Consider the following 1,089,058-nt stretch of genomic DNA (forward strand, 5'->3'; position numbering starts at 1 on the left):
CTAGGTCTTAAAAGAGATCTGGTGCCTGGACTTGAATCTATTTCTCCTTTGAAAAAATCTACAGTGATATGTATTGCAGAGTCCCATTTTCTATGCCACGTATCTATTTTATCTCTAATCTTTTTTATTTCTGTGTTCTAGAAGAACATGTCAAATTGTTCTCTCAATCACTGAGTTGACTTTATATAGCTCCAATTTTGCTGTTTATGACCTCAGTTGTGAATTTAAATTGTCCATATTTCATCTTAAGTTTCCTCACATTTTAAATTAGCCTACTTACATGTACTTAGCTATCATTCATGAAATTTTAAATTATTTCACTGCCCCGGTATTGGATCCTGGCCAGTTCTAATTGGCGGATTACATACTTGTGGTAAGCAATTACTTAAAATTTAGTGATGACAAAATGATGTTACTGTGAAAGTTACAACATCTAATTTTCAATGTCTACATGAACAAAAAGAGGTATAATAACTTATACACCTCCTCGAAGTAATGTGATGTTTTTACAATACAAAGATACTGAATGAGATAGAAGAAAATCTCCAAGAACATAGAGAACAAAATATAAAACATACAAAAGACAGTGGTGAGACATGGAAAACCAAATAAGGAGGTCAAATATACATTAAAAAGCACTTTCAGGGAAGAACAAGGGAGACATTAATCAAAGAAATAATATGTATTTACCGGAGATTAGAAAAAACACAAGTCTTAAGGTTAAAACTGTCAAGAAATAGAAGTAAAAAAAGACCCACAGTTAAGAATACAATCCTAATTTTTTTGACATCAGGAATAAAGAGAAGATTCTTAAAATTTACAGAAGGAGAAGAGAATAAAATCAACTACCTGCAGAGAAGTAAGAAATGGAATTACACTTGTTTTTCAACAGCAACACTGAATGATAGAAGACAGTGAGACTTCCTTCATTGAAAAAGTTTTAGAATATTAGGAAAATGAAACCTACATGAGAGTGGGCAATGCCTTACTTAGTTAAGCATCAGCTACAAGGAGATTTTTTTTTTATATTCAGGAAAAAATAAAGCAGCTTTTTTTAGTTGATAAAATAGAAATTAGGCTGTATTAGAAACGGCAAATATATAAACGCAGGCTGCCAAGATGACCGTACTCCTTAATATAGCCAGGAGCACTAAGACTAGTCCAATTTCGACAAAAAGAAAGCTGAAATCATCAGTAACAAACTACACTGTTTTTAATCTTTGAAAAGTGATGTAGCCTAAGTTTACCTTACAATTTTTGTTTTTATTGAGGAAAAAATGCTGACAGCATTTTTACTATGACAGCTATAAAATGTGCAATGAGGGGCACCTTGCTGGCTCAGTCAGTAGAGCATGTGACTCTTGATGTCAGGGTTGTGAGTTTGAGCCCCATATTGTGGGTAGAGATTACTTTTAAAAAAATATTTTAAAAAGATGTGCAGTGAGATTTTCTGGTTAACTGTAAAGCACCCAATAAATACTACTGGATATCAGCCACACTATTCTGCTTTTTAGTCTGAGCTACTGAATTTTATGCAAAGCCTAAGGACATGGCTTGAGTTTCCAACATGGTGTTTTCTGAATTCCCAGGTTCATAGTTTCTGAATTAACGTCCACAAAGGAAAGATATCCATCTATCATTCAGGTGGCAGAGATTAATGGTCCCTCAATTTTGTCCATACATAAATAGAAGATCACTGGGCAATTTTTCCAGCCTCCCAGGCAGAGCCTCCCATGGCCTTTTAATTATGTTCTGGTGATGTAATAGTGATATGCACCATTTCCTCTAATAGTCCTTTCTGCCTTCCTGTTTCCTAGAAAGCAGGCATGATGAAAATGGGTCATTCGGGACTATATGGATGAGGGACATGCCTGGATGGCAGAGCCACATGATAAGAGGAGCCTGGATTGTGCACACCCTGCAGCTGTCTTCTCAGACCCAGCCAGTGTATACCTGGATTATTACAGTTTCTGAAAATTATGTTGAATAATGCACTTCTCTTTTCAAAATTGACAGAATAACAAGGAAATCGCCTTCTCCTGGGATGGCCAGTTTAAATACATATTTAGCACACACTCAAATGCCAATTTCACGTTCTATTCCCTCCCCTGCTGGGAAGCTAGAGCAGTCACTCATTATTTTAAAATCTCATAAACCTCATTATTTAAAAATCAAGACTGGAACTTGAAAACAAAGAGTTTTTTTTTTTTTTTTTCCATTCATGTTTTTTTTCTCTAAGAAAATGCAGCTTAATGTAAACTACCAGTTAAGTTGCTAAGGGTTAGTGAAAAGATAATGTACCCAAATATTCCCTGAAATTAAACATAACCCATTATGACAGTACCCTAGGGCCCACAAGGTTATTATGTTATGGAAGAGTTTAATATCTTTTTGTGAAAATTTTCAATAGAAGCTACAGTCAATAGTCAATGCAGTTATTATCTTATGGAGGGTGAGTTTGTATTTATGTACTGCTTGAGGCACAAAGGGACAATAATGTAAATCAATTAATACAGAATAGGGTATTAAAGCAATATATAAATGATAATAAAATGTAGAATAACATTGCAAGGATCTCTGGTGATAATAAAATACATTGGTACACACAATTATATTAATTTTGCCTTGAAAATATTATACGAATTTTTTTCACAGATACTCACATACTTTAAGAATACAATGATAGTACAAAAGTAGTAACAATGTCTAGTTCCCTCTCAGTTTTTGCACTAATGATGAGTAGATGTGGTAAAGTAAAGCAAAATTTCTGTTTGTCCTTAAATCATTTCTTTTTTTTAAAATTTCTTTTCAATGTAACAGTATTCATTGTTTTTGCACCACACCCAGTGCTCCATGCAATCCGTGCCCTCCCTAGTACCCACCACCTGGTTCCCCCAACCTCCCACCCCCCGCCCCTTCAAAACCCTCAGATTGTTTTTCAGAGTCCGTAGTCTGTCATGGTTCACCTCCCCTTCCGATTTCCCTCAACTCCCTTCTCCTCTCCATCTCCTCCTTATCCTCCATGTTATTTGTTATGCTCCACAAATAAGTGAAACCATATGATAATTGACTCTCTCTGCTTGACTTATTTCACTCAGCATAATCTCTTCCAGTCCCATCCATGTTGCTACAAAAATTGGGTATTCATCCTTTCTGATGGAGGCATAATACTCCATAGTGTATATGGACCACATCTTCCTTATCCATTCATCTGTTGAAGGGCATCTTGGTTCTTTCCACAGTTTGGTGACCGTGGCCATTGCTGCTATAAACATTGGGGTACAGATGGCCCTTCTTTTCACTACATCTGTATCTTTGGGGTAAATACCCAGTAGTGCAATGGCAGGGTCATAGGGAAGCTCTATTTTTAATTTCTTGAGGAATCTCCACACTGTTCTCCAAAGAGGCTGCACCAACTTGCATTCCCACCAACAGTGGAAGAGGGTTCATTTCTAATGGGATGCATTATTTGGTTTGAGAGAAAATATAACAGATTTACCTTCCTAATTATGTTTCTGTGAGACTAATATTAACATTAATTAGCATTCCATTTCCACCCACAAGGAAACTCATTCCAGAATTTAAATTTGCCACAGTTAAGCCATATTCAAATAAAAGAGATTTTTCCTGTGTATATTACTTTCCTTGTGGAAAATTTTAAAATTTCCCAAGTGGGGAAAAAAAAAACTTTCAAAATAACTTACATATGAATAATTTTTTCAACTTTTCACATTATTTCAGAGCCATATAGAAATTTTTCCAAGGTTATACAATTGGTTATAGTTCTTAAGAACCCCTTCAAAAAAATCCAATAATCTTTTCTCTCCACAAAACTGCTACTCAGATATACTAGCCAGTACTAAACCTATATAGCTAAATGATGATTGAATCAGAAATTGCATATGAGATCCCACTCTAAAACCTTGATAGCTATTCATCAAAAGAAATGAAATCTTGCCATTTGCAATGATGTGGATGGAACTAGAGGATATTATGCTTAGTGAAATAAGTCAATCGGAGAAAGACAACTATCATATGATCTCCCTGATATGAGGAAGTAAAGATGCAACGTGGGGGGTTTGGGGGGTAGGAAAAGAATAAATGAAACAAGATGGGATTGGGAGGGAGACAAACCATAAGAGACTCTTAATCTCACAAAACAAACTGAGGGTTGCTGGGGGGAAGGGGGTCAGGAGAGGGTGATAGAGTTATGGACATTGGGGAGGGATGTGCTATGGTGAGTGCTGTGAAGCGTGTAAACCTGGCGATTCACAGACCTGTACCCCTGGGGATAAAAATACATTATATGTTTATTAAAAATTAAAAAAAAATTTAAACAAACAAACAAACAAAAAACGTTGGTGGCTATTATCTGGTGAATTAGCTTGCTAGAGCAGCGTGGCTTAAACAACAGAAGTTTACTTTTCTCACAATTCCAAAGGCTGAAAGTCTGAGACCAAGGTGTTGGTAGGGTTGGTTTTCTTCTAAGGCCTCTCTTCTTAGCTTGATGACCATCTTCTCCCTGTATCTTCACAGGTTCTATTTTTTGTGTGTATCTGTATCCTAATCTTTTCTAATAAGGACATAAATCATACTGGATTAAGGGCTATCCTAATGACATAAAGTCACATTCTGAGTTATGGGGTTGTAATATTTCAACATATGAATTTTGGGAGACATCACGCAGCTCCTAACACCTAGAAGATATAATCTCTGCTTTTTCTTATCACAAAGATCTCAAACATTGTTTCAGTAGATGGAAGGGTACAACCTATCTATTTGATTGGGAACTGAGGACTAGAGAACTAGGTCCCATATCTACATTTGGACTGAATAACACTTCATAAGGTTCTTTTCATACAATATTTCATTTGATCCTCAAAACAAACTTCAAGGTAGATATTGTTATTACATCCATGAAATGGATGAGAAAATTGAGATCATGAGGGTTCAGTGACTTGTACAAGATTGCACAATGATTGACAAAGCCAAAACACAAGCAGAATCATTAGAACATACCACTTGCTTGGAATTAATTCACCAAATTCCTGAAACAAAAGAATCACTTCAAATATTGACATCTCATTTTTCTGTTCTATGAATAAGTTAATAATGAGTTGACATTTAAAGTTAAGTACTCCCTTCCCCATGACAGATAATGTTTCTTTACAAAAACAAGACAAGCAAGCAAAAAACAAACAAACGAAAAGCAAAGTAAACCAACCAACTAAACAAAAATCCCTTTCTCATGACTGTTATCTTAATATGTAAATAAGTCTGTTAATGCCTGTAGTACTTATTTTTTACAGTGTAAAATATTACTCCAAAATTTGGCGGCTTAAGATAACACACATTATCAATTCACAGATCTGGGGGGACCAGAAATCTGGGAGTGGTTTAGCTGGGTGTTTCTGGCTTGGGAGGTCTCATTTTGTAGCTGATGGGACTTAGTGGGAGCTACAGTTATATATGAAGGTTGGTTGTGGATGGAAGATCCATGTCCAAGATGCCTCACCTACTTGGCTATTGGCAGAAGGCCTCGGTTCTTAATTGACTCTTGGCAGGAAGACAAATTCCTTGCTATATGGGCCTCTCCTTATGGCAGGGTAGCCAACTTGCTCCAGACCCAGCATCTAAGAGTAGCAGGAGGTCACAGTGCTTTTTATGACCTACTCTCTTTTTTTTTATTTTTTAAAGATTTTATTTATTCATTTGACGGACAAAGATCACAAGTGGGCACAGAGGCAGGCAGAGAGAAAGAGAGAGAGAGGAGGAAGCAGGCTCCCTGCTGAGCAGAGAGCCTGACATGGGCCTTGATCCCAGGAACCTGGGATCATGACCTGAGCCGAAGGCAGAGGCTTTAACCCACTGAGCCACCCAGGTGCCCCTGACCTACTCTCTTAAGTCACAGACCATCCCTTCTATTATATTCCACTCACTAGGAGTGAGTTACTAAGTCCAAGGAGGGAAATATACCTCTTGAAAGGAGGAACATCAAAGAATTTGTGTACATGTTTTATAATTACCACACTATATATGTGTAGTGTCAAGAAGCACTCAAATGAAAGGTCTATGGCTCTCTAATAGTCATTGAAGTTCAATTATAGGAAATTTTTTTTTTAGATTTTTTATTTATTTATTTGACAGACAGAGATCACAAGTAGGCAGAGAGGCAGGCAGAGAGAGAGGGAGAGGAGGAAGCAGGCTCCCTGAGAGCAGAAAGCCCCATGTGGGGCTCGATCCCAGGACCCTGAGATCATGACCTGAGCCGAAGGCCGAGGCTTTAACCCAGTGAGCCACCCAGGTGCCCCCAATTATAGGAATTTTTAGGCCTTAACCTTGTACATATATGATGGAATCTATTAAGTAGGTTAAATAAGCATTAAACACTTCTGCAAAATAACTTACAAAATGGAACATGCCAGCAGAAAATTACTTTGGCTTACATAAAAGATCAAGACATTTTGGTTCCAACGTGTGTTATTTGTGATACAAGATAAGTCATTCCTTCATGGTTAGCTCACCTGGTAACTATAATATTATAGTTCTATTCGGCTTCTGACTTTATTTAAATCTCAAATAATTGATAACTTCAATAAAATTCAAATAAAATGAGAAGAAATGTATTAGTTTCATGGTGAGTATGACAAATTAGCATGTGACATAAATTTGTCAAACGCCCCTCTTTACCTTCACTCCTATTCTCCAAGGGAGAGCACCAAGAACTGAAGAATAATGTGTTCATTATGAAAGAAAGACTCCGGCAACTTATACCAAGATTGAAAAATGTTTTAAATGATGCTTGCAATATGCCATTGTAGTATTAATGATTATTTTCCTTCTCGTTTAATAAAGATCACATTTCCTTTTACATCACTCATTCGCTACACATTTTAAACTCCATTAAGTGTCACCTTATGTTATATTTGGAGAGAGGAAGCAAATGAGCATGGGAATAGCTGGCCCAGGTCACCCCTGCCAGGTAACCCCCTGGCTGATCATTACTGACAGTGTGGTGGCAAGTAAGGGTTACATGACCCCCATGGAAGCCACAGTCCCAAACTTCAGCGATCTGCTTCTCTCTCTCTTCTTCTCATTCTCTTCTTAAATTTGGCAGATCTCATTTAATTTTTTTGTCATTGTCAATTAGGATTTTTCCTTTGTGGCAGAACTAATTCACATTCAGCTTTGATTTTCTCCCAGTGGTCCTTGGCAGGAAGTTTAGAGTCCCCTCCTTCACCCACATGCTTGCAGCCCCACCAGGTTCCTCCCTGCACCCTCTTCCGGCTTGGATTCCCTAGCCTGACAAGGTGGCTCTCTCAAGTGTGGTGCTGACAAGAACGCCCTAATCCCTGCCACCTTTTCTCCTGTCCCTTGTCCCTTCCTCATCAAATGGTGGGAGAGTAAGCTATTTCACTGCTACCCCTGTCTCAGCCTTACTATTTCTTTACAAGACTTTGAAAACGTCAGAATAAAACTAAAAAGCATGTGCACACCCAAAATACTTTGAATATATCATTTTTATCAGATAAAATTGATAAAATTTTAAAATTGATAAAATTGATCTTATAAGATAAGATCAATGAGATCATTGCATTTCATGAGTCTCTACCAACTGAACCCATACAATGGAAACCTTTTAAATTAAATGCTCTATGTAAGTACAATTTTTTTTAACTGTGAAACAATGTCTTTATTCTTTCTAAGCTTCCCTATATATAATCACCTGCTCTGAAGTTATGAGAATTTTCATATAACTTGTATTTTTTTATTATTTCAACTAAACTGCAACAGACGTATTTAAAGTGGGTACAAGCCAATGGGACATTCAAAAGTGGAGCTGGATGCAGGAAGGATTCTTCATTACGTGTAGAGCTGTCCTATGCACTGCAGAACATGTAGTAATATCTTTGGTCCTTGTCCCTAAATGCCTATAAAGGGCCCAACCCTTTCTGACAACTCGCTTCTCTTGTATGATTTTCAAGTACATCTTGAAATGAGGCATGGCATTCTCCTGAAAAACATGGAATTCTGGGGAGAGTGGAGGTAGTGGGGCTGGTTTGGGGAGGCAGACCCCAACTGCTTACAACAATTCAACTCAGAATATGGAACATAGCAGCTTTTTGGCTTGCTCCTGATAACGCAACCCAGCGGAAAAAAAATCACATTTCCCTACCACTGTAGCTTTATCTAAAGAGGAATGTACTAATTTAGATATTTCTTCTGTCTTGGGTGAGTTGTTTATACATATTTATTTTCACATATCATTCTCTGCCAGTAATTCCTAACAGTTAATTTTAATTCTATAAGAGCTAGACTCTGTAAATTTCTGCCTTCTTAATTATCTGAGGGAGGTTTAACTCTCTATTATTTTTTTCATAAGAATCACAATCAAAATATATTAATTAATAATTCTCCATAAACATTCCTACTGTGTTGACTCATGTATACCCAATTAGGGAGTTTTCACATTGCAAACATTTTATTTTGTAAATTTTCCAAGCTAGGTGGTGGGGATAATATGGAATGTTCTTGGAATTTGAATTCTGGCTGCAGATCAGAGTTCAGGACATCTTCCCCCTTCACCATATTCCTAGGGTTAGGACTACCTTGTCAGATTATTGACAGAAGGTCACCTGCACAGGGTTGAGAAGGGACAGGCACAGAGCTGTAGGAAAGGTGTGGCTATGGTGCCCATGAGCTTCAAGGCACTATATCTATGGTCCTAATATCTGTCTCTCTGACAGATAGAGTCAGATGTTGCATATCTGATTGTGCCCCCACCAGGATGGGAATGGAAATGTTCCCAAGCCAGAAGTAGCATTTACAAAGAAAGATAGATCCTTGTGGATGCCAGGTGCAAAACAAGTAAAAGATATTGATGTTTCTAATATTTTAAACGGTAACTCAGGATGCAAAATGTCAGTTCCCAGTAAAAACAAAGTTAGTTTTATAATGAAAATTTATAGAGTTTCCACAGAGCATATACCATGTACGAACTGATTTCAAAATTATTGTATTATTTCCCCATATCCCAACAGGAAAACATGTTTCCAAACCATCAAAACCAAGAGTTTAGGAGCTACACAATTTTCCCCTGCTTCTTCTTTGTAGAGGTAAGAAAATTCTGGAAATTCACCTTTAGAATATATATTATTTTAAAAATATATATGTCATCTCTTCAAAAATTACTTCATGTATCCTCCTCAATACATTGAAATTAACTGTAGAAATCTGTAATGCCATTGGCTTCTTTTCATCTGAAATGTTTCATGGTCATGGAGATTACGAACATGGGCGCCATATTTGTGTCATACACAAATGCCTTTCTAGATCCAGAGTTAGAGTTTCATTACCTCATCCATGCATCTCCTTTTCTCTGTCCCCATTTTCTAATATCAACCCCACCCCACCACAAACTTTTCCTTATCACAGGATCTCTCAGCCTTGTTCTGGAACTCCATGGTGTTGACTCCACTTGATTGGTTAGTATAGTTTTAATCTGCCCCTAAATTAGCCAGAAAACTCTAAGGTTAATGTCAAGAGTTTCAGGATCTTTTCCCTCTTTCTTGGAATCAGAATTGGCCCCTATTTTGGTTCTTTCACCTTCTTTTATCACCTTCCGCCCAGCCATCTACATTGACAAGACCTCTGAGCTCTCACACTCTTTTCTTTCAGACTCATTAAGGCTATCAGGATTATAAGGAAGTTGAGCTGATGGGAAGTCAGGGTACATTGCTAAGATTTCCATGTCACACATCATGTGCTCCCATGAAAGAGATCTGATGGCATCTGAATGAACCATTATTTATATTGGCCATTTTGAATTGTGTATACATAAATAACATGACTTAGTGCATCAACAATGGTAAAGGGATTCCCAGTAGGAACCTGCTTGGCCCGCCCAAATGGCTACTTTATATTTAATTTTTTTTATTAAGTGTATATACAATATTAGAAATATCACAATTATATTTCACGGTGACTTTGTCTTTATCTCACATATAATTTCCATGTTACAATGAATAAAATTAATATGTTAATTAAGCCAGAAATACTAATTTGGTAATAGCTTCTTCAATGATGACTTTAACAAGATTATGGCTTAGTGCCTAGACATTGCAATTACTTTCTTGGAGTCAGCCTCCTTTTTTATGACTGAAGTGAAGTCTTTTAGTGTTCTTCTATAAATGGTTCAGTGCAATCACATGTTGTGGGAGGCAAGGTTATCCAGATATTAGGGGAGGGAGGATAATGGAATAACCCAGCAAATGGGCTATCAGTCTTTCAGATGTTTCGATCATTTAAAAATATGCTTTAGAACTACAGCAGGTTAATCTCCTTTAAGAAACTAGTTTTTGAAAAAAAAAATCCAGTAAAAATACAAGAGTATGCTGAGATGAACTGTGTTTAGTATTTATGGCAAAGGACTCTAGCCTAAACAAGAACAATATTTATATAAAGATAAAGAAGCTACCAAATATTGAACTAGAGACAATGCTTCCTTTACAGTTGGGTGAGAGATATACAACATGCTATTTCTAGCAATTTCTCTTTCATGATATGGAAAACAAAGATGGCAGTAGGACCAACTGGAAGACTCTGTCAGACTACAAGTAAAACAAGCCGAAGTTCCAACCAAAGTAATGAAATAGGGCTGGTGATGGGAAGTACAGATTGAGTTTTTCACTAAAGTTCTCAAGATTATATAGCACGAGAACACAGGGGCACAGCAGGATAAATGACAGCCTCTGAAGCCAAATCAAGTTGGTCTTCACACTGAAGCAATTCTGCTGTTTGGGGAACAGTGGATGAGCTTTACAAGGATTCCAACAACTGAAAGAACATGCTTTAGGATGAGTCAGGGACACTTGTTGTGTGTAAAGCTGGGGAATAAATCTAGGAAAACAGACAATTAAGCAGAGATAGCAGAGTTGAAGCTGAAAGAGGGAAGCCATGAATAGCAGGTGACTAGATGCTTTCAGTGAACCGTAAATAGTCTTTCGACTAATGTCAGTATGTGAACCAAGATTGTTGGTCTCTCAATATACTCAAGGCAATGTTAACTTGTGCTTCAGCAGAGTAAACTAGAGGTTAGAAAAAGATATTTTGCATAGCATCCATTGATCTACTTGAGTTTGCATAGCTCTGGAAGAGAAGGCCAAGCATGTGTCTCCTTTTCCCATCATCTCGTCAGCTCTGTTCACCCTCTATTGAATTAGGTGGGTCAGAATTGAAAATGATTCTCTGATCTTGGTTCCTTGACCCTTCGATAGCTCAACTCCTGTGCTTTCACAGGCTTGAATGCAGTTTTCGTGGCCCCTGTACTTTGCTTCAGCTCTTTTGATCTCTCAAAGCAGTAAGACAAAACCCCCTCGCCCTGCTTGACTATTCCCTTTACTCGCCTATTTTCTTCTTAGACAGCATTTTTACTTTCTCTTTAAAATGGAAAAGACTTTCTTCTTTTTTCTGAGTATAAGTAATAAATGTTCAATACATTTAAGAAATAGACATTTTTTGCAAAGTTATGAAAATTTTACTTATTCATTTCTGGGTACTGAATTTCTTCTATATAGCAGGCATTGTTTTGTGTTCTGGAGATACAGAAGTGATGAAAACAGATAATATCTCCTTCCTCCTCAGTGTTACATCCTAATAAGCTGGGAACACAACTAAGATATAAGTGAGCAGAATATTTAGATAATCAATTGTGGATAAGTGCTACAGGTACAATGAAAGTAGGGAATGAAGATGGGGTCCGCTGATAGCAGACAACCTCATAATTTTCCTTATAATGTTGCTTTTCATAGACAATATCGGTTAATACTTTAGCATATTGCTTACCATAAATTTTCTTTCTAATTCATTTCACTTTTAATCTATAAATACGAGCACATAATTTAAAAGGTTAAAAAGTTATAACAAAAAATTGCTGTCTAATAGCTGTGTTCCCCTGCCATGAAGTAATTTTTTGTTTCTCCAAATAATACATGTATATTGCTGTGTCTTGATTCATAAATTTTAGATATCATTGATTGACTTCTCCTTAAGGGACTGAAAACTTTAGCTTTTACATTGTCTACTCTTTTCTTTCCCCTTAAATTTTCTTATACTAGATATGTCACAGCTGTTAGCGAAGTCTATTCATAACATTTTCATTATTATTATGGCTATGTAGATTCTATTCAAGTAATGTATTATTATTGGTTCATTTCCTTACTTTCACAACTTTTTGCTTTTTTTAGAAGTTAATAATGACTTCATTATCTTATTTATGTAGTTTTATTTAAATCTTGGCACAGAATAGATTAGCTTTATTAAAAAATGTCTTATTCTGGGTAAACACCCAGTAGTAGAATTACTGGATCATATGATAGTTCTATTTTGAATTTTTTGAGGAATCTCCATACTGTTTTCCACAGTTGGCTGTATCAGTTTGCATTCCTGCCAACAGTGCACAAGGATTCCTTTTTCTCCACATCCTGACCAACACTGGTTTTTTTCTTGTGTTTTTGATTTTAGCCATACTGTCAGGGGTAAGGTGATATTTCATTGTGGTTTTGATTTGGATTTTTCTGAAGCAACCCAAATATCTCTTGATAGAAGAATGGATACAGAAGATGTATATACAAAGATTGCACTATTAGTCATAAAAAAGAATGATGTCTTGCTACTTGCAACAACATGGATGGATCTCAAGAGTAGAATGCTAAATGAAATAAATCAAAGAAACACAAATACCTTATGATTTCACTGCTATGTGGTATGTAAGAAACAAACCAAATGAACAAAAGAAAAAAGAGACAAACCAAGAAACAGACACTTAAGTACAGAGAACAAACTGATGGTTACCAGAGAGAAGGCAGGTAGGGGGATGGGTGAAATAGGTGAAGGGTATTAAGAGTACAGTTATCATGATGAGCACTGAGTAATGTAGAGAACTGTTGAATCACTATATTGTACATCGAAAACTAATATAACACTGTATGTTAACTATGCTGGGACTAAAATTTAAAAAAAATTAAAAAGAACACATAACAAATGTCAAAATCAATGAATTTTTTTAAAGACTTATTTATTCATTTTAGAGAGGGAGAGAGCACACATGAACAAGTAGAGGGAGAGGGTGAAGGAAGGAATCTTTCAAGCAGACTCCACGCTACGTCGAGCCCAAAGTGGGGTTTGATCTCACGACCCTGAGACCATGACCTAATAAAAAACCAAGAATCTGACACTTAACAGACTGAGCCACCCAAGTACCTCTAAAATTAATGGCTATTTTGGTACAAGAAGGAACTAAAAAGTTCCTTTAAAAAGTCTTACTACAATTTTCTACATGACAAAGGGTATCAGATAATCTATCACTTGCCCCCCCCCCCAACCCCAACGTCCTGAATCTCTCCAGGTGTCTTCCATTCTCTTATTTTAAACTCCTCTATTCACTCTCTGGGCCTGGTCTATAGCAGTTGTCTTGAGGTTTCCTTCACCACAATCTTGGGTATTATCTTCCCTTTTTCTCTCCGGTGTTGTAGCAATGCCCATTCGTTGTATCCCAGGTCTCCTCTTCTTGGTTTATTCTGTTTTAATGGAAAACATCTTATAGTACATTCTCCCAAAGAGTATATGTGCCAATTTTCTATTTCCTCTATACTAAATAACTGTCAATTTCATGGCTGAGAGTAACATAACACTTTGTATCTTGCAGTTATGTAGATTAGAGGTCTGACTGACTCAGATCACATTGGGCTAAAATCAAGGTAGGATCAGGGCTGCATTCCTTCCTAGGGATCTAAGGGTGAACCTTTATCTGTTCCAGTTTCTAGGGGCTGCCTGCATTTCTAGGCCTGTGACCCTCTCCATCATCAAAGCTAGAAATGTTGGATTCAGTCTTTCTCCCACTGTATTGCTCTGACCTCCTCTTCTGCCGACCCTTTCCACTTTTAAGGACCATGGTGATTATATTAGACCCATCTGCACAATCTCCCTATGTTAACATTAGCTGATTAGTAAACATATTTCATCCACAAATTTAAATTCCTTTTGTCATATAGGTAACATATTCACAAGTTCAAGGGATTAAGACACGGACACCTTTACGGGATTTATTACCCTGCCTGGCTCAAGATACATGGGAAACACAGCTTAAAGTCTTTGCTGTACATGGACATCTGATTAATAGGTTGGCTAGATGTAGAATTCTAGGTTAAAACGATTCCACTCATAATTTACAAAACATTACTTCATTCTCCTAAAGCTTGCAAATTTCTCTTTAATTCAGATGAGATTCTGAGTTTTTAAAAGCCATAAGGAAATTATTATTATTTATATTACAAAATCATACAGTCATATGTCTTAGTTTTATATATTTTATTTACTGTTCTGGGCACTTGGGCAGAGTCCCTTCACTTTAAAGACACATACCCATCAGTCCCCTTTTTTCCTAATTACTTGAGATGATTGTGTTCTTCCTCATCATTTTTTCTATTTTCTTTATCTGGACCTCTTATGATTTGAATGTTGAACTTCCTGCTTATCATACATACATGAGATGGAGGCAACATCATACATACCAGTACATAAAAGGAGAAAAAAGGGATTATGCTTATATTAAAGACTATAAAATTTAAATTAAATGTATTTACTAATATATATCGAGTAAACATCTATTACGTATGTATAATTTCTCTGTTGTCCTTCTGTTCACTCTTTTATTCTTATTTTCTGGAAGAGTTCTTCAATTTTGTCTCCCAACGTTCTCATTGAATTTGTAAGAAAAAAAGAAAGCTTAAAATTTTTAATTTATAAAAACTAAACTCTCAGGATGCCTGGGTCGCTCAGTGGGTTAAGCTCCTGCTTTCGGCTCAGGTCCTGATCTCAGAGTCCTGGGATCAGAGTCCCACATCCGGCTCCTTCCTCAGCGGGAAGCCTGCTTCTCTCTCTCCCTCTGCCTGCCACTCTACCTGCTTGTGCTCTCTCTCTCTCTCTCTGACAAATAAGTAAATAAATAAATAAATAAATAAAATCTTAAAAAAAAAAAAAAACACAACTAAACTCTCTTAGTCCTACTTTTTTGTCTCTGTTTTTCTGTTTTCTTTTAAAGAATGGTGTATTTGAGGTTTTATTCTTCTTCCTGCATTGCCTCTGCTTTCTCTTAATTCCTTTTATTTCTGAGTGACTTTTTTCTTTCTTTCATGTTTTCCTTTTTTAGTTTTCATCTTTCATATTTTCCTAGGACTTAGTGATATTTGAATATCTACCGCATGTTAAAAAAAGCATAAAACTTTGGAAATATTGCATTTAGTGGTCAGACTTACTGATAATTATGTTAGGGTATACATGAAGAAATAACATTTAGGGATTATTGATTGTAAATGGCTCTGTGGCTGAACTAAATTCATAGTCACAAATACTCACTGGATTCATAACCAATATCTTAAGACTAGAGGTCACATCTCTCCCATCTATTTCATTACAATACTGTAGAACTTTCTTACATTAATCAGTGTACAGGCACACCCTGGAGATATTGCTAGTTTGGTTCCAGACTACCACAATAAAACAATGTCACAATAAAACAAGCCAGATGAGTGTTTTGGTTTCCTAATGCATAAAATAATAGCATCATGTCTTTAAAAACAATGTACATATCTTAATTTAAAAATATTTTCTTGCTAAAAAATGTTAACTGTCATGTGAGCTTTCAGTGAATTGTGATCACTTTGCCGGCCGTGGGTCTTGCCTCAGTGTGATGGCTGCTGACTGATCAGGTTGGTGGCTGCTGAAGGCTGAGGTTGGTTATGGCAATTTCTTAGAATAAGACAACACTGAATTGCTGCATTGATTGACTCCTTCTTTCATGAACAATTTCTCTGTAGTGTGTGATGCTGTTTGAAGCACTTTACCCACAGCAGAACTTCTTTCAAAATTGGAGTCAGTCCTCTCAAATCCTGCTGCTGCTAAGTGTGTGTCATATTCTAAATCTATTCTAAGTCTGTTGTCATTTCAACCGTCTTCACAGCATCTTCACCAGGAGTAGATTCCAGCTCAGGAAACCAATCTCTTTGCTCATTCATAAGAAGCAGCCCCTCAGCCATGAACATTGGATCAGGAGATGGCAGCCATCCAGTCACATGTTCAGGCTCCCCTGCTGCTTCTAATCCTCTCACTGTTTCCACCACATCTGCTGTTCCTGCCTCCACTGGAGTCCTGAACCCTCCAAGTCATCCATGAGGGCTGGGATCAACTTCTTTCAGACTCTTGTTCATGTTGACATTGTGACCTCTTCCTATGGACCATGAATGTTTTTAATGGCATATAAAAAACCAGAAGGTTTTCAATGGACTTTGCCCAGGTCCATCAGAGGAATCAGTATCTATGGCAGCTATAGCTTTATGAATTGGTGCTAAATAAGAAGATTTGAAAGGTGAAATTATATCTTGATCCATGGGCTGCAGAATGCATGTTGCTGTTGTGTTAACAAACATGAAAATAACATAAATCTTGTTGTCAATATCCATCAGAGCTCTTGGGTGACCAGGTGCATCATCAAAGAGCAGTAATTCTGAAAGGATTTTTTTTCTCAGCAGAAGGTCTCAACTGTGGGCTTAAAATATGGAGTAAACTGTGTTACAAGCAGATGTTTATAACATCTGTCCAGACTTCGTTGTTCCATTTAGAGAACACAGGTGGAGTAGATTTAGCAAAATTCTTAAGGGCCCTAGGATTTTCAGAATGGTAAATGAGCACTGGCTTCAAGTTCAAGTCACCAGCTGCATTAGCCCCTAAGAAGAGAGTCAGCTGTCCTTTGACATTTTGAGCCATGCACTGACTTCTTCCTTTTTAACTGTGAAAGTCCCAGATGGCATCTTCTTCCAATATAAAGCTGTTTCTTCTGCACTGCAAATCTGTTGTTTAGTGTAAGTCACCTTCATGAATTATCCTAGCTAGTTTTCTAGATCACTTGATGAGGCTTCCTTATCAGTACTTGCTGCCTCACCTTGCACTTGTATGGCATGCAGATGGCTCCTTTCCTTAAACCTCTGGAACCAACCTCTGTTAGCTTCAGACTTTTCTTCTGTAGTTTCCTCACTTCTCTCAGCCTTCCTTAGAAAGAAGAAAGCTAAGGCCTTCATTGGGATTAGGCTTCTGCTTATCCAGGCCACTAAAACTTTCTTCATATCAGCAGTAGGATTATTTTGCTTTCTTATCATTAGTATGATCACTGGATTAACACTTTGAATTTTCTCCAAGAATTTTTCCTTTGCATTCATAACTTGGTGAGCCTCCTGCTTCAAAGACCTAGCTTTCAGGCTATCTTGGCTTTCAACATGCCTTCCTCACTAAACTAAATCATTTCTATCTTTTGATTAAAGTGAGAAAGGTGTGATTCTTCCTCTCTCTTGAACTCTTAGAGGTCATTGCAGGTTTATTAATTGGCCTAATTTCAATATTGTTTTTTCTCCAGGAGTAGAGAGGCCCCAGGAAAGGGTAAGAGACAGGTGAATGGTTTGTCAATGCAGCATTCAGAACACATTTATCTGTTAAGTATGCCATCTTATAGGGACATGGTTCATGGCACCCCAAAGCAATTACAATAGTAACATCAAAGATTGCTGATCACAGATTAGCAAAACAAATGTAATAGTAATAAAAATGTTTGAAATGTTGTGATAATTACCAAAATATAATTCAAAGAGACATGAATAAATATACATAAAGACACAAAGTAAGCAAATGCTGTTGGGAAAATGGTGAAGGTAGACTTACTCAATGTTGGGTTGACACAACCTTCAATTTGTAAAACAAAACAAAACAAAAACCCCACAGTATTTACACAGTGCAATAAAGTGCAATACAATAAAATGAGTTATGGCTGTACCTGTTACACATTTTTTTGAAATAATGTTTTGTGAGGACAGCTCAAGAACTGGTAACAGTATGGATTCCTTACATCTCCCTTCCTTCTGCCTTCACGACTTAGCGGATATCTGTTTTGTGGCTTTGCAAAGAGAAATTGTCTAAAGGATAAAAATATCAAGAAGCAGAATGAACTTTTTACCTTCCATGTATAGTATTTACAATAAAATATTATGCATTTTATTTTCCTTATAAAGTAGGAAAAATCCTTTTACTGCATCTCAAAACTTACGAAGGTTTTCTTTTTATTGTTTTTTTAATTTTTTTTTTTATAACCATATAATGTATTTTTAGCCCCAGGGGTACAGGTCTGTGAATCGCCCTTTTTATTGTTTTTAAAATAGTTGACCATTTTATTCAAATATTCTTACTCAAGTTTTACTGATTGTGGTCATTAATACTTAAGTAAATATAACTAAGGCTCTGAAAAATATGTTTAGCTAACTGTATTTTATTGAGGACAAGCCAGAAAAAGAAATTCCTCCTCTGCTTTCTCTTGGTCTGTTCTCAAGTATTTGACTCAAACCCAACCCAACCTGACACATAAATCTTGAGAAGTCTGACACATACAGAAGTCATTGTCTTTCTTACACTGAGCATTGTTTAATAAGCAAGTTGCTTATATTATTATGCTTTAAATATGATCATATAAATGTGGAAACTAGGTAAGAAAAGATTGTTTTGTGAAAATGGGCTTTGAGGGGCGCCTGGGTGGCTCAGTGGTTTAAGCCGCTGCCTTCGGCTCAGGTCATGATCTCAGGGTCCTGGGATCGGGTTCCGCATCGGGCTCTCTGCTCAGCAGGGAGCCTGCTTCCCTCTCTCTCTCTCTGCCTGCCTCTCCATCTACTTGTAATTTCTCTCTGTCAAATAAATAAATAAAATCTTTAAAAAAAAAAAAAAAAAAAGAAAATGGGCTTTGAAGCTTAATGAAAAGGTTTTCCTTAAAGGTTCATAGCATCCATTTTGGCAAGAGAGGAAGAAAGATTGTTCTGGCTTAATAAACCACAGTCTGGGTGGCTTATTAAAAATTCCTGTTGAGGAAAAGTGGCTCTTAACATATGATAGGTTACGCAGCTTGAGATCCTATGGTTCTTCACTTCCAGTCTGAAAGACAACAGGAACGATCATAGAATTTTTTTCTTTAATGAAGAAACTCTACGGGTAGGTTTGGGTTTCTTTTTTGTTTTTTTTGTGTTTTTTGTTTTTTTATGGGTAAGTCATTTTTTAACAAACCGGTGGTAGTATTCTAAATATTACACCATCTGTGTGTGTTTTGCTTTGTTTTTTTTGTTTTTTGTTTTTTGTTTTTTGTTTTTTGTTTTTGTTTTTAAGTAATAGCTTGAGACAGGGGGAACCACACTGGAGGATATTTTTTAATTAGGCTTTTGTGGTGACAAAATTCTGAACTTTTTTTTTTTAAGATTTTTATTGATTTATTTGACAGTCAGAGATCACAAGAGAGAGAGATCACAAGTAGGCAGAGAGGCAGGCAGAGAGAGGGGGGAAGCAGGCTCCCTGTTGAGCAGAAAGCCTGATGCGGGGCTCCATCCCAGGACCCTGAGATCATGACCTGAGCCGAAGGCAGAGGCTTTAACCCACTGAGCCACCCAGGTGCCCCAAAATTCTGAACTTTTGAGTGGCACTGAGTATGATGAGGAAATGAGGAATCTAAGAATTTCTAGAGAAACCAATATCCACTCCATGGTTAAATATAGTAAAGAAAGGATGGTGAAGTTAATGATAACTTTTAAAAGGTCAAGTTCAAGAAACTTTAAATAATATCTGTGCTAAGAAATATTTTCAGTATAAGCCCTGAGTGTTTCCTGCTTAAAATTTTAAAATTTTACTTACTCTCTATTTAGAGAGGTATCTCTTTATTTTCTTCATTTTTATAACCAAGCTTCTGACTCCTTCCAGAAAAATATCATGTCTCCAAAGCAATGTTTTAATTAATGACTTCACACTCTGTACATCCATGGAAAAGAAATGCCTATGTAATTTCTATTATTTTCTGGAATTTAAAATTCAACAATGTTGCAGTTATCTAAACCTTATAGCATGGTCTTATCATGCAGTTTAATCCCCCAACTGAGAATATATGTCTTATTATGTAACTTTTATAACTGATAATTTTTTTAAGTTCTTTTTTCCCTCTAATTTTCAACATGGGTAAAATGAATAAATAATACAAAGATTCTTTTATTGACCAAACTCTACCAAGTTTCCCTTGAGATCTTTTACCACCAGGCCTTGACTTCAGGACTTTGGTGTTCATCTCTATACTGTTCAGTCTTAGCAAGAGTTCTGCTAAGTCAGTTTAACAAGAATCACCATCTTCTTTATTTGATCACTTGATATCCAAATAGGTTCTTCCTCCATGTGGTGTCTGATCATCAGGCCTGCTTTCAGTAAGGCTTCTGCTAGGTAGGGGTAGCTGGAATTTACCCTTTAGCCCTAATGTTCTGATGTTTCCTCTTACTAATTTATTTTCTTTCTATTTTTCTTTCTTTCTTTCTTTCTTTCTTTCTCTCTCTCTCTGATTTTGTTTGTTTGTTTTTGGCATTGAGTGGCTTGTATGTGTAATGCCAATTGAATATTACCCCCACCTTAAAAGACCACCAGACACGTGAGTCAAAGCCAATCAGCAAGGGTCGTTTATTGCAGGTTCGAACCTGGACCTCTGCGCCGCTCGTTGCCGATAACGCCAAGAGGTCCAGAGCTGGGTTGGCGCAGGATTTTTATAGACAGATACAAACAAGTTTCGGGTGGGGCTGAGCTGATTGATTGATAGTTTGAACAGGCATACTTGGCGTCAGTGGATTGGGTCAGGGGACCCCGCGCGAAAAGCAGACAAAGCAATCTTAACAGAAGCATAACTGGCCGGTTAGCCCACGCATGCGAAAAAAGCACTACCAGGATATTGGAGGCCTGGTTACTTATCAAGTAAAGACAATTGGGAGTCTCCTGGTGGAATGTCACATTCCTGCTATCAAGCATCCTTGTTAATGAGATTTAGGTTTAGAAGAAATTCAACTTTATTTACTTTTCCTTCTACCTCCGCCTCCTTCCGTTTCTCATGGAGGGGAGGGTGACATTAGGGCTATTGATAAGGTAACTTCTTTGTTCTAAATCTCAAGGACATTTGCAAACCAAAGGAGACTCCTACCTTGCAGGACTGTGATCTCTGCAAGATAACCATTTATTATTTTATGGCAGTCCGGGGTGCCTGAGGAATGCCACACATATGGAGGGGAGCGGATGAAGGGGGGGGTGCAAGGCGCCAGCTTTTGCTTTGTGTCAGCCAGCCTCCTGCTCCTTCATATGTTTATTTTGTAAAATGAAAACAACTTTACTCGAGGTTTTTCTTGGTTATAATGTATTGGGACCAAAACATTAAAAATCATAAAAGAAGTTCTCAAAATTCCCTCCCTCTCCTGAGATGCCATCACTGTTACCCATATCCTTTAAGACAAATGTCTGAATTTTATTGCTTTTATTTTTTATTTTATTGTTTTCCTCTTACTAGTTTTCCATTCGCTGACCCTCCACCCTGCTCCTTGGCCATCAATTCCCACTTGCCTATGCTATATGAGATGTAGAACTCAACCTCTCCCCTACTGTAAGACCCCATGACAGTGGTTCCTATGCCTATTGCAATATTCCCCAGCTTAAATAAAGTCCTCCTTGCCCTCTCCAGCAAGTATCGGGACTAATATTTTTTCCCTACCAAGTCTTATGGCCAAATGTCATTAGCCCCCACATAATTAATACTTATGGAATAAACACCTAAATTTCATGGAAAAATGTAGATTAGTGTAGGATCACCCCAACAATCACCCCACAGCAATGATGAACGTGATCAGAACACCCACTAACCCACACCAGGGCAACAGGTTCTAGGGGTACAAGCAGATGTAAGACCTTTTCATGGCAGGTAAAAGATTATAATTTATTGGAAGGAAAACTATATGCCCCCATTGGCAAATGCTGCCTTAGGTCAATAATTCATTTCATGACTTCTATTAAATTCCAATCTTTTATTTAAAACCTAACTTCAACTAAAATTATCTCTATACATCTACCAGCAAAACCGTACATATCTTAATTCTCCGAAATTGTCAGGACAGAGGAATGTGAAGCAAGTGAAATAAAGGAGGAAATGGTGCAACATTGCCAACAGACTTCTTTCATGTATTTGAATTTGTCTTATTTTTACACAATTTACCAGGTAATGAGAATGCATACTGCCTCAAAAACCACTATGAAAAGTAAATAATGCTTTTATTAGAATTTACTAAAAAACAATAGGAGATTTATCTAATTCACATTCCATCTGACACATTTAAACTCAGCTTTAACATTTTGTGTGGATCCTGCTGATTCTTCTCCTCTCCCTCTCAGGTTTGTTTGTTTGTTTGTTTGTTTATCTTTTGGGATGCAAGTTTTTTTCAAAAGTTACTTCTAGAGGAACAAAGCAGTGCTGTTGTTGTATACAATACTCTCTCCATTAGAGGATTTCAATTACTTTGGTGACCTGGCAACTTAGATTCACTCCCTTCAGGTAACAGTCAGACTCCACATAGGCATCTTTTCCAGCAAGCTGACTGCATTTTTGTTCCCATAGAGCCTTGTGCTGAGACTGCCTCAGATCCAGGCCTTCCACCCAATCACAACTCCTGGACTCAACAATGCCTGCTGTGATTCTCATATGCATTGCAGGACAGCCTGATCATGATCCTTGACACTGCCAACTTTCCACAGGAATAAGAACAGAAATGTTTAGAGGATTTGGCCTTTCAAATTTCCGTAACAAATGTCCAGTGAAAAGCAACTATAGAAAACAGCTTCTGAACAAAAGCTTTTCTTCATACTGATGAAAGGTGCTAACAGTCCACCTTAGGAGAGCTGTTTCACCAAAGAAAGGCAGGCAATCTGTTAAGCCTTGTATAAGTAGCTGGTAAGTAGATATTCTCATGAATGCTTGTTTTTCTCACTAGATTCATTTTTTTTTTTAACAACCAAATACATTTTTATTGAATAGTTCACATACAAAATTAATTGCAGGTATACAACATAGCAATCTGACAATTGTATACATTATAAAATGCTCATCACAGTACCTGTAGTTACCATCTGTCACCATACAAAGGGATTGCAATATTATTGACTATATTCCCTATGCTGTGCTTTTCATCCTCATGATTTATTTTAATTTTTTATAAACATATATTTTTATCCCCAGGGGTACAGGTCTGTGAATCACCAGGTTTACACACTTCACAGCACTCACCAAAGCACATACCCTCCCCAATGTCCATAATCCCACCCCCTTCTCCCAAATCCCCTCCCCCCAGCAACCCTCAGTTTGTTTTGTGAGATTAAGAGATTTTATTTATTTATTTGACAGAGAGAGATCACAAGTAGGCAGAGAGGCAGGTGGGGGAGGGGCCGAAGCAAGCTTCCTGCTGAGCAGAGAGCCCAATGCGGGGCTCAATGCCAGGACCCTAAGATCTTGACCTGAGCCAAAGGCAGAGGCTTAACCCACTGAGCCACCCAGGTGCCCTCACTAGGTTCATTTCTTTTTTAGTTTTTAATTTTTAATTTTATTTTATTAAAAAAATTTTTTTATTTCTTTTCAGTGTACCAGAATTCATTGTTTATGTACCACACCCGGTGTTCCATGCAACACGTGCCCTCCATAATACCCACCACCAGGCTTACCCAACCTCCCACCCCTGGCCTCTTCAAAACCCTCAGATTGTTTTTCAGAGTCCATAGTCTCTCATGGTTCCTCTTCCCTTTCAATTTCCCCCAACTCCCTTCTCCTTTCCATCTCCCTGTGTCCTCTGTGTTATTTCTTATGTTCCACAAATAAGTGAGACCATATGATAATTGACTCTCTCTGCTTGACTCTCTCTGCATAATCTCTTCTAGTCCCATCCATGTTGATACAAAAGTTGGGTATTCATCCTTTCTGATGGAGGCATAATACTCCATAGTGTACATGGACCACATCTTCCTTATCCATTCGTCTGTTGAAAGACATCTTGGCTTTTTCCACAGTTGGTGACCGTGACCATTGCTGTTATGAAGGGGTACAGATGGCCCTTCCTTTTACTACATCTGTATCTTTGGGGTAAGTACCCAGTAGTGCAATTGCAGGGGTCATAGGGAAGTTCTATTTTTAATATTTTAAGGAATCTCCACACTGTTTTCTAAAGGGGCTGTACCAACTTGCATTATATGCCAATAGATTAAGCAACCGAGATGAAATGGATGCATTCCTGGAAAACTACAAACTTCCAAAATTGAACCAGGAAGAAATTGACAACCTGAATAGACTGATATCTAGTAATGAGATTGAAGCAGTGATCAAAAACCCCCCAATAAACAAGAGCCCAGGACCTGATGGATTCCCTGGGGAATTATACCAAACTTTCAAAGAAGAAATAATACCTATTCTCCTGAAGCTGTTTCAAAAAACTAAAGCAGAAGGAAAACTTCCAGACTCTTTTTATGAAGCCAGCATTACCCTGATCCCTAAACCAGGCAAAGACCCCACCAAAAAGGAGGATTTCAGACCAATATGGATGCTAAGATTCTCAACAAGATCCTAGAAAATAGGATCCAACAACACATTAAAAACATTATCCACCATGACCAGGTGGGATTCATCCCTGGTTTGCAAGGATGGTTCAACATTTGCAAATCAATCAATGTGATAGAACAAATTAATAAGAGAAGAGGGAAAAACCATATGGTCCTCTCAATTGATGCAGAAAAAGCATTTGACAAAATCCAGTATCCATTCCTGATTAAAATGCTTCAAAGTATAGAGATAGAGGGAACATTTCTCAACTTCATCAAATCTATCTATGAAAGATCCACAGAAAATATCATCCTCAATGGGGAAAAAGTTCAAAGCCTTCCCGTTGAGATCAGTAACACGACAAGGATGCCCACTATCACCACTCTTGTTCAACATAGTATTAGAAGTCCTAGAAACAACAATCAGACAAGAAAGAGAAATAAAAGGTATTCAAATTGGCAATGAAGAAGTCAAACTCTCTCTCTTCGCAGATGACATGATACTTTATACGGAAAATCCAAAAGACTCCACCCCCAAACTACTAGAGCTCATACAGCAATTCAGTAACGTGGCAGGATACAATGTCAATGTACAGAAATCAGTTGCTTTCTTATACACTAACACTGAAAATACAGAAAGGGAGATTAGAGAATTGATACCATTTACTATAGCACCAAGAACCATAAGATACCTGGGAATAAACCTAACCAAAGAGGTAAAGGATCTGTACTTGAGGAACTACAGAACACTCATGAAAGAAACTGAAGAAGACACAAAAAGTTGGAAGACCATTCCATGCTCATGGATAGGAAAAATAAACATTGTTAAAATGTCTATACTGCCTAGAGCAATCTATACTTTCAATGCCATTCCAATCAAAATTCCACTGGCATTTTTCAAAGAGCTGGAGCAAACAATCCTAAAATTTGAATGGAATTAGAAAAGACCCCGAATAGCTAAGGATGTTAGCAATTGAAATGTTGAAATGAAATGTTGAAAAAGAAAAACAAAACTGAGGGCATCACGTTGCCTGATTTCAAGCTTTACTACAAAGCTGTGATCACCAAGACAGCATGTTACTGGCATAAAAACAGACACATAGACCAGTGGAACAGAGTAGAGAGCCCAGATATGGACCCTCAACTCTATGGTCAAATAATCTTCGACAAAGCAGGAAGAAATATACAGTGGAAAAAAGACCGTCTCTTCACCAGGTTCATTTTTAAGCAGAAAAACAAAGAGTTTACATTGACTGAGTCTACTAAATACTAATACAAATGAACAGATACTGTGGTTGAAAGAAAAGTCAGTCAACTGAGATGATCATGATCCCTGAGAAAATTGGGCCACTGGTGCAGAATAAGTTTTGTTTAGTGGATAACCATGGTTTGGAGTCAAATCCCTGGGATCAAGTTTATTTCTTAATAGAAGGGGAAAGCTTAGGAACTTACTTATGTCTCTCTCTGAGACTCAGTTTCCACATCAATACAATGGAAATGATTAGAGTTTTTATTTCACAGGATTGTTGTGAGAAATAACTAAATGATTTTACATAATCTATGTAGAACAATGTTTAGTACATATTTGGTTCTCAATGGTAGTTGTTAATGTTTTTCATTTATTTAACAAATGTCTATTATGCTGTTTCTACATTCTGATCTTTTTTTGAGTTTTTCAGACTAAGCAATTCCTGCATTCAAGTACCATGCGGCTTAATAAAAGAGATAACCTAATGGTCATGTCATTTAAACCAGCAGGACCCATCCTTGTGAGCCCAAGAAGTTATATTTTTCTCCATAATTTTGCTCTTTTCAACAGGAGATTGTATCCAGAGTTGATATTGATTCAAAATGAATCAGTCAGTTTATGACGTTGGAGAATTTGGAATTTTGATATTAAGAAAGACAAATTAGTCTCTGAAAATTACCTGAGTGGAGGACAAGCATATCTAGAAATTACAAACATCATGGGTGATTATTTACAACACGAGTCCGAGAAACCTGTTAAGGAAAATGATTTTAATCTGAGAGAGGAAAAGACTGAGAGTACAGCTGCCCAGCTTCCTGGTGCTTTTCCAATTTCTGACCCCATTACTTGTAAAAGCAGGCTGGACTTTCTGCCTATGGATTACATAAAAAAATCTATCCATTTTTTCTTTTTGTTTAAATTTGTGGATTACATTTCTGTTACTAATTTGATTTGATATGAAGGAGTGAGCTGATATTTAAAGATCTTAAAACATAGTCAGACCTGATGAAAGTTTTGTTGTCAGTCACAGTAACAAAGAGAAGCAAAGGAAACAGAAGGCTGAATACTGAATTACAACTGAATAGCAAAGGTAAAGCGTGCCTAGGGCCCTAACCTACTTGTATTGAACAACAATAGAGTTTGGTTAGCAGATACATATCCTTAGTCACTCCTTCAAAAATCCGAGCCTGAGATACCTTGAAGAAAGGCATTGTAGGACTTCTAATAAAAGATAATAAACCTAAACGTATAAACTAAAACTAGATTTCTATAAGAAAACAGAAAATCTTAGCAACCTTGGGTTTGGCAGAGATTCTTATAAGACACGAAAAGCACAAAGTTTCTAAGAAGTAAACTGAAATTCATCACAGTTAAAAATATTTGCTCTTCAAGAGTTGCTATTATGAATATGAAAAGACAAGCCACTGACAAGGAGAATATATTTACGAAGATAGATAAGCATATATATGAAGCATTCTCAACTTAATAATGAGAAAGCAACAAAAAAACAACAAAAAACCCAATAACAACAAAAAATAAACAACAAACAAAACAACAAAAATAAACAACAACAAAAAAATAAACAACAACAAAAAAACAACAATTAAAGCCGATTAAAAAAAGAAAAAAAAAAGATTTGAAGAGACATTTCACCAGAGAATATATATGGATGGCTAAGCATCATTAGATATCAGGGAAATGCAAATTAAAACCACAGTAAGTTCCTATTACTTATCCAATAAAATGGCTGAAGACTGACCAAATTAAGTGTTGGCAGAGATACGAAACAATGGATAAATCATTCCAGAAAACAAGTAAACCAAATGTCCCTTAACAAGTGAATGATAAACAAATTGTATATCCATACAATGTTAGGGTCCTCAGCAATAAAAAGGAATAAATTATTTATAAATGTAACAAAACAGACACATTTCAGCTGTGATAAGTGGACGATATTACAGCGAAAAAAAATCTCTTTCCTATATGAATACGTTTATATATATTTCTAGAGTATAAAAAATAATACATATTAAAAAAAATCAGATCAGTTTTTGCTTCAGCATGGGGGGGAGGGGGTGGCAAAGGGAAGAAGTGATTTATAAAGGGCATGAGAAAACTTTTGAACTGATGGATTTGTTCATTATCTGATTACAATGATAGTGGCATGGGTATTTTATTGCCCAAACTTATCAAATTGTGTATTTTATTTTTTTAAAGATTTTATTTATTTATTTGACATAGAGAGAGAGAGATAACAAGTAGGCAGAGAGGCAAGCAGAGAGAGAGGGGGAAGCAGGCTCCCCGCCCAGCAGAGAGTCTGATGCAGGGCTCCATCCCAGGACTCTGAGATCATGACCTGACCCAAAGGCAGAAGCTTTAACCCACTGAGCCACCCAGGCGCCCCCAAATTGTGTATTTTAAATATGTGAAGCTTGTTGTATATGTTGTATGTATATGTATATGCAAAAAATTGTGCGTGTGTGGTAAAGTTGTAGCAATCTTACCTAATAAAACTGAAAAATTACTTTAAAAAAACTTCTGAAATATATTTTAATCATTTTTACATTTTCAAGTAAAGAAAAACAATCTCATCCAATTTATATTAAAACACATATAAAAATTTTATGTGTCTTTAGGTGAAATGGAAATAGTAGTTATGTTATTAATTACGTATCAGTATTGTTTCAGGGTAATAATTATCTCTAGCCCTAAATTACCTACAATATTTACTGCTTAAATCTATGGTTTTTTGCTTCTTTATTATTTCTATATAAAATAGCGTAGTATCTTTCATTAAAACCAATCAAATACAAATCATCATGGAAAAGAAAGTCAAAAGTCAAATGAGCTATCACCTCACCCCTGTTGGAATAGCTAAAATCAAACACACAATTAAAAACAAGCGTTGGCAAGGATGTGGAGACAAAGGAACATTCTTGCACTGCTGATGGGAATGCAAACTGGTGTCAGCCACTGTGGAAAACAGTATGGAGTTAAAATATTAAAAATATAATTAATTTATGAGCCAATAATTCCACTACTGGGTATTTACTTAAAGAAAATGAAAAGTTTAATTCAAAAAGATATAGGCACCCATATGTTTATTGAAGATTATTTACTGTTACCAAATTATGGAAGCAATCCAAGTGTCCATAGATAGATGAATGAAATATGTGTGTGTGTGTGTGTGTGTGTGTATACCATTGTGTCTATCGATCTATCTATCTATATGGAATATTACTTAGGCATAAAACAGAATGAAATGCTGCACTTGCAACAACATGGGTGGGCCTAGAGGGTATAGAAAGATGAATGATTTCACTCATAATGAGTGGAATTTAAGAAGCAATACAAACCAACAAAGAAAGAAAGAAAATGACTTTTAAATACAGAGCACACACAGGTGGTTCCAAAAAGAAGGTGGTAGTTGGAGAGGTGAAATAAAGGTGATCAAGAGTACACCTATCTTGAACACTGAGTAATATGGTGTTGAACAATTGTATTGTCCCCCTGAAATTAATATAATACAGTATGTTAATTATACTTCAATAAAAATAACTGATCCAAATAACCAACTTATTGGATAAAGGCAAAATATATTTTATTAATATGCCATTTAATGATGAGGTTATACATTTCCATATTAGATGTTATAGGCAAAACCTTCTTTTGTCTTTTTCAAACCAAATTAAAACAATCTATTTAATTTTATGAATATTGATCAATGGAGAAATAAAGCATAGTCCATCTCTTTATCATTTTCCATTTAAAACTTTTCTAAGAAATACACAGTACTCACCTCCATAAAATAAACAGGGCTCTGGACATGGACGATCATTTTTTTTCAGATCCTTAATTGAATAACTGTCATGTATCCATACAATAGGATACTGCTCAGCCATAAGAACTATTGATATATACAATAACAAGGATAATTCTCAAAGGCATTATGCTAAGTGAGGACGCTAGTCTCAACAGATTACATATAGTATGATGCCATTTAGATGGCATTCCTAAAAAGGCATAAATATTATTCCATTTATAGGGCATTCTGAAAAAAGATGAACTAGTGGGTCAGAAAACAGATCAGTGGTTACCAGAATTTCGGGAGGGGGAGGTTCTGACTACAAGGGAAATCTCTGGGGTGTTGGAATTGTTCTGCATTTTGTTCATGTTGGCAGAAAGCTTTCTTTTAAAGTTCTTGTATTTTCAATCAATGACTTTGAAAAAATTCTGACAGTTTTATCACTCAATTTATGAATTAAGAGAACCATTTTTCAAGTCAATACACTGCCTCAGAAAACCGTACTTCATTAACAAAGAACTTGCTTTCATGTTGATAGCACAAAAATTTTAGTGATCTATTACAAAAGTCTCCCTTTTGAATTCCACTGCAACTTTTCATAGTGATCACTAAATCTACTGTGTCATTTTATCAACATGTTGCTACTCTGCCTTTTGTGGATAATGCAAATGTTGTGCTCTATCAACCTGTCAATGCATTTGGCTTTTAGAGCTATTACTCAGAGAGATTCATTCCATGTTATCTTGAGGTGCAGTGCTTATAAAAGGTTATCAGTGGTGAAAAAAAAAAAATTCCCTAAAGCCTTAACACCTATCTCTTACAATAAAGTAGCTATCAAAAGAGTAGAGTAAAAGAAAGGGTGATAGTTGATAAATAACAAAACGTGAAATGTAGAACTTTTTAAGACTATAAAAACACATACACATGATCTGAGTGGGTATGTATAGTGTATTATCTCTCAATACAGATGAAGATAAATGCAGGACACTGCATAGAACACGGATCTATTCTCTACAGATATTAAGAAATTTAAGACTTCCTGATCTTGTATTTGAGTATGTATTACGATTTTTAATAATTAATAAAATACAATGAAGCATTTGTTAGTGTTGAAGGTAGCGCAACCGCTTTAACAAGGAGAGAAATCTTGTTAAACAAAATTACCTAAAACGTATTATATAAATACCCAGTACACTACTGAAAACAGGGATTCTTGGCTGTAGTCATTAGTCGGGGTCACTCCAATATATATATATCTATGACATCAAACCCACTTTCCTGGAGAAAGATAGACATTTTATCAAAACAGGTACTTTCACATGAAAAAGAAAATAAATTTCAGCCAACTTGCTATTAGTCTACTGGCTGTCTGGAGCATTGTGGTGACAAGAAATCTAAAGTCAAGATTGGGTTTAATATGAAAGAGCAAGATTTTTTAGATAAGATTTATTTATTTATTCTGGAGAGAGAGAGAGCACACGCACAGGCTTGCAAACAGGGAGAGAGGTAGAGGGAGAGGGATGAAAAGAATCCTCAAGGAGACTCCCTGCTGAGTGTGGAGCCCCATGTGGGACTCTATCTCACTACCCTGAGATCATAACCTGAGCCAAAATCAAGAGTTGGATGCTTAACCCACCGAGCCAACCAGACACCCCAAGCAAGACTTTTTAAAAGTTTTTATTTTAATTCCAGTTAGTTAACGTACAATGTTACATTAGTTTCAGGTATACAACAGAGTGATTCAACATTTCCATACATCAGCCAGTACTCATCACAACAAGAGGCCTCCTCAATCCCCCATCACCTATTTCACCCCCCCCCATCTCCCCTCTGGTAACCATGTTTGTTCTCTATAGTTAAGAACCTGTTTCTTGGTTTATCTCTTTCTCTCTCTTTTTAATTCCCTTTGCCCATTTGTTTTGTTTCTTAAATTCCACATATGAGTGAAATCATGGGGTATTTGTCTTTCTCTGACTGACTTGTTTCACTTAGCATGACACTCGAAAGAGCAAGATTCTTGATTAGCAATGTCTGCACGTCCTCAGCAGGTGAAGTGAAGGTTCATAGACTGTGTATTTGCCAGTCCTGGCCTAACTTTTAAACGATAAAGAGATTCAGATACAATTTTCTAATTCTTCCTCTTGGGAACTGATGAAAATCCTCAAGGGAATTATCTTCAGTCTAAGTTTCTTTTCTTTTAGGTTCTCTTTATCTTTCCTTTTAAAAAGGTATTTTAACTCCTGTCATAATTTCCTTATGTAGGTTTGTGCTGGAATAAAATGTTCTTGCAAAAAATACCTTAGTACTTCTCGCAGACAATTTTTGGTCTTAGGCTCCATATTTGCTTTTTCATACAATAAATTGTTTTTCCTCATATTTTTATTTTCCTGGTATCTGATCTCCTTTCCTATGTTCTGTTAATTCTCTGTGCTACATGTGCCAGTCTTGGTCTTGGTGGTGGTAGGCGGAGCTTGCTTCCCATTTTAGAAGGCTAGTGGCTAGATGCTCATTATCCCAGATTCTTGTAGCATGGGCATGCATAACTGACTAAGGTTCAACTAATCAAACTGTAGGCATTTAAACAGGACTCAGAGTGACCAATAGAGTTAGATAGCATGGGGTTTTTGACAGTGGCAAGATGAGAAGCACCCATCCATTTCCAAGAGCTGCTATGACAGTAGTTGCAGTGACAGTGTCCAGTGTCTGGCACTGGGCTTTTGGGCAGTGGCATCTGTGGTCCATGCTCCAGCATCCGGTACCCAGCGGGGATGGCATGGTGTTCTGTGATACAGTTCTGGCAGGAGTTCTTGCTTGCTACTGCCTAGCTTTCTTCACTTCTGCACATTTTGCAAGCCTATATCCCCAATCTTACCAGAAATTCTGCAGAAAATCCAATATACTTTTAATGTGTACTTTTTCTGCTTAGATGAGAATTGGCTTCTCATGTTTACAGCTAAGATCACTTTATAACAGATTTGTGAAAAGTACTGGTGATAAAACTGGGTGAGTTTTGCCTCTTTTCACTTGGCTTTGTAGATGCTTTGTTACTTGGTGAACCTCAGGGAGTGTTTTTTTGTCTCTCTGTTGAAATTTACTCCTCTCTGTAACCTCTCTGTATGTATCATATACTTGGTTTCTGCCATCCTGAAGCAATAGGACTGATAAATTTTGGACCTGTTGGCAAGAAGAGTTACTACTTTAAAAGTTTGAGCTTAAAGAAGAAAATTGATCTTTGGAAATATGGATACCATGATCTTTTTGGCATAGTTTCTAATGATGACAACAATATATTCCAAATTCAACCAATTCTCACATCTCCACTCTGACATTATCGCCATCATTTCTCCAAGTGTGACTCAATAGCCATATAACTGGTCCACCATTCCGCTCCTGCCCATCTTACCCAACTCCCACATTCACAGGCTATCTTCCAAGCAACTCTTCAGCATAATTTAGGGAAAAAAATCCAGAATCTTCACATGGTTTACAAAGCTCTACATTATTTTGCTCATAGCTACCTCTCTGACTTCATTCCTTACTACTTCCCATCATGCCACCTGGCCCTTTTTGCCTGTTCTTTCCCAAGCCAACAATGCTCTGTCTCAGGATATTTGCATTTCCTATTCTTTCTGACTTGAGGATTCCTTTCTTAGATACACACATAACTCATCCACTCATTTAATTTAGATTTCTATTCCAACACCATTGCTACAGAAAGGACTTTTCTCACCAACCTTTCTGAATGACTACACTTATCATTCCTTTATCCCTATCCTACTCTAGTTGCTCCTCACAATCTTTATTACAGTCTGATAATATAAAATTTTACTGATTTATTGATTTATTTAACTTCCCTCCTGGGAATGTGAACTTCATGAGGGAGGCAGAAACTTTAATATATATAATATATATAGTCAAGTCTTAGATAACCAGTGCCTGGCCAAGTGCCTGACATATATTGTATTTAATGAAGGAATAAACCACAAAAGTTCAGAGTTGGATGTCAAGTGAGTAACAAAAAGTGTTGTGTAGACTTTCAGACTTTCTTTCCTACTGTTGCAATAAGTTGTTTTACTGGAGCCGGACTCAAACATAAAATCTTTTTTTTTTTTTAAAGATTTTATTTATTTGTTAGAGAAAGAGAGAGAGCGAGCACAGGCAGACAGAATGACAGGCAGAGGCAGAGGGAGAAGCAGGCTCCCTGCTGAGCAAGGAACCCGATGTGGGACTCGATCCCAGGACGCTGGGATCATGACCTGAGCCGAAGGCAGCTACTTAACCAACTGAGCCACCCAGGCGTCCCTCAAACATAGAATCTTGGAGGAGAAACATAAGCCAACACATGAAAAACTCTAAAAGTTTTATGCATTAGTGAATGAGTAGCTACATAATTAGTGACAAAAATACTTGATAAAATGGGATCAGGAGGGAGACCAACCGTAAGAGGCTCTTAATCTCACAAAATAAACTGAGAGTTGCCGGGGTGGGAGGGGGGTATGGAGAGAGTGGTGGAATTATGGACATTGGAGAGGGTATGTGCTGTGATGAGTGCTGTAAATATGTAGGCCTGATGATTTGCAGACCTGTACCCCTGGGGCAAATAATACATTATATGTTCATAATTTTTTTTTATTTTAAAAAATGACCAAATGATTAAATAGCTGAGCGATCAGCTATTAATTGGGCAATAAACTTTGAAACCTCACAAACATAAAGAAATGTCTTTGGTGGTCTCATTCTTAAATTCTAGTTTTTTCCAGAATTTTATGTTTTATATTTGTACTGCTGGCTTGATAAATTTTCTTGAGCTTTGAGTTAAATCAGAACAGCATGCACATTTTAAATTATCTTTAAAGCTATAGTTATTGTTTGGCTGGTATGCATGGCTTTTACAGAAATTCAGCTAAGCAATTCATTTGTCATCATATATCATGAGTGTTCAGGTCAATGTTATTTACTCCATTCCAAGAATGTGGCATTATCTAGTGCTTGGTTCATGTCAGTTAAATTCAGAGCACAGTGCTAGGAAATGTGGAGATTCTCCAAAGAAAATGACATATTTCCTGCTTTCAAAGAGTCTGTCAGTTCTAACATTAGTACAAATTGGGTCTCTTTCTGGCTATGACACTTGGTCCGTTTCCAGCTGAGTCAATCTTCCTCTTAGTTTCCCTGGCTGAAAAATAAAGCTAATAATATCACTGATGGAAAAAAAATTGTGGAGAATATTGAGGTGATATTTGGAGTTTGAACTTGTTAGTAAGGTACAAGTTAGGTCAGTCCATTCTAGAATGTTTTGGTTGGTGAAGCAACAAATTAACAAAACAGAGTTTCTCCTACTGTTTATTAGAGTTGGAATCCCAACAATCCCAACAAAAACAACTAACCTAGCATTTTCAAACTTTAAAAAAATTGGAATCGTGTTTAAATGAAGTCTTAAGCTGAGGCATAAGCAAATAAAGTTGTTAAAAGTGGAACTATATACCTACCCATACACGGCTTAATTAGAACTTGACATCACTGAGACCCAGCTCCTAGGACTCTGTCACATGGATACAACAGTCTGACAGTTTTATGGTCACAGGCACTAATTCAGATGCAGTTTCCCCTTTGGCATCATTAGAGAGAGATTACCCATTTCCGGAACAGCAATATAAGTAGTCCCAGTACAGAGAGAGAAGAGCAGGATATTAACCGCTTTGGATATAAGAGCTTTAATCTTCATCTTGGCAATCTTCTCTAGATATTTTGAACTATAACCAGCCCTCCTTAACTCATGGTATCTCATCCTTGTATTTGTGATGTCTCTTGAAAAATTAGGAACCCATCATGCTTAAGACTTTCCTCAGGGATGATTAACTGTCAACCAGATGTGCTTGCACATGCGAGGACGTGCACACACAAACACACAAACACACACACATACAATCTAATCCCATTCAAGTTGTTCGTCACAATCCAAAATGGACTTGCTCGTACCTTTCTACCAAGAGAGTGTGGACAGAGACCCTGTAGATCTCATTCACCATCATCTCCTAAACATCTATCACAGTCTGCATTCATCCACGCATGCGTGTGTTTGTTTATTCGTCGTTCAATTAAGTACATTCATACTTTCTCTGTATCTGACACTCTCCTTACACGGAGAACACAGGTTCCTGCCTTCATGTATCTTACAGTCCTACTTAGAGTTGGTGCTCTATAAATATTTGTTCAATTAATGAAAACAGCTTTATTGCTATCAAATAAAGAAGCAGTCACGACTAGGTTTTTAAAAAAAATATAAACTTTATTTTTTTAAGATTTATTTATTTATTTTGAGAGAGAGAGAGAGAGAGAAAATGTAGAATATGGGGAGGGGCAGAGGGGAAAAAAAAATCTCAAGCAGACTCCCTGTTGAGCACGGAGCCTGATGAGTGGCTCAGTCCCAAGACCATAAGATCATGTCCTGAATTATGACCAAAATCAGGAGTCACATGCTTCACCAACTGAGACACAAGGCAGGGGGAAAAATAACCTTTACTTTTGGAACAGATGTAGGTTCACAGCAAAACTGAGCAGAAAGCACAGAAAGTTCCAATGTACTTCCCGCTCCACCACCCCCACAGCTTCCCCCACTATGAACATCTGTGTATTACATTTGTTATAATTGATGAATATACAGTGACAAATAATTGCCACCCCAAGTCCACAACTTACATTAGGGTTCACTCTAGCTGCTGTATATTCTATGCCTTTAGACAAATGTATAATCTCATGTATCTGCCATTTTAGTGTCATATAGAATAGTTTTGCTGCCTGCAAAATCTGGCTAGACTTTTAAAACTTAATCTCAAAATTTTCTCCGCATCCTCGCCAACATCCGTCATTTCCTGACTTGTTAATTTCAGCGATTCTGACTGGTGTGAGGTGATATCTCATTGTGGTTTTGATTTGTATTTCCCTGATGTGAGGGTTGCTGGGGGGTGGGGGGGTAGGGAGAGGTGGTTGGGTTATGGACATTAGGGAGGGTACGTATGCTGGTGAGTGCTGTGAAATGTGTAAGCCTATGATTCACAGACCTGTACCCATGGGGCAAGTAATACATTGTATGTTAATAGAAATAATTAAAAAAAACTTTTACCTCAAAAGTTACAGAAATTAGATTGAGTAGTATCTGCTTTCAGATTTTCTGGACTAAAGTCCTGGTTTGGATGACATTTGGTTTTTCTGATCACAAACATGTAAAAAATATGCCTTCTCATCCTCTCATAGCAAATTGCTGGAGAAGTCTTAAGCAATGAAGCAGTACATGGAATGAAAAAAAAAAAATCTCTGTCTTTATCATTACTAGGCATGAACATCACTGTGATAGTCTTTAACATTTTTTTCTTCTGGAAAGGAGCCTCAGTTGGCTGATTTTGTTTCCAGAACCCACAAAATCTAGAGGGGCTTCTTTGTAAATTAGAAATTATGTCTAGAAGCACCTGGGTGGCTCAGTGGGTTAAGCCTCTGCCTCCAGCTCAGGTCATGGTCTTAGGGTCCTGGAATCAAGCCCCGCATCATGCTTCCTGCTCAGGGAGCCTGCTTCCCCTTCTCTCTCTGCCTGCCTCTCCGCCTACTTGTGATCTCTTTCTGTCAAAAAATCAAATCTTAAAAAAGAAAAAAGAAAAGAAATTATGTCTAGCATGAACACAGTTACAACAGTCATTAGGCCAAACAGACTTGCCTTCTGTACTTGACCCTCACAAGAGGGCTCTAGACTCAGAGCATAGCATCTCAGACCTCAGAGCAAGATCAATTGAGCACATTACCCCCTGGCTGAGTGATTCCTGGACCACCAACACAACTTGAAAGCCATATTTCCAACACCTTCGTTTTCTAAAAAATATTTTATTTATTTATTTGTCAGAGAGAGAGAGAGAGAGAGCACAAGCAGGCAGAGGCAGAAAGGGAAGTAGCCTCCCTGTTGAGCAAGGACCCTGATGTGGGACTGGATCCCAGGATCCTGGGATCATGGCCTGAGCCGGAGGCAGAGGCTTAACCCACTGAGCCACCCAGGTATCCCACAACCTCCTCATTTTTAAAAAAGCAAAAAGAGATCTACAGAGGCGAAGTTACCTACCTGCTTTAGGTCAGTTAGCTGCGTAGAGGCAAATATTATGCTAGAACAGCAGGATCTGGAAACATATGTTCCAAAATTATTTCCGATGCTGTGTACTAGTGATGTAATTTTGAAGAACTTTCATCAGTCAAAACCAACTAATCAGAAACCAAAATTTAATCAGTTTTCTATAGAGATAACATTCCTGATTCAGTAAAGTATTTTATAGCAAGATTAATCAAAATTTCCCATTGAGAAAATGGTTCTCTGAAAGCAGAAACACAATGCTTGTGAACCTGGAAATATTTTCTTGTCCTAGAAATTTTCGACACATCCATTGGTGACACTGTCCCTTCCTTTCTGAATTCCATGTGTGGGGCGTGAGGAGACATTTGCAGGGCTATGGATTTCTTCAAACTCTATCATTTTGTTTAGTGTGAGTGGTATGCATGTGAGAAACGTGATTCAATTCCATATACATATATGTAAATATACACACATATGGGAATCTGAGTCCATCATTTGAGCTTAAGTATAAATATGACCAACACAACTCTGCAACTGCTATAATCAAAAGGGAAGAATGTCTTAAGCAGCTGAAATCCCTAGGAACCTGAGGTAAGCCAAATAAAATTATCCTCTTGGAAGTTGGCCCTGGCATGAGAATGGCCTCCATCACCTCGGAGAGAATTGCACGACACTTTCATTAAGAGGATATAGTAAAACCTTAGTTTCTCCTTCAGAAAATTATCACATTTAAATCCTTTGAGAATAGTGCAAGAGTTCACCACTACTTGCCTATGAATATAGAATTCCAGAATTTTTCTTTTGAAATAGACAGAAGCTGACAAATGCACTGAGCCAAGGGCTACAGCATCCCTCAGGGTTTCACTGGAACACTCATAACAGATGGATGTCTAGACTGTTTTTGAACACCCCAGGGACAAATTCCACAGTTTTAATTATGAAAACCATTTATATAATGCATTAATGTGCCTGTACATGATTATCCTACTTTATATAGCAATATGAGGATAAAATGAGATAACACATGCAAACGCTGAACACAGAGTCTGAAACATTACAGAATTTAATACATTTTTGCTTTAGCTTCTTTTTCTGCCACTAAAAGTAAACAAAGATAAATAAATTCCAGAGATCATGAGTTAATTGCATGTGCACTTTTCCCCTAATAGATTAGAAGCCCTTAGAGCAAACATTATCCTATTTCTTCCTGCACTTTCTGTGTCTAGCTCAATGCACTGCTCAATAGTAAGAAAGAGTGTGAGGTGAATAGAGAAGGGAGGGGGAATAGAAAGGAAAGGAAAGAGGGAGAGAGGGAGGCAGGAAGGAAGGAGAACAAAAGAGCGTACGGAAGAGCAATATATAAGCTTATATTTCTTCCATTTCTCCAATAATTTCCTGACACTTTCAGGATAGACAGACAACAAACTCTACAGCTTGGTTTCCAAGACAGCTCTTGCTTGCCCTGGGAACCTCTGTAACCTCGATAAACATACCTCATGTTTAGCTTCACACACCCAATTAGCATTTCCTCAAATACACTGGACAGTCACAGCCCTGAGCCTTCATGTACATTACACTTCTAAATGGAATATGTGCCCCCTTTTTTTCTGTCTCCTCATGAGCCTCGCAACATTCCCCTCATCCATTAAACCTCAGCTAAGGGATTTCATATAATCACAGCAAGTAATTCTGTCAATTCTTTCCCCTTCTGTTTCAATAACATGCTATGTCTTTTTTTTTTTTTTCATGTGTTCTTGCATGATAGCATGTTGGCTTTCCCTGAATGTACTCCAAATATTTTTTCATTTCCGATCCTATCCAATTCACTTATACTAAATCCACATATAAACATTTTAACTATAATGTGTGCGACCTTCTTCCTCCTAAATGTTTCTGGTTCCCTTCTGATTATACCTGCTCTGCGTTTAGGAACCAATCTTGCACCCTTCCTCCCTTAAGAAGATAATATCCCTTTGACTTTGAATTCCAGAATACCCTCTAGGAGAATTTTTTTTTTTTTCCAACTCCAGTACTACTTTAAAAATTATACTTTGTAGGGCACCTGGGTGGCTCAGTTGGTTTAGTGACTGCCTCTGGCTCAGGTCATGATCCCAGAGTACCAGGTTTGAGTCCCTCGTTGGGCTCCCAGCTCCACAGAGTCTGCTTCTCTCTCTGACCTTCTTCCCTCTCGTGCTCTCTCTCTCTCTCTTAAATAAACAAATAAAATCTTAAAAAAAAATTAAACTTGGTATTTTACCCAATTGTTGTTAGATATGCAACTGTAAGACACAGTATGAGGAGATACCCAATACCCTTTACCTAGTTTTCTCCAAAAGTAACATCTTTCAAGACTCTAGTACAACATCACAACCAGGATTTTAATATTGATATAGAGAAGGTACAGAACAGTTCCATCACCACAAGGATTCTTTGCGTCGACTTTGATGTTACAACCACTTACAGGTTCCCAACCCTATCTATCCCTGACAGGTGGCAATTACCAATCTGTTCTCCATTTCTTAATTTTGTCATTTCAAGAATGTCATATAAATGAAATCGTATAGTATATGACTTACCAAGATGGGTTTTTTCACTCAGCATAATTCCTTGGGGATTCATCTAGGCTGTTACATATATCAATAGTTCATTCCTTTATATTGCTGTCTACTCTTCCTTGATATGGACATACTATGGTTTGTTTAACCAGTCACCCATTGGAGGACATCTAGGTTGTTTCCAGTTTGGGGCTATAACAAATAAAGCTTCACATTCACATGTAGGTTTTTATTCTATATATGTTTTCATTTTTCTGGAAAAGATGCTCAGGAGTACAAAAACTGGGCCATATGGTTCTCCATGCTTAGTTTTATAATAAACTACCTGTTCCATTTATAGTCACAATGTTACTATCAGCAACCTTTATATTCCCTCCAGCAACAGCATGAGAAATCCAATTTTTCCTGATCTTCACCAGCATTTGGTGTTTTCCTTTAGCCACTTTAATAGGTTCATAGTGATATCTCTTTTTGGTTTTAATTCACATTTTCCTAATGCCCATGATGTTAAATATCTTTCCATATGCGTTTGCCATTTCTTCATTTTGCCACGTGTATATCCTCTTTGGTAAACTGTCTCTTTATACCTTTTGCCTATTTTCTGTTTGGATTTATTTTTTTACTGTTGAGTTTTATGAGTTCATTACTATATTAGTGTTCATCGAAATTAATTTGTAATGGTACTAATATTTTGTTGGTTATGTGGTATGGAAACATTTTCTTCCAGTCTGTATTAACATTTTTATCCTCTTAACAATGTCTTTGGCAGAGCTAAGCTGTTTAATTTTGATGAGGTTCAATTTATCAGATTTTTTTCTTCTATGGGTTATGCTTTTTAAATTATTATTTGAGAGAGAGAGAACACAAAGAGGAAGGAGGGGCAGAGGGAAAGGGAGAAGCAGACCCCCTGCTGAGAAAGGAGCCTTATGGGAAGCTGCAGAGCTTGATCCCAGGACCCTGGGATCATGACCTGAACTGAAGGCAGACACTTAACTGACTGAGCCACCCAGGTGCAGTTGGGTTATATTTTTGGTATAAAGTCTAAGAACTTTCTGTCCCACCTTAGATGTATTACCTCTTAGTTTTTCAGAAAAGCTTTATAGTTTTATGTTTCATGTAAATTCATGATCCATTTTGAGTTAATTTTTGTAAAAGGTGTGAAGGGTAGGCCAAGGTCTTTTTTTTTTTTTTTTTTCTTTTGGCCTATGGATGTCCATTGGCTGCAGGATCATTTGTTAAAAAGACTACCTTTCTTTCACTGAATTATGTTTGAATCTTTGTCAAAAATCAGTTGAGCATATTGTGTGGGTCTGTTTCTGGGTTGTCTGTTGCATTCTATTGATCTATGCGTTTATCCCTTCACCAGCACCATACTTGATTACTATAACTATGAGGCAAACTTTAGTATCAGAGAGAGAAACTGCCTCCACTTTATTGTCCTTTTTCAAGATTATTTTAGCCATTCTAAGATCTGTTCTTTTTTATATAAATTTTAAAATATATTTCTCCGTGTCTACAAAAAGCCTTGCCGGGATTTTAATAGAAACAGCAATAAAACTAAAGGTCAATTTGGAGATAATTGACATCTTTACTATGTTGAATATCCCAATCTATGACCATGATATGTCTAGCTTTCTCTAATTTCTTTTACCAGCATTTTGGAATCTTTAGTGTATAGTTCCTATACATGTTTGGCTACATTCATACTTAAATATCTCATTTTCTTTGAAGAGACTATAAGTGGTATGGTGCTTTTAATTTCAGTTATCACATATTCACTGTTAGTATATAGTAAAGCAATTGATTTGTTTTTCTTACTATATAATTCACATATTATAAAACTCATCATTTTAGAGTGGCATACGTTTCTTTAGGTTTATCTTATTTGGGATGTACTCAGTTTCTTGAATCTGTATTTCTATTTCTTTTGTAAAATTGGAATAATTATTAATCTATTTTTTCTTTGAGTACTTTTCCAGTTCCATTCTCTCTTCCCTCCTTCTAGAATTCGGATGATATAAATATTAGTTCTTTTGTTACTGTGGCATAGGTCTTTAAGACTGTTCATTCTAACTTCATTCTATTTTCTCTCTGTTGTCTGGATTGGATAAATGCTATTAATCTGGCTTCAAGTTTACTGAAACTTCTCTCTCACCTCCATTGTACTATTAAGCCCATCCAAAACTTAAAAATTTGATTATTGCATTTTGTAATCCCACATTTTCATCTGGTTCTAGTTTATGACTTCTATTTCACTTTTGAGATTTGTAATCACTGATTTCAAGCAAAGTAAATAACTAACAAAAATAAGAGAAAGCCATATGCAAAATTTAAAATTTTAAAATCACCCAAAATCCCATCTTAAGGAGTTAGTTGATAAAACCAAATGAATGTTTTTGGCTCCAGTATCATTTTCATATTTGTATTGCCAGAGCTCCCTATGCCTGCTATGGTGATCCATTAAACGATGGAAGATAATGTCCAAAGTTTGCTCCCTAAATTTCTCTTTCTGCATTGTACTTTCCATTCATTCATTTATTTATTCATTCATTCATTTGATCTATATTTGTTGACTGCCTGATATGTAATCCTCAAAACTGGGGACACAAAGTCTAAGATATGTGGTTTTTTTTAAAAGATTTTATTTATCCATTTGACAGAGATCACAAGTAGGCAGAGAGGCAGGGAGGTGGGGGGGAAGGGAAGCAGGCTCCCTGCTGAGCAGACAGCCTGACACAGGGCTCCATCCCAGGACTCTGGGAGGCAAAATTTTGGATATCATCTTTGACTTCTCCCTCTTGATTAACCCCACTTCCATCCAATCCATTAACAAATTCAAAATTTTCCCTCCAAAATAGATCTTTAATTCATCTAATACTCTCCATACTTTCTACCAGTCGAGTCCAAGCCGCCATCATCTTTCTTCTGGGCTATGGACCCACTCTTCAAACTGATCTCTCAGCTTCCTCGCTTACTCAGCAGCCAGCTGATCCTTTAACATGTAAATAGGATTACGCCAGTGTCTTCTTCCAAATCTTCTGATGGCTTCTTATATATGAAAAAAGAAAATGCAAATTCTTCACCAAGGGTTTACCTACTTTTCCACTCCATTTTGTACCACTCTACTTTCTTTCTAATATCTATACTTCTCTCACTTGCTCAAACCCCCAACCTCCTTTCTACCCTGAGTTCTCTGTTCACATAGTTTTCTCAGGCTGAACAACATTAATTTCATCAGCCGTCTCCAGCAAATTCCCATTCAATGTTTTTCAGCTCTTCTAGAATACCCGAATATCAATAACTATTATCCAATTTCTTCATAAGCCCTCCCTTTACTCCCAATCTAAATGTGGGACTCCCAGTTATTCCCTCTTCGTACACTGTGTTATTTTTCTCAGAATTCTTACCTAAATTTGGAGTTACGAATTTGGTTTATGTTGGTTTAATATCTATTTCTTCCGCAAGGACATATGGACCATGAGGGCAGGAGTTATTACTCCATTATTTGTAACTATACAATTAAAAATATCATAATGCTTGGCACACAGTAGGTGTTTAGTACATATTTTCGAATAAGCAGGGAGCACAATCTTGTCTTCAACTTATGATCCAGCTAAAGAGAGATATATACACAAAAACTTAGGTATTCCTCCTTTCTGCCGCATAGGTTTCCTCCTTTCTGCCACATTGATGTTTATCTTGCAAATATATGGAGGAAGGGAAGGTAACAATTGAATAATGCAGTTCCCCCATTCCTTGTGCCTGGTGAGTCCTGTTGCCCAATGTCTCCTTTCAGTCTCTCTGCTCTCACTGCTGCCAACAACCTATCACAGCCCACTCCTCTAGCCTTATTTCCCTGAAATCCCTCAAGGTCTTCCACAGTTTATTTATTGGGCATCTTTATTCAACAGTTATTTATCAAGAACCTCCTCTATGCCAGGCACCATGTTTGGAGTGGGGGGTCAAGCAATAGATAAGATGAAGAGACAGAGTCTTAACTTGTATGGACTCCATAATCTATCAATGAAGACAGACAATAGACATGAAAAAAATTAGTAAGATTTCATAGTGATAAGTACTGCGAAAAATATAAAACAAAGTTACGTGGTAGAAATGTGCTGGTGATATGGGTAAGGTGGGGCTGCTTTTGATTAATATCAATTTGATATATAATCAATTTGATATATATCAATTTGATATATTTGGTATATAATCAATTTGATTAATATTAAGATCAGATATGATCTTTCCAAGGAGACAAGATTTGAACTGAGGTATGAATACTATGAAGGGACCAACCCATATGAACATCCAGAAAGGAAGGGCATTCTGGGCAGAGCAAACAACCATTATAAAGATAGGAGAAAAGTAAGTATGTTTGGGGAGCCAAGGAGAGGCCATTATGAGCTGTGATGATTAACAGTCAAGTTGAGGTGGCAGGCAGAAACTAGATCATGCAAGACTAGTCAGTCCATAATGGGCATTCAGAATTTATTCTGAGTATGAAGTGAAGTCACAGGAGGGGTTTAAAATTAGAGTGAAACAATTAGATTTTTATTTAAAAAGGTCACTCTGGCTTTGATGTGGATAAAAGTTTATAGGCAGGCAAGAACAGAAAGAAGCCGGTTAAAATGTTACCTTTCATAGTCTACACAAAAGGTGGTGACACCTTGGTGGGGAGGAGAGAAGAGGTTTAGTATAGTTTGGAGGTCATGCCAGCACTCCTGAGTTCCCCTCATTCCTCCACCAGTCATCACCCTCTGCCCCATAAGGACACTACTATGCTGATTTTTAACAGCACTGACAGGTGTTAGCTTTGTTTTACAATCTATGTAATTGAAATCATGTAGCATGTACTCTTACATCTTTCACTCACGTTTTTCCACATTGTTGCATGCAGTTGTAGTTTAATCATATTATTGTTTATTTTTCTGCTATGTGATTCTATCAAAATTAATTTATTCGTTTTCCTGCTTATGACATGTGGGTGATTTCCCACATGTGGGGCTGTTATTAATAGTGCTACTATGAACACTGTAGTGCATGACATTTGGTGACTTACTAGGTTATAAGATATACATTTCTAGGTTATAAGATATACATATGTTTGGCTTTAAAAGGTCGTACCAGTTCTCCAAAGCAATTGCACAGATTTACACTCCCACTAGCACTTAATGGCAATTCCAGCTACTTGGTATTTTTTGCGTTTTTTTTTAGCCATTCTGGCAGATGTAAGAGGTATCAATTTTTATTTTCTTTGAAATATTTGTTCTGCATGTTTACTTTTTAAATCTTTTTAGGCCTTTGGCTTTTACTCTATTTCTTTCATGTTTGGATAGTATCTTCCAAATTTGAATACACTTCTTTTCATTGATAGGCTTGTCAGCCTCTGTTAGTCTATGTTGCCAGATGGAAGACACCACTTGCTTTCAGTTTTTGCCTTCATATGCCTACTTATCACTGAGATACACAAATATTTTTAATTTTTAATAATACCACATTGTCATGGAGTGACCATGGACTCTTATCATTATTCTATGAATTCCGTGAGGTGAGTTTCATCAATAGGTGGTTTCAAAGTCTCTTACATCTTCACTATTATTTTATTTTAATAATTTTCATCCTTCATTTTTTCTTTTCTTTTTTTTTTTTTTTTGAGATCCCATCTTCTCTTTGGACCAATCTGTGCTTATTTCTGCCTCCATGGTGTTTGTCCCCTCTCCCTCCACCCACTTTTACCTAGTCTAAGATCCCAAAGCAGCTCTTAGGGTTTATTCTACTTTCATATGCAGTTATAGTTTATACATGAATTTAATTTCCCAGAAATTTTAGAAGAGTTATTTCACTGGGAGAAAAGTGTCATGGAATGACAACCACTTTTAAATGCTTTGAAATAAAGAGGTTTTCAATAACCAAAGAAATTCAAGATTATTTTCACAAATATGGTAGAGTCGTGACAGACTTGATCCTAAAGTAACTTAAGAGTTAAACAAGTCCGTATGCACAGTAGCCAATCAAAGTGGTTAATGTTTCTGGAACTTTGCTAATTGTGGCACCATGTCAAAGGTTAATTAGTTCAACTGAGAGTTATGGTCACAGTAATTTAGGACTGTATCTGCAACTGTGCTTGTGGAAATAGCCATTGACTAGTGGACAATAAGGATCCCCTAGTAGTTCAATTGAATTTCCTCGTACATGTGTCTCTAACATGTTTTGTGTGATATTGACAGAAGATAATGGGATACTGAGGTGCTATCCCCTGAGTCCCTGTTTCTGTGCTCTACTTCAATCTGATAATAAACTTCATAGTGGAATCTCAAATTAAGCTATTAAGTTTTTACAGTCTTCACTAGATCAGCTGAAGTTTCTCAGTGACTGAGAAGCTTTCTGGAAAAGAACATAAACTATATCCATTGCTGAACTTCAAGCATATCTGATCATGCCTGATGAATTGGTGAGTTGGCTCCAAAGAAGTCAAATTATGAGCAGATTAAGAATTGTATAGAAAAGAGTTCATTCCAAAAGTAGAAGAAACCAGGCCAATGGCTTAGGTCTAACAACAAAGGCTTTAGTCATCAGAGGAGGAAGAAGAACTCAGTTTAATATCACAGTCAATACATGATTTCATCCCAGACTCAACCTCAAGAACCTATAAATTAAAACAGAAAGTCTTCTTTTCCTAAATACCAATACCTTGTGGCCTAGACAACACTAATTTTCACCACTGTAACAAATATTTCTTTAAAAATATTCAGAGGGAAATAGGACTACTCCCAAGCCCCTCCACAGACCACACACAGTTTTGTTGTGGCTGAGGGCTCAGAGTAGATTCTCACAGGACTGGGGCACCCAGGAAAGCTACAGGAAAGACTTTCACAACCATTGTACCTTGGGGGGGGGTGTCAGCCACCTCAGCATCCCCAAGAGTGGCAAAGGCTAGTAGTAGGGAACCTGCTGTGTTGGTGGAGAATCATATAGTGTCTATGGAACAGTATGGCTGCTTTATGTTGAGTCTTCTTCCTGACAATTTGTGAGCTACTTTCAGGGGTGAGGAATCTCAGACTTATTTGTGGCCAGGTGTGTGAAGTTGGGAATAGGAAAGGAGGTAGAAAGAATTTTGCAAGAGTTGGATTTTCTTATACTTGGCAGGTCAATGCCAGAGGCAGAATAATTTGTTATAAGATAACAAATTTGAAATCTTTTCTAATTTGAGACTTTTCTCTTCATAAGACCAACCATCCGTCTATATAACCCTGCATTTATGCATTTTATCCATATTCGTTGAATGTCTTTATTTTTTTTCCCCTGCGAAGCCAGAAACATAAAAAAATTTTTTTTCTTTTGTCAGTGTGGTTTGGCTTGTTACAAAATTTCTGTCATTTTTTGGTTCTTTGTCTCTTGTTAATAAACTTAACTTTTAATTTTTTTCTTAGGTTCTTCACTCTCTTTGTTTGAATTTTGAAAATTTTTCTTTGAAAACTGAATTAGCTATGTGAGAAATGTATGAACAGAAACGGACACATTTGTTGAATAAATTGTTAGTTACTAAATGCTCACCATCTTTCCCTCCTGGTTGTAGTTAATGGAGAAATAAAATCAAGGGGTTTAATGAGGAACAAAATTAGGTACCAACTTTGTTACTGGTAGAGCTGGATTGAGAACCCAGCCTGGATTGGAGGCCAGAATGGCACTTCCTATGACCCCTCCTGAACTGACATTCCAGATTCCTGGGGAAGTATTCACTCATACACAGGCAGAGATGCTGGATTAGAGAGAGCAGAGGACAAAGGGACCCACCAATGCACTTTTTGGTTTAGTGACCAAAAGTGTGGTGGGAGCGCAAGGTGGTCAGGCAGTCAGGGTTTGAGGATACGTGGATGATTAGAATTGGTGTGTGTTGGGGGGGATTACTTAACAATGCAAAATTTCAACACAGTGAGCCTGCCTCTCAGTAAATGTGGCCAACAGATGGTAAGCTCTTTTGGAGCTCACCAATCAGATATTTTACCCCTGCTTCTATGTGTGGAGTATGTACAGACTGTCCTTTCTCCAAGGAAAAAGGGAGAAAGATGTCAAGTAATGAGCTTTCCTCCCCCAAACTCCTAAGCTTTGTGCTCACTTAATTGCTTGTGTTTAACAGCCAAGGCTGTGGTCCCCAAAGGTTGTGGCTTCTCTTCTGAAGGAGGGCTAGCAGAGTATCAGAGACATCCCACTCCCCATCACTGTGCCTCTGAGCCTCTTTCTGGGTCAGTAGCTAATAGTTCAGTTTTTGTACTCAGAAAGTTCTGACAAGCTCAGAAATAACCATTAATTGCTGCAACTCACAGGATACAATGTACTCATGGCCCCAAACTCAATGCCCATTCAATTTCCAACCTCAAACTATGCCAGCTTCATTGTCACATATTTCTTATTAGGAACTACACAAAAAAATCCATAGAAAAGCAAAAGTACCTCCAATAATGCAGTATAACTCTATAGTATATCACACACTTGGACAACATGAAATTCCTCCTATTATTACAGTCTCATTAAGAAATTAAAGACTGAAAGAAAAACTTGATTCAAGTTAATTGAACTTCCAGGAAATCAAAAGTCCAAAGTCTTGCCCATTGAATATATTTCTCTTTTTATTTTCATCAAGAAGGATCTCAGGCACATGCAGTCTGGGTTCTTTCAGGAGCGGATTGTCCTTTTTCTATGGGTATAGGTGTAGTCCCTTTGGCATCTTCAAAATTTAATTACTGCAATTTCAAGTCACATTCATGTGTGACATGTTATCAGACAAAGAATCCAGAGAGTCTATAGGACATGTAAAATGATCTCAGCTGCAGCCCTCACTCATACAATTTAGAAGAGACAAGATAATTTCAATCCTCCCACGACAGTCATCCCCATACATAATATAATGTCACAGTACAATAGCTATCATTGAACCACAGCAGAAAAAAATAGAGTAGATTTGACTTTAGTCTTGAATGCCCAGTCAGAATTTGGTCAGAATGCCCGGTAGTCTAGGCCAGTTTATTTTGATTCCTCAAACCATCAGCTTAAATTCAGTTATGAGAATGCTTCCATTAAGAGGTTTATTGTCACATTGTTCCTCACATTTGATATATTTCTGCATTTTGCAAAAATTGTAAATTTGTTGTGATGGCCGCTCCAGCCTCCAGGCCTTATCTGAAGCTCTCTTCTTCCTCTTTATGTACATTTCACCTCTTTTCATTTCTAAATCTCCCCTGAGCTGTACAGTTCTGGCATGATTCTGGCATCTGGATGCTGAGGAGTGAACATGCTGCCTGGGGATACAATCTCCACTTCCTCTTGAGACCTGGGTGACCTACATTTAAAAAAAAAAAAACCAAAAACAAACCAACGCTCCAGAGTTCATTGAACTGCCTTCTCCACAATGTCAATCTCCTCTTTTTTCTGGATTTCTTCAACTTTAGAAATATCTAGAGGCATGTTTAGCCATGTGCCATTTGTTGTTGCTGCCTTTTCTGGAATTCCTTGAGCCTAGGAACCCTATGTATTGAGAGGATCTTTGCTTGGTCTTCACATGGGCCTCAGCTCAAGATTTCCCTTCAATATATTCCTGAGCTGAAGCTGCTATTGATTTTTCCAATGCTTGTGCCCTTAGTGAATTAAGAAAGTATAAATATATCCTTTCCATGTGACTTATCCAATTCTGTATTCCCAGGGTTTTGGGGTTGTGAGCACTTGAATCTCTTATGTTTCCTTCCACAGCATTCCGAACACTCTTCCATGACATCCCTGTCGTGCCATTTTCCATTTGCCTCCAGTACTCTACTCTCATCGTTTCCCTACCCTTTCAGCCAGTCCTGGCTGAGCTTTTAAATTTCTACTCACCTCCTAAACTATTCTCTTTCTTTCTCTAAAGCAACAACCACAATATTAACTATAATAACCAGCATTTATTGAATATTTATCAGGTGCCAGATCCTGTGCCAAGATATTTAAAGAGAGAAAGGAGGAGGAAAACGATGAATTATCCACTGTCAACATTTCAACAGAACATCTCTATGTCTAATAATTGTGCCCCGAGTTCCTCACCTTACTAGTCCATCAATTACTCCTTTTTCAATAGAGAAAAACAAATGAGGGGGTAGAGATTGTCAGGAAATATTTATTCTGGTGCTGGAGAAAGGTAGTGTTTCTTTGCAGTCAAGGGCAGCCCAGGCACCCTAAGTGTATTTCTTCAATTCTCAATCTTGATCCCTTGTGTTTCTAACTTCAACATCTGTATTTCATTTTTTATCCATCCATTCATTCATTCAGTCAGTCAATAAATACTTATTGAGCATTTATTATAGCTCAAGTTATATTATAGGTTCTAGAGATACAGCAATAATAGAAAGAAATTTCTGTCCTCACAACTAATCGATGAAGATTTTGTGATTTGGTAACCTGCCTCAGATATGCTGCAGATTTAATATATCATTCAGATTTTTCCAATTTTCTAACATAGTAGGGTTTCCTGACCCCCTCCAGAGTTGATAGTTCTTTTTTGACTCCTGACTGTCCTAACATGGACAAACCCTCCATGGCCATTGGTATCAAAGACATGTCTACTTTAATAGTGCACTCAATCAGTGTAGATATTTGCAAATGAGTCCTAATTTACATCCACAGAAAATGTGGTTTACTTCCAACAACTGATGATATCCTTCTTTAAAACCATCTTCCTGCTTGCTCTCACCAATAGCGGAGAGCAAAGAAAATATAATTTGGTTTAATCCGGTAATTTATATTAATCCAATAATTAAAACTTTTTCTATAAGTGAGAGTCTTTTTTTTTAAAAAAAAGATTTTATTTATTTATTTGACAGATAGAGATCACAAGTAGGCGGAGAGGCAGCCAGAGAGAGAGGGGGAAGCAGGCTCCCTGCTGAGCAGAGAGCCCAGTGTGGGGCTCCATCCCAGGATGCTGAGATCATGACCTGAGCCAAAGGTAGTGGCTTAACCCACTGAGCTACCCAGGCACCAAGCACCCCTTAAGTGAGAGTCTTATTCAAGTAAATTCTCCATCATTCAGATTTCCTGTCTTTGTCCCAGATATATCCAAGATGGTCTGAAGTTGCAAGATAGGGAGGATTACATAATTAACAGTGATTGACAGGAGGGAAGGGACAGCTCTACATACAGATCCTCATAGCTGCTGTCACAATAGCTAACATTTGTGGTTGTGTAATTTCTTGCATTCTCTTTGTTTTGGTCAGGACTAGAGATTCTCCTCTCCTGACTCAACTTACCTTTACTTCCTGGTGCTAAGAGGTCTTGGGCATGGCTGCCAGCTACTGTAGTTGGCTAAACTGGCCACAGTACACTCAATCCCACCCAGACCTCTGTGGAATTTCTGACAGGTACCACAGCTGGATTCCCTCCCAACTACTATACATCTCCACATCAGCTCCACTGTGAGGGCATGGGTATCTTCCAGATCCTTTCCATGGCACATAGGAGTTAAGAGTGCCTTAGGAATTCTGTCTAAGGCTCTCATTCTGCCTAAAGACTGACAGGAGGGTAGGAGGGCACCCAGCAACTATGTCCTCTTCAGGGTAGACTTGTTCAGACACTCTTGACCCAGGACTCAGGTGCCAGCTGATACATTTCTCCATCTTACTATAATGTTTCCTGTGTGCTTTAGCAGACACGTGTATGTGTGTCAGGTATGGTACAAACACTGTATTTCCAGTTCGTGACAAAAGTGTCTGATTTTCCCTGGGACTTTTCCATTTAAAAATTGACCTAGCTTAGTCAGGTACATAGGATAGATGATCTTAAGTCACAGTCCATAAAGCAGAACTACCACCAACAAGTGGCTATAAAAACATTTGGCTGAAACTGATGGGAGCTTGATACAAAAAGTGTAATGGAGAGATATCCTTTGGCAGGTGAAAAGGTATCTGGTTCAGCATTACAGTATAAATGTTGCCAGTACTCTTTATTTTCTCAAGTCAATTGCAATTTTAGTTTGCACTAAAGCATAATGAAGCCCATGAGATTTTAACATTGTCGGCCCAGTTTTAAAATGTGGTTAACTGACTTGTTAATGTAGTGTGAGTTCTGAGGGCTGCATTAGGTCAATCAGTCTAATTAGGTTGCAAGCCCACTGGGCATGGATTGTGAGGGCTTTACCAAGTTTTTCTTTAAGGCTTGTGGATTTTTTTATCTCAATAAATTTCTTCAGCCTAAATTTCCAAAAGCAGTATGCAAACCACCCCTTAACTATTATAAAAATAAAAACATGATTTCTGGAACTAATACTTGACTCAATTTGAAAAAGGATCTCTAATGTTATGAAAGTGTGTTGGGACCACCGCATAATTTTTTTCAAAACAGTGAAGAGTGAAATCTAGTGACACATATGTACATTATATAGATGTCAGGCTAATGGATCCCTATAGGATTCTATAACTCTATGTGTATACAGAAAATTTTAAAAAATTATTTTTTATTATTTCCATCTAAAGTTTGGTAGAATGATTTATTAGTTGTTCAGTTGTTTAATCAGTAGCTCAGGCTACTTTTAGGAGTTTCTACTCCTTGAATATACTGAACTAATACAACACAGGTCTATGTAAACTTAACTTTTGTGCTTCGTTGATAGTTAACTTTTAAAACTTTATCAGAATGGACGCCTTTTTACTGTCTACAGCTATTTCTATTATATATATACTCAGAGCTAGAATATTTTTCAAGAGAAACTTTCTAACTATATGGCCATATTGTGGTATTGAGACTAGAAGATTCATGAGGGCCCATCCAGGTCTTTTCCCTCTTTGTTTTACAACACAGTCTGGCACATGGCAAGGACACAACCAAATATGAATACATAAATACCTGATTGAAATCCTCTACAATAAGGAACACCCAATCATTTGTTCATTAGCTATCACCTGGGGAAAGAGAAAGAACAGTGATGCTAGGAGACTCTGACCGTGAAGATTCAAGGGACTCCTAAGAACTTCAGTAAGGAAAAAAAACTCACTCAAGATGGAAAGATCTACATAGCCAAATATTTCCCTGCAAATAATATGCCTGTATTTTGCTTTAGTCATTGCAACTTTAACTCTCTTGAGAATACCCTGTAGGTTTCACAGAGTGTCTAAGACCATAGGAAGAGCACAAGTGAGGAAATAAACTCAATATCTTATGAACATTTTACAGCATCAAGGAATCCTAGAGTTGAGAAGAATTTTTGAGGTCATCAGGCTAAGATTCTACCAAAATTTAGGGACTCCTTCCTAGCCATAGAAATCATCCAACCTGAACACTTTCACTAATATAGAAATTAAGTATTTTGTAATTATATACTTACATGTTTGTAATCCAGACTAGACAGATTCAGGTCTTAGAGAAATGAGTGAGCCTGAAGAAAAGAACTATACATGTGGAACAGAATAAATGGTTCCATATAGAACAGAAGAAAATTTACCTAATTAGAAATTAGACGTATACCTGGATCAAAGGTAAACATGTTCTGATAACCAAAATTAATTAAGGAGACCAAAGCTATACATAGGTTGGGGAAATTGTAATTTCAAAGATATAGTATCTTTTAGACTATACCGGAGACTGCTAATTGACACCCTCAACTTATTATTATTTCTCACCCTTATCTGTACCAAGAGTACTTTACCAATAAATATAATAATTTTAAAAGTAAAATAAACCATTCCCTTTTCCAGCCTCTCTTGAATCACAATGTGGCCATGTACCAAGTTCTGGCCCAAAGGACATGAATAGAATTTACATATATAACTTGCAAGTCATATCCTTAGTGGGAAGAGGCGTATCCTCTTTTCCCTCCTTCCTCTTCCATCTGGCTGAGAGGTGAATATGGTGATGAGCCACCTTCCACGTGGATGAGAACACCTCCCAGAAATGGCAGACCAGCGAGATGGAAAGACCTCCATATAGCCCTGGAGTGATTATGTTTAGACTATAACAAAAGAGAGAAAGAAACTTTCCACTTATTTTAGTTTCTTTTATGTTAGGGTCTTACTTAATACACTGCTCTCCAGAGTGACCAGCTGCAAAGTATCAGGATCCAATAATATCGATATAAATTGGTTTAAGTGATATATAAGAAATTTAAGTATCCTACAGCAGATACAATACTTTCTCTTCAAAGCTGATGAAATATTTTCAAATATTATATTGTCACAGAAAACTCTAAGCTTAACAAAAAGCAAAGTTTGTACAGATAGATTTCTATGAATCAAGAAACAGTAACAACAACAAAAAAGGAAAAAGATAATCAAAAACAAAACAAACCATTTGACTACTCAGAAAATTTATAAATATACCTGTTAGGTCAAAGAAGAAATTGAAGTTGTAATTATAGACTATTTAGAAAATAATGACAAGAAGTTTCTTTTAAAAGTCATGGGGGTGCCTGGGTGGCTCAGTGGGTTAAGCCTCTGCCTTCAGCTCAGGTCATGATCTCAGGGTCCTGGGATGGAGCCTAACATCAGGCTCTCTGCTCAACGGGGAGCCTGCTTCCCTCGCTTTCTCTCTGCCTGCCTCTCTGCCTACTTGTAATCTCTGTCAAATAAATAAATAAAATCTTAAAAAAAATTATGAACTATGATCCTAGCACTGTGATTATGGTTTCTAGATGTTACTTTTTACTGAAAGGAACCTGGACTCATGGAAGAAAGCTTATTTTAAGCCTGGGTCAGGAAATGAACAATATGAGTGTAGAATATCTGTCATAACAGAAAGTAAGAAAACTCTCAAAATATACTGGATTCATGTCATAATGAATAAAAAAAATTAGATTTCCACTGGACAAAAATGAACATTTTTGAGCAATAATAAGAATTTTAAAAAATCAAGTATGTTTAAAAAAAAATCAAGTATGTTTAAATCCATGAGTTCATAAGGATAAATGCTTTCCTCACTACCCCATGCCAAATGAAAAAAAAAAAATCTTGGAGACCTACGAAGGTGCTAGGGAACCCACTTAATATTTTTAAAAATGTAAAAAAAGAAAATAATCAATCATTCTACCCTTCCCATAGGAACTATGCCTCAGAAGGACAAAATAATTGATGAATGGAAGTTAGCCTTTATGGAAACTTTGCAGCTACTAATGAAGAAGAAATGAAAAATTTGCAAACCACCGTTCTGCAACCCCTAACATAAACCTGACATGAACAATCTAGGTGATGATCAAGAACAAGTGCTAATATGACAAAGAGACAATAGATAATATGTGTCCCTTGATGGAAATACATAACTTTACCTTTGATTGAGATGAAACCTGCTCTGATAAGGACCGATTTATGGGGAAAATTGGAGACAGAGAACACATGGTAAATGATACCTCACAAAATCTAGACTTCAGAAATTATAGAATAATAGATTTAAAAAGTCAGGTTTCTTCAATAAAAGGAGAGAGAGTCTGTACTTAAAAGACATATCAAGTTACATATGAATACCTACATTTTAGAAGTTCTTATGAATGAAATGATATGATGTCTAAGATTTACTTCAAAACTTCAGGAAGTGAAAGATCTTCTTGGAAGTGGAATATCTTCCAAAATAGTGGAAGATCTTGCTGGAAACCTATAAATGAAAGAAGACCGGCCATCTCTGATACAGTGCAGTTGGATAATAAGCATACATGGGACTTAATTACACTGTTCTACTCCTACATATACTTAAATAGTCCTACAATTAAAAAGTTAAAAAATTATGGAACAGGAACAAAGTATGTCTCAGAGAAAACATCTTAGTCATGGATATATTCATTATTAAACAAAGCATAAACGAATCATTCAGCTTAAGAGCTTCAGAAAGAATAACAAAGCAAACTCAAAGAATATAAGGCAAATTAAAAAATTAAAGCAGATGTTAAGAATTTCAAAAGTATAATGACTCCTAGGTCAAAAATATTCTCCAGTACAATTAATTCTTCATTTCCTTTCTAACTGTGTGAGGGCAATTAAATCAAGCTGTCTTAAAATCTAGCTTAATAAAAAGTCTAATGGAATTCAATCACAACAGCTTCTCCTCTCTCCATCTACACCCCTCATTCCTAAGAATATGTGCACTTCTTGGGAGACCTGGTGTCACAGAATCAATAGAAGTGATGATAATGGCTTCTTGTAAGTCCACATTAGAATCCCAGAGTTTCTGGGACCTCGTAACTATAATCCTAGAACAGTTGCCTCTCCCCTGACTGGAATTCTTCCCAGTCATCCAAGTGATAACCCACTGTAAGGTCTCAAATCACCAAATTCTTTAAGGATTTCTAAACACGCTATATATAGATAACTATTGCCTTCCTTCCCACAGATTGCTTTCCCCCACTAACCCTACCCCTACCCTGCACCAACCTCCTTCCCTTGTGTCTCCATTTTCTACTTCCATAGAGTGTGCAAACATCTGAAAACAAGCTTTTCATTTGATAACATTCTTCTACTCAGTTACTATTGATTCCCAAATCAAAATAATCATACAAACATCAGTGGGTGATAGGCTTTTCCATTTATAAAGGACTCAAGTTCAGGTAGCTAAGTGGCCAATGCTGAAAGTCACTTTATAGCATACTCTATAAGTAAAGAACAAGTATATAGTCACTTTTATGACAAATTTTTTCAGTATGTGGAATCATTTATTTTTCTTTAAAATTTTCTCCCTAAATTTTGGATTGGCTATAGCTCATGTCAGCATTATTTTTTGTATCTATGTATCTAATTATTTGCTCAAGAATCTATGCAATATTGAAAAAATACTTTTTTCTCTGAGCCTGAATTTTTACATTGATGACACTGAGATAGCAACACCTCATATTAGTGTTCTGTGAAGTACATAAGACAACAATTTAAATGTTCAACATAGTGCCTGATCCATTATATACATACTGTATATCTTAGATTTCTCTTAACACATAAAAAAAATACAACATTTAAATACTAAACATATAGTCCTTGTGAGTTGTTTATTACTATGACATTATAGTGCCAATACTAAGACATTCGGGCAATAATTCTTTAGTCATGCCATTCTTGTTCTGCTTTAATCAGAATGTTCATTCATTCTGAAACTCATTGTTTAGAAGAAAATTTTAGAGAAAATTATTTATAAAAAGATACAGTTAAAATTTTTTCTCACAACTTTGTGACAAAGGAATTATGCACTGCTCCCAATAGAAAAAAAAGTCAAACAAAAGAAATCAAAATGAAGCTGTTAATGGTGGCTTATTCATGGGTTATTGATTATGTTCCTTTAATTAACAAAGGTTTAAGATTTTAGAACAAAGGAAGATTGAAAGGACATCAAGTGCAATTCAGGGCATCTCATCCTCTGTAGTTGGGAGTGGTATCCATTTTTAAGGGAAATATACATTCCAACAAAAAAAATAATAAATGTATTTGTCCTCTGTTGAGTCATTTAGGAATAGAAATTTGACTAAGTTCCCGCCTTTATTCCTTTAATTTCTTTAATGGGATAGGTTGAGGGTGGAGTGGTGGGATAGGAAGAGATGAGTAAGAATATAGTTTTAGGGGGTGCCTGGGTAGCTCAGTGGGTTAAGCCTCTGCTTTCAGCTCAGGTCATGATGGTCTCAGGGTCCTGGGATCGAGCCCCGAGTCGGGCTCTCTGCTCGGCAGGGAACCTGCTTCCCCCCTTCTCTTTGCCTGCTGCTCTGTCTACTTGTGATCTCTCTCTCTCTTTCTTTGCCAAATAAATAAATAAAATATTTTTTTTTAAAAAAAGAATATAGTTTCAGGTTCCTGTAAGGTGTAAGCCAGTAGTATTTCTGTCCTCCACAGTATCAAATAGAGAAAGTACAAAAAACACTTATTTAAAAAAAAAAAAAAAGAAAGAAAGAAAGAAAAAAGAAGGGGAAGGAAAATAAACCTGCTAGAATGCATCTTTGGTCACGTAGTTGCCTAATTAATATCATTTTCTACTGATTTATTTTACTTCCTTCCAGGAACTCCCAAAATTACAATCTTGCCCAAACTGAAAAATTTTTTTTTCGATCTTAATTTAGTTCTTAAATTTAGTGCAAGTTTTTCAAACCCAGAAAAATGTTTGACTAATATGTACATAAGAGGTGCACCCAATAGGATTTTCTGTCAGAACAACAGTTTACAATTTTTTCATGTGTTACACAAGACAACAGTTAAATGTCACCAAAATTCATTCCTTCTCAATCAGTACACCTTTTTCTCCCCTCCCTCCTTCTGATTACCACCCATCCCAATACACTCTATTAAAACATTTCTTTATGGTCAATTAGATCCCTCTATTTGACAATCTGTGATTCTTTATCTCCTTAAGATGTGTTGTTCATAATTTCCTTCCATTTGGAGAGATGGTTCAAACATTCTGGTTACTCAAGTTCTATACAAACTCAGTATCCTTGTCAAATCCACCTCCTGCCAAGAAATCAGCTCTGAATTCTCCATTTGGAATTAATATCTCTTCATCGTGATTATTTGTGAAAATCCCAGCCCTGGTTAAACTCCATTTTCTGATTTGTCCTCTCCTGCCCCCAAGCAGCTGAACCTGGAAGAAGAAAGCAGACAGCCATGCTGATCAGTGTAATTTTAAACTGTCCTCAACACTTGCTTCAAGTCACAACCAGTTCCACCACATTTCCTAGGTTAATCACTCTCTTAGATAAAGATTTTACATTCTCTTTTCTCTCATAAAACTCCAACAACCACTTTTCTTCTTTCATTTAATTTCCTTGATTCTTAAGTCACTGAAAAAATATGATCGACAAGAAGAAAATTTCTACATGCTCTTACTACTGAATTTACCAATGTACTCGAATCTGTACTCATAAACAATCTTCCTGCCTCTGGCAATGGTGAACTAATGGTACCTCTATCTGTGAATAAGCCCTTCCTTTGTGCATGGAATTCCATTCTTCTAACTTACTCTAGGCTATTACTCTTGCAACTGGTCCTCTCTCTCAGGCATTTGTCATTTTTCCTCTTTTATTGGAGAATTTTTATCAGCATAAACAGCTACAATCTCTCTCATATCAAGAAAGAGCCATTATTTACCACACATCCCCTTCTAGTTATTACCAGAGTTTTCTGTCCCTCTTTATAGCAAAATCACTTAGGTAAGTTTGTACTTCCTCCCACCCTCCATTTGTCCTTGTAGTCAAGTCCTCTCTTGAAGTCAAAAGTGTCATCAGATGGGCACCTGGGTGACTCAGTTGTTAAGCGTCTGCCTTTGGCTCTAGTCATGATCCCAGGGTTTGGGGCTCTAGCCCCTCATCACATCAGGCTCCCTGCTCAGTAGGAAGCCTGCTTCTCCCTCTCTGATTCTCTCTGATTATGTTCCCTTTCCCACTGTCTCCCTTTGTCAAATAAATAAATAAATAAATTTTTAAAAGTTATCAGTATTTGGGGGGCAAATACTCAGTAGTGCAATTGTAGTGTCATAGGATAGCTCTATTTTTAATTTTTTAAGGAATCTCCACACTGTTTTCCAAAGTGGCTGCATCAGCTTGCATTCTCACCAACAGTGGAAGAGGATTCCCCTTCCTCCACATTCTCTCCAACACTTGTTGTTTCCTGTCTTGTTAATTTTGGCCATTCTATCTGGTGTAAGGTGGTATCTCAGTGTGGTTTTGATTTGAATCTCCCTGATAGCTAACGATGGCTAACATTTTTTCATGTGTCTGTTAGCCATTTGTATGTCTTCTTTGGAGAAGTGTCTGTTCAAGTCTTCAGTCCATTTTTTTACATGATTATATATTTTTTGAGTGTTGAGTTTGAGGAGCTCTTTATAAATCCTGGATATCAGCCCTTTAGTCTGTACTGTCATTTGCAAATATCTTCTCCCATTCTGTGGGTTGCTTCTTTGTTTTGTTGGCTGTTTCCTTTGTTGTGCAGAAGTTTTTGATCTTAATGAAGTCCCAAAAATTCATTTTCGCTTTTGTTTCCTTTGCCTTTGGAGACATGTCCTGAAAGAACTTGCTGTAGCCGATGTCGAAGAGGTTACTGCCTGTATTCTCCTCTAGGATTTTGATAGATTCCTGCCTCACGTTGAGGTCTTTTATCCATTTCCAGTTTATCTTTGTGTATGGTGTAAGAGAATGGTCAAGTTTCATTCTTCTATACATAGCTGTCTAAAAATGTACTGAAAAGAAGGGTCGTATGTACCCCAATGTTCATAGCAGCAATGGCCACAATCGCCAAACTGTGGAAAGAGCCAAGATGTCCTTCAACAGATGAATGAATAAAGAAGATATGGTCTATATATACAATGGAATATTATGCCTCCATCAGATAGGATGGATACCCAACTTTTGTAATAATGTGATGGGACTGGAGGAAATTATGCTAGGTGAAATAGTCAAGCAGAGAAAGTCAATTATCATATGGTTTCATTTACCTGTGGAACATAAGGAATAACATGGAGGACATTAGGAGAAGGAAAGGAAAATTTAATTGGAGGAAATCGGAGGGGGAGAGGAACCATGAGAGACTGTGAACTCTAAGAAACAAACTGAGGGTTTTGGAAGGGAGGGGTGAGCCTGGTAGTGGGTATTAAGGAGGGCATATATTGCATGGAACACTGGATGTGGTGCATAAACAATGAATCTTAGAACACTGAAAAAATAAAATTAAATAAAAAAAAGTCATTAGAAAACTTGCTGGCTTTCCTTTCAAAAGATATCCAAATTTCAACATCTTTCCACTGCCTTCACCCTTTTTGAAAGAACCATCATTGCTTGCCTGAACTAGTAGTGATTCTGCCTCCCCACTATCTTCCTACTTCCTTCTTTGCCCACCCCCCGGCATCCAAGGGATAAATTTAAAACATAGGTTATTTAGATCATGGCACTCTTCTGCCTCAACCCACCAGGGGTTTTGCATTTAGCTTAGAATAAAGTCCAAATCTGCAACATGGTCTGAAAATCTCCCATGGTCTGGCTCTCCACCAAATCCCTGATGTCATCTCCTACACATTTCTCATTCTAACCTCATCTCTTCCCAATCATTCTGCTCCAGCCACGTTGCCCTGCTTGGAAATTCTTGAACACATGGAGCATTCTCCTGCTTCAGAACTTGGCACTTGCTCTTCCCTTGTCTGAGAAGGTTTACCCCCACGTATTTTCCTCTCATTTCCTTTAGTGTCTTTTCAAATACCATTCTTAGCCAGAGAGGCCTTAGCTAACCACTCTAGGTTTCCTCTCTATCCTTCTTTTTGCTTTATTCTTATTTCACTGTTCAAATATTGCAAAGGTATCTGTTTGTCCTTAGTTTTCCCCTACTAGAATATAATCCATGACATTTTTTTGTTCACTTCTCTATTTTCAACATCCAGAATTATAGCTTTCATGTAATTGTGCTTAATAAATATTTTTGGCTAAATAATAATAGCACATGCTTGATCTTCCATTATATAACTTATTATAACTTGTTTGTGCTAGTATATAATACACATATATCCTTTTGTTTCCATATACGTAATATATTTTCAGAGTAACAAATGATGCCTAATACTGCATTTGCATTGTTTTTAAAGATTTATTTATTTACTTGAGAGAGAGAGAGCCTGCATGAGGGTGTGCATGGCAGGAGGGGCAAAGGGAGAAAATCTTCGAGCAGACTCCCAACTGAGTGTGGAGCCCATCTCCAGGTCTCCTCTATTCCAGGTCCCATGAGATCATGACCTGAGTTAAAAACAAGAGTCTGAGGCTCAACCAGGTGAGCCACCCAGGTGGCCCAACCACACTTGCATTTTATGCACATTATGTGTTTTAGTTCTTATGACAACTCTTAAATAAAGATTACATTATCCTTATTTTATAGATATGAAAAAAAATTCCAGAGATGAAAACTGCTGAACATGGTTACCATTCACAAACCCCATCCCCAGTTCCCCAAATTGAAGGCTTTTCCTATTACTTTACATTTGAATTTATCTTTGCAACATTTAGTCCAAATTGTGCTGTTTGCTGAAATTTTAATTCAATTAAGTAATAGGTCGATTAAATGTAAGTATCACTTATATACCTTTGAAAACTGAATCTACAGAATGATGGTTGAATTAACTATTTGACAAGAACGATTTTCCCATTTGCCTTTATTTTCTTCATTCATTAGTGAAGAAACATTTAAGTTCCATGAAATAATGGAATTGCTTAAACCATTGGACATGAAAGGTTGGAAAAACGTGCTATTTCAGCTCAGTAGAACATTGATATTTCTATTTTTAGAAATATTTTTGGAGAGAATAAGGCTTGATGAAGTATATGAGAACTGGAACCTAAATGCTTTATTCATCAATATAAATTTTTAAAAATAAACCAACCTTTAACATTTTTTTCATATTTATTTTTATGCTACTAATTTTCTATTACTTTCAACTCATATTCCCATATCCCCTTCCTTAGGTCTTTATATTTCTAATTCTTTTTTTTTTTTTAAAAAGATTTTATTTATTTATTTGACAAAGAGAGAGATCACAAGTAGTTAGAGAGACAGGCAGAGAGAGATAGAGCAGGGGAAGCAGGCTCCCTGCCGAGCAGAGAGCCCAATGCGGGGCTCGATCCCAGGACCCTGAGATCATAACCTGAGTCAAAGGCAGAGGCTTAACCCACTGAGCCACCCAGGCACCCCTATATTTCTAATTCTTATAGATATAGTATAGGCTGGAATGAATGGAGGGGGAAAAAATAAACATCTGCCTCAATGTAATTTTCTAGGTGTGTTTCCCAGCTCCTAAATTAGCTATAGTTCCAGAAGGGATGCTGCTTAAGCTCCAACATGAATGAATGAAGATGCAGACATTTCAAAGAAGCTGGACTCTACATAGAGTATCTTTTCTGTGCTGCTATGCCTCTCTCTGTCTTGCTCATCTCTGCACATGGTTATGCTACCCACCCAGGGGCATGATGTCTATTTTTACAATGCCAGGAAATCACCTTGGCTGTCTCTTTTCCCTTCCTAGTTTCCTATCCTCCAGATCAAATCCATCATTAAATCCTCTTGACTTTACTAATGTATGAATTTTCTGATGTATGAATTCTATTCCTATTTATTGTCATAATCCTGGTCCAAGCCTCTGGCTTATGGTAACAGCTTTCAAACATGTCTTCCAGCTTTCAAACTCTTTAAATAAACAGCCAGTGTAATCTGTTTTAAACAAAATCAACTCCTATCTATGTCAATGTCTTCCCCTTGCATTTAGAAAAAAAAAATCAGCTCCTTCCTATAAACTACAAGCTCTTTGTGATTCTGCCTGGCTAACGCCACTGTTCCTCTTATATCCACCAACTTGCATATGGAGCTCCATGGGAACTTTACAGACAGTCTTCCCTCTACCTACAATGTTCTTTCCCAGACTCTTCATGGCTGGCTTTCTCTCACTTCCAGAACTCAGTTTAAATGACTTCCTCAGTCAGGCTTTCCCTGACTACCCAAAGTAAAGTAATTGTTCTATTGCATTATCTGTCAAAAAATCATATTCATTTTCTTTTTTACTTTTTGCATTCACAATAATGCATTTACTTGCTGATCACATGTCAGTCTCATTAAATTTGTAAGTTTCATGGGGACAAAGATAAAGTCTATATTGCTCTCCAGTGTACACCCAGGGCCTTGCATGGTGACTAGCATGTTGTAGTTTCTCAATAAATAGTCATTAAATGAATGAATGAATGAATGAATGAATGCTCTACTACTACTTGAATTTTTTGGTAAACTTAGCTAACCAACATTATTTGGTTCAGATTATTTTTCAAGATGTTTAAGCCAAAGAAGCTTAAATAGGTAAAATAAATACATATAGTCATATTTTTATAATAGTGCTTTATATTTTTGTGGTACATGAATAAATTCATCAACAAAGCATTTGTCATCAGACAGACTAAAAACGTTGAACTCCTTAATTAAAAGTGAAGGCTTATCTGACTCAGCATTGTGAGAGCCTTCTCACAATGTCCCTCACGAAAGCATTTCCTTCAGTGTATGCCTCTTGTCCCTCTTCATAGGACTAGGATTTATTTACGTTGTAGTACAGTTCTGGGTAAAGGACACCACACTCCCCACCCCCATTGCCCTCAAACTCTGCCTCATTCCAATCATTTCATGAAAATAGTTGTCTGAGAGCAGTCATGTCTATCTACCAAAACAGCGGATATATGTGTATCTTTGTTCAGGGTCAACCAGATTCCATACGATGTATAAATCTAGATGACACAAAAAAATTTTTTTTAATTTTTAATTTAGTTTTAGTTTTAGTTTTTTAAAAGAATTTTTTTTTTTTTTATGAGTGAAAGAGCACATGCAGAGCAGGGAGATGCAGAGGAGAAGGGGGAAGCAGACTCTTCACTGAACAGGGAGGCTGACATGGGATTTGATCCAAGGACACCAAGATCATGACCTGAGCTGAAGACAGACACTTAACCAACTGAGCCACTCAGGCATGCCTATTTTTTTTTTTAAGGGAAATTATTATTATTTTAAAAAGATTTTATTTATTTCTTTGACAGAGAGAGACAGCGAGGGAGGGAACTCAAGCAGGGGGAGTGGGAGAGGGAGAAGCAGGTCTCCCGCCAAACAGGGAGCCCCATGCAGGGCTTGATCCCAAGACGCTGGGATTACCACTCTGGCCGAAGGCAGATGCTTAATGACTGAGCCACCCAGGAGCCCCTGAAGGGAAATTCTTAAAACTTAAGTTTAGAGCATAGGATACAAAATATTGTAGAAAAGAAATTATAGGAAACTTGACTATAGACATGTAAGTTATATAATAATCTAAGAAAATATATTACAGCAGAAATAAGATAACATTTAGGCTTACCATCTATTCACTTTCCCTAAAACACTGCTGAATTCTAGAAAGAACATATAGAAAATATTAAGTCAAACATTCTTTGAACTCCTTGCTAATGCTAGTTTTCCAGGTATATTATATACAGTAAATCACTTACACATCACACACACACACACACAAAATTCATTGAAGTGGGTAGTATTATTCACCCTATTTTACAGATGAGTAAACATGACACAGAGGTATTTTAGTAACTTGTACAAAGTCACACAGCTACTAAGTGGCATGAATAAGATTTGATTCTAAAAACCACATTCTTAAATATTAGGCAATACTGTCCCTGTTAAATTATATTTCAATCCATTCTTTAAAAAAATGTATATATATATATATATATATATATATATATATTTTTTTTTTTTTTTTTTTTTTTTTTTTTTGACAGAGAAACACAGCGAGAGGTAGCACAATCAGGGAGAGTGGGAAAGGGAGAAGCAGGCTTCCTGCTGAGCAGGGAGCCCGATGCAGAGCTTGATCCCAGGACTCTGGGATCATGACCTGAGCCGAAGGCAGACTCCCAATGACTGAGTCACCCAGGTGCCCCATCTTTCAATCCATTCTTAAAGAACTTACATATTAGTAAAATGAGAAGAAGTATGCAGAAACAAATTAGTAATCCTTTTATACAATTAATATTTACAATTTCTAAAGTAATTTCAATATATTATTACATTGGTTCATATAGGTAAAAAAATTAGCATAATACTTGGCACATTGTATACATTCAAAATATGTTCTTCTTCACAGGATCTTAACCTCAGCTCCGTGAGATAGGAAAATACAGGTGTCAGGATGAGAGAAGCTATTCATGATTACAGATTAACTTTAAAATTCCAGTGACATGGGGCGCCTGGGTGGCTCAGTGGATTAAAGCCTCCACCTTCGTCTCAGGTCATCTCAGGGTTCTGGGATCAAGCCCTGCATCGGGCTCCCTCCTCAGCAGGGAGCTGTTTCCTCCTCTCTCTCCGCCTGCTTCTCTGCCTACTTATGATCTCTGTCTGTCAAATGAATAAATAAAATCTTTAAAACAAAATAAAATAAAATAAAATTCCAGTGACATATTCAAAGTTTATTTCTCATTCATGAAAAGTGCCATGTGGGTCAGCAAAGTCTCTTTCTCAAGCATAAATCAGAGAGATTGAAATTTTTGATCATGGTTATCAGTTATAAACTTCAGTCTTAGCTCCTTCATCCCAACACATGGCTACTGAGGAAGGGATGGGGTACAGCCAAAGAAAAAGGCACAGCAGCTAATAACTCCCTCCCTCTAATTCAACACAAATGTTCACATTTACTTGCCCAGAACCAGTCATGTAACTTGAATGCAACTCCAAGAGAAAGTGGGAAATATTGTTTTCCTGTGGACCCATAAAAAGAAAATAATATAATAAATATTGCTATAAGTGCTAATATTCCTCTTTATCAGATCAGTATAATGAGGTATATAAAGGTATAGTGACCATGGGGGCACCTGCTTGGCTCAGTCATTTGAATATCGGGCTTTTGGTTTTGACTCAGGTCATGATCTTGGGGTCCTGGGATGGAACACTACCACCAGCTCTGGACTCAGCCTGGACTCTGCTTGAGGCTTCCCTCTGCCCCTCCACTTCTGCCCTTTCCTCATGCTGAAAGCATAAGCCCTGTGCACCCCAAGGGCACTCGTGCTCTTTCGTGGTGCTTGCCCTCTTTCAAATGAATAAATAAATCTTTTAAACAAAAAAAGATACAGTGACCTGCTCTTGCCCACATAGTCAGTAAATGTTGAACTAGAGCTTTCAACAGGCTTTACACATTTTAAATTAGTAGTCATTATGTCAACTGTCATAACCAAATAGCTAAAATTTGCGGAAAAAAATAATTCTTTCAGGAGAGATTCATGGAAAGCCTCCATGGAAGAGATGTCATTGAAATTATTAGTAAAGGATAGCTAGAATTTATGTCTGGAAAAATGGGGTAAGAGTGTCCTAGGCAAAGCCACATGAGTAGAGTAGTAAAAGTATATAGAGGAAATAGGAATTAATTCGGTTTGACCGAGTCAGGATTATTATATTAATGTGCATAAGATTATACTAAGTAAGAGATTTCACCTTGGTGTGACTGATACAAAAATTTAATTGCTCAGTTGATAGGCGCATTAAGACAACTTTCAATCTCATAGTTTGATCACTTCTCCTACCTTTGTTTTTAACCTAGACATAGCCTTGTGTTCTGAAATGTAGCTATGATACCTGAAAACTCATAATTTATTTAAAGTTTGCTAGTGGTAAAATACTTCAAAATATTTCCCCGATTTCAAGTACAGTCATCAATGATTAAATATTGGTATATATCTGAAAAAAACAATCTGAAAGATCATATGTAGAAATATTAAATTCAAACAAACGAATTCACATTTATTCACTAACTCATTTGACATTCACTTTTCAAGGAGTTGTGATGTTCCAGACAAAATACTTGATGCTTAGCAAAATAAGTCAAGCAGAGAAAGACAACTATCATATGATCTCCCTGATATGAGGAAGTGGTGATGCAACATGGGGGCTTAAGTGGGTAGGAGAAGAATAAATGAAACAAGATGGGATTGGGAGGGAGACAAACCATAAGTGACTCTTAATCTCACAAAACAAACTGAGGGTTGCTGGGGGGAGGGGGTTTGGGAGAAGGCGGTGGGATTATGGACATTGGGGAGGGTTTGTGCTTTGGTGAGTGCTGTGAAGTGTGTAAACCTGGTGATTCACAGACCTGTACCCCTGGGGATAAAAATATATGTTTATAAAAAATAAAAAATTAAAAAAAAATACTCGATGCAGGTGAGACATAATTGAGATAGGATCACTCACTTTTTTTTTTCCAGAGCATTCAGCATAGAATTAGAAAGAACAAGATTTGCAATAATAAAGACATTTTCCCCCCTTTTAAAATAATTCAAATGTTAAACTAGTAATAAATTTAAACTGGTTATAATTATGCTGACATACAAAAGAACAGACTTTTATTTAATAATACCTGGAAGGATTTAAAGTAAGTAGAACAGAGGTTCAGCTTTTTCTCTCTTTCTGTGTATACTACCCTGAATGAACTTGTGGCAATGAACTTGGCAATGAGCAATGTGGCAATGAACTTGGAAAAGAAGCCTACACCATCTCCCCAGGCACAGTCTTCAAAGGACTGAAACCTTGTGTTTGAATGACCCATCCTATATGTGATATTACTAGAATAAAGTAGCCAAGAGCATAGAAAACAATAAAAGGAATCCAGCTTTCTATTTGTGTGCATCTTGAAAATTAGGCAAAGAGGGATCACTCATGAGCAGATTAGCTGCATAAAACATGGCATGTGTACCCAGTTAGGAAGTACTTTAATGTTCATATTCTTTGGTCTCTGTGGTTACAAAAAGTTAGATTACATGAAGATTGGCTTGCTTTCATCTTTCTCACAAAGTAAAGAGAGGTAGGCAGATATTTGCCCACAGTTTTACCACATGGGGTGTCAGGAACGAGTAGACTGAGTATCAAGGATGACAAAATACCGCCACAAGTTTAAAAGTTTTCAAAAAAACCACAAAATTTATTTTAGGATCTTTGGCATTGGAAGATGGAGGTTTGGGTATGACTTATACAATGTGTTATAATTTAAAACTATCTATGAATTCTAGAAGGCACTGCAGGATTAAAGGAAGGTCCAACCATGCGTAAAGGAAAATAATCTATGTAAATATTGTCTGGGGTTACATTTTTGTAACTTCATTATTTAGCAGAATCTTCTGACGTAGGAAACCAAATTATTCACTGGAGATAGATGGTGATGTATGGAATCTATAAGAAGTAGAACATGTCAAGTGAGGTTTCAAGGTTTAATCAGAACAAGGAGGTCAGCAATCTATAAACCCAAGTCTCCAGATTTTCTGCTTTAAAAACATAAACAAACAAAAAATGTATTCATAGTCAATAAAGGGCTTTTATGTAGCCCTTTTATGAATCCTTCACTAATTCAATGAGGGATATTTAAAAGAGCATGAGAAAAACTTTATGCCTGTTCTCAGGGGACAAAGATCCCATGTGAGGAGCACTGTTGTTTGTCAGTGCCCAACTGGAGTCCTACCAGCAGAAGCAGGACTGGAGACGGACACACAATTAAAAAGTAATGTAAGTTGAGGGGTGCCTGGGTGGCTCAGTGGGTTAAAGCCTCTGCCTTAGGCTCAGGTCATGATCCAAGGGTCCTGGGATTGAGCCCTGCATCAGGTTCTCTGCTCAGTGAGGAGCCTGCCTCCCCTCCTCTCTCTCTGCCTGCCTCTCTGCCTACTTGTGATCTCTGTCTGTCAAATAAATAAATTTTTAAAAAAATATTTAAAAAAAAGTGATGTAATTTGAGCTAGAATAAAAAAGTAAACTTTTGGTTTTCAATCCTCATATTATAGAATTTTGGAGAAAAAGACTCCCACCAAATACAAGGTTACACAGGAAAACTTGAGGAGTGAAGTATGGCTTGAGTTGAAGTTGAAGGGAGGGGAGGAGAAGGAAAGATACTGAAAAGATGAAGGTAGAGAATTCCAGGACAGGGGATCAGCATAAACAAAGACATGGGAAGAAAACGCCAGAACTTGGGAGTCAGCAGCAGGGAGGAGTGGGAAGTTGTTGAGGTAACTTAAGGAGGATCAGACAATAAGATAAAATTTTAGAATTGATATGTTTGGCATAGAATCCATTGGAAGTCATTTTATAAAAAGTGTGATGTGATAATTACGCCCAGTGTCTTCTGACGAGTAGTCTGGAAGGATTAAAAAAAGACACATGAGAGGATGAGAGAGGAAGTCAGGGAGACCACAGATTGTACTAATCCAAGCATAAGGTGATAAGGTGCCAGGAATACTCCACATTATATGAAGGGCAAGGAGTTTCTTCTTTGACTGCTAAAATTAACCCACCTACCAATATCTTCCCTAATTCTCTTCCTGCATTTCTTTTTTCATAGCTTTCCTAACCACTTTATTTTTATTTATTGGCTCTCCCTCTTCCCTAAAATAGGTAAGATTTTTGTTGTTGTTGTTTTGGTTTTCATTCTTGTATTTCCACAGCCTAGAACACTGTTTGACACATGATAGGCATTCAATAAATTTTTTTCTCATTAATTAATGGATAAGTATTATAAAAATGCTAAAGAAATTAATATTTAAGAACAGATTGAATATGAAGAATTAAAAAAAGAAAAAACTGAAGTAATAATTCCAGATAATACTGCCTAAAATGTATATTTTTTTAAAATCACAGGAATAATCAGTTTTTATCCAAGGGGGGAAATTTAGAGTTGATTTTTGATTGAAACCTAAATAATATTAGGAAAGTATTATTTGATTAGCACTATCTTTTCCATACCCAGCTCAATGCCTCCAAGGTTGGTTTTCCATGAATAGGTTTTGAACTAGTAAATGTGTTCTGTTTGGAATTAGAAAGGTAGGGCTGAAGAACAGGAAAATAGAGGAAAGGTAGATTTGAGAAATTCTGAGTTGGAAGCTAGATCATCTGGTATGGCTGAGTTTCCAGAAACTGGAAATGCATAAATAGTTTAACATGTCTATGTTATGTGGTATAAGAATGGGTATTCTCAATTGACTGAAAACATGTCTTAGCAAATTGAGAAATTAATTTGAGGAATTTGCAACCTGGAGGCAGAGCATACAAATGTTAAACTTTTGAATTAGTTTTATGCATACATGTCTTCTATTCATTACATAAATTTCTGAAAAGTTATGTGCAGATCAAATAAGGACAAATCTAATTACATTGACTTGCAGTAGAAGAGCTATTTTATTTGCATTTCTGATTGATTTGTAATTGGCCGTCCTTCATAGCACCGTCACCATTTCTCTGCCCTTCAAGATTCTCTGTGAGTTGGTTGATGGACTGTCAGCACTTACATTCACTAGGGGCTTACTATTTAAAGGGAATTTATAATAAATATTGTAGTTATATAAGAAAAGCGTATTTGGGTACATTGAGTTTTATAAAGGTACATGTATCATAGAATCTTAGAAGAGATTTAGTATAAGAATAAATAAAGCATAGAATATGAGATAGTTGATGTGACTTAGTTTGTTAAAGTGTAATAGCAAGGTATATAATGTTTTATGTTTTCATGGTTTTAAACATGAGTCTGTCAGACCTTAGGCACAAACTCTTTTCAGATATAATCCTCTTCCAAAGCATACATGCACATTTCTCATGTTTTCCTTCACCCTCTCTGTTATTCCTTTTTTTTTTTCTCAACAAAATTCATGATTTTGATGCTGATGGTCTAAATTTCCTTCGCTAGACTTTCCTGCTAAAGATATAGACAGACCCAGCATGATTATCCCACCACATTACTGTTCACCCCTTTGATCTTCCCAAGGATTAAATAATAACTAGAGATGAGCATAAATTATGCAGGGGAAATACCATCATTTAACTCTCACAAAAGAATAGATCCTGATTACTAGTCAAGATAGACTTGAATGGGTTGCAGTAACAAAAATCCTTAAAAATATCAGTGGCTTTCAGCAACAGAAGGTTTGGATTTGGCTTGTTTTCTTGTTTTGTCTTCCTTGCTCCTGGAACATCTCCATCCCAGGTCAATAGTGAGCTCTGTCCTTTGTTGTCTCTGCTTAGGGGTACAAGGTGACATTGTTTCATGGCGGAGGGGAATCAGCACTAGCTCCTAAAAACTTCCACTTGAAGGTGGCATGCTCAGTCTCCCTTCCTGCTGCACTGGCCAAATCATGTCACGTGACTTTGCCTGGCTTCTAGGGGCTAGGAGTGCAGGCCCATCAGGTACCCGAAAGGGAGAAAATCCCAAGTGATCTTCTAACTCCCTCTCCCTGAAATAAATACAAGTTATGTGTATATAACTTATTTTTAAGTATACATGTTCAGTTTAAATTCATTCAAATGCATTTTAGAAAACATAAAATGCAACAGAAATATAGGTGTTATAATTAACACCTATTTAGGTAATATCATCATTAGAATGGAGAATTTGGTAATTATAATAAATAGCTAGTTTTGAGGTATCCCTTGATTTTTTTCCCTTTGCATTCATAAAGAATTTATTGAGTACTTCCTATTTCCCTGATCCTAGGTACACAGAGACAAACTAGACACACAAGGAAATTATAATCCTATAGAAAAGAGTCACTGGTAAATCAGAGTTTTTGATATATTACATTAAATGTGATGGCAGAAACACATACAGGATGCAAAGAGCATACTAAGGGAGAAACTTCACAAAATGAGGTCAGAATGACTTTGTGTACCCACCGAGATTGCAGAGTGGTGACTCTGAGTTAAGTTTTAACTCCTGAATGGAAATTTTTATGAATAAGAATGGTCCAGACAAAGGAATTACCATCTCCCAAAGCACAGGACCATGAGAGTTGGTACGAAGGTGAGAAATTGCAAGGAGTTCTAAGTGGCTGGAGAGTACATTTATGGAGGCAAGGGGTCCACGCAACAAAGTGTAAGGTGAGAGAGGTAAGCAGACATGTGTGTGCCATGCTAAACATAAAAACATCAACTTTATCTAAGAGATAATGGTGAAACACAGGAGTTTTTCTGCTTTAGAAGGAACATTCTGTTGGAAAGTGAAGAATGAATCTTTACTGCATAGTATAATACCTGGTACGCAACTGGTACTCAGGAAAAAAGTGTTGAGGGGAGAGTGAGTAAATGGTGGCATGCATGGTCAGGTGAGATCATCTCACTATGATACATTAAACAATTTCTCTAAAACTTGGAAATATCATGCATTCAAACTATTGGTAATGTGTATAGCCAGTGTTTCTAAACGAAGTAGTGATTCAGAAATGCAACTATTCATTCATTTATACATCCACTGGATTTTTTTCTTTGATCCATTTATGTAACAGATATATCTTCTATGCAAGGCACTATATTAAGTGACATGAGAAGCAAAGATACCTAATATATAGATTTTTTTTCCTGCAAACCCCTGGAATCCAACAAAAGAACTAAGACTCACACTCAAATAATTACTGCAAGGTTGTCTCTGGAAACAGGAAGAAAAGAAAAACAGACTGATGCTTATTTGCGGTTGGAGGTTGTAAATGGTTTCTGGAATTGGTATTATTTCGGCTAGCTTCTTGACATGTAGATTTAGTTTAGACTTTCAGAGACAGTCAAAGTAGAAGTAAAGAAGGTAGGCAGTACACCTATTTCAAACAATTTGTTCAATTTTGTTTTTATTGTTTTTATTGGTTAATCTGTCAAAATTAGGAGGCATTTTTAACTAAGCAGCTGATTCAAGTAAAAGTCAATCAGATAACCCTGAATTTATTTTGCATACAAATGAGCTCTCCATGCATCTGCTATTCATACTGAGTTACCTCTTCTGACTTGTGGAACAAATATTGACAGGCTGTTTTCTAATCACCAGAATTTCCAGAGAATTAAGATCTAGCCACATTCCAGTTTTCAAATGTTATCCTTTAGAAAAGAAGGAGTAACACAGTGATTAAGTGCATGTACATATTTTGCAGAAAATGTTACACTTTATAACCCAGAAGTTGATAAAATGCCTTCATTTTATCATCATTTCATTAATTTACTAACCACGTGAGTATTTATTATGTTCCAGAATGTGTGCCATATGATTAATAATCATATTAGATTCATTAAGCCATCTGATTTGCCAGGCAGCAAACTGTTTTCTTTGCACACCTTATCTTATTTAATCCTCAAATTGACAATATGAGATAAGTATTTATTATCCCCATTTCACAAATGAGAAAATTTAAACGTAGAGAACCTAGGTAACCTGCCCCACATTATATAAAAAAATAACATTACGCTAAGTGAAATAAATTAGATCGGACAGAAAAAGTTAAACGCTATAAGATCCCATGTATATATGGAATCTAAAAAACAAAACAAATCAGAAACAGACTCATAAACACAGAGAACACACAGGTTCAGAGGGGATAGGTTTGTGGGGATGTGTGAAATAGGTAAAGATGATTGAGAGGTACAAGCTTCCAGTTTTAAAATAAATAGGACATGGGGATTAAAAGTACACCATAGAGAATGCGGCCAATAATAATGTAATAACTTTGTATGGTGACAGAGGGGAACTACACTTCCTGTGGGGAGCTCTGAGTAATGTATAGAGCTGTGAATCAGTATGTTGTACACTTGAAACTAATGTAACATTGTATATCAACTGCACTTTAGTTTTCAAAAAGTGGAAATACAAAATTCAACTCAGATCTGTCTTTTCCGAAACCAGTGTTGTTAATTACCATACCTGCTAAACAGAATACGGTTAAGAAAAAAAATCTGATTCGGGGCGCCTGGGTGGCTCAGTGGGTTAAGCCGCTGCCTTCGGCTCCGGTCATGATCTCAGGGTCCTGGGATCAAGCCTCACATCGGGCTCTCTGCTCAGCAGGGAGCCTGCTTCCCACTCTTTCTCTGCCTGCCTCTCTGCCTACTTGTGATCTTTCTCTCTGGCAAGCAAATAAATAAAATCTTTAAAAAAAAAAAAAATCTGATTCAACCTTAATGCCAACCCAGGATAACCAAGATACAACAGAAACAGCAATCATGGGATACAAGTGTGGAAATTGGGACTGGGAGTTCTGAGAGGCAAAAGCTGTCTTTTCCTTCTTGAAATCCCAATGCCACACCTCGTTTGTTGGTGTATGGTAATTGCTTGGAGACATTTGTCGCATGAACAGATAAATGGATGACTATGAAGAGATACAAGGAAAAATTGGAGCAAGAGGAGACATTTTGGTATAAGAAGAGATTGAGAGGTTAAATGTCTACCCCAAGGTCAAACACCGATCTACTCAAAATATCTGGACTTCAACCCACCATTCAGTTCTAACTCTGTTCTTTTCCATAGTATCACAGATGCCTATCTTTGGTCCTGTTTTAGGAAGACGGCACATAGACACAGTGACGATACCTATAATTTACCAAAATGAATTCCTTGAACTCAGGTTTTGCCCTGTTGCTCCTCTGAAGCCTTATTGCTCTACTGTTCGCACTGGGAGCCGGCATGTCGTGGTTGAGACTGCATTCTTGATCAGGCAGACTGGGTTCAAATTTAGGTTCTGGCCTTTATTACTTACTGTGTGTTGCCAGGCAAGTTAAACTTCACTAAACCTCAATGTTATCATTTTTATAATGAACATAATAGTACCCAATCCACAGAACTGTGAGGATGGATTGTGGAAACCCATGAAAAGTGCTTAGCACAACATCTAATGCATTAATCATGTAGCCTGAAAGAACTGGCTATTATTTTGTATCACCGGGGTATTCGTTTCCTAGAGCTGCTATCACAAAGCACACATACACAAAAACAAAAAAATAAAATAAAATAAAATAAAAAACCACAAAAAATGAAACAAAGTGAAACCTGTGTTGCTTTAAACTATTGAAATTTATTCTTTCGTAGTTTTGGAGGCTACAAGTCACCTATCAGGGTGTCAGCAAGGCCATGCTCTGTCTGATAGTTCCAGGGGAGGATCCTCCCTTGTCTTTTTTAGCTTCTGGGGTTTATGGGCTATTTTTGGCATTCTTTGGCTTGTAGTTTTATCACTCTAGTCACATGACCATCTTCTCCCTGTGTGTCTCCACACCATCTCCCCTCTGTCCATGTCTGTTTCTGTATCCAAATTTTTCCCCTTTTTATAAGGGTACCAGTTGTACTAAACCAGAGCCCACTGCAATGACTTTATCTTAAGTAGCTTACCTCTGAACACACCCTATTTCTACATAAGGTTACATTTTGGAGTCTTGGAGGTTAGGACTTCACAACTTTTTGAAGAGGAGATAATTCTAACTATCTATAAGACCTGAAAGGAGCCACGTGAATTGAAAGCCCCTGACCCAGAAGAGCATGAAAAAGCACTTCTCTGAGAGCTGTCCCGTGAGCGTCCTACTTTTCCTCGCGCAGCTTCTCAGCCACCTCCTGACAGCCTCAATTGAGAGTTGCCTCTTGGGTCTGGTTTAACTTTCACTCCTGGTCTAATTAGGGGAGCCACTTGCTGACCTGAAGCTTCCATCCCCAGTAGGCCCCGAGTTCTGCTTTTCCTGCATCAGTACCTGTCTCTGGTGATGGGATGGCCCCCCCTGGAGGCTGACCTTGTCCTCCTTTTACCATCAGTAATCCTCTATTGACAGACGATAGAGGTAACAGTTTCTTGAAAGCTCTTAGGTGCCAGAGGTGATGCCAAACACTTCATAGGCGTTGCATTATTTAATCCCCACATCAGCCCAATAGGGTGTAGGTTGGCCAGTGTGCAGATGAGGGAACTGAGGTTCAGAGAGGTTAAAGTGCATGAAATAAATGAGAAACCATGAGGCTTGGACTAAGTTGGTGGTTGAGGGAACAGAAGAGAGAGAGGCTTTCAGAGAGAGCAGGTATAATCCATTGGACACGACATAATGTGCATATGAAAGAGGGTAAACAATGAAACAACTTCTGGTGTTTGGATGGATGCAAAGTGATACTTTTCACTGGCGTGGCAGGTGGAGAAGGAAAACCAGGTGTGGGAAAGATGGGAGGTGATTGTGACTTTCATTGCAAATGTGTTGTGTGTGACATAGAAGATCATATAGGCAAAGATGAGGCAGTTAGATTTGAGCCCAGAGGTCATGTAGAGAGAATCCCTACAGTCTCTTCCAAACAGGTTTCCCTCCTTCTGCCTCTGCTCTCCCTCATCCTTCCCCAATCTATTTGCTACACAGTTACCTTGAATCACTTCTTCCTTTCCTAACAATGGCTTCCCCTCTCACGAGAAGCAAAACCCAAGGCTTGACAATGACCTACAAAGTGACATAATCTGGTGCCCTGTGGACCTCTCTCTCCCTCTTGCCCTCCTCTTCAGCCAGAACACCCCCTTTGCTTTTTTTCAAGCCAGGTAAGTTTTACATCAGGGCCTTTACACTTCCTATTTCTCCTACCTGCAATGTTTCTTCCCCCAGATATATGTATGGCTGGTGCCCTCACATCCTACAGATCTTCACTCAAAAGTCTCAGTGGGGCGCTCCTTGACCACTGCATCAACTCACACACGCTAACATTTCAAATTCTCTTTCCCAGGCTTTTCCCCCCTCGTTTATACATAGCACTGTTTAACCTACACTAAAGTTTATTTATGTACCTTGTTTGTCTTTTCAAATGCAAACTCCATAGGGGCAAGGGATCTGGCTGCTTTGTTCAATGTTCTATCCCCAGTGTCTAGATGATCACTGGCACACAGTAGGCTGGCAATAAATGTTTGTAAATAAATGATTGTATGGGAAAATCTGATCAAAATACAGATTTCAGGAGTGTCTGGGTGACTGTTAAGTGTCTGCCTTCGGCTCAGGTCATGCTCTCAGGGTCCTGAGACAGAACCCCATATTGAGTTCCCTGTCCAGCAAAGAGCCTGCTTCTTCCTCTCCTCCTTGCTCCTGCTCTCTTGCTATCTCTATCTCTCTATATCCAATAAATAAATAAAATCTTTAAATAGATAGATTGATTGATTGGTTGATTTTCTTCATTCACTCAGAAATTAATTCTTGAATATCTGTATTATGTGCCAAACATTGTTCTAGGTTCTGAAAAATAACAAAGTAGATCATATGTCTACCATCATGAAGCTTACTTCCTAATTAGAAAGAGCAAAAATAAACAGTTACAGTTAATTAAATATACTAGATGCCAGATGGTGACAAGCTCTATGGGGAAAAATAAAATGAGCTAAGGATGGTGGATTTGGGAATCATGAACATAAGATGTCGGATCATACATGGTTTGTGATATGAGGAAACATAAACATTAAAGGGATAAGTAAAAGAAGAAGGGAAGACCATGAAGAAATCTAAGAGGGAAATGACAGAGAAATAGAAGGAAAGTCAGGACAGTGTGGTATTTGGAAAGTCAAGGAAGCAGAGAACTTCAAGAAGGAAGAAATAATCAATAATGTCAAACATCAAATTTGCAGAGGTCAAGTACTATAAGGACAAAATCTATTTGTTAGAATTTAGTATTTAGGTGAATTTATAAAGATTAGTTTCAGTGGAGCAATGAAATAAGTAGTCAGATTACCATGAATTTAAAAGAGAAAAGGATATGAGACTATCAATAGAAGTTGATATGACCCACTCATTTCAAGACACTGCTTTAAATTTTAAAAGGAAAGAAAAGAAAAAAGAATTAAGTTTGCTAGAGGAGCCCATGAAAACTGCAATAGAACTATTTTAGATACAATCAAGAACTTGAAGACAGCTCACTTTCTCTGCCTCTCTGTCTCTGTCTCTTGTCTCTTTCACTCACACAGTCTTCACATATATACCCCCAATATTCCGATTCATTAATAATCTTAATTTTCAAAGAAAATAAAGTTCCCAGAAGCTTGCATATTTATGAAGGTTTGGTCCAGGATTGGTGCTTAGCAAACTTCAATTTGGGTTTTACCCATAGATTTAATGGAAACATAGGTCAATTACAATAAGACCAGTAGCAGCTAAGATGGGTTAATTACCTACTTGGAGTCAAATATTATGACAAGGGTTTCATATTTATTTGTCCTCACTTTTGAGATGTGGAAATGAGGCTCAGAGATGTTAAGTAATTGCTCAAGGTTATGGAGCTTATAAAAGCAGAGCTGAGATTCAAACTCAATCTAACTTTCAACTTTATGATTCCACTACACCAGGCCACCTAAGCTACACAGTGTCTTATGCTAGTCCAACTTGTGGATAATTTACACGTGGCCAGAGACCTAAATGTAAAATACAAAGCCATATTAGTACTAGAATGAATCCATGAGTAAGTTCTTCTATAGCCTCGTAGTAAAAAGCTTCCCTGTTATCCAAATCATAACCTAATTTCAAACTGGGAAAGTACTTAAGTTATAGACAAAGAGAGAGTAACTCTAAAACAGAACATGCTTCTAAAATAGAAAGAAAACTGGGCTAGACATCAACACAAGAACTGCGGTGTATTAGTAATCTTTTGCCAAGTAACAAAGTGCCCCCAAATTTAGCAGCCTAAAATAATGGACATCTAATATCTCTCAGTTTCTGTAGGTCAGGGACTCAGACAGATTAGCTGGGCTCTCCACTCCGGTTCTCACACAAGGTTCATCAAGGTATCAGCTGGGGCTGTTGTCACCTCAAGGTGGGATTGAAAAAGGAGTCTCTTACAGTTTATTTCACAGTTTCTATAATATAAACCAAACCAGAAAGGAAAAAGCAACCTCTAAAACTTCAAAATGAAATGAAAGAACCTAACTAGGTATCAAGGTAGTGGTATAATCATATGGGGAGGAACTATTTTAAATGATTTTTTTTAAGATTTTATCTATTTGAGAAAGAAAGAGAAAGAAGACAGCACAAGCTGGGGGATGGGCAGAGAGAGAAGGAGGAGCAGACGCCCCACTGAGCAGGGATCCCAATGTGGGACTCAATCCCAGGACCCTGGGATCATGACCTGAGCTGAAGGTAGACGCTTAACCGACTGAGCCACCCAGGCGCCCCTAAAATGACTTCAAAACATAGGAATTTTTCTATTATTGGTGGGAAATTCCCTAAAAATAAACAAATACGCAAAAAAACCTGCCCCTACCCTGAAGAAACAAAACAAAACAGAAATGTAACTGTTTTCAGGAATTGTATTATTATTGGTCGTGTTGAAAAGTATGTCCAATTATGTAGGTGTGCTCGTGAAGCAGGATGCTCAGTACTGAAGAGATGGCATACAGATGAAAGACCAAAGAGTTTAAATTTAAATGCTGTATTCCTGACCCAGAATTGGGATCTCAGTATGAATTTAGGGTGTTATTTTCTCTAAAAGAAAAAAAAATTAACTTTATCTATTGAAAAAGCATATAAACAATGACCATCTGGTGGCAATGAAGAAAGCTTCATTGATCTGATTTTGGTCTCTAAATATCATTTCCACCTAAAAGGAACCAAAGTACCTTAGGAAAATAGCTGCTTCTAGGTCTGGGGAAAAACATGTATGAAATGATCCTGGAACAATTTCTCATACCAGAAGTGAGGAAATGAACCATGATAAATAGAGTTACATCAAAAGGATCTGTGAAACTAATGTGAAGACAATCCTGCTGGCCAAACATAAGGTAACTGGAGTGTAAATAAGGATAACAACCGAATGGATTACAGCATCAAATACCTTTAAATCCCTAAGTTTATAATTATATAATTATCTAATATAATATCTATTATATTATTACTGCATTATGTGTAATTGTAATATAATAATATATAATAGTACATGTATAATCTTAACATGTTGTTCTAATATATTAAAATAGTATTGTAGGGGCACCTGAGTGGTTCAGTTCGTTAAGTGTCTGACTCTTGATTTTGGTTCAGGTCATGATCTCAGGGCCACGTTGGACTCTGCTCTGAACTTGGATTCCGCTTAAGATTCTCTTTTTCGTTCCTCTGCCTGTCCTCCCCACTCCTACTCACAGTCTTTCCCTCTCTAGAACAAAAAATAAAAATAAATAAAGTAGTATTTATTAATAATATAGCCAATATATATTAATATTATGTAGGCTATATATATATATATATATATATATATAACTCTCATTTTTCACCTTTGGAATATGTTAAGAAACCAATTCATGTTTTTAAACTGGTAAATAAGGGGAACTAATCAAAAATTTATCCTGCTTTTCCTACACAAATTGTACTATTGAATAATCAAATAGTTGATTAGGTGATGCATCTCTTTATAGAAGTATTAGAGCTAATGACTAAAGATGAAATGATAAAATTAGTATTTTTCAATCTCTCAAAGAATTAAAACAAATCTAGGTAATAATCATCAATGGTTGGTAATAGCACTAACAGAGAAAAACAAAACAAAGCAGATGTCATGTACTTCCTAATGGAAGTACACACTAAAACCCATCAAATATTCTTTTCAGAAAAACCCCAAACTAGATCTACCTTCTACACAAAAATATAGGGTATAAGAGCATGTTAATTGACCCTACAGAGATGTCATTTTCAAAATCTAGACTATAGGGACCCTGCAGAGTTAAATGACTGATTTTTAAAATAAATTCAAGAGAAAAAAAATTAATGGAAAGGAAACTTACAAATTAATATAGAAATAAGAGACATAACAACCAATTGCAAACTTTAAATCTTATTTGCATTTTTATTTGAATAAACTATAAAAATAACGACAGGGTAAATCTGAATACTGAATGGACAGATATTGGATGATATTAAGCAGTTATTAAGTGTGATTATTCTAATTTTGGTTTGTTTTTTTAAAAAGCACATCATTATATGGAGACATATACTGAATTATTTATGGGTAAAATGACATGTTGGGAATTTGCTTCCAAATAAACTAGAGGAATAGAGAATTAGAGTAAAGATAAAACAAGATCATGGAGATAATTATTGAATGTGAGCAATAAGGACAGAGGTTTTATTATACTGTTCTCTTTAATGGTATATACTTGTAAAAGTTTCCATAAAAATTCTTTAACCTGAGTGGTAGTGGGCCCACAGATTTTTTTAGAATATCAATTTTGTACTTTTCTGAATGTTTGAAATGATTCATAATGTAGAAAAAACAGAAAATTTGGGCCCTCACAATATCCTGAAAGTAGCTAGCACCCCTCTAGGACACATTTTATTTATGGTTTTATGTTAAGAAGTTTATTTTCAAATGATACTAACTTGTTGATTCAAGGGAAATCATTGAATTATCTTACTTATTCCTTTTGGTTCCCCCACTTTCCTATGTTTTCAATGGGAACAAATGAAAATTGTTGATTAATAAACTTTATTTTTCTGTGTTTCAATTTCCTTGAATAAAAAAATCATTATTAAAATGGAATAGTTTTATACATGACTAATCCTGACATCTACTACATTACTTTGGTCTTTTGTTTTTAACACAAAATTCTTTTACTGTACATTTTGAAATGTTTTCATCTTTCTCACACAAAAAAGAGGGTAGTATAACATATTACTGATTTTCACTGACAGGTGCTAGACCATGTGAAAAACCTTGTGGGATTAATTTTCTGTTTTTCATTTTTTCCCATGCTATGCTGATTAGACGTGTCCCATGACTTAGCTCAGCCCCAAAACATGGCACCAGATCAATCAGTGGGTTTGGCACAACTTTAGTTACTCTGGTATAGGAGTCATTAAAAAGGAGTCATATTCATAAGATAGTTTAACTGCTAAAAGAGAAAAACTGAAAGTGTTTTGTGTCCTTGATGGTTTTTTCTTCCCGAGGGGAAAGGGAAGAAGGGGTGTTGGGGGAATAGAAAGCATCTAGGAGTGGAAGCCATGTTTCCTGGAACCTTAACGTCTGCCTCTCAACTCCAAGATTAAGCTTTGTTCTCACAGGATTTTGGCTTTCCAAAATGGGATGCCAAGGTCCTTCACACACATATATATCCTTCAAAATCCCTACTTTTCAATTGTGTTCTTATGTTCTATTTTAGAACACTTCTCACTTACTCAATAATCCAAAAGGGAGACTTTGATACCAGAGCTGAACTGAAGAGGAAATGGGGCTTGTTTTCAGATAAAGTGAGAGATACTTTACGAGCCTTCTTGAGAACATTGTATTGTGACTGCTCTACTTTCTCACTAGCTCTTTTTGCTCAGCTTCCTCTTGATAGGGTCTCATCAGGACCTCACCAGGTCCTCACGCCTGTGTTTTAATGGTTGCTGTAGCTACCCTCACCCTCCCATCTCAGTGAAGGAAGATGTCTCCACAAAGGTTGACTCTATTGCCCACCTTGCCTTCTCGCTCCCTGTCTCTTTCAAAATCTACCCCCATGAGTAGGTTCTCCCTGCTCTGGCCTCTTCATTCATTCATTCCTGTGCAGGTTCTTACTCATCAAGTGTACGCACTGATCTTCCCTTGACGTGAAAGCGAAAGAGAACAAAATAGTCTTTACCTGGCGACCTCCTCCAGCTGCTATTCTATTAACATTCATATTACCGATTTTCAAGCTACTACCACAAATAATCTGGACCTGCTGCCTCTGTTTCCCTGCTGCCTTCCCAAATTTGGCTTCATCTTTGACCGTTCGGTGGAGAACAAACTTGTACAGGTGACCAGGTACCTGATCACCCCATGCAGTGGCTCAGACTTTGCCTGATTTCCCTTTGTCTGCTTGGCAGAGTTAACCTGTGCTCATCTTGCATATCCTTTGTGAACATTCCCTCCTTGGTCTCCTTGACACTGGGAGATCCTTGATATCTTCATTTTCAATTATGACCTCTCTGTTTGACTGGTTGCTCTATTATCCTTCCCCTTTCTACTTTCTTTCTTAGCATTTCTTGAATATTAGGGCTCTTAAGGGCTAGTATATAACATCACTTGATCCTACTGCATAATATTGAACCAGTTGGTTCAATAAAAACTGGACTAGGAGATCAGCAAATGGATATTAACTATTTCTATAGATCCATGGCCAGAAAAGGATGCTAATATTCTCTGCCTCTTCACTTATACCAAACTCAGAGATTGAAAGAACCTATTTAAGGAGACAAATTAGACACAAAGAGCCGACTTACCCAGAACTGCTGTTTCCCAAAAAAAGAGAGAGCTGAGTCTCCAGATCTTTTAGCCTTTAAATAGATAAGATTTACCCAATGGAAAAACATGAACCAGTGAATGTCGCTGTCAGTCGAAGTCAGATAAATCACTGCTCTCGCTTGGGGAGAAATGAGTAAGCTACATCACGAGTGTTACTCTAAGCACAGGGAGCTATATATACATAAACAGTGTGGGATATTCTTCATTCTTAATCATCATCTTTATGCAGATAGTTCCCAAATCTGTGTCTCTGAGTCTGATGTATTTCTAACCTTTATAATGTTAACTCTATCTGCTCCCCTCCACCTCCTGTGTCCTTCTGTTATAGTCAATGGCACTACCATTCCCAGTCATCCAAACAAAATGACTAGTCTTTTGATTGGCATCACTCACCTTCGTTCCTATGGGTTCTTCTGTTAAAATGCCTATCCTACTCATCCTTTCTCTTCAATTTGTACCTCTACCACCCTATTCTACTCTGTATTTATCACGTGAGCCTTCAACTGTTACTTATTAAGTGCATACCAGGAGCCACAACATTTTTTAGGCAGTGGAGATATAAAAGAGAGATGAAACATGGATTCAGCCCTTGTGTTGAGAAGAGTGGACAAAGGGCGATCAAATTATAATCTAAGCAAATGTATAACCTCAACACTGCAGACAGTTGCAATATCTGAGGGAAACTTGGTGCTGGTGAGCCTGTGACAGGAGGATATGGGAGATGAGGAACATCATCTCTGGGAGATGACACTCATATTGAAATATGACGTATAAGCAGGAGTTAGTTAGGCAAAGAAGGCAGAGAGGAACATTCCAGGCAGCATTCTGTATGTGCAAATGCCTTATGATTGGAGGTAGCAGGGTGAGTAGAGGTCGCATGGAATAGTGTGCAGATTTAGGGGTCATGTGGTACAGACTAGGGGAGTTGGAAAGGTAGTTAAGGGGTTGTGCCATGTTGGTCTTATACCTCATGTTAAGTAGTATTTGTCTTGAGATCAAAGAAAGTCATCAACGTGTTCAAACAATAGGGATTAGGGATGCTTAGGTAGCTCAGTCAGTTACGTGTCTGCCTTCAGCTCAGGTCATGATCTCAAGGTCCTGGGATCGAGTTCCGCATCGGGCTTCTAGCTCAGCGGAAAGCCTGTTTCTCCCTCTGCTGCTGCTCCCCCTGCTTGTGCTCTCTCTCTCTCTCTCTGACAAATAAAATCTTAAACAAAAAATAAATAAACAACGGGGATTAGCATTGGATTTTTAAAAGACCACTCTTGCATTTTGGATCATTACCTTTACTTCTTAATTGATCATTTGTGTGTCTCCCATTCCTCCACCTTGTGAATTATACAAACCAATGTCCAAATAGTTCTCACTATGTGCTATTTGAACCTTACCTGCTTCCCAATCAAATGGTGTAGGTGATGCCCCATTTTTTTTAAGACAAAGCTCGGACGATTAGATCTGTTTGTTTGCTAGAGCTTGCTACCATCTGGGATCAGTCTCCCTGTCCAAAATAATTTCCCACTTCTCCCCCAATACTGACCCTCTCCTCTAGCTGAGCCAATCTTCCAAACCACACCAGCCTCATTCCTGCCCTCCATTTCTTTGTGAAAGGAATTTTCTTAGAGACTGAAACTCCTGCCAAAATTTTTCCTCTTACTAAAATCCAAACATATTCAAGATACCAGTGAAATTCCACCTCCTCTGTAAAATGATTGCTAACTACTCTGGACCACAGTGTGAGTTCATTCGTGCTAAACCTGACAGTATTTATTAGTATTTCCTTTGTGGGACACGATTCATTTTTCATGTTAGGCATCATCATCTTGCTTGATGTGTCAATCTAGACCTTGATTATAGCCTTTCCAATGTTTTTTTTTTTGTTTCGTTTTTCCATTATAAAGTGATTTTTTTTCTAGAGAAAGATTTAGAGTCAGAGAAAAAGTGGGGCATAATAAAAGAATCTGAATCTAATTCTAACAAAATATTTCCAATGTTCTTAAAAGTTATTTGGTAATGGGGTGCCTGGGTGGCTCAGTGGGTTAAAGCCTCTGCCTTCGGCTCAGGTCATGATCTCAGGGTCCTGGCATCAAGCCCTGCATCGGGCTCTCTGCTCAGCAGGGAGCCTGCTTCCTCCTCTCTCTCTCTCTCTTTCTGCCTGCCTCTCTGCCTACTTGTGATCTCTGTCTGTCAAATAAATAAATAAAATCTTTTTTAAAAAATTGGTAATATTTTTTTGTTCCATGATACACTTACTATGGACTTCCTATTTCTTAATTTACTCAAAAGTGCCCTGTTGCTGGACATTAAAATAGTTCCATTTCATCATGCTTTAAATAATGTGGTTAAAACATTATTTCTATTCTTATGTGCCACTTATTTTCCTAGGATAGATCTTAAAATATGTAATTACTGGGTCAAGGAGCCATTTTTTTGTTACATAGAAGCTAAAAAGCTTCCAATGACCTGTACTATAAGTACTGTATGAGAATGTTTACAACACATTCTTACTAGAATGGGTTTTTATCACTGCCTATATCATTTGTAATTCAATGTTTCAAAAAAACAAAACCAAAACAAAATAAACAACAACAACAAAAAACCCCAGTATGGTGGTGTTTTGATTCGAATAGCTGTCACTAGTGACATTTACCATTTGCCTCTTTGTTACCTGAGGGAGTACCGGGGAAATGACTGCAAAAAGGGTGCAACTGAACCCCAATAGCTGGAAGCCTTTTTAAAAAGATTTTATTCATTTATTTGACACAGAGAGAGAGAGAGAGAGAGAGAGAGAGAGCATGCAAGGTGCACAAGCAGGGGGAGCAACAGGCAGAGGGATAGGGAGAAGTAGGCTCCCTGCTGCACAGAGAGCCCAACTCAGGGCTCAAACCCAGGACCCTGGGGTCAGGGCTGGAGCTGAAGGCAGATGCTTAACCAACTGAGCTACCCAGGTGACCCTGGAAGCCTTTTTGATCTGAGGCTAGATTCTTTCATTTATTCTACAAATATGCATAGAGTGCTTGCCAGTAACAAACACCAACCTTATGTCAGATCGGCCATGAAGAAGTGGTTCCCAAATATTGCTCTTCATTGGAATTACCTAAGGATTATTTAAAAAAATAACTACTGCTTTGCTCCCATCCCCAGACCTTCTGATTTAACCAGTATGAGCCGTGACCTGGGCAGTGAGAGTTGTAAAAGCCTTCTAGGGATTCCACTGTGTGGCAAAGTTTGGGAACTATGTCAGAGTGAAGAAGGATGGAGTCACAGAATACAATATGGTCAGGGATGCAAGTGCTCTGCAGTGTATAAAAAAGACACACACACACACACACACACACACCCTGGTGTTTTGAGGTTTTGAGTCTGGCAGACTTCTTCTGCACTAGGCGACCTCAGACAGTGGTTTTGAACAGTCCTGCTTGAATGACCTCAAAGGGTAAGATTGAACATTGGGCGGAACAAGGCACCGATGATAAAACAAACAGCTATTTACTATCTCAGTCTGAGTTTTAGTTTTCATTAGAGAAACCTGGGAGCCACAGATGAATCAAACGTGACATCCTCACTATCACTGGTGAATCAGTTGGGTCGAAAGGAGCTCTGCCCAGGAAAGTCGCTGTTAAAACAGAGTTCAAGGGGTGCCTGGGTGGCTCAGTGGGTAGAGCTTCTGCCTTTGGCTCAGGTCATGATCCCAGGGTCCTGGGATTGAGCCCTCCATCAGGCTCTCTGCTTGGCAGAGAGCCTGCTTCCTCCTCTCTCTCTGCCTGCCTCTCTGCCTACTGTGATTTCTGTCTATCAAATAAATAAATAAAATCTTAAACAAAAAAAAACAAAAAACAGAGTTCAAACCTGCACCCAGTATGCTTAGAAAAGACATTAGTGTGCTGTTGTAAATACATTTAATATTTTGATATATATGAATTATGTCATTTAAAAATAGCATATACTTCCTCATTTCCTCTCTGAATTGCTCATTAGAGAATATCTGTCTCCTGGAAAATATATGTAAAGTGTGTGCCATGGTTTTTATCCATCTCGTTTTGATTTACTTATCAGAACATACAACATCTGCTAAAGATGAAACCCATAGTCTTAGAAATTCTTCTTTCCTTGTGGTTTCAGTCTGCACATCATTAGTACAATTCAGATGGAAATTCCTAGAGATGCAATATTGCTAACAGATTGTACTTCCCAGGAAAATCTGACCCCCCAAATTTGATTTATTTAGCATATTTGCATTTTAATGGATTTTTCTGAAAAGGTAATCTCATCAGGATGGGCTGCTGTGGTTTTACCGAGTAATTCACAATTTTCAGCTCATTTCTATGTGTTTATTAATGTGCCATATGAATCTTTTCACAATGTGCAAGCACATATGGATTATGTCTACCTGAAATGCATGTTTAAAAATTTGGAAGACTGAGCATTTGGTATTTTGGTTACCTTACAGATTAATCCTCGAGTTTAATATATTCCACTGAATGAGTCTCCCAGCCTCAAGGTTAATAATAACTAGAGCTTCTGTGGTACCCTACAATTTATAGTACTCTTTTCACATACATTAACTCATTTAATAACATGCCCGAAACCTTGGGAAAGCACGGTAACCTTTTGAAGCTACAGAAGAACTGCTTAAAGGGCCAGTTCCCCGCTCCGCAGCCTCCCTAACCTTCAGGCATGCACATTCCTAAGCCAATCCTGACCAAGCTGTTAGTTTTTGGTATAGCAAGCAGGTGTGGTCAGTGGATATGTCCTGAGGATGACGTGCTACCTGATGTGACCACATTAAATTCTGGCACTCTCTCCTTGCACGAGCCCCAGCCTCCTCCCAGATTCCATTTTCTAGGCTTAATTGGCACAGCTGTGTTTTTTCCAATATCTCTTTCAGCGTTCTCTAGATCTCCATAGGAATCAGTATGCTTTCCTCTCATCACTGGGACAGGGTGCCTATTTCTGCCACCAGCTATTGCAGGAAGGGGTTATCCATATGACGGGCTGCCTAGGTGACTCAGTAGGTTAAGTGTCTGCATTTGGCTCAGGTCATGATCCTGGGTTTCCAGGATCTAGCCCCACATCAGGGTCCCTGCTCAGCCGGGACTCTGCTGCTCCCTCTCTTCCCTGCTCATGCTCTCTCTCACTATCTCTGTCACTATCTCTGTCTCCCTCTTTCTCTCAAATAAGTAAAACCTTAAAAGAATAAAAATGAATAAATAAATAAATAATAAAAATTGTTCATACGCTACAATAATAATTTCTTGGGAACCAAGCAGATGTAGATTCAAACATCAGTTCTGCTACTTATTAATCGTGGGCAAGTGAGAAAGTCTCTCTGAGATTCAGATCTGGCAAAGTGGGGGAGGGGTGAATGATACTTATTTCATAAGGTTCGATAGGTAATTAAATAAGACTAAATTAAGTAAGATGAAAGCACGAAAAGTGTTTAGCACTTAATAAATACTCAATCATGTCTGTTTTCACACCCACCTTCCACCCAGTAAGGTAGCACAGAATATATTTTTAGAAACTTCTATTCTTCTGATTTTCAGGTATGGAAACTTGTAATATTGACTTTCATACAATCTATTTTGTAAGTGTATGGGAGACAATCCATTGTACTATGACTGAGTCAGATTTTTGTAGAATGTAAATTCTTCATATGTTTCTAAATAAGTAACAGAACACTAGTTTGCATGTTTTTCTAGAATAAGGTTATTTTATGGGGTGAGTGTCTAGAGGCCAGGAATTTGGGAAACTTGTTTTGAGCAGCACTAGCAGACCTGGGGGGTCCATGTAATCTGATGATGGTATGTGATAGATGCAGATTTCCTCTGGTCCTCATCATGTAGTCAGAGTCAGCTGGAAAGGAGGCAATCCTTAAGCACAAAGAATGCTTAGGAGATTCAGACAGCCCTGGTAAGTCTTCTGATGAAAATGACTCCTAAGCATTCTTATCTCACTTGATACTGGACTCCATTATTTGTCAGTAATTGATTTGTTGCAATTCCTGGAGCGTAGCATTGGGCTTCCTTATCTGTATGAGCAAGAAGAAGCAATTAAATTTCTGACCCAAAGATAAAAAATATGTGTGGGCTTCGCCCAAACTCCCCATATTTTATTCATTTAAAACTTCTGGCTACACAACTGAATAAGACTGTCCTTCAGTTTTAGTACAGTTGTACTGGCCAAGTAAATCATTAAAGTTATGTGCCATTGATTCCATTTTAACTCATGCTTTCTGACTTTTATAATGAGGTAATAAAAATACACTTGGTCTCTAACTTAAGAGAGTTCAACTGGAAATGTGTAAGATTGGCAGGCAAAGATATCATTGAAAAATGAGTAAATATAACTTATTATTTCCTAATGTTATAATTTATGGGATAATCATCTGGATAGTTCAGCAATCAAGTATATTTGTATTTACCTTGCGTAAGTTAATCCACTTGAAGTTGCCAATAATTCAACCATTTTGCATCTGTAAAATGGCAAGTTCATATGGTTCATCCCAATAAAACATTCTAATATATTGAATTGGGACAGCAACAGGATACTGTTCTGGACTGAATTATGTCCCCCCAAAATTTATTATGTTGAAACTCTACCTTTGGATGTGACTGTATTTGGACCTTAAGGGAAGGACATTAAGGGAAGAACTAAGGTTAAATGAGCTCATAAGGGTGAGGCCCAAATCTAATAGGATTGTTATTCTCCTAAGGAGATGAACAGACTGACCAGAGTTCTCTCTCACCATGCAAATACAGAGGAAAGGCCATGTAAGACCACAGTGAGAAAGCAGTCTACAAACCAGAAAGGGAGGTCTCACCAAAAACCAACTCTGATGGCACATTGATTTCAGACTTTTAGGCTCCAGAACTGCAAAAATACAAATTTCTATTGCTTAAGCGATCCAGTCTATGGTATTTTGCTATGGCAGCCCAAGCAGACCAATGTAGGTACCAATCCCCAATCTCCGCTGAATCTTCCATTCCTGGGTCAGTAGCTGAACTGGATTATCAAATGTTAAAGGAAAGTATGGGCATATATTCCTCAAGCCTATGGTCTCATTTCCAGGTCCACTAGACGCCAAAACTGGGTGTCACTCCAGAGCGGCGTCTACTTTATACTGCTATAGAATTACAAATAGGTATCATGAGGAACAAAACCCCAGTTTATTCAAATTGGACTCCATACACACGGAAAGCCTCAATTAATTGGAATAGTTTTGGTGGTAGTACCCACACACGACTTTTTGGAAGATCGGCAAGCTAAGACTGATGTTGTCATACTTCTCATTAGAAAACTGAGGGTAGTTGTGACGATCAAAGGTATGTGAGTAAAACACCTCCCGTTGTTTCTAGCAATAGAGCAGTCACTTAGTAAACAGTTGTGCTGTTTCAATGAAAACAGAACCATGTTTCAAAAAAAACCAGTACAGGGCATGGAGTGTGTCCAAGCAGGCACGGGATTAATTCATAGCCAAGGCTGAGGATAGCTTCCTGCGCTTCCCAACCAGACAGCCTGTTGGGGAAATTGAGACCAGATGGGAGTGGCTCCTCCCTCTCCCAGGCAAGGGAAAGACAACAGAACTCCATTTGTGGAGACACTGTGGGGAGTGTCTTTTGTCCCTGCCTGACCAGTAGGGCTGGAGACAACTACTGGCAGCTGTGTGGCCCAGTGGTGCTCAAGCCAAGAGCCGGGCAGGCAGAGTTGAGAATCTACAAAGCAAAGCCAGTAGTCTGTTCAGTCAGGGAAGATGGGGTGCCAGTCAGCTTGAGTTAAGACAACAAAGAGGTTTACTGGCTTTAGAGCTGCCTCTCTTGCTACACCTGGGCAGGAAATCTAATTTGTAGCCCTGCTCATTGCTGAATACAGCAGTCAGTCCATCCGACCAGAAACCCTAACCTAGAGCACACAGGAAGCTAGTCTATAGGCCTATATACGGCGCCACTTGAACAGAGAGCGTAACCCCTGGCATCCCGCTTACACAGAGTGAAACCTCATCTCAACCATGTAATTAAATTGTGAACAATCAAAGAAAGGTATATATACTATAAAGGTAGAGTCATCAAAACAGTATGGTACTGGCATAAAAACAGACAAATAGACCAATGAAGAAAAGACAGCATCTTCAATAAACGGTACTGGGAAATTAAATATTCACATATAAAACAATGAAACTGAAGCCATATCTTACCCATCACAAAAATGAACTCCAAATGGATTAAAGATTTAACTATAAGGCATGAAACTCCTAGAAGAAAACACAGGGATAAACCTCCCTCATATGCACCTCAGTGATGATTTTTGAACATGATACTTTAAGCATAAACAAGAAAATAAAAAAACAAATGGGACCACATCAAACTAAAAAGCTTTGCACAGCAAAAGAAACCATCAACAAAGTGAAAAGACAACCAGTGGAATGGGAAAAATATTTATAAACCGTATATCTGATAAGGGGTTAATTTTGAAATAATATAAAGAATTCATACAACTCAATAGCAAAATCCCAAACAACCCAATTAAAAATGGGCAAAGGACCTAAATGGACATTTCTCCAAAGAAGATATACAAAAGGCCAAAGGTATAAGAAAAAATCTTTGACATCACAAGCCATTAGGGAAATGTAGATTAAAATCACAATGAGATATCATCTCAGGTGTATTAGAATGGCCACCATCAAAAAGACAAGAAACAACAGAGGCAACAGAGGCATGGATATAGAGAAAAGGGAATCCTTGTGCACTATCGGTGGGATTATAAATTGGTGGAGTCACTGTGGAAAATGGTAAGGGGTATCTTCAAAAATTTAAAACTAGAACCACTATATGATCCAGCAATTCCACTTCTGAGAATATATTCAAAGAAAATATATCCAAAGGTACCGGCTCCCCCATGTTCATAGCAGCATTATTCACAATAGCCAAGACATGGAAACAAATGTCCATTGATGAATGAATGGATAATATTTTATGATAATATATACAGATACAACAGAATATTAATTCAGACATTAAAAAAAAAAGAGGAATCCTACTATTTGCAACAACATGGCTGGATCTTGAAGACATTATACTAAACAAAGGAAAGCACAGAAAGACAAATACTGCATGACCTCACTTACATGTGGAATCTAAAAGCAAGCAAACAAAGACAACAACAAAAAAATCAGTTCACAGAGGAAGAGACCAGACTTAGGGTTACTAGGGGTGGACGGTGTGAGGAGGAGGAATTGGAGGAAGGTAGTCAAAAGGCACAAACTCCCAGGTAGAAGATAAATAATTCCTGGGGATGTAATGTACAGCTGCTAACACTGTTGGGTAAGAGAGTAAATCCTAAGAGTTCTCACCACAAGGAAAAGTTTTTTTCTTTGTTTTCTTTTAATTGTACGTGAGGAGACAGATGTTAGCTCAATCTATTGTAGTGTCATTTCACAATACATGTAAATCAAACCATAATGCTGTATGCCTTAAACTAATACAGGGATGTACCTCAATTACTTCTCAATAAAACTGGGGAAAAACAAGAGTTCTTCCAAAAAGCGTGAAGGCTTTCTATTAATAAAAGCAGTGGTTCCCCAAGATACCCTATTTTATGAGACTTTTATCAAGTTAATTAAGATTTTACTATTCATGTTCCTCTATTTTTATTAGCGATCCATATGAACCAGAAGAGTATTTAAGCAAGTCATCAGTGAGTGGAAAACAAACTAAAATATCTTATTCTTACCCATTACATTAAATTGAAGACATCATCAGATTTGAAGCATTGTTTTTATAATAATAAAATTGATGTTAACAAAGTGTGATTAATCAACACCTGATTTAATACCAAAAAGGGATAATCAGAAGAGTTAACAAGCATAGTGATATGTTTCTCTTCCAAAAACTTGCCCCCAGCTTTCTCTCTGTTACAACATAGAAATACTTGCATTTTAGAGGTGACACTTTCTGCTACTTATTATCTTTCAGTGCAGTAATTAAGATGTTATTTTCTTTCCTTGACCAAAAATTATTTTCCTTGCTTATTGTTATAAACCCATAGGGTGAAAAAAGTCCAGTGATTTTATAATCCATTCAAGTATGATGAAATTTACAGCAGAAATTCATTAAGCCAGAAGCCTTTGTGCCCTCACTAAAATAGCATTCTAAAATTATCCAATTCTAAACTAATAGTTGATTACGGTGCATATAGGAACATAAGGAACCATTTTGAGTGTCTAGTTTTGCTATGTCTTTGTTTCAATCATTATCCAGCACGCTGAAGGACAACCAAACAAATGCTAATTACCATTCACAATCTGTATCATTGACAAAGGACCTGCAGCTGTCATCGGCAGTGTTTGCCCCACATTTTCCAAAACACCTCTAAAGAAGCTCCGTTTCTCATTGTTAGCAGGATTTGTGATTTGTTTAGGACAGTCCTCATTTATCATAGCACGAGTAATGATTTTCAGGTGTCTTCAAGTAACATGAAGTTACATAGACAATTCAGCAAGATTTTATGCAGGCACCTTTCCAAATGGATCAATGAAAGTTTTGCTGATCCAGCAGTAGCAGGATTAATTATACCAGAAGACTTATAATAACTGTGATGATCATTTATTGTCATGAATGGCCTAGGCTCTGTGTTGCATGTTGAGGACATAGGCAGCCTCATCCTCATTTTAGGGTACTATAGACACTAAGAAATTAAAATGACTTCGCCATGTTCCCATAATTATGAATCTACAGTACAAAAATATCTGTTGAGTCCTCATCCTTGGGCTTAAGCACCACTTCACTGACACAATCCTATGTCCTCATCTTTAATGTTTTAAGATATTCTCAGGGAACTTGAATATTTTGAACCCCCCCGCCCCCGCCATGTAATGGATCCACTGACTTACATTTTACCAAGCTTTGTGGTTTTTTTTTTTAATGATTCAAACATATAGTAAATAATCTAATATTCACAGAAGTGGAAACAGACCAGACAGCAAATAATCTGAGTTTTTTGAGTTGGAACTCAGTGCTGAGAAGAAAATTTAGCACTCACTTAGACTAGGCATTTTCTCCTCCTAATTATGATATATTTCCTAGTGCAGAGTTGCCCAATGCTTTGATATTTCCAAAGCATTTTATAGATATAAACCTTTCAATGTCTTTGTAAAGATTCACTAATCCAATTTTACAGATGAGCAAACTGAGATTTAAAGAGGCTGATTGCCATGGCCACACAGTATGATCAGCATGTTTCAATTAACATTAACTATTAATTGCTAACTATAATTTAAAATTTTTATTTTAATACAGGAACGTTAAATTGATAGCGTATTAAATTTTTCTAATCTTTTCCAGCCTTAATGTCTTATAAATTTTAACTCTTTTTACTTGGTCTGTCAATTTCATGCCTACATCTTCAGTGAAATATAACTAGATTTAGGATGTGCTCCAATAAAATGTGTGCTTGGTTTGTGATAACTCTTTTAAAGTTATTATTATTGTAAAACTTTAAAAAAAATACTGGAAATGTAGAAGAATTCAATCAGCTGTAATGCAGTCACAGAGTAAGGCATTTTAATGATATCTCAGAGGTTCTAACTGAAGATAGATACTACTTGTCCAGATCAGAAGTTTCTAGCCTCTGAGATAAACATCCCATTAGAGCTGGAATCTCAAAGACAGACATACACATTACTACTGGCTGTTTTTCCTCTTGATTTTTTGAGAATGAAGCTACATCATATATCAAGTACTGAAGATCTTTATGTGAAGACCCTGGGCACTATGATGTCCATAATAAGAGGTCAAGGTGTAATCCCAAATGTCCCTAGCTCTCTTTAGTTTGCCTTTGAGGATGAACACACCTATATGAACACATTTAAGCACATTTCTCATGTTAACCAGTCTTACAACTTATTCCTTAAGTATCCAGAATGTTCTCCACATCAAATTGTTTGGGAGTCAGTAAACTAGTGTACTTGCTCCTTCTCACAATCCAGTTCAACCTAAAGACCCGTCAAGATATTGCCTTTTGTAGTTCAATAATTATTAGAATGAAGTACCAGATGCCTTTACTTATTCTGAAAGCAATTACCTGGCCTATTAAAAAAAAATCTCTTTCCAAATCTATTCCCATTAGATCGTACACCAGTCTATATGTTAATATTTAAAGCTCCTCATTAGTACAAAGTCATCTAACTTTTCACATTCATGAATCTCCTCAAAGATCTGCAGCTCAAGTTTAGCATTATGAGCATTTTTGTTGCCTTTGTCATCGATTTTGTCATTGCTGTTGTCAAAAGGGGGCCTCTATTCTTTTGGACACATTTCCCTAGTTTGTCTTATGTAAAGCCTTCTGAATCCTTCATACCTCACCATCTCAGCTATGCATTGAAAGTAATGTTATTTTTCTGTTTTTGCACCATAGAAAGAGAAATAGAAAAGAAAAATGCCCTGCCTTACCTCTGAGTTATTTGAAACACATGAAACCCAACACTTAACATTCCATTTCTTCATTATTCCTTAGAAATTCTCACCCATCTTTGCCAAAACCATTCCAGCCTATAAACTAATGAGGGCCAAATCCTTGGACGTTAGTGGAAAAATCTCAGTCTGTCTCTCTTGCTAGTCATAGATTTATTGTACAGGACCCAATTGGTAGTAATGTTGAGGAGCTAAGTACATCTCCAGTTCCCTTCCAGTAAGCACCTTTTATTTTCAAAGTTAAAGAAGGACACATTCATTTACCTAGTTACCCATGGTCAATGCTTGGCTTCCCGGATACTATTCATTCAATTGGTCTTTTGCACTCCTATCAGCATAAAGATCCACCCCAAATTTTCAGACATTTGTTTTCTATTTGTGGATGAAAAAGTTATAAACCATACAGAAAAGGACAACATCTTCTTATGCTGGTCAAGCACTTCACTAGTTCTTATCAGAACATTAGTATTGAAGTGGAAGATGAGAGATGTTGGAATGGATGAATGACCCCCCCAAGATTTGTCTCAGTATTTATCATGGTTCATGTTTTATGGGTGTAGAAGCAGACTGAGATCAGAGTGGTTGTTAAGACATGTGCAAATAAATATAACATGAATTACTGGAAGTTGGAAAATAGAAGTTACAAAGGCCAAATTTTTTGACCTAGATAATCCACCTTGGTTGGAGCTGAGATGGGGAGAATTTGCAGGACAGGACAATGTTTTCAGAAAGATCGACTGCTATGATATATCTGAAAGCACAATGAGGTGCCCAAGAGTTAAATTAAATTAAATTAAGAATTTAGGCAAGGATTCCAAAGGATTAAATATGAGCAGTGCTGTTGTTAATCTAGAAACAATGGAAAGGAAAGTTAAAAATTGAGGTAGGACTCGCAAGGGTTCTTTGAAGTTGAAAAGATACATTTTGGCCAAGAATTAGCTTAAATTATTTATTTATTTATTAAAAGATTTTATTTATTTATTTGACAGAGATCACAAGTAGGCAAAGAGGCAGGCAGAGAGAGAGGAGGAAGCAGGCTCCCCTCTGAGCAGAAAGCTTGAATAGGGCCTGGATCCCAGGACCCTGAGATCATGACCTGAGCCAAAGGCAGAGGCTTTAACCCACTGAGCCACCCAGATGTCCCTAAGTAATTTACAAGAAAATAAAGTGAAAGTAACATTCTAAACAAGTACCTTCTTTGGGCTAGGTACTTTACATGGTCTCATTTAATTGTCAAAATAAGCCCAGAGGTAAGAAAAATTAGTTCATTTTGTCCCCAGAAAAGCTCAGACTCAGGAAAGTAAAGTAACCAGCCTAAGGGCACATAGCTCATGCTCTTTCATCCATTTCACATCATTTCTATGAATAACCAATCTGCTTAAATATTCATGGAAGTTGAACTTAACGTTGGTATCTTTATAATGTGAGTTAAGATTCAGTATTAACTTTGAATTTCAGCATTGGATCATTAATCAACCATGAATCAGTCAACAACGCTATTTGACTGTTTATGTCTAATGTGGACAAATGATGGAGATGTTGAGGAAAATAATATCTTATTTCTGAGATAGATAGTATCTGAAAGAGAAGACAGAACTTGTAGGAAAACTTGTAGGAAAATGTATAAACCTACGGAACTATGGATACACCCAGAATCATTTTGTAGGTCAAAAATTAGAAGGACGTGACTAGTGATAGATGTCGGAGAGACCTGAGTTAAGTTAAGGTAGTCTAGATTTATTTCTGTCTACAAGTCAAATTTTATAAAATTTAAACATGATATAGGTATTCACTATGTGCCAAACATAACTGAGCATCATTAACCCATCAACCTTGTAAAGTAAATACTAATATTATCCTGCTTTTACTGGCAATGAAATTGAAGCAGAAAAAAGTCAAGCACCTTGGTTAGGTTTCCAGAGCTGGTAAGTAGCAGAGCTGGGTTCTGGTAAGTAGCAGAACTGGGATTTGAACCCAAGTAGTACAAGAGTTGCTGCTCTTACATTAACCTTATGCCTTCAATGTCAGTAGGCAATATTTGTTTACCTTAGGACGAAAAGATTATGATTTCCTACCCTTTGACATACATCTTATATGTGAACATACTTCACCATGGTTCTTGGAGGAATAGATTCGTTAGTTTATTCATTGATATTTACTGAATACCTACAATGTGGCATACACTGCTCATGCTGGGGACAGAAAACTGTGAACAGGACAGTCAAGGACCCTGCTTTGTCACACCCACAGTATTACATGTTAATAATGCAGTACATGTATCTTAATTTCAAAAGTAATATATGTTTTCATTGGCTTGGATCAATTACCTACATCACTCTCCTTAATCCAAAGTTACCCTTAAAATCTACCCTTAAAAATTAAGATCATTTTTCCAAAAATCGTATTAAGTAGAAAGGTTTGGGAGATTCCTATGTACAACCAGAGGAGCAGTTTATACTCTCTTACGGTCTTAAAATGATTCTCTGAATGGGGCATTAAATCATGGACCTTTGTAATAGTTACATTTTCATAATATGGTAAGCCACTCTAGTCCATTAAGGAACCCGTTTCCTCCCCCTGCCCCAAATTGCTTATTCTACATATTGTTCAGTGTCTTTTATCTAGTAAGTAGTTATTAAATGATGTTTAATAACACGTGGTGGATAAGGTATCCCTCATTAAAGGCAATTTACACTGCCATTACTTTCCCAAAATACCAGTCAGTTGCCAAATTTAAACGACCTTATTAGCCTACCAATGTTGCTTTTTCCTGATGCTAAGGCCCCACCTCTAAAAATCAAGTACATCCTATTAAAATGAATGAATATTCTAGAAACCTGCTAAAGCAATCTACATTTTAATGAGACAGGAAGTGTTCTAGGAATATTTTCATCCCCTTGTCTCTAACATATGCTTCCTTACCTGCTCTCTAGAGTAAAGGGTGTGAGCAGTGTCAGGCTCTCCTAAGGTCCTCCCCCACCCCACCCCCAAGTTTCCTGCCCAAGCTTGCACACATGGCATCACGAAATGGGTTCTTTACATATAGGCAGCTACTTACAGAGCTATGCACACGCGTGTATGTCCATGTATGGCTGTGCTTCGTACGCATGTGGTGTGTGCCCACGCTGGTTTCCCTCTCCCTTCACCTGACCTGGGGGAATCCCGGCAGTTCCCCAGAACTCGGGGAATAGCGAGAGGAGGCAAACAGCCCTTTTCCCTTCCCTGGTGGCAGGCACCGCTGGGTCCCAGGAATCTGCAGTGCTTCCTCTCACAAGCAGCTAATAAAGGGAGACTGACTGAAGCTGAGCAAGCGGAGAATACAGGACGGAGGAAGGGGCCGTTGTACAAAAGATGATGCTTCTGGAGCTACTGAACTATGGTGGTGTTTCTACATACAAAGCCCTAGGAAGCTAGCGGGGAGGCAGAGAAACTCTGAATCTGAAATGCTCTGAGATGATTTTTCTAACAGTGCCTAGAAACCACCGCTTGGCGCGGGTCCTGCGCGGGGTTAAGGAATCCAAGGGAGCGCCGGCTGAAACTCGCAGCGCGGCATCCCGCACTTTGAGCTTCGGTGGGGTTTGCGCTCCGAAGACGCGTCCACGCACCATTTTCCCAGGCGTTGTGCGGGTTTCTTAAACAGCCCAGCTGCTGCCTCAAAAAGGAGTTTCTAGAAGCTCCTTCTCTGCTGCTTCCCCTCCCCCTACCTCCCCGCCTTTTCTCGGTTTTTACCCCCGCGAGGAGCTTCTCCAGCTCCACTGCGTCTGCCCTCCGAGGGGCACAGGTGCCGCGGTCCCGGCTACTGCCGCCCGGTCCGCCGACGCTGCCTCCTTCGGGCGGGCCCCAGGGGCTTCACCAGGCGCTGCTGCAACGCGAACGGTCTCCCGCTGGGCGCTGCGGCCGCTGCCGGTCGCCCGGGACTCCCCGCCCTCCCGCGCGACCCCGCGCCCGGGCGGGCGGCGCTTGCGGCGGGCGGGGGGCGGGGAGGGGAGCGGGGGCTCGTCTGGGGGTAGCCGCCTCCTCTGCAGCCTGCTGGCGCCTCGAAACCCGGACCTGCCTCCGCCTCTTCCTCCAGCGACTCCATCCCTCCTCCCGCGCCTCGTCGTCCCGCCGCCCCCGCCGACGCGCCCCCGGTGGCTGCCTCGGCGGACCCGGGAGGGGGCCCGCCGCGTCCGCCGCCCGCTCGGCTCGGCCCGGCCCGGGAGGCGTGCATGCCCCTGCTGCCCGCCGCGCTCACCAGCAGCATGCTCTATTTCCAGATGGTGATCATGGCAGGGACGGTGATGCTGGCGTACTACTTCGAGTACACCGACACGTTCACCGTGAACGTGCAGGGCTTCTTCTGCCACGACAGCGCCTACCGCAAGCCCTACCCGGGCCCGGAGGACAGCAGCGCCGTGCCCCCCGTGCTCCTCTACTCGCTGGCCGCCGGGGTCCCCGTGCTCGTGGTAAGTCCGGGGTGCCCGCCCTCGCGTCGGACTCGCTTCGGTCGGCCCTCACCTTCAGGGTGGAGGCCCCGCGGAGGGTCGGGCGCGGCAGCTTTGCTTTCTAAGTTCCTCCAAGTTGTGGGCAGCCCCTTCCCCAGAGGACATTCTTCTAGGGCGCGTCAGGGGTGGATGCGAAGGAAGCCCGCATCTCTCCCCACACGCCACCCCCGCACCCCCTGCGGTGCCTGCGGCGTTAGGGCTACGGGGAGGAGGATGGGAGGGATGGGGGCTGTGGGAGGTGACGGGCGGGGGTCGGGGCCGCGGAGGGGGTGAGCCCTCGGATGAATTTTTACTTCATCCGCTCGGTGGCCTTGCACCGCTGGCCGCCGGCTCTCGGATTGCGCCTGGAAGCTGAGCAGCCGCGGGCGGGCGAGGAGGAGAGGGCAGCAGTCGCTGGGGTGTGGAAGGGACTCCTGCTTCCCGAGTCTGGGCGCGTATGCCCGTTTTACCACCGCCGGCCCTTTCGGATGAAAGTGCCAGTGGGACTAAGCTGACCAGGGAACACATATCTGAAAAAGAATTTTGAAAACTGCTAAAGGAAGAGGCTGCAACAGCAGGGCTTGCTGAAAAGCAGGGGCTTGCCCAAATGATTCATTTAAAGGCTGCTCCACTCTCTGGGCAGCTTAAGTCCTTCCCTCTGATAGCTTCGCTTAGAATGCCTTGTGGGTTTATGGACTGTGTGTGTGTGTGTACAGACACACGCACACATGTACATACGGATATACATATGTAATTATTATGATAGCAATCATGTAATAATTGACATGTGTGAATTCGGTGCAAAGTTACTGGTAGGAAAATTGGTGGTGTTTCTTCAGAAAACATTATGATTCTTCTGTTATTGCCATAGTATTGGAGGTGTCCTTCCAGTGGTAAGGCTTCTCTCTCTTTCAACACTCAACAGATAACAAATAGGAAATTGGGAAATGAAGAGGAAAGGGAAAAGGAAGTTTTATTTTAGTGGTTGAATGTGTAAATTTTAACAAACGAATGTTGAGAATACCAGTGGTATCTGCTGGATTTGGATATTCATGTTTACTTTGATTTTAGGGGAAGTGATTTCATATTTTTCCAAATAATGAGGAGTTCCTAACACACGTAATGGAATTCCAACAAGGAACTTCTGATAACTTCAAAGTAACTTTGTTGATCACAGGTACCATGACAGTTGACTTTGAATTCAGCTCCAGTACACTGGTTTGAAAAGTGTTAGAACTTGCACTAGAAAATGTTTTGTTTTGTTTTGTTTTTAATATTGCAGTTTGCTAAAAAACTCACCTTTGTGTTTGTGTTCTCTCTCTCCCATTTGAAAAGCTGAAAGAGGAAAGAAAATTTAGTCATTTTAGGGAATGCTTTTCCCTTTCTGCAGGTGTTGGGTTTTCCGGCACATGTTTTCTGGGAGACTGAATAGCTGGGGGATTTTTTTTTCTTTTTTTTAAAAAAAAGGCCTGTCACTTTCAGATCACTGGTTTGGTTACACCCATAACCAATAATGTCTGTAACTTGTCCCTTGGTAATTACCATTCTGTGTCTTATTTAAATGAGGTAGCACCCGTTAGATCCTAACCATCCATCGGTGGTGGCAGGTACCAGTTAGAGATGAGAATATATTGGCCCTAATATTGATTATTATTGATTATTATAGTTGATTATTTCCCACTTAGGAGAAAGCTAGGAGGAGAAAGGGAAACAGTCATTATTGAGTGCCTACTGTGTGCTGGGCACACGAGCCATAACTGCATTTATTCTCCAGAGCATTCCCCTCCAGATAACATTTAAGGACAATGAGGATCAGATAATAAAATGAAAACACCTGAAAATAAAAATGGTGGGTGTGGTGTTTGTATGCCCATGGGACTGATGCCACATGCTGTGCTACTTCTACTACTAACGAAGAACGTGCTTTGAGAGAGGATGAGGGCATCTAGAAAAAAAATTGAGGGGTTTTTAAGGGGAGGATCTGACTTGCTTTCCATGTTTTGACTTTCAGTTCTTTAGTTGCAAGAAAAGAATTGGGGCGGGGAGTCCATCTGAAGAGAAGGAAGTGTTGGATTTTAGAGGCTAACTGTGTTGCTCACTCGTTCTTGTTTCCCCTTCTGTTTTTACAATGTGAGAGACTGGGAACAGTAATGGTAGCCCTGCCTTTCCATTCCTCTCAAGAACACTGGCTCAGCACAGCCACTTTGCATGAAAATATTATTATTAGTAATAATAACACTAGTAATGCCCATCATTTGTTGAGTTCTATACCTTACACCCATCTAACATTTGCATTATTTATGAAGGCAATTGTTATTATTGTCACCTAATATTTGCAAAAACTGAGGTTTACAAAAATAAAGTAACTTGCCCAAGGTCTAGGGCTAAAAATGTTATACTCAGAATTTTAACCAGGGACTTTGTCAAATTCCCAGGCTAGAGCCTTTTCTATTATAACGTACAAATGCAGTTCACTGATAAGTCATTCTTCTAAATAAATGCCTCAGTCTCTTCCCCCCATCTCTTACATTTCTTGGACTGTAGTGATAAAGGTTCTTCATGTGGTATATTTTTTAACCTTCAAAGTCATTTTTAAGTCTTTAGATTAATCTGAAAACTAGCTCTCTTCACTATCACAAGCTGTGGTTTTGTTTCATACTTGCTAAATTCATTTATCTAAAAATCAAAAGCAATATATCTTTTCAGTGTTATCACTTTTATGTAGTGTTGATTTGGATCCCAGGTCTGGAATCTAACAAATTTGGATTCAGATCCAAAGTACATCCTGCTGCTATGTTAACAGTTGGGAACTCTACTTGCTGTGTAACCTTGAACAACTTATTTAAGCTTGTTAAGCCTCAATTTCCCAAGTCACAGGATTTTGACTATTCAATTAGATATAATACATAAATGTCATCCTTGGCCCATAGTGGATACTCCATAAGAGATAAGAGAGCAGCAAATCATTAGCATTATTAATGAAATGATAATTCAGTAAATGTTTATTGAATTCCTGTTTTGCAAACATGACATCAGAGTATATAAAGGAAAAAATATGAAGGAAACTTATAAAGGAAACTTCAGGAATAAACCAAATTCCTGAGGCATTACAGCCTAATTTGGAAAATGAAGTAAATATGCCAAGGTCATAATAGAAGTGTGTGTACCGACAGACACAGACACACACACACACACACACACACGCCACAAAGACCTCTGGTGGTTCAGAAGGGGACAAGCTCATTTTTATTTGGAGGGGTGAAGAAAGGCTTCATGAAGAAAATGGTGGCATTTGAGATGTGACTTGAAGAAGAGGCTGGAATGGAGTTTGAATCAGGACATAATAGAAGCAGCTACATGGACAGCCACTTGGTAGCAGAAAATGCAGGCTGTATTCTTGAAACAGCAAGTGGTTTGTCTTGTTTCTAAGAGTGGAGTGTGGGGACCAAAGAGGGTATCCTGCTGAAGAGGAAGATGTGGGCCTCACTGATGAGTCCTGGAATGCCAGGCTGAAAGTTTTTCTCATTTGTTGGGAACTGACTAGGGACATTGTCTGGTAGGTGGTGTTTGAGGACATTTTGGGGACAGTAGCATAGGGCTCTTCTATTATTAAAATACCTATATAAGAATTTTAAACTCTTTATCCTCAAGTATATTTTGTAGTGGGAAATTATCTGTTTCCCGCTATTTCAAGTTTATTTTGTACTTTAATTGTGTTTTCAGAAAATGACCATAACTTGAGCTCATTTATAAAGACAATATTATTTGTTGTCTTGAAAACGTGCTGGTCGGTGTGATCTGTGTAACATTTGCCAAAGCACCACATACATTTAATTAGTGATCTTTGATTTTTCACTGATTAAAAGAACTGGTGATGACGATGTTTCCTACGCCCCAAATTTGGATACAGTGGCCATGAGTAGTTATTGTTCATTAGATAATTAAGCAATACAGGTGATTTGAAGGAGACCAGACCTAGAACATTAGTCTTCATAGAGCCAGAACCAAGGCAGAGAAAAAAACAGCAGTGAGCCAGGCAGATTTGAATGTTAGAGAACATGTCTGATTCTTTATGTCTGTCTCCTCCAGAAACTCCCTCTGGACTCTGAGACTCAGGGACGCAGGTGCTGCTGCTGCTGTCCCAAAGGGGTGGGGTCACTAAATGTGGCAGAGGTAGATGATGACAGAAAGTCATCTCATGTCTAGAGCTCCATCTTGTTAGATCAATGTGCCTGAATCTTCCCCATAGACCTCTTCTTCTGTGAACTCATCTTTAGCGCTCACTTCTGTTTCTACTCCTGGGACACGTACCTGTGCATGGTGAGAAGCACAGACATGGGTGTCAGACCAGCCCGGATGCTTGTCCGCATTTCTCTCACTCAATTCTACGTGGGACCTTGGGCAACATTTTCTTATTCCTAAACTGGAGATAAAAATGCCTACCTCTTAACCTCTAGGTTAAGACTTAACCTCTAGTTTAAGACCCTGGAGTCAGACTGCTTGGGTTTGAAAGCCTAGATCTGCCACTTCCCCACTGTGGGAACCTGAGCCAGTCTTTCAATGCTTTGGTTTCTTCCACTGTAAAATGGAGATAATAGGAGTGTTGGTCTCACAGGATTATTATGAGTAGGAGATGGGTTCCCATATGTGTCAGAGGAGTGCCCAGCTAAATAGGTGTTAGCCATTCTTAGTCCTCCCCAGGTTGGGATGATTAATCAAGTTAATCTCTTTAGGCACCTAGCAAAGTGCATTTGTCAGTGACTTCCAGGGCTGATAAAATATTAGAGGTGGACAGAGACCACCTAGGTCAATCCATGCAACCACAAAAATTGGGTACTCTGAATGGCAAGAAGAGCGAAAATCGGAACTCTGTTATTGGCATCACATCAATGATTCTTAACCTCTGATGATGCCTCTTATTTTTTCAAGGAGACTGACACTAGCTAGTATTTCCTATGCAGCAAACACTGTGTTAGATATATTTAGAGCATTACTTCATTGAATACGCACCATGGTGTTTCTTTCCTTAAGCGTACGTGCTATCATTAAATGCACTTATAGATGAGAAATATGATATTTAGTGAGGCTGCGTGTCAGAGTTGTATTAAATTATTTAAATCCATTAATTAACTTTTACCTTCAGCTTCTGAAGGAAATTTGGATGTGAAGAGGTTGAGGTGCCAACCAGGAGTCCCACATCGACGGTGCTAGAATCATCAAAGCCTGTGCCTCTAGTTCTTCTGCTCTATACCTTGATCCTAACCTGTTCAGGGGATCTTTAGAGATTTTTTTGGTCATAGCTATTCAGTACCAGAGGAGCCCAAAGTTTCTCAAATCTTTTATCCTCCAGTTCAGTTTTTCTGGTTTTTATCAGAAGCTTCGTGCTCCAGTGTAGATAATGGTTTCAATGTGTGGTGTAGAGATTGTTTTGTTTCCTGTTAAGCTTGAAATGTGGTGGAGAGGTGGGTGGTAGCAGAAGGGATTCAGAGATATTTCTGTTATTCTGATGGGAAGTCATGGTTCTTATCTCTGTAGCATACACTGACACAGCACTGCGGGGAGCTGCATCAGTGTGGACCCACCCTCTGGTTCTAGACCTGCACACTACAGTGAGGGGCCTCTTTTTCTAAGGCATGTTCCTTAAAATGGGACCTAGCACTAAATTTGGGGTGTGTATAGATACTATATATATGTATACATACATACGCACACACACACATACTTACGCACACACATGCACACGTTTTTCTAGTAAGAGCTTCCATAGCTTTATTGGGTTGTCACAGATATCCAAGATTCTCTAAAAGTTAGAACCACACTCTGTCCTTATGTCTCTTAAGACCTTGCTTCACTTAGTCTCATTCATATCCACTCATTCATATTTTCCCTCCCTCCCTGCATTTCTTTTTGTCTGTTTTTTTCCAAAGATCCCCTCTACTTTGCATACTGGTAAGGAGATGCTGATGCTGAGGGGAAAGCAGGGGCTGGTCTGAAAACCAGCTAGTGTTCCTCTGCTTCTCCTTCTCTCTCTCTTCCCTTCTTCCTCTGCCTGTTGTCCTCCCCATCCCTTTCTTTTTATCTTTCTGTCTTCTTTGTCCCCTCCAACCCCCATCACTCGGTTATCCCTGCGGCTTTTCTGAGCCAGTTACCTTATCTGAAAAAATGTGGACGGACTTCTTCTACTTTTCAGAGTTGTTGTGATAATCAAATAGGTAGAATATACTTTGGAGACAATATGAAGAAAAATAATGCAAGCAGATTATGTGGGTTATATATCCAACTGGTCATTGGAGATGGTTGTGACCGCTCATGGCGTGACTACATCCCACTCATTTGTATAGTTTGAAACAAAGTACTGTTTCCAAGGAGCAATTATACCATCTGTTACTTATGCATTGCATCATATTAATTTAATTTTAAAATTTGCATTGTTCCAAAGAGACATTATTTGTATAAGTTTTAAATGATGATAATGCATCTACTATGTACTAGGTACAGTGCTATTGCTTGAATTTGTCTAATGAGTAAGGCGTATTCACCGCCCTTCAAGAGTACAGACATTATGCATGAAGTTATAGCTGCAGACCTTCGTTTTCTTGTCTGTAAGTTTGAGGTAATGATACTTAATATGATACCTTATAAGAATTAATATTAGCATGCATCAAGAATTCGATAACTGATAGCCGCTCTTTTGGCATAAATGCCAATAATATTTATTGATAGTGCACAGCAAAATGACACCAGGTGTATGTAGTTAGTTCTGTGGAATGAATGAGACAAACCATTAACTATTCACTCTAACCCTTTTATATAGTATATGCAGTAACTCATCTAGGGAGCTTTTGCAGTTCGCTCAAGCTGGTAAGTGACACATCTAGGATCTGAATCTATTACTTCAAGTCCAGTGTTCTGTTGGCTGCATGCGGATTCCCACTAATTTGATTCCCAACATAAATGGTGACATTCTTAGAAGACAGAAGTGACTTAAAGCATATTGATTATGTATCAATGTGATGTTTACAGTACCCACATATTTGTTAATGTGTAGGCTCAGTTACAACAGACATAACAAGGGGATGTTCAAAGACATGTTCAAAGACAAAACTTCGTTGGCTTTTAAGAACCAGTGGAATGCGCAATAGAACAGCTCAACATTCTCATTCATCAAGTTGAAAGGCAAGTTCTGTTCTCAGAGAACTTCACGGATAGTTAGGAGGATCCTCTTAACAGACTTTGGAAAATCATAAAAATATCATTTAGATGGAAGATATTTTAAAATATGTGAAATGGAGTTCTATATTCAGTACTATTTAAACTATTTCTGAGAATGCCAGTTTTCACTCAGCAGGCTGGTTATTTTTTTAGTCATATTATGACAGATGTAGTTTGAAAATCACTGTCAGTAAAACCACCATTTTGTTGTTGTTGTTGTAAAAAACAGAATATGAAAGATTTTTTCCAGACTAAGTGCATTGAGAACCGTAAAGGTAGTCTTTTGGTGGGCATTTCTCAGTGACTGAAAGTTTGAGTGGATGTGTGCGTGTGTGTGTGTGTGTGTGTGTGCAGTATACATACATGTATGTACATATGTGTGTGTGTATATATATATATATATGGTCTCTAGTAAACTTGGAATTTCTTATACGAATTAATTTTTATCTCCCTTGCTTCTAACCTCTGTAATGCACCCCCATCCATCTCTCCCTCCCCAAAAAACCCCAACTTTCTAGAACATTCTGCCATATTTGTTTAGATTTAGCACCAACTCCTCTGAGGAAATCTCTTGGACTCCCACATTCTCCTCTATGACTCTTTAGCCTCTTTGACAAATTGTGGTATTATTTTAATACCACAATATTGCACTTTATGTTGTATTTATTTTTATTCCTCTTTCCATCACTACACTTGAGCATCTCAAAGTCAGGGTGATGTAATCTGACTAAAGCTGATTTCATCATACCCAACTCTTCAGTTATTTTAGGTAGATAAGTTATCTAGGCACCAACTAAGTTTGTGATGACAAGATTATAATGACCAAATTCTGATAAGCATGCAGTTACTTAATAACCATTTATTAAAACAGGCAAAAAAAAAAAAAAAAAAAGGCCATATGCCCTGTTCTGTAAGCTCAGTGAACTGGCAGCTCTTTATCCTTTGAAGTGTTTTAAGTCTATGAAAGGTTCATCACAGACAAGGTGGGATTCTGTACCTTTGCACTGACATGTTCCTTACAGAACTCCTTCTAAACCAATGTCTGGACCTGAGATCCTTTGAGAATAAGCTATTGGGGTATAGGTTACAGACCTCACTGGAGTCTTAACGGTTTGTTTATTCATTCAAGGATGGAAAGTATCTCCAAACTATTTTTTAATTAATTCACATAGACTGAAAATATTTAATTTCACAGATAAAGATTCTATTTTTAGCATTCATCATGCTAATTAAGTCATTACTTTCATCAATAATTATTTTTATACCCATAATGCTAATTAAGTCAGTTATTAATTAACATACAGGTAGCAAAAAGACTTGTAGCAGCCTCTTTGGATCAGGCTTTTCCTGATAAAATGCTAGTGACTTCCCAGGACTTCCTTCCTCCCTGCCTTCCTCGTTCCTTTTCCCAAACAAATAAATATGCAGTGAGCACCTCCCATGTGTAGCATACCTTGAAAATAAGGCCCAAAGGGCTTACTTGACTTGCTGCAAATTCCAAAACTAGGATTAAACTCATCTTTCCCTTCTTCAAATCTTTCAGAGCAGCATCATGAAACAAAAGACTTATGAAATATAGGTCAGTTAAATACAAATGTAGTCCTGTCATATCTACGTACTACCAAAATAACTTATGGCACTTCCTGTCTAAGGGAAACAGTATTTGTGTTGATAGAACCAGAACCTCTATTCTGAGTAAATTGTGTATTGTGTTTCTTGTGTGATGATCCCCTTTTTTTAGAGTGCTTTCAATAGCTCCAGCAAAGACTGTACTTTTCTATCAAGATTTTTTATTGAGATTTCAGATTTAGCTTTTTCTCACACTGGGGTGCACAGAAGCACTTTTCACACTGAGAAGCATCTTAGATTTCCAGAGATCTCATCAAAGCAGAATGCCAAGTTTTCACAGACACCAAAATTGAGCAGTCTTGGATAGATATAGCGCACCTGGAGCCTCATCTTGTAGTTCAAAATGAATCCCTGAAATTTCCAGTTAAAAAACAAAATAATATCATTGGCTTGGTGACAGTGACCTCTTCCTTCACATGTGCCTTTGAAGTGTTGGGTTCGCTCAGTTACTAAACTGAATGAAGAGACTTAGTCAAAACTATGTGACAACACTTTTGGTCGTTCACAGAGAGACCTTTGTTTCCTCTTCCCTCTAGTTCCTAATCACATGATTATTTGGGGTCCCCTTTTTATTTCTCCTGGGGCTAAGTCTAGAATACAGATATAGCAATCCAGTAGACACTTTCTCCAAGCCACACTATCAGGCCTTTTCTGCCATCCAGTTTTTGGAAAAGATTTGTGAATCCAGTGTCAAGAAGATGCTTCTTTGTAGCTGGGATTTGTTGGTCATGAAAGCAGCCTTAAAAGTCATTTAGTTTCATTTCTTGATTTTCAAATGAATGGCCAGAGAGATTAAGTAACTTGGCCAAGGCCAGGCAACTAATGAGGAATGACACAAGCAGCTGTCGTATGTGGGCACTGAGTACATATCAGGCATTGCAGTACGTATTTTCACATATTAACCAACCGAATCCTCCCATCACTGGAGATAGACACAACTATTCTCTCAATTTACAGATGAGGACACTGAGGCACAAAAAGATGAAGCAAGTAACCCATAACCCCACAGCAAGAAAGTTGACATACCTTGGCAGAATGGCAGATACGTGCTTTTAACACAGGGATGGTGTTTGTTCCCTTACAAAAATTTTTGCCATCTCTTGCTGGGGCTAAGGCCACCTGTAAGGAACTGTTCCACATAGCAGTATTAGTTGGGAGAGAGAGGCAAAGAGTATATGATTATTATGGTAGCTTTTTCACTGTTGACCAAAAAGATTTCACTGAATATTGTATTTACAATGGGCACTGTCCGTGATAGTGAAGAGGTAGTGGCAAATAAGGAAAAAGAACATTTAATTCTCAGTTTGGTTCTAGATGTCTTTTATGCTTCTAACGTCAAATCTTTCTTTTCAGAAAGAAAGTAAAACTACATTTGAAACTTGCCACAAGTAGAGGTAACTAAAACCTACCCATTTTTGATGCACAGATTCCAAATTCTTATAGCAGGATATTAACATAACACATTATAATATAATTGAAACACTATATATAATTAACATGTAGCATATATACTGCACCCACAGCAGAGTCATTATGTTAAGTGTGGCAACTAGTTAGAGGCATGGAAGAAGAAATACTCAGTGATGTATGTGTGCATGTGTCAAGGAAAAGCATAGACATTTATATATTTGTATATTTTGAAGTCTTTTTTTCTTAAGGCTTTATTTATTTATTTGACAGAGAGAGATCACAAGTAGGCAGAAGAGGCAGGCAGAGAGAGACAGAGAAGCAGGCTCCCCGCAGAGCAGAGAGCCCGATGCGGGGCTTGATCCCAGGACCCTGAGATCATGACCTGAGCTAAAGGCAGAGTCTTAACCCATTGAGCCACCCAGGTACCCCTGAAGTTTTTTTTTTTTTTTTTTTTTTTTTTTAAGGGACTTAGGAATACTCTTAAAATGATTGTAGAAATTTTTGGTCCAATCCTGTAGCGCCATTTTCTGCAAAAGAGCAGTGACTTGAGAAATCAGTTCTCTGCTATGCTGTGCTTTATATTATTTTCCCTACTCCTCATTTCCATCTGTTTAAATACTTTCCAGCCTTTACTTGGGGCAACTGCAATCCCACCTCTTTTGTAACTCCTCCTCTGATGCTTATAGTCAACGGTGGTCTACCTTGCCTTTAAAAATCCTTTTTGAATAATAGTCTGTCCTCTTATATACTTTCTATAAAATTGGAGTTGCTGGTGTGGGATGGGGAGCTGGAGAGACAGCGAAACCAAATAAAAGGAACGGTAGCAATCATGTATTACTGTATGGACAGCGAGTGTTATTTATAGGATTGGTAATAAATTTTGAATATACAGGTTTAAAAGAAGATCTGAAATTAAGAGGAGAGAGAGGTTGGAGAGGGAAGGAAGGGAGAAAGGAAGCAGGGAGGGAGGAAAGGGGGGGGGAGCGAAGGGAATGGAAGGGAGATGGAAAGAAAGGAAAGAAAGGGTGACTTACTGGCCTGACAGGCAGTGAGCTTTCCTTATTACTCTGCTGCTTACGGCCTTGGAGACCTTGAGAAAATCCAGTAGCTTTCAGGCCTCTGTGTCATTCGAGATCTGGTTTGGAAGGGTTTGAACTCCACCTGGGACGGAAACTGACTGACTCATGGCTCCTCAGAGAGCCTTTTCTGTGTGTGTGAAACAAGTGTCACTATTAGGACGCTTTACCTTGCAATGAAATAAAATCTCTCTCTCTGATTTGTCTGCTTCCGGGCCTCTCACCATTTGAAACCATGTAGATCACCCTAGATGGTTTACCGATACACGAGGTTAATTTAGTTCTTTGACTCTTCTTCTTTTTATTTTTTAATTTTTTTTTTTTTTTTTTTTTTGAGACTTAGAGTTTTCAGGCTCACAGGGCATGAATTTGGGTCCCTTTTGTCATTCTGGCTCTCACGTCTGACCTCACTTGGGATGTGCTGTTTTTAAGGCATGGCACAGACCCTGAATGATGTCTTGCCAGTGTACTTTCACACCTAGCAAAAACGTCAGAAGTTCTGCACAGTGTTTTCTTTAATGCATTAGCCTTGGGGGTCACCAGAAATTCTTCTTGTGGTTGATTATCTCCTCTGTAAAGGGAGGGGGTTCAACTTTTCTTTGACCCAAACCCGCTGCGTGATCATGTACTCTGTCTCCCTCCCATGACCACAGTAGAGATCACAGAGAGGCTGTGGCATTTTCTTTCGGGTTGAAACTGATGTGGCAGTCCATGAGGCAGAACTCCGGGCAGCATCTTCTAATTGGATTTTCTGTCTTGCAATCAGATGGTTGTTAAAATGCTTCCACTGTATGTCACATATGCAGTGTAGTATACTACGTATTTATGTATTATGGTTAATTACATTATGAGTATTTTGGCCCTCAAAAGATTATACATTCAGCAAATTTTTCTGGTATATCTTTGCCTCTTGCTCAGCACATAATGGCTAATTCAGTGCCTCCAATGGTAGATGTAAGTAATCATTAATGTATTTTAAGAGAACACAATTAGAGAAGCAGGAAATAAAATTATTTGGGGGAACCATTCCTAGATACTTATGTTATAACGTCCAAAGTATTTTTCCAAATCTCAATTCTTAATGCTACTACTCATCCCTGATTTCAGATATTTTCCCCATGTACACTCGTTTTTTAATTTAATCAAAGTTGTCTAAAATATAGTTCAAAATATTTACTTCAAATGGAGACTATTTCAAACACCTATCATTTTGTTTTAAAGATCTTAAACATCATCATATTTTTGTTTCTGTAACCACTATTTCCCCCATGTCTTTAATTGTCCATAGCACAAAATTTTAAAACTTTAAATTGTCACTCAGTAAGCACTTCTGTAGCATATCCTCTTTCTTCATCAGGTGTAGCATATTCTGTATTTCAATACTTCCCCCCCTATTTTTTTAGAACGAATTGGTGGATTTAAAGAGCACATCTTCCATTCTGTCTTGTAAATCAGATAGCCAGTACATTCTACATCAGCAGTTTGTCTGTTTAGTAAGTTAGAAAACTTTTTTTTGATCTTCTGATGAATGATTCAGCTAGCTGACAGTTTCTTTTCTCTTCTCCCCACCCCCCACCAAAGATTTTATTTATTTATTTATTTGAGAGAGAGAGGGAGAGAGAGAGAGCGCATTAGCAGGAAGAGGAGCAGAGGGAGAGAGACAAGAGGGACAAGAGGGACTCTGACCGGAACACAGAACCCAACATGGAGCTCTATGCAGGGACTCGATATTAAGACCCTGAGATCATGACCTGAGCCGAAATCAAGTGTTGGACCCCCAACCTGCTGAGCCACCCAGGCACCTTGCTAGCAGAGTTTCTAAATGAAGTAAGTCATGACTTTATAGTCACTCAGATCTCTGAATCATACTTTGTACATTTTCATTAGTGATCCTAAATTAAGAGTTGAAACATTTGACTCGATACATGGAACTATTTTCCAGAAGAGTTTGTTTCCATAGAGAGTGATAAAAATTAGTGGTACTTTAGAAAATGACATTAATGAGTAGAGAAAGATTTAATGCTGCTTGGGCAGGCAAATCACTTACAACTTCAATTAACTTCGGAAGGAACCAGGAAAACGAAATTAGGGTTTTATTGTTTATGGATTGCTTTTCCTTGAAATTCAGAATTTCCAAGTTAGAGCAAAAAATCAGCCCAGTGCAAATTAGCTCCTCACCTTATCCAGTGGGAGCAAATGAAATAATCTGCTAGCAATCACTTTGAAGTACAATGATGTGGTATTCAGTAATTCATTCCTTCATTTATCCATTACAAAACAGTTACTGAATTCTCCCTGGACAAAGCTTTGTATATGTAATAAATATTCAAAGATGGAAGAAAGGATCCCTGTCCTTAGGGAAGTCAAAGTTCAGTGTCAATGAAGAGTTAAAATATACTAATCCTGAAAACCAGCCTGGGGAAGGAAGGTAGAAGGAATGATGAGAGAGATTTCTGAAAGGAGGGGACCTTACCCAGTCAGAGCAGTGAGGGAAAGGCAAGAGCATACATATAGAGTCATTTAGGCTGGAGAAGCCTTCCCAGGTTGAAGGAACTTTAAGAATGTCTATCATGGAAAGGTGTGTAGCACAGAAGTAATTAGCTTCAGAACATAAGGATGCAAAGTAGAAAATACATTATGGGGTGGCTCAGGTGTTTAAGTGTCTGGCTTCAGCTTAGGTTAGGATCAAGCCCCATTTCAGGCTCTCTGTTCAACTGGAAGCCTGCCACTCTCTCTTCCTCTGCCTGCTCCTCTGCCTGCTTGTGTGCATTCTCTCTCTGTCAAATAAATAAATAAACTCTTTAAAAAGAAAATACATTATAATAATATGCGGGGATTCCCTTACTAGCATGAAGAGGTCAACCTCTGATACGCTTTCTAATCTCTTAGCCTCACTATCTCTGTCTGCAAAATCAGACATCTAAATCTCCTTGTCTTATAAGTAATTCTGTTCCTGTAACTGATTTTAATTTAGTAAACTAAAAGGAAAACACTAGAATATTGTTTTAGACTTTTAAAGAATCTAGGGAAATTGTCATCATATCAGCCTTGGCTGCCAAGTGTGTTCCAGAGTGCTTACATTTTCCTACTTTAAAATAAAAATACTACTATGAAATATACTTTTAATTAGATAGTTATTAAGAAGATAACCCTCTGAAACACTCTGACACACAAATTACATGATTTTCAACCATTATTTGCAACATGGACAATGCTAAAATATCAATTATTAATAAATATGGAAGCTTATGTTGATATATACAATTAAAATTTAAATTGGCAAGGATATTTTTGTTACTGTTGCTGTTTTGCATTTTCTAATTACATAACAGGTGTGCTCACCTGTGTAGTAAATATCTTTAATCTCATTTTAAATTGGAAGGTAAAGTGAAATATATACATCTATATGTTGCTCTAGAAATTTGAGGGCATGATATCCCAGTTGTCTTAGAAAGCACGGACTGAAATATATGTGAAACCCAACAGTATTGTTCTTGGTACATGAAATTCATATTTTCCTATTTATGGTATTAAGGATTAAATGTTCTTGGTTTTCTTGCAAGATGCTCTATCCTTCTAAATTTAGTCATCTAATTAAGATTTCCATTCATGGGAAGTGACTTTAAAGAGCACATAAGACAGGCTTTTATACAAACACGCTTTGATTGGATTAATTGGATTTGCATAAATTTTATGGTGTGACTATGCTAGTGTCTTGGCTTGGTTCACTTACAAGGGAGAACTTAAAGGAATCGGAAAGAGAAAACACATGAAAGCCTGCAAAGGAAGCATGTAAAAGCAGTCAGGTTAAGAACAAACCATAAAGCGCTGAAGCAGTCCAAGCTTTAGCAGTATATAAACTGGTCAAGCCTGGAAAAGCTGAGCATCGGAAAAAAGATATGGGAGATTCAGGCAGACCACAAGATTAGAGTGATTTTTCCCCCCAGAAAATGAGTAGCCTCTGCACCTGACATGGGTCTAATGACAGGGACTCGGGGGCTGGTGGTACATTTAGGACCGAGAAGGCCAAGGCGAGGAGGGCAGCTTGGACAGGCAGGCAGGCTTCTGGGAAGTAGCTCTCATAGAGAGTCACTTGGTCACCAGAGGAGCGTGCTGCCCCAGGGACCGAAGAGATGGTGGCCTGGAGCTGGGACAGGGAAGTAGGGCAGAGGAGGGCCATAGTTAGGAAGCAAAGATGTGACGTGGTATCATGAAGGTGCACTCAAGTAAGGCAGGGTGAGCTAGTGAGAACAGGCAAGACCCAGGAGGAAGCGGGGGCTGAGGGACACAACAGGGTGGTGAGATGAGGCCCCAAGGCCCACGATCCTGGGAGTCAGCAGCACACATTAGGATCCGTAGCAGCCAAGACCAGGAACCCTTCCCAGCAGACAGCCATCAGAGCTCAGAAATAGATTCTGAGCGGAGTCTAAACAGATAAGGGGCAATGGAATTAAGAAAGCATTGGTACAGAACCAAACTTTGGACCTTGCAGCTACTAATGCAGAAGTGACCTGCAGAGCATTCATTCTGATACTCACGCATTCATTAATAATAATGTGACATTGGCAATAACAACATGACCCCTTACATTTGTGTAAAGCTCTGTTGTTCACAGAATGACTCCCAATAATCATGCAACATGGATATTATAATCACATTGAGATGATAAAACCTAGGCTCAAGGAAAATTAGATCTGCTCGCAGTCTTGCAGCCAAAACAGGGGCAGAGCTTAGGTTAGAACATGTCCCTGGTATTTCGAACCGTTGTTTGTAAACTACTTTGCAGTGAATGAAGACAAGGGCAACCGGTGTGAAAATAATAAACACACTCCTGACCTCAGGGGGTTTACAGTCTAGTTAAGGATCAAGGCTCAGGCAGAAATAACCTTCACATTTCAAAAACTTGTCCAAGGACTAAGAGAGTGCCTGAGATTTAGGAGGCTCTCAGTTCCTGTCTGATGTATTAATGAATATCTACTGAAATGCCGTAGGAGCCTAGCAAAGAGAATAAATCAGTTTGGGGTGCCTGTGTGGCTCATTTGGCTAAGTGTCTGCCTTCGGCTTAGGTCATGATCTCAGGGTTCTGGGATCAAGTCTGATGTGGGGCTCCCTGCTCAGTGGAGAGCCTGCTTCTCCCTCTCCCTCTGCCTTCTGCTCCCGTTGCTTATGCTCAAATAAATAAATAAAATTAAAAAAAAATTCAGTTTGGACTCAGGCTATAGAGAAGGCTTCTCTGGGAACATGGCATTTTAGCTACTCAATGATAGGATGCTTCCACGAGGGACGGGTGTGTTTGGGTTTGGTTGGAAGAGAAAGAGAGATAACAGATTTAGCATCAGGCTTTACTTGGGTTTGGATCCTGGATCTGCTACGGACTTGGGAAATAGGGGGCCAGTCGCTTGACCTCGTGGATTCTCAGCTCTCTTGTGGTAGTTGCTTGTTGTATAGAAGTCCGTGCTTTTGCACATGTTAATGTTGGGAGAGGCTAATTTAATTCTCACAGATGTTCTTTCATTTTGTATTATCATCATCCTTTTGCAAAAGAAAAAACTGAGGCTCAAAAAACTCAAAGGTAATTTGCACAAAGTTAAGTAATTTGAAAACAGAAGGGTCTTCTTGGTTCTAAAACCCATTTTTTTTTTTCCTATCACCCTCCAGTGACATGTAAGTGATGTATTGAGGAGATCCAGGAGGAGTTTTTCTTCAATTTAGTCCTTTTGATTGCATAAGGAGTTTGTATGAGGACAGAGTTAGGCACAAGTGAAGAGAGCAATAATTTATGTGTAATTGGAACAAGTCTGAATGCGACAATGAACCATCACTGTTGGAGCAAAGGAACTTAGGGGATGAGATAAAAATCCCATAAGAACATCAAATAGCTGAGAATCCAATTGAAAATGTAGCATTATAAAGTAAGATGAGGTAGTTCTAAAAATATAAACATATTCAGCCAGTGAATCAAGATAATATTGGGTTGAAATAAACAACCGGAAAAATTTATGCCTTATGAGTATTTTGAATTAGACAAAAACAGCTAGACCAGTAAGATTATTGAATAAGGTGGAGGTTAAAAAAAATATTGGGTGTTGTAATATTACCTGGGGTCTATTTGTATTTAACTATCTTTTCATATCTGTTTGTTCAATTCTGCTTTTCCCAAATTATTCTTAATTGATGTGGGATCCCAGATAAACAGGAATGATAAAAATGTAAATGAGAGGGCTGTGGATTCTCATAGTACCATAAAAAAGGATGCTGTCCTGCGACTGGATATAGGATATGAATCAAGATTTTTTAATATATTAAAGTATTAGAGAAATCATAAATTCTGAGCCATCCTGATTGTCTGTATATGAATGTATGGAGGGACAGGGATGCACTGACACCAAGGCATAGCCATGGTGTCAGGTACACAAGTGTCCAGGTCATATCCTACATTTGTCATAGCTAAGACTGTTCATTCAGATGGCAGCTGTGTTCTTTGTCAATCAACCCAGCCATGCCTCTCTTCCTTTCTCCTACTCTTTCTCCTTTCCTCCCTTCCTTCTTCTCTTTTTTCAGCAAACTTTCATGGACGTTCTTCTCTATGCCAAGAAAGTAGGCAAATTCTCGTAATTTAAAAATGAATACAATAGTAAGGAATTCATAGTTGAGACGTGGCCATCGTCGACCTTAGAGGAATTTAAACTCATTTCTGCTTTTCTCCTTTTGTTCTTGATAAACAAAAGTTTGGGGCCGTCAAAGGATCTTACAATTTTTGTTTTAAGTTATATTCATGACCTAGTTTGTAGCCTGTAACGCCAGAGGTAGTTTTGACCGAGTTCTGCATGGGCATTTTGAAAGAACATTCCTGCCCTTCCACCATGTCCTCATCATCTGCTATCTTTGGTTACCGGTTGACAGGACTGATTGACAGATGCTTTCCAAAAGCCCCACCCACTACAGTTTATGTTTCTACTATATATGATGTGAATGTTCTATAAGCACCTTCTCTACATAAGGGGACACTTCCCTGCCAGAGGATAAGCCGCCCCTCCTTGGCAAATTACTTGCGAGCATTAGCCACTTGCAAGGAAACTAACCTGATTAAAAATATATCAGGAAGAAGGTATGCTTAAATAACGTCAAGATGAGGAACTAGATAAAGGAAGGGATTGGCTCACTTAGAAGAGTTTATCGAACTTGCTGCATTTAAATAGCTGGCTCTGTAAAAAGGTTACTGAAGAATCCTAGTTGATCAGCAGAAAATCATGGCCAAGCAAAACCACATGAGAAACTGTACCTGTATTAGTATGTGTCCATAGAAACCATGGTAACATTGCTCTCAGAAAGGAAGGTAGCAAAAAAACCAATCAAGGTACAAATTTTGTGAGTTGATGCCTCTGATCTGTTTGCTTTAATCAGAATTTGTAGGAATAATGGGTAGGGAACGGGTTGTTGCAGTTAGACTTCAGATGGGATTGACATGTCAGAACTCTAATCCAGGAGCATGACAGATGATAGGACAGTTGATCCAAAAACCCATGCAACACATTGGAGTTTCACGTATACTTATTTAATCCATCCACAAATGAATGCTTTGTTGTTTAGTGGAGTCCCTGCCGTAGACCTTTTTAACTTTCAAAGATTAAGACACTATAATAAAGAAACAGGATGGAAGTTTTCTAAAAGCTCTGCTCGTGTCTGATTTTATATTTTTACCCTAGAACACCCTTGGGGAAGTGATGTGGTGATTGCTGTGTATTGTGTAAGGCTGATGAATCGCAGAACTGTACCCCTGAAACAAATAATACATTATATGTTAATGATGAAAAAAAAAGAAGATCAGTCAGTTATGCATACTAAGTAGATACTTAAAAATCTGTACCAATGATACCTCTATAGCTCTTCCCTCTGCTCTGGTTCCTTTGAAAACCCAGGACCTATGGAGCTATCTGCAATAATGATAGGCCAGGGGATGTAAAAATGGAATTTAGCCCCATAAGATCCACTAGAAATATAATGCAAACCATATTTTAAGTTTTATATTAGCCACAATTTTTAATAGTAAAAAATTAAACTCAAGTGAAACTAGACCGCCTGGACGGCTCAGTTGGTTAAGCTTCTGCCTTCAGCTCAGATCATGATCACAGGGCCTTAGGACTGAGCCCCGCATAAGGTTCCCTGCTTAGTGGGAAGCCTGCTTCTCCCTCTCCCTCTGCTCTCCCTCTGCTTATGTGCTCTCTGGCTCTGTCGCAAATAAATAAATAAATAAATTCTTATTAAAATTAAAAAATAAAAGTGAAACTAATTTTAATAATATATATTATTTAACTCTGTATATCCTAAAGAGTATTTCAGCAAGCCATCAACATAAAAATTTACCAGTAAATTATGTCGTATGGCCTTTTGTGCAAAGTCTTTGAAATGCAGTGCCTTTTTTACACTTACGGGCACATCCCAATCTGTACCGGCCAGCTTCTGAGTGATTGACAGCCAAGCACCCAAGGCTCGTGGCAACTGTACTTGCAGGGCAGATCTAGATGTTTATTTTCCCCTGTTACTTTAAAGAAACTTTGTCATTTCCTAGTCTGCTGTTTCTCTAATTGTGGGGAATACTGTCGAGGTGATATGCACCATTTTGATCCGTACTTCAGAAGACACACCTGAATAGATTTTTAAAGATGTTTCCTCAAATTAACAAACACTTGGTTTACTGTAACTGTTTCATATATGATTTTTACAACCCCTTTTTGAATAAAATACTCTTTTTCATCAAGGTTGGGAAAGAGAGGGGGATATGAAAATATTGGAGCAGTTTTGAAACTTAAACTTGGATCGGGGCATTCTACAGATTTCCCTTCCATGTTGTCTTGCTGTGGGAAAGAAAGGTTCATGATTGTGTGGGGATTCTCCCCTTTTGCCAGTTCTCCATATATGTTAGTGACGTTGTGGAGAAGGGTTAATCATGGCACCATTTAGCCAGTTCTCCATATATGTTAGTGACGTTGTGGAGAAGGGTTAATCATGGCACCATTTAGCCAGTTCTCCATATATGTTAGTGACGTTGTGGAGAAGGGTTAATCATGGCACCATTTAGGCATTCTTGCTGTTGCTTTTCTTCAATAATTGAATTATGTCTGATCTCCAGCACACATGGTGGCAGCAAGTACCCTAAAGGCTGCAGTTCAAGCACAGTCATACCTACCTACATTTCCCCTCCCTTTTCCCTCCCTTCCTTCCTTTTGTTCATTCATTCATTCACACAATTTTTAGTGAATATCTGTTACTTGCTAGGCAACTTGCTAGACATGGAAGTTAAACAATAGAAAAGATCCTGTAATGCCGTGGGAGAATTGTATAAGAAAGTGACAAACATTATGATGTCCATTACCATCCTCCAGAAAACATTTTATTCTTTGTTGGTGTGGTAGAGCTTCAGTCCAGGTGTCTTGGAAATGGGGAAGCATTCCTCTCTTGCTTCATTTTATGAAAGGTTCTGATAATGTTACTGTTCCTGGGTTCCAGCCAATCCTTTCCTAAGCAAATACCCCTATTAAGAGAAGCTTCTGTCGGGGCACCTGGGTGGCTCAGTTTGTCAAGTATCCACCTTGGGCTCAGGTCATGATCTTGGAGTCCTGAGACTGAGCCCCATGTTGGGCTCCCTGTTTAGCAGGGGGTCTGCTTCTCTCTCTCTCTTTCTCTCTCTCTCTTCTCCCTCTCCCTCCCCACTGCTCATGCTCACTTTCTCTCTCTCTCCAATAAATAAACAAAATCTTGAAAAAAAAGAGAAAGAGAAAGCTTCTGTCTGCATTTGTGTTCAGTTACTAGAGGCATCAGATCTATTTAGATAGACATCCGGAGAACTTAACACTTTATTGTTTGACATTATGCATGGGCTATTTTTGTACTTTTATTTCAAGTATTGTCATCAAAATATCATCATTGACAACTTTATTCATACTGAAAATATTGGCAACAAATACTCTGCTGCAACCTTCGGGGTATCTGTGTCCCATGGATCAGTGCTTCTCTCAGCTTCCTATATATCTCCAAGTCCATGAATTACAGGCCATGATTTTTGTTAATGGATGAGGATAGTGCAGAATCTTTTTTCTTCTTGTTCCAGTTTACAAGTGCTCCCCTTGCCTGGATGCCTTTTGCAAAGGTGAGATTGGATACTGGAACGTATTACTATGTAACAGGTCAGGCAGAGACCCACTCTGTAACCCAATGGAATGGGTTAAGCCAGGAAGAGCTAGGGGGTGGAAACAATTGAGGAATGGACCGAGAAGGGTAGACTCCCCTAAAGGTGCTCTGGGCATCTGGTCCTGCAGCAGAACATGGGCTGTGAAAGGAAAAGTTACAGAAGACATGGATTCTGGGAAAGTGTGTCAGGGAGACCAGTGGGGAGTAACCACATGTTCTGGCATTGGACATGACATAGCTCCTGGGAATCTGGGAGCTGGTGGTTGTGAGGAAAATCTGTTGCCAAGTAAGAGAATAGGGCATTCACCGCTGTCTAGAGTTAAGCAGAAGAACTCAAGTACCCGGAAGACAAATGGGAACAGATAGTCTCCTTCGGGGGACTGGGGTGCTGACTAGGTGACCAGAGCAGAGCCTCAGGAACTGAGATGAGCTAGCAGAGCTCAGGCACAAAGTTGAAATTGCATATCAGGAGCAATTCATAATTCTCATTATCAAATATGGGCCAGAATGTTCAACTTGAATTAGCACAGAGACTTGACCTTGACTCACAGTCCTTGAGCTGTAGCTGTATAAACCTCTCTCGCTTAAGGTCAGAGTTTTCAAAGATCAGGTAGGCTCGAGCTGAAGGTTTAGGGACCAAAGGGATAGTGCATTTCAGTGACTCTGGCTTTGTGAAGGGGGTCATGACTGAGCTGAAATTGAAGTAGGATGACACACCTGTAATCCATGTCAGAGCCCCACCTTCTACTCACCAAATAAATTTATTTCATTATTTCAGTTGAACTCAGGTCTTTGAAGGTTAGATGGTTTGGGGATTCAAACTGTACTGATTCAACTGACAAGGTTTTCTGAAAGGCAAAGGAAATGTGAAAAATTTTTGTTTTGTCACTCACTGTCAGCCCCTTTCTTGGAGGTCACTGACAACAACCTTCTCACTTGGACGTTCACTTCCTCTACTTCTTTAGGACACTGAAGCACAGATCAAAGACCGCCTCCCCACCCCCTGAGAAATTCTCTCCTCTCCGGGATTCCTTGATGTGATCATTTTCTTTAGACTCCGGACACTCCTGCTTTGTGTCCTTTGTTTACTTCTCTTTTTATTTCCCACTCCCCAGTTGTAGGCAATCTCAAAATTTATTCCTTTTTTTTTTTTTTTAAGATTTTATTTATTTATTTGACAGAGATCACAAGTAGGCAGAGAGGCAGGCAGAGCAGGGGGGAGCAGGGGAAGCAGGCTCTCTGCTCAGCCCGATGTGGGGCTCAATTGGGATCATGACCTGAGCCAAAGGCAGAGGCTTTAACCCACTGAGCCACCCAGGTGCCCTCAAAATGTATTCTTAAGCCTTTCTTTCCTTCTGCTCTCCTGTCCTCATTCTTGGCATGTGCCCCTTCGCTTTCCCAGTGCTGTAAGCCTGCCTCATTACCTGGAAGGATGACCACAGTAGTGACTTACAGGACTTTTACCTCTCTTGCTAGTCTCCTCTGCTTCTAGATTGATTTTTCCAAAGCATAGGTCTGATCACAACACTCCCCTGCCCCGAAATTTCATAGCCTCCCACTGTGAACAAAATGAAGTACCAACTTCTTGCATGAATCTCCAGGCATTTACATCACCGTCCCAAGGTAATCTCCTATCAACCCTCATATCCAGTCTGCATTTCAACCAAACTGGGCCACTTACCGTCTCTCAAGGACATCCTGTAATTTCCCTCCTCCAAGGCTTTATTTAACTTCTCCTTTGCTCTGTAGTTGTGGCAACCGTGTGTGCTGGTTTGCCTGGGTCAGTTCCGGTTTATTCCTGTTGTCTTGATAGCAGTATTACTAAGCTTTCATTTCACACTCCGAAGTGTAATAGTTTGGGTGATAAATTATGTTGTCACCCTACCTGTAAAGCTCTTTTTTCTGTTCCTTCTTTCAGTCTTATTCCCCAGTCTGCAGTCTATATAACTTTGCTTGTGGTAAACATAGCTCTAGCCTTTTAAGCCATGTGCCATATAAAAAAACATCATCGCTCATGAGATTTTCTTTCTACTCTCTACCTTACCATCACTAAGTTCAGGGCCATATTTTTGTATCAATTAGATTGCTTCCATATGTACATAAGAGAGAACTCCAACTTAACCATTTAAACAATAAGGAAAATTATTATGTCATGTAACAGGGAGTGCCATTGGGTTGGCTCAAAATGACTAATTCAGTATCTGAATGACAGATCAAAGATCCATGTTTCTCTTCTCTTTGCACTCTGACATAATATGTGTCTGCTCTGCTCTTGGCTGGCTTCTCTCATGGTGGACCATGACCACCCTTCTTCTGGAATCACATGCGAAGTTGATGTCTAGCAGAAGAATACTTCTTCTTTGAGTTTTTTTTGAAAAGCAAGAACCTCTCTTTGGAAGCACCATCCCTAGCAAAGGTCTCCTCATCCTCCTTGGGTGCAACTCCATCTCATGCCCAGGCCTAAATTAGTCACAGATGGAGCCATCAGGACTTGGTAAATCATTCATCCTTTGAGGCTAAGGATGACCATGACTCCCTGAAGACTGTGACCATAATAGGGAAGGTTGATAACGGAACAAAATCAAGGCTCTGTGAGGCAGATGGCTAGTTAATATTGATTAAACAGACAACGGTGTCTGCTACATGTAAGTTTGGGTTCAATCAATGTTTAGTAAATAGAGGTTTAGTTTTCTTTCAGATATGAAGAATTTTAATTCACTTGAATATTCTAATGCTGTCATGAATTATAAATACTGATATTAAATAAACATTTAAAGTGATCAGCACTGCACATAACAGGTTCATTTCAATACTGTTTTGCTTGCGTTCATATGGAGAGATTATAATTAAGATTTTGAAAGAAAACTTGATTGAGATTTTAATAGCCATCTAAAACTGCCGGCCAGCACACTGTGCTCAGAATTGCTCATTAAGTACGATTGTTTGCCGTTTCTTTTTGAGGGTATGTTTTTCCAAGTATTTGAGTCCTATATTCATTGGACTCCAATCTATATTCATTGAGTCGTTTATTCATAGAACTCAAATATTCACAGGATTTCAGTTACCTGTTACAAGTTTACCTTTTGGTACTGAATTGCAAAATTCTCAAAATGTCTGCCAACTGTGAAATGTGATAAACAGTAGGTCAGTATGATTTTGAAATGTGCTACGGTACCCAGGGGGGCTTGGAAAGAAAGACTGTGAACCGAGGATCCTCTTCTCTCATGCCTGTGACAGGGCTCTCATTCTTCCCACGCAGGGTTTATTCAGGCCCAGTACCTCCTAAGATCTCTGTGGGAAAGTGTGAGTCGGAAGCCAGAGCATCTGGAGGGTGCTACGTGTACTTTGCGTGGTGGTTAGTAGTGTACTGTGCAGGTGGGGGTTTGCTCTACTGTTCAAGTGTTGTCACCAGTCTACAACACATATGGTCCCGATGGCGGGACCACGGGGCGGGGGGGCCCGTGGGTCCACATGAGAAGGAACCAACACTATTAACATGAAGCTATTCCATGCAATGAAAGAATCAGAAAGACTCATTTTGATTCTGAATGAAACAGAACAGACCAGAGAAATACTGTTTCTGAGCCCTTCTCTGGATATCGCTGCTCAGAGTTAGGGACCTCGGTGCCAGAGGGCGTGGAGTTGGCCTTTATATGTTTTCAGCAACTCTTGTTAACTGCTGAGAGGTGATGACTCTAAATATTTTGACAGCCCACAATAGGACTCCATAGAGAAGCAGAATCTAAGATTACGCATGGTTTGGACATTTGAACAAGTGTTCTGAAGGATGAAGGGACTAGGTAAGATTGAACTCCTTCCAAGTGTCAAAGTCAAGGAGTCAGTCTTACCTGAGGGCAGTTGTTTACCTGCATGTTCAAATACCTGTGAAAGCTAATCTGAATCTTGCAAGGAGTGGTGATGAGAAGACTGCATAGAAACTACGTTATATACAATGAATATTTTATCATTATGTTTTTGAGAAATAACATAAATCTTCAACTTTTCTTCAAAATTTTATCTTGCCTAAAATGAAGTTCCTGTTAATATTATCTGAATGTCCCACCAAACTATTCCATCACAGGCTTTCCAAATAACATTTTGAGGTAACAGGCTGCTTCCAAAAATAAGTTGCAGCAGGTTGGGGACACATTTAGAAAATTAATATTCCCAGCCCGACTGCACTCTGCCAACCCATATAAACTCTATCTACTTCTCTTTGTTTGAATAAATGTTACTGTTTGTTGGAATGTCTTATCTATAAGCTTTATTTATCTAGCTGTTTTGTTTTGTTTTTAAAGAACAGATTCCCATATTGATGCTTATGTAGAAAAGCTTGTTGGGGGAAATTATATTCCTTTATGTAGAAAAGCTTGTTGGGGGAAATTATATTCCTTTATGTAGAAAAGCTTGTTGGGGGAAATTGTATTCCTAAGTACGAAGTTCAGATAGAAAGGCTTTAACTGCTTGACTTTTCTTCCTAAAATAAAGCAAACTAATAAAATATTAAAATGTCAAGGTTGACATCGGGTGATAAAGTGAGTTAATATGTGTTTCATAAAGCATTTTGACTCCATTCCTGAACAAATCTTTGATGATGAGTATAATATTCAAGTTGGAGTCACATGGCCTAGGTTTGAATCTCAGGTCTGCCATTTACTAGTTGTGGGAACTTGGGGAAATTACTCAACTTCTTTGTGCCTCAGTTTCCTTATCTGTAAGAAGGAATAGTAATATCTCCCTCGTAAAGCATACACAACAATATTTGTAAAGCATTTAGAACCGTACCTGGTCCATGGTAAGTGCTATGTGTCACTTTTAAAAATGACAACAAAGGCAAAACGTTTATGAATTTATATAATACATTATGTATCATAAGCTTAAATTAAAGGTGTTTAAGTTCATAAGTAATCAGTTTTGTAAAAGATACTTCCTGTTATATATTGGAAACCGTAAATTGGCTTGCTTAATAAATTCAGCTGAACCAGAGCTATTAGGGTTTCACATTCAAATTATAATTATACCTTTTCCTAATACACCAGAAGCAGTAAGCTGGAAAGTTGCACTCATACCAAAAACAAATGAGACCAGACTGCAAAGTGAGTTTGTGTTCCAAGATTCATCTCATTCATTTATTTTTGGGTCTCAATCATGCTTTTCTTTGTGCGTTCTCATCAAACATTTTTAATGGCTTAGTAAAGTATAAGGATTTCCTATGTAATCAACATTTACTCTTTCTGTGAAAGTGTTTTAAAAATAAAGTCCTTCAAATGTCTAGTCATTTTTTTTCCCCCAGTAAAAATGAATGGCCTTAAAAGACATTTGTTCTGTCAGTCTGTTTAAAGATGAGAGAAATGAAAGCCAAGAAAACCGGAAGAAGATGGCCTCCAGGGATAGATCTGTATGATGAATTGGAAATTGCAGGGAACACTATTTCTGCTTTCCCAGGCGGAGCTGTCACCTGAAAAGCCTATTTCCATGAAAAGGAGTGTTACCCGGCCTATCACAGTGTGGTCTGTCGAGTGCACATTCCCTTAATGCAGTGAGGTCCTTGACGGTGACCACTAATAATTCAGTCCTGTTGTACAACGGAGACTTACACTTTGATACAGAAGGAATCTCAACCATACAGCGGTCTAGATTTTCTGAACTCGCAAAAAAAATAAACATTAAAAAAAAAGATAGGGAGAAGAAAAGAAACAGAATTACTATCTGCTACGAGGCAGTTACGAAGATCCACTACACAGGCTCAGGTCCTTTGATAATTCTCCCCAGACTCAACAGCCAGCAGACACCCAAGGAGGTCCAGTGAGGGAAAGTATGACTCTTCAGCACTGTAGGAAAGAAATGTGATTCTCAGATCCGAAAGGTCAGGTAAATCCACCATCGTTCCCAGGCCATTTTCTGCTGCACAAACAACATCTCAAAAGTGCTACTTAAGTGCCTTTTTATTTCCCACCTGTGTCACAGTTTAGAATAATACCTTTCTCTCTCATTGTGTGAATTAATACTTGTTCTCTTTTGTTTGAAGTACTGCTTTCTCCTCTTCCTAATAATCGGGGACGTGGTGAATGTGTTTGTCATCACTTTATAAAGTTAGCCTTTTTCACCTTCCCTTTTTTCCCTGAAGAGCCCAAATTCTTTTATTCAGTTATTTTAAATAACTATACTAACAAATCCTTCCTAAATGTCAATTCCTTTCTCCTAAATAGGAAGACTTGCTTTGATTGGCTTTCCCTAGTGTTTCTGGAATATCAGCTTTACCAAATATTTAGGGTTGTCCCTAGAACATAGGTTTCTAAAATCAAACAAGTTTGGGAAACCGTGGGCAGTAAAGTTAACAGTTTTCTTTAACACACTGTCGTGCTTTTGGTCATATAAGAAAGCTAATTGGGAGGAAATTACCATCTTAAATGCAGAAGTTCAAACCAGAAAGCTTTGATTGCCAGATGTTCCTGAAAATAAACCAAAATTTAAAAACACAGTATAATGTCAAGTTGAACTCCAGAACTGGATGGCATGGAGTTGAATCCAGACTTTCGGACTTAGTAGCTAAATGACCTTAAGTAAGTCATAATAATCTTTCTGTGCCTAGTGTTCTCATCTATAAAATGAAGACAGTGAAGTAATGCCATCAAGGGGCAGCTAGGAAACAGGAGTTTTAACATGCTAATATGCACTCTACATCTCTGGGAAGATTACAGTTTGTAGCTTTTAGCTGATTTTTTTTTTCTTTTTTGACCAGGAACATCTCCCTTCCCCCAAACCCACTTAGCATCCTGCTGAACATAGTTTTGGAAGTAATGACTTAGGGACATTTAATTATTGCCTGTGCTTCAAAGACTTGTGTCTAAAAACCTCATTATCTCAAATTTCCAAAGAATTTTTCAAGTTTTATCATGCTTTTTAAAATTGTTGCTAAAAAACAAGGGGGATTAATTTCAACATGTATTTTAGAAGGGCAGAAAGCAAGCCAAAAAACTGTGTACCAGTTTTTGTTTCTTTTTTTGTTTTTTGTTTGTTTGTTTGTTTTAAATTAGGAATTAGTTCTTTTGAGGAATGACGGGTACATTATAATGGCACTGCCCTATGGTAGATTTGTGAACATGAAGAATTTGACCTTATGTATTAAATTTTTTCTTGAAACTACAAGCATGCAAAATGACTGAATTATAGTGCTCTCATAATTCATTTTTTATAGCTTATGTTCACTACATTTTTGTGAATGGTTGGGCAAATATAAAGATCATGTAAAATTTAATTAACTGGGAAAGTTTTAATGGTTTTCACAAACTTCTCATCATTAAAAAAAAAAAAAAAAAGAATGTGCATAGTGTAAATCTGTGCCTTGTTGTCAGGCATACCATGCTTGCTTTTTCTCTATGATCATGCTACTTGCCACCCCCCACTTACCCCTAGCCACACACACACAGGCACACACTCATGCACTGTGAGATTAGTGTCAGGACTTTCACATGATCCCAACATAGCAAACTGCTCTATTATCTTATTCCAACTATCCCAGATTTCCTTACCATGAGCACTAACCCATCACAGATCTGAGTTGGACAGAACCTTCAAGCTCTTCTAATCATAGCTAAAATTTGGACAGTGCTTACCCTGTGCTAACTCTTACTCTAAGAATTTTGTAACAGTTAACTCATTTAAGTCTTACAACAGCCTATGGTGGCATTATTTTGATTATCCTTATTTTATAGATGCAGACACTGAAGCAAAAGTTCATACTATACTACTTCACAGAGACACGTATGCCTTTCTGGTGCTTAGAGTAAAAATGTTCCAGGTAGTACTTCTCCATGCTGGGCTCCAGCCAGATCCTCAGGCTCTGAAGTGTTTTAATACTGACCACACTGCTTAGATGGGATTGAAGAAGACTGGATCCCTTTCTGTAAGAATGTTCCAGAGAGGAACACCACGTTGGGTCACTTGCGTGTTTAGTCCTCAGGGAGCACGTACTCCTCATCTTGTCTCTTCTTTATTCATTCGCTAGTAGAGCTAGTGCATGTGTTCGTGTTGGCAGCTATGTTGTAAGTTTCTCGGACGCCTCTGGCATTTCAGCCAGAGTGAGAAGTGTGGTAGACTCCAAGCCAGAGGATGAACATGTGTGGGGTGCTGAGCAGTGAGTGGCTTGTCAGGATGCTCCGTCTCTCCAAGTCTCACTTAAAACATGTGAAAAGCGAGAGCTTCGGGTTTCTTTTTATTTTAAGTTTCATTGAACCTTGCCTTGTAGAATCCCACCTAGAATCCCATTCTAGGCACTACAGTGACTAGAATAGCTCTTTGCACAGTACAAATACGTAATCATTATTTGTTCAAATAAATATCTAGAAATTCCTTTAAAGATATCTCTGAAAATTTTAAAACATATGGTAATCAGGACTTTTAGATCCCTCAGAATATCCTTCAGGGAGCTTGGGCGGGCTTATTAAAACACAGGTGGCTGGATCTCCCAGCTAGAGCTCCCGAGACAGTAGGTCTGCTGTGAGGCTTGCCAGTTTGTACTTCCGTCAGGTTCCCAGGTGCTGCTGCTGCTGGGACCACATCTGAAAACCACTGTCCGGAGAGCACTCTGAAAATTGACCTATAACTGTCTTCTACTGGCTCCACAATTAAAAAATGATTTCATGAGCTTGTCCCGCCCATCGGTGGGGATAACATCTTCCCGTGTTTCTTGTGCCCTGCTATGTGCGTGAGCAAGTCTCCTAAAGACTGTGGACCTTCACACAAAGGACCAAATCCAGTCCCTGGCCTCATTTCCTCCTGTGTAAGCTGCCTTCGGACCCACTGCTTCACCAAAACTGTCCTACGCCCTAGGATATGGGGGCTTTCTAGGTGCCACCCACCCACAGTCCTAACCACTGCTACTGCCATGTGCAGATTAAGGGCACGGGTTCAGAGAATGAACTGCCTTGGGTTCAGATGCTGCCTCTTCACTCCACACCCAGCCCCAGGAAGCTCACTTCATCTGTGCCTTATTTTCTTCATCTGGAGCTGGTTTTTAATATCAATACTTACCTCATATGGCTGAGTATTTGCAAAGCACTTAGAACAATCCCTAATACCTAGTAAATGCCATGTAAGTTGGTTTTCTTGTCAGTCTTTTTCTCTCCAGCTTCACAGAGATATAATGGCATATTGCACAAGTTTAAGGTGCACAATGTGTGGATTTGATAGATTTATGTATTCCAAAATGGATTAACACCGTAACACTAGCTAACACCTCTGTCCTCTCCTATGAGGGAGAACATTTAAGATCTACTCTTGTAGCAACATTTAAGTATTCAGCACAGTATTATTAGCTGTGATCGCCATGCTGTACATTAGATCCTCAGAACTTGTTAATCTTACAACTGGAAGTTTGTGGTCTTGGACCAGTATGTATGCATGTTTGTTTGTTTGTTTGTTTGTTTCTTTTTTAAGATTTTATCTATCTATTTGAGAAAGCACAGGAGCCGGGTGTGGGCAGAATGTAGGAGCAGAAGGAGAGGGATAAGCATACTCCCCACTGAGCAGGAAACCTGACTCAGGGCTCCATCCTGGGACCCTTGAGATAATGACCGAGCTGAAATCAAGAGTCATATGCTTAACCGACTGAGCCACCCAGGCGTCCTGACCAATATCTTCCTATTTCCCCCTAACCTCCAACCTGGTAACCACCATTCTTCTCTGTTTCTATGCATTCAGCTTTTCCTTTTCTTTTTCTTTTTAGATCCCACATATAAGTGATACCATGCAATATATGTTTTTCTTGGTCTGATATATTTATTTAGCAAAATGCCTCAAGGTTCATCCAGGTTGTAGCAAACAGCAGGATTTTCTGCTTTCTCATGACTGAATAGTATTCCATTGTATATACCACTTTATGGTATATACCACATATGGTATATATCACTTCTTTATGCATTTATCCATTGACAGACACTTATGTGGTTTCCACTTCATAGCCATTGTGACTAATGCTGCAATGAACATTGGAGCGCAGTTATCTCTTTGAGATCCTAATTTCTGTTCCTTTGGATATATACCCAGAAGCAGGATTGCTGGCTCACAAGGTAGTTTTAGCTTTAATTTTTTGAGGAATCTCCATACAGTTTTCCATAGTGGCTGCACCAGTTTGCATTCCCACCAACAGTGCTCAAGGGTTCCCTTTTCTCCACATCCTCACCAACACATATTATCTCTTGTCTTTTTGATCACAGCCATTTTGACAGGGGTAAAGGTGATATCTCATTGTGGTTTTGATTTGCATTGCCCTCATAATGAGTGATGGTGGGCACCATTTCATGTGACTGTTGGCCATTTGTATGTCTTCTTTAGAAAACTGTCCAGTTGTTTCTTTTGTCCATTTTCAATATTTTTTGTTTTGTTTATTGTTGAGTTATATGAGTTCTTTATATATTTTGGATACTAAACCCTTATCAGACATATGATTTGCATAAATTTTCTCCCATTTGGTAGGTTGCCTTTTCATTTTGTGAGCATATTGGGGTTTTTGCTGTGTAGAAGCTTTAAGTTAGTTGGTTATATGTTAAATATTTCCCAAATTTGCCTCTCAGAGTATCAGCTTCATGATTTCTCTTATAGCCACATACCACCTCAACTATCACTTATTTTATTCTTTAAATCAATCCACTTAACCAACAAAATGTAAAAGAAAACATATCATTACCATAAATGAAATACCAATATCAACTGGCAAAGAGAAGCTAACCATAAAATGAATGTACTGAAAACCAGTGGTTTTGAATCCAACCAGATATTCTCTGCTGAAAATGGAGTGTGAGACTCATTCCCTCTTTAGTCAAAAAAAAAAAAAAAAAAAAGAAGAACGGGCGCCTGGGTGGCTCAGTGGGTTAAGCCGCTGCCTTCGGCTCAGGTCATGATCTCAGGGTCCTGGGATCGAGTCCTGCATCAGGCTCTCTGCTCAACAGGGAGCCTGCTTCCTCCTCTCTCTCTGCCTACTTGTGATCTCTCTCTGTCAAATAAATAAATTAAATCTTTAAAAAAAAAAAAAAAGAAGGAGATTAACAAGTTCTCATTGCTGTGAATGAATAAACCCCCACATCTCACTGGCTTCACATGTTAGAGTTTATCTTCCACTCACGTGACAGTCTAGTGCAGCACTACTGACTGGAGAACTTTGACTCCTTCTGTCTTACGGCACCAACAACTGCTGGGCCTGGAGAGTTCCCTGCTTCCGGGCAGCAGATGGGAAGAAAACATGGAGAATGTACACACGATTTTCCTCCTGGTCTGAAACTGACACACATCATTGATCCTGACGTTCCTTTGGTGTAAGTCACCACCTAGCACCAGGCATGCAGCGAATGCTGGTCTGGACTAGGAAGCCACTTCCCAAGGCAACTTTATAATATGAAAGTGAGGACACAAGTTTTTGTGGTCAAATTAGGAAATATATATACTTAGAGCAAAACATAACCATAGTTTCTTACCTGCTGGGAGGAAATCTGGACCACTAAATCTATTACTATTTATCACTAACTATATTACTTCTTCCGTCATTCTCCTGAATTCATTAAATTCTCTCTCCAACCTCAATTCCACTCAGCAACTATGTTTTAAGAAGTTAGTAACACCAATTACTAACCAGAAGTTAGTAATTCCAGCAAAAATGCTGGAATACATATAGACACTGAAGAAACCTTAATTTCTCATATCATGACACAAAGTTAATGAGACAGTACCCAGTGTAGCTTTTCACTTCTTGGTACAGCTAAGAATTTTCTTTGGCTAGCTTAAAGTTTGTGGAAGGAAATGAGTTCCTTCTTTATCTGTGCCTAAATAACCAAGAATGGACAGTGTGTTTGATAGAAACCTAAATATAGGGGCGCCTGGGTGGCTCAGTGGGTTAAGCCACTGCCTTTGGCTCAGGTCATGATCTCAGGGTCCTGGGATCAAGCTCCGCGTGGGGCTCTCTGCTCAGCAGGGAGCCTACTTTCTCCTCTCTCTGCCTGCCTCTCTGCCTGCTTGTCATCTCTCTCTGTCAAATAAATAAAATCTTTAAAAAAAAAAAAAGAAACCTAAATATAAACCCAATGCCTTCCTGCACTTTAAAATTTAAGTCTCTCTCATGACTATACCTTTATGGATAAAGTTGCTTTTCAGATATTATTTCACATATATCTGAAGTGTATGAGACATGCCAACTACCATCACACTGATGGTGTGACCTCTATTGCTGCGTTACATCTTTACATCGGCACTGGTTTTCTTGTACCAATTTCAAAACAATTATGCATGGATATCTTTGAATCATCAAAAGTTGAAAGAGAGAGCAATTTCTAATCAGGTTTTCATAAATGAAAACATAAGGCTATTTGGAGTTTGTCATTTGATGAAAGTCTACAGTGATTTCATCTTCCTGAGAAAACTTATTTCAGTATTTTGTCATTAAGGAGCATACATACTAGAGGGTCAGCCTCTGGGAACTGAGGCATGAGAACAATGTTATGTGCTTATAACAAACATTTGAGCATTTATATTTGGGGATTAATGATTTGTTCCTGCATCTTTGTAGGTTGCTATTCATTGGAAAGATGGAGCTTTTTACTCACTGCCAAGCAGGGTAATGGATCAGCTATCGGACCACTACCAGTTCTATCCTCAAAGATGGGATAGAGATGGGATAGGTTGTTTAGAAAGGGTGTGTGTGTAGGTCCCACTTCATAAGCAAGGTAGGGCTCAAGAGACTTCATAATGTCAACACTGAGTTCAATAAAGCATAATGGAGTTACTCCATCAGAGGATGGAGTATAACAGGAAACATGGTACTCCAGCTGTGGAATGTAAGGCTTCCATTTACCTGGTGGGTTGAGGCTCAGAAACACATCTCTTGCCTCCAAGCACATAGACTGTCAGGTTGCAGTTAGGAGAGGACTATGACTCAAGGAATAGCATGGTTGCTCAGACACAACTCTGACTGGGTAGGTAAAATGGTGAGCCATTGAGTACCATCTTTGGTACCGGCTCCTGAGCCTTTCACGGGCATCGTCACATTCCATATCAGATTTACATGGACCATGAATAAGACACCACCAACCTTGCACAGGGACTGCTTAAGGGCTTCCTGTAGAACTGAGGATCAGACAAAGGCTTTCTGCTTTACACCTGTAGAAGATAAAGGTTTGGAGAGGGCTGGGCCAGAGAAGGCTGTGAAAGCCCTCAGACGATGATGACCTCTGTGAAAGAGAAGGGGAACCTAGGGGTACAGGGTCGCCAGCCCCTCAGAACACAGCACAGTTTCAAGAAAGAGTTGGACAGGCTGATTGGCAGTTTTCAAATCAAAATTGCCAGTCAGAGGTATCCCACATCTCAGGGCAACAGGCTTTCCTGAGTGCCCCATCATACTTAGTCATTTGCTAGAAGGAGCCTACAAGAAGTGTGGTCCCAGTGGAACAGCAGCTGGATGCGTGAACTGGAAAGCCTCCCTGCAGCAGGCCAATCTGAGTGGTCCGTCTCACTGTGGCCACAGATGCTTCCAGTGACGCAGCAACATTTCTTCCTAAATGTGCTCCTGGTAGTTATTGTCCAAACCAACTAAAACTTAGACTCATACTATTATTCATTATTTTAATTGTGTCCACCCAACTGGGTTATAAAGCTTTCTTTAAACAGCCATGCCTAACATGGAGTCCTTAACTCAGAAGGTATCTAAGTATACATCGTAATAAAAATTGCTTTCTTTTTGTTAGATGAACCTGCTGATAGTAGTAAACAATGGGAGTTTGGACTTAGGAAGTCGGGACAGGTAGAGAGGTTAAGAGAGAGTACGATTTGGCTAAGGAGTTTCACAGCTATCACAGTGGGGGAGGCAGAAGTCGAGCATGTGAAGTAGGTGCAGCCACGAGAGGAGAGCAGACACTAGGATCGAGGCCACTACATTTGATGAGATGAAGTCCCAGGAGGCACACAGAATGCAGTACCCAGAGAACATGGTGGAAAGGGCTAGTCTAGAGAAAGAACTAGCATGGGAGTGGGGAGGTCCAGCAAGATGGGATGGATAAGAGTTGAGGTAGACATCAGTGCAACTCCCTTTTGCTGAGAAATAGGCTTTCTGCCCAGAGAGGCAGTTTCCGTGCACCATGACACACTTTCTTAACTTTGGTGAATTGAACCAGAAGAGAACCTGTCCCCAGTGGAACCCCCTAGGGATTTGGAGTTGGGACACAGTAAATCTAATTGGTTGAACTTTCCCTGAACTGAGCTGATAGGTTCTAAACAGGGCTCTTGACAACTGTTGGGCAATCAAACCAGCAGCAGAACTGGTTTGCAGAAAGACAAGAATGAGTCAGGCATTCAGAGAAGAGCTGAGAGGCAGTGTGACTCCAGAGACAGGGAGTGAGATGGAGAGAGTAGTTGCCTAGATTCCTGAGGAATTTTCATTCCTGGATCTGATCCTGAGTCCCATACCCCGAGTTCTGAGATAACCCTCCAAACCCTAGAATAAATTCCCAATTTTACTTAACCCAGTTTGAGAGAGTTTCTTTTAGTAGCAGCCAAACAGTATTGATGGAGATGGTGTTTTGGCAGATAGGCTGAAGACAAAAATAGGGAATTCAGAAATGTGCAATGTGCTGACATGCACCCAGGCAAGGGGTTAGCATTAGGAAAACCAGGAAGCAGAGCCCTAGGAAGAGGGACCCAGACAAGGCCTGGGTAAGACAAGGTCTTAGCCTGGTAGGAACCTGGTAACCAAACGCGTTATCACGTCAGCGACAAGCATCCAGGATCTGGTTATAGGAAGGGACTAAGGTGTAAGGTAGAGCCTTTATCACAGAAACATGGCAGGAGTTGGTTATTAGGAGTCAGGCAAAAGGTCAGGGGCTGCCTGAGACCTTCAGATCTAATGAGGATGGAATTCACATATGCATTTAATAAGAATTATTGGGTATCTGTTACATTCAGAGGAGTTTTGTGTATCATAGAATACCAGACTGAGTTGAGGGGGTCAGTGTACTCGGGGGTAGAGCCAGGAGGAGGTGGAGAGCCCTGGTACCTGCTCTGGCGGGGAGAGAAGGCTTAAGGGGGCGGAATCAGGCGGGGAGCCAAGACGCTCATGATGTGGAGTAGGTGGTAGACTCTTAGAATTTGGAACACTGTAGGGCAACACAGACCTGGAAGCAGTTGAAACTGAAAATGCAGGAAGTAATTTCTTTCAAAGAGCAGCAGCAGAATGATTCAGAAAGGAAGATGAGGAGATGTGAGGCACACAGCTTGTCTGTTTGTCAGCTTCTCCTAGGGCCCTGCTGGCCGCTGACGAACCTGTGGAAAATACGTCCTGCACCTCTTAAGGCCAGATGAACTGTTTCATCACACACCTCTTCTACTTTACCAAAGTTAAAAATTTCAGGAGGGTTTGGGAGGCTATGAACTCTAGCTTTTCTTAATTCAGCCCAGTCTTACCACCAGATAGGCAAGATTGGACTCCTTTAATGGAATTCAGCTCAACATGTACTGATACAACCTTGAACCCTGACCTCCCTGCAAGAAGAGATATAGTAAGAAAAGAGGAAAAGTTAGAAAGAATAAAAATTGGGGCACCTGGGTGGCTCCATTGGTTAAGTGACTGCCTTTGGCTCAGGTCATGATCCCAGAGTCCTGGGACTGAGTCCTGCATTGGGCTCTCAGCTCCACGGGGAGTCTGCTTCTCGACTCTGACCTTCTCCCCTTTCATGCTCTCTCTCTCTCTCTCTCTAATAAATAAATAAAATTTTTTTAAAAAAGAATAAAAATTAAGAAATGCCCTATAATCTGTTACTTATATTGGAGTAGAACTAGGTCAGACGTTTTATCTCTTATGAAATCCTTCTGTATCTCCCACTTACAATTTTGAATATCCTATAATTACAGGTATTACCTTTCATCAAGACCCCAAAAGCATTTTTCCAGGCCATTTCAGGGACTCTCTGTTTAGGATGTTACTTCACCTAGACAAGATGTACTGAAAACTAGCCTTAATAATGACAAATTAGGCAACATACCATTTGCTCCATTTCTTTTCTCTTAATCTTATTTCTAGTGTTGTTGATCATTATATTAAATAAAGTCCAAAGATCTGAGGCCAAGTCAGCAATTTCTGCTTGCCTTCTGACTGGCTTGATGGGGAACAAATTATTTAACCTCCCTAATCCTTCCTTTCCTCATTCATGGAATGGAATATTAACACATTCTCTAGTACCTAATACCTTGCTGGGTGATTTTAAAAGGCACATATGAAAACCACTGCAAATGGTATTTAACACAAAGGGAAGGTAGGCAGGTCCTTTAGTAAATTAGCATAGTAGAGCAAAGAATCTGTATCCGGATTTTTATTTTTCTCCTTACTGGCTCTGTGGCTTTGGGCAATTCGTTTGAGTTTCAAGTCTTGGTTTTTTTAGTTATAAAAGAAGTATGACAATATTTTTTGTTTCCTTTTTTTATGAAGATGAAAATGACATATATGTACTAAAATATAAAGAACATATTAATGACTATAATTTTTAATACTGTCTCAGAATAGAATAATAAGATTTTGGCAAAGGATGACCTCAAGGCCAAGCACATGTTTGAATTGATTTTGTTTCTTGTTATAAAAGTATTAATGTAATTTGACTTTAGAGTGTCTTTATCTGATCCTTTCAAGAATGTTTTCATAGAAAATTGTTCCGATTTCTGTGGCAGTGTCAAATTTAAGAAAGACGTAATCACTTAAAGAAAAAACATGAAATTCAGTTACATACCAAAAATAAATAAGTGCGTCCTTAAGCAAAGATCCTTTATAAATTTTTTTTAATGAAGTCTTCCAGAAAACAAAAATGATATGGTCCATTTGTATTCACAATTTATCAGTTTAATACTTCCTTGAGTTGAGAGAAATATGGGTTGTATGCATAGGGATAAGGTTCTAAAAAAGGGCTTAGTTAAGCAAATATGATTCAGTTTTATATCGAGATCATTACCACTCAAAGGAGTTACTTTCTTGCATTTTTAAAAAATAAAATTATTCTATATTTATACTGCTTAAATTCTAATGTTCTTTAACCTTTTATTTCCTTGCAAGATAATAGTGGGAGAAACTGCAGTGTTTTGCCTACAACTGGCCACACGGGATTTTGAAAACCAGGAGAAAACTATTTTAACTGGAGATTGTTGCTATATAAACCCACTGGTGCGGCGAACTGTACGATTTCTGGGTATGTGTTCACTGAATTATTTTTATTGTTCTGGAAACCATGTTTATGTATAAGCTAACCCTTAAAATGATCAGCATTTTAAGACTATACAAATATTGGATTATATTTTATTTGAAAGGTCTCAGTTTGGTTTTAAAAATAACATTGCGTACTTTTTCTCATATGGCTCCAGCTCACATGTCATTTCCATATTATTTTAAAGAAAAAAAAAAAAAGAACACCACACTTGGATGTTTAATATTTTTTAAGAAACTAAAAATTATATAATTAAAATAAATGATTTACTGTGTTCATGAAATTTCAAAAACAGTGGGGAGAAATGATAATCTAGTTAGATTGGTGAACATCATGAAAGACAAGAAAAATAGATTGCCCGAGAAAAGATTATGTTGTGTTTGTTAATTATCAGATGTAGCTCTCCATGTGCTGCCTCTAGGGGTTTTTTTAATGTGAACAAAAACAAATTAGTGATTTTATTAGAGGGAAAGACTTACTATCACTATATGAAACTACTATAACATTGTATGTTAACTATACTGGAATTAAATTAATTTTTTTTCAATTTTAGAAAAGAATTTACTGATACTTTAACCTTCAGTCTGAAATTCTAGCACTAATACATATAAACATTGATGAATTATTACAAATCATTTCAAGTCAGTAGAAACTTGGCTAAGACAAATTTTTTAACTGACACAATAAAGTTGAATATAAATGATCATTTCCTGTATTTATCAGATAAAAAAAAGTATGTCTGTATATGCTAAATAAAATTTAAAATAAATTTTTATCTGTATTTAGATTGAGATTAAGGTCCAGTACCCTTCAATATATTTCTCATAGCAGTGGGATTAAGTTGAAGACCTTGGAGATATCATGCATAGATCAGCTAATCTATATGTAAACCCACTTAAAGACTAATCAAATGTCATCTTGCCTTTGAGTCTCTCTAAAGACAAAAGCTCTCCATATCTAAGACTGTTTTTTAAATTGCCATCAAGTTATACCTCAAAGCCCTTATTTATACTGTTGAAGTGATGACAACTCTTATATGAAACTTTAAAAAGCTATTTTTTACATGCATCAATACTTTGTTCTTGACTCATTGATCTTTGCATGAGTCATTTAATAACAAAATAAGCAATAATATACTCAAAACTAAAAATGATGAAATTGACACTTTCCAAAATACTGTTCAAGCAAATTTTATTACGCCTACTTAAGTGGATGTATTTTTGCATTTACACACATATTTCTAAAGAATATATGGCACAAAGTAAAGCATGTTTTAAATCTCTTTGTGTTTCTTATTATATGATTTTATAAAGTATTTAGGAATTCTTGATTTGTTTCTTCTCTCTTGTTCATTATGATTTGGACATTTCAACTTTGTTAAAATGGGAAGTTTATAAGCAAAACATTACTGCATAATAAGGCATCATTCTTTGTAGGGATTTTATCCTGGCGGTCAGCACGGTGGATACACTCATGGGATCTCATTTTAATAAGTATCTTTGTAGCTACAATATTGGCCTTGGGCCTGATGCACTGAATATTTTAACTCAAAAGCACATTTGGGAACTTAACAAACATCAGGAGACATTTCCATATCTTTATCAAATACTTCTCTCTATTTTACACAGCAAAACTTATTACAGCAGATAAAGAGAATGGTTTTGTTAAATAGAATGAGTTACATCTTAGCCTAGATTTCAAGAGAGTAGAGATGAAGACTTGCCATTTAGGTTCTTGTGCTGGGCCATGATGTTTGGAAGGAGAGGTTACCTGCATGAACATTTTCTTAAGCTCCTCCATTCTCTTTCATTTCTCTGCCTCTCCTAAGTTTCTGCTTTTGATAACATTTACTTGTATGACTCATGAAATTCTGGGAAGATATAAAGAAAGAGCTTTTTATGATTTCCTTTTAACATTTTTAGATAAAGAATGAACTAAGGTCTTTGTTTCATTGCCATTGTATGCACACAGAGTTTTGCTATGTGCGGGTTTGTGTGCCTGAGCCTTTTATAATCTTATATAATATTTCAAAAATTAAAAGGATAGCCATGTTCCTGATGCTGGAAAATTACTTGATCCTGCACAACTTCCCTGGTGACTTTCCTATATAACAGCCGACAATTATGTATAAAGGTTTAGCAAACAAACAATCCAGAAATTTATGACTAAGAAATGAAGTGTCTGGTTATTATAATAGCACTATATGACTTTTTAACAAACGAATTGTTTGGGATGTATTCTCCTGGCACAATGTAAAAATACCTAGTGGAATTTTATTTCCCAAAATTAAGAAGAATAGATTTCTTCACATTGGTACCACATTCTCAAAGTTTGTATCTGTCAGTTTAATTGAAAACGGTGATAAGGAATTTATTTTGCCCACTCTACCTAAGAAAAATAAATTTTGGTTTTAATGACCAAAAGCATCAAATTTAGAAATATATATATATATATGTGTATATATATACACACATATATATTTTTTAAAGATTTTATTTTTTTATTTGACAGACAGAGATCACAAGTAGGCAGAGAGGCAGGCAGAGAGAGAGAGGGGGAAGCAGGCTCCCTGCTGAGCGGAGAGCCCGATGTGGGGCTGATCCCAGGACTCTCGGATTATGACCTGAGCCGATGGCAGAGGCTTAACCCACTGAGCAACCCAGGCGCCCCAAGAAATATATATATATTTTTAATTTGAGTAGACTGTCACATTCCTCACAAAAAAGGACAAAAAAAAAATTTGTGTATACTTAATTTTATAAGTATAAAATTCTGGTAATGAAAGCAAACAAATTTTAAGGCTGTGGAGATAATTGAAAAATCATCATTTTGATTGCATTATTTTTTACAAAATTGCCCCAAATTTGATAAATTGAAGTCCAGCCATAAAATATAAAGTGGAACTAAGTTACTAGCTGTTAGTGTGACTTTTTAAAATGTATTCATGAAAGCAGCACAGAAATCAATTTGAACCATTCTGCTTTACTTAAGATTTTCCACGATATTTAAATGAAAACTAATGGCATTGGGTTTTACTGCTAATTGGCACCTCCAGCAGAGTTAATATCAGTCTAAATGGGTTTAAGAGGCATAATCAAAGGGAGACAACTGCTTTACTTTATGTTTGTAAGATGCAAAATATTTTCAAAATAGGGAAAAAAATCAAGATTGCTCACATTGGTAGAAGGTGAGACTGAGTCCTCTCCAGAGAACAGGTCTCCTTTTTAAAAATCGCATTACCCAAACACAGTCTTAGAATATATCTTCCTCTTTTTTCTGATGTCTTATAAACCCACGTTACGTAAAACTGTAGCCAGTGGTAGACGGCTCGATGTGTTAAATAATTTAACACTCCCACCTCTCCAGAAAGCGAAGAATCAGAAGTGAAATGGGGGGGAAACCATATGTATGTATGTATGACTTATTTCATAGTTTCTAAAATATTTCCATGTTGGCTTATGGTCAACCTAAATACAAACAAAACCAAACAGAGTTACGGTGGTTTGCTTTCGTCCTCAGGTATTTATGCGTTTGGGCTCTTTGCTACCGATATTTTTGTAAACGCCGGGCAGGTGGTCACAGGGAATCTGGCTCCACATTTTCTTGCCCTGTGTAAGCCCAACTATACGGCGCTTGGATGTCAGCAGTATACACAGTTCATCAGTGGGGAAGAGGCCTGCACGGGCAACCCAGATCTCATCATGAGAGCCAGGAAGACGTTCCCATCCAAAGAAGCGGCTCTCAGCGTCTATGCAGCCATGTATCTGACAGTAAGTAAGGATTATTGACCAGTCTTAGTCTCTCTGTTCATTCTTCCAGTGTAGACATTCTTTTTCTCTGCCATGATGGAAGTCGCATTAACCGCTTTCTGTAGGCCATTTAATTTACTTTTAATAATGGCTGTTTGGACTGTGGATAAAATTAAGTCAGTTGACTCTCATGAGATTGTGTGGGTAGTTGGTTGTATTAAAAAATAAAGCCATTAGCATTTCTATTTGAGAATATGTTTGTCTTTATGTTAAATAGGGCTTAATGGGAACAAATTTGTCCAGTAGCAGTCCCCCTAATCTTATAATAGCCCCATTAAGAAAGCTATCCAGGCCTCTTAGCTGCCTACTCAAGCTCTGATATTCTCTGGTGGACATCAGGAAAGGGGCACCGTTTTTTTTTTAGAATTTTTGTTTGTTTGTTTGGTTATTGGTAACTATGTCATCATAATATCTCAGCTACTGTTTCAGTATTTTCGCATAGAGCTAGGCAAGATGTCCTATTAAATTATGTAGGGTTTTTTTTTCCCTTTATTCTTGAGTCTTTGCCCTCAAGACTACTTCCCTCTAGGTGGAAGTAAATGGTCATGGTTGAGCACATTACTGATTCACAGGAGTAGAGAGAAGGGCAGCCTTAACAGGCAGCTCTTGGCCCCAGCATTCCTGCTATCAAAGCCCTTCCCTCGCTTACTAGCGTCTGCCTTGTAGCTATGGAGCTGGACTCCCAAAGTGTGCTCTTTAGGCTTTCTAATGGTTACAGTAAAAAGTTCAAAGATTTTAAATGTCTTTTGGGGTTCTCCTTCCCAGTGGTGCCAATAGCTCCTTTCTTCTGATTTTAACTCATTGACAAGAGATCTCAGGACCTATTTGAAACCAAATCAGTTCATTGCCAATGACTTAAAAAAAAAACCCTCAGAATTATTTTTACTCTCAAGGAGCTATTTGATTATGGAAATATTTCTGGTATTCTCAATGCAGTCCTGTCTGCTTATCTCTAAAAGCAGAGAGAATGCACAGTAATACCCTATGACACTTCTACCTGAGATTGGAAACAAAATTACTAAATAAGCGACAATTTAGGAGGGAAAATACAGCACTGTACTTACTGCTCATGATGGCAGAATAATTTTTGGAGGCTGTAAGTACATGCATTTTAACATTTCTAAAGTTTTCAAGCCGAGCTAATTCTAACCCTCACAGCCTGGACTTTTAAAAATCCCATCAAAAAAAAAGTATTTTAGAGTCAAAGATCAAACCCCATCTTACCCATTTTCTCTTCCACTGTCTTCTGGCTTCTGTACGGTTTGTCAGTTACAACTCCCTTCTTTCCCTTTCAGTGTGCTCCTGACTCCACTCCTCCAGTTTCCCCTGATTTCTTTATCCCTTCAGCTTTGCCTTCTGCTTCCCATTCTAAGGCACTGCAGACTTGCTATAAAATCTGTTTATCCATGCATATTCTTTCCTGTTCCTTGAATTGCTTGACTGCATGTCCCACCTCTCTTAGAATATGAAGCATTCAACCTTAAAATGAATGTTTAAAACTTAAGTGAATCAGAAGTGAAAAATACTTCTCTTTCATTGTCATCACATCTAAATCTGACGTTGTTATTTGTATCCGAGTATGAATTGCAAATATCTGCATATACGTACGTGATCAAGCCAATGACTTGAGACGAATTCCAGAATACTCTCTGAACCCAAATCCTGTTACGTGATTATTTTAGCCCTAATAGGTGATTGGTTTTGCTGTATAACCAGGGTTTGCCAATGGTGGTGAATGTGCTAGTATTATAAATACTTGATCTTTTTGTTGTGCCAAAATCGTGTTTTCAAAGGCTCTGCTTTGGGAGAAGGTAGTATGCTTTTAAGTCCTGGAGGAATCTTAATATCTTGTCTTGCCTGTGGTCAGCTGGCCAAGTGTTTTAGCAACCTCTTATAAGTATAATTATAGAATAATTGTAATTACTATGGCAAACATTCATTGAGCATTTACTATGTGTCAAGCACCAAGAGCCTCACTTTTACAAATTATTTATTACTAATTCTTATTGATGTATTAAAATTTATTCCTTGTTGATTGTTATTACTATTTATGTAGTAATTGGTCATTTGTACTAATTCACTGAATCCTCACAAAAAATCCTTAAAGTATGTAGTAGTATTATGCCCATTTTACAGATGAGGACGCTCAGAAAGTGAAGTAACCGGTCCAGATCCATAGAACCACCCACTTTCCTGGCTCCAATAAATCCAAATATTCCAGAGAAGGCATAATAAATCATATTAGTTCTCATGTGTGCATGGCCAGCTAAATTTCCTCCTGCTGCCCCCTAATCTCAGCATCCGTAAAGGTTACGGCAGAGGATTCGGATGGTAGATATGTTTAGAGAAAAAACATTTAATAACACTCCAGCACTCGGAAATCGTCTATCATTACACAGTGGTTCAGACTAAAAGTCAGGATTCCTGCTTGTAATTACATGGCCGGGTACCTCTGTCTTTTCAACAATAGATTCTGTTCTGTGCTAACTGCTTTTCTGTCTTCCCTGCCCCCCCTTTAGCACTGTGTGAGTGTGGGTGGCTGCTATGGTAACCCTGAATATAGCTCCTGCTGCAAATGTAGGCATTACAGGCAGGTTTTGCTGTTATATTTGAACCCATAGACATATATATTTCTTCCCAGCTTCACGAGAGACATCTTGGGAAAACTTTATAATAGAAATGTTGGGGTGTTTCCAACTAATACAGTCCCGTGACATGCTTGTCAGAATTTTGATGAATAAGCAAATAAGAAAACAGCCATTTACTAATTTTTTTCTGTGGAAACAGTCTTATCGCTGTATTTAGGTAGAGATACATTTGCTTACTGTTGTGTCATGTAAATATTTACGTATGCAAATACATAAATAAAAATAAATAAGCTCCACTCTGAAGTATATGAATAAGAACTGAGGTATAGTTTTCTGATATTTCCCTTTGTGGATTAGTCCCCCAAATTAAGGAACTTGAAATCTCCCTTAGCACTTGACTTTAATTAAGGCTTTGGGGATAATTTGATAACAGAGTTGTTCTCTTTTGCTTTACTGAGAACCTTCGGGGGGGAAAAAAATCCCTAAGCCTGTTTTTGCAAATATTGTTGATTTCCCAGGGAAAAATTCCGAAGGTTATTTAACCCTCAACTATTAAATTTATAATTCGGTGTTAAGTCACATTAGAATAAGATTTAAATTTAGCTTTGTGTTATTTGTTTCATATAAAAGGAGCAGTTTTTCTAATTAAAGTCAAATAAACTTCAAAGTTGAGAATGAGAAATAATGTTTCGTGACTTTCCAGTTAACCTCGTAAGTCAGGGAAACAGACATAAAATGATCTCTTTAGGTTACTTCCCATACTGGCCTTAGATGATTTTTCTGAAAATCTTTAGAAACACAAAGAAAGAGAGGAAGAAAGACAAAAAAGGGTCAGCTACGCTTGCTGGCCTTTTTTCATGATCTTTTGCTGTAAACAATGCACCCTAAATGTCAAAACAAGACTTTGCTATCCTCAGAATTCTGTGGGGTGATCTGTGGTTTTTACCTGTAGTCAAACCTTGCTTCTCTCGTGGGTCGTGTTTCACCCTGGCGTAGACGGGCCTGGAACAGGTCGATAGCTGGGCCTCGCTCATTCTCTAGAGATTTCCCGTGAGAGGAGCCTTCCAAGAGAGCAAAGGCTCGAGCTAGAGGGCCTCTTGGAGCGTAGGCTCCAAAACTCATTCACCGTCCCCATCTCTGTGCTCTCTAGGTCCAGTCCAAGCAAATCCCCAAGGCCAGCCCTGATCGAGGGGGGCAGAGGCCCAGACTCCACCTGTAAATGGGAGGCCCAGTACAATCAGATTGTGAAGAAGTGAAAACACCAGGCAAGAAGGGATTTGTGGATATTAAAGGGTTCACTGCAGTCTTTTCCCAGAATATTAGCGGAAGGCTCTGCTGTATCATTCCCTGTCTTGCTGGTGTCCAATCTTTGGCATTATCCTGCTCTTGTTTCCCACCCAGCCATCTTTTATAATCATCTTAGAGGTCCCATGTGCTCATGAGCTGCAAGACAAGGGTTAAATAAACACAACCCATTGGTATCTGTCTGCCCTTCCTTTAGTGACATTTTACTTCATCTCTGTAGGGGCACGTACAGGTCTTCATTCTGGACTACAGGAATTTGGGGGGTGCATGGCAGTTCGGCCGCAGCATGTGAGGTCATGTGGCTGGTCAGGGATTGTGTTTGGTGGAGAAATGTCGACGTGGGTAAGAAGAAAAGCTCTCGGCTACCTTCATGGATTTGTCTGGAGTGCCTGATAAAATCTGGCTGCCATCAGAAAGCCATGCCTCTAAATCTTCCCTGCCCAGAAGTAATTTAATGCTGAAACATGTAAGATCCCGGTGCTCTAGGTTTCAAATGAGCAAATTTGTGTCTACTAGATAATCTATCAAACAGTATTTATTGAGCTCCCACTTATAATGTGACTGCTGTCCTATTTCTCTGACTACTGCTGCCATCACAACTATTATTAGTTGATTGACATTGGTCCTGTCAGCCTTCAACTAAGTGTCACAGGGGGCGGGGAGGTTGCTAAAGACATCTGCAAAGTACCCCTGAATTCCAGTGTTTTCATTACCATGGACCCCTTTTATAACTTACCGTCTCTTGTCCCATACTCTTCTATGAACTTCACATTTCTAAATCTTCTATCTAATAGATAATGCTTTTCCACCCCAGCTTAGACCCAGATATTGAACAGTGACCCATAACAATAAAAATACCATAACACTGTTTTTGAAATGATATACATACAGTTACTAAATTTGCCCACATATAGCTATTAAAGAATAAGCAGCAAATGAGTCCAGACATATGTATGCTCTGCATCTTTACCTTAGTTGTCCCTGGATTCTGTTAAGTGACACTTCTAACTGGGTATTCTGGGATCGATCCATGGCTTTCTAATGGTGCTGATTCTCTAGGCACATCCCAGAAATCACTGTGTCTTCCACAGTGTACCAGAACCACTCAGCAGTGTGAGATCACCAGTGTGGCCAAATGACTTCATAGAGTTCCGGCCAAAGGTAAAGAATAATGACATTTTGGTTAGGGCATGTGGGCTTTTGCAGGTAAATATACTGTTCTATTAAGCTCTTTGAAATACTAAAAGAGATGTCCCAGAATTCGTGAATATGTCTGGAGTTTCTTAGGTGTTAGCGGACTCCAGGTTGGGGACTCCTGGCAGTGCTCACACATTAGAAAAACAGGACTTACTATTTTTTTTTTTAAAGATTTTATTTATTTGACAGAGATCACAAATAGGCAGAGAGGCAGGCAGAGAGAGAGGGAGGAGGAAGCAGGCTCCCTGCTGAGCAGAGAGCCCGATGCAGGGCTCGATCCCAAGACCCTGAGATCATGACCGGAGCCGAAGGCAGCGGCTTAACCCACTGAGCCACCCAGGTGCCCAACAGGACTTACTCTTATAGGACAATATAAGGTATAATAAAATCAAATTTATAAATACCATATATTAAGCATGTTCTTCAACCTAAATCTTCATCTTTCCTTCTGATTTTAAAAGAAATGATGACAGTTTTATTGGCCCCTAGAAGTATCATGGGCCCTCAGTACCATGCCTACTGGATAAGTTTGCCCTGAAGATAGGGCATCATTAAGTTCTCGATGGAATGTGATTGTTAGTCTATTTGGTAATGATAGTGAGGGCCACTCAGTGTCCAGGAGGGAAAGATCACTGTTGCCAAGCACCATGGGAGAGTGCTTCAGAAGTAAGTGGTACTTGGGCTGGGTTTTGAAGATGAACATGATTTGAATAAGTAAAGAAGAGGCATTCCAGGTAAGGGGACAGTGAGAGCAGAGCCAACAAAAAAGGAAAGAAATATTTTAAGGAGATTGTTAAAGAATCTCAGACGTTCGGATTTAGCCATTCCCCTTAAGATTGGGAGCCCTAGTGTTGATGAGACAAGAGTCAGATGAAGTGAAATGAACTGAAATTCCTAGGTTCTGAGAAATGGAATGAACTTGGACTCTATGAGCTGCCAAGAGCCTGAGCCGGGGCAGGGAGAGTACAGATTTGAGCAGCTGGGAATCCCTAAACATTTTCTTGGAGCACAAGAAAGTCTGGCCCAGACCCAGAGCCAGTGCTCCGTTGTGCACTCTGGGGTTCACACACCATCACCACTTCCTTTGATGCAGTGGCTAAACTGAGCCACATCCCTGGGCGGCCTGCTTCTGTATTGCACCCCTCGGTCCCCCAGCTTCCATGTATTCGAAAGTAACAATCTGGCCACAAAAAGGCCTAAGTCTTCACAGGGGGCTGGAAGGAATGTATGGCTCTCTTCACTTTACAGGTAACAAAACTGAAGATACAAGAGGCTAATTAACTTGCCCAAGGTTGTATCACTGGTATTTATTAGAAGTGGAAATATGACGCATGACGCAGGCCAGAGTCACTCAGTCTCGTATGTTGCACTACTTCCTGGCTTGCCCTCCAGCGGAAAGCAGGCCCTCAAAGGCCAAGCAATCAGAGTTCAGGCCCTCACACACAGTAGTGAAGAAAACTAGTCAATGGATTTTAATTGCACGTTGCAAGATATAAATTAAGAAGGTTATTGAAAAAGTGTGCACTCCATAAATTCCGGTCTCATATCTTATTTTCCAGGCAGCCAAGTAGCTCAAACACTAATAGTAATATAGATAGTCACGATGATTGAATTTTATTGTACTTTTTTTAAGTGAATGAGTATTTTATTCTTATGACCCTTAATTTTTAATCTTATGTTCTGCACATTATTTGAGATGTTAACAAACTTTAATTGCTTTTAAAATGACAATTTCTAAGTCACCTGTTACTCCTTTCCCATGTACAGTAATTAGATGCCTAATAACCTAAGTGGTATTGGCAGAGCAGACTGCTTGTGAGACCTCCATGGGACGCACTAGCACTTTGACCAGGTCCAAAAGAACCCAGATCACAGTGGGCAGCTCTAAATGTGTGGTCATTTGATATCCCAGAAGCAAACATTCCCTTTCTTCCATGCCCAGTCGATGAAGTTTTAGAATATAGGTGAGGTTCAGTAGAGTGGAGTCCAGAGCTGATAACCACGAAAGAATTCGTGAGACATCTTTGATGCAAAATGATGGTTTATTAAAGCACAGGGACAGGAACCTCGGGCAGAAAGAGCTGCAGCACCGGGGTGTGAGGGGTGGCTGTCTGTGTACTATGGGGTTGGGGGAGGTAAGGGAAAAGGGAGGTTTCAAAAGAACTTTCATATGCTAAAGAGGACCTACAAGATACCAGAGGCCTTGAGGCCTTGCCATTGCCAAGATTTTTCCCTCTAGCAAGGTATTAACATCAAGATATTTGGGAGTTTCCTAAAGAACGTCACATATATCCCACCCAGGAGTGGAGGTGGGGGAAGGTTGCAGGATGTCAGCCTTTTGCTTTGTGCTCAGCCAGCCGTCTGTTCCCTCATCACAATAACATGCTCAAGTCCATTTTCCCAAAAGATGCACCAAGTTCTGCTACAGGGTCATAGACTTGCTCTTGAATACCAGGAGCTGACACTGATTCTCCCACGAGGGCTGGCCGTGAGCTCCAAACTGTACATTTTCCACCACTGACATCTCAAGCAACACAGTGCCTGGTGCTCCTGTGGCCCAAGTAGCAGGGCTGTTTGCCTGTACTTGCTGTCAGGGGCTTTTCTGCTCCAGGACCCACTTAAAGCTGGCAGCCTTTCATGTCCCCTGATCTACAGGCCAGAGCAGTATCCATAGGTGTGGGATGTGTGTCCCCAAGAACACAAAATGATCTAAAGGTGCTGTGTTTCTTTCTTTGTGGTAGGGGTACAAGATGCAATCATTTGTCTTTTTCTTTAGGGTGATGTGTAGTACGTCCCTGTGATGCAGGAGAGCTAGGTTCTTGTCTCATGGAGTCCAAGAATGAATCTGGCGGATAATGGAGAATGAATAGAGCGACAGAAGTTGATAAAGTGAAAATATAGAAAAAGCTCTCAAGAGCGAGAAAGATCCCCAAAGGGTTACCAGCCAGGGCCTTTAGGGTTTGTCTTTTATAGAAAGCTAATGGGGAACTTAAATCCTTTTAACATCTCTATTGATAACCATTGAGAAAGAACTGGTGATAACACCTCCAGTATTTGCTTCCTTTTTAGGGTCTGGTTATTCTTTGTTGGTCACAGGTGATCATCATAAAAAGACACCCCTGCGTCGCCCCCCCCCCCCCCCCCGCTCCGCCCCCTGCCCCGCCCCAGGCCTACAGCAGTTTGTTCCCTTATCTCTGGTTTTCCCACACCTACACATTTTGGGGATTTTTGTGAGCCTGATCACCCCTATCTATCTCTTCCTATCGAGCCCCACCTGTCCCTTACTCACCTGGTCAATGGATCCTTAAAAACTTGATGTCCCAAGCCCTTGAATCTTATGGGGTTTATCTCCCAAGATCTGCAGTGCCTGTGTCTTACCAAGGCCTCCAGTGTGCTGACCATCTCTTACTTACCTGCTTCATCAGCATGATGTCTTTGACGCAAAGAATCAATATGATGGCAAAGTGCATGAGGGTTAATATAGCACTGACGTAAACTTTGGTGTAAAATTTGCCTATTCCATGTGAATGTGAACTTTTCTCATCTTCTTTCCTGGACAAAATAGAAAAGAATGCATTTGACAAATCAGTGATCACTACTACTTGATTCAAGATTTGGTAGTCTGTAGTCATTCTCCAGGATCTGTCCCTACTGGTGAATTAAATGGAGATAAGATAAGAGCCACCAGCCTTTTTGAGATCCTAAGTGGTAGACAATTCTTCACCATTCCCCCTCCCTTAATGCGATATTGTTTTTGATTTACTATCTTGGCAGGAGTGGGAGGGTATAGTTTCATAAGCTTCCTTTTGAATTCCCTCAGTACTCCACCTGCCAAGGGGTAAATGACCACTGGATGTGTTCCCAGATCTAGTAGACTTCAGCCCATATTCACAACGTAGTCGTCATGTACCCTATACCCTACTCTAGCAGAGGCCATGATGATGCTTTCAGGTCTCTAGGTACGAATGTCCTGTTAGACTCTGTGTCCAATAGTCCTTAAAATATCTGGATATTCTTTTCCCTCTGGGGACCAGCTGCATCTTGAGTTAGTGGGTTTCATTTTGGTTTGGTAACTACACAAAGGATTAAAATGTTTTATTGGGGTACCCACTTGCAACTCTGTATTCCTGTCATCTTGTGGTTATAGTTGCAGTATTCTGCCTGGCTCCTCATCTATTTGCCTTTAGGAAGCTCTGTGTTTTATAAATCCATTCCAAAACTTTCTGCTGGTCTCATCACCTTGGCTGTCATTCAGGTCTTCTGCATTGTTATGATAATACACACACACACACACACACACACACACACACACACACACCTGCTTCTGATGGTTAAGCACTGGTGACCGGCTTCTGTTTCTTCAGGCTCCCCATGATCTACATGGATATAAAGGCCCCAGCTGTGGAGTAACCTACCCTACCATCAATAATGGCCTGCAGAGGAGAGGCATCCCTCAGCTCATATGCCCTGCCAGTGCCCCTCTCACTAGCACATTCCTCTGCCTCCATGAACAGTACATCCCTGAGGTCTCCGGTGCTACATCACCTTCTGTGGGTCCTGAAGTCCATATTATGTGTCCATTCCAGCAATGCCACTTCTCTGAGCCTTTTAATTCCTTCCTCCACCATCTGCCAAAGCAGTTCAGGCATGTCAGCCTCATTGAGAGAAAGTGATCCCTTTTCTTCAGGCTCTGAGGAGCCTGCCCAGCAGGGGGTTTTTACTGTTCCCTGGGGGCCTTGCAGGAGTATTAAATCCCACATCCCCAGGGAGAGTGTCTTCATGTCAACAAACACTCCTTTGTCCTGTTTACATTTCAGCCTCCTTGACAACGCACCCTCAAAATCCAGTCCCACAGGTCTCCCCAGGCTCCAGCTGCCATGGGTCGGCTAATTCTTACAGCAGTTTTGGGGCAGAATCTCTGTCCTCCCTTCTCGGGTTCATCGTTGGCCGGCAGCCAGAAGATGTCGAGTCAGACCTTGAGAGGGCCTCTGATGCCCTGGGGGAAAGAGTCTTCTCACTGCCTGGCTGGAAGGGTATGGGCAGGGCTGGGAGGAGAGCTAACCCTGAAGGGTAGGGGTGGGCTCCGTCTGAAGGCTACGAGGGTTTAGAGGAGTCTAATGAACCGTAATCTTCATGTACATCCACTCAGATGCCCCCTTCCCTTGTGTCAAGATCTTATATTTTTCTAACCAGGGTCCTGTCCTTGGCATAACAGACATACCTTACCTGAGCATTCAGTCATCTTTAAAAGATCCCTGGGCTCTTAGCTAGTAAGTCGTAAGTCTGCCTTTCAGCTTTTTTTTTTACTCTGACATTGCAGAAATAAGGGCTTTTCTATGAGTTCCCAAAGAGGCACTTTGGCCATCACACTCGATTTTCATTTGTTTGTTAATTGTCCTCAGTTTTTCATTTTCCTTCTAGAGGGCACCAACACAGCATAATAAGAGCCAGTCAATTGTATTATCCCTCTTGGCATTGTTTCCATGGACTTAACTTCCCATGTCCCTGGCCTGGTTAGGGTATTCCTCTGACTAGGCTGACTAAAACCATCAGACTTCAGATTTCCAATGCTAAAAATCAAGAAAGTCTAGTGTAAACCAGGTTAGGTTGGTTACCCTATCCCCACCAGAACATTCTCCAAGTCACTACTGGTGGGTTTTAGCAATTGGGTTGCTATCTGGTGGACTATATGTGCCTCATTTCCAGCAAGAACATGTCCCCAGACTCCATCTCACCACCACTTTCCTTAAATTATCCCAGTTCTTTTTGGATCCTCTAAGAAGCGGAAGCTGAGATAGAATGAGGTGGAGGAGTAGAAATAAAATTGGGAAGCTAAGATTGATTGGAGGGCTGGAGGGGTATAATACTTAGGAAAGATAGAAGCAAGATTGGACAGGGAGAGTCTCAGACTGCAGTAGAGATCCAACAGGGTCTCTGCTGATCTTGACCAGAGATCGCCCATTGGAAGAGCCCCACACTGCATAAATAGCCAAGCCCTAGTACCTCTGCTGTGCTCAATCACTGGTTGGGGGCTGAACAGTGGATTGTGGCTTCTGCTCAAACACTAAACCCTACAGGTGGACACTGACTTCATTGCTCTCCCTACAGAATGGCTGACTCTTTCCCGAAGGGACATGACTACAACTTGACCTCGGTAGCCTGCCACGCTGCTTTCATCTAGTTCTTGCTCAGAGAGATCTAGTAAGCTAACGCCCAGCAAGGGGTTAACACGGTGATGTATTACCTTCTGTGGTAACTCCCTGTGTCAAATATACTTGCACTTGGAGTGCCTTCACATATACGAAAAAATCATGGCACTGTAATTTCAGTCATCAGACCCCTCCTAAATTGGGGATATAGTTTAAATCAAGGCGATTTCTTGGCACCTTTCCCACTTTATTACAAAAGAGGTTACCTTCTCCTATGAACACAGTCTGCTTTGAGCCATTTGTTTGTTTATGCCATTTAAAGAAAATCTTGGAACAGGAACAAAAGATTTCAAATAACAGGAAGAAATCCTTCCATAATAATACAGAAATTTAGAGTATAAAAATAATAACTATTATTACTGAGCACTTACGGTGCCAAGCACTTTACATATGGTATATTTGTTGCTTTCTTTCCTTTGTCAAACATATTAATCAGGCATCTTTCTATATATAAGGATTTGTGCTATTGGTTTTTGTATGGTGTAGAGAAATATGATTTCTTTAGATTTGCTAAAATTTCCACTCAAAGAACAAAACCAACAAGCACACAAAAGCCTTCCATTAATTTGAACTACCATTCCCTCTCTGAAAGAAGCTTCTAAGAAAGATTAGTTTATATTTCTTTACCTTATAAACCAGTTACAATGTGGGTTTTGTTCCCCCTCCACCTCCGATCCCAACCACACACACTCTATCAATACTGTTCCTCAGAACTCATCTGCAGTGATCTGATCAAAAGCCTCTTCAGATCCTTGTCTTGCCAGCTGCCTTAACAACACTGAGACTCTTGCTCACGCCCCCCCACCAACGTTTCTCTTTTTAAGAGTTTGAGAACATTGAGTCCAAATGTGCTTCTTTCCTCACTAGGTACTTAATTGCAATGTCAGAAAACTATCTACCAGTGTTTACTAAGTCTCTGTTCTTGATCTTTTCTTCCCTCTATTATCCCTCCCAAGGGTGACCTCATTCATGAACACCTCCATGTCTTCACATGAACTCCAAACTCCTTTGCCAGCCTTACCCTCTCTTCTGAACTTGAGACTGTTCTTAACTTGAACATATCTAATGTGGTGTTCCATCAGCTCTTTGAACTCCACACTTCAAAAATCAAAAGGATGATCTTGCCATTGCTCTAAACGAGCTCCTACTTTTGTCTCTTCTGATGTGATTATTGGCATTCCTATCCTCCCAGTTCCCCAAGCCTGAAATCTCTGAGTCACCCTCAACCCCTCCCACTTCTACACCCCCACATCCAGATGTCTGATTAATTCTGTTGGTTCTACATTTGAAAGATCTCTCAAATCCAGACTCTTTTCCACCCTGTCCCCCATTCTTCTACTGCGAGAATTTGGCTTCTTTGTATCACTTGCCTTGACTACTGTAGGAGCCTCCCAAATAGGCTTCCTGAGAAAATCCTTCCTTCATCCCGTCAGCTCTACTCTGCCACTGGAGTTAACACTCCTAAAGCATGAGTGTGAAGCAAGTCTCTCTTTGCACAAAAGTTTTCCATAGTTTGCCCTCATCAATCCTTCAAGGATCACACTCCTACATGTAGCATATGATGCCCTCTTGGTCCTGGCTAAAACTTGTCTTTTCTTAATGCTGTGGACTGAATTGTGTCCAATTCCCTTCCCTCCCCCTCCAAACCACCACCACCAGCTTCATATGTTGAAGCCCTAACCTCCAATTGATGGTATTTGGGGATGAGGTCTTTGGAAAGTAATTAGGTATCAGTGAGGTATGAGGCTGGTGTCCTTTTGATAGGATTAACGCCCTTAAAAGAAAAGACAGCAGAGAGCACGATCAATCTCTCTCTCTCTCTCTCTCTATCTCTATCTCATCTCTCTCAATCTCTCTCTCTCGGCCCTATAAAGACACAGCAAGAAGGCAGCCATCTGCAAACCAGGAAGAAGGCTCTCACCAGAACCTGACCATGTTGGCTCCTGAGTCAGACTTCTGACCTCCAGAACTGTGAGAAAATAAATGCCTGTTGTTTACACCCCCTAGTCTGGGTATTAGCTGGAGCTCAGACACCTCTCTTCTTTTGTAATGCCCTCTTTCATGAATTCAGTTCTCAGTTCATGGGAACTCTGTTCACAGTGGACCATTACCAACCACAAATCATGTGTTTTCTTCTATTTCAATACTTTTAGTTTTTTTATTCTCTCCATCTGCAGTATCTCTGGTACCTGTAGGTACTAGTCTGGTCCAAATTCTGCTCCCCTTTTATGGATTTGTCAAAGTTCTCTACTATAAATAATAGAAAGTGAGTCTGAGTCTGGACAAAATGAAGTCAAAGGACAGGCTTAGAGCCCAGTTTCAGGGAAAGAGCAGTAGCTGCTGAAGCCCGAGCAGCCACAACTGCCATCGGAATCAGCCTACCAGAGGCTGTGGTGAGGATGCACCGCACCGACTACAGGATCTTGAATGCTGGGGCTGCTGTGGCTCTACATGCTTCAGCAGCATGGCTGCCCCTGGGGCTGCCAGGAGAATAGATTTTTCACTTGATCTACTTTGCATGATTTGCAGACACATCCAGTTGACTGTGGATCATGTTCTAATAGCAGCTTCTTGCCAGGGCTTTGGGGAAGGAGATACCTACCTTTGTGTGGTTTTGGCACTGGGATGGAGTATATGCTTCTCATGTGGGAGGCACACCATGGAGTGTTTCCCAGTTACAATAAGGGATTCAGATACTCTGTAGTAGGAAAAAAATGTTCTTTACCTTTGTGACCCAGATCAAGGTTGATCTTTTTGAAGTTTTGTGCCATCTTTTTTAATGGAAGTTTATTTACCCATCTTCAGTGCACACCTAGTGTATTTGACACCAAAGCAAATAATTTCTTGTATCTTTTCCTCTATTTGGAAAAAGTATTTTCAATGATAGTTATGTGATAACAAGTTATAATCATTATTTTATGGATTCATTTTTCAGTTTTAAAAGAAATAATAGATTTTAATTTTAAAGACATAAATACTTAGAACAATATTTCACATATTTCTAAAATTTGCACTTAGCAACAAAAGTACTAATACATTTATATTATTTCATTAGTTCATGGAATATTTCATTGTTTCATTGTATTATTTCCTTAAGAGTAACATTATATTATTTCCTTAAGAGTAACATGAAAACTCCAAGTAGTCACACAAATTGACAGAATTGAAATAACTCAAGTTCTCTTTCTTCATCTTTATAATTACAATCCTATTGTGGTTTTTTCCCTCTTAAGTCTGTTTAAATATAGCATCAAAGGAGTTGGAGGTACTCTGGGGCCAAAGCATGCTTGACTGGCTCCCAACCTTCTTCACAAATTTACTCTCTTAACAAATATATATACCTGAGTCCACATGCCAGAAGTCAGCTATATAACTGGAGTTCTTCAAATTAACTTCCTTGCACAATAAAATAATACTTATTAGAGATTATGTAATACAATGTGCTGATTTGAAGTTTATATATATGTTATTAGCTCTCAACAGTAACTGCAGCAATTATTTCAACTTAGACCAATGTTCCACTTACTGTTGTTCCGTAACAAATCACTTCAAATGTGGTAACATTAAACGATTTACTATGCTCACAGATGGCAGGTCAGATATTTGAAAAAGACACAGCATGGCTGTCTTGTCTCTGCTCCATGATGTTGTGGCCACAGTTGGGAAGACTCAAAGGCTGACTCAAAGTGTGTCTTGATATCTGAGGCACGGAGTCATCTGGAAGATTGCTCATGCACATGTCCGCATCTGGGCTGGGACTTGAAGACAAGGGCTGCCCACCCATGGCCTTTCCATGTGTCTTGGCTTCCTCCCAGCATGGCAGCCCCAGGTGGTCTGGTTCCTTACAAAACTTGAAGCACAAGTATTCCAGAGAACGAGACAGAAGTTCATGGGCTTATATGAGTTCTAGTGTCACATCTGCTACCTTTTATTGGTAACAAGCAAGTCACAAGTCTGCCCAGAATCAAAGGGAGAAGTTGACTTCAACTCTTCATGGGGATGTGGCAAGGAAGCCAGGTTGAGAGACTGGTGTAGCCAACTTTGAAGGATACTATTAGCTACACCAAAAAAAGATTCTGAGGGGTAGAAGCATGTTACCACTAACACTGTTCAGGATTGCCTGGCAGAGAGACCTTCGATAGGCCTTATTATTGCCTCTTTTTATTGCCTGCTCTTGGGGCCCACTGCTGCCACCATCTCACCCACAGTGAGCCACTGCTCCTCCCCTAGTGAGCTGCTGCACCTGTTGTAATCTGGAAAGGCCTTAGTAATGTTGCATTTAAAATGGGTGAAGATCAGCCTCATTGTTTTATTATTTAAGTATTTCTGCCTCAGTATAGAGTCTACATTCATTGAGGTTAGAGACCATTTCTTTACAGTACCACAGTGCCAGCAATAGCATGAATATAATACAGATTTAGAAATGTGGGTTGATTGATTCAAGCAACTACAACCATATCATAAATGCTCATTATTTGTAACTGGAGATTTAAATAGATTCCTTGCCCTTGTCCCCTAGTAAATCTATAATCTCAGAGTATAGTGATGCAGAAAATGATACTCAGACTGAGAGGCTGTGTCTACTCAAAGCACTGGATCGATTCCTCTGATAAATGGGGCTAATTCCTTAAATAACTTAAGCTTCTGCATTTTCTATGGCAATTTTATTAGAGCCAAGAAAGAAATGAGGACACTGCTTGGCATTTATATAAGGTCCATGGGCCATCCCACTAAGGCTCTTTGCCACTCTGTCCTCAGCTGGGAAAACCTTTAATCACAACTGATCGAAGGTTTTAATCATATAACCTTTATATATGGTTGTATGTAATGATGCCTGGATGGGATCCATGCACATTCTGAGGGTGGACAGGTCCTGCTGCATACCGATAACTGATCCCAGTTCCCGGTAGCCACCCTTGGACATGGAGACGGCTGGACTGGATTCACAGAGATCTGGCTGGTGAGGTCCCTGTCCCTAGCTGCATCCATGGCTGTTCCTGGCCGTATTCTCACCACCCTGCAGAGCTCTCCTTTGGACCCTCCAGCAGACAATTCTAGAATATGCCTTATTCACTCTAAATAGCCCTAAAATCAAAGACCCTTTTGACTTTGATTTTCCCTAAAAAAGGGAACCTGTATTTGTATGAACTGCTGAATAATAAGTAACATCCTTTTACTATGTGTGCCAGTACTGTGCTAAGTACTTTATTTAATCTTGCTCAGTCCTCACGCTTGTACGCCATATGTACTATGATAGTTCATAAATTAAAGATGAGAAAACTGGGGCTCAGAGAAATTTAATAACTTGCTCAGAGTCACACAATATATGCTAGAGCCAGGATCTGAATCCAGAATGCCTCTTGAGTGTGCTTTGAAGTACTGCCTTCCACAGTCTCCCCAGTCACTGAAATATACCCCCAGGAGCTGACAGTGCAGAATTTGAGGTCTCTTAACCTTGGGTCTGCACGGCTAACATCTCTGTAGTTTCCCAGGAGTACAGTTTTGACTCACATCATGGTCCCTTGCCGCTCACATGGCAGTGGCGTAAGCTGTGTTCCAGAGCTATTGGCTTCTTGGAGTGAGCCAGAAATCTCAGTGCATTCATCAGATAAGAAACACTATAGGAAGCCACTACACATAAATCAGACATATTTCTTGTATTTAAGTGCCTTATACATTCATTGCTATCGTTTAACTTACAGTGCTGCCCACTAATTCATCTGGGCCATTTTTTTAACAGGGCCTTTTAACTCACTCTGCAATTGATTTTTCTTATTCCATAAAATGTTCTTATTGGGTACTTTTATTTCTTGGAGCTCTGTGGTGTTGATTATAACTGGAGTCATTTATGAATATAAATAACATAGAGGAAATTAAATAGCAACATTAGACAGTCCTAGGAGGTATTACTTTAGCCTGATCACTTTACTCCCACTTCTGTGAACTTGGTTCAGACTCTCATCATCATCACTTGCTTGGATTATCAATAAAATTTTCCTAATAGCTGTCTTTTTGCCCATTGTAATTCAAGTAACTTTTTTTTTTAATTAATTAATTAATTTATTTTTAATTTCTTTTCAGCATAACAGTATTCATTGTTTTTTGCATCACACCCAGTGCTCCATGCAATCCGTGCCCTCTCTAATACCCACCACCTGGTACCCCCAGCCTCCCACCACCCCCCCTCCGCCCCTTCAGAGCCCTCAGATTGTTTTTCAGAGTCCATAGTCTCTCATGATTCACCTCCCCTTCCAATTTACCCCAACTCCCTTCTCCTCTCTAACTCCCCTTGTCCTCCATGCTATTTGTTATGCTCCACAAATAAGTGAAACCATATGATAATTGACTCTCTCTGCTTGACTTATTTCACTCAGCATAATCTCTTCCAGTCCCATCCATGTTGCTACAAAAGTTGGGTATTCATCCTTTCCGATGGAGGCATAGTACTCCATAACTTTCTAAACTGGGAATCATAACACACAGAGCCAGTTTCATGAGTGTATAACCTGTGTTTTCACGCAGGCCCCATGCTCAGGCGGGTCCCACACTTGATTTAATGCTCAGCTGTCACCATCTCGACATGCTTAATGATTTCCCAACAAGGGGCTTCACATTTGCATTTTACATGGGACTCTGAAAATTAGATAATCAGCCCTGGTAACATCTACTCATGTAATCCACCCTTCTTCCCCACCTCTGTCCTCATAAATGCTCTAGAAACTCCTCTGTGAATTTCCTAAGAATTCATGAAATACAGTTTCGAGGCATCTGTATTTTCTATAAACTTCCTTCTTTTGTAATTCTATAATTGTACGACCTTAAAGTACTTTACAAATATAGTTATTAAGGGATGTCAGAGATCTGATATTTACACAAACACCTCAAAATTTGACCCAATGCTAATAAAAATAAGATGGCCTTAAGTTTTTTTTTTATTTGGTTCAGTCTGTCTACTTTGTTATTTTATCAGACACCTTACAACATTGACTTGTATTGACCTCGTGGTCACACAATTCTCAGGACTTTTTTTTTTTTTTTTTAAATCAGTGACCTTTTATCTTTTCCTTTAAATTCACAGACCTGGATTGAGTGTTTCAGTAATTGTCAATGTCATCAATTATCTTAATGTCTGATAAGAAATGTCCAAAAGGGCTCAGAATAAAAGAACTTTGATTTACTCCATTTTTATCTCAATTTACAATGTGTGTACCACATTTCAAAGAAAAATTTAGATTAAAAACATCAAACTATTAAAAATTGGTTTAATTCCAAAATACTGAAAATAGCCATTCATTCAATTATGTATCTCTCTACTTGGGCACCTCTGGTGTTTTGAAGATTCAGAGACAATGACGCTCAACCCCTGATCTTGGGCCACATGCTAAACTCTTGGATGGGGCTGGAAGGTGAGGGGTTATATTAATCTTCTAGGGCTGCCATAACAAAATACCATAGACTGGATGGCTTAAATGGCAAAAACTTATTTTCTCTGAATTCTAGACACCCAAAGTGCAAGATCAAGGTGCCATCAGGGTTGGTGGCTGGTAAGGCCTCTCTGTGTGGTTTGCAGACAACTACCTCCTTCCTGTGTCCTCATATAGTCTTTTCTCTGTGCTGTGTGAAGGGAGAACTCTCTGGTATCTCTTTCTCTTCTTATAAGGACACCGATCCTGTCAGCTAGGGCCCCATCTTTAAACCTCATTAAATCTTAGTTATCTCCCTAAAGGCCCTATTTCTAAACATCATCACATTGGAGGTTAGGGCTTTAACATAAAAATTTTGAGGGGACACAGTTCAGTTCATAACCAACAGAGTACCCCGTACTACCAATAAAATGTGTACTAAGTGCTTTCATAGAAATGGACCTAGGGTAGTCGGGTGGCCAGAAGGTTTCCAGGTAACAGAAGTGATTTCTCAGGGAAAGAGAGCCAGGCAAGGACAGTAGGTGGTTGAGGAGTGTATTAGTTTCCTATGACTGCCGTATTAAATCTCCACAAACTTGGGGGGTTTAAAACAGCAGAAATCCATTCTCTCACAGTTCTGGCAGCCAGAAGTCTGAAACAAGGTGGTCAGCAGGACCGTGCTCCCTTTGGAGTCTCCGGGGGAGAGTCCTTCCTTGCATCTTCTTGCTTCTGACTCTAGGCTTTTCTTGGCTTGTGACAGCTTACTTCCATCTCTACGGCCATGACCACACGGCCTTTTCCTGTGTTTATCCCTTTCTCATCTACCTGTGTCCGCTCTCCTTATGAAGACGCTGGTCTATCTCAAGACTCTTGACTTAATAACATCTACAAACACCCTCTTTTTTCCAAATAAGGTAACATTCACAGGTTTCAGGGATTAGGACTTGGACGTATCTTTGTAGGGGTCACGATTCAACCCACTGCAAGGACTCAGAGAGATGGAATGGCAGAGCGTATGGTGAGGATTACAAGCAGTTTGTCATGGCGAAAGCACAGCCTCTGGGAAGGGAGGGAGAAGTTGAGGCTGGAGAAACGAGAAAAGGTCATGTTGGAGAGGCCCTTCTGCATCAATAAAAGTTGGAGCTTTATTCTGAGTGCAATGGAGTTAACGACTCGTCTCCACTCTGAGCTTTCCTCACTCTCGCTTGCCCATGTAGGGATATGAACTAGGGGCATGTGACTAGTCCAACTAGCAGATGGATCTGTATCTGTGTAGTGTATTTTTAAAAATGTAATTATTTCCCCCAAATTTTTAGTTGTAGAATTTCCTATCAGAGCAGTACATCTACTTATTTTTGAAGCACTAGTGCTGCGGTAGCTCTGGACTTATATTCACCAATAACAATGACTAGTTGGCACCGAGCATGGCTCCCCACTCTAGAAGACAGGTGTTCTCTTCTGTTGGCCTCGGTCCCTTTGCTTCATTTTCTTCTTAACATACGGCTGAGCCCATTCACCTCAATCTCCCTTGCTGTTGGCTTTTTCTTTACTCATTCATCTTGGCTCATTCATATTACTGAACTTGCTCTTTGGGTAAAGGAACTTGGAACCTTCTCTTTGCAGGATGTATCCTCTCTCTTTCCCTGCCTTAAATTCTCTTCCTCCCCCCTTTCTTCTTCTTTCTTTCAGTATTACAAAAAAGCCCCCACAGGAACCTGCCTGGCTCTTCCCCCAGATCTGGGTTGTTCGTTCAGTTTTCCTCGAGGCAAGCAAAAGGTCTTACGTGTCATTTCATAGTCAGGGCATAGAAAACTCGTGATCAATTCAACTTCTATTTTCTGTTCATTCTTTCTGTGATTTATGCCCCTGTATCCACATCTCAATTATTCTTACGATTGACTTGTCTTATAAGGATCTTTTCACACGTCTCTCTTTTTTCTTGGACTAAGAGTTCCTGAAGAACAACAAGGAAAGCCTTCCCCATCTCTGTAGCCCTAGCCCAAGCACATTGTCAATGATGCAGTAAAGGCACAATAAATGTTAATTGAAAATGAGTAAGGGAAGGGGCTTCTGGGTGGCTCAATCCGTGGATCATCCGATTCGGTTCTAGTTCAGGTTGTGATCTCAGGGTTGTGGGATCAAGCCCCAAGTCCAGCTCTGTGCTCACCCTGGAGTCGGCTCGTCTCTCCCCTTCTGCTCCTCCCCTCGTCTTCTCTCTCTCTCTCTAAAATAAATAAATACAATCTTTAAAAAAGAAAATGAATAAGGGAATAAATGAATGAATTCCATCCACATCTCTTTCCTTCTCTTGAGCCTGACATTATTTTTCAACTTTTACTTAACTTCTTCTGGCATATAGTGTGTTTTTAATAGTATTCTAGGAAATCTTTTCTTGCCTACCCAGGAACATACAACCTGTCTGCCCTTCACTGCCATATTTTTGCCGTGGGGGATAACATGTTTGCCAGGCACCAGCTCCCGTCCATCCAGAAGCACACTCCTGCCTACCTGCCCACTCCTTCCTCTGCCCCTCAGCCATGTCCCGTTGCCACACAAGTTCCAAGCCCCAGCAAACCAAAAGAGTTTAGGAAACATGCCTGTGAAATAATCTCCTGTCTCTCATGCTGCCATTGAGGTTTATCTCCTGAGTATGGTCAGATCTCCATGTCTCCGGTTTCCAGATTTCATGCCCCTTATTCTGCTGAAGTAGCGAGAGCCAAGCATCCCTGCCATCCATCTTCCTTCTTCCCCTGTAGCCTCTGCTGTCCCACCAGCCAAGCGTATCTTCCTCTAGGGCCTTAAGCCCCTGTGGTACCGATCTTCTCTCCTCAGGTTCAGTAACACATTCCTTCACATAGCTTTCAAGGCCAGACTAGTTTTCTCCACATAATTCTTGAACTTAATCCAGATACATCTAATCACTCTTCTGAGAGCAGGCCTTACTCTGTATTCCTTGGTGCCTTCGCTCTCTTCACTGCATGCCTCAAGATGTGTGTTTTTTGGGTGGCTGTGATTTTGTGGTTTATATAGCACGTATATATTTGGTCTTCATGCACAGTTCTAGCCCACAGCTCTGAAAACCCTTGGAATTTCTTGTGAGGAGAGTGATAAACATGTCTTTGTTATGTTAACAAGATGACCCTTGGAAAGCTCCAGGTAACCCAAGGACAAGGGCCGGTTGCCAAGGGAGCAAACTCCATGATCAAAGGATTGAAACTTTCAGTCCCACCCCTGACTTCAGTCTAGTTATTACCCCAGGAGATGATTTATTCATCCATGCCTCTGTAAAGAAACCTACATTAAAAATCCAAAAGGAGCTCCGTGGGCTTCTGGGTTGATGAACGCATGGAGATTGGGGGAGAGAGGTGCACCTGGAGAGGGAATGGAAGCTCCATGCCTTTTCCCATGCTTTGCCCTGTGCAACTCTTCCATCTGGCTGCTATATCCTTTTATAATAAATCAGTGATCTAGCAAGTGAAATGTTTGTCAGTTCTGGGAGCCACTCTAGCAAATGGATCAAACCCAAGAAGGGGGGTGGGGTCATCGGAACCTCCACCCTGCAGCCAGTAGGTCAGAAGCACAGGTTGTAAACGGGGCTGCAATTTGTGTCCCGAAGTGGTGGGGAGAGGCAGTCTTGAGCCCTTAACCTGTGGAATCTGGTGCTATCTTCGGGTAGATAGTGTCAGAATTGAGTTGAGTTCTAGGACACTCGGTGTCTGGGGAATTCTTATGGCTGGTGTGGGAGAATCTCCCTGCTCACTCCCCGTTACTCCCTCATTGGAATTGGTGATCAGACTTGAACCTTTTTAATGGCAAACCTGATCTTCTGTGAATTAATTCAGTGAATTAATGTGAAGCTAACTTATAGGCTTATTTATTCTCCTTGTGTAAGTATCCATATATTTAAATGTAGGAATGTGAGTTTGTTTCATTGTGGCGTGTGGCATTTGAACCGATTGAGGGTGTCCTGTAATGAGGAGTACATGCATCACTTTAACTTTCCAAAATCTGAAAATATTCTGAATTCTGGAATACTTCACAACAATAAAGGATTGCATCGCTACTTTTTACATTTGACCAATGATGAAACTAAGGCTCAGAGGGGATATGTCACCACCAATGTCAGATCTCCAGTCTACTGGACAGTCTTCTAGGACTGGAAGTCAGATGCTCTGAGTCCACCCAAGGCATGACCCCCTCACTAGGGCCACCAAATGCAGATGCTTCCTGCAAGGTGAAGATAGGAAAGAAAGTAGTTTCTTTTACAAGAGCCATTAATTTTTCAGAAAACCGATAGTATTCTGAGAAAGAGCTTCTTAGACATTATTTCTGAAATACAGAAAATGCTACATACTTCAAAAAATAGCTAAAATACATACGCGGTATAAAAGACACAGAGTTAAATTATTTATAGAATCATATTTGTGGAATTTGTATATTTTTTTCTAGTTAGATGTTATCAGTGTAATATAGACACAAATCTAAGTTCAAAAGCAGTATGTTCATTCATTCATTCAGTGCTTCCTATATTCCCAAGTCATCTTGTGTACCCAGCCTCTGTGCTGATGTGCACGTTAGCTGCTGTGTCACACATGGAGTTTCAGTACCTATGTCAGCCTTCAAAAGTCTGTTTAACTCATTAATGTACTTAGCATATAGTGCTAATAGTCTTTAGGACTGCCATGGAGCATCCTTTTCATGAGAAAACAGGTCAAGTATTTTGATTCTTGGTATATATGTGAACATCATTGCCCCTCCAGGTGGGTAGCTAGATTTCCTCACTGGAAACTTTTCTGCCAGCTGTTGAGTCTTGGGACCAGTTATACTTTGTTCCTTACTTACCTTACTTTCCACCACAACCAGTTTCTGTTCAGTTCAGACTCATCCATTCAAATGCATGTGCATGTGCACACACACACACACACACATCTTATTAACTAATGAGTCTTACCAAATCAACTTCCTAATTATTTATCTAATCTGTTCATAGCTGCAGTTCAGGACATGACCACCCAACACCTGGAACCACTTCAGCCAAAGTGACACTTTAAAACTCAAATCTGCTCCTGTCATTTCCTCCTGTCCCCGTAAGGGCTCTCCATTTTCCTTTTCCTAAAAATCCAAACTCCCTCACTTGACCCACAGATCCTTTGGTAACCTGGCCCCTGTTAACCTCTTTATCTTAATTTTCTGCCGCTCCCTTCTCAGCAGTCCCTCCCAGGGCTCCCCAACACCCCCAGCCACACAGCCTTCTGTCTGACACTTGGAGTTATTTTCAGTTCCTCCCGTGTCTCCTTTGTTCACGCCCTCACCTCTGTTCAAAGAACTCCTCGAGCCCCACCTGCCCCCCACAGACTGAGGCAGAGACCTCTCCATTCATACAGTCTGTGGCAGTCAGAGCACGGACTTCATAGTTAGGCTGCTTGAGTTCCTGCTTCATTACTAGTAGCCCTAAGTCCATGGACAAGTTACTTAACCTTCTATGTCTTTCTTACCTGTCCTGTTAAGTTCCCATGCCATGGGATTATTTAGGTTACATAATTACACATATAGCACTTGGCATAGTCTTGGATGCACGGAAAGCACTCAGTTAATTTTAACTTGCATTTTGATTAAGTAGCCATTGAGAGTGAATCATGCCAGCCACTGAGGTGACAAAGAAGAAAAGGCATTTCTATCTTTCATAAACTAGCAAAAGTTGTTTCAAAACAAAAATGATGTCATTTCCCAATACTTATTATGAGACCAAATGCTGAGTAGCAAAATGAACAAGAGATCATTCTCCCAACAACTGGGGTAGAGGTTGAGAATATGATTTGAGATACAGGGCAGGCACCTGGGAGAGAGGATCTTTTGACATCTGGCAACTTGTTTGCCCCAAACCTAGAATGTCTTGGAATGAAGGGTAGAAGCTTGAGGGTGTGAGAGAAAAGGGGCCAAACACCAGGGCTCATGCTTTCCACTTTCCTTCTGCAACTGAGGGGTAGTGAGGTGAAAGCTGAAAATCAGGTTAAAGTACAATGGGGGGGGGGTGAATCTAGACAGTTTTTTTAGTTAAATGAAAATTGAGGGAGTGGGGGAGGGAAATCTCCAACTCTGAAACAGGGGAGAGGAGGGGCCTCCTGAGACCCCCAGATGACCAACCAGGAAGTCTCCCCACCCCTGTGATTTAGTCCCAGATGAGCATTAGGAATGAGGTCAGTGATATCCTATGAGCATGCTGTTCAATACCTCAAAATGTCAAGCTGTGGTTAATATTTATGATGTTTACTGAAATTAGTGTAAAATTGATAAAGTACTTTGCTGCCAGTTGCAAACCTATATGTATGTGGAGGTCTAGAAAATTAAGGCCATCCCACCTCAAGTTTAGCTGATGTGGGAAACAGAGAGAGAAGAAAATCATTAAAATTCCTCACCTATTGACAAGCCCTTGAAACAGACAGAGTGGCTCTCCCCTGGGGCCTTAACTGCCCTCACCTTGAGATTTTGCTAAGGACAATCCTAGCCTGACCGACCCCCTGACAAGTCTGACCAGAATCCTGTAAGTCTACTTTAATAATTCCTTTAGGAAACTTTATCTTTAGGAAACCTCCAAGATAGTGTCGAGAATCATTCCCAAGTATATGACCCACTGATAAACATCTAAAGGGTCTCACAAGAAGACTTTTATTATTGGTAATGAATAACCTTTTCCTCAGACAACAGCTAACCCCTCAAGATCCTGGAGACCTCGCTTCCAAAATTCCTTAGAGACTTACATCATCCATAACCCCCTTTGTCTTCACCCACCTCCGAGTCCACCCCTACTCTGCCTTTAAAAACTCTGACTGTAATCTGGGTCGGGGTCCAAGTCCCTATTTCGCTGTGTCGGGTATACTTGGGCCCAAGCTTAAGCTTGTCAAATAAACCCTCATGTGATTGCATCGGTGCTTGGCTCCTTGGTGGTCTCTCGGATGCGAAAACTCGGGCATAACAATGTATATATATATATATTCTCAGTTCACTTATGGCCACAGTGATTACTACGAGACTCTGTGTGTGTTATGTGTGTTTGCCCTGGGGCACACGTTTCTCTTCCTCGTTTTGATAGGACATTGATCATTTTAAGCTATGAGTTCTTCCTGTTATTGAATAATTTAAGGTGATATCTCAAGATGTGAACCCAGTTCTTAATATTTAAAATCTTTCTAATTCTATATGTTATATGGAGATGTATAGTGCATACCTTACAGAGATCATGTCTGCGATTAATTACATGCTCATTAATTATAGTTTCTTCCCTGAACTGAGGTAAGTCTGAGAGAAAATATGAACCCCCCTTATCCACAAATTCAAGCAGTATTGAGGATTTTAGGCAGAGATAGTTGAAATGTGCTTTTGCCATTTTACCACTGATTTCTTGTCCCTGACATTTAACTTGGGTATTTTAATAGCTTTGCGTGTTGTATTTTCTTCTTTTGCCTCTAAGTTAAACTAAAACTGATTCCTAACTTCATCTAGCAGTCAAATGCACATTTGTGTAGTATTTAAAGATCTCCAGATCCATCTTTTACATATTAATTTTAGTTCTTACTTGTTAATCAGCAAACATTAAATCTTAGATATGACAGAGTTCTTAAAATCATAGGAATCAAGTATCTTTTGCTTGCATGTAACTCTTCAACCAGCGCATAGTTTTTCTTTTCCTTGGATCACATCAGAAAAAAAGATAACCGCTTATCTTTTTTTTTTTTTAATGACAGCCTATCTTTATCTAAATATTATTTTACTTTTTATCTGGTATATGGAAAACAAATGTTAAATGGTGACTGTGTGTAGTTCTTGATTTTAGACCGAGAAAATGTCAAGTCAAAGTGTTTTGATTTTGCTAGCTGAGAGATGAAGGGCCACGCATACAATACATTTCTCGGGATGTGGGGGGAGGGTCACACTGGAGAGAAATGGGCTCCATGTTCAATCAGCCACGGCTGCACTTCAGGGATAAGGTAAATGTGTCAGTGATGAAGGAGCTGTTATTTACAACCAAACCATCAATTGGCCATTGTGCTGAGGGCAGCTGAGTCACTGAGCATATTCAGATCTTAACTGCATGTACCAGCTGGTCCTGAACACTGAGGGTGTTGTTACTCACATCACATTTGTGACTCCCTACTGTTGCCCATTCAAGGACATCAACTACATGATAAATTCTGTGTTCATGATTATGTAATCTTTTGTTAGGGATCCACTAAGTATATTGTAAGGAAATGGATAACTTCCCTTCATTTTTTAGCTACAGTATGCTTAAGGACCTTTATCCCCATACCCACATGCTAGGCAACTGATTTTATTAGTTCTCCCAGAAAATATATAGTTTTAATCTAAATAATCTCTTTTTAATCCCTTAAGTGGATTCAAGTAACAAAATAAACAAAAATCTTCCTGGTGCCAAAATTTGCATTCCTTGTGCAATTTCTTGAGCCAAATCCCACAAACTATTACTGCCATTTTAATTTTTTAAATGTTATAAAAATAAGACGCAGATAAGTAATTTGGCTAAAGTCACAGAACTAATGAAAGCTGGGTTGACATTTTAACCCAAAATATTAAACTCTTATTTTGAGCTTTTCCTCTTGGTTTACAGTAACTACGTGCGGAATCTCCTGAGCACCTAATGACTGTCAGTAAAATACAAAAAAAATGTTTAACTTTGATGAAGTCAAACGTTGAAAAGTAGATGTTATGATCATTAGAACCTGAAAAAAGTAGACTGACTCTGAAAATTCAAAATAAGTCCAAAATATCACTTTATCACATTATGTGTTATTTAAACTGTAATGTGAATAGATGTAAAAGATAAATATAGATATAAAGATATAGATAACTGTTGTCTGATAAAGCCCAGGTACCCCCAAAATGCTTTTAGGTTCAATACCCAACTCCAACCAATATAATAATTAAATTAAAAAATAGCAATAAATGGTGAAATGCATGCAATTTTTTTTTCCGATTAAGTGATATATTTTTCATTCCCTTTCTATCATGATGCTCTTATTTAGGTCAGCATTACCAAATAGATTATTTAGATTATCCAATAGAAACATAAAATGAGCCACATATATGATTTTTAATTTTTCAGTAGTCACATTAAAGAAGCTTAAAAAATGGTGAGATTAATTTTAAAATCTATTTCATATGAGTGAACATATCTAGAATATTACCAATTCAACATGTATCAACATAAAATTATTAATTTTGCATTCCTTTCTTGGCAAAGTTTTTGAAATCCAGTGTGTTTATTTGACACTTGCATTACATCTCAGATGGAAACTAAATTTTCATCTGAAATACTTTATCTGTATTTAGGCTTCATAGAATTCACAGTGTAAAAACTAGACACACATACCTAATTTGTTCCAAACATATTTAAAATGTTTCTAATAATCAAGTCAAACACAAGTTTTGAAATTTGAATTAACTAAAGTTAAATAAAATTAAAAAATTGAATCCCTTGTTTCCACTAACTACATTTCAAATGGTCAGTTGCTGTACTAGCTAGTGGCTACCATTGGACAACATAGCTCTAGGATTTCTCATCTGTTATTCATTTGCCTTAGAGAAGGGTGGTCCATAAAAGAAGGGCTGACATCTCCCCATCTCCCTTTCCCCCAGTTCCTGGCAACTACCACTCTCTATTCTCTGCTTCTATGATTTTGACTATTTTAGATTCCACATAGAGAGATCATGCAGTATTTTCTTTCTGTGCCTGGATATTTCAATTACCATAATTTCCTTTAGGTTCATCCATGTTGTCAAAAATAGTAGGATTTCCTATTTTTTTTAAAGGCAGAATAGTATTCCATTGTATATGTAGTATATTTACCTCGCAGAGATTTAATGTTCCGCAATGTGACTATAGTTAACAATACTGTATTGCATACTTAAAATTTGTTAAGAGAGCAGGTGTATCCTAAATGGTTTCACACACATACACACAAAATGATAACTCTGTGAAGAAATGGATATATTAATTAGTTTGATTGTGGTGATTACTTAACAATATATATACATAACAAAATTATTATTTGCAAATTATACCTCAGTCAAGGGTGGGTAGGAAAGCGATGAGCCAGTATCTATCCAAAAAGAAAACACTATTTAGTTTTAATAATCAAATCTCTTTTGTCAAAAGAGAATGGGAATTTCTAAATCCCAAAACTACCTTTACGTACCAAAAGCAAAAGTTAAAGATTTGACTATCATGAGCCAGTAATACAGAGAACACAAGATCTAATGTAAGAGGTGGAACCGTCAACCTAAGGGAGGAGAAGGTGCATTTCTGGGCCTAGCGAGTGGGAAGATTGGAGGAGAGCAAAGACCAGAATGGCAGATGTGATCATCTGACTGAGCACCCGAGTTAGGATCTCTGAGAAGGAAATTAGTCACCAGATAATAGAAACTGCACAGAAGTTGAAAAGAAAGCAGAAGATAAATGGCCTTTACATCATTTCCATCTTGCAATTGGAAGAATTCAACCTCAGGGCACCCCAAGAGCAGGTAGGGCAGGCAGCAGAGATGAGTGTAATGGGAACCAGGGGACCCTACTGCAGAGCTGGAGAGAACAGGCAGCGCACCTGGAGCTGGCAGGAAGATGTGCGGGAGATTCAGAGGAATTTTATAGCATGTGAGCCTCGATGGAACAAGTCAGCATTGGGTTCACAAGGACATTCAACAGTGATTGTCAGCAGAGCACCCAGGGGAGACCACGTGGGAGAAGCACAGGGCTGTGGAAGCCAGCAAAAATGAAGAGGCCACACTGTAAGACAGACCTGTGGCTGCTCTGAGGTTGCCTCCCCACTTGGGCAGACCGCCAACTGGACTCCAATGCCATTTTGCCAGAAGGGGAAGAGTGAGAAATTAAGAAAACAACTGATGGTTTATTAAACATTCCTCCCTCCCCTATTCTGTTCCTGTTCAGTCTTGGATGGATGCTCATGATGGAGTTTAGATCAGTTATGGAAAATAAAGTAGCTGCGTGCTTTATACAATCTAGATTGCAGTATATAAAAATTATGACTTCAATATACTACTGTTTATTGCACTCCCCTCTCATAGCCCTGAAAGGTCTGAATTATGTGAACACAAATCTGTCTGGTACAAAGTCTATGGTCTTTCCTCTGTTGGATTACCTCCCATCACCATTCTATGACACACCTTATCAGACACCTTTACATTGCTATTTGACAAATCTATGAATGTAAATAAGTATGGATACAACAGTAAGACATTCAGGACACTGTGCAGCTGGCTTAATAAATGAACCTAAAAGATAGTGCTCAGTGTGTCCATACCAACTTGCAAATAAATCTCTACTAGAGTGCCATGAAGTTCTATCTTTGATGCTGTGTAGAGCTAACAAGAAGCTCAGAGAAAGAACAAAGATAATAGATGTCATCATAAAAGTTCAAAATGGCATTGGCAGGGTGAAATATTAATTTGAAAATAATTAAGAAGTTTGACTTTTTGAGTAATCCTGGGAGTCCAAAGTAGGGGAACTTGCTAGGGCATCACTCCATGAGAGGAAGTCACAAACACTCTGACCAGTACTGCTATGTAGTTATTGAAAAACAAAAACCAAAAAACCTATTCCTTTTTTAGGCTGTATTAATCAAAATAGTCAAAACCTGGAAATCAGCTTAAAGATGATCCATTCCTAACCAAATTATAATATACAGATCCATGAGTAAGACCATAAGGTGCAATCCAGAAAAGTAAGTTATACCCTCACCTGGTCAGGAGATATGCACCCCTGACTATATCTCTGTTTTGGACTCTACATTTTGGGAGGAGGACTACAGTACGTCCATACTGATGGGTGGAATTGAGGTCATTTTGTTTATAGGAAAGAAGAGCCAAAGGATAAGAGTAGAGGGCAACAAACAGACTGCAAATAAACAATTAGTGGCTGTATTTAGACAGAGAACTTAGAAGAAAGAAAACAAAAGCTGCAAAATGGCATAAGGAAAAGGTGAAAGGAGCCTAGAAACAAGAGAAGGAACCAAGTTCTCCGCATGCTCGGCCATGACGCCACCACATACCTAATAATCCCCACTCACCAGGCGCCATGTTCATGATCATGCAGCACTGTAGGTCCTGGACTTCCGTGTTCTTCAGCCTGGCGCTGACTTAACCCTTGCAGTTACCAGGCACTTACTGTGAGCCAAGCTCTGTACTGAGAACTTCCCCTATATTGTGTCTTTAGTCCTTCCAGTACTGTGCAATGATGCTTTCGTGATCATTTACATTTTATACATAAGGAGACCGAGGCTTAAATATTGGATAACTTGTCTACATGAGCGGCAGAGCTAAGAACTAAACCAGATCTTACTGATTGCAAAGTGGATGCGCTAATCATTAGGCCACAGTTACCTCCTCCATTGGACCAGTTTTACAAATCCCAGAATGTTTCTTTATTCACACGCTGAGCCCATATTGATTGAAGGTAGTGGTTTTCTTTTAACACCATGACAGATTACCACACACCTGGTGGCTTAAAATTTACGATCTTGCAGTTCTGCTGTTCAGAAATCCAGCATGGGTCTCACTAGGATAAAATCAAGGGTCAGCCCAGTTACCTCCCTCTGGAGGCTCTAGGGGAGAATTCATTCTTGGATTTTCACAGCTTCTAGAGTCTGTGTGAATTCTTTGGCTTGGGGCACTCTTCTTCTGTTTCATAGGATTGGTGCATGGACATCGTTAGGGAGCTGTGTTCTTCCCATCTAGGTGCCTGCCCTGTACCAGGTATTGCTCTAGGCACTGTGAGATAGACACGGAGGAGAAAGACAATATACATATGCCAGACAATTTGTGTGGCAAAAGCTTAAAGCAGTATAATCATCTCAGTAGCCGCAGGAAAAGCATTTGACAGAATTCAGTAGTCATTCCCCCACCACTTCCCTTTGCTGGGAACTCTCAGACTCCTTCTCTTGGATCTCACTTTAGATGTCTCCTCTTAGAGAGACAGTTTCAGGTGTATAGTCAGTGCTTAACAAACACAAATGTTTGTTTTTATTTTTATTTACTTATATAATTAGTGTTTTAAAATCATACGGTGCTTTCTCAACTTAGCCAGCAGATGGATGTTTATTATCACAGGTGAATCAATTCACGCTTCTGAAGAACATGGGCATGGTGATTACACTTTAGTAAAAGCAAACAAATAAGCAAAACCCCTTTAGGTGTATGTTAGTTGCTGTATATATTTGTATAAACAAGGAGAAAAGTGTAAAAGAATATATACCAGACAGTTAGTGGACAGCGGCCGATCAGCTTTGGTTTCTGCATCTTTGTGCTGATAAATGCTCACAGAATGGGTGGACGGGGACCGCTAACAAAGGTTAAATAATGAGAGGGTTCTGGAAGGCAGTGAGCATCCACTGACCCTTGAGGACTGAGTGGATATGATCTTGCTCAAAACATACACTCTTCTGTTTGTTTTATTTTAGCTACATTTTGACATCTGGTTAACCTAGATGGTTTCATAAGTGAATTAAAAACCAAGAGAGCATAAATAATCAATTTCTGTACTGTACCCAACTTGCTTAATAGATTCTTATGCTGTAATTTCCTCTCCTGCAAATTAGGAATAATAGACTTTCTGTAAGAATAACACAATTAGACTGGTTAAAAGGCACTTATATTCATAAAGTACCCAAGAGTTGTCGAGTATAAGTGAAAACTCTCTAATTTTTCTTTTGTGACATCCATGCAACTGATTATGTTCTAGAAAAATATATTACAAAACATGCTATGATCCACCTTAAAATTGAATGTATTTGAACAAATGTCACTCTTTTTCCATAACCCTTAAAATTCAATCATCTTCCTTTCTGGGTCTGGACATTAAGTGGGGATCTGGTGAAGGAAGAGCCAAATCCCAGGCTATTCCTCATACGGAAGCTTTTTCATGAGTCTGCACTGTAGCCAGACTACATCTTTGGAGTCCTTATAACCAATGTTTGGATCATTAGTGCAACTGGAGCAAACATTCAAAAGAAACCTCAGAGTCATCACCCAAGCTTATAGATTACTCTAAGTCTACACAACTGGGACAAGTATCTGAGATGCCCTTTGAGGATGAGGGGGGAATGCTTTCCAAAACCAGATAGATTCTGTGAGAGATTGTCCACACAGAGAGAGACCATACTTCCGTTACTTCTTATTCCTCCCTATTAGCAGAGAATAAATGTGGCTTCACCCTATGATATCACGGCAGCCTTGTTCCTCCTCTGATTTCAACTCTCTTGTATTCGCTGATACGCAGCTTATGTCCATGGGCTGTTTCCTCCTTGCAAGAAATCAGTGAAGAAAGAGAGAGAGATTAAGAGGTGCTTTACTTCTCATTTACATCTTTCCATTTTCAACAGTACCACTCCCAACAGCCAAATTGTGTTTCTTCATAATGAGCTTTACCTTGATTCAGTTTTTTTCATCTACAAAATGAAGGTAATGATGAGATCTGACTTATATGGCTATTTGGAGACTTTAATAAGGTAATTAACATAAGATACTTAGAACATTGCCTTGAACAGCGATCACTCACTAAATCATAGCTGTAATGAATATTAGTAATATTAATACTCTTCAATTATCATCCCACATTTATTTTCTCTTAATAAGGACAGGGTATGTTTAGAGTTCTGACAGATGTGAAGAAATGCAAAAGCCAGAATTAATCAACGTTATAGCTGTGTTAAAGAAAACCTCACAAGCAGCCCCAATTTCACTTCCTATTCATAGGCACTAGTCAGATAAGGAATTACTCCATTACATGCATCCGTGGCAACCTGAAATGGTGTGATATCCCTGCCTTGTTATTCGTGTGGGCAGAGCTCTTTAACACCTTCTCTCAGAATGGCAGAAACAGCATTTTCTCTCTCATCTCTTCTTGTTTCACCCTTATGTCTACTTATCCTTCGTCACTGAAATTATTCAGCTCTGCCACACCCAGACTTAGAGTACCCAGCCCCAGCTCCAAAGGTCACAGGCCAAAGGTGAAACAATTCAGCACCCCACCCCCCCACCTCCCCACCCCCCCTACCCCTGCCACCGCCCTAGATTGTTGGGACAGGAGAGAGATGGCAAAGGGCTAGAACTTGGATAGATAGAAGCTTTGTATCACATGGGCTGTTTAAACATTCATGCATCCTCTTCTGGCAGCTAACAGGGCTGCAAACTTGGCCCAGGAGGAAAAAAGGTGTGTGTGTGGCTGAGGGGAGTGGGGGGGGTGGAGATAATTACTAAATTTCATAGTATTCTGAAATGGCTGCTGTGAAGGAAAAACTTGAGCGCTGATTTTTGGTTTAACCTCTCAGGCAATTTTTTTTTTTTTTTAATTCAACACAGTGCAATAGGCAAGTGATTAAATGCATTTTTAAGTATTTTTTCAGAGCGTGTCATCAACGTTAGATACCCACTGACATTAATACCATAAAAACGTATTGGACTGTCAAAGCCACCTCCTTTATAATTACTTTACTAATGACTTGATATATTAACTGACACATTCCCCTTGCAGTCAACAGCTTTGCTTATGTTGTAACATAAGTTTAAATTATCAACAACTGAGCAATAGAATAAATCAGAGTGGAAGAAAGACCAAATTATTTTTGAGCGTGGTGGCTCCCAGTGTGGGGACATTTCATTTAGGCAGTCAGTTGGCACTATATCCTCTTCATTAGCATGTGTGAAGACACCAAAAATGTAGGTATCTGTTCATTGTTTGTTTTAAGGAGACATTTTCCCTGATTGTCGTTAAGTTTTTTGTTGTCCTAATTCTGGCTGATAAAATTTAATTAAAACAAAGTAATTTCACAATTTCTGAGACAACATAAAAGCAAACCTTGTCACTGCACTCAACCTCTAATTCTTTCTTCAAAGCACTGTCTGTTCAGTGAAAATCAACTTTATTTTATTTTTTACAGCTATAGTCACAAGTTCTGACTTATCAATTCTCCATCCTCCCAATATGGCATACAAAAATGCAAGCATTCAAAATGTGCCTTCATCAGTTTGCCCCTTCTAACAGTAGTGATCTAAGATGTCAATTCAGATAAAGCAATAGGTACATTAATAGTTAAATATTAATAGTTCAATAGGTACATTAAAAGTTAAAAATCAGTTGGAATGTCAGTGCTCAGTGTTTCTAGATGATTCATATTAATAAGAATTGGCCATCAGAAAATATCAGGTAAGTAAAATTAAATAATCACCTTTTTAAAATTCTACTTCTAAGAAAGTTCCTTCAAAAAATTCTTAACTACAGTTAATTATTTGAACCCTGTAGGCATAGATATGTCTATAAATATATGTGTGTACAATATAGAAGTATATCAGATATATATTAAGAAAGTACCTTCATGAAAAGTTGTATTTTTCATTTAATGTTTCAGATGTACATTACCAACACAATCAAAGCCAAAGGAACAAGACTTGCTAAGCCCGTTTTATGTTTGGGCTTAATGTGTTTGGCCTTTCTTACTGGACTCAACAGAGTAGCAGAATATCGAAATCATTGGTCGGATGTGATAGCAGGCTTTCTGGTTGGAATATCTATAGCAGTATTTCTGGTAAGTACAAATTTATCTGGATTTTGCTGCATTTTTAATTAACTTCTATAATCACCGATGAGAATACAAGTGTGAATTGCCAGGTTTCCCTAAATGTGGTGTGTCAAATGATACTATGTACATTTTAAGTCATTCATTTCTTTCACCTTCTTCATTTATTCTGCCTAAAGTCAAATTTGGGGGTGAAAAATATGTAAATTCTACACATAAAGGTGAACAGAATATTTTCATATTAAATGGAAATGGGCAAAACCACTCAGTTTTCCTTGGATGGTTTTTAAGACTGGGTTAGTTGGATATTTTAAAAATTTCCTGGGGTCACTTTTCATCCCAGAGTATCTAGAGCATCCCAGATTATCCCAGTGCCTCAGCGTAATACCCTCCATGAACCGCCATGTCACTGTGCTTTGAGAGATGAACTCGTTCCCTTCAGTAACTAAGACTTCATGGGTGGTTTCCAAGACAATACCACCTCAAGTCAGATTTTGCTAGGAGATGAAGAGCATTCGTAGTGATTTCTAATGAAGTAAGCATGCTATCTCTATCCCTTTTATAAAATATCCTTGGATTATTACTATAGGTTTTGGTTGTTGGAAAATATATTTTAGCCTGGCTTTAGAAATAATCAATCCATTATAAGTATGAGTACATAACATTTAACCCAGATGGAAAATGTGTAAACTATACATCAAAACACATTTTTGCTTTGACACATTATAATAGGAAAAAACACTTTATTTCCATTTTGATTACATTTAAATTGCTTCTCATGCTTAACTTCCCTTCTTCTGCTCCTTTCCCTAGTTCCTAACCAGTGAGCAAAAACTTGCATGAACCTTTCCAGCTAACAATTTGTGTGCTGGGCATTTTAAACAGGCTCTGTTTTGTAGAACCTCTTGTGGTAGGGTGCTGACTATGACCTCATCCCTGCCCCAGGCTCTGTGCTGCTTTTCTTCCTGATGTCACTCCCTCTGGTTTGCTAGATGCCTGGGAGACTTAGGCTCACCCCCACCTCTCTCCCACAGATATCTTATGGCCCCAGGAAAACTGGGGCTCAGACTCGGGCCAGAGCCTCTTCCTTTCTTTCACTCACTGCAGATGAAGCGGATCGAAACATTTAAAACAAAACAAAACAAGACAAACACCTTACATCAACCCTAAGAGAAGAACTCCCAAAAGTTAAAATTTCAAAGCACTAAAAATAACTAACTAAATAAATAAATAAATTTCAAAGCACTAGTGTCAGATGTAACTAGGTTTCAGCTGCATGGGTCCAAAACCTCTTCACTGGCATCTGCCTCATCAGTCTTCCTACTCATCTTCCTGTGGCTGTGGCCGACTTGTCTTCACTTCCCATGAACATCATGACCCCCTGCAAGCCCAAATCTAGCAGGCTAGTTTCCTCCCAGTCACTTCCTCATCTGAGAACCAGGTGGTGAAGGAGCGAGACCGTGGATTCCCCTTGGGCTGGAGCCCCTCTGATTGCATATATTCAGAACACTCCACAGTGGCCCCTCGGACATTCTCATCCACCTGGAAAATGACCTTATGAAAGGTCCCATGAAGATAATGCCTTAACTGTAATAACTCAACAAACATTCGTGCACTCATGCATGACCACTTCTGAGTGTGAGTGCCTGCAGGTTCCGGCACTGTGCCAAGGACTGGGGCTGTGAGGCGGCTCAGATAAACATGATCTGTCTCCTGTGGGAGTTACGCTCCGGTTCAGGGGTCAGACAATAATTGGTTATTCCCTCCACGAGTCCATTCCTCTCTTCTTTCGTAACAGAAACATTTACTGAGCCCCTGTTAGAATCCAGGCACGGTGCTTGGTGCTGGGGATTAAATCAAATGAAAAAGACACACAGTCCATCTACTTAAATAGGTCACAAGATAGAAAGAGTTTTATAGAAGGTTAAATGTAATGATATCAGTTCATAGACTCAGGAGATCCCGTTGGGATTAGGGACAGTCAGAAAGGAGATACGGAAACTTGAAAGGTTTGTAAAGCAGGAAGGTCGAAGGTGGGGGCATAAGGAATGAGGGGCAAAGAGCACAGTGTGCAGAAGCAATATAGAATGCTTCATTAAATTGGCCTTTATGGAGCCCTTAGTGTATTGTAGGCTTGGGCACAGCATGTACACGTGGGGGAGTGGCATTGTGGAACGGCACGAGTCATCCAGCGTGAGTGACAAGAGTGGGAAGTAGAACACAGGGGTAATTATCCTGAATGGCCTTGTAGCTTACAATGATCTGAGCTTTTTTCTTTGCAATGCCGGGGATTTGAGAGCCCTTGTCAGAGTTCGAGTGAGTTAAAACTGGTTGAATCTCAGCTTCTTTATTTACTCAGTGCATGGCATTATGCAGTTTACCTCATTTGGGCCGTTACCAATGTACCTTCCTGAGCCTCAGGTTCTTCCTCATTAAATGAGGCTAATAACAGCCTCCTTAAAGCTTCTAAGGACTTAAAAGTTTAAATGAAATGGTGTATGTTCAACGAATGGACACGTGGAGGACTGAAAGTTTGATTCCTTTCAGCCCCTTTTACTCTATGATACAATCTGTGTTTTGAAAACAGGTTTGCTGGAATGTGAAACTCCAGGTGAAGGTAGAGGGGGCAATTTGTGCAGAACCAGGGAAATAAGATGTCCCAAATGAGGCCTCCATGGGCACAAACAGAAGGGAGGATATCCGGGAGGTTTGTGGAGATGGAAGGTTTGGAGTTTGATGGCACACCGGGGATGACAGGTGAAGGAGAGGGAGCAATCCATGATGGTTCCCGGGCTTCTCATTTGGGCGAGGAGGACATTTATTCTGAGCAGCAACTCCGGCTCTGGCTGGCAATATCCTGGGGTGTCTCCAATTATCTTGCGCCGTGTGCAGAACTCGGAAATGGTTCCAGAATAGAATGAGCACTAACCGACTCCAAGACTCCATGTCTTGGTTGAAGGCATCCACATCCCCCAGTCACCCAGACCCAATGTCTAGCATCTGCCTTTGACTCACTCTTCTTGCTCATCTCCCACACCGGGTGATTCATCTGGTCCCAGTTTATTTCCACTACAAAATGTCTCCTCCACGTTTCATTTCTTGGCCATTCTGACCAACATGTGTACTGTTGGGACTGTACTCCATTTTCGAGATCAGTGCTTTTTCTCTTTCTTCTATCTCTCGGTTCCTAACTGCCTTCTTTCTCACTTCAGACTCTCCTCCAAACACCTCCCATTCTGCCTCTCTCTTCTTTGGAACATAATCCGCTGCTAATAACAAGACAAAACAAAACGAAGTTCATTCCTGCGTGTTAAACCCAAATACATCCACTGGGCTTCTGGGATTGTCAGTAATCTGGCTGCACCTTCCCATCCAAGTGTATTTTGTCTCCTTGCAGAGGAATCCTATACCGCACATCAACCCAATTTCCTTTCCCTCACAGACAGGTTCTGTCCGGACTTCATGCTTGCCCCAGTAGAATGCCCATTCCTCTGTATATTTTTTAGAGCAAAACAGGGGTCTGGGAGCCACATGAACCTAGGTTTGAATCCTGCTTTTACCACATGCTGGGTAGATGACCTTGAAGAGGTCACTTGTCTTCTCATTTTTTCTAACGTAGGGAGGCCTCCCTTACCTGTATTTAATATCCCCCCCCCCCACCAAGGAATCCCTTCCTCATTCCCTATTCACTTTTCTCCATAGAATGTTTCAACTTTTAATATACCACATATGATATTTTTGTTTATATTTATTTATTTATTTATTTATTTATTTATTTATTTATTGCTGTCAAACCCACCAGAATATAAGCTGTGCATGGAGAAGGCATTTATATGTTTTCTTCATGGAATATTCCCAGTACAAAGTACTGGGTCTGGTAGATAGGTGATTCTCGAGAAATACTTGATGGATGGCTGAATGAATGAATGAATGAATGAGTGGGGAACTGTTTTACTACTTCCCAGAGCTCTTTCCAGTTTTAAGTGAAGTCCCATAGGTCGCAAATACAGTTGAGTGTGTGGTGCAGAGAAGGTACTGGATATCGTGGTCCTCACCTTTGACGACTATTCAGATCCTTTTTGCACTTGAGATTTTTCTCAGACAAGTCCCAACTTGCCCAAGAAGTGTTCCTGATTACCTGGTTCTCCCATTTTTCCCGAGTTTCCACTGCCCTCAAAGTTTGGCCCGTTATTTTCTAATGAGGAATTAAATCCTGTCCTGTTTATCACCCTCATCCCATGTACCTTTTCTTTAAAGTCAGAGAACAGAATCCCCATGCTTAAGAAAATACAAACCAAATACTAGTTGAATGATAGTTGTAGATTGGTTAATATTATTCAACAAATATATGCTTAACAAATATATGCTTCAAAGTGTTTCCAAAAAAGATGCCCAGGGTCTAGCCGAGTAGTTCAAGGTTACTGAGCCGTAGCAAGAATTGGTCATGTTATCATATGTAATACAATAACAGTAAGAGTTATTGGAGTAGTGTTTACTATGTTAACTCAGTCCTCACAACAGCATGATGAGTTGTAGTTATTATTGTTCTCATTCTGCAGGTAAAAGAAGCAGGTCTAGTTATACTGAGTTGCTTGCTCAAGCTCCCAGTGAATAAATCAGGGAGCCTGGCATTAAGGCTCAGCCCTGTTTGATCCCCAGAGCCTATGCACTTAACCCCAAACAATACACATGTTTTGCTCGCTACAAGTGAAGAGAGAAAATGACCACAAATAGATTAAATTAATTTATCATCACCACTGGCAAAAGTGCACAAAAATTATACATGTAATGGTGACTTATTAGTGTCATTTTTGTGGGACAGGGTAGAATTATACACATGAAAGTCATTCATGTAAAAATAGAATGTTTCAGAGGCATGTCACTTTAAATTATATAGGAACATCAGAAAATTTGAGAATACTTGGCCTGGACACATGCTCATTCATTAGTCTATCCATTCACTGTGGCACTGGGAATATAATGGTGAGCCAAAAAAAAAAAAAAAAAAGAGAGAGAGAGAGAGAGAAAAAGAGAGAGACAGCATCTCTGCTTTCATAGAGCTTAAAAGGAAGCTCTTTAAGGAAGAGATTCACATCAACCAAAGTATTATGCTAACATATGTGTAATTTCATTAGAAATAGATGTTTTGGTGAATAGCATCGGGGATTGATGTGATCAAACAAAAACAGCCTGGGGTCAGAGAAAGCCAGTGAAGAAGTGATACTGAGATGAGATATCACGGGTGAGGAGGATATATATGGTGCGCAAAGAGAGTGAGTTCACTATTCCAAACAAAAGGCAGAAAAAGGAAAGCACAGAGAAGGAAGGCTGCAAAGGTGGGCAGGGTTTATACTATTAGAGAAAAGGGGAGCCCAGCCACAGTCGTTTGAGGAAGGGTGACATGATCCAATTTGCATTCTTTTTTTTTTTTTTTTAAGATTTTATTTATTTATCTGACAGAGAGAAATCACAAGTAGATGGAGAGGCAGGCAGAGAGAAAGAGAGAGGGAAGCAGGCTCCCTGCTGAGCAGAGAGCCCGATGCGGGACTCGATCCCAGGACCCTGAGATCACGACCTGAGCCGAAGGCAGCGGCTTAACCCACTGAGCCACCCAGGCGCCCCCCAATTTGCATTCTGGAAAGATCATTCTTTCGTCACTATAGAATGGATTGGAGGGAGACTTTAGAGAATGCAGACAAATGGTGGTGATTGCTTAGTCTTTGGAGTTGGTACTAGACATAGAAGAAAGCAGATATGAGAAATCAAAATTTTTAGGAAGAAAAATAGAGCAAATTGAGTGACTGATTGTGTATAGGAAGTATAAAGAATAAATCCAAGTTTTCAGCCTTATGCAATTAGGGGGAGGACATGTGGGAGCTGTTGTCTTGAAAGGATCCAGAAAAAAAACAAACAAACAAACAAGATTTTTAGCGGGATCAGAAGATAGGCAGATCTGGGGTTTCACTTGGAACATTTGTTAAATTTTTCCTACCTTTGACAACCAGAAGAGTGGCCTAACTTGGTAAAATATTGCAACCTCTTCCCTTAAATATTGAGAAAACTCAGACCTGGAGGACAGTCCAAGAACATACACGACTGGGGATCAAAAACCAAGCCTTTTGCTTTTCTATGAACATTTTTCTTTTTTTAAAGTTTTATTTATTTATCTGAGAGAAAGAGCGATTGAGAGAGAGAGAGAGCCAGGGGAGAGACGAGCAGACTGCATGCTAAGCATGGAGCCCAAAGCAGGGCTTGATCCCATGACCCTGAGATCATGACCTGAGCTGAACTCAGGAGTCAGACACTTAACTGGCTGAGCCAGCCAGGCACACCCCCTACCCCCTGCCATGAGCATTTTTCTAATAGGAAATCAGTTCCATACTTATGAATGTTAGCAGGCAAGGCTTGTTTAATATTTGAATATTGTTCTAAGGAAGATTTGGCAATTTTCTCCCTGGTAATTTAAATAATAACAGTAATGAAGAATAATCATTATGCTAATAGATACTATTTAATGAATATCTACTATCTGTTAGGTGTTTAAATAGTTTGCCTATGAATTCTCAACTGCTTCAGTGGTGTTGTCCTAACCCTCAATTAAGGCAAAGAGATAACTGATACAGTCTTTCAGAATCCCATATTAACTCTAGATGAACTCTTTTTCATCTCATGACTTCCATATGTCTATGTACATACATAGGTATTTCATTTCAACAAATTTTACTTCATGAGAATTTGTCACAATTTTTTCATCTGCCTAAACTTTCCTTAATTTATAGTATTAATGAAAAGGGAAATATGTGTGTATACTTCATGAAGTGATCATGGAAACTCTTTACTTGTTATGTTGTTATTGGCTAAAATTCTTGATTATATCCTTTGTACTCTAGGCAGTGGTCAGTTGGCAAACTATAGCCCTTAGGTGAAATTTGGCTTGCTATCTATTTTTTTTTTTAATTTGCATTGGAACACTGACATGCCCGTTCATTTACAAATTGTCTGTGGCTATTTTCACACCAAAATACCAGAATTGAACAGCTGCTGCAGAGATTGTATGCCAGCAAAACCAAAAATATGTACTATCTGCCTCTTATGGCCAAAATTTACTGACCCTTTCTATAGGACAATCACTGTTAGTCTTATATAGGGTTGATGCTAGGCTTATCAAGTACCCATCTCTAAGCCTGTACCATCCCTTACTTTAAAGCTTTTGATGGCAATGATAAAGTTGATGGGTCAAATTATCAGGCTTTGATCTGTGCTTCTGATCTGTAATTACTCATGGAAATGGAAAGATAATAAGTATTCCACGACTAGGGCAATGTTTTCTCTAAGATAAAGTCTCATAGTATGTGTTATTATTTTGCAGATGTATAAATTTTATTTAAAAACTGGAGAATAACCAAGATCTAATTGGCCTTTGAAAATATTCAGTAATGAGCCTTACTAAAGAAAAGGCTTTCCAATGGAGCATTTGTGAAAATCTACAATGTAAATGTGTAATTATATATTAAGCATTTATTCTTTAAAAAAAATGAATGTTAGGTTATAACTGCAAGTAAGTTCTTTATTTTGGCTTGATAATAGACTGTAAATCCAGAAAAAGAAGGCTTAGGAATATCTTCTCCACTGCTTAATATAAGCAAATAATAGCAAGTAATTTTCCTGCGTTGTTTAATGCACTATTTCTTAAAGTAATTATTCACCTGCTTCAGAAGCTTCTGGAATGTATTTCAAGAAAATGTCAGCTTGTAGGCCCCATCCTTCACCCACAAAATCAAAATCGTTAGGGGAGAGCTTAGGAACACGCACTTTCAACAGTGCTGGGCCTTTATTTTTCTGTAACCTGCAGTAGAGAACCTCTGGTTTAGCTCAAATGCTGTCACCTGTGGGATATAATCAATTGAAACAAGGGTCAATTTCCCTTTGTAAAAGGTCTTCTATTTCTCTGGTAGCCCCAGTAAGCTATTGTTGAAATGCCAAGTATACATGGGATACAATAATAAACAACAAACTAGGTTAATTAAAGGGATGCTACTAAATTGGAAAGTGCCAATTGTAGAGGGTTTGATATGAATGTAATGATCTTGAAGCAATGGGAAATAATTAGCATTTAAATTAAGTTGTAGGTTCACCACATTAGAGAAATGTTAGCTTGCTACGAATTGTTATAAGGCTATGATGTTACTTAAGGATTGGTTTGAGCATTGACTACAATCTAATTTAATGAAAATTTTGGAATAATGAAATTGTCATTATTAACTGAGCTACACATTATTTGATACACTTTCTCTGACACATTTGTACCAGAATAACTATTAAAATTTATGTAAGATAAACCTGGATGTCAAGTTACATATGTAATACTTAAGTAATTTTATTTCTGTGATTAGATTTATTAAGCTACTTAAAAGGTCATAGTCACAGGGAGTGTGGCTTTGCTTCAACTGCATTTTTCTCCTGAAATTTTAGGTTGTGTGTGTGGTAAATAATTTCAAAGGAAGACAACCAGAAAATGAACATATACACATGGATAATCTGGCACAGATGCCAATGATCAGCATTCCTCGAGTAGAAAGTCCCTTGGAAAAGGTAACATCTGTACAGGTGATTCATAATTTAAATTCTCAACTGTGATTGTTATCTAGAGCAAATGAATAATCATTCCTCAGAGTTCCTGCACAGTCATGTTTGATTTACTGAAACAAATTTAGAATCTAATGTGGTATTTAGCAAGAATTTAGTCACTAAAGACATCATCTTAGAAAAATGCATATCACATTGAAAATAATTCTTTGAATACCTCATGCTAAAAGCTGAGTATCTATATATGGAATATGTTCTGCACTTTGCCATAACTTTAAGATAAGGAACATAGTGCAATCATGGTCTCACACATGGGTGAAATCATAAGGTAGTCTTATTTGAGAATACATGCATTTTTTTCATATATATTCCACTTTTCCCATCCTCTGTTTATGTGAGAAACTGTTTAGAATAATGCCTCGTACATAATAGGGCTCAATAAATTTTGTTGAATCTCATTATATAAAGATCTGGCAGCATGCTCTCCTAATATAAAGATCATGGCAATCGTGCTCTCCTAATCAGGGAGGTCCTGAGGATCAGGTTGGGCAGAATGGAGCCAGACCAGGTAGCACTCTGAATGGCAGGTCAAGAACTTCATTGGGCATGACAATGAACACACAAGCCAGGTATTTAACAAAAACTTTTCCTGAGATTTTTTTCTCAAACTTATCTTGTGAACTAGAGAGGGTAATGTTTCTTAAATGATGATGCAATAATGCCCATTTGTAATTAGTTCAGTGATTGCTCAGAGGGTTATTAAAGGCTTCTCATCAGGCCTGTCCATACCCACATTTTAATCAATATATTAGATGAAGAGATCAATTACATGCTTATCAGGAGCTTAGATGGTGTGAATTAGTGGGGGATAATTAATACATTGGTTGAAAGAACAAAAGTTCTTGAGAGATTAGACACAATTAACAACTAGAAATAAAGCAAATGTTCTGGGTTTGGATTTAAAAAGAAGTTCATGGAAGAGAGAGTACATTTAGGGTAACTACAGAAATGAAAATGGATCAGAGGATAGAACAGGTTACCATCTGGCATGTGTCAATAGCCTGTTACAACTGCCAAGAGTTATATGATCTTAAGTTCCACTTAGGGAGAATAATATCCTGAATGAGGAGATAGATGGTTTCCTCTGCTCACACTACCTTGGAACACCGTATTCTGCCCTTGGTGACATGGTTTTGAGGTGGGCATCAGTAAAATAGTCAGTACTCAAATATTTGTTAAACGTACAAATGAATGTGCCCAGGACAGGGAGTGGACTGAAAGTCAATAGATTATGAAAAACTGTTGAAGGAATAAAAAATGATAGAGAGAAAGAAAACTCATGGAAGAAGCAATAACGTTCCATACGTATCTGAAGGACTGTTTATGGCAGAGCGATGTGATGTGTTCTAACAGCACCTCGGAGGTTACAATTAGGATGAAAGAAAAGAAGGTGTAAGAGGACAAATAATGTCTAGAAAAAAGGAAAAACTTTCTCAAAATGAGATGCCTTCCTTAGAAACAATGAAATTTCCTTTTTTTTAAAATTAAATCCTTTTATAATAAGGATTCAAGAATAAACTATCACTTAACCATGATACTGTGGAGGGAATTCAAGATTATAGTGAGGAAAGAGGTACTAAATCTTCATCATAATAATAACAATATTAATAACTGCCTTTTAATGTTCATTCAGTATATGTCGAGTGCGATCCAGATTGCTCACATAAATTCCACAAATACACTTCTGTGCTCTGAAAGTGTAACTTTATTCCTTACACCAGTTTTTAAAGCTGGGTGTCATTATAGTGGCAAATGCTGCTCGTAGTCACCCAGTATCCCTTCTCCCCTTCTTCCTTTTAGTAACTGAATCCCCCAGTCCAATTTTAGCTATATCCGCCACTGCCCAGCCATAGTCTGTATCTCCCCGTGACCACTGCAGGTAGGCGTGACCATGCAGCGAAGTTTAGACCAACGGGAGATAAGCAGAAGTGGTCAGTGCAGCCTCTGGTTCATCCCTTGAGGACTCTTGTCTCTCTGTCCGTCCTCACCCTTCTCATCAAGTGGAAAAGGTATGACTGAAAGCAATCTTCAACTTTTTAAGATGACGGATCCACTTTGACAGCCTTAGTTCCTGGATGAGCTCAGGGAGCAGTGCACAGACATGCTCTCGATGGTTCTGAAAAAGAAAGAAACTTCTTTCCTCTCTGAACCATTGGATTGTTTTCATCTCCTTTCCACAGTGGGCTTCGCTGGTGCCAGATTACACGAAGGGTCTCCATCGTACAGTTAAGAAAACTAAACTCCCAAGTAGTTAAGCAATTTGCGAAAGTCCTCATCATCGATTAGCGTCAAAGTTATGCAATGTGGTATTTCCAGTTACATGTATTTTGTTTAAAACTGAATAATATGTACAAAATTAGATCTTTTTTAACTCAAGAAATAATAGAAAGCAACAGAATTTAGGAAGAGGTATTAGACATATTTTGAAGACAGTGGTCAGGGTAGTAATTAGTTCATTTTATGCACCTCTGAGGTTAACTCGAACAATAATCACTGTCCTCTCTTTCTTGACATGTTTATTTGTATAAGCATTCTTTAGTAGCCTCATAGCATCCTGATATACCATTATACCCTTTTATAAATAAAGTGATTATAAATCCCTGTTGTTGAATTTAGGCAAATTTATTCTTATTTACAATGAGTTTTAAAATATGAAAACAAAGATATTCTATTAGAAGCTCTAGAAAATTTCAGTACAACAATTAATTTCATTCATTGTCTTGTTCATGGCAAAATCATGCACTGTTTTTACTTTGGTAGGTAGGGAGTAAAATCTGATTCGGTTCTCCCCTTTGCCCATCGAAGGGCATTGGCACACACCTTGCTGAGTTCCGACTTGGCTCCCTGCTCTTCTCATCCTGTTTTCAGGCAGAACGCTGTCTGCACGGTGCAGGGTCTGCTCCTGCGTCACCCAGACCACACGAAGATCATGAATCGAGCTACTGGGGACGTATCTCAGGCTTCCCTGTGGAGCTCTGTTGCTGAGACGACATGTACTTGTGCTCATCAGCCGGAAAGGGAGGAAGGCCGCCACTTACGGGAAGCCCACAGTGGCTTTCTCTTTCTTTTGTAATGTGGCGTATTTGGAGTAAATACATTGCTTTTCATCAGAGTTCACAATGGGAAACAAGTGAATGCAAAGTTCTTCCCAGTATTTGATCTTAGTAATTGATCATCGGAGAGTGGTGTGAGGTTCTTGAAACTGGCCCTCAGAGGAGGAAAAGGGAGTCCAGTATGAAGGTCTGGTGTGCAGACCTGGACGGCAGTTTGAGCACCGTGATGTATCATGCCAAGCTATCATTTCCTGCTTGCCAGTTTTGTATGGAGAAGGCAGAGGGTTTCTTTTAGAAGTTACATTCTTACATAACCTCCTGTGTTCAAAGTACATGTTTCATAAACTGTAAGCTACAGAGTAAATTACAGCATGCCAGCGTTCTTTATTTTTATGCCAGCAATTTATCCCTTAATTATAGGGAGTTTGTCATATAGTTAATTACCATAGTTTATGAGGAAAAGTCATGATTTTTCTGAAAGCTAAGTAAATCTGAACATTCATTACATTTGGTGTTATGAAAAGAATTAATCATCTATGGAAACTGGCCCATCATATCTCATAGTCCACTAAATATTTAAGTTGTCAATAACTTCATTACAGCTGTTTGTAATATCAAATCATAAAAGTCTAACTGTGTATCAGTAGGGAATGATTAAATAAGTCAATGTTCCATTCCTGTAATGGAAGCCAATAATGCGGTGTGTCAGGCCACAGGTTCTGGAGGTAGACTGGCTGAGAATTTGGGACAATTTTGACCTTGGGCAGCTTATTCAAATACTCTGTGAGTTTTCTCAGTCATAGAATGGACGTTGTGAGAGTTCAATAAGCTGACAGTAAAGCACTCAGAACAGGGTCTGGAACCTGTAAAGCCCTTAAGCGTTGCCAGTCATTATTACCATCAAACCGTTGAAATGGATAGGGTAAATCAAGATATGGAAAGTCTTCTAACACATATTGTAAAGGTTTTTTGTTTGTTTGTCTTCATTTTATTTATTTATTTGGGAACTAGAGAGAGCTCACCCATGTGCCCATGAGCCAGGGGGTGGGGTAGCAGAGGGGGAAGGAGAGGGACAAGTCACAAGCTGACTCTGCACCTGCTGAGCCCTTGAGCTCTTGGATCAAGTCTCGGGACTGGATCCCAGGACCCTGAGATCCTGACCGGAGCCAAAACCAAGAGTCAGGCACTTAACTGCCTGAGCCACCCGGGTGCCCCACAAAGTTGTTGTTGTTTTTGTTTTTGTTTTTGTTTTTTTAAGTTGATATATATATATCGTGTGTGTATGAGGAAGCCAGTTATGCAAATTACCATACAAGATAATTTCTTTCTAGTAAGATAGAAAAGAGCATGTAGATGAGAGAGAAAAAAAGAGAGAGAAATAGATACCAGTTGAAAGCAACGCTTAAACTTAAGAAAACAACTGAGATAATAGACCAGATTTCTTTTCTTTCTTTCCCTTTCTTTGTTCCTTTGTTCTTTTGTTCTTTCCTCTCTTCCTTCTTTTCTTTTTTTCTTCTTTTTAAGATTTTATTTATTTGACAGACAGAGATCACAAGTAGGCAGAGAGGCAGGCAGAGAGAGAGGAGGAAGCAGGCTCCCCGCTGAGCAGAGAGCCTGATGCAGGGCTTGATCCCAGGACCCTGAGATCCTGACCTGAGCCGAAGGCAGAGGCTTTAACCCACTGAGCCACCCAGGCGCCCCCTTCCTTCCTTTCCTCTTTTTTTTTCCCCTTTCTTTTTCTTTCTATAATGAGTAATTCCTGAATAACTGTGTAATTACAATTATGCTCTTAGGAGGTTCTAGTTATGCTTCCTCGTATTGGCTACTGGTATGTTTGGATTTACTAAAGTCCCTTGGGAAGATTCCCTCAGAGTAATGTAAATCCCTGTGCTCCCTCCTTATGAATCACAAGGATTTAAAAGGATCCTTTTAAGCCTGTTTGGTCTATTTTCTGCTGCTGAGCTGAGCATGGGAACCTTTGCTGTGGCTCCCATGCCTTCATGCCCTCACGCCCAGGGTCCAGCTTCCCTGGACCTTCCCTGGCACACCTGCAGCCATCCCCATTCTGGGTCCCATCTGTCCTAAGAACCTGCACACAAGCCTTATGCAGGTGCCTCTTACTTATAGGATCCACAAAGGCCCCAGGGAACCAGCTTTCTTCATAGATTGCACCACTTCCTTTCAGACTCATCCTTTTCTGGCTCCTGCCTTCAAGGACCCATGTATCCCAGACAAAATCTTTAGTGCCACTGGCTTCGGGATGGCTCCAAATACACAAAGATACTATTTACTACTCTTGGGAGTCCAAGAAACAAAAGTCTGACTCTCCTTCTGGGACGTGGAGATGGAGACATTTTCATATTCATTATCTTCAGTTCCTTATATTAGCAAGAGTAAAGTAAGAATTAATATCTTCATGGCTGTGTCATAAAGAGTAAAAACTAGATAGAGTAAAATTTTAGTCATTTCTACTAAATATCATACAAATTGATCCTGTTTGAAAGATGTCACCAAAGGACAATTAAAATGTTTCTTTGCCAATAAAGAAGTTCAAGGTTGCAGAATTAGCTAAAATTCTATAGAATCCCAGTTATAAACCAAAATTTCAAAGAGTAAAAATAGAGTCCTGTGAATTTTGTGGGAGATGTTATTATGTTCCCAAATATTAACCACCTCCTCCTGCTCCAGTTATTTTAGATTTGGTCAATAACATATGAATGAACCTGATTTACGTCCCATCAATCAGAAACTTATAGAGACATCAAGAGTTTTTGCCAGCTTTATTGCTCCTGGGCCATTTTCCAGGAAAAGTCCATGTTCCAAATAGGGGCTGTTCCCTTAGCCTATACCCCAGAATGAGAATACACAGAAAGTGGAAGAGCACTCAGCTAGCAACCTGGAGCAGATCTATAGAACCTGACCACCAACATGTGGTGTGAGAGAGGAATACTTATTTGTTGTGGGAAGCCACTATGCTTTCGAGGTTATAATATGGTATACCTAGTGAAAACTAACACATACACCAAGGCAGAAAACAGGTTACCGATCCAAGACTGACAGCATACTGGCTTCAGACGTCTTTCTCCATAATAGTAGATGCCAGAATAGAAAGGAGTAATGCCTTCAGAGTTTTCAAAGAAAAAGTTTGTTACATAAGAATTTTATTCCCACTGAAAAGGTCATTTATGTATTAAGATAACCATAAAATATCGGGTATCCAAGAATTTAGGAATCATGTTACTCATGAAATATTATCAGAAGATGCTTACCAGCTAACTGAGCAACATACCGTTATCCAGAGCTTTCAAAAGTTTTATTTCTTTGTAAGAGAGAGGCAGCCAGAAGGAGAATCAGGCTCCTCACAAAGCAAGGAGCCCAGTGTGGGACTCGATCCCAGGGCCCTGTGATCATGACCTGAGCCGAAGGCAGACACTTAACCAACGGAATCATCCAAGTACCCCAGTCTGTAGCTTCCAAATTGCCAAAGTCGTGATATGAATGAATTAGCAGAAAGAATGGAAACCACTTACATGAGAATTAATTAGAATTGGCTATGGTAAATATAGTAAGAAAAACAGAAATTATGCAATTTATTTAAAGAGAAGATATATAAGAAAAGAAAATATTGTAACAATGACAAAATGAGACAGACATCTAAGATAATACCAACAAAAGTAAAATTATGATAATTTTCAGATTTTATAAAGGAGGGACTTAATGTCACTGCTTTGTTTTTGACATTGCTAACTAGAAAAATATACATTGAAGCATTTTTTTAAATAACAAAATATAAAATATCAGCAACATGTGTCAAAAGTTTGATGTCTTTAATATAGGAAACACCCTAATTGAAATATGGGCAAAGCTCATAAATACGCAGATTATTAGAGATCAAATGCAAATGGGAATAAATATATGGAAAGTATTCCCTGTCACCTTTTTTCCCTCTTTTTGTTTGTTTTTCCTTTCATTTATGGAGCTAAAATTGACATATATCATTATAGTACATTCAGGTGTAAACACAATGATTCGATACTTGTATATATCCCAAAATGATCACCACAATGCGTTAACACCTGCCACCGTGTAGTTACAATTTTTTTCTTATGATGAACACATTATTTATAGTCATCATACTGTATTTTATGTCCTCATGACTTATTTTATAACTAGAAGTTTGTACCTTTTAACTCCCTTCACCCATTTTGCCCAACCACCACCCCTTGCCTCTGGCACTTACTGATCTGTTCTCTGTGTATATGAGTTTTGTTTTGGTTTTTCAGATCCCACATATAAATGAGATCATATGGTATTTGTTTTTCCTTGTATAACTTACGTTAGTTAACATAGTGCCCTCAAGGTCCATCCATATTGTTGCGAATGGCAAGATTTCTTTCTTATTAATGGTTAAACAATAGTTTGTTGTATATATATTTACCACATCTTCTTTATCCATTCATCTGTCAATGGACACTTCGATTGTTTCCATATCTTTATAAATAATGCAGCAGTGACCATGGGAGTGCATATATCTTTTTGAGTTACACTATTTTAATTTCTTTCAGGTAAATACCTGGAAGGGAAAATGCTGAATCATATGGTAGTTCAATTTTTAAGTTTCTGAGGAACATTCCTACTGTTTTCCGTAGTGGCTGCACCAATTTACATTCCCACCAACAGTGCACAACTGTTCTCTTTTCTCCACATTTTTGTCAACACTTATTATTTCTTGTCTTTTGATAATAGCCATTCTAACAGGTGTGAAGTAATAGTTCAATGTGGTTTTAATTAGAATTTCCCAGATACTTAGTGATGGTGAGCATCTTTTCATGTACTGTTGGCCATCTGTACGTCTTCTTTGAAGAAATAAAATTCAGATTTTCTGCCAATTCTTTCCATCAGATTGTTATTTTTAGTGTTGAGTTGTATGATTTCTTTACAAATTTTGGATATTAACCTCTTATCTGATATATGATTTGCAAATATCTTTTCCCATTCAATAGGTTGCCTTTTTGTTTTGTTGACGGTTTCTTTTGCAGTGCATAACATTTTTAGTTTAATGTCATTCTAGTGATTTATTTTTGCTTTTGTTGGTTTTGCTCTTAGAGTCAGATCCAAAAAATCATCACCAAGATTTGTGTCAAGGAGCTTACTGCCTATATTTTCTTCTAGAAGTTTTATGGTTTCGGGTCTTGCGTTCAACTCTTACATCCATTTTGAGTTAATTTTTGTGTATGGTGTAAGATACTGATCCAGTTTCATTCTTTTACTTTTACGTGTGGCTGCCCAGTTTTTACAACACTATTTCCTGAAGAGACTGTCTTTTCCTTATTGCATGTTCTTGCCTCCTTTATCATAAATGAATTGATCATATGTTCATTAGTTTCTTTTTGGGCTCTCCATACTGTTCTATTGATATATGTATCCATTTCTGTGCTAACACCATACTATTTTGATTACTATAGTTTTGTTTTTTGTTTTTTGGGTGTTTTTATTTTATTTTATTTTATTTATTTATTTGTCAGAAAGGAAGGGAGAGAGAGAGAGAGCACACAAGCAGGCAGAGAGGCAGGCAGAGGCAGAGAGAGAAGCAGGCTCCCTGCTCAGCAAGGAGCCCGTTGCAGGACTCGATCCCAGGACCCTGGGATCATGACCTGAGCCAAAGGCAGCAGCTTAACCCACTGAGCCACCCAGGCGTCCCAATAGTTTTTTTTTAATATAGTTTAAAACCAGACAGTGTGATACCTCTAGCTTTGTTCTTTCTCAAGATTGCTTTGGCTATTCAGAATCTTGTGTTTCCATACAAATTTTGGGATTGTTTGTTCTGTTTCTGTGAAAAATGCCATTGGAATTTTGAGAAGGGGATGCCCGAGTGGTTCAGTCAGTTAAGCAGCTGCCTTATGCGCAGATCATGATCTCAGGGTCTGGGAATTGAGCCTTGTGTCAGGCTCCCTGCTCAGCAGGGAGTCTACCTCTCTCTCTCTTGCTGCCCCCCTCTCTCTCTACTTGTGCTTTCTCTCTCTCAAATAAATAAATATTTTTTTAAATGGAATTTTGATAAGGACTGCACTAAATCTGGAAATTGTTTTGGGTAGTATGGGTATTTTAACAGTATTGATCTTCTAATCCATGAACATGGAATATCCTTTCATTTATTTGTTTCTTCAGTCTTTCATCAGCATCTTGCAGTTTTCAGTGTACAGTTCTTTCCCTCCTTGATCAATTTTAATCCCAACTATTGTATTCTTTTTGATACAATTGTAAGTGTGATTGTTTCTTAATTTTTTTCTAATAGTTTATTATTAGTATATAGAAATGCAATGGATTTTCGTATATCGATTTTGTATCTTGCAATCTTACTGAATTTGTTTATTAGTCCTAAGAGCTTTTGGGGGGATTCTTTGGGTTTTTCTATGTATGACATTATGTCATCTGCAAATAGTGAAAGTTTTACTTCTTCTTTTTCAATTTTGGTTTCTTTTCTTTTCTTTTCTTTTTTAAATTTTCTTCTTCTTGTTCTTTTTTTTTCCCCCCCTAATTGCCCTAGCTAAGACTTCCAATACTATGTTGAATGAAAATGGTCACAGTGGCATCCTTATCTTGTTCCTGATCTTAGAGGAAAAGCTTTTAGCTTTTCTCCATTGAGTATCATGTTAGCTATGGGCTTGTCATATATGGCCTTTATTATATTGAGATGGGTTCACTCTGTACCCACTTTGTTGAGAATTTTTATCATAAATTAATGTTTTATTTTGCCAAATGCTTTTTACATATCTATTGAGATTATGATATGATTTTTATCTTTCATTTTGTTAATGTGGTATATTATACTGATTGACTTGTGGATATCGAACAATCCTTGCATCCCTGAAATAAAGCCAACTTGGTTGTGCTGAATTATCCTTGTAATGTGTTAAAATTGGTTTGCTAAGATTGTGTTGAGGATTTCTGCATCTGCATCCATGTTCATCATCACTAATTTTCTTTGCCTTTGGTATCCTTTTTGGTTTTGGTATCAGAATGTAATGCTGGCCTTGCAAAGTATGTTTGGAAGTGTTCTTCCCTCTTCTATTTTTTTTTTTGAGTTTGAGAAGAATTGGTATTCTTTTTAAAGTGTTGCTAGAATTCACCTGTGAAGCATTCTGGCCCTAAACTTTTTTGTAGGGGAGGTAAGAAGATTACTAATTTAACCTCCTTACTAGTAAGATTTTCTGTTTCTTCTTCATTCAGTCTTGGAAGGTTGTATGCTTCTAGGAGTTTATCCATTTATTTTAGGTTATTCAATTTATTGGTGTTCAGTTGTTCATAGGAGTCCCTTATGATCCATTGTATTTTTGTGGTATCAGTTAAAACATCTCTTTCACTTCTGATTTTATTTATTTGAACCCTCTCTTTTTTTTTCTTGGCAAGTCTAGCTAAAGGTTTGTCAATATTGTTTATCTTTTCAAAGTGTCTGTCGCTTTTGATGAAAATTCATGAAGAGTCTTTTATGGGATGCTTACAAAGTTGGTTCTTACCCTGTAAGCAGTGGGGAGCCATTAAGTAGTTAAAGAAAGTGGAACATTTAGAATAAAGAATGAATTAAAGGAGAATAGCAATGGAGCAAAACAGAAGCCAATCTGCAAGGTTATTGTAAAAATCCAGATAAGTGATAAAGATGGCATAGACTAGATCTCAACAGAGGCATGTCATGTCATTTTGACTGGCCAGGGATCCTTTAGCGAGGTCTGATTCAGTCAGATGCTGATTCTGATTAAAGGAGTTGCCTTAGTCTGTTCAGGCTGCTAAAACAAAGTGCCATAGACTGAGGGGCTAATCAACAATAGAAATTTATTTCTCAAAGATCTAGCATCTGGGAAGTTCAAGATCAAGATGTCAGCAAACTTAGTGCTTGGCGAAGACCCGTTTCCAGTGTTCTCACATGGCAGAAAGAGTGAGGGAGCTCTCTCGGGTCTTTTTTATGAGGCACTAGTCCCATTCATGAGGGCCCCACCCCACCCCCAAAGACCTCACTTCCAAACACCATCACACTGCGGATTAGTTTTCAACATTGAACATTCAGTCTACAGCAGGGGTTATCTAACTATCCCAATGATTCACAGTAGAAAAGGGCTAACTGCTAGCCAGGCTGTCACTAAGAAGACTGTCCCCCTTCCCCCACCCCCAGAAACATGCTGACCTTTCATCTGTGTCATTTCCCTGTTACCTCCTCAGAGATTTCTTTAGTCTATAACTAATGAATAAGGAGTACACTGACATTCCTTCCAGGGATCCTCCTGAGTCAAGTTGCATTCATCACAGCAGCAAAGCACTGAGCACTTTGCCCCTTTTCCTCTCCCTTTCCCCTCTGCTTATTCTCACTCTAAGGAAAACGCTAGCATTCACATTTGCATAGGTAAACATATGCAAATAATCATGTGCGCATATGCATTATTGATTGTAACTGATGCTATAAAGAAAATCTAAGGAAAACTTTAGCAAAAGAACAAAAAAATTCTTAAATAAATACAAAGATAGATGGGATATGATAGAAAAAGTTGTATTTCTGATCTAAGAATTCATATCTACATAGTTTTATTAAGGCAGTTAAGTCACTATAATCACTTACAGCTAATTTGGGATCATTTTGAGAGTTAACTTAGTGAATATAAGCAGCTATAAAAGATGCTTTTTGAGAAAATAATTTTGTTTCTGTCTAAATCTAGGCATTATTTTTTCTTAGGTTAACATCTAATCAAGTGAATCAAAGGGAATTCCCTTCTGCCAACAACACAAAAGGGAAGATAATGGTAGGGATAATTTACAAGATTACAGTTTTGTATTTTAGGTAAGGGACTTTTCACCAACCTGTACTTACCAAGAAGCTGATAGTGTAAAAGCACACCCTGATTAACAGAAGTACCACATAAATGAACGTGGTAAGCAGTGATGACAAGTTCCAAAAATCTAGAGATGTCATAATGAGTGTGTATTATTACAGATGGAAATTACCTTGTTTAATTCCCATGGCTACTGCAAAATAATAGGCATAGGAAAATTCTAAGGGAATTCACAATGACCCAGAGAAATATATGCATTGACCTTTACATTTACTGTTTTGCTGATTATAAAATCACAAGGATCAAGAAGAAGCCCGAGCTGAAATGAAGGCAGAGTTGGGGTGGGGACGATTGGAGAGCCAGGTTTTTGCAGCTGGAAATCCTGAGTTTGAAGCCTATTTTGACAGCATTATAGCTAGGTGGGATTAAACAAATTACTCCTCCTTACCTAAAAACTGGTACAATAATGATTCCTTTGTTGGGTAACTGTTGGGATTAACAGATCACAAATAAACTTCTTGGCTCATTGTAGGTGGTTAACACAAGTTAGTTCCCTCCTGCAACAATAGGATTCCCTTAACAGGATTTTCATCTTATCTCAGACTAGGAAACTCCAATAGATATATTTCATGGACTTAAAAGTTTGTACAGATTGTCGATGTCAAACATAGCACATGTGGCAGAAAATATTATAGTATAAAATATTGCATACATTAGCGTCATAGCAATAATGAAACAATCCAGTGGTTTCTTGCCAAGACAAATATGATTATACATTACTGTGCTCCCTGTGATAAATTCCTTTGAGGTTTCAGAATGCTGTGCATGAATAACTATGGCAATCTATTTAAGATTTAGTTGCTTTTCTATAATGCAAATCTTTGTTTTACAGAACTGCTGAACTGTAATATAAATGTTATATAGGACCTTGTCAAAACAACTTTATTAGTGACCAGATATTGGAATAGTTAGTGAAACTAAATATATTCATATTTTAGGCATTTTTCCCTCAATCTAAGCTTTGAGCACTTATGAAAAATATTTGAAGTAAATGAGTGTCTACATGCTGTACTCTGTTCTCATTTGCTTAATTTAATTTTGCTTAAAAAAAGTCAGTTGAGAATGGAAGCTTAAGAACTCCAACAGGCATCAACATTTTAGGTTAGAAAAACTAGCGAATTCTGTTATTACTTTGCCGTGTCATTTTTCCTATTTATGCTCCCATATATTTAGTGTTTATTTTTCCACACTATTTATAAATCATAATATACTACACAAAGAATAAAAGCCAGATTTTTTTCAATTATCTAAATGACCTTTTATAAAGGCATCTTTCATATTCAAAAGTAAGTTACTTTTGAATATAAACATGCTTCCTCATCTCATTTGTGTGAATAAATATAGGGTTGATGACTGCATCTTTAAATTATGTGATTCCTGCAGTCGTCAGTTAAGAAGAGAATAAAACAATGGTGGATTAAATAATCATTCCTGATGCACACACAATTAGTTATACACGGGAAACTGCTCTCACCCATTCATTCCCCTCTTGTCTCAGATTTGTTCCCGAGTGGTGGGCTGTCCTAGAGATACTTATGGAGGCCTTCAAAATCAATCAGGAGCACCATGACACTATAAACATTTTTTGTAGAGAAAATACAAAATTTTATTTTACTAAAACCAGGAAAATAAACAATGAACTCATTCACAGTCTTATGAAACACCCATGATTTTTCATTGTTTCTATTAAAGGAGTAATTTGTGTATATTGTTTAAAATGTGAAAGTCTGGCAAGCAGAACAGAAGTAGATAGAAAGTATCCATGTCTCACCACAGTAATCACTGGATGCTTTTTCTTTTTCTTCTTTTTTAAAAAAGTCTTGTTTATTTATTTGAGAGAGAGAGGGTACATGCATGAGCAGAGGCAGTGGGGTGGGGGTAGAATCTCCAGCAGACTCTTTGCTGAGCACAGACCCCATTGCCCACCTGCTCAGGTCATGATCTCAGGAGAGATCATGACCTGAAATCAAGAGTTAGACACACAACTGACTGAGCCACCCAGGTGCCCCTGGAAACAAACTAACTTACTTTCTTTCTTTCTTTCTTTCTTTCTTTCTTTCTTTCTTTCTTTCTTTCTTTCTTTCTTCCTTTCTTTCCTTTTTAGGATTTTATTTATTTATTTGACAGAGAGAGACCACAAGTAGGCAGAGAGGCAAGCAGAGAGAGAAGAAAGCAGGCTCCCTGCTGAGCAGAGAGCCCGATGTGGGACTCGATCCCAGGACCCTGAGATCATAACCTGAGCCACACAGGCACCACGGAAACACTTTCTTAAGTAGCTTTGAGGACCCCGTTAGTGTATGTGTGGATTTATATATAGTACAGGATCTTCCTGGATGTTCTCTTCTGTAGCTTTGAGCAATATAATATGTGCTTGAGCAACAGATTATCAAAGATACGGTTATAGACCAATAAATATAATATGCCTATCAAACATAAGAGGAAAAGTTAATCTTTAGGAGAGCTTAATATGTGCCTGCAAAGAACTTCACACATAAAATATCATTTTATTTATGTATTTTTTTTTAAAGATTTTGTTGATTTTTTTTTTTTTTTTTGAGATAGAGAGCAAGAGAGAGTAAGAGCCAGGAGGAGGGGAAGAGGGAGAGAAAGAAGCAAACTCCCTGTGGAGCAGGGAGCTTGATTCCAGTTTAGATCTGAGGACCCTGAGATCATGACCTGAGCCAAAGACAGACACTGAACCGGCTGAGCCATCCAGGGACCCTCATTTTATTTTTTTATAGAAACCATTTGAGTATATCTTACTATTTCTCTTTTACAGAGAAAAAGACATAGAAAGGTTAAGTAACTTGCCCAAGGTCACACACCTGGTCTGTGTTCTGAAGCAAGAATACAGAATTGTCTTTTTCATTTTCCATTTCCATTTCCAAATGTTTTGTATTTATCACTTCAGAGCTAAAACTCAAAATCATTAGGCTATAAGATATTACATAATTACATTGAAAAAATTCTAATTCATATAAATTAGCCATTACCTTTTCAAGGTACAGAGGATTCTTTCCACGTCCAATTTCCCATAATTATAAACAATACAAAGGTAAACATCTCTAAAGCAGGTATCTTTTCAAGTTTCATTATAATTAATTAAGATGTATTCATAGAAGTGGAAATGCTGAAAAAAGAGTGAGTGCTCTTCAGGCTGTTGGTGTGTTTCTTATCTTTATGTCCTCTCCAACAATGGAGGATATTATTTTTAATAATCTTCATCAATTTTATATGTTAAAAATAAATGTAGTACTCCATTTAATTCATATATCTTAAATATCCTCCTATACATTTATATTTTTCCTTTGAAACAATGAAATATCGAAGCAATAATTCAATAATTGACAAACCAAATTCAAGTTCATATTGTAGCTAATGGTCTCAATATTTGGGGGGGTTATTAAAGATATTCTTTACATCCTATAAAATTCTCTTTTTTTTAACATCTAGTTTTACGAGTTTTGTCAAGTACATGTCATCATACAATCATCACCATAATCAAGTTATAGAACATTTCCATCACCCTAAAATGTTCCTTCCTTTTCCTTGGTGGTCGAACCATTCCTTGAACCCTAAGCCACTACAAACACTAATCTGTTTTCTGTTCCTGTGGTTTTGCTTTTCCCAGAATGTTGTATAAATGGACTCCCACAGTATGTAGCCTTTAGGGTCTGACTTCTTCCACTTGGTGTAATGCATTTGAGATTCATTCATATTATAACCTACATCAGTGGGGTTTTTTTTCCCCTTTTTGTTGCTGAGTAGCATTCTGTCATATATGTACCACCATTTTTTAATCCATTCACCAGTTGAAGGACATTTGAGGTTTTCACATTTATGAAAAGCTTATATAAAAATTTAGGTAAAGGCTTTTGTGTACATAATATTTTCCTAAATCTTGGATAAATACCTAGGAATAAGGACAGTGGTTTTATGACAAAGGTGTATCTACCTTTTTTTAAAATTTTTTATTTTTTATAAACATATAATGTACTTTATCCCTAGGGGTACAGGTCTGTGAATCGCCAGGTTTACACACTTCACAGCACTCACCATAGCACATACCCTCCCCAATGTCCATAACCCCACCCCCCTTCTCCCAAGCCCCCCTCCCCCCAGCAACCCTCAGTTTGTTTTGTGAGATTAAGAGTCACTTATGGTTTGTCTCCCTCCCAATCCCATCTTGTTTCATTTATTCTTCTCCTACCCCCTTAACCCCCCATGTTGCATCTCCACTTCCTCATATCAGGGAGATCATAAGATAGTTGTCTTTCTTAAAATGAGGAGTTTTAATCAGCTCCTAAATACAAGTATTTGTCATGCACTTGATCCATTCTTCTGTCCTCTGATTCTTCTGTCAAGTGGCATTGGGGTGTTTAGTTAGCAAATCTAAAGCATTTTAAAAAGTTAAAGAGAAATGTAATAAATAGGAATCTAGTTGGTTGGGTAGATACCAGTATAAAACAACACCTGGGTACAATTTATAGAAGAGTTCCCTTTCTTATCATCATTAGTTATGAAGAGTTAAGTTTTATTTACAATTAGATTTGTAATATATGAGACATGTAACCAATACCAAATACCAAATAAGAAGCACTATGGTACATTTCCCAGAGCTCTTGAGCTTGTAGCCTAGTGGGGATAGCGAAAGTCTTACAAGCCAATATAGAACACGATGGTGATGGCTATGCTGGAGGAGGGCATAAAGGGAGACCTACCCAAACTTAGCAATGCTTGCAGCAGCCTCTAAGCGGACATCCAAAGAACTGTTAGCCAAGTGAGGAGGAGAGAGAAGAATGTTCCAGATGGAGAAAACAACTTTCATGAAGACTTTGTTTGGCAGGAGAGATAAGTGCATGGAGTCAAGAAACTCGGGGGTGCCATTAAAGAGTGTTCGGGTGGGGTCCAGAATGAAGGTAAAAGAAATAGAATCTAGAAGGGGCAAGATGGGCTGGAGCAGACGAAAAGATTAGTGGTTGGGAAATTTCAAAAATGGCCAAAGGAACCTTGAATTACTCAGGAGTTAAATTGGGGTTTTATGCTTCTGATGTGGTTGATGGTTGGGAATGTAGTCTTGAATGTATGCTACAAGTGGGGTGGACAGGTCATTAGAGTTAGGGAAGATAAGAAAATAGAGAACATGGATACCCGCATCTACCAAGTATGTAAGCCCATTAATATTAATAGACTCACATGGAGCTTCATGGTGCTGTGCTGAGTTACAGTAAGACCAGGTCTTTGCTGCGGATCTCAACAACTTGATACACAGTGTCACTCTAAGCAAGGAATATTATGTGCAGTTATTCCAGAAATTTTTGAACACAGTGATTTTATTTTGGGGAGACTCATTCAGGATTACTGCTTTTCAAGGCAGGGCTCTTTCTACCAGAGGAATGGTAGCATTTTTTTTTTAAGATTTTATTTATTTATTCTACAGAGAGAGACACAGGGAGAGAAGAAACACAAGCATGGGGAGTGGGAGAGGGAGAAGCAGGCTTCCCGCTGAGCAGAGAGCCCGATATGGGGCTCCATCCCAGGACCTGGGAATCATGACCTGAGACGAAGGCAGCCGCTTAACGACTGAGCGACCCAGGCACCCTGGGATAGGTAGCATTTTTTAAAAAGAATTTATTTTATATACCTCACAGTGTTTACATTGCTAACCAATTACTCTACTATACTTTCAGGCTGTGGTTCTAAGAGTGGTGTAAAATGGAATCCTTCACTTACAGCATTTGCACAAAGAGCACAATTCTGGGATACATGCCCAGAGATTCCAATCCAGTAGACTTAAGCAAGCTCAGGCCTGGGAATCTGTAGTGTATCAGCCACCTCAGGTGATGTGGATCCAGAGCCAGCAGTTGGCCTGGACCCAGCTGGGCCTGCAGACCTTCTGAAACAGTAGTTTTCAATATTGACTACACATTAGAATCATCTGGAGAGCCTTTAAAACTACCATTGACCAGGCCATGCCTCAGACCAATTAAATCCAAGTCTCTGGTGTTGTGTCAGTATTTTTTTAAAGCCCCCAGGTGACTCGCGCATGCAGCCAAAATAGAGAACTTGTGCTCCTCAACATTCATTGTGAAGAGCCTTATATCCTTGGCTCCTCGGGGCTCGGAAATACTTTATAAGATCTATAGCTAATGCTCCCATAAAAGCATGGTCTGCCTCTAGTTTAATTAGCTTATCAGAGAAAGCCACCTAGAGAGTTCTCCTTTGTCTGGAGACCAACTATACTCTCAGAATGTAGCTTTTAGCCCCTGTCTCCAGAGAGTACAAAAAAGAAATTCCTGAATAGAAACAAAACTGAGCGAATGTAAAACTCTGAACTGATCAGAGAACCACGGTAAAGGAAGAAATGGTTCAAAACAATCTTCTTTCCCAAGAGAACTTTGGTTTTACCACAGATCAGCTTTTATGACTTCATCTCCCCAACTTCTTAAAACATGAAATTGTTGAACATGAATTGTTCAATCTGTTTCACAGCCTAAATTTGAAGTTCTCTAGACTTTCTTCTCAAGCGGACCTAACATTGTTTCTCTTTCACTGAAAACACCAGCTTCACAATCTACCAGGAGGAAAACCGAATGTGACAACATAGTCCTAGAGCACACACTCCAAGCATGACTCTTTTTATTCCTCCTCTCTCTTGAGCACTTTGTCTTCCTCAAAGGACACAGTGAACAAAGGAAGCAACTAGCAATAAAGGGCCAATATTTAGGAGTATGGCCTTCATCTAGCCTCCCCTGATAAAATGTAGGCTGCATCTCTACAGCACCAGAATTGTTGGTTACAATAGGACCCTGATTCCTTATCCCACACCTCGATGCTAGGTTTCTTCAGGCTTCAAAATATTTTATATTTTGGGGGGAAAATACTGCGTATTCTGTTACACAAGCAGGGTCTTGGGCAGCACTTTGTAATCAAAGATGAATGTTTCTCCGGATGACATAGTGTAAATTACCTCACAGCAATTCAGGGTTGGTTTCTCCACTGAATGAGTTTGCACCAATCTTACAAGAAACATTCGGTTTTAAAGTTTGTGCAGATGTTAGAATTGTAGACAATAGCATTGTGAAATTCCAACCAGTTACAAGATACATATATTGCTTTCTTTCTCTTTGTACTTTTTCCTTCTCTTTTTTCTTTTATTTTTTATCTTGTCGACCTACCTTTCGAGACAATTAGAGATGTTTGACTAGAGACAAGGACCTCGGTGCATATAATCTCACTTAATCTCAACAGGAATCCATTCTAATAGATAGTATTATTTCCATTTCACTGATGAGAAAACTGGGTCTCTGAAAGTTTAAATTGCTTGTGAACATTTCGATCGTTATGGAGCCCACCTTTCCACACTGGACATTCATACTACTTGGCAGCAAGTCCACTGTACCACACGGCTTCCTCACCAATAGAGCCCAAGACAGAAATCATTGAACTAAAGGCATTGTATGCACAGATCTCCTTTTATGTTTAGCATTAAAAACCTAAGCCCGGTGCTGGCAACCGCCTATTAAAACACAAAAGCTGTTTATAGTCATCTTGAAAGAAAGAAACTGGAGCAGTATTTAACCTCAGCATTTGGTCTAATAATGTAACAACATAGAACTTGAAGTAAACTAGTACTTTGTCCAAGTCAATAAGTCCGTGTTCAATAAGCATTTAAAATAACGAATAAAACACATTTTGTAGGTGTCCCAAATTCAACTTATTGAGAATGGTCAAGAAGAAAATTCACAGGGAAGGTCCTTTAAAGACTGTCTGGCAAGGCTCTTCAGCTGGATACTGGGACTAAGCCGCTGTGAACATCTTCAATTAAGGCAATAAACGTATGTGCGCTAGAGCGCACTGGTATTGGAGTTGGGCTGCAAAGCCAAGGCAAATACAGAAAATGTCCTTCTGTGCAGGTTTCTATCTCATCCAAAACTCTACCTACCTAACTATTGTTGTTATTGTCATGATTTTACCTTTCAAATTTTTAAAAATTGATTTTTCACTTAATGGGAATTTGGCATTCCCCAACCAGATAGCCCTTAATAATAATGGCTTTTTGTTTTTCTAGCTGAAGTGCTCTTTGTGCATTTCCCCCATATTTTTTTTAAAAGGGACCTGGTGAGTGTCATGGCTTGTCAGGTGACAAGTCACCACCGCCTTGTTGTAAGTTGATGATAGTTTTGTTTTAAATAACATTTTAAAAATGTGAAGTGTGTAAACCTGGTGATTCACAGACCTGTACCCCTGGGGATAAAAATATATGTTTATAAAAAATAAAAAATTAATTAAAAAAAAATAACAATCTAACTTCTACAGAGGGAAGGGTAGAATAAATAATAAAATAATAAAATAGAGACTTTCATGGAGAACTTGAAGCTTCAAAAATTGACATATAGACTTAGAATTTACCAAATTGAAGAATCCAAAACTACTTTTCAGAAACAAATGCTTATTTTTCCATGGGACCTCTGCACTCAAGGACTGGATTTGGTATTTTGCACACCGATTTGCTGTGGACTTGAATGGACACTTTCTAATGGATGCAACACATTTTCATTTTCAACTCTTTGGACTCGAGCTCTGCCATCTCTACGCTCAACCTCTGTGTGTGTAGTTGCAAAAAGCAGTAATAGCACTGATCAGTTATCTGACCACTTTCTTCGTGTGACTCTAAGTTCGACTTTCATGCATGAGTTTTTAGTTTGCCTGCTACATGTTTGCAGTATTATCTACTAAGAGGATTTAGTATTGGCAGATTAAGAATTCAATCCAGGTTAAAAGGAGAAACCTCTGTTACCTGGTTTGCTTCATAAGAAGTCCATTTCTCAAGACAGGTGACCAGAAAATAATAAATGCATTTCTAGCTTTTTATAAATTCAGATTGGAAGTGAGTACTGCCATAACTTTCTACGTAGGAATTATGCCATTTCAAATTATGCATTTACATGTGTTGCTAATGTAATTATTATAACATAGAATCAGAGTGTCTTAGGCATGGTAAGGACCTTAAATAATTACCCTGGTCCTTTCTCTAGATTCCTTCAGGGAAAATCACCCCTAGGCTAGAAGAGAATTAATCTCGGTTTTTAAATCTTCCTGAGATAAGTAATCCATCTCCCTCATTCTGTGGTGTGGGTGTCCCTCATTTGCTCTTAGACAGTAAAATGAATGAACAGATGCCCCCATGCTCTCTGCATACTCTTTTCATGTACTTAAAACCTATTACTAAATTTCCCCTTAACATTCTCTTCCCTTTGTACAGTCATTTTAATGTTTTATTTTCATCTGTTCTCTCTCTCTGCTAATGCCAACCTTAAGTGAGAAGCCCCAAATAGCCTTTCTCTCATTTCAGTCAAATAGGAAAAAAAAAAAATCATCTCAGAAGTTAAAATTTAAGTGTGATGCAAAACTAAAAGGGTGCTAATTGGAAAAAAGTGGGAGACTTGGGATCTAAAAACGGAGTCAGTCTGGAAACTGTAGTTTAACTTGGGAATGACTTAGCGTGATAAAAGGGTAATATTGTTTGGACTCAACGGGTAATGAAAGGAAAATCTAGAGGCCATTGAAACATGACTTTCCATGCCCATACTGGCCCCAGTATTTCCTAGTTCTCCATAACACAATTAGAGTTTTACACCCGAAGCTTTATTTCCAAAGTGTCCTTACGCCCTTATTCAGGACAGTCCCAATATCAGTCTGTTGTCCCCTGTGTATTATGAGCAACCCCCTTTCCCGGGTTGAGATGCTAACTTACAGGTTGTCTTCCAGTCACTGTACCTTCTTGGTCACTCTCCTTAGCTTGTCTCTTGGCTTTTCCTCTGCTTCTGTCCTGCTTTACATCGATTATTAGTCATTTGTTTCCGATACTTTCCCTGTTCTATCAAGGTCTTTTAGAATTTCAGTTCTACCTTCCAAGGTGGTGGTTGTCTCCTGCATTTGGCTCATCTTCAGCAACTTGAATGAGCCATGCGGACACTTGTTTATCTAGGTCAAGGGGACACTGACACTTAGGCCAGTGGCCTTCAGAACACCACCCATTTTCTCTCTTTTGTTTCCTTTCCTGTATGTCCATTATCACTTTTTCACTCCTTCTCTACCCACCACTGCCACTGTCTGATTAATCTTCAATTTCTGTCTTAACATCTTTCCAGAAATCACTATGTGCTAGGTCCTGTTCAGAGGTTTGTACTGAGACACTGTGTGTCAAATTGTTTTTCCTCAGTCCACAGGTGTCAAGTCCCCATGGGGCCCCTGGAAGTAAAACTGTGTTGTACTGTTTCAGCAGTTCTGATGGTTTTTATTCCATCAAAGTGCATTATAAAACTTTGACAATCTTTCTTTTCCTAAAATCATGCTTGTACTTTTGTAAGAGAAAATCAAGAAAACACAGAGATGAGTTGCCAAGTTCCCCAACATTTTCATGAGGCTTTTTTTTTTAAGATTTATTTGTTTATTTGCACAGACAGAGATCACAAGTAGGCAGAGAGGCAGGCAGAGAGAGGGGAAGGAAAGCAGGCTCCCCACTGAGCAGAGAGCCCGTTCATCAGGCATTTTTAAAGTGAGAAATTACAGTTTCTAGGGTGTTCTTGGTAGTTAGCAGAAAATGTTAGCAGCATGTTCTGCTCACCACTGATTCCTTCTGATACTGTTTTTCTCTAGGTTTAAGTGGGTCAGTCCTGGAAAATAATGCCAATAAGCATTAGTCAATGGCATTCTCCTACTTCTGGTTTGATATGCCTAAATTCATTGAAAATGAGTTTTAATTTCTTCACACACATTTTTAAAGTGTTTTAACTAGTTAAGACACTTTAACTTGAAATGACCCACATACACATGGAAGAAATCTCATGGTATGCATTCATTACATGAAATTCTATTTATGATGTCTTTGACTTATGAAGAGTCAATACAGAAACTACTATGAAAAGCACTTGGAGCAGGTAATATAGTAGTAAAACCCTTTTGTGATGCTGCTGTTATTGGTTGGGGCTGTCAAGTATGTTACATCTTGACATAACCCTATATGTAGCATGATTGATTATGTCATATCAATTTTCCACTGCAGTATTTCAGTAGTGCAGCATGGTTTGGCCTGCTGCACTACTAAATCCATTTAAATATTGGCCCTTCCAGAGGGTCATTTTGTACATAACTCTGTTGCTTTAAAGGAGGTGGAGGAGGAGGAGGAGAAAGCCCTATAAGGACTTCTTTGTTCGTCAGATTCCTTATACAACCTACAGAAATTGCAGTCTGTAGTCTAGATTCCTGAATTCAAAACAGACGTGTTTGGAGTGATGTCGCCACGATGAGAACACAGGTTGTTCCTGACTTTGCTCCCCACCACAAGAACAACTAAGACCTGTTTAAGACACCACTGAAAGAAACACAGAACACTGGGGTGGAGCTGGAGCATACCACCCCACCCACTCCCGCCCCTGCCCCCGTGTCCTGGAGATGGAGACAGACTGCATTACGAGAGAAGCCCAGCACCACCGGGAGAGGTCCCCTGAACCTTCGGTTCCTCTAGTGAACCAAGAGAACCCAAAAGAAACACCCAGCTACCCCCACCCCCCGCATTGTGGGTTGTTTGTAGGAGTCCCTGTTCTGATCTCACACCATAGAAATTGCAGGGAAGTCTGCAGACTCAACCCCTGGGAAGCAGGGAGAGGCTTGCAGCAACCAGCACATGGATCTCGGCAGACCAGATTCATACCTGCAGTGCCCAAGTAGTCATCCCAACCAGCAGATTTACAAATCTACAGGACCAAACTAAGGGTGCCCTCTGACTCCAGAACTTGGCAGGGTTTGGATCGGCCTAATTCAGATCCTCAAATGAGTTTTGCCTGGAGCCTGGTTTCCCCAGTCTCCCCTTGGTTCCAAAGGGCTGGCGACGACTCCTGGAAGCAGTGTGGCCCAGCAGTGCTTGAGAGGTAGGCAGACCGACCAGATAGAAAGCCAGTACTGGGCATGGTGTGCTCCTGCACTCTGTACAGGCAGGGGGATTGATTTATAGGTAAGACTAAGGGTAGCCCTGTGCCTCCCAAGCGGAGAACATGTTTGGGAAATTGAGAGTAGCCTTCAGGGCCCCTCCCCCTCCTGCCCAGGCAGAGAAAGAGAGATATAACCTCCCCTGCTGTGGAGAGTGCCATTTGGCGCTCGAAAGAATGTCCATTGGTACAACAGAAGGACTAGAGACACCTGGAAGCTCTGCAGCTCAGTAGTGTCAGAGACAAGAGGCAGGTGGGCAGAGCTGGAAGTCTGCAGAACAAAGCCATTGGCCTGTTAGGTCAGGGAACTTGGGGTCCGGGTAAGCTGAAGTTAAGACAACAAATAGAGCTTTACCAACTTTAGAGCTTCTTCTGCTGTGTTCAGGCAGGAAACCTAATTCATACCCCACTCATCACTGAATACAGCCTCCAGCCTGTCCAGCTGGGAGTGACAGCAGGCTCCACCTGCCCAAAGACTTTAAGACGGGATACCACCAGAAACCCAAACTGAGGTGACTGGTGAAGAACTGTTTCTGCCAGAGCAAACCTGTGGAGTCTGGAAGAGGAGCCAATTATTCAGATGCACGGACCGATGTAAGAATCAAGGATCACAAAAAATTGGCTAAATATGGCACCACCAAAGGAAACGAATAAAGTTCCAATAAGTATCTCCAAAGAAATAGAGATCTAGGAGCTGTCAATTCAGAATAGCCCTTCTAAAGATGCTTAGTGGATTACACATTATAATTAAATATAGTCATAGTTAGATTCTGCAAGGTGGTAATAGTGGCATATAATTCACTTAAACCTCTAGTTTAAAAGTTTTTTTTTAAAAGGACATGATAAAAATAACCATAACTACAATAATCTGCTATTATGCAACATAAAACATATAACTTGTAATAGTAGTAACCTAAAATGTGAAGGAGAGGAAAAAGTAAAAATGTAAAGCTTATCAATTCTATTCAAGTTAAGTTGTTATCAGTTTAAAATAAGTTATAAGTGTAAGCTGTTTTATGTGTGTCTCAAGGTAACCACAAGGGAAAATTGTGTAGAAATTACATAAAGGAACACAAAAAAGAAGTTAAAGCATACTGGTACCAAAAGATATCAAAACACAAAAATGACAGCAAGAAAAAAACAAGGGGCAAGAGATCTATTTAAAAAAAACAACAACACCAAAATGGCAATGGTAAGTTTTCGCATATCAATAAATTACTTTAAAAACAAATGGATTAAGTGGTACAATTATAAGACATAAAATGACTGAGTAGATTAAAAAAAAAATAGATCCAAATAGATGCTGCCTGTAAGACATTCACTTTAGCCTTAAAGACACTGGTAGACTGAGAGTGAAGGAATGGAAAAGGACATTTCAAGCAAATGGTAATTTAGAAAGAGTATAGGTAGCTCTACTTATAGCAGACAAAATAGACTTTAAGCTAAAAATGGTAAAAAAGAGACAAAAAAGGTCATTATATAATGATAAAGAGCCCAACACAGCAATAAGATATGATGATTATATGTATTTATACATCCAAAATTGGAGCACCTAAATACGTAAAGCAAAAACTAAAAGTAAAAATGAACAGCAATACAATAATAGTTGGGGACTTTATTTTTTTTTTTTAAGATTTTATTTATTTGTTAGAGAGAGAGAGAGAGCACAAGCAGGGGGAGCTGCAGGCAGAGGGAGAAGCAGACTCCCTGCTAAGCAGGGAGCCCAATGTGGGACTTGACCCCAGGACCCTGGAATAACTACTCACTGAGCCACCCAGGTGCCCCTAATTGGGGAATTCAATATTCCACTCTCAACAATGGCTAGGTCTTCCAGACGAGAATCATTCAAAAAAACGGCAGATTGTAATAAAAGAGACCAAATGGACCTAACAGATACATGCAGAACATTTTATCTGACAACAGCAGAATATACATTCTTGTGAAATACACATGGCATTTTCTAGGACTGACTGTATGTTTGGCCACAAAACAAGTCTTAGCAAATTCAAGAAGACTGAAATCATACCACGTATCTTCTCTGACCACAGTGGCATGTAACCAGAAATTTATAACAAGAATAAAATTGGATGAACACATGGAAATTAAACAACACACTTCCCCGAACAACAAATGGATCAAAGAAATTTAAGAAATAAAAAAAGTTTCTTGAGATAAAAGAAAATGGAAATGCAACATACCAGAACTTGTGGGATGCAGTAAAAGCATTTCTAAGAGGGAAGTTCACAGCAATAAATGCCTACATAAAGAGACAAGAAAAATCCCAAAATAAGCAACATAACTCTCACTTTAAAGAACGAGAAGAAGAAGAATGAACTGAGCCCAAAGTTACAGAAGATTGGAAATAATAAATATTACTGCTGAAATAAATGAAATAAAGAAGAGAAAAAGAATAGAAAATGTTACCAAATTAAGAGTTGGTTCTTTGAAAAACAAAACAAAATAAAACAAAATTGACAGCACTTAGCTAAACTAAGAGAGGATAAAACAGAAAAGAACCAAATCAACAAAATTACAAATGAACAAGAAGATATTACAATGGCTACTACAGAAACTGAAAGAATCATAAGAGCTACTGTGACTAACTATATGCCAACTTAATAAGACTGAATCAGGGAGAAATAGAAAATCTGAACATACCAATTATTAGTAAAGAGATTGAATCAATAATCAAAAATCTCCAAATGGTGAAAAACCCAGGACCAGATGGTTTCACTGGTGAATTTTACCAAATATGTAAAGAATTAACACTAATCCTCAAATTCTTCCAGAACATTGAAGAGAAAGGAAACATTCTCAAATTCATTTCATAAGGTGAACATTATCCTGATACTAATCAAAAAAAGATTTTCTAGAAAAGAAAACCAAAGGCCAATATCCCTGATGTCTAAACATGCTAAAATTCTCAATAAAACACAGGATTACCTCATTTTATTGTGCTTCTCTTTTTGTAGTTCTCTTTTTGTAGTTAGTCATGGTTACGACTCACTGAAAGCTCAGATGATGGCTAGCATATTTTAGCAATGATGTATTTCTTAATTAAGGTATGTACATTGTTTTTTGTAGACATAATGTTATTACATACTTAACCATGTACAGTATAGTATAAATATAACTTTTATATGAACTGGGAAACCAAAAACATCATTTGACTTGCTTTATTGAGATATTTGTTTTGTTGTGTTGACCAGAACCAAACCTTCAATATCTCCAAGATAACGGTTATGCCAGCAAGCCGAATTCAACAGTGTATTAAAAGGATCATTCACCATGAACAAGTGGAATGCAAGGATGGCTCAACCTATGTAAATCCATCAGTATGATACATCACATTAATAGAATGAGAGAAAAGAATCATAGGATCATTTTAATAGACAGAAAAACATTTGATAAAATTCAACATCCATTCATAATAAAACTCTTAACATATTAGGCATAGAAGGAACATATCTCAACATAATAAAGACCATATATGCCAAGCCCACAGCTAACATCATACTCAATAGTGAAAGGTTGAACACTTTTTTCCTAAGATCAGGAGCAAGACAAGGATGCCTGCTCTCACCACTCCCATTCAACATAGTCCTGTGGAAGTCCCAGCTAGAGCAATTAGGCAAGAAAAAGAAATAAAAGATATCACAATTAGAAAAGAAGTAGTAAAATTAACTCTATTTGCAGATGACATGATTTTATATAGAGAAAACCCTGAAGACACAACCAAAAATTGTTATTAGATCTAAACAATGAGTTTAGTAATGCAGAATTTAGTAATGCAGAACACAAAATTAACATACAAAAATCAGCAACATTTCTACACACTTAACAATGAATTTTCTAAATAAATAAATAAATAAATAAATCCTACTTACAGTAGCATCAAAAACAATAAAATACTTAGGAATCAATTTAACTAAAGAGGTGAAAGATCTCTACTCTGAAAACCATGAGACCTTGAAGAAAAAAATCAAAGAAGACACAAATAAATGGGAAAGTATGCCATGTTCACAGATTGGAAGAATTAACATTATTAAAATGTGAATATTACCTATCAAAAGCCATCCATAGATTCAATGCAACCCCTATCAAGATTCCAAAGGTATTTTTTACAGAGCTAAAATAAATAAATAAATAAAAACACTCCTAGAGGCACCTGGGTGGCTGAGTCGGTTGAGTGGCTGCCTTCGGCTCAGGTCTTGATCCCAGGGTCCTGGGATAGAGCCCTACATCGGGCTTCCTGCTCAGCAGAGAGCCTGCTTCTCCCTCTCCCTCTGCCTGCCACTCTGCATACTTGTCCTCTCTGTCAAATAAATAAATAAAATCTTAAAAAAAAAAACCAAACTCCTAAAGTTTACACAGATCCACAAAGACCCTGAATAACCAAAGAAATCTTGAGAAAGAAGAAAACATGAGGCATCACACTTCCTGATGCTGTACTATAAAACAATAGTTATCAAAAACTAAACAAGTAGTTATCAAAAGCAAATTGTTATCAATAGTTATCAAAATAGTTATCAAGATTCTTATGAAATAGTTATCAAATAGTTATTTATAGTGCTGGCATAAAAACAAATAGACCAAAAGAGCAGAATCAAGAGCTGAGAAATAAACCCATGCACATACAGTTAGCTAATACTTGACAAAGGAGCCAGGAATACTCAATGGAGTAAAGATAGTTTTTTAAATAAATGACGATGTTATAATTGGGTATTTGCATGTAAAAGAACGAAACTGGACCTATACTTAACCAATATAAAAACTCAAAATGGATTAAATACTTAAATACCTGAAGCCATGAAAATCTTAGAAGAAAACATAGGAATAAAGTTCCTTGAGGGGTTTTGGTAATGATTTTTTTTAATATGACACCTAAAGAATAAGCAGAAAAATCAAAAGTAAGTGGGACTACATCAAACTAAAAAGTTTTGCACAGCAAAAGAAACCATCAACAAAGTGAAAAGGACAGCCTATGGAATTGGGAAAAATATTTTCAAACCATATATCTGTTAAGAGGTTGATATCCAGTATATATACATACTACTTAATACAAAACACAAATAACCTAATTTAAAAATGGGCAAAAGACATGAATAGACACTTCTCCAAAAAAGATAAACGGAAGGCCAACAGGTATATGAAAAGATGCTTAACCTCACTAGTCATTAGGGAGATGCAAAATAAAACAACAATGAGATAGCGCCTCGTGCCTTTTGAAACCGCCATCATCAAAAAGACAAGACATAACAGATGCTGGCATGCATGTGGAGAAGCGAGATCCCTTGCACACCATCGGTAGGATTGTAAATTGTTGCAGCCTTTATGGAAAACAGTATGGAGAATCCTCAAAAAATTGAAAATAGAACTATCACATGATCCACCAATTCACTTTTGAGAATATATCCAAAGGAAACAAAAACACTAACTCAAAAAGTTATCTGTACCTCATGTTGATAGCAGCATTATTTACAATAGGCAAAACATGGAAACAACCCAAGTGTCCATTGATGGATGGATGGATGTATAAAGAAGCTATGGGGTGTGTGTGTGTGTGTGTGTGTGTGTGTGTGTATATAATGGAATATTATTCAGCCACAAAAATGAAGAAATCCTACCATTTGTGACAACATGGATAGACCTTGAAGGCATTGTATTAAATAATTCAGATATGGAAAGACAAATGCCATATGATCTCACTTACATGTAGATTCTAAAAAAAATAATTAAAAACCTTAAAATCACAGACAGAAAAAAAAAAAAAAAAAAAAAGGTCAGACTTGGATTGTCCCAGGTGAAGAGTGTGGGGAGCGGGGATTGGAGGAAGGTGGTAAAGAGATTCAAATTTCCGCTGTAGAGTAACTAAGTACCAGGACTGTAATGGACAACATGATGACAATAGCTAACGTTGCTGTATGACATACAGGAAAGTTCTTGAGACAGTAAACCCAAAGAGTTCTCAGCACAAGGGAATTTTTTTCCCATTTTCTCTTTCTTTTAGTTGTATCTCCACAAGCGGATAGATGTCAACTAAACCTATTGTGGTCATCATCTCACAACATGTAAATCAAACCATCACGTTGAAGGCCTTAAAGTTATACAGTGATATATGTCTGTTACTTCTCAATAAAGCTGGAAATAAGTGAAGTGTTTAAGGAGATCTTTGTTAACCAGCAAATGACTTTCAGTCTGAGCATTACACCAACTGGTTGTATGCCATCTATCTCACAGGGAGCAATTAATCTGAACCTTCAACAGTCAACATTAAAATTCCATTAACAGTGAGCAGAATATTAACATGTGTGGGATTGCCATTTTCATCTCTCCAAATTTCAGTGTTAATTGTGACTATTACACCTTAATCTACTTGGTGAATTAAAAATATTGAATAAAGTATATAATTAGCCATTTGGTGTATATAATAATACATAGAACTTAAATGCATGTTTCGGCATCTTAAACATAGATGGGCTACAGATTTCTCCTAAGCTAACAATCCTTTGTAAAAGCACTAAATACCTTCCAAAGCCAATTTCCCCAGGACTCTGATGTTGTAATTCCGTTCTCTTTTTCAGAACCATATCACCGCCTTTGCAGAAGTCACATGATAGTGAAGCAGATGGTTTGTCACTGCATTGGACATCGTCCCTGTTCACCGTCCACTCATAACACCCAAAGTTTGTTTGATTACAACAGAAGTTTATGAAGTTGTCTAATAATTTTTATATTTTAAAATCAGTGTCAACTCATCTGTTTCCCCCACTAGACTGTGAGCTCCTCAAGGGCAGGACTGTGTCTTTCTTCTCTGTATCCCCAGCACCTACAACAAAGCCTCGCACAAAGTAGGTGTTAAATAAAATGTGATGACCCAATGAAAAGATTAATTCTTAAATAAAACACTCATATTAGTCTCTCGCAGAATCACCGATAACTATGTGAAAAGAAATTTACACAAGTCATCTTGTATAAGTAATCCCTCCATTTGGGGCTAGTTAAGTTTTTTAGTTGTTCGTAGATCTATTCAGCAGTATACTACATTTCATTTGAAGTGGACTTTGAAAGTCATGGGGGTTTTATGTTATTATTCAGCATGACATTATTTCCATTCTAACAGATTTCAGTGTGTGAAATTACTTTACTTTTAGAAGGTATGTTCTATACTAAAATAATGTTTGCACATAATATTATGCTATATTTCACTTAAATTACCATTCAGACTATACATTCTAAGACTGGTGCTTCTGCTTTTGAAGGGGAAAATGCCAATTTTTACTGTAATAAGTAATGTATCATAATTAAAAATTATTTATTTGGACTTTTGTTCCTGACAATTGTGGTTTAATTGTTGACTTGTGGATTTGAATGCAGACAGGGCTTAGGGTACTGTAAGTGACAAAATCTAGCAGTGGTCCCTATGTATTGAGCAATTTTCCACTGATAAAAGTGTCTCCAGAGGAGGGAAAGGCTCCATTCTTGGGCTTTTTACTACTCAAGATTCCTCATAATTTAAACAGGAAAGAACCACACTCTGACTCATAAGTTAAAATCTATAAATGCCAGAAATGTGGTTAATGCATTTTACTTTGTAAAGTATTTTGTTTTTTTTGTATAGTACTTTATAGTTTATAAGGTACATTTTCATTTATAATTTTACTTAATCCTTACAGTAACCTTGTGTAATCATTGAAAATGGCTTTAGCTTCTAAATGAGAAAAATAAAGCCAAGGCAAGGTAAATAATGAGCCCAGTGTCATACAACTAACTAGTAGGAGGCAGTTAAAATTTAAATTCAGGTTTTCTGAATTTAAATTTCTGAACTAGTTATTTTCTAATACACCACAGCTATTCTATCATTTTGGACACATTAAAATCTTCCAGAAGTCAGTAGAGTCCTGGACAACTACTTATGATGTTAAAAAAATGAAGAAATACCAAAATAGTTATAAGAGCTATGTTGTATTTGAAATATTTGTGGTTTAAGAATGAACACTTCTCAAATATGCAACTATATGGTAACCTATTTTTAATTTTCTTTAAAAATAATGTCAAGAGTCTAGATGTGAGGTCTTTTGTAAAGTTGAAAACTAAATCAGGTATCTCTCCTGCACTCCACCCTAGTGCTCTAAACTCCAGCCCTCAGGAGAGGCCCCAAAGGACGTACCTCACACTGAGCATCTGAAATTAAGGATGAAACCATGTCAATATAAGGAAGATGGACCTGGGTGTGATTACACCATTAAATGTACTCTTCTACTGTAACTCCACAATTTTTAAAGACACCCTGAGTAGCTTTGTCTAATATGAGCAGTAGTTAGTTGACAGAAATGAATCTTCTCCACCTTGATAGTAATAAAAAATAAACTTCAAATTTTCTCTATAATTTCAACAGAAATCTGCAAATAAATACAACCAAAGACTTGTCCAGTATTCCCCAAATAGATATTACTTGCTCTTTTCCATCACTATGGGAGTTAAAACACTTTTTGTAGGGCCAAAAGCAGAAAATCCAAATTTCTACCAAATTCAGACTTCTACAGCAATTCAACACTGTTGGAAATGTAAAACACAAAAGAGGTTCTAATGCCTTGATCCTCTTTAATGACCTTTTTAGGCAATAACAGTAATAGGAATGGAAGTGAAAAGGATGATTATAATGTCTTCGGGCGCAGGATTACCAGTAAGACTTCTGGAGTTAAATCACTTTTATAGGTTCTAGAATCAGTTTTCCAAGGAGCCAATTTGGAATGTTTTTCTTGTTGGACGCCTTAGCTATACATTCATGTGTAAATGTTGTGTCTTTGCACCTTCTTTAACCAGGTTCAAATGCAGGAGTTACAGACATTCCTCAGAAACCCAGATTTTATCCAGGATTGGCATCCGGTCATCTCTAACGAGAAATGTCATGGGCCCAAGATTGTGCACTAAATGATCCTGCCATGACAGAAATTCAGAAAAAATAAAAAGATACACATGCATAAGGCAAAAAGCCAGCAAAGAGCCCTGAACCGTGATGCTCTAACTGCGAATAATGAAAAACACATTTAAGAAAATATGAACCTGTAAATATGTACATATATAGGTCTAGTAAAAGCAGGCAAACACCTACTTTTCTGATAAAGACATCTTTTTATTCTACTTCCTTGGGGCCCAGGTCAGTATAAATTGGTCAGCCTGAAAATTTTAGTTGTCTCTGTTTGCATGGCAGAAATTCTGCACATGTTTTATCTGACTCCTAAGATTATTTAAAAGGCTCTTTTATGTTAAAAGAGAGGTGAACCTTCTTTGACAGATTTTTTCTTTTCCACTTCTAACTGGGCCTCTCTTTTCTCAGGATCTATCCTAGCCAAATATCACAGTTACATTTACCATACAGTTTCCTTTGTGAAAGAGCAGTAGGGGAGGACATAATTCTCTGCTGTGTATTGTATTTTTCAAATAAAATTTTTAAAATGTAAAAAATTAAGTTTGATTTTTTTTTTTTTTTTTTTTGTAAATCCTTTCTTGGGGTAGACAAAGAACACTTGTGTGATGCAAGTCAGATTGTCAGAATGACTGGAGAATGTTTGCAGAAGGATCACAGTGGTTGACATTAGACCAGTTCTCTGGGCAGCTATATCCCCCAGGCCGGCCTGGGATCTTAGCAACCTCCTTATTTGCAAATCAGAAACCTCTGAAACTATCTGGGACACCAAGCAAGTGTATGATCTACTACATGATCTGCCTCCTCTGGTCCAGCAAGGTGCTAAAGAATGGATGTAAACGATCTCGTTCTTGCCACTAGGGCACCATTTAATAAATTTTGATTGCATGTTTATTTAGTTTTTTAAAGATTTTATTTACTTGACAGAGAGAGACCCAGCGAGAAATGGAACACAAGCAGGGGGAAAGGGAATGGGAGAAACAGGCTTCCCGTGGAACAGGGAGCCTGGTGTGGGGCTCGATCCCAGGACCCCAGGATCAGGACCTGAGCCAAAGGCAGACACTTAAGCCACCCATGCACCCCGATTGCATGTTTAAAAAAGTTTCCCTAGACATATACCAAATGGTTCTCTTTATGCCTTAGAAACACAAATCTTTTTACTATTTGCCAGACATGGGCTTTGAAATAAAGTTTGCAACTTTGGATTCTTTTTAAAATTTCAATTAAGGGCATTTCTTCCAGATTGTTAAGTGAATGAATTCCTTATACAAAGAAAAAAATAAGAGTTTTTATATTCTGCTTCACTATCCCCTTTACTTTAGATTATAGCTGGTTCTTAGGCTGGTAAACCTTGGGACACGGTCGAGGTTTAATGAGAAAAATATGTCACCCCCTCCCCCCACCAAGTTTGTGAGCCATGGATATGCTACAGGATCTAAATTCTAAACTCAGACTGATATTTTCAAATCTGTGACCTTGCTCACAAGGACCTTCAGATAAGAAAACACACAGGAGTGGAAATAGAGCCTCCTTTAGCATTCAGCTAAAAACTCGAAGTCCACGTCTCAAAGGTGGCGTCCTTAACAAGGGTGATCTTAACAAACACCATCCTGGGTCTTTGTTTATCTTCATATTATTGCATTTATAAATGTGGGTCCATATTTCACTTTGCATGGAAACATTATCACTGGTACAAAACAGGAAATTTTTTTTTTTTCTTTCCAGGGGGAAAAAGGTATATTTTTAAATCAATATTAGAAAAAGAAAGAAAAATCTTTCCAAACTTGTGAGATATACTGAGTATTAATCAGTCTTCTCTGGAGTTATTGTTCTTCCTCAAGAAAACCCTTCAGCCTTCTTTCTTTCAGCAAATATTTACTCACTGGTTCTGCATACCAGATACTTCACAATGTGCCAACTTAGCAGTGCTTAGAAAGACAGACACAGTCTCTGCCCTTTCAGATTGGACAGCTCAGCAGCGCCAACACTGATGGTACCCCAAGAGTTCTGTTTAAAGTTAGGGTGGGAGACTTGGCTTGGGGTTAGCCACCTACATACTCTTCAGACTAAGCAAAGCACACATCGATTACAGCAACAGTTAAGGTGAACAAAAAACATTGCCTCCATAAACAAATAATATAATTTGGCTATTGCTGAATTTAAAAAAGCCCCAAAGTGCTATAATAATTCTCACCAATCTGTGGGTCAGTGGAGCCCTTTTTCTAGTCTCAGCTGGGCTCTTTCAAGCACTTGTAATCAGGCTGGTAGCTCTGCTAACCTTGGTTAGACATTCTCACATATATGGGGGTCATCTGGGTGTAGGCTGATCTAAGGTGGCTTTACTTGGGACAACTGAAATTTATATGGTCTCTCAACCTCCCTCTGCTAGCCAAGGTCCTTTCTAGGGGGGCCCAAGACAGAGCAGAAGCAGCCAAGCACTGGCACGTTATCACTTCCATCTTATTTAATTGGCAAAGGCCAAGGCTCAAGGCCAGCGCAGATACAAGGATTGTAGGAGTAGCTGGAAATTTGCATGGCAAAGATGTGGACACAGAGAAGGGTGAAAAATAAGGGCCATTTTGCATTCAATGTATCATAAACTTTTAGTGAACCTAAACCTTAAAAACATTTTCCTCAACTTATTGAGCACAGATTTTTTCTGATCAACACAGGATACACACAGATAACAACAAAAAACAAGCTCGTTGTATTTGCAAAAATGGCCACCCCACCAATCATCAGCCACACCCTAAGAATGTCTTTTAATTAATTAATTAGACAGAGATCACAAGTAGGCAGAGAGGCAGGCAGAGAGAGAAGCAGCAGCAGACTCCCTGCCGAGCAGAGAGCCCGATGTCGGACTCGATCCCAGGACCCTGGGACCAGGACCTGAGCCAAAGACAGAGGCTTTAACCCACTGAGCCACCCAGGCACCCCCCCCCCCAAATGTCTTTGTGATAACTGGCTAGAAAACTGCCCATCTAGCTCTTAACTGAAAGCAGTGAGGAGCTTGCGGAAGCTTTTCTAGGTTTTCCCAGAAAACCTTCCTAGGTCTTCCCCTATAGTAATAAAGGGATTCGTGTTAATTCTATAAGAAAATGAAGAATTTTTTTCAATGTTAATGAAAATGACAGAGAATGAGAAAAGCATCTAAGCAGAAAGAATAGGATGAAATTTGAAGCAAAAGAATAAAACCAGGAAAAAAAATAACTGAAATAGAAAACCAGGTTGTGATGCATTGATTGTGTGTGTGTGTGTGTGTTGTGTGTATGTTGTGTATGTGTCTACTTTGCGAACTTTTTATTTTCACAAATTTCAGTTACCATGGTGCTAGGGAATGAATATTGATATCCCCCAAAATTCCTATGTTGAAGCTTAATCCCCAATGTGATGGTATTTTGAGAGGGGGGAATTTGGATCTTGGGGTTATAGGTCATGAGGGTGGGTCCTCTTGATATCTGTGCCCTTATAAGAAAAGACATGGAAAGACCGTCTTCCTCTCTCTCTGCCCTCTGCCATGTGATATATGAGAAGACAGCCGCCTGCACACCAGAAAGATGGCTTTCCTCAAGCACCAGACCTCCAGCACCTTGATCTTGGCCTTCACAGCTTCTAGAACAATAAATCATTGTTGTTTAAGCCACCCAGTCTATGGTCTTCTGTTACAGCAGCTCAAACCGACTAAGACATGGTGTAGTTAAATAACGCTGCTCCCACAGCCACAGGGTTCACATTTGAGTTACCACAAGTTATCGCATTAAGTACAAACATTGCCACGAATTCATCAGTTCTCAAGTCACTATGTAAATAATGCGGGTTATGATCAGTGACCTCTTACATCACAGCGTGTCAGTGGACACCACATTTGTTATTCAGTTCTCAGTTCATGCACACACAGCAAAGCAGGCAATTGTGTTAACTCTGTGTCTCCCTGTGATCATTCCAAGTGACAATTTTTTAAACACATAATGAAAAGAGAGAACTAGCCAATGAAAATGGAAGTACAGCAAAAAAGAAAAGGTGATAATGCTGAAAATGAAATTCCAATCAAACATACATGTGTTTGTAGAAGACTTAGCTGACCATGAGAACGCCGACACCTCCACCATCAGCAGAGACCATGTCATACCATTTCAGAAGCCTCGACATTTAATCTGAATATTTGGTTTTGATCCCAAAATGCTAAAGACACCCAGACATACTTTGTATATATACAAAACTGCTAATATATATAATATATAAAAGCTTTCTTTTTTTTTTTTTTAGATTTTATATATCTATCTGACAGACAGAGACCACAAGCAGGCAAAGAGGCAGGCAGAGAGAAAGGGGGAAGCAGGCTCCCCACTTAGCAGAGAGCCTGACACGGGGCTTGATCCCAGGATCCCGAGATCACAACCCTAGCCGAAGGCAGAGCCTCTAACCCACTGAGCCACCCAGGCGCCCCTAAAAGCTTTCTTTTTAAAGGAAATCTTCCATATTTTATGTTAATGCACAACATAATTATGTGTGCATTTATATTATATCTATAATATATATTATAGATATTATAGGTCTCTTTTTATTGCAATTATTTGGTCACATATTTTCTATGGCCAAATTAAGAAATATTGGTCTTATAAATGGATAGAAATGTCTTTGTATTAGAGTGCCATCTCAGCTATGCAAACTATTCATTAGAAGGAGTAGAAGGGACATCAGGAAAAGCAATTTTTTTCCCAAATAACAAAGATTAATACTGTAGGTGATCTTTCCAAATTATCTTGCACATATTCTGTCTTAGTACATAAATATGCATAATTTAACCTATTCTACCTTTTGACCTTGAATCATTTTTTGGTGCTCTAATAAATGAAAGCTCTTGGAAGTTACAATGAGTTATGAAGTTATATAGGGGGTTTGTTTCCTTGATCCAAGGGTTATTTATTTGATTTTTTTTTTTTTTTCCTGCTTACCTTCTTAGAGCTTTCTCTGCCCTCTGCTGTTAATTCTTATTATTTCTTGCCTTGAAATCTCTCTTAGCAACCTTCTGACCTGCTTCCAGTATGTTACTCTATTAGTCAGCCCAGGACGCTACAACACAGTGCCACAGGCTGCGTGGCTTCAACCACATTTATTTTCCCACAGTTCTGAGGCCTGAGAGCCCAAGATCAAGGGGGCGTTTGATGAGGATTCTCTCCTCGGGTTGGAGACAACTGCCTTCTCTCTGTGTCTTCACATGGCCTTTCCTTTGTGTTCCTGCAGGCTCCTGCAGGTTCCTCTTGTCAAAAAGACACCAGTTCTCTCAGAATAGGGCCCCCTCTTATGACCTTACTGAACCTTGGTTACCTCCCAAAAGGCTCTGTCACAAAATACAGTCACACAGAGGGTCAAGGCTTCAACATATGAATCTGGAGGGGGATGCAACTCAGTCCGAAACAGCTATGTACTCATTGCCTTGAAATGTCATCTTCTGTAGTGGCAATGTCCTGCCAAGCAACTGAAGGACTCCAGGGGAACACAGGAAACAAGGGTGTTACTATATGTAAAACTCAGTCAGTTAGGATAAGGGGGGCTCTCTGATGAAATAAAATGGATGGGCTTTGTGATAGGTGTTTTCACTGCCTCTACACTGACCTATTCTCTGTGCTACTGATTTCAGATGGCCAGAGTTCAAATTACAGCCATCTGATCCTCAAAGGTGGGGCCGTGGTTATCTTTGTTGTGGGTAAATACAGCCAAGGTGGGGTATTTCTTTCCTGCTACTGAAAATAAGAAAGTGTAACATGAGATTTCAGGTGTTATCTTGAGGCATGATCTGCAAGAACTCAAATAGATGTCAAATAATTATGTTTGCTCTCTTAGAAAATGCCTTTAGCCTATGGTGCAATATTAATACAGTTTTATTATAAATGAAGTTTAAACTTTTGAGGTCCTAAATTGCAATGATTGAATGTAAAACTTCAGTAGTATGAAAATTTCAGCTCTTTTAGATATATTGTTTTCATTGTGATTTGGTGCTTTGTGTTAAGGAAGATAAACTTGTGTATTAGACTAGATAAGCCAAATAATATAGACCTGGTATTTTTGAAGTGAGAAATTCGTAAGACATACGGTGATAGCATCTGGGATCATATCCATACCATTTTAGAAGCTTTTATATTTATTCCGAATACTTGGTCTTAATCTCAAAATCCTAAAGACATATGGACATACCAGCTGGGCCACCATCAATTGAGACTCTAACATTGTTCACTTTAACAATATATATTTTAAAAAGAGAGCATCGCTATTTTTCAACTCCATATTCCCCTCCATTATTGCTGCCTCTTTCTAATACAACAGATTTCCAGGAACACTGTAAGGGTAGCAGAAGCAATAGTGAACTAAATTCTCTTCTATCAAGGTTAATCTAGATGTAGTTACAGAAATGTTATACACTGTTCATACCCTGATACATAAATGGGTGATGGCTATTAAGGAGGACACTTGCGATGAGCACTGGGTGTTGCATATAAGTGATGAGTTGCTAAATTCTGCACCTAAAACTAATATTACACTGTATATGAACTGACTGGAATTTAAATAAAAATTTGGAGAAAGATAAAAAATAATAAAATGTAGGCATTCTTAAATAAATAAATAAACTCATGGTTTATTTATATGACATATATTATATATTACATATTATATTACATATAGTTTATATACATATAAATCATAGCATACATAAAATATTAAGTTTAATAATATTAAATATTATATATCATACATTATAGCTCTATATAACATAAATTATATAATTATATATAATTATATAAATATATAAATCATGTAAGTTTATTATATATTATATATAAATAAATTATATAAATATATAAAGCATCAATAATATTAAATATTATAATAAATACTAATGTTTACATGTAAATACATAAAATATTATATATATATATATAAAAATATATATATATAAAATTTCGTTTTGGGTAATAGACCAAGCAAGTACCTCTATCCCTACTGTTGTTGATTGAATTGTGTCCGTCTAAACTTATTATGCTGAAGTCCTAACCCCAAGTATCTCAGAAGGTATCCTTATTTGGAAATAGAGTAGTTGCAGATACAAATAATGAAGACAAGGTCATCCTGGCATAGAATGCGCCTCTAATCCGACATGATGGGTGTCCTGCGAGAAAGGGGAAATTTGGACACAAATGCACACAAGGAGAATACCATGTGAAGATGAAGACAGAAACTGGGTGGTGCTTCTCCATGCCAGGGAACTCCAAAGTTGCCACCAAGCTGGCAGAGGCTGGCCAGGAGGCATGAAACAGGCCCTCCCTCACCGCTTTTAGAAAGAATCAAGTCTGTTGACTTCTTGATTCAGATTTCTAGCTGCTGGAATTGTGAGATAATAAATATCTCTGAATTATACCCCCCAGTTTGTAGCATACAGCCCTAACAAGCTCATGTAACTATTAACAGCTCAGGGTGCTCTGCAATAGTGCGCAAGACCAAGAAAGAAAGACTTGAATTTTTGGTTTTCCATTGCCGTTCTGTAATTTAGACCATGTTATTTAAACATACTAATCTCTATATCTTCAGGTTACACTTTATTTTACTATAGAAACAGTCAACTCCCAAATCACATCACAAAGTAATTATTGTTTCTTTCTGCTTCACGCATGCCCATGATGGGTCACTTGGAGGCTCTGATCTATTTAATAACACCCTAAAATGAGACCCAGGCTGGTAGAGGAGATGCTATTTGGAACATAGGCATTAACTGTGGCCGAGGGGAAAGAGACCAATGGTAAGTGTGTCTGGCTTTTAAATAGTCTACCCCCAAAAAGATGCACATCACTTCCACTCACTTTTCATTGACCAAAGCAAATCGACCATTGCTTGAATGCAAGAAAGTGCAAAAGTACTTAGAAAAGAGAAACAGCATCAAAAATCTGTAAATAGTCCCAATTGCCATCTGTCAGCATTGATATGATCATAAATTGAGGTTAACTAGTTAAATCCTTCATATTTTCATTCAACAATATTTATCCAGGCCTACTGTGTGTTAGCTACTATCCCAGAGAGCATAAGACAAAATCCCCACCCTCAACAAGTTTTCCTTTTTACTGAAGGAGTTTATAGTGAAAATAAAGAAGAATGTAAATGTGTAATACAATTTCAGTTACGTATAAGTGTTATGAAGAAAAGTGAAACAGGTCAAGGTTCCTGAGAGACACTGGAGTGGGAAGCTAAGGTAGATATTTTTTTTTTATTTTATTTTTTCAGTGTTCCAAGATTCATTATTTATGCACCACACTCAGTGCTGCATGCCTTCCTTAATACCCACCACAGGCTCTCCCAACCCCCGACCACCCTCCCCTCCAAAAAAGGTAGATATTTTAGCAATGAGTACAAATTCCCTAGCATGGTCCATAGTAAGTGTAGGCACCCAAGAAATGCTTTTATTTTCCTCTCCCTCAACACCCTACATCATTGGCATCAACCACAGAAGACTCAAAGTGAATTTTGTGACTATTAAATTATAAAACACAGTAAAAGGATTAAAATGCCCAATTCTGGCAAGGATGTAATGTAACTGAGACAAGCATATATTTCTGCTGGCAGTGTAAATCCCTTTGGAAAGCAATTTGGCAATACATTTCATGATCCACTAAAATGCTCATAACCCTGACTCAGTAATTTCATTCCTATGAATCTGTCTCCAAAAGTAATATAATTTAATAATCACAAAGATGATTATTTCAGTGTTATTTGTGATATCAAAAACAACATGAATATGCAGCAATAGGGAAATGGTTAAATTGATTATGGCTTACTAACTATATAGAATATTATGTAGTAATTAAAATGATAATTACGCACATTATGTAGCAATGGGAAAAATGTTTATGATATAATTTTAATTTTAAAAGATGTAAATTATACCCTATAATTATATGATGTAAAAATCATATATGTAAATGCATGAAATTAAAAGAGAACATGGAAAAGTGAAATCTAGAATGTACAAATTTGTAGTAATTAAAATACATTTTATTCAGTTTGTTACCTTTATCAAATGTTTAACAAGTACTCCCACACTATTGTTTATATAATGGATTCAAAATTATAGTTAAAAGAGCCATGGAGAACAAGGATTCCTTACTCAATGGATTTGATCTTGACCAAAATCTTACTATCTATGTGCTCTAATCCGCTCCAAACTTATCCTATCTTAAACTTATAATCCTCAAATTACAACTTTTGTGATTTCTATATTAAATTGATATTATAAATAATGTACTATATCTTAAACAAATAAATCCTGAAATTTATTAAATGATGCAATCAGCCAGAATTTATTTCTGAGACATTGCAATAGAATGTGGATTTTAAATTTCAAGACATTTGATATCTTCATTGCTGGAATTGGGGGAGGTCAGTATCTGTGCCTTCATTGCTGGAAAGCAGATTATGGACTAAGTCCAGTATTTCTCTAACAGGGCTCAATTTTGTCCCTCAGAGGACATTTAACAGTAATAGAAACCTTGTCACAATCTGGGGGAAGGAACTGTGCTGTGACAACGGGTGGGTAGAGGCCAAAGGATGTGGCTAAACATCTTACAACATACAAGACAGCTACAGGACAGCTCCCACAATGAAGAAGGATCTGGCCCAAAATGCTATTAGTACCTAGCTTGAGAAATCCTAGAATAGGCAGTAGGAAGAATTCAAGCTTGACAATAAAGAAAACCAACTTTTAATTTTATTTTCACTACTAAAATTTTGACCTTGAGCTAGCCACTACATTCTATCCCTCAATTTATTTATTAGCAAAATGAAGGTAAATAATATTTATCCTACCTCAGGGGATGGTTCTGAGAGTAAAATGGAGAAAATGCAATAGTGCTTTAAGAAGTTAAAGTGCACATATAAATACTACCATTATCACTATATCTATTTCAAAAATCTCTTTAATTACAAAAAAAAAAAAGAAAAGAAAGAAAGAAAAGAAAAAAAAAGAAAGAAAAAAGAGAAAACAGAGAACCAGAGAAATAGCTGATTATAGGATTGGGACAGGAAATATGCAAGATGGGCCTGGGGTGTCATGTAGTCCCAAAAAGAAAGGAAGAGATAAAACACACACAAACACACACACACTCGATGATGAGGTATGTTGAAGGAACATAGGGGCCAACTAAAAGAGCTCCCAATGGCCAAATCCAGAGCAATTCAAGTAATAAAATGAATGAAGTCATATTGGATTATAATCCAAGGTATAAAATGAATATGCCAATGGTCCCGTATTGATAAAAATACTGAAGAAATAAATTGGGGAGAATAGGCAATTCTGTGCAGCATAAGTGTAAATAATTTAGGAAAGTACTTCACATCAGGGAAATAGAGCATGACTCCCCACTCCTTAAGTGAAGACTGAGTTGGGTGACTTTTATCCAAATAGAACAGTATGGAAAGAGAGGAAAAAGAGTGACTTTCCACTGAAGAAAATCGACAAATACTACCTCAGCCAGATGATCAAAATTAGCATCCATAGCCATAAATTATGATTATGGTATATACCTTTGATTTGTTACGATGAAAATGTGACTTTAGTTCTGTGGGCTTCCCAAAACCCATTAAGCCAGTCTAACCACGAGAACAATGTCAACAGATCTCCACTGAGGGACATTCTACAAAATACCGTATCAGTACTCCTCAAAGCTGTCAAGATCATCAAAACAAAGTAAGTCTGGAAAATAGTCATAGCCAAGAGGGGTCTGGGGAGGCATGACAGTTCAATGCAATATGGTGTTCTGGAAGAGAACGAGGATGTTAAGTAAGATCTAAGAAAATCAGAATCAAGTATGGACCTTAGTTAACAATGCATTACTATTAGTCCATTAACTGCAAAAATGTCCCTCACTAATGAAAGATGTTAATAATAGGGGAAATAGGGTGTGGGGCGTATGGGTAAATGGGAATAGGTCTTGTACCATCTTCACAGCTCTTCTGTAAGCCTAAATAGTCTGAGATACAGTTTAAGCTTAAAAATAATGTTTTATTTAAACTGTTCCCCGAGGTTCGTCGGTGTAATCTTCTTCTTTGCTGAACCACCTACCCAAAAGTTACAGACAGAAGATGAAGTCCATATTCGTTACTATTTCGACTTTGACTTCATCTATTGCCTCTTACTAGTTATTCATGATATAATTAATGTTTACTTGCAGCCTCTCTGTGTATCATAGTCTACATATCAATAAAGAGCTAGAGGTATTTGATTTTTTTTTTTTTTTAAAGAGGAATATTGAAGGGAAATAAGCCCCGTGCTTCTTTTAAGGAACAAAACTCATTGGGTGGGCTGTGATGGGGTGGATCTGACTGCGGTAGGGAGGCTGGGAGAGCCGGCAAGATGGCCACTGCTTGTCTAAGATAGGAGGCCATTCTGGTAGGCAATAAAACAATCAACTCCCCAAAGTGGGGAAGTAGAAAACAATAAGTAATCTAATATGTTGGGCTGTCTCAGAAGAGCCCGATGTGGAGCAACATGGTTTGAAGGGGCACAGAATAGGATCCGAGAGGAGTTGCTATTGCAGATACCAACCAGCAGTTGCCATCGCAGGATTCAGAGCAATGGTTCAGAAACCACCGAACAAGGGGGCGGGTATTGGAGCTGTGCCTCTGACATCCTTCTCCTTCCCCTGCTGTGCCTCCAAAGAAAAACGTAAGGCAAACCTTAGTCCTGAAATGTGTTTAGTAGGCTTGTTATCACAACAGACATGATAACATGAATATCAAGCTAAGACTTTATTGCCAGTAGAAATACAAGATTAGGATCAGACATTGGGAATGAATGAATGAATGAATGAATGAATGAATGAACGAATGAAGCAGAAACCCAGGTTTATTTAACAAACACTTCTAGAAGACTTACTTACCTGTCAGACTATTCCAAGGCACTTTGAAAGTATCAGCTCATTATATCTTCATAGGAGAAGATAACTTTTCATTACCACTGTATTCTCAAAGCCTATGACAGAGCATGCTTCATAATAGGCCCTTATTAAATGCTTTACATAAAGAAGAAAAGACAGAGAGAGGGAAAGGAACAGTAGGAAGGGAGGAGGGGGAAGAAAAGGGGGCAAGAGTGGGAAGAGGGAGAAGAAAGAGGGATAGGCGGGAAGGGGTGGGGGGAGAGAAGGGAAAGAGAGAGGGAGGAAGGAAGAGATTAGTACCCCTAAAAGTCTGGATTAAATACACTGAAATATCTGTTTGTCCAGATCAGGATTGGTTCTAGGGAATGAAACGGAGCAGAGAATGGAGCTGGTGGGGGGATTAAGAAGGTTACGGCATCTTTGAGGAGGCACGGAGAAGACAAAATGGCCAACACTTATCGACCACTCACTTTGTGCCAACATTATGCATGTATGGTCCCTTCAAATCACTTTTATTATTAATATTCTTATCGCCCATTTTACGTATAAGGAAAGGAACAGATATTTAATCACTTTGTCTAGGTAACGCAGATATGAATGTACCACAATGAAACTCAAACCCTAGTTAGATTCTCTGCTCTCAGCTACTGTGTAAATCCAGGCTAGGATCAGGCAGATCCTCACAGAGTAGACCAAAAAGTGGGCCTGGTTTTGAAGCAATGTGGTTCCTGTTTTAAGCGATCAAGTAGCCATCTATTCTGGGCTAGAAATCACCACTAGAGGAGCAGGAATCTCTAAGTGGGATTTACTCTGACCACATTACATCTGCTATGGGAGGGAAAAACGTAATTCTACAGACGCATGTACCAAAGCCAGTCTATCGGGAGCCATAGCCTGGACTGAAATCCGACAAAATTACCAAGGAGACTAAAATCCAAATTTCTTTTCACATGTCTCCCTAGGGAGGCTGCCTAGGGTCCCTCTCTAGTTCCACCCCAGTTATTGTTTTTCTTTTTTTTTTCCAATGTCTTCCTCCACCTGAACATTTAGTAATGTATTATCTCATTCCTTCAAAACCAAGCTCTTAGCCCGAGTACATTTTAGATATTTAAGAAATGCCGGCTGACTGGCTGACTGACTGGGAGGAAGTGGGAAGGGTCAAGAAAAAAAATGCCCATTAGAAAAAACAAGTTCTTCCCAATCGGTAATGAATCACACTGAATCCTGTGAAGCTTTGTAGCAATACAGGACAGATTGTGACTGCTTGGATCAATCTTCCGTGCAAAATGGGTATGAAATAGTTAAATAGCAAATCCCAGCTAGGTGGCACTGTGTTTTAAGTAAATAATTTTTAACCCAACTGCAACAAGCCTGCTGGGAATTTTGCTATGCCGATAATGGTTTCCAAATAGCGAGGGGCAATTATTCAAGCTATAGAACCTCATGAAAACAAACAGAGCTGTATGGGCATAAGGTTGCCAGATTTAGCAAACTACAATACAGATGTCCGGCTAGCTTGGAATGTGAGACGGATGATGAACACAACTTAGTTTAAGTATGCTCTCTGTCACATTTGGGACATAGTTACAGGAAAAAAAAACCTATTGCGTTTTTGAAATTCAAAGTTAACTGCATTTTATTATTTTGTATTATATATTGTATTGTATTTATAATACAGTTAATTATATTGTATTTATAAACTGTATTTACAGCTATAAAGATGTACCTAATACATCTTGTATTTTATCTGGCAACTCTATAGGAACATCTCTTGTGTATGTAGCATAGCATTAGGCATTACATACACATTTTCCTGTCCCTTAGGCCTTTATTCAGATCCCAGCCCTATACTCTCCAACTGCCAAGTTTCTCTAGAAATCTCCAGCGTCCGTTTCCTATGTGGTAGCTGTTAGTTATTCTCTCATACTGTCTTCTCTCTCTCTCTCTCTCTCTCCATTTCTCTCTCACTTCTTTTCTCTTTTGCCAGGATAGCTGGCCACATCAAGGCAGTAACACCAATACGCCACTCCTGTCCGGTGCCACCACATCTCCCAGGTTCCCCCCGGTCCTTAAGTGGCTCTGGCATCAACAGGTGTCAGCTGAGCCACATCCATCAGGAACCATCTCATCCACTGGGCTTTGCTTCTTTCTCTGGGGAGTGCCCTCTCAGGATGGGTGTGTTGCCACTTAAGTCAAAGCATCAAAGCTGGCCGTGTTCTCTGTAGAAAAAACATAGAGGGACTCTCCAGACCTGTTAGATCTCTACTTTCTCAAAGGGAACCCCCAACACTGTTGCTTCTGTTCTAATGTCTTAAAGAGCTGTGAATGGAAATAGTGGAAGTATATAACACTTTAAACTTGTTGCTTCCAGTTTCCCCTGTTCTACGGCCCTCCACCACCATCATTCCACATGCTTCACCATAGTCAGGAATGAGCTCGATATGGGACTGAACTTGGCTGTCTCCCACTCTGTGCTCGGACATCTCTCCCCTCTCCTATGCAGGAGGCATTTGCTCCTGGGTGAAGTACATGTGCTTTTTCCTTCCCCCAGAATGAGCTTTCTCCCAGGAAGGTCCACAACCAGGCGCAGAAATGTGGACTATTTCTAGAGGTGAATATTTTGTCCTTGATTATATTTAATCCTCATACAACCCAGCGAGAGAGCTGGTATGTCCCTCCTTTTACAATAGGGAATGTGAGATCAGAAGGAACTTACAGATGAGAAGGGCACTACAGTCGTAATCACCTGGAGCTCTTCTCTCCTTTCATTCTGCTTTTAGAACATATCAAGGTCCCTCTTGCCTTTATGTTTGCTGTTTGTATTGTCCAGAAAATGACAAACCCCAGGCTGCCTCCTCAACATCCAGTTTGGTCTGATGTCACCCTCTTAGGAGGTCTTCTGTGACCTGCCTTTCTACAGTAAGTTTTCAGCCATTAACTACTCCTCCTCCGCGCCGCCCTTGGATGCTTCATAGCTCTTACAAATGCAATATCATCTATTTTTGTTTATTTTTATTATTTATTTGTTATTTGTCTTTTCCACCAGAATTTAAGCTCCAAGAAAGAAAGAACCTCCAACCTGTTTTATCTCCAGGAGCTAAATAAATATTTGGTGAAAGAATAAATTAATCTAAACCCCAAGCCTTAGCTAGTACCCCATAATTAAAGCTGGTAATATTTATAAAATTTCATTCTTCTTAGCTACTGAGAAGATATTTTATAAATATAAATATATAAATATACACATGCAAATTTTACAGGAGACATTGTAAAGACTAATCTGGTGATACAGTCCAATGCTGAAGAAAAAGAAAAGGACATTGGGAAAGGTGGCTTTTTGGGCCCCAAATAAAATTTGGTCACTTGGTAATTTTGCCTTAATATAGGTCCTCAATCAGAAAATCTACTTAATCTAATGCAATCGAGGGCCTCTTTTTTACATGAAAGCCTCCATGCTGAAGACATTTCTAGAAACATTTCATTGTAGTTTTCAAAATAAATAATCCTAACTCCTTTAGCCTTCCCTTAGGGGTCCTATTGCTTTTCCTTTATTAGATCTAGATATGAAATACTCTGGCACTTGTGACTTTAGTTGCAACTTAAATTAAGTACTGCAAACTCAAATGCCTACAAGGCCAGGAAGATAATAAAAATGAACGATCCTTTGGTCTTTATGTCAACATGTTCACATTTTATAAATCAGGGATGCGTGCCTAGATAAAGTTGGTGGCTGCAATGTGCAGCTCCCGTCAGTCATTGCCAATGACCTTGAGTCACTGGATCTTCCAATATTTCAAGAGAAGCCAGAGCTCTGGATTTTTATGAGAAAACTTCTAATTTGGGGTTTATAAACCACTTTAGCTATCTATGTATATCTGGGTATCCAATGCTGAGAGTTGGTCTGTGACTCTAAGATGATGATTCCCTAGTAGTTTTTCTCAAGATGCAAGCAGGCTTTGGCTCTCTAAGACCTTTGACTCTCTATGTTAGGACACATTATTCTACCAGACTGTGGGTGAAGTTACATGTCATATGGCACCCTAGATTAATAACGATTATAGTCCTTTCTCTGAGCTCATGTAAATGCCCAGGGCAGTCCTGGCTATCGACAGTACTAAATAATATTAGAATAACCTTGCCCTTTCCTGAGTTATATATTCACTTTTTTATATATTGGGGGTTTTTGTGTTTATTCTTTATTACAGATCTCCTTGCTTTCTTTTTAGCTTATTGAGCCACTAGTAGGGCTTGGTCATATCATCAAATAATGATTTTCAATAACCTATTGTATGGGGTGTTTTGTTTTTTCCTTCAGGGTTCTCCCCTAGTAATCTAGTGTCTTATGTTTACTTTGGCCCATTCAGTGTACTTGAACAGCATGTTATATACTCGATACCTAAACTATGGATTATATGTTAAAATCATCTCATAAGCCCAGCTGGTCCTTTCACCAGATCAGTTCTTGTTAGTTTAATTCCTCTTCTTCCATTATAGTAGGCTGTCCATTATGTCCTGACATTAAGTTTCATGCCCGTTTTGCCAATCATTCACACTGCTGTGCAAATAAATATTCTAAGACTGCGGTTTTACCATAATCAGATAAATATTCGTACCTCATGATCTCTCTCCTTGGATCCTCCCAAACAATCTAATACTCAGTCTCAATTCTGCAAAGACCACTTGCTTTCAATCCTCTCTAGCTTTGCTGGACTCCTTGTACCTTTTGGACTCAGATCAAATGTCTACTGATTTCATGCAAAGCAAACTGAATATAATATATTATGAGGGTCAGAATGATATATGTGGCAACCAAGGGAAAGAAACTAGCCCGTAGAGGAACAGAGGAGAGCTCTATGTTATAAGCAACTTAGCTGCTCAGCCCTCTGGTCATACGCTCTCCCAGAGACCCAACCCCCATAGTAAAGCCTGTGAAAAATGCTCTTAGCCTTGCACTCAGGTGAGAAGAGAGAGAAAGGAAAAGGAAGAGAGAAAATAAAATTCACTACCCTGTAGGGAAAAAAAGATGGAGAAAACACAAGTCTACCATTTCATTCAAAGAGTATTTCTTCAAGGAGAGCATAAAATAGCAGGAAAAAAATCTGGTATTTCTTCAGTCAGCGTCCATCTCCCCGTGCAGTGTGAGCACGAAGCATGATCCAGCGCTTAAAGATGTAAGTTTTCTTAACAACAGCAAACTTCCTCACCAGGTACTCAAAGAAGCTGACTGTCTGTTGGGCTTTCTGAAAGGTGGTATGTACATCTCCATTCTAATGAGTCTTCAATGATAATTTGGAAGATAGGCGGTTGAAGTCTTAAGTGCCAACTTTTTAAAAAACATCTTATTTATTTATTTATTTGATAGAGAGAAAGAGTGAGCAAGAGAGCACAAGGAGGGGGGAGAGGCAGAAGGAGAGGGAGAAGCAGGCTGAACAGGGCACCCGATGTGGGGTTCCATTCCAGGACCCTGAGATCGTGACTTGAGCCAAAGGCTTAACTGACTGAACCACCCAGGCACCCCATTACATGCCAATTTTAGAACTTACGTTCTACACACACACCCACACCGACACTACCACCACCATCAACACTTAAAATGTGATTCGCTCTATTAATTACTCATAATTTCTGTAGCACATTTTTCTTTTTCTTTTTCTTTTTTTTTTTTCAAGATTTTATGTATTTGAGAGAGAGAGAGAGAGAGAGATAGCGAGAGAGATAGCATGAGCAGGAGGGAGAGGGAGAAGCAGACTCCCCGCAGAGTAGGGAGCCTGATGCAGGACTCCATCCTAGGACCCTGGGATCATGACTGGAGCAGAAGGCAGCCACTTAACCGACAGAGTCACCCAGGTGCCCCCTGCAGCACATTTTTCGAAGACTGAAAAAAAGCATGCCATTTAAAAATGTTTTCCTGGGGGGCGCCTGGTGGCTCAGAGGGTTAAGCCTCTGCCTTCAGCTCAGGTCATGATTCTAGGGTCTTGGGATGGAGCCCCACATCGGGCTCTCTGCTCAGCAGGGAGCCTGCTTCCTCCTCTCTCTCTCTGCCTGCCTCTCTGCCTACTTGAGATCTCTGTCTGTCAAATAAATAAATAAAAACTTTTAAAAAATCGAAAATTAGGAAATTAGAGAAAACAATTCTTTAAAAAAACTGATTTCAGACACTGAAACATGGACAGTACAAATCTGTGATCCTTGAAAGAAGGAAGGCTCAAGAGGCCAATTTCCCATTCATGCTGGTGTTCTGTCTGGGAGAGGTTTCCAAGTCATTTCTCAGAAAATTGAAGAAGCAAAGTAGAGCTATATGACTGGATGGAGGAAAAAGTTAAGTGGGTGAAAGAAATGGATATTAGGCTTTGGGGATTCTAAGACATCTGTAATTGTTAGGGCAGGGCCCTGGAGGGAGCAAGGCACTGAGAGGAAGCCTGAGAAATTAGCATAGATCTTCCCCTCAAGTGGTTGGCCAGCTTTTAAATGGTGTCTGCACAGGGCAGGAGTCTGTGAGGATAAGCAAAGAACAGCTGCTGGGGGACTGAGAGGTGAACAGAGATTTCAGAGTCTCAGAGTGCGGGGGAAACATTGGCATGCCCATCCAGCCAGATGGAGAGACGCTGATGAACAACTTGAGCGTTCGGTTGAGAACTCAGAAAGCCCATGCCTTAGGATTTAAGACCGTAGCCGAAGATCCTTCCAACTTATAACAGCAAATGAGAACAAAGTAACCTGGCGTGAATTTAACTATTTGTTTGTCAGGACAAAATTCCCTCTAGAGAGGAAAATAACATCATTCAGAAGCTCTACGAGATATCATTTGTAATGTTCAGTGTACAACTAAATTATCAGATAGTCAAAAAACAAGAGGACACATGACACCCATGTCCACAGAAAATCGGCCAATAAAAGATTTACTAGATGATTCAAATGTTGAAATAATCAGTGAAGGTCTTAGAAGAACTATATAAATATGTTGAAGAATTTAGTAGAAAATATGGGCAAAAGGTATGAAGAGATAAAGAATTTCAGCAAAAAGTTGAAACTCCAGAAGAGGACTGGGTAGAAATTTTTGAAATGAAAAGAAAGTCTCTTCAAAGCAAAAAAAAATTATTGAAATATTTAACAGAGTTGAGAAGAAGACAACTTTTAGTAGTCCCAAAGTCAGTGATCTCAATCGGTAGAAACTATCTAATCTGACCTCCAGAGATGAAATATAAAAGACTGAAAACTGAAGGCCACGGTTTCCAAACATGTGGGCTAATGTCAGATAGTTTAATGTAAATGCAGCTAGAATCCAAATGGAGTAGAATCAGAAAAGAGAGCAGAATAGAAAATGTATGAAAAGATAGGAGCAAAAATTTTCTAAATTTGATTAAAAATATTGATCCACAGATGCAAGAAGTACAGCAGATTCCAAGAGAATGAATAAATATAAAGACCACACTGGGGGACATCAAAGTGAAACCAAAGAAGCAGTGCCTGGGTGACTCAATAGGTTAAGTGGCTGACTCTTGACTTTGGCTCAGGTCATGATCTCAGGGTGGTGGGGTCAGCCCCACATCGGGCTCCACACTGGGCATGGAGCCTGCTTAAGATTCTTTCTCTACCTCTCCCTCTGCTCCTCCCACCCTGCTCTCTCCCCCTCTCTCTCTAAAACAAATAAAAAACAAAAACCAAACAACAAAAACAAAAACAAAGTGAAACTGAAGCACACCAAAGACAAAAAAAATATTAAAGCCAGCAAGGGACAAAGACCACATTATATTCACTACTACAACAATAAAAATGATACTGTCTTCTCATCAGAAAGAAATGGAAACCAAAAGAGAATGTAAAGACATCTTTACTGACATATCCAAGGACCTAGAATCATATATCCAGCAAAAATAGGTATCCAAAAATGGAAGCAAAATAAAAGCGTTTCAGATAAGCAAGTGTCTAATGCGTTCGACCCCAGCAAACCCACGCCACACAAACACAAAGGAAGTTCTCAGGTTAAAGAGAAATATTCCTCGATGAAAGTCTGGACCTACAGGACATAATGAAGATGATTGAAAATGGCAAATATGAGGGTTAATATAAAAGGTTATTTTTAATTTTTTTTTCCAAAGAACAGGTAACACATGGAATGTATATACAAAGTGAGGAGCCAAATAATAAGTTTTAACCCAACCATATCAGTAATTACAATAAATCTAAGTAGATTCAACCACCCTATTTAAAAGACTTGTCAGGGGGCACCTAGGGTGGCTCAGTGGGTTAAAGCCTCTGCCTTCGGCTCAGGTCATGATCCCAGGGTCCTGGGATGGAGCCCTGCATCAGGCTCTCTGCTTGGCGGGGACCCTGCTTCCTTCCCTCTCTCTCTCTCTCTCTCTGCCTTCCTCTCTGCCTACTTGTGATCTCTGTCTGTCAAATAAATAAATAAAATCTTTCAAAAAAATAAATAAATAAAAGACTTGCCGGGTTGGAAATTAAAAAGACTCAACTAAATACTTTTTACAAGGAATCTATTTGTTTATAAGGACACAGATATGTTTAAACAAAAAACAAAACAAAACAAAACAAAACATGCTGTATGATTCAAAGTCAATGAGTATTAACTCAGGGAGAATTCCTAATGATAAAAGTGTCCATTTGTTAAGTAGATACAATGATCTTAAATATATCTAACTGAAAAACAATTTCAAAGTATCTGAAAAAAAAATGAGGAAAAAAGGAAAAGAAAAAAAAATAGGTAAGCCAACGATCCTACTTGGAGATTTTCACATTTTTCTCCCAGTGATTAATACATGAGGCAGACAAGAAATTCAGGAATGATATAGAAGACTGGAAGAACATGACTAACTAACTTGACCTGATGGACAATTACAGTGCACTATGCCCAACAGCTGCAGAAAATGTATTACTTTCAGGTGTACATGGTCCCATTCATCCAAATAGATCATATGCTGGGCTATAAAAATGAGTCTTAATAAATTTAAAAGATTGAGATCACACAGAGTATGTTCCTTAAAAAAAAAAAAAAAGGTAGAAGAATCAATGAAACAAGATGGGATTGGGAGGGAGACAAACCGTAAGTGACTCTTAATCTCACAAAACAAACTGAGGGTTGCTGGGTGGGGGATGGAAGAAGGGGGTGGGATTATGGACATTGGGGAGGGTATGTGCTTTGTGAGTGCTGTGAAGTGTGTAAACCTGGCGATTCACAGACCTGTACCCCTGGGGATAAAAATATATGTTTATAAAAAATAAAAAATAAAAATATATATATAAAAAAAAAAAACCAAGGGGGGGGGAGGAACCAAGGATATAAGAAGTGTGACATTTTCAGGCATATTTCTTTGCATGAAGGAAGTTCAAAATAAAGATGGAAATACACACACACACACACACACACACAAAATGGGATTTAAGCTAGAAATAAATTTGGAAAAGTAGAAAATCTCCTGAGGTATGAAAACTGAATAACCCATGGATCAAAGAATTAATTGTATTAGAAATTGTATTGGAAAATCATAAAACATTTTGAATTCATCTGACGACTAAATAAGAAAATAAGAATGGACAAGAGGGAGAGGGCAAGATCAAACATAAGGAGAGCAGTTAGGTGGTTATTACATGTATCCACGTGAGACACGATGGCATGGCGTGGGTGGTAACAGTGTGAGAATTGGTCATGTTCTGAATATGTATGAATAGAATAGAATTTTCAGATTGATAAATAAATATAAATTATTATGTATGTAAATATGTATGTATTCATATTTATTTACGATTCACGGATTAGTATTTTTAGTATTATTAGTACTTATTTAGTATTAAGTAAACAGAGGTAGCTATGAAGGGAAAAAGAGAAGTCAAGGATTAATATGAGATTTTAGCCTGAGTGTGCAGAAAGATGAAGCTGCCACTAACTGAAATGAGGAAGATTGAAAGAGAAATGAGTTTGAGAGGAAATGGCATGAGCTCAGTTTTGATCACAGATACTAGTTTTAGATGTCTATTATCAATTATGAGGTGTCCAGTAGACAGCTGGGTACATGAGTCTGTTATTCAAGAGAAAGGGTGGATCCAGAATATACATTTTAGAAACATATAAAATAATTTATATCTGAAATAAATTAGATACTCTATGCTTGGATAATAAGATCACTAGTAGAGTTAAAACTTACCCCTGAGGCACCCCAACATTAAGTGTTCAGAGAGATGAAAAAGAAAGAATCATCTAAGGAAACCAAGAGGTGGCCAATAAGGTGGCAGGGAAACCAAGAGTGTGGTGTTCTGGCCTAAGGGCCTACTTAGCCAAAGCGACTCCATCTTGGTTAAGCAGCTACTATAGAGTAAATTATAATTCAATTGGCCACCTGCAGGTGGCCTAACATGACTAAGCCATCCCAGAAAGTACTGTTTGTAACAGTGAAAAGGTCTTGCCACACCAAAAGGACTCCATCTTGGGAAGGACGACCATCTTATTATTCACACTGAATATGTTAGCTGACTAAGCCTTCCCGGAAAGTACTATTTGTAATAGTTCCTGGTATGGGGTAATCTTGAGTAACAAATCACTAGACCAGACGGAACTAGCCAATCAGCAAGAGACACACGAATCCCGTGGGTTGAGATAACAAGATGTGGGTTGCCTTTTCACCCAATAAAAGGTAGCCTGTAAGATTGGGAAGGGTCACTCTCTTTTGAGGCGGCCCTGACCGGTCAGTCAATTCTTGATGCTTGGCATGAATAAAGCTTTGCTTGACTTTCCCTTCATATCGGTATCGTTCCTTTGATAACGGACCCCAACACTAGAAGCCAAGTGAAAGTGTTTCGAGGGAAGAATGATCAGATCTGTTAACTTGTACGTCAAGGAAGATGAGACCTGAGAAGTGATCTTTGATTTAGAACATGCAAGTCAGCTGGTGACCTGAAAAAGACGAGCTGAGGGGGAATGGTGTGGGTGAAAGCCTGCCTAATGAATTCAAGAGGAAATGGACACAGAATAAAATATGGACATAGAGTAATACAGAGTACACAGAATTGGTAAAGATTGGGAGATTCTCTTTTGATTGCTTCATCCAGAGGACGAGGAAGGTGTTGGCGATCCAAAGTGTGAGGAAAGAAGAGGAGATATGAATTAGTTATTGGGGAGAATGGGAAAATGAATGGAGTAGGAAACGTGGTATTATTGGTGAGCACATTAACAGCCAATTAAAGTAATTGACTATGAACTTCAGTCCAGTCAATCATCATGGCATGTGTTTTTCTCCAGACATTTTCATCTGAACGGGTACAGAGATGAGGTAGACAGAGATTTTGTTTTAAGGAGGTTTGGGACTTTGCCAAGTAAATACAAGATATGTAAAGGTGTATTCAAGGAAATGATCACAGTGATTGACAACGGAATCTAAAAAGGGGAGGGAGGACATGAGCATAAGTAAAAAGCTGGTAGAATCAGTGAATTTTAACTATGAAGGGATTGAAAGTATCAGAACAGTAGTATGAGTGAGCAGAAAGGCTAAAGGGATATTGTTCAGAGACTGCAGTGCTTGGATTTAAGATTATGGAGGGATTTCACGATGGGTGCTATCAATGAGAATGAGTGTCTCTGGTGGTTTAGAGGGGAAAAAAACATTGAATGACAGCAGTTAATGAAACTGAAATTTTAGGGGTTTGGGAAAATAAACCAAGTGAATCCTGAAATCGCCCACTGTTGTGACAAGTGTAGTGTTAAAGACCATGACAGGAAGCCAGGGGCTAACATCTTCAAGGAATAAGGGGAGGTTGGTTTTGGCAGATGGGCTGGTAGTTGGACTGCATATGGGCACAGTCTGTTGGCTTAGAAAGGAAAGACAACAGTCTAGAAGGTACAATAGCAAGAAGGATTCTTGCCTCACCCCTAGTGCCTGAGGTACTACAAGAGCAGAAGGGAAGGCAGATAGCCTACCAGATATCCACCCCCCAAAAAAACTTTCCTTAGTGGAGAATCTGGTTTCAAATTTGTTCTTAATGACAGAACAATCCTGGTTTCTAGAAATAGCCCAGGAGAAAGTGACTGTCACTAAAACTGCTTTTCTGGCAGCTGGAGTGTCTGCTCTATCTTGACACTTCCTTCAGTGCCATAAGGAAGTGTTACTGCTGCATCTCTGGCTGTCTCAACCAAGCCCCAAACCACTCACAACTTTGAAGATCTCACACCTTTTGACAAAATTAGTTTCCTTGTGATGAGACAGAGGTTCTCTCTCTCTCTCTCTCTCTCTCTCGTTTTTTGCAGGGCGAGCATAAGCGAAGAGATGATGGGACAGTTTAAAGCACATTTGGCTACTGTTACCAGCAGAAGGTAGGAAAACTATACTGTCAGAAAACACTAAATATAAAACCAAAGTATGCAATTTGCCGATACTCTGTAACACCCTAAATGGGATGTGGTGGATCCTGAGAGCATCAGAAAGTGAGCCTTCTGAAAGGTGAACCCTCCAAGCTAGGAAAATATCAGACAGAAAACTCTGTTAAAGAAGAAAAACAATCAATGGCCAAATGCTCATCTCTCATAATGCTGCATTCATTTCTTCTTTTTAAGTTGTTTTCTCAGCAGAGGGAAACTGTTCTTACAGGTTAACTTCCTAGATAATTAGACTATCGTCAGGAATCAATTCCTAACATCTGATGAATCACAAGAATGCTTATGATGGGGAGGAGAGTCTGAGCTGTTGGAGAAGTCACCACAGAAGCGAAGATTGGAGGGTTGACAAGGAGAGACGCGAGGAATGAAGGCAAACTCTAGAAGCTGGAAAAACAACAACAACAACAACAAAAACCCAAGGAAATCGATTCTCCAGTGACTCCTCTAGAAGCAAACCCCTTCTGGTGACCCCTTGCTTTCCTTCTGCCTCTAGCTTTGTAGGAAGATACATTTGTGTTGTAACAACTTTGTGACGATTTGTTACAGCAGCAATAGAAATCTGAAACAGTAAACTCATATTAGGCCACAAGGAAAGAAAAACAAAAAGGAGTCAAAACCCTGGTGGATTTCACTACTTTATCTTAAAAACCTTTCCTGAGCCCAGTGGAAAATAAAGAGATTCAAAAGACCTTCATTTAATTAGGAAACCCATTTGACAATGCCACACCTTCTGCACTTTCACCCAAAATGCAAATGAAAGAACTGGTTGTTTCCAGCATGAATTCCATAAATAGTTGTTGGCCATGATATAGAGCAAAATTCACAAAGAGCAGTTTTGGCAATAAAGTACCTTTGGGGATCTTTGGGTATTTGTTCTTTCCATAAGTGAATTTTATGCAATCTCACTAATGGCACTGATTTTTTTTTTTTTTTGGAGTACGTATATGGCCTTTAACAAAATGTTTTACATACGGTCTCAGATAATCATCACCACATTCCTAGGAAGTGACTGAGACTTTGTTTTGTATTGTATTATAATTTTATTCATGAAGAGCCGAATGAAGTTTCGAACAAGGTTGACTTCTCAAATGTCATCCAACTATAAATGACAGAGGAACAACAGAAAATCCCTCATTTAATTATAAACACTGAATATCCACATGCCTCTTTATTTTATCCTGCGCTTTTCTGGCATAAATTAAAACAACAACAACAACGACAACCACGAAGTGTTCTTAGCAAAATAACTGGATAAAATATTTATCATTCTAACTTTCTCTTTTGGCACCAGGTCTGCCACTGTGAAAAAGATGAAATCCTTGTGTTCAAGAAGTTCATTGTGTAGTGGAAGAGACACATTGGTAGATCGGTGTTTGCCCTTAAGCCTCGGTGGGGGCCGTGGTAAGGGTGAGCACTGTGTCAAAGGAGCAGAGAGCAAGGGACATTAATATGGGATTGAGGACATCAGGGAGGATTTCTCAAAAGTGATAACTCAAATTTGTCAAGCTGTGAAAATGAGCCCAGCAAATGGGAGATGGGCCTGTGGGAAGGTGTTCCAGGAAGAATGAAGTGAGGTGGAGAGGTTTCCAAGAATGTTTCCATACAGCAGAACTGCCTTCTCCCCCAACACTGTGTTACCCAATGTTCAACATTGGGTAACACAACACTTCAACAATTCAACAACTTCAACACTTCAACAAATGCCACTACCCAGATGCCAGAGACCCAGGGCTGGGTCCTGCTGGTGCACCCAGGAGGCCACCCGAGTAGAAAGGTTTTATTTTTTTCTTTTGTTTTTCTTTTCTCACGAAATTAATAGAGCTGTCTGATATCAAAATGTTAATTGTGCAGTGCACATCTAAAATGGCTGTTTCCTGATCCCTTGTAGGAGAACTCCTAAAACATATCATTTCAGACCCTGTATCGATTCTTGTTAGCTCCTTCTTGTCCATGACGATACCCTTCCCTGAATCTTGCCAGTTTTCCCTACCTTGGAAAGAACAGATGGGGTGAGCCCACCTTAAAATGTCATTATTACACCACTTTGCAAATTGCTTAACTCCAGAAGTATCAGGCCTAGAGTGTATAAGGCATTTTAACAGCTTAGAAATGCAAAATTAATGCAAAGCAGTGTTATGTTACATAACAGTTAATTGGCTTACCAGGTTGTATGCTGTATCATTTAACAAACAGCCCAGATTAATTCACTAAGGGTCATGCTGAGGACTTAAGAAAAACTCAATAGGTTTTCCGACATCCCAAATATATCCCTAGGTGGTATAAATTAATTTGTTAAATACAGTCAAAGAATTTATTTATGATACAGGGTTTAGAAAATGGGAGATATGTATACTCTGTTAGCTGTTTAAAACATGGGATTAAAATGTTAAAATAATCTATCATGAAAATTCATAAGGAGTCCAGTGGGGTAGATTGCACTTTAGCGGAGACAGGGACAGGTGAGACAGCATGCCGTCTCGGAAGGACCTTATATTCTCCATTCACTGCTTACTCCCACGCCACGTACAGCAGTGCCTGGCACCCAGTGGATGCATAGTCGTTACACAGTCACTAAGTGAACATGTGTGAATACCTGTTGCAGTTTAAATTGTGTCTTCTCCCACAATCCATGTATTGAGGTCCTACTCCCAAGTACCTCAGAGTGGGACCTTACATGGTGACAGGCTCTTTAGAAAGCTAATCAAGTTATAATGAGGTCATTAGGGTAGGCTTTAATCCAATACGACAATTTTGATTTTTTTTTAAAGGCAAATTAGGAAGAAAGATCAACACACAAGGAGAACACCATATGTTGATGAAGGCGGAGATCAAGGTGATGTTGCTACGAGCCCAGGAAGAGCAAAAATTGCCAGCCAGCCACCAGAAGCTGGGCAAGAGACACGGAACAGATTTTCTGTCCGAGCCCTCAGAGGATAGGAGCCCGGCTGACATCGTCATCTCAGATTTGTAGCCTGCAGAAGTATGAGACAATAGATTTCTGTTGTTTAAGTCACACGCTTGTCTAAGCCCTAGCAAACTAATATAATATCTTTCTGGTTAAGTCTTGAATATCCAAGTTATAGTCGGTCTTGATTTTAATCTTCTACCCTGACTATGTGAGCCCTTCAGTTGTGTTTCTGTCAGCATTTGACCACCTAACTACTCTGTAAAATAGTCAATAAACCTACGAGCTTTGTATTTCATATATCATAAAACTGCTCACAGTGCAAGTGCTCAAAAAAAATGCTTCAACGTACACAAACTATAAAAGTCTTGTCTCTTCTGGTAAGTGGCTTCTGCATAGGCTTGAAGATTAAATGACATGATTTTTGCAAGATACGTAGATGCCCAGAGAAAGTCCTCAGTAGATGAAACTTGCAAAGATAATAGCTTAATTTAGTGTAAAAGAAATATGTGTTAAATTTAGTTGTTATGCATTTGAACTTCTACTAATGGTGTGACCTTGAGTTAGCTATCCAATCTGTCTGTGTTCTTGGAGAGGTTACATTTCTTTATGCTCTCTTGTAACGATTTTGTGATAGGATGTAAAGATGATTGTGTTAATATATGAACATCTCTTAGCATAGCGATGATCACATAGCAAGAACTCTGTAAGAGATAGTCTTATTGTGACCCACTGAATATAAAAACACTGTGCTAGACACTGAGTAGGAGTTGGGAATATAAGAAGTTTCAAAAGTGAACAAGTCAGTTTTACTTCTTAGTAAACTCAAAAAAGCATATGACAATATAATAGTTAGAAAATGCCAGCCGCTGTAGCAAATCAACCACCCAATTTCCACGGCTTACCCCCATAGTAGTTTCTTCCCTACTCATGCAAATGTCCCAGGTGTCTGTTCTTGTTTGGCAGGTGTGTCTTTCCTTTAGGCAGCAATTCAGGGAAATAGACTCCGTCTGCCTGGGGCTCTGGGTTCCCTTAGGACCTAAGTGTCTTCTGCCTCCAGCCAGCAGAAAGGAAAAGGGAGAGAGATTAGAGAAGCATAACTACTTTTCAAAAACCCAGGTCCAAAAGGGACCTTCCCACCTCAGCTCATGTTTCATCGATGAAAATCATTTGACCTGGATGCAAAAAGTCTGGCCCAGAAGAACTCCCAACAGTAACTCATACTATGAAAGTGGGAGATGATTAGCTTTGCTTTATCTGTCACAGTTATATACCCAGATATATATCTGTACACACACACACACACACACACACACACAGAGAGCGACAAAATGGAGAGAGCCCAGGAAGAGGAGGAAGTATAGAGTATACTCTGGGTGTCATTCTCAAGGCTCTAGATTAGAACTCTGGAGTTGTTTTTTTTTTTTTTTTTTTTAAGATTTTATTTATTTATTTGTCAGACAGAGAGCGAGCGAGAGCGAGCACAGGCAGACAGAGTGGAAGGCAGAGTCAGAGGGAGAAGCAGGCTCCCTGCAGAGCAAGGAGCCCGATGTGGGACTCGATCCCAGGACGCTGGGATCATGACCTGAGCCGAAGGCAGCTGCTTAACCAACTGAGCCACCCAGGCGTCCCAGAACTCTGGAGTTCTGAGCACTTTTAAACCCACTGTCTGCCATATAGTAAACAGTAGAAACTCCTCCTTGGTGGCAGAGGCAGAAATGAAATAGGAGTGAGGGGAAATGCTATTAAACCCTCCTTCAGGAATCTGATTAATAATCCAGGATTCCAGAATTGCATTTTAATGCAAGAATTTAAGTTTATGGTTGAAGACTTTGGACACAGTTTTATTTCCACTCATCCCTGATAGTCTGAAGCTATAGATGAGATAAATATAATAACTCGGTTCAACCATTTTCCAGTAATACATATGAATCCCTGGACTGCATTGGGTCTGACCTTATAAGGTATGAATGAATTTTCTGGTTTTTGTTACTTTGCTTAATAAAAGATGAGTAAAACAAAGGTAGCAGTGATTAGCAGCATTTAGCTTTTCACATCTTTTCCCCAAACTAGCTAGGTCAGTAGCACTACTGTACAATTTTCTACTACACAATGAGAGTTTCCAAATTCCAATGCTGGGAATGCCATACATTGAGAGGCAATGCACAGTATACAGATATGGGAGAAACTTTCCAGGTTGTGAAAGCATTTTCAAAGAACTGATAAACCTAACCAAATGGCCGATGGCTGGTCTCAGGCTTGGGGGGGGGGGGGGAGGTATCCAAAGGGAAATGTGCACTGACTAGCATTAATTTATTTGGGAGCCAATTGTTCCATATTAAAGGCAGTCAACAGAAAATGCTTTCCTAGAGGACTTAAACAGGCTTGGATTCAATTTGAAAGTAATTCATTGTTTTAATTTCTTATTAAAATTATGTCCTTGTGTGGCATCTGGGTGGCTCAGTGGGTTAAAGCCTCTGCCTTTGGCTCAGGTCATGACCCCAGGGTCCTGGGATTGAGCCCCACATTGAGCTCTCTACCTGCCTCTCTGCCTACTTATGATCTCTGTCAAATAAATAAATAAAATCTTTAAAAAAGAAAAATAAAAAAATAAAATAAAATTATGTCCTCGTAACAGAAGAGCAGAGTTTACTCTTATTTCACTAGTAAATTTTTAAAGTTACATAATTTAACAAGGTAGAGTTGTTTCTCTTTAAATATCTATAATTAGTGATGAAATCCCAGTGTGGCATACGTGCTATTTCCTCACTTGTATTCTTTAAGATGTTATTTTCTATGAATAGTAATTTTTTTTAAAAGTCTGTAATTTTATCTGCAAATACTAGGGCTGTGGGTCAAATGATACTGAAGGAACACATGAAATTTCTCTGTGCTGCTTTTGCTTTACAGAATATTTTCATATCTAATGGCAAGTTCTCCTTAAAATATTCAGTATTGATTAAAGTTCTAAAGCTATTTAAATATTCCATTAAAGTTCATCAAATAAAAATATGAGCACTATAATTTAGTACAAAAATGTAGCTACTAATACATAAAAATTGGCAAGTCAAAAATAATGACAGTGATGTGGTTGCTTACAGGAGATAATGTTTTAGAAGTTGCACCAAATAGCTAGCTGTCTTATTTGCTAGGCCAAATGAGACAAATCCAATATATCTAGTACTGTTTGTCTCTTACAGCTAAAGACTTATTTATTAAGTAAGGTATAGGTTTGGGCAATAAAGCAGGGGCCTACCTACATGAGCTCAGACAGTTAGTGAAAGGCTACCATTTCCAAGGCAGGAAAAAGAAGACTTCTTACCAACAGGGAAAATCTACAAGATAATTTATAAATCACAAGGAAGAAAATTTAAGGTCTTAGAATGAATCCTCTGTCCAGTAGTAAAAGCCAAAACAAAACAAATGAAAGAGATTATCACAGTCAGGAGAGCTTTAACCAGTAATTTATCCCAAGAGCTCCAAATATTCGAAATATTTAGTTCCCAGAGACTAGAAACTACAAGGAATAGAAAGAAGACTATTAGAGTTTCATGGTCATCACCCTTTGTAGTGCTGACTTTTCAAATTGCTTTAATTTTTTATTACAGAAAGGCTCAGTGGGAAGGGGATTGGTTGCTGAGTCTGGAGACATATAAGGCATGACTTTGGAAAAATCATTTAGGCGCCCTTGGCCTCTATTGCTTGAGAGGTAAAATAGAGGGTTTTAATGTTCAGTGACTCAAATCTTTCTTTTGCTCTAGGATTCTGAGCCTCTTTATCATTCTAGTATTGGGGCTCCCAGTTCAAGAACATAAAGAGGGAAGAGGCACCTCTTTCAAGCTAGGGTTGGTCCAGCAGGCTGAGCTTCCCCAGACACTCCACATTTATGGTCCAGAAATGGAGAGAAGATGGCAAAATAATGACCGAAGCAGGAACTTTTAAAAGAATATAATACCCCAAACTCGACTTTGAAGACAGAGGAGCAAGGTGACATTATTGTAAGTAATCCCTAGTTCCATATATCATTCTGTAGTTTAGATTCAAGAAAGACTCTTTAGATCCCAGCAAGAAAAATTAACCAAATTCTGAGAGAAACTATTCATTACTGAGAACAGAATTGAAGCTTTACAGAGCTGATTGATTGGCTTACCTGACATCTCATTTACTTTTGTGCACAATCATAACGTAACGGTTTTTCAACACATTGCTGGTGTGTAAGCCATTAGTTTTCAACTAAACCAGGAAACCTGTTTGAAAAATGAGTGTAAGAAGAAACATTTCAGATTATATCATTTTTTTCTTGTGCAGTAGAGTAATATGGCTTCATATTTACCAAACGCAGTATCATGTCAGAGCCAAGAAAACTAACAAATTGTCATTTGACCATAAATTCATCTTGAATGAAGGAATCTGGGAGGTCATAAATAAGCATTTTCCCAGGCTTTATTCCAAAATCAATAATGAAATTTGAGATAAAGACTAAAACTACTAGATACCCTACCTCCTACCTCAATTCAACATGTTTCAAGAGGCTGACGTAAATAAATTTTATGAAATCTACACATCTGTAGTACTCATTGCCTCCACTGGAAGTCAGGCCATGTCCTAGTATGAGATGAGAGAGGTTTCACAGAGTTGAAACAAAATTTGCTAACGTGTCAGGGAGCTCAGCTTTTCCTCTCAAGCATGCCTGGTTGGCACTAAATTATCAGGTCCTTTGTCCCAACACAAGCATCCTTCATGACCACCATTCAGGCCTCAGAGCTGGTTTTCTTCCTGCAAAACAGTCTCAATATCCCTTTCCAGGAACCTCTCACATCAGGGACTTGAAATCAGAATTAGAGTCTGGCCATTCCAGGTTAGGCAACTTCTTCTTGCTCTCTAGAGAAAGGAATGAAAGGTTACTGATAAATGCATGAAATTCATCATGAAAGTATATATGAATGGGTAGAAAATAATCTTCCTGTGTTTGCTTCAGCAGCACATATATTAAAAGTTCAACAATACAAAGATTTGCATGGCCCATACAAGAATAACCTGCAAATTCATGAAGCATTCCATATTTTGGGGTGGTACAGTCTTTCTTTATGGAATGAATAAGTCACAGAAATAAAAAGCACAACACAGGGAATATAGTCAATGATACTGTAGTATCGTTGTATGGTGAAAGATGGGAGCTACATTTGTGATGAGGATAACATAACATACAGAGAAGTTGAACCATTATATCGTATACCTGAAACTAATGTAATGTTGTGTGTCAACTTTCCTCAAAAAGTTAAAAGAAAAGGAATCTTCTTAAATCCTCTCAATTTAGAACCCTCAATGGTTCTATGTTCTTACCCAGTCCTGCTCCTATGTAAACGAACTAATAAGTAATTTAGAGCTCCATCCCTGAGAAGCTGCTGAATCAAAAAGGACATATTTAAACTTCATTGCTCCAAATCCTTACCACCCCACCCCACCCCACCCCAACTGCTCCACTGACGGGGATACTGATTAGGTGAAACTATTGAGAGAGATTATATGGATATAATAACATTGATCTCAATGTCTAGATGAAATTTTAATCTTTTAAAAATATTTTCCATCTGAGGGGTTTGAAGTGGCAGTGGAGGGGAGGTTGGGGTACCAGGTGGTGGGTATTATAGAGGGCACAGATTGCATGGAGCACTGGGTGTGGTGAAAAAATAATGAATACTGTTATGCTGAAAATAAATAAATTAATTAAAAAAATATTTTCCACTCAGGCTAGATCTCAACAGATCTCAACTCTTCAAGTCAAAACAAAAACAAAATTACAATGTTTCATTCATGTATTATCTTTTCCTATGTGGCAGTTAAAAAAAAATGATGGGAAATTCTTTGACACTGCTCCCATGGAGAAGTATGCTCCGTGTCCTCTCTCCTTGAATGTGGGTAAACCAGTGACTCACTTGTGACTGTACATGACACAGGTGACATCCAAGGCTGGATCAGAAAATATAGCACAGCTTCTGTCTTGTTCACAGGTACTCTCATACTTCGGGCTTAGAAATGCCATCTAAGGAGTCCTATTACCCTCAGAGCATTATGCTGGGGAGACCATGTGGAGTCACGTTAGCCAAGAGCTCAGCAGGGGCTCAGCAAACAAGCCAGCAATTCACATGCACTTGAGTAAGCCGTATTGGACATTATGCCCAGTTTGTCCTTCAGATGATAGCAGTCCCAGCAACAGCCAACTGCAACCATGTGAGAGTCCCCAGGCAAGAATTGTCTGACTTGCAAAAAAATTTTGTACCAAAAGAAAATGGTTATTTTAATACGGAAAGTTTTGAAGTATTTTTGCCACGTGACTTCGTAACCAGAAGACATTTTTTCCCAAAAAGATTTAAGGCAATTTACAAATGAATAAAAACAATAGGATGGCATATATTAAAACTTATTTTCATCATACCATGCTTTTCATTTTTGGATTTAATGTTCATATAACTTTTAGAAATGCAGACAAATATTTTACTTGTCACAAGGTATCAATAAAGTAATATATAGTATATAATGTAATTTATCAAGATGCACTTATTGTCTAATTTGTTTGCATATTTATTGGATGACAAATATAAAGATATATTCTTTTAAATTAAACCTTGATCTTCCTATGAATCTTTTATTTTAATTGGGTTAAAATTTACTTACAGTGATTTTATATACAAAATTTGATGAGGTATGACAAATGAGACATCTCCATAATAATAGGCCCACAAAGATATGGAATATTTCAACTACTCCAGAAAGTTGTCTGTGCAGTTTGTCCCCTCTTTTTGGACAAACCCTACCCACCACAGGTAACCAATGTTTTGTCTATTATCATACAGATTGATTTTGTCTATTCTAGAACTTCTATAAGTAGACTCATCCTGTCCATATTACTATAATTCACTAGTATGTGTTCTTAATAGAGGTGTCACCCACAAGGGAGTGAAAACTGGTTCTTGGTAATGGGTGAAAAAAATACTGGATATTACAATGGTGGATGAAATCCTAAATTTCAACCTTACTTGACAAAAATCTTTATTTAAGATGTAGTTTCTCTCATTATGGAGAATTTTAATTTAACTGTCTTCTGAAAGAGGAGAACAATAATGAAACAATTATCGAAAAACACTGATCTATAGTAACCCATGAAGTCATATAGCAGGAGTCTTCCAAATTTGTTCTTTTGCAAGATTCTTTTGGCTATGCTAAGTCCTATTCATCTTCATATAGAATTTAGAATCTCTTCAAATTCTATGGAAAATAATTTTGAGATTTTGTGTGGCATTACAGTGACTCTGTGAATCATCTGGGAGAATTGATATTGAAACGATATTGAGTCTTCTATTCCATGAATACAATCTTTCCAAGTCTTCTCCAATTTCTCACAGCAATGTTTTATAGTTTTCAACATAAAAGACTTGCATTTCTTTTGTCAAAGTTATCCTTATATATTCTACATTGTTAGGTAGTATTGGAAACGGTGTTCTTACATTTCATTTAGTCATTGATTACTGCTAACATACAGGAAGAAAATACATTTTTGTAAATGATGAGTGTGGACTCATTGGTGTGTGTGTGTGTGTGTGTGTGTGTGAAATGCAGTTTACGATTGTTCATATAACCAACCATATTGCCTATAAATAAAGATAGCATTACTTATTTGTTTCCAATCTTTACAGCTGTATTTCTTTTTGGTGCCATATTTCATTGGCTAGGAACCTCTAGTACAATGTTGAGTGAAAGTATTTTGTTCCCAACTTTAGGGGGACAGCATTTTATAGTTCTTTGTTAAATATAACATTAATTATAGAGTGTTTATGGATGACCTTTTTCAGATTGAGAAATTCCCTTCTATTCCTAGCTTGCTGAAAATTTTTTTAAAATCATGGCTAGGTATAAAATCTTTCAAAATTCTTTTCCTGCATCTATTGAAATGATCATAAGATTTTTCTTATTTATTCTGTTAATATGAATTACACTGATTGGCTTTTTGAATGTAATCTAACCTTCTATTCCTGGAATAAACTTCACTTTTCATGATCTATCACCACTTATAAACTTTGATGAATTTAATTTGCTAATTAAGAAGTTTTGTATATATTTCTATGGGGAATATTAAAATAGCTAACTCATAAATTATTTAGAAATTAGTGTTTCAATTTCCAGATATTTAGGGGCTTTTTAGATATCATTGATTTTAATTTAATTCTGTTTAAGTCAGAAAACACATCTAGTAAGAATTAAATAATCTGAACTTTACTTAGACTTATTTTATTCTCCAACACATTATCTATCCTGGTACACATTCCATGTGCATTAAACAAATTGGTTTTCTGCAGTTTGCTGCAATGTTCTAGAAATATTAATTGGTCAATTTGCTAAAGTCTTCTATGTCCTTACTGATTTTTTTGATCTACTTACTCTATTAGTTATTGTTAGAAGAGTATTAGGTCTCCATTTGTAATTGTGATTTGTCTACTTTCAATTTGATCAGCTTTGTTTCATGTACTTTGAGGTTTTATTACTGGGTGTTCTGAAATCCCAGTCCCTCGGACCCAAAATTGGGGGTTGTCCTGGACTAATATCACTACCTCATGCCATACATCTGCCAACCCATATGAAGACGAAACAGAGGCTAGGTCAAAAAGATGAGCTTTTTTGGGAATAGCCAGCTTTAAGAATTTCCTGACCATTTTCTTACACCATACACAAAAATAAACTCGAAAAGGATAAAAAACCTCAATGTGAGGCAGTAATCCATCAGTATCCTAGAGGAGAACATAGGCAGTAACTTCTTCAACATTGGCCACAGCAAATTCTTTCAAGACAGGTCTCCAAAGGCAAAGGAAACAAAAGTGAAAATGAACTTTTGGGGCTTCATCAAGGTCAAAAGCCTCTGCACAGCAAAGGGAACAGTCAACAAAACAAAGAGGCAACACTTGGAATGGGAGAAGATATTCTCAAATGACACTACAGACAAAGAGCTGATATCCAAGATCTGTAAAGAACTCCTCCAACTCAACACACACAAAACAGACAATCACATCAAAAAATGGGCAGAAGACATGAACAGACACCTCTCCAAAGAAGACATACAAATGGCTAACAGACACATGAAAAAAACGTTCATCATCACTAGCCGTCAGGGAGATTCAAATCAAAACTGCATTGAGATACCACTTTACACCAGTTAGAAAGGCCAAAATTAACAAGACAGTAAACAGCATGTGTTGGAGAGGCTGTGGAGAAAGGGGAACCCTCTTCCACTGTTGGTGGGAATGCAAGCTGGTGCAGCCACTTTGGAAAACCAGTGTGGAGATTCCTTAAGAAATTAAAAATAGAGCTATCTTATGACCCTAGCTCTAAAATAGGGTCTAGGGGCACCTGGGTGGCTCAGTGGGTTAAGCCGCTGCCTTTGGCTCAGGTCATGATCTCAGGGTCCTGGGATCGAGTTCCGCATCGGGCTCTCCGCTCAGCAGGGAGCCTGCTTCCCTCTCTCTCTCTCTGCCTGCCTCTCTGCCTACTTGTGATCTTTCTCTGTCAAATAAATAAATAAAAATCTTTAAAAAAATAAATAAAATAAATAAAATAAAATAGGGTCTAAATTTTTAGGGTCTAAAATAGGGTCTAAAATTTTTAGCTCTAAAAATAGAGCTATCAAAAATACAGATGTAGTGAAAAGAAGGGCCATCTGTACCCCAATGTTCATAGCAGCAATGGCCACAGTTGCCAAGCTGTGGATAAAGAAGATATGGTCCATATATACTATGGAGTATTATGTCTCCATCAGAAAGGATGAATATCCAACTTTTGTATCAACATGGACAGGACTGGAAGAGATTATGCCGAGAGAAATAAGTCAAGCAGAGAGAGTTAGTTATCATATGGTTTTGCTTATTTGTGGAGCATAAGGAATAACACAGAGAACATGGGGAAGTGGAGAGAAGTAAGTTGGGGGAAATTGGAGGGGGAGATGAACCATGAAAGACTGTGATCTCTGAGAAACAATCTGAGGGTTTTGGAGGGAGGGGGGTGGGGGCTGGGTGAGCCTGGTGGTGGGTATTATGGAGGGCACATGTTGTATTGAGCACTGGGTGTAATGCATAAACAGTGAATTCTGGAATACTGAAAAGAAAAAACAAAACAAAACAGAAAAAAACCCAACAACTTCCCAAGCAGACAAAACCAGTCCAGTCATACAAACAAATTTCAGCTGGTTTTATGAGACCCACCTGACCTGGGTCATTTCTTTTTCTTGCCTCTGGAAACCATAACCCAAACTTTTCAAGGCTGATATGAGGCAACCCCTAACCTGTTCTCTGTCATTTCAGAAAAGTCCAAATATCATCAGTTTCTGTAAGTCAAGCATTTATGGGATGTCAGTTTCTCACTCCTTAAGTCTTGCTTTTCTGAAAGCACCTCAGAATGAGATTTTCCATTTTCCATCCTCTGGTTCCATTTTAGATCGAAATTTTTTATACATCCAAAAATTGTCAATTCCGCTCTTCTAACCTTAAAATATATTCAGAATCCAATTTTTTCTCACCCTCTTCAGTGTAATCGTTGCAGTTTAAATCATTGTATCCCTCACTCTGATCATTGTGGAGCCTCCTACTGAGCCCTCAGTTTCTGTCTTGGCCACCTTGCCATTTTTTCTATACACAGTGATCTTTTTAAATTGAAACTCAGCCCTTGTTACGCCCCTGCTCAAAATACTCCCAGCTCCAAAATACTCCATATATAAAATCCAAATTTCTTACAATGACCCACAAAGTCCTACATGATCTGTTCCCTATTCCTACTTCATCTCCTATTACTTTTCCTTTCACTAAATCAGCTCCCACCGATGACTCCTTGTTGTTCCTAGAGTACACTGGGCATGATCCAGCTTCAAAGCTTTTATATTTGATTTTTCTCTGTCCAGCAGGCTCTACTCAGAAATATCAGCATGATGCACGCCTTCTCTGTCTTTCTCTGTCTCTCTCTCTTCTCCTTCAGGTCTTTTTTCAAATGTTACCCTATTTTAAATGGCAACATCTCCTTTCCTATTCCCCTCCCTTGATTTTGTTCTGTTTTTCCAGTTTCACTTATCACTGAATTCAGTATGCTATTTGTTAATTATTTGTCTCTCCCACACCAGCATGTAAATACAATGAGGACAGAGATTTTTGTGGTATTTACTGTGACACATTTAGCCCTTAGAACAATTCTCAACATATAATAACCATACAATAAATACTTGTTGAATGAACAAATATACTTTTTTCTTATAGTACAGCAGTTCTCAATGTGGTTCCACATCAAATCGTCTAGGGACCTTTCTAAAAATATTGATTTTCAAACTAAATCTGACTCTGTGGTTAAGGTATTTATGGATAAGCTTTAAAACCTACTCAGTTGATTCTGGTATGTAGCAAAAGTGAAACTACTTACCTAATGCAATGTCTAGCCCATATTAATTGCTCAGTAGACAAATTAAATATGAACCTGAGTCTATACACTGGATCTCCCAGCCAATTTGTTTATAAAGAGTCTGAACCTCACTTTCTCTGCAAAATAAAAACAATGCCTCCTTCCTACCTCAAAGGATTACACAAGATAAAATGAAAAATGTTTTGGGGGTGCCTGGGTGGCTCAGTTGGTTAAACCACTGCCTTCAGCTCAGGTCATGATTTCAGAGTCCCGGGGTCAAGTCCCACACCAGGCTTCCAGCTCCATGGGGAGTCCGCTTCTCCCTCTGACCTTCTCGGGTCTCATGCTCTCTCTCTCAAACGATTAAGTAAAATCTTTTTTAAAAAAATGAAAAATGTTTTGTAAACTATAAGGCATCCCAGAGGGAAAGTTATTTGTTAATTGTCATCTTGTTTTTTAACAAATTTGAAGGGGGTGTCAAGTGAGACCAAGATTTTATTCCTGGTTTTCTGGGTATAAGACTTTGGCCAAATCATTCACATCTCTGGGTCTCTGTTTCTTCACTGGAAAAGATAAGAAAAGAAAAGAAAAGATCTATAAGATACTTCTGGTTTGGATACTCTGTGATTCTATAATATATCAGTTGAGTATTACAGTATTTTATTCTTAAATGTCTCATTTTGGTTGATAAGACTTCACTTAGAATCTTCTAATACTCATCTATAACATCCATGCTGACTCAGACAGTATGAGTGATCTGAGGATGGATAAAGCCAAGAAAAGCAAGGCATCCATGACTCTTTCTCCCCCAAATAATCTGCATGTATTTAAGCATGGTAGTGAGAATCCATCATTTGTTTTCTTATAAAAATCATACACTACATTATTTCAGTAACAATTTTGTCATTCTACTCTCCTTGTAGGCATATCACATTGGACAAAACAAAACCATAAACAACAACAACAACAACAACAACACACACACACACACACACACACACACATATCAGAAAAGAAAAAAAAAACAGCTGAAAAAGAGAGAATAAAGTCCTCAGTTACAAATCTTCAAGTTCTTGTGCATAGTATTATTAAAATACTACTCAAAAATGTTTATAGTTTTTTCAGTGTAATGTTGCAATGATGTGCCTCTCTTCTTACATCATGTAAAAATATACTGCTCTTGTACATAAATTACACCAAATATTTGTTTTGGCACATCATATACTCTTTCAGGCACTGTGAAGAGGAGATCCAATTCGAAGCTGAGAAACATTTGCTCTCATTGATTTCCAAGTCTACAAATTCTAGGTGGAACTCAATTTTGATTAGTAAAGGTCAAAATTTTTGAATACTGGTTGTTCTCAACAGAGCACATCCCTTGCCATGACCTCATTCTCTGAGAAAAAGGGCCAGATAGTATCTGGCTAATATACTTCTCACCTACAATAAGGACACATATTCTTTTATAAACTACCATGATTATTCATTCTCTGTTAAAAAATAATGTTACATTTTTAACCGTATTTTTACTTTGCCACACACTCTCTCATTTGACCTTAAAGGATATTTTAATGACAGTTTTTCATAGCTATGGATTTTAGTCTCCACCTTGTAAACTCAAAAGTTCCAATTTATTATATATGTACCCTTTAAATGTATTAATGCACCCTTGTATTTTAAATCCTATTTATTTCTCCTCTTTTCTGGTCTTAACTGTTTTGTACTCATAAACATTAGTATTTATGATATTCCAATCAACATTTTGCACAAGGGAAACAATTTTAAACATGTTTATGAGGGAAAAAGAGTACAAGCAGGGTGAGTGGCAGAGGGAGAGGAAGAAGCAGGCTCCTCACTGAGCAGGGAGCCTAATGAGGGACTCATAGTATCCTAAGACCCTGGGACCATGACCTGAGCCAAAAGCAGACATTTAACTGACTGAGCCAACCAGGCACTCCAAGAGAAACAATTTTTAAGACTAATGTCTTTTTAATATTGAATTTTTTGGTTGATAAAATAAACTCAGTATTATTAGAAAAATAATATTTGAAGACATAAAGGCATAGAAAAAAGTAAATAAAAAATAATGACCTTATGGAGGCTCACTTTATACACTGTTAGGGAGGAACTATTTCAGTTTTGTTCTTAATCTTATGAGAATCCCTTAGTTCTGGTTATGTTCTTTTCTTCTAATCTGTGATCTCTCTGTAGTTTCAGTGAAACCCAAATGTGTTTAACAAGCCTGTCAGGAACCCTAGGAGGTTCCATCTGGCTCATGGCCTCTAATGAGGGGGCCATTGGCCAGACCCGTGGTCTCATCTGAAGTTTCAACTGGGTTGATGCAGGAATGTCATTCATTTCCAAACTCATTTCTATGAATTTTGTTGATGTTGGTGCCCCATTGCATGGTCCTTCTACCAAAGCTGTCTCATCACATGGCAGCTTGCTTCCCGCAGGGTCATGAATCCAAGGAAGAGTGGGAGTGAGAACTGACTCCCAATACAGAAGACCTAGTTGTTTTATCACTTAATTTTGAAAATGGTATCTCAGAACTCCTGCCATATTCTACCTTAATGATGAGGTCATGAAATCCAGGCCATATTTAAGGAAAAGAGGATTACAGAGGGGAGTGAATACCAGGAGGTGCGAATCTCTAGGGGCCATCTTAAAGATCATCCACCACACATGTAAGTTTTCTAATTAATAAAATGTATAACAACATTTTGTCATTGTGTACCCATTTTTAATTTGTTAGCTTGACACATTCTTCTCCTCACAATAACCTAATCAGGTTGGCAAAACTAGGCTCAGAGAAAAGACAATCAAGACACAGACAGCTGAAGTGACTTGCCAGCTAAAATCGCAACTGTGATCTTCTAAACTCTTTTTCTCATATAATCAGAGGGTAGCACATTCAGAGGGCAAACTCTATCACCTTTTTCAGGTCTCAGCTGAATAATTTTCTCCAGAAAGATTCCCCATTTCACCAAGACTAAATTTGGTATAAACTTCAGGTGCTATGTTAAGTCTCTGTTGTTGGCTTATTACAGTAGTTAATACACTGTACCACAACTGTAACATAATTATCTGAATAATAGCTATAATACAAGCTCTTTGAGGGAAGATCTAGTTCCTTACTCACTGTCATATGTTTTTTTTTTCCCCCCTTAGCAATCTATGAGGAAGAACTCACCTCAAGGTGGGTCAGAAATGTTGATTTCTATATGCCTTAGAGGATATCCTGTCTACTCCTTTAATGTGAAAATAAAAATAATACTGATGTTTGATGAGAAAAGAAGAGAACAGCCAATGAGTGGTATAAAAAGATGAGAGAAAAGAGTAGAAAAAAATTTTTTTGAATGACAGCCTTCTTCTTTGTAACACTCTTGTACCTGATTTGCTCACTCGTTAGTCTAAGGATTATTTTGTATTAAAATATATTTCCAAAATGAAATGGAAATAAGAATGTTAAGAACAGGTTGCACATTAGTGGGGCAGTGAATCAGTGCATGGTGGTCTCTCCTCAGTTACTGGGCCTTCCTGCTGGGGTAACTTGAGAAGTCATGACAGGCATTGTTAGACACTCCAGGAAGGTCATTTTTGACAGTCAGTAGTTAATTTTCTGACTTATAGCACTTGCTTTTTTTTTTTTCCCCCTAAATCTGGAGATGATGATTCTTTTGTATACTTTGGCTTTTCACTCATTAGATTCTCCAGAATTGCCAGAGAGGATTGTAGAGAGTCTTTTGAATGACAACATTTCAGCACTTTTTCTGAACGTTGAGGAATATTGTTGCCGGAGCTTTTGGAGGATAGATTATTTTCTTGGCAGGTAGTATGGCCTCCACAGGGCTCATTAGACTTTCTGTTGGGAAGATCTAAAGTGCACAGTTGAATACTGTCATAAAAAAAGAAGTGGTTTGGGTCTAATTCCTAAAAGAGCTGCAAAGACTACAGCTCGTTTTTGATCTCTGAATTCCAAAGTAAGCCTTTTATAGTTGTCATATTATTGACTGCTCATTCCAGAGCCATGGTTCTTTTTCTTTCTAAATCTTTTATGCTCAGAATGTTATTTTGATGCTTAGTATACATGAGCAGATTTGGCGCCCTTGTGTATTTAATAATATCAACATTTCCTTCTAACTGGTTGTGTGTGTATTTCTCACAAAAGGGCTCTTCTTTGCAGGACCTAGTTTCTCCAGGTTAAGCAGTCATACATCAAACTCAGTTTCTTTTCTCTCTATTCCTTCTGTAAGCTCTCAGTTACAATATCCCTCATTTGATCACTGACATTGAAGTTTTCATCAATTCCGTTCTTTTGGTGTGTGGATGGAAGGAATGGTTTCTCATTTTTGGTATAAAAGTTATTTGCAAATTTTCCCGAAAATGAAAGGTCAGGGCACTTGCGTGTTCTAGGTGATGACAGAGCTGTAGACAAAATGACAAGGTCACTATACATGTAGAACTTTCATTTCTTTCCCATTTACAGCTCTTTCATATTGTTTTAGAAAAGACAGAATTTAAAGAAAAAATGGTTTTATTTCACTCATGAAATAAATCATGTATCCATAAAGAAAAAATGGTTTTATTTCACTCAAATAAATCATGTATCCATTATTAGTTTTTCTTCTCTGTTGCAAATAACCAATAGGTATGCATTGAACCACACAGCATGAGTTCAAGGTTTATAATCACAAAACAGTATTATTTATGTCCAGGTCACAAATTAATAAGTATATGATGAGGGATAACATTTTTAAATGTTAGATTTTAAAATGAAAAATATGGTGTAGGGAAGATTTTTTTAAAATATCAAAATATCATTCAGTATTTACTTGGATTAATAGATCCAATTGTGACTATTTCCTTCTCCTTTTTGTTAATAATTATTTCTCTTTTAGTCCATTCCAGCCTTGTAGTATATCTGAACATCTATAACCTATAGCTCATTTTTGCTTCTTACTGTTAAAAATTAGACTTGCTTGGATTTAACAATTTGTCGTAACATGAATGAATGAAGAATTTTTTTTTAAGAAGAAAATAAAATTAGTCTGAACTGAATGCCCATACAGGGAACACAGAATAGTGTAGCAATTCCAAAGACATCATGTCCACTCCTGTAAAGTAATTTCAAGCTTTGTGTTCACACTTCCAGGATAATCCTTTTGTCTTATAATGGCTCCAGACTATATTATCTATCTTCTCTATTTAAAATAGAGAAACAGGGGTGCCTGGGTGGCTCAGTGGGTTAAGCCTCTGCCATCAGCTCAGGTCATGATCTCAGGGTCTTGGGATAGAGGCTTGCATGAGGCTCTCTGCTCAGAGGGGAGCCTGCTTCCCCCATCTCCACCCCCACCCACCTGCCTCTTTGCCTACTTGTGATCTCTCTCTGTGTCAAATAAATAAATAAAATCTTTTTTTAAAAAAAAAGGAAAATAAAATAGGGAAACAAAGCTACACCAGTTTTGTCATTCTGTAAAAAGAAAAATAGTCATTTATAACCTTAAACCCTAACTAGCTATTGTAATTTTTGCATGTTAGTTTCTAATCTTTATTTCCGTCCTTATTTTCTACATAATATATATTCCACTTAACATCAGATCCTATACACCTCGTGTTTTTGAATAATCTCCATACCTATTTTCACATGAGCATAATTTTTCAAAGGAGACTAGTTTTGTTGATAGCTAAGGAGTTTGTGTTTCTTTTTCTTAAAGAAAATAAAGAAAGGTACAAAGTTAATGTCAATTAGCTACGAAATCACTGATGCAGGGCTGCTGGCATGATGAAGATTAAGGTGGACAGAATTCCAAATTCTGAGTTGGCTGTGCTGAATTGGGACTTTTCTTCAATCAGTACCTGTTACTACAGATGTGACATTCCTATCTTTGTGGGTTCCTAAAAGTAAATATTGCAATGCAAGCTCAGAGTCTGTGGAGATGAAAGGAGATTCTACTACCTGAAGTCTCTTTATAATCTTTAAAAATCTCTGGACATGTTTCGAATTATGGATGATGACTATTAGAATTATTATTTTGTCACTAGCCAAAGTATGAATCAGTAACAACAACAACAACAAAAACACAACATTTGCCTTCAACATATTTCCTTGAGACATGAAGTGAGGAGTCACTTTGAATGACTTAACATGATTAAAAATGTATCTATGCACTTGTTGCAATGAGCACCTGGTGTTGTATGGAAGTGTCCAATCACTATATCCTGCACCTGAAACTAGTATAACACCGTATGTTAATTAATTGGGATTTATTTATTTCTTTAAAGATTTTATTTATTTAATTATTTGGGAGATAGAGACAGAGATAGTGAGCAGGAGCGAGCAGAGAGAGGTAGACTCCCCCAGAGAAGTCTGACGCCGGGCTCAATCCCGGGACCCTGAGATCATGACCTGAGCAGAAGGCAGACGCTTAGCTGACTGAGCCACCCAGGTGCTCCAACTAACTGGAACTTAAAAAAATAAAATGAATAAAATAAAAACGAGGAGCACTGCATAAAGCATAGAGACGAAGAATCGCTATATTGTACACCTGAAATTAATGTAATACTGTGTGTCAACTATACTCAAAGAATTATTTTAAAAAAAATGTATCTATGTGAAAATGTATAATGTTTGTAAGTGACTTTATTATTATTTCATAAGTAAAAAATTTTATTGTACTCTATTGTTAATGAAACTTGTAAACCTAGTCCTAATTAGAAAAAAAAAAACTCATAAAATTAGCTATAGCACTGTCTAGGAGACAAAAAAAGAAAATGGAATCAATGTAACCATTCATTCCTATATTCACTCCATGAATTTTTACTGAACATCTTTTTTTGTGTGTGGTAAGAATATAACAAAGACCAAAACTATGTCGATCTTTGCCCTTATAAGCTCAAATATTCAAAGTGAAACACTTTGGCAATGGAAGCCTATTAGGAATCACATTGTTCTGCTATTTATGATATGATTGATGAGAAAAAGAGAAAGGAATGGAATAAACATTTAATTTCTTTGTTTTCTTGTGCAGAGGATAGTCCTTCTTCTTAAGGCCTGTCTAGAAAATTAAGAGCTCGGGGTGTAAATATGTAAATGGATTATCTTCCTCAGTGGGGTTGGATAATCTTAATTTAACAAGAATTTCAGCTCCGTGGTGGTGCCCAGCTCCCACTGAGACATTCACTTCGTTGCCAGAGTGATCATCTCTAACTACGCCAGCACAACGTGGTTCTGTTTCGGGCAGATGGTGCACATTGCTCGTCTGCAGGTAAAGAGGCCACGCTAACATACCACATGCATTTGTAATTTTAACAAATATCCTTCTACATATATATCAGCACTGATACTCCAAAAACTCCATATCTGCAGTAAAGGTGGCGTCAATAATATCTTCTTTACATGTTGGCCCCCTACACCTTAAGGTCTAAGGATCAGAACAAAGCTTTGTTCTCTTTCTGTATGCGTGTCAAAAAGACACTGTGCTAGCTGCATTGGTTCCTATGACAAACGGTGCCTCGCTAGCTTTCAAATACGGATATCTTTAATCCATCTTTAAAGGATGAGCTTAATTATTTTGAATATTTTTTCCAGCCAGATTAATAGCTTAAAGAGAAAATCACATAGAAATCCTTCTCCAATCAAGATCACTGTGGGGGGTGGGCAGCCCTTCATCCACTTAATCCATATTTTTGTTATTTTTCTTTCCTCTGGTAAGTAAAAACCTTCAACTGTAAATATATTCCAAATCAGCTTTGTAAGATCAGGGAATTACTAAAAAGACAATCTGAGAGATAGTAGATGTGCTTGTTATAATAATGATTTCAAAATTTGTTGTATTTTATGTTATGTTGTACCTAGTTTTTAAATTAAGGTACCTATTGTGTACCTAGAACTCCAGATAGAAATAAAAGGAAGTACAAAATGTGATTCCCCAAAACAATTTGAAATTTTAGGGGGGATGGTAAATACACATCTCTCCAGGTGTCTTCTTTTAAACCCAAACTGGAAGTTTGGTAATTTGCAACCATGGCGGGTTGGAAACCTAGTCGGATGTGTTCCATTGCTGAGTCAGAAACTCCAGGGGAGACAAATTCTAGATGGAGCAGGTAGAAAAAGTCTTGAAAATCCATCTTCTAAGCTTTCTAAGAATATTGATATTACCCTCCGACAGAGGACTATACATTGCTGTTGAGTTTATCATGACAGTTTATCAGCTGATTTCTGTCTCTGGATTCATCCCTTTTCCATCTGAACTGGATCTTTCACAGTGAAGCCAAAACAGTCTTTCTAAAATGTGTCTGATTCTTAAACTGCCCTGCTTAAAAACTTTGATGAATCCCACTGCTCTTATAATAAAGTCAAAACCGTGAGTATCTGAGTGAGGTGTGCACTGCCTGTATCTCAGCTCCTCCCTGCCCATTCCCGCCTCTGGTAGAAATGGCTTACTGAGCGTTCTTTGAATGCACCACGCTCACGGGTGTCCTTCGGCTTTTGGCTTCCCCCGCGCCCTGACACATCGCCCTCAATTCTCCTTCAGCCTCGTGGACCCCCATTAATTCCTGAGACCTAGATTTAGAACCGTCTGATGCACGAAGGATTTGGGTTGGCTGTTCTTTCTCTGTGTGGCTGTAAGGTCCCTAACCAGCATGAACAGCCCATGTGTAATATCCTATTTTAATTTCCAGTTTCCCCGCCTGCTAGTCTTTCAGCTTTGTAAGGATAGTTGCCTTCATGCAATGGCGAACCGGGGACAGTTACTGTACAGGCAGTGTCCTGTGGCTGATGAACTATATGGCTGGCATGAAGGTTTTGGGCAATGAAGACACTTGGAATTCTGTCCTAGAAGAGCTAATTGAAAGAATAGAAAAGGGGCGCCTGGGTGGCTCAGTGGGTTAAAGCCTCTGCCTTTGGCTCAGGTCATGATCCCAGGGTCCTGGGATTGAGTCCCGCATCAGGCTCTCTGCTCAGCGGGGAGCCTGCTTCCTCCTCTCTCTCTGCCTGCCTCTCTGCCTACTTGTAATCTCTTGTCTGTCAAATCAATAAATAAAATCTTGAAAAAAAAATAGAAAAGCAAAGCAATGAATCAAAGGTTCTGGTAAATTCAAGCAATTGAAAAAAATAACCCCACCTGCTCTCCTCTGTCCCCTCAATTTTGCAGAGTCCCCTCCGGGCAGGTTGTGGTCACATGACTAGTTCTGGCCATGGATCCAGCTGCGTGTGTCGCTTCAAGGACTGGGCAGGTAAGAGTAGATTTGCTGTTTCCATCTCTTTTTTTCCTCCATCAAAGTGATCCTGAGGGCCACATATTTCAGAGAGCTTAGTTTACAAGACTCAGGAAGGCATCCTGACCTGCATGAGAAAGAAAGAAGCCTCCATCAGGGTAAACTCCTGAGATTCCAGGGTTCCTCTTATGCGGTCACTAGAGTTAATCACCTTAACACAAGGGATAAGAGTGCCTTCAAGGAGCTGGAGAAGCTAGTCATGTGAAAAAGTAGCAAATCCCTGAGGAATAGAATTAAAACCCAAGACAAAACCTATGCAAACAGGGTGCCTGGGTGGCTCAGTGGGTTAAGGCCTCTGCCTTCAGCTCCGCTCATGATCCCAGGGTCCTGGGATGGAGCCCCATATCGGGCTCTCTGCTCAGCAGGGAGACTGCTTCTCCCTCCTCTCTTTCTCTCTGCCTGCCTCTCTGCCTACTTGTGATCTCTGTCAAATAAGTAAATAAAATCTTAAAAAGAAAAAACAAACTATGCAAACAAATATTTTTAAAAGACAAACCATGTTGTAATCATCCGAACTCAACAAAGATGAATTTGACTCTATTAAAGAAATAAGCACTGCCATTGTTTGGACCCAGTGGAAACACTTCAGAAGGAATAAAAAGCCTTTTGCAGGAGACTGGACGAGCACTCCAACAGAGAAGTGCATCACTATGGAAGAAGCAGTAGGGTTTGGTTTAGTTTTTTAAATATTTTATTTATTTATTTGTCTGAGAGAGAGACAGAGAGAGAGAACACAACCAAGGGGAGTGGCAGAGAGAGAGGGAGAAGCCTCCTCTCTATGGTGTTATGAGTCCAATACGGGACATGATCCCAGGACCCTGAGATCATGACCCCAGGAGATGGCAGACACCCCACCGACTGAGCCACCCAGGCCTCACGAAGCAACAGTTTGTTGTTGTTGTTGTTTTAAAAGATTTTATTTATTTATTTGACAGACAGAGATTACAAATAGGCAGAGAGGCAGTCAGAGAGAGGAGGAAGCAGGCTCCCTGCTGAGTAGAGAGCCTGATGTGGGGCTCCATCTCAAGACCCTGGGATCATGACCTGAGCTGAAGGCAGAGGCTTTAACCCACTGAGCCATCCAGGCGCCCCACTGAAGCAACAGTTTTTAAGAAGAGGAGTGATCCCTAGCAAGTCTGCCTGGGAAAGTCACTGTTATTACTTTCTCCTGGTGGCAAGAATATATATACTAGCTTACCTCTCTGGAAGCTTCTGCTACCCAGCAATTTATCTCTCACCTCACCATGTCCTTTGATGAGCTTAGAAGCTACGTCAGTGCTCAGGTTGTCCCTGCAGTCATCCAGTCATCCCTTCTGACTCTCGTCTCTCTAAGCAGCATCTTTTTCTGCTCATATCTGCACCTTACTTTCTGAAGCCCCTTATCCATTATCTTGGTATACCCCGTCATGAACATGGGACCTTAAGGCAATATGATCTTGTGCCTCCCAGCCTAAAACTCTGATTACCTTGGGTGCTACCTGCCAGAAACAGGAAATGGATGGTTTATTGCTCGGATTTGTTTGTTTTTAACTCACTGTATGCTACAGTGACAAGGAAGACCTGCTCACAGGCAAATTTGCAACTGCCCTTTCTAGGTAACACCCTGTTAGGAAGGTAAGTTCAGTTGTCACCCATTGCATTGATTTTTAACTCAATACACTCTCACATGGATGGACTCAGTAGGCTGCAAGATGACAATCGCTCAATTATTCAAAATGTATTTATTGAGCACCTACTATGTACCAGGTATGCCAGAAGTATACTTGCACAGATGTATTACAGAGTTCCTACCTTCTTAGAACTTGCATTCTAATTGGACTGTAGAAAATAAATAAGGGTGGGGTGGGAATAAAAGATAAGTATTGATGAACTCTATGAAGGAGATATGCACAATGCTACCATAAAATCTGACCGAAGTACCTAATTTATTCTGGGTGAGTTGCTAATATCCCAGTTAGGCTGTTGGATTTAGCCAGGGACCTTAAAAATTAAACTCTTCAGATTGTCCTCAGTCTATCTCACAAGCTGCCATATTTTATCAGACAATTACCACCAAAACCCCAAACAGGGGGATGCATATTTTTGGATAACAATCAACTAGGATAGCAGTCCGGGAAGGAAGAGAAGATGTAGTATCTCTCTTGAAAGAGGAAAGCAGAACTTTTGCCAATGCAATAGTCAAGATTTGAAATTCAAGACATTTTCAGAAAAAGGGCAAAACAGAGCTGTTCAACCATAACAGCTTATCCCAGGCAGAGAAGGGACACAGATGGACAAGGGATTACTGCCATGTGCAGCCCAATGCCACCACTGGGTCAGGGCTCAGCGGTGCTCTGAGCTACCACGCAGGACAACACCCAAACGCCATACGCCATAGGCAGCCATATGCAAGCTCCACTGAAAGGTTGGCTGGTTTTCTCTCTACTTTTTTAAAACTGGCATTTAAAATCACTCTGGCAGATGGAAGAAAAGTATGTAATAAAAGTTGACATTTCATTTTACTCTGTATGTTTGTTAAGTTAATTCTGTTATCATTCACTGGGAGATCAGTACGAATGGTAATCAGATAGTGACAGCTTGGAGCTAATGTAAAGACTATACAGTTTAGAAGGGCCGAATTGTTATTAAATGATAGGCAACAATTAATTACAAGCATGTCATTACCTTAAGAAGTTCCAGGATGACATAAAAGGCAAAAACAAAGGTATAATGGGCTAAATCGATGTCTGGTCATGTATATTTTACAACAGCATTTTCTTTGAGTTGTACCTTTGAAGAGGGGAAGGAAGGGGAGAGAAAGGGAGTGAAAGGACAGTGAATTTCCATTTTTTCATTTGGCCAGAACTCTCGTATCTCTCTTTCTGTAGTAAACCAGCATTCTCTTTCCCAGTACCTTGTCTCTTATTTCAAAAGGCAGTTTTTAAGCAGAGAACCCTTAGCCAAAGTCTGTTGCTTCTAACTCAGAAATGTACCACTTCACACATTCAACTCAGATAATTAAATATGAAATGATTTAAAGTTCTAAATTATATTACTTGACCCCAAAAGTTATGGTAAATGTGGGGTTTTACATCATTCTTAGGAGTTGTAGGAGAATTAATTTTTCCTCCATAAATGGATTTCCTTTTTCTTTTTCTCACTCCATTTATGTTATTCCCTCTTTCTAGTTTTTCTTTTCTTTTTTTCCCTTTATGCAATATGTCACTCTCATAGATGGTGCCAGAGCCCTGCCTCCATTCCTGCACCCGCCACGGAGGTATGCAGTTTCTACACATGCCAATGGCTTCTTCTCTCAAGCTCCTGCATTCAAGGGAGGCTGGACGTTCCAGAGTGTTCATACTCTCAGGAATAACACCCATCCCTGAGGGGCTTGAGCTGATGGCCCGAGACCCCAGCCTCCTTGTCTCTTGGTGGGATTATTCTGAGCTATGTTCTTTATAGCCTTTTAAAGAACCTTGGATAAATTGTGTTCCACTTGTCCACATCGGTAACCTAACTGTAGCACCCTCTTCCCTTGGTCTTGTCCCACTTTCAAACCACCTCTCGCTACTTGTTGGAATCCCTTCCCAAATAAACAACTTAGGCCCACATCCTCTCAGGGACTCCTTTTGGGAGAACCCACACTTAGACTGTCACTGATGAAAATGAGTTCATCACACATTTAAAGCACTGACTACGTGCCAGGTGCTGTCCAATGTTTGCAAATAAGAAATACTGAGATACCTAAATTATAAACATTACCGCTATTTCTGCTTCTGTACCTTCACTTGCTAACCCATGAGGAGATGGAAAAATACCAGCAGACCTTCTATAGACACTCTGTAACCACACATCCCCCACCCAGAATTGAACCTGACAGAATAGCTGCTCCCGGACCCCTCCTCCGGCTCTGGGCCAAGAGATAACAGCCATCTGACGCCAAGAGAAACCCCCACCCGGAATTGGACATGACAGAATGACGGCTCCCAGACCCCCCACCCGGCTCTGGGCCGAGAGATAACCACCATCTGGCACCCCGCGGCTCGACAGGAAGACCCCGGTCAATCCTGAGGTGACACATACCCTAGTGGCGCCAACTAAGCAGTTTGAAGAATGACAGCCCTTTTGACCTAACCAATAATCTGTTCCCAGCCTTTTCCCGCTCTGTAGCACACCAGTCATATTATAGAGTTCCTTTTTGATTTTCCCGCAGTATGTGGCGATTTGTTACAAGATACTATGATGTATGCTAAGTCCCTGCCTCCCTAAAAATAGTGTATAAAAGGTGTTGTGATCCCGAGCTCGGGACCTCTTAGCATCACCGGCAATGAGTGGAGGAGGTACGGGTTCGAACTCGTAATAAACGACCCTTGCTGTTTGGCTTTGACTCTGGACTCTGGTGGTCGTCTTTGGGGGGGTCTCGAAATTTGGGCACAACAGTACATTTTATTTACCTGCTCTTTAAATGCCTCCCCAGAATAAGACTGCTCCCCACACGTTGGGTAGGGGCAAATATAATGTCCTTATTTTTGCTTGACAAATTCTTTCCTCTCTTTTATTGTCAATTTTCCTATGTGTAACAAATGAGAGCCCGGGGGACATGAGTCTGCCCACGCACACTGAGCCACAGCACACTTCTCACACCTGTGCTGGGATGGCTACCCTAGTCTGGCCCACTGAAAATCCATCCAAAAAGAAATGTTCTAGGGGAAAAGAAAACAAAAACAAACAAACAAAAAATTGGCAATGGATATGGTAGATAATAGGTTAGTATTCTCAATATACAAAGCACATATACAAATGACAAAGTCAAATATGAAGATTTTTAAAAGGTAATAAATGACTTGCCAGTGACCCATAAACAGGAAGACTTTTCACCAGTAAAAGTTGTAACAGGCTATTTTGGTCCCCCCGCCCCAAGAATAGCTGTAATAATATCTCCCATTCGACACGTTCTTCCAACAATATAACCTTGGTGTTCCTCAAACAATAGATTTCCAGGGAAGTGATATTATGTGACTTCTGAAGGTAGGTCATAAAAAATGTCATGCACTTCCACCATGCTTTCTCGGAATGCTCAGCCCTGGAAGCCGCCTCCATGCTGGAAGGAAGTCCCAGAAACCCAGAGAGACACCCCCAGGAAGGGAAATTAAGGCTCTTGGCTGACAATTCTGGGTCAATAGCCTTGATTGAGTGAAATATCATGGAAATGGATCCTTCAGGCCACAATCAAGCTGTCCCATTCCATGCTGCCTGGAACAAAGATAAACTGTTCCCATAGAGCCCCACCCAAATAGCAGAGCTGTGAATAAAATAAACAGTTGTTCTTTTAAGCTGCTATTATTTGGAGTAATTTGTTATGTAACAATCAGTAGTCATACCTAATTTGATATCTGGAAATGGGTGTTCCCATTACAAAAACTTAAAATCCAGGGTATTGGCTCGGGGCTGCGGCAGGGGATAAAAGCTAGAAGGAGCTTGAGAAGATTTAGTGAGATCTTAAGGGACTGGGCAAGAGTGTTAACAGGTACATAAAGGACCTCAAAGCCCAAACACTGTCGGTAAGGGTTTAAAGGAAAATAAGAATGTTATGAATGAATAAGAAATGAAATGTTACTGGAAGCTACAGAGATGGGCCCCTTATTATGTAGAGGCAGAAAGCTTGGCAACACTATTGCCCACTATAATGTGAAAAATAGAAAATGTACCCCACTGAACATTGTGCTCTAGCTAAGTGGATTTCCAAGCAAAATATTAAAATCACCACCTGGCTTCTTCTCCTAGCCTTTGATAAAATATAAAAAGAACAAGTTGAGCTAAGGAAAAAAAAAAAACCTGTTAAATATCTAAGATTCAGGACTCGCTGGCCTGGAAAATAAAACTATTTCTCATTCCTAGTCTCCCCAGATGGAAATTATTCTCAAATTAAGTATCACAGGAAAGATCAAATCTTGGATAGGATGAAAAGCTCTTTTGTCGACTTTAGCAAGCTCTAATAAAGTGTCTTATTTTTTTAAAAAATTCAAACAAACAAAAGGCATTTTAATGACCTTAAGAGAGTATCTTGAGATTCCACAAAAAAATAGAGCTTGTAAGAATATAAGTCATTTTTGTCATTTAGCTTCTTTTCAGGGAGCCCAGGGTAGAAAAGAACCAGTCATAAAGTTACTTGTACTTGTGGGTTTTGTGTACAAGAGGTAGTTGTAATAGGATTTATAGAAATACCAAGATTTTTAAAAAGGATTGTTTTGGCACAAGCATTGCCATCATAGATTGAAAGGAGCAGAGACAGTACACGATGAAAAAAACCCTTTGTATCAGCCCCATTTTATAGGCAAGAACAAGCTAAGAAGATAGCTCAGCTGAAGCCACAGGTTTTTTCTTGTGACAAAGGAAGAACTCAAGGAACCAGGACCAAGAGATTGAGAACTTCTATAGAGTAAGATTGAGCCCTAATCAAGGAATTGACAGAATGTTTCCTGTGGGATTTCAGAAGTGCTGTGAGCCAGTGAATACTGTGTACTTTTCATATTCCCACTTTTGAACAATTGTCTTATTCAAGTATCAGAACTGTAGGTTTTGGGGAGGGGGAGCTGGAGGACATCATTCGTCCCTTTTAATTCATAAGTCTTACATAGATTGAAATGTACCAAGTTGCTGTACATGAGTCTAAATGATAAAATACTAGTCTGTGAGCTGATATTGTAATGTAATGGGATAAAATTTTGGAAATTTTGAGGCAGGGGTGGATGTAATTCCCATGTGAAAACTATGTGAATTGTTATGACCAAATGGTAGACTGTGGTAGATTGCATTCGGCAAAGATGGCTATCACTGGTATCTCTTATCCCACTTGGTCTTCTAGGAGTATCATCCTGATGCTCCTCCCCTTGAGCAGTGAGATCTATGTCCCTTCCCAGGGAACAAGGGCAGACCTTTGTGATCGTCTCAACCCATCAAGTACTGTGGTGATATTACATGACTTCCAAATCTGGGTGATATAAATCTTACTGAAGAAAGAATGCATTAAGAGAGATGGAAATATCATCATGGATCATAGGAAAATGGAAGGCAGAAAATGATTTTGGCAATATTTCTCCAGCACTTTCTAAAGAATACAGACCAGAAATCTGACAAATACATTTCTTACTCACTGGAGAAATAGAAGGTATTGTGAAGTAGGGGATGTTTGAAGGGCCTCACCATGGTTCAGTAAAACCATCCATAAAACATTTCACTTTTCTTTCTCTGTTTCTGTGTCTACTGAGAAACATACCAATTGAGTTAATATTTATTATGGTCAAAGAACTGTGATTATGTCATTGATTTCCTGGATCTCAAAGGTGAGAAAAACACTAGAATGTAAAAAAAGCACTTGGGAAGCCCATTCAACAAGGCTTTCTGTCTTCCCTTTCCATCTTTTCATCTGAACATTATTCAGTTTTTAGACTTCATGAAATGGATTTAGAAAATGTAGTGTTTATACAACAGGCTGAGTTGAAATGACAGGCAAGGGTAGATACAGGCCAATTAGTAGGCATTTATGATGTTAGAGACCTTAAATAGTGGTTTAAATATTTTCTCCAAAGGCTTTTGCAATAAAAATAAGCATCTAAGTATGTAAATTGTATTTGTTATTTTAATACATTCATTACCAAAAACCTGTCAGATTTATCACTCCAGTCTCCTTTTGGTTGGACATTTCCTACAGTCTTTGGCAAGTGAAAATTGTCTCTGAACATCTGCTAGAAAAAGAAAATAATTAAATCCATATGGTCTGAAACCCCATGAGAAATTTTAGGATTTAGAAAATAGCACCTAGATCTAGTAAATATATACTCGGTTTTTTTTTCTTTCACATTTTGCGATCTTACTCTTTCCTCTTTGACTTATCTGCCTCCCTCAACTTTTATATAGACAGACATACCTTAGAAAATGACCACTACATGTCTTCAGAAACTTTCCAAATTCAAATCCAGAATCAGATATGGAGATATTTGACAGAAGAAAACCATGAATTTGCACATCAGCAAATGAGAGCTGTATCTCTAGCATCAGCTATGTCCTGCCCTGGGCTGGGTAGTAGGTAGCTACTATATTTACCCAGCACACCACACTGACTTCCTTCTCTGTGCCGGGGAATAGTCTGGCACCTCATAGTCTGCTTGATAAACTTCTGGAGCAGAATGGTTCGGTATGACAGGCACTATTCTTTCAAAAGGAGAGAACCTTAAAAATATTGGGTGGAAAGTTCCCAATTACAGGTTAATACCAGATGTTCTTTTCCTTATCTTCCAAGATGAAACAATATGAACGTCAAGAAATATACAAAGAACTGCCATTCATAGTTCAACTCTATGAAAACATCATGATTCCAGTCCCCAAGTCTCCAGATGACAATGGTTCCTTTTTCACAACCATAGTACCCACCATGCACCCTGAGCACATCCAGAATGTTTCATTACTGTTTGTTAATTCCCTTTGTCTCTTTCAGACTGAGAGTTTCTTGAAGGTAGAAACCATATCTTATTCACTTCTGTTTCCCACAGCCTACAACATACTTGACATTACTGAATATTTTATGAAGGAATGGAAAAGAAGAGAAAGCAGAAAAAGAGCTCAGAGACAGTGGAAACTATTTTATTCTATACTCTATATCCTATATTCCGGCCAATATAAGTAAGTATTGGCTTAGAATTATTTCAGCCTTGAAGGACTATAGAAGACTTAGTCAGTTTCCAGATATGGCCATATCCAGAGAAATGGCCATAATGAATACTGGATGACTTCTGGGTCACTCAGACTCATGTTCATCCTGGGTTAGTTTACAGGTTAGCTCACAGCTTACTTTCAACCTGGACTACGTACTGTGCCTACTCTGAAAACCTCCCAGTGATGAGGATTTCCAATTAAATGTCTGATTTCAGGTGATGTCTTAAGGTGAAAAAATGAATTCATTAATTTAATAAACAATAATTAAGCTTCTACTCTTGGGGAGACATTGAGTCATAACAGAGGCTGAGACAATAAAGAGAAGTCCCAGTCCCTACCCACTCTTGGGCATGGCCTAGGATGGTCTGCTTAGTGAGCAGACTGGAAAGTAAGGAAGAGCTGGCATCGTCGACTCCTTGTCCACTTAGCCCCAAGAGCCCCACTGTAGAAAACTGATAAGTCAGCTGGAAAAGGACCTGTCAGAAGGTCTGGGGTCATCATACAAGGAAAGAATCACCTATGTGCCATTCAAGTTGTCAAACTGAAGGTTATTTACAGAAACCTGTTTTCTGTTATCTAAGCAACAAAAATTAGCCTTCAGCTTTCAAATAACGCAAAAAAATAAATCTGTGTTTGAATGCCTTCAGCATGGATGACAAAGTGCACTGTATTTTCTGATCAAATATGCTTTTCTGGGCATTACACATAAGAAAGCAGAAAGCCCCAGTTTATCATACGTCGCCAGAAAAGAATGTCTCCTAATTCACAAAAGCCCTTCTAAGACCAAGTTTATGTTCAGGAAACTGAAAAGGACTTAAAGGTCAGTCCCTGCGTTTTCCAACTTTCAGTCTGGCATGGAATTTTCTTCCGAGTGGTAAAGAACTTGCTCGTGTCCTAGTTTATGTGTTTAGAGATGAAGAAAACAGATGTACAGGAAATGAGAAAAATGTCCTTTGAAAAAATTTAATATTTCATAAAATATCATCATAGTCCTTAGCACACTGATGAAATTTGCCACGTGTATTTTAATGATTCCTATTGCTTTTATGTCAATTGACCACACTGAGGGCTTTCAGATTTCAGTCAGATGCTGGGCAGTGAAGAAAACAGAACCCTGTATCCTCATCTGTAAAGGGAATATATTTTGACACATTTGGGGTCGGGGCTCCAGCCCCCTAAGCCACGCCCTCCCCCATGAGTTACCCTTAGAGAGCTCCTTAACTCGTGGCCCCATCCCTTGTTCCATTTCATCCATACCGGTCATTTCACTTTCTCTGCTCCTCACTCCCACCCATTCCATTTGCTCGCAGGGATTTTAAATTGGGGTACGAGAGCATCTAGAACTGCCAGAAGTAGAATTCGGGAGAGAAAGCAAGCTGGCAGGGGGGGCGGAGTGGTGGAGGGGACGATTAGCAGGGAGATAGAAAACCCATGCAAAGCCGTAGAAAGAAGCTTGTTCTACCAAGAACTTTCCTCTTTCATTTCAGCATGTTGGGAGTCCTACCCATACCTCCTGGCTTTCAGTTTTGTTAGACTTCCTTTCTCCTTGTAATAAATCTCCCTTTACTTAATCTACTTGAGTAAGTCAGGTCTCTTGTTACCAAATAATCCCTAAATAGGGCAGGATAAAAGGTATCTCTTAAACACAGCTGTAAGACTCAAATAAGGCTTGTTAAAAGATAAGGCACTATGAAAATTGTTATTAAATATTTGTGTTATTAATATTATTAAAGTTTTGTGCTCCTCCATCACCTCGTTTTTTTAAACCTGGGGTGTGGATCTAACTAATTCTAATTCCCATTAGAATTAGCTGGTCCTACCGAGAAGGGTGCATATGTTTTTTTTTTTTTTTAAAGATATTTTTATTTATGTATTTGACAGAGAGAGTGAGCACTGGCAGATAGAGAGGGAGGCAGAGGCAGAGGGAGAAGCAGGCTCCCCGCTGAGCAGGGAGCCTGATGCGGGACTCGATCCCAGGAGGCTGGGATCATGACGTGAGTCGAAGACAGCTGCCCAACCAACTGAGCCACCCAGGCGTCCCAGGGTGCATATGTTTTTAATGATACCCACGCGCTCTCTCTCTCTCTCTCTCTCTATATATATATATATATATATATATATATATATGTATAAATATCTGTAAATACAAACACACACACATACATACATACCGCACACGGTTTATTTTAATCCAGATCACGCCTGGAGCATCCAGGAGAGGAAGTCTTAAAAGTGAGATAATGTCATAAAACTAGAAGTCTGAAACCACATTTAATAGGTCTTTCATATGCTACTCTCTTTTTTTAAGTAAAGCTTCACTTAGCCTATAAAGGAAGTTTTATAGTTTTAAGAATATAGAAATCCCATAATTTCTTTCTTAAGGATCTCCAAAAATGAGGCCTTTATATTCTTCAATAAAGAGTTAAGTTTCTTATATCTGATTAACATTTTTCATCCGCATTTAAAACACTTTTATTTTAGTCAATGCTACCAGATCATGCCTACATTTCTAGTCATTTCTGGGATAGATTGAGTAGAATCAGTCATGGTAATCATGAAAGAGTTGAAATTCAAATGTTAATGTAGGAATGTTCTTTCTTTTGCTCCCTTTTTCTTCTTTTTCCTTCCTTCCTTCTTCTTCTTCCTTGGTGTATTTGGGGGTGTGTGTATGCATGTGTGTGTGTGTATGCATGTGTGTGTGTGTATGCATGTGTGTGTGTGTATGCATGTGTGTGTGTGTGTTAGAGTACTTCACCTTTCATTAAACTCTCCAAATAATTCAAACACTTTACAATTCTCATTCATGAATTCCGTATTTATTTTATGCATGGTGTCATCAAACTGGTCATTATTTCTCAAATCTGTCCTCCTGTTTCAGGCCCAAAGCCAGTGCATCCTTTCGTTTTAGGTCACAAGCAGAATAGAAAACAGGTGTGCCCTTGAAATGGAGCCTGCCACAGGCTCCACAACGTGGGACCAAAGGATACAGCACATAGATTTCGAAAAATAAACTTGCCTTCCACGCAACCCAACAGATGTATCCAGGAGAAGGAGGGATATGGTTACACGGGTGGCCTGAATTGTAGCCACACACTTGGGACAATGAATGAATGTGAACAGAGACCTTCTAAGATGTTAGGAAATTGAAGATGTGCACTTGGGACACTACCTGACACATAAAAGGTGTCCAATACATGTCAGTTGGTAAAGAGAAACATTAAATACTCTCATTTTTCTAAACATATTAAAGGTGCTCATTTTAAATTCTAATTCCGCTCAGCCTTAAATTCTAATTCCGACAGCACTTGCTGTCTTCAGGCCTTTGATTCTGCAGACTCTGGTTTCTGCTCTCTCCCATGGCTGGTGGCTTGTTTCCTCTTGCATTTAGGGGAACTTTACAGTGACAGCACTTTAAGCCTCTTTGCGCAGAGAAAACTTATGTTCATTTCTGCTAAATGCCTGGGGTCCTGCCAATCATGACCACTTTAAAATGATTCTTTGGTGTAGTATTCGGGGAGCCACATAGGGCATTCCATAGTCTGAATCCAGGCTTGTGGGTAAGGATGCCTAATGAAAACTTCTTTTTCTTTTTCAATACACTCGGATATCAAGTTAACTCCCGCATTCAAGACTTTGCAACAGCTATTCCTTTTGCTCTAGATCTTCATAGGTCTGGTGTTTCTTATCTTTCACATCATAGCTCAAATGTCACTGTCACCTCCTTACCGGAGGAGGGGGGTTCTTTTCACCTGATGGAATTTCATTCTTCACATCAGTCACCCCGTGAATCCATAGAAGTGCACAGTGTAGGGACACACAACACATTTGTGTAGTTGGTTAATTAAACCAAATAAAATTAAATTCCTTTCCGTGATTACAACCCTCAAAAAAAGACATGAGGACTTTCACCCCACGTAGAGACAGTGTTAGAGATGACGAATCCACATTTATGGAAAGTGACATATGCAAAACGAACTTTGTGGAGTACAATGTCGCTAACATTTTCACTTCATTTCCCCTTTCCTTTTATCCAGGTTGGATTAGCGGCGTTTCTGTTACTAGATAACTAGAATAGTTTATTTCTTTTCCAATTTAAGAATAAAAGCAGAGACAGTTTATCTAACCCCATAGCAGAATATCATGTACTCCTTGGCAGGGCCACACCTAGACATATGGTAAAATGGACTAGCTAATAATTTCATGCACATTTAAACAAATATTTCAAAAATATCTACCCAATAAGTACTCATTGAAAGAGAAAAGTGCATTGTTATGCCTCTGTCGTTATATTTAAGATAATTCAGTCACATACACCAAGCGCAATGTGATTTTTCTAATTTAATTTGGGATCTTCTTCTGCAGATTTTCCTCATTCCTTGCTTACACGTATAAACATAGAAGTAACTTATAAGGATACATCACAAAATCCTGTTCAGAATATCATTGAAAGTTTTCTCTCTGTTTCTATCCTTCAAGTCAGCAAAAAATATTTTCACCTTCTCATCAGTTCTTTCGTGTTTTAGTTTCTTTTGGAATTTTCTTAGTCAGAAAACACCTCAGCGGGTATACTAAACAGTTTAAAGTTTAGAGGAAAAAATGACTAGGTCTCCATCAGCACAGTATCTCGTGCATTTTTCAAGTTCATCTCTAACTGCTGACCTTAGGCAGCTGTCAATTAGCTGCTCAGAGTGGTTGTCACCTGTTGAAAACATCCTCAACAGAAATCCATCAGTGGTGGCAAGGGAGGTAATTTTACTCCAAGATGCAGTTCAATTGGGCAGATGCTACACTATGAAAGAAGCCAACTCCAAAGGGGAGTTGTGTGCAGAAACCTGAATTAAATGACATGTCGTCTTCCACGCAGTCTAGTTGTTCCAGAGTCTGTTTCATGTTGAGGCCCCAGGCATCTTTATTTGACCCTGACCATCAGCCCTTTCCCTCCATTTGTAAAGGGCCCACATACAACCTTCTAGCCTGGTAATAGGCTCCTGCTTGACTTTCTCCAGAATCTCAATTGTGCATTTAGCCATTGTTGTCTCTTCTCCATCAGCAGTAAAAATACCAAAGCATCAGTGACCAATACAAGGATAACAACTTATATCCACATACATGATACCTGGTTGATTTGGAGTTGAGTCTAGTGGCATAGAGAAGGAGAAATAAGAATGGGCAAAGGGTCTATGCTAAAGGAAGAGAGAAAAGAGGGAATATTTATGCAAATGTTTATAGTCTGCCCTCTAGTAAGTTCAGTTCCAGATCCTAGAGCCAAGCTACATGGGATTATCTCTGATCCCCTGTTTCCTGACCCACCTTTCCACCTTCCTTCCTCCAGCAGTTGGGCTTATTTCTTAAGACCCCACCATGCACCAAGCACTGTGCTTTATCTGTAGGCTTGTTTTACTTTTTAAAAAATTTTAAAAAAAATTTTATGTATTTGAGTAAGAAAGAAAGAGCACAAGGGAGGGGGAGGGGAGAGGGAGAGGGAGAAACAGATTCCCCTCTGAGCAGGGAGCCCAGAATGGAACACAATCCCAGGACCTGGGATCATGACCTGAGCAGAAGGCAGGCCTTAACCGACTGAGCCGCCCAGGCGCCCCTGTAAGCTTATCTTAAAATACAATACCATGAGTTAGTTATTTTTATTCCCATTTTAAGGATAAGAAAATTCATGCTAAAAGAAGCTCTTTCTCAAAATACCACATCTAGCCCATCTTCAAATCTATGTATACTTAGCTACAAGAATGAGACATCTAAGATTAAGAGAATGATGACCATACATCTTGAACCAAAATTCCATAATCTTAAAATGACAGATATAGCTTTATCATCAGACTCAAAGTTGTAAGTAGATGGAGTATGAGTTCAGAGGAAATAGGAAGACCTTCTTGTCAAAAATAAAAAAATCTCTGGGGTCCCTGGGTGCCTCAGTCGGTTGAATGCCCAACTCTTGGTTTTGGCTTAGGTCATGATCTCAGGTCATGAGATTGAGTCCCATGTCAGCCCCCGACCTGGGTGTGGAACCTGCTTGAGATTTTTCTCTCTCCCTCTCCCTCTCCTCCTTCCCTCCTACTCTCTCTCTCTCTCTATCTTAAGAAAAGAAAAGAAAAGAAAAAAATCTCCTATGACCAGTGATGTCCAATATTTGTTTAGTAAACAACACTGAAAATAAAACATAGTAAAAAAGCATAGAAATTAAAAAAAAAAAAAGCATTGGGACTAAGGAATAATAATAGTACCAAAAAAGTATTTAGTCTTGACCATGCACTAGAGACTATGCTAAGTACAGTTTCATGAATTATCTCATCTATAATCCTAGAACAACTATGTGATTAAATTATTATCATTTCATTCATTTAAAGATCGTGAGACTGATATCAGCAAGATAGCCATATAAGATGTCCCTCATGGTATTCCTCCTGAGCAACAACGATCTGGCATCCTCCCATGGACAAAAGTCCATTTGAGGATCTGTGGGATCCAGCACCACCCACCAAGTGGCTGGGTAGCATCTTGCCCACCCCTCCATCTGGTAATATCCATACAGACTTCTGTCCCAGCCGGGACCTGGAAGTGGCCCAAGAACCGCCTCCAAGCCATAGTCTGGGAGCCCCTGGAAAAGGCTGTCTTAGTCACCCACAGACAAAAGAACCTTTGTGGAAGTCCAGCAGAGAAGTTCCAGTATACCAGTGGAGCAACATAACCTGAGACATTGGCATCAAAAGGAATTGTTGGGCCCTCCCAAATCACTCTGCCCCCAATGGTCACACAGTTTAGTACTAAGACAGTGCTTCTCGGACCTCTGCTTTTGCCTTTGAGGAAAAGCGAGAGCATGTGAGGAAACACTTGGCTACCTCAGCTGTTCAGGAGACTATCAAAGAGGTCCATTGGTCTCTTGCCCTATTTCCAGTACTCAGTCATGAGCCACATGATGGGAATAGGGGTGGGGAGCAGTGAACAGGCAGGCAGAGTGGCAGCCAGGGGTCGGAAGGAAAGAATCAATGGGGTGCGGATCCGACTACCACGTTACAGACTTCATCGGGAGGTGTGCTCACAAGCCACTGGATCACCTTCAGATCACCCCAACTGGCCCACCGGCTACCTCTAGAACACCAAAAGCCTATCCCACACACAAGCATGCTCAGAAAGCGGTTCTGATTCTGCAGGCCTGGGAGACAACACAAACCTGAGCATTTAGCACAACCTTGGGAAAGCAAGAGGGAGGCTGGCGGCATTCAGCTCCCTGCTTTACAGGATCCAGAGAAGGCATGAGAGAGGGAGCAAGAAGTGTGGAGCAGGTGTGTCCATTAAAAGGTTTGAAAAAGCCTCAGAATCCCTAGCAGGGCAAATAGAAGAGATTTTTCTCCCGAGGTTCATCAGAAAGACTGGAGGAGGTGACTCTGCTTCAAATGCAAAGATAGCAGTGCAAGACTTCCAGGAATGTGAAAAATCAAGGAAGCTTGACACCACTATAGGATCACAATAATTTTCCAGTGACCAACCCCAAAGACATGGAGATTTGTAATTTATCTGATAAAGAATCCAAAATAGTTGTTTTAAGGAAGCTTAATGAGCTATAAGAAGATGCAGAAAGACAATTCAATGAAATTAGGGAAACAAAAGCAAAATAGGTTTAACAGAGATAAAAATTATAAAATTGGGGTTATTGCAACTCTGTTCACAATAGCCAAGGTGTAGAAACCACCTAAGTGTCCATCTGTGAATGAGTGGATAGAAAAAGGATGCCACAAGACATTATGTGTGTGTGTGTGTGTGTGTGTGTGTATAATATTCCCTTATATATAATATCCCTTATATATAATATATAATATCTCATATATTATATACATCTCATTATATATTATATATAATATTCTATTATACATATATTAAATATATAATACTCTATTATACATGTATTAAGTACATAATATCTTATTATACATATATATGAATAATATTCCTTGGAACATTGGAATATTATACAGCTATGAGAAAGAAGGAAATCCTGCCATTTGCGTGAGCATGAAAGGCCCCTGAGAGCATTTTGTTAAGTGAGATAAGTCATACAGAGAAATAAAAATACTGTATGATCACTTATATGTGGAATCTGAAAAAGCCTAACTCATAAAAATAGAGAGTCGAATAGTGTTTCTCGGGGAATGGGGGATGGGGAGATGGGGGAGATGCTCAAAGGATACAAACTTTTAGGTTTAACCCAGTGCTTCAAGCAATGGAGCTACACTACTTCGAGAAGCAGAGCCCATGACTATGGCATAGGTGACCTAAGATGCTCTCTGCCTGAGCTGGAGGCCCAGGTCCACAGAAGAGGATTCCCAAGAGGAAGTGAACACTCAAGGGATCACATAATAATATCAAAAATAAATACCATTTGTGGAGCACTGTTAACACTATAGCAGACACAAGCTAAACGCTTCATCTGGATTATTTTATGTTTCGCTTACAACAAATCTAAGGGATTGGTATTAATATTATCTTTATACTGAAGTTCAGGAAAAAGAGAAAATCAGTATTTTGCCAGCACTTCTTTCCTAGATGCTAGGAATCCTATATTTTTAATCATTTTTTACAGCCTCAAGTACCTCCATAGAGTGAGAGCTCTAATTCCGCCTTGAACAATACTAAAGCCTTGGTGCCCCAGAACTTGAAGCCTTCAGCTCTTACAACCCCGCCAGTCTCCCCACCCCCCCCCACCCCCCCCCCGCCGGGGTGGGGGGGAGGGTTGAGCAGAGTGGATGGAGTAGCCTCCAGCTCCCCCTAGGGGCTCGAGTGGCCACTAACATTTTCTGAAGGGTTTAAGGGGCGTGCATCAGGGCAAACCAGGAAACATCCGCTTGTGGGTTTGTCTAAGGCCTGGTAGGCACTAAACATCTGCAGTCAAGCCCACCCGGAGCCTCCGAGGCCTCATTAAATGTCTGACATCTGGTAAACACCAGGGGACTTTAGCAAAAGGGGAAGAGCATCACGCAGATTAAAATGATAAAATTACCCCCAAATTAGTTCGGCAGATGTGGAGCAGAGACACCAGGAGTTTTGTTTTTCAGTTTCCTCCTGGCCTTCCACAACAATAAATATCAATGCTTGTTATCCCAGCTAATTACACTGTTCTCCAGCACCAAGGAAACTCCATTTTCCTTTCAGTTCCGACACACAGCATTGAGATCCCTCTCCTCTAATGACCTGCTTCTTCCTCTCTTAAGAACAGAGTGCTACAGCCACCCAACTAGTAATTCAAAACTAAAAGCTATTCCATCCTCCAGCCTGTACTCTTTTCAGGCTTAATTTTTAAGGCATACCCTAATTACAGGAATTTACAGTCTTTAAAAAGTGGCTCTTTTCAGACCTGCTTCCAAGACCACTATCGAAGCATCAGTCAAAACCAGCTTGAACTGATTGCTCCCTTCTCTGGAACAGAACACCGAGCAGCAGAACATCCATTTGTAGCTGGTCCATCTGCCCTGTAATTAAGGCTGCACTGCAGCCCTGCTCCAAACTTATTTCTGCAGGAAAACAGCTGAGATCCCTTAGATAAGATGTCAGAATATGTGCTACCAGAATCACATCCAATTTGTTGGTTAACATTATCAGAGCCAATTTAGGGCTGAATTTAAATCACCAGAAATGTTGGTGACAGGGCAACATATATCCACAGTAGCTTTTGTAAAGTCAATAATCACTGCCTTGCTCTCCCAGGAGCCACTTGAAAATCCTCTTCATAAGACCCATTCAGAACTCAGTGAAGGAAACATATTGCTGTTGAATGAAAAAAAAAAAATGACTCATTATGTACATCAACTCTGTATTGTGCACTTCAAAGCTATAAAAACCAACCTTTCCAAATCACAAGTCATTTTCAACCATGAGTTCATTCCCGTGCCATTACTCACACAGAGAGAAGATGTAAGATGCTTAAAAAAAAAAAAAAAAAAAAACAAGAAATCAAGTTTAGGGCTCAAGCATCTCAAGGATGAGAACAGTGTGGCCCAAAGGATTCTATGTCTCCTCTCAGAATGAAGTGAGAAACTCTTAAGACGAGAACATTAATATCTGGGGCAAATCTTGGAAACAATTTCTTTTTTCATTAAGACAACTTCTATGGAAACAAGCAGCAGGTGTTTTCAGAGCTGGTATATTTATATTATGTAAACCGTATATTGCTAATATAGCTTTATGTGTCCTTTTCTCCCTAAATATAACCATTAAACAGTCCCAAAGAATTCCCCAATGAAAAAATAGAGGATATAATATCAGACTGGCAAAATTTCCTAACAACCTACTATGTGCAAAGCACAGTTTTGCTCTCAGGTAGAGAGTGATATAAAAATTTGGTACCAACCACCTGCCCCCTCCCTCCCTATCTATTTTTAGAAAATTCTCTCCTATAAAATCTGATGCTTCTTCTCTCTTGTGGCTGACAGCCTTACATTATCCCTTACAGCTTTGAGATTTAGAGTCAATTTTTGAAACAACACAATGTTACCGAGGGAGAGGTAGATAAAAAAGATAATCCTGTCTTAACACTGAGAAACATATTGTGTACTCGCCCAAGGGTGTGAACACACACCCATGCACGCACACACACACACACACACACACACACCAGATTTTATGAAATCACTCCAAAAATCCTTAGAATATTCAGATAAATTGGCTTTTCCATTTAGCTCCCTCCCTTGAAAAATATTTTAAGACTCAAGCCCCATGTAAATGCTCTTTGTTTTCTCCCAAATGCAGAACCTGTGAATGAGCATGATTTCAAGTCGAGACATACATAATTTATAAGGGGATTTTTAAAAAATCGTGCATTTCCAAACACAGTCGTTAAGGTTACAGAAAGTAATAAAAATGCAGAGAGCATCTTGCAGTGGAGACAGGCACTGGGAACACCCTACTGGCTTAGCCAGAGGAAAACGACCCCACTGGTTCACTTAGCAGCAGCTGTGGGATCCAGATTACAAATTCCTCCCAAGGCGGTATGAATATGAGCTTTGAAATATTCATCTCTCCTCCCAATACAAATTTGCTGATGCATTGCTGTCTCAATATTTCTAAACTAAAACACCCCACCCTCAGAGCAGAACAAGTTGAATCCTAAATTCTTAGGAAATAAAATGTATGATTCTCAAGAAGGCACATATGAAAAGATTTTCCTTTGGAATCTCAAAATCAGTTGGCAGTGGGTAGCAAGACTGAACACAGAGAGAAAAATCAAAGATTCTATCACTATTTAAGGTTTTGAATCTAAAACGTAAACATGTTTGTGGTTGGATTAATAGTTTCCTTTAGGGAGTCATCTCCAATGAAATGCAGGCACATTGTTACATAATTTAGAAGAATATCTTGTGGGTTGGTTTATAAACATCACTACAGAACTGGACCAAAAAACCCATCCAGCCTAAACTGTATGAAATTCAATTCCCTGTGACTGGAAAATGCCTGACGTAGCTGGAAGGTAAAATTCTGAACTCCTAGCCTTAATTGAAATTGTGATAAAAATCGAAGAAATAGTGAGCCATCCATATTTTTATTCTAATTTCAGTTCAACAAGTATTGGATATATTCTGTGTTCCTGGCAGAATATCAATGCCAGAAATACAAGGATGAAAGACACATGTCCTCTCCTCAGGACGAACACAGTCTAAAGGGACACATACATACAATTGAGTCTATTTTGACTCTAACAAAACAAAAACAAAAAAACAAAACCTGCATATAATAAGGACTCCGAGGCTATAGGGAAAGGAGTTTCACCTGTTATTGCATTAGCCACATTTTTAGAACTAGAGGCTAATTATCAACTTAACTCTCATTTTTGCATTTAATAACCCCACCATTTTATTGACAATGACCTTAACATGAACTATTTTATTTACTCTTCACAACAGTTCTCCTATCAAATTAGCAGGTAATGAAAAAACAGAAACATCTCTGTACCTCAGTTTTGGAAATCCTGTTTAAGAGCTTTAAAGTCCATCTGTTGGTCCTGAACATACATGGTGTTAACATAAGAAGGATTGCGAGCTCATGTTGAAGCCTAATGGGAAAGAAAGCCACAACTAATTGAAAATGTCTTTATTAGGCACTCAGGATAGGAAGTGGTGGCACAAGTCTTATGTTTGCTAATCCTTTCTGTCCTTTTCTCAGCAGCTTTAAAAGTAAGATATCATCTCACACCAGTCAGAATGGCCACAATGAAGAAGACAATAAATAACAAGTGTAAGTGAGGATGTGGAGAAAACCAGACCTGTGTGCACTATTGGTGAGAATGCAAACTGGTGGAACCACTGTGGAAAACAGTGTGGAGTTTCCTCAAAAAAATTAAAACTAGAAATATCATATGATCCATTAATTCCACTACTGGGTATTTACCCAAAGAAAATGAAAACACTAATTTGAAAAGATATATGCACCCCTATGTTAATTGCAGCATTATTTACAATAGCCAAGATGGAAGCAACCCAAGTGTCCATTGACAGGTGATATACACACAATGAGATATTACTCAGCCATAAAAAATAATGAGATCTTGCCATGTGGGACAATGTAAATGGACCTAGAGGATATTATGTTAAGTTAAATAAGTCTGAGAAAAAACAAATACCGTATGATTTCACTTACATGTGAAATCTGAAAAAAAAAAAAAAACAACTGTATATACAAAAAACAAAATCAGACCCATAAATACAAAGAGCAAACTGCTGGTTGCCAGAGGGAAGAGGGGTAGGGAAGGCGCAAAATGGGTGAAGGGGTTTGGGAGATAGAGGCTTCCAGTTGTGAATGAGAAAGTCACAAGGATGAAAGGTACAGCACAGGGAATACAGTCAATGATACGGTGTTTCATGGTGACAGATGGTAGCTACACTTGTGATAAGCATAGGATAACATAGAGACTTGTTGAATTACTGTGTTGTACCTGAAACTAATGTAACATTATGTGCCAATATATAGAAGACAAATAGTATTAATGGCCTCTTACTATGTACCTTTCAGCTGCATTCTGAACACTGAATATTAAGTGGTTTTATGTTTCTCCCACCCAGATTATTCCAAGCCTTTACTCTAGTCCAGTATAAGTTCCAGGATTTTTTCCTTAGCTCCATCCTGTCCACAGTGTTAGCCATTCAAAGTGAATGATCCATCTTTTAAACATTTTTTAAAACATTTCACAGTAGTGAACCGAAGAACGCTCAATTAAAGTTTTATTTGTCTTTTCACTGATATCAATATAACTTTATTACCCATAATGTGTTTGTTCAGTCAGGGTTTTAATTTGCCTCCGGCTACTCTTTTGCTCTCACTTTGATCTTCTGCTAAGTGGTTCCTACTTCTTTACCCATCAACATTAATGATTTCTCAAATATTTCCAACAGCACATTTTCCTGTTAGTTTTTCTTTTTAAAATATCTGAACTTCGTAGAAGAAAATTCCGAACACATTTTAAAAATAAAAAATACCGATACTATTTTTGTTTTATGACATTCTCCTATATATACAGAGAGTAAGACCGAGAGGGAAGGAGGGAGAGCCGGGGGGGGGGGGGGGGAGGCTTTCTCTGCGCACTAAACAAACTCAAATGTTCCATTTGGTTTCATCTCAGAAACCATCATTAAAATCAGAGAGGTAGACATCTAGACATTTCAACACAAGCCTTCCCAAAAGGTGGTTATTATTTAGCTCATGAATGTCTGGTTCGAGTTTAACTGACTGTTTGACCACTACTGAGAAAACATGCAAACCCAGAGCATTTAAGAAGTCCTGCGGGGGGCGCCTGGGTGGCTCAGTGGGTTAAGCCTCTGCCTTCGGCTCAGGTCATGATCCCAGGGGCCTGGGATCGAGTCCCGCATTGGGCTCTCTGCTCAGCAGGGAGCCTGCTTCTCCTCATCTCTCTCTCTGTCTGTCTCTCTGCCTATTTGTGATCTTTCTCTCTGTCAAATAAATAAATAAAATCTTAAAAAAAAAAAAAAAAAAAGAAGTCCTGCGGAAGAACACATACGACACAGACAAGTTAAGTGTCCAGGGAGTAAAAAGCTATACACGGTATTTTGACTCTGCAGGGCTGGCACCGCTAACTCCGGCGTTGTTCAAGGCTCAAGCATAATTCCATTCCAGAAACAATTCTTCAAGAAAATGGTTTTATGTAAAAGGTGAATGCTGCAATACTATTTATAATAGTAAGCCACTTAAGAACTATGTAAATGTCTAACAACAGACGGATGATAAACAGCGGTAAGTCTAAATGACTGAATTTATGATAGTCATTAAAATGAATGTTTAGTACAAAAATGTCTTTTTTAATATCAAGTAGGAAAAAACCGGGATACATGATTTTATATAGTATTATTATAACATGTAAATAGGATTTTTCATTAAACAATGCAGGTGGATTATGCCAAATATTAATAATAGTTGTAACTATATGCACACATAAATGTTCATTTTTTGATATTTTCTAAAATTTTCTCTAGGAAGGATGGATTGCTTTTTTAATGACAAAATCCTTTTCCATAAAAAGGTTTTTTTCTTGGTTTAAAGATTTTATTTATTTATTTTTTTAAATTTTTATTTATTTATTTGAGAGACAGCTTGTGCACCCACGGTGCTGGGAGGGGCAGAGAGAGAGGGAGAAATAGATACCCGCTGAGCAGGGAGCCCAATTCCAGGACCCTAGGATCATGACCTGACCTAAAGGGAGCCACTTAACTGACCAAGCCACCCAGGTGCCCCTAAAGTTTTTTATTTATTTAATTTAGAGAGATCATGCGCACATGAGTGGGGGGAGGAACAGAGGGAGAAGTAGAGACCCTCAAGCGGACTGCCCACTGAGTGCAGAGATGGAGGAGGGGCTCCCTCTCATAACCCTGAGATCGCAACCTGAGCTGAAACCAAGAGTAGGGTACTTAACTGGCTGCACCACCCCGGTGCCCCTCCACAAAAACTTAAACTTCCACAGTTTAAGAATAATTTCTTTGGTAAGAGCATGGATTAAATGATTTCAGTGCTGGAGAGTTAGTTGCACAATGAAATGTCAGTTGGTGAGTCATCACAGGGTGGGTTTTTCTTATGCTGGTTTCTAGGACTGAGATGAGGAGGGACAACATATCTGGTTACTGGCAAAACAGCCCCCAAAGAAATATCCCATTAAAGAGGGTTTCCAATGTTGGCTAATGGAATTTAGATAAAGATAAAAAAATAAATAAAGAGGGCTCCAAAATGAGTAAAATATTTATATGCAAAGATATTTAGTCAATCATTTGTATCAAAGAATAAAATAACAGTAATGTCAATGGAAGATTCATGTATTTTTTACATTTTGCCACTATGAGATGCACTTCACCTTTCAAGGCCACCTCTCCAAGTTAGAGTGTTAACAGGAGTGGCAAGGGACAGAATAAGGTATGCTTTCCTAATTATACTTATTTTTTTAGGCTGTTTTATTGATGTAAAATTAACACACAATAAACGCCACGAATTTAACATGTATAATTTGATGAGTTTTGACATATGTATACACCCATGCAAAATTAATACAATCAAGGTAATGAACATTTTCATCGCTCACAAAGGTTTCCTTGTACCTTTTTATAAATCCTCTCTCTGGCCTTTCCTGATTGCTCCTGTACAGTCTACCTGAATTAGTTTGTCACTACAGAGTACACATTAATCTGTCACTAGGGATTGGTTTATAGATCTTAGAATTTGACAAAATTATATCGAGTACTCTATTTTTACATGCTTCATTCATTCAGCAAAATAACTAGGAGATTAATTCATACTGTGGAATATATAGTTCATTTTTATTGCTAGACAGTATTCCATTATATAAATTTTGCATAGACTAGTTATACTATATACAGGTATAAAATATAACTGTTCGCTTATCTGTTCACCTGTTTATGGGCATTTGATGTGTTCAGATTCTGGCAGTTAATCTTAAAGCTACTTTGAACAGCCCTATACAGGTATTTTTATGGACACAGACTTTTAGTTCTCTTGAGTAAATATCTAGCTGCAGAATGACTGGATCATAGAGGAATGTACAACTTTTTAAGAAACTGCCAAACTTTTTTCAAAGTGGCTGTGTTCTATTCTTTTCATATTCTTTTTTTTTTTTTTTTTTTTTTTTTTTTTAATTCTCATTGGCAAGAAATGAGAGAGGTAGTTCCTTCACATCCCTGTCAATACTTGGGATGTTCACAGCTTTAAATCTTAGCCATTCCAGTAGCAGAGTGGTGGTATTTCATTGTAGTTTTAATCTACATTTCTTTAATGGTAGATGGTGTGGTATATGGCTTCTTTTGCTTATTGGCCATAGTAGTATATATTTTTTGGTCTATTCAAATGTTTTTGCTCATTTTTTAAAATAATGAGTTGTTTTTATTGAGTTTGGGGAGGGTTTTTTTTTTTTAAGATTTTATTTATTTATTAGAGAGAGAGAGAGAGCACAAGCAGGAGGAGTGGCAGAGGGAGAAGCAGGCTCCCCACCGAGCAAGGAGCCCAATATGGAACTTGATCCCAGGACCCTGGGACAATGACCTGAGCCAAAGGCAGACACTTAACCGACTGAGCCACCCAGGCACCTCAGGGAGTTTTTTATGTTCTGGATATTAGTTCGTCATATACATGATTTTAAGAATTTACTCTTTTTAACCAGTCTTTAACAACTGGATCAAGATGAGACTTGTTGACTTCTTATTTCTTGGGCTTGGGATTCACTGAGATCCTTGGATCTGTGGATTCACAGATTATATCGAATTTAAAAACCTTTCAGACTTTCTTTCATTGAATATATTTTTTCTGTCTCCGTCCCCTTCCTTTGTCCACTTGGACTACAAGTATATTCGCCACTTTTCAAGTTCCAGATTTTGTTGTTCCATATCTCATAGATTCTCTGTTCATTTAAAAAAAAAAAAAGTCCTTTATCTCTGTGTCTCATCTTCATAGTTTCTATTCCCAAATCTTCATGCTTACTAATTTTATATCCACAATGTTGCATTTGTCATTAATCTCATCCAGTGTATTATTCATTTCAAACATTTTAGTTTGGATTTATAGAAATGTAATTTTTATCTTTTTATACTTTCCATGTCTGTACTTAATGTTTGAATATAGAGTTATGACAACTATTTTAATATTTTTATTTGCTAATTCTGTCATCTGTTCCAACTCCGGCTTTCAATTGATTGATTTTATTTCCCCTTCATCATGAGTCATATTTTTCTTCTATTTTGCCTAGTTGGCAGAATTACTGATTTTTTTTTAATTGAATACCAGGCATTATGAATTTTACTTTGTTAGATGCTGGATACTTTTGTATCATCATATATATTCTTGAACTTTGTTATGAGTCAGTTAGTTTACTTGGATACTGTGTGAATTTGCCTTTCAGACTTGTTAGGCAAGACGAGAAAAGTGTTTAAAACTAATTATTTCCTATTATTGATAAAGACACTTGAGCGAACTCCAGCTGATGCCCTGTGAATCATGGGGAAGGGGCTATTCTTAGCTCTGTGTCACTGCCAGGCCCTGTCACCTTTACTTCGTTCGGGTGGCCTTGGATAGTTTCCTCACACCACGCACTCATCAACACTATGCTAAAGACATGATTGAGTCCTGCTCCCATCTCTGGTGTTCCCACTCTGTGCAACTGTCTCCTCTTCAGTACCTTGCAGAAGCAAAACTCTAGCATCTTTTGTCCTCAAACCCAGCACTGTCTCTTCAACTCAGGGAGTTGTTCAGACTCTGGCTGGATTCTTCCGTATTCTAGGACCATATTCTACCTCAGTTGGAAGTGGATATACCTAAGTGTGTTCATTTGGATCTTTTTTTTTTTTTAATTTTTATTTATTTATTTTTATTATGTTATGTTAGTCACGATAGAGTACATCATTAATTTTTGATGTAGTGTTCCATGATTCATTGTTTGCCTATAACACCCAGTGCTCCATGCAATCCATGCCCCCCTTAATACCCAAATCCCTGCTAACCCATCCCCACTCCCCCCTCCCCTTTGAAACCCTCAGTTTGTTTCCCAGAGTCCATAGTCTTCCAAGTTTTGTCTCTCCCTCTGATCCCCCCCCCACCTTCAAAATACCAATGCCATTTTTCAAAGTGCTGGAACAAACAATCATTTGGATCTTAAATGACAACCTGCTAGGCTCAGCATTCTGACAAGTGAATAAGCAATTATAATGTCCATACAATCATGGAAACTCAAATATTTCTGTGAAATAATTCATACAAAAGGAAAAAAAAAAAAGATGGCTTTCACCAGAATTGCTATTGTCATTGCATGGGCATAGTTTTTTTGTTTTTTTTGTTTGTTTGTTTGTTTTTAATTTGTGTAGCTGTTTTAATAGTTGAGTTACAGTTTATTCAGAGGGTAAACAAATATATTTATTCAGATTTTTTAATATTATGTCTCTCATGTATAACTTCTTTCTTTATTTTGGCTATTAATTCCTTATTGAATATATCATTTGCAAATATCTTCTCCCACTCAGAAGTTATGTCGATTGTTCCCTTGGCTGTGCAGAAGCTTTTTATCTTGAGAAACAGTAGTTCATTTTTGCTTTTCTTTCCCTTGCCTTAAGAAACCTGTATTGCAGGAAGTTACTGTGGCTGAGGTTGAAGAGGTTGCTGCCTGGGGTTCTCCTCTAGGATTTTGAAGGATTCCTCTCTCCCATTGAGGTATTTCATCCATTTTGGATTTTTTGTTACATGTGGTATAAGAGAATGGACAAATGTCAACCTTCTGCATGTGACTGTCCAATTTTCCCAGCATCATTTATCAAAGACATTGCCTTTTTTTCCATTGGATATTCTTTCCTGCTTTATTTTTTTTATTATTTTTTTTGGTGCATAGTTTTCGGTATATATTTTGTGCTCCATATTTTTCATACTGTTCTTGATTAGCTACAGTTTTTGTTAAAATGCCATGTGTTAACTTTATTTTTCACTGCCAACTTAAAGCTCTTCTCAAAAGATTATAGAGATAAATCTAGAAATTATTCACTTTATACTTCTTTTTTAAAAATTCAGGACCTTTCCATGTAAACTTAATTTTAGAAGAATATACAGGTAAAAACATAGTAAAGCAATGGGAATATTTTATAATAAGGAAAACATAATTTTTGTGTGGATAAAACATACCAATTTATGGAACTTCATATCAATCACTTAGACTATACCTACAGGTAAAATCACTTTAATTGCTTTGCTCGAGTTGATTGCTTGGTTGTTTCAAACTCCCTGGCAATTCAGTTGAATTGGTTGGACTGTTACATAAGATGAAACTGACAGGTTGTTTCACTGCTGACTCACCATGTCAATCAAGAATGGTTGAGTTGGTTGTATTTGGAGCCATAAGACAATCTGGGAATAAGCTGTCTTATGTTGGGTACTGTGGTTTCTGGAGGGCACCAACAAAACACATTTGAATTATTTCTTTTTTTGCAATATTTTTATCAAAGGACTTTCAAGTTACAACAGTATTAAAGCTCCTTACATGTAAGGTGTCTTTGTTATTTGAGGGAAAACAGTAGTGATTACAAATCATCTGGGACATGCACTGTTTGCACAAAAGTATAAAGTGAGAAATCACAAGTAGAACTAGAGTGACCCCCTGTTTGCCTGATAGAATACTCATATTAACTATGTTAAATATACAATACCAAGAAACCGGTCTAGTATTTACCCAATGACCACTGCAAAGCTGACATAGAAACCTCAAATGATACTTAAGAAATAGATTAGTACATTTATGCTGGATTTACAAAGTGTATCACAGCACTTCTTGTCATTAAAATGTTAGTAAGCATTACAGTAACAATAGGCCTTGCTTAAAACTTCTTCCTAATAGCAAGGTTTTTGAGGTTTCTGCTTAGAATGTTATTTTGTGGATTAAGAGACCTCAACAATGATCAAGTTGGAAGAACATCACAGTTTCTTTGAAGTATTTGAAGAATTTGAAAATGGCATTGACACTTGCATATTCGTTCTTCTAATTGGGTCTAGAGTTTGAGTCTGCATGTTTTCATGAAGAAAGAAACAATACATGCTGAACTGAGCATTAGAAGGGAAATAATATGCTCTAAGATGGAAATTGGGGTAAAGGTAAGGTGATCTACAGTCTGAATGCAATGTCTCAAAGACACATCTTTTTAGAGGTAGAAAATACTTTAACAGTCAGCTAATACATTTTTTAATTTTGCAGATGTTCTAGGGAGTGAAATGAATTCACACAGGATAAAGGCCCTTCCACACAGGTCAACTGTTAGTTCTCAAAGTCTTAACTGGTAGATCACCAAATCTGTCCTCTCTGCCACACAGCGGGTTTTTAAAGTGAGACACATTCGCTGTGGCTGACATCTAACATAGTGGGGTTGACATTCTCTCCCTTCTGCAAGGGACTTTACTAGGAGAGCTCCACTGCTCCCACCCCATAGATCTAATGAGTCAGGGAAATGCAAAGTGGTTTGTGCTTATTAAAAATAAGCAGGGCACCTGGGTGGTTCAGTGAGTTGAATGTCAGCTCAAGTCATGGTCTCAGGGTCGTGGGATTGAGCCCCGTATTGGGCTTCACATTTAGCATGGAGTCTGCTTCTGCCTCTCCCTCTGCCTATCCTCCAATCTCTCTCTCTCTCTCTCTCTCAAATAAATAAGTAAATAAAATCTTAAAAAAAAAAAAAAAGCAAAAGCCTGGAGCTTTTAAACAGGGAAGACAGTTTAGGGTAGTAGTTAAGAGCACAGAGCTTTGGTGTGAATCCATGAATTATCATGTGAGCTTGTATGAGCTATTCGACTTCTCCAAGCCTTACTTTCTTATCTGTACAAATTTAGTGATTATTATTGTTTCATAATATCAAGTAAAGACTAATCACATGTAAAGTGTTAGACACAGAATCTATCAAAAAATATTCATTGTTATTATATAGTCAAATAGGATTTTTCATCCCAAACTCTATGCTTCCTTTCCTGGAAGAGCACCATGATCTGGTAGCGCTTTGTTTTACTCAAGATTCACAAGGGGGGGTGGGGGGGAATTGGTATTTTTATAACTTGCAAATTTATTGAGGTAACCATGTTTTCATGTATCAAATATAAATTATTATAAATAAATCATCTCAGAATCAATACCAAATCCTGAACCCAAGTTCCCTTTCAGATTCACCTGGGGGCACAGTTTTCTTAAAGGCTTAGAAACACAGCAGCAATGGAGCTGCAAAGCCAGGGTGCCAATGAGTATTTGGAGTTGGTGAGATCGTTTTTTGTACCTCCTCGACCCCCTTTCCACCCTTTTTTTTTCCTTTCAGGCCAAGCTGAATTTGAAGGACTGGGATCCATGTACCTAGCTTGATAACAGCTTCTGAAAGCTCGAAGTAGTAGTTAAGTCGGGGAAAATGAGGTAGTAAGAGGAAAGTGAGAATCACGGAATCAATTTAATGTCGTGTCTCTTTGCTCTTTGTACTAGAATCGGAGAAAGGTATGTTGAAATAATAGATAAATAAACTGTTTTCCTCTTATTTATTTTAAAAAGCTCTTTTGGTGAATGAATTATTAAGTTGATGAATGAAGGCAAGGAAAGTGGAACGGATTTATTCTTTTCTATAAGTTTTGTTTGGACATGTTGCAAAATGAATGGCTCTCAGCCTTCAGAAAGAGTGTTCTTCCCACACAGTGTGCCTCTTTTACTGCTCTGCCACATGTGACACCAAACACAATTAGCCTTTCAGTTGGGCTTTGCATTTTTCTGATCTTCTAACAACTGGGTGTCAGATATCTCAATGTATAACCACCCACTCACAACAAGATTATACATTAGATTCTTTGTTATCTACTTTTATGAAAGATTTCTGAAAGCTAAAAGGAATAAATTAACTTTACCAAATCTGTGATGAAGTTTCTTTTTCTGATTGTTAATAGTATTTCCATGACTGTACAGTTAACCCCCATCAAAGGCAAGATAGTTACACTATCCTAAAAGGAGGACCCTGAAAGTTACATGGCATACATTTGAGGGGGGCTACATAGTCATATTTGCTCTAGACTAAATATTAACAATAAATAGCAAGCTGTTAAATAGCAATTAGAGCAAATATTTCTTAATGTAATGTAAACATCAATCAAGAATGCAAAACCAAATGTAACACTTCTATTTAAATTTCTCAGATTTTAATGATCTTACACCTAAGTGTTTCCCCAGGTGGAGAGTACAGCATTATTCCTATGTTCATACTTTGTAGAAATGCGTGGTCTGGTGAATGCTTGTGAACAGAGATGATGTTTGTCTTTTTCACCATTAACTTCACAAATAGATACTCAAAAGATACTTATTTATTACTGAGTCAAACAGTACATAAACAAACACGAAACACTGACACTCAGAAAAAGTTAGTAGATATGTCTAAGGTCACACAGATAAAAAATGATTGATTCAAATCCATGTCTTAACTTCAGAGATCTCACTCTTAACCAGTAATTAAGAGAGATTTGGTTCTGTTATCTGCATACCTAGAGGGTGAGGACACCTGAGGTTTTGATCATATGCAGCCCACCAGGTGATCAGTACCTAATAATTGGTGATAAATGTGTTGGTAAATCAAATTTACATCTAGGTAGTACCAGGCCTTAGAGAGAAATATTACTGTAAGTTCAAGGAGAAAAATGAGTATTGACATTTATTTCTTGAGTTATGTAAATATGTAAGAACATTTTTGAGAATTTCTTTTTTTTTAAAGATTTTATTTATTTATTTGACAGAGATCACAAGTAGGCAGAGAGGCAGGCAGAGAGAGAGAGAGGGAGAAGCAGGCTCCCCGCCGAGCAGAGAGCCTGACATGTGGCTTGATCCCAAGACCCAGGGACCACCACCCGAGCCGAAGGCAGAGGCTTTAACACACGGAGCCACCCAGGTGCTCTGTGAATTTCTTTATTATAAGAAAAACCTTAAAAATTTCCAGGGACTTTGTAGTTCAAGCTGACCCATGTGTTGAGACTAAATTTTCCTGCAAGACAACAATGTAAAAAGTGAACACAAACAGACAGATGGATGGATGGATGGGTGGGTGGGTAGATAGCTAGATACATAGACAGACATGCAATGGAATATTATTCAGCCTTACAAAAGAAGGATATCCTGCCATTTGTGACAACATGGATGAACCTGACAGAGAAAGAAAACCACTGCAGGTACTCCACACTTACATGTGGAATCTTGGGAGGGGAAAAAAAAAAAAATGGCCAAACCTTCAGAAATAGTAGAAAAGTTGCCAGGGGTGGGAGGTGGGGGAAATAGGGAGAGGTTCATAAAAAGATACAAACTTTCAGTTCTAAGATGAATAAGGTCTGAGAATATAATGTTTACATGCTGGTTAGTTGATAACATTGTGTTGTATACTTGAAATTTGCTAAGACAGAACTTACACTTTCTTCACCAACAGGAAAAGGAAGGAATAACTGTGAAAGTGGATAGATGTGCTGTTAATTAACTCAGTGAAGGGAATCTTTCACGATGGATACATACATCAAATCATCACATTGTGCACTTCAAATATCTAATAGTTTTGTCAATTATACCTCAATAAGAATTTTTTAAATAAATAAATAAATAAATAAACTCAGCTATAAACTGCCATGGAAGGATAAAGGGAAAAATGACTTGGAGATAATAGAATAATCAACGTTTGGGTAATATTAAGGTCAGTCTTAGAGGATGAGTAGAAGTTTGAGAGGCAGGAGGAAGGAACAAAAAACATGAGCAAAACTGTGGAGGCATGAACACATACTAAGTGGTTGGAGAGCGCCAGTGTGATTGGAACTTAGAGTGGGCGGGGAGAACAGCATGATAGATTATACAGACCAGCAGTCTTCATAGCCTGGGGCTACAGGAGACAAATTTGCAAGAGCTAATCTGGCATAGGTAAACTTTTTAGTAAACAATTTCTAGATATTTAATTCCTAAATATAATGCTTTCTAAAATTACATGAGAATGTCTTTGTTTTCTAGAAGTCATGCCTTATTTTCTTTCTCATCTTCCCTTTTACAACAGACTTTTTTTTTCCCCCATTTTCTGAAAGAGGTCTTTCTCTTATGCAACTTGAATTTTACTGTGCCTAATTGCCCAGGGGTAAAAGATACTGGTCACTAAACAAAGAGACAATGTGTGTGTGTGTGTGTGTAATTGAAAATTCTGCTGGGAATTTGGGCTAGGGTAAGATTACTTAATTTTTATTTAATGACTTCATATTGCCCATCTCAGAAGATCAGAAAAGAATGCATTGCTCCAGTGAGCAATAAATGTCTTTCACGAGCAAAGCTAAGAGACCATATAAGAAAGGCTGGAGGTTCTGATGGTTTTTTATCCAAATGAAAAAGTAGCAGCAGGCCTGATCCATTTATTTATGTATGTACCCATCTTCCCATGTATCTTTTATCTCTCCATGTGACTATTTCAAGATTCTGAAGGGAAATGATTGTCATGAAAATATGAATTTATACGTTTCTTTGAATTGAAAAATAAAGACAGACTTTGGGCTATATGCCACGCATTTTCCACAAACTGAATAATCTAAGTCTATAAATCCAAAGCTTTGACAAAAAATATTTAAAATACATACTGATAAGAAATATACTTAAAATACTTAGGATTAGGAGCACCTGGATGGCTCAGTCTGTTAAGCATCTGACTCTTGATTTTGGCTCAGGTCATGTTTTCAGGGTTGTGAGACTGAGCACCTAAGCCTGTAGGGCTCCACACTCAGTGACGAGTCTCCTGAAGATTCTCTCTCTCCTCTCCCTTACCCTCTTCCCGCCCCACTCCTTCTAACATAAATAAATACATTTTAAAACATACCCAATAGTAAGGCGCTTTATCAAAACTTATTGTAATGGCAACGGTTTACTAAAATTAGCAATATTAGAATTTTCCCAAATGCTTGTTCTGTAGAACAAGTTGCCTCTATGTAAAAGAATAAAAGAAGCAGCAATTGTCATTAAATAAGTTTTGGTAAAATCTTTCTCTACTTCCCAGAAGCCAAGAAGCAAAGACTGTATGACAAACACACACACAGCAGCTAACTGTGTCACCTAGAAAGAGAAAACCTGCCGCGAGAAGTGTGGTCAGCAGGCAGCCTCCAGCCTCCACAGACTGGGATCCACTGTGAAGTTCAAGGGGAGGTCATGCTTTCCCCAGGCTGCTCATAGCCAGTGACTGGGCCTGGTAGAGAGATGACAGCCAGGCCATTTCTGCCAGTGCAGGACTCTTTTAATAGTCATCTTTGCTCTTGGGTTCCCTCCTGGCCCCAGGTCTTTCTCAGGGCTGTGATACTTCCTGAAGCCTTTCCAGCTGAGATCCAGTTTCCTTTCTTTGCACCTCTTCTTTCCCAGGTTCAGATCTGCAGTGCAGGCTTCCTTTCTCTGCTCCTCTCTCCTCTGTCGCTTACAGGTATATCCTACTTGAATCTTTGACATTTTTAATTTTGTCTCCGACTCTGCCTTCTTATCAGACACTTTCTAATACTAGGGTATGACATCTTATCTGATTCTTTGCTTTCAAAAAAATTGAGAAGAATCTTATCAAATGGTCCGGTGCTAACTAATAAAGAAAAACAAATTTTGATAATAAACCAAGGAGTGGGCTAAATGGAGTAAGATAATCTCATTCCCTTGGGGACACCAGGGTGACTCAGCTGGTTAAGCCTTTGTTTGCCTTTGGCTTAGGTCATTATCTCAGGATCCTGGGATTGAGCCCCGTGTTGGGGTCTCTGCTCACTGAGGGGTCTGCTTCTTCCTCTCCCTATGTGCTCTCTTTCTCTCTAACAAAATAAATAAAAATTTTTTAAAAGGTGTAATCTCATTCCCTTTGTTTAAGATTGGTTCAGGAATTCAGGCCTAGACAAAATGTCATACAATAAAATTGTACAGGGATTGGTTCAAGATGGGTATAAACTCCAGTTTGGAGAAATGAGACACAAGGAAAAGTTTACTGGTTATTCTGGAAAAGAGTTTTTCTATTTTTTTTTTTAAGATTTATCAATTTATTTGAGAGAGAGGGAATGAAAGGGAGAGATAGCAAGTGGGGGAAGGGGCAAAGGGAGAGAGAGAATCTCAAGCAGGCTCCCCACTGAGCATGGAGCCAGACCTGGGGCTGGACCCCAGGACCCTGAGATCACAACCTAAGCCAAAATCAGGAGTCGGACACTCAACGGACTGAGCCACCCAGGTTCCCCAAGAGTTTTCATATTCTTAGAAACAGAACCATTGGAAGACAGTTTCTAGCTTCCTGTGAATATTGTGTATGTGAATGTGAATCAAAAGCTGTCGTTTTCATGCTGGGAGGAAAGCAGGCAGAGGACAGGCCAACAAGACACAGTTACAAGAGTCTACAGAGAGGCAGACGTGGAGAAGCCTGGTTAAGCTGATCTGTTAAGTGAGGATGTATTTCCTCCTTGCTTAAACCTAGTAGAGTCAGTTTCCTACTTTTTATAGCCAAATGGATCCTACCTCTTGGCCAGTGTTAGCTTTCCATTCTTCTGCTTACATCGGCACCTGTCTGGCATCCAACATGGGCCAGTCCTCTCCCACATAGAACGGACCCCTGTCCTTCTTACCTCGGCTGCTCTTCTGGAATTGGCACGCAGTTGTTCCTCAGCATGAAGCCTCTAGCTTCTAATACTTCCTCTGTGGAATGGGACCAATTTGGATGTGAATACCAGCCTGAATCAAGTCCACATTGTTGGATTTTCTGCTGCCGAGTTCATTTCCAGAGCGACATCTCTGTCTGCAGCCTCTTTAACTTCCCCATCAGCCAATGCTGAGACTGATGCATGCATTAATTGAGATTTATTCATTAGTTATGCATGATGCCTGTCTCCTCATTAGACTTTTAGCTTACCGAGGGCAGGTCCAGTGTATTTTATTTACCATTACTGTTTACTACAGCACAGATGACGGTGTCTGGCACCTATTAGCAGTGGAATATTTATGGAATTAGTGAATTACTGCACGAATGGATGCATATATGATGATATTTGAATGCAAAGTGTTTCAAAAGATTTTAGAATCTCAGGTTGTTCAAATAAACCACTTAAAAGCAATAATAATTCAATTTTAACATCAGTAATCATAATACTTCAAGTAGGAAGAGAAAATCTTTTATGCGTAATTATCAAATGCCTCATTTAACCAGCTCTGATTAGCTATTTAAATTGCATGTTCTGGGATGATTTCTCTTAAAATGAGAAAGCATTGTTCTTCTGATCTCACCAAAAGATCGCCCTAACTATCATGTTTTAGAAAAAAATACAACCTCTTCAATCTCCACGATTTTACAATAAGAGAAATATAAACAGGAACTGTGGAAGTCCCCACTTTCCTTTTCTGACATACGCAATTATAGCCTTAAAGAATTACACATGCTAATATGGTAGCAAGCACACACAAACAGTTGTCCCATTTTAAAGGATCTCATTGTTCAATAACCTTAAGAACATCAACATAAACACAATTTCAAACCTTGGGGAATAGTAATACATAAAGAAAGGGAGGAAGATAAGCATAGTATGCATGCAATTGGCTTCCAGCTCCAATGATTTTTAATTCATATGTCTCCACTAATTATTCTATATATTCACACAGCACACAAGCATACACACACACACACACACACACTCACGTACATAAATATGAACTTAAATATGTATATCTATATTCACACATAGGCATCACATTCTGAATCTTTTCTACGGTAATATACCTTAGCAACTATGACCATTAGCTTGCCTTATCTCAGGATATTCTAAATTCATGGATGGACTGTAAGTTTTAAGTATTTGGGGGTAACCAGGGGGAAGCTGATATAAAATTTAATACTTTCTTTTTTTAAGAAAGTAGTCAAAGTCAGCTGTGTATAATTTATTCTTGTACTTCCCAGCAATGTAGATCTTGGCAGATTAATTCCCCCTTTCCACAGATGGGGAATTGGGGCCTAGAATACTTAACTAGCAAGCTCAGAATTTTAAATGCTAAAATGCCTTTTTTTCTTTTTTACAGTATGCTCAGAATTTAATTCTACCTCCACCGATCTAAGAGTTTATCTAAAGCCATTATTAAACACACAAGAACATTATTTCTACATTTACAAGCTAGATGTCAGAATTGTGTTGCCAGAAAGAATATTTCTAGATAACCTTTATTTCTCTCTGAATTTAGGTTGCTCATGGATCACATTGCTATAACCCTACATCTGGTTAAAAAACAAAAAGCTTGAAGTGGGGAACCTTTTCTTGATTAGTATAATAACTGTGGGTCTGTCAGCACCTAATAGTTTCATGTTTCTATTTTAGATTATGTAGCAGTGAAATTGATTTTCCTATTTAGGAAGAAGCCTATGCTGTAAGATCGACCGTTCTGGGAAAACAGTTATATCCTCCTAAGACCCTTTTATTTTTTATGCTTAACCTGTGGCCTGAATATATACCAACCTTTCTTTACATACATTATTTTATGCAATGTGATATTAATTAGGTATCATTATTAATCTTTCTATAGAACAGGTAAAGGAAATTAAGTAATTTTCCTAAGGTCACAGAACTGTTAAGTGATAGAGCCAGACAAGTTGACTTTAAGGCTCAAGTAAACAGAGGCTCTTATCTACATCATGTAATACATTCTCATGGTGTGTACCTTTCCAGTAATGATAGAACTTTGACAATTAAAAATGTGATCTTTGGGCTGGTAGCATCAACATCCCCCCTGAGCTTGTTAGAAATACAGACCCCCAAACTCCATTCAGACCCACTGACTCAGAATCTGCATGTTGACAAGATCACCAGGTGATTCTAATATACATTAAAGTTTGAGAAGCAGTGGTATAGGACACAAAGATGTTGAGAGGAGACTGGGTTATCTTTGTTCCATTATGTCCTAACTTGATCATAATGGATAAATTAATTTTTCTAAGATCCAGTCTGCTCCTGAACAATAGAGATCATAGTACCTCTGGATCTGAATTGGTAGGAATGAGAAAATGCAAGGAAATCATAACCAAGCTTGCCTGACACATAAAAGGGACTTAATAACTGGTAACTATTATTAAATATCTCTTAAAATTGCACTTAATTTATGCTTCTGATAGGTTTGGAACACCTGAAAAGATCATAGCTCTTCTTTTAAAATAATTAATCATATAGTGGGACAATATATTGGAATACCAATCAAAATATTTCCTTCTATTGTACTATTTAGAATCTTCTCATCTTCACTTCGACTGTAGAGGCACTGATGGCCACAAGAATGAGATTATATAGTTGGCTAGCAGAGAAAACTCTGAGTGCACAAGGTTGGGCCCTGAGGGGCTTAAGGCAGAAACAATAGACTTAAAGGAAGAGAATCAGATTGACCAAGTAAGGTGGAACACAGCATAGATTCCGGGCTTTTGTACTTCACCAACTAGTGAAAAAAATTTTTTTTAAAGATTTTATTTATTTATTTGACAGACAGAGATCACAAGTAGGCAGAGAGGCAGGCAGGGAGAGAGGAGGAAGCAGGCTCTCCGTGGAGCAGAGAGTCCAACGCAGGGCTCAATCCCAGGACCCTGGGATCATGACCTGAGCCAAAGGCAGAGGCTTTAACCCACCGAGCCACCCAGGCGCCCCAACTAATAAAATTTTTTAATAAAAAATAAGACAAAATGATGGTGCATTAGTCAGGGTTCTCCTGAGAAACAGAACCAATAGCATGTGTGTCTCTATGTGTGTGTGTATGTGTAGAGAAAGAGAAAGAGAGACAGATAGAAAGAGTGCGTGTTATTATAAGGAACTGCCTCATAAATTATGGAAGCTGACAAGTCCCAATCTGCAGTTGGCAAGCTGGAGACCCAGGAAGACCCAATGTTTCAGTTTGAATACAAAGGAATGAAAAAAGCCAATATCCCCATTTGGAGACAGTCAGGCAGCAGGAGTTCTTCCCTTAGTTTTGTTGTTCTATCTAGGCAGTCAACTGATTGGATGAGGACCAAGTTTCTTTAAAGAGGACAATCTGCTTAACTCAGTCTATGGATTTAAACGTTAATCTCATCAAAAACGCTTTCATGGAAACATCTAGAATAATGTTGGATCAACTATCTGGGCACCCTATAGTCCAGTCCAGCTGACAAAGAAATAAATGATTACAGACAGTTAAACTTTATTTTACCAAGTTAAGGATATTGTATTACCAATAACCGCATAAAAGAAGAGGCACATTTATGACTTTAACAAAGACACTGTTTCTAAACAATTCATAAACTGAATTCAGTTTGGCTGTATATAGACTACAGTGCATTGTCCTTAATTTTCTGATTTTAATGTGACCCAAAGAAAACTCTGCCAGGATGAAATGAGTCAGAAAACTATGGTTTGGAGACTATGGGGGAAAGAGCCTGCAAGGGAGTAAAATAGTAAGGGGGGATGCTGCTAAAATCCAGGAATGATGTGACAAAGACCTGATTTTCTGTTAATGAGAGTATGGAAGGAGTGAGGAAAATGTTGACCTTAAAAATAAAACTGCCAATATTTTATCAGAATTTAAAAAAAAATTTATTCAGGAATGGCACAAAATTACACTCTGGGACAAGCAAGTTACAACAACATAGGACATAGGACAGACGGAGAACAAAGGAAAGGAAAACTCCTTTAGAGGAAAAGGGGGAAGTTGGCAAGGCTGTTATAAAGGAAAAGGCCATTGAAGTAGACTGGGAGTGCCAAGGATAGTGACTTTTCACTGGGTAAGTTATAGCAGTCTCATTGCCTGGGCTGTTGCCTGGTTGAGAAGGGAAATCTTTTCTTCCTCTTGCTGGAACAGTAACATTGTCGTAGCTAAAGCACTTTCTACTTGCAAGGTAAGTTGCTTCCTATTGCATTTGCAATAGGAAGTTCTGGCCTCCAGACTTAACCTTAAATGAGGTTTCCTTTTATTAATTTTTACAAAATACAGAGGGCAAGCAACAAGGAGTCATTATGCTCCTTGGAGCTGTTCTTTTCTCATATGAGAAAGGTTGATTGAGATATTATTAAGATCTGGTTGTCAAATGTCATGATTCTAGATGTCCAATTGAAGTACATCGGCCAGATGACAGAAATAAAACAGTATGTCAAAAGCTTAAGCTTCGGGGACCTGATGAATGATGGTGTTATGGGCAGAAAACTGTAGTCATACTATACCTTACAGGTGACTCTGGTCATTCTGCAGTTGTAAGAAATCCACAATTTGTTCCTTTATTTTCAGAAGAGAAACAAAATAGGGCTCAATCTTATCTTTAAAAAAGGCAAAATAAAATAAAACAAAACAGCAAATAAGTCCTTTGCAAAATGTCTGTAGAGAGGGAATAAATGGGCACAATACTACTGCTTTAGCTGTGAAGCTTTTTTTCCCGATACTGTGTACTTGTGCAAGTTCCATTTGAGACATAATGAAGAAATTAGTTGCTTTTTGAATGAACAATCATCCATTCTCTGCCACAGGTTGCCAGAATAAAGCGCAACACTGCTAAAGGGGGTGAAAATATAATATGGTGGTGGAGTCCAGGAACAGACTTATTAAGTGCAAGATCAGTTATAGACATTGTCCCTTACAGTTAAATTAAAGGTGCCTAGCTGCCATTTTTTAGGGGCTAACTTGGTTTAAAAGACCTCATTGTCTCCATATGGAGATTAATTTCATTATTCTTAAATTTCAAATCTTTATGAAATAGTGAGAACACTGGTCTTTAATGAAGTTGGGTGTAGCAGTCCCTCAGTACTCCATTCATGTAAGATGATCGTGTATTTGAACATATTTGTAAAAGAATCACAGCTCAATATATTCTTCACATCAGTGTACTTTGATGGAATCTCAATGCCTATTTCAGCCTAGGAATATACTTTATACACTGGGCTCAATAAAACCTAATCTAAAGGTTGTATTTTCAATGTAGACGAGTACACTAATGACTCCAATTTCACAGTCTTGTGCTATTTCTTAGCCAATAAAATTATGATTGACTTCCTATGTAATTATATGTTCTGGGCTAATGGTTTATTTACACTTGTAATCTCTAATTCATGTTCTTTAAAGAGGTATTTTTACTTTAGTCTTTTCCCATTGAAGAATTTTAGGCATAAGAACAGAATATTGTTAATTATATACAAGTATAGAATTTGAAAAATCATTTCTTCATTTTAAAATGAGAGTATGGATGTAAGGTATTATTTTATCTTCCCTGATACTCTGCTTGTGGTCTGAGTGAAAGCTGCCATCTTCCTTTGGTCATAACCTCCCTGTCTGTTGTTTGTATAAAAGTGAGAAACTGACCTAGGCTGTATTGATTGTAGTATTTCCATTCCTAGGCACAAAAATTGGCCTGGGACAGAGCTAAAGGCGTAGGGGGGCATTGGCTGTATCCCAACCCAAGTTTTCCCTAGGAATTTTCAACTTAATTAAAACTGGAAGGGAAGAGCTCTTCCCTTCCTCATAGTTAGGAAGTTATGATCCAGGAGCTACTAACAGACATTTAATCTAGTCCAGGATCTCTCAACATCAGGAGTCTTGACATTTTGGGTCAGAAAATTTGTTGTGGAAGCTGTCTTGTTCATTGTAGGATGTTTAGTAGCATCCCTGACTTCTGCCAACTAGACGCCAGTAGTACCCTTCTCCCATACTATAGCATCCAAAAATATCTCTAGATATTACGTAATATTATATAATATTATATATTATATTATACCATACTATATTATTAGATTCTGCTAAATATTCCCCAGTTGAGAACCACAGAATGTAGCAACAGGAGTAAACAAAGTTGACCCTTTCAAGAGAAACAAGAAATAAAGACAGAAAGAGAAATACACCTGTTCAGGACCAGTTATACCCAAATATACCATTTTTCTTTTTGGCTATTTAAGTGCATCAATTCCCTGTGATCTAAAGTAGTTTGATTTTTTTTCTTTTGTCAAGTGGAACGATAAAAATTCTGAAACAATAGCAGGAAAAGACAAATTGAGGAACACAGCCAAAGCACAATAAAAAAAAGAGATCAGTCCACAATAGGGCTTGGTCAAGGCACAGATTCAACTGAGTTTTGAAAAAAAGAGAATAACTTACAAACCTGTTTAAAGAAAAGAGAAGATAAAGAAATTGATTATGAAACAGATGGTCAATAGAATAAGTAGACTTATCTTCACTTCAGAGCCTCCTATCTTCAAGGTAATCTTGACATGAGAAAAAGAAAAAAGAAAAAAAGAAGAAGGGAAGGGAAGGGAAAGGACCCAGATTTTCACTTGTATCTTCTTGGAATTATACACATGTCCAGTGATGATTTCCTACTTAAAGTGTGTGTTTGTAGTTCTCTAAAAATGGAGCATATATGTTTCCTATCCAATCAACTGCCAGTAATACAAAAAGAAAAGGAAAAATACAAACTGTGAACCCAACAAGTGGTATCTCCAAATCGGATCTTACACATGAGCCCACTGACTCCAAAACTCACACGAGCCATCCTCTATGATGATGACTTTCACCCAAATACAACCTCATTTCCTTTAAACACAGGAGATAAGTTTCTTTCTCCCTATGATTTCAGGTCAAAATGGTAGATGCAGCATTGATGCTTGTGCTCTGAAGAGCCAGTTGAGGTAAGAAGACTTTTAATTTCCCCCTAGGTAACTGGAATAAAACAGGTAGAGGGAGTGGAATCCTTAGGTGGGGGGTGGGGGGAGAAAAAGAAAAAACAGTAATACCTGGCCACAAGCAATATTACAAGATGGACTTAAATTATATTCAAGACATACTAAGTCTATTACCAATGCTATATAACAGCTACGGTACATCCACTTAAAATCCTTCTTTGTCTTTTTTTGAAAGATTATACGACTCAGAGAAAATTAACTGAAAGCAGGAAATCTGTGTTTTGGAAAGCAGTTATTGAAAGAAGGCTTGTGTTGAATGAAAAATGTATGTAAACTTCAGGGGAAATCCTTCTTTTAAGTAAAAATCAAAAGAGTTATTTTGTTGTTATTAAGAAGCTTTTTATGATGAGGTATCCAATAGTCATATTTCCATATTAATAACAACCATCATAGCACACATCACAACAACCAACTCAAAAGCTATACCAGGTGTCCCACCTCGAGGATGATGACATAAAGAGTCCCAGGGACTTGTTCTCCAGTTGGAAAATTATAAGACAGCCTCTTTAGCAAGTAGTGTTGGGACAACTGGATAGCCTCATATAAAAGGATGAAATTGGGTCTTTCCTTCACATTATACGCAAAAATTAACTCAAAATGAATCAAAGACCTAAATCTAAAATTAAAACTCTTAGATGAAAACATAGGGGTGAATCTGCATAACCTCAGATTTGAAAATGAATTTCTAAAAATGACACCGAAAGCATAAGCAGCAGCAGAAAAAAACAGAAATAATGAACTTCATCAAAATCGAAAACTTCTTTGTTTCAAAGTGCATTATCAAGAAGTGAAAAGAAGTATCTGCAAATCATAATCTGATAAAGGACTTTTATCTAGAATATATAAGTAACTATTTAACTCAATAATAAAAAGACAACCTCACTTTAAAAATTGGCAAAAGACCCGAATGGACATATCTACAAAGAATATATGCAGATAGCCAAAAAACACATGAAAAGATGAAAAAGGAAATACAAATCAAAGGTACAGTAAGATATCACTGCACCCAATAGGGTGGCTACAATACAACAAAAACAAGCAAACAAATAAAACCAGAAACCAATAAGCATTCATGAGGATATGGAGACATCAGAACCCTCATCCACTGCTGGATGAAATGTAAAATGGTGTAGCCAGTTTGGAAAACAATCTGGGAACTCCTTATATGGTTAAGTATAGTTGTGATATGACCCAGAAATCTTACGCCTATGTAAAGAAGAAGAGAAATGAAAATATATGTTCTCACAAAAAATGTATACACCAATTTTATAGCATCATTATTCATAATAGTCAAAATTGAAAATAATCTAAATGTCTATCAATGAAAGAATAAACAAATATAATGGATAAACAAAATGTGGTATATCCATACAATGGAATATCTTTGGCCGTTTTAAAAAAAGAATAAAATACTGACAAATGCTACAATATTTGCTGAAGACATCAGCAAATATCATTAAAGATCACATATTATAGGATTCCACTTTTTTTTTTTTTAAGATTTATTAATTTATTTATTTGACAGAGAGAGAGAGAGAGATCACAAGTGGGCAGAAAGGCAGGAAGAGAGGCAGGGGAAGCAGGCTCCCCACTGAGCAGAAGGCCTGATGTGGGCCTGGATCCCAGGATCCTGAGATCATGATCTGAGCCAAAGGCAGAGGCTCAACCCACTGAGCCACCCAGGCGCCCCTAGGATTCTACTCTTATGAAATAATGAGACTAGGCAAATTTCTAGAGACAGAAAATAGATTAGTGTTTCCTTAGGCCTGGAGATACAGAAGGGGGTGGTGGTTAGAGTGATAGCCAAAATGTATAGGGTTTATTTATTATCTAGATGATAATCTAGAAGCAAAAATAAATAACTATAAACAAGAAATGTCTGCATAAATTACTACATATTCACACCATGGTATATTGTAGACCAATTTAAGAAATGTGTTAGAGCTATTCTTGACTTTGAACATTTCCACAAGGCATTGTTGAGTGACGAAATGAAAGGCAAAATAGTATGTATAATAGGGCTTCATTTTTATAGAGCAAATTTTAAAACCGTGGGAGTGTGTGTGTGTGTATGTATGTATATGTAAGTCTGTATCAAATACTGTAAGAAGATATAAGGAAAGATACATAGTACTTAACAAAAGTTAACTGTGTGGGTATGCATAGTATGTGTGTGGGATGGCAATCATATGGACAGAAAGGAGGAGGGGGGAGACAAGACATGTAAAATTAAAGAGGAAAAAGAAAGGTACTGTACCTAAATATAAAGCATTATTTTTAAAAAAATATAAAGTATTTTTATGTGATTCCCACTTAAATAATTAATGGTCTTAATGGTTACCATTTATCTGGCAGGTATTCTTTCTTTCCCGTTTTATTGAGATATAATTGACATTTAACATTTCTAAGTTTAAGTTGTATAATAATGATTTGATACATGTATTTACTACAGAATGATTATCACAGGAAGATAAGTTAACACTCATCTAATTCCCTCACCCTCTACTTCTGGGTAGGTGTTCTATGTTTACTGTATCATTTTAACAACCTGTGAGTTAAGAGATTACTATCTCCATTGTCTCCAGATAGGGAAAACACAGCTTGGAGTAGTAAAATAGGTTGCATAACAATATGGTTAGGGCCATCCTAATAAAAAGGAAGGATTCTCACCCCAAATTTGTGTTAGATGCCAAGTGTAGTGATGCCAAAAACACCCTTCGAGGGTATGAAAAGGTTTATTACTACATAATGAGGCTTTCTGGGGAGAGTTGGGCTGGCCTCTCAGGCTGTTCTGAAAACAGATTGAGAGAACTGAAGAAGAATGGCTTGGGCTTTTTATGGTGGGTCAGGGGGTGGGTTCCTGCAGGCAGAGAGGGGGCAGATGGTTTGAACCTCATGTCAATGCCAAAGGAGGGAGCATTTGGGCTTTCTTACAGCTTGACCAGATGTGGTAGGAGAGGAAGAGAGAAAGTGTGCTTAAAAGCTACCAGCAGCCTAACATCAAAAAATGGAGTCAGATTATCACAAATGGTTTAAAAATTATACATGCCAATATTTATGAAAAACATTTAGCTTTACATCTGCATTTGTGTATCTATTTGTTTTGATTAAAACAAATGTCTAGGTTGTTTTTGTGACACTTATTTAAGGCTAATACCCAAATGATACTTAATGTCCTGCATGTAATATAACGTGCATAGCCAAATACCTCAAAGTGTAAAGTCTTGAGAAAGATCTATTTTTCAACATATTAGCAAATATTAAATAACCAACATATGTAGTTTCTAAATATAGCCATAAGTTAAATATGAAATCACTTTGTATGGCCACTATTACTTGATTACTAGGTTGCGTAGGATTATTAATAACTCAAAGATTAATGTCAATGTATCTGGGTGATTTTTTTCAATTGCGAAAAACAATTACTTTACTCTTACCAAACCAACTTGTGAACAGTTATCATTAATGTTTAATAATAGTAAATTACTTTTTATATATTTACTTCAAGATCCAAATGTCAAAGTGAATAGTATTTTAGAGAAAATTGTGATGAAATAAAGGTAAATTCATAGTATGCTTGGTAACATGCTGAATCCTTATCAGAATCTGCTTTAGAGGCTGGAGCTACTGGTACAAAAAGAACACACCACAGCCAGTCATTTCATATTAAACTTTTTATTAAAAGTTTATGAGTCTTCATAATATATTTAAAATGAAATGTTCCACAAACAAACATTTGGGCAAAAAAATTCTGTATGTATTTATTGGCACACAAATTTAAAATAAAAACTAAGCTAAATATATAGATAGATAGATACAGATGTCTATCTATTTATCGATCTATCTGTATATATCTATCTATTTATCGATCTATCTGTATATATATATATCTCCAAATTCATATCAATTATCTGGAATACCTGAGTTTCAAGCTGTTGGTTTTCCAGATAGTGTGAAACATTTTTCATCCACTTCATAAAGGACAAAACCCATCCAGAAAGAGTAACTTTGGTTAATAGATGCTGTCTCCCAAAGATCACACGGAAGTCCTCAGTGGGCTTCAGGTTTATCTTCAGAGGTTTCTTCCATGTGGAGGTCAGTCTGTGATGCAAGGAAGGATTCCCATGTGGCAAGGCACTGAATAATGGAAATACACCATGAGGAGATCAACAGTAGTTAACTTTCAGCGGTGAAAGGATTAATAAATCCTTATGTATTTGTTCCTAGAGCAGTCTTCCCTGCTCCTCTCTCCCACCAACAAGAATCCTTGTTGTTTTCAATCTCCCACCAGAATCCTTGTTGTTTTCTACATATTTTAATTTATAATGAGGGATACTATTGATAATAAGAGGAAAACAAAAGGTTAAAAAAATGAGTATGAATTAGTTTGCTAAAATAATCCCATATTACCCCACTGTCAGGAAAGGAAACTGCTAAATTATGGATGAAAAGATGAACCATTTGGATCTGAGGAGGCAGGGGTTAAGCGTCTAGACAGGGAAGTGGGGATATAAGCATGCATCTATCAGATTTGAATCCTACTACAAGTTTGAGTTTGGGCAAGCTGATGAATCTTTATTATAGTTTCTCCAGCTATAAAATTACTACATTAATGAAAATACTGAACCACTAGGGCAAATGTAAAAAATCAAAGTTCCGTAATCTTTATAAATCCCTATGCAGAATGCTTAGCGCAAAGTAAAAATTAGCAGTTACTGTATTATGATGGTCTCTTGGGACTAGATGGTGAAACTTGGTCATTCATGTGCCACAGGAGATGAAAAAGGATCAGACGAGACTGAAGGTGGTGGGGACACGCCAACAGGAATGTGGCCACCTTTGTGATACTGCCTAGTGCTGACCTGCCTAGGCCGAGTCTCAGTTATCTGTATGAAGTTTATCCACAGCATAATTTTAATAGTTTGCACATATTTAGGGTTCTTCTAAAACCTACTCTAACATATATTCAGTATGAGCTAATATTGATTAGGAAAGAAATCATGGGGTTTTTTTGCAAATGTGGATAGATTGCTATATACAAATACATATATATCTTTTTTATATATAATACACTGAAGTTGGACTGATTAACACTGGCTTACTTCTCTAAACTACTTTCATATCACTTCTTTATCCTCTAATCCTTTTATAGGTTTAATATGTCCATATCCAACAAGTACTAAGTGACAACCAGCAATTTGCCAAACACAGTACAAACTCAAAATTTTAAACCTCCCAGGGGCACCTGGGTGGCTCAGTCGGTTAAGCCACTGCCTTTGGCTCAGGTCATGATCTCGGGGTCCTGGGATCGAGTCCTGCATTGGGCTCTCTGCTCAGCAGGAAGCCTGCTTCCCTCTTTCTCTCTCTGCCTAACTCTCTGCCTACTTGTGATCTCTCTCTGTCAAATAAATAAATAAAATCTTTAAAAAAGATTTTTTTAAACTTTCCAAATTATAAATGTGCTGTGTTCCAGAGAGTATGGACTTATGTGTGTGTGTGTGCATGTATGTGTATGCACACACATACACATATATGTACACCTATATGCATATATGTGTGTATATACAACAGTTTTTCAAACTGAAGATTTAGAATATGGGAAACATTTTGCCAAACAAGGTTTTTATAAAGGGTATATGCAGTGATTTGATTCTGAGATAGTTTGAAGAGGAAATGAATAATAAGGCTAGAAAATTATATATTTGCATGAGAACAGTAGAAAATACTGTGGAAGACTTAATTGCCAAATTTAAAAAAAAACTGACTAAATTACTGGGTAAAATGTTGAGTATTTATTTTGTGATATATGTATTTTGGAAGTCAGGCTTGGGATAATATAGGTCTCATAAGAATAATTAAGTCTATCAAGACTTTAAGGGATATTTTTGATTTAAAAATTTTAGCGTACTGGAAGCCAAGTATAAGCCATGAAGCATAATATCAGCTACTGTGATGAATCAGTTCTGGGATTTACCTTTATTCTTTAGTAAGTTACTAAGTCTCTGATTTTCTACTTTGTGTGTACAATAATAATATCTACCTCATTGGGATGAGAAATAACAAACTAAAATAGGGGAAAGGAAAGAGAGGTCAGGGAATAGAGAGAAAGCCAGGCAGCTATGACAGGGGCCACCTGGCAGGCAGAGGGGCCTCCTCTGGCATGGTACTGGAGAAGGAGGAGATATCTTTACATCTCAATGCTTATACCCATGAGAAGGCATTAAAGATAAATACCTCACATTCTATCTCTCTTTCAACTTTTAGATCTATGTCTTTTATAAACACCCAAACTATACATAATTTGAGACGTGGGGGTTGACATAAAATATCTATTCACTCAACAAATATTTTTGAGTTCTTACTAATATCAGGCACTACGGTAGGTTCTGGGGCACAATCCTTGATCTCATAAAAATTGTGATTTAGCAAGGGGACATAAGTAAGCAACTATAATCAACTTCAAGGTCTATGAAGTTGCAGGGTATGATGAAAATAAATATCAGTGGGATCTAAATCAGACTAGAATGAGTTAATGCATGTTTCCTAGTAGGAGTACGCCCGTAAACCTCTGTTCATGTCTGTAGAAGGGCAATGTAAGGAGTCCACTGGTTAAGTGGTTGGGCTTAGGACTTCTGTTGCTAGCCAAAATGGTGTAGTTAGGCCTAGATTTACTCTTCTGCTAAAAAAATATAGATGATAGATAGATAGATAAAGAAAAAATATATGTTCAAAACTACAATGAGATATCACCTCACACCAGTCAGAATGGCTAAAATCAACAAGTCAGGAAATGACAGATGCTGGCGAGCATGCGGAGAAAGGGGAACCCTCCTACACTGTTGGTGGGAATGCAAGCTGGTGCAGCCACTCTGGAAAACAGCATGGAGGTTCCTCAAAATGTTGAAAATAGAACTGCCCTATGACCCAGCAATTGCACTATTGGGTTTTACCCTAAAGATACAAACGTAGTGATCCAAAGGGGCACATGCACCCAAATGTTTATAGCAGCAATGTCCACAATAGCCAAACTATGGAAAGAACCTAGATGTCCATCAACAGATGAATGGATCAAGAAGATGTGGTATATATACACAATGGAATACTATGCAGCCATCAAAAGAAATGAAATCTTGCCATTTGCGACAACATGGATGGAACTAGAGCATATCATGCTTAGCGAAATAAGTCAAGCAGAGAAAGACAACTATCATGTGATCTCCCTGATATGAGGAAGTGGTGATGCAACATGGGGGCTTAAGTGGGTAGGAGAAGAATAAATGAAACAAGATGGGATTGGGAGGGAGACAAACCATAAGTGACTCTTAATCTCACAAAACAAACTGAGGGTTGCTGGGGGGAGGGGGTTTGGGAGAAGGGGGGTGGGGTTATGGACATTGGGGAGGGTATGTGCTTTGGTAAGTGCTGTGAAGTGTGTAAACCTGGTGATTCACAGACCTGTAACCCTGGGGATAAAAATATATGTTTATAAAAAATAAAAAATTTAAAAAAAGTATATGAAATGACAGTTTTTAAGACCCTGAACATCAGGCAACAAAGGACAGCGGTCCCTGAGAGACATGATAAAAACAATCTGAGCTCTATGATTACCCTACGGTTATGGGCAGAACTGAGTCCCCAAAACTCATTTGTTGAAGCCCATTCCAAGATACTTCAAAATTCATCTGTCGAAAACAGGATCATAGGGGAAGAGAGAAAAAATAAAACAAGATGAAACAAGAGAGGGAGGAAAAGCACAAGAGACCTTTAATCACAGGAAACAAACTGCAGGTTGCTGGAGAGGAGGGGAGTGGGGGGATGGGGTAACCGGGTGATGGGCATTAAGGAGGCATGGGAAGTAATGAACACTGGGTGTTACATAAGACTGATGAATCACTGACCTCTACCTCTGAAACCAGTAATACACTCTATGTTAAAAACTGAAGTTAAATTAAAAAAAATAAAATTAATACAATAAAAATTCATTTGTTGAAGTACTTAAGGAATGTGGAAGTATTTGGACATAAGGCCTTTGAAGAGGTGATTCAGTTGAAATAAGGCTGTGAAGATGGGCCCTAATCCAAATTGAGTAGTATTCTTATAAGAGGAAACTGGTTATACGACAGCAGAGAGAAAAGACAATGTGGGGACACTGGGAGAAGACTGCCATCTGCAAAGTCAAGACGAAAAGCCTCCAAAGAAACCAAGTGTGCCAACATCTTGATCTTGCACATTTAAACTCCAGAACTGCAAGAAAATAATTTTTTGTTGTTTAAGCCACTTAGTATTTTAAGCCACGTAGTATTGGTATTTTGTTATGGCAGTCTTAGCACACCAATACACCTATTTATTGCCTTAAGAGCATTTCCAGGCCATGGTGGAAGAAGCTGAACTTAGATGTAACCAGGCAGTTGAAGAGATGGAGTTGAAGAGATGGAGCTAAGAGTCTATGGAAAGGTAATGCAGGAGAGTTCGGAGAGCAGAGTACCAGAGAAGGAGAGCAGAGAGAGCACTCTGGAGATCTCTGGTGGGTCTCCCTTGGGTATTCAGTGGAGTCCTGATAAGTACAAACTACCTGAGGCCTGGAAAAAAAGCCACCAGTGAGGAGTAGAGTGAACAGTGTCCATGTTCTCCCAAGGCCTGGAATAGTACAGGATCTCACTAAAAGAGACTGGAAAATCCCATAATTCATGAGATATCGGGTAGAATATAAAGAAGGGCCTTGCCTCAATATTGGGAAAATAATTTGCCCTATACTAAAAGATGCTCAAGTACCACCTAACAAATCTTAAAAGTAGGACCCTAAAGGATCAAATTCTGTCTAAGCAACTTAAAATTAAGTGCTATAGGAATAGAAAAATATTCAACATGCAACAAAATTCATATCTGGCATCTAACTAAAATTACTAATATAAAAAGAAGGAAGGAAACATAACCCATTATGAGGTGAAAAATCAATTGAAATTTATATACAATGGAATATTACTCAGCCATAAAAAGAGTGAAATCCTGCCATTTGCAACAATGTGGATATAGCTGGACTGTATAATGTTAAGTGAAATAAGTCAATCAGAGAAAGACAAATACCATGTGATTTCACTCATATGTTGAATTTAAGGAACAAAACAAAGGAACATTGAGGGGAGGGGGAAGAGACACAAACTAGAAAAGAGACTCTCCACTACAGAGAACAAATTGAAGGTTCCTAGAGTGGGAAGGTGGAGAGGGGATAGGCTAGATGGGTGATGGGGTTTCAGGAGGGCCCTTGTCATGAGTACTGGGTGTTGTCTGTAAGTCATGAATTACTAAATTCTACACCAGAAACCAATATTACATTGCATGTCAACTAACTGAAATTTAAATAAAAATTTGGAAAAAAAAGAAAAAAGAAACTGACCCAGAATTGAAAAAGATGTTAGATTTAGCAGACAAGGACATTAAATGAGTTATTATAAAAGTGTCCTAGCTGTTCAAAGAGTTAAGTAGAGGTATGGAATAAATGAAGAATAGACACAAACTAGCCTTCCAGAGATGAAAATTACTATGTGTGAGATGAGAAAATATAATGAATGGAATTAATAATGCGTAAGACCAATGCAGAAGACAAAAGTTAGTGTAGGTGAAGGCACAGAAATGGAAAGCATCTGAAAGCAGACCCACAAAGAAAAAAGATCAATGAGAAGAAAGGAAAAGAGCATCAGTGAGCCAGAGGACAGCTTGCAGTAGGATTATATATATGTAATTAGCATTGCTGAGAAGGTGAGGTGCACAAACACTTTTGAAAATATAAATGGCCATTTTTTCCAAATTTGATAAGTACACATCCACAAATTCAAGAAACACAATAAAGTCTAAACATGAGAAACATGAGGAAGAATGCATCAAGCCAATTTCTAACCAAATTGCTCAAAACCAGTGATAAAGACAATCTTTAAAGACAGAGAAAAATGATGTTACATACAAAAGAAGGAAAAATAGGGATAAGTATTTCTCATCCAAGATAATGTAAGTAAGAAGACAGCAGAGTAATATTTTGAAGGTACTGAAAGAAAAAATATTAAAAAAGATATAGGACTGTATGCCTAGCAAAGGTATCCTTCAAAAACAAAGATGGAATAAAGATATTTTCTGACATATAAAAGCTAAGAATTTTACACCAACAGACCATACTACAAGAAATGTTTAAAAAAAAATTTTTATCAGGCAAAAAGAAAATGAGACCGGATAGAAATATGAATCCATTCAAAGGAATGAAGACTACAGAATGACAATTATAGGGAATAAGAAAAATATATTTCTTAAATTTATTTAAAATATAATTGACTACTTGATTATTAATAATAATAGTAACAAGACCTTGTGAGGCTTATAATACATGTACAAATAAAATAAATGACAAAAAGAGCATAAAGGTCAGGAGAAAGAAAATGAGAAATATGATTATAGGTTCTTAAATGACAGGTGAAGTGGTATAATATGACTTGAATATACTTGATGATAAGATTAAGCTATAAACAATAAACCTGAACATAAGCATCAAAAATAAAAAGCATATCTAAAACACCAACAAATGAGCTAAAATGAAATCATACAAAACTGTCTACTATCCAAAAGGAGGCATAGAGAAGAATATGGGAACAAAGAGATGGAGCAAATAAAAAACAAAGAGCATAATAATGGACTCAGATCTAGCCATATCAATAATCAATTTCAGTGTCAATAAGCTAAAATATTCTAGTAAGACACAGATTGTCCTACTAAATAAAAAACAAGACCCACCAATATTCCACTTAGAAGAAAAATATACAAATACATTTAAATTAAAAGGGCAAAAATATATATATATATATACACTATGAAACACATGTCAAAAGAAAGCTAGAGTGGCTATATCAGATAAAATAGGTTTTAGAACAAAGACTATTATCAGAGATAAAGGTTATTTCACAAATGACAAACATCAATTTATCTAGGCATAATTTAAAATATTTATATCTATATAATGGCAGAGTTTTAAAATACATGAAACAAAAACTGATAGAATTGTAAGAAGAAAGACAAATCCACAATTATAATTGATTTTGAGACACCTCTCTCACAAGAACTGATAGAACATGTGGACTGAAAATCAGAAGTGATACGGAAAACTGGAACACTATTATCAATCAAGCTGACCTAACTGACACCTATAGAAAGGAAAATGCGTATTTATTCTTGTGCACATACGACATTTACCAAAACAGACCATATTCTAGGCTACAAAAGAAGTCTCAGTAAATTTAAAGAGTCAAGTCACATGAAGTTTGTTCCCTGGACATAATGGAATTAAATTAGAAATCAGCAATAGAGAGGGAACATCTGAAACATATCCAAATATCTGAAATCTAAACAGGAAACTTACATATATAATAATCCTCTGTCAAAGAAGAATTCAGAAGGAAATATAGACAGAAAGTATTTTGAACTGAATGAAAATAAAAACACAGCATATAAAAAATTCTGCATGTCACTAAAGCTGTACATAGAAATTTATAGCACGAAATATCTATTAGAAAAGAAAGGTTCACCATGAGCACTAGGTGATGCAGGGAAGTGTTGAATCACTATATTGTACACCAGAAACTAGTATTACACTGTATGTTAACCAACTGGAATTAAAATAGAAGCTAAAAAAATAAATAAATAAAAGAAGAAAGGTCTTAAATAAATGATTTATTTCCACACTAAAAACTAATCAATAAACAAATGAACAAGTAAAACAAATTAAACCCAAACTAGGGAGAAAGAAGAATGAAAGAAAAAGAGAGAAAGAAAGAGAGAAGATCAGAGTGGGACTTAATGAAAAAGTAAAAATAAAGAAATATCAATGAAACGAAATGTTGGCTCTTAGAGAAGATTAATAAAAGTGATAGTAATTAACTGGACCTAAAAGAAGAGAGAGGACACAAATTTCCAGCTGTTAGGAATGAGAAAGGTGACATCACTCCAGATTCTACTTTAGAAAATAAAAGAATATTATGAAACACTTTATACATATACACTAACAACGTAAATGGAATGGACCAATTCCCTGAAAGACACAAACTACACAAACTCACACCAGAAAAATAGATAACCCAATGAATCTGAATTTGTTGTGAAATATCTTCCCACAAAGAAAACTCTAGGCCCAATGGCCATCATTAGTGAATTTTATCAAACATTTAAGGAAGGAATCATTAATTCTACACAAACTCTACCAGAAAATTGAATACATAAAATGCTTTCCAATTTATTAAAACCAAAGATACTGTAAGAGAAGAAAATTACAATATCTCTCATAAACATAGAAAAATTCTAAACAAAACTTTGGCAAATACAGCAATCTATAGAAAAGAAGATTTATAGAAAATAGATTACTTTCTATAGAAAATCTATAGAAAGAATTATACATCAGACTGTATGGTGACTAACATAATGAAAGAAAGAAAGAAAGGAAGGAAGAAAGAAAAAGAGAGAGAGAGAAAGGAAGAAAGAAAGAAAAGGAAGAATTATACATCAGGACCAAAAGGAGTTTATCCCAGGATTATAGGACTGGATTAACATTCAAATATTGATCAATATAATTAACTATTAAATGTAATATCATCTCAATGGACACAGAAAAGGCACTTGTCAAATTATAATGTCCATTTCTGATTTTAAAATTCTGTCAGCAAATTAGGAATTGAGAAGAATGTCCACAACCTGAGGAAGAAGACCTGCAAAAACCTTAAAGTTAACATCACAGGCACACATGGGTTAATATTAGTTGTCATTAGTATTTCATTTCTTTTCAATCCCAAGGGAAAAAAGAAAGTAAAACTCAGCTTTACATATACTCAAAAATCTCCTTCACCAAATTCTATATCTAAACAAAGCAGGAAACAGAAAAATACCAAAATACAAATCACTTTAAGTCTCTAGCTACAATATATGTAAAACATGGGGACCGGTGGCACAATAGAGGGCAGACCACATGCTGCCTCTGGGAAAATCCCTGTTTCCCTTGTGAATGTCATTTCTACTAGAGCCCTCTGGCCTCCTCTGCAAATCCATACACAATTCTACTATCTGGTAACCCTGCGGGGCAGCCCAAAGCAATTACTGCTTTCAGGAGATACCACATCTTTCTGATAACTCCTGCCAAACTATCATTTGAATAAACTTCTTAAGTCCTCAAGGTAAAATTCAAAATGTAATTCTGAGCAGTCTGCTCTATTTAGAATTCCTGTCAAATAAGTGATCCAAATTACACCAAAGACGGCATTAATTCTCCCGTGAAGAAACTTTTTTTGTCCTATTCTGCTTCAACTATCCCAGTTTAATAAATGTCTGAGGAAGATATTCAGTAGATAGCCGCACTGATTAGTGTTGTGAATTAACATTTTCATTTCTCAACTAAGTCCTATTTGGGACAGGGAAACTTAGTAAAAAAGACAAGTTAGCTACGGAACTCTTTCTTTACCATCTACCATACCACAGGAAGAAAAACAATTTATGTATTTTGAAATATGAGTTCTAGAATGTTACCACATGTAGAAATAACATGACACAGCAATATGTATCAATGTGAGTCCTTGCTCAGGCATTGCAATGGCTTCCTTATTGCACATTACTTTCATATTACCACCTTACAATGATTGCTACATATCTTATTTCACAGATGAGAAAGCTGAGGCACAAAAGGTTAAGTACATCTGTGATATTACAAATCTGGTAAGTAGTACAGCCAATACTTATTCATCAACAAATGGAAAGTAACTAATCTCCTGAATGACCACCAGGATACATTCAACACGTCACTGGGCCATTAAGATGAGAGATCTTTCTTTTACCTAGTGGAAAAAGGGCAATTCTGGAAGGAGAGATGATTAAGAAAATGCATGAATGCAGGGGGCATTAAGCCAAAAAAATTTTAGGGAAGTGTGTATATGCAGGTGGATTGTGTAGAAATTGATTCCCTCCATACCTCTTGGAAATTCTTTATGTATTTCTAGGAGTACACAAACGCTTTATATTCCTAGAAATACAGGGTAATATTCATTCTCTCTAATCATCTGCATTTACTGAGCACTTAATGTATCCCTACCATGTATTAGATGATTAGAGAGAATGAATGTATTGAACTACATATACAAATACACTGGTTGTCACAAAAACTGCAGTTTTCAACCTGAATATTAATTAATTGACAGTTACCAGACCTCTTTTGGAATTTTGATTTTTTTTTCCCCTAAGTAAATATGTCAACTGTCCCCTCTGCCAATATTTAATATTACCCTGTTAATATGTCCATTTGTACATTTATCCAATTTGTACATTTATCCAATTAATGTATGTTCATCTATTTTAAAATAATATAAGATAATCCCTAAAACTCTTTAAAAAATCTCTTTTCTCTTTCTTGTTTTAAGTGTGAAAAACCAAGCAAAGTCTCAAGAAATGGATTGTTTGTATCATGTAGTTAAGCACTTTAGTTCAGTATCTACTGTGTCCAGGACTGTGATCATTGGAGATTAAGAGTCATCAAAATGACAGCAACATAGTATTCCTATACACACACACACATACACACACATACCCTGATATGAGGAATTTGAGAATCACAGTAGGGAGTTTGGGGGATAGAGAAGGAAAAAATGAAACAAGATGGGATCGGGAGGGAGACAAACCATAAGAGACCCTTAATTTCACAAAATAAACCGAGGGTTGCTGTGAGGAGGGGGGTGGGGAGAGGCTGGTTGGGTTATAGACATTGGGGGGGATATGTGATATGGAGAGTGGTGTGAAGTGAGTAAGCCTGATGATGATTCACAGACCTGTACCTCTTGGGCAAATAATACATTATATGTTAATAAAAATAATTTTAAAAAATACTGAAGTTCTACTGCAAACAAAACAAAACAAAACAAAACAAAAGCAACATAATCTCAAAACCTAGCGTGAGACTTGCTTATAATTGTAAATTGTGTTTTCTTAAAAAGATATTTCTGCTATTTGGCTTCTTATTGCTTTCTAGCAAGGAATTGATTTTTTCCACTTTTAAATCATTACAATTAGTGAAGCAAGCTAATATCTATCAAAATTGGAGTAACAATCAAAAATACCCAGCATCACTGTCGGCCTGACCTTTTAGCAGGACCCAGCAGCTCATTCTAGTTTAAGATTCTCATGTTATCATCAGAGAATCAACAATAGGAATTCCACTGTGAGTTGAGTAGTGTGACCTAATCTTCCACATCATTTTATTTGATACAATAATACTTTGACAAAATCAAGGAATTGCTTCTTACAGTTAAGAAAACTGTACCTATGGATTTCAGTACTTTTCTTCCCACTGCCTCTTGTGCCTCGCTGCAGAAAAAGCAAGCCAATAAATATGCTGTACAGGCTACTGGGCAGGATGGTGGGTGACCAAAAAGTAAAGGTATCACAAATCCTCATTAACTGAGCATGTCTTCCCGAGGTGGTCCCAGTTTGTAGCCACAGGCCCCAAAACTGTAGCTTCTCTTTGAAGGGCAGGACTGGAAAATGAAGCTGTACAGTAAGGAAGGTGAGCCAGAGCTGGGGGAACAGACCCAATAGGTAAACAGAAGCCTTTTTGTTCCTATACACATGCTTAAAAACTTCTCAAACACATGGACAGAAATAAGGAAATAGGAAATAAGTTTTAATTTCCAACACTGGGGTGAAAGTAAATCTGTATGCTACTTCAGCAAAGGTGTTGATGAGAATCTGCCATTATAAAAGAGAAATGTGGGGCCTGGGTAGCTCATTGGGTTAAAGCCTCTGCCTTCGGCTCAGGTCATGATCCCAGGGTCCCGGCATCGAGCCCCATGTTGGGCTCTCTGCTCAGCGAGGAGCCTGCTTCCCCCCTCTCTCTGCCTGCCTCTCTGCCTACTTGTGATCTCTGCCTGTCAGGTAAATTAATAAAATCTTGAAGAAAAAAAAAAAAAGAAAGAAAGAGAAAAGAGAAATGTCTCTTCAGTTCTTATAAATGTGTAATCATCCTACAAGTAGATGTGACCAAGTTTTCCAGAGAATGAATGATGACAAGAATGGTGTTTCTATAGATACAAGGTAGCTTCCAATGAAAGCTGGCATGTTTAAGAATCCATATTTTCTCAGGCTCATGATGTATGAAGGGGTTCTGTCCTGCCGTGTGACTTCAAACAAGTAACTTCACTGCTCTGGGCCTGTTTACCCCTTCATAAAATAAGGGGCTTGGACTGCATAAGTCCATTAATTTTAAGCTCAGAACTGAAAGAGAATGTTTCCAGGGGCTAACCGGAAGAAGTTGGGAAATGATAGCGCACATAATTTATAAAACTGTCTTGCTCTCCTTGGCTTGACACAGTGTGGAAATGCATCGAACATAAAATTTTACCTCTTTCCTCAGTATCTGATATTTACAAGATGATTTTCATTATGTTATATATATTATTTGTATATTAGTTTTATATATTTATATATTATTTCATAATATTCATTATGAATAATTTCCAAAGAGGTGATTCATAAACTAATGAGAAATATTTTCAATGACTACTACTGCCGCTCTATTGGTAATCTACATTTATTGAAATCTATTTTCAATAAGGCCAAGCCAAGGATATTATGTATGTTTTAATCTATCTATCTATCTATCATAATCTATCAGCTTTGAAACATTTCCTATATGACAATTTCAGGCTCAAGTAGAGTAAGTTGTGGCTTAAGGAATAAGCTGCAGGAGACTCCTAGAAGGATGTTTATGACCATAAAAGCTTTAAAATAATTTATTTTTAGTCACTTATAGGGAATACTAAGTTTTGCTTCTAGGAATTTTCTTTTATTTTTCCTATTCCATTCCATACATGCATGCACACATACATACAGATATATTTTAATACCCAAACAAATCTGTGATGGATATACTCTTATTTTTAGCATTTTATAGAGGAGGACACTGATGCTCACTAAGATAAAGTCTTTGAGCTCTCTCAGCTCAAAGTTACAAGCTGTGCCTGTCCACAGCCATGCTCTTGGCCAACATGCAATGTCAATATAAAGTTTGATGTCTCCACCAGTAATGCTACCACCTTGTTTGTGCAACAGCTAATAAAAAATTTAGTTTCACCCAAATTATCACATAAGTCAAAATAATAAAATACTACTTATATATCTCTAAAATACTACTTATATATCTCTATGATAATAAAGTAACTGTAAATCTGTGTAAAACAGTAACAATGAAACCTCTCATTATGAAATGTGATAAAAGTCAAACTTTAACCATTGAAGTTTCCACATTAAGCCAAAAGTTGTTGTGCTTCTAGTTTTTTCCCACTAATCTAAAAATATCTTTTAGGCAGTACCCTGCCTAATTGCTTGTCTTTTAATGAAGTGACAATGAAAAATATGACTGAAAGTCCTCTAAGTATTTTAATGCTATCTCAGATAACCTAGGGCACAAATAACATCACCTACATTTGAGGAAACATTGAAGCTCAAATCGGTAAACAATCTCTGTACTAGGCCAATTTCACTGCGAAATAAATTACATTATAAAAATTGTAGATCATGCCTAAAATGAGGGTAATGGGATGTGTAATATTTCAGTAATTGGTTTTTACCAGCTAAACCTAAGATTCAGAACAGTATTGAAAACTTACAGGATCTGCGTATTTTAAATTGTGAATGTAATCAATCCAGAAAGAAATTAGAAATGATGTTGCTAGAGGAAAGCAACTTCTATTATTTTGTAATAGCTTAAAGTTGCTCATTATATTTCATTTTTGGAAAAATCTAAATTCAGCCTCTAAGAATCATCTGCCAATTTATAATTTTAGAACTATCAACAACTTTGAAATAACAGAATTTGCATATTTTTTCTAAAAATTACTTTTATATATCTCTCAAGAATATAAGTAATAAGCTTGATTTATAAATCTGCAAATACTTACAGTTAATGCAAAAGGACTCATTAGCTACAAACGCCATCTTGTGGTCCAAGTTTTTATTATTTTGTCCTATTAGTCTGGCTTCTCTAACTCAAGATCTGCTAAAGAAAGAAAGAGCCTAACATAACATTAAAAAAAAAAATTATGCTGAAAAAAAATAAAAGAAAGAAGCTTGGATATAATTTATTCCCTTTCTCATTTTTACACATGGGAAAAGTGGAGCTGCAAAATGTCTGATACATCAGAAATCTTTAGCAAAAGAATTAATACAAGAGCCAAAATTTGAAATTTAAATATTTTCAATTCATACTTTCCTATTCCTTATCATCAGTTTTTGACCAATAATATGCATGATGTCCAGTTTAGTTCCAGACATTTCAAACACGAAGTTTATCTGCACTGGTTTAACTTGTTTAACTTGAAAGCACAGCAAACTAAAAAGGAGCACATTTAACTTTGAATTACTGAAAATTTATCAAGGCATAGCTATGATGTTTCAGTGCATTGTTTTATAAAGCATTTCACACATGTGTTCTAATTTTATTCTCCTAAAGATTTATGAGTTCAGTGTGTGGATAGTGGTGGGGAAGGGGCGGATTATTAACACCTCTACTGACAGATTAGAAAACTGGGTTTAGAGAAGACACAATTAAGATTTTACAGTTAGCTAGTAGCAACCATCCTGATACCCAACTTTAATTTTTTTCAATCACCTTCTTTCTTCAAGATGTTTATCATGCAGTGTGTACATGTGCATGTGTGTGTGTCTTAAATCTCCTCCTTTTCTTTAGAGGAATTACATATTATTGGTCTGTAGACTAGGGTCTATCATTTACAAAGCACAATAAGATGAAAGCCCTTGATTCAGAAACTAGATGTTTTTGGAAATTATAAATATGTAATCTTCTATTCAAATCCTTGATTAGCTTAACAAGAGAAAAACTCGTCTAATCTAAAGGATGGGAAAGAGGCACAGATGGTCTATGCTCCAGCATAAATGTCCATTTCACACCTAAACTTAACTTCATTTGTATATATAATTGAGAAATAATATCACAGAATATACGAGATTAATGAGAATATTTTTAAGATAAGTTTTTTAAGAAAGCACAAGCTTGAAATACACAAAAACCTTCAAAACTTACAGAAACCTAACAAAAGATGTCTATGGTTATAAGGTGAAAACCTGAGCTGTAGCTATGGCTTTTGAATGTACAATTCAGAACAGAAATTCTCACTTAATAAAACAACAGAATACAGCTGATTCTTGAACAGTACAGGTTTTAACTACATGAGTCTACTTATCTGCAGAGAGAAAATGTATTTTCTCTTCCTCATGATTTTAATAGCATTTTTTCTTTAGCTTACTTTAGCGTAAGAATACAGAATATACATATTCTGTATATATATTTATAACATATAAATATATATGTTATATATATTCTGTATATATTATTCAGAATAATATATATGACTTACGTAACATGTGTTAATTAACTATTTTACTGGTAAGGCTTCTGGCCAACAGTTGACTATTAGCAATTAAGTTTTGGGGAAGACAAAAGTTGTACACAGATTTTCAGCTGCATGAAGGATTGGCATCCATCACCTCCTGTGTTGTTCAATGATCAACAGTAGTTAGTTACATAATTACTTTAGAATTCTAAAAATGACAATTGATTTTAAGGTTTCTTTAGCATACTTTATGTGCTTACATGGTTTGTGAATCTGGAGATACAATTTCCTTGACTAGATCAGCATTTCTTCTTGAGGGATTAGCATGTCATGGAACACAGCCTGGGAATTACACCCTGTTGCATTTAAACTTAATTCTATAATTGACTGAGTTTTTTTTTAATTGACTGTGTTTTATATGTTTTATATAATACTTGAATATTAAATAAAGTATAAACTTTTAAATGAGCAAGGGCACTATGTTAAGCCTAAGAGATGAGCGGACTCTTAGAAAATAGATGGGACTTCAGAGCAGTGCTTCTCAGACTATCAGTGGTGAAGAACACAACTCTTTCTTTCAATCCCCAAGCTCCATTGAGTGATCCTACTAAGCATGATTAGTCTGCAGTGCCCGCCACATGAGTCACCGTATAAGCCAAATGATATTGGCCAATACTTAATTGGCCAGTACTTAATCAACATAACAAGTCTACTAATCAACTACCTGGATGTCAGGGTGATGTCTAAATGCTGTAGAAGCTTTTAATTGATTAGTTTCAACTTCTGATTGATCTTGTTATGAATCTTTTAAATAAACAACTTATGGACTGTACATCAGTCCACACATTAAGTAGCGTTACTTTAGAGATCAACATAATTATCCCAGGTTTCCCAGGCTGTGTTCCATGACATGCTAATCCCTCAAGAAGAAATGCTGATCTAGTCAAGGAAATTGTATCTCCAGATTCACAAACCATGTAAGCACATAAAGTATGCTAAGAACTTCTTTAGGAAATAAACCTGTTTAACTTCATTTAATCCAAACTTCTTTGACTACAGAACTTTTTCTTTCAAAATTATCACTCATTGGGACACCTGGGTGGCTCAGTGGGTTAAAGCCTCTGCCTTCGGCTCAGGTCATGGTCCCGGGGTCGTGGGATGGAGCCCCACACTGGGCTCTCTGCTCAACTGGGACCCTGCTTCCTCCTCTCTCTTTCTGCCTGCTGCTCTGCCTACTTGTGATCTCTGTCTGTCAAATAAATAAATTAAATCTTTTTTTAAAAAAATTATCACTCATTAACATTACAAAACCCTAATTTTTTTATAAAATGCATTGAGAGACTCAGAGTTACTGATTTACATTACTCAACAATTGTTTAAAAACTCCCAGTGGCAAAGAATTTATTTCTTTAAAATGCAATTTAATATAATTTAGAAAATTGTAACACATAGGAAATAGTTTTGTGTGTGAGTTCAAATTATACAATTTCTAAGAGTTGGTTTTAGATATATTATCTGAAGCAACAATAAAACATGTAATCCTTCTTCCATGACTGCCATCCAAATACCTTTTTTCTTTTCTATTTTTTTGAATGAAGATGCACTTCTAAGACAATTATCACCATAACCTTATTCTGATTACATCTTAGTTTGTCAATGTTACTTTCAAAATGCATCATTAGGACTGAATTCAGTATTTTCAATAGCTAGTGAAAGATGTAGATAATTAGTTTGCTCTATTTTTTTAAGTCAGAAGTGTCTTCTAGCATAAGAAGACCTTAATATGGTTCGCATAAAACTTAAATTTGGAAGAGAGCAAATTTCAGTGTGAACACCAAGATAAAGACTTAGTGAATTAAATGAGTTGTCTTCCACAAAATATACGATTATTTCACATGCTGAAGATGATTTTACTGCAAAATAATTTTGGCTTGAGTAGAAAGACTTCTTTGGAAAAAAACTAGTTAGAGGTAGATTTACAACTTGGAACATGAAAACAGGACCCTGTCATCAATGTAGGGGATAATATTTTGCAATAGTAGGGGAACATTCACCTGTATCACCAAAAACTTGTATCAAATTATTGAGGTATAAGTTCAAAAAGTAGTTGGTAACAATAGAGCAGTCTTTTAAGCCAAATAGAATTGACATTTACTCTAAGAGCTTACAGTTCAGATGGTTTTACGAGTAAAAGTTCTAATGAGCATTAAAAGTTTCACATTTCTGTTAGTTCTCTAAGTCTTTTCTAAAGAATATTTGTTTATTCCATAAATGCTTCTGTGAGCAAATAATCTGAGACATTCAACAAAGGTGAACAGGTTTTTTTCCCAAAGAGTTTCTTGGAAATGTAAATGTGCTAGGGTGCATTGCCAACCTCCCCAATAAAGTGACACTGTATAACCTAGATGGAAGGTGCTCTGCTATTGAACTGTCATACTCAAAGATAGCCAAAGTAAAATCAATGGAAATAAATGACTGTTGATCAATTATCCCCCAAATATACAACAGTTAGAGACCCAAAGAACTATACACAGGGACTTCCTCTATTTGCAACGGTTGATTTTAAAAAGTTATTTATACACCATCTTTTTTTTTAAATTTTTTCAATTTATTTATTTTCAGAAAAACAGTATTCATTATTTTTTCACCACACCCAGTGCTCATGCAATACATGCCCTCTATAATACCCACCACCTGGTACCCCAACCTCGCACCCCCCCGCCACTTCAAACCCCTCAGATTGTTTTTCAGAGTCCATAGTCTCTCGTGATTCACCTCCCCTTCCAAATTCCCCCAACTCCCTTCTCCTCTCTAACACCCCTTGTCCTCCATGATATTTGTTATGCTCCACAAATAAGTATACACCATCTTTAATGTAGTTTTCCCTCAGTTCAGATTCTCACCTCTTCACTTACCCAAGAATCCCAGTATAAACTGAGAAGGCAGCTTCCTGGTATCTGTGGAAGCTCATCTCCAGATATCCTTCCCCACAGACAACTAACAGACAATGCTAATAGCCTTCTATGAACATTCTAAGGTTTTCACAGATGATTTTAGTTCTGTAATCAGTGGTGAAGCCTCTCATCAAACAGGGAGAATACAAAGTTTTAAAATCTTAGGATAACATTGTTAATCATTTCTGTTCTCCTTGCTCTGATCATTTTTACTGTACACCTTTAGATTCCATTTAAAATAGGAACCGAGTGCTCACGAAAAAAAATTTTTTTTCCATGGCCTAGAGAGTAAAGATGAAGACAAGATGACTCATTAAATAATCAGTAGTGTTGGTCTCTACACTAAAAACACAAAGGGAAAGCTCCTAGGTATTCAATGGGTTGCCATTTAATGGCAGTAAGATGAAAACTTGGTGTTTTCTTTTTGGTGAAGATGACCACCCCTAAATGAATTGGATGGTCCATAGAAAAGTGGTGTGATGTAGCCTGAATTAGCTAATCCAGACATTCAGGCCCCCAGTGAGTGACTTCAGGTAAGTAAGAAAGTAGTTAATGTGGACACAAGAATGTAATGTATTGAAAATTTTAACTGGTATAAAAATGGTTAGGCTAATTAGAAATCTAAGCATCTTAGCCTCTCAAGCTGGTGTATTTGCTATCCAGGACATCTAGTCTATGCATAGTAGGAATCTACTTAATCCTGGGATCTATATAATGTAATTCTGAAACGTTCTTCAAAGAGTTTCAAAGATGTAGACTTGTCTGAAGGGCTGTTTTAGCACCATCAAGAAATCTGTCTTCTTGGGTCCTAGGGATCAGGTCAGGTACCAACTTTAGTAAATGGAATGAGGCATGAATATATTTTTTTAAAAAATCCCCTGACATGGATTAAGAAATCCCTGTCTGAGATAACTGAATTAATTCCCAGCTGTAGCCACCTTCTTTGTTCTTATGATTAGGGAGCTGAGATGAGACACATTAACTTTATTATTTTTTAAAGATTTTATGTTTATTTATTTGTCAGAGAGAGAGAGAGGGAGCATGCACAGGCAGGCAGAGAGGCAAGCAGAGGCAGAGGGAGAAGCAGGCTCCCTGACGAGCAAGGAGCCCGATGCGGGACTCGATCCCAGGACACTGGGATCATGATCCGAGCCGAAGGCAGCCGCTTAACTGACTGTGCCACTCAGGCATCCTGAGACACATTAACTTAAAAGAAAGTATCTGTCTACTTGGTTTCATCCTAGAGACTGCCAATATAAAAAATAATTTTTAAATGGTTCAATATAGGCCATTTATTATGCCTCTGTCCCAACATGTCAAAGGAAAGCTCAAAAACTACCTGTCATTCCTTGGGGTCAAAATGATATTAAATAACTCTATGGGAAGAGTCTCTGGCACTGCTGCCCTTCTCTCTACAAGAAAGGCTATTCACAAAGACTTGAGCAGTTATTATGTGATTGTATATGGTATATATCAGAAATTACAGAGGTTAACTACCTTCAAAAGAGGTGTCATTGTTCCAGTATTCCCCAAAACTTTCTCTGAAACTAATTTTAGTATTTACCTAGGAAAGAAAAGCAGTCTGCATTTCTCCTGGGTGAGCAGAAGTCTGTTGAGCTTCCTGACTTCAGTCAGTTTAGAATTATAGGGGCCACAACTAAGGCTCGGTAAGCACTGCTTTTGAGGCTGGTAAAGGAAGGGCTTTTGCATCTTTCACTGGAAAAGAGAATATATCCAGACTTCTCTTTTTGTGGAAATGGAGAGTTGTTGCTTTATTATCTCTTCAAATATACTGGATTTTTGTTAGCTTTGATTTATATTTGCTTTATAAATCTTTCAACTTATACTTTCATCCTCTTTGATGGAGAAAACAGGAATGAAATAGAATTGAAGTAGTTCTGTTTTTCCAGCTTCCATAACATGGTTTCCATTAAAGATTCACTTTACTAATTTTATTACAGCTTACTAATTCCTAGCTTTCTTGCATCCAAAGAGGCTCCTCAACACCCACTTCCACGTGACTTTGATACTCTTTGGAAGTCATTCACTTTTTTCCCCCAAACCTCACTTCTTCCTGAAATGTGCTTCCTGACACTGTTTCCTCTGTCTTCATCTTTGACTACATCCCTTTCCGTCTTTGTCTTTTATAGTCCATGGTCCACGGTATAATCATATCTGATCTTTTAACTGCTTCACTTTTACTTTTTAGAATTGTTCATTCCTCTTATATTCTCTTTTCCAGTCTGTGATTCATAATTACAACTAAACTTTCTATAACTTTTTAAAACCACCTTACTAAATCCTAGGGAATAGCCTGGGTTTCTTTCCTTTGCTCTTGCCTCCCAGAATTTGAAAAGGGTACTTTTCCCCCAGGTTTCTGTCCTGTTACAGAACAGTTCCTCTTTGCTGGATGAAATTAAGTCTAGGGAAGCTATTCCCCCTTAAGGCTTCTTTTAATTCATATAAATGAGCACAGAGGCCATCACTTATCTGATTCCCAGTTCTTTTAAAAGAAGAATGAAATTTTGGCAAAAATCTAAATGCCACGCAGAATCCTGCTTATCTGGCAGTTTTATAATCATTATCAAGACTAACCTCCTTGAGTCACAATGCTTGGGAACTCTTTTTACCTGGGCCAAGGTGTTTTAAATTTATAAAACTTACAATACATTCCAAGCTATGTAGTGCACCCCTGAATTTAAAACAAACAATTCTTTTACTAGAATTTATTTTACCATTCCCCAACATAACAAGGAATACATTTTTAAATAACTACAACTATACTTGAACTTCTAGGACATTCAATGCTCATTACTTACTTTGTAGGACTACTATAACATACCTGTGTGTGTGCGCACGTGTGCACGTGTCTTTTTAAAATTTCTCTAATTCTTAAGTGGCCCATAAATAACTGGACTTGGATTTTAGGAAAACATTAGTTGTATTATTCATCGGGCTAGATGGTATACTCTTGCAATGATGTTTTTCTTCATTTATTTTCCAGAAAATGTCCTATGCTATAATCAGTTTTATTTCTAACACTTCCATATTGACACATACATTTATATTATTCCATGGTGATAGAACCCTTTGATTAAATCTGTTCATTACAATTCAAGTAAATAAAACTAATTTAAATACTCTTCCATTAAAACAAAGTCATAGTAAAAAAAAACAAAAAAAAAACAAAAAAAAAAAACAAAAACAAAGTCATAGTAATCAAGTGAAAAATACATATACTTATTATTCTACCCCAGTAAACTCTAAGGTAATAATGGCAAGATTTAAAGTTTGAAGGTGGATGCTCTGGAGTGTTTAGTACAGGATTTTGATGTTAACAGAATCTTAAATGAATGATTTCACATGAGACACCTGACACTCTTAAATAAAACTGATAGAATTTCAAATGAAATGTCCTTTGACCTGGCTATTTCTTGAAATTCTTATTCAGAGAGTTTTTAAAGTCTAATGTTCATAATTATTTGTAATATTATCTGTGAGAGCAAAAAAATAACCTAAAGTTTCAACTATTCTTTGCTAACGGAAGTATATCATATCAATGTGATTGTATTATGTTAAGAGTCTATGTAACATAGAAAAGTAAACAAATAAGAAATATGGATCTCAAAATAACACATATCCACTGTAATCATCATGACATAAAATAAGTAAGTCATCATGTTTTTATGTTGACTCATTCAGAAAGAGTCATGTTGAAATCTTAAAATATTTTGACCTGAACACAGCAAATTATTTTTCTATGTATTTAGACATGCCACTCTCTCCAGGAGAAAAGGTTACCGGTACTCTTTATTTTTAATTTATATATCAGTGTACCTAGTTTGTTGTCGTTTTGCTTGTTTTTAGTGTACATATATATTAATTTTATAACCACAAAAATAAGACTATGGAACAAGGACTTCCATACATTAATATTATAAAGTAAACTGTGCAAAGGAATAAGTTGTATTACATTCCCTTAAGTTTTATATTCACTTAACCATAAACTGCTTTATTTGGCAAATGTATGGTCTTTTCATTATGATATTAAATTTGAACTTTCAAAGAGTGTATTCTTTCAGTTTGCAATACCTACCAAGGACCACTTCCTTTCAAATCTCTCCACCACCACCATCATCATCATCATTACCATCAGCATAAACAACCACAGAAACAGACACTTCTATGCCTACCAGAGAACAATTAGAAAGTGTCCATGCACTTAATCCTAGCAGATCATCTTTTATGGTTTTAGCATACCTCCGTATTTTATCAGGAAGAAACTTTCCTTGTTTTTTTGGTAACAATATACTTTGAAATTACCCATGTTCAACTGAATTTTTTTTTTGCTTCATTTTTTAATTATGTTCAGGTGGCCAACATAGAGTACATCATTAGTTTTTGATGTAGTGTTCAACTGGAATTTTGTTATAAGGCTTTGTTAATTCTTGTTTTTAGAGATAAGAAATTTATTCTTAATTATTGTTCATATAGGACAAAATGGAATGTCATTTTACTTATTTAGAGTTCACTTGGAGATACCTGTTTTATATTTGGTGTCAACCATCTCCAAGTAAATTCACACATCTAAGTACTACATTTCAATATGAAAATAGCTGGCTTCTGATACAGACCCATGCCTCACATCTATAAGCTGATTTTCCTCTGTCACTTTGATATTTAAATTTTAAGTTAGAAACAAGCTGTGACCATTTCACTTCATAAAACAAGTCCAAAGGCAAATGTTTATACCCCAATTCATCTATCATACTAGAAAAAATCCCCTTTGGGGATTTATATTTGCAAACATTGATGTGAAAAAAAAAGTGTTTCCATAAGAATGTGATTAAATTAAAAGAGGAAATGGAAAGATTCTGGAACAGTTCACTTCTCTGCATATCTAAGATATTCTGAAGTTAACAGATAACAGCAGACGGTTACTGTTTCAGGCCACACAGTCTATGTGCTAATTAGGAAGCCTTGATTATTTAAGGGCTCCAACTTCCTGATTATGCTTGGACTGATATGGCAAATCAGTTAAAAGTTATTCACTCAGAGTAAAAAAAACAACAAATAATTGAAACTGTGGGGTTCTTTTGAATTTAAAGAAAAACAATGATTCCTTCAAAGTTACATGTGTAAGATGTAACTTGATACATTTTAGTAGCACTTAGAAATATAATTCATTTGGGGGAAAGGGTTAAAAAACATACTGATATAAACTTCTGTGAAGAAAAAGAATGGCAATATGGCACAATGATGCTAATTTAACTGTTATTAAGAAAACAGTATTTTATATAAACTGAATTCAGTCTATGAGAATGACAAAAATATGAATTTATATGACAGGTATAGTCAAAACCCAAATATTTCAGTTGGAGTTCAGTGGAATTGCTATGAACATTTTCCCTTAAAAAAAAAATAAAGTCCAAACTTAGAAAAAAACTTTTGCAGATTCTATCATTTAAAGGAAAATACAGTCGGTACATTTGTCATGTGATTTTTATAACCTAATATGCTTACGTTTTATAATCATAATCACTTAGAGTATATTGCATTATTTTAATTTTCAAGGCATTTTCTTATAAATTATTTTGGTTGGTTGTCATAACAATTCTGTAACATCAGAATGGACAGTCCTAATGTAAAGAAGAGGGAAGGCTATTTTTGCGGATTTAAATAGTTAAGTGGTAAGAAAGTCTATGGTGGTCAATGTGCTTTATTCAACAAAATATTTTAAACCATTTCAAAATCTAAGACTTATGTGAAATCCCTTTGAGATACTTGAATTTACTTAAAGTTGTTAAAGTAGAATAAAAAGAAATTAAGGAGAAAGAGAAAATGGTCTTTTCAATCACTTGAGGCTCTAGGCCTCTGCCATGAAATCCCCATGTCAGGTCCCATCTCTGTCTGGCGCGGCAACAGTTCCCTAACAATTAGGTCTCATCAGGTCCAGTTGTGTTGCACTCTGACCCATAAAAGCCAGAGTGACCTTTCTAAAAGGCAAGTCTGATAGATCCTGTCATTTCTCCGCTGAAAAGTCTTCAGTGGCCTTACCTATTTTCCTCAGGATGAAAAATTAAAGACTTATATCATAAGGCCCTCTTCAGCCCAGTGGGGTTCAGGACACATGGCAGCAAAATATTGTACCTGACTGTATTGAATCCTTTAAGCTGAAGGAGCTGGAGAACTATGGCAGAGGCAGGAAAGTCACCTGGACCTTTCACAACCCTCACCCTGTGACGCAGGTGATAAAACCCTCACATGAAAGGTGCTTTCCTTATATCCAGAGGAAAGAAACATCCATATTAAAGGGAAGGAACACAAAGAAGACACCTAACAAACAGGCCTTGTTAAGTTTTCCCTGGTTTATTATACATACCTCATACTCCTAATCTACCATATTTCTACACGACTCTCCACCTTTCAACAAACCTTGCATAAAATACTCAGGTCTGTTTCTTCTAGACTCTGTGTTCTTAGGAAGGCTTACGTGTCTTAGAGAACTTACATTAAATCAATTTGTATTCTCTTCTCCTGTAAATTTATCTTTCTCCTTATAATTTTCAGACCTAGTCAGGAACCCTAAGAGGGTTCAGGAAAACTTTTTCCTTCCCTACAAAAACCTCTTTCTTCAACTGAACATAAAGCCTGCGCTTCACCAACCTCCAAAATAAAAAGAACCTCAGTTATCTGAACATATTCTAGGATTTTCTGCATGTATCTTCTCTGACTGGAACCCTTTCTCACATCTTTGTCTGCCTACCTTATTCATCATTCAGGTCTCAGCTTAAAAACGTCCTCTGCAGAACTTCCCGCATTCCTTCTAGATCAGGTTAGATGCCTTCGCAATGCCTTTCTATGCTAGAATGTCTTATACTTTATTATAATCTTTTGTATTAATTGTCTCTTCCCTTGGTGACTGTGCCTCCATGAGAAAGGCACAGTGTCTGTCTTGCATACTGTCCCTCTAGGGCCCAGCACACTGTCTGCTAGAAGTAGGGGCTTAAGAAACTTGTGTTAAATGAAAATATCATTATCAGTTAGTTCATCTTTCAAAATATACAATATTTTATAGTATTAAACTGACACACACTATAGATGCTAAAGCATAAAATATTCTTAATGTACCAATTTCATATAGTTATTAATCCAGCCAGAGATAAGGTTAAAGATGTGTGTTCAAAATGAACCTTCCAAGAAGAGTATGTTTAGAATATGCTAGATTTTTTTTTTTTAATTAACAAGACAGGAAACAACATGTGTTGGAGGGGATGTGGAGAAAGGGGAACCCTCTTACACTGTTGGTAGGAATGCAGGTTGGTGCAGCTTCTTTGGAGAACAGTGTGAAGATTCCTCAAGAAATTAAAAATAGAACTTCCCTATGACCCTGCAATTGCACTCCTGGGTATTTACCCCAAAGATACAGATGTAGTGAAAAGAAGGGCCATCTGGACCCCAATGTTTATAGCAGCAATGGCCACGGTCGCCAAACTATGGAAAGAACCAAGATGCCCTTCAACAGATGAATGGATAAGGAAGATGTGGTCCATATACACTATGGAGTATTATGCCTCCATCAGAAAGGATGAGTACCCAACTTTTGTAGCAACATGGACGGGACTGGAAGTGATTATGCTGAGTGAAATAAGTCAAGCAGAGAGAGTCTATTATATGGTTTCACTTATTTGTGGAGCCATAACAAATAGCATGGAGGACATGGGGAGTTAGAGAGGAGAAGGGAGTTGGGGGAAATTGGAAGGGGAGGTGAATCATGAGAGACTATGGACTCTGAAAAACATTCTGAGGGGTCTGAAGTGGCAGCGGGGTGGGAGGTTGGGGTACCAGGTGGTGGGTATTATAGAGGGCACGGATTGCATGGAGTACTGGGTGTGGTGAAAAAATAATGAATACTGTTATGCTGAAAATAAATAAATTTAATTTAAAAAAAAGTGATAGTATAAATCATTTAAAATAAAACTACCTTAGAGAACTGTTAGTTGTAAAAAAATAATTAAAAAATAGTCATTTGAGAAGCAAAATGGTGCCTAGGTTCTATCTTGAACTAAAAACGAGACAGAAAGAGAGAGAGAGAGAGAGAGAGAAAAGCTGAACTAAACTAAACTGAACTAAAAAAAAAAAAAATAGAAGCGCATGCTCTTTTGTTGAGGTGTTAAACAGCTACAGAGGTGAGATGGTATCAGCAGGGACACAAGATTTGATTTTCTGTTCCTTCAAACCTCTGGTCCTTTTCTCATGCTGCAAACCCTTCCTACCATAAAAGAGGGAGAAGAGGAGGAAATAAAATAGGAGAATCAGAAGGAAGCATCACCAAGTGGTTTTGAAAAATTCAAAACCTTCCCAAACAAGCAAATGTGGAGAAAACAAATAAAGCAAAAGGGTATCCTATTTCTTTCCCACATCAAGGCTCCAATTAGGCACTCGGGGCATGCTGTGTAAAAGGAAGACTTTCATCCTTCCTCCGCACACACACATTTGTTTCAGTGGGTGGGTTCAGCATTACTCTGCTGGTACCGAGTCACCAAGGAGTCTTTTGAATGTGACCCTTGGTCCCTTAATAGACTCTGTCCACAAAGGACAGATAGAGAGTTAAAGAGAGGGTAACTTCCATAAAATGAAGCAATATCATTTATCACTAATTACCTGTTCATAATAGTGGATATTCTCCTCAGCCGTCTCTGTAAACGCTGACTTGATATCATTTTGCATATTGTGTTTCCATCTTTCCCAGTCTGCTTTCAGGGCATTATTAGCGCATTCCACTTTATCTTCAAGTTTTCCGATCTCTTCTGTAAGCTGAATTAGATCACAACGAGAGATGCATCAATCTACGGATTCTTGTTACTGAAATGAATTCATCGGATCCAAGCCAATCATTCTGTCAAGACAGCTCAAGAATAATTCTTTGTTTGGAAAGTCACCGGCATTCACCCTCTGTACTAACCAGTTACAGAAGAAGACTGGGTACATGTCAGAGATGCTGGGTAGAGTTCTAAGGTCTGCCACCAATTAGCATTTGACCTTGGCTAAGTCCCTCAAGCCTTGGGCTTGGGTTTCACTATTTATAAAACAGAGGAAATTGAACAAGTTACCTCAAAATTCTTTTGCACTAAGTCTCATTACCACTATTGTGTGTGGTGATAATATTTATGTTAAGAGGTATGGTGTCATTCGCCAGCTTCCCATTCCTGGTCCTCATTTTTCAGTTGTTTTTAGAAGGCTCAATTAACTGACATGGTATAACATCCACGAGGATTATGCAGTCCCACCTGGAGACCCATGGGATTAACCTGCCAAATATCATGGAGCTGGTAACAGAAGCAGGTTTGTATCTCTAGATGCCTGCTAGTCCATGTACCATCAGACAGGCTTAGTGTGATATTTACCTCTCATCCACCAACTTCTGAGCATGTAATCCATCAATTTATTGTTTTATATTTGGTGTGTTTACATATTAATACATATACTTATACATACTTTATTTATGTACCCTATTTATTCATATATTCAGCACATGTTAAGCGCCTTCTCTGTATCAGGCATTCTTCTAGGACTTGGAGATTCAGCAGTGAAGACAACAGACAAAAATCCCTGCTTGTACCAGAACTTATACTCAATCGCAGAGACAAACCAAAAGCAAGATAAATGAAACAGGAACTATCAATTGAGAATTAATGCTAAAGAGAAAAAAGGAAGCAGAAAGGTAGATACGAAATGGAGGAGCTCACATAAGATGACAGCTCACATAAGATGACAGGGCAAGCCTCAGTGGGGGTGTGTCATTTGATTAAATATATGGAGTCAGCGTGACGGTGAACCATGAGACTCTCAGGAGGAAAATCATTCCTGGCTGAGGAAACCCCAGGGCAATGGACTGGAAGTGGAAGCATGCCTGGAAGGCCCAATAAGAACAAGGAGACTAGCATGGCTGTGGCATGTAGTGGAGTGAACAACAAAGGGAAGGTTCTAGCAGATGAAGTCACAGAAGGAACGGGTGACCAGATCCTACGGAGCCACGCACTTGGTGGTAAAGTCAATGGATTTTATGCAGTTTGATCCAAGGCCAGGAAACTTCAAGAAGAACTGATAACATCTCTCTCATATTTTCAAAGGGGCATCATACCTTACCACTGTGGTGTACTGAAAAGTATTTGAAAGAGGCCATTACTTAAGAAGATCCCCATTTCGGAGACATTAAAATGTGAAAATGTGTCTTAGAATCAAAATATGTGATTTTGCTTCATGTGCTCATGTGAGTTATTACTCTTTTTCTTTTCATTATCATAATTATTATTTTTGCTATGGAATTTTGCTTTTCTGTCTTTGTTTCATTGCAGCTATATTTGCTTTTATTTCCTAAGAATAGACATTTGGTATTATATAAAATCTTCCATTATCAATGGGAGATCTATGTTAATAGTAAGGTTAACTTACCTGTGTTTTGCGGGGGCAGGAGAAGGAGATATTTTTTTACTCGTTTTGTTTGTGAACTATCTCAGTGAGGCCACTTATTACTTTAGAGTATAGGTATTCTTTGGGGTGATTATTCTACTAAATCTTAGAGACTCTGTCTAAAGAGGTGTTAATGGGCTATATTAAAAGGATGTTCGATGGTGGGCTGTGGATGCGAGGGGAAAGATAAGAGTAAAATTGCTGAAAGTCCAAATATTTCAAACAGGATCTGGGTCTGCTGGAAAAAGCTCAGGGGCAGGTTAGAGAACTTCACTCCTCTGGGTTGTTGGGTGAAATTGTGCTATTTTTCATAACCAGATGGAAATTACCAGCAAAATGCCTCTCCTATGTAGAACCAGGAGGCACCTACACCAGCGGTAAGCTCACTATTACTCTCCTCTCCATAGCTTCTGCACTCTAAAATTGCTATGCACTAGAATGAGATCACTGGCAGACCCTCTCCTAAAATAGGCTTTAGGAAATAGAGTATCTAAGCCATATATATTTTATCTTTCTCCCCTTCCTGACAGTTTAACATGACGTCCCTGCCATAAGGGGTTTACAGGAGTTTTCCCTTTATCAATCCACAACTCCCCTCACAGAAGCCCTTGGAACTGGTGGTCTGGCTGGTTGGTGCTTCTGCTCCAGCTGAGAGTTACAGGAGAAGTCCTGTCCTGTTCTCTGACCTCACTCTCACCTATAGAAAGAAGGGGTACAGACTTATCACCACGGCACTGTGATTAAGGAGACTGAAGCTGGGTTAGACTGATTTCAGTTTAAGTCTCACTTCTGTCTTTATAAACTATGTGGCATTGGGTAACACTAGCTGTTGAAGCCCTAATTTCTTCAACTGTAAAATGGATATAAAAATAACAATACCTACACATAGGGATTTTATTTTATATTTTTTAAAGATTTTATTTATTTATTTGACACAGAGAGAGAGAGATCACAAGTAGGCAGAGAGGCAGGCAGAGAGAGCGGGGAAGCAGGCTCCCTGCTGAGCAGAGAGCCCGATGCCAGGCTCGATCCCAGGACCCTGAGATCATGACCTGAGCCGAAGGCAGAGGCTTAACCCACTGAGCCACCAGGTGCCCCGGGACTTTAAATGCATAAAATAATAAACACTAATTCTTTCACAATGCCTGGAAATTTGTTTATTACATGTTATGTATTACCAGCACCACCTCCACCACTATGACCACTACCATCACCATCATAATCGTCATCAACATCATCAACAGCGGGTGAAACTGAAATCGATTCCCTCTCCTTTTCCAGAATTTTGCTCTCTGGGAGTATTGCATTCTTGTGCCAGGGTCTTGGTCTTAAGTCATTTTCTAGTGCTATTTCTTTATCTTTTCTCACCAGGGTGGAAGATGATGCATATGCTTTAAATCTATATGATCAACTCTTGTCATTTTTTCGTCGCTCTACATGAGTAATTTTTCTTTCTTGGATGATTTCATCATGATTTCAGTTGGAAAAGGAGAAAAGAGACATTAGGTATTTCCCCACACTAAATCATCTTCCCATCATTTCAATTCTAGGAATCTCAAACTGATAATAAGCACAAAGCATCTGGTTCAAATGAAGAGTGAGCTGGACTCTATCTTTCCTAATAATTAACAAAAGCATAGTATGTCCTTTCCCTTAATTGACTTCAATTTTGGCAAGTTCTTTGGTATAAGGAACTGTGCATTTGGATGGTGCCATCCGGGCTTAGAACATATACACTCAACAAAAGATAACCAAAGTGGGAGAGTAAGATGTGCCAGAACCTGGCAGGCCAAGGAAGCCCTTCCTGCCACACAGCAGGTTTCAATAACTCTAAAAGCAGGAAATTCAATTCATATTCACTACTATATAATAGCACAGAAAAGACTGAATTAAAAAGGATTAAAGCTTGAATAATTGTTTTCACAAATCCTGGAAGTGATTTGGCCCTCTGTTAGTGGAAAAACAAAAGAAGCAAGCAACCCTTTTTGCCAGGAAAATGTTATAATACCAGAATAAACAGTACAAGATTGTAAGATAGTGGGAAAAAAAAAAAAGATTTATATTTAACAGCAAGGCTAATGGGTAATTTCTAGCTTCAGTTATATTCAGCTAGAAATTAGCCACACAATTAAATGAAAACCATTAATAGCAGAGCTCAGGCAAACAAAACAAAGTCTTTGTCCAATAGTGACTCCCTACTATAGTACCAGTAACAGCAACTAGAATAATAACCATTTATTGCACTTCTGCCATGGGCCATTGCATTAAGCTATATACTTTACATATATTATTTCATTTAATCTGCATAATAATGTTGCAAATTTGGTATTATTATCTTCTTTTTACACATTAGGAAACTGGGAGAAAAAAATGAAAGAGATCATACAGTTTTTTAATAGCATTATGGAGATTCAAACTACAGTCTACCTAAGTCAAAGCCCATGTTTTTTTTTTTCATATTAACAGCACCAAGCTAGCTTGCCTATGGCTTTCAATGTTGAAATGATTCAGCTTTAACTCACGGAGCTTGTAATCTATTAGAATATATGAAGGCAAAAATGCAATAAAAACCAAAGACTATAATACAAAGCAGAATGTGATATATATACCACAATTGAGGAAAAAATTAAGAATGATATAGGACGACACAGAACGGAGGATTGATTCTGATTGGAGCAGGGGACATTTTAACTGTCAATTCAGAAGGCAGAGACTGGGGAAGAAACACCTGGATGAAGGTAAGGTATCAACAAAACCACAAAGATGGCATGCTACCATGATAATGGAATGGATAAGAGGTAGGTTTGGAGTCTGGAGGTAGACAAGAAGAAACCAGAAACACTGCTGGATAGGCTAATTAAAGTTTCACTGCTTGAAGGTATAAATTATATTGAGCATGAAATGGATTCTTTGGGAAATGGCAAATCACTAAAAGTTTTTGACCAGGACAGAGCTGTATTTCCAAAGTCAGTGATGTACAGGGATGGTTAAAGAAAAAGGGAGGAGAGGAAAAAAGGAAACCAATTAACTGCATTGGCATCATGAAGAAACAATGGTAAGGAGGACCAGCTTCATCCTAGGCACTCCCTCATCCAGTAGTACTCACTCACCATCCATCTAGTCTGTATTAGGAACTAAGATAAAGGGCATCCCAGACTGCAGTGTAGGAAGACCCAGAGCTCACCTCCTCCATGGGCACACCAAATCTATACATATATACAGAGCAATTTTTCCTGAAGAACTGAGGGCTGATTGAACAGCCAGACAAAAATGCCACAAAAATAGAAAATTAGAGGCCAATATCCCTGATGAATATAGATGTAAAAAATCTCAACAAAGTGTTAGTAAAACAAATTCAAAAGTGCATTAAAAGGTCATATACCATGATAAAGTGGGATTTATTTCAGGGATGCAAGAATGTTTCAATATCTACAAATCAATGTGGTACATCACATTAAAGAGACAAAAGATAAAAATCATATGATGATCTCAATAGATGCAGAACAAGCATTTGACAGAAGTTGGCATCCAGTTATAATAAAAACTCTCAACAAATTATATACAGAAGTAGTGTACCTCAACATAATAAAGGCCATATGTGACAAACCCACAGTTAATATAGTTAACACTATATTCAATGATGAAAAGCTGAAAGTTTTTACTTTAAGATCAGGAATAAGACAAAGCTTCCCACTATACAATTTTTATTCAAAATAGTAGTGGAAGTCTTAGCCACTGTAATTAGGACAGAAAAAGTAATAAAAACTATCTACATTGGACATAAGTAAAACTGTCACTATTTGTAGATGACATGATACAATATATAGAAAATTCTAAAGATTCCACAAAAAACTATTAGAACTAATAAATTCAGTAAAGTGTTAGGATACAAAATTAATATACAGAAATCAACTGTGTTTCTATATGCTAATAACAAACTATCAGAAAGGGAAATTTAAAAAATAATCCCATTTATAATTGCATCAAAAGAATAAAATACCTAGGAATAAATTTAACTAAGGAGGTGAAAGACCAGGGCACTGAAAACTGTAAGTCACTTATAAAAGAAATAAACAAATAAATATAGGGATATTCCATGCTCATGGACTGGAAGAATTAATATTTATTAAAATGTCCATACCACCCAAGTCCACAAAATCCCCATCAAAATGCCAAGGGCATTTTTCAAAGAACTAGAACAAATAGTCCTAAAATTTGTATTGAACCACAAAAGTCCGCAAATAGTCAAAGCAATCTTGAAGGAAAACAAACAAAAACAAAGCCAGGGGTGTCATACTCCCTGATTTCAAACTATTCTACAAAGCTACAGCAATCAAAACAGTATGATACTGGCAAAAAAAGATACATAGATCAATGGAATTGAATAGAGAGCCCAGAAATAAACCCACACCTTAGATGGCCAATTAATATACAACAAAGGAGGCAAGAATATACTATAAAAAACTCCTAGCATAAAATAGTAGGCAGTAAACTCTTTAACACTGATCTTAAAGATATTTTTTTGGACCCGTTTCTTCAGGCAAGAGCAACAAATGCTAAAATGAACACATGGAACTCCATCAGACCAGAAGCTTCTGTACAGTGAAGCAAACAATCAACGAAACAAAAAGGCAACCTACTGAATGGGAGAAGATATATGCAAATCATAGACCTATCAAAGGTTTAATACTCAAAATATATAAAGAGCATACACAATTTATATTAAAAAAAACCTGATTAAAAAATGGACAGAGGACTTGGATAGGTATTTTCCAAAAGAAGACATATAGATGGCAACAGGCCCATGAGAAGATGCTCGACATTAGTGGTCACCAGGGAAATTCAAATTAAAACAAGAGGTATGACCTCTCTCATCTTCAGAATAGCTATCACCAAAAAGATAAGAAATAACAAGTGCTGGCCAGGATGTGGAGGAAAGGGAACCCTTGAACACTGTTGGTGGGAATGTAAATTAGTGCACCCACTACGGATCCTCAAACAATTTTTAATTCCTCAAAAAATTAAGAATAGAACTACTGTATAATTCAGCAACTCCACCTCTGGGTATTTATCTGAAGAAAATGAAAATAATTCAAAGAGATATTATGCGCCCCTATGTTCATTTAATTACAGTAGCCAATAAATGGATGCAACCCAAGTGTCCACATATAGATGAATGGATAGAGAAGATGTGGTGTAGATATACAATGGACTATTATTCACCCACAAAAAAGAATGAAATCATGACATCTGTGACAAAATAGATTGACCTAGAAAGTGTTATGCTAAGTGAGGTAAGTCAGAGAATGACAAATACTGATATGTGGAATCTATAAAACAAGACAAACAAACAGAAACAGATTGATAGAAATAGGAAACAAATGGTTGGTTGCCATGGGTGGAGGGGTGGAGGAGATGAGGGTGGGGTGAAATAGTGAAGATGAATAGAATGTACAAACTTGCAGCTATAAAATAAATAAATCATAAGGAATATTGTCAATAATATTGTGATAACTCTGTGTGGTAACAGATGGTAAGTAACTAGATTTATCATGGGGCTTGCTTTGTGGTATATAAAAATACTGAATCACTATGATATACACCTGAAATAAAGAGGATATTGTATGAAGAGTCAAGAAACTGACCTTGTCCTGAGGGACTCATACTCAAAGGGAGGGAAGGGATTAAACAATCAACCAGATAAAGAAATGCCAGATAAAGGCATTTCACGTAAAGCAAATAGCTGTTTACAGCCCTAGAAGCATGTTTACTTGGGAGCATCTGAAAAATTATAGGTGGTTTGTGAAAGTTGGTACCTAGAGCATGAGGAGGGGAATTTAAAAAGATGAGGAAAGGAGAGGCTGGTAGTTTTCAGGTCCTGATGGGTTTCCTTAACAGAAGACAAGTAAAATCACTGAAGGAGGCTGAGGAACCGAAAGGACCCAGGGACAGTAGTAACGATCAGATTCCTGATGCAGGGTCACTGAGAGGAGAAATCTTAAATGCTGGGAGACAGAATCAGTAGGGTTTGTCAACTGACAATATGTGGGCATTGGGAGAAAAGTCTGTTTAGCTGTGAAGATTAACTGGAAGAACAGGTGGGATAGGGCGAGATAGGAAATGAAAGCCTGAAAGTGACAGGTACAGTCTTATAGAAAGAGAGGGACGTACACTTCCATGTAAACATTGAAAACCACTCAGTCGTATGTAGGGCGACAAACAAATTTTGGAGTTCAAGATCACACTCAAGCTCTGAAACTCTGAAAGTGACTTTGCTGTAGTAATTTGGGTGGTTTGGGCAACCAGGGAGGTGATAGGGATATGCTAATTATATGCAAACACAGATGAATATTTTAAATAACAAAAAATGAGAGCTGTATGTTTCTGGAAAACACCCAGAGAAGTGCTCTGCATCTCAGTGCAGCTGATGCACATTGCCTAGCTTCTGGACAAGACAAGACTTCTCTTTATTACCAAGGTTTTTAGTGTAATATGTTAATGATGCTTAATTTGCCTTAGAATTCTTCTAGAACAGAAAACAATGATGCGGTTCATTTGAAAACTATTAAAACACTTGTTCCAATAAAATGAGTGCCTAATCCTCCTCGTTAAATATATGAATATATAAGTCTGGTTCCATTCTTTGGCCATATCTCTTGATTCGATCAATTATTTTATAGCACTATGCTTTCAAGGTCCTCAGAAAACTGTAAAACATTTTACAAGTAATTCAAATGTCATTTACACTGAATATCCTCATTTCCAGAACATTTCTGTATGTCCAGGGATCTGCTGCAAGTGGGAAGCAGGACATGTACCTGGAGTGTGCCTGCCTCGGTGACAAGTTCTCCACATCCTAATGACAAGATGCTTTTGTGACCCAGATTCCACATGTCCCGTCCACTGAGGCAGCTCCACTCTGCAGAAGTAACATTTACTTTTCTTCGTTGCCTTAGGGCATTAATACATTGGTTTGGGCTCCTCCTGTTTTCCCGAGTTTTAAAAATTTCACAATCACACACATGTAGAATAGGCTCCTTAATAGTCACGTTTCCTCCTCTGTAATATGAGGAGAAAGTCCCTACTTAATAGGATTCTTTGAATAATATGTTGGTAAAAACCCTGGAACTAAGCACTTAGTGCACGTTAGGGTTAGAGCGGCACCCCAAAGTGACCATGGAAGGACTGGTGTGTCAGAAATGTCCTGAGTCTGCCAGCTCACTCATTTTTACTATCTTAGAGAATCCTTATGAGAACCTGCATAAAAAAGGAAACAGCAGTCATAAAAGAAACAAAGAGACACTCTATCAATAGCTCAGAAAGCTTCCCCACAAGCCCCAATATACCCGAGAGCGTTGGTATCCAGACTGCACAATGCAGTCACGCCCAGACGTCTATGTAAGGCCATTCCATCAGGAACCCCTCCAAATCAGAAAAAGTCCAGGCATCACCTCCATTTTAAAGAATTAGGTTGCCATGTCATCTTAATAAAGTATCCCACTTTAACCAAGGAACATTCATATTTTGTTAATCACGGAATGATAAAATCCTCAAACAAAAAATGCAAATGGACCTTTTGCTCCCCTGACTCTGAAGGCACTTTAGAGTCTCCTCCTAGTAACTAACAACACCTGATCAGCAACTTAAGAAGACTGCCATATTTCCAAACATTTTCTTCAGCCTTTAGTTTTTCTTATTTATCAGAGATTAGTTATTAGTTCCTAGAAAATACATTAGTTCAGTCAACAGCTACTTGTTGAATTCTAACTGTGCCAAGTGACATGCCAGCACTGGTGCCCCCATGTGAAATACTTTCCTTCTTTTCTCACTCACTTTTTGGCATACTGATTTCATAGAGACAGATTCTTTACCTAATGTCAGAAAATGCTCTCCGTTCAGATACAATTTCATGATGAGATCAATATGGAATGCCTTAATCTATGTCTCTGAAATTGGAATTCCTCTATACACATTAATACTCAGGGATGGCCTGAGTATTAATTATTGCTAATGTCATGAATAAATGTGGCATAATCTTTTATGATATTTTATGTGGATAGATATTTTATGGAGATCATATACAAATAGTTTTAAATTAATACAAACATAAACCTATTATGGAGTAGTGATACTCAAATGAAACTTTAAAATGTCAGAGCTTAAAAAAATGTTCAGCTTCCACACTGGCAATTAATGGGTCCTTCTCAGATGACTGGGGTATACTTTCCAACTTTTCTATATCGAAGAAAGTAAACTCTTAGGGTAAAAATGTTTGAATTACACACTACATTAAAATATGTGTTAGAAGCAAATCTGCTTGACTGCTGAACTATATATTTAATAAATAATTAATATACTTTGGCATGGTAATTCTAGAGGAGTTAATTGCCATGATTACCAACAATTTTGTCAAAGTATCATTTATAAAAATTACAGACTGAGAAAGCAGTTTCCTCACAGTCTATTTCTCTAGGAATAGCTGCCAGGCTGATGGGAGAAAATACCAGTCAAACTTTTTTCAATCACTGTGGTCTATCCCTGCTAAATAGCGGTCTAGGGGCGATTTCACTGACCTCTCCAAGAATTACCCTAGCTGACTATTCAATCATCCATCTTTCATTGCTTATCTCTTACATTATAATCTAGAACTAGTGGCAAGTAAATGCACCTTTCCCTCACCCTGCCTTGTCTCCATTTGCAAGCACAGTAGTAAGACCATACAGGCAGCACAATTAAAATTGAAGAGTCTCTCCAGTATCATGACTAAGTCCCTAACCTAACAATGAAACAGCTTCTTGGGGTCTGCTCCAAAAGCATTATTGGAAGAATTTTTTCTTCATTAACAAGTAATGGCAATATCACAAAACTCAGTCCAACGTGGAACAATTTTTGAGGTTAGAAAGACTTGATACAAAAACTGATACTCCCTCCATAAGCAATAGTAATGACAAGTCATTCTTTTTCTTTCCCCACTTTCACTGAGATGTAATTGACAAGTGAAATTGTGTATGTTTGAAGTGTACAAGATAATGACGAATCATTCTTACTTAGAAATAGAGATATAAAAGTCCTACAACAAAGTCAAACCAAACCCACCGATGGTAAAGTTGAATTTACCTGGGATCCAATGACGGTTAAAGTGAGAAAACCTCTTAGTGTAAATTATCACATGAAGTGCATAATGGAGAAAAATCATACACTTACACGAGTAGATGCAGACAACTATTTAATAAAATTCACCACTCACTTATGAATCAACTTCCTATCGCGGAGAATAGGAACTGTCTAAATCTGATTAAAAATGGGGGGGATAGCAATCATCATTACTAACGAAAAAAATCTTGAAAGCATTTATGGTAGAATCAGGAATAATAGAAGAATGTCCCATCGCTAATAACATTATAATGCATTTTTTAGCCAGCTCAGTAAGAAATGAAATAAAAAAAGAAATATAAAGTATAATGGTTGAATAAATATTAAATACCAAGAAAATAAACAAAACTATCAATATGCACCCATGATAGGAAGGATATTCTACCTAGTAAATCTCAAAGAGTCTACAAAGCATTAAAATTAAAACTGATTTAGAAGATTGCTGGATATAAGATAAATATGCTCAAGTGAATTACATTTCTTTACTCGAGCCAAATACAAAGTTGCAAAATAAAAATTTTTTAGATTTATGATTTAAGATACACACAAAAAATAAGGTTCTTAGGAATAAATTTATCACAAAATGTAGAAGAACTTTTTGGAAAAGACATTTTTGAACTTTATTGAGAGATATACAAAAAGACTTAAATGAATGGTGAGTATCTGACAAATCATTCTATTTTACATCTTCTAGCTAGTTCTCTTTTCTCTAATTTCAGCTTAAATATGTTTCTCAGATAATCTTTTCCAGAAGAATATTTATGTACAAAGTGGCTTCTTTTGCTGCTGTCTATTTCAGACCACTGTTCATTTCCTTAACACTGATTAACAATAGTTAATCTTTTTTTAAAAATTTCCTATGTTGAAATGTAAGTTTGTACCATGAGGACCGTGTGTCTATTTTTTTTACCATTTTACATCCCCCCATGTTTACACTAGGTGGGAATTTGATAATTATTTTTAGACTGGAGGGATGATTTTAGAAAAGTGAAATATTAGTAATGAATCTAGGCCTTTTTCCCTACTGCCTTTCCAATGATTATTTCTTTACACTTCTAAATACCACACAAAATTAAAATGAGCCGGTACCCTAACCCTAAAGTAATAACATCACCAAAATTTTGAACAAAACAATTTGAGAATAATAGCTATTCTTTCTTAAAAATATCTTCATTGTTTTCTTTTTTAAAATGGCTTCTCTATTATTTCCTTTTATGGAAAAAAAAATCAACCATTCAATCTATTTATTCAAATGCTAAAAATTTCTCTTCATCATCAGAAAAGCTGGGAAATTATCATTTCGAAAAGTTCTTAAAAATAATATACCTAAATAAAAAGATTTAGATTGCCACTCCATCAGAAGACAATAGAAAATTCAAAAATCCAATTCTAATCTGACAGCTATGTCTTCTTAACAAGTATTAATTAAATTGCAGGGGAGAGATAAGAGGGCTCTTAACAATAAAATTATATTATTTTCTGATTCGTGAGAGAGGTAAGATGTGTCTGGAGAAATCAGATGCCTGATTATACAATGCTGCTCAGGCATACATATGATTACTAAGTAGTACCTTTTTTGTATACTTTACAATACACACATTTCTTAAAAAGTAGAAACCTTTCTCCCTGAAACCCATTGGTAATTTTATTATCCAAATGGAACATGTTCAGGAAAACACAATGCATTTTTTTAAATGTCAATTTGAATCATAAACACCCACAAATGTAGTTGACACATCACCTTTCAATTCAGCATCTCCAGCACCACTAACATCTCTCAAATAAAGAATATGATTTCCTGTAACACTGGAGGCAACAAAGCCAATTATTTAAAGGGTCCTATTTTTTAAAAAGTAGTGATCTCCTTTGAATCTTCTGTACAACAGAGGTATAGTAAATACATATTGGACTAAAGAGGATTTATCACTTTCTAAGTGTTTCCATGAGTCTTGTTCATAATAAACCTTTTAAAAAGAAATGATGTATCTCCTTAAATATTAAAAAGAAAGTCAAGGGGATACCTGAGTGGCTCAGTGGGTTAAGCCTCTGCCTTTAGCTCAGGTCATGATCTCAGTGTCCTGGGATCAAGCCCCGCATCGGGCTCCCTGCTCAGCGGGGAGCCTGCTTCCCCCTCTCTCTTTGCCTATTTGTGATCTCTCTGTCAAGTAGATAAATAAAAATTAAAAAAAAAATCAAGATCTTTGACCAATGTAATAATTTCCTGTGTTTGTTTCTGAAAAGCATAATCTAAGCTTAGTAAAGCAATATGCTTTATTATCATTAGGTTGTACTGAGATTAAAAGTTATTTCAACGCAAAATCTAAACCTGTCTTTTACAAGCCTTTATAGGCTCTACAATTTTCTGTCAAAAGAGACTTTTATTTTATTCATTGCTTAACCAAACAATACCTCACATATTATCTCATTTAATTCTCACTTATAAAACAAATGTTATTTTTCCCATTTTACCAACAAGAAAAAAGTAAGGCTTCTGAGGTCTCAGTGACTTTTTTTGTAACTTCTTTCTGAAACCTGGGTTCTCTAACTTGTGATCCAACCCTCAAAACACTACTCAACTCCAAAATGGGCCAGTGAACTTCAGTGCACGAGAAAACAGCTCTCAGAGCTACACAAAGGAACTTCCATCTGCATGTAAATCATTTCTTTTTAACTGACATATAACATTATATTAGTTTCAGGTATACAACATAACAACTCAGTATCTGTACATATGTCAAAATAATAACCACAATAAGTCTGGTTAACATCCATCACCACTCAGAGTTACACATTTTTTTTCTTGTGATGAGAACTTTTAAGATCTACTCTCTCAACACAGGCAGCAACTTCTTCGACCTCAGCCGCAGCAACATCTTCCTAGGAACATCGCCAAAGGCAAGGGAAGCAAGGGCAAAAATGAACTATTGGGATTTCATCAAGATCAAAAGCTTTTGCACAGCAAAGGAAACAGTTAACAAAATCAAAAGACAACTGACAGAATGGGAGAAGATATTTGCAAACGACATATCAGATAAAGGACTAGTGTCCAAAATCTATAAAGAACTTAGCAAACTCAACACCCATAGAACAAATAATCCAATCAAGAAATGGGCAGAGGACATGAACAGACATTTCTGCAAAGAAGACATCCAGATGGCCAACAGACACATGAAAAAGTGCTCCATATAACTCGGCATCAGGGAAATACAAATCAAAACCACAATGAGATATCACCTCACACCAGTCAGAATGGCTAAAATCAACAAGTCAGGAAATGAAAGATGCTGGCGAGGATGTGGAGAAAGGGGAACCCTCCTACACTGTTGGTGGGAATGCAAGCTGGTGCAACCACTCTGGAAAACAGCATGGAGGTTCCTCAAAATGTTGAAAATAGAACTGCCCTATGACCCAGCAATTGCACTACTGGGTATTTACCCTAAAGATACAAATGTAGTGATCTGAAGGGGCATGTGCACCCGAATGTTTATAGCAGCAATGTCCACAATAGCCAAACTATGGAAAGAACCTAGATGTCCACCAACAGATGAATGGATCAAGAAGATGTGGTATATGTACATGATGGAATACTATGCAGCCATCAAAAGAAATGAAATCTTGCCATTGTGACAACATGGATGGAACTGGAGCGTATCATGCTTAGTGAAGTAAGTCAAGCAGAGAAAGACAGCTATCATATGATCTCCCTGATATGAGGAAGTGGTGGTGCAACATGGGGGCTTAAGTGTGTAGGAGAAGAATCGATGAAACAAGATGGGATTGGGAGGGAGACAAACCATAAGTGACTCTTAATCTCACAAAACAAACTGAGGGTTGCTGGGGGGAGGGGGTTGGGAGAAGGGGGGTGGGGTTATGGACATTGGGGAGGGTATGTGCTTTGGTGAGTGCTGTGAAGTGTGTAAACCTGGCGATTCACAGACCTGTACCCCTGGGGATAAAAATATATGTTTATAAAAAATAAAAAATTAAAAAAAAAAAAGATGTACTCTCTCAGCACCTTTCAAATATATAACATAGTGTCGTTAACTATAGTTACCATACTGAACATTACATCACCATGACTTTTTTATCTTATAACTGGAAGTATGTATCTCTTGACAACCTTATATTTAATTCTTATTCAATGCTTTTAACTTATTTGCATAGTTTATAATACAAAAAAACACATGAGTCTAGTAGTATGACTTGATAATTTGTGGATTTAAAATGTACATATAATAGGTGGTGTGCTCAGAAATATTTAAGTGATGAAGCATGTGATCAAAAAGTCTAGTGACTACATGTTATCTTGCTAAGTATTGTTACATTACACATTTAGTCAAGTGAATTCTCTTGATGTTTCCTTCAGACATTCATCTCTTTTCCATCTGAATTTCTACCAAACCTAAAACCTACATTAGATATGACCTTCCCTCTTTGACCAAATCAACCAAATTACTATACATAAGAAACAGCTCTTGTAACATATTCTGAAACAGAGTTAGCAAATGGAACTTTCTGTGATGACAGAAATGTTCTATTCTGGAGTGCTCAGAATAGTAGCAATAGCTGTACATGATTCCTGAAATACAGTTAGTTCAATCGAAGAACTGAGTTTTAAATTGTATTTAATTTTAACTAATCCAAATATAATTGTGAATATCCCCATGTGACTAGTGGGTACTATCTTGTTCAGCACAGCTTTGGAAAGCTCTGACTAATATAACTGGAATAACAGATATGCTCAAGTCTATAAGTTAGTTATTCTTTCCTACACAGGTATCCTTTAGTACTGCTCCTGTTTTCCTAAAAAGCGTCTCATATTATTGAATATTTCTAATTAGTTCATTTTTCACTAAAAAAATGAAAAAAATTGGAAGAAATATTAGCCTGAAACAAACTCAGTTAATGGTACTTTTGGATATGTATCCATCCACTAATAGGCCACTAATGGGATTAGGGTTTTTCTTTAATATGACAACACATTAATTATCTCTAGGAAATGACTCATAATTCAAGTGTTTGATCATTGATCATTACAAATAGTATTTTTAAAGTCTACTTTTAAAAACACTGCAAATAGACAAAAAGAGCAACAAGTGGAGATAGACTAGTCCCATAAAATATAAAATACATTCTAAAACCTTCATTATTGAAACAGTACGGTTGTAGGGCTTAACCAACAGGTGGATCAAAGGAATTTATTTTACATAAATTAAAGGTAAATTTAATACAATTAAACATATAAAAATTCTTAATCCCACTCATCATAAGAGAAACACAAATTAAAACTACCACTCTTCACTTACCAGATGGGAGCATTCTAGTTTAACACTGATAAGCCTAGGGTGGAGGGTACAGGAATAAACAGGCAATCAAAAACATTCTTGTGAGAATGTAAACAATTCTCCCCAGGGAAAGCAATTTGGTGGTAATAACAACAACAACAACAACAATAACAGCAACAGCTAATTCTTTTGCACCTTCCTCTGGACCAGACACTATTCTAAGCACCTTGTATATATTAACACATTTGGCCCTGTGAGCTAGGTACTGTTATTTCTATCCTACAAACTATAAACTCAATCAAGGACAAGAAGTTAGCTCCTTTGTCCTTTGTCCAAGATTCCACATTTAGTAAGGAAATTTCAAAATTGAATAGCCTCTGATTCAGCAATTTAACCTCTAGGTATTTATTCTATAGATCCACCGGTGCATTTATAAAACATTTGTATGAGGTTATTCACGGAAAGGTTGTTTATAGCAGCAAAAGATTAGAAGTAAACAGGCGTGAGCAGGAGTTAAGTTAATTTTGATACGTTCATACAATGGAATACCATGTAGCTATAAAAGTCCAGTGACTATAATGCTGTCTAAGACAGTGTATTATATTAATAAAGCAAAGTGCCAAAACTTTATAGCATATTACCACATTCATTAAGAAAAGGGAAATTAGGATGTATATTTGTATTTGTTGTACATCCATGAAGAAACACGGGAGGCCAGAAAAGTAACTAACGACAGCATGCACTTGTAATGTGGGTGGTGGGAACTGACGGACCAAGGATACAGGGATGGGAAGAAGACTTACTAAATGTGAGTTTTAAAATTTATATATTTTGAACCATGTGAAGGTATTACCTATTCAAATCATTTTAGTTTAGTTTAGTTTTTTTTTTTTTTAAACAACATGCTAAGTTCTTACATGAGAGATCAAAAGTATACATGTTTGGGGAGAAATGAAATGTTGAAGTTTCTTAAGTCATCTAAATGAGTACTGATGGTGGAAATAATATCTGTAGGGACATATCACATAAGGATTCAAAAGTAAGGCACAGAAATAAAGAATCTGGACTCCTTTTCCTGATTATTGAACTGTATGAATATATAACCTTCTCCAATGAAAAGAGACTCATGACTCAAAAGAAATGTTGAAGATGCAAGTGAGTGGAAAAAGGTGATACTTCTACACTAATATATTATTTAATTCATTTAATTATTACTAATTCTAATATTACTTAATATTAGAAAACCCCACCTTCATATATACATGCGATCTTAAATGTGTATAACTAAGTCAATCTAAATGTTATAACTAAAAATTTGACATTGGACAAAAACCTTGTCTGTGAGTGATCGTCATTGGGAAACGTGTGTCCTGGGGGGCTCACATTCGCATCTCTCCACGTGATCATGATGACCGTATCTGGTATGTGTCCACGCCCTTTCCACAGCCTCATTTATGGACTCTCCATAACGTGTCCAGCATTTTCCTGGTGTAAGCTCTGCGCCAGCTCTTTTAATACATGAAAGATTTGTTTTGAACGCATTTCTCTCTCTTCTTTCTTACTCATTTTAAATTAAAAGCTTCTAGATCAGAGGGTCTCCTGGCAGGGCAGAACATCTGCATGTTTGTATATTTTGAAAAATGCCCTATTGATCCTGAACTCATACCCCTTCTCAGGCCACATGGCTACTGAGAACCACTGACACACATCAGGGAAGAAATTGTGCCTCTTTAATTCATTTCACACCTTCTTTTTAGTGAGAGATAAGCAAAGCAGGTCAATTTACTCTAAAATTAATGCCGTGAAAACTGCCAGTTCACTGTGACGGAAGATTTCAAAATCACCATTAATGTTCTGCAGCAGAAATGGCAAATAGAATTTATCACACATGCAAACTCTAACTGATTGATATTAGTTACTTGAAGCAATGTTGATAAGCATCTTTTCATGTGTTGCCCTAGAATACAGTTTTATATCTAACCTAATCTAATTGGAATACAGTTTATAGCACACTTTCTGGAGTCCTGCTTCGATAACTCCAACACGTACAACACTGTGTCAGGAACTTTATGCCTTGGTTTTCACATTTGTAAAATGAGGAAGTAAGAGTACCTCCCTCACTATACGGTGTGAGACATGAGATAATACATAGAAAGCACTTAGAAGCACAGAAAGTACTCAAGAAATACTAAGTGTTACCATCATCATCATCATGTTAGTTTTAGCATAACATACTGACCTGGTAAAATAAAATTCTATATCATAATTCCTTAAAAGAAGACAAAAAGAATTTCAAGTTTCTGAGATCATCAACAACTCTATATGTTCCAAAGGGTTTTCAAGTTGCAATTTCCAATGTATCATGATTTCTATATATGATTTTTAGGAGGGGATAAAAGGAGAAAGCACTGAATTCCTAAAATTCCTTTCTGTTTTAATTGTAGTAGAAAATAACTGTTATTTGTCTTCAGATTCTCTTGGCTTCTGGCCCACCCATCAGGAAAAAAAAAATGGTATTTACAAGAGACCTGGGTATGTAGAGCCAGGTTATAGGTCTGGTCTGCTGGTGAACTAGCTGCATTAACTGTGCACAAATCGCTTAACCTTTCATATCAAAATCTCCATGACAACTGTGTTAGTTTATGCCATCATCATCTTCCTATTGTACTGGACTCAGCAGGTCTTTTTGTTTCCCAGGCAGGAAACAGAGTGGGTATCTGAAAACAACTGCAAGTTCTTCCATTTCCCTTTCTCTTCCTGAACAATTCAGTCCTGAAACTTACTTGGTGGGGCAGAGCAAAGCGGCTGTCCATGCTGGTGGAGGAAGAGAGGTAAGGGTGGCCCAAAGCAGGATACCAAAGCATTTGCAAGATGATAAAGTAATCCCTGCAAAAAGTGGTCTGGAATGGAAAATTAAGACCCAGCCTTATTGTGGGGGCTGGGGGGTGGGGGGCTGGCATGGGGAAACAGAATTCTAGAGTGTAAAGATGCTCTTGGATGGGTGTGGCCAAGCTTAGGATACAAAATCCCATGTGGAGTGAGGTAGGTAAGAAGGAAGGTAGGTAGGAAAGAAGAAGGTAGGTAGGAAAGAAGATGACAAGACCCATGTAAGACTGGTTACAAACAAAGGATTGATCAAACAGGATTGATGAAGGATAATGGGCACTGGTTCTCATTGTCAGAAAGGGAACTACAAATAAGCAAATTAAAAATGGAGCAAGGCCTTGTGACACTGAATCTGAATTAGAGACATTGGTATGAATTCTATTTTTAATATATATAATTGGACAAATAAATACAGATATAAATACGCGTGTGTGTGGTTACATACAGATATATTCCCTATCTCTATCCACTCAGGCCTTGGATTTAGTGACACCTCACTAGCAACAAACATACCCAATGCCATGATACCGTATTCTTTTTTTGTTTTTTAAGATTTTATTTATTTATTTGAGAGAGTGAAAGTGAGAGAGATCACAGAGGGAGAGAGAGGGAGAAGCAGACTATCTGCTGAACAGAGAGCCTGAAGCAGGGCTTAATCCCAGGACCCCAAAATCATGAACTGAGTCCAAGGCAGATGCTTAACTGAATGAGCCACCCAAGCGCCCATATGCCAAGATACTGTATTCTAAATATAGTTTTTTCAACTAAAAGTAACCAGGGCTTATTAGAAAAAGGACTGAGGGCAAGAAAAGTACAACAGCCTGGAACATTTTGTTGTATGAGAAACAATGATGGGAGCATGTCAAAAAGGAAAAAAAAAAAAAAAAAGCTTGAAAACTGCCTTATTAGGTAAATTGGGGGCAATTTGCATATCAAAATACATAGGGATAGTAATAGAGCTACTGACTAACAGAAAACCACAACCACATACACAACACACACATACACACATGAATCAATTGGAAGTTTAGAGTATGATTAGTAATGGTGGAATTATATAGTCTCAAAGTAGTCCTGCACAAAGTGTTTATTACCTACAAAGGGAAATGACTGATTTTTACAGCAGAGAAGCTGGGCAGACAACACCTTCGTCAGCTGATCCAAGAGGACAATGTCATTAACTGGCCAAATAAAAATCCTGTGCTACCTGACAGAGATCAATGAGAAGATCATAGCATCACTTGAGCAATATTCCTGTCAAAGATTGATAATTTAAATCTAATCATAAGGAACAGATCAAACAAGCTGGTTTTGGAGGTATTCTGAACAATCACTAGCCTCTACAGTGAAAGGGTCATGAGAGTCAAGGAAAGATGAAAGACCTGTTGCCGACTGAAGAAGACATGTAATTCAATGCTGTCAATAACACTGCAGAACCCTGGCAAAATCCGAATGGGGTCTGAGCATTAGATGAAAGTCATGTTCCAATGATAATTTATTCATACTGCTATTTGTATTATGGCGATGTAGGAGAGTATCCTTGTGTGTAAGAAACGTGCACCATCTAGGAGTCCTAAGTATAGGGATTGTAATTGACTTCCCAATGGTTCAAGGGGGTAAAGAAAAGATCTTTGAACTGTACTTACAATTTTCTATAAGTCAATTAAGATTTAAAAAATACCAGACTTCAAAGCACCCAACATACCACACTGTAAGTCTTCCCCGCTTGGAACTTGTCAGTAGCTCCCCACAGCGACTAGAATAAAACCCAAGACCTACGTGTTCTTATCCTGCTTGCTCGGTCCTCGCCCCCAACCTCTGCCCCTTCGTCTTCTGTACTCCAGCTACACTTGCTGTAACTGAGCTCCCAGAACATGCAGAGCCCATATCCATTTCAGAGCTTTGCATGGATTCTTCTTAGAACACTTGGGTACAGATCTTTGAATGAATGCCCCTTCTCAGCCTTCACCTGTCCTCAATGTTACCTTTTCAGAAAGGCCTTCTCTTCCCTTCCTAGCGTTCTCTATCACATCATCCAGTTTTAGTCTCTTCATTATTTATTAAATTATTTAATTTAATTTTACTATTATTGAATTTTTTTAATCTGTTTATCAAATTATCATAGTCATTTGTTGCTTTTTCCTTTATTTTCAGTATCCCCCAAGTAGACTATAATCACCTTTTAGGAGAGGGGCTTTTTCGGTCCCCATCCCTGCAACTTCCCCATAGCCAAGTGCTTGGACAAGGAGGAAGAAGCTAATAACTTTTGGCTGACTGACAAGCTAGGCCTCGATTTTCTCATCTACAAAATGGGAATAAACTACTACTGACCTCACAGTATTATACATTCAATAATACATGCAAATGATCAGCACAGTGCCTGGCACACAACAGGTACTAAACAGATGCAAAATATGCATATACAATGCAAAGCACTAGTTTGGGTCTAGAACCTCTTTGAAAGTTGAATGGTGCTTTGACAGGTTATCTCCCCCTAAACTTACTGCCCTATTGACTATGATTTAATAGAGGAAAAAATGTTTCCTTTCCAAAACCTAGAAATTTAACAAATCAAAATGCACTTAATTTAGTGATCCAGCACTGTTCTAGAAGAAAAACTACTGAATTTCTTTGTGGCAATACAGTGTTTTTTTTTTTTTAGAAGTCCTATTTAAATGATTCATACTTTAAATAACATGTTTCATGGTACCATTATATCTTCCCTAGCATATTATTCTTTTATACTTTCTTCCTCTAACTTAACCAAAATTTTTACTGACAAAAGCTCTAGATTTATAAACATTAATTCATCTTCAAAAAAATTTTCTTCAAAGTAAGTATTATTTCTGCATGTTCATGGCTAAAGAATAATTAATGTCTGATTAAGGTCACAAGTTAAGTAAAAGTGAATCAAAGCTCTCTCCAGGCTTCAGACTCTCAGTGTGTTATTGCTCTAAGCATAATCAAATATTTATTGAGTGCCCAGGCAGGGCCGGGAGTGAAAGAGATATGGAAGATAGACCCTTAGGACATATTTCTTATTAACAAAAAGTCCAAATTAAAAGGAAATTGAATCTATTTTGAGTTTCTATATGGGACAGCTATCCAAACTATTATATCTACGGTGCGCAGAACTCCACAGACCAAACCACGAATCCACAAGGGCACCATTAGTAGAATTTCTTAAATCCCGAGAAGAAATGGCTAGAATGTTAAACCACTTCTTTCACTTATCCATTTGTTACTTTTTCTGTTGCAGTTAAAACAGTGGGGGGAAAATGTTCCTAGAGAAAGACAGGGAGCTAACAATCTTCCTTTAGAAAATCATCTACCACAATGTTACACTGCCTCTGCTTTTTTACAGTCTTCCATTGTCTCCTCCTTCCTTCTACCCTCACCCACCACAAATGTACACAAGCCTTATTCATCAAGACTGTAGGTTTATGTGTTCTTTTTTTTCAAAACAATAAACGTGAAAATGTAATACATTCCCTAAGAAAATTCCATAGGTAAAAATTTCTGGAAGTAATTCAAGTTTTTCACTTCACCTTCAAATATCTCCTGACTAATTTTCTTGGTAAAAGTTAACATGAGCTATCAAGCGTTCAAAAGATGTGCTAGTGTTCGTCGGTTCCAAAAAAAAAAAAAAAATGGACTAAAACATGCTTCTTGTCACAAATATATTATAAAAAATGTGTTGATCTTTTAGTTGATTTGAAATAGTTTAATTCTTTTTATTGCTGTTTCTCACTTGTTCCATATTAGATTTGAGATGGCCTCAAAAGTTATAATCTACAACTAGCTTAAACCCCGTAAGTTGATAAAGGCACTAGTGCAAAGGGAAAATAAGAGTAGGGAAAAAACACGGTTAAAGCCAGGGGTGAAGGTGACACAAAAAAGACACACTTATTTGCCACATAGAACTGGATCTGAATTGGGGTTCTTAATAGCCTAGGAAGTGATGTAAAGGGTGTGATAGGATCAGGCATAAAACCTGATGTGTATATACTGAAAAAAAAAAAGCTAATGGCTCAGGAGAAATTAGATCCTATTGCTGATGCTGAGACATAAAAATGAAACTTTTCTCAAGAGTCCTCATAAATGAAAAATAAAATGTAGTCAGTGATGTTGATGCTTGTCATAAAGGGATTTATGGTTCCCCTTCTTAAAATGTCCTTCATTATAAATCAATGGCACAATACCAAGTACAGTTTCATTACAATAACCCTATGCAGTCCAAAACACAATTTTTTGATTGTACTAATTCAGATACATTTTAAAGTATCTAGTCAATTACCTAGAGTGACTAGATGAAGTCACTGGGAACAGTCACTTTTCAGCCAAGCTAACTGCTGCCTCTTTTTAAAAAATACATATTTTTTGACATTGTGAAGGTTCAAGAAGTGAAACTATAGCCGTACTTGAACTCTGCTCCAGAATAATGAAACATCCAATACATACTTCAAAGAAAGTTCTTCTAATATTGTTCATAAACATATCTACAGTCTAACACCATTTAGGCACTGGACTAAGAGTTTTCGGATGTTGATTTAACAACACTCTGGGGAAGATACTCCCCACAACTGTTACAGTTGAGGAAATTAAAGAAGGAGGATATAAGCAACTTGCCTAAAATTACAAAGGATCACAGTACTGTGCTTGAAATTACATGCAGCTGTGCAATTGGGTTTGAGACCCTGTGTGAAATACTTTGCAGGGATGGCTCTACTTAGAAGTGCCAGGAACATAAAAATAAATGTTAGAGGGGGAAAGTAATATGGTATAATTTCAGATGGAGATTCCAGACTCAACAGACTCTTACTCATAAGGTAGACATGACATTTACCATTGACTTAAATATCCACTAGCCTCCTTTATAGGATTATATAAATAGGAGTACAGGTTTCCCCCTCTCCCATGCAAATCAATGATGCCCTGAATGAGAGGCCTGCCAGTGAAGGTATAGAGGGAGAGGAATTCTGAGGGGACTCTGTTCTGGGAGGAGAAGCTGCTGAGGGCCATTTTGATTGTAGCCTCCCCCATTCTGCCGCCCCTAACTCCCCCCCAGCTGTGGTATACTACTCCAATACGTGCTACACTGTGTATTTGTGGCACATGTCTATTAGTTGTTCACCCAGAATCCATTCTCCCCTCCCCTTCTTACTACCTGAAAGAGCCCTGGTTTTCTTCTGGCATACGGTTGGCTTATCTAAGTCAATTCTGATGGCCACATTCCCACTCTAAGTAACCGTCTCAATCACGGACTTTTCACAACTCTGGCTTGTGAAAAACAAGGAAAAGTCGGCTGGATGCCTTCTAGAATAAATGGATAAAAGGAAATATGCAAGAAAAAAGTCCCTTTTCCTTCCACTGGCTAGTGTTACATCCTTCACCACTGGATGAGTGTGGTACATGCACATGTGTGTAACTGTGTGTATGTGAGAGACACACACAAAGATGCAAATGGACAAAAACGCAGAGAGAGGAAAACCGATACTAAGAAATGAGGCATACAGGAGGAATACAGGAATGAGGCATATAGGCATAAATTTGTAAAAAGGTCAGGGGAGAGAGGGAAGACAATAAATATCCAAGAAAAGGTAGAAGGGACCTCTGCCCCCTCCCCACCACACAAAAAAAGAAGTTATGTCAATACTCTCATTTCCTAGAAGCTTAGAAGAAAGCCAGTCTTGCTTTGTGCAGCATTTAGTACACTTTTAAGAACACTTGAAGATTAATAGCCGCTCTTTGAGGACAAGAGTAAAATAGTGGTTCAAAAATAGCAAGTCATACAGAGCAAAGACCAGCTTGAATAAATTTGGTATCTGTTTGCATCTACTGAATGTGGCTATATGCAAATCCGGATCATAATGATCTTATGAAAATGCATTTTTTTTTTTTTGCTCACATAAATACACGGCTCAACAGCTATGGCATTATATCTAGATCCAACTCTCAGACTCTATGCACATATTGCTAAATGTCAAATGTATTCATATTCATTTATATTTGAATGCTGCTTTGAGTGGAAAACTATAAATCATCCATTCAAAAATAAAAACAAAAATAAAATGGATATGCAGCATTATTTAGCACAACAGATGAACCTGACTTATCTTGCAGTTAAGCAGCGAAGTGAATAAGCATTCTCCAACAGAAGCTCTGATTCTGAAAACTTAATAACGAAACTGCAAAAACCACAATTCCCTCAAATATCTGAATTTTCCTCATAATCTCAGTTACTATTATACTTTTATTTCCATAGTCAGAAATTCTCTTACTTGGAGCAGTATCTATTTCACTGAGTATCTTCTTTATTGGGGCACATAATACAACCCTCTATTTTTCTCAAAGTACTTCATTATCTCTATTTAACTATTCTGTATCAAGCTGTTTTTATAAATGCCTCGTAATGGAGACGTGGCTAAAAAGTTGAATGACCCTTAATAAATCTGTTGAGTTCATAGTGTTGGTCCAATCATTTACCAGCAGCCAAAGCGTATAAATTTCCTTTCTTTCTCCCCACTGGCTAATCCATCTCTTTTTTTTTTTTTTTAAGATTTTATTTATTTATTCAATGGACAAAGATCACAAGTAGGCAGAGAGGCAAGCAGAGAGAGGAGGAAGCAGGCTCCCTGCGGAGCAGTGAGCCTGATGCAGGGCTCGATCCCAGGACCCTGGGATCATGACCTGAGCCGAAGGCAGAGGCTTTAACCCACTAAGCCACTCAGGAGCCCCCTTCTCTGGTTTTTAATATGGGAATATGCCATGGCTCAGTCCCATTAAGTCCTGGGACCTCTCTTTTTCTCATCTATTAGTGACCTCAGCAAATCTCATGGCTTTATATACTATCTGCTAACTCAATTCAGGCCAATTCCAGTTGCTCAGGCCCAAAACCTTGGAGTCGTCCTTGCCCACTCACAATCCATAGATGTCCAAATAGCAAACAGCTCTACCTTCACAAAAATCTGGAATCTGACCACTTCACACCACTTTCACCCTGGTCCAAGCTTTGATGTCTCAGTGGGATTGTAAGAGCTAGTCTCCAGAGCTGGTGTTTTCCTATCCCATGCACCCAGCACATACGCACCATCTCTCGTCTTCCCCAGGCACAGTAATTGTTTCAGAACTTACATCTCATGGGTGTTACTCCTCTTTCAACTGTTCTCTTCCTATTTCACGCAGACCAGAGTGCATGATCTGACCCTCTGACCTTATTTCCTATAACTCTTCCACTTGCTCATTCCATGCCAGCAACCCTAGTCTCCAGGCTTTTTCTGAACCGCACAGGCATATTTACCCTTTTGTACTTACTGACTCTACTTGAAATGCTCTTCTCCCAGATATTCATGTAGCTCAAGACCTCACCCCTTTCAGGTTTTACTTGATCACCTTCTTGGGAAGACCTTCCCTGACCCCCTATTTTAAACTTCACTGCTCCCCAACACTCCCTCTTCTCCACACTTATCATTATAGGACAATCAACTTGAATTTTAATTCATTAATGTTTATTCTTGTCTCCATCCACAAGAATGAGGGTCTGCTTTTCTTGACTGCCATCTCCCCACTGCTTGCAAGTGTTTCTCTTATGGTAGGTCCTCAAAAACATTTGTCAGCAGGTTTCACTGAATATCTCGACCTTAAAGGTCATCTTATCAGGACATAAAGTTGCACATCTCTCATTTTCTCCTCCATTTTACATGCTACAGTTCAGTCTCTAAAGCCATTCATTATCTGCCCTCCCTGCAAACCAGAGATGCAGAGTCACTAACAACTTGAAACACTGGCTTCCCTTCATTCTTTAAGTGCTACAGATTCTATCTTCCACTTCACAACTCTCTCAGATTTATCCCCCTCTCTCCCTTACTACTTCTTCAGTTCAGGCTCCCACTCGATCCATGCTGCCCAAAGGATCAAGTCCATTGTCCTCATCCTGCCAGACAACAAGGCTCCCTTCCTATCTGACTGTGGCGTATCCTTACAGACGCATCTCCTCAGCTCCCCTATACCTGCTCTCTATACAGCAACCTAGTTTTCTAAGTTTAGCATGCTTTTTGAGATTTTACTTCTTTTCATAATACTGGCTGTACATGTAACATGCTCCCGCTCTTCAAGGAATGATTCTGAAGTCATTTTACATGAGCCACCTCAATTACTTCTATAAAGTCATCAAAAAACCAGCAGCTAACAACTACTGAGTGCTTACTAGGAGTCAAATAACTTACTTCGATTGTATCATTTAACCCTTAAGCAAATCTATTAGAAAGATTTTAATAATTTTCCCCCAAATTATACATGATAAAACAAGGCTAAAAGAAGTGAGGAAACATGCCCTAGGTCACAGACTTAATGAGATGAGCTGGGATTGGATCCTATGTCTCCCTAATTTCAAAGCCTAAATGACAAAACTCTAAATAGACAAACAGCTGAACTGACCTTCAAATGGGTATTCTGAAAGTCTTTGCTGAGTTTAGGTCATTTTAAAACAATTGACTTTATTGTTATGAGATAAGAACTACAAACCACAAGCTCTAAGAAGCTGCCACTTTACAACCACCCAGATAATAAATCAAAGAATTCACTCTAAAGCACTGTTTTAGTTTGCAGGAAAACATATAATTTTTGTAGGCATATTTGTGTGATGAAAGAAAGTAAAAATAATACTATTGTCCATTTACAGAGTTTACAAAATTACAGGCAAGGTAGAAGTCCAGAACCTTGTTTTCGTTTGCCACAAAGCCCACATAATGATCACCTGATACGCCCAAAAGGACCTCTGAAATGTTACAACTCTGCTAATTTCTACCCAATAATTATAACTCTCCAAGTTTTTGCCCTTCTTGGTAAAGCTTAATTTCACAGACCTTTTCATTATGAGTTGCTTTGCTGGGTTTGCATGTAGCATCCCACCCAAAGGTGACTTTGATGGGGCCTCTAAAGGCAGCCTCAGCAGGTCTCCATAGAAATGGCCCCAGGGTTGTCTCCAAAGTGGACCTGCTTGAGTTGCCATGGTAAACAACCAGGCTAGATTGCTATATTCAGTTCTCTGCCAGGGTCGCCATGGTGACTGCAAAGGATGGCTCCTTAGAAGGACCTCACAAGGGCGCGTTTCCATGGTGACCCTATCCTGCATATTTCTAAGCAACTTCCCTCCGGTTGTTCTGTGACCAATCGTGGCAGGTTCATTTTGAGAGTCACCCTGGAAGGTTTCTCCCAAAGATACCGTCATAACACATAGCGATTTGGAAGTAAGGTCTGTAAACAAATAAGCTGCGTGAAAATGTAAACGGTACCATTCATAAATCATTAAATTAGTCCCCATACATTTTAGGAAGGATCTGTTTTGATGGGTATCCAAAAAAAAAAAAAAAAAAAAAAAAACCACCACATTTGCAATGTCTGTTAAATGTGTCTGTTTCAAATCTTAATTTAAAATATCTTACAGAGTATAATGCAGATAATTAAAGTTTCAAATTTCTCCAATCTTACAACATAGCAGATAACTAGGTAAAAAATACTTTATAGTAGATATGACACATACACATAAAATGAAATCATAAATACAGATGGATCATTAGGTTATAATGAGATATCAAGGAAATTTTTATAGAGCAAAAGACAAAATATTTGCAAGTCAAATGAAAAAAAATGTGTTTTTTTAGTTGAGTTGGGAAAGCCTAGCCATATTTGGGCCCAAACTATTTTTTCCTATATCTTTGTGGTTGGAACAATCTCAATTACTCTTCCTTTCACTTTAAAATATGAATATAAACCATTCTGAACAGATGCTTGGTTTTTAAGCCATTTAACTATTCTCCTGAAACTTTAAAATACTGTACTTTATCTAGTATTTAGTCAAGGGCAAATTTTATCTAACTGCTAATTTCAGTATCTTTAAAAATTACTTAACAAATAAAAAGAATCCACAGTTCAAAAGATACAATTATAATTTCTGTACATGTGCTCCCTCTTTTGTTCTTTCCAAGTGACTCTTTAAATCTACACACACACACACACACGCACACACACGCACACACACACACACAAACACACACACATTCCTTGCTGTGAAGAAAAGGTTAACCTTGGGTTTCCTCTTTTTTCTCATCTTGAGGTAATGGCAAAATGATTCCCCATTGAGCATTAGTTCCACTGGCTTTACATTTCCCATTACTTTCTCTCTCAGACGCCATTCTCCTATTCTGTCCACTGCAGTCCACCACTGCCCATTCACTCTCCATCCAGGAGAAAGAACTCGAGTTTGAAAAACAAAAACAGTTTAAGGGAGATGAGGATAATTCATAGTCACTTCTTGGTGAAGTCTCAACGTTCTACACAAAGTCTGAATTTATCGAGACTTCTTGCTTTAAATCTTCAGTATGTTTTTGTGAATCAGAGCTATCACTGCAATTTTCATTCATTCATTTACTCACTAAATATTTATTGAGTGGCTACCACATTTCCAGCACTGTTTTAGGGGCTGAGAACACTTCAGGAATCAAATAAAAAAACTCCTGCCTTTCAGGTGCTTAGATGACAGGTGGGGAGGGAGAGAAAGATTACAAAGAAAACCAGTAAGTATGAAATCATATCTCTTGTTAGATGATTAAAGTCAGGGAGGACATTAAAGCTGAGAAGAGAGAGGCTGACCCCAAACCAGGATGGGATGGGGGCTACGATCCTAGTATTAATGGGGGGTTTCAAGAGCTCCCCACACATCTGCCATAAGCATACTCAATATTGTACTCAATACTAAACAAAATCCTTACATTAAAAAAGGATCAGAGAGAATTCAGTAGAAGTTAACCAAAGCAATTCTCAATTTTTCCCACTTTTATACTTGCTCTCTGGGAGGCAGCACAGTCTGAGGAAGACAAGTGATACCAACATCTCTGAGCCTACTTCTGCTTTGAGAACTATATGAACTTGGGAGAGTCACTCCACCTTCAAAGCCTCTTCTTCAATTTTAAAATGAGAATAATAATTCCAGGCTCAAAATGATACTCTGAAGATATGCAAAGACAATAAAATATAAATAGTAAAATACTGCGGGTGATACTATAATGTCAAATCAGCATGAGAACACTTCAGAAAAAAGGAGGCGAGGAAAGAGACAGATAAAGAAAGGCAGCCAAAATGTTGGAAATTAATGAAGCCCAGTGATGGGTATACGAGTTTGTTATATCACTTTTTTTTTTTTAAAAGAATTTACTTATTTATTGGACAGACGGAGATCACAGGCAGAGAAGCAGGCAGAGAGAGAGGAGGAAGCAGGCTCCCTGCTGAGCAGAGAGCCCGATGCGGGGCTCGATCCCAGGACCCTGGGATCATGACCTGAGCAGAAGGCAGAGGCTTTAACCCACTGAGCCACCCAGGTGCCCCTGTTATATCACTTTTTATGTTTGAAATTTTCCATAAAAATCTTCTGCAAGGAAAGGGTGAAATTTGAAACCAAAGACACTTCCTCTCTAAAATTTTTTACAAGAACTAGGGAAAAGTATATAGGAACACTGACTTATTTTGTACTAACACCTTATAAAATGCGCAAAAAATGGATTTGTCAACCAACCTTCTGGAACAGTGCTAGGTACTTTCCATACCTTCCTCTAACACTCTAATTAAAAAAAAAAATAACTTCGTATTTTACTCATCATAAGAGACAATATAAGATAGAAAAGCAGAAAAGCATCACTGTTTAGCTTACCAACTCAATGGGTACTCAACGTAGAATAGATTTGTAGAAGAAATTTGAGTATCATTTGTTGAATCCTTAAAAACAAGCATGCAATGGAATTCCACACTGCTAATAAAAATTTCAGCCAATGAATTCTATATGACTAATAAGAAGAAACTTCGAAACTTACCAGATCAGCGTCTGCCTTTTTATACGTCAAAGCTTCCACTTTGGAATCCAGTTCTGCTTGGATTTGGTCTCTCCTTTTCATAACACCCTTCATATTAAAACACAAGGATGGAACAAGTTGCACTTAGGTTTAATAATATTTGTATGATAAAAGAATATATACTTTAGAATATAAATAGCATCTATTCCCCAAATCATCAGTCATTTGGGGATACAATGACTTAAAGAAGATTTTTTAATCTCTGAAAGCAAGCATTTAAGAGGGTTTTTTTTTTTCCCATAAATCTTTTATTCGTCTTTCCCAATACACATCTTACTGGGTTAGGTAATTTAGGAACACTCTAGACATACCCAGTTCTCCAAAAAGCAAAAACAAACAAACAAACAAACCAACAAAAATAAAACAAATAATCAAACTAAAAAATCTGTGAGAGCACTGAGAGTATATGCTATGGTGTGAAGTGGCTAGGACAGTCACCTAAAATGTCTATAATAATTGGCAGCCCACTTAACCAATTCCAAAGGCATGGTTAAATCAAATAGGTAATTATAGTGGGGAATCAGAAAACTGAAGTGTACACTCACATTTCGAGACTTTGCTTTAGCATAAAATATATCAATGAGCCAAGCTTTTGATGAGAAATCATAGTCTCCTCTCTGACTGAGAAGAGTTCCATCTTGTTTTCTTGAATAACCATGATGTCATGTTTCTGTGTCCTTACACTTTAAAACACCTTTGTGAAGGAATCTGAGTGCAGAATTCACCTTTAATGCTTGCCAGGCTTTTACAATGTCTTTCCCTGAATGACTCACTTTTCTTTCAAGACATGCTACTTAGGCATTATGGACCCAAGGACACATTTTATTTGTGTTCATCTTTCACTGGTTTTCACAGTATTAGTTTAAATAATAAAATTGTGATAATAAACACAACTGGCCTAAACAGATTAAGGAAAAAATAAAAACAAGCTCCAGGTAAGGAAATAACTCAAACAGAAAGAGTAGAAACACAGGACATACAAGAAAAGAGTTTTAATGAGGCACAGGTCTTTCAGGGGTTTTCAGAAGAAGGGAAGAGCCTACCTACAACGCAGTTAAATGGAGGCCAGACAAGATGACTATTGTATTTGGGAACTGAGAGGCATTAAGGATAAAAAGCATCCTGAAAATTACTCAGTCTAATTTTGTGCCTGGTGGAATCACACTACTTAAAACACTCAAAAGAGATGAACGTTTCTCCTATTTTCAAAGAAATCAATAGAAAATTCAGCTAATTATCACATATCTTTTGTATTTATTTCAATGTTTCATTGCTATTACTATCAGGAACCCTTTCCTCTCTTTAACCCAAATGACATGTACTGCAATTTAGTCTTATTTAGGTAAGGTCTGTTTCTATAAATGCGAAGTACTGGGCTTCACATAGGTAGAAATAGTTGAAGTAAGAGTTTGCTTCAGAAGATAAATAGTAAATTTACACAAATTTAATCCTTTTGTCAAGGCACGCACTTCATTATTTTAGCTCACACTGAAGAAAAACTTCCAGTATAAAACAGACCAGTACTGTAACTAAGTGCTACTGATTATACCCTTGGAGTCTGCAAAATAATATAATCAAATGAGAACCCATAAAATAATTCTTTCTGGTTACTATTATAATTTTTCCACACCTACAATGATACATGACTTAAATTACATAATTTTCATCTTGACATAATAAAGAGAAAAACACATCTAATTAAGGGAGAAGAATATACTATTTTTAATTATACAAATCAGATCTCTTTGAAGAGCCCCACAAGGGGGATATCAATAATGAAGCAAAACAATGAAATGTAGCCAAGGAGATTGATGGAGACAAGGAGGAAACTCCTTCACAGTGAAACATTAGAGGCTTCTGGGAAGTAAGAAGGGTTTGTTGATAGAAGACCCCTAAAAAGGCAAGTAACAGCAGCAACTTGAAATATCTACAGAATATTTAATACTCTGAAAGAAAAACCTAAACGTGATAAACACGAACGGGGCAGACCTTATGCTGAAAGGCTAAGAGACCTTTTCTTACTAAGACAGAGGTGAAATTAAAAACAACCACCACCACCACCACCAAACCAAGAGTACATGAAAACAGGGCTCCAATCAGAAATGGCAGAAGAAATGCAATATATCTGAATGTAAGCAGACTCCCTTCCCCCATGGCCACACTGAAACACCAGAACCCTGAGGTCACCAGTTTGTGCAAGGTACTGGGAGCAGAGGATAATACAGGATGAAAAACATTAGCTCTGCAGATAGAATTGCTAAATCCCAGATATCTGGAGACCTTAGCTGGAATTGAGGAGGTTAAATTTAAAACTCTGATATAAGAGGAAGAAAAGCCTTTGCAACTGGTGAAAGAAAATCATTTTAACTTGAACGATTTCTTTTTAGAAGCATCCAGAAAACAGAACAAACATCAAGATCCACTCAAGTACTTTGTACATAATGATAAATAAATTGCTAAATCAAACGTACCTGTAAGGGGGTAAGCAATTCTGTCATGAAAAGATATTTCTAAAACACTAAAAATTTCACGGTAAAAATTTAAAAGCTTGGAAAAGCTAATCATATTCTCTATGTAAATCTTGACTGAGGATGTTTCAAATCATGTGTAATCTTACACATCATTGTTGCTTTTGAGTATTCTGCCTTTTATTAACATACTCTACTCATCCATTCACTCACATAGTGAACAAATATTTATGGGGTATCTGTATATGCAAAGCATTCTGCTAAGACAGAAGGATAGTGGTGAAACAACAGAAAGAGAAACTGCCTTTGTAACGCTTATAATCAGGTCAGCGACCAAGTTAAAATTACAACGAGGCCTTCTTACCATTAACATTTCACTATAAAGCACATACTCATGTACGACAGGAAGCAGGGCCTCTGAGAGTCCAGACATCCGTTTCTCAGTGGCCTTACAGCATTTATCAATGCAGCTGGCAACCCCTTTCAGAGTATCAGCCAGATCTTCTTCTGATGCTGACCACAGAAGATGAATCGGGCCATATTCTCTCATTTCATCAGAATATTCTAAAAACAAAAAGTAAGTTCTTCAATGGATAGAAGTTTTAAAAGACAGTAAGCAAGTCCCTTTTCTCCTTGTGCTTATGTTCTTCTAAATGAAGAGAAAAAGATGGATATCATCTTTCACTGAGTGGAGAGGTCATTCCCATCTACTCAGGCCAGTTCTTGAATGACTACTGTCCAAGAGTAATCAGTAACAGCATCCTTCTTCATTCCCCAAAGTATCCTGGCTTGGAATATAAATTACATGATCACCATTCCCTATCATGGACCTCTGTCCACCAAAACAACTACACCTCAGTGTCTCATAGGCAACATTACCTAAACGAACTTGTCTTTTCTACCCTTCTCCTGAATACATGTCCTACTTAAAGTTACTGTTTCCAGTGAGCTGAACAAAAAATCCAGGTATCATCCTGTACACATACCTGCACAGAGCTACTCAATCACCAATTCCAATATTTCTTATATCTATCCATCCATCCATTCACCCATCCACCCAGCCATCCATCTACCTATCTATTCTTGCTTCCACTGTCATCAGCTCCTCAGCATCTGTAACTACACGACTGCAAAGGGACTTCTAAATATTCTCCCTCTTTTAATTTTTGTCATCACATATAAACACTGAGGCGTCTTGACTGAATTGGAAAGTCCTTTATGATCAGTCCCTGCGTGGCCTCCCCACGTCCAGCTATTGTGATTCAGGCCAAAATAACTGCTCATTCTTGAATAGCTCATGATTTCTCCTCATTCAGTCATTACGCATATCCCTTTGCCTTGCCCTTTGCCATTCCTACCTTCTGGAAAACTACTTCTAATCCTTTAAATCCTAGCACAAATAAATTCCTTCTGATTCTGTTCCAAAAGACTTGTAGACATTTTGTCCTCAATGAGCCGATCATAATTTTATACTTCTATTAACGCCTATCATAATTTTATGCTTGTATAATCCCATTCTATTGTAATTGCTTGCATAAATCATATGGTCCTAGGCCATATGCTCCTTAAAACAGGGGCTGAGTCTCATTATTTTCTTTTATCTCAAAGCCTGAAACACAGTATATCCAATAAATATTTTCATATTAGAGAGAGAACGAATGAACAACAAGAGATTATTTGGTACCTGACAAGCCATTAACTCAAAAATTTGGAGTTCATTTTAAATTCTGAATATTTTTACATTTTTGCTTTTATACTATCATCTTTCAAGATAGCTTTTTATGGTAGAGAATGTATCAGCAGTGAGCAATTTTTTGTCTAATATCTATTACATACGATGAAATTCTCTATATTTTATCATCTTACTACTCATTAGGGTTAGTTGAAATATGTTATTAAATTAAATTAAATTAAATTAAATGATTAAAATATCAAAAGTTTTAATAAAATATCAAAAGTTTTTATGAATGAGTAAACTGAAAAATATTTTCTAAAAAAAAAATTTAAAAAAAGTGGAAATGTTAGTTGTCACTGAATAAAGGTATTAGTTTCATGACCACTAAGACTTTGCAAATTGCACCCTCCTGATCTAGGCCTACGCTTTGTTTTAAGTAACGGTCATACTAAACTAATATTTCTAGCAAAGAAAAATGTTCTCCTTTATCTCTTTTTCTCAATTTTTGTATACATCAGTGTGTATCATTAAACCTTGCAATATTTATGTTTATACAGAGAGCTTTCCTAAAATTCTACACTGTGCTTACACAGCACTCAGATCACATTTGTAAGCAAACACTTAATGAGTTGCACTGCAATATCTATTAATATATCTGCTTCCCCAACTAGACTCTAAGCTCAAGGACAGGTACCATCCTATTCTACCTTCAGCCTCCAGCACAGAGAAACAGCATGGCATGTGGTCAATACAAAATGGCAAATAAACTGGGGAACACAAAAGAAAATAAGAACAAAGAAAAACTTGTGAATAAAATTTTTTTTTAAAGATTTTATTTATTTCTTCGAGAGAGTGCATGAGCAGGGGTGGGGCAAAAGGCGAGGGAGAAGCAAACTCCTCACTGAGTAGGGAGACTGACCAGGCTCTATCCCAGGACCCTTAGCCAAAGGTAGACACTAAACAGACTGAACCATCCAGGCATCCCAAAACTTGAATTAAAAAAAAAAATTTTTAAAAGAGAAACCACTAGTTATGATCACAAATTTTCATGATCTGAATATGAATGAAATGTCCTACATAGCTTAGGCTCCCAAGGCTACAAATGAAAACAATCCATCACTTTGAATAAAATCTGACAAGTGGGCTTCACACTGGAAAGACTAAGAAATCCCTCAAGTTTGGGCCAGTGGCAATTTACTCCCTGAAAATGAGAACTGATATTTATGAAGTTCACCATAAAATCCAGCTTTCCTTCTGAGCATCTCAGAAAAGAAAAAGAAAAAGACAAATGGTAAATAACAAGGGCAGAGCGAAAAGTCTCAAATTATTAAACTACAGTTAGTTACCATAATGACATCATCAAGTACCAATGCATAGAGAAAAAAAAATGATAAAGTGAAATGTACATTCAGCTATAACAATTTTTTCTATATTTCTTTTAATAACCAATCGATTCTTGATGAAGCAAATTCTCCTACCACCTAATGATACATTAATTCATTTATTTTTTCAATCATTGAACAGGTTTTAGTTGAGTACCTACTATGTGTTAAGTACTGTCTAGATACTAGAAATAAAATAAATCTTTTCCCTTTTTGGTCCTGATGGAATCTACTATTTAATGGGGGACCCAGAAAATAAAAAAAACATAAGCCATCAATCCAGAGATTCTCAAACCAACTGACTAGGTCCCCACAGCAGATACTGAGTAAAAACTACTCCTGCTCCTTGTCGAGGAAAATGAACCCTTTTTGAAATAGCCAGAGCACTCCATTCTTCTCAACAAAGGCCTGCCCTCAGAGGAAATGTGTTAACCAGAAAAAGGGAAATACGCAACTCCAGCCCACTCTGACCGTTCTGTCCCAGCTAAGCAGGGACGGAAAAACTGAAAAAGTCTTGTGAAATTCACAGTTCAGAGGCATAGGCTCTGTAAAAGACTGAGACCTGATCACAAAACTATAGAACCATTCAAGTATAACATCTTTTTCTATAGTGAGAACTACAGAACTCTTCTGTATTTAAAACTACAGGAATTTTCTCCTCCCCCATGCCTTAGTGCATTACTAAGGGCCTATTTATTGCAATTCCTTTTACCCAGTGTCATATCTGGCTATTAAGAAAAAAAAAAATGGGGCGCCTGTGTGGCTCAGTGGGTTGGGCCTCTGCCTTCGGCTCCGGTTGTGGTCTTGGCATCCTGGGGTTGAGTCCCTCATCAGGCTCTCTGCTCAGCAGGGAGCCTGCTTCCCTTTCTCTCTCTGCCTGCCTCTCTGCCTGCTTGTGACTTCTCTCTCTGTCAAATAAATAAAAAAAAAAAAGAAAAGAAAAAAATGGCAAGGCATAGTAAAAGGTGAAAAAGATAATTTAAAGAGAAAGAACAAGCATCAGAATCAGACATGACAGGGACCTTGAAAAGATCAGACCAGGAATTTAATGAACAATGATTAGTATGTGAAAGACCCTAATGGAGAAAACAAAGGGCATGCAAGAAGAGATGAGGGCTGTAAGCAGAGAGATGGAAATCTCAAGAGAGAACCAAAAAGAAATGCTAACATCATGTAGCTTTACTACACCAGCAAATGGGAAGATCCACTGGAAATTAAACAACTTTGTGATCACATCCCCAGGAATGCTACATACCCCTTTCTTCCTTGTAAATTCTCTGAGATATTTTATCTATCAAATTTATTTTCTGGCTAAATATTTCAATAAAGTTATTCATTTCCATGAATTCCTCTGGACGGCTTTTCACTCCCCTCATCGACAGCGCAACGGCTCTGACCGTCTGCCCCATTCTGCTGAGGAATCCAGGCCCTTGCTTCTTATGAGAAGAGAGTTCCTAGAAACAGACAGACAGACAAACAAATGAAATATCCGTGGTGAGGCGAATATTCCAATATTACCAACCAAAGGAAATCTCATTAGAAGAATAGAGAATAAAAATGTTTCATATACTTTTTTTTTATGTAGGTCGAAGCAGCTGAGTTTTATTGGGGTACACTTCTTCCTCTAAGTCTATTCTTCTTGATAATATTCCTTTTCAAAGTATGCAAGTAAAACATGTGTACATGCTTCCTCTCAGCATGGATCTTTAAAAGAACAAGGTTTAACAGAGGGAACTGTGCTTAAAGAGATACTGGAGAAGATAAGGGGACAATAGGAGATGCAATCTATATTTTATAACAGGAATTTAATGGAAAAATGATTGAGAGAAGATTTCTTAGGGTCTCAACTACTCCCTGAAAAAAAAAAATGGAAATTTCATTAATTCTTTGGTTATAATCATAGCTAACATGTATTGAGAGCTTAGGATGTTCCAGGCACTATATTCACATTTTTAAATCTATAACTCACAATAATACGATGAGGTAGGTTCTATTATTATCCTCATTTTACAGAAGAATATACAAGCACAGGAAGGTTAAGGGGCTTGCTTTAAGTCCAAGCTAAGTGCTGGACAAGGCTCAGTCTGATTCCAGAGTCTTCACTGCTAAGCACTGACCAGCTTTGTCTTTGTAATGTAATGTTACAAACAGTAGTTTGTAAATAGATACTCTCTGACCACAGCTCTTCAATCAACTGAAGTTGGGTAAACTGTGACACTATCTCTCCTATCTGGCAGGCTGTAGAGAAAGATTTTTAACAATATATGTAGCTAGCTGCTTCTCAGTTAATCTGGGAGAGAGGGCTACAGATTTGCGAAAAGAAGAAATGCAATAAAAGGAGACACCACACAAAAGTAACCCTTTAGAAGTACAGCATATTAAAAAAGAACACCAGGAAGAAGACGAAGGGATTCTTGTGATGGTTATACCACTTGTAAATGCAGATTTGGGATCAAATAAAAGGTTACCCACAAGAAAAAAAAAATCTATAAATAATAATGCTGACCAGCAAATCCACAGATAAAAATACTGCTATTTATCCAAATGTTGAATAATATATTATCTTTATCCAGATCTTCCTTCCTGAAGGTCTTACACAGAAGAATACATAAAAAGTAAAACTGTTTGCTTCCAAGTCAATATGATTTTCCAGGCATACGACGACAGATGCCACCCTTGACCAGATAACACATCTCTCAGGAGTGCTACAGCGTCACTCGATAAGAGTCAACATTATCAGAGATGGCGCAAGTCACAACTGGCAAACTATTACTGTGAATGGTGACTACAGAGACTGTTTCTAGCAGTTTCTAAGGTTCTGGAGTCAGGCCACAAATTCATTTCACAGAAGTCTCAAAGGGCTTCCAAATAAGTACTATCTGTCAAGACTGAGACGAACCACCTTCTAGCCTCTATCACTTTGGCAACAACTGCGACTCAATATTGGCCAGCAATCATTTAATACTGACCAATTTCCCTAGCCATTATTCTTATTTGTGAGTTATATTTCCATAGGTGAAAAGAAAAAAGAGGATGAATCTATAAATTTCTGCATTAGAAATAGATACAGTCCCCTTCATTAGGTAATTGAAAGAAAAATAAGAAAATCATATTTTCTATATGGCTATCCATCCAACCATCTATCCACTTAACAAAGACTTTTAGCCTAAGTTGAAAAGTCCTAACCAGTTACAAAGGAAACATATTTGCATGTGTTCAGTATTAGCTATATATGCAAGGAGTACCCTGACGTTAAAAAAATCAGCTACCAAGAGAAATATGAATATGTATATGTGAGGAAGATAGAAGATGTCTGTGATGTTTACATGTAAATTTGACACAGGGTTAAATCTGAAGGATATCTCTCTAATGTCTGATAGTCCATCTCAATTCAAGGATGCTGCTGCCTGATTTATAAAAGTAACCAAGAGGAAGCGTACAACCTACTATACACAAAGACACAAAAGGATTATATGAGTATAAATCAAAATTCTTTACCCAAGCTTGTGCAGTAAGAAACACTTTGAAGTCTTCGTTAAATGTTAAAGTTGGATGATCAGCAATTCGGTTCAGGAATTTCTGCAGCGCCTTCCTGCGTGTCTCGATGAAGTCATCATTAAAGCGCTCCACCATTCCTTTCACGATAAACTTCTCAGGCAATGGCTGAGGCAAAAAATTTTTAAGATGTATCTAAGCATTTTGTGGCCTGAGATTATAAGGAATTCTATACTCTTCCTTTCTGGAAGACTATTCGAGCATGTGATGATTCCAAGATTCACAATGCCAGAACCCAAACCTGCAAAATCTTAACATATTTAGAACAGCTTAGAAAAACAAATCTGTACATAGATTGAATGTTTAAGAGCAAACGTTTCTAAGATCAATGATTTTCAGTGAACTCAGAGGTCTGACATTAGCCTTTCGGCATTCTAATGATTCACAAGACAAAATGGTAGCCACCATATGGGGGAAAAAAATGCAGACTTACAGGAATAATCAGAGTGGGGTGTGCTTCTTCAAGTTTTCCTTTCAACCAAAGGAAATCTTGATAACGTCTCCTAACTTCAAATTCACTGGAGTCAAATTCCCCACGAGATGTCTGAACAAAGAAGGAGGAAATAACAGCACACGCAATATAAGACGGGAGACATTTGCCCAATGTTATTTTAGACATTCTGAAATAAATGGGTCTCTAAGAAAAATTAACAAATTCTAATTATTCAGTGTTTGTCAGCCTGTACTTTTTTTGTAATCATCAATTCATGTAGCAGATGAAACAAAGCAAACTTTCCAGTATTTCCAGAAAGAAAGCAAACATCATGCTCAAATTTAAAATCCAAACTGAAAAATCTGTCTTACAGCAGCCATCTGCCTTCCACAAGATTTTAACTATGATTATATTTGGCATGACTTTCTTGTTAACAAGAAAGTGTGTTCTGAATTTAGGTTTCAAATATATTTTTCTCAAGATGATTAGAATTCAGAATTTGAGGAAAGTTCTATTTTTGTAATTTGGAAAATAATAACTGAGAAAAAAATGTTTTCCTGGAATTTTCTCAAATGAATTGCTTTGGTAAAATCTGCTTTTAGTATATGAAAATTCTAACATTTTACAGAGTGATTTTACCACTGTTTAAAAAATGTTATTAATGAGGATTTGATGTGAAAAGAAAATCTTCCTGTCATTTCTCAAGGGATTTTGAGTTATTTGCCTAAAATCCTGAAAATTAAGAAAATAAAATATCTGTTCTCAACAAACCAAAAAACTATGCCAACATATATGACAAGAAGAACGTGGGTACAATATCAACCTCATTTCCACTGCATGAATCCCAAGCCAAATAAAAAATGATTATCTAATGCACACTCACTCATACAATATTGTATTAACTAAACTTTTTGCATATTAAAAATTATATATATTATTATTAAGGTTGAAACTTTCCTGGAGGAGTGGTGATGGAATAACACATTGCATGCATACTTCGCACTCACCAGAAATATCAGTCACCCATATAGAGCAATGCGATGGTAGGATTAAGTAGTTCAAGTCATAGATGCGGTCTTAATTGTCATGAAATAAGGTTCACAAAAGTTAAACTTTCCAAAGTTTACTCCTTTAAAATGAATGTTTAGAATATCATACAATATATTTTATCAAAACATTTCCTTGGGAAAAAGTGGAGGTAAATGAGATGCAGAAGTCTAAGGAACTAAATGTTCACAAAGCACTATGAAATCTTAACTATGGGTACAAGTTATGGAAATGGTAAAAATAGGAAAACTAAATCTAGTAGAAACACAGTTTAACAACATATATACGAGTTGGTATGTGTACATATATATGCAAATACACACATATGCATACATATATACACACACAAAACATGGTTTATAGTCACTCATTAAAAAATACTTATTGAACACCTTCTTGTGCGTGGCACATATGTATAGGTTCACTACCAATTTCCAAAAATATAAATTGGCATAACCAACACTAAAATACTCAAAAATTGGGCAGTTAAGAGCTTTATATGTCCTCAAGAATTTTCAACACTTTAAGTAAACATAGAACAATCTGACATAAATTCTGGCAAGAGGAAGATGCAAAATCAAGTCAAATAATTGGTTGATTCTGTCCCCATCACTCAGTCATTGACTTAGAAGAGTTTTCTAACATACTGCAAAAGCAGAAGAAGAAAACAGAATGTAAGTACAATGTGTTCTTTCATGCTACTTTAAGAATTTATTCTATTCCCAAAGAGTTATAAGAATAAGATATGGAAGGGAAAACAAGTATTCTCAGCTGGACTCAGATCATGGTTTATTTCCCAACAGCAGGGACAAAATCGTTGTTCTATCTAAAGTGGTCAATTTTGGCCACTAGAAGATAGAAAGAAGCTTTCCAACTGTAGGAATAACAGGGTTTGATGACAGATCTCCAATTCAGAAAGAACATGTGTTCCAAAAAGTTAATCTGAAATACAAATAATGTTTCTGATATAGGATACAGTTTTCCACGGAAGCTATATCATAAATGGTGTTTAATTTTTTATATCTGACCTTAAAAGCTTAAGTACTTGAAGATTAGGACTAATGGACTCATGTGATGTATACCCCAAAACGCACTCATTCAACAAACACTGACCTTTGGTCAAGAGCAGTTACTCTAGGCTCTGAGGATACAGAAAATTGTTTTTGTGAGAAAATGAGTCTTAGGATCAGGGATATCCTTCAACACCTACTCCACACTGGTGAGACATTTAGGAGTCTGTCTTCATGATGAGGATGTGAGGGAGAAGACCCTTGTTAAATATCTTTGCTCTTGTTTCTATATGTATTAAAGGAAGGCACGTCTCTTGATCTCCAAAAGAAAAAGTACATTACAGCAGTCACTTTAGATAGTCTAATCTGGAGAAAAAAGGGTAATTTCCCACAAGGAGAACAGATGCCAGGAACGTGGGCTTCCTAAGACTCATCATTATTTATAGCCAGATCATTCTTAAGTACTCCTAAGTGGATACTGTCAGTGTACACAGGTGCCCATGTATGTGTGTTTCACCCTTATAATCTTAATGTCATAAATATAAATTTTCATAAAACTAAAAGTTTCTCAGGGAAGCCACCTCTGAACCTCCAAACTAGACAGGGTCCCTGTGCTCAAAAAATCCTGTATTTTTCTCTCACAGCATTTATGACTATATTAATTAAGCATGTAATTGTTGAATATCCATCACCCCCCTAGGTTGAAAGCTCCACGAAGCCAAGGGGTATGTCTGCCTTGATTGCTGGTGTTGTCTCAATACACAAGCACAGTACCTGGGACATAACTGGCACTCCATAAAACTTCACTGAATATATGAGAAAGTGAATGAATGATAATAAGTGAATAACATAGAAAAGACTATATTTGATAACATGATATTCATCTACTAAATGTTTAGGTATTTGTATCTATAAGGAATATTTTAGCATATATAGATTCAGTCTAAATACTAGGATATAGTAAAAATCAGAAGTAGAACAAAGGGACGTATTGTATAAATGTCTATTTCATAAAAGTGAAATGAAAGATAGTTTGCCATAACAGTGCAGAGATGCACAAAAACAGAACAGAAAACCCATACAGCATGAAAGTAAATGGTCTGAAATTAAAATCCCAGCTCAGGTAATCATTATGGTGTGTAACCTTTGGCAAGTTACTGAGTTTCAGTGTCCTCATGCACAAAATGGGGGTAGCTCACAACATCTAGGTCCTAGGATCGTTGTTAAGCTTTAAATAAGTTAATATGTATAAAGTGGTTAAAACATTGCCCAGCACAAAGTAATCACACAATAAATGTTAGTTAAACGCACTGTGATATTATCAGTATTACTACTACTATAAGAGCAGTACAGGGGCGCCTGGGTGGCTCAGTGGGTTAAGCCGCTGCCTTCGGCTCAGGTCATGATCTCAGGGTCCTGGGATCGAGTCCCGCATCGGGCTCTCTGCTCAGCAGGGAGCCTGCTTCCTCCTCTCTCTCTCTGCCTGCCTCTCTGCCTACTGTGATCTCTCTATGTCAAATAAATAAATAAAATCTTTAAAAAAAAAAAAAAGAGCAGTACATTTAAAGTACGATGTAAGTTTGGATAACTCATCAGAATTATATGTCTCTGATTAGAGTAAAATTCACAGGGTGGCTTATAAAAAAAGTGTCTAAGAGAAACCAATAATGATGGGAAAATAATTCAGCTGCCCAAATTCTTTGCTAGGAAAGAGGATAACAATGGGTGCTTATAATTAAAATAGTAATACCAGTAGAAATCTGGTTCTATACTTAGCAGTATGTCTGTATAAACACATTAAATACTCACAAAGACCCTACAGGGTTAGTACCGTGATCTTATTTACAACTGAGGACACTAAGCATAGAGAGGTTAATTAAATAGCCCAAGACACATAGCAAGAAAGGGGAGTCATCAAGATTCAATTCCGTGCTGTCTTGCTCTGTAGCCTCTTGATACAAGTATGATACCATAAATTTCTTCACTCATCCATGCACCAAAAAGTTAAATTGCTTAGTTACTATATCCAAAAGACTGTGTTTGGAAATATGGAGAACCTAAGATACAATTACCTTCTTTAGAAGCTCACAGACTTGCCTGGAATAAATGCAAGTAACACATAGTGATCTACCCACATACAGATAGGAGAGTAATGAACATTTATTATGTGTCAGGCATTTTGTTAAGTGTTTTACATTGATTACCAATCCTAAATCAATTCTTACAGCAACTCTACAGAACCAGGTTCGATTATCATTTCTGTTTTATAGACTTAACAAAAACCTGAGGCTTAGCAGGATTAAATATAGACCTTTAATTTCTTTGCTATAATGACTCCAATGTTTTACATTCTTTAAGAATTCAATTAGAACAACATGGGAAAACAGGATAAAGAAAGAGGACTTCTTGCCTGCAGGTGCAGGGGGTTGGGGAGTGGAGCAGGCATCATTTTGAGTTGCTGAAAAATAAACAGTTGTTCATTCTTCCTCTAGAAGAGGAAGGACATAGCAAACAAGGAAAAGCATATACAAAGTCATGAGAGTAAGAAATACCCTAGAAGGGTGCCTGGGTGGCTCAGTCAGTTAAGCATCTGCCTTAGGTCATAATCCCAGGATCCTTGGATTGAGTCCCCAGTAGGGCTTCCTGTTTAGTGTAGAGTCATCTTCTGCCTCTGCTCCTCCACTCCACTCCTGCTCTCTCTCTCAAAGAAATAAATAAAATCTTAAAAAAGAAAATACCCTACAGTATTCAGATAACAAAAACAGCTCTAGATGAGTAGAGACCAGGAGTATTAAACATGGGGAGTTAGGAGATGAGTCTTTATATAGTAAGCTGGCATCAGACTAAAAAGCTCTTTATATGTCATTCAAGGGAATTTGCACTTTGTTGTACAGGAGATGAGGAACCAAGGAAGGATTTTAAGAATCTGAGTGAAGAGATCAAATATATACACTTTTACGAAATACTAACTGGCAGCAAGGTGGAGTTTGCATTGGAAGAAGTGATTGCAGGAAGATGGTCCAAACCCTTTTCAGCTACAAAAGAGATTAGGGTGAGGTTTCATAAAGAAAATATTATAGAGGCACCTGGGTGGCTCAGTTGGTGAGTGTCTACGTTGGGCTCAGATCATGATCCCAGAGTGCTGGGATTGAGCCCTGCATCAGGATCCCTACTTGGCAGGAAGTCTGCTTCTGACTCTTTCTCTGTCCCCCACCTCCCGCTCTCTCTCTCTCTCTCTCGAAAATAAACAAAATCTTAAAAAAAAAAAAAGAAAAGAAAATGTTACAACCTATGAATATAATTCTCAAAGGCTGCTATTACATAAAAAAATTTTTTTAATTAAACTGTTTGGTTGTTTAATTCTGTCAGAAGTAAACTGTCTTTTCCACAGCCTTCTCTTAGGATTAAGGAGATTTGGGTTCTAGATTTACTCTGCCTTTTAATTACTGGACAACTAACAGTATCTTACAAAGCAGCCACTTGCTCTTATTTGGAAAACAAATGAAGCTGTATTTTGTAATCCTCAAAAGAAATGCTACAACAAAATACTGTATCATGTTTTCAAAATGTTGTTTATTAGCAAACTGAGACTCTTCTTTTCCAAAGATATTTCTTTACAAAGATATTTCTTTATTATTTTTGAAACTAAAAACTAAATGTTCTTATTTCAAGATGCTCAACTGCTAAAAAGATGAGTGACTGCTGTAATTTGAATTCCACCAATTTCATACAGAACAAGTGAAGGATAGATTAGATGCAATATCTTACCTAAAATGGTTGAAAAAAAAATAAGTCAATTCAGCTAAGATTCTGTACTGTTGAGAGTCATAGTGAACAAAAAGCACTTCCAAAGTTCAGAGAGCAACTGTATTCAAAAAAGTGTTCATTAAAAGTTTACCTTAGTAATAATCCTGTAAGTAATGAAAGTTTCAATCGTAGTAACATGGCTTTCAGGTTCATCAACTGTTATGAAGAGATCTTTCAAATCTGGCTCATCTTCAAACTTGACTTGGTTTATCATTGACAGAGGGGATGTTGGTATCATAGGGCTGAAGGAATTCATGTCCATCAGTGAGGCATCCTGAGGAATAAAACATATTCAAAAATTAACATCTATAGAAGAAATAGATTAAAATCCTCTTTTTCTTAGAAACCATGAATACTAATGAAATATATCAAGAACAAAAAGGATGACTGGACTCCTGGTTAGATCTGCTATATTGAACATGTATTTTTATCTCTTGTTTCCTATTAAAATCCCACTTCAAGTTTACTTTCTGGGTTGTCTCTGAACTCAAGGCTGCCAAACAGAATTGAGGAAGAGATAGCCATGGAAAGTCCTGTAGACTAGACGGGAAGATGGCCAGCCCTCTTCCCTCAGCTGGCCGCAAGGATGCTGGCAGGAATGTGCAAAATTCCACACAGCGATCGGAGGGTTCCTCTCCCTTCACCATTCCAAGAGAAGACTAACTGTTGCAATCCCTGATGCATTAGCCAGGTCTCTGCCTAATCACCCTGCAGTGAAGCCCCTACCGTACATGCTGAGTATCTCCTCCACTTTTTATTACCTGATGTAGAGACTACAAAATATTTAAGTACGCAGAAAGCCTCTGATGTGGAAGACTCACAAACAAACAAAACAAAACAAAAAAAATGCTTACAAAAAATAGATGAAATCATCAGAGATAAGAATGATACCTAATTCATGAATAAAAACAGGAGCTATATTCTTAAAAAATTCAGAGAACAGCAGCAAGACAATTAAAAAGGAGGCTCATGAAAATTGAAATATGATAATAAGATAACAACTCAACAGGAAGTTTGAAAGCTAGAAGTCAAGAACTAAGCTGAATTACAAGAACAAGAGATGGAAAAGGAGAAGGAAGTGTTTTTAAAAATTAAAGGATCCAGGCAGGCAGTGCTTTAATAAAACTAACTCCATAAAATGAAGAAGGAAAAATGGGCTTTGAACTGAAGTGTTTCCAGGCTGACAGGGCCTCTCATACCTCCTCAAAATGAATGGGGCCTTGGTGGGGTAGGATGTGTTGTGCAACCATCTACTACTGTGACATTTCATAGTAGATCTTAGCTTCCAGAGGGAATATAAATAGGTAAAATACAACAGAACTCTCAGGATTGAGAATGGCTCCAGATTTCTGAATGGTACACAGGAAACTAAATGGCAATAAAACGTCTTCCTAATTTTGAGAGAATATCTTCTACCTAGAACTCTATATAGCCAGGCAAATTGTCATTCAAGTATACATAGATTAAAACCATCTCAGATATAAAGGATACCCAAAACTGACTTCCCGTGCACCCATTCTTTGGAAGCTTCTTTAACTTTCTAAAATAAGGGCACAGAGCAAGAAGAAATAGGATCTAGGGGGTGCCTGGGTGGCTCAGTCAGTTGAGCATCTGACTCTTGGTTTTGGCTCAGGTCATGATGTCAGGGTTGTGGGATCAAGCCCAGAATAGGGCTCTGTGCTCAGCAGAGAGTCTGCTTGAGATTCTCTCTCTCCCTCTCCCTTTGCTCCTCCCCTATCCTTCAAATAAATAAATAAATCTTAAAAAGAAGCAGAAGAAGAAGAAGAAGAAGAAGAAGAAGAAGAAACCATCTAAAAACAGCAGACTCAACAGGAAAGAGAACAGAAGAAATTCTTCAAATGAGTGTGAAGGAATGCTCCAGATTGATAGCTTTGCAGCAGAACTAGAGAAATCGTATACAGACCTGGTCAGAAAGACAGTCACCAGGGAGGCAAGGAGAAGAAGAATGGAAAAAGAATGAAGCAAGAGAGGGAAGAAGGAAGGAGGGACAGAAGGAAAGACCAGAGGAGTGATCAAAGGAAGGAAGGAAAAAAAAAAAAAGATGGAAGGAAGAAAAAGGAAGGGAGGGGGGAGGGAGGGAAAAAAAAGAAAAGAGAAAGAAAGGGAGGGAGGAGGAAGGAAAGAGGGAGGTGACAGAATATGTGATATGTTTAAACATAATGAGAGGAAGCATGTCATGTTAGATTCTATAGATGAACTGAGATGGGTGCAGAGAAGCCAGGATGGGCAAAAAGCAAGAGTGTGGGATAAAGAAGGAGAGGAAGTGAATGAATGAAGGAATAAATGAATGATAAACTATCAAGAAAGCAAAAGATGTACAAGAATGAAAATGTAATCCTGGTTCACTATATGGCTTGACTGTGAACACCCACTAATTGTTCTTAATCCTGAATTTAACTAAAAATGGTGATATAATTATACTGATCAGAAGAAAAATACAGGTACTGTGTATGTTTGAGAGGAAGAGACATTGCTTATAAAATAGCTTCAAAAATTCAACTCCTCTGATGGAAAAAAGGAAGATGAGCAACTGTTCCAGACTGAAGAAGACCAAAGATACATAATAGCTAACTACAACATGTGATCTTGAATTGGATTCCATACTAAAGAAGGAGAACCTTTGCTTTCTCTCTCTGATCATGTTATTGGGACAAATGGAGAAATATGAAAGGGTCTGTGGATTAGAATGTAGTATTGTGTCATTATCAGTTTCCTGATTTGTGTATGTATACTGTACTTTGGTAGGAGAGTGTCCCTGTTTTCAAAAAATATGCAGGCCAATTCAGGAGTAATAAAATATCATGTCTTCAATGTATTCAACTAACTCAGAGGGAGAGAGAAAGGAAAATTGTGCAATGGCAGTCATTGGGAAATCTAGGTTCTTTGTGGTATTTCTGCAACTTTTCTCCCAGTTTGAAATTATTTCAAAATAAAAAGTATATGTATAGTTTTAAAAAGTCAAATAATTCTACAAAGCTTAAAATAAGACAAAGCAAATTAAAATTTAAAAGCAGCTTCCCATGCTCCAGAATTGCTATTCCCAGTTCACACTCTTCAGAAGCAAATTCAGAACTCTATTAGCTGTTTTTTTTCCTTGTTACATTCCTTATTTCAAAATAACACATGTATTCCTTTTTTTTTTTTTTCAATTTTGACATTATCACTAGGTTTCTTCCTAAGGAGAATAAAGAGTATTTATTTATTTACTCAATTAACTATATAAGTATAGACTCACAGATTCCTATGTTATTCAATAGGTTATAATCCATTAATGTCATAATTTATTTTGATGTTAAGTGTCCATGACCTGCCTAGTGGAACCCCCTAGGGGCATCTGTGTGTTTTTGATTTGTCTTCATTATTCCTTGAGCACTGTACATAACATAACTTCGCAGAACAAGATGTTTCAGATTTATCTTCTATTTTCCCTGACCCAGCTATGGAATCAGACATTTCTCTAAGAAACTCTGGTTCCTTCTAGAGGAAACTGGAATTTGGAAACCAAGATGTGAATGATAGGAAATATATGTACAATACACATACACATACACACACATGCAATACACATCTGGATCTAGAGATATACAGATAGAAAGTAAATGTTATGAGTTCACACTACCTCCAGTTACAGTTTGACACCATTTGACTGTTCTGGCTTTACCACTTTCCATGTTTGTAACTCTTTTCTCTAGCAGAGAGAAGCCTGGCTTCTCAGTATCCGGAAGATATTTATTAATGCTCAATCCCCCTACATGTAACCAATCTTCCATCCAGGCCAACTGTCTTCTCAGCCCTGACCCCAGGAACCAAAGCAGTCTTGTTCTCATTCACAACCACACTGGTTCCCTCCTCAGGCTCAAAGCCACTGGCTACTTCCTTGGACATACTGCCTCCTCAGGCACTATCAATAGTTTGTTTTTAAAGAAAGGGCTGCATGTTATTTTTTAATAAAAAATTTTAAATGAAACAAAAGGATAACATGCAGTAAATTCTACCAGTAATGTTTTATTCATATGCAAACATAAAACTAACAGTATCAATATGACATTTGAGTTATTTCTTCAGTAGTAAAAATGACATTTTTCCAACTCTCTGCTTTCTCCTTTAGATACTACTTTTTTCCTCCAAAATTAAGAATATGTATGGATGTTAGAATAAAAAATTTTGTCTGTTGTTATGAACAGATTAAATTTAACCAACACACTTAAAGATGAATTCAGCAACAAAGTCTATCATAACTTAGCAACAGAGTTAGCCAGTCATAAATGGAAAAAAAAAAAAATCATTACAGAGGAGGCTCAAACGTGGGTTCTAGTCCTTTCTCTACCACTGACTAAGCAAATAACTTCGAACAATTAATTCAGCCTTTCAAGGTTAAATTGAGGACCTGGAGTTGAAAATTTGCAAAATCTCTCCCACCTCAAAGGCTAAAACAGTGCAACTTCTAAATTTATTAGTATATAAAAATGTAGCAAAACCCCAATATTTTAAGAGAAGGAATGCTTTTGTAGTACTAGGAATAAAAAAAAGACTGAAATCATAATACTGACTTATTTTACCCCTGAAAACAAATCAACTTAAATCCTTTTGAAGCATCAGTAATATCCACAGCACTATTCTTAAGGCTCGTCCCACACAAAAAGTTAGTTCTGTGAACTACAATGCAGCCTTTGGGTAACCCCTCAATGCAATAATACAAGAGATATTATGGTAAGACACACCAGCTGAAGAGGTAAGAACAATAAGGTTTGTTTAAATTTAGAAGGTTCAAGTTGCTGTAATTACAAAATGATTTGTGAAAGGAAAAACACTTAGGCATGATTTAAACCAAGGAATAGACACATAACAGTTGTACTAATGAGACACAAAATAAGAGACAATAAATATCTTGCCATAAAGTTTAGCAAAATAAATTATGGTATTTCCCTATTAATAGGCTAGAATAAAGTCTATCCATGTGATAGAACACAATAAAGTGATTAAAATTATTATTCTAGAAGTAACAGAATACAGTATGTTGGAAAAAGGGTCACAGTATATTATTAAAAGAAAATAACAGGATATAAAATTTGTGTACAATTAGATTCTTGGGTGTGTATGTGTGTTTATGTGCGTTTAAGATGGAGAGGGTAAGAGAAAAAAAGCGTGAGAGACAGAGGATACAACCTTATAAGCTATACCAAAAAAGTTAACAGAAGTTATTTCAGGTGTTGGGATGGTTGTTGAGTTTAGTATTTTTCTATGAGTTTCTGCATTTCCAGATTCTAAAATAAACATTTACTGAGAAAAATATTAAAATTGTTAATGTCAACACTGTCTATATGTTCAAAGGCAGTAAGAATTACTGTAATAAGTTAAAATAATTGTCTAGGGCCATTTGGGCAAATGACCCTGGATAACATTTGATTTTTTTTTCTTAATTGATCAAAGTTGCTTAATTAAATAGGAAATTTTAAAATGCCTGGGATCACATGGAAATTGGATTGTCAAGATAAATTATGGAATGCTAACACAATGGAACACTAAGGAGTCATTAAAAATGTAATTTAGAGGTTCCAAATAAATATGCAGTCAGCAGGTATAAAAATATCTCTGTATAGTATATATTGTATATAAGTACAGCCACTTCACTACATTAAGTATCTGTTTTTGCAATCCAAAGATTTTCATTTTTCTGGAAAATGGTGAAAAGCAAAAATAGTGCTCAGCGAAGGCTCTGCAGCCAACCCTGAGAAAGGCGGGGTGCACCCCACGCAGTAAGAGTGGCGCCACCAAGCTCCTTCCCCAGGAACTACACTCAACATCAGGGCATCAAACGCCACAGCTTGAACTGTGTCTGTGAACATCTGTGCTTTATCTCCATTTATTTTGTGCATCCATTAGCAAAATGCATCTTAAGGTGCCAGAAAAGCCTAAGAGAGGTTGTGTTTTGGGTCTGGGAAGGCTTAAAAATTTTTTCCATATAGATTAATGGTAACTGCTTCTTCACTTTAATCCATTTCAGCTTACAAAAGATTTCCTAGGAATGCTCTACTTTCAGATGGGGGAGGGGTCCTGTAGTAGCTTTTTAAGCTGACAAATTTTAATTTGACAGGCATGCGTACTTTAAATTTCCCTGACACTGCACACAACCATGTGCTTTGGTATTCTTTGTAGTCACCCTCTTAACTCACCACAGCCCACTTCTCATACCTACTACATAATTTAGCATTCTATTTCTTCTGCTTAAAATGCATCCTTTTGTAGAGCGGGAAAGATCTGCATGAATTTACAAAAGCTCACAATTCCAATGAGCATAGTGTGGTGTCAAAAATATGCTTCGATATCGAGCAAAGGAAGAAAATTACAGGCTGAAATTTAGCAACATCCAAGATTCAGTAGAAGGATTTAAATTACTATGAATCACTCAAAAACATTCTTAAAACCTCAATAAAACTGACTATCCAAAGACTTTTATATTCACTTCAAAAAAGGGGAAAGAAAATATAATGACAATGTTTAAAAGATTTACATTTGGACATGAATAAGAGAAGAAAATAAGTGTTTGAGAAGATCCAAAGAAGCAATTAACCAAAAAAGTCCTCCATTTAACCTTTTGTGGTGGATGCTTTTCAGGAGAAATGGATCATTAAAATTTGTTCTTTCCAAACAAAGGTCTCACCTCCACAATAATGTGTGCTTCTTTCTCTCATTAGTTATCTCTCTCTTTTTTCTCTCCCTGCCCGCTTCCCTGAATTTTATTTATAAGTCCATTCATTCTTAGCATTTGGATAGATGTCCATTATCTACTGGTCTTCTAAACAATGAAAGGACACCATTTCATTTTCTTTCTTCAAGAGATTAAAGCAAAAGGGAAATGATCTGTGTGGTAGATCTCTACTTCTTAAATAACATTGAATACCCTCCTTATAGCTAGCATAGTGAAGACACACAGGCACACACACCAAAATCCTGGGATGGTTTCAAGCCCAGATGTGAACATAATATATAATGTGTAACAGTGAAGCCAGATTACTGTAAGAAGTCTTTGTCCTCTACCCTTATTCCAAACCAACACATCCATCAAGAGAGAAACCACTTAAATGACTTTACTTAGTTAAATGGACATTAGAATTGTGTTAGCATGACACTGAAATTTATTGACACAACCAATTACAAATTAAGTGTAAGTTTTCATTGTTGCTACATTTGGTTTAGAATAAGCATTTGTTATGGATTAAATTCTGTCCTTCCAAAATTCATATGTTGAAGAGACCTAACACCTCATACCTCAGAGTGTGACCTTATTTGGAGATAGGGTCTTTACAGAGGTTTATTAAGCCAAAATGTGGCCACTGGGGTGGGTTCTTATGTAACACAACCCACCGGTGTCTTTATAAAAAGAACAAAGTTAGACACAGAGACATGTATAGAGGAAAGACAATGCTGAGAAACATGAGGAGAAGACAGCCATCTACAAGCCAGGTGGAGGGGCCTGGAACAGATTCCTTCCTCACTGCTCTCGGAAAGAACCAACCCCACTGACACATGCACTTCAGACTTCTAGCTCCCAGAGCTGTGAAAAAGATAAATTAATGTCTCTTGTTTCAGACTGCTTATCTACGGTCCTTTGTTACAGTAGCCCTGGCAAACTGACAGCATTTCTTTCTTTTTTTTTTTTTTTAATTTATTTGACAGAAATCACAAGTAAGCAGAGAGACAGGAGAGAAGAGGAAGCAGGCCCCCCGCTGAGCAGAGACCAATGCAGGGACTCGATCCCAAGACGCGGGCATCAGGAACTGAGCTGAAGGCAGAGGCTTTAACCCACTGAGCCACCCAAGCGCCCACCCAGGCACCCACTGAACCACCCAGGCGCCCACTGACAGCATTTCTATACACAGAGTTGCACACAATAAAAATTGAAGGAAGGAAGCAAGGGTGGAAAGGTAGGAAAGGGGGAATGATATGATTACTGCATTGCAACCTTGCTCCTCCATTCCTTCATTTTCTTACAGGTTAACAATCAGCTCCAGTAATTTCTGAGAAATGCTTTTGCCTCCCTCCTTTAATGATCTTGGATGGTTCCAAGGCTCTACGATGGATATAAATAAAAAACATCCCTGAATTTTAAAACAAACAACGGCCTGCCAATATTTGAGTACTCAGGAGATAAACACCAAAAGAAACAGGTTAAAAGGTGAGAGACGACCTTTCTAAAATGTGTCCTTCCTGAATACTTCCCACTAAAAGGCTACTTGGAAACATCTCATAAATATAACATGAATTACTCTTATAATACTAAATCATACCCACCATCTGTGCACAAACAGCTATTTTCTTTTTACAAGTAGAGGGGAAAAAAATCAATGTGAGAAGTGTGATAAATCAGAAGAGTGGCATGAAAAGGCCACGCAAATAAAATTTGCTGATGCGCAAGAAACACACACACCAAGAGACATCTGGTAAAAAAGCAACTTAAAGTGGAAGGAGTTTGAGAAACTGTGTTATGAGGGACACTCATCCTGATGGGCCTAAATTTAGACTTACCAGCTGTGTTTTGGTTTACAGCTCCTTCCAATCTGCCTGCTTATAATAATAATAAAAAATCAGAAAGGCCTTCTGTGGAACACTGTTGAAAATGTGATTGGGGGAAAAGCCAGCCCATGTCATGTTATATAAAGGGGCATACAACACTCTAATCTTATTTGACATAATTTCCAGGGCTATGTAGGATATATCCCCTTGTATGCATATATGATAATTGATTCATCCATTTTTCTGTTTCTAGCATTTCTATTTTCTAACTTTGTTGCCTTGAATGTACTTGGACCTCAGGTTTTGTGAACTATAAAGCTATATACTAATCATGTAATTTTTCACATCATTCTATCTGACAGAAAATTTCCCTCTGTCCACCTCCCACCAAAACATGGTATATTAAAAGAAAAAGTCTCTGTAGTCTGGCAGAAAGGTCAGATCTCACCTTGGATCACAGAGGATTAAGGAGAGGATAAAAAAAAAAAAAGAGGAATAAATGTGATACATACATCATCTGCTTGAAGACTTTGTATGAATATCTTAGGTAAACCTTACCACAACCCTGTTGAGTATTTTCTAATCCCCCCTCCACCTTTTTTTTTTTAAACCAGATAGCAATACTCATGATTTTTGACTTCACAATAGTGAGAAAGTGACACACTTTCAGTAGAAACCATACTTTGATTTTGAATTTTGATCTTTTCTTGGGTCAGCGATACACACGCAACGTAATACTCTTTCATACTGCTGGACAGTAGTGTTCCAGTTAGCCATGAGATCATGAGGGTAAACAGCCAAGACACTTAACACTTAACACATGCTCTACACATAAAATCAATCTGTTTTTCACTTTCAGGACAATATTCAGCAAATTCAGTATCTCAGGTGAATGAGATATTCACCACTTTATTATAAAATAGGCTTTGTGTTAGATGATTTTGCCCAACTGTAGGCTAATGTAAATATTCTGATCATGTTTAAGGTAGGCTAGGCTAGTTACGATGTTTGGTAGGTTAGTTGTATTCAATGTATTTCAACTCACAATATTTTCAATTTACCCCATCATATGATGTAACCTCATCATAAGTGAAGGAAGATCTGTATTTTTTTTGTACGTATGAAAATACTCTAGAGTAAAAAATCACTTAAAAACTTTTGAGGGGGAGCACCTGGGTGGCTCAGTCTGTTAAGTGTTTCTCCTCAGCTCTGGTCATGATCCCAAGGTCCTGGAATGGAGCCTTGTGTCGGGCTCCCTGCTCAGCAAGAAGTATGCTTCTCCCGCTCGCCCATGCCTCCCCCCTTCTCTTGTGCTAGCTTCCTCGCTCACTCTCTCAAATAAATAAATAAAATCTTAACAAAAAAAGTTATAAAAGGTGTGCTCATAGAGGATAAGGTTATATTTTTGGATTACTGAAAACTATCCAGTAATTTTCTTTTAAAGTCTTCTCATAAAACTTAGAAATAAAAATAAAGTTCCGTTGACAGTTTGTAGGTAGGCAAAAGTAAGTAAGTTCTAGATTTTTAGCATTTGTATTCTTTTAAGGGCTTTTTAATACTCAGACACACACACACACACACACATTAATGTTTTTAGTCACCTTAGTAAATATCACTGCATATGTAAGCTATGACAGGTAAATAAAAAGTAAAATGTTAAGGCTAAAAGACAGGTAACGCTCCCACATGGTGTGTCCTCCAAAACACTGGTACAGTTCTATGTATGCTTCACGAATATGTCATGTTACTGCATGCCAAAGATATTTAAAGCCCTCAATGTTAAATCCACAAATGACAAGTCTACTAAACTTGCCTCAAAATGAGTTTGGGGTACTGGAAACACATACTAAACACAGTATCAGCCAGTTCGAACCAGACCAGAATAGGTAGAACATCAATCAGAATAGGTAGAATAACTACCTATTCTAGATTCAGTGACGACTAAGTAGGAGAGGGGCAAACCAGGAAAAAGAATTACTCCGACCAGAATTGAAGAAGTTGAAAATAAGTTCTATGGGCAGACAACACTGCAGACCCAACTTAAGAATGTAATAAAATTAAAAATAAACAAACAAACAAACAAACAAATAAATTAATTAAAATGGTCCCTCAGGAGCACAGCAAACTGACTGTACACTTTAACGGGCATGACTAAAACGGATTCTGACACACAATAAATTTTAACTACCCTCCTTAATCAAAGTTTCATCTTTGTAGATGGTTTCTAGGGAAAAGGTTGAGTTGTCCTGATATCAGCCACACCAACAACATTAAAAGCATTCCTAAGAGCCTTAATATATACTGATAATATATCAAGAAAACTAGTAGATAGTTAAAACAGCTGTACCAGGAATATTCTTTTCCTCTAGCACTTTCAAATAACATGACAAATACTATATATCATGAGTCATTCAACTGGGGAGCTATATCCACACACAAGGCACACTTTAGAGATATAGAGGGTTTGGTTCCAGACAACCCAAATAAAGGGAATATTGCAATAAAGTGACTCAAATAAATTTTCTGGTTTCCCAATACATAGAAAAGTCATGTTTACACTAAACAGTAGTCTACTGAGCGTGCAATAGCATTATGTCTAGAAAATGTACAGTCCATATAGTTTAATTACCAAACACTTCTTTGCTAAAAAATGCTGACCATCACCAGAGTTTTTAGTGAGTTGTAATGTTTTTCCTGGCAGAGGGTTTTGCCTCAATGTTGATGGTTGCTGACTGACCAGGGTGGTGGCAGCTGGAGGCTGGAATGGCTGTGACAATTTCTTAAAATAAGACAACACTGAAATTTACTGAAAATATTGACTCTTCCTTTAACAAACAATTTTTCTGCGGAGTATGATGCTGTTTGAAGCATTTTACACACAGCAGAACTTCTTTCACAATGGGAGTCAGTCCTCTCAAGCCCGCTGCTGCTTTTATCAACTAAGTGTGTGTCGTATTCTAAATCCTCTGTTGTCATTTCAACTGTCTTCACAGCATCTTCACCAGGAGTAGAGTCCAGCTCAGGAAACCACTGTTTGCTCATCCGTAAGAAGCAGCCCCTCAGCTATGAACATTCGATCAGGAGATCGCATCCATCCAGTCACATGTTCAGGCTCCCCTGCTGCTTCTAGTCTCTTGCTGTTTCCACCACATCTGCTGTTCTGCCTCCACTGGAGTCCTGAGACCGCCAAGTCACCCATGAGGGCTGGGATCAACTTCTTCCAGACTCCTGTTCATGTCGACATTGTGACCTCTTCCCATGGACCATGAATGTTCTTAATGGCATTCCATCCCAGAAGGTTTTTGACTTAGTTGGCCCCCAGATCCATCAGAGTCATCACCATGGCAGCTACAGCCTTATGAAATGTATTTCCTAAATAATAAGGCTTAAGGAGTAGAAATCACTCGTTGATCCACAGGCTGCAAGATGGATGTTGTGTTAGCAGGCGTGAGAACAACAGTAATCCCATTATCCATCTCCATCAGAGCTCCTGGGTGACAAGGTACATTGTCAGTGAGCAGTCATATTTTGAAAAGAATATTTTTTCTGAGAAGGAGGTCTCAATAGTGGGCTTAAAATATTGGGTAAACCATGTTGTAAACAGATGTCTCGTCATCCGGGCTCTGTTGTTCCACTTTTGGGGCACAGGCAGATTTGTACAGATTTGTAATTCTTACGGTTTCTAGGATTTTCAGAATGGTAAATGAGCATTGGCTTCGACTTATAAAGTCACCAGCCCCTAACAGCAGAGTCAGCCCGTTCTTTGGATCTTTGAAGCCAGGTGTTGACTTCGGTCTAGCTATGAAAGTCGTAGTAGGATCTTCTTCCAATAGAAAACTGTTTCTTCTGGGGTGCCTGGGTGGCTCAGTTGGTTGAGCGACTGCCTTCAGCTCAGGTCATGATCCTGGAGTCCCGGGATTGAGTCCCACATTGGGCTCCCAGCTCCACGGGGAGTCTGCTTCTCCCTCTGACCTTCTCCTCTCTCATGCTCTCTCTCAAATAAATAAATAAAATCTTTAAAAAAAAAACAAAACAAAAACAATAACAACCTGTTTCTTCTACATTGAAAATAGTTGTCCAGTGTAGCCACCTTTATTAATGAGCTGAGCTAGACCCTGCAGATACCTTGTTGCGGCATCTCCATTAGCACCTGTGGCTTCACCTTGCACGTTTATATGACGGAGATGGTTTCTTTCTTTAAACCTCACTAACCAACCTCTGCTAGGTTCTAGCTTTTCTCCTGCAGCTTCCTCTTCCTCACATCTCTCAGCCTTCAGAGAACTGAAGAGTTAGGGCCTGGCTCTGGCTTAGGCTTGGGGTTAAGGGAATATTGTGGCTGGGTTAATCTCCTCTTTAGACCACTAAAATTCTCTTCATATCAGTAATAAGACTGTTTCATTTTTTATCATTCATGTGTTTATTGGAGTAGGACTTTAAATTTCCTTTAAGAACTTCTCCTTTGCATTCAGAGGTTGGCTGTTTGGTGCAAGAGGCATAGGTTTTGGAATATCTTGACTTTTGACATGCTTCTTTGTTAAGCTTAATCATTTCTAGCTTTTCATTTAAAATGAGAGACATATGCCTCTTCCTTTCACTTTAACACTTAGAGGCTACTGTAGGGCTATTCATTGGCCTAATTTCGATATTGATGCATCTCAGGAAATAGGGGGGCTCAAGGAAAGGGAGAGTGATAGGGGAATGACCAGTCAGTGGAGCAGCCAGAACACGCACAACATTTATGTATTAAGTTCCCCATCTCATACGAGTGTTGTTCCTGGAACCCCAAAACAAATTACAATAATAACATCAAAAATCACTGATGACAGGTTAGTAACAAATATAATAATGCTTAAAAAGTTTGAAATATTGCAAGGATTTTCAAAATGTGACACAGAGGCACAAAGTAAGCAAATACTGTTAGGAAAATGGTGCCAAGAGAGCTGCTTGACACAGGGCTACTACAAATTTTCAATTGGTAAAAAATACAGTATTGGCAAAGCCTGCAATAGAGGAAAGAACAATAAAATGAGCAAGCCTATAATATAGCATTTAAGAGACAATACCCCAATTCTGGTAGCACTCTCTATAATAAGTAAAAACCATATAGTAACAAATATATTTGTGAGTCTCTGACCATCTCATTACAAATTGCAAAATGGATGAGCCTACAACTTAAAAACATTAATCTTAATAATGGCAAATACTGAAATTTTCTAAGGGACAGGGGCTGTGCCTTAGCACCATACACTTACATTACTTCATTTAATCCTGCCAACAACATGATGGGAAATAAGTGCAATCATCATCATCTGTATCTTATAGATAAACTTGTAGCATGGGGATCATAATAATTCTCTGCAAATCACTTATCTCAACTGGTAGAGCCAAGACCCAATCACCACTACCATCACCACCAGCCAATGCACACACAAAAAGCACCCAGTGTAGAAGATTTACTTCATTTTCCAAATGTTCACTGAATGTCAACCATGTGTCAGGCACTGGTTGGGGCTAAACAGCAGCCAAGATGGCAAGCTTCCTGGCTCTTATGAAGCTTATACTTTAGTTAAGTGGGAGGGTTGGAGATAATAAACATGTAAACATAGAGAATGAAGCAGGAAAATCCCAGATTTGAGTAAGTATTAATAAACAAGTTTATAAATTCCAAAATAAAAGTGTGTGTGTTGTGGCGGGGGGGATTCCTGGGATTAAAGGTTAAGGAAGGGAGAAAGAATTGATAAAGCTGTCAGGGAACATGTCTTTCAGGAGGGAATATTGAAAAGGAGGCAGAAGCACCTGAGTGGCTCAGTGGTTAAGCCTCTGCCTTCAGCTCAGGTCCTAGTATCCTAGGGTCCTAGGATCGAGCCCCACATTGGGCTCGCTGCTTAACAGGAAGCCTGCTTCTCCATCTCCCACTCCCCCTGCTTATGTTCCCTTTCTTGTTGTGCCTCTCTCTGTTAAATAAGTTTTTAAAAATCTTACAAAAAAAAAAAAAAAAAAAGAGGAGCCAGTGATGAAAAGACACTGAGAGAAAAGGAATCCAGTCTGGAGAATCAATGAGGCCTATGACAGGAAAGGACTCAGAAAGTTGGAGTGTCCAGAAAGGTGGTAAGTGGTGGGAACAAACACAGGCTTTGGTGAAGGTATAAACAACAAAATACTCACTTTACCATTTACTGTGTCAGAATTTCTCTTAGTTATGCTCCTTACCTAGTGAAAACTTTTCTTTTTTGTATTCAATACCCTATAGGGAAGAAAAAACGTGTTTTTCCTTATTCAGAGAGGTCTACCCTGTCATTTGCCTCTAGCTTTGCCACAAGACCACTGTGGGAGATGGTATGATTATTCCCAGTGGCCCTCTGTCTCCCTAGGAGAGGATTATATCTCCTGGTTAAATGCCAGGTAACTTTCAGTGCCTCCTTCTGGAAGGAAAATAGCTTCCCACCGCAATGGATTTGCTCAGTGACTTAGTTTGGATAATGGCATGTGTCTGGGCAGATTTGGGAGCCATTACCTGTTTTCACCAGTGCTCCTATTTTTTTTCCCTCTGCCAGAGGAATCACACGTCCCAGTTAGGGGTCTTTCCTTCTGTCTTGATCCCAGGATGAAGAAGACATGTGAAAGAGACTCAAAACATGGAACACACTCATAGCTCAGTTACAGCTGACAGATTCATGAAAAAGAAATAAGCCTTTATTGTAGGTAAGTCACTGAGATCTTGTTGCTTATATTACAGCATAATTAGTGAAAGCTGATGAAAATATTATTTGATGTTCAATTAGATTAAATATATATTTATATATGTGTGTACGAACACACACACACACACACACAACTTTCTCAAAGTTAGTGCAGAAGAACAAATTAGGAATTTTTTTCCCCAATTTTGAAGATTCTTATCCAAAGAGTTTACCATTTGTTTTTGATCACGTGTAATAAGGTTTTCATTTCAATATTAAACAGGATTTCTATTCCTAACATTTCATTTCAAATGATTAAGCTCTGTTTTTCATTTCAAAATAAAAACTATTTCTTATACCAAAAAATTAGAGCCATGACTAAAAAATAATAAAATTACAGGAAAAATGAACCTAAAAATATTATGTTAATTAAATGAAAGAAACCAGACACAAAAGACCACATATTGTCTGATTCCATTTATATGAAATTTCCTGAAAAGGCAAATTTGTAGAGACAGAAATAACAGATTAGAGGTTGTCCATGGCTGAGAGTGAAAACAGAGACTAATTATAAATGACGTGATGGATTTTGGGGGGGATATAAAAATGTTCCCAAACTTGTTTACAGGGATGGTTATGCCACTCAGTAAATTTAATTAAAAAAATCACTTCTGGGTGAAGTTTATAGTATATAAATTATATCTCAGTGAAGTTACTTTAAAAAGTAAAAAAGAATATTCCATACCATAGCATTTTCAAAATAAAAAACATATATATAAGCATACATATAATTATTTCAGTTTTAATTTTAAAAACTATTGGTTTTAACTGGCACAGAATCCTCTGTTTTGTGCATTTTACTGATTTTTATGTCAGTATTTGTTACTAAATTTGATTTCCTGACTATCCTTTTTTATTAATATTATAGTTAACAAAACTGTGTTATCTAGCATGATTGGTATATACAGTGTCAGTTAATAAAATATTCCATTTAAAACAGAAAATCCTTCAAGTATATAAATTTTTACTTGTTTACTGAGAAAACTTTAATATACATTCTTAAAATGAGTAACTATGAAAGTTTACTTTAGCTTTTAGTCTTATATCCTGTTTGGAAAGTGTGGGATACAAATAAATATTAAAATAAAATAAATTTTGAACCCTACAACCACACAGCTATTGAATCTGTGTTTCTTTTTGATCACGCTGGCCATTTGTAAAAATGTAGGAGGTTACCAGTTAAGAGTTAATACTAGAGCATTCTATCAGAACCTCAACGATGCAGAAATAAAATTGCAACTTTAAAACTCAATAAAACATTTTTTAGAGTATATTATGTTCAAATCTGGTGCCCTTTGACATCATTTTCCCAAAACATTTTAATAATATTCCCCATTGTCACAGATCAATAAATAAATACCGTTGCCTGCATAAAAAACTTTCGTAAAGGTTCTCATGGATTTTATTTTTCTTTTCACTATACAACAACCAATCCCCTTTCCAAATACAACATTGGCTATAGTTTCTGCTAACGTTTATCCCTTTCTGCCCCTGCCATGTCCAGCCTGCACATCTACTCTGCGAGTACCTAATATGCACCATTTCATTCCTGTCCTGCTGTAATTAGTTTCCATTGCTTGCAACCAAGCTTTTTGATTGAGATAGGTGCTATTAGCTCTAAAAGTTATTTTTATTTTTTCCTAGTAAAAAAGGTTCTTAAGTGATTCCCTTGGGGCTTCGAGGGGGTTTTGTTGTTGTTTTGTTCTTGCTTTGTTTTGGTTTGCTTTGCATTTATTTCTTCTAATAAAATTCAAAAAGGAGATTTTGTCCAGGGTTGACATTCAACATAACCCTGTGTCATCTAGCAATAACATTTACTCACCATTTATTAAGACCAATTTGTTTTAATTCTATTTGGCTTAGTATCCTGATAGGAAGGACCAACACAATACAAATTGAATTTACTGAAAACAGATCATTAGCAAATTACCGTAATAATTGGGTCTATACACAAGAAAAAAATCATAGGCCATATCACTCAATAACACATTTATCCTATAAATATTTAAAGTTCCTACTCCCCTACCATCAAGAAGTTTCCTCTATTGGAGATAGACAAGCAATCAAGATGAGAAATAAACACCTATTCATAAGGTAATATAGTAAGTATTACAAGATTCAGAACAGCATTATGGGAAGCACAGAGTAGAGAAATTAATTCGAGCTGAAGAATGAAGACACTCTTAGGTAAGAGGCAGTTTTACATTAGGCCATAAGGAATAGAAAGGAATTTGCTTTGTCAACCCAACAATAACTACACAGAGGTAGAAAAATTCGAAACAAGCTCACATAGTGGCAAGTGAACCAACCTAGATCAGTACTTCTAGAACGGTACTTCCAAACTGTAAGGTGCAAACAAATCAATGCAGACTCCTGGTAACATACAATACAGATTGATTTATTTGGTCTGGAAAGTGGGTTCTGAGACTGCGTTGCTAGTGAGCTCCCGGGTGATACAACAGACTCACAGACTCGGACTCAGTCGACCAAGGTTGCAGACGACAGAGTGGTGAGGCAGGAGAGCTGCAGGTAGCCTGATCATGCGTCTTGAATGCAAAATGCGACCGTATGATTAGAACTGTGTGCTCTGGAAACGTCAGTGTGGTTGTGACCATATGGGATAGACTAGAGGCAGAAGATAAGAAGACTGAGACTTTATGAGACTATTATGAGACTATTTTAATGGTTCTCAGAAGTAACTGTGTAACAACTTTCTGTTCTGGGAACAGAAAGAAGGCATGGATACTGAAGATACCAAGAAGGTAAACTGATGGGGACTTCTTAGGTATGTCGGACACATGGAGAGTGAGTGGAAGGAATAAACAGAAAGTAACACTAAGCATTTTATCCTGGCTTTCTAAGGAGTTGTCACATCATCAGCAGAGATGTAAACGGAAACCATAACCAATGTGGGAAGAGAAGTATAAAACTAGGGAATGGCAGAAGATAATGTGATTTGGGAATTAAGGTGAAGAGACAAATAGGACCATCTAATTAAGACTTCCCACTACTATTGTAGTTAAATTTAGCGTAAGTTAAAATTCTGCTTGTAACAGCCTCTTAATAGTGCAAAGGGACAGTCCGATCGCCACACCCTTCTCTCCTCTGGGACAGTCAGCCATCCGGCTCGTGCTCAAACATTTTTAGTGACAGAATTCATGACCATGATGAGTAATCCTTTCCCTTTTGGAACCTTCACTTAGAAAATTCTTCCATAAACTGACCCAAAACTTGTCTCCTCATTTTTTTGACCTAGCAATTCTAGTTCCATCCTTCAAAACTACAACCATCTAATCAACCTAGATCATAACAGCTCTTCATAAAGAATTAACCCAAGTCTTTTCTGAGCCAAACTACTTTTTGCGTTTCCCCAGCCTTTCTTCATAGGCCATGGTTGCCAAAACATATCATCAGTGAAACCCCTTTGTTTATTCTCCCTCACAAGGGCAAATGTGTGGCAAGACTGTTTCCAGGGCAGTGTAGATGGATCCAAGCCCTCTTTTTGCTGAGCTCAGACAAGATCTCAGGCTCAATCTCAACACAGCATTCCAAAGAATCAATAACAAGGGACTAGCATTGGCAGATGAGACATCCCTTTGACATTTTCTGATATAATTGATTCCCCTTTAAAATACAGAGGATGCAGGGCGCCTGGGTGGCACAGTGGGTTGGGTTCTAACTCTTGGTTTTGGCTCAGGTCATGGTCTAGGGGGTCATGGGATTGAGCCCCATATCTGGCTCTTTGTTCCCCTCTCCCTCTGCCCCTCCTGCTTGTGCATATATGCTCGCTCTTTCTCTCTCTCTAAAATAAATAAACACATTTTAAAAATAAAATACAGAGAGTTTCATACAGGGATGAAACTTTGGGAGTAGCATGGACAATTCAGAGTACAGTACAATTAATATTTCACATGACCTTGAAAATAGGATGCTTATTTAGATTCAGTATCACGTCATTTGTGTACATTGATCTTTCAGTCCCTGAAAACCGTTAGGAATGTTTATGCATATAATGGTACCATACAAGGTCTCCCTAAACTTACTTTGAAATTTCATTATTTATTTAAATTCTATTGTCAACCATCTATGCTCTCTCATAAGGAGAACTTGAGGATTTTTTATTTTCTTTCTACTTCACTCCACCTCCTCCTCTGGAAGGAATGTAAGAGTACTTAACATATAAGAGGGCTATGATGGTAGATGGTGGAACCTCTAGTGGAAAGAATATAAACGTCCTAGATCAGGCCTACTTTACTTTGCTTTATGGGTTCCACTTTTTTTAACCATCAAAACAAAACCCACTGAGGCAGAATCAGGATATGGATGGGGAAAGGAGAACACATGACCTGACTGCTGGAATCCCACATTCTAGATTTTAAGTGAGTTGGACAGTTGGGCATATACACACAAATATTCACATACATTCATAGATGCTTGCATACTATATACTCACACACAACATATACGTACATACATATTCATACATACACACATTAGACATGTATGTACACACATGTGTGTGCCTATGTCACACTCAAAAGCTTCATGTGGCTAGTGGCTGCTGCAGTAGGCACCTGCGTACAGCTATCAACAGTCAAGAGTGTTTGCTAAAGGCCACCAACTATTCACAAGCTCTTTACATACAGTAACTCATTTAATTCTCATATTTATTATCTGCCCTCATTTTACAGATGAAGAATCTGAGGCATTGAGAAGTTAAGTAATTTGCCCAAGGAAACAAAGCCACAAAGCGGCGGAGCCAGGATTTTAAACAGACATTTCTTACCTATCAGCTCTGAACAGTACAGTGTCCCACTGGGCAAAGCACAGCCTGCACGGTGGCCTTTGATCATCCGGCCCTGGAAGCTGCACTTCCACCAGACTTACTGGTTAGGCAGTCACAACCCCAGCCAGATTCAAGGAGGGGGCAGAGATCCCACCTCTAGTTAGGAAGGCGGCAGGTCACTGTATAGAAGAGCATATGCGACAGGAGATAGAGATTGGGTCTATCTTTATCCAAAGCGACTTGCCACACTTTTGTGCCATGTATTGTGCTAGTTAGTCTTTTTATCCCCAACCTCCCAGCTCCCACCATCTCCTCTCACTGTGGATGACATCACCTGAGCCGCTTTGGGTGGGTGGTTGGGAGGGGGTAACAAGCAGGAGATCCAAGAGCAGCAGAAGAGGAGCTCAGGGAATATACGATTTCTTTCTTACTCTGGCACCATGTTTCTGGCAGGGGTACTCCTCTACAGGCACCTCTCTGTATGTACAGCTCCTGTAGAAGTGCTGGCCCCTTCTCTACAGGTCCAGTTCTCCCTGGATTCCAGCAACACTGTAATACAGTTACACTGTCTTCCCACTAAATTCTGGGTGCCAATGGCTTTTTTGCCTCTGCAAGTTTCTCAGTAGTTCGGTATACCTTGTTTGTTCCTGAACCCTGTCCCAAATCCTGTTAAGAAGTTCTTCATTAAACACTCTTCATTTAAGTCATCAGAGAGAATTCTGATTCTTAACAGGGCCATGACTGATACAGACACACAACAGGAACTCAACAGAGACTGTGAAGAGAACAAATATGAAAAATTAATAACTAAACTTCCAATATCTTCTACTAAGTATCTGACATAATTGTTGAATAGTACAATTATGTCCCTCTATCATAATGTCAAGATTGACAGAGATCAATATATATAAGAGCTGGCTGTCTCAACAACTAAATTCTATTATTCTTTTGAAAATAACCTTTTTCACAAAAATGATTCAAAAGCATTGTTCAAATAAACATACTTGTTGTTATATTTCTGACTGATCACCATAATATTTTCTATCATTGTTACAAAACCAGATTACCTCTTTCTTTTCATAGTGTTTATAAACAAAATACTGAATAGTTTATAGGTTTTATAGTTTTGCTGAAGATTGAAATTAAGCCTGCCTATACCTTCCAGAACTTTTTTGTCCATTATATTAAAAAAAGAATTATTTTTCTTAATTTTGTTGCACCATGCCTACAATCCCTATCCCTTCAAACATGACTAGTGGTGAGGAGGTTAATTATATCTGTAAATCACTTGCTTATACTGGATGATACAGATCTCATTTTATGGTCTCGAATACCTTTTAAAAAGACCAATAACAGGATCTGTCATTTACTCAGTACCAGATAGGTACTGTACTGCTTGACTGTGACCTAGTTACCTTTGCTACGTTTCAGTTGCTACTCCTTCTACACATTACAGTATTTAATAAAAATAAAGACTAGGGTACCTGGGTGGCTCAGTAGGTTAAGCCTCTGCCTTCAGCTCAGGTCATGATCTCAGAGTCCTGGGATCGACTTCCACATTGGGCTCTCTGCTCAGCGGGGAGCCTGCTTCCCCCTCTCTGCCTGCCTCTCTGCCTACTTGTGATCTCTGTCTGTCAAATAAATAAATAAAATATTTTAAAAAAATAAATAAAGACTATTTATTTTATTTTAACATATTATTTTCAAAAAAGAACTTTTTTCCTTTTTTTTTTTTTTATAGAAACCAGACTCTCTTCTCTAAATTTTTTGCAAGCCACACGTCATTTTGGCCCGGTCCTAACACTATTCTTACACTACTGTTATAATTCTTTTCCTTTTTCTTTTTTCTGTTTTTGAATCATTGGTCATGTTCTCCTACCTTCCAACATCTATATTTACTCTTTTAAGTCAATAACCTTTGCATTCCCTACAGTCTCCTGAGATTTGGTATCATTTTCCTCCTACTGAATTACCTGAAAACTCCAAACAATACTTTGTTTTGTTTTGCATCTCTCCTGATTTATATTGCCATTTAGAGTTTCTGTCACATCTTCCACCTGGACTCCAAGATTGACAGCAAGAACTGAATCATGTCTTTTTTTTTTCCAGACACTCAGCGCAGTATCTTACATAAAAGTATTTCACATGTATTTGCCATGCACTTATAAGATACTGTAGGAAGAAAAGAATTAATAATAAGCCAAAGATTCTACTCTTTAAAAAGCTTCTGGAGGGGATTATGATGATAGACATTCAGAAATAATCTAAGGGAATAAGACAAATGTTAGCCTGAATATTAAAGTAGTTGATCTGAAAGTATTAGAGGGTAGCAATAGTATCCTTTAGAAGTAATTGTTTCAGGTACCCCTGGGTAAACCGTGGGTCCGTGGGAGAGTTCTACAGAGCAGCAGGCTAGAAAGGGCGTGGTAGAGAGAGCAGGCCAAATGGAGAGGACTTTCTTAAATCTGCTTGTCTAACTAACTGTGGTTAATAGTTGTAAAATTCAACTTATAAGCAGGCAGCTAACTTAAAATTTTTCCAAGTACTCTTTTCAGACTTAATCAACATTACATATATACCTTAATCTACATGGCCAGTCTCTATAAACGTGGTTCTGAACTTTTTTCCAAGTGTCCAACACAGGTAGGTATAAAGCACGAACAGGTGGGGTAGATCCAGGTGTATGGTGTATGGAGCTGAAGTTGACATACTTTTAAAAAGAATCCAAACTTACAAAACAAAATCAAATAGAAAAACAAATACCAATTTAGAATGAGAAAAGAAATCTCAACAACTCTTCTAAGCCTTGGAGATCTAGATGCCTTTCTTCTGAGATAGCTTTAGGCAATTAACCAGAAATGCTAACTTAGAAATGCTTCTGGTTGGAATCTGCCATTCCCTGCCCACCTAGAACATCCACAATTCCCAGTAACTCTCAACATTTCCAGAGGCCTAAGCCCATAAACATCTGAAGCTCCCATTCCACGAGCTTCATCTTAGATCTGCCTCTGGGCAGGAGCTCATTAAGACCATGATTCTTAAGAGGGGACTGGGACACTTAGAATCTGGGGAAGGACAAAGACGGGACTGGGTTGAAACAATCCTAGATGATTCTGATACACAGCTGCCACTCCCAGACAACCATCTCCCTCCCCCATGCTGGAAGTTTCACAACACAGAACCCTACACTAATATGCAAAGACTAATGGTATCTTAGAAGGCAACGTGAAGGATAGGCCAATTGTCCCGGATCTGAACATAAAGTATGTGTGGAATATAAAACGGCAGTGTTAATTTTTTTACAAGTGAACATAAAATAATTCCATTGTTTAACAATTTAAACACATTGAAAGGTCAAATAACTTTCTCAAGAGCACAAAACTGTTACTCTGTCTGAACATCGAGAATCTGATTGCGCCTACCATTTCGTTTAACCCTAAAGGGAGAAAGGAGTTTTACACACTCCTCTCCGAGGTCACAGTATGCTTGTTCACTTTGTAACTTCAGTTTACTCTCCCAGAAAATAGCACTAGTTAGGAAGATCGCTTTCCCTAACACCTCAAGGTAACATTTAACTACTGCACAGGCTTCTTAGTAACTAATACATTGTTCTCATCTGGAGTGTTCTACCAGCAGCAATGTTAAAAAACTGAGTTGACATTTTAACAGCCCTCTAAGAAAGGTATTTTTCTTTTCCAAAAAGAAATCACAACAACCAGTCTACAGGCACCACAAGTCTACCACTAAACCCGAGTGAATTTCTCTCCAACTCTACTGCAAGTTAGGAGGGCCCTTTGGTCCCGGATTTTCCCGGGGAAAGGAAAACGAAAGCGGCTGGCGGTGGGTTAGGGGCCAATAGATCACTGAAAAAATCCTCAACTCCGCGGCCGAGGAGCTTCCTGCCAGACACAGGACCCGTTTGCTCTTGAAGAGGGGACTCCCTTGCCACCTGGTCTCACTGGGCGCAAGGCTCACCTCCGGTGTCAATCAGTTCAGTCTTAAACCCACAGTCAGTACCACTAAATCAGGAATAATATCTCTAGACTAGGGTGATCTCTCTCCCCGAATTCTGGGCTGGCTGCGTTCGAATAGAAGCGGCTAGGGAGGGGCACTCTCGGGCCACCGCCTCCCGCGCTTGGAAACTGTCCGGATGAGGTGTCCGCGTCAGATAGGAAAGGAGAAAGAGAAAAAAGCGGACAAAATCACAACTTTGCCGACTCCACAAAGCCACGGCCGTGCGAAATGGAAGGTCAAAGTGCAGAGGAGGGCGCGCCCGCGGTTCGCGGCCCGGTCGGGACGCAGCCCGGAGTGCGGCGAGCTGCCTGCCCGGGTTGGGTGGCCGCGGAGACCCCACCCACCTCCAGCTCGGAGCCTCCGCCGGGGCCGGCCGGGCGCGCTGGGGGCGGCCGCCGCACCACGGTGCCAACTCCCGGAGTTGACTTGGAACTTTCCCGGGACGCGCCGCCGCCGCCGCCGCCGCCCTCACCTTACTGAACACCTCCAGGTCGTCCTCGTCCTCGTCCAGATCCAGCACTTCGGCCTGCAGCAGGGCGGAAGAGCCGCTGCCGCCCAGGATGGGGGCGTCGACCCCCGGGCTCTCCCCCGTGGCGCCCCCAGCCGGGAGGCCGGAGGAGCGCGCCTGAGATGCCAGGCGGTCGCCCTCCATCCCGACAGTGCGCGCCCGGCCCGCCGCGGCTGCCAGCCCGGCTCCCCCGAGCGTGCCCATTGGCTCCCGCGCATCCTGCACCTCCCCGGCCGGCCCCGCTCCAGCCCCTCGCCCGCTGCGCAGACGCGGAACTGGCGGGGCCAGCGCGGGGCCGCCTCGTCCCCACCTGGCTCGCGGCCTGCTGGAGACGCGGGGAGTGGGGCTCGTGGGCCCTGGCGAGGGTGGGGAAAGGGCCGCTGTCCGGGGGAGGAAAGCCGAGCGCGCGAAGGTAGGAGGAGGGCGTCCTCTCCTGCCCTGGCTCGGGGACGGCCGAGCGTGGGTTTCCGCGGGGGCGGGGGGTCTGGGCAGAAGCGACTGAGCGAACCGTCAACTTCGGGGGATCCACAAGCAGGCTGGAAGGCAGCCGACCCATCCCGCCGAGAGAAAAAGCCAGTACTGTATTTCCCGTATTTTAAATGGTTGTTTTTCTTCTTGGTTGTGGTTTTGGAGTCCGTCTTTTACCAAGGCTAATGCAAAAATAAAAGACTTGAAAAGCTCCCTTCTGTTTTTGTAATTGATTTTTGACCCAGTGACCGGACTGTGTGGTCATCTCACTGTCAAGCCAAGGAAGTTGTATTTAAAAACTATTTCCAGCCACTTTCAAATGTGCCTTTACTTCTGGACGTCTTCCTCAAGTTAATGAGCAGAAATGTGTCTAAGAGTCGAGGACAGCGAGCAGGACGGGACCTGGCCACCAAGAAATAATCTTCAAACTTTGCACGGCCAGTGCCAAGCTCTAATTAGTTTTTCACTGCTTATTATTTTTTTTTTCAAAAAATAAGTTTAAAAAAGAAAGGAAAATTGAACCCAAATTGATATATTTTGGGACTATCTTCATATTTTATTATTTAACTCCTCTAAGTCCCAGCCAGCTCACTTCTCCATCAGTCCTGGAAAGAATGTCTAGTAAGTTTGCCCGTAGGCAGGGAGGAGGCTAAGTCAGACTTGACTCCTGGCAAAATATTTAACCCAATGTTTAGAGTTCTAATAAAATTGAAAGATAGGTAGATTTAATATTTGGGGAAATAGAGCTTTTCTCTACTTCTGATTAGAGGACATGGCCTTAATATTATGTTACCTCTTAACCATTCAGATGTACCTCCCATTGCTTTCAGTTCACATATGCACTTCATAAGTCAGGCTGGTCAGCTGCCCAGTGAATATAGTCTTCCTATACATTTTGGTTCCCAGAATACCATCTCCTACTCATCCTTCAGGAATTAACAAATAAAGAGTCCCATCTCTTTCTAGAAGACTTTCCAAGTTAACACTGCCTGTTCCCAATTTAGCATTTAATTTTATGTCGTTTTATAGATTGTATTTATTGCATGTAAATGCCTTATATTTCTTAGCAAACTCTCACATTTTAAGGTTGAGGATCACATTATTTATTAATAAGCCACAGTATCAGATATACTTGCTTAAAAAGGCTCTGTGCTAATGTCTAAAAGGAATACAAGTTATTAAAAGACTATTTATTTCCTCTCTAAGCTCATTCTGGCCAGTGAGAGATTCAAGGTTTTTTAACTGCAGTCTGAACCAGGAAATGCTTAAGGATACCATGACTCACACAATTGCCAGAAAGCATAAAGACGGGCTCAGAAAATGGGCAGAACAAACTGGGACTACACAGGTTGGATCACAGCCCAAACTATGCTGCAGAACTCGTGTGCAGACCCTGCTGCCACCGTTGCTGATCCCTGGATGCCACAGAGAAGCACCTCTGCTATTACTTCCACAAAAATGCCCCACAGTCCTCTCTCCAGTGTTAATAGTTCTAGTATCAAAAGCCCGGAGGAAAGATCTGCTTGGTGCACCTGGCCAAATCCCACAGAGATTTCTAAGGCAAAGAATTTTCTAAACATAGAAAGGCCATATTGATGCTGGTCAGAAGGAAAAAAAAAGAACAAAAAAAAATCCCTACCACCAGAATTCACTCCTTTGACTGCCTAACATTAATATCATATTTCTTCATGTACTTTCTCCCCCCACCCATGTCCATTCCCGCAGAATATAGTTCAGTTATGCCTCAAGCACTTGGGAGAATAGTCCTTAACTCCCCAAAGGAAGAAAAACCAAACCTATCCGTGACTGGTACAGCTCCAAGTCTAATATGTCTATTCCTCCTCCAGTTCTATAATCCTGTTGATATTTTGCAACTTACGGACTAAAGTTCTGAATTTAATTACCAGCATGCCATGCCTGCTTATTCAATGGCGTGAAAAATCCCAAACTGCCACACAACAGTCTACACTTCCCATTAAATGGGATCATCACTGGGTTCTTTAGTGGGAGAATTCTTAATTGGGTACCAAAGCCTATCAACCAGCATGCTTCAAAATTTTAAGTACAGGTGTAATATTAAGAGGAAGCCTACCCAGTCCTGTCCCTTGGTTCCTAGACTCTTTTTCTGATCATAGGATAAATAGTATCATATATTAAATTTTGTTTCTTAGAACATACATCTTGTCAAAAACCTTCCTCTCTCTCATCCTTTCCAGTTGGGATCTCCTGAGGCCATAATCAAGTCTTTAATATTACATTCAGCCATCCATAAAGTTAGCTGTTTCTGGTAATGGGATTCATGATACGACAGGTCACCCCTTGGATATTACCCAATGGCTTTGCTTTTTTTGTGGGAAGATAATTTAACTGATTAGAAAAAAAATGTTATGTGTAAAATCTGAGGGGAAAGCAACCAGTTAGTGAGTTCATGCATGATCTTGTTGGGAAAAACTGAGCAGGAAAAGCAAACCCAATGTATCTTTGTCATTAAGGACAAATCATGGCATCCTCCAGATGGGCGGCAGGTGGACCAGAAGTATTTGCAGCTGTGGTGAGATGAACACTTAGCCATGGAAGTAGCCAGTTGTCCTTTAGTGTGTGGGAAAACCATGTTGTTAAGCTGGTGCATAGCAAACACCATCCCCACCGTACTGGCCGTGGAAGAAGCTTAGGAGTGCCTGGGAACAAAATAGTATTAGCATTGACAGAGCAAGAATTCTTATCAAACATACTATCTGATCAGATAAATACATCAAATGGAGTTTTGGGAAAACATTGCCAGGGCTACAAATATGCTTTTATTCTGGGACCATTCCAAGAAGCTACATACACCTTGACTTCTAGAGTCTACCTGTTACCCTCTAAGTCCCATCCAACAACCCTTAGTCTCTGTCATTGGAGCAATAGAGAATCTTAATCCCAGCCTCCCTCCTTTGTAGCATAGTGGGCATTGTTATATACCATGGGGGAGGATGTCTCCATTCCATTGCCCTTTTCACAGAAGTACACTGATTCCAGAAGATGATAAAGGACCATCTGTAATCCAGATTTGAAATTTTTACCCCTAGTTAACTGCTCAAATAGAACTCCCTGTGCGATCCCAACAGTATGCCTGTGGTTGGTAGCAAGAGCCAAATGCTCATGCAATGTATGCTTTTGGGACTAATTTTTATATGTACCATTTCTACATGAGTATGGTTTGCTGAAGGCTTATCTAATTTTATGATTTTTTGTTAATATTTTATAGTGCTTATTTCATGATGAGCTGCTCAAGTCACATACTCACATGATGTCCCATGCTTAGGTATTTAGGTATTTAGTATTTGTCAAAACCCCATAGCAAGCCAAGGGCTCGTTTCCTAAGTGAAAAAAAGGACAACATGTTTTGCCTTAAAACTTGATGGTTTTCTCTTTCAAAGCTTGTCACAGGTTCCAGAGCATCCCGTTTCCAAAAGTTCATTGATAATAGTATCAATAGTAGCTAATTCTTACCTCCTTTGAGTCAGACAATGTTACCTCTGTAACATTACCTCTCTGTAAATAGAGAGCTTTAGTGACTTATCCAAGATAAGTAGTAAGTGGTAAATAATTTGTAGTTCACTGAAAGACAGTGTTGTGTATGTTGCCTTAAAAAAAAAATAGAAAAGAGGGGGCACCTGGGTGGCTTAGTCAGTTGAGCATCTGTCTTTGGCTCAGGTCATGATCCCAGAGTCCTGGGATTGAGCCCCACATCTGGCTCTCTGTTCTAGTAGGAAGCCAACTTCTCCCTCTCCCACTACCCCTGCTTGTGTTCCCTCTCTCGCTGTGTCTCTCTCTGTCAAATAAATTTTAAAAATCTTAAAAAAAAAAAAAAAAACAGAAAAGAGGAATAATAAGGACATTTGGGGATTCTTGGTTCTTGAGAGAATGAGACTGAAATTAGCTGATGCTCTGTCTGTCCCCGGGAGGACTGGCCTCTATAATCTGAAAGTTTGCATTATCATGAAAGAATAAAGGAAGTGAAACTTTGTAAAATATGCACTCAATAACAAAACTTGGGCCTCTTGTGGGAAAGCTATCTCCCCCTCCCCCCAAATTCTAACCAAGGTCCAGGAAGTCACACTTCAGAAAATTCCTAGTGTCTCTGAGTTAATGATATATCTCTGAAAATTCTGGCACAACTGAACACAAACTCTCTCTTCAAAACACTTCTGACAGAGTTTCTACAGATAAAACTCTACTGCAGAGGAGATCACAATGCAAGTTAAAAACGTTCAAGAAAGCCACCTATCATGTGCCAGAATCACCATATAAAACTATTAAGAGGATTACAGCCTAAAGAACTTTAAGCAGTATGCAAAAATATGAATTATTTAATAAATAAAGGGTGAAAATAACTACAAGATGCTATAAAAATAACTAAAAATTGAGAAATGAAAAATAAAGTTATTGTGCTGATGGTTAATATTTTGCCTCTTCGCTCCAGATCAACTCTTGTTGCCTGCTCTAGAATGACGGTATTAGGCCTTGTCAGTATTTCTGTTTTGCCACCTAGCATGATGTCAAGCCTCGTCAGTAGAGGGCCTGGAGGGACACTGGAGGAGAAAGGCTTCTCCTCTTCCTGCTTCTGGTATGCTGTCTTACCAGTGTCCTGTGGAGAGCTGATTTTCCTCCTTCACTCAGACCCTACACAGTTTCTCTAGTGTAAGGTTCCTGCAGGGCATAGCTTTGATGGTGTTTTGCCCACTATCAAACTCATACAGCTGTGGTGGCATGGTCTAGAAACCCAGACATTGTGAGCCTGGCCCCAGGCTAAGTTGTCTCTCCTCAGTCCCAGGCATGGACATACACCAGGGGCACTAGAGGTCTGCCATCCCCTGACCTTTGTCCTGTACCCAGTCCAGAGCTGACCCAGTCTGAACTAAATATGGAAATGCACTAGCCTCCTAAAGAGGGGAATCTCTCAAGTTCCTGACTCCAACAGTATCCAGCAGTCTTTCTTGGTGCCTAACAAGTTCTGAGTCTTAGTACTTCCCAGAGCATGGATTTCCAGCGGGTTCCATTGATGAAGCACTTTGCTGACTTCACTATTCAGGAAGCCATTGTGGTATTCTTTCCACTGATATCTGAATCTTAGCCCTAACAGTGGAGGACAATTTCTTGGGTACTTACCTCAACCCTAAGGGTAGCCGTCACATCTTTATCTGCTATTCTTACTTTAGAATTCTTTGAAACACTCCTTACACCAATCTCTTTCTAATAAAGCTTTATATTAAACTTTCCCTTTTTAAATGATCATGGGGTCCTGTCTCCTGACTAGAGCTTGAACAATACAGAATTTGTACTTGGAATGGTTCTAGGAGATAGACCTACAAAAATGGCATTCTGGGAATCTCCTTACAACCAGTTGACTGAGGAAAAAACAATTCTGAGTCTGGTCTACAGATGAATCTTTGTGATGTGCTAGTATCTAGTAGTACCTCAAAGTAGCAGCTACAACACTATAGCCCCACTCAAGGGTGACCCAAAGAGCACTGGTAGAGGAAAATCCTCCTAGGGATCAGAACTTCAGGTATGAAATGTGGTCATCTGTCATCTACTACATCTGGAATGAGAAATGTCCAGAAATACAAGTCTGTATTAATTCATGGGTAGTTGTAAATGGTTTTGTCAGATGGTTAAGGACTTGGAAAGAATATTAGAAAACTGATGTAAAGGGAGCTTAGGAAAGTCCATGGACTTTCCAAAGGGGCACAGACTATGACAATATTGGTGAATGTGAAATGTGTACCAAAGGACCTCTATTGCAGAGGAGGTTCTTAATGATCAGGTAGAAAAACTATAGACCTTAGGAATGTCAGTCATCCTTTCTCCCTAGCCATCTTACTTAATGGGCCTCTGAACTTAAGTGGCAATGGTGGCAGGAATGGAATCTATGCATAGTTTGATAACGTGGATATAACTTTACCAAAGCTGACCTGACTAGTGTTGCTGATCTGACTAGTGTCTAATCTGCCAAAAGCACAAACCAACATCCAATCCTCAATATGGTACCATTTTGGGGATATGCAATGGCAAGCCAGTCATCTGGTGGTAAGCTGATTACACTGGCTATATGACTTCACAGAGTAGGTGGAGATTCATTCTCATTGAAACAGAAATTCTGGATGAGTTTTCCTTTCCCCCATTGTTTTTACCAATACCATCATTGAGGAGTTCACAAAGTATCTTATTCACCATCATGGCATTCCACATAGCATTTCATCTGATCAAAATGAAAAAACTTATTTTCACAACAAAGGAAATTATAAGCTCATGCACATGGAATCAACTATTCTTACCATGTACCTGTAGGCTTTCCATCCCATCCCTTCTGGTGCAAAAGTGACTTGTATTTCTTTCATTCACAACAAATTGGCCAGAACTGGTCACATGGTTTCATCTAACCCCAAGGGGGTCATGAAGTACAATCATGTGTTCAAGAAGCAGAGGGTCAAAAATAACTTGATGAATAGCCCAAATGACAGTTACAACCTATATGTGGTTAATTCTGGGTAATTAACATGAGGCAAGGACAAGATGATGGAAAGCAATAACCCAAGTCTGTGATTAATACCCATTTATTCTGCAAGTGTACAGTTCTTTAAGGAGAATTCTTTACTGGCTTAAAAAATTCAAGCAAGTATTTTAAATTATTAGCTTCAATTTTCTCATCTACAAAGTGGGGATAATTAGTATATACTTCAAAGGCTACGAGGATCAAAGAAACTAATATATGTGAAATAATTTGTGAAATAAAGACATATACAAATCTTAATTCTTTCATTACTATTAATGTTATTAATGTAAGCAGTAGCATATGATTGCCATATTTTCTTCATAATTTCACTTAGGCATCCAAGTAGTAATGTGTGGATCAGTTCCCATAATGTAACATAATGCTCTGCGGTTTGATTAGAATATATGGGTTTGGTTTTTTATTTTAAGGTTTCCCTTACTTTTAAGGAACACTGGCAATTTCAAGTCCTCTGTCATTTACTGTGGCAAAGAAACAAATAAATATGTTAGAATAGTAAGGCATCATGATATTCAACATCTTTAACTCATCAAAACGTAAAGGACATGGAATATGCATATAATTCCATGACTGATAATGGCCTGCTTTTCTGTTGAATGTAAAGCAATGATCTTCCTATCAGGAAAGGTAGGAATTATTTACATTGAAAACAAGAAGCAAACTTATTAACTCACATAACTAGAATACAGAGGTAAGAGGCATAAGAAGTCAGGCATTGTGAGATAATTGTTCAGTAATTATTACCTAATTAATTGGATGAATGAACTGATTTAGAAAGTAAACTACTGCCAAACTTTTTTTTTTTTTTTTTTTTTTTTTTTTAATTTTGGTGTTTTGAGGAGGCTGGGGGACTCAGTTGGTTAAGTGTCTGACTTTGGCTCAGGTCATGATCTCAAGATCTAGGATTGAGCCCCATGTGGGGCTCCCTGCTCCATCTCTCTTACCATCTCCATCTGCACCCCATCCCTGTCACCACTCCTGCTCATCTCTCTCTCTCTCTCTCTCTCTCTCTCAAATAATTATATAAAATCTTAAAAATAAATAAATAAATAAAATGTAGATGTTTTAATAAATGTTCAGTTCTCAGATCTACCATACTCCTTTTCTATGGACAGACCCATTAGACGGATCATTACTATCTTGGAATTTCATTTAAGGGGTACCTAGCATAATGGGAATTTATCTTCAGTTCATTTCAATTCTAGAAGAAAAGTTCACTTGGAGATTTTCTTTAAGGAAACTTTAGAAAAAATTTTCCAATAGGTCATATGTCCTTGGTAATATATTTTTTTAATTTTTAATTTTTTTTTAAATTTTTTCTTTATTAACACATAATGTATTATTTGCCCCAGGGGTACAGGTCTGGGAATCGTCAGGCAGTAATACTTTTTTTTTAAAAGATTTATTTATTCATTCTAAAAAGAGAGAGAAAGAGATCTTCCTGATAGGAAGATAGGAAGGGAGAGAAAAGAAGAGGAAGGTTAAGTTGGGGGAGAGGCAGAGGGAGAATCTCAAGCAGACTTCCCACTGTGTGCACAGCCCGAGGCAGGGCTTAATCTCAGGGCCCTGAGATCATGACCTCAGTCAAAATCAAGAGTAAGATGCTTAACTGACTGAGCCACCCAGGTGCTCCATGTGCTTGGTAACTCTTAAATGAAGGCGTTATGGAACACAGAGATGCCATATCATACAAGTGAGACTCAGATATTTTTTCTTTTTAAAAAATTAATAGATTTATTGGGATATGATTCATATACCATATAACATACCCATCTAAATTATAAAAATCAATGGCTTTTATATATTCACATTTTGACCATTTCCATCACCCCCAAAAAGATATCCGTACACCCATTAGCAAGCACTTCCATTTATCTCCAGCCCCCAGCCCATGACAATTAATGTACTTTTTTGTCTCTATAAATTTGCCTAGTTCTGTGCATTTCATGTAAGTGGAATCATGTAATAGTATTAAATAGTATTAAATCTATTCATGAACATGGAGTATCCTTCCACTTATTTATTTATTTGTTTATTTATTTATTTTTAGTTTATTTATTTGACAGAGATCACAAGTAGGCAGAGAAGCAGACAGAGAGAAGGGGGGAAGTAGGCTCCCCGCTGAGCAGAGAGCCCGATGTGGGGGTCAATCCCAGGACCATGGGATCATGACCTGAGCTGAAGGCAGAGGCTTTAACCCACTGAGCCACCGAGGTGCCCCTCTTTCCATTTATTTAAGCCTTCTTTAATTTCTTTGAAAATAATTAATAGTTTTTAGCAACAAGTTTTGCATTTCTCTTATTAAATTTACTTGTAGACATTTTATTCTTTGTTATACTATAAATGGAATTATGTTCTTAATTTGATTTGCATATTTTTCGTTGCTATTGTATAGAATAATGATTGAGTTTTTAAATTTATTTATTTTAATTTTCATTTATTTACTTACTTATTTGGGGAGGAAGAGAGAAAATCTTAAGCAGGCTCCATGCTCAGAACAGAACCTGATGCAGGGCTTGATCTCACAACTTTGAGATCATGACCTGAGCCAAAATCAAGAGTCAGATGCTTAACTGAACTACCCAGGCATCCTGAGTTTTTTTTTTTAATCTTGTGCCTTGTAAACTTGATTGACTTGATTATTCAGTTTAATATTTTTTAGTGAATTCTTCAAGATCTCCAATATGCACAATCAAGTAGTCTTCAAATTGAGACTTTTATTTCATTTGCTTACTATATTAGTCAGGGTTCTCCAGAGAAACAGAACCAATGATATAATGAATAATTGCCTCACACAGTTATGGAAGCTGACAAGTCTTGAGATCTGTTATCAGCATGGTGGAGATTCAGAAGAGCCCATGGTATAGTTCCAGTCTGAGGATCAGCTGACTCATGACACAGAAAGAACCAGTGTTCCAGTTCAAGTTCAAAAGCAGGAAAAAGCCAGTGTCCCAGCTGGTGGTCAGGCAGGAGTTCCAGCTTACTCAATTGTTTTTTCTTTAAGTCCCTCAACTGATTGGGTAAAACCCACTCACATTAGGGAGAGCAATCTGCTTTACTCAGTATATAAATTCAAATGTAATCTCATCCAGAAACACCCTCACAGAAACATCTAGAATAATGTTAAAGTTCATATCTGAATACCCCATAGCCCAGTCAATAGGACACATAAAATTAACCATCACACGTTCATTCCTTGCCAATTTAACACCCATTCACATCTGTCTGATGTGAAATTTTTTTTTTAAGATTTTATTTATTTGTTTATTTGAGAGAGAGGGAGAGAGCATGCACAAGTTGGGGGAGAGGGAGAAAGGGAGAGGGAGAAGCAGGCCCACTCAGCAGGGAGCTCAATATGGGCTCAATCCCAGAACCCTGGGATCATGACCAAGCCAAAGGCAGATGCTTCACTGACTGAGCCACCCAGACACGGCCCCATTCACATCTCTTTAAGGCATACTTCATATCCCAATCAAGAAATAACAAGGTTGTAATTCCACCCACCATTTTACAACTGTCTTACATACAACCAAAAATGTCCCTCTCCCAGAAAAAGAGGTAAAGTCTTTGGGTGATGTTTACTCTTTTCTGTGATATTCTATGATGTAAATACTATGATGTAAAATTAATAATGCTTAACTACTATGACATAAAGTCAATACATCTTGTGTTATATAATAAGGAAATAAGAGGAAAGAAATGGCAAACATCTTTATTCTTTTATATATGTATATACATGCACACACATACACACACATATACATATATATCCAAAACAGAACAAGGAATAAGGATGAAATACTCATGTCAGTTAGAATCTTCATTTCTGTAACAGATCGTGTGAGCATAGCTGATACTTAAAACTACTATATTCTGTAACTCATTCTGTATTCCTTTTGCCTTCAACAAGCACCCCAGCTGATCATAGTTCTTTACATGATGGAGTGACCCAAATCCTCATTTCTGAAGAGTTTGGGCCATTACTAGTCCTGCCTCATTTAGGTTGCTGTAGTTGGCCATTGGTCTTAACCACAGAGCATGGCAATGCTGAGAAGTCCTAAGGGATCTCTTGTATTCCACTTACATTCTTCCTTACCTCCATTGTCAGTCCAATTTCTCCTTGGTGACAAGGGTGACTAAAGAAAGAGGCTGACTGGTAACTACAGAATGGTCATTCTTGTTCTTTTGATTGTTAAAACGTCCTCTGCTAAGTCACCGTTTGGTGAGCATTTTAGATGGGACACAAATATCTTTACCTAATTTGCCCATTCAGAGAGGTCTGGTAACGTATCTTCTCTCCAAATTTCTTTGTCATCAGTATTCTAATCAACTTCATTCTAAGTCTCTGACCATTTAAACCACTAGCCAGAGGCAACAAATTGGAATATAATCACATCCCTGGCCATTGCTCCTTTCAGGCAAAATGAATGACCAGCTGCACTGCTTGAAGTTCTGCCCACTGGGAGGATTTCCCTCTTACTTAGTCCTTTGTTCTATTCAAGCCTTCAACTGATCAGATAAGGCCCATCCACATTACAGAGGGCAATCTACTTTACTCAGTCTACCAATTTGAATGTAAATCTCATCCATAAACAACCTCACAGACACACACAGAATAATTTTTGACCAAATAACTGGACACTTCATGGCCCAGCAAGCTGACACATAAAATCATCTGTCACACCTAACTGACTTGGCTAGAAACTGTAGTGTGTTGACTAGACGCAAGACGGCAGACATCCTTGTTGTGTTTCTGATTTTAGAGAGAAGGAATTCAAAATGTACCAATAAGTGTGATGTTAGCTGTGTGGTCTTAATACATGTCCTTTATCAGGCTAAGGTAATATCCTTCTGTTTTTAGTTGGTTGAATTTTTTTTTTTTTTTTTAAATCATGAATGTGTTTTGGATTTCCTCAAATGCTGTTTCTTATGGATTGAAAGAATAATGAGGCCTTTGTCTTCTGAGGGTGAAACTTCTGTCCTATGTCTAAGCCACAGGAGGGTTATCACAGTCCAATATTACTGACCAGCAGAGCCTCCACCCTATGTGTGGGAGCTGGGTGGAGGGAAGGACCCCCATACAATGACTGTACTCTCAGATTTAACCTCTGGAACATGGGCAAGGGGAGGGGCGGAATGGAAATGCTGGTGACCTGTCCTTCACAGGGAGATACTCAAGATCTTAACTGTAGCTGGGGGAAGACAGTCTTCTGAGGTACACGCTCATGCAGAACAGAGCTTCCAACACCATGAGGTGGGAGGGAGAAAACAGAGAGAGAGGAGGTTGTGTCCCAAGTGCAACAGACTCTCACTGTTCTGACAGATTTTAGATTTTCTTGAATAAATGTTTCTGCATTGCCTACATGCCCTTAGGTGAGTTACCATTTAAAGTTGTCTCTCAGGAGTGGGGGAGCAGGTCTGCAGAGCTCATGCAGTTATTCTGGAAGTTGTCTCAAATGCTCACTTTCTATGAATAACAAAAAGTAAAAAAAAGAAAAAAAAAACTGCTCAGAGCAAGAGTAGTTTTCACCCCTTTTCATTATGATGCAGACTTTGGAAGATATGAGTTTTGTAATGTGGCATGATCCCAGGGTAAGCTTCTATTTCTTTGATTTTTCTTAATTAAAATTGTGTTTTTATTTCCAAAAGGAACTTGTCAAGCAATTTCCTGAGTATCGGAACTTAGGATCAACACTTTGGCCTAGAGAAATATTTTAAAAGATCTACATTAGATACTTTAAAAATTTTAAAGTGTTCTTATTTTAAAAAATCAACTCTTTAAAATTCCTACTGGGTTGTAAATAATGATGATGCAAAATAAATATATAAAAGAAAAGAAGTACATTGAAACTCCCACATTTAATATTTTCAGGAAAAACAAAATGTGCAGTTAGTATTTAATATACTTTGAGAACAGAGGCAACAGTTTTAAAGGTTCTTAAACCTGAATTTAAACCTCAGTTAAAACCTCAGCCATCTCCTCTTGAAAACACTGCAGTTGTCATTACAAGACAGAATATTGCTTCCAACATGTTTTATAGAAGTTTGAGCTTACAGAGTAAAACTGTCTTGTTTTATTTTGTTTTAAAAAGATAATGAGAATTTTATATGTAGAAATCTAAAGTGAAAATGCTTCTCTCTCTTTCAAACGGCTACATCCAAAGAATGACAATATCGGTGAACCACCTGACCATGCAGCCTTTGAAGGTAGAAACCCTGGCATACCATCTTTCCTAAGAATCTAAAGAGCATTTGTTCACTATGTGATCTTGCATATCAAACTCCACTGAGGTGTTTGCCATTTGGATACAGCATACTCTCCCCCATTCTTGGTAACACCATCTACTTACTTCTCTATTGCTCCTTTTAATATATAACATTTTTGGCGTCAGGTCCCCTGCCTTTCTTTATACTCAGAATCCTACACTCATCCTGAGTAAATCTATTCCACATGATGACCTATAAGTTCTTTTTCTTCTTCAACTTTAAAGGTTTTCTTGGCCATTTTGACTTAGTCGTTTCTAGTGTCACACACACACAAATATATATATGTATACATATATATATATATTTACACACACATATACACATATATGTAACTTGATTTATATATATATATAATATATACAAAACTTGATTTCAAGCCTATAAAAAGATACTCAAATGCAAAGATAAAAGATATAGATAAAATTTACAGTAAGTTCCAGTTTTTTATTTATATGATTGTGCAGGATCTCAAAGTTTACTTTTTCAAATTTTATTGCTTGGAGAATTTGATAAATTTGGTAAAACTTCTTTGGAGACAAATTTGGTGATATTTCTCAAATAACAATTGTACATAGACGTTATGGCTAAAGTGTGTCCCCACCACCATCCCCTCACCACATGACTATATTTGAAGACAGGGTCTATCAAGATGTAATACAGGTTAAATGAGGTGACAAGTGTGGGGCCCTAATCTGATAAGACTGTTGTCCTTATAACGGGAAGAAAACATCCCAGAGTATTCTCTGTCTCCACATGGGTACAGAGAAAAAGCCACTTAGAAATGAGAAAGATGCACTTTACAAGCCAGGACGAAAAGTCTCACAAGAAACCAAAACCCTGACAGTACCTTAATCTTGGACTCTTGGCCTCAGAACTGTGAGAAAATACACTTCTGTTAGGTCACTCAGTCTGCAGTATCATTTTGGCAGCCTGAGCCAAAAAACATGATACATTTGACTCTTTGACTCAGAAATTCCAGTTATAGGTCTTTTCTTTAGATAGAGACATGGGGACACAATCAGGAATGCTCATTATAGCATTTTTGCAATTGCAAAGAATTGGAAATAATCCCAGTGCCCTTCTTCTGTGTTAGAAACTGTGAATTTGCTCATTCTGGTTTCACTTTACCTCCTCTTCTTCAAGTTTGGAACACTAAGAACTTTATTTCCAGACTCTCTTGCAGCTAGGGCTCTGGGTACAAATTGAGTCAGCCACTTAGATTCACTTGTGTGGCATTTGCATGTGAGGTGGACGCCACCTTCTCGCTTTTACTTGGTAATTTCCAAAGGTTGGCAAGGTGGCAGAAATGCAGTCTTGTTGCTCTTGCTCTGGTTGGTTGGTTGACCTTTCACAGAGCAGCAGCATTCCAGGATCTATTCCGCAGTTTCCTGGGCATCAACGGGAGGTTGTGGCAGAAGCAGCAGAAGCAGGGTTGGCATCCTGATTTTGGTATAACTTCAGAGGAGGTCTCAGAGGTAATAGCTACATTAGTTGATCAATTTCTTCTTTTAAGATTTTATTTATTTATTTGAGAGAGAGAGCACAAGGAAGCACAAGCGGAAGGAGATGCAGAGAGAGAGGGAGAAGCAGGCTCCACGCTGAGCAGGGAGCCTGATGCAGAACTCGTTCCTCGGTCCCTGGGATCATGACCTGAGCTGAAGGCAGATGCTTAAATGACTAAGCCACCCAGACATCCCTAGTCGGTCAATTCTGTACTATTTTGGAAGGTATTCCTGAAGCATCCACTGAGAACCCTTTCATTTTAGTCTTTCTAATGATTTTTGTAAGCCCCAATTCCCTATATGTCATCTCTACCTGCTTAATTTACATACAGCTCTTTTTTCCCCAAACTGAACCCTGACCCATGTACCTCCAATAAGGAAATGACAAAATTAAGTCTAAGATATGCATATATATGACATGCATATAATGAAATGATATATGCATACAATGAAATGATCTGTGTTAGTTAGAGGAATGAACAGCAGCTCCATGTATCAATAAGCCAGATGTGGTTGTTAAATAAAACATCATTACCTGAAAATAAGGGAAGCAGCAGAATGATGTATATATACAACAAATACATAGCCACACAGCTCTATACATACACGCATACGAAAAACATACATTCTTTGTGGCTAGGTATGTTTGTACATAAAATAGACATCAAAATGTCATTGCAGTTTACCTTTGCAGAAAGGGAGAGAGGATGTGGGTAGCCAAAATGCTTTAGGTTTTACTCAAATGCATCAAAGAACTTTGGTTTTTCTCTAACATTTAAAGGGGAATGCATTCATGTTTTCATGCTTTATAAAGAATTAATTTTTAAAAAGCCCCTCTGCCACCAAAACACTAATTCAAGCATTGTGTTTCCCGAGCACAATCTTTTATTATTCTAGCTTATTCTTTCCACTGCTCCCTCTGTGATCGTTCTTGTGTCTCAGTGGGCCCTCCGGTCATTGCTCTTGCTACTTCTATCTAAGACATCACTGTTCAGCTCAGATTTCCTGCTCCTTCATTTCACTCATTCTAGTACTCAGTCCCCTCACCCCTTTTCCTCCTTTGCACTTGCCTCTAATACCCTCAATCTGGATAATTACAACTATTCATTTTCTCAATATTCACACATGAACAGTTGAGTGAGAATTACTGAAGGTGACAGATTGTTCTCAGTGTAACTTCATAATCACCTACCTCAACTAGGTCCTCACCGATACCCAATTATTTTACTGTTTCTTTGTTCAACTCCTATTCTTACTCCCCGTGATGACTATTTCAAAATTTGGATAAAATTCAAAAGTTCAGAGAAGACTCTGAACCTTGCTTGCATAACCTTCCTCCTTACTCTCAGCAGGTGATGTTATCTCCTGCTTTAGAAAGAAAATAGAAGTGTGAAACATACAGACTCACTCACTTCTGCCTGCATGCAATCCTCTTTCCCTCTCCGCTGGAACACTTGCTCCACTTCTGAAGACCTGGAAGTTGTTGATTCTGGATTTGACATCTGGAAATGCTGAGCCCATTTGGGGACTACAGGAGGATTTATTTATCCTGAAAACAAAACCAACACTAAACAGTTAACAGGCAGAAAGGAGAAAATATTTGGATCCGTAAAGACAATATCAAGTATTTATCCAGCAAATCCAGCAGGGTCCTTATCAAAGATTCCATGGTTAGGCATGCAGATTGGAGTGATAGATGTCTTAATTGTTGAAGTTATTAGAGTCACTCTTTTTCTCTACATTCTGAAAAAATACCAACTGTATTTCGAGTTGACTTGAAAATGGCTATGTGGGGATCCCACTTCGGGTCTACTCTTACCCACACAATTATTACAGAATGTGAGAGGAGTGAGATGGGGGCTCTTGTTAAACCTGCCATATTATATAAGATGTGACATTTCTTATCTACTCTTATGAGACTAGAAAGACTAAAATTCTATACTTCTGGATTGCCAAATGTCTTCAAGACAAAAAAGCACATTTCACGTTTCGAATATTTACTTCAGTAGTTTTTTCTGGTAGAGAACCTGAAATACCTAATCTAGTATTACTGGATATACATGCTACCACAGCTTTTAAATTTTGGATCAGTTTTACTGAGGTATAATTTATAGTCAGCAAATTTCACCAAATTTAAATGTACAACTTGATAAAATTTGACAATTATATATAATAACAGTGTAACCACAACCATAATCATGATACAGAATATTTCCATCTATTAAAAGAGTTTGTTGGTCAGGATGCCTGGGTGGCTCAGTGGGTTAAGTCTCTGCCTTCGGCTCAGGTCATGATCCCAGGGTCCTGGGATCGAGCTCTGCATCGGGCTCTCTGCTTAGGGGGGAGCCTGTTTCCCACCCCCGCTGCCTGCCTCTCTGCCTACTTGTGATCTCTGTCTGTCAAATAAATAAGTAAAACCTTATATGTATATATATATATTTTTTAAAAGAGTTTGTTGGTAGCCATTTGTCATATATAAAACCTAGATCCACCAGGTTTGACTTAAAACCATAATACATTCTTCATATGTACCTATTTTTTAAATTTATCATATTTGTGAATAATTGTAAACAAATAATAGATAACAGAAGATTAGACAGAATCCCAGGTGACACTGAAAGGGAGATGGGTGTGCTGTACCTGACTTAACATACCAAAGAAAGCAAGTTTTCAGGACTTGGGGAAAAGTAACCTAATTTCCACTTCATAAACATTTGGGAATTAAAGGACCCAAGGATCTGTGACAGAAAATGTGTGGGCTGAGGAACGGTCAGATATGCAGATCCCTTTCCTCTGCTCTGGAGCCAAGTGACCACAAAAGAAGACTGGAAATTAATCAGACCTAGTGCTGCTGCAGGCACAGGTAGAAACTAGTCTTTTAAATACCAATGGATAGGTAAATTATTGCACCATTTTGTGAAAGCAATCTCATGATATATCCTAAAAATATAAAACATATCTATTGACATGTGTATTAAAATTTAAAAACTGACCTCGGGTCCTCAAAAGCAAGGGAACCAGTCTGCAATAATTTTTAATTTTAGCAGTTTATATAGTGGCTGAAACTAGAAAGGATTTGAATACCTATCTATAAATGATTAGATAAATAAGTTGTGAAATGTATTCTGGAATATTATGCAGCCAGTATAAGAAATGAATTCCAGCCACATATGTTGACTTGGCAGGGTTTTCCAAAGTACTGTTGTGCCTATATTTAAAAATATGACTACAGACAAAATTATGCTTTATTTTATAAAATAATGATTTTTTAAATCTATATTTGTACAGCATATGTATTTATATTTAATATTAATGTTTGGATATGATCATGTGATCTTCAAATGTTTGAAACTGAATTTAGGGAACTAAAGGAACAAAGTGGTCTGCAGAGAAGTGATTGGGAGTTGGTGGAAACAGCTTTGCAGATATGAATAGAGATTTTAAGTGTGTTAGTTACAGGGCTTAGAGTGTCATTCCAAATATTCTGTCAAGATAGAATACGAAGGAAAGAAAAAGCAAGACTTAGTATGCAGGAAATGAAGCGGATAGCTGGAGGCTGAGGGAGCTCCTACAGTCCTGGGAGAGTTGGCAAAATGAGACATCTCAGGGACCCCAACAAAAAATATCCAGCGAGACAGCCCAGCTGGAGACTCCCTGCAGGAGTTTGGTAGGAAACTGCCTGACTTAGTGCTTAAGCTTTAGACTTTAGAGCAGAAAGAGTGATGACAATTTCCAAACTTTGCTATTATTAAGCTGAACAGCTACATTGTCACTGTCCTTAGAAGAAGAAAAGGTAGCTGAAAGTCGCTTGATATGGTTTGATTTAAAGGTCAACATCCTGGACAGATAAAGTGAGCTAATTTTATTCTCATGCCCTTTAAAACCAATTTTAAAGTTTTTCATATCAACACATTCTAAATAGGACAGTTTACATTATGACTATTAAAAAATCATTATCAAAAACATTTTCATGCCTTACATTGTTATTTAATGCAATTATTAGGCATTTGCTTAGATTTCAAAAAGAAATTTTGTATAAATGTTTTATTAGTTTTTTAAAAACATCAATTTAGACTACAAAAGCAGTGACATATTTTTATCTTGATTTTATATGCCAGTTCAGTTGACAACTGAATATCTTTTAAAAAGTAATTAATCTTAGTTCTTTAGGAATTGAAATATTGTGGACAGATCACGTGAAAGAAAGTGGGGTGGCTTTTTCCTTTCAATAGTATCTATAATTGGGGGGAAAAGCAGAATATGAGAGTGGTATAAACTAAATTATAAATATATAACAATATAGATGCCTGAAAAATAGTAGCAGTCTTTTAAACAAGTTTACTTTTGACTATGGTATCATATTTTAAATTCACAAAAGAAAGAAGTTATTTAGAAAATTATGAAAGTTTATGAATCTATCAGTTATTAATATGTAGGCAATTTCAATTTTCCAGTGTAAGTTTGATAATACTTCAATAAAAGTAGTTTCAGTCTAGTGTAGAATCCAATTGTTACCGCCAAATGTATAATGCTCTAACAAATTCACTTTGCTTCAAACTTACAGTGACATGCAAATTATTTCATTCTCTCCATTTTAACTTGTAATGTAAAAATGTTATTTATTCATTCAGACATTTAGGATGAAAATATCCTTCCGCACAAGATAGTTTAAGAATACCTTTTGTTTTCTTTTTTAATGTTTCAAATTTTTATTTAAATTCTAGTTAGTTAACGTATAGTGTTACATCAGTTTCAAGAGTAGAATTCAGTGATTCATCATGTACTTATAACACCCAGCGCTCATCAGAACAAGCGCTCTCCTTCATACCCATCACCCATTCAGCCTATCCCCCAACCCATCTCTCCTCCAGCAATGCTCAGTTTGTTTTCCATAGTTACAAGTCTGTTTTACGGCTTGCCTTGCTCTCTCTTTTTCTTTTCTCTTCTTTCCCCTGCATTCACTCATATGTTCCCCTATGTTCACTCAATTTAAGAAACAAGAATAGTTTTTTACAGGAGACACCAGAGTATAGTGATTAAGCACGTGGGCTCTGGATTCAGAATGCCTGCTATGAAATTCTGACTTTGTCCTGTACCAACTATGCGATAATTATTTAACACCTTCAAGCCCTAGTTTTCTCATCTCTAAAGTGGAGGGATAGTTGTGACAACTGAATGGCATTACCCGTAAGAAAAACTTTGTAAAATGCCTTGCAAATTTTAAGTGCCAAAGAAGTATTATTTCTTATGCCATGCCCATGTTTAGAGGGCCCTTGGGAGCATGCTATGATCTGACAGGGCTATAAACTCTTTTTGCCCCCCAACAGCTTTTGTCTGCAATTAAAGGCCACATGGTGCATGAAGAATACATTGGATTTTACATTAGAATTCAGATCCTAATGGAATCTGTCTCTTATAAGCTATATGACTTCGGGAAACCTATTTAAAATATCTACACAGGTAAATTTACAATGTTATTAAAAATATTAAAGAGGATCATATATGAAAATCACAATGGATTTTATTATTAATAGGACTGAATATAATGGTCACAGACATATTTCCAATCAGGTTCATTCAGATCTTCAGATTAGGGCATTACTTCTCGAACTTTATTTTTTTAGGATGAGGAATTCCTAGTTCCAATGAAGTCCTACAGAACGGCGGTTAGAAGTAGATCACTGTAAGTCATTAGCCACTTGATTCGCTGGTTTAGTTCATTTTTGCTTTTTAAGGTCCATAAAGTTTTCTCTAGCTTTCCTACATATCCTTTAAAAATAATGGGCACCTGGGAGGCGCTCATAAAAGCCTCTGTCTTTGGCTCAGGTCATGATCTCAGGTCCTGGGATCAAGTCCCTCATCGGGCTCCCTGCTCAGCAGGAGCCTGCTTCCCCTTCTCTCTCTGCCTGCCTCGCTGCCTACTTGTGATCTCTCTTTCTGTCAAATGGATGAATATAATCTTCTAATAAATAAATAAATAAATAAATAAAAATTAGCTCCAACATCACTTCTTCTGTAAGGTCTTTTCTATACCATCTCCAGGCAGTACATGTTAGTCACGGGGCCAACCAATAAAAATAAATCCTACTAAATCACCCAACGAAGGTATCTCATAAAGAAGACTTAGCCAAAAGAACTAGTTCCATTGATGTTACAGGGCTGGCAAATCAAAACACAGGCCATGGGTAAGGAAGAAATAACAACTGTGGGAAGCAGTTACCACACAAAGGCTGAGGAACAACGGGAAGAGTTTAGGGTTATCAGATCTAGAAGCTCAGAGGTGAAGTCCTATGAAGCTGAGCTTGAGTCCTTCTAAGGAAGGAAGTCATGGCTGCTAGTAATGGCTCCTATGAAGGACTAAGATAAGGATGGTTCTAGGAGTCTTGAAAGAAGCTGGTAGAAGGAAACCAATGACTTCTGGCTGTTTGATTACTCCATGGCTAAGAAACACTGTCAAGATCAGCAAGCAGAACACAAAGGAGGAAGCCCCTCATCTACCCTCCTCTTGCTTTCCAATCTTTTATTTCTTTTGGCAAAATATACTCCCAGTTCCGGAGTCACAGAAAAAGACATAAAAGATTGAATCTGGATCTGAGAGACAGTAGCTAAAAAAACTTGCGCACAGAATTAGTTCTTTTTTCCTTCTTTATGTGCTAGTACTGCAACACCTTGTTCCTGTCTTGTTAATATTTCTATTTTGCCATAATCTATCTCTGGATATGTTACTCACCTACTAGACTCAGTTCTGTATAGCTTATATAGAGTTCAATCAACACTTGCAGAGTGGCTATTATGTTATACACAGACAAATGAGAGAGATAGAAAGATGAATATGATACAATTCTGTTCTTATAATCTTGGTTTGTAACCTGATATTTTCAATACAATGAAGCAAACCAAATGGGTACTTAGATGCCAGGAAACCCCAAAGAGGAGCAATGAGCTTAATCTTGAAAGATGAAGAGAGATGTAACTGTGAATAGCCTGAGCAATGCGATTTTCATAGAGTAAAAGACATGACCTAAGAAAGACTGAAGAGATAGGCAAAGGATTATGCCTTATTTCCACATGTAACCCCAGTAATTACTGTAACATCAGGCACACAGTGAACACTCAATAAACACTTGATGAACAATAGAATTAATAAAGGATGGTTTATATGATTATTGCTCACCATTAAATATTTAGGGAAGCAGACAACTAAAAAAGTATAGTGGAACCCAAACATAAACTTCAGATATTCTTCTTATAATGAAATTGCATAAGAGATAGCTATGACTAACTTCCAGAGAAGTCAACTAACATCTGGATGGTGATTTAACATTAAACCTATGTGTTCAGAATAGAAAGAATAAATGAGAGAACAAACCGGAAAAGAATATGAGGAAATGCTCTTTGACATTGACTCCAAGCTTGGTTGAGGCTGCAAGTAAAGCCTGGGACAATACCTTAGACTGATGCCCACTAAAGAAGATGAGAGAGGGGCGCCTGGGTGGCTCAGTGGGTTAAGCCTCTGCCTTCAGCTCAGGTCATGATCTCAGGGTCCCGGGATGGAGCCCCACATCAGGCTCTCTTTGCTCAGTGGGGAGCCTGCTTCCCCCGCCCCCCCCGCCCCGCCCCTCGCCTGCCTCTCTGCCTACTTGTGATCTCTCTCTCTATCAAATAAATAAAATATTAAAAAAAGAAGAAGAAGAAGAAGAAGAAAAAGAAGAAGAAGAAGATGGGAGAATAGAGAAGTTAAACTGACCTGCTGCCCCATGAAACCTTGATAGATACATCGGCTTGTATTTGGCTATTTCACATGTAATTCCGATGAAAATGAGAACGAAAATTATTTTAGGAATGTTTCTTTAAAAATTACACACATTTTGAAAATTGCTTGATAATTACGCAGAGATCATGACTTGAGCCAAAGTCAAGAGATGGTCACTTAACTTAAGTACAATTCTGTGGCAAACCATTTGTAACATTTAAATAAAAGACATAGACAAAGGGGCCCCTGGGTGGCGCCATTGGGTAAGCATCCAATTTTCAGCTCGGGTCATTCTCTTAGGGTGCTAAGATCAAGCCCTACATCAGGCTCTGAGCTCAGGGAGGAATTTGCTAAAGTTTCTCTTTCCCGCTGCTCCTCCCCATGCTCTCTCTCTTTCTCTAAAATAAAGAAATAAATCTTAAAAAAAAAAAAAAAAAAAAGATGTGGACAAAGACTGGAAAAAAATGAGAATGTAGTAAATACCTCACATCTCATAAAGGCTCCCCTAATATTTTTATCATGAATGAATAAAAATGGCTAATATTTTGTATTCAACTTGTTTTAGTAACTTTTTCTTTTGGTTCCAGTGCATTTCCTTGTTAATTAAAATTTTATCTCCTGATCAAGTTGCTTAACCTGGTTAGCTGATCAAATGGAATTAAATTTCTCCGACGACTAAAGACAGAAATTTCCTGAAATACATAGTTAGGACATATTCAGGCTAAGAATAAAATCAATATATGAAAGTGAGAAAATTTAATTGCATGTTTTGAAGAGTCAAAAGGAAAAAAACACAAAGATGATAGTATCTTACTATGAAGCCCAGGAATATTTTTAAAGTCAAAGTGGATTGAATCATCAAAGATAGTGCATTTTAATAGAAGTTAAATACAGAGTAATTTTTATGAAGAATTTCTCTAATGCTTATTCCGTTTCCATTTCCAGAAAAGACAATAAGCTTAGGTAAGAAGGAGAGAAATCTTTAATTGTTATCAGGAAAGAAACAGTTATAACATCCTAAATATAAAGAAGATTTGAGTTGTTGGGTTTTCTGAAAAAAAAAATTAAGTTAAGAAAACACATTTTCTGATTTTATATTAATGGCATTAACCCATTTTTCTATCAGATGAGTTGAAGTATTTTTCCAGAATGCAGGTCACTTTTCACTTTTGCTTTTGGTGGTCTCTGGTATAAGATCTTCATTGTTTATAAAGCAAATACCTGTTTTACTCAAAATAGATTATAGTTTCTCTATTGTTTCACTATAATGGTTAAGACACTTCCTAGCTTAGTTCTTCCACTTACTTTCTGTATAAAGTAAATCTCTTTAAAAGCAGGGCAATAACTTACTTTCTAGTGTTGAAATGATTAATTGAAATAAATCCCAATAAATGGAAGAAACTATTAAAATACCCTTAAATATGATTTCAACATTGGGAAGAGTTTCCTTATGTTAACGGTATATGCTTTAGTACATACTTCTCAAAAGCATTTTTTTAAAAGATTTATTTATTTATTTGAGGGGGTGGATGAGGGATAGAGGAAGAGGGAGAGATAGAATCTCAAGCAGACTCCCCAGTGAGCACAGAGCCCCATGTAGGCTCAACTCTTGACCCAGAGATCATGACCTGAGCCCAAATCAAGAGCTGGTTGCTTAACTGACTGAGCTACCCAGGCTTCCCTCAAAAGCATTTTAAAAATAAGCAACGGCTGCTGAGTGGTATTGAATATTTGTTTAAGCACAATCAATTGATTATAGAAAATTTTTATAACAAACTGCTAAATATATTTTTTAAACAATTTAAAATGTGTAAATCTTTATGTAAATGAGGTTGTGTGTATGATTCTTTTCTGCAATCTTTTATTGATTTGGGTTTAGAATTATCCTACATCTGTCAAACTAACTGGGCAGCTCTTTATCATTTTCCTTAGCTTGGAATAAATTATACTAGAATCAGAAAATTTTATTCTTCAAAATATTAAAAACTCATGTTCACAAAACCACATAGCCCAAAACATTCTGGACAGTGACAATGATAATCATTTAATACTTTTCCCTCAAATTTTCCTTAAATAGTATGCTTAATTAATTATTTTTCTTTGTCAATTATTATACTTTTTAAATTTCTACAAAAATATATATTTCATTGAGAGGCACTAGCTTGGATTTGTATATAATATATTTTTTTTAAGATTTTATTTATTTATTTGACAGAGAGAAATCACAAGTAGTCAGAGAGGCAGGCAGAGAGAGAGAGAGGGAAGCAGGCTCTCCGCCGAGCAGAGAGCCCGATGCGGGACTCGATCCCAGGATCCTGAGATCATGACCTGAGCCGAAGGCAGCGGCTTAACCCACTGAGCCACCTAGGCCCCCTGTATACAACATTCTTTTAAATTAAAACAACAATTACCTATTGTTAACTTGCTTTTTTTATATTACTTCTAAATTTCTCATTTTTTATAAGTAGATTTATTTTTTTAGTTCTTTTCCAATATTCTTGTTTTACAGAGTAGTAATTCCAATGTTTTCATGATTTCTAAAATAAATCTTTATTTTTTAAAATTATTTTCCCCAGAGCCTTTTTACATCTTAAGATTGAATATGTCTTCCTAAATATTTATGAATAAATTTTTTCTTTTTTTTTTTTAAGATTTCATTTATTTATTTGTAAGAAAGAGAGCAAAAGCAAGGGGTAGGGCAAGGGAGAGGGAGAAGCAGACACCCCACTGAGCAGGGAGCCTGATTGGTGGGGCTCCATCCCAGGATGCCAGGATCATGACCGAGCGGAAGCAGACAACCAACTGAGCCATCCAGGTTCCCAATTTTTCCTTTGTTAAAAAAGAAAAAGAAAAGAATTGACCCTTATATTTATCCCTATTTCTATATGGTATTTTATAAGGTTTCCGTCTTTGATCTCTTTAGAATTTATTTTGATTTAAGGTATGAATTAAGGATTTTTTTCCCTATTAAGTGCCCAACGGGTTGCAATGCTATTTATTTAATTACTAATTTTCTTCATTGACTTGAAACACCACCTTTATAATAAAATAGTGACATTTACAGTTGTGTAGACTTTGGTGTCTGCTTATAGGCTTTTTAGTTTATCGATATATCTGATGCCTATACCACATAATATTTGTAATATTTGTACCTTAACATCAATATTTGGAACCAATATTGATATCCTTACACATTTCCATTTTTTCTTATCTTATTTAACTTCCCAGGATCAGTCAACAAATTATTCTTAAAAAGAATAATCTTCTTCTTTAACTTTCATTATTTCATGTCCTCTTGGTTTTTTACTTCTGTCCTATGTACTCATTTTTAGTCATCTGCAAATGAAGTCCTCCTATGTCTAACAAATGTATTTTCTATAACAGACATATGTGAAAAAAACCTTTTTGTAATGACAATAGTAAATCAAAAGTTATTCAGAATGGTCACACCTCAGAAATACCTAATTTAGACTTCCACTTTCGGCTATTAGGAGTTAACTTGTATTAGACCAATAGTCCTACAATGGACAACAGTGAATCCTTTTTAGATAAAAAAAAAAAAAAATAAAGACCGTTCATAATCATTGGGGAACAACCGCAGACGGCATTCAGAACCTGAGAGACCAGCATCCCAGAAAGAACGAAAATGCATTGAGCTTAGCCTAACATTTGGTGTCACTATTCCCCTTGAAGTGTTTTTGTTTTTAAGTTGTAGCTAAGAATGAGAAGTCAAGCAGAAAGCAGTAACTAAAAAGTCAAGAAACCTAGCAGAATTTTCAGCGCTTATGGTATGAGGAAGACAAAGGACCTACCAATGATGAATCCCCTGGAAGTTACCTTAGATACTCAGTTGGGATTCCTGAATGGTTACATCCCCTACAAATACACTGATAAGCAGAAAATCCTACAAAGGATAAACAGAAAACAGATTATCCCTCACAAAGATTGAAATTTAATTTTTCAACAGCTCAGTCCACACTGGATTAAGGTGGTGCACTACCATATCAGGCTGACAGCCAGAAACAAATGTAAATCTCTGAAGAAAGAGGACAGCATCTAGCACTTCACTGTGCATACACATCATCTGGCATTAAAAGCAAAATAAAACATAACTCCTGGAGGATGAGATAGTGTATTAAATAATCTGAAAACAAGAGAGAAATAGGCAATAAAAATAGACCCACAGGCGATACATGTATTGGAGTTACTAGACTTAGACTTTAAAATAACTTTAATATATTTTGTAAATATATCACAATATATACTTTCAGTACAGCTGAAACCCATAAATGAGCAAAACGGATATCAATGCACAAATAAGATAACTGAAATTAAGAAAATAATGCATTGATTGACAGCAGATTAAAGACAGTTGAGGAGATCATTAGGGAATTGGGAGAAAAGTCAATATAAGATATCTGGACTAAAGCACGGAGAGGGCAAATAAGATGACAAATTCAGAAAAGAGCCTAAAAGATACATGGAAATGATTTAAAAAAAAAAAAGAAAGAAAACTAAAATACTTGTACTAAAGTCTCCAGGTAGAGGAGAGAATGATAAAGAGCCAATATTTGAAAGAGATAATGGCTAAGGATTTAACAAATTGGAAACTGGAGTCTTCACTGATAGATTCGAGAATTGTTATAAACATCAAGCAAGAAAATGCAAAGGAAATGGCATTGAGGTGTATCAGACAAAGAGAACATTGTAAACTGTCAAGAAGAAATGGAGTCATTACTTTAAAATAGAAAAATAAGAGCTTCAAGACAAGCAAGCCAAAACCTGAAGCAGAGTTTTAAAATGCTGCAAGGAACCCACTGCTAAACAATGAAATTATTTTTCAAAAATGAAGGTGCATTTAAGATTTTTGAACAAACAAAAACAGGAAATTCTTTCCTCATAGATTCACACAAAACTATTAAAGTAAATTCTGTAAGCCAAGGAAAATGCTGCATAAGAAATGTTGAAAAAATTTCTCATTACTACAAACTGTGTCATTACATGGATGAACCATAATTTGTTTGACCATTGCAATGAACTCCATTTTTATGTGTCCCCTTCCCCCCACCCAGTTCACATGTTGAAGCCTTACCCTGCAATATGATGGTGTTTGGAGGTAGAGCCTTTGTGAATTAAGTTTGGGTGAGGTCATGGAGGTGGAGGTAGAGCCACCATGGTGGGACTGGTGTCCTTACAAGGGGATGAAGAAACCCAAACTCTTACTCTCTCTTCCATACATGAGTAAATCTGGAAAAAGGCCCTCACCAAAACCTGACCACAGGGACACCCTGATCTCAGACTTCCTGGCCTCCAGAACAGCGAAAAAAAAAAAGTTTGTTATGTAAGCCACCTAGTCTATGGTATTCCACTTAAAGCAGCCTGAATTGACTAAGGAACCATTGATGGACATTTATATAATCCAGCCTTTTGCTGTTAAAAACAAAAATTCAAAAAACTTGTATACATGTCATTTGGCAATTTTGCCAGTTTATCTCTAAGATATCGCTTTAAGTTGAACTACTAGGTAAAAGAGTGTGTATATTTCTAATTTGGTAGACATTACAAAGTTGATCTCCAAAAAGTTTATGCAATTTATACTCCTATTGGTCATGTCTGAGGATGCATTTTCTCCTATCTGCTCTCCAACAGTGTGAGTTTTCAAAAATCTTTTCATTTCTTAAAATAATAAGTTAAGAAGTGATATCATCACTTTCATCTAGTATAGCTTTATAAGATACAGCAACTTTTAAAAAATATTTAAATGCCTAATGATTTTCAGTTTCTGTGAACTGTCCTTTGCCCATATTTTTTTATTGCTGTTCTTTTTCTTACCAATTTGAAGTGTCTCTACAAAGATGAAAGAAATTAGCCATTTATCAAATGTGTTGCACTTTTTCTTACTCTTTGTCTTAAGACTTTATATATTCTTATGCAGATATTTTGATTTTTATTTGGTCAAATTAATCATTCCTACCCTATGGTGTCTGGGGTTTATGCCTTATAAAGCATTCCTAATTCTAAGATTATTGTGGAAAAATACTCCCATATTTCATTTTAGGTCTTTTATGATTTTACTAAATCACTGCTATTTCAAACATAATTTTATAAAAGGAATGTGGTAGTGCTTATTTAAATCCATCCATCTTTTTTCCACCTTTATTGCATATATTTTTATATAAGCAGAGTTTTAATTGCCGTGACATTATAATGTCGGGTAGGATTAATCTTTCTTTTTTTCCTTTTTCAAAGTTGCTGGCTGTTCTCAGTAACTGGTTTCTTCTCTATAAACTTTAGGATTAGCTTGCCTGGTTTCAAAATTCAAAGAACTGCCATATTTACAATATTGTCTCCTCTTATCCAAGAATATAATAAATCTTGGCATTTATTCAGATCTTTTTTAATGTCCTTTAGTAGCATTTAAATTTTTTTGTTATATAAATATATTACCCTTCTCATTAAGTTTTTTCTATAGTGTCTCACATGGAGTGTTCCTTTTAAATTTAACTTTTATTTCCATTATATTTTCTAACAGGTTGCTGTTTATATACAGAAATGTAATACATTTTTATATATTTAGCATACTTACTGGTTTCTTTGTGTCTAATAACTTGACAGATGATTCTTTTGTTCTTTTTAGAATAGAATAATATACCTGCATTAATGAAAATACTGCATTCTTCCTCTAAATGTTATGTTTCATACTCTTTCTCTTGCTATTTACCTTGGCTAGATCTGCCAAGATAATTAATGATAGTAGCATTTTTGCATTTAATATGAATGCTTCTGTTGTGGAAACATTCAGTCTGATTTTAGCTTTTGGACTGATGTATATACAAACAGACACACACCCATGTTAGTGTTTTACATTATATGTATATATATATATATATATACGTGTGTGTGTGTGTGTGTGTGTATATATATATATACATACACACATTATTTAATGTATACACACACAATATACATGGGGATATATATCTCCATGTATATTTATTCATCATAATAAGTAGATATCTCTTTGTTCTTATTTAATGGGAATCTCTTAAATGGATGTTTTAAATCTTATTTAATAATTTTTAGTCTATTAAGATCATAACTTTCCTCCCCTGGACATACTAAATGGTGGATCCTAATAGATTGCTTTATATTAAATCATCTTTCCACTCCCAGCAAGAGCATATTTAATCACGGCAAATCCATACTTTCAATTCTACTTGCTAATATTTTATTTAGAATTTTTCTTGCATTGCTATCCCATGGTATTATCAGTCCACATACTTACTGTGTCAAACAAACAAAATAGCTTGTTTGAACAATAACAAAAGGAAGCGTTTTCCCTCCCTATTTGCTGTGAGTGGAGCAATACCACTCAGATCAATTTGATATAACTGTTTTTACGTGAGGAAATCTGGTCATCAACCTACTTTTAAAAAGAGTAGGGTAGACGGGGAAGGCCATCTTGCCTCACATAATTTCACCTCCACTCTTCATTCCACTAGCTTATTTTTGATGGAGATGGTGCCTCCTTGCATTTTTTCAATTATGTCAATCTCTCTCACCTCCCTTGATATCAGTTATTTATTTTTGTCATGTGTCTATGATCTCACTTTCTTAAGTGCAGACCTAGCTCTGTTAACCCATTCTCATTCCCTTGTATTATTTCTCTTTCAGCCATATGCCTTTGCACAACTGCCTTGACTTTCAACTGATCCTTGATTACACAGTACATTGTGAAGATGCCTGTTTGAGTTTCAGAAGATATGAAGTATAATTATAACATCTTCTTCTGTTTCCAGTGTTTCACTTTTCTCTTCACTGATTCTTTTCCCTTGGCAGCAAAATGTTTTTCAAAGGTTCCATGTTGTTATTCTTGTTTCTCTTTCTGTATTACTCATTTTCAAGTAGAAGAGATCTATGCAGGTCTTACATTTGTTGTTAGATAAAGTAGATGCAATTTTCTTATAGCCCCTTACATTTCACTTGTTCAGTGACATACTTCACCTTCTTAGATCAAGATCCAGAAACTAGGCTGATTTCCATACACAGTCAGTATTTAGCTGAACTTCTAATGTCAAAAAAGTAGGGGACAGGGGTTATTTGAGTAGCAGACTTTGAGACTCGTAACACTTTCCATTGGAATGTCCTTAAAGACACACACAGACACACACACACATCCCTACCTTGCATGTGTGTTTGAAAAGAAGGAATAAAAATAGACCTTCCATGAAACATTTCTAGTAGCATCATTTTCATTGGGGACCTTTTTTGTAAGAATAAACTAGCAGTCTATATGCCTTTCATTCTGACCCAGAAAAGAATTATTGGTCGAAAGGAGACACATAAAACTTTGACTCATCTCTGGAGAGAGCATCTAACATTTGGTTGCCCAAAGCATTCTATCAGGACATGAGTGAAACTTCATGCATAAACATCAGTGTGCTTTCCTTGCCTTTATTCCTTTGCCACACCAACATCTGGTCTCTTCCCTTGCCTTTCTTCCCTTGCATCTACTCTCTTTCTACAACTATCAGGAGATTATAATTTCCAGGAAGCAAAATGCTGGAAATAGTGGATAATGGGTTGTGTATTGTGTTCTAGAAAATGTAGTCATATTAGGAAAAGTGCTATTGATGGTACAGCAAGAGAGAGAATTCTTGTATCCTCGAGAGATGAGTGGTGCCTATACACACACACAAACATGCACAAACAGAAGTTTGGAACTAGGCTTTCACTTATTAATATGTCCTTACAAAAGTGAGTATTTTTTTCCTATTTGAGTACATACTGTGCCAATGTTAGGAACATCCAGTGTTGAATAGAAAGAGCATATTATACTTCATTAAATTATAATTCAGAAAAAGAAATTGTTAGCTTAGTCTATGAAATCTAAAAATAATAAACTTATCACATCTCCTAATTTTGTGTAAAAAGCTAGACTACTTCATTCAATCTCCAACTTCACATTTTCTTCCAATTAAATGGAGATGATAATATTGAGCTAGATCACTGGCAAGTGAGGAGCCAAAATTTAGAAATAATTGCAAAGTGCCTCAAATATATAACTTTATATAAATGCCATGAGAAGTTGAAAACAATGAATAATCCATAAAGACTATTGGGTTTATACTTCCATTAAAGACTATGTTCCCTCAAGCCTTGAATATTCCATGAACAATTCAATTAATCTTTAATACACAGCAGACACAATAAAAGTCACTGACACATCGTATACAAAGAACTTCATAAAATAAAATTTTTAAAAATTACCCAATTATATCTTAGCTCAATTTTTCATTTCAAAAATCAGATTTTAGCCCACCTTTTCATTTTCAAAAAGTGGTAAGTGCAAAAAATGGATTATTTTTCCATATATTGTAATCTAGTTTTAGTTTTATGTATTTTTAAGGCTTAGTGACAGATGAACTCACTCTAATCTAATATACATCATACTTATCTGTCTTTTATATTGTCATCCAAAAGTAATAGGTAAGTATAAGCTTTTATTTTATAAATTGCACGGGTCATGTCAACAATTTCAGTCACTCTTCTTTCATCTCTTCCTCTTCACTCCAAGTTCTTAATGATCTTCAATCGTAACTTACAGGTGCATTTACTCATTGTCAGGGTTCTTTTAGCCATATGGAAAGAAAAATTCAGTGGTCTGATTTTTATGATGAATTTGAGAATCGAGATTACTGGGAAGACTTCAGGCAATAAAACTGAAAGTTTTCTGCATCAAGGGTGGACATGTTTCTGTTTCTATATTATAAATATTATTATCCATTTACTACATATGGATACATATTGGGGCAGTGGTGCCTAGAGAATCACGAGTCAGTGTGCTTTGATTTAAATGATAAATGATGTCATAAAATAAAGAAACACACACAGAAAAATTAAATTCTACAGAGATGTATTTGATTGCTTTCTATAGAAAAAATAAGTAACAGATACTGAGGACATTTTAATCAACATTTCATGCTAAAAGGAAAATCTATATCACACAAATTTTTTCTTAGATGGCTGAAAGATTGAAAATAGAAATATGAAACTTTTAAACCCTTATAGGATTGATTTCAAGTGATCTTCTGGTAACATTTTGGAAAAGAAAGGCATAGTTAGAATAAATACCATTGGTCAAAGAGTATCTGAAGCAGGTTATATTTAAATCTCATCTACTACTATAAACTTGAGTACTTTAAGTTCTCTTTGCTTCAGCCTCCTCATCTGTAAAATAGAGGCAATAACATTACCTACCTCACAGGTTGTTACAAGGATAGAATTTGTTCAACTATGTAAAGTAATGAGGATATTTGTAACACACCAACGTGCAAGTCAAGTGGGACCCAGACCGAGGGGGGCAGTTTTCACTGACATGGTCTTATTATGGTCAAAAAGGGAAGTACTTGGAAGGACAAGTGGAAACATTGGGATGCCTCTAAAGGCCTAGATACATCATATATTCCACTGGTCAAAACAAGTGCCATGGCTAAGCACAACTTGAACATGTCAGAGAAATAGATGATTCCCATGTAATTATTAGGGTAAAGAAAAATTATTTTGGAAATATCAAACATACTGTACTTGGTGAAACCACCATTTACAAGATTGGTTCTTTGGGTGTGGTGTGGCTGTTTGAATAATAAAGTCAAGATTTTTGTGCATAGGCTTGGTTTGGGATAGTTTAAAAGAAAGAATCATGAAATTGTTTGCCTTTGAGGAAGTGAAGCATGCAAGATTTTAAGAAGTCTGACTTTGATCTACGTGTGCCCTACAGTTTTCAAGAAAGGCAAATAAAAAAGAGTTATTTTGAAAGTATTTTTTGCTTACCATTTCTTTGATTATGCCATTAGTCTGGGCCTGGAATGTATGAACAGTAGCAACCAAGCCACTATAATGCCATAAACTTTTTAAAGGAATTTACAAAGTAATAATTTTAATATCATATTCATTTTGTGATACATATTCATCACATATATGTAACTGCTGGTGACAATTTGACCTATAACCTTGTTAAGTTTTCTCTAATATATACATATAGAGCAAAATATACATAATTTTATAGGAGAAATGTGTACACATTTTTATATATTAGAATGTTATATTTATATATAAATTTATTTTGATGTATGTATATATATAAAGTATTCATTTAACTTAATATGTCATATTTGTGTTTATAGATCATTATGTGTAGACCTACTTAATTCTTTATAATAACTGAATAATATTCCATAAAATGAATGTTCCATAAAATATGTGTGAACTTCCCCTTAGTGGAATTGCTTACATTTTTTGATATCATGCACAATGTTGCAATAAACATTCATGATTCTTTATATGCTATTTCTATAGTTTTTGAAGGGAGAATTCCTCAGAATGGAATTACTAGATTAAATAAATAATTCAATAAATAATTTAATTAGATTGTTACAAGTTTGTTTTCACAGTATTGCACAAAACAATTTTTACAAATTTGCTCTCTTATTAATTGTGTTTCAGATTATATGCTAGCACTGCACATATTCAACTTTTAAAATGTTTTCCAATCTGATAAAAAAAATAGTATCTGGTTTATTTTGCATTCATAATGTTTTCAGATGAAAATGATTGTGGCATTTACTACCATTTTCCCCCATTCTCTTTTATCCTTTACAAACTTAGCCTGCAATTCTGAGAATTATCTTTTCAGAATCCCTTGCCAGAAGCATTCCAGTTAAAACTCTGCCAATTAGAATTGTCTTGCAATATTAGAAAGGTGTAAGGTAAACAGAAGATACTCTTCCTCTGTCAATGATAGGCAAATGAATGAGCTTAAAAATCAAAGTGAGGGGTGGAGTAGTAGGAGGACTCCTTGAACACAGCTAGATAATATCAAATCATTCTGAATACCCAAGAAATCTCTGTGAGGACTGACAGAACAAACTGCACCACTAGAGGGAGAGAAGAGGTCACATCATGGAAGGTAGAAGGGCAGAGATGGGGATAAGGGAGAAACAGATCTCTGGTGTTGCAGAGACAAGGGAGCCCTTGACTCAGACAGAAGCCACAGAGAGAAAGGAATGTACAGGGGATTGTACAAGGAAAACGTGAGGGATCTAATCAAAACAGAGATAAGTAATATGCCTGAGCAGGTTTTAGAGCAATGATCACAAAGGTACGAACTGGGCTTGAGAAAAGCATAGTAGATACCAGGGAGTCCTTAACTGCAAAGATAAAAGAGCTAAAGACTAGTCAGACCAAAGTGAAAAATGTAATAACTGAGATTTAAAACCAATGGATATAAAGATTACAAGGATGGAAGGAGCAGAGGAATGAATAAGTGATATAGAAGATAAAATTATGGAAAATAATGAAGTGGAAAAGAAGAGGGAAAGAAAAATATTGGATCACAAATGTAGACTTAGGGAACTTGGTGACTCCATAAAGCATAATAACATTCATATCACAGGGGTTCCAGAAGAATAAGAGAGAGAAAAGGGGGCAGGAAATTAAGGCTGAAAACTTCCTTAATCTGGAGAAGGAAAACAGACATCCAAATCTAGGAGTCACAGAGAACTTCCAGCAAAATCACACTGTAGTTAAATTTGCAAATTATAGAGATAAAGAAAAAAATCCTGAAAGCAGCAAGACAAAAGGAGTCCCTATTTTATAAGGAAAGACAAATAAATTCAGCAGCTGATCTCTCCACAGAAACTTGGCAGGCCAGAAGAGAGTGATATTCAATGTGCTGATTGGGAAAAATTTGCATCCAAGAATACTCTTTCCAGCAAGGCTATCATTAAGAATAAAAGGAGAGACAAAGAGATTCTTAGACAAACAAAAACTAGAGGATTTGGTGACCACTAAACCAGCCCTGCAAAAAATATTAAAGGGGACTTTTTGAGTGGGAAAGATCAAAAGGGAGAAAGACAAGAAAGGAACAGAGAAAATCTCCAGGAACAATGACAAAAATGTGTAATAAAATAGCACTAAATTAACTAAAAAAAGAAACAAGATCCATCTATATGCTGCCCACAAGGGACTCATTTTATTTTATTTTATTTTTATTTTTTAAAGATTTTATTTATTTATTTGAAAGGCAGAGATCACAAGTAGGCAGAGAGGCAGGCAGAGACAGAGGAGGAAGCAGGCTCCCTGCTGAGCAGAAAGCCAGATTTTGGGGGGGCGGGGGGGCCTATATCCCAGGACCCTGGGATCATGACCTGAGCTGAAAGCAGAGGCTTTAACACACTGAGCCACCCAGGTACCCCAAGGGGACTCATTTTAGATCTAAAGACAACTCCAGGTTGAAAGCAAAGGGATGGAGAAATATTTACCAGGCAAATGGATGTCAAAAGAAAACCAGAGTAGTAATACTTGTATCAGAAAAACTAGATTTTAAACCAGACTGTAACAAGAAACAAAGATAGGTACTATAAAATAACAAAGAGGGCTTATCCAACAAGGAGATCTAACAATTGTAAATATTTATGGCCCCAACATGGGAGCACCCATGTATATATAAGACAATTAATAAAAATATAAAGGAACTCACAGATAATAATACAATAATAGTAGGGGACTTTAACATTTAAGCAGAAAATCAACAAGGGAAACAAGGGCTTTGAAGGACACACTGGATCAGATGGACTTAACAGATATATTCACAATATTTCATCCTAGAGCTGCAGAATACACATTCTTTTCAAGTGCATATGGGACATTCTCTAGAACATATCACACACTAGGTCACAAATCAGGCCTTTATGAGTACAAAAAGATTGAGTTCATAGCATGCATATTTTCTGACCACACTATGAAACTTGAAGTCAACCACAAGAAAAAATCTGGAAAGACCAAAAATATCATGGAAGTTCACAAATATGCTACTAAACAATGAATGGGTCCAAGAAATTAAAGAAGAAATAAAAAATACATAGAAACAAATGAAAATGAAAACACAGCAGTCCCAAACCATTGGAATGCAGTAAAAACAGTAGATAGCAATACAGGCCTACCTCAGGAACAAAAAAAAATCTCACATATACAATCTAACAACCTAACCCTACACCTAAAGGAGATAGAAAAAGAACAAATGAAGTCTAAAGCCAGCAGAAGGAGGGAAATAATAAAGGTTAGAGGAGAATAAGTGACATAGAAATCAAAACCAAAACCAAACAAACCAAACAAACAAACAAACAAAAAAACCCAGTAAAGCAAATTGATCAAACCAGGATCTGGTTCTTTAAAAATTAATAAAATTGATAACTCCCTAGCCAGGCTTATCAAAAGGAAAAAGAATGCCCTCAAATAAATAAAATCACAAATGAGAGAGGAGAAATCACAAGTTACACCACAGAAATACAAATAATTATAAGAGAATCTTATGAAAAATTATATGCCAACAAATTGGGCAATTTGGAAGAAATGGCTAAATTCTTTGAAACATATAAAAGACCAAAACTAAAACAAAAAGAAATAGAAAACTTGAACAAACGGATAATCAGCAAAGTAACTGAATCAACAATGAAAAAAAGACTCCCAACAAACAAAAGTCCAGGGACAAATGGCTTCCCAGAGGCATTCTATGAAACATTTAAAGAAGAGTTAGTACCCATTCTTCTCAAACTATTTCAAAAAATAGAAATGGAAGGAAAACTGTCAAACTCATTCTATGAGACCAGCTTTACCCTGATTCCAAAACCGGACAAAGACCTCACTAAAGAGAACTACAGGCCAATATCCCTGATGAATATGGTTGCAAAAATTCTCAATAAAATTGTAACAAATCGAATCCAACAGTACATTAAAAGAATCATTCATTATGGTCAAGTGGAATTTATTCCTGGGTTGCAAGGGTGGTTCAATATTCACAAATCACGCAATGTGATACACCACATTAATAAAAGAAAGGGTAAGAATCATCTGATCCATCCTCTCAATAGCTGCAGGGAAAAAAAAATTGACAAAGTACAGCATCCATTCTTGATAAAAACCCTCAACAAAGTAGGGATAAAAGGAACATCCTCAACATCACAAAGATTATATATGAGACCCACAGCTAATATTCTCAATGGGGAAAAACTGAGAGCTTTTCCTCTGTGGTCAGGAACAAGACAGAGATGTCCACTCTCACCACTGTTATTTAACATAGTACTGGAAATCTTAGTCTCAGCAATCAGAAACAAAAAGAAATAAAAGGCAAGCAAATTGACAAGGAAAAAGTCAAACTTTGATTATTTGCAGATGACATGGTACCCTGTATAGAAAACCTGAAAGACTCCACCAAAAAATTGCTAGAATTGATAGACAAATTCAAGAAAGTTGCAGGATACAAAATCAACATACAGAAATCTCTTATATTTCTATAACAATAATGAAGCAGCAGAAAGAGAAACCAAAGAATCTATCCCATTTACAATTGCACCAAAAATCACAAGATACTAGGCGATAAGACTAAACAAAGAAGTAAAAGATCTATACTCCAGAAACTATAAAACACTTAAGAAAAAAATTGAAGAAGACCCAGAGAAATGCAAAAACATTCTATGCTCATGGATTGGAATAACAAATATTGTTAAAATGGCTATATTCCCCCAAACAATCTACACATTTAATGCAATCCCTATCAAAATACCATCAACGTTTTTCATAGAGCTAGGACAACCAATCCTAAAATTTGCATGGAACCACAAAAGGCCCTGAATATCCAAAGCAAACTTGAAAAAGAATAGTAAATCTGGAGGCATCACAATTCTAGACTTCAAACCATATTACAAAGCTGTGATCAAGACAGTATGATACTGGCACAAAAATAGACACATAGGTCAATGAAACAGTAGAACACCGAGAAATGGACCCACAACTATATGGTCAACTTATCTTCAAAAAAGTAGGAAAGACTATACAATGGGTGTTGGGGAAACTGGACAGCAACATGCATCAGAATGAAGCAGAACCATTTCCTTACAGCATACACAAAAATAAATTCAGAATGGATGGAAGGCCTAAATGTCAGACAGGAAACCATCAAAATCTCAGAGGAGAACACAAGCAGTAACCTCTTTGACACCAACCATAGCAGCTTCTTACTAGATACATCTCCTGAGACAAGGGAAAGGAAAGGAAAAATAAAACTATTGAGACTTCATGAGGATAAAAAGCTTCTGGACAGTGAAGGAAATAACCAATAAAGTTAAAAGGCAACCTACGGAATGGGAGAAGAAATTTGCAAATGACACATCTATGAAGGGTTAATATCTAAAATATACAAAGAACTTATGGAACTTAATAGCCTAAGAACAAATTATTTAGTTAAAAAATGAGCAGAAGACATGAATAAACATTTTTCCAAAGACAACATATAGATGGCTAACAGACATGAAAGGATGCTCAGCATCATTCATGATCAGGGAAATATAAATAAAAACTACAATGGGATAACACCTCACACCTTTAATATGGCTAAATTAACAACACAGGAAACAATGGGTGTTGGCGAGGATGTGGAGAAAAGGGAACCCTCTTATACTGCTGGTGAGAATACAAACTAGTGCAGCCCCTCTGGAAAATGGTATGGAGGTTTCTCAAAAAGGTTAAAAATAGAGCTACCCTGTAACCCAGAAATTGCACTATTAGGTATTTATCCAAAGGATCCAAAAATATTGATTCAAAGGGATGCATGCACCCTGATGTTTATTGCAGCATACCAACAATAGCCAAATTATAGGAAGAACCCAACTTTCTATCCACTGTTGAATGGAAAAGAAGATGTGGTATGTATGTATGTATATATATATATGTATATATACACACACACACATATATATATATATATATATATGAAATCTTGCCATTTCCAATGATATGGAAGGCGCTAGAGTATTGTGCTAAGTGAATTAAGTCAGTCAGAAAGAGACAAGTACCATATCATTTCACTCATATGTGGAACTTAAGAAATGTAACAGATGAACGTAGAGGGGAAAAAAAAGAGAGGCAAACCATAAAACAGACTCTTAAATACAGAGAACAAACTAAGGGTTGCTGGAGGGGAGATGGGCAGGGTGATGGGTTAAATGGGTGATGGATTTCTTCTTTGATGAGCACTGGGTGCTGTATATAAATAATGAATCAATTCTATACCAGAAACTAATATTATATTGTATGTTAGTTAACTGGAATTTAGATAAAAAATTGAAATATAAATATTTTTTTTAAAAAACCCACCTCCCAAACACACACACACACACACACACACACACACACACACACACACACACACACAAGTAAGGCTTTGCAGCAACCTCTGCAAATCTCTCACGTCTGCCTGTGGCCACTGTGACTATCAGAGATTACCACAGTGCCTGGCTTTGGCAACAGAAACAACTTCCTGGTTCCCTGAAGCCTAGTCGTGAACCTCAGAGCCTTAGTGGCCCTTTCTGACTTCTTCTCAGCTATTTCAATGAGTGGGTGAACACTTGATTTCCTGGAATAAACTCCTTCCTGTTAGAAATGCTTCTAGTGATTTCTGTTTTCACTACCTCATAGATTATTTTCATATGGTGATTGGCCATTTATATTTCAGTGCTCATCAAATGCCTATTCATAATCATTGCCCACTTTTATCTATTGTTCTTTAAAATTAATTTTAGGAATATTAATTCTTCATCTCTTTTGTGTTACTCCTTTTTCCTGTGGTTTTTTTTTTTTTAACTTTAGTAATGTTCTTTTGTCATATGGAAATTTTCATTTTTACATACTTAAGTCAAGTACCATTTCTCTTTATGACTCCATTTCCTCTAATGCTTGGGAAGGTCTTCCTAACTTCAAGTTATAAATATATTTGGCCATATTATTTTTCATGCTTTGTTAATTTATTCTTTATATTTTATTTTTACTAAATTTGAAATTTATTTTTTTAAAAGATTTTACTTATTTATTTGACAGAGAGAAAGATCACAGGTATGCAGAGAAGCAGGCAGAGAGAGAGGGGGAAGCAGTCTCCCTGCTGAGCAGAGAGCCCGATGCAGGGCTCTATCCCAAGACCCTAAGATCATGACCCGAGCCAAAAGCAGAGGCTTAACCCACTGAGCCACCCAGGCGCCCTAGAATTTATTTTTAAGTGTAGTATAAAATTAGGTTATATGTTCATTTTCTTCTGAATTAAGAGCCACTTCCTAAAATATTAATTAAATAACACTTTCTTTTCCCTTTTCACATGTGAACTTTTTAAACATATTCCTAAATCCATTATCAGGACTTCTATTATCTTTCACCAATATTTCTGTGTGTTTTTTTTCACTACTATATTTTTTCATCACCATTGCTTTTTAATAAGATTCATCCTCTGATAAGATGATTTTCTTCAAAATTCTCACACATCTATTTTTTTCTGTGAACTTTAGAATGATTTTTTTCAGTTAAAAAATTTTGTTAAAGGGGCGCCTGGATGGCTCAGTCAGTTAAGCCGCTGCCTTTGGCTCGGGTCATGATCCCAGTGTCCTGGGATTGAGTCCCGCATCGGGCTCTCTGCTCAGCCAGAAGCCTGCTTCTTCCCCCTGTCTCTCTCTGCCTTCCTCTCTGCCTACTTGTAATCTCTGTGTCTGTCAGATAAATAAATAAAATCTTAAAAAAAATTTGTTAAGCATTATATCAAATATAATTTAATTGTATTAAATATACATATATAGACAAGTGCACAAAAATTTGGAAAAGATTACTATTTTGGACTATTGAGGACTATCTAAGATCAAATACTGAAGCATAGAATATTTCTGCATTTATTCAGATCATACTACACAATTTTCAATAAAATTTTATAGTTTTTTTTTCAATAACATAGTTCTCTCATTAAAATACCTATCTTTAGGACAATATATACCATTCAGTTAGATCTTTGCAGTTATTAAAATAGTGAAATCATGCATTCACTTACTCATATATTTCATTGTCTTCTCATATAGTCATTATTGAACCCAATGATTTATTGCTTGAGAAGTTACCATATACTTGTCTGTGACTACATCGATTTCTTTTTTCAGAAGCCATAAGCCAATTTCTCAAGCATCTAAACCAAAAAATTCTGTGACAATAATTTTATAAACATTTTCTATATTATATTAAGATGCAAAATAGCTGACATGTTAGAAGTTACACAGGTAAAATTTGAATATTGAATTATAAAGACCGTATTTATATGTGCTCATAAATATAATAACCTATTTGTTATCTATGTTGACATATTAAATGACTTATATGTTATAAATAATTTATATATGATTTATGTTTTTTTCCCCCATAAGATCATTAGATGCTAGTGCAATAATTGCTTGGCACCATCAAAAGAAAAGAAACTCAGCTGAAGTTTGGCAAAATACACCTCAACGAAGTTATTTCAAAAAAGAATATGGTTTATTGAAGGCATGAAGAGACCTCAGTTTGTCCTTTTCTATTGGATAGCTCTAATTATAGGCAAAGAGAGGCCATATGTTTTCATTTATAGGGAAATGGAACTGTTTTCCCAGAACCGTAGTAACCTGCTATATAAGTTAACTTCAGGACAAATAACAACATAGGTGGGTAACTGTTCTTCTTTGTGTGGGGGGTTTATACATGTGTAGAAGTAAGTGTTGGACAACAAAGGCCAGAAGAGAGAAATGAAAGTATACTTTTTTAAGAGATAGTATTACTGGGGCGCCTGGGTAGCTCAGTGGGTTAAGCCACTGCCTTCAGCTTGGGTCATGATCTCAGGGTCCTGGGATAGAGCCGCATAGGGCTCTCTGCTCAGCAGGGAGCCTGCTTCCTCCTCTCTCTCTGCCTGCCTCTCTGCCTGCTTGTGATCTCTCTCTGTCAAATAAATAAATAAAATCTTAAAAAAAAAAGAGAGAGTATTACTTAGAATTAGAGTGAGATGAGATATAATCTCCAAATGCTAATCCAACCACTAAAATAACAAAAGACAGTATTATAACTAGTAAGTGAACAAAAAAGATGAAATAAAATAATTAAAGATACACAACCCAAAATAGAAGGAAAAAGGAGAAAAAGCTGGTGAAACAAATAGAAAGAAAATAAAGAAGAAAGAAAAAGAACAGATGGAATAAGTAGATAAATAAATAAATAAATACTACTGCTACTCAGAAGTAAGCTGAGGTGGCAATATTAATATCAGAAAAGGCAGATTTAAGACCAATAAAAATTTTGTCATGCATAAAGAAAGTCATTTCATAAAGAAAAAGGGGTAAATTCAAATATACATGTAGCATTTCTAAACACTTCTTCCTTTTTTTAACAAACCCTTGTGTCAGCATTCCTAAATATTTATAAATTTATGAGGAGAATTTGAAAATAATGAGGCATCTGTTCATTTCTTCTGCCCATTTTTTGACTTGATTATTTGTTTTTTTGGGGAGTTGAGTTTGAGAAGTTCTTTATAGATCTTGGATATCCGCCCTTAGTCTGTAGTGTCATTTGTAAATAATATCTTCTCCCACTCCATGGGTTTCCTCTTTGTTTTGTTAACTGTTTCCTTTGCTGTGTAGGAGCTTTTTATCTTGATGAAGTCCCAAAAGTTAATTTTTACTTTTGTTTCCCTTGCCTTTTGTGTCTTAAAAGAATTTGCTGTGGCCGATGTCAAAAAGGTTACTGCCTATGTTCTCCTCTAGGATTCTGATGGATTTCTGTCTCACTGAAGTCTTTCACCCATTTAGAGTTTATCTTTCTGTATGGCGTAAGCAAATGGTTGAGTTTCATTCTTCTGTATATAGTTGTCCAATTTTTCCAGCACCATTTATTGAAGAGACTGTCTTTTTTTCCATTGGATATTTTTTCCTGCTTTGTCAAAGATTATTTGACCATAGTGTAGAGGGTCCATATCCGGGCTCTCTATTCTGTTCCATTGGTCTATGTGTCTGTTTTTGTGCCAGTACTATGCTGTCTCAGTGATCACAGCTTTGTAATACAGCTTGAAATCAGGCAACGTGTTGCCCTCAGCTTTGTTTTTCTTTTTCAACATTTCCTTGATGATTTGGGGTCTTTTTTGGTTCCATATAAATTTTAGGATTGTTTGCTCCAGCACTTTGAAAACTGGCGATGGTATTTTCATTGGGATGGCATTGAAGGTATAGATTGCTCTGGGCAGCATAGACATTTTAACAATGTTTATTCTTCCAATCCATGAGCATGGAAAGGTTTTCTATTTTTTGTGTCTTCTTCAATTTCTTCCATGAATGTTCTATAGTTCTAGAGTATAGATCCTTTACCTCTTTGGTTAGGTTTATTCCAAGGTATCTTATGGTTTTTGGTACTATTGTAATGGAATCAATTCTCTAATTCCTCTTTCTACAGTTTCATTGCTAGTGTATTAGAAAGCAACTGACTTCTGTGCATTGATTTTGTATCCTGCCACATTACTGAATTGTTGTATGAGTTCTAGTAGTTTGGGGGTTGAGCCTTTCAGGTTTTCCATGTAAAGTATCATGTCATCTGCAAAAAGAGAGAATTTGACTTGTTCATTGCTAAAAGACCCGCGGATCCCCTTACCCAAGAATTCAACACTGCCACAGGATGCAAACAGCAAGAGGTTCTTTATTGTAGCGCAGGCGCCTGCGGGTGGTCAGCAGCTCCTGCTAGCTGAGCACACCAGGCTGGGGTGGTGCAGGATTTTTATAGACAGGTACAAACAAGTTTTGGATGGGACGGAGCTGATAGGCTGACAATTTGAACATTTTAAAAAAGGCATACTTGGTGTTAGCGGATTGGCTTTGGAAGACCCACATTCTGGCCAGTCACTGCTCAGATAGTGTACAGTTGAGGGTACGAGTTGATTTGCACGTTTCTAACCTTTATCTATATACGTGCTGAACCGCATGTCTCCAGCTAGCATACGTGCTGAACCGCCTGTCCTCGGCCTTGGTACGGGAGACAACCCTTATCAGCGTATGTGCTGAACCGCATGTCTCCGGCCTTAGTGTGGGGGACTTAGGAGTAGGGGGAATTCTTAACAAGGGAAGGGTATAACTTTATTTGATTACACAGCGAGCGAGGGTTTAAGCAATTTTTCATTTCTTAGCAGAGCATTAGAAGCATTATTATACAGAAGCCAGAAACAGCTGGGTTAAACACAGATTTTTGCTATTTGTTGTCCTGTTATGCTGCTTGCTGACTCCCTTATCTATGGTCAGCTGGCCTCAGTTTCTTAGTTAGCATAAGCTGGTTATAAAAAGAATGTTAAAACTTATAGGCTATAGTATAGTTCTGACCTGGGGTCCTTCAATTGCCAAATTGAATACATTTTATTTCTTTTTGTTGTCTGATTGTTGTTGCTAGGACTTCTAATACTATGTTGAACAAGAGTGGTAGGAGTGGGCATCCTTGTTGTGTTCCTGATCTCAATAGAAAGGCTCTCAGCTTTTCCCAATTGAGAATGATATTCACTGTGGGTTTTTCATAGCTGGATTTTATGAAGTTGAGGAGTGTTCCCTCTGTCCCTATACTCTGAAGAATTTTAATGAGGGAACAGACACTTCTCAAAAAAAGACATACAAATGGCTAACAGACACATGAAAAAATGTTCATCATCATTAGCCATCAGGGAAATTCAAATCTAAACCACATTGAGATACTACCTTACACCAGTTAGAATGGCAAAAATTGACAAGGCAAGAAACAATAAATGTTGGACAGGCTGTGGAGAAAGGGGAACTCTCTTACACTTTTGGTGGGAATGCAAGTTGGTACAGCCACTTTGGAAAACAGTGTGGAGTTTCCTAAAAAATTATAAATAGAGCTATCTTATGACCCAGCAATTGCACTACTGGGTATTTACCCCAAAGATACAGATGTGGTGAAAAGAAGGGCCACAAGCACTCCAATGTTCATAGCAGCAATGTCCACAATAACCAAATTGTGGAAAGAGCCAAGATGCCCTTCAACAGACAAATGGATAAAGAAGATGTGGTCCATATACACAATGCAATATTACTCAGCCTCAAAAAAGATGAATACCAGTTTTGCTTCAACATGGAGAGGACTGGAGGATATTATGTTAAGTGAAGTAAGTCAAGCAGAAAAAGCCAATTATCATATGGTTTCATTTATTTGTGGAACATAAGGAATAGCAAGGAGGACATTAGGAGAAAGAAGGGGAAAATGAAGGGGGAGGGAATCAGAGGGGGAGATGAACCAAGAGAGACTGTGGACTCTGAGAAACAAATTACAGGTTTTAGAAGGGAGAGGGATGGAGAATGGGTGAGCCTGGTGATGGATATTAAGAAGGGCATGTATTGCATGGAGCGCTTGGTGTTATATGCAAACAATGAATCATGGAACACTACATCAAAAACTAATGACGTGGGCACCTGGGTGGCTCAGTTGGTTAAGCGGCTGCCTTCAGCTCAGGTCATGATCCTGGAATCCCGGGATTGGGTCCAGCAGTAGGCTCTCTGCTCGGTCGGGGGTCTGCTTCTCATGCTGACCTCTCTTCTCTCATGTTCTCTCTCTCATTCTCATTCTCTCTCTAATAAATAAAATCTTAAAAAAAAAAAACAACTAATGACGTGCTGTATGGTAACTAACATAACATAAAAGAAAAAAAATAATGATGCAAAAACTGATAGATCTGTAAAGAAAACTAAAAAAAAAAATTCATAATTGCAGTGGGAGATTTCAGTTTCCCTCTTGCAAAATGGACAAAACAAGTATCTTATATAATGGAACACTAAATCAACAAAGGCATAGAAATTTGAATAACACTCTCAAGTAACTTGACCTAATAGACATTTCTGGAACATTTTCTTCAATGACAGCAGATTACACATTGTTTTCAAATGCACACATAACATTTGCCAAGACTGTCATATTTGGGGCAATAAAACAGTTCTCACTAAATTTAAAAGGATTTAAATCATGTAAAATATGTTGTCTGACTACAATGGAACGAATTAGAAACCAAAAATAGAAAGATCTCTGGAAAATCCCCAAATATTTGAAAATTGTTTTAGTCAATTTCTCCAAAGAAATTCTCCAAAATTCTCAAAGAAACAGAACCAATATACTGCATCTACATCTATATCTATCTTTGTATCTATCATCTGTTTGTCTATATCTATTATCTATCTATCTATCATCTAATGTTTATCCATGTTTCCATGTTGTATTATGTGTTAATACTTCATTTTTGCTATTGATTATAACAATGATCCTTGACCTCTATTGGACCTAAGGGGTCCTTTGAGAATATCCTGAAAGTTAAGAATTCCCTCCCCTGCAAACATACGTATATAATAATATATAAATTTTCCTGGATCCCTTGAATCCCAACCAAGAAAGCCATATATATATATATATATATATATATATGTATATATATATATATATATATACACACACACATTTATATATATTTACACTATTTCTCTACAATCTTTTATAGATTTTATATATAAAATAGAGAAAGATTTCAAAGGTTTAGCTTATCAGCTCACGTAATTGTGGGGACAGGCAAATCTGAAATCTGTTTTTCAAGCCAGCAGACTAGAAATTCAGGTAAGAGATGATGTTGCTTTTTTGCATCTAAAAAGGCTGCAAACTCAGGCAGAATTTTTAATGTTGCCATCTGGAGGCAGAATTCCTTTTTTGGGATACCTGTCTTTTCTCTTAAGGCTTTCAACTAATTGTATAAGGTATACCCACATTATGGAGGATAATTTGCTTTACTTTGAGTCAACCGATTGTAAATCTAAATCACACCTAAAAATTACCTTTACAGGAACATCTAAACTAGTGGTTGCCCAACAAACTATGGTCACTATACTCTAGCCCAGTTGACATATAAAATTAACTTTTTTATATAAAAAAGAAAGTAAATTAACAGAAAGTAAATAACATCTAAATTATCCACCATCAAAGAAAAAATCAAAAGGGAAGTTGAAAATATGTTTTTCTCTGAATGAAAATTAAAACACAACGTGCTAAAATTTGAGGGATGAAGCAAAAGCAGTGCTTAAGGGGGAAATTATGCCATTAAACATTTATACTGAGAATGAATGAAGATCCTCTATCAATTGCTTCAGCTTCCAACTTAACAAACTAGAAGAAAAGGAACATATCAAATGAACCTAAAAAAGCAGAAGAAAAGAAATAATAGAGGTCATAGTGAAAATCAATGAAATATAAATCCGACCCAAATGCTAGGCCTGATCCCATAGAAGAAGATCAAGAACATTGATAAACCTCTATTTCGACCAGTCAAGAAAAAGTAGGTGACACAAATTACCAATATTTGGTAATCAATCCGTGCTGTTCCATTGATCTGTGTGTCTGTTCTCTCACCAATACCACAATGTTTTTTCCTTTTTTCATTAATCTAGGTTATACATAGTCCTGAAATTGGGTGCTGGAGTCTTCCACTTCAATCTTTTTCAGAAATGTTTTGATTATTCTGTTTCATTGTATTTCTGCTCATATTTTGGAAGTTGCATGTAAATTAAAAAAAAAAAAAAAGCCTTGGGGTTTTGATTAGAATGTCTTGAATCTATAGATTAAAATGAAGAGAATTTATATCTTAGCAATATTGTGTATTCAAAACATAAACAGTGTATCTCTCCATTTTTTAGGTTTTCTTTCAATTCTTTCACCAATGATTTTTTTTTAGTTTTCTGCATGTAAATTCTGTACAAACTTTGCTAGATTTATTACTAATGGTTTCACATTCAGATTAGCTAGTGTAAATGGTATTTTTAAAATTTAAAATTCCAATTTTGCTAGTAATTAAGATTGTGATTGACTTTATGTATTGATCTTCTTTCATGAGACCATTCTAAAAATGGTTCTTAGTTCCAGAAACTGTTTTACAGACTTTTTTGGTTTTCCTACATACATCATCGTAAATTTGGATATTGCAGCTCTTTGTGTATTACAAAGGTAAGAAACTGTACTATGTCTCCCAAATAACTTATATTTGGAAGAGAGATGATCATCCTCTTTAAAAAAGAAACTAAAATCCATTCAAATTCTAATCATGATAAAACTGTAGCCTAACTGATGTTTTTAAAAATATCTAAAGTAAATGTTAATAGATGTGGGAATTTAGAAAACATAAGCCAAAGGTCAAGGTGTTGACTTTTAGAGACTAGTAATTAAACAATCAGCACATTTCAGGGATGATAGACACTGAGTTTTAAGGAAAATGAATAAAGTTTCTGTTTTAGACAGGAATGATTCATCATATCTGAACATGGCCTGGATGAAATTACCTCCATTTGTCTGATTCCATTTCCTCTCAGCATTATATTGATTATCGTTTGTCTTCAGGCTCTAAAGTCAGAGTGCTTTGGTTCTATCCAGCCCCAGCATTCAATAGTTAGCTGCAGGCTTTTCAATATCTTTAAGCTACATTTCTCTCATTTGCAAAAAGTTAAAAACAGTACCTAACTCATAAGGGTTGTCACAAGAACTAAATAAGATAATATAGACCAAGATGCTAAAACAAGCATCTCATAAGCTACATGGACATGGCAGATACCTGAGTTTCCACGGCTTTTCCTGGTATGCCTCTTAACATGGCCAGATGAGAAAATCCCAGTAACCAGAGGCTATGGAATATACTGTAGCTTCACAAACTCCGGGAGCTTCCATGGTGTCATCTGAAACATGCTCCACAAGGCGAGAAGGAGAGCCAGGAGACACCAAGCAAAGAGGGCACTCCCTATTGGTAGGGAGAAGGTTTAGTAAGTGAGGGAATTTACTTAGTAGGCTTATCTTGGACAGCCAAAAGATGAGATTTCTATACCTGTCTCCCAAATCTTTGTCGAGGCCTTCTATAGAGGCCTTAACTGGATTCAGTTACATATACTATCTGGATAGTCTCAGCAATGTATTGCTCTCTCAAGCCTATGTCCTTGAGAATGGCTCCCACTGTGGGACAGTGTGGAGAGAACCTACATTTCAAGCACTGAGGAGTGGTGAGGAGCCTCTGACTGACTGGGTCCAGTTCTCCAGTTAACGGCCAGTCACATCGCCCAGATGACTTCCTCTAACATGTACCAAAGGCTGTGGGAGCATAGGGGGAGTGGAGATGATGGTGTGTTTTCCATATGAGGAAAGTGAACGGTGGCGGTTAGACTCCTCTCATGGGCTTCCAAATGGCTCAGTGAGAAGCAAACGGGCACCTGCTTGTGCCAAGGACATCGGCAACCAAAAGTAGACTGTAACAGCTAGTATGACCTTCCTTGACTCCCTTCTCTTTAATGCCTCCTTTCTTTTCCCCACCCTGGAGCTGCTTGAAGGAGAGACATTGTGGGGCAAGAGGAATGAAACTGTCAACCACAGGGCACCTGCTTTCCATCTGATATCTTACACACACTGGCAGTGAGAGGGTGAGCACTGAATTATCTATAAGATGTAATCAACTGGATTTTTAACATCTGAAAATGAATGCATGCCTATATATTCTGCCCAAAACGTCTTAAAACACCAAAAAAGGGAAAGTAAATTATTGAAGAAAAAATAAAGCATTATCATATTTGTACTCTGCTGAAAACAGACTGGGCAATTAACAGGTTTTTGTAACTAGAAACAATTTTTTTCCTATTTGGGAACTCTTATTTTTTTTAACTTACTTTTTCATGTCAAGAAAAGTGTTTTATTTTTCCTTTTATCCTATTAATGAAATGTTGAAAAATATATGTAGGATAGGAAGCCTAATAATAAAATTAACAACACAAACCAGCCGCAATATAAGAATTGGAAGGTCACAGATATCTGCTAAGTGCTCTCCCCTATTGCATAAACCTGTTTCTGCCCTACAAGTCATTGCTCTCCTTATTTGTGTTCGCATACCTTTGTGTAGCAGACATTGTCAGTGCCCTACCTACAACCTCTTGGCATTCACCATCACTATAAATGCAGAGTATTAACTCCAAGTGTCTGCAATGCCCTGCCTAGGGGATTTCTCTGGATTGGATAAGGTAGGCTAGGAGTTCCAGAGAACTTGTTTTTAATTCTTCTTCTTCTTCTTTTTGTTTTTGTTTTTAAGATTTTATTTATTTATTTGACAGACAGAGATCTCAAGTAGGCAGAAAGGCAGGCAGAGAGTAGAGGGAAGCAGACTCCCTGCTGAGCAGAGAGCCCAATGCGGGGCTGGATCCTAAGACCCTGGGATCATGACCTGAGGCGAAGGCAGAGGCTTTAGCCCACTAAGCCACCCAGGCACCCACTTTTTCTTCTTGTTTAGTATAATTTAACACACACACATATACACACATCCCTCTACACAATATAATGTTCAGTTTTGTGGTATTATGTATGTGATATCATACAATCTGTAGCTCTCTGGGCTTACTTTTTCCGTTCAACATCAAGTTTCCAAAATTCATCTTTTTTTTTTTTTGTATGTTTGTCATTCATTAATTTTACTACTATGTGTACTCTCTTGTGAATAAAGTTGAGTCAACATAATTTTTTTCATCCTCATTCTTTATTTATTCATTGACTGATATTTGGATTGGTTCCACATGCTTTCTATTATGAACATAGTGCTGCAAAGAAAATAGTTATGTAAGAATCTCAGGGCACCTGTGCAAAAGTTGTATAATAGTACATGAGAATGCTCACTCCAAATTACATTCCAAAGTGGCTGCAGCAATTTACACTCCCTCTGGCATAAAAATTCCCATTGAACCAAATCCTCTGCAACATTTGGTCTTGACAGATTTCTTCATTGTTTTGTAGTGCTGCCTTTATTATACATTAAGTTCTCCTATCTATATAGGTCTGTCTGGACTCATCAGAATAGTCCGTGGTTCATTTATATGTTACTGCACCAATAGCACAGAACATCTATTACTATTTTGTAGAATATCTTAATATATCAGGTAGAACAATCTTACCTTTTTTGTTTTTTTATGTCCTTTGAATTTTAAAGTACATCTGCTTAATTACATTAAAACCATTAATGCAATATCTGCCTCAATAATTTCATTCTGATAATAAAAAAAGATGGTATAATGATGGCTTAAAGCTAGTTCAATTGCAGTTTTAGAGGCTTATTTATCAAGAGTGAAAATAGAAGGATTATAAAAACAGCTAAAAAGAGAGCATGTGTCTTAGTGCTTAATATTTCTATAACTGTTGGTAAGGGTTACATCTAAAGCTGATGCAGAATTCTTAATGGCACTGAAATAGTCCTTTTTTCAGCCACGATACATACTGGTACTATGAGTCTAGAAGAGACTGGCTATGGTTACCACCCCTTGTCTTCAATTGTGACTGCGTATTATCAGCAAGTGCATTCTGTATCTTTTCTAGAAACATGTCTGCTCCATAAACAACATCCTTCAGACATGTAGCAGCTTTGTGGTTTTCTTCTTCCAGCTTACACAAGCTAGCAGCTTGTAAGGCACCTGTAGATTCTTCACCGGGCAATAAATCTATCAAAACATCAATGTCCTTTCTGATGGAGGCATAATACTCCATAGTGTATATGGACCACATCTTCCCTATCCATTCGTCCGTTGAAGGGCATCTTGGTTCTTTCCACAGTTTAGCGTAGCAACATGGACGGGACTGGAAGAGATTATGCTGAGTGAAATAAGTCAAGCAGAGAGAGTCAATTATCATATGGTTTCACTTATTTGTGGAGCATAACAAATAGCATGGAGGACATGGGGAGTTAGAGAGGAGAAGGGAGTTGGGGGAAATTGGAAGGGGAGGTAAACCATGAGAGACTATGGACTCTGAAAAACAGTCTGAGGGTTTTGAAGGGGGGGTGGGAGGTTGGGGTACCAGGTGGTGGGTATTATAGAGGGCACGGATTGCATGGAGCACTGGGTGTGGTGCAAAAATAATGAATACTGTTATGCTGGAAATAAAAATATATATATATTATTACTTTTTTATGCATTTATATATTTATTATTTATTTTTAGAGGGAGGGAGGGAGGGAGAGAAAGCATGGGAGGGGAGGGACAGAGAGAGAGGGAGAGAGAGAATCTCAAACAGACTCCCCACTAAGTGTGGAGCCTGACACTGGGCTTGATCTTTGACCCCAAGATCATGACCTGAGCCAAAATCAAGAGTCAGATGCTCAACCAACTGAGCCATGTACGTGCCCCAGGATAGTCCTCTTCTAATACTAATTTGCTAATGCTTTTTGGAAAACTATAGCTTGCCTTTTAGCAAATGTCTTTTTAGCCTCAATTGTAAAAATTACATATTTTTCCTTTTAGTCTATTAATATCATGAATTATAATTGATAGATGAAATGCAATTCATTTTAAATTATAAGACTATTCACTGGATGTGGAGAGAGAAATATGATGTTTAGAGCTGCTGTAACTTAGGCAAAGACCTTATCTAACAATGAAGTCAGCACACAGAAAAAAAGCAGAACAAAACCAAGAGAGTAAGAGTACCAGATCCTGATAATATTGTGTGTATTTGTGGCATGGAGTTAAGACACACATGAACTCAGTTTCCCCCTAAACATTTGTTGGGTAAGCCAATAAACTATCTGAAACCAGTCTGAGTTTACTTTTGAGGTACTTGACTTAAAAACATTGTTCACATTATTCAAGTTTTATTTTTTTCAACTATCTAACACTATATATGAAATAGCCAATTCTTTCATCATAATTTAGATGACATCTTTACTTTGACATCAAATCATGAGTCTGTTGCTTAAAAATGCTCTGCTTCTTTGTCTATTTTGTTTATTCCTATGCCACTGGCATTCTCATTTTTAATAAATTTACATTGTCTTTTTTTCTTTAAAGATTTTTTTATTTTTAGGTAATCTCTACACCCAATGTGAGCTCAAACTTGCAACCCTGATATCAAGATTTGCATGCTCTACTGGGCACCCCTACATTGCTTTTTAATGCTATTTATTTTTTAAATGGTTTAAAGTCAGAAAGTTTAGAATTGTACTCATTAAAAATTCTCCTTTAACTTCTGACCCCCAATCACAGTGTTTTTCCATTTAGAATATTTGGTTTGGCAGATTTTCTGTATATCCTCCCTTAGAACTTTAAGCACATACAGCAAATACATAATGAGCCAAAAAATAGTATACTATAGGGACATCTGGATGACTCAGTGTGTTAAGCCTCTGCCTTAGTCTCAGGTAATATTAAATATTATTAATATTATTATTAATATTATTAAATAAAATCTTGTAAAAAAAGTATACTATAAAAATTGATCTGCACCTTATGTTTTTCAACAGTGTATCTTACAGATTATTCCACTTCAATATATAAAGGACATTGTCATTTTAAAAAATATTTTATTTATTTATTTGACAGAGAGAGAGCTCACAAGTAGGCAGAGAGGTAGGCAGAGAGAGAGGGCAGAAGCAGGCTCCCCGCTGAGCAGAGAGCCCGATGCAGGCCTCGATCCCAGGACCCTGGGACCATAACCTGAGCAGAAGGCAGAGGCTTAACCCACTGAGCCACCCAGACACCCCGACATTGTCATTTTTTAATAGCTGGATAGTATTCCATTGAATGAATATATTCTCATTTGTTTTACTAACTAATCTATAGACAGAGATTTGGGTTATTTCTTTTTTTTACTATTATGAACAGTTATGGAATGAAAACCTTATACGCATGTCATACTGAAAATGGAAGTGTGTATCTCTAGTATACAGTCTATATATATATTTTAAAGACATTAAAAATATACGCTTTTAATTTTTAAAAATATTGTCAAATTGCGCTAGCTTAAAGTTACACATTTCATATATCAGGTAATACGTTTAAAAGCATTTATTTTTCCAAAACCTATTATCAATTTATTTTATTGAAGCATAGCTGACAAACAATGTTACATTAGTTTCAGGTGTACAATGTGCTGATTTGACAAATCTATACCTATAATAAAAAATTTTTAGTTTTTTAGAGATAGTGAAATATTTTATCTACTGTAATATTTTATTTTATTTTTTGTTTGTTTTTACTTTTTTTAATTAAATGTATTTATTTTTTTAGATAAAATTTACATATGACAAAATGTACTCTTTTAAGTGTAGATATCAATATGCTTTGAAAAATTTGCACATCTGTATAATTACCTCCTCTAAGTGTTCCCTTGAGCCTCATCCAAGTGATTCCCATATAACACCTGGAAACCTGCTTTCTGTTACTATAAAATAGATACGCTATTAGTTAAATTTCACATAAATGAATTGGACAGTATATATTCATTTGTGTCCAGATTCAATCATGTTTTTGTATTTATCAGTAGTTCATTCTTTTTTTGATTCCTGAGTAGTATACCATTATAAAAATATGATTCATTTAACAATATACTTACTAATGTATAGCTGAGTTATTTTTAGTTTTTGACATTTGAATAAAGTTACCATCAACATTCCTGTACAAATTTTTATGTGTACACATGTTTTTTTATTTGTGGGGGATGGAGAATTTAACAGTGGACTTTCTGGGTCAAACTTTATTATCAGACAGTTGCTAAATGGAGCAAACTGGTTATACAGTTTTATATTCCTGTCACTAATACAGAGAGCTCCAACTGCTCAAAATTATTGCTGACACTTGGTTTCATCAGTCATTTATGAATATGTAAGTTATTTTGTTACAGTTTTAATTTGCATTTCTCTGATGAGGAAGGATGTTGAGCGTCTTTACCTATTCTCACTGACCATTCTTAAATCTTCTTTTCTGAGTTTCCATTCAAATTTCTGCTACTTAAACAAATTTAGTTGTTTGTTTCTTACAGAGTTCTAAGAGTTTATAACTATACCTATATCTAGTGTCTGTCTATCTATCTATATACCTACCTACCTACTCACCCATCTACCTATCTTCTATCATCATCTGCCATCTTACTTATATAGTTTGGATGCAAGTCTTTCATCAGATACATGTATTATAAATACTGTTTCCCAATTTGTGCCTTGCTTTCTCATTTTCTCATGTCTTTTGAAGAATAAAAGGTTTTCAATTTGATTAAGACCAATTTATCACTTTTGGGGATGCTGCATGGCTCAATCTGTTAAAGCGTCTAACTCTTGATTCTGACTCAGGTCGTGATCCCAAGGTCATAAGATCAACCCCCTCACTGGGCTCTATGTTGGATGTGAATCCTGCTTAAGATTCTGTTTCCTCCCGCGGATACTCTCTTCCAAAAAAAAAAAAAAGGCCAATTTGTCATTTATTAAAAGTTGTGTTCATTTGTTTTAGCTGAGAAATCTTAGTATGTCCCTAAATCATGAAGGTTTTCTCCTACACTTTCTTCTATGTGCTTTAAACTTTTGGCTTTTATGAATATTATTAAATTACTTTTTGCATGTAGAGGAAGATAAAGTTCATCAAAATCAGATTCATTTTTCTTACATATAAGAGATATGTAATTTTTCCAGGCCCATTTATTGAAAGCATTATCCATTACCCACAGAATTACCTTCGCAACTTCAAAAATTAATTGGCCATACATTTGCGGATCTACTTCTAAACCCTTGATTTAATTCCATTGATTTATGTATCTAACCTCACACCAACATTGTGTTGTCTTCATGGTTGTAGTTATGAAGTGAATCTTGAAATAAGGTGGTATAACTCCTCCAAATTTTTTCTACTTTTTCAAAATTGTTTTGTCTATCTAGCTTCTTCCAATTCCAATATTAATTTTAGAATCAACTTGCCAATTGCTATAAAAAGTCTGGCTGGGTTTTTGATCAAGACTGTCCTAAATCTCTTCATCATCTTGGGTAGACTTGATATTTTAAAATACTGACTTTTCCAGGATGCCTGGGTGGCTCAGTCAGTTAAGTGTCTGACTCTTGATCTCAGCTGAGGTCTTGATTGAGTTCAAAACCTGTGTTGAGTCCACCCTGCGCATGGAGTCTACTTAAAAAAAAAATTTTTTTTTAAATTAAAGTATTGACTCTTCCAATCCATGAATATATCTCTTCATTTATTGCAGTCTTGTCTCAGCCATGATTTACAGTTGTCACTGTGCAGATGTTGGATATATTATTATCCAGAAAATACTCGTGTTTTCTAATGATATTATAAATGGTATAAATTTGAAATTTTTTTTTAATTTTTTATTTCTTATAAACATATATTTTTATCCCCAGGGGTACAGGTCTGTGAATCGCCAGGTTTACACACTTCACAGCACTCACCAAAGCACATACCCTCCCCAATGTCCATAACCCCACCCCCCTTCTCCTAACCCCCCTCTCCTCAGCAACCCTCAGTTTGTTTTGTGAGATTAAGAGTCACTTATGGTTTGTCTCCCTCCCAATCCCATCTTGTTTCATTTATTCTTTTATATTATAAATGGTATAAAAAAAATTTCAAATTCTAGTTTTTCATTACTAGTATAAAAATGTAATTGCATTTTGTATATGAGGCCTAGAATCCTGTGACAATACAAGCTTACTTCTTAGTTCTACTGGATTTTTCACAGACTTTTTAGGAGTTTCAGTATATTTTTTGTCATCTGGATAAAGAATAAGAGATTTTTATCCCTTCTTTTCCAATTTGTATGCCTCTTTTTTATATTTATAGAAATATTTATGAAAATATACCTATTGTATACTTGTGGATACATTTATGAAAATATACAATATCTTTCACAGAGAAAACAAGTAGATAAGGATGTGGTAAAATAAGAGCCCTCACATATTGCTGGTGGGCTTGTAAAATGGTGCATGTACTTTAGAAAATAATCTGTATGCTTCTTTTTTTGTATTCTTACAAAAAAAGTTGTTCCTAGTATTAGAGGGAAAGCATCTAGTGTTTCACTATTAATTATGGTGTTAGAAAGATTTTAAATAAAACCCTAATTCCGGGCACCTGGGTGGCTCAGTGGGTTAAGCCGCTGCCTTCGGCTCAGGTCATGATCTCGGGGTCCTGGGATCGAGTCCCGCATCGGGCTCTCTGCTCAGCAGGGAGCCTGCTTCCTCCTCTCTCTCTCTGCCTACTTGTAATCTCTCTCTGTCAAATAAATAAATAAAATCTTTAACATAAAATAAAATAAAATAAAACCCTAATTCCAATTAAAGAGACTTCCTTCTATTCCTCTTATTTTTAAAGATTTATTTATTTATTTTAGAGAGAGGGACAGAGAGAGAGGGGTAGAGGGAATTTCAAGTAGACTCCAAGCTGAGTGGGAAGCCCGATGTGGCAATGGATATAAAATTTGGTTAAATGATTTTCTACATCTATTGAGATGATTCTAAAAATTTTCTCTTTATTTTGTTAAAATGGTAAATTATGATTGGTGTTTAAGTGTTAATTAAACAAAACTTGGATAAAGGCTATTTCTGGGATAAATTCCACTTGGTCAAGATTTATTATAATTTATTGCTGAATGTGACTGCTACCTTTTTAAAAAGTTTTGTTGTTGTTGTTCAAGCAGTATATTGGTCTGCTATTCTTTCTCTCTGGTTATTTTTAGTTTTGGTATCAGAGCAGTTGTTGTTTTGAAATTTACTTTGGCATTAATAAAGACACTCCAGATTTCTTATGCTTATCACTAGCATGGTATATCTTTTTCTTTTTCTTTTTTTTTACTTTTAGCTATATGTGTCTTTAAAATTATTTATTTTATTTTTAAAAAGATTTTATTTATTTATTTATTTATTTATTTTGGGGGGCATCAGGAAAGGAAGAGAGAGAGAAAATCTCAAGGAGACTCTACATTGGGCATGGAATCCCCCATAGGGCTTGATCTCAAGACCCTGAGATCATGACCCCACCCAAAATCAATAAATGGACACTTAATGAACCAGGCTACCCAGGCACCCCTGTGTCTTCATATTTGAATAGCCTGTTTTAAGTCAGCATGGAGTTTGGTCTCTCTCTCTCTTTTTCTTTTTTTTTTTTAGTTCACTCTGAAAATCTTTGTCTTTTACTTTCAGTGCATAGTCCATTTTCATTTAATATAATTATTGTTATCTTTGGGTTTACATCTATAACATTGCTATGAATTTTTTACTTTTTTAAAATAAAGATCCAACACTGGCTATTATTTTCTAATGAAAAATTAAACTTATCATTTCTTTAATAAATTCTACTTAACATATAGAAAAATTTAAGTCTTCTGAGAAAATTTTTATTGCTTTAAGCACTTGATGATCACTACAATTTTTATTTTATCTTACTATTAGTTATAAACAGTTGAGGATAGCAAAATCATTCTTTGTGTGTAGAGAGACCTATGTTATGCAAAAGCAGTAATAATGATATTGATATGAAAAAAGGCTTAAATAATCAGAATTCCAGCTAAAACAACAGTGGAATTATTTAATAAGTATAAAGCAACTTGAGATACATTATCAACAGCTGAAATTATATTAACATAATCTATTTTTTTAAAGATTTTATCTACTTATTGGACAGACAGAGATCACAAGCAGGCAGAGAAGCAAGCAGAGAGAGAGGAGGAAACAGGCTCCCCAATGAACAGAGAAACCAATGCGGGGCTCGATCCCAGGACCCTGTGATCATGACCTGAGCCGAAGGTAGAAGCTTCAACCCACCGAGCCACCCAGGTGCCCCTAATCTGTCTATTTTTAAAGATCTTATTTTTGTCATATTTTATCAATGTCTAAGCAAATACTTTCAATATGTTTGAATGCAACTGAATTTTCCCCTACTATAACACTTAAATGATCACTTATTAATTTTGACATGACTTTTGACAGTTTCCATTGAATAATGATTCTTTATATTTCATCAAAGATGTGAGATGTGTTCTGGGAGCTGACAGAATCCTATTTCTAAATGGTTGCATTTGTCATGTATTGTTGCTATTCACTTTCAACATTAAGCAAAACCAACAGACTAGCTTTAAGATACATTATAATAGAGAAGTAATAAGGCTCTTTGAATGTTTTTCAGCATTTGGCTGACAAAAGCGATAACAAGAACACATCATTAAGATTGAAGCATCTACCATGATCTAACATGTACTCTTCTGTATTTTATCACAAAGGATGGTACATTTTCACATTTTATTTTGAACTTATTTTAGAAAACTGTTGTTGAAAATAGTCCTTATTAAAACAATCACCTCATCTTATCTCAGCTCCCTCCTCATTTTCACTATAACTTTATAACAAAGTGATCGAGAGGGCTCTGAGTGGGATTGTTCAGCTTTGTTAGTTCCTAATCCTGGGAACTTAATCAAATTACTTGAGCTCTTTGTGACCTTGGTTTCTTCTATAGATCAAAAAGGAACAATAATACGATTTATTTCTTAGGGCTTTGCTTTATGAAATAATATATGTTAGGGGTTAAAAAAATTGACTGACACAAATGTAATACCTAAATGAAATTTGGAACTCGTGATTACTCTGAATTCATACAAAATATTTAGTTATACATTGTTGCCGTGTTTGACAAAGGGGGAAAAAAGAACCACCTTTAGGAAGATAATTCTTTCATTCTCTCAATAAGGATAAATTGAGAGCTTACTCTCTGAGACCACATGGGCAGCGTGCGAAGTGCTGGAGGAAGGATCAAACAGTGTTTCTGACCTAAAGGGGGTCATTGGTGTGGGAAGACAAGTGAGCAGACTATACAGGACGGTCGCTGCTAGGATAAGGTAGAGCAGAGACTGGCAAACTCTTTTCTGAAAAGAGTCAGAGAGCTAATATTTTTGGCTCTGTGGGTCACACAGTTTCTGCTGCAAGTGCTCAAGTAGCCGTAGACCATTTTTAAACAAACGGGCATGGCCATGTTCCCTTGAAACTTTATGGATGCTGAGATTTAAATTTTGTATGATTTCCATGCATCCTCTTTTGATTTTTTTTTAAAGATTTTATTTATTCATTTGACAGACAAAGATCACAGGTAGGCAGAGAGGCAGGCGGAGAGAGAGATGGGGAAGCAGGCTCCCCACTGAGTGGAGAGCCCGATGTGAGGCTCAATCTCAGGTCCTTGAGATCATGACCTGAGCCGAAGGCAGAGGCGTAAGCCACTGAACCACCCAGGCGCCCCAACTCTTTTGATTTTTTTAAAAAAATATTTAAAGATATAAAAACATTCTCTGCTCAGGGACTATACAAAATATGTAATAGGTCAGATTTGATCTATAGGCCATAGTTGGGTGACCCCTGAGATCAAAGAAAGATTAGGGTTCTTGTGAAAAGTGATTGTAAGGGAAGGCTTCCTGGAGAAAAGTATGACTAGCTGAAGCTTAAATATCAAGTAGGGGATAATTCAGGTGAAAGAGAGCAAAGGAATAGCATTCTGAGCAGCAAATATCATGTGTAAATAATAGCCACCAGTAACAGTCACCAAAACTGGGTACTTATTTTGTGCTATGCACTTTAGATAAATTATTTAATTTATTCATCCTGATATCCATATAAGGTAGTCATTATTACATCTATTTTGCAGAGAAGAGTACTGAGACTTACAAAGTTAAGCATCTTGCTACAGACACGTAGATTGTAAGTACCAAAGTGGTATACTAAAACCAGATCTAAGTGATTCCATGCATGAGCTCTTAAATATTATATTAGATGATTCCATTAGATTTCTGACTATTTAGAAACCAGCAAATACCATGGCCAAGGTATTGAAAGGACTTGAGTTGGTTAAAAAAAAAAAAAAAAAAAGATGGGACAACATCAGTGATCTTTAAATCTTTAAATTTTTAAAGTCTGGAGTTTCATCTGAGGGGGAAAAAGAACTATTACAGGATTTTAAGCACCAAAACATCACAAGAACTGTGTTTTAAAAAAATGATTCTAGCACCATGGTGGAGGAAAACCGCTTGTCAAGCAAAGCCTCCTATCAATATTTGTCAAATTAAAAAAAAAAAAAAGAAGAAGACAGCATATTAAAAGTGTTGAAACAGGATACATGAAAGGCAGTTGCAAACTACAGCAATCATCGAGGCAAGAGGGAATGAGGTCAGAATGTAGACAGTGAATGGGGGACGAGGAGACATATCATGGTTCTCAAACTTAGTTCCCTAGCATAATTACTGTGGTGCTTTTAAAAATTATACCTAGTTAACCTCATCCCTGGAAATTCCGATTTCATAGGCCTAGGAGGGTCCTGAGCATCTGCATTTTATAAAGCTTCCATAGATGATTCTGTTAGCCAGTATGGAGAAGCAGGTGCATTGGAACTAGAATGAGGATCACATAAATAATGGCACTTTTACTAAGATTAGGAACAAATGAAGGGGAAAATGATAAGTTAGAGACATATAGCTGAGTCACTGTGGTTGCATTTAAAGGGTGACATGACAAACACTAGACAGAGTGGCCCAGAGCTCTGGAAGAGAGCCAGGCAGCTGATAGAGAGAGGGAGGTCAGTAATCATTCATAGAAAGAGAAAGAAACATGTGTTTTTTGAGTTAAGTAATGTTACATGATGAATTCAAGATCAGAATAGCTCAGAGGGTAATCAGACATTTGAACTTAGGCCTATTGGCTTCCCAGTACACTTCACATTTCAACTTTGGGTTTGTCCTTAATTAGGGTCAGCAAGGTTCTGCATGCCAGCATGGCGCCATCAAATTTCCAGAAAAGAGGCATTTTTTAAGACTGTGGTCAAACACGAAGTGTCAGCTGAGCTGGCCAAGAGGAGACAATCCGCAGCAGCAATGACACTAGTGCACAGCCGCTAATCAGCAGCACCCTGGGGAGGGCAGTTGCCACAATTAGCGAAACTTCTTGAAAAGCCGAAGCAGAAGCTGGTATGAAACAGGGCAGGCTGCACACTTAGTCAATACCTACAGCAATTCCTAAAAATGCTTCGTCTAGTAGAAAGAGTCCCTGCTGTCAGTATGAAGGAGAGTATCTGTCTTTTGTTTGAGAGAAAACACATCCGACTCTCATGAAGATAACTAAGACCGTTTTGATTAAAAAATGAGAAGCCACAGCAGAGACAGGCTTGGACATTTACACAGTTTGGAGAGCATCTGCCTTGAAATGCTTGATACTGGGTCAGATTAATAAAAAGCTTTTGAAAACTCCTCCGAGGAAGCATTATCGAATTGCATTTCTATACATTTTGGCTCGAGGACAATTAAATCTAGGAAATCAGTGAGTGATGGTGGATAAACGAATGCACACAGAGCCTTTATTTATTTATTAACTTATTTATATTTTCCACTCATGTGATTCACAAAAGAATTTGAGGTGGCTTACAATAAAAAGGCTTATAAGCATATTTTAAAATAAATCTTCAATTTGATTGAGGTAAAATTGAAAAAGTCAGTGTTAAAAGGCTCTCTCCACTTTATCCTTCAGTCCTTCTCTTCAGGAACAATCATTTTTCAAATCTTTCCGGGTTTTCCCCCTAGTATCTTTATATAGTACACTTCTGTTGCTATTACTTGGCCTAACTTATAATATATCATTAACTTGATTTTATATTCATTCTTCTATCCCCATTGATTCTCCTCTCCAACCTTTTAAAAATAATTAAATCACAACATTTACTTAAGTCAATAGGCAGTGCCCACCTCATGTCATTATGGATATTATTCATTGTGAAGCCAAGGAGCGTATCATGACTGTTTCCCTTCTAGCACAATCTTCTCTATCTTCCACATTCCCCAAGTAAATAATTCTTTTTCATTTCCTTTACTTTAAGTGTGTGTCACTAATTTTTCCCAATAACACCAATAAGTTCATATGGGTTTCCATACAACTAATCTCTGTTGTGTGTGTGTGTGTGTGTGTGTGTATGTGTGTGTGTGTGTATGTGTGTGTGTGTGTGTGTGTGTGTGTCTGTGTGTGTATACATATGGCTCTTTCTTTCTGGAGAGTGTCGTCCAGACCTTTCATTTATCCTCTATTCCGGACAGGTTTTGTCTATTGCAAAGATGTCCCTTTTACTTCTTTTTCTATTCTCCTGCTTTAGATTCTTGTTTCCTGGATCCCATAGTTTCCTCTTTGTGGAATATTGCTTTGTTTTCCTGGATGACATCCTTCACGAGCTTTCAGAGAAATCATGCAGGACAAGGTATATTTCTTAGTCTTACTTTTTTGAAGGTGTCTTTTACCATTCCATGGAATTTAAAAATTTTGGTTATCATATTTTTAATTTCCAAGTGCTTTTGTGTGTGTGTCCCTTTATCATAGCATCTCTTTTGTGCTAGGATTGAGATAAAACTTACCTGGTTTTGGTGACAGCAATTGTAGTGATTTGCTGAAGTTTTTTTACTCCTTTCTTAACCCCTATGCAGTCAGCATATGGAGTAAGCAAGCCCAAGAAGGAACAGGTGGTGGCTAGAGAGTAGAAAGGTTTAAGTTGGCCTTATGGAAGGAGTAGGGTTATTAGTAAAGACGAGAGAACAGTTAGCTGAGACTGGGTTGAGGGCAAGGCAGTGTGAGACCTGGGCATTGGACTCTACTCCTTTCAGATGATTCTGTCTCCATCCTTGGGTAGTTTCCTCACATTGATCTCTAGTCCTACAGAATTCTGTGGGACTTTCTGTAGACTTCCTGTATTCTTCACCTGTGCAGTTCTCACTTTTCTGTCATTCTGCCCCACTGCTCCAGCTGCCTTAGTGTTTCCAGGCTTCACCTCTGCCTCCTCAGCTCAGGGAATCGACAGAATTCTGCCTCAGTTCCCCCTTCAAGCACGGCCTCCCGGAAATTCAAAATTCAAAATTCAAAAATTCAAAATCTGGTCCCTGTTCCTCCATCTTGACTGAAAGTAGAGATCGCTTGAGAATAGGGAATTGCACAATGTTTTGAAAACAGAACAATATTATTAGGTGACTACTTATGAATCAGAGGACTGCCTGCTGACCGCACAAAGGAGTCTTGAGACATGGCCTGATTCATCCACCATCTCTAAAAAAGCAAGTCCTGTTTGTTCAATGTAAACGTAAGCACAAGAAATGTAACAGTGAGCTTCTGGATTATGTTGCTTGAGCCTGAGTGCACAATTTCAGAAGTGGTTTTATTTTGGATGGTATATGTAATTTAAGTCTATTAGATGTGGGAAGGATATAGAGAAAGTGGTTAACTGATTTCTAATCAGAATTATTAAAGAAATATCATCTATCTCTCTATCTATCTATCTATCTATCTATCAATATCACCTTTATCACCACCTATGTCTAATCTGTCTATGTATTAGTTATCTGGCTTACATTTTTGGTAAATGAGTTGGGACACTTTCCCCTTCTGTTCTTTATATTATAGTACCTATCTTCCACACACACACACAAATAATTTGTATGTCAGATTTAACCAATACTTCTTTTATAATTTAGCTTTTGCTACTCTAGTTAAGGAAAGCTTCCTATTTCCTATAATCTCATATTCTTTTCAATTATTTAAAAGTTTCTTTGGCTAACTGAACATAATAAAAAGATTCTTATATTTAGATTTTAATCCAACTGGAAGTTATTTCTCTGTACAGTGTGAGGTAATGTTGTGATTTCACTGTTTTTTTTTTTTCCTACAAAAAGCCAATTGAGTCCATGCTTTTAATGGAATATAGTCTATTTTTAATTAATTTGAAATGTCTCATTTATCTTATAGCAGATTTTGGAAGAGTTGTGTCTCTTTGCGGGTTCTCCATTCTCTTCTATTGATCTACCTACTTACGCCTGTGCCAAAAATAGTTTTAATGCCTGTATTTTGTAACATATCTTGATATATGGTAAGTTCCTTTTCCACATTTCTTTCAGAACTTCCTTACTTTGTGTGAATTTTAGAATGATTTTGTCAAGTTCCCTCAGAATTATTCTTTGAATTTCTATCAGAATGGCACTGAATTTATGAATTAATTTGAATGAACTGACATCTTTACAGTATTGAATCTTAACATTTGTGAAAAATGTTAACTTTCAAGTTACTTAGATCTTTTTATATTACTAAAATTTTGTAACTTAATTTATAATGTTACTATTAGTTTACAGTTTTTATTGCTAGTGAGTACATAATCTTTATTTCTATTACATTTCCTATGTGGTTATTATAGGTATGTAAGAAAGGTATGCTTTCATATACTGATTAAGGTTCAGAAATCATGCTGAACTCTTAATATTATTCCATAGTTTGTCTATGGCTTTACCAGCATTTACTATGTAGAAATATATATATATCACCTGCAAATAATGGCGATCTTATCTTTTCCTTCCTAGTCCTTGTGTCACTTATCTCTTTATCCAGTTTTTATTGCATAGTGAGGTCTGCCAATGTAATACGGACTTGCATCAGTGATAGTACATATTTTTGTCTTATTTCTAATTTTAAGGAAACCGCTTCTAAAATTTCACCAATAGGAATGTATTCTCTATATGTTTTTCAAGTTGTAGAAATGCTCTCTTCTAGTTTAGGTGTAGTAGACCTGTCCTGTCTATACCCTTGGGTCTTATAATTCCTAGTCACATCAGCAATACATCCAACTTCCAGCATATACATCCCTTTGTTCAAAGACTTTCTCTCTTTTTGCAGTGTTTATGGCAAATCAGAAGCACTAGACATTGATAACATCTAGAGGCAACCTTCTACCATTGACTGATAGGAATTGATAGATAACTATCCAGATCTCTTGCCCTGTAAGTGGGCTGACTTTGAGATGTGGGTTCCGTCATGCCTCCCACAATTTCGTGGTGAAATGCAGTTCAAGCTGCCCACAGCAGTAACTTTTTTGATTATACATAATTTATTGGCTTGCTTCCTTTTCTTTCACACTTCCCCACTGCTTTACTGAGTTTTCTGAGATCCTCTACTAGACAAAAGTTCTACTTTAGTATTTGGCTCAGGGTGTTTCAAGGGGAATCTAAGATGCAGTAAGTATCTATATATAGCTTTCTATGAAATAAGAGGGGTTTGAGTTTTAGTAAAAACTCCTGATTTTAATGAAATGATAGTGTCCATATATTGAATTATTTTGATATATTTTTGTCTTAAATCTTTTAGAGACTAAAGTTTCTTTTTTTATAGTAAGATTTATTGAAGTTCAATTTATACTTGATAAAATTTCACTCTTGTTGGATGTAAATAAAATTCACCTTGTTGGTTTTACAGTTCAATGAATATTGAAATGTACAGTCATGGTACTACTATTGTCATAACAAAGAAATAGAACATTATATTGCCCCAAAAAGTTCACTTATGACCCTTTGTTGTCAATTCCTTCCCTGCTTTATAGTATTTGACAATGGCTAATTTGTGTTCTGCCCCAAAGGACATTCCTTTTCCAAGATGCCATTTAAATGAAATAATAAAATTTACAGAACATTTGAGTATAGTTCTTTCACAGATCATAATGCTTTTGAGAATTATTCATGCTGTTGCATGTTATCCATAGTTTATTTCTTATCACTCAGTAGGCTTCCACTGTATGAATTTACATATGCTTATTCCCCAGTTGATGGACAATTTAGGTTTTTTCAATTTTTGATGACTGCGAATAAAGCCACCATAGTTATGATCATAGGGGTTTTTTTTTTAATTTAAATTTTTTTTTATAAACATATATTTTTATCCCCAGGGGTACAGGTCTGTGAATCACCAGGTTTACACACTTCACAGCACTCACCAAAGCAGATACCCTCCCCAATATCCATAATCCCACCCCCTTCTCCCAACCCCCCTCCCCCCAGCAACCCTCACTTTGTTTTGTGAGATTAAGAGTCACTTATGGTTTGTCTCCCTCCCAATTCCATCTTGTTTCATAAGTGGGTAGAAGAAGGATCATAGAGGTTTTTATGTGAAAATATGTTTTTATTTGACTTGGGTTAACACATATTTTGGGGATTGCTGAATCAAATGACTTTTAACTTCATATGAAATCTACAAACTATTTTTTAATTATGAATTAAATTTCATGCATATTCAACTATTCAACTTATCTAGTTCATCTTGAGTGTTTGTAGAGTATGTCTCCCAGTGAACTTGTCCATTTCATTATTGTGGAATTTATCAAAACATCATTCATAATATTTCCTTATATTTTCATGTCTGCAGGATCTGTAGTGATGCTGTTCTTTCAGTCCTGATGTTTTCAACTTGAGTCTCCCTTTTTAAAGGACAAACATGGCTATAAGTCTGACAATTTTAGTAATTTCTCAAAGAAACAAGTTTGTTACATTAATTTTTCTCTACTATATTTCAATTTCTTTGATTTCTGTTCTTGTCTTTACTATTTCCCTCCTCTTGCTTGCTTTTAGTTTATTTTTCTCTTCCTAGTTTCCTAAGGTGAAACTTGAGATTACTGATTTCAATATTTTTTCCTTTGTTAATCATTTAATGCTATAAATTTTCCTCTAAGCCCTTCTAATACATCCATTTTTATTGTGATGTTTTAATTTTCATTTGATTAAAATATTTTTATTTTCTTGCTGATCCAGCAATTATTTGGAAATACATTAATCCCAATATTTGGATATTTTCCAAATATCTTTTGACTACTGTTTTCTAGTTAAATTCTATTGTTATCAGATAATATAATTAGTATGTTTTTTCATTCTTTTAAATTTTTGTTGAAGTTTATTTTATGGTTCAATATGCTCTTTTTGTAAATGCCTTTATATACTTGAAAAGCATATGTAATCAGCTTTTGTTTAATACAGTCAATTAGTTCAAGCTCGTCAATGGGTGTTCAATTCTATATCCTTATTGATTCCCAGCATATATATTCTATCAGTTACTGAGAGAGATGCATGAAGTTTCCAACCGCAACTGTAGATTAGTTGAGCTCCACTTTCAGCTCTACCAGTTTTGACTCATGTATTTTCAGAAGTTCTGTTGTTAGATGCATATACACCTAGCATTATAGTACCTTCTTAATGAGTTAACACTTTTATTAGTGATGATAATAGCTAACATTATGTAATCTTTCTCTTTAGTTTTGGTAATTTTGTTTTGAAGTCCACTTTGCCTGATATTAATATAACTGATCAATTTTTCTTTTGACTAAATTTTACATGGCATCTTCCTTTTCCATTCTTTTATTCTTAACATATCACTATTTTTGTATTTCTTTATTTATTTTAAAGATTTTATTTATTTGTTTAGAGACTGCACAGGGGAAGGAAAAGGGAGAATCTCAAGCAGACTCCACACCTAGGTGGAGCCTGGTGTGAGGCTTCATCTCACAATGCTGAGATCATGACCTGAGCAAAACTAAGAGGCGGGCACTTAAATGAATAAGCCACCCAGATGCCCTACTATTTTTATATTTAAAATTGGGTTCTTGCCATCTCTGCCTTTTAACTGGAGTATTTAGGCCATGCACATTCAATGTAATTATTGTTAGATTTAAATTAATACTCTTTTAGGGTTTTTTTTTTCTATTTTCATATCTCTTATTTGTTTCTTTCCCTTTAACTTTTGTATAACTACTAGAGGTTTTTACTTTGTGGTTACCATGAGACTTACATAAAACAATCTATAACAGTAATTTTAAGTTGATAACAAGTCTAAACGTATTCTAAAGCTCTACATTTCTACCTCCCCAACTTTATGTTGGGAGGTAAAATAAACTCCGCATGACATCAAAAACATACATGCACTTTATGTTTTTGATGTTAGAATACATATCTTTTCATCTTGTGTATTCATTAACAAATTACTGGAGATACAGTTATATTTTATTACTTTTGACTTTTAACTTCATATTAGATTTCTAGGTAATTAACCCACAAAATTTGCAACATTTGATTATTCTGAATTTTACTACTTATCTGCCTTTACTGGTGAAATTAATACTTACATGTTTAACTTTTCCTGTTACTAATTAGTGAACTTTTATTTCAGCTTAAAGTCCTTTGCTCATTCTTGAAAGACCTGTTATTTGTTTCTTTTGTTTTCTTTTTCTGTTTTTTTGATTAGTTGAATATTTTCTATTATACTTTATCTCCACAATTATCTTATTAGTTAAACCACTTCCTCTAATCTTCTTATTAGTGGTTGCCTGAGTTTACAGTATACATCTTTAATTTACTGCAATCTAACTTCAAATATTAAATATCACTTTGTTTATCCTGTAATAAACTTCTAACAGCATACTTTCAATTGTCCTTTCCCTTCCATTGTGTTATTATTGTCATACTTTTATTTTACCTATCTTATAAATTCAAAAACATTATTCCTGCTTTTTTGTTTTGTTTTTTTGCTTGAAAAAACAATTTTAGGTTACATTTTAAAATACCATTTTATATTTACTTTAATTTCTACTATTTCTAGGGCTATTAATCTTATACATTTCCACATTTCTTTCTGAAGGACTCCATTTAACATTCCCTAAAGTATATAAATGCTGGTAATGAATTCTATTACCTCTTGTTTATAAAACAAAACCCCTTATTTTTACTGGGTATACAATCTGAATTGACAGGTTTCTTCCTTTCTTTCTTTTAATACTTTAAAGGTGACATTGTCTGTGGATTGTATAGTTTCTAACAAGGTCCATTGTAATCTTAATTTTTGTTCATCTATGTAATGTGTCTTTTTCCCACATTAGTCTTCAAATTTTCTCATTATCTTTATTGGTTTTTTTTTCTTTTTAACAGTTTGAATGTGTACTGTCTTTGGGATTTAAAAAAATTATCTACACTGCTTAGGTTTCTCTGAGATTCTTGGACATGCTGTTTGTAATATTTTACTATTTCAGGAAAATCTGTTGCTGCAAAAGATATTTCTTCTCCCTATGTTCTCTCTTCTTTTGGGACTGAAGTTACAAGTTTGTTAGATATTGTCCCACAGTTCTTGAATTTTTTTTCTGCTTTTTTCCCCACACATTGAATAATTTCTGTTGAGCTTTCTTCAAGTTCTCTGATTCTTTCCTCAACCATTACCATTTTATTGGAGGATCTTTATTAGAGATAAAGAAGTTCTTTATCTCTAATGTTGTGTGTGTAATTTCTAGCATTTTCATTTTATCTTTTTTTTAATTTGTTTTAATTTTTGGTTGAAATTCCATACCAGTTTATACATATTGTCCACATTTCCACAAAATCTTTAATACACTGGTTACACTAGCTTGAAATCCCTCTTTCATGGTGCAAGCATGTGTCTTTCCTTTGAGTCTGGATCTGTTGATTCCTTTGTCTCTTGACAATGAGTTGTTTTATCTTCTGTATCTGTTGTTTTATCTATCTGTGTCTCATAACTTTTTAGAAGAGTTAATGATACATATCATTAGTAGAACAATAGAGACAAGTAAATAGTTTTTGTGCTTATAATGGACACTCTTCTGTCAGTTACCATGGAGGAATGAGTAAATGTAGTCATGAAACGAGTTTGATTTTGTTACTGCTAATGGTCATCTACAATGCACCCCAGACTTCACATTAGTCTAGCAATATCTTGTTCATAGAGTGAAGACTGGAGTGCTGCTGAAATCTTCTCAATGTTTGTGCTCTCTTTACCCTCAATATTCATGCACCCCTATATATCTGATCATGGGAAGGGGAGGGGAGGGAGGTTTTTCCACTATCTTGCCACTGCCCAATAGTGAACTACTAGTGTCTTTTGTTACTCTGTATTTGATAGCCTAATTGTAGTCACAGGGAAGGTTTTCTGCTTCCCTGGTTTAACCTAGTTTTGCCCTGTGCCTGACCTTTAGAGGCTCTATTGCCGGTGTTACTAACCATTTCATTTTACTATTCTTCTGTTTATTTGTACTTTGAAAAATAAGAAATCTCTGTTCTTTATTTTAATTAAGATATTTCTGCGAGACAATTTGTTTCATAATTACTTCTATTTTACAAAATAGAAAAGTTTTTTATTGTTTCTATTTTGTTATTTTGGATTCACTATTTAATCCCTTCTTTTGGTTTTTAGTTTTACTCTTTTTGTGACCCTAGTTTCCTGGATGGAATACTCCACTCATTTTTAAAAAATTCCCTTTTTGTAACAAACGCATTTAATACTACTACTTCTAAGAAATGCTTAGCTGTATCCCACAAGTTTTGATACATAATGTTTTCATCCTTGTTCAGTTTTAACTATTTTCTCTTTTCCATTATCACTTTTTAAGCTCCGTTACATCATTATTTCTTCGTTAAATTGTAATCTTACAATTGTAACTTTTAAATGGATTTTTTACATTGTTGAGACTTTAAAAAGCATTGCTGACTATCAGCAATGGATATGAAATTTACACAGCATAATTTTTGAAAACTATAGCCAGTTCTATATATTTCACTTGTAGAAATCCTTGGAATTCTAGTCTTCTACTATAGTGCACCAAATGTTCGTATCACGCTAGTGAGAAGATATTAAACACAGGAGAGACCAGGAAATATAAAAATAGAACAAAAAATAAAGTTTAGAAAAAATTTAGCCTGTCAGTGTTTTAGCTATGGTCCTAAAGCTGAACTTCATGGCAATCAAAACACAAATAGTGAACACTAATCTAAATTTCCCACAAGAAAAGTATGAATATATTCTTTAGAAAATAATTTTTTTTAAGATTATTTATTTATTTATTTGAGAGAGAGAGAGAGAGAGAGCAAGCATGAGCTGGGTGAGAGGCAGAGGGAGAAGCAGGTTCTCCACTGAGCAGGGAGACCACTGTGGGGCTCAATCTTGGAAGTCCAGGATCATGACCCGAGCCAAAGCAGATGCTCAACCGACTGAGCCACCCCAGTACACCCAGAAAAAAAGTTTTTGGGGGGCACCCGGGTGACTCAGTTGGTTAAATATCCCATTCTTGATTTGGGCTCAGGTCATGATCTCAGGGAGATTATGAAATCAAGCCTCATGCTGGGCTCTGTCCTGGGCATGGAGTCTGTTGAAGATTCTCTCTCTCCTTCCACCCTGCCCCCTTCCCCCATAAAACAAGCACTTCTTTCTTCCCTCTAATAAGTGCAGTAATGGCATAATATAGCAGTTTCTATTTCCATGTCTCTATGCAATGGCTTCTGTAGGAGGCATCACTTCAATGTTCTCCATGCCCTGGCTCTCACTGACATCATACAGGACCTACATTGCCCAGCTGTACACATGGGCTTTGCAACACGTAAGCCAAGGCCACAACACTGAATGCAACTTAGTGAAAGTTATCATTTTTCAAGAGATAAAATTACTGTGATTCCTGAACAATGATCCCCAAACTAAAGCCATGGAAACATTCTATTATGCAGAACACCCTGATTTCTGCCTCTTCTAAGTGGCTCCACGACTTTACTTGCTGTGTGGTCTTGGGCAAGTTGTTGACTTTTTTGTACCTCCATTTCCTCGTATACACTATAGGGATGCTATGTATTCTCTTCTCATAGGGTATTTTGAGTCTAAATGAGAACAATTATATAAAACACTGAACATATTATTGTTTTAAAATTGAGATAGTCGTTAGATGTCAATACATAGGGTTTCCAGATGCTAGTGGAAATACACATATTTAATTCTCTATACTCTCTTATCTAGGTTTAACTTTTAATAAAGGAAGAACTATTTAAGTAAGAGCAAATGAGTGATTAATTCCTATAAAGAAGACATAGCAGATTACTAACACATGCCCATATTTAATTTAGGGAAGGTCATCTGTGGTATTCCTCCTTGGAGAGGAAATCATAAAGCTCAATTTCAAGTGCTACAATTGCTACTTAGGAAATCTGCATCCTTAGGTGCATAAATTAGTGTTTCTTGGGTCACTTTTTCATCTGTAGAACTGAGGGATTTGAGTGCATGATTTCTGAAGTCCCATCTGTGCATTTACCCTATAAGACACTGCCTTTTGCTCATGCTACTCTTTGAATAGTTCAAGACAACGTTGTCATCAAATTTGGAATCCATCATGGCCCAGAAGTCTGAGATTAGTGGGAAATGTGGTAGTAAAGTTCCAGTGTATCAACAAATCAATATCTAACTACCATTTTGCTGTCTTCAAAATACAGCCCTTTATATCAACAGAATGATACAGAGCTCTGTTTATTGGAAAACAATCTAAAGAAAGAGTGATTTAGAGAGAAAAGCTCAAGGAAAGATAAGCAAAGTCAAGGAGAAATACAAAGGTGACTTATAAAATTGACCCAAATCAGGAATCAAATTGATGTTAGGATTTGAGCTAATATTTACTAGTTGCTTAGAAAAAAACTTCCCTGCAAGAAGAAAACAATGTCTGAAAGGATATAAATTGGTTAGATGTCTATAAGTATTCATAAAAAGACATGCAAAAAGAAAAAGAAAAAAGAATTGAAAGCCTTGAATCTCTTAGGTTATTTTAGAGTAGAAATTAAGTGCACAGATTGAATGAGGCTCTTTGCATGCAACTGAAACAGCCACTCCTACCCAGCATTTTCCTTTGTTCTCCTTAGCCAGTCTAATTGTTTCATATAATAAAAACATCAGAGTTACTTTTAGTTTATTTTTAACTTACAAGCAAAAGATATCATTAGTGATCCTAATAATCCCTTTCATATTTCATGAACAAATAAATTGTGCAGGTGTCTAATCAGAATGAAATAATCCTGCACCCTAGGGGAAATTCCATGTAATTCCCTCACACTATCTTGCCTCTGTGACTCACCTTTCTAAGCAGAGTTCACATATGTGTTCTATTTGGTTTTTACTTCTTATAACTCATAAAATAGTGAGAGTGGAAAATGTGGCAGGTTCCCTTCTATTTTATTGTGAGGGGGTAGATCTGTTGATACGTGGTAGGCTGAAGGAAAAAAAATAAACACATTTAACTGATTCCAAATATGTTATTTTCATTGATGATTCCCTAGTTTTAAAGTTGGGATATTTTGATTGAGCCTTAGAAGAACTGGACTTTTCATTCTTCAGCTTACCACAGAATTATCCCAGCTGGGGATCCAAAATAAAATTTGCTGCTTGTTCTTGGCTCAGCTTTCTATAGATTTCAAATAGAAACATTGAAGTCCTGTGGGGAACAATGAACTGTCATTGTTTTTGAACTGAATTATCAAATGCCACTGGGATGATAGATAAACCCCTAGCAGTTGAATATTACCCTCAAAAACAGCAAGATGTTAAAAATTTTCCAAATCCCCTCAAAAAAGCCTGAAAAAAAATCTGTTCCAAACACTTTTAAGAATTCATTCAACTTGTATTATTGGGGAGTCCATGTTCTCTCATTTAGTCTTCAGTGTAAGAAGAAAAAATTACAGCCAAACTATCACTCTTTGCAGATGATATGATACTTTATTTGGAAAACCCAAAAGACTCCACTCCACATCTGCTAGAACTTGTACAGGAATTCAGTAAAGTGTCAGGATATAAAATCAAGGCACAGAAATCAGTTGCATTTCTATACACCAACAACAGGGCAGAAGAAAGAGAAATTAAGGAGTAAATCCCATTTACAATTGCACCCAAAACCATAAGATACCTAGGAAAAAACCTAATCAAAGAGGCAAAGAATTTGTACTCAGAAAACTATAAAGTACTCATGAAAGAAATTGAAGAAGACACAAAAAATGGGAAAATGTTCCATGCTCATGGATTGGAAGAACAAATATTGTGAAAATGTCTATGCTACCTAAAGCAATCTTCATGTTTAATGCAATCCCTATCAAAATACCATAATTTTTTTTCAAGGAAATGGAATAAATAATCCTAAAATTTATATGGAACCAGAAAAGACCTCGAATAGCCAGAGGAATGTTGAAAAAGAAAGCCAAAGTTGGTGGCATCACAATTCCAGACTTCAAGCTCTGTTATAAAGCTGTTGTCATCAAGACAGTATGGTACTGGCACAAAAACAGACACATAGATCAAAGGAACAGAATAGAGTGCCCAGAAATAGACCCTCACTCAATTGTCAACTAATCTTTGACAAAGCAGGAAAGAATGTCCAATAGAAAAAAGACAAACGGTGTTGGAAAAATTGGACAGCCACATGCAGAAGAATGAAACTGGACCACTTCCTTACACCACACACAAAAATAGACTCAAAATGGATGAAGGACCTCCATATGAGAAAGGAATCCATCAAAATCCTTGAAGAGAGCACAGGCAGCAACCTCTTTGACTTTAGCCACAGCCAACTTCTTCCTAGAAACATCGCCAAAGGCAAGGGAAGCAAGGGCAGAAAATGAACTACTGGGACTTCATCAAGATCAAAAGCTTTTGCATAGCAAAGGAAACTGTCAACAAAACCAAAAGACAACTGACACAATGGAAGAAGATATTTGCAGTCAACATATCAGATAAAGGGCTAGTATCCAAAATCTATAAAGAACTTATCAAACTCAACACCCAAGGAATAAACAATTCAATCAAGAAATGGGCAGAGGGGGGCACCTGGGTGGCTCAGTGGGTTGAGCCTCTGCCTTTGGCTCAGGTCATGATCCCAGGGTCCTGGGATTGAGCTCCGCGCCGGGCTCTCTGCTTAGCAGGGAGCCTGCTTCCCTTCCTCTCTCTTGCCTGCCTCTCTGCCTACTTGTAATCTATGTCAAATAAATAAATAAAATCTTAAAAAGAAAGAAATGGGCAGAGGACATGAACAGACATTTCTGCAAAGACGACATCCAGATGGCCAACAGACATATGAAAAAGTGCTCCACCTCACTCGGCATCAAGAAAATACAAATCAAAACCACAATGAGATACCACCTCACACCAGTCAGAATGGCTAAAATTAACAAGTCAGGAAATGACAGATGTTGGCAAAGATGCAGAGAACGAGGAACCCTCCTACACTCTTGGTGGGAATGCAAGCTGGTGCAACCACCCTGGAAAACAGTATGGAGGTTCCTCAAAACGTTGAGAATAGAGCTACCCTACGACCCAGCAATTGCACTACTGGATATTTACCCTAAAGATACAAATGTAGTGATCTGAAGGGGCACATGCACCCAAATGTTTATAGCAGCAATGTCCACAATAGCCAGCCAAACTATGGAAAGAACCTAGATGTCTGTCAACAGATGAACGGATAAAGAAGATTTGGTATATAATACACACAATGGAATACTATGCAGCCATCAAAAGAAATGAAATCTTGCCTTTTGCAACGATGTGGATGGAACTAGGGGGTATTATGCTGAGTGAAATAAGTCAGTCAGAGAAAGACAACTATCATATGATCTCCCTGATATGAGTATTTTGAGAGGCAAAGTGGGGGGCTTAGGGGGGTAGGGAAGGAAAAAAATGAAACAAGATGGGATCAGGAGGGAGACAAACCATAAGAGACTCTTAATCTCACAAAACAGAGGGTTGCTGGGGGTAGGGAGGTAGGGAGAGGGTGGTTGGGTTATGGAACTTGGGGAGGGTATGTGCTATTGTGAGTGCTGTGAAGTGTGTAAACCTGGCGATTCACAGACCTGTACCCCTGAGGCTAATAATACATTATATGTTAATAAAAAATTAAAAAAAATTAAAAAGAGAAGAAAAAAATTGCATTAGTAAGCAATTTGAATCCTCCCTTCTGACATAGGCAATTCTATCATAGGTATGATTGTATAGCTTATTTCTACAGATACTACTTTGATGATATTTTGATACCGCAAAGTCTTTGTCTATCAATTCTTAAAGGGTTTTATTTTTTTTAAATCTTCTTAAGTTTAAAAGTCTGCCATATCTTAAGCTTAAAATGTTTGCCAGGTGAAATGCTTCCAAGTCCTTAATTTTTTGGGCAGGATCTGAAAACATTTGCTCTGACCCCCTAGAGCTAAAAGTATTGATTTTTTAATGGGTACACTTTTCTCAAATGGAGTCCATTGCTTATATCCAACATCCGCTCCTTTGTTGAAGGAGCAGTTTCTTGTTTCCAAGTAATTACTGTTCCCCTTTTTGCCACTGATATTGCTGTGTTTAAGAATCTATATATTCTCTCAAGGAAATTTAAAGTTGGTCTTCCATGCCAGAAAGCAGAGAGGAAATTGGATGTTAATAATTAATGTTTAAAAGTTATAACACAGAATTTTAAAATACAGAATTTTGTATCGGAATTTTGAGTTTTATTCTATAATAAATATACATTTTATCTTTTGAGATCAGCTGGATAATTCTTTCCAGATTAGGGTACACAGGGCCACTTTTTTTTTTTTTTCATTTTGTACAGATTCTTTCAAGAAGTTAGGGATTACAGAGACCGCCAGAAATGAAGATTTCTTATTCTATCTTTACAAAAAATAAGAAAAGCATCTTGAGAGTAAAGAAGTCATGGTATTCTTTTGACCAGAAGTTACAATCACTTACATTGTTGTTCACACAACATTAGGCCATCTGCCAATAATCTAAGATGTATGATGGTAGATGGTGATAGAACAAAGTATTCTTTTATGAATTTGCAATATATCTATTGCTTTAGGCAAGGTGGAGTTGAGACTTGCTTATTCTCTCTTAGTTCTTTTAGCAACCGTGGACAAGGTCTAGCTCATACAACCGTTTTGTCATCTACTTCCTAAGATGACCTTGCTCATAGACCTGGGCTACTGGCCAATATTAATTAATTTAAAAATAACCATCTGATACTTTGTTAATTCAAGGACAGTGTGTTCGGTGGTGCACAGTTCTGAAAGAGTATTTCAACCAGAGAAATCTGAGAGTACGTGGTACAGTAGAAAATCACAACTAGCTCAGTGGATCAAAACAGCATTCAAGAGGTTCATTATGACAGATGAGGCTGGAGAAGTTTGAAGGAGGGGTCAGCAAAAGATGGAAGGCATATTTTTAGGTGTCTTATATTCCAAAGGGAAGAGTATGGACTTGATTCTGAAAGTTGGAGAGGCCCTGAGTGACACTGAGCAGAAGAGTAACGTATTATGAATTACTGTTTTTGTTTGTTTTGTTACTTTGTGAAATTTCATTCTGGGAACTTTATGAAGAAACTTTAGAACAGGAGAAACTGAGGGCCATCTGACCAGTTAGATAGCTCTATATCAACTTATTTAAGAAATCTGAATCCATAATGAAAGCAGCAACTCTAAATTGATGTAATAAGATTGAAAAGATGTTCAGAATAGAATAGGAAACATTTATTGCTGGATTAAATTTGGGATATATAAACAAGTCAATACGGAAATTGACTACAGACTCTGATTTGGGTAACTGAGCAGAATTTGAAGTCTGTTTCTTTATCTTATATACAAACACATAATTTTACAAAAATGTTTTAAGGTGGCTTATGATTAAATATCAATGGCAAAATTTTTTAAAATATCAAAGGAAAAAGAAAAAGAGGCACATAGAAAAGTATGTTCACATAACAACACACACACACAAAAAAAGCCAGAAGTGGCATGAGTACATGAACAAATTTAATGAAGGTTTGAGCACTTGTTAGAGATGGGTCACAAATCGATTTAGCACAAGGTGTTTAGTAGGTTACTCAGTAAAAAGAACATGACAAGTTACAACATCCAGGCACCTGCCTGGAAGGTAGCAACAAATCCACAGCCACAGAAACTCATAACCACTCCTAGTCCTGCAACCTGAGAAATTCACATCCAGGAAGTAGTGCCATTCCCTGAAACAGGAAAGAGGGAAGGAACAGATTTTAGAGGGAAATAATGCTAATTCAGTCTAATAAAATGTTAACTCACACCCTCTTTATTAAATGGATTTCTTACTTCTTCCAGATACTCTTTCCTTACTGTCCAACAATTGTGCTCTTTTTGACTCCTGACTCAGTGTACCAGGAAACAAACATTTTTTGAGCATCTACAATATATTTTGCCAAAGCAATTTACCTTGTATGAACTGCTTTCCTTTTTGTTTTAACAGCCCTGCTTCTCCTTTAAGCCCTGACTCATTTCCTAACTTTTTTATGGTGTAAGTAATCTATACTACATTTTAACAATTGTGTAGGCTGGGCCCCTTAGGCCTTAAATATTTGAAGTCTTTCCTGTCTATTTGTTATCATCTCCATCACCAAAATTCTGTAAGCCAGCTTTCCTAAAGTGTAAAATGTGTCCCCTGGTAGTTCTTGAAATGATTTTGGGAAATACACAAACATGGTCTTAAATAGGATGGAACCACATAGTGAGAAAACTATTCTTCAATTCTTATTCATATATTCAGACTACTTCAAGAGGAAAAGGTTTGTTTTTATTTGTTTTTAGTACTAATTTCCTTTAAAACAAAAGCTAAGAGATAACCTCTTACAGCCTTTTAACAGTCAATGTTATATAACTAGAATTAAATAATTTATTTGTTTTAGTCCAGGCTTCCACCAAGTGCTGACCACCTTGACCATGCCCAAAGTGCCAGGTGTCTAGCCACTATGCCTCAATAAAATTGAAATTATTACTTCAATAATTTGAAATAAAGGATGGAAAAACAGTGGGCCCAACTCTCTGTCCCCAAAACTTGAAGAGATGGAAAAATGTCACCCACCTGAAAGGTAATGCCAGATATATTCTCTATCATACCTTTTTATTTCTTTTTATTACACTTATACTGTCCATATATGTTAGTTTACTATTACCTGCACTTCCCATCCCAAGAATATAAGCTTCATGAAAGATTTTACTCGCTTTTTTCACTATTATATCCTTGGTGCCTAGAAGAATTTCTAGCATATAATTACTGTTTCGCAAATACAGTGCCCAACTTACAATGGTTCCATGTAGGAATGTTTGACTTTACAATGGTGTGAAAGTAATACATGTTCAGCAGAAACCAGTAGGATTCTGAATGTTGATCTTTTCCTTAGCTAGCAATATGCAGTGAGATCCTCTGTCGTGGTGCTGGGCTGCAGCCACAGTTCCCGGTCCGTCTCCTGATCCCAAGGGTAAACAACCCATGTAATTACAACCATTCTGTAACATGCAACAATTCTCTCACTTTTAGTACAGTGTCCAATAAATTACACGAGATTTTCAACACTTTATTATAAAATAGGCTTTGTGTTAAATGATTTTTCCCAACTTCAGGCTAATATAAGTGTTCTGAACACATTTAAGGCATGCTAGGTAAATCTATGATATTTGGTAGGTTAGGGGTATTATAAATGCATTTTTACTTATAATATTTTCAATTTTAGGATGGCTTTATTGAGACATTACCTCCTCATAAGTTGAGGAAGATCTGTGCTTGTTTTTTTTTTTTTTTTTTTAAAGATTTTATTTATTTATTTGACAGAGATTACAAGTAGGCTGAGAGGCAGGCAGAGAGAGAGAAGGAGGAAGCAGGCTCCCCGCTAAGCAGAGAATCCGATGCGGGGCTCAATCCCAGGACCCTAGGATCATGACCTGAGCTGAAGGCAGAGGCTTTAACCCACTGAGCCACTCAGGTGCCCCAGATCTGTGCTTGTTAAATAATTAAAAAAAAATCTTACATTCAGAATGCACTTTAAGCAATAAGTGAATGTTAAAATATAATTTACAAATAATAGAACTATTAAAGTTTCACCAACATCAGAAAGGGCTACAGGGGATCTAACTCAACACTCTATAAAATTTATTAAACCACAAATTCTTTTCAGAGTAAAATTTATTATGTGATGCTTTAAAAACATTAAAAATGTGCTTAGCATATGATGAAGTTATTTGAAATAAAATGTTTTAGACCAATTTATTATTAAAGATTTTTTTTTAATTTTTTATTTTTTATAAACATATATTTTTATCCCCAGGGGTACAGGTCTGTGAATCACCAGGTTTACACACTTCACAGCACTCACCAAAGCACATACCCTCCCCAATGTTCATAACCCTACCCCCCTTCTCCTAACCCCCCTCCCCCCAGCAACCCTCAGTTATTAAAGATTTTTATAAAATTAGTTTTAATGCATACTTTCTAGTATTCATAATACATAAAGAAAATTTTGAATTTGATCTATTAAAAATTTTCCCGTTCTGCTTACTTTAAAATAATTGTAACATAAAAGTATATAATATAAATATGCATTTCAAAGTAAAATAAACTTATTCAATTTTTATCATTGTAAATGTATTTATAATTTTTTGCTATGGCATCAAGATAAACAGAAACAGGTTTCATGACCTAATACTCAGAATTCTTATATTTTTTACTCTTGCAAAAATTTTTTTTTTTTTTAGTGTTTGTATTTTTGTTTCTAAATAATGAGAAAAAAGGGAAGTTTTTTCAGGTAGTCATGTGTGAGTACTTCTCAAAAAATTAGATTTTGGGGGCTTTCTGGCTAAATAAGGCAAATTGGTTATGTGTATTTTCTCTCTTTCCTCTTCCTTTCCCACTAAAGGAGAATTAAAGAACAAAAGTGTGTAAAGTCAGGGCGCCTGGGTGGCTCAGTGGGTTAAGCCGCTGCCTTCCGCTCAGGTCATGATCTCAGGGTCCTGGGATCGAGTCCCGCATCGTGGCTCTCTGCTCAGCAGGGAGCCTGCTTCCTCCTCTCTCTGCCTCTCTGCCTACTTGTGATCTCTCTCTGTCAAATAAATAAATAAAATCTTTAAAAAAAAAAAAAAGTGTGTAAAGTCATGAAGACAAAGAATAAGAGAAGACGCTTTAATGGACCAGTGATTTCAACAAAAGTTTGTAGGCTTAAAGCAAGTAGATGGTACCCGAATGAGCAGGACAGAAGGAGCTTCTATCTTGTGTTTTTGCTAGTTGGATAATGACTTATCCACAAACGCTTCTTAACTTGCCACAAAGAACCACTGAGGGACTGAGTCTTGGAGTGAGTTGGTATAGCAGATCTGTGAGGGAGGTATATGGCTGAACATAAGCAGGTTGCTTAAGAATCTGTAAATGGAATAGTACCTGTGGTGCCTTCTAGTTCTCTTACAGCCAGTCAAATTTCGTAACTCTCCAGCGTAGTTTGGAGGTGTGTTCTTGGGATAATTTAAGCAGAAGTTGCCTGGATTATAGAATGCTAAGCATTCCAGAGGGATGGGATAATATATACAGACTACGGGGTGCCTGGGTGGCTCAGTGGGTTAAAGCCTCTGCCTTCGGCTCAGGTCATGATCCCAGGGTCCTGGGATCAAGCCGTGCATCGCGCATGGGGCTCTCTGCTCCGCAGGAAGCCTGCTTCCTCCTCTTTCTCTGCCTGCCTCTCTGCCTACTTGTGATCTCTCTCTGTCAAATAAATAAAATCTTAATACGCACACACACACACACACACACACACACACACGTACACAGACTAAGTAAAAATTCTGCATATTGAAGGCAACCTTGCTCTATTTCCAAAAAAAACAGTGTGGGCATTTAATCTCTTTTGAAGAAACTAAAAGGTCTAACAGAAAGATCTTCCAATTCTTGCAAACTGTAAAGTGGGACTAGCACTAAATTAAATGGTCAGTTTGCTGCCTAATTGGTCATGATATGGTGAGATCTACCAGCCTTGATGTAATCAACTTTCTAAGAGCTACACTTTAAAATATGAATGAGCAGCCAGAGAACATCAGATATTGAGGAAAACCTCCAAATGAATGAGGGAATACTAAAAACCAAACCAAACAAAAACCCCATACAATAAAAGGAGTTCTAAGAAAATGGAAATAAGACAGGAAAAGTTAAAAATTTCAAACATCATAAGCACTATGGTATCAGATGTAAAATATGCTTCCATCAAAGAAAAAATAATCAGAAAACATGAGAGAGATCGACAAACCAAAATTTTAAAAGGAGAGTGGAAGATAGAGTTAAGTAAATTTCTCAGAAAGAAAAAGGAAATGACAAATAAGTGGACCATAGAATTAAAAAAAAAAAAATCTGTTAACCCCTTGACCAGCAGGCAGACAAGAGAAAAAGGGGAGTGGAAGGATATCAAATTAATAATAGAGGAAAATTCTCCAGAGGTGAAGATCAAAAATCATCAGATTGAAAGCTATCCTTGAATATCACCTCCAACCCCCCCAAAAGCTACAGCATCAGCAAAGTTGGGAACACAAAAATTAAAGAGATTCCAGTAGCTTTCACAGTGAACATACATGCAATAAGGACGGGAGGTGCATTCACTAGAATTCGAACAGACAATAAAATAAACATTTCTGGGGGGTAGGGAAGGAAAAAATGAAACAAGATGGAATCAAGAGAGAGACAAACCATAAGACTTTTAATCTCACAAAACAAACTGGGAGCTGGAAGGTGAGGGGGGTGGTAGGGATAGGGTGTTTGGGTTATGGACATTGGGGATGGTATGGGCTAAGGTGAGTGTTGTGAAATGATTAAGCCTGATGATTCACAGACCTGTATCCCTGGGGCAAATAACACATTCTATGTTAATAAAAATAATTTAAAAAAAACAAATAAACATTTCTACCTTCATGAAGGTTACACTTTAGATATGGGAGAGAGAAGACAAACAAAATGAGTAACTTAGCTAGATGGTGAGAACTATAGATAAAAACCAAGCAGAAATATCACAACTACTATGGTTTAGGCAGGATTCCAGTGGACTTGTTCATTTCTCATATCCTGAGATAAATGTACTTACTACAAATCTGAATTCTTAAAAAATTTTTAAATATAAGCAACGTGCTAACCATTTATTTGATGTGCAGCAAATCAACACTTAATAAAATTTAGCTAAGAGAGTAGTTATTCTAATTCCTTCCTCTAAATCTGCTCACTTAGAGGTAACAATTTTTATGGAGGAATAAGAATGAACTTTGGAGAATAAGACACTGGATTCAAATCTGAATTCTACATTGCATAGCCAGATAGGTCTGGGTGAATTACATAACCTCCTTAAGGTTGCGTTCTCAATTGTAAGATAAAATTACTACTGATTATCTCATAGCATTCTAGGAAAGTTGTGTTAGGACAGCATGTACCATGTGTCCAGCACATTGATGGGCTTATATTTGGAACTCAATAAATATGATATTTTGCCCAACTTTCTGTGTTTTATTCCTTCACAGTTGTGTTGCGATGTCCTATAATCCTATTTCAAGCTTACTCCATACCTCTAATTAAAAACAGTAAAGAGAACACTTATCACGATGAGTACTGAGTAATGTTTAAAATTGCTGAATCACCATATTGTACAGCTGATACTAATGTAACTACGTTAACTATACTGGAATTAAAATTAAAAACTTAATAAAAAATAAAAATAGAAATAGAAACAATTATTGTCTTTCCCATTAACTAGAGAAAAACTTGTTGGTGATTAATTTATATACTCTTCCATCAGCTATTTATTTCTTTTCCTTATATTTTCTGTCTTTAACAGAAGTTTTATTGTATGTATATATTAACCAAAATATGATAAAAGCTACACATAGGAATCTCTAGCTTAACAGGACTAATCCATTCAGACATTCTTTGCAAAGAAAAGGAGGGGGAGGGAAGGAGTGAGAGAAAGAGAAATCAAGAAACACTCTTAACTCAACAGAACCAACTGACAGTTTCTAGAGGGCAAGTGCGTGGGTTATGATTGAAATAGCTGATGGGGATTAAAGAGTACACTTATCACAGTGAGCACTGAGTAATGTACAGAATTGTTGAATCACTACATTGTACAGCTGAAGCTAGTAGAACACTGTATGTTACCTATACTGGAATTAAAATTAAAAACTTTGAAAAATCCAGACAGGAGTCATTTCCTAGTACTTTAAAAGGAAAAATTAATGTCAGTCAACTCCAAACTCCTAATCAAAGCTGGTGGGGAGGGAAAGGCCTATATATAATAACAAATTATTACATTAGGAATATGGAAACCATCACTTTGAAATCATCAAACAACGTGCTTGTAAAACAGAGCAAAACAAAAACATCTTTGAGTATGTAATACCATGACCTCCTTTAATACCAGCAACATTTAAGATGCATAATCACTTTATTGATGTTTTGTTGAGACTTTTCTAATAATCCGTGTTTACTACTAATTATTATTGGATTGTATCTCAAGACTTTTCCCATAAAACTCTTTTTTTTAAATGTTGTATTGAGTTCCAAGGATGTCAAGTTAAAATTTCCATATGTAAATATTAGATGAAAAAATTACTGAAGGATATTTACATTCTGGAAAGTTTGCGTGTTGAAATTAAGAAGGGTTTTTACTGGGAAAATATTAATGTGGAGACGTATTCTGCCAGTGTGCAACTACACAGGCTAATTTAAAGGGAAAAGTTTGCGTACTTTATTGATGTTCTCAAACAAAAAATTGGGATAGATACCTTTATTGTTTTATACAACCCAACCTTAATAGAAGAACAATTACTGTTTCAGAATCAAAATTCAGGATACACTGTTCTAAGGCAACACCTTTATTTAATGAGATAAAATTTAGGTCCAGTGAAGTAAACTGATACACAAAAGGCATGTATTATAAATTAGTGGCAGAGCTGAATCTTGCAGTGGAAATCCGTGTTCTGAGCTCTTTCTCATAAAATATTATTGAACTATGTTAAACTTTAAGGGAAGGCTTTGTTTGGAACCAGTGCCTTTGGATTAAGATAATTTTCTTTGATAATTTTCTCCTCTTATTCAAGAATTGCCAAAAAATTGCAAGGAACATATTTACATTCATTTTTAGAATTTTATTTCAACTTTAAAAAGTAATATAGTTATAAGAGATATCTCAACAACTGAAAATTTAAGTGATTTTTATAAAGATAAGTGGTATTTCAATTTCACAAATTTATAAAAATAATTTCCAACTTTACAAATTAACTAGGTTCTCAAGTTTCAGCTTGAGTACATTTTAAAAGTTCGGGTACTTATTTATGATCTTTGGCACTACATAAAACTCAGCAATATAGTATTTTCTCCTAGTATTGGGATTCAATTTTCTTATCAATATCAAAATTCATCCTAAATTCTTATATATCATCAAAGGCACTTTATCAACTGAATTTCTATTAATTTCAAAGCTGTATGTATGCAATACTAAGAATTTTTTAAATCATAAATGACAGATTGAATGATTAATTAAAGCAACTTGTTGCACAAAAATATCCTTGAATAATATATATGACAAGGTCATGCCTGCCACTGCAATACATTTCAATATATCCAACTTACCGATGTGTTTAAAATCATACATCTGAGGTATTTAGGGGGAAATGCTTCTTTATAACCCTGCTGTCCATTTCCTGTGTTTTACATGAAGAAACTGAGCATTACAGACATCATATGGCTCATAGAGGGTCACGGCATGATGGGATCATTTTAAAGGACTGCTATACTTGAAATTTTGTAAAAATCCTAAATTTGATTTGAGACTATTCTGTTCTTTCTTTCTTTTTATCCAGGAGAAAGGAGCAAAGTCACTTAGGGCGTCAAGTGACTTCTTTTTCTAAATTTCTAAAATGTTGTAAATACGACCAAATTTGCTTTTAATGGGGTCATTTGATTCCTGAAATGTCAAAAGTGGCAATCATCATAGCAATAACAAATACTTACTGAACACTTACTATTGAGATCTTTGGTCCTGGGGATAGTGTGTTTTATTTTGATCTTAACACTATTCTTTCTCTCTCTCTCTCTTTTTAATTCTAAGCACACTAAATCTGTTTAATCATCCAAAGCTCAATTTAGCTTATTTTGCAAGGCTAACTTGACCTGGATCATTTCTTGCTTGTGCCTTTGGAAATGATATGCAAACCTTGAACCCTTTCTTAAGGTTGATAGGAAGTAATCACTGAAAATTCTAATCTTGTAGCCAATTGCCATGAAGAATAAACTGCCATTGTTTTCTCATGATGATATAAAGCTGCTTTCTTGTTGTTGTTGTTTTTTTAAAAAGATCTTATTTATTTATTTGAGAGAGAAAAAGAGAGCAAATGGGGTGTAGGAGCAGAGGGAGAACCACAAGCAGACTCTGTGCTGAGTGCAGAGTCTGACAGGGGGCTGGATCCTGTGACATGGGCTGAAATCAAGACTCAGATGCCCGACTGACTGAGCCCCCCAGGCACCCCTAAGCTGCTTTTTAACAATATACCCCTGAGTATTTTTGCATGTTCTGATTTAAGTACTTCCCATTTGCAAACTTTTTGGTGTGTGCAGAGTAAATTTTTACTAATTACTACTTCAGTGATTCTTTGGTATTTTGTGATTCATTGGTACTTCAGTGATTCTTTGGCTGTTTTGAACCTTTGATCTTAATGCTTTAGAGTAAGAACAAATTCAGGTTGATAAGCCGGAAGGGAGAGTTGGAGGGAAGGTAGACCTTTACGTAAACCAACCAACCACCCAACAACTTCCTGGGATTTCTGTCTATATGTATGCTACTTATTCCTTCATCCATTTTAAGTAACCAATACTATTTTGTTTTAAAAATGTAGTCAGGGGCAACTGGGTGGCTCAGTGGGTTGAGCCTCTGCCTTCGGCTCAGGTCATGATTTCAGGGTCCTGGGATCGTGCCCCGCATCTGGCTCTCTGCTCAGTGGGGAGCCTGCTTTCCCCTCTCTCTCTGCCTGCCTCTCTGCCTACTTGTGATCTCTCCCGGTCAAATAAATAATTTTTTTAAAAAATCTTAAAAAAATAAATAAAAATGTGTAGTCAAAGGAAAATACAATGTAGAAACTAACTCTGACCCAATCATCCTGCTGGCTCACTCTTCTGAACTTTGGCAAAGCCTAAGATCATGTGGATTAACAAGACTAAGAACAGGCAGTGGAAATGCTACCAGACATTTCAGAGCACCCAGAAACCAAAGTTATTAGGGGAAATCTCGAAGTGATTGAGATGGTAGGGAAGGACAGAGCAAGAGCTTCTCAGAGGCAAGTGGACAGACACAGGGAATTAGAGTCAGGCATGTTTCAGACAAGACAAAAATTGGAAGAACAAACACTGACCAGAGGTCAAGGCTGGCAGGCAGGCACGTCCACTAAAAGCACGAGAGCCTTTGAGATAATGTTGGAAAGAATGCAGGTAAGGCCCTGACTTTTACCAAACAAGAAGTTCATATACGCCTACTGCTTGCAAAGAAATTTAAATAAATGTCAGTCAGTAAATCAGTCAATTCCAGGTATTAGACAGGCCAGAGGCCACTTGTGAGAGCAAGTAATAGAATTAACGTGGATGAGAGAGGGCTGCTAAGAGATCCCATGAGAAGCTGTTAGTCCCTTCTTCATGTAGGATGTGGTGGTTGGCTCTCCTTGTATGTATGGTGTGTTGCTCTATTATTATCAGTCAATACTTGTGCAGCGGCCCCTATAAATTCTTCTACAAGAGGACAACTTTCTCAGACATAGTTTATGTGGTCAAGTCTCCTGGCCTGGATGTTATTTCTCTTTGTAAGTACACTGATAAAAAGTTGGAGTCACAGACTTCAAAGAGCTCTACATTTTAGGACAAAATTATGTTAGGATTGTCAGAGTGCCAAGATAACGTTCTATTAAATATTGTAACATAACAAGCACTTGGTTTGTCATTTGATGTTTTAATTTTTGCACCTCTGAAAAGATTTTTTTTTTAAAGATTTTATTTATTTATTTGACAGAGAGATCACAAGTAGACAGAGAGGCAGGCAGAGAGAGAGAGGAGGAAGCAGGCTCCCTGCTGAGCAGAGAGCCTGGTGTGGGACTCGATCCCAGGACCTTGAGATCATGACCTGAGCCAAAGGCAGCGGCTTAACCCACTGAGCCACCCAGGCGCCCCTGAAAAGATTTTTTTAATACATGAAAAATCATCTCTATTATTTTCCAACCAACACCTTCCCCTGGCGATCAGAGAAAAAGTAAAATAATTTCTATTCCTCCAAAAATTACACTCATGAGCTCTACTCAAGTTTACAAATGGAGTAAAGTTAGATATATGATTAATTCAGCCTCTTAGGAATACATCCTTTTATCCTCTAATGTTAATGTTTCTATTTTGAGTGTGTAGAAATGTACCTTACATTTTGTTCATAAAGCCAAGTGAGTATTTGCAGCCCAGGGACACTGAAGTTCACTTGATCCTTCTTTAGAAGACTTAATTTCTCAATGTAATATTTGGTTGTGACTGCTATGGGACAAGGGTTTTGGACATTTTTAAAATTGGTTGTAAATGTGACATCACAATTTCTAATTAATGCTTTTAGCATTCATAGATTAACAGGAGGTGAGTTGGAAGCAGGTATTGATGTCAAAAAATGGATTTTTTTACAATCTATATAAGGGGGTGATGTTAATCTGCTCTACTTTGAATTATACAAAGTTAGTTATTTGGGGGGACTTATTTGCCTGGAAAAATTAAATGTGAAAATTATTTTTTATTTTCCACAAAAAGGTATGTTTAAAGAATATCATTTGTTAGCAGAACAAATATTCAAATTTTCCTGATAGAGAAAAGTGAAAGTGTAGTTCCAGGATAACTCTGTAATGTCACTATTTACCATTTTTTTACCCCCTGTTATTTACCTTTTAAGAGTTTTCCTGAAATAGCATGCGATTTAACATAATACAAGTGACCTGGCTCCGTGGAGACTATAGACAGGACTGGGAGGTGATCGAATCTTGCTGAAGTTAATCAATATCCAGCTTTAGCAGTTACATACACTCAACAAGAATTTAAAAAAAAAAAAAAGAGAGAGAAGCAAAGTTTTTACCAAGGTCACTAAACAGAATAATTAAAAGGAAGACTTTATTTTAGGCCTTCGAGGCATTTTGCCAGGCCAAGATTGTTAGCTCTGCTTCCCTTCAAGGATTCATTGGGATCACTCATAAACCACAGAGCCTTGGGATAAAGAAGGACTTCAGTAAGAGAAGACCAAGAAAGGCTAAAAGAGACAAGAGCGAGCAGGTACCATCAGCACTTAGAACTTTGGGCGAAGCCATGTGGTAGATACGGAAATACTTGAGTAGGAGTGAATAAGCACGTGCATGAAGAATTAACAGTGGAGGAGAAGGGAAAGGAAAGGGTTGTGGACAGGGAGGAGCCGTGCGGACTGACGGAAAATGTGTTCTGAGAAGTAGTAGTAAGAAGGGAAGTCTGGGTGCAGGAACTCTTCCAACATTAAGTGGAATACTTTCAAGCTAGAAAGAAGGAGGCTTTACTGCATGAGGGGAGACCTCAGAAATGATGGGGTCTTAAAGGTTTATACAGGAGTAACCGCTTGTGAACAGACAGGCTCTTCTTATTCTCGGGAGATCGTTGTGGTGTCAAAGAGCCTCCAAGGGCACCTGGGTGGCTCATTCCTTCAAATACCTGACTTCTGCTCAGGTCAGGATCTCAGTGTCCTGGGATCCCCTCTGCACTCAGTGGGGACTCTGCTTGTACCTTTCGCTCTCTCTCTGCCCGTCCCCCTGCTCAGACACACACTCTGTCTCTCTCAAATAAATGAATAAAATCTTTAAAAAAAAAAAAAAAAAAAAAGAAGAAGAGCTTCCAAATTCCCCAGGAGAAAAAAAAATGCGCATAGGATATGAAGTCAAACAGATTTGGGTTAAAAACTGGCCTCTGTTACTTCATGGCTGTATGATTTATCTCTAGCAAATGACTTAACCATTCAGAGCTCAAGGTAGGAGATTATATATCTTATAAAATGGCCCAAGATGTTTACTGGTAACATGGCATTCAATCAATAATGTACTTCAGCAGTGTTTATATATAAATTTCCACTGAAAATAGTATTTTTGGGCGCCTGGGTGGCTTAGTGGGTTAAGCCTCTGCCTTTGGCTCAGGTCATGATATCAGGGTCCTGGTATCGAGTCCGGCATCGGGCTCTATGCTCAGCGGGGAGCCTGCTTCCTCCTCTCTCTCTCTGCCTGCCTCTCTGCCTACTTGTGATCTCTCTCTGTCAAATAAATAAAATCTTAAGAAGAAAATAGTTTTTTTTCAAAGATTTTATTTATTTATTTATTTGTCAGATTGAGAGAGAGAGAGAATGCACAAGCAGGCAGAGGTGGAGAGAATAGCAGGCTCCCTGACGAGCAAGGAGCCCGATGCGGGACTCAATCCCAGGATGCTGGGATAATGACCTGAACAGAAGACAGTGGCTTAACCCACTGAGCCACCCAGGTGTCCCTGAAAATAGTATTTTTACATTTTATAGGTAGAACATTTCCTTCCATATTCCGATTTAGTTTTGTTTTACTTTAGGTGGTTCTGGGCTGTCTTCTACAATGATGAAAAATTTTCCAGTTTCTGCTGACCACATGTGCAATTAACAATGTCATTCTTTGATAGTTTTGTAATCAGTTAAGTCAATAGCTATGGGGGATTTATATGTAATGTTAATTATGATTATTTGGTGAAATAAAAAAAATCAGTGTGAAAGCAAATCTGTTCCTGTTACTGACATAAGAAAATTTTGATCATAGAAGTGTATTTCCTTGTGAATTATTTTACAAAGAGGAGTTATCTACCCAAATTTAAATGCTGCTGATTATGGCTCTAAGCATCCGGACCCAACAAAGGCATTGAACATATTTATTTTAGTGTTTATCAAAACCATTGTTATTAGGGGTTTCAAATAAAACTTTTCTAAGCTGAAGTTTTATTTCTTAGTTTTAAAAATTGAAATCTTTTCATGATAAAGACTCTTCTATGATTACCTAGCAACTTTAAAGATTTTATTTATTTATTTGTCAGAGAGAGAGAGAGCGCACAAGCAGGGGCACCAGCAGGCAGAGGGAGAAGCAGGCTTCCTACTGAGAAGAGCTAGATGCGGGACTCAATCCCAGGACTCTGGGATCATGATCTGAGCCGAAGGCAGACACTCAACCAACTGAGCCACCCAGGCGTCCCCATCTAGCAACTTTATTTATTTATTTTTTTAAAAAAGATTTTTAATTTATCTGACAGAGATCACAAATAGACAGAGTGGCAGAGGAGGAGCAGGCTCCCTGCTGCCAGAGAGCCTGATGTGGGGCTCGAACCCGGGACCCTGAAATCATGACCTGAGCTGAAGGCAGAGGCTTAACCCATTGAGCCCCCCCGGAGCCCCTATCTAGCAACATGAGAACTTGAATTATTTTCAAGTTACTGAGAATTCAAAGTGTCTGTTCAAATAAGCAGAAATATCTTGTTTCACAATTTAAATGCTTAATATTATAATGAAAAAACCACAGCCAAATTGTTTTTAATTATTATGTAATCCTGATCAATTCTCAATATTCCTAGATCTTGGTAAATGATCTGAAAGACTAAACATGTTTTATCAGCCAAGATATTTTGAAAATGAAGATTAATGAAGGAGGCTCTGTCCTACCAGATATTAAAAAATGTATCAATGTAATAATTATTAAAACAGCTCGGAACTGTTACAGATGTAGAAAGATACGTGGGAAAGAATGACAAATACGGAAACACACTCCAATGCACAGCTTGGACAAACATATAGCACTAACCCTGTTCCAGGCATGTTTTTAAGACTCTGACAACATTAATTCCTTTAATTCCTTTCCTTCTCACTACAACTATGTAGGGTAGGCACCTTTAGCTACTTTTTTGCATATATAGCTTGGTAGGGTGTAAATAACTTTTCTGAAGCCACCCAACTCAGTTGTGGAGACTTGATTTGTTTCTAGGCAGAATGGCTCCTGGAGTCCACATTCCTATACACTGCATTAAACCACTTTTATTGTAGGCTGAAGCAGAGGTCCTTAAAAGTGTGCTCTGAGAACCCTTCGGGTCCCTGAGACTTCCCCAAACATAAGATAAAAGGTATTTTTATAATAATATTAAAATATTCTCTCTCACTCTCTTACAAGCCTATAGTAGAGTTTTCCAGAGGCCACATGGTACGTGTCATTGCAACAGATTCAATACAGATGCAGATAAGAGAATCCAGCAGCCTTCTACTAAGCTAGACAAGAAAGACATTTGCAAAAATATAAGACAAAGGGACAGCTGGGTGGCTCAGTGGGTTAGGCCTATGCCTTCAGCTGAGGACATGGTCTCAGGGTCCTGGGATCAAGCCCCGCATCGGGCTCTCTGCTCAGCAGGGAGCCTGCTTCCCCCTCTCTCTCTGCCTGTTTCTCTGCCTACTTGTGATCTCTGTCAAATAAATAAAACCTTTAAAAAAAATATATATATATATATATGTAAAAGACAAAGTCACTCACCTCACTAAAAGCTTTTCTTTTGGAAATATTATTTTTTATGAAGTGTTTATATTAACATGCAATATTAAACCCATTATTGTTTTTAATAAATAAATATACAAATTTCCGAGTTTTCATCTCTAACACAGTCAATGTTGAGAGATATAACCTGTTTTTGTTATTTATATTCCACACACAGGTGTTTGAGGTCATCAAAATACTTAAGAGTGTAATGCTGTTCTGAGATCAAAATGTTTGAGAATAGCTGGCTAAATTAAGCATTTCAAATTACACGGCAGAGAAAATTTTACTGAGGAGTTTATTGAACACATGGTTCAACCATTTTGAAAACTTAAACTTAACTTTCTTCCAAACAGTCTACAAACTTCTGATAGGAGTAGAAATTGTCAGCAATCTTTCTCGGGAGCATTCTGGCAATAAAGAACAAAAGCCTAAAAATATGGTTCTATTTAACTTACCAGTTTCAAGATTAGCAATATATTTTAAAGAGGTAATGACTAATGTGCTATAATAATTTAATTAAAAATATTAATTATTTTATTAATTATTATATTAATTATTGCTTTCTTAGAATACTGTAATTTTAATTACACAAAAATAGTAGATTGATTAAATAATTATGAAATAGTAAAGAGGTTATAAGCAGCCATTAGAATGATATAATTAAGGACTATTTATTGATGCAGAAATACTTCCCCACATACTGTTAAAAAATACATGTGTATACATACATGTGTGTAATATACCTATGTATAATATGTATTTGCTATGATCATGTTCTTATAAATACATTTATATATTTCTCTACCATTCACAGAAAAAATATACACCAACATATTAGCAGACATATTCTTTAGCTTTTTGTCTACATTTTCTGATTTCCATATCATGAAATTAATTAATTTTATGGTAAAATATTTGAAATTAAAATTTTACTTATGACCGTACAATTATTCAGCAATGAGGAAATGTTAAATTGAGGCATAACAAGATCTATTACACAGCAACCAAAATGTTCAGGAAAAAGCTCAAACTCAATGCCATGAAAGATGTTTGACTGAATTTTCCAACAGCAGAACAAAATATAACAAGAATAGCTACAAAGGACATAGTTTGCATAGTGGGGAAAATGTGGATATAAACTCTATCCACATTAGATACCATTATTACATGCATATTATATTTCATAGGTATAAAAATAGGTTGTAGTTATGTAGGAAATTGTTCTTATTCTTTGGAGTTTTGTGCAAATATATTCAAGAGCAAAGTATCAAGAAGTTTCTAAGTTGCTTTCAAATGGTTCAGAAAAAAAAGTGTGTATAGATTTTTTTTTTTTTTAAAGAGCCAATGTGGCAGAAGGTAAGAACGAGTGCACATAGGTAAAGGGTACATGGGTGTTGACTGCACTATTATTATTCAAAATAATGGGTTTGAATTCTGTTCAAAATAAACTGTTGGTGGGGGGGAGAGGGTAAATAATGCTAAAGGTTGCAATGAGGAGTGGCAATTAAAAAGGAAGAGTTACAGCAGATAATCAGCAGTTAAAGGAGCTCTGGGTAATGGATCTTTTTAACAATAATTGAGCACCCACTACATGCCCAATAAATGTACAAGTACAAGTACAAGTGCTATGGAAAAACAATCAAGAGAGAGTTTCAGTGACAGGAGGAAATGTTTAGGCAGCACATAAAACAATTTATAGTATCATCACAGTTATTATAAAAATCAACAACCATATATACATAGAAAAAGACTGTTAAGAAATGTACCAAGCTGTTTTGAGGGATTATATTGGGAGTTAGATGCATGGCTGATTTTTATTTATTTTCTATACAGTTCTTTATATTCCAAAATTCTGACAATGATTAAATATTACTTTTCTAATGAGAAAAACACAGCTCTGAAATTAAATGCACCATGCCATCTGGAATCTTTGCACTCCTGATTCATACCTATTATATTTTATTGAAACAGGATGGTGATAAACCATTTTCTATTCTCTAGCCTGTGAGAGTCTAATGGCCATAGCTGAGAAGGCACATTACCATGAACATATCCATCAGTTTGTGAAAGTTTATGTATGACAAAAAGCCAGCAAGTACTGTGAGTAAGCTGTATGGAGAGATGTCTAACCCTTGGATATTAGGCTAAATAAGATTTTACTTTGAGAATTAAATCAATTAGGTAATAATCTATTGGAAATAAGAAACTCTCTTCACTCTGCCATAACTACCAATAGCCATTAATGTAACCAAAGGAAGACTATCAGTATGTGACAGAGGCCAGTTTACAAAGGCAGTTGTGAGAAGTGGGTTAGTGGATTGTCCTTCATAATCCAGTGAAAGCTCTGTGGTCATCAAGTTTTCCCTCTTAACTGGAGCAATGAGTCTGAAATCAATTACAGTGATCATTTTTATCATGATAGCTTTACTGATAGAGTAAGTTCAACTTTGCATGTGCGGTCAGAGATAAAGGATGGATTGTAGTTCATGAATAAAAGACTCATTATTGAAATGGGAGCATAGTGTTCAGGTACTTAGTTGAAAAATTCTACATACCCATGGGCTAGAGATTCTGATTCAAGATGAAAATTCTTGTTTAAATAAAACAAGTGATATCCCATGTTTAGGATCAGACTTTAAAGTTGATGTTTACATGTGTCTTAGTCTGTTTCTTTGGGTTGCTATAATAAAATACCACAGACCTGGTAGTCATAAACAACAAAAACGTACTTCACAGAGTTCTGAACGCTGGAAGTCCAAGATCAAGGCACCAACATAGTTGCGTTCTCTTGGTGACAGACCTCTTCCCACTTTAAAGCTGGCACTTTCTCACTTTTTTATTGTTTGGTGGAAGGGGTAGAGATCTCTCTGGAGCCTCTTTTACAAGGCACTAATCTCACTCATGAAGGATCAGCTCTTATGACTGAAGAAACTCCCAAAGGCCTTACCTTTTCACATCAGTTTTTGGGGATAGGACTTCAGCATACTAATTTTGGGGAGACACAAACATTAGACCAATGACAACACGATAAAGGAAATTGAACTACATCCTCTTTTATAAATAACTACAGCCATTATCCATAAACAATCCCATTGATTAGCAGATTTTAAATATAGCTCCACACTGGGTAATAATAAAGCTTTGCATCCCCTGATGATATTTCTCCAAATGGCAAGATACTCACATTTAAAACTTATTGTGCATATCTTAGTTTTAATATGGTAGGTCTGCCTAGATCCAGATGAATCTTAGTAAGTTTAATTTTAGTATGTCAAATTTCATCAACATTTTCAGTATTATCCAAAATTATACTGAAAGAATCAAACCACCAAAGACACCATGCTGAATGCAAAAGGAAATCTTAAAGTTGAAAGAATAATTCCACATTTTATTTTTTGGTTAGTAATTATCACAAAAAAGAGCTCATATTTAGTGTCATTATTTTTCTCTACAATTTTCTGATGAAATAAATGAATGTAGATTAATTACACTTAGGCATTTTTGCTTCATTTGACCAACTGGTCTCATATCTATCTGTTTTAATGAGGCAATATTCTGAATAAATGTAGAGTACAACTGAAAGGCATTAAGATATACTTCAACACATTTCTTGGTAAGAAATGAATGATAATCTACTATCTAAAAAGTGAGCATACTGACTACAGCAGTGATATTACTTATGAACTGCCTTCTCTAAACATCAAGTTTTAAATTTTACCCAGAAATTTTAACTCTTATAATCTATTCTAGATGCAATCAGAAAAATTAATAAAATGTATGCACAGATATTTATTCCAGCATTGTTAGTAATATTTTAAGAAATGGAAACAATGTTGACATAGAAATTGACTAAATTTTGATACTCCATAAATATAAAGAAAAAGTTTGTTTATATTTATGCTTTTTGGTATAAATAAAAGTCTATTAGGAGTTTTAGGATACACATAGAACATTATTACATTATGAATTTATCTGGGATGTTTATGTGTGTTCATAATATTTGATAGAAAGAAATTCTGTCAGACACTCTAAACTGTTAGAAGAAGTCATAGAGATGGTGTGGTACAGTGTACTGTATAGTTTGTATGTCTTGTACTGTTTGCATTTTAAAACAAAACAAAATCATTTTATAACTATAAAAAATTAAAATTCCAGTGCACCTGGTGGCTCAGTTGTTAAGCATCTGCCTTCAGGTCAGGTCATAATCCTGGAGTCCAGGGTCAGGTCATGATCCTGAGTCGGGCTCCCTGCCCAGTGGGGAGTCTGCTTCTCTCTCCTCAGCCCCTCCCCCAACTCACACACTAAAGCTCAAGAACATTTATAGAAATACAAAAATACCTGGTACCTTACAAAGTAAAACATATAATGGTTAACATTGAACCAAAAGGAACTAGATAGCAAAGAGACAAAAAGAAAAAGGTCACAATGGGAAGGAGAAAAAAATCAATAGAAACTAACCTTGAAATGACACAGATGATAGAATCAGTAGATAAAGACTTTAAAACAGTTTCAAAAAACTGAATCCTATATGTCAAAAAAGGTAAAGGAAGTGATATATGGAAGGTACAGTAAGTGATACATTAAAGATACGTTGATTGTCAAAACTGAGGGAACGAATGCACTACTAGTATCTAGTGAAAAGAGGCCAGAGATGCTGAATGACAATAGACTCCTTGTCAAAAATAGTGCAAGCCAGAGGATACTGGAGCAACGGCTTTAAAGAACAGGTAGGAAAACACTGTAAACCTAGAATTCCATGGTAAGCAAAAATTTCTTTCAAAACAATGGTAAAATACAGACCTCATTAGACATAAAAATGTTGAAAGAATTCATCACCGTGAATAAGTGCTACAAGAAATGTGAAAGCAAGTCCTTCAGGCAGAAAAAAAAAAAATACCAGAGAGAAAAGTAGAATTATAAAAATAAATGAAAGGAATGGAAATGCAAAGTATGTGGATAAATATCAAATGCATATTTTATTACTTTCTAAGATAACTGCTTAAAGCAAAAATAATAATACCGTATTACGGGGTTCATGGTGTATATTTAAGTAAAGTACATGACAACAATAGTAAAACGTCTGAGATGGGAGGAGAAAAGAAAAATACTGTTGCAAAATTCTTAAATGCAAAATGATAGTATACTACTTGAAGGGAGGATACAGTAAGTTAAACGTGTATACTGTATGCCTTTAACAACTACTTAAAGAAGAATTACAGCTAATAAACAAATAAGATAAAATGAAATCATAAAAATAAAGAATTAGCCTACAGAAGGCATAAAAGGAGATGAAATGGAATAAAGCACAGATCATGGATGAGAGGCAAGAACTAGCATCTGGTTTGAATCCTTGACAATGGGAGGCAAGAACTGGTAAACATAGTCTTCTTTCTCTATGAAATGCAACGATGTCCCAAAGGATGAAATAATTAGTCAAACTTGAAAGTAGTCATACCATGGCTGATCCATATTTTCACTCTCCCTCTTGTCTTGCTTTACTCTCCTATCTCTTGTTCTTTATCCCTACGATGGTATTCCGTAATAAAATAATGGTAAACAATCTCCCGGGCTCAGGCTAAGACAACCCAAGTAGAACTGTCTAGTAGGCAGCTAGATAGACATGTCATGAGTTTTTGAAAAAGGTCGAGAAATAGAAATTTGGGAGTTGTTAGTATATTAATGGAATTGAAAGCCCCAAGACTAAGAACCCACGGAATGAGAGTAGATAAAAATGTATAAGAACTGAGAGTGGGACCTTCCATTATTAAAATTTTACAGGATGAAAAAATATATAGCAAAGGAGGCCAGAAACAGTAGTTAGTAAGTTAAGACAAAAACCAAGAGAATGTAAGTCTTGACACCCAAGGGAAGAAAGTATTTCAAGGAGAGCATGATGCAGGGCGCCCAATGCTGCTTAGAGGCTGAGAATAATGAGGACTGAGCTTTGATTATTTTGTTAACATGGCAGTCATTGTTTTTGTGGTAAGAGTTCATTTGCTGGGGTACTGGTCATGGTCAGGTACTGAATTCAGACTAAAGTGTGCATTGAAGAAAGAATGAGAATGTGATCTCTCTGCATTCATCCCCTTGGTGACTACAACCAGTCTTAATGTGAAGGAGCAGGAGGCTGGCTGAGGACAAAGCAAAGGCTGGCGCCTTGCACCCCCCCCCCTTCATCCGCTCCCCTCCATATGTGTAGCATTCCTCAGGCACCCCTGACTGCCATAAAATGATAAATAGTTAACTTGCTGAGATCGCAATCCTGCAAGACAGGAGTCTTCCTTGGTTTGCAAATGTCCTTGAGATTACAACAAAGAAGTTACCTTATCAATAGCCCAATTTCCAAAGACACAGAACTCAGTTCCTCAAGCCTAATGTTACCCTCCCCTCCATAAAAACCGAAGGAGGTGGAGGTAGAAGGAAAAGTAAATAAAGTTAAATTTCTTCTAAACCTAAATCTCATTAACAAGGATGCTTGATAGCAGGAATGTAACATTCCACCAGGAGACTCCCAATTGTCTTTACTTGATAAGTAACCAGGCCTCCAATATCCTGGTAGTGCTTTTTTTCCGCATGCGTGGGCTAACCGGCCAGTTCTGCTTCTGTAAGATTGCTTTGTCTGCTTTCGCGCGGGGTCCCCTGACCCAATCCACTGACGCCAAGTATGCCTGTTCAAACTATCAGTCAATCAGCTCAACCCCACCCGAAACTTGTTTGTATCTGTCTATAAAAATCCTGCACCAACCCAGCTCTGGACCTCTCGGCGTTATCGGCAACAAGCGCCGCAGAGGTCCAGGTTCGAACCTGCAATAAACGACCCTTGCTGTTTGGCTTTGACTCAGGTCTCTGGTGGTCTTTTAAGGTGGGGGTAATACTCTATTGGCATTACAAATGCATTATGTACCATCTACATATTGAAAATGCCCAAATGCATATATCCAGTCCAGACCTCTCACCTTATCCCTAAAATTATATGTTTAAATACTACCTTGACATATCCACCGGGATTTCTAATAGATAATGTAAATCTAACATATCTAAAACAGATTCCTGAACTCATCATCTTCTCTCAAGAAACCTCATTCTCCTTTAGTCTTCCACATCTCAGCTAATGGGCATTTTATTTTTTCAGGTTTTATGTCTTAAGATCTGAGAGTCATCCATGACTCCTCTCTACACATATGACATTCAATTTGTCAGTAAACTCTGTGGATTCACTTTTTATTTTTTTATTTTTATTTTTTTGAAGTTTTTATTTATTTATTTGAGAGAGAGAGAGAGAGTATCAGAGGGGAGAGTACCAGAGAGAGAATCAGACTCCCCACTGAGTAGGGAGCCCAATGTGGGGACTCGATCCTGTGATTCCAGGATCATGACCTGAGTTGAAGGCAGCTACTTAACCCACTGAGCCACCCAGGCGCCCTGGATTCGCTTTTTAAATATACCTAAAAACTACCAGTTTTTTACTTCTCCATGGTCACTATCTTGGTCTAGACCCATCATCATTATCTTTCAGTGAGATTTTTGCAAAAGCTCTCTCTCTGACCTCCCTGCTTCATTCCTTTCCTCCATTCCTTCTTCCATTTATATTCAATAGAGCAGCTAGTAGTAATCTTTTTTTAGCTAGTAGTAATCTTTTGGAAAAGTAATGATACTCAATTCTCTCCTCTGCTCAGAACCTGCTAATAATGATTTTCCCTGTCAGAGTAACAAGTCAAATTCAGTTTAATGCCTTACAAGGCCATATTGCTTCAGGCCCCTCTTACTTCTCGAATTTTATCTCCTGCTGCTTTCTTCCTTACTAAACATTAGTATCCTGACTGCTTCTCCAAAAATCTGGTTACATTCTGGCCTAAGGGACCTTTGCCTTGACTGTTACTTCTGTCTGGAAGGCTCTTGCACCAGATAAGTGAAAGAATCATTTTCTTATTTCTATCAAGTCTTTGCCCAAATGTGACCTTCTCACATTTGTAAATATTAAATACTGTAACCCCAACTTTGGCTCTCTATTCTTCTTATCCTGGTTTATTTTTTCTATAGCCCTTAGCATTTTCTAACATATTTATGATTTATTTATTATGTTAATTGGTTGTCGTCTTCAAGTAGAATCCAAGTTTTTTTGACAGAAATTTTTATCTGATTTATCCATTATTGTATTCTTAAAGCCTAGAATATTTCCTGGCATGGAGTAGGCACAAAAAACATACTTGTTGAATTAATAAAAATTATTACTGATACATCTACATGTAGATGTATGTATCTATGTATATGTATATATATATATATATTTCTCATGTAACATGTCAATAAAGATTTTTAAAGAGGCTTGCTATCATCCACATTTGAATCCAACTCCCATGATACACTAGCTTGCTTTAAAACTAATGTGATCTTTGAATTGATGACATAGAATTTTTGATGTAAATGTTCAAAGGGTGCACAAGCTCTGTTCCAGCATGTCAGAATGTTCTTATTGATGTAGAGAGCCAAAGATAAAGCAACACCAAGAACAAGATGAAAAGAAAGGTTTAAGATGGGGATATTTTGGAACATTTGCTGATATAGCACAGAATATGGGTATGTGGTTATAAATTTCTTATTCAGAGCCAGGTTGAGCAACATGACCCTTTGCCAAAGCTTCTTACACTTTCCTTAGATTATTGATGTGAAGCTTCTGTTTTATTGAAGCTTATGGTGGTAAGAATGTTGGGCCCAGATTAATCTAACATCTCCTTTTTCCTTGAAATCCAATGAAAGCATTTTATCACTTAGAGGAATATCATTCTTTTGCATTCAGATGAAAAAAGAGAAAGAAAAAAAAAAGCTTTTTACTACGGGCTTTCTGAACTATGTATCAACCTATCATTGTCAAAGAACATTTTCTTCCATTTTTTTAAACAAAATATGTATTTCCCAAGACAAGCTTTATTTCTCCTTAGAGATGTTCTGAAACTGAGCAGAGAAAAACAGATTATAAGCACATGATTTTAAAAATAAAACAACAAAAGTCTCTAACACAATGTCAAAAGAAAACCTAAGAAAATGTGCCTGCCTTGGATTTTTTAGCTTGCTTAGATTAACAAACATGACTTTAAAAACTTAAGAAATCTTCTATCTAAAAAAAAATTGTTTGCACATTTAAAGAAAAATTTTAAATGTTACATAAAAAATAACATAAAACTGTAGGTGGATGATTGGCAAAACAACCTAGAATTTGAGATCAATGAACTCTATTGTTATTCTAGAATAAACATCAAAAGGAAAATAACCACTCATTAGACATAACAATAGGCAAAAACCACAGCTGGCATGAAGGTTGTATTTCCCTTACGAAGAATCTTTAAGTAGTGCTTTAGATTTGCTTAACAAGACAGACTGATTTACATTGCCTTATATTTCTTTTTCTTTCTTGGCTCTCACCAGAGTGTACTGTTGGGGCCATTTTTCCTTAAATTTTAATTTGTTTCCTGATATATGAGCTCGTTTTCTGAGTTGAAGGAATGGAACAATGCCCACAACACAGTGAAAAATGAAGCTTTCAATCAAGAACCCCAGTTATTGAGGAAAACAAATGGCAATATGCTTAATAGACTACCATATCCAAATATGTTGAATGGCCAAATTATTGAATATTTTACTCCCTATTACCATTTTACTATTTTTTCCCTGCGATTCTTTTTTCTTTTTTCTTTTTTTCCTGTTCTTTTTCTCTGTAATTTTATCAAATATTTTTATTTGTCTTTTGGGGCATATAAATTTGACATTTAACAAACATAAATGCCTGTAACATTTATAAACTTGAAATCTACCACACAAAAATGGTTGGTTTAATTAAAAATATGATTACTTAAGCATATAAATACCTTATTATTCAAAATGACTACATAATTATACAGTGCTTTTATGAATGATTCTCTATTATATCAAATATATTCAAAATACTTTGTTGGGTCCATGGTCCAAGGAGTGAGACTGATACAAAGTGAAGGTCAAGCAAAGCTTTATTTCGAGCCAAGCATTGAGAAAAAAACTGACCGGCCAGGGCCGTCTCTTGCAAAGAGGCGGAGAGAATTGGTGCCCAAAGGGCACCCAAACGGCAGGGCCCATACTCCTTGGTAGCTAGGGAGACAGTATGCGCCCCCACCGATTGGATACCTTCACCTGGCCTGACCCACCCTTGTATTTGGGCTTTGTTACCTGGGACTGGTTTCTGGGACTTGTTTTTAAGTAAGTTCCCTGGGGGGTGGGGGCAGGGTCAGGATAGAGCTGCTCTGGCTAAATAGGCCCTTACATTCACTTTATATGTTCATTTAATAGTAAGAATTATTTTTAGACTTGACTATAGCATATAAAAAGTTACTTCCATATTATGTAAATATTTGCTTAAGTACTTTGTATAGTGAATCCAGTTCTGGGCAAAATGAAGTAAGTACACTCTGTTCTGTCTCTCCAGCAGAATGAGAATATTAACTCTGAACAGAAGGTATAGATAGATAGCTCTGAAGACTTAAATGGTAGCAAGCAGATTTGGGAAGAAGTACAGAATTAGATGTACCACCAAACCACAGGTGATCCCCCCCCGACATTTTATTATCACCTGCCATGGACTTAAAAGCAGCCTGCACTCATGGGATGTGGGAGAGGCCTTGAAGCCAAAGAAAATACCCCTTTGGTTTTCTTCTTCTATGGTTTGTTTTGTTTTGTTTTTGTTTTGTTTTTCCCTAAGAGAAGTTCTTTTCTTTTTTTTTTTTTTATATCTCTTTTTCATTTTAATTTTTTATTTTTTATAAACATATATTTTTATCCCCAGGGGTACAGGTCTGTGGATCGCCAGGTTTACACACTTCAGAGAAGTTATTTTCTACAGTGGTTTTGTACGGAAGGAAAACACAAGCAAAAAAAAAAAAAAAAAAAAAGCATCTATGTCAAACTCCCCTTGCTTTTCCCCGCCTCCCGGAAACTCCTTATCTGTCACCTGGATTGAACAGAAAAGGCTTTATGCTCTGAACTAAGAAGCCAGAAAGAAGACACCAAAGTCCAGAAAGAATAGAGGCAAATCCCTCTTTCTTTCCCTTCTCTCCCCCTTCCCCCTCCCTTCTGCTTCCTCCCTGCTCTCCCCTCTTGTCCCCTCCCTTCCCTCCCCTCCTTTCTCCTCCCCTCCACTCCTCTCCTCTTCTCTTCAGTGGCACAAGGACTGGCCAGGTACATAAAATACTAAAGAAGGAAATACTGACAAAGGGAACTACGATTCAAAATACAAGGGATGAATTTACTTTGTTTTTTATTCCCCTCTGTCCTCCTACTACTTGGCTCCAGATAGAGTATCATTTGCAGAAAGTGGAAAAATGGAGAAAATAAAGGTCTGGCTTTCTGATTAGAGGATCATAAAATGAGGACCCAGAGAACCAGAAGGTATTGAGGAGATTACAAAGAGAAGGGAACTCTAGAGAGTTACTGCATAAACTGGTGTACAAACTGCTGGGCTCACATCCCCATGCTGCACATGCAAAGTCTGGCCTATGAAAGCACAGCAAATGCTTTGGGAACTATGGTCCTAGACTGACGACTAAGTTAGTTGTGCAAAAGACTTTCATTGGAACCGAAGCCCACGGGAAGTGGAATGGAAATTGTAGCCTGAAACTAAGTAGGTTGATTGCCTAGTAAAACAAAACCAAACAAAAAAGCAACTATCACATAGGATTTAAACAAGATGTAGTCTTATAATCTAATTTTCAAAATGTCTAGGGATATAAACCAAATGAAGGACCAGGCATATAAAGTGAACCAGGAAAGTATCAGGCCCCAAGTTAAAAAACAATCAATAGATCTCAATGCTGAAAAAAACATGTATACTGGAATTTCAGACAAAATCTTCAAAGATGCTATTACAATTATGTCCCAGGAAGTAAGGATGAATACTTGAAACAAATGGAAAGGACAAAAAATCTCAGCAAAAACATGGTCAAATAAGGTTTTCTCTATATGTGGATGTAATAACATATGGAAACTGCAACATAAAGGGAAGGTTAAAGGGTCTTACATGTGGTTTTCTATATTCCACTTGAAGTGATAAATATGAACTATAAAATAGAGTGTACAAAGCTAAATCTGGAAGGAAGTCACTGAAAAAAAGCCTACAAAGAGATACATTAAAAACCCAATCAGTAAAGTAAACAAATGAAATAGAAAAATTAAATAATCTCCAAAAAAAGCAAAGAAGGAGAAACAGAGGAAGAAAAAGAGAATAAAAAAGCAGAAAACAAATACTAACACAATATACCTAAATTCAAACATTACCAAAGCACATATCAATAAATATATGTAAATGGTTTAAGCATACCAGTGAAAAAAACAGATTGCTGGATGAATGGAGTCATTTTCAAAAGGTTGTATACTGTATAATTCCATTTACATGAAGTTTTAGCAAAAATAAAAGTACATGATAAAAAACAGATAGGTGGTTGCAAGGGATAGGCATGGGGGAAGGATGTGACTATAAAGCAATGGCACTAAGGATTTTGGGGAGTGCTGTATCTGTTCTGTTTCTCAACTGTGGTGGAGGTTACATCAATCTAAACGTGTTAGCATTCATGGAATTAGTCCTCAAAAAAGCTCATTTTTAACATTATGCCCAATGTTGAATAAAACAAAAACAGAGCCTTTCCTCTAAGGTCTGAATAAGCAAGGAAGTCCACTATCACTTTTATTCAACACAGTTGCAGAAGTCCTTGCCCTCGCAATAAGACAAGAAAAAGAAATAAAAGCACTCATACTGGAAAAGAAGAAGTTAAACTGCCACTATTTGCAGGTATCATGATACTATAAATAGAAAACCCTAAGGATTCTACAAAATACTATTAGAATTCATAAATGAATTCAGTAAAGTTGTAGGATACAGAATTAATACCCAGAAACCGGTTGTGTTAGAACACACTAATAATGAAGTAGCAAAAAGAGAAATTAAGAAAACAATTCCATTTACATCTTTTTACATCAAAAAGAATAAAATACCTGAGAATAAACTTAACCAAAGAGGTGAAAGACCTATGCTCTGAAAACTATAAGACGTTGATAAAAAAAATCTGAAAATGACACAAATAAATAAAAAATATTCTATTCTCATGAGTTAGAAAAATTAATATTGCTAAAATGTCTATATTAACCAAAGAAATCTACAGATTCAATGCAATCCCTGTTAAAACTCCAAAAGCATTTTTCACAGAACTAGAACAGATAATCCTCAAATCTGTATGGAAACACAAAAGCCTCTGGATAATCAAAGGAATCTAGGAAAAAGAAGAAAGCTGGAGGTATCACAATTATAGATTTCAAGATACACTACAAAGATGTAGTAATCAAAACCGTTATGGTACTGGCACAAATATTGACACATAGAGCAATAGAATAGAACAGAAAACACAGAAATAAGCCCCAGGTTTACATGACCAACAAGTAATCTATAACAAAGGAGAAAGAACATACAATGGAGAAAAGACAGTCTCTTCTATAAATTATGCTGAGAAAACTAGACAGCCTCATGCAAAAGAATGAAACTGGACCCTTTCTTAGACTCAAAATAGATTAAAGACCTAAATGTGAGATCTGAAATCATAAAAATCCTAGAAGAGAACATATCCAGTAATTTCTTTGACAGTACCCCCAGCAACGTTTCTCTAGATATGTCTCCTAAGGCAAAGGAAACAAAGCAAAAATAAAATATTGGACTACATCAAAGTATAAAGCTTTTTGCACAGTCAAGGATCCATAAAACAAAAAGCTACCTACTGAATGGGAGAAGGTATTTGCAAATGATACACCCAATGAGGGCTTAAGATCCAAAATACATTAAAAATTTACATAAATCAACACCAAAAAAAGTCCAAATAAAAAAATTAGGGCAGAGGGCCTGAATAGACATTTTTCCAAGGAAGACATACAAATGGCCAAGAGACACATGAAAAGATTCTCAACATCACTGATTATCAGGAAAGTGCAAATCAAAATCACAAAGAGACATCACCTATTACCTGTAAGAACAGCTAGAATCAAAGAGACAAGAAATAACAAGTATCAACAAGGACGTAGTAGAGAAAAGAAACCCTCATGCACTAGTCATAGGAATGTAAATTGGTATAGCCACTGTGGAAAATAGTATAGAGGTTCCTCAAAAAATTAAAAATAGAAATATCAAAGGATTCAATAACTCCATCACTGGATATCCACCCATAGAAAAAAAAACACTAATTCAAAAGGATATATGCACCCCTATGTTTATTTCAGAATTACAATAGCCAAGATATGGAAGCAATACAAATGACTGTTGATAGATGAATGAATAAAAAGATGTGATATATATATCACATCTTGATATATATATCACATCTTCTTGATATATATATCACATCTTATTCATTCATCTATCAATATCTATCTATACCTTATTCTTATTCATTATATATTCTATATAGATATTCTATATCTATATTTTCTTATTCATTCATCTGTCAATATCTATCTATATCTATACACACACACACACACACACAAACACACACACACACAGAGTGAAATATTACCAAGCTATAAAAAATATGAGATCTTGCCATTTGAGACAATGTCTAAATGGACCTTGAGGGTATTAAGCTAGATAAAATAAGTCAGACAGAGAAGGACAAAACCTTATGATCATATATGTGGAATCTAAAAAACAAAACAAATTAATAAACAACAACAAAAAAGTAAAATCAGACCTATAAATACAGAGAACAAACTGATGGTTGCCAGAGGGGAGGAGGAGGGGGACTGGGCAAAATGAGTGAAGAGGAGTGGGAGATACAGGCTTCCAGTTATGGAATTAATAAGTCGTGGGAATAAAAAGTACAGCACAGGGAATATGGTCAGTAATATAGTTATAAGTGTTGTATGGTGACAGATGGGAGCTACACTTACAGGAGAGCACAGCATAACACACAGAGCTATGGAATCACTATGCTATAACACCTAAAACTAATGCAACATTGTGCATCAACTATAATAAAAATGCAAAAAGCTAATTTAACCATATGCAACTTAAAGGACAAAGTTAAAACTAATAACCATATACTTAATGCTTGTTGTATGCCAAGCACTATCTTTTAAGATATAATTGTGTATAATCTTTAGAACACCCTGATGAATTAGATAAATTCTTTCTCTATTCAGAGGTGCTAAAGATTCTATAGCTGAATGCCTTACTAAAGTTTAGTAAACGCTTTTACTAAAGTTCACAACAGAATATAACCAAAATATTTCTGATTGCAAAATCTCATTTTCTTTTTTTTTAAAGATTTTTTATTTTTATTTATTTGATAGACGGAGATTATAAGTAGTCAGAGAGGCAAGCAAAGAGAGAGGAGGAAGCAAGCACCCCGCAGAGCAGAGAGCCTGATGCAGGGCTCGATCCCAGGACCCTGAGACCATGACCTGAGCCGAAGGCAGAGGCTTTAACCCACTGAGCCACCCAGGTGCCCCCCAAATCTCATTTTCTATGTGATGATATTTATTTACTCAGGAGCAGTGGACCACATTTAAAATGGAAAAAAAATTAAACTTACACAAATTAAAAAATACAGTGAAACAAAGACATTTTAACATAACAAGCATATTTTCCACTAAAGTATTTTCATTTATTTTGCGGCGCTTTGCTTAAATACTAAGTTTCTATGGGATACTAGTCATGCAGGAAGTATCTATTTATTCACTTAATAAATATTTACTGAATTCATATGTAAAACGTACTGTGCACTGTGGCAGATTAATAAAGGAATCAGATACAGATCATGTTTGTAAGGTATTTATGATCTACAAAGGGAATTAGAACATTATCTACAGAAAACGTTAAGTGTCTGTTCCGATTATATTCCCATGTATAATATACCACACCAAACGTGGATATTTTTAGTGAATTAAAACAAAAATGTACAATTCTCCCTGGCAGCGATGTTTATGAACCTATATCAGCTAGGTGGTTCTGACTTGGGATCTGTGATGTCATTTGCAATCTGTCATCAGCTGGGCTGGAGATATCTGAAGGTTTCAGTCAATTGGATTTTCAAGATGAATCACCCACATGGTTACCAATTGATTCTGGCTGTTGGCACAGAGCGCAGCAGGGGCTATCAATAGAAATGCCTACACACGGCCTCTCCATGTTTCTTAAGCCTCTCCAGCATGGCAGCTGGATTCCAGGTGGGAGTATCCAAGCGTGAATGATTCAAGAAGGCTGGGTGTAGCTACAAGATTCCTTAAGACCCACTTTTGCAACAAAGTTGCATTCTATTTTTTATTTTATAAAAAAATATATTTTTTTTATTATTTTTTATTTCTTGTACATCTATGCTCAAAATTCTGAGCCAGCCCAGATTCAAGTGGAGGGGACTAGATGGGGTTGTGAATATAGGGGGTTGTGTGGCTCATTTTCAGACTATTTTTGTAAACCACTACTGTCTGGCCTTTGGTTCCCAGCAGTCTACATTCTTTATACATACTAAATCTGCTCACGCCCCACCTAAGACCTGCGAAGTCTCATCCTATTACTGCATTGGTTCAAGCTTGAAGTTGAGGAGCTTATCATTTAAATTAGGTCCACGTACAGCATACTATTTGATTATAAGTTCTGTGAACTAATGACACAAGTTAACTGTCTCTCCAACCAATAACTTCATTTGACATGAAAAGGTGACAAGTATGAGATAACCACAGTAGAAACCTGCATTTAAAAAGGGGTGGAAGACAGAAGTATTCATCACTGCTGAATAACAATTCTGAAATCCTGACAAGCACACATCACCAATTGCTTGTTTAGGACCTGGTCATGCTCCCTGTGAGTGATCCTCTACTCTTCTTTACGAATTACCCTTCCTTCTTTTTTTAATAAATGGCTTGTCTTTGCCACTGAATAACTTTGTCAGCAGGCTTCTGCCTTTAAGCTGGAGTCTTGTATGTTTTCATTTTAAACTGTCTGTCCCTTTAAAGCTGGCGGTGCTTCTGCCAATACAGTTTTCTTAAAACTTAGTGAGTTTTTTATGCATCTTACTGTAATTCAGTCTAGGGGGAAAAAAGTACCTATAAATTTTCTTCAAAATAATTTATTTTCTACCTTTGGCTGAGAATCATTGAAATAGGGGGCAATGTCCTTGAGATTCTTTTAAGGTGTACATTTAAATCTTTTTGATGTGTTCTCAAGGAACTTGCAGCCATATCCTTGGGGTTTTAATTTACTGACAATGGCCTGGATTTGATCTATGCCCTAAGGCATTTCTTTTTTTTTTTTAATTTTTTATTTTTGCCCTAAGGCATTTCTTTGAGAATCTTCTTTCATTACCACCAGAAAGACAAGATGAAAACTAATTCTACTTTTGACTTAGCAAGTCCTAAATCCTTTATTTTTTTCCACAAAGTGTGTTAGAACTGAGCAGAATTCATTTTAGCTCATCTCTTCTATATTCATACCTTACCATCTCTAGCTAAAAGAAACCAGTTGGCATTTTCATCATATGCTGGAAAGTCTCCTTATCCAAAACTACCAATTGTCAGGTATATTTTCCACTTGCAACGCTACTGAAATGTTTGCCACTGACTGAATAAAAAATATCTCCCCATTGCCTCCAATAACATTTTTCTCACTGTCTTTCAGGAGTTCGCTTTTTCCTGAAGGCCTTTGTAATTTCCACCTACCACTAAGATTCTGTGTTGTTTGTTGCTACAGTACAGTGTAAACTCTCCTAGATGCTACACCCACACCATTTCATTTGATTTTCACAAGAAGCCTATCAATAAAGATGTATCTTCTTCTTCTTTTTTAATTTATTTAAGAGAGAGAGAGCAAGAGCAGGGGGAAGGGCAGAGGAAGAGGGAGAAACAGATTTCTCACTGAGCAGGCAAAAACCTGATGTGAGGCTTGGTCCCGAGATCATGATCTAAGCCAAAGGCAGGCGATTAACTGGGCCACCCAGTTGCCCCCAAAGATGTATCTCTTATCATAGTATATTTCTGATCAAGAGGTGGCTAGGGGGTCTGCCAACATCACTGTGGTCCTCAATATCTGGAAGACCCAGTATCTGGGATATTGCTGGCATGTGGCAAAAGGAAAAGAGAATGGTACAGGATGGTACACAGGCAGTTAATGTTCAGCACAGAAGAGACACATGTCACTTTCACTCACAAGTCAATAACTAAGAAAGTGAGTTTCTCATATCGAGTTCAACAAGATAGGAAAGTACAATCCTATCTCATACTCAGAAGGAGAAAGAGAAATATTTGTGACCAACCCAAAGGGCTACCACCTCATGGAAAAACTCCCAATATAGTTCTTGTCATAAAGTGGATACTCAAAAAATAGTAACTATCACAGCCATTATCATAATGGTTATTGCATCTGCTATGGTCTCCTCTTAGGCATGGGTACTGCTGGCCATCTGTTCACCTGTAACCTTGTGATACCATATAAAATAAATGGAACTGGTGTCTGAGTCTGAAGTTGGCCATTTACCAGCCACACAAAAGGAGGCAAATCATTTGATGTCTATGTACCTCCATTTAAAATGTGCTTTGCTGATCTGAAAGCATGATACAAAAGTAGGTCAATCTATAACAGACTGAGTCATGCATCATCCTTGAATCTGCCTAATTTTTTTATCTTATTCTTCCCAGTGTAACTATTGCCTCCATTGAAATTCCGTGGTAAATTAGTTCTTAACCCTTCTAAAAAACAAAAACTGCTCCCTGGAATGCCTCTTTCCATAAATCTCTGAACGATTTCTGGAATACCCCTCAGTGCAAATTACTTCTTTTCATGCTCTCTTCCACTGTGTTCTCAATATTAGTCCTTTCTACTGTTCCTGAAACAATTCTTTTTTTTTTTTTTTAAAGATTTTTATTTTTTTTTAATTTATTTGATAGAGAAAGAGAAAGAGAGAGAGATCACAAGCAGGCAGAGAGGCAGGCAGAGAGAGAGGGGGAAGCAGGCTCCCTGCTGAGCAGAGAGCCCGATGCGGGGCTCCATCCCAGGACCCTGAGATCATGACCTAAGCCAAAGGCAGAGGCTTTAACCCACTGAGCCACCCAGGCGCCCCTGAAACAATTCTTTAAAAGGTATCTTTCTGTTGTGAGTAAATGTCCCAATAATCTTGATGTGGTACAATGTTCCTAACTGATGCACTTTAGGCCTTTCTTGACTTTGGCACCTGATATAGTTTTCCTGTCCAAATCACCTCAGGCATCATCCTTTTACACACCAATGTTCTTATCATTTCCACTAGTACCATGACAATACAGCTCCTTGCAAAACTCCATCTTCTTCAATTTAACTTATTTACTATCATCTTCAATCAATTCAAGACCATGTCATCAACCTTCCTGTCAAAGTACCAACAAACCCACTTAAAATTACAACTCTGTTATGAAAGATAAATGTATTCTGCTGTAATTGCATATAATAAAGGAATTGACCTAGTTAGAGAGGTCAAAGGAGTGTTTCCCGGGAAAGCATGATTAAACAAAAAAACAGAAGAAAAAATGGGATAAAAAGTATGCCTTGCCATTATTTATTATTCCTTTATTTCATTTCCTTTATCTCAATTCTTTGTTTCCATTTGTTCACAATAACACCTTACCTTCTAATAAATCCATGTTTTTACTCAAACTCCAGACTCTTAACTTCTCTATATACCTGCCACTTGCCTCCCCACCAATAATTGGCTTCAACTATAAACGATGTCGTATTACACGCTAAAATGTCCCAACCGGTTGATTTCCCTGCCAATCTCCAAATCATCAACCTTCTGATGTACCCACCTGTCCCCAATTACTCTTTATTATGCCAGCCTATCTCTTCAAAGTAAGTCAGTATAAAATTACCTTTTTAAAAATCTGTTTATCCTATTTAATATGGAATCAATAGCATCTAGAATATCTTCTGGCATTAAGTATGTAATCAATAAATACCTGTTAAATGAATGAATGAACACATGAATGTTCTTTCCTTATTTCTTTTGCAGAGAAAGTGGAGACACCATGATGTAAGCCATCACCTCTCAACCAGATAATTCAGTTTTCTTTTTTAAAATCACTTGTTATGGGGCGCCTGGGTGGCTCAGTGGGTTAAAGCCTCTGCCTTGGGCTCAGGTCATGGTCTCAGGGTCCTGAGATCAAGCCCCACATTGTGCCTCTCTGTTTAGGCAGGGAGCCTGCTTCCCACTCTTCTCTCCTCCTGTCTCTCTGCTACTTGTGATCTCTGTCAAATAAATAAATAAAATCTTAAAAACAAAAAAGAAAATCACTTCTTATATCTCCTTTCCATTTCCTAACACATTGTGCCTAGAAATATCCATGCCACTCCCTTTCCCTAGATGATTTCTTAATTTGCTAAGATCCAAATGAGCTCCTTCAAATTCCTTCCAGTTTTGCTTTCAAAACTGTTGTTTCAGAGTCAGTCTTGTTTGGGCCATTCTCTTTAGAGGAATCCAATTTGATATAATGACCTCAACTTTCACTCATTCATTTATTAGCTCATTTATCAAAAAATGTTTTGATGTTCCTTTGTCTGAAACAGCAGGGATTATGCCTGCTGTGAAGAGGCTCATGGAAAGGTCATCTTCTGTGATAACTGACAGGCACTGCATGGTCTGTCTGGTGTCTCTTTCTCTAGATGCACAGCTCACGTTTTAGTCCCAGGGCCTAGTCCATGTAGTATCCATGTGCTGTCCAACAGGGCTTTCTAAGTGGATAAAAATATTTTCTTTTGGTGCTATCCACTACAATAGCCACTACCTTTTCCTGGTCATAGAGCACTTGAAGCATCGCTAGTGACACTGAGAACTGAACTTTAAACTTTATTTAATATTAATTTAAGATTGTATTTAAATTTAAATACACATGTGAATCACTACTGTATTCAATAGCACTTCTCTAGCCACGCTCGTGTTTTGTCAGTTCTACTAGCAAGTTATTTTCCTTCTCAGGATCTTTGCACATGCCATTCTCTCTGCCTCGGAGGGCCTCCTGTTGGCCCCAGCTCTCTCTTATGAAACCGTTCACATGGTACTCATTCCTCTTTTGTTAGAGCTTAGTTTAAGGGTACTCTCCTCTTCTTCCTGACCTTCCCGTATGAAGCAGACATCTCTTTATTCTCTGACCCCTTAGACTGTCTATTTCTTCCTTCTGTTTGCTGTTCCCTTCAGAGCACTTACTAAAACTGAAAGTATTTCACTTCTTCCTCTGCTTTCTTGTTTATGTCTTTCCTATCAGAATGTAAGCTTAATGAAGGCAGAGATTATGCAAATCCTGTAAATCCTTGGGATTCCACAGACTTAAACAGTATCTGTTTTATAGTAGACATTTATAAGAAATTTTGGATTATCGAGTGAGCAAATGATGGCTATACTTTTAACATGTATCAAGGAGTGGGAGTACTGAAGTCGTGAAAAAAAAAAAAAAATCTCCTGAACAGAAGAAGTAGGGATAGAGTTCAGTGAAGATTTTTATGAGCTAAGTGGAAAAAACAGTGAGGAAAATTCTAAGCAGGAGAAGCATTCCGTGTAAAAGCACAGAGGCATGAAAAGCATGACCTGTGTGGGAACAGTGAGAAATTACATGTGACTGAAGTGTTTCACTGTTTCTTCACTTGAGACAATTCTCTCCTTCTCAGGAAAAAGAATTATTCCTTTCCAAGAGAAATTCTTCCATCAATGTTCTTGGTCTGATACTTTTGCCATTGCTTTGTGGAGCACATCTGATCAATTTTCCTTTTATATTTGTTCAATTTCTTTGTTTCCACTCACTTTCTGGGCTGCCTACCACATGTGCTTGGGTAACATTCATGGTAGGGGAAAAAAACGGTGCCTTTCCATTCAATCCATAGAGTGCCTTAAAACTTCTATATTCTTTTCCACTAAGCCTACTGCCTCGACTTGCTCACCCCTTGGTCATGTCTTTTGTTCCACCACTTGATTAAACTGCTTTCCTGGAGGCAGTACATCTCTGATCATTTTTCTTCCTTGACAAAAACTTTGAATAGCCTTTTAGAGTCAGATGGATAAAGGGTGAACTTTTAAGCTGTGAATGTAAATCACACTCCACTCTTAAATGGTCCTGGCTTCATCTTTCAAAACGTTTTTTAAACTATTATGCCATAATGTAGTTGAAATGGACTATTTAGTAATATCCTTTCTGTAACTGGAGAGCTCTGCTGTCACCACATTTGAGAAGTCATTCCTGACATTCTGTCTAGGAATGTAGTCTATACGCCTTCTGATGGAGGAACTATCTCCCTGATTGTCACTGTATCTCTCCATCGCCTAGTATGAGGTCAGCTATATGGTAGGTACTTGACATGGTGAATAAGTAGATGATGTACTGGATTTGGAGCTTGAGTTCTGGTTCTCAGGGAAATTTCCCCGTGCATGCTTAAATCTCAGAGTTTGGCTGCCCTCAGTAATATTACAGGGGAAAATTATCATTTATTACATTCTCTAAATGAGAACAAGCACATGGTTTGAATAAATGCGTGAATAAATGAGAAATGAGTGAGAAAATAAAGGCATAACCACTCTCAAATATGCTTTGTTCATATTAATAGGCAGTTTGTATTTGATGGTACTGAACATCAGTAAAGAAAAAAATACAAACGTGGCAACCTCCATATTTGTAATTTAAAATTTATTTCAGATTCTCTCCTACTTTAATTAAATAAGTATGCATGGCTTAAGGACTCAGTTCAGGCTGACTCTTGTGTTAGGCACCATGGATGGCAAAAGAAAAAGGGAATATTAATTTAATGATGGTTGTAGCTTTTGATCAGAACTCAAATGAAACTGAATACAAGTAAAGGCTCACCTCATGGACAACTGAGTTTTAGCAACACTCCTCAATGCAATTTGTCATAATATCATTTAATACCTTCAATTAATAATTTATCTCAATTGGTTTTTTTTTTTCCAATTAAATACACTTTCAACTTCACTGGCATAAAAAACTACCATACGGGTTATTGCTACTCCCTCTTTTTGTGTTTTAAAAAAAACTAATGGCCCAATTTATTACAGTTTTCTTGTATGGAAATTATTGTCCTGGGTTGCAGGTTTGCCTTCTCCATCTTTTTTTGTAAACATTTGTGTGGAAGTCCTTCCTTTCCCTATTGCTTATTTCAAATGTTTCCTCTGAAACACACTATCATTTGCTTATAATTAACATTCATCCATCTTCCTCTGTGTACTGAGAGGAGGGGCCAGAGAATTCTGAGTAGAACAGACATTCTCTTTTTTGGCCTTTTCATACAGGAAAGTCATAAATGGAATCATAAAATTTATGAAAATTTGTTCTAATCAACTGAAGAATGCCCTTTGAATACAGGTTTGAAACAAAATAATAAAAAATAATGGTAGATATACAGAGATCTGGTTTAAAACAGCATAGCAAATTTTTATAATAGTAATAGAAGAGTAATTCTATAGTTAAAGATGAGTACCAATGGATACCATCACAAAACTTTTATATCATGAGTAATTGCTGACCTGGCACAAAACAGAACTTACTGACTTGTTCACTCTTTCTCTGGGCAATTAAACATCATGACTGTTACGGTTTAAGGAGCTGAAACTGTCCTTAATGGTCAAATACTCTGTAAATGACCAGTGGGTCTCAAAAGCAGCCATGTTTCATCAGCTGTCTGTTCATAAGTGTTTCTATAATTTTGGAAGTGATGCACAAGAGGGTCAGATGACAATTCAGGCCAGGATCTTGCACCTGTCATTTCCTCAAGTCTAGGAGAGAGATGGGGAGGAGATTAAGACTAGGATTATGTGATTAATACCTCATCTTCAATACACCTGCTTTTTTCTTTTCCCAAAAGGCTCCTGTGTTTGTAGTGAAAATGGAGGAGGAGTGGGAGTTTGTAGGGAGTCCGGAGATTCAAAATGCAAAGAGAAGGAAGGAATTCTTCCTTTAGGATTCCAAATAGATTACATAATAAATCAAGTTTCTTACAAGCCAGGCTAGTACCCTGAGGGAGTATTTTCTAAATTTCTTTAATCTTCTTTAAGTAATCACAGTTTAAGCCTGGAGGGTTTCTCTCAGTGTGTAGGGAAGACACTAATACCACCTGGGACAACAAGGTCAAGGGGCATTCTACTGTTTGGCAAGTCTGTGGTGATAGGAGGGGGGACTGGTGAGATTTGTGACTGCTAATTCCCTCCAAGGATTTCAGCTCAGAGGTGTGTGTGTGTGTGTGTGTGTGTGTGTGTGTGTGTGTGTCAAGTTCCGAGGAAAGAAAAAGGGGAGAAAAAGAGGAAGATAACAGGACAAGAGGAAAGCTCTTGTCCTGACTCCCCATCTGGGACTCTGGGACTTGGCTAGCTTGAAGCTGACCTAATATGAACATGGTCTTTTTCATGAGGTGCCTGCATTTCCCGTGTGTATAAAAGGAACCTGATATGAGAGAGTCTACTTGGAGTGTTTGCCGGGGGGACATGAAGAAGAGATGAAATGGCTCTTCAGAGAGGCAACAGAGCATTCAATGCAGAAAGAGGCTGAATTGTGGACCACAGAGTCCCTGAGATGAGCTAAACTCAGGCCAAGCCAGCCAGTAAGGGCCAACTTCAACCAAGCTGAGAGAGGCCATTACCTTAGATTACTTCAGGCAACAATTGCAGAGACACATGCTGGTTGGTAGGCAGTACACAGATGGAGAGGGATGCCTGTGTGGGACTAAAGGAGCCTGTAAATATCCCATCCAAGAACCTTTTCACCTCTACCATAAGATTGCGTTTAAACACCGTTTTGAAGAATTCTGGGTTTAGAGGTAGAGTGTTTCAGAGGTAAGATATACCAAGTTATATGCAATCAAAGGAACATTTTCCATAAGACTAGGCAAAGGTTAAGGTGCTACATATGTTCCACATTGTAGAATCACATTTGTTATCCCCATTACCCATTTGTATGACTCAATATATATGAACACGTGTCATTACATGTGTTTTAAGACTTTTCTCTTAAACGACTATCTGACAATTTTGCCAAGTGGGCAGGAAAACACAATCATCAAAATGGAGGACTTTTGAGAGAAAAGGGTACTATTAATAATTACTCCAGAGCAACAGGCAAAAACCAAACCGTCCCATGCTCTTTGGGACACACCCTACAGAAGAAGCTGAATTCTGTTTAAGATGAAAATTTTTTCTTTGGGCTGGGGAGAGAAGATAGAGAAAACTTTTACTTAATATATATATATATATTTGTTCATAAAATTGATATTTCCTTGGGTCTAATTTAGCTAGGAGACTTTACACACATCAGAATCAAATTGTTCTATTTGAGAAAGAAACAGAAGTTCAGTGAATGTCAGTTGGTTAAAAATGGAGAAGAAGAATTCTCTGATAGGAAGAGATACTTGAGAAAATAGCAGTAATTTAGCACCTAGAAACCAGGTTTGAGTGGGGAGGGACACAATCGGCCAGAGATTTACATTGGACGGATAGTTATGGCTGATATGGATTTTATACTTCACCTGATCTTGCCATGCTACTAGATCTATCCATATCCAGGATTTCCCAACCTCTGTAAAATCTGGAGTGTTCTTAGATTATTGTTTTGGTGGGTATAAGAGAGGGAATGAAGACACAGGAGCTGTCTGAGATAAGGGGTGAAGCCAATACAGCATGAAGGTCATTCATGAAACCTAAGAACTAAGACTTAGTGGAAATTGAAAACCCACCAGAAGCAAGACGTTAGAAAAAAAGAGGCGACCTGAAAAATGTATACTCCTTCTGAATTTAGGAGCAATCTCTGGGGACAGTGGGTGGATATGGGTTTTAATAGTAAAATTAGGACCAGCAAATCTACCAAAATATTCAATAAAAAGTTGTTCTTCTAAGCCTGGAAACCTAGAAACAACTAGGCTGTAGAAATTTAGGTCAAACACATTTTATCCAATTTTATACAATTAAAATATAATTTTAGTGATCAGTCAACATTTGTTAAGTAAGTCATTCCAAACAGACTTTACACTCTATGCAATGAATGCCTTGAACTCACAAACTTAGTTAATTCCATGGTATAAAATAAAATAAAAAAAGACATTCACAGTGGCTTTTTTTTATGACTATTGAAATGATCTTTCTTTCTCATGTGTTAACTATAAATAAATAATACCAATTCTCCACTCTCAAATTGTTTTTATTATTATGAAAGTAACTATAACTTACAGACAGTGGCACAGATTTATACACACTCGTTATTTAAAGTTCATGAAATGCCTTCAGCTCCCTGGAGAACATGCAGCAACAATGTATAAAATAATAATAAAATAATAATATGCCCAAGGATAAACTGTGTTCCTATGTTTTCATACTGTGAGCATCATGGGCATTTTACAGCACAGGTTGTTTATAAATGAGGCCCCCAGCTGCTACAGAGAGACTCAGGCAGAAAACGGGAGTAAACGGAGGATAATAATCCTGATTATAATAGGAAGCTGTTTCTATAGTGACCCAGGGTGAGTTGCATTCTCCCTAGGAGTAAACTGCTCAGTCAGTAGCTCCCACGAAGTACCATGTGGTAAATTACCTCCTTCCAGGTACTAAATGATACCTTGATGCCTTGGAAAAATTAATGGGTGAGTGGTTTACTTTGAGAGCATTTTATTCCCTCTGAGTCAACATAGGATTCTGCCCAATTAAGTTTTGGAGGGCAGAATTTGCCCTAGAAAGAGCAGTTTAAAGGTTTAGAGTTATCGAAGCAATATAAAAACTAGTCCCTGATGTATAGTAAAGATAGGACTTCTCACCATGGGTGAGACTTTCATTATCAGCAGAGTTATTACTTTTCCCTCAGTGGCCAAATGAAGGGAAATGAGGGCTGGGAGTTACCATTAAAATATGAAATACAGTAACTTTCTCTTTTTACATTTATTTACAGTCAACTATCTCCTGGTCACTTCTGAAATATGCCAAGTCATTGGGCTGATTACAGAGTCTCACACAATTCAGACTGTTGCCACATTTACGTAAATTTAAAAGTTACTGTTTTCTTTAGAAATATATTCTCTACATTTAATGGATTATAGAGTCACTGAGACAACAGAAAATTCAAAGAAGCTGGAGGCATTATTGGATTTTGAACTAAATTTTTTTTTAAATAGAGAAGGCCAAAATGCCATTTTGTTCAGCTTTATCTAATTATTTCTCAAGCTCTGTTCTACAGTCAGTTAAATTAAATTAACAAAATTAAATTAATGAATTTTTGAGAAGGGCTTTCTTTAAAGAATCAAATATTACTGTGGTTACTTAAACAAAATACCACTTTTATATGGTAGAAATGCTTAAAGTATCTTTGAATCTAGTGTAAGTGTAAATTACCAAGTAAGTATTCTAGCAGCAATTATTTTTGGTTGACTTGCTAAGTGATACTAACATTATCAGACTTATAAAGCACTTTTATTTTCTGAGAAATTAAGAATCTTTTACTCCAGTGTCTTAATTGTTGTCAAAAGGCATCTATGAACTAAGGAGAGGTGATGGAAATTCATTTTTTACAAAATGAGGTTCTAGGGGTAGAAGCCCATCACGAACTTTCTCTGACTTCTTTCTACTCCTCTAACAAAGCCTTTCTTCACAACCGTCAAAGTGCACTTCAAAGATGAAAATCTCATCATGAAACTTATATATATGGAAACGGATAGAAATAAATATAAGCGCATACATTTGTTTTCATTAAAATGAGGACTGAGGGCGCCTGGGTGGCTCAGTGGGTTAAGCATCTGCCTTTGGGGTCATGGCCCCAGGGCCCTGGAATGGAGACCTGCTTCAGGTTCCCGGCTCAGTCTCCTTTTCCCTCTGCCCCTTCCCTGTTTCTGCTTTGTGCATTCTCTCTCTCTCTCTCTCTTGCTCCCTCTCAAATAAAGTCTTTTAAAAAATAAATAAAATGACGATTGAAAAATAAATGACACTGTGTAATTTTAATATTCAGAGTCAGACTGCTTGGATCTAGCTCCTGTCACAGCGACTTTATAGTTATGGAGCAACCCCTGTAGATTTCAGATCTCTCGTCTACAAGATGAGCATAATCATTACACCTACCTGGTAAAGCTGCCCAATCTTTAGGATATTTTAACTTATTTAAGCACTTTGCACATTACCTAGTGATGACAACCCTCAAAAAATGTTAGATAGTATTACCATATTTTTATTGTCATTATAATTATTATTTTAGTTTTGTGACCAGCACTGGTCAGTGTTGTGCGGGGTGCAGATGACATAAAACACAAGGTTTTTGCTATTTTAGGAAATTACCTGGAAATGTGGGAGAACACAGTAACAAAATAAGCAGGCAATGAGGATATGTTGTCAAATATAATGTAGTATAGACAATAAATGCTATAGCCAACACATTTGAGATTGACCAGAGTCAGAACCCAGTTTTCGTTTTTGTCATTGAGCGCAACTTCTCTATATTAATTTGTTCAATAAGCCACCCTTATGGACTAGACACTTCTGTTCAGAAGTGGACAAAACCGATAAGATTTCTTCCCTTCCTGGAAGGCAAGCACCGAAGAGTATTAGAGGCAGGCATCTAACAAATAGCTATAAATTAACAAACGAATAAATAAATAGACTTTAATAACTGTGTTGTGGGAAATGAACTGTGGGGCTCATTTAGATTAGAGGAGCAAGCAGAGCCTCTTAAAAGAAGTGACACATAAAATGATGCCTGAAGAATAAGCCAAACTTGCCCAAGGGAAGTGTCTAGGGAGAAGAGGCTCGGAGGCAGAAATGGGCCTGGTGGGTTTAAAGAATGAAGAGAAGGGAATTGAACCTAAGATTTTGTTTAAAATTGCTTATCGTGGCACAGGGAACAAGAAAGTTATTTCTAATAAACAGAGGCAGCCCCAAGCAGTGTGGGATGGAGTTGGGGTTGGAAGGATAGCTCCGTCCACAGCACTCCCCGGGTGGAAGACACACACTGTTGAGTGCTGGGAACGGTGTGAGTGTGTGTTGTGCTTAGGAAGTGGTGGAACAGGAACATTCTGGGTGGAGGGAGCAGCAGCAGCAAAGTCAAGGATCTACGACACAGACTGATGTCTCAGGAGCTTAGCTTGGGAGTAGGGGAGATGGAGAGTGCCAAGATAATGAAACTGAGAATATGTGCAGGACAGAGTTTTGACGTCACACTGTGGAGCTCGTAGCTTTTCCAGAGGCAATGCAGAACCATTGCATTGTTTTAAGCAGGGAAGCGCAGTCGTCAGATTCTGATTTCTGAAAGTTTGTAACACATCAGATTTCTGGGAATGGGATTCAGGGATATGCAGTTTTACTAATCATGCCAAGTGAATCTTGTGGACTACTAAATGCTAAGACTGGCTGTTTTCAAACCAGTCTTAAGAATTTTGATAACTGGGTGCCTGGGTAGCTCAGTGGGTTAAGCCCCTGCCCTCGGCTCAGGTCATGATCTCAGGGTCCTGGGATCGAGTCCCGCATCGGGCTCTCTGCTCAGCAAGGAGTCCGCTTCCTCCTCTCTCTCTCTCTGCCTGCCTCTCTGCCTACTTGTGATCTCTCTCTGTCAAATAAATAAATAAATAAATAAAATCTTTAAAAAAAAAAAAAGAATTTTGATAATTAAAAATAAAAAGGAGAATTCCTCACACCGGGGAACAAAAAGGAACTTTTGGGGTGTTAGGAAGTTTCGATATAGTGATCGTGGCTGGAATTACACATCCGTACACATTTGTTAAAATGCATCAAAATGTGCACTTGTGATTGGAAAGTTTTACTGCTTATAAACGATAGCTTGAAAAAACTGTTTTGTTTTCAAAGGACAGTGGACTTGGCAAATAGCAAGACAGTGTTTCCATTCAAAAAAGGAATGTCATTGGTATAAGGGTCACAAAACGGCAAAGAGATGAATGAGGTCATAGTAGAAACACCGAATACTTATTTGAGGAGTAGAGTGACAATGAGAAGGAAAGAGATGGGGAGGGGAAGGCTGGCCAGTAGCTTGATAGAGTAAGATGACTAAGGAAAAATTCCCCAGATCACAATCATAGGTAGAAGGGGTGAAACCAGCAGAGAAGAGAATTATGACGTAAGGGAAAGTAATTATTACGGCAGTTACAGTGAAAGGGATTAAGAAAGAAAGTGGCAGCATCAATCAAAGAAGTCTAATCACTTTTTTCATCAATAATTGAAACAAAAAAAGCAATAATGTCATCTGCTCCTCCATTTTTCCAAAGTGTTACTTTTCTCAATAACGTAGGAAACCAAGCTTGCAGATACCCTGCATGCATGTGGACTAGCTCTGCTTTGCCTCTAATATTACAACACGATTAAGTCTCTTCACTTGTTTCTGCAAAGAACGCACTTTCAATAAGCTCATGGGAGTTTGAGTTTTACTAAATGCCTTGTCTTTGATATGGTGATCAAGAGCAATGTTCAAATCTATTATAATGAAATTCCCAAGACAACATTGTGTTGCTTTCCCAAATCTGGGAAAACAGGGGCTACTATCTTGCCATACACAGACCTGGATTTGAATCCAGATTCCACTTCTTACCAGGTACAGGCCTTTTTGAACTCTTTTGGTGGGATTTTATTTTATTCATTTATCTTAAAATTTTATTTATTTATTTTAGAGACAGAGAGAGTGGGTGAGCAAGCACACACACAGAGGGAGGGGCAGAGGGAGAGAGAGAGAGAAGCAGATCCCCCCTCCCCACAAGCTGGGAGCCCGAGACGGGCCTAGATCTCGGGACCCTGAGATCATGACCTGAGATGAAATCAAGAGTAAGATACTCAACGGACTGAGCCATCAAAGTGCCCTGTGTGTGGGATTTTACACAGACAGCGTAGGTGGACTGTTTTCCCAGATAAACAGTCAGTAAACAATACCAGGAATGATGATGAAGAAGAGGCGGCAGCAGCAACAACCTTCCTCCAGCCCCGCAGCTGACAGGTTGTAAGTTCTCAAGTTATTAACAACACACTAGCACTTTAATTATTAGCACTAGTACAGATAGTATTACTTAAATATAAAGCAAAGCTTTTTATGTTAAAATATATTCATGCAAAGAAAAAGATAAAAAGTGAGTATGTATAGGAAAGAGAGAAAGAGAAAGAACGAGCCGGTGTGTGAGTGCAAGGGAAGGGGGTAGGGACAGGGACAGAAAAGGTGGCTTCCTGCTAAGCGAATAGCCCCAAACAGGGATGGATCTCATGACCCTGAGATCCTGACCTGAGCTGAAATCAAAAGTCAGATCTTTAACCGACTGAGCCATCTAAGGATCCCTCCTTTTTTCTTTTTATTGTATCTGTATGAGAACATGGATGTTAGCAAACTTATTGTGGTAATCAATTCACAATATATGTGTGGATCAGACCAGCATACTGTATGTCTCAAACTTATACAGTATGTCAATGAATTTCCAATAAAACTGTAAAAAAAAAAAAAAGCAAGTATGAGTATGAGAGAACAAAGATGTGTTTTTCCATCTCTTTAAATTAGCAAACTTAATGGCACTAGAGATAAAACTCACATTAAAAACAGGGGCCATAATCACAGTACTCTGTCCATTTCCAGAAAGATATACTGGAGTCAATAGGAAACTGAGATCAGAAGACAATGCGCCATGCTAATTCCGTGACTAGGACATTAAAGGTCAACCTTCCACAAGAACCCTTGACCCTGTAGAAAAGTATACTGTGGACTGTTCTCTGGATTGGCACAAATATAACCCCCAGGACCCTCTGGGAGGACGTGTTTGTATAAAACAATAACAGAGAGGAAAAGTTTTGGTATGTAAGGAACACTTCATAACAGAATCCATACTTTAAGGAATCTACAGCTAAGAGAGTGAACAATAAAGGCAAATGATACCGTTTCACACAAACTGCAGTTTACCTATAAATACCACTTATGACAGAGGCTAGCATATCTTTGCAAGAAGTACTTGTCAAAATCTCGGTTAGTCACTGCAATTGTTCAAAGAACTAAAAGTCTTAAGTGTCTCACTAATACGGTGGAAGCACTATGCTTTTATTTCTAACACTAAGTGATGGCCAGCAAACAGCAGGCTAGTATGATCTAACATAGAGAAGCACACACACGGTCGTTTCTACTCTCCGATGTTTCTCTTCTTGGTTGAAAGCGTCTCTTAACCGTTTATTAAGGCATTAATAGATTCAAAGATGTTATGCAGTATTCCCTAAATAATCACTGATATGACATTATATTTTTAAATAAATTCCTTCCATTTTTAATGCATGCTTCAGAAATATAAATTCATCACATTTAAGGTGTACGTAATTAGGTTTAACTGTATAAATAAAGTTGCAAATTCTTATTTTCTTGACAAATGCAATTTCTAGTATATTCAGATTTCTACTGTACTTTTTTTTGTTGTTTTTTGTTTTTTTGGTGTGTGTTTTTTATATTCCAGCTTTCCCCTCTATTTTTGTTTAAAAATTTTAACACAGAATTTCATGCCAGAAAAAATTTTTTTTCCTCCTGAAGCTGGAAGAAATCATTTCAAGTTTCAAGACTGTGAAAATTGACTATGCCTGACTTTTTCCAAATTGTCTCATAATGCTTTTTGCCAGGCAGATTCTAGGACCAGTTAGTTTATGATCAAAACTTACAGATGGTACTTACAGAAGACTAGCCAGTAGGGCATTTTTCAAGAATGTCAAGATCAAAAACTATAATTAAAGGTTATTTCGGGAAAAGCCAGAGTCCCCATCACCGGGGGGGGGGGGCGGGGGGAAGAAGAAACGATTTTGTGACAAAGTAATTGCCGACAAAAATATTGTAACCCAATATGTCATTTGAAAACAACTGAATTTCTGGTCTTTTCATTGGGGAACTTTAGCTTTCAAAGTGATAGTTAGGGTTATAGTGTATAATGCTGACTTTTCCTTAGGATCATAGGTCATTTCACAGCTGTCATGGTTACGCAGACAACTTCCCTGTCACCAGTCACTGTAGCTCATCCTTGCTGGTGGATATCTTTACACAAAACCCTTATGACGGTTAATCACCACCAGGTTGAGGTCACGTGACAGTAAGCCTGTGATGCAATTTTTACCTTTTAACAACGTACAAGGGAAAATTTTAGGCACTGAGGCAAAAGCAGGAAAATAATGAATATCTATAGTTTAATTTCCATGCATCACTGCTTGTGGCAGAGAAATAAATACCAGGGTGAAGTGATAGAGTAGTTAGAGGGGTTGGCTAGAGGTTTAAAGAAGAGAATTACTATCCATGATTAAAATTGCTTGTATCATCGCCAAGGGCTGTGAAAATATGTCAATTGCATGAGTATGTCTGCTTCAGTGCCAGAGAAGGAACGTTTAAAATTGAGTAATAATTGCTCTGTTTTCTTGCATAAAACAAAGCAAGATCTTTATTCCAAAGTCTTACTGTTACTAAATGAATGCCATGGGTATCTGGTTTTGAAAATGACCAACTTTAATCATACATATATTTATAGGTCCTGATGAGTAGTTCTTTAATCTCTTTTTTATTTAAAAAACTGATATAATGTTGCATATCTACAGGTTCATTTTTTAACTAGGTAATAATTCTATAATTATAATTTAGTTGGTCCTTGAATTAATATTTGTAGCTCATTTATATTCCTTGATAATGATGATAACTTTACAATCCCGTATTGCCACAAAAAATGGCAAAGCATATTTTTAATATTTATTATAAGTTAAGGTTTTTTGTAACTAATAACTGTGTATACCCTCAAATTGCAACATGTAAAAATGTTCACATGACAGACAACTTATTTGGGTAAATTAAGAATATGTGATTCATTTGTACTTAGAATATGTCTGATTTTTATTATAACTACTATAGAGCACACTGAAAGAATATTGCTAATATTCATATTCCCTACATTTCAGAGGTCCTGCTTTTCATTGGACATTTGAAATAAAAAATTAGGCTAGTTTGCAACCCTCAAAGAACATTTTTAAAAACCACTTAGTTACTTTTCTCAGAAGTCTTACTTTGTTGTTGTTTTTAAGTCTGTGAATTCAACACTAAACAGAACTCTCATAAGCAAAGATTTTAAAATTAAATGCTTTATTGGCTACAGCAGACCTAGGATACACTAATTTTCTAGCTATTAAACAACCAAATCTCTCTCAATTTCTCTGTCTCACTCTTGCTCTCTATTTCAGACACACACACACACAACCTTAGTACAGATTCTTGTTCAATGTTGTGCTTTCGTATTTTGTCTCCTTGAAGGAGATAAGTAAGGTCCCCTTTGTTTTGCTCAGAACTGAGGAACTAAGTACTTGGTCAGCACTCAACAAATAATAAGTCATAATGACAAGTACGGAATCCAATTTGAAACTGTAGGGGGAAATTTAAGTGGCCCCAAATGTCTGTGTTCTAAGAGTTACTTCCATTTGTGGAGGAGCTGCAATGCCAGATTTTTATGTTCGTGAAATCATTCAAATTATTCTCTTTTATTTTTAACTTCTGGATGGGCCAAAGAGATTTCACACTGAAGATTACAGCCATGGCTTTCACCAAGCTGAAAAACAAGCTTTAATGTGATGCTCCACACAAGACCAAACCTGATGAGAAATGTAGGGTGTTGCTATGGCAATTCCATTCGTTGGAACTTTTCTCTGTTGGCTTCACTGACATTACATTCTAAAAAGAATCGTATGAAAAGGTGCGGTGGCTGTGAAGACAAACGCGAAGCCAAGAAGATTCTCATCTGTCTTTCTCCAAAAGAGAGAATGTCGTCATATTGTAATGCCACCCTAAGGTAGGCAGAGGGCTGGCTTAGGAGGTGTCATTCTGAGATTTCATTGAAACCCTGGGGTGTATTTCTTTTTCACTTAAGTAGAAAATTGGCAATGCCAGGGTTATGAGCAGAATTAGAAGGTGGAAAAGAAGGATGCTTAGATTAAACTGAAAGATGACGAGGCCTTGGCTCCTGAAAGACTGAAGACCTGTTTCGTTGTTGGGGGTGGAGATTGTATTTTTTTTTTTTTTACACGAGGTTTGATATATTAAAATGTCACTTAAATCTAAGCATCGACAGTGAATGAATCCCAGGTATATCTCTGATGGAGAGGGAAATTTATTAATTTACCTAATGTCATTTCTTCCCAGATAGAGCTTCCTTTCAGGGGATATAATCAATTCAACTGTTTATAACAACAACCTCAGTTAGAATCTCATTACAGGCATAGTGTCAAGTACTTTTTTCCTGATTAATATCACTTAAACTCTTCACAAACAACCCTCTGAGGTAGATATTATTAGCAACTCCATTTTGCACATGAAGAAAGGGAGATTCAGGAAGAAAATGTGACTGGGCTTGGGTCAACCACTTGGAAAGAAAAAAAAAATCAAGAATTTGAACAGAGAACCAAGATCTTCATCAATGTGTTATTAAACAGAACTAACTGTGCTCAAATTTGATGGGGGAGGGGATTCCTAAGCAATTTACTAGTCAGGAGAAAAAACTGTATCTTTGGCATTACTGTGAATGTTATCCTTTTTCAAGCTAGAAATGCAACCAATCAAGTGAGGCTAAGGAGTGAATGTGTCAGGTGATGTATCTTGTGCCTTCAGAATCCACCTTGCAATTTTAGCTGAACAATAATGGAGATTTAACCATATGTTGTAAATATAAAAGGGCTTCTAAGACAAATTTCTGACTCAGAAGAATTTGCCAGTTACCAGCAGAACATAGTCAACAAGTAAAGTAGGGATTCACCTACTTAGGTGTGAACATGAGTATATTTACCAGTAAGACAGAGGTTAGGAATTAGTGGCTTGACAGCTGATAAGGCCTTCAGACATGTTTAAATTGACCCACCAAGTGGTTTTGAACATTTTTACTCAATGTCCACATTTAAAAGTTGAGAGATTTCACACAAAATTTGGATTTTCTCATTAAAAATTTCAAATATCTGTGAACACAATTCATATTCCTATTCAGTAATAATTGGCTGGAGCTAATGGAAAGTGTCCTCATTAGTAGGGTGAGCTGTTTAATAGTGAGAAAATCTAGTTTTCAAGATTCCCCACTCCTACTATCTGCTGCCCACTAAAGTTCAGTGACAGCTGTCATTCATCATAAGGCTTTTGTCCGTATCTTTCTTATGTCTGTTTACATATGCTATTTTCCTGGCCTGTATAGACTTTTGAGATTGTGACTTTAGCTGTAAGGACACCATAAGGTATTTGAAATACATATTAGTAATAGGTAAGAACAAAGAGGCAATCACTCAAGTAGTAGCAGAGGATCTGCTCTTGCTTTGTGCCTCTGTGATAGTCTCAGCTCAATAAATAGCTAAAGATGAGATCCGCAGTATGAACTGAAGTTGGCCATGAATACTGAGTTTTTCGGAGGTATGATTTACTGCAAAACTATTTTGGCTTACCTAAATCTGGACAGGATGTAGGGGATTAAGATGCCCGGTATGGGTGTGATGTGTAAACATTTCAAATAAGCAGGCACAAGTTATGTGCAAAGAAGATTCCAGTTGGACGCTCAGATTAAGAAGAGGAAATAAAATGGAGTAGAGAGCTAGAATGAGGAAATGAGGGAGAGAGAGAGGTAGGGATGGACGGAGAGACTTTAAGAGTTGGGAGGTTATAGCTCCTTAATTCCTTAAGCATTGCTCAGAGCCTTGGTCCTTTCCAGCATTCATCTAGTAGACTCCGATAAAATGGACTACAAGATCATTTTCTTGGCTTTTGCTTTTATCTCTGCCTGGGATGACTTCTTTCTCTGCACACCTTCCATTCATCTGATATTCTCTTACATTTTAGCACTTGGTTCAGGAGACTCATTTTCTACTAAACTTTTCTGTTCCCTTTAGATAAAGGGAATAATGTCTTCCTTTACACTACAAACACCTTATACAGGCTTTATTTATTAGAATTAATTATATCCTATTGAAATTATATATTTACATGCTTGTCTTCCCTGGCAGACTTTGAATTCTTGGGAAGGTGCCCATGTTTTACTTATCTTTTTATCTCTATCTCCCAGCATGGTATAATAAATATTTGTTGAATAAATGAATAAATATATTCTCAAAAGGGAGCTGGCTTCAAATATTTCATTAAAATTTTCTTGACCTACTGACGAATCACATAATCTTAAGGAGCCCACATTTCACTCAAAATATTTAACATATGTAATTATTATTCCGATTGATAAAAATTATGAAAACATTCTGAAGTTATATATGTGTGTGTACACACACACACACACACACACACACACACACACCCATATCTATATATCCGTATCTCTAATTAGTTGAACATGTTCTTCATCTGGGGTACTAAATTAAGACACTCTGGAGAGCATCTGAGTGAAATTTAATTATGTAATCAAACAGGCATTTAATTTCCTTATAAAATTTACCAAATGCACCCCCTCTATCCAGTTGCCCACCAAAGTTACCATGTTCTTTTGAAAAATATCATCATTAAAATATTAACTTAAGCAAGGAAAAACAACTGTAAGTCTCATCTATAGTACCTGGCCTATATATTTTTTTTTCATTTTATTGAAATATAATGAAAAAGTGCACATAAGTGCATAGCTCAACTGAGCATACCAGTATAACTGTTTCCAGGTAAAAAATAATATTACCACCAGATCCCCAAAGCACCCTATTTCCTCTCCTGTCCAAAGCTCTCTCGTTAATCACATCCCAGACTTCCAAATGCATAGATTAGCTTTTGCTGTTTTTTTTTTTTTAAGATTTTATTTATTAATTTGACAGAGACAGAGACAGCAAGAGAGGGAACACAATCAGGGGGAGTGGGAGAAAGAGAAGGAGGCTTCCCGCTGAGCAGGGAGCCCAATGTGGGGCTCGATCCCAGGACCCTGGGATCATGTCCTGAACCGAAGGCAGATGCTTAACAACTGAGCCACCCAGGCGCCCCTTGCCTGTTTTTAATAACTGGAATGTTTGCTACATTTAAAATTTATACTTACATAATGCATACATTATGACTACGTTTTAAAAAAAAGCATCTATTCTTAACTCTGCAGAGTTACAATGGTGGAGAAGACATAATCTTGACATTCCAGAAACTTATCTGGTAGAGGAGGTATCACATAACAAAATACCTATGGACACACAGTATATCCTGATTGAGTTCTGAGTGATAGCAGAGGCTTATAAAAGGATTCTCTCATCTGGTTCTGAAAAAAGGCATGATTTTAATAATAGGTTTCTTTCAGGTTGGCAGAAACAAAGCCACTTTACATCTGTTGTGATAAATTTATCTCATGAGTAGATGCAAAGCTACATAATCTTCTCTCCGATAGAAGCCTCTGAGATCACGTTAAAGATGGGTTGAAGGAGCAAAGCCAGGCAGTGACCAGGCAAAGCACTCTAGGGTTACTCTTTGGAGTAAGAGCTGTTAACTGCAATGATAATTGGTGTCCAGAACAGTGCATTGGATGCCTGAATTTTAAAGCTACTCGTACATATGGATGAGAAATTACACGATGCTAGGAGAATGTTGCTAGGGTGCAATTTTCTGTGGGTTACTGATTGCCTGGGGGGTGAGATTCCAAGTAAAAAGACTTCTAGGTTACAGAGATAATACGCAAGGTGGGTCAGTAGTCTCTGAGGCTAAATAGCCATTGGGGACTAGGAGGTGTCGACTGAAGAGTGTGATAAACTATTTTTCAAGAATGCCTTCCTTATGCTTTGATGGAAAGGTAATGTCCTTTGTTAGATCGTCTTTCTTGGAAACAGAGTGGTCCCCATCTTAAACAGTTGTCTGGCCTAGATTACCCCACCCAGAGGCTAATACAGTACTTCAGCCTCGGTCTCTAATTAGGCAACGCTTTCCCTTCCAGGCTACTGGCTTCAGTAGTTTGCCATTCCCATCTTTACCCTGGTATCAGCTCAGGAAACCAGGTTTATCCTTCCTCTCACCACAACCGAACTTTCCTATCATTTTCTTATCAAAAATTCTCTTCTCAAGAAACTCCAATTAGTATTGGAGAAAAACTGCTCCCTCACATACAGTGGGAAGGTCAGAGGTTCTACTGTTATTGCGTAATGTTCCGAGAAGAGTAGAATTTGGCTGTAAACTGTGCACTTATTTTGGTTTCAAAAAATCAACAGTCTGAATCACGTGAAGAGTCCAAAGGACTCACGTTCCCAGAGCCATGGCAGAGAAGAGGTTTGTTGGGATGAGGACTCTATGCCTTAGGAAGAGCTTCCCTAGGGCATAATAAGGAAAGAGCCATATGCAGTTGAGCACAAGCACTCAAGTAACATAATATGATGACATTAACATAATGGCACAAAGTGAACAAACCTCTTTTCCCTTGAGTCCTGGAAATGGATGTTCCCTCAGCATATAAGAGAAAGTGCTTCCTCTGTGCCTTTTTGGATAGTCTGTCCCAGGATTGCCTTAGGGAGGGTTGCTTTCTCTAAGCCCCCAGTCAGTAAACACTAGTTCTTAGATTCATTTAAAGAATGCATTAAAAATAAACTTACTTTACGGTATAGTCTCAATTATGGAAAAACAAAACAAAAACTGTATAGTTTTAGAGAAAGGAATACACATACACTTGATAGAGAAAAGAAATAAAATAAAATGAAATAGAATCAGTGATTCTTTTTTCAGGTTTGTTAGTTTATCAACATGAATTTGTTCTTAAACTCATCTATATTTTTCTAGTTTTATACATTAATATTACTTCTACAGCCAGAAGTAAAACCAAAACTGTTATTTAAAAAATATGAACCAATGAATTATTAGAGATTCTGATTTGAACTCTGGGGAATGATCAGTAGTGTGAACTCTTCTATGCTCACAGTCACATTATTAAACTAGTTCAAGACTGAGGTGTTCCAGAGGGGCAGGGAAAGGTGAGAGAATCCTTGCTCTGTACTCTACCTCGGTCTACAAAGTGTAGCACGCCGAGTTTACAGAAGTCTAAATGTTGACATGTATGTGTTTCTTCTTATTCTTTCATCTCCTTGAGATAAACTTGTAGCCCTAGTAAAGATAGAGCACCAATCAATACATATTCATTGAATGAATGATTGAAGGAATGAATAAATCAAAAGCATAAATGAATGACTGAGTTTCCAAACAACCACTTGTGAGGTTTTCTAAATGCTCTACAATCTGTCCTCTAACAATTTTAGTTACCACCACTCTAAATTCAAAATTTGATTTAGAGTCATGCAAACAGAGTCGAAATGAGGTGTTTTTTTTTTTCTTTATTCCTTCCCAGATGTACACATTATATATTTTTAATTTCTATTATAGCTACCTAAAACAGAAGTTTCTGGTAAACTAGTAGGAAACTTACTGTAGGAAAAGTGGACTATTTGAAAGTATAGATTGGATGAGAGAAATTATGGGAAATTTTATTTGTAAAATCATATTAGTCTGTCTTATGAATCAAAACAGTCATGGTCAGTATAGATATAAAAAGAAATGATATCACATATCTTGAACCAAGAACCAATGATGTAATGGTATAAAAAAAAAACTTTTTTTTTTTTTTGTAATGGTTTGAACTCACAACCCTGAGATCAAGGCCTGAGTTGAGATCAAGATAGGTCATTGAACTGACTGAACCATCCAGGTGCCCCTAGACAACTTTTTAATAAAATATTATGCTAGAGTTTTACTTATATAATTTAATTATGAGGTCTCAAGGACTAGGAAAGAAAAGATGAATTACTAAAAATAATATAAAAATCTGCATATTAGGTAATTAGCATAGAATAATACATAGAGTTGTTCATGTTTTAAAATTTATTTATCCATTACCCATTTATAGTAGAAGAAAGAATTACCAGGTATATATTAGTATTCCAAAAATAAAACAACACCAGGAAGAAGTAATTAGAGCGGCATAACCATATTTTATGACAATGTCACTTTTTATCAGACAGTGTTCATAGTACTGATCTGATTTTCCAAGGTGTCTATGACTCAAAAATGGGTCAGGATGACTGCTTTCAAGTTCATTAGATTTCTGGTTCATCAGTAGTCAATGTCTTGTTAAGGTGTGAGGAGTGTAATTGGCCTCTTTTGAATGCAAACCAATAGATTGTGCTCCTTATCTGCTGAATAGTATTTATCAGAGGGATAGATAGGGAAACTGGTTTTCCTGAGAAAGTTGATATTTTTCCTAGAAACTGAGTAAATTCCATTCACCTAGGGTGAAAAGTTGCCTTCCAGAGCTTTGGTTTCTCCTCATTACTAAAACTCCTATGGAAAACAAGGAGGAATGGACGATGAAGTCTCAGGTACCTTTTACTTTCTCTTAATTGTACATCTGCCCTACAAAGACCTTTATTGGTAATCTGTTCTTCAGGATTTATCACAAAATCTCCTTCTTCTGTAGGTAAGGAATTCTCTCAATTCCTGAACAATTTCTATGATAAATGGGCATGAACCTCTCGGCGACATGTCTATTATAGAGTTGAACTGTTATTTAAATCTTGCATTGCCATTTAATTTCTCACTTATGTATGTTTTATCTCTTTAACTGGATTGTAAGGTTTGCGAAGGTCATAGAATATATATCCGATTTTCTATCCTACCCACTTGCCTTTCAGAGTCTTTGGTAGGTACTCAATAAATATTGATGGGTAGAATAAGATTCAGCTGAAAATACCAAACCTGGGCCTTGCCTGTCAGCTCCCAGTTCAGTTCTATGACTTGCAAATTTAATTTTGAGTGAGTATAAAGTACTCACTTATTCTGCAAAATGAAAAACTGTGCATATTTAGAAAGAATCTATCTTCTGCTGGTGACATCAAAATTCTAGATTTTCTTTTTCTCTGAAAGACCCAAATAATTTGCACATTACTACTATGTTAATTTACAAGTATTGTAATGTTATTTTATTTTATTATTTTTTACAAGCACTGTAACTTTAAAACAACATTTCAAAAAAACATACCCTGCAAATATATTTTAAAATAGGACATCTCTACTTTCTTAGGATAGGTTTTATACTACAGAGAATTGGTGAATTTTACATGTGAATTATGAACCCATCAATGTAAATAGTATATCTTGAAATGCCAACAACTTCTTAATTTGAATTAATATTCAATAAAAATTACATCCAGAAGGCAGATGGAATTTTTAATTAATTTGTTTGCATTATATGGGTAAAAGCTAAAGGCAAAATCACATAGTATTAGGGCAGGGCTGAGTCTTTTCTATTTACTGAAGAAAAAGCAGCCTATTTCAAATATAGTCAAATTTGCTAATCTTTACGTTACTTCCAACTGGTAAATTACCTTAACAGCTAAATATTTTCTTAATAATGCAGAGGAGCTTTCAGGCAAGAACTTTCAAGTATAAAATACCGAGGTAGCCCGGTGTCATAGTTCTCTAAGTCAGGGGCCATCCAGTATCAGGTGAGGCATTCAGTCTCAACAGATAGGAAAAAATACATTGTGTCCAATCAAAGAGTGATAAATTTAGTAGCATCTGTTTTTACAGTATCACTTTAACATTTTCAAACCAAATAATACTATGCCTCGAAGAGATCAAATTGGCATAAAACATTCATTTAGGGGAACTGAAATAGGAAACTAGAACTAGAGACCTGAAAAATAGAAACTTTATACTTATCAGCATCCTAAATATGCCTTTCTCTGGAACAAAAAAGCTTTAAAACAGCATCCCACACCTTTGAGTGGTTTCAAAAACACAAGGCAAGGGAATAGGCATGAGGGTGCTAATAGCTGCTTAACTAATAAAAAAAAAAAATCACATGAGATTATATCGTGGTTTAAAAAAATGACCGACCCTATTTATGTTGCTGAAATGCTGAAAAGCCTAACTTTGGGATCTTTTTTAGGAAATGCAGTTTTTCCATATTTTCCAATCAAAAATGCAGGGAATCAGCAAAATTATGGAGTGTATTGCAGTGCCCATTATATACTTCCGGGATTTGACTTAGAGAAAAATTAAAGCTAAGTGGCTTTGATAAAACAGAAATTTAACTCAAAATGAATGGAATTTTATTTTTTCTTTTCTTTCTTTTTTTTTTTTAATAATGGGCTTTTGAAAAACTCTGTTTTAAAAGAGATATATTTTCTCTACAAATGTGCAAGTAAGATAGTAGGAAAATGGCAAAGCTTTGGAAACCAGACAACAGAACTCCCCTGTATTGCCTTTGTTTTGTAGTTTTGTTTATATAGCCACTATTCATTTACATTTAAAGACTGAAATCATGCTCAATAATCTTTCAGCTTCAGCTTCCTCCTCCTAATTGCTATACATATACTGACATCTACCTTTTATTGTAATTGGGTTATTTTCTTTTGTTCTTTGCTATCTTAGGAAAAGAAAAATTATCTTAAAATTATTTTTCTTTCTGTAGGCATAAAAAGTTCTCAGTTCCTTTACTATCCTGGAAAAGAAAATGAATCGAAATGATAGCCTGGATTAGAAATAATTATTTAAATTGCTTTAGTTTCAGGAAATTGAAAAAGACAAAGCATATTTTCATTTAATACTATCTCATTTTAAATAAACTCCTTCAGGAATCTTGGCTACAACTTGCCTGACCAGTGTCCACTAGATGACACTGTTGTATAAGCACAATAATGAGAGGCCACGGCTTTGACAATAACTAATTTATCATATATATATATTTAGATATTGTCAGTGTCTCTTTCTCAAGATGAAACTGGCTTAGCATTTTTAATTGGATATGGCTGATAACTACAACTTCATGTAATTTAGAGTCAAGTTACCCTCAAAGGTTAAAATGTAGGAAAAAAAGAATTACCTACCTCACAGCATTCCTACTTTTGCAATAGAAAAATCTTTCAAAATCTGTATATATCACAGTTAAGATAGACTTCATTACGAATTTTAAATTGTGCCATTTTAAATCGAGTGACAACGATTGTACTGATAATGTTGGTTTTCGAGTAGTGTCTTGTCAGTAATCTATTTTTTCCCCCTCTCTTTCCCTTCCTCGTGTCCTTGTCCTCCCTTCCTTCGTGTCTTTTCAATTCTCTCTTTCTTCCCGTCCTGATTCTGGGTTGGGAGTCATTCAAGTGCAGTGCCAAAATCAGGGGAAGAATCAATAGTCTTAAGCTAACAACCTCTATGCCACATTGTTGCCGAGCCAGGAAACTTTAGTCTCAGAAAAAAACACAGGTTTTTAAGAGACAATCTTGATGCACTTGTGTAGAGAGAGCCATTGAAGGAAAACGGACTACCTGGAATTGTACACATATTTCCAGACATAGAGATTTCCCTGTAAAATCTACTATTTGAAGATAAAATGCAGATTATTGAGATTTCCTCTGATACTAGGATTCCTCTGTCATAAGTCATTCTTACAGTGATAATCAAAATCACCATGACATTAAGCTTATTTTCTCTGACTTTAATTTAATAAGAATGTTGAAGTAAAAGCATTCGTGCTCTCTCCTATACATCCCTTCTATTCCTCTCATGCTGTTTACCTGAAAATCTCGGAGGAGGGGCCAAGCCTAAAAGGAAATTACTCCAAGTGTGAGGGGCGATAGAAGTGTTTTATGGCATGTGGCATGTCTCCGAGGGAAGTGACAGACATGTCACCTTGTTTTGTTTTTTTTTTTTTTTTTCCCTTGTAGTAAGCCAGGCCTGCTGGAGCTAGGAAAGCTGAGTAGGAGATGCCTTGTACTTCTGTGAGAAGCCCACGGCCCGCTGCAATTTCTGCACCCAGCAAAACAGGCTACATACCTTGTGCTGGAGTTTTCCCTAGACCATGTTTTGTCAACAAAACTACCAGAGGATGCCATTACGTCTATGATGAGGCACAGAAAAGAGACTCACATGCTAAAATTAGTGTGAGAAACATGGCGTCATGCTTAAACACCTGGACATTCTCTGAATAGGTGGATGGTGGGAATATGGATCAGGGGAACCTCGTGTTAATTCACCTTTTCTTTCCTCTTTTTTTTACTTCTCAGAGTCTGTAATTTCTTTTTTGTTTTCTATATTTTGGTGTTTTTTTTTCCCCTCTGCTTACTCCAAAGGAAAGCTGTTCTCTCTAGCCTTAACTGAAAGCTATAATATTACAGATAGAAGGACTTTTTTATGTCAGCTCTTCCATCAAGAGCACATTATATAATCTCACCAAGCCTTAGATTTTCCAGTACACAATTCTGCATAAGTTACTATGAAGATTAAATGAGATAATATTTGCGAAATACCTGGCGAATTTTCACATACAGTAGGAGTGCTGACCTACAGAAATCTTCCTAAAACAAAAACAAACAAACAAAAAACTAAAAAAAGTGGAAAGTGAAACAGATGTTAGGAAAGAATCCAAATCAGTGGTAGACCATAAAGTAACTTTGCTTCAGGACTAGATAGAAAGCAAAGGTGTAGAGACAGGTGTAGAAAAAACTAGAAAGTATCATCAAGCTGAAGGGAAGAGAATCGGGAAATGGCGTTACAGGAAAACTGAGAATAAAAAAGGAGTGATGCCTATGACAAGAGGCATTACCATTTCTTGAGTACCTATGAGATGCTAAGGCACCTTCTATACATTTTCTCATTTAATTCACACAAAACTCTTACAAAGAGTTTTTATTAGCATCTCCTTTTTCTAGTAGACGAAATTGAGGCTCAAGACTTCAAGTATCAAGTCCAATGTACCTCTTGGCTCCTGAACAGTAAAGCCTGTGAAATTTCCAAAGTACTTTCCACTGCCATTAGGCCACCCCCGTCTCCGAACACTTTATGGATGGAGCGAACGGGGGCTCAGATTTCCATATTTCTGCAATCCCACACTGATAAATGTGGAGTATGGAAATTTTATTTGAATACTCATAATGTATTTTCCTCAAGGAATAAGACTTGTAATGCTGGATGGTTATTCAACCCTTCTAAGCAAAAGCTTATTTATTTCAAAATGTAGCTGATCTATAGATTCAGAACCTGTGTTCCAAGTACCACAGGATAGTCTACAGAAAATTACCCTTTTTAATTCCAAATGAGGAATTGGAGAGAACACCACTTTTTACCATTTTAACCAGAGTAGACAGAAGCCATCTCTTGAATCCTCACCCCATAGGTAGATTTAATACATTTGAAGACGAAGATGAGGGATGAATTTCTCAAAATATTTGGGGAATGTTGGAGCGCTCATTACCATCCGTTAGCTAATTGTGAGCTATTTGTTAGGTGGGTGACTTTCTGTGATGGAAAATGAATGTACCTTTTGGCAGATGTATATATGACTCAGAATTTCAATAAAACACATAGATGCAATAAATTTAGTCCCCATAATACTGCACCGTTCCCTCTGAGATCTAAGATGTACCTGGCTTGGCATTTCCCCCTGCATGAACAGGTCTGAAATATGAAATCTGGATTTCTTACCATTGAATTACTGTAACACATTTAGCAAAAGGCAACATGAATTCAGTAGTTGTTTATAAAACTGAACATATTGTCCTCCTCTTCCCCACACATACATTTTGGTGCCAAGTTTTAGATCTTAAATGTGTCCTCCAGCTTAGTGTACAAGCTGGAAATGGGACAAGTAATTTCATTAAGACTTCCTCCATTTCTGTGACTCTGAGAGAGATGCTCTTCCATAGTCTCCCTCTGACGAGAGATCTGTATAATGGTGATGATGGCACCAGTGATGTGGACTCATCGTTTACCCTCAATCCACTGTTTACGAACATTGCACAAGAGAGGAAAGCTAATTGATATTTGCTAGTTACATTTTTTTTTCTATCTCTGGCTAAATATCTTTGGTAATCCATTTCCCTGCCTCCGGTCTCTAGCCTCTGCTAACATTTTTCCATTGATTCTTCAGTATCCTTTCCTTCTGATATTACCTACAGTTCTATGATCATTTATTTTTCTGATTAAAATTTTCACTTATCTCCCTATCTTAGAAGGCCACGAAGCACAGCAAAATGTTCGGTACTTAAAATGATAAGCCTAGCTATGAAATCCTAAAAGATGTGGATCTGATATGGTTTTCTGATTAGGTTCCCTTAAGACTTAAAAATTATAATTTAGTACAGGCGACAGGGTTTCTGGGCTGCTGAACCTAGAGATGAGATGTTGCTTAGGATATAGAAAGGGTCTGTATTTGCTCCATTGTAAATGTGCGTTTTTAGCTACCTTCTCTATTGAACACGGTATTTCATAGAACTGGATTCCATGCATTTGCCTTTGGTAAAGAAAGAATACACTGTGTTTAGAGAGAGACTTTTCTAGGCCCCAATTATATTTAGAACATTAAATAGGTTCTTCCATCTCTTTGTTCAGATTGATATTATTCTGTGTTCTTTGCAGAGAATTCAAATTTCACATGAAAGAAAAATTATTTTTTAGAAAAATGCTGAAGATTTTAAAGCAGCCCAAGTGTCCAAATGAGTAAATAATCTTGCTTAAATACAGAGAGATGAGCATCCAGAGGTCTTTGTCTCCAAAACCTATGGGGCATGTTTTTTTAAAAATTAAGACATTTTAGAAACTAAAGCTTCTTCTTTCTCTTTCATACACACATTGCTAATTTCTTGGTAATAGTTTATTTGAATAGGAAGGAAGTGATTAGGAAGCTTTTTCTCAATTATCAGAAGATATATAGGACTATAAATTCCTCTTATAAAACTAGCAATGTGGAAAGACAAGGTCAAATAGTGATCATAAGGGCTAAATTATCAGAAAAATAGATACAGCAACCTATTCTTTACTCGGCCTGGAGAGCCTGATTTTTCAAGCAAACACATTGATATATATCCAGATTTTTCAGGTTTCCTCACTTTATATTTCAAACCTCCGCCAAACTACTTACTCAACATCTGGAGTTCGGTCAACTCATTTGGAGAATGGAGATGCTATTACTTTGAAGTTACTCCAAGGATTAAAAGGCAATATAAAGTATGTGAACATGTTTTTTAAAGGATGAAGCAATAACAAGTGTAGGATATTATTGGTTTTTATTTTTCCATAGGTTCGTATATATCCAGGTTGAACTATGCTTGAAAGACCAAGCCAAAACTAATTTTTGAGATATCCTTGGAAATCATGACCAGTGAACTCAACAGTTTATTTTCTAATCTAAAAGGCTGTCACTAAGTTGACATTTTCTTGTTCAACATGGACCATTAAGATTTGATTTCCATGTATGAAAAGATCTGGCGATTAGAAGAATTCACCCAAGCAAGTAGTAAGCTTCTAAGGTAAAACTTTTCTATCATCAGGAGGTTCTAATACCATCAACAGAATGGCAGAGCCAGCATCATTCTGCTAAGGGTATGGTGGTGGAACTTCTGATCCAAAGGAAGGAACCCTTCGATATTACCTAGTCCTTCCCTTAATATTATTTCTAATTAACCCGCTCTATAATTTATTGGTCTGGTTTATCATTCATCTCTCTTGTTAACACACAAACTCCAGGAGTGCAGAGATTTTATTTTAGTTTATGTTGCTCACCAGTGATATTTCCTATGAAAATGTGCCAGGTACATAGCAGGTGTACGATAAATATTTTTAACATATAAGAGACTGGAGGAGATGCTAAGATTCTTTTCTATTTCCAAGTTCTCAGAAATGATGAAAAAAATGTAGTAGTCCTATACATTAATAAAAATGTAACTGACTTTATTTAAAAATATGCAAATCTTACACAGAAAAAAGGAATCTTTACTTTGACTATCCTTACTAGATTTCTTTTATCTAACTTTTAAGCATTAGGGAATCAACAGTGCCATTACATTCTAGTTTCCAGATTGAAGGTATAAAGAAAAATATCAATTGCTAAAAATAAGAAAACAAAAGAGCATATTGTATTTACTTTATTTCTTTCCTATCTATTTGGATACCACATAGAAAGAAAACAGAGACCAATTCGTCTGTTTGACAAACATTTACTGAGCATTTGCTCTCTGTCAGGCACTTATAAGCACTGGGGGGAATATCTACTCTGGCAGAATTCAGTTACAAATGAGAGACACAGACACTGTTTAACCTCTCTATATGTTCTTTTCTCCGAGCCAGGATGGAAATGACATGTGCATTTAGACATAGTTGTGTTAGGAAGCTCTGCTCCTTCAAAGCCTTGCTAACATGTTAGTAGGCTGATGAACTAAGCAGTCTCTGGACTGTCTTTACAGAATTTAACTAAGTCCCTATAATTTGCCAAACACTGCAAGGACTCAAGGGTATCTTCAAATCGTGGGAAGGAAACAGATTTATAAACAGATCATTGTAACAGTGTAAGTGGCGCCTATCCACAAGCTGTAGTGGAGGTGGGATGAGAACAGTGGTCCACTCTGATTCAGACAGTGAAGCCAGGGAAGTGTCCCAGTTAGAATCCAAATAAGAAATCACAGTCACCCTCAAACTGAGCAATTGTAGAAAAGGCTTTTAAAGTTACTACTTACCATCAGGTGAGCAAGTGTAGGGACACACGGTAGGGCAGTATGTTGGAGATTATTATACTCTCAGCCTTCATGGGATAAAGGGAGGTAGAAATTCCCAGATCCGGGAATACAAAGAGTTGATTAGAAAAGACCTGAACAGGAGCTGTAGTCTTTGGTTCAGGGATGAAGCCAGCCCATGCAAACTCAGCGAGGAAGCTGATCAGAGAAAAACGCTCCCTCACTCTCTTCTGATCTTCCGCTAGGACTCAGGATGGTTGAACCCAAGCAGAAGGCAAAGGGTGGACAAGTTCACTGATGAAATCAATACAGGTTAGTTTTCTGGGTCACATATCAAAGAGGAGAAGAACCATGAGTCAGTATGGTGGGGTGAACAAAAATAACAAGCAGAGAACACTTGGGTGGTAGGACACACTTGACTTAGGGCTTGAAGGCTGAGGAAGAGTGCCTTAGCTAGATGAACTAGGTCACTCCAAGAGAAGAAATGTTTGAAGAATGTCTGACTGGAGGGGGGGTGCTCTAGGAAGATTGGCAAATGAAGACTTTGTGTAATTTTGGGGGAGATTCCCTGAACACACTATTTACTGCCACGAGCTGATAGCAAAGAAACCTAACAAAGTCAAAAGGGGGGTCTCAAACATCCGGATAAGTAAGTGTCTTCTAAATACCAGCAGAAGCACTTCTGCAATCTTGATTTTTGAATACCTTTAGTCAGATCCAGGGTAACACTAATAGCTGGAAATAATATTATTTTTATGTTACGATATGAAATCACAAAGTAATGGACACTTAGACAAAATATTAATGTGCAATGGATTGAAACTCTTTCTCTGCCTGGTGGGTCAATAGAAGTCAAGAGTAGATGGTCAAAAAAGGCTTCAGTCTCAAATTATCTCAGAATATAATGGATTGTACTTCTCTTGAGGAAGAAACCCTTTCTTTGTTAAACGGTTAGCTTGGATCTTTTAGTTCTTCTGATTCTCATGCATGTAACATTCTAAAGAGTTGAGATGTAAGTACAGTATCCTAGCCTATTTTGGGCAATAGCATGACCTAATACAGTGGTTTTCAAATTTAAAAAAATGAATCCTTACACAGAACTTCAATACAAAAATGAAATAAAAGTCAGAGCTCTCTAGCAGCTTAAATCTTCATTGCTCAGCAGAAAATATTTTATTACATGCCCCAAACTCTGTAGCACCATTATGGACCCTTGAGTTTCCTAGGGCAACAGTTTTAAAATCACTGACCTCAAGAGTAGGGAATTACGCACAGAGAACAAACTGATGGTGGTGGGAATGGGAAAAATGGATAAAAGAGAGTGGAAGGTACAGGCTTCCAATTAGGGAATGAATAAACCAAGGAGATGAAAGTTACAGCATAGGGAATAAAGCCAATGATATTGTAATTAAATTGTATGGTATCAGATGGGACCTATAGTTATGTTAAACACAACACAACATATAGAATTATTGAATCCGTATGTTGTATGCTCAAAACTAATGTAACATTGTGTGTCAATATAGTTCAACAGATTTTTTAAAAAACAATAGACAATTACAAGAAGTGGCATGTCACCCAGGGTTCAAATCTCAGTTTTTAAATTAAATTTTCCCCTGGGAAAGCAAGGACACTTCCTGAGGATAACAGGAACGTTTCTACGGACCACCGTGCCCTCCTCATCCCCCAGAGGACTGATTCACAGTGTGGCTCTGGGCAAGTCACTAAACCTCTCCCTGCTTTAGAATTCCTTTCTGTAAAATGGGGCTGTTAGTGGTGACCACATGCCTCCTTCATCACAGAGATGCTGTAAAGATTAACAGGTAGTTATTACTAAAGGTTTTAAAAGATCCTTTGAAGAAAGACTCTAGATAAGACAAAAAAAAAAAAAAAACCCACAAACAATATATTTTATTCGATCCTACCCAGTAAATGCTCTGAGAGAGTCCAGAAACAAATACCTAAAACTCTAAGTGGATAGTGTCAGTTCCAATTTACTTCTTTGCTTGGACTGAGGTGGTGCTATTAGTGCCAACCAGGGATGTATACTACTGCTTCTCTGTGCCTGGATGTGCTCAAAGAAGCTTCGGGGACCAGAGCAATGAAGTTAGGAGTTATGTCTAGGCATCTGAGAACTAATGAAATGAGGTGGAACAGGTGAAGTGGGGAGGGCAGAAGACAAGAAAGAGGGGGAAAAAAAAACGCAAAGCGGTAGCAGGAGCTATCTGAGCACTGCTGGGAAGCAGAGCTTCTGTTGTGTGTATAAACCAGGAAGGAGCAGGTCACGGGCCATCAACAGAGGCTCCACAAGAATGGCAGCAGTTCCTCCCAGTATGCTCTGTGGGGCAGGAGGCCTCCCTTGCCCCATTCTACAGATTTGAACCTAGCCAGGAAAGTCTTTCTGATCCATTTGCTGCGTATCCTGCATTTTAGCTCTCTTGCATGCACTGACCTTCATCACCATGCCCAGAAGACTCCTTTTAGAAGAGAAGGGTGGAACCCCTGTGGCCAGTGCCTGGTGTGCACCGTTTTCTTTCCACATCCCAATCTCGAGGTTGGGTTGTCTTTACTTCCAGCCTCAAGAATCTCAGGGGTGTTCTTACACACAGAAGTCTGCCTCCTACATCTTCTTTCCTCCAGCTTCAAACCGGGGCTGGAAAATCATCCTAAAGCAAATCTGACCTCCCCTGCCTATGCTCAGAAGCATTTCATTATGCCCTGTGCCAATACCATGCATGGCAAGGTTTTCATGTGGTTTTTCAAGGCCCTTCATGATCTGAACCCAACTCATACATCTGGTCCCCCATCTTAGCATATCGTCCTCACTTGGAACACACCTTTCTTAGTGCTCTCAGAACTCAGTCCACATTGTTCTAGTTCAATGGCTTCTCATCCACTCATGTCAACTGCCCTCTCGTTTTGGATGTACAAGGACTCACTGATTATCTTTCAAACCCTATGTCAGCTGACTGTCTACAGGTTCTTCTCGGACTTCCAGCCCTCCTACCCCTTGAACCTCTCCCCCTCCTCTGCTTCCCACAGTCGTCGGTCACCATACTTATTTTCATCTGGAGCACTCGCAGTGTGCTCTTGGAGTCCAAACTCCTGGGTTCGTGATTAGCCCTCATCTATTAGTTGTGATTTCAGACAAGTCAGTTAATTTCTTTGCATCTCACTTTCTTAGCCTGCGTAGGTGAACAAAACACTTTCAGTTGAAATAAAATATGTGAAAGCCCTCGGCACTGTACTTGACACAGATGAAGTAGTCCACACACCTCAGGAAGGTGAATAAAGGAAGCAAAAAAGTAAAGTCATGGATTCCGCAATGATACAGCGTACGGACTGTTTTCTGGGGACAATGGCATCCCTCCTCCTTGCTTTTTCAGGTACGGAATGAGAGAACATCCTAACATCCTAACAAGGTGTCTCCTCGGAGATCCGTGTCAGTCTGCAAGCTGAACGACCGGGCCTGTGAAACTCAGACGCTGCACGGAGGAGGAGCCACACGGTTTGAAGGTCCCTGCCTGCCTTCTCCTGTGATGATGCAACTTTCTATTTCTGCGTCAAGTCTTTCAGTTGTGTTTACCTCAAGAGCCAGTTTCCGGCATGATGTCTGCTTCACTGTTGTCCTCCTTTAAATTCCCTTTCACCAGACAAAGCGCAAAGTTTGGCTTTGAAGTCGTAGGAAGCCGCGTTGTCAGTTCCCGCCGGAACGCACGGGACTACACGTGCAAGCAGGCATTAGAGGTGGTGGAGATCAGAGGGCATTTCAAAAGCCGCAGGAGCTATTCAGATTCTCTTCTTTAAAGGCGCTCTGATGCCAGAAGATGGTGTGTTGGACTCTTCTGTGCTACCAGTTTGAAATGTATTTGTAGTTTAATCATAGAGAATCCTGATTTAAAATTCCCAGTTTCGCGGGGAGGGGTGCGATGGGGTGGGGGGCATGGTGAGGTGGGGTGGAGGGGAGGGTGTTTTCTGTTCTCCAGGCTCTCATATAGCAGCCCTTCCTGAGGTGCCATATGCCACGCCGTTCTAGCAGGTCTGCCATTCCTGGGGAGGATTTAGGAGGCAGGAGATAACAGGAAAATGAGGAGACATTTGCATTCGGTATTTTTCTTGCTCCCAGGATCAAGTCATCGCCTCATGGTTGAACTCTGACACCAAAGTGTGCCCGAGGTCTAGCAGGCATGAAGCAAATATTTGCAGATGGATCCGCTGATTTAAAGAATTGCTTCTTCACCCTGCGAGGCAGTGATATTCTTTCTCCAAGTTACAAATTTAAAGAAAGAAATGAGGTTAGCTATGGGCAAACCTGTACCGGAGTCTCTCTGACAACCGAGTGTGACAACTGAGAAAGCAAGGAAGAGGACGTGAATCTCCTGGTTTATGTTTCACTCTGCAAAGTGATACAGTTGAGGCTGAGCAGACTTACTGAACTAAAACATCAACTTGCATGCACAGGACAATTGAAGAAAGCAAAATGCACGTTTGCCTCTCTCTAAAAGCCTTTTATGGGCAGGGAAAAAACAAAACATGTCCTTGTTGGTCAATTTCCCTTCCCTCTTAGAAGTAGAATTCCTCCTGCTGCAACCCACATGACTTCTTAAGTCATTATTTCGGTCATCACAAGCACTTTGCTAGATGACAGTGATTACTGGGTTAAAAAAAATGAAAATTGGTATTAAATTTTATTACTCTTGGATGGAATACATCGAGGAAACAATTCCATAGATCTTTCACACTTGAACAAGTTTCTCAGCTGGAGAAACAGCAACAAAAACAACATTTTGTCCTTTATTTGCATCACTGTACTATATTTTATTTTAGGAATTGGGGGAACATGTCTGACAGAACAGAAATCAAAACACACTGGGGTTGAAGGGAAACAATGATATGATTCGACTCCAACTTCTTATGTAAACTTATATCATATGATAATGTAGTTGTACTGCATATTCAATTTTGATATGTAACCTTTGAAATAAATTGGAATATTCTTTCCTGATACTCTTGGCACACACCGAGTGATCATAAACAATAATCTTATAAAGGTCACTTGCTCAATAGGCAGTGCTCATGGCAAGAAGTGTTCAGGACTACTCAGAAATTTTTCCCTTTCTCTGAGACTCTTAATTTATTCTTTTTCCTTCTTCGAAGCTCTAAACAACACAAATTTTCTTGTACCACGTAGACTTTCAGAATTTCTGGAATGATAACTGTTTTTCTCTTTCTCTTACACTTTACTCTTTTTTTAAACTTAAATTGGCTGATAGAAAGTAGGCAAAGCAGTTTGGGGTGGGGCTGGGGGAGGAAGTGAAGTTATTCAGCCAAAAACTAATTGGCTATTTTAAAGGAAATTATTTGATTTCAGTTTCTCTCTACTCAAATTAATCTACGTGAATAGACATGGCTGAGATAAGTAGGCACAGATATACTTGTGATGTTTGCTTTTGCACAACTTGTTCATTTATAAAATGTATTTCAGAAACCCTATAACAAATCCCAAACAAGCTTAATGTTTCTTTATCAAGTAACTTCAGCTCCTCATACAAAAGTTAAAAATTGCATTTTGTAAAATCTGAGCTCCAACCATACCAGTTGTGTCTTTCACAAAACAGCCCAATCAATTTCATTCTACTTGCAGATAATAACTTGTCTTAGTATATGCCAATTCCATTTCCTGCCAAATAAAACAGGTCACTATTCCCCCTTACCAGATAATGACACAGGAAAGGATTTCCTTGCTACAAGCCTAGCTGAAGATATTTACATGGGTCATACTCATAATATTTGGTCATCAGCAAAGGAGTCTGGGAGTTGTATGGAAAGAGTAGTCAAGACAGGTCACACAGGGAAGATTTGCCTGCACCCCATTAAAGCCCATTTATTTCAACTCTCTTTACAAATTTTAATCAAAAAAGAGAGTAGGATGTTTTCAGGATGAAATTAGTAAAATAAAACTTCATTATTTTTTGTTCACCTTGTTCTATGAAGAAGATTTGAAGCTTGACTAAGCTGAATTGTAATTCCAATTTACTATATGCCAATGGCCTCTCCCCACCCCTCTTTTTTTTATTCCATACATTTGAAGTCTCTCTCTTGGATTCTCTAGAGTCATCTAAACAATGATTCTAATTCTCAATCTTTTTTTAATCTCTTCTCTCTCTCTCTTTCACAATATGAACTAAATATCATAGTTTTCAAATGACTTGATTCCTAGACAGTTATGATGAGAAGAATTATGGAACTGGCATCATTTGAAGTGAGCATTGAAGGAGGAGCAGACTTTGGTGTGGGTTGGGAGCGGCACACCGGTGCAGAAATGCCAGCCAGGCATGGGGGTGTTGGGGAAGGTAGTGATGAGAAGCTTCTTTTTACCTTATGTTAAACCTTGCTTACATCATTATAATACCCAAGATTTATTACTACGAATGCTATTATGGTGGACTTTTGGAAAACTGTAGAATCTTGGGGGGGCGGTGGTTTGTTTAAGATCTCAGGTTCTTCTTTGATAATTAAAAATGGAAATTTATTATAGAGGAGACACTGACTTTAGCTAGAGCACACAGTGTTTGGAATTCTTTAAAAAAGTCAGTGTTGAATTTGGGTAGATCCAACAAATGTTGTTAAAATGTAGATTTTACTGTCCACTGAATCTTTTTCTCAGCCACTAAATGACAGAAGAACACAAATCTAACAGAGGCCCAGTTGGAATTGGATTTGGGAGGGAGGTGAGCAGTTGTGGCCTCTGGGAAGGGAGAGACTGCTGTGGCTGTGGCTGTTTCCCACAGACCTCCCTCCTCTGTTAATGAATGAAAGAGAATTTAAAATATGGTCAAATTTGTAGCTCATTTTTATGAACTAAAGAGTGCAGTTATTCCTTCCTCTGGATAATTTTAACTTGAAACTTAAAAAGGCACAAATATCCACTCCAAACATAATAATCCAAGGTAATTCATTTTGATGTTAAATATTTAGATATAGAAATGCGTATCTTTGGACAAGTTATGGTGTTAATATACGGTGGGGCAGATGGACCAAATATAAATTCAGAACTGAACGAATTACAGGAGCTGTGAATACATTTTACAGCATGTCTTCTATTTGTTCATTTTTATTTTAGCTGTTTCCCTCTTTATTATGCTACTTTAGTTGTCTAGCACCTATAGGAATGTATCTAGAAACTGTGACTTGAGTTTATGAATCCTGTAAGAATTTGCATTTATCTTTGTCAAGAGGATAACTGAAGGCAGAGAGGTTTTCTGTGAAATATTCTAATTAATCCAACTCACCATATTTTTGTATTCTGAAAATCCCATCAACTAAAATTCAGTTCTCGTCTTAAGAAGGAGGAAAAGAGCAGAGGTGTCCCAGAGGAGGAAAAAGGGAGGAATTAAAATTTTTTTAAAAAGTGAATAGAACTAAATGAAGGAACCAAAATAGGAAATTTTTGCATAAACATTATTCATCTCTCTGCTTTTCTTCCAATAACCCTTGACCTCTATCTTCCTGGAGATCCAATCCCATTGTTGAGGAACACTTTACTCTTCCAGAAAACCTAGAAAATTTACCAAGTTGTCTTAAACTCAGCCAGCTTGTTAGTCCTTGTCTGCATTCTGCCTGCCTCATCTGCCATACAGAGAAACAGTCCCTAATGGCTGGAGAATGTGAGTTTTTCTTCATGCAAAATATGCTTCCCAGTACTAAGTAAAGCAAAAGAGGCCGGTTTTCTAAGACTCTGCACTTGAGAATGTGTTCGGACAATCTCTGCCCAGATGCCAGTGTGCAGATGCATATTTCAGACGTTCCTCTTTCTGATTAGCATGCAGCCAGAACACCTGTTTTGCTGCCTGGAGGAATCATATCCGAAATGAAGATACACCTGCATACTCAAATATTTTCATTGCATTTATAAACAGCTCTTAGTGTTAGGGTGAATATGTTCCCATCAGTCCAAAGGTGTGGGACTCTAACCTCTGAAATGACCTCAGTCCCATTCTGTCAATTCTCATGGCTATTTTTAAAAAATTGCATTTGCAAGTAGATTTGAAGTACTATGCTTTCCACAGGGATTACTCAGCATGTGTGTGTGTGTGTGTGTGTGTGTGTGTGTGTGTGTGTGTGTGTGTGTTGAAGGTGACTATCCAAATCTGGGGGCAAGTACCCTGCTTTGGCAATAGGATAGGACAGATACCATACATGATATTTTTGAGTGTTGAAAAGGACACACAGGCCATGGTTCAAATATACACTTTTCTTTGAATATTTAGAAGTATTTAAAACACTTATCTCTGAAGATTAAACTTGTTACTATGAATATGGAATAATCTTCTCTAAGAGCAAAGTAAAAAAAGGGAATTGTTTAAAATTACAACTGACTATTCAAAATACAACAATGACAACTAGACTTTTAAAAATTATTATTCACAATGACTTTTTAAAGCATTATGTATACATTTATAAATGCACATATGATGTATTTTATGTACATGGATTAGGTGGCTGTTTAAGGACGATAGTACTTACTAGAAAACTATTTTCCACAAGAGTAAAGTGTGGAAGCTTTAAGGTCCTATTAAAAACATATTTGAGAATGTATCAAGCCTATGTAACTATACAGTTAGGGGAAGAAGTGAAAGTATAGCCGTTTTGGAGCTTGATTTAAATGATAGAACTGGGGTAGCATAAGTCAGTATTTGTGATTGATATGCTTCTTGGAACTCAGCTTTTGAACCTTTTCAAGTTCATCAAACACTGCTTTCATAGGCAATGCATGGATAAATTATATTCTTTTAAATTCCTTAGAATTGAGAACAGTGGAATTAAACTCTATCAGTTTAGTGATAATTCTACATGAGCCAGATCTCAGTCATTCATAACCAAAACAGTGAATGTATCAGCCCAGAATAAGAATGGAAACACTCAAATAAGATATTTGGGCCACTATAAAGAACAAAAATATAGATTGGCCCTATATATTTTACTTAATCTGTCTAAATCAATTAGACATTTGAATTGTGGTATTGTATTTCCAGGAAGCTTCATTGCTTTCTATTATCCTCATGACAAAAATAAACAATTCCTTTTGAAACCGTAGAGAAAAAATGCCTCCCACTGAGTTGATGTTGTGTGCTGTTATATGCAAGAACATATGTGTAATAAAAAATGAGAAATTATGGATCAAATAATGATGTTGGAGCCACTTACACAAACAATAGAGAGCATTTTGGATGAGCTCCAAATATCATCACTATTGTTTAATTTCAGCTCCAGTTATGCATCTGCCTAGGCTAGTGTCAAAGATAATCATCTCACCAGATAGATATAAAATGCACAACTAAAATTACATAGCTCCATTATTCTGTTTACACATAGTACTAAACCACTCTTTTCCAGCTGACTGACCCAGTAGAGCATTTTGTCCATTGAGTTCCCTTGCAAATTTGGTGGGCTGATGCCCATTTCTATGTACATATTAGGTCATTTTGTACCAATGTAGGAATAAAGTAACTAAGAAGAGGCATGAATATGTTTGCTCTCTAATGAATCTGTTCTTTACATCTTGCTCTCTGCCTTTCACACACAATTATGGGCTTTTAAAGCAAGGGAGAGCCTTAGTGGAAGTCACAAAATGCCAATTAAAAGAAATGGACAGAAGCTGAGTGCCAAATCACTCATTCTGGGAAAAAGAGGAAGACAAAGAGAGCTGCACATTTTCGCCCTCTTCACTGATACATCTTCTGCCAGTCAACACGTGAGAGAATCCTCACCTAGAAAAGTTACCCAGTCCAGCACTCAGTCTTTAATTCAAAACCACTTATCAGAAGAAGTTTTCATGTACAATACCAGTCCAAAACAAAACAAAACAAAAGAAAAAAAAAGGAAGAAAGAAATTAAAAAAGAAAATGCTAGCTAGAAATGTTCATTGTCTAATTTATGCCTTTAAGTAAAGGTAATTTTGAAAACCGTGGTTTGCTGGTGGAGAGAAATATCATATTCTTTTGTTAAGTCATGGGCTGAAAGACAAAACTTTTGTCATTTATTTTCTTTGAATGCAAAGCATTGCACTCTAAGTAGGGCTGAACAGGATCTGCCTCTCCATCACTGACAGTTAATAATTAAATCAAACATTATATTCAGCAATAGAACATATGCATCAGCTTCTTTCAAATTGCATTTCCTTCCTGTTAGGTCCATTAGTGTAAACCAGACTGCCTTTAGAAACCCCCTTATTGCTGCTGTCTTTCAGCACAGTTCCTGAAATGGATAATGTGGTACATATTATGGGCAATTACACAGAACTCCCCAGCGATAGGGTTTTAGAGTTACAGAATGAAACAGCTGGAACTACAGAGCTATAAGCTAATCATAAAAAAAAAGGAAATAGTTAAAAATAATAAATAATCTGGACAAAGAAAAAAAATGGAAAGCACAAGACGTTCTATGAAATCATTGTTCTTAGAGAAGCTGTCTGTACCTAGAAGAATCTCCGGAGTTCGCAGTATAAAACTATCTAAATCTAAGCATGCTATTTTTAAAAAATATATTCTGCTATGTCTTTTGCACTCCTTGTGTAAAAAGCATATAACAAACAGGTAGCAAATATGAGGTATTGGAAACAATGGCATTCTCTCCAGCTCTATCAATGCTGTATTTCCATATTAGTAATATTGTGAGAAATCTAGTCTTCTTTTTCAATTTTATTTCCATGAAAACATACATGGTACTAGAAGATGGGTTTTCTATTCACTAAATGAGCCACACAGATAATATTTTCATCTTGTTATTTTATGCTTGGTTTGGGTGTCTAGTGCTCATACCACAGAGATAAGAAATTACATAATCTATCTCTCCACTTGGTTTGGGGTTTGCAATTGGAGTGTTCTGCTTGAAAAATCAGACACAAACATTAGATATATACCTAAGGGAAAAGTTTCCTATTCCAAAAGGAAAATATATATTCTGATTTCTTTCACAGTTTTAGGAAAGAAAGTAATAATGGGTTTTGATGGCAAAAAAAAAAAAAAAATGTTGCTTCATTTGGTTGTAAGCAAAATGCAGTTTTATCTTGCACCAATGAAGTGTTTTTGAAAATTTTCGGTAAAATTACTTTATAACTTGAGAAATAATGGAACAATCTGCACAGTAACTACTGTGAAATGAAACAAAAGTGAGTGCAATTTCAAACTTTAAATATAGCCACAAAACTATTTTCAAATTTGTTGCTAAAGTATTCCACAAAAATCTGAAAATATTAAAGGGAGAATATTTGTACAACTCTTGGAGAACTACTCTTTTTCTCTATAAGAGATGGATTACATAGTCATAGTCAGATTTATGTGACTACTTATATACTTTCATAAGGCTTCAGTAGCCAATATTTATTTCAGCAACAATAAAATACAGCAGGAAGAAGCTGGACATAAAACATGCTATCCAGTTTGATATCCTTAACAGTCATTGTCTCCTACTTCCCTTAAGAGCAATGATTCTTTGTTGTTGTTAGTTTTTTTTTTCCCCCTTTCCAGTAAAAGCTTTATTATGATAGAGTGGAAAGAGGGGAAACAGAGATGTTAACAAGACGAAATGTTAAAGTCAAAGGAAGACTATGGCTCCTCATTATAAAAAGTAATGTTCACTTTAACAGTAAAACCCTCATTTGTTTTTATTATTGAAGCTATATTGGTGACTGTACAATATAATAAGTGAATATGTTCTGAATACCCAAACCTATTTGTTATGTAACAAACAAAGTTCAGGAGATTTAATTGGAGGTTATGTTTTTGAATGGCCCTGTGTTTTATAAGGAGGGACACTAAGCGGAGGAAGAAAAAAACCTAACATGGCACGAATATTGGGGAAAGGGATAAAGAGACTAGTAACTGACTCTTCAAGAAATTCCTCACCTCTTTTTGTTTCTATATGAATTTACCCCAAAAGAAAAAAAAATTATCTACTAATTTCTATTACAGGAAATTTCTAGAATGATACCCTCTTCTTCCTATTAAATAGCTATTTTTGTCTCCATAGGGTTTGCATTTCTATAAGACAAAATAGTAAACCTTAGCATATATTCATTGCAGTAATTGAACTAAGCAATTTATAAATATTAACTGATTTAATCATCCTAACCACACTGTGGTGAGGTATTATTATCTTCAATTCTCAGATGAAGAAACCGAACCAGTGGACTCATATAACTGGTCCAGCCACACAACTTTATTAAATAATTTAAATTTATTAAATTATCAAATAATTTATAAATTATATGAATCTAGGCAGCTGGAGTCCAGAATCTGAGCTCTTCAATATTATAATACACTGCCTTTGAAGATAGACATATTGCTCACCTTTATGGTACATTAAGTATCAGGTCCCAGAGCACTCTTCTCAATTTGTTCAAGAATGACTCAATAGCAGTGAATCACGCAGCCATGTCTGGAACATGCAAATCATGATTCTACAATATTATTTTGGTTACTATTGGAAAACCTATAAAATTCTCATGTTTACCTTGGACTTAATTTCACCAAAAAAAAAGAAGATGGAGCCCATCATGTTAATATCATGCTACATTTAGTTCACTGATCTGTTAATTTAAAATATTTTGTTTTGTTCTAACAGCTCTTCCCTAGAAGGCTTCAGATTCTTGGCTAGAATGGCCTTGAAAGCATCAGAATGGCCCTGAAAGCATCTGGAAAAAAAATCCAGTGAACGTGAGCTATAAAAAAGTAGCCTCATTATAAAAGTCTATCATGTATAATAAATCAAATCCACATTCAGATCTTTTAAAAGTTCTTTTTTTTTTTTGCTTCTTATAAAAAAGTTAATCACATGTGGAAGTAGTTTTGTTTAAATGAAAACAGCAAAAGAAAATATAGCAAAATATTTATATGATTTTGTGTTAGGTAAGCAGCTTTTAGGGAGCCAAGACTCAGAATTTATAAAGAACATGGTAAGTATTCTTGAATACCTAATCATTTTTAAATTTATGACAAAGATACTATGAACTTCAAAAATAACCCAGATTATAGACCAGGAAAATATTTGCCACCTGTATGTCACAGAAAGGGCTAATATATATTAGCAGATATAAGGTACTTATTACATTGAGGTTTTATTTTAATGCATTATCTATTTTAGTATTTCTTACCAAATACTAAAAGAGTATTTCTTACTATTTTAATATTTCTTACATGTAAGTCAGTTGATATCTTGTTAAAATGAAGATTGTATTTCAACAGGGACTGGACTAAAGATCATGCATTCCCAGTAAGCACCATGTGATGCTGATGTTGCTGGTTTACATATCACACTTGGATTAGCACTGATCTATACTATTCCTCTTCATGTAACAATATAAATAAACTAACTGACTTCAAACAAAAATTTAAGGACAATTGTCCTATTTTTATTCATGAAAATTGTTTGGAGTGATGGTCATCTAAATGAAATACATTGATTTAACCTTGGATTAGAGAAAGGATTTCATATCCATATGACCTAAGTATGAAGTGAGAACTATTCGTTTTCTTCATACCCTCTAACTTTAATTTTTGAAAGAAGGGGAAAAAATAGAAGACACAACCCAATAGAAAATTGAGCAAGTGACGGTAAAAGGCAATGGACATGAAAGGAAGTTAAAAGGATAATGAATTTAAGAAAGTATTCTTTGTCTCACTATTAGTCACAAAATATAAATTACGGGAGTAAGAAAATTCTGATTTTTAACTTTTTGGCAAAAATTTAAAACGAGTGAAAAAAATGTTTTGTTTTGTGGAGGATGTACTGGATCATGGCGGGTCAATGTTCCTCTGATTATAAAGCAAAGCTATACAAATCACATATAACAGATGAAAAAACAGAGGCCCAGAGAAGGTAAGTAAACTGTCCAACATCAAGTGATTGAACTGGGCTTTGAACTCAGATATTCCCACACCTAGATCTTAAGATTACTATTGCAGTCCACTGACTTAACAAGGTACTGATTATTTAAGGCATCTAAGTAAGTTAATTTATTACTACAGTGAATGCTGCTTTTTGCAATTTTTACAATAAGATTTAAGCAGAATGCTTAAAGCTGGGGATTACAATGCAGATACTAAAATAAATTCAAAGAGCATTGATTTTCATGTATCTACTCTAAATTTATGTTATTTGATGCAAAACACACTGATAATGTCATTGTAAATAAGAAAAAAAAAGCTCCAGCTATATAATTTACAAAATACCACACCTTAATTTATATGCTAGAAAAAAATTAATTACAGATTAAAGGGTTAGTGAAAAAAATTAAAGCATAAAATATTAGATCAAATGTAGATATAGTATATAATTTCAGGATGATGAAGCCTGAAAGTAAAAGGAGAAAACACAAAAAGAATTAAAGATGCATAGAAATGTGAGGAAAAAAATGAAAGAAAATTTTCTGTCTCAATAGTATTTCCCTATTAATCATTTTATGTATGTGCATTTACAAATTGTATGTATTCTTCTGAAAACAGATTGCTTATGCCCTTGATGATTTTTCTCCATTAATTTGTGCATCACATTCTTATTAATTGTAGGAATATTTTATATTAGTGACTTTAACCCTTTGTCAAGTATACTGTAAATACTGTTTCTCTGTCCATACTTGGTCTTTCAATTTTGTTCTTAACATTTTGGCATTATTTTAACAAATCTGATAAAAATATACAAATGGGTCCTCTATCAAAGAAGAAATATAAATGTATAAATAACATAAAGCAAAAAGGTTCAACATGATTACTAAGAAAAGAAGTTTTTAAAATTAAATGCTAAAGAGCAGAAATGATTTCCAAAATAAAATAATGTCCAGGGGTAAAGTGAATTCAGTTATAGGTTAACTTCTATAGACTTCTGTTGAAATGTAAATTTATACCATATTTATGGAAGATAATTAAGTAATTTGTAACAGAATATTAAAGAATTCAGTCCTGTCAACCTCTTCATTCAATGTGTTCAGGACACTGTGTTGGTTCTAAGATTTATAATAAACAGGATATAGTGTCTTTCTTGAGTTTAGGATTCCCCAACAGGACAGAGTCAAGTGCTCAAGCAGATGTGGCAGCTATTAATGACAGAATTTTTGTAACTCTCCTTCAGACCCAACTACAAATGCTGGATGGCATATAACTTAAATATATATAATATAATATAATAATATAAATGAAACATAATAACATAAATATAATAATATAGATTTATATATAAAGATTTTAAAATTTATTACTATATACTTGCACATAGTATTTTTAAAAATATTTTATTTATTTATTTGACAGAGAGAGAGAGCACAAATAAGCAGAGCAGCAGGCAGAGAGAGAGGGGAAGCAGACTCCCTGCTGAGCAGAGAGCCTGATGCGGGGCTCAATCCCAGGACCCTGAGATCATGACCTGAGCCCAAGGCAGAGGCTTAACCCACTGAGCCACTGAGGTGCCTGCACATAGTACTTCTAATACACATACATTTTGTATATTTTTATAATACATTTATTTAATATTGAGAAATATTTTAAAGATGTTATATCTAAGAAAAAGTTGAACCTAGATAGATAGATGAGCATTACTAGCCATGCTTTTCCTGAATGTATTTGCCATGTGTACTAAATTCTGTGAAATTGAGCTGGTAGCCTGAGTCTTTCAGTAAATTGGTCCATTTCATCTAACTTGTTGAATTAATGTGTGTGGAGTTGTTCACTGTACTCCCTGATTATTCTTTTAATATCTATGGGGTCTGTAATGACACCTCTTATTTCTGATATTGATAATTTGTATATTCGCTCATATTTTTGTCAGTCACTCTACGAGTTTATTATTTCACTGATCTTTTTTAAAAAAGACAAGTGGTTTCATTGATTCTTCTCTATTGTTTTTGTTTCTAATGTCATTGATTTCTGATCTATATTTTAATTTTGTCCTTCTGTTTGCTTTACGTTTATTTTGTTTATTGAGGTGGACGCTTAAATGATTGATTTAAACCTTTCTTCTTTAATATAAGCATTTAATACAATAAATTTCCTTCTAAGCACTGTTTTAACTACCTCCCACAGATTTTGATATGTCATATTTTCATTTTCCTTTATCTCAATCCTTTAGGAGTTTTTTTTTTTTTAAATGACATGTACCCATCATGATTATGTCATTCAGAATAGTTTACTGCCCTAAAAATCTTCTGTGCTATACTTACTCATCCTTCCTCTCCTCTAACTTCTGGTACCACTGATTTTTTTTTTTAATATATAATTTTTTTAAAGGTTTTATCAAGTTTTTGGTAGCTTCATAAAATGACATTGGTAGCTTTTCTTCTTCTGTGCAGGCTTTTTGAATAATATTAGAATTTTTTATTCTTTAAAGGTTATGTAAAATTTGGCTGCAAAGCTATCCCATCTTACTATCTTTTTTTTTTTAAGATTTTATTTATTTATTTGACAGACATAGATCACAAGTAGGCAGAGAGAGAGGAAGGGGAGCAGGTTGCTTGCTGAGCAGAGGGCTTAATGCGGGGCTCGATCCCAGGACACTGGGATCATGACCTGAGCCGAAAGCGGAGGCTTTATTTTACCCACTGAGCCACCCAGGCACCCCCCCTACTATCTTATATAATGACTTACTTTTCATTACCTTTCCAATTTCTTCAATAGTAAATAATTGATTCAGGTTTTCAAAAATATCTTTCTTTTGTTAAATTTTAGTAAGTTACATTTTACCAAGGGACCATCTATTTCATCTAGATTTTTAAAATTTATTGCTATAAAAACATATACTACTAAGTTTTTTGTAATTCCTGTAATCGATGATTACATTTCCTTTCTCCTTCCTGATTGTGCATATTTTTCACTTAAAAAAAATAAAATGCATAAGGGAGTTACTAACTGAAGTATAATTGACATACAATATTTTTTAACTGAAGTATAATTGACATACAATATTATATTAGTTCCAGGTGTACAACATAATGACTTTTTATTTGTATATATTGCAAGATGATCGCAAAATAAGTTAACATCCTCCTTACATAATAACAGAATTTTTTTTCTTTTGATGAGAAATTTAAGATCTATTCTCTTAGCAACTTTCAAATATACAATACAGTATTATTAACCATACCATGCTGTGCATTTTATCTTCATGATTTACTCATTTTGTAACTAAAAGTTTGTAACTTTTGACCCCCTTCACCCATCTTTCCCATCCCCCCATCCCCACCTCTGACGACCACCAACATGTTCTCTGTATCTATGAAGTTGGTTTTTTTATTTACTGTTTTGTTTTGGTTTGGTTCTTTCAGATTCCACATATAGTGAAATCATATTTTATTTGTATTTCTCTGCCTACTTCTTTCACTGAGCATAATGCCCTCGAGATCCGTCCATGTTGTTACAAGGTGCCAATCTTTTTTTTATTGATAAATAATACTGTGTGTGTGTGTGTGTGTGTGTATACACATGCGTGTGCATGCCACATTTTCTTTATCCATTTATGAATCTATGGACACTTGGATTATTTCCCTGTCTTGACTATTGGAAATACTGCTGCAATGAATATGGGGGGTGCATTTATATTTTCAAGATCAGAATTTTTGTTTTCTGGTAAGTATCCAGAAATGATATTGCTGTATTATAATTTTATTTTTAATTTTTTGAGAAAACTTTATTTAAAATCTTACTGCTATTTTTAGGGCACAAATAAGAGGATTTATTTATTCTTTCTAATGATTTTTCTTTTATTAATTTTAGCTTTTATTTTTATTACTTATATATTCCACCTTATATATTCCATCTTTTGATTCTTTTTCTTCTTTCTTTTTTACAGAGAGAGATGGGGGGGAGAGGTGCCGAGGGAGAGAGAGAATCTTAAGCGGGCTCCACACCCAGTGTGGAGCCCAGTGTGGGCCTCCATTTCAGACCCGGAGAAGAAATTAGACCTGAGCAGAAATCAGGAGACTGACACTTAAGCAACTGAGCCATGCAGGTGCCCCTGATTCTTTTTCAAATTTCTTAGGAAATTACCTATAAAGACAAAATTATTTTCTTTCTTTATATAAAATATATTTTTTAGAGTAGTTTTAGGTCCCAGCAAAACAGCAGAAGTACAGAGATTTCCCATTTCCCCCCATGTATACACACTCTCCCCCCAACTATCAACATTCTCTGTCAGAATGGTATATGTTATAATCAGTGAAACTACATTGACAAATGACTATCACCCAATGTCTACAGTTTCCATTAGGGTTCATTCTATGGGTTTTGAAAAAGGTATAATGATGTATAATCACTGTTATAGTATCATACATATGGAGTGGTTTTAAAGGTCTAAAAATCCTCTATGCTCAGCCTATTCATCCTTCCCTCCCTCCACAGTTTATCCATTCACCTGTTGAGGGACATCTTGGTTACTTCCAAGTTTTGAGAATTATGAATAAAATTGCTATAAACATCTCTGTGTGTAGGTATGGACATACGTTTTTAATTCCGTTCAGTAAATATCAAGGAGTGTGATTGCTGGATTTTATGGTAGGAATATGTTCAGTTTTTTAAGAAATTGCCAAACTTACTTTCAAAGTGGAAATTGTATTTGTATTCATTTGTATTCCCATAAACAATGAATTAGTGTTCCCTGTTGTTCAACATCTTCACAAGCATTTAGTTTCATGTTTTGGATTTTTGCCATTCTAATAGGGGTGTAGTGGTATTTCATTATTGTTTTAATTTGACATATGATGTTCAGCATCTTTTCATATGCTTATTTCAACATATTTTAAAATTTCACTTGAAACTTGTTTTTTGACCCATGGATTTTTTTTTTTTTTTGGTGTATGTTGTCTAGTTTCCAAATACATAGAAATAGCCCTGTGTTTTTGTTTTGTTTTGTTTTCGATATCTAGTTCAATTCCATTGTGGTCAGAGATCATATTTTATATGATCTTAATTTTATAAAATTATCATTGATTATACTTTTATACTTTATTCAGATTCTAGTGTTTTATTGTCAACAAAATTAAGATGTGTATTAAATGTCTTATGGAGACTTGACAAAGTGCTCTGTGGTAGGTATAGAAAAAAAGAGTAAAATATAACTGCTTTACTCAAGAAGATGATAATCTAAAAACAAGGAAACAGATATGTAAGCAAGAGCTACAAACACAGAAATTTGTAAAAAGTTTGAGGAAACAGAAAACAGAAGACCATCAACTATACCACAGGATAGTTGTAGGGAGCTGGGAATCTGAGATTTCATGGTGGAGAGAATAGGACTGCAGAGTGCTAAGGGTAACAGAGGAAGGAAAGGCATGTCACTACTTGACTTCAAATTCTCATTTTTTTTTTTAACCTCCTAGAGGTGTTAGGGGAGATAAAGAAGAGGATTTTGGTATGGGATATGTCAAGGGTACAAAGGCAATACAGGTTCAGATTAATGTATGATTGTATTCTACATGTTAGAACACGCTTACATACAAGTTCATATTAATATATGAGTAAGAAAGTATCAAAGACCTTTCTTAGATACACATTATCTATCCTTCCCTGGTAATACTATTCCCCAAGATAAAAAATTATGTAAACCAGAGAAGATTGTTAAGGAAAATAAGACAGAGTCCATTTTGAAATGCCCATTGTGCACCCTTGTGGATATATCCATTGTTCACTGTGCATGTATACAGAGAGCTCAAGGCAGGAGTCGAGTCTTAAGATATAAATTTGGGGCTCACTGGGATGAAGTGTGTGGAGTGAAAAGAGAAAAAGTTAAGGATATCATCTTGGGAAACACCGTGGTTTAGGGGAGATGAGAGTAAAAGGAACAACAAGGAAACAGAAAAGAAGGATCAAAGAGGTGGCAGGAGAGCCATTTCTAAGTGGTGTCACTGAAACCAGGGGAGTGAAATGTCAAAGAAAAGCAGGAACTGTCAGAAAGGTCAAAGGCAGTAGGGCAATCAAGTAGGAGGACTGCCAAAGTCCCCTGGCTTCGTCAACAGACTGTGTAAATAAACTCAGACTGCAGCTGTTTAAGTGTGAAGGGGAAGTGAGAAATGGGCCAAAAAAAAAAAAAAAAAGGAGGTTAAAGAGAGAGTCCATGGGTATGTAGCCACCTAAAAATTCAGGAGAAAGAATTGCTGAGGAAGGAGTATCCTACAAGAAATAAAAAACACATAAAGAGTGACTAGTTTTGAATAGGATCACATGAGCCTCTGAAACCAGAAGAAAGAAAAAAAATCAGAACTTGTACACAAAATTAAGTATTGTCTTTTTCAATATTGTCTCTTCAAATTGTTATAAAATTATTATAATTTTGGCTTAGTTGCCTAAAATGTTTTAAGAATGTCCCTCTCTGAAATACATCCTCAGAGACAGGTGGATTTACCACACACACACACACACACACACACACACACACACACACACAAGTTTTCTTGTTTAAACATAGGTATGATGTTCAGAAGTTGAGAAAAGTTATTTTTGAACTGTATAATGAAAAAGCAAGGTGGTAGATGTCCTTTGGTATAAACAAATGTTTTCTAGAGTAGATTTATTAACTGGAATGAAAATAAATTCCAAAAAGGGAGTCCCCAAATGTTTGTTGATTAAAACATATTGGACTAAGTGCGTGACTTTTTTGATTCAATACTTGTGTATTCATTTGACAAAAGTGTATAGAATTCCACCGCAGGTCAGACATTAATCTAGAGAGTAATTTGATGAATAGGACTCAAGTGGACATGTTCTGATAAATTTATAATAAAACTTGGTTTTATAACAATATATATTAACTTGATATGACCACATATACTCTCACTAAAATCAGTTAAAGGCAGTATTTAGCTCAAATATTTATTTCTTTCAGCAACTGTATTTATGTCAGTTCTGAAGCATTTGGGCATGACTTAATTTGCAATTACATATACCGACAAAAGAATTCAGCTAAATAGAGGAAGTTCTAAAAGCTGATAATATACTGCTAAAGAAAGAATTCCAGGTTCACTGAACTCAACACAGCTTGTATATCTCCCTAGATTTTGGGGAACATTAACTGCCCACATAGAAAAGGGGCTGGCAGTAATATTGGCAGTAGACTTTCTCACTATTTCATTATGTCTATGAGGACGCTTCACTATACTCTATCTTCAGCTTCTATATTGCCGCTTCTCCAAGTGGGGTCAGGTGATAGAATCTGTGTTTTTCACAAATTTCCCAAGTGTTATTTATGCAGCACATAATTTGAGAATCACTGCTAATGTTTGAAATTTCTGAGTACATGTTGTAAAAGAAAAAAAATAAAAGCTCAACTATTGTATCCCTCAGAGACCATATGCTTTGATTTTGAAGTGTTATGCCCAAGTGGTCAGGTATGAAAGAGAGGCAGGCAGCGCAGTATATCATCAAGGTTATGGATTTTAGATGAAGTAGGCTTGTGTTGAACTTCTGCCCACTTCTTTCTAGCCTGTATGCTCAAATCAATTTTATTTCTTATTTATTTATATATTTATTTATTTATGGGAGAGAGAGAGAGAGAGTGCATGTGCACATATATGCAGGGGGCGGGAGGTAATTTTAAGCAGGCTCCAAGCCCCACATGGAGCCTGATTCAGGGCTTGATCTGATGACCCTATGATCAGGACCTGAGTAGAAATTAAGAGTCTGACGCTTAACTGATGGAGCCACCCAGGCACCTCCTTTTTTAAAATTATATATATATATATATGTATATATTTTTTTATCTTTTTAACAATTTTATTTCTTTGATCCTCAGTTTTCTTCTTATGTAAAATGGTGGTAATCACACCCTTATAAATTTACCTGAAAGGATTAAATGGGCCCAGAAGTACAAGTGAGTGTCCTTCTCTCCATCTCTTTATTGATCCTAAAATCATTTTCCTACGGAATCTCCATTCCAGAGGTGCCATCCCAAATGCCTTTTAGACTAAGCCTGTGGGTAATATAAATGAACTAAGCAGTCAGGGCAAGGCAACAGAAAATTACAGAAACTGTGGTAAGCTGGAGAACGTATAGCCTACCTAAAGACATTTTAATAAAAAATAAAATCATCCCTCTGTCCTAGTCTAGGGAAATATATTTAATTGTTTGCCAGATCCAAAGCAAAGTGCATAAAGGGAAAACCCTCTTCTCCACAGTGAAGCAGAAAGAAAATGATTGCTGATTATATCAAATACCCCAGATTTTATACCAAATTGTAGCCAAATTGGTACCTACATTCAACTACTTACTTTCTTTGAGCTTAAATTCTCACACTTGCAAACAGACAGAGTAACTCCTATGATACTGTTTTAAGGATTAAATTAGATAGTGTGTATAAAGCTCTTTGTACCATAAAAATTCTCATGCTTTCCTTTTGAAGTTTTTCTTGGTATTTAGCTGATTCATATACACTTTTGGTTCAATCTTAACTAGGCCAGTTCTAACCAAGTTAGCAAACCCATCATCAATTTCTTTTCTTAAGTAAAAAGCTAGGCTGATTATTTATAATAGCCAAAATGTGGAAGCAACCCAAGTGTCCATCGATAGAAGAATGGATAAGGAAGATGTGGTATGTATATACAATGTAATATTACTCAGCCATAAAAAAGAATGAGATCTTACCTTTGTGATAACATGGATGGACTTAGAGGGTATTATGCTAAGTGAAATAGGTCAAAGAAAGACAAACACCGTATGATTTCACTTGTATGTGGAGTAAAAAAAAAAAAAATTCTTTTAAGAACAGAAACAGACCCATAAATACAAAAAGCAAAAGATGGTTGCCAGAGGGAAGGGAGAGGAGGGTATGGGCAAAATGGGTGAAAGACAGTGGGAGGCACAGGATTCCAGTTATGGAATGCATAAGTTATAGGGATAAAAGGCACAGCATGGGGAATATAGTCAAAGGTATTATAATAGCGTTGGATGGTGACAGATGGAAGCTGCTCTGGGGTGAGCGAAGCATAACATATAGAGTTGTCAGATCACCATGTTGTACACCTGAGACTAATATAACGTGTGTCAGCTATAGTTCAACAACTGTAAAAAATCCTGCGTGGACTGGTGGTAGATCTGAGCTTAGATGTGTAATACTTTGATTACAGTTTCTTGGCATAGAGTTAGGGACAAGAGAAAGCACCCTCTAGGAATTCTGAGTCAGTCATGAAATAGACAGGCTGGAGCTGAGTAACCAAATCTAAATTAAAGCACAGCAAAGGAGCAAAATCAAAGGACAAAGCCAAGTTCTGATAGCACAGAGTGGGTGTGTGCAAAGTTTAGGCAGAGATAAATGCCAAAGCTAGAGAAATATTCTCGGAGAACCAGGGGCAGCTTTTCACAGGAATCTTAAGTTTAAGGTAGGGTTCATGTTTAGGAAACCAGCCTGGAAGTAGGGTCAAAGATAGCTGACTTGTAGCCAAATTGGTACATACTTCAGGCCCATTATCCTTCGTGGTTTTACCCTAGAGACCAGCCAGCCAGTCAGCTTGGATATCCATTTGTTGTCTGCCTCTGGTCCCAGGCTCCACTGCTGCAAAGGTTAAGTACAAGTTGGAATAGCTCAACCTTTCCACATCCATTGTTATTATTATTATTATTATTTATCTGTATTTACTTCTGTGAATTCCTATTGACAACCCTGGTGAGTATCTGCCCCAAAGGATCTGTCTTTTAAGAAACCTTGACAGGATTCTCTTTCTTCTAACCTTAAGCCCTTTCCATTTCTTCTAGACTTATCACCTTCAGTCTATATATACATGTATTAATTAAGATGCAAGTGTTAATTACTCCTTTTGTATATTTCTTTTCCTCACTTGGGACAGCAAAACACTCTTCAAGTGGATAGACTGACCTAGACTAAGCCATCTCCAGGATATTCCTAATTGTAGTATCTTTCCCATCTCCCCAGCCTGTCCCATAAATTACCTCCTCCTCCCTTCCCTTGAGTTCCTGAGAATATTCCTATTAAAGGGGATTCAGTGAAAGTCATAGAGGCTTTCTTTTGCTTCTTACACCTAATTTTTTAATTCTGGGCTATGTTTGAAATCCAGTCTGACTAAATTTTCAAATTGTATTTCCTATATATTATGAAACATATCAACAAGATTAACTATGGCTTAAACAAATATAATTTTCCTCCAAACCTATGCTAATTATACTACTCTGGCCCTTCCTCCCTGAATAAAACAAACAAACCCAATTTTTGAGAAAAAGGAATGAATGTATACAGCTGCTAATGGATATTACTTAATACTGGGGTAGTATAGAAGACAACACAGGGTTGCATACTATAATACAAATTATAGCTTATTGGGCACCATGGAAGAGGGAAGATCTAGAGTTAGTACTTTATAAGAATTTTCTAAGAACTCAAGTTTCCAAACTTGATAAATTAGGGACAAATAATTTGGACTATAAAAGACTGACATGATTTATGACAGAATTCACTAGAGTTCTTTAAAACAGTAAACTATCCAATGAATGTAAAATATGGATTTGATTTCCAAATGTCAGTATGTATCTTTTTCAGCAATACAACAACTTCATGAAGAACATAAGCCACCTAAAACATTATATAAACTATGAACAGAACTCCTTGAATATCAGATACACAATGAAAATTCAAAGGTATCATTAAATCGCATCAATTTCTTAGTCATAATGCATTTACTTTCAGAACAGAGAAAACTACTTGATTTTTTTTCTCTCCAATTGTCTTTTAGTTCTTTATAATATGAAAACACACACACACACACACACGATTTTGTTTTATTTGCAGTCAGACTTATGGCTAAGTTTTTGCCAGATGATTTCTTACAGTAGAAAAAATTAAAACAGAAACATCTAGAGACATATCTTAAGGAAACAGAACTTATGCTAGGGAAGCCTGGGTAGTGCAGTTGGTTAAGCATCCAACTCCTGGCTTCAGCTCAGGTACTGATCTCAGGGTCATGAGATAGAGCCTCATGTAGGGGCTCACTCAGTGTGGAGCCTGCATGTGATTCTCTCTCCCTCTCCCTACCCCTCCCAACTGTGCTCTCTCTCTAATAAATAATCTTTAAAAAAAAAGAAATAGAATTTATGATAGAGTAAATTTTAACTTTTTACATAGGTGTGTGTTTATATATAAATATTTAAATTCTGATTATAGTATAATCATTTTTGCTATGCTTTTTGTTATTTATAAAAAGAAAAAATCTGAAAAAACAAATTTTACCCTCTCCCACCCCGACAAAAACAATATATAGTGCAGAACTGCATCCTAATGCATTTATTAGAAGGTAAAACTTTGATTTTTTGAAAGATGAACATTGGTGGTAATTTTAAAATGATCAAAATGTTAAATCAAGGTTGTGATTGATAAACATTTGCCTTCAGTAAATAAATCATAAACATTTTGTCTTCTCGTTGTATTCTTAGTTTGTTATACAAGAATAGAAGAAGTCTTCAGACAAGAATTAGACTTTATTTTAAGATCGATGCTGAAATGTGGATTTATGCTTTGCAACAATATGCTTTGTGGAAATTAATTAGAATCAACATCTTTTTTCAACCTGTGATGCAGTTTGTGTCACCTTCATGAAAAGCTTTTTTTCTTTTCTTCTTCTTTTTCTTTTTTTTTTTTGCTTTTAAATGTTGATTCAAGAGGGTGTTACTATTCATATAAAAATAAGACTTGAATCAGTGACTATAATTACAGGTGTATTTTTGTATTATTTATGTTTGTTTGAAGGGGCTTCATTATATATAAGGTTTGTGTACTCATTACTACATGTTTTCTATAGGCTTTGTTAGTTTTATAATTGTTTGCTTTAATTAAATAGCCCTGTTTCATTCACCCTGCTTCAAAACCCTGTACCTGAAGACCTGGTATAACCTTATTATTGGTGGTAAATAACCTTCACAGTCTGTTTTTTAAAAGATGACACCATATAAGACACTTCAGGTAATTTCTAAGTTCCTTGGTCTTTAAGTTGTTCAGAGACCTGTAGTTAGATGAACATGGGGATTCTTTATATAATTTGTCTCAGGACAACATTCCTCCTAAGCAAGCAGAGCTCCTAGCAAATTGCAGAGATTGGGTTTGGATTTAGATCTTTCACAGTGAGGTTCATTCTCTTTCTCATCTATTCTGTGTTGAATATATCTAGCATTGACTCTCCCATTGCCCCACTCAGGGGTTTTGCTCTGAGTCATAGATATGAATTTCTTTGTGCCATATATTACTTGGACCAATCAAGATACTGAATAAACCCATGATGACAAGGTATGAATGACAGAGAGCATACCTACTGCTAAACTCATAAATATGTCTCCATTTCTATATTGATAAATATTGAACCAAATAAATTTCAAAATCATATTGTATTTTGGAAATACTAGAAGAGTTTTCTACTTTATTCAATGAACCTTTATTGAGTACCGCCTGTGTGCTAGAGATACTAAAATGATTTCTTATAGAAATCTTTTTAAAAAATAACTCTACCCAGTAGAAAGAATATATATGAATAGCCAATAAGCACATAAAAACATATTCAACATCATTACTTGTCAGAAAAATGTATTTCAAAACCATAATGAGATACACTTCACACTTGCTGGAATTGCTAGAACTGACACTGGAAATATTCCTAAGATTATGGATGAACATGAACTCTGATACATCCAACTACTATGGAAAAATATCTGGCAGTTTCTTTGAAAGTTAAGCACAACTATACTCTAAGGCAGAAATTCCACTTCTTGGTTTTTATATGAGAGAAATAAAAACATATGTTCACAAGAAGATTTGTACAAGAATGTTTTAAAAAGTTCTCATCATAAGAAAAAAATTGTGTGGTGATGGATGTTAACAAAACTTATGTGGTGGGATGCCTGAGTGGCTCAGTTGTTAAGCGTCTGCCTTCAGCTCAGATTATGATCCCAGGGTCCTAGGATGGAGCCCTGCACTAGGCTCCCTTGCTCAGCAGTAAGTCCGCTTCTCCCCCTCCATCTGCCCTGGTTTGTGTTGCCTCTCTTGCTATCTCTCTCTCTCTCCCTCTGTCAAATAAATAAAATCTTAAAAAAAAATAAACATGTGGTGATCATTTCATAACAGAGAAAGAATCAAATTATGTTGTACACCTGAAATACAATACTATATGCCAATTATATCTTAACAAAAAATAAATAATGTTTTAACAACTTTATAATAAACTGAACTAGGAAACAAGTCAAGTGTTCATCAATGGAAGCTATGTTCATACAGTGGAATTCTACACAACAATATAAAGAATGAAATGCTAATGAAACTCAATGACGTTGAGTGAGTCTCACAAAATTGAAGAACTAAAGAAAGTAGATATGAAAAAGCACGTGCTGCATGATTCTAATATGTAATGCTCAGAACAGACAAAACTAGTATACAGGGAAAGAAACCAGAATGGCGACTGCCTGTGGAATGGCTGTGAAGGGGCATGAGGAAACTTTCTGAGGTGATGGAAATGGCTATACAGTACTGCCCCCTCTTTATCTGTGGTTTTGCTTTATGCAGAGTCATTTACCCATGGTTTGGAAACAGATGATCCTCCTCCTGATGAACCATGAGAAGGTCCATAGTAACCCCAACTATACATCACGGTGCCTAATTCGTTCACCTCCCTTCACCTAATCACTTAGGCATTTTATCATGTCACATCATTACAATAAGAGTATAAGAAGATATTTTGAGAAGAGAGGGAGACCAAATTCATGTAAGTTTTATCACAGTATATCGTTACAACTGTTCTATTTTATTATTTGTTACCATTGCTAAACTCTTACTGTGTCTATAAATTAAACTTTATAAGAGGTATGTATGTATAGAAAAAAAACTAGGTATAGGGTTTGGGGTTTCAGGCGTCCATCTGGGGTCTTGGAGCATATTGTCTAGGAATAAGGGGTAATTACTGTATCTTGTTTTGTGCATTGACTACATACATATGAACACTTGTCAAAACTCATCAAATTGTCATTTAAGATCTGTGTGTTTGCATAAATTGTATCTCAATTTTTACAAAGTAATTTTGTGGTATATCCTTTGTAAAGAAAACAATCTCTAAGCAACTGCCTTTTTTGGTATGTTAATTATTCATGTTAAAGATTGGTTGATTTATTTGAGAGAGAGAGAGTACAAGTGATGGAAGAGGCAGAGGGAATAAATGCTCAAACAGACTCCTCGCTGAACAGGAAGCCTGCTACTGGGGCTCGATCCCAGGCCATTGAGATCATGGTCTGAGCCAAGATCAAGAGTCAGATGCTTAATCAACTGAGACACTCAGGCACCCCAATGATGAATTTTAAAATTTGATGTTTGTTTAAAGCAAGGGATACCAACCAGACAAGGCTGGTTGAGCCCTAATGGACACAGATTTTTCAGTCCATCTCTCTAGACTCTAAAGTTCATGTTCACAATAAATTTTTATCATTCATTTACATATACACTCATACATTTATCCTGACAAATGAGAAATAACCTGTGTACGAGTGGAGACTGCCATTTTCCCGCAAATTGAAAATAACATGTGTTAAAGACTAGCACTGGCCATAAGCTATGATTTCTAACTACAGCTTCAAGATATTAGACTGCTATTTGCCAACTCTTTCTAGGGGTTACTAGAACCCTAGGCCTTTGTGTTTATGTAAGTGCTGGCCTGGGACAAGCACACGGCTCCCAAGCCCTATGCAACATACACCTCCGTCATCCAGAGGGGCAAAGCAAGACCCCCAGCATGGCCCTGCAGGTGACTTAAGAGAGCCTCACCCACACTGTTTGTGGAAAGCGCTGTGCTAGTTTCCAGGAATATTCAATCTGTGGCCTCTGCGCAGAGGCTGCCAAAAAGCACTGCAATTGGTTGTGCCAATTGTGTTGGTGTTTTATGGCTCTGTTCATCTTTAATGATCTGTAGCTTCTCTCACCATGAAAGCTTCTGAATCCTGGCTCCTTCCCAACTGCTCTATTGATCTGAAATTTGGCCAGCAAGCGAAATCTTTTGTTTGTTTTTGGGATTATTTTTATTATCTGGCTCCAGACAGGGAGCACAGAATGGGGTGGAGACTTCACAGAAATGAGGACATCCACTCCTTTGGTAGTACTCCTGAGGGTCTAAGACCAGTCCTCTGGTGCTATAAAAGAACACTGTTCAAAGCTGTAAAGAGAATTCACATTTGCATCGTACTGATGGCAACAACAGCCTGTTAGGCCCCCATCTGTCAGAGCAGAAGGTATTCTGCAGTTCAGAGAGTCAGGGCTCTGGGGCACTTCTTTTCAGAGGGATCTACTGGAAAACAACAGACGCAAGTTTAGAGAGGACTAGTTTACACAGAGGTGGAGAAATAACTCCCTAGATGTTATGATTTTGGGGCTGGGAACCAACCCAGATCCTGATTTATTCAAGCTCACTAGAGTTTTAAATTCTGCTACACCCATGTTTCCAAAACGGGATGACCCCAGGCACCTTAGCAATTCTAAATGACAAAACCAAGTCTTCAAAAAGTACTGTGGTCAATTATTTTTGGGAAAATCTACATATAATATAATATAATATAATATAATATAATATAATATTTATTTCTTAATGATTTGTAATTCATATTAACACATTTAAAAGCTGTGGGGAAAAAAGTCCCCTGGTGGGGGAAGCTTTTCTTTCTTTAAACCAGTACTTTCCAAATTTCTTGACCATGGAGCCCCATTTAAAAGAGGTTTTACAAAATATAGCTAAGATGGAAATACAAGAATTTCCCATGGAAAACCTTTCAGAAGTATTGACTGAAATGTACAGTAAAGTATAAAAGATTACTCTCAGGCCTTCCCTGAAAGTAGATTTTGAGGGGACAGAAGGTATGGATATATATGTATGTATTTACGTGTGTGTGTGTGTGTGTGTGTGTGTGTGTGTGTATTTCTGTGTATGTGCGAACATCAGAAAGAGTTAGCTTCTGTAGTTATAGAGTTGTAGTTAGGAAGCAGCTGTGCAGCTAAGACTACATGTGCTAGCTTCTCCTACAGCTGGATACGGCCATATGATTAATATTTGCCTACCAAACATGAGCAGAATTGAGGTATATAACTTCTGGCTAAGGTTCTACCACAGAATACAGATGACACCAAGTTCTCCAGGACCACAATATATTAGTTTGACTCCTAAATCAAATCTAGAGGACAGCCATTTTGCTACACAGGAATAAAGACCAGCACTATAACATGAATGAGAAATGAACTATTATATTGAGAAATATTTTAGGATCCATTTGTTGCAGTACTTTAGTCTAACCTTATTAATATTACATTGGGAGTGGAGATGGTGAGCAGTAACATTTGGGAAGATATTTGGAAAAGACTGCAGAGAATCATTTAAGAGCATCAAACACCTGAGGGAGTTAAGCAGTACATAGCTCCAGAAAAGACAGCCAGGGTCTGATGGTCCTACATTTAATTCTGCCTTTCTGACTCTAGGTAAGTGACTCAGAGCATGGGAAATAAACAAACCCAATTTCACTATTTGACTCAGCCACTTACGAGTGTGTCTTTCTCCTTTGCCATGTCTGATTTTCCACATGGTAAAAAAATGGATAACGGCTTTCAACTTACACAATTATTTTAAGAACTAAACCAGAAGACACGTGCAGCATTCAGCACACCTATACACATGTGTATTTAGAAACAAGCATACAGAGTGGTAGTCATCAATGCTAGTCACAAATATTTGATGTGTCCTCCTGCTGCATACATATTGTGAATTCGTTTCTTTTTTGAAATTAAGAGCTGCCATGTGACCTCCGAGGCCAAAGTTTTAAGAGCAAGTATACAATTTTCACGTTCCCTCTTTCCTACCTCAGCAGTTATGAAATGCAGGGATGGACGGATCGTCTTTTGCCTGATGCTGGAAAGACAACAGCTGGAGCAGAGTTCCCAGCTGACCTGCACGAACACGCGGCATGAGCAAAAAATAAACCATTGTGGCTTAAGCCCCTATAGCCTAACGTGGCTTTCGCTGAATGACTCTGAAATTGGTTACCAAGTGTTAGAGTTGTGTCATACTGTGAACCTAAACCATACTCAAATATGAAGCATTTGCTTACTGTTCGGGTGACAGTCAGTAAAGAAACTATTACTGCAGGCTGGAAAGCTAGTGACCTTTGTTATGAAGTCACAATTTATGAAACCTGTTGTTGCAATGATTTACAAGGCAAACAACTACCTAATGAACTTGGGAGTTCTAGGAGAAGATATTGGAAAACCGAGCGTCAGCATGTTGTTAGAGTTAATCGAGGTTGCATGTGGCAAGGCATTACAAAAATATGATAAGCACAACAAGCACTGACTGACTTGCAAGCAAGAATCAAAAGGGTTAGACAGAGCCCAAACTTGAGCATTTTTATAAGGTTAGAAAGATAAGTGCTTCTCAACCCCCATGGTAACAGATAAAACTGAGGGAGCTTTTGGGCAACAAAGGCCTATTAAAATTAAGCCTTGTGAGGAGGATCAAATCAAGGATATGGTTCTCACACCCATGAATTAAGTTAATCTCAAAGCAAAGACCCAATTACAATACTAGCAACTAGTAAATCCTTTTAATTGGAAGGAAAAAAAAACATTGATTAGAGAAAAGATTGAAAATCACTACGTATTTAAAGAGAGTGAGACATATGGTGTGGGGACACGGAAAGAATAAAAAAAATACATAGAAATAATGATAATTATATTAAAAGCCAAAACAATGGACATGATTTGCACATACATCTAGCATAATAAATAAGGTGTGCCTTTTTTGAGGACTTCATACTATCAAAAAGATTATCAGCCTTTACTAAAAGAGAATTTGACATATAACAACCACTGATTTTCCAATCTCCATGCTATCATCTTCAACACTTATTTCAGATGTGACCAAAAGGATTAACAGAGAAATAAACCAGAGAAGGCAGAGTCAGAGGCCACAGAGAACACTGAACATCACTTGGATATCCTGGTCTTTAAGTCTGATGTCTTGATTGGATGGAAGAGATACTCAATTCAATGTATCTCTTTTGAGTATCTGTGTGAGTATCTGTATCTGTATCTTTGTATCTGTAACTGAGTAACTGTGCTCAATAGTTATCGCAAGGCTTGCAGTAGGCATGAGTACTGTTCATGATTATTCTATTTCCCTTCCACTCGGACATATGGTAAATTAAACTATTTCTGACCTCTTCAATCTGAGGTTGTCCACATGATTTTCTTGGACAAATAAAATGGGAGTGGACACGACTACAGTGCCATATTCCAGTGGAAATGTGAAAAACTGGTTGATGATTTGTCATGTTTCTTTTTCCTACTTGGCAGTAGTAGTAACACAGAGATATAACCTCCCTCCATTTGGGTCCTTACCAGAGGATGACTTAGAAGCCTGCCATACACATGAAGATTGTTAAATAAGCTATTGTAGTTTTGAGCCAGTGAGATTTTGGAGCTGTTTATTCCTGTAGCATAGTATATCCAACTTTGATGGAGAGACATTGAAGCCAGTTTTACAGGGATAGCTGATGTTTTATTAGGTTCCGATGGAAAAAGATGCGAAAATGATGTTTAGGAGCAGTGTTTTTCTGACCATGAATTGTGGTTTAGGGTATAGCTTTTTCTAGAACAGAATAGAAAATATCATATAGTAAGATTAAAGGATGTTCTCTCCGTGTGTGTGTGTGTGTGTGTGTGTGTGTGTGTGTGTAAAAGAATGAGAGAGAGAGATTGATAGAAAGTGTATTTCTTAGTGTGACTCATCATTAGAAAGTTTGAAAGTTACTGATCTAAAATCTAATTAATTGGAGCACTTGAGTGATTGAATTTAGCTGTGAAAGGCCATCCCCAAAGGGTTTGTGGTCTGTTGATGTGAAAGGGATCTGTTCTCAAACTTTTCCTGTTCAAACATTTATTCATAGAAGTCAATGAAGAGCTTATCCATTTTCTTTATTGAGTTCAGATGAAATTGATAAGCTAATATTGATGATGTACGAAAAGCTATATCAGATAGCAACTGTAAGGAATAATAAAGATTAGCATATATTGTCCTGATTTAAAAAAAAAAAAAAGTAAAGTCAGTGACACTTGTGAGCCAGTGAGCTTGATGTTGTGACAGAGAATATTATAAAATGATAAAATGGTATATCTATGAAGATTTAAAGAAGTGACAGCATAAAAGTTTTTGATTAAGTGATGCCAGATGAATACATTATTTTTAATAGTATTCCTAGATATTGGTTCCGAGTTACGTTAAAGATTGTCAGGATTTCAGAAACTCATTTGACAGAATTTCTTATGCTATACTTGAAAAAAATGAAGAAATTTGAGCTGGGTAATTGCACTACTGGGTAGATTCATCATTTCTATAATGACAAAGGGTATTGACAAAGGTTTACAAAGAGTATGGTTAATAAATCTGTTAATCTGGAGGTTGATGCCTTAGGGACATGTTAAAGGCCTCTGTCTTCATCTATTTCCTACTCAAATATATTTTCGCAGTCTTCTTTAATTTTGGGGTAATGTAAAAGCAAGATAGATATTAAGAAAAGTAGGTTAGAGGCTCAAAGTTAAGAATGTCCCCAAGGGTAAGATTATGAGTCAAACGTAAAAAGTAAAAATAAAAAAAATCTAACAAGGATAATTACAAATCTAAAAACTTAGGGCTTAAAGGCACAAATGAACCCAAAATAGACAAAATTACAGATACAAAGATATGTTTCAAGACAACAGCAAACAGTATGAGAAAAGCCTTATAAAGCACTTTGTGAAAAATACTTTTATAACTAGTTTACTTGTATTTACTCATCAAAATCATCCTATAATGTAGGTGTCATTTTTGTCCTCAATTACTGAATGAAAAAACGGAGTATCTAAATTTTAAACAAATGCCCAGTGTCAAAGAGCTGGTAAACCACAGAGCCTGGTAAGAAGATAAGTAGTCCGGCTCTAGAATCTAAACTATCCATCTGTTGGATTCAACAGTGTGGTAAAACTGCTGGGACCTTTTAATGTGTTTTGGGGTTGAGGAAATAAATGAATACCACGGATCCAAACCAAGCCAGAGTCTATGCAATGATTAGTCCCTGTCTGAAATACTATTCTCAATTATGGCCCACGCTTCTTAAAAGAACAGTGACAAGTATGTTTAGAGAAGGACTGGGATTGGATAGAGTGTGTAATCCACAGAAATAGTCAGTAGTCAAAGCACTGTTTATATACTGATGATATTGAATCTGAAAATGAGAAAACATGGGGACTGAAATAGCTATTTTAAAAGATTGAAATCTATGTCACATAGAAAAGAAATTTGTCTCAATGTGCATAAATTAAGAAAGCAAAACCTTGATAGGTAAATTGTGGTTTGATATAAGTAATAATTTCCTAATAATAATTATAGTTATTTATGTAATAAAAAAGAGGATCACTTGTTAGGTATATGTTCTTAATATCAGAGGTGTTTATTAAAGAATACATAATATATCAGGATATCATAAAATTTTTATACATATAACTGTGTTCAGACTATATGGTCTCATATATTTATAGGTCTAAGATTCTAGGAATTAAAAAAAAAAGAGGCAAAGTGGTATTATTTCCCTTTAGCCAGAGATCACTAGGAGCACACTTAAACATCTAACCTGAGTAGGGTTTATTGACTTGTTGCATTATTGACTGAGTAAGAGGGTGTTAGAAATGACTTGTTTTAAGATTTGTCTAAAGTTAGGTGATTTGGTGGAGGCTAAGAGGAAGTGAGGCTTTATTCTGTATCAGATACCAACAGGATGCAGAAGCAATTCTATGATTAGGTGTCTTAACACCTCTTATTGGAAGGTGAGAAGAATGGAGTGAAGCTAAAGTTTTGATTGGTAGTAAAGCTATAGACATTTATGTTAGCTAAGATAGGAGGACACAAGATGTATTTTTGTAGTGGGAATAATGTTTTGTTTTGTCTGTGTATATACATTATGCAGCTGTCTTGTTTTTGTCTTGATTTATTACAATCACAGAATGGTCTGATTCTGGTACTCTGTAAAATTGTTTATGTTGAACAGAAGAACAGAAGCTTATTGTGAGTACTAAGACATTTCTTTCCCAGCTACGCACTACCTGTGGCCACATGTCCTTCAAGACTTCGGCTCTTAAGCGACAGGCCTGCTTGAGTTCCAACTTCTGCTGGGTAACATTTTCTCCAATAACATTCTCCAGAGCAGAAGCTATGCCTTGTTTACCCATGGGTACCAAGAATAGAGCCTTGTGTCTTAAACAGAGTAGTCACTATTACTATGATGATATTATACAAAATATATTATGTACCTTATATAAGTTACAGAAAATATTATATTCTACATATTTTATTTTATATATTATTATATTATATTGGTACATTCATATGTGGAATTAATCTGAAAATAATGTTTGCATTTTGTTAGTTTCCTTGACTGAATTAAGTAGAGTGCTACGCCATTTCAAGTGGAACCAATGCAAATCTGAGATGCTGAAGTAGTTCTTTTTTGGTTAAATGATTTCCCAAAAGTGTAGACATTAGATAAGCCTGTATGTCTAAGACTCCTGATGTCAAATTCAGATTACTTCACTGATACATATGCAAAACATGAATAAGAAGAACATTAGAAGGGACTGGGCCGTTTAACATACAGACTGCCCAATCAAACTTGTAGCAGCCCAGCAGGCATGTAAAAATCTGTGGTATTAACTTGTCTACCTTCTTTTAATGAGAAACACGTAGGTGAACTTTTCATCTGGTTGGTTGCTTTCTTACTTTTTAAATATATTAGTGTCTCCATATGATGTGAGAGCTGTGGAGGAGGCTTCTCGTGCTATGTCTAAAATTTATTACACATGTATGAAAGCCCCTTTATGTTGTTGGTTTTAATACTGTTCACTTACTCTTTGGCAATCCAGGAAAAAATACATGAAAAGGACAAGAATTTTCAATACCCCTGGAGAGGTGAGTAGTTGGAAACGTCAAGAATGATATTTGAAGGTCTTCATGGATTGGTTAAGTTATTTGTCTGGCTTCCTGAGAGTTTATTAGCTCAGCTGGTTAATAGCCAGTGCTAAGGAGATCACGTTTGTGTCTTTGATCCATTATGAATTAGAAGGCTTTTTTGAGATTGTTGAGACTAAAATATATCCTATTTCCAAAGGCTATAAAAAGCCAGATTCTAAGGATGCCTGGGTGGCTCAGTGGGTTAAGCCTCTGCCTTCAGCTCAGGTCTGATCTTAGGGTCCTGGGATCGAGTCCCGCATCGGGCTCTCTGCTCAGCAGGGAGCCTCCTTCCCCCCTCTCTCTGCCTGCCTCTCTGCCTACATGTGATCTCTATCCGTCAAATAAATAAACAAAATCCTAAAAAAAGAAAAAAAAAGACAGATTCTAAACATGTGGTTGACATAGGAGTGAAAGTGAGAGAAGGTTCTCAATGCAAAACCAATCACTATCCTCTTTGAATATTACAGCACTCAGAAGTGGTCTGGTTGAAGGATGTTGAGGGTGTTAATAACAATAGAGAAGTAGGAATGATGATGATGATGATGGAATGGGATCAGATATTTCCTTATACTACAGCCTGGAAGCATAGAGGAAAAAAATGCACCTTTGTTTTATGACTAATTAATCTGAACTTCTGAGTTCCAACATATTGGATATTGAAGGGGAGAAAAATAACAGCAAGTTATATCAGTTTTAAAAGTTCGTCTGATCTGGCAAATTAAGAGGTTTCTTTGGATAATACCCAGTTTAACTGCAAAAAAAAAAAAAAAAGTCTTTGCTTTTCATGTTTCTATGTCTTCTGCCTTTCTTCTACTTCCTCTTCCAGAAGGCATCAAGGTACCAAGCAAGGTATGTTGAGGCTTAGGCTATTTGGGGCAGAAGAAGAGCAAGAGACCTCAAAAGCAGTATCACTGGCTCTTCAGGTCTCAGGTATGATGTCTCTGGTCTACTTGATGGCTAGTTATATTAAGATACTACTGAGAGAAGTGTATCATTTCTGATTCTGGGGCGCCTCTTGTCTCAGCTGGGAGCGCTAACTCTGTCCCTCTGCAGCTCTTGGTCCACCCCAGTCTTTATGTTTTATCTCTCAGTCAGCCCCCTAACCAGGCACAATAATCCCAGCCTCTGCTTCAGGGCCACCTGGCCTCTTCCTTTGGTATGCTCACTGGCTTTCAACTCAAAAGAGGCAGTGGTGACATTTTAAGTCTTATCTATACCACAGAGTCCAGGTCAGCTCACAAAAGCTGAGTTGGAAGCTCTTTCTGAGGCTAATTGCTTTGTATCAGATTTGCTCAGGTGTGTCTGCACAACTGGCTGGTTGGGCTTTCTTCGAGTCTTGACTGGGAGTGAAAGGAAACTACGTCTATCCATATTCCCACTATTTCTTCTGTTCATCACGTCCCAGGTCCCAGATGAGTAAAATTATCTCTCTCTCTCTCTCTCTCTCTCTCTCTCTCTTTTTTAAAGATTTTATCTATTTATTTGACAGAGATCACAAGTAGATGGAGAGGCAGGCAGAGAGAGAGAGAGGGAAGCAGACTCCCCACTGAGCAGAAAACCCGATGCGGGACTTGATCCCAGGACCCTGAGATCATGACCTGAGCCGAAGGCAGAGGCTTAACCCACTGAGCCACCCAGGCGCCCCCCTCCCTTTTTTTTAAATACTGGTCCTCCTTTATGTTAAATTCAATAATCTGGACAACTAAGAATGTTATGTTAAATAGGAGCTGAAAAATTAGTAAGAAATCACTTCTGGGGTGTGGGGCGCTGGGGTGGCTCAGTCAGTTAAGTTGCTGCCTTCTGCTTGGGTCATGATCTCTGGTTCCTGGATTGAGCCCCATGTTGGGCTCCCTGCTCAGCAGTGAGGCTCCTTCTCCCTCTCCCTCTGTTCCTGCTCGTGCCTGGCCTCTCTCTCTCTCAAATAAAATCTTAAAAAAAAAAAATCACTTCTATATAATTCCTGACTTCCACCTTCATTTTTTTTCCCCTTGAGAAAAATGGGTTGATCTTAAAGGTGAGTAGTTTAAGGATAATTTAAGAAGTTTAAGGATAATATAGTCTGTGGAGAAATTAAAATTAGATTAATATTTTGTCTAACATTTGCAAAATTACTATGCTGGTTTCATAACCAGCATAATAATCATTTATTAATCATTTACTATGTGCTCAGAACTAGGTCCTTGTCATAATTCTTATAACAACCTGGAGAGGTATTATTCTTCCTATTTCTCAGATGTGAAGACTGAGGCTCAGAGAAGTTATTTGATTTGCTTAAACCTACACAAATAATTAGAAATCTAGGACTGTCAGCAGATTTGTCTGATACCTATGCTGAAACTTCCAACCACAAAGATATACTGATGATCATTATACTCTATTATTATATTTTTCAAAGGGCATTATATTATTCATAATATGTAACAGTATACTTTTTATTTGAAATAGACACAACATAACATCTTTACAGATGGTGACCTAAAATTTGTAAATATGTTCAGCCATGCTAAAGCAGTAATGAGTGTATGGAGGGAGCCATCAGTCATGTGGGAACATTTTCAGGACATCTGGGGCCCATCAGCATCAAATCATTTAACAGAGTGCAAACAATTTAACACCGAGAGCCTCTCAATTATCTACTTGCAAATAAATAAATGATAAAGTATAAATCCTTATCCTGTAAGCAAGTGAGTACACTTCTGGGTTGCTTTCTCCAATTTGACATAATTAGTTGGAGAATGTTAAAAGAATGCACACAAAATTTAACATTTAACTGTACAAAATATAAAGTAGATAAATAAGCCACAAATACATATACCCTAAAAACACTGCATTACCAGTCAAGGAGAATTGTATTATAGATGATCCACCAGACTAGATTACTCACACTGTTGCTCTGTGAACACTGACATCATGCATCTGCTTCATATCTGGGGCCCTAATACTTTACATTTTTATAGACTTTCTAGTATCATGAAGAGTGCTCAGATTTGGAAGCCGGACAGATCTCTTTGGCTCTGCGCTTGTCAAACTGCATTACTTTGGTACTTTCTTTCTTTTTTTTTTTTTTAAAATATTTTATTTATTTATTTGACAGAGAAAAAAAGAGAGACCACAAGTAGGCAGAGAGGTAGGCAGAGGCAGGTGAGCAGAGAGCTCCATGCCGGGCTCTATCTCAGGACCCGCAGATCATGACCTGAGCTGAAGGCAGAGGCTTAACCCACTAAGCCACCCAGGCGCCCCGACTTTGGTACTTTCTAAACAAGTTTTCCCATCAAAACATCGGAACAGTAGTACCTACCATTCTCACAAGGAAACTTAGGAGAATAAAAGGAAGGAATACATGTAATGAGTCAACATATATTATATATTTATGTAATAGTTGTTCCTGCTAATAGTTATAATCATTACTATTTACTTCAGTGTTTTATTATTAGTATTTCATCTAACTCACCCATTTGTCTTTTGATACAAAGATTATGGTGCCAAGAAATCTCAGGCCCATCAAGCAACATTTCTTGTACAGAGTCATAGATAAAATCTTTGATACAGCCAGATCACAAATTCCAAACTCGTCAGTAGAGTTGTCATTATATTATCTCTCATTTCTTAAACTTTATCTTGGTATTCTCTCGGTTTCTTTCCTTAGGCTTCATCACATTCTGCAGCTACCCTTCTCTCTCCTTTGTATACCACACCATGAATTCCTGGAAAACTTCAGCTACCTACTACAGACCTTTTATGATACGTAAACCACAGTTTTGGAATTTGTTTCCCTTTAATCTTCTGTAAAAAAGACTAAACTACTGGGGCGCCTGGATGACTCAGTGGGTTAAAGCCTCTGCCTTCGGCTCAGGTCATGATCTCAGGGTCCTGGGATCGAGCCCCGCATTGGGCTTTCTGCTCAGCAGAGAGCCTGCTTCCTCCTCTCTCTCTCTGCCTGCTTCTCTGCCTACTTGTGATCTTCCTCTGTCAAATAAATAAATAAAAATCTTAAAAAAAAAGACTAAACTATTAAAATTTTCTTTTTTAGTATTTTGATCATCCTAGGTTTCAAAATATTGAATGACTTAAAAATTTGAGAAATATTAGTTAATTTTTAAATAAAACTTTTTGTTTTAAAAGTTTTAGATTTAAAGAATTATGATAAGAGTACTATGGAGATCCCCTAAGCCCCACACTCAGTTTCCCCTATTTTTAATCCTTAAATTTTTATGATTTATTTATCACAATTAATGAACAAATGCTGGTAAATTTTCATTAATTAAAGTCAGTAATTTATTCAGTTTTCTTAGTTTTTCTCTAAACTTCTTTTTCTGTCCCAGAATCCCATCCAGGATAACATATTAAACTTATTAGTCATGCCTATTGATATACCTCTTGGTTGTGACAGTTTCTTAGACATTTCATATTTTTGATGACTTTGACAGTTTTGAAGATTACCTGTTCAGTATTTTGTAGAATGTCCCTTAATTGTGATTTGTCTGATATTTTTTTCATGATTAGAATGGGAATGTGTTTGGGGAAGAAGCTCACAGAGGTGAAGTGCCATTCTTATTACATCATACCAAGGGTACATACTATCAATTTGTCTCATCACTGTTGATATTAACCTTGATTACTTGGCCTAAAGTAGTGTTTGTCAGGTTTCTCTACTGCCAAGACACTTTTCCATACCTGCTTTTTTAAAAGCAAGTGACAGTATGAGGCACACATTTAAGGAGTAGGGAGTTACCTTCTATTTTCTGTAGGGCAGAATATCTACATACACTACTTGGGAGGTAAATAATCTCCCTGCATAGAAGATTTATCTTTTTTCCCCTATTTATTTATTCATCCAACTGTTTACTTTTAATGTATGGATTCATAGATATTTACTTTATACTTTGGGGCATAAAACAATACTGTTTATTTATTCAATTGTTTATTTTTAGCACATAAACTCATGGGTATTTATTTTATACTTTGAGATAAAATCCAATATATTTATTCATTTACTTACTCAACTCTTCCCTGCTTTGGCCATTAAGGACTCTTTCATGGGCTCCTTTACCCTTTTGATATATCCTCACTGTTGTGAATTTATTTCTTCATTTGTTTTTGGTGCTTTCTGCCACTACCAGATGCATTAGATGAATTTCATATATTTCCCTAGCCCTAGAATTAAGTATTTTTCCAAGAAGCTCTGATTCCCTTTCTTGGAAATTAATATTAGAAACTAAGAGTTGGGCATTAGGTATTTTTACTGCCACTGGGATGTCATTACTTCTATGTCCTGTCAACTGAAAAAAAACAAGAGGTATATTTGCTTATACATGTGTAGAAACAATGTATATGCACATATCTGCAAATGGATCTATATGTAACCATCTGTATCTACAGTAAGCTAAATGTAAATGAATTCACACTGATGTCTACAACTCTAATCCTTAACCACATGGAATATCCAGCTTCAAATAACACTGTTTCATTTCATGCGTAATGTAGGTATTCTTTAACAGAGTATACCCAATCTGTCCCTCCATCTTTTATTACATTGCTGTCATTTATTTTATTTATTCATATCCTATAATCACCCAACATATTGTTACTATTACTAGTTTAAACAGTTATCTTTTAGATCAGTTTAAATAGAAGAATACTGCGCACTCCTGCTGACTTTTCAAAACTAGCAAACGTACTTGGCCAGGCACTTCACCACTGCCTCACTAAGCTGGCAGGGGCACCCTGGCCCTGAACTCTCCCATTCGTCCTCTAAAATTCACAGGTGTATCCTGACCCTGCCTTCTGTCTCTCCCTTGCTAAACCTGGCAGGTACACGCAGTCTCTACAAGGGATTCCCCTTGAGTCCTGGCTCTGGTAGCTAGAGACGTTTGTATTTCTGGACTCCACAGAATGGAAACAATCTGAGAGACATTTCTTAGTAGGCTACCATCCTCAGAACATGGGACAAACGGCATCTGAAACACAACCCCAGTCTTCCTGTGAATAAGGCCTATTTACTTGTTCTAGAACTTTAGCCTGAGGGACAGGCTTCAAATCTGCCACAGACAGCTAAGAAGGCGCTCTCAGGGAATACGGGGGGGGGGGGGGGGGGGGGATGCCATTTTAATCCTCTCCTTTGTCTTCACTACAGTTTGATAAGACTTCCAAGAAAGGAACTTATACACTTGCCTGGAGCCCCAATATTTGCAACTGTCACCAATGGGACATCTCCAGATCACTTGATCTGGAGACAGAAGGATTCACAATTAGAATGCCATAGGACTGTAGAGTTTTATGTACTTTAAAAATGCTGCCTAGGGTCTGGCTTCCAATCAGCCTGAAACAAGGTGCTGACTGAGATCCCTCCCTTTGGATGACTGAGTAGTCTTGACACACAACAACTTGGATCTATCAAGAATAAATCAGGCTGCTCAGGCAATAATAAAGGTTTGAGTGGAAAACTAAGAGCTTCGGCAAGGTTTAAGAATAGGTTTCATCTCCTACAAAAGGCCATTCCATCAAGACTGAGAAAGGTAGCTGTTTCACCTAAAACATAGAAACAAACACCAGAAGTCAAGCAGAATGAGGAAACAAATGTGTTCCAAACATAAGAACAAGACAAAACCCCAGAAAAAGACTTTAAAGGTATAGAGATAAGTAATCTACCTGATAAAGAGTACAAGGGAATGGTGATAAAACAGTTCACCAAATGTAGGAGAAGAATAAATGAACTCAATGAGAACTTCAACAAAGAGACAAAATATTTTCAAAGTTCTGAACACTACATCAAAAACTAATGATGCACTATACAGTGGCTAACTGAACATAAAAATAATAAAAAAAAATAAAGGAATAAAAGTTCTAGACAGAAGTCACAGAACTGAAGAACACAACTGAAGTGAAAAATACACCAGAGAGGATCAATAGCAGACTTGATGAAGCATAAGTGATTAGAAGCTAGAGCAGTAGAATTTACCCAAACAGAGTAGCAATAAGAAAAACAAAAACAAAAACCACCTTTAAAAAATGAATGTAGCTTAAGAGACTTATGAGACAATATCTAGTGAATTAACATTTGTTTGCGTTGTATGGGTCCCAGAAGGAGAAAAGAGAGAAAACAGTGCAAAAAAAAAAAATTATTTGAAGACATAATGGCTGACAACTTCCCTAACCTGGGGAAAGAAACAAACACCCAGATCCAGGAAGCTCAGAGAGTTACAAAACAGGTGAACCCAAAAGAAGCCACACCAAACACATTATAATTAAAATGCCAAATTTAGAGGTAAACAGAGAATCTTAGAAGCAGTCAGAGATAAACAAGAGAAACCCCATAACACTAAAAGCAGATTTTTCAGCAGAAAGAATCATGAGAGACTATGGACTCTGAAAAACAATCTGAGGGGTCTGAAGTGGCGGGGTGGTGGGAGGTTGGGGTACCAGGTGGTGGGTATTATAGAGGGCATGGATTGCATCAAGCACTGGGTGTGGTGAAAAAATAATGAATACGGTTATGCTGAAAATAAATAAATTTAATTTTAAAAAAATAAAAATTAAAATGGAGAAAAAATTAAAAAAGAAACTTTGCAGGCCAGAAGAACATAGCCATGATATTGTCAAAGTGCTGAAAGGAAAAACAAATGAATAAACAAACAGTCAAACAAAAACTTCCAAACAAGAGTACTCTACCTGGCAAGGTTATCATTCAGAATTGGAGGAAAGATAGAGAGTTTTCAAAAAAAATCAAAAGCTAGTTAATCACCACTAAACTGACCTTACAAGGAATGTTAAAGGGAACTCTTTGAGCTGAAAAGAAAGGACACTAATCAGTAACAAAAAACCATGAAATTAAAAATATTATTGTAAAAATAAATAAATATAAAAAATAAATTTAAAAAGTTAAAAAAAATCTTACTAACAAATGTAAAAGAAGTAGACTAATCACTTATAAAGCTAATATAAAGGTTAGAAGGCAACAGTAATAAAAAGAACAACAGCTACAATAGTTAGGAGATATACAAAATAAAAAGATGAAAAATGTGACCTTAAAAACATAAGATGTAGGACAGGAAGGAGTAAAAATGTAGTTTTAGAATGTCATCAAACTTAACTTGCTTATCAACTGTACATATATATGTATGCATATACATATGTATATATATATATATTCATATGTATATATGTATACACACACACACACACACACACACACACACACACAGACTGCTGCATAGGAGCCCCATGGCAATTATACACCCAAGATAATAAGAAAGGAATTAACAATTAACACTAAAGAAAGTCATCAAATCTCAAGGGAAGAGAACAAGAAAAAAGAAAAGAACACAGAAAAACTTTTAAAATAGGCAGAAAACAGTTAACAAAATGGCAATAAATACATACTTATCAAGAATTACTTTAAATGTAAATGGCTTAAATTCTTCAATCAAAAGACATTAAAGTGAAGGGCACCTGGGTGGCTGAGTTGGTTAAGTGTCTCCCTTTGGCTTGAGTCATGATCTCAGGGTCCTGGGACTGAGCTCCACAGGAAGCTCCCTGCTCAACAAGGAGTCTGCTTCTCCTTCTCCCTCTGCCCCCAACTTCTTCTTGCTCTTGCTCTCTCTCTCAAATAAATAGATAAAATCTTCTTTAAAAAATTAAGTGGCTGAATAGATTAAAAAACCAAGACTCAGTGCACCTGGGTAGCTCAGTTGATTTAGCATCCGGCTCTTGGTTTCAGCTCAGGTAGAAATATCATAGGTTGTGGGATTGAGCGTTGTCAGGCTCCACACTCTGTGGGGAGTCTGCTTAGGATTCTCTCCCTCTGCTCCTCCTCCAACTCACACGAGTGTGTGTGCTTTCTCTCTCTCTAAAATAAACAAATAAATCCTTACAAAAACAAACAAGACTCATCTATATGCTCCTAGAAAAAATTCACTTCATATATAAGGATATACATAGACTAAAAGTGAAGGATAGGGAACAAGTGTCTCATAAAACTAGAGATTTTTTAAAAAGTGAGATTAGCTATACTTTAATCAGGCAAAATAAACTTTTTTTTTTTTTTTTGAGAGAGAGAACATGAGCAGGGGTGGGCAGAGGGAGAATCCTAAGCAGACTCCACACCAAGTGTGTAGCCTGATATGGGGCTTCATCTCACAACCCTGAGCCAAAACCAAGAGTCAGAAACTTAACCAACTATGCCACCCATGTGGCCCAGGCAAAATACCCTTTGAAGGAAGCACTGTAATAAAAGAAAGCAATGGGTATTACATAATGATTTTAAAAAGTGAATCCAACAAGAAAAGTAGAGCATTTGTTATATTTATGCACCCAACATATGAGCACCTGAATATATTAAGAAAATATTAATAAACCTAAAAGGGAAAATTGACAATACTGACTCATGTCAGTGGATGGATCATTCAGACAGAAAATCGAAAAGGAAACATAAGCTTTAAACAACTCATTAGACAAGATGGACTTATATATATAGAACATATCACCCAAAAGCAGAAGAATACACATTCTTCTCCAGTACACATTGGACATCTTCAGGATATATCATATATTAGGGCACAAAAAAAGTCTCAATAAACTTTAGAGTATTGAAATTTTTAAATATTGAAATGTCTTCTCCAACCACAATGGTATGAAACTAGGAATCAGTACAAGAAGAAAACTGAAGAAATCACATATATGTGCAGACTAAACAACAAGCTACAGAAAAACCCATAGGCCAATGAAGAAATTAAAGAGGAACTAAAAAAATACCATAAAAAAAATGAAAATGGAAATACAGCATACTAAAATCTGTATGATGCAGCAAAAGCAGTTGTAAAATGTCAGTTCACAGAAATATAGGACTACCTCAAGAAACAAGACAAATCTCAGACAATCTAAATTTACACTTAGACGCACTAGAAAAAGAAAGGAAGGAAATAATAAAAGTTAAAACAGAAATAAATGAATTGGAGATCAAAAGAACAATAGAAAAGATTGATGAAACTAAGAGCTGTTTCTTAGAAAAAATAAAGTTGACAAACCTTTAGTTAGACTCACTAAGAAAAAGAGAAAGAGGGCTCAGATAAGTCAGAAATAAAAAAGGAGAAGTTACAACTGAAACCACAGAAATACAAAGGAACATAAGAACTACCATCACAAATACACACCAACAAATTGGACAATAAGTTACAAGGCCAACTCATTTTACAAGGCCAGCATTATTCTGATACCAAAACCAGACAAGGATACCAAATAAAAAGAAAACTATGGACCAATAACCTTGAGGCACACTCATGCAAAAATCCTCAATAAATTAATAGCAAATCAAATTTAAAAACACTTTAAAATGATCATAGATCATATAACCTGATACAGTGTAATTTATTCCAGGGATGCAAGGTTCATTCAACATCTACAAAGCAATCATATTAACAAAATAAAGAATAAAATTCATACAATTATTTCAATAGATGCAGAAAAAGCATTTCATAAAATTTCACATCCATTTATAGTAAAAATTCTCAGTTGAGTGGTTATAGAAAGAATCTGCCTCAACATAGTAAAGGCCATCCATGACAAGCCCACAGCTAACATAGTCAACAGTGAAAAAGCTAAAATCCTTTCCTGTAAGATCAGGAGTGAGACAAGGATGCCCAATTTCTCCACTTTTCTTCAACACAGTACTGGAAGTCCTAGCCAGAGCAATTAGAAAAGAAAAAGAAACAAAAGGCATAAAATTGGATAGGAAGAAGTAAACTGTCACTACTGGTTGATGGCATGAGTTTATATATAGAAAACTCATAAAGACTCCATCAAAAAACTGTTAAACTAATAAATGAATTCAGTGAAATTTCAGGGTACAAAATCAATATGCAAAAAACTGTTATTTTTCTATATACTAAGGATGAACAATCAGAAAAATTAGGGATACAATCTCATTTGCAAAAGAATCAAAAAGAATCAAATACCTACAAAAAAGTTTAATCAAGGAGGTGAAAGTCTTTACACTGAAAACTATGGGTAGTAGTTAAAAAATTGAGGACACAAATAAATATAAAGACATTTCATGTTCTTGGATTAAAAAATTAATATTGTTAAAATGTTCATACTATATAACGCCATCTCCAGATTAATAAAATCACTACCCAAATTCCAATGGAATTATTCATAGCCCTAAAATTTATATGGAACCACAAAAGCAATCCTGAGAAAGAAAAAAACCAAAAAACCTGGATGTATCATGCTCTCTAATTTCAAACTATATTTGAAACCTACAGTAACCAAAACAGTATGGAATTGGCATGATGATGGACACATAGAGAGCCCAGAAATAAACCCATGAATATATGGTCAACTTATTTATAATAAGTGAGACAGAATATACAATAGTGAAAGAACAGTCTCTTCAATAAATGGTGTTGGGAAAACTGCACAGCTATAAGCAAGAAAATGAAATTACACTAATACCTTTACCGTACACAAAAGTCAACTCAAAACTGATTAAAGACTTAAAGAATTTAAGACTTGAAAGCATAAAACTCCTAAAAGAACACATAGTCAGTAAACTCCTAGACATTACTCTTGGCAACGATTTTTTGGATCTGACTCCTAATGCAAAAGGAAACAAAAACAAAAATAAACAAGTGGGACTTCATCAAACTAAACAGCTTTTGCATAGGGAAAGAACCCATGAACAAAATGAAAAGGCAACCTAGTGAGTGGGAAAAAATATTTACCAATCACATGTCTGGTAAGGGGTTTATATCCAAAATATATAAAGAATGCACAAAATTCAAAAACAACAACAACAACAACAACTACCATCATAACAAATAATCCAATTAAAAAATGTTCAGAGAATCTGAATTGACATTTTCCCAAAGAAGATATTCAGGTGACCAACAGGCACATAAAAAGATGCTCAACATCACTAACCATCATGGAAACACAAATCAAACATCATAACAAAGTATCTCCTCATACCAGGATGGCTTTTATCAAAGAGATAAGAGATAATAAATTTGATGAGGATGTTGGGAAAAGGGAAGCCTCATGCACTGTTGGCAGAAGCGGAAGTTGGTGCAGCCACTATGGAAAACAATATGGAGATTCCTCAAATAATTAAAAACAGAACCACCATAAGATTCCATAATTCCATTCTGACTATGTATCTAGAGAAGGCTAAAATACTAATTTGAAAAGATATATGCACCTCTGTTTTCACTGCAGCATTATTTACAATAGACAAGATACATAAACTAGCTAGGTGTCCATTATTGGATAAATGAACAAAAGAAGTAATATATATATATACCATGGAATACTACTCAGTTATAAAAAAGAAGGAAATCCTGCCCTTTGCAACAACATGGAGGAATCTTAATGGGTATTACATTAAATGAGATTAAGTCATACAGAGAAAGAAATTCCATACGATCTCACTTATCTGTGGAATCTAAAAAACAAAACTCAGATACAGATAATAGATTGGTGGTTGCCGGGGGTGGGGGGGTGGCTTTTTTTTTTTTCATTTCTATGTTAATTTTTTAAAAAATTTATAGCATTTCTTTTTGGTTCTTTCTTATATTTTCCACTCCTATGCTTATATTACCCATTACTGATGGGTAACCATCAGTACCCATGATATCTATTTTTTCCTTTAAAGTCTTTACCATATTACTCACAGTTATTTAAAATTCCCTGTTTGATAGTCCCAAAATCTGTGCCATATGTGAATACAGTTGAACCATTTGATTGTTACTTCAGACTGTGTTTTCTTTCCTTTACGTATGGCTCCTAGCTTTTGTTGTTCTTGTTGCAAGATTCGTATGTTGTATTGCATAATAGGAATTGGGGATTTTGTTACTTTGGCTAAAAGTTGGGCTTTGTTTAATGACTGCTATAACTACAAGGGTTAGAGCATTCAAATTCCTGTATTATCTCTGATGTTACCTCCCCTCTAAACACTCCCCTCAAAGAGTTTTACTTGCATCTTCCAGGAGTAATCCTCTATGGTTATTCTGCAGCACTTTTAATGTGATGGTAAAGTGTGGAGTCAAAGGATTGATCTATAATCTTACAAATGATTAAATCTCAACGTTTTGTGTTTCTGGGTGGTGACCTTCATAGTGTTTCCACTTGTATGGCTCTTCTCACCCCCTGAAGGGAGACAGGAAAGCTCTGGGGAACTGAAGTGAGGGGGTGCTCTTCCCCTATGGATAAGGCTCTGGTAGATTGCTTTCTCTTAGAGAATTAGCCTTGTTATGGAGAAGGGTCTTGATGGATTTGACAAGGGTTACTCTTTCCCTCCCTCTTACAGAGCCAAAAGGAGATCCTTTCTCAGATCTTCATTTTGAGAATCTGTATGGAGCCTGGACGTAAAGCCCATGGAAGTATGAGATTTTTATTTTTATTTTTATGTTAAAGATTTTATGTATTTATTTGAAAGAGAGAGAGCTCGAGCTAGCTGAGCAAGAAGGGGAGAGGGAGAGGGAGAAGCAGTTTCCCCACTGATCAGGGATCCCTTTGGGGGCTAGATCCCTGTATCCTGAGATTACAACCTAAACTGAAGGCAGTGCTTAACTGACTGAGACACCCAAGTGGCCCAAAAGTGTGAGATTTTTAAAAAGAACACTTGACGTTAAAGGAATATATGTTTTCATTTGTGAGTTTAATATGCTAATTATAAAAAAGATTAGAAAGCAAACTAAAGACAAAAATACCTTGAAGTTAGTCCTTAGCAATTTCTGCAGCTAAGATTTTTATTTATTTAATTCCTTCTATTCACTTATTTAATTCCAGTATTTATGCTTATACATTTATGTAGATACTTAGATTGTTCTGTGCTTGTGTATGGATGTGAATGTTTGTGTGTGCATATGTGTGTACATGAACTTATGTGTGTGTGTGTGTTTCACTGAGTCTTAGATGGCCAGTATCTATTTAATCATGCTCCTCAGTTTTTGCAAATTTTCCTATTGGTTCTTGCAAGTCCTCTTTTATTTTTTACCATCTTCCACAATTTACATTACCATTCTTATCAACTATAGACCCCAAGAATAACACATTTGATATATATCCTAAACATGCTGGTATCCTTTTAAAATATGAAGTATTTTATGTTTTGTACTTTTCTAATTTTCTAAGAAATTGTATAATGCTTTAGGCATTACAACATTTTTAACCCAAAGACTTTTTCTTTTCTGAGGATTGTGTGTTCTGTTATGTGCACATATAATTTGTTTCTTCTCATTTCTATTCACTGTATACCACACTGAAACCTATTTTCACTTCCCACTCTCTATCAACACAAATAACATTGGGTTAAACATCCTCATGCACGTCCATTTCTATACTTTGTGAGAATTTCTCTGAAATACATAACCAGGAATAAGATTTCTCGAATAAAGAGCACATATGTTCTTCCAGAAATGTTACTTAATTATGACATTTTTCTTTCCACAATGTCTGAAATAGTTTCCAATAATGTTAGGTGTTTATAAGAATTCTTTTTGCCCTCTTCTTTGTCAGCACTTAGTACCACCTAAGTTACTAATTTCTGTCATTCCAATGCATGTAAAATGATATTTCTTTGTTTTAATTTGCATTCATCAGATGATTAGTAAGTTTGATCACTTCTTCATATACCTCTAAGTCCACATGACTTTCCCTTCTGTGTACTGACTGCTCATTTTCTAGATTCTTTCCCTTTGTGTTTCCTTTTTGCTGGTTAAAAAAAATACCTCCACAAATTCTTACATACCATCCCCTCAAAATGTGTTGCTTCCTTCTCTTCTTTTTGAGTGTGGGTTGGACTTCTAAGAATAGAACGTAGCAGAAGTAATGGTGTGTCTCTTGATGTGGTTCAGTTGTTACTGGAACGATTCTGATCATAATACCCTGTCTTTCTGTCATGACTTAATATCTAATAGAATGTGTGTCCAGGCTTTTAAAAGTTAAGTGAATAAACTAAACTAACTTTTCAAAGTTAACATGATTGTCTTAATCTTCCATTTTTAGAATGAGTTTGTTAACTCTTCCACTAATAACAGCTTAAATGAGATTTTCAAAAATGGAAATGCGACCATTCTCTACAATAAAATAGAAAATTTGAAAAAAGTTCACATTCCTTTTATTCCCTAATATACACAATATTCAAACAACATTTAGCTATTACTCATAGCACTTTGAGCTCTCTACCCATAGATAAGACCCTCCACTTTCCAAGAGCTTTATAGCCTTAAAGTGAATGAGCACAGACATCAAAATAAATGGCTGACACCTACAGCCAAGGTTTTTTTCGTAAATGTTCATACAACTGATTTAGCAATCAGGAAAGAATTCTTGATTTTTCTTTCTACAAACTTTATTGGAGCAACTAAATGGCAAAATTTATTCACAAAAATTCTAAGTCTTAATATTCATATGCATTACTCCATTATTCCATTAGAATTGAATAATTTTAAAAAGTAGGTATTTTAATTATGAATGCTTTTACAACTGGAGAGGATTCTGATAAGCATCCCTGAGGTGTTCAGCTCAGGGAACATCTGTCAATCTAATACAGGGAAGGATCCAGTAAAAGTGATTGTGATATTACAGTATCCTCTTCGAATTAGAATTAAAAAATTATATAGTAGGATTAGACGGATTATAGATTCCATTTGGTGATTTTTCTTAGAAATGATCTATCTGGGTGTCTATTAATGATCATTTGGTGTATTACGATACATAAAACTATCTTTTGTGGTTTTTTTCCATGTATAATAGAACATAAAATAATTAAGCTGCCAGGTCAAGACTCACCTGAAATGACTTGTTTTGATACTTCTCAGTTTTGAGAATAAAAAATTCCCTGTTTTGTTAGAGCCAGTTTAGGATGGATTTTATATAACTTGCAACTTTAAGCCTTTTAATTAATGCATGATACAAAGCTCAAGTTAGGCTAAGATTTAGATGGTAGTCCTCCCAAATTTGCATAAGTAACAGAATCTAAATTTCATTTGAAATACCTTGTGCTTCTAAACACATCTCAAGTATCCTAAATAATCCCAAGTAGTAATAAGATAATGACCATAGCCTATGGCTGTCAAATGGTAGGATTAACCCATATAGAGAAGCTAACAGATCACTGGAAAATCAGCACACACGGCTGTACAGGAAAACTAAGCGAGGAAATTATTTCTCCAGAAATTTCTAAGGTAATGGAGTTATTTTGCTCCACTTCATGTAGAAAGAATGTAGAACACTATAAACATTTTATTGCAATTCTTGTATGATTATTATTTAAAATGCAGTTCAAGAAATCTTCCAGTAGCTGATAATGGTTTGAGATAAAGTATTCTTTGTAAAGCAATTTCCATTATTTTCCATCTACACCAATTTAATGTATTCAGTTGTTTAAAATAGCTATTTTTATATTCAGTTAAATGTAATATTACTGTTCATACCATTTTCTTTTCACAGGAAAGTGACTCCATGAATCTAAATCTAAAAATTTAAATCAAGAAAACAAATGTAGCATTTTTACATAAAAAAAAAATGTGGACTAATAAATCAGTTAAATTACTTAACCGGATCAACCAATTATTTCCGAAAATCAACCAATTATTTACTTAAATTGGTTGATCAATTTAGTAAAAATATTAACTCAGTTTGATGTGTAGAAATCTTTTTCTTGCCTGACTTTTACATATTTAAGGCTCAACCAGCTAACAGGTGACATCACTCATAAGGCCGAGGACCAATCCTTTTATCATTTTACTGCCAGTTTTCCCAAGGGTTCCCATAACATCTTGTGTTTATCTCTACTATAGCTCTTATAATAACAAGAGCTAAAATTTATTGATTCTCAGCTGTGTGACAGGCACAGCTCATGATGTATGTTATCTCATTTAAACTTCAAAAAATCTATGAGACAATTTTGTTGTTGGTGGTGGTGTTTGTTTAACACATGGAGGTAGTCAGGCTCAGTGAGTTAATTAATTTACACTCAATGTTGATTAATAAATAACAAAGAAAGAGAAGGTACGATCAATGAGACAAGAAGCAAACTATGAATGGAGTTTGGTCTCAGAAGTCAAAGAAAAGGAGAATTACAAGAAGGAAAGTAAAGTCAAGAAAATTAAGGAAAGAGAAATGAGAGCCTTATAAAATTATCATTCTATAGTTTTAGTTTGGTGTTGGTGGCAGAATCTAAGTTGTGCTATAAAAAGACAGTACATAAAGAAGTAAAGATTCAAATATGGATCTAACTAATTTGAAAAGCTCATAGTTTTTTCTCCACACAAGGAGGTCTCAAATATCAGTATACATAAGAAGCATCTAAAGAAATTCTTGTGAAAAAAAAAAAAGAAATTCTTGTGAATGTGGGTTCCTGTCCCAAATAGCAAATCTATGGAGTGAGGCCTTTCATTATTTTTCATTCTTATTATTTTTTACAATTTTAATTCCAGTATAGTTTACATACTGAGACCTTGCATTTTTAAGAGGCACCACCCATGTGATTCTGATGAAATTGGCGATGGACCACACTTTCAGAAACACTACACTCTCGTGCCAACACTAACAGGGAGTTTTTTTGTTTTTGTTTTTGTTTTTAAGATTTTATTTATTTATTTGTCAGAAAGAGAGAAAAAGAGCACAAGCAGGGGAAGAGGCAGGCAGATCCGGGAGGTAGCAAGACCAATGTGGGACTTGATCCCAGGATCCTGTGATTATGATCTGGGCCAAATGTGGATGCCCAACTGACTGAGGCAAGGATCTTGCAGTTTTCCAGTGGTGAGCATAACACTTGACTTACAGTGAGAATCTCATGTAGCTTTATAAAGTTATGCTCCACAGTGGTTTGGAACAGAAAACTGACTATAATTTGAAAATGTTCATGTTACATGGATATGACAATAATTTCTATTAACTCATGTACCCTGTTGTGTTGGAATTTGCACTCTAATTCTAAACAGTGTCACTTTTTGTTCCCCAATAAAATCCTAAGAAGAGATGCAGTTGTTTGGATCTTTGTCCTATGAATGCTCTCCTAACTTATTTCAACCTATAACAATTTTCATTGTCCAATATGACAATTCATTTCACAGAGCTTTGATCTCTCTTAAAACAAACTGGCTTATCTCAATCTTTTTTTTTTTTTTTTTGACTCTTATGATTTTTTTCCCTGTTCCAAAAATCATATATCTTATTATTAAAAACTTCAAAATTTTATTTTATTTTATTTTTTTAAAAGATTTTATTTATTTATTTGACAGAGATTACAAGTAGACAGAGAGGCAGGCAGTGAGAGAGGAAGGGAAGCAGTCTCCCTGCTGAGCAGAGAGCCCGATGCGGGGCTCAATCCCAGGACCCTGGGATCATGACCTGAGCTGAAGGCAGAGGCTTAACCCATTGAGCCACCCAGGTGCCCCAAAAACTTCAAAATTTTTAATAAGCAATATATTTCTCCTATTATTCCAAAATAGATGACATATTCATAAAACTCCTTTCAGGCTTACATATATAATTATTTACACATATTTTCAAAAAAGTATTAAAAATATATTATTTTTAACTTCCCTTTGAACTTAATTTGAAATCATTAATAATTTTTATAGTATTCATTTTCTTTAAAACATTGAAATAAATCGAAATAGCACTGAAATAAATTTATAATAATTTTTAGTCATTTGTAACATATTTTTGGACTTTCAGGATATTTTCAGTCATTTAATATTATATAGTGTTGGGGAGAATTCTTATATTTAGATTTTATATATGTTATATACACAATATATACATAATTTTTTATCTTTACTCACATTTTTACCATTCCCTTAGCATACATTTCTAGAAGTATAATTGCTAGTTCAAAATATAAATACATTTAAGCATTTTTTTAGAAGATTTTATTTATTTATTTATTTGCCAGAAAGAGAGAGAGAGCACACAAGCAGGCAGAAGTGGAGAGAGAAGCAGGCTCCCTGCTGAGCAAGAAGCCCGATGTGGGACTCAATCCCAGGACCCTGAGCCGAAGGCAGCAGCTTAACCCACTGAACCACCCAGGCATCCCACATTTAAGCATTTTTTAGATTGCCATCTAAAATGTTTTACAATTAAATGTCTTAAGCAGTGTAGGAAAATATGTTTCTAGGAACCTACCAACATTGGATTTTATTACTTTAAAAAATTTGGTCATTTTAATGGTGACAAATAATTTTCATTAATGTTTTAACTTAGTTACCAGGAAGCTAAATTATTTATTTATTTGTTAATATTCTTCTTTTTTAAATGGAGCTATTAATTTATCTTCACTTATGACAGAGGAGGATGACTCCCCCACATTTGGTGGAAGATTCAACAATATTTTCTGATTTCATCATTGTTGAAAGTGTTCTATCAAGCACTACTAATCCTCTGCTGTCAGGGCTGGCCCTGAGTTATGGTGAGGATTCAATTAGGTACAGAGGTAAGTGATATAAAGAAAGTAAAATGCTAGTCTCAGTAACAGATGGTTTAATATTAGACTCCTTAGAAATTTTTACTGTTAAATGTTAGGGTTAATGTGGAGCATGAAATCATCCATAATAGTTGCTAAAATATAACTGGCTAAAATGTAACATGGAGGCCACTGAGGGCAGGGAAGGTTTTGGAGAAAGGCGTAGGCCTTTGGAATGCTGAGGCCTGCCCTGAAGCTGTCTTAGCCCAAACAGCTACTCTGTGATCTAAGAGCTGTAGGCATTGTTCCTTAGGCTATGTTTAGTAGAACTCATAGAATACAGGATTAGGATATTGCATCTTTCCTGAAAACAGATCCTCCCAGTTTTAGTAAGAACCCTTTCACACATCATGAGCTTGAGAAACATTGGTAAAGATTTATGATTATCCTGAAGGATCAAAAAAAGTGGGAGCAAAGAAGAGCAAAGGGTCTTTGTCTTTCCAAACATCAAAGTTGGGAGTAATCTTTCATCCATTGGTACAGGGATTGCTGGCCATTCCCGACAGCCATCATTTTTAGGGAATTCAATATTTATGCATGTACATATCATATTTTGTTTGCATTTTCCCTATAAGCCTATTTAATTTCCTAATTTTTTAAATTTACCATCATAAAAATCCAAGACCAGATAGCTTCACTGATGAATTTGGCCAAACATTCAAAGACTTAATACCTATCCTTCTTAAACTCTTCCAAAAAATTGAAGAGGAGAAAAAGTTTTCAAACTCTTTTCACAAGGCCAGACTTGCCTTGATACTAAAACCAGAAAAGGACACCACAAAAAAAAAAAAAAAAAAAAAATTACATATTCCTGATGAACACATACAAAAATCCTCAACAAAATATTAGCAAATCAATTCAACAATACATTAAAAAGATTAAACACTATGATCAACTGGGATTTATCCCCGGAATGCAAGGATGGTTCAACATCTGCAAATCAATCAATGTGATATACCACATTAACACAATGAAAGGTAAAAATAATACAGTCATCTCAGAGAGACAGAAAAAAAGGATTTAAAAATTTAGCATACTTTTATGATACAAACTCTCAACAAAGTGTATATAGAGGAAATATACCTAGACATAATCAATGCCATAGTTATCATAATAAATGGTAAAAAGCTGAAAGTTTTTTTTCTAAAATCAAGAACAAGATAAGGATGCCCTCTCTTCCCATTTTCATTTAATACTGCATTGTAAGTCCTAGCCAGAGCAATTAGACAAGAAAAGGAATAAAGTCATCCAAAGTGGAAAGGAAGAAGTAAAATTGTCATTATTTGCAGAGGACACTATATTTCTAGATACCATTTATGGAAAACCCTAAAGATTCCACCAAAAAACCTGTTAGAACAAATAAAAATTCAATAAAGTTGCAAAATTAGTATCAGGATTACAAAATTAGTATACAAAATTAATATACAAAATCTGTTGCATTTTTATATACTAATAGGGAAAAACTTCAAAAGAGAAATTAAGAAAATGGTCCCATTCACAACTGCATCATAGAGAATAAAATTAACTAAAGAGGTGAAATATGGGTACACTGACAACTATAGATGAAAAAAAAATGATGGGAAAAAAAGAAGACACAAATAAAAAGAGAAATATTATGTGCTCATGGACTGGAAGAATTAATATTAAAATGTCCATATTCCCAAAAACAATCTACAGATTCAATGCAATGCCTATCAAAATTCCAATGACATTTTTGACAGAAATAGGACAAATTCTAAAACTGGTATAGAACAAAAGATCCCAAATAGCCAAAAAACATTGACAAAAAATGAATCTGGAAGTATCATTTTCCCTTATTTTAAGCTATACTATGAAACCACATTAATAAAATATTATGGCATTGGCAGAAAAACAGACACATAGATCAATGGAATACAATAGAGAGCCCAGAAATAAATCCACACATATATGGTCAATTAACTGACAACAGCGGAGACAAGAATACACAATAAGGAAATGACAGTCTCTTCAATAAATGGTGTTGGGAAAACAGAACAGCTACCTGAAAAGAATGAAAATGGACCACTATATTACACCATATACAAACATTAACTCAAAATTGATTAAAGACTTCACAGGGGTGCCTAGGTGGCTCTGTCAGTTAATTGTTTGCCTTTAGCTCAAGTCATGATCCCAGGGTCCTGAGACCAAGCCCCACATTGGGCTCCCTACTCAATGGGGAGTCTGCTGCTCCCTCTCCTTCTGCCTGCCCCTCTCCTTGCTAGTATTCTCTCTATGCCAAATACATAAATTCTCAAAAACAACTTCACAGACCTGAAGCCATAAAAATCCTAGAAGAAAACACAGGTGGTAAGCTCCTCAACATTTGTCTTAGTGATGATGTTTTGGGATCTAAGTCAAAGACAAGGTAAATAAAGCAAAAATAAATAGTTGGGACTATATCAAACTAAAAAGCATCTGCACAGCATAGAAAACCATCCACAAAACAAAAAGATAACCTACTGAATGGGATAAGATATTTGCAATTCATATATTTGATAAGTGGTTACTATCTGAAATATATAAAGAACACATACAACCCAATTACCAAAAAAAAAAAAAAAAACCTCAAAAAACCCCAAACAAAACAAAAAACCCAAACCAAAAGTAATTAGTTAAAAAAGGGGCAGAGAATCTGAATAGACATTTTTCCAAAAAAGGCATAACAGATGGCCAGCAGGTATGTGTAAAGATGCTCAAGATCATCAGGGAAATGCAGATTCAAAACCACAGTGAATTATCACCTTATACCTGTCAGAACGGCTATTACAAAAAAAAAAAAAAAAAGTTCTGGCAAGGATGTGGAGAAAAGGGAATCCTCATGCACTCTTGGTGGTGAATTTGTGTAGGCACGATGGAAAACAGTACGAAGTTTCTTCAAATAGTTAAAATTAGAGCCACCATATGATCCAGCGATTCCACTACTAGGTATCTACCCAAAGAAATTGAAAACAATAATTTGAAAAGATATATGCATCCCTATGTTCATCCATTATTTACAATTCCCAAGATATGGAAACAACTTTTGAGTCCATAGATGGATGAATGGATAAAGATGTGCTGTATATGTACACACACACACACACACATTAGAATAATACTCAACCATTAAAAAGAAGGAAATCTCGCCATTTGCAACAGCATGGATGGGCCTTAATGGTATATGCTAAGTGAGATAAATCAGACAGACAAAAGATAAATACCATATTATTTCATTTATATGTGGAATCTAAAAAACAAAGCAAGCAAACAAAACAAAATAAAAACCAGATTTATAGATACAGGGAACACATTGGTGATTGTTGGAGGGGAGGAGGATGGGGGAGGCAAAATGGGTAAAGAGGACTAAGAAGTACACACTTCTGGGGCATCAGGGTGGTTCAGTAGGCTAAGAACCCAACTCTTGATTTTTGGCTCAGGTCATAATCTCAAGGGTGAGACTGAGCCCCTCACTGGGCTTTGAACTCAGCATGAAGTGGCTTGAGACTCTCTCTCTCTGCCTCTCCCATTGGCCCTTCCCTCCCTCTCTCTCTCTTTCAAATACATAAATCAAACTTTTTTTTAAAAAAGTACAAACTTCCATAATTACTCCTGAGGATGTAATGTCCAGCATGAGGAATACAGTTAATAATATTGTATTAACTTTGTAAGGTGACAGATAGTAGCCAGAGTTCTTGTGGTACCCATTTTGCAATGTATACAGATGTCAAATTACTATGCTATACACCTAAATCTAAAATAATATTGTATGTCAATTATACCTCAATTTTTAAAAATTCACTTACCAATCTAGTGTTCTTTTTTTCATGGTTACAGAAGCAAGCAGATTTTTCATTTCTTCTTGAGTCAGTTTTAGCAAATCGTATTTTTCCAGGAATTCTTATATTTTATCTCATAAAATTATTTGTCAAGTAAAATATTTTCTTATTAATATTTTATCTCAGTTTCAAGTCTATTATGAACCTTTTTCTTTTTATTATTGACTATTTTTACCTTTTTTGTTTTTGACCAATTGTGCTGGAAATTTCTGTTTCATTAGTCTTTAGACACATCATCAAATTTTCCATTGTTGATCATTTCTACTATAGCTTTGGTTTTTAATCACATCAATTTCTGCTACTTCAATATAATTTCTGCTACATTGTCAAATTTTCCATTGTTGATCATTTCTATTATCTTTGGTTTTTAATCACATCAATTTCTGCTACTTTCTTCTATGCTAGTGATTTTTCCTTCTTTTTCTAACTTTTAAAGTGCATGCTTGGCTTACTAATCCAACTTTCTTTTAATAAGAGTATTAAGAGTTGTCTTCTAGTAATTGCTGCTGTGCAATAAAGTATTTTTGCTTGCTCTTTTCAATTAATAGTCTTACTTTCTTAGAGCAGATTTGTTTTGTTATGTCATATTTTATTATAATGTTTTTGAACATGTGTTTTTAATTTTGAAATGTACAGTTTGTAGTTTCTTCTTTGTTACCAATTTCCAACTTAATTGCATTTTGGTAAAAGCAAAACCAAAACTTTTTTTAAAAGACCTGATTTGTACCATACTAATTTTTGAAATTTTGGAGATTTATTACCTCAATTTTGGTAAACATTCCCTATGTTTGAAAATAATGTATCTATTTGAGTTCAGTGTCTAATATCTTTATATAAGTAATTTCCATAAGGACATTTCCTTTTTCTGTTTTATTCTATGCTGCATGTATGTTAAACTGGAGTAGGTATTCAATGAATATCTGTTAAATGAACAAATTCTAGATTAAGATTGTTAATTGTGTTGCTCAAATCTTCTAGTCTTTAGGGGCACCTGGGTGGCTCAGTTGTTAAGCATCTGCCTTTGGCTTAGGTCATAATCCCAGTATCCTGGGATCAACCCCCACATTGGGCTCCGTGCTTGGCGGGAAGCCTGCTTCTCCCTCTCCCACTCCCCTGGCTTGTGTTCCCTCTCTCATTGTGTGTCTCTCTGTCAAATAAATAAATAAAATCTTTAAAAAAATATTATAGACTTTAAATTCTTTAAAATTTGTCAATTTCTCCTCCTCCTGTCAACTTTTGATTAATAAATTTAAAACTAATGTTAACAGATATCTATGATTATAATTATCATATTCATTTGATAAACTGAGACTTTATCATTCAGGTTTAGCTAGAAATGCTAAGAGAAAAATATGTACTATTAAAAATTACTATATCACCTTTACAATATTGTTTTCCTAGTATCTTTTTTTAAAATTTAAATTGTTCTTTTTTCTTATGTTTTGTGTGTGAATTTGAATTTTACAACCCCCCAACTGGCTGATTTGTTTCTGAAGCCATGCTTTTTTAATGGAACGTTTAGTTTATTCATTTTAATCACTAATATAGATTGGTTCACTTCATTCATTTTCTTTGAGTTTTCTATTTCATATTTTCTGTTTTTTTCTCATTTATTGAAGGACATTCTTTATACGTTCTTTACTGGTAGTCTATTGGTTAAGATGAGAAAAACCTATCCTTAACTGTCTTTATTTAACCCAGTATATCATTGTAAGTTAAATGCTTACTTTTAGAGTACTTTGGAGATAATATTTCACAGTTTTCTGCTTCTATTTCTACCAACTATTCTTCTTCTTTTTTCTTTTACATAATTTATTTTTTTGTCTGCTTATATGTTCTTCATTAATCTATATTTTGACTATTACATACATGAATTTTTTAAATTGTTTTTTGGGATTTCTTTGCTCACTAAATTTGAAGATTGCTAGATTTAATCAATTCTAGGTCCCTCTCCCCTTGTCCTCCAGCTACAAGTCTCTCTCATTTGCTCCATTATTGCCTCTGAAAATCTGATGCCTCATACCTTCCCTCATGTCTCTTATGCTTAATTTCATCTTACCCATCATTTTGTGTCTCTAGCCACAATTTTCTGTAATTTCTTCATATCTACCTTCTAGTTCACTAATTTATTATTTCATAATGTCCAACCTGTTCTTTAATTTTTCTTTTGAGCTTTTAATTTTAATTATGAAATTTTCCATTTTTAGAAGTTGTGTTTTTTTTCCCTTCAAATTTACCTGGCCTTTTTGGTAGTCTCTTGCAGTTTATTCATACTTTTTGCTTATTCCCTATGTTCTTAAATTATTATTTTTAAAGCTTTCTTTTATTGGAGCATAGTTGACACAAAATCTGACCGTGGTTTCAGGTGTTAAATGATTTCTGTTCACTTTTGCCAGATTCCTTGAGGCATTACCAACCTTTGCTGAGTATAAGCAATAATAATCTGAATAATCTGATTATTCAGATTGCAAAATTAAAATGAAATCTTTTAAATCACAAATAGGCCTACTAAAGGCTATGCCTTCTCATGGACATATATTTTCCTTTTTTCTCCCCAGCCAAAGCTGAGAGCAATAAACTCTCTTGATGTCTATCCCTGCAGAGAAGTTTTCCCACCGCCCTCAGTTATGCTTTCCTGAGGTATAGCCTTTCCTATGCCCTAGTTTTATTGGTGAAAGAGGTCTCAGTGCTTTTTCTTTTGCTACCTGGCCATACACATTAATTGAAACCGTGGTTTAGACTTCTTAGACTTTCCTTCTCAGATTTAGTATGTACACAGATCACTTGGGTAGTTTGTTAAAAGACAGACTTTCAATAAACAGGTCTGTGGTGGAGTCCAAGATTCTGCATTTCCAAAAAGCACCCAGGGGATGCCAATACTGCTGGTTCGAGAAACAGCACTGAAGAGCAAGACCATGACTATCGGGAACTGAGCCCCCTCTGAGTAGTCAGTAGCTTCAGCACTGGTTCACCTCTAGGAGGTTCTCCTCCCAGTTTGTGGCTGGCCACAAATGATCAAATTATTTCACTTAATTTCTTAAAATTTCAAACTTTCATTTGAAAGGATGTACTATATTTTTTCCTAGCATGTTTTAAAGTTTTATAGTGTGCAGTTTTAGTCTACTGTGTGATAGGAAAGAGAATTTTCTTTCTTTTTAAAGATCTTATTTATTTATTTGACCGAGAGAGAGAGATCACAAATAGGCAGAGAGGCAGGCGGAGAGAGACGGGGAAGCAGGCTCCCTGCTGAGCAGAGAGCCCGATGCGGGCTCAATCCTAGGACCCTGGGATCACGACCTGAGCCGAAGGTAGCCGCTAACCGACTGAGCCACACAGGCACCCGCAGAATTTTCTCCAAATAAGGAAGAGAATCTTAAAATATGTGGCATTCATACTTAAATTCATTCCATTAAGCATTTTTTTGGTGTGTACTATAAAATAAGTTGTATTGATATAGATTTAGTCAAACATTTTCATATGGAATAAATTTTGGTCATTATAAGTGATTAGGATTTGCTTTAATGATACATACAAAAAGGAAAAAAATGAAGAAATGAAATAAAACACAATGAGCTTTTAGATAATTTACCCTAACAACAGATGAAAAACAGATCTCATACAAACATGTTCGAAACCCATAGCTTGAATATTTTCTAAAACAGGGTTACATTAGAGGAGATTTACTATACTTTTGATCACTGCCTTGTAAATCATACTTTAAAACTCCTTTTATGTATATGTTTTTCTATCTGAATTGCAACCATTGATATTTGTCTTATAAATGTTTAGATAACATAAAAATATTCATCCAAATTTACTCTGTATTATTATTTTATAGCTTTGATTAGACATCTAATGATGCAGAATAATTGGTTTCTGGTTGTTTCATGCCAGGAAGGTGAGTTCTGCTAAAAACTTGCTCTCTAATTATTAAAGTCCCACTGCAATGACTATTTTTTTAAAGTAATAAAAGGTTAGTACAAACTATGATTATTTTGTTTAACTGCCTTAAAAACAACCATCCTCTTAAAGGTTATCCTAATCAAAATCTCAAAAAGATGCTCAAATCAACAGTGAAAACTTGACATATCTGGTGGCATTTGGATCTTAGAAGTGCTCAAGATCAGACAAATGGATGGATGCTAAAGGTTTGAATATGGATATTACTTACAAAGTCACCTAAGATCATCTTTTTTATTAAAAATAAAAAACAATATTCCTTATGCAAATTGTAAAACACATTATAAAGAAGCATATGCCAACAATAAGTTTTAAAAAAAGAAGAGGGGCGCCTGGGCAGCTCAGTGGGTTAAGTGTCCGCCTTCAGCTCAGGTCATGATATCACGATCCTGGGATCAAGTTCCGCATCGGGCTCTCTGCTCAGCGGGGAGCCTGCTTCCTCCTCTCTCTCTCTCTGCCTCTCTCTCTGCCTACTTGTGATCTCTCTCTGTCAGATGAAAAAGAAGAAATAACCCATTCTTTCCTCACAATGAACAGTGCACCAGAAACGAAACTCAAGTGAGGATAGGTTGTTTCAACTAAGGTGTACAAATAAATAAGCAAAGCCATAAAGCACAATGAATTACTTGTAGAAACTCATAAAGTGAATGAGAACTCCCCCCCTCCCAGATATATCAAGGGAAATGATGAGATTAGCAAAAGTTAAAATGCATAATTCGGGGCACCTGGGCGGCTCAGTGGGTTAAAGCCTCTGCTTTTGGCTCAGGTTGTGATCCCAGGGTCCTGGGATGGAGCCCCACATCCGGTTCTCTGCTCAGCAGGGAACCTGCTTGCCTCTCTCTCTCTGCCTGCCTCTTTGCCTACTTGTGATCTCTGTCAAATAAATAAATAAAATCTTTAAAAATAAAAAGATTTTATTTATTTATTTGACAGACAGAGACTACAAGTAGGTAGAGAGGCAGGCAGAGAGAGGGGAGGAAGCAGGATCTCTGAGGAGCAGAAAGCCCAATGCCGGGCTCCAACCCAGGAACCTGAGATCAAGACCTGAGCCGAAGGCAGAGGCTTTAACCCACTGAGCCACCCAGGCGCCCCAATAAATAAAATCTTTAAAAAAAAAAAAATAAAATGCATACTTCTAGTGAACAGAGACATGAAATAAAAAATATTTAATGGTTAATGTTCTGAATTAAGGAAGAGAAAATTTGATTCACTGAGAATTATACAGATTCTTCAGAAAGAGTCATTGACAAAAGAAATGCTACGGTAATGTTGAGACAACTTGAACATGTATCAATTTCCAGTTCTGGATGCCAGCAATTATGAAGACTTCATAAAGAACTTACAGTCATTTCAGAGTCCCTTAAAATTATACTTAAGAACAAGACATGTTTGAGAGGAATTAAAAAGCAAAAACAGAACATAAAATATAAATCTGACTTAAGAATAGAAACAAGTAATCCTAGGTATGGCTTAGTGTAAGTCCACTTTGAAATATGACACAAAAAAGCAAATGTTATGAGGCTATATCTCATAAGTTAAGTCCTTAAGAATGAATAATAAGGATTGTATTCTTTTCAATAGATTTATAAAGTTTTTGGTGATGGTTTCTCCCTGGGATAATAGTAAAGTTATGGATAGAACAGATGCCAGATTTTTCAACTCAGTGTTTTAATGTAAAAAATAGTCTGTTTAGTAAAATATTTTGTCATCTACTATTTTCTACTATTTTGTCCATCCTCTGTTCATGTCCATATATGAGGCTAAGTTAAAGAAATGACACCTATGCTCCTTTGAGAGGACACACAATCAAATCATATTTCCTTCAGTCATTATGTGATCAAAATGGCTAACACTACATTCTGTTTTTTGGTGTTTTTGCTGAGAAGTAAAGGAGGTGGCGCTTCATCACAAAAAATGAAGAGGCTAGAAATAATGTTTTAAAGGACTTTTATAAGGCTTACATTCTAAATATCTCATATAATAAAATTCAAAACAATAAGCTATTAATAACCTGTGTTCACATAACCTTATAAATAAGGCAGTGCACTTTGAGAATCTTAAATCACTAATGTTTTTTTATGCCTGTGTTTTTTCTCCTATATGAACAGGTCTGCACTAGTCTGCATTAATTAAATTTAAGTAGGATTTCTGAGCCTGGATCATCATTAAGTCTGTGGCCCTGATTTAAATCTGCAGTAAAACATTTCTCCATTAAGTCTTGTGCTTTTGTGTCATATTTCATACACTAGTTGTCTCTTAATTAAATCCATGATGGTCCACCAACACAGACTATTAAAATAACTATACTTTGCTCTTGACATATTTATGAGACAGAGTCATAAGACTATAGACTGATACTTGAACTACTCACTAGAAATGCTAATAAGATTATGATGAAGGTAAGATTAGAACATTCCTCTTCTTTCTCTTCTCTTCTTTCTCGAGATTTATTTTTATATCTACAGTTCACTTCTATTTCAGGTTCTGACTTTTTCCCCAGACCATCTGAAAGCTCTTTCACTGTAGAATAACTGCAAATTAATAGTCAATGAAAGTCTTGTAAAGTGTTAATTTATATCACATGATGTTAATATAAACATTGAGATATAGTCTCCTCCGAGTTTTGCTCTCTTCACAGCTGCAAGTAAATACATTAATCTAGACATGTTTGCCAAGCCTTTAGGTGTTCAGAGTGAAGAAAATTTACAAGGACTGAAAGGAGAAAATAACCCTGAGTAAGAAAGCAGTTAACTTTTAGATGGGGTGAAAAGAAGCCCACATATGTCAACCTCGGATATACTGAATTTTCAATCTGCTCTCCACAAAGAATGATTGTCTCTTCCTGGGTGAATTTCCAGAGAACTTAGCATATGGTGAAAGAGAATTTCCAGTTTCTTTTGTTTGCTTTCTGTAGCTTCATGTACACTTTGGGTTTTGTTTCATTTTTCTTTGAAACACTTTCTGTTTGTTTGTGTGACACGTAGGGGAAGGGCCTTTCGGGGAGGCGGTGGGGGCGAGGTGGGGGGGAGTGTTCTTCAAGGACCAGGAAGTTTCAAACAACCGGAAGCTGTGCCAAAACAGACAGTGCGTACAGAAACAACAGGAGACTCTTCATCAGGCTGAGCAGGCATTACCTAATACAAATATAGGGAGGAGTTTGCAGTCTCTAAATTCATTTATCTGCTTCTTACTAGTATCAGTAGATGGTCTGCAGCTTGCAAAAATAATACTGTGTAATTCATCATTCAGCTCTGGTTTTTTTAGCTGAAGTTTTTAAAAGTACTGCAACGTGAGAGATAAACTTAAAATCAAATATAGCTTTATTATAACATTGGTCTGCAATGATCAATGCAAGTATAAAATAAATTCTAATGTCTTGTCAAGAACAGCAGCTACAGTCAGGCAGCTTCACTAAACACATTAAATCTAATAAAATCACCCTCACGTACTCCTGACACTAGTAGTAATTAAAATAACTTGTTTCAAAAAAATTGGTCCTATACATGAATACTTATTGGCAATTATTTCTTAGTTCTTCAAACCAAAGATAACATAATTTGATTCTCACACAATTTTCTTGTAAATGCGGTTCATATTGGGTTTTATATGCAGCTTAAGACTGTTAATTGCCATTTTGAGCCTCACAGTAAAATAGAGTTCAATATGTCGCTTTTCTCAAGCATAGAGAAATGTTTGAGAAATGCTTGTCTTAGTCTAATGAACTGTGAATAATTTACATCCTGAGTCCTATTTTTCAGTATAAGTGGTTCTGACTTTTCTTAAAGCTCGTAAAGCCTAATCAACTTGTTACATTCATCTGATTAAAGAAATCTATGGCAAAGTAGAAAGATGAATCTGGTGCCTCAGAAAGGCTGCTTTGGTGTTGTTTTGATTTTCTGAAGACCACTTTTTCATTTGGATCCATTCTTCCTTTACCTTTTTAGACAACATGTTATATAAACGAAGGATTTCATTTTCCGTATTTCTGAGAAAATATTATCTGACTTAGAATATTTTCAAAATCCCCTACCTCTTGGCAGGCACACTCGATAACTTCCCGAATTTACAGAGACCTAGCTGTTCTGTCAGAAAGAAAAAGGAGCTGTTTCAGGGCGCGAACATTTTTCATTTCTGAAAGAATCACCATCATGAGATGTGATTCCAGCCAGTTCCGAGCGCGTGTGCTTAACAGAACTAGCCAAGAGATCAAGACAGTGAATCTATATTCAACAGCGACCACTGAAAACAGCAGCTTTGTGTCACCGGCATGAGAGGGTGGTGCAGACATTTTCTCTTGCCCAGGAGCTTGGAAAAGAAGTAAGCTAATTTAATATTCACTATGTATTTGCTCAAGGATCATTTTTTTTTTTGTCAAGGCATAATTTTAGAAGGACTTAGAAATATATTAGAGAATGTGTGAGTCAAAAGGAATTTTAGAGACAATTTTATTTTACTCATTTTGTGACAGAGAAAACGAAGATCCAGAAAAATTAAGTAACACCTCTATTCTTTTATAACCATGCAGCAGAATGATTGATAATAGAACAAAGGGAAAACATGATGTCGATTATTTAAAATTAGGGATGTGAAAAGAAGATGTGGGAAATATCAGGGAAAGGACCAGGAAACAGTTCGTCTTTCGGAGACCATGCTATGCTGTGGTTGCCAATAAAAGAGATCTCTGCTTTCGCTTTCCAGCTCCATGAATTCCTTATCCTCAGTGTAAATGTTAAAGGGCTTATATGTAGTCAAAAATGAAAGGGGGGGAAGAAAATACTTTATTTGCATTTTGAACCTACTCAAATATTGAAAATCCGTGAAGTTAAAAGGCAGAGTGGAATCTCACTGTGTTTGCGTATGTAATTCAATATATATATTGTTCCAGAGCAAACCGTTAATTAGAATATGTTGAGGAATCACAAGACAAAGCTAGAATGTGGTTATCAACCACCCCAAAAGGTCAAGGTGTGGAAACTAAAACAGAGCCACCGGCAAGAAAGACGAGAGAATACTGAAGTCAAGTCTGGCAGTAACTGAGCAACAAGGAGAAGGTGGGCCAGGAGGGTAGAAAAAGACAAGTGATGACTTACCTGTTGTGGGAAACCAGCACCTAGGTACAAATGTACAAAATATATAATCAGGGACTGGCAACTTCTTTTCTGCAAATGGTTATATGGAATACCTGGGGCTTAGAAGGTTATACAGTCACTGTTAAAACTGTTCTACCTTCCCAGCCATATACAGTATATAAATGAATGGACATCTATATACTATATTCCAATAAAATTTTATGTTCAAAAAGAGGCACCAAGTAGGTTTGGTCTAGAGGCTGTAATTGGCCTATGCTTGTTCTAGATAGAAAGGTAGATCTAGATGGATGATAGATAGATAAATAGGTAGATAGATAAGAGATAGACAGTTACTGATATAAATCTTTTTGTCCTCCATAAACAACCTACCTAACCTATTTCTGGTGTTGTACCTAAATATACTCTAAGAATGGTGTAGGAATATAGACTCCTATTAAAAATAGGAGTCTTTGCTCTTTGCAAAGACTTTGCTCTAAATAAGTTCCACACCACATCCAGCAAACTTTAAAAAATATAAATCAGAGCCTATGATTAAAACCCTTCCATGGGGATGCCAGGGTGGCTCACTGGGTTAAGCCACTGCCTTTGGCTCAGGTTACCATCCCAGGGTCTCGGGATTGAGTGCTGTATGGGGTTCCTTGCTCAGCAGAGAGACTGCTTCTCTCTCTCTCTGCCTCTGCCTGCCACTCTGCCTGCTTATGCTCTCTCTCTCTCACATAGATAAACAAACAAACAAACAAACAAATAAATAAATAAAATCATAAGAAAAAAAATTAAACCCTTCCATGGTTTCCTATTATATGCAGAATAAACTTCAAAGTTTGGGACATGTCTAAACCTCTGATTTCAAATTTTGCCATTTACTCCCTCGTTCACTACATTTTAACCAAACTGGCTTTCTGATTTTTTTGAACACTAAAATTAACACTAAAGACACAGAAATAGCTGTCACCTCTGCCAAAACCCGCCTTTTCAGACACATTGGTATGATTAACTTCATTTCCATATTCAGGTCATCAGAAATGCCTTCCATTTTTCCCCTTCTTCATAGCACATTCATTAATGTCGGAATTTACTTTATTCATGTACTTGTTTATTTTCCATCTCCCAAACTAGAATAAGAGTTTTATATGGAAAAGAATTATCTGTGATGATCCTCACCACATTCTAGGACTCATTAGGAGTGACTGGCGCATGGTAAATATTCGTTAAATATTTTTAAATGAATGAATAAATAAATGAATGAAGCTGATGGAACTTTTTCACACATTTGTGTGTGTGTGTGTGTGTGTGTGTGTGTGTTCCTCAGAACAGCCTTGCAATGTATTGTATTACTGCCAGATAATAAAACAAGCTCTCACAAAAGTTATATGATTTGTCCACATTTACTGAGTTATAAAGTGGCATAACTATAACATTAAGTTCAATGTTTGCCTCTGAACCCAGTTTATTTAAGATTTGCTATTTTTAAAAAACTCTACTAACATTTTACAAATATTAGCTCCTTGTTAAAAACTCTGTACCAGAAATACTACTATCATGATCATTTTAGTTGAGAAAGTGAGGTCCAGAGAGGTCATATAACTGCCCAAATTGTCATGAAGAGCAAGTGGCACAGTTTGGGTTCAGACCCAGGTTATTAGGGCTCTGGAGTCCTTGTTTTTAACCAATATATTATGCTGTATTTATAAGATATAACCTGCCTGCGAGACTTTTGCATTTGAACAGTCATAGTGTATTCATTTCCTATTTTTGCTATAATAAATTACCTCAAATTAGTAAATTAAAACAGCACCAACTTATTCTTTTATAGTTCTGGAGATAAGCAATCTGGAATGAATATTATGGTACTAAAATCAAGAGTCAGCAAGACTAGTTCTTTTCGGAGTTTCTAGGAAAGAATTCGTTCCATTGTCTTTTCAAGCATCTAGAGACCCAGCATATTCCTTAGCTTGTGGCTCCTTCCTTTACCTTCAAAATCAGTGCCTGGTATCCTCTGTCCCTGACACTGACCCTCTTACATCCCTCTTAATAAGGACCCTCCTGATTATGTTATGGCCACCTTGATAATCCAGGATAAACTGCTCTTGTCGTCATCCTCAAGTTATTCAACTTCATTGCATCTGCCAACAGTCATTCACCTTCTGAGGTAATAGTCATAGGTTCTGGAGATTAGATTGTGAAGATCTTTGGACATCTACCACAAATAGTATCTATCCAATTGCTCAATATAGAATATTTTAACCAGTTAAGCAAGTGTAAGTGGAATGAAAGTCAATCAGTGATAGCGCTACTGCTCAAGTATCAACCCAGTTAAGGTCTACCTTTGACCCTTTAGTCTAAACCGCCACCTCCACACCAACTCCCTATAACTCACTTTCAATCTGCTCTCATTTTCTCCATAGCACTGTCACCATTAACAACTATAAAAGTTATTGTCTCTCAACCACTAGAACATAAACTCTGTGAAGGAAGGGACTTGGATAGATTTGTTCACAGACATACTCCATTACCCATGCCTTAAAAAAATATCTAATACACAACAGGTACTCAATAATTGTTTAGTAAATAACAAATCCATGAATAAATATCAGTACATGAATTATTCTCTGAGAAAGCAGGATAAGATTGATAAAATAATAGGTTTGTTTTTATTAGTTTTTACTTGACTGTTTAAAAAAATATTTTATGTGGATGATACCACTATAATTGTATGGTCTTACTATTGAACGCTTTGTGATGGCAAAAAAACAACCGATCTAATGTTATAATACATCCAAGAGACAGAATAATGTATGGCACATAATAGATACTCAATAAAATTTGTCAAATAATTGAATGAATCACAGATTCAGGTACACAAAGAGTTAAATCCTTTGCTATGCTCATAGCTAAAAATGAATCTTTTAGTATGCTAAATACAAAAAGATTAGGTGTATTGACTATTCCAGAATTCTAACAGTATATTCTAATACTGTCTTTAAATATATAAATCCTCCATGGTTTTCATTGCTAATTATGTGTTCTTGTGTGTGTGAGAGAGGGAAACAGAGACAGACAGACAGAAAAAGTTGGAATATTACTGTAATGAAATGGAATTATTTTTATTTTAAAAATTCAATTTGATTTTGGTTCCCCCACTTTTTTTTTTGGTACCGGAACTTCTCAGAGTTATTTTGACAAAAGCAAATGGAGGTCTGGAGTCCATCTACTTAATGACAGGACTTGAAACAACCAGTTACTTTGTTATAAGGAAGTAAAAGAAAGACTATACTGACTGCTTTGACCACACAGTAATCAAGATAAATCTTTAAACTGATGGATCGCTGAGATGAGAATTAAGACTGGACTCTATTGCTCTACGCAAATTATTTGAACGTCTGAAATGAGGTAGATTTTGTTTAGTCAAGAGATCTCAAGAATTTTTTTCTAACTGTTTTACAGTTTTTAATTCTGTCAGCCATTTTAATACAAATAGATAGTAGAATTAATTTTAATTTATATCCCTGTATCATCCTTATGACCTGAAGATCTTATACATACGCACTATCACTTACATTTAACTTTTATAAGGGCATCCAAGACTAAGAATGATGTAGTAGTCCGAGAGTTAACTGATCCATCCTCCTCTATACTAGTTCACTTTTCATCACTTACGTTGTGTGGGTCTCTCTGAGTAACCCATATGGTGCACTCCTTGCATTTGAGAGTTCTCCTTAGTTCAAACTGAAATACCTATTCAAATGCATTTTGTTTTATCTTCTCTGGCTTTTAAAATGCTAGCTCTTTCTCTGGACAATCATTCTTCTTCCATTTGAATTTACTAGATCACTTCAGAGTTTAACTGTGGTACATAACTCTTTTGAAATTGTCCTTTAAAAAGCAAAGATTCTAACTTTCCAGAAAGCCTTTTACGATTAATGTGAAGTGGCTATCTGTGGGTATAGGAGCCTCAAAAGGCTCCCTGTCAGAGTGCCAAACCTTAGTCAGAGGTGCTCCAAATACTCCTGTGAATGCAGAATTGAAATTACCTTGCATTATCACTACACTGACGTATCTTCATTTCAAATCAGATAAACTGTCAATTCTATTTAAATAAACCTCACCCTCACAGAGGCTGGAACTGTCCTTCACTCCCCCATTCCTCCTCTTTTTTTTTTTTTTTAATTGAAACCACCACAAAGCTAGAATTGTGAATGTTTTACTTGAATTTTTTAAAGTAAAAGTTGAGTTGGCAGTGATGTTAAAATTTATTGGCCCACTTCAGTAAAAAAACAAAATCTACAGATGGACTTATAATATTTCATTTTTATTCTTATTCTACATAGCTGGACTCCTGCTTAAGTAGGAGGTGTGGAAATTAATTATTTTCCTCCCATGTGTACCATCCTCTTGTGGCTTCTGTCACAAATCAGTACACTGTGGGGTTTTATAATCAGAATTCTGCCTCCAAGAATGTCTCGTTAAGTGAATAATATCACCAAACCTAACTTGGTAATTGGCTCATTGAGTCATGTGACTGGCTGTCCCTCACTTCAGTATTGAGGTAGGGCAACAGCAGTCTGTCATTAATGATATTTATAGAGTAGCAGAGTTCAAAAGGAAGAACAAGAACACAGAAATTTGAAGCATAAGAGACCTGAAAGATCATCCAGTTAATCTCTCCATGTGCAAGGAGAGTTGTCTGAAGGAGCATTGTCTAGGGTCCCATGGGTACTTGAGGCAAGGCTTTCCCACTATACCATACCATCGTCTTCTTCACCTTATAAAACAAAATCCCATCAACAGCAGTAAAGTAGACCTACTACTAAGAGACTTACGTGCATGCACTAGATGTCAATTAAAAAATCTAACCATGGGGGCACCTGGGTGGCTCAGTGGGTTAAAGCTTCTGCCTTCGGCTCAGGTCATGGTCCCAGGGTCCTGGGATCGAGCCCCACATCGGGCTCTCTGCTCAGCAGGGAACCTGCTTCCTCCTCTCTCTCTCTGCCTACCTGTGATCTCTATCTGTCAAACAAATAAATTTAAAAAGTCTTAAAAAAAATATAACCATGTCACTCTGCATTTTAAAATCATTTTATGCTCTCTTCTCATTGCCTTCAGCATAAAGTTCAAAGCTGGACATTGATGTTTCTTTACAATCTTCCTCTTGACTTACTGGTTTTGTGTGTTACACAGGCACCCTTATTATCATTTCACAAAATATGCCACATTCTATTACATATCTTTCTTCTTGTAAACATTGCTTATTCCCTCCACCTGGAGTTCTCTTCAGTCAGAGGCAACTGATAATGACACTGTCCTTCATGATCAGAGCAAGCTTTACTTTCTTTGGAAGCATTTCCCAAGACTGTCCAGGCCATTTAGGGTTGCTCTCCATGCTTTTCCCATAATACTTACTTTATATCTTTCATAACACTCTTACATACTTTCTAGAATCCTCCATTAACATGAGTACCACGATCACAGAGACTTTAACTTTTTCATTTCTGTATTCCCAGAGGTTAGCACAGTGTCTGACCCTGGTAGGCATGCAACACATGTGTGTTGAGTGAACAGATGAAAATAAACATGTGTTTACTTGAGGATCACACACTTCTCTCCTCCCCATTTTATCTTCATTTCCACCTCTATGTTTATGGCCATTATCATTTAGACTTCTGCCATGATTCCTCTTTCCCGCAGATAAGCATGCCATTCCTAATAATAAACTAATTCCTAGCAACTCTTTAATTGCTTTCATTTTCAACTGCAACTCCCAGGGGCACATAATAAAGACTAAGACTATGCAACATGAAGTGAAGTGGGGATTTGGCAGGCTGGCCATTAATTGAGTCCGTGTAGATAAACAACTCAAATAATTCAATTCTACAGTAAAAGAGGTAAGTGAAGTCATTTGGCATTACACTATTTATGTGTCTTTAAGAAAGAGGAAACATGTGGAAATCATGTGGATACTTCAGATTGAGTTCTTATGATGTTTACATAGATCAGATTAAGGAGATGTATGTCAAACTCCCACTTGGTGTTTTGTGTGTATTCGTTGTCTGAATGGTGAGGGTCTTTTTCCTGAAGTATCATTATTGGGAAGAAGATACAAAATAAACCTCAGAGGAAAGGACTCTTGCTATGATACTGGGAGAAACAAACAAACAAACAAACAAAAAACCAGCAAGAATTTAAAAAAAAATGGATTTAGAACAGACTGAAAAGTTCTATCCCAGATTATCATGTTATAAGTCATAAAACTAAAGATATGAAAACATTCTGCTTAGCTAATCAGAGGAATTATGAATTATGTAATATCATGTTTTTAAAAAGGGAATAAAATTTTGGGCCATTCCCTAAGTCTATTAATTTCTAAATTAGGAAACTTTGCTAATGGGAAGATAGCAGACCTAAACAGAGTTCCTTGTGTAAATAGCTTTAAATGCATATTTCTTTTTTAAATGGTCACATAAAAGTTCAGTTTATAATATTTTGAGATAACTGCTTAATGTTGCTAAAGTATTCAAATGTAGTGCCTTTCAACGATTCATTCCCAGAACGCCATACCCAGAATGACAAATACTTAGGAAAATAAAGTGCAAAGAAAATTAAAATGTAAACAGGTTGACAAAGAAAACGAGAAACCCCTTTCTGCTCAGATGAATCGGATTAAAAAATAAATAAATAAAAGGCTGCTAGCCAGTGAAAATAGACACAGGATGTATGTGTTTTGTGAATCTGCAGAATCAAGAAAAACTAAAACAAATATATCATGCAAAGTACTTGCATTTTTAAGATATATATTCTCTAGTGGCTTCTAAGATATCCATTTCTTTTTTTCTTGGTATCTATTGTGACATATCTTGCAAACTGATAAGATGGCAGTTTGAGAATACATGATGATGATTTCCTTCCACGCAGGAAATCAGGAGACCAACCTACAGAGGGTCTTCTATGGATTGGGGCCTCTAGCCAGTTTTTCAGGAAAGCTCTTTTTCTTCCCTGAAGTAGTCCTAATGAGCCACTAAAATCAAGACACTGGGTGTCTTAATGCTCTTTTCATGAGACCCTGGACCTTAATCTCAAACTCTCCAGACGAATTTTTCTCATAAGGCCTTAGTGGAATGTTTCCCACCCAAAGGTCAAAAACTGTTGAAGAATGAACAGTATCTGATATTTGAGGTCAAAGGCATTTACAAACCCTCAGCAAATTCAAGCACGTTTTTCTACAGAACTTTTCTAAATTTGCTCTGTAGCCCACCAACAAAAAATTATGGAAAGAAGCGTACCCTTAGGGCTGGCAGGTGGGAGGAATGGGGGTGGGAGGAAGGAGAGTTCCTAGTCCAGGATCCGCTAGGAGTAATGTTGCTGACTATAAGAATGGCACCATATTATTCTATCAAATGAGATAAAATATCATATCCTTTGTAAACTATTAAGACGCTAGCTCCACATATTAAAATTATAAGTAAAAAGGGTTACTCCTGTAATTTTTGCTTCTTGCATTTTTTCTGCCACTATTCTTAAAATATAGTTTCTCCAAGAATACCTTGTGAGGATAAAAAATTTTACTTTTTCTTTCTTTAACTTTCTCCATAGTACCTAGAGAGAATTTTTATTCACTCAGCATTTCTTGGTAAATGATAAGCAGTACAACAGGTATTATGAAAATTCTCCGATATTGGGAAGTCATTTGACCCATGTTAATTACAGGCTTCCTAGCTTTCTTTTACCAGATGCTGATAGTAAACCTGGCCTGACTGCTCAATGACATGATTTCATTCAATGAATCAATCAATGACAGTTTTCTCCATGAAAATAACATATTTACTGTTATAATGTAAATTACAGCTATAAAGCCTGCTAACATCACAGAAATTTCCACAAAATTTGTTATATTTTTGTAGTGTCACTGTTATTTCAGGTATCATTCCAAGACATCAGACTGTAATGAGCTATGGGGTTTGTGCTGGATAAAATCATTGCTTTATATTCTGATGGCTGGAATAGACCAACTGTTCCCAATTCTGTGTCTGTACTCACTCAGCTTTTAGAGAGGTGTCTTTTTCAGCTAGCAATAGCATAAGGCTTTGCCTCTAGAGTAACGGCGATAGCATGTCAAGGAGGGAAATAGGCTTCGTTGTACCTGTGGTTTGATGTAATGGTTGTTAGGCACGGATCCACAGAGAGAAATTTCACATAGCTCAGAGATATTCAACATCTGCCATAAGCCTTGACCCTATTCTACAACAGTGTCTATAAGCTATAGGGGAACATGTTATTGAAGGATGTCTGATTCCAAGAACCATCACAGCTGTCACTGGGGTTTATTCTATCCACTGGCTGATATGCTTATCATAAAACCACAAACCTTGTATCGACTCGTGTTCAGATCTTGACTGTTCCCATTATACAAGAAAGAGTTAGAAAATAAACACTTGTAGCAGTTTCAGCTTAATGCTTTTTAGAATTGTGTTGGCTAGACAGCAAATCAAATATTCCCCCTCCCTTTTTTCCCTCCTTTTCTACTCTTCCATTAAAACAAACACATAAAAATCAAATAAAGCATCAGATCATGGATCTTTGTGGTTACACTGCTAATGCTTGGAACTTGAAAATTGGACCTAAGAAACAAATGCGATTCAGCCAGTAGAGATATGTAAATCAGGACAAGCTCTTGGCTAAGAAAAAAAAAAAAAAAAAGAAAGAAAGAAAGAAAAGAAAAAAGAAAGAAAAAATCAGGTCATGTCTGGAAGAAATTATGCTCTTTGAAATAAGAGTTTAAGCAGTATTGTGCCTCAAAGCACCAGTGCTGTACTATCGGTATTTATGGCTATTAGATAGGTTATCATAGACATGCAGAACGAGAAAGCCTAGAGAGAGAATGGAAATATTTTTTAACTTATCTATAAGGTTGTTCATCTTACCTAGTTTTGGGGTACCTGGGACTCCCCCCCCCGCCATCTAAATGATCATTAGTAGTTCTCATATAATTATTGTGATCCTTTCATTGCCACAAAGGGCTAAAATTGTGATGCTTATGAACATCACCTCTATTTATGTTTAACTAGCAAGAGCGATACCCAGAACCATTCAGAGTTCTTCTTTCCCCCTCTTTGAAGTACACTTAGCACAGTGTTACGTAATGGAATTAAAGACAGAGAAAATCTATTTCATAACAGTAAGTTAGGTGCAAGTTGTTAGGTAAGGCAGTCTCTTGTCCCATTGCCTGCACCTGACTGCCAATAGTCAGGACGTCCTCACATAAGAGAAGTGATTTGGCTTTGAGACTTTTCCCTGAGATTCTTCAATATAGTGCTCTTTGATATTCATACTCTTGATTGTACTGCTCTAAGTCATCCTGGGTATATATTCCAGTTTTCTCAGCTTTGTGGGGGCCTTGAAGCTGCTTTGGAAGAGCTTTAGCTGAGCCTACCCTCTTTACTGCGTGGATCCTGCACACCAGAGGGACTTCCCAGAGCAGGAGGAGACTCCCTGCATTCCTGCCACTCTTCTCTTTTCCAGGCCAACAACTTACTCTCTACTGTTTTTTTGGTTATTTGGTTTTTGTTTTCTGCTCTTTTGACCAAACAGGAAATCATTTTTGGCCTCTGAGAAGACACACACACACACACACACACACACACACACACACACACACACCAGATCTCCATTTCTCTGGTATTATCTATTGTGGTATCTATTGTAGGATCTCCATTAATTACCAGTCACCACTGACTGACAACTTCCCTCTTTTATACCTATTGGCAGATTTCTCTCAATTATCTTTGGAAGTTCTGGTTGTCGTATCTCCTGTGCTTTTATACTGAAGATTCTCTAAAACGTTAACATAATCAAATTTAAAAACATTGGCTGACAGTCTTGCTGCTGAGCAGATATCCCTGCTTGTCCTCAATGCTCCTGAGGACAAGCTCCACGAGCTCCTCCGTGAGATCGCTCTGTGTCCTGGGCTGACAAGAGACTCCACAAGAGAAAGACAGGGATGGTAAGGGCTCCCATGGAAAAAGCTTTTTTCACAAACTCCAAGTTGTTCTATTAAAAACAATCCTTATTAATGTGGCTATAAGAGCCATGGTTTCTTTTGCCCAACTCTTTTTTATAACATACAAAAAATGTCTCTTATGTGTCATATCCTACCACATACTACCGAATTAGCATGGTCATGGCAGTGGTAAGGGAAAAATTCTATGATGAGAAAATTCTTAACATTTAAGAAATGTTTTTTATAAAAATTCCCCCTCTAGCAAGCCCAGCCCTAGTCTGTTGATCAGGATAGAAGAACTACTGTTTAAACTACACTTACCCTGTTTGAAAGAAAAGGAAATTGTGCAGAACAAGAAGTCAGTCCTTTGGTAAAATCCAGGTAGCTTATCACTCTGCTTCTTGTTCATTTATAGGACTTCACTCTGTCACGAAAGGAGCTTTGATATGTTTGTTATGGATATGGCAGATGGTAATTACACCCATAAATTCATTTTGTGATAATTTTCCCATTATTTTTCTGGTCACAGAAATTAGCAATCCATTTTGTTTTCTAAGTATCAGAGGATCATTTATTCAGTATAAGTGGTTATTTGCCAGGAGCTTACGCTATACCAGGCACCCCAAAGGTGTTCTGCTTCTTTGGCTGAACACTGAATGATACACCCATTGTCATGTATGATTGAGAATTGTGATACAAGTAAATCCCAAAGCAAAATTAATTAGAATATTTGGATGAAATGTGCAGAAGTTCTTGATATTATTTTTGAACTAGCAAAGTACAAACATTTATTTTATACAAGATAAAAATAGCTTCATACAATAAATGCTTCCTTGTAACAGGTCTGTTTTATCTGACCCCAGATAAACAGCGCGTGGTCCCCTAGAAAATTCTATAAAGGGGAGTGTTCACTTCAACAGGGAGAGACACCAATGTTACACAAAAGAAATCAATCACAGTGACTGTACAGGAAATTACCCCAGCAGGAAAAGAAAAAGTCTACTTTTATAAGGCCACTAAGACCTCACCTATCTATATTCAGGCCACTGGGCAGAACAAACACTTGCCAGCCCGAGGGAGAAATTCCCAAGCCTCCATGAAAAATACCACATGGTGCCTGTGGATGTGATTCAACATCTGGGAGGAGTAATGCAGCATGGAAACTTCGCTGAAGCCTGGAGATGAAAGTTTTACAAATGTGCTCGGCAAAAATATACTGGGGCAGAAAATTATTCACCAGCAAAGGGGAAATGGCATCCTCATAGAGGAGTTCTGGGAGACAGGATCCCAACAAGAGGAGCCACGATAGTGGGCCTGCCACGGCAACACCATTCAGGCAACAAGGATAATATGGCCCCTGCCTTTGGTTTCCAGCCTTGCCCTAGTACTCTGTCTTTGAAGCACAGTCATAAAATAGTCTGGGATGACTCTAAACCATTGTGATCACTTTTTGTTTGTATAATCTTTGTGGCTATTTCCCTATTCCTTTACTAAACTTCCAGCTTGGTAGATTGTTTCCTAATATGTTTAGGGTTTATAATGGAAGTCACTCTCCTAACTGGTAGAAGGAGATACTGACCAGCTTTGTATGTAGAGGAGAGACACTGCTAAAAGGTAACCTCGTCCTTAGTTTCACATCTCGTGGTGGAGATCCTAGTACAGTATAGTACCCTAGCAAAGACAAATTCCTTGAAGGCATGGACTGTATCAAGTCATTAGCTTGTCTTCTGGACTCTGCAGTGTCCCCTTGATGGCATGCCTGTGTCTGATTCATCTCCAGCTCTCATCAGGCTCCTGGAAGGAGGCTAAGCACACAGGAGCAGAGTATTTAATTCAGATGTTCCTTTGTAGAATGAACCAATGAAGAATCTTGGCAGCCTAGAAAGAATACTGAAAATTTTAGATGCTTCAGCCAATGTGAGCTATATGTAATGGTCTTAGCCAAATATATTTATCAAACGCTTGGAACTCGAACTTAATACCTGAGTTTCTAGTGAGTTCCTGAGGTGCAACAAATTACAAATCAAGACATTTGGCATATTGTCTTGGCTGGGTGGTCAAATATTTACCCCCAAAAGCCAAGAAATCACTGTCTTAGTTTTTGGTTCCATGAAATGGGGACGTTAGGCTCATGTGGTTGTTGCTAGGGTTGGCTGAGACACTCTATGTGAAAATGCTATTAAAAGTACTGAGAACTGTATAAACATTAGGACTGTTGTCTTATTTTACAAATGCCAGATACCGAATTGATTATTTGCTTGTCTGTGTCTCCTACATTTTTACATGTGTAAATATATGGACAAATAAAAAATGAGGAGAAAAACTACTTAAACAGTAGCCAGACCAAATATTTTTAGTATTCTTTACTATACTTCTAAATATTTAATAGATTATTAGTAGATGCAAACATAGAAGACACTATTTCACATTTGCATGTTAATGAAAAATCATGAATTATACATTATTTGCTGTGTGGAGTAGTGGAAACAGTATTCATTTTTTATGGCCATAAAAACTTAGATTGTCTCCTGAAACACACATCAAATCCCCTTCTGTAATAGTGCCAGAAAGATCTGCAAGCTTTTTAAAACCATCTCCAGCGAAATTAGATAGATTTGTTTGTGCCGCTTTGCAACACGTTAGTGTGAAAGTTCATTTGAAACAAAATAGTTTTAATAATGTCATTACTAATGTATATTTGGTCATCACTAAAAAATGGGATTTTAATACGAATGCTTCATTTTAATAAACGGCAGAGGAAGCAAGTTGCCCTGAGTCAGCAGGAAGTGGTTATACACCAGAGAACAGTCTGATTGTGTTAGATTCGTCCAGAACACTGAACAGCCCAGAGACGGTCCAAGAAAAAAACAACTGGCTTTATTCAAATGATTAGGCTTACTGCAGCTCAATAGTGAGATTCACACATTCTCCTATTATTTCTTGACCTTGTGCCAAAAACTCCCACTTACAGTAATAATTAGAATTAGTGTTTCCAGTGCATGCCTCCATCTTCCTAACAAACAGTAAAAAAAAAAAAAAGAAAGAAAAGAAAAAGAAAAAAAAGTGGCGCTTACAAACTATGCAGTTAATGAAAATTTTCTTTATTTTGTTTGATTAATACAGCTTAATTTTGCTAACTCTTTACCATTATGACAAGCATGGATACGTTCTGCTGCTAAGTCACAAGTGCCATCACCTGCAATGCCAATCCTATGGCCTCGAAAGGAACCAGTGTTTCTTTCTGCCTCTCATTAAATTCTAAAGAAATTCCTTTTATTTTCCTGGTCAGAGCACGTATGTAAAGCTGTCTTTGACTGCTGTCATTCTGGACTGTGTGCATTTTTTCTCAGTAATAAGAAAACTGTAAATATTTCAAAGATTGAATTGCAAATGCTGGAATTAGCATATAGTACGAATTATTATGCCTACTATTTTAATGAGAGTCACAGTGTGTGAGAACCATTTGTGGTCTGGAAGGGCCAATGAAACCTTCATGGATGTCAGTGAAATGGTTCTGTCTATAGACCCATCGGAACTCTTCACAAGGCTTCCCGTTACGCCCAATCTAGGCTGCCACGAAGGAAATGGTGAGAAGGGAGTCATGTCATATTTATGCATTTAGTGATTCTTGTAGCACTGTGGTTATTACCACTCACAGAAGCCTAACACATACATCCAAGGAGTTTACCCTTAGTTGGCAGGACCTAATGGGAAATCAAATAGAAATCACAAGGTGTGAAAAACAAACAGGATGAAAATAATCAGAACTTAAAAAATATATATTTAATAAAATAAATCTGATTGCTAAGCCAAGTGGGATCTGAATTCCTTGTAAGAGATGCCACTCAAGATTGGAATCCTAAAAACCTAAACTGGACCCCACAGCTCCACCACTACGTGATTTTATTCTGCCTTGATGAGGTATCCAGTTGGATTGGGAGAGAATAAATGGGGAAAATAAAATCTCTATTTCAGTCTCCTAGACTTGTTTGTTGTCATGGACAAATGAATGGAGATAAGTCTTGTAAACGTACATGGCTACATGTTGATGATGTCTTTTGAGCTCATGGCAAGAGCCTGCGTGGTAAATCCATCCCCTCATTCCTCTGCTTCCCAGGGAGGCCTCCCATGGCTTCACATAATACCTGGTAGCCAGGTTCTTTGCATGGCCCACAAGTCCTTCCACAACCTGGGCCCTGCTGCTCTCTCCGGTATGACCCAGTACATGTGACAGTCACACGAGCCTGGGAATGGGCCAAGATCATTTCCATTTGAAGGTCTTTTACCTGCAAGACCTTCTGTCTGGAAGTCTTTTTTCACAGGTGTTCAAGTGGCTGGCTCCTCTTCCTTCCAGCCCAGTCACATTTTACCACTTCAGCTGGTTTTCTTTCCCCTCTAGCTAAGGTGTCTTCTCCCATGGCATTCTATACCAATTGTCTTTTCACAATCTATTTTAAAGTCAGCACCTAGAAAATGCCTAGCTCACAAAGGGGATTCAGTAACACTTGTCTGAATGATGGCGGTTGGCAGTTCACTGGGAGGAACAAAGAATGAGAGGGCTCAGCTGGTGCTCAAAGACCCTGACTACTTCCCTCTTTGTAAACTGTCCCAAATCTGTCCCCTGCCCTCATCCAGTGGCTCCTAACCTTTCCCTACCCCACCTGCTCAGGATCCCTACTCTATCTTCTCTTCTTCTTCTTCATTTTTTTTTAAGATTTTATTTATTTCTTATCAGAGAGAGAGAGAGCACAAGTAGACAGAGTGGCAGGCAGAAGTAGAGAGAGAAGCAGGCTCCCCACTGAGCAAGAAGCCCGATGCAGTACTCGATCCCAGGACCCTGGGATCATGACTTGAGCCGAAGGCAGCCACTTAACCGACTAAGCCACCCAGGCATCCCTCTATCTTCTCTTCTAAGATTAAAAATAACAGTAATTATAGGTAAGCACTAACATGTAGCTAAGTATTTCACATACACAATCACATTTAAATCTTTAGACCTTTTTACTTTAGAGTGAACAGATTATATTATAGAGAGATTATATCATTTTTGAAGATCTCGCCCCAAGAGGCAGAGCTTATTCTCAAAGGCAAATGGACCAGACACCCATGCTCTAAGCCGCATCATCGTGCTTTCTGTATAGCAAAGACCTTACAGACAGTGACTCCTACTCTTGCTTCTACACACCTTGGCTTGCTTTTGTCTATTCTGATACCCCCATCCTGGGTGATGAATTGATTGGATTATCAGAGAAATGAATCAGGTAGATCTTGCTCATATTTTCGCATGAAGGTACATATCTTATCGAAAGCATTCTGAATACAAAATAACTGACAAGGGAACACACCAGATTGATGATCATAATAACAGCTTACATTTATGGAGCACACAGTCACTCGAAGCTTCAGGACAGCTCTGTGGAACGGGTACTGATTTTATTCTTATTTTTACCAATGAGGAAACTGAGGCATGATGGAGTTTGATTATTTGTCCAAGTCACACAGCTAGCAAGTGGTGGAGCTGGGATTTGTACTTACGCATGTGACTAGAAAGACAGGCTGCTTAATCACTCTGTTAAAGTAAACCACTATGAGAGAGAGAGGGAAAGCTGGTTTATTTAGCCTACATATAAAACTTACCTTTAACGGCAACTCATTTTTTCCATGGAACATCTGGTATAAGATGAGCTTTTAAATAAATCACTTTCCATTTCTGGCAATGTTAGTTAGTGTTTTCATCTTGTGATTATATTTAATATTAGAATGATTTTTTAAAAAGAGCAGAGCCTTGGATAAATAATCTATTTTTCATTTGATACAGATGAGCCATCAAGCTAACAATATCATTAATCACCTTAATATATCTATCACCATCACATTCTCTAGAATTGTTTCTTTCTCTGTCGAGAAGAAACATAGGAAATAAAACAATCATGTCATAACAAATCATGCAAAGAATTCACTGTTTCCAATTCAAAGTTTTTTTGTTTTTGTTTTTGGTTGTTTTGTTTGTTTGTTTTTGTTTCGTTGGTTGGTTGCTGTTGTTAAGCTCTCAAATTGTACATATTTTAGACATACAATTTCGTTAAGCCACGCTAGTTTAAACAAGGGAGGATTCTTATTTAAGGAATTCCTTTATAAAGAAGTGAAAATAGGGGGCGCCTGGGTGGCTTAGTGGTTTAAGCCTCTGCCTTCAGCTCGGGTCATGATCTCAGGGTCCTGGGATCGAGCCCCTCATCGGGCTCTCTGCTCAGCAGGGAGACTGCTTCCCCCTCTCTCTCTGCCTGCCTCTCTGCCTGCTTGTGATCTCTCTCTGTCTATCAAGTAAATGGATAAAAATCTTTAAAAGAAAAAAAAAGAAGTGAAAATAGTTGTATAAAAACCCCTAAGTACAGGCAGTTTTGTTGAGAGTTACTTCATTTAAAATGAGGCATTCTTTTAAGAAAGTCAACCAAAAGGAAGGAAACAAAAATATGACAGGGATTTTGTGGATCAGGCATTTTAGTAATTAACCGCTAAACTTCTAGACAATAAGGCAGAAAGCAAGTTTTGTCTTGGAGAAATTGTTCTCTGGAGAAAAAGGGAAAAAAAGGATTTTGAATTTGACGGTACAACCTTGTACCAGCACTGGTTTCTTCTCCTGCTGGTTCAAGGAGTTCTAAGCACCCTTCTGTAAATCATCATCTCACATCTATTTATTATCTTCCACCTCAGTGCACAATACTATCTGTTACACATGGATACCAGCAATAATACACAAGGGGTTCTGGCATAAGAGGCAGCAAGCTCCGTGCTCATCTGCGTTCTGAGTCTTATCCTACAATGGAGTTTCTGCTCACGCCGTAGCCACCATCAGCAGCAATTAAAACAAAGGTTTCATGTTTCTAGTATTTATTCCTCTGTATTTTACCCATGCAATGTGATGTTTGTCATCCAGTGCTATATGAAGAGAGAAACTGCTTAACTGCCTTAGAGTAGCATAGGCTGAGGACTTTTTTTTTTTCTTCTTCTTTTTTTTTTTTCCCTTGCTGTTAGAGTGGGCAATTCCATAAGACTTTGGTAACCTATGTTACAAGATTCTTGTACACATAGGAGCACTGTTTCTGTTCAGTGGAGAGCTAAAAATACAATGAAACTCACATTCCCTCCAGAATGCTACCAAAATGTTAGCTATTACTGCAGAAGAGGAAATCAGACTGCGTGGAACAAAAAATAACTTTAAATGTATGATATGTTGCAGTGATTCTCAACATAGGCTGTAAGAATTGCCTGGAAAGCTTTAAAACATACAGACACTCAGGGGCCATCCATGGGAGATGCTGATTCAATTAGTCTGGGGCGGGGCCCAGACACTTGTATTCTTTTTAGAGCTCCTGGGATAATTCCAAGTTGAAGGCAGGATTGAGAACAACTGGTATGGGAGAAAGAAACTTCAGAGCACAATTATTGCTTTAGTGCTAGCACACAGTTTACTTATGAGACTGAACAAATCTTTCAATTTCTTTGTGGTTTCATCCATCATACAGAGTTGTCATATGACTAATTAGACCATGTAAGCAAAACTATTTTGATAGGCGTAAAGTATTATAAAAATATATATTTTTAAAATCTCTGAAATCAAGGAATCCTGAGGTATACTGAGTTTTAGACCCAGGAAATTTGTCTGCAATCAAGAATATCCTTTTATATCTCTTAACCTTATATCCTTACCTGTAACATGGAAACAACTTATTCAACTGATAGCGGAAAAAGGAGGAGATAAATGCTCCTATCTTTATAAAAGTGAAAGGATTAAAAAAAGATATATTTAAGGTGCAATATCAATCCATTCTGTTTTGGTTTTGTTTTGTTCCCTTTCTTTCAAAGATTCTCTGAGGATCAAATGAGTTCATTTATGTGAGAGCACATTATAACTATAATTTATTATCGTTATGCTGTTATTATTATGTTTTTATTATGCCTCAATTTCTTCACCTGTAAAATGAGAGTATTGAACTAAATCATTCTAAAAATGTCCTCCGAACACTAAAAATCTGTAATTCTTAAAAAGGCAGAATTGTACAACCTCTGTCTTCACTTGCTTCGTGTTCAGTCTGTGTGTGTGTATGTGTGTGTGTGCACACGCGTGCGCTCGCACGTGTTTCAGACAGCATTAATGGAAAGAAGTTTCCTGAGTTGTCCAGCCATGAATTCATCACACTTCATGGGTACGCTCCTCTTAGAATAACCTACAGGAGAATTTGGAAGAGTTTACAAATAAGGATCCCTTTCCAGTCTAGAAGCATAGATGTACCCTGACTTCTGCTGGTTTTAACTTATTACATTGGGTGCTGAGATCAAATTCTGCTTCAAGCCAGAGAGCTAACAGAGCAAGTCCACTGACTAAATCTTCTCTCCAGAATAGCCCACAAAGGCCCATGGTGCTGTCCTGTGACTCACTTAGAACAGCTAACCTCCTCAAACACTGTGTCCAAATTTCTGTTGCTAGTTTGGGGGAGGGGAACACATTCTGCATTTGGGTCCTCAGTCAAGAGAAGTAACAGAAAAATGCTTCATTCTTTCAGTAGATGTAGCTCTGTGTGGTTTCCCTCTTCATTGCGTGAATCTTTAAACAGTCCTCTCTGTTGGCTCATTTCCTTTACGATATAAACATCAGGTTTTCCCAATCTTAAAATAAAAACAAAAAGGAAATAGAAATTAAAAATCCTTCCTTCCACCCAGTATAGTTTTCTAGCTAGACCACTTTCTTCTTGCTTTCATAACTGATACTCTTGAAGAACTGTCTACACCTGCCGCTTATAATTCACCTCTTCCAATTCATTCCTAAATCCCTAGTAACCTGGCTTTGATTCTCCTATTGGCCAAGGTCAGCAATGACCTCCCAGGTGTTAATTTTTAAATGTCATTTCTTTCCTTATTTGAGCACACTGACCACCACCGCATCTCTAATTCCAGTAATGGCTCCTCTTAGCTCAGATTTTCTCTTCCCCTGGGTTTAAAACACTGATGGTTCCTATTTCTCTCTCTCTCTGCCCTGTTCTTGGCTTCCTTCAGACTCCTTGCATGCCATATAGTTCTTAAATGCTGGTTCCCCAGGAATCCACCCTGATCCTTCTTCTGTTCACTCCACACACACTTTCTGGCTGGCACACCCAACCGCAGGGCAGCCATCCTTACCTGGCCCATTCATTAGAAAGCAGACTAAGTGAGGCAAATCCTTACGTACTCCCACTTTCCTAGGAAGTGCAACCTCAGAGAAGCAGGGATGAGCACAAAGGGAAGTGAGTGAGGAGTAAGAATACAAGGGTATCACTGCTTTGGTTTTGTGTAAAACACAGCCAATTTCTCTATCTCACTACTGGCTTCAAAAAGACCCTATATCAGGGAGATCATATGATAGTTGTCTTTCTCTGCTTGACTTATTTCACTAAGCATGATACACTCTAGTTCCATCCATGTTGTCGCAAATAGCAAGATTTCATTTCTTTTGATGGCTGCATAGTATTCCATTGTGTATATATACCACATCTTCTTTATCCATTCATCTGTGGGTAGACATCTAGGTTCTTTCCATAGTTTGGCTATTGTGGACATTGCTGCTATAAACATTCGGGTAGGAGAAGAATCAATGAAACAAGATGGGATTGGGAGGGAGACAAACCATAAGTGACTCAATCTCACAAAACAAACTGAGGGTTGCTGGGGGGAGGGGGGTTGGGAGAAGGGGGGTGGGGCTATGGACATTGGGGAGGGTATGTGCTTTGGTGAGTGCTGTGAAGTGTGTAAACCTGGTGATTCACAGACCTGTACCCCTGGGGATAAAAATATATGTTTATAAAAAAAAAATTAAAAAAATTAAAAAGACCCTATAAAATCCTGTGTGTTTCAGACAAGACTGTGAAGAGCAGGGAAGAAGCCTTTGTCCATTGGTTCCTTTCCCAATCAGGCAAAGTCTGCCCTATGGGCGTCAACACCTCCACATGGAGTTGTGCATCCAGTCCTTCTGTGTGTTGTCAGATGTATTAGTTTTCTATGGTTGCTATAACAAATTACTACAAACAACAACAACAACAACAAAAACAGGACATGCAAAGAGAACCACAGCCTTACCAATCCATACAGGTACATAAAATATGATTGGCTTTCTACCCAAATCCTGAATACTCCCAAATTTAATGCTTACCATTTAGGCCTTCTTCTGGTCCATAGTACCTACAGGACATTTTAAATGATGTCTCATGCAATTTTTAGACTAAACATATGCAATATTAAATTCATTATCTTTTCTATCCTTCTATTCCCAAGATCTCCTCCTACAAGATTTTTTTAAAGGTTTATTTATTTATTTCAAAGAGAGAGAAAGAGAGAACGAGCAGGAAGGGCAGAGGGAAGGAGAGAGGATCTCAAGCAGTCTCTGCACTGAGAGCCCAATGTGGGGCTTGATCTCAAGACCCTGAGATTAGGATCTGAGCTGAAACTAAGAGTCAGACACTTAACCAACCATACCACCCTCTACTCCTACAGGACTTCATTTCATTTCATTTCATTTCATTTCTTCTCTTTTATGAGTGTTAACTTCATTAACCTAGAACCCCAAATCAGAAAGCAAATGGTCATCCTTAACTCCTCCACCTCACCACCAACCTATTCTTGATATGTTGAAATCACTGGACTCCATTTTTTCTCTTCTGTTCTCACCATTCCTGCTTCATATGGTTTTATTTTCTCTTAACTTTTCTCCATTCTTCCAGTCATCACTTTTTCCAATCAATATTTCATTTGACATACACATAAGTATTTGATCAAGTAAGGTCTGTCTCCTTTTACATACAAATTCCTCAATGACTTATCAACACCCTCAGGATAAGAATAAAAGTCCCTAGTGTAACATTCAAGACACTTCATGATCTGGACATACCTTGCTTCATTCCTCCTTTTAAATCTCAAATTTGGTCATTCTGAACTACCTCTACTTCCCCCAATATGTCATATTATGTTACACCATTCTTCCTTCACACATGCTCTTTTCACTGCTTGGAATGCCCCGCTCTATTCACTTCTTCTCCTGGGTCATGCCTACTCCTATTGCAAGACTGGGATCATCATTCCCAAGAAACCTAACTTCACTTAGTCCCCTTCGTGCAGTATGGACTCAGTACCTTTACTGCTTGCTATCATTATACCTTAACGTTGCTCTTGCTACATGCTCTGATATTTTTTTTTCCTTTTGGATTTTACATTCTGGAAGAATTTTGAATAATTTTGAGAAGAGAGATAACGTATTATGTACCTTTGATTCCCTGGTAGGTGTTTAATGAATGTTTGCTGAAAAAAAATAAATGGTCTGGGTGGTAACAATATACACCTCAATTTAGTAAAATAAATTTCAATGTTAGATTAAGTGACTTAATACATTGTTATTATTATTATCATCATATTATGGTGGACATCTAGGAAGAAGTTCTTTATAGGTAGACAAGTCTCGACTAGAGACTTCTTTCCAGTAGTCTCTGTTACTGGTCCAGGACTTTCTCCTCCTGAGAGCTAATAGTTATTGTGCTCCTACTATGTCAAGCCAGGCACTGAGCTAAATCTATTAATCTTCACATGACCCGATGTGATAAAACCATTTTGTTTCTATGATACAGCAAGGACACCATCACAGAGAAAGTAAGTAACTTCACCTGGACAATACTTCTAAGAGTCAGGGTTGGGATTTCATCAGAGGTCACAGATGCCAGAGCCTGCCTACCATTCAACATACAATTCCTGCTGCCAGATGATTGGGGTAAAGCATAGGGAAATGTAGATTTCGGGAAACCTGGATTCTAAATCTTGGGTCTTTGTTGTTGTTGTTGTTGTTGTTGTTTACCAAGCTAAGGAACCTTGCCTTGGTCACTGTGACTATTTCCCCACCCATAGAATGAAGGGTAGCATTTAATTCTGATGTTCACTATGGTCCCTTTTGACTCATATTTTGTTAATTCTATCACATGTGTCCAAATGAGCTTTATAAACTCAACAGGAAAGGGAATCATGGTATTTCTGATTGTATTTCCTAAAAATCCATTTGCAAAAGGTGAACGACAACAACAAAAGCCCTTTTCCACATAAGCGCCCAGGGAAGTGCAGGGTTGCCACCACCTACTGGAAAACCAAATGACCCGCTAAATCAGTCTGGTTTTAATGAATTCACCATCACTTTTTAAATCAGTTCATTATGGGAGCAATTTATAAAATTACTTTCATCTTTTGTTCAGCCCTCTTGGGTTTTTATCCTTTAGTTCTTTTGCCAGTTAGATAAATAAAGTTACTTTCCAGAGCTGTTCAGGCACATCTTTCAGGTGTCAGAACAGGCAGAGGGAATCCACTTTGTAGCTCATTTCTCTGAAGGCAAGCCCTCCTGTCCCCTCAGCTAAGGAAGATACTAAGCACATTATATCTCAAGGGATGCATTCAGGAAAAAAATATGACTCCAAGAGAGAGCAGCATTTGTTACATGGAATGCTTCTTACCAGGCACCATAGGTATGAGATCATAGTTGTAAATATTAGCCAAGCACTCTCCAAAGTAGGAATGAGTGAGTGTGTGCTGTGTGTGGAAGTATATGCAGACAAGGGTGCCCTTCCAATGGCAATCTCTTAAAATTGCAATTAATTAAAGGGCAGGAGCCCTGGCTTCATACCATGTCCTTAAGTCCAGGCTCTGATTCTTACCAGTTACAGAGCTTCCCATAAGTCTTATCTCTCCGAGTCTCTGTTCCATTATATACAAAATGAGTATCTGGACAAAAATAATCTCTTAAATTCCTGTAGTTCTAACGTTCTATAACTCTGATTTTTGCTAGAGTTCAGAATTTGAATTAATTCTTCCATCCTAGATATTGTCACAAAAGTCTCATTTGTTAGGTCAATTTCATACAGTTCAAAATCTCATGCTCACTGAAAAACATATGGAAAAAAAAAATAACCCAACTCTTATTCCTCGCAGTCGAGTTTAAGGATGAGAAACTAGAGTGCAGATGGTTCTCCTGGGTAAACTGCAGTGCGCCTACATTGCCCTGGCTTGGAATCCTCTTCTCTTGGGTCAGAACCAGACCGTTTTTCAGAGGAAGTCAATTGCCTTCCGCATTTCATCTGAATTATATTTGAATGAAAAAGAACCACAAATATAACCCAGAAAGAATTTTTTTTTTTTGCTAGAAGACAACAAATTATTATAACTAAAAGACTATTTTGGCTCTGAATCAACTTATTTCTTGTCTTTTTGCTCTTTTGAAAATTAAAAAAAAAAATCTTATTTCCAGCTCATAAAGTAGCATGAGTTCTTATTATTCCATACATTAGAAGTCAACTGGTAATTCATACAAATTAAATTAGTGATTTTGCATTTAATTTACTGATGACAAACTATAGGATTCAGCAGTTTTGCTCTGATAACCTTTAAAATGTATTAATTCCATCACTGATTTACATAGGGCTTTATTTCCCACTGCTACCGCTTCATTCTCCAAAGCAGAAATGCCCCATGGTTTTTCAATTTGTTACCTAATCAGCACAACATATTCCTCCTTTTCTTCCTTTTATATTGTCACCGAAATTTGAGACTTCAATATTTGAAGAAATTGCACCAAGAAATCTCACATGGTTTTTCTATTTCTGTGAACCTTTAAGGGAATAAACAGAGAAAAATTATTCCATTGAACTAGGGGTGCTGCTTGCAAACACAGTGGTCTTAAGATGATTGCATTCAAATGAATTTTTTTTTCAAATCATGGTACTTGGATATTACAAAAACATTTCCACAAATCCACCTAAAGCTCCTAATATCAATATATCAAAAACTCTGGGAACTATACCAATGGCAAATATTGGAGTTCTGAAAAGAAGTTGCCTAAGGTGATTCTAATGAGGCGTACTGTGTGACAAAAGCCACTCTGTCTACTGTCTAAAGGCCCCCATTCTGGCTCAGGAATGAGGACATATATTCTCGCCAGGCTTATCTTTCTTTATTGTTATCTCCAGACCAGAGGACCCCAGATATAATGGGGGGTGGTTCCTGAGTTCAGAAAGCTAAGCTTTGCTTATTAGAACTCCAGTTTCTTTAACCTAATATAACCATATGCTTTTTAATCTAGTTAAAGCTATGGCAAAACAAACAAAAAACAAACAAAACCTCCTTCAAATTTAATGTTTTTGGAAGTGTTTGTCTTAATAAAGGCAGTGAAATCGAATCGTAAATTGACAGTGCAAACATGCCATTTTTCCAAACTCAATTCAACAAAAGTACTTAGCTCACAGAGAAAAAGGATGGCAAGGAGGATCTAGGAACTACCAAAGTACTCACCAGAGATTTCTGGTGTTCCCTGTAGGGGCTGTGGGATATTTGGCGGAAACAAGATGGTTGATATGGGGCACGAGAGTTTGGGAAGAAATGAAAGTGCATTTGAAGCTTTATACTGAGAAAGTGGAAAGAGGTTTGGCCATTTGAGCAGAAGTATCCATGTACTGATATTCCTTGAAAGTTCAACAAAAAGAACCTTGCAGGGGAACTCTTCTTTGGGGCCTGCACTGGGGAATTCTGTTTTAAATACAAAATGCAAAGACAAATAGGCTAACAGCATGAAGGAGATGTAGTAGTCTATAATAGTCATACAAAATGATTTTATTTGAAGTCACCTTATTCTTTTGATTGCATTGTCCTCATTATGTCTATACTTTGCCATGTTTGAGTTCTTCTAACATCAGTCTGTGAGGTAAAAGTATATGATGTCCTATAGATTTTTTTATAATGAAATAAGATATAAAATTATATAGCCTACAAACTATGACCTATATAATTACTAAAATTAGTTTTTGTATATATTTCTCATCAACTGTACCTTCTTGTGTAAATGTTTGCATTTTCTTTTTAAACTATTTTATAAACAATCCTGTACCTTTTCCTTAATGTTTGTTTTATTTTGAAAGAGGTTCAGGTTCTATTTATTTGCTGAGAATGTATGACATTTAAGCCAAACTTGGTTTACTAAACTTTCTCTTTTATAGTTCATGTTTTCTGGTTTTGTTGCTATTCTGAATGAATATTAAACCCTGCCTTTTCATTTTCCATTTTCCAAATGAACTCTCTTGATTATTACCCTTTTCTCATTTCTTCATTTTGTATTTTGCAGTCCCACATTTCTGTTATGATTAAGTAGACAAAGACTGCTTCTTAGACTTCAGTTAACTAGAATCTCTAGTTCATGAGGGCAGTAAATTTCTCCCCAGTTCCTCAGGATTCTCATTGTTTCTCTAGTTTCTAGGACAGAGCCTGTCACAGAGTAGGCAGTCAAAAAATATTTTTGAAGGAATTAATTATGAAAAGCATTCTTTTTCTTTTAGATTTTATTTATTTATTTGACAGATAGAGATCACAAGTAGGCAGACAGGCAGGCAGAGAGAGAGGAGGAAGCAGGCTCCCTGCTGAGCAGAGAGCCCGATGCGGGGCTCGATCCCAGAACCCTGAGATCATGACCTGAGCCGAAGGCAGAGGCTTAACCCACTGAGCCACCCAGGTGCCCCTGAAAAGCATTCTTAAGATCAGCTGACCACAAGTCTTCCCAAGATGGATGCAGCAACAGCACCAGCCCAGATGGTCTGCACCAAGATGAGCCTGGTTGGGTTTTGCCTAGTGGAGATGGAAGCAGTCCAATGAGTCCTATCTCAGGTGGGATGCTAGAGGTCAGAGTCTGCATAAACTATCATTTTCCCAAGAGTGTGGATCAAGTGCCGGTTCTTAGCCTCCTCCTATATGTTCCATCCTGCTGTTATTAAGTGGGCATGCCCCATTAATTCCTAAGGTATGGCCATGGAAGAGCTGTAGACTGTGATTTCACTGATCATAAGGTGGATAGAGAAAAATCTAAATAGCAAGATCACATCCTATTTTTGAACCACACAAGTGGTTCAAACAAAAATTACCAGTTAAGTATGGTATTTGCTAAAGGAATTAGAAGTAAGCCACTAGCACAGGTCATTATTTAAAGATTGCACAGTAAGTTCTCAGCCCAGGTGATCTGGATATTTATTTCACTGAAAAAAAACAATGTGTGTATGAATTGAACCATATAACATCATCTTAAAAATACATACAAGCCTCATGATGAACGTTTGAAATATTTGCTTTTTTAAATTTACATATTCTAATACAATATCCAACTACTCAGTGCACAAAAGGATATACAACATTGAAGTATTTGTATTTTATTGAAACTCTTTTTTATGCAGTGTGTGAATGTATTTACTGGAGACTCTTTAGCCTCTGGGATGTCTAACTGGGAATATTTTGGATATCATTTCCATATGGTTGTATTAGTTTATTATAGTAACTGAGGCCAAAGTATAAATTTAACACATAGTAAAGAAACATTTCTTTATTAAGGAGATTCAGATCATGGACTAGTGCTTAAGGAAACTGATTCACAAATAAGAATCCTATATATTGTTTCAACCTCTGCCTTTGGTATTGGACAGAGTCTTGGACAACCATCTCTGCAGTTTGTTTGTCTTTAGTTCCTATATTTGTAGAATCTTTCTACTAAGTAAATTCCACAAGTCGAATTAGAAGAGTTCTGTGATAAGATTCTGGTGGACACCAAGACAACATATTCTTGCCAAAATGAAAAAGATTTTGGAGGGCTTAAAAGACTAAATATAGTCTACCAGCTATTCTAGATGTGTCAGATTATTACCAGTGTTCTTATGACTGGGAGCAATGGGAATAAAAGCCCTCTTATAATACTGGCAATGTGCAATACTCAAATTTCTAAATACGACTAACTTTTCTAGGATTGTAGTGTACAACTCTGAGTGAAAATCATATATGTTGGAGAAAGGCCACTGTCAAAAGAACAGTATCAGCCTATTCAGTACCATGTTTTAGGGTATTCAAAATAGCACAAAATATATTTTAAACGTGTGAGATTAAGGGCTAATGTAAAAAAAATGATGTTGTTATGTCAGAGAAATAGAGCATTTATTTCTCTGTTTTAAGAACTCCTACTCATCCTTCAAGGCCCAGTTGTTTCCCTGGTCCATTTTCTAAAGCAGAGGACCTAGGAAGAGAGAACTACATCCTCTTTTTTCATGTCCTTATTCTTTGTACTTTTCCTTATCATAGCCATTATGCGGCTGCTTATCTATTGTCTTTCTCTTCATTTACATTGGCCATACTTAAGCTTTGGGATTTTTAATTTTTTTAAAGATTTTATTTATTTGTTAGAGAGAGAGAGAGTGCACACAAGCGGGAGAAGCAGAAGGCAGAGGGAGAAGCAGGCTCCCTGCTGAGCAAGGAGCCTGATGTGGGATTTAATCCCAGGACCCTGGGATCATGACCTGAGCTGAAGGCAGTTGCTTAACCGACTGAGCCATTCAGGCACCCCAGTTTGGGACTTTTTTTTTTTTTTTAAGATTGTACTTATTTATTTGTCAGAGAGAGAGAGAATGTACAAGCAGGAGAAGCAGAAGGCAGAGGGAGAAGCAGACTCTCTAATGAGAAGGGAGACTGATGTGGAACTCAATCCCAGAGCCCTGAGATCATGACCTGAGCCAAAGGCAGACACTTAACAGAATGAGCCACCCAGGTGCCCCGAAAGTTTGGGATTAAGTCATTTATTCATATTCATGAATTCATATTCATCGAATTCATATTCAATGCCTAGCATGTAAAAGGCACAAGGTGACTCTAACCTACTGAACATACCAACTTTAGTTTTATCCTCAGAGTAATTTTTTTTTAAATATGGGCTGATGCTGTATTGCAGGGATCAGAAATTTTTTTTTTTTTTTTTTAAGGCTAGGTAAGAAATATTTCTACATCTGTTTGCATCTGGTCTGTTCTGCATCTGGTCTCTGAAGCAACTACTCAGCTTTTCCATTGTAGTGCAAAAGCCATCACGGGCAATACTTAAATGGATGAGCTTGTCTGTGCACCAATGAAACTTTATTTACAAGAACAGACCGTGGGCTGGATTTGATCTGCAAGTTCTACTCTGTCCATTTCTGCTCTAGTCTATTCCCTTTCTACTCCTTTGCCCTCATTTTTCTTTCTTCCTTCCATGCGTTCCAATGCTACAATGAGTTTCTGCCCTCATTCTCCCTTCCTTTTTCATCTGATAAATACTTTCATAACTGTTAAGGAGGAGCTTCATGAGCCACTTCTTTATGAAATATTTCTTCATCTCCTCAAGAAGCATTGCCTTTCTGTCCTTTGGGCTCCCACTGTGGTTCTACAATGTTCTACGATGGATCACATCCAATGACACTTGTGTAAATTTCTGTCCCTGGTTTGAGACTGAATGCCTGGTGATTAGAAACAAGTCTTACTCATTTCCATGTCTTCATTACTTAGCACATGCCTGATACACAGCAGGTACTCAATAAATGTTTACTGAATTGTCAGAAATCATTGATTGTTACCTGGGATACAAGACACAGGCTATAGAGACAGGTTATAAAACACGAATCTATAATTTCACATAATATAATTTCACTTTTTTTTCTTTTACATTGCTCTCTCCTCAAAATCAACAACTGGCTCTTCATCTAACCACTTATGTCACGAAGCACCAGCATTTCGGTCTCTTCTATAGAGATCTCATTCTTTTGTTAAAAAACATGTAACTGGAATAAAAATGAATTCCAAGTTTGAGGGAGAGCAATTAGCAAAATCAGTGTCTGGGGCATTGCCTGTATATAATGGGACTCACGGACCATTGTCTGTAACAACTACAATAACGATACCTAACATTTACCATGTTCAAGCTACTTTGTGCAAAATAACCCATTAAAGCAGGCTCAGAGATCCAACAGCAACATACCACACCTCTAAGTCAACTGGGAGTTGTGCCCGTGCTGAATTTTATTGCTCTCGATGGACTGCACTATTCAATATCCTACATCCCACATCTGTGGCTTCATCTTTCAGAACAAAAAGGATATGCAGCACTTACTTTCTTAGTCAAAAGTGTTATTTTCAGTCCAGTCAGACTGAAATTTTAGGACAAATTTTAGGACCTTTGAGACTGTGAGAAAGTGTTGAGCTTTTCTTTTCTATTATTTTTTTCTTACATACTGATGAGAAATGGTGTGATTCTGGCTGGGCCTCCACCATGGAAATGAAATGGATTTTGAAAGCTCTGCTAAGTACTAGCAGCTTGGCACTGTGAAAAGATCTGGAAGGATCTTTCAAGTCTAATTTAAGCCAACACCTACCTCTGAACTCCTTAGACATATCATTTATTTCTAGTTTCAATTACCACTCGCATTCAGGTGACTCAATCTATGTGTCTAGTCCTAACTACTCTCCGGGCATTAGACTAAATTTGGACGATATCATAAAGAAACTAATGTAGAACTGATTTAATCTCTTTCTAAAGTCAAACTGCATCTTTAAGAGGTTCCTGGGAAAAAAGCCAATTCTGCCTTTCAAATTACAGATTAACTCTGTCATTCATGAGCTAGAAAACACCTCCTGTGTCCTATGAGACTCCCCATTACTGTTAAGATAGGCTCACCATCCTTCTAAGAGAGAGACAGTATAATATTTGGTAGGAGGGGACTCTGGAACCAGTTGGATTGGGTTGTGGTTGCCAGAAAAGACATAGGAAACATTTGCATTTTAGATAAATGATAAGTAATTTTTAGTATAAGTCTGTCCAAAATATTGCAAAGGACATATTTATACAAAGAAATTAGTCATTGTTTATCTGAAGTTAAAATTAAAGTAGGTGTCTTGTATTTTAATATGCTAAATTTGGCAATCCTAGATTCTACCACCAACATCTAACCTTGGCAAGTTACTCAGCTCTTCTGTTCAAGGAGTATAATAATGGTGTCTTTCTAATACGGCTGTTCAAGAACTGAAACCATGTAACATTGGAACAGTGCCTGGCATATAGTAAGTGTTAGCAAATTCTACTTTTCTGATCATCCACAGCAGAGATCAGCAACTTCTTTTTAACGGGCGAGATAGTAAATATTTTGGACTCTGCAGGCCGTGTAGTCTCTGTTGCAACTGTTGGACTCTTCCATTACAGCGCAAAAGCAGCTATAGACAATCCCTAAACAATTGGGTATGGTCATGTTCCAATAGAAATTTAGGCAAAGGGCAGATTTGATCAGTGGACTATAGCGTGGTCTGATCTAGATTAAAGCCCTAGAGTAAACCTCCTACTATCCTTTATTGCATACATCACCTTTTGTTAAAATATTTATTACTGAACTCATCCCCTTTCATTATAACATTTCCTACTTTAAAGAAACTTCTGATAGACCACTATCACCTACTACTTAATAGTTCTAATACTATTTAATAGTAATAGAGTGTGACTCATTTTAAAGCACTTCATATGAATATATACAGTGATATTCTAATTATCTATGTATATATATGCCATATAAATCTTCACAACAGCATCATAAAGTAGGTTAATAAAAATTTCTCCATGATATTTCTTGATTTTTTTTCTTTTATAGATCCTACTTTTCTTCTATGCATTATCTTTCACTTTCTTCCATGTTCCCCTGCCAGAATCCTATGCTGCAATTTACCTGGACAATTTGCTATACCCCGAATATTCCCCTGTCTTTCCTCTTTATGGATTTCTGCATATTCTCCTCTTATCACAATATGCTTTCTATCCTGTCTTCTTGTCAACAGACTGTATATTCATAGAATTAGTAGAAACAGAAAGACCAAGTTGTTAAAAATTTTAAAAAACACTTTGTTGTCTCATTTTATAATTGTGTGTATGGATGGAGGTATGTATGTGTGTGTGTATGTGTGTGGGTGTATGTGTATCCTAACTGGTTTGTACCTTTCTCTTGATCGACTTTGAAGTCCTATCACTTCTTTGTCCAATGCTTGGGAAATAACAACCCATGTGACTAAGACCCAATTTGGCTTCGTGTTTCTTGATTCCACTCTGATTGCTGTTGTCAATGAATGACTTGTGGCTTAGCACACTAATAGCTCTTCAACAAAGCAGGCTTAAAACCAGAAAGGGGGTGGAGGGTGTTTCTCTAAAGAAAAAAAAATTGTAACAGTTGAGAAATTAGAAGCCTTCTCTTATTATTGTATTGCCCTCCTTTCATCTTGAGGCTTCTGATGTTTTCTTTTCATTTCTTCCTTGATGCCCTGAATGTATTACCAGACATTTTAATGAGATGTGGGTAGGTCCAGCCCTGGCCGATAATTAACTCCTTCCCCCCATCAGGCTGTTAGCATTTTAGGGCATTTCTAGCTTCTGGTAATTTAAGTGTGAGGCCCAAGTAAGAAAGTGTATATCACCTGCACAATTTCTAGGATAAGCTGTTTTTAAATCATGAGTGAAGAATTCTACTTAAGAAGTCAACTTCAGATAGATTCTGGGGATGGGGAAACAGAAAGAGCAAGGGAGTCAGAGGCTCAAATACAAAGGCAATTTTTAGCCAGCTTGGAAGAAGTCTGATGTGACTTAAAGAGAAGATGAGGCCGGGAGAAGATTGCCACAACAATCACCACAAAGAATGAGAGACAGAGAGTTCCAAAGTCTCAAGTGAGACAAGGACTGAAAACGTTATCTATAATCCTCCTCATCAGAAAGTAAATTTCACAAAGTGGGAAGTGGAGTAGATAAAGTTCAAACTTCCAATATAGAAATCTATTTTTCCTTTAGAAATATAGGTTAAGGCTTTGACAAGTTTTGCCAAATACCTGCATGTGTTCTGTATCTCCACACCACTCAGAAAGCATTGATTACATGACATTTTGAAATGGTTCAATTAGGTAGCTCAAAGTGTCTGCAACATAAATTATACAACAAATATTGCTCAGAGAGTCTCCATTTTGGTTTTAAAACCTTGCCTGTTCTATTCCTTTTCTCTCTTCAAATGGCTGCACTTTCGCATGAACAGCACATTACTCTTCATCCTAAACGGGTTTTAATGACATCGTCACAGCATTTTTCCGTTACATACAATTTTTAATAGTGGGGTTGCAGACCACTCTAGCAACAAGGAGCCCAACTGTCTTTATCGGCCCAAGAGAAGTCTTGGAAGGAGACTAGCCATCGTAGAATCATGACTTACTCTTCATCCACACCCTAAAACCTTTCTCTGTAAGACGATAGCTGAGGAAGGTGCCACAGAACACAGAGACTGCTGAGCCAAGGAGTTCAGAGTGATGAGACAAGAAGGAACACTCACAGTTCCGAAATCACAGGTGCCCCTACAGCTGGCAAGCGCGTCCCTGGGAGAGCAATTCACCCCTGCAGTAAGACTGGCAGCACTGGAGGCACGGTGTCCCTGAGGGAGATGTGGCCCATCCCCCTCGCTCCTGCTTTCTCAATCCAATGTGTTGGGACTTCATTGGTAGGTCTCCTGGTTTCCCTTTTCCCTTCTCAGCACCTTCATTTATTTGCTGGGGAACAACCTCTTTCCAGGGGATAGATTCCAGTGTGGGGGAGATCAGGTGTCCTGGCCAGTCATGTCTTAACCTAGAGGCAGCCACTTGACACAAGCTTGGTCAATCAGATGGTTCTGGCTTAGAATGTGAATCTGAGTACATGACACATGAAACAAATGATGGTGGAGTCATTCATTCCAGCATCCCAGCAGCAGGCTTTCGGCATACAGCTTTATTGTGAGACCGCCCCCATATTTGCAGCTTCATAGCCCATGGAAACACTGCAGCATAGATCCACTCCCAAGCCTAGCATCTGGCCTTTCTATAGGTTCTGTGAGCTTCTAATATCCTTCAAGAATATTCCCTTCTGCTTAAGTCAGCCAGGATCAGTTTTTCCTACTACAAGAGGGAAACTAACTGGCAAATGCAAGTTGGTTAGAAACTGCTAAGAAGAATTTACCATACTCTCAGAGACATTGTGTGTGGGGGTGCATGTGTGTCTATGCGTATGTGTATATGAGGAGGAAAAAAAGTGGGTACACTGGCACTCTTCATCTGGTGATTAGAGAAACTAACATATAGAGGTGAGACAATTTTTCAAGCTCTTCCCTATCCAGGCTAGCAAACTCTATATATTTCTATGCTTCCCCGTCAAATTATAAGGAAAAATTCATGGGGATATGCTCTGCTGTATAAATGTCTCTTCTCTCTTCAAACACCACCAGGAACTGTTAGCAGCGTATGCTTGGTTCTTCATACGGCAGACAGTACTAGTAACTTACAATCAAATGATAGCTTGTTGCCTGCCACTAAGGCCAAAGAAGGTGAAAAAAAATTTTGAAGATTATTTACTTATTAGTCAGAGAGAGAGAGAGTAGAAGCAAGGGGAGAGGCTGGCAGAGCAGGCAGAGGGAGAAGCAAGATCCCCGCTGAACAAGGAGCCCAATGTGGGACTCAATCCCAGGACTCTGGGATCATGACCTGAATTGAAGGTAGCCGCTTAATAGACGGAGCCACCCAGGTCCCCAAAGGTGAAATCTTATTAGTGGTTACTGCTGTCTCTGTATTCACCCACATTTCACTACCCTCCTTTCTTATGCCTGTCCTCCAAATAGCTCCCCAATGTTGGAGAGCTGGAGTTCCTTCCACTAAGAGTGTTCTCACCAAACTTTCACCTCTCTAGGCCAAACTTACTCTTCAAAACCCCAAGCCCAAAACACAAAAGAAAATGAAATTTCAAACTTAAGCACACTCTTCTAATCACTTTCTCTATCTCTTCCTGCCTAAGTTTTACTCAAGCAGTCTACTTTAAGTGGCATTTTTTTTTCCAGGAAAAAAAAAATTGATTAAGGAAGAAAAATGTTTAGAAACTCTAGATTCCTCTCAATTCTACCACTAATTGCCATGTAACTCTGAGGGATTCACTAGTTCTAGAAGATGGGATTGAAAATATTAAACATAAATGAAAGTTTCCTAATGTGGCATTGAATTGCAATTCAGAGAATACTTGGGAAATTCCTGCCCATCTTTGTTGTAGAATGGAAGATGTGAAGTGCAGGGGGAGCCAACCATCAAAGTATTTATGTAAAAATCAAACAAATCTTGCTCACTTAGCGTTAAAAGAACAGTTTATGAACTATATTTAATATAGTTGCTAGAAACATAGAATAAATACATTATTCTTCAGGAAATCCCTAAGACAATATTAGCAAGATTGTTCACTGGGCCACATTTCAAATGTTTCTGTATTTATTTCCAGGAAGAAAGAGCACTAGGTCACTCCTTGCACTTCTAATCCCTAAACGTATCCCCATGTTAAATGTTACATATGTTATGTTAGTGCCATTCTCAATTTTTAAACATAGAGCATGTAGTTGTATTATGTTTATATGCTGCATGTAATAATTCAATAATAATGAACTTAAATGTACAAGACCAAATCAGTATAGATAAAATACAGTTTTCTTTTTTTCTTTTTTTTTTTTTTTTAAAGATTTTATTTATTTATTTGTCAGAGAGAGGGCGAGAGCGAGCACAGGCAGACAGAGTCAGAGGCAGAGGGAGAAGCATGCTCCCTGCGGAGCAAGGAGCCCGATGTGGGACTCGATCCCAGGACGCTGAGATCATGACCTGAGCCGAAGGCAGCTGCTTAACCAACTGAGCCACCCAGGCGTCCCAAAATACAGTTTTCTTAAAAAGGAATTTTGAGAAGTTTCTCCACTATGTTTCCTACTAAATTTTTAAAACAAGTTTGGAGATGTGATAAATACTTAGATTCTAGGAGAGCACTAAACTTTAACCTGCATGAATTTTGGTGCGAGGTATAAAAAATGGGGAAGAAAAAAGTCACAGAACATGGATACAGGTGACCATCGTCTAGATCATCCTTCCCTGACCCCAACTAGTGACAAAAAACAAGCCCCTGTGTTTATCTGAGACTTGTTGCCCCGAGAGGACAAAAGCACACTGTCGTATAGGAGCCTCAGTTAGCAACAATGATTATGATTTCAAAGGGAAAAGAAGGAAAATTACATAAGCAAAACATTTTCTATGATGTCTTTCTCATGATGGAAATGAATTGTGAGCATTATTTACTCTCTGACTCAACCATTTTCATTTGAAGTTCTTAAAAGTGAATCTTGCTCCATGTTTACAATGGTGGAAGCAAAAAAGGAATAGCACTTTATTCTTATTTTGGAAATTTTAACTTACACACACACACACGACACATGCACCCCACGCACCAAGGTTCTGATAAGTGATAAATGGCAATCAAGAGACCCCTCTCGTGCACTGCTCTTTCTCTCCACCTCTATTTCTTGTTCTCCCCTTCCTCTCTGCTAATTAGATTTTAATTGAACATTTCCCAAATTCCTTTTAAATTAGCAATGGCCATAACCTCTCCTTCTTCTTTTCCTTCTTTTTTTTCCTCCTTCTTCTTTCTCTTACTCTTTGCTCCTGCCTCCACACCTGAATGTGGTATGATTAGGAAATAAGTATAAAATTAGGGGGATAAATAAGGAAGCAAGGCAGCTGATAAAAAATAAAATTGGAGATCTTGGGGAAAAACAGCAGCCTCCTCACTTATGTCTGTGAGGATTATCCTGAATACAGTAAGCGCCTCACCTTTTATGCACAGCATGGTTCTTGCATTATCCTTCCTGGGTAGTCAAGGTTGCCAAGTTAAACTGTAAATTAATTATGCTAGTAAGCCACTACATAGGCATATTCTGTATTTTTTAAAACATCTAGGAAATTGATTCTAAAAAGCACATGCTGACCAGACACTTGATGGTTGATTGATTGTAGACTGGTCCTATCAATGAACCAAAAGAAAGGTTCATAGATTTATGGATGAATGAAGAAATTGTATTATAGAAGGTCAGAGTTCTGGAAGATTGTATTACAGAAGGACAAGCTTTTTATTCAATCATTCATTCATTCAACAAGAGCTACTGAATTTATTATATTCCATTTAAAATATCTGATCCTAGAGTAAGATAAGGATAAAGCAGCATTCCTCATCTGTATTAAGGTAAATCCTGGAGGCTTATCCTCATTGGTTGTATTAAAATAGCAACAGCTGGGCGCCTGGGTGGCTCAGTCAGTTAAGCGTCTGCCTTTAGCTCAGGTCATGATCCCAGGTCCTGGGATCAAGTCACATGCTGGGTTTCCTGCTTAGTGGGGAGTCTACTTCCCCCTCTCCCTGAACCCTCCCTCCTGCTAGTGCTCTCTTTCTTTCTCAAATAAATAAAATATTAAAAAGGGGGGGATGGGGCTCTTGCTTTAGTCACTTTCTAAAGACCCTAGGAGTAAAAAGCTGACATGTATATTATCAGAGGGAATCACTAAAGGTGAACTGGGGGCGGTCATCCATAGGGGGAACCACTGGTCATCTTGAGAGTCACAATTGGGGCAGGCACTAAAGACGCCTCCAGTGAAATCACAAAAGCTTCTACAAGAGAAAGAGTTAGTATTAAACATCAGTCAGGGGCGCCTGGGTGGCTCAGTGGGTTAAGCCTCTGCTTTCAGCTCAGGTCATGATCTCAGGGTCCTGGGATCAAGCCCCGCATGGGGCTCTCTGCTCTGCAGAGAGCCTGCTTCCCCCCCTCTCTCTGCCTGCCTCTCTGCCTACCTGTGATCTTTCTGTCAAATAAATAAATAAATAATCTTAAAAAAAAAAAATCAGCCAAGTCCAGAGACTGTGAAGTCATCTTAGAACACCACTTCTCAAAAATGAAGTCTTTTCCTGACCACCACACCACAACCACGTTGGAGGAGAGAGCAGCCAGTGTGAAGGGCTGAGGAGAGGGAACGAATGAGGAGGTCAACAGACCCCTGCCCAGAAGGCCTGCCAGTTAGCCAGTCCCAGGGTGGGAAGAAGGGGACTCGTGGTGAAGTGTTGATTAATATACTGGACTAGACATTTCAAATTACTGGACTGAGACTAATAGAAAGTTTAGGGCTTTTTATTACCTGGATAGTAATGGAAAACCTATGAGATTGTCTGTGTTTCTATGGCAAGGTGAGGACAGCTCATACTGAGGACATTGAAAGAGTCACTGAGAGGAAGAAATAAAGATGCTTTTCTGATCCCTCCCTAGGAATCCTGCTTGTTCAATATTTGCTACACAAGCGTACTGCTTCTTCCTAAGGCATGAAATTTTCTTCTTTCTTGAGTCGCTCTTTATACGCTCTCAATTGTACCCATAGCATAGAAAACATAACAAGGTTTTCTCCACAATGAGAATTTCATTTTCAGAGTGTACTGATTTATTGCAAGTGTTAATTACGAAGCTGCACAAAATTACTGTCACCAGTGTACACAGTCCCCGAATAGCACAGGACCTGGCCCATGTGCTCCATCTTCTATCCGGAGCATGTAAAACTGGCTGAGAACTGTTGCATGAGCAAGAAATTTGAGCCATGTCTGGCATGTCTCTTGAGAAAGAACTTTGCTTGACCTCCTCCTAAATGCTCCTATCCCATTCCATGGGTTAGAATTCTTAAAAGAAGAACAAGGAGGAGGGGGAGGTGAGGGAGGAGATGGTGGGGGGGGGGGGAAGAGGAGGAGGAGAAGCAGCAGCAGAGTTTGTAGCTCTAATTGCCTTGCTTTAATAAGCAATTAAAAATATATAATATATACATCTAGGATTGGCTACAGGTTAGGCTGCTCCACCATGACCGAAATAACTGTGATTTAAGCAAAACGAAACTTTTTTTCTTTCACTTGGCAGTGAGAGCTTTAATAATCCAGGTCTGATTGATAGCTCACTTCCCGGAGTTGGGACTAAATTCCTTTTGCCCTGCCCTACGCCATCTTTAACACAGGGCTTCCACCTTTTGATCTAAGAGAAGTGATCCCATTTAGTAATCATGTTCAAATTCCAGCTAATGAGAAGGGGAAAAGGAGTGAGGACACATTATTTTTTTTAATTTTTTTTTAATTTTTTTTTTAATTTTTATTTTTTATAAACATATATTTTTATCCCCAGGGGTACAGATCTGTGAATCACCAGGTTTACACACCTCACAGCACTCACCATAGCGCATACCCTCCCCAATGTCCATAACCCCACCCCCCTTCTCCCAATCCCCCTCCCCCCAGCAATCCTCAGTTTGTTTTGTGAGATTAAGAGTCACTTATGGTTTGTCTCCCTCCCAATCCCATCTTGTTTCACTTATTCTTCTCCTACCTCCGGACACATTATTTTTAAGTATGAGAATCAACAGTTATACATATAATTTCTGTTCACATTCCATTGGCCAGAACCTTGTCACATAGCTACTGCCAATTTAAAAGGAATCTGGGAAATGCGCTCAGCTAGAGTCTTAATAAGATAGAGGAAATGGAGAACAGATAGATAATGGGGGAACAACTAGCCATCTCCCATTTATATATAAAGACTTTTTAAAAAGTCTATTATTTAAAAAAAAAAATTCACATCAAATAACATACCTGTTTTAGAATAGGTCCTCCAGAAAGTAAAGCCTGGGGCAAGGATTAAAATACCAGTGCTTGGATTGGAAGGTCTTGACTGAGGGTGTGGAAGGTGAAGCAAAAATGGGGAAATGAGGCAAGGAAAACCTCAAAGCAACACTATTTGATGCATCACTATGGCTCAATGTGTATTATTTTTTCATTATGCAGGACTTCTCCAAAGAACCGACGAGGAGAAATTGCATCTCAGAGCAGTGCACAACGGGAGAAAGCAAAGAAATATTATCTTCCCGTTTCCTGCCCTTTTTCACTTTCCAATAGGCAAAGTTTAACCCACCGTGAGCTAATGCTCCTGAACTTGTAAATTTTGTCATCTGGCCCCTTAAAAGGTGAGAGCCAACTTAGTGCAGTTATAGCAAAAAAATAAAAAACTAAAAAAAAAAAAAATGGAAAGAGGGGCAGTTGAGGGATTCTAAGAAGGTGTACCTAATATACATACACCAAGGCAAGAAATCCTATCAAAAAAAAAAAAAAATCTTATCAAAGTACCATCCATCTTTTTCAAAGAAATGGAACAAATAATTCTAAAATTTATATGGAACCAGAAAAGACCTCGAATAGCCAAAGGGATATTGAAAAAGAAAGCCAAAGTTGGTGGCATCACAATTCCGGACTTCAAGCTCTATTACAAAGCTGTCATCATCAAGACAGCATGGTACTGGCACAAAAACAGACACATAGATCAATGGAAAGAATAGAGAGCCCAGAAATAGACCCTCAACTCTATGGTCAACTAATCTTCGACAAAGCAGGAAAGAATGTCCAGTGGAAAAAAGACAGCCTCTTCAATAAGTGGTGTTGGGAAAATTGGACAGTCACATGCAGAAAAATGAAATTGGACCATTTCCTTACACCACACACAAAAATAGACTCAAAATGGATGAAGGACCTCAATGTGCGAAAGGAATCCATCAAAATCCTTGAGGAGAACACAGGCAGCAACCTCTTTGACCTCAACCGCAGCAACATCTTCCTAGGAACAACGCAAAAGGCAAGGGAAGCAAGGGCAAAAATGAACTATTGGGATTTCATCAAGATCAAAAGCTTTTGCACAGCAAAGGAAACAGTTAACAAAATCAAAAGACAACTGACAGAATGGGAGAAGATATTTGCAAACGACATATCAGATAAAGGACTAGTGTCCAAAATCTATAAAGAACTTAGCAAACTCAACACCCAAAGAACAAATAATCCAATCAAGAAATGGGCAGAGGACATGAACAGACATTTCTGCAAAGAAGACATCCAGATGGCCAAAAGACACATGAAAAAGTGCTCCATATCACTCAGCATCAGGGAAATACAAATCAAAACCACAATGAGATATCACCTCACACCAGTCAGAATGGCTAAAATCAACAAGTCAGGAAATGACAGATGCTGGCGAGGATGCGGAGAAAGGGGAACCCTCCTACACTGTTGGTGGGAATGCAAGCTGGTGCAACCACTCTGGAAAACAGCATGGAGGTTCCTCAAAATGTTGAAAATAGAACTGCCCTATGACCCAGCAATTGCACTACTGGGTATTTACCCTAAAGATACAAACGTAGTGATCCAAAGGGGCACGTGCACCCGAATGTTTAGAGCAGCAATGTCCACAACAGCCAAACTATGGAAAGAACCTAGATGTCCACCAACAGATGAATGGATAAAGAAGATGTGGTATATATGCACAATGGAATACTATGCAGCCATCAAAAGAAATGAAATCTTGCCATTTGCGACAACATGGATGGAACTAGAGCGTATCATGCTTAGTGAAATAAATCAAGCAGAGAAAGACAACTATCATATGATCTCCCTGATATGAGGAAGTGGTGATGCAACATGGGGGCTTAAGTGTGTAGGAGAAGAATCAATGAAACAAGATGGGATTGGGAGGGAGACAAACCATAAGTGACTCTTAATCTCACAAAACAAACTGAGGGTTGCTGGGGGGAGGGGGGTTGGGAGAAGGGGGGGTGTGGTTATGGACATTGGGGAGGGTATGTGCTTTGGTGAGTGCTGTGAAGTGTGTAAACCTGGCGATTCGCAGACCTGTACCCCTGGGGATAAAAATATATATTTATAAAAAATAAAAAAATTTTAAAAAAAAGAATGCTATGTTAAAACACACACACACACAAAAAAAAAAAGGAAAGAGGGGCAGTTGAGGGATTCTAAGAAGGTGTACCTAACATAGATACACCAAGGCAAGAAATCTAATTCTTAGTCTACATATCATGATTCTCTTTTCAGTAGAAGGATTTCCATTAGCACCACAGTTTTTGTCTTTCTCCCAACCTTCTCACTGATCCTCATGGAAAGAGGAGTGATTTATCTGACAGGTAAATGTGGATGAAGGGACTGGGCAGTATGTGGCTCAGCCACAGCCCTACATTTTTTGGTGACCTGCCTGTTTGTAGAAAGTTGTCTTAGCAGTTTGGTGCCACCCAGGAAAGTGGGTGTTAGAGGCCCCGCCCCAACGATGCTGGAAAGCCTGTGATTGTCTGGCGCCAACTCTGACCAGTGAGACCGTCAGCCTCCGTCTCAATTTGAACGCTGCAAGGTCTATTCTTGCCTTGGAATTAAACTATGCTCTCCAGTATCTGCTTTATCAGTGGGAAAGCTGCTAATTTTATTTCCACCTGCCTTCCTCTCTGTCCACCTCAGAACTGTTCCTGGATAAAAGAGAGTTGATCCATTAGCTCACTAAAGAGTCAACAGAAAGAAAGAAAAACAACAACAACAATCATTTTCTCCATAGGCTCTTTGCTGCTACTTAAAAGGGGAAAAATTACATATGGTCATTGTACTTTTATTATCACCATAGCTATAATTTATTGAGATCACAGGGTACTTCAGGCACTGTGGGAAGCACTGTAAGAACAACATTTCACTTCATCTGTACAACAGATCTTGGGGGTTTACGGAGAAGCAAGCAAGGACTTATTTCTAAGGACTCATCAACTTATTCAACGTACATTTATTGCCTACTTATTGTGTGCCAGGATTAAGAGGAAAGCAGGCAGGTTTTACCCTCATGTAGGATGGGGTTTCACTGGGAGACATATATTAATTATTCACACAGAGAAATGCAAAATGGCAATAGTGATGAGTGGCATCCAAGAGAGGCACAGAGTGCAACAGGGACAATGAAAAGCAGTGACCAAACCAGGCTTAAGGCTCGAGAGTGACGGTGAAGGAAAGGAGGTGTGTGCATGGTGTGGCGGACTGGGAGATGGGAGTGGCAGAGAGGACAGGACTCCAGGGGCAGGGACCGCATGTACGAAGGTCCTGGTACTGGGAGGAAGTATGCAGAAGACAGAAGGCCCTCGAAAATGGCCCTGATGGCTGGAGTAAAGAGAATGAGAGGAAGACTGAGGAGAGGCAAGGTCAGACTGTACAGAGCCCAGCTTGTGTGTTTAGGCTTATTAAAGCATTTTTACTTTATTCACAAAAGGACTCACAAGCCATTAGGTGGTTTACAACTGTGTTGTGATGCAGTGAAACTCGTTCTTACTCTAATTTGGAGAGTAGATCAGAGTGAAAGTCAGAATGGATGCTTTTTATTAGTTAAGGAACTTTTGCCAGCACCCAGGTGAGACAAGCTGGTGACTGTAACAGAAAGATGTGTATAAATTAGAAAAATATATACAGGATAGGATGGATGATATATGTGGCATGAGGGAAACCAAGGTGTCAAGGATGACACTCAGGCATGAGAACAAGGTAATTAGCCAAGAGTCAAGAACTTGGTGCATCTATTTACGAAGGCAATCTCCCTCCATTATAAGAGAAACATAAACATTTCTGCTTCAAAACAATTTCACTGAGACAATAAGAATCCAGCAATCTGCTCAACCAGGTTTATAAGGAGAGATTCTTTCTCTCCTTGTTTGCAATGTCTTTTAAAATCAGAACCATTTCCATTTTAGAATTTTCCCAAACATGTGTTATTGAGAGAAATCAATACAAAATTGCCCTGGGATAGTTAAAACCTTGTCAAAATCATATGATTATGTTGCATTTCCGATATATTCCTTCCTTTGACAATTAAATAGTTTTGATGACCAGATTTAGTTGGTGGACTATAGACAGCACTACTTAAGGTGACTATAGTTTTGAATATTTGGTGAGATTTTTCACATCAACCAAAGTTCTAGTAGCTTATTAGTGCCTGTGAAAGGTAAGAAAGAAAGGAAAGGTGTAGTTAGCCAAAGGTTGGTTTTTATTTAGTGGATCCTATTTTTGCATCTTCTTTTCTCACATTGCAGATCCCTAAGACAGATATAACTTGACCAAAATACCTATTGTGCTTTGCAGCTGTGTGATACATGCTTTTCTAGTTATGGATTCACAAATACCATGTCTTCGCTTAGCTAACAAGGCTTTTTTTTTTTTTTCTTAAATGAGGCAGAATAGTTAAGTGAAAGCCCCTTAATTTGAGCATGAGCGCTTCATTCCAATTAAGCTTGAAGAATCAAAGAAAAGAGAGTTGATTTCATTTTTTTCTGAAGTGAAAAGTAGACAGCGCACTCAAAGATGAAAACGGTACAGTAGCATCTGCAAATCACACATTTTTATTTAGAACTTAGGTCAAATGTGAAAAACTCTATAAAGTAGGGTATGAAAAAAATGAAACTAATACAAAATATAGTAATGCATTAACAAGTAAATGGGAAAAACACCAGCCATGTATGTGTTATTGACCTTAACAGTGCAAGTGTTCGAAAGCCATCAATGGCACCATTTCACAATTGGCAACAGTATGCTATGCACCGCTATGTAATACTGGAAAGTAGCATACAATTACCATAACTTCTATTAATGTTCCTTCTGACCCTGTTGATAAAGTCGCCATTTCTAGAAACAATTTACTGTCCGAGAAATGTAGGCCTATAGCCAGTTAATCCATGCTACCACCCATATTGTTGGCTTAGTTCTATTAAGTTAATTACTACTGTGTCTAATTAGCCAAGGACATTAGTTAGGGTAGGCTAGGACATGCTGGAGGAATATATTCACTCAGAGATCTCAGTCACATTACACAAACAGCATATACTTCTCACTCATGCTATATGTACAGGTCTGGTTGGGGTTGGGTGGGCAGTGGACCACTAAGGGCCTCAGGCTAACACTCTTGCAACTATTTGGTGATGCTTCCATCCCAACAAGTAGCTTCTAAGTACCTCAGACCTACGTCATTTCCACTCCAGCCAGAACTCATCATCCAACTTCAAGCCCCTTTCAAGAGAGGCTGGAAAAAGCAGGGAGCTCATGGAATATTTAGGAAGCACTCCTGTATTTGTTACATGACATTAGCCAGGTGTCTACTATAGAAGATCAGCCAGATGGCGAACTTTGACTGAAAAGTTTTTTAAAAAAGAGTCTGAGCATGATTTCAAAAGGGGAACATCATGAAGTTTCAGCATTAAAAAGAGATTCTGGGGGCACCTGGGTGGCTCAGCCTTTAAGTGTCTGCCTTTGGCTCAGGTCATGCCCTGCCTCTGGCTCCCTGCTTGGCAGGAAGCCTGCTTCTCCCTCTCCCACTCCCCCTGCTTATATTCCCTCTCTCCCTGTGTCTCTGTCAAATAAATAAATAAAAGCTTAAAAAAAGAGAGAGAGACAGATTCTGTCTAGGCTGAAGAGGGAACACAATGACCATGGTTATAACAGAAGAATGATGTAAAATAATGAAGTAGTAGAAGGAAAAAAAGAAGAGCAATCTAAAATTCCACACCCATGGAAGAAGGAAGCTAAATATACTAATTAACAATGATGACCTTGATAGAATAATGAAAAAATGAAAATGGAATATAATATCTTAGCATCTCGGTTTCCTCATGAGAAGATTTGATGAAGATTTGACATCACATGATGAATCACAGAATAATTCTGAATAAAGGAATAATATATCTGCAGGCAATTCCAACTACAGCATTTTCAATCAAGTAAAATCCAGAAGGGAAATTTGTTAAGGATTTGAAAATAAAGAAGAAGGTGTCTATTAAAAAGATAAAACATAATTTTGGCAATTTAATAGATGTAGACATAATTCAAAGAGTAGGAATGAACCGCAATGACCCTTAAAGCTGTGTTATTATGGCGTTTGGACATTTGAGGAAAAAAGGGAGACAGAATTCTGAATGTAGAGAACATAGAAGAAAAAAGAGTGTGAAGGAAAGAGCATTTGCTTCTTATATTTTTAAATTTGGCAACATGTATCTATATATTAATGGTGTAGTACATTTTCCTCTATTTTACTCTTCATCATAATAATAGTGAAATAGCAATAATTTAAATTGATTGTAAATCTCTACAGCAATTACTTAACATACATTATGTAATTTTACTTTCATAACATCTTATGATCCAACTTATTATGGTTTACAAATGACAAGTAACTTACCAAGACCAAACAGCTCATAAACTGGATTTGAGCCCAGGTTTACTGAAACCACAGTCTGTCAATAAATCTTTCCTCTCAATCTCTCTATTTTCTATTTCTCTTTTATCCCCATGTCCTTTTTTTCCCAACCTTTTCCCATCTATATATGCCATGCTCTAGAGTTCTGAAAGCACCTTCCTCCTAAAAAATAAAAAATCAGGCTATATTGTACAAATTAAATGTGAGGGAGACAATCTAGGGAGTAAATGTGCAGGACCTAATTTTTTCCAATTCAAATACTATCGCAAAGCTTATTGGGTTTACTAGGGAAATGAAACAAAGAACAGAAAGAATGGAAAACACAAAGACCTCCATATTCAACTTAGACATCAAACCGTAACTTCACAATTACTGAACAACTAGCTGAAAAGCAAAATGGCAGCTCATCAATTAAGTAGAAATGGCTAGGGCTTCACAATCCCTTCACACATTATCAATTCTGGGACACAGAAAGTAATAGATCATCTTGGGATTTTAATTGTAGAGAAATTACAAGGTACTTTTCTCTTTTTTTCCTAGTCTTGTCCAGGATTTCATATTTTCAGGCATTTGTCTTGCATTTTAAGTTTTCATCTCATAACTTAAGCTCTATGGAATAATATTTCATTTCATTTTGTTGTTTATTATTGCAAAATATAATATTACCCAGAGTATTTCAACTGCCTGATTAATTTCCGCTTGAAGTCTCCTGGATATTACTTTAAAATTACTAAAAATGACTTACAGACTTCAATGAAATCCTACCACCCTTTCCCCAACCTCAACTCCTGCTTTTTTCTTCTTTCGATTATTGAACCTTAAAGTCAATAATAACCTTGACAAATATTATGGCATATACAATGGACACAATCTCTTAAAGATGGCAGAAACTTTGTTGTCAGTATTTCATAATACTGGGAAGTACAGCAAGATGTTTGGAAACCCCAAAGAGGAAAAGTGATTTTTACAAGTAGGTTACAATTTTTATTGACCTCCATCCTGAGTCCAATATCTTTGTTCTAAAGAGTGGAACTAGCCCTTATGAAAGAAAATCTCTTCATGTTAGAAATCCCAGCTGCCTTGTTTTCCCCAACTAAGTTATGTGTAAAACATAAAGAGAATTCTTAGATCTGCTGGGATATAGGGTTGCTAGGGTGACTGTTAAAGAAAGTGAGCCTGAGACTATCAGAGATCAATAAGAAAGGGAAGGCACTAGGGGCTAAAGTTAGAAATATTAAATCTTTGGACAAGACCTTTTTCTCTAAAGCTTAGAGATCTAATTGGTTTTCTTGGTTTTATCTCTCAGCAATGGTTACCTAACACACAGACACCTCTTTTCAGATCATACACTTGTTATCTCTCTCCTTTTTTTTTTTTTTTTATTTCTTTAAGACAGACATGAGATGAGTAAAAATTCATAACCAGGAAAGAGGTGCTGTTTTTGGCAGTCATATTTCATACCTCCCATTATCTCCTCACTGGGCCCTAAAATGTATACCCTTTGCTTATTTCTTTCCTATTGTCTCTTCAAGAAAAAGGAAAAAATGCCCCTAAACTTCAAACTAAAACCTCCTCACAACTATACATGGACATCCCCAAGTACATAAATAATAATAAACTGAAACTGAAAATATCCTAACACTATTGTAAAACTGTATTTGTCACTCTATGCAGTGGTTCTATGTGAAAAGAAGGGAAAAGAGGAAAAGGAATAAGGAGAAGGCATTGCCTGTCTCTTAAAATCCCTGACTTGAAGTGACACATATAATTCCATTGATAAGAACCCATCACTTGACCATACCTGGATATAAGAGGGGCTGCGACTTATAGTCCCTGGTTGGGCAGCTGTATTATAGTTAATAACTTCATAGTGTACAGTCTATAACATAGATTCTATAGAATGAACAGAAAATCACAGATTCTGATGGATAGTTGGCTATCTACAATAGTATTTAAATATTAACATTAATATAAATAAGTAAATAAGCATAAATAAAATATAATAAATATGCAATTGAATCTATCATGTTATGCTAAGGTGTGATTTATTTTTCTTCACTGATTAAATCAACAGTTTATTTGTTGTAGGTTTATAATGTGACTAGACACTCTTCTAGGTACTGGAGATACAATAATGAATAAAATAGAAAAAAACTGCATCCTACATGAAGCTTGCATCTTAGTAAGGTATAAGTAGAAACTAAGGAAAATCTACAGTAAATTCTAGAGTAGAACTATAAGAGATAAGTACCAGGAAGGAAAAAATAAAGGGACAGGGAATGTGGGAGGTGACTTCTATAGGATGGTCAGGAAAGGCTACTGAAAATGTGTTATTTGAATAGACCTGACGGTGGTTAGGAAGACACGCACAGGCCATCAGGATAACAGTGCAAGTACTGCCGGTATGTAGAAGGAGCACACAAGTCTCATGTGGACCGAGTGGAGTAAATAAAAAGGAGGCCTCTAGGAGATAAATTCATGAAGAGAGAGGGTATGGCTTTGACTCCAGGGTAAGAGTTATTTGAAGGTTTTGAGCAAAAGAGAGGAATGTTCTGCCTTAACGTCTTAACAGAATCACTCTGGGGGCAGAGTTGAAAACAGACGTAAGTAAGCAAGACAAGATAGAAGCCTGTAGACCAGTTAGGGAGTATTAAAAGAATTCAGGCAGGCATGGTAGTTTAGGTCAGGGCTCCAGCACAGGCAGTGGTGAGATGTGGTTGGATTCTTGGTATGCTTTAATAGAGCCATGATGATTTTCTGAGCATTTAAATGTGGGCATGAAGTAAATAGAAGAGTCAAAATGATTTTTGAGCTAAGTAACTGAAAGACAGTGTTGCCATCAAGGGAAGAGAAAAAGCTGTTTCAACCGGGTTTGAGGGATAGCAGAAAAAGAATTATTTTGAACACGTTGAGATGCTTATTAATCATCAAAGTGGAGATGTAGGCTAACAAACTGGGTATGCAAATCTGAAGTTCAGGGGAGAGCTACTGGAGATTAAATTTGGGAACTTTCCAGTTCTAGAAGGTTTTTACCTCCATGAGACTGGATGAAATCACCCAGGACTGAGTGGGTGAAGGAAAAGATCCAGGGCTCAGCAGGGAAGCACACCAACGCCAGCAAACTGGGCGGGATGACAAAATATGTGTCTCATTCTGCCGATCTGGGAAAGTGGACTCAGAACAATCAAAGATTCCCAACATTATGACGATAGGCTCATCCTTGAGAAAAGTACTCAGAAAAGTTGCAGTTAATAAAAGTAGATGAATTATGCACATGATTTTGGCACACCTGTAAATGTTGGAATACATACAATTAATTATAGTTACGTAATTTTTTTGGACTTGTTTTACTTAAGGAATTCAGAGTTCTGACAAATTATGACTTTCAGTGGACTTCCTATTGGTTCATTTTTATTTTGACTAACAAGGAGTTTCTCAGCACTAGCTTACTGCCCCAGAAATGGAAAGTTTCCATAAGGTGGATGCTCTAGTACACGCATTTTCTCTGACACCATAATCTGGAGGAAGAAGAGAGCAGAAAGGGCACAGATTCGGCAGCCAGAGTTACAAGAATAAAATCACCAACTGTAAAATTTAGAGGATTCCCAGGCTGTGTGGGCAGCTCAGTGGATTACCCGTCTGCCTTCAGCTCAGGTCATGGTCTCAGGGTCCTGGGATCGAGCCCTTTGTCTGACTCCCTGCTCATCGAGGAATCTGCTTCTCTCTCTCCTTCTGCCCTTCCTCCTGCTAGTGCACTCATTCATTCTCTCTCTCTCTCTCTCTCTCAAATACATAAAATCCTTTAAAAAAATCCTTTAAAAAATGAAAAATTTTTAAAATTTAGATGATTCCAGCCTAAAAACTTTAATCTCAAAGAATCTTGTTAACTATTCATTTTACCAAAACCTATTTTCCCTTCCTAAATACTACATATTTTTCTGCTTTCCTCTTTATCTCCAGTTAATGAAATTTTAAGACAGTAATACCCATTTGGAAAATGCTATGGGCATTAAATAACAAAGAAGTATACTCATGGTTACTAAATAAAATTTGAAATAGAGACTGGGAAAAGTATGTAAGAATATTATAGCTAGTACTTACATAATGCTTTCTATGTGTTAGGTCCTTCTCTCCTGGGAAGAGTATTTCTTCTTCTCCTTCTTCTTCGTGGAAAGAGGATTTCTTCTTCTTTTTCTTCTTCTTCTTATTATTATTATTACACATAGCACTTACACAATATTTTCTATAGTAGGCCTTTTTCTTAATACTTTATATCTATTTAATGTAATCTTCATAATAGTTCCACAAGCAGGTATACTCTGTATTTTGCAGATAAAGAAACTGAGGCACAAAGGGGTTTAGTAATCTTCCTCAGATCTCACTACTACTAAGAAATCAGGATTTGGACACAGACAGTTTTGCTGCCAAATCCCAAACCATGCTATGCTGCCTCTGATGCATCATTATCCTCAAGTTTTTCACTATTTCATTTACTGCCCATTTTTTAAGCCTGTTCTTGACCTAATTCTTTCTAGTTAATTAAAACAAAGATTTCCTTGAAAGAGTTCTAGAATGTTTGTGATTCATTGTTGCAACAGAGGGTATACCAACCACGATTCATTAACTTCATTCACTCATCCAGTTAAAAAAAAAAAAATACCGACTATCCCAAACAAACAAACAAACAAAACCCCCAACTACTGACTATCCAATTTGTGACAGAAATTAAATTAGGTAATAGTCTTTGTCAGTCAAAAGAGTGTAAAAGTGTGTTAGGCATGTAAATGTGATTGGAATTTAGTTTGACAAGGGATAAGCATCTACGCTGGATCCTTTGGAACCAAAAAGAGGAGAGACAAAAATGAATTATTCCAATCCTTGCCCTAGACCTAGGAGAGGAGTCGGCCATTTGATGAAGGAGGAAACAAAAAGTACATGCAAAGCCAATGGAGTTAGCAAAGACATGGAAGCATAAACAATTACAGTGAAGAACTAGAAAAATCCCAAGTAGTTAAGGTTTATTGATATCCATATTCATAATCAAAGATATCGAGTACCCACGAGGTGCCATACACTGTGCTAAATATCGAAGATTCAAAGAATAAGACACAGTCCCTATCCTCAAGAAATTTATAATCAAGTCATGGGTAACTCTTTAGAAGGGACATAGTGTCTTTAGCATGAATTGCTTGAGACCTTTTCAATTGTCCCTGTTTAATTCTAGTTTCTCATGAGTGGCGAAAATCAGTACATTATAATATATGGGGTTGTAGTCCTTGTTGGAGAATATTCACATTTCCACTTAGTGGTCTTCATAAGAAAGAAACAGGACTTAACTTGCCGGGCCCTTGTGTAAATGGCTATAAAGCTTCAACCTCAACTTAATGGCAAGGGGACAGACAGGAGATGGAAATATCCCATGCTTTAATGTGTTTTAATGTGCTTCTGCTTCTTTAGCTATAATGTCCCTCTTAACAAGAGTTTAAATTTGGCAAAATGGATATCAGAATCATAAAACAGTAAACCTCATATAGCTATTTACTATAAAACAGAAGCTTAGATACAAAATGATGAGAGAAAGAGAAAGTAGGCACAAAAGTTATCCTTAACATCTGTGCTGAATAAAGTTAAAATATTGGAATTTCAGATGCTGAAAATAACATTTGTGTTTGCTAGTCAAGAGTCTTCTTTAGTCCATTTGAGAAAAGCATGTCAGTCATTCTTAATGGGCTCTGCAAAACCCTAACCCTGTCTTTGCCAAGACTCTCATATAATAGTTACGTGATAAGCCCCACTGTGCTTCACAGTAAATCAGGGAGTTCTACAGCTAAGTTACACGATAAGCCTTGCTATATTGAACAGTAAATCATGGAATTCCTCAATAAAGTTACACAGTAAAACTCCCTAGCTTATTTATTTATTTTTTTCTTTATGGTATTATCTCCCAGTGTGGATAAAGGTCAGCAATATGGCTTCTGCTCACCTGCTTCCCATTATCCCCTTGGTGTACACATTCCTGGAAAATGCTTTAAGTCCCTCCTATCACATCGAGAGAATGGTGAATATTAAACTTGACAAAAGCAAAAACAAAAGATCTCAAAATTGGAGTCCACACTCATGGTTTGGTGAGGATGGTGGTGTGTGCAAAATGGTATGTAAAGTGAGAACTCCACTGAAGAAGCAAAAATTATGAAGCTTTAACATACATTTTTGTTCCTGGGGAATCAATGGAATATGAGGTAACAGCAACATCAGTAAACATCCTCTAATGATAATGTAATGTTTAGAAATTATTACATTATCAAGTTGAAATCTTGTTTCCCTAAAGATATTAACGTATACCTGAAGATACCCAGCACTTTATCCAAGTGTGGCAGGTACTAATGGACTCTGGGAAACAGAGTAATGATAGTCTGTCCACTTCCTCTGCCTTCTCCCCATGATACAGAACAATCGTAGAAATCATAAACTATACTAGTGGGTAGGAGGAGATATACAGACCGGCATAAATTGTGGACTAGTGAGGTCTTTTATCACAAGAGTATGTACACTTCGAGATAGATTTCATTCTGTTTAGTTACATATAACTCACAAATATAGCAGCATAAAATAAATACAGTATACTGAGATATGAACATGGACACTAGTGTGTACTTAAACCTTGTAAGTCTCAAATATAATTATCAATTTAAAAAATCAAATATTACATCTAGCTTCTCAGAAAAGATTTGCAAGCAGAGTAATGCGTTGCCTGCTCATATTACTAAAACTTCATTACTCCACAAAATAGCCTACAGTACATTTGTAAGTATACTATTATCATAAATAATTAAACCCAAACAATTCTGGTCAAAATAAATAACCAAAGTACATTTTGTACTTTAATAATCTTGTTTTGACTGTGGGTTTTTTGGGAATTTGGGGGGGGGGAATTGTTTTGTTTGATTCTTATTTGCTTAAGTGTTAATTCCCTTAAATTGGTAACCCACATTTTTTTCTCAGTTGTCAATTAAATTTAATAAGGACATATTGTGTAGACAAACGATCTTATGTAAAATACTGTTAGTGCAGCAGTACAAGAAAGAAACTTAATAGGAATTTCAAGTTTGACAAACTCAATGGTAAGCACATTTTTACCTAGAATGTACGTGTGTATTCTTTTTTCTATTATTTATAAGCATGCTTCGAGAGCTCAGTCCATTTAAGTGAAAGCCTTAAGGCTCAAAATCTAAGCTTACAAAAGCTTATACTCTATTTTTTATTCCAGAAAGAAAAAAAAATAATATGTTTAATTTCAATGATCCACATATAGTAATTAGGAGCCATGCAGCAAGACCAAGATTCAGCTTTATTATTACATTTCTCTCTGATTTTCTGGATGGATGGAGGGTTAGATGGATGGACAAATAGATGGTCTTAGTTGACAAAAACAAAAATAATCCACAAAAAGAAAGAAGTGCAATTTGTTGGGCATCTAGTGGGTCAAGATCTGACCCATGTGTAATACACATAATCTTTAACCTTTATAGCTACACATCAGTCACATTTTTGCACATGGTCAAACAGGTTCAGGGAAATTAATTTTTCAGGCTCTCATAGCTGATGAGAGTCAGAGCCAGGATTTAAATTTCTAAGTATCTCAGTACAAAGCCTGTGTCTTTTCCCTACACTACACTTTCCATTAGGTGTGAGAAAGTGGTCCCATGGTCTCCCTCTGAATAGATCAGATCTCTTAAAGATGGACCAGGGTCTCCCATTAACAGTCTGGCTCCAAAGGCCAGCGGGAAGACAAGTTCATTTACTTTCCTTTATTTGATGGGCTGGCTGCTACAAATCATGTCAAAAAGGGAGACTGAGTTGTTATTTGGTGCTCCTATGTAATAGTTTTCTTCTGAACAGGGTGCTTACGGTATATAGTGAAAACAAACAAAAATAAACAAGAATAGAAAAAAAAAAAAAAAAGCATCACATCTAAAGAAATATCCCAATTTGGAGAAAGACTTTCTAGTTAAAGAATCTTCTTCTTACAATTCTTCTTTTTGGGGGGGTATGTTTAGAGTAGTTAGCTTATCTGTATTCAGATTCAGATTGTTTTCTTAACCATGTGTCTTCGGGAGAGAATATAAGAGGAAAGGTGAAATATGTAGAAATTGTTTCTTTAGTAATTCAAATTTCTATGTACTGAGTTGTTTACTCATCTACATTCAAAGCAGATTTTTCCTTGCATGCACCACTAGTTCAAAAATAGCCGTCATCAGGACACTCCTGGGACTGGCCTAGAATGCAATGGGGTGTTTTTGCAAGGCTCTTAGCCATCTCTGGAATTTGTAAAAGAAGGCCAGTAGATGTCTTTTTTATTTTAAATCTAATTATTTTCCTCATAAGCAACCTCATAAGCTTCGTGAAAGTTTCACAGCCTCTGATGATGTCTGGCTACTAGGGAGTCGTCACACTACTTCCAACTCTTGGCAATGCAGTGAAAATCTCTTCTACCTGGAGAGGTACCATGAGGGGAAGAGAGAACTTGATCCTTGTCATCCCTAACTTTAAGAATTAGATCCCAGGAGCAGGATTTGGAGGTCTGTGCTTCAAAATGAACAATATCTCCAAGGGAAGATTGCTTCATTAAGTAAACTGAAGACTTTTCTCTGACATTCCAAGTAGTATGTCCCTTGTCCCTTGTATTGAAGAATGTGCACCTGCTGCTATCAGAAGAAGGAAGAGAAGAGTTTTGGAATGTCAGAACACTCATGCAAAGATCCTTAGCTTTGGTGCAGAGGGCAGAAAGAGAAACCAGTTTGTGTCTACCTACTTCTCAGGTGAGGGGATTTACTGCTGTAAATGATAAGAGCAGAGCAGACTAGAACATTTTTGGCCCTGTGTGTGGACAATGCAGAATGACTAGGGATAACCAGATCTTCTGGCAGATACACATTCTCCAGAATGCTTTTAGAAATATATTTGCGAGGAAGAAAAGGTAGGAGAGATGGCAGAACCAGAGGACAGATCTTAACATCTCCATGAGCAAGCAACTTGCGTCAATTCCACTTAGATGTGATTGGCCAAAGTCAGTCACACGGGCAAGCCTGATGTCAGTGGGTGGAGAATATAAAGATTTTAGGAGAGGGATAGCAAATCACTGGAAGCCATAATATAATCCAGAACAATTTATTTATACATGTTTTATAATGGGATGGATGGGGCCCCCCTGAGGTCTCCTCTCTCGATTCGAAAAGAACCTCTGGTCTCTGAATCCTGATTAGTGTCTCTTCAAGAGGTCCTTTGCTTTGGCTGATCTAATCCTGACCACTTTATGACAGCTTTTAGCTGCACAGGTAGAGAGCCTCAGCGCATTGACTTCTTGGGGGGGGGGGGGTCCTGTAAGAAGGGGAGTTGCACTGGTTCTCAGCTCAGGCCAATTGGGAAACTGAATGCAAGCCCCTTCCAATAGACTGTCACTCCCAGGAGCCAAGCAAGCCCTTTCTTACCTTCTGGTTGTGTACTGCTGCCCAGCCCCCAGAGGCTCCCAGAACACATGCCTTGGTGTCAGCTGGATTCCAAAGGATGGTTTCTCCACACCCTGGACTTACTGACTCCTGACTAAAACACCCCGCTGTGCTATTTACAGAAACTCCCAGGCTCAGTCCTCTCCACTCTGTGTCCAGATCCACGGCATGTAGCACACACCCTAACTTAGAGATTCTGCCACTTGCCTATGCTTACGAATCACCTTGGAGGTTTTTTCAAAAGCGGACTCCCCAAATACTCTTATCAGATGGTCTGGGACTGGGCCCAGGCGTCTGCATTTAACAGTCTCTGGAGGCACCTGCCGCGCTGAGGGAGTCCGCAATGGTTGTAACAGTCTAGCCCACGATCTGCTGCAAGGGCAGGAGCACGAAAACGGCTGCCGGGTGCAGAGGGCGCTCAGCGAGGCTGTGCCCAGGTCCAGAGCAGGCATGCGCAGGGGCTGACTGTATGGTCAGTGACAGGACACCTTAAGCAATGGAATGACCACACTCTCTCCTGCTTCTCTCTACCACACTTCTCAAGAGCAGCTATCAGCGACTCATAGCACCAAATCCAGAGGCCTTTTCTGAGAGTTCAGAGCTCCACTTTTGGCAGGTGCTCCAGTTCCAGCCCCTTCCTGCCAGGCTGGGGTGTAATGCTGATTCTATATGAATTCGCTATTTCCTTTGCCACTTCCTTTGCTGCTTCCCACACTCCACACAGTCTAGAAATCCACAGGGTTTTTTCTAGGTCAGCCTTTATAAAATTATAATAGATTTTTGTCCTCACTGTAAAAGTAATATAACTTACTGTAGAGGATTCAGAAAATGTAGATTTGCAAAAATAAAAAAATAAAGACCAACTATAACAGTGCCACCCAAAGTCAAAAATCAGGGCGGGAGACGAACCACGAGAGACTGTGGACTCTGAGAAACAAACTGAGAGTTTGTTTCAGGTGGTGGGGGGGGGGGTTGGGTGAGTCTGGTGGTAGGTATTATGGAGGGCACGTATTTCATGGGGCACTGGGTGTTGGTACATAAACAATGACTCTTGGGACACTGAAAAAGTAAAATAAAATTTTTAAAAATTTTAAAAATGAGATCACACTGTATATTCCGGTCTTGTAACTTGCTTTCAGTACAGTAAACTTTCTTCTGTTATATTCTTCTGAAACATCATTTTTTGTGGCTGTGATATATTCCATTGTGTATTCCATTTATTTAACCAATTCTCCATTGTGGGACATTTATTTTCTACTTGTTTTTAATGATAAGCCACGGTTCAACAACAACAGGAGAAGTAGTATATTAGCCAAAAGTTTTAAAAGTTAAAATTTTCCTTCCAAGCCCAAGTTCTTGCATACAACTGCCATATTACTTGACTGGAAAAATTAGCTTTGTTATTATGCCACTTTCCTGCCATGGAAATCTCTAATGTCTTTTATGCACATGGATGCTTCAGTCTTGCATTCGAAGTGTTTCATTCTTAGAACAATCTACACACTCAGCTTTACACTCTACCTGTGCTGAATAAATTCATCCACTACAATCATATTCATCTATTCACTGTTCCTTGAAAGCCCAACTGTTCTCATTTCCGTGGCTTTGTTTATACCATTTTCCTCTCCTAATTCGTTCTTCACCCTCCTCTGCTTTCTTCAAAGGAGCAGAGACTCCATAAAGCTTTGTGTGAACGCACCACCCCTGCACAGGTTTCTCTCCCTTCTGAGCTTCTGCAGTATTTAATGCCTGGGACCCTCATTTGGTCCTTGCCACTTGCTGCCTTTTATTGTCTATCTTTTTGTAAATAGTTATATTCTTTCCTAAGATGTTTGTAAGCATTTTTCTACTCAAGACGATTACTTTTCTTTTTTGTTGTTAATTCCCCTGCTGCCAGCACCTAGCCTTGTCCTTGCATTCAACAGATGCTCAATAATGTTCAGAAAGAAATTAAACATTTTTAATAATTATTAAGCTCTGTTTGACAACCACTCTTCCATGTAATTTCCAAAACAGCTCTGAGAAGTGTGTAAATTATCACAATTTTCCATGCAAGGGAAGTAAAGCTCGGAGATGAAAGGACATGCTAGTATTTACACAATCCAAAGGACTTTGGATCTGTCTTGTTCACTTCTGGATTTCAAATGTCCCGCACATTCCCTTGCACATAAATAATTTCTTTGCCATAAGTTTGTGGTTGTGGGGGTTCCGTTTGCCTCTATATCCCAGGTTCTGTATTTACGATAGCAAAGAGTTTATGGATTTGGTAAATTCTAACCTATCTGTCATGCAGAAGTAACTTAAAGCTGATTTGCTTCTCATGAAATTTGAAAGAAGTATTAACTCTAAACAACAGGGAAGTAAGTACTAGAAGAATTTCTTGTCCCACCAGGGGATATAAGACAAATATATGCAGCTTCAACATTGATTTAGATCACTATTTCCCAAAATTCCACCCAAAGAACCTCCATAGGATATCATTACATCTTCTGTTTCTTACCTTTCTTTCACTCTTTCTTTGGTGTGTGTGGGGTTGGGGTGTTCTCTAATCAAATGTACTTGGGAAATGCTGGTTTCAACGAAGTTTCTTTACTATGACTTTAAATGTGCTAAAGCTAGATTATGAGGTTTGTCCCTCTCCAGGGATGAACATAATAAGAAGCATTTCTCAACAGAATTTTGCCATAGAACCTTTGACTCACAGCTCCAAGACTAGAAGTCCATAAAACAGGCTTTGAGAAACAGTCTTATGAGTAAAATTGTATATGAGATTTTCCTAATGGAATCCTAAAGGAAGTATGGGTGTGTTGTGATCAATTCCTAAAATTAAGAATACTGTCAAAAATAGATAATCTGTATGCTCTTTAGTTCATTGGAGGGGTTGGGCAGTACGACCTGGGTATCGTCCATGATAATGTTTATACCCTCATATCTTGAAGCCTAATATTTTCTGCCTCATTATCAAGTTCTCTTCCATTCATTTTGGGAATCCGATTCAAGTGAGACAAGTCAGATGTATGTTCACTGTGTGCAGTGAATATTTATTGTGCTTTTCTCACAATAGCCCCTTCCCCATTCTTCTGATATCAGCATCTGATTTCTTTGGGAAACTGCCATTCCTCATCCCTGTGTGATTCTTTTTTTTTTTTTTTTTTAAGATTTTATTTATTTGTTTGACAGGGAGAGAGAGATCACAAGTAGGCAGAGAAGCAGGCGAAGCGATGGGGGAGGGGGCAGAAGGCTCCCCACTGAGCAGAGAGCCAGATGGATGCGGGGCTCAGTCCCAGAGCCCTGGGGATCATGACCTGAGCCGAAGGCAGGCTTTAACCCACTGAGCCACCCAGATGCCCGTCCCTGTGTGATTCTATAGGGCCTACCAAATATATATAGGGCAGTGGGCTGAGCAGATGACACAGGCCTGGCAAATCACCTTTTGCCTTGCCAAATCACATTCACCTTGCCAAATCACATTCACCTTGCCAGTAATTAGTTAGTGGAGGGCAGGCAGTCCAAACTGAGCCAATCAGAGTCTGTCCCAAAGCTCTTTTGATTTGGACTGGAGAGGAGGTCTTTCATATTATGTTATAGAAGATGGAAAACTGTGTCTCTGGAGCTACCAGTAACCACATCCCCATAGAGCAACAAATGAAAAAAAAAAAAAAAAAAGGGTAACCATAAGGAAAACTAAAGCTGTTCAGAGACAAATAGTGATGAGAGGAAAGGAGAAAAGAACAGGAGAAAGGAAGCATGGGAGAGAGAACGAGCACATGCAAGAAAGCAGAACAAGGGCGGACATTTTCTCATTTCCTGTCTTTGGTGCTGTCTGGAGCTTGTGCTACCTTGGACTCTCAGTTACAAGACTAAGTTGATCTTTCTCTCCTCTCCTCTCTTCTCTCTTCCCTTCCCTTCCTTTCCCTTTTCTTTTCTCTTCTTTTTTTTTTTTCTTTTCTTAAAAAGCTCCTGGTGCTAACAGCAACAGCAAAACTGATCACTACAACACCAGGGCAGTTTTACGTTAGTGCGTCAGGGAAAATGCATTCTCCTACTTAATGGGGTGGGTATCCGGGTCCTGGGGACCAGGGTGAATGACAAGACTCCGTAGGTTTTTAAGTTTATAAAGTAGTACTATTAAGACCACGAGAAAGTTTATAAAGTAGTACTATTAAGACCATGAGAAAACCTATAATCCAACTCCCTGACTTTGCAGTTAAAACAAACAAACAAACAAACAAACAAAAAAACCTGAGGCACAGAGAGCTGAAGAGACCCATCTAAACACATTAACATCAGCTGAAGTACCACAGCCAGGACTCCACTGGAGTCTGTGTTCTTTTCCATTGTAATGTATTTGCCAATGTGGTCTTCATCTTGTTCCCTCCCACAATGAGAAGGAGTAGGACATGGCATTGTGTATTGGGAGGCCGTTTATGTTGGCAGAGAGAATACCGGACTTAGAGCAGAAAGTCTGAGTTTGAATCCCAGGTCTGTCATTTCCTGAGGCAAGTTACTTAACCTCGCTGAACTCGAGTTCTCTCACACAGAAAATGAGGCTAGTAATATATACCCTGCCTACTTCAATTGACGATTTTTGTAAAAGCACTTTGCAAACTCTACAACATGATTCAAGAGATATTCTAAAAATTATTCTCTGTCATCATAAATATGCTTTATTTTCCTATTTTGTAAAATGAGGTTTTTATAACTCATTTCAGGGGCAGTTACCCCTTTATCCATATAGGGTAATGACCTTATATTTTGCAGTAACTATTTCATCTTACTCTCACACTGAGAAATACAGCCAACCTAATAGCCATAGGGTATGCTTAATTCTAGATGTGCATTTCAGGATGGTAGTATAAACACATGCCACAATTGATAGGACCTATCCAATTTTTCTGATCCATATTCCTGAGGGCAGGGTCAATTGACAGAATTTTGTTTTCTCAACAACCCCAGCACACGGATCGAGGCTTGATTTTTCTAAATAAAAAGTCATTCACATTGAATTTTTTTCTGTTACAAATATCAGCATGATAATCCTCCTTTTAAGATTAGAAGAGGGAGCATGGGGTGCAAGCCCTCAGCCTAAACCCCCTCAACAAAACTTTTGTTCATATATCTCAAATTATAGAACCAAAGAAAAACTTCAGGACATATATACGTGGGGAGCAGGCAAGTTTCATGATTGTGAAAGCGGCTGCCTTTTCCACAGGAGATTATTCCTCCCTATGCCAGTAACATCAGAATTAACTTTGCGACTTCCTTTGACCAATAAAATGTAAGCTGAAGTGACACATGACTTTCAAGCAGAAGCTTTAAGAACCATCAAGTGATTCTGCCCTCTTTCCTTCTCCCTCGGCCGCGACACTAACATCTCAGACTGAAGATGCTCCTTCAGTCCTAGTCCCAGAGCAAAGAGCCAACCCTCAGTGAAGATGTAACATGACCAAGAAATACACCTTCATTAATGCGAGCCATTACATTCTGAGGTCTTTTGTTACGGAAGTATGACTTAGCCTAAGCTCCCAGACACAGTGTGTGAGGATATGTTAAGTATACTGAGAGCTATCACACACCAGAGCTATCTCCTTCTCAGCACAGACAGAGCAACTATAGCGTAAGAGAGAAACCCAAACAAGAGGAAAGTAAAGAACATACTCTGAGGAAACTACGTGTTTGTCATAACTTATCGTCAGCCCTTTTCATAGTTCAGTTTATTTTGAAATAGATAAAATTCGAAGACTCTTAATGATGATCCTAAATATTTTACAACTTCCAGTCATGCAATAAAGGTACCCAGGCCCTGCTAAATTGAACACTCTAATACCAATCCAAAGACATTCTTTAAAGTGAAAAATAAATCATAATCATTCAGTGGCACTATTGACTTTTATTGTATTTTACCAGAAAGAGTAACATGAAATTGCCCTTGTGAATTCCCCCACCATAAATTCCTTTACTGGGCCAGCCATCTTTCCTCTCTCTTGCAAGTACATTTGTACAATGTCATTTGGTCTTCAAGAGCTTCCTCCATAGTTTTACTCACCAAACGTCATGCAGATTCTAAAGGACAGTAGATTTAAAATCCAATTTGAATAGTTACCAATTTCACATAGAAACCCTGGCAATGTATATCTGGTCATACTATTATCTGGTTTTTGTCTCTCACTAAAAAGCAAAGGATGAATGTGCTTTCCCTGCCCCCAGAAGAAAATTGATTTAAAGCATAAAGTACAAAGTTTGCCTCAAATGCCCTTTAAATTGTGTATCTCCAAGAAAGAAATAGAAATAGAAATAATGAGGAATATGTGAAACAATTTCCAGTATAACCTAACTTACTTCTTAATCTCTCTGTCCAGTGGCATTATATCATCACAAATTATGCCTGGTTTATACAATTTAGGCATATTCCATTCTAATTTGTTTATAGATTATATCAAGAAAAAAACATGGAATCATTAACGATAAAGAAGCACCAACCCTCTGAGTTCCTTTGTTGTATTTATATCTCAAGAAATTGTGTCTTTAGTTGTGAATTAAAAATGAGTTGTCAGGTTCCTTTAATAATTAATGTTGAAATGAACAACTGTTTCAAGTACAACACATTCTATTTAATGTTAAACAGCGTTATATTTACTGTAATTCCACCTTTCATCCTAATGTCAACTTCTAAATCTTTAATGCTTTAATCACACTTCTTTTTCTGATATCCCTTGTGAGTTCCTCAAACCAATGCCCACTCCTTTGTGATAAGGTGGGCATTTAATGTTGCAAGGGTTAGTCAGCAGCAATTGTTAATTATTAAGGAAAACAAAATGCAGCTGCTGGAAAATTGTGTTTGTTCCCAGCAGGGCATGTTACCTTTAATCTCTACTGACACCGAGGCAAGCAAAGTCATAAAAGGGAGATAATGCATTTCAAGAACATGGCCCCACAGAAAATTAAAGAATTTCCTATAAAATTAATGAGCCTAATTACCAGATAATGTCTGCAGATGCCTTTCAGTAAGTTATCCGCCTTTCTGATAGAGAGCTGGAAAGAGGGAAAACCACGGGGTGAGGCCCCAAGGAGTGGCTTAGAGGCTGGTTGGGTGCAGCCACAAGAAACAAAAAGAAAGTCAAACTTAGGGGCGCCTGGGTGGCTCTGTGGGTTAAAGCCTCTGCCTTCAGCTCAGGTCATGATCCCAGGGTCCTGGAATCAAGCCCCACATCGGGCTCTCTGCTCAGCGGGGAGCCTGCTTCCCCCTCTCTCTTTGCCTGACTGTCTGCCTACTTGTGATCTCTGTCAAATAAATAAATAAAATCTTAAAAAAAAAAAAAAAAAAAGAAAGAAAGAAAGAAAAGAAAGAGGTCAGACTTTGTCCCACAAGGCTTACTGTTTTCTCCTGAACTGAAAAGAGGATGAAGGGCGACTATGTGGTAAGCACGTGCTATCTGCGAGGTCCTGCTGGAGGCGATGTGTACTACAGTTCTGTCACTGACCGTGTTTGGGGCCTAGAGCCATTACTCACCGGAGCCTTAATTCTCTCACCTTTAACATGGGTTCTTTCAAGGATTCATTGAAGATATTTTATGTAAAGCACTTACTACGGTGCTTGCCACCAAACCATCATGCACTCACCCTTACCAAACAGTTATTTGTCCCTGTAATTCTGAGAATGAGATATTATTATCTTCACTATCATTACCACTCAGTTCAAGTAGGTCAAGAACACAAAATGTGAACCTGAGTCTCTCAGGTTACAAACACTGACCTAAAATTATGTCTTAGATATGTTAAGATGGACCACCCCCCCCCAAAAAAACAGATAAATAATTGAATAAAGATTTACTCCCCTCTTCAATGAATATATTTTGTTTTTCACTTAGTGTTTACAGAAATTGAAGTGGGAAAGATGGCTATGTGGCAATTTCAAGAAGAAAGAGCCTCAGCGAACAGACCCGCAATACAGCTTGAATTTCCGTAATATATAAATGTCTACTCGGCGCTGCTCAAAACCGACAGCCTCATTCAGAAGTCAAAAGCCACAATTATCATCCAAAAACTATTAAATCCAACTACTATGAAGGCAATTGTACAAAGCCTGAAAATACTTCAAAAAGTTTCTCAGACTTAACTGCACCTTACAGTGCTTCTAGGGGAGGAGGGAATCATGGGGCCAGACTCCTGGGAATCAGGAATTGATAAGAATCCTCAGAACAGTCCTAAGGCAAAATAGTCCTTAACCATTGTTGGTTTGTAAATCACTTTAAAAAGGTGTTGAGTCCTGTGGATATTCCACTAAGAAAAAAATGCACACAATAAACTTCAGGTTAGGAATCTGGCTTTTGCTTTTGACCCAGTGAATTTTAAGAGTCTAAAGTCTAAGATTCTTTGAAACCTAAATTCAAGACAACTATAAGCCAGAAAAGATCTTTCTATACTGTCCTTATCTCATGAGGCTTCCCTGGGGACTGGGGTTGACACTGATGTGCTCTGTGGTCCACAGCTAGCTGCTGAGTGATCACTGGGTGCCTGGGGATACCAAGAGCAAAGGATCGGCTCAGAATTGAGTTGGCACTCACTGCTGTGGGATATCCAGTCTAGCCTAATGGGGAGGACCCCTCAGAAACTATATCTTTTCAACCCTCCACATATGCTGGTCAGGTGCATTACTCCTAATAGTAGATCTTACATGAAATACATCTTACTATGAATTGTCTATTCCCATGGGATTAAGTAAATATAAAGGCATTTTTATAAATTATATGGTACTATATGGAAACCATAGCTAAAATTCCTTGATCTTTTTATTTCAAGAGAAAGGTGGAGAAAAGACAAGGAAAATTAACCTTTCCTATTAGTTCATGTAATACTTACAGCAATGCTCAATAATAATTCTGTTTTACATTCAAGGAAACACACACCACAAATGTTTAAAAGTTTCTCCTTAATATCCTAAAAATGTTTACCACACTTCTCCATGACGCAAAGATTAAATAAATTGCTGAGGTATGAAACTTGGGCAGAATATTCCTTAATGAAGATATTCCTTACCGACTTTAGATTGATGTTGTGCCAATAAGGGAAAACTGCATTCAGCAGCTGCACCTTCTCAGTTGTAGAAGAATATTCCATAATGATCAGAACCTGTGTAACACAAAAGGACAACAAATCTTAGTTGTTAAAATCCTATCTTCAGATTCAGGCACACCTGGATTCAAATCCCATTTCCACTTACTTAGTGTGTGACCTTGGAAAATTTACTTAATGTCTCAGAGCCATTTCTTTCATTAATAAGAGGGAAACATATGTCTCATGAGGCTGCCATGTAGATTAAGGGAGAAATGCAGGTTAAGTGCTTAGCATAGGTCTGATACAGAGGAAGCCGTTTGTGTATGTCATCATTTGTTCTGCCACTTATCACGTATTTATTGCATGATCAACACATGAATGATCCCTTTACTGTTTGTGGAAAACTGACTTTCCAGAAGGGTTGCAGTAACCCATCGTCATAGGCTACTCTGTCTTTCTTTAGTTTTATCTCCTTTTTCTTGAGCTTTCTCCCTTGGCTCTACTTCTACTCACACCATGCGTTTTCTCCATTCATTTCTCCAGACAGAGCAGGCTTTCCTTTTTTTCCGAAGGGGAGCAGAGATAAATAAGGCCAAGCATCTGCCCTGATGACCTCATTGTTAGTGAGACAGAGCAGAAACCGTCGGTGATTACCTTATGTGGGGTGCTGCTGGGGCCTCTAGGAGGAGTAGAGAGCCCATCTCCTTAGCTGACATGGGTAAGGAACTACAGGCAGTCTAACACAGGAAGCAGAGTATCATGACCGATGTGGTTGCTGGCGCAGCGAGTGAGGCAGCCACACGGCAAACAATGAAGGCATAATCAACCTCAAGAAACTGGATTTCACTCTGAAGCAAATGAAGAATTAACCGTGTGGGGAGGGAATGATGTAAGGGAAAGGCAAGGGTTGAAAGGACGACTTTCAAGGGTGAGGCTGGAGGCACAGAGGTGGGGAGCGCCAGCCCTGAGCTAGAGATACATATGGAAGAACAGATTTAGGGCAAGAATGACTTCAGTTTGGAATACTGATCTGGAGGTGTGTAAGGATGTTGAAAGGCCCTTGCTGCTTTTTTTCTGTCTAAAAAGGGAGTCTGAAGTATGGAGCCTACTATTTGTGCCCCAGGCCTACTGTACCAAGTACAATAAACTGGGGAGTGGGTGGGGGGCTTAAAAATAATAGAAATTTATTCTCTCATGGTTTTTGAGGATAGAAGTACAAAACCAAAGTGCTGGCAGGCCATGCTCTCCTCCAAAAGCCTTAAGGGAGAGTCGTTCTTTGACTTTTCCTAGCTTCTGGTGGTTGTCAGAAATCCCTCGTGGTCTTGGCCTTGCAGATGCCTCACTTGTGTCTCTGCCTCCATCTTCACAGGGTGTCTCCTCTTCTTTCTGAATTTCCTTTGCCTCACAAAGTCACCAGTCACTGGGTTAGGGCCATCCTTAATGCAGCATGACTTCTTTTAACTTGGTTATATCTATAAAGACCCTATTTCCAAATAATTTCACCTTCACAGGTTCAAATCCACACAAATTTCAGGGGAACACTATTTCATCCACATCATGGTGTCATCGATGGCTGATGGGCTTTGAAGACACAAGAACACTATGCACACCATCTATGCAAGACTAAACGTTGGTAGGAGAGGTCACTAGAAGCACAGACACTGGAATGAACAAGAGCCTGTCGAGTAGCATAAGAAAATCTCAGCCTGCCCTGTCCATCTTCTTCTTTAAACTGAGTAGACCTTAGGAACAGAGATGTCCCAGAGGTCTACATAAGCCCTTGGAGTAAGAAAAGGAAAGTAAGAGGGTTGACTAAAGCCACCCTCCTCACTTAGATGGTGGAAGAGAGAGTTTTGAATGAAATAGGGGATTAAGATTATAAATAGATCAGACAAACTGTTAATAACTGTTAGTGGCTGAAAAGTTATGGAATCTTCTCAGATGTTATGAGGGGGCAAAAAGAGAGGCTTAACATAGTAAAGCAGAATTCAATTATTAGAAAATAAAATTCACATCTACACCATAAAATATGGATAGAAGTCTCCTGTGATTACAGGCATTTGGGAGCTGTCTAATTAGGCTGAGATGTCACGATGAAGTCATGGTCAAAGTCCTTCACTGAACCCATGGGAATGGAGGGTACTTCTACAAGACAATCTAGTGTACCATGTCTGTGAAGCAGGACCTAAATGCAGCCACAGAGAGAATTTCAGTCAGAATGAAAATAAGGAAAGTTGTTGTGTTCAGGAAGCCCGAGCAAGCCCTGGAGGACTTGTATTACACTGACCTCCTTTCCTAACCGTGCCTTTTTCTTGTCCTTTTACCATCTAAGAAGGAATTTAAGTTTTACACAATAATATTATCTCTTCCTCCTGAAAGTGCTCTCTTTCTCCAATCCAGTCATGATGGTTTCTGGCAGAAACCATTCGTCCTTTGTAAAATACTCAGTGTCATTTTTCAACTAACTCCCTTATCCCTACCTTTCCTGCCCCTGCCAGTCAGCCACATTCTCTGAAGACACTGTATGCAGAACAGGGTAGTAAGAGCCAAACAGGGAAACTGAAAAGTGAAAAAGAATCCTGGAGTTGATCAAAATGAGGAAACTTTGCTTAGCCATGTTTTCAATTCCCTCTGGTCATCTGAGTAGGTATTCTGAGCAGACTGTTTGAACTGGGGTTCACCATGAGCTACATTTTTAAAAGTCTACTTTTCCAGTATAATCATGCCCAGCTAGAGTTACTTATTTCATTCCAGCTCAGTAGGAATCCACAGGCTGCATAAAAATACATTAAGGAATATTTATAAGATGGCAAACAGGACCAAATGTATGGGAAAGAATAATATTGTGCACTGCTCATTACAAACATGATTATTTTGTGTATGTAAACGGATGTGTTGTTAAGGCACAGTGGGTTGTTTGAAGTTTACAAGTTTGTTATGGATTGATTTATTCATGAAATGCTTTGTTTCTATGACAACTTTATTGGTTTGCCTGTGGTCTAAATACATATAGGCATGGCAGGAATTCCACGGTACAAAACAAATTACACACTCCCCCCTGAATCACTTGCTGCCTTTAGGGAGTGTAGCGAAAGGATTTCCAACCAGGGCAGACATCACCATACACAGGGACAGCATTAGAGAGATCACATAATAAAGGGGAAAAAGGCTTTTTAAAAAGAACAACTTAAAAGTCTCCAACGGCCTCCAACTCTGTAATATAAGGAAAGATGGAAATGAGCGACGAAATGCCCAACATAAGAGAAACACAATCTACCCACAGTGCATGAGGTTTTTATTTAAGAAAAAACACTGATCAAAGACCCCTATTTCCTGCTATAAATAATACCCCTTGAAGGATACCATTAATATTCACAACAGTTGTGTAACTACAAAAGAAACTGAGAATTGTTGTTTAGAGAAAATAATAATGGGTTTTTGGAAGATAAAAGGAGAAGGTGGAAGAGAAGAAAGGGAAAGGAAAAGAAAGATATTTACTGTGGACCAAGGATAATCAAGGAAGGAATGGCTCTTAGTTATCCAGTGAAACTTAAGTCAGGGAAATCATGCCTGAGGAGACTCAGACATTCTGAAAGCTGGAAAAGAGACAGCAGAATTGAAATAACGTTCTTCACCCTACCCCAGGATTGCATACATCAGAGGAAAAATTAAAACTAGGAAGATTATTTAGAATAAAATTTTTCCTCTTCATAAATTCAAAGAATGTGATGTTACATAAGGAAACATATAGAGTCTTACATACAGTGAGATAGTGTGTATTTGGATAAAAAGTTTATATGAAGCGGGATATATTTTTCCAAAATCACTATTTTATATTTTTGTAAAGGCCACTTTAAATTTTCTGTTCTTATTTTCATTTCCATAGATTTGTGTGTGTGTGTGTGCTGATAAATGGAGAAGATTGATTTTGAGGTATGTGGCTGTCCACATGAACTTCTCTTGGAAATCAGTTCCTCTCCCCATTTGCCTGCTAAGGGGCTGGATCAGACAACCTTACATCCACCACTTGACTCTGCCATCACAGCCACTGCAGATGAAGTCCGAGTTGAACATCAGTCAGTGGTAAAAATTCAACCAATGTGAGGGTCATTGATTTTTGTCACAGCAAAACAATGCCACATACATCTTATATATTACACAGGGCATAACAGTCTCTACTTATTGCATCTGATAGCGTCTAAGTCAATGAAATTTGGTAGAGGAAACACCCTAGAAACCATCTCTTTCTAAAAAATTAGAACATATGGAAATTTATAGTGTCATTTACACAAACTGTATCTGTGTGATTGAATCAGGAATACATTCACATACAATAATTGAGTGTTCCATATTTTGACGTTAGGCTTCAGGGTGTTTGCTGTGATACACGAGGAGCTTGCACATGAGACTTATGAGGCTACCACTCCCACAAAGTATTAAGAAATTGCCGCTTATGTGGCAACCCGTTTCTCTTGAATTTAAAGCTTTCTCGAATTTGAAAAGAAATCAGTAAACACATTGACTGCATCTCATCAAAACTGGTTTCACAATCTGACTCAAAAGCCCAGGAAAAAAAAAAAAATGAGTAGACTTCCAGGTGAACTGAATACTGAATTTTTCTTGGGAAAATTAAAGTGCTGTGATCCATCGGTTATTCACGTATTCTTTTAATAAAGATTGTCTGAGGTCCTACAATATTTACACACTTCCCCCATCTCATAGATTACCCATCCTTGGGTGAGCCAGACAATAAATAAGTAAATAAATCAATAAAATCCTGACAAGTGGTGATAAGTGCTATGTGGGAAACCAATGTGGAGCTGAGACAGGAACAAATAGAGAGAGAGCTGAGAGAAATTACTTTAGATAGAATAGTTAAGCAGTGATTTTTTAAGCTGAGACCCAGAGGATAAAAAAAAAAAAGAAAAAATTAAGCTACAGAAGGTAAGCGTATGGAAAAGGGGGGAGAAACATGCTAAGAGAGAGGGAAATCGTAGCTTTAAAACAAAACAAAACAAAAGTCTTGGAGCAAGAAGGAGTTTACTATGTTCACAGATAATAATAGTGATATTCTGAGGTAACACTGTTCCAAGTGCTTTACTTCCAATATGTCAATTAACTTAGAGAAGGCTAGTGTGTCTGGCCCATGAAAAGTTCTTAATGTCTATTAATTAAATTAATGGCTTTAAAAAAAATTCTCTTCATCCTATAGAAGTCTAATTTTTTATCCATGTGATGCAAAATATAGGACTGGAAAGGGACCTGGCATGTGAATATTGAAAAAGATACTCAGGATGTGAACTAGACTTACTGCAGTGATCCTTTTTCAACTTAAACATAAAAATAATGAATCATTATATCGTATACCTGAAACTAATATAATGTCACATGTCAATCATACTTCCATAGGAAAAAAAAAGGAGGAAAAAGATACTCAGATGACACTGATGTGCACCCCTGCTATTTAAACAAATACCGTTACTCTAATGAGGCTCTCTTCAAGGTGCTGCTTCTAGAACATGTATCCTTTACTTCATTTTACAACAAGGAAATTTATCTGGATAAAAGGCCACAGCTTTGCACAACTCCAGGGGGCACCATTCACGTCAGCTTCTTTGTGAATGGTGCCCCCCAGAATTTTGTAATGCAGTGGTCTTGCTGATTAAGCTGTATTTCCACAGAGGTCACTGGGATACAAAGTAGATGTGTCTGGCTTACATAATTGCACTCACCTCTGAAGATAAAAAAGAAAAGAGAAGAAAAGTTGAATCTCCTTAGAAGAGGCTCACAGAGAATCCTTCTGGGGAACACATACCATATGAACATTTTATCTCAACACTTTAGTGCCTGAACCATTTTGCTAATTTGACATGGGAAGCGCTAATAAGATAAAAAGCTCAGGCGTCCTTATCCCATTAGCACTTCCTCTATAGTTTTTCTGACCCACATTCTGACCTGATCTCTCCCATATTCCCCATGGCTTGTATTGTACTGATTAAAACCTTCATCCTTTTGAAAAGATGTTGGGGAATTGACTGGATTTAACTAAAATTTCCAGCTTAAATTACTGTGTGATTTTTAGCTGATCAGAATCCATTTAGCATAGGCGGCAGTGGCCAAGTCAGGGGATAGACGACAGCGTAGAGAAAGGATATAAACAGAAGAAGCCAGTTAATAGGCAATTAAAGCTTCACTGCCTTCCCACCACCACAAAGCTCCTTATCTAGACTCACAAACGCAAGGAAGAAAGCGAGCCAGTTGAAATCGCTGTTTATTTTGCTTCGCCTTTTCAGAGTTTTCTTTGTTTTGTTTTTGTTTTTGTTTTTCAGGTTCATCTGCGTTCACTCAGAACTCGTATTTCAACCCACTAGCCTCATCTCTCATTAAACTCTTTTAGAGCTTTTCTTTATTAGAAACATTCAGCTTTCTCTATATTAGAAACATGGCAGTGTATTTTACAGAAAAAATAATTAAGGCATATGGTTGTTTCCATCCCTATCACTCTAAGTGAGACAAAATCTCTCTTTGCTCTTTCCTCTACCAGGATCCATATCTAGGCTTCAGTTATTGCCTGTGTCACTGACCACAACCACCTACTTCTTGGCCTTTGCCTCCCATCTTTTCTCCTTCTTATTCTGTTGAAATCATTCCTGCCAAGTCCATTTTCCTTGCATGCTAGGACCATGTCCATGTATTCCTTGGATCTTGACACAAGCTTCTTTAATATTTATGCCTCAGCTTTGACTCTGTCAGCTTCAAGATTCTTTCTTTCTCCTACTTGCACCTGGTTTTCTGTTTCTCTTTCAACTCGGGTATTAGTTTCTTAAGTACCCAGACCTGTCTTTCTTCCTATTCCCCAACTTGATGGTATCTTACGTAGGTATCAGGTCTGCCCATCCTTATTCTGTTTGTCAAGTGGAGAGCAGTACCACTGAAGAGGAGACTTGGAGACCATCTAGCCAGAGTGTTCATTTCAGAGAGGACCAAATGGGCACAGGAAACTCATGCAGATCTAGGTTTCCTGATTCTCCCTTGTTGTTATTCCTCTTCACCAGTGGGTCCTAATGTTTCCAAGCAAGAGAGCCCCTTCTTCACGTTAAACATTTTTTAAAGAGACCTCTGGTTAGATATGGTAGCTTGAGAACATTTGTTTATCTCTTTTTCCTAAAAAAAGTTCATCTAAAATTGTTGTAAAGAATGCAAAGGTGTGAACGCGTCATACCTAACAAAGAAAAAGGAAGGTATCCCTGAATGACAGAATTTCACCAAATTCTAGAAAAAGGAGAGTGGTTTGAAGAATAATTACTGATAAGGGGCAGAAACAGAACAGTCAGAACCGTTAGGTTTCCAAGTAAGCAACTATATATATAAAACCATATTTTAATTTAAAAAAAAATAAAAACTGTATATAAAGAAAAAAGCATGATTTTTAAATTGACTGTTGTTTACAGTCAAACTACTAGATAAAAATCACATTTTTAATTTTGAATGATTAAATACTCAAATGATTAGTTCAAATTTAGGAATATTTTAAACTAAATTTCTAATTTCTCAATCAAATAGTATCTGCATACATGGGAAACACAATATATATGTATGAAATACCAGCTCACCAATATATAGATACTATCTGATATACAAATGGTTGACCAAACCACTTGCAGTAACTTGTTAGCTATTGCACTTCAGGAACCACAACTTCAACTCTGTCAATCTGTTAGGGAGCTTAATGACTTAACTGCTTGAATCCAGTCAGGATTAGAAAACACCAAAAGAGTCTGATTCTTCTTGGCAAACCGTGATACTCCAGAGGGAAAGACAATATTTCTTTGTAGGACCCAGTACCAGTAGAAGATTTAATTGGGTTAGAGGAGATCTGAACATTTGAGGAAAAGTATAGAAGACAAGGACCCAGAGAGCAGAGAGGATATTTACCTATGGAGAGAGTAGAGTATAATAACAAAACAATGCATTTGAGCAATGCAGAAGGCTCAACAAGGTCATATGTAGGGGATTGGGCTTTATTGGTGCCAAGTCAAGCTCTGTTTCCTGTTTTTAAATAATCTGAATAACTCAATTTTTTACTTCTATTCATGTGTATAATAATAATTTTAACTATTTAGGTAATTTTAGAAATTTTCTTTCCTGAATAAATTAGGGAATTGTCTTCATTCTACAATCAGTTATGGGAGACAAGCCTATGTCAACACTGAATAACACTGTAGGCAGTATTCCCATTTTCTCCTACACTTTCAGTCAGGTCCAGCCTTTTTCTATACCCAGTGTTTAAGGGACATTTGTGCAGCCAACCAACCCCAGTTCTAACTTCTCAAACTCATGTTTCCGAAATCCCTGTATTTTCACCATATTTGTAACATTTGGTCTATCTTGATAACTTCCAGAACTTCAAAATTTCTTAGTTTAGGAATATTACTAAAATAGCTTAATTCTGTATTCTTCAAAAAATAAAACATTTTTCAAAATAAGAAAACCTCTCAAATATGGAAAATCTTCATATGCCTTGTCTCTGATACAACTCTGAGTTACTATTACTCTCAACTTCTTTGAAATCACATTCCTCTCTTTCCCCCTTTCCCTCTCCCTGTCTCATTTCTACTTCTCACTCTCTTAATTTTTTGGCTCTCAAATTTCAACAGGAGATATGAGGGCTATGATCATGTTGGAATTTTGATTTGTTTTTTCATAGTAGTGACCATGTCCAACTTAACGTGCAGCCTTCTAATGAGCAAACAGAGTTCTAGGTAAGTTTAACTGGCAAGTAAAAAAATACGTAACATCCAAACTCCACTTGTTAGATTGTAAAAAATAAGTTTTGGTTTTGTTTTTGTGTGTGTGTGTGTGTGTGTGTGTGTGTTTGAAAGTAGGCCCCATGTCCAGCATGGAGCCCAGCTTGGGAGCCTGAACTTATGACTCTGAGGTCAAGACCCTGAGCTGAGATGGAATTGGTCACTTAACCAACTGAGCTACCCAGGTGCCCCAGAAATGAGTTGTGTACAGTCAAACTACTAGATAAAAGGAGACCACCTGAAGGGCCAACTCAGTGAGCTAAACTTAAAGAAAGAGAATTTTTAGTAAGCGTTACCATGTTAGCAATTATTTTCTCCTTGTAGATGACAATTGCCAACAAAAAAATGAAGATGAGGAGTGTGGAGCAAAAGCCCAATTGTGGGCATAGCAGTAAGTATTACACTATTGTAATGGTACCACTTTCAAAAAAAAAAAAAAAAAGTATTTTGGAAATACTTTACTGTTGTTTTTTTTTTATCAGTCAAGATCAGCTATGGTAACAAAGAGAAAAAACAAAAGAAATTAATTCTTTTTCAGGCCCCTAGTCCAAGGTAGGTCTGTGGATTGGGGTTGGCAGGCTCACATTCTACTCACCATAGTGACTCTGCGATCCAGTTAGATGGAAGCTCTAACTCAACACATACTTTCATGCTTACCTCAGCAGGAAGAAGGATGCACACTGGCTAGGGAGTTTATTCCTAGAAATGATACATTACACTCCCACTCAGGAGTATTCTAGAAAATTTACATCAGCCAGATTTTTGTGGAGGAAAAAAACCACTAATATGTAGTGTTTGCAAATATCTGAGTATAAATACTCCCGCTGTGGCTGATTTCAAGTTACCAACATGATCACCATGGAGTAAGGAAGAAATACAGACCATCATATAGCATTTTCACCATATACCCTCGAATACATACACGATAGTAAAATGTAGTGAAATAATTAGGAAGTGATGCATTTGGGTATTTACTATCTTTGTTTTAAATTTAAATTATTTCTCGGTTTATATAATTTAGTTGCTAATAATGGCTATTTTCATCTATAGGCTCACCAAATTTGGGCTGGCAAGAGCCAATAGAAGTCCCAGGACACCACAGGGTCCACTTCATCAGGGAAAACAAGTACGGCCAATTCTATCTTTAAAGGGAGCGGGGGATGCAATCCTGCCTTGCACGTAGAATGAATACTTCAGTTTCCATGGAAGCCTTGACAAGCAATTTTAAATCATATTTATTTTTCAAAATTCTAGTGAGAAATTGAAGACAGGTTAATTAGACTTAGGCAGAAGTGCAGATATTTTAGGATTACTCAGTGAATGGCTCAGTTAGCTAACACTAATCTATCAGCTACTTGAGGACCAGGAGTAGATTTATTCATCTTTGAACTCTTAGTCTCTAGTGCAATATCTGGCATACACATGTTCTCAATAAGTATTTGTATGAATGAACTAAAGTTATCAGCACCTACTCTTTTCTGATTCATGTTTAATCTATTCTATATGCAGTAAAGTTGTTAAAACAGCATTATGCATATGCATTATTAAGATGCTGAAATATTAGATGCTATGAGTACTTTAGAATGAAGAAACAATTTCTTTGGCTCTTTAGACAAAGAGAAGACTTGATTTTTATTATTATTAATCTCATATATTGCAATTAGTACGGGGAGGAATGTGTCTTGTGGTCCTGTGATTGTAAATATGAATGCTTTACCGTCCAATCTAAGCACCGATGTAGAGCATGCCTTCGCCGAAGTAACAGTGGAAGTTAATGTAACTTTGGTTTGCTTCTAACCTGTGCTGCATTCATTTTCCCAGCGTATTGTCTAAAGTTGTCATAGTTTGGTGACAGAAAGATCATTTGACTAAAATCTAGGGGCTTTTTTTCATCAGTGATGCCTTTTAAAGCCTTTGAAATTTGACACTGATTCACTGAAATGATATATTATTGAAATGGTGTGTTTTTCGTTAATGGTCTGTTTCTCTTCTCAGATACAACAATGTCTGCCTGTGGAGTCAACAAGGCTCAAATTATAATAGTTAGTTAATTGAAAGTGTTTTCTTTTTTGAAATCTCTAAGATACCCTCCTCTCTAAAAAAAAAAAAAAAACCTTGCCTTCCAAAATATTTTTTTATATTTTATAAATAGTTATTTGGTATATTTTAAAATTAGTTCTTCATTAAATACGATGCTCTTTTTGAAAACAATTTTTCGGCCTCTCCTCGCTCCTTCCCTTCCTCTCTCCTTTCTTCCTTCCTCCCCCCTCCTTTTCTTTTACTTTTATTCCTATCATTATGCACAGCATAATTTACTAGCATACTAGTGGCACAAAATTTTCTGAACTTCTAGGAGTACATCAGGCCCAGGAACCTGAACTTACTCTTCCACTACCTCTAGTAAGAGCCCAGTTTTCTCTTAAAATTCTTAAAGCATGAATATCATAGAACATTTTTTCTACAAATAAAGGTGCATTTGCTCCCCTCAACAGCCAGTAATTTTTCAATAGCAAAGCAATTTTCTATGGATGAAAACAAGTGTTTTGTTATATGTGACAGGGTTCAGTAAAAGCAGCAGAATCAGGAGGGTCTATACACAGATATCTCACATATCTTTACATATAGCGGGAACTGTAATAGAGATTTAACCTTATGTAATTGTGAGAGCTGGTCAAGCATTCTCTATAAATAAGGCTGCTGTCTTTGTGTCTGATGTTAGGGCTTAACGTCTACAGGGCAGGCAGTCGTGAAGGGAAGGTGGGTGTAACATCAGATATCAGGCATAAGCTAGAAACCATCGTATCATTTCTTGTTACCTTTGTCTTCGATGGTATGGGTGGCATGCAGAAGCAAGGACCCTGTATCATATTGCTATGAACTTGGCCCATGAGCTATAGAAGCTGAAGAAGGATCTACTGGCAAGTTGAGCAGTTGCAGGCCCAGCCCCTGCCTCATGCCAAGGAAGTGAGTCAGCAGATTAGCACTAATGTGTGTGAGCTACAAATAGCTCCTTCCTTTATGCTACCAAATCTCACAAGAATTGCTCTGTAGCCTACGCTAACTAGAAGCATCCACAAAGGGGAATCAGGGAACGGAGTGTGGCATATCCAACTTGACACATGACAAAGCTACAACAGTTTGTAAAGGAGTCATTCTTGTAGTCACCCTTTGCTCAGTCCCACATCCAAATCTAACATAAGTTCTACCAGTTCTACTTCCAAAGCTTATTTTGAATTCATCTTTTCTTTTCCATCTCTGTTTCCACTTCTTAGAACAAGCCACTATTTTCTTCGACTTGTGACTTACTGTACTTGGCTTTACTGAAATGCCTTCATTCATTCTTACACATCCCCAACTATTCACTAAAAGGCAGCCAGACAAAGTTGGCCATGGTTCTACCCTCTTTAAAACCCATCAAATCTTGTTACCCCTAAAGTAAAATCCGCATTCTATGACAACACAATGCTTAACATGCCACATGATCTCACTCTAGCTTCATCTCCAGTAATTTCCTCCTTATTCACTAAACTCTAGTCATACTAATGTCCTCTTGCTTCATTCCTTAAACCCTCTCAGCAAGTTCCCACTTCAAGCCTTGGCACATACAATTCACTTTGCCCATAATCGTATTCTCTCAGATTTTCATTATTCTGTCTTCTTAGTCCTTCAGAAATAACACATTTTCAGAAAAGTGTTCCCTTAACACAATTATAAATAAGTACTACTCTCTAATTCTTCAAATGTTTCTTCTCATAACACTATGCTTTTTTCACTCATAACATTATTATAATCAGAAATTCTATGGTAATTTGTATTCGTTTTTTAAATTTTATTTTTGTATTCACGCTGCTTTCTCCCATAAGACTATACATTTTTGTAAGGACAGAAGCCACAGTTTTCCTCTTCACTATCTACCTAGAATGTAATTCAGTACTTGACAGTAAATCGTCAATAAATGCGTGCAGGAACCATGAATGAATGTGACATTCTTAAACCAAGTGAATTTGTACCAAATAACCAGCTTAAGTTCACATTGGGAAAAAAAAAAAAAAACCAGAGAAGAGATATATTTACAATTGTAATAGGAACAAGAGAGATTTCAGAGACTGATGGCATAGTTTATATAATCATTAAAATGATGATTTTTATTAAAAAACATGGAAATAAACTACTTAAGAAATAGTGTAAAATTAAAAACAATGGTAAAATATATTTAATGTGATTATATCCAGCTTGTAAAAGATATGTGAGAAAGCAAGGGAAAAGAAATGTATCAATATGCTAATATTATTTTATTGGAATCATAAGATTATGACACTTTCTCTTGTTTTCTAAGTTTTTTATTAAAATAAAAGGTAAAAACAGAAATGTCTAATAGTTTTTACATCAGTTTATGGAATAGTTTCACAGATATTATTTTAAATGATACTCAATAATCCTATAGGCTGTCTAAAACTTATGTGAAATATCCATTTTATATTCAAGAAATTGAAGATGAGAGATTGTTAGTTGCCAAAGTCATGCAATGGTAGTGGGAGAGAGCCCACACTCAAACCAAGCTAGATTCTTATGTCTACTATTCCAAAGCCCTTTCTATTTTGTCCTGCTGTCTTCTAGACAATACCATACAATAGGGCAGGGGAACACTGAGGACCAAGGGCTAGTATGGGAATGGCAGTTATGGTGCCACTTCCCACATCTACACTAGAGGAAAAACTGCTGATCCATTGTGGTACGCTTTCCTCCTGAGGCTGGAGGTAATTTTTGAATCCTTCCTAACAAAACTCCAGCAATCACTACTGATGCAATACATGATCACTACTGAGAATTCCAACCCATCTAAAAAAGAAGAGAATAAAAGCAGTGCAACTGGATAAAAGAGTAGGACCAAGGCCAAAAACTATGGTCAAATTTGCTGGAAATGAAAACAAGTAAACTTAGTGACCAAGAGATTTAAGAAATCATCATTTGGGCTCTACGGAGATACTGGGAATAATAACCAAACAGTACTGAAATACTGAAATGTAACGGCTGAGATATATTGAGGAGTGGTCAAGATATTAACAGCTATAAATTATGTAAAATGGGAAACACATGTTATATATTATATGTTACATGTGTTAAAAAATTGAGACAGGGATTGAAAATCAGTGCTATAGAATACGGTGAAATCCAGAAAAAGGAGAATTCATTGTGATAATCTAGAATGCTTTCATAGGGGTGTATTAGAACATGAGGCAGACCCTGAAAGGGAAATACTATTCAAACAGGAGATAAGAAAAAACGGAAGACATTCCAGATGAAGGAAATGGCATATAGTATGTGTAGTGTGAATTCAATTCTGTAAAAGTAGAATAAATAAGATATTCTTGGAATAATGAGTAGAACTCAAGATTTTGCAATCACAGAATTCAAGACTGTGGAGGAATTCCATCTACTATGACCATTATCCTTGAACCCATCCCCTGATATTATGGATGAGTCTGAAAATCAGAGAGATTGCAGTATTTGACAGTGACTGTTTGCCAGTCAGAAACCAAGTAAATAATATAATCCCGTTCTCTTAATTCCCATTTCAGTGCTTCTTCTACTTCCCTACATGGTTTTCAGTTTAGGTAGATATGAAGAATCGCAGGAGAAGGGGTATGAATTCCTGAAGCAGATCAAGAGTTTGATTTTTGTTCTTTCACTAATGGAGAACCACTGAATATTTTAGAGCACCACAGAAACACAATAAAAACAATTTTTTTTAGACAGATTATTCTGAAAGTGGTGTTCTGGGCATTTAAGGATCAGGGAGAATACTTTGAAGATTTTCCAGCTGTCCCGTTCTGAAATGTTGTGTGCCTTAACTGGGGTGGTAGTTGCAAATATTGAAAAATAGGGCAGGTAAAATATAACAAATACATCTATGAGCCCTATAGGACTTGGGAATTAGTTGGATATTGGAAATGAACAGAAAGGGGAATTCAAGTTCAGGTAAAAATAATTGTGTGTGTGTGTGTGTGTGTGTGTGTGTGTGTACACACATATTAGCAGTGCATGTATATATATACATATATTGTACAAATAAATATATATGTATTAATTAGTATGCCATGGCATCAAAAGTAGCAAGGATCTACTTGATTATGAATGGTCAGGAAGACAGTGAATTTGTTTCTGACATATTTTGATTGGGATACATTTGCCACACTCAGAGAAATGTGGACTCTGTTAAAAGAACAACAAGGTTGAAGGCAGATTTGAGATGAAATGAGATCCTAGCTAAAGCAGAATCCAGAAGACGTTAGTAGACCACTGAAAGTGCCTTAGGACAGAAGTACATTGAAAGAGTATGGGGACTTCTAAAATAAAAAAAGCACAAGTGCTATAAGCATTTGGGAACTCAATAAAAAATTGATTTATTTTTCAGCACCTTACTAGGGTAGAGAAAACTATATTAGTTTGAGGTAAAATGACAACATTAGAAGGCTCTGCTCTTCATACAGACATTTTACAACTCCAAATGTCTCTTCCATCTGTCACAAAAGTGGGTGGAACATACTGTACCATCTTAGAAATTTGAGGGCATTTATATAAAAAGTACTTGGGCAAATGGCAATTTCTATCACAGCAGAAACATATGTAAAATTGTATAGTATTCTGGGAGGCTCACAAAATTTTTCCTTAGAATAAATTTGCTGGAGCAGAGGTCACAAATCTGAATACAGCAAAGGAGTTTCTAAGTCATATTTATTTAAAGGATATAAACCCTTTATTGCATTTTGATCCAGAGGCATGGGGACAGAGTTGGCAGCAAGAAGGAGGGAAAGACCAGGAAAAGCTATTTCCAGGGTGAAAGTTCTGGAACTGAGGTGGAAAAATTAATGGAGTTTTGCCTCTCTTCAAGGGTGTGTAAGGCTAGAGGAAGCAGTTTCGGAACACTGGCTCAGGGAAGATGGGACACTGATACTGGGAAACCTGTCCAGTCTTTCTTTACTTTCCCAAGGGATGGAGTCGTTAACGGGCTTCTCTTCCTTCCTTAAATGTAGATTTCCTCTTCTGTCTTTCACTAACATTGAATTTGCCCTAAATTTCCAGTGAAAGGCAGATCAATATATGTAAGGAGAAAATAGAATAAAGGGAAACATTTTGTTCCTGGTATATATTTCTTTTTAATTCTTATACCTCTGCCTTCTTTGTGTTTTTTTTTTTGTTTTTTTTTAATTTTTTATTTTTTATAAACATATATTTTTATCCCCAGGGGTACAGGTCTGTGAATCACCAGGTTTACACACTTCACAGCACTCACCAAAGCACATCCCCTCCCCAATGTCCATAATCCCACCCCCTTCTCCCAACCCCCCTCCCCCCAGCAACCCTCAGTTTGTTTTGTGAGATTAAGAGTCACTTATGGTTTGTCTCCCTCCCAATTCCATCTTGTTTCATTGATTCTTCTTCTACCCACTTGCCTTCTTTGTTTTAATTCTTCCTCAGTTTTAAAAGCATTTCTTATGAGCTTTTTTTTTTTTTAATTAACTTAGAAAGTTTGACCCACTTTCAAGTCAAGTTCTCCTTTTATTTTTCTCTGGAAACTAAAATGAGATGTTTGGATTTCTGTTTAATAAACACAAATATTCAGGAGTGTGGTTTGTACATGAGCAACAACTTCTGCTTGGTAATTGGCATTTTTCCTCTTTCTGGTGAATCACATTTGTACAGCTGAATTTAGAAACACTTTACTAGAAACACTGCCAACCTTAATATTATACTTTTTAATATTTTAAAAAGCCACTGATTTAAAATAGCAGAAAGACAAAGTCATGGCAACTAAAAATGACACTGAGGTGAAATAGCTGGAATCGCTTTGCCTTTTCTCTTGAACAGATAGTAAAAACGACATTTGGATCAGAGAGGCCTCATTCACATTTGATAAGCTCTAGATCTTAAAGGATGTTTTAAATGCATTTCCATTTATTTCTGATGGAATGGTGACTATATCCTAGGAGTTCAATAAATATTTTTAGAATAAAAAAGGGAGAAGAGAATCAAGATATATATATATATATATATATATATATATATATATATATATATACACATACAATTTTTAAAGTGGAAATATACAGATTGAGTTTTCTTTTTAAAGACAAGAAACTCAAAAAATTAAAATGAAAGCTTTGTCAGGTGTAAACCTCATAATGAAATGTGTAGCTTGATGCCAAGTCCAATGTGCTGCCAATTCACTTATCTGTCTTAGCAACTCTATTTTTTTTTTTTAAGAAAACACCTTTTTTTAAGTTTTTTTTTTAAGATTTTATTTATTTATTTGATAGAGAGTGAGAGAGAGAGAATGACAGGGGAGAGGGTCAGAGGAGAAGCAGACTCCTCATGGAGATGGGAGCCCGATGCAGGACTCGATCCCAGGGTTCCAGCATCGTGACCTGAGCCGAAGGCAGACACTTAACCAACTGAGCCACCCAGATGCCCCAGAAAACACACTTTTTAATGATTCCTTTTGTTCATCCACTTGTCCTGAAAATGAAACCTGGGGGATTGCTGTGTGACTGACAGCTCTGGAGTAAACTAGAAGGCTGAGACTTCCAGTCATGTCCTATCATGCACCTAAAGCACCACAACCTGCCACGTAACCGCGCAGCCACAGTTGGCCACGGCACACGCTCATTGCTCAGCCCTAGTAGCAGGTGGCTGTTACCTGAAACCAAAGGCTGACATTATCCTTACAATTGTGCCTTGATCCTATGCCTACAAATATAAGGCACAGTGATTGTGTACAGGGGTTGTTCTGGGGTTCATATTCACATTTATAGTTCACATAGCTTACGTATTTATAAGCACAAGTATGTGCAAACTTTGTTTTATGTGTGTATCTATATATAGCAATATAGAGATATGTAAGGTTTTTTTTCTTTTAATTTTTAACTAAGGAAAAAGGTTTTACACATTTTTTTCTCTTTAGGTTACAGCTGTCAATTTGGTTTCGAATGCCAGGTTGGTGTCTATGTCTGGTGTTTTGCCATTTTACACCAACCGCCATAAAATGAGCTTTCAGAGTCTTTCACAGTGAGGGTTTCAGAGTCTCTCAGAGGGAGGGTCGCAGATCTCTGGGGACGTTACGTCCAGGAACCTTTTGTGCTGCCTATAAAATACAGACCTAGTAATTCAGCAACTGTGGAGCTGTCATCAACAAGAGGGGGAGACCTAGAAGGAAAGGGAATGAATATTCATATAACAAATGCCGCCTAGAGAAGCCGGGAAAATAACTGATAAACCAATATATTTGGCTGAGGTAGCTCACACGATTGAAAGAAAAGATATTAAAATATGGATGGGTGGAAGGCATTTCAGGAGGAGCTAGTCACCAGATGGTAAGTAATTCTAAAGCTCGTTTTCTTTGTATTTATGACTTAGAAAAATGGTCAGAGTGAAATGACCTCCGAGAAGGATACTTTTTTAGAGGAGTCTCAAATAAAGAGTAAGTTCATGCTGATGCCACTCAAAAGGTTAAGCAACACATCTGACTCATTTTTATCCAAGGTACCAAATTCTTTGAAAATCAGGACATAGAAAGAGCTACTTTTGTGAAAAAGTCAGCCACGCTTATTGTTTATGGAAGAAAATAGCATGACACAAAAGCGATGTAAACTAAGACCCTACCTAGTGATTCTAGAAGTTTGTTTCCCACAGAGAGTTTTGGCCCAAGGCATTTTAAAATTAACTGACTGGGTCAAGGGAAAAGTACCTTCATAGCCTGCACTGGCTAAAACTGGCCATAAACATGTCTGAGATGGCATAATAAACTTTCATTCAAAGCCACTAGGCCAAGTAACTAGATTGTGAAAGTTACATTATACTCAGGTCTAGAGGTCAGAAGCAAACAACATACTTTGGACTTTTTTCCCCTGGAGAGATTATCAACATTGGGTTCATATTAATTTGTGGAAGGTATGCATTACAGGATTCAGAGTTCATATTATGTCATTTTGGGGGAATGAAATCCTCTTCAGCAATAGGTTGGGAGCCCCTTCTAATAACTGTTATAGGATTAAGAAATTGCCCCCATCCCCTGATGCCTTTTATACCCGGGGTTGCATAAAGCTTTGATGGCCATGGATTTTTTTGGTTCTGGCCGACAAACTAGTATCCATCACATCTTTTTGATCCATCTAACATCTTCTGCTAGGCCTCTAGCTTCTAGAAATCAACACTAATCCAGACTAGAATAGAAGCCTGGCCCTTGTTTCTTTTCTCAACCTGGCATTTGCCTTTGGTGTTTTTGCAGCTGTTTAGGCACCACTGGGAGGCTGAACTCTTGTCATCCTTCAGATGCCCAACAGTTACGTCTGTCCTTCCTCCTCAAATCAGCCTCCACTGGAGAACATTCTTAGTCTAGTTTGCTACTGGCCTTGGAAATGTTGCCTTGGATTCCTGGTCCAGTTATACATCTGTTAAGAGTATTTTTTAAGTTCCTACTGAGACAAGATCAACTTTCTTCATCCACTCACTGGGAACTTCCAAAACATTTTTGGACACGGAGCCCAGCTATATCAAGTTGAAATTCAGTAGAACTGGGTTTTGATCCTGACCCTGATACCAACTGCGCAATATTCTTGGTCTTCAATTTCCTCATCCATATAAACACTAAATCCTCAGTGAAGTTCCTCCCCATTTCCAAAGTTCTTTGATTTTGTGCTTACATACCAATGGTTAAGATTAGTCACAAGAACTGAACTTTCAGAAAAGGGCCTATTTAAGTAGATCTTCCTTAGAGGTGAACAGAAACATCAGAGGAGGTTTCCTTTGAGTGTGTGCAGTCAAATAAATCCAAGCATGACCTGAAATTTTTAGAGACATGATTACAGACATCACTGTCCTTTGTATTTGAAGAGAGTGCTACTGACAGTGATTGCTATGTCTCTGGATGGGAAACTGGAATCATCTAAATGTGCTCAATAACCCTTTTCAAACACAGAAAAAGGTTAACCATATTTGCAGAGCTTATCACTGAAGGTAACTTCTGCCAACAGTATGAACCGCCTTACCCTTCTATTACTGACCACCAAGTAAATCTGTCTAAAGCTATTGTTTGTAACTGCCCAAAGCTACTACGTGATTGGAAATAGTTTTTCAGTATGTCTCAAAGTCAATTGAGACTCTTTTTACTAGAGATGTTCCTTTAATCTTATTATTCATGGCATTATCATTATTAGTATTCAGTGGTCTTGTTTTGAGTCACTAGTAATTTTAAGCCTACATAAACTGAAGATTTAAGTCTAAATAAGTAAGAGTATTGCTTGAAATAACCAGCTTCAAAGATACCACTGAACAAAAGCTCTTCTTAAAGTTTTCAGACTGATTTAGAAAGTTGTCAAAATTTATTGTGTTCCCAGGTCTTGTAGAACTACCAACAGTTCTTCCACTTTCACAGATCCCAAAACATCGAAATAATTTTAACTTTCCCTGTCTTTTATTCCTATCAGTGGGGAAAGCATATCCATCAATTAAGCCTTACTAACTCTCTTAATCTTCGTATCAACTGTTTTTAGCAATGAGGAAACCGAGTATCTGACAGAATAAGGAATTTCAACTCACACAGCTAAAAATGCTAGTTTTTATTCTAATAGAAACCTAATTAATTCAAAGTTTTAATTTTCAACCAGACTGTAATTTTGTCATTCATTCCTTTGCTCACTTAATTATATAGAGTACTATTCAATTACAGGAAATATACTAAGTTATGAGACTGTGAAGATAAGTAGGACAGAATCCCTGCCCTTCCGGAGATAACAGCCTGTAGGGGGGGACATTCAGCAAAGCAATTTCCATCAGAGTGTGGTGAGGTCTATGAAGGAGGGAGCGCCAAGGGCGGATAATGCAACTCAGAAAGGAGGATGAAGGATGTACAAGCTGTCTTCAAAGATTGAGAAGATACTAGCATGGAGGAAGAAAAGGGGGAAAAAGAGAATGGAGTCATAGGGGCCTTGGAGATCATGCAAACAGTCCTGTGTAAGAGGAGCACTGGGTACAAGTCGGGAAAATGATTTGGAAAGCCAGACTGGCGTCAGTCCTGAAGAATATCTTATACAATGGTGATAAATTTGGATGTTATTTGGAAGGCAGTGATGAGATACTGATGGATTTTAATCAGTCATGACAATATGGAGAATAGTTTTCAAAGGAAAGATCTAGAAATAAGATAAGCTAAGAGCTTACAGAAGTCAGATGATTAAATGATTAGATCTTGAAATGAAGGCAAAAGGTCATGCGATTAGGAGAATGGACACATTTCATGGATGTCACAAAGGTATAATACATGGGATTTGGATACTGAGTGAGAGATTTATTAAAGAAAAGGGATAACTGGACAGACATTTATGCACATTTTAGGTTTCTTGTTAGCTATAGTAGAACACAGGGAGCAAGTTACTCTTGAAGTACTCCCCCAAAGATCAAAATCTTGGTAAGCCTGAGAAACAAATCTACTCAAAGTACCAGAATGTTAGAGTCTGGTACAGATACAGCTGTGGGAATTGTCAGGAATAGATAAGAGAAGAAAATCAAGAAAGAGGTTATTAGTGAGAAAAGAGCCATATACACAGCCCTGAGGAACAGGAAGGTATTTGTTTGTTGGAGAAAAGGGGGCTATTAATGGCAAGTAATGACAAGAGAATACCTGCCTCTAACATTTGCATAACAAGAGAAAGACACAAAAAGTGGTCTTTAATGTACAAAAACAAAGGCAAGATATCCCACCTAGCTTGACGAAGGGGTAGTACTGCAGAACGAAAACTCAGAATTTTTTTATGGAGCAATACAAAGAGATTTTAAGATATTAATGTAAATTGCTACAGAGATGTCTAGTGAAAGTTAAGGATTAAAAGAGAAGAATGTCATGTGAAAGATGAAATGCTATTCTGTTGTAAGGTTATTTGGTAATATAAGTCTTGGTTAAATTGTTAGGTGTGATAATAAAATTATGATTATTCAGCAGTGTTTATCTTTTAGGGATTCACACAAAAGTATTAATTAGGTAAAACATGTTATGGTGTATAGGATTCTGCTTTATAATAGTCTGACTGGGGTATAGATGAGGTCATAGATGAAACAGGATTGTTATACGTTGATGATAAGAAGAGTATATTATTCTCTTCACCTCTGAAGGTTTTTAAGGTTCTCCATAATAAAAAATAAAATAAATGTTTGTGGAATTTAGCAGCTTTTAAGGCATTGGTGACTTCAACAAGAAAAAATGTTCTGAATAGTGCTGAAGTTTAGTAAATAGGAGAATGAGATCAGTTTCAGAAAGAATGAGTGAGGAAAAGTAGAGATGACAAGGGTAGAAATGAATCTCTTCTGGTAAAAAGGAGGTATGTGGTGGATAAACAGGAGCCCAGAGTCAAACGATGGATCGGCTAACTTTAAGTACATTTACTTTTGCTGAAGCAAAAGTGCCTAAAATGAAAGAGGAGTCCAACAAGAAGTGACAGACCATGGCCCACCTCTTTCCCTATGGGCAGCGTGCCTATTTTTAGCGATGTTGTCCCATGCCTTCTCCAAGACCATTCAGCTGCTTTCACTTCCTGGTGGGGCAGCAGTTATAAAAGTTTGGATGAGCAGAGCCAATCTGCCCTGGGCTAAATCCCTGCTCTCTCACTTGCTTTCTATGACATCTGCATCTGTGTCACTCATCTCATTTGAAAAACAGCATTAATTATAGTTACCTCATAGAATTAGCATGAGGATTTAAATTAGGTAGTATACATGAAGTACTAAAAACAGTGTCTAGAACCTGGAGAGTAATATGCAAGTACAGTATTATTATCATTATTCTTGACCACATTGCTCAAGACAGGAAATACTTCAATGGTTTATCTCAGTTAGGATCATGGGATTAAGAATTTGCCATACTTCACTAATCCTATGGTCCTTTTAAATTTCCCACCAAGTTGGCTCAGTCTGTATAGTTGTTTTTCTCCCAGAATTTCCCAGTTATCAGTTTTTCTCCCCCAAAGAACTGGAATTTTTTCTGTACCCCTACCCCTTTTCTGAGGCCCTGACAAGCTCTTAAATTGCAACCCCAGAAGTTTCGATCCTGTTTCTGATGCCTGTGGTGCCTGGCTTCTTTCTCCACAGAATACAGCTATGCCTGTAACTGTGACATTGACACTTTGCCTGAATTAGACAATGTCTAATGTCCCGCCCTCTTGTGATGTGACAGCAAAATCCAGAAGGTGACAATCCAAGGTAAGGATTAGTAGAGTTTAATTTAAAAAAGAAAAAAAGAATACTTTAGGATATATCTGTATCTACACTGAGAGCAAGAAACAGAGAGAGAAAGGAAAACTCTCAAGGACAAAACCTGCCATAGTGGGACAGATGGAGAGATCCTTTTCTAGAATGTGTGCCTTTACCCAACTGAAATATATGTATGATATATATATATGACAAAAAATCAGAACAGTTCATAGGGTTGATATTTGACATGTTTCTTCTGAAGTGCTTGGAGTAATACATTATGCATATTAATACTCAACAGATATCAGTGGGTAATATGTGAACCCATGGGGAATATTTTAATAACAGAAAAGCTTCCCATTTAGAAGGTTGGAGTACTGGGGCTCCTGGGTATTGCAGTCAGTTAAGCTCTTGGTTCCAGCCAGGTCATGATCTTAGAGTCAAGAGACTGAGCCCTGCATGGGGCTTTGCCCTGAGAACAAAGTCTGCTTAGGTTTCTCTCTCCCTCTCCATCTGCCCCTCCCCACCACATGCTCTCTCTCTTTCTCAAATAAATAAAAATAAATCTTTAAAAGAAATAAAAAAGGATGGAGTGCAATATTTCTAAGTATGCCATAACATACAGTAACCCACAGTTCTGACTTACCTTGAACTTTAACAGTTTTTGCACTGAAAGTATGCATCTGAGGAAAACCTTAGTCCCGAGCAAACCAAGGCAGCTGGTCACCTTAAATGTGACTTACATATTACACATGTAAGTCCAATATTATTTTTCTAGGGTCAATAATCTTTTAGAAAAAATGCCAGATTACTCAGATGAATTTATCTTTTCTCTCTCCCCAAACCCAAAATAAGAGGAAGGAATTTAAAAAAAAATTTTTAAAAATGCAACATCTCGGGGCGCCTGGGTGGCTCAGTGGGTTAAGCCTCTGCTTTCAGCTCAGGTCATGATCCCAGAGTCCTGGGATCGAGTCCCACATCAGGCTCTCTGCTCAGCAGGGAGCCTGCTTCCCTCTTTCTCTCTCTGCCTGCCTCTCTGTCTACTTGTGATCTCTCTCTGTCAAATAAATAAATAAAATCTTTAAAAAAAAATTAAAAAAAAATGCAACATCTCACAGGGATAAAATCACCAAAGGAAGGAAAAAGTATTCTTTAAAGGTTTTAGAAGCTAGAAAGTAGATTGAGAAATAATTCTTTCTCTAGCAGAGCTGAGGAAGCTATAAGGAAATGCCAGCAAAGAGTACACTATGGAGATGTGAGCTGTGAACCCCTGAAAGCATCAGTGCTTTGAGGCACCAGGTAAAGCAAGGTGGGATTGTAGTGCAGGGCTTAGAATGGAGAAAGTACTGGATTTATATATTGACAATAAGAAGTCTTCCCTGTGCCACCTAGCAACATAATAGCATCCTTTGCCACCTTCCAACACATCCACGGAAAAAAAGTACATTCTTTATATAATTTAAACTGAAGACATTCAGGATTTAGGTACACTAGAGGTGGTAGGGATAGGGGTGAAATTTCAGGCTGACAAAAGAATCAAATGAAAATCTGCTTATCAGTGGAAAATACCCTTAGTATCATTCTCTCCACTACTTTCAGGAAAAATAATAATCTATCCATTGAGTAACAGACTAGAATAAAGGTATTTTCTGACATGCAAAGACTCAGTATATTTGTCCCCATATATCTCTTTCTTAGAAAGCTACTGGAGTGTGTGCAAAATTTCTCTTTCACCAAGAAAATGGAAAATATGGGGTCCAGGAAGCAGCTGATTCAACACAGGATTGAGGTAAAAGGGAGCCAGGACAACAGCTGTGTAGCAGACCTAAAAATTAACCAGTGCAGATTTTAGTAAAAAAAAAAAAATTTTTTTTTTTTTAGGGGAAAACTGGACTGATAGATTTATGGTAGGTCTTAACGTTTGGAAAAAAAATAGCTCAGTGATAAATGCATAATAGATCCAATAACAAAATTTAGAGATTTCTAATATGTATTTTTAGTATAGTACACATGAGGAAAAATAAGTCTTATAGTCATCTCAGGAGAAAATCGCAATGTATAAAAATATTCTTAATATATTACTCTTCTATGCAGTGAATAATATTTACATAGACAAAGTAATGTAAACACTACTGTTTTAACTAAAAATTGTTAGAGTACAAACTTGAGAAGAGAAGAGAGTAGGCTGGAGTGTGTAGGAGAATGAAGTTGTCCTCTACCATGACAAGAAAAGCACAGATGGTATCTGAAAATAATAAATAAGGCATAATCGTGAGCACAAAGTCCCTTTTGGGCCTTAGAGCTATGAATCAAAACAGCCTGAAGAGCCAAAGGAAGCCAAGCGGTGAGGACTTGATGGAGGGTTGGGCCATGTGGGCAGGTGGAACACTGTACTGGCAGAGTGAGCCCTGGGGTCAGGCCCTGGGCCAGACACAATGTGATGTGGAGTCTGTGCAGCATAGAACTGAGCATAGAACTGTCCAGAGAAGTAAAACCTTGGAGGGCTTTTTCCCAAGCATGTAAAGATTATTACTTTAATCTTAGGAGTACTTCCATTAAATAAGTTATACACAATGTGGTTTGAGGACCCCTAAATGTCCCTGGGGCTCTCTCAGGGGGTCCCAGGAGTCAGAACAATTTTCATAATAATTCTAAAACACCACTCACCTTTTATACAACCTTTCTTTAACAGTGTATAGTGGAGATTTCCAGAGGCAACAAAGACAATGAAGATGTCATTTTTTGGGTAGCTATGTGTATTTTTGTGTTTTCTCAAGATGTAAACATGTATATTTTTAGAGATTAATTCAGTTCCTTATCAGTATTTCCACTGTGCTTTTACCAGCTATTTTTGGATATACTGGCTATGATTCTGTAACCTCATTATCGTTCAAGAAATTATTATTTTGAAATCCTAAAGTTTTCTTCCAACCTGTTCTTTACCACATAAAGAACTAAGCATACTTACATGTGTTGTTTTACAATAAGTTTTTAAAATTTAAAACCTGTTCTAAGTTGTTGACTTTTTTGTTTTTATTTTCTAGTTAAATATTTTATTCTAAAATAAAATAAGCTTATTTACAATAAATTTTTATTATATTTTAGGATGGATCATTCATGTCAAAAAAGAGAGTAGAAGACTTGCTTTCATAACCTACAGCTACGCCATCTAGGTCTAAAGATGCCCAAAATGATGAAACTGACATACCGGAGTCCTCTCATTCACAGAAGAAAAGAACCTACTCTAAAGAAACTGAACAAAATTGTAAATAAAAAATAAAAATATGACAAAAGCTACCTTTCTCTCAGCTTTATAGGTGTTAAAAATTTACCCTACAGTGTCTTCTGCAACAGAATTTCTGGACCAGTATTATGATGCCAGTAAAATTATGGCATCATTTTGAGATCAGCCATTTAGAGTTTAAAGGAAAAGGAATTGAATATGCTGCATATAGGAAAAATGAGCTTTTATTATTTTTAATTTTTTAAATATTTTATTTATTTATTTGAGAAAGAGAGAGAGAGCAGAAGCAGGGAGAGCAGCAGAGGGAGAAGCAGGCTCTCTGGTAAGCAGGGAGCCCAACCTGGGGCTCTATCCCAGGACCCTAAGATCATGACCTGAGCTGAAGGTAGATGCTCAGCCACCCAGGCACCCCAGGAAAAATGAACTTTTAGAGAAAAAAATGGTTCATCATTCTGCATACCAGAAATAAAAAAAATTACTAAAGCATTTTAGGGTTAAGTTATATTTTGCATTGGATGAATACATGCGCACACTAGTTAAAAGAACTAACAAAGCCTTGTAGAGCTGGCACTGTTGAATACCTGTTAGATAAAAAGGCAATAAAAGAAGTCATGGCATTGAGTTTCCAACTACACAGTACTGTACTGAATTAAAGACTTAACTGTAAACATAGAGACTGAGTTTGTATCTGCTCTGTAGAATTGTACTTTTGCTTTATAAAAGGACCAATACACAGATGTGTTTGGATTATTGTTTTGTTTGTGTGTGTATGGTATCAACAGCAACTAATCACTGAAGAAAATTTATTTTATGTGAATTCTTCACCACGAACACAAGCGATACTGATATATTCAGAGTTGAATACTTCCTGTGAATTTTATGGTTTATTCTGGAACAAGCTGTACTGACATTTACACTGACTGTGCAAAAGCAATGGCAGGAAAACCACTAGTTCTTAGCAGAAAATCAAGGCTGTGGCACCAAAATATACTAGTATTGTATTTTCCAATGTACTCCCAGGAGAGGAAGGAGGGAAAGCCAATTTCACTTAAGAATATCCTAGTAAAGTAGTAAAAATGATCACTTCTATTAAATATCAACCTTTGAGTATACATCGTCTAAATATTCTGTATATGAACTAAGAAGTAAAGGACTTCGGGTGCACACCCAAGTATGATAGTTGTCTCGAGGAAAAGCATTTGTGCAATTACTTGAGTTGCAAGCTGAACTAGCTATTCTTTTCACAGAACACCACTTTTACATGAAAGAAAAACTTGTGGACAAACTAGGGTTTATTCAGACTTGGGTATGTGGCAATCATTTTATCAAAAATGAACTAAGTAAGCCTGTCACTTCAAGTCAAATGCAGGTTGTTATAAATGATAAGGTTTCAAGTGAATTCTGGAAAACCCTACAGTGTCTTCTGCAACAGAATTTCACAGATTGCTAACACAGAAAGACTTTTGATATATACAGTAGTGATAGTAACAAATGTGATATTTTGATATTGTGTAATGAAATGTATCAACATTGGGAAGATCTATATAACTCCGTGAACTAATATTTTCCAAATGAATGCATGATGTTTAAAATCACTCATGGGTAAAAGATCCATTCACAATGCTAGAAAGACTGATGAATTTTAATGTATCAGAGAACAGAAAGTTCATGGGTCTGTTTTCAGATTCCACAATGCAACTAACCTTTAAGAAACATTTGAGTGTGGGCACCTGGGTGGCTCAGTGGGTTAAGGGCTCTGCCTTAGGCTCAGGTCCTGATCCCAGGGTTCTGGGATCAAGCCCCGCATCGGGTTCTCTGATCAGGAGAGAGCCTGCTTCCCTTCCTCTCTCTCTGCCTGCCTCTCTGCCTAATTGTGATTTCTATCTGTCAAATAAATAAATAAAATCCTTAAAAAAAAAAAAGAAAGAAAGAAAGAAACATTTGGGTGTAATAACAGTTCAAAAAGCACTTTTTCTCCTTAAAAAACTAAAATCTGTTGACCAAAAGTTTCAGTATAGTATCAAAAAGCTTATCTTAAATAATTAAATAAAAACCAAATATTTAAGAATGAGATTTATAAAATATTTGTTGTAGTTTAAAAAAATAAAAGACTATCTGAAAAGACTATTAGGATACTCCTCCTTTACAAACTACTTATTTCTCAGATGCAGGATTTTCTTCATATGCTTCAATGAAAATGACATATTGTTAAAGATTGAATGCAGAAGCAGAATCTGAGTACCCACCTACCTCTATTAATCTAGACCTTAAAGACATTGCAAAATGTAAAACAATGCTGCTCTTGCCATTACTTGCTTTGGAAGATAGTTATATTTCATTAAAAAATGTTACAGAAATTATAATATGCTTGTTATTGGTATTCTCTATCATTTAATAAATAAATATTTTTCACTTTCTCAGTTTTAATTTCTTTTTTTTTAAAGATTTTATTTATTTATTTGACAGACAGAGATCACAATTAGGCAGAGAGGCAGGCAGAGAGAGGTGAGGAGGAGAAGCAGCCTCCCTGCCAAGCAGAGAGCCCGATGCGGGGCTCGATCCCAGGACCCCAGAATCATGACCTGAGCCTAAGGCGGAGGTTTTAATCCACTAAGCCACCCAGGCAGTCCTCAGTTTTAATTTCTAATACAGTAAATATCAACAGATATGTCCACATGAACAAAAAAATTGGGGGGACTATAAATAATTTTAAGACATGAAGGGGGACTCCCAGGCCACAGTAACTGCATCAAATATTTTATCCAAGAGTATCATGATTGGATTTATTCATTAAGAATAGTTTGTGCAAGACAGAGTAGGATAAAGGGATACTCATTAACAGGCCCTTGCAGTATCCAGTCTACAGATGATGGTAAATTAATCTGTATCAGTGGAGACTGAGAGTAGTAAACATATTTGAGAACTATTACCTGATAAATCTAAGACTTGCAGAAGCATTGGTGTGAGTTAATTAGGAGAAAGATACAACGTCAAGGAATACTCGCAGATTCCTGATTCTTGCAAAAGAATGAATCCTCTCTCAATCTATAAAACACAGGATGATAAGAAAGGGGAAAGGAGAGAGATGATTTTGTTTGTTTGTTTGTTATGTTGGGCTTGAATTTCCCCTGTTATAGTCAGCTAAATTGTATGCAGTTTCCTCCCATAATTTATCTCAAAGTACAGCTGACTTGGGAATGATCTTGAATTAACAGGTAGAGCAAAATGATTTTATTTGCCACTTACTAGCAAGGCTAGTAAGTGGCAACATTTGGTGGTTGAACTTGCTAACCACAAAACCTTCTCTCCTTATTGATGGGGTGATTGCATTTTTCAATGAATCAGTCCCCATAACTGCTGAGAGTGTGCCTTTTCAAATTGCTAAATGGTTTTCTGGGTGTACTACCCCAGACTTTGATGCTGAGATATGATGTGGGTGGGATAATCATCATGTTATCTTTGGTAATACATTCTGTTAACTTGACAAATTAAAAAGTAGTTGACAAATGCGTACTGCTAGTAACTTTTCTTAGATATTTTTCATGGTATATAAACTATTTGAAAATACAAATATATTATTGATATATTATGGTCAAGAACCTTCCTTTGCATCAAAAGGACAGCAAGGGAATTGTCACAAAACGGCAATGAGATTTTAATCTGTAGTACACATTTTCTTATAACAAGTTCAAAATTTATATCAGATAATCCTTTGTTTATCCTGAGAACAACCCCAACTTCTCGTATTTATCTTATGTGCCTGTATTAGCTCACTGACTTCCTGAGAATTATATGCTAATCATTAAAGCATTCCACCTTAGTGGGAGACAAAAAAAGAAACTATGCAGGAACTAACAAATAGCCTGCTTAGTACATTCCAGACATTCATAGTGGGCAATTGTATGTGAGAAGAATGAAAAAATAAATAACAAATGCACTCCCCCTTAATTTCCAAGGACTGCAATCCCCATCGAAACCCCCTGTGTGGATGTGTTTGTACACACACATGAGTTATAAGCAAGAACCTTTTTCATTAAGGGTGCGGTGTTTTTCATGCTAGTGCAGCACCTATCTATCTTCTTTCTGGCAGGGCTGTCTGCTTTTCGGTCAGCATCTGACTAAAGATCAATGAGAGAAAGCTTTTTGAAGGTGCTTTCAGGTCCTGCGGCAAGGGAGATGATCAGAAAGCTGCCATAAGCTTCAGACCCACTTGACAAATTAGGAACTATTTTGGTGCTCTATAAACTGCTGTCACATCAGTTACAAACACTAATTAGAGATGCAATACTTTGATAGTGAAAGTGTCCAGTGCATTAAATACCACTTTTGCTTGCTGCAATTAGCTTATACATTGACTTACACTTTGTAGTGTAAGACAGTCAGAGATTAAAATGCATCAACCATTATTAAAAAATTTATAAGGTAAATATGAGCTAACTGCCAAATAGGTTTTTTCCTGCTGCCCTTTGACCCTTCCAGTTCTTATTTTTCAATGCTTTTGCACACAATTTTTTTCAACCAGTTTTCATTTGTCTGAACTAAATGTCCCGTCTTATAGCTAACCATCAAGCATCAATTAATCAAATTCTGCTTTCTGAGAATGAGGTGTGTAAGAAATACTACCTCTGGGCTTTATGGAGCAATTAGCCATTGGGCCATTATAGCATCCGGCAGTCCCAAACAACTAGAATTTTATGCTTTTTCAGTGCAGTCTCAATGATGGGATATTATCGATGAGCAAACATTTAAAAATCCATCACGCTGATTTTTGAAAAACTACTTTAAAGTTTTTTTTTAATGGCATTTCCATTTTGGTAGAAGGATAAGTCTGCATTTAAAAAAAATATCTAGCAATAACTGACAGAAGTGGTATGTTTTTAACACAAGGAAAGAGTGGGAAAAAATGTCAGGATTTTGGTGCTGATTATCTCTAGAGTTCCAAGAATGCTTTTTTTTTTTTTTTCCTTTAACTTTGTGTGTGTGTGGATGTGTATTTATGTTGGGAAGATATATTTGAAATCTTTTCAAAGATGAAAAAGTGTGTGAAATATAAACCTCAACTTATTTATGATGCATTTTTTAGATGGCATATAAAGCATTATTTTAAAGTATACATTGGCTTTGGCTTCTAAAATAAATAAATTAATCACTTTTGCCTTCTCTTACTTACCCAATGGAGCCCCTCGGGTAGTATGTTACGGCACTTGTTCCAACAGTGTTTGTTGAGGAATAGATAGCCATGAAATAATAATTCAATAATAACATTTTAAGTACGAAGCAAAGGTAACATAACAAATTGGATCAAAAGAAAAAAATAAGAGAGTCAAAATAACAGATATTAAAAAAAAAAAAAAACAATGGATAAGAAACCTGACAGTTATAGGTAGAATGGACAGGGTTCAAACAGTTACTTTCAAATATTTTGTATAGTACCTTAGATATATACCTTACAAAGAAGACACAAAGTCATCCATTTCAAATGCCTAAACATCAAATGTTACTTAATTTTATGGAAACAAGCTCTGGGATCCAAATCTCTCTGTTCTCTTCCCACTTCAGTTTATATCAGGGAGACAGCATATGGTGGAGGACAGCCGAAGGCCTGCAAGTCACCCCTGCAGAAATGGTTTCAATGGCAACACTTTGAAATCCAGTCTAGAAAATGGATGCAATAATTCTCATCACTTCTCTACTTCAAAGACGGCTGAAAGGATTAAAGAGATAGTGCTCCAAATTCAAATTCACATTTTCCTCCAAACCTCAGCAGACTTTCCTGTCATCCCAGCAGAGATGATCTGAGTGAGAAGTGCCATTAAGGAAATAGTAGCACACTCAGTAGAGCTCCAGAGGGATTCAGAAGAGCTCTGGCAGAAGTTCCGGGCTAGATATAAACTCAGCCCAGTGCTCATAAAGCACGTTGAAATTCTCAAGTGATAGACACTACATGGGAACAAATCATTCTTAATTTAAGAGATAAACATGCCATATCCAGAACTAATAATGAAGGGGCTGGAATAAATATAAGACTATAATGATTATGATCGTTTATCCCTAAATCTGGCTTAGTCTCTCAGTGACAGCTGGAAATGTTATGACAATTGTCTGCCCTGTGCTATACAATGCTGACAATATTCAAGGTTTTTGATGTTGCTCTGGCTGTTGTTAAAACAAAATTGACTAAGCAAGATTGATCAGTCTGTAATAAGCCCAACCCTCTTTCAGTACCTATAGAAACATGCAATTCACCAGCTTCAGCAACTAGGAAAAGCTCATATGATTTCCAACCTGTACACCTGCTCTATATGTTTCCTTAGCTAGACATTCAAGAGACAAAATGTATGCAGAGTATCAGGTTGCCAGTGTTCAATGTCAGCAATCACATCATCTTCACCTTTAAGGAATAATGAAATTTACAAGGAGGGAAGAATTCTAATCTATATTTTATAATTTGCCATCTAATTTTTTAGGAAAATGTTATTTTCTCTTAATACAAGTTGTTGTTTTTGAAGACATGTGTTTTAAAAGATTATTTATTCATCATGCTAAAGTTAAAAATATAAAATGTTTTAAGAGCAAAATCATCCCTGCCCATAAGTTGTGCTACCATTATGAATCCTCCATCCAACATCACCTGTGTAATATAATTTTTTTATTTTTCTGTACCAATTGGAACAATGTGGAAGTGTCTATGGAATGTGACTACAAAGCAATGGTATTGGTTCTGATTTATATCAATCTGCTAATCAATAGTTTGGATATAGCCCACTTACCATGTTTGACCTCATCTATTCTATAGCACTATTTCATTGTTATTTATTTCCTTTCCACAAGCTTGTCCAGTGACTTACTGAAATTCAGATACTCTGGGCCTACAGATTTTTCTATTTACAAATTTAGCCATCCTAGCCTCAGTGAAATTTGTTGCATGTAATATGGATTGTTTTCAGTTCTTGAGTTAGACCATACTGGTTCTCACTAAACTACTTGTTGAAAAGTCATTCATTCATTCATTCTGGAATCAACTGGCCACTGATAAAACAGATTGAGGTCTGACAATGTGAATGGCCTTTCATCTTTATATGAAATGTTTCACCATTAAACTAGTATATCCCATATGTTGTTAATGCAACATATTGAATTAAAATCATATAATTTTTATACCCCAAAGATTATTAACTGTTGTCTAATCTGGGGATGTTATGTTTCCAAGGTGAAGATGGGGATTGGAGGGGCTAGATGTCTTCCCTTAGTGGTTATCACATACTCCTTTTTTTTTTCTTTCAGTGCTCCAAGATTCATTGTTTATGCACCACACCCAGTGCTCCATGCAATACGTGCCCTCCTTAATACTCACCACCAGGCTCACCCATGCCCCCCAACCCCCTCCCTATGAGAGGAAAGAGCATGGCTTAAGGTCAGGACTTTTTTTTTAAAGCTTTTATTTATTAATTTATTTATTTGAGATAGAGAGAGAGAGACAGAGAGAGAATGAGTGTGCAGGCAGGGGGAGGAGCAGAGGGAGAGGGACAAGCAGACTCAACACTTAACACAGAGCCTGACACAGTACTCTAGGTGGGGGCTCAATCTCACCACCCTGAGATCATGATCCTGAGATCATGACCTGAGCCATAACAAAGAGTCAGACATTTAAGGGAATGAACCACCAAGGCGCCCCTTCAGGTCAGTGTTTAAATTTGCCTCTTACCACCTGAAAGACATTACGCTTGTTACTAAAATATTATGACTACTCCTTTCTTAATTTTTTTCAAATAGAGCTACAACATATATCTATTTGAAAAGAAATATATATATGTATATATAATATATTTTATTTGAATAGGAATATTATTGAGGTTTAATATGCATACACACAAACTCATTACATATCAAAATATAGTGCTTAATATTACTTGTTTGCTTCTTTCTACTTCATGCTTTGAAAATATAAAATTGACAAGGTCCATCAAGTGTTATCAAACTCATTTTTGACCAAAGGAAGAAAACTGTGTTACCTCAGATTTATAAGATTTTTTCATCTAATTGACCAATTACTTTCTACCCTTTTTAAAAAGCAAAGCTTCATTGATTTGCATGAGGCTCACTGTAACAGAAATCTCCAAATAACATTGACCTTATTAATCTCTTAAAAAGAAAGAATTGCATTTCTCTTTCATCAGAACTCAGAGGGATGAGTAGGCTGGATGACAGAGAAAGACTAGGAGCTTCCTAAGCTCAGCTCATCCCACAAACACATGCAGGTAACTATCAAATCATCCTAAATATCCCAGAAAATGACCTGAACACTGGCAGAACAAACTCCACAACTATTTATGTAAAAAAAGCAGTCAAAGAACTCAAAACATAAAAGGATGTAAAATACGACAATATATACCTAAAATGTGGGGAGAAGAGGAGTAAAGAATGGATTTAAATTTAAATGACCATCAAACTAAAACAGACTGCTATATGCAGAAGAGGTTATATACAAACTGATGGTAAACATATGTCAAAAGCCACTAATAAACATGCCAAGAATAAAGAGAATGAAATCCAAATATATCACTAAAAAAATCAGCAAGCTATGAAAGAAAGACAAAAAAGGATTAGACAAAATCTTCAGAAACAACCACAAAACAAGTTATAAAATGACAATAAATACATATCTATCAATAATTGCTTTGAATATAAATGGACTAAATGCTCTAATTAAAAGATATAGAATGACAGAATGGATTAAAAAAATCCATCCATGGCTGCCTACAAGAAACTCATTTTAGATCTAAAAACACCTGCAGATTGAAAGTGAGGGGTTGTAGAAACATCTATCATGCAAATGGATGTCAAAAAAAGCCAAAGTAGCAATACTTATATCAGACAAAAGACTTTAAAACAAAGACTGGGACAAGAGACAAAAAAGGACACTATACTAATAAAGGTGACAACCTGAAAAAAAGATATAACAATTGTAAATATTTATGCACCCAATGTTAGGAGCACCCAAATACCTAAAACAACCAATAACAAGCAAAGGAACTAAGCGATAATAATACAATAATGGTAAGGGATTTTTAATACCCACTTATATCAATGGAGAGATCATCTAGACAGAAAATCAACAAGGAAACAATGACTTTGAATGACACATTGGAACAAATGGATTTAACAGATATACTCAGAACATTCCATCCTAAAACAGCAGAATACACATTCTTTACTAGTGCATATGGAACATTGTCCAGAATAGATCACATAATGGGCCACAAAACAAGCCTCAACAAATACAAAAAGATTGAGGTCATACCATACAACTTTTCTGACCACAATGCTATAAAACTAAGTCAACCACAAGAAAAAACCTAGAAGCACCACAAATACACGGAAGTTTAATAATATGTTACTAAATAATGAATAGGTCGATCAGAAAATAAAAGAAAAACTAAAAAAGTAAATGGAGGGATGTCTGGGTGGCTCAGTCAGTTAAGCATCTGTCTTTGGCTCAGGTCATGATCCCAAAGTCCTGGGAGCAAGTTCTGCATCAGGCTCTCTGCTCAGCAGGAAGCCAGCTTCTCCATCTGCCTGCTGCTTCCTCCTATTTATGCATGCACTCTCTCTCCTCTCACTCTTACAAATAAATACATAAAATCTTAAAAAAAAAAAGTACATGGAAACAAATGAAAATTAAAACACAATGATCCAAAATCTTTAGGATGCCATAAAAGGGAGAAATTTATAGCAACACAGGCCTACCTCAAGAAGCAAGAAAAACCTCAAATAAACAACCTAAACGTCACCTAAAGGAGCTAGCAAAAGAACAACAAAAAAGCCAAAAACAAGTAGAAGGAAGGAAATAATAAGAATTAGGGCAGAAATAAACGATATAGTAACAAACAAAAAAGAAAAACAATGAAACCAAGAGCTGGTTCTGAAAAAAAAATCAATAGAATGGATAAGCTTCTAGCTAGACTTATCAAGAAAAATAAGATTAAAAGTTCAAAAATAGGGGTGCCTGGGTGGCTCAGTGGGTTGGGGCCTCTGCCTTCGGCTCGGGTCATGGTCTCAGGGTTCTGGGATTGAGCCCCGCATTGGGATCTCTGTTTGGCGGGGAGCCTGCTTCCTCCTCTCTCTCTCTCTTTCTGCCTGCCTCTCTGCCTACTTGTGATCTCTGTCTGTCAAATAAATAAATAAAATATTTTTTAAAAAGTTCAAAAATAAATAAAATCATAAATGAGAGAGATGAAATAACAAACACCACAGAAATACAACCATAAGAGAATAAAATGAAAAGCCATATGCTGGAAAATTGGACAACCTGGAAGAAATGGATAAATTCTTAGAAATACATAAACTAAAACAGGAAGAAACAGAAAATTTGAACAGAACAATAACCAGCAAAGAAATTGAATCCATAATCAAAAAATTCACAACATATAACAGTCTAGGACAAAATGGCTTTACAAGTGCATTCTACCAAACATTTAAAGAAAAGCTAATACGTATTCTTCTCAAACTATTCAAAAAATAGAAAAGGAAGGAAAACTTCCAAATTCATTCTTTGAGGCCAGCATTACCCTGATACCCAAATCAGACAGAGACACCACTAAATACAGAACTACAGGCCAATATCCCTGATAAGCATAGATGCAAAAATACTCAACAAAATGCTAGTAAACTGAATCCAACAATCCATTAAAAAATTCTTTCACCATGATCAAGGGGGATTTATTCCTGGGATGCAAGGGTGGTACAATATTCACAAATCAATCAACATGATACATCCCATGAAAGGATAGAACCACAGGATCATTTCAGTAGGTACAGAAAAAGCATCTGACAAAGTACAATATCCATTCACAATAAAAAATCCTCAACAAAGTAGGTTTAGAAGGAACACACCTCAGCACTATATCAGTCATATATGAAAAACCCAGTTAACATCATCTTTTTTTTCTTTTTCCTTTTATCTTAATTTATTCCTTCTCCTGTGTTCCTTTCTTTCTATAGATCTGAATTTTGATCTCTATCATTTTCCTTCTCTCTAAAGATTTTTTTTAAATTATTCTTTCTTTTACTTCAAATTCAATGAATTAACTATAATGTATTATTTGTTTCAGAGGCACAAGTCTGTGATTCATCCGTCTTATATAATACCCAGTGCTCATTACAACACATACTCTCCCCGGGTCCATCACCCAGCCACCCTATAATCCCTCTTCCCTCCCCTCCAGCAACCCTCAGTTTATTTCCTAAGATTAAGAGTCTCTTATGGTTTGTCTCCCTCTCTGGTTTCATCCCATTTCATTTTTTCCTCTCTTCCCCTATGATCCTCTTGGTAATTTGGCCATTGATGAATTGGAGAATGAGTATGAATATCTCGGTGCAGGTATTTCTCCTGAGTTAGTTGCTGGCCTCACTGATTCTCATTCTGATCCTTTTGATACTCCTGGAGATGGAGTGCCTCTGAATGATGATAAAGAAGTATTCCTTGCCTCTGCTCCTGTAGACCCCAGCCATTCTGTTTGTCAGCCAGAGTATCCCCACTTTGGAAAGAATTTTGAGTCTATTGGGGTTCAAACAACCTTTATGATACATAGACGAACTCAGACTGAATCCTTAAAGATTTCTGCCCCTAAGAACTTGAGTATAGGATTTCCAGTAATGCAGAATCCTCAATCTGGCATGCCCTACAGAGAAGGGGAGCCTATGCCTAAAAGTATGTTTCCCGTGAGTCTACACTCAACTGTTTATCCAAAACAATTTCCTGCAGGAGTTGAACTGCTAAAAACTATGCTGCTACAGCGGTCACTTTATTGAGCCTAACAAGTGGGAGAGAATACTTCTGCCTTTTCCACTTACCCTGTGACACAACTGCCTGATGGCCAAAGGGCTTATAATACTGTAAATTTTAAAATGCTAAAAGAAATTAAGGCGGCCACTTCACAATAAGGGCCTACTGTCCCACTGGCCGTGACAGCCTTGTTTCTTATATTCCACATATCAATGAATCATATGATAATTATCTTTCTCAGTTGACTTATTTTGCTTAGTTAGCACAATATCTTCTAGTTCCATCCATGTCATTGCAAATGGCGAGATTCCTTTTTTGATCACTGTATAATATTCCTCTGTGTGTGTGTGTGTGTGTGTGTGTGTCTGTATCACATCTTCTTTATCCATTCATCAGCTGATGGTCATCTGAGTTCTTTCCATAGTTTGGCTATTGTGGACATTGCTGCTATAAACACTGGGGTGCAGGTACCCCTTCAGATCACTACATTTGTATCTTTGGGGTAAATAACCAGTAGTGCAACTGCTGGGTCATAGGGTAGCTCTATTTTCAACTTCCTGAAGAACCTCCACACTGTTTTCCAGAGTGGCTACACCAAGTTGCCTTCCCACCAACAGGGTAGGAGCTTTTGACTTTCTGCGCATCTTCACCAGTGTCTGTCATTTCCTGGCTTGTTAATTTTAGCCATTCTGATCCGTGTGAGGTGGTATCTCATTGTGGTTTTGATTTGTACTCCCCTGATGCCAAGTGATGTTGAACACTTTTTAATGTATCTTTTAGCCATTTGGATGTTTGCTTTGCATAAATGTCTGTTGATGTCTTTTGCTCATTTCTTGACCATTCTTAATGGGGAAAAACTGAGAGCTTTTCCTCTAAGGTCAGGAACAAGACAAGATTGTTCACTCTCACCACTTTTATTCAACATAGTATGGGAAATCCAGCAATCAAGCAACAAGAAGAAATTAAAGGTATCTAAATCAGTAAGGAAGAAGTAAATCTTTCACTATTTGCAGGAGACATGATACTATATATAGATGACCTGAAAGATTCCATCAAAAACTTCAAGAACTAATAAATGCATTCAGTAGAGTCGCAGGATACAAAATCAATGTGTAGGAATCTGTTGCATTTCTATACACCAGAAATGAAGTAGCAGAAAGAGAAATTAAGAAACCATCCCACTGGGTCACCGCTTGGCTTAGCTGGTAGAGCATGTGACTCTTCACCTTGTGATTGTGAGTTCAAGCCCCACACTGGGTGTAGAGATCATTTAAAAATAAAATAAAATAAAAATCCCATTTACAATTGCACCAAAAATAACAAGACACATAGGAATAAACCTATATATGTGTGTGCGTTTATATTTATTAAATATATATTTATATATAAACATACATAATAATGTCTATTAATTATTTATTATATATATATTTATTCAGCCATGAAAAATAATGGAATCTTGCCATTTGCAATGACATGGACGGAGCTATAGAGTATAATGCTAAATGAAGTAAGTCAGACGAAGACAAATACCATATGATCTCACTCATATGTGGAATTTAAGAAACAAAACAAATAAGCAAAGGGAAAAAGAGAGAGGGAGAAAGAGAGGGGGTTGGTTAAATAGGTGATGGGGACTAACGAACACACTTCTCATGATTAGCATCAGGTAATGTATGGACTTGCTGAATCACTATTTTGTACACCTGAAACTGATAAAACACTGATGTTAAAAAAGGAAGAAAGTCAGAAGGATTTTGAAGGTCATGAAAAGCTATTCTGTGGCTTGGAGATTCATGCTTCTCCCAACTTTGCATTCCAATGCTCAGGTATCCATGGCTAAGTATGGACTTCAAAATGACACCCATGCTCCAAGCTTCTGCATGGAGAAAGGGGCTGAGAAGGGCAAATATAGCAAATGCTGTCTTTCATTAATTTAGTAAGTATTTCATAAGCACCTATTATGTGTTAGACCTTATTCCAGGTTGTAGCAATACCACACTGAAGGCAATAGATAAAAGTATCTGCCCTCATGAAGCTTGCTTTACAGATTTTTCCTACATGAGGAAAATCCCAGAAGCTTGCAGATCCAGATTCTGGATTCCAGAATCCAGCTAGAATTCTGTAGAAAATAAAAGTAAGAAGATGTATTTTCACCTTAAAAACCATTAAAGAAATCTATACTTGACAAGTCAAAATCCATTTACATAAATAAATGCTATCAGGTTTCTTTAAAAATCCAGAATATTTTAGAGGCACCTGGGTGGCTTCATCAGCTGAGCGTCTGACTCTCGGTTTCAGCTCAGGTCCTGATCTCATGGCTCATAGGATTAAGCCCCACATTGGGTTCTATGCTTTGTGGGAGTCTGCTTGGAAATTCTCTCCCTCTAACCTTTCCCCATACTATGCTGATTCAATACCTTACTTACTTTCCATTTGTGTTCTCTCTCTCTAATGTAAATGAATACATCTTTTTTAAAAAATCCAGAATATTTTAATAATACATTTATATTTTTGAAATAAGTGGTCAAGATTACGACAAAAAATTTATTCAAAATAAAAAGAAAAATTAATAACAGGAAAATAATCACCCACACTCAACTGGGAATTGAAAGTGGGAAAGTACGTAGATGAATATTAGGAGAATGAAGACAGATGGGCAGCATTCTAACAAAAGAGGACACACTAAAGTAAATTATAAATAAAATTTAAAAAATTCAAAATTATTAAAATATGAATTTTAAGGTAACTATGGTTTGACAGGCCCGTCACTGTCATGCGTTAGAGGAATTTCTAATAATTTCTTAAGGAAAATATTGTATCTAATATCCATTCTCTGATAATGCTAGGCTTCCTCTTCCATCCTCCCTTCCTTCCTCCTTAGTCCTTCCTCCGTTCCTTCCTTTCATCTCTCATCTTTCTTTTCTCTCTCTCAACTTTTATTATGAATTTAAAGCATTTGTCAAATTCAGTCGATTCAACTTTGAGATAAATTCTCACTTCACAAAGTTTGATGGGCGTGCATACTCCCTGGGAATTAACCTAAATTTATTTTATACAGGTTTCTGTAGAATGGAATGTTATGTAAGGAGACATTGAAAACTGAAAAATAATAATAATAAAGAAAAGCAGTTCCTTCTTTTCTGAATTATAACTTAAATTTTAAAAATGGACAGTCTGCCTCTAAAATTCTGCAGTGTGCTATGGTGTAAAAAGTACTGGACAGGCAGTGAGGGAGATGTTTCAATTCCAGGGAAGCTTCTTTGTATCTACATCACCCTAGGGATATTATTTAACCTCCTTGAACCTCAGTTTCCACATTCTCAAAATGAAGGAGTTGAATATGATGACCATTATTATGGCTTATGATTCTACAATTGTATTATACTAATTCAATATCTTACTTGGAAATACATTCTTTAATAAGGAATGATTTGTATGTCTGTGAGACAAAGTGGAGAAATCCCACTTACGTTACTGGATGACATTACATTGAGAGTCACCAGATTCTCCAGACTGTTGTTCATAGCTCAGTCCTCTTGGACTATTTTAACAATGAATCAACCAACCAAGCAAAGAAAAGCCAGGTATGCCTTACTATACAGAAAAGCAGCAATGACATTTATAAATCAGGAAACTGACATGATAGCAGGAGATAATTCATTGTACACAATTTTCAGGTATTATTCTTTTTGTTCTAGAAAATAGCAGACACATTATGCTATATTTGGAATTATCATCTCTGCTGTTTTTCTGTGCACAAGGAACAAGACCTTTATAACCCTAGTGTAGCATATAAAGAAAATACATGTTTAAAGGAAAGCTAAGAGGATGTTAAGTCCAAAAGTGATCTGCTTTTTTTTCCCTCCTGTTCTTTGATTATGCCAAAGTAAGCCTGAGATTTTTCATTATTATTTCACAATTTAGTGTATGCATTCCTCATAGTGCTGAACATAGTGTATAACACATAATAAATATTTTGAAAGAGTTGCTAAAACAATGATTTCCCCAAGCCATTATTTGTCCCTTTAAATACATACTATGTTTTGTAACTAACAATCAAAGAAAAAAAAAATCAAAGGAGTAGTAAGTAAGAGTGGTCATCAATAACAAACCAAATATCCCTCTTTAAGTTGATGGACTTATACTGTTTTAATATTTAGAGGAAACACCAAATATAATATCTGTTCTCTTAGAGAATACAGAAAAGAAAACATTTCTATTTTTATACTGGGATCTGGGGAGAGGGGCAGAGCAGCAGGTGGATTAGTTGTATCTTCAAAATCAAAATCAGAGAATGTGAGTGACTGTTAGAAACTTTAATTAGTTTATTCCTGTCTTATCAAAAATATTTTGTAAGCTATGAATTGAACATTAATTTCTCCGTATAATTATTAATCTTCAGACTAATACCTGACATCAATGTAAAAAGTACTTAGTAATACAAGAAGTGTACCCACTCTTACTACCAATACTTAACTATTATTCTAACATTTCTCAACACTGCATTATTAAAGAGAAATATACATAAAGTGTAACAGTAAGGAAGAATAAAATAGAATCATTCTATTTCCAAATGATACCACAGCCTAACTAGAAAAACTATCAGTGTTACCTGAAAAGTGACTGGAAGTTAAAGAACACACGACAGTCACCAGATACAGAGTAAATATACAAATCAATAGCTCTCTCTTTGGATGGAACTATAGAGGGTATTATGCTAAGCAAAATAAGTCAATCAGAGCAAGACAATTATCATATGCTCTCACTGTTACGAGGACTTTGAGAAACAAGACAGAGGATCATAGGGGAAGGGAGGGAAAAATGAAACAAGATGAACCCAGAGAGGGAGACAAACCATAAGAGACTCTTAATCTCAGGAAACAAACTGAGGGTTGCTGGAGTGGAAGGGGTGGGAGGGATGGAGTGGCTGGCTGATGGACATTGGGGAGGATATGTGCTACAGTGAGTGTTGTGAATTGTGTAAGACTGATGAATCACAGACCTGTGCTCTTGAAACAAATAATACATTATATATTAATTGAAAAAAAAAGCTCTCTCGTGTTATAATCAATCATAAGTAATAATAAAAGATTAACAGAACAACAAAAACATAAAAGGGTTAAGAAAAATATTAAGACTTAGGGAAATTTTTAGAACTAATGAGAAAAATATGAGACACAAATAATACTTGAATAAATACTGAATATGTTACTTGATGGAAAGTCCAATTACTCAAGGAAAAGTGTCAGCTCCTCTCTCCAAAATTAGCTTATAGATTCAATGCAATTCCAGTCATAATCTCAATGTTTAATATGGAACCTAACAAAATAATCTTACAGTTTGTTAGGAGAAAGTGTCTGAGACTAACCTAGACAAAAAAAAATAATAAACATCTGCATGAATGGAAGCCAAAGGGTGCTGTGCTACCAGATATTGCTTCCAATGCTAGATTTGTTTCCTCTTTTTTTCCCCCTCCCTTCTTTCACAATTAGCAAGCCTGATCTAATGGACATATATGGACATCCTTGAGAAAACGTTTAGAAAATCTTTATGTTCCATATTTGAGGCTGTATTTGTGAAATGTCTATAGTACTGTTGCATCTTTCTGGTGAATTAATTTATATTTCGGTGACCCACTTCTTTATTTTATTAAAGAGTTGTACTCTGATTCATTCTATTTTGCTTATATGGCCATATGTGCTTTGTTCTAATTAACATTTCCCCTATCAATCTTTTTCCATGCTTTTACTTCCATGTCAGACTTTCCAGTCACTATTTTTTAATTGTATATCTTGCTAATAGCAAATAGTTGGATATATGCATGTACAAATACAATCTGTTAGTCTTCATATTTTAACCTGTTTTTTCTTTTTTTTTTTGTAACATATTATGTATTATTTGTTTCAGGGGTACAGGTCTATGATTCATCAGTCTTACACAATTCACAGTGCTCCCCAATGTCCATCACCCAGCCACCCCAGCCCCCCACCCCCCTCCACTCCAGCAACTCTCAGTTTGCTTCCTGAGTTAGAGTTTCTTACGGTTTGTTTTCCCCTCTAATCAGTTTTTTTTTCTATTAATGTCAGTGTGATTACTGATATTTAGATATATGCTTTTCATATTATGCTGTGATTTATTTTACAATAGTTTCTCTACGCTTCTTTTTTTGTTTCCTTTCTTGAAATTTTTTTGATCAATGACATTTCTTTAATCCTTTCCTGCATTTTATTTATTTTCATTCTACTTCTAATTTTTTCAGTCATTCATTTTAAATTTTTAACATTATATATTTGATATTGTTGGAAATGAAATTGTTCCTCCACTTACCTACCTACCTATGATACAAGTCTATCTTCTGTGTCATTTTTGCCTATAATTTAGATCGTTCTTGTTTTTTCATTACCTAAATGAGTTATTATTATTTATATAGTTGATATCAATTTAGATTTGCCTACATGTTTATCTGTTCTTTGTTTATCATTGGCCCTTGACTCTTACTCTCTTTGTTGTAGGTTCAAGCTCTTTCTTAGGGAAAACTGTATTTTATAATTCTTCTAGTAAGTCCTGTGAGTGGCACTTTGTCTTTGTTTCCCTAAAATGTCATTTTGAATTTATTCTTAAAGGACAGATTGTTTAATTTTAAGATTCTATGTTGACAGTTTTTTCTCAGTTTAGTACTTTGAAGTTGTAACTCTAGTATTTTTCAGCCACAGTGGTTGAGGTCAGAGGTGTATTTTTAGTTTAATTGTTTGTAATTAATTAACATTTTCCTGATATCAAAATTTCTCTTTGTCTTTGATGTTATTCACTTAATTATGATATCATGGCATGAATTACCATTTATTATTACTATTGCTATTAATATTATTTCTGGAAATAGTGTATTTTAGGCTTGGAGATATATGACATCAATTCTGGAAAATTCTGAGTCATCCTCTTTGTTTCTTCCAGAAACCTTAATAACAGATATTGAAAACACTCTTTCATATCCCTGTATCTTTGTCTCTCTGTGCTACATTATGGTATCTCCCCCACCACACAAACACATTTCCCTTCTAGTTAACTTTTTCTCTCATACTCTGGGGACATTTGATCTGCTTTTTAGGTCATTCATTAAGTTTTAAACTACAGTGAGTATGTTTTTCTATTTTTAGAATTTGTATTTGGTCCCTTTTCAAAATGGCACCTATTTGTTTTTAATCAGTTCTCTATCATCATGTTCTCTATATTTTATCACATGAATTTTAAATATACTTACTCTATAGTCTCTTTAATAGTACTGTTTTATGTTCCTAAGTTTTGCAGGTGTTAGTTAATTCTCTTTTTTTAATCTAAATCTTATTAATGGTGAATTATTTCTTCTTGTGTCTTATAATTTTTTTATATTACCTTATCTTATATAAAGCACATTGCTATTATGGGCATCCCAGCTTTTAAAATCTCTCTCCAGAAAGCTCTGCGTTTGCTTCTAACAGACACCAGAGATGTGTCCATGACCAGAGATCAATTTCCATGTTTATTTCTTAACACGGGGTTTCTTCAAGTACTGAATAGTGTAAAATTGAGATCCAATTAATTGGATCACAGGTTATAGATTCTGAATTCTCAGAGGAGATGCTTTCTACCACCCAGAGTCAAAACAAAGACTCACTCCATTACAGCCATTCACAACCTGCCTTTCCATGGGAGGCAGAAGTCAAGCTGGGTGGCAATACTAAATCCTGCACACCATCTCGATGGCATCTGGCCTGCCGTTTATTATCAGCTGACATGACCACTGCTCTGTCTCTCAGCTACTTCTGTGCTCCTGGTGCATGGGGTTTCCCTTTCTGGCATGCTTGATAGGTTTAGCCATCTTAGTTGTATGTTTGTTTAATTCTGAATATCAAGATGGCAAATTTGCAAAACCAATATAGTCAATCATTTTATGAGATAGAATTCTGAGACCTTACAAATTAAATAAGGGCATAGGAAAAAGGCATTAATGAATACAAATGATGAATAAAAATGGAAAATTCTATCTCATTATTAACCGAATAAAGACAAAATAAAATGTTATTTGTTCACTCATCAAAAATAGAAAACACGGAAAAGGATATTAAAGTGTAAAAAACATGGGTGCCCTATACAGGGCACAATTTCTGAAGAAGATTTGAGATATCTCTCTCCCTAAAATAAAAACATAAAACATACTTATAATCAACTTCTTCAGTATTTCTATTTCCAGTATTTTTTCTAAAGAAAGCAATCAGATTTATCTATAAAATTTTCATTGAAATACTATTTATGTTCATATTAAAAAATCCTCAAATGATCAATTGTGAAGAACTGGCTAAATAGATAAATCATCATATATATAAATAATGGAGAAATAAGCAGTTATTGAAAGTAAAATTATAGCATAATAAATATCGGCATGAAAAAATATTTACGGTAGAGTGTTAAGTGAAAGAAAATACCAAGCACTACGAAGTATGTACCCAAACATGTAAAACAGTTACAGATTACAATTTTATGTGCAAATGATAAAGTTTATACACAAAAATACTAAAGATATTAATTTCCTAAATAGATATGTAAGTTTATGATCAGAAAAAAATGAAAATTGCTATTTTAAAAATCATATATCAGGCACGCCTGGGGGGCTCAGTTGGTTAAGCGGCTTCCTTCGGCTCAGGTCATGATCCCAGCGTCCTGGGATCGAGTCCCACATCAGGCTCCTTGCTCGGCAGGGAGCCTGCTTCTCCCTCTGCTTCTAGCCTGCCACTCTGTCTGCCTGTGCTTGCGCTCTGTCTCTCTCTCTCTCTCTCTCTAACAAATAAATAAAATCTTTAAAAAAAATCATATATCAGGTCAGTATAGTAAATGAGTAGCTTAAAACTACACAAACTTCTTAACAGTCTACAGTACTGTCTCTATTTCAGTGACCCTTTCCTCACCATACCTACCATGAATTATCATATGCAATCATTGTTTTATTAATTTTTATGGTCTTAATCAAAGCTCCTAATAAATGCCAATAAAAGTATAAGTAACTTACTCATAAACCAAGTAAAATTAATGAGGAAACAAAATTTTTTAAATGGTGAGGTTATACAGTCAACTTTCTAGAGGACTAGATAATTTTAAAAACAGAATGTAATGAATCACTGTTTTAAAATGCATTACTAAAAAAAACCATGCATTACTATAGTGACATTCTAAAAAGTGAACGAACTATTTCAGAAATTGATGTTTTAAATGAACAATATTTTGAAATGCAATAATTAATGAGTACCATAAGGTTTAGATTGCACAGGATATTAATAAAATAAAATAGAAATAAAAATTTTGTCTGAGTTTAGGAAGAATTTCAATTTATCAGTAAAATCATCATAAGCCATCCCCCTATAATCCACTTCAGCCAAAGAATTTAACTGCATTGCTTCTGCTAATGGCTCTTCAGTTTATGCTTTTTGAAACAACTCATAGGAGAGGAAAGAATGGGAACATTTTCAATGCATTCAATACTACACTTCCTCCCAGACTTACTAAGCTCCATCATAAGTGGGTATGAAAAGGGGCTCTCAGTGATCTCTGCTAAAGTGCTGGCTCCATATATAAATACAGTCATAAAAACAACCCAGAAAAAAAAAAATCTAAAACAAGATAGAAAAATCCTCACGAAGCAAATTATATATGTGAAAGGGAAAGCTTAGATACATGTAAAGGAAGTGCCTTCTGCTCTGCTATTTTAGAATACCATCCCACTCTAGAAGTTAGGCAAGTTACATCAATTAATGCTTGGTACAATATTGCCTTCATATTTTAAAAACTAAATCAATATTCAACACTATAACCCTTAAATCATTGTAAAGGGTAAGCTTTAGGCTTTAAAAGGACGGAGTGACCTTGAAGAAAACACAAAACTTTACTAGGATTTTATGTTGTTATCCCAAAGCTCTTAGTATCCTAAAGAACAAATCCATTCTTCAGCCCCAAATGTTACAATAATATAAAGATAATTATACTATCAGAATCTGGTGTGAAATTCTGTTGCTTGAATGGTGTGTATTTTTAATCAATCCGAAATCTCTGATTTGGGGATTTAATGCCAGTGATGGCTGTTAATTTCTTCAGATTAGTACTCATCATAAAAATCATATTTCCATATGAGTTTTTCTTCCCTTCATAAAATCTTATCCCAAGACAGCTAAAATCCTTCTGAGAGCACAAACAGTCAAACCTGGGCTCATAATGCAGAGATAAAACACTCTTTTATGGCAGCATTCATTAAGGTACTAGACAGAGTACAAAAAGCAGCAACAGGGAGCTGTCCCCTAAAAGCTTTTAATACAACTCTTTCCAAGACCCATTAAGTCGGCCCGGGCACTAACGCCTCTAGCCACCCCCATCTATTGATCCCCATTACTATGGAGCCCCCTACTAAAATCCAAGGTAATTTATCTCTGATGAATAGTCTACCAAAAAGTCACTAGTATAAAAGCAGCAAGTCAGAATTCAAACTCTAAGTGAGGCAATTGTCCAGTGTCGTCTATATATTCCTGAAAAGCCCTTGGTATTATAAATGTTTTGTAAATTTCTTTCTCTTGGTTTCCATTTGACTTACTGAAATAGATCCTACTATAGGTAACATTTATTGAACATATACTATGTGGCTGCCCTGGGGATACATATTTCATATACTATTTTTATTTAATCCTACAAGAGCATGATGGGTCATTTATCTCCATTTTGCAGATGAAAGAAGTGAGATTGAGGGAGTTTAAGAAACTTGACGAGATCTCAAAGCCAATAGGTAACAGAATCACTGTTTGTAAAAGCCTTATAGTGACTCTTTCTATTCGCTTGCCTTATATTTTTATTTGCGGATGTGCTGCTATGTACCAAAACCTGTGGTAAACAGACCTTAGCAATGATAAACAACACGGACATGATCCCTGTGTTCATGGTGCTTCCTGACCCATGGAAAAAAATATTGTACACAAGTAAATTCATATGAATTACAAAGTGTAACAATTACTATGAAGAACAAATTAAATATATTATTCTTTTTGCAACATTGATAACTCTGCAAATCCCTTTTTAAATATTTATTTGATGCATTATATTTTCAGTAAGTTACATGCAGGAAAGATATTTGTCAGTTTCTTTCTAATCAACAGGATGACTCAGAGTATCCTTTATTCATATAAGAAGAAATTCTTTCGAATAGATTACCTTTTATCTGATGCATTATATTTTCAGTAAGTTACACGCAGGAAAGATATTTGTCAGTTTCTTTCTAATCAACAGGATGACTCAGAGTATCCTTTATTCATATAAGAAGAAATTCTTTCGAATAGATTACCTTTTATCTGTAGGATAACCATATATTCTGGACCATATCATCCCAGTTATGCTTTTGGTTCCAATGTCCTTTCCAGTTTAGCAGTTTGTGTTCTCCAAAGCATCACCGTTTGGGCAAAAAATTTATAAGATCATTCTACTCACACAGTATCTAGAACAGTTCTAAATGTAACTTTGGAGAGAACAGTGGCGAGCTGAAACTAATGATTATGTTCTACAAACAATCAGCTAGAATCTTCCTATATGTGATTGCATTTAGTCTTCTTCAGAACACCTCACTGAAGTGATGGTTATTATACTCACTTTACCAGTGAAGAAACTCAGAGGGCAAGGGACATACTCAAGGTCACAAAACCTCAAGCCCCTGTCTTTCAGTCTTGACCATTACACTGATCAACACACACACACACACACACACACACACACACACACACACACACGTCATAGAAATAGGTGATTTCTCTTTTTTCTCAGGCAGGACACTGAAATAGAAAATGGCCTTTTTTTTAACCTTACGATGGATGGCTTTGTCTGGGTGAATGAGAACACAAATGTCTTAAGGACTTAAAATACAATCTACAAGTGCATACTTCCTAAATGTCTCTCAAATATGCCCCCTTCTCTACCTTATCCACTTATTCTCCAAATATTGATTGAGTCCTTTCATGGTGTCAGACACTGTGAGAGGTACTAGGATACACTTATAGACAAAAATGGATGTAGTTTGTCCTTGCCTATATAAAGTTTGCATTCTAGTGGAAAAGCAAACAAAAACAAGTCAATGAAAATAAATAAAATAAATTACTCTGAATGCTAGGAAATTTAAGAATAACAGTTTAATAGCTTTCTCATGGGTTATCTACTCCAATATACCAATGGGCCACTTCCCATGCTATCAGAAACTTCTGAACACAAAGTTGAAAATGTTCCTCCATTATCTATATCTTTTTGTGTGTCCCCTAAAAATCATCAGCATAGGTCTATGTGATGCAAGTAGTTTTACAATTTCTTTTCTGCCTACAAGCTTTTGTATCCATTTGGCTTTATAGACCAGTGACCTACGCTATTTGTTCATGACTAGAAAACTGTGACCTGGAAAATAGGCTCCAAAGTATAAACTAAAGGCTACAAAATAAAAAGTCTTATATGATTAATTATAGATCTAAAAAAGTACCATTAAATCAAATATATATACACATATATATTATATATTACACATTATGTTATATATAGTATATACTATTACACATTATATTACATTTAGAAATAATATTTTTTACTTACACAGCAAACCCTAAAAATATTATCCCACTCCCTCACTTTTTTGTATCTTTTGTTCAAACACCTTCTCCTCTGATTCTTCCCAAATTCAGGGAAGATTCTGATTGGTCTGCCACTAGTTTCTCATTAAATCTTGTTAGCTCATACCTCTTACCAACTGTAGCATTTATCATTTTTTTTCTAGGTATTGACATACGCCATTTCTGAAGTTTTTTTATTTTTACATATCCCTATCAGCAAAAAAAAGTTGCACACATATTCAATATACATGTTGATTTGTATAACTACAAATGACATACATTTACTACTGTAGTAATATTTATGCACATTGCATAGACATTCAAAATAGAAACAAAAATCATGCAATAAAAATAAAATTAAACATTATTATCAAATACTTTTCCTTATTTTATGTTACAAAAACCTCAATTTCAATTTCACTTAAAGTCATAAAATTTAATAGTATCTTTGTGATCATAAATGTGGTAACATACTTAATTTTTTAAAAGTCTTGCTTTAAATCCTTGTGACACAAGAATTCAAAGATACAATTCTGAATTCAGTTTATTTGATACCAGTTTTTAATGGTTGTCCTAGCTGGAATAGATGGTTCCAAGTCAAAAATTCTGATACTCATTTATAGTTTTGGTTTTTGTTTGTCCTTTTCTTTTTGGAGGGAGGAGTGGGGTGCTGACATGGGATCCCAGGTATTACAGGTTAAAGTTAATCATGCTTTTACATTCATGACATGCTATCAAAGTCGATGCATTAATAGCGTATCTTACTTATTTATCTATGCTCTTTTATCACCACGCCTTCAACTCATTCTCCTACGAGTCCTCCCAAAGTAATACATCAGTGTTTATCTTTTGGTGTATTTGTGCTCTTATAGAAGTGAATTATTATTTTGTGTGAATGTATTTTTAATTTACATGAATGCTTCTGGCTTATAGATCTCATTCTGTTTCTCACTTTTCCCATTAAGAATTCTATTTTTAAGATCCATTCATGTTGCCATATGTACATTTAATTTTCTCTAATTGATGCATAATATCCAAAAACATTTTTATCTATCCACTTTTCCAGTGATGGGCATCATTTGTCTCTGATCCTCCATCACCATAAATAAGAGTGCAATGAACAGTATAGAATATATCTTGTTAAAAGCCTGTGTAAGGAATTTTGTGAAACTGCTGGAACTGGTTAAGTATGGTGACCCTGTTCTCCACTTACACAAAATTTGTTGTTGTTGTTGTTTTTTAATTCATCAAGGAATTCTCTTTCATTCTTGATGTGATCTATTTTTTTCTTGAAAGCCAACAAAACTGCATTGCATTGAATTTCAAAGAATTCTTAATGGGATCAAAGCTCATAGAAAAGTCTTCATCTGAGATATTTGTTATCATGGTAGAAAATCCTACTACAAAATTTTCTGAGTATGGCAATATGAGAGTTTTTATAGAAGCCAGCTTTCTTTTTTCAACAAAATCTCATGATGAGAGAAACAGTTCTAAATATCTATTTTCAAACTGTTCTCTCCATTGTTTAAATTTCCAATGAAAAACAATTACTTTCTTGGTTATGATTGAAAAGTCAGCCTTACATAGAAGGGAAAATTCTGTGGTGTGTGTGTGTGTTTGTGTGCGTGTGTGGTGGATGTGTGCATTTAATGTCTGCTAGGTAGCACACAAGCATGGCAACGAGTCATTTTGAAAGATTCAGCAAATTCAGAATATATTTCCTTTTGCAGAAGAAAATTATATAACTTTTCTTTAAGTCTGATAGTTCTATTGATTTGTTTTTATTTTGAGTTTATTTTTATAAGGAATGATATACACACAGTAGAGTGCATAGAGTGTATATAAAGTGTATTTAACTATACTGCAATATGAGTTTTATAGGCAAACAGCCACGTAACCATAACCAGATCAAGATATAGAATATTCTAAAAGCCTCTTACATTTCATTTAATGAAAGTTAAAAACAAGCAAAACTAACTATTGGTTACAAAAGTCAGTAGCCTCTTCAAATATTTTGTCACAAGATTTTCAATGAATATACATACAATACAAAAGACTTCATGATCACTTCGAGTCTTATTACAGAAGGGTGTAAAAAAAGAAAAACTATCCTTTAAGAGATTATAACTCATAAATCCACTAAACCTGGCACACATAAACTCCAAATGATAGAAATAAACTGAATATGAATAAACAAGTGTGAATGCGACCCTTAACTCTTCCATATCATAGAAGTCCCCCACTCTTGCTGAAGGAAACTGGTACCTTAGTGACATCTGACCATCTCCCCCAAAAAACAAGTTATGGTATTAATGATAATCCATATGTTGACTATCAGGAAATTAATATTTATCTGAATTTTTAATGAAGCTAAAAGCAGAAGCTATTTTTTTCCATTGATAGTTTAGTACAACCTGTGAATATGCGCATCTCTTTGGAGACCCTAGTGGGTCTGCCTACTCCCTTAGACTGTGGAGCCCTTTGAGAGCTAAGGCTGTATGGTTCGTTGTTGTACCTCCAGTCCTTGAGTACCTGGATGGAACCCAGGAGGTCATCACTGTTTGTAAACAGTAACTGAATAAATGAAGGAGTCAGTCAATCAATCAGTCAGTCAACGAACAAGGGCAAAGTGCCCGGAACTCACATGCTGGCAATGGTAAGAACTACATAACCAAAGAAATATGGTATAGGTACCAACATTTTCCTGACATTTCACAGCTTAACAAAATCCTACTAACACTTTGGCTGTAAGGAAGTAGATCCCGAACACTGACATTTTCCTTTAGTAACCATCATTTGGGTGTATTTTTTTTAACAACTCTCAAACAAATCCTATTTTCTACAAGGCTTTTTCAGAACAGTGATCCCCAGGAAAATGGCTTTCAATGCTAGGGTCAGGGATTAAGTTTTTCGTACTAGCTCTAAGTACACACAAATACTCAGTAATACTCTGGGTTCGCTGACGAATTGCAGAATGTCCCTGAACATGGCACTGGTGCCTTTTTTGCACGATGATTCCTTTATGGGGTCCACTAACATATGCCAAGAGAAAGTAATCAAAACTATCTGCATCTCAAAGGGAAAACAAGAGTCACTTTTAAAAGGGCATTAAACTGATAAAGGCAGAAATGCTAAAAGTAGGCAAAGATATATATTATAAAACACATTTATGCAGCAAAAGGATTAGTAAGTTTTACTATACTTAGTAGGTAAAACATTTTTTGGGGGGGCTGGAAAATAACTGTTACCTTAAGAAAAGAATACATTATTTGCATTACAGGAGCTCTTAAAAAATAAATAAGGAGGAAAGGGGGATTGCACTCAGCCAACCTGGGAGGCTGAGAAAGAAGCTCGGCTGAGGAATGAGTGTTATGCCAGCTGACCAAGTGTGCATTTAGTGTCAACCCACTCCAGGCAAGTCAGTGAACCGCAGATGGCCTCTTACAATAATCCTTCACCTGCAATGATTAGGGTGGGGAAGTGAAACGGCATCTAAGAAATATACAGTGAGCCGTTGATTATACTGTGTGAGTTATGTCACAGATTTATTAAAAAAAATGTAGATTCAACCTTATTGTCTTTGTACATAAATTTGAATATATGCCTTAGTCTGGGCTCCGAATATTCCACCCACTTAAAATAATAAAACTGTATCCTTATATCCTAACAGGGAAAGCTGAGATATTGTGTGCTTTCCCTGCTCAGAACTCTTCCCCCTTTCCCCCTTCTTCAGATAAGAAAGTTATCATATTTGACCCAGGAAAAACTTGCACTTTGTGGTTTACTTATTTCTTGGATTGAAAGCAGGTAATTAGGGATGCAGGTAGTCAGAGTAAACGAAATAGAGTCAATGCCATAGAATCAGAAAGATACTCAGATTGTTTTCCAATCAGAAAAAAAATATATAGATGCTACAGTCCTTTACTGGTCCTGATCATTCCCATGATTCACCTACTAGCAAACAGATTGGGAGGAAGATCTTAATTTTCAACTTACTTGCTAAACTTTAATGCAATAGTTTAAATATTCCCTTTAGGCAGTACTCAAACATTGTGGGTTAAAATGTCCAGTGTTCTAGCTTTCCAGTGCCTCCTCTGCCCTTCCAGGATATGGGTAACATGCACAGGACACAGTGGTGGAAGTGATCTGGAGCTCTGGAGCACATGGTATGCTTTCCAACCTCACTCATCTCAGCCAGAAATGGGCTAGTCTGGACTTCCCCGTGGGCTAGATGATTTTTGTGGCTAACTAGCACCATCTCAGGACTTCTGCCGACTTCTGATGCTACAGCCTACTGAGGTTGTGTCTGTGATCCATTTTTATTTTCTTTCTTGGCTAGGATCAAATTGCATTCCCTCTCAATACAGCAGCTCCATTCTTAAAGGCTCTGTAGACTACTTGGAACATCTGTCATGGTTTCCATCCCTCCCCTTACTCAACCATCTCAACCAAGATCCTTGTAGCTGAAACATGTGCCATGTGCCTCAGCACAATGAAAGACCAAAGACCACAAGCCTTTACACTTCCATTTCCTATAGAAACATCAGAGAGTTTGGTTCATTTTATACAAGAACTGAAGACTAAATCTGGCCTTCCTACTGCCTAAGGATGCTGCCTGCAGTTTACTGTAACTGAACTATTCAGGTTGGTCCTGGAAATCTACGAGGCCACCCCTTTCCCGCACAGGCGGTAAGGCTCACTGCCAACCCCACTTCTCCCGGTATACACCTGCACACCAGCCAGCAGAAGTGGTCAGATGGGATGAAGATGACCCCATCCTTCTTTTCACCTTCTCAATAGCATGCAAGGTCATCTAATTGGCAAGATCTGATTCACATCCAGAACTTTAGCAGTAAGAAACTCTGGAAATGATATATTCTAATTTTCTACTTCTGCAATACAAGAAGACAAACTAGAAGGAGAGAAACTATCATATCCATTTCAAGTAAGCCCTTAATTACTCTGATTCCTAAAACTTTACATAGATTTATGTCTAGCTAAGAAGGCCTGCTTACCCTGGGGAGTTTTGTGGACATCCTAATGGGAACCTTAAGTCTCATACTACTCATATCTCTATAAAGAAATTTCAGTTTATTGGAATAAAAAATAATGATAAGTATCATTCTTTCCCTAGGAGAGGAGGCCAAAATACCAACAAGTCTTCTCCATTAAAGTCTCTGCAAGTTTATAAGAAGGAAGAATGAATAGCCTACTAGACAAATTCTAGAACTTGTACTCTGGGTTCTCCCTAGTGCTTCTCTATCTACTTAGGGAGTAGTTTATCCTATTATTTAAAAGTCCAATAAGAAAGCCTAGATTTGGACCTTTGCCCAGCAAGTCCTAATGTGATGAAGCCCCACGGGGATTTTGAGCCTTCTGCCATTTCAATTCACTAGAAACTGAATTGCCACTCTATTTCCTAGATGGAATGGTCCCCGATGTTTTTCTAAAAGCTCAACTATGCGAAGTAGGCCTATACTCTCTTTTCTGTGTACATACTGACCTGCAAGCAGGAATCACTTAGATTCAGAATTTTCCACATTCAGATAGAGGGCTCTGTGCGACGTGCTTAATAATTTTATCAGAAGATTTAACATAACAATTAAGAGCACAGGTTCTGGAGCCAAACTGCCCGAGTTTGAATCCTGATTCCTGCACTTATTAGGTATGTAATCAGGGGTGAATTTCTTAACCTCCTTGTACTGCATTTTCCTCATCTGTATAACAGATTTATAGATATAGGACATCTGTGAAGATTACATCAGTCAATATATGTGAAATTCTTAGAATGGTTCCTGGCTCCATCACACTCAGTAAGATAATAAAACTCTTTCCACTACTTTTACTAACAAGGGCATCCTGAAGTATCTCATAGTATCCTAAACTGTGCATAGTGATATAAATGTTCAAGGGACAATTCAAGGGACAATCTGACTCAGAAATAGGAAGTCTTTTCAAACCACACATCACTGCCACTTGCAAATTTTTCTCTTATACCAACATTTATTGAGCAAGATGTATGAAGCCCTGTGCAAAGAGCTTTCCCAAGGACCTTCTGAGATACTTAGCATTTCCACCCAAAGGTGAGTTAGGTTATTTTCCTGTGAACAAGGTCTAATAAGTTAATCAATTGACCACATAGTATTCAAACCTCAATCTATCTGAGTCTACATCCAATGTTTTTTCCACTGCTCTTTATTGCCTGTCTAAATAACAACAGATCTGCAGAATTATTTACAGTATGTAAAGCAATTGTACATATTTATTTCACTTAACTTAATTCTCACGACACTATGATACTGGCTGTTAGTTAGGATCATTCAGCGGCAGGTAACATAGAGTCTGGATGGCAGTTCTTTAATCAAATAAGGGCTTACTCCTTTCTAGGAGTAAGTCCAGATGTAGTCAATTGCTGGCATCTCATCAGTGGCTCAGTGATGCCTTCAAGAGCTTAGGCTCCTTCCATTATGTCCCTCCACCATTCCAGGCATGTTGACTTTGTTCTTATACTTTGATTTTGATTTGCAGGATGTTTCTTATAGCTCCAGGTAAAACAAGGCAGGAACAGGGGTTGGAGCAAATACTAGGGAGGGAACGAAGCAAGCAGAATTTACTTCTTTTAGTAAAGTATTCCTTTAAGGAGAAAAAAAAAAAAGATCTTCTCAAGAGACATGCTAGTCACATGGCCACACCCAGCCATAAAGGAGACTGGAAGGTGAGCAGTTAACTTTTTACAGTATCTCCAGTGGGAGGCAAGTTAAGGGTAAAGGTTAGAAACAGCTCTTAGAAGTGAGACAATAGCAGCTTCCACTCCTACGTATTATTATAAAAATTTCTCAGATAGGGTCACAGATCCAGAGAAATTGCGATTTGTCTAGTGTCCTAGAGATAACATCCAGTGTCCCTGTGGTTTTAGATAAGTTTTTGACTCTCCTCTAAAATTTCAACTGTATCATAATAGCCACATAACTAGGTGTTGTCTCTCAATTTTTCATATGGATAGTAAAAGTCCTTAAATTCACTTTGGGCTATATTATTTATTTCATAACTTATATCCCTTTTTTTCCAAAACAATAAGGGTTAAAATAAAAGGTATATATCTAATGATGCTATACAAATTGAAATTTATTTAAAAAAGAAACAACAAAGAAGGGAAAAAATATGCTAACCACAAGATCAATTATAGTTACTGAGATCTATTTTTAAGTGTTGTGTACATCTTTAAATGTTGGCACACCTGGAAGGGAAGAAAGAAATCAAAATGGGTTTCTACAACTTCCCCTTATATTCTGGAACCTAGATGGAAACATTCCAAACTGAAAAGACAAACTCTTTTCCATAATTAAATTTAAAAAAATTTAAAATAACTTTGTGTCTAATTTAATAGAAGGTTAGAATTATGAATTAAAGAAATGACTGGACAGCATGTTTCTAATGACATCTTCTGTGGGTTTCACTTCTTTCATCTAGGCTTTCTTTTTGTAGACATTTGAACCTTAAGTACAGAAGTAACACATGCCTAGTGGGAACACACACACACACACACACACACACACACACACCCCCAGAAACAGATAAATGAAAAGATAAATAAACGACCTCTAACCCTACCACCTAGAGATAACTCTTTATACTTTGTTGCATATATGTAGCCAATATTTTTTTCATGCATAAAATGTGTATTTTTCTTTCTAAAGATGCTATTGGACCATATATGCTGTTTTTACATCTGATTTTTCATTTATAAATATATCAGGAACACAGTCCCTAATCAACTAATAGCATCATGCAAGATTTTTTATTAAATTCTCATATTCTACCATATGGGTATATATCAGTGTTTTAATTGATTTCTAAATTTTAGACTTCAGGCTTAAATTTTCCCTCTATTATAGATAGATCGGTCCTTACCATCATTGCACATATATCTTTGCACACATTTATGATAAATTACTAGAAGTGGAATTGCTATGTCAAAGTGTTGGAGCATTTTTAAACCTTTTGTCACATACTGCCAAACTGATCTCCAGAAATTTATTCTCCTACTATCTCAGCCAGGCTTTTGACAGGAGCTGGATAGCAGACAATTTGAATTATACTGTCTGATGAGTCCCACCACGAAGCACTACCATGACATTTGAAACAACCTTCCCCAATCTCTGACCTCCAAGTTTGGAGATGAGATGGAAAGTCCTACCCTAGAAATCAGAAGACAGGGTTCTTGTTGAGATTTTATTATCTACTTTACCTATTTAATTGTTGTGAATATCAAATCAAAATCAAATAACATATATTAACATTCTTTATATATGAATATAAAACTATATATTATATATCATATATTATATATGAATATAAAACATAGAACTTTGCAAATGTAAGGAATTGTATATTCAGTAAGGGCACTCTTCTAGGGATAGACCAGAAGGAAGAGTCATTTATTTTGACCATTATAAAAAAAGAAAAAGAGAATCTCCCTGGAGAATGCTTTTAGGGATGGAATTGTGTGTTCTTAGATCTCTTGTGTCACCTTTGCTTTATCTTTTAGGAAATATTTAAAGAAATGTGAACACATACTCAATTGTATAGGCTCCTTGCCGGGTGTTGGTCTGTTAGTGATTTTCTCATAGAGCCCAAGGGCAACTGGATATTAAAAGACAATACAAGAGAGGGAAGAAGAGCTCTTTACCCTTTTCTGATATAGAGGAGGAAATTGAGCCTGGTATTTATGAACTGCTGCAAGATTCCTGGCAATAGATACTGTGCTTTGTATTATTTTTAAATGACTTTATACGCTGAGTGCATTAAAAAGTCACTGAATCTGAATAGGATTATTATTCTCACCAATTCTACAACCATTCTCAAGTGAGACCACCATTATCATCTCTGTCCTCTCTGGACACTTAGGCTTTATTATTTTTTTTCTATTTGTAATATCAAAAAGGATACCACATTAGATTGATTTTTCCCAATACAAATGATGGTGAATAGTCAAAATAGCAAAATATATGCCTGTGACAATGAAGTTTGGTGAACTTTAAACAAGAAAGTCCCATGCCAACAATAATTCCGAGTAGCCTTTAGTAAGGTGGTTAGAACATGAATACCATTTAATGACATTTTTTGGTGTCTATCCATTTGGCAGAGTGTCAGAGTGTATTCCGTTTCTGACAAAATTTGACTCTTTGCGTCAAAGAATTAATAGCCTGGAGTTCATGATTTCAGGGAAGGAACAATTTATGCACTAATGCTTTTCCATGGAATTTTCTCTTCCTGTTAAATGTGTGTGTGTGGGGTGTGTGTGTGTGTGTGTGTGTGTGTGTTGCCTGCACTTGTCACATCACATGATTCTATGCTCAGACAACCCCTGAAATTCATAGCATTTTTCCAGTGTCACATACTGCATGTCACGCCGACTGCAACTCGGTACTTTTTTCCTCCAGTATTTTAATGGGCAAACTTGAGTAATATATTTCCCAATTTCAAACCCTTCAGCACTGACAGTCCAAAACTCCTGAGGATATGAACTAATGCAAAAGGTTCCGGCAGTGCTGAGTATCTTCAGCTCTGGTCTATCAGTGTCAAGTCCTCATGCTCTTGAGAAATAATTTTACTTATTAAAACACATTTTCCCTCAAAAATACCGTAGGAAAGACAAAGCTCTCAGTGACCTCTTAGAAAATTGTTGAATTAAGAAAAGAAGTCTACATAACTCCTCCATTTTAAAGCCTATTGAAAGTATAATTAATGTACCAAGAAAGAGCTCTGCTTTTCATTCATAGATTTGAATTATTGAACTGAACCTGTACCTTGGGACTGTGTTGCAAACACATTGCTTCCCAGCATGTCCTTTTCCTCAAAAATAAAGACAGACAATGCCAACAAGTTGCATTAAAGAACGTGGCATACATTGCAGATGTTGAGCCAGTATATTAGATTCCTTTAAGATTCCCAATTCGCCCAGGAATTTCATACCCCTTAAACTGAGATGGATCCATCAGTGTAGTTGTGATGAACACTTCAACGGTGTTTAAAAATCCATTGTCCATAAGGTATTTTACTAATCTGGTTTCGAAGAATCAGTGAGCACCATGGCTTGAGATTTCTATTCAATTACCATTAATGCACAAGAAAGAGCTATTTGCATTCACTAATTTGGGTCTCTAGGCTATTTATATTATTTTCAGAAATATTATATGTACTGATGACAACTGTCCACAGAAATATTTGTCAGAGTAAAAGCTTTTTTTTAAAATATAAGTCATGTTACTTATTTTTGTGTGTGTTTTTCCATCACAGAACATTAGCCTTCCTTTTAAAATAATAACGATTATTAAACATTTAGCACCATGCCAAATGAAGGGTCAATAGCAGATAAAAATCCTTCGATCTCCTGAAATACATCAGCCTTGCAATTTTAAAAAGCTGCTGGTTGAGAGTACTAGTAAAGATAACATTCTGACTTAAAGATCTAATGTCGTTTCCTTTTTGGAAATATAAAGTCTTTATTTGGTAATAGCCTCTGGTCATAAGTTGCTTATAGTCTAATGGGAGCCTGTGGACTAATGACTGTGGGCAAGTCAAAAGAACACTAAAAAGAAAGCATTGTCTAACAGAGTTTTAGCAAATTTCAACTCAGTACACCACTCTATAAAGGATGAGAAATACTTTGATAAAACCAAAAAAAAAAAAAAAAAGGCAGTTTATCATTTCCATCATTTCACGTATCTTTGCCAATGACCCTTCCTCCATTCATTCTTAAGTCCCACCTGGCCTGCAGCTCTTCAAAAATTATTGTACCTAGCACCTATCAACAGTTTGGAGGGTAGTGGAACGATAGATAATAAATTCTAATTTATTCTAAAGAAACTGTCATAATATTCAGAGTTAATTATAAGGAATTTAATGCAATGTTGTTTAGTATAGCAAAAATAAGGACACAACTTAAATTTCAAAAACAGGAGGTGATTACACAATGATATATTCAATAAAAAATAATACTAATATAATACTAAGTGTCATAGATGTTCAAAATACATTGTTAGGTAAAAAAATGATAATACAGACATAAATGTATATATACATTTAGAAAGATTTATATCAAGTATTGAAAGTTAGTAAGGACAATGAAATTATGAATGATATCCCTCTGTTTATTTAAAAGTACTTTTAGCTATCCAAAATAAAACTTGTTAAGAAAAGATAATTTTTTAAAAGAAATTACAGTTTCCTGAAGGGCTTACATTTGTCAGCAAACACAAGTATCAAGGTCTTCGTAGTCAAGTATAGTGTTATCTGAATAGTTGTATAGTTACTTGCATCACTTTTATTTTGACAGAGATTTTTGGAAAATACAATTGCTTAAAGTGGAGAAATAAATCTCTAACAGAGAGATTTCTGATGCCTTGACCATCACTTAGGGAGAATCTTTGAAAGGAGCTTCCAGAAACTTCTCCGAAGATCTTTCTTATAGCCCAATCTGAGTCACTAGTCTTAGCCAATGTTTAAGCTTCATGGAAAAGAAAATTTGAAGCAAAGTTCTGTAAGTGTAATAGGGACATGAGCTGGCCAATGAATGCAGGTGGTAGAGTTGGAGGCCTTTTTCGGGTAAGACATATTGCAGATTCAAAATCAGATTTGGGGAGGAGGAGTCAAGATGGCGGAGAAGTAGCAGGCTGAGACTGCTTCAGCTAGCCGGAGATCAGCTAGATAGCTTATCTAAAGATTGCAAACACCTGAAAATCCATCGGCAGATCGAAGAGAAGAAGAACAGCAATTCTGGGAACAGAAAAACAACCACTTTCTGAAAGGTAGGACCGGCAGAGAAGTGAATCCAAAGCGACGGGAAGATAGACCCCGGGGGGAGGGGCCGGCTCCCGGCAAGCGGCGGAGCAACGGCGCACAAAATCAGGACTTTTAAAAGTCTGTTCCGCTGAGGGACATTGCTCCAGAGGCTAAACCGGGGCGAAGCCCACGCGGGTTCAGCGTGGCCTCAGGTCCCGCAGGGTCACAGAAGGATCAGGGGTGTCTGAGTGTCGCAGACCTTGCGGGTATTGGAACGGGAAAGCCGGCTACAGAGACAGAGCCGACAGTAAGCTCACAGCTCGGTGTTACCTTGAACTGGTCGCAGGCTCGGAGAGCTCGGAGCGCGGCCGGAGGTCAGGCAGACGGGAGTAACTGGGCGCTGTTCTCTGAGGGCGCACTGAGGAGTGCGGCCCTGGGCTCTCGGCTCCTCCGGGCCGGAGACCAGGAGGCCGCCATTTGTATTCCCGTCCTCTGGAACTCTACGGAAAGCGCTCAGGGAACAAAAGCTCCTGAAAGCAAACCCGAGCGGATTACTCACCCCGGCCCCGGGTAAGGGCGGTGTAATTCCGCCTGGGGCAAAGACACTTGAGAATCACTACAACAGGCCCCTCCCCCAGAAGATCAACAAGAAATCCAGCCGAGACCAAGTTCACCTACCAAGGAGTGCGGTTTCAATACCAAGGAGAGCAGCAGAATTCCAGAGGAGGAGAAAGCCAAGCACGGAACTCATGGCTTTTTCCCTGTGATTTTTTTTTTTAGTCTTGCAGTTAATTTAATTTTTTTCTTTTTCATTTTTTGTTTTTTTTCTCGCCTTCGGGTAAAATTTTTTTTTTTTTAACTGTTACCCTTTTCTTTTTTAACGATTTTTTACTAGTTTATCTAATATATATATTTTTTCATTTTTACATTTTTCTTAGGTGTTTTCTTTTTTTTTTTAATTCTTTTCTTTTCTTTTTTCTTTTTTCTTTTTTTTTTTTTTCTTTTTTCTTTTTTTTTCTTTCTTCCTTTTTGAACCTCTTTTTATCCCCTTTCTCCCCCCTCACGATTTTGGATCTCTTCTAATTTGGTTAAAGCATTTTTTCCTGGGGTTGTTGCCACCCTTTTAGTATTTTACTTGCCCCTTCATATACTCTTATCTGGACAAAATGACAAGACGGAAAAATTCAACACAAAAAAAAGAACAAGAGGCAGTACTGAAGGCTAGGGACCTAATCAATACAAAAATTGGTAATATGTCAGATCCAGAGTTCAGAATGACAATTCTCAAGGTTCTAGCCGGGCTCGAAAAAGGCATGGAAGATATTAGAGAAACCCTCTCAAGAGATATAAAAGCCCTTTCTGGAGAAATAAAAGAACTAAAATCTAACCAAGTTGAAATAAAAAAAGCTATTAATGAAGTGCAATCAAAAATGGAGGCTCTCACTGCTAGGATAAATGAGGCAGAAGAAAGAATTAGTGATATAGAAGACCAAATGACAGAGAATAAAGAGGCTGAGCAAAAGAGGGACAAACAGCTACTGGACCACGAGGGGAGAATTCGAGAGATAAGTGACACCATAAGACGAAACAACATTAGAATAATTGGGATTCCAGAAGAAGAAGAAAGAGAGAGGGGAGCAGAAGGTATACTGGAGAGAATTATTGGGGAGAATTTCCCCAATATGGCAAAGGAAACGAGCATCAAAATTCAGGAGGTTCAGAGAACGCCCCTCAAAATCAATAGGAATAGGCCCACACCCCGTCACCTAATAGTAAAATTTACAAGTCTCAGTGACAAAGAGAAAATCCTGAAAGCAGCCCGGGAAAAGAAGTCTGTAACATACAATGGTAAAAATATTAGATTGGCAGCTGACTTATCCACAGAGACCTGGCAGGCCAGAAAGAGCTGGCATGATATTTTCAGAGCACTAAACGAGAAAAACATGCAGCCAAGAATACTATATCCAGCTAGGCTATCATAGAAAATAGAAGGAGAGATTAAAAGCTTCCAGGACAAACAAAAACTGAAAGAATTTGCAAATACCAAACCAGCTCTAGAGGAAATATTGAAAGGGGTCCTCTAAGCAAAGAGAGAGCCTACAAGTGGTAGATCAGAAAGGAACAGAGACCATATACAGTAACAGTCACCTTACAGGCAATACAATGGCACTAAATTCATATCTCTCAATAGTTACCCTGAATGTTAATGGGCTAAATGCCCCTGTCAAAAGACACAGGGTATCAGAATGGATAAAAAAACAAAACCCATCTATATGTTGCCTCCAAGAAACTCATTTTAAGCCCGAAGACACCTCCAGATTTAAAGTGAGGGGGTGGAAAAGAATTTACTATGCTAATGGACATCAGAAGAAAGCAGGAGTGGCAATCCTTATATCAGATCAATTAGATTTTAAGCCAAAGACTATAATAAGAGATGAGGAAGGACACTACATCATACTCAAAGGGTCTGTCCAACAAGAAGATTTAACAATTTTAAATATCTATGCCCCCAACGTGGGAGCAGCCAACTATATAAACCAATTAATAACAAAATCAAAGAAACACATCAACAATAATACAATAATAGTAGGGGACTTTAACACTCCCCTCACTGAAATGGACAGATCATCCAAGCAAAAGATCAGCAAGGAAATAAAGGCCTTAAACGACACACTGGACCAGATGGACATCACAGATATATTCAGAATATTTCATCCCAAAGCAACAGAATACACATTCTTCTCTAGTGCACATGGAACATTCTCCAGAATAGATCACATCCTCGGTCCTAAATCAGGACTCAACCGGTATCAAAAGATTGGGATCATTCCCTGCATATTTTCAGACCACAATGCTCTAAAGCTAGAACTCAACCACAAAAGGAAGTTTGGAAAGAACCCAAATACATGGAGACTAAACAGCATCCTTCTAAAGAATGAATGGGTCAACCGGGAAATTAAAGAAGAATTGAAAAAAATCATGGAAACAAATGATAATGAAAATACAACGGTTCAAAATCTGTGGGACACAACAAAGGCAGTCCTGAGAGGAAAATATATAGCGGTACAAGCCTTTCTCAAGAAACAAGAAAGGTCTCAGGTACACAACCTAACCCTACACCTAAAGGAGCTGGAGAAAGAACAAGAAAGAAACCCTAAGCCCAGCAGGAGAAGAGAAATCATAAAGATCAGAGCAGAAATCAATGAAATAGAAACCAAAAAAACAATAGAACAAATCAACGAAAGTAGGAGCTGGTTCTTTGAAAGAATTAATAAAATTGATAAACCCCTGGCCCGACTTATCAAAAAGAAAAGAGAAAGGACCCAAATAAATAAAATCATGAATGAAAGAGGAGAGATCACAACTAACACCAAAGAAATACAAACTATTATAAGAACATACTATGAGCAACTCTACGCCAATAAATTTGACAATCTGGAAGAAATGGATGCATTCCTAGAAACATATAAACTACCACAACTGAACCAGGAAGAAATAGAAAGCCTGAACAGACCCATAACCAGTAAGGAGATTGAAACAGTCATTAAAAATCTCCAAACAAACAAAAGCCCAGGGCCAGACGGCTTCCCGGGGGAATTCTACCAAACATTTAAAGAAGAACTAATTCCTATTCTCCTGAAACTGTTCCAAAAAATAGAAATGGAAGGAAAACTTCCAAACTCATTTTATGAGGCCAGCATCACCTTGATCCTAAAACCAGACAAGGATCCCACCAAAAAAGAGAGCTATAGACCGATATCCTTGATGAACACAGATGCGAAAATACTCAACAAAATACTAGCCAATAGGATTCAACAGTACATTAAAAAGATTATTCACCACGACCAAGTGGGATTTATTCCAGGGCTGCAAGGTTGGTTCAACATCCTCAAATCAGTCAATGTGATACAACACATCAATAAAAGAAAGAACAAGAACCATATGATACTCTCAATAGATGCTGAAAAAGCATTTGACAAAGTACAGCATCCCTTCCTGATCAAAACTCTTCAAAGTGTAGGGATAGAGGGCACATACCTCAATATCATCAAAGCCATCTATGAAAAACCCACCGCAAATATCATTCTCAATGGAGAAAAACTGAAAGCTTTTCCGCTAAGGTCAGGAACACGGCAGGGATGTCCATTATCACCACTGCTATTCAACATAGTACTAGAGGTCCTAGCCTCAGCAATCAGACAACAAAAGGAAATTAAAGGCATCCAAATCGGCAAAGAAGAAGTCAAGTTATCACTCTTCGCAGATGATATGATACTATATGTGGAAAACCCAAAAGACTCCACTCCAAAACTGCTAGAACTTATACAGGAATTCAGTAAAGTGTCAGGATATAAAATCAATGCACAGAAATCAGTTGCATTTCTCTACACCAACAGCAAGACAGAAGAAAGAGAAATTAAGGAGTCAATCCCATTTACAATTGCACCCAAAACCATAAGATACCTAGGAATAAACCTAACCAAAGAGACACAGAATCTATACTCAGAAAACTATAAAGTACTCATGAAAGAAATTGAGGAAGACACAAAGAAATGGAAAAATGTTCCATGCTCCTGGATTGGAAGAATAAATATTGTGAAAATGTCTATGCTACCTAAAGCAATCTACACATTTAATGCAATTCCTATCAAAGTACCATCCATCTTTTTCAAAGAAATGGAACAAATAATGCTAAAATTTATATGGAACCAGAAAAGACCTCGAATAGCCAAAGGGATATTGAAAAAGAAAGCCAACGTTGGTGGCATCACAATTCCGGACTTCAAGCTCTATTACAAAGCTGTCGTCATCAAGACAGCATGGTACTGGCACAAAAACAGACACATAGATCAATGGAACAGAATAGAGAGCCCAGAAATAGACCCCCAACTCTATGGTCAACTAATCTTCGACAAAGCAGGAAAAAATGTCCAATGGCAAAAAGACAGCCTCTTCAATAAATGGTGCTGGGAAAATTGGACAGCCACATGCAGAAAAATGAAATTGGACCATTTCCTTACACCACACACAAAAATAGACTCAAAATGGATGAAGGACCTCAATGTGCGAAAGGAATCCATCAAAATCCTTGAGGAGAACACAGGCAGCAACCTCTTTGACCTCAACCGCAGCAACATCTTCCTAGGAACAACGCAAAAGGCAAGGGAAGCAAGGGCAAAAATGAACTATTGGGATTTCATCAAGATCAAAAGCTTTTGCACAGCAAAGGAAACAGTTAACAAAATCAAAAGACAACTGACAGAATGGGAGAAGATATTTGCAAATGACATATCAGATAAAGGACTAGTGTCCAGAATCTATAAAGAACTTAGCAAACTCAACACCCAAAGAACAAATAATCCAATCAAGAAATGGGCAGAGGACATGAACAGACATTTCTGCAAAGAAGACATCCAGATGGCCAACAGACACATGAAAAAGTGCTCCATATCACTCGGCATCAGGGAAATACAAATCAAAACCACAATGAGATATCACCTCACACCAGTCAGAATGGCTAAAATCAACAAGTCAGGAAATGACAGATGCTGGCGAGGATGCGGAGAAAGGGGAACCCTCCTACACTGTTGGTGGGAATGCAAGCTGGTGCAGCCACTCTGGAAAACAGCATGGAGGTTCCTCAAAATGTTGAAAATAGAACTGCCCTATGACCCAGCAATTGCACTATTGGGTATTTACCCTAAGGATACAAACATAGTGATCCAAAGGGGCACATGCACCCGAATGTTTATAGCAGCAATGTCCACAATAGCCAAACTATGGAAAGAACCTAGATGTCCATCAACAGATGAATGGATCAAGAAGATGTGGTATATATACACAATGGAATACTATGCAGCCATCAAAAGAAATGAAATCTTGCCATTTGCGACAACATGGATGGAACTAGAGCGTATCATGCTTAGCGAAATAAGTCAAGCAGAGAAAGACAACTATCATATGATCTCCCTGATATGAGGAAGTGGTGATGCAACATGGGGGCTTAAGTGGGTAGGAGAAGAATAAATGAAACAAGATGGGATTGGGAGGGAGACAAACCATAAGTGACTTTTAATCTCACAAAACAAACTGAGGGTTGCTGGGGGGAGGGGGTTTGGGAGAAGGGGGTGGGATTATGGACATTGGGGAGGGTATGTGCTTTGGTGAGTGCTGTGAAGTGTGTAAACCTGGTGATTCACAGACCTGTACCCCTGGGGATAGAGTATTATGCCTCCATCAAAAAGGATGAATACCCAACTTTTGTAGCAACATGGACGGGACTGGAAGAGATTATGCTGAGTGAAATAAGTCAAGCAGAGAGAGTCAATTATCATATGGTTTCACTTATTTGTGGAGCATAACAAATAGCATGGAGGACATGGGGACTTAGAGTGGAGAAGGGAGTTGGGGGAAATTGGAAGGGGAGGTGAACCATGAGAGACTATGGACTCTGAAAAACAATCTGAGGGTTTTGAAGGGACGGGGGGTGGGAGGTTGGGGTACCAGGTGGTGGGTATTATAGAGGGCACGGATTGCATGGAGCACGGGGTGTGGTGCAAAAATAATGAATACTGTTATGCTGGAAATTAAAAAAAAAAAAATCAGATTTGGTTCTTTTAGCCATAAAAGATCATTCTGCTTTTTAGTAAGCATAGAAATGTAAATTTTTATAACTCTTTTTTGTCCTTTAATTTACTCACTATGTAAAACTATAGCAGGACAGAGAAAGAAATTATTATTTTATTACTAGTTTTCATTAGCTCTATACTTAGGGAAAGAGTTGCCACAATTAGGAACACTTTGATAAAGGGATGGAAGAAAACAGTGAAGAAGGAGGAATAGAGATTTGAGGGAATTTAATATCTCATGTGGTGGGATGGTAACTGAGTTAGGAAGAAATAATTATATGTACTGCCAGATTTTTAAAAAGAAATCCTGTATTTAACTTAGTCTATAGGCATTATGCGAGGTGTGGTGTACAAAGATTTATAAGCTACAAGCCTTACCCCCAATCATGACTGTAGCCAGTCATCAGAATCTATAATTCAATTTATAAGTTCATCAAATTGCATTAAGTTACTGGAAACACTAAAAACCTAATGATGAACAGTCTTATAGAAAATCAGAAAGCTATATCATCTGAGAAAGCTTTTTACATTTCTTGCATTTAGTAAAACATGTACCTGCCTCTGTAGTTGCCATTAGGTTGAGGAAGAACAGAGCAAGAAGCCCAGTGACATGGGTATGTTAAATACCAGCACCCTCAAGTGTAGAAAAGCATGGATTTTTCTGCGTAGTATGTACTGTTCCTAATCAAACAGATTCTCTCTGGGCCTCTGTACTTCAGGAGATTTGGGTCATATTACACAATTTTTAGTCATTTTTTTGGGTCACAGATTTGTTTCAATCTCTGTGCTAGTTGTACTATAAAAATATTTGTATTTAAATCAATATAAACTGATTTACTTTTTAAAATATAACTCTATTCTGAGCAGTAAAGATCCATGAAATCATGACTTTGATGTCCAAATTGCATTTTTCTTATATAATTAAAATAAACATGAATATTAAAAGAAAAAATGTTCATCAGCATGTCATGTAAAAAGCTGTATCACGCCCCATCAGTAGCAAGTAGCAACACAACAGAGACACTAAGATAGAAAACTCCTGAGTCATACTGCTGGTGTCCAGATTCCAGCTCCTCCATGATTCAGGGCTTTGCCAATGTGGATCATCTGTCTGTGCCTCAGTGTCCTCAGCTATATTTACTTTTTAGGTTTTTCATGATAAGTAAATGATTTAATATATTACAAGTACTTATGACAAAACAAGTCTTTTATGAATGCTAGCTGGTATCAGCTATTATGATACCACAAATTGAGAGTGTTCCTGGGACTCAGAACAACCAATACCCTTCCTCAGGGGTGATACCTATTTACAACTGAGAAGGTAATGCCCTGAAAAGACTTGGGATCTTTGACATATTCAGTGAATGTGCTGAGAGTCTGTTCTCTGCAAGACCCCATTCCAGAAAAAAGTGTATTTTAACACTGCTCCAGGAGACACAAGCCTTGATAGTGAGGTCACTGGGAGCACACATACCTTTGTCTGACCATATCTAATGAAATGAGAGATACTTCAAGATGTCCAGGGGTTTGTTTCTTTGCAAGAGGTCATTAAACAGAAGGCTTCCTATTCTCTCACTGACTTAAAGAGGAAAAACACAAAGTTCACAGCTTAACAAAGTCACCTATGAGAACTCACTCATAAACTGACTTGTACAAAGAGGAAAACCTAAAATGCCCGTCCTTTTGTTTGTATCACCTTTCTTTGTTTATTTCTCCATTCACAGTTGCAGCTAATGGTGTAAATGCAGCATATTTCTTGCCTAAGGCCAAATTCCCAATGCATTTGTGTTTGTAAACATCATTGATTCACTGAGTCACTTAGACTCTAAAGTATTATTTTCTGAGTTTGAACATCAGGGGCGGGACGCAATAAAATGTAATCTCAATCTCATCTGTATTTGAAAGTAATTGTATATACTATGCATGTGACTGTACATTCAAGCCTTCTGAAAAAGAGGCTAACTGGTTAGGTGAAGCGTTAGGTGGGAAGTTTTATTTCCAGTTTATCATTACTATTTGTTAACAGTATTCCTGACTTTGGATAATCATAGGGGAAAACACATACACACAAAACCATGAAGCCATAGTTCTCAAGCAAACTTGAGGAAGGGCGGGAGCAGCCGGCCTCTCATTATTCAGCTATTTCCCAACAGACTCTTCAGGCACACAGAGGGTCTTAATGAATTTACATCACTATGTACCATGCTTCTTTCTCACTAAATCATTTTGCCTACTCTACTCTATAGTCTCTGGTAACAATGCTTTTTAAAACACTACTCCAGGAGCACCTGGGTGGCTCAGTGGGTTAAAGCCTCTGCCTTCAGCTCAGGTCATGATCCCAGTGTCCCAAGATCGAGTCCCACATTGGGCTCTCTGCTCCGTGGGGGAGCCTGCTTTCTCCTCTCTCTGACTGCCTCTCTGCCTACTTGTGAGCTCTGTCAAATAAACAAATAAAATCTTAAAAAAAAATAAATAAATAAAACACTATTCCAAATAACTGAATTAAGAAGTACCCATCTTGACTATTTTGGGAAATAGAAATATTTAGTTTTCCTCCTCTGTGGAAGACTACAATATAGTATAATAATAAAGTACCATTTATACACATATACATATAATTACACTTTATATATGTGTGTGTGTATGTACATATACATATACTATGAACACCATGCCAGGGTGTAAAAGGCCCTAGAAGATGAGGCATGTTCTGAGTCCCCCGTCTCACCTTGTGCCCCCATCCTCTTTACCCCTTGGCTTCCAATCTTTAGGAATTGCTTCAAAAATCACCAATTCTCTTTCTGGGATTTCAAGGGCTTTCATACATGCTGTTCCATCTATCCGGAGGACAGACACCCCTGCCCCATTCTCTACCTGGCTACTTCCAACTCGTTTTTGTTCCGAACCGAGCTTAAATAGCAGTCCCCATTCAGTCATAAATTCACTCATTTATTTATTCTTTCAAGCAATAGGTGTTTAATGAACAGAAGACTAAATCACTTGGCTCTCCAGCCTTTCCAGCCATAGGGAATTATCTCCCCAGAATGATATGTACTGTTGAATTTTTCAGGCAAAATTATTTCATACTGACTTAGATTAATGAATTATCTACGTTACAACTGAAGATGAGACGCTTAACTCATTTGATACATAATTAAAGGATATGAATTGAGGATAGAAATGTATTCCTTAAAGAGAAGGTAATTTTTTGTTTTTGTTTACATCTTCAGTGAACTGTGCTTTCTTTTAGACCTGAATGGATTCAGGGAGGAGTTTTTTTCATGGAAGAACATTTCCAAGACAACAACGGTAGCTTGAAATTTACTCATGATGTTAAAATTGTGGCAAATGTGGGAGAAATGATTCAATGTGACTGAGACCTGTTTGTTGTGAATTGCTAATTGGTATAATTATTAACATTCAGAGAATTGCAAAGCAGGAAATTTTCAGCCTTGACTGCTTATCATTCACATGACAGAACTAAGTTAAAATATAATAACAGAGCCACAGAATAAGTAACAAAATGTTCTATAAAATTTTTCAGGAAAAATGTATTAGAGAGTTATAGAAATTATTCAGCAATGCAGATTGCCATTTTATTCCATTTCTATAAAATATTTTTTGATATTTCAGAGACAGTGCTTCATAAAAAGGAACATCTACAGAGGCTGTATATTTAATTCCCTCCAGATCACAGGACAAGAACATATCTTCAATATATGGCCTTTCTACCAACCCCCAAATATCCTTTATTCAATATAATGTTGAATCTCCTTCATTGCTCACACAAAAGCTGAGAATTGTATTCCAAAGGAATCAATACATATTCTAAGCAGAAGAAAATTCATGGAAATACCCAGGCATGTTGGAGACTATAAAGAATTTTTACTTACGCCTATTGGAAAAGAAAGAAGAAAGGGAAAAGCACAGTCATACAAAAAAAAAAAAAAATCCTCACACAAGTACTTTGAAATTGCTTTCTATCTGAGATTCAATTCAAAATTACTAACTAAAATTAATACTTATTCTTGAGCTGGGAGTTGAATCAAACCCAGAACAGAAGTCTGATTTGGAGTAGTTTTAATTTAAATCAAAAAGTAAATTCAAATCAGTATTTTTCTATTTTGTTGAAATTCTTTTTGAACTAAATCCAAGAAAAGAATTACTTAGGTTCAAAAAGCAGCAGTTAATTAGGCTGACACCATGCACATCATATCTGAGTGACTATGAGAATAGATGCGAGATTTTTGAAAATTATAGCCCTCACAGTGTAAGAGATAGTGAGACATACCAAAATGAGCTGCTTGGACTTTCTAAAATGCCTTTGACCCAGCATGTACATATATGGTATGAATTTAAATATCTCAGCATTCATTTAGGACATATTAATAAAAACACAGCTTTTGGAAATACTGACTAAAGAATCATCTTTTGTATACATAGCTTAAAAAACAGCATGTGTAAGCATATTAATTATACATTTTAAAGTTGATAAGGCACTACTTCATTTATTTACTTGTTTATTCAACATTGACTAAGAAGCTTCTCTATGTGCCACACTGGGCTTAGTACCACAAATTCAAAAGAATGAGCTAGAGCTGATCCCTGTCTTCAAGGAGTTTTGATCAAGAAAACACTCAGCATCCATTTTTATGGTAATCTCAAATGATTTAACGTTCTAGTTAACATGGGTCAGACAATAATAAAGTAATTTCATAAACTATCTAAATTTATTTTTTCATACTTGGGCTTCAAACTATCGATCAGCATAAAGGGCATGGAGGCTGTTCAGATGATAATCACAATTCAAAAACAGAACTTTCACACAATCATAAAGGATCGAGAAATATCTAAGTTTGAGTAAATAAATATTATTAAATAATAGTCCCAATATAATGAAACAACCATCATGGAAAGGTCTTTGAGGGATGCCAAAAGAATTTTGGTACAACCATGAGCAAAGGAGACAAATTTAGTTAGAATCAGAATAAAAAACAAATTCCTTAGTTACATCTGCCTAGTGGGGTTACCATTTTTCAATTCAGAAGTGAAAGTTAAAAGCAAATCATTATTTTGAATGTATTATAAATTGTCATATAATAATATGTATAGTTCCTGCAGTGTGGCTTCATCCATTCTCAAACATCTCTACTCTCTTTATATAATCCCAAATTTAAGAAACACTTCAGGCGCTCCTGCAAACAAATGCCTAGCTCCCATTTCATCACTGTTTTCAAACTTCCTATGCCTGGAACAAGCCTTTCTTATTACAGATTGATACTGTCATGGGGGTATTTTTGTATGGGGCACAACACATTATTTCTAAACGCTTGTCTTACAACTTCGATATTATCTAGCATCTTTTTTTTTTTAAGATTTTATTTATTTATTTGAGAGAGAAAGAAGGGAGTGTGTGTGAACTTAAACAGGCGGAGCAGCAGAGGGAGAAGGATAAGCAGGCTCCCTGCTGAGCAGGGAGCCCAATGTGGGGCTCCATCCCAGGACCGTGGAATCATGGCCTGAGCTGAAGGCAGACACCCAACACAATGAGCCACCCAGGCGCCCCAATATTATCTAGCATCCTAACCAGTTTTGCTCCTGGTTTTCATTGGAAGACATCTTCTCTGGTCAGTAAACTGCATAACTCACTCATGCATGCACCCCAGTCAAAAGAGGCAACATTCCCAAGGACGTCAACAATGTTCACAGATATATCGAGTTTTAAATACGTTCTTACTTCAATAGCATTGGTACTCATCTTCAACCTATACTCATTTCACTGGTTTTCATATCCATCTTTGTTGAATTTAATCTGAGTCTCTTGGTTGTCATCATGCAGAGGCTAATTTGACATTTCCTTTATTGTGAACCCCATACAACATGGAGAGAACTGTCATCAACTTTTACTCCTTGCACCTAAGAAATGAGATGCTGCAGGGAAAGATTGAGATCTGTGAGGGTTGGTTTCTCCCGGATGGTATAATTAATTGAAAAAAATTGTGTATGCACACTGTGGTGAATTCTTTAATATGTGATTGGTTTTTTACTTATTCCTTTTTGTTCTTAGTGTTGTAAAATGTGACTTTTCTGGGGGAAAAACTATCTTTCATACTCTTCACTATTTTCCATCTTTTTTGTCTTTCTAACCAAATTCTTCATAATTTCTTAACTATTGTCCACTTCAGTAATGCTGTATTTGGCTATACTATGCTACTGCTGAAACTATCCACTGATTTCTTCATTTTGATTATTGTCATTTTATTTCCAGAATTTCTGTTTGGTTCTTTTTCAAGTCTGATATTTTAGTCCATAAAGTTTCCATTTCCTGCCAGAATTTTCTTTTTTTCTTTTTTTTTTTTCCTGCCAGAATTTTCAAACATGGGTTTGTTCTCACTCTTAATCTGATGCTTTATCATTTCAATCTGGTTTAATATTTTAATATGTCAACTTTTTGCATATATGCATGTTTTTGGTTTTTTGTGGGTTTTTGTTTTGGTTTTTGTTTTTTGGTCTATTGAGTCATCTGATTTCCATATATAATATCTTATTCGTTAAATGCCTACTCAAATTTGACCAGTGCTAATGCCTGTGATGGATAGAATCCTAGCAGGAAAGACAGCAGATTTCTTATTGGAAACAATGTAAACCAGAAGGCTGTGGATCAACATCTTCTAGATAATGAAAGATAAAAAGTCTGTCAAATTAGCAAAAATATTCCAAATATTAAAGCAAAATAAAAAAAACTTTCAGATATACAAAAGCCAAAAATATTAATCACCAGCAAACAGAAAAAAATGTTAAAGAAAGTCCTGCAGGCAAAAGAAAAATAATAGCAGATAGAAATATGAATCTATACAAAGAAATGAAGACTACTACAAATGGAAATGAGTGTATAAATTTTTTAAATCTTAAATTTAAAAATCTCTTTAAAATATGATTGAATATTTAAACAAAAATAACAATGAATTATTGGGTTTAGAATATCTGTAAAAGAAAAATCAATAACATAAGCAGAATAAAAACTGGGAGTAGAAAAATAAATTATTATAAAGTCCTTATTGGGAATATAATTTTATATGATATTGTGTAAAGGTCAGTTATGTACTTAAAGGTGTATACTTAATGCCTTTCAAAAAACTAAAAAAATATTTGTAGCTAATAAATATAGTAGATCAAATGGAATCATAAAAACATTTTAAAAAGTACTCAATCCAGAAGAAAGCATACAAGGAAGAAAGAAGAACAGAGGAAAAATGTGACAAATAGGAAACAATTAGTAAGATGTCAGACTTAAACCCAACCATATTTATTAAAAATATTAAATATAAATGGTCAAAACAATACGATTAAAATAAAAATTTGCCAGGTTGGATTAAAAGACTCAGTTTAATGCAGCCTACAAGAATCCCACTTTAAATGTAAAGAAACAGATTAAAAGTGAAATAAAGGGAAAGATGTATTCTGGCAACCCTAATTCAAGGAACGATGTAGTGAATATAGTAAAATGAAAAAACAGGTTTCAAAGCAAAATATATTATTAGAGATAAAAAAATCATTTAATAACCAAAAAGGGATCAGAAGTAAAAAAGGAGGCAATTACCCAAGGTGAAGTAGATAAATCCAATGGAAGTCAAATATTTCAATATTCTTCTCTCAATATCTGATAGAAAAAAGGAGATTAAAAAAATCTGTATGGATATATAAGATTTAAAAAAGACTATCAACACTTTTGGCCCAATTGGTGTTTATTGAACATATTGCTAATAATGGCAGAATATGCATTTTTTTTCAAAAACACATGGAGCTTTTATTAATAAATTATTTGAGAGTTTAGTAAGTTGCATGGAAAAATGATCAACAGATAAAAACATGTTTATATATGTACCTGGTATAAATTTTTAAAATATAATTTTTTAAACATAGTATTTACAAATACATAGGAATAAGTGTAAAAGAATAACAAAAATTTTATATAAGCTATTCAGAAAAAAAAATAGGAAATTTGTGAAAAAATTATGACAGAATACCTAATAAAGAGTTGCCAGATACATGAATAGGTGAATTCAATATTTTAAAGTGTCAGGATTTATCAAATAATATAATTTCATATCAATTTTATTCACAACCCAAATAGAATTTTTCAAGGATCTAGACAAACCGATGCTGAAATTTATGTAGAAGAGAAAGGTAAAAGGTTAATGAGGAGAGTCTTGATAAATAGGATAAAGATGACATTCTTTTTCATTTATTAAGACTTGTTATGCAGCCATAATAATTAAAACTGTATAATACTGCTAATACAGTGATAGAAAATTTCACTACTGCTTGAATTGTAGAGTCCTGAAATAGATCCACACAATAAGCAAACTTAATGTATGGGAAAGCTGGTATGGGACATTACAGGGAAATTAATAAGCCTGGACAATAGTATAACCATAAGAAAGGGCTGAAAGAGAATTGCTACTTTGCATCCTATGTAAAAATCAATTCACAATTGGTTAAAAACTTAATTATGAAAGACAAATATTTTAGCAAGACACAAAAGCATTAAATAAGAAAATTAATAAATTTGAGAAGTAAAAAATAAATTGATTAGCAAAAGTCATCATAAACAAAGGATGTGAATAAAGGAAACTTCTTATAGTGAAACTCTAAGTTAATGCAATCACCATAAAACAATTTAGTACTACATCACGAAGCTCAACATTCACATAACCTGCAATCCAGAAATCCCATTGCTGGGAACTTGTGCACACGTGCACTTGGATACATGTACAAAAATGTTCATACTTGTAAAACTAGAAACAAACTAATGTTCATCCACAGAAGGCACAGAAAAGCTGTACTTTATTTCTACCTCAGAATATCATACGATCATGAAAAATCATGAACAATAGCTATATGTAATAACCTGGAGGAATCAGAGAAAACACTGACCAAGTCTCCCAAGATTACATACAGTATGATACAATTTTTCAAGCTCAAAAGAAAGCAATCTAAACAATGCACTGTTGTACGGGTGCCTGGCTGGATACATCGGTTAAACATCAGACTCTCGATTTCAGCTCAGGTAATTACCTCAGGGTATGTAAGATCCAGCCCCACCTAGGGCTCTGTGCTCAGCAGAGTCAGCTTGAGATTCTCTCTCCCTCTGCCCTTCCCTCCATTTGCACTCTCTCTATATAAAAAATTAATTAATTTTTTAAAATTTACCATTCTAATGTTTAAGTAGTGTTCACATATTTTCATGTTAATATCTGCATCAAAACCTTCATCTGTTTTTAATGCATTATTTTGTATATTTCAAATATTAAAAGATAAAACTTGTTAAAATCTACTGTCCTCATTTTAAATTGATGCTTAGCTTCAAAAGAGCTGATTAAGTTTTCCCCCAGCATCATTTTCTGCAATCAAAATGGATCAATGTCATCTACCTTCTGTAACCCTTCCAGTTTTTCTGTTCTTCACTGAACAAACCTCATGCTATTATCATTCCCTTTATGGTATAGACCATAAAAAATAGAAGTTGCATTTAAGTAGGTGTTGCACATTTGGGGAGGATTACTTTCTAAATGTTTCTTGTTATTTCACTGTTAATATATCCCCAAACCAAGTGAGTAGTTTGGATAGGAGTACTCTTGCTGACTCATTTTAAGCATATAGTCAAAGCAATAATGTCTAGTAATTTATTTCCCATATGTATAACTTACTTTTATCACATTATTTAGTACAGAGTATTTATTCTATCTTTTGGGGATCAGAGAGCTAATTTGTGAAAATCACCTTGAATCACATGTCTATTTCCAAAGCAACTATGAACTTTATTCAAATTTGAGTAGGACTACCTGAACCAAACTATCTGACCAATATAGGGCAAAGAAAGCATCTGGAATTGTAGGTTCTAGTCTTAATTCTACCACTAAGAGCAACAAATTCTTATTCAAATTAATCTCATACTCCAAGTCTCAGTGTTGTCATGTGTCAGTAGAAATGTTAGTATACTTCTCCCTTAGGTAAACTACTTAATTCTACTTCTAAAATAACAAAGTGCTTCATGAGTTTTTGTAAAAATGAAAAGAAAGCATTTTTACAAGATACAAAGAATTAGTGTTTGATACTTAGAAATTATTAGCAGGATTGATGCTAAATATTTGGGATAGTCTCCTTCCAAATGCATTCCCTGTACTGTCATGTATCCATTACTATTCTCCTCTTAATTTTGAATTCTAAAAATCACATACATATATTCATTAAAATAAGAAGACATGATAATGAAAAAAATTTCTTTTCTTTCTTTTTTTAAAATTCTGATCAAAACTAACTTTAATTTTTTATCTTCACACTTAAAAAGTTATCTGATGGCCACCAGTTTCCCAATCCTAGCTTTGGTTACTAGCTTACAAATCTTAAGATAAATTCTTCTCATTTACCTAGTGTTCAATTCTACCAGTTTTAATATAGACCAGCATAAATACCATTATTGACTGTTTTGTATGAAATCCATTATTCTACAGATCCCATGTAGTTGTGGGATAAAACCAGAAGCCTCCACCTTTTATGTGAACTTCAGTGGTACTGTGAAGACCAAGGTACTTTTGCTTTGGTTAAGCAGGATTTCTTTTCCTTTGTAAGAGAACCTTCTTGCAACAGGTTTAATCAATTCCCCTAAAAATGCTGGCATTCTTTCAAACTATTCTTCCAGAAGCAGCAGTTATATAAATAGAATATTGGATTCAACCTAAAAATGTGGGCCCTAGTTAACATTATTCTGCATATGAACATGATAAAAGATTAAGATATTCTTCACATTTCCAAACAAAATTCAATTTAAAAAGCTTGTTCTTACCAAACTTCTAAAAACAGCCATTTGAGGGTAAACTAGTAGAGCATTATATTCCCCCCATGAAGCTGTAGGTTTCATTACATGCACCAACAAATCTACATGGCTAACTTCTGCATTCCACTTTTGTACAATTTATGTTGTATCTATTATACCAAACAGCATTTTAAGCACTGACACATAAACTCCCTAATAAGATAAAGCAAAGACAAAAGCATTTATCTTATTAGAAACAAGAGACACCATCACTTATGGTCTTCAAACATGATTATAGTTTAACTTTCATAATTTGACAATGCATTCATGGAACAATCTGTAGACAATTCATTTTAACAGACAAAATTAAAGAACACTTTGAAGCAGACATGACTGTCCTAAATTATTTATTAGGTAAGGATTTTACAAACATTACTTATACCAGCAGAAACAGTAGAGTAAGAAAGTACTGTATCTTCTCCATGCTGCATAGTGAGAATTACCGATAGTGTGGTAAACTTGTGACCCCAACGCCACAGCACCCACAGCCTGCAGATGTCAGTCCTCACATCTCCCTGTGCTTTTGGACTGGTCTGATGTCCACTGGTGTCAGGATTTCTTCTGAAAGTTTTATGGAATGCATCAGGGAGGATAATCTCAAATGATTTATACATGGAACCTTCACCAACCCAGTAAGAATTCAAGACTCTGAAAGCCCCACAGTGGCATCTAGCAACTGCAACAGACCAAAGGCTTTGGGCAAGCTTTAGCTGGTTAATACCATGATGGACAGGCACCCCTAGGTAGCACCCTTAGAGCTGGGCATTTGTGGCTACAACATTGCACACGAATCCAATATATGATGTAACCTTGTCTGGTCTAGCACCCCGGTCTGCAGGCTTTACTGGGCTAGGATGGGCCAGGGGTTCTGTGAAGCACAGAGAGCTGGTGGTACTGCCAACAACACATCCATTGAGCTAATGGCAGCTATGAGACAAAAAGGAAAGGGCTAAAAGCTAGTTTTCTTTTCAAAAGAAAGCACATAAGCAACAGGATGTGTGGGAGAATGAGAGAACTGATAGAGAACAGTTATATGAAACATAGGAGATGTCCTTTGAGGATCTCAAACTCTGGACTTATTCTTCTTGATGAAGATGAGGTAGAGAGAGGGAAATAAGAATCTCAGTTTAGTCTTGTGATCTGGGAGCAGGGAAAAAAAAAAAGTGCTTTTCTTCCTATGGAATAGCCAGAGGAATGTAGCAATGATTATAGCAAAGCCTCCCCTTTCGTGTGATGCCAGCAAAGCTGAATAAGAGGTGTTGGTTAATGGGCCTGAGCCTCACTCCAGTCTCTTTCACAAAAAATGGTAAATAGGGAAATATAATAATGCTAAGGGGGGACTGGCAGGCATACAAAGGCCTAGGTAGGGAGAAGGAGTCAGAGTAGTTGTATCAAGGCCATGGTAGGACTATGAACATTAGCGCATGTCAGTGTAAGATGGTAAGGGCCAACTGAAGGAAAGTATACCATAATCAATTATAGAAAACACTAGAGGGTGTCAGTGAGCCAGACATACCTTCCTTCATGGTGCCATGTACATATACATAGATATCACTTTGGGAGATGTGAGATATAAAGAATTTGATTTCATTGAGTCATCATTTCCTCAAAAAGAATAAGTTTTCAACTAACAGCCTGGGTTATATTTATCATTAAGACTAAGACTCCCTGTATAAAGAAGAAACAGGAAGAGACTTGCTAAGTAAATTTCTACTTATCAATGAAGAATAAAGCATTTTTAAAAGATTTGTTTACAGGAATTATTATTGTTGTTGTGGTTGTTATTATATTATTATTATTACTTTTGCCATCAGATCCCCTTTGTCATGTGCCTTGAATAGTTTCAACTAAAAGCTCAGCTATTTAAATCATACAGCATTTACTTCTATTTAGGATACAGAAATCTGTAAACAATATTATTCTCACATCAACAAAAATAAAACATCCAGAAAGCTACAATATCACAATTGTTTTTTAGTCCATCAGAGAGTTGAGTTTTTATAATGAATGCATTAACTTAAAATCCCACTGTAAGAAGTTCCATTTATTCACATATAGGAAACTTGAATTCCAAAGAGAAACCAGACTCTTCAAAGGCAGACAAGGCAAGAGAACTGCCTTACCCATGGCTGAGACTAGGAGGAGGTAACCACCATACAAATGGATACAGATAAATCACCTAAACTTTAACAAATTGTTAAAAGCCAAGTTTGGGGTAACATCTCATTCTGGAACAATCAGAGCCAGAATAAAAATGCTCTCATTCTGGAGTAAATTAAAAAATAATCTTGGTCCTAAGCTTCTATAATGACACAAGCAAAAAGTCTTCTAATTCTAAGGGAGAGCATGAAACTTCTGCCCAAGACCAATCACAGACACAAGGCTGGATTTGGCTACTAAGGAGTGAGCTAAGGCTCAGGAATGCAAAGAGAATGTCACCCATAATGTCCAAGTATAAAGTGCCTATCTAAGCCTGGAGGGTGGATGAGAGCACTTACTAACAAGCAACAGCAATCTAGTGGTAGAGGAAAAGCAAGAGTATATATATTTATATCTGATAAATTTCTGAAAGCTGCAGGTAGAGCACAAATACTGAGAAATGCCACCACCATTATGGTACTCTATATACAAGACAGGAAGTAGTAGCCTGCTGCTGAACAATTTGAAAACTATCGCGAAACTGAATTTAATGAGCACAAGCAACTCAAACCCAGTCCTGATTCAAGCCCTCCACCTCCCAAAATAAAAGGTATACATATTGCTATTGCCTAGGATAAATACTATTTCCCTCTGCATCTTCTGTTATACACATGATGTCTGGAATTCAATAAAAATTGTGAGGCACAGAAAAGGAAAATCATTGTCAAGAGATAAAGCAGTCAAAAGAACCAGACTCAGAGGTCAAAAATTGTGAAAGAGAAACTTTAATATAACAATGATTATAAATTGAAGGATATAATGAAAAGGATACCACAAACGACTAATGGAAGAATTCCAGCATAGAAATGGAAAATATGTGAAAAGTCAAATAAAAATCCTATAAATAAAGAATATAATATCAGAGATGAAGTATTTCTTAGATGGGCTCATCAGCAGATATGACAAAGATGAGGAATCAATCTATAAACTTAAGGATAGGTCTATAAAAATTATCAAAATGTAAGGATAAGAAAAGGTGGAGAGAAATAGAGAGAGGCAAAGAATTAGGAGAGGGAAGATAATGAGAGCATATATATATATATATGTATATATATATATTAGCATCAAAAGTATTAAATACCTAGGGATTTAATGAGATAATCTAAAAATAAATCTGATAAATGCAGCATAAATTGTGTATACTAAAAACTACAAAATGCTGATGAAGAAAATCAAGGACCTAAATAAATGGAGAGATATACCATTTTCTTGACTAGAAAACTCAGAGAGAAAAGAAAAAAAAAAAAGTTTGGGTCTAGATGAGGGGTAGAATTCAAGAACTGTGAGGAAATACTGAATATTCTAATATAAGTGAAGTTAGAGTCCTAGAGGAAAATAATTATGGCTATATATTTCTCCAAAAATGTTTAAAGACATCAACCCATAATTGCAAGATCCCAGAAAAACACAGGGAGGATCTATTGCTCTACTATTCTAGTTAGAGGTAACTGGAGTGACATCTTTAAAGTACTGAAAGAAAAAAATGTCAACTCATACTTCTGCAACCAGGAAAAATATTTTACAAAAATTAAAGGAAAATGGACACTTTTTCCCAGTCAAATAAAACTGGAGAAAATTCATTTCCAGTATAACTGAGCTGCAAGAAATGTTAAAGGAAAGTCTAGGAAGAATAAGTATTATATGACATTGGAAATGGATCCACAGAAAGAAATGAAGATACTTCTAATTATACAAATAAAGATAAATATAAAAGATATTTTTTCTTATTTTTAATTGCTTTAAAAGATATTTGACTGTTTAAAGCAAAAATTTTAACAATGTACTAAATGATTTAAAGTACACATAATATTAACATATGTGACAACAATATTACAAAAGATGGAAAAAACACTGGAGGTATACTGTTGTACAGATCTGAAGCTATTTATGAAATAATATATTATTACTTGAAAGCAATCTCTGCTAAACCCTTGGGACAAACACTAAAAAAGAAAAAAAAACAGTATAACTTATTAGCTATTAGTAGTGATAAATGAAATTTTTTAAAAGGAGATTCAATTTAAAAGAAGATGGGAAAGAGAAAACAACTAGCAAGACAGTAAGTTTAATCAATGGTATAAATAATTGTGCAAAATGTGATTAGACAAGCAATTGTTGAACTGTCTAACTAAAAGGCGGAGATTTCTAAAGTTGGATAGTAAAGAAAAACCTAATAGGTATTGTGTTTAAGAAGCTCACTTTAAGTATAAGGACCAAGATAAGTCAAAAGTAAAAGGATTAAAAAATACAGCAAACTCTAATTTAAAAAAAAATGCTAGGCTTGCTATATTAATATCAGACAAAATAAACTTCAGAACAGGTTCTGAATTACTAGAGATAAAGAGGGATATGGCAGAATGATAAATGGGTAAATTCATAAAGAAGATAAACCATTCTTAAACATCACTAGATAATAGTCCTATATAAAAGAAATTTAAAAACATATATAATGCATATTATTATATTTACATAGCTTATAGTATGTAATAAATGTTATATATTTTTATAATGTATTACATAAAACAATATATTTATGTACATTTGTATATAAATTAATATCTAAACATAATAGCATCAAAAATATTAAATACCTAGGTACTTCATGGGATAGTCTGAGGATAAATCTAACAGAAGAGATATAAGATTTATATACTTAAAACTACAAAGTATTGACTAGAGAAATCAAAGGCTTAAATAAATGAAGTATACCACATTCATGGATCTGATAACTCAGTATTCTTAAGATTTCACTGTCCCATGATTTTGCCTGTAGATTCAAAGCAATTACAATCAAAGCCCCAAATACGCTTTCTTGGGGGGGTTGGAAGGGTAGAAATCAACAAGCTGATTCTAAAACAGATGGAAAAATGAAAGACCTACAATAAGAGAAGTAATCTGATAAAGAAAAAAAATAGATGAATTTCTATATGCTGGATTTCTAGATTTACTCTAAAACTGTAAAGTATTAGTATACAGAAAAATGAAACAGAATAGAGAGTACATAAATAAAAAAGTGCATATATGTCACTGATTTTTGAACAAAGTTGTCATGGTAATTCAAAGGAGAAAGAATAGTCTTTTCAAAGACGGTGCTGAAACACCTGAACATATATTTAAAAAATAAAAGAACCTAGATCTTCATAAGTTCTTTTAAGTTCATTTAAGTTTTATATAAATATTATAAATTTACAAATTAACTTAAAAAGGATCACAGACCTTGATGTAAAACCCCAAAACTTTTCAAAGGAGACACAAAGACACAAAGAATATCTTTTGATTTTGGATTATACAAAGATATTTTATCTTATTTTTATTTTATTTTTTAAAAAGATTTTAATTATTTATTTGACAGAGAGACAGAGCAAGAGAGGGAACACAAGCAGGAGTGGGAGAGAGAAGCAGGCTTTCCGCTGAGCAGGGTGTTCTATGTAGGACTCGATCCCCGGACCGTGGGATCATGACCTGAGCTGAAGGCAGACGTTTAATAACTGAGCCACCCAGGTGCCCCTAGACAAATATATTTTAGATAAGAGAGAAAAATCACAATCCATAAAAAACTGATAAATTGCACATCCTTAAAATTAAAATTTCTGCCCTTCAAAAGACACTATTAAGAGAACAAAAAGAGAAAACAGACTGAAAGGAAATATTAGCAAAACATATATTTAAAGCATAACTTGCTTGTATCCACAAAACATGAAGAACTCATCTACCTAGTAATAAGAAAACAACCTTATTTTAAAAAAAATTGTTAAAAGATTAGGACAGTTAATTAAAGGAATTCTGATGGTGTATAATGACATGAAAGATGTTCAACATCATTAGTCACATGGAAATGCAAATTAAATCCATAGTGAGGTATCAGAATATATTTATTAGCTAAAATAAAAAGTTGATAACCCCAAGTGCTGCCATGGATGCAGAACTGGAACTCTCATACATTGCTCATGGGAATGAAAATTAATATGGCTATTTTGGAAAAACGGTTTGGTGGTTTCTTATAAATTTAAACACACACTGATGAATGACTCAGTAATTCTACTTCAAAATACTTATCCAAAAGAAAAGACAACTTCTAAACATACAAAAACCTGTATGGACATGTTTATAGAAGCATAAAGTCATAAACTCTACATAGCAGAAACTATCAGAAATAAACCCAACTTAATAATCAATGTCTTGTAAGTTCTATTTTTCTAGCTCAAAACAAAAATAACTAAGAATACTGAGTCTGACGTTATTTCTTACAGAAAAAGACTGATTCTCTAATACAACGACTACATCAGTTTTCATAATTTTTTTCATAAAACTTTTAGTAGGATGAAGTCTTTCATAATTCATATATGTTACACCTGCTGCAATCCATTAATAAATAAAAAACTTAAAGAACTTGCTATTTTTAAGAAGATATAGATGGTATCAGCATTAGGAACAAGCTGATCAAGAAAGAAAGAGGGCCAAGAAAGGGAAATGAAAATCTGATTTAAATCATTAGAAAGTAGAAGATACTCATAAATGATTAAAAAACCACTTCCTAAAAGTGATAATCACAACCAATTTAATGTCTACTACATAACAATTTTTCAATAAATACTCATGAATGAATGCAATCTAGAAAAATAGCATAGTGGGCAAATTTTTTTCAAATTAAAATATCAGTAAACACAAAAAACACCCGGATAAACCCCTGAGTTGAATATATTTTAAAATAGTACATGAGGGGAGAAATCCCAAGTCTCTGATGTTCATTTACCACGTTCCAGTTTCTGATGGGTTTGACACAAAGAAGTTGCACTTAATTACACTGTGGACAAGGTGTTTGCTTTTACTTCATTTGGTGACCATACAAGAAAAAAACTAAAGAACTCTTTACCTAGCTGCCCTTATTTTAAGATCTAAATTAGAGCTATCCCTGAATATCAAGTTCCTGCTTCTGCCTCTTTGGTTTTCACTGTAGCTGCCTTAGAAATCTAGAAATGCACTGTCCAATATGGTGGCCAATAACCATATGTGGCTACTTAAATTTAAATTAAAGTTAAATTTAAAGTTTAAAGTTAAGTAAAATGAAAAATTTACTTTTTTCAGTTGCACTAGCCCGTATTAGTGCTTGAAAGCCACAAGTAATAGTGCCTACTCTATTGGACAGTGCAGATTGTAGACTATTTCCATCACCACCGGCAGTTCTATTGGTCAGCACTGACCTAGAATCAATAACTTCCCATCGAAAAGTATCTACTTAAGGGGAGCCTGGGTGGTTCAGTTGGTTAAGCCCCTGACTCTTGATCTCAGCTCAAGCCCTGCTCAAGCCGTAAGTACCTACTTAAAATAATGATACTCTTCCTCAGCTGTTACCCATCTTCCTATTGCTACCTCTACAATGTCTTTATTTTCACATGAAATTGTTCATCGTGATATTTGGCCTGAGGAAGTCAAGTGTCTGTGTAATATGTTTCTACTCTTTCATGGTTTCTCCATAATAGATTTAGTTAACACTGAAACATAATAGCCTTTCTAAAATGGATCATTTCCGTCTCCTACTGCACTGCTACTTTCCAGAACTCTACTCTGGGAAAAAAAAAAAAAAATGTATTAAATGTGATGGGACCTTAAGATATCATGAAATGCAGAAAACAAAATTAACTTCAGTTTTTCTACCTAAAAGTATCATCAAATGGATTGAATGCTGGATGAAAGTCTGTGAGTAGAGAAACAGTAAATAATTCTGTTTTCAGCTCAGGTTTGGTGTTTCATAGGCTGCCAAAAAGTTCTTTTTTCAGCTTGGTTTTACTTAACAACTTTATTAATGATTTGAAAAGAGGATTAAACAAGTTCCTAATGAAACTCATTGATTAGGCTGACTGCAAAATGTTACAAATGCAAATGATGACAAATAAATTACCTAATAGAATGCAGGAGGTAGTGAACTATTGACAAATGCACCCAAAATGATACCCCCCAAATTACTGCTCAGTACTAAGGATGCTTAATTCAAAATAAGAGTGCCCAATGCAGCCCTAAAGAAAATAGTTTTAGGCCTTTGCAGTATTAAATTCTGCAATATACTTAACAAATTAACGGTGGGTTCCATTCTTTTAGATTGACGCACTATTATCTGATATAGACAAAAATAATTATCTTTAGCCATGGTACTATCATCTTAGGTATGCCTGGTTAATCAATAAATAGTAAGTTACAATAAATTTGACTTTCTTTCACTGAATTGATCTTCTTTTTATGTCTGGTATAATTCTTTTGACATAATGTCTTTAAGGTTCATCCATGCTGTAGCATGTCAGAATTTTCTTCCTATTTGAAAGATGAATAATATTCCATTGTACACACATACCATATTTGTTTATCCATTCATCCATTAACAAATGATTTCTTTCCATCTTTTGGCTTTTGTGAATTATTCTGGTATGAACATTTGTCTGAATCCCTACTTTCACTTTTTTAAGGTATATACACAATAGTGGAATTGCTGAATCAGACATTACTTTTTGCTTTTATTTTTGAGATATAAGTGACATACACTATATTACTTCAGCTGAACAACATATTGATTTGGTATTTGTATTGTGAAATGATAACCACGGTAAGTCCAGTTAACATCCATCACCATACATAATTACAGATTTTTTTTCTTGTGGTAAGAACTTTTCAGATTTATTCTTAGCAACTTCCAAATATGTAATACAGTATGTTAACTATAGTGACCATGCTGTACACTTCCCCATAACTTATTTATAACAGAAAGTTTGTACTTTCTGATTTCCTTTACCCATTTCACTAACCCTAACTCCCACCTCTGGCAACCACCAATCATATTCTGAATCTATGAGCTTATTGTTGTTGTTGTTGTTGTTGTTTTGTTTTGTTTTTAAGATTCCACATTGAACTGATATTATACAGTATTTATTTTTGTCAGACATATTTCACTTAATGAATACCCAAAATACCCATCTATGTTGCTGCAAATGACAATATTTCCTTTTTAATAGCTGAGTAATAATATTCTGTGTTATAAATACATATATGTAATACCACAAGAAATGTGTTCTCCTCTAGCTTCTTTAGAAAGGAACACAGCCCTATCTGCACCTTGATTTTAGCCCAGTAAGACAGATTTCAGACTTCTGACCTCCAAAACTGTAAGATAATATATGGTTATTATCTGAAGCCAATCTGTGGTTAATTTGTTACAGAAACAATAGTAAACTAATTTATGTAAGTTTATAATTTTCCTCAAATTTAGAAAACTTGGGGACATTAATTTTTCACACATTTTTTTTTTTGTCTCCACTCTTGGGAGTCCCACTCCCAAGTCCCACTTGGGACTCGAGATCACTTGATATTATTCTAGTGGTCACTGATGCTATGTTCATCTCTTCTTTCATTCTTTATTCTCTCTGGACTTCATCTTAGCTTCAATTAGTATGCTTTCACGTTTGCTGACCGTTTTTTCTCCTTATACACTTTGGTTCTATCCAGTGTATTTTTATTTAGATGTTTAATTTGTGTCTTTTTAAAATTTTCTAATTCTGATGATGCCATGCTTATATTTTCTTCTATCTACTGAACAATGAAGAATATTTATAATATCTGTATTAATTTCTTCTTCTAGTAGTTCCATTTTCTCTGCAATCTCTAAATTTGTTCTTATTGGTTGTTTGTTCTCTTGATTATGCATCTTATTTTCTGGCTTCTTTCCATTCCTAGTCATTTTTTTATTGGGTCACAAATATTGTCAATTTTACCTTTTTAGTTTTTGGATTTTGTTGTGTTTCTTTAAATGATATCATATTTATTCCTGGTATCCAGTTAGTTATTTAGAGTCAGTTGGATTATATCAAGATCTGAGAAATGAGTTATTTAGAATTAGTTTAGCCCCATAATTAAGGCAGTATCTTTCAACATTTAACCAAATCTCTATGTAGTTGTGGGTTTTTAAAAAGATTTTATTTATTTATTTGACAGACAGAGATCACAAGTAGGCAGAGAGAGACAAAGAAAGGGGGAAGCAGACTCCCTGCTGAGCCGAGAACCTGATGCAGGGCTTCATCACAGGACCCTGAGATCATGACCTGAGCTGAAGGCAGAGGCTTTAACCCATTGAGCCACCCAGGCTCCCCTATATAGTTGCGTTTATGAGTTTTTCCACATTGGTCAGTGAGAACAAAAACCATTCTCAATCTAAAATGAGCTCAAGAGGGGCACCCGGGTGGCTCAGTGGGTTAAGCCTCTGCCTTCGGCTCAGGTCATGATCCCAGGGTCCTGGGATTGAACCCTGCACTGGGCTCTCTGCTCAGCAGGGAGCCTGCTTCCCCCTCTGTCTGCCTGCCTCTCTGCCTACTTGTGATTTCAGTCTGTCAAATAAATAAATAAAATCTTAAAAAAAAATAAAATGAACTCGAGAAATTATTCTCCTCTTTCCTCTGACAGATATTCCCCAGTCTCAGATAGTTCTCTCGCATTCATGTGCCAATCAGTACTTAGGCAAAGACTCGAGAGAACCCATATGGAACTCCCTTCGTATCACAATCTCTGCAAATTCCTACTCACTATACTCAGTCTCATAAATTTTAGTTTCTTTGACCTCCCTAATTCAATATCTGCCACCTCAATTCACTGACAACTTGGAACTCCCTCTCTTTGCACTGCAACCTGGAACCTGCTTATAAGAAGTAATCTGTTTCTAGTATAGGGATCGGTTTATATGTTTCTTTTCTCTCAGGTATCATGATCGCACATTATTTTCCAATACCTGCAAACTGTTGTTTGATAGATTTTTTCTGGTTTCTAGTTATATTAGGTGAGAAGACAAATTCTCACCAGAAGCAGATGTCTGTCCACTTTATTTAATATTTCATATTTAAGGTTATAAAACTTTTTATAAACCCTGTAATCTTTTTATTGTCTGTGTGATGTTTGTCATTCCCGATATTAACTTTTGTGCCCTCAATTTTTTTCTTCATTATTCTTGAGGGATATTAATTTAGCTTATCTCTTTAAAAAAACTATCTTTTGAGTTTATTGACACTCTATAAATTTTCTATTTTTATAACATCTGTTCTTTTGGTTTTTTTCTTCAAATTCTTTATATTAGGGCACCTGGGTGGCTCAGTGGGTAAAGCTGCTGCCTTTGGCTCAGGTCATGATCTCAGGGTCCTGGGATTGAGTCCCGCATCGGTCTCTCTGCTCATCAGGGAGCCTGCTTCCCTTCCTTTCTCTCTGACTACTTGTGATCTCTCTCTGTCAAGTGAATAAATAAAATCTTTAAAAAAACAAAGCAAACCCCACCAAATTCTTTATGTTAAATTTGCTGTTCAATTTCCAACCTCTTGAACTTCATGCTCATATCTTATTTTACTCTTTCTTCTTTTCTATCTTATAAATTTAAGGCTGTACATATTGATTTAACCATGATTTCAAGTAGATTGCCTAAAATTTTATATTCAGCATATTCATTATCATTCAATTCAACCTATTTTATTATTTCATTTTCCTAATCTCTTGAAGGAGATTTTTCTAATAATTTCCTATTAGTTATTTCTAGTTTAATTTCATTATACTAATATTATATCATCTGTATATAATTTTAATTTTTGAAACTACAATTATGGCCCAGTTACATTGTTAGGTTTTATAAATATTCCACATATACTTACAAAGATTGTATCTTGCAGCTATTGAGTACAATTATATACATATATAATTTATATGAAATTTAAACATATATAAAACTTATTTTATTTTTTCTTATGTTTGTTTATGATATATATATATAGAAAGTATCCATTTTTAATCATGTTATTGAAATCATATTCTACATATCACTAAAAAGATCTTTTAAAATCAACAACTGATTTTTTTGTCTGCCTTTTCTTTTAATTACTGAAAGAGGTATAAAATTATTTTTACTATGACTGTGGACTAATCTATTTTCCTTATAATTACTTTATTTTAATTTTTCCTTGATATATTTTGAGGCAATGTATGTTCAGAATTACTCTAATTCCCTGCAGTTGAAATTTTTATTACTTTTAAATATCCACCCTTACATATGTTCTCAATATGAAGGTTGATCCAAATTACATACGTTGTCATTGCATGTACAGAAACACTGAAATGTTAATGGACATCCAGAGATCAAAAATACTTGAGGAGAGCTTCTTGCATGAGATTTAGAGGTAAAAATAACCAAAAGTGAGGAAGGAGACATAAGAAAACAGACAGTTCTTTAATTAAATCTCTATAATTTATTTCTCTGTGACATAAAGAAAGAAGGAGATATGATGTGCAAATAGCAAAATACATAAATCAAAGAAAATAGGAGAAAAAGAAAAAGATCCTTAAAATCAAGAACATTATGATCAAATTAATACAAGAATGGAAATTGATAAATCAGAACTCTCACAGAAAGAACAAAAATTAAACATATAGGATTGGTTCAAGATAATAGCATAGGATGTTCCTGAGCCTATTTTCTCCCATGGACATACCAACTCTCCATTTACACACAGATCAATTCCTCCTGCAAAAGACCTAGAAATTAGCTGAAGAGCTCCTCCACAACAAAAAAATAAAAGGACCACATCCTGATACATAGGAGAGGTTAAAAAGGGTCTTGCCAAAACCAAACCAAACCAAACCAAACCAAAAAAACACACACTCTCAGCATGGTGAACCACAATGGAGAGGGACCTCACAAATACAGTTTTTCCCTGAGAAGCGAAGGATTCATACCCCCATCAGGTACCACAACCCTAGGGATCTACACTGAAAAGATGAGTCTCCAAAATGTCTTGCTCTGAAAACCAGCAGAGCTTATATCCAGGAGATCCAAAAGACTGTACAAAAAGTTTGCTCTTAAAGGTCTCACATACAATTTCATTCACCCCAGGACACAGCATAAATCACTATGAAAAACACCTTGACCATATATGAAGGAGACTCATTAGCTTATCTTCCATCATCTGTCAGAGATGCAGGTGTGTATTAGGACTTCCTCTAGGGAAGGAGATGCTGGCAGGCACCATTTTGCATTCCTTTTACCCTGCTAGCATTGCCAGGCTTGCCCTACTCACTCATGCTTCCTCAATTTGTACCAACCCTGCACTCTCCATGGTCCTATTTAAGCCCCAAGGTTTGTCCTGTTCTTGTGTGCCCATGCTGAACCCAGCAGGCCTACCCTGGCCATAAACTCCTAGGTGGCCCTTGCAGCCAGTAGGCCTGCCCCAACTCTAGGCTCTCCCAAAGCACTGCTGAAGCCAGTAGGTACACAAAGTAGGGGAAGCCTTTGTAATGCCTGGCTCAGGTGTCCAGGAGGGCCTGAAACAATTTCCCAGTATGCCTATGGAAACAGTCTATTTACTCAAATTGGAGCTTCAGCTCCAGAGGCATACATCAGGATTACTAGAGGCTATGGAAGAGCACTCAGAGAATGCAGACCAGGAAACACCAGTTTTGTGCTCTCTCTTGGCCTCAAGAGACATTTCCTGTTCCTTTCCTGAAAAAAGCTTATCCTCTCATCTGGAGGTCCTATTTTTGCAATTGCTGCAAGGGGACATTTCCAAATCACCAGGTCTGGGGGCCAGCAGACCCCAGTACTGGAGATCCACAGGACTGTGTGGATTTGCATACTTTGAAAGCTGCTGCCTGATAGTCTGTCTTCAAGTCAGCCTGAAACTATATGCTGACTAAGATTCCTCCCTTTCAACACTGACAGAGCTTGGCACCAATTCAACAACTGGAACCTATTAAGAATAAATGAGACTGCTTAGACAATCATAACAGTTTAAAATACAAGCAAAAACTAGGGCAAAGATGAATAATAATGTTCGTTGCCTATACAAGGCCACTCCTTCAAAGCTGGGAGAGGTGATTGATTCATCTAACACTTAGAAACAAACTGAGATAAAAGCAAAATAAGGAAAAAGAGGAATAGGTTCCAGGTGAAAGAACAGGATAAAACCCCAGAAGAAAAAACAGCATTGATGATGACAACAACAACAACAATTAACAAACAAACAAAATCTCAATAAAGTGGGAGTTAAGTAATTTACCTGTTAGGGAGTTCAAAATAATGGTCAAAGATGCTCGCCAAGCTCAGAAGAAGAATGGATGAACAAGAAAGAAATTCAATAAAAATACATGAAATTTAAGAACACCAAACAAAAGTCACAGAAATTAAGAATATCATAAATGAACTGAAAAATAAGTAGAGTAGTTCAACAGCACACTAGATGAAGTAGAAGAATTGATTACCAGTCAAGAAGGGCACGAGAACTCAAACAGACCAGGAAAACGAACAAACAAAAAAAACAAAAAAAGAGGATTTTAAGAAGTAAAATCTTAAGGGACCTATTGGACAACAGAAGGAAAAGAAAGAGGCAAAAAATTGATTTGAAGAAGTCATAGCTGAAAACCTTGCTAACCTGAGGATAAAAACACACAACCAGGTCCAGAAGCCCAGAGAGTTCTAAACAAGTTGAGCCCCAAGAGAACCACACCAAGACACATCATAACTAAAATGTCAAAAGTTAAAGAATCTTAAAGGCAGAAAAAACAACTTGTTATATACAAAGGAATCTCTATAACATTACAAGCTGATTTCTCAGCAGAAACTTTGTAGGACAGAAGAGGGTGGTGTAATATACTCCATGTACTAGAAAGAAAGAAAAATCCAAACAAGAATACCCTATTTGACAAAACTATCATTCAGAATTGAAGAAGAAATAAAGAGTTCCCCCAAAAGCAAATTCAAAGGAGTTCATCTCACAACTAAAGGAGCCTTACAAGAAATATTAAAAGGACTTCAAGCTGAAGCAAAAACACACTAGTAAACAGGAAACATGAAATTAAAAATATCACTGGAAAAGGTTAATATATAGTAAAGGTAATGGGTTAGCCACTTATAAAGCTACTATGAAGGTGAAAATACAAAAGTAGTGAAATTAACTATTACTACAATAAAGGATAATTATACAAAACTTTAAAAATGTAAAAAATAATGTAAAGAAGTCATTAAAAACATAAAACATAGGGAGAAAGTGAACATGTGGTTTTTAGAATTCGTTCAAACTTAAATTAGTATTAACCTAAAATAGACTAGTATACATATAAGCTGTTCTATCTAAGTCTCATGGTAGCTTCAAAGCAAACCCTATATAAAATACACAAAAGATAATGAGAAAGGAATTTAAATATGACATTAAAGAAAGTCAACAAACCACAACAGAAGAGATCAAGAAAAGAAGAAAGTAACAGAGAGGATCTACAAAAACCAGAAAAATATTAACAAAATGGAAGTAAATACATACCTATAAATACAATCAATAATTATTTAAATTCAAATAGACTAATTCTTCAATCTAAAGATATAGAGTGGTTGAAGTGATAAAAGAAAAAAAAAAAAAAAAAGCCAAGACCAGTCTGTATGTTGATTACAAATGACTCACTTCAGATCTGAGGATACACAAAGACTGAAAGTGAAAAGATGGGGGAAAAAGTAATCCAAGCAAATGGAAAGGAAAAAAAAAAAAAAAACTGGTATAGCTATACTTAGACAAAATAGATTTAAGACAAAGACTTTAATAAAATACAAAGATGGGCCAATGATAAAGGGATCAATCCAAGAAAAGGATACAACATTTGTAAATACTTGTCCACCTAACATAGGAGCACCTAACTGTATAAAGCAAATATTCACAGACCTAAAGAGAGAAATCAACATCAATGCAATAATAATAGAGACCCAAATATCCCACTTACACCAATGGATAAATAATCTAGGCAGAAATTGATAAGGAAACATTAGCCTTAAATGACACCTTAAACTAGATGGACATACTGGGTACAAAACATTGAATTCAAAAGCAATAGAATACACATTATTCTCAATTCCACATAGAACATTCTCCAAGATAGACACATGTTAGGCCATGTATAATTCTCAATAACTCTGAGGAGACTAAAATTATGCCAAGGATATTTTCTGACCACAATGGTGTATGAGTCAATAATAAGAAAAAAACTGGAAAAATAACAAATATGTGGAATTAAACAGCACGCTACTGAAAAAACAAATGGCTCAACTGAAAAATCAACAAGAAAATCAAAAAATACTTTGAAACAAAAGAAATGGATGGGTGCTTTGATGGCTCAGTTGTTAAGTGTCTGCCTTTGGCTTAGGTCATGTTCCCGCAGTCCTGGGATGAAGTCCTACATCAGAGTAACTGCTCAGTGGAGAGCCTGTTTCTCCCTCTGCCTGCTGTTCCCCCTACTTGTGTTCTCTCTCTCTCACTGTCAAATAAATAAATAAAAATCTTTAAAAAACAAAAAAGAAATGGAAATACAATATTATAATACCTATGGGAAGCAGCAAAAGCAGTTCTAAGAGTGGAGTACATAGAGATACATGTCTACTACAAGGAATAAGAAAAATTTCAAATAAACAAACTAACTTTAAACCTAAAGAAGCTAAACACAGAAAAAATAAGCCCAAAATTAGTAGAAGGCAGAAAAAAAAAATAAAGATCAGAAGAGAAATAAATGAAAGGGACAACAAAATTTTTAAAATACCTTTAAAAAGATAAACAAAATTGGGGCACCTGGGTGGCTCAGTGGGTTAAAGCCTCTGCCTTCGGCTCAGGTCATGATCCCAGGGTCCTGGGATCGAGCCCCACATCGGGCTCTCTGCTCAGCTGGGAGACTGCTTCCCCCTCTCTCTGCCTGCCTCTCTGCCTACTTTTGATGTCTGTCTGTCAAATGAATAAATAAAATCTTAAAAAAAAGATAAACGAAATTGACAAACTTCAAGCTAGACTCACAAATTAGACAGAGAGAGAGATAATTCAAATAAATAAAATTGGAAATAAAACAGAAGTTATAACTTATACCAGAGAAATACAAAGGATCATCAGAGACTACTGTAAACAAATACACACAAACAAATTAGACAACCTAAAAGAAAAGAATAAAATTCTAGAAACAGTCTCCTAATACAATCAATAGGAAAAAGAGAATCTGAACAGACAGTCTTACTCTTACCAATAAGGAGATAGAGTGGGCAATCAAAAACCTCCCAATGGGGGTGCCTGGGTGGCTGTCAGTGAAGTCTCCAACTCTTGATTTTGGCTCAAGTCATGATCTCAGGGTCATGAGATTGAGCCCCATATCCAGGTCTGCACTCAGTGGGAGTCTACTTGAGATTCTCTTTCTCCCTCTCCCTCTGCCTCTCCTCCACATCGTGCACCCACAGGTATAAATAATATGTCTAGAAAGGATTTTAAAGTAATGTCCTGTAAAAATACACATCAGGCTGCAGAGAAGAGTGGAAGAACATAAACTTCAATAAAGAGAGAAAATATTAAAAAGAACCAACCAGAGTTGAAGAATACAATAACTGAAATGAAAAACACACTAAAGGGAATCAACAGTAGATTAGCAGATGCAGAAGAACATATTAGTGATCTGGAAGACAGGGTAATGGAAAGCACCCAAACTAAACAGCAAAAAGAGGAAGAATAAAAATAAATGTAAAAAATGAGACTGGTTAAGGGATCTCCTGGGTAACATCAACTTAAAAAACAATTGCATTATAGGGTTCCCAGAAGAAGAGAGAAGGTGAAGAAAACATATCTGAAGCAATAATTGCTCAAACTTCCCTGACCTAGGGAAGGAAACAGACATCCAGGCCCAAGAAACAGAGTTCCAAACAAGATGAACCCAAGGAGGTCCACATCATGACACATAATTAAAATGTCAAATGTTATGGATAAAGAAAATACTTTAAAAGCATCAGCAAGAAAACAAAAAGTTACCTACAAGGAAAAACCTGTAAGACTATAAGCTGATTGTGAGCAGAAACTTTACAGGCCAGAAGAGAGTGGCATGATATATTCAAAGGGCTGACAGAAAAATAAATAAGTAACTATAGCAAGAATACCTGGGAATGTTCAAATTCAGATTTGGAGGAAAGATAGAGTTTCCCAGACAAAAGGTAAAGGAGTTTATCATCACTAAACCAACCTTATAAGGAATGTTGCATGGACTTCTTTAAGTGGGAAAGAAATGGCCATAAGTAAGCCTAAGAAAATTATGAATAAAAAGATGTAAAATATGTCCGCATATACATAAAATGTGGAGGGGGGAGAAAAAAGAAAAAAAAAGAGAAAGTGAAAAAGAAAATTCTTTTTTCTTTTCCTATCTTTTTTTGGAATGTGTTTTAATTTATACGACTAATAGATTAATATAAACTACTATTTATTTAGGATTATATATATAAACCTCATGGTAACTACAAACCCAAAATCTTACTAGGTACATACAAAAAAATAAAGAATGCCAGACATAACACTACAAAAACATCAGTCACAGAAAAAGAGAGCAAGAAGTAAAAAAAGAAAGAGAGTAGACAAGAACTAACCAACAACACCAACAACCAAAAAGCAAATAACAAAACGGCAATAAGTATATACCTATCAATAATTACTTTAAATGCGGTTTTAATTTGAATCTCCCTGAGGGCTAGTGATGATGAACATTTTTTCATGTGTCTGATAGCCATTTGTATGTCTTCATTGGAGAAGTCTCTGTTCATATCTTCTGCCCATTTTTTATATGATTGCCTGTTTTGTGTGTGTGGAGTTTGAGGAGTTCATTATAGATCCTGGATATCAACCTTTTGTCTGTACTGTCGTTTGCAAATATCTTCTCCCATTCCATGGGTTGCCTTTTTGTTTTTTTGACAGTTTCCTTTGCTGTGCAGAAACTTTTGATTTTGAAAGTTTATTTTCGCTTTTGTTTCCTTTGCCTTTGGAGACATGTCTTGAAAGAAGTTGCTGTGGCTGATATCGAAGAGATTACTGCCTATGTTCTCCTCTAGGATTCTGATGGATTCCTGTCTCACGTTGAGGTCTTTTATCCATTTTGAGTTTATCTTTGTGTATGGTGTAAGAGAATGGTCGAGTTTCATTCTTTTACATATAGCTGTCCAGTTTTCCCAGCACCATTTATTGAAGAGACTGTCTTTTTTCCACTGTATATTTTTTCCTGTTTTGTAGAAGATTAATTGACCATAGAGTTGAGGGTCCATATCTGGGCTCTCTACTCTGTTCCACTGGTCTATATGTCTGTTTTTATGCCAGTACCACGCTGTCTTGGTGACCACAACTTTGTAATAAAGTTTGAAATCAGGTAACGTGATGCCCCCAGTTTTATTTTTGTTTTTCAACATTTCTTTAGCGATTTGGGTCTCTTCTGACTCCAAACAAATTAAAACCACATTGAGATATCACCTTACACCAGTTAGAATGGCCAAAATTAACAAGACAGGAAACAACATGTGTTGGAGGGGATGTGAAGAAAGGGGAACCCTCTTACACTGTTGGTGGGAATGCAGGTTGGTGCAGCCTCTTTGGAGAACAGTGTGGAGATTCCTCAAGAAATTAAAAATAGAACTTCCCACAGTTAACAAAATCAAAAGACAACTGACAGAATGGGAGAAGATATTTGCAAACGACACATCAGATAAAGGACTAGTGTCCAAAATCTATGAAGAACTTAGCAAACTCAACACCCAAAGAACAAATAATCCAATCAAGAAATGGGCAGAGGACATGAACAGACATTTCTGCAAAGAAGACATCCAGATGGCCAACAGACACATGAAAAAGTGCTCCATATCACTCGGCATCAGGGAAATACAAATCAAAACCACAATGAGATATCACCTCACACCAGTCAGAATGGCTAAAATCAACAAGTCAGGAAATGACAGATGCTGGTGAGGATGCGGAGAAAGGGGAACCCTCCTACACTGTTGGTGGGAATGCAAGCTGGTGCAACCACTCTGGAAAACAGCATGGAGGTTCCTCAAAATGTTGAAAATAGAACTGCCCTATGACCCAGCAATTGCACTACTGGGTATTTACCCTAAAGATACAAACGTAGTGATCCAAAGGGGCACATGCACCCAAATGTTTATAGCAGCAATGTCCACAATAGCCAAACTATGGAAAGAACCTAGATGTCCACAAACAGATGAATGGATCAAGAAGATGTGGTATATATACACAATGGAATACTATGCAGCCATCAAAAGAAATGAAATCTTGCCATTTGCGACAACATGGATGGAACTAGAGCGTATCATGCTTAGCGAAATAAGTCAAGCGGAGAAAGACAACTGTCATATGATCTTTCTGATATGAGGAGGTGGTGATGCAGCATGGGGGCTTAAGTGGGTAGGAGAAGAATCAATGAAACAAGATGGGATTGGGAGGGAGACAAACCATAAGTGACTCTTAATCTCACAAAACAAACTGAGGGTTGCTGGGGGGAGGGGGGTTGAGAGAAGGGGGGTGGGGTTATGGACATTGGGGAGGGTATGTGCTTTGGTGAGTGCTGTGAAGTGTGTAAACCTGGCGATTCACAGACCTGTACCCCTGGGAATAAAAATATATGTTTATAAAAAAAAAAATAGAACTTCCCTATGACCCTGCAATTGCACTCCTGGGTATTTACCCCAAAGATACAGATGTAGTGAAAAGAAGGGCCATCTGTACCCCAATGTTTATGGCAGCAATGGCCACGGTCGCCAAACTATGGAAAGAACCAAGATGCCCTTCAATGGACGAATGGATAAGGAAAATGTGGTCCATATACACTATGGAGTATTATGCCTCCATCGGAAAGGATGAATACCCAACTTTTGTAGCAACATGGACGGGACTGGAAGAGATTATGCTGAGTGAAATCAGTCAAGCAGAGAGAGTCAATTATCATATGGTTTCGTTTATTTGTGGAGCATAACAAATAGCATGGAGGACATGGGGAGTGAGAGAGGAGAAGGGAGTTGGGGGAAATTGGAAGGGGAGGTGAATCATGAGAGACTATGGACTCTGAAAAACAGTCTGAGGGGTTTGAAGTGGCGGGGGGGTAGGAGGTTGGGGTACCAGGTGGTAGGTATTATAGAGGGTACGGATTACATAGAGCACTGGGTGTGGTGAAAAAATAATGAATACTGTTTTGCTGAAAATAAATAAATTTAATTAAAAAAATTACTTTAAATGCAAATGGCCTAAATGCTCCAATCAAAAGACGTAGGTTGGTGGAATGGATAAAAAAACAATACCCATCTATATGCTGGTTACAACAGACCCACATCAGACCTAAAGACACATATAAACTGATGGGGCACCTGGCTGGCTCTGTAGATAGAAAGGTAGAACATGCAACTCTTGATCTTGGGGTCATGAGTTTGAGCCACATGTTGGGTATGGAGATTACTTAATTGAAAAAAGAAAAGAAAAGAAAAGAAAAGAAAACAAAACATACAGAATGAAAATGAAGGCATGGGGCACCTGCGTGGCTCAGTGGGTTAAGCCTTTGCCCTCAGCTTAGGTCATGATCTCAGGGTCCTGGGATCCAGCCCTGCATCAGGCTTTCTGCTCATCAGGGAGACTGCTTCTCTCTCTCTCTCTCTCTCTCTCTCTCTGCCTGCTTCTCTGGCTACTTGTGATATCTCTCTCTGTCAAATAAATAAATAAAATCTTAAAAAAAAAAGTGAAGGGATAAAAAAGCATTTACTATATAAATGGAAGAAAATAAAAAGCAAGGAAAGCACTATTTATAGAAGACAAGACAGGCTTTAAAACAAACACTGTAACAAGACAAAGAAGGGCATTACATAATGATAAAGGGATTAATTTAACAAGGGGATATAAATATCTATGCACCCAACTCTGGAGCACATAAGTATATAAAGCAAATATTAACAGATGTAAGAGAAATTGATGGTAATACAATAATAGTACAAGACTTTAACACTGCACTTACATGAATGGATAGAACATCCAGGCAGAGAATCAACAAGGAAATAGTATCTGTGAATGACACATTAGACCAGATGGACTTATAAGAGATATATACGGAAGATTCCATCCACAAACAACAGAATACACATTCTTCTCAAGTGCATACAGAACATTCTCCAGGATAGGTCACATGTTGGGCCCCAAAATATGCCTCAATGAATTTAATAATACTCAAGTGATAGCAGGCATCTTTTCTGATCACAACCATATGGAACTAGAAATAAACTACAAGGAAAAAATAAACTGGAAGAAACACCAACAGGTGGAGGCTAAAGAATATGATATAAACAACCAATGGGTCAACAAAGCAATCAAAGAAGAAATAAAAAAAAAATACATGGAAACAAATGAAAATGAAACATAATGGTCCAAAATATTTGGGACACAGTGAAAATAGTTCTAAGAGTTAAATATATAGTGCTATAGGTCTATCTCAAGAAACAAGGAAAAGCTCAAATAAAAATCAAATCTTATATTCTAAATGAACTAAAAGAGAAAAAATATGAGGGCCAAGTGAGTATAAGGAAGGTAATAACAAAGATTAGAAAAGAAATAAATGACATGGAGGCTTAAAAAGCAGTAGGAAAAAAAAAAAAAACAATGAAATCAAGAGCTAGTTTTTGAAAAGATAAAAGTAAATCCTTGGCCAAACTCATCAAGAAAAAAAGAGAAAGAACCCAATTAAATAAAATCAGAAACGAGAGAGGAGAAGTAACAAGTGATACCACATAAATATAAAGGATTATAAGAGAATGCAACAAAAAATTATATGCCAACAAATTGGACAACCTAGAAGAAATGGGTAAATTTCTAGAAACATACAATTTTCCAAAACTGAATCAGGGGGAAAAAAAGGAAATCTGAACACACCAATTACTGGTAACAACACCAAGTCAATAATCAGTAATCAGAAAACTAAAAAAATAAAAAAATAAAAAACTAGGATCAGATGAATTCATAGGTGAATTCTACCAAACATTTAAAGAGAGTTAGGGGCACCTGGGTGGCTCAGTCGGTTAAACCCTCTGCCTTAGGCTCAGGTCATGATCTCAGGGTCCTGGGATTGAGCCCAGCATTGGGCTCTCTGCTCAGCAGGGAGCCTGCTTCCCTTGCCCTCTCTCTGCCTGCCTCTCTGCCTATTTTGTTATCTCTGTCTGTCAAACAAATTAATAAAATCTTTAAAAAAAAAATAGACAGTCAGTACATATTCTTCTCAAACTACTTAAAAAAACAGAAGAGGAAGAAAAGCTTCCAAACACATTCTATGAGATTACCATTACCCTGATACCAAAACCAAACATATCACAAAAACAGAAAACTACAAGCCAATGTCCCTGATAAACACAGATGCAAAAATCAAAAACTATTAGCAAACGGCATACAACAATACATTAAAATGATCATTCACCATGATCAAGTGGGATTTTACTCCACAGATGCAAGGATGGTTCGACACTGACAAATCAATCTACCTGATATACCCCATCAACAAAACAAAGCATAAAGATCATACAATCATCTCAATAGATGCAAAAAGAGCATTTGACAAAATTCAATATCCATTTATGAAGAAACTCTTGAAAAAGTGGATTTAGATGGAACATATTGCAAACATAACAAAGGTCATATATGAAAAACTGACAGCTAATATTATACTCAATGGTGGAAAAACTTTTCCTCTAAGATCAGGAACAAGACAAAAATGTTCATTCTCACCGATTTTATTCAACATCATAATGGAAGACCTAACCACAGCAATCAGACAAGAAAAAGAAGAGGCATCCATTTTGTTAAAGGAGAGGTTAAACTGCCAAATGTACAAAATGACACAATACGATACATAGAAAATCCTAAAAACTCCACCAAATAACTACTGGAAGTAATAAATAAATTCAGTAAAGTTGTAGGATACAAAATTAATACCCATAAATACACAGTGTTTCTATACCCTAATATTGAAGTAACAGAAAGAGAAATTAAGAAAACAATACCACGAGATCGAAGAGAAGAAGAACAGCAATTCTGGAAACAGAAAAACAACCACTTTCTGAAAGGTGTTTTCCTTTTTTTTTTTAATTATTTTCTTTTCTTTTTTCTTTTTTTTTTTTTTTTTTTCTTTCTTCCTTTTTGAACCTCTTTTTATCCCCTTTCTCCCCCCTCACAATTTTGGATCTCTTCTAATTTGGTTAAAGCATATTTTCCTGGGGTTGTTGCCACCCTTTTAGTATTTTACTTGCCCCTTCATATACTCTTATCTGGACAAAATGACAAGACGGAAAAATTCAACACAAAAAAAAGAACAAGAGGCAGTACTGAAGGCTAGGGACCTAATCAATACAGACATTGGTAATATGTCAGATCTAGAGTTCAGAATGACAATTCTCAAGGTTCTAGCCGGGCTCGAAAAAGGCATGGAAGATATTAGAGAAACCCTCTCGAGAGATATAAAAGCCCTTTCTGGAGAAATAAAAGAACTAAAATCTAACCAAGTTGAAATCAAAAAAGCTATTAATGAAGTGCAATCAAAAATGGAGGCTCTCACTGCTAGGATAAATGAGGCAGAAGAAAGAATTAGTGATATAGAAGACCAAATGACAGAGAATAAAGAAGCTGAGCAAAAGAGGGACAAACAGCTACTGGACCACGAGGGGAGAATTCGAGAGATAAGTGACACCATAAGACGAAACAACATTAGAATAATTGGGATTCCAGAAGAAGAAGAAAGAGAGAGGGGAGCAGAAGGTATACTGGAGAGAATTATTGGGGAGAATTTCCCCAATATGGCAAAGGGAACGAGCATCAAAATTCAGGAGGTTCAGAGAACGCCCCTCAAAATCAATAGGAATAGGCCCACACCCCGTCACCTAATAGTAAAATTTACAAGTCTCAGTGACAAAGAGAAAATCCTGAAAGCAGCCCGGGAAAAGAAGTCTGTAACATACAATGGTAAAAATATTAGATTGGCAGCTGACTTATCCACAGAGACCTGGCAGGCCAGAAAGAGCTGGCATGATATTTTCAGGGCACTAAACGAGAAAAACATGCAGCCAAGAATACTATATCCAGCTAGGCTATCATTGAAAATAGAAGGAGAGATTAAAAGCTTCCAGGACAAACAAAAACTGAAAGAATTTGCAAATACCAAACCAGCTCTAGAGGAAATATTGAAAGGGGTCCTCTAAGCAAAGAGAGAGCCTACAAGTGGTAGATCAGAAAGGAACAGAGACCATATACAGTAACAGTCAACTTACAGGCAATACAATGGCACTAAATTCATATCTCTCAATAGTTACCCTGAATGTTAATGGGCTAAATGCCCCTGTCAAAAGACACAGGGTATCAGAATGGATAAAAAAACAAAACCCATCTATATGTTGCCTCCAAGAAACTCATTTTAAGCCCGAAGACACCTCCAGATTTAAAGTGAGGGGGTGGAAAAGAATTTACCATGCTAATGGACATCAGAAGAAAGCAGGAGTGGCAATCCTTATATCAGATCAATTAGATTTTAAGCCAAAGACTATAATAAGAGATGAGGATGGACACTATATCATACTCAAAGGGTCTGTCCAACAAGAAGATTTAACAATTTTAAATATCTATGCCCCCAACGTGGGAGCAGCCAACTATATAAACCAATTAATAACAAAATCAAAGAAACACATCAACAATAATACAATAATAGTAGGGGACTTTAACACTCCACTCACTGAAATGGACAGATCATCCAAGCAAAAGATCAGCAAGGAAATAAAGGCCTTAAACGACACACTGGACCAGATGGACATCACAGATATATTCAGAACATTTCATCCCAAAGCAACAGAATACACATTCTTCTCTAGTGCACATGGAACATTCTCCAGAATAGATCACATCCTCGGTCCTAAATCAGGACTCAACCGGTATCAAAAGATTGGGATCATTCCCTGCATATTTTCAGACCACAATGCTCTAAAGCTAGAACTCAACCACAAAAGGAAGTTTGGAAAGAACCCAAATACATGGAGACTAAACAGCATCCTTCTAAAGAATGAATGGGTCAACCGGGAAATTAAAGAAGAATTGAAAAAAATCATGGAAACAAATGATAATGAAAATACAACGGTTCAAAATCTGTGGGACACAACAAAGGCAGTCCTGAGAGGAAAATATATAGCGGTACAAGCCTTTCTCAAGAAACAAGAAAGGTCTCAGGTACACAACCTAACCCTACACTTAAAGGAGCTAGAGAAAGAACAAGAAAGAAACCCTAAGCCCAGCAGGAGAAGAGAAATCATAAAGATCAGAGCAGAAATCAATGAAATAGAAACCAAAAAAACAATAGAACAAATCAACGAAACTAGGAGCTGGTTCTTTGAAAGAATTAATAAAATTGATAAACCCCTGGCCCGACTTATCAAAAAGAAAAGAGAAAGGACCCAAATAAATAAAATCATGAATGAAAGAGGAGAGATCACAACTAACACCAAAGAAATACAAACTATTATAAGAACATACTACGAGCAACTCTACGCCAATAAATTTGACAATCTGGAAGAAATGGATGCATTCCTAGAAACATATAAACTACCACAACTGAACCAGGAAGAAATAGAAAGCCTGAACAGACCCATAACCAGTAAGGAGATTGAAACAGTCATTAAAAATCTCCAAACAAACAAAAGCCCAGGGCCAGACGGCTTCCCGGGGGAATTCTACCAAACATTTAAAGAAGAACTAATTCCTATTCTCCAGAAACTGTTCCAAAAAATAGAAATGGAAGGAAAACTTCCAAACTCATTTTATGAGGCCAGCATCACCTTGATCCCAAAACCAGACAAGGATCCCACCAAAAAAGAGAGCTATAGACCGATATCCTTGATGAACACAGATGCGAAAATACTCAACAAAATACTAGCCAATAGGATTCAACAGTACATTAAAAAGATTATTCACCACGACCAAGTGGGATTTATTCCAGGGCTGCAAGGTTGGTTCAACATCCGCAAATCAGTCAATGTGATACAACACATCAATAAAGAAAGAACAAGAACCATATGATACTCTCAATAGATGCTGAAAAAGCATTTGACAAAGTACAGCATCCCTTCCTGATCAAAACTCTTCAAAGTGTAGGGATAGAGGGCACATACCTCAATATCATCAAAGCCATCTATGAAAAACCCACCGCAAATATCATTCTCAATGGAGAAAAACTGAAAGCTTTTCCGCTAAGGTCAGGAACACGGCAGGGATGTCCATTATCACCACTGCTATTCAACATAGTACTAGAGGTCCTAGCCTCAGCAATCAGACAACAAAAGGAAATTAAAGGCATCCAAATCGGCAAAGAAGAAGTCAAATTATCACTCTTCGCAGATGATATGATACTATATGTGGAAAACCCAAAGACTCCACTCCAAAACTGCTAGAACTTATACAGGAATTCAGTAAAGTGTCAGGATATAAAATCAATGCACAGAAATCAGTTGCATTTCTCTACACCAACAGCAAGACAGAAGAAAGAGAAATTAAGGAGTCAATCCCATTTACAATTGCACCCAAAACCATAAGATACCTAGGAATAAACCTAACCAAAGAGGCACAGAATCTATACTCAGAAAACTATAAAGTACTCATGAAAGAAATTGAGGAAGACACAACGAAATGGAAAAATGTTCCATGCTCCTGGATTGGAAGAATAAATATTGTGAAAATGTCTATGCTACCTAAAGCAATCTACACATTTAATGCAATTCCTATCAAAGTACCATCCATCTTTTTCAAAGAAATGGAACAAATAATGATAAAATTTATATGGAACCAGAAAAGACCTCGAATAGCCAAAGGGATATTGAAAAAGAAAGCCAACGTTGGTGGCATCACAATTCCGGACTTCAAGCTCTATTACAAAGCTGTCGTCATCAAGACAGCATGGTACTGGCACAAAAACAGACACATAGATCAATGGAACAGAATAGAGAGCCCAGAAATAGACCCTCAACTCTATGGTCAACTAATCTTCGACAAAGCAGGAAAGAATGTCCAATGGCAAAAAGACAGCCTCTTCAATAAATGGTGCTGGGAAAATTGGACAGCCACATGCAGAAAAATGAAATTGGACCATTTCCTTACACCACACACAAAAATAGACTCAAAATGGATGAAGGACCTCAATGTGCGAAAGGAATCCATCAAAATCCTTGAGGAGAACACAGGCAGCAACCTCTTTGACCTCAACCGCAGCAACATCTTCCTAGGAACAACACAAAAGGCAAGGGAAGCAAGGGCAAAAATGAACTATTGGGATTTCATCAAGATCAAAAGCTTTTGCACAGCAAAGGAAACGGTTAACAAAATCAAAAGACAACTGACAGAATGGGAGAAGATATTTGCAAATGACATATCAGATAAAGGACTAGTGTCCAGAATCTATAAAGAACTTAGCAAACTCAACACCCAAAGAACAAATAATCCAATCAAGAAATGGGCAGAGGACATGAACAGACATTTCTGCAAAGAAGACATCCAGATGGCCAACAGACACATGAAAAAGTGCTCCATATCACTCGGCATCAGGGAAATACAAATCAAAACCACAATGAGATATCACCTCACACCAGTCAGAATGGCTAAAATCAACAAGTCAGGAAATGACAGATGCTGGCGAGGATGCAGAGAAAGGGGAACCCTCCTACACTGTTGGTGGGAATGCAAGCTGGTGCAGCCACTCTGGAAAACAGCATGGAGGTTCCTCAAAATGTTGAAAATAGAACTGCCCTATGACCCAGCAATTGCACTATTGGGTATTTACCCTAAGGATACAAACGTAGTGATCCAAAGGGGCACGTGCACCCGAATGTTTATAGCAGCAATGTCCACAATAGCCAAACTATGGAAAGAACCTAGATGTCCATCAACAGATGAATGGATCAAGAAGATGTGGTATATATACACAATGGAATACTATGCAGCCATCAAAAGAAATGAAATCTTGCCATTTGCGACAACATGGATGGAACTAGAGCGTATCATGCTTAGCGAAATAAGTCAAGCAGAGAAAGACAACTATCATATGATCTCCTTGATATGAGGAAGTGGTGATGCAACATGGGGGCTTAAGTGGGTAGGAGAAGAATAAAGGAAACAAGATGGGATTGGGAGGGAGACAAACCATAAGTGACTTTTAATCTCACAAAACAAACTGAGGGTTGCTGGGGGGAGGGGGTTTGGGAGAAGGGGGTGGGATTATGGACATTGGGGAGGGTATGTGCTTTGGTGAGTGCTATGAAGTGTGTAAACCTGGTGATTCACAGACCTGTACCCCTGGGGATAGAGTATTATGCCTCCATCAGAAAGGATGAATACCCAACTTTTGTAGCAACATGGACGGGACTGGAAGAGATTATGCTGAGTGAAATAAGTCAAGCAGAGAGAGTCAATTATCATATGGTTTCACTTATTTGTGGAGCATAACAAATAGCATGGAGGACATGGGGACTTAGAGTGGAGAAGGGAGTTGGGGGAAATTGGAAGGGGAGGTGAACCATGAGAGACTATGGACTCTGAAAAACAATCTGAGGGTTTTGAAGGGACGGGGGGTGGGAGGTTGGGGTACCAGGTGGTGGGTATTATAGAGGGCACGGATTGCATGGAGCACGGGGTGTGGTGCAAAAATAATGAATACTGTTATGCTGGAAATAAAAAAAAAATAAAAAATAAATTAAATATTAAAAAAAAAAAAAAATTCCAGAAACTCAAAAAAAAAAAAAAAAAAAAAAAAAAGAAAACAATACCACTTACAACTGCACCAAAAAAATATATATATATACTTAGGAATACTAAAGAGGTAAAAACTGTAAAACACTGATGAAAGAAATTAAAGATAGCACAATAAAATTCCATGCCCATGGGCTGAAAGAATTAATATTGTTAAAATATCCATATTACCCAAAGCAGTCTACAGATTCAATGCAATCCCTACCAAAATACCAACAGCATTTTTCACAAAACTAGAATGAATAATACTAAAATTTGTATGGAACCACAAAAGACCCCAAATAGTCAAAAGAATCGTGAGAAGAAGAAAAACAAACAAACAAACTGGAGATATTACGATTCCATATTTCAAGATATATTACAAAGTTATAAAGCTGTAGTAATCAAAACAGATATATAGATCAGTAGAACAGAATACAGAGTGCAGGAAAAAAACACAATTACATGGTTAATTAAACTATGACAAATGCAGCAAGAATATACAATGGACAAAAGATAGTCCCTTCAATAAATGGTATTGAGAAAACTGGACAATTTCATGCAAAGGAAGAAAACTGGACCACATACTAATGCTGTACACGAGAATAAATTCAAAATGGATTAAGGACCTAAATGTGAGACCTGAAACCATTAAAAATCCAAAAGAGAGTACAGAGAGTAATTTCCCTGATATCAGCAATATATATGTCTCCCATAGTAAGGGCAAGAAAAGCAAAAACAAACTATTGAGAGTACATCAAATAAAAAGTTTTTATGTAGCAAAGGAAAACATAAAAATCCAAGAAGGACACCAACTGAATGGGAGAAAATACTTGCAAACGATATATCTGATAGGAGGTTAATATCCAAAACATATAAAGAACTTACATAATCAACACACACACACACACACACACACACACACACACACACCCCAATCTGATTTTTAAAAAATGGGCAGAGACCTAAATAGACATTTCTCCAAAGAAGACATACAGATGGCTAACAGATCCGTGAAAAGTTGTTCAGCATCACTTATAACCAGGCAAATGTAAATCAAAACCACAATTAGATATCACCTTATAACTGTCAGAATGGCTAAAATCAAAAGTACGCAATATGACAATTGTCAGTGATGACATTGAGAAAAAGGAACGCTCATAGACTGTTGGTGGGAATGTAAACTGGTGTAGCTACTGTGAAAAACAGTATGCAGTTTCCTCAAAAAATTTAAAACAGAACTACCATATGATACAATAACTCCACACACATAGCCATGAAAAGATGAGATCACGCCATTTGAGACAATGTGGGTGAACCTAGAGGGTACTATGGTAAGCGAAATAAGGCAGATTGAGAAAGACAAATGCCATACGATTTCACTTATATGTGGAGTCTAAAGAAACAAACAAAAAATCCAAAACTGAAACCAATGAATGAACAAACAAAAAGCAAAACCAGACCTTTAAATATATAGAACAAACTGATGGTGGCCTGGGAGAGGAGTGGGAGAATGGACAAAAAGGGTGTAGACGAATGGGATATACAGGCTTCCAGTTATGGAATGAAAGGCACAGCATAAAGAATAGAGTCAATGGTGTAATAACATCATATGGTGACAGATGGTAGCTATACTTGTACTGAGTAGTCCATAATATATAAACCTGTCAAATCAATATAGTTGCATGTCAACTATACTCAATAAAGATAATAATAATAATAGTAAGTAAAAAAATAAATGTGGAAATTGTGGGAGATAAATTGATAAGTATAAAATGTTCACAATATAACAGGAAATTAATATCTGAAATTGATATATCAATTTATATTGATTTGTGTATTATTGATCATATTGATATATATATATTATTTAGAATTCTAGCAGTAAATTTAAATAAATATATAAAAGAGTTGTGGGCATCTAGAGCTCATAGTTCAGTTCTATCTCCAATCTCACTTTTCTTGATCTCTACCACTGCCTACTTCCCTTTTAATCTATTTACCCAACGTCAGCTCTGGTGAGTTTTCAAAATGTGCATCTTGCCATTTTCACCCAACTCCGAAAACACATATAGAGCTCTCCAAGGGCTTCCCATTACCGTACACTCAAATCTTTCACAGGGTGTTGAAAGGCCATGCATAGTCAAGTCCTTGCCTCTCAATACTTGCAACTCTACCCGTTCCCTTGCATCCATGCTTCAGCTGCACTGACCATATATTAATCTGAAAAATACCAAACTTACTACTACACTGAGGTTTTGATATATGCTGCCCCTATTGTTTCAAAATATTACCCCACCCCAGTTATCACATCCCTTTGAACATATCTTGTCTCATGGAATTATCTCCTTTTTCTTCTTTCAAACCCCAGCTGCAGGACTTACTTTGGGGGTAGATATTGATGACCCTCGGTACATGGAGATCCTCTGCCCTGAACCCTCCTTTAGAGCACTTACTCAGTTTTCCACGCTTAATTGACTGTGTCTGCCCCTGTGTGCCCTCCTTCCCTGCCATTAGACTGTAAGCTTCAAGAAATGACAGATAGTGTTTCCCTTTACTTGTTATTGTATGCCAGTATGTAATACAATACTTGAAACATAACAGGTGTTCCATAAATATTCTATGAATGCATAAACAAATTAAAAATAGTCTAAACATACATCTAGTTAGTCTTACCTAGCTCTGCCACTTACTAACTACGTTACCTTGAACAAATCATTTAACTACCCTGACTACCCTATCTGCAAGTCATAATAATACACAGCTCAGAAGCCTATTATAAAGATTATATAGAGGATAATACATATAGAGGCCATTTTTGCTGTGTATATGCTATAAAACTGTAAGCTCTCTTTTCTTTTCTTTCTTTAAATCATTAATGATAACCTTGGCATATACCTGATCACAACATGTATTCTTTCAACTTAAAAGGAAAAAGGAAAAGAAATGGCACCCATCAAGAACAGTGTGCTTCAAGGGGCAGTAGAATCTCTGTTCCCAGAGTAAAAAAGACAAGACTTCCCTGAGCTTTAAAGTTTTCAACCCAGTTCCTCCTATTCACATACTTTCACCAAAACAAGTTTAACTGCAGCACAGTTCATAAGGACGAAATATTTCTTTTGTGGCTAGAATAAATGAGACACATAATTTCATCAAATGTATATTCAGTAGGAATTTCACTCTGCCATCTGTGGGTTTCACATACTTCAGTGTTAACTCTGAATTTCTAACAGAAAATCCAGCTCTCAAGGACATTATATGAATTTGTGACATGACAGGAGGACACTTGCTGGGAAGGTAAAATAATGAACAAGTGAGATTTTTTTTTTTCATCTATCTAGGAGATTCATCTGTGACAGATGTAATAGTGATAATAATTTAATCATAATTATGCTATTATGCCATATTATTATGACAGTTAAGGTTATAATTTAATGTTACACCCTTTTAATTCAATAAAAGTTATTAATACTTTAGAAATCTTTTACTAGTAAAGGTTTACATCTAGCCAAGATTTTCTTTCTCTTGATGATATGAAAATTATATGCTCAGAAAAAAATAACCCCATGGCTTGAGTGACAAACTAAGTATTAAATTTAGATTCCAAACATATTAATTCTGAGAGGTCTTAAGTAACTCCTTCAAAATTTTCACCGATGCATTTTCCTTCTCTCTTCCTCTCTCAAACACTTGTTTACTGCTTCACCAAGGGTGCTTATTTTTAAAAAATTTCCCTCACCAGTTATTTATCTTTCCACACGTACTCTTTTGACATTATCCAACTGTGTTTCCTTCATGACCAAACTGGAGCTGAAGTGAAAACATATATGGACATAAGACACAGGTCTGGAGAGAAAACAAAAAAGAAGCTAGTGTGATAATGCTGGCAGCTTGCCAACTCTCTACTATTTTGATATGATTTCCCCTGAGTCAGGCTAGAAAGATTGCTGGTGGCTTAGCCATTCCAAATCCCATGGTAACCCCTCTTGAGCAATCTCCCTCTTCATTAGAGTCCTGAACCCAGGTTTACAGACAGCCCTGCAGGTCAATGCAAGCTCTCCAAAGTGAGTGAAAATATCAACTCAGTTTCCATTCGGTCAAATCAGTGACTAGACCTGTGCTGCTGAAAATTAAATGTGATGAATCACCTGAGGATCTGGTTAGAATGCAGATTCTCATTGGGTGGCCCTGGGGTGGGGCTGGGATTCTGCATTTCTAAGCTAAAAGTCCTGGACCACACTTGGAGAAACAAAGACCAAGAGTATCCTCTATACTCGTAAAAATGTAATTTCACTTATACTACTAACTGACCTCCTTCTCCACTTTCTATTTTCCACCTCTCTTAGATTCCCACATTTTTACTATTCTGCTTACATTAAAAATTAAAAAACAAAACAAAACACCTAATGCAACCTGGGATGAATCACACTTACATACAATACCTTAAGGAGTATTCTCTGATTCTATATTTTTTCTATTTTAAGAAAGAATGGCAGGGTGCCTGGGAGGCTCAGTGGGTTAAGCCTCTGCCTTCAGCTCAGGTCATGATCTCAGGGTCCTGGGATCGAGTCCCACATTGGGCTCTCTGCTTGGCAGGGAGACTGCTTCCCCCTCTCTCTGCCTGCCTCTCTGCCTATTTGTGATGTCTGTCTGTCAAATAAATAAATAAAATCCTTAAAAAAAAATGGCATGGTTGAACATCACTGGCTGCATAAGTATACAGAACTGGGTGTGAATTCCAATTACAGCTTCAATAGCCAGGCAGATGTTAGGACAAGTTATTCCATGTCACATCAGTCTTCTCATCCATAGAATGGAGATAACAGCAAACTACTTCATAGGATTTTTGTGAAACCTGAATAAAATAACATAAAATAGTCCCTGAGTTACTATAAATTCTTGATAAATGTTGAGAAATAATGAATAGATACATTCAGCTCAATGGAATTACTCAGTATTATATAAAATTATTTTCAAGTTGGAATTTAGTGTGCTAAGTGTGTCAAAGTTTAAGCAAATGCTTTTTTAAAAAAGAAAAAAAATCAAGGCATTATTAACTGTTCTATGCTTGGCAAAGAGTCTATTTTTAAATTTTGAATTTCATTTGAGATAAATTATTTTGTATTATAAAGTGGCTGTGTGGCAGGTTTTTTAATCAGCTTTCACCGCCTTTGAAATACATTTGTTAATTGGAAACAAAATAAGTGGCTTAAAATTTCTGTGGATGCAGCAACTCTAGTTAATATTTTCTAAATGGTGCTTGAAAATAAATATGTATGTATCAAAAAGTACTTGATAAGCAGCTAAATATGAAGAAAAAACACCACCCTGCCCAAATCACTAGTGCATCAAGATATATTGATGCATTGATAGAATGGCCCCTAGTAATTTGCTGCTAATCAGTTTTAAGAAATGGATGACAGCAAGGTATTTTTAAAGAGTTCTTTTGCGGCTGACAAGAATTTGGATTATGTGAACTGACTCACCATTTAAATTCAAATATATAGAATGGTGGCTATTGATTCAGACAGTCCTTGACCTCAGGGGTAACACTTGCCTTCGCTGAGGAAGGCAACTTTGAGTTATGTTGTCTTTCGGTATCTCTGGCTTTTGACAATAAAACAGGAGGATTAGGAGAGCCTACAATGAGTTAATGCAAGAAAAGGTACCCAGCTTTACCTAAACTGCTCATGCTGGGGGAGAGTGACAATCATCCACCCTAAAGAAAATCAAGTCAGGCTTGGGGAGTATTTTTAACCACCACCTCCCTGCAGTTTGATTCACATTTTGAGGTAAGCAGCTCTGGTTTCTTTTCAATGTCACTATTGTCTTTAGAATGCAAATACATTCTGAATTTCCTACAATGTCTAGATTTGGGGTATGAAGTATGCTACTGGCATGTGATTCATGCTGTATAAGGATGTACCTGATTCAGAATTGGAAAACTGTTAAAATAAGTTTGGAGAACATCTTTCTTAGTGGTGCCTTCTCTTTTCACTCTCACAAATGGGAAAATAGAACACTGTGACGAAGAGAGCATGTTTTCTTAAGAGGGTCTTCTCGGGTTGGAGAAATGCCAAATCTCATGGTTGAGAGCAGAACTTTTCAGCCTAATATTTATTATTTTTCCTCCAGGCAGCAACAGTTTCTTGCTCTCCTCTGTCCCTTCTATTAACTGGTTTTTTTTTTTCTTCCAACTCTAGATACATGATAGATACATACAGACTACATGCTCATCCTCTCTCTTACTCTCTTGTTCTCATCTCCTCTTCCCACCTCCCCAAACTTGTGTATGGGTGAAAATAAAGAAGTACATTATATATCCATCATAGTTCATCTCTATAGTAGATAGTTCATCCAACTCTAAAAGGGACTATTAAGCAGGGCGCCAGGGTGGCTCAGTGGGTTAAAGCCTCTGCCTTCGGCTCAGGTCATGTTCCTAGGGTCCTGGGATCAAGCCCTGCATTGGGTTCTCTGCTCAGCGGGGACCCTGCTTCCCCCCACTTCTCTGCCTACTTGTGATCTCTGTCTGTCTGATAAATAAATAAAATCTTTAAAAAAAAAAAAAGAAAGAAAGAAAGAAAGGGACTATTAATGGTTTCATTTTCAATGGTATCTTCTTTTAGTTCATACCATAAGATAGAAAATGGCATTTTCAGGAAAATTTCCATAATCTGCAACACCACACACACACACACACACACACACACATGAATCTGTTTTAAAATGTAGTCAGCTCTTGGGGTGCCTTTGATGAAGTCCCAGAACCTAAGTCAGGTTCGGTGGGGTGAGGTTCAGAGCTGACGACTAAAGAAAGAATTCTTAAGACATCTTTGGTGCAAAAGGTGATTTATTAGAGCACGGGGACAGGACCCGTGGGCAGGAAGAGCTGCTGCCCCGGGTTGTGAGGAGTGGTTGGTTATATACACAGGAGTTGGGTAGGTGAGGACAAAGGGGTGTTCAGAAGGGCTATTGGGGCAAAGAATACTATCAGGATATTGAAGGCTTAGTTGCTTACAAGTAAAGACAATTGGAAGTCTGGTGGAATGTTACATTCCTGCTATCAAGCATCCTTGTTAATGAGATTTAGGTTTAGAAGAAATTTAACTTTATTTACTTTTCCTTCTACCTCCACCTCCTTCGGTTTTTTATGGAGGGGAGGGTGACATTAGGGCTTGAGGAATTGAGTTCTGTGTCTTTGGAAATTGGGCTATTGATAAGGTAACTTCTTTGTTGTAATCTCAAGGACATTTGCAAACCAAGGGAGACTCCTGTCTTGCAGGATTGTGATCTCAGCAAGTTAACTATTTATCATTTTATGGCAGTCAGGGGTGCCTGAGGAATGCTACACATATGGAGGGGAGCGGATGAAGGGGGGGGTGCAAGGCGCCAGCTTTTGCTTTGTCCTCAGCCAGCCTCCTGCTCCCTCATCACCTTGGTGGCTTAGTCAGTTGAGTGTCTGACTCTTGATTTGGCTCAGATCATGGTCTCAGGGTTGTCAGATTCAGCCCCACATTGGGCTCTGTGCTAAGTGGGGAGCCTGCCTGAGATGCTCTCTCCCCTTTTCCTGTGCCCCTCGCCCCTTCCTCTCCCTAAAAAAAAAAAGAAATAAATCTTAAAAAAATAACATGTGGCCAACTCTTGATTGTTTTGCAAATGGGAAATCATGGAATATACACATTATATATTTCAATACATTCATTGAAATCCATAAATAATTTTTAAAAAGTCTTATCAAGTCAGTTAAGCATCTGCTTTCAGCTCAGTTCACGATCCAGGATTCTGGGATCAAGCCCCATATCAGGCTCCCTGCTCAGTGAGAACTCTGCTTCTCCCTTTCCCTTTGTTCCTTCCCTGGCTTGTACATGGGCTCTGTCTCTATCTCACTCTCAGATAAATAAATAAAATCTTTAAAATAAATAAAGTCTTTCTAATTCAATCACTAAATTTCCTCTCAATTTTTCATCAAATTGCTCAAAATAGCAAGTGAATTCATTTGAAGTCCAAAAGCTTTAATCATTTCAAACTCTTTTTGCAAATGTTGAAGTGCCCCCTCCCCTAAAATAATCAGTAAAGGATTAGGGAGAAATGCTAAATTTAGACCCAGATAATACAGAAAGGACATATTTTGAATCCCAAATTAAAAACAAGATGTGCTTTTTAAACTAAGACCCAGCAGAATGGTGCCTACAAAGAAGGGTGGTGAGAAGAAGAACTGTTCTGCCATCAACGAGCTAGTGACCAGAGAATATACCATCAACATTTTGCAAGCTCATCCATGAAGTGGGTTTCAAGAAGTGTGCCCACTGGGCACTCAGAGAAATCCAGAAATTTGCCATGAAGGAGATGGGAACTCTGACTGGACACATTGCCACCAAGCTCAACAAAGCTGTCTCCACCAAAGGAATAAGAAATGTTCCATACCATATCCATGTATGGTTGTCCAGAAAACTTAAGAAGCATGAAGCTCTACCTGGCAGTTACCTATATACCTGTCACTTACTTTTAAAAAAACCTACAATTAACATAGATAAGAACTAACTGCTGATGACCAAATAAAAGAATAAAACTGCCAAAAAAGTGCTTTTTATGGCTATGTATCAAATTATAACATGGCTACATGATTATGTACATACATATACAAATACACATCATTTACATGATTATGACAGAATTTTTATTATGTATCAACTCATTTCTCTGTTAATAATCACATTTGACACACAATTTACCTAGAAAACCTTATATTTACATTAAGACAGTTCAAATGACATAGGTGTCTTTTGCAAAGTCTCTCAAGACTTCAGGATGGAGCACTTTAAAAAAAAAAAAAAAGTTTGTCTTGGAATTGTAACCTACCTGTACACTTATTTCTGTGCCTCTTCACAATGTCAGGTTTTTGAAGGTAGGACCACACATGCACAGGGTATATATTCCCAAATTTTTAAAAGTGTCTTCTTATTCTAAGAACTTCATGTGCCAAACCAACAGGCAAACTATTAAAAATAGTTAAATTCCTAATGTTTTATAAGTTCACAAATCCTATCATCTCCAGTGATTAGAACCTAGAGCATACAATGCCACTATTTACACGCGTGTGTACATTTTGCATGGCAAAAGTACCCCACTCAAGTACTTTTAGAAGTACTCAACATCTGCCAAAGCAAATTAGGGCAAAATTTATGCTTAAAAAGTCATTTAAAAAGTGAGCGAGCCTTGCTAAACCACACCACACATATGGGGAAAAGAAAACATAAATGGTGTGAAAGCATAATGCAATCCATACTTATTTTATTACACAAGGACCTAACTGTTATTTACCTAAGATTAGTGATATGCCATGATTACTCTCTGCCTAAGAAATCACTACATGGAACAGTTCAATATCACAACAGGGACATTGCTGCCTTTGATGGGCATAATTTTAAGTAAGGTAATTGCTTCCAGTGACCTTCCTACTTTTTTGAGTGTTTCCTAGTGTATTTTCAACATACATTGTCTACAGCTGAAGTTCTCTTCATTATTTCCACTTATAAATAAGAATTTTCCCTGTTATATGTGCCAGCCACTTGAATTCTAAAAATTCAAAACAGTAAGTCATTTTATGTTCCTAAACACAAAACAAAAATAACTGCTTATTATTTTATTTATTTGTGATTCTAAATATTTTTTCTACTGCTGGGTGTAAAGAGAAATCATAATGCAATGCCCCAGCTTTAATTTTAAGAAATGCAGGGAGCAATTTTGGGTAGTTAGTCTTTCTTACAAGCTAGTGTCTTTTGATATATTGAAAAGACTACAGAAGCTGTTACAATGATAATGGAAGAACCTTATACATTTTCATTGACATCAAGTTGCCATTGACATCACAGAATTGACAAGGTAATGGTTTTCACACATACTTACATTGACACCATAACATCAGAAGTGTCAGACACAATGGAAGTGTCTCCTACAAGATCTATTGGTATTAAAAAAAAGGAGAAAAATAAATGCAGAAGGTTATGATAATATAATATTATGTCTCTTAACATTTCTAATTGTCCATAAATGCATTTGATTTATAATGAACTCCTATTGCAGACATCACCTTTTTCATACTTACAAATTTGGGGAAAGGGAAAGGTGAGAAAATTGGAGGTGATGAGTGTTAAGGCTATTGTGATAGATGTAAAAATAAACTTTATCTGGAGCTAACATTTATAAAGTACAATGTACAATTGTTCAAAACTAGGAACAGACTGTGGTAATGAGAAAATAGTCAAGGAACTCACACCAATTTGGTATTTTAGGTTAATTGCTTTATTATTAATACAGAGAGGTTGCACATTAGTTCTGTATAATTAGACAGAAATTATGCAGTGTTTGGTAATTGTAGCAGAATTCTGTAGTTTGCTATAACTTCATGCTGAACCAATATCAAAAATAAAGTATTACAATCTTTAAAAAGAGACACATAGTTGGCATCAGAGTATAACTTGAAGCAGAAGCTGATATATGACAGATTTTCATTATTTCTGTGAGGTAAGTTAACTTGATCATATCTGCATGACAGGGTATTAATAAGATACTAGGTGTTATTTTTAGTGTAACTAGAAGTCCCATCAGCAGCCAGAGCTTTAACTTGTTTTCTTCCTATTTATAGGTACTTTATTTCTGTATTACCTGATTCAATTTATATATTTTTTAAAATTTTATTTCTTTTCAGTATTCCAACATTCATTGTTTATGCACCACACCCAGTGCTCCATGCAATACGTGCCCTCCATAATACCCACCACCAGGCTCACCCAATGCCCCATGACCCTCCCCTCCAAAACCCTCAGTTTGTTACTCAGAATTAAGACTCTTTAGAAAAGCAGCTGGGACTGGATCTTTCCTATGATCTTAGTTAAAATAATGCTTATCTGAACAATAATTTTCCACCTCTCTTAAGTGTCATACATTCTATGTTTCAAAGACTAGCCAAGCATCAGAGACAGGGAGATGACCAAGAGAGACATGGCCCTTGTCCTACAGACCTTACATACTTCCATGGGGATGACAAAGCTGAATTTCCTAGAGCTTATTTAATTACAGGACAGTTGAAAGGTATCCTGAAGAAATCATTGTGCTAAGAGAGCATGTAAAAACGCAGATCTGAATTAGTCTTGGAGACAAGCAAGGCTTCTCAGAGGAAATGGCATTTGTCCTGAAACCTGGAAACTGAGGAAGCTAGCTGACAAAAGCAGAGGGGATGAGAAAAACATTCAGAGGACAAGGAACAATTCTCCTTGAAAGCTTTGAGGCACCAAGGATGAATATGGAAGAAGATCAGCCTGGCACTCTGTGTTCCTTTAAAAATGTGTTTATTTTCAGTCTACATATTTGAGGAAAATACACCAGAGTGAAGGAAGCTATGAAGAAAGAACATGGTCCACTTTCTTGTAAACTGACCACTGTTGCCAGCTCAGTGAATCTGATCTGGAGAGACTCACGCTGCCATTTTGCCAGTTTTGACATGGTTGTCCCTAACCCCTCCACAATACATCTCCGAATATTTCTGCTTAGAAGGGCAAGATTGGGTTAATCTTTTTAAGTGAATTTAAGTCTAGCTAACTACCTCATTTATACCTTGAACTTACTTGTCCCTGAAATTCCCACTGGAAGGGTGGCAAATTATTTTTTTTCTAAGCGTGCCAGGCTGGAACTACACCAGTGAATACAATACATATAGTCCTGCCCTTATAAAACTTATCATCCAATAGGAAGTCAAATAAAGCACAGCAAACACCAATACATAAAACTGTGAAATTATAACATATTTCTAAAATATAAATTAGCATCTTGGAGAATGCAAGGATAAGAGAATTAATTAATTCTGCAAATCTACTCTCTGCCAGACGTTATACTAAGACTTACAACTATATATAATATATAGGCTGTGGATCTCACAATTTCAAAACTAGATTTACTGCAATTCAGCTAATGTTTATTGAGCACCTGCTATATAAAGCACTGTAGTTCTATTTTTCTTCTCACCCAACTTCTCCACTCCAGCCTTCTTGCTGTTCCTTGAACATGCCAGGCACACTTCCATCTCAAAGGTTTGCACAGTTTCCTCTCTGGGAATGTTATTCTAATCCTAAATGACCTCTAGGATCACTTCCTCACTTCCCTTACCTCCTTCTCCGATGTCAACCTCACAGTGAGACATTCTTGACTACCTTGTCTAAAATTGCACCCATGGGGCACCTGGGTGGCTCAGTGGGTTAAAGCCTCTGCCTTTGGCTCAGGTCATGATCCCAGGGTCCTGGGATTGAGTCCCACGTGAGGCTCCCTGCTCAGTGGGGAGTCTGCTTCTCCCTCTGCCTGCCACTCCCTCTGCTTGTGCTCTCTCTCTTTCTCTAAGAAAGAAAGAAATAAAAAAAATTTTTTTAAAAAGCAATCATAATCACTACAGAAAAAAATATAAAAACAGATAAAATAAATACCAACCATATTCCCCAAACCCTATAATCATGATTAATGCTGTAAGAATTTCTATACCAAAAATAGTATCATAATATTCATACTACTCTGTAACCTATTCAGTCAATGTTCTACATGCATAGAATGTTCAGGCTTCTCCTGGGTAGGCTCTGACCTGCTTCACATAGGCACAACTGACATGCTTTGCGATGCTCACAGATGAACCCACTCAGTGCCCACCCTCACTAACGAGTAACCAGAAAGTATGGGAATGTGAACTTCCTATAGGGGATAAGTGATGCCAGTAGATAGATTCCTCCCCCTTTTTATTCTCAACCCCCATCTTAGAGTCCAGTTACATACTTTATATGGCTTCTTGAGAAGGGCTCAGTCTCACTGGTCTCATCATTGGTTTCACCTAGCAGTGAGCTTATCAATAATGACTTCTCCAACTGCTGACTCTTCTTCCCTGCCTCACTCTCTCTGTCCATCACTTCTGCTTCCTGGGATTACACTCCCTAGCAAAATAACAGCACATAAATCATATGCTGTTGGATCTGCTTCCAGGGAACCCAACTTAACACACCTCATTTTCCCCCTCAAAATATACGTTAAACACGCTTTTCTATCACTGTCAATCCTTCTATGTATAATGGAAATTCAGTAAGATCACAACCCTATTTATCTTCTTTATTGCTTTTTACTCACTATCTAGAGTTATGGCTGACATAGAGTAGGTGCTATTTTTACTGAATATAACAGTTTATCATTGCTGTAAAGTATGAGTCTACCTTACTTAAATCTTTGTTAGATTACATATACTTCAATATGTTGGTTTTTTGTTTTTTAAAAACCCATGACCCTGAGTTCAAGACCCTGAGCTGAGATCAAGAGTCGGATGCTTGAGCCACCCAGGCACCCTTACATACCTCAATATGTTTATTCAGACCATAACTGGACAGTCAAGTTGTTTTCCCTAATTTTACCTATTTAAATCTGCTATAGTTATATGGCAAAATGTTGGCTCACACATGATTATTTTTCCATTCTTAACTTCTCTGGGTCAAAGAAATGTGTGTGTGTATATATATATATGTAGATATATATATATATGTATACATAAATATACACACATATATATGTTTTATATGCATTTACATGCATTTATGTATATTTATATGTTTTATAAATATTTGTTATTCAATTTGACTAAAAATTATGACATCATATTCATTTTAATTTGTTGGCAATTCTAGCACACCAGGATATTTTTATAATACTGATAGAGGAAAAAGGCATAACTGGGTTCACTTGTTCCATCAGTTTAAAAACTGTACACTTTTATGGGATGGCAATGAGGCTGACCAGAAAATTTAAGCCAGGAAATTTAAAAATAAAAATTTGAACCTTAAAAACCCTTGTTACTAAAAACAAAACAAAAACAAAAATAAAAACAAAACAAAAATCTTTTTTTTTTCATTTTTTTTAAATAATTGGATCTCCCCTGCCATATCCCTCCTAACAGTAATTTACTTTTCGTGTCACAGAACTCGGCACCAAACAAATCATATACCTTATCCACGGTTGTAAGCTCAAAATGCTCAGACTCATGTTTTTCACTATAAACCATGGGCAAAGTGATTCTAGGGTGTTTTTTCTGATAGTAAAAGAAATCCTGGAAACTCTTTACAATTATTCCTGCATGGATCAACGTGGCATAGAGCAATAGTCTAGAGATCAGTGTGAGACATATTTGAACCCGAATCCATGCTGACAGAGAAATACTTTCTATTTGTCGAATACTTGAAGTACCTCATTTCCTATGAACTGGATTATCTCTTCATAAATTGTGGGCAACAACTAAGATGAGTTTAGCTCCTACTTTTGTTGCCGAATATAGCCAGCTGATCCATGAGTAATGGAGACAACAGAGTAATCAGTTTCAAAAACCCCCCAAAATGTTTATTGTTTGGGAAAATAAAGAGTCCATTCTCTGCATGAAAGGAGAAGCCACACTCAGAAACCTATTTGCTACAATGAGTTTGATTGAACTCCCCCCTCCCAGTCTTGGTGTTACAACTTGACATTGGAATCTGGAGGATTGCTCTTGCTTAGAATCAAGTTAATTATTCCACATATAAATTCAAATTGATAGATCCCATCTAGTCAGCTAACATCCTTTATCACACTATTCTATATCAATCAAAACAATGCCATCGAGCATCACTATAAACAATGAAAAAAAAAAGGCTTTTTGCTTTCACTTGAAACCCTTTTTGGACTACCTCAAAAGTTCTGTGTGATATGTGATAAACATATTTAAACATATGTTTTCCCAGCCTCTTCAAATATTTGAATTAAGCATGTATCTTTCACTGGGGGCAATAGAGCCATAACACTGATGAAAAATAAAATTACCAGGCATCCAGCAGGAGGGTTAGTGGCCATAAATCAGGCCTCATGGGCTAGATGTAAACCACAGTTCTGTCCATTGCAGAACTTGAGGGATTGAAGTAAAATCAACACATATCATCAATTCATTTATGCTTTACCATTGTTCAAATTTCTACTGACATTTAAAAAAGTGCATACTGAAAAGGAGAATATACACCAATGCACACGAAGGACGAATCCTGGGCCCTCTCACATATAAATGTGTTTAATTCGATATTTTTAGTTCTGTGTCTATGAGAGAAAGAAATTTGTGCTCAACCCCAGTCTACAATTGACATAATATGTAGATGTCCTTGGCCAGATAAAAAGACAAAAAGGAAACTGCCTGCCTGCCTGCACAAGCCATGAAGCACGGCAAACCCTCTCAAAGACCTCTCTCTAATCAAAACAATTCTCCAAGGCTGAACGATGGTCTGAAAAAAAGCTAAGATAAAATAACAAAGAGGAAAAAAAAAACCCTAAACTTACACGTTTTTGACCTGTGTCTGTTGAAATATAATGTCTTAAAAATAAACAAAAAATATGAAATTCTGATAAAATGTTTTCAGTGATGTTTACTTTAAAAAAAAGAAAAAAAAAAAAGAAAAGAAAGACATTTGGGATTACGGGATATTATGGGATAAAAATTTCCAGAGGAACAAAAGCTACAGCATTCATGATAAACTGCTCTTTATTTCATTTTAAAACATTGATACAGTCTCATCTTTATATATTATACTGTGACAGATTCTATTCTTTTTACAGCAATTCTGCTTTTTCTTACATCTGTACACATCCTGAGTCCAGGAAGTTAAGTGCTCAGCTGATGGATTTCAAGCATATTTAGAAGCAAAGAGGATCTCCAAGTACTCTACAAACTCTACCTCATTTCTAAGATCAACTACCTGTACTAATTTTAACTTTAATTTTTTAAATATGAAGGAAATTTGATATGAAACTTGGACTTGACTTCTTTAGTGACCAAGTCCTATTAGGCTAACACTCTAAAAGGGATACTGCCTTAAAGATTATCCTTCTCGGGGCGCCTGGGTGGCTCAGTGGGTTAAAGCCTCTGTCTTCAGCTCAGGTCATGATCCCAGGGTCCTGGGATTGAGCCCCGTGTCGGGCTCTCTGGTTGGCCAGGAGTCTGCTTCCTTTCCCCTCTCTCTGCCTGTCCTTCTGCCTATTTGTAATCTCTGTCTATATAATAAATGAGTTCTTAAAAAAATATATAAAAGAGTATCCTTCTCTTTGAAAACTGGAGTCCATCCATATAGAGTTTTTTTTATTAAATTTATTTATTTTCAGCATAACAATATTCATTATTTTTTTCACCACACCCAGTGCTCCATGCAATCCGTGCCCTCTATAATACCCACCACCTGGTACCCCAACCTCCCATCCCCCCGCCACTTCAAACCCCTCAGATTGTTTTTCAGAGTCCATAGTCTCTCATGATTCACCTCCCCTTCCAATTTCCCCCAACTCCCTTCTCCTCTCTCACTCCCCATGTCCTCCATGCTATTTGTTATGCTCCACAAATAAGTAAAACCATATGATAATTGACTCTCTCTGCTTGACTGATTTCACTCAGCATAATCTCTTCCAGTCCCGTCCATGTTGCTACAAAAGTTGGGTATTCATCCTTTCTGATGGAGGCATAATACTCCATAGTGTATATGGACCACATTTTCCTTATCCATTCGTCCGCTGAAGGGCATCTTGGTTCTTTCCATAGTTTGGCGACCGTGGCCATTGCTGCCATAAACATTGGGGTACAGATGGCCCTTCTTTTCACTACATCTGTATCTTTGGGGTAAATACCCAGGAGTGCAATTGCAGGATCATAGGGAAGTTCTATTTTTAATTTCTTGAGGAATCTCCACACTGTTCTCCAAAGAGGCTGCACCAACCTGCATTCCCACCAACAGTGTAAGAGGGTTCCCCTTTCTCCACATCCCCTCCAACACGTGTTGTTTCCTGTCTTGTTAATTTTGGCCATTCCAATACCGGCAAGGCTTAAAAGACTATTCAACCACCAAGCCGACACTGCAGGAAATATTAAGGGGGGTTCTATAAAAGAGGAAAATCCTAAGAAATATAGAAACAATATATATAGAGAGAGACAATCTACAGAAAGAAAGACTTCAAAGGTAACTCGATGTCAATAAAAACGTATCTATCAATAATCACTCTCAATGTGATTGAGATCACTCTCAATGAATCACTCTCAATCACTCTCAATGAATGGCCTAAATGCGCCCATAAAATGGCACAGGGTTGCAGATTGGATAAAACGACAGGACCCATCCATATGTTGTCTACAAGAGACCCATTTTGAACCTAAAGATACACCCAGACTGAAACTGAAGGGATGGAGAAGCATTTTTCATGCCAATGGGCCTCAAAAGAAGGCTGAGGTAGCGATTCTCATATCAGATAAATTAGATTTTAAACTAAAGACTGTAGTCAGAGATACAGAAGGACACTGCATAATCCTTAAAGGGACTATCCACCAAGATGATCTTACAATTGTAAATATCCATGCCCCCAATACAGGAGTGGCCAATTACATAAGAAAACTGTTAATCAAGATAAAGAGTCATATTGATATGAATACACTAATGGTAGGAGATCTTAACACGCCTCTCTCAGAAATAGATCATCGAAGCAGAAAATCAATAAAGAAACAAGAGCATTGAATGACACATTGGAACAGATGGACCTCATAGATATATACAGAACATTCCACCCTAAAACAACAGAATACTCATTCTTCTCAAGTGCACACAGAACCTTCTCAAGAACAGACCTCATACTGGGTCACAAATCAGGACTCAACCGATACCAAAAGACTGAGATTGTTCCCTGCATATTCTCAGATCACAATGCTTTGAAACTGGAGCTTAATCACAAGGAAAAGTTCAGAAGGAACTCAAACACCTGGAAGCTAAAGACCACCTTGCTTAAGAATGCTTGGATCAACCAGGAGATCAAAGAAGAACTGAAATAATTCATGGAAACCAATGAGAATGAAGACACGTCGGTCCAAAACCTATGGGATACAGCAAAGGCGGTCCTAAGGGGGGAATACATAGCCATCCAAGCCTCCCTGAAAAAAATTGAAAAATCCAGAACACAGCAGCTTTCTCTACACCTTAAAGAACTGGAGAATCAACAACAAATCAAACCAACTCCACACATAAGAAGGGAAATCATCAAGATTAGAGCTGAGATCAATGAGGCAGAAACCAAAGATACAGTAGAACGTATCAATGAAACTAGAAGTTGGTTTTTTAAAAGAATCAGTAAGATCGATAAGCCACTGGCCACACTAATCCAAAAGAAAAGAGAGAAAGCCCAAATTCATAAAATTATGAATGAAAAGGGAGAGATCACAACTAACACCAAGGAAGTAGAAACAATCATCAGAAGTTATAATCAACAGTTATATGCCAATAAGCTTAGCAACCTTGATGAAATGGATGCATTCCTGGAAAACTATAAACTCCCAAAATTGAACCAGGAAGAAATCGACAACCTGAATAGACCAATATCTAGTAACGAGATTGAAGCAGTGATCAAAAACCTCCCAAAAAACAAGAGCCCAGGACCTGACAGATTCCCTGGGAAATTCTACCAAACTTTCAAAGACAAAATAACACCTATTCTCCTGAAGCTGTTTCAAAAAATTGAAGCAGAAGGAAAACTTCCAGACTCTTTCTATGAAGCCAGCATTATCCTGATCCCCAAACCGGGCAAAGACCCTACCAAAAAGGAGAATTTCAGACCAATATCACTGATGAATATGGATGCTAAGATTCTCAACAAGATCCTAGCAAACAGGATCCAACAGCACATTAAAAAGATTATCCACCATGACCAGGTGGGATTCATCCCTGGGCTACAAGGATGGTTCAACATTCGCAAATCAATCAATGTGATACAACAAATTAATATGAGAAGAGAGAAGAACCACATGGTCCTCTCAATTGATGCAGAAAAAGCATTTGACAAAATCCATATAGAGTTTTGGTAACATAATTGATCACTGTCATATTCCCAAAAGCTACCCTGCTTCCAGAATCCTAAATGATCCTCATCTCCCAAATCAATATTTTCCTTCCTTTCTTTTTTTCTTTAAAGATTTTATTTATTTATTTGAGAAAGAGAGAGAGAGAGCATGAGAGGGGAGAAGGTCAGAGGGAGAAGCAGACTCCCATGAAGCTGGTGCCTGATACGGGACTCAATCCTGGGACTCTGGGAGCATGACATGCGCCGAAGTCAGTTGCTTAACCAATTGAGCCACCCAGGCGCCCCAATGCCTTTCTTCTGTACATTTCCTTGAAAAGGTCAATTCTGTGTATTTAGATTTAGCAAATACTTTATTCTAGCTTTTTGCCTTTCTTTTGACTACTGGAGATTATTCTGACATCACGGGGAGATGTGTAAAGACAAACAGTACATGCCACACTTTACTAGTCATGTTAGTACCACTACCGAATGAGCTTTTCAATGCTAGCCCACATGACAGCTCTGCAGTTTCTGCCAGGCATAAAGTGGACTTGTATTCAGTTGGCATTTCAGCACTTATGTGGAACACAGCCACTTTTTAGAATTACAAGGTTACTTAATTGAAAGTAGATTTTAAAATTATAGTAGTTGTTAAATACTAGGAGCTAAATTTTCACTTGTGTACTTAAAGCTGTTATTTGGAGCTGAATCGGGCAGGCAGTTTAACAAGCAACAGGAAATGTTTAAAATCACCATGATCATTATCCAGTGAAATTAAAATCCCAAACCAGAGGGCTCAGCATTACATGGGAATTTGCAAGTGAAACCAGCATCATCATCAGGAACACATCTGGATAGGTAAGACTATTAGATAACACTTCATCTATGGAGGAGAAGAGAGGCCATGACGTCCCCAGCCTGAGCGGAAGTCGTGTTTTCTGGGACTGTAGACATGGACCCAGGACACAGTATAAGAGTAGAGTCAGTACGGGTGAAAGGGGCTGTGTTAGGGATTTTGCAGCATGTGCTCATATACATGTATGTATGTAGATCCTTTTTCCCAGGCCTTTTTCCTAGCCTATAGATAGGGTAGAAACAGGTGCAGACTATTAGATCAATCGTCCTGAATGGACACCAGCAAGCAAGCAGCATGTTACAAAGTAGTGAGAAGCAGAACAATGACAACCTAAAGATGTCCATATCCTAACCCCTAAAACCTGTGAATATGTTTCCTTAAATGGTAGAAAAGGACTTTGCAAATAAAATTAAGATGGAGAGATTATCCCGGATTGTCTAGGCAGGCCCAATAAATAGTTCCCTAAAAGGAGGTACAAGGGTCAGGTCACAAAAGGAGACGTGACCACGGAAAGAGATTGGAGAGAAGACACTATATTGCTAGCTTCAAAAATGGAAGAAGGAATCACAAGCCAAGGAATGTATGTTGCCTCTAGAATCTGGAAAAGGCAAAGAAATGATTATCTACAAGAGCCTTCAGAAAGATTCAGCGCTGCTAACATCTCACCAGTGATCTTCAGAACTCTAAGATAAATTTGTACAGATATTTCATAGCAATTTAAAAAGAAGCATCTTACATTCTGTCAAGAAACCCTTACCCAGTGCCCACTTTCTATACATAGTGGGGACCAAAATGGCTTTAATGTTCCATTCAGCTGCTTTAGACAGGTTTCTTCATGACGACCCAGTTTTTAAAAGCATTTACTTCACAGAATTTGCCACGGTAAACACTTTCTCTGCCTCTTGGACAAGTAAATCTTCTCCCAGCCTCTTATCAGTTTTCTAACACAAAGATGCCTTTCTCAAAGACCTGGGTCCTACCCTTTTGAAATGTAATCACCAAAGGAAATAGTGCCTTATCTCCCAGTCTCTGTGTAAGCGTAGGAACCTAACTTCCATAAGCACCAATTAGCAAACACAGATGCCCTAATCACATTGACAAACCTCCTCCCCAGTGTCCTCCCAATACATTTCTGCTGGTTTCCACAGAATCCTTTTTTTGTTTGTTTTCAATTACCTGTTTCCTTGGGTGTCAGTTATTCCATTTTTTATTACTATCTTCTCTTTCCTATTACTGGTTTTATTCCATACTGAGAATGCTTGGTTATTAGCTGATGATTGTAGATTATGTAGCTGCTAATCCTATTTTATTTTTATTTTATTTTATTTTATTTCTTTTATTCAGTTTTCCTTCTGTAGTTGTTTCAGGTCTTTTATCCCAACAAGATCCTTTCTTAAACGAAAAAGCAGATGGAAAGCTAGGTAGGCTTTCAGGAATGCGAGTACAAAGTTGATAGGAAGGCTCAAGGTTCTCTGGCAGTGGAGAATTTTAATATATTTCAGTGCTAGGGAGAACTGCCTTTCATTCATAATTCACTCAACATTTACTTAGGGATATAGCATTACTTCCATCTTTATTTGACTTCTTCCTTTCCTACACTACACAGAATACTCTCCACCTGGTGAAACTTTCTGCAGGAAAAAATTATCATGATTGTCAATGTCCAGGATGGAGATGATGGTGTCACCTGGGCCCAGCCTTTCTGATTGCTACCCACCCCCTGCCTACTCAGGCTCTTTCTGATTTGACTCTAAGATTCTCTGGGGGTCCTGCTCATAAGACTGATCTTATTCTGCTGTTCTGGGCCAGTGGATCACTCTTCTCACTTTTCTTCATCAGTCTCCTTTCAGTCTTCAAAGATCGTCTTGAAAGCCTCAAGTACTGCTAGTTTTCTCTTTTTCCAGCAGTAGTATAGTATCAATCCCATGTATATGCATATTTCCTTTCATTCTATCGAAACGTGAGGGAGAAAGAGTAGTAGACCCGCATGTTCAAGTTGTCATTTCAGAGCCAATCTTCTGTTCTTAAAATGTTCTGTTAGAGATTTGTACCACTGGGCCTCAGCCTCCCCCACCTAGACATTTCCCTAGCTTCTTTTTCTCTTCACTGATTATCACCAAAAGAGAGAGAGAGAGAGAGAGAGAGAGAGAGAGAGAAGGGGGAAGAAGAAGGAGAAGAAGAAGGAGGAGGAGGAGGAGGACAAGGGGGTAAAAGAGAAAAGAAAAAAGAAGGAAGGGAGGGAGAGGGAGAGAGGGGAAAGGGAGCGGGGGAAAAAGAGAGAAAGGAAAGCGAAATAAAAAGGGAAAGGGAAAAGGAAAAGGAACGGAAAGGAAAGAAAAGATATAAGAAAGGAAGCCTCTTTCTTTTCTGTGCCAAAGAGTTCTGCTTTCTTTAGCCCCTCTCCTGAGCCCTGGGGCTTCTTCACGTTTCTAAAGACCAAATTCTCTGGTAAACTTTAATGAGTCTTGGAGTAAGGATCTCACACCAGTAACTTCCTTCATCAGTTTCTGCTAAGGAGAGAAATCGTTCTATCTCCCTGCTGGTACAAGTTATACCATATCTATTAGAGGGTAGACCTAGATAGAGGTGGTTGTGTTTTAAATATCACTTTTCCTTCCTCTTTCCTTTTATCTCCAAATAGACAGAAAAAATCTTATAAACAACCTTATTATACATGATGTGGGAAGAAGTTTGTCAAAATGTATTAGAAGAAAAATGCCATTTTATCCTTCCTTCATCGTTTCCCAACACATGGACTTGGCTCTTTTGTTCATATCAATATCCAAGTTCTATTTTGACTAAAGAGCCCCAAAAGGCCAAGGTGAGTGAATGATTACTATGTATTAGTACCTCTTTCCTCTAATAATTGTTTACTGGACTTGTTTCCAGCTAAAAAAACATTTTTTTCCTATGTTTTCCCTATGTTCCTCCATATTTCCTACTTTCTCAATGTGTAGAAAACAGTAGGAGTGAAAAAATCATTTTGTCAACAGCATCCAAGATTATGCAAATAGGAGGGTGGGATTGAGGAAAACAATGGTTTGGAGACCTATATCTTAATTATCCACCAAGGTAATAAAGTATTTTCCTCTTTTGATTTAGAAAGAAATACTGTCTGGGGTCTTCTAGGAGAGAGAAGAAAAATCTATTAACAAAGCTTACTGACTTGACCTGCCCATTCCAAATCCTTTCCTTTGCTCCTTCCCTCTTTCCTTCCTTCCTCCTTCCTTCCAGCTACCTATTTATTGAGTACCCTAATATGCACCAGGAATTTTCCTGGGCATTGTAAAACTGAAGATGAGTAAGAAAGTGCACTTAGCTTTTCAGCTCTCTTAGTCCAGCAGAGCAAACAGTTCTAACCATGGACAGTGATGATGCAGCTTCAGAAGTCTAACAACTGCTACAATTGAGGTGTGAAGAAAACACACTGTGGGATCGCCACACTGTTCTCCAAAGATGCTGCACCAACTTGCATTCCCACCAATAGTATAAGAGGGTTCCCCTTTCTCCACATCCTTTCCAACACATGTCCTTAAGAAATTAAAAATAGAGATTCCCTATGATCCTGCAAATGACTACTGATGTAGTGAATGGGGTACTGATGTATCCCAAAGATACTGATGTAGTGAAAAGAAGGGTCATCTGTACTCCAATATTCATAGCAGCAATGGCCACAGTCACCTTCAGCAGACGAATGGATAAAGAAGATGTGGTCCATATACACTATGGAGTATTATGCCTCCATCAGAAAGGATGAATGCCCAGCTTTTGTATCAACATGGACGGGACTGGAGGAGATTATGCTGAGTGAAATAAGTCAAGCAGAGAGAGTCAATTATCATATGGTTTCACTTACTTCTGGAGATATGGAATAACAAGGAGGACACTTGGGAGTTGGAGAGGAGAAGTGAGTTAGGGGAAATTGGAGGGGGAGACAAACCTATGAGAGACTGTGGACTCTGAGAAACAAACTGAGGGTTTTGGAGGGGAGGGGGGTGGGGGATTGGGTGAGCCTGGTGGTGGGTATTATGGAGGGCACGTATTGCATGGAGCACTGGGTGTGGTGCATAAACAATGAATTCTCGAACACTGAAAAGAAAAAAAATAAAATTAAAAAAAAAACTCTGTGGGAACACAATGATCATATATGTCATTAAGATGATGAAATCTGATCTGTAAAGAGTTTTGTTTAGCTAAGACATGGGGTAAGGCAAAGCTATCAGTATAGTCCATGCTACTTCGAGTAGTAACAGAACAAGTACTATCTGAGGGGTGGTAAAATGTTCAACGTGAATGGAGCACTGAGCAAATAAACCCAAAGGCACAGATACCCATAAAGTACAATGAGATTGAATTGTTATGAGCTTTGTACCATACCCTAACCAAAGAAAGGTTTATAATCAAGTAAGCAACATAATAAAATTTATTTTTTAGTAAAGTAACTCTTAGTCCGCTCAGCCTGCCAAAACAAAATGCCATCCACTGGGTAGCTTAAACAACAGAAAGTTATTTCCTTCCAGGTCTGGAGTCTAGAAGTCCCAGATCATGGTGCCAGCTTGGTTGGGTCTGATGATAGCTCTCTTCCTAGCTTGCAAAGGGTCACCTTCTTGCTGTGTCCTCTCAGGAAAGAAAGAGAGAGAGAGAGATGTGGTCTCTGATGTCTCTAAAGTGATAATCCCATCATAAAAAGCCCTACCCTCATGACTTATCTAAATCTAAATTTAATCACCTTCCAAAGGCCCCATCTCCAAATACATCTCATGGGGAGTCAGGGTTTCTACAGATGAATTGGGTGGGTAGAGGGAAACAACAGAAAAAAAGTCCATAACAGGAACTCCAGTAGGGATGTGCAGCATAGACTTAAATGAAGTTATGAATGCTGGTAAAGTCAGTTTGAATGAGCATTTCTTAAGTGAACAATTAAAGTAAGCCAAGTCAGCAAGGATGAAAAAGAGACTTTATAGTTTTTTCTGAGATTAAAGTAACAGATTTTGTTATTCATCTCATATAAAGAATGAGAAAGAGCGATAATTTAAATATAAGAGGATTTAACTGACAGCACAGATGGATAGTGAAAACAGGCAATTGTGTAGCTAGTCCTTGAACTTTGGCTTCTCACCTCTTGGTAGAATCTCTAAGGTGGCTTCACCACATTCTCCACATCTTAACAATAACGATTTAGATTCAATCACCAATTCTGTGGCTTTTGATTAGCCTTCTTGCTTCCAAGTTTAAACAAAGGCAGCAGCGTTTTCTAAGTTGAAGAAATAAGTTCTCAGTGCAGAATTCCCAACAGAATTGATTTTCCTTTGCGTTGGTTTGGAAATCGATGCCTGTGCCAAGTCCCATAGATCATGAGCAGGGCCCTAGCATTCTGAGGAAGTCAGGCTAGGTTAGCCGGGAAGACAGATTGGGAATCTTGGCTTGTTGACTCTTGGCTGGTTTTTATGTGCCTCTTTATAGGTTGAGAAAATCCAACTGGGCTTTCAGGGGCCAAAAAGACTAAGGAACAGCATGAAATCTCAACAGTTTAGTGAGGTCATCGGGGTGTTCCTAGAAAGAGAAATGAGAAAATTTGCAGAAGATGAAGTCTCTCCAGAAGAGGGAGAAAAAAGTGAAAGCACAGCGAGTCTGAAGAGGTGACAGGAACAGTGAAATAGGATGAACAGCCTTTGGTGGGCAGTGGGTTTATTTTAAGGAAAATTAAGGGTATTCCAAAGCACCTACGGATGCCTCCAGTTACATGCTAGTAATGCAAGAAAATACAAAAGTAGTTCAAGCTCTGAGCCCTCCCACTAAGGACACTGACATTTTATCCTCCTCTTTCCAGCATTTCCAGCCCCACTCATCTTCTCTCTTCTCTACAAATCTGTTCAGAGTGGAACCAAAACACAGAATACCAAGGAAACCCTTTCAAACGTTCTGCACTTCTCCTCCCCCATGTTCTGTATCCTATCATTTAGACCTCTCATTAATACATGTATGAATTTGTAGGCCCCTTACAAGGCATTTACCTTAACCGTAAGCGTTGTAAGAGCAGAGATTAAATAAAAACAAGTTCCTCCAACCTCCTTCTAAATGCCTAGCACAGTGCCATATGCACAATGAGAGCTTCATATTAACTGATGTTCAGTTCTGGCTGGGATGAGGGCTAAATAACAGTTTTATGAGTGAACAACGAAGGCATGCTTTATACATCACTGTTTGGATCTCTAAAGCAGTAATATAACTCAATTACTCATTTTAGTACTGAGCTTTGTCATTTAACATACAAAAAGCAGAAAACGAACCTGACCCAGAATTTTGTTTTGTTTTGTTTTGTAATACTTAGTTGACCCTCTATAAAGCATTCCTGGTTCCACTATACTTTCTTGGACTTTTCCATCTCATTAAATCTATGCCTTTGGGAGATCACAGAAATACATTAATTTACAAAGCACTGTTTGTCTTTTTTTTAAGTAACCGTGTATTTTTAAACATTATTTTTATTACTATCTTCAACTGAATTAAATAGACATGTGTTTTAGAACCTACTATGTGTCATTATTTTGTTACTATGATGGAGAAACAGAAACGTGCCAGGATTTGTTTTTTTTTAATTTCAGTGAGGAGAAAACAAGACCTGTAAAAACTCAAAGTAAAGTTAAAAGATCATTATCAAGTGCTATGCAAACAATTTTAAAAAGCACTAGAATGACTCTTCAACCAGGATTATATTATTAAAATCAAAAACAAACAGGAACCAGACCTGAAAATTCCCTAAGACAAAACCAGCCATGTTTTTAGCGCTCCTGGTTTGCAAACTGTCTTTTGGCATGTGCACAAGAAGCTTGTACTAATTACTACTTCCGTGATTAATTGGTTTTACTTCTGCTATTTCTGAACTTCTAATGGTCCATGGCATCAGATGTGGAGCCAAACAAGATCCCCGCGTGCTGATACCCACAGCACCCACTGAGCTCACTGCTTCTTCATTGAACCTGGAGTTTGAGGGTGAGCCTCTCTTGGACCCCAGCTCTGCTCTTTACTTCCTGAATTCTCTGACTTTATTGTGCATACTTGTATTTGTCTGCTAAAGCTTCCTGGTAAGTCACTCTTCAGTGCAAAAGAGCACAAGGTAACATGTAATTCCCTGTGTTGTGGAATACCTGCGGAAAAACAGAGCCCCTTATACTTAAGACACCTTAGGGGATCTAAAGGCAAGGATGGATTGCACCTGGTCTAAAACTCTCTCCACTCCTCTTAAAAACTCTGGCTTCCTATACATATACCACTATCGACTAAGATCCTGTGCCTTTTTAGAAAATGGATGAACTTTTAGAAGTGTGATAGTCATTCTGGAGAAGTTTTAACTTAAATAAATCTACCTTAAAGGCATCCTTAAAAAAGAGGATTCCAAACCTCTCAGATTCAATGGAATGCACTCTTTGATTGTTAAGCAGAAGCTTCAAAAGGACAAAATGACTCCAAAAATAGTTCTAAAAGGATCTTTATGGCAGACAGAAAAAAAAAAAGTCTTTAGTAAAACTCTTTGGCCATCTGAGCAGGTAATCTTAACTTATTATGTCTGCCAGAAACACAATTTAGATGCAGCTATTCTTTTCAGTTTTATACCTGAGACATGGCTACAATTTTTTAAAGAATTGTTATCAGATCTCTATGTCTGTATGTTTATGTCTGTATATTATGAATGTAACATTTTTCTACCTCCTGGTGGTACTGCCAAAATTAATTTATAAAGAGCTGCATTTAATTGGTTTAAAGAAAACCAAGCATTTATATAAATCAGTTTAGTCTCAGAAACATATAAACTAACTGAAATGTTTTTCAAATTCACATAATCTGGGATAATCTTTGATAAATAAAAGCTACTTCAAGTTTGTTGGTTTAATAAAAGCAGGAGTATCTTTAAAATTTGTCAAGAAGAAAAATAATTTAGGATGATAAATGGCTGTTTGATGTCTAATCCAAGCAACACTGTTAAAAGCAAGTAATTTAAATATATATAAATAAAAGTTTATATTAAGTTAAACTATATAATGGATATTCACTGACTAAATCATAACTGTCCTAAAGTAAAATGACTGTTCCAAAATAAGGCGCCAAAAAAAAGAAAAAGAGCATAAGCTGAATGGACACAGAAAGTTGTAGAAGGTTTGTGGAAAAGAAATCTTGAGAAAGGAATTTTATAACTGCCAAGTTAAGAATGGAATGAATTTATTTAACTTAAAAAAAGAGAATTTTAATATCAAAAGTTAACTAGTGCAGAATTAGAATTTGTTTTTCTCTACATTAAACGGACAGATTTCTTAGATTATTGGTCTGCTCTTAACAGGACATTGTAAATGAAGGTTTTTCTTTAATGTAATCTGTCTGGATAACAAAGAGTCTATGTTTTTTCTCTGTCAGGTTTTGATTATTTAAGAAAATTGAAATCTTTCCTGTTTCAGAAAATCAGGAAATCTTTCCTGTTTTAGAACTAAAAATCTTACAACTATGTAACTTTTTGTATATGTTAAATTTCATGGACAGCATTATCAAATAAGAAATGATGCTAAGCTTTCCATAGAGTTTATTTGTACAAAATTCCTAAAACTCAGAATATAGGATGCCCTGGCATAATGGTATCAGTCATAATTTTAAATTGTATATCACAAAAATAACTAAATTTCCATGTCAACTGCATTATAATGAACTCTTATCATATCTTTATTCATGACCATTTTAAAATATTTTGTCTTTTGCAGTTATTCTTTTATTTCTGATGCTTTTACAAAAATGTTCCTACAAAGTTTTATCTTCAAATACATTCATGAAAAAGACCTGTACAAGCACCTAAAATGAAGGTTTCTGATAACTTTAAGATCATAACACTGAATCAGGTAAGAATTAACAAAACTCTTATTGAACTAATGATGTACTATATGTTGGCTAACTGAACATAATAAAAAAAAGAATTATAGTAAAAAAAAAAACCTCTAGCAGAAAACTGATCAAGTCATAAAGCTGCTAACTTAAGTTAAACAAGAATTAATTACATTATACTGGGTGAACTAATGGACATGATTATAATTTTAATACTTCATTTAAAACATTGCTGGTTTTTTAATGTTTTGTTTTCTGGATTTAAAGGGCCCTTTTCCCTCCTCTCTCTCTTTCTTTTTTTATTTTTTACTTTTTTTTAAAGATTTTATTTATTTGACAGACAGAGATCACAAGTAGGTAGAGAGGCAGGCAGAGAGAGAGTGGGGCAAGCAGGCTCCCCGGTGAACACAGAGCAGGACACAGGCTTGATCCCAGGACCCTGGGTCATGACCTGAGCTGGAGGAAGAGGCTTTAATCCACTGAGCCACCCAGGCGCCCCCCTCCTCTCTTTAAAGCTATCTATCTATAACTTAGAGCGATTTAGTAAAATGTGTCTTTACAACAAAGTTTGAAACACACATCTCTTTCTCCCTACTTGATCCCTCCAGAATTCAGAAACTCTTACTAATCTTATTTTTCATGACAATATATGTATTTGCATAATAACTTCATAAAAATCCATTATTGTAACAAGACACAACTGAACAAGTTCTTGGGTTGGTTTCTTTGCCTTGAAGAGACTTTTGAAAGTCCACTCTGAGATTCCTTAAGAGAAGTTCCAGCAGAGCAGATTTAAAAGACCCTGTATCATCAATGACTATTCTTGCTATAATTATGTAAATAATCAGGTCAAATTTATTGGAACTAGACTTAACTTGCAAACAAATTAGTCTCATTGGTTATCTTTGACAGAAATGGGGATAACAGAGAGAAAAATTATGTTTCAGGATATACCTTTTTGGACATCAGAATCTAGAGCTATTAATTGTCTTTTAGGATCTCTTTACTACCTATAAACTGGACTGGATCCTGAATTCTTTTCATTTCCTCCTACATTTGGCTAGAATGCTCTCTAAACTAACATTTCAAATTTTATCTCACTAATCTGATTGGAGTCACTATGAAACTAAAAGTGCCCTTTTCCCCAAGCCGTGCAAGGTAAAGCTGGACGACTTAATATAAACTTTTCAGAAATCAGTACAGCTCACGTGTGGCCATCTGCATGCCTGTTGCTATGTGACCACTCAGAAAAACCACCAGAGACATTCGCACTGCAAACCAGGAACATCTGTCCAATTTCCACTGCCTGCCCTCACTCTGTCTGAAGATGCTTAGAACCTGACACCTAGAAATTCTCTCTGGCTGCTCTCCAAACTCAGAAATTGAATTTAAAATTTGCTGGAACTATTAACCTTTTTCTTTCATTTCTACAGAAATGCCCCTTAGTAAGTTACCTGACTACTCACATCATATATAGAAGCCTGATGTGGGTGGAGGCTTACCAGCAACACTGCCTTCTGAAATAAAATATCCTCATATTCAACCTGTCCAAGTAATCATAAGGATTGTGCTTGCTAATATACTATATTGTGCCTATGTAAATAAGTCAGAAAAAAAATTAAAACCCAGTTATACATTATCAAAAAAAAATTGTAGACTCCATTTTGAGAAAAGCACCATTTTCCTCTCTAAATCAAATGGCTAATGATCTCACAGACTGCACAAAAAGATCCTTGGACTAGGCCAAAGGAGGCAATGATTTTATAAGCTGTTGGTTTTAAAATCAACAGGCCAGCTGCTATCCAGACCATAAGACGGTTGATTGGACCTTCTGAAGACAGAAGTTAATTAATGCGTGCCAGGAATAATGTCCTTTGTTAACATCGACAGAATAGTTTATCAACCTGTAACCTGTTAGTACCAATCTACAATTTGTTTTCCTCCTTTATCCAAGTTCTGTAATTGTTCCTCTTCTTTCCCATAAAAACCCTTTGCTTTCACCTGACAAGCAGGACACTTTTCTGGTTGCTGCCAGAATCTGTCCTCCCTGAATTGCAATTTTGGAACCCCAAGAAAGGTCTTTGATCTTTCAGTTCTGTCTTCTTTTCTTGGTTGATGAAAGGTGAAGACTGAATCTGATTATAATGCAGTTGAGTTATTTAAGTGGTTAATCTTGGGCTCCAGAGAATCTTCTCTGCAGAGTTTTTCAGTCCTTGGCTATTTTTCTCCTTGTAGTCCTCATGTTCAAGCCTCTACTGCAATATATACTCTTGAGGGTCTGCTTTATTTATTCATTTATTTATTTATTTATTTATCTTCAAGTTTTTATTTAAAATCCAGTTAGTTAACATACAGCGTAATATTAGTTTTAGGTGTAGAATTTAGTGATTTGCCACTTATATATAATACCCAGTGCTCATCACAAGTGCCCTACTTAACACTCATCACCATTTTACCCATCCCTCTGCCCACTTTCCCTCCAACAACCCTCACTTTGTTCTCTATAATTAAGAGTCTGTTGTATGGTTTGCCTCTCTTCTTTTTTCCCCCCTATGTTCATCTGTTTCATTTCTTAAATTCCACATATGAGTGCAATCATAGAGTATTTGTCTTTCTCTGACTGACTTATTTCACTCAGCATAATACACTCCAGTTCCAACCACATCGTTGCAAATGGCAAGATTTCATTCTTCTTAATGGCTGAGTAATATTCCACTGTATATACATATACCACATCTTCCTTATCCATTCCTCAGTCAATGGACACTTAGGCTGTTTCCATAATTAGACAATTATTCATAATTCTGTTATAAACATTGGGGTGCATGTATCCCTTCAAGTCAGTATTTTTGTATCCTTTGTGTAAATGCCTAGTAGTGCAATTACTGAGTCATAGGGTAGTACTATTTTTAACTTTTTGAGGAACCTCCATACTGTTTTCCATAATGCCTGTACTAGTCTGAATTCCCACCAACAAATGTCGAGGTATGTTCTCCTATCCCTACTTTGTTGACGTAAGTTTTTATCACAACCGGAGATTGTACTTTTCCAAATCTTGCTTCTGCATCTATTAAGAGGATCAGATGGTTCTTATTCTGTCTTTTATTAATGTGGTGTATCACTTTGATTTATTTGCAAATATTGTACCACCCTTGCAACCCCTAAATAAATCTCACTTGATCGTGATGAATGATTCTTTTAATGTACCATTGGATTTGATATGCTAGTTATTTTTTTGAGATTTTTTGCATCCATGTTCATCAGGAATATTGGCCTGTAGTTCTCTTTCTTAGTGGAGTTTTGTTTGATTTCAGAATCAGGGGTAATGCTGTCCTCAAAGAATGAGTTTGAAAGTTTTCCTTCCATTTTTATTATTTGGAATAGTTTGAGAAGAACAGGTATTAACTCTTCTTTAAGTGTTTGGTAGAATTCCCTTCTGAAGAAATCTGGCCCTGGACTTTTGTTTGTTGGGAGATTTTTTATCACTACTTCAACTTCTTTGCAGGTTATTGGTCTATTTAAAATTTCTGTTTCTTCCGGTTTCAGTTTGGACAGTTTATATGTTTCTAGGAATTTACCCATTTCTTCCAGCTTGTCCAATTTGTTGGCACGCAGTGTTCATAATATTCTCTTATAACTGCTTGTGTTCTATGGTGTTGGTGTTATCTCTCCTCTCTTATGAATTTATTTATTTGGGTCCTTTCTCTTTTCTTTTTGATAAGTCTGGCTAGGGGTTATCAATTTTATTAATTTGTTCAAAGAACCAACTCCTATTTCATTGATCTGTCCTACTGGCTTTTTAGTTTCTGTATCATATTTTTTTTCTGTTCTAATCTTTATTATTACCCTTTTTCTGCTGGCTTTAGGCTTCATTTGTTGTTCTTTTTCTAGCTCCTTTAGATGTAAGGTCAGGTTGTTTATTTCTAATATTTCTTATAGGGCTGGTTTAGTGGTCACAAACTCCTTTAGATTTTGTTTGGGAAATTTTATCTCCCCTTCTATTCTTGCTGGATAGAGCACTCTTGGCTGTGGGTTTTTCCCATTCAGCACACTGAGTATTTCATGCCACTCTTTTCTGGCTTGCCAAGTTTCACCTGAGAGATCTGAAACTAGTCTTATGGATCTTCCCTTTAAGTTAGGGATTTCTTTTGTCTTGTTGCTTTTAGGATTTTTTCTTTATCACTATAATTTGCAAATTTAGCTATAATATGTCTTTGTATTGGGCTGCTTTTGTTGATTTTGTTGGGAATTCTCTGTGTCTCCTGAATTTGGATGTCTGTTTTCTTCCCCAGATTAGCAAAGTTTTCGGCTATAATTTCCTCAAATAAACCTTCTGCTTACTTTTCCCTCTCTTCTTCTTCTGCACTCCTATGAAAGGGATGTTATTATGTCTGATGGAGTCAGTGAGTTCCATAAGTCTATTCTCATGATCCCTAATTCTTTCTGCCTTTTGTTCAGCTTCAATGTTTTCTATTATTCTATCTTCTATATCACTCATTCATTTCTCTACTTCTTCCAACTTTGTGGTCATTACATCCAATCTGTTTTGAATTTCAATTATGGCATTTTTCATTTCTGCCTGATTTTTTTTAACTCTTTTATCTCCGGAGGAAGGGCCTCCCTGATGTCTTCCATGCTTTTCTCAAGCCCAGTAAGTAACCTTATGATTGTTGCTTTAAATTCTGAATACCTCTTTTGATTAAATCTTTGGCCATAACCTTTTCTTGTTCTTTCTTTTGGGATGAATTCCTCCATATTGGCATTTTTGTCTAGGTCTCTATCTTCTTTTAATCCTAACAGTAAGGACTTTATGAAGAAGAGGTCATATAGTATCCAGGGCCTAACACTTCAGGGAATATCTCTGGTGTGCGCTGTGTGTATTCTGTTGTGGTATTTTGGCTGCTTTATGCCTCAAGTCAGTTATCTGCAGAACTTCTCCTTTCCTGCAGTGGGCAGTGTTTGGATCTTGGTCAGAGTGTGGCAAGTTTTACCTAGGTGTGCTCTGGTCTGCTTGTTAAATGGGACCTGAAGCTATTCCAATAGAAATTCAGCCTTGCAGAACTCTCTTGTCAGGAGACGTGGTGTGGGCAGGGGTTTCTTCTAGTCTTCTGGGGAAGGGACGTGCTGCACTGGTCGTTAGGCACACCTGTCTGAGCAAACAGAACCAGCAGAGCACAGATAAGTGCAACTTGGTATAAGCAGGGGAGGCAGCTAGTGTTGGCACCATGCTGTTTATTGAAGTTGAATTATGCTGCAGGGTGAGAGAGGGAAATGGCACCAGCCAGGTCCACTGTGCTCAGAGAGGAGTCTCCGTGCTTGTTGCTTTCAGGGAAGCACCCCTGAAGAATGATAATTCCCCTCATGCATTCTAGGCATTTTTCAGATCACAGTCTGTCTCCAGATTGCTTACCTGCCTGGAGTAACACAGTACCCTTTGGTTTCTGTCTCTAAAAGTCAGCCCAGCCAAGCCAGCTGATTTTTAAAACACTACACTTTAGAGATATGCTGTGACCAGAGTGTATGCACTGGTCTTCTTGGTGAGGGTCTTGCCTCTCTTGGGCAATGACATGTTTGACTTAGAAAGGGGTTGTGCTGGAGTACAGGGACATTGGATTTGGAGCAAGCAGACTAAAGTGCCCAGTGTCCAGGTTAACTGACTTCAACAGGTGTCTTGGCACCTGTGTTGGGTGGGAGAGGAAAATGGCACCCACTTGCTCCTTCGTCCCTGGAAAGGTGTCTCTGTAAACATCACCTATCATAGATGCTCAAAGAGTGAACAGTCTCTCCCTGTGCACCTTAGGCAATCCTCAGACAATGCCATCTTCCCTGGGGTTGCTTGCCCACATTCTTTCCAGGAGTAGGGCAGCATCCTCAGGTTTCTATCCCAGTGGAGCCCATCCAACCTCCAAAACTCTAGTCTTTGAGCCCCTTTGATTGTAAAAACTTGGGAAAATCATCCCCTCTCATTTTCCCAGCCAATGGCTTTTTTATTCTTGTGTATACCCGCTGTGTTCTACTCTTTCTCTTTTCTCCATGACCAGAACTCTTTCCCCTCTGCAGCTCCCGTGATCCATTTTTTCCCAAACCGTGTCTCCACACCTCCTACCTTCCTCAATGTGTCTTGTTCTCTCCCTCTAGTTGTGCAGTTTGTTCTGTCAGTCCTCAGGTTTATGTCTTGGGTATTCAGAATGATTTGATAGTTATCTAGCTGTGTTCGAGAGACAAGGCAAACCTAGGGTCCTCCTACTATGCTGACATTTTAGCTCTCCCACTCCTACTCTCAAGGCTTTTAAAACCCTGTTGGCAGCTACTCTCAGACCAAATGGTATCCATCAGAATCAGACTACCAGGTGAAATCAACTATAACCACAGAAATAGTGAAGACAGTTGAGTCTGACAACTCAACTTGTGGAAACAATGAATATGTGATTCTTTAGCCTGACCAAATCAACAATGGTAACCAAGAATAACACTATACTCCTTAGTCATACTCTCAATCTGCTGAGAGAATGACCAAAAGGGGGGAAATTGTTACAACCAAACACAAACACAGACCAGCCCTGAATATTCCCAGTGCAGACAAAACCAATTTGGTCATACAAACAAAGCTTAATTAAGCTTATTTTCCAAGGCTAACTTAATCTGGGTCATTTCTTGCTCATGCCTCTGAAAACCATAAGCAAAACAAACTATTGCCCAAGTTGATACGAGGTAACCACTAACCAGTTCCCTATCATTTAAGGAAATTCTAATGTTATAACGAATCACTATGAAGAACAGTCACTGCTTTCTCACTCTGTAAGCTGCTGTTTAACAATATAACCCTGAGCCTCATTCAGTGTTTCCGTTTCAGTGCTCCAACTGGCAAACTGTCTTTTTTTGTGTGTACAATAAACTCTTACTAATTACTACTTCAGTGATTCATTGGTTTTACTTCTGTTATTTCTGAACTTTTATCAGTATAGAATGTAGATTTCATTGTGAGCCAATCAATGAAAGCAAGAATTCATGAGCATGGTGATATCTGAGCAGATCAAGCACTGAATAAGTGTTAAAGAAGGTTAGAGGATTCTGAGAGTTTGGAGGGGGTCAGAAATGTGTGAAGAAGTAAAAGCAAACTAAAAAAAAAATACATACAACCTGCTCAGAAGGTCACGAGTTCCTATCCAGCTTGGGGAATCTGGGATGTCTGATGGGAACAATAGCAGATAGGTTGATCTTGGAGGCCAGAATATAAAGGATGTCTAATATTGACTTATTTTAAATGTTATTCAATAAACCAAATAATCCCAACCTCCTAGCATAAATATTCCATCCTTCCACCATGAGACTATCATTGGAGGTAACTCTTATAAATACTTCAGAGTACAATAGAGCAATCACTCTGCTAGGGTTTGAAGTCAGGCAGACTTTGCTCTATTTTTTACTTTATAACTTATATAATATTAGGCAAATTACTTAAACTTGCTGAACCTCGTTTTATCTACAAAATGGGGATTGTATTACCTAGTTCAAAGGGTGTTATAAAGATCAAATTATATGATGACATGATATTGTGACTTACAACAAAAAATACATGTTTGGTCTGTTTCTGGCAAAGAGCTCCTAAAATCATTGCAATCACCTAAAAGACACCCAGTAAAGGTGTCTTTTGTTATCTTAATTAGGTGGCTTTTGGAATGCCCCCGGGTAAGGTTGCCTAGGAACCAATCTTAAATAGAGGTTTAGGACTTTCGGACCCACTCTACGATTTCTGGGGAGGGGAAAGGAGCTGGAGATGGAATCAATCGTCAATGGTCAATAATTTAATCAACCATGCCTCTATAATGAGGGCTCCATAAACACCCCAAAAGGAGGGGGTTTGGAGAGCTTCCAAACTGGTGAACATATGGAGATTTGGAGAGAGTTTGTGCTCAACTAGAGCATGAAAGTTTAGTGTCCTTTCCCTATACCTTCCCCTATGAATCTCTTCCATCTGGTTATTCCTGAGGTATAGCATTTTGTAACAAACCAGTGATCTAGTAAGTAAAATATTTATTCAAGTTCTATGAGTTGTTCTAACAAATTCATCAAACCCAAGGAGGTTTTTGGAAACTTGGATCCATAGCTAATTTGTTCAGAAGCACAGGTGATAACCTGAGCATTCCACTGTTATCTGAAATGAGAGATAAGGACAGTCTTACAGGACTAAACCCTTAACTGATATGATCTGATATTATCTCCACACAGATAGTGTCAGAATTGAGCTGAATTCCTGGACACCCAGCTGGTGTCTAAGAACTGCCTGGATATGTGTGGAAACCATCCCCTGCACGCATGCGCATGCATGCACACATGCGCACGTGCACACACACACACACACACACACACACTTGCACAGGTGCACACACTGGAATTGGTTACCAGAATTTTTGACACATAGAAAGTTTACAGCCCAAAACCTAATACATGTTCAAAAACTGCTGGCTACAATTATCGTTATGGCTGTTACTCTCTTTTGATGAACTAGAGAAGCTACTTAACTTCCTAGAAGCTTCACACACCCATTTTTTAGGACTATTATCAAAATTGAGTGAGATAACTTTAAGCATCACTAGGTGTTCAGCAAATTATGGCTGTTTCCATTATATTATTATAATTTCTTTACTATCTTTGTGTCTCTACTATCTATCTCATTTGATGTATATGACATAACATGCCATAATTATGACTTAATATGCCATAAGTGACATAATATACATGACATAACGTAATTGTTAAATAATAACTTCATATTATTGAGTGACATCTGTGTAAAAACTATGGTACTAGAAGCTACTGATATATTAGAGCATTTTTGGCAAACCAGGTTTGGCAGGCCAAAACTGGCCTGACATTTCTTTTTGTAAATACAATTTTATTAGAACAGAGTCATAGCTACTCTTTATTTACTGTCTATAGTTGCCGAGTCATTATGACAGACTATACGGCCAAAAACCTAAAGCATTTATTATATAGCCCTTACAGAAAATGTTTGACAACCTCTAAGTTACAGTATTCTTATCTTAGAGGAGTTTTTGATCTGGTACACTGTATTAAATGTACATAAATATCTAAGTCAGAATACATATTTCACTAGAATAGTATATACAAGTTTCATAGAAGGAGGTAGCTAATTCAGTAGAACTGATCATTAAAAAAAATTATTATAACAGTAGCATCTAGAACTGTCTTTTATTAAAGCTAAGATTTATTAATTTCCCTTGGTTATTTGTTCATTCAATAAATATCCATTAATAGCCTCCCATATACCATGCACTATTTGAGGTGCCTTGAATTTGGCAATAAAAAGAATAGACTAAGCCTTTATTTTCATGTGGCTCATATAATCATGCGGTGGGCAGTATACAAACAAACAACTACACAATATAAAATCAGTTTCATCAAGGAAAACGATGTAGGGTAAAGGATAGAGAACAGTAGAGATTTTGAGTACTCTTAGGATGGTTAGGGAAGACTTCTTTGAAGAAGTGATATTTTGTAGGCGTTTAAGGGAATAAGTCAGGCATACATCTAGGAGAAGAGCATTCCAGGCAGAGGGACAGCAGGTGAAGAAGGCCTGCAACAGAACTCTGCCTGATGTGTTAGAGAAAACATAACAGTATTTACTACGTTGTACTACTGCTTAATAGGTTTAAACACTAAGAATATATTATTCCATGTAATTCTCCCAGTAACAATATGATGTATAAAATGCTTTCATTCCCACTTTACAAATGTAGAGTTTAGGTCTAGAGAGGTTAAGCACCTAACCCAAAATCATAGAGCCTTTAAATGTTAGCACTAGAACCCAAGACTCTCTGACTCCAAAGTCCATGCTCTAAGTTGCTGCATTACACTGCCTTGAAGAACATCTAGAAATATAATAGAACAGGCATGACTTCTAGATGTAGAAAGAGGAAGTACAAAAGAATACATTCCTAGTTCAAGGTATTTTTGGAGAAAGCAAATTTCCTAATTTGAGCTTTGCATGAAACATTAAATAGGATAAAAGCTTAAAAAAAAAAAAGTAGGTTAGGGACACACTGCAGAGGACCAGAACTCTTAGGTAGAAGAGTATGTCCTTAATTCAATAGTAAAGGGATTTGGAATGGGGTACTAAGTAGAGCAGTGCTTTGGGAAGGTCCATCTGGCAACAGTGAGTGTGATGGATTTGTGCCAGGAAGGCTGGAGATAGTAGAACTGGCTCAGTGTTTACTGCACTCACTCAACCAAGATGAAATGAGGAAATAAACCGGGGCAGTGGTGCTGTAAATGGAAAGAAGGGGAGGCAGAGTCTAATGATATGACAAGTGATTGGCAGGAAGGAAGATGGTGAAGGAAGATGAAGAACTCAAAAATAACCATCATGTTTTATGTCTGGAGAAAAGATGATACGACCATGAATAGAAACATGGAAAGAGGAACTACGCAAGAGGAGAAAGTTGGGTTAGAGTATGTGGCAACAAGTTCCTGGGAGAAGAGGTCAATCGATGATCTGAGAGAGACTAAAGGTGCAGAGACAGGACTCATCTGCGAAGAAGTGTAGGTGGCACTAATACAGGAGGACAGGCTCACTGGGGCAGGAGTGTGAAATAAATTAATAAAGGGCCTGAGATCAAAAACCTTACGGAAAGCCTATGCTAGGACAAAGAAGGAAGGAGCTACAAGATAATGATGTTTAACACTTCTCGAGCCTGTACTATATTCTAGGCATGAGTCTATCTCTTTTACATGTATCAACATATGGATAATGGATTGCTTTGGAAAGCACGGGAAACAGAATATCAAGAAGTGAGAACTCTCTCTGACTCTTCTTAGAAATATCTCCTGGTTTGGCAGCCATTGGGATGGGGGGCAGAGGGTGACAAGGAGGGTATGGCTATGCATTCAGAGCTCTGAGACATGAACATATTCCAACTCTACCCTATGTCTGACCTAGAACACCTCTCCTTTGGTGTTCCATGTAAGATTTCATTAGGTAAAAACCCATGGGGCTCTGTTGCCAAAAACCTCTCTGAAGAACAATAGCTTGGTGTCTGAGGTAGGAATGAATTCATGGGCAAATTTTCCTCATAATGAGGAAGGAGGAGTGCCGAAGTTGTAGGAACATTCACAGAAAAGCAGGAGGAGAAACTGTTAGATCTTTAAGGAGTTAGGAAAGGGTAAAAATGGCTCCAGTGAGACTAAAGGAATAAATTCTTAGGACTGTCTTCTTGAGGTTAGTGGTCATGAATGTGAAGTGAGAATAGACAACATGTTATTTCTTGAGAGCTACTCTGTGATATCCTGGGATAGGAAACATGAAAAAGTTCCTGCTCTTAAGGTAGGGAAGAGACTTAGAACTTTGTACCCATTACCTCATTTAATCTTCATTACAATTAGAATTATATAATATGTATTACTATTATAGAAAATAACTATATGATTATTATCTAAAATCATTAAACATTATATATATAAATACATGCTGTGTATATATAATATATATCATTATTACATACTATAATTAAATATATAAATTACAATTATGAAGTAGGAACTATCACCATATATACGTAGAGTGGTTTGGTGATAATCAAAGAGATGATAATATAGAATATGGCAGTCTCTTTCCTGTTTCCTGGCTTACTCTAGTTTTAAGAATGGCAGACCGTTTTTGGCTCTGCCCGGGGCGGGGGGAAAGGATTATACAGTCTCACTTGATGTAGGGGTGTTAGGGCTCTCTGGATGCAACTCTTTTTTTTCCCCTAAGCAGGTTCTTGTATGTTCTTTCTGAGAATCTCCTCTTGGAAACCTCTGTCCAGACCTCCGGCAAACTATAGGTAATGCCGTTCCTTTCACTACACACTAACCATTCTGCCACCCGCTCCTGCCTTTAGGAGTTGCCATATCCTCCAATTCACCTGTAGCTTTCTGTTTATTCGTTTTTTTTCTCTTTGGGTTATCTTGCTCTAGGCTGGAAGAATTCAGGAGTCCCTTTTATTTTTTTATTTTTATTTTTTTAAAGATTTCACTCATTTATTTGACAGACAGAGATCACAAGTTTGCAGGGGGTAGGGGTGGGGAGCAGGCTTCCCTCTGAACAAAGAGCCCAATGCAGGGTTTGATCCCAGGACCCCTGAGATCACGACCTAAGCTGAAGGCAGAGACTTAACCCACTGAACCACCCAGGCGCCCCCAGGGGTCCCTTTTAAAATTACACTGGGTCAACCCTCTCCCAAGGATCACTTAACCTATGGGAAGCTAATGCACTCTTGTGCTGCTGGGACGGAAGTGCAGTTTGCTCCGGGAGCAGTCTTCTTTTTCTGTGCCCTTCCATCTCGGACCAAAACTCTGCAGAACACGTTTCAGCCCCCTGAGGAGGGCCCCTTGAAGCTTATTTCACTAGAAGGAGGAAGTGAAACTCTACAGCACTATAAAAATTTTCTACAACATTCCCATTCCTCTCCAACCTCTCCTATTTATTTTTTTAAATTTTAGATTATTCATTTATTTATTTATTTGACAGAGAGATCACAAGTAGGCAGAGAGGCAGGCAGAGAGAGAAAGGGGGAAGCAGGCTCCCCGCTGAGCAGAGAGCCCTACAGAGGGCTCCATCCCAGGACCCTGAGATCATGACCTGAGCCAAAGGCAGAGATTTAACCCACTGAGCCACCCAGGCACCCCTCCAACCTTTTCTATTTATAGAGACTAGAGGTGGCAGATTAAGGTTGTCTAAACTAGCCTCACAACCTTTTATCATATCTTAATTTGGTGGACTAACTCTTTTGATTAGGACAGAGGGTAACCTGGTACCTTTCGTACCTTTCTCAGTCTTTAGGACCTCCTAAAATAGAGAGAGAGAGAGAGAGAGTCCAATTTTACCATTTTGTTTGATATAAAAACATTATATACACTGATAACCATTTGGTAGCACACTTTGGAAGGTTTCTCCATGGCATCCTGGTTAAAAAAGTACTCTTCTGCTTACTACGGGAAGTCTCTGTAAAAACACCAGTTTCTATTTTAACATCTTTTGCAACACCTTCACCTCATACTTATCTTACCTCCTTGTTCTCAAAGACTTCTGTTTTCACATCACCTCCATCTTTCTTGGATCTTGGCATCACCAATAGTTCCCAGCCTACAGATAACACATTTTCTTTATAACCTCAAACCCATTCCACTATTTCAGCACTCACTTCCTTTGTGCACTAAGGAACTTCCTTTGTGCACTAAGAAAAATAAAAGCAATTGGAAAAGGCTTTCAATACGCTCTCACTACTACATCCACCTACTTACCTACTTCTGTACCCAGATGCTCTGCCTTTCCTTCTGTTTACTACAAATGAATTGTTAATGTTCTTATTAAAGCCAATTCCCCCCCACCTTCCCAACACACACACACACACACACACACGATCCTATCCTTCACCCACTCAAGGATATCACCAATATTTTCCCCTATCAACCATTTTTCTATTTCTCCTAGCTTTGCAGACGTGGTACTGAATCTACTATTTTATAAAATAAAAACCTTTTTTGTCCCCTTATGACTTTCTAGCTACAGTTTAATTTCTTTGTTTCTCTTTGTAGTGAAACTCTTCAAGAGTTGTCTATACTCATTGTTGCTGATTCTTCTCCTCACATTCTGCCTTGGCTCCAGCTTTTTGCCCCCTTCAATCTTCTGAAACAGGGGTGCCTGGGTGGCTCAATGAGTTAAAAACCCTCTGCCTTCAGCTCGGGTTATGATTCCACGGTCCTGGGATGGAGCCCCGCATCCCGCATCATGCTCTCTGCTCAGCAGGGAGCCTGCTTCCTCCTCTCCCTCTCTCTGCCTTCCTCTCTGCCTACCTGTGGCCTGTATTTGTCAAATAAATAAATAAAATCTTTAAAAAAAAATCTTCTGAAATAGCCTTTACCAAATCACCCGTGACCTCCAGGTTGCTGAATTCAATCAATGATCAATTCTTGGCCCTCATCAATGGGCAGAATTTGATAAAGTTAATTACCTTCTCTTTCTAGAAGGAAAGAAAGGGGAGGGAATTTTGTATGCACAGCTTCTCAAACCCCTTTACTTTGGATCTCTTCTTTCTCACTGGCTTCTAGTAGTCACCTCTTTCTCTGTTTTTTTGTTTGTTTGTTTGTTTTTTGTTTTTTGTTTTTTTTAATCTTTCTGGTCTAAAATGATTAAAGTTCCCAGGGCTCTTTTTTTGTCTGTCTGTCTTTCTTTCTTTCTTCCTTCCTTCCTTCCTTCCTTCCTTCCTTCCTTTCTTTCTTTCTCTCTTTCTTTCTTTTTAAACCTATTCTCTATCTACACTCACTTCTTACATTATCATCCCCAGTCTCAGGACTGTAAAACTTCATACTGGTAACTCTCAACATAATACCTCTAGTCTAGCTCTCTCTCCTGTACAAGAGATACATATATTCAATTACCTACTTCACATTTCAACTAAGATATTTAACAGGCATCTCAAACTCAAAATGTCTAGAACAGAATATCTGATTTTCCTCCATGACCCAATCCTCCTGCAATGATACACACTATAATAACTATAAATCTGCTTCAGTTAGCTCAGGCTAAAAACCTTGTAATCATCCTTGACCTATCCCTTCCTAGAGACCCTACCTTCAAAAGACAGGTATTTTCCACTTAACATCAGTGTTTCTGAGCATTAGGTGTTCTGCCCCGAAACAAACAAACGAACAAAAAACCTAACCAGGAGTCTATTTCATATTATTTCAGTGGGGGGGGGGGGGAAGCTATAATGAATTATACAAAACCAAAAGACCCCAACTAAATTAAAAATGTATCTATATCACAGTAAAAGTTATTAGGTTGTAAAATGCTTTAGAATATTTCACAGTAAATAACATTGGTCAAAAAAATGCAGGCAAAATTCATAATAAAAATCAGACAATTCCCTATAATACCTTTATTTACCAAGTAAAGTAGACACTTGAAACTTGTTAAAGGTTGAGAAGGAGGAAGGGAAAGAGGTTAAAGCTATCTTTATCACTTGGTGTGTAAGGTGATGGATGGTATTAACACTTTGGGTGATGAATGGGCAATTTTAAGCAAGTTATGAAACTAAGAGTGATGGATACAGATTCTCCATCATTAGAGTATTTGCAGAGACTTTTCAAGAGTTGAGACTTTAAATTTTTTTGATGTGTTTGGATAAAAAAATGTAAGATGGGAGTACTACTTACATTTCCAATGTTTTTTGAATAAAGCTATAAAGGATGGACCACTTCAAAGAAGTAAAGCTTCTCATCCTATTATCCTCATGGTTAAGGATAATGTTTATCATTCCTTCTAAATATGATTCTATAGTGCCTCTTAGTATCAGCAACATCAGAGATGAACATCCTCTTTTTGATATTTGGTTGTTATTCTAATACCTTACACATGATTTTGATGCTCTAGCAACTGTTTTTGAGTTTCAAGTTGAGATTTTTAATGCATATTATGTTTCTAAGAAAAATGTTTTATTGAGTTTGGTGGACATAAATATTAATTTTTCCTATGTTTGCAGAGTCTTAGAAATGTATTAGGAGATATGTGTAGAGTATGAAATGTGGGTATTAAAAAATCAGAAGATGTTCTAGTAGGAAAATATTTATGAGAGAGATTTTGTATAGGAAGTGCCTGTATGTTCAAAATTGAACCACTTCTTTCCACATAATACCACTACGAACCCCTTCTTAGCACCCTCTCCTCTCTGCTTAGACTAACCAAGGAGCCCTCTAGCTGTCTCCTTACTTACATCCCTGTCCTCATTCAGCTTATTACATCAGTAATCCATTGACAGCATAAGTCAAATAGTATTAATTCTCTTTTCAACTTTCCGTAGTGAATTCTATTTTCAAAGCAATAGCCCAAGTCTTTGCAAGTTCCATCTATCTTCTACTCTCTGACCCCACCTCTCTACTTAACCCACAATGGCTTCATTGTTACTCTTTGAATGGTCCAAACGTACTTCTGCCTGAAAACCTTTGCACTTGCTATTGCATTTGCCTGGGGTACCTATAGTCCTCGCTATTTGCATTTCCGTGGGGCACCTATAGTCCTGGCTAACCCCATTTCTCATTAAAGATCTTTCCCTCAGGCACCTGGATGGCACAGTCAGTTGAGTGTCTGACTCTTGGTTCCGGCTCTAGTAGTGATCTCAGCACCATGTGTGGGATCGAGCCCCTCACTGGGCTCCACAGTCAGCATGGGACTTGGCTTGAAGCTCACTCTCTCTGCACCACCCCCAACCGCACACACTCTCACTCTCTCTAAATAAATCTTTTAAAATGAAGGAAGAGATAAATAAATAACAGCCCTTCCCTGACATTCTGTATTAAAAGTAATAGTCTTCCTTCCACCACACTTTTTCTTTATCCTGTTTCATTCTTTTCTTTTCTTTTTTAAGATTTTATTTATTTATTTGACAGAGAGAGATCACAAGTAGGCAGAGAGGCAGGCAGGGGCGGAGGGAGCAGGCTCCCTGCTGAGCAGAGAGCCGATGTGGGACTCGATCCCAGGACCCTGGGATCATGACCTGAGCCAAAGGCGGAGGCTTCAACCCACTGAGCCACCCAGGCGCCCCCTGTTCACTATTTTCAACAGTACTTATCATCACCTGATGTTTACAAAGGAAGACCCTATAAGTTACCACCTCCACTGGGACACTGAGACTGAAAGGGGCTCTATTCATAACTATGCCAAGATTACAAATTCAGTCTCTACTTATTTCTATGAGAATATAAGTTCTAGGAGGGCAAGCACTTGATCTATTTTACTCACAACTGTACGACAAGATTCTTGAAGTGTCTGACACATAGGAGATGTTTAGCCAATAAATATTTATTAAGTGAATAAATCAATGAATACATGTACTGGTTTGATGTCTACTCTATTTAAAATAGAATCATGAAGAATGATCTGTGAATTTTTTCCCCAGGGAGCATCCTTTCCTCTCCAGATGTCCATGCTTTCTATGGAGAAAATTCAATATGGGAGATTTTTCCTAGGAAACTCAAAACTGGCAGTTTTTACACAAAATAAGGCTGTCAATCTTATTCTAATCTAGAGGAATTTAACTGAGACATCTTAATTTAGAATCTCATTTAAAATGCTAACCCAATATATGCCCATCTTTTAAGTAGGTAAATTGTTATGGTTTTATATAAAGAATTTCTTACAAACTGAGTTTTGTGTTGCATGATTTAGTAAAGGAAAGTGTAATTTTCACGAGACAGTGTTATTTTTCAAACTCTTAGTCCTGTGGCTTAAAATCTAGTATACTATATACTACAGAAGTCAAATCCTTTACTCTACATTTCAGTTTCATAACTGAAAATCATTTTATTTTTAGTGATCCTATAGTCTCCATCAAACAGCTAAACATCAAAAAGCTATTTGCTCTTCTTTATGGTGCACAAAATCCTAACCTGTTCACTCTCTGAAAGTGATGATGGATGAAATTTACTGGATGGATACTAAATGACTGTAGTTCAAACAAGACCATCTTGTTTGTCTGGCATATTCTATTTGGGCAGGGAAAAAAAAAAAAAGAAAGAAGGAAAAAAGGAAAGAAAAAAGAGAAGACTGAAGTTGAGATGCCTAGATACAATTATAGCAGATTTCAAAAGAATCACTATATTCTTCACCTGGCCTGTGTTTAAATTGAATATTCAATTCCTTTAGTAGCAGAAGTTCATTAACCTTTACTGGACTTTGTGCAGTAATAAGCACAAATCATTGCCATTTCCCCCCTGATGGTCTGCAATATTTAAAACATAATAGGACATTTTTATAACCAAAGACATTGAGAAAGACAGAACAACACATGTAAACAAGAAATATGATCCTAAATACATTATAGGGTTATTCTATAAAATGTTTTAATCTTAATAAAAGAAACATTTTAAGCTGTACTGACTGAGCAACTATGCTTTTATTTCAGTGTGAAACAAGGCTGAAGTATTACTGGGTATGTATGCATGCTAGGCTCCTTGAGTCTTTGGGATGTCATTTCTAGAAAGAGTTTAAAGTACTAAACAGATGGAGTACAACAAGGTGCATTCATTTAAAAGTGCACACAAATATATGAGAGCATCTGCCCAATTTTGTGGAAATCTTCCTGAAGCCCTATAAATCATCTCTCTTTGTATTTGAGTAGAATACATGTGTATTTTGAAAATTCCACTTAGTACAGAATAGCTTCTTAAAAATGGTTATGGAATTTTATGGGTCTCTTGATATCATCTAAAAATAATGGAAAAGATTATATCCCAATCATTAATTTTGAGGAAAAGACTTGGATATATCTAATTATAACACAAAGTGACAATAAATATGTTACAACAATATATAATTCTAATTCATATAAACACAAAACATGACAGCTTGTCTTCTGTGGTTTTCCCACTCCTCAATAACACAGCTGCTCCTTTATTAATCCCTAGTCTTATTTGTTTTTATTAATATTTTTTCCTTTCTAACATCCAATCCATAGTAAATAGTCTAATCTGGAAATATTGGGAATATTAGGAATATTCAAGGAATAGAGACCATAAAATTAACTTGGGAAGATCATTAAAAAGGTTTGTCATAGTGAAAAAAAAAAACCCTAATATTTAAAATTTGTTCCTTCCCAACTTTAACTTGCATGTGATTTTATATACCTGTGATACTGACACTGGTCCTAATGTTCTATCACCCTTCAGCTAAGGATCTAACCTACGACTGATAAAAGTGTCTACCTCTGAGTTCTCCATCTCATGAAAGAGAAGAATTTGACTTCTTGCTGGTCAAGTAGTTAACGCTTTTATTATCCAGTAGAGGTAACTGACAGCAATCACACGGTACATCTGGGTTTTCCCTTAGAGAGAATCTGTGAAGTTCAGATTCTCCACAACACACTCTTAAAAACGGACAAGACACACTAATACCTCCAGAATACTAATCATGTTGAAAGAACAGTGATGTCCTTCTATACGTAATTTATTCCTGTACAATATCTGATTCAGTTTTACAGAGAGTCTTAATCTGGAACAACAGTTGTCAAACTGTTTGTGATCCAGCACAAAAATTAATTGCACAGCCCCCCTCTAAAATTTATACATTACATACACAGATTAGTTGTCATCTTAAAAAGCACATTTAAATACAAAATAGGGAGTTTAAAAAGGATGAAATAAAATTTTGTATAAATTAAAATTTATTATTTTCTCTACATATTCATGAACAGAGACTACTTTTACTTAATTTTAGGTGTTATTTGATTAAGAAACCCAAACATCATACTATGTGCTGAGCACCATTCTAAAGCTTTCAAATATTAATTCATGTAATTCTCATACTACCCTGGGAGAAAGGTACCATTACTCCCATTTTACATATATGGAAATCGATATATAGAAGGTTAGATGATGTGCTCAACATCACAGAGCTAGTAAGCAGTACCACCAAAACTTTAATTCAAGCACAGTCATAACTACTACTCTATTCTTATTAAGAATCATCTACCTCAGGATGCCTGGGTAGCTTAGTCAGTTAAGTGGCTGCCTTCAGCTCAGGTCTTGATTCCACAATCCTGGGATTGGGTGCCACACTAGGATCCTGCTCAGTGGGGAGCCTGCTTCTCTCTCTGCCTCTGCCTGCCACTGTGCCTACTTGTGATCTCTCTCTCTCTGACAAAAAAATAAATAAAATCTTAAAAAAAAAAAAAAAAGAGTCATCTATCTCAAAAGTCACTTATCATTAAACCAATCCAAAATTCCCAGGTGCCCTGGAGTGAGTGGGTGCCTCAGTCAGTTGAGCACTCAGACCTTGGTTTCAGCTCAGGTCATGATCTCACGGTCATGTCCCTGCCATGCTCTGTGCTCGGTGCAGAGTCTGTCTCAGATTCTCTCTCTCTCTCTCTCTCTCTCTCTCAAATAAATAAAATCTTAAAACAAAACAAAACAAAAATCCCCAGGCACCTTTATGGCCTTTGCCAAAAATCTTTCCATAATTTACATTTCTTTTTTAGAATATATTTTATTTTTATACTCCTTCCTACTCTCTATTGCTTACAAGAACATTAAATTCTCCATGTCTCGCTAGAAGTAAGGATCTCCCAAAGCACTGACAAAGTGATTAGTGAGATCTCCAATAGTCAGATTACTACGGGAAAAAGTAGTTGAAGAAAACTCTCCAGTATATCACTGTAAGTATAACCATGGAGACATTCCTTGGTGGGCTGTTCTTAGCATGTGTATTAAGAAGAAACCCAGTGGGGGGCGCCTGGGTGGCTCAGTGGGTTAAGCCGCTGCCTTCGGCTCAGGTCATGATCTCAGGGTCCTGGGATCGAGCCCCGTATCGGGCTCTCTGCTCAGCGGGGAGCCTGCTTCCTCCTCTCTCTCTGCCTGCCTCTGCCTGCTTGTGATCTCTCTCTGTCAAATAAATAAATAAAATCTTTAAAAAAAAAAAAAAAGAAGAAACCCAGTGGGCAACATCCTGGGCAGCATCTTTTCACCTTTACTGACTGCTGTTTCTGGAGCAACTTGAGATATTTCTTCTTTCTCTCCAGGATGAACTTGATATTTTACATACAATGGGAAGTCAGACTACTTAGAATGTTACTCTTCTACTCCACTTTTCTAGTAGAAAATATGGCTGTGTGGTTCCAAAAGTGGTTAGATGATGCAAAACAAAACAAACAAACAAAGAAAACCCTGTTAATCACCATGGGAGTGCTGGGGGTGTGTCCTTCATGTTTGTTCTTTCCTTTGCCTTCATGCTGTGACCGTTGCTTTTTGCTTTTGAGATTATTTCTTTGTTCTTGTGAATTATAAGACTAAGATGCTTTCAGAAAATAATCTTCTATTGTTCTAAATGTTTCCATGGTCATCTGCAGGGATCCAGGTTTTAGTTTGAAAGGGTGCTGGCAACACTTCCAAAAGCCAAGTAACAAGTGTTTAACCTACTGGGCTTACTTCCCAGTACTTGTACTGGGGACAAATTGGTGAGGCTATGTTGGCCTCCCTAACATAGAGGACACTGGACACAATTCTTTCTCCCATCTCACAACCTCTATTTACTCTCATGCTGTTTGGAGCCCATTTTAATTTATTACACCTTCTCATCATTTCTACCTCATCCTGAAGACAAATTCCTCTTAGTTTCTAATTGAATATAATCCTAAATTGTTTTGTAAGAAGAATGAGAATGGGATTGAATTGATCATGAGGCATAAACCACTGCTCGGTGGCTCCTTAAATAATTTCTATGGCTTTTCAGTCAAATCCTCTGCCTCTGAATCCTCCCCTCTATAAGACCTTTATGCTGCTCTTCTTGACCTATAAAGGGAAAAGAACAGCTCAAAGTCATAGAATTATCTGACTCTCATTTGCAGTAAGGAACTATTCTCAGACTGCTCAAAGTTTGTGAGTTTTATGAGTTTTAAGTTAACCCATGTGAAGGAATTCAGTTTCTCAGGTAAGCAGAGGTCATCTGTTAATCTAAAGGGAGAAAAAAGTCGCAAAAGTTTATGCTCCTCCCCTAAGGGAGATTGAGCCTCCTGCTTGCATTTCAGAAGGATATATAGCACATTTTGGGTAAACAGAAACAAGCCAAGAGGGTTGGGAAACTGACAGCCTTAAGAAATTGCCAATAGGTTTCAATATCTCTACTGTTTTCCCTATAGGAATTCAGCAGCAATGGAAATAGTCTGAATAGGCATTGGGCTCAGATCTCTGACTCTGCAAAGAAAGATTCTACAAAGCATGGTCCCCAGATGCCAGACACAGCTTCAGGGAAAGTTGCCTTTGATATGTGCATAACATGGCATGGTGAGAGAAATAATATGAAGTTCACCTTCCATTCCAGACTAACATAATGCAACAATAAGCAATAAACAGAAATGAGTTTTGGAAAGTCCACAGGGAAGGAAGGTTGTCAGGAAGAGATGCTCTGGTTGGCTGTAAAAACTAGCAGGAAAAGAAGGTGACTGCAATGAAATGGAAACAATGGGAATATGTCTCCCTTCCTAAGTCAAAGTTGTCAGGTTTTAAAAGAAGAAGAGCCACAATTTTAAAAGCATCCAAAGCCAGTCCCCAGACATCTGAGCTGGCCAAGTTCTAGTGTATTTTGCCCAAGATGCCACAGGTGTAGAGCCTGGGGACTGCAAGGAGAGAAATTGAAAAACATTTCTCACAATAAGGACATCTTAATGGTATGACTTCCTACATATGAAGCTGGTTTACATGAACAAACTGTCCTTTAACTTACTCATTCAACAAACACTGACAATTTCTAATACATGTGAATCCCTATGCTAGGTGAAGACATGAAGATAAAAAGATAGGGAATCTGTTCTGTCTTCAAGGATCTTATCCTTCAACAGGGAAACTGTTACACATAAAAAGTAACAAAAGGCAATGTTGCAAGGAACATGGAAGACTGAGGAAATTGAAAAAGTCAAGTGGACATTCATAGATGATAAAGTAGCTGTACTGAGGCTTTTAAGTATTAGCAGAAATTTGCTTAGTCGCTGAGAAGTGAGACTGCATTTTAGCCAAAGGGACTAACGTGTACCAAAGTACAGAAGGAAGAGGCTGCCTGGCCAATCCCAGAACAGGTAAGGAAGACTGGAATTCAGAACGATGGGAAAACAGGCAGAGGACCAAACCTTTGACAGTGTGAAGAAAGGGGGCACTTATCATTTTAGTCCAACTACTGAGTGCTTCCTGCTTTATAATTATTAAAAGTTTTCATGTGACTTTGCAGTAAAAATAAATATAAAACTAAAATTAAGATAGATAGAGACAGACAGATAGATAGATAGACAGAACCCTATTCTGTGGCTTTGATGGTCCCAAGGGGGTAAAAAAAAGATTATCCCAATCCCTCAGCTTTTCCTGAAACCAATTAGCAATGACAATGAGTAAGAATTCAATGACATTGAAGGAAAGGAAACAATAGGAAAAATAATTTCTCAAGCACATGACTTTTATTCATCTAGAAATTATTTTACCCTGAAACTTTTCAAACATATAGAAAAGAAGGAAGTATAATAATTCTCCATTTGTAAGCCTCAAAATTTTGCTCCATTGGATGCAGCTGTTTTTTTTTTTAATTTTTGCTAAGTATTCTAAATTCTAGACCTCCTTTCATTTCACCTATGTACTTCAGTGTAAAACTTTTTAAAAATATGACATTTCTTTAACAATTATGATGCCATAATCACACCTGAAAAATTCATCAGTTCATCACTGATGAAAATGTCATCATTCAATGTACACTTCATAATTAAATTTCCCTGAGTGTTTCAAAAAAATGTCCTAGCCATTGGTTAACTGAATCAAGATTCAAACAAGATGTACCAGTTACCTTTCTTTGCTTTAAAATAAAGCAGTCCCTGGTCTCTCATAATTATCCAACCCCTTTATTGCTTTATTACAGAAACTTGGTTATTTACTCTGTAGAATGGCTCACATTTGGGATTTATCTATACATTTTTGTCATGTTATTTATGTTTTTATTTTTATTTTCTATTTTTCTTGTAAATGGAAGTTAGTTCTGGAAGTTTGATTAAATGCAGAGTGAACTTATTCTGTGGTAAAACAGTCCCTCAGTGGTGCTATTCCTCAGGAGATACACACTGACTGGTCCTTCCATACAGGTGACATTCAACTGTCATTCAAACATTCAGGTGTTAATAGCTGAACTCTCACTGTCAAAGCTCCCCAACAACCTTTCACTTAATTGTCTATTCCACTGGAGACTACTGTCCCAAAGAATTATTTCATTGGGGGTTCCAAGTTTTATGATTTTCTAATTCTTCCATTTATTCACTGGCATTCTTCTGGAGTAAGAAAAAAATAATTATCATCAGCTGGAGCTATCTGCTTACCCAAAAATATAGTTAGTGGGGTAAAAGTAGAGTAGCACTTAATTTTCAACCACAAATTATCAGAATAAGAACTTAGTACTACTTACTTTTTAAAAAGAGAATCACTTTAAAAAAAAGAGAGAATCACTTAACATTGTTCATTCAGAAAAAAATATGTGTGTGTGTGTATACATATATACATATACATATATATATATACACACACACACACACACACACATATATTTTTCCCTCAGAACAAACACTATGTGAACAGGAAACTTGAGCTTGACTGTTTTCCCTTTCTGTATTTAACACCCCTACAGGTAAAATTTATGTCCGTTAAACTTGCTCTGAACCAGATTTAGTAGAATTACATGTGGAAATTAACTCTGAATAAAATTTTAAGGCATCTCATATGATTTTGTCACTAACCAGCAGTACATTCCTAATCACCAGTTTTATCATTCTCTCCCACTCTAGAACTTTAACAATGATATGATTCCATGAAAGAAATCAGCCTCTGGTCCCACCTCCTGTTCACATGAGCTTAGAGGATATGAAAGCCAGAAAATATGCTGGCCTTTTCTTTTCTCCCATTGTAGGAATTGTGAGAAAATGTAAATTTTATAATATATGTATAGGAATTCATAGCATGTGCTCCATACTTAAAGAATTGGCATTGTTAATTTGTGACTCTAATCTAGAAAGCATAAAGATTGCCATACTACAGAAAGAAAGCATTTGAGAGGTTTCAGAGAATAATTTGGGGACGATGCCTCAATTATATTTCTTCCAAATGGTGCCATTAATAATTGGCATTGCTGAGCTCCATTTCTACCTCCCCACAAAAAAAAAAAAAAAAAAAAAAATCCAATTTGAAAAGCAAGATCATAAATTTCTCTTCCAAAAGATAAGCAATTTTCATCTAGGTACAAAATAGCTACAACTATTTTTTTAAACCTGAATATTAATGTGTTGTGAAAAAAGCATGAACTCCATAAGCAGATGGATCATCAACAAGGGGATTAAACAGCCCTCAAAAGGCTCTCCAAAGAGCCATTAAAAATTGTCAAGGAATCAGAAAATTCCATAGTAAATGACCCAAATGACTTTGAGAGATGAAAAATAAGGAAGCTGAAATAGCAAAATAATAATATTATTTGCCACTTACATAATAGCTTTCTTGAGAGAATTCTGAAACACTTTGCAAACATTAATCCAGTAATTTTTGTCATTAGTCTACATAGTACTAAGGGGGCCTTTTATGTTATTTCTCACTGAGCACTTGGGGAAACTAAGGTTTAGAAAGACAAAGATAGTGTGACTTAAATAGATTTGCCCATCATGTAGCAAAATGTCAATGCCAGAGATAAAGTGCTATCTCAATTTCCATTATAATATTACTAGATGGCACTGAACAAAATTAATTTGTTATGTTAGTAAAGAGAGCAGATATAAAAATATTACCAATAGTTATCTAAAACCTTGGGAATTCATTAATTCAGAGACAAGCATACCGAAGATGCAGACCTGGAGAAAATATGTATTCTTCATTTGGAAAACAGTTTTTGAAATAAAATGATAAAGAGTTACAACTGCACATGTATTTTTTTCTTAAAAAAATACATTATGTTCTGTTCTAAAACGACACTTAAGGTAACAGCTCAATAAAACAGTTAATATAATAAAATTCCAAATGAAAATTAGCTGACTAATAATGGAGGACAAACTAGGTAACTAAGACAAAATTTCAGGACAGAATCATAGCCTTCTGGTAGTGAATTCACAGCTTCTTTGACACAAACTCAGTTTAATATAAACAGCAAAGCATCTGAGACTCACAAACTGCTGTTGGATGGAAGTAAACCAGGTAAGGAACTCTGCAGGGGAGAACAATATAAACCAGCAGTAACAGGGGGAAAATTCCGTTTGTAGTAGGAATTGTAGCAATACCAAAGAGCCTCATACACAGAAAGAACAACTGCACAGTTAAGGGGAGAGAGGGCATGCTTCCTACGGTTTGTAAAGAATGACAGCTGGGTGAGAGAAAAATCTATGTGCTTTAAATCCTATTCCTAAGAGCTAAGTTCTGTTATGTCTAAGAGGAAATATTATTTCTTACAATGTGCAATTAGTGAATACCATGAACCACATTCTGAAAAAGTTGACTAACTTTGGTGTGAAGTTGGTGTGCCTGACGGGTGGGTAGAAGTTGGTTGGGTGTGTGTGTGCATGTGTGTGTGTGTGCACATACTAAAGTGTGGGGTGGGGTGGAGAGAAGAAAGACAGAGTTGATTACTCAACAGAAATACCGAAAAAGCTGGGGCTTTCACCCATCACCACCACCCAATAAAGGGGAGAGAAAATAAACTTCTGAACGAATTGGATATCTTTCAAATAAGGAAAGAAGTAATCATGATGGAAAAATGCCAAGAATTGTTGGGCTTTATTATATTTATTTATAGTTTGGTATTGTTTTTATTGTGAATTGCACACTGAAAATATGTCATAGCTTTACTAAGCCTCGGGACCTTCATCGGTCTATACCTTGGCTCTTAAGCCCCATGGAATATAAGATTTTTCCCTTAGGGGACAAAAGCATCCCAGAATACTGGGGATCACTCTCTGACTTTGACAACCCCAGTGCAACACTGTGTGCATTGCCATGGATTATACACATTAGGAAGAATCCAGTTTAATGAGGTCAGGCTTGGAGCTCGCTCATTCCATTAACTTGCAATTCTTTTTTTTTCCCTTCTTTTAATTTAGGGGGTGGGAGTGGGGGGTGTTATTTGCAGAAATTGGGCTTAGGAGTCATGAGTTTCTTCTTTCTAATTTTGCAGAATCCACATTAGCTTCCTTTTGAAGGGAAACCCATGCCCCAGTGTCAGATTGCCTGGCTCAACCACATACTAATATGTATTGTATTGGGCTGATGAGACAATTAAATGCATTAAAAAGAAATAATATATATTCCAGACTCAAAATGGTGCATAGGCCAGAATAAGCACCCAGGAGTATTAAATAATTTAAAGTCACTTCAGAGTCTATGGCTGGCTGAGTTGATCAGCGCCTATGCAACACCATTCTCTCTAATCCTGACATCACCAGTTGGAAAGCATGATTCCTTTTGGTTGGAAGGAAAGCTCTGGTCAAAATTCTTATGTGATTTTAGAAATGGCTTCAACTTTTCAGACTAAAGGAACAAGCAAATGCCTTTGTACTACACACTCATGGTTCCTTGCCTAGCTGCCCTAGGATCCCTTTCACAAGTTCCCTAAGCCTCTCGCCCAACACCACCTTTACTTCAGAGGACTGCCCAGGCACAGAGGAGGAGCATGATGCCTAGAGGTTAGTATTCCCCGCTTCCAGGCTCTTCCCTGTGCCATGTACTTCTCAACAGACCAACTGGTGTAAAAGTACAAAAGTCTTGCTCCTGTGCCTTGTAGGGGACATACTCTCAAACTCTGAGGTATACTTTATACTCCAGGACTGGGCTGGAAAAAAACCTGCACCTGGTTTGGCTTCTTTCCTTTTCTCTCCTGCTGCCCCTATTTCCTTAATGGTTTCTCTAGAGAAATAAAATGACTTGCACCTCAAGCCTTGGCTCAGGATCACCTGCTAGAAGAACGTGATCTCAGACAGGCTTAATTAGAAATTATCTTGAGAGAAAAATGACAAGAAGGAGAGGAGGAGAGAAGATAATATATATACCAGCTTGGGAAAAGTGAAGATTACAGAGTCATCAGTCCATTAACTCTGTCTTTTATTCCTATTTTGTAGAGTTGATTTCTTTTTCCTTGCAAAACTTTCACCAGTGCACAGGTAGAGAGAGGCAGAGGGTAAGAGTGTTAGGATACGCGGTGGTGATTTAGTGGCAGAAAAGAGTTATTCTAATTCCTGTTCCCCTTCCAGAACAGCTGTAGTGGGTAATCTAACTGACCTAGATGATGCAGGGTGAAGTAAAAAGCACAGGGAGACAGGCATTAAATACAAAGTTCTGTCCTAAAGGGAGGACTAAGGGTCAGGTCAGAAAAACATGTCCAAATAAGATGCTTAATGACAGGATTTGACATAAGAACTAGCAGCCAAAGAGCAGTGCTAAGGTCAGTCACACAGCCTGAGACTACAGAAAGGAGTGATAATAATTCGGTAAAGGTGAACTAAAGATGATCTGAAAAAAACTGAGTCAGGGGAGATAATGGGTTTTTATATATCCCTCATCCTCTGTGGTATGGATACATTAGGTGGATTTGGAGAAAGCCCCTTCTCCAGAGTGACACAGAGCCGGGTTTTTTTCATGGTCACTTAGCCAAACACTGTAGCATATTCTATTGTTCCTGATTTAGAATACATGTGGTTGTGCCCAAACTCTTATCCTCAACTGCACGTGAAAGGGGTGAGAGTAGATTTATGCAGAGACAGGATTTATGATAAGTAACCTTCAACAGGTGGTTCTGGGTAGGAGGTTCTGGTAGGAGGCACGCTCTTGTTTCCCTTAACATGAGGGCTATGCACAGACTGAGAAGAAAGCATGCTGTCATCATTTCTCATCCTCTCAGACATCCTGAGGTAGGAACATCTGGAACATCTTTTTTTTTTTTTTTTTTAAACACCCCCTGGTACAATGAAGGTGTACCTTCATTTAAGACTCCACTTAAATAGTCATAGATCTTGCACCCTTGCTCAGGGTGCTTCTAGTACTGGGAAGTCTGGGAAGGAGCAAGGTTCTGGATGGGAGATTAGGTTGGTTGCTATTTGCCATTTCCTAAGTAGCTTGATGGGAGGACTAGCCACGTCAACTTTATGAATAAAAGAGGCCGTTACAGTGTCTTTCAAACTTGTTTGACAATTACCCATAGTAGTAACTATATTTGAATCATGACCCAGTAAACAACAAACACACCCCAAAACACACACGCATGTATGCACACACATACTAAAGCCAAATGTTTCACAAAACTGATACTCTTCCTTATTTTGTATATACAAGCTGATGCTTTCTATTTTATTAAAAAATACTGGTCAAGATTCATTAATTTGATATTACGAGCCTCTCATAATTTGGAAAATATTGCTTTACAACCCAGATGATAAATTCCATCTGGGCATCACTGGTTTTAGGGAAGGACTGGTGGTTGACAGATGGATGCTGAAGTCAAGGTTATTGGATGGTAACTTCCCAAACTGAGGTATAAACTGTAAATCAAAGTCTGAGACAAGAGAGTGTAACTGAGATTAAGGATAACACAACGGGTGCTGGGCCCCTCCAGGATGTATCTTTTGTGAAATAGAAAGGGAACAGAAAGAGTTTGAAGACCCTCTATCATGTTTGCCTCTCTCTTGCCTTTCTTGAGTCTCTTATTCCCAAAATATGTTTCTGAGTCATCGTATCCCTCACTAGTTCTGAAATACCTTGGGTCCTCTTTAATGTAGCCCAGGTATTAGAGGACAGTAGGGAGTGTAAAATGTGAAGGGTGGTTACTGTTTGAATGGATAAGAATGGGATAAAGATGAAAGGTCAAAGTGTCGATTCAGATATGGGAAGGAAAAATTTTTAAAAAAATGGAACATTTTTTGAATAACATCTTTTTTCCACTAAAAATTCTTGTTAGGCATTTTAGTGTGTTTTGAAAGTTATCTCACGATTTTAAAAAAGCTAATTTATAATAAGGAATTATGATAATCACTGGCCAAAATAAAAATCAACTATCACTTTCCCACCTCCTAGGAATCAGTTTGAAAATCTCCTATCTAACTTATCTCTAGTCCTGATGATAGCCAAATCAATTAATGCCCTTTTATCATTAATGACAGGACACAACGTGTTTTTGAAATTATCTTTGGGGTCTTTATTGTCCATACAATGACATATTATAGCAAGCCGCCCTTATGGCCTTTTGCATCAATTATTTAAAATTTAAAAGCCATTAATTCATATATCTGTGCATCTGTAATAGTACTATTTTAAAAGGTGGAGAGTGAGAGAAAATCTGTCAATAAAATCATTGAACCTTTCCAGGCTGATATGATTTATATGGAATCATTGCAATTCTATTTAGAGTACTATGATCTCAGTGGCTGGGTATGAGAGGGTTGAATTATTCATGCTTTCCTGGTCAATACACACACACACACACACACACACACAGGCACACACACATTAGGAAGTTCTTCATTTTAAGGTTGCTTGCATGGATTTCTGAGTCTGGTTCCCTTTGGAGTGATTCAGAGTCCGTCAGTAACAAGGCACATTCTCTGCACATGGATACCAACAGAGGCTTAAAAATAGGAGCCATGTGCACAGAGCTTCTTGTGCCAACCAACAGATTCTATCTGCATCTGCTACATATGGATTGACAGGAGAGGGGCCAAGTATACGTTGGTGTGAAGCAGCTTGCTGCTTCTGTTTTGAGAAAAGCTCATCATTGTACAAGTCCTGAACAAATTAGCCTTCCAATCACAATGCAAGGATATTGAAATAGGGTGAAAAACCTAGATGTATCAGGCACTTCTTGCCAAATTAGTAGAAGATTAAAGAGGAAAAGAAAATCATTTGAAGACTGATAATTAGTAAGACAGAAAGATGTGAGAGTATGCTCAGATATGTGACTGGACCTTGAATTTTAAAAACAAAACAAAACAAAACAAAACTTGTTGCCACTGTTGGAAAATAGGTGGGATCAAATGTGTAGAAAATATCAAAATAGTTTTGATTTGCTCTTTGGTTACAAACAAAAGAATTTTGGTTATGTCCTTAGAGCCAAGGTCATAAGGGCAGGTTACATAGAGCTCTGAATCTTGAAGTTATTCATCAGAATTCATTAGGCTAAGGAATTGACAACCCAAGGGAAAATTCATAACAAATAAATATTAAGACTTCAGTTATTGTAGAAAAATTGATATGAAACTACTCCGTAAAATATTAAACCATGTACAGATTTTTCTTCCAGTTACTTTACTATATGAACAATAAACATTATAATCTTTTTATTACTATACTACCTTATGTTAAAGGATAACTTAATCATTTCCAAGTGTACAACAAGCAAATTTTAAGTTAAAGAGGGTGTGTGGACAAGACTCTTATTTTCATATCTTCTTGTGTTTCCTGAAAAAATGGAAATACTTTTTGTCTTTGTGCAAATGAAAGAGGGGCAGCAGTGGATAAGGTCTGTACCCCATCCATTTTATTTACTTTACTATCATTACCATATGTGTAACCTTTCACTTCATATTCCTTAAGCCTATATTTCTACCAGAGGAGAACATATGTTCTTCAGAACACAAGCACTGAAATATAGCTACTTGCACAACTAGCCTGCTCCCTCAATCATTAACAACACCCACATGAAATTATTGAGTGGCCATTCTGTACCAAGCATTGCGCTAGGCACTGGGCAAACCATGTTGCCTATATTTTCAGACTTACAGATTGGCAGGGGAAGCAAGACAAGAAAACAGAGCAATTGCCATAGGGTGTGGTACCAGGACAGAAGTAAGTACAAGGTGCTCCAGGAGCACATGAGACAGACACTATGCCTGGACTTTGGTGGTCAGAAAAGCTTTCTTGAGGAGAGTGACTGGATTTAAGAGTCCATACTAGGGACACCTGGTTGGGTCAGTAGATAAGCATATGACTTGATCTTGGGGTCACGAGTCCAAGCCCCATGTTGGGTGTAGAACCCACTTTAAAAAAAAAAAAAAAATGTCCGCACTAACCCATCCTGGAAAAAATAGGTGAACAGGTGAAAAGAAATCACCATCTAAAGGAACTAGGAAGATGGCCCCTAGTGTGGAATTCATGGGCACATAGACATGTTTACAGTATAAGCAAGACTTAAGAACATTTGGTTTTCTACTTTGTGGTGGGATTTGCAAAGAGTGTCTGTCTCCCTTCCCCCTCCTTCTCCCTCTCTCTAAGTCTTAACAATCCCAAAGGGATTAGTGAGGAAACTAAGAAGGGATATGAGCACCATGAATTTCCTGTAAGTTCTTCTATGGACACCAGATCTACAGAGTTCTCTATTTTTTCTACCCCAGAGAGATCTAACAGCTCAGAACCTGAAACATTCCTTGCACTAGTGCACAGCACACACTGCCACTCTTTCAGAATTAACGTAGAACTACAATAGTCATAATTAGTAGGATATGCTGAGTGTTTAATATATGCCAGGCACTAAGTACTTTATATATCTTATCCATTTTAGCCCTAATAACACTGTACATAGATCCTATTACCATCTTTGTTTTATGAGAAACATGGAAGGGTTATATAACTTTTTCAAGGTCAATCATTGGCAAAGTTATATTTGGCCCCAGATCTCTATTAGTCTGAGCTTTGAAATACTCTTTAGTCTCCAATGCAGTAATATCATATTGCTACTATAATTTTTATCATCGTTACTAGGGGAGTCGCCATTTTATCTCACTACAATTCACTTTGGGAAGTTTATGAAATATTTCTATTCAGAAATACAAATGAAGAAGACACTGGCATTTCCCAACAACTTTTGTATGTTACTTCTTGGGAAAGTTGCTAATATTGCAGAGTAAAACAACAACAACAACAAACTCTCTTGTCTGAGCTAGACGGGATACACACTGTGGCCTTAGTTATTAATTAAATGTTTTAAAACATTATTTATCAGTGTGCTTTTTCACTGTCAGAATGCCTTAGGGCTCCGCACAGCAGGTCCTCCACAGCTTTCAGGGAAGTGCTGCCAAGAGTCTTTGCCCAGTGTTCACGGCTATATTTGTTCATTCTATTACAATATATACTGTGCTTCTTCTAGTGGTTTCACTTTAATCTATGTAGCAAATCATGCAAAAATATAGATATTTTAGTGTGTAGATAACAAAGGAAGTGAGATTATGTGAACTGGAAATTTTCTGTCATTCCTCAAGAAAACAAAATATTTGCATACCTGTTCACTAAAAAGTGTCCAAAGGAAAGTTGAATGAATGCCATTTCCCAACCTCTGCACTTTCTTAAGGATGCAAGGTGCAATTACATATACTCAGTAAAAATATGATGGCGTGAGTTAATATTAGCAGGTTGGCTCAATCTCTCATTTCTTCCAGAGTCTTTGTACATTCCAATAAATATTTTTGAGATAGTGTTTGCTTCTAAAAGTGCCAATACTTTTATTCAATTTACTCCTTTGTGTTGTTAGTGCACTAGTAAGCAAAAGAAATATTGAGCTGGTCGGCCTGCAAAATTTTTAAACTAATGAATTATTACTGGAATTTAAGGAACAGAGTATATTAACCCCTATCATCTATGAAACCATGTCAGCAAAGAGAAGAGAATCCAGGTCCCACTCTTCTGTCAATCCAAGTAACAAGAAAATGAAGAATCTGAATTAAACAATTTGCAACCTGTCAAAAATTAGCAAGATCAAGCATTTAGACCAAACTGAAAGTTTTTTTTTTGGGGGGGGGGATTTACTATTATAACATTTTGTAACTGAAAATTGGTTGGGGGAATATAGAAAATGAAGCTTCTTTCTTAGTAGAGGATTCTGGATTGTCAGCATTCCATTAATACAAAGTTCCAATTAAGGTATGCCATAGAAGGATATGATTCCTGTGAGCATATAACTTATGGACACATTCTTATTTCCTTATAGAAACATGGTTAAACAAAAACAAACAAACAAACACACAAATAACTATAGCTCTATGCAAGCGTTAGCTAATATACACCAAGGAATGATTAGCCAAACAAAAGCTTCACATGAATGATGAAGTGATTAAACACTAAGAAACTCGACTGAAAATGTAAAGATATTACAGTTAAGGGAAGTCAAGACTGTTGGCCTTTCCATTTAAAATTGCTTCATATGTGAGGCTTAACCTAAGTTACTGAAGCTGGGCTTCAGGGCAATGTTAGAGAAACTAAGAAGACTCAGTAGAAAGAGAAATCAACTGAGTCTCTTCTTTTGAATAGTGTGACTGGTGGCTACATTAGCTTCACACTCTCTCTGCCTCCTTCCTAAAGCTCAAATACACAAAGTGGGAATAGGATTAATAGGACTGTTGAGCTGTAAAATATGAAGGTGTGATGAAGTATGCAGGAGATGCCAATAGCCCCCCCAATGACAAGACTGAAATGTTCCTCTACATAAGTAATAAACATCATGGTTAAACACTTTTCAGGTTGCTTTTACATATTTTATGTAATTCTGCATCTCCAACATTGCTAGAGTGGATATCATTTAGTATTTACCATGTGACCAATAAGACGGACAACTGTAACTTTGCAAAAGGATTCTTATATACTTAAAAGAATGCCTACGTTTTTCCCATTGTGCCTGGCCAATCTAAATTTAACTTTGCTTCTTTCCTCACTAACAATATTTTCTTATTAAAAGAAAATCCTATTCCCAATAGGCCTTCCCCAGTGGAAAATATGGGTTCATAATGTGAAAGACCACACTTAACATATATAGTAAGTGTACTATTCTTAAAGGAAGTTTCCCACACAACTTGGTCTCTGTCAACAGGCCACAGAAAACAACATAGTGTTAATTAAGTTTAAAAATTCTCCTTCCATTTTAAGACTAATTAGCATATAGCACTTTCATCAGGTTTATTGAAAATGTATACTAGAAAATGTTTCAACGAACACTGCTTCATGGCAAAGAGAACTCCTCCCCCCATAGTAATACATGGATTTAATTAGCTGTTACAGAAGGAACTTAGGATGTTTTAATTCCTATCATTTCTCTTCTATATCATATTATCAATGTCTAGTATTTTAGATCTATTTTGTTTTTAAATTCCTCCTGAGTTAGTCATCATGGCATAGAATTTATTGGGATTTGCTCCCACCACTGCATTGAGAACTGACTTTAGGACATCTGGGGAGAAGCAGTCAGGATTGAAATAGGAACTTACTGCAAAATGCTGGATCAGAGATGATGATGACATAGACCAGGATGAAAGCAATGGAGGTGGTCAGATGTACCTGAGTTTGAGATATATTTAAAAGATAGAGCTGATGGGTTTCACTAACTGGATAGGCAGTATTTTAGAAAGAAGCCATTCTTGACCCTGGATAGACAGTATGTTAGAAAGAAAGAAGTCAGTCATGATCCAAGGTTATCTGCCTCAGTAAATGGAAGGATGGTGTTAGTCAACTGGGAAAAAGTGAAGATAATAGTGGTGAGGAATTGGGTGATGGGGTGTAGAAGCTGGGAAATGCTAATTTTATGATCTGGTCAATAGCTAAAAGGACATACTGGAAATTTAATTTGGGGAGTTGCTAATATATAGATAGAATTTAAAGCCATAAGTCCAAATGATATTAAGAGGCAACAGCTAGTTGTTCTGGAGAAGAATAATTGGAGACAGCAATTATAAAAATCTGTCAAGGAGTTCTGCTACAAAGGGAGCATTAGATGGAGGTAAATTTAGAGTCAAGCAATTTTTTTTTCAATTAATTGAGAGGTAGGGCATATTTTATACTGATGAACATAATTCAATAGTTGGCGAAACCAGAAATAAGAATGAGAGAGAATTGAGTCACTGAGAGAAAATGGGATAATGCACATGGGGGCTTAGTCCTGCATAATCACAGAGGAAAGAAAGAGCATATTTATACTCTAGTAGGTAGGTAAATGTAGTCCAGATAGCTTGCCCCCAATTCTTCTCATTGCTTCCATTTTCTTACTGAAAATCATCAGCTGAGATATAGGCAAAGGAAGAAGTGTGAGAACAGTTGTGAAGGTACAAAACTGTCCTCCAGAGAACCGGAGAGCAAGTGACAGAATTTGATGGACACCATTTAGGGCCCATTTGAAGTCAGTGGTCATGCATTTGATGTGAGAATAGTCAGCATGATAGGATTTTGTCTAGCAGCAATCAGCTAGATATGCAGAAGCTGAATAGTGAAAAAGATTAATTTAACCATAACTGGGTATTGTCAAGAGTATACAATAAAGCAGGAGGATCATGAAAGATAATGATAATGGAAAAAAAAATTGAGTCTAACCATCCATTTTGAAAATCAGAATACATAAGGAAAACATTAGGTCTGCAATACATAAGATGAGGATTGAAAGACAATGCAAATATGGTAAGAGCAATGGATTATGGGTTCTGGATGGGTTGAAGGATTAATGCAGCTGAGATACCAGAGGGAACATGGAAGGTTGTAATCAGAGAGTGAGATAACTAAAATTAAGATTAGGGGAAGGTTACACCTATTTTAATCAAAAATTTAATCAAAAGTCTGGGATACAGGAAGAAAACTCCTGAGGTAAGGTAGAAGACAATTGCATTGAAGAAGACACAATTTAGGAAGAGAGAAGTCAAGGCATTAGAATAATATACTCATGTAATATATTTAAATTCTCTTAGATCAAGAATTAAAAGCTCAGCAGTGTTGTAGAGAGAGAGGTAGAAAGAGTGATCTAGGAACTGAAATCTTCAGAGAATAACAGGAAACAGTTATTGAGTGCTTACATCTATAAAAATACTGACTTGGGGGAAATCGGAGGGGGACACAAACCATGAGAGACTGTGGACTCTGAGAAACAAACTGAGAGTTTTGGAGGGAATGAAGGTGGAGGGTTGGATGAGCCTGATGGTGGGTATTAAGCAGGTCACGTATTGCATGGAGCACTGGGTGCAGTGCATAAACAATGAATTTTGGAACACACACAAAAAATTAAATTAAATTAAGTTTTAAAAATAAAAATTAAAAAAAAACAGTGACTCTCTTAGCCTTACATAACTCTGTGAGCTACTACTATTATTATTATTTTTCAAACTAAGAAATTGGAGTGCAAACAACTTAAGCAATTCACTGAAAGTCACACAGCTAATAAGTTGAACTCATATTTGATCCCAAGCTGTCTAGATCCCTAATTATATTCTTAACCACTCTGCTCTAGCTTCACAGAACAAGTGAGGAATGACTCATGTGTTGTGTTAGACTGTAAAAGGGTGGTAGCAGGTGGAATATTTGATGATATGAGATATAAAACTGGGTATATTTAGCACGATGGGAAGAAGACTGGTTTGTGTCAGTGAAGAGCAAACAATCAACTGGTGTTTGATTTCTGCCTGAAAAATTCAAAAGAGAAGAGAAGGGAGTAAAGGGAGTAAAGAGGTGGCTAAATTGATCAGAATATTCTCCTGGAGCTTTTCAAGGACATTATGCCTAAATGTTTCTTGTATATCAAATGATGTCCACCTGATCCAAGAGAGCTGAGGTCAGGCTGACCTACATCAAACCCCACAGGATCACCCAAAGGGACTCCAAAAGTCGTTGAATGAAGAGGCAGAGAACATCATTCATCAAGGAGGTTACAAGTGGGGACGCCTGGGTGGCTCAGTTGGTTAAGCAGCTGCCTTCGGCTCAGGTCATGATCCTAGGGTCCTGGGATCGAGTCCTACATCGGGCTCCTTGCTCGGCAGGGAGCCTGCTTCTCCCTCTGCCTCTGCCTGCCTCTCTGTCTGCCTGTGCTCACTCGCGCTCTCTCCCTCTGTCTCTGAATAATAAATAAAATTTAAAAAAAAAATTAAAAAAAAAAAAAGGAGGTTACAAGTGAATGGTTCACAGAATTGGGGGTGGAGGTAAGCGCTCTGATTAATCCACAGAAGTATTCAGGAGAGCAAGCATAAGCTCTAAACATTAGACAGACACAGAGAGAATGAAAGTGCCAGGCAAGTCAGAACTTCCCTGCCTTAGATCCCCTTATCTTCTTCCCTCCAACTTGCTTTCCAGGACACAAAAATCACAGACGAAGAAAGAAAGTAAGAAAGGTGCTATGTGATTACACACCTTGAGTCCTGTTTCTTCCAAGTCTCTGCTTCCAGTCCTGCCCCGCTACCATCCATCCTCCACCCAGTTATAAGAATGAGATTTAGAACTGAAAACACACCGCAAGAAACTTAATTCTGGCATTGGCATTTCATTGCACTTAGAATAAAGTTCAAACTCTTTTCTGTGGCCTGTACGGTCCCACATTATTTCACCCCTACATAACTTTCTCCTCTCCTCCTTTCTTAGAATTTGCTAAGCTCTTTTTCCAGTTAGGCCTTGGCCTATGGTGTCTCCATCTACCTGGAATGCTCCAAAAATCTCCATAGAGCTAGTCTTCCATGTCATTTGGTCTCTGAAAGACTTCTCAGAGTGGCTTCCTTTGACCACTCAGTCTTAAAAAAAACTGCTACAACCAGTTAGTCAATCTCCGATCTTCCTTCACAGTACTACAACTATTTGAGAAATCTTACTCATTTATTTGTCTTTTGTTATCTCTTCACCTCTGACCAGAATGCAAAAATATATAAAATCAGGGATATTTTCATCTTTGGGGGGCCATGGGGGCAGAGGGAGAGGGAGAGAGAGAGAATATTAAACCCACTCTACACCCAGCCTGGAGCCTGAGGCAGGGGTTGATCTCACGGCTCTGAGATCATGACCTGAGCCAAGATCAAGAGTCATACACTTAACCGACTGGGCCACTAGGTGCTCCATGGCTATTTTTATCTTGATTAATATTGCATCCCCAATACTTGAGCTTTGCCTAGCACACAGTAAGTGTTCAACAGACACTATATAAAATAAGTTTTTTGATTTTAAATATGTTACACTGTATTTAATAATATTTATAATAAAAATTTCTTTATTAGTGCAGAAAACTACCTAAAGGAGCATTACAGAAGGCATGGGAAATAGTGCTTTAGTGAGCAATAGTGTTGAGCAAAATTGGCGAGAAATCACACTTCCGAGGCAATATTTTGACACAATTTGTATCAGTTTATCAGTCAGAGTTCAATCAGAGAAACAAAATGACTATGAACTATGGGACAAGAGATTTATTATAGAAATTATACCTCCCATAATTGTGGAAGGAGTAGGAAAATTAATGCCTAAAAGGGAGAAATAAGCAATCAGACAAGCTGCAAACCAGTTAGTCTGAGAAACCCAAGCATGTCCAGACATGTAAGTGGAACTCAATAGGGAAAGCTGATAGAGAAGTTTCTAACAAATATTTGGGGATGAGCCTGAGGTCCCTACTGGTCCGTAAAGCCAGCAGTTGGCAAGAGAGCAGGATCTGGAACTTACCACCTGTCCTCACTTAGTCTGTCACCACAACTAACCATCACAACCTTCAGATAGCACTGGACACCACGAAATCTCAATGCAAGTATCACTTTTAGCCAGCTCTAACCCACAACCATAAATGAAGGAGATTCTGTGAAGAATAGGCCCAATTTAGCTAAGTGGACAATCAAATTTTATCTCACAGTTAGTTAGAACTTATTTTTACTTGTACATAACTAAAAATAAAGTATCCCCAAGCAAATACATTTATTATAAAGGGTAGGTTGGTAGATCGTAAAAGTGAAATGTAGAAAGGCCGGAAAACAGGAACTAGAAAGCCCTCTGACCTTCTCTAATCTGTTTCTCTCCGTGTATCTCCAGTCTTTCTGCAAAAGAAGTACTTTTTCCTTCATGTTGTGGCAAGCTTGGCCCAAGTTTGCCTCATATAGGTAAGCCACATAGAAACCAACAAATCTTTCTTTCTCTGTCATCCTACCTCCCTCTCAATTTCAAATTCTCAGGGAAGCATCTTATTTACCTAGGTTACCTATATACCAGCCACCAATCCAAGCAACTCTGGCCATCGAGGATTCACTGTATAGAACAGAGGCTGGGGGCCGGGAGGTCAGGGGGAATGTGTGTGTGCCTGTGTCAGTTAAGTGTTTGGCTGTTGGCTTTGGCTCAGATCATGATTTCAGGGTCCTGGGATAGAGCCGCATGTCAGGCTCTGGCTCAGGAGAGGGTCTGTTTGAGGATTCTCTTCCTCTTCCTCTGTCCCTCCTCCTGTTCTCTTTTTCTCTCAAAATCAATTAATCAATGAATCTTAAAAAAGAAAAAAAAAAGGGGGCCAGGGACCCATGACTATTTTCATGTAGAAAGAAGAGATAGTACACAGAAAATGACAAACCAAAAAAATGGGATAAGTATCTTCAAAAGCTGTGTGAGCCAAAACAAACTGAGGGTTGCTGGGGGGAGGGGGGTCGAGAGAGGGGGGAGGGGTTATGGACATCGGGGAGGGTGTGTGCTATGGTGAGTGCTGTGAAGTGTGTAAACCTGGCGATTCACAGACCTGTACCCCTGGGGATAATAATACATTATATGTTTATAAAAAAATAAAAAACAATTAAGAAAAGGTGTGTGAGTAGATACTAATATGTAAATATTGGTGTGAATATTGTATCCCTGGAACAGAAGGGATATATCTGATAAACGACTATGGTTATAAGCCTTTCTGTAATTTTTAATTATAAGTTTCTACTTTATGGCTCCTTCCCTCATAAATAAATGGCAATAACAAATAATTATAAATAATTATAGTTAAAGAGAAAAAGCTGAGCTCTAAAAAAAAGTAAATACACCTGGATTCTAAAATGGGATAGAGGGATGAGCAGAGCTGAAGCTATAGGCCAGATCAAGCTCTGATTCAGAAATAGACTTGAGACTAGAAGTTTCTGAAGGGCAATGAGTACCAAAAGTGCCTGACATTAAGAGAATGACCAGGCTAACTGCTTAAAACCAGTCACTAGGATAGACCTCTCCTATTCTATAAAGAAATCTTGCTTTCTGGGTTAGATAGTCCATGAATATGCGGCATAGAGAAGTTGGAGGGCAACCAGAAATATCTCCATGGAAGAATCCATGGAGATTTTTCCATCACAGGCAAAAAAAAATATGAATTAATGATACAAGATCTCCTTCTTAACCAGTGGCCCTCAGGAGGTAGGTCAAAGGAATGGGTACTGGAAAGAGATACAGAGAGGGTAGTGAGGAGTAAAGAAAAAGAGAAGGAATTGCCTATTTAAATGAGCCTAGTGCCTGGGTTGCTCAGGCCTTAAGCTTCTGCCTTCAACTCTGGCCTGGGATGGAGCCCTGCATCAGGCTCCCTGCTCAGGGGGAAGCCTGCTTCTCCCTCTCCCACTCCCCCTGCTTGTGTTCCCTCTCCTGCTTTATCTCTCTCTGTCAAATAAATAAGATTTTTTAAAAATAAAAATAAAAAAATAAATAAGCCTAAAACACCACATTATATAAACAAAAAATGTAATTCTTAGACAGTCAACAAAATTAATGCAGACAAGAGGAAATAAAAATAATAGAACAGAGTTATAGTTCTTAAAATTAAATAAATAAATAAATGTAGGCGTACATCTGCAAAAGAAACAAGGAATTCTGAAATTAGTAAAAGAAAATGATGACCTAAAAATTGATAAATATATGTATTAGCTTTCTATTTCTGAAAAACAGGTTACCACAAATTTATGGCTAAAGACAATACAGATTTATTTTCTCACAGTTCTTGGTGGTCAGAAGCTAGGCACAGTTTATCTCGGGTCCTCTGCTGAGGGTCTCCCAGGTTGGAATCAAAGTGTCATCTAGGCTATGATCTCATCTGAGGTTTTGGGGCCTCTTCTAAGTTCATGAAGTTCATGAAGTTGTTGTTAAAATTCCTTTCCATGTGGTTGTAGCTTCTTCAAGGCCATGTGAAGGATTGCTTCTGCTGTTCCCATTTCTGACCTCTAAATTCTCTTTTAAATGCCTCGACTGTTTAGGACAGGCCCACTTATTATAAATTCCTTTTTGATTACCCTACTGTCAATGGACTTCAGAATTTGACTACATCTGCAGAATCTCTTCAACTTTGCCATGCAAGTAAACAAAATAATGGGAATAATATTCCATCACCTTTGCCATATTTTATTGATTAGTTCCCACCTATACTCAGAAGAAGCTTAGAAAAGGACATAGTGGGGCTCCTGGGTGGTTCAGTGGGCTATGCCTCTGCCTTCAGCTCAGGTCATGATCTCAAGGTCCTAGGATCAAGCTCTGGATCAGACTCACTGCTCAGCAGGGAGCCTGCTTCCCCCTCTCTCTCTACTTGCTTCTCTGCCTACATGTGATTTCTCTATCAATAAAGAAAATCTTTTAAAAAAAAAGAAGAAAAGGACTTAGTCATTGAGGGATATCTTAAAATTCTATCACAATATAAAAATAGATAATTAGAAATTTTGAATATAAAAATATAGCAATGGTGAGGAGATAAAAAAATTTTAAAAAGATGGTCTAATATTTGGCCTAGACACAGGAGTAGACAGATGAGGAGAAAACAGGTGAAGTGGACGACAGTGCTGAAGTTTTCATCCAAAATGCAGCACAGATTCAGAAAGTGATTAAAATAACAGCACATGAAAGAGTGGTTAGGAGACATAGAAAATAGAAGAATTCCAACATGAGATTTCTGTTTTTTAAAAAAGTGATAGAGATACAAAATGTGAAGTTTTAAAATAGATGGGCATCTTTCCAAATGGAAAACAGAAATGAAACATTAGTCCTCAAATTTAAAGTGTTCTTCACAAGATAAATGAAAATAATCCCATACCTAAATGCATCAGTGTGAAATGTAGAAACATCAAGGATAAAGAAATAATCTCAATAGCTATCCAAGGGTAAAGACAGATTATGAACAAAAGAATGAAGATTAATCTGACATAATATGTCTCATCAGCAGTAATATATAATAAGGTAATATTGTTAAAGTGATAAAGAAAAATAACTGTCTACTTCACATTTTGAAGCTGGGTTATGAAAAACTTCTCAGACATTCAAACACAGGAGTTTAAACTATAGATGCACACTGAAAAGCTGTTGAAGTGGCAGTTCCCAAACTTTTTTACATAATGGCCCATTTAAAACATCTTAATAAGTATACACCATATGGGGGTTATAAACAAAAAACAAAACAAACAAACAAACAAACAAAACCAAGGCTACATTCGGCTGGGAACACGTGGTCCTCAGATAGGGCTTGAAGACTGAGGAGATCCATACCACCCAGTGTATTGAGGAACACCAATTTGGAACTCTTACATTTATACATACACATAATCAAAATAAACTGTACCCTGAAAAAAGGAGGAGATATTAAATGGATAAATAGATTTATCCATGGATAAATTCATACAGAAGAAATAAGCTTATAGCTTATTCCTGGGAGAAAATATTTATAAATCATGCCTCTAACAACTCATACACAGAATACACAAATAACTTTTAAAACTCAACAATAAGAAAACAAACACCTCCCCACCCTGCCACCAAATAGGCAAATGGTTGAATATACATTTTCCCAAAGAAAATATATGGATGATAAACAAGCCCATTTTAAAAAAGTTCAAAATTACTAACCGTTGAGAAAATACAAATTAAACCAGAATGAGATACTACTACAGTCCAACTGGAATGGCTAAAATTAGAAATAAAGAAAAAAAGGAAGGAAGTGAGGGAGGGAGGGAGCAAGGGAGAAAGACCCAGTCCTGACAAGGATGCAGAATGACTGGAATTTCCACATTTGGCAGAATGAAAACAGCCACTCTGGAAACACTCTGGCAAATTCTTATAAAGTAAAACAAATACTTATCGTTGGTATTTTCCCTAGAGAAATGAAAACATATGTTTCACACAAAAACCTGTTTAAGAATGTTTATAGCAGCATATCTGTAATCACCCCAAACTGGAAACAACCTAAATGTCTTTCACTGGTTTAATGGGTAAATTGTGGTACATCCATACAAGGGACTATTATGTGGTGATAAAAAGAACAAATTATTGACACATGCAACTACATGGCTGAATCTCAAATACATTATGCCAAGTGAAAGAAATCAGACTCAAAGGTAACATATCAAATGTTTCCATTTCTATGACTTCCCAGAAAAGGAAAAACTGTAGGAATAAAGAACACATCAGTGGTTGCCAAGAATAGAAGGAGAATGAGTACACAGGGGTAACATGAGGAGATTCTTGAGGTTATAGAACTGTTCTATAGTCTGATTGGGGTGGTAGTTACACAAGTAACTACTGTAAGATACTATATCTCACATAATGAGATAATGAACAATGTAACATACTGTAACATACATTTTTGTGAGCTGTCAAAGCTCACAAAAACTGTTCAGAAATAATTTTACTTCATGTAAATTAAAAAATACATTTGACAAAAACTGTAGATGAAACAAAGACCTAGATAGTAAAATTGATGCTAAACTTCCAGAAGAAAAAGAAACAGGAGAATATTTTTATGATGTTATGATTCTGATGATTCAATGATTCTAACCTAAAATTTAATTACATAAAAATTTAGAACTTTCTGCACAAAAGAAAAAATTAAAAGGCAAGTGACTTACTGAAGAAAGGCATTGCAGTATCTATAAACAAATAATAGGTTAAAATCCAAAATATTATAAAAAAATACCTGCAAATCAATAAAGAACAGCCAACAGGGAGGAAAAAATGAACAAAAGAAATGAGTAGGCAATTCAATGAAAATGAAAACAAAAGTTCATAAACATAAAACTACAGCTATCCCTCTAATTATGAGTTAAATACAATTTAAAGCAAGACACATTTTTTAAAAAGATTTTATTAAATTCTTTGAGAGAGAGAGAGAGAGAGAGAGCGGGGGAGCGGGGGCAGGGCAGAGGGAAAGGGGGAAGCAGACTCCCCTCTGAGCAGGGAGTATGATGTGGGGCTCAATCCCAGGACCCTGAGACCATAACCTGAGCCGGGGGCAAATGCTCAACCAACTGAGCCACCCAGGTGCCCCCTAAAACACATTTTTTATATCTTAATAACTAACCATACTTAAGATATCTGAAAATATGAAATTGTTGGTCAAATAAATGTACAAGCTAGAAATTCCAGTTTTGTGTTTAAGAAAAACGTTCTCTCATATGTACAATGATACACGTATTCATCTAATGAAATATTCCAGTAGTTAAAATAAACTAGTTTTAAATGCATCAATATGTATAAATCTTAAGACCACGATGCTGAGCTAAGTAAGCAAACACCTAAGGATGAAATCGCATATGACAATTCTCTTGGAGAGAGGGAGGGAGGGAAAAAGAGAATTGTTTGTAGATAAATATCTATGCAGATACAGTGTGAAATCATAAATGAGAGTCACTGGCTTACATTTCAGAATAACAGCTACTCTGCAGTTAAAAGGAAGGGACAAAGAACAAGGATTTGAAATGCTTCTGTAGTTTTTTCATTATTTAAGAAATTCTGAAGTAAATTTGGCAAAATGCTAAGATTCATTAAAGTTAGATGAGAGACAGGGGTTATAATAGGCTTTCAGATAGATATTTCTTAAAGAAAGAAATAACCCTCAGAGCTGGATTTGTGTGTCCTATCTCTAGTCTTGTTATCGTCCACATATCAAGTCAATCTAACCTTTCTGTCAGAGGTACAAAATATAATTCTTGCATCCCAGAGAGCTTATAAGGCCAGTATAAAAAAGAAAGAAAATATTTAACTTCCAATTATATTCATATTTTTAACCTTAGTATATTTTTCAAATTTTGAGTATGTTTGACAATGTCCATCATCGATAGTGAAGAGAACACATACAACATGTGTGGGATAACGTAACAAGAGTACCAAGTGGATTGCTGGTCAAATATTTGGAAACTGCTGCTCTAGGTGGTAATTCTTCAGCTCCAGGGTACAAATGTACCACTTGATGGGCAGTCTTGTTAAACATTCAGTTCCCTCCAGGAGCTCCCCATTGAAACACCCTGTGGTTCCATTCAGTCAATTTGGAGTTAGATTCTGAATCTACGTTTTCAACAAGCACCCCAGATAATTGTGAGGCAGGTTTCAAAGAACCATAGCTGGAAAGCAACTGCTCTAGAACAATACTCTCATAAACAAGTATCACAAGTAAGAAATGTGGCAACTTAATTTCCTTAGATTTCTGCAGTAGAGCAAGCTGTATATGTTCTATATGATTTCAATGACAGAATGTCACATTAGGCCACCTATTTTCCACTTCCACTGACAGCAAGAGAAAAAGATACAGCTTTTAAGATAATTTCCAGACAAAGGCATAGGTTTTCTTTTCTTTTTTCCCCCATCATGAGGGGAAAAAAATGAGTGAGACTTCTTCCTCTGTGCATGTTCTTTTCAAATATACCCCATGGTCAGAAGTTATAATTGCATTATCTTTATTCCCTCTTAAACTGTATCCCATTGTGAACTTGTTGGGTAGAAGCTAGACAGAAGCAGAGGAAGGAATGCCCCAAGGCAGAGTTCCAAGCCCCTGAAGGGGAATAATATAGATATGAGCTAGAGGCAAGGAAGGTGATAAATAAGCTACACATTGAAAGCCCAGGGACACATCCTGACCTATGGCTTCCAAGACCTTGAGGCTGACAAACCAAGAGCCACTAGTTCTCTCTTCTACCTCTGCCCCAGGGTAACCCCTAGCCTCATTATAAAGCATTTGCATTGCAGGTACCACTCCCACCCCCACCCCACAAAGGAGAAAGGCTCCCATGATGGTTCTAGAACAAACCTTATAGGATCAAACCCCCCTCCTTCCAACCTGCGGGAGGAGTTTCCCCAAATGATTAGAAACAGCCTCCATTAGAGATAACCCCACAGAGAGGTGCAATAAATACCCAGTCCCTAAACAATTTAGGACTGATCCCACCAAACAGAACCTGCCTGCTCTCCCACCTTGAGCGTGTACTTTCTCTTTAATAAACTGCTTTATTCTTGCCACTTTTCTTCTAGTTGTCTTTATTCCAATGTGAATCCCCATGTAAATCTTCTCATGGGAAATCCAAGCACCAAGACTCACACAACACAAACTCTCACTCGTAACAAACTTATCTCTGTTGACCTTCACAACAGTTTTTTGAGACACATATCCTAGTCCCACTTTACAGGTAGGGATACAAAGTACCAAGTTACTAGAGACAGAGCAAGAAAGAACACAAACCTCAGCTGACCAGATCTTAAAGGCCTTACACTGCTCCGTGCTCCCCCAACATGTTCAACGGGTGTGAAAAAGTATGAGCACTCTCCCTCCCCAAGGATAGTCCATATCCCTAAGGATGTCCACACAATGTGACAATTCTCCAGAAATCTAAAATTCCTGCAGAAAGGGGTTCAAAATGCCAGATTGCATTTTGCAGCTTATTACTTCTAGAACTCTTGGGCATGCCTGGGAAAAACACCTTTTAGATCCCAAATCACAATTATGTTTATTGGGAATTAAGAATGAAGATTTTGGGGACAAAAATCTTTCTCTGAATCCTCAAATCAGCCTACCTCGAATCATATGGTTCATGACCTTGATATTCTTACGGTTCAGCATGCTCTGTGGGGTAACCCACTGCTGAACTTTAGAGTTTTCACCGTAGAACCTCTGAAGAGGATTAGATCTATGCTTATGGTCCTCTAATTATCACCACATGGGAATTCAGAGAACTAGAGGTGTGTTTATTATACCAAGCATTATGAAGCTCTTATTCAGGTGAGGTTTTAAAGCATTTATAAATGCCTGACTAGACAGACTACTTTGCTAAATGCTGAAGAGATCATGGTAAACAACAGATGATTTTAAAGAATTTCTTTCAGACTGTTGGTCATGATGAGTTAAAAAGATACCCAACCAGCATCCAGAATCCCTAAATTTTTGACCTATGAATACCTCTGGCTGCTTCTACCTCAAGCAGCAATTTGGAGGGGAAATATTGAATAAATGCAGCCCAGATTATTACTACAAATTGTATTATTATTTTTAAAAATATAATACTGGTAAACTTCATTGCTTCATATCTGGTATCTGATTCAAAGTCTGAAAATAATCATATGTTAAAATTGATCCTGAGAAGGATACCTGGGTGGCTCAGTTCGTTATGCATCTGACTCTTGGTTTCGGTTCAGGTTATGGTATCAGTGTTGTGGGGTCAAACCCTTGTCTGACTGTTAGCACAGAGTCTACTTGACATTCTCTTTCCTTCCCTTTCCCATTGCCCCTCCCCTATGCGTGCATGTCTCTCTCAATAAATAAGTAAAATCTTAAAAAAAAATAATAACCCTGAGAGGTAAAAAATACATATATGTATGTAAATACATATACACACACACACACATATATATATATAAATATAAATACATTTATATATATGTATATACATATATATATATATATATACATATTATCTATATATAAAGCAAAGTCCTCTCTAATAAGTACTTTACCCTGTGACTTAAGAAGATCTGGACTAAAAGCAGTTATTCTTGAATACTTCTTCCTATTCTGACATGTACAAAATGGATATTTTCTTGTCTTGAATAAGACATAAGTTAAGGAGTTTTGCTGTAATTATACATTTAAAAAATACATATATTTTTATGTACAAAAGAAGTTGAAGACTCTAATAAAGAAAATCCTAAGTCTTCCAGCTAAATTAAAGCACTTTTAGGGAGAAATATGGAAGGCTCAATTTAAATTTATCAGCATATGTTCTTAAAGCTGTGGAATAAAGTTATAGAATTTATGGGTAACAATGCCCTAATCAAACAAGTAAAGAGCTACCTACACAGAGACAGAATGTGACTACATAACTTCATGGTCTTTGAGGGAAAAGAATCTTGCCTTCACCATCAAGCATACATACATACATACATACATACGTGTGTGTGTGTGTGTGTGTGTGTGTGTGTGTATGTATGTAAAGACTTTATTTTTAAGTAATTTCTATACCCAATGTGGGGCTCAAAGTTAAAACCCAAAATCTAAAGTTGTGTGCTATAAATCCAGCCAGGCACCCCAAGCATACATGTATTTTTTCTCAAATGTCATATACATAATAAGACAAACAATATTCTTTTTTTAAAACTTGAGTTCCTCTGGGTCCCTTTTGCTGAATTTCATGGTATTATCACATGCTGTTTTGGATTTGATCATTGGAAGAGAAATTTCTACTGGCAGAGAAATATAAAGTTTTAGAGTTGGGTCATTATGCTTTGTTTAAGCTTATTTTTAAATATGAGCTCTTTCTGGAGGAAAAAAATGAATTTATTTTATCTAAAATATGCATTTTAAGTGCCAGAAAAGAAAGCAAAGGCAGCAAAAAAGTCAAAATGTATTGTACCTGAGAGAAATTACTTCCATGCACTCAGTATAGTTAAGTATATAGATTCTACTACTCATGTTTTCAACAGATTAGTTATTTTGAAATAACAGAGTGTTCATTAAAACTGGGGCAGGAGAAAAAACAAAGACCAAAGCAGCAAAATGCTTTATAGTTTACAAAGAGTATCTCCGCAATCCAGGGAGTTATCTGTTTGGTACAGTCTAGGAGACGGAAGTCCACTTGCTTCCTCGTCTCATTTTTTATTTCTATGCGTTGTTGTGTACATCTATCTTCCCTATTGATTTTCATGCTTCTTTGGTGTTGGAACCACATCATACTCATCTGTATACCTGCAATAACACTTAGAAGAGTGATTTGTTGAAAAGCTTATGAATAGTATCATTAAGTTAAAAAAATTAAATGGATTAAATAGAAAACAAAATAGAAGGAAATTTGCTATGATATTTTAAGTGGAATAGTATAACTGAAACTAGCAGATCTATTATTGGCATTATCTATATTTATGATATAAAAAATGAAATTCAAGTATACCATACAGCTAAAAATTATTCCTGAAGATATTTGCAGATGAAGGGGAGCAACTTTTACCACCCCAAATTATGCCTTTTTGGCATACTAATTATTTTAAACTGGTTACATTTAAGAAACTGAATACAAAGTAAACCTCTGAAAACTTACTAGGAATTACCCTTTTGTAACAGATTTACATTTCTAAGGGGAATAACCATTTGTAAGGGTGTCTCCTCAGCCATACCAGGAAGAGCTGGACAACCCAGGCTCTAGAAACTCTTATGAATGAGGAAGGCAAGGACTTAAATCTGCATGGTTGACAGCCCTGTCCTTGTTAACTGTTCTCTTCTTGGTAACTGCTCATAACTAATTCTCCACCCCCAACATCTTTTGTCTTCAGCTGAAGGTGGTATTTATGATACAGGCTTTGGCCACTGCTCTGGAGTTACTCAGTTTTCCTTGATGGTTCTCCCCTATGCATACAGGAGGTACACATGTGCTATATCCAGAGCAGCGAGCATTACAGACAGACGCCACAGTCAGGGGGCCAGATTAAAGGAGTCTTTATTAAAAAGCCAGCTGATGCAAGGGGGCTAGCCCTCTCCTAACTCACATGCAGCCCCGAATGAGCTCAAGGGTAGGCTTATAAAGGAATAAACCACATCCTGTTGACAGTTTCTAAGAGTTTTGTCAAGCTCAGTACAGAAGCCAAAAAAAAAAAAAAAAAAAGCTGGGTTAAGCAGATACCTAGGGTAGGGTACTTTTCCTGGAATCGTTTTGGGTGGAGTCTTTTGCAGTTTTTCTGTTAAGGTTAGGACAACATGGATGCAATAACATGGCTGTGTTACAAAAATGGCCGCTTTTTACAAAATGGCGTGACTTATGCCAAGTCCATCTTCTAGGTGTCTCACATGTTATTAAACTTTTGTTTCCTCCTGTTCATCTCTCTTACATCAATTTAATTATTAGACCATCCAAAGAACCTAGAAGAAAAGAAGGGAAAACTTTTCTATCACTACACAGTCATAATTTTGGTAGTTTTTTCTTGCTGGCTTTATAACCATATAAATCAATGACAGAAAAAAATTCTATTTGATAGTTAATGTTTGGCTTTTTGGGCTTGTAAAGATCTAAATATCCTGGGTGTCTTACCCAAAATAGTGTTATTAAATGTTATACAATAAATGGTGATTTTGCTATGTAAATGGACATCTTAAAATATTAAATTATTAAATCATAAGTTGGAAATTTAAATCCCATTTCTTTCACAAACTTGAAAAGATGCCTTCCTCTATGTTGATGACCACATAAGTTCATATTATATGAGAAGTAGAGTGGGGTAATTTTAAGAGATGCTTTTTGTGTAAGCAATATTTCATGTAAGCATCCTATTTCTCAATATTATTATGGATGCAGAACACGTGCAGTGGTGAAGAGGTTCAACAACCTTTTAGATGTTTATGAGCAAGTAGCTACCATTTCTTATGATCTCACTATATGCTACATTGAATGTTTTATGTAAGTATCCATTATCACTTGCATCTTTACACGATCCCTGGAGATAATAATTATCATTCACCATTTTATAGATCTGAAAACTGAGATTCAAAGATGTAACATGAATAAACTAAGGGCACATAGTAAATCAAGGATTTGACTTCAAGAGTTGTGCACTTAACCTTCCCAGGCAAAAGCAAAGTTGATGTTTGTTTTTCTGAAATAACTAGAAAATGCAACAGAATATGAGAAAGGGAACAGGCAGAAAACTGAACACTTTAGATGATATGGGTGGAAATACTAATAAGGGCTTCAGTTACAAATTCAGAAACCATACCAAATATAATAAAAAGCACAGCATACTTCTGAAATCTTAAAATTGCTTGCATTGTTCTTGTTTTAACATGGAGTACTAAGTACAAGAAGGCATCAAGTGAAGGATGTACTTTTTAATGTGAAGTTAAAATCAAAGTAAACCTGTTATTACTGATCATACCTATCAGTCAGATTGTTCTTTTTTTTTTTCTTTAATTTTTGGTTTGAGGCTGATACATGAAGATAAATAACATTTAAAATTTGCTCAGTACTGTGGGTTCCTTACAGTGAAATAAAGAAAGCAACAGTAACACTTCCTAATTTGCATTTATTGAAAACTTATTTCTTTGTATTTACTCCTCCAGATATCTAATGAATACCTATATGTTCCTACTAAGTTTTTTGTTTTTTTTCTTTACTTTGCACAAACTAACAACTGAAAAGAATATCCAGAAGGAAGAAGGGAAAAAAATGAGGCACTAATGTATACAGGTTCCTCTATTTTTCAACCCTAATGAATGTTCACCCCGTAGATGTAATGTGTTCCATTATTTAAAAGAAAAAGACAATAAAAGGATTTTTCTCTGCTTTTAACCATTCATGACAATATAGCTTACTTGAGATTTCTTGATTATTTACCTCAATTGACATTTCAATATAACATGAAAATTATATGTATCATTTCCTCATAACATCTTTGGCCCTATTTTCCTGATGAAAAACTATAAAAGTTGGCAGACCTTGGTTCTATGGAATAGAACTTCCTTAATCCATGAATTTGCAATTATGTTAAAGCAAAGGACTTTGAAAGTATGTGTTTTCTTGTTTGTTGGCAAACTGGTTAATTAACACATGAACTACAATGGTCATTTGGCATTTACACAGAAAAGGGTTCCATGTTGAGCATTAACACTTATCAGTTATGAATGGTCACTGGTTTCCATTAGAAAAAGTATCACAGTCAATAACAGATTTCATAATGGGCTTGGAGAAATCTCAGAAGCAGAAACTACATATGTATGTAAAATATATTTACATACAATTGTTAAAGTTGGGGGACTTAGAAAATGTAGGCAAACACAGTCACCCCAAAAAGATGAAACAGAACAGTCCATTCTATGTCAGCTTCAAACCATATCAAAGGGAAGCAAGGGGGAAATCTGTAATATGTTATAAAACATAAAAATTGGTGAAGACACCATTGAGGTATTATGAAAAAGAAACTAAAAAAAATCATTTTACTTGAAAAAGACCAATTTTATTGTTTTTAGAATCTGAAGTTCGTCCTTTAATCTCTTCTTTAAAAATATCAACTCTTCCTTAAAAATATCAACTAAGGCTCATGGAATACTATTACTATTACTACTATTACTGCTACTACTATTACTACTGCTACTGCTACTAGTACCAACACCACTACTACTAGCTCTATTAGAATTACATTATAGCAACCATCTGTTGATTTCTGATATAACATTTATATTGAGAAAGCAGTAATCTTGGGGTACAGTTACAAATAAAATTTTTGTCTCCCCGTATTTCCATTTCACGCTCATTCTTTTTTTTTGTTTGTTTTGTTTTGTTTTTTGGGGTTTTTTTGTTTTTTTGTTTTTTTGTTTTCACGCTCATTCTTTGAACTAGTCCTTTTCCTGCCTCTGTTAAACCCACAGAAATCCCCTGGCTTTTCTGATCACTGTAAGATAATAAAAGGACTTTTAAAAAATTAAATATTAGTATATTTTAGTTTTCAATTAACTTTCACTTAGGTAAGAGGAAGGTCTCAGATCATCAGGAGCTGAGGGGAATAGTTAGATAGTGTAGAGGCCAAGGGCAGGCCACTCCAATTTGGACCATTTTGACATGAACGTTATTTTGAGTTAAACACAGTCCAAACCCAGTAAATTCAGAAAAAGATCTTTACCTTCCCCTCAATCACCTGCTTTACCAGAAAAGAGCTATTACCAGAGATTCCTCTTTACCAAGAAAAGTTACCTGAAGAGGGCACCTTTGTTTTCCAAACATCTCCTTTTACCTTCCAGCTAATGGTCTTTCTCTCCTTTGTATTTTCAGACCCCTACTCCTCTCTTTAGCTCCTAATAAACATCATGTTGCTTGACTGTCTTTTGAATTTCCATGTGTGTATGGATTTCTATACATACACTATTAAATTTTATTTTCTCCTATTAATCTGTCTAATGTCAATTTGATTCTAAGTCCAGCTAGAAAGATGCTGAGGGGCTGAGGAAGTGTTCTTCCACAACAGTAGGGAATTATATGCAAGGATTATTTTCTCTTCTATCTCTAACTATTTTACAATTTCTTGGGTCTGTATTTTCTGGCATCAATTTAACTTTTTAAAAATTACTCTATCAAGTTTAACTTACCAAACACAAAGGACTTAATTACCTGTGTTAAATTTTATCTAGCTGTAATTTATAATCCCATGCCAACACCAAGAGAACAAAAGTAATGTATCAAACATAAAACTTACCCCATTTCACAAGGGAGAGATCATCAAACATGACTGATGGTGGCATTTTTATCAAAGGTTTGTATATCATTGGACTTTCACCATTAACGTATAGTCTTATTTATTTATTTATTTATTTACTTACATACTTATTTTAGGTATAGTCTCATTTAAAATGCAGCCTCACCATTTGCACACCCATATGGGTGGTCAGACCTTCTACCTTCTACTTTTCAATCCATAGTGCAAGAACATGATGCCCATTCAAGAGAGTAGTCTTGTTGAGCTGAGCAGGCAGAACTTCAGGGCTGCTAAAATGACTGAAACTTGCAGGACAGGCCATCAGAGTCAGCCACTGTGTAAAGGAGAACCTCAGAAGTTTGACTGAGGGTTTTTCACGTCATTGGCTGAGGACTGGGTGTGTTCTTAGCTGAGACCTAAAACAAGTCTATACAAAGTATTAGAGTGGATGCTCTGACACAAAAAACTAAATGGAGATATGTGAATTATGAAGGGATGGGAAAAATGTATAGTTTAGGACCATCCAGGGAGTGATTAAGTCTCACTGGACACTTAGGGCATTCAGCTGAGACATCAAATAACTATGCCTTAGGATCAAAAGCTGTACCCTGGAGGGAGGGCCATGCCCTAGAATTAAGAAAAGAAAAATAGACTGAACCTAACACAGTATAAAACTAAGCTTGACAAGATCAAGAGTACCCTAATGATAGTGTAACTGGCTGTGCCAGGACAAAATTTAACAGCATTTAAAGGAAAATAGCACAATTCTATCTCTCTCCAATATATCATTAATAATGACCAACATACATTTAAAACTTGCTGGATGTGTGAAAAAGAAGGAAAATGGCCCTAAATTAGGGGAAAAGCAGTCAATAAAAATAAACCCAGAAGATGACTCAAATGTTAAAATTCACCAAGACTTTAAAACTACTTTTATGGGGGAACCTGGGTGGCTCAGTGGGTTAAGCTTCTGCCTTCAGCTCAGGTCATGATCTCAGCGTTCTGGGATTGAGCCCCATATCAGGCTCTCTGCTCAGAAGACAGCCTGCTTCCCCCTCTCTCTCTGCCTGCCTCTCTGCCTACTTGTGATCTCTCACTGTCAAATAAATAAATAAAATTTTAAAAAAACCCTACTTTTATGAATATGAACAAGGTCTTAAAAGAAAAGACAGCTATATGAGTAAACAGGTCAGTAATGTACGCAAAGAATATTTAGAAATTTTAGAATTGAAAGTATCATATCCGAAATGAAAAACAAAATCAATGGACAAGCTTAAGAGCCTATAAATTATTACTGACTTTTAAGCAGATTAAAAGAAGTTATCTAATTTGAATATCATGTTGGAGAAAGATGATAAACAAAATAAACAGTTTCAGTAACCTGTGAAATAATACTAAACAATGAACCCAAATCATATAAGTTCAAAGAAAACCACAGCTAGGTGCATCATTGTCAAATGATAAAAAACAGAGATGAAGAACAATCATAAAAGTGGCTAGAGAAGAAAGACATACTATGTACAAGAATAATTATAAATCTAATAGGTAACTTTTTATCAAAAACAATGAAGCCTAAAAGATAATTAAGTGTTACCTTTAAGTTACAGCAAGCAAACCAGATTTCTATATCCAGTGAAAATATTCTTCAAATATGCAGAAGAAATAAAGATATTTTTGGATAAACAAAAGCTTATAGTATTAGTATCTAGGAAAGCTATGCTACAAGAAACACTGGAAAAGGAAAAAAAGGATACAATATGGAAATCTATACTTATGAAAAGAACAAATAACACATGCAATGATAAATATGTAGGTAAATATTTTTTAAAACTTTTTATTTCTTTTTTTTAAAGAACAAGTTACTATTTAAACAAAACAACATTATAGTGTGTGGTTTAGAATATATGCAGAAATAAAACAGATGACTACTGTAATATAATGAATAGAGAGTATACAGAATATATTTTTGTTAGGTATTTATGTTTTTAATAACTAGTATAATATTTATTCTGAATACACTGGAGCAGGGTGCCTGGGTGGCTCAGTGGGTTAAAGCCTCTGCCTTCAGCTCAGTCATGATCCCAGGGTCCTGGGATCAAGCACTGCATCATGCTCTCTGCTCAGCAGGGAGCCTGCTTCCTCCTCTCTCCTCTCTCTGCCTTTTTTTCTGCCTACTTGTGATCTCTGTCAAATAAATAAATAAAATCTTTAAAAATAAATACATACATACATACATACATACATACATACACTGGAGCAAGTTAAGAATATATATTGTAATGCTTAGAGCAGCCACTGGCTAAAAAGTTTTAAAAAAGAAAACAGACTGCAAAAAAAAAAAAAAATCAATTTACACAAAGAGCAGGAAAAGATAAAATAGAGGGCACAGCCAGCAAAGACTGACTTAAACCCATAATTATTACTAATTACATTAAATGTAAATGAACTAAACGATTCAATTAAATTCAGAGATTCTCAGGATGAATTAAAAGCTACTCTATACTTTTTATGAGAGATATACTTTAAACCAACATTTATCACACACCTATGATGTGTGGAGTACTCTGTAAATGCATTTATATCTCCAAAAAAGATGTAATCATCTTATCACTAGAGGAATATAAAATGTAGAGGAGGTGGGTAAGGGAAGATATCATTTAGAAACACCTGAAGCAACTAAATCAATCAGATCTTTCTTGAATGCAAGACACTGTGTAGTTTTTTAAATTCCCTAATGACAAATTATATTGAGCATATTTTCATATGAATTTTTTGTCATCTCTGTGTCTTCTCTGGTAATGTTTCTGTTTAGATATTTGCCCATTTTTTAGTTGGGTTGCTTTTTGTTTTGTTTTGCTTTGCTTTGCTTTTTACTGTCTAATTTTAAGAATTCTTTGTAATAATTGTTATCTTAATTTTAATAATATTTTGGTTATTACTGGAGAAACTCGCATTAATCATAGCCATCCATTCTTTAATTATATGTTGTTTTTTTGCAGTATTAACTGCTTAATATGATGCACCTACCACCAAGAACCTTTTAGTAGTACTTTCATACATACTAATAATAATTTCATTGCTAATCACCTAATCATGAAGCACCAAACTCCCTGGCCTCTTTAAATAATTTATCACTTCTCCACTGAGGAAATACTGCTTAGCCTATATAATTTTGGCTGAACTGGTACTTGGATACTGCATACATCCAGCCAAACTGCCCCAAAAGAAAAGCAGGGAGAATTATGGGTTGTGTCTGGCAGGAGAAATCACAGGAGATTTTTTTTTTTCTTATTAAAAGAAAGAAAGAAAGAAAGAAAAAGGTTCACAAATGGAGTAGAAGGTTATTCACCAAGTAGCTCTTCAGGCACACATAATCCATATTTTGATGATTTCATATTTTACAATCCCCCAAAAAATGCTTTAAAGTGCTTCACTTTTTATCCACATCCTCATAAATCACTCTTGCTTCAAACTGATAAAAGTGAAGGGGAAAAACACAGCAGTCATTTTTCTGAAACTTTACTTCTTTTTTCTAGTCTGTGAGAGACTGTGGGAACTTTTCTAGTCCTCTTTTACAAGGTGTAAGAGGCAGTGTAGCAAAGTTGTTAGGAGTCTAGGCTTCGAGGCAGATTGCTTGGACTCTTCCCAGCTATATGACACTTGAGTATTATAGCCTTGAGAAAATTCCTTAACTTCCTGTATCTCAGTTCCCTGCTCTCTAAGATGGAGATAATGGTATCTACTTCACAGAGCTAATATGAAAAGAAAATTAGTAAACACTTTGTCCTAGGGAGAGAACACCATTCAATAACAGAAATGGAAATGATTAGTAATATATTTTATCCTGAAGTGCGGAAGGTCTATCTTGGTCAGGAGTAGACTCACTGCATAAAGCAAACCGCCTAACTATTTAAGGATAGTAGAAAAGTGCTTGATTTGAGGATGTCTTAGTTAAACAGGCAAGAGTTACTAACATCAGCCTTGGAAATGTGGTTTGTGTTGTAAAAGTGAAATTAATGTCCATGTTGGCTTTTATTCACTGGAATATGCCCCCCACTGACTAACTTTGAAGGAATGATGGTATCAGTAGTTTGCTGGCTTTCAGAAGCATGTTAAATTAAATAAATAATCATCTATTGGTTAAATAAGTTTAAAACCAGTTGTGGTATACTTGTTACCCTGGTTAAATTGTCGTGTTTTTTTTGTTTTGTTTTGTTTTCCCTATAAGCTTGAGGAATTATTTGTTTTTAACTTAGATGCCATACACATAGTAAGCACTCAATAAACCTGAGTTTCCATTATGTGGGGGATTCTAACATAATTTGGTTAATAATCAACAGATGTGGATAATGCATCTTTAGCACATTTTCCCTTCCAGGTCATGAATTTGTAATTGCATAGGTAGTGTGAAGAGTTTAGAAGCATGACTTATATAGCCTCTTCTGTCTTTCTAGAAAGTACAGGAGTCCTATACATTGATACAGCCACTGTTTCATGCAGAAGCACATGGCAATACAAACGAATGGGTAAGAAAGAGATGAAACACTGGCCTGGCTAAAAATGATTATGGATTAAAACATGTCCTATCACACATTTATGTGATATAATTTGTATTAACTATAAGAAGAACAAAGAGGTGATTTCCTTTGGATAGTCTCCATATAGAATGTAGTCACTATAGACTTACTCAAAGGAAAGGATTCTGTAAGGTCTGAACCCAAGCTAAAGCTACAGGAAATAGTGTGGCAAAGGTATCAGCTGTGTTAATATGTACAAGATATTGTAAATACTTAATAGTTAATTGCTTATTTTATGTACTTAGTATTTAACATTTACTGTAAACTTCATCCTACAAATCACACACAAATTGAGGCTTGCTTTTTCTTTTTTGTTACAGTTTTGCAAGAATACTTGGTATAATTCTTTATTGGTTACAAAGGGGAAAAAGAAGCAGAGGGGAGTTTACTAAATCTTTATCATATTCTAAATTCCTTATAGCCCCTTGTACAAACCAAGCACTATTTTTCCTGTTGCTATTCGTTGCACTCAAATATTTAAAGGTATTTTATGTATCTCTTTCAAAAATTTTCATTAATCATCATATAACTAATAAAATGTCCATTGAGATTTCAATTTTTCAAATAATAAGAAAGCTAAAGTCATATAGATAGTGATGACCTTCTAATAAATACATAAATCTGAAGAGAGTGCAGAATGTTTTTCTCTCAATGCTGTGAGGAAACCTATGATTTCATTTTTTTTCTTTGAAAGAACAGTCTCAGAAGAATTTCTTTAAAAATTGGGGGCTTCTATATTGCTCTGCACAATAAGATATGTATAAAATTACAATTCAATATCACAAGTTGTTAGTCATCCAAAAATAATTTAACAAGATTTAAAAAGAAAGAAATATCTTGACTCTGCAATACAGGCAATTCTAAATAATTTTTCCCATTAACATATGTGTATGTGGTGAGTGATAATGAATGTCTAAGGTGATGAAACATAACTATGATGTAGTGAGGTGTTGTCAAGATTTTTTTTTTAATTTCCAATTAGTGTTTGGAGAGCTTTCACTACAATGTCATCAGCTACAGGCCTGCGTGAAGGCATTTTCACTGCTGACGAAACCAGGAAAATATCATGTCTTTCCAAGACTTACAGAAAGTGAGAAATGTAATGTTGCATGTAGACTTTCTCAGGATGGTAAATGACATTTTAAAAAATTAACTTTTGTTCCATTGACTTTGCATTAACTCTTATAGATCATCACTGTTGCTTATCAGCAAGGTGGGAACTAATGAGAGAAAACATATTTTTTGGTCCCAAATTTAAACTGTTTACTGTGTTATTATATTCAGATTTTGCTAGTGTTACAGATAATCTTTAGCTTGCCCCTAATGAGGAGACAATATGAGGAGTCAGCATCTCATAGGTCATGAAGAATTTCTTTCATTTCAGGAGAAGCTAGATTTCATGTGTGTCTCTCTATAGTTCAAAAGCTTGCCTTGTTAATTAAATATTGGTGAGTCCCCAAGTGTTACAGACCACGAACAAGACTTATAGAAAAAAAAAAAGTCTTGTATTTATCAAAGGAATAATGACATAACTATTCAATTTCTAGTATTTCCCCTTAATACAATAATATTAATCAAATATATAAAAAAATGATTTTGAGGAAAATCCAATAATTTGGCAAAACATGTCATCTTAATTTTATTTCAGGAAATATCTTTTAATAAGCAAACTGTGGTAAGGTATTTGGATTTATTTCTTAACCTAAATATCTGAATTCTACCTTCTAATACTATTCAATCTCTACTCCCTTTGCTTCATAACTTTGGTAAATGTTGAATATCTAAACAGTTTGTTATTCTTTAAGAAAAAATATGATTTAATGTTCAACTGGAAAACATTAGCAAAAAAACAGGGACCTCATTAGAATTTTAGATCTAATTTTAAAGGGTACCTTCAAGCCTTTCAAGCACTAAGTATTTACAATTGCTTGAATATGCTTAGCACTGAATGGCATGTGAAACACAATCCCTTATTTCTCAGAGTTTACAGAATGGAGAGCAAAAACAAACACATACAGATAAAATAGTTCAGCAATAATGCAAGGCAATATATCCATAATCACCAGCCAGAGAGTATATAAATTTTAAATACCATCACTTTTTCAAGCAGAGTAGAAAGGCAATAAGATAAAACAGGAAGGAAAGTGAAGGGGCTCAAATCACAGGTTTGCTTCTAAGCAGGACTGCCTCTAACTGGGACTAACAATTTTTTCTTGTGTACAATACAGGGGTGCATTTACATAGTTTCTGAGATTCGTTTTAGTTTGACAAATTGATCAATTGGTGCTGGGAGACTTGGAGAAGCTATGTAAAGAATTTAGGATTTCAGCTGAGTCATGAAAGTTGAGAAAATCCGTTGGGGGACAAGGAATAACTAGAAATGGGAACATGGAACAAAAATGCAACTAAAGCTGAAAATGCCATGGTCCAGATATGGTGACTAGATGGGTTAGAATGAAAATCCATGAGGATTGATAGACAAAAGTTGTATTACGGAAGATATTAAAGGCCATGAGAAGGGTTTGAAATTTTTCCTAGGCTATACAGAAACATTTAGCAGGGCAGGGATAATATTTCTATCTTGGTAATATTAATCCTACATATTTGGTTGGTTAAAGAGGTGGAAGACCAGGGCATAAATGAGAAGGCAATTGTTCTCTCCGGGACTGGGGTGATAGAAATGAGAATGAATAGGAAACACTGACATCAGAAAATACTGAAGAGAGTGGCAGGTGCTGAAAGTGAAGGAAGAGCCAAATATGCCTCCAAGTTTTTGTTTTGTTTTAAGTGTACAAAAAAGAAAGGTAATACAATGGAAGAAATGGGAAAAAAAATTAGCATGGGGAGGCAAGAGTAGGATGGAGTGTTATCAAAAGACCATGAATCTTTGTAGAGTTAACAATCTCTGTCCCCATATGATATACCATTCTAAGAAGTGGCTTATAAAAAGTTGAGTGCCATCGTTAGGGAGTAATTATGGAAATTCTGAGGAGTCTTGACAAAGGCAGAAGGCCAAACAAGGAGTTACAATATCTTTAGCAAATTTCTGCTTACACATTGAAAAGAGGTCCTTATATACTTCCTTAAACTACGAGAAGAGGTATTTTTCCAGTATAAAACTCATTTTGACAACAATTAACACTGGTAAAGTTCATTAATTTATATCATTCTTTCATGAGCATTTTCACTGTAATAAAAAAAGAATATCAAGTTAAAACTTGGCTCATAGCTAACTACTTACTCTATATAGCATATATTTTGTTAAGCTAAAATAAATCTACATAATTAAGTTTACTAGCAACTTGTGCCATTATATTTTGTCAAAACCAAGAGGTGACATGCAATTAAACTTACTTGGCTTTGTAACTTTTCCTGTTAAAATGGGTCTTTTAAACATGTCACTGGCAACTCTTCTCAGAAAGAGGATTTTGATCTTGTAGAAGCGAATACATACTTGAGAAAATGGTATTTGTTAGCAGAGAATCTTATTACTTTGCCTTAATGAGACTCACTCCATGTTTACTAGGTAGAATTTATTCACTATATGAACATGAATGCAATTATATTCTCTACTTAGGACACTTAAATAATCCCCTTACCCAAGGAAGCTTCTGACTTAGAGATCTTATCATCATGAATGAACAAAATTTTAACACCTGTAATGAAACTATTATTCCAAATTTTCACATGGATACCTCAAAGTATAAAAAGGACAGCAAGATTTCAGTAAGAAAGTATTTTCTATCAGACCTTCTCAACTAAATAGAATAGGTCTTAAGACCTCCTTTCATAACTTTTATTTCTACACAACACCTAAGCACAATTCTAAATACACAGTGGATGCTTAATATTTAATTTGTGAACTGAGAAGTTCTGGAATTTGGTTTTGTTTGTTTTATTTTGTTTTTGTTTTTGTTTTTGACATTGCCCTCTCTCTATACCCAGGGCCAAGCAGTGAGTCCAACAGTGGGTAAGTAAGTACCAAAGAAATTTATTTTTGCATATGTGAATAAATGAATGAATAATGAATGAATGAACCTTTTCTTCTAAGATTAATCTTTCTATCCTAACTCTGTGTAATAAATATCTTAGCTCAAGAAAATGATTCTAATGGTGAACATTTTAAGTATTTTTTGCCTATTAATAAGACTTCTACTAGTTGCTCTTCTCATCTCGATATATGGTAATGTCTGAATATAGAATTTAATATCAATCTTGGAATCAAAACACCCCTTCAAAACTTTGACATCCTGTTTCCCAACTCTTTCCTCATTGCACATACATGACAAATATTCACAAAATAGCTGAAACTAGAGTTTGGGACAAAACTTACATACATTTCCTCCTTATTCCCTACATGTTAATTGGTGTCAGCCCTCCAAGGATGAGACTCCAGCAAGATTACTAGTTTATCTGGGGTCCTAAAATGAGCTCCAATCCACAAAACTAATGAGAATACCAGGAATGCATGAACAGGTTGACAGAGCAGGATTAAATATGTCTAATTGCAGGAGTGTCTGTTACCTCCAAAGAGACATAGAGAATACACCTCCTGAAACTCACACCTAGACCTGCTCATTTATTAAGGAATTACTGCGATTCTCTAGCCTCCTAGGCTATGGTCTCACTCAGGAAGGACATTAGTCTGGAGGGAGGGTCAGAGTATCCAGGATTAGGGCTCGATGATAGCACAGATGGAAAATTTTAAAGAGAGCACACCAAAGTTCATTCATTTTTGTCTCCTGCAACAAATCTTTAAGAATTATTACATTGGAAGAAGAAAGAATGTAACAAACTGAAAGAGGCACACATCTAGAAGTACAACAATATAATAACTGCCAAAAATGACTTTCTCTTGCTCAAGGGATGTGCAAGACAATCCACTGGAATGTAAGATAATATGTTAGAATTTCTATTTATATTTTTTAAATAAAAGTAAGAAAAACTATTTTTTAAAAAGATTTATTTATTTTAGAAAAACAGAGAGAGAGAAAGCATGAGAGGCCAAGGGAGAAGGAGAGAGAATCTTGAGGAGACTCTACACTGAGTGCAGAGCCCAATGTGGGGCTCAATCTCTGGGATCAAATCCCTGGGATCAAAACCTGAGCCAAAACCAAGAGTTGGATGCTTATCCATCTGCACCACCCAGGTGCCCCCCCAAAAAACTATATTTTTAGGAATTTTTATTGCACATCTAGATACCGATACCTGCACCAGGGTCATATGTCATCAGCCTTGTATCACATACAATATGCCAACTTGTCCAACATTTGTTAACTTTCAGCACACTGTGATTCACTACATTTTAAAGTGATTTATGAGTTACACTGTCTTCTATAATGGATGCCTACAATTACTTGAAATAGGATGGAAACTATACATAAAAATGTTATCTACTACATTTATGTACACTAGATATCTTGAGTCAATGTATTTAAAAGAATTATCAAAATTAAACGTTATTTATATACTTACCTGAATTAATTTATTCACATCCATCTATCCTCATTACTCTATTTTCATTAACCTACCCTATCTATGTATCTATCTATGATGCATCTATCTACCTATCTATGAAGGAGTATTATACTTAATGTATAAATGAGGTACACACCCAAAATGTTTGAAGACCATTGCTATAGAAAACAAACAGCACAAACTTTTTCTGCCTCATGCTGATCTTTCCTTTTTTAAGATTTCATGCATTTATTTTAGAGAGAATGTGTATGAACAGGGGGAGGAACGGAGAGGAGAGGGAGAAAATCTCCAGCAGACTCCATTCTGAGCACAGAGCCTGACCTGGGGCTTGATCCCCCAACCCTGAGATCATGACCTAACTAAAACCAAGAGTTGGACACTCAACTGACTGAGGCACCCCTGATGCTGATCTTTCAAACAAATGAATGGGATCTCTTTTCCTTACTTCAGGAAAGAGTACTGTGATTTCAGTACAGAGAAAGCAATACTTACCTCCAGGAAAAGTAAGACCATTCAGTGGGCCTAGCAACTGTGGGTTAAGTGGAGATGGATCACAGCTGAGATGGTGAAGATGTTTGTGCTAGGTGATTATGCCAGTAGCGTAGAAAGTTACATATAATTATTTATCCATTGCATAATCAACTCACCCAAAATGTACTCATTTTGCTAATCCTTAAAATGTGAAAATGAAGACGATACATCCTTACCTTTAAAATATTCATGGTCAATAAAGTTTATTCATCTAAATAAAATCATTTTATAATATCAAAATATGTCTATTACCTTAAAACCAAGATAAAAAGTTAAAAAAATAATGATCATTCATTTTGCCTTTTCCTTTGTAAGAAAAATTATACTCATACATACTGTGCTATTTTTGTTAAGGTGCTTGCAAATAGAAGCCTGAGACATTTCTTATTTCATTAGTCAGGAAACAAACATTAAATAACAAAAAAGTACATCATATAATACTTAATAATAGATACTTGAGTTTATATTACAACATTCAAACTTAGTTATATAAAACAATGAAATTGTGAAACACATTTTTAAACACAAAGTGTAAGAACATCAAACATCAGCTCACAAAAGCAATCACTGCCTATGTTTAATATTATAAATACAGTTAAATTCTCATATGCCTTTTAATATACTTTTGATTCTCAACAGATATTTTAAAGTGTATTTGTCCATGAGTCATGCTTTTCCTAACAAAAGTTATCTGAAGTAAATGGAACAACCATGTTTGACATTTAATTGAAAAAAAAATCAAAATGTCTAATGTTTTGACTATTATTAGAGTATATTGAAATGCACTTTATAATGGAATCTCTAGAAGACACTGATCTGACATTATATATATTTTTTTAAGTTTTTATTTATTTATTTGACAGAGAGAGAGAGAGATCACAAGTAGGCAGAGAAGCCGGCAGAGAGAGAGGGGGAAGCAGGCTCCCTGCTGCACAGAGAGCCCAATGCGGGGCTCGATCCCAGGATGCCGGGATCGTGACCTGAGCTGAAGGCAGAGGCTTTAACCCACTGAGCCATCCAGGCGCCCCCTGACATAAAATATTTTAAAGTCATTTCTTGTTACACACTGAGAAAATTAGGGAATGAGGGAAACTGTCATAAGGAATGCTAAAAGTTACTGCAGATGAAAGAAAAAGAAAGAAAGAAACAGTGGGGAAGGAGAGGGGCAGGGAGGTGAGGAGGCAGGAAAGAAAGGGAGGGAGGAGAAAAAGACTATGAATCACTGCACTGTAACATGTTAGATAAGGGATACTTGAATGTAGTATTTATTGAGCACTTGCTAAAAAAAAAGCCAAACTCTGCAATACAGACCTTCACCTAAACTGTTGGTTCCATCTTTACTCTATGTCAGAAGTAGGTAAACTTTTCCCCCTAGAGGACCAGATGCTAAATATTTTGGTTTATGGTGGCCTGACTACCCCACTCTGCCATTGTGGTGTGAAAGCAACCACAGACAATTTATGAAAGATGGGTATGGCTGTTTTCTTTCTTTTTTTTTTTTTTAAAGATTTTATTTATTTATTTGTCAGAGAGAGAGGGAGAGAGAGCGAGCACAGGCAGACAGAATGGCAGGCAGAGGCAGAGGGAGAAGCAGGCTCCCTGCCGAGCAAGGAGCCCGATGCGGGACTCGATCCCAGGACGCTGGGATCATGACCTGAGTCGAAGGCAGCCGCTCAACCAAATGAGCCACCCAGGCGTCCCTGTTTTCTAACAAAATTGTATTGACAGATATGGAAATTAAATTTTTTACAGCACAAAATATTCTCCTTTTGATTTTTTTGCCCAACCATTTAATAACATAAAACACAATTAGGTGGCAGGCCATACAAACAAAAGAATCAAGACGAATTTGTGTCCCAGACCACAATTATTATGTCTTTTCTATGTTTTATCTACTGTTAGGATTAAGACATTTTTAAATTTCATCTGTCTGATGAAATGAGGCTATCCTTCCAGAAGTTTACTTGTGTAAGGTATTGAGAAGTCTTATCAGAAGGAATTTCTCCAGACAATTATCATATGATCCCCCTGATATGAGGAAGTGGAGAGGCAACATGAGGGATTTGGGGGGAAAGGAAAGGAATAAATGAAACAAGATGAGATTGGGAGGGAGACAAACTATAAGAGACTCTTAATCTCACAAAACAAACTGAGGGTTGCTATGGGGAGGGAGGGTCAGGAGAGGGTGGTGGGGTAGTGGACATTGCAGAGGGTATGTGCTATGGTGAAGTGTGTAAACCTAGCAATTCACAGACCTGTACCTCCAGGGATAAAAATACATTATATGTTTATAAAAAAAATAAAAAATTTAAAAAAAAAAAGAAGGAATTTCTCCCAAAGTTTAAAAAAAAAAAAAAAAAAAGAATTGGACGGACAAGCTTAGTCTAAGGGTAGAGGGGGAATGGACTTCAATGTAACTGCTGATATTTGTTCACATAGCTTTGCTTCATAGGTTAACCTCCATGAACTTGGGTTTAAATTCTTAGAAAGAGTTTAAGTTTAGATGTTTAGAGAGCTTTTTTTTTTTTTTTTTTTTTTTTTTTGCATTGAGGAACTCTTTTAGACATTAGAGTGGAAGCAATACTGTTCTGCCGCCTGAGTGGTACACAAAAAGGTAAGGTCAACATTCACCTCTACCTCCATCAAATACCACTATACTTTGGCACTTAAGGACCCTAGAATAGTTCTGGCATTGTTTTGGCCCAACAAAAACAGTAGCCTACAGTGGGTAGGGTTCAGAACAAAGAGGAAGTGGCAGAACAGGCAACAAAGAACAAAAGGGAAGATCTTGCTTACAGCCATAAATGAAGGAGAGTCATAAATGATGGAAATTACTGTGCTGGCATAGAAAAACATGAGGACTCCCAAAATAGAGTATAAGGTGAGGAAAGGGGGAGGCACTAGGTATTGGCAATCAGGGCACTAAAAGAAAAAAAGAAGCAGAAAAAACAATGGCTATTATCAAAATAATCCCATTTTTAACTCAAGGTTGCCTAAGGAAATTTGGGATTTCTCACTTAATTTAATCTTTATAATACTCAAAGGAGGACTGTGTTCTTATTCCTCTTTTTGGTCCAAATGTAACTTTCATGGATAGCAGACCTAAAGGAAATGGCAGTAGTCTAAAGGGAACATATCCTGCCCCACGTTTTTGGTCCATTTTTGGTACGTTTTGTTTGTTGTTTTTTTTAAGATTTTATTTATTTATTTATTTGACAGCGATCACAAGCAGGCAGAGAGGCAGATGGGAGTGGGGGCAGGAAGCAGGCTCCCCATTTAGCAGAGAGCCTGATGTGGGGCTTGATCCCAGGACCCTGAGATCATGACCTGAGTGGAAGGCAGAGGCTTAACCTACTGAGTCACCCAAGCGCCCTTTGGTATTATTTTTGCAGGGATTTTTATATATGGAACTAAGTGTATCTGCTCCAAGTATATGCTTGGGGTTTTATCATTTTTTTTTAACCTAGTTTAATTGAGGAAGTAACAATCTAATAATCTGAACGAATGTTTGAAGTCCTAATTATTACGGAAAAAACCTACTTTCAAGATTGATCTTGATCTCTGTATAAAAGCTATTACAGTATGGGTTGGTTACTGAGCCTTTACAACTCAGTATTTACCTCATCAATAAAACCGTATTTCTAAACACATTAATAATTGCACTTTGCAATCCATTTTTGGAACTGATTCCCATTGGATCATCATCTTGCATTACTTAGAAACACAGAATGCAACACTGCCATCTTTGAAGCTATCACTTGTGGGTGGCTTTCATGAACACAGCCAGAAGAAAAGTTTCAGAGAATCATTTTAAAATGATTATTGAAGTCATGGAAACAATGCTGAAATGTGTCATTGTTTTCCAAGGTTATGAGTAAATATATTGTTTTCAGGTCTGTAGAGCAGGTTTTAATAGAACCATAACCACAGAGCTTTCTCCTTGTGGTGTGGTGAGGAGCTCCTACAGTGCCCAAATCACTGATCCAAACCCTTATGTGCTTTCCCAGTTTACATCAATCTCCACTGGTGGAGATGTCAAAGATGTCATCTTTGTCCATCCCACTTGATTCTTAGCTTCCTGTATTTGAACTGAAATTTCTAGATCCCAACAATGTAAAACAAAAACAAACAAGAACATTCGTGAGTGATAAAATAATGCAGGCTTAGAGTAAGCCCACTCTTTCTATGATGGAGACCATTCATGTTCATAGATTTTAGTCTGGTGGCTATTAAGATCAATCATTGTTTTCCTTCTACCAAGACCCACTGTGATACTCTCAAAACTCTCTGAATCTGTGGTTAACACATACAATCATGGGATTACAAACCACTTCATCCATAACAAATTTTCAATCAAAAAACACCTAACTTATTAAGTTGCATCTCCAGCTGACTTTGTATTCCATTTTCTTCCTTCATTCAGCTGGAAGCATTCACAAATAGCAAAGTATAATACTTCCCATGTTATGTGTTGCCAGGCAATCAGGGCAGAAATAATTAACACGGAAAGTGGACTGCCAGTATCCTGCTGAATGGCTCTGGAAAGAGTTCAAATATGACAAACATTCTTAGCTGTCCCTTCTGGGACACGTGCTCTGAAATAACAGTTTGAAAGGACAACTGCCAACTCTAGTTTCAAACAGTTTGACAGCACTACAGAATTTCATTCTAAAATCTGACTCAGTTTTTATTTAAAGGAGAATTCATCTATGCACACTGTGTCTTTCTGAGCCCCTTCCTAAAAGAGTTTTTCTTGATCTCCTGCCGGTCTCTTAAAGTCCAACTGCCTAATGAAGCTAATTCTGAGCACTAGATCTTTCTATAAATGTAGAATTCACACTGAATTCAAAAGCATACCTGGGTCTGTGAAAGGCCCTGTGTCAGGTAGGCCAAGGGGCTCACAGATTTCTTATTAATGCCTGATATCACTTTCTACCTACCTCTGTTCAAAGAAAAACCAAGTTAGAAAGCCAATCAATTCAATAAACACCTTCCCACAGAGAAATCTTCAACCAGAAGTACTTAACACACAAAGCAATGTGATAGATACCTAAGTAATTCTAAGGATCCTAGTTGAATTTATTGCAATTCAGGTCAATGAAGATTTGATGAGTAACCAAGTTAAGTGGTGGAAACTATTGTAAGGACACAGTCAGCCACAACTCACACATCATTTTCATCTAGTAGGAAAGATGGAGATGTAAATGGCTTTTTCAGTGCACTGTGGTAAATGTTAAAATAGAAATCTAGATAGGATGTAGCAGACAGCGAGATCGGGAATTCCTAAGCTGATTCGGTTTTATAGATGCTGGTACTGGAAAGGACTACAGTGACTAACTGGTACAATTCAATTCTAACACAGAACACCACTGGTAAATTGTCACAAACTCTCTGTTTAAATACTTCAGCTGAAAAACAAACAAAAAAAAAAAAACAAAAATTCAAGTTCTGGTTCCATTCATTCATTTGTTCATTCTTTCATTCAATGTTTATTAAATCCTATTATGGATTATATGTAAAAATATAATTTTTACATATAATTGAATATGAAAAATTCAATTATGAAATATAATGGAATACGAAAAAAGTAAGACCATGAAGACCCCTGACTTCATGGATAGAATTTATTACTTGGTGTGGAAGACAGATATTTGGTAAACCGTCAGAAGTTTTGGAGTTTACACAAAAGAAGGTCAGCTTTAAGTTGCCCCATTCTTGCTATGCATTTGGGCATGTGTCCTTACTTCTCTTGGCTTTAGCTCCTCATCCATAGCATGAAAGAGGTAGAGAATTCCATTTCTAAGGATCCCTTCCAACACTAAAGATATTATAATTTCTAGAGACGAGAGCTAACTGCTTTGTGAGGAAATCTGATCTATTTTGAAATTGCTCATCTCTTCTGACAACTTGGTGGGCTGGCAAGAAGATGTACCTTTGGAACCCAAAAGAAATGGTTTAAAAATGGTAACACTACTACTTACTAGCAATGTAACCTTGGGTTAATTTGTAATACCCCTGAGCCTTCCTCTGTAAAGTAGGAATAAGAGCCTGAGGTTTGCCACGTTGATTTAAAAAAAAAAAAAAAAGAAAAAAGTGTGCAAAACAAATGGGATAGTGTAGTGGTGAATATGGTGCAAAAGAATGCTAGTTACCATTCTCTGCATTTCTTTCCATCAGATCAAATTCTCTCTCTGTGTGTCTTTCTCTGTCTCTCTCCCTTTCCGTGAAATTTGATATTTATTTAATTTGTTAAAAACTGGCATTTACTGAATGCCTACTTACTTGCCAGGCATTGTACTAGGTGATGGAAATGCACTAGGGAACAAGATAGTCAATCAACTTCTACTCTCATTAGAAGAAGGAGAAGAAGGAGGATGAGGAGGACGAGGAGGAGAGGGGACGGGGAGAAGAAGACAATGCCACCACTGCCTAGTTTCTCTCTAGCTGTATACCTTTTCTAAGCTAAAGCTCTTGTGGCCCTGACCTGCTTCTCTGGGGTGCTTCCAGTCTTTCTTGGACTTGGACCAATATCCCTACTGACTGTTAGCCACTTGCTAAGGCTGTGCTCCTACAGCAGCTCTTCCCTAGAAGGGACAGAAGCCTTAAACCTATTTGGAAAGAGATATCAACCCAACCCCTGCCTTATGCAATCACAAATAAAACCTGGCTAGCTTTTGTAACCCGGTAACTTAAAATGAACCTGATTGGACAAACTCCCATTATTTGAGTGTATCTCCTTTTGATAATTGATAACTAAAACAGTGTTGCCTCCCTGAGAAATTGAAAAAAAGAAAAAAAATTCTGTCCAAGCACTTAGAATTTTCAAGTCCTTATAGGACTCACATCTGGTCTTTAGTGTCCATCTTTGAAGTTTCTTGGTCCAAAGTTCCATTCCTTCACTTAGTTCTCAACAGACAAAATTATTAGAGCTACCTTTAACTTTTCCAGATCAGCTATCTTCAGCTAAAACATTTTTAAGTTCCTGAAAGATTTCTAGGAAAAATATTTGTCCTGATGGACTCCCTCAAGTTATTTTCAATTACTAAATGGATTTTTTTGACCTGAGATTTAGAATTGGATGTCCCTCTTTCTAAAATACCTCAGGTTATGGGTGTCTTTCTCTATTTTAGAATTTCAAAAGTCTAACTGGCTATCTGAAATTGATTCATCATTTCCCTCTAATGAAGTTTTTTTTTTAATTTTTGTTTTATTGTTTGTATGCTTGGGGTTTTTTTTTGTTTGTTTTCTTTTTGTTTTTTGTTTTAAGAATATCTATGTTGAGTATGTTGGCTACCATTTGAGTCCTCTTCTTCAGGCAATACTATTCCCATTGCTTGTGGATTAATACACAGAGTTGCTTCCTCCTGCCCCTGTAAACCAGACAATCAGTGAGCTAAGCTGGTCAATGAGCCCTGATGAAGTGTGAGCAGTAAATTCTCTTATCACCATGGCAACCGGTGTACTCCTTAGACAGTGCCCTATTGGTATCTTGGGAAGAGAGCCTGATGACACATCACTAAGATCTCCCTCCACATTAACCTTGTTGTTTGATTCACAGTCTTTGGGGACCCTGACCAATTACAAATTCATAAAACTGTACGTATCTAAGCTCCGCATCTTATCTGCAGTGATATCAAAAGAAAATTTACCCTATGTTTCACTGAAGTCAATGTAGGTGATGTACAAATTTATTATTTTAATAATCCTTTACCAAAAAAGGTAAGTGGTTTAGCAGAATTGTTCTTTAAAACCTCAAGCTAGATCTTAGTGTTTTCTTTTCCTAAGGGATCACAGAACATTGGTTTAACTTATATCAGAGTTTTCAGTTTCTGGTTTAATCTTGACATAAGACAGGCTTTCCTTGATTTGATTTAAAGCTTTTTGTTCTCTATTTTCCCTGAAATAATCAATATAGTTAGCCCATTTTCCAATTTTACGTAGAAGCTAGTTTTCCATGTCAGGTTCCATGTCAGTGGCTATCTTTGTGTGATATGATCCTCTTAGAATTCTCCATCCCAACCTTTTAGAAACACAATAATTTGCAAAAGAATTTAGTACTCTAGTTGTAAGGCTATTTGCTGATTTATATAGGGGAGAGCGCTAATTTTTTCTTAATTAACCAATACAATAAGGTTCTATGCCTCCAATCCATTGTTTCTTAAATGATTAGTTGCCTCCCAAAACCGTATCTGTTTCTGAGACAGTGAATTTATCCAGGCTTTTCTTAAAGACGTATCCCTACTGGGTGCTAAACGCCCCACAGGTCTTGGGAGTTCACATTCTACATGCACGATAATGTACGAAGTGATATACCTAGCCAAGACTAATGGCTTCTCTACTATAAACCATAGATGGGCATTGGCAGGTTTTCAGCTTTCCACTCAACATTTTTGCAATTTAAGGCAGACTCTCAGCATCACTTGAATGCACTTTTTGCAGTTTACTTTATCATTATGCAATGCCATGTGATTTCATGTCACAGCCAAATAAAGTGAATAATGGAATTTTTCGCATTATTACTGGCCACAAACATTAACTCAAAAGTTCTGGAACTTCACCTTCCTATGGTGGGTGCCAAATGGGTTGGTTTACAATCCCAACTTTAGCTACCATAACTATTTATTTCTCTGGGGCTGGGATAGTTCATGAATGCTAGGCATCAATTCTCTTGATATTGCTTTTTTTTTTTTTTTAAGATTTTATTGATTTATTTATTTAGAGAAAGAGCTGGGAAGGGGCAAAGGGAAAAAGGGAGAATCTCAAGCAGACTTTGCACTAAGTGTGGAGCCCACTGCGGGGCTCGATCTCACCACCCTGAAATCACAACCTAAGCTGAAATCAAGAGTCAGCTGCTAAACAGCCACCCAGGCACCCCTTGATGTTCCTTATTCATGGACTCGAGCCGTAAGTAGTCACCCTCTCATTGATGGAGAAATCACTTTTCTCCATCAGGTATTCTCTGTGAGAAATCACTTTTCTGTAATATTTTTACCAAGTGTTTCCCAACACTTTAAAAAACAAACAAAACAAAACAAAAACTAATGGTACTAAACAACACTGACTTATTTTCATTCCTCATTCAAGATGCCAACGGATCTCTCACATTTGACTGACAGCCAAAAGCTCTGCTCCACACTCTGGGTCCAGAAAGGGGAGAAAACCACTCCATCTTGTACATCTCTCCAGACTCTGACCCCACCGCCTGCAAAAGCTTCTACACAAGAACAACTTTTTAAACATTTATTGACCCCATGCATATCAATGAATCTAAGTGGGTGACAGCAGCCCGGAGGATCCTTTAGACACAATTTCATTTTATGTTTTGTCAGGCAATCCTGCTTAAATGAATGGAAAATACTCTTTAACAAAAAGGAATGCTGGGGGAGATGGTGAAAGGGACATCAGTCGACCTGTTTTTCCTTCCCAGCCAGGAGGAAGCAGCTTCCTTCCAAAAATAGTTAAGGTCTTGTGTCTGCTCTGAAGATAAGGGTTGCAGCTGGAACCATTACACAGACATCTCCTGTGACTTAATCACTGTTTAGTGCAGGTCTGCTTCTTCATTCCTAATGAATCCTAGCCTTAGAATTGCAGAAATTCATCCAACAGAAGAGAGGCCTGCACTCATATGTTATTTGCCCATGAGTGAATCACCTTCGATAGAGTCTAAATTCCATAATTTTGCATGATGGATGCTTGAGTGTTTTGTGAGTGGGCCCTGAAAATCAGGTTCCAATTTGGGAACACTGGTAAGGAACCTACAAATGACTATTATGTTACTAACCACACATTTGTATACTTTAAAGCAATCTCAATTACAAGGGATGGCATATGTAGGATAAAGTGAAAACTGGCAAAATGACAAACACGAAGGTTTAAATCACTCAGGATTATATCAGATATCTGAAATAGTGAATTTTCTAGAGCAGGGTTGAAGAGATTTCTATGAAATATACCTTAGTAAAGGACGGTAATTTTCTCACCGTCAGAGTATCTGTGGCACTGATGCCCTTGTTTTCAGAACAGAGGATCAACAATCATCTTTCTTAGAATGCTATGAAACTAGTTTTCTTCAAGGCAGATTCCTTTGTTTTCTGATCCCTATTTAAATAAAGGATAGCCAAGTCAAATGGCAACCAGACAGGTGCCATAAATGAGTGGAAATCATAAGGAGAGGAAGACACTCTAGTGAACCTGAGATGGAGTCCTGTCCACTCCAGCCCTTTCAGGATGCATTAAAAAAGAAAAGGTGAGGGCACCTGGGTGGCTCAGTGGGTTAAAGCCTCTGCCTTCGGCTCAGGTCATGATCCCGGGTCCTGGGATCGAGCCCCGCATCGGGCCCTCTGCTCAGCAGGGAGCCTGCTTCCCTTCCTCTCTCTCTGCCTGCCTCTCTGCCTGCTTGTGATCTCTGTCTGTCAAATAAATAAATAAAATCTTAAAAAAAAAAAAAAAGGTGGAGGGGGGTGGGGAAGGGGGGGGAGAAGAAAGGAAGAGAGGAAAAATGAAAAGAATGAACAGAAATGAAAAGAAAAGGAAAAAGGAAGGAGAAGGAGACAACAAAAAGACTGTATGGGCCCAAATAAGCTCTATTTGGTGGTTGCATCTTAGGGCTGCTCCTAGCTTCCTGTGTGCTATCCCACATGGCACTCAGTGGTCCTGTGTCAAACCCCACTATACCTATTTGCAACTTTCTAAATGAAATTCATTCATATTTCCTTTTTCTGAGCCAGAGACACTACCTAAGAGACAAATTACATTCATTAATTAATTCATTCATTCATACCTGTGAGCCAAATTTCCATTACTTTCTATTTCTGTAAGAATGTGTTTAGGAAAAATGGTAAAAATAGTGATCAAATAAAACTATTTATAGTTAATCTATAGCTCAGCATCATTTACTCTTTTAATCTCAGAAAATGAACTCCTTCATTATGTGTCTGTGCAAAAGTTTAAGCCATCGATAAATTCAGATTTCTAGATTTACCTTGTCCAGAAATGTGAATAGTACAGATAAAGCAGTTTGCTAGTAAGTATGGGTTACAGCTGCTAAATTGAAATTTCAGCAACCCTTTACAGTAGTAATAGCAAGTCAAACATTTTTTAAAAGCTGAAAAGGGTGAGGACTGTGTTAATGTACTTCCTAATTTGCACATTTCACAGATTTTAACTAGTTATTATAGCTACTGCATGTTTAAATAAATACAGAGAAAGGATGTACTCCAGGAATGGTTATTTGATTTCACAAATAATGTAAGATTCAGATACTGTTTTTCTGTTTCAAAGTTAAGCCTCTTAGAAAATAGTTAAGAATAATGAAATGGTTCAGATGGCAGGATGAATTTTCAAGAAATAAGTGAATCTACCATAAATATTCATAATCATGTTAGGTTCACTTTTTAAACAATTTCCAAGATGTTAGCTTGCTACAGTGTAACTGCTGGTCAAATCAGTGGCATAAAGGTTAGGTTATGTTTCCTTCATTAATGATTTGGCTCAATGCACACAGCAGTATAATGTATTTTATGAGTGAGGGAAATGATATTGGTTTGAGAGGTCTCATGTAACAGTCATATCCTGTCCAAATATAATTTTGAAAACAATCAGAGCCATTATGGCTCATACAGAAAGAAAGATAAAGACAGATAGCTGTATATGGGTTTTTAATAAGTAATTCACCCTGGGTCTTGAAACATCAGATTGCCAGGTAATGTTATTAATGTATAAGCATGTTGGTAAAATCGTGTATTCTTTCCATTGGTTGGCTTTAGATATGTTTCCAATGCAAATATTGTGTAAATGTATTGAATCCAAGTTATGCAAATCAGGAAAGTAATTCATCTTTCAAGAATTTTACTTGATTATTTCACATGCCAAGGAGCATTTTTCTGGCAACAGTCTACTGACTATTTATATCTAACATTTTCCACTGGTGAAATTATGCATCTTTTGCTGAATATTGGATATTAATTGTTTAACATATTGATCACCTCTCAGTCTTTGAGGTTAGTGTCTTGTGAAATTTCTGTATTTGAGTCTCCCATAATGAAAATGTGTGGTAAGAGACTATTGATATTATTGAATTGGTTTTTTGCAGCAAGGAGTATGTATATTCACAGATGCGAACCTAAAGCGAAGATAAAAATAAAATGTCTTATATCCAGAAGGTCTGACCATCAATCATGTTGATGGGAGATTTCAGAGACACTCTTCCATCTGGCTTGCTCTCCTCTCTTCATGCTTCCTAAGACACATGGGGTCATAGATACAGCTTTTTCCTCATCTTAACACCAACATTCCAGTTTGGAAACTTAAGATGGACATTCTCACATGTAGCATGTCCTCAACATCTACTCTAAGAATCACCTTCAAACACAGAAATACATAGATTAATGACCTACATTATTTGTACATGTTAATCATCCTCAAGAAACTGCAAGCATCCTTGAGGACCTTTCTCTGTCATATTCATCTCTGATACTTTGTTTCTACCCTGCCTCAACTTAATACGGTCGTTAGTACATAGCTAGTAATCATAATGCAGTGACGTTTATTGAGTACTTATTGTGTGCCAAATATTGTTCTGAGGACTTTATATTATAGTTCATTTAATAATTAAAACCACCTTCTGAGGTAAGCACTATTATTAACCCCATTCTACAGAGGAAGATACTGGGGCACTGAAGTTATAGACCCATAGTTTGTAAATACAGAGCCAAGATTTGAAAGCTTGAGTCTAGCCCCTTCACTTTAAGTCAATAAAACTGACTGTATTCAGTACATTCTAAATATGTTAAAGTATATGATAATAATAATAATAATAGCTAAATCTTTTAGCACTTTGTATGTGCCCGGGACTTTTCTAAGACATCTTTCTAATAATTTATATAGTAGCTAAAAACTGCTCAGGTATGGGATAGCCTTGATTTAAATCCCCACTCCACTTTTCACTAATAGTGTGACTGTGTTTACTGCTAGTACTATCCCATTTTGCAGATGAGATACCAAAAAGTTAAGTAAATCAAAATCAAAGTTTGCATTACTTGACAACATCTCCCAGCTATGATTATTGAACTTAAAGCTGAATCCTTCTCCAGATAAGAGACTCCTAAGTTCTGGAACTAACACATGCCATCTTTGGGAAGCAGAAACTTTTGGAAAGTTTCCTGATTTATTGGGCAGAAAGCTCTTGCTTCTTCCCATTAATTCTAGTTCTAGTCTATTAGGTAATGACCAAGTTTTATGTATTGGAAATGAAAATCCCAGAACCCCCAGCCCAGCTTCCTCACTGAATCCCATACCTTCATTAAAAATATAGCAAAATTGGGGGATGGGGTAACTGGGTGATGAACATAAGAAGGGCAGTTGCAGTGATGAGCATTGGGTGTTGTATTCAACTGATAAATCACTGAATTCTATCTCTGAAACTAATAATACAGTATATGTTAATTAAATTGAATTTAAATTTTTTTAAATATAGCAAAATTAAAAGAATTTATTTTCCACTTCATGATTCTTTAGATATGTAATGATGGCCCCAGTAGATGTTTATCTTTACCAGGATAAACATCCTTCTTTCTTCAACCACACTTAATTGGGAGTCTGACTCCCCCAATGTGTCCTATATTCTATAATTACTTTCTGTTTACTAATCCTCAGATGACTTACTGTGTTTTTCTCATGCTGAAGCTCTCCAACTTGAATACTCCCTGACTATGGCTATTGGCCACTATGCCACTATGGTTAGCAACATGTATTATCTGATTCTCTCATGTGTTCTGTTCCTGATTAGGGTCTAAACCAAAAAATGATTTTTACATGGGAGAAAAGTAGGGACTCTCTGATAATGTTTGTGTAGTTTCATGGCTCATCAACCCTGATGGCAGATAATTAAAAAGTCTCACAGTTGAACCATTTACTTCATATACATAAATATATATGGTATGCATATGAATATATATATATGCACAAAGAAATACAGTTTAAAGATATGATGACAAGATGCAAACCTGACCTATTTAACAATATTTTTCATATATACCTGTCAACTTCAAGAATCTCTACTTAGTTGTATTAACCACTGGCCACCTCAGTCAACGGATTTATTTTTCTGTACATGGAACTGCCTTTTTTTTCTTCTCCTTTTTGGTGGTGCCATCCATTCTGTCTCTTTACCAACAATCATGCAATGAGTTCTACACTACTTTTCAGCCAGTTTCTCTTTAATTAATCTGCCGATTTCATTTCCTATAGTCTTCCCCATGATTAATTTTCAGCTTATTCCACACACTCGCCATGAGTCAGTTGTGTTACCTGAAATTCATCATTAAAAAATTCATTTTTTTTTATTTTGAAGGATTCTCATTTTCAAGAGTACTTTACTGAAATGAAAGTTTTTGAGAAAGAAGAAACTCCTTAAAGATTATGCCAGCTGTGAATAAGGTCATAAGATAAGATAGGATAACAGCTTACAAGAAGGGAAAAACAAATATGGCCTGATTCACACCTCTACCTATGATTCTATCATCATCACAAAACAAATAAGAAGCAACCAAAAAAAAATTTAAATGTTAATAGAGTCCACCTGCATATGCAATGAATTCTGCTAAATTTAAAACAGAATGGATTTAACAGAAGATCTATATATCTTGACTCCTTACAAAGGAACAAAGTTACTAAAATTCTAGGAGAAGTCCATGGATCATGAGGAGGGAAGCAGAATTATGTCTTAGTGTCTTGGAGAAATGTGGGATTTACTTGGGACTGAGAAGCATAAGCAGGAGGAGCAACATTTAAAAAAAAAATTCAGTAAAATTTAGTTTTCCATTTAGGAAATGAATGAGCACATAATTTGTATATTTTACATGTGCATATTTAAGACTAGGTTTTAAATTTCCAACCATTCACTGTGCAACAGTGAGACAGAGATTATGACAGACATGCTAAAGTCTAAAGAAACCAAAGCTGAGGCTGTAAATGCATGCATAGCTTTCATGTGCTAGGTGCTGTTGCTTTTTTAGGTTTTGTCTCATTTTGTTTTTTGTTTGTTTTTACAGTGCTCTCAATAGTGGATTATATGGTCCAAGAGAGGAGAAAATATCCACCCCAACATGTTATTTGTACTAGTAAAACACTCTCTTGAAATTTCAAATTTGATCACATCACACAAAGAATTCAGCTTTGAAGGCTCAGTAGGGAGGGATACGGGAAAAAAGAAAAGAAAAGTCATAAAAAAAACCTTTAAGTTCAATTATTGAAAATAATTAGTACATGAAATCAACACTCATAAATCTCACTAATGTGTTTGTTTATTCACTCATTCAGTCACCAATGAACTACTGATTGTCGACCCTGTGCCAAGCACTATTACATACATATCTATATTACAAAAAGCCAACACTACCAAAGTGGTACAATCTTTTTCTTTCTTTAAAGTGTAGTTCCAAGGTTACCTCCCCTGGAAAATGTCACTAACTCTTAAGCACCAACAGTTCAGGTTTCTTGTAAAGCCACGGATCTCTGTCTATATTATTACTACCAAGAGTACTTCCCACCACATGTTGTGATTTATCATAATAACCATATGCACTTAATAGGTCTTTCACAAATGATTAGTCACTTTATTTTTAATTTTATTTTTTCAGTGTTCCAAGATTCATTGTTTATGCACCACACCCAGTGCTCCATGCAATACATGCCCTCCTTAATACCCACCACCAGGCTCATCTAACCCTCCAACCCCTCCTCTCCAAAACCCTGAGTTTGTTTCTCAGAGTCCACAGTCTCTCCTGGTTTATCTCCCCCTCCGATTTCCCCCAACTCACTTCTCCTCTCCATCTCCCAGTGTCCTCCTTGTTATTTCTTATGCTCCATAAATAATCACTTTTGAGCCATGTTAGGCCTTCCATCATATCATACATTAGAACAATAACAACAACAAATGATTTTGCCTCATACGTGGAAGTCTGTTGAGAAATTTCAAAGGAAATATTGATATAAAATATCAAAGCAAGGGGTGTCTATGTGGCTCAGTCAGGTAAGTGGCTGACTCTTAGTTTCAGCTCAAGGCGATGATCTCGGGGTCCTGGGAATCCCCTCCACTCCCTCCCATGGGGTTCCATGCTCAGTGGGGAGCCTGCCTCAGGATTCTCTCTCCCTCTGCCTCTCCTCCCCCTTTTGCCCCCTAATTCACGCTCTCTCAATCCCTCTTTCTCTCTCAAATAAATAAATAAACAAATCTTTAAAAAAATATGTATCAAAGCAAGCATTTGTGCTGATTTCTCCCCATGATCAACCTCTTGGGGAAAATTCAATCATTTTTGTTTGTGTGCCTTACAGATGCCCCAACTGGTGTCCTAAATTCTACCTCTTTTTATAGAGACATGTATTCCAAAGGAGATGGGTTTTCACAGGAATGGAGGATGAAGAGACATACGGAGTTTCAATGGCACTTAGACTCAAATAGATGACAAACGGTGTTGGAAAAAAGAGAAACACAAACACCTAATTTACCTCTCTCCTGGAGGCATTTAACCCATTATGCAAATGTGAATAACAGACATACATGATCTTAAAAGAGGCAGAACTGCAAGGGTACTCACAGTAATCTCATCCCACTTACATATTCAGGTGCCCATAAAATGCAGAGATCAACTATCTACATATGCCCAGTATGAAGCTAATCCCATAGAGCCAACTAACCATGGCTGACTTTGCAATCATGATTTTACAAAGCTCTTTAGATTTTACTGGCTTAATTTTTTCATGAAATCTAACTTCCCACTGCAGAGCATGACAATTTCCCCCATTCTTTAATTTTCTGGATCTGTCCTGGTGTTACATGTACACTTATATTACCATAACAACATATTACAAAACAAAAATTGACTTAGTTTCTTAGCCAACATTATATTCTCTAACAACAACAACAAAAAATAGTTTCTTTCAAGTTGCATAAGGAATTCTAGAATTTTTAAAAAGGATTATAAATGCCTGCATTACTAATAGCAACGTAACAATTATGTTATAAGCACAAGCATAAAGACAAAAAGTAAAATAAAGATTCTAATACTGTCGCTACAAAATATCATTGCAAATTACTCATTCTACAGATAAAGCAAAATTCTTATGTTCATAATTTTTTAGAGAGAAATTCTATCTATGGACTTAGGAAGGAATGGGCTGGAATTTGGTACATCATGAAACATCATAAAGACAGTTCCTCAAGGGTATCTGGTGGTTTAGTCAGTTAAGCATATGCTTCAGACTCAGGTCATGATCTCAGGATCTTGGGATCAAGCCCTGTTTTGTGCTCCCTGCTCAGCAGGGAGTCTGCTTCTTCCTCTCCCTCTATGCTTCCTTTCATGCTCTCTCCCTCTCTCTCAAATAAATAAACAAAATATTTAAAAAAAATTTCCTCATATTCAGCTCATGTTTCCTTCTTACATCATCCCTCTCTTGCTTATTTTCCACTAAACCAATTTTCCCCTAAAACCAGATCAAACATATCACTAAAAAATTTCTGCTTCTTTTTGTGTCTCCCTCTTTTACATTTACACACATATTACACATACACAGAGGTTTATGAGAATTTGACATCTTGCCCTATGAACAAATGAAGTGATGTTTCTTGTATGGTTCACCATACAGAACAAAATGCAGTTATGACTTATACCTTTAGATACATAATACTTATGAGAAATCCAGTATAGTACAAAGGGTGGTGTCAAAGTTGGAAGGGAATGGTATTTACAGTAACTCACCTGCCTAGACAACAAAGTATAGGAACCTGGAATTTGAATTGTACCATTATACCTTGGTACCATTAATATCATCAAACTCAAACTTCTCATTTAGAAATAGGAAAGCTGAAGCCCATAAAGGTTATAGAGTATGACAAAGATGATATCTCATTATAGATTGTAGAGACGTGAATTATGCCAGATTCCTTTAGCATAGGATTAATGACAAGCCCTTGAGTCACTGCTTATGGATGGCTAGTCCAAGAGGTGCTGCCTTTTTGGATTCCCATATGATTAGATATATTCTTTATATTAGGTTAATATATCTTCCATATTGTCGTTGCTATAGGTGTCACCAGGGTCTCAAAACTTAGGAGGAAAAAAACAAAAACAAAAACAAAAAAAATTGCCCTAAAGCAGGCAAATGGTTCAGAACCATGGACAGTCACCAGTTGCTGACCCCATCTACCCTGCACAACCTCTGCTTACCCCCCGCCCCCCACACCCTACCCCACCCCCGCCAATGTGGTTCTCCAGGCTGAACAAACACTTAGCAGTTTGCAGTCCATTAGTACTACTATAGATGGCAACTCAGTAGTCCCAAGAGAGACAAAACCAACTGTTAGTGCATGTTAATTTTAAAGATATTCTGAAAAGCAAAATTTTCAATCATCTGGACATTTGTATACTATCTTACTTGCATCTCCATATTTTACATGATAGTCTAAAAGAAAGACATTGACTATAGTTCCAGAAGAGTATAAAGGTAGCACCAAAAAACATATATCTTTAATTGACACTTCTGTTCTTCACAGAGAAATGGAATTTCTAATTGAAATAATTAAATAATTCCTTTACATTCACTTTACAAGGTCTTTGCAAAGGAGCATTTCAGAACAAACAGCATTGAGCACTTAATTACAAAGTAAAAACATCTGAACCAATTTGTTTAAACTACATATTATATAATCAGATTTAGAAAAACCTACCCCATTCTTTCAGGAGCATATGAGAAACTACTTCAGCTTGCCTGTTGGTCCTAGTGGTGATGGTGCAGATTATATTCATGACAGAGCCTGAACCTTGCAAGAAATAAGCGATTTCAGTAATCTTATGCAAGGTCCACAAATCTTGTGCAAAATTCAGCAACAAAAGAGAGGCTAGGAGCTATGGTTTTTTTCTATTTTAGAGACAACACTTTATATATTTAAGTAACAAATACCAGATACAAATGATTCTCTAAACATACAACTTCAATCATAGTGGGGTTGTTATTTCAGTCAGTATATCCCTTATTGCTATATATTTGGATGTGCCAGAAAAAATGAAGTCACTGGACATAAGCTTTCTAAACAGAGAAAAAAAAAAAAAAGCTTCCTTATAATTCTATGCTATATGAATATTGTTACAATAAAAGTTCCTTTTGGTTAACTTAACAAGATATGCTATTTCAGTCTTAACAATAACTAAGTGTGCATTCATTCCTATTTTTTAAAAAAGTGATTCTCTTCATTTTAGAGAAAAAGATTAATTACAATTTATTTGTATCTTATTAATCAACTCTTTGGACATTCAACCATCCATTTACTGCAGTTGAAAAAAAAAAAAAAGGAGTGCTGAGGAAGTTGAGAATCTACTGCAGGCTTTGGGATATAGTATTAAATGAGGAAGACTGTCTTAATTTTTCTGCCCACTCGGTTTATCCTCTTCAGAGCTACCCAGTCTACCCTAAATCAGAACAAGTTGAAACTGCAAAGTATCCTCCGAACTGCCAATGTCTCCCAGAGCACTCCCTAGTTCCACATCAGCTTGAGGATTCCAGGAGACCTGTGAAAGTGTGAGCGGGTTTTTAGGACCAGCTTCGGCTACAACGCACTTCGGAATTTGTGTCCTCGGCAGGAAAACCTTGAACTAACAATTGTTCTATAGCCAAAGGGGAGATTATTTTTAAGAAGCATGGGGATACTGTCTAATATTTTTCGAAGCTTTGTCTCCACCTGAAGTCAGGATATAGCTTGATTTAACTAAATGTGGGCCTTTTCATTTAGGCATGCCACACAGCACAGATCAACTGTGGCAACTTCGTATCATCTTTGTGCTTTCATGTTTTTTCATGAGAACTGATGAACTATTTTATAACCTATGAGTTTCCTCATAGGATGAGTGATAGGTTACAGCAGGAGAAAAAGCTCATGTTTCCTGAATAGGATACATCATCTTCTTTCTTTTCTGCTCAGTAGAAATGATAATGGCAACTTTTGTCTGATTCTCCTTGTCTTGTATAAATATTCCTTTGTCTTGCATAAACAGTCCTAATATTTCTATTTGGTGATAATAACCATCCAGTGTGCTAGTGGTACAGTTTCAAAACCATTTTGCTGATGAGAAAACTAAGCATAAGTAAGGCTCAGTGCACAGGCCAAGGTTGATCAACTGGAAAATATGAGTCAGAACTTGATGCTCAAGGTAAGAGAGATTTGCACTGTGTACATTCACTCACATATTATCTGTTATATATTCTTAAACTCATGGGACTGTGCTCAATGATAAGAGTCTCATAACTTTAATTATACAAATATTTTTAAAGGGAGAAATATTGAGCAAATATTCACAGCATGCACTAGTGTAACAATAAAAAATACAATGTAATTTAGTGCTGGGACCTCCCAGGTGTGCTAGCATGTGAATTACATAGCAGTAAACACAAGATCAATTTTGGGATAGCTGGCATATGATGTTAGTGAGAACAAATATGTAGGTTTGATTTCTCACTTGGGCCAGCTGATGTAATTCAAACAAAAGGTGTATCCTACAGCTGCATGACAGTCCCAGTCAGTCTGTTTAAAGATATGTGAGCACAAAGGAATTCAGGTGAGAGAACTGTGTTAGCTCCATGGAGAAGAGGATGGAAGTCAGCCATTCTACAGACCAACTTCCAACTGACAATGTCTTCTTTTGTTTTCTCTAAAAGTGTATTGATTATTTTGGGCTGTAGATATTGGAATGATATTACATGCGGATTTAAGTACTTGAAGATTTTTACTTCTTGAATTCCAAGTCCTGAGACTGATAGTGATACAACCAAATTCACACCAGATCGTTTTCCCAATGAATATCAGAATCCCAAAGATGAAATAAATCATGGTTTATAGCTTGTCTCCGTTATCACCTTTGCATGTTTCTTGAATATTCACAGTTAAGTTTGACAAAATTTTAGATAAAAATCTCTCTAATCATGCAAAGTTAATGCTGGGAGGTTTGGAAAGCAGAAACTGTCATTATTTGTTGACCCTATGTTCATCTTAGTTTCTCAGATAAATTGTGATAATTCATTTATTTCTTCACCCCCTTCAGTTATCTCATTCATGTTTTTGCTCTGAGCCATGCTTACTCATACAGCTTTCATAAGCTATTCTGTCCTGGGCTTTCAAAGAATACCAGAGGTAGTAGGAAAGACTGAGGCCACATTTTTGCATTTGATGAATCAACCATAAAGGTCAGGAGAATACAATCTGGACATTAGGATTACAAGCCTCCTATAAATTTCCAGATTTGTGATTTATTTCTGGTCTTTCTGCAGGGAGCTTCTTAAATCTAGTAATTCTTATACTGTTACTTATGTAATTCTTCCTGCTGCTGGATATCAAGGAATCTCAAATCTTTTCAACACCTACCTCATATGAATATATAGGCTTCCTGCTATCTAGAATTAGAAACCGATTTCTAAGATTCTGAGCATCTTCTGAATATGTCACTGTGCTTTGTGGAAATCTGTGCTCAGCTAACTGTACCTGCAGGAAAATCTCTCTGTGCAACAGATATTTTTGACACCATAATCAAATGTCTAAATCCTTTATGCTTTGTAAATGACTGAGCTATCCAGAGAAAATCCCAGATGCTGTCTTTACAAGAATTAGCCTGGACTAATCAACTAGTAGAATCAAGTAGAACCAAAGAAAAAGAGAATCAAAGAGTTGTATTGTTGTTTGTTTTTTGTTTTTAAATGCTTACTGCATTGTTCTGTATTCTCAGAGAAATCTGTGCAGTCCTTTATGATCTAAACTTGGCTAATACTAATTTATGATTATATAATTTAGCTCTATTTTTGAAATATAGGATTCATATAAAAATGTTTCCTGAGTAAAGAACATTTGCCTTCCCAAAAATAAAAAATAGAAATGTTGCTTTTGGCTAGTAAATAAATTCGCTTATTCACGACAGCCACAGCGTCTTTTAAAGCATCACAGTAACATTCCCCAGTTTCTGTTTTAGAATAATGTTTGTTTTTTCCCCCCTTTGACACCTCCTACCATGGCTTTATGACACAACAGGGTATGCTTGGTTTGTGTGTTAATATCACAGTTTGAATGCAGTAAGCTATGAATTCAAAAGAGAGAAACTACAAAGGACCAGGAAGCATACTACTGGTTGAATAAAGCCCATCCTGAAGTGGTAATTCAAGTTTTAGTTTGTCACTTTATTAATGATACTCATTATATTATAGGGTATTATATTACATAAAAAGGAATCATATGCCCCCAACTGTATATGGATAATGCTGTAATTCCATCAAGGCATTCCAGCAATGCTATAAACTACCTCAGCAGAGCTTGAATAGCTTGTTTATTAACACCAGAATCCAAAATGGAATAATAGCTCTGACTTTATATACATTGGGGATACATTATACACCACAATATGCATTTATATCAGCCAGGTAAACTAAATGAACACAATTAAAGTGAAAATGTGCAATGAAATAATCAACCACAGCCTTATAAAGAGAATTACCACACATCCCTTTGGAGATCCAAATCTCTTCCCATTTCTGTCCATCAAAGAGTCAGGAATGTCAGGAAGAAGGGAAAAAGAATATACTTCACCCAAATGGGATAAGACTTGCTAACTTATTTCCCCAAGTTAGCAATCTAAATGGCTACCAGAACTTAAAATTTTCTGTGCTGCTTAGAGAGAACACCCAGGAGTGTGCTGGGTCTCTGCATGCTTGCAATGATGCAAGGCAGAAGGGCTTGGCACAGTGTGTCTTCATTCCCTTCTGAGGGCCACATACACTTTAATACTTTTCCCATGAAAATCTGAGACAGTTTTACTGCTTTGAAAAATAAATCATAGGACACATTATTAGCAAGGATTGGGAAATAATAGCAAAGCACTTTTTTAGTGTGGTCACAACCTGTGCTTATTACATATGGGAAATGATGGAAATAAAAGCTAACATTTATTGATGATATAGTATGTCCCATACTGAGCCAAGTGCTATATATGCTTCATCGGGCTTACTCCTACAACTCTACGCATAGACACTGTTGTTAACACCATTTGCTAGAGGAAGAAACTACTGCTTGCCATGGTCATATAGCCTGACCAGGATCCCAGTGCTATAAGCATCAGTCCGGTTTTCTAAGTCAGGCTGGTGTCTGAAATTACGGCACACAACGATACAGAAAATCCATGGGGATAGCATTTCTTCCCCTTTTTCCAAGGTAAGGATTTGTACCAGAATAAGGCTGCTAAGCACTTTTATATTTCTACTTATAAGCATCCCCACCCATATTTGAATGGAAGAAAAATTCCTATCATTATGACAATTTTACTTTGTTCCAAGTTCCCAACATTCTTGGTTCTTTGGAGAAGCTATCCCCTGATATCACAACACTGAAAACTCCCTCAAGCATCTTTCTAGAGGTGTCTGAGGGGAAAGATGGGTACTCTCATCTGGAAAATGGGAAAGATTTGGAGTAGAGAAGCAACATTCAGGTGGCAAAGCCCAAGATCTGTGCTGGAATTTCTGAATTATTCAGTAAGATTAACTAAGGTATACAAGGCTTCATCCAAACACACAATGGGCTTTAAGATACACCTTAATTTAAACCAGCTTCAACACTAGTTATATGGCTTTAGGAACATTATTGAATAATTCCAAATCTCAGTTTCCTCATATCGGAACATTATCTACTTCATAATGTTTGTAAGCAACTGATGAATTACTGAACTCTACATCTGAAACTAATGATGTACTATATATCAGCTAATTGAATTTAAATTAGAAAAAATAATATCGTATAGGATAAGCTTACAAAGTAACAGTGTATGTCTAGCATGCTAAAACATGCAATTCATTTCATCATACTAATGGAGAGATGTTTATCACAGGAGTGCCTTTTGTGATCTTTTTTTGTTCCCCCCCCCCAAATCAGAGTTATTTCTGCTATATTATGATGTAGAAATTTTAGTGAGGATTGCAAGAGTAAGGATGCAGTCTTATGGACAATGAAAAAACTATAACCTTAGCATGAAGTTTGTTTTGGTGCTTATTTCCTATGGGCAAGAAGTGGATTCTGACATTCTCTTGGTCTTGACCTTGAGCCAGCTAGCTGTCAAGTAACACCAGTCTGGACAGTGAGTTTTCCGCTGGTCATCACACAGAAGGAGATGACAAACTTAGGAGAAAAGAAGAAGAAAGATGCCAGCAAACTTGGAATAGCAAGCTCTATTTTTCTAAACCAGATTACCCATATCAGTACTGTCCAAGAGAAATAGAACAGGAGTCATAAACATGAGCCACAAATGTAATTTTAAAATTTTTAGTAGCCACATTAAAAAAACAGATTAAATATTTCAATAACACATTTTATTTAGCCCCCAAATCCAAGACAGTATCATTTCTACATGTGAAATGTATGAAATTTATTGTATGGAAGTTAATGTATGAAATGTATTTAATATATGAAAGTTATTAATGCAATATTTTATATTCTTTTTGTATACTGTTTCTTTGAAATTACATCACATCTTTACTCCAGACTAGTCACATTTCAAATGTTCAGTAGTTTCATGTGGCTAGTTGCTACCATATTGGACAGCACAGAAATAGATAAACGTGGTTGCTTACCTCCTCTTTTTGCCAGTAGCCTCTCGTACAATTTAGTTATGGTGGTAGCCTCATCTTGGCCTTGGTCGTAAGGTAACAGCATCCTTACCCACCACCATTCACTGGTTCTGGTTCCTAGCAAGAAAGCAGTGTTCCCTGAGGCCAGTGGGATGATGATGCTGATATTCAGTCAAGAAGAAACCCTTCAGGGAAGGTGAATCTCAAAGTACATTATTAGATCCATGGACCACACAACTCCTTCCCATCAAGAGATTCTCCTTCTACAACTTTCTCAGGTGTTAGGGAGAGAGGAGTCTGTTTTATTATGCTTACATGAAGTATATTTCTGTAGTATCATTCCATTTTGCGTAATAGAAATAATAATCTTCACATAGGCCTATTTACATCCCAAACATTGTTCTATATACATTGTATATATCAGCTCACTTAAAATATTAATTTATGAACATTTTTCAGATAACAAGCTACAATGAGTTCCAGGAACTTGCCCAAGATCCCATAAATGGTGAAACATAGATGTGGAAACTGAACCCTGGCAGTCTGGTTCCTTACCATGGCTTTATTGCCCCAGTGCCTTAGTCATGTGCCCAACTCCCTAATTAACAAGAGTGATAGCAACAACAGCCACGATACATTCAGTTTTGTAATAAAAACCAGATCTCCTGATCCTCATCAGCCTGGGTTTCTAACAAGCATATTAACTTAAATAAAACCCCAGACCCTTCACCACATCAGCACTTTTGTAAGCAACTCATTCAGTTTAAACGGAATCAGCTTCCTAAATTTCTTTGCATATATTCAAGAAGAACACAGCTGTTACATTTGGAAGATACTTGGCAGTTAATGGACAATTCCATTAAAAAAAAAAAAAATTGGCTGGGGTGACATGCCTTTTGTTCCTTTCCTGCTTCAGTTTTTTCCACTGCCTCTCTTATTCCTTTTCTATACTCATGCTGTCTGACTTTAAATTTTTGGTAGAACAATTTCAAAGGCTCAGAAACTTTAAAAATATCCTCATTCAAAGTTTTAGAGATCCCCCACATTGGAACGGAGAATAAGTGAGGAGTAAGTAAATGAGAGACTTCCTCCTCCCCAGTATGTTCAATGAGGTCCTGAGAAACTCACCTGCACATCAGCATGCAGTTCCCCCTTCCTTTCCACCCTGCTCCAAATATTCACCATTGCAACTACTGGGAAGGATAGCGCGAAAACAGCAACTTTTCATCAACTACCTAATCGTCAGGTTCCCTAGTGCCTATTAGTGCTACTTTTCATCTGGAAAAGAAGTGAACTTTAGAACGACAAACCTGATTTAAATGACTGTTACTTATGAATATTATGATGTTAATCACTGAAACATTCTGAGGTTCAGTATGAATTGGCTACATATGGATAACACCAATTTCCCAGTCATTACTAAAATCACATGTGTATAAATGCCAAGCACAGTGCCCGGCACCTTATTAGGCTACTCTTTAAATGACAGCCATTATTAATATGTTAAGGAGAGTAAGGTGAAGCAGCCCGCTCCTACAGATTCTTCTGGTCCCAAACTGATATTTTTAATATATAGCATTCAGGTACTGTAAAGATACCAAGAAATCAGATCAGGCACCAACTGTGGGGCAGCCCTCCTGGAACATCCCTGCTGAATAGTGACCCTCCCCTTAGGGATGAACTCCAATGGCCTTCCAAATTAAGGTAGAAGACAAAGCAGGAAAGGAAATACAAAACCCATGTATCAGAATCAATTAAGAGTTGAGAGAGTTGTCTGCTACTCCCTATTCTTACACTCCTTTCTAAGCAGATGTGCAATTCCTTTTTGTGAGGACCTAAAATAAGTACACTAAGGATACAGAAAACATTCTGTCCTATGGTCCCTTTCCTTCCCCCACAGGGTGTGCTAATTGCCTGACACAGCCACACAGCCAAGCAAGCATCTATGCTCTCCAGGCCTATGTGCCTATAAATTATGTCCAGTTCTATCCCAGAATCGCTGAGTCATTGTTGCCGGCCCACACAGGCCTGCCGACCACACACTCCTTTGATAAATGAGAGTAGAAATGATAGAGCCGGGAGCTAGGGGTCATCAACCCTGCTTGAGCAAAAGCAAGAGCAGTGTCCTACTCTCTCTGCTTTGATGACTCATAGGAATAGAGTGGTCATTTAGAGAACTGGGTCCTCCTCCACCAAGCTGAGGAGGTGTGGGGCTGTTGGGTTTCTTGCCTGGGCAGAGTCCTACGAGCCTAGTTGCTGACCACTGGGAGAAGAGTTCAGCTGTAGGTCTTTCTCACAATAGATTTCATCCATTCTACAGTCACCCACATTACTGAATGGACACATCAGCATATGCGGCACAAGATGTCTACACCAGAGCATGAAGCCCTGTCAATGAAGTCCTGAGAACTAAAAGGACATAATATTGAGTTCATGTAAAAAATCCAGAATGAGGTATAAATCCGTGATTTTCCCCCTATACTCTGCCTTGTGTTCTATATATACCAATTATAAAACCCCTTAATGTAAACCAGAGTAGACTAAATTTTAAAAACCCTTTGTTCATTCAGCAAACACTGATTCAAGATCATCTCTGGAGCAAGGATGAAATAAGACAAGGATATTTTCTTAGTTTTCACTCTATTGGTGGAAGTGGATGCCTCTATAAACAAATAGTACGATATGATATGTGCTACAGTGTAAACAACTGCAAATAGCACTGCGTTATTTAGGGAAAGTGTGAACCCTGGCAAATACCACAGATTAAGATAATGGATAATGGAAGAAGAGCAAACAACAAAACCTGAAAAAAGGAACTCCTCAAGAGCCCTCCTCCATTTTCAGTGGATCACTTTCCCTTCTACTTCATGGAGAAAATCGAGACCATCGACTTGTCAACTACACACCAAGAAAATCTTAGCTAGATTTACAGACCCTTATCTACCTTCCTCCCATCTCAGAGGATGAGGTGTCTCTCCCACTATGATGACCCCAGTTCTGGCTTCTGCTCTAAGCCCCTCCTGCCTTCTCAGAAATACATTTAAACCAATTACCTCTTCTGTCTTCTCTACTCCAGCCTCTTTCCCAGCATTCTCCCATAGCTTATTAAAATGCTTGAGATTCTCCTTGAATAAAAAAGCTCTCTCTCAGTGTCACATATTCTTTTCTTCACTGATTTCCACCCAAAATACTCAAAAGTTTAGCCTACCCAGCCAACTTTCTTATCTCTTCAATGAAACTTAACTTGTATCATTACTTTACTGAAAACACTCTTACCAAGTTCAAGTTCACAAATGGCTGCCTAGTTTCAAAAGGCAACGGTCATTTTGCAATCACTGTCTTATTAAATGTCTATTGCATCTGCCACAATTCAGCATCCACTTCTTAGAATTCTCTATGTCCTTAGCGTCTACGACTTTAAAATTGCTGTGGTTCTCTTCACGCCCCTCTGATGGCGTCTTCTCAGTTTTCCTTCCTGGGCTCCTTTCTTCCATCTGCCATTTAAATGTCGATGTTCCCCAGGGATTTGGCTGTGCTTCTAGCTGCCTGGCCTCTGCCTGCTCCTGTCTATTTTCTAAATTCCAGATTTCCAGTTGCATCTGTGAGCTACACAACACCTCTCAACAACTACTTTTATTTTCTGACTAAATTAGCCAGAGTCAGTTCTTGTTGCTAGGAACTGAGAATGGAGAAATCTGGCTTAAAAGCAAAGTCTGGTGAAAAAGAACATGGAACACAGTTATGTAGGAGTGCAACAGGAGTAAACTGGAGTGCCACACAAACAAACAAACAAATAAGCACCTCAGTAAACATACAGTGCTCAGACCAAGTGACCTGCCACCTTCCTCTGCAGCTGGAGTGTGGTATGCAATGTGGGGCATCACACTTTAAAAAAAAAAAAAGAAAGAAAGAAAGAAAGAAAAGAAAAGAAGACAGATGCATTAAAAAAATGTTACTGGATTCTACAGGAAGAATTATAGTAGGGAGTGGGATTACAAAGATGAATAAGATCACTGACCTTTAGAAGTTTCTCTAGTGGGAAAGAGAAATGTCAGTGCTATAATATAAAAGAAGCGCTGGTGGCACCAAGGAGGGGTAGCCAAAGCCGCCTTGAGGAGCAAGAATGGTGAATATGATTTCATCAAGAGAGATGCCTGGGTGACTCAGTGGGGTAAAGCCTCTGCCTTCGGCTCAGGTCATGATCTCAGGGTCCTGGGGTCGAGCCCCACATAGGGCTCTCTGCTCAGCAGGGAGCCTGCTTCCTCCTCTCTCTCTGCCTGCTTCTCTGACTACTTGTGATCTCTGTCTGTCAAATAAATAAATAAAATCTTAAAAAAAAAAAAAAAGATTTCATCAAGAGAAGGATGAAAAGGCAACCACCAGGCAGAGTGGATGGCATTCAGAAAACATAGAGCTGAGAGAGGGTCTAGGGTGTAGGGTCAAGGAAACAGAGGTACCCGCAGATGAGAAGAGAGATGAAATGTGGTGTTTGAACAAAAAAGACCAGACTATTAACTCAATCCTTAACCCTTCACAATCTGGATAACAAAAAGTCCAGATACCGTATTTTATGGGCAATCAAGTGAAGAAAATGGGTTTGTTTTTATCCTGGGAAAAAGGTATAATGGACACAGAAATCTCTCCACACAGTTGAAGAGCTGTATTTTGAAAATACAAATAGGCCAACTTTTTGCCTATATGTTTACACAGTTCAAGGAAGAAATTCCTAATGATTGGATTGACTCCACAATAGAAGGGACTGTCTTACCAGAGAACTGAGTTCTCTGCCACTTGCTATATTCAAGCTGGCCAGGGAAATTATAATTTGAATTAACTGGGTAAGAATTCTGGTTATATGAACTTTAAGTTTACTACAAATTACAAGGTTTCAACTATTTCTCTGCATTATTTTTGTTGCCACCTTATTTATGTTCTTAAGCAACCAGCTTTCCGGTGAAAAACCACTATGTGCATCCTATGGCTCTGTCTCTAAAGGTTTGGGTCAATAACAGTAGCCAGGGAAACCTACCAGTCTTCTCTCCTTTAAGGAAACAGTTTTCTTTAGGACTCAGAACAAAACAGACTTCCACTCAAGAGTTTCAGATAAAATCTGACTTCAGCGACTTTTATTTTCATTCCATTTTAATAACCAGCTGCATTCAATTTTGTCATCTCCCATCATTACTTCAACCTTGAAGGAATAACAATACATACATTAATGTCTGACCATAATCGGTTCTTTCATTTCAAAGTAAGTTCCTTTACATCTTCAATGTTTGTCTATATATTCTGACTGGCTCTTTTTCTTACCCAACTTTCTTACCCCAAATTCCTCATTTTCAGAACAGAATCCCCATCCCCATCTTTAACTTTTTGGTGAAATGGTCTTTCAACCAAGTCCACATGACAAATTCTCAAACCTAAGTTAATTCTAAATTTCACTTTTATACTCCTGCATATTTATTGTCAAAAAGATTTTTTAAAAAAGAGTTTTCTTTTCATAACCTATCAGTTGATGCTACTGGATTTTTTTTTTTTTTATTTCCAGCATAACAGTATTCATTATTTTTGCACCACACCCCGTGCTCCATGCAATCCGTGCCCTCTATAATACCCACCACCTGGTACCCCAACCTCCCACCCCCCGTCCCTTCAAAACCCTCAGACTGTTTTTCAGAGTCCATAGTCTCTCATGGTTCACCTCCCCTTCCAATTTCCCCCAACTCCCTTCTCCACTCTAAGTCCCCATGTCCTCCATGCTATTTGTTATGCTGGAAGAGATTATGCTACTGGATTTTTTGAGGTTGTCAGTCTTAGCTGAGGTCTCATCATGGTAGTTAATTTTCTTTAGCCAACCAATACTTCCCTCAGTAGATATTCTAAACCGTCTATCTCTTCAAGAGTAAATTCAGTATCTGCCTAGCAGGTGATCGTTGCCTTGTATTTCATAGGCAAATATGAGGGCATTTAGTAGTCCTCATTTTCTTTCTTCAACCTCTAAAATTATTTACATGCATCTTCATCTTTATCTTTTTTACATTTGACCAAGGCTTTTACTCTAGATTATGCTCTGAATCCTCTCCCATGTCATTTTGTATCTTATAACACTAATTAACACCTTCTTACTCTAACATCTCTTTCCCCTGGACTGAGAAATTCTGGTGATTTTTATTCTCGTTTTCTATGGATCACTTAATAAGTTATAGGTCATGTAAAGAATAGATCTGAGGATATAAGGTGACAATTAAGAGACCTTTGTATTAGGTTCAGGGAGAGTATCAAGTTACAAACTAGCAAATAGCCATAGTGATGGGGAGGTTGAAAAGTTTCAATAACTAATTAGGAAATAAACTCAGCATTGTGAGTAATATTACTATACATTAAAAGAAGCATATTCTGTTACTGCCAACAGAACTTATGGGACCTACTGAAACCACTGATATTTTTTGTCCCAGATACTGCCACCTCCTACAGGATGAATCCTTCCCTATCTTTTCTTCTGAGTCACTGACTTCAGATTCAAAGACCTGGACTAGCACAGCTGATTGGCAAAAACGAGGTCATATACCAGCTTTTGAGCTGCCTGGGAACACTACTGCAGGAAGGCAAGTGTTTGGCATTTAGAGCTTCTGGTTGGAGGACAACTACTCAACACTGGAAGAGAGATCAGATCCCGGAGAGAAAATAAAAATGTGATTTGTACTTGCACTATAGATTTTTGAACATAAAGGCAAATTTTTCTATCCATCCCTGTTAAGTAAATTTGTCCATCTTTTAGTCCCAATTTTAACATTTTTATCTTTATACACCTTGAATATATTCTAAAATTTGAGTTATCCAACAATTTAGTTATTAAATAAAATCACCTGCCCTAACACAAGCCTCTAGCAAAATTGTACAGAGCAAGAACAAGAATAAAGTTCTGCTAAATAAAGATGAAAATCCTCAAGCTTGAACTTAATCTTAATCAATCCCACTGAGAGAGTGGCTGAATGGGCTATAAAGATGCCTAACTAAGTTATTACCCAGCTATCCCCATTCTCTTATTCTTAAACAAGTATCTAGAACTCTCCTAGATATAGTTGCCAACAACTAAAACTCAGGCGCACCATGTTGGCAATGTTCTCTTGATTTACTGGAATAGTAGTACTATCCAAAAACGGAAGGGGGGGTTAGATAATTTTAACATGACATTTTTTTTTTCTTTTCAGTAAAACAAGGATGGAAAAAAAAAAAAAAGAAAGAAAAGATAGGAAAATGCTTCCTAGGGGAAATAGAACATAGGAATAATCCCATAGTAGCTATTAAAGAACACTGAACCCTGAAAAAAAAATGGACAATCCACCAACATATAAGCAAAAAGAGACTACCTGATCTGATGATCTACCACTTTACCTATTGGCATAAAGTGACATGAAAGAGGATGTGTCAAATAATAAGTGTGACTAGAATCCCTGGAGCAACATGTTCACCAGAAATAATTTTCCCCAAACTTACTCCTTTGAAAACCAACAGGTGTCAAGTAATTCATAACTTCAGAGGGGAACCCAGAACTGCTGGCAAAAGGCCCTATACCTTTAGAATCACAATTTGTCCCAACTGGGGTCCCCTGCAGCTTCAGAACTGGCACACCAGGCGATGGCTCTGTAGCAAAAGGCTTTTTTGAACTGCATTTTTTTCAGCAGTTAAATCTGAGCTGTAACATTTGGCAGGTTTCCTTGCTAACATTTGGCAATAATTGTTTATCAAATGCTAACAAGGAATGCTGCCAAATGTAACAGCTCCGACTGAACCATCTAAAATATAATATTGAGGCAAAAGTCTACAGACATGTGCTCAATCCTTTCTGACTAATCCTAGAAATAGGATCCTGTGCCCATGGTCATTAGACCATGCTGCACCACAGCAGGGATGCACAGGGACCAGATTCTCTTTCCTCTGCACGGTGCATTATTTCCCTTGATTTCTAAGGGAGTTCACAAGCGAAGGATGCCTGATAAACACAGAGATGGAAATTTACAACAAGCTAGAGACTACATACATTATAACTTCATCAATTTGGATGCAAATTCACGGGAGATCAATCAGCAAAACCAAGGCTGACTTATCTTTGGTGGGCACACTACTTTTCAATCACATGGGTCCCTCAACCAGTCCTTGTTATCTCCAAGTTCTCGTGCTTGGGCACATTTGGTTCCTTTCTCCTAGTGCTCAATGCAGTGTGGATCTAACCTTCCTTGTCCTTGCTAATCCAAATCTTTTAAGGGGTAGCTCCAATTCCACCTCCTCTAGGAAGTCTTCCCTACTCCACCTTCCCATTATTCTTTTCCTGCATTCTTGAGTTACTTTTATATTAGACCTTGATTGCCTGAAGCCTTATTGGTCCCTGGATACTCTTACTCTTTACTGGCACATCCTCCAGACCATTCAGATAACTTATATCCTACCTTCCCCAGACAGCCTACAGACCCATGGAGGGCAGGATCTGACTGCTTTGTTCTCACAACATTCCTAACATGGAACGGTATAAAATTCTCTAAGGATTTTGTGGCTACTCTTAGGGTACAAGTCATAAGAACAAATGCTTTTCAAGTGCTCTGGAAGTCCTCATTTACATTCCGATACCTGATATGCTAACTCTAAAGGATGCTCAACTACTCATCAAAATAGATCTTTTCAGAAACTTTCCCAGGTAATTTAAGCTTATGGGAGCTAAATTTGGGTAGCTGGGTATATTTGAAAAGAATCAAACTGCTCTTCTTCAGAAGAATTCTAAGATTCAAACTTTTAAACATTCAGTAATCTTTTATTGTTGCTTCACTAGATCCTTGGCATACAAAAATAGGAATGACATTACCCTACTTTTTTGCTGCCCTATTCTCATACCCTCAAAAAGTATGCTTGACAATGTCAACATATTACTTTAATACCTAAAAAATTTAGATGAGGGGTAGAAATAAATCACCCTTTTCTACATGTTTAGCAAAAAAATAAGTAAATAATAAAAATAATTCATTTAAGATCTCCCCTAAGATTTGTGGGGGATATTTCCCACTTAATACAAATACACAATTACATCTGACATCCACACAAAGTGCACATAGTACTACAAGCCAAAAGACTTAGAAGTGAGCTCATGGGGGCAGAACAGCCAGAATAATCAAAATCAAGGATCTCACCTCTACTATGGATCTGTGGCAAAATATTATCAAATGTAGGACTTTGTTACTGCAGGTACCTAGATTCTAAGGATCTAGATTCTAAGTGCTTTCCACATAATAGCTAGGAATTATTAGATAATTTCATTAGGTTCCCAGATATATGGAGCCCTCATATTTAAAATAAGGATATCAATGCCTTCTTTGATTTGTGTCAAAGGCCACTGCCAGATACTCTCCTAGACTCCACAAAGAAGACCAATGGACCTCTTATTTAGGAAACTCAGTAACACAATAATAAGTAACAAGAGTCATAAGCAGTTAAGACTGATGGACACACAATGATAATTTTTAAATCTTGGGTTTTTCACTTAAAAAGCATACTTCTATTCCAGTCTTAAATCTTGCCCAGGGATAAGAGCAGTTTCCCCTTACCTACATAAAAGGAGACACAGGTTGACTTTTCCAAAGTATTGTTAGAAGTCATCCAGGACTGCCCTGTTGATGCCTGCCCTGTGCTCTCCTCAACCCTAACTCTCCAAGTAAAAGACCTACTATATAAATGGTAGTAACCAGGCAGAAAAGTGAACCTTCACACAAAGGTTTTCAGCCCCATAAAGCACTTAATTTGGGCGAGTCTGTTTGGATCATTGCCAGCAGACTGATTCATAAACTTGTCAGGGCTTGGGCCGCCTCACAGGCTACAAAGGTGAAATCTTTTTAGTGCCTCTCTGGGCTATGTTTTCCTACCAAACCCACGCAAATCCAGCTGCTGTTCAGGCTGTGGGAAGGCATGTTGCCTTTCTGACTGAGGAGACTGGAATTTTTGTTACCCTGAGGACACTTAGGAATTTGCCTTTTTCTGCAAAAAGAGACTATCACAGCTTATACAGTGCCTCTGTTCAGAAGAACACCTCCTCATTATTTTTTCAACAGATGTCTTACTGAAGCATATTTTACTATTTATGTTAGCCTCCTGTAAAACATCTGAGAAAATCCAGAATAACAATGAAAAATGATTGTGTTCACAAAATCAAGTAAATCCAATAATATTTCTGACAGAATTGATTACAATAATGTCAAACGCCCCTCTCCACTCTCTTTGAAAGTTATTTCAAACATAAAGATAATGAAATATGTTGCCTGTCACTTGTAAATTGTGTGCTGAAAGTCTAAAGAGATAATTTAAAGATTTCCAGGTAGAACAACACACTTGCTTTATTTTATTTGTCAAAGAAATATATTAGTTAGGAACTTTCTGCTGTGGAGAGTTGGAAACCTCAAAAGAGGACCAGACATTTAAACGACAGTAGGAGTGTCTTCACGGGTCTCAATTCCTGAATCGTAGAAGCCTCTCTATCTCTGCGGTATCAGTGAACAGGAAACAGAATGGATATGTAGGCGATATTTCCCCCAAATTTGTATTTTCTGTTGTTATAGAGGGATAGCATAACAGTTAAGAGCATGAATGTTCAGGATTTAAAAAAAAAAAAAAACTAGGGTCAGATTCCTAACTCCGTCACTCACTAGCTGCAGGACTTGAGAAAGTCACTTAACCTCTTGGAGCTTCCATTTTCTCCTCTGTAAAAAGAGCCAATGATAATTGCCTCATGGGTGTGTAAAGTGGATAAAATGTCTGTAATATATGTAAATTACTTTCAGGGGATGCAGCACATAGTAATCGTTCAATAATGATAGCTATTATTGTTGCTGAATGCAGTAGTGGCTATCATTGTCATCAGGTATCTAAACATATGCCTTCAACTCTTTTTTGTGTATTTCCATTTTATTATTTTAATCTCATAATTACATTATAGTGTCATAGTCCTTCCACTTTGAGTCCTCATTAAATTTTGTGAGGAGGGGCTTATCATCTTGTTTATCTCTTCATTCTCCGTCTTCCTCCCTAACCTCCACACGGCCCTGTCTTGATCGTGACCGGCGCCTCAGAACCTAGCACGTAGCTGTCACATAGCAAGGGCACAGTTCACTGCACAGTAATTAAATAAATGTACCATCATGCTTTTTATACAGGTGAGGAAACTGAGGCTCTCCTCAATAACGCAACAGTTTGCTTAAAATGGAAGTCATTTCAGTAAGTGGAGGAGCTATGTTCTGAACACGGGTCTTCATTATCAGAGCTCCCATCCACTTCCTGCACCTAAGTTTCTTGTTAAGCCTAGAGCTGTACGTGGTAGAACTCTGGAAACCTAACCCACGGTCTTCCTTAACAATTTTTCAAAGCATACTTTCCCTCTACAATATTCTTAATGGACTATCAAAGGGGGCAACTTATAAATCTCAGTTAGTGGAGTCCTTTCAAACGCCAACCACTGACATTCAAGCAGTTAGGCAATTACTGCTGCTGGATACCCAAAGGTCCAACCTGCATGTTATCAGTACTTCCATTTCTAGTGAATTTGCCACCAGGGACCATAAAAAGGAAAATAGTGAAATGGTAAAATAAGTGTCTGATGGTTAAATGTCACAATGACAGGTTTCCACAGCTTAATTTTTGTTGGGGGGGGGGGGGGAAGAAGGGGTGAAAGGGAATGTTCCTTGAGAAACAGTAGAGAACAGTTAGTAGTTAAGCCAATTTAAGCTTGTATATTTTGCTGTCATCTGTAAAAGCCATTGCCTTGATCTGACTGAGAAGTTATTTTATTGCTTAGCTCTTCTAGATACATCAAATTAGATCTTTATTTTAACAGCTTTACCTCTGGATAATAATAACAGTATATATCTTATAGGGTAAAGTAGGCTCCTCACTGCGAGTACACATGGGTTGTCTTGCTGGATATTTGTAACATTACCACATATGCAGAGGGAAGTATTATTATTTCCCCTATTTTCAGATGAGATCATTGAAATAAACAAAAGGCTAAGTGATCCTTGAGATCACCTAGACTATGATTATAACCAGGTCTGAGGCTGTTACTTGATGGGCATTTTCATCAAGTTTGTGCCAGTAGGTTTGGTGTCTCCATTTAAATCCTGACTTAGGGGTGCCTGGTGGCTCAGTCGTTAAGTGTCTGCCTTTGGCTCAGGTCATGATCCCAGAGTCCTGCGATCAAGGCCCTCATCAGGCTCTCGGCTCCTCAGGAAGCCTGCTTCTCCCTCTTCCCCCGCCCCTGCTTGTGTTTCCTCTCTCGCTGTGTCTCTGTCAGATGAATGAATAAAATCTTCAAAAATAAATAAATAAACAAATAAATAAATAAGTCAGTCAGTCCCGACTTAGTTCTAAGCTATTCCTAATAAGTCAGTTGTTTGCTGTTTGTCAAAGAGGAACCAGACACAATGCTGATTTTGTACTAACTATTTTTTTATTCCCCTGCAATAAATTCTACACTTAATATCAGAAGACAGGCCGCTTAATATCCTTCTCATGTTTATTTGGGAGTTTCAGTTTTTCTTGCTTTTAATAAAATTCTATAGATTTTTTAAAAGAAAAACACAATGCTGAGAATACTTTAAGGTCAGTCTCCAAATCTGATTAGTATCCCCAAATGAATACTTAGACTTATTTCACAGCCCAGCGTTAATTGTATTTACCTTTTTCAGAGCCAGAGTGTCAACATCACTCAGGTTGTTGATGTGTGGGGTGTGCTGTGAAATCACAATGGACCTTGGGGGGACTGATTAGTATGACCTGCTATTTATTAGGCAGCCACAGAATCTTGACATTGACCAGAACATAGAAAATAATTCCAAAGAAAATAGGTTTCTGGCCCCCGACTAATTAAATATAGGAGGTGGCCTCTTAGATAAATATCTGGTTTATCAGAATATCTACAATTCATAGTCAAACATAGAACATGATAAGCTTGTGATTTTTAAAACACCAAAATACAGTCCCTGTGAAATAGAGTTAAGTGGCTCATGTTCACGACAAACAGAATTCTATTCGGATCTCTTTGTTTCGTTCAAAATGAGACCGCACATGTTAACACAACCCTTCCCTTTGTTACTGATACTTTGCTAGGCACTATATGGGGAAACAAGATTAAGGTTAAAAGTCCTGGCCTGAAAGAAATTGCAGTGTCACTGAGGAGAAAACATTGAAACACAAAGTGTCCTCGGCAGATGTGCTCAAGGGAGGATCCGTTTGATGAACAGTCTAGAATTCTGACTGCTTTGTCCCTGGCCACTCCCCCACCTCTCAACATAGATGCTCCGTATTTCAAGGTACTTTTTTTTTTTTTTTTTTTTTTTTTTTTTTAAGATTTATTTATTTATTTGATAGAGAGAGAAATCACAAGTAGGCGGAGAGTCAGGCAGAGAGAGAGAGAGAAGCAGGCTCCCGCTGAGCAAAGAGCCCGATGCGGGGCTCGATCCCAGGACACTGAGATCATGACCTGAGCCGAAGGCAGCGGCTTAATCCACTGAGCCACCCAGGCGCCCCTCAAGGTACTTTTTTTTAATAAGTCTTGCCTTTCTTGCAGCCTGGAAGTCCCTTAAAGGAACCAATATGATTCCGAGAAAAGATCCTGCATTTTCGATTTGAAAGTTCTAGGGTTAAATCCTGGATTTTCCACCATACGGGCTAAAATATCGGGCAAATTATCTAACTTCTCTGTGCCCAGATTCCTCATATTAAAAAAAAAACAACCAGCAAAAAAAAAACTGTTGCAAAGGTACCTGTAGGAGAGTGCCCTGCATGATATATGCAAACCATAGGTGCCCACTGAATGTGAATTTCCCTACTTCCTTACAGGATATTGTGTTTCTGTAGCCATAAATACTTTGTGCTCTGTATTTGTAGTTGTGGACCCTGATATGAAGTCAAAGGACAAGAATGCCATTAGGTGTCCATAAGAGTTAAGTGGTAATTTTAACCCAAGGAGTAGGCCCTAATTAGATTAATTTACAGATCTAAATGTAGGCCATTCAGTCAAGATGGTCGATTATTTCAAAAGAAGATTTTCCTTTGCAGAAGGACAGAACCCTACCAGAAAACAAACTCCCTTTCATGTTGTTCTTAGCCAAGAGCAGATGTCTGGCAATATGAAAACAGAGTGGTTATTTTCACAAATGAGATCTTTCTTTCTGCAGGCAGCATTGCAAAACTGACTCTGGCTCCTATCTGAGCCTTGCAGATTCCTATCTATGTAGTGTTTTTAGCAGTATTCTTGCAGTTGCATTAAAAGGCACCATGACCTCTTTAAGTGTGTGGAGGATCTTCAATGTGCAGTTACAAGGGCCCAGAATTCACCACTCTTAAACAACCAGCAGGCTCCCAACTCTACTCCTTTGGGAAGTCCAATTAGCCTCTGATTATTTGCATATCAGTGTCCCCCTCACCACCCCTTTTAGTCCCATAGCCTTATTCTACTACTGTGAAACATATATTGAGTTTGTCAGGCCATTTTTCCTCCCAATGTTTCACATTAGTATTTATTTGTTAAAGGCTCCAGTTCCACTATACCCACTTGCTCCTAATGGTAGTGAAGGGTTGTTTTACCTACCATTGAATATATAGTAATTTCAGGTACTTCATCAGTATGCATTATTCAAAACTGCCTTTCTCATTGTTTTGCAGACTGAATTACCTATTGTCTGAGCTGGGGAAAGCAGCTCAAAGGCACCAGCCCTGAGTCACAATCTATAGTGTAGCTCAAGCAAGTTCTCCAGCCTCCTTTTCAGACATGGACTGTGACTTCGGTAGACACAACTCAAGTTCCTTTTTTACCCCTTTCTCTCATTGGGCCCAGCCTTTGGCGCAGTTTGGTTTGTTTAAAGAAGCAACATAGCAGTGAAAGAAATGAAGGAGCTTGTATTATATGGTATTGATAGAAGAATCCAGATAATTTACACCAAAAATCTAAAAGTGAGATAAAACCAATTAACTCTATCCATATTATATTTCAGTTCAGAGCCCCTCAATTTACAAATCTTGACTAAGTGCCTTGGGCATTACATTTCCTAACCTAATCTCAACTTCTCCGTCTCCCACTGCCTACTTTTCTACTTCTAGGTATAAGTTGCAGAAATGTTGTATTTTTAAAGCTCTGTGGGTTTCATCTTCAGAAATCTGAAAAAACAAAACACTCTCAGGAGCTGACCCTGACGGTAGAGTTGGTATGTGTAATATGTCACTCTTGTCTAAACATTTTTTTCCTGAATTGTACAACATTCATTTTTTTATACTGCCGAAGAGCCTAGATTCCATCCTTCTATCCATCCATTCATTCATTCAACAAATAATATTAAAAGCTTAACATATACCAAGCCCTATGCAAGGTTCTCTTATTTTTTCATAGGTTACATTCATTTGGAATAATAAGCCTCTTTTTTTTTTAAGATGCAAATACCAGATACTTGACACAGATAAACTAGTCTCCCCCACTTAAACACTGGTGTGAATTAACTCAATCAGAACACTTTCTGCTAACTTCAGCTTCAATCAGTGAGTGGTACTGATGTCAACTGTAATTACGAAAAAGAGGAGGTGAATTAGGAACACAGAAAACTCTGAAAGGAAATCTTAGCTTGGGACTTAGAGAAAACTAGAATTCAGGGTGAATAAATGAGCATGGAGAAATAGATGAGGCAGGAGAAAGGTAGAAAAAAGAAGAGGCAAAAGAATACCAAAGACAAACTGGCTGTTTAAATACTTTGTCCAACTCGGTGTAAGAAAGAAAGAGAAACCTACCCCCATCATAATGTCCCTCTAATCTTAGCATTTGGATCATAGGTTAGTACTTCTGGGGACATTACTTATTTCTACTAGGGCTAGACTGGATACCTGATTATTCTTAAATTCACTCATCAGACATTTAATGTGAACTACTTACCATGTTCTTTCTATGAGAAAACACCTTCCCAGTCCAAATAAACACATATGTTATATTTTGGAATCCAACCCATTCCCTAGAGCTAGACAATTTTGGAAGAAAAATTAAGATTCGCTTATTCACCTCTTAGACACTAGGCTTGTGAGGATATCAAGACAAGATGTACATGAAGGGCACCCAGAACAATTAATGTATTTGTTACTTAGGGGTTCTTTACAGATTGTTAACCTAAATTGCCATGTAAGAGACAATAATGATTATCAGTGGAGGACAATACATTCGAATTTCTACTTACTACTGTTCGTGAATATTACTTGAGTAATACAATTTTAATTTCGAGGTTTCACCTTAGATACCACAGATAGTATAAAGGATGCATTCCAAATAGGCTGCCAGGCCAGGAGCAAAATTTAGAAAGGAATGGGTGGAAAGTGGTTATAGGACCCTTGAAAATCCTCACCCTCATTAAGGATATAAAATGGTCAGGTTTTTGAAGACTGAGAGAGGATTTGTGAGAAGGGTCATTGGTGCACTGTGAGTGGATAGGGAAGGAGTTATATATCCCTCAGCTCAAGCCTGAAGAGAGGGGCTAAAGTGTGTGCTCTGATAGGTGTCACCTGGAGTTTGGGAGACGCAGTGCTAGAGTAACCTAAGCAAAGAGGCTCAGCTATCAATCAGTCAGAGGTGGTCAGCAGTGATAGATCATATGGGCTCCATACTGCAGCTCTGTTCTACTGTTTACAAGGGCACGGATTCATCAATGTGGGTCAGGTAAGTAAAAGCCAGCCTGGAATCCATGAAAATATGGCTGAAGAAGACTGTCTGGCAGTGGGGTGCAAGGTAACCCCAACTGGGGCACACTTATGAGGGGCTGATGAGGAAACAGCCAGGCAGAGAAGAATGCATCACCGAAGAGCAAAATTACCCACACCTTAGGAAGCAAGATAAGAAGCCACCAGTGGGGTTCTATGAAGAAATTAACAAACAGTCCGTGACAGGAAGAACCAGATTTAAACCCCCAATGCCACCTTACTGCAGTATCAGCCAAATAAGACCTCTTTGGCCTCTTCCCTCTCCTCCCTTCCATAACTCTGACTCTGACAGAATCAAATATAGCAACTAGCAAAACAGGAGGAGGTAAGAAAGAGAGGAGAATTCAAAATGCTCTTCTGCAACCAGCCCTTGTGAGGACGAGGAGTACCTCTAACTGTGAATGAAAATAGAAGTTTTGATTATTACATGAGGCCCTAGCCATTTCTGATTATTCAGTGGAGACTGTGTTTGTGACTTAAACTGACTGCAAGGCTTTTTGTTACTATGAGTGAATAAAAAAATCTTTGGACTGCAGGAGTTTTTATTCAGGGTCAGAAGAGGAACTTCTCCCCACTGAATAAATTTTATCAGAGTAGTGGGAAACAAAATAAACTTGCTTTTGATTACATCCCAGGAGTCTTGCTCATTGAACTTATCAGTTATTCTTACTTTTTAAGACAGAGGGAATTGCTTAAGGGAATACATGATGATTCTTCTCAATAACTTATAAACAGACTCTAATTCATAAATTTGCTAATGGTTCTTTCCTGCTAGACATTAACAGAGGGGGGGAAAAAAATCTCTGTTTGGTCATTAGCTTTAATTTAGATATAGCCTTAGAGTTACGAGGAACATCTTGAGGACAGCAAATGGCTCTAGACTTTATTAAAACCACACTCCAATGAAATGCTCTTGAAGCAATGCCCATTAGAAATGAGTGCTGGAAATATATAAAATGCAATCCTTTCCAAATTTGTCCAACTTTGCTTGCCCTTTTCCTCCCAGCTCATTTGCATTACCTGCCTCTTCTCTGCCTTTACCAATAGCCACCCTGAGACAGGTTCAAAGTAACAACCTTGGAGTCTACTTTTCAATCTCTGATGTTCACCTCCATCACACCGAACCCCAAAAGACTTATTAAACATGTACTTTTTAAACAAGGGTAGACTAGGGTCTGGCAGTGATACAAAGATGACTGAAATCTGCTTTCCCAGGACTACCAATTTTTGAACGGCATTAGATATTTTATCTTTTATTATTTTTTAAAAATATTTATTTATTTATTTTTGAGAGAGAGAGCGAGCGTGACCATGCAGAGGGAAGGGCAGAGGGAAGGAATCTCAAGCAGACTACCCCCTGAGCAATGAGGTCAACATGACGTTCCATCTCAAGACTCTGAGATCAGGACCTGAGCCGAAATCAAGAGTTGGATACTTACTCAACTGAGCCACCCAGATGCCCTTAGAGTTAGTACCCTTTTTTTTTTTTTTAAGATTTTTATTTATTTATTTGACAGAGAGTGACCACAAGCAGGAGGAGTGGCAGGCAAAGCAAGAGGGAGAAGCAGGCTCCTCTCAGAGCAAGGAGCCTTACATGGCTCAGTCCCAGGACTCTGGGATCATGATCTGAGCCGAAGGCAGATGCTTAACCAATTGAGCCACCCAGGTGTCCCTGGAGTTATATACTTTAAAAGTAAATCACTGGGACACCTGGGTGGCTCAGTCAGTTAGGCAGCTGCCTTTCAGCTCAGGTCATGATCCCAGAGTCCTGGGATCAAATCCCTCATTGGGCTTCTTGTTCAGCAGGGAGCCTGCCTCTCTGTCTGCCTTCTATTCCCCCTGCTTATGCTCCCTCTCTCTCTCTGATGAATTAAAAAAAAAAAAAAAAAAAAAGCAAATCACCAACAGAGACCAAAGAAATACACAATGGGAGGGGTGCCTGGGTGGCTCAGTGGGTTAAAGCCTCTGCCTTCAGTCAGGTCATGATCCCAGGATCCTGGGATCGAGCCCCACATCGGGCTCTCTGCTCAGAAAGGAGCCTGCTTCTCTCCACCTGCCTCTCTGCCTACTTGTGATCTCTATCTGTCAAATAAATAAATAAAATATTTAAAAAGGAAGGAAGGAAGGAAGGAAGGAAGGAAGGAAGGCAGGCAGACAGACAGACACAATGGGAGCAAAGAAGAGGTGATTAACTCCACTTGGGAAAGTCAGGGAGGTCATCCCATAAAGGGTCACAATTGGATATCAGTCTCGACAGGTGAGTAAAATGTTCAATAGTCAAAAAGCAGGCAGGATGGAATTTTGGGCATTGTGTGAACGGGGCCAGTAAGAAACAGCGTGGATTTTCTGGGAGTGAGGGAGAATTCAGAAAGTAATGACAGAAGCCAAGTCTAGATGGCAGGGATCAGATGAGATGACCTGTGTTGTACATGTTCTTGGGTGGATCCTCTAACCAATAAATAAAAGGGAACCACTGGAGAATTTTTAAGTTACTGGATGTCAGACAGATGGAGGGAAAAAGTGAACAAAAGAAGTTATGACTACATACACGGACAACATTCAGTCTTTGTCCTGCTCTTCATGAACTAACAGACATGTACATGATATCAAAACATGTGGACATTCCAGTGAAACTGCACAGTAGCACCCACCTGAAGTCTACCTCAAAGAGTATTATTCCAGTTTCTGACTATTTTACCAGAAGAAAATTGGGTTTTTGCGCATCACATCTTTAGAAGGACAAATTCTTAAGAGGTAAACAATATGTTATTGTTTATAGCTCTCGTGACCCCGAAAAAAAGTACAGAATCAGAAATATAAAAATGCTGACAACTTTCTGCATGTGATGACCATCTGTTTTAAGTATCTGAGGCAGTCATGGAATGTACTCTTCCTTTTTATGGTGTTTCCTTTAGTCTTGTGTCTCGCCCCATACCTCCTGCATTCAGTATTATTTGTATTTTGCTATTTTATTTTTGACAATTCTTATCAATAAAGTCAAAATTACATTCTATCTTGAGTTTACAAATTTACTACTTATTCCCATGCCGTTACCTTTTAGAGGCCCAAACACATGGTTTTAAAGATTAAAGTGAACATTTATTATTCTTTCATGAAATTCTGAAGAGATTTCTAGGGGAAAACTAAGATGTTTGATTTTATTTTCAAGTTTTCTAAAACTGTGATTGAATTTAAGAATATAAGGAGTTAAATTAAAGGGCGCCAAGGTGGCTCAGTCAGTTAAGCGTCCAACTCTTGATTTTGGTTCAGGTCATGGTCTTATGGTTATGAGATCAAGCCTCACACTGGGCTGACGCTGAGTACGGAGCCTGCTTAACATTCTCTCTTCCTCTCCCTTTGTCCCCACCCCCACAAAAAGACAGAAAGTTAAATTAAGAGAAAGGCAAAGTATGATTTTATTACATAAAATCATACCTAGTATGATGAAATATTTATATCTTTAGCTCTAATATATAAAATACTAAAAGGGCATTTTATTCAGTGATCTTTGACAGACTCTTTTCAATAAGAATTTATTATTATTTAGAATTATTTTGACCAAAAAATTTATGTGGATAATAACAGAATAGTTTAGGTGTGCCTGGGTGACTCAGTCCCTTAAGCATAGACTCTTAATTTTGGCTCCTGTCATGATCTCAGTGTCATAGAATGAGGCCTGTATCAGGCTCTGTGCTAAGTGGGAGTCTGCTGGAAGTTCTCTCTCTCCCTCCCTACCTCTTCCCCTCCCCCCGTTTGTGTTCTTTCTTTCTCTAAAATAAATAAATAAATCTCCCCCCACCCCCCAAAAAACCAAAACAGTTTATTCTACTTTATTTATAGTGCAGAGCTCATCCCCTCAGTAGAGAACTTTGTCTTACTTGTGGACAGCACCTTGCCCACTGTAATACTTCTTGTGAGTGTAATGATTTGCTGAATCTCTCTCCTTCAAAAAACTACAGGAAGGACGATGTGGTAGACACACACACACACACACACTGGAATATTCCACACCCATAAAAACGAATGAAATCTTACCATTTGCCACAACATGAATGGACCTAGAGGGTATAATGCTAAGTGAAATAAGTCAGACTGAGAAAGACAAATACCATATTATTTCACTCATATGTGGAATGTAAAAAACAAAGCAAATGAATAAGCATAAAAACAAAAAAGCAGAATCAGACCTATAAATACAGAGAACAAATTGATGGTTGCCAGAAGGAATGGGAGTAAGGGAATGGGCAAAATGGGTAAAGAGGAGTGGGAAATGCAGGCTTCCGGTTATGGAATGAATAAGTCATAGGGATAAAAGGCACAGTATAAGGAATATAGTTAATGACACTGTAATAGTGTTGTATGGTGATGGTGACAGATGGTAACTAGCTACACTTGTGACCACAACATAATGTACAAAGTTGTCAAGTCACTATGTTGTGCCTCAAACTAATGTAACATTGTATGTCAATTATACTAAAATAAAAAATTAAAAAAAATATATTATAGGCATTATAAGGCCAGAAGTCATATCCATCTCATTCATGCCTTTATTTCCATGCTTAGGTCAGTGCCTAATCCAAGATGGGCACTCACTAAATATTAATGAATAGAGAAGAATATTTACTATTTCTTGAAGTAACCTGCTAGTTCTTTGATGACTTTTCACAATACCCATATAAGTCATCACAACATGGAAAAACAAAAAATAAATGCTCTAGATTCAGAAAGAGCTGATACTTAAATCTAGAATGTGCTCTTTATTATACATTGTAAAATCATGGGCAAGTTAACCTAAAGATCAGTTTCCTTACCTGTGAAATGTGAATAATAGTACAAAGTTCACAGGATGGTTTTGAGGATTTACTCAGATACCCACATAAGACAACTGGTATAGATCTCTAAAAATTCTGATCTAATCTTTTTGTTCTTCGTCAGTTACAAAATGGAAAAAAAAAAAAAGTTTAAAGGGACAGAAATATAAGGGAATAAAGGAAGGTGTTAAACATTTCTGTTGAGTGTAGCTTGACATTAGTCTTAAGCTTGAAAATGGGAATTCAAATGGAATCCAATCACTGCCAGGTCTTTTTCCCACACCGACAATCCAGCAATTCTGTCTCTCTCTGCATCATTAATATCTCCCCTTTTAACCCATTATTCTCATCAGTATACAAACCTAGTGACAGCCTTTCCTTACATCCTCTTTTTGCTACCAATCCCTACATGCCCTATCTCTCCTCCTCCTTTTCAACACAACTTCTAGAAGGTATTATCTTTTTTTGAAATGTCTCCTTTACCAATTTTTTTTTAAAAGATTTTAGTTATTTATGACAGAGAGAGAGTGCGTGTGTGCATAAGCAGGGGAAATGGCAGGCAGAGGGAGAAGCAGACGTTCTGCTGAGAAAGGAGCCTGACAGGGGACTTGATCCCAGTTCCTGAGATTATGACCTGAGCTGAAGGCAGACGCTTAACAGACTGAGCCATCCAGGCACCTATTCTTTACCAAATCTGATGATCAATTTCGGAGGTCACCTGAGCAATTTATACCCAGCATTTGAAACAACTGATCTCTCTCTCTCTTGTGCACTTAAAAAAAAAAAAAAGGTGATTCAAATATCAAAATGATTTTTAAGTATATATTTGAAATGCACACTCCCATTCCTATTCCTATCCATTTCGCTCCATATCCATCCCCCATATAGTAAACACTTTGGCTGTTTTCTTATATATATTTCCAGTGTTTCTTTATTCATATACAACAGCTATGGATTATATTATTACTTCTTCATTATAGAGAAGGTAGCATATGATGTATATTTTCACTCAATAATATAACATGGAATCTTTTCCTATTGGCTATATAGAAAACTTCCTCATTCTCTTCTAAAACTCCATAATATCCCTTCATGTGCATGCACTGTAGTTTACATAACCAGCCTCCTATAGATGAATCTTTTGTTATTACATTAAAATGCTTGATTGAATATTCATTATTCATATAAAATTCCATATTAGTTATTCATATGTGATTCCATATTATTGTGTTAAATAATATAGAAGTTCCTAGAAATGGGAGTACTAGGTTGAAGGACAAATACATTTGTAATTTTTGTTGATTATTACCAGGTTGCCATCCAATACAGCAGATGAGATATAGTAGTTACATTTTGCATTGCTCTTATCATAAGTCTTTATTGAAAAACTTTCTTCTCTAGCCTTCCAGAAGACAATTCTCTCTCAGTTTTCCTCCTCAGTCACTGGCTAATGATTCTCTTTCTCCTTTGGTAACTTTTTCCTATGGCCCAACCTCTAAATGTTGGCATGCCCATGGCTCAGCTTCAGATTTACTTTCCTCCCTCACCTCATCGGTCCCCAGCTGAGCACTGGCTTATGGACACCAGTATCCAACAGTCTATTGAATACCTCAGAACAGTATCTAATACATATTTCAAATATAAGGTGTCTGGAACCAATTATTGATTTTCCTTCCACACCCAACTCTTCACATATTACCAAGTGCCAATGCCATTCTTTCAGTTGCTTAGAGAAAACTAGTGAGATCATCTGCAACTCCTCTCTCTGTCAAATATCCTGCAAACTGTCATCAAACCTGTTGGTCATCTTTTTTTTTTTTTTTTTAAATAAATACAGAGTGGAGGCTCAGGTCACTTCTTCTATTTCCTTCTTTGCATGATCTTACTTTAAGCTCCTACCATTTCTGGCCTGATTTTTACTTTAGTCTTTCAAATGATCTCCCTGCTCCACTACTACCAGCCTAGAATATATTCTCAACACAGCAGCAGAAAATGAACCTTTAAAACTTAAGTTGTGGCTCCTCTTTGCTCACATCTCTACAGTAAGTACCATCTCACTCAGAGAAGAATCCAATCCTTTTAATGGCCTACAAAGGCTCTAAACCATCAGAAACCCCCCCCCCATCTTCATTTATCTCCAACCATATCTCTTATTCCTTCTAACTTACCTGCTTCTGCCTCATCAGCCTTTTTTTTTCTGCTTAACAAATATAACCTTAGGACCTTTATACTTTCAGTCTTCTTCTGCTTCAATATTCTCCTTTACCCTTACTTTACCCACTATGATGTCAGATGACTTGCTCTATCACTTTGTCATTCTCTGCTCAAATATTATCTGAGACTGAGACCACTCTATAGAAATACTTACCCCACCCTGGCACTCTCTATCTCCTTTGTACTATTTCTCATTTCTCCTTAGTATATATCATCTTTACATATAATAAGATATGTTTCCCATATGTAAGCAACATGATAGCATAGCAGATTTTGTTTTCTCTAATGTAGTATACATAGAATTTGGAACAGTACCTGCCACAGAATATGTGTCCATTGAATACATGTGAAATGAATGCAATACTTCGGAATCCAATTCCCACAGAAACTCGCAAGGTAATAAGCATTGACCACTTTCTATAGATGTGGACACTGATACTTAGAAAAGCTAAATAATGGGGTGAAAATCACTGTTGGTAACTAAAAATAATTAAGTTTAAACCTAGGCCTGGTGAATCCAAAACGAAAAGAAAGAAAAAAATGATTATTAAAAAGGAGTGTAGAGACACCTGGGTGGCTCAGTGGGTTAAGCATCTGTCTTTGGCTCAGGTCATTATCCCAGGGTCCTGGGATAGAGTCCTGCATTGGTCCCTGCTCAGCTTCTCCCTCTGCCCCTGCCTCTACTAATGCTCATGTGTTCTCTCTCTCAAATAATCAAATAATCAAATAAAATCCTTTTAAAAAAGTATATTTCTACCATACCTATGGTGGAGACAACTGTTAACAATTTGTCTTATATTTAGAGAGTGTTTAAATAAATAAATTAAGTATTAACTCGATTGAATTTTATGGATCAGTTAAAATGAGAGCATAAAGACTATGTAGCAACATGGGAAATTCTGATAAATTGGTAAAATTTGCATCTACACTATGATTTAAAATGACTAAGAAATTAAAATAATTACATTTTAGTCTAGAAGGACTATGAGTGAATTTCTCCTTTTTATTTGGTTTTAGTGATTATACATTTTTTCGTACAATTTCTAGACATGCATTAAAAGAGAATAGCAAAATCTTTGTTTTAAGTCTGATATAAGGGATGCCTGGGTGACTCAGTTGGTTAAGTGACCAACTCTTGACCTGGCCTAGGTCATGATCTCAGGGTTATAGATCAAGCCCTGTGTCTGGCTGGACATGGTTAAGATTCTCTCTCCCTGGGATACCTGGGTGGCTCAGATGGTTAAGGGTCTGCCTTCAGCTTAGGTCATGATCTCCAGGTTCTGGGATCAAGCCCCATGTTGAGCTCACAGCTCAGCAGGGTGTCTGCTTCTCCCTCCCCCTCTGCCTCTCCCCCTGCTTGGACTCTCTCTCTCTCTCTCTCTCAAATGAATAAATAAAATCTTAAAAAAAATTCTCTCTCCCTCTGCTGCCCCGATACCCCCACTCATGCTCTGTCTATTAAAAAAAAAAAAAAAAAGTCTCGGGGCGCCTGGGTGGCTCAGTGGGTTAAGCCTCTGCCTTCGGCTCAGGTCATGATCCCGGGGTCCTGGGATCAAGCCCCGCATCAGGCTCTCTGCTCAGCAGAGAGCCTGTTTCCCTTCCTCTCTCTCTGCCTGCCTCTCTGCCTACTTGTGATCTCTGTCAAATAAATAAATAAAATCTTTAAAAAAAAAAAAAGTCTCGTATAAATACACTTGTACTAGGAAAACATTCTTCTGAAAACATATTCTTCTGAATAACAATATCTTATGTTAACCTTTATTTTTTAAAAAAAATATGTTGAAATCATAATGTAAACATCACCATACCATTTCATTGCACACATTGATATAGAAAATGTGTTAAAGATATTGGCTTGGGGTTACTTGACAATTAACAACCTTAAATTGTAGATCACACAGTATAAAAATCTTCACCAACCATAATATTATGTAATAATTTCCTTTCATGTCAAAAACAGATTTTTTTTGCCTTCATGTTATCATTTAAACTATCTTTAATTTGGCATCGTTTTCATCATCCTTTAATAGAATCTTCTATAAAATGTAATATTTCCAAAAATATAAAATAGAGCTTCAGTTGCTTTTACCTTAATACTCTAAACTTTTCTAAACTAACAACAACAAAAAAATCTAGTTATGTGGAAATTAATGATGATATCTGCTGTAAATCCACAATTTTCTATGTATATCTCTGTTCATATTGTTGTTAAAATATAGCAGAGTACAGATGGTGATAACAAAACTGATATTATCTGACATAAATATATATTTGTCAGACAAATGTGCTATCTCGCTCTGTACTCTATGAAAAAGAGGGATAAACTACAGAGACTTTTAATCCAATCAGCAAATGTTTTTTAGAGTTATTAATCTTTGGTAGAGAATCAAAATATTCAAATATTTAACCCAGTTTGAAATCAGTATGCTTATATCTTCCGAAATGAATCCAAAAAAAAAAAAAAAACTGAGTATAGTGCTACTTTCCCAGAACTTAGTTTTTGAAAGACACATATATTCAACAAACACAAATAACGGAGACAAAAATTGATTATGGCCAAATACTGCCAAACCTGACTATCTTCCTTATTCTGTGTCTCAAATAATAGTGGAAAATAGTAGTAAGGATCAAAATGTAGAAAATGCTTAATTAATGACTATGGTAAAGACTGCCTGAGCACCATTGCTCCACGAAACATCCAAAATAGATGAGATTCCAGAGAAAACCATGTTTTTCCACATCTCCAATGTCTTCCTTTCCATCTGGTTTCACAATATTCTCTCCCTTCTCACCTGCTGAGGGATCGTGAGAATACATTCATCCCCTCTTTCTCTTATATCTTCAATCTCTTCTTCTCCATGGGCTCCTTCTCGTGTGTCTCCAAATATGCATGAGTCTTCCTCATTTAGAAAGCAAAAATAATTTCACTTGACTTTCCTAACTCTTTTAACCTATTAATATATTCCCTCTCACAAATTTTCACTGGAATTGCTTTAATGAAGAAATAGCTAGTGAGATTATGCAGTAGTCCATTTATTCATTATTATATACAACACTGAGCAAGGCAGTAGAACTGTCATGTCCATTAATGTGGTACAGTAAGCCTACCACACCTCTTCCCTTTACTTGCTTCTTTGGAGAACACACCATTCTCATGGTTTCTCATCACTGAGCTTCCATTAACTCTAAAGATCTCTTGATCTCTTGCTCATTCCTTATCTCTTCAACCACACTTTACTTTCTTTTATGACACTATTGCTACTGGCTATCTTCCTGCCCTTTGGAGTTCTCACTGAAGGTTACTTTCATTGCTCATCTTTCTATAGCTTCATCTACATAAAGATGCCTCCGAAAATCCATTATTTTCTCCTTAGCATTTCCTCTTTTGGAGAACTCATCCAATCTCAGTTTCTTATCACAGATTCACTCTACAAACTTCAGAGAATGTTTACTGTTTTGCATGGGTTGTCCTATGCAATGGGTTCACATGTATGACTAAGGCACTGTTCTTGTCCTCAAAGAAATTAGAACTGAATTGGGGAAAAGAAAAAAACAAAAATAAAAACATAAACAGTTATTGAGTTATAACTAGAGCAATGATCCCAGAAGAGGATTTAAGGGGATATCTGAGTCATAACTGAATAGAAGATAATCAGTGTTTAAACACACATATACATACACACATATAGTATGTAACATATATTATATGATTGTGTGACATATAATATATAATATGTACATAAGGGCATTCCAGAAAGCAACATGCAGAAGATACAAAGGGAATGAGAGCATGACAGGAAAATTTCTACATCTCTATGAGCAAAGCAGATTTCTTACACAAACTTAAACATTTTCAGTATTTCCTAAGACTCCACTTAACTGCCTTTTTGCAACATTAAACTCAATATGCCTAAACACACTCAAAAGCAGTGCTATCTAATATATAATGAAAGCCATGCAGGTAATGTTAAAACATTTAGTATCCATAATTTTAAAGAGTTAAAAGAAGCAGGAAAAATTAATTTTTAAAAATATTTAAGTAAATATATCCAAAAATTATATTTTTAATTTGTAATTAATATAAAATTATTAAAGGAATATTTCAAATTATGTAAACTAACTCTTTAAAATCCAGTGTCTATTTTTCAATTATAGCATGTGTCATTTCACACTAGGCACATTTCAAGTGTTCAATAGCCACATGTGTTCAGCATACCCAACTGGACAGCACAGTTCTAACAAAACTAAAACAGTAAAGTACAGGCAAATGAATAAACATACAGATGAATGAACCGACAACAATAACAACAACAAGGTACCAAAAAAAATCCAAATAGAAATGCCAAATTACTATATTATAAGATGATGGTATCTCAAATCAGTGATTAAAGATGAAATATTTTAAATGATACTATAGCAAGTGGATAAGCATCAAAACACAAATGTTGATCCTTACCAGATAAATTCCAAATGGATCAAAGATACAAATGTAAAAGTAACATCACAGAAGTATTAGAAGAAAATATAGACAAATTTCTTTATAAGCTTGGAGGAGTAAGTTCTAATCCCGACTCAAAAATCCACAAACCAAGAATAAAAATTAATAAATTATATTAAAAAATGCTCCAGACTCTTAATCTCACAAAACAAACTGAGGGTTGCTGGGGGGAGGGGGTTTGGGAGAAGGGGGTGGGATTATGGACACTGGGGAGGGTATGTGCTTTGGTGAGTGCTGTGAAGTGTGTAAACCTGGTGATTCACAGACCTGTACCCCTGGGGATAAAAACATATGTTTATAAAAAATAAAAAATTAATAAAAAAAAATGCTCCAGAAATAATTTTAAACACAAAGGATAAAGTCGAGAGAGAAATGTCACCTGGTGTCAGAAACAAAGGACTAATCACCTTAATAAATAAATACCTTCAAGATACGGAGAAGGATCAGTGATCGGGCAGGAAATTGGGCAAAGGATTTGAATAGATAGTTTTCAATAATCGGAAAGCAAATCCTTAAATATATGAAAATTTCTTACCTGTGTTTTCTTACCTATCATACTAACAAAAATGCAAAAGTGTAATAATACACTCTGTTGTCAAAGCTATGGAAAAATAAGTACTCCCATAAACTGCCAGTGAGAATATAAAGTAGTACGTGCCCTCTGGAGGGTATTCTGGCAATATCCACCAAAATCACTAATGCTTTGTACTCTTTAACTCACTTGGAAATAGATTCAGATATCCTTTCATATGAACAAAATGACAAATATACTAGGATGTTATTGCAGCATTGCTTGTAATAGCCAAAAGTCGGATACGAACTAAGAGTTGTTCAACAGAGAACAGCTAAACAAACTATGGTACATATATACAATAGCACACTATGCAGCTACTAAAAGCAAATGAACAAACAGAAAGGTTGAACGTCCCTGTACAGAGACATGGTAAGAATTCCAAAACATAACTTAAATAAAATACTCAATGTGCAGAACAGGCACACATGTATACATACATGTATATGTATTTCCCAAGAGAGCCCTCTTTCTTTCCAAAAATATTACACGTAATGTCTATATACATATACATATGCACAAACATATATGTATATATACATACATAATGTTACCTTCTGTAAAGAAAAGATGGATTAAAATATATGTTTTTATTCATGTATATTTGCATAGAGAAACACTCAAAGTGTGCCCACCTAGAGTGGATAGGAGGGAAAGGGGCGGATGAAGAAGTAGTAGTGATTTTTATTTCTTTGTGAATATATTACCTGCTCACAAAAAGATTAAAAAATGCCAAATGTACATGTAGTTATGTGTGTGTGTGCACATGTGTGTATGTGTACATACAATCCCTTTTGAGATAACAATAAAATAGAGATCATTTTTGGCAGTCAGCAAACTGTTCTAAGCCCGACTCTTGCAATTAGCTTGCTCCGCTGCCTCTAATTTTTATTCTGGAGTCCATTAAAACAAATGAATGTTATACATTTCAACAATGTTATTATAATGATGGTTTAGCATTTTGGATGACTTATAACTTGAGATAGAAATTAGAAATTTTAGAGTAAATTTTAAGGATAGAAATAATGAGAAGGAAGACCAGAAGCAGGCAGAAGACATTTGAAAAGAGTTGGTGCAAACAAGGGGAGAGAACGCTGAAAAAGGAAAAGGGTGTACCTCTCTCAATTCAGATTGGTGACCATGAATCTGCCCAGTTGTGTGGTTTTCTGTGTTTGAGAAAGTACATAGATGAGCTCATTCATTGTCGGACTTGCTAGTCAAAGAAAAAGGACTATAACAGGGAAAGGGAGTATAGGATTTGATTAGAGACTGGTTGAAGCCTGGGATCAGGAAAAATAAGCTTGAATGGTGGGAGTGGACAGTGGAAATCAGAGGAAGTGATGAAGAAGAAAGAAGAGGGCCGATGATGTCACTGAGTGAATGATGCAAAAAAAAATAAAAGTCAGGATAATGAATAGGGTATGGAAAATTTTCTTCAATGACACATCATCTAGAATGAATTCCCCATTCTTCAAGTTTCTATGCTTTTTATATTTTATACTCCAAAGTCAGGCTTAGTTTTGCTGTCTCAGCCTTTTCTGCTGCTCAACTTCCTTGATCCAAATCCTCGTTCTACCACTGTGTACCTATGAGGCACTGGAAAAGCTACTGCAGTTTTTGTGCTTCAGTCACTCCATCCAGAACAGAGAGAAGACAGGGATAGCCCTGATGAAGTTTGTTATAATCTTTATTATTGTGAACCGAGGACTATCAAATAATTAAATATGACAGAATGCTTTCTTACTGGCTTTGAGACCAATTCTGATTTCAGAGCTTTAATATTAAAAAATGCACATCTTAGATTTGCTTCGTACTGCGTTTAGGTGGTTTCTTCACCACGGAATGTAGGCCTGCCAAATTAATATTTTTTAGACCAAATTAAAAATTTACTATAACAAAACTATAATCTGTTAATGTTCATTACCACATCCGTCTCAGAAATTACTCCAAAACAGTAAAATAAATCGGTCAAAATGTATTCACCCTAAAAGGAGGGACAAGATATTTCATGGCCTCTTCAGACAATACTCACTGATAAATGTTTCCAGTAGCACAATTACCAATTACAATGTGTCCTGTTTTCTTTATATTTAACAATTACAGCTTATTGTGCTCATTTACTTATGATCCTTTATTTATGACACTACAAAATTAGGGATAATAATGTTAATATCCCCAAATCAAAAGACTGTATATAAAAGAAAAAAAAGGATAACAATCTGAAGTCAAGTTTTTCTGTATTCTTATCCCACCTCTGTTATTTTCTGTCTGCATGAATTTAGATAAATTACTAACCTTAATCCTCAGTTTTGTGATATGTAAAATGGGCATATAGTACTATTTAAAAGAACTGTTGTAGGATTAAATAACATTTTTGTCTATTAAGCACATAACCACATTAGGCTTAAATATTTTTCCCTAACCACCTACATTGTTTTCTGCCCTGGCATCTTTAACAGCATAAGATTAAATAACAAGGGAAAATTTAGAAGAGTTTGGATCTATTAAAAAACAACCCTCCAGTTACTGAGATTATTCTCCACCACCCCCCTCAACACACACATTATTTAGTCACTTCCTCTTTTCTAAATATTCCATTAAAAACAGTCTTTTTCTCTTTAGTTTATGATTGATTATCTGGGAGAAGGCCGGTAATGTTCTTTGTGAATAATGCCACATATTGAATTGAGAGCAAAATAGCTGAAAACAGTCTGAGGCAGTTGTAGTTGGCACACGAATCAATTATAGATCATCATTTAACAGAAACCAAAATACAGACACTCACTAGAGAACCAGTTTTGCCCTCAACCTCTTCCTGAAAGAACTGAGAAATACATATTTATAAAATTGTCAACCTACCCCACTGACTTGTAGTAAGGGGGAAAAAAACACTTTGAAATATTAATATCACTATCATTTTTAGTCAGAAAAGGGCTGTCTTATGGTATGTGAACATAGGAGTTACACAAACTAAATTCTCTACACCTTAAAGTATCATTTCATATTAAATACAGATGCAAGAGAATGGTAAGAACTTTTGGCATATATGCTAGCAAAGGTCACAAAAAAGCACAGTGGTGGGTAGGGATCAATGCTTGTCATCTTTGGGTGGGTGCCTCTTTGCTGTTCCTTTAAGCAAAAGGTACAGTCGATTTCTCTGCCTGGTTATATATGGATGGGCCTTGTGACTCACCCTGACCAATAAAATGTGGTGGGCATTATGCTAGGGAAGTTCCAAGTCTATGTTTCAAGAGAACTTGAAGCTTCCATTGTCACCTCCTTGGAAACCAAATGACACCATGTTTACTGAAGAAGCCTGAGCTAGCCTTCTTGAAAATTACAGACGACAAAGAGAGAAGAGCCTTGTCAGCCACAGAAGGTGTGAAGGAGACCATCTTGGTTCACTTAGACCATTAAGCCTCCATCTTATTGTATTCACATGAGTAACTTCAAATGAGACCCCCCCACTCCCCTGAAAAGTCACCCAGTTGATTCCAACTAAAATTTCTGATCAAGAGAAATAAGAGCAAATAAAATGATTATTTTAAGCTACTAAGGTTTTTGGTCCGGTTTTGTTTTTCGGGAGGAAAAACGAGACACATTTTATTAACTCTCAAAAAAGTTCTTCAGAAGATTAGTATGTAATATATTAAACTGCTGCTGCCCCTCGGAACAATTTGCTACTTAAACTGTAACCCCTGGAGGATTTTACTAGTTGCCAAGCACATTTAGAGATGGCCTTAAAAAATACTGATACTGAGGACAGGTCTTTGGGGAGAAGGACGATGTACGACTGTGAAGCGGGGCAGCTGGGGATGCCCGGTTCGCTCAGGGTGGAAGGCCGCCTCTTCACCGAAGCCGGGAACGCCTGGCCCGCCCTGGGCCGAACGAAAACCGCCTGCTTCCCTTTTTCATGATGGCTCCTTTCTCTTCCCAGAAGTGCCCGTTGTTAGTTAGATGAGTCCTTTGAATGTGCTTGCTTAACTATGAACTTTATCCTCCTTCTTGCTGGTCTGCAAGACGGGATTAACGTGTGACCTTCATCAGTCCTTCTGTTGGCTATTGTTTTCTGGACTGTGGCGTTGCTCGTCGCCGCAGTCCTTTTCGACTGTTGTCCCCTGCTCCCAGTCTCTTGCAGCTGACTTGTTTGTGCCTAATTCTTCTCTCGTCGCCGACTGGAAGCGGCATTAAACAGTAAATATATTATTAAAAATTGAGACCTTGGGGCCCACAGAAAACCAGACTATAAATACCAAAATCTGTTGGCTTCTATTGTTCTGGTTTATCATCTATAACTTGTTCTACATCTTCTACTTCTGCAGAGCATGTTTTGAATTCCATTTCTCAGAGTAATTTTGGACCAGGGCAGCTAGTAAAGAACCTTGGCATGTCAGCTATACAGCAGCCTACTTGGGTCCTCCAGAGATCGTCACTTCTCCTTCTCACAGAGCTGACCATATTCTAATCTCTAACAATTTCTTATTGTTGCCATAACTTCATGTTTGGTTTTGCTTCCTGAACCTAATTCTCCTGGAGATGTTTCTTCAGAAACAAGATGCAAAAAATCCAAAACTCATGCATAAATATCTGGCTTCATTAAGTTCCAGCCTATATCTTCACTTTCATTTGTGAAAGCCATGAAATAGGAGCTAAAGAAGATAGACCTTTGGCTCCTTTAATCCTCAATATCTCCTTTGTCAGGAGGAAGTAAAATACCACAGGTAGTGTGGGAAAATCCATGGTCCTTGTCTCTAAAATTGGTTTTCTTCTTGGGATTCAGGGTATTTTATGCTTGAATAAACACGTAGTTCCAGCTAACTGGTGTTCAATCATTGCCTTGGAGAAACAGAAATTGAAACTGAATGACCATAAATTTTACTTATATCACTGTTGTATAAATATATAGATAAAGACATAGATATAGATCTCAATCACTTGGTGACTTAGTCTTTATACATGATGTTAAGAGGCTGTTTCTTGGTGGTATCAAATTTATCATTGTGACAATATCACTAGCATAGCTCTACAGCAGTAGCCATGGCTTCTTCCCCAAGCCACCACCATATGAAATAATTTGTTATACAGCATTAGATAGCTAATATACCCATGAAGAAGGAGTCAGCATATTGTACAGCAAAGAATATTGAAAAGAAAGAAGGTAATCTGAGTTTAAGTCCTGGTTGCACCATAGATTAGCCATGGGAAATTGGATGAACCTTTTCACCTCTTCAGACCACAATTTCCCCCTGCGCAAACAGAGATTGCATTGGACAATCTTTTAAGTCACCTCAGCTTTAAAGTTGATGCTTCTAAGTTACTGTAGCTGACAGCAGTTGTAGATCCAAATTAACTGAAGCTTTGATTTTGGATTTTTGCTCACAACTATCTAGAAAGCTCAGGTTCTCATCTGCTAAAGGAAGATGGCATCTGTTCTCTCTCTCTGAGAACAATGTTTCTGCCAAAAGTCGTTGAGATAGTTTTCCTTTACAAACTGAATAAATGCAATATGACCAGGTGACTAACACTGGCTTGTGTGTACAAAACTTAAACATGAATGTACAGAACCTTTTAAACTTCTCCCTATTTCAAAGCAAAATTATTTTAAATAATCCTTAGCCATGGCAATAAATTGTTTAGTAAAGGAATCTACAGAAATACAGAAATATTAGACTGAAAATACCATAGCAAGTTTTCATAGTTCCCATTTCCTTATGTTCTCATATTATTTTAAGTAGCAAGAATTCAAAATGACACTTTGTGTCTTATCCAAAATTCAGTTCAACTGGAGACATCATTGAATCTACTTGTTTAATAGGTGGCTAACTGTTAGTCATGTTTTTTAATGTAAATATTTCTCAGACAAAACATTTGTAATCAGTTTCAGAAAAGGCCATGGCATCAGTGAAAGTGCCCTTTATCTGGAGTCACATATCCAGAGTTGAGTCTCAAATCTCTCTCTTAGCTGTGTGACCCTGGACAAACAATTAACCTCTCTGAGCTGCAGTTTCCTATTCTATAAAAAAGCAATGATGATCCTGACCTGACTACTTCACAAGGATATTGTAAAGATCAAATCAGAGGATTTAGTGGAAAGGTTTTTACAAATGGTCTATTGTTAATATCCAAAGGAAAGGAAAAGTAAGGGGCCTAGACAGTTCTCAAACCAAGGCAATGCCTGAAAATCTGCTGTATAAAGCTATAAGGTTTGGGATAGAAATGAGTAATACCAGAAGTAGACTTTGTGTTTTCATTTTTATGACCATTTTTGTTTGTTAATTGATTTTTTTTCTCATTTTCATTTCTCTGCCCTTTTGCTTCTTATACCATGTGGCCTTCTTATTCATGTGTTGAGTAATTCACCTTACTCATGTGTTGAGTAATGAACATTTACTGAACACCTAGCGCACAAGGAAGGCAGAGATGGCCAAGATCTGATTCCCAGCTCAAGGAGCTCACATTCAAATGGAATGCACACGAGCAGTAAGTCATCTCAAGGCAATGACATACAGGAATAATGAAAATATGGCCAAGATGCTAAAGGAGCAGATAGGAATAACTACTATATTTTCCAGGGGCAGAGAAACACACTGGAACAGTCCCTCAAAGTGAGCAGTATATGAGCTGTATCTTGAAAGATGAGAAGAATTTTTCAAGGTAGACAAGGGACATTAGAGGTAAACTGTAAGATCCCAGTATATGCTAAGAACTGTAATTAATGGTGATAAAAATTACAATTTTAAGAGCTAACATCTACCAAGCATTTGTTATGTGCTATGGAATTTAGACTTTATATTTCGAAGGAAAGGGAAAACAATTTTTCCTACTATTTAGAGTATTTCCCATACCAAATCCTCAATTCTTATTTTTTTTAATTTACATATCTTTTGCTAAATTAATGCCACTGTTGGCACCTTGATACCATGATGCCCTCGAATAAAAATTTACCTCAAGGCTATGCATTTAGCAATTTTTAAACTGCACCTTTCAGTTTAATGAAAAAGAGAAAATTATTAATTATTAACAACTATAAGTTATAATAATATAACAATACATTTTAGGAGTCTAGTCTTTCTGTTTATAAGGCATCTCAAATAAAAATTGCAAATAAGATGTTAGCTATTGGAACCATTACCGATTTAACTTGCTCTTTCTCTGACATAGTGAAAGGGTAATATTTATCACACTAAGTATATATTATAATCTTCTGTTGATAGTAAAAGATCAAAGATTACCTTGCATCAAACAGAATTATGATGCCATAACATTTTATCTTGTTACAGCTGATATCAATCACTAGGTGACAGTGAGCTGCAGAGCAGATTTTTCAGTCAATATCCCTGACAAGCTCAAACATCTGAAATACAGCAACCAACTTATTTGTGCTTTGGTTGTGAAAGTAAAAAGGTAGCCTAAACAAATAAGGGGCTGATTGTTAATACAAAACATGCTGCTAAATAACACTTGGTTTCTGAGCACCTAGCTAGTACTCTGACCTAGAACCTCATCAATAAAGAAAAATCAGTGTCAATAAAAGAGAAAGTGGGGCATTGTTTTAAATGGGGCTATAAGAATGGTAACATCTTCGATCACAAGATTAGGGCAAAGACCCCCTCCTGATGTAACTCTCTGGAGACACATATATTCCCACTCTTTCATCAAAGAGCTATACTAGGCTCTGAATAAAGTCACAAATCTCCCAAGCAAATCCTCTTTCTCAGGAAGGGTCACAGCCTCTCTCCTACATCTATTTTGAGTTATAACAGTGCTTGTTCAATGGCTAATCTGGGCCAAATTTTCCCCTTTCTTGTGATTTTGTAACTGCAGAAGACTTTTCCTCCCTTCTCATTATGTTGATGGTTTTGCCTTTTAGAGAAAGATAGAGCAGGGCCCTTGAGTTTTTTGTAATGTTCAGTGTGCACTCAATGTTAGCAAATACTTAAGCTATAGAAAGGAAAACACTGTAGTTGTAAAATCTTTGTTTATCTTCATATGTAAATTTTATAGACCACTGATCCATGTAAAAAGCTCAAGACTATATTGATTCCTTTGTCATACCTGCTTCTTTCTTAATAATTTTTTTAAACAGAAAGACAGAATTTTTAAAAAGTGTTTTATTATAAATCCAAAACTAACCATTCTAAGGCCTGACTGGATAGTAAAATATTTAGCATTTGGAAATTGTTATATCATTTACCTTAAAAATAATAGTTGCCTACCCCATGAATCAAAATCATTTGCCTGAAAAATTTTCTTTTCACCTATGTCAAGATGCTCATATACTACATCATAGAGAAATCTTCCCAAACTTACACAGAAAAACCTTCCCAAACTTGCAAAATTATTGGATAGGGGCATTCATTTTCATGCAAACTATATGCATATTCATATAAAACAGTCTGAAAAATGTATCAGATATAATTAGCATGTTTATGAATCTATTTGCTCTGCTATTAAGTAACAAATTTGTAGTAACCATGGCAACTGCAACATCACGGGCACAAGTTCTATTTTTGTAATATGAGTACCTTTCTTAAAGCAACATTCATGCTCAGACTCTACATTTTCAAAATATTAAAAGAAGAGTTTTTAGAACATTTCATCTTTCATTATGTAAGGGCACATTTTATATTTTCAGTTTTAAATTAAAATCAGTTTCTTTTTTGTTGTATGATATCTATGTGTGTGTTTGCCAAAAATAATATTTAAGTGTAAAGGAAAAAACATGAGATATTAGGGGCATGTTAATACCTATGTTTGTAGGACTGTTATCTTCATTTTTTTCATTTTTAAGGATTGCTACTTTTAAAATTCCATTTCACTTGAAGCACTAAAAGCTTATTCATTTTCCATTTTTTTAAAAATATAAGTCATATACAGATTTCCCATTTGATTTTTATTTAGATTTTTTATTCAGTCTTAGTCATTATGTTTTGTCAAAATCTAAGTAGTAACATTTTCCTCCACAATCAGTTTGGGGAGGTGTTTTGGTTAATGCTTTTGTTAAAAGAAATTAGTTGAACTATTACTTGTTCTTATCATCTTAAGTGCCATCACTTATAGACACATCACCCTGGGCATTTTATGTAACCTTCCCAAACCTCACTTTGCTTCCCTGTAAAAGAGAGATAATAATAATATCAACACTACAGGATTATTGAGAAGGTAAAATCAGAAAATGCCAGTGTAGTGCACATACTTTCCTACTTCTTTTAAAATTGTAATTCTACATTCAAGTGTATTTTATTCTGAAAATCAAATCTAATGCTGAACTTAACAGTTTCAAATAATACAAACCCTACAAATATCTGATTTCTGTATTTTCTCAAAAAGTGGCAGAAGTAAAATGGATGTTTGAGGAATTGGGGTAAGAAGACTGGATAAAGGAAGTAACTCTCTATGGCGGGTTGGGGGCGGTGCCTGGGTGGCTGAGTGGGCTAAACCTCTGCTTTGGCTCAGGTCATGATCTCAGGGTTTTGGTATTGAGCCCAGCATTGGGCTCTCTGCTCTGCGAGGACTTTGCTTCTCTCTGGACTTTGCTTCTCTCTCTCCCTTTGCCCCTTCCCACACCTGTCTCTATCTCTCTCTCAAATAAATAAAATAAAATAATTCTGGTGTGGGTTTGAGACCTAAATCGGCTTCTCACTAAGCCTTTTTTCTCTCAACTGTGAATGGGAATAAAACTATCTATTTCTTTGGATCTTTACGTGTATAAATGTTATATAAAGCAGGCATCATACTCTATGACATAATAATAGTCAACAACCCCACTTCGTTTTAAATAGCATTGACCTGAAGAAGTAAACAGATAGCTTTAGAGAAGCTAAGAGGTTCAATTTGGCCTCTCAGCTATATGTTTGAAAAGAGAAGAAAAAAAAAAAAAAAACTGTAAGGGAATTTCACTAACAAATTCTGGTTGAACTAGGACTTAACTGATTAAGAGTGGCTTTAGTCTGAGCAGGAAAGGTACACTGTGGTCCAGATGGAAAGACTTTACTCATCCTGCAAAGGGGCTGAGTCTAACTATAAGGAAGACAGTGAAGACAAACTCAAAAGGCAAGCAGGCCAGTGATATGGAACCCGGGCTGGCCGGGGAATGGAGAAGCCAGGAAAGGGAGAGTGAGCCTGCAAATCCGTGATGTTCTTCATTTACCTATATGGTCAACACTACACTAACTATTCAATTAAAAAAGTGCAGCCCCATTCTAGCACACCTTCCTCTCTTCTAACTTCCTTCATAGTACTTACCACATTGGAACATGCTACATAATCTACTTATTTATCATTCTTAGATATTATCTGTCTCTACCAGCTAAGATATAAATTCTAGACTGCTGTGTCTTCAATGCCTGTTGGACACTGAGAAAATATCTGTTCAATGAATAAAGATTTGGCATCGTACTTGGCACAGAGTAGACATAGAATAAAGATTACTTGTTATAACTGCTATGCTTTTTCTTTCTATTCATTTTTTTCTCAGATTGTGTAAAATCAGGATCTTCCTAAAGCTACTGATAATGGGAATAAGGAAGATATGCCTCCATTCTTTTTAGGAAAAAGAACCTAAATTTGGTTAGATCAATTACCTAAAAAAAAATAATAATAAACATATATACTACTCTCATCTTCAAAAAAACTATACTCTATGGCATACTGGCCACAATTAATCCATTAGATTATTCAGTTAAACGAATTTAGTTGTTAAATAAAAATTATAACAAATATCTAAACTGGATGATAATTTGCTAAAATGAGTCTCATATTAACCTGTGGATTTCATACACATTTTTATCTCTTTAAGACATGTCGTTATTCACAAAAATAATTTGAGAAGTCTATCTCTTCTGCTGTATAATAACCCCAAGGCTGAGTTGCCACTTGAGAGGAGCTGCACATTTTAACTGATTTGTTATCATTTAGAAATTTAGGAAGAAAATTAATGATGATGGTAAGTATAAGTAATAATCTTTCTCACCAATGCAGTAGACATAAATTCACTCTAGTCAAAGTCAGCATTTGTCAAGCTGACCTACCTTGTCTTGTGTTCTGGTTATATTTCAGAGGCATAGAAACAGTAGTAATTTGCTGAGCAATAACGTAGTTAGGGATGAACTAAACAGGACCTAACAATCTTCCTAATGATAGAAGGAAGGTACAGACTGTGACAGAAAGGAAGCACTCCCTATATCTTATGAAGAACTGGAAAAGCGATTGTGTGGTAGGGCACATCCCTAACAGTTGGTGACAAAATCCAGATTAGATAAACCATTCAGTTGTATCTTAGCAGACTCCTTATGGGAAATTTAGAAAGAAAAATTTTAGGGGTGCCTGGGTGGCTCAGTTAGTTAAGCATCTGCCTTTGGGCTCAGGTCATGATCTCAGGGTTCTGGGATCAAGCCCTGCATCAGGCTCCTTGCTCAGTGAGGAGCCTGCTTCTCCCTCTCCTTTTGCCCCTCTTACCCACTTATGCACTCTCTCTCTCAAATAAATAAATAAAATCTTCAAAAAAAGAAAAAAGAAAATTTCACTCTCATTTTATATACTACAGACAATGAGGAAGATCTGGAAGCTTGCAGAACTATTTCAGTTGTCTCAACAGATTTGTACATTGGCTAGAAACTATGCATCATGATGTTTGAAAAAGATTCTGTTTAGTTATGCTGTACAGTCAACTCCTCTAATAAAAATATTTGAAATGCATCATGTCTCCACTTAATGTTTATTCATTCCTTCTAGAGAAAATATCTTGTTAGGGGTAAATTAGAAAATAACAGTATACATTGTGAACAATTAGCAGTTGCAAAGATAATGTTAACCAATGAATAATCAAAGCACAAAGGGTTTTACAGACAGGTAAAAAAAAATTGGCTTTAATTCCTTCTCATGCTGTGGTGAAGACTGTTTCCACAATTTCCACCCCAGTAGTATCATAGGTAGGTCCAGCTATACTCATTTCCTACCCTCTCTTCTTCCTTGCCTTAGATGGAGCTTCATGACTTTTCCTCTCTGACAGAATGTGAGCAAAAGCTATTGCTCTGTGTTAAGTTATACCACTTCCAAGCCTGGCCCATAAAACTCTCCAAAACACACCTCTGGGTTCTTCCCTCCATCCCATGGGTAGGAATGATGATGATTTCAAGTATCAAGCATTTAAGATGGTATTGCTATTAACCTGGGTCCTCTAATTATATTTATTCCTTCAACAAATATGTACTGAGTGCTTCAGATGGGCTAGGTACTCTATGGTTCTAACAATTTATGTAATTTAGTTCATTAATTAACCAAAATAATTTAAATATTTCAATAAATTTCAATATAAATTCAATAAACCATACCCTCCAAAAAATGTGATTTTATAACGTATTTAACCGAGAAATAAGTGATGTAATTTAAATTGGAATATGAAAGATACGAAACTGTCTCTATAATATAATTCTAATTTTGTTTGATGTTATAAGGGTTGTAAAGGCTCTCTCAACACCTACTTGCTTCCACAGCAGAGGTTCAAAATCTAAAAACGACCTGTTCTAGACCCACTTGTAGCTGGGGCCTCACACGTGATGTGGATTCCTCTTTGATGGAGTTATACAGAAAGCAAGAGAGAGGCACGGTACGAGGCACCCATTCAGGTTGTGGGTGTTGATCAGGGTAGTAGCAAAAGATGCCACAACCAGCAGTCATGAGGAAAGCTTTCTAATCTGCAGTTTCCTGATGATGGCAGACAGAACAGTCCTCTTGGTTCTGCTGTGGTATTATGTCATTTCTGAAAGCTTAGACTTGAGACTATTTTTACAACCCTCCAAAAACTGTGATCTACCTATTTTATATAGTAAAGTAGTTTGTGCTTAAAACTACATAAAATGGTGCGTGTGTGTGTGTGTGTTTACATTGGTATTTCTGAATCCTTAAAGGTTTCTTAAAACAATTTCTGAGTCTGATTCATAGATCCTTGCAATTATTATTTTGATTATATGCAAAAAACTGATTCCCCCCAAACATTTTAACTTCAGATTTAATGTCCTAGTTGCTCCTGAGATTTTTGTTTAGCCATATTTTAATCTTATGATTTTGATAATATGGAATCACTGAAATGTTAACTTCTCTGAAAATGCTGTTACATAAAGTATTTATATTCACATTAGCTATGCTCCAAAAACATGTGACTTGGATGTTTTTATGATTCTTTTTTTTTTTTTTTTTTTTTTTTAAAGATTTTATTTATTTATTTGTCAGAGAGAGAGTGAGCGAGAGCGAGCACAGGCAGACAGAGTGGAAGGCAGAGTCAGAGGGAGAAGCAGGCTTTTATGATTCTTAACAAAAAGCATTAATATAAATTGTAAACTCCAAAGATCAGGGTTGGTGTTTGTCCAGTAGAGTCATATTGATTGAACGTTCTAAAATAACAATTTTAATTTTTTAAAAATCTCATGTTTTTCTAAAAACAAAATATTCCAGAAACTGTTCAAACCATATATTTAGATACTATATGTGTATAGAATTTCTGTACCAAAACACATTAGTATTAGACAGACATTTTTAATGCTTACATCATTTATGGTTGGGGTGCCTGGGGGGCTCAGTCGGTTATGTGACCAGCTCTTGATTCTGGCTCAGATCAGAATCTCAGGGTCATGGGACTGAGCCCAGCTTCAGCCTCCATGGTCAGCAGGGAGTCTGCTTGGGATTCTCCCTCTCCCGCTGTTCCGTCCCCCACCCTGGGCCCGGCTCATGCACATGCATGTACACACTCTCTCTCTCAAATAAATAAATAAATCTTAAAAAAAAAAAAAAAAATGAGACAATGTATTGGCTTTCCTAGTACCATCATACATACTTCTTAACTTTAATAATTGGAAATTGATAGACCCTCAAAAAAGTAAACAGTAATAATAATATTGATGATGATAATGATCAATTCCTTTTAAATAAAACACAAAACCTCTCAACGGCCTCTACTTCCAAACTTTCTACGATGGGCTTAAAAGAACTGATGTATAGGGAAAAAAGTTACATAATTCATGACTATATAAAATATTATTTAACTAAAGTTACTTTTATCCCATATACACCTATTACAGTAATCCTGTCATTTGTGTAATCAATGCATATGAATTGTCTACTCTGAAGCTGTCATTTTGCCCTTTGCAGGTTATGCAGTGGTGCAGAGGACAGACACTGACTCATGGAGCTGGCAGGCTCGAGGGTGAGCCAAACAATAAAAAGATAACAGATAAATATCTACTTGCAAGCTCAGAAAATGTAGACAAGGTGCTGCGATAAAAGGTAACAGGCCCAAATCTACTTAGACAGGATGGCCAGGAAGGGCTCCAGGGGGACTTATCAGACTAGCAGTATTCTGGGGGATGCACAGGAGCCAACCACACAAATATGCAAGGAAACCCCATGAAAGGAATTGGTCTTGTGAAGATCCTCAAGTAAGAATGAGTTAATTTGAAGTGTTTAAAGAAATAAAATGTTATTAAACTAAATTAAATTAGAGCATAACAAATTATTATGTATATATAATTATATGTACATACAGTATGAAATATTAAGTCATAATACAATTGACCATGAGGTAAAATTCCTCCCCACTCCGAAATGCGAAACTTGCATGGAGAATGTAATTATAGTTTTCCTTTGTCCATACGTTTATTTGATAGGTGAGATAATCGTGGAGTTAAAAACAAAACAAACGTAAGATCTCATTAATTTCTCATGAATTTTTACATGTTGTCTGTCTATAGGGGAGTGGTGGTAGTGGGGAAAGCTGAGGGCCTTACTATTCTCCCTCACTGCAGGACCCAAGTGGAACAGAGAAGCTTCCCAGGCAAAAAGTGTGGTGCATTGCGCTCTGTGGTACACTGCTCTTGAAACTTCCATGGAGGACACAACACTTCTGCTCCCATTTTCTTCCTTTCCTCCTTCCTTCCTTCCCTTCTTTTGTCCTTTCCTCCTTTCTTTCTAAGATTTTAGGTTTTCAAGATTTTATTTATTTATTTATTTATTTATTTATTTATTTATTTAGAGACTGTGTGCTTGTGAGCCAGGGCAGGGAGAAAGGGAGAGAGAGAATCTCATGAATCTCAAGCAGACTTTGTGCTGAGCTCAGAACTCCACATGAGGCTCAATCTCACAACCCCGAGATCATGACCTGAGCTGGAATCAACAAAGACAACGCAGTCAGGACTAACTCCATGTGCCCTGAAGGAGAATAGGAAATGTATATTGAACAGCCCTGATTAAGTCTGAATAATGGCAGAGGGAAAGAGGAGGGATGGGAGAGAAAAAGGGCAGGGGAGACAATGATTATGATATTGTCATGAGAAAGCTCAAAATAAAACAAACATTCAGTTCAAAATGAAACATTAGGTTCTTCCATTTAAGGGGAAATATGTAGCTTTGAAATGGGATGAATAAACACAAATCTCTAATGGCTGATATTTTAATTTCATTGTGAATTAGCTGATTTTCTTCTTAACTCTTTCTTCTTGAACTATGTAACTTCAGATCTAAAGCACCAGCGAATAAAGGCTGTTATCACCTGGATAATATACTGTCTTCCTTAATGACTTTCAGTCTATTTCCACTATGCTCTTTTGAGGGAAGACAAGGTCATACTCCTTGTCGCTAGTTTGTAGTAATTACCCAAATATTTTAAACATTTTGTTAACATTGCACAAATATTTTGCAATGTGTAACTATCTACCTTCAACAGAGTTTTATTCTCTTCCTTCAATATTCCATTCCTTTGCTTTGATCAGAACTGCTCAGGAAGAGAAGAGGGTCACTGATCCTTTGGGAATGTTTGTGAAGTACACCCTTTATGGTTCAGTTGGGACTGATCTGGCTGCCGGCTCTGCCGGGAGATGAAGTCCTAGAGTGGCTCTCAGTCCAGGTCCCTTGCCTAGGACTCATTTCCTGTGCCCATCACTATTGTTTGCCCATCTTATCAACTGTGATGTGACTACCTTTTACTCAAACATTCTTTAATGTATATACAAATATATGTGTATATGTATGCCTATATAATCCATGCAATTATAATTCATTTAGTTAATGTAGTCTACATGAATTTAAAATAGAATATAATATCTAATTTTTTTGCTATGATGGAAATGCGTTTTTCAAAAAACCTTTGTTGAATTTAATTGACTTGTGACAGCTTTTGTTTTTCCTAAAATAGAAATACCTTTTTCTATTTTTGCACATGATTAAGTAAACTATTGTTTGTTATAGAAAACATAAGATCCTACCACCCAGTTACAACCACAGTAAGTAAATTAATGTATCCAAGCTTCTAGATAATTGTCTATTTATATATATATATGTGTATATATATATATAAATATTTAATAAAGATAGTACCTTACTATGCATACTGTTCTGTTGCTTTCTTTTATAATTTAAAAAACATATCACATGTGTAATTCAGGGGATTGAGATCAGTCAAGCAATCTGTGACAAGTTGCTCTTTATCTCCTCTTTAAGAAAGCTTCCAGTAATAATTCCTGATGCATTCCAAAAAAAAAAAAGCCATATTTATCACAAGAGCACAAGAAGAATTCTGATTCCTATATGATAATGCAGCCACGTAAATCTTCAATTTTTCACACTATGTCCAAATGCCCATATATGCCAACAAAGAGAATAAGTTAAACCATTCAAAACTCAGGCCTATAGAATAACTAGGAATATGACACATTTTAAATTCTGTGTTGGTACAGAAATAAATACCCAAATCTAGCAGAGGTAGCTTCTGAGCCTACCTCAAGCACAGGCCGTATAGACAACAAAAAAGAAAGATGCATGAGCTTTTAGATGTAGAATACAGACAAAACAACCCCAGAAAGAGAATGTCTAACCTGGAAATGAGGAACTATAAAAACAAATCTGAGATCTGCTGCATCAGAGTACCACCCACTGGGAAACCAAAAGGAAAGATGTAAAGTGCCTAATACTAGAAGTAGTACCCTTGGGAAAGCACCATTTCTGGCAAGAAAATGGTTGGAGGGTAGGAGGTGAGAGAAAATAAGGAAGCAAGAAATATAAGTTAATAGCCTAACAAATAAAAGAGTCACAAAATCAAAAAACATGATCATCTACTTCCCCAAGAGGGAAAAAAAAAAAAACCAAGATTAAAGAAAAGATTAAAGAAAATTATCACCATATCAAAAGAAGGAAGTACTCTTGAACTAAGAAACCCCAAAAGCCACCCAAATGTATGTTCTTTGTATGCAATAAAATTTATTTCTGGTCTAAGAAAATCAAACACATTTGGGGCGCCTGGGTGGCTCAGTGGGTTGGGCCTCTGCCTTCGGCTCGGGTCATGATCTCAGGGTCCTGGGATCAAGCCCCACATCAGGCTCTCTGCTCCGCGAGGAGCCTGCTTTCTCCTCTCTCTCTGACTCTCTGCCTACTTGTGATCTCTGTCAAATAAATAAATAAAATATTTTTTAAAAAAATCAAACACATTTAAAATTTTTAAAAAGGTAATGTCAAACAACAACATTCACACATGACTACTATACAAGGAAAATAGAAAATGCACATGGAAATATTTTGGTTTATGTTCTCCTTAACGAAACTACAATAAAACAGAAGGAAACCAAATTAAATATCCTTAAACAAGAATTTACATACTTATTACACATTTTATTAAAACTTAAGCCATATTTTATAAACTTCAAATCAGAAACAGACAAAATATTATAAAGAATAAGTGAGAATTGACAAACTGAAAGAAATGTATTTCTGAAAAGATAAAAATCATCATCTTAGAAATAAAGACTAAAGATGCTCAAGGGAGAACAGATTCAACAACAAAAAACAGATTATAAAGACTATTGGAAAAATGCAAGCATAGAACTATGTCAATAAAAACAAAATAAAGCAGAACATAATCAGAGAAAACATCATTAATATATAAAATAGATATAGGCATCTAACAGAAATAGTTTGATCCCCTGGGGGGATGGGAATGGAATATAATATATAACATTATAATCAAAGAAAAACACCTGGGGGAAAAAAAAAAGACTTGACTCCCATATTAAAAGGGCTTACTCTGTACCTGGGAAAACAAATGAAAACAAATTCTAATAAAACTAGTACATTTTAGACTTTACATTTTAAAGGTAAAGAAAAACACTCTAAGCCTAGGATACACATACACATATCTATATATAAATACACACACACTTATATAACTTTCTCTATAGAAAAATAGATAAGCAGATGAAGGTGAGTGTTTATAAAATGTTAATAATTGATGAACCAAGGAGAAGGATATATGGATGTCCACTGATGTTCTTGCAAATTCTCTGTGGGACTAATTTTTTAAAAAATAAAAAAGAGAAAAATCACTAGTAACAAAAAAGGAAAAGGTAATGAACACATTTTTTACATAAATAATTTACTAATTTCCTACATAATATCATTATTTTAATGGTTGTACAGAATTCTTCTAAGGATTGTTACGTTGCTTTTTTAACCAATTGCTGGCAAAAAAAAGTAGTGAGCCTGGGGCACCTCAGTGCTTAGTCAGTTAAGCATCTGACTCTTGATTTCAGCTCAGGTCATGGTCTTGGGGTCAAGGGGTTGAGCTCTGTGTTGGGCTCTGTGCTGGTAGCAGAACCTACCTGGGATTCTCCTCCATCTCCCTGTGCCTTTCCCTTCACTGTGCATGCCACACAGTCTCTAATAATTTTTTAAAAAAGAAAGTACTGAGACTGACTTTTAAAACAATTCCAGAAAAGGAGCATCTGGGTGGCTCAGTCGGTTAAATATTTGCTTTCTGCTTGGGTCATAATCCCAGGGTCCTGGAATCGAGCCCCACATGGGGCTCCTTGCTCAGCCAGAGACTACTTCTCCCTCTCCCTCTGTCTGCCACTCCCCCTGCTTGAGCTCTCTCTTTCTCTGTCAAATAAATAAATAAAACCTTAAAAAAAATTTTTCCAGAGAAGATAACCTAAAAAACCGTTTTCACAATACCAACATGAATAAACTGAATATGATGTTCTTGAAAGAGGAAATGATATTTGCTATATAAATTTCAGTTTGTTTAAAAGAATAAATAAGAAAAAAAAAAAAGTTAGGAAAAAGAGAAAACACATTACTTATAGTCATGCCCAAAAAAGAAAAAAAAAAAAGGTACAACTATGGACATATATGCAAAGATACCACCACTTCCTCTCAGCTTCTTTTTTCTTTCTTTCTTTCTTTCTCTCTTTTTCCTACACAAGTAGGTCAATGTGGGTAGTCGACTGACTGATTGACACAACACTTAGGAAAATCTACCACAGAAATCAGTGATTACAGAATATATGAGTCCTTCTTCATACAACATACATTTTTAGGGAACAAATATATACCTATAAGCTATAACATAGGTGTCATAGTCATGCACCTAAGGTTCTGTAATATAGTTAATGCAGACATGTGTATAATAGCTATTAACTAGGTAAAGTGTGATATATGACATAATAGCAGCAGAGAAAGTACTGTGCAACATAATACAGAGAAGATAGTGGCTGCCCCAAACATTGCAGAGAATGCTTGGGAACAGTGATAGGAATGGTTTCATAGATGAGGTGAGCCTGTGGGCATGTCTGAAGTGCGAGAAGGGCTTTCCTGGAGTATTTGAGAAAAGTTCTACAGTCAGAAAATAAATAAATAAATAACAAAATAAAGTCTCCTAGGCCTTTGAGAATTTGTGGGTGAGTGCAGGACACCATGTATGGCAGCAAATATCCAGGACCTCATCATAAAAAATATTGATTGAGCATCCATGATGATGAACCTTGACTGACATGCTCAGATTTAAAAATTTGTCCTTAGGAGACACAGAGCACTGAAGGCTTTGAAGCCGCATGTAATGGCAACATGATGGTCACACAGGTGGTTACGCGGAAGATAAGGACCTGGTCTCAGTTCAACATCAGATGTCATATCCTGCCTTCATTTCATACACTTGATACACCTAACCAGTGCATCTCTCACACTTGTGGCCACATGGTTACTGCTTTAAAAACTCATTCCTGATTCAAATTTGTAACTTTTGGGCACCTGGGTGGCTCAGTCGGTTAAGTGTCTGCCTTCGGTTCGGGTCATGCTCCTGGGGTTGTGGGATCAAGCCCCATATAAAGTTTCCTGCTTAGCCAGGAGCCTGCTTCTCTCTCTCTCTCTCTCTCTCTCTCTCTGTCAAATAACTGAACAAAATCTTTAAAAAAAAGTTGTAACTTTTCTTTTTCTTAAGACAATTATCCTTTTGGACACCCAAGTTTTTTCAGAGCAGTCAGATGGCTGCCACACTGTAACAATGTTAGAAGAATCAGCCCAAAGCTCTCACACTAAATATACAAATGAATGATGAATAAATAGTTTCCTAAATAGCCAGGTGTTGGTATAGTACAGATTATCTATCACAGAGATATATAAATGACTCAGTTATTCATTTTTCTTTTCTTCTGCATGTTTGGATGTAGAATCAGTTCAATTCAAAGGCTTTTCCAGGCTTCTAAACATTCTTGATAAGCCTGGCAAAGGCACTTACTTAGTCTTATACTTCTTTGCCCCTTTCACTCACAGGGATGAAGACAGTGTACTACATCAATAATCATGACTTTATTGGAAGTAAATGTGATTTTCTGGGTCTTCTGGAAAGTATCGTACATTCAGTTGCTGTGTTTACATGATTTCAATTTGAAACCAACCTTTGAATGAATATCCTTTGGTTGAATTGCTTTTAGTGTAGGCCTCATTTGATTTAGGCAGGAAAAGAAAAATCATGTACTAAAAGAGCCAAATTTCCTGCACACAAAAGTAGAGATGTTACACTATTCCTCCCGAGAATTAAGTGCAAAGGTGCGACAATGGGTCAAGACTGTGGACACCTGGGTTATAGTCTCAATTCTATCACATTCATTCATGCAGTCACTCATTCATTCAATAAATATTAAGCTTCCTATGTGGCAACAAGTACTGTCCTATGCTGAAAAGAAAAAACATGACACTGACCTTGGGAAAAGAATAAAACTTACTTGGATTCGTCCTTCACACACACACACACACACACACACACACCCCCCTATGTCTATCTGCAGTCATAAATTAAAATGATCTGAGGAACCAAGTAAGAGAATGTGTGGAACAAGAATGAGCTATGGTAATGATGGTGAGGGGACACGCTGTATGGACAATCTACACCCCACCTAAAAGGTTCCATTTTTCATTTTTCAAAATAAATTATATTGGAGAGAAATCACATTGTGGAGGACCCTATTTGGAGGGTCTCCAGTTTCCTACCCTTAAACTATATGATTTCTAGGACATTCTCTAGTCCTCAAAACCCTTTCATACTTTAAAATGAATGAATAAGTGAGTAAATGCACAAATAAATCAATTTCTTCAGTTTTCTAGATGCCCTTCGTCAAATTCAAATTTTGGCAGGAGTACCTTACTCTGAAGGTTTTTTCTATAGGAATGAAAAGCAAACTTGGAGAAAGTGTAAAAGTGGAAAGGAAAAGGCACCAAAGATACCTCACTTTGCAGGTTTGGTTTAGCTGTACCCCACCCTATCACTTTCACACTCAGCCTAAACCCAGAAGTACCCTTTTTTTTTTTTTTTTTTTAGTATTTTATTTATTTATTTGACAGACAGATCACAAGTCAGCAGAGAGGCAAGCAGAGAGAGAGGAGGAAGCAGGCTCCCTGCAGAGCAGAGAGCCCAATGCAGGGCTTGATCCCAGGACCCTGAGATCATGACCTGAGCCGAAGGCAGAGGTTTTAACCTATGAGCCACTCAGGCACCCCCAGAAGTAACTTTTTAATCACACTAAGATCTATGATATCGATTTGGTGCTAAAGAAGACACACTTTACAGCCTGTGAATTATGAAGTACAGTGCCTAGTGCATGGTAAGTGCTCAGTGGTAGCCACATAGCAACGCATGAAGGCCCTTGCCTTGTAATTCAGAATTGGGTTTGAGACCGGGTTCAACTTTTTACTAGATGGGTGGCCTCCAACCAAGGCATTCAGTCTCCAACCCCTCAGATAAATCAGATAAGTCTCCATACCCTCAGAGTTGCTCCACGTGGGGTTGCTACAAAAGGCAACAAGATGTGTCAGGTATCCAGCACAACACCCGGCACTTAGCAAGAACTGAAGAAACACTGGCCATGTTGTCAGCATTCATGAAGGCACTGCTCATTTTTTTAAAAATACTCATTTATCTTTTTGGAAATTGATAAAATGGAAGTACATTATTGAAAACAGTATAAAAATTAGTCTAAAAGAAAGAAGACTTACATATCACTTGTAAAAATTATTACACATTGAATGGCTCTATGAAGAGTTAAATCAATGTTTTATCTTTCATAAGCCTAGTGAAAACCAAATGGCACAAGAATCAATATGAAACTTAAAAAAAATTTTTTTTTCAGACAGAAAATCTACGTCTATAGTCAAGCACATTTTACACATCAGTGAAAGTTCCAATCAATATTTCTGAAACTTGTTGGCTGGCATAGATTTTCTTTGTAGTTGGAAAATTGTATCCAGTTAAATTGTGAAATGTTTAAACAATGGGACAGAAGAGCTGGTGTAAAAGTAGATAATATTTTAAAACTTTGTCATTAGCCAAAGTCCTTAATCTTTTTAAAGATCTTATTTATGTATTTATTTATTTACTTATTTATTTATTTATTTTAGAGAGATTACATTCACACACGCACATACACACCTGTGCATGCATGCGAGTTGGGCGGAAGGGGTGGAAGTGGAGGGAGAGGGGGAGAGAGAACCTCAAGCAGACTGGGTGCTGAGTTAGGAGCCTGCCATAGAGGACTGTCCTCACAAGCCTGAGATCTAGACCTGAGCCGAGATCAAGACCTGATCCGAAACCAAAAGCCGGAAGCTCAACCGACGGAGCCATCCAGGCGCCCCCGACAAAGTCCTTAATTTTGGGTCTTATCTGAATCTAGGGAAATGAATTTGGTTCTTTTAAGTCCTATTTGAGTGTATTCAGCATTTACATTCTATTCATTTCCTTGAAATCAAAAAACATTTTACGTGTACGTGTGTGTGAAGGCTTATTAATCAACAAATAAGCATTGTATCACCATTACTTTATTACAAGCACTATTTAAAACATGAATTCTGTTTTTGCACATTGTTCTTTCATTATTTACTTCTGCATTTTAAAGCTTGGTTAAGACAAAGCAAGATGCTAGGGTATTCCTCGGAGCTGAAGCTTATTATGATGATACTAGGAAGCCACTCCCTCTCTTCTCCACGCACATGCACACCAATCATTTCTGTGCCTCAAAGCAATTTCTTACACAAGTAGCATCTCTTCAACATACTATTTACCTGAACCTTAAAACTAAATACTGACAGTAAAAATAATCCCTCAACTTTAAAAAAGCATTGGAGGTGCCATAATGCTAAGGGGATATATCTCATCTCACCTTGGAATTTATTTAACTTTATTTTGACATGCCTCTTTTCAAAGCGGGATGCATTTCTAATATTCTTTGGCAATATTCTAAGCAAATGACTTTATTTCAATTATATAAACCATAAATAAACAGAAATAAAAGAGATGAATGAGCATTGGTACAAGTGAGTGACAGTTGTTAACTACAATTTTCCTTTTTTATTGAAAACCCTCTCTTTGACTTTTGTTCCATTAAGGCTATATCCTAATTATCTCAGTTTCATTCTGCCATTAATAACCTTATTTTCTTGGAAATAGTACTGATGGATGAGTTTTAAATCGTACTTTCACAGTAAGGCAGAATACAATCAAGGGGTTCCCCTGTATAGTTTGTGGGAATACATGTGGAATGATCGCATTTCCTAAATGGTCTTGCAAATCAGACTTCAGCCAAATGTAGTACTCCATTATAAGGGACAGGGGAAAAAATTGAATGTTGGAGTTCAAATTCATATAATAATTAGAAGGGACATTTATTTCAAAATGTGGAGAACTTGACAGTAAGAAAATGACAGAAATTCAGCTCCACGGTGAATTATAAATGTCAAATTACTGGTATGCATGTAAAAAAGTATGTAGCTATTAGAAACCAGACTCTGCATTCATGTGCGGTGCTTCTGCCTTTATCATCTTCTTATATTCCTCTAAGGTGTTCTGTCATTCACTGTCAAATTTCCAGTATAAGATTATAAGACATATGTCAGATCAGTGTCCAAAGCTTTCCAGGTTCTGGACACACCAATGCAGCCCCATATTTTACACAATATTAAGTATATTAAATGGGAAAAGCTGCTCAGTTATTAGAAGTCAGTTACAGAGTGTACTCTAGCATGTGATATCATCTACTCTGAGGAATGCAAAGTGCAGGGGAGGGGGAGAGAGTGTGATTCTATATTGTGTGTGGACTCATGATGCTGTCAGAGTGTCAGCAGGATGAACAATGAAAAGGATGTTAACTCGATTTTGATGTGCAAGAACATGTGTTTAATTTGCAAGATGCTTTGTTTAATTAAAAGGTAAATACCATTTACAATTCCTCTTGCAGACAAATTTAGAGCAGCAACAACACCTACAGAGTGTTCAAATTGCCGACGGAATTTCTTGGATGCATTTGATCAATTAAAAGGGTACACATTTGGGGAAAAATAATTATTTTTCCCATTTGTTTTCAAATAGAAATGGCTTTATTTTCTATAAACAGATTATTCCTAGAGTTTAATGCCTAGCTAAGTATGGATTTTGAGAACTATAACATTATATACCTAGTGCAGAGAAAATAAACCCGAGGGCTAAAAGTTCCTCTTGTCATTCAACCTCCACTTCAAAAGAGATTTTTTTCCCTTCCTCTCTTACTTCCCTACACTTCCCTTCCTTCCTCTTTTTGGTCTTGCTGGTTTTCCTTCTGCAGAGAACAGGCTCTAAAAGCTGTATGGTTCTCAAAGACCCTTCCACCCTTCCAGAAAGACAACCTTAATCAAGTCATTCGGGAGCTCCAACATAATTGTTCCATAAGCTCACTTGGATCTTAAAGCAGATCGAAAAGATTTCAGGTCTCATGTTCTCCTTTATTTAAGATTGCTATTTTTTTCAGTGATCATGGAAGGGACTACGCTGCTGCTTCTTCACCTGGCCTGCAGTCAGAAAGAAAATGGGAGGAGATTCAGATTTCTTTCCTTTTAACTTCTAATCTCAGTACTACAGGTAGTATTTTTTAACCATTTGTCTACAACACAATACTTGCTGTGGTTGTACTCTGGTTTCAGTTACACCTGGAGGCAGGAAAGAGATCAGTGACTCTCCCGAGGATCCGACTTAATCATATCCTTGGTTGATACTGTTAAAAAACAAAGTAAATGTAAAGATCTACTTGGCTTCATGCAATAATTCCTGGACCAGACTGAATCCCATCTAGCAAGTAGAAAGGGGGCTATAAAAAATGGAAGCCTTTACAGATAGAAGGGGGGAGAAAAGAAAAGAAAAGGGGAAAAAAGGAAAGGAAAGGAAAAAAAATCTAGCAATGAGTGGACTGCTTCAGGTGAGGTAACCTTCTTGTGGTGGACAGAAGGGATCTGTCAGAGAGATCACCTCACTGGCTCTGACCAGGTAATTCCAGACTGTGTGGTTAAAGTAACATTCTTGGGAGGGCATGAAATTGCAATTAGGATAGGCAATAAGTCTTGGTTTGCTGACTCGGGGCTTAGTACAAGAGACTCCACTGTGGATCTGCTCTCTCTTCTTTAACATTACCAAGCATGACATCCAAGCAACGTGAAAGACAGATTCTGCAAGAGTTCCTCAAAAGTTCACAATACAGTGAACTGGATTTGGGAGACCCCAGTTATGGAACTGCCATCCACTAGTTCACGTCAGCCAGGCTGGCCTATCATGTGAAGACCAAAATGTGAAACAGCCAACTCTTATATTACGTTATTAATATACTATACCATTATACTATATTATGCCTTATTGGATCTCAGAACAAAATAGAAACTAAATTGACAGAAAAGAGTGCAAAAGAAACTTCAGTGGGTAAATGTACTTTCCCCACTTTCATTATCAGACAAAACACTCCTCTCCCTGCCCTGTTCCCTACCCCTTAATTAACTAAAAATGTCCTTCTGAATATCTACCAAAAAGGAACTTCATTTCATTTCTTGTTTAAAAATATAACCTTGTTTAAAAAAAAAAAAATGCCCCTCACTAGACATATATGTGAATATAAGACACCTGGCCTTTGGTCCTCATTGTTCAAACTTTGACAAGCTAAAATTCAGATCAGAAAGACAGCAAGGGAGGGATTTTAGGAAGCTGGTATACCCTAATCATTTGGTAAGCTTTTCTTTTCAATGTCCAGTGTGTGTTTTGTTTGTAATGTCCAGTTCTGTTTTCTGGAAAAAAATTGTTGTTGATGAATCTCACAAGAGTTAATTAAACCCAGGATTCTAGAGAATTGAACTTTTTGTATCTTTCCCTTCCCAGTTATTCCAGAGTCGGGAGGAGGGGACTACTATAAGAATATTCTAAAAGGGGAAAGTTGAGTTAATCACAAAAACCAATTATAATAGACCCTGAGGCTTCTGCCTTAAATTCTTGCGCTAGTGCTCTCCTGGCCTTTTGGTTCGTCTGCCAGGACAATCGAATACACATATGAAAATACGTCATTTTAAAAAACATCTTGTTGAATAATTTCCTCTTTAATCTCTTTATTATTTCTTTATTCTAGCTCCTGCTTGAGTCTATGTCTTCTCACAGGAACATAACCCCCAATCATGAAAAGACTCTGGGACAGAGTTATCCGTGACCCATGAATGGATCACCCAAGGGGATCCTGCTTACCTGGTGAAGATCTGCTTTATTCATATACTAATTTACCACCAATGATTTCACTATTTAGCATTAAGGGTTCCCCCAAATTCCTTTAACAGAAGATGGAGAAGAACACTAGCCTGCTTTTGGCTGCTTTGAACAATATAATACATTAAGGGTAGTTTTTAAGAAAAGTATCTTTATAAAATGTCCTTATAACTATTTTAAGACCAGCATTTGATTTTGTTCGCCACTAGATTATAAATTCAAAAAATTAAGGCCTTTTCCTGGATTGTTTTCTTTTACCTTTATTGAAGTCCTAATGCCTGGACAGTTGCCAAGTTCATGGCAATAACTAGTTTGTCAAATGAGTGCCTGAATCTCTGACAATCAAATAAAGAAGGAACATGGTCTTAGACTTTAAATACAAAAAGTCTGGGTTCTGGGTTCTCACTCTCCCCCTAACTGGATGAGTGACCTTGAAAATTCTGTATCACCTCTTAAGACAACAATTTATCCACCAGTAAAATAAAAGGATTAGATTAGGGAATTTCAAAAAGCCCTTCAAGTCTAAAAATCTGTGAAAATACAAATTCACACAGACAAGCAAGCTTCATTATATAACATAATAGTTCCAAACTGGTATTGATATTAAGAGTTTTAATGAGAGGTAGGAGGAAGAAAATTCGAACTTGACATTAACAATCATATTCAACTAAATTAAACCTTTGGAAAAATCACAGATCCCCAACATGACAGGAGGCCATGTGGCCAAATAATCTGCACACGAATGACTGAGAAAGCTGAGGCAAACGGGCCGCGGTCCAATCAGTGACTTACGGCAGTTCATCTGGCTTTGGCTGGTGCTTTGAGCCAAACTGAAAATGGAGGAACCTTAAGACCATTTTATGAAGCACATTCTGTACCTGAGCTAACTTTACAACCCAGAGTAAATCAGTTCTACACAGTATACTTCAGGGCATTGTCAGTACGTGTTAAAATGTGGATGCCGGTCAAAAATCTCTTACCAATTAATATCATATAATTTTTTTTGCCTGTTAAAGTGGTCACTCCAGAGAGTTGTTTTGACATTTTTACTGTAACCATTCACAGAGCAAAAAAGAAATATATGAATGGAGATGAAAAGCACCAAAACCTTGTGAGCGTTAAAGTCTTCCATGAACAAAAGCTAGCAGAAATGTAATATGGAATGACTTTCCTAAGGCAGGGTAGGATAGGTCTTGGGGGTGGAGAACACTAAAATTGCACTGAGACAGGCCTTTCAGATATCTTTTTAACGGCTTTAACTGCTTTTCAAGTAAAGCTGATGTAGTTATTTTAGTCTTTTGCCATTTTTATGTCACTTAATTCACCACTGAGAATAGCATTATTTCAACATTTGCATCCTTTCAGTATAAAAAGGTATTCACAATTAACGTGAAAGATATTTCTCACTGAGAAATGCGAGCTCTGAGCTATTAATGATGTACTGTTTAGTGTTTCAGATAAAAACAAACAAAACAAAAAAACCAAGAATCTTTCTGTGTTTGGGCAGTGTAGTTAAGCAGAATGAATACAGGAGTTAGATTCCAAAAAATCTGGTTCTAAGACCTGGCTATGCACGTCCCGCTACGGTAGCTCAGTCAATTCATTGTCTCAGTTCTCTCATCTGTGAAATGGGGAGAGGGAAGGCATTTTTCAGAACAAATACACCAAATGTTCTCTCTCCAGAAAAGATGACCTTTGTTTTTTGCTATGAAAGGCTAAAACTCAGACCAAAAATATTACTTTATTACCAGCCTGAATTTAATACAATGAGCATGATCTCTCAAGATAACTCTTCTAGTGCCTGAGTTCAGATCCTTGCTCTTCTGGTTGCCACCTGTTGTCACTTTGGTCAAGTAAATAAAACTTCTAAGCCTTACTTCCCTGTTCTGTAAAAAGAGAAGCTTATATTACATTATCCATAGGACTACAGGGAGAATTCATTGAGATAATGAAGGTGAAGGCTGCAGTACCTATGAGTTTTGTTATTAGAGCTGCTGTTGTTATCTTTGGAAGAGTTCTAATTCTATGACCAGCTCAGATCTCCTGGACTGGTGGATATAGGAGAGAGAGATCAGCTCTCACTCCCTAACAGCCTCATTCCCTTCCTTTCACAAATTAGGAGGTCAAATATTGCCATCCATCAGAATATACTGAATAAGAAAACAGACATCATTTTAAAAAACTCTCCTAAATTTTACCTACTATAAACTAATCTCAGGGGCAGTCCAAATCCTTTAGTTTGTTTCTCCAGAATGAGTGTGTGAAGAAAACAGAAGCAAATGGCACTGACCCTTTACTGGACCTATAGTTATTATACGCTTGAACTTATAAAATAATTTTTTTTTAGCTATGCTCCTTCTCCAAAGACAGTAAACATCCAGAGGCAACAGACATTACTGAAAGTCACAATAATAAGATATTATGCCCATCTCTAACTCAAGGTTGCCTGAATAGAATGAAACATTGTGATTTCTAATAACCTTTACCTAAGCACAGAAAAACCTGCCACTCAAGCACATAGCCTATTTCAAGGTTAAACTAATTTCAGAAAGCCATACAGAACTAACTCATAAATTGTCTAGATAAATAAAACAATCTCTTCTCCCGTTGTCTGGTGAAGAACGGGCGCAGGACACAGGAAACCCACCAGAAATGGCTGTATCTCTCTCTTCCTTCTCAGTAGGGGGATGAAAACTTTTCTGGCCAGGCTAGGACTTGAGACTGAAAGTAGGACTCATGTCCAGGTATGCGAGAGATGACTAAACTGAGGGGTATCTTCCTTCCTCTTCTCTCCCCTTTGCAATCCAGTTATTACTGTAGCCTACAACCTGAAGTATTAGTAAACATTTGCTCCAACGGCTAATGAAATGCTTCCAGAAATACGCACATCAGTAGCCCTCTTCCGGACTGGTAAGTGTGGGTTTGCTTCAGTGGTGTGTGTGTGTGAGAGTGTGTGTGTGTGTGTGTGTGTGTGTTTGTAAGAGAGAGTATATGTATGTTTGATCCTCATGCTTGCAAAACGTGCTTTCAGAAGCAGCCATGATTTCGTTTTTGGGGGGTGGCCCCTTTGTCTCCCCCAAACCTCAGCCCAGAGGACCAGAGGAGGGTCAGAGAGGGGCGTGGGAAAGGCTGGACTCACACTTACCTCGGAGCAGTCCACAGGTGAGAGTGGCTTTTGGCGCTTTGTTTGATTTGGTTTTCTGTTTCTTTGGACACGCCCCAGCGCTGGGGGCGCCGGACGGTCGAGGTGGGTCAAGGGCGGGGCCGCGGCCGCCGGGCGGAGGAAACCTGGAGCGGGGTCGCCGTGCCTGCCGCGTCTGGCCAGCAGGGGGCTCCTTCGCTCTGCCTAAAACCGCGCTTCTGCCGGCTTGGCGGGCTCAGCCCGCAGGGCCCGAGATCGGAGGTGGGTGGTGCATCTGGAGAGGGGAGGAAGGCGAGGGCTCGAGCAAGACCAACAGGGGTGAGCCACATAGTGGGTTTCCCCGAAAGCTCGCGGAGCCTTCTTGGAGCTGCTTAGGACTTGACAAATCCTGGAGAAGTCGACGGTTTTCAGGAACGGGGTCCGAGGCACCGCCTTGCTCCGGCTCCCGAGTCCCGCGGCGCCGTCTGGCTCCGGCCTCGGCCCGGGTTGCCTCTGGCCCGGGGCAGCCTTCCTCGCGAGAGTGTTAGGGGGCGAGCCGAGGTCGCTGGCGGGGGGTGCGAGAAGGGCGGCGACTCTCCACGCCCTCTCCCCCGCGCAGACCGCATCTAGCGCTTCTGGGGCTGCAGAGCGCGGGCCGGCTTGGCCAAGGGAGGCAACGCTTCCTCTACGGTGGTCCTGAACCACACCTTCCATCTGCGGTCCGGGCTGGAGGCGGCTTTCGCTCCCTCGCTCGCCCTGAGGAGGCCGGGTCCGAGCCGCTGCTGGCGGGAGGCGGCTGCTGAAACTAGAGTCGATGTGGCTAAACGGAGCCCTGGCTCTGCTTCGGGGCGTCCGAGGAAAGTGAGCCGAGCCCGGGCCCGGGGCGGCTGGCCTTGCTCCGCGATGGCGCACCGGGCCTGGCGACTGGCGCGCTTCCCCTCACCGAACGAGAGTTTAGCCCCGAGGCCCGCCCGCGAGAACTGGCCTCTGGCGGGCTTCGGGACCCTCTCTCAAAATAACGCGAGCGCTGGGACCTGCCTCTAGATCAGGAAGATACTGTATCTTTCTAAAGGGTCCCTCAGATCTAAGTTGTTTTCATCTGCAGTAGTAGTGATGGCCTTCAATTTGTATAAAGTTACCATCTCTCCCCCAAATCCCCCCATACCCATATACCGCACTCCACCACCGCCCCCACCACTCCCAGTGCATTTGCATTTGAAAACCACTGGAAACAAGCTCTTTCGGGATGAACCTACACACACACACACACACACACACACACACACACGCAAGCACGCAAGCAAGCGCGTGCCCGCCAAGTGGAAACTGAGTTGAGTCATAGGATGCATATGAATAAGATTGCCTGGTCTTTCGCTTCTGAGGACAAAAATGTCTAATAACTCAGGATCCCGGCAATAACAGAACATTACAAGGTACCTAGAAGCCTATTCGGGATCTTTTAGAAGCAATTAGAACAATAGTGGCGATAGTAAGAGGAACGAGAGTGTGCTTTTCAGGGCACCTGCAGGCAATCTGCTGTTTAGTACTTGGGGAGAACTAAAAAAAAAAAAAAAAAAAAACTTTTCCTTGATTCAGACCTACAGGTCAAATAACACCATCTCTCTTTTCTGGACACTAATTAAAAGCAACTCTGTGGATAAGCATTTGATAGGTATTTGAATCAAAATAGTTGAAATGTTCTGACTCAATAGGAATGTGTTTTTCTCTATAGTCATATGTAATCATACCATATATATATATAATATATATAATTTTCAAAGAGGTGAATTTTATTTCCTTTAAAAATGTACACTCGAAGACAACTAGAAATGTCAGCTGCAAGCAACCAGTCACTACTCTGGCTACAATAAGTTGTGCAATTAATAGTCCAACAGCCTAGTCCAAAGCTTCTCTTTGCTTAGAGCAAGAGTGTTAATGAACTGCAGAGGCAAAGATCTTAATTTAGAGATGTAAAGTCTTTTTTTGAAATTTAACAACAAGCTTTTAAAATGTAATAAAACAATGATAGGCAATCAGGTTTTCATTGGTTGTTTGGTTAGTTGGTTTTGTTTTTAGGTTTGTTTAAAATGTGATATAGTCATCCCCAATTTCTATCCCATGTTTCTATTCTGGAAGATCTGGGAAAAGCATCAGTAGTTCTGGGGTGGGGAATCCCCCAAGAAAGCCCTGAGTCTTGCCACTATAGTTTATTTAAGTCTTTTGTGAGCATTTCAGGTAGCTCCGAGATAACAGAAGGCATTTTACGTTTCTAACTACTTCAGCACAATGTGGAAATAATACTTCTAACATTTGGGTAAAATTCTTATTGAATGTTTATTTGGCATTAGAAGTGATGCTATTTTGCATAACGATATCCTATTGTTCAATGAGATATATATTTAAATAATAGGTATATAACATTGCAGGGTTTTTTATAACTCAGTGTGAATAATCATATCATGACTTAGAAAATATAAAGGAGTCTTCCCACAAACCTTCTGAAATCATTCCCATAAGCCTGCTCCACTTTCTAATACTGTGGAAGAGTTGATGTAATTTAATTTCTATTTTGTCAACAATAAATTTATATCATCTTGGCAAGTTTCCTTGTTTGGAAAGGTTGATTGGAGAAAAGGAGCATGGGATGGCAGGAAGATGAAGGTTTAAATAATGTTTCATTTTATAATCCAGAAAAACAGTATAATCGTCCCTATCTTATTAGCAGTAGGAAGAATCCAAATGAGTTTGATTTGGATGTTCATCATTGAGTCTACAAAGAGCACACTGACATCAAGTAATAAACTGTCCCAGATTATTTCTTTATTACTAAGAAGTCAAAATTCCAGTTCTGTTACATTCATTTTTTAATTGTCCTGGACCTTGTGTAAAAAAGATCAGAGAAGATGAAGAAACTATATTAAGTGCATCAAGGTATTACCTGTGTGACAATAAAGTATCCACAGGTCTGTTTCTCTCAGCAAAAGTCTCAGAAGGAAAATTAAAATTGCCTATCTTTAAATCTTATTTTTTTGTAAACTTACTTGATGTTTCTAAATCAATAATTCATAATGCAAACAACTTAAAGTTAAAAAAAAAGTTGACCCTACTTAAATATTGGGAGAGGACAAACATGACTACCATATATTTCCAGAGGACTTGGCCAAATTCTGCCTGCACTTTCAGCCTAACCTGCAGGGGGCAATAGCTTGACACGAATGACAACAAAGGAGGCTGAGCTATTAGTCTTGGATTTCTGACTATGACCCTAGAATGTTGTGTAGGTTGGAAAGAGTGCTTAATTAATGTATATTGAAACAAAAGATCAGGTAAATTGTTTGATTTGTCTTCCAGCTATATTTTTAAATTAATCTAATTCATAACTGCTGGGGTTTTTTTCTTAAAGAGATTATTGAAGTTTCACTAGCCAAATTCAGCTATCTCAAGAATTATCCTAAACACTAATTGTTTACTATGAAATACATAATTTATGTTCTCAAAAAAAGGGAGCAAAATCAAAATGAACACAGTTTTCAATGTTCAGATAGGTGACAAAATTAGAGGAAATATGGAATATTTAGATATATATATATATATATATATATATACAATGAAAGAATGTCACATGTAGATAATAAACTCAATATGCTCTTTTTTTAGTCTTAAAATTACAACAGGGTGGGTGACATCACACTATTGCTTGCAGTATATTTTCTGTCTACATAGAAAACATCAATTTTGAAAACTGGTTTATATTTAAATATCATGATGGGCAGCTAATAAGTGATTTTTTTATTTCCATCATTTTCATTACAGATAGACTTGAATTTATTGGCTATTGATAACGTACAATCTCCCTCCCCTGTCCCATATCTCCACTCCTTCCCCAATCCTTATACCTCCCCCATCAGCTGATCAGGAGACTGGAAACAGACCAAAAAAGGGGTTTGGCTGGAGAGAATGATTGTAGAATTAAAAAAGAAAACTCTCCTCACTGCAATCACACTTAACATTCATTATGTCAGTTTTCAATAATGCAAAATGTCTTGCCCAAGAGGCATCCTGATTTCAAGAAGTCAAAAGGGTACCTGGCATTAAACAGCCTTGAGTCAATCCTGGTGGGATTAACTGGGCTGAGTTTCTATAAACTGCACATGCTATGGATCTACTTTGATCACAGTAAGGAAAAAAATGATAATAGTTTTTTTTTTTTTTTTTTAAGAATTGCTGCACAGGAATGTTCCGTTTCTTTTATATAGTAGAATTTAATCTTGATAAAAACCTTTTAAACCATCCTTTTCCCTCCACTATGGTAAAGATATGGTATCTATTTTTGCTTTTCTTTAAAGAAAGAAGATGGGAATTGCTTATACCGAGAAAGAAAATTTTATTCTCTAACACCCCCCCTCCCATTCTACTAAACCGTTTTAGTCGACATATGTTTGTTATCAGAGAGAGGTGCTGTGAACACACAGCCATTTTCTTAGCAGCTTTTTGACTGTATGTTACCATAGTCCCACAAGGCATTGGTCCTTTCCCATTGGGAAGTCATGAATAAGAGACTATGAAGCTTGCACGTCAGATCTTCCTCAATTAATCCACCATTAGCATGTTTGGGATCCACTACTGGATGGTTAACAGCAGCTTTTGTAACTGTATGCCGACCATACCCAATTATGCTCTGCTAAAAATGAACTCTTTGCAGACCAACCCTCTCGGGCTGTCAGTGTTTTCCGTTTTCCTATTTTAACGTTTGTGTATAGTGGCAGGCGACAGATGGTGTAGATCAGATCGATTTGATTGCATTAGATGATTTTTTTTTTTCCCTTTCCCCACTCCTTTCTGGAAGCTCGCATCAGCTGAAGGCTATCGCCTGGGACTCCTTGGAAGCGTGAGCAAGCCGCCACCACGCGAAGGCACTGGGGCACAGCCAGCGCGAGGCACCGAGGTCCCTTCCCAGGGCTTGTTAACACTGTAACCCGGCACTCGGAGGGAAGCAGCTCCCACTGCCCAGAGCCTACCTCACCGCTCATCAGATGACTCTGGCTTCTACACACGGTTGGAGTCCCGCTTGAAACCTGGATTTAGAGGGTAAGCACTTCAATCGAGATGGATTTGTGACAGTTACTTTGCTATACCGCAAGACAAATCTCAGCAAACGTAAAGGATGTAGGATGTGTGAAAGAGGGAGACTATGTTTACATCGATAAATGTGTTTCTTTTTGTCTGAGAAGGAGAGTATTATTCAGTAAGGATGTGTATAGTGTTTTTCCATTGATTGTAAGAGTCGACTACCATCCTCCTCCCGATTTTTTCCCTCTCCTTGGTGTTTCCCCCTTTCTACTTGAGAGGGAAGGAGAGAGGAAGAGGGAGGGAGGCAAGGGGGAGGGGGAGAGAGAGAAGCATTTCTGCTTTGGCTTAATTGGCTTATTTCCTCAAACCGATTGCTTTGTCGCGTTTCTTTATGTATATTTGGTTGCAAATTACCAAGCGTTTAACTGGGATGGGTGTTGGAGTGTGGGGGACAGGGTGGGAAAGTAGTGGGGACTGGCAGTCAGTGGCGGTGGCCTTGGGAGATCAAAAGGTGCTAAAAACCCCTGCCCGCAAAACACACCTCTGGTTATTGGGGAGCTAGAGAAATGTAGATTCTAATAAACATGGCTTGCAGGAGTCGATGAACAAAGGTACTTAATGCGGACCTAAGCCCCCGTTGCTATTGCTCCGCTAGCGGTATCTAAATATTCAAAAGCAAAGTGTAAGTTGATCAACAAACGCCCTGATGGTATTGGGCTTTTTCCCTTTTCTGTTTTTGTGTGGAGGGTGGAGAAGGGAGGAGGGTGGATGGGTGGGGGAAATCCGACAGCTTAAGGAGGTTTGAATTGAATATGCACCCAGCGGCAGTGGTCTCGTAGGAAATGGTGTTCTCGTAAGTCAGGCTGCCCCGCTGAAGCACGAGAGAGCTTTGGTTAGAGCTCAGAGCGTCAGTTCTGCTGCGAGTGCTGCCGGCAGTCGGCCCGGGCTGAGCTGTCCACTCGTCCAGGTGCTGAAGCTGGTGAAACACTTGGGTAGGTAGAGAAAGGGCTGGCAGTGGTTACTTGGATAAAAAGAAAACGTATCAACTACGTTGTTCTAGTTTCTTAAAGCGTGTGAATCTGTGGGTCAGTGTGTGCATGTATTTTATTTCAATTGTAAGGAAGCAAAACTAAAGGAGATTACTCAGGAAGCACTGAAAATCTGTGCGGGTATTTATGCTGTGATTATGATATGCCATGTATTGCTGTGTATGTATGTACTATGTGTGTGTGTGTGTGTGTGTGTGTGTGTGTGTGTGTGTGTGGTGTATATATGTTTTAGTAATCCTTTTTAATTCAAAAGGAATGCTCCATTTAGTAAATCAAAATCTACCTGGATAATATGTTTTCCTTTTAACGTTAGTTGAGATTTAAATGGAAGAGTTCAGGAGCAAATGTACACTTTGCTCATAGACTATTGCATTACTTTCCCTAAGGGCTTTTGTTTCTAGGAGTTCAAGCTGAAGAGAACCTGTCAGCTTTCTCTCTCTCTCTCTCTCTCTCTCTCTCTCTGTGTGTGTGTGTGTGTGTGCGTGTGTTTGGTTGTAGCACCCCCAGAGAAAAGCTACACTTTATAGCTATGTTAGATAATGACAGAAAATAGTGCTTATTTATTTGTTTAATTGGCATCTGTCTTTTTGTGAAAGGTGTACTTAAGAGTCATCTGAAAATACCATAAAATAGGCTATTAACTGGGCAATACTGCTTTTTTGAGTTATTTTAAGCATCAGGTATTATATATAAAACAACTGATCATAAAACCTAGAATTCATGTTGATTTTTCTATTTGTAATGTGTTAGGAAAATGATGAGTTGGTGTGTCTGGAGAAGTAATATATTTAAAGAAAAAAATATAAGAGCAAGCACGAACTAAGTGCCTTAAATTGCAACCAGGTCAGTTAGATATGAGTTGTGGTAGTGGGAGAGATTCTGTTATATAATTACTCCTTGATGAAGAGCTATTTGCACTTACATAATTTAAGGAATCATAATGTCTATTGCCATGTTTCCATATCCCCTCCCTATTTCACTCACATGGATGTTCTTCCATATATTTGAGAGTAAAGGGAAAAGCAAATAGAGAACTTTCTAATGGAGCTACAACATGTCTTGGGTAGTGACGTTGCACTTGTTCATTTTATTTAGTGAACAATAAACCCTTATTATCAGAATATTCACTGCAGGATCTTAAGACAAAGCTTTTCCAGTAAGAGCCATATTGATCATCAAAGAATCTCTCTCTGAAAGCCAAAATTACAGTCACTTTACAAATGAGTTTTTATTTTTTTTGTGTTTTTTTTTTCCCTTAAACAATTTTTATGAAGACAGAGCTTCAAAGGCTTTCCTATAGAGGTGTTCACAACAACTGCACAGCAATGCATTTATATTATATATTAAAAAGGTGGGCTATGGAATTACACATTGTGGTACTACAAAACGATGCCTACCTAAATCATATAAACTCTACCAGCTTGTCAACTCAGTGAGTTCTGATACTATGGAAAATGAGTTTAATTATTTCGTGCTTTGAAGCTTTTTTTTTTTTTTTTACTTTAAAAATCATTATGTTGTATAGCTGTAAGGCCTTCAAGGGAGAGATGCCTATTTTTGTAGATCTATAAGTATTTGATTTCAAGTAGTAAATTGAATGAGTGTTTATTTTCTGTGATCTTGGGCTTGAGAAAATGCATTTCCAAAACACACTGCTGAAAATTTCACCCATGCATGACCCTATCTTTATCTGAGCCTCACTTCTTCTTAAAGCCGTCTAGGCAAATACATTTGTAATATTTGTGTGCTTAACTATGCATGTCTCTTACAGGGCTCTCTTGCTGCCATGACACTCAATCAAAGCACCTAGAGTGGGCTGGCCGAGACCAGAGCGGGTACCAAGCAGAACAAGTACAGAGGAAGGCACTGAGAGAGCACCAGGTAAACTAAAGGTTACTTGTCACGCCCACCCTATGCCCAAAGAGCCTTCCCACATCCTCCTTCCTCACTGGGAAGAGAGCACTCTTCTCCTTCTGTGTTAAGTGCTTGGTTTTGTGATTTGTCTTTCAGAACTGGAAATAAAGCAGCCATTTGGATTTGGGCAGGAAGCAGCAGAGCACAGCTTTGGATCCTTCTTTAGGGAAATCGAGTTATGGATTTATGGTCCCGGTCAAGCTCAGCCCAGCCCCAGCCAGGGGCGGGCTCAGCAGCAAGAGTTCTGGTGGCGGCGGCGGCAGAAGCAGCGGCAGCAGTAGCAGCGGCAGCAGCAGCTTGGTCCTCTGACTCTCTTCGGTGACGGGTATTCTTGGGTGGATAATACGGATTACGTTGTTATTGCTTAAGAATACGCGTAGTCGAGGAGAGTACCAGCGGCAGGCGGGCAGCGGCCGCCCCTTCCAGCCCACCAGCTGGCCTCTAAACGCCTGTGGTTGCCAAGGTAGCACTTTTTTGATCTTTTCCTTTCCTCGTTGTTTTCGCTCTGGGTCGCGTGTTCCTTGATTAGAAGGCACACCCCACCAGAAAGGCTCTGCGCGCCCTGCCTCTGGTGACTGGGGCTGTAGAATGGGTCCGCGCCGGGGCGCGGGGGTCGAGGAGGAGGGGAGGGGCGGGGAAAGGATGGGGGTCTGCTCAGCGGAGCCTGCGCGGAGTTTCGGCGTCCCCGGCCTGCTCGCTTCCTCTCTTCGCCGGGGTGTGGCTTGGGGGAGAGACGGGGACTGAGCGAGTCTCTAAAGTTGAGAATGACTGAAAGGCCTTGAGCAGTTTGGCAGCGTCGCGAGTGAGGAGCAGGAGCTCGGCAGAGGGTCGCTAGGGGCTGCCTCCGCAGAAAGGGCGTGTCCGTGGGCGAAGGTGCCCCCGCAAGCTGCGGAAGCTCGTGACTTCGCGAATCCCGGCCCGGGGCGGTGCCGGAGCCCCACCCCCCGGCGGTGCCACTGCGCAGCTAGACGTGGCGGCCGGGGCTGGGAAGGGGGCGGGGGACAGGGGCCTGGGTCCCCGCGGAACTTCCAGATTGGTAGTGTGTGGCGGGTCTCCTCAGGGACCCATACTTTCTTTTCGGATTCTCCGCGAAGGGGTGGAGAAACAGAATGGAAACCGGATTGGTTGCGGTGTGGCACAGAACTGGAACCTTCCTGAAAGTGGTTGGGGCAGGCAGTGACTGTTCAGTCGTCCAGTTTCTTTAGGACACTTCTTCAGCGCTGTCTTCCCTGCCTCTGCTTTTAGGACGAGTCTCAAACACCAACAAACCCAAGGCATGTTCCCCCTCTCAGATCTGCTGCGAAGGGACGAGAGGAAGAGCGAGCCTTTCCCTTTTTCTACTTGCAGTTTTGTTTGTTTGTTTCAAATATTAATGGACGATAAAACCATACGGAATTGTCCCCTCCTAGTGAAGAACAAGCAACCACCCACGATCCCCTCGAGCACACCCAGACACTCCTGTGGACAGCCGGATGTAGCAGGAGTTGATATGTCCAAGATGGAGCTTGGAGAGATGATCCACCATAAAAGAGGAGGAAGGTCAAGAAGGCTGGAGCGCTCAGCTCTTGCCGGCGGCGGACCACGCAGCTCTGCAACTCTCCTTTTCCTCTTGCAAGGCGCCAGGGCCCGCCCGGTAGTGGCGCTTCAAAGGTGGGAGGAGAAAATGCTGGGGACAAGAATGCACAGACGACCAGAAGGTTCCAGTAGGGTCAGCAAGAACCTGCTGGGACTCTAAAACCAGGTTTCCTCCCTGCGTGGTGCCTCGGTTGTGCACAGGCTGCGAAGACTGAATTCCTGAGAAGTGGAAGCTGCGGGAGAAAACAAACACACAAAAACAACAAAATGGGAAGCCTGCGACAATCTCCCTCGCGGCGTTCCCAGACCAGCTCTAAGCTGAGCTATGCCCCAGACACCTCTTCTCTTTGGAGGACGCCTTTCCCGGGAGCGAAGTACTTGTACTACCCGCACTGAGATCTTGCTCCACAGGGGCAGCTCTGAACCCTGGAGAGCGAGGTGCCTCGAAGGAGGCAGGCGCGCTCTCATGCTTTCCCATCTAGAGCTTTGCTTTTCTTCCAGTACTTTGGATTCCTAGTGAGGGGTGCACTACGCCACTCCTCTCCTGTCCCTATTTCCACTACACCGGGTCTGATCCCTCAGTTACTCTCAGGGTGTCTACACTCACAGCTTTTGCGCTCAGGGAGGGTTGTTTGCAAGGAAAATGCGTGGGGACCTTCCGAGAAGCTCCCAGGGCAAGTCCCTTTTAAGAATGAGTTGAAGTAGAAGAGAAAAGCACAAATGATACCTCTGCACTCGACATTCTACAACTAGCAAGAGAATATGTAACTATGGTTCTTTCCTTCATTGTTCCTTGATTACCCTCTTTCTCTAGGGATCCACCAGTTGGTCATTAAGGGCTTGTTATGTATTTAACAAAATTCAATATGTCTGCTGGTGGCATTGTTTTATTGGGAAAGTAGGAAAGTAGAGAGAGCTACATAATCTAGTAACTAGGTGATCTTTGGAAAGTTGGCCTCATGCTGCTGGTTGACTAAATAAGTGTGTAAGGTTTGAAAGGAAGAAAGGGAGCTGGGGGCCGAGTGATAGAGTTTGCCAGAAAGGAAAAGTAATACTCTGGCATTCGTTGAGAGATTTGAGGAAGAACTTTTTAAAATAAACGATTTTATTCAGTTCTTGGACACTGGCACTTTAATTTATGATTGCAATTGCTTCATAAATGAATAATAATTGTTAGAGTGGAATAATTGTAAATCCGAGTGATGAAATCTAAATGGTCAACAAAAAGTATTTGATTTTCTTGGTTCAGGTGGTTTAAATATTTATCTCATTGCTTTCTTTCCTTTGCAGAATTATTTTCGTATAAAAGTTTCCATTAGGTGTCAGTCTGACTGAGCTGGTTCCTATTTAAATTGAAAAAGAAAAAAAAAAAAAGACAACAACAGCTCTGTGTGTGTGTGTGTGTGTGTGTGTGTGTGTGTGTGTGGTGTTTTTTGTTTTGTATTTAACTAGATTGGGCCTTTTTAGACAAGGGGGTAGAGAGAACCCCAAACTTTATTCAATTGAAATTGCTGTAGTTGTTTTATTATAGACAACCTGTTTTCCTCAGAAAATAGAATTTTAAATTATATTACTACTAGCCGGTTATTGTTTTTGCCCTGTCAGTATTCATAGACAGGATTAAAGAAGTACGAAATGATTGAGTGTTTTTCATACTAGATCCAGGTGATTTTAAGGAATTAAAATTATTGCATTTTTTCATTTAATGTCCAAATACAAGACGGCTATGCAACCTTTTTCTAAAATTTGGTTTGCTTTACAAAAGGGACAGAATTTCTACCTGAGAAAAGGATATAGATACAGCTTAGACTATTGTTTGACAGTAACACTTAGGGCTTCTTGGGGGGGGGGGGGGTAGAAAACTTATGAAAATTCCCTTTGTGACTACTATTTTTTCCTTAGTTAAGTCTACATAAGTACTCACATTTTATGAACACTGTTTAATGACTTATAGATGGAAGATTTTAGGGTTCCCATTGAGATTTGTATGTCTATGAATACTCACATTTATACTGTGATATTCATTAGTAGGTGTAAGAAACATCATCTTGGTTGATGGTTTACTACTGACTCTCAGGTAAGGAGTTTGATGGAAACTGCGTTTTGCAAAGATTTTACTGATTTTATTCTTTGTGTCTGTGAATTGTGTTCTTGTATTTTTGCTTGAATAGAACTCCAGGGAGTGGTGATATTCATGATTAGAGATCCGCTGAGGATCATGACAGCCTCTATGTAAATATAAAAACTATATATATATTAGACAGATGATTCTGACCAAGGTCATTTTCAAAGAGATAATCATGTTCTGGAGCCAGGATTTTTCCCCCAAGTCCACTGCTTGTTTTAGGATGATGTGGTTCTTGTTGTCACAACAGGGCCAATCTAGAACCAGCACAGACCTGTCAATGAATGTCCAGATAAAGGAGAGCAATGATGAAATAGCATTTCAATGGACAGAAAATTCTATAACCCATATAATCATTTTTTTCTTCTTATATTGCACATCAGTAATGGTAAATTTTCAAATATAAAAATAGACTTTTGTGTGTGTGTAGGTGGAGGTGCTGAATATATTGAGGAATATTTTGTGTTTTTATGTAGGACATAGGAGAAGGCCTAAGAAAACAGAAGACAGTGTAAGGCCATCACAGTTTTTCATCAACTTTTTAATACTGTACAGTTTTAGCTATCATGATACCATAGGAATGACAGAATGATGATCTTACAATGTTAGAGAGTAGAGTTATCTACATATTTGACTGACTATTTGAAAGTAAATCTATTTTGGCAATAAACATTTTTAATTAAAAAACATTAATGTCAGAATACTTCAAAACTTTTATTATTGCAGTTAGCTGTTACATTATCAGTAGTTATGTATCTATAAAGTAAATGCTAAATAGGTTTTAAACAAAAAGTTTTATAGTGTAATTTTTCTAAAAGATATTTTGAGATTTTTCCCTTGACACCAATATTTAAATGACTTACAGTTCTTAAATTTCAATCTACAAAATACTCTGTGTGAATGTATAAGCTTTTTAACTGAGAAGACATTGTAACTCATCCAAAAAACTACCAGCTAAAAAATATATTCTGAGTTCTAAGTTTCTTGAAACATGTTTAGTACCTGGTGATTAGCTGAGTTTGGTGAGTGCAACTTAAGAACAGAACATTGTATCTCTAATATTTGTATTGTTGTCCAGATTACAACTATGTGACTACTTAAATCTTTTGAGGGCTAAATTCTATTATATTCTAGTTAATAATGAGAGCTAAGTAAGACAATCTGATCTTCAAAATCAACAGAAAGTATTTTATTAGCTCTGTAAGTACGAAGACAATAATTTTCACTTTCTGTGTTTGTGGAAATACCCTTTAAGGCTCAGTGATATGCCACACTATCTGCAAATTTACATACATGCCACCTAAAACTAGAACCAAAAGTTAAAATAAAGCAAAACAACATGGGATAACTATAAATTTTAAAACTTTCAAATAATGATTTTAAATAAGGCTTACCATATTTATTAGCTTCAATACCAAATCTCAATTAAATTTCAAACTGTAAACACACATAATGCTGTAATCTATATACTAATACTGTGTTCTTGCTTAAAATACAGTTTATATCATAATACACTTTTTTGTTGACAAATTATATTACAATAGTGGCATGATTGCCGAACTTGAAAATAGTGTCTATTTTAAAACTTGAATAAAATATATGCTCTAAGAGACACAGTTTCTAAAAAAATATTTTTGTAACAATAATACAATTTAATGGGTAAATTGATACTCATGCAATTTTTAAAAATTTTTGTTTAATACATAAAACTAATTGTTTGAGGTCTTTTTTTTTTTTTTTTAAGATTTTATTTATTTATTTGACAGACAGAGATCACAAGCAGGCGGAGAGGCAGGCAGAGAGAGAGAGGGAAGCAGGCTCCTTGCTGAGCAGAGAGTCTGATGCAGGCAGGGCTCCATCCCAGGACCCTGGGATCATGACCTGAGCCGAAGGCAGAGGCTTTAACCCACTGAGCCAGCCAGGCGCCCCTTGAGGTCTGTTTTTATCTTTGTGAACAAAATGTGGCCAATTTCATGGATTGGTTCAAACAGGTCCCAAGATAAACTAAAGTTACTTATTTCAGATTTCAAGATAGTTTCTGTATATTTACCAAACGTTACATTCGTTTTTGGACTCTAAGAAGAATGAATGAATGAATGAATGAATGAATGTTGTAACTGAGGTCCTATCAGAAGCATGCATGCAAAAATTTTTTCCTTTATAACAGCAATGTATTAGGGTAAGACAAGCATTCTGGATTGTTTTATGCATAACCATAGGGGAATTAAATTTAAGAATGGTTACTTTATGGGTCCAGTTTCATGCACAATTTGTTTTCATAACTTTTGTTTTTTTTTAAACAGGCTATGGAAGTGTTTATAAAGACAAAGCAAATTAGAGAATTGAGGCAGTTATGGAAAAACCTCAAATCTCATTTTTCCCTCAATTATAGGATACTTAAGGTAAAAAGGACTTTGGGATAAAAGCTAGAAAATATGATTTTGAGTACAGGTTCAGTTGTGAACTATGACAACAGACTAATCATAGAGCTTGCCTGGCCCTCAGTGTCTCATCACAGCAAGGAGGGCTAGGTTTATATTCTCTCAAAGCCCTTCCACCTCCTATGGACTCCATTTCAAAGGAAGCCGTTCTGAGGGTGGGAAGGGGCTGAATTCTTCTCTTTATTTTATATACAGATGATGTGCAAATCAATACCACAACTAAGCAAGCAGCTTTAAAAAAGACAAAATCTCTCAAATGCATTCACCAACATATTTGTCTTGATATCAAACAGGAAATTGGTCTTTAAGATTTTTACTTAACTTTTTAACACATGAAATACATGGAAATATCTTTGCCACTTCTTCATCATTCGGTTTTCATTTGAAGTTTTAGTAGGAAGGAAAACCCCCAAAGAATGAGTTATAGATTCATCCTAGTGTGTTATTGTAGGAATATATGTATGTCTCCATATGTGTAAGACATCTGAGGCTCCCCAAACTAGAGATCAACCTCAGAAACTTTTCAGCCTAAAGAGACCAAATCACAAATAACTCTTTCCAAGTCAAAGTATATAATTGTAGTTGGTGAAGAATAAACACTGGGACTTTAAAAATATTTTAGTCTGTGTGCAAATGTTCATGCTTGTAAATTTAATTACAATTGTTAAAGAAGTGGAAAATTACTATTTTTTTCATTTTTCTGAAAAAAGAAGAGGGACTGGTTTCTGTCTAGGATATTTAATTCAGAAACAGCATAGTAGTGGTATAGCCTTTTAAAATACCTGATCCAGTGTCTGGCACAGGAGAGGTGTTCAAAAATATTTATTAATTTAGTAAAAGCAATTTTATTCTTTCAGGACATCTTTATACAGAATTTTACATCCTCCTCCCCCCAACCTTGGTTAATGTACTTTTAAAAGTAGCTATTACATAAAATGGCTGAAATGCATACATTTTAAGTTTAATTTAATATTGATATAAATTATAATTCTCAAATTTGTGTACGGATAGTGCAGTTATTCTTTGTTCATATAGAAAACTTACTTTCTCTGACTTTCAGATATAACTCCTAAATAGTTGAAGAACCTGTGAGAACATTTTAGTAGTATTTTTTTTTGGAACTGTAAGTAACTGTTTAATCTGGAATTGTTTTATTCCATGTGAATTCTGATGTAAATATGTTACCTGATATATTTTATTTACTATTATATGTATAAATACATATGAATTATATGTATAAGTATATATAATTCACAAATTTTTAAACAAATAATTGAAATTCACTTTATCAGTATAATTATAATGATTGATATATTTTCAATGATAAGGACTGTACAATATTTTTTCCAATTGTTATTAGCAAAGCAAATTTAAGTTACAAGCAAAATTAAATTATAGTTTTATTTGAAAGGTGTGACTGTCCTGTTCCAAGTATAGTATATACAAGTTGACCTTTTAACCACAAAATAATATTCCCGTTCTCTAAAAATTAAAATAACATGGTCTGTCAGCTATAACTTTATTCAGATAATTTACATAATGTTTCATGCACAGTTTAAGATGAATATGACACATTATGGCCATTTAGGACTTTGAGAATAGGTTCAGTACAAATTCTATAAAGTTTTCAAAAGCATTTGATTTGAAATAGATTTCTGGTGGTGGGAATGTGAAGTTTGGAAACCATTTACTTATATTTTTATTAAAATGTCTCCTATTCCTTTCTGTTGCTGGATGTGGTTGTCCAAAACAACTTTGGGAGTGTTTAATACTAGCTATTAGGACAGGTCAAAATAGGAGGATTCTTTACCCTGAAGAAAAGAGGTTTTTGTTAGTTTTGGCTGCTATATTAAAAATCAGGGTTGATGCTAAATTTCTGAGACAGTTTCACATTTAGATCTGACAATTTGTGCAGATAACAATTGACTTTGACAAGAGACAAGGGACAATGATAGCAAGTAACAATATTAAGGATGTGGGCTGTGGAGAGGATTGTGCAGTTTTGGTGATGTGTTAAAGAAACAATAATGAAATTATTGGTGGCTATTTTACTGGCAGATCTAGTAGCTTGCGATAGGAAGTTGACAATTATTGACTTTATGTAGTGTATTTCTATAGTAGGAATTCTTTCATAGTATTCAAAAGTCCTTGGTTTTTTTTTCTTTTTCTTTCTTTTCTTTTCTTCTTCTTTTTTTTTACATATCAAAAGTCATGCTCCGGTATAGAGCTATGAATCAATCAAAATAGAAATAGTGTCCGTGTAAAATAGGCCTAATTTATAGGTAGAACATTGAAAAAGGCATGGAATCTGGATGTTTCACGTCAAAGAAAAGATCATCAGTCTTGAAAAGACAAACTTATGGAAAATTAAGCCTAAGGGACACATAGCTTAAAAGAGAGAGCCTTTTGATCCATTTTTCTATGGAAAAAAGATATGTGTTATATTTGAGACTGTGCTTTAGAAATAAAGTCACCTCAGGGAATTTATTTAAGACTGTATTAGCACTATTTCTCTGACTATAAAATACAGAGTTCAGTTTTTCCTACTCACTGCAATTGATTAAGATTTTAGGGATGAGGGCTGTTTGTTAATTAGTTGTGGTAAAGATACAGAAGAGATGGACATGCCTGTTCATCTCTGGATTGGCCTGTGTCTCCAAAGGCACAGCATTTCCACTTGATCATTTCTTTTTTCTTTTCTTTTCTTTTCATTTGTTTTCTTTTGATAGAATTATTTTCCAGTCTATCATTCACATAGAATACAAAATTTCATGAGTCTTAGATAAGCCCATAGTAAATTCCGATGATATTTATTTGTTATGTTAATTTACTATCTCAGACTCAGTTATTTGGTGTATGGTCCTACATCCATGTTTTATACATGGTATTTTCACAATACAGAGAAGCTAAGTAACTTCCCTATGGATACCCAAATATTTGGAACCCATTTTCTGAGTCCGCTTTGGAAGTTTTCTTTCTAATACATCACACTAAGACTTCAATATTGAGGTTTTTTTGCAACTCTACTCTTCCTGGTATCTGGCAATAATTCTCTTATTCCTCTTACTAGTCAGTGATTCATCTGATTTAACCTTTTTCAAGCTTAAATATTATATATACAGATGTGAACATGCCAATAGATTCCAAAGGTGTATAGTGTGCTTATTCATTTTTTTTTCAAAATCTAGGAAGATTTCGTAGGCCAAATTAATATTAGTGTAGAAACAAATAGCAGTCATAATTACAGGAATAAGTTGATATTTTACCCAAGTTGCAAATATTTTTGTAAAACAAAGGAAATTTTTATCTCAATTAAACCAACTCAATTTAGTAAGCTTCCAAATGAAAGTACTGGCACTGAGAATGACATGACAAGTATTTGTCATGTAGTATATTCGATGGAAAATTAAAAATAAGGTTAGCAAGTGCTGACCCAGTGATGTTCTCACATCAAAGAACATAAATCACATATTAATATACACATAAATTATATTTACTCTTTTATTCCATTTTCAAATATTCAAAAACTGTCTTATTGAATAAAGAAAGACAGATTGACTGTTGGCTCAGAGAAAAATCAAAACAAGATTCTCAATTTCACTAAACCCTAGTCCACTGCTGGTGTGCTATTTATGCAAATAGCATGGTGGTCCTCCATGGCCACATCTGGGTTAAGTATAGTGTTAACCATTTAGGAGGCTGAGAGAGTGATTTTTTGCAGTGGTCACCTAACCTATCAATCAAAGAAACATACCTCTTATACATGAAGGGCTACTGCTCCCCAATCAGACCCTATCACGGCATAAGAATTCACTTGAAAAAATGGTGTAAGTAACTTTCATCATTTTAAAATTCACCAAGATAGAAAGTTATCTCTTATCCCCATCAAGAGTTTTCCTTTTTTTATTAACTATAAACTATAACCATAAAGTAGTTACATCCACTATTTTTCTCAATTTTTAAGAGCAAAATGTAGATATAACTGTAAGGTGGACAGAAATAGGAGAGGGAGGAGTGGGAAAGAGAGGGAGAGAGAGAGAGAGAGAGAGAAAGGAATCTTCTGTTCTACTTTGTTGCTGAATTGAAGGTAATATCGTGGCAAAACTGACTCTGAGAAGCAATACTTAAAATAATCAACATTTAGTCCAAGGAAAGATGTTTTAAGGATTCATATAATTTGGTCAAGAACAGAAGGCTTTAAAATTTGTGAAGAATAGATCTGAATCCTCAAACCAGCTAATTAAGCTTCTTCTGTACAGCATACAGTTTAAGTTAACAGTAATTAATATAGCCAGCTTGGACCCTCAGGAAGCTAAAGCCAGCAAGTGCTTTTCGGTTCACTCGAGAGGATGCGGTTTGATTGCCGGCGCCAGTAAACAGGTTGGGAATTGTCAACATTGTAATTAGCAGCAAGTTTCTGGATTCTCAGCTTGCCAGACTAGTGGGCTGATGCTTGGAGCATTTGCCCCAGGGGGGAGAGGGAAAAACAAAGGAAGGGAATCTGAGCAACCTTGCAATGCTCTGCCAGCATATGCCACTGGACCAGTGTTTTTCTTGGCAAAGGTCTATTTTAAGACATCTAGCAGTGGTTTCCACAAAATATGAAACTCACCATAGCAACTAAAATGGCAAGCGTCTCAAAGAACATTTCCTTGATTGGATATCAGATCAAACTGTGTTCAGAGCTATATAGCCTTATGGGCCGTGTGTGCTCTATCTGCACAATGTGGTTATTAACAGCATGATTAAAAGGGTTAAAATCTGTTTTGGCAGCGATCCTGAAATACTCTGCTGAAACGACATCAAGAGAATAAGGTTATGCAAACCTTATTAACCCTTCATATAGTACAAATAGAAAGGAAATGTCAACCTTAGTACCACCAAGAATCCAATCTTCAGTACTTAAGTGATCTTTTAAATGTAGTTTCCTAATGCAAAGCCACGGGATCCTTGTGGAGAAAGTTTGTCATAGATTTGAAATCTGAACATCATTTGTAGTGCTTCTAAGACTAAGGACTAATAAAGTTTATGGGTAATTTATAACCCAACTGAACAAAAATTAGGCTAGCTTTTGGAATCTACTTGATAAAAGTTCGTCTGTGTGTGTGTGTGTGTGTGTGTGTGTGTGTGTGTGTGTGTGTGTAAAATTTCACTGATCTTCTAGCAGAACATGACCTGAAATAAATTACATATATATTCTGAGTAGTTACAGGATAAGTACCAAATCCACCTACCTTGTGACAAAAGCATAATAACAAACGCTTTTACTTTTTCTTTAAAGCAGCTCTGCAGTAAATTACTTTTACCTTCCACTTGAAAAAGGTCAAGGTTGCTGAGCATTGCTAAAATACACATATTAATTTCTCCCAAATAAAAAAGCCTGGAATCATATCAGGGATATTCTTACTGTCACTTTCTACATTTGCCAAAATATGAGGAGGAGGTTTCAAAGAGATAAACAGGATGTAGAAGCAAACAAAATAGCCTTCTTTACTGTAAAAAAAAAAAAAAAAAAAGCATTCTTAAATGGATCAACCTGCTATATTAAGCAATTGCCATATGTGGCCATTTCTGCCAGTGGATTATCAAAAGTACCCAAGAAATGGCTGCGTAGATTTGGCACCCAGGTGTCTGGTGTTGCATTTAGCGGACTCTTTTGTGGGGAGAAGGATTACTCATATTTGTTGGAGAGAGTGCCGTTCTCTAATCCTCCTCCACAACAGAATCCTTGTTGGAGTGAACCAGCAACACGATTCTTATCCACTCTCCTCTAGACTCTGAGGAATTCTCCACAATTATTTATTATTTTCAGTGGAATTAGATGCCTACAGGTGGCCTCATAATGTGCCTCCAGGCATACAACCTGCTGTAAATTTTTCAGTTACATTAACTCAGCAGTATGTTGTCTTATAACAACAGTTCATTCAGTTTATGAGAAAAGGGAGAAGGAAGTAGAAAGTCAGTCTTTCGTGTTAAGCACCACTGCAGTTCTGTTCCACCCTGTTCTTTCTTTGACATTAGTAAAGGATATTTTCCAGAAGCGACGCTGCTGGCTTGTTAGTGTGGGCTGCGCATCTTTACAGAATCAGATGGGGCTGGGGGGAGACACAGGCAGCAGGCCTCCGTACAGAGTCTCAGGGACTGGCAGAGTGGGTGTCAATTAAAAACAGATGCAGAGCAATACTTTTCTTTTTCTTTTCCTTTTCTCTTTTCTTAAGGCCTTAAATGACTTCTGTTATTAAAGTGTTTTGTCTTTAGTGGTTTTTCATATTGTGTTAGAAAAAAATTAGTTCAGCTCTATCAGGACATTTGGGTTTATCAGGTCCTTCTGCAATTTCTCCCCTACCACTCTTCCTATATACTGTAATGTTTTTCTTGGCCTTTTGGGTTACCAATCAGTGAGAGAAGGAGAGGACTCCGTAACTTTTTTGTCATTGGGTTTCACGCTCATCCTGGCTTTATATTGATGCAATTGTCATTCAAGGTATGCAGCTAATTACCCCTGTATATTTTGGGGTATAATTCTCAGAACTGATGAAAAACCGCAGATAATATCTGGGTTAATATACTTTAGGGGCAGAAATTAGATTAACATTTTAGGGGCAATACACAGGTCTATTTAAATCTCAGAAGTCCTAGTATGAGGTTATAAAGCCACTTTTCACAGTCATAAACAGAACAAAATCTGCCTCCTACCATTCTAGTCTCATTAAACCTGTAGCTTATACTACAAGTAACGACAATGTGCACAGTTTAACTATATATTTTATGTGTACAAAGTCATATCTATATTATTAAAAACAAAACTTTTTAAAATGTAGAAACATGTTCTTATTTTAATGCCTGTAGCAGAGACATGGGCAAAATTAGTAACCCAAAATCAATTTGACACTAACCAAGTTACCTACCCCAATCCAAGGGTATTGAGACCATTCCGGCTTTCATTTTATAACATCTGATGAACATGCTGAGATCAAGCAGCTTATATATTCAAGAGCTCGGATGTCTTTCAGAATAAATCAATAAATTTACATTATGCATGTACTACTCATGTGGTATTCAGGTCTCCCAACATTTATTAAGCGCCTAATGTGTACCGGGAATTCTTCTCAATGTTGGAGTTATATTGCCCTGAAAGCGTTCGCGCCCTATAGGACAGGCCACAATCCAGGTTCTTATGAGCTCTCTGGGGAACTCAAAAGAATGTAAAGCAATATCCTCCTTCCAAGTAACTTACTAGTTTGTGGTTAATAGAGCAAATATGAAATAGTGTAAAAGCAAATGTTGCTACAAGCCATCACTGTTATCTCTGTTCACAAAAAGACCCTTACAGATCACAGATAATAATAAAGTTCTCTATAGAAATGGATTTACTTGTATTTTCCCTCCTGAGTATAGACAATCTTTAACAACTTAATATATCAAGGAAACACCCGATAGGAAAAGAATAAAATACACATATTTCATATTTTCATCTCAAAGCAAGTTACTCTGTAAATATCCCTAAGTCATTGTGATGCATTTATAATTACACAAAACTATATTATCCTAGCAAAAATTTCTAGTGTAGCTATGGTTATCATAAAATTTATTTTAGTAACTGTAAGATGATAGTGAATGCATCTGATTCCCAAATCCATTAATAATAATAGGTTCCAGATTCAGTAAATGTCTTTTGAGAACTTGATGATCGCTTTATCAAAGAACGTGCTAAAAGTGCTATGCTATGGATTTCAAAATGCGGTCCCTGGTCAGTAGCCTCAGCCTTCCCTGGGAACTTGTGAGAAATGCAGATTCTCAGATGGCATCACAGGTCCACCAACTCAAAAACCCTGGAGCTGGGGCTCCTAACCTGTGTTTTAACAAGCCTCATTCTGATGCCTGCTGGAGTTTGAGAATCACTGCTTTCTACTGATTTTTTAAAAATCACAATTAAGGTGCCTCGTTAGCGCAGTAGGTAGCACGTCAGTCTCATAAAAAATCACAATAAAGAGGTTCTGACTTTAACACTGATCCAAATCACTTAGGTTCTGTTGTAGATTTAAAGTAACAAGTTTTTATTAATTGTTAATTTTAGCAGATATTTTAAATTAAAAATCAGGACTTTGCTTACTGGCAAATTCTATAACATTTGGGAACCATTTTAAAGTACCAAATATTCTACTTTACTTGGAGTTTTATTTATATAGAACTTAGGTAGTACTCTTATTACTATTATATAATACTCTTACTAGTACTCTTATTGCTAATAGCTTTATACTTATGATCATATATATTGAGTATATATGACTTAAACTTTTCTTTTGGTTTAAGTTATTATTGTTGAGTTGGTATTATTATTATTAGGTGTAATATTATTATTATTATTCCAATAGCTGCCCAAATTTTACTCAAATTATGACCCAGTTTAGAAGCAAGGACCAACAGTTTCATTGTACAGAAGGCATAAAACCAGAACTTTGGATCTTGTCTGTGTGTGTGTGTGTGTGTGTGTGTGTGATGTGACTGTCCCAAGGATCATCGTTAGAATGTTCTCATTCATCTATGCCACAAGGAATTCTTAAATTCTTACGTAAGGGAATGCCCTGACCAAATTCTTTGAGCATTTACAAAATGGTCCAGTAATACCGTAGTATAAATTTCCTAAAGGTGTGTATTAGAACATATTTAATAAAAATCTGCTCGCAACTTAGATTACCATAGGATGGTAAAAATGAATGTTATTGGTTAAATAATTAGATTATATCAGTTGTCATTATGCCAGCTGAAGACTGTTTCACAGAGTTGTAATATGTTCTTAGTTTGTCAGACCACAGCTTTCTATTCAAGCTTTCACGGAAACGTTAGACATTCAAAAGCTGAAATGTTTAAAATGCAGCTCCAAAGGGCAGCAAATTGTTTCTTGTTTATGCTTTTAATTTCAAATTTTAAAAAGGTGACTTTTAAACCATATCACTCCGGATTGTAAGGGCTAGAATGGTCCTCCGATACATAAAAGCTGACTTTTGTATTTAATGCAGAAAATAATCTTAACCACCTTCGATTTAGTGTTAAAGTAACTCACTGACAATATAACCAGGATTTTTCTCAGTCTTGATTATACATGCTTGCTTATGTTAAAACATAAATTAATCACATATATTATAGGATGTCAGAATATATAAGGAAGTATTAATAGTAATAATAATATTTCTTAGTAAAAATACAACATATACTAACATGTAAAGAGAGAAGGTGATGGCCTGCTGTTCAAAAAATTTCTTGATGGAGAATGTGTGTAACGTTAAATAATAAATTAGGTAGTATTTTACTTTATAACTTTAATGCATTAATGTATTTTGTAAGATTCTATTTTCTCTAATATTATCTTTTTAGAGCTGTTCCATTACTTGACAGAATAATAGGACTTCCCTCTCTAAAAATATATTCTGAATATAAGCATAGAACTGTAAGTCCATTTTAGAATATGACTTTTATTTTTCCACAATAGGGATGAGCAACAACACTGTCCAGACTTAAACGCGAACATTAAGAGAGTCTCGGTGGTGGAACAATTTATGCACACCCTGTTTTGATAGAATGATTGACAAGAGACATGCAAGAAATCCAAGTTATTTCTTGTGGAGGAAAAAAAAAAGTCCATTATTTTGACAGTTAACATTTTAAGATTAAGGACTTCAGATTAACCAGAAAAGAAAATGAAATCATTTTAGTAGGACTGTAGTTTGATGGATTTAGTCATTAAATTAAGTAGACACTAATTTAAATGCTTAGTACTTCAAACTTCAAATGGAGTTCTGACTGCAAAAAGGATGCAAAATAAGTACCAAGTGGTTTATATTTTGGCAGAGAAGATACTTAAAATTCATAAATATCAAAATAGCTTATTTTTCCTCATATTTTTATTAAATGTTTCATTTTATTATTGGTTCTAGTTCTTACAATGTACAGTGGATTCCGATGTATTCAGTAATTATATTGCTGATGTTTCATGTCCTTTTTTTTTTTTTTAATGTAATCTATCTGCCCAACGTGGGGTGAACTCAAGACCCCAAACCATGAGTTGCATGCTCTACTGACTGAGCCAGCCAGGCACCCCCACATATTCTTTTTTTATGTAACAGATGTTAAATTTTTCAAAAAAGATTTTATTTATTTATTTGAAAGAAGAGAGAAAGAGAGAAAGCATGAGTGCAGGGAGGAGCAGAGGGAGAGAGAGAAGCAGGCTCCCCACTGAGCAGGGATCCAGATGTGGGATTCCATCCTAGGACCCAAAGAACATAACTGAGGGCAGATGCTTAACCGATTGAACCACCCAGGTGCCCTTTAAACATTTTATAAAGGAAAAGTCAGTTTGAGAAAATTGTGTTAAATCATTATAATCTTTTACAAATGAGTATACAGATTTATTGTTTACTCTTATCTCCTTTGGTTTATTGGGGGCCTATATTGCTGATGATCTTATCATTAACTTAATATAAATTAGTTTGTTGATAGCTGGAAAAATTACCAGATGTGAGCTTATTAATTATCAGCAACAAAATATTAGTTGCTTAACATCTCTCTTCTAGAATGGTTTTGAAGTATTCTGCAAAACTGGTGTAATTACATCTCTTGACCATTTTATTTGCAGACTGATACTTTATACTACTTACAGAGTTTTTCAATATGCTTATAAAAGCAGATCTATGTGGGAAATTGTAAACAACTATTCAACTAAAAATGTTTTATTTTATAGTTTCTGAACTCTAATTTTAAATAATGCAAGTTTTAAAGTTTATAGTAAATGAAATTTCACATTTATTAAAAAACTAAGTATTTAATCTATTTGTTACAAATTACTGTTCAAAAATAAATAGTGGATTATATGAGGAACTATTACTAGGGTATTTATTTATAATAGGGATCTGTTGTAATTATAATGATAAGGTAACTATACTTTATAAAGTATTATTAAGACTATCTTTAAAATAATTTTAATTTTTATATACTGGTTACTGGCATAGAGTTCACAGTCTTCCTAAATCCTGACTTTTTTTCCTACTAAAACTTTCAAATAGTATTTATATATCATACATTTTATTTTAAAAAAGAAAACTTGAAATGTTTGGTCATGTAGAAAAAGATAATTGGAAAAGGTTATTAAGGTAACAAAAGTGAAAGCACACTTTAGTCAGGTATTAAGTCTAGGTATTAAAGTTAGCATACTAAAATGGGAAATATTAGGTGTAATGTTTGTTAAATCAAAGTATTTCGATTACCCTTCTTTTCTGTCATTTCTTTTTGATTTATATGAACTTTTTTTTTTTTAATGCTATGACTACCACACCACTAAGTATCTGGCAAGATTATAATTTTAGCACTTACTTCAAATTACATGAAAATAGAATCCAAAAATGCCATACTGCAAGTAGGTCTATTTTCTTGGATCAAAATAGATTGTTGTACATTATAAATGATACTCCCTGATGTTTTTATAATGATTCACGAAACCAAGGGGTTGACATTTTAGCTCAAAGATTTCCATAAAATGCTGATAAAACAGGAAAACTAATTGCAAAGTACTTCTACATAATGATAAAGCAAGGTATTGAATCCTTTCCTACTACTGTGCTATTTGAAATGCTTTAGAAAATCAACAAATATAATTGAAAATATCTTTTACGGCTAAATTAATGGGGACTAGTTGTTACAAATCAAAGCTAGGCCACGATAAAACACCATCACATGGTAATTTTACATCTCTTAGGAAAACATAATCACTTACAGGATGTCCACTCTTCAGGGGGACTCTGTGTCTCGGCCTACAGTATAAACAATTATAAAATATAAGGACTTATCATTTACATCCTTTTTAAATTATGATCTATTTTTCTTCAAAGAAACTGTAGATGAAATTTGAAATTTGAAATTCTGTTCTCATTCATTAACTTTTATCCTAGTTTGTCTTTTTCTTAGTCTATACAAAGGAATCCCACACACCTTATAGTCCTTTCATATACATTAGTTGAATTTATTTAGAAACATTTAAAAATGTAAAATAACATTTTAAATAATATTCACATGTTAATTATATTGGTTTATTTGAAAACTAGGCCTATTGTGTCAAGAAAGGCACTAGTTATTTTTAATCAAGAGATAAAAATCCAGTTTGACTTAGAAGATTCTAAAATGATTTCTCAAAATGATATTTGGTACATGGTGATTACTGCTTTTATGTTCTTCTCTTTAACGTTACATGTTGTTTATCAGCAGAAAGAACACTTATGGTAAAAATCTGTTTACAGAAATTTGTTTTAAAAGAATTAGCTTCATTTTGAATTCTTTCCATGTGTTAGTAGGAAGGGTATTTATATGAATTTTGTTTTTCACACTTATTATAATACAAAATTACACTGATTTAAGTAATAAAGTTTATATTCAGAAAAGACATTTTCTTTGTTTTTTTTTTTAATTTTGCATTACACATATTTTGCTTACTGTGGCCAGACCCATATGGGAATAGAAATTAATTCTTTTATAAAAGTGCATTAAACGTTAAGATGGAAGTTCCTCTAGTAGATTTTTTTTTCAAAATTATTTATGTATCCTTAAATGTTGTACATATCTATGTTATATGTATCTATGTATTTAATTTACACTTTATTTATGAGGATTATTGTGTTTCCAACCTGTCTTTACTATGATTATTATAGTTCCCCCAAGGTTTCTGACCAAAAAATTAATCTGTCCAGGTGAATTTCTTGGTATAGCAAATTAAAAATTTTATCTACAAATAGAGATAGATGGAAGTTCACCTACTTAGTGTTTAATATGGTCTCAGTTTCTGTGAATTTCATGCTCACTTATCCTCTTCATCTCTTTTTGCAAGTGGCCACTCGTCATATGTTTTAACTGTAAGAGGATGAAAAACTTGAAAAGTGCCCACCATCAGCATAAAGTGAGGCATTTTAAGCTCCACTGTGCAAAATGAAAGTATAATATTCACTGCAGAGAAGACTTAGAATTCTATTATCCTGTCACTTACACCTAAAGGCACTTCGATTTCTAGACTAGGTTAAACAAAGGAAATTTGGAATGGATTCTCTTTAAAATTTTGCGATTTTGAAATCCTGGGGCTTGAGGACTATTGAATATTTTCAGTCATATTCCAGACAATACACGGATGGAGAACCATTTGTGATGTAATTAGCTATAAATATCAAGATATGTGAGCATTAAAAAAAAGAAGAAGAAGAAGAAGCTGATTTTGTGATTTCACTTGTATCCCAGCCACCAAAAGTGGGCTAACGCAATGCAACTAACTTCTCAGTTCTGGAAGACAATGCAGATCTGATTCTGGCCCTGAATTCGGGATTTCCTCTTGAAGTCAAAACTAGGTTTATGCTATCCAGAAGGGTCAGGACCAAAATAGGCAGTGATGATGGAAACAGTATCTCTGGGCTCACTCTTGACATCCTCCAACACTCCCGGGTATGATCGGATCTGTAACTGAACCTCACAGCGTGAAATGTTTCCCCACAGTCCTGGTCCCGGTCTTGATGGATTCCGGGTCCAGGTATAGGAAGAGAGACTGTCTTTGTATCAATGATAGAATTGTTTGCAGAGTTTAGTGCTGGAAGAGACTTAAATGGTCCTTTGGTACAATTCCTCTTATTTTAAATGTGAGAAACTCAGCTTTAGAGATCTTACAACTTATACTCTTAATAAGACAGTATTTTCTTCAGTGAAAGTCCTGCTGATAGTAATAATAAAATTTTGCAAAGTCATGGATCACCTCCAGATCAACACACACGTGGTTTGGCCTCTCAAGTATTTTTCATTATCATCACCTTTATCATCCAAAAGTGACCATTATTTGAAAATACTTCTTCCTCACATATATAGCTTATCCCTAATTTTCCCATTCTGTACTCAGTCACTGAATAGTCTTATGATACATTTAATTTATAGATTATTTCAATGACTTTTTTGAAGTAAAAGTATCAAACATAACATGACCCACAAACATGAGATTCTTTTCTGTATTATGAAACATACAGGCAGGAAGGGCAACTCTATGTTCAGTTGTTGCTGCTAATATTTATTTTACCATTAAACATAACTGATCTTCACATTCAGTGAATCTTCTCATTGACATTCACATGATGGCACAATCTCCTCCTTTTCCGTGTAAATCTGATTATCGGGCTGCTCCTGCTGTCATTTTGCACACAAAACTTCTATTCCATTTCAACAACAATCCTATTTACACAAGGACCTCAGGGTTGAACATTGAGAGTACCTAACCATTACTGAATATTGAATCATTCTCTCCACATAAAATTGCAAATGTGGTCTGAGAGCCAATTTCCAGATTACCTTGGTTGAGTAGTACTAATTACTTCTAAACTGGGTGCAGCCACGGTCTGCCAAACCAATGCTGGATTCTTCCAACATCAGGCGAGCTCTGCCCACCAAGTGATGATTTCCTATTGTAGGATGCTAGTAAGATTACTCATGCTTGTAGTAATGATTTAACTACAAAAATAATGCCAATCACAAATAATCATAATAGTAATATATACATTTCATTTGAATGCCTACCAGGTAGCAGTGTATACAGTACCTATTATCTCTTTTCATTCATTTCTGAAAACGATCTTACATGTCAGTTATTATTATTGACATTTTATAAATAAGAAAACTGAGTTTCACAAGGATTGTCCCATGCCCAAAGTCACACAGCTGATAAGTACAGGAGCCCAAGTCTACTTTATATTAAAGCCCTTGCTCACTTCTTCCCACCACACTGCCATGTCTGTGTCTCCCTGAAACGATCAGCAAAAATGAGTGTAACACCTGAGAAGAAGATCAGTTTGGGCACTGGTAGAACTGGGCTCTCTTCCTGCTTCTGCCACCAGCTGTAATGCGATCTTATATGAGTACTTGTGTGTCATTTTCTTCATCTGTCAAATTAGGTGATATAACTAGCTTAAGCCTTCTGTGGTTTTAGGTAAACTCGGAGAAGTTTTCTTTTCCCTTTTCCTTTTTTTAGAAAGAAAATTGAAAAAAAAATTATTCACAGTAATAATACCATTGAACAATATTTCTCTGGTATTTCCCAGGTTCTCATCTGATTCATGGCTTCAATCACAGAACAGAATCCTTGTTGATATACAAAGAAGGCCACATTCTGACCAGATCAGTGAAGCATGGAGAAAGATATGAAATTGACTTATCGTGGGTCAGACTCTTACAAAATTTGAATTTAGTATCATGCATTTATTATGCTGCGTATATAAAAAAATTAAATGAATGATGTGAAGTAAGGTGGGAATACAGTACAAATATAAAGGATATTTATAGAATGTGTGATGAAGCATAAAAATATATTTATCTCCCTCAAAAAGCAAAATGTTGGATATATTCATAAGAAACACCTTAGGCTATATCAAGAACACTATACTTAAGTACTTAAATGCATTTACATACTATTCATGTAAATATATTGGCCTAACCAAAGCAGCTCTAGGGATTCATGATAAGCTGTGAAAATTGTCTATAAAAGATAAGTGAATGACCCTTTAAAATAGAATAAAAATTAATTATAGTACACCAGCAATTTTAGACACATATACATACCATTTTGAAATCTGTGCTTTTGAAATGTTAGCCGTTCCTTATGTAGTTCTCATAGTGATGCATCCATATCACATATACAGTTTCCTAAACATATTGTATTTTTCTTAGAACATCAAACATTATGTCCTATGTCAATTTTGTAATATTTTGAAAGAACAAAATATGGTATAGTAAGCTGACATATTTTCCTTCGTTGAAATATTCTTTTGTGTGTAAACTCCTTACAGATTTTTCTCACCATTTTCTCCTTTTCTAAAGTCGACAAAAATGTAAATGATGGCAAAGTGAAAAGAATTATCATTTCTTTCAGCAGTTATTACTGTGTGTTTTCCTATAGCTATTGCATAAATATTGTCATAATTCCACAATTTTTGTATTAAAAATAATAATAAATAATTGCTTCACATAATCTGTGAGCCTCTAGGACACCTCTTGGAATAAATGATTTTCACACACATGTTATAGTGTGTGAAAATCACTTAAGGTGATTTTGAGCTAGTAGGAATTTTGCCCAAAAAAGATGTTAAATTTGATTTCACTCATTAATGTATTCAGTGTGTATTTACTGAACTCCTACTGCGTTCCAGGTACTATGCAAGTTGCTGAAGCTATATTGCTAAGAAATACAAAGTTTAATGCCTATGCGAAGCTTCCCGCATGATCTGAGAGACCAATAAGCAATTAAATCAATAAAGAAAAAAAATCACAAATTATGAAAACTTCCACAGAAAAAATTAACGCGTTGAGGAGACAGAGATTAACTGAGGGAGGCCAATTTGGATAAGGTGAAATGGGGCGATTACTGAGATCCTAATAGACAAAAATGAAACCAATCTTTGATGAAGTGCTCTAAGCAAAGGCATTGTTAAGTGCATAGACATTGATACATATCAAAATATTTTAGCAATATACTCTCCAGTTTGTCCTTCAGTTTCACTAATTAGTATGAGTCTCAGGAAGATCTCTGCTCTCTGCACAAAGATTTGCTGAAGAGATAGGCTTTTTTGAAAAGTTGTAGTAATTTGGAAAAATAAATAAATTACTCCTAAGAAACAACCTTAAGAGTGGGAATGGGTGAAATACTTAACACTTAAAATATTATTCTTTAGTAGATATTATGTTTTTAAGAAATTAGTATCTCAGAGCAATGATCTGTGCTTGGATCTTCTATTTATAATAGTCTGTGAGAATGATAAATGTGTGTTTATTGAATATAACTTACTTGATAAATTTTTGTCCTTAGAGTAATAGCTGTTTCTTATGTATGAATGCATTTGATTCCCAAAATACACACCATATTTGGGGAAGACAGAAAAACAAAAAATTCCCTGTCAAAAACATCTATAAATATTTCACATGAACTCATCATTTTGAGAAAAAATACATGGCCAATTTCAAGAAATATTTGATAAGGATTCATCTTACTATATTATACATAGGTGCTAGTTAAAGAGTTTTTTATTTTGTTTTGAAATATTTACATTATACCACAAACAAATGAATTAAATAATATCATAAAACTATTATGGATGTTTTAATGAAAATTAATTTTAATAAATTTTACATACAAACTCATGATAATGATGACATATCTATATAACACCACAACAAATTAATGAACAGTAAAGGAAAAATCTATTAAATTGTTTTTTTGTACAAAATGTAAGGATCTGCCTTTTTAATGGTTACTTTGAAATTTTTTTAGGTCCAAATGTTCTTAACCAACTAATATAAAGTGACAAAAATTGAACACAAAATTGAATGAGTACACTCACTAACTGTACATTTTTAAAGTCATATGATAATGCTGCCAGATTTTGAATAGAAATTTTAAACTTTTAGTTTGATTTTAAGTAAAACTAGTATGTTTTATAAAGCTTTCGCCTAGTTCAGTACTTGGAGTAGGCATCATTCAGTCTTCTAATTATTTCTGACAATTCTAATTCTCATTTAAGTACAACTCTAAAACACAGACATCAGTTAAATGTCATTTTTCAATCAATTTTGAAATAAACTCAAGAGTTTAATAGGTAGCTAACACATCTCTTCTGAGATAAAAGTAACAGAATCCAAATCTATTTTGAAGAAGGTAGATCCTAGAACAAGCATTTTGCAAAACTTGGAGATATCAAGAATTTGTTAGTAAGGTCATAAAATAAAACATGCAGTAATGTAATATGAAGGCTAAAGCTTTATCTAAAAGGAAAGCTACATTCTGGTCTCATGTTAAGTGTTATAAAATTAAACCTTATACAAGGAATGAATAGACACCAGGTAAGAATCATGAACATCTTTTCCATTTTTACATAAGAAGGAATAATTTTAAGACAGAGGGAATAAATAATTCAGAGACATTTTATACATGTATTACATAGATGAGGTAAATTGAAAATTATGTTCCAATTTCAGTTAGGGTTTGCATTTTGAGGTTTTTAGCCAGCTAGAAATATTTCCACTTACCAAACAAATGATGTCATTGAACATACTTCAATAAATTTTGTGTGAAAGATAAAGCAAATATTTATGTGCAGATAGTGATTCAGTAAAACATGAAGATGTATTAATCTAGAATCCACTTGGCAGAGTTAGGGGCTTTTTGTAGTGTCCTATTTCCTTATGAATCCCTTCTGGTGCCAATCACATTTTACTGTAATTATTGGTTCACATGCCTTCCTTCTCCTAAGAGCTCCCTGAGTACACAGTGGTCCCTCACCAAATTACCTGTTATCTTGCCTGAATCTCTGGTAGGTATTCAATAACTGTGAAAGGAAAGGATAAATGAATGAGAAGAGAGAATGGGGAAAGGGATAAAATTAAAACCAGCATGAAGCATCAAGTGAGAAACAGAGGAGAAAACCACCTTTTTTACTCCATCCTACTTAGAAAACCATGGAGAAATGGAGGATGTTAAATGATACTTTATGAAACTATACATTTTTAGTGTTCCAAAATTTACCAAGGATTTGGCTTATTTTGATAGGAAAGCACAAAGGGAGTTTGCTAAACTATAATCTCCTTCAGGCAAGTTTATATTTACACGAAGATATTCAACTTATTTTCCTCACATCTTTACAGTATGGCTTTCTATCATATCCTCATGGTATCTATCATTAGGATCTGATTCCATTTTTCATTGACTGATTCTTATAGCTCTGTTAGGCTGCCTCATTGTTCTGCGGAAATTTAATCTCATATGCTGTCTTATTTTAATAGTTGTCCTTCAAGCAACCAAGATGATCTGTATGTAAGGATGCTGTTTCCACTGAAATGTCATCTTAGACAGTATAGAAGGGTAAAAATAGAAACAATTTTAGATAACCAACACTATAAATGTAGCCATCTGCTTCTCAGAAAGATATGGATGTGTTTTCTTGTTTCTTATCTTTAACGACTCCAAAAGATTTCATTCCTAAAAATCAAAGATTATGATATTTCTCCAAACAAATTTTCTGGTATTTTATGACTAGATTATTAACTTGTGAACACCCTGGATGAACCTTAAACAACCCTTCAAATATTGCTGATGGATACCTTATAGAATGATCCAGCAGCCATATGGAGACCTGATGGACAATCAAGCTACCATTTTCCAGATTGAGAAAGCAATCAAAATGGGGGAAATGGGAAGAGTACCACACCAGATGGTACTCCAGCTGAACTATACAAGTGTGGGTACACAGCAAATAGTGAATACTTGCACCACTTGTTCAAAACCATATGGACAAGAAAGATAGATGTAGATATTTGAGGGACACCTATTTCTTAAGAGGAAAAAGAGGATAAATGAGGGTACTAAAAGCTACTACTGTGTTAACTGACAGGAAGTTGCTGATTTAAATTCTGTTAAATTCTGTGTTATCTAAAATAATTTACTTTGGGTTATGATAATCATAACAATGTCCTAGAACTTCAAAAAAGTATCCTTTATGAAATAATAGGATAACAATAGTTTAGAGAATATGTTGAAATGCATTGAGTTAATTTTAAATGAATTTTTATTTTTTTAGATCAAAGTTAATAAAAATGCAAAGACTCTAAATCTCAGGTGTTACATGTTATTTCTTTATAATAGGTATAAAGCCCATACTTGATAATATTTGAGGTCACAGTTTCTGGTTAAAATTTCAATGGAACAAAGTAACCTAAAACAAACAAACAAACAAATATCGAAAGGCCTAATATTTAGAATTTATTTAGTTTGTAATATTAGATTACACATAATCCTGTCATTGAGAAGAAAATTTAATCTAATAAAAACCTATAGTGATGCTTTTTTCTCTTCTTTTACAAAAAATATAGCGGGTGGTTTACTTGCTATTTATCACAGGAAGTCTGGGGCAATCTCTGACAAAGCAAGGGATTATACTCTTGCATGGTTTTGACCTCTGAAATATGTGTAAATGCCAAGTTCACTAATTGTGCACCCAGCACAATATCAGAATAAAAATCAGAAAGCTCGGCCCAAAAACAGACCCCCTGATGTACAAAATAAATATATGTGTAAAGAGATATGTTTTGATTTTACTTTATGTTAGTTACTTTTCCCGCTAAGAATTTTATTATGAAGCTACTTGGAATGTTTACTATAAATGATGCATGATAACTGAACCAATGAGACTGTTTAAACCTATGCTGACTTTTGCAAAATATTTTAGCAGGCAATGCTATACTTATCTCATCTACATTCGGGTAGAATACAAGCCAAGGAAACAGATAGAAGGCTTCTAAAGGTAATTTTAGAGATAGTATCTTAGAAACATATATAAATGGTAGTTCAGATGTTATGCAAATAACTGAAGTTCCACATCTAAGTTTGCAGGGAAGAGAGAAGTCAGAAATACGTTCTCCTACAAACATAATTGTCAACATTCTTAAAACCAGCACTCTCAAACTGATTATAAGTAAACATTTCAAGTGCCACAGTCCTAAAATTTACTAATTTATTTTTAAACTGAGTTTACTTCTGGATGCCTGGGTTGTTCAGTTGGTTAAGCGACTGCCTTCAACTCAGGTCATGATCCAGAAGGCCCAGGATCAAGTCGCCCATTGGGCTCCCTGCTCAGCAGGGAGTCTGCTTCTCCCTCTGACCTTCTCCCCTCTCATGCTCTCTCTCTCTCTTTCATTCTCTCACGTATATAAATAAAATCTTTAAAAAAGGAAACTGAGTCTACTTAGATTTTAATGGCATTATTATTAATTATTATCATATGGAAATTGGAACATTTTCTATGTGCCGGCACAGTGCTTAGTTTGAATGAATTGTCTTATTTAATTCTCACAAGCACCTGTGAGATAGACACTTTTTCCTTCCATTTTATGGGTAGAAAACTGGCACAGATAGGTTAAGGAATTTGCCCAAGAGAAAACATTAGAAATGTGAGAGCAGGCTTTAAAAAAAGCATTACAACTGAAAAGTCCTTTCTGGACTTTATCATCATGCTATGCTTCTTGCCTTGGAGTAATCTACCCAAAACATTCTGGTGCTCATATATTTTTAATATTCATTCATTCCTTCATTCATTTTTTTTAATTGAAGTATATTTAACATACAATATTATATAAGTTTCAGGTGTATCATTCAGCATTTACATACATTGCAAAGTGATCATCAGGATAAATCTAACTACACCATCTGTCACCATACAAAGTTGTTACATATTATTAACTATATTCTCTATGCTGTACATTGTACCCCCTGTCTTTTTTAAATTTTATAACTGGAAGTTTGTAACTTTTAATCCCCTTTCCCTATTTTGTCCATCTTCTCATGCCCCTTCCTCCTGGCAACCATCAGTTTGTTCTCTGTATTTATGAATTTGTTACTGTTTTGTGTGTTCATTTGTTTTAATTTGTAGTGAAATCCTATGGTATTTATCTTTCTCTATCTGACTTATTTCACTTAGCATCATACCCTCAAGATTCATCCATATTGTCATAAATTTATTATTTAGAAATGAAGAAAATTTACAATATCTAAAAGGAATTTTGTCTTATTTCATAAGAGGCATTAAGATTTATTTGCTTTTTGATGATATTTGATACAACTGATTTTTTCCCCTAAGGCTTGGCAAAAATTAATACACTAAGAATTCTTGATATCATTTTGCCAATTCAATGAAAAGTTAACTTTACTGTTATTTTTACTGATCGATACACTCCTAAGGTATTTTACCCTTCGCATATAGTCTTTCTTTGTAGGGAAAATATTGATAATGCCTAGGTCTATATGAATAACTCATAAGATCTTGAAATCTTACTTCAAGCATCTGAGCCAGTGGATGTCATGAGAATTAATCAAAATATTGGCAGTCATGAATATGTAAAAAAATAACACTCTATGTTCTATGTTTAAATGGGCAACATCACTTATTCAAATAGTAACACTTCCCTTTCACCTGAAGAGCTAAATCTCAGCTATGAATGAAAAAGGGATATATAGATTGGCTCTGATAAAATTGATATTTTTTGCTAGTGAGATATTATTACGCTGATGAACTAAAACATCAACTTAGAAACTATACCATCAAGGAGTATACTTCTTTTTTTTTCTTTCAATTATGGTATCTATTTTAAGTTGAACATTTCAAAAAGAGGAAACCAGTCTTATGTCATACCTAAGTATATTTTTATGGAGATGTCATAAGACTGATGCATTCACTCCACGTCTCTCCTTGTGACTGTGTGTATATCTGCAGTTGTCATTCATGAAAGCAATTAAGGCACAGGTGTTAGACACTATTCCTGCTTCATAATCTTACAGCCAATTCATTTGCTGCAAGTGAGTTATGTAATGGATGTGTTTATGTGATAGCTCTCTCCTTATTTCCCCCACTCTCTCCCTCTTTCCCTTCTTCCTCCCTCCCTCTCCCATTCTCTCTCTACACCCTCTCTTTCCCTCTCTGTGTGTCTTGAGCTTTTACTATGCATGGACAACTATTTTTCAAGATAACATAGGGGTGAAAATTCTTAACATGTTCTATGTTTATTATAAGTAACAGTCCAATTTCCCTAACCTATGAAGACCAAAAGACTGCTTCCCCGAGCAAGATTTTTATTTCCACTCCTCTATTACAAGTTCTATAAAATTAACCTGTTGGTAACATAAATAACCTGCTCTAGATTATTCTTAACATTTATTTTCTTTATGACTAACAAATAAATATCTTTGTGGTGTTTGATTGCTCTGTCAGGTGGTATATAAATACTAAACACTTGCTATTTATACTACTTATAAAGAATATGAATACATACAGCCAACATCTGCTGGCTTCAGGGAGATATGCTTTGAAAAAATCTGAAACATATACTCATATTTGGAAGGATTCTTAAATTTTCATAATTGCATATTTCCCAGTTTCAGTAATTCAAATTCAATGACTATTTCAGATATCTAGTTAAAAAAAAATGTCCCTCATTCTGTTGTGATGTGGATTTTAAATAAATGACCATTGACTTCTCATAATGGAACTTATTTTTTCAAAACAAAGAGAAGACAACATTTCAGTATTTTTAAGCAACTTAGAGATTTTAAAATTATGTATATGTACATATACTTTTTTAAAAAATGTGATAACAGTTAACATGAGACCTATGCTAACATATTCATGAGTGTGAAATACAATATTGGCAATTATATGCCCAGTGTTGTCAAGCAGATTGCTAGAACCTATTTATCTTGCACAACTGAAACTTTATACCCACCGAATAAATATTCCTTATTTCTCCCTATCCCCAGTTCCTGGAAACCACCATTCTATTCCCTACTTCTGTGAGTCTCACTATTTTAGATGATTCATGCAAGTGGAATCATGCAGTACCTGTGCCACTGTGGCTAGCATAATATTGAGGTTCATCCATGTTTGTTGCAAATTGTAAGATTTCCTTCTTTGGGAAGAGTAAGCAATATTCCACTGTAGGTATATTCCACATTTTCCTTACCTATTCATCCATCCATGGACATTTAGGTTGCTCCACATGTTAGTTATTGTGTATAGTGTTGCCATGGGCATGAACCTATTAGTAGCTTTTGGTCATCCTGATTTCAGTTCTTTGGTATAAGTACTCAAAAATGGAATTGCTGGGTCCTGTAGGAAGTCTATTGGTCCTGTTGGCAGTTCTATTTTTAATTTTTTGAGGAACCTCCATACTGTTTTCCATGGTAGCTGCATGATTTTGCATTCCCACTCACAGTGCACAAGGATTTCAGTTTCTCCATATTGTCACCAACACTCATCTTTTGTTTATTTTATTTTTGCTTTGCTTTGTTTTTGTTTTCTTGAGAATAGTCATCCTAATAGGTGAGTGGTGGCTTTGATTTATATTTCCCTGATGATCACTGAGGTTGAACATCTTTTCATATACATATTGGCCATCTATAAGTCTTTCTCAGAGAATTGTTTAAGTCCCCAACTCTTTTTTTTAAAATTGAGTTATTAGATTTTTTTTTTTTTGCTATGGAATTGTAGTCATTTCCTACATACTTTGGAAATTAATCTCTTATCAGATGTATGGCTTGCAAATATGTTTTCCCATAGGTTGCTTGTTCATTCTGTTGACTGTTGTTCTCTAGACTACACACACAACACACATACACACACACACACACACAAACCAAAACCAAAAAACATTAGCACTAGTAAACGAATTTACTAAAGTTGCAGGATACAAAATCAACATATGAAAATCAGTTGTGTTTCTATACTCTCGTAAAGAACTACCTGTAAATGATATTAGGAAAGCAGTCCCTTTATGAAAACATTATAATAAAATACTTAAGAATAAACTTAACTAAAAAAAAAACTAAAGAGATGAAAGACATGTAGACTGAAAACTACAAACATTGATGATGAAAGAAATTAAACATGAACAAATAGAAAACTATCCCATGTCCATGAGCTGGAAGACTTAATATTATTAAAATGTTCACACTACCCAACGCTATCTCAGTGCAATCCCTATCAAAATCCCAATGTTAGTTAGTTAGTTAGTTTGTTTTTACAGAAATAGAGAAAACAATTATAAATCCTAGGGAACCATAAAGGACCCAAATAGCCAAAACAATCTGGGGAATGATTAAAAAAGCCAAGGGCATCACACTTCCTGATTTCAAAATACTTTAAAAAGCTACAGTATGGTACTGGCATAAAGATGGACATACAGACCAAAGATACAGAAAAGAGCTCAGAAATAAATCCATACATATCCAATGAACTAATCTTTGACAAGGGTACTGAGAACACATAATGGAAAAAAGGACGATTTTTAATAATTATGCTAGAAAAGAATGGTTATCCATATCCACAAGAAGGAAACTGGATCCTTACCTTATACCATAAAAAAAAAAAAACAAACCCAACTCAAAATGGACTAAACACTTAAATGTAACACACCTAACTGTAAAACTCCTAGAAAAACACAGAGGAAAAGCTTCATGACATTGTTCTTGGAAATGATTTCATGGATTGGACACCAAAAGCACAGGCAACAAAAGGAAAAAAAACGACAAGTGGGACTACATAAAACTGTATGTGTATATTCTTCATATATATATGTATCTATATATTGTTAGTGTACATTCTCAATATATATGTTCTATAAACAATATAATTTAACCTAGAGTTATGGAGCATCAGTACTATATTCATGCCTGAAGTTTGGCAAGCATATAAAATAATATAAAATCAAATTATATTCTTAAATATTTTAAAAGTACATGACTTACATTGCTAGAATTGGGAAAATAGATCTTTTCACTTACTGTATAATCAAATAAAACAGCTACCTTTTTAATTAAGTTGGAGTAATTAACTACAAATATATAGTATGTGATATTAATAATTAGTAGCCTAGTTATAACACTTTTCCTATTAATATGATTCCCCACAATCTGAGTTAAGCATTTCTAGAACATTTAGACATGTACAAATATAAATTATACAATATCATTCCATTGGAAAAGAAATATATAGTATGTGATATTAATAATTAGTAGCCTAGTTATAACACTTTTCCTATTAATATGATTCAAATATTTTCCCACAATCTGAGTTAAGCATTTCTAGAACATTTAGACATGTACAAATATAAATTATACAATATCATTTCATTGGAAAAGAAATGCACATTTCTTGGGAATTTCAGGTGGAACTGCACCAAATTGGAAATAAGTATGAATGTCTTGTTTTGTTATGAGTTTGTATTTTCATTTATTTCATAATGGAGAAGTCCTGGAAAAAAGTAAAGTTTTATAAGAATAGGGCTTCTAGTCCAGAAAATCTTGCTAAGGAGATTATAGTCATGACTATATTGCAAGAATAATTTATGACATAACCTCCCTCAAAAAATATTTTTATCTAGATTCTGTAATCTCACTCAATTGGGGTTGAAAGTTAACTTTTAACATGCATGATTAATTCTTAATCCTACAAGTATATGAGGCTTTATGAGGTATGTGAGGTTTACTCAGAAAAACTTTAAGAAACTGATGGGACAGTTTCAGGACCAGGAATGGATATGGAGAGCATTATTGATCTCTCCAGCCTATGCGTCTATCCTCAAGTTCAGGATTGTTTAACATGTTTAACACTCTAAGTAATTTATGCATTGAAATAGTCACGGAAGCACATATGAATCACAGGTATGCTCGCTTGCTACCAACACTTAAACGTGCATTCTTTCATTCATTCAGCAAGTTCTTATTGAGAACCATTCCCTGGTCTAGGAACTCTGGATCCAACTACATACAAAGTTCATGCCATCATGCAGGCTTTAATGTAGATAATAAGTAATAAACATATAGTAATAACTCCTCTGGTAAAGAAATAAAGCAGAATAAGGAGATAGAAATTACAGATTAAGGAGTACTGCAGGACATTTGTTCAGAGAACTGACTGAAATAAAAGAATTCACCGTGTAATGTTCTGGGGAGAAGCATTCCAGAAGGAAAAAGAGCAAGTGCAAAGGCTCTTGGATATAAACATGTTTGGTGTGTTCAAGGATTTGATTCATCAGATACCATCTTTTTCAACCCCATGTCTTGGTACTTGCTTTTTCCGTTGCCTAGAATTCTCTTCCTTTCTCAGCCTCCTATTATCCAATATTAAAACACAGTGTCATCTCTACCACACATTCATTAGGCCTTCATACTGGCCCAAATGCTGTCTTTCTCTGCTCTCCTAGCACTTACACAAACCTCTAGCTAATAATTTTTCAAATCTTGCCTTTTTCTGTTCTTGTGTTTATCTTGCCTACTTGACTATGAGTGCCTCAAAAGCAAGTTTTCTTTAATGAATTTTGGTTGTCCTAGGGTCTAGGACTCTGTTCAGGATGTCACCGCACTCAATGATGAAAGATGAAAATTGATGGTTATAAAATAATGTTATATAATCTATTTTTCTTTCCTCAGATTACAATTGGAAAATCTTGGTTTAAATCACATCCTCAGGCAAAAAACAAATTATTAGGCTCATTTTTTGGAGATGCTGTCATTACGGAAGATTCCCAATCTTAAAAATCAGCACTTTTCTGGGAAAGTTATTCTTAAAAAATCCTGAAAAGAGCCCACACAAAATTAAGTAATCCTTTGTAAATAAAACAATGTGTTAAAGACTGTTTTATATCAATAGACTGCAAATTACACTAAATGGCACAAACATATATATGCATTTTTTTCTCAAACCTAGGGAAGCATAAATATAAATTTTTAAAGGAAAATCAAAAGACTTGAGCCATTCCAGGTTGAATCCTTGCTTCATCAGATTTTCATAATTAGAGCAATTATCAAACTAGGAAATAATTTGTCTGGAACTGTTATTTCTATTATTTAATATTATAATAAGCAAACATGTAAGAACACTATAATCATTACAAAGTTAAGTCAGCAGCACAGGTTATAATTTCTCTTTTGACAGCACAGACATTACTAGGATAACATATATGGTTGAATTTTGTAATTTATGCATTTCTTAAAAATATTTCATTTGCATTTTTAAGAAGTTTGAAACATTTTTGGGTTATCCTAAATGTTTTATTTCCTCTGGATTTAAAACACATCTGGTAGGATCATTTTGACAAAGTACTGCCTGATAGGCCCAGGCTCAAACCCAATCATATGGTCACTGAACAAATGGCCACCATATTTCTTAGATTTGTTGCACGTTTATTCTCCAGTGTAGTTGCTCCTTCCTCATTAGGCAGTGTCCTGTCAGCTCCCAACTAACTGCACATTTATACTGTATGCTGAATACTGCTGCCTCTAGCTTTTCTTAAAAACATCCAGGACAGTGTCTACTTCACCTCCTCATATCATTCTCCCTGATGGGCAGTTTCCTCCATCAAACTTTATCAGAAATTATATGAATCTTTATGCTTCTGGCACTTTGAAATGCACTGCAGATACCCACTAATGAAAAACAAACAAACAAACAAACAAACAAACAAACATGGCTTAACCCCTCATTCAGCTAAAGATTGAGGAATGGCAGGTGATAACAGAGTGGAGACAAGCACACAAATGGATAATCTTATACAATAGAAAACATCTGACTGAGTGCTGGGTAGACTCAGGAAAAGATGCTCAACTCTCCTTGGCAAAGTTTCCTGGAGAAATTACCACCTGATCTGAATCTGGAGTGAAAATAGCTTTTAGGCATAGAGATTATCTAAAGGAGAAAAAAAGACATATGCAAAAATACAGCAGAGTGAAAAAGAATGTGAATAATTAGAAGAACATATGACCAGAAAGAGAAGCCTTTAAATCTTGAGGGGAAAGAGTACCTCTGGAAGGAAACTTATTTGATACAATGTTTTATTTTCCCATAATCTGAGTAAATAGGCTTTCAATGAATATTTTCTGATTTGACTGAAGATTAGACTGGCAAACTCAAGGCTGTGCATTGTTAAAGAGAATTGCTATTAAAAAACATACCAAAAGGACAGGGGACCCCTGAGATTTTTAATTTTTGAAATCTTAAGTTTCTACATTTGCAAACATAGAAACACTGATAGAGTTGGCCTATTTCAGCTGCGACGTCCATTCCCCAGAAGTTAATCCTTTTATTTTTGTCTCTCTGAGTGCCTCTTTTCTTTGAAGACCAAATTTTATTTCCACACACACACATACACACACAGACACACACAAGTTGCATGTGTCTGCGTGTGTGTGTTTTAACCATACCAAGAGAAATGCTTTGTATACAGAGATGGTTGGAGAACAGACCGCAGTGATACCCAGTGAGTGGCTCAACTCACATTCTAGCTAAGTGATTCTCTCCAAATTACCAGAGTTGAAAAGAAAATAATTCAAATGTTCAGCTTCAAAAAATGATCACAGTTCTTAAATGTCATAAACTTTTGGGCTAGTTTGTGAATGGTCCAATCTCAAATGGTAAATAAATGGTAAGGTTCTATATAGGTGCCAAGGCTTACATTTCCAGAGTCTTCCTAGGTATTGTTTCTGTTACCTACTAGGCAGAATTATTAAGTCTCTCAGTTGTAAGGACTGCTGCGCAGGAAGAAAACTCTTGAATCAGTCAGTTGTGCTCCTTTTTGAGCTACCCTTGTCTATACTTTCATTAGGGTAAATATCCTAAAATTGACTTAATTGCAATACCTAAAGGCAAGTTTGCAGTATGTGAAAGTGCTTTGAAAAAAATGAAGTGCTCTAATATTAGCAGGTCTGCCGAAAGATGAGTGACACATCAAAGAGATTTGAGCTGTTTTTTCCATGATAACGTACGGGACTCAAAGTCCTCCTAAATCAAATCAATTCTTTAATATATATACCCTGGTCTAAGTTTCGGTGAAGCCCCAGGAATAGAAATTTCGTGTTATATTTATTAGCCAACACAAATAATTAGATCTTGACATAGTTATTTATTTTATTCTTTTCTCAAGAGGAAACTTCCTTCAAGGCCCTACAGAACTGTAAGGACTTAGAATAGCTGGAAGTACTATCACCTACTAGACCATTTTAATAATACGATCAGCATCATGACTCCATAGAAACACTAGAAAACAAAGAATTATAAAATGTGATGAACTAAAATGTTTGCTCATTTACATTTTGTTTACATTATTGTTTTAAATTACAAGGTGATATACAGATTTAAAACCAGTATCTAGAGAATAAAAAGAAAATGGATCCCCGCCTTCCCCCGCTCCCACTCCCTGTCTTTCTTATAGACAATGGGCATTAAAAATTGCATTTAATTGTGGATACCATTAAATGGTATCCACATAGCCATTGAAATAATATCTGGCTTCTGGATTTGATTTCATACTCATCGTGGACTGCCTGAATTCCATGCCGCTTACTACCTGCAGAACTGATTTGCCTTTAACCGGTAGGATAAAATTCAAGTCTTTTTTTCTCCAGAGTCAATCCGGTATGAATTCACACGAAATGTGGGAATTTTCTATTTACATCATTTCTTGGGAGTCTTAGCAGGCCCTGTGACTAGGAGTTTGTATCTTTAACATATGCACTTAAGAAGTGACTTTTTCCTCATTGCAACATATGATGCATTATTAAAAATAACAGTTTTATTATTAACTCTTCAGATTTCCAGGCCAGTCTTCTAGGGTTACAACTGTCAACAGGGGACAGGCAGGTACGGTAAATGTGTTAAATGGGTCTGCCGGGGGCCATGATGCACTGCAACGTACAGGTCCTGTGTCGAGGGAACAGCTGCTGTTCACTTCTAGCCAATCGTCACCATGTGAAAATCTGAGCCCAGTGTTGTCAGAGCTTCCAAATTTTCAAGAGAAGCGGAAAACCCAGAGACTCATGTAAAAAAAAAAAACAAATACCCTGGTGTTTAAATACTGGCTTAATTTTTTTTAAAAATTACAAGACAAACAACATTTGTGGGCCAAAATCAGTCCACTGGCAGTCAGCTTACCATCGCTGCCACCCATCTATAATCACAACTTTGTTCTTTTTATCCACTGATTAATTTATAATTCACGTGTTTGAGCATTGATCCAAATGTGTCTAGGGGTGGTCTCAATAATCTGGATCAACACATTTCCATTTTTGTCAGCTTTTTGCTGATGCTGCTCAGTTTCCATGATAAAAAGCAATTTGCCCTACTTACCTTGGTTTGTGGAGACATGTTTTACTTTTCTTTTAAATCCTAACTCATTGAAATATTCATATAAAATCTTGATTGTGTAAATAACCCCTTAAGAAGCCGATGATGAATGCAGTGATAAGTCAGGTACAGTTCCTAACAAGCTTGCTCTCCAACATGAAGAGAAATCAACATTTTCTTAGGAATTGAACGTGTCATTATCTCAACTCAGTGTTTTTCAAGCTTTGTTCCATGGAACCTAAAGGGTTTGGAGTTCCTGAGAAGCCACATTATACAGATTAACTGCAGGCTGTCATTTGAATTGTGGATATTGCTTGAAAACAAAAAGTTTGAGAATATTTGTTCATCAGATTATAAAATTTAAAATTTGATCTGTAAGGAAAGGGGCCTTATCTTCAGACCTGCGGAGTCCTTGCACAGAAGTGTTTCAGAGGATCCATGAGCTACCCAACATGGAAAGAATCTGCAAATGGCATTTTTATTACTTTTATAATATTCTCCAAGGATCTGGTGAGCCAACATAGGCTATTTAGAATAAATGAGTAATGTTTAAGATGGATTTGAAGTTAGAGCTACATAAATGATTCATTTGGAACTAATTGCAAACTTCTTAAGCCTCAGTTTGTTCATCTGTAAAACAGGGGTAAAACAGCATCTATCTCATTGTGTTGTAGTGAAGTCTAATTAGAGACAAGCAAATAGAAGGGGCACAGCACAACGCCTTCCATATACTATGAACTCCATAAATTATTTCTATCGCTGTCCTTGTTATTGTTGTTTAACAAACTGAAACACATAGGGAAAACGACAAGAAATTAATATACTATTTGTAAACACGGTGATGCAGACCCATAGGGGGAAGAACTATTTTTTCTTGGATGAGTCAGTGTAGACTTCCAGAAGATGTGCCATTTGATCTAGGCCTTAAAGATGAGTAAGAGTCTGGCCAAGAGACAAGGTGGGCAAAAAACTTTCCAAACTGGTGGCCAGAAACGGTGTAGGTAAGACATCAAATATTTACAGGGATTGGAAAGCTCAGTGAGAGTTGACAAGGTTGCGTGACTTACTCAATAAGGGCCGGGAGAGAAGAGGCAGGAAATGAGACTGGAGAAGTAACCTGGGGTTAAAATATCCTGGGGAGTATGATTTGTAAGCAATATGAAGTCAATGAATATCTTTAATAGGGCAATACGATCAAATTTTTAAAAAGATTTTATTTATGTATTTGACAGAGAGAGAGATCACAAGTAAGCAGAGAGGCAGGCAGAGAGAAGAGGGAAGCAGGCTCCTCGCTGAGCAGAGAGCACCATGTGGAGCTCCATCCCAGGACCCCAAGATCATGACCTGAGCCGAAGGCAGAGGGTTAACCCACTGAGCCACCTAGGCGCCCCACGATCAAAATTTTAAAGGAGGATAATTCTTATGGTGTTGTCTGGGATAAATTAAAGTAAAAAAAGTTAACCTATATTTGTATGCATTTAATATATGCTAGGGATTGTTTTACACAATGATTTTCTCAGTGAACCTAAAATGTTCAGATTATCACTTCATGTCATATGTGGCAAAATTGAAGCTTCAAGCGGTTCACTCTCCAGGAGCACTAAGTAGCCAGTGGTGCAGCTGTGCTTTTAATCAATTTGAAAGATTACAATCCCCCTTTTTAATTTCCACTGGTCTGTGTGGTTGGGACATAGGATATGAAATCTATTGCCATTCGTCCAGATGAGAGGTGATATAGGCCGGAAATAAGAAAGTGGCAATGAGGATTGATATTCAGAAGGTATTTCTGAGAAGAATGAGATGTAAAAAAACAAAACAAAAATCAGATTCAATATAAAAAGACAAAACAGAATGCACTAGTAAAAGATCATTTAGAGGTTATAAGATGGGAAAGTATTAACACAAGTGGAAACATTCATGACTAAGAATCTAGTAGAGGAACAATAATTTTTTTTTTTTTTGTATAAAGGAGCATTGGCACAGAGAAAATTTAGAGTATGGCACAATGGGTTTTAAGTGCCTCAAGGACATCCAAAGAGAGATCCATATGGAATTGAATATAGAGCTGTGGATGAGAATTGTCAGGGCTGGCCAGTTCATACTATGGTCGAATTCCTGAGGATCAGGGAGATCACTCAGGTAAAAGGTGGGGAGAAGGGAGGCACTGATATCCATTTGGAATGATATGTTTCATGCTTTCCTCACTAATTAAAGATCAAGGTCGTCAGGACAGTGTCTTTGTTGCCTGCACTTTTGAATCCTTCAGATATTTTTACAGTACAGTACATATAGTAAATAGTTCATAAAGTTTCTTTGAGTAAATAAATGAAAAGGGCATCAAAAAATAGAATCTAAAGAAAGGGGTCCAGAAAGGAAGTTGAGAAAGACTGGTGATGGGATGAAAAGAGAATGAAAGCCAAAGGAGAAGGGTATTTCAAAACAGAGAGATGCATCACAGGGCTTGAAATGCATCAGACGGGACTTAAAATAGGCCATTGGGTTTCCGAATAGGAGAACACTGGAAAATGCGTTTCGTATTCTAAACTTATCACTGGAACTAATCACTGGGATTTTGGAATACATCCTTTCATGACTTGGGAGTCAATCGGGATAAGGCACGTTTCCAAACCCACAATTTAGCAACCAAACTTGTAGTACAGATCTAGTGTAAAAGACTAACAAGCAATTAACTGTACTGGGTTTCATTACAGGTGTCCCAATTTAAAGTGCTTCCTGCTGACAGGGGAGGCTAAGTGTCTATTAAACGAAAAAAAAATGAGATAAAATATATCTCTATTGTGATTCTTTAACAATTAGGATCCCCCAAGAATACATTGATTTGCTTAACTACTTAAAAATTTGGGAGTCAGTTAACATCTTCTCACACTGAAAAACACACTGAGAATGCAAATACACATAAATAAAAGGAGAGACAATTCTTGGGAAAAAAAGCAGATGTCTTGATATTACTGCTTTTATGTTTCATGCTTTCAGGATTTATATCTTTCCATGACAAGCAAATAACCACTTAAAAACTCAGTCTAGTAAGAATCAGTATGTTGTCCCTGGAAAATTAAAGACTCATAAATATGTTATGCATTTTTGTAACTCAAATATTTTCATTATTCTTCCTAATCAGGTGGACTTTTTGGATAATAAATATTCAGACATACTCAATTATGTATGATATGCTGTTATAATATTTCATTGAATACTTTGAGACTAAAGCATTTAGAGACTAACGACACTAAAACTGAATAATAATTACATTGAATAATACTGTTTTATTTTTTAAAAAATAATGTTAAAAAGGAAAAGCAAGTGTAGCCCTCTTCACAAAAATCAGGATAGATGTCCTCTAGGGTTGGATACATAACAATACTTAACAATTTTATTTAGATAATAACTTATAAAGTCCAGAAATAACCATGATTCTTTTTTTTTTTTTTTTAAAGCCCACAAGAGAATCTGACACCTCTGAGTTACTGAGCAATCATTGATCAAGAACTAGCACAGCCTCTTAAAGCCCGTAATAGCTAACGGGAAGTATAGCTATAGGCTATAGAGTTAGGGATTTAAAAATGTCAAGCAACACTAATAATTCATGCATCCTGGGACCATAAAGCCAGCAGCATGTCAATAATAATGACATGCTCTTTGGAAAACAGGTAAAATTAACATGTTAGTGTTTTAAGAGAATATTACAGAACTTTGGTGAAAGAAATAATTTTCTCTGGCATATGAGGTTGCTGATTTGGGTTCTATATGTTGCTGCTACTTATATACCTCCTAGATATGTATCCCAAATACAGACTACACATACTGTCAGTTGACAAAGGGCCTGACATGACATAATAGCAAGTGTGTAGGCAATAAAAACAAAGGCACAAGATAAGTATCAATACCTGAACAAGTAAGGTGTGCTAGAGGATACAAGTGCCTTCACATACAGGAAATATTTAAGAAAAGACACGACAGAATAATGAAGGATACCTTTAGGAAGCGTACTCTTCTGTTAAACTTTACAGAGATTTGTTATTTTTATTATTTCAAGATAGCATATTTTAGAAGCCACACTTAGAAGCAAGACTTCAATCAGATGTTTAAAAAGCTTCTAGGCTCTTTAGAAATTCTTTTTTTTTTTTTTTAATTTTCTCCCATGGTCTTCACTTTTGAAAGATGCTTTAAGAAAACAGCTGCATTTGAAGGGGAAGGGAGTACCGGACACAAGAGAAAAGGGAAATTGTGTTTTATTGAACGATTTTTTTATTACCACTCTGGGAAACAAAAAAAGTGACTATGGCTATCAAATAACTCTCCCTCAAAAAAATCTTTAGATCAATCTTTAATGAGAAAGAAAGGGAAAAAAAATCACCCAGGTCTTGTTTTATGCACACAATTCTATATCTTTTTCTAACACGTCAATATGCTCATGGTTCTTAAATTTAGCATTTGAATTAAATACCCAAGAGCCTTGAATGACATTCACCCCCCCATTAAAAGATATATAGATCAATTATATGGCATTGATGAAATCCTTGATATGATTTGTGACCCTTTAACTAACGACATTTCCTCTAAAGTGACAAAATCACAAACAAAACATAAAAAAAGAACGCCTCATTACAAAGGAACCCGCCATACATTATTTAAATCTTTCCCTCTGAGAGAGCAAGAGCTAGAATGCATACTGAGTAACTGCTACTCAACATGAAATGATTCTTTTTCATGGAACTCAGAGCACTGATTTCTGACTGGTCATTATGAGAAAAACAAATACCATCTGCAAATAATAATTAGAATGTAATATTATTTAAGCCTCTGAAAGAACATAAAATATGTATATAGAAGCTCTAAAGCTAATAAAAATAGAATGTAGATTACTTCAAAGCCTATCACATTTGTATTCCTCGACTCATAATAAAATGAAACAATGTTAAATTCACTTTCTTAAGTCCTATTAAAAAATCTCTCAGTTGAATCAAGAATGGTTCAGCTCACTAGAAGTTACAGCCCGGCTTAGGAAAATTGCATTTTACTGCTCTTCTATTGATTTTTAGCAAATTTAAAACTGTCACTATCTGCTGATTCTGCTTATCTTTGAATATAAAATGTCCATAGTATTTACATAGCATTGAAAAATTACTGTTTCAATATATTGTATTTTTAATGCAACTCTCTTTTTGTGGTTTATATAGCTAGCTGGCTACCAAGAGGACACTTTGATGAGATCCTCCTTTGTAGCATACAATGAAGTCTCATATTTTTCTTTAATCAGCAATGGCATTTTGACTGAAAAATAAAACAATTTCTCATTTCCTTCCTTTTCCCTCCCTCCCCCCTTTAAAAAAAAAAAAAAGATCAGTATTTCAGTTGCTTTGCATTTGTAGTTTTTTTTTTTTAAAGATTTTATTTATTTATTTGACAGAGATAAATCACAAGTAGACGGAGAGGCAGGTAGAGAGAGAGGAAGGGAAGCAGGCTCCCTGCTGAGCAGAAAGCCCGATGCGGGACTCGATCCCAGGACCCTGAGATCATGACCTGAGCCGAAGGCAGCGGCTTAACCCACTGAGCCACCCAGGCGCCCGCATTTGTAGTTTTTAATAAAACTCAGTACTGGGAAGTTCAATTTTAAAATTATTTTTGAACAAACACAAATCTTCAAATTAGCTAAAACAAAGATATGAAAGTTCTTAGCTCGCTGTTGAAAATTCTACCAGAAATGAACAATCACTTGGTTCCTGCTATCCATAAAACCACGTATATAAAGTACATATAAAATTCAAGTTACAAAGGCATTTGTTGAATGCTAGTCCCATCAATTATGCTTTATTTCCCTATGATTGTGCAAATGATCTATTCAGAAGATGAGTTTGGGGAATCTTTAAATATCTTGGTAAACAATTAATGAACATCAATCAATATAAAATCCAATTTTTTTCTAACTCCTGTTGAATGTGAGTTTTTTCCTAAAATAGACATTATCAAACAAAAGCTATAGATTCAATTGCTAAGCATCCATTAAAAATGTAGTAGCCTCATGTGATAAAAGTCATATCACTACGGCAAAAACAAAATTTGCATTCTTCATGCAAATTCATCCTGATTGTATCTCTCAATACAGTAACACAACTACAGAGGCATATCACTCATTTTATTGTAATCATGAAAACATATTATGGGGTTATTTTTTTAGGTACATGTAAAAATTTCCAGTTTTCTGAGGCTTGAATTTAACTAAAAACCACAGCATTCTGCCTACTATTTGAACTTACTTTACTCTGGAAATTTAAAAATTATGCTAATCAAGATAAATTTAATTTTTGTTGGTTGGGTTGTACACTGACAAAATATTTGAGAGAGCAGGCACACGCATGAAGGGTGGGGGGTTGGGGTTGGGAGGGGCAGAGGTAGAAGCCGAATCACTGCTGAGCAGAGAGCCCCACGCCAGGCTCAATCTCAGCACCCTGAGATCATGACCTGAGCCAAAGGCAGACGTTAAATAGACGACGCCACAGAGGCGCCCCTGTTTTGTATTGTTTTAAATGTGAAATCTTTCAGGACCTACTGCAGACTTGAATTTTTGACATAGCTATCAGTTAGGGAAAAAACTGGGATGAAGGGGGAGGGAGTCAGGGTTCATTAAATGCCTATCATTTATTCATTCATTCTGCATGCTTTTCAACTTGTTCTTATTATGCACGGAACACTGTGCTACGGTGTGCCTGGAGCCCATCAAACTTCATACACATTAATTCAATTCAATTCATTCACAAACATTTTCCATACCTATATTTATTCAATAAAAAAGTGCTAAAATAAAGGTTAGCTGCGGTGTTCCACATGAACAAAAATCATCTGATAGCACCACTGTGTTCCATAGACTTCTGTTACTGGGACAGAATTGAAAAGTTATGCATAATTCCAAGTTATTCTTTTCCTAAGACCATTTTTCTGTTCCTTTAGTTACCAGTTTAGGGGCAATATGACAAAACACAGTAATTATTAGTACGAAGACAAAGATCCTTTAATAACTCTAAGATTTGGCTTTGATATATGCTAAGTGAAATTAAGAAACTCCAGTTAGTTGCTAAACATTACAGATTCAAGTTCTCCAAAGTCAACATTGTTTGTAAAAAAAGGCACTTGAGGTATACATTGAAATCATCTTCACAGGAAAAAAAATAATTTTATAGTATTTTGGCAAGTTATAAAAGTCTTGTTCTGTATGATTTTATAATTGTTTCTTAGTTACTATTTTCACACCTTCTTTGTGATTTTAGAAAAATTCTCAACTACTATTATTGTTCTAACACTTGACAAAAGGGAAGTATTGGGAATTTTATTATGCAATAAGCCAATTATTGATAATAATTTTATAAACCAAGTTATCAAATGTATCCCATCTGGTCACCCATAATAAGTAATAGAACTTTTCAATATATGGGGATGATCCGATAGTGTTTTTTGTGGCCACACAGGGCCACACCAGCAGATGGAGGGTATTCTTCTTCTCCACTACCAAGAGCTGAGTCCATTTTTAAAATAAGATTTTTGTGATTATAAAAATACTTTCATCTAATTTTATGCAATTTTGAGAATGAAGAAAAGTATAAAGAAATTTGAAAGAATAGACAAGTTATTTCATCATCTCTTTGAAGGTTGTTACCCACTTTAAATATAGTTAGATCAAAAGCTGCAGAAATAGGTGCAAATACAGATATGCACACCAATGCAGATATAATGATTCACAAATGTGTTTCTTTTTTAACAGTTGTTTTTTCAATTGTCAGTTTTCATTGTTTCAACACATTTCCCATATTGTAAATAATCTTACAGATAATTTAATTATTAGTAATCTCTCTTCCCCATATAGTGTATTATAATATATTTACCCAGTTCCACTTTATTGGATGTTTAATTTCAATGAAATATTTATCTTAATATTACAAACAACATTGTCATAAACACCTCTCAATACAACTTTTGATCGGTATTCTAGTTTTTCCTTATGATAGATCTCCAGAAATAGAATTCATTTCTTCAAATGATACAAATATTTAAAAGTTCTTGATGCATTTTATAAAATTGATTTTTAAAGGGACTATCAATTCATTTCCACTGTCCCTGTTTTAGAGTGTTGATCCCACTGTATTTATATCATTTGTGTTTTCTAATTTCAGTAAAGTGTTGCTAATTTGGCAATTGGGAAGTGGTATCATATGTTGTTTAGATGTGTATCAACCATTAGCTAAAGAGTAAGCCAGACTGCATTAAAAATATGGGCTCACAGCAGATGGTGGGGTCCTGCAGGTGATCTGCTCTGGCTAGAATTTCTCACTAACAAAGGTATGTAATTGGTCTTCCAAGTGAAGCTCGGGGCCAGACAACTATGGGAATTTTACACTGGGTAGTTTTGGAACTTGACTTCCAAACAAATAACCTCTCATTTTTAGAGAAAGAACAAGGGGAGGGGCAGAGGAGGAGAAACAGGTACAGGCAGACTATGTATGGAGCATGGAGCTCTATGCTAGGCTCCTTCCCAGGACCCTGAGTTCTTGACCTGAGCCAAAGTCAAGAATCGAATGCTCAACCGATGGAGCCACGCAGGCACCCCCTTTTTTCATACTTTTAAAATATGGGTTTCATGTTAAAATGTCCTCATAAATCCATAAATGGAGAAAATTCTTCAGCATGCAACCAGAGACAGAATCTATCCATTAATACAACAGCAAAGCTTTTAAATGCAATAGAGTTAGTTACTCTGCAAAACAGTATTCAATAAAAATAGAAGTTTTCTGCATAGCTATTGAATGATTTAGAAGGAATTTCATGTGATTGTCTAAAAACAACACTTCATCTATAACTTTACTTTGTTTTATATAGCTTTATATACAGAAACTGGCAAGAAAATCTAACAGTATCACTAATAACCAAGTTAGGAAATTATTTTGACTTTTCCACTTTCTAATGAATGCAGTTCACTAATTATATTTGTCCATATTTGGGGCAATCAGAATCAACTAAATGGGTGAACAGAGCTACACTTATGAAATAAAATTTTGTTATTTAATCCAAACTTACCTTAAAAACATCATTTAAACTAATTCCATATGATGCCAAAATGAATTCACTCAAATTGGTTACTGAATTATAAAGAAAACTTTAGACCTGCCAAATTCATAGAAAAGGTAGTATTGTAATTAACTGAAATTTCAATCAAGAATCTATAAGAAACAGAAAAATAGTAATGTTTATTTGATAGAAAATATGTTCACTTTGTAAGGATCATAACTCAGAAGTGAACATATCAACTCAAAATGGTAAAATGGCTTAATAAGAAACATTAGTTGAGAGTGTTCTAGAAATAAATTTAACTATCATGGAAATTTATTTACAAGTGAAAGTTTTCTTGTGTGGGCATATGGAAATCTTTTCTCTAAACAGAACTTTAGAGGTTAAAAATGGAGAAAATATCATTCTCACCCAAATAATATCTGGATGGCATAGATGGTTAAGCTTCTGACTCTTGGTTTCAGCTCAGTCATCATCTCAGGGTCATGAGACTGAGCCCCCGGTCTCGCTCCAAGCTTGGCAGGGAGTCCACTTTAGACTCTCTCCCTCTCTGCCCCTCTGGCTTGTGATCTCTCTCTCTCTCTCTAATAAATAAATGAATCTTTAAAAAAAAAGAAAGAAAGAAGAAGGAAAATAAAGGTTCTCCTCAAAATATACTAGTGCTCAGTCTGGAGGGACATCTGGGTGGCTCAGTTGGTTGAGAACTGGACTCTTGGTCCATGAGCTCAGATCATGAACTTGGGGTTGTGAGACTGAACCTCTCATCAGCTCTGTGCTGGGTATGGAGTCAACTTCAGGTTTTTTTTCTCTCTTCCTTCTCCTTGTTCTCCCTCACTCTCACATGTGCACTTACTCTCTTTCTCTAAAATAAATAAATAAAAATATCTCTAAAAAGAACACTAATTATCATTTTGGAAAAATCTGAGAGGAAGGACTTTCTAGATAATAAGTGACATAGCATGACCTCACCTTGTTTCTCTAAATGCTATAGAATAATGATAGTGTGCAGTGTTTAATAATTTCTAGACATTTGTACCATGTTTTTATCAATTCAATGTTTGCAATAAAGCTCTAATAAACAGTGAATATATTGGGTAAATTTAATACATTATATGTGTTGAGGATCATCAGAAATCTTATGTTATAAATAGCTGGTATAGTTTCACGTGTTGTGCGTTTCAAAATGAAAAAAGGGATCTGTCCTATCCAATAAAGATGAGAAGAACCCCATTGTTTCAAAACATATGTTGAAACCAACAGTTTCTCCAAAACTTCCCAGGAGTATGACAAACTTCAAATGTACTTCAGTAAGTTCCTCAGAAAGAATTTGATGTTGAACAGTCTTAAGTCATTTCAAGTACAAGAGCTGCCATTAAGAGGTCTGAGACAAATAGTTACAGACTGGGTATTTTTCTGTAATTGTGATCCAATTTCACACTGGTTTTAAGGTCACAAAAGCTCAGAGGGTATTCCTGATACATGATCTCATTCTTCATCGGGTGAGACCAGCCCTCATGAGTACATGTTGCAATGAGACTATCTTTAAAATTGGAGAGATTGTTATGGAAGTAGGAGCAGGATAATGTGTCAGGAAATATACAAAGGATTATTAATAAAGCACAATGAACATAAGAATCAATTACTTAAGTGTCACAGGTTACCAACATCATCATGATGACATACAACTTCTTTCAGCCTTCAGTTATGTTTTTAAAAGCTTTGGAAAGAAATACAATTGACCCAATCTATCATGGATAGACAGACTCATGATCCTTTTCCTCTGCAAAGCAAGGAAGACTTTTTTTTTTTTTTTAAATTTTCCACTATTGGACACTTTTCCCAAGTTTAAGGGCTGTAGAACAAGTGGAATAGCTTTTATTTTATAGTTGTGTCAACATTACCCAATCATGGTTATAGAGCTGGTTATTCTTTAACTTCTCTTACACTCTTGGGAACCTCTGCCCTCCAAGACATAAAAAGAGAAAATGAAGTTGCATTGGAGTAGAAGAGATTAAAGCTACATATAACAATTTCTAGACAGAAAGAATTGTTAAATTTTGAACACAGTAAGAGAAATTGATAAGTCAGTCTCTGCCTCTCCCACCTCCTCTCTTTTCCTCTCTTCTCCCCTTCTTACCTCATTAATCATCTTAAAGACATTTCTCTCTAAAGTTAAAACTGCTTGGCAAGCTTGATCCCTTTTTACAAGAGATTTAGTGTGATGAAAACATTATATTTTAAGATTATAAAATAAAAGTTTAAAATAAATCCAGTTACCTAGTCTGCCCCCTTAGTCTTTCTCCTCAAACCATCAATAATTACCTCAGGAACAATTGCTTAGAAATTCAGTTTGTGACTTAGAACTCTGAATTTTTTGTTGAGAAATTTCAGGAAAAAAAGAAGAACCCAAGTCACCATGAAAAGATTCACATTTGCTAATTGCATTTACTGGAGACATCAAGCTCCAATATGTAGTTCTCATCCTCTTCATCACTAGGGACATTGAAAACAATCTCAATAGAAAGGTGAGATACAAAATACAGAAGTATCTCTTGCTAAAATTTGGGTTCAAGCAAACAAACAAACAAAGGAGAATGTAGTTTTAGTTTTGTTTTTTGATGTTACCACTTCTTTCGTATCAAATCCAGAGCTTCCCAACTGGTATGTCGATACACCCCGATGTGTGCAAATGGGCTGTGTGTGTGCCAGGATAGTGATGCCTACAAACCTCAGGGCTTCTGGGTTTGGGCCTGGGGCCCAGACCTTCCCTAGCTTTCAATCTCTGCTGGAAGAAGCCTTCTATTTTTTTTTTTTCACCCCAGTGTACGATACAAATGCTATTTTCAATGAGTGTTATAATGTGGAAAAATTTGAGAAACCCTGCTGTATAATATACATGGTAGATGGCGGTGTCAGTGGTAGTATTGGGAATTATTCTAATTACAATGATAAATACATAAATGTAAGCTTATAAAAAATCCATGGAAAGAAGAGAGATACCTTTTTTTTTTAATTTACCAAATTAATAAATACATTTTTATGTGATGCAGTCCTCTTCAAAAGATCCCAGGGAAACGTGAACAGTGAAGGAATTTATTAAAAGCTTTAACTCTCTTACAACATGGTGATTAGTAAAAATCTCCCTCATTCTGATAAGTACAACAAAAAAGGATATTTATTTTGATATCCTAGTTTTCTTTAATTGTACCACTCCATGGACATATAGACCAGTTCTGAGAAAGCCCATTTTCTCCATGTCTTATTTTTAAAACTATAAATGAAATTTTAAGAAGTCTCCAAGTTAAGTTAGTTCATTTGCTTTACCGGGGCTCTAATGTGTATGTAAGAGTTTATGTTTCTTAATTCCCATGTAGTGACTTGTATATTTTTTTCTGAACTTTGGAAATACATCCACAAAAATCACCAAAACATTCCTGGCTCTTGTTGAAAATTCTTTCATTTTCCAAAGCATCTCCACGTACACAACTGTTTTGCTCAAACAAAACAAACAAACAAAACTGTTTATTATTTTGTTTTCAGTTTTTGTATGTGCAGAGTTCTACTCTTAAATTGAACTTATTTCAGTATGGTCTTTTATTGTCCTTAGATTTGATTTAGTAGACTTTGCTTTTGAAAGAACTTCCTTGTGAGACTTTGCTTTTGAAAGAATTTCCTTGTGAAATGTAGCAATTTGATTGTATGCATGTGCCATAATCTTTTTTTTTTTTTAAATATGGGAGTAATACTATAGAGAAATGAAATACCAAGAAATCTAAGCCTTGACTACCACATAGGATTAAAAACAAAAATGTAGATTAGAAAACATCACCTGCCTCAGGGCCATCATTTAACTCAGCACATTTCATATAAACATTAGGTGTATGAAGAAGCTGATGATGTCTGAAAACATTTCTATTACCACAAGTATAAATTTACAAGTCATAGGCATTTCAAACCTCTGTTTCTTAACATCCCATAAACTGCAGATAAATTATACAGAAATTTTAATGTATAGATTTTAAGTGCCAGTCACTATATTATTGTATTTTATATGTCATTTAATTTCACAGCTTGTGAAATAGGATCTATTCTCCTTACTTTACTCTCCTACCTTGTACAGCTTGAAATATGCATAGGATTATCAAAGTGAGGAGAAAAATGCCAGTTCAAAAGATAAAAATATCTTTAAAATGAATTAAGAGACAATGAAATAATCCATTGCCCCAAAGACTATAATAGAGTAGGTACATTAAATTCTATTCTTAATAATTAAGTAACAGTAGTAGTATTTCCTACAGAAGAGGGCTAGGTTCAGTTCTATTTCTTGTGTTATATCCCTAGTTAAAATGAGCATTTCAGCAAGTGGGTGAAATCTAAACAGACCAGAGTCAATGCTCTTTCAAGAGAATGTTCATAAAATTCAACTTTCTTAAAAGATTTCTCTCAGAGGAAAGGCAAAATCTTAATGATTGAGGTCCCAAGTGTCCAGCTCTATCACCACAGACATTAATATAGTAGATGTAAATGTCAAGGTTTAAAATCCAGAGTGATGAATACCCATGGTTAAGGACAGGGTTTTAAGTAAAGGATTCATAATTATTCCATGTAACTGTACCCTATACTTGACATGTAGATTGTGGTATATGGAAATAGATCTAGCATGATTGCTATAATCAGTGTTTGTAAAATACATTTTAAATGGATGCATGATTTTCCACACAATCCCAATTGTTCTTACCATTCTAGGAGAGCTCCAGAGGTCGAAAAGTATTTGGTTTAACCTTTTACCAACCATTTTCTAGCAAAATATAGAAGTCTTAGATAAAATAATTTTTTGTGCTTCCTGTAACATACATAAAATGTAAATGTCTGTGTACTAGTCTGTACACTTAATTCCTGTATTGGTTGAGACAATAAACTATTAAAATGGGGGGAAAAGGTAAAAATAAAAAATACAATGCATTTCCACTTAAAATGATAGGAGGCTTAGTGGTCAGAGACTCAGGGGTTGGCCTAGAATGAATTTTTCATCAGGATATAAATAGGTTCCAAAAGGTGAGAAATAGTGTCTGATTATCTGAACTCAACCACTGTACCTTCAGAGGACATAGGAACCTATCTGAAGTTTCCAGTCAGACTAAAAACACCTGAACACTCATTTTTGACAAGGATACTGATGGCTCTTTGTGGATGATCATTTTCAATTTGCCTAAGAGCCAAGTCACTATGAAAATAATGCTTAACTGGAGAGTTCTGGAGACAAGCATACAAGTTGGGACACATTTGCAGAAAGAACATTGAGACCGTGTGTGTTATTATTCCTATATCACCAACACCTGCAATTATACCTCATACATATTGGGTAGGTAACTAGTACAGATGAGTCAAAACAAGTCATATTAGTACATACATAACTAGTACATTGACTAGCACATACTGGTCAAAACTCTCTATATCCGGCAATACTTGGATGCAATCATTTGTCCCCAAACTCCTATCTGCATTCAGGTAAATCTCAAGTCAATTACCTAAAATCTACACATGTAAAAACTGTGATCTCCACCGGATTCAAGTACCCTAAACATCATGGAAGTGAATGAATTTAGGGTCATAAACGCCCAGCTTCCCACATTGAGTAGGCATCGTGTATCTAGATATTAACTGTTGCTCTAAGATCTTTCCCAAACCTGTCTAAACATGAGAATCATATAGTGTAATTATTTTTATAAAAACAAAGGTTCTCAAGTTTGCTTTGGAAATTCAGACTCCAGAAATCTTTATTAAAAACAAACTTCAGATCATTTTTATGAACAGGCAAGTGTGTGAAAAGCTTTCCTAAAACATCCATCCCCATTTTCAGACAGCTCCATTAGAAATTTCTATGAACGAACTAACCTGTCCAAATTTTGGCACAAATGATCTACAATAGCCATCTTCATTTATTCAGTCATGCAGCACTTATTCAATGATATTTAATGAGCACCATATGTGAGGCACCTGGGGGAAATGAAAAGAAGGGGCTTCACACATATTCCTGGGACTCCTGGTAAGATAACATCAGAATCTAGATTCACTGTGGAGTGATGGGCAGTCACTGAAGGGTTCCGAAGCATGAGTGTGACATAATCAGATTTGAGTGTTGAAAATATCACTCTGGGAGTAGTTAGACATAGAGTGGAGTGGTAATATTTGATTATGTCAAGTAAGTAGTAAGAAGGCTATTCCTACAGCCAACCAAGAGAGGATGAGAATATGCACCAGGTATTATGCTGAGCAAAATAAGTCAATCAGAGAAAGACAATTATCATGTGATCTCTCTGATATGAGGAACCTGAGAGGCAAGGTGGGGAGTCGTGGGGGGCAGTGAGGGAAAAAAATGAAACAAGATGGGATCAGGATGAAGACAAACCATAAGAGACTCTTAATTTCAGAAAACAAACTGAGGGGTTCTGGGGGGTTGGAGGGGAGGGATAGGGTGGCTGGGTTATGGATGTTGGGGAGGGTATGTGCACTGGTGAGTGCTGTGAATGTGTAAGACTGATGATTCACAGACCCGTACCCCCGAAGCAAATAATACATTATATGTTAAAAAAAAAAAAAAAAAAAAAAAAGAATATGCACCAGGACAAAGGCAATCCAGACAGAGACAAGGATGGCATAGGATTATTTCAACCAATTTTAGCAAACAGAAATAGTAGACAAAGACAAGAAAACACATTGAAAGTCATATTTATTAAAAAATAAGTGGATATTAACAAGCATCAAACATTGATAAATCGTTGGGGCGCCTGGGTGGCTCAGTGGGTTAAGCCACTGCCTTCGGCTCAGGTCATGATCTCAGGGTCCTGGGATCGAGTACCGCATCGGGCTCTCTGCTCAGCAGGGAGCCTGCTTCCCTTCCTCTCTCTCTGCCTGCCTCTCCGTCTACTTGTGATTTCTCTCTGTCAAATAAATAAATAAAATCTTAAAAAAAAAAACATTGATAAATCGTGCCATTCACCAAAAATTGAGTGCTTAAAAAGTTTGTGGCCAGGTTGGAGGTACAATAAAAATCCCTATTCTCAGGCATCAACTTTCAGCAAGAGAATCACAATTATATAGAAACAATTATAATAACACAATATTTAAAAGAAGGGCTATAATGATATTATTAGAAAGTATCATCCCATTAGGAAGAAGGAGATACATTTAATGTTTTAGAGAATATATATGTGAGAACAAAATAAGTAAATATTCCTTTCAAAAATAGTCATTTCTTGCATAGTCTTCTGTTAATTAAGGAATCATTTTAAACATTTATCTATAGTCCACTCTCTTTGAAAAGGAGTGATGGGTGGCTGGGTCAATATTACTGGTCACAATAGATGAGAAGAGGCATACAACTCCAACAGTAAAATTAAATCCAAAAAAGCACAGAAGACTTCCCAGAATATTATTTACAAAAATCAGTATGTTGTGAATCAAACTTCAATTTAAAATTGCTTTTCCATATTACTCTATTGAGGCTTTCTACTTAATGAGATGTCTGGCAGGGAAGATTTGGGGAACATTTATCCAAAATGCCAGAACTGCTTTCCACTTTGCTAAAATGCTAGCAAGAAGCTTTGAAAGTGGCAACACGTTTGTGAGACATCATTGTCAAACTTCCCCTAAAGGAATAATGTGAATAGATAGTTAAGAGAGCCGTGAATCAGACTGTCAATGCCCGGCTTATGCTATTGAGTTTCTGCAAACATGTTCCTAATTTTGCAGTCACTTCTCCAATTTAGGAATGGATTCCACTTTTCGAATTATTTTTTTACAAATGTTTAATCCCACATGACCCTTGATTCTATCATTCTATTACTCATCCTACTCCTGGATAATATGTACATAAGGAATGAAACCAATTTAAAGATTATCAGTCCAATACAAAAGTAAATAATAATAATAAAAATTGCTTGTCAACAATCAGAGTGCATTCAAGTTGAATTGTCTGCAAGACTGGATTATCCAGTGGGCTACGTGACCTCTCAGTGACTCTATATATCGGTGTGATAGATCTGCTACATTGTATTGGTGCTAATTTATTTACACATTCATATTATTTCCCTTTCTGATAAAAGTATCATATCATTTACCTTTCTGATAAAAGTATGTGTTTTTGGTTGGGATTTGCTATGTAGTTTCATCTTTTATCTACAGAAATATTTGGCACAAAATTTAGGCTCTCAATAATTGTATAATGGATAGCTAGTTGATTTCCTAAGTGAATCAGTGAGATTCTTTTCTGTTTGACTGTTTGTGTTGGGCCTATGCGCTTTCATTTACATTAGTTTTTCAATTTGGGGGTTGATGAAAGATTTGATTTGAAATTCTTTAAACTTCAATATGAACTGAAATCCATAATGTAATAAATACTGAATTAGATGCTTTTCCATTCTAAATAAATGAACAGATATATTCCCACAATATTGATTTTTTTAAAGATAATATTTATCTGAGCACTTTCACACTCTCAGGATATTTTTTTTCGAACAGGAATAAAAAAGTTACCAGCTATAAGCTTGAGAACTATCATGAAAAAAAAAAAAAAAAAACTATCATGAAAAAAATAGTAAAAAAAAAAATAGTAACCTAGAAGAAAAATATGTGAAGGTAAGAAAAATAACAGTCACTGAGACTTCCAGAAATAATACAATTATTCAGTAAGCCCTTTCCAGTATTCATCCATTTGTTCAACTGCATTGTCTTTCAATGTTCTCTAAAGGGTAATTAGGTAAATACTTAGCATTCTCTTAATAATAATAATAATTAAAAAAAAGGTATTCTGCCACTCAGAGAAAATAAACAATCTAACAAGGGAATGAATGCTAAAGAAAAGAATAGTCAAATCAGATCTAAGGGGAGAATGAGCATAAAAGAAGCAAATAACATAACTAAGATGTCAGAATATAAATCAGTGAAGACATAATTGTACTTTAATCTATAAATAAGACAATGGCTCAAGATAATTTGTACTGCCTCCCCATGATCTCTATTATCATTTACAGTGAAAACAGTACCATATGAAATGCTGTTATTTGTATATGAAGATGGTGCTATGACCCATCAGCAACAAAACTACAAAACGGCTTTGTTTTTAGAGTAGGAAAGGGTTGGCAATAAATTCATCCACACACTCTCATCTGGTCCTCTTGTGAGCAATGGTGTACATTGGCAAGTTGAAGTTACAGCTGCAGTCAGTGAGCCCAGAACAAAACAAAACAAAACAAAAACCCAGTGAGTGAAAAATCAATCAGATTGTAATTAGTGCATAGGGGGGATTGAATACCCTAACCTGACATATTAGCCCCAAGTTCTGACCAACTAAGCTTAACTATCCATATGGTGTCAAAAAATGCATCTATATTTAATCCAGTGTTTAAAAAATGGTATTGTGATACCTTGATGAATTTCAAAAAGCATCCCCAATTCTTCCTCACTGTACATACTTCAGCATGTGTATTATAATAGAGCACCAGGCATCACTTAACACTAGAACTATGAGAAAATAAGAGGAAAATGCTTAGTATGTCTCAACCTTTTTTGATGGGAAAACACAACCCAAGTAATATTTTGAGTGGTTGACTCCTATGGGCCAGCCCAATTACTGGCTGGTGAGTTTGATGTTCCCACAAAATAAAAAAGGAAATTTTTTGACTGAATGCCTCTGGTGGAAGAAGGTATCTTTAAATGATAAAAACATAATCCAGCACAGGTCTTATAGCCAAACATGAAGAGGAACTGTCACTGATATTAAAAAACTACCCAGTGCCACATGCTATCCCAGTTTCTTTTATAATATGTTTGATTCTAACAACAGAATTACATGGTAGGTATTATCCTCATTTTCTAGATAAGAAACTAAATCTTGGGGTAAAAAACTTATCCAGGGTCAAAAATCATGAAGGCTTCAGAAGATGAATCAAAGAGTTACTCCAAACTCCATGATTGTTTTTACATGGAGATGATATAAATATAACCAACCAACTTAATAAGATTCATATAAGTTGTATTATTTATATTTTCCTGTGGATATAATTAACTGACCTAAAAACCCAAGTGGAGAACATGGATTTCAGATGACAATAATCTGTGACCGAGAGCTTTATAGACATGGGACATACTGACAGAGATGCTCTATTATTTATTACTTACTTACTTACTTACTTATTTATTTAGTTCAATCTTAAAGACTTTGCTAGACTGGCAGAATTCCTGGGTAGTCACAGGATTCCAGTGATTCTAATGTTTTAAGAGATGATTGTAACACAGAAACTAAACATCTTTGATGGTAGAAATAAAAGCATTTCTTTGATTAATTTATCCAAGGCTTTCTAAAATGCTATTATCAAAGTGGTTTATCAAGACCCTGATTAATATAGACAACCCAGTATCTCTCATATTAAACCATATGCTCCAAGTCCAATCAAAGCATTCTAACATTCTCTGTGAGGTTCTTGTGTCTGAACAAACTTGGAAATATTATTTTATTTTCAAGTTCAGTGGCAACTCAGCAAACGTAAAGCTACATATTACACACCTATAAATGTACATGAAAACTTTCAATCTTTGATAAGAATTGTGTGCAAATGAATCACAGTGAAAGATTCATTTCAAAAAGTTATTGGGAGGTTGGGTTAAAGTTTTTTCCTTGGTACTGTCATGATCTCCAATGAATTCTATTGTAACACTTACCATGTTGTATTGTAAATGCCTTTTTCTGCAACTAGAGTATGAGCTTTGTAAGGTCAGAGCCTGTCTTTCTCTATGACCCAGTGTATGAACGTAGTTCTGGCATTCACTGATTACTTATTGAATGAGTAAATGAATAATTTAAAGTGAAATATGAAATTACATAATGGCATCATTGGTTATAATCCATGTTTGCATCTGTGAATGGATCTGGTTTCTTCCTACGCATCCTCGAATGCTTGAAAATACTTCACTTCATCCAGGCACAAATTTTATAGAAGAAAGTTGTGCTTAATCATGTATAGATGAAATAGAATTATTACTCAAAAGCAACAGGAGCCACCTATAGTGCCTGTGACAGAAGCTGAAAGGGGTTGACTTTCCTTGAATTCTAAGCAATTGTTGCATGCTGGTCCCTGGACAATAATATAAAGCTGGTAAAGTTTGTATTTAAGATGACCTTCACCCTTCATTTTTTGAACTTCTTTGACCTTTTGCCTCTGTTCCCATACATCCAGAGCCTTTGGGATGTGCTCTGACTGTCAAGACTCTGATGTTGTGGAAAAAAGCATCAGCTTTGCCTCTACGAGAACTAGGCAACTGGCTTGGGTGTAAGTTCATTTCTCTGGCACATAGTACCCACAGTGTAAATTTAGAATCATAATAATCTTCCTTGGAGAGGAAGGGTTTAGGCCCCTGTGAAAGAATGCAAGTGAGAATGCTCTGCAAACTATGAAACATTAAATAGATATTTGATGTTATAGCAAACATCCTTAAAATTGAAGAACTTCTAACGTCCTCTTTGCTCTGAAGTATCCATGACCTAAATAACTTCATTCTCTCTTCTCTCCAAATTCCTATCTCTCAGTACAATTGTTGGGACTGAAAATCTGATTGTTGCCTACATTTATTCACTTTAAGCTAAAGTGCCCAATAAACACGAAACCACCTTAATTTGTTAGTATTTTTAGACAAGGTATTGTAAATCCAGTTATTCCGGAGGCTGCTGGGATGAGTCCTTTTCTGTGTAATTTGACTGCTAATTCCTACTCTAATAAACACAGGGGTTAGAAAAGGTGGCATCCCAGAAAGAAAAGGCTATTCATCTCAATTGTAAGGCTCCAACACATGAAGGATGGTAATTTAATTTCCTGGAATTTGCTCATCTGAAAGTTTAATTAACAGAAACCAAGACACTAAAATAGTTTTGTATCAAATATATAGAATAGCGGTACTTAACTACTAGATGACTTATGTTTCCATAGTGATTGTTAAAATTATATTTATAAAAGAAACCAAGTGTAACCATTTTAGCAATTCTATAAAGGCATAGTCTAAGAGGTAAAATTAAAGTTAAAAAAAATGAGACCATTTATAATGGGTCGTTATGACTCTGAATAATGATGATTATTGGTTCTGCTTAATAAAACTGTCATCTAACACAAAATAGATATTAAGCTAAATTACATTACATTATCATTCTATCACATTACAAAATTCAATGCAAAGCCTTTAAGAAATAAATCCACAAGAAAACAGGCCCAATATTAACTTCTTCTACCCATTTCAAAATGGTTTTAATTAATAAAGGAAACTGTATGAAGAATTAAAACAAAACACAGGTATGCTGTAAAATGCTTTTTCCTAGAGCAAACAACACAACATTCATTATCTGCATATTTCTTAAATGCTCTAGCTTTGGTATGATACTTGATGAAACCAGGATCAGCTTTTCTCACACTTTTCTCCTATTATTCAGCTTTTGCTTCTTCACTCCAAGGTGATTCTTTCCTGTCAGTCTCCACTGCCCCCTCTGCTGACTAACTCACATAAAGGAATCTTTGGTTTATCTATCACTACCACTCCTAAAGCTGATGGCACTCAGGAATGCTTCTCTCAAGGTGCTTCCTGAGCTTCCAGGATAAAAATCATGCAAGTTATGGAAATAAGATTTCTAGATCTTTTCCAGGGCCTACTGGATCAGAAACTCCATGGGGTAGGTTTGTGAATCTGCATTTTAATGTTCGCCCAAGGTATTTATACATATCTCTAGTTTGTGAATCATTGTACCTGAACTACTGATAAGCAGTAAAGATGCTAGGGGGTATGCTACTGTTAGGTTTAATACTCAGTTGGTTTGCATTGAATTCATTACTGAAAACATTTACTGGAGATTATATAATTCGTCTGGCTGTTTGCTAGGTACGAGGGCTACTAAAATAATGACCCATCTTTTTTCTCATTCATCTTGTAGCGTAACCACAGAATTTTCCTTTCTGGAAATACAATCTCAATATTATAGTATTATTTCTTCCAGACTTAGTATATAATCCTGAGTTCCCTGATTCCACAAGTATAAGTCAAAAAAAGAGCTTTCAAATAAAGCAAGATAGTCATTGAAATAAAACAGTAATAGTATATAAAGTAGATTATGCATAGATGAAGAAAAAAAATGAGTGACTAGGAAGATTGAAGTGTGCAAAATGTAGCACAGGAAGAGAAAGAAAATAAAGATATAAAAGAGAATTTAAGAGACGTGGAGAAAGCAAAATCGAGAAGCTCTGACATATGTTGCATAAGAATTCCGGTAACAAAGAATGGTGTTCATAGGGTAGAGGAAATATTTGAAATGATGGCTGAAAATTTTCTTGTACTGAAAAAAGTGATGAGTCCTCATATCAAAAAGTTAGATAAAAATGAAATAAATTATACCTAGTTGTTTTGCAGAAGGATTGTAGAACATCAGGGGACAAAGGGATAATCTTGGAATCAACTAGAGCTAAAAGAGAAATACTCTTCATACATAAAGGAAGAGTCACACTGACTTTATCAGCTTTAGGAGAAACTAGAAGACACTAGGGTAAAACTTCAAAGTGTTGAGAAAATAACATTCAAAGTAAAGTTAATCATTTAAGAGAGAGAGGATAATAAAAAGCTTAAGGACATACAATGACACATAGTTTCTGACCCTCACTTGGAAGAAATACTGAATTGAAGGACATACTTCATTAAGAAATAAATGAATCCATAAAGAAGGAATATGATTCAGGAAGAAACAGTGTGCAGTAAGTTGCTAAGATATATTGCTAAATCTAACTAGAAATGACAATCATATTAGAAACACAATTTTTTATTGTTTAGATAAAAAACTAGAACTAAATTATGGATAATGCAAATCTCTCTTGACAAGAGATTTATAAAAACGGATTGTCAACAGGCAATTTTATAGCTTAAATTAATTTGAGGAGATATCAAGAGGCACTTGAATTAACATTAAATGTGTCATCAAAATCAGTTTATTTTCCTTTATATCATTAATTTAATAGCAACTTAAACTCTAGATTTTAAAACAGATTTTTCTTTTACCAGTTTCCCCTAAAAAGATTGTTTTGTTTAAAGCAACAGTCAATTTTGTTATGGTAGTTTTGAACACGTGAATTATGCAACTGTAGAATGATTAACTCTTTATAAACAATGAAGGCCCTGTTTACAAAATAAAAATACTTATCAGAGAGAGTCTACTTTTTTCTTTTTTCTTTTTTTGAGAGTCTACTTTTTTAACGTTGTACCCATCAGCTACTGTTACGGTACTATAGGCATACCTTGCTTTATTGTGTTTTGCAGATATCACAGTTTTTACAGTTTGAAGGTCTGTGGCAACCTTGTGTTAAGCAAATCTCTTGGCACCATTTTTCCAAAAGCATTAGCTCACTTGGCATTTCTAGGTCAAATTTTAGTAATTCTTGCAATATTTCAAACTTTTAAAAAAATATTTATTATGAGGCTCTTTGGTCAGTGGTTTTTGATGTTATCATTGTAATTGTTTGGGGGCACCACGATCTGTGCCCATAGAAGATGCAGAACTTAATCAATAAACATTGTATGTACTCTTGACTGTTCCACCTGATGCACTGGTCCCCCATCTTTGTTAGCTTGGGCCTCCCTGTTCCCTGGGACACACAATATTGAAATTAGGCGAAATGATAACCTTCAGTGAATGCCTCTAACATTCAAATCAAAGGAAGAATTGTGTGTATCTCAAATCAAAAGCTAGCAATGATTAAGCGTAGGGAGGAAGACATATCAAAAGCTGAGACAGACCAAAAACTAGGCCTCTTACGCCTGTTAGCTGAGTTGTGAATGCGAAAGAAAAGTGTTAGAAGGAAATCAAAAGCATTACTTTGGTGAACACTCAAATGATAAGATAGCAAAACAATCTATCGCTGTGATGGAGAAAGTTGTAGTGATCTGGATAGAAGATCAAACCAGCCACAACATCCCCTTAAGCCAAAACCTAATCCAGAGCCAGGCCCTAACTCTCTTCACTTCTGTGAAGGCTGAGAGAGGTGAGGAAGCTGCAGGAGAAAAGCTGGAAGCTAGTAGCAAGAGGTTGGTTTGTGAGATTTAAGGAAAGAAGCCATCTTCATAAAATAAAAGTGCAAGGGGAAGCAGCAAGTGCTGATGGAGAAGCTGCATGCAAGTTATCCCAGAGATATAGCTCAGATCATTAGTGAGGTTGGCTACACTCAACAACAGATTTTCAATGTAGATTAGCCAGTCTTCTAATGGAAGAAAATGCTATGTAGGATTTTTATAGCTAGAGAGAAGTCAATGCCTGGCTTCAACGCTTCAAAGGACTGGTTGACTCTCTTGTTTGGGGCTAGTGCAGCTGGTAACTTTAAGCTGAAGCCAATGCTTACTAACCACTCCAAAAATCCCAGGACCCTCAAGAATTATGCTAAATCTACTCCGGCTGTGCTCATAAATGGAATAACAAAGCCTGGATGACAGCATGTTCTGTTTACAACATGGCTTACTGAATATTTTAAGCCCATTGTTGAGATCTCCTGGTCAGGAGAAAAAAAATATATTCCTTTCAAAATATTCATATTTTGCAACTGGTCATCCAAGAACTCTGATGGAGATGTACAATAGAATTCATATCATTTTTATGCCGGCTAACACAACATTTATTCTGCAGCCCATGGATCAAGGAATAATTTCAACTTTCAAGTCTTCCTATTTAAGAAACATATTTTGCAAGGCTATAGCTGCCACAGATATTGATTCCTCTGATGGCCCTGGGCAAAGTCAATTGAAAACCTTCTGGAAAAGATCTACCATTCTACATGCCATTAAGAATGTTCATGATCCATGGGAAGAGGTCACAGTATCAACATGAACAGGAGTCTGGAAGCAGTTGATCGCAGCCCTCATGGGTAACTTGGAGGGCTCAGGACTCCAGTGGAGGCAGGAAGAGCAGATGTGGTGGAACAGCAAGAGGACTAGAAGCTGCAGGGGAGCCTGAACATGTGACTGGACGGCTGCGATCTCCCGATCAAACTTTCACAGCTGTGGGGCTGCTTCTTGTGGATGAGCAAAGACAGTGGTTTCCTGAGCTGGACTCTACTGCTGGTGAAGATGCTGTGAAGACAGTTGAAATGACAACAGAGGATTTAGAATACGACACACACTTAGTTGATAAAGCAGTGGCAGGGTTTGACAGGATGAACTTCAATTTTAAAAGAAGTACTGCTGTGGGTAAAATGCTATCAAGCAGCATTGCATGCTACAGAGAAATTATTTGTGAAAAGAAGAGTAGATTCGTGCATCAAACTTCATTGCTTAATTTAAGAAATTGTCTCAGCCACCCCAGTCTCCAGCAGCCACCACCCTGGTCAGTCAGCAGCCATCCACACTGAGGCAAAACCCTCTGCCAGCGAAAGGATTATGACTCACCAAAAGCTCAGATGATGGTTAACATTTTTTAGCAAGAAAATATTTTTAATTAAGGAATGTACATTTTTTGTAAAGATATAATGCTATTGCACACTTAATAGATCACAATACAGTATAAACATAACTTTTTCCCTAAAAACATCACTTTTGTATGGGTTGGGAAACCAAAGCGTTCATTTGACTTGCCCTATTGTAATATTCATGTTATTGAGGTGGTCTGGAACCAAACCCGCAATATATCTGAGGTGAATTTGTTTTGACAGTGAAGTGGCCATTGTGGCAGATAAAGAGCAACTTGTTTATTATATAATTTAGGGGATTTCTTATGGAGCCAGATTGGTGTGCTCTCATTTATACTGTGGCTATACATAAATATATACATATATATTATACATTTATATGTATCATTTCAATTTTTTCCCTTAGTATAGAGTTTTCCCCTAAATTGAAAATAGTAACAATGATAAAAAATTTTGAGTAAAAGTTTTCAGTAAAGTCAAAGAAGTAAATTATGTTTTTCTTCTCTAAGAGATGTTTGGCTCTGCTAAAAATAGAGCTACCCTATGATCCAACAATTGCACTACTGGATATTTACCCCAAAGATACAGACAAACTGAAAAGAAAAGGTACATTACCCCAATGTTCATAGCAGTAGTGTCCACAACAGCCAAACTGTGGAAGGAGCCGAGATGCTCTTCAACAGATGAATGGATAAAGAAGATGTTGTTCATATATACAACAGAATATTACTGAGGCATCAGAAAGGATGCATAGGCACTGTTTGCATCAACATGCATGTAACTGGAGGAGATTAGGCTAAGTGAAGTAAGTCAAGCAAAGAAAGACAATTATCATATGGTTTTACTCATATGTGGAACATAAGGAATAGCGCGGAGGACCACAAGGGAAGGAGGGAAAACTGAATCGGAAGAAATCAGAGAGGGAGACAAACCATGAGAGACTCTGGACTCCGGGAACCAAATTGAGGGTTACAGAAGGGAGAGGGGTGGGGGGTCAGGGTAACTGGGTGATGGGTGTTAAATTAAGGAGGGCAGGTGTGGTGATGAGCACTGGGTGTTATATGCAACTAATGAATCCTTGAACACTGCATCAAAAACTAGTGATGTACTATATGCTGGCTAATTAAATATAATAATAAAAAGTAATTATCTAAATTCAAATACATACATACATACATACATACTTCTCACCCACAATAGAGGTGGGGGGGAGTCTCTTTTTTTTTTTTTTAAGATTTTATTTATTTGTCAGAGAGAGAGAGGGAGAGAGAGCGAGCACAGGCAGACAGAATGGCAGGCAGAGGCAGAGGGAGAAGCAGGCTCCCTGCTGAGCAAGGAGCCTGATGTGGGACTCGATCCAGGATGCTGGGATCATGACCTGAGCCGAAGGCAGCCGCTTAACCAACTGAGCCACCCAGGCATCCCGGGAAGTCTCTTTAAGAGGACACCCAGGAAATAAATATGAAGTTACATATTTAATGAGAAATTTGAAGGATGCTCTCAGTTCAGTATTTAATTAAAAAGAAAATTGTTAGCAATGCTGACATCATACATTGTCAACATACATGAGGAGTTATCAAGCACTTGATCAGTTCACTTAGGGAAAAAAGAAATAGTTATTCAATTCACTGACAAAATAATTAATCGAATCATTTTGGTGTGGGTAATATTCTTTCGACTCTTTTTGTGTAGGAGGTGTGAAAATAAACTGCTGCTTGATTCAAGTTTTCTTTGTTCTACTAACTGGTACAGAAATACAATTTTTAGTCTGTTTTTTTTTCTAGATTTTTTTTCTTACTACATTTCCAAATAATGAAGAAAATGATCTCTTATTTTTCTCTACAATTAATGGGTACATTCTTCTCTTAGACTCCCTCATCTTATATGCGTGATAAGCAACTCTCTGGTGATGTGACCATGACTTCGATTCTCCAGTGCAGGGTGTGATTATGAAACATGAAGATAGAAATGTCCCTTTTATCCCTCCTGCTGCTACATTTGAAGGTTTCTTCTTTTTCCTGCACAGTTAAGAGACTAGAAATACACCAAAAGTGCCAACTTAATGAAAAGAAAACTATGAAAATACAAACATTCTACACAAAAATATTCAAATTCAGAAACAAAAAAAAAATCTCCTTTTAATAGATAAAACTGAAGAAAATAGGTCAATAGAGACATTGGGGCCATATGGAATCATCCTTGCAGTACTCCAAATACATTAAGTACTCTAATACATCTAAGATGATCTATGATAAAGGAAAGAATCTAAAGAAAGAAAAAAATAAATTGCGGGAAACTTTAATGTGTTATAGTTTTATGCGGAAGTAAAAAGCCAAATGGGAAAAGAATTGATAAATGTTGGAAGAAAGAGAACATGAAGAAATAGAGAATGGGCAAAAGGAAGCCATGGTAATAAAAAGGCATGGTTCAGTTCTATCTATCTATCTGTCTATCTATCTATCTATTTTTGCCTTGTCTCAATTCACCAAACCTAGGCATTCATATTTTTTTTACAAATTAATGATTGCTATAAATCTCAAAAAGTCATTTTCTTCAGATTTGCAATGTTGCTTACCATTTATTTCCTTGTTAAATTGTGTACTTGTGCAGCATATGCTCCAATATGAACTTCAGGGTCCATGTACTACCATATTCATTTTTCTAAAAAATTCAGATACTACAATCAACTGGTTGATTATTCACTCATATTTGTTTGAAAGAAGTTAATAGTGTAACTTGGCATGATACATGAAGCCTGGAAAGTATTCTAAATGCATTAATAAGAAAAAAACTGCATGGATTTAAAAACTTTACCACTTATAGATTGCCTTCTATACCTAAGCACTTTATATTTGTTGTGTTACTTACTCTTATATTGAGAGAATAAGAGAAAAGAGATTAAATTTTAGGCACTAGATGTAATGATAAGGAAGTTTTCTTACTTAAATTGTTCATCTTTATTTTACAGAGATAAATACTCATTTATTTTAGGTGATTTAAGGATGGTCCTTTCTGGAGACTTATTCAGGTCAATTTGAAGCTAATAATTCTGTATCTGACAGATTCTCAGATACTTTTACTGAATAGCAGATTTTCTAAACAATGATGTAGTCAAAATCATAAAAGCACAAAATCACACAAAAAAATCTTTACAGCTTGATTTCTAGGTCTTATAGTCAGCACAGCATTTTGTCAAATTGAAACCACACAGATACCCATTACTTACTAACATGGTCTGTCTTTGTAATAATTTTGTAGTAAAGTGCTTCCTTATATACACCTCAAATTTCTGATTTAGTGTATTATTGAAACACTCATTTTTCTTATCTCTATAAGGATAGACTAAACTGGACCACAGTAAATGGTTGTGTAGGTTGCTCACTGCACAACTCTAGAGGAGCTGTTCACATTGTAGACTTTTCAGATTTAAGTATTATAACAATTTTCTGCAGGCAGTTTAGTATTATGTTCCAATACAATTAGTTCATTATGACAAATTACCTACAGGTGGACATGAAGTGTCTTGAGGAAGGGCTCCTTTTTCATATTGCACAAAAATGCCCTTTCAGGTCTGATTGTCTAGTGACTGGAACATAGAAAACCCTGGGGAAAATCTCATGTTCAATGAAGATAATCCAAGTAACAGGGGATTTAACAACAATAATAACTAGACTTTACTATTTATGTATAATATTACAACTATTCCTCATTTGCACAAGTAAATATAAAAGTACTACCTATTTCCAAAAAATGTTTGCTAGCTGTAGCATTCAATCAATGTTAAGTGATTATTTTCATTAGCCTGAATATAAACAAGTCTTAAGTGGAATATGTCTACTTTAATAATAAAGTAATTTATTATTTGAAGATATTTTTATACCCATCTTTACTATTTGTATTAATGAACATCTTGGTTAAATGTAAACTTCATCCTTAACTTTAATTTTCCATCATGGTAAATTTCTGAAGTCACCAAGTTTAATTTGCTATTACCTGGGCAGAGTATTTGATAATATGGTTGATTATTATAAGGAAATTGAGGTTTTTATGGTGGCAAACTCCCACATAACTAGATGTCTCACTTAATAATAGGTTGGTAGAAAGATTACAATGCAGATAATCAAGTTTTAAAAATAAATTACATTTGCTTTCACAGAGGAGTTCAGAGATTAAATCTGGGTCATCATTAACAGGCACATGGTGGAGTTCCTGGTTAGTTTGTTTTTTTATAATGAACTAGCATTAGGTACTTCAATTTACTAGAAACAAGTCTTATAAGTAGGAGTGAGAGAAGGCGGATGGAGCAACATATAAAGTGAGGGGTCATTAATTGTTGGTATTAAAGAAAAAAAGGAGTTCAGAGTGACTCTGTTTGGTGTGATGATAGCATTCACCAAAGCAAGCTATTCAAGAATAATAGGTTGAGGACATAATAATGAGTTGAGCCATCTATGGAACATTTGGTCGGGTGTCTAGTAGAGTTGGATATATAGGTCCGGAGCTCAAGAAATTGGGAACAAAGAAAGAGATTTAACCATCATGAGAGGCAATACAGAGTAATCAACATCATCATCATCAACATCAGCAACAACTATTAAAGTACTTTCAAAATGCTGGTATTGTTCTAAGTGTCCTACATATGTTATCCCAGTTAACACCCCTGCAAGACAGGCATAATAACTCCCATTTTATGAATTAGAAACTGAGGCATAGATCTGTTAAATGCTTTACCTCTGGTCACACGGCTCCCAGCTAAACAGGATTCAAACCCTGACAGTCGACTTCTAAACACCACACTCAGTATAAACCATTATGGGCACCCAGACTTCTAACCTTTCCTTTCCCATCTATGAGCTGTGTGACTTAAGTCATGTTACCTACCCATCCTCTGCCTCAGTTTCCTTATTTTCACAATGAGGGATAATAATACTGCCTGTCTCCAGGGAGTGCTTAGTATATAAAACCATTCAATTGATGTTAAGTCATTATTTTTACTAGCCTATCAATGAATGTTGAAACAATGGTGGAAAAGATGATTGCCTGTGTGAATGTGAGGTTTGAGAAAACAGAAAGATCATTGATCCTTTAAGGGGTGGTGGGGTCCAGAACAGAATCTGGAAGCCTAGTCCAGTGCAGGGCGGGTGTGGGTATCAGTGTGTGTTCCACTCCATCACAGAAAGCACTGCTTGGTTCTAAGAGGACAAAATGGGAGAGAAGCCAAACAAAAAGGCTGGTATCCCATCCAAATATAAGGTCCATGTAGAGAGACTGAGCCAAGAAAAATGAAAAGATTCAATTTAAATGGTTAGTGGGCAAAACTTGGAGAAGTTTCTAAAGCAAGTTGTTGGGCTTTCTAGGATGCCTATGACCTGGATGGTTGGCCAGAAGATAGCTCTTAAAGACAGTGGTCTTTCATGAGCTGAGTTTGGAGACAATAGCCGAAAGAGTAGGAAGGAATGAGGATGAAGCATCGTCACAGAGCTAAGGGAAGAGAAAGTTGATGTGGTCTTTATGGGGAATTGGGAAGTTTGCGTTCTCTGTAGCATCATCAGTTAATCCCTGTAACAGTTTTATGAGAGACGTACTTCGCTTATCCACATTATTTTTTATAGTTTAGAAAAATTAGTCAACAATAATTGCCAATACCTTGCCTAGGGTCACATAGCTAGTGTGAATGCCAGAGCTGGCTTTTGAACCCAGGCAGTCTGGCTTAAGTCCATGCTTGTAACCATCTGTTACATATTCCTTATTTCCATCTGGTTGGTTTCTTTCTTTCTTTCTTTCTTTCTTTTTTTTAAGTAAGCTTTATGCCCAGTGTGGGGCTTGAGCTCGCCACCCCAAGATCAAGAGTTGCACAAAGGCATTCTCCTTATTCCCATCTGCTTATTCTTTCAAGTGGCTCACTTTATTACATGCCTTCTATGTATCTGAAGAAAAATAACCTCTTTATGTGATTTCTGCTCCTCTTCTTTCATGCCCAAAAAGTCTGGATGCAGGAAAGGGAGTGGCGCGTTTTTGGGTTTTAAAGAAAAAAAAATTTTTTTCCCAAGAATAGAATCCTCTCTATTTCCCTGAGGGCTTCAGGCTTTTTTGTAACCAGTTACAGAAAGAAAAAAAAAAAAAGAAAAGAAAGAAAGTAAAAGAAAAAACAAAGTAAATATTTTTTCTGCTTTTACCTCTATATTATCCTGAAATATTGACAATTTTGGAGCAAAGTTAGAATAGAGAAGGGAGGAAAGTGGCAAAGGAGGAATTTGTTAACAAACAAAAAAAATTTGGTGGGGCGCCTGGGTGGCTCAGTGGGTTACAGCCTCTGCCTTCGGCTCGGGTCATGATCCCAAGGTCCTGGGATCGAGCCCCACATCGGGCTCTCTGCTTGGCGAAGAGCCTGCTTCTCCCCGCACCCCCCAGCCTGCCTCTCTGCCGCCTACTTGTGATCTCTGTCAAATAAATAAATAAAATCTTAAAAAAAAAAAAGAAAAAAAATTGGTTAGTACCTCAATGCTAGTTAATGAATTACTGAGTCATCAATGGTGGTATTAAAAAACATTCAATTACTTTCTAAAACAAAAAAGGCTATTTAAACTATACTGATTGGCTGTTTGGTGATATGTAAGACATAAAAAGTATTTCCAAACATATGTTGTATCTGTATTTAAAGAGAGAGCAAGACAAAATAATAGGAACATTAAAAAACTCAAAAGTCATAAAGTCATTTATACCCTTTCCCTCTTTAAAGGGTAGTTAAAGGATTCAAGACTCCAGAATAAGCTTGAATTTCTTACCAGAGGCCCAATGACTCCAAAGATAATTGAAACTCTTAATGATCACATAAGATACATTGAAGATCAATCAATTCTGGAATTTAAAATAGCTTGATAAGAAATCACTTCTGTATGAATTAAAATTGCAACTATAAACAACCCCAAATAACTGAATATTAAAGTTGGCTGCATGAATAGATGACTGCATGAACAGAATAAAAAGCCCCGCAGAAATTATGATCGTTAGCTTTCTGGTCTTATAACATGGTTTGCTTTCTAATCTGATACTCTTTTTGAATACTCTAATCTCAGATAACTTATATATAGATTTTAAAAGTCTAATTTTCTATTAAAATGAGCTTTTTTATGTGTATTTTCCATTAGCTGTTAAGTATCAAATTCTGATGCTAGAGACAATGAAAGGATTCATTTGGGTGGATTTGATTGTTGGGGTAAATATAGTATGTGAAAATTAATCTTAAACTATATTCAAAATTCAAGTTTCCCAGCCTACACTTACTCTCTAGCTCAAAAGTTTTTAACGTAGGGTATACTTCAAATTGCCTGGGGAATGTTTAAAAATACCATTTAGTCAATCCTGCCCAGGAAATTTAAATCAGAATCTCTGGAAGTAGAGCACTAGTGTTTCTCAAAATTCTCAGTGATTCCAGCATGCATCCAAGGCGGAGAACCATCACTCTAGTCTTTTTTATTAGCTTTGATCTTAAGAGAATTGTATTGGTTGTCTGAAATGACAGACTTTCTGGGATTAGGAAATGGTGGGAAACAGCTACTTTATTTATTTATTCACTCACCATGAAAACATATATTGATCTTAGAATAAAGTATTGTGTGAAGGTCTAGGTGACTCAAATACAAATAACACAAAGCACTGGTTCTCAAGCAACTTATAGTCCACTACAAGGGTGAAAAGACGGGAACGGGGTGTATCTGAAAAGATACAGAATAAAAAATAAGGCTAGACAAGGATGGTTTGCCAAATAGTGGTGGTTACTAAAAGAAAAATTAAAAAGGGGTACCTGGGTGGCTCAGTTGGTTAAGTGTCTGCCTTTGGCTCAGGTCATGATCCCAAGGTCCTGGGAGGGAGCCCCTTGTGTTGTCTTCAGACACCCTCCTCAGTGGGGAGTCTGCCATTCCCCCCTGCTTGTCCTCTCTCTCTCTCTCTCTCTCAAATAAATACATAAAATATTAAAAAAAGAATTCTCATTAAAAAATCATTGGAGACTGAACATTATCAGTTATGTTTTGCAAGAAGGAAGCAGATATGGAGAGTTGAGTTATATAATTATTTTGATATTTTAGATCAAAGTTAAATGAGAGATTCATGGCAAAAATGAGAATCCAGCAGGAAGAACACATGTTAGGAATGTTACGGAGGCAAAATCCACACAATTTGTAAGCTCAAGACATGTGGTGGGGAGGGTGGCGTGGGTAATCACACCCAAGTCCAATATTCAAGCCTGGTTTTCTGGAATTATGATCCAGCTACCCGAGAAATGGAAAGGTGTGTGAGGGGCAAGACAGATGCTTTTGGACATGTTGGATCTGAAGTGCTGGTGGGATGTCAGGCTGATGTCCAGCAGGCACATGGAATAAGAGATAATGGTTTGGGAGAAAGCCTCATAGAGATTGACATAGGGGGAGGGAAGAGCTACATTTGAGAGAATGCTGGGAAAGGAAAGAAAGCAAGCTGCTCCTTAGGGAATCCCTGAATGCCAGGACAAAAATAAATAAATAAATAAATAAATAAATAAGGAGGGAGTCAGAAAACTGAGTTAAGAGAATCAAGGAACCCAAGAGAAATAATTTTTAAGGTGCGAGTGATTAATATAAAAAAGGTGATTCAGAATTAATTCTGAGACAAGGCCATAAGTTTGATAACCAGTCTTGCTAACAAAAAGTTTGGACACAGGAAACCAAGCTGAAAGTTGTTGAGAAGTACATGTGTGATGAACAGCAAAGCAAGGAATACTGACTATTCTTTGATAAAATCAAATCTTTAAAAGAAAAATACAACTTTTTCTTCATATTATATAAGGATTTTTTTTTAATTGTAGGAATAAGTTTAATTGCTCCTTTGCAGAGGAATTTATGGAAGGGAGAGATTATAAGTGAAAAGAATAAAAGTAGCAGAGAAGCTAGATAGCTGACTAAAAAAATTTACTTGAGAACCATGATCTTCTTGCCACATTTTCCTTAATAGAGGCCTTGAATCAGATCAACTAGTATAGCTTAATTAATATTGAACTTCAATTGGACAGACAACTAATAGTAAGATAAAATGGTAAGACTGCTGCTATGGGTTGCACATTGTTAAAAAATAATGAAAAAAGTCAAAATTAAATATTCTGTACATTTTGAATACTAACATTTATGAGCACATTACAAAGCAAAATGCAAAAAACCCCATAAATTAAGAAATGTAAATATTAAACATCATTTTAACAAATTATTTATAAATCCAATTAATAAAAGTAAAATATTATTAAAATAAACAACATACTAGAAAAAATGAAGAAAATTTATTTTTTAAGGCAAACTGAAAGCAAAATAATATTATAATATTATTTGGTTTTATAAATTTGTAATCTTAAGAGACAAAGCTTCATTCAATCCATTTTATTGTAACTTTTCTAATTGACCAATAAACTCTTTCCTTATCTACATGGTCGGGGAAAAGCGCAGGGGAAGTTATAAGCTATTTCTACACATTTTTCCTCCGATTTTTTCATATTCAAATAATTCTAGTTCTTGTTTGGTAATTTGAGAATCTTTATTACCTTTTTGTTTTCAGGAATTGTAGCTTTTAAAATTAAATGAGGTATAGTTTCTATTAGTCTTTTTTAAACTATTCCAGTTTATCCTAACATCTTTTATTTTATGTACTTGAAGACTTTTTACAAAGATTTTATTTACTTATTTGAGAGAGAGAGAGAGAGAAAGAGAACATGAGCAGGGGAAGGGAGGAGATACGGAGAAGCAGACACTCCCCACTGAGCAGGGAGCCTGACACAGGGGGCTTGACCCCAGGACCCTGGGATCATGACCCTAGTCAAAGGTGATGCTTAACCAACTGAGCCACCCAGGCACCCCTGTACTTACAGGTTTTTATACAGTCACCTCTTTCACTTTTGATACTGTCTCATGTAGAAGACATCAGAGTAGGACTATTTCAGCAGTACGAATTTGAAGCACCCTGATGTATTAGATTATTATGATAGGCAATGACCATTTGAGAATTGCAGACCATTTTCTTGGTTAATCCTTTTTGTATAACTTGAACAATTAAATTATTGGTTTTATTATTCCAGTGTAAATATCTCAGAATAAAAAATAAAACAATGTTACACAAACAAAATTACTAGTACCTTGATACTTTAAATTAGGATCATACAGCTGAATTCTGAAACACAATAAACTCACTAAATTACATTTCTAACAGTATCATAGTTGTTATGTCTTAAAAAAAAATGGCATTCAACGAGGTAGACTTTTCTAAGTGAGGCACTATGTGTAAAATAATTCAGATTAACGCAATGCTCTGTAATATTCTGTAATTTAATTGTTATGAGCCTACCATAAAGTAATAAAATTCCTTAGGTTATACAGGTGCTCTTTAGGGGAAGTGATTTCTTGCCACTTAGTTTTTGTTTTGTTTTGTTCTTAACATCAGACTGAGATGGCAAATGTCCATAGGAAAGTATATAATATTTTAATAATTGTGTTTTTATTACTTGAACTATTTATGAAATTTAAAATAAATTATCATTTAATTTATTGTGTTTTATTTGAAGAAAATTCTTTGTTATTTTGCATTTATAACATTTGCATTTAACATTAACAGTAAATGATATTAATGTAAAAGCAATTCTAATTCAAGAGTCCCCTTTTTCTTTTTAATTAATTAATTAATTAATGATTAAGTAATGTTGAAAGAGTGAGGTTGGGGAGGGACAGGGGTAGAGGGAGAGAGAATCTTAAGCAAGTCCCATGCCTACCATGGAAACTGATGCAGGGCTAGATCTCACAACACGGATATCATGACCTGAGTGAAATCAAGAGGTTTAACTGATTGAGCTACCCAGGAACCCTTCAAGAGTTCCCTTTTAATAATTTAATATCATGTGTTAGAGGGGGAAAAGTATAAAAAAAATAAGATTGTATATTACACGTTTTAATTTTCAAGGCTTTTAATTTATTTTGTTTCTAATTTCATTTATTTTCTGATAGTTACCACACATATTCACACACATATACATAGATGTTTTGACTCCATACTTCTGCTTAAACATTTTGTTCTGTCTAGGATAACTGAGTCTGTCCTTTCCATCTTTTCAAATCTCATCCATTCTTCAAGATACTGAACAAATCCTACCTGCTCTATAAATTTTCTGATCATCATAGCATGAATTCCTCTGTCCTTCCTTTGAATATCTTGTCCTTAACATTTGTATTATTTGTTTATTAAACATGTCCTTCTTCCTCATAGTTCTTAGAATGTTTCACTGCTTAAATATTTTCATTTATGTTTTATACCCAATAAAATAAATTGTAAAATTATTATTTTTAAAACTACTTTATTTTTAAATAAATCCCTACACCTTACAAGGGCCTTGAACTTAAAACTCTGAGATCAAGTGTTGTATGCTCTACCGAGTAGCCAGGTGTTCCTAAACTGAAAAATTATTAAGAACAGAGTGCTTCCTGAGTAAATCTTTATCGATTTGATATCTAATTGTCTTTTGCAAAATCCAGCAAATACGACATAAATAACATATACAACATAAACAAACAATAAAATCTACATGATTGTATCTTATATTTCATATGGGAAAGTATGTATATATATCATATGTGAATGTATACATATGTATGTATATAATTGTGTATACTTGTATATAGATACTTTAACAACAGTGAAATATAGTAACTTAATTCTGATTAGCCTGTGAGAACTTCCCAAAATTCACTCTCCTGTATTATCTCATGACTTTTAATAACGGGAAGGTTAGTGACAGACATTATACTCCTTGTTTTGTTTAGGAGAAAACTGGTATTCAGAGAATTATAACTCAGCTGTAAAGATTTGATAATTATTACTTAGAATTAATCGGGGGGGGGCACCACAACTAGAATCTAGGAGACTTCTAATCCAGTGCCACTCAAACTATGTTTAGTGAAAGATCAGTTTCACACTCACTCCCATTCTGTCACCAACTATTATTTTTTAATAATATAGTATAAATGAATTCTCTGAAAAAATATACAAAACACAAATCCATTTGAAAAACTACTCAATTTAACAGCCATCAAATGACTTCAACAAATAACTTTCTTAAGTTTTGAAATGGTTATCTTCAATGTGCTTATCATTTTGGATGGAGAACAAATAACACGCGGACCATCTCCTGTCTCTGGACCACACTTTGAGTATCGTCTCTGTCAATCATGACATACCCCTTCTAGGAGAATTATCCTCATCCAGAACATCTGCCACCTAAGTGGCCCTGTTGACTCAGAAGTGATCTCTGCCATGCACCATTTACAGCTGATTGGACTGAGACCAAAGAATGCTTGGCCAGAAAACTATGAACTCTGGCCAGGCTTGAAAAGATGAGCTGGACCCAGGAGTTTTTTTGTCTCTGTATTTAGGTCTAATAAGTAAAGAAAGGATTTTCTGTGACAGTCCAAAGTTTTGTACATGCTTAAAATATGAGCTAGCAGAAACTCTGAGTAAGCTTTGCAAGGTGGATTGGGGCACTAAAGAAAGGAGAAGATAGGAACTCTAGCTGAGTCATATTAATAGCAGCTCACTAAAGATTCAAAAACTGCTGATGCGGAGGCACAGAAAGCTGCCATAACTCCGGAATTACCTTTCAACTCCAATATCCCATAGCCCCAGGCTGTAAGCATTTTCTTTCAATGTCCCAAGATACATATCCCATACTTCTTGCAATGTACATATATATCTTAACTGGCACAAATGGGTCTCTGAATTATTCACGAAACTTAGTTTATTGAAGACAGAGTCCAAAGCTTTTTCCATTATACCTAATAAGCTTATGCCAGGAACAACAGATGTCACATTTGAAAGACAAGTTGGTAGTGCGTACATCTCTAACTGATTTTCAGTCTGCAGTGAGACTTGTAAGCAAAACTGGGCTGATCTGGTGGAACTCTGGTACCAAATATCCATCTCCTTCCTACCTACGTAACTACTTCTCAGTTTCTTTGTTTCCAACATAATCCTGAAATATATTAATTACAATATTTTCCATAGTTAATTATATGGAGGGAATTCCTTCAAACTTCTATCAAATTACTTCAGTCATGGAGAAACTTCATTAGCTCACCTGCTCTTTGTATGGACTTCAATTTGCAGAGCTTTTTAGAACCAGGACCGCTGATCTAATGGACCAGACATGTGCTTTTAGTGTGTATGAATCCAGATACATATTATGTGTTAGTGGTTTCTGGAATCCTCCCAGAAATAAAGGTGCAGGTTTGAGATTGAGTGCACAGTGATTCTCAAAACATGTTTTACTGCCCTGATGCTTTTTTAAATGAACATGTTCAGATTATTTTTATCTCTTTAGTTATATTATAACATACCTAGTTTGTAGTAAAGAAGTATCTTTTAGTATAAAAATGGAAGCATAACTTCTTTTATTATTCTCCAGTATATTTCAGATTTTAAATTGAATGGTTTATGTCAGAGGTTAACAATATGGGGTCTTAGATTAAAACAAGCCCTGTGTAATCTTATTGAGCCAGTAGGTCACAAAAATAAGAGAAAATGTGTTTGAATCACAGGAGAGAAGGGATGTTGGATGGATCTGTGAAATATTTCATGTTGTAGTATCAGCTGATTGATAGCAGTGATTCTCAGAAGGGTTCCAATATTATGCCTTTTAAAAGCTGGAGATTAGTGCAACCATGGTGAACAGCACAACACTCTGGCAAAGAAAAAGGGTCAGGGCTGGCAAAATGTGGCAGGTGTCAAAATAAAAGGTTAGGCTCTGTGCCTGGGGACCCATCTGTCAGATATAAGTATGATAAGCAATTAATGTATTTATTTACATTGCTCATGAAAAACCATGTATTCCATAAAAGTGGTCAATTTAAATACCTTCCACTGTTCGCTAGAAATTAGAATATAAAAATAAAATGTTCAAGACAAAAAGTAAGGAATAATAATGAAATGGTTTGTTTCTATAAATAAGTAAAGGTTTGAAGAATTCTAGTAGTCTGCATTGAAGGATTAAATCCAGTAAATATAACATTTTAACAATAGAGTGGTGATATTAAGGATCTACAAAATCAATGTTTATTTTGCAGGATAATTTTGGTAGCATTCCTTGTAAGTTCAGGATGCTTTATACTCATTAGTCTAGATTTCATAATTGAATAATGCAACAAAGCCCAGAAAAATTATGAGGGAATAGAAATTTAGAAATCTAATATATGTCTTACATTTTCTTTAAATGTTTTGTTCACAACCTTGTCATTATTAGAGCTTTCATTTGCACTTTGTGACTAATCCCGACTCCTCTTTATTTATTATTTATTTAGCTTTCTCACTACTTCTGCTTTCCAATCTGTTTAAACTAGATTATGTTTATATTTAACATTCACCAGTGAGACTTTTTTTTACAGATAAAATACATTATAACTTTTAAATCATAATCATAAGCTTTTAAAATGTTACTTTATTTCACTGGTCAGTAAAAATCTAACCCAGAATATGAGTAAAATCAGACTTACTAAAATTTTATGGATAAACCGACCTCCCCCCATATTTTTCCCTGAATAAAGTTAAAGCTCTATATTATGTTTTAGTAAGTGAAACTCACACCTTATGGTAATACCAAAATTTGAAGAGAAACGACATGTAAGTCTATACTGTAAAATGTTATACGGAGGGAAAATTCAAGTTCCTTCATTGTAGGTAGGGGGAGAAATGCCAATATGACTATGTTATTGCAAGTTGCACATCCTGTCTGCTAAGTGATGAAATTAAACAAGCAAAGCCACTGGAATAGTAAAGAGAATCATTTGGCTTTGGAAAGAACAGAGGTATTATGTTCAATAGATTTATTTTCTTATTGTTGAAGCAATGTATATGCCATCAGTATGTTCCATTTATTGGAAAGATACTGGTTAAACTTTAAGTCATTGATTCTTCTCTCCAGAATTCGCTTCTAGCTCTGATATCATTAGAGTCTTAAACTATCTGCTATTTTTACTATCAAACTTGGCTTCCCATGGTATAACAGCAATGTTAGAGTAGGAGTTGAGGAAGGAAATCTAAATTAAAAAAAGATACAAACTTTAAACTTTGTTGTATGTTCCATTTAATGGTCTGATATATGATTTACAAATTATGTTTGAAATTTAATTATAATTAACTGTTACTTAAAGTCAAATTAATTCATGGCTTTATTTCCTGATTGAATTCAATGTTTTTCCTACTGCCAATTTTATTTCATTTGAACCTCAGTCATCTAAGTTAGCTCTGTTTCTTATCTATTTACTTTCATTTGATTGAATGCCCTTGAAGAAAATGTATCAGGCCAAAAAAAAATAATATATATATAATTCCTTATTTGCCATTCTATACAACTCTTCAAGATCCTAGGATATGCTACATAATAAAAATAATAACTTCAACAGAAAGTCAAGATGTCACTGAATTTTGCCAGAGAGACACAAGAATAATACATCAAACAGAAGGTAAGATTTTTGTTTTACTTCTTGACAGTGAGAATTATTTATTTTAAGTTATTTCTTTCAAAGCATATATAGGAAGAAAATATACATTGGGGTTCATATTTATGAAAAGAAAAATAAACTTAATTTTAACTTTTATTTTTCTACAGAAGTATATGAGAACAATTTTGCTGGGTATATATTTACTTCAATTCAACCATTTGGAGAAATAATGAAAATTCTGATGAGTTTTAAAACTCATAGTACAAATATGCATTGATCTATCACCACAGGTATGCTTTCATAAATTTCATCTTCTCAATCAGATATAAATTTATACCAATTTGCAAAATTGTTTTTTTTTTTTTTTTACTCTTTGAAAGCTCAATACATATAAGATTACTTGGGAAAATAAATTTTCTCATTTGTCATTTTTTCAATCTTTGGTAATGGTAAATGGTATTCAAGATTACCTTAATTATTTTTAACAAATGATGAAAATTCTTAGTATAAAATCTGTTATGTGAATAAAATACCCCAATACAATTTCATTTCATACTCTGAAAAAACTATTACTTTCAAAAGTTCTATCATTCCCAACTTTTTTTTTTTTTTTTTTTTTTTTTGAGAGAGAGAGAGAGAGAGAGAGAGAGCACAAGCATGAGGGGAGAGGAGAGGGAGAGAGATTTTTAAACTGGCTCCATACCTAGTGTGGAGCTGGTTGCAGGGCTTGATGTCATGACCCTGAGATCATGACCTGAGCTGAAATCTAGAGTTAGACACTTAGCCAAATGAGCTACCCAAGCACACCCTATTGTTTCCAAATTTTTAAGATGTGTTTCCATCAGACAGAAAATTGTTTTTCATCACATAAAATAATATTGGGTCTCATCCATTCTCAAGACATCATTCCTATCCCCATCTTAGGCTCTCTATGTTTGTTTCTCCTACAGTTATTTTTTAAAAAATAGATTAACCACTCATGCAAAACAAGGTAAGTGTTATGATTATGCTCATATACAGATAAAGATACTCTGGTACAGAGAGTTTAAATAATTTGTACAATATGAACCCACTTTATTTTGGTAATTTGACTTCTGTCCATCTATTTACTTCCTCAAACAAGGAATGCCAGAATGTTGAAGAAATAAAGAGCAGAAGTGTGAAAGTTATGCCATAAGATAAGAAGAAAAGAACTATGAAAATAAAAATAAAATAAAGGAAGAAGAAGCCATCTGAAGTAGCAAAGGAGTTTGTTGGGGGCCAAGAATAAAGATTTTAAGATAAAAAGTAGTAGCAGAATATGAATAAAATCCAACACTGGCAAAAATTCTGAAAGGTTAGGATAGAAATGGAAGACCAATGTAAGTGGTGAGGGATGAAGCATAGCTTTTCTTGTCCTCTCAAATATGCTTATTGAAAAATTCTGAGAGAATAGTCCCTGCATTCAGTTCTCAAAGGGAACAGAGATGAATCTATGTTTGTGGCATTATAGACGTTACTGACATCTATGATTTTTGTGATTTGTCAGGTGAATAGCCATTATTATCTGATGGCTTAGAGAATGGACTTTTGTAGGCAACCAGGAACAGAGATTCTGGCTCTCCAGGTTATTAGGATTTTGTTCTTGGCAGTGGCATGCTAGAGGCACTTCCTACAGGCTCCTGATTATATGTATCTTTTCCATCTCTTCCCAGTATCATGTTCAATGACATCACACACTAGTAGTTAAAAATCAGTCAAATTGAAATTACTTATATCCCCCAAACTGGCAAACACTATAGATATAGTCCTTATTCCTCATGTGCTGGCGTACCAGTACAGCACTGGACCTCGAGTGAATTTCCTAACCTTCTTGAACTTTAGGGTTTTTTTCATCCAAGAAGAAAAAAAAAATAGATATGACAGGTCTTCTTAGAATTCTGCAGACCTTTCAATGGATGATATATTTCATATGGTGCTTGATACCTAGTAAGCATCAATAACAGTAGCACTCTAGTTATTTAATTCAGCTTATCACACAGAACATCGAACAATTCTGCCTTTTCAACACACTAGAAAGCATTTCAATGAGTTCATTAAAATTCTAAGACAGAAGGATTTGTAGAAATTATTTTACTGACTTTACAGATGAAATGGTTTCCCTTACATAAGATTTTTGTAAAGAAGATAAACAATTACTAATACTTGCATAGTAATTTCTTCTATACGGTTAGTTCAGAAAACTTCTGTTTCCTATAGTAACTCATATATAAAAGCTGAAGGGCATCTCTTGGGGTTTTAACCCACTGTTCTCTGAATTAGATTAAATGCATGGCTTCAGTTATTCAACCTTCTTGATAAGTTAATACAAAGACTGATTCTGGCTATACACCCCACTGTTTAGAAAGCTCAAACAAAATTCTGAGCCAGAGGCCACTGTTATCTATCAAGATGACAGGCAGTATGTATGCCTTGAAACTTTAAAGGCAGGCACTGCAGGAAATAAGGAATCTAAGAAAGGATTAACCAGTCTAGAGATAACCCTGCTTAGTTGCCTTTGCTAATAGTTCTCTCATCTAGATATTCTTTGATGTGGATTATTTATTCTTAAGATTGTTGTTTCATTTCTCTGTCCTTGGAATATAATTCTTCAGACAATTTTAATTTTTATTATTTATCTATTTACATATTTTTGAGCTGGCTCCATGCCCAGCATAGGTCTTGAATTCATGACTTGAGAACAAGAGTTGCATGTTCTACTGACTAAGCTAGTCAGGCACTCCCATAAAAATTTAAAACAAGTTATACATATACATTTTCTACTATACTTCACAAAGCATGTCTTTAAGGTATTTTAAAATTCATTTAACTATTTTGTAGTAGGAAAAAAACAACTGAAATTGAACTGAATTCTAATATCCTCTCTTATTCCAAAGACATGGTAGATTTTTTTTGCAAAGATGACTAAAATAATTTGTCCTATCTCTGTTTATATATACCTTTGCAGCATGACTTTGCTTTTCCTCTCACCATAGGTGAGCTACAGTTTCTCTACTCTTTCAGTGTAGGCTGTGCCAAGTGGCTTGCTTTGGTCAAAGCAAAGATGATGAAAGCAGAGGTTTGAAAAGCATTTGCACATTAGGGTTTGCTGTTTTTGCTGCCCTGAGACCACTATGAACAGCGTGAACTAGCTTTCTGGAGAATGAGACCACATCGGGTAGAATAAGCTCTACTAGCTAAGGACAACTAGACCAACCAAGCTGCCAAACACCAGACACATGAACAAGCCCATTCTCAGTGTTTCCGCCTTGGATGACCTATCTGCTAACTGGACAACCAACTTATTATCCCACAAAATTATAAGCAAAAATGGAATAGTTGTTGTTTTAAGTCAGGGGTCTGCCAATCTACAGCCTAAGGGCCAAATTCAGAACATCACATATTTTTGAAAATCAAATTTTACTGGGACATGGCCAAACTCATTTGCTTATGTACTGTCTCCTCTTTCACACTATAATGAAAGAGTTGAGTAGCTGCAACAGAAACTGTATGGCCTACAAAGCCTAAAATATTTCCTATCTATCTTCCCCTTTATAGAAAAAGTTTGCTGATCCTGTTTTTTAAGGCACTAAGTTTTGGGGTGGTTTGTTAAGTAACAGTAGAAAAAGAGCACAGATGTATTTTCAAAAAAGGGATATGCCTCATTTCTTACTAAACTAATAAAGTCCTATGCTCATAAAAAAATACTTTTGGGGAGGGTCAATTATTTCTTTTATGGCAAAAAGCAATACTTCCAGTTTGCATTTCTAAAGTACTGTTATGAAGATTTTAGTTGTACACCAATATCTGATATTCTCCTTTTCCAGAGTAATACATTGAGCTGGGAATGTAGCCACTCAGAGATTATACTTATGAGTTCAATTCTCAGTTATGTACGATCACAGGCCAACGTTTCCTCCTGCAGACTAATAGAAGTGATGTGGACTACCATTTTGTGGACTTTCTTTATGCTCCCATTCTCCTTCCCACTAACTGGAACTTACAGCAAACTGATTTATCATGGAGACAGGTAGCATGTCCTAGAGAATGGAGGAATACACAAGCAAGAGAACTTTAGTCACTTAAAAACCATGTGGAGTAGAGCCACCTTCCAACTTGGCCCATTCATCTTAGACTATTAACATGAGAGAGAAATGAACTTGAAAATTCCATAAGCCACTGAATAATTCTTAGGTTTTTGTTTTGTTTTGGCAGCAGGTTACTCTTATTCTAACTAATACAATACTCTTACATAATATACTTGGCACCAAAATGATTTAGTTGGCAAACACTGGATCTTGGGTCAAAAACTCGAGGACACTTTGAAAGACTTTGTCCCAATTTTCTGAACTGGCCAGAGGCTAGTCACTTACAGTAACTGTGATATTGTTTCCCCAGATAAAAACATACAACTCTAGATAGGCTAAGCAGGAATTTTGGAAACTGGCCTTTCTAATTTCTACTTCTACCATGGAAGAGGGCCACAATAACTGGTGATTGCCCTAGGCATGTGTCATTTTAGTCCCAAGAAATGTTTACATACCAACATAGTGCCTTTGGAAATATCATGGGAAATAGTCGAGGTGAGTTTTTGGCACTTGGAGAGCTAGGGATGGTTCTCCCTTGAAAAGACACATAATTTCATTTTGAGATTAGAAGAATTAGAAGAAAATTAGAAGAAAAAATTAGAAGAAAATTGGGGACGATTTTAGTTACATCTTGAATATATACTCAATGATGGCAGACAGTAAGGCTCAAGTTTTAGTGTATACGAGAGGAACTTGTTAGGCATGTAGATTTCGATAGCTCTCTTCCTTTCCTCATACTTCCAGAGATTACTGATATATCCTTCTAGAGATTATGAAAGTATCCTCCTCATACTCCCTAAATCATAGGTCTAGTGGTGGATATCTCCATATTTATATAGTACCCTGAGTGAGTCTAAGATAGGAGGTCAGTAACTCTTTCAGAAACCAGAGTCACAGCAGAAATTAAATTCCAATATTAAGACTCAGTTCCAGGAACTGGAACTCGATGTGGCAAATAAATTCTAGAGAAGAAGAGTTATATCAAAATTTCCCAAAGAAGTATTTTATGAATGATTTTGTTGAAAAACTAATAAGGAAGAACTACCAAACACACCAGTGAATATGAAATTGGCCCATTTTCCTTGTGAACTTCTTATTCAGTGTTCAGTGTCCAGTTTAAGAGTTTAAACTTCCTTTGGAAGTTATATGAGGTGCTTTCATCATACTGCATAATTTCTGAATCAGAGTATCTGGATCAGAGCACAGTAAGTTTAGATATCCGATTATATGTCTCCTCTACTAGATTACATGTTCTGTAAGGAAAAAAAATTGTTTTTTTTCGTGCTCACCAGCATATCGACAGCTTATCAGGATGCCAAGAATATGCAAAAGACTTATCTAATACTTATGAAAGGAATAAATCTCTGAATGGAAAAATAGCTAGTTGGTTTTACGAACAGAGGAAATGGACATGAACAGCAAGGAGACCAGATGGAAATAGCCTAAAAAATGTGTCAAACATATAATGACTTAAGCAATATAGATCCAACAGAGGTAGGTTCAGGAGGTAGTGTTGGGTCATGTCCCCTTGAGGGCATTCTAGTTTGGAAAAAGGAGTAGATTTTAGTGCAGAGCTGAGGATCAGAGATAAAAAGCCCTTATTCAGACCAGTCTCCCTGCAAGGACTATATATAGCTTTGGGGAAGGGACTTTGAACCATTTTGATTTTCTGTTCCGTCATTCTTCTATTTTATTAAATATTCTTTTGGATAACATTGAGGATAATGTGCTTGTGAGAAATGGGGCTGCTGTTTCCATTTCCCAGCTATCCGATAAGTGATGTCCTAGATAGTAGGATCCAAACTTGAACAATTAGAAGCACAACTGAAATGTAGAATCTAAAAAAGTCAGACTATAGAAATACAGAGTTAGAATGATGGTTGTGCAAGGTGGGATGGTGGAGGAAATGGGGAGGTTGGTCAACAGGCACAAAATTTAAGTTACAAGTTGAGTAAGTTCTAGGGATCTAATTTACAGCATGGTAACTACAGTGAATAATACCATATTGTATACTTGAAATTTGCTAATGGAGGAGGTCTTAAGTGTTCTCACTACAAACAATAACAACATAAACTATAACTATGTGAGATGATATGTTAGTTTAATTGCAGTAATCATTTCACAATGTATATGTATAATCGTCACATTATATATCTTAAACCATATACAATTTTTATTTGTCAAATTATACCTTAATAAAGCTGGGGTGGGGAATATAACTGACTTAAAAAATAAACCATCTCTCCAGATTATGTTTCTGACACAACTGTTTAACATTTAACTAAAATATATTATTTGTCTGCTCAAAACTCAGGTTTTAAAGTACTGTGTCTTCTAAAAGTAAAAGAGAAAGAAATGAAAGGCATTAATACATTAGAGGAGAAAACAGCAGAAGCTTGTGAAAAAGGTACAAATGCAGGCTGAAGTCATTTAACCTCTCCTCTACCCGGATCTCATTAGTAAAATTAGGAGGCAAGATGAAATAATTTATAAGGTTGCTATTAGCTTTAAAAGTTTTATGAGTTCAGAGCCTTTAAAAACATGGTGTCTTCAGCAAAAAATACCACGCAAAATTTTTTTTCAATATTCCCTTTTACCTATAATGGAAACAAGTTAAAAATAATAGGCCTAATGTTCACAAATCCATTAAATATTCACTACTTACTCTCTTGATGACCATTCTGATTCAATACACGGCATGTATAAATCATCAATATTTTCAAAATTCAAAAGCGTACATGAAGGAATTTTTCAGCTTCTGTGATGGCTTTGAACTAAAGTATAATATATCTTCTTGTTTGTGCAAATGTTTTTATGCTTATCATTTGTCAGTAAGCCTAAGAATTTAAGTACAATATTATATATACATGCTAAGAGCTTAGTTGTCATTCTAATTTCCCTCTTGAATTGCAAATGGCATAACTTCTCTAGGGTTCCCCCATTTATTTTTAAAATGTTGGTATCCAGGTAACAACCCAAAAAAGGAACTTCTTCAAACCATGTGATATGCTAACACTGAAAATAAAATGAATTATTTCCCTTGAGGGAAATGTTATTAAGGATAAAGAGGAGGCAGGTAAATAAACAGATAGATTGATGGTAGGTAGGTACATTTGTTTTTAGTATATAAATAATGTGCTAATACTATTTTATAGCTTTACATATTTTTCTTATTTTAATTTTATGTCCTTGCTAGTATTTTTCTTTTTTCAATAAAAAATTACCATTTATTTTCTTCTTAATGCTCTCTTTTTTGTATTTTCTGTGAATACTTCCTAAATATTCATAGAATAGTTCTCTGTACTAGATGTTATACAGTAAACATTTCCTGATAGATTAATCTTTTCAATGCTGCTTCCAATACCTCCTTCCCATCCTCAATGTGACAGTGTCATGTACCTTAACAGCCTTCCATCCCCACTTCTTCTAGGGGCATGTGATGTAATTGTGGCCAATGAGATACAAGCCAACATCTTCTAGATTTTTTCCACTCTTCAGACAAAAGGAAGAGATGTCTTTCATCCAACCTTTGAACAGTCTTACGAGAAGCTGTTTGAAGCTGCTGTAGCCATCTTGTAAGGCTGGAGAGAATATCAGACATTCTAAGGAAGACAGAGAAGACAGTCTCGGAACCAACCCTGTACCACCCTACTTTTATTTAAAGTTCTTGATATGTGACATAATAAATTTTCCTTATTGTTTAAACCACTTTTAGTTGGGTCTTCTGTTTCTTGCAGCTGAAATTGATACACTCATGTTTATTTCGCATCTCCATGTACATAGACACCATGTTCTTACAGAGCCTACCCAGTCTGAAATCTTAGATAAGCGTAAAATAACACAACAGCACAGTTTCCTTTGAGAAAGAAACAGGTCACAGGTGTAAGCCTACTCCAATTATATAATAATTATATAATAAGCACCACACTAATTATATAATAATAAGAGCAACAGCTTACAATTATTGAGCACTTTCAATGAATAAAAAAGGACAATGTGCTACAACCTTCACATACATTAATCTTCACAACAAATCTCTAAATTGGGGAATAGCATTATCCCTACTGTTAAAAATGCAGAAAAGGTAGCAAAGGGATTCTAAGTGACCTGCCAAGATCCTACATCTCATAAATGAATCAACTCAAGGAATGACTGGAATGAGCCAGTGATCATTAGGCTATCTCTTAATGCTTGTGTGTATTTCAGATACAGTCTATATAAGGACCCTTGATGGCATGTAGGAATAAAAGGAACAGACTAGCACATCATCTTGGTGTTCTCTTAACTTGTCACTTAGAGCTCTGTGAATGAACTACACTAACATCTGCAGGTATAAGGAAGATACATAGCACTGTATATATAGCACCTGCAATTAAAGAAGAACATTAAAATGACATCTAGCAAGACTGATATTCTTCTACACTGAGAAAATTTTACATGTTCACTGGTGGTTTCAAAGTTATAGACATCACTTAAGACAATTAGATAAAACATGCCATATTTCCCTGGACATACTATACATCCTTTCTATTTAAAAAAAAAAAAAAAGGTGAATCAAAAAGTAAACCATTAGTCAAAGTTTATTATTTTAAAAATTACTATCATCTTGATTTTGAGAATATAGGAGGCTCAGAATAGTAAAGTATGACATATTTTGATATTTTTTGAATAGACCAAAACTCAAGATCTACAGTGAATAAAATTAGGTAATAAAATTATTAAAACTTCTTCTCCTAAATTTTATCAATAATTATGGTCTACTTAATAGACATGATCTTTAAAACTAACTTTATAATTTTATGCATTATTTTGTTATGTAGTATTTGATATGCAAAATTGATACATAAAATTTGATATATATCAATAACAATATTTGATAATAAAAATCATATCAAATCAATCAAAATAAAATAGTCATGAACATTTTGGGCAGCACAATACACAGAATATTATGCATATCACTGAGGCAGTACCTATGTTTTTCTCCAACCCCTACTCCCTTGCCAATCCCCAAAGGTAACCAATATCCTGAATTGTGGTTTCACTGTTACTTTGCTTTTTCAAATAGTTTCTACTATAAATGTATCTCTAGAACTTAAACTTTATAATTTTGAGCTCACATAATAAGAGTTTTATAATGTCCACATGTGGTCTGTAACTTGGTTTTCTCACTCAAGGCTATGTTTCTTAGATTCATGATATTGCATGATATTGCTTCAATCTGTTCATTTTCATGACTACATAATATTTCACTGGGTTCCTATACAATAATGTTCTAATTCAGTCACTTCCAAAAAATATTGTTTTTTTCCAGTTTTTTTTTAAAATTACTATTAGTAATATATTACTTGTGTATTCAAATTCTATTTTTAAAATTTCTTTCTACTTAATGTATCATCAATTTAAAGAGGTGAATGGAAGTCTCTCACTATGATTGTGGTTTTGTCACTTTGTTTCAGCAATTTTTGCTGTATATATTTTGAGAATGTTTTATTAGGTGCACACAACTTAAGAATTATGAAATATTTCTGATGAATGTGTTTTTATCATTACATATTTAGTCATTATATTCCTAATTGTACTATTTTATTCATTAAAGTTTATCTTCTCAGTTTTTTAACAGGTTTTTAAATTAATGTTTGCCTGCTATATATGTTTTTATACTTTTTTCAATTTTCCCTTACCTTATATTTACTGGTGGTCCCTTAGTGGAGGGGATCTAAAAATGTCTTCTTTGCTGATGTTTAGTCCATGTCTTAAATATACTTGTTTAGAAAACAGACTTTGGGGCGAAAGCTCATGTGTTACAGCTTTCTTAGGAATGCAATCCCAGAGAAGCAGGAGTGAAGGGAAAACAGGCTCATAAGACCTATATCCTGAGCTGGTCATAGCTCTACATCATAGCTGACTGTTCCTTGTTGTAGGGAATCTCCAGAGGGACTATATGAAACTGTTTCAACTTGAAATAGTCTACTGGGGGGAAGGAAAGGCAAACAATTTATTTGCTGGCTCCTTCTGATTACTATTTTTTGTTGGTGATATAGCCTGCTCTATATAGTATTAACAACCCAAATTTCTGGGTTGTGTTAGCTGGCCCTTCCTGGTAGATGCTGGTGAAGCCAGAGCCTTTGGGCATCCAGTGAAGCCAATAGGTTGATGGAGTGTTTAATGTCAGTTGGTGCAAAGTGTGGAAGCACCTAAATGTGGTGATGGAGATGGAGGTATCCAGGACGTCACAACTGTGGAAGGTTCGAGTATTTGCTAGAGCTGCTCTCCTTCCACTCCATCACTAGAGAGGCAAGTGGCTGAGGCATAGGTGGTTTCAGGCAGACATAGGTGGTTTTATGCAGAACTCAGGTAGTGCATAAATTGAGCCCAGTACAGTCCCTCTCTGCAATATATGGATCTGCTTGCAGTCAATCGCATGTGAGTGTAAGTGCCCATACATTTTCTCTCAAAGCTGAAGTGCAAGTCCAGTCTGTTTAGGAGGTGGCAGATTGTAGGAAACTAAAAGACTGTAGTACAGAGTTTTAGCAGATCATAGTTACAGCCCTCACTGCTTCAGCTGGTCCAGTATTGTAATTAAAGGATTTAAGGAATAAAAAGTTCAGTGAGAAAATAATAGAAGTTCAGACAGAAGAGAAAATGGCATTTTGCTAGGTTTAGAATACTTAAAACTTTTAAGAATCCAGAAGTTGTATAAGCTCCAGTTTTTTTTTCCTTATTTTCATCCCCCTCCCACTAATCAGATGTCAAACATTTTTCACATATTATGGAATTAAACTTCTTAAATATTTGCCCCAATAAATACTTTTAGAATGAATATATATATTCGTATATATGTATTTTAAGATTTTATTTATTTATTTGACAGAGAGAGAAAGAGAGAACAAGCAGGGAGAGCAGCAGGGGGAGAGGGAGAAGCAGGCTCCCTGCTGAGCAGAGAGCCTGATATGGGACTCAGTCCCAGAACCCTGAGATCATGACCTGACCTTAACCAGACTGAGCCACCCAGGCACCTGAAAAAACATATTTTTAAGCCTCTCCTAAATGTAGTGAGAATAGATTTGTTGTGTAATTTCTAAAATTAATTCCTCTTATGAGTGGTCTGTCATGAAGTAAAATGTCAATTAGAAAATGAAGTTTTTCACGTATGTACTTGAAACTCTGAGGGGGCTATAAGTTGAGCCAATATAATAAGTGAAAAAACCAAACAGAAAGCTCATTGTTCTAGGCTCTATATGAAGTATATACTTAATACAAAAATTCCTCTGAAATGTCAACGGACAGGTTTTTGGGATATAGCTCAATATTGTAAGAGAGAAAAGGACAAATATATTTTCAAATAGGCTTAGTGGAAGGGGGATGGGAATAGCATTTTATGACAAGGAGAAAGTCTACATGGAAATGTAGACTACATGTGGAAATAAAACTTCAGAAGGAACAGAGAGAATAAGGAAATAAAAGAAGGGGATAAAAGAAGCAAAGCCATTGGAAAATTTTGTAGTTTCTGGGATACTTTGATAAACATTGTAAAGCTATCGTAAGGGCAAGGCACAGTATTCTATGAAGAGGGATTTCAACTCTGTGAACCTTCTCCCAAGGTAGAGTATCTGAAAACATACTAATTATGTTGGTAATAAATATATGCCCAGGAGGATAGCAGGAAAGAAATAAGAGTTACAATTAATTTTCATCAATGTGGAAAAACTATTGGTGGTAAAAAAAAAAAAAAAGCGTTAAGGCAATTAGATATATAGTGTTCATGCAATCAGTGTGGTTCTTTTCTGTTTGCTAGTTTTCTGCCTGCTTCTCTGACACCTTATAGATCCCCTTTCTGGCTAAGGAGGGGCTCTGAGGGCTATGCCTAGGTTGGAGTTCTCTAAAATAGGTCACAGGGGTAAGGTGAAAGTCATCACAGCTTGTAGAATACAGAGAAGAGAAAGATTAGAAAGTCAAGAACAAAGGGTAAGTCTGGGATTAACCAAAACATTCTATTAATACCTCCATTGGAGGAAGATGGGTTGAGATGCTGAAACTGGGGCCAAGGTTACAGAGAAGGAACCTGTGCCCTAGCTGGTGAGGCTAATGAGAACATTCCTAAAATCACTGAACTGGGAGAATTTATCTTAGCCCTGCAGGGTAGCAGCCCTTCAAACATCATGAATCCTTAAATTATTTTTAAAGGGATTTTATTATTTTCCACTTCTCTTAATGATAAAAGAAAAAAAAAAGTCATTTCAATGATTTTTCTAATCTATGCATCCTGACACCTCTCCAATCTTTGCCCGTAGCCTCATCATCTCTTCTGAACTAACATCAATTTCCTTATTTCCATTTAGGTATCTTAAAAGTAATTTAAAGGTAAACTCTCTAATATCTTAGAGCCCAAACTTCTTCATCTTCTTATTTAAAATCAGAAGCTTTTAATTCCACCATCTACCAAATATTCCAAAGTATAGTTATTCTTCACTATTTTCTTACTTTCATGGTCCCTATATTTAGTTGACCACCAATTATACTTCATGAATATCTCTCAGATCTTTTACCACCATTCCAGCATTCAGGCTTATCTCAATTCCTAGCTATATTTTGTCTTTAATATTAAAATTGTCTCCATACCTAGTCTTTCTTCCCTCTAATTCAGTATGTGTATGAGTGTTGTCCTTCTGTAATACCAACATGATTGTATCAAATTCTGCCATGATGATTTATCATTTCCTCTCTGTAGGATAACTGAGGGTAAAGAATCATTTAAATAGCATGGGTAATCCTAAATTGTATGAATTATATGAATATACTACAACTGATTTACTCATGCTACTATTTTTTTTTAAATTTTTATTTATTTGACAGTGATAGAGAGCGACACAGCAAGAGAGGGAACACAAGAGGGGGTGAGAGGTGGGAAAGGGAGAAGCAGGCTTCCAACTGAGCAGGAAGCCTGATGCAGGGCTCCATCCCAGGACCCTGGGATCATGACCTGAGTCAAAGGCAGATGCTTAATGAGGAGGTGCCCCTACTCAATCTACTACTGATGAATATTTGAATTGTGTCCAACTTTTGTCTAAAGTGAATAGCGAGCTGTGATCATTAGAACATATGTATTCATGTCATTAAAAACAATGACGGATCACCTCACATCTGTTAGAATGGGTATCATCAAAAAGACAAGAGATAAGGGTTGTCAAGGATGTGGAGAAATTGAAACCTTGTGCACTGTTAGTGGGAACGTAAACTAGTAGAGCCATTATGGACAACAGTACGGATGTTCCTCAAAAAATTAAAAACAAAAACAAAAACTATCATGTGATTCAGCAATTCCACTTCTGGGTATATAGCCAAAGGAAGTGAAAACAGTCTTGAAGAGATATCAGTACTCTCCTGTCATCACAGCATTATTTACAGAAGTCAAGATATGGAAACAACCTAAGTGCCCGTAGATAGTCGGATTGATAAAAAAGAGGTGGAGCACACACATACACATACACCCCCCCCAGATATTATTATATACACACACAATGGAATATATAACACACATACACACACAATGAGATATTATTCAGCCACAAGACAGAAGGAAATCACTTTTCCATGTGGATATTCAATGGAACCAGTATCCCTTATCCGCCACTGCCCTGGAGGCATCTTTGCCATATGTAAATCAGCCAATTTAGTGTGAGTCTGTTTCTGGATTCTCCTCTTTTCCTTTGGTCTATTTGTCTATTACTTTGCCATTCTGTCTTCAGTTTCTTACGCTTTACAATAAGACATGCTAACTGATATAGGAAGTTTTTCCATTTTATTCTTCTACAATATTACCTTGATTTTTCCTGGATCTTTGTATATCTATATAGATTTTAGAATCAGCTAATAAATTTCCAACAGAAAACAAACAAACAAACAAACAAAATACCTAAAAAAGAAAAGAAACAAAAATAAAAACAAAAAAAACAAAAAACACCTTCTTCTGGGTTTATGACTGGGAATGCATTTAATCTGCAGATCAGTTTGGGGAGAATAGCCATCTTACACACTATTATTTCTTCCACTTCCTACACATATTAACTTTCATTTATTAAGGTGTTTAGTTTCTCTCAACAAAGTTTTGCAGTTTGCAAGATACAGAATCTACCCATATTTTGTTAGATTTATTTCTGGATCTTTTGTTTTATGCTATTATAAAAGTTACCTTTAAAATTTTTATTTCATATTTTCTTGAGCTGGTATACAGGTGTACAACAGATCTTTGGTATACTGACCTTGCATGTAGTGATCCTGATAGATTGATCCATGCATTTAACAATTTGCCTACAAATTCTCTTGGATTTACTATATATATAATTATATTGCTTATAAATAATGATGGTCTTATTTCTTCCTATAATATCTTTATACTTTCCTTTATTTCTTCATGTCTTTCTGTACTGACTGGGAAATCCAGCCACCCTGTCTTATCCCCAATCTTTGAGGGAAGCTTTAAACAATTCACCATTAACTATGATATTTGTATATACTGTACCAGAATTACCCATCCATTTCTTGCTTACTAAAACTTTTTTCCATTAATGGTATTTAATTTTTCTTTATCTGTTTATATGATTATGTATTTTTTTCATTAATGTCAATTATACTGATTTTTAAAAAATTTAATTGGAGCATAGTTGACACCCAATGTTACATTAGTTTCAGAGGTACAACATAGTGATTCCACAACTCTATGCATTATGCTATGTTCACCACAAGTGTAGCCACCATCTATCATCACACAGCTATTATAATTCCATTGACTATATTCCCTATGCTGAATATTTTTTGCCATGACTTATTCATTCCATAACTGGAAGCCTGTATATCCCATCCCCTTCACCCATTTTACCCATCCCCCAATGCCCTTTTTTTTTGATAATCATGTTTGTTCTCTGTATTTATAGGTCTGATTCCTTTATTAATTTCTTTATATTCCATATATAACTGAAATAATGTGTTATTTTCTTTCTCTATATATTTAAGTTAGCATAATAACCTCTAGGTTCATGTATCTTGTCACAAATGGCAGGATCTCTTCCATCCAAATTTTGTATCCACTAATCATTAGATTAGAGAAATTCAAATTTCAGAGGTGCCATGGTGGCTGTCTGTTAAACATGCAACTCTTGATTTTGGCTCAGGTCATGATCTTAGGGTCATGAGATTGAGCCCCATGTCAGGGTCCGCACTGGGTGTGGGGCCTGATTAAGATTCTCTCTCTCCTATGTGACCAACCAAAGGAAGTGAATAATATAAATTATAGTATATCTATATAATATAATGCTTTTCAATCATCAAAATTCTGTTGAGGATGAAATGACCATGAGAAGTTCATGATATAATAATTGAAAAAATGCTTAATGCCAGGTAATCTTTTTGTGTAAATATGTGTATATATTAATACAGACCAGGAAAATACAAATAATAAAGTTTAAGTCATATTGTACTTTTAAATTTTTTTCTTTTGTGTTAATTTTTTCAACTTTTAAAAATGATTTTGTATTCTTTTTAAAAAATTTTTTAATTGTTTTATTAACATATAATGTATTATTAGCCTCGGGGTACAGGTCTGTGAATCACCAGGTTTACACACGTCACAACACTCACCATAGCACATACCTTTCCCAATGTCTATAACCCTACCACCCTCTCTCTATCCCTTTCCCCTCAGCAACCCTCAGTTTGTTTTGTAAGATTACAAGTCTCTTATGGTTTGTCTTCCTCCCGATCCCATCTTGTTTCATTTATTCTTTTCTTATCCCCTAAGCCCCCCACGTTGCCTCTCAACTTCCTCGTATCAGGGAGATCATATGATAATTTTCTTTCTCTGATTGACTTATTTCGCTAAGCATGATACCCTCTAGTTACATCCACATCGTCGCAAATGGCAAGATTTCATTTTATTGATGGTTGCAGAGTATTCCATTGTATATATATACCACATCTTCTTTTCTTTATCCATTCATCTGTTGATGGACATCTAGGATACTATATGTCAAAAACCCAAAAGACTCCACTCCAAATCTGCTAGAACTTGTACAGGAATTCAGTAGAGTGTCAGGATATAAAATCAAGGCACAGAAATCAGTTGCACTTCTTTACATCAACAACAAGACAGAAGAAAGAGAAATTAAGGAGTAAATCCCATTTACAATTGCACCTCAAACCATAAGATACCTAGGAATAAATCTAACCAAAGAGGCAAAGAATCTATACTCAGAAAACTATAAAGTACTATAAAGACACAAAGAAATGGATATATGTTCCATGCTCATGGATTACAAGAACAAATATTGTGGAATTGTCTATGCTACCTAAAGCAATCTACACATTTAATGCAATCCCTATCAAAATCCCATCCATTTTTTTCAAAGAAATGGAACAAGTAATCCTAAAATTTATATGGAACCAGAAAAGACCTCGAATAGCCAGAGGAATATTTGAAAAAGAAAGCCAAAGTTGATGGCACCACAATTCCAGACTTCAAGCTCTATTACGAAGCTGTCATCATCAAGACAGTATGGTACTGGCACAAAAGCAGACACATAGATTAGTGGAAGAGAATAGAGGGCCCAGAAATAGACCCTTAACTCTACGGTCAACTAATCTTCGACAAAGCAGGAAAGAACGTCCAATGGAAAAAAGACAGTCTCCTCAACAAATGGTGTAGGCAAAACTGGACAGCCACATGCAGAAAATGAAAATGGACCATTTCCTTATACCACACACAAAAATAGACTCAAAATAAACGAAGAACCTCAATGTGAGAAAGGAATCCATCAAAATCCTTGAGGATTTTGGCAGCAAGCTCTTCGACCTCAGCTGCAGCTGAGGTCGTTGACAAAGGCAAGGAAGGAAGGGCAAAAATGAACTATTGGGACTTCATCAAGATCAAAAGCTTTTGCACAACAAAGGAAACAGTCAACAAAACCAAAAAACAACTGACAGAATGGGAGAAGATATTCACAAACGACATATCAGATAAAGGGCTAGTATCCAAAATTTATAAAGAATTTATCAAACTCAACACCCAAAGAACAAATAATCCAATCAAGAAATGGGCAGATGACATGAACAGACATTTCTGCAAAGAAGACATCCAGATGGCCAATAGACACATGAAAAAGTGCTCCACATAATTTGGCATCAGGGCAATACAAATCAAAACCAGAAAGAGATACCACCTGACACCAGTCAGAATGGCTAAAATCAACAAGTCAGGAAATGACAGAGGCTGGTGAGGATGCAAAGAAAGGGGAACCCTCCTACACTTTTGGTGGGAATGCAAGCTGGTGTTACCACTCTGGAAAACAGCATGGAGGTTCCTCAAAAAGTTGAAAATAGAGCTACCCTATGACCCAGCAATTACACTATTGGGTATTTACCTTGCAGATACAAATGTAGTGATCTGAAGGGGCATGTGCACCCGAATGTTTATAGCAGCAATGTCCACAATAGCCAAACTACGGAAAGAACCTAGATGTATTCTTTTTTTTAAATTATGTTGTTAGTCACTGTATAGCACATAATTAGTTTTTGATGTAGTATTCAGTGATTTATTAGTTAAGTATAACATCCAGTGCTCATCACAGCCCGTGCTCTCCTCAATACCCATCACTCTGTTACCCCCTCTTCCCACCTTCCTTCCTTCTGAAACCCTTGCATTGTTTCTTAGAGTCTATAGTCTCTCGTGATTATCTCCCTCTCTGATTTCTCCCCCTTTGGATTTCCCTCCCTTCCCCACGTTCCTCCGTGCTATTGCTTATGTTCCACATATGAGTGAAACCATATAATAATTGTCTCTCTCTGCTTGACTTAGTTCACTTAACATGGCTCTTTGAATTGTTTTGTTCTATATTTCAATATTCTATATTCTGAAGAAAAAACCTGGAGCTAAATTGTTATGTATGTCTTATTCATTTCCTAGCATGCTTTGTGAGAGAGCATACTGATTACTGAAATTTTTGATACCTGTTGACAAATTGGCCTCCAGAAAACTTATTCCAATTTACATTTTCATTGGTGGTAAAAAGAGAAACTTTATGAGGCACCAGGGCAGCTTAGTCTATTAAGTGCCTGCTTTCGGCTCAGGTCATGATCCTGGGATTGAGTCCCGCGTTGGGTCCCCTGCTGGGAAGCCTGCTTTCTCCCTCTCCTGTTTCCCCAGCTTGTGCATGTGCACACTCTCTGGCAAATAAATAAATCAAATCTTTATTTTTTAAAAAAGTGTTTTTTTTTTCCTCTCTTCCTCTCCCTCTGCCTTTCCCCTTGCTAAAAAAGGAAAAGAAAATTCAAATCAAAACCATAATGAGATTTCATCTTATACTTGTTAGAATGGCTCAAATAAAAAAGGCTTGGAATGAAAAGTGTTGGAAGGGATGTGGACAAAAAAGCTCATGCACTTTGGAAGGAATGCAATTCGTGGAGCCACTGTAGAAAACAGTATGAAGGTCCTCAAATAATTAAACATAGAAATACCATATGACCCAATAATTCCACTACTAGTTATTTACCTAAAGCAAACAAAAACACTAATTCAAAAAGATATATGCACCCCTACGTTTATTGTAGCATTATTTTCAAAAGCCAAGATATGGAAGCAACACAAGTGTCCATCAATATATTGATTCATTTTTGATTGCTAAAACACCATTATAGTTCATGGAATAAAATGTCCCATTTTCGATAAATTGTACTTTTTGGTGCAGGATTTTTTTCATCTGTCTCACTAAAGAGATTTTGTATGATTTTGATTTTTGTAAGATTATATTCAGATTTTGGTAACAAGGGAAAGCAGATTTCATAAAATGCATAGGAAATGTAACCTCTGGTTCTTTTGTTTTTGTTGTTTTAACCTTCTAGAAATCTGTGTGTAGAATTATGTTATTTTCTTCATAATACTTGGAAGATTCACTGTGAAATCAACTTGACATGATGCTTCTTTGTGTAAAATTTTTAAATAATGGGTTCAATTTTTAAAATATTTAATTATTCAATATTCTATTTATTCTCCTGACAACTTTGACAAATTTTGTTTTTCAAGGTATTCATCCCTTTTATCTAAATTGTCAAACACATTTGTTTAAGGTCATTAAAAATATCCATTATTAATAGTTTTAAATATCAGTAGGTCCTAAAGTGATGTCTCCATCTCTGTTCCTGATACTGGTAAGTTGATGTTCTCTTTTTCTTAAATTGATCAGGCCTAAGGGGGGTTATCGATTTTATAATTCAAAAAACAAACAAACAAACAACTCCACACTTTGTTTAATTTCACTGCTCCGTGTTTTCTTTCTATTTCATTTATGTCTACTTTTATTTTTATCATTTGGTTCAATCTACATTTTTGCATTTAATGTGCTGTTACTTTTCTAGTTTCTTGAGATGGAAAGTTAGATACTGATTTTCACCCTTTTTTTTCTTTTTTAATATAAGATTTTAAAGCTATAAATCGTCTTTAGGGAACCTTCCTTTAGCTCTATTTCAAAAGTTTTCATAGGCTGTATTGTTATTTAGTTCATAAAACTTTCTAATTTCCATTGTGATTTTTGTCATTCAACCATGCATTATTGAAAAGTACATTGTTTAATTTCCAAAAGTTGGAGATCTCCTAGTAATCTATGTTATCATTTTATAGTTCAGCAGTGGCTTTGAGCCTACACTCTGTATTATTGAATTATTTGAATTTTTATTTTTATGAGTATTTTATATTACTCTGGAACTTATTAAGATGAGTTTGGGAAGATTATTCAACACATATTTAAAGATAATGTATTTTCTATCATAATTGTACATACTGTTCAATTTGTGCCAATAAATTATAGCGTTGTCCATTTCTGTAGTCTTATAATTTATTTTTGTCTATTCTATCAGCTATGCATATTAATGAATTAAACTCTCACATGTTTTGTTTACTTCTTTTTACTTGTCAATCTTTGCTTAGCTTGTTTTTTTGCTCATTTTCATTTCTTCCTCCTTCCTTCCTTTCTTTCCTTCCTTCTTTCCTTTCTTCCATCCATCCATCCATCCACCCAACTATCAATATCCATGGAGATATATATATATATAAAATTTGTAGGAATTCTTCTAGCCTTCATATCTAGTTTGTCTTATTTTAATATAAGGCCTACCTTCCTTTTGAATAATGTTTTTATGATACATCTTTTCATATCCTTTTATTGTTTGTGTTCTTATATGTAAGGTGTACTTCTTTTTTTTTTTTTTTTAAGATTTTATTTATTTATTTGACAGACAGATCACAAGCAGACAGAGAGGCAGGCAGAGAGAGAGAGGGGAGGAAGCAGGCTCCCCGCTGAGCAGAGAGACCGATGTGGGGCTCGATCCCAGGACCCTGGGATCATGACCTGAGCCGAAGGCAGTGGCTTAGCACACTGAGCCACCCAGGCACCCCAGTAAGGTGTACTTCTAATGAGCAATATAGTTGTCTTATTTTTTGAACTTTGAGTTAGAATATTTAATCCTTTTATATTTAGTATAATTATTGATATTGATAGGTATTATCATATCATTACTTGTCTAAATAACCCATTTGTTTTATAATTTTATGTCCTTTTTTACCTTCTTTAGGATCAATTATTTCTTATTATTTTACTTCTCCACTATTATATTCCCCACTATTTCTTTTTTTATGATTGCCATAGTTATTAAAATATACATCCTTGGCCATAAATTATTATTTTTTCACTGCTGAGACATGCAAGGATCTTGGAATGGTTTGTCTCAATTTATTCCACTCTCTCTTTTTGTGCTATTATTTGTGCTCAGTTCTACTGAAGTATAATTGACAAAACTGTACTTGAAGTGTGTAACACTATGATTTTATAGACCTATATACTGTAAAAGAATTACCTTGAGTTTATTATTCTGTTATTATTATGCATTTAATTATATATACATTATACAGACCTCAGATGTTAGTATTATTATGTAATACCAATATTCATTTATATTTACTCATATATTTAACTTTTCCTTTCTTAATTATTTTTTTCCTTTTGATTATTTTCCTTCTGTCTGAAGACCTCTGTTTAGATTTTGTTATGTGTCAGTTTTGGTTTAACTATGCTAGCAACAATTCTCTCTGTCCATATTTATCTGAAAACTTGTATTCATCTTAGTTTTTGGAGGATATTTTCTTAGGAGACAGAATTCCTTTCCAGCAGTTCGGATATCATTTCATTGCCTTCTGGTTTTATTGTTCTTTTATTGTTTCTTTTAAGAATGCACTATTAATCTTGTTGCTCATTCAAGGCAACGTTTTTATTACCTTGACTGTTTTCATAGTTTTATTTTTGTTTTTAAATTTAGTCAGTTTTACTATGGTGTGTCTGGGTGTGAGGTGTGGATTGGCTTGTATATAGCCTACTCAAGTTTGGAAGAACTTCTGAACTGGATAGTGGATCTCCTCCTCACTTCTCTGAAAATTTTGGTCACTATGTATTCAAATAATTTTGCTTCCTTGTTCTCTCTGCTCCTTTTATGAGATCCAAATACATTTACATTAGATCTTTTCACTATGTCATACATTTCTCTAAGGCTTTCTGGATTTCCATTTTTTCTGTGCTTCAGGTGCATAATTTCATTAACTCATTTTGCAGTTTGTTATCCTCAATGCTGCTATGCCAAATCTGCTATTTACCCCTCTTTAAAGTTTAAAGTTCTCAATTTGCTATTTTATTTTTCAGTTCTAAAATTCACATTTATTTTACATAATGTAATTTGTTGGTGAAATTCTCAGTATTTTCCTCACCTTTTCCTCTACTTATTTTAATACATTAACCATATTTAAAGTTCTTGTCTATAATGTCTCATATATTTATCATGTTATTCTTTCCTTTTTTCCTCAGTTTTAACCTTGTTTTTTTAAAAAATTCAAGTAGTTTTGTCTTTTTGCATGCCTAGTAATTTATAATTGAATGTCACCATATGATATCATCATCTGTGCACCTTCAGCAATTGGCAAATAGCCTGTGGGGAAAATTTGCCATGTACAAATGTCAGTTTTCAGCCCCTCCCTTCCCACTAGGATCTTCACCCCACAGGTGTAAATTTCACCTTTATTATACTGGAAGCCTGCCAAAGGCTCTCCTATTTTTATTGTTCCTAATTTCATTCTGCACAAGGAAAGTCTGGATTTTAATATCCTTTCCTGATCCCAGCATTGGCCAATACACTCAGGGGAGAAAAAAAAATACATATATATATATCATCAGTCTATGAGCTTACTGCTTTTAACTTGCCCTCTGTCCAAAATCTTGTGTCTCTCTAGTCCTGTTTCTACAGTTCCCCAGTGCATTTAGACATGTGCATTAAAAAAAAAATTAATAGACTTTATTTTTAGAGCAATTTTAGGTTTACAGAAAAATTAGGCAGGGAATGTGTAGAGGTCATATGTATATTTTAATCTCCTTTTATTGTTCTCAACAGGTCTACTGCAAGATACTCAATCATACCAACAAGTGGATATACCTCTTAAGTGGTATTTCTTGAAAGGATCAATACACTAATAAAGGAACATTAACTTGATATCTACATATAAGTCTCTAAGTTGTAAATAATTATGTATTTAAATAAAAAGATAGGAGAAATATTTTCAGCAAATATAAAAAAAGAGTTCATTATACCAAGAGCTCATAGAGGTTGATATTAGAAAAATACCTCAATAAATAGATGGACAAACTTCATAAAAGTTTTAATGTGAAGGCAGCTTTAGTTGGTTAACACTTAAGAATTTGCTAAACTGACTATTTATAAAAAAACACAAATGAAAATTAGTATTTTTTTGCCCATTAAGTCAGTTCAAATTACTTCTAGGTATGACTTCCTAGGTATTAGACCCTAATCCTTAATGCTAGCTGTTAGCTGGATTTTCCTTTAAACTGAAAAATGATGGGGGCTCCTGGGTGGCTCAGTTGGTTAAGGGCCCGACTCTTGATTTTGGCTCAGGTCAGGATCTCAGTGTTGTGAGACTGAGGCCTGCTTCGGGTTCTGTGCTGGATGTGGAGCCTGCTTAAGATTCTCTTTCTTCCCTTCCCTTTGATCCTCCCCTGTACTCCTCCTCCCCCACTAAAAAAACAGAAAAACAAAAAAACCTGAAAAATGATGTCATCAAATCCTGGCACTACCACTGGCCTTACCACAAAAATTAACACCATCCTAAAATTCCTGCTGCTTTGCTCCAGCCCACCAGTTTACACTTAGAAATTATTAACTCAGACCAAATCAAGCCTATATCTGTCAAATCCTTTTCAACTATGATTTGGTTTGCTCACCACCCTCCTCAATATTTAAGCTATTATCAGAAGAATCCCCTTAAGCTTCCCCTTCCCATTCCTGACTGTCTTCCCTTTCCATGCCAAAGTCCTATTATTCCTAATATTAAAGTATATATGGACTATAATGATATCCACCATTTGTATGATAGTGGTAAAATTGGCAATTTTAAACATCATTAGTGCCAGAGCAAACTAGTAAGCTACGTTAGAAAAGCAGAAAAATATAATGAAAGCAACTAAATGTTCAAAAATAAGAAAATCCTTAGGGAAATTATCAATTGCTCTATTTCTATACGATCAACAGTTTAGTGCACGTACTATTTTAAACGGCTTACAAAAAATATTTGGAACATCATGGGTAAAATAAATACATAGAAAAAAAAACAAAGAAAACTTCAAATGTTTAGAGAAAATACAATCAGACACACGATTAGTTATAAACATTCAAGGGTTTCATAGGATTCTGGAGAAAAACTAGTCTCTGCTCTTTGAGCTTCCTACCAGGCAAAGAGGAGAGTTGATTATGATACAAGTGTCTGAATGACTAAAACAAACAATCAAACAAAACAAAAAAAGTTGACTAGGAGCAATATGGTTTGTCCTGAGACCTGAGAGAAAACTCTGCCTTAGGTAAGTTCCCTCCCATCTACATGAAATATTTAAAAAAAAATATTTTGACCAGCAAACTGCTTTTTCAAAAAAGGTCTATACAAAGTCCCAATATTTAAAACAATAAACTAGATTAAATGGACCTGCTCAGATATATATATATATATTATATATATATATAAAATATATATATATAATATATATATATATTTTATATATATATATATAATTTCCTCAGCAAAGAAAAGCCAGGAAGAACAAAAAGGAAAGACATGACCTTCGAAGAGAAGCCGACTAGGAGAGACACCTGCTAAATCATTTATATCATGAGACTGAGCAAACCACTAACCTCTTTGAATCTCAGTTTCCTTAGCTTTGAAATGTAGTAATCCTTCCTTAAAGGATTATAAAGCTTAAATAAAATGAGAAAAAGTATGTAAAACACCTGGTACATGGAATGTCCTACAAAAATAATGATTTCCTTCCTGCTTCTCTGCTTTTGGTGATTCACATTTCCAACATCTTAAATTGATTTTGTTATTATAACAGATTTATATATTAAATACTTTATAGACAAAGGCTCTTTGGGTGTGTGTGGGGGGAAGGGCCTATTAACTAATTAAAATTAAGATCCTGGTATTGTGTCAGGTGTGCTGCTAGGCATTGTACTGAGTGATGAGATGATGATACATGCTTTTTCTTTTTTTTTTTTTAAGATTTTATTTTTCTTAAAATAAACACCCAATGTGGGACTCAAACTCACAACCCTGAGATCAAGAGTTGCATGCTCTACAAACTGAGCTAGCCGGATGCTCCAGTATATGCTTATGATTACTAATCTCCCTTTATATCTGTGATTACAGTCTCTCTTTTCATACATAATGTAAAGGACTTGCATCTTTTTGTGTTGGCTTGCATTTTCTGTAGCTTATCTCTTTTAATGATCTTTGAAAGAGCCAGCATTTACATTTATTTATCATTCTATGTTTTTTTCTCATTTATAAATTATTAATCTACCATTTTATTAATTCTTCTATGCTTTTCTTACTCATTTGAAAGAGTTATTTCTAGCTTCTCCACTTGAATGATTAATTCATATATTTTCATTCTTTCTTGTTTAATATAAAATCACTACATTTAAGCATTAAATTTTCTTCTGAGTATAGATTTGGCAGCATCCCACCAGTTTTAAACCTTCTGTAATTATAGCTATGATTTCATCTTTTATCTGAGTAAAGAGAATTTTTCCTCTTAAATAGGCCAAAGCTGGCAGCTACCCCAGGACCCCCAAATTTGTTATTTCCTTCTTATGAAGTAATATAATATTTAGTTGAGCACATGGTCACCAATCTGAAGACTACTATTTCTTAGTTACTCCTGAGGCTAGGTGTTGCTGTGTGACTTAGTTCAACCAGGAATTGTGATGGAATGGTGAAGTGATGCCAATTTTTACTCTGAAAATGAGTATGTTTTCTTCTCAATGTCTGGAATACAAACACAAAGGAGAGAGGATCTAGTACAGTGTAGAAGCCACAGGTTGGGGTGTGTAGAATAAATAAATAGAAGATGGCTGGGTCCTGGACATCGAGAAGCTACTCTATCTACCCTGATGGCTTATGACAGAATTGTTTGTGAGACAGAGACAAAAACCAACAGAAAACACCCCAACTTCTATCTCATTCAAGAACTGTTATTTTGAGACTCTGCATCAATGAGGATAATTATAAATAATGCAGTTAATAATTTTTAGTATCTTTGGATCATTATCAAAGTTTAAAGAATGCACGATTTCTGACTGGAATGTATTGAGATATTTTTAGGTACCTACTAAGTATCAAGTTTTGTAAATCCTGTATTGTTAGTTTTCTAAATATTCTTGTATTTTGTTAGTATTCAAAGATACATGATTATGTATGTATAAGTTTTGCATATATTTATATTTGTATATTATTCAATCTGTCTTAGTAATCATGTTACCACTTCCCATATTATGCTCTATAAATACTACCTTTTAATAGGTTCACCTCAAAATAAAAAGTTTAATGGTCCCTATATTCCCTGCTTCCTGTCTTTATTGTAGAGGTTAATAACACAGACTCTGGGACCAGGTTATTTGAATCCTAGTTCCCCCAGTTTATAGGCAGGCTGTGTGAATTTGGGCAATTTATTTAATCTCACTTTTCTTCAGTTTACATGCTAGTGAAATAGGAAAATAATAGCACTTATCTCATAGGAGTGTTATAAGGATTATAAGATGAATATGTATTGAACACCTTCAACAGTGCCTAACAGAGAGCAAGCATTTTTAAAAAGAGCTATGTATTTGATACATTGCATATAAAAGGCTCTGAGAAGTAGCAAAGTAATGGACTCTGCTTAATATTGATTATTCTAGCACTTTGCAAACTTGACTGTGGAATACTTTGGTTATAGCCAGGGGAAGAAAATGTATTTCATGGAATACTGGTTTTGAAATATTGAACTAGATTATTCAGATCTACTGAATATGGCGATTTCTTCAGCTTACCATGGGGTACATGAATGCAGTTTGAAAGGTCTGTGAAACTCTTAAAACTGATATGGGCTTTTGGTATAAATGCATATATACATATATTTCTATGGAAAAGATCTACAGAGTTAATCTTATTCTCAAATTCTCCGTCTGCATTTTATACTTAACCAAAACATCCAATTAAAAATAGTACAAGTCACTTTCTACTGTTTTATTGTACTTCTCTTTCTTGCTGACTGTTTTAGGTTTATTTTCTATGTTATCGTTAAGCTCTTGTCTTTTGTGTTTTTTTTAATATTTTTTACCATTTATTTTGTAGAACACGTTTAAAAATTCTTTTTTGTTGAAGCACAGTTGACGTACAATATTATATTAGTTTCAGGTGTACAACATAGTAATTTGACAGTTATACGTATTATAAAATCACCACCACTATGTCTAGTTACCATTTGTCACCACACAAAGTTATTACAATATTATTGGCTATATTCCCTATGCTGTACTTTACTTCCCTGTGACTTATGTAATTTATTTTATTATTTTTTGTTGTTTTTGTTTTACCTTATGAAAAGTTAGATGTTTTATTTTTTTCTGTTATTCAGAATATGAAAACACTGGTGGCTTAGCAGTTTGCAAACATGTTGAACCAGGTATTCTTTTTTTCCCCCCAAATTTTTACTTCAATTCGAACATCCGAATATTAACATATAGTGTACGGTTAGTTTCAGCAGTAGAATTTAGTATTCATCACTTCATCATTAAGCTTTTTGGAGTATCAATAGATTTTTTTTCTTTTAATACAATTTTTAATGCCTTTAAATTTTCTTATTTTAACTCATTTCTTTTTTAATGTCTTTAAATTTTCTTATTTTAACTCATTTCTTTACCATTTCATCTGAACATTGTCTCTCTAAATGACTTTCTCCTTCTGTTTTATAAAAAGCAATGATTCTTGCATAATTGTATTGAATGCTAATTGTTTCCTAATATTTCTTTTTGGATCCCACAGCAAATCATCGTCAGGAAAAAGAAAAAAAATTTTTTTTTTTTTTTTTTTAAATGTAGGCTCCATGCCAAGCATGGAGTCCAGTGCAGGGCTTGAATTCACAACCCAGAGAACAAGACTTGCGCTGAGATCAAGAGCTGGGACACTGAACTGAATGAGCTACCCAGGTGCCCCAGAAACAGTCTTTATACCAGGGTATCCAGATGCTGTTTCCTTTCCAGTTTTTTGAACTTATCATACACTCAGATTTGGTCGTTATTTATTCTTTTTTTTTTTTTTTTTTGGTAAAGATTTTATTTATTCGAGAGAGAGAGAGAGAGAGAGTGAGAGAGAGCATGCGCTGGGTGAGCAGGAGAGGAGGGAGAGCAGAAAGCCTGATGAGAGGCTGGACAAGGGTCTGGATCCCAGGACTCTGGGATCATGACCTGAGCCGAAGGCAGACTCTTAGGCAACTGAACGACCCAGGCACTCCTGTTTTTCTCATTCTTAAACAAGATAATACCTAACCCCACTTCAGATGAGTCAGTTTAAATGGTGAATAAAATTTCTTGTTCCAGCACGTTTCCCAAGAGTGCTTTTGAATAACTTTTTCAGATATAAAGCTGATGGAGAGGATATGTATTTTTCACACATTTCTTAATTTTTAGCAGATTTTGCCTACTAATCCTTATTTTAGAGAAAATCCTTTTATACCCACAACTGATACTCTAATACTTCACACTAATGTAAATATCTTTGTATAAAATATAATCAAAACAACTCAGTGTACTAGGTTGGCATTACTCAGACACATACTGGACAATGGCATTAAAAGAATAAAAGTTTATTGGGGCGCCTGGGTGGCTCAGTGGGTTAAAGCCTCTGCCTTTGGCTCAGGTCATGATCCCAGAGTCCTGGGATAGAGCCCCACATCTGTCTCTCTGCTCTGCAAGGAGCCTGCTTCCTCCTCTATCTCTGCCTGCCTCTCTGCCTACTTGTGATCTCTGTCTATCAAATAAATAAATAAAAACTTTAAGAAAAAAAAGTTTATTGGATATATCATTTGCAAGTATCCTCTCCCATTCAGTGGGTTATGTTGTTTTGTTAATGGTTTTCTTTGCTGTGCAAAAACTTTTGTATTTTGAAGTAATTCCAACAGTTTGTATTTGCTTTTGTTTCCCTTGCCTTAGGAGACCTATCTAGAAAAATGTTGCTACAGCCAATGTCAGAGACATTACTGCCTGTCCTCCCTTCTAAGATATTTACAGTTTCAGTCTTGATTCCATTTTGAATATTTTTGTGTACGGTATTAGAAAGTGGTCTAGCTTCATTCTTTTGCATGTTGCTGTCCAGTTTTTCTGGCACCATTTATTGAAGAGACTCTCTTTTTCCCATTATATCTGCTTGCCTCCTTTATCACAGATTAATTACCATATAATCATGGGTTTATTTCTGGGATTTATATTTTGTTTCATTGATCTATGTGTCTATTTTTGTGCCACTACCATACTTTTTTGATTATTACAGCTTTGTAGTGTATCTTTAAATCTAGGATTGTTGATATCTCCCATTTTGTTCTTTCTCAGAATTGCTTTGGCGATCCAGGGTCTTCTATGATTCCATACAAATTTTAGTATTATTTGTTCTATTCCTGTGAAAGGTGTTATTGGTATTTTGACAGGGATTGCTTTGGGTACTATGGACATTTTAACAATAAAAATATCTCTAATCCATTATCATTGAATATATTTCCATTTGTCTGTGTCATCTTTAATTTCTTTCATCAGTGGTTAATATGTAAAATATAGGAAAAACTTATAAAACTCAATACCAAACAAATAAAAAACACAATCTGATTTAAAAAATGGAAAGAGGGCCTGAATAGACATTTTTCCAAAGACATATAAATGGCTAATAGATACATGACAAGATGATTAACATCACTAATCATCAGACAAATGTAAATCAAAACCACAGTGAGATATTATCTTACACCAGTTAGAATGGCTAAAATAAAAATGACAAGGAATAACAAGTGTTGGTGAGGATGTAGAGGAAAAGGAAACCTTATGTACTGTTGGTGGGAATGAAAATTGGTATAGCTCCTGTGGAAAATAGGGAAGAGGTTCCTCAAAAACTTAAAAATAAAATTACCATATGATCCAATAATTCCACTATAATATACTACCCCTATGTATATTGTAGCATTATTTACAATAGTCAAATTATGGAAGCAACTTAAGTGTCCATCAGTAAACAAATGGATAAAGAAAAGCCACTGCACACGTGCACGCATGCACATACACGAATATTACACAGCCATGTAAAAACACGAGATTGTGCCATTTCAAACAACATGGAGGGAGCTAGAGGATATTATACTAAATGAAAGAAGTCAGAGTGAGAAAGACAAATAACATATGATTCCATTCGTATGTGGAATTCAAAAAAAATATTTTAATGTATTCATTTGAGAAAGAGAGAGAGAGAGAGAGAACATGAGCAGTGAGGAGGAGCAGAGGGAAAAGCAAACTCTGCTGAGCAGAGGGCCCGATGCAGGGCTCGATCCCAGGACTACAGGATCACGATCTAAACTGAA

General features: G+C 36.9%; 3 protein-coding genes, 4 long non-coding RNA genes, 1 other non-coding gene and 1 pseudogene across 16 annotated transcripts; 4 read left to right on the forward strand and 5 right to left on the reverse strand.

The window, feature by feature from the left end:
* The first annotated feature begins 99,332 nt into the window (after window positions 1–99,332).
* On the forward strand, window positions 99,333–220,432 carry PLPPR5 (phospholipid phosphatase related 5). Of its 6 annotated transcripts, none has more exons than XM_032302717.1 (7): window positions 99,333–99,707; window positions 100,393–100,581; window positions 139,192–139,324; window positions 142,859–143,109; window positions 178,281–178,457; window positions 186,921–187,055; window positions 189,963–190,403. In XM_032302717.1, exons 2-7 carry the CDS (start codon window positions 100,393–100,395, stop codon window positions 190,077–190,079), a joined length of 1,002 nt encoding a protein of 333 aa, XP_032158608.1. In that variant the 5' UTR covers window positions 99,333–99,707; the 3' UTR covers window positions 190,080–190,403. The 6 variants fall into 6 exon arrangements, 5 of the variants coding, with proteins under 5 accessions (XP_032158608.1, XP_032158609.1, XP_032158607.1 ...); XR_004276265.1 differs by lacking the exons at window positions 99,333–99,707; window positions 189,963–190,403 and adding exons at window positions 211,443–211,610; window positions 217,601–220,432 and having other exon boundaries at window positions 100,218–100,581; window positions 186,921–187,040; XM_032302718.1 differs by lacking the exons at window positions 99,333–99,707; window positions 189,963–190,403 and adding an exon at window positions 217,601–220,432 and having other exon boundaries at window positions 99,716–100,581.
* LOC116567579 lies at window positions 141,166–148,103 on the reverse strand. Of its 2 annotated transcripts, none has more exons than XR_004276266.1 (3): window positions 148,012–148,103; window positions 144,373–144,627; window positions 141,166–141,209 (listed from the first exon to the last, which is right to left on the reverse strand). It is a non-coding gene; the product is annotated as an uncharacterized LOC116567579 (long non-coding RNA). The 2 variants fall into 2 exon arrangements; XR_004276267.1 differs by lacking the exon at window positions 141,166–141,209 and adding an exon at window positions 143,035–143,248.
* Window positions 220,433–248,028: 27,596 nt separating the features above from the next.
* On the reverse strand, window positions 248,029–267,923 carry LOC116567838. Its single transcript, XR_004276379.1, has 3 exons — window positions 267,706–267,923; window positions 251,301–252,031; window positions 248,029–248,200 (listed from the first exon to the last, which is right to left on the reverse strand). It is a non-coding gene; the product is annotated as an uncharacterized LOC116567838 (long non-coding RNA).
* On the forward strand, window positions 252,116–252,217 carry LOC116568368. The gene has a single exon (XR_004276580.1). It is a non-coding gene; the product is annotated as a U6 spliceosomal RNA (small nuclear RNA).
* A 46,171-nt stretch (window positions 267,924–314,094) lies between the features above and the next one.
* Window positions 314,095–412,545, reverse strand: SNX7 (sorting nexin 7). 2 transcript variants are annotated; one of them, XM_032301585.1, is made up of 9 exons: window positions 412,261–412,545; window positions 387,805–387,987; window positions 381,850–381,960; window positions 381,360–381,524; window positions 379,117–379,315; window positions 375,169–375,368; window positions 372,298–372,384; window positions 341,301–341,453; window positions 314,095–314,404 (listed from the first exon to the last, which is right to left on the reverse strand). In XM_032301585.1, the coding sequence occupies exons 1-9, from the start codon at window positions 412,498–412,500 to the stop codon at window positions 314,318–314,320; spliced, it is 1,425 nt and encodes a 474-aa protein (XP_032157476.1). In that variant the 5' UTR covers window positions 412,501–412,545; the 3' UTR covers window positions 314,095–314,317. The 2 variants fall into 2 exon arrangements, with proteins under 2 accessions (XP_032157476.1, XP_032157477.1); XM_032301586.1 differs by lacking the exon at window positions 412,261–412,545 and adding an exon at window positions 412,133–412,248.
* On the forward strand, window positions 342,663–350,638 carry LOC116566919. The gene is made up of 4 exons (XR_004276048.1): window positions 342,663–342,909; window positions 343,428–343,486; window positions 345,576–345,847; window positions 349,876–350,638. It is a non-coding gene; the product is annotated as an uncharacterized LOC116566919 (long non-coding RNA).
* A 16,051-nt stretch (window positions 412,546–428,596) lies between the features above and the next one.
* On the reverse strand, window positions 428,597–974,154 carry LOC116567492. The gene is made up of 5 exons (XM_032302557.1): window positions 974,043–974,154; window positions 973,010–973,923; window positions 908,238–908,324; window positions 686,760–686,852; window positions 428,597–428,638 (listed from the first exon to the last, which is right to left on the reverse strand). Exons 1-2 carry the CDS (start codon window positions 974,152–974,154, stop codon window positions 973,211–973,213), a joined length of 825 nt encoding a protein of 274 aa, XP_032158448.1. The 3' UTR covers window positions 428,597–428,638; window positions 686,760–686,852; window positions 908,238–908,324; window positions 973,010–973,210.
* Window positions 767,166–767,702, reverse strand: LOC116567491 (annotated as a pseudogene).
* A 3,531-nt stretch (window positions 974,155–977,685) lies between the features above and the next one.
* Window positions 977,686–1,066,730, forward strand: LOC116567575. Of its 2 annotated transcripts, XR_004276261.1 has the most exons (6): window positions 977,686–978,073; window positions 980,876–980,985; window positions 981,115–981,481; window positions 1,058,842–1,058,943; window positions 1,059,090–1,059,212; window positions 1,066,459–1,066,730. It is a non-coding gene; the product is annotated as an uncharacterized LOC116567575 (long non-coding RNA). The 2 variants fall into 2 exon arrangements; XR_004276260.1 differs by lacking the exons at window positions 977,686–978,073; window positions 980,876–980,985; window positions 981,115–981,481 and having other exon boundaries at window positions 1,055,848–1,058,943.
* The last annotated feature ends 22,328 nt before the right edge of the window (window positions 1,066,731–1,089,058 follow it).

Source organism: Mustela erminea, chromosome 10, assembly GCF_009829155.1.
Source record: "Mustela erminea isolate mMusErm1 chromosome 10, mMusErm1.Pri, whole genome shotgun sequence".
NCBI classification, from domain to species: Eukaryota; Metazoa; Chordata; class Mammalia; order Carnivora; family Mustelidae; genus Mustela; species Mustela erminea.

Excerpts from the sequence above, each read along its gene's own strand:
- PLPPR5 (XM_032302716.1), top strand. The coding sequence starts at position 100,345 with ATGCCCCTGCTGCCCGCCGCGCTCACCAGCAGCATGCTCTATTTCCAG. Across the intron at positions 100,582-139,191 it reads CCGGGGTCCCCGTGCTCGTG|ATAATAGTGGGAGAAACTGC; the intron begins GTAAGTCCGGGG and ends TTTCCTTGCAAG. Across the intron at positions 143,110-178,280 it reads ATGCAGCCATGTATCTGACA|ATGTACATTACCAACACAAT; the intron begins GTAAGTAAGGAT and ends TTAATGTTTCAG.
- SNX7 (XM_032301585.1), bottom strand. The coding sequence starts at position 412,500 with ATGGGCACGCTCGGGGGAGCCGGGCTGGCAGCCGCGGCGGGCCGGGCG. Across the intron at positions 375,369-379,116 it reads AATTTACAAGGAAGAAAGGG|AATATTCTGATGAAATGAGA; the intron begins GTATGTAGCATT and ends TTTTGTTTTTAG. Across the intron at positions 341,454-372,297 it reads AAAAGGCAGACGCTGATCTG|CTTACAGAAGAGATCGGAAA; the intron begins GTAAGTTTCGAA and ends GATCTAATTCAG.
- LOC116567492 (XM_032302557.1), bottom strand. The coding sequence starts at position 974,154 with ATGGGTATGGGGGGATTTGGGGGAGAGATGGTAACTTTATACAAATTG. Across the intron at positions 973,924-974,042 it reads GGACCCTTTAGAAAGATACA|GGGAAGCGCGCCAGTCGCCA; the intron begins GTATCTTCCTGA and ends TCGTTCGGTGAG.